This window comes from Bubalus kerabau, chromosome 9 (genome assembly GCF_029407905.1).
Source record: "Bubalus kerabau isolate K-KA32 ecotype Philippines breed swamp buffalo chromosome 9, PCC_UOA_SB_1v2, whole genome shotgun sequence".
Lineage (NCBI taxonomy): Eukaryota > Metazoa > Chordata > Mammalia > Artiodactyla > Bovidae > Bubalus > Bubalus kerabau.
This window is the reverse complement of record NC_073632.1, coordinates 16620644-17656993: the sequence shown is the minus strand read 5'-3', so window position 1 is coordinate 17656993 and position 1036350 is coordinate 16620644. Positions and strand designations below refer to the sequence as shown.

Below are 1036350 nucleotides of genomic sequence, written 5' to 3'. Positions count from 1 at the left end.
TGATCAGTTGCTCAGTTGTATCCAACTCTTTGCAACTCCATGGACTAGAAGAGTGAACAGCAATGCTAGCTCTTCTGGAAAAGTCATTTAGTTTTAGGCAACACACACAGCATGTAGTCACGGGTCCATACTGTGCACTGTTTAACTGCATGACTGGCCCCTAGCCAGGAACAAGGGAAGAGGAATCATCTGATGAGGCGCCCCGGGGCCTGTGATTGTGATTTAGATAAAATGTTGAGGAAGAGGTGGAGGTGGTTAGAAGAAAAAGAAGATGTAGGTTCACGGCTAGGAAGCAGAGCTTACCTGAAGCGTGGGCAGGAGAGGGGAGGACAGGGAAGGAGGTATCTGAGCTGCATGGGAGAGGTCAGGTAGAGCAGCCCAGTGACCACAGGCTCCCCAGGAAGAGAGGCAATCGGGAGTCCTTAGGAAATGGATGCTGACAACTAAAGACAGGTCTGATGGCAGCTCCCAAGGAGGAGCAGAACTGGTACTGATGAGTCTAGGATGTCATGGTGTCTATAGATGCTCGTGGCTGGGAGTAAGTTTGAAGGTTTTTTTCTGCAGATTCTTAGAGAAGGGAGGTCCCTTTAGGCTCTGAAACTCTGTTTCCAGTTGGGGAGAAAAAGATGAGAAACAGTTTAGAGAATCTGAACACAACGGAGCCAGGGTTCCACAGAGGACACCGTAAAAGGGAGACAGTGGGAGGGTGGGGAGGTGACTTGGAGGAGTGACGTGGGCAAGAGAGGCTGGAGGGTGGAGGTAGCATGTCTGCTGAGAGCTGTGAGAACAAGGGTAAGAGCAGACAGGACCACTGGGTGTTGACAGTCCCCACAACAACCCCAGAGGTAAATTCTACTGAACTCACTATTCATGTCAGAAAATGGCAGCCAGGATGGGCTAATTCATGCTGAGTAACAAACCCCTAAATCCTAATGATGTCAAACAGCATAGTGATGCTATCAGATCAGATCAGATCAGTCACTCAGTCGTGTCCGACTCTTTGCGACCCCATGAATCACAGCACACCAGGCCTCCCAGCACACCAGGCCTCCCTGTCCATCACCAAGTCCCGGAGTTCACTCAGACTCACGTCCATCGAGTCACTGATGCCATCCAGCCATCTCATCCTCTGTCATCCCCTTCTCCTCCTGCCCCCAATCCCTCCCAGCATCAGAGTCTTTTCCAATGAGTCAACTCTTCGCATGAGGTGGCCAAAGTACTGGAGTTTCAACTTTAGCATCATTCCTTCCAAAGAAATCCCAGGGCTGATCTCCTTCAGAATGGACTGGTTGGATCTCCTTGCAGTCCAAGGGACTCTCAAGAGTCTTCTCCAACACCACAGTTCAAAAGCATCAATTCTTTGGCGCTCAGCCTTCTTCACAGTCCAACACTCACATCCATACATGACCACAGGAAAAACCATAGCCTTGACTAGACGAACTTTTTTTGGCAAAGTAATGTCTCTGCTTTTCAATATGCTATCTAGGTTGGTCATAACTTTCCTTCCAAGGAGTAAGCGTCTTTTAATTTCATGGCTGCAGTCACCATCTGCAGTGATTTTGGAGCCCCCCAAAATAAAGTCTGACACTGTTTCCACTGTTTCCACATCTATTTCCCATGAAGTGATGGGACCGGATGCCATGATCTTCATTTTCTGAATGTTGATTTTAAGCCAACTTTTTCACTCTCCGCTTTCACTTTCATCAAGAGGCTTTTGAGTTCCTCTTCACTTTCTGCCATAAGGGTGGTGTCATCTGCATATCTGCAGATCTGCATATGATATCTGCATATCTGCATTATTGATATTTCTCCCGGCAATCTTGATTCCAGCTTGTGCTTCTTCCAGTGCAGCGTTTCTCATGATGTACTCTGCATAGAAGTTAAATAAGCAGGGTGACAATACACAGTCTTGATGAACTCCTTTTCCTATTTTGAACCAGTCTGTTGTTCCATATCCAGTTCTAACTGTTGCTTCCTGACCTGCATACAAATTTCTCAAGAGGCAAATCAGGTGGTCTGGTATTCCCATCTCTTCAAGAATTTTCCACAGTTTATTGTGATCCACACAGTCAAAGGCTTTGGCATAGTCAATAAAGCAGAAGTAGATGTTTTTCTGGAACTCTCTTGCTTTTTCCATGATCCAGCGGATGTTGGCAATTTGATCTCTGGTTCCTGTGCCTTTTCTCAAACCAGCTTGAACATCAGGAAGTTCATGGTTTACATATTGCTGAAGCCTGGCTTGGAGAATTTTGAGCATTACTTTACTAGCGTGTGAGATGAGTGCAATTGTGCGGTAGTTTGAGCATTCTTTGGCATTGCCTTTCTTTGGGATTGGAATGAAAACTGACCTTTTCCAGTCCTGTGGCCACTGCTGAGTTTTCCAAATTTTCTGACATATTGAGTGCAGCACTTTCACAGCATCATCTCTCAGGATTTGGAATAGCTCAACTGGAATTCCATCACCTCCACTAGCTTTGTTCGTAGGTGATGCTCTAGGCATGTGCATTGGCTTGGTAGGGACTCTGCTCCACACTCAAGGACCAGATGACTCCGTCATCTTTCAGGGAAAAGGCAAGATGACAACTGTCATAGGGCTTCCCTGGTGGCTCAGCAGTAAAGAATCCGCTTGCCAATGCAGGAGATGCAAGTTTGATACCTGGGTTGGGAAGATCTCCTGGAAAAGGAAATGGTAACCCACTCAAGTATTCTTGCCTGGAAAATCCCTTGGATAGAGGAGCCTGCAGGGCTACAGTCCATGGGGTCGCAAAGAGTCAGATGCAACTGAGCGACTAAACAACAACAAAAATAGCTATCTTAAGCCTTCTCCCTAGGGACACACACCTGCTCCCAGTCTCAACTCACTGACCAGAGCAAGTGCATGACCCCTCCTAATACCAGGGGGACCGGCAGTGCAAGTGGACTGTGTACCTAGAAGGACAATTGAAATTCTTGCTACCCAGTCCAGAAACCGGGGCTCAGAGAGGTGGAGTACTTTGTTGAAAGTTGTCTAGATATTTAGTAGCATGACTGACTTGTGTGCATTTTTTGGCATCCAGGCCCTGCTCTTTTCATAAGCTGTGCTACCCACTCAGGATGGAAAATCGTATAGAACAAGTTAGATCCAGCAATGACAAAAATAAAGAGAAGCCAAGCGCGCTGAAGCCAGAGGAGCACACACACATACTCAGTGATACGTAAACACACACAAGACAAACCACCGAAAGAGCAGAAACCCAGATTTTGTTTTTGTTTCATTTTCAGCCTTACACCCGTTACATCAGCGTCTTTGAGCTTCCTGTAGTCAGCCGACCTGGTGTGGGCACTCACTCTCCACTGACCTTTAGGGACATGTGGTCTCGATGGTGAGCAGCGTGTGCTCTGTGTTAAAGGTGTGTGACTTCCAGATGCTTGCCCCCTACCTGCCTCCTGAATGTATGGGTTTGAGCAAGTATCTCAAGAGCCCACAACATTTCACTCTTCAATGTAGGGAAACAGAAATTTCCAAAGTCTTTCTTTAAAATTGAAGTATAGTTGATTTTCAATGTTGCGTTACTTTCAGCTGTATAGCAAAGTGATTCAGTTATATGCATATTCTTCAAATTCTTTTCCCTTATAGGTTATTAAAAGACAATGAGTATAGTTCCCTGTGCTATACAGTAGATCCTTGTTGGTTATCTATTTTATATATGATAGTTTGTATATGTTAATCCAAAACTCCTAATTTATCCCTTCTAATTTTCTGCTTTGGTAACCAGAAGGTGGAGAAACATAACTTTTTAAGTAACTTTGAAAGAAAGGAATCGGGTAGGGCTAGCTAGAGAGCTTGAGAATGACAGTACACAGTTCCATATTTGAAATGGATAACTGGCAAGGACCTACAGCACAGGGAACGCTGCTCAATATTTTGTAACAACCTAAATGGGAAAAGAATTTGAAAAAGAATGCTGCCACTGCTAAGTCGCTTCATTTGTGTCCGACTCTGTGCCACCCCATAGACAGCAGCTCACCAGGCTCCCCCATCCCTGGGATTCTCCAGGCAAGAACACTGGAGTGGGTTGCCATTTCCTTCTCCAATGCATGAAAGTGAAAAGTGAAAGTGAAGTCACTCAGTCGTGTCTGACTCTTAGCGACCTCATGGACTGCGGCCCACCAGGCTCTTCCGTCCATGGGATTCTCCAGGCAAGAGTACTGGAGTGGGGTGCCATTGCCTTCTCCATGAAAAAGAATAGATGCATGTATAACTGAATCACTTCGCTGTACACCTGAAACTGAAACAACATTGTTAATCAGTTTTACTCAATTAATAAAATAAAAATTTTAAATATAAATTTCAAAAATAAAGTAAAAAAGGGGAATCTAGTACACAAAAGTATGTCTATATTTGTCCTAATTCACTTCTGGTCTGGATCATGTTATATTCTATTGAGTCTTTTACCCTTTCTCCACTTAATATTACATTTTACAGAGTTTCTGCATGTCAACTTAGAACCAAACATGAAACAATGGACTGATTCAAAACTGGGAAAGGAGTATGTCAAGGCTGTCACCCTGCTTATTTAACTTCTAGCAGAGTACATTATGTGAAATCCCCGGCTGGATGAATTACAAGCTGGAATCAAGATTGCTGAGAGAAATATCAATAACCTCAGATATGTAGATGACACCACCCTTATGGCAGAAAGTGAAGATGAACTAAAGAGCCTCTTGATGAAAGTGAAAGAGGAGAGTGAAAAAGCTGGCTTAAAAACTCAACATTCAAAAAACTAGGATCATGGCATCTGGTCCCATCATTTCATGGCAAATAGATGGAGAAACAATGGAAACAGTAACAGACTTTATTTTTTTGGACTCCAGAATCACTGCAGATAGTGACTGCAGCCATGAAATTAAAAGACACTTGCTCCTTGGAAGAAAAGCTATGACCAACCTAGACAGCATATTAAAAAGCAGAGACATTATTTTACTAACAAAGGTCTGTATAGTCAAAGCTATGGTTTTTCCAGTGGCCATGTATGGATGTGAGAGTTGGACCATAAAGAAGGTTAAGTGCTGAAGAATTGATGCTTTCAAATTGTGGTGTTGGAGAAGACTCTTCACTGAAAGTCCCTTGGACAGCAAGGAGATCAAACCAGTCCATCCTAAAGGAAATTAACCCTGAATATTCATTGGAAGGACTGATGCTGAAGCTGAAGCTCCAATACTTTGGCCACCTAATGTGAAGAGCTGGTACATTGAAAAAGACCCTGATGCTGGGAAGGATTGAAGGCAGCAGGAAAAGGGGATGAGATGGTTGGATGGCATCATCAACTCAATGGACATAATTTTGAGCAAACTCCAGGAGATGATGAAGGGTAAGGAAGCCTGGTGTGCTGCAGTCCATGGGGCCGCAAGGAGTTGGACATGACTGAGCAAGTGAACAACAACTTACAAAAACCTTGAGTAATCAGAAATGCATGGTCAATTTCAAGACTTAAAACAATCACAACAACAGCGAAGCTCTTCTGTAGTCAGATTTTCTGCTTTCACACAGGTAGCCTGGGCAGTGATGTGATACAACTCAGTCAGGCCAGTTATTTGAGGGAAGACTCAAAGATAATTGACTAAAGGCTATGTCACCATAAGTAAGAGACACAGACACAAGGCAAAGGCTGTGTGTTCTGCCGTTTTTTTTTTCAAGTATACTGGGCATTTATTGACTTTGTCCTCCGAGAATCCAGCCCCACCTCTGCAAGGAGAAACACCCCAGATTTTCCCTAGGGGCAATCACCCCCTTCATCTGTTGAATCCAGTTATGAAGGAGGGGCTGTCACCCAAGGTCCCTGTACCTCCAGGGGCATGTGACCGAATTAGGTCATTTAGACACTGTCCTCTTGGAAGTTGAGTGTGAGAGGAGTAACCCAAAAACAGAGACAGCTGGAGATGGCTCATCCCTGTGGAGGTCTGTGCACCTATTTGATCCTGCTCCCTGCATCCTCACAGCTGAACACTGTCCTTTCTGGAGACTGACTCTGTAACCTTCCTGTGGGTTCCTTGCCTGCCCCAGTAAGACTTCGAATTCATTCCTGTTTTGTTTTTATTGTTGTTGTTCAGTCGCTCAGCCATGTCCGACTCTTTGTGACCCCATGGAGTGCACCATGCCAGGCTTCTTCGTCCTTCACTCTCTCTTGGACTTTGCTCAGATTCATGTCCTGATGCTATCTAACTGCCTTATCCTCTGCCACCCCCTTCTCCTCCTGCCTTCAATCTTTCCCAGCATCAGGGTGTTTTCCAAGGAGTCAGTTCTTTGCATCAGGTGGCCAAAGTATTGGAGATTCAGCTTCAGCATCGTCCTTCCAGTGAATATTAAGGGTTGATTTCCTTTAGGATTGACTGGTTTCATCTTAGATATAAAAAGTCAAACTAGAACTGATTTATATGGAGCACCAAAATTATTGATAATAAGCCGTGTACCATTTGGTGGAAATGGAGGGGGAGTGTCCTTGAAGAATTCAGCCTCTTTGCCTAGTCATCAAAGGATCCCATTCCTCTTCTTCCAGGCCTCTGAGCTTGGTAACCTTTGTGGGATGAAACATTTTATACATGAAATTTTCTGTCATTCTCATTCTTGACCTTTTTACCAAAACGGTTTGTATTATTTCAGTAATTTTAAACTAGAAGTAGCATCATTTTTTAGGACAAAGGGAAAGGAAATAAGCATAGGTTTATTTTTAATTGTCTTTAAAATATTACTTATCCTTTACCACCTTAGGATAGGCAGAGATTTCTTAGGACATGAGATGCACTGGCCATAAAACAAAAAAGATTGAAAATCTGAGTTTATTAAAATTTAGAACTTCTGCTCTTCAAAAGATACCATTAAGAAAGTGAAAAGGCACTGTACATGTTAAATTTACACAATGTTTAAGGGAGACATTGCGTGTCAAGTTATATTTCAAAAAAGTTGGCTAGGGGAAATGTAAAATTTGAAATATAAATACTAATGTATATGAATAGATACATATACATATGTTTTTGGTTGTGTTGAAGGGCTTGCAGGATCTTAGTTCCCTGATCAGGGATTGAACCCAGGCCCTCGGCACTGAGAGTGCAAAGTCCTAACTACTGGACCTCCAGAAAATTCCCTGAAAAATATATTTTAAAAAAGAAGATAAAGAGGTAAGCAGTAGATTTGGAGAAAATATTTGTAAGGCACCATAAATAGAACTTATTGAGAGAATATATAGGGAACTCCTGCAATCGATAGTAAAAAGACAAACGACCCACTAAAAATGGCAAAAGACTTGAGACACGTCAAAAAGAAGATACATGAATGACTAATAAGCACATGAAAAAGCCTTCAACATCACTAGTCATTATGGGAGTGTACGTGAAAACCACAGTGAGATTACCGCTCACCCATCAGAATGAATAAAATTAAAATGACTTGACAATACCAAATATTAAGTAGGTTGTGAAGCAAGTAGTACTCTATAGCTGGGGGGAATATGAGATATTACAGCCATTTTTTTAAGCATATTTTATTTATTTATCTGGCTGTGCCGGGTCTTCCTTACTGCACCAAGGGAAGCCTGGCTATGACGAGTGGGGGTTCCTCTCTTGTGGGGCGCAGGCTTCTCGTTGTGGAGGCTTCTCCTGCTGTGGAGCTCGGGCTGTAAGACATGCGGGCTTCAGTAGTTGTGAGATGTGGGCTCCGAAGTCGTGGCGCCTGGGCTCCGGGGCACAGGCCCGATAGTCGTGGCACAAAGACTTAGTGTTTCCACAGCAGCTGGGATCTTCTTGGCTCAAGGATCAAACCGTGTCTCCTGCATTAGCAGACAGATTACTCATCACTGGCCCCCTCAGGAGGGCCTCGAACTTACACATCCTTTCCAGCCCCAACTGTTGCTTTGATCTCTATCCCAAGAGTTATAGGAAGTTAGTGAAGTGCTTCAAACTCAGGACTGACATGATCAGACTTATGTCTGAGAAACAGCCATTCCTGGCAGCAGGGCAGGGAACGGACTGGACGCAGGAAGGGCAGTCAGGCATCCTTAGTTGGGGTCTGAGTGGGATAATGAAGACTGGACTGGAGTGGTGGCTGTGGAGATGGTCACAAGTGCGTGGGCTTAAGACGTGCTGAGAAAGTGAAAGCAACAAGACCTAGTAATGGACAACAGAGGCAAGGGGGGAGAAGGAGGGGTCAGGGATGACCCTGAAGTTATGTTCCAGGGATGTAACATGCAACAGTGAGATTCCAGCTAACGATATTGTGTTGTCTATTTGGAATTTGCTAAGAGGATAAATCTTAAATGCCATCAGCACAAAAAGAAAGAAAAGAGGAAAGAAATTGGGACTTTGTGAGGTGAGGGACATGGTAGTTAGCTAGATTATGGTACACATTTCACAATGTATGCGTGCACATATATATATATGTATAGCAAACCATGTAGTTGGACCCGTAAATATACACAAGTTTAAATTATCAGTTCTATCTCAAAGCTGGGGTACCGGGGAACCGTGAGTGAGATTTCGGCTTTGTGCTGCTGCATTCATGGTATTCATTGAGCGAGCACCAAGGCAGGAGTATGTTTTAGATAATCTTGAGCCTGAGAGCCTGTGAAATATCCAATTGGAGGTGTCAGGCAGGAGGTGGACATCTGAACCAGGAGCTTGGTGGGGGAGGGCTGAGCTGGAGGTACAAACTCATGGCTCAATACTGCATTTAAAAAGCTGTGGACCTGGATGAAATCAGTGATGAGGGAGAGCTGACTGAAAACAAAGAGGACCTGGGATTGAGACTTAAAGGTCATCAATAGTTATTGACTATCAAGCTAAGCACGATTCCCTGGTGGCTCAGCAGTAAGGAATCCTCCTGCCAGTGCAGCAGACGCAGGATCCATCCCTGGGTGGGGAAGATCCCCTGGAGCAGGAAATGGCAACCCGCTCCAGTATTCTTGCCTAGAAGATCCCATGGACAAAGAGGCCTGGTGGGCTACAGTCCATGGGGTTGTGGAGAGTCAGACACGACTTAGCAATGAAAACAACAACAAGAAGCATGATCATGGGGACTTCCCTGGCAGCCCAAGACTCCACACTCCCAGTGCAGGAGGCCTGGGTGCCATCCCTGGCCAGGGAACTAGATCCCACACTCTGTAGCTACGAGTTCAAATGTGGCAACTAAACAGTCCCCATGCCTCAACTGAAAGAATCCGCTGCAAAGACTGCAGATTCCACATGCCTCAGTCAAGGCCTGGCACAGCCAAATAAACAGATAAATATATATATTTTTTTAATGCTAAGCATGGAGAAGGGAATGGCAACCTACTCCAGTATTCTTGCCTGGAGAATCCCCATGGACAGAGGAGCCTGGCAGGCTACAGTCCATGGGGTCGCAAGAGTCAGACACGACTTAGCGACTAAAACCACTAAAACCAACCAACCAACCAAGCATGATGAACTCACACAGGTGACCAAGAAAGAGCAGTCAGAGACATAATCTTTCATCTTATTCACATAGCTTTTTGTGTAAGAAATCACCCCCAAATTTAGTACCTTAGAACAGCCGCCACCTGACTGCTCACAAGCCCATGGGGCAGCACTCACTTGGTCTCAGCTGGCTGGTTCCGTGGTGTCACGTCCGGTCCCCCATGCCCCTATGACCATCCAGAATGCCCCAGTTTGGGTGGCTGGTGCAGGCTAGCCTCGCTGACCTGTCTGGTGGCTCAGCTGGGGTTGTTGTACCCACATGTTCTGGGAAACAAACTCACTCAGAAGTACAGATAGTGGAGTGCAGTTTAATACCCCAGTGGGCCCAAGGTAGAGTCTCCTCTTAGCCAAGGACCCTGAACAGTTTTTGTGAAAACCTTATATACCCTAAGTGTACGTGCCCAAACCCACCTCCCCAGATTCCCTGAAACTAGTCTGAACAAAGGAAAAGAACCTGTGATTCATATGCCTTAAGCCTAGGTAGTTGACAGTGGACAATTATCAATAGGCCTGTGGTCATATCCCAATAAGCATAATAGAATGTATGATTCAGTTCGGTTACACAGATATTCTTTACTGGGGGCCTGGTTTTCCAGTTGGTATGTCGTTTCCATAGATACTGGGCATAGAGCTCAAAGTCCACAGTCCGGCCCAAGATGGAGTCCTGCTTTCAAGATGGAGCCTGTTCTGTCTGTTTCCTCCCTCAGGGTGGCTGGGGTGACTGGGCCACTCAGGTCTCTCTCCTCACGGGTTTTCTCTGTCACACGGCAAAGGCTGAATTCTGAAGAACAAATCCCAATACACTAAGGTCATGTTGGCTGATATCCTACTGACCAAATCAGATTCCATGTCCAAACTCAAGAGTCAAGGTGGGAGAAGAGAGGGGAGGAAATCTGTGTCTACCTGAAAGCGTGGGTGCTGGGGAGGGTCCCGTGGGGATCAACAGGGGTCACAACCTACCAGTGCTTCTCTAAGCAGCCTCTGCTGGAGGCTCCTTCTCCACGTCCCAGGCTTCTCGTCTGGCTGATTCCACCCATCTTTCAGGCTCATCCTGACTGTCACAGGTTTGTTTGTTTTATTCCCTCCCATCCCCACAACAGTCCTACAGCAACAGCCACATCTAATTCCAATCTCAGTTTCCCCATGAAGCCTCCTTAGATGACTTCGGCCTTCATGGTGTTCACCCCTCAAAGGAAAGGCCTGGCGAATGGGTTTTAGTCCTAGCCTCTAACTTGAGAAAGTAATGAAGACACGTGTGTGAGAACAAGAGGTCAGGGTTGACACCAAGCAGGGCCCTCGGCACAAGGCCCTTCTGAGGCCCTGGTCCTGTAATCATGTAAACAGCCTTCCTTCAGCCTCCAGGACCTTCCCTGACTTCCAGTGGGCAGATTCAATCAGGTGTGAATCAGTAAAGGGAGGGGATATGGAGACGAGGGAGAAACAGTAGGAATCAACATTGCAGCCTAGGGGCAGGGCCCTGGTCTTAGATCAAAGGACACACACAACATCTTTGAGACGTTTGGCAGAGACTGAAAACCCCTCCAGGTGGGTGAAGTCCACAATTAACGAGGTATGCTGCCCAAAGCTTGCAGACCCCAGGCAGGTTGGAGCCAGAAGGCTACTGATGCAGCTCCCACCTACCTCACCGCCAGCCCTCAGAAGAATGTCCACGAGCTGATCGTGCCCTCTCTGCACTCCTCACTACCCGCCTCCAGGTGGGGGGCACACAGTTTTGAGGGCATTCGCCCGATGTGTCCCCCTTTGCCAGGCAAAGCAATAAAGCTTTTCTTTTCTACTTCACCCAGAACTCTGTCTTGGAGATTTACTCCAGTGGCAGGGTACAGCGGCCAGCTGTGGCAGATTCAGGTTCAGGGGTCCTGTCCTCTCTTGCCCTAACTTGTAAACTTGTGTCGGGTTATGTACTTGATTGATGCTGGTTACAGTGGCCCCATCTCCAGCAGAGATAAAGAATCACATTCCCACACAGCACCGTGGCGGGGGGAACTCATTTGACAAGCAAGCCACCAAACAAGTGGTTCTCGGTATATGCTTTTTAAAATAAAAATAGATACTATTCCAATCAACCTACAATACCAATTAGTTCTGTAAATGGTTAGTCGGCCTCATTTTAGAAAAGGCCAGCTCTTGTGGAAAACTCATGGTAACAAAAAGACAAAAATAAGATTACTCCACAAGCTATTTTCACATGGCCTCCTAGAGAGGCAGCAGGCATCTCAGTGATGCACGTAACATAGAATTTTCTTCAGACATATCTGAGGCTCTAATCAGCCAGATCCTGTTCTGGGAGTAAATGAATCCCAAATACAAGCAAGGCATCTGCAAAGGGCTTAACTCTTACAAGTCTCCTGACCTCAGAAACATATTCTGGAACAACCAGTATGGTTAGATTGAATTGAATAGAGAGGGAGCAAAACATTCTCAGTTACAGTGGTCATTTGGGAAAACCTAAACGTGCTTTCAGATGACCTATTTACACTTAAATAATTTGGAGGTGACAGAGTCAGGGATCCTCAACCCATTCCCAGCCTGTGTTCTCTCCTGCGGTGATTAAATCATCCTTCATGCAATACCTGAATCTTCACCTTTCTTCCCTGCTAAGAAATTCTCAGGCATTTCAATTGTGAGGCTGTTTATCAGAAAATAAGTTCATAAAGGTAATTTCCTGTGAGGCTGGTCTTAATATTTTTTCACCTTCTAATTATATATATATATATATATATATATATATATATATATATATATATATATTATGCACAGTGGTCTTAGTAACAAAGATTCAAATAGGTCAGTGACTCACCTTTGGTTTGTTTGTTAGAAAGTGGGGGGAAAGGAGGAACAAGCAGAGAAGCTGAAGATGATTATATTCAGATAATTTTAGAAACATTTTAACTGGAATGAAATTCAGTGAGGAATCTTCAGGTTCAGTTCAGTTCAGCCGCTCAGTCGTGTCTGACTCTTTGTGACCCCTTGGACTGCAACACACCAGGCTTCCCTGTCCATCACCAACTCCTGGAGCTTGCTCAAACTCATGTCCATCTTGTCGGTGATGTCATCCAAACATTTCATCCGGTGTCATCCCCTTCTCCTCCCGCCTTCAATCTTTCCCAGCATCAGGGTCTTTTCAAATGAGTCAGGTCTTCACATCAGGTGGCCCGAGTATTGGAGTTTCAGCTTCAGCATCAGTTCTTCCAATGAATATTCAGGACTGATTTCCTTTAGGATGGACTGGTTGGATCTCCTTGCAGTCCAAGGACTCTCAAGAGTCAACTCCAACACCACAGTTCAAAAGCATCAATTCTTCAGCGTTCAGCCTTCTTTATAGCCCAACTCTCACATCCATATATGATTACTGGAAAAATGATAGTTTTGTCTAGACGGACCTTTGTTGGCAAAATAATGTCTCTGCTTTTTAATATGCTGTCTACGTTGATCACAGCTTTTCTTCCAAGGAGCAAGCGTCTTTTAATTTCATGGCCGCAGTCACCATGTGAAGTGATTTTGGAGCCCTGAAAATAAAGTCTCTCACTGTTTCCATTGTTTCCCCATCTATTTACTATGAAGTGAGGGGACCAGATGCCATGATCTTCATTTTTTAAATGTTGATGTTTTTAAAAATCTTATTTATTTTTTAATTGAAGGATAATTGCTTTACCGAATTTTGCTGCTTCCTGTCAAACCTCAACATGAATCAGCTAGAGGTATACATATGTCCCCTCCCTTTTAAACCTCCCTCCCATCTTCCACCCCATCTCACCCCTCTAGGTTGATACAGAACCCCTGTTTGAGTTTCCTGAGCCACACAGCAAATTCCTATTGGCCATGGAAAAGAAATGCAAAAAAGCAAAATGGCTGTTTGGGGAGGCCTTACAAATAGCTATGATAAGAAGAGAAGCAAAAAGCAAAGGAGAAAAGGAAAGATATAAACATCTGAATGCAGAGTTCCAAAGAATAGCAAGAAGAGATAAGAAAGCCTTCTTCAGCGATCGATGCAAAGAAATAGAGGAAAAGAACAGAATGGGAAAGACTAGGGATCTCTTCAAGAAAATCAGAGATACCAGAGGAACATTTCCTGCAAAGATGGGCTCGATAAAGGAGAGAAATGGTATGGACCTAACAGAAGCAGAAGATATTAAGAAGAGGTGGCAAGAATACACAGAAGAACTGTACAAAAAAGATCTTCACGACCCAGATAATCATGATGGTGTGATCACTGACCTAGAGCCAGACATCCTGGAATGTGAAGTCAAGTGGGCCTTAGAAAGCATCACTACGAACAAAGCTAGTGGAGGTGATAGAATTCCAGGGGAGCTATTCCAAATCCTGAAAGATGATGCTGTGAAAGTGCTGCACTCAGTATGCTAGCAAATTTGGAAAACTCGGCAGTGGCCACAGGACTGGAAAAGGTCAGTTTTCATTCCAATCCCAAAGAAAGGCAATGCCAAAGAATGCTCAAACTACCACACAATTGCACTCATCTCACACGCTAGTAAAGTAATGCTCAAAATTCTCCAAGCCAGGCTTCAACAATATGTGAACCTTGAACTTCCTGATGTTCAAGCTGGTTTTAGAAAAGGCAGAGGAACCAGAAATCAAATTGCCAATATCCACTGGATCATGGAAAAAGCAAAAGAGTTCCAGAAAAACATCTACTTCTGCTTTATTGACTATGCCAAAGCTTTTGACTGTGTGGATCACAATAAACTGTGGAAAATTCGGAAAGAGATGGGAATACCAGACCACCTGATCTGCCTCTTGAGAAACCTATATGCAGCTCAGGAAGCAACAGTTAGAACTGGACATGGAACAACAGACTGGTTCCAAATAGGAAAAGGAGTACGTCAAGGCTGTATATTGTCACCCTGCTTATTTAACTTCTATGCAGAGTACATCATGAGAAACGCTGGACTGGAAGAAGCACAAGCTGGAATCAAGATTGCCGGGAGATACATCAATCACCTCAGATATGCAGATGACACCACCCTTATGGCAGAAAGTGAAGAGGAACTAAAGAGCCTCTTGATGAAAGTGAAAGTGGAGAGTGAAAAAATTTGCTTAAAGCTCAACATTGAGAAAACGAAGATCATGGCATTCAGTCCCATCACTTCATGGGAAATAGATGGGGAAACAGTGGAAACAGTGTCAGACTTTATTTTCTGGGGCTCCAAAATCACTGCAGATGGTGACTGCAGCCATGAAATTAAAAGATGCTTACTCCTTGAAAGGAAAGTTATGACCAACCTAGATAGCATATTCAAAAGCAGAGACATTACTTTGCCAACAAAGGTTCGTCTAGTCAAGGCTATGGTTTTTCTTGTGATCATGTATGGATGTGAGAGTTGGACTGTGGAGAAGGCTGAGCACGAAAAAACTGATGCTTTTGAACTGTGGTGTTGGAGAAGACTCTTAAGAGTCCCTTGGACTGCAAGGAGATAAAACCAGTCCATTCTGAAGGCGATCAGCCCTGGGATTTCTTTGGAAGGAATGATGCTAAAGCTGAAACTCCAGTACTTTGGCCACCTGATGCGAAAAGTTGACTGATTAGAAAAGACTCTGATGCTGGGAGGGACTGGGGGCAAGAGGAGAAGGGGACGACAGAGGATGAGATGGCTGGATGGCATCACCAACTTGATGGACGTGAGTTTGAGTGAACTCCGGGAGATGGTGATGGACAGGGAGGCCTACTGTGCTGCGATTCATGGAGTCGCAAAGAGTCGGACATGACTGAGCGACTGATCTGATCTGATCTTATCTATTTTACATATGGTAATGTAAGTTTCCATGTTACTCTTTCCGTACTCTCACCCTCTCCTCTCCTTCCCCATGTCTATAAGTCTATACTGTATGTCTGTTTCTCCATTGCCGCCCTGTAAATTCTTCAGTACCATTTTTCTAGATTCCCTATATATGCATTAGAACATGATATTTATCTTTCTATTTCTGACTCACTTCACACTGTGTAATAGGCTCTAGGTTCATCCACCTCATTAGAACTGATTCAAAGGCATTCCATTTTTTGGCTGAGTAATATCCCACTGTGTATATGTACCACAACTTCTTTAACCATCCATCTTCGACGGACATCTAGGTTGCTTCCGTGTTCTAGCTATTGTAAATAGTGCCGCAATGAACAATGGGATACATGTGTCTCTTTCAATTTTGCTTTCCTCAGGATATATGCCTCGGAGTGGGATTGCTGGGTCATATGGTGGTTTTATTCCTAGTTTTTTAAGGATTCTACATACGTCTTCCTTAGTGGCTGTATCAGTTTACACTCCCACCAACAGTGTAAGAGGGTTCCCTACTCTCCACACCCTCTCCAGCATCAGTTGTTTGTAGAATATTTGATGATGGCCATTCTGACTGGTGTGAGATGATATCTCATTGTAGTTTTGATTTGCTTTCTCTGATAACGAGGGATGTTGAGCATCTTTTCATGTACTTGTTAGCCATCTATATGTCTTCTTTGGAGAAATGTCTGTTTAGGTCTTTTCCCCACTTTTTGATTGAGTTGTTTTGTTTTTGTGGTATTGAGTTGTACAAGTTGCTTGTATATTTTGGAAATTAACTCTTTTTCAGTTGTTTCATTTGCTATTATTTTCTCTCATTCCGAGGGTTGTCTTTTCACGTTGCTTATAGTTCCCTTTGCTGTGCAAAACTTTTAAGTTTAATCAGGTCCCACTTGTTTACTTTTGTTTTTATTTCTGGTACTCTAGGAGATGTATCATACAGGATCTTGCTTTGACTTATCATCGAGTGTTTTGCCTATGTTTTCCTCTAGAGTTTTATAGTTTCTAGTCTTACATTTAAGTCTTTAATCCATTTTGAGTTTATCTTTGTGTATGGTGTTAGGAAGTGTAATTTCATTCTTTTACATGGAGCTGTCCAGTTTCCCCAGCATCATTTATTGAAGAGTCTGTCTTTTCCCTATTGTATATTCTTGCCTCTTTTGTCAAAAATAAGGTACCCATAGGTGCATGGGTTTATTTCTGGGCTTTCTATCTTGCTCCATTGGTCTATATTTCTGTTTTTGTGCCAGTACCATACAGTCTTGATGACTGTACCTTTGTAGTATAATCTGAAGTCAGGAATGTGGATTCCTCCAGCTCCACTCTTCTTTCTCAGGACTGCTTTGGCTATTCCGAGTCTTTTGTGTTTCCATATGAACTGTGAAATTTTTTGTTCTAGTTCTGTGAAAAATGTCATTGGTAATTTGATAGGGATCGCATTGAATCTGTAGATTGCATTTGCTAGTATAGTCATTTTCACAATATTGATTCTTCCTACCCAGGAACATGGAATATCTCTCCATCTGTTTATGTCATCTTTGATTTCTTTCATCAGTGTCTTATACTTTTCTGTGTACAGTTCTTTTGTCTCCGTACATAAGTTATTCCTAGATGTTTTATTCTTTTTCTTGCAATGGTGAATGGGATTGATTCCTTAATTTCTCTTTCTGATTTTTTATTGTTAGTATATAAAAATGCAAGTGATTTCTGTGTATTGATTTTGTATCCTGAGACTTTGCTAAATTCAATGATTAGCTTTAGTAATTTTCTAACATTATATTTAGGGTTTTTTATGTACAGTATCATGTCATCTGCAAACAGGGAGAGCTTTACTTCTTCTTTTCCAATCTGGATTCCTTTTATTTCTTTTTCTTCTCTGATTACTGTAGCTAGGACTTCCAGAACTATGCTGAATAATAGTAGGGAAATTAGACGCCCTTGTCTTGTTCCTGATCTTAGGGGGAATGCTTTCAGTTTTTCACCATTGAGAATAATGTTTGCCGTGGGCTTATCATATATGGCCTTTACTATGTTGAGGTAGATTCCTTCTATGCCTATTTTTTTAAGAGTTTTAATCATAAATGGGTGCTGAATTTTGTCAAAGGCTTTTTCTGCATCTATTGAGATTATCACATGGTTTTTATCTTTCAATTTGTTAATATGGTATATCACACTGATTTGCATATATTGAAGAATCCTTGCATCCCTGGAATAAACCCAACTTGATCATGGTGTATGAGCATTTAGATGTGTTGCTGAATTCTGTTTGCTAAAATTTTATTGAGGATTTTGCATGTATGTTCATCAGTGATATTGGCCTGTAGTTTTCTTTTTTTGTGTTGTCTTTGTCTGGTTTTGGTACCAGGGTGTGGTGGCCTTGTAGAATGAGTTTGGAAGTGTTCCTTCCTCTGCAATTTTTTGAAAGAGTTTTAGAAGGATAGGCATTAGTGCTTCTCTAAATGTTTGATAGAATTCTCCTGTGAAGCCATCTGGTCCTGGGCTTTTGTTTTCTGGGAGATTTTTTATCACAGGTTCAATTTCAGTGCTTTTATTTGGGTTGTTCATAGAATGTTGAATTTTAAGCCAGATTTTTCTCTTTTCTCTTTCACTTTCATCAAGAGTCTCTTTAGTTCCTCTTCACTTTCTGCCATAAGGGTGGTGTCATCTGCATATTTGAGGTTATTGATATTTCTCCCAGCAATCTTGACTCCAGCTTGTGCTTCACCCAGCCCACCATTTCACATATGTACTCTGCATATAAGCTAACTAAGCAGGGTGACCATATACAGCCTTGATGTACTCCTTTCCCGATTTGGAACCAGTCTGTTGTTCCATGTCTGGTTCTGTTGCTTATTGACCTGCATACAGATTTCTCAGGAGGCAGGTAAGGTGTTGTGGTATTCCCATCTCTTTCAGAATTTTCCACAGTTTGTTGTGATTCGCACAATCAAAGGCTTTGGAGTAGTCAATAAAGGAGAAGTAGATGTTTTCCCAGAACTCTGTTGCTTTCTCTATGATCCAGCAGACGTTGGCAATTTGATATCTGGTTCCTCTTCCTTTTCTAAATCCAGCTTGAACACTTGGAAGTTCTCAGTTCACGTACTGTTGAAGCCTCAGTTGGAGAATTTTGAGCATTACTTTGCTAGAGAGTGTTAGATGAATGTAATTGTGCAGTAATTTGAACATTCTTTGGCATTGCCCTTCTTTAGGATTGGAATGAAAACTGACCTTTTCCAGTCCTGTGGCCACTGCTGAGTTTTCCAAATTTGCTGGCATATTGACTGCAACACTCTCACAGCATCATCTTTTAGGACTTGAAAGAGCTCAACTAGAATTCCATCACTTCCACTAGCTTTGTTTATAGTGATGCTTCCTAAGGCCCACTTGATTTCACATTCCAGGATGTCTGGCTCTAGGTAAGTGATCCCACCATTGTGGTTATCTGGGTCATGAAGGTCTTTTTTGTCTAGTTCTTCTGTGTATTCTTGCCACCTCTTCTTAATATCTTCTGCTTCTGTTAGGTCCATACCATTTCTGTCCTTTATTGTGCCCATCTTTGCATGAAATGTTCCTTTGGTATCTCTGATTTTCTTGAAGAGATCTCTAGTCTTTCCCATTCTATTGTTTTCCTCTGTTTCTTTGCATTGATCAATGAGGAAGGCTTTCTTATCTCTCCTTGCTATTCCTTGGAACTCTGCATTCAAATGGGTGTATCTTTTCTTTTCTACTTTGCCTTTCCCTTCTCTTCTTTTCTCAGCTATTTGTATGGCCTCCACAGAGAACCATTTTGCCTTTTTGCATTTCTTTTTCTTGGGGATGGTCTTGATCACTGCCTCCTGTACAATGTCATGAACCTCCGTCCATAGTTCTTCAGGCACTCTGTCTATCAGATCTAATCCCTTAAATCTATTTGTTCCTCCCACTGTATAATAATAAGGGATTTTATTTAGGTCATATCTGAATGGTCTAGTGGTTTTCCCTACTTTCTTCAGTTTCAGTGTGTATTTGGCAATAAGGAGTTCATGATCTGAGCCACAGTCAGCTCTTGGTCTTGTTTTTGCTGACTGTATAGAGCTTCTCCATCTTTGGCTGCAAAGAATATAATCAATATGATTTCAACCTAAATGCCCCACATTGGGTAAATGGATGTATTTGTATGACAAAGCAACACAGTGGGCCATCATATAAATATTAAAATATTTTATTAATAATTTATATAATGTGTAACTATGGGATCAGAATTACATTCTAATTCATTTATAACAAAATATCTGTAAAAAATTTCAAAATGATAACAGTAATTGACTTTGAAAGAAGAAGTTCTGGGTAATCTGTTTATCTATGTGACAATATATATATATATTTTTTATGCTGCAAAAAGCGTTATTGTTTCCATATGGTCCAAGGCTTGAGAGAGGGCTCCAGGGTGTTAAAAAAGCTGCCTAGTGGCTGTAGAGAGGTGCTTCAGGCAGCCCTGATGTTAGGTGGGTTCTTCAATGGCCACTGGTCTCCAGAAGCTCCTAGTAGTGCTTGAGGGTGAGCCTTTTGAAGAGATACTCGCCCAACCCAGCCTGGGGACCAGCCAGCCTGCGGAGGTTGGTCAGGTGGTCACCCATCTTCTTGATGAGTTTCACTTCCTCATCTAGGAAGTGGTTCTCCAGGAACTCACAGATGTGGGGGTCTCCGCGGGCAGAAGCCAGGCCATGCAGATCCAATAGGGCTTGATTCAGGTTCTTCTCTACGAGAAGGGCGGCCTCCATAGCGTCCTGGGTTTTACCCCACTCATCTTGAGATGCTTCTGCACGTCCAGGAAGAGGGCATGGCTGCCATGCTGGTTTTGCAGTTTCAAGAGATGCTCCACGCCCTTGTGCTTCTCCTTGGCCAATTCGCGAAAAAAGTGACCCACACCTTCCAGGGCCACATCGTTGTGGTCGAAATAGAAGCCCAGAGAGAGGTAGGTGTAGGAGGCCTGCAGCTGCATGTTAACCAGGCGGTTGACGGCAGCCTCCACCTCGGTAGAATAATTCTGACGAATCTGGGAGCTCATGATTGGTTGGTAATAATAAGAAGTTAAAAAATGGTGGCTGGTCCTGGTGATCGCAGATAGCTGAGTGGCTGACTCCGGAGGTTGCGACTGGAAAAAAGGTTGGAGGGTGGTCGGAGACTGGAGCAAGGGGCGTCCCTGGGTCTGTTCCGTCCAAGCACTGTTGAAGCAAGAGACAGATCCACGGGGCCGCCGAGCACACTTCCGACAATATTTTGAATTTTCAACCAAGAGCATATGCCAATTTTATGTTTTGGAATATTCTACTTTTTTATACAAAAACACATTTTACAATTCACATTTCATAGCTTGTTTACTCAAGAGGAGAAACCCAACGTCCAGGGAGTGAGGGCTGTGCAGGCGCAGGAGGGTCAAGAGGAGATACCCCTCGTCCAAGGTAAGAGAAACCTCTTCCAACAACACAAGAGAAGACTCTACACATGGACATCACCAGATGGTCAACACTGAAATCAGATGATTATATTCTTTGTAGCCAAAGATGGAGAAGCTCTATATAGTCAGCAAAAACAAGACTGGGAGGTGACTGTGGCCCAGATCATGAACTCCTTATTGCCAAATATACACTGAAATTGAAGAAAGTAGGGAAAACCACTAGACCATTCAGGTATGACCTAAATCAAATCCCTTATGATTATACAGTGGAAGTGAGAAATAGATTTAAGGGACTAGATTGGATAGACCGAGTGCCTGATGAACTATGGACGGAGGTTCGTGACATTGTACAGGAGACAGGGATCAAGACCATCCCCATGGAAAGAAATGCAAAAAAGCAAAATGGCTGTCTGGGGAGGCCTTACAAATAGCTGTGAAAAGAAGAGAAGAGAAAAGCAAAGGAGAAAAGGCAAGATATAAGCATCTGAATAGAGTCCCAAAGAATAGCAAGAAGAGATAAGAAAGACTTCCTCATTGATCAATGCAAAGAAATAGAGGAAAACAAGAGAATGGGAAAGACTAGAGATCTCTTCAAGAAAATGAGAGATACCAAGGGAATATTTCATGCAAAGATGGGCTCAATAAAGGACAGAAATGGTATAGACCTAAGAGAAGCAGAAGATATTAAGAAGAGGTGGCAAGTATACACAGAAGAACTGTACAAAAAAGAGCTTCATAACCCAGATAATCACGATGGTGTGATCACTCACCTAAAGCCAGACATCCTGGAATGTGAAGTCAAGTGGGCCTTAGAAAGCATCACTATGAACAAAGCTAGTGGAGGTGATGGAATTCCAGTTGAGCTATTTCAAATCCTGAAAGATGATGCTGTGAAAGTGCTGCACTCAATATGCCAGCAAATTTGGAAAACTCAGCAGTGGCCACAGGACTGGAAAAGGTCAGTTTTCATTCCAATCCCAAAGAAAGGCAATGCCAAAGAATGCTCAAACTACCACACAATTGCACTCATCTCACATGCTAGTAAAGTAATGCTCAAAATTCTCCAAGCCACGCTTTAGCAATACACAAACCGTGAACTTCCAGATGTTCAAGCTGGTTTTAGAAAAGGCAGAGGAACCAGATATCAAATTGCCAACATCTGCTGGATCATGGAAAAAGCAAGAGAGTTCCAGAAAAACATCTATTTCTGCTTTATTGACTATGCCAAAGCCTTTGACTGTGTGGATCACAAGAAACTGTGGAAAATTCTGAAAGAGATGGCAATACCAGACCACCTGATCTGCCTCTTGAGAAACCTATATGCAGGTCAGGAAGCAACAGTTAGAACTGGACATGGAACAACAGACTGGTTCCAAATAGGAAAAGGAGTACGTCAAGGCTGTATATTGTCACCCTGCTTACTTAACTTCTATGCAGAGTACATCATGAGAAACGCTGAGCTGGAGGAAGCACAAGCTGGAATCAATCACCTCAGATATGCAGATGACACCACCCTTATGGCAGAAAGTGAAGAGGAACTAAAGAGCCTCTTGATGAAAGTGAAAGAGGAGAGTGAAAAAGTTGGCTTAAAGCTCAAAATTTAGAAAATGAAGATCATGGCATCTGGTCCCATCACTGCATGGGAAATAGATGGGGAAAACAGTGGAAACAGTGTCAGACTTTGTTTTTCTGGGCTCCATAATCACTGCAGATAGTGACTGCAGCCATGAAATTAAAAGACGCTTGCTCCTTGGAAGGAAAGTTATGACCAACCTAGATAGCATGTTCAAAAGCAGAGACATGACTTTGCCAACAAAAGTCCATCTAGTCAAGGCCATGGTTTTTCCAGTGGTCACGTATGATGTGAAAGTTGTACTGTGCAGAAAGCTGAGTGCCAAAGTTCAAAAATGCTTTTGAAGTATGGTGTTGGAGAAGACTCTTGAGAGTCCTTTGGACTGCAAGGAGATCCAACCAGTCCATTCTAAAGGAGATCAGTCCTGGGTGTTCATTGGAAGGACTGATGCTAAAGCTGAAACTCCAATACTTTGGACACCTCTTGCAAAGAGTTGACTCATTGGAAAAGACCCTGATGCTGGGAGGGATTGGGGGCAGGAGGAAAAGGGGACGACAGAGGATGAGATGGCTGGATGGCATCACCGACTTGATGGACGTCAGTTTGAGTGAACTCCGGGAGATGGTGATGGACAGGGAGGCCTGGTTGCTGAGATTCATGGGGCTGCAAAGAGTCGGACACAGCTGAGCAGATGAACTGAACTGAGATTGTTTACTAAAATTAAATGTAATGACTGTAGCACCTGAAAGGCTTTACAGTTTACACCACTCTTTCACGTTGATTCTTTCATCCACAGCAGCTAAGACTTCAGCACACCACTGATTTCATATCCAGTCAAGCTAATTGTATTCCACTTTCATAGCATGGTATTAAGCCTAGCAAATATTTTGGCAGAAATAGATAATTCCCAAAGGTAAGTTTCTTTATGGCTGGTCATAAAATAAATAATATATTATAGTTTAGTAATAAAAAGAGAAAGAAAGCTTATAGAAGTCACCACATTGAAAGTATTTTCAAGGCCTTGGACAAAGTGCTCCATTCCCTTACTGATCCCACATATGACAATTTAAACCTTTAAAACTCCCCCAGGGCACACACTCAGATGCCACCTTGCTTCACTCCCCCAGGGCACACACTCAGACTCCACCTTGCATCCACCCCCTACAACCCCCATTTTCCTTGCCTCCAACTTTTCAGGAAGAAGAAGAGAAACTGAGTGTATGAGGCCTGGATCCCCTCATCATCCCATCCTTATAACCAGGTCCAGGTTCACATGTTTTGCAGGGTTCAATGCAAAATGAAAATGCAGGGACCCTAATTTTAGAATTAAGAAAACAAATGCAGTTACAGGGACTAAAACATAAAGCTTTTTCCTTCAAAAAGATTGTATTAATTGTATATTAACAAGTGTGCATTAAAATAAAAATACTGTATATTAACAACATATATGAGAAGCAATAGTGACAGGTGATTAAAACTTCCCATGGCTTCCCAAGTGGTGCAGTGGTAACGAATCCACCTGCCAATGCAGGAGCTGTGGGTTCAATTCCCTGGTAGAGAAGATCCCCTGGAGTTGGAAATGGCAAACTACTCCAGTATTCTTGCCTGGGAAATCCCATGGACAGAGGGGTCTGCCAGGCTACAGCCATGGGGTTGCAAAGAGTTGAACATAAATGAGCGACTGAGCAAGCACGAATAGAACATAAACTTACAAATTGCAAAAAATAACATCTTTGGTATCATAATTGTATATAATACAGTATTACAGTATTTTGCTAATGTGACATTCTAATCACAAGATTATTTTGGCTCATTTATCTACAAGTTCTTTAAGTAGGCTGGCACAATATTTACTTTCAACAACTTTATTTTCAATTATATTAATTGAAAGTAACATCTGTTGCTCTTTTCAAAAGGAAAATTTCAAATAGTTTTTGGTATTTTTTCATTTTGAGAAGAATCTTTCTGCTAATGCAACTATTAGCTCCTAAGAGTATTTTATAGGCTGACAACATTGAGATAAATTTCTGACAAATTATTTTGAAATACAAATTTTACTACATCTAGAGCTGGTGATTTTTGTGGAACAATTTTTCTAAAAAGTTGTAACTCTTCTTACAAATCAGTTCTGTGTTGTCTGAATTTAATTTTAAATGTAAATATAAACCATGGAAATTTAATAGACATTTGCCTGGCAGGGTCACAGTGGTTTTCAAACCCAGAAATTCTGAACTCTTTGAAATATTCTCACAGCTCCCTGATATGTCTTCATGCACAGCCGTGGGCTCCCCGCTGCCTGTTGTGTCTGTGGGCTTGAAATTGAGTGTGAGCACATGGACGTCAGGTACATGTTCCCTGTTCATGGGCATGCTTCTTGGTTCTGTTGGACTCCACATACAAGATAAAACAGATAAACAAAAAAGTTCAAACAGAACATTATCAAGAATGCGGAGGTGGGCAAGCCTAGACCCCTGGTGAGGCTGAGCGTGGCTAGGGCACAGTCACACAGCCAGAGCTGGCCCTGCTCATACCTGCGGGCTTACCATCTCTGGCCCTGCCTTCTTCCCTCCCTCTAACTCCAGCAGAGGCAACCTTGCTTTTTGTCCAGCTAGGTCTTCTTCCTCTGGGTGCAATCTCTCCTGCTACCCGAAGGACCTTGCTCCACTAGCCTCCTTTCTCTCCAGAACTTGTAAGTGACCACATTATTCTTTACTGACGCCTCCTAGATGCCTGTGAGCAGCTCAGACCTGTCCATCTAGAGAAAAGCACAACCATCTTTTTCCTTCTCTCGCAGCAGATTCTGGAGCGCTGGACTGAGATTGTGGTCTTGCACTTTCCAATGTTTCCCTTGCTCTGCCATCAGATTTCTACACTCAATTTCACCAAAGTTTGTTCTGACCAAGGCCACCAATGCTTCCCGACTTCTGAAAACCTCTTTACCTCTTCTGAGGGACTGAACGTTGTCTCCCCCAAATTCATATGTTTGAATTGGAACCTCCAGTGGGACAGTGTTCAGAGGTGGGCCCTTTGGGAGCTAATTGGGTTGCGATGACGGGATTAGTGGAAGCAGAAGAGAGGACTTCCCTGGTGGTCCAGTGGTTAAGAATCTGCCTGCCAGTGCAGGGGACACAGGTTTGATCCCTGGTCTGGGAAGATCCCACATGCCATAAGGAGACTAAGTCTGAGAACCACAGCCACTGAAGCCCGTGCTCTGGAGCTTGTGCTCTGCAAGAAGAGAAGCCCCCACAGTGAGGAGGCCACACACCACAACTGGAGAACAGTCCCCACTCATGGCAACTAGAGCAATGCAGCAACGAAGGCCCGGTGCAGCCAAAAATCAGTCCGTGAGTGAATAAATCAATAAAGAGAAGAGCAGAGCGGGGAGAGAGGATTCCCCGGTGGTCTAGCGGTCAGAAAACTGGACTCCACACATGAAGTCCAAGACCAGGGTCACAGGTGCCAGGTTTCACATCCATGGCCTTGGAACAAGGCACTCGAGTCTGCCTGCTGGTCTCCCAGTGCACCATCAACTCTCCCTGGTCTCCAGGAAATCGGCCACTGTGCGTGAAGCACCCACACTCTCTCTGCTCTTTGTTCTTAATAAATTCACTCCTTTCTGAAATACTCTGTCTGGAAATTCTTTTCCAACCCCCACACACACCGTGCCATCACATGCTGCAACCGAGAGCCAGTGCAGCCAAAAAAAAAAAAAAAAAAGTTTTTTTTAAAGAAAAAAAAAAGCTGAAGAGAGACCAGATCTCACCTGTGCTTCTTTTGTGCTTCTGTCTCCATCTCTGGAGTGTGAAGTGTGAGGATGGATCAAGAACGTCTGGAAGTAAGAGGTCATACTTACAGGAGAGTAAGAGGCATGTCCCTGGGAACTGAGTCTGCCGGCAGCTTGATCTTGGCCCTCGCAGCCTCCAGCACTGTGGGAACAGGCTGTCTGCTGTCAAAGTCCCAAGTCCATGGTGTATGTTACTCAGCTGGGCTGGTGGAGACAACTCTTGCCTTGCTTGATGACCACTCCCCTTCAGGAGAGCCCTTTCCTAGTTTCCAGGGTACCAGCCTCCCTTTGCTCTCATATTCCCCCCAGCCCTTCTGACCGCCCCCGGGGCTCCTTCCATCCACAAGTCCCCTCCCCCCCCCCACCCCCAGGAGTTATGTTTCTTCTTCTCCCTCAGGAGGAACTACTGCTGAGCAGTTTCAGGACAAAAGGGTGTGTGTCCAAATGACTCCTCAGCTCACATCTCAGCCCAAGTCTGTGCTGACACAAGATACCCAGCATCCTGGCTGTCTTCACCTGGGAGTCCCTGGACCTGGAACAGTCTGCCCGGCAGAAACTCCACGTTCCTCCTCTGTGCTTTCTGCTCCTGCCCTGTCCACCATCCAAACACCCCCATGGCAGAAGCCAAACTGCCCTCGACTCCCCTTCTCCAGGGTCCGTGCTGCCCCAGATGGAAGAGATGCTGCGCTTTCCCGATTCCTTGCCTTGGTCTTCCCTGTCTCTGCTCCACAGGTCCCGTCTTCTTCCCATCCTGCTCTTCCCGCTCCTCAGGTCGGCAACGGTTCTCCTTTGTGCCCACCCCTGTCTTCCAGGGGTGTGTCCTGGGGTCCTTATCTCCCATTGTGCCTTCAGAGCAGTCTTTCCAACACGCCTCTGCTTCTGTTTCCCCTACTGAAGACTTTTCGAAGACCCTCGTTGCCAGCAAGATGCAGTTCACGCTGCCTTGTTAGTAGGGAAAGCCTCCGGGGATCTGGCCCCTGGGCGTTTCTCCAGCCTTCTCCTGGGCTACAGCCGGGCCAAGCTCCTAGCAGTCCTCCACAGAGGTCACTTTCCTCTCTCCCACTTTTATTTCTTTTTGTTCAGAAAGCTTCTCCATGTTCTCTTACACCCCTGTTCTCCCCCACACGCTCAGGGCTTATCAGACCAGCAGGGCATGAGGTATGAAAGAGCATGTGGTCTAGAGCGGTCAGGGAAGACCTGGGGGTGGCCCACAGCGGGAGAGATGGCCAGGTCTCACGCTGGATGCAAGGCATGAGACTGCGAGTGCTCAAGGATGACTTCCAGGTTGTTCGGGCTTCTGGCTTGAACAACTGGGAAGACGGAGCTGCTGATGTCCCAGAAGACTGGGACATGCCAGGTCTGAGATGAAATTAGACACTTCAGCTGGGATGTGGAATGGGAAGTTATACAGAAGCTTGGCTTTTGGGAGACAGACCTGGGTCAAAGTCTGGGAGTCAGAAGCATTTAATGCCACGAGGCTGAATCCTGTCACTGAGGGAGTGAGTGGAAGTTAAAAAGGGAAGTTCAAGGTCTGAAGTCTTTGATATTCAGAAGGAGCAGCCAGTGAGAGAAGAGAAGCAGAAAACCCGAATGTCTTGGAAGTCAAGGAAAGAAAAGGATGAAATAAGATGAAACCCCTGGTAGAGTGAAGAATAAATCATTAGAGGTTGCAGTGTGGAATTAGAGTGGGTGGTGAGGGAAGGCTGAGTAGAGAAGTTTCCAGACAAAAATGGGACCAAATGACTTGGCCAAAGTGAACACAGGCAGTTCTTTTAAGTTTGGTTTTGTTTTTTTTTTTTTCCTACACAGGGAAAGAGAGAAATCGTTGTAGTAGAAGGAGGATAAAAGTGGTGTTTATCTATATGGGAGAAATTGCAGCTTGTATTGTATAATGAAAGAAAAGAAGAGAAATTAAATGAAAGGCGGGGCCTGACACAGGAGTGGGGTGGGGCCAGGGTGGCCGGGCGGCTGGGCTGGGGCCACAGGAGTTAACAAGCTGAAGTTGGAAGGTGGCAGCTGGAAAGCAAGGGGCTTGAGATGGAAACTGTGGCAGTGCAGTCCCCATTTCCATAGTGATCTGGAGTCTCTAGGGTCTGGGGTATCACTGGGTAAGTGGAGGAAAAGACCACTGGAGAGAGGAGAGCAAGGACCCCAGCGGCCAGGGTCTTGGGAGGATACTGGGATGTCTGTGTTTGTGGAGGGACTAATTCTGGAGAGCGTGACAGTGATTGGGAGCTGGAACCTCAGACTACCTCTCTCCTGCTCTTCGAGGTGACTGCTTCTTATGCTTTCAGTGCCGTCTCCCAGGTTAGCTCTCAGCAGATGGCTTGTTTCCTGTTTCACAGACAACGTGAAATCCGTCTGGAGTGAACTTGCAGACGCCCGCACCCCACCATCTCCCTGCACACCTGCGACATGCAGTGACCCTCATCCGCCCCGCTGCCCGCAGAAGGGCCAGGCATGTAAGCAGCCTCCCCACGGGGCTCCAGATCCCAGCCTCTCAGCCTCCCCGTGCCCACGGCTGCCTTGGACTTCTCTGCTGACAGCTCAAGGGCATCCTTTCATCACTGCGCCCTCTTCCTCACCTTCCAGCCTTTTTTTGCACTCACTCCAGCCCGGACTCATACCCTCCAGGACCTGACAACGGTCTGAGCAAACCTGCGCCTGCTCCCACCGTCCCTCATTGGGTAAATTGCACCTCCGGGCACCCAGATGCTCCAGGTGGATTCATCCTTGACTCCTTTCTTTCAGATCCATCAGCAAACAACACCAACACTACCTTGGGAATGCATCACCTGTCAGACCTTCACCCACCATCACCTCAGCATCTTCACCCACTCACTCTAGACCAGTGCTGTCCAACCGAGAGATAATGCAAGCCACAGGCATATTTCTCAATTTTCTAGCAGTCAGATTAAAAGAAGCAAGTGATCACCAATGTAGAGAAAGAATCTTATGGTTTTGGGGTGGGGAGAAAGGGGAGAGGGATAAATTGGGAGATTGGGACTGATATACATGTGCTACTATACATAAAATAAACAAGAACCTACTGTATAGCACAGGGAACTCTGTCCAATACTCTGTAATGATCTATATGGGCAAATAATCTAAAAATGAGTGGATATATGTATATGTATTATATAATGTTTCACTTTGCTGTACAGCAGACTAACACAACATTGCAAATCAACCATACTCCAATAAAAATTTAAAAGATTAAAAAATAAAAATACAAAATAGGAAACTTTTTGTAAATTTGTAATACATATTAACACAATAAAAAGTGAAACCAATTACAATGATGTATTTTAACCACATATATGCAAATTTTTATCATTTCGGTGTGTAATAACTATGAAAATTACAAAACATGTAAAACATAATTTTACAACATGTTTCAGCGGTCTTCTAGATCCCACGTGTATTTTACTCTTAAAGCCCACCCGAGCCACAGTTCAGGTGCTCAGCTGCTACGTGTAACACGTGCCTCCTGGTACAGGTGTGTGACCACTCACCGGGACCCAGCGGCTGTATTTTATTGACTAAGGGTCTCCTAGCTGACATCATGCCCCACCCCCACTACCCTTCCATGGATAGTCTTCCTTATCAGCAACAAGAATGACCCTTTAAACATGTGAGCAAGGTCATGTTCATGGTCCACTCAGAGCTCTCCAGTGAGTTATCACACTTAGAACAGCACCCAAGAGCTGGTCCTTGCTTACAAAGGCCCATGTGATCTGACCTCCTTCTTGGCCCCTCACTTCTTCCCATGACAGACTCATCCCTCTGCCACCATGGGCCCCCTGGCTCTTCTTCAAATGTACCAAGCCCACTCTCCCCACTGGGGACTTGCTGTTCGACTGCTTGGAATTCTCTTGGCTCAGACCTTTCAGGGTTTGCTCCTTCACTTCATTCAGATTTCTGCTCGGAGCTGCTCAAAAGTGGGCTTCCCCGAAAACAGAACCTCTACCACGGGGCCCTCTTCCTGGGCTGCAGGTTGCTTCCTAACATTTGACCCTGAACGTCAGCACAACCTGCCTTGCTTTGATGTTTGTTTGTTTGCTTAGTTAAATCCCATGTTAGAATATAAACCCCAGGAGAACATCCACCAGCCTCTATTCTCTATGTGCTGACTTGTTTGCCTGGGTTATAGCTAGGTGTTCAGTCAGTATTTACTGAATGAAGAACTGAATTGAGAAGAAAGACAAGAAGCAGGCTCAGACATTCAGAGCTCGCCTGACTATAGTTGTTTTTGTTGCTGTTCAGTCGCTAAGTTGTGTCCAACTCTTTGTGACCCCAAGGACTGCAGCACAACAGGCCTCCCTGTCCTTCACCATCTCCTGGATTCTGCTCAAACTCATGTCCATTGAGTCAGTGATGTCATCCAACCATCTCATCCTCTGTCACCTCCTTCTCCTCCTGCCTTCAATCTTTCCCAGCATCACAATCTTTTCCAATGAGTTGGCACTTCGCATCAGGTAGACACAAAATTTGGAGCTTCAATTTCAGCATCAATCCTTCAATGAATATTCAGGGTTGATTTCCTTTAGGACTGACTGGTTTGATTTTCTTGCAGTCCAAGGGATTCTCAAGAATATTCTCCAGCACCACAATTTGAAAGCACCAATTCTTTGGCACTCAGCCTTCTTTATAGCCCAACACTCACATCCATACATGACTGGTTGAAAAACCTTAGCTTTGACTATATGAACCTATGTTGGCAAAGTGATATCTTTGCTGTCTAGGTTTGTCATAGCTTTTCTTCCAAGGAGAAAGTGTCTTTTAATTTTGTGGCTGCAGTCACCATCTATAGTGATTTTGGAGCCCAAGAAAATAAAGTCCGTTGCTGTTTCAACTTTTTCCCCAGCTATCTGCCATGAAGTGATGGGACTGGACGCCATGATCCTCATTTTCTGAGTGCCTGACATGGCTGGGCCATGTTATATTCTAATGAAACACAAAGCATCTTAGAGCACACTGGCCTCAGGCAAGGTAAGTCTGAGACCACGATAAAATGGGGTAAGTAAGGCCAATTTATAGTTTTGTCTAAGGACAGACAAAAGCAAGGCCAGTGAGTTACCTCAAAGTGCATCCTCTCTTGGACAAAATGAGTGACTGCTTCTTTATAAGTGACAGCTTCATCCCCTTGTCTGCCCTCCTTAGAGATAAGACTTGAGATTCCCAGTCACACAACTGTTTTGTTTTCTGACAGGAACCAGTCTAGAGCAAAATTTCTTCTCCTCTTCCTTAAACCTTCCCTCCATCACTCAACCAAGGCACAAACTCGATAATAATTCTAACACGCTCTTATTGAGAGACCCTGTGAGTCTCCATGGTGTTCATCCCTCCTCACTGCAATGAGAGATAAGTTCAATTTATTTCAACTTCAACTGTGTTCCCAGGGTCTTTGCTAGCCAACACTGATGAAATGGATGAATAATTGAACCTTTGCATTTGGAAATTATGGATGATCATCACCCTCTTTTCTATTTTTTCTGTATTTTCCAATGTTTCTATAAAAAACACATATTATTTTGGAATCAGGACAATGTGAACACATTTAATTTTAAAATAACAGCTAACATTGATACATCAGAGACATGCATTCTTTTCTTTAAATTTTTTATTTTTTAAATTTATTTGGCTATACTGTGTCCCACTTGCTGCATATGGGATCTAGTTCCCTGATCAAGGATTGAACCCAGGGCTTCTGCATTAGGAGCTCAGAGGCTTAGCCACTGGGCCACCAGGGAAGTCCCAAGACATGCATTCTTAATAAATAGGAGATCTGATTTTAAGGCCAACTATGACACTTCATGGCATCCAGTCCCATCACTTCATGGGAAATAGATGGGGAAACAGTGGAAACAGTGTCAGACTTTATTTTTTTGGGCTCCAAAATCACGGCAGATGGTGATTGCAGCCATGAAATTAAAAGACGCTTACTCCTTGAAAGGAAAGTTATGACCAACCTAGATAGCATATTCAAAAGCAGAGACATTACTTTGCCAACAAAGGTTCATCTAGTCAAGGCTATGGTTTTTCCTGTGGTCATGTATGGATGTGAGAGTTGAGCTGTGAAGAAGGCTGAGCACCGAAGAATTGATGCTTTTGAACTGTGGTGTTGGAGAAGACTCTTGAGAGTCCCTTGGACTGCAAGGAGATCCAACCAGTCCATCCTAAAGGAGATCAGCCCTGGGATTTCTTTGGAAATCCAAAGAAACTCCAGTACTTTGGCCACCTCATGCGAAGGGTTGACCCATTGGAAAAGACTCTGATGCTGGGAGGGATTGGGGGCAGGAGGAGAAGGGGACAACAGAGGATGAGATGGCTGGATGGCATCACTGACTCGATGGACGTGAGTCTGAGTGAACTCCGGGAGTTGGTGATGGACAGGGAGGCCTGGCGTGCTGCGATTCATGGGGTCGCAAAGAGTCGGACATGACTGAGTGACTGAACTGACTGACTGATGACACTTCATAGTTGAATAAACTTGAGAAATTTATTTAGCCTTTTTGGATCTCACTGCTAAAAGGCAGGAACTGTCTTGAGATCCCCTGTGGCTCTAAGAACTTTAATTAAAATTCTTTCAAAGCAACTGTATTTAATCTGACATAGTGAGGTTCAGGAATGAGGCAGTGAGATGAGAGTTAAAACATGGTCATGAGGAGACATGTGTGCACCTACAGTTAATTCATGCCGACGCGTGACAGAAATCAAACCAATATTGTAAAGAAATCACCAATCAATTTAAATAGATACATATTTGAAAAAAGATCAAGTGCCAATTTTCTTTTTTGCGTGATATTGGACAAATCATTTTATCAGTATTTTTTGAAGTGTAGTTGATTTACAATGTTGTATTAATTTCTGCTATACAGCAAAGTGATTTGGTTTTATATATATATATATATACACACACACACATATATGGAGAATAAAATGGCAACCCACTCCAGTATTCTTGCCTGGAGAATCCCATGGACAGAGGAAGAGCGTGGAGGACTACAGTCCATGGGGTCACAAATAGTCGGACATGACTGGGTGACTATCGCTTACTCACATATATACATGTACATGTATATAGATACATATATATATGTATATATATATATATCCTTTTTAAAATATTCTTTTCCACTCTGGTTTATTACAGGATATTGACTATGCTTCCCTGTGCTATACAACAGGACCGTGTCATGTATCTACTCTATATACAGTAGTTTGCAGCTGCTAATCCCAACCTCCCACTCCATCCCTCTTCCAACTTCCTCCCCTTGGCAATCACCAGTCTGTTCTTTATTGGACAAATGATTTCAAAACCTTGACTTCTTCATCCTTACCTGTAATTGATAAGTTGCAACATCCTCCCTTACATGGAGATTTCTGGGCATCATTTTATACATACGTGTTTAGGTAGATTATCAGCCACATTCACGCAGCATCTCTGCTCAGCGGCCCCACTATGGAAGCCCAAGGCGCCGCCCTTCACTTAAGCATCTCTAACACGGGGGTCAGCAGAGGTGGCAACATCTGGCTGGAATACAGCATGAGACTGTCACTGAGAGACACATGTCCCAGACACAAAAGACATGGTGTTGGGGCTTTGGGGGGAAAGTTTTCCGGAAGAAGAATCATTGAGAATATGAGAGAGGGTAAGGAAAATGAAACTTGCTGGACGAGGGTATCCTGCAGGGAAAACCTTCAAATGTGAGCTAGCACCATGGGGTCAAGGATACACTGGCAGCTTAGTGTTAGTGGAGGGCAGGGGTGAGGGGCATCAGGAGGTGAGAGCAGAGCTGTTAAGGTTGGTTTAGTTCACACTCCGGCTCAGTGCAGGGACTTCTAGGCTTTCTGCCTGCATTACCCTCATAGGACTGTTCATATTAAAATCACTTAAAATAACTCGGTTTCTCAGTCACACCAGTCTGGTTTCAAGAGCTCTCTTCCCATGTGGCAGTGGCACCAGTCCTAGCAGGATGGATCGAGGACGTTTCTGAGAAATGGAGCATTTCCCACCAGATCAGTAAACACGGATGTCACAGTCATCAGTGATCACAGCTCTCCAGTGTGAGCCGGCGAGTCCCACGGACACTCAGGAAGGAGAACAGATGTGATCTGACAGCCATCAGATGGCAGCCACACCTCACCGGGAGCCCAAGGAAGCTCTGGATGTGGAAAAACACAGGATACTGGCCCAGGATGGCTGAGATGCATAGGAAAGCAATGATCGCGGTAAGCCCAGACTCTTACCTGTTCCGATATGTAGGAAAGTGTTGAATTCCTTGAGATACCTGGCTTCCTTTAATTGACAATAATCTTTCGATGTTCAGACTACCTGCCCTTTGTTGCAAAACTTATATGTAACCTGGCTCCTCCCTTTGCCTCCTGGGAGCAGTTCTCTAAGGGTTACTTGAGATGCTGTTTCCTGGGCTTGAAGTCCTACACATTCCCACCAGATGAAACGTAACTCTCAGCTTTCAGGCTGTGACCGGTGTTGAAGCCGACATCGTTGTACTGCCAGAGGTTCCATCAGACAGTGTTGCTCCAAGCGCCCCTGTCGATGCCATTCATCCTGCATCTCCAGGGTGGGAAGTGGCGACTTTCCATTTTCAGAGAGCTCTGCTGGAACCTAGTTTTAGCTAATTCACTCCATCACATGCCTCTCTCGGATTTCTGGAAAGGGACCCTAGTTCTGTGGACAGACGTAACCCGCGTTCACACCTCCCCCACCTGGCGCTCTTTGCCCAGCGTCCTGCATCCTCTTGTTTCTCTGCCCCAGGCCAGTCCGCCCAGGGCCCCCAGTGCTTCCTCCCAAGGCTGTTCACAGACTCCTGTTCTAGGGGAGGGGGTCCACTCTCCTATCCCTCACGGTCTGTGTTTCCCCAGACTGAACTCTATCTCGGTTGTGGTTTGATCCACAGAAAATAGAATTACTGCTTTCCTGTGTGCCAAGCGCTTTATTTCCATAAATGGAGGCTTTATTTTTCCTTTTGGTTTTTTTAAGCATGTATCATCCTGCGGTGAATATTAAGCTCGTCGGCCAATAATATCCCGGCCCCACTTTCTCCTTAACACAAGTTTCTTTTCTAATAAGTCTTCCTGAGCCTGCATCACACAAGTAACATTTCTTTTTAAACTCCTAATTTCTTGTTGCTGAGGAAAATCTGTTATGGGAACAGCAGAGTAATGAGAAAAGTCACAGAGGTGAGAAATAATTAAGAAATGTCTTATGATTTATGATGCAAGTTGCCTCATAAAAATATTAAACTGGATATAAAAGAAAATATAAAAAAGACAAATGATAACCTTTGGCTATCATTTATTATATGTAATAAATTTACATTCATTTACATATAATGTTTGAAGTCCTGAAAATTTACAAAATAATTATTTATTTATTAAAATGTAATAAAATTGCCAATTGAAAGTGGATTGACTATAAATTTTTCTTTCCAATAAATGACTTTTAAACCCTTTTTAATGCATGTGCTGAATTATTAAGCAATACCTTTTGCCATACTAACACCTCCATAATGCATAATGACTTTGGCTCATGTTTGGAGGCTCAGGAGTGCACCTGCAAACTGCCCAGAAGGCACACACGTGTCCCCTCCTACCTCTGAGAGAGGCCCCTATCCACCTGCATTCTTTACCTGATGGAGGAAAAATTCCCTTCATTCCTTTCCTTTGGGCCCAAATGTGGAAAGGGCCTTCCCAACTGTTAATCTGGGTTCTGAGTTATTAAAACTGTCTTCTCATCCCTATTCATCTTTACCCACCTTTGAGACGACAGTTTCCCCAAAGCAAGATACTGTGGGAAGTTTGCTGCCAGGACTGAGTCACTGGGATTTTGGTTCTGGGTATTTTGTTTTCTCCAATCTTAGCGTTTCTGCCCCACCATCCTGAAGTCAGCTTCCCTGGAGGCTCAGACAGTTAACGAACCTGTCTGCAATGTGGGAGACCCAGGTTCGATCTCTGGGTTGGGAAGATCCCCTGGAGAAGGGAACAGAAACCGCCCCTCTCATATTCTTGCCTGGAGAATCCCATGGACGGAGGAGCCTGGGGGTGGGGGGTGCTACAGTCCATGGGGTTGCAAACAGTTGGGCACAACTGAGCGACTAACACTTTCACTTTCATTTCACTTTCACTTCGCTTTCATTCTGAAGTCACCTCCTGTCAGCGAGGTTTCAGTTTACACATATTAGTGAGCAGAGCTGTCCCCGCATGTTCTGAGCCAGTGGGTCCACAGTGGCTGTCTTCTCAGAAAACTCCAGAAAGCTGACAGCTGAGTGTCAGGCTACTCTTCTGGGGGATGTTTGCAATGTGACTTGCACATGCTGAGTAGTGAAATGATAAACAATCCCTTAGATGTGATTTCCATCCCTCACTGGCTCCCTGTGACCCACCTGGAGACCAGTGTGGCAGAAGTAACTCCCCCTTACATAGGAAGAAAGTTAGATTGCAGGAGACCTGATTTGCTCAAGGTAACAGGGAAAGGAAGCTGAAAGCCTGACACAAACAGCAAGGGACTTTCTACTTCACCCTGACTGACGCCTTCTCTGCATTGGAGAGGGGCGTGCCTCTAAAACTTACCCACAGGCTTCACGGAGCCAGCCTTTGTAGATTATTCACTTCATCCTGGAAGAAATAAGCAGACTTACTCTATGGCACATTCTGATGCAAACCTCTGGTGACAAAATTAAAATACGCAGCAGTACCTAAGTCTCCAAACACATGAACAATCATTTTCTGATGTTCATACCTCGATTCACAGCGGATTCTTGAAGTTTCTCTACTGAACAGTGTAATGCATAATAATGATATAATACAATTTTGGTTCCGGAAGGGATTTTCATCTTTTGAGCCTTTTAAAATGAGCTCTTTTTAATTGAAAAGGTAATACATGCATATAGAGAAAATTCAAATAGGGTAAGAAGATCTATGCCTTCTTATATATGGGTATACCTATATCCTTTCTTAGCCTATTTTAATTTTCTTACCCTATTTCAACACTTGAAGACAATTTTTTTTAACATGAAGTCCCCTTGAGCAGAATGACAGACGGGCCCTCCCCCAACACAGGCCCAGACAGGGCCCAGCGAGCTGCACCTGCTGTCCTGTGCCCTGCGCTTTTCACTGAACAACATACCCTGGAGGCTGTCACTCAGCAGGGCCTCGTCTTCCAGGGCCACAGTGTTCTGCACCACAGCTGATTCATCAGTTCTGATGAGGACTGGGGGTGGGGGATTATATTTAGTCTTTTGCTATTATAACAATACTGTAATCCTAATCAATCGTAAGTACAGCTTAAATAAAGGTGGAATTACTGGACCAATGTGCATACATTTTTAGTGGGCTCTTTGATTGTAGGGGTTCCCTGGTGGCTCAGTTGGTAAAGAATCCGCCTGCAATGTGGGAGACCTGGGTTCAATCCCTGGGTTGGGAAGATCCCCTGGAGAAGCGAAAGGCTACCCACTCCAGTATTCTGGCCAGGAGAATTCCATGGACCATATAGTCCATGGGGTCACAAAGAGTTGGACACGACTGAACGACTTTCACACACACACATTTTATTATTGTAAGGGGCTTCCCCCGTGGCTCATTGTAAAGAATCTGTCTGCAAGGCAGGAGACCTGGGTTTGATCCCTCGGGTCAGGAAGATCCCCTGGAGAAGGGAATGGCCACCCACTCCAGTATTCTTGCCTGGAGAATCCCATGGATAGAGGAACCTGGCCGTGGAGTCGGACACAACTGAACGACTAATACTTTCACTTTTTTCCCCCAAGAAGTTAAGAAAGCAAACAGGCTTCCTTAGAATCTTGACGTGGAGGCAACAACTCGCTTTTAAGTTAAGAAGACGTCTTTGAGCTCGACTATCAGTTTCATCTACAGCCTATGTTAGTCTCTGAAATGGCTGAGTGTGGAGGAAAGTATCACGTGAACATTTACCACAGACTCCTCCAGTAAAACAAATTCAGACTGGAAACCTGCCTTTCTAAGCCAGGGACAGCTGACACTTAGTGAAGAGCGGCCATGGGGCGGGGTGGGAGGAGCTTCTGAGCAGCAGGTCAGCCCGGTCCTCCCTGGGCTCCGCCCCTCTGTGACGGGGCTGCACCTGGAGATCATCAAGCTCTTTGCAGATCTATAGCCTGCGGTCAGAGCCTCAGCCATGACCCCAAGGTAAGCACTTACCTTCACCCGCATCCTTCCCCAAACCCGCAGTCCCACTCCTCAGAGACGCCATCTGCCCTACTGTGGTTCTCCCTGCGACACTGGACTCAAGGCACTGCTCTCAGCTCTGCAAGAACACGATCCGGGCACTGGCCTGTTCTCACTTGCCTCTTTCCATCTTTATGTTGCTTTTTTCAATCCATGAAAGTTTACTGGTTTTGCCATTCCGGACAAAGCATTGTTTCAGGTACTATGAAGAGAGGCACGGAAACACAGTCAGGGTCCCTGCCCTTGTGAAGCTTACAATCCAAAGACAAAGACATCCTCTCACTTCAGGATAACTGGCAATTGTAAGTAGCTTGTGGAAGCTGTGATGAACACCCTACAAGAGCAGATCATTCTGGGAGCAGGATAGGGAGGACGCCGATGGGCCGAGAGAGAGTAACAGGCTGCTGCACGGAAGTCAGGGATGCAGGTAGCAGAAGCGCGGACTCTGTTACAAGTAAGTAGGGGTGAGGCTGAGAGGTTGGGTGGAGCCCCATGGTTGAGGCAAGTAAGTGTGGCCTTCATCCTTTATCCTTTGGCAACAGAGAAATGATACCAAGTGAGTGGCCTCACAAAAGCAGATTTTGGAAGGTTTATGGGCAGCGCCTTGTAGAAGACAGTGGAGACGAATTTTTAAGTATTGAGCAGAGCAAGGAAGAGAGATTTTAAGCAGGGAGTCTGTGACTCTAAAACGAAAGACTCGGGGCAAAAATAAAGAAAATGACTGCAATAATCCATGGGAAGGGACAGGAAGAGATGAGAGGGTTTTGTTTGTTTGATGACTAATTGGATACGATACAATTCTTTACAGACTAAAGAGAAAGAGTTCTTTACTAAGGGAGGGAGGTGACCAAGTCCGCTGCTGCTGCTGCTAAGTCGCTTCAGTTGTGTCCGACTGTGTGCGACCCCATGGACTGCAGCCCACCAGGCTCCTCCGTCCATGGAATTTCCCAGGCACGAATACTGGAGCGGGGTACCATTGCCTTCTCTGACCAAGTCTGCAACACCCTCTGTTTTACTGCCCTCTTTTGGTGGCGGTAACTCTCAGCCCTGTAACTTACTCCCCAAGCAGCAGCAGTTGTTAATTAGTCGCTCAGTCGGTGGACTTTGTGTGACCCCATAGACTGTAGCCCACCATGCTCCTCTCCGGGCAAGGATACTGGAGTGGGTTGCCATTACCTTCCCCACATCCTTTTCTATAGGTTATGGCTAATAAAGCTTCAGGGGAATGAGTCACTTTATTTATATAAAATTTTATAAATATAAAATAAATTGACTTCCTCTTTGTAACATGATCCTGCATTCAGATGGCTAAAACCACCTTAATGGTTTTCTACTAAGGGAGGGTACAGGACAGTTTCCTGCAGACCTGCCTTCTCATTGTCTAAAGGAGAGTTTTTGAAAGTTATTCAATAAATCAAGTGGTTTAACAATTTTTATCGATAATTAGTTGTATTATCAAATTTAACAAATGCTTTTACATAATTTTTTATGATTTTATAAATAGTTTGCCTGTTGTACTTTATTTCTTGTATTTCCCCCCCTCTTTGTGACTGGGTGAAGATGCTCTGATTACAGAAGAGTGTACAGAGGTTTCCATTTTCTCTCTGAGTGGGAGGTTGCTATTTATGTGATTTAAAAAAACTGCAGACGGATTTTAGTTTTTAAACTAAGGAAAAATTAGGGTGGTGATATCTCAAATGAATTTGAGCAGAAATGGGGCCTTTCTTTGATTTTTATATAACTGGAAGAAAAAAATTCCGGCTCCCATATTCTTGGCCCCTGGGGTCTGACTGAGGAGATGCATATTTTTCCATCCCTTCCCTGCTGCCTATAGGGTCTGGTAGGGGAATGCCTTCTTCCTACACATTTTATATAGGATGTAGTAAAGAAAAATTGTCACTGCAACATGTTGTTACTAAGACTGTTGACCAGGAGGAGGTGGCAGTTTTGACTTTTTTTTTGCCCATGTGTATAGAAGCCATAAAAGTTTTGAATGGCAGAATGAAAGGAGAGTATCCTAAAGTAAAACACCAGCATCTGTGGAGGGTGAGTGAAAAAAATGAGGCACCTCGTGAGAAAAGGTAGGAGGTGGGAGGAGGGGACAGCCAAGGCAGTGCTGAGAACACAGGTGTCAAGAGTGGTCCTCCGACCCGCCCCCGGCACTCAGGGGCTGTGTCCCCATGTCTGCCTCCTGCCCAGGGAAATGAAAGCGCAGTCCTACTGTTTGGGGGTGGGTGCAGTGGGCAGGCTCCTTCCCCTCCCGGAGGTAGTGTAAGTGTCTGTAAGTGGTACAGTCGACAGGGTCGGAGAGCCTCTGGCTGCTGGTTGGCCGATGCTGAGAGCCGTTAGCATTCTGAAAGCTCCTTAGGTCTATTCAAAAGCTTGTGGTGGCCTCCTTCACACCAGGCTCAGTAAAGGTCTCTTGTGCCTTTACAGAGTGTTACAGGGTGAAATGTGTTTCCCCGGACACGGTATGTTGAGGCTCTAACCCCTGGAACCTCAGAATGTGACCTTATTTGGAAAAAGCATAATTTGTTAAGATGAGGAGGGTGGGCCCCTAATCCAGCATGACTGGTGTCCTTATAAGAAGATGGCCATGTGAACCCAGAGACACACAGTGAGAAAGCTGTGTGACTGTGGCGGGAGACCCTGGAGTAGTGAGCCTGCAGAGCACGGGCCGCAGAGGACGGCCAGTGTCCCTTCAAAAGCCAGGAGGAGACTAGGAAGGCGTGTCCTCTGTGGGTCTCAGAGGGACTCCTGGACTTTAGGCTTCCAGCATCTAGAGCTATGAGAGCACACACTCCTATTGCTTAAGCTAGTCTGTGCCACTTCATTGTGGCGGCCCCAGGAAACAAGTGCAGTTTTCGAGGCTGTGGACTTGGCCTTTAGCCCCAAATATCCTCACCCCATCCCCCCGGGGGTGTTTCCACCGGCTGCTGCTCGGAGTAGGGGAAAGCTGAAGCCGTAGCCTGACCCTCCTCCCATCTCCTTCAGAGGCAGTCTGGGTCAGTGGCCCTCCAAGAGCCTGCATTGTAACAGCTACTTACCTCCCTGGGAGAGTAAGAGAGATGTGAAACATCTTAAAAACACAATGTTTGCCTCTCCTTACTAGACTGGTGAGGCCATCATAATTAAAGGAAACCACTAACCTAAGGACTGATGCTGAAGTTGAAACTCCAATACTTTGGCCACCTGATGCTAAGAACTGACTTATTGGGAAAGACCCTGATTCTGGGAAAGATTGAGGGCTGGAGGAGAAGGGGACAACAGAGGATGAGACGGTTGGATGGCATCACCGACTTGATGGACATGAGTTTGAGCAAGCTCTGGGAGTTGGTGATGGACAGGGAGGCCTCGTGTGCTGCAGTCCATGGGGTTGCAAAGAGTCGGACACAACTGAGCGACTGAACTGAACTGAACCTAAGAACAAAGTGCAGTGGCTTTTTCCTGAACAACTATCATGTTAGTGTGCGGCTGCTCCCTGCCATGTGCTGCCCCCAAACGCAGCCTCGGTCGCCCTGCACCCTCAGGAGGGGCTGCGTGAGCCCCAGAGGGAAGGGACTCCGCCCTGCAGGAAGCGCCGTCTTTCCGGCTGCCCTCCTTGAGCCTGGCTGCATCTTCAGCATCCCACCAGAGGCGGTGAGGCGGTGAGGCGGGAGGCGTAGACGGGCTGTGAGCCACAGCAGGGAGAACCCCTCTGCACTGAGGACTATCACACAGGACAGAGGGACACATCCCCTGTCCCAAACACGCCAGGGAAAGAAGGAGGCCTTCACCTGGGTTACATGTACATGGAAAGGTACACAGGGGGCTGTCCGAGGTATTGAATATTTGGAAATAGAGATTCGCTTAAGGAATAAAACAGCTGCCTTGAGTCTAAGTGTCACTTTCTCAAAGGAAAAGAAATGGAAACATACTATGTAATCAAACAGAATTGAATCAATAATAATTTTCCTTAATGTGAAAGATGATTAAACTTTTTAATGTATTTTCTAAAATTTGTGAAATCCCCATTCCTGGTCTCTAAGAGCAAGCACTAGAACTGAAGAATGGAGACCCAATAGGCTGTCATCATACTCGCAACAGGATGTTTAACCTGATGTCATTATGAGTATTTTACATCTAAAATAAATACCTTGAAGTGAATATAGGCACAATCTTCTTATACTTAAGGTGAAACCTTAAAAGAACAAGACTTTTTTTGTTGTTTGCAGTCAAGTTCAGTTCTTTCTCAGAAAAGATGTATTTTAAAAATCCCTTGACTTCAACATCCTAGCTCTGGGCTAGTGCCTCCTTCATGCGGACACCCCCAAGTGTCATGCCCCTGCTAGACTGGCCGCTCGGCCAGGGGCCGTTCTCTGAAATCCTCTGAAACTTGCTTAACTCCTCTATCTGAAAATGAGACATTCAGTCTGAAGTTGTTGGCTGTAGAGTATCTTAGGGGGGAGGAAAAGTGTTTAGGGGTAATGAAAAAATTAAAAACTCAGATGAATACCAACAACTGTTAAACTTGGGTGATCCCTACACAGGGGACACATTATGATACTCTTTCTACTTTTTGTGTATTTTGCAACTTTCCATAATAAGAGTATAAGCTGCAATAACAAAGATGACATGTCTGGTCTCTTTCCACAGGCACAGTGGTAAAGAATGTGTCAAAGGTCATTAATGCCTTCTAATGAGCAACGCCTGTAACTTGAAACAAGTGAGGATCTGGAGGGCCTTTGGGAGGTGACTGATGTGAGGAGTGTCAGCATAGTGGGGAAAGTGTGGGGAAAAGAAAGTTTTCACAGAGAACTTAAACCATGATATGGAGGTCTTGAAATAGTTCTGAGTGTGTCCTGCAAGATTTATCTGCAACTCTAATTTTGAAGAAAAATGGGAACTGTCTTGTATTTCACTAACTGAAATAGCTATGACATTTCATGCCTAAGCATCTTTTTAGTGACCCAACCTGAGAGGGGTGACAAGGCCTGCCCGCTGGCCTGCGGTGGGGCGGCGGGTGGGTGGAGGGCCTGGCAGGCCATCTGGGGCACCTCAGCCCTGCACTGGCCCTCAGCTGAGCCGGGCTGCTTGCGGCCAGAGGCGGAGCTTTGCTTCAGCACATCATCTGAGAACGTCAGCAGGATTCTTTTCTGAAACCATTCTTGCCTCTCACAGTTCAGGTACTCTAAATTTTGGAGACCATCTGAATATGGTAAAGAGTTCTGTAATTTGGCTGGAGCTGACTCCCATTTCTAGTCATTCTTTTTAGGTTTCCTCAATAAAGGTTAAATGCAAATAACACTGGTAGTTAAGTGAATGTGATTGTTCTAAAAAGTGGGGTAAGTTTAATGGTTTGTAACAGTAGGCCTGTGTAAGGGCCTGAGGCCTTACGCAGCCTGAGGGCCACGGCCCGTTTGCTGGGAACGAGGGCAGCGCTGAGGCGCAGTTTGCACCCTTAGAGCAACTGCCCTCAGGCCGGGACGGGCCTCAGACACGCTGAGACCAAGCCTGTCTCTGGGCCAAATCCTCCCAGCCCTCCCTCTCTCCTCAGGCTGCACACAGGCCCCGCCTGCCCCTCTTTGCCTTCCTTAACCGCCGCCCACCTGTTCTCATCCCACACCATGCAACTCAAGCGGAACTTTTTGCTAACCTGTCTCATACTGACGTTAGAAACCTGAGAAAATTCCAAGCCTTTTAGTATTTTTGGATGTTTTCAAGAAAAAAATGCGTTACTCTTTAATAAATACATTCCTAAAAGAATTTGGGGGATATCTTTATAGCAATTTAAAGTTGATTTAGGATTAACTATTGTATCTCGCCTGAGGGAGGCAACTGACCCGATTCTAGAAAACCATCCCAGGCTAGGAAACCTATTACAGGGAACACTGTGAGAAGGAACAGTCTTATCTTCCGGGCAGTCAGTGAGACCAGGCTGCAGGCTGCTGCGGGAAGCTCAGTGCAGCAGACCAACACTGCACACAAAAATGTCACAATAAAGAGGAGGTAGAGCTCACTCACAGGGTCCGTCCCGGGGAGCAGGCTCACTGTGAGGTAACCAGAGTGGTACCACAGGCTGACGGAGCGCAGCAGGAAGGAGCCGCAGAGCAGGAACTAAGCTTAGCTGTCGGTTCCTGGGGAAGCATCCCAGGGAAGAAGGCCTGCAGGTAGCAGGGCTTTGTTTCTTCTGAGACAGCAACAGCGTGGCAGAGTAGGTCTGAGAGCAATTCTCTTGTACAACTAATGAAAACAAGGATCCAGTTACCCAAAATGCAATGTCTTAAAACCAGCCGAGTCCTTGGTGCCGAGGTTTGAGGCCGATGCCCTAGTAACACCAGCTTGAACACTGTAACCAGCTTCCTGTTGCTGCTGAAACAGCAAACATAATCTACAGCTTCCCTGGGTCTAGAGTCTGGGTTCTGGGGCATTGGGTCTTCTGCTCGGGGTCTCACCATGCTAAAATCCAGGTGTCAGCTGGAGCTGGGATTTCATCTGAGGCTCAGAACCTGCTTCCGACTTCATTCAGGTGGTCCGTGGGACTCAGAGCCTTGTGGTTGTAGGACTCGGGACCACGCTTACCTCTTGAAAGCTGCCTTCAGGGCCCAGCCAACAGCACTCTCACAACAGAGGGTCTTACTTCAAAGCCAGCAGGAGACTCCTCCCCTGGTTGGCTGCAGTGGATTCTTACAAAGGTAACTTGACCACCAGAAGGACTATTCCATCATCGTTGCCATATAACGTAGCCTAATCAAGGGAACGGCTTTCTCATCCTACTTATGGACACCAGGGAGAAGGAGTCTTGGGGCCACTGGAGTTCTGCCCGGTACGAATAATGAAGGGGTCAACACTGAGCCAACATTTGCTGAGTGTTTACTAAATGACCAGCACCATGCTGCAAATGGGGGTACAAAGCTGACAAAATAAACCAGGGTATGAGACAGACAGGGAGTCCGCAGACTAATGGAAGACAAAGAATTAAAATTGACTCTAAAACAATTTAGTACGTCTGCAGTAGTTGATTGTGGAAATAACACGGGAAAGTTAGTCTAGGATGTGAGGCATAGCTCGCTAGGTCCTCTCTGGGCAGACAGTGAGGAAGATGGCACTTCGGGCAGAAGGTTGTTGATCCGCTTTCTTGTGGAGGTGCTGAAAAGCCTGTGTGTGTGGCTTGACTGGGAAGGAAGGGCCTCAACAGATGTCAACGGCCAGACCAGGAAGGACCCAGAACTTAAGACTTCATCACGGGCAGGAACCACCAAGGAACTTGGGAAGGGATCCAGTAATTAAGGTCACAGAGGCCAAGTTATACAAAGAGAAAATAAAATCTGACCCCACAAAAATAAGAAAAACTTCAACACAAACACCACAAGGGAAAAGCCAAAGTTTCGTACAAATTGATAACAAAAGACCAATAACCAATAGGGAATGAGCAAAAGACAAGAAAAAGCAATTAACAGAAGACTACAAAAGCTGATTAGAGAAGAGTGTTTATAACATCACTTGTGACTAAAAAAGTGAAGATTAAAACAGTGAAACATCATTTTCACTATGAAATTGTTAGGATAACAGATATAAAAAGCATGTATACATACCTAGATTATTGAAGAACATCAAAGGTTAAGTGAGTACAGAGGTTTTATGGATGATTTTTGTTTTCTTCTTTATACTGTGTTTTCTAAATTTCCACAATGAACCTGTGTAAATTATTTTTTAAAAAAATTTTAATTGCAGTTCAACTGCTTTACAATGTTGTGTTGGCTTCTGCTGCACAACAATGTGAATCCGCTCTATGTTGACACATATCCCCTTCCGCTGGAGCCTCCCTCCCGCCACCCCAATCCCACCCCTCCAGGTCATCACAGAGCACCCAGCTGAGTTCCCGGTGTTATACAGCAGCTTTCCACCAGCTAGCGATTTTACACATGGATGTGTATATATTGGAGAAGGCAATGGCACCCCACTCCAGCACTCTTGCCTGGGAAATCCCATGGACGGAGGAGCCTGGTAGGCTACAGTCCATGAGGTTGCAAAGAGTTGGATACGACTGAGCGACTTCACTTTCACTTTTCACTTTCATGCACTGGAGAAGGAAATGGCAACTCACTCCAGTGTTCTTGCCTGGAGAATCCCTGGGACAGAGGAGCCTGGTGGGCTGCCGTCTATGGGGTTGCACAGAGTCGGACACGACTGAAGCGACTTGGCGGCGGCAGCAGTGTATATAAGTCAAATGTTACTCTAATTCATTCCATCCTCTCCTTATCCTGCTGTGTCCACAAGTCCCTTCTCTCTGTCTGTACCTCTGTTCCTGCCATGCAAATAGGTACATCAGTACCATTTTCCAAGATTCCATATATATGTGTTAATATGTATAAATTCTTAAAATAGTACCTAATATTTTCATTTAAGAAATGAATGAAACTACTTTCAGCTCTTCTGCTCGATTCTCCGGGTATCTACTGCCAGATTTCTAAATAATATGCATACACTGTCATCCTTGGATTCATCAGTTTCATCAAATATCTCTTGACTTCCTATAATACGATCAACATATCATCCTCTGCCCACTTCTACCCCTCCTCTCCATACAGGTAAGGATTTGTTAGGATTGTGTGATAATCACATACCTTCTGAGCCAAATAGTGTACTGAAGCTACATATCCTTTCTTGTACAAAAAGTTTTGTTGTTCCTGGAGTTAATAATTTAATAACTATCTCATTTTTTAATTGAATAATTTTCTTGGTACCTGTTAATATTTCCTAAATTCTCCAATATTTGTCAAATGTTTTAAACAAGTTTTCTAATGTTCAAGCCAACAAAGGTCTGTCTAGTCAAAGCTATGGTTTTTCCAGCAGTCATGTATGGATGTGAGTTCAGTTCCGTCACTCAGTCGTGTCCGACTCTTTGAGACCCCATGAATTGCAGCACGCCAGGCCTCCCTGTCCATTACCAACTCCCGGAGTTTACTCAAACTCATGTCCATCTAGTTGGTGATGCCATCCAGCCATCTCATCCTCTGTCATCCCCTTCTCCTCCTGCCCTCAATCCCTCCCAGCATCAAAGTCTTTTCCAATGAGTCAACTCTTCGCATGAGGTGGCCAAAGTATTGGAGTTTCAGCTTCAACATCAGTCCTTCCAAAGAACACCCAGGGCTGATCTCCTTTAGAATGGACTGGTCGGATCTCCTTGCAGTCCAAGGGACTCTCAAGAGTCTTCTCCAATACCACAGTTCAAAACCATCAATTCTTTGGCACTCAGCTTTCTTCACAGTCCAACTGTCACATCCATACATGAGTACTGGAAAAATTATAGCCTCGACTAGACGGACCTTTGTTGGCAAAGTAATGTCTCTGCTTTTTAATATGCTATGGACGTGAGAGTTGGACTATAAAGAAAGCTGAGTTCTGAAGAATCAATGCTTTTGAATTGTGGTTTTGGAGAAGACTCTTTGCAAGGAGATCCAACTAGTCCATTCTAAAGCAGATCAGTCCTGACTATTCATTGGAAGGACTGATGCTGAAGTTGAAACTCCATTGCTTTGGCCACCTGATGTGAAGAACTGACTCATCTAAAAAGACCCTGATGCTGGGAAAGACTGAAGGCAGGAGTAGAAGGGGACGACAGAGGATGAGATGGCTGGATGGCATCACCGACTCAGTGGACATGAGTTTGAGTGAACTCTGGGAGTTGGTGATGGACAGGGAGGCCTGGTGTGCTGCGATTCATGGGGTCGCAAAGAGTCGGACACAACTGAGCTGAACTGACTGAATGCTCAAGCATGTTAAATGACAGACTACCACTTGCACCTCCCTGTCCTGGGTCCCCTTCCACATGCTTCCCACTTCACTTTCCTCTGGATCAAGTCCTGGAACTTCCCTTGTGTTGAAGCTCTTGCTTCCTGGATCCACGTTTTGTTGTTGTTTTGTTTGTTTCAGTTATGCCCTTTTTCTGCTAAGGCACAGGTATCAGTAGTTTTCTAAGATGAAGTACATGGGACTAAAGTTGTTTCTTTTTCCCTAGGATTTATTGTGTGAAAATATTTGTATTCTATTCCCCTACTTGATTTTCTATGTTCTATGCTTATACTCGATAGGCAGGCTATATTGGCTGCATTTAATTCTAAATTAAAAAAAAATTTACCCTCAAAATTTGTATCAGATCAGATCAGTCGCTTTGTGACCCCATGAATAGCAGCATGCCAGGCCTCCCTGTCCATCACCAACTCCCGGAGTTCACTCAGACTCACGTCCATCGAGTCAGTGATGCCATCCAGCCATCTCATCCTCTGTCATCCCCTTCTCCTCCTGCCCCCAATCCCTCCCAGCATCAGAGTCTTTTCCAATGAGTTAACTCTTCGCATCAGGTGGCCAAAGTACTGGAGTTTCAGCTTTAGATCATTCCTTCCAAAGAAATCCCAGGGCTGATCTCCTTCAGAATGGACTGGCTGGATCTCCTTGTAGTCCAAGGAACTCTCAAGAGTCTTCTCCAACACCACAGTTCAAAAGCATCAATTCTTTGACGCTCAGCCTTCTTCACAGCCCAACTCTTACATCCATACATGACCACGGGAAAATCCATAGCCTTGACTAGCCGGACCTTTGTTGGCAAAGTAATGTCTCTGCTTTTGAATATGCTATCTAGGTTGGTCATAACTTTCCTTCCAAGGAGTAAGCATCTTTTAATTTCATGGCTGCAGTCACCATCTGTAGTGATTTTGGAGCCCAGAAAAATAAAGCCTGACACTGTTTCCATTGTTTCCCCATCTATTTCCCATGAAGTGGTGGGACCGGATGCCATGATCTTCGTTTTCTGAATGTTGAGCTTTAAGCCAACTTTTTCACTCTTCTCTTTCACTTTCATCAAGAGGCTTTTGAGTTCCTCTTCACTTTCTGCCATAAGGGTGGTGTCATCTGCATATCTGAGGTTATTGATATTTCTCCTGGCAATCTTGATTCCAGCTTGTGTTTCTTCCAGTCCAGCGTTTCTCATGATGTACTCTGCATAGAAGTTAAATAAACAGGGTGACAATATACAGCCTTGACGAACTCCTTTTCCTATTTAAAACCAGTCTGTTGTTCCATGTCCAGTTCTAACCATTGCTTCCTGACCTGCATACAAATTTCTCAAGAGGCAGATCAGGTGTTCTAGTATTCCCATCTCTTTCAGAATTTTCCACAGTTGATTGTGATCCACACAGTCAAAGGCTTTGGCATAGTCAATAAAGCAGAAATAGATGTTTTTAGATTGCTTTATTATTTTCCCGTGTTCTGTTGGAAAGCTCGATACTTTTTTTTTTTCTGTGTGACATTTAAAAATGTCTCTTTTTTGGAAGCTTTTTGATGTTCTCTTTATTCTTGATTGTCTGTAATTTCATGGAATCACTGCTGGTGGGTTTCTTTAGTCTGGCAACATATCCTCTGATTCTGCTAAATAGTCTTGTATTGATTCTTTAATAATTTCCACTCCTCTGTTTCTCTCTTCCTCTTCTCTGTTTCTGTCTTTCTGGAAATCCTGTTAGTCAGCTGCGGAAGGACTGCCATGTGGGTGGTCAAGTATCTGGAGAGAGCTGCAGACTACACAGAGAAAAGGGGCGAGGAGTCTAGGAACAAAGCTGACACGATGGTCTCCGTGTAGATAAATACTGGACACTCAAGGTTCATCACAGAAAACAGATCTCTCCAGCTATTCTAAACAGACAGGTATTCAAGTGCCGACTGCATTTCTGGAAGGGCTGGATGGGCAGTGACTAGACTAAGCTTCTAGGAATAACTAAGGCCTCTAGAGTGGCTTCTGGCAGGGGCGACACTCGCCCCGTCGGAGCGAGGGAAGTGGAACTCACTTCTCTATCCGAACTGGTCAGGACAAGAGGACACTACCACAGCCGCCGCCCAGCCCTCGGGAGTCACAGGTGTCACCGCGGCATGCCTCTGGGCCCCGCAGGGCTGGTGACTGGACGCTGATCTGCGCCATGGGCAGAGCCAGTCTCCGCCTGTGCCAGGGGCACAACAGTCAAGCAGGACCACAGCCCCCGCACGCCCCCTTTCAAATCCCACTGCTGCTGCTGCTGCTAAGTCGCTTCAGTCATGTCCGACTCTGTGCGACTCCATAGACGGCAGCCCACCAGGCTCCCCCATCCCCGGGATTCTCCAGGCAAGAACACTGGAGTGGGTTGCCATGTCCTTCTCAAATGCATGAAAGGGAAAAGTGAAAGTGAAGTTGCTCAGTTGTGTCCGACTCTTCACGACCCCATGGTCTGCAGCCCACCAGGCTCCTCCGTCCATGGGATTTTCCAGACAAGAGTATTTGAGTGGGGTGCCATTGAAGAGCACCTAAATGGCAGAACTTAACCTGCACTCAGAACCCTCACTAAAAACGCAGTTTGGGGAATTCTAACCCCTACAGAGTTTTCTAGTAGTCATGTACGGACGTGACAGTTGGACCATAAAGAAGGCTGAGCACCGAAGAACTGATGCTTTCAAACTCTGGTGTTGGAGAAGACATGAGAATCCCTTGGACAGTAAGGAGATTAAACCAGTCCATCCTAAAGGCAATCAACCCTGAATATTCTTTGGAAGGACTGATACCGAAGCTGAAGCTCCAATATTTTGGCCACCTGACACAAAGAACTGACTCACTGGAAAAGACCCTGATGCTGGGGAAAGCTGAGGAAAGAAGGAGGTGACAGAGGATGAGATGGTTGGATGGCATAATCGACTCAGTGTATACAAGTTTGAGCAAACTCCAGGATAGTGAAGGACAAGGAAGCCTGGCATCCATGGGGTAGCAGAGTCAGACAGAATTGAGCAACGGAACAACAACCCCTACAGAACAGAAAAACTCCCCAGAACACTGGCCTGGAGGACCAGGGCCAAGTCACCAGAAGCAGCATAGTGCATGCGTGCGTGAAGGCAGGGCCCTGCGACCAGGAGCTGCTGGCGGAGTCACAGGCTGTCAGGGCTAATGGGCTGGGGAAGCATTAGGGTCTGACAGGTTTTCGTAGTAGAGAAGGGCATTTCACAATTGGTTTATGCCTAGCCTCATTCTACAAAGGACAAGAGGACAACAAGACACGATGGTAGAGGAAGGTAGGGGGCATTCTAGTCAGCATGAGCTTATCAACATAAACCGTGAAATAACAAGATCTGGAGGTTTTGCCCTGCTGGAGCATTTGGAATGTAGATATGGACAATGGCAGGGCCATGACTCATATAATCAAGGGCTCAGACTTGATATGAAGCCACCCACTCAAAAGTTCTGAGACTTCTGACCAGCAGAATGCAAATTAGAAAATGTCAAAAATAAAATCTTATGTAAGCTTTTTTAAAAATAAAAGGATTTACCTGAGTCATTGACTTAGGAATGAAACAAAATATAAACCTCTTCTGGTAAACCACAGAATCCAAATGTTATATAATTCTGAAGTTGTAGATGCCAGTTTGAACACAGAGACCCCCCTGTGCTAGCGAACACACAGTGGTTTAAGACATGGTTACAGTCCACAGTCTTTAACATGCCAGTTTATACATTCAGGTTTTTCCAAAGGGGCTACTTAAAGGCAAGCCTGCAAAGACACTTTCCTAGTTTTCCCCTGTGCATATTTTCAGCCTCCAATATTCCCTTGTAATTTGCTTCTAAAATGCTCCTTTGATGTCCATGTCCTTCCCACACCTGCACCAGCAGCAAACTCCTTCTCAGTGAGTCCTTGACTCCTTCCACCAGCAACTGCTAACAGGACTGCGGACTCAAGCCTTCAGACAAGATTTCACTTCCTACAACTAGGTTAGGAACACAGGGCCTAAATATACCTAAGTGGTATTTTAAAAGAATACAGGCTGCTAAATTTTAACCCATTTTCATGTAACTAATTTTTCATATTCATTATAACTAAGGCTGTGTAAAAGGCATACAAATAAATCATAGGCTCCAATGTCCAATCTTTACAGAAGAACTCTTCAAATTAGCAGGAACAGACATTTAACACCTTTTAGGGATTATTTAAACTTTATTTTTACACTGCTCTTATGGAAACATTCTTCAGATGAGCAGGAATAGCCATGTAACATGTTTGTGTGTGCGCTAAGTCGCTTCAGGCATGTCCTTTGTGACTCTACGGGCTGTAGGCTCCTCTGTCGGTGGGATTCTCCAGGCAAGAATACTGGAGTGGGTTGCCATTTCCTCCTCCAGGGGATCTTCCCCACCCAGGGATCGAACCCACATCTCTTAGGTCTCCTGCACTAGGAAGCAGGTTCCTTACTGCTAGCGCCATGTGGGAAGCCATGTTTGAGGGATTACTAAACCTTCTACATATTTCATATATGTTACACTAACACGTAGTATGCCCCAGTGAAACTGCTTTTCAGATAGCTTTCTCTGATGCCAGTGGTGGACAGGTAGTGTCTGTGTCTGTCAAAATCCTCTGGAGCACCATCTCTGCAGATGGCTCCCCAGAGTGCATCCCTGCCTTACTCACCCTGAACAGTACAGGGCCCACCCCCCACCCCAGGGTGCAGACCTCAGCCTTCAGGACCCGCCCACAGCAGAGAGGAGAGGAGGAGAAAGAACGGCCCTGGACTTCATTTTGCTGGCGTGGTGGGCGGCAGCCTCAGCGGTCCTGGGGCCAGTGGTGGTGATGGGCGGCCGCGTCTCAGGCCGCAGCTCCCTGCACGTCAGCACTCTCTGGAGCTCTGAGATTTGGTCTTGGAGGCTCCACCTGTTCTGCTCACCTTTCTAAGGAGCCTGTATTTGGCACTTGCCCTGTGACTTAAGTCTGGCTTCCCTGGTGAGTGGCTTGGACAGTAAAGAACCTGTTTGCAATGCAGGAGACCCGGGTTTGATCCCTGGGTCGGGAAGGACCCCTGGAGAAGGGAATGGCCACCCACTCCAGTATCCTTGCCTGGAGAATTCCATGGACAGATCAACCAGGCGGGCTACAGTCCATGGAGTGGCAAAGATTCAGACATGACTAAGCAACTAACACACTTTTAATGTACGTCAGCTCAGCAGTTCTTGGAAGTGTGTGGTCCAAAGACCCTGGGGGACCCTGAGACCCTTTCAGGGGGTCTGTGAGACACTCTCTTTTCTATTTACATGTCTGTATAAAGACATATTTTCTTCCTTACACCACAATTAAAACATTATCCCAACAGATTATATGATACGGCTGCCTTTTATTAGACCTTGAAGAGAACAATAAACATAGAACACAATATCACTTAATTTTTTTTTTGTTTCAGGAAGTTATTTTACCTTAGTTGCTTTTCAAAAAGATGTTATTTTATGTTTACTTGTGATGGGTTTATTATTAGGTTATTTTAAAATTAATTAAATATTTTAAAGATTGCTCATGTTTCATTCCTAATATAGCACATATTGACAGATATAACACACATAAACAAAAGTTCATTGGTGTCCTACACCATTTACGGACTGTAAAAGATTTTAGAGCATTGGAAATAAAAGCAAAAATAAACAAATGGGACCTAATTAAACTTAAAAGCTTCTGCACATCAAAGGAAACTATTAGCAAGGTGAAAAGACAGCCTTCAGAATGGGAGAAAATAACAGCAAGTGAAGCAACTGACAACTAATCTCGAGAATATACAAGCAACTCCTACAGCTCAACTCCAGAAAAATAAATGACCCAATCAAAAAATGGGCCAAAGAACTAAATAGACATTTCTCCAAAGAAGACATACAGATGGCTAACAAACACATGAAAAGATGCTCAACATCACTCATTATCAGAGAAATGCAAATCAAAACCACTATGAGGTACCATTTCACACCAGTCAGAATGGCTGCGATCCAAAAGTCTACAAATAATAAACGCTGGAGAGGGTGTGGAGAAAAGGGAACCCTCTTACACTGTTGGTGGGAATGCAAACTAGTACAGCCACTATGGAGAACAGTGTGGAGATTCCTTAAGAAACTGGAAATAGAACTGCCTTATGATCCAGCAATCCCACTGCTGGGCATACACACTGAGGAAACCAGAAGGGAAAGAGACACGTGTACCCCAATGTTCATCGCAGCACTGTTTATAATAGCCAGGACATGGAAGCAACCTAGATGTCCATCAGCAGATGAATGGATAAGAAAGCTGTGGTACATATACACAATGGAGTATTACTCAGCCATTAAAAAGAATACATTTGAATCAGTTCTAATGAGGTGGATGAAACTGGAGCCTATTATACAGAGTGAAGTAAGCCAGAAAGAAAAACACCAATACAGTATACTAACGCATATATATGGAATTTAGAAAGATGGTAACAATAACCCTGTGTACGAGACAGCAAAAGAGACACTGATGTATAGAACAGTCTTATGGACTCTGTGAGAGAGGGAGAGGGTGGGAAGATTTGGGAGAATGGCATTGAAACATGTAAAATATCATGTATGAAATGAGTTGCCAGTCCAGGTTCGATGCACGATACTGGATGCTTGGGGCTGGTGCACTGGGATGACCCAGAGGGATGGTGTGGGGAGGGAGGAGGGAGGAGGGAGGAGGGAGGAGGGAGGAGGGTTCAGGATGGGGAACACATGTATACCTGTGACGGATTCATTTTGATATTTGGCAAAACTAATACTGTAAAGTTTAAAAATAAAATAAAATTTAAAAATTAAAAAAAAAGGGGGGGGGGCCTTAAGACTGAAAAGGTTAATAACCACTGACATAGAGTAGGTTCTATCATCTTTATCTAAAACCCCTCAACAGTAGACACCCAGGGATTGAACCCAGGTCTCCTGCATTGCAAGTGGATTCTTTACCAGCTGAGCCACAAGGGAAGCCCGAGAATACTGGAGTGGGTAGCCTATTCCTTCTCCAGCTGATCTTCCCCACCCAGGAATCAAACCAGAGTCTCCTGCATCGCAGGCTGATTCTTTACCAACTGAGTTATGAGGGAAGCCCCAAGAGTAGAGAAGCCTGCATTTTTCTTTCCCCAGATTTGGGTGATCACAGAGAGAGGTTAGCTTAGAGAGAATCTATGGTATTGTTCTCCCAGCAGAGAGAAGGAGCAGGATGGGGAGAGGCACAAACCGCATCTGTGAGAACCAAACCCCAGAGGCAGATGGAGTGTCAGAAAGAGATCTTACAACTGAAGCATCCGAGGAGGGACATGCAGAACAAAGTCCCCAGAGAACCAGAACTGATATCAAACACAAATCACAAATACTTAATATTCACAGGTCATTCAATGATTCTTATAATTCACTGAGCAGCCAGTCCTGGCAGCTTTGGGTCCAGTGACTCTAAGGGAGATGCCCACCAAGAAAGCTCTTCTTGGGCCAGGGATGGCTTGAGGACACTATACATGTCTTTTTGTTGTTGTTCAGTCGCTCAGTAGTGTCCGACTCTTTGCAACCCCATGGACTGCAGCATTCCAGGGTTCTCTGTCCATCACCAACTCCCTGAGTTTACTCAAACTCATGTCCATTGAGTCGGGTGATGCCATCCAACCATCTCATCCTCTGTCATTGCCTTCTTCTCCCTCCTTCAATCTTTCCCAGCATCAAGGTCTTTTCCAATGAGTCAGTTCTTTGCATCAGTAGCCAAAGTATTGGAGCTTCAGCATCAGTCCTTCCAATGAATATTCAGAGTGGATTTCCTTTAGGATTGACTGGTTTGATCTCCCTCCTGTCCAAGGGACTCTCAAGAGTCTTCTCCAGCCACAGTTCAAAAGCATATATTCTTCACCACTCAAATTCTTTATGGTCCAACTCTCACATCTGTACAAGATTACTAGGAAAACCACAGGTTTGACTATACAGACCTTTGTTGGCAAAGTGACGTCCCTGCTTTTTAATATACTGTCTAGGCTTGTCACAGCTTTTCTTCCAAAGAGTAAGCATCTTTTAATTTTGTGGCTGCAGTCACTGTCCTTAGTGATTTTGCAGCCCAAGAAAATAAAATCTGCTACTGTTTCCACTTTTTCCTCATCTATTTGCCATGAAGTGATGGAACTGGATGCTATGATCTTAGTTTTTTGAATGCTGAATTTTAAGCCAGCCTTTTCACTCTCCTCTTTCACTCTCATCAAGAGGCACTTTAGTTCCTCTTCACTTTCTGTCATTAGAGTGATATCATCTGTATATCTGAGGTTGTTGATATTTCTCCCAGAAATTTTGATTCCAGCTTGTGATTCATCCAGCCTGGCATTTCGCATGATGTACTCTGCATATAAGTTGAATAAGCAGGGTGACAATACACAGCCTTGACGTACTCCTTTCCCAATTTGGAACCAGTCCATTGTTCCATGTCTGGTTCTGTTGCTTCTTGACCTGCATACAAGTTTCTCAGGAGACAGGTAAGGTGGTCTGGTATTCCTATCTGGTATTCCTATTTTCCAGTTTGTTGTGATCCACACAGTCAAAGGCTTTAGTGTAGTCAATGAAGCAGATGGTTTTTGGAATTCCCTTGCTTCTTCTATGATCCATCAGATACTGGCAATTTGATATCTGGCTTCTCTGCCTTTTCTAACTCCAGCTTGTACATCTGAAGTTCTCAGTTCAGATACTGTTGAACCTTAGCTTGAAGGATTTTGAGCATTATCTTGCTAGCATGTCAAATACACACAACTGTACAGTTTGTACAATAAGTGCAACTGCAGTAGTTTGAGCATTCTTTGGCATTGCCTTTCTTTGGGACTGGAATTAAAACTGAACTTTTCCAGTCCTGAATACTGCTGAGTTTTCCAAATTTGCTGGCATATTGAGAGCAGCACTTTCACAGCATCATCTTTTAGGATTTTAAATAGCTCAGCTGGAATTCTATCACCTCACTAGCTTTATTTGTAGTAATGCTTCCTGAAGCCCACTTGACTTCACACTCCAGGGATGTCTGGCTCTAGGTGAGTGATCACACCATCATGGTTATCTGGGTCATTAAGACCATTTTTGTACAGTTCTTCTGTGTATTCTTGCCACCTCTTCTTAATTTCTTCCACTTCTGTTAGGTCCATACCATTTCTGGCCTTTATCGAGCCCATCTTTGCATGAAATGTTCCCTTGGTATCTCTCATTTCCTTGAAGATATCTCTATAGTCTTTCCTATTCTATTCCTTCATCTGTACATTGTTCACTTAAGAAGGCTTTCTTACCTCTCCTTGCTATTTTCTAGAACTCTGCATTCAGTTGGGTGTATCTTTCCCTTTCTTCTTTGCCTTCCACTTCTTTTCTCAGCTATGTTATAAGGCCTCCTCAGACAAGCACTTCACCTTCTTGCATTTCTTTTCTTGGGGATGATTTTAGTCTCTTCCTCCTGTACAATGTTACGAAACTTTGTGCTTCTTCAGACATTCTGTCTACCAGATCTAATCCCTTGAATTTATTCATCACCTCCACGTGTAATAAGGGATTTAGGTCATATGTGAATGGTCTGGTGGTTTTCCCTACTTTCTTCAATTTAGGTCTGAATTTGGCAATAAGTGCCTCATGATCTGAGCCATAGTCAGCTCCAGGTCTTGTTTTTGCTGACTGTATAGAGCTTCTCCATCTTCAGCTGCAAAGAATAAAATGGATTTGATTTTGGTACTGACCATCTGGTGATGTCCATGTGTAGAGTCATCTTTTGTACTGTTGGAAGAGGTAATAGTAGGTTTAATAGTTTAATAGCTGATAATATTGAATTTTGGCTTACGGTGGATTATAACATCTGACATCGAAGTAAGAAAAAAATGCTGGACATGATTAAATTCCACCAAAACACCTACTAGGTACAAGACTCAAACTATGGAGCTTTGTACACCAATGCTCAGCCTACAATTTCCCAGAAATCTCCAGTGTAAAATTAGTATTCAAATTATACTAGAAAAAGCCATAAACTTTAATGACATTTTCTGAAAACCTGTCTGGAAGTTGTTCTTTTATAATTATCCATGTTTAGTTTGAGTTCTCTGAGAAACAGATGCTAAGATGGGATTAAGCATGAAAGAGATTTACTGGGGCGACATTTGTGAGCTATAAATGGAAGGAGGAGGCTGAGTCTGACACCTGTGAAGAGGGGAGAGAGGGAAAGAAGGGTTGGGAGGGAAGAGTCTCACTCAGCATCACAGCCATAAGAAAAATCTGCAAGGCTCATGGGGAGTCTTTGGGGGCCCAGGCCGACACACTCATTCACCGCAGCCCCATCACACTCACTCGCTGGTGGGGGACGTGTGGCTTCATCAAGAACACAGTGGTGGGTCCAGGGGAGCAGCATCTGGGATCCTGCGTCAACTCTGCCTCCCACAGGAGATCCGAGTAACACTCTTCCATTGCCGCCACATCATCTTCTGTGAGTCTTCAGGTTCCTTCATGAATGTTTGATGGACATAAAGACTATAAATGTGTTTATGCCACCAGATTTTACCTCTAATATATGATAACTATCCTGGAACATGCTACTGTTAATGGAGGTTAAGGAGTCTATTATTTTAATACACTTCGTTGCAACATATTTTACATTTGTTTTTGAAGTATATAATTGTCTTTTGTGTACCACATATGATGATTAGTGTGGAACTATATGGTACAAAATAATATTAATGAACTAATTGAACAGGATATTTCTGGAATGTTAAAAGTAGCAAAAATTCACTGGAGGTTGACTATATTATAGAATATTTTTAAAGAAATGTGGTTACTACTTCGCAGCAGACACAGTACCTGTAATTAGAAGAACAAATGCTGACTGAGAGAGATAACTGATATAAAGACTGAAAAACTAATCCCAGTGTGAAAAACTAATCCCAGTTACCACACTGGTTGGTTTGAAGTAGGATACCCTTTTTAAAAAGTTTATTTTTTTTTTCCAAAAAAAAAAAAAAAGCTTATTCTCTTAAATAAGCCTTCCTATAATCTTCTCAGATGATACTGCACTTATAACTCATATCATATAATCACCAGCCTACTGCATTCTACATGCTCAGCAAACCTTCCTTCCCAGCTTATTTAAATGTAGACTGGGGGCTGAAGGTCCAGTCCGGGTGGCTGAGTGAGGCCAGAGGAGAGCAGAGGACACGTTACAGGGGCTCAGCAGTTCCCATTCTTCCTTCAGTCCAGCTGTGTAAACTTGACTTGACTTTTCCCAACCCAGTTATCCAAAGGCCACAGGGCAGGAGCTTTTGAATGCTCACAACTGATTAAGCTGGCCCATTTCATCCCCGGTTTTTCTCATATTAGCCTGAACTTTATGTTTAACATAAACTACATTTCAGCTCAGTTCATTCATGCAAATAATCACTAATATCTAACAGTTTTTTATATGTTATATTCATTAAAAACAATTTCAACTCAAGTATTTCAAATGTCAGTTTTTAAATCCTTCCCCCCAGGGAGCCTAGAGACCTGGGAAAATACATTTATGATGTAAGGATCACTAACTCACTGAGAGGTATGTGCTGTGCTTTGCTCCAAGTGGTTCACATGTACTCACTCATTTAAGCTCAACTGTCCTACGAGGTGGAACTAGTATTATCTCCAATTGACGCATAAGGATTCCAAAGCACAGAGAAGTTAAATAACTTGCCCAAAGTTACATAAGCTAGTAAGCAGTAGAGTTGGGATTTGAACCCAAGTAATTGGCTCTAGAGTTAAAGATTTTCTATTGTTACTGTGGCCTTACCAAACTGTAATGCACTACTTAACTCACATTGAAAAAGTCACAATTATTTAGAACATGGCAACAAAATCATTTTTTTAAAGTTTTATTTACACTTGTATCTTATAAACAACTGATTAACTTAAATTGAAACATGGTGAAATGAAAGTTTGCAGCTCTAATCATCCCTTAAATACCCCAAAACATTTAAATTAAAATTAATGTGCTAATATAAAAATATTTCCTTTCCTAATTTATAGCAGCATATTTTCTTTCAAAGCTATCACATATATTTTAAAACACATTATAGAAATTAGGAGACTTAAATGATGTACAGAAAGACAATAATCAAAAAAAGTTAATTGAGATGTACACTATCAGAAAAAGATACTGTAGTTAAACAACATGTGGCTTAAAAATCAATACAGCGTCCTTTTCGTTCCCAATCTCCATATCGGGTAGGTTCTGGGCCTCTGGGTCCACCTTTTTCTTTTGTAACAGGATTAATATCATCAGGAAATTCTGAAGAAATAATAAGTTTAAAAAAAAGAAGTTAATGGATGTGGGAAAAGCATTATCATCAATTCTGCAGATGAGGGTGCTGAGCTGACAAGTTAACGAGGCTGGATGCTACTGATGAAGCTACTAATATGCAGTCCTTAAACACGCTCTAAACGTGCTTCTTCCCAGCATGAGAGATCACTTTAGGACACAATCTTCATATTCAATTAACTTTATTACTTCCATTAATGACTTAGAATTCTCAGACCCCTCTCAGGCTCTCATCTGGGGACTGGCTGGATTAGAACAGGAGGAAAGGGACAGAGAGAATACAGACTTCAAATCCACAGGGTTTGAAAGGCTGTGAAACAAGATTACTTTGAACATTACTTTCACTCAATGCCTTATTTTTTCTTATAAGTGAACTGGGGACAATCATACCTGCCTTGTTATCTCGAGAAATAAAAAAGTGCCAGGTACATAAGAATGCTCAATTGATTCTAGCTATGAGTATTAATTTTCCTCATCACACGGTTTTGGCTTCAGCAACTGGTTACCTGAAACTGCCATTTATGTGCATGTGCTTAGTCACTCAGCCATCTCTGACTCTGTGACCCCACGGACCACAGCCTAACAGGCTCCTCTGTCCATGGGATTCTCCAGGCAAGAATACTGGAGTGGGTTGCCATGCTCTCCTTCAGGGGATCTTCCCCACCCAGGGATCAAACCCAGGTCTCCTGCATGTGCCTAACAGCTGCTATTACTGTTAACAGTAGGTGTTCACAATAGGAATGTTCATTTTGAGTTCATGCTCAATTCTGAGGACTTTATACATATTAATTAATGCTCATAATAATCCTTTGGGACAGGAACAATTATTATCTCCACTCTACAGATGACGAGCTCAAGGTTACACAGCTACTAAGTGGTGAAAGTGAGTTTCAATTCACACATTCTGGCTGCAGTCTTACTGTTGACACACACACTGTACTGACTGTACATGGGGAGAACAGGAGAGGAATCAGCCGCTAGAACCTCCCAGGTCTTTTTCCAAAGGTATTTACATAATGAATATTTATTTATTTGTGCTGGGTCTTAGCTGTGGCACACAGGATCTTCCCTGCATCACGGGGGATCTTTCATTGAGGCGCATGGACTCTAGTTGTGGCACATGGGCTCCAGAGTGTGAGAGCTTTGACAGTTGCCGCGTGTGGGCTCAGGAACTGAGGCTCAGAGACTCTGGAGCATGTAGGCTTCAGTAGTTGTGGAGTGCAGCGCAGTAATCGTGTCCTTGCACTGGCTTAAGCTGCCCTGTGGTATCTGGAATCTTCCCAGACCAGGGATGAAATTCCTGTCTCCTGCATTGGCAGGCAAATTCTTAACCACTGTACAACCAGGGAAGTCCTAAAGATAGTAGTCTATATCTCTTAATCCCATATCCCTATCTTGGCTTCCCCACTTCCCTCTCCCTAGTAGTAACCACTAGTTTACTTTCCTATACCTGTTAGTCTGTTACTGTTTTGCTATATACCCCGTTCTTATTTTTTAGGCTCCACATATAAGAGGTGAAAAGCAAGTATTTCTCTTTCTCTTTTTTCACTAAGCAGAATATTCTTGAGGTCCATTTCAAATAGCAGATTTCATTCTTTTAAATGGCTGTGTAATATTCCAGTGTGTGTGTGTGTGTGTGTGTGTGTGTGTACGTGTATACACCACATCTTCTTTACCCACTAATCTGTTGGTCATTTAGGTTGTTTCTGTATCTTGGCTATTGTAAATAATGCTATGAACACTGGGGTGCAATCTGTGCCTTCAAATTAGTGTTTTCATTTTCTTTGGATATATACACACTGGTGGAATCACTGGGTCATATAGTAGTTCTATTTTCAGTTTTTTGAGTTAACTCTATAATATTTTCCATACTGTATGAACCAATTTACATTCCCACCAACAGTGTATGAAAGTTTCCTTTTCTCCACACCCTCTCTAGTATTTATTATTTGATGACTTTTTGATGATGGTCATTCTGACCACTGTGAGCCAAAACCTCATTGTAGTTTTGATTTGCATTTCTCTAATAATTAGTGATGTTGAGCATTTTTTTCCATGTGCCTACTGGCCACCTCTATGTCTTCTTTGGAAAAATGTCTAACCCATATTCTGCCCATTTTTTGATTGGGTTTTTTTTTTTTTTTAATATGGAGTTCTATGAGCTGTTTATATATTTGGATATTAACCCTGTGTTGGTCAAATTGTTTGCAAGTATTTTCTCTTATTTCACAGGTTGTCTTTTCATTTTATCCATGGTTTCCTTCACTATCCAAAAGTTTTTAAGTTTAATTAGGTCCCATCTGTTTATTTCTGCTTTTCTCTCTTTTGCTTAGGAGACAGACTCAAAAAAATATTGCTACAATTTATGTCACAGAGTGTTATGTCTATGTTCTCTTTATGGTTTCAGGTCTTACATGTATATACTTAATCCACTGAGTATTTCTGTATGTAGTGTGAGGAAATGTTCCAATCTTTCTTATGAAGCTGTCCAGTTTTCCCAACACAACTTTCTTTTTCCATTGTATATTCTTGCCTCTTTGTTGTAGACTGATTGGCCATAGGTGCATGGGTTCACTTCTGGGCTCTCTATTCTGTTTCATTAGTTTATGTGTCTGTTTTTGTGCCAGTACTAGGCTGTTTTCATTACTGTGGTTTTGTAGTCCAGTCTGAAGTCTGGAAGCTTGATCTTTCCAGATCTGTTCTTCCTCTGGATTATTTTGGCAATTTGGGGGCCCTTTGTGGTTCTATATGAATGTTTGGATTATTTATTCTAGTTCTGTGAAAAATGGCATGGTTATTTTGATAGGGATTGCCTTTAATCTGCAGATTGCTCTGGGTAGTATGACCATTTTAACAGTATTAATTCTTTCAATTCAAGAGCACAGGATATCCTCCCACTTCTTCCATCATCTTCAATTTCCTTCATCACTGTCTCAGTTTTCAGAGCATATGTTTTTCACCTTTAAGTTTATTCCTAGGTGTTTTATTCTTTTTGATGTGATTTTAAAGAAGTTTTTTTTTAAACTTCATGTTTATGATAGTTTGTGTAGATTTATTATGTGATAGTTTATTAGGTATACTTTATGATAGTTTATTAGTGTATGTAAAAGAAACATACTTCTGTATATTAATCATATTCTGTAACTTTACAGAATTTATTAGTTCTAGTAGTTTCTGGATTGAGACTTTAGGGTTTCTTATGTACAGTATCATACATCTGCAAATAGTGACACTTTTACTTCTTTCTTTCACACTTGCATACATATTTATCTTCCTTGTTCTACTGCTGTGGCTAGAACTTCCAATATGATGCTAAAGAGGTGGCAAGAGTGGGCATCCCTGTCTTGTTCCTGAATTAAAAGAAAGGCTTTCAGCTTTTACTGTTGAATATGATGTTAGCTTTGAATTTGTCATAAGTGGCCTTTATCATGTTGAGATATGTTCCCTCTATATACCCACTTAGATGAAGAGTTTTATAATGAATGATAATTTTCTTCAAAGGTTTTTCTGAATCTATTGAGATAATCAGGTGGTTTTCATCCTTTCTTTTGTTAATGTACTCTATTACATTAATTGATTTGTAAATACTGAACAATCCTTGTGTCTCTGAAATAAATTCAAATTGATCATTGTATATAATCCTTTTATCTTTGGATTCAGTTTGCTAATATTTTGTTGAGGATTTTACAATCTATTTATGAAAGATTCTGACCTGTAACTTTCTTTTGTTGTAGTGTCTCTGTGTGGTTTTGATACCAGGGTCATTACTGGTGGTCTTGCAGAATGAATTTGAGAGTGTTGTGACATTTTCACTTTTTTGGAATACTTTGAGAAGGTTAGGTGTTAGCTGTTATTTACACGTTTGGTAGAATTCTCCTTTGAAACTGGCCAGTCCTAGATTTTTGTTTGCTGGGAGTTTTAAAATTACAGATTCAATTTCAATACTAATGACTGGTCTGTCCAAGTTGTGTTAAGTCTTCTTGTTTCAGTCTTGACAGGTTGTATGTTTCTAGAAATTTATTTCTTCTACGTTATCCAATTCGTTGGCATATAACTATTTGTGATTCTTTTGTATTTCTGTGATTTTCATTGTTATTTCTCCTTTCATTTATTTGGGTCTTCTTTTTTTCTTGGTGATCCTGACTAAACTTTACCAGTTTTGTTCATTTTGCCAAAGAGCCAGCTCTTGGTTTCACTGATCTTTTCTACTGTTATTGTTGCTCTCTATTTATTTCCCTCTAAAGCCTTTGACTGTGTGGATCACAATAAACTGTGGAAAATTTGGAAGGAGATGGGAATACCAGACCACCTGACCTGCCTCTTGAGAAACCTATATGCAGGTCAGGAAACAACAGTTAGAATCGGACAAGGAACAACACACTGGTTCCAAATCGGAAAAGGAGTATGTCAAGGCTGTATATTGTCACCCTGCTTATTTAACTTCTATGCAGAGTACATCATGAGAAACGCTGGGATGGAAGAAGCACAAGCTGGAATCAAGATTGCCGGGAGAAATATCAATAACCTCAGATATGCAGATGACATCACCCTTATGGCAGAAAGTGAAGAGGAACTAAAAAGCCTCTTGATCAAAGTAAAAGAGGAGAGTGAAAAAGTTGGCTTAAAGCTCAACATTCAGAAGATGAAGATCATGGATCTGGTCCCATCACTTCATGGGAAATAGATGGGGAAACAGTGGAAACAGTGTCAGACTTTGTTTTTCTGGGCTCCAAAATCACGGCAGATGGTGATTGCAGCCATGAAATTAAAAGATGCTTAACTCCTTGGAAGGAAAGTTATGACCAACCTAGATAGCATATTAAAAAGCAGAGACATTACTTTGCCAACAAAGGTCCATCTAGTCAAAGCTATGTTTTTTCCAGTAGTCATGTATGGATGTGAGAGTTGGACTGTGAAGAAAGCTGAGTGCTGAAGAATTGATGCTTTTGAACTGTGGTGTTGGAGAAGACTCTTGAGAGTCCCTTGGACTGCAAGGAGATCCAACCAGTCCATCCTAAAGGAGATCAGTCCTGGGTGTTCTTTGGGAAGGAATGATGGTAAAGCTGAAACTCCAGTACTTTGGCTACGTGATGGGAAGAGTTGACTCATTGGAAAAGACTCTGATGCTGGGAGGGATTGAGGGCAGGAGGAAAAGGGGACGACAGAGGATGAGATGGCTGGATGGCATCACCGACTTGATGGACGTGAGTCTGAGTGAACTCCGGGAGTTGGTGATGGAGAGGGAGGCCTGGAGTGCTGCAATTCATGGGGTCGCAAAGAGTCGGACACAACTGAGTGACTGAACTGAACTGAACTAAACTGACTCTTTACTTAGAGGGAAACAATCTTTACTTACCAGGACTGCGGGCAGGAGCACGCTGGCTGCGACGGACCTTGCAGAAGCGTGGCCGAGAGGAGCTACCCCAAGTCCGAGGTCGGGGCGGTGGGTGAGTGCCAGGCTGCGACTGCACAGGAGCAGCGGAGAGGAGCTACCCAACGTCCATCCAAGATCAGGGGCGACGGCTGGGAGGAGCTACCCAATGCCCGAGGCCAGGGGCAGAGGCCAAGAGGAGCAGCCCCACATCCAAGGAGTGGTGGCTGTGTGGGCGCAGGAGGGCCGAGAGGAATTACTCCACATTCAAGGTCAGGAGGGGCAGCGGTGAGGAGTTACCACTGGTACAAGGTAAGGAGCAGCGGCTGCGCTTTGCTGGAGCAGCCATGAAGAGATATCCCATGTCCAAGGTAAGAGAAACCCAAGTAAGACAGTAGGTGTTGTGAGAGGGCATCAGAGGGCAAAGACACTGAAACCATAACCACAGAAAACTAGCCAATCTGGTCACATGGACCACAGCCTTTTCTAACTCAATGAAACTAAGCCATGCCCTGTGGGGCCACCCAAGACAGGCGGGGCATGGTGGAGAGGTCTAACAGAATGTGGTCCACTGGAGAAGGGAATGGCAAACCACTTCAGTATTCTTGCCTTGAGAACCCCATGAACAGTATGAAAAGGCAAAATGATAGGATACTGAAAGAGGAACTCCCCAGGTCGGTAGATGCCCAATACACTAGTGGAGATCACTGGAGGAATAACTCCAGAAAGAATGAAGGGATGGAGCCAAAGCAAAAACAATACCCAGTTGTGGATGTAACTGGTGATGGAAGCAAGGTCCGATGCTGTAAAGAGCAATATTGCATAGGAACATGTAATGTTAGGTCCATGAATCAAGGCAAATTGGAAGTGGTGAAACAGGAGATGACAAGGGTGAACGTCGACATTCTAGGAATCAGTGAACTAAAATGGACTGGAATGGGTGACTTTAACTCAGATGATCATTATATCTACTACTGCGGGGAGGAATCCCTTAGAAGAAATGGAGTAGCCATCATGGTCAACAACGAGTCTGAAATGCAGTGCTTGGATGCAATCTCAAAAACGACAGAATGATCTCTGTTCGTTTCCAAGGCAAACCATTCAATATCACAGTAATCCAAGTCTATGCCCCAACCAGTAACACTGAAGAAGCTGAAGTTGAAAGGTTCTATGAAGACCTACAAGACCTTTTAGAACTAACACCCAAAAAAGATGTCCTTTTCATTATAGGGGACTGGAATGCAAAAGTAGGAAGTCAAGAAACACCTGGAGTAACAGGCAAATTTGGCCTTAGAATATGGAAGAAGCAGGGCAAAGGCTAATAGAGTTTTGCTAAGAAAATGCACTGGTCATAACAAACACCCTCTTCCAACAACACAAGAGAAGACTCTACACATGGACATCACCAGATGGTCAACACTGAAATCAGACTGATTATATTCTTTGCAGCCAAAGATGGAGAAGCTCTACACAGTCAGCAAAAACAAGGCCAGGAGCTGACTGTGGCTCAGATCATGAACTCCTTATTGCCAAATTCAGACTGAAATTGAAGAAACTAGGGAAAACCACTAGACCATTCAGGTATGACCTAAATCAAATCCCTTATGACTATACAGTAGAAGTGAGAAATAGATTTAAGGGACTAGACCTGATAGAGTGCCTGATGAACTATGGACGGAGGTTCGTGACATTGTACAGGAGACAGGGATCAAGACCATCCCAATGGAAAAGAAATGCAAAAAAGCAAAATGGCTGTCTGGGGAGGCCTTACAAATAGCTGTGAAAAGAAGAGAAGCGAAAAGCAAAGGAGAAAAGGAAAGATATAAGCATCTGAATGCAGAGCTCCTAAGAATAGCAAGACCAGATAAGAAAGCCTTCCTCAGCGATCAATGCAAAGAAATAGAGGAAAACAACAGAATGGGAAAGACTAGAGATCTCTTCAAGAAAATCAGAGATACCAAGGGAACATTTCATGCAAAGATGGGCTCAATAAAGGACAGAAATGGTATGGACCTAACAGAAGCAGAAGATATTAAGAAGAGGTGGCAGGAATACACAGAAGAACTGTACAAAAAAGAGCTTCATGACCCAGATAATCACGATGGTGTGATCACTCACCTAGAGCCAGACATCCTGGAATGTGAAGTCAAGTGGGCCTTAGAAAGCATCACTATGAACAAAGTTAGTGGAAGTGATGGAATTCCAGTGGAGCTATTTCAAATCCTAAAAGATGATGCTGTGAAAGTGCTGCACTCAATAACCAGCAAATTTGGAAAACTCAGCAGTGGCCACAGGACTGGAAAAGGTCAGTTTTCATTCCAATCCCAAAGAAAGGCAATGCCAAAGAATGCTCAAACTACCACACAATTGCACTCATCTCACATGCTAGTAAAATAATGCTCAAAATTCTCCAAGCCACGGTTCAGCAATATGTGAACCGTGAACTTCCAGATGTTCAAGCTGGTTTTAGAAAAGGCAGAGGAACCAAAGACCAAATTGCCAACATCCCCTGATCATCAAAAAAGCAAGCGAGTTCCAGAAAAACATCTATTTCTGCTTTATTGACTATGCCAAAGCCTTTGACTGTGTAGATCTCAATAAAGTGTGGAAAATTCGGCAAGAGATGGGAATACCAGAACACCTGACCTGCCTCTTGAGAAACCTATATGCAGGTCAGGAAACAACAGTTAGAACTGGACATAGAAAAACAGACTGGTTCCAAATAGGAAAAGGAGTACATCAAGGCTGTATATTGTCACCCGGCTTATTTAACTTGTATGCAGAGTACATCATGAGAAATGCTGGACTGGAAGAAACACAAGCTGGAATCAAGATTGCCGGGAGAAATATAAATAACCTCAGATATGCAGATGACACCACCCTTATGGCAGAAAGTGAAGAGGAACTAAAAGCCTCTTGATCAAAGTGAAAGAGTAGAGTGAAAAAGTTGGCTTAAAGCTCAACATTCAGAAAACGAAGATCATGGCATCTGGTCCCATCACTTCATGGGAAATAGATGGGGAAACAGTGGAAACAGTTTCAGACTTTATTTTTTGGGGCTCCAAAATCACGGCAGATGGTGATTGCAGCTGTGAAATTAAGACACTTACTCCTTGGAAGGAAAGTTATGACCAACCTATATAGCATATTCAAAAACAGAGACATTACTTTGCCAACAAAGGTCCATCTAGTCAAGGCTACGGTTTTTACAGTAGTCATGTATGGATGTGAGAGTTGGACTGTGAAGAAAGCTGAGTGCTGAAGAATTGATGCTTTTGAACTGTGGTGTTGGAGAAGACTCTTGAGAGTCCCTTGGACTGCAAGGAGATCCAACCAGTCTATTCTAAAGGAGATCAGTCCTGGGTGTTTTTTGGAAGAAATGATGCTAAGGCTGAAACTCCAGTTCTTTGGCTACGTGATGGGAAGAGTTGACTCATTGGAAAAGACTCCGATGCTGGGAGGGATTGAGGGCAGGAGGAAAAGGGGATGACAGAGGATGAGATGTCTGGATGGTATCACTGACTCGATGGACGTGAGTCCGAGTGAACTCCGGGAGTTGGTAATGGAGAGGGAGGCCTGGCGTGCTGTGATTCATGGGGTCGCAAAGAGTCGGACACAACTGAGTGACTGAACTGAACTGAACGTTTACTTTCTCCCTATTGCTGACTTCGGGCTTTGTTTGTTCCTCTTTTCCTAATTCTTTTAGGTGGTAGGTTAGGTTGTTTTCTTCTTTCTTGAGGAATGCCTGTATTGCTATAAACTTCCTTCTTAGAACTGCTTCTGCTGTATCCCATAGATTTTGGAGTGTTGCATTTTCATTTTCTTTGGTTTTGAGGTATTTTCTCATTTCCTCTTTGATTTCTTCATTGACCTACTGGTTTTTTAATAGCATGCTGTTTAGTGTCTAAGTATTTGCTCCTTACCCATTTTTCTTTCTGTAATGAATTTTTAGTTTTGTACTGCTATGGTCAGAAAAAAATGTTAGATATAATTCCTATACTTTCATATTTGCTGGGACTTCTTTTATGGCCTAGCATGTGTTCTATCCTGGAGAATGTTTCATGTGCACTTGAACAGAGTGTATTCTTTTGTTTTTGTATGTAATGTCTTGTACATATCCATTAAGTCCAAGAGGTCTGTTGTATTATTTAAGACCAGTGTTTCCCTACTAATTTTCCATCTGGATGATTTGCCCATTAATGTAAATATGGTGTTAAAGTACCCTACTATTATTGTGTTATTATCAATTTCTCCCTTTTTGTCTGTTAATATTTGCTTTATATGTTTAGGTGTTCCTGTATCAGCAGTAAATATGTTAATGATAATATCCTCTTATTAAATTGACCCCTTTATCATTATTATAATGCCCTTCTTCATCTGCTGTTACAGTCTCTGTTTAAAGTCTACTTTATCTGAGTATTGCTACCCCTGCTTTCTTATCATTTTTATTTGCATGAAATAACTGTTTCAATTCTTTCACATTAAGTCTCTGTCTTTAGTTCTGAAGTGAGTCTCTTGTAGGCAGCATATAGAAGGATCTCATTTTTAATCAAATTAGCCACACTATGTCTTTAGATTATTTAGTCCTTTGACATTTAAAGTAATTATTGATAGGTATGAGGCTTCCCTGGTGGTTCAGTGGTAAAGAATCCATCCACCTGCTAATGCAGGAAATGCACGAGACGCAGGTTTGATCCCTGGGTCAGGGAGATCCCCTGGAGAAAGAAATCGCAATCCAGTTCAGTATTCTTGCCTGAAAAAAAAAATCCCATGAACAGAGGATCCTGATCCTGGTGGGCTACAGTCTATGGGGTCACAAAGAATTGGAGAAGATTGAGTGTGTGCACACTTACTTAAGTGGTGATCCTTAGTCCTGACTTTTATACATTTGCCTTTTATAGCAGGATTTCCCCTTCCCTATAATTTACTGCTTTTCCATTTAGAGAAGTCTCTTCAGCATTTCTTTTAGGGTAAATTTAGTAATGATGAATTCTGTTTTTGCTTATCTGAGATGCTCTTCATCACTCCTCTATTTTAATGATAATCTTGCTGGGAAGAGTATCATGGGTTATGGGTTTTCCCTTTTGGGATTTTGAATATATCTCCTGCTCCCTTCTGGTCTGTAAAGTTTCTGCAGAGAAATTAGGTGTAGATTTATAGGGATTCCCTTGTATATGATAATTTTTCCTTTGCATTCTTCAGAATTCTCTCTTCAACATTTGCCATTTTATTTATGGTATGTCTTGGAGAGCATTAGTTTGGATTCATCTTTTGGGGACTCTCTTCCAGTACCTGTTTTCTTCTTCAGACTGTGAAATTTTTCAGTCATAATTTCCTCAAATACATTTTTCATCTCCTCTTTCTCTCTTCTCCTTCTAACCCCCTCATATGTTATCCCAAAGATTTCCTGGATTGTTTTCATTTTTAAAAATTTGCCTTTCTTTTTGCTGTTCTGATTGGGTGATGTCCATTATTCTATCTTCCAGACCACATATGCATTCTTCTGTGTCACTTAGCCAGCTACTCACTCCTTTCAGTGTGTTTTTTTACTTCAGCTAAAGAATTCTTCATTTCTGATGGGAGTTTTTTTATATTCTCTAGTTCCTAATTAAAAATATTGCTATGCAGATATATTCTTTCCCCTAATTCAGTTAACATATTTGTTAACAAATGCTTTGAATTTTTTATTTAGTCATTTATTTATTCCACTAGTTTCTTTTCAGGGGTTTCCTACTGCTCTATTGAGAGAAATTTCTCTGCCTTTTAATTTTGCTTAACTTTCTCTATCTTGAGGAATTTAGATCAAACATTTTGTCCGAAGTGGTGCTCTTATGTGGGAGTGTCTCTATACAGACTGTGTGTGCTGAATGCCTTTGGTGGGAGAGCTGAATCTGACATGGATTCAGGTCACGTCTTTCCTCTGGCTGTGCGGATAGCTATCTCCTTGGCAGAAGGTGGGCCTGGTGGTGGAGGGGCTAGAGCTGGAGCCAGGTGTGGGATGGGACTCCCCTTGCCACAGCTAGGTGGCTGTCACTGCCCTATTGGTGGTGACGTATGACCCCAGGTTGCTGAAGCTGAAGCCCAAAAGTCAGGCATGAGCTGCTTCTGTTCCCTTTAAGTGTGTCTTTTCCTCTCTCCTTGCCCCAGAGTGGGAGGTGTTAAAGCAAATGGGGTCTGCCCAGGTTGTCAACTCGTGTCAGCCACGCTGGGACTGGATCACCTCTGTATCCTATGGCTGAATCTTCTTTCTGGCTGTGGCTGCCAGATTCAGGGCCACACCATGACATGGTATGAATGGGGCCAGAGAGTTGGCCTGTCTTGGGTTGGGGTACACACTGAGGCAGTCACAGGAAAGCTGGCAGCTGCTGGAGCAGACCTCTCTCTGTCCTGCCTCTGGGTTAAGCCTGCATGCACCCTCCTCATAAGCAGAGTCCAGGTATCCCACCGCTTTCCTGTTAGTCCCAGTCACCATGCAACCAGCCAAGGGGACTTGCTTCCACTGTGTAAGATGCCAGGACAGGAGCACCCAATCTGTGGTTCTCACAGCTCAGTCCCTAGAGTATGTCTCCATCATGTACCCTCCCATTTCCTGTGAGTCCTCTCCCAAGGGCATGGGTCCTGAGTTGATCACTTTTCTTACCTTCCAACCCAATTATATGTGGATTTTTCTTACAGCCTTGATTATACCAGTCTTTCTGCCAGTTTCCAGTGAAAACTGTTCCATATGTAGTTGTATTTTTGATGTGTTCGTGAGGGAAGTTCAGCTCCATGTCCTTTTACTCCATCATCTCAATCAACCTCCCTGAAGTATGTCTCTTTAGAAAACTAAATCATCACCCAAATCCTGCAGTCCCTCTCTAAGCAAAAGAAAGGAGATACAGAATTTACCTTGAAAATTTTAAAATATTCATTTATTTTAAAATTCTATCTCCACTGTAAATAAACTGTCCTTCCCCCTCATTATTCTGTTTTCTAAAAGAACTCCTCGCTTTGACTTCCTTTGAAAGCCTCTCAAGTGGAAGCTTTTTCTCTCCTGTATCTCTGGGACTCACTGGTGCCTTAGTGCAGCCTGGGCTGACGTAACAAAATACCAGAACCTGGGTGGTTTAAAGAAACAGAAATTAATTTTCTTACAGTTCTGGAGGCTGGGTGTCCAAAATCAACTCCAAATCATGTTCTGAGTCTCATTCTAGATGAAAGCAATAGATTTTTAACTCATCTCTGTTTTCTAACTCTCATGGCTCCAGCCTAACCTGCACAGAAAGCTGAATTAGTATTTCAAAAACAGAATACCACCCCCAGTCATATTAAATAAAAGAAGGCAGACACAAAAGACTATCTGGCTAAAATTCTAAAAAAAAGAAGGCAAAACTAGTGATAGAGATCAAAGGTTTCCAGGGGGATGTGAGAATGGGACTGAGTATAAACAGGCATAGGAGTCTTTGAGGGGTGGAACTGTGTTATTCTTTGTGTTGTTTACACGACTGTAATCATGCTAATATTTAATGAACTGTTTCACTTAAATGGGTAAATATTATTATATGCAGATTATACTTTAAGATGATTAAAACAATCTCCATCCAGTAACATTCAGTGTATTCCTTACTGTCCACTGCAAAAAGCCCATTTACTTCAAGTCCTCTCAGATCTGAACCGAATCTACTTTTCCAGCTTTATTTTCCATTAATCCACTATACAGTTTATGCACTGGCTACTTCTTTCATGTGTCATGTTCCCAGTCCTTTCTTTCTGAGCATTCCTTTTTCTCTTTATTGGAAACATTCCCCCACAACTCCCATCTACTTATCACAGTTTCACTGTTCCTTTAAACCTCAGCTCAAATGTTCTCTCTTTTGTCTACTTCTCTCTGACCTTTTTCTGTGTATCTTTCATGTCGGTTACCACAAAGTGTCCTGTTCACAGTAATCTACATATTTCATTTTCCTTTCCTTATTCACCTTTGCATCAGACAGGGCGGCTAGCCATAAAGTATGTACTAGAGGCTGTGAGACTAGATTAGAAAGAAGACAACAAGGAAGAAGACAGACTTGTCAGGAGACCTAAAGAACTAGAGACAGCCAGAATTAGGCTTTATTAATAAGATGGATTCCTTGGACTCCAAGGAGATAAAACCAGTCAGTCCTAAAAGAAAACAACCCTGAATATTCACTGGAAAGACTGATGCTGAAGCTGAAGCTCCAATACTTCAGCCACCCAATGAGAAAGTCGACTCACTGGAAAAGACACTGATGGTGGGAAAGACTGAAGGCACAAGGAGAAGGGTGGCAGAGGATGAGATGGTTAGATAGTATCACGGACTCGATGGACATGAAACTGAGCAAACTCTGGGAGATAGTGAAGGACAGGAATGTCTGGCATGCTGCAGTCCATGGGGTCGCAAAGACTTGGACATGACTTGGGGATTGAATGACTATAGAATGGAAAAGAGGAGGTGAATTTAAGAGATGTTAAGAAAGTAGAACCAAAAAGACTTGGTTAGGGATTGGATCCAGGCCACAGGAAGAGGCAGGAGTGAAGGATTATCCCCAGATTTCAGGGTTGGTGACTGAGTTGATGGGGTATAATGGGAATCCAGAAGGAAAAGGACTGGAGCAGGACTGGTGGAAGGGAACACTGAGAAGAGGATGAGTTCAGTTTTAGATGTATTAATTTGAAATATATCTGGAATATGCAAACAAAGACGTTGCAATTGTAGGTGGAGCAGCTCAGGAGGGAGGTGTGACTAAAGGTATAAATGTATAATCATCATCAACACACATGATACTTCAGATAATCTCAGGAAGATATGAGCTCTTCTAGGAATGTTTAGAGGGCTCAGGACAAAGATCTGGCAAATACATACATTTGGGAGTTGAGCAGATACAGAGGAGTTTAAAAAAGAGACCAGGAAGAAATGTTTAAAGAAGTAGAATGAGAAACTAAAGACAGCATAACCAAAACCAAAACAGAAGATTTTCGTAAGTAGTAGTTGTTATTGTCAAAGGTTGTAGACAGTTCAGATAAAATGAAGACTGCAAAGCATCTGCTGGATTTGGTAATGTATTTTCAACATAAACTTCAGTAACTCAAAAATTAAGATGAATGTCTAGCAATGTCAGACAGATGATTAACTGTTGAAATACGCTTTCTTCTTTGTATCTAATATATATTTAACCATTTATAAGGGTACAATTTAGTGACATTAAATATTCACAATGCTGTATAACCATAACACTATGGTCCAAACTTTTCATCATTCCCAGTATAATCTATGTACCCTTCTTCCTGGTCTCTTTTTTAAACTCCTCTGTATCTGCTCAACTCCCAAATGTATGTATTTGCCAGATCTTTGTCCTGAGCCCTCTAAACATTCCTAGAAGAGCTCATATCTTCCTGAGATTATCTGAAGTATCATGTGTGTTGATGATGATTATACATTTATACCTTTAGTCACACCTCCCTCCTGAGCTGCTCCACCTACAATTGCAACGTCTTTGTTTGCATAAATAAACTTTCTATTCCCCCTTCCCTCTAAACCTTGATGACTTCTAATCTACCTTCTGAATTTATGAATTTGCATACTCTGGGTACCTAGTATAGGTGATATCATATAATATCTGTCCTTCTGTGTCTGTCTTGTTTCACTAAGCATAATGTTTCAAGGTCCACCCATGTTGTGGCATATATCAAAATGCCGTTCCTTTTTGGGACTCAACAGTACTTCACTACGTGTACAGAACACACTTTGTTCATCTATTCATTGATGGACGTCTAAGTTGTTTCTATCTTTTGGCTATTGTGAATATAGCATGGATGTGCGGATATCTGTTTAAGTCTCTGTTTTTAATTATTTTGGATTTATATCTAGGAGTAAAATTGCAAGGTCACATGGTAGTTCTGTATTTTACGTTTTGGGAAGTTGCAAAACTGTTTTCCGTATCAGTTGTATCATTTTACATTCCTACCAGAAACGTGTGGTTCCAATTTCTCCACACTGTCACCATCAGTTATTATTTTCCAGTTTTTCTTAAACTACAGAGATGGTGTGAAATGGTGTGTCCCCGTGGTTTTGATTTGTATTTCCTTAATGATTAGTGACGTTGAGCATCTTTTCAAACCTATGTCAGTCATCTGTGTATCTTCTTTGAAGAATGTCTGTTCGAGTTGTTTGCCCATTTTTGAATTGGGTTGTTTTTGTTGTTGAGTTGTAATTTTTTTGTATTCTGGATATGAATTCTTTTCAGATATATGATTTACAAATATTTTCCCCCATTCCATAGGTTATTTTTTTCACTTTCTTGATAATGTTCTTGGATAAACAAAATTTCTTAATTTTAATGATGTCTTATTCATGTATTTTGTTTGTTGGTTGTGCTTTTGTTGTCACATGCACGAAATCATTGTCAAATCCAAGGACATAAAGATTTTCTCCAATTTTCTAAGAGTTTTACAGTTTTGCCTCTTAAGTTTAGGCCTTTAATATACTTACAGTTAGTTTTTGAATATGGTATAAGGTAAGGATTTCATTCTTTTGCATGTGGATATCCAGTTTTCCAAGTACCGCTTATTGAAAAGACTGTTCTTTTCCCCACTGAATGGTCTCAGCACACTTGTCAAGAATTACTTAAGCATATATGTGAGGGTCTATTTCTGAGACTGCTGCTTTTGTGTGAGACACTGTAAGGAAATCGTTCCTCTCAGATTTTTGTGCTTAGGTAAAACCTTCAACGGAGAAGGCAATGGCACCCCACTCCAGTACTCTTGCCTGGAAAATCCCATGGACAGAGGAGCCTGGAAGGCTGCAGTCCATGAGGTCGCTAGGAGTTGGACATGACTGAGTGACTTCACTTTCACTTTTCACTTTCATGCATTGGAGAAGGAAATGGCAACCCACTGCAGTGTTATTGTCTGGAGAATCCCAGGGATGGGGGAGTCTGGTGGGCTGCCATCTATGGGGTCGCACAGAGTCGGACACGACTGAAACGACTTAGCAGCAAAACCTTCAAAGAAGTTTCTGAAGGTTTAGAAGTCTCCATCATCTTGGCTGGTTGATCTGCTTATTAGACTGTGCTTGGTATAGTGACATAACTGAAATATTTCATGAGTGAGCAAAACCCCAAAGTTTTACATTCTAGAAAGAATTCTAGACACAGGTCCCTGTATCCTCCATTGGTATATTCTCACCTAGGATGATTCACTATATAGATGGGTTACCACTCATGAAACTGGAAAAATCACACAAGCAGGGCAACCTTGCCAAAGTTAAAAAGTGGCATGTTTACATTTATGCTGTATGAAATACTACTTTTTGAATAGCTAATATTTGCACATTTTCCACAATTCAAAGGTACAAAAGGGTACAGCATGAAAAGAAAGCAGTACTTTAAAAAAAACCAGAGGTTTAAGACATGAGCCAAAATTTGTACATACTGAATACAAAATAATGTTTGGTCTATCATCCTTCCTCTCTAGCTGCTGCTGCTGCTGCTAAGTCGCATCAGTAGTGTCTGACTCTGTGCGACCGCACAGACGGCAGCCCACCAGGCTCCCCCATCCCTGGGATTCTCCAGGCAAGAACACTGGAGTGGGTTGCCATTTCCTTCTCCAATGCATGAAAGTGAAAAGTGAAAGCGAAGTCGCTCAGTCGTGTCCAACCCTCAGTGACCCCATGGACTGCAGCCTTCCAGGCTCCTCCGTCCATGGGATTTTCTAGGCAAGAGTACTGGAGTGGGGTGCCATTGCCTTCTCCGTTCCTCTCCAGAAAACCTCTTTATTCTACAAACTTCCACTTCTTTCCCCAAATCACATGGTTACAGTGAGAACAACCTCTTTCACCTGTGACCCAGGCCCCTGGCCACTGGTTGACTTAGCTGTGGACACCAGATGCAAGCTGGGCCAGTGAGCTTTCTTCTTAAGAAATTTGAAATGAAGACTAAGAAACTGTATTCTCAGTTTGGTTATTCTCTTGAACTGAGTAGCTGCTGGGAGCAGTTACCTTCTGCCCAGTGTACTCAGAAGGGAGTATGGAGACAGAAAACAGCTTAGTACCGACCAGAGACAGAGAAGGAGGGAAACTATCTGGTTTCCACAGTGCTTCGTCCTGAGGTCCCAGTTTTCCTTCAACGGCCAGCAGCACTACTGCCCTTGAGCCTAACCTGTTCCCTGCACCTTACTAACAACACACCCTACCTTCTGTTAAGGCTGTTTAAATAGGTTTCCGTTATTTGCATCAAAGTAGATCTTAATTCACATAGTTTTTCATGTGAATAATGGAATTGAATACATGAGCAAACATATTCCATCACTGTCAAGGGCCTGTAAAACTCTTTTTAAAACCCATACATATTGATGGTCAATACAGCAATTTTATTCATTGCTGAAATATTCTTTATTACTGCTAATGAAGAATTATAAACAATAATATGTGTCTTTAATTTTTTTCTCAGTAACAGAAACACTTTCTTTGAGACCTCAAAAATTAAGAGAGGAGTTTAACTATACTCACTTGTCAGTGGTTCCTTCTCTAAATTGGAATCTTCTGGCGCATCAAAACGACCTTCTGGTAACTTTGGCTTCTTAAGAGGTTGTTTGCTAGGTTCAGGTTTTCCTCCTTGAGAACTTATTTTCCTCAAAGAATTACACAGAAGGGGTGATCCTGGCAGAGGGAAGACAGTGAAAAAACAGAAGCTGTTCATTTATTCTACTCCAAAATTTAATACTTTTAATTACTTGTTTTAACCTTATACATTCACATTTATCAAAATTTAAAAGTACAAAAGGAAATGTAGTGACAATTCTTCCTTTTGCCCCTATCTTTCAGACAGCCAGTTCCCTTCTTTGGAGGCAACCGATGCTATCAATTTGAAAAGAAGAGCTGTGAAATAAGCTAAAATTGTAAAAACATATATAAAATAATGATTCCTATTTGAAACAATGCCCAAAATACCAAGAATCAGGTCACTAAGAGTCACTAAGTAGTAGGAACTTTTAAATGATACTACTTAGTATTTAAATTTCAAGATGTCACAAGGAATTGTATTTAGGACTCTTAAATTCTAATACTGGTCCTCTTTTTCTGTAAATTAAACATTTTTAAATGTACCAGGCACCTGTTGTTGCTGTTGCTTTAGTCATTAAGTCATGTCTGACTCTTGTGACCCATAGAGTGGAGTCTGCCAGGCTCCTATGTCTATGGGATTCTGCAGGCAAGAATACTGGAATGGGTTGCCATTCCCTTCTCCAGGGGGTCTTCCCAACTCAGGGATCAAACCCATGTCTCCTGCATTGGCAGGTAGATTGTTTACCACCAAGCAACCCACTGGGCACCTGCAATGTATAAATGTGATCACTTTCTATGTTACAATGAGAAAGGTAAGTTTTCAGAATATTCATTGGAAGGACTGATGCTGAAGCTGAAGGTCCAACAGTTTGGCCACCTGATGGGAGGAAGTGACTCATTGGAAAAGACCCTGATGCTGGGACAGACTAGGGGCTGGAGAAGGGGACGACAGAGGATGAGATGGTTGGATGGCATCACCGACTCAATGGACATGAGTTTGAGTAAACTCCAGGAGTTGGTAATGGACAGGGAGGCCTGGTGTGCTGCAGTCCACGGATTGTAAAGAGATGGACATGACTGAGCGACTGAACCCCAACAACAAAAGTTTTCAGTATTATGGAAGTTATCCAACCCTTATTGAGATAATCTTCAATGAGGGCAAAACCACTCTGAAAATCAACCTCTGGGATGGGGGGGGTGGTTTCAAGTCTGTGAAGGAATGGCTTTAGAGACAGAGGTGGGTACTAGTTCCAGTCACACCACTGTGGCAGCACTTCAATGCCCTGAAATAGGGTGAGAACCTAATATTCAGAATCTTTGTGTGGGTTAGGTCAGATGCTGGAAGAGAATTAGGTAGCAGATGGAATTGAGATTGCTAATCAGATGACCCTGATCTAGGGAGACTGTCCTGAACGATCTGAGTGGGTCTACTTTAATCACAAGGGTCCTTAAAAGGGGAAGAGAGAATTAGAAAAGAGAACCAGAGAGGGGGCAGTGGGAGACAGACCTGAAGGAAAGGGCCACCAAGACAAGGAAATTGGGCAGCCTCTGGGAGTTGGAAGAGGGAGGAAACGGATTCTCCCCAGGAGCTTCCAGAAGAAACACAACCCTATCACCTTGGTTTACACACAGAGAGGCCCATTTCAGATTCCTCACCTCCAGAACTGTTAAGGCTTTTTAAGCCACTGAGTGTGTGGTATTTCATTATACCAGTAATAGGAAACTAACTGCTTACTAGTTGTTTGATCCTTGTCAAGTTATTTTCCCTTTTAAAATCCATTTCTTCCCTCTCTAAATTGAAGATAATAGTACCTATCTCATGAGATGACTAAATAGGGCAATTCATTCAAAGCACCTAGTATAGTGACAAATTGTATCTATTATTATAGAATTATCTAGAAGCTCCTGGTAGTATTACAAATAATTAGAATTTTCTTTCATTACACATATTTTATTCATTTTCTAACAATCACTACATTATCCTACCCCTGCTTTAAAAAATTGTATATATACACACACACACACACACACACACACGCAAATATACACACATACAACTATCTGTATGTATGTATGTGTGTGTGTGTCTGTTTGTGTATACGTATATACCTTCCACAGCCAATTTGGAATTTACATGACTTGTCTGCAAGACTACAAAAAGTTAACATCACAAACTACATTAACAATTTCAAAATAATACACTCTGCATATCCACTGCATGGATCTCAGTGACTGACAACATTGCTGACTCTCTGAATGACCAACTGTAATGCAAATTAAAATTAGTCTTCTTCCTCAATGAAAGGGCCCATAAAATTCAACAAATAAGAAAATAAATATAGTGAGAATAAGATGGTGGAGGGGTAGGTGGACATGGAATACATCTCCATCTGTGGAAACATCAAGAATACACCTTCAGACACAGAAGTGCATCAGTCCTTCCAATGAATATTCAGGGTTGATTTCTTTTAGGATGGACTGGTTTGATCTTCTTGCAGGCCAAGGAACTCTCAAGAGTCCTCCAGCACCACAATTTGCAAGCACTAATTCTTTGGAGCTCAGCCTTTTTTATGGTCCAACTGTCACATCCATCATGACTAATGGAAAACCATAACTTTGACTATACATGCCTTTGTTGGCAAAGTGACGTCTCCACTTTTTAATACGCTATCCAGGTTTGTCACAGCTCTTCTTCCAAGGAGTAAGTGCCTTTAATTTTGTGCCTGCAGTCACCGTCTACAGTGATCATGGAACCCAAGAAAATAAAATGTCACTGTTTCCACTTTTTCTTCATCTATTTGCTATGAAATGATGGGACTGGATGCTATGATCTTTTTTTTTGAATGTTGAGTTTTAAGCCAGCTTTTTCACTCTCCTCTTTCACCCTCATCAAGAGGCTCTTTAGTTTCTCTTTGCTTTCTACCATTAGAAAGGTATTATCTGCATATCTGAGGTTGTTTACATTTCTCCCAGCAACCTTGATTCCAGCTTATGACTTATTATTCAATCCAGCATTTCACATGATGTAATTGGCATATAAGTTAAATATGTAGAGTGACAATATACAGCCTTGACATACTTCACTCCTGATTTTGAACTAGTCCATTGTTGCATGTCTGGTTCTAACTATTGCTTCTTTACCTGCATATTGCACTCTGAAGAGACAGTTATGATGGACTGGCAGTACTCAGTTGAGTTCAGTTGCTCAGTCTTGTCTGACTCTTTGCGACCCCATGGACTGTAGCACGCCAGGCCTCCTTGTCCATCACCAACTCCCGGTGTTCCCTCAAACTCACGTCCATTGAGTTGGTGGTGCTATCCAACCACCTCATCCTCTGTTGTACCCTTCTCCTCCTGCTTTCAGTCTTTCCCAGCATCATGGTCTTTTCAAATCAATCAGATCTTTGCATCAAGTGGCCAAAATATTGGAGTTTCAGCTTCAGCATCAGTCCTTCCAATGAATATTAAGAACTGATTTCCTTTAGAATGGACTGGTTGGATCTTCTTGCAGTCCAAGGGACTCTCAAGAGTCTTCTCCAACACCACAGTTCAAAAGCATCAATTCTTCGGTGCTCAGTTCTCTTTATATTCCAACTCTCACATCCATACATGACTACTGGAAAAACCATAGCCGTGACTAGATGGACCTTTTTTGGAAAGTAATGTCTCTGCTTTTTAATAAGTTGTCTAGACTGGTTATAACTTTTCTTTAAAGGAGTGTCTTTTTAATTTCTTGGCTGCAGTCACCATATGCAGTGATATTGGAGCCCCTAAAAATAAAGTCTGCTGTTTCCCCATCTATTTGCCATGAGTGACAGACCAGATGCCGTGATCTTAGTTTTCTGAATGCTGAGCTTTAAGCCAACTTTCCCCCTCTCCTCTTTCATTTTCATCAAGAGGCTCTTTAGTTCTTCTTCACTTTCTGCCATAAGGGTGGTGTCATCTGCATATCTGAGGTTATTGATATTTCTCCTGGCAATATTGATTCCAGCTTCTGTTTCATCCAGCCCAGCGTTTCTCATGATGTACTCTGCAGAGAAGTTAAATAAACAGGCTGACAATATACAGCTCTGAGATACTCCTTTTCCTATTTGGAACCAGTCTGTTTTCTAGGTCCAGTTTTAACTGTTGCTGCCTGACCTGCATACAGATTTCTCAAGAGGCAGGTCAGATGGTCTGGTATTCCCATCTCTTTCAGAATTTTCCAGTTTGTGGTGATCCACACAGTCAAAGGCACTGGCACAGTCAATAAAGCAGAAGTGTTCTGGAACTCTCTTGCTTTTTTGATGATCCAATGGATGTTAGCAATTTGATCTCTGGTTCCTCTGCCTTTTCTAAAACCAGCTTGAACATCTGGAAGTTCACGATTCATGTATTGCTGAAACCCGGCTTGGAGAATTTTGAGCATTACTTTACTAGCATGTGAGATGAGGGAAATTGTGCAGTAGTTTGAGCATTCTTTGGCATTGCCTTTCTTTGGGACTGGAATGAAAACTGACCTTTTCCAGTCCTGTGGCCACTGCTGAGTTTTCCAAATTTGCTGGCATATTGAGTGTAGCACTTCCACAGCATCATCTTTTAGGATTTGAAATAGCTCCACTGGAATTCCTTCACCTCCACCAGCTTTGTTCATAAGTGATGCTTCCTAAGGCCCACTTGACTTCGCATTCCAGGATGTCTGGCTCTAGGTGAGTAATCACACCATCGTGATTATCTGGGTCATGAAGATCTTTTTTGTATAGGTCTTCTGTGTATTCTTGCCACTTCTTCTTAATATCTTCTGCTTCTGTTAGGTCCATACCATTTCTAATCTTTATCGAGCCCATCTTTGCATGAAATGTTCCCTTGGTATCTCTCATTTTCTTGAAGAGATCTCTAGTGTTTCCCATTCTATTGTTTTCCTCTATTTCTTTGCACTGATCGCTGAGGAAGCCTTTCTTATCTCTCCTTTGTATTCTTTGGAACTCTGCATTCAGATGGGCATATCTTTCCTTTTCTCCTTTGCTTTTGGCTTCTCTTCTTTTCACAGGTATTTGTAAGGCCTCCTCAGACAGCCATTTTGCTTTTTTGCATTTCTTTTTCTTGGTGATGGTCTTGATCCTTGTCTCCTGTACAAGGTCATGAACCTCTGTCCACAGTTCATCAGGCACTGTGTCTGTCAGATTTAGTCCCTTAAATCTATTTCTTACTTCCACTGTATAATTGTAAGGGATTTGATTTAGGTCATACCTGAATGGTCTAGTGGTTTCCCCCACTTTCTTCAATTTCAGTCTGATTTTGGCAATAAGGACTTCATGATCTGAGCCACAGTCAGCTCCTGGTTGTGTTTTTGCTGACTGTATAGAGCTTCTCCACCTTTGGCTGCAAAGAATATAATCAGTCTGACTTCAGTATTGACCATCTGGTGATGTATATGTGTAGAGTCTTCTCTTGTGTTGTTGGAAGAGGGTGTTTGCTATGACCAGTGCATTCTCTTGGCAGAACTCTATTAGTCTTTGCCCTGCTTCACTCTGTACTCCAAGGCCAAACTTGCCTGTTACTCCAGGTGTTTCTTAACTTCCTACTTTTGCATTCCAGTCTCCTATAATGAAAAGGACATCTTTTTTGGGTGTTTGTTAGTTCTAGTAGGTCTTGTAGGTCCTTATAGAACTGTTCAGCTTCTTCAGATTACTGGTTAGGGCATAGACTTGGATTACCATGCTATTGAATGGTTTGCCTTGGAAAAGAACCAAGATCATTCTGTCGCTTTTGAGATTGCATTCAAGTACTGCACTTCGGACTCTTTTGTTGACTATGATGGCTACTCCATTTCTTCTACAGGATTCTTGCCCACAGTATATAATTTAACTCAGGTCACCTGAGTTAAATTCACCCATTCCAGCCCATTTTAGTCCACTGATTCCTAAAATGTTAATGTTCACTCTTGCCATCTCCTGTTTGACCACCTTAAATTTGCCTTGATTCATGGACCTATGCCTTGATTCCAGGTTCCTATGCAATATTACTCTTTACAGCATCGGATCTTTCTTCCATCACCAGTCACATCCACAACCAGGTGTTGTCTTTGCTTTGGCTCCATCTCTTCATTCTTTCTGAAGTTATTTCTCTGCTGATCTCTAGAAGCATATTGGGCACCTACCAACCTGGGGAGTTCATCTTTCAGTGTCCTATCCTTTTGCCTTTCATACTGTTCATGGATGGGAGTCTCAAGGCAGGAATACTGAAGTGGTTTGCCATTTCCTTGTTCAGTGGACCACATTTTGTCAGAACTCTCCACCATGACCTATCTGTCCTGGGTGGTCCTACACGGCATGGCTCATAGTTTCATTGAGTTAGACAAGGCTGTGGTCCACATGATTAGATTGGTTAGTTTTCTGTGATTGTGGTTTTCAGTCTGGTAGTACTAGGAATTCTTTTTTTTTTTTTTTTTTTTTAAATAGAGCTCTTTGTAACTCCAATTCTAATAATACCTTTTAGAATTAGAGATATCTCACATGTATAATGTGTACATGGACATAAACAAGCTAGAGAATTCCTCACAGTTTGTTGTGATCGAGTCACAGGCTGTAGTGTTGTCAATCAAGTATAAGTAGATGTTTTTCTGGAATTCCCTTGCTTTTTCCATGATTTAACGAATGTTGGCAATTTGATCTGTGGTTCCTCTGCTTCTTCAAAACCCAGCGTATACATCTGGAAGTTCTTGGTTTATGTACTGCTGAAGCTTAACTTGAAGGATTTTGAGCATTACCTTGCTAGCATGTGAAATCAGAGCAAACATATAGTAGTTTGAGCGTTCTTTGGCATTGCCCTTCTCTGGGATTGGAATGAAAACTGATCTTTGCCAGTCCCGTGGCCACTGCTGAGTTTTCCAAATTTGCTGGCATATTGCGTGCAGCACGTTTACAGCATCGTGTTTCAGGATTTGAAATGCCTCAGCTGGAATTGTGTCACCTCCACTAGCTTGTTTGTAGTGATGCTTCTTAGGCCCGCTTGATTTCACTGCAGAGTGCCTGGCTCTAGGTGAGTGACTCTACCATATGGTTATCTCGGTCAGTAATAATTTTCTTATATAGTTCTTCTGTGTATTCTTTCCATCACTTCTTAATCTCTTCTGCTTCTGTTATTAATAGTTCTTTACCATTTCTTTTATCACTTCCATCCTTGTAAGAAATGTTCCCTTGGTATCTCGAATTTTCTTGAAGAGATCTCTAGTCTTTCCCATTCTATGGTTTCCCTCTATTTCTTTGAATTATTCATTGAAGAATGCCTTCTTATCTCTCCTTGCTATTCTCTGGAACTGTGCATTCTGTTGGATGTATCTTTCCCTTGCCTTTCACTTCTCCTTTCTGCAGCTATTTGTAAAGCCTCCTCAGACAACCATTTTGCCTTCCTGCATTTCTTTTTCTTGGGATGGTTTTGTTCACTGCCTCCTCTACAATGTTACAAACCTCTGTTCTGAAGGCAATGGGTCTACCTCAACATCTAATCTCTTGAGCCTAATTGTCACCTCCACTGTATAAGCACAAGGATTTTATTTAGGTCATCTGAATGGTCTAGTGATTTTCCCTACTTTCTTCAATTGAAGTCTGAATTTGCAATAAGGTAGGGAAGGAAATGGCAACCCACTCCAATATTCTTATCTGGAGAATTCCATGGACAGAAGAGCCTGGTGTACTACAGTTCATGGGGTCACAAAGATTTGGACACAAATGAGTGACTTAACACACTTTGAAATAAGGAGCTCATGAACTGAACCACAGTCAGCTCCAGGTCTTGTTTTTGCTAAGTGTATGCTGCTGCTGCTGCTGCTGAGTCACTTCAGTCATGTCCGACTCTGTGCGACCCCATAGATGGAAGCCTACCAGGCTCCCCCGTCCCTGGGATTCTCCAGGCAAGAACACTGGAGTGGGTTGCCATTTCCTTGTCCAATGCATGAAGGTGAAAAGTGAAAGGGAAGTTGCTCAGTCGTGTCTGACTCTTAGCGACCCCATGGACTGCAGCCTACCAGGCTCCTCCATCCATGGGATTTTCCAGGCAAGAGTACTGGAGTGGGGTGCCATTGCCTTCTCCGTTGGTAAGTGTATGGTATGTTTCAAATTTTCTAGAAAGTCATAAGCATTTATGCAAAAATAAAAATGGCACAAAATCCCTGGCTATCAAGTATAACACAGACAAAATCTGAAGCTAAAATTTTGCTTCTTAAATGATGCAGATATATGACAGTAAATAATAAAAGTAATATTATGCCTTAGGTGCCAATGTGCCAGGCACTGTGTTAGGAGCTGGAAAAAATGTCAACTTATTTGTATGAGTATAATTGCCATTTATAATAATTCTGTTTAGCATGAACATGATCATTGTCTGGAAAAGTGACACTGGGCAGATGTGGTAGAGTCTGTGCAGTGTGTCCAGCAGCCAAGCTGCTTTCTACCCTTCCAATGAGTTCCAGAATGCCCACTCCCACTGTCTGTGATCAAGCTGAGCAACAGGCCACCCACTTAGGGGTCACATATCCCAGCCTTCCCTGTGGCCAAGCAGCCACATGTCCAAGTTGTGGCCAGTGGGCTGGGTTAGGAAAAACATGTGCAAATTTTAGGCCACCTCAATTTTGCAACAAATCAATTGCCCTGGATTTCTTTTTCCATTCCCTGAGACCGTAATGTGGACAGTGCAGTGACCCGCCTGTAAGGGTTACAAGGAAAAGCCAAAAGATCAGATTTCTCAAGGTGCTCTCAGACACGGAACCATAAACAGAACCATTTTTGTATCAGGTAGATGTGTGACAAAATGCAGAGGAAAAGAACTCTAATTTTTGCACAGTACATGATTAGACAGGACACTGGGCTCCTTTACAGAAATGAGGAAATTCACCATAAAGCTCACATCTTCTTTTTCAAGGGATGCTTTGGCCTTATCCAAAGCCTATTTACAATTGTGTCTATAAGAACATTACAGGCAAGAAGATGACTTTCTAAGAGAACTAATAAAAGCAAAGGGAAAAGAGTAAATTGTCACTAAAAAACAAAAACTACTTTTCAAAACTTCTGTTCTAGCAATTTGATAGAGATGCCCAAACCCTACAGCCAAAATCATCCAAAAAAGTTAAAAAAAAAAAATATATATATATATATATGTGTGTGTATTTGTGTGTATATATATACACACACACACAAAAATTTCTAAATCCGAGAAAGAAATGTTAAGAAAGGAAATAATGATTAAGAGTATCAAAGCATTCCTGTAAGATAAACAGTTAAGCTGGTATATAACCTGAGTCTTTCTCCCCTAGAGTTTAGTGTACAGAGGTCTCAGGACAGCTGGGAGAGCACAGTCTTTTGAACCCAAGCAAAATAAAAAGCCTACTAGAGGCCAGAACCCAGGAAGGGTCACGCACTGAGTAAAGAGAGTGATTTGGAAGATTTTTAAACGTGCATATAACTACCTGGGGAAGATCTTATTAAAATGCAGATTCTTAATAGGTTTGGTATGACCTAAGATTCTGCATTTTAACAAGTTCCAAGGTGATGCTCCCGTTGCTGGTCCAAAGAGCAAGGGACTAGAAGACAAATTCTAGTTAATGAACACCTTTGTTCTGTGTAACGATGTTAAAAAGGGAGCCCCTCTTGATATTTTGAAGCCACTGGTTGACCATATCTGTGTTTATGTCAGATTACACACTATGTGCAAGGTTCAAAGACCCTCAGGGGAGCATCTTTCTATAAAGTGGATTAAAGTCTGAAGTTGAAGTGCTTTCAGACACATGGCAGAAGCAAATCCTCTGAGGACAAATAGTTTTTCAACTCATGTCTTATGGAAGTCTCAAAGAGGGAATACCAATAAAACATTCAAGGAAACAAGCTATCATATGCAAGATCAACAAACAACAGAGCTAGCACCATAAAGATCTATACACTGAAATCAAAATTAAAATAAGTAATACATTTAAGGAAATAAAAATGGAGCCAAAGAGAAAAATGAGTAAGAGACTGTGAATTCACTAGGCCAATAATTAAACAAACAAACAAACAAACAGAAAAACCCCAACCCCCAACAACCACAAATTTAAATTTAAAGTTCAATAAAAGGCCTAAATAGCAGAATAGATACAGCTGAAAAGACTTAGTGGCCCAGAATAAAGTTCTGAAGAAATTATACAGAAAAAAGCATAGCAACAAGGAGACAAACATAATACAAGTGATGTTAAAATACTTGGAGGATAAAATGAGGGCTAACAAATGTTTGTTTAATCATAGTTCCAGAAGGAAATAATGAAAAGACCAGGAGACCTCCAACAGACAGGAATCTTCAGATGTAGGAAACACAGAGAGCAGCAAGTAAAAAGAAAAATTAAATAACTACGATGAAGAAGCCAACATCAAAGGAAGATATAAAAAGTAGCTAGGTAAAGGAGAGATTACTAATAAAGGAACAAACATTAGACAAGAGGACCTCCCAATAGCTATAAAGAAAGCCAGAAGAGATACAGCTGTGAGACAATGATACGTTTATTGAAACTACCTTGCAAGAACGAGAGAAATAAACCATATTTTCAGATTAAAAATAAAATACATGCTTAAAAAAAAAAAGCACTGAGAAACTTTATCACAAGACTATTACCAAAGGGAACTTCTAAACAATGTACTGTAAGAAACTGATTCAAGAAGTAAAGTGTGAGATAAAAAGAGAAAAATAGAAGTTTTAAACATTGACTATATAAAAATGTAATATGTTGATTTGTGTTACTACACAATTCTACCCTAACATATACACAAGAAAACATACAGACACACACACACAACCCTAAAAGGCTGAACAACAGAGTAGGAGGGTGAATGAATTCAAAGCATTTCTAAGCTTTGTACTGTTTAGGAGGAACATGAAGATATTAATTAACTTCAACTTCCTCAAGCATGCATTCAGATTTCAAGAGTAACCAATAAAAAGCAATGTGTATCTTTGAAATCACAGAGGAAAAAAATGAAAGAAGAACACATTTAATTGAAAGTATGACAAATAGAAGGTACAAAGAATGAGATGGCAGAAATAAGGTCAATTTTATCAGTTAATATACAGTAAGTCCCCTATATACAAAAGAGTTCCAGTCTGAGAGTGTTGGTAAGTCCTACTTGTTCATAAGTCCAACAGAGATCAGCGGGTAAAGAATCCACCTGCAATGCAAGACACGATTCCTGGGTTGGGAAGATCCCCTGGAGAAGGGATAGGCTACCCACTCTAGTATTCTTGGGCCTCCCAGGTGGCTCAGATGGGAAAGAATCCACCCACAGTGTGGGAGACCTGGGTTCAATCCTTGAGTTGGGAAGATCTCCTGGAGGAAGGCATGGCAACCTACTCCAGTATTCTTGCCTGAGGAATCCCCATGGACAGAGGAGCCTGGTGGGCTAGTCCATGAGGTTGCAAAGAGTTGAACACACTGACATGACTGAGTGACTAAGTACAACATACAGTAAGTCCCCTACATACCAAAGTTCCAGTCCGAGAACGTTTGTAAAGTCCTACTTGTTTGTAAGTCCAACAGAATTAGTCTTCCCTTGTTAAAGGTAGCTCAGTTGGTAAAGAATCCACCTGTAATGCAGAAGCCCCCGGTTTGATTCCTGGGTTGGGAACATCCCCTGGAGAAGTGAGGCTATCCACTCCAGTATTCTTGGGCTTCCCCTGTGGCCCAGCTGGTAAAGAATCCGCCTGCAATGTGGGAGACCTAGGTTCAATTGCTAGGTTGGGAAGATCCCCTGGAGAAGAGAAAGGCTACCCACTGGAGAATTTTATGGGGCTGTATAGTCCATGGGGTCGCAAAGAGTTAGACACGACTGAGCAACTTTCAGTTTTCACCCAACTATCACAGTGGGCTATATAGTACTGTACTGTAAGTTTATAAAATTTCTCACAAAAATAATACGTAAAAAACAAACACAAAAATAAAACATTTTTAATCTTATGGTACAATACCTTGAAAAGTACAGTATGACAGCTCAACAACTGTCATACAAGGGCTGGCATCAAGTGAACAGGCAAGAGTTACTACCTGGAGGAAGGAGAGGAGGAGGAAGATGGTAGAGCTGAAGAATCATCAGCAATAGATGCAGGGCAAGCTGCAATTTCAATCTCATCCAACGCTGATGGAACACATGTTCACATCTTTGAAAGTTCACAACCTAAATATTTAGATGTAGGTGACTTATAGTGATTGCAAATGGATTGAGCTCTCCAGTTAAAAGGTATACACTATCAGACTTCAAAATAAAAATTCACCAAAATCTAGTCCTACGCTGTTTATATATAAGAGAATTATCATGATTCCAGTGTTATCTGTTGCATATTCCAGGCAAGAATGCTGGTGTGGGTTGCCATGCCCTTCTCCAAGATATCTTCCCAACCCAGGAATCAAACTTGAGTCTCTGAAGTCTCCTGCACTGCAGGCAACTTTATTCCTGGTAGAATAAAGAGTTATATACAAAAAAGCCAAACTATACCCCATGCCCAAAGAGCCGTGGCTGCGCGGGCGCAGGAGGGCCTAGAGGAGCTACCCCACATTGAAGGTCAGTAAGGGCGGTGGTGAGGAGATACCCCTTGTCCAAGGTTAGGAGCAGCGGCTGCGCTTTGCTGGAGCAGCCGTGAAGAGATACCCCACGCCCAAGGTAAGAGAAACCCAAGTAAGACGGTAGGTGTTGCAAGAGGGCATCAGAGGGCAGACACACTGAAACCATACTCACAGAAAACTAGTCAATCTAATCACACTAGGACCACAGCTTTGTATAACTCAATGAAACTAAGCCATGCCTGTGGGGCAACCCAAGATGGGAAGGTCATGGTGGAGAGATGTGACATAATATGGTCCACTGGAGAAGGGACTGGCAAACCACTTCAGTATTCTTGCCTTGAGAACCCCATGAACAGTATGAAAAGGCAAAATGATAGGATACTGAAAGAGGAACTCCCCAGGTCTGTAGGTGCCCAATATGCTACTGGAGATCAGTAGAGAAATAATTCCAGAAAGAATGAAGGGATGGAGCCAAAGCAAAAACAATGTGGATGTGACTGGTGATAGAAGCAAGGTCCGATGCTGTAAAGAGCAATATTGCATAGGAACCTGGAATGTCAGGTCTATGAATCAAGGCAAATTGGAAGTGGTCAAAAAAGAGATGGCAAGAGTGAATGTCGACATTCTAGGAATCAGCGAACTAAAATGGACTGGAATGGGTGACTTTAACTCAGATGACCATTATATCTACTACTGCGGGCAGGAATCCCTCAGAAGAAATGGAGTAGCCATCATGGTCAACAAAAGAGTCCGAAATGCAGTACTTGGATGCAATCTCAAAAACGACAGAATGATCTCTGTTCGTTTCCAAGGCAAACCATTCAATATCACAGTAATCCAAGTCTATGCCTCAACCAGTAATGCTGAAGAAGCTGAAGTTGAAAGGTTCTATGAAGACCTACAAGACCTTTTAGAACTAACACCCAAAAACGATGTCCTTTTCATTATAGGGGACTGGAATGCAAAAGTAGGAAGTCAAGAAACACCTGGAGTAACAGGCAAATTTGCCCTTGGAATATGGAAGAAGCAGGGCAAAGACTAATAGAGTTTTGCCAAGAAAATGCACTGGTCATAACAAACACCCTCTTCCAACAACACAAGAGAAGACTCGATACATGGACATCACCAGATGGTCAACACTGGAATCAGACTGATTATATTCTTTGCAGCCAAAGATGGAGAAGTTCTATACAGTCAGCAAAAACAAGACCAGGAGCTGACTGTGGCTCAGACCATGAACTCCTTATTGCCAAATTCAGACTTAAATTGAAGAAAGTAGGGAAAACCACTAGACCATTCAGGTATGACCTAAATCAAATCCCTTACGATTATACAGTGGAAGTGAGAAATAGATTTAAGGAAGTAGATCTGATAGATAGAGTGCGTGATGAACTATGGAATGAGGTTTGTGACATTGTACAGGAGACAGGGATCAAGACCATCCCCATGGAAAAGAAATGCAAAAAAGCAAAATGGCTGTCTGGGGAGGCCTTACAAATAGCTGTGAAAAGAAGAGAAGTGAACAGCAAAGGAGAAAAGGAAAGATATAAACATCTGAATGCAGAGTTCCAAAGAATAGCAAGAAGAGATAAGAAAGCCTTCTTCAGCAATCAATGCAAAGAAATAGAGGAAAACAAGAGAATGGGAAAGACTAGAGATCTCTTCAAGAAAATCAGAGATACCAAGGGAACATTTCATGCGAAGATGGGCTTGATAAAGGACAGAAATGGTATGGACCTAACAGAAGCAGAAGATATTAAGAAGAGATGACAAGAATACACAGAGGAACTGTACAAAAAAGATCTTCATGACCAAGATAATCACGATGGTGTGATCACTGACCCTAGAGCCAGACATCCTGGAATGTGAAGTCAAGTGGGCCTTAGAAAGCATCACTACGAACAAAGCTAGTGGAGGTGATGGAATTCCAGTTGAGCTACTTCAAATGCTGAAAGATGATGCTGTGAAAGTGCTGCACTCAATATGCCAGCAAATTTGGAAAACTCAGCAGTGGCCACAGGACTGGAAAAGGTCAGTTTTCATTCCAATCCCAAAGAAAGGCAATGCCAAAGAATGCTCAAACTACTGCACAATTGCACTCATCTCACATGCTAGTAAAGTAATGCTCAAAATTCTCCAAGCCAGGCTTCAGCAATACATGAACCGTGAACTTCCAGATGTTCAAGCTGGTTTTAGAAAAGGCAGAGGAACCAGAGATCAAATTGCCAACATCCGCTGGATCATGGAAAAAAGAAGAGAGTTTCAGAAAAATATTATTTCTGCTTTATTGACTATGCCAAAGCCTTTGACTGTGTGGATCACAATCAACTGTGGAAAATTCTGAAAGAGATGGGAATACCAGACCACCTGATCTGCCTCTTGAGAAATTTGTATGCAGGTCAGGAAGCAACAGTTAGAACGGGACATGGAACAACAGACTGGTTCCAAATAGGAAAAGGAGTACGTCAAGGCTGTATATTGTCACCATGCTTATTTAACTTGTATGCAGAGTAAATCATGAGAAACACTGGACTGGAAGAAGCACAAGCTGGAATCAAGATTGCCGGGAGAAATATCAATAACCTCAGATATGCAGATGATACCACCCTTATGGCAGAAAGTGAAGAGGAACTCAAAAGCCTCTTGATGAAAGTGAAAGTGGAGAGTGAAAAAGTTGTCTTAAAGCTCAGTATTCAGAAAACGAAGATCATGGCATCCGCCCCATCACTTCATGGGAAATAGATGGGGAAACAGTGGAAACAGTGTCAGATTTTAGTTTTGGGGGCTCCAAAATCACTGCAGGTGGTAACTGCAGCCATGAAATTAAAAGACGCTTACTCCTTGGAAGGAAAGTTATGACCAACCTAGATAGCATATTCAAAAGCAGAGATATTACTTTGCCAACAAAGGTTCGTCTAGTCAAGGCTATGGTTTTTCCTGTGGTCATGTATGGATGTGAGAGTTGGACTGTGAAGAAGGCTGAGCGCCGAAGAATTGATGCTTTTGAACTGTGGTGTTGGAGACGACTCTTAAGAGTCCCTTGGACTGCAAGGAGATCCAGCCAGTCCATTCTGAAGGAGATCAGCCCTGGGATTTCTTTGGAAGGAATAATGCTGAAGCTGAAACTCCAGTACTTTGGCCACCTCATACGAAGAGTTGACCCATTGGAAAAGACTCTGATGCTGGGAGGGATTGGGGGCAGGAGGAGAAGGGGACGACAGAGGATGAGATGGCTGAATGGCATCACTGACTCGATGGACGTGAGTCTGGGTGATATCTGGGAGTTGGTGATGGACAGGGAGGCCTGGTGTGCTGCGATTCATGGGGTCGCAAAGAGTAGGACACGACTGAGCAACTGAACTGAGTATATAAAAGGTGGTATTGTAGTCATGGAAAAAGGCATTAGAAAACTGTGCATCTACTGATAGACCTTTAAGGAGAAAATATAGAATATCTTTATAACCTTAGGGTTGGGAAGGCTTTCTTACAGAAGACTACAAAGCACTGATAATAAACAAAAGTATCAAGACAAGAAGATAACATTACAAATCTGTTAACCAAAAGCGCCACCTGGGAAGCTCTCATAGCCCACATAGAGCAAAAATTAGAACTTTATGCCTATATATTTAAAGTATACAAAATGAACACTTTCCCAGGAAAATTCATCAAAACTTAATTGAGAAAATCTGATAAAAAGCCACAATAATCATTACAGAAATTAAACTAGGAAATTAAAATCTTCAGTTCAGTTCAGTTCAGTCGCTCAGTCGTGTCTGACTCTTTGAGACCCCATGAATCGCAGCAGGCTAGGCCTCCCTGTCCATCACCAACTCCCGGAGTTCACTCAGACTCACGTCCATCGAATCAGGGATGCCATCCAGCCATCTCATCCTCTGTCGTCCCCTTTTCCTCCTGCCCCCAATCCCTCCCAGCATCAGAGTCTTTTCCAGATTTAAAATCTTACCTCACACCAAAGGGCAGGTCTAGATAGTTTTCCATGTAAATTGTAACAAACACTCAAGGAATGGCTTATTTCAATATTAAAGAAAAGGACTAAAATACTCTTGAATTCATTGTAACAGGCTAGAATAACTTTAATTTCAAAACCAGCAAAGGAAATTGTAAGAGAAGAAAACTACAGGGCAGTTTTTGAACAAAATATCAGCACACCACACCCAATATTATAACATAATCATTCCGATACATCTGAATATTTTCTAGGAATCCGAGTTAATTAGCACAGAAAAATCTGTAATTCACCAACCCACTGTATTAAACAAGAAAAATGAATTAAAAACAAGATGAAGAAAAGTGAATTTTTCAAGATTTCTTTTGTCTTAAAAAAACAGATAACTACATAAACAAATAAACAAAACCCCAATCCTTCTAGAAACTGGCAAGGAACTTCATTAACCTAATAAAGGGCACATCTACAGCTAATGTTGCATGTTGAAATATGAACATATTCCCTTTATAATTAAAGATAAGTATGCCTATCACCACTTCTAGTCAACAGTGTATGTACTGAAAAACCTGACCAAGAACAGAAAAATAAGAGAAAATAAAAAGATATAAAGATTGGAAAGGGAGAAATAGATTTTCATTATTTGCAGGCAATATTTGTGTCTACCCAGCACCACCCCACCAAAATCTGCAAATAAATTATTGAAATTAATAAAGTAATTTACCCAGGTTACCAGATACAAAATCAATAAAGTCAACTGCGTTTCCATACATAAGCAGCAATTAGAAAATAATAATCTTAGAAAATACTGAGCAGTTGTAACCAAATTCCAGCAGAAACTCTTTAAAAAGAATTTTATATGGAAGCAGATATCCAAGAATAGCCAAGACACTTCTGAAAAACAACATGAAAGGACTTACCCTACTAAATATTAAGAGTTGTTACAAAAGTATGGATATTAAGATAGGTATTACATCACAGGAACAGACAAACAGATCAATGACATGGAAAAGAGAGCCAAGAAATAAACCCAGGTGTCCATGCATATGTAAGACAGCTGCATTTCATCAGGGGGTAGGGGGAAGTCCAACATAACGGACATGGGACAACTGGTTACTAACATACAGACATGGGACAACTGGTTACTGACATGAGAAAAAAGTGAAATCAGTTTCCTGCCTCATGCCATGCATGAAAATAAATTCCTGGAATAAAGACTTAAATACAAAAAAGCTAAACTATAGACCTTTAAGGAGAAAATATAGGAGAGAGAATATCTTTATGACCTTAGGGTTGGGAAGGCTTTCTTTCAGAAGACTACAAAGCACTGATAATAGACAAAAGTATCCAGACAAGAAGATAGCATTATAAATTTGTTTACCAAAAGATACCTTTCCTTTGAAACTCTGTAATTGTACAATCGGATTCATAATTTTATTCTATCTTCTGCTGAAGATAATTCTATTTTAAATTTTATTTTTGACTGCGCTGGGTCTTCTTGCTATTTGGGCTTTTCTCTAGTTGCAGCAAGTAGGGGCTACTCTTTAGTTGTGGTGCAGAGGCATATCACTGCAGAGCCTTCTCCTGCTGGTGAGCACAGGGTGCATGGGCTTCAACAATTGTGGCACACAGGCTCAGTGGTTGAGTTCACCGGCCCTTGGGCACAGGCTCAAAAGCTGTGGTGCACAGGCTTAGCTGCTCTATAGCATTTGGGATCTTCCTGGACCAGGGATCGAACCTGTGTCTCCTGCACTGGCAGGCTAATTCTTTACCACTGAGCCACTAGGGAAGCTCTGAAGATAATTTTTTTAGAAAGACACCATAAGAGTGACAAAAACAGCCCACAACCTAGCTTGTACAGCTGATATCTTAAGTGACATCATCTTGGGCCTACATAGTTCCTCCAGTCTTTCCGCCTACCCTACCCAGGACTGTATGGGGTAAATCGCTCTCTGTTATCAAGGGCTCAGCAGTTAATAGATACTGTTTAATAATCATTAGGATCAGGTAACCTCTAAACTGTTAGCCCCCTTAAACAAGGATGAAAACCTTAGCTGACATATTCCCAGCCACCACAACACCAATTAGCCATTCATAAATCTTGACTTAGGAAGATGCATTTCCTGCTTTTACACACATACCTTCTACCTTCATATGCTGTTGTGCTGTGCTTAATCACTCAGTCGTGTCCTCTTTCTGACCCCATGGCTCCTCTGTCCATAGGGATTCTCCAGGCAAGACTACTGGAGTGGGTAGCCATCCCCTTCTTCAGATCTTCCCAACCCAGAAATCAAACCCAGGTCTCCAACATTGTGGGCAGATTCTTTAGTATCTGAGCCACCAGGGAGGCCCAAGAATACTTGAGTGGGTAGCCTATCCCTTTTTCAGGGAAATTTCCCAACCCATGAATTGAACCAGGGTCCCCTGCATTGCAAGCGGGTTCTTTACCAGCTGAGCTACCAGGGAAGCCCACATACCTTCACACCCTAGGTTAACTATAAAACTGTCCCATTGGCCCCTTGGCAGTGTGAAGTACAGCTGCTAATGCTTCCTGATGGCTGTCTGCCTGATCCCAGCCTGTAAGTCACCCTATGATAAACTGACCCACTGATTATATGAACCTCCCTGCCTCGCTTTTTCAGTCTCAAGATGCCTTCTCAGTTCAGTAAGCACTTGTCATTCCTGCCATCCTCAAACAGAGCTATTTGCCACACTTACACAACTTAAAAAAGGCATAGTGGTCAAATATATGTAAAGAATATAGATAAGAAAGACAAACAATCCCAATAAAATGAAGATCTATTTCACCAGAAAAATAAAAAAACTTTTGAAAAGATGTTTCATTTCTCTAACCAGAGAAATGCAAAATCATAATGAAATACCATTTCAACACCCTACACACAGACAAAAATTAAATTTTCTGATGCTATCAGATGTTGGCAAGTATCTGGAGCAATAGGAACTCTGATATACTGCTGGCAGAAGTATTAATTGCCAGTAGGAATGAAAAATGCCTTTACGATTTGGCATCACATTGTAAAACTGAACAGGTCTTTACCATATATTCCAGGAATTCAACCTCTTGTGCAAGCACACCCAGTATACACCAGATGTGTAGCAGCCAAATCTGGTGCTTCCCGAATTACACAACGTCCACTGAGAGGGGGAAAGGAAAAAAGTATGATGTGTGTGTATTTAATTGCTAAGTTGTGTCCGACTCTCTTGTGACCCCAGGGACTGCCAGGCTCCTCTGTCCATGGGATCTCCCAGGCAAGAATACTAGAGTCGGCTGCCATTTCCTTCTCCTGGGGATTTCCCCCACCCAAGGGTGGAACCCACATCTCCTGCTTGGCAGGCGGATTCTTTACCACTGAGCCACCTGGGAAACCCCCTAAAGGTATGATACATTTTCACCATTTACTAATTACAACATCACATAACAATATGGATGGATTTCAGAACAATTTGTTTGAAAAAATGGTAAAACAAATACAAAAGGCATGAAGTCATTTCTATAAAGTTACACAACTGCATCAGGAAGCAGCACACAGCCTGGCAATGGAAACATTCTATTTCTTAAACTGGAGAATGGGTTCATAAATATTGGCTTTGCTTCTTAACTCATATATGTTGTATAAGTTTTTGGTATGAAACATTTCATTGTTGAGCTTTTAACCTCAGTGAAAAAGGGATGTTGAATAAACACAGAGCAAAATTGTATACAGTTTTTACTTTGAGGTTTGTATAGCAAGGGGGATTTTACTTTCCATATTATTCATTTCCGGACCATTTACAATTTTTACAATCAACAGGTGGTATGTCTGGGTCATGTAAACATTGCTGTATTCAAAATGGATAAAGACCCATTGTATAGCCCATCGACCTGTATTTAATGTTATGTGCTAGCCTGGATGGGGCAGGAGCAGGTGGTTGGAGAGAGACTGGATACATGTACATGTATGGCTGGGTCCCTTTCCTGCTCACCTGACACTACCACAGCATTGTTAATCCGCTATACACCAATACAGAATAAAAAGTTTAGTCTGAAAAAAATACAAAACAAAAAGCAGTATGTCTGGGGGAGAAATGATGACAGAAATGAAAACAAGCTATATATAAATGAAAACAAACTAAATACATGTATGTATGAAAACAAACATCTTGGGCCCATTAGGATGCCGGCTGGAACTGTTTTCAACTTTCAATTTCTCCAGGATGTCCTAAATTAAAACTATGCTTAGAATATTCTGTGGGTTAAGGTTGTAACATACATCGAGAAAAATTTCCAACAAAAAGGGCTTAAAAAAAAAAAGTCTTGTTTTTTACTGAAAGCATGCATATTTTAATAGTCTCCTGGCTTCATCTAATTTTTATTACACTTATTTGCCTTGGCCTACTTTTCCAAAATTCAGTGCTTTTCCATATTTTGTACTGCAAACTGCCATAAATCCTTTCCGATGTAAATACCCTAGGTACACGACGCGTGCACTGCCTCAGGGCCCACTTTTCGCACCGTGCACGCACACTAGCGCGCCCTCCAGGACCCGGAACTTCCGCTCAGCCTTGGTGGCCAGAGCGGCGGCCGGCGGAAAGCAGGCCTGCGGCCGGGCGGGACTTGTGACCGTGCCGCTCGGGTTCCATCTGAGCCCGGGCGGGAAGGACCTGCCCGCGCACGAGTCTGATGGACAGGGAGGCTCCGCGGTCCCGGGGTCCCCAGAGACGGCAGCACACGCCGCCCGGCCGGACGCGTTTCTCTCGGCGCTTGGGCCTTCCGACCCTGCCCGCGACCTCGGCCCCAGGCCCGGGCGCCTTACTTGCCGCTCTCCACGGTGTAGCCGGGACGCGGCCCAGCAACGAAGCGAGTCCTAACGCAGCCATGGCGTCCGCTCCCGCGGCGTCCGCAACGGCCTGCCCTGAGGTGTTCGCGGGTCGCGTTGTCCCGGCACGCCCCGCGACTGGGGCGGGGCCTGCGGTACGGGGGCGGGGCTCTCTTCTGCGCTGAGCTGGCCTCTCTGCAGTCCTTCAGTCGTGACCGACTCTTTGCGACCCCGTGAACTGCAGCCTGCCAGGCTTCTCCGTCCATGGAATTCTCCAGGCAAGAATACTGGAGTGCATTGCCATTCCATTCTCCAAAAGCTAACGTGGGGCCAAGCGCGCCCGCCCCAACGCCACCCCAGAAATCAGTGCTCCGGCACTGAGCAGTCTGCAAGAAAAAGTGGAACAGCTCAGCCTTCTCTTGAAGAACAACCCAAACTACCCTGAACCCCATGTTCATGAAAACCTCAAATAGTGGGTGAAGGTGGATCCCCTCAAACGGAGGCATGCCTTCGGTTGTTCATCTTAATCCGTTTGCTTCGCCTCAACTTGAAGGCGAAGGTCTCTTGAGAGCTCGCTGTTCCAGGCCACAAAGATCGGGCAACTGCTACTCTTTAGCTCGTGCAATAGGTTTCTTTCCCCTCAGTTCTCTCTCTTTTTTACACGTCTGCTTGTTCAGTGAACTCGCACCCACTTACCGGGTGGACTGGAAGATGCAGTTTGAGTGCAGCACCAAGCAGAAGGCTCTCATCTGGTCCAGCTGCTGCTGCTGCTGCTGCTAAGTCGCTTCAGTCGTGTCCGACTCTGTGCGACCCCATAGACGGCAGCCCACCAGGCTCCCCCTTCCCTGGGATTCTCCAGGCAAGAACAATGGAGTGGGTTGCCATTTCCTTCTCCAATGCATGAAAGTGAAAAGTGAAAGTGAAGTCGCTCAGTCGTGTCTGACCTTAGCGACCCCATGGACTGCAGCCTTCCAGGCTTCTCCGTCCATGGGATTTTCCAGGCAAGAGTACTGGAGTGGGGTGCCCGCAGGGAGGTAGAACTGTGCATCTGCGTTCCTGGTCCAGCAGCTCCAGTGACGTTCGCAGAATGTATGGCAGGGCAGGAGGCTTCATGGGACCTGTGGAAGTCTAAACAGAATTACAGTGGAGTCCCTTTGATTTTTGTTTTGTTTTGTTTTGTTTTTAGCAAAGTTTTTGGCTTGCCCTTGGACCCATTACTTTGCCAACAAAGGTCCGTCTAGTCAAGGCTATATTTTTTCCAATAGTCATGTATGGATATATTTGGACTATAAACAAAGCTAAGCGTCAGAGAATTGATGCTTTTGAACTCAAAAGAAGGGTCCTGTTGCAAAAAGGCTTTTAATTAGAACAAGATTCAGTTCAGTTGCTCAGTCATGTCCAACTCTTTGCCAGGCTTCCATGTCTATCACCAACCCTGGAGCTTGCTCAAACTGAGGTCCATACAGTCTGTGATGCCATCCCACCATCTCATCTTCTTTCCTCCCCTTCTCCCACCTTGTCTTTCCCAGCATCAGAGTCTTTTCCAAGGAGTCAGTTCTTCACATCAGGTAGGCAAAGTATTGGAGCTTCAGCATCAGTCCTTCCAATGAACACTCAGGACTGATCTCCTTTAGAGTTGACTGGTTTGATCTCCCTGCAGTCCAAGGGACCCTCAAGAGTCTTCTCCAACACCAGAGTTCAAAAGCATCAATTCTTTAGCACTGAGCTTTCTTTATGGTCCAACTCTCACATCCATACATGACCACTGGAAAAACCAAAGCTTTGACTACAGAACAAGATTACTGTAGGTTTTCTATTGCTGCCTAACATACTAACATTTTGTGGCTTAAAACAATAAACATCTATTCTCTCACCCCTTTTGTGCCTCCTAAATCCAGGATCCAGGGTGCCTCTGGCTCTAGGTATTAAATGAGATTGCAGTCAAGCTGTGAACTCGGTTCGTGTCTCACATGGAGGCTTGACTATGGGAGGATCGGCTCCTGAGCTCACCCACCTGATTATTGGCAGGTATTAGTTCTTTGTGGCTTTTGGACTGAAGACCTTTCTCAGTTCTGCACTATATGGGCTTCTCCAGAAGTCGTCTTACAACATGGCAGCTGAGTGTCCAAGAACAAACAGGAGAACGGTGGAGACTGCTGGAGATGGAAGGCACAGTCCCTTTGTAATCTCACTTCAGAAGTGACAACCTATCACTTTTGCTGAATTCTTGATTAGCAGTGAACCAGCAAACCCAGCCTATGTCAGAGAGAGGGGATTACACCAGGGGAGAATGCCAGCAGCGGGGATCACTGAAGGGCTTTTTAGAGGCTGGTTACCACCACAACTCTGTAGGCATCGGTCCGTCTCTGCCCCTCACCACAGCTGTGCTTGTTTAGTGCGTCCCTGACAAGGCAGCCACAGTGGCATGGGGACATGCCTGTAGTGTTAACATAGTTTCACCCTTGCCAACTCTGATGGGCTAGCACCACTACTTGCAGAGACCAACCCAATCCTGATACAGTCTGGAACAGCGTTTAAGTGGTGGCTCTGATTACAAGTGACTCTACTATGAGTGAAGTGAAAGTTGCTCAGTCGTGTCAGACTCTTTGCGACCCCATGGACTATTTGGTCCATGGAATTCTCCAGGCCAGAATACTGGAGTGGGTAGCCTTTCCCTTCTTCAGGGAATCTTCCCAACCCAGGGATTGAACCCAGGTCTCCTACATCTATAATGGAGGAGGCAGCAATTTGCTGTATAGGAATAAACAATTATTCTGGGTTTGGATTGTTATGCCTGACTTGTCCTTCTTTTATGCACTTCACCTCACCTGTGGACTTACTGAATACCTTACATTCCATATACTTTATGTAGCCTCCCTTACAACATTGCTTCTCACCAAAGAACTCACTGATGACTGTGGGTACAGAGGCCTGTGGGATAAATCGGCTTCATCACATATCCCATCAGCCCAGAAGCAATTGGTCTTGTAGGACAGCCCCATGTGAGAAAAATACACTTTCAGATCCTGTCCTAAAGAATCTGGCATATGCTTCAAATGAATTAACAGTGTTCAGTGCCAGCTCTCATGTTGACAGTAAGTGTCCAAGGAGTAGCAGAGGGATTGTTACCTTGCTGTGACATCTAACAATTGTGGGAAGACACAGACTTCCATGGGTCAAGCATTCCTGCATATTATTGCTGAGCATGCCAGCTGCAGTTTCATTGCCTGGCAGGGCAGTTTCTGTAGATGGTCACATGGGCATCTAAGTAGATCAAGGCAACCACAGCATTACTACCATTTAACTGCTGCTCTCCTGGGGCAAAGAACTGGATTGTGTGCTTCTAGGTAAAAAAAATAGCACTGGGTAGCTTTTCTCTAATAATTAGTGATGTTGAACATCTTTTCATGTGCTGTTTTGGTCCATCTATGTGTCTTCTTTGGAGAAGTGTCTATTTAGATTTTGTGCCTATGTTTTGGTTGTGTTATTTGTGAGGTTTTTTGTTTGGTTTTTTGATATTGAGCTGCATGAGGGAGGTGTTTGTATTTTTGGATATTCATCTCTTGTCAGTTGCTTGATTTGCAAATATTTTCTTCAATCTGAGGGTTGTATTTTTGTTTTGTTTATGGTTTCCTCTGCTGTGCAAAAGTTTTTAAGTAGATCCCATTTTAAAAGTTTTATTTTCATTACTTGAGGAGGTGGGTCAAAAAAGCTCCTCCTGCGATTTATGTCAGAGTGTTCTGCCTGTGTTTTTTTCTAAGAGTTTTGTATTGTCTGGCTTTACATTCAGGCTTTTAATCCATTTAAATTTGCTTTTGTGTATGGTGTGGTTCTAATTTCATTATTTTATATGTAACTGTCCAGTTTTCCTAGCACCACTAATTGAAGAGACTGCCTTTTTTTCATTGCATATTCTTGCCTCCTTTGTAATAGACAAGGTACCAGAGTACATGGGTTTATCTTTGGACTTCCACATCTATTTCATTGATCTATGTGTTTGTTTTTGTGTCAGTACCATACTGTGTTGATTACTGTAGCTTTGTAGCTACAGCTTCAGACTATCTGAAGTCAGGAGTCTGATTCCTCCAGCTCCATTTTTCTTTCTCAAGATTGGTTTGGCTATTCAGTGTCTTCTGTGTTTCCAGAAAAACCATAGGTGAAAATCAAAACTACAATGAGATATCACCTCACACTGATCAGAATGGCCATCATCAAAAAATTGACAAACAATGAATACTGGAGAAGCTGTGGAGAAAGGCAACAATCCTACATTGACAGTGGGAATATAAATTGGTACATCCACTATGAAGAACAGTGTAGAGGTTCCTTAAAAAACAAAAAATGGAATTACCATGTGACCCAGCAATCCCACTCCTGGACATATATCCAGAGAAAACCATAATTGGAAATGACAGGTGCACCCCCAGTGTTCACTACAGCACTGTTTACAGTAGACAGGATGTGGAAGCAACCTAAATGTCCAGCAACAGAAGAATGGATAAAGGAGAAATGGTGTGTATACAATGGAATAGTGCTCAAACATGAAAAGAATATAATGCACAGTGAAGTCTACTCAATACCCTATAATGGCCTATATGGGAATAGAATCTAAAAAAAATAAAAACGAGTATGTAACTGATTCACTTTGCTATACACATAAAACTAATACAACACGTGTGTTAACTCCAATAAAAAGTTTTTTTTTTTAATGGCTTGGGTCTCAGCCCTGGATTCTTCTCCCTTAATGCAACCCAACATGCTTGGTCCTGGACCTGCACTGGGTGTACGCGTGCCACCTGGCCCTCCACATCGCTGTGGGAACTGAGGTTCTAGGAACTGCTGTGAATGTGCTGGCACTTTGGCCATGACTTTGCTGTAATCAAGTTTCTTGTCTCTGACCCAGGAGTCTCCTGCCCTCAAACATCCATGGAACTGCAGCCAGCAAGATGGCAAGTAAGACAAGCAGTCTCAGACCCTCACTGCTCATCATCCATCTCCATGATTCCAGGTTCTGCTGGTATGCCAGTTTTTGTGCCTGGTGTGGAGTATAAGGGGATACAGTGTCTTCTCTGAGCTGGAAGTTGGGATTGCCAACTGGTCATTCTTAGCTCATCATGGCAAATAAATGGGGTAAAAATAGAAACAGTGGCAGATTTTATTTTCTTGGCTCCAAAATCACTGCAAGATGGTGACTGCAGCCATGAAATTAAAAGACACTTGCTCCTTGGAAGGAAAGCCATGACAAACCTGCTGCTGCTGCTGCTGCTAAGTCGCTTCAGTCGTGTCCGACTCTGTGCAACCCCATAGACGGCAGCCCACCAGGCTCCCCCGTCCCTGGGATTCTCTAGGCAAGAACACTAGAGTGGGTTGCCATTTCCTTCCCCAATGCATGAAAGTGAAAAGTGAAAGTGAAGTTGCTCAGTCGTGTCCAACCTCAGGGACCCCATGGACTGCAGCCTTCCAGGCTCCTCCATCCATGGGATTTTCCAGGCAAGAGTACTGGAGTGGGGTGATTGCCTTCTCCGTGACAAACCTAGACAGCATATTAAAAAAGCAGAGACATCCCTTTGCCCACAAAGGTCCATATAGTCAAAGCTATGGTTTTCCAGTAGTCATGTATGGATGTGAGAATTGGATCATAAAGAATGCTGAGTGCTGAAAAATTGATGCTTTCAAACGATGATGCTGGAGAAGATTCTTGAGAGTTCCTTGGACTGCAAGGAGATCAAACCAGTCAATCCTAAAGGAAATCAACCCTGAATATTCATTGGAAGGACTGATGCTGAAGTTGAAGCTCCAGTATTTCGGCCATCTGATGCAAAGAGCTGACTCACTGGAGAAGACCCTGATGTTGGGGGAAGAGTGAAGGCAGGAAGAGAAGGGGACGACAGAGCATGAGATGGTTGGATGGCATCACTGACTCAACGGAAATGAGTTTGAGCAAACTCCTGGGATAGTGGACAGGGAAGCCTGGCATGCTGCAGTCCATGGGGACACAAAGTCTGACATGACTTAGTGACTGATCAACTGGGTAAGGGGTTAGAAGTGGTTAAGGTGCTAGCTGTAGTGATGGGCCCTATGACCACAGGAGAAAAGGGAGTAGGGACTGTCTAGAACTTGGAGGACCTCATCTCCTGGAGTACCTGTTCACAATATCATGTTGAACTGTAAACATTAAGTAGACTATTGCAAGCATGTAGAGGCAAGATCACCTAAGTCTCAGATCTTTGGGTAAAGAAATCTTATCAGCTGAGGTGCTGGCTGAACAGAAAGCAAACAGGGAATAAGGGGCAGTGGTGACAGCTCATAACCATCTAGCCTCATGACCAGTGGCAGAACTGAGGGCTGTATTTACCATGGTTTTGCTTTGAAATTGGAGAGCTTTGGGACATAAAACATGCTGCTCCTCAAATCCTGCCCTGGAGATTACGCTTCAGCTGGTCTGTTGTGGAGCCCCTATGGAATTCACCAAGGAAACTTGCAAAGCACTGCTCTAGTTGTTAATTTTTTCCTCACTGGCTCATGCATGTGCTTATACTGTTAATAACTTCTTTTCTCTCATTGTACGTTGTGGGGTGGTGATGAAGTCATATTTTTCTCTGTGGTTGCACATTACTGAGGCAAGATCATTACAGAACCAGTGGAGAAATGGACAGAACACCAAGATCCTGGACCTGAAACTGGACAGGGGTGTTAACAGTATTAGGTTAGGAGGAAGCATTTGTAAAAATGTGTGAGTACAATATTTGTGATGCTGGAAAGGCAAAGAAGTGGACTGTAGTGGACGTGCTGTGTTTTTCTATTTGGGCTCAGTCATCACACCCATTTCTGAATTCTGGCAGAAGAAATGGTCCCATCTTCTTCTGCTGCAGAGGCTGAGAAAGCCTGATATACTCACCTGGGTGGGTGCCTGGCAGCTTGAGTGCTGGCACAGGACAGCATGTCAATCACACGTTCATGAGACTTTGAATCTGGAATGAGTGATGCAAAGCAGCAGATGTAATCCAGTTTTTAGAGGAATCCCTGCCAGCAGAAATATACACAAACCTCTAGCTCCTCTGGAGTGGGAACTTCGATATAATTTTGGTCACCTCACTTCCTTGGTTTCTACCTGTTATCTAAGAGTGGTTTTCCAGTCTTTCTGTCAATTTTGTGAACTACCTATATTTTTCAATAAATTCTTTTTCTGCTGAAGTTAATCACAATGGTTTTTGTTGTTTACAACCCAGAATTCTAACTGATATACTAATGAGATTCGTTCTCTAAGAGTCAACTACACTGTTTCGGATGATCATTGCCCCACCCCTGCACTCTGAATTTGAAGGTGAATAGTGTATAACAGTTTCTGTGGTAAATCAGAAGTTAAATCTATTGGACTGGAAACCATGATAACTGATATGTTTTTAAAACTGTATTAAAACAACAAACATCCAATCAACCAACCATGATCATAAAGAGCAATTTCCCTTAAAAACAATAGTATGATTATGAATAAGAATGAATACTTTGATAAACCCAGAAGATTATTCAAACTCATAAGTGAAACTTCTTTTAGTTAAAAATAAGAAATAAAAGAAATACAAGAAAAAAGTATGGTATTTTAAACTCAGGACCAAGGAATGTGAAGATGAAAAAATGTGTGTAGCAAAAATACAGGGTGAATAATGCATTTACATTTTCCAGTTATAATGCACTTGGTATATTATTGCTTACTCAATTCAAAAATTTTCATATGTTTTTTAAAAAACAATTATGGAGCATAATGAAATATGTTTTAACATATGCAAATGATATGAATTATAAAAATAGTTCACAAAGGTATAAGTTACACAATCACACTGTCCTATAAAGTTAATTAATATAGTCTATCCAATTATAAATAAAAATACACCTCTAGTATTCTGAAAATAAGCGAGTGTTTTAGCTGTCCTCCAGATAGTCATTTGTTCATTTATTAGCAGCAGAGGCAATAACACAATGCTAAAAATAAACATGCATCAATTTTACAATACATATTTACAAAAGCCTTCTATCACAACTGGTAAATGCAAATAGACCTTCTATTATCCTTAGTGCATTGTTATTTTCACAAGTAAAACAGGAAAGGAAAATAATGAATTTAATGCTATTCAGCACCTTGAGTAAAGTCAAGAGACTTAACATCTCCATATATCAAAACATTTGCATCTGTGTCACCAAACATGTAAAGTTAATTATTTTGTTCCATGAATTATTATATTTACATTACTCTTTAGTTCAACAAATTTTAGCAATATTTAAAAATTATCTAAATTCATAAAAGTATTTCATAAATTTCAACATTTAATTATTATGTACATACAAGGAAGTCCATGAAAAAGTTAAAGAAATGTACTCAGAAAGTTCAAGCAACATTACCAAATTTAGCAAAATTCCAACCAAACCAAGGCAGAGGGCATTCAAACATTCAAAAAATCTCTAGATGCTGCTAACATGAACATGAAAAGTTCCAGTAATAAAAGTCAATATGAGAAATAATGTTGAAATCACCTGTAGAAAATATATTTTAATAGGCATGGCAGATGTTTACTAGCAACAGTAATAATAACTTTTTATAGAAAACTTTTATAACATTGTCATATATGAACTACCCGGTTTGAGAGGGCAAAATAGTTGATTTCAAAAAATATATTTTAGCAGCCATAATTTTATTTCCAGTTAAACATACTAAAATGTTAAAAGTAAAATTTATGACTAACTAAATAATACCCCCATACTAGAAAATTTAAAATCCCATGCTATTCTAGCAATTCAGTTCAGTTCAATCACTCAGTTGTGTCTGACTCTTTGTGACCCAATGCACTACGGCACACCAGTCTTCCCTGTCTATCACCAACTCCCAGAGCTTCCCTGTCTAGCACGTTGAGCCAGTGATGCCATCCAACCATCTCATCTTCTGTCGTCCCCTTCTCCGCCTCCCTTCAATTTTTCCTAGCATCAGGGTCTTTTCCAAGGAGTCAGCTCTTCGCATGAGGTGGCCAAAATATTGGAGTTTCAGCTTTAGCATCAGTCCTTCCAATGAACACCCAGGACTGATCTCCTTTAGGATGGACTGATTGGATCTCCTTGCAGTCCAAGAGACTCTCAAGAGTCTTCTCCAATACCACTGTTCAAAAGCATCAATTCTTCGGTGCTGAGTTTTCTTTATTGTCCAACTCTCACATCACTACTGGAAAAACTGTAGCTTTGACTAGATGGACCTTTGTCACCAAAATAATGTCTCTGCTTTTTAATACACTATCTAGATTGGTCATAGCTTTTGTTCCAAGGTGCAAGCATCTTTTACATGGCTGCAGTCACCATCTGCAGTGATTTTGGAGTGATTCTAGCAATAATGGCCTTTAATATGATGTGTCTGATGTAAAGATTGTGGAAATCCAATAATAAAACAATCATACATACATATGGGCTTAAAGTTTCACTGAAATACTTATGTAGCAAAATATATGAAAAAGTAATAGAAAAGTAAAAAGATGAAATTAAAAAATATTGCACAGGCACATTACCTAGAAAGTAAAGTTGATGTTTAAAAAGCTCTAAACATGGATGATATAAATTATCTTCCATATAAAAAGGTATAAATATTTCTTAGAACTTATCAGCATCTATAGTTTATTATAATAGATTATCTAAATCATTGTTGAATGAGGTAATTGTCAAGTCTCTACCAATGTTTTTAATTCTATTGGAAATATTTGAGGGCAGCAACCAGAAAGAATTTCTCTAAAAATATTTCTGAATCCAGAACAGCTATATGTGCAGCTCTGCCAATGAGTGAATCAGCTGTATTGGGCAATGCATTGATGACATTATATCGAACCAAGTTACAGTCCTTGCTTTGCAGAACCGGGCGAAGTAAGTTGTGGATCATTTCTGAATAGATCTGTCCTATGGGACAAATATAAAAAAGGAAAATCAGTTCACAAAAAGAACTGAAAAAAATTCTCCAACTTTATATAATTTAAAAAATTTAGTTACATTATTTCCATTTAAAGCAGAAAAATGTCTTTTAAAAGGATTTTTTGCTTGAATATAATTTTTGAGACTATTGTAGAGAAAATATAAATGATTGCATTATCTAGCCAACTAAAATAACAAATTTATTATACACTGTTTTTGTCAACTTGGTATTAAATAAAAATAATGAATATAATAAAGCAAACAGTTTTCTTCAACATGAAGTCTCTTAATGACTGTAGAGGAGCCATGATGAGACATCCTGATAAGGCTAAATTTAAAACCTGAGTCTAGAGCAAACACTTTTAAAGGCAGTTAACATTATTCAACATATTTCCAAATTATTTTGAGAAAGAATAGTAACTTTCCATAATCAGAAGAACAATGTGAGTTGGCTCAAACATCAAACAGAATTCTTTTTATTTTTTCGCCTATAGGTTTATTTAATGCTTGGTTTTGCTTTTAATTTCAAAGTTGTGCTCCTCTCTCTCTTTCTGGTTAATTCTTACAATGGACTTATTGAGAGCATGCAAAGCATAAATGATAAAAGTTTACATACATATACACATAAAAGCACAAACTGCCTTAAAAGGGGCAAGACCATTTTTAATGCTCATATATTACTTCATTAATAACAGATGAGTGCTAACATATATCCATCAAACATGAAATTTAGGGATGAAGGTATTAAATTTCAGAGAAGAGGAAGGATGTAGTCTGGAGGAATGCTGAGAAGGGAATAGTATACAGAAGTAAATTAGAGAAAGAAGAGAGAGAAGTGTTTAAAAGAGGGATTAATATCATACAGATTTACAAAAAAGGTTAAAAAAATTTTTTTTAATTGAAGTATAGTTGATTTACAGTATTATATTAGTTTCAGGTATCAGATCAGATCAGATCAGATCAGTAGCTCAGTTGTGTCCAACTCTTTGCGACTCCATGAATCGCAGCATGCCAGGCCTCCCTGTCCATCACCAACTTCCGGAGTTCACTCAGACTCACGTCCATCGAGTCAGTGATGCCATTCAGCCATCTCATCCTCTGTCGTCCCTTTCTCCTCTTGCCCCCAATCCCTCCCCGCATCAGAGTCTTTTCCAATGAGTCAACTCTTCGCATGAGGTGGCCAAAGTACTGGAGTTTCAGCTTTGGCATCATTTCTTCCAAAGAAATCCCAGGGCTGATCTCCTTCAGAATGGACTGGTTGGATCTCCTTGCAGTCCGAGGGACTCTCAAGAGTCTTCTCCAACACCACAGTTCAAAAGCATCAATTCTTCGGTGCTCAGCCTTCTTCACAGTCCAACTCTCACATCCATACATGACCACAGGAAAAACCATAGCCTTGACTAGACGAACCTTTGTTGGCAAAGTAATGTCTCTGCTTTATAATATGCTGTCTAGGTTGGTCATAATTTTCCTTGCAAGGAGTAAGCGTCTTTTAATTTCATGGCTGCAGTCACCATCTGCAGTGATTTTGGAGCCCAGAAAAATAAAGTCTGACATTGTTTCCACTGTTTCCCCATCTATTTTCCATGAAGTGATGGGACCAGACGCCATGATCTTCGTTTTCTGAATGTTGATTTTAAGCCAACTTTTTCACTCTCCTCTTTCACTTTCATCAAGAGGCTTTTGAGTTCCTCTTCACTTTCTGCCATAAGGGTGGTGTCATCTGCATATCTGAGGTTATTGATATTTCTCCCGGCAATCTTGATTCCAGCTTGTGCTTCTTCCAGTCCAGCGTTTCTCATGATATACTCTGCACAGAAGTTAAATAAGCAGGGTGAAAATATTCAGCCTTGACGTACTCCTTTTCCTATTTGGAACCAGTCTGTTGTTCCATGTCCCGTTCTAACTGTTGCTTCCTGACCTGCATACAGATTTCTCAAGAGGCAGGTCAGGTGGTCTGGTATTCCCATCACTTTCCGAATTTTCCACAGTTTATTGTGATCCACACAGTCAAAGGCTTTGGCATAGTCAATAAAGCAGAAACAGATGTTTTTCTGGAACTCTCTTGCTTTTTCCATGATCCAGCGGATGTTGGTAATTTGATCTCTGGTTCCTCTGCCTTTTCTAAAACCAGCTTGAACATCAGGAAGTTCACGGTTAACATATTGCTGAAGCCTGGCTTGGAGAATTTTGAGCATTACTTTACTAGCGTGTGAGATGAGTGCAATTGTGTGGTAGTTTGAGCATTCTTTGGCATTGCCTTTCTTTGGGATTGGAATGAAAACTGACCTTTTCCAGTCCTGTGGCCACTGCTGAGTTTTCCAAATTTGCTGGCATATTGAGTGCAGCACTTTCACAGCATCATCTTTCAGGATTTGGAACAGCTCAACTGGAATTCCATCACCTCCACTAACTTTGTTCGTAGTGATGCTTTCTAAGGCCCACTTGACTTCACATTCCAGGATGTCTGGCTCTAGGTCAGTGATCACACCATCGTGATTATCTGGGTCATGAAGATCTTTTTTGTACAGTTCTTCTGTGTATTCTTGCCATCTCTTTTTAATATCTTCTGCTTCTGTTAGGTCCATACCATTTCTGTCCTTTATCAAGCCCATCTTCGCATGAAATGTCCCCTTGGTATCTCTGATTTTCTTGAAGAGATCTCTAGTCTTTCCCATTCTGTTGTTTTCCTCTATTTCTTTGCATTGATCGCTGAAGAAGGCTTTCTTATCTCTTCTTGCTATTCTTTGGAACTCTGCATTCAGATGTTTATATCTTTCCTTTTCTCCTTTGCTGTTCACTTCTCTTCTTTTCACAGCTATTTGTAAGGCCTCCCCAGACAGCCATTTTGCTTTTTTGCATTTCTTTTCCATGGGGATGGTCTTGATCCCTGTCTCCTGTACAATGTCACGAACTTCATTCCATAGTTCATCAGGTACTCTATCTATCACATCTAGGCCCTTAAATCTATTTCTCACTTTCACTGTATAATCATAAGGGGTTTGATTTAGGTCATACCTGAATGGTCTAGTTTTCCCTACTTTCTTCAATTTCAGTCTGAATTTGGCAATAAGGAGTTCATGGTCTGAGCCACAGTCAGCTCCCAGTCTTGTTTTTGCTGACTGTATAGAGCTTCTCCATCTTTGGCTGCAAAGAACATAATCAGTCTGATTTCGGTGTTGACCATCTGGTGATGTCTGTGTATAGAGTCTTCTCTTGTGTTGTTGGAAGAGGGTGTTTGTTATGCCCAGTGCATTTTTTGGCAAAACTCTATTAGTCTTTGCCCTGCTTCATTCCGTATTCCAAGGCCAAATATGTCTGTTACTCCAGGTGTTTCTTGACTTCCTACTTTTGCATTCCAGTCCCCTATAATGAAAAGGACATCTTTTTTGGGTGTTAGTTCTAAAAGGTCTTGTAGGTCTTCATAGAACCATTCAACTTCAGCTCTTCAGCGTTACTGGTTGGAGCACAGACTTGGATTACTGTGATACTGAATGGTTTGCCTTGGAAACGAACAGAGATCATTCTGTCGTTTTTGAGATTGCAGCTAAGTACTGCATTTCGGACTCTTTTGTTGACCATGATGGCTACTCCATTTCTTCTGAGTTTCAGGTATACATTGATTCTATATTTTCATAGCTTATACTCCATTTAAAGTTACTATAAAATATTGGCTACATTCCCTGTACTGTATATTCTTGTGTCTTCTCAGGTAGTATCAGTGGTCAAGAAGCCCCCTGCCAATGCAGGAGACATAAAATACATGGGTTCGATCTTTGAATCAGGAAGATCCCCTGGAGGAGGGCATGGCAACCCACTCCAGTAGTCTTGCCTGGAGAACCCCATGGACTGAGGAGCGTGGTAGGGTAGAGTCCATAGGGTCGCAAAGAGTCCTTAGACACAACTGAAGCGACTTAGCATGCATGTATATTCTTTTTTTTTTTTAATTTTATTTTTAAACTTTACATAACTATTAGTTTTGCCAAATATCAAAATGAATCCGCCACAGGTATACATGTGTTATAGTCTGTTTTACACATAATAGTTTGTATGTCTTGCCCATCCTTCTCCCCAGTGGTAATCACTAGTTTGTTCTTTGTAGCTGTGAATTTGTTTCTTGTTATATTTAATCATTTGCTTTATTTTTTATATTCCACATATAAGTGATAACACATTGTATATTTATCTTTCTCTGACTTATTTCACTAAGCATACAAATGGTAATATTCCATTCTTTTAAGTGGCTGAGTAATATTCCATCGTATATATGTATCACATCTTCTTTATCGATTCATCTGTTAATGGACACAGGTTGCTTCCATATCTTGACTACTATAAACAATGCTGCTATGACTATCGGGTGCATGTATCTTTTGGAATTCGTGTTTTCTTTCTCTTTGGCAATATACCCAGAAGTGCAATTACTGGATCATATGGTAGTTCTATTTTTAATTTTTTGAAGAAACTCCATATTGCTTGCCACAATGCCTGAACCAGTTTACATTCCCACTACAAATGTACAGTTCAGTTCAGTTCAGTCGTTCAGTCATGTCCACCTCTGTGACCCCATGAATCGCAACACGCCAGGCCTCCCTCTCCATCACCAATTCTCGGAGTTCACTCAGACTCACGTCCATCGAGTCAGTGATGCCATCCAGCCATCTCATCCTCTGTCATCCCCTTCTCCTCCTGCCCCCAATCCCTCCCAGCATCAGAGTCTTTTCCAATGAGTCAGCTCTTCGCATCAGGTGGCTGAAGTACTGGAGTTTCAGCTTCAGCATCATTCCCTCCAAAGAAATCCCAGGGCTGATCTCCTTCAGAATGGACTGGTTGGATCTCCTTGCAGTCCAAGGGACTCTCAAGAGTCTTCTCCAACACCACAGTTCAAAAGCATCAATTCTTCGGCGCTCAGCTTTCTTCACAGTCCAACTCTCACATCCATACATGACCATTGGGGGTTCCCTTTTCTCCACATTCTCACCAACATTTGTTACGGTGATCTTGATTTGCATTTCCCTGATGATTAGCAATGCTGAGCGGCTTTTCATGTACCTGTTGGCCATCTGTATGTTTTCTTTGGAGAAATGTCTGTTCAGGTGTTCTGCCCATTTTATAATCGGTTTGTTTTTGTTTTTGATGTTGAGTTGTATGAGCTGTTTATATAATTTGGTTTACTGGTCATATCATTTGCAAGTATTTTCTCCCATTCAGCAGGTGGTCTTTTTGTTTTTTGATGGTTTCCTTTGCTGTGCATGAGCGTTAACACTGAAAGTTTTATTTAGGTCTCATTTACTTTTGCTTTTGTGGGTTCTTTACCACTAATGCCAGTTGGGAAGCCCACTGAGAGGCGACAGATGCAAATAATGCTATGACTTGTGTCAAAGAGTGTTTTTTTTTTTTTTTTTGCCTATGTTTTCTTATAGGACTTTTATGGTTTCTGATCTTATATTTATATCTTTAATCCATTTTGAGTTTAATTTTTTATATGTTGTGAGAAAATGTTCTATTTTCATCTTTTTACATGTAGCTGCCCAGTTTTTCCAGTACCACTTATTGAAGAGACAATCTTTTCCCCATTGTATGTCTTTGCCTCTTTTGTCACAGATTAACTGACCATAGGTATATGGGTTTATGTCTGGGGACTCTATTCTGTTCCATTGATCTCTGTGGCTGTTTTTTTGCCAGCACCATGGTGTTTTGATTACTGTAGTTTTATAGCATAGTCTGAAGTCAGGGAGTGTGACTGTCCACCTTTGCTTTTTCCTCGAGACTGCTTTGGTTATCTGGGATCTTTTTTGGTTCTGTATAAATTTTAGGATTATTTGTTCTAGTTCTGTGAAAAATTCCACTGTATGTTGAGGATCATTTTGAACCTATAAATTGCCTGGGGGAGTACAGACATTTTAACAGTGTTAATTCTTCCAATCCATGGATATCTTTCCATTTCTTTCTATCATCTTCAACTTCCTTCATCAGCGTTTCATAGTTTTCAGAATATAGGTCTTTCATCTCATTGGTTAAGTTTATTCCTAGGGATTTTGTTTTTGATGCAATTTCAAACAGGACTGTTGCTTTCTCTTTCTTACAATTCATTATCAGTGTATAGAAAAGCAAATAGTATCATGACATCTGCAAACAGTAACAGTTTTACTTCTTCTCTTCTAGTTTGGATGACTTTTATTTCTTTTTCTGTCTGATTGCTGTGAGTTTTGTTTTTCAGTTGCTCAGTCATGTCCGACTCTTTGTGACTCCATGCACTACAACATGCCAGGCTTCTCTGTCCTTCATCATCTCCTGGAGCTTTCTCAAACTCATGTTCATTGAGTTGGTAATGTCATCCAACCATCTCGTCCTCTGTCATCCTCTTCTCTGCCTTCAATCTTGCCCAGCATCAGGATCTTTCCCAGTGAGTTGGCTCCTTGCATCAGGTGGCCAAAGTCTGGGAGCTTCAGCCTCAACATCAGTCCCTACAAAGAATATTCAGGATTGATGTCCTTTAGGATTGACTGGTTTGACCTCCTTGTAGTCCAAGGGACTCTCAGGAATCGTCTCCAACCTCACAGTTCAAAAGCATCAATTCTTCAGCACTCAGCCTTCTTTATGGCCCAACTCTCACATCCATATATGACTACTGGAAAAACCATAGCTTTGACTATAGGGGCCTTTCATCTCATTGGTTAAGTTTATTCCTAGGGATTTTGTTTTTGATGCAATTTCAAACAGGACTGTTTTCTTGCTTTCTCTTTCTTACAGTTCATTATCAGCGTACAGAAAAGCAAATAGTATCATGACATCTGCAAACAATAACAGTTTTACTTCTTCTCTTCTAGTCTGGATGACTTTTATTTCTTTTTCTGATTGCTGTGAGTTGTTGTTTTTCAGTTGCTCAGTCATGTCCGACTCTTTGTCAGTAAAGTAACATCTCTACTTTTTAAATGTGCTGTCTAGGTGTGTCATAGCTTTTCTTCTAAGGAGCAAACGTCTTTTAATTTCATGGCTGTAGTGATCTGGAAGCCCAAGAAAATAAAGTCTGTCAGTGTTTCCATTGTTTCCCCATCTATTTTCCATGAAGTGCTGGGACCAGAGTCCATGATCTTAGTTTTCTCGACTTTCAATACTATTTGAATAAAAGTGGTAAGAGTGCATTTATTCCTGATCTTAGAGGAAATACTTTTAGCTTTCACCATTGAATATGAAGTTAGCTTTGGGTTTTGTTTCCTATAAATTATGTTGATATATTCTCTTTATACTCACTGTGACGAGTTTTCATCATGAATGGACGGTGCATTTTGTCACACTTTTCAGCATCAATTGAGATGATCATGTGTTTTTTTATCATTTGTTAATGTGCTGTATCACATCAATTAATTTGCCGATAATGAACTATCCTTGCATCCCTAGAATAAGTCCCACTTTTGATGTGTGATCCCTTTAATACATTGTTGAATTTGGTTTGCTAATATTTTGTTGAGGATTTTTGCTTCTATGTTCATCAATGATACTGGCTTGTAGTTTTCCTTTTTTGTGGTGCCTTTGTCCCGTTTTGGTATCAGGGTGATGCTGGCTTTGTAGAATAATGTAAATCTTTCTTCACATTCAATTTTTAGAATAGTTTGAGGATAGCTATTACCTCTATTCAAACTTTTGGTAGAATTCACCAATGAATCTGTGTGATCCTGTACTTTTATTTGTTGGGAGGGTGTTTTTTTTTTTTTTTTCTGATTAAATTCCACTACTGGTAATTATGTTCATATTTTCTATTTCTTCCTGTTTCAGTTTGTGGGGATTTTACATTTCTAGAAATGTATCAATTTCTTTTAGGTTGTCCATTTTATTGGTGTATGACTGTTCACAGTCTCTTAGGATCTTTGTATTTTTGTGGTGTCAGATGTTGTAACTATTCCACTTTCATTTCTCATTTTATTTTGGTCCTCTATTTTTTTCTTGATTAGTCTGCTTGCTGCCAACAAGTATGGTTACTTTACTCTTTGACTAAAAGTAAAGTATTGCCAAACATGCAGCATGACCTTTACTGCAACCACCAATCCCAAGAAACCAGAGGAAACTGAAGCACAAATTACTTCTGAAGCAGTAAAATGGAGAACTATTTGTAATTATATGAAAAAGGGATTTCAAAAGAACAACTACGGTTTCACTGGCCAAAACATCTTACATGGCAGAAGAAAACAAATGAAGGAAAATGGAGAAAGGATAGCTGTTACTATCAGCAGGTGGAAAAGGAAGTCAGAGGAAAGCAAGGACAAGAGAAAGGAGAGAGAACACGAATGCTAGAAAAATTTGGGAGAGCCTCATATGTAGACAGAACTCTCTTAAATATTTCTAATTTACTTCGTTACCTGACTGTTTGTCCTTCAAAGCTGTCTTGCACATTTCAATGCGGGCAGAATGATAAGGAACATAGCGATCTTGCAGAGATCCCACTAGGACAACATTTCTGAAGTAGTGAAGCCCTGTGAAGAAAAAAATACTGAGTTACAGTGCAACAATTTACCAGATTATAAGTAACTTACTAGTATCATATTAAGTGACCATAAATGTACTTCCTCAGTAGTATTAAGTTTATGCCTTTTTAAGTACCTGATGAATTCCTTCTCCAAATTTCTAGGTATTCTCTACCAAAACCGCCAGTTTCATTTACATAGTTTAGGTGCTGATATGAGAACTGTGTGTCTGCACTGAGAGAGGGCAAGCGTTGTGGTATGGGGGTGAGGGAGAAACTGGATAGGTGGACTGAAATTTTACCAAAATGTTCTTATTTCATAATCTTATTTCCAAAGGATATTCATCAATATTATTTCCCAAGGTAACAAAAGTACACTCTTCCATAAAGACATAACACTCTGTACGAAATCATTTAAAGCTGACTTTTTACTTTAAGTTTGCATTTGACCATTGCCCAATATTACTTATATTTTCTCCTTATTTAAGCATGATGTCAAGATAATAAATACTTTGAATTTTTAATAAAAAATTTTATGATCTATTCAATAGACTTTTTGTTAGGTCTATTTAAATTTTTTAATTTTTCAGTAAACTAGGTGAATTCAGGGCTTGTGTCCTTGGGATGCTTTGCTAAATAACTCATTTAAATACTGAAACTACATTCCTGACCACTTTAGTACTAGTGATGTTCTAATTTTACTATCTGGCTCAGACCAGTAAATACAAAATCAAATTTTATGTGATTAATTAAATAAGGTACAAATAGATATTGGTAACACATTATAATTGGTTATTTAGTACAAAAAATTTTGTTCTGGAATGTTCCAGAATGAAATTTTGATACTTTTTGTGCCCTGAAATTCAGATTCTTAGAGACAGTCAATTGTGGGGACTACTTTGGATCCAGAATATAAAAAGCCTTCATAGAAGCTCCCTGTCTTCCCTGGAACTTAAGGACCCTAAAGATGAAGAGTTTAGACTGACACACAGGCAGTTGAAATGGTATATACCTTCTGTGCCAAATGTAAGGTCATCCCTTTTTTTGTCAATGAGAAGATACTACTTTGTGGCTACTTGAATATACAAAATTCTAGGAATGTAAGTGAAATAACAGAATGGCTATAATAGGAATTAACTCAGTTGCATAAATATTTTAAAAATTATATTTTAGAAAGATTAAGAAAAAAATTTCCCCTTCATGCTCACATTTCATGAGACAAATTCATTTCCCTCTGTCATTATTTGAAACCAATGTCTTCACTGGCACGACTCTGGGAATCATCTGTGTGAACTAAGCAGAGGTCTTAGAGCTGGCATACACTTACCCTTTGGGGTAATTTAGGACTCCAAGGGGGAAAAAAAAAAAAGACTCCATGGGGCAAATAAGCATTTACATCTTTAAGAAAACTGGTTTCTACATCCCAGCTTCCATATGAGCCCTTTTCTAAAAATGATTTTTTCCTTCTCCTACCTTATGAGAAAGTTATTTTTCTCTCCAATCTATTTCTCCAATCCATTTCAGATCTTCTTATGGTACATACCCAGGGAGAATCAAGCCAAAAATGAATGAAGTCTTACTTTCTCTTACAAAAAGTTTGATTTGATCGATTGTTTGACAGTTAAGAAATGACTGTGTCAATTAGATGTCATGGCACATATTTCCCACAAATTAACTTATAGCTCTAAGTCTTTACATGTTTATGAAAATACAGTAAATGTATACTACCTCACATGCCAGAAAATATATCCGTTGCAACTATTTAAAATTATAGAAAATAGTTGTAGGTATCACTATAAAATTATACAAGGGGATACAAACTGATTCAAAATTCTTTTAAGGGGTCAACAAGCCAAAAATTGTGAAAGCCACCATCCCGTGACACATCATTTTCACTTCTAACCCAGTTACCTTAGGTGCTGTGCTTCCTAAATCTGACAGTTAACTGAAACTTTATCCTGAGCTGCATGAAACAAGCCATTTAACAGCACAGTTGGCTTTTTCTATTACCTAACATGTGTGTCCTTTGTAAAGGCAACCACACCGCACAGCTCCGGGGGCATCATTCCCATCACTCTGACAGGAATGATGCTGCACAGCCTGTGGCAGCCTTGCTCAGTAACGTTTCTGTACTTTTTCTCCAAACACCAGCATCTTTTACATTTTTACCAGTATGTAAAATATTACATATCTCTCATGTTAAAAAAAGTCACTCACTCAACAAATCTGTCCTTGGACTTTATGCTCCCCTCCAATTACCACCCCATTTACTGGCACTCTATTTCTATAGTTTATATTATAAAAATTATAGTCATTAAATTAAAATTTAAATATATTTTCCCAAATAATCACTCTGCAGAGATTCTGCTGTGCTTCTATAGAAATAATGGCATTCGGGCTCAGAATCACTGCTTCACATGATTTAGATCCTTGAGAGGAGCACTGGTGTCTCCTAGGTTCAGGCAGCTCGGTGGAGTGGAAGTACGCAAACCAAGAAAAGAGGAGGGGGTGTCCAAGAAACCCTTATGCTCTTTGATTCCATGATAAAATAAATACAATCAAAGACACTAACATTGATATAGATACACGATACTGTCGTATTTTAAAATGTGATTTCCAAGATAGCACTGTACTTTAAAAAGGCACCATACTTTAAAAAGGCATTTTAAATTGATTTATTTTAATAACATGTTTTCAACAACAATGTATTTATTAATGATAATGAGCATCCTGTATGGAGCCTACTTTTTGCATTAGCCAACTGAAACAGACTCTGGCCCCTTTTTTGAGTCTTTTGTTTCCATTCCTGTGTAGTAGTGTTGGCTGAGAGGGCAGCAGCTCAAAGAGAAACACTGTGGTCCCCGAGGTGCAGTACTGCTGGGAATCATGGCAGCACTTCATGTGAGCCAAGTCCAGCTGATGGACACATCTCAGGGCTGTGTTTGGGGAGCCTTGTACTGTAGGTTCGTCCTCTGTGCACCTGCACTGACTCTACCTGCTCAAAGACAGCCTTGTCCACTGACCTTCACTCAGCCCACGGTGACTAATTCTTGGTTGAAAAGTTACCTCTAACTTGGTAAAGTAATACTCTTTTCCCATCTGTAGAATGAGACAGTTTAGTTTCTAAATATTTTAGGTGCTTTTCAGGATTGCCATGAAAGATAACAAGTAAATGTTCACAATTTTTCTGGACTGTATAATTACATGACTTATATATGAATGAACATTATAAATTCATCTTCATTATTTTAGTCTTCCTGATACTTTTGACTGCTCATTTGTTTTTCCTGAAAAATTTAATGAGTTTTAAAGCAATTCACTGGAGAATCCCATGGATAGAGGAGCCCGGTGGGCTATAGTCCATAGGGTCATAAAGAGTCAGACACAATTGAAGCGACTTAGCACGCACGCACAAAGCAATTCATATTGACTCATCTCTGTTTATTTTCTGGAATTGACAAAAATAGCTGTTTTGAACTGGTGGTTTTACTCCTCAGGGAACATTTAGTAGTGTTCAGAGACAATGCTGTTTCTCACAAGCAGGGGCTAGGACATGAGGGGCTAAGGTGTGTTTGCACTATTTATTGGGCAGAGACCAGGGATGCTGCTAAACATCCTACAATGCACAGGACAGACCCTGACAACAAAGAACATTCAGCCCAGAATATCCAAAGTGCTGAGAGGTTGAGAAATCCTGTGCTTTCTAAAGGGACATATTCTACACAGTATTAAACTGTTCTTATTTTTACTCATTTATTTAAAACACATTTGAAAGAATTCACTTCTTAAAATGTGAGTTGATGCTGATCTTTCCTATACTTTCAGAAACAAAATACAAATGTTAATTACAAATCAAGTCATACCTATTATTAAACGTCTCTGTAATCTGCTGTAAGAAAAAATTATTTTGTGCCAAAGTGGTACTGCAAGAGACTTCTTTAATTGTTATATTTTATTTGTCAGAATTCAACAGCTGGTAAAGAGAGTCTAAGCAGATATATTTGCTAAGTCACTTCAGTCGTGTCCGACTCTGTGCGACCCCAGAGATGGCAGCCCACCAGGCTCCCCCGTCCCTGGGATTCTCCAGGCAAGAACACTGGAGTGGGTTGCCATTTCCTTCTCCAAGCAGATATATTTAGGAAGATCTTAAAATAAGGATATTTTATTTTTGAAATTCTAACAATGGATAGTTTGTTCTTTGGCTATTTTTGAGGCCTCATCATGGAATGCTGGGAGCACCCCGACCCTTCTTTCTCTGTGATCCTGACCATTCAGTACCGCTGTCACCTAATCTACAGCTTACCTTCCACATTGCTCTAGTTCTAGCTTTTGATTAAGGAAAGTTATTACCCAATGATATGTTGCAGAGATAAAAAAGACTTTCAAAATGAAGACCCATGGGGGAGGCCTTGCTTAAATAAAAAAGGGAAGAGGGTAGGAGTCTGATTTTGCTTTAGACAGGTGATTTTAGGCTTTCTCAAAAGAACAGGAAACTGGCCGGTCAGAAGAAACAAAAGCAATAAACAGACCAAGGCATCCAAGACGTTGTATTCAGCTTTAGCAAAGTAAAGTATAACAGAACAGTTATCACCAGGTGCTCCTGTTTAAAAATAAATGAGAATGGCATACTGGCTAAGTAAATTGGTTAAGTAAATGCTGCTCTATGTGTTCCTGTTTTATTAATATTTACTTAAAGTTTCTGACGTGAACCCATCTATTTCTATCTTGTGAATAAAGAATTATATGTACATATACAGGTGTAGAGGTTTCCTAGGAATTGACTACTCATATTTCATTGAGATGATCCAAAAAAAAAAAAAAGGGAAAAAACATAGCTCGGAGAGAATTGCTCCAACTCCTATGACAATATTATAAGTTAAAATCAATTAATGAATATTTGTTGATATTTAAAACTAAAATTAGAAAAACCTTCTCAAACTCTTGAAAGCACACATTCCTGGCTTAGCATGCCTGCTCTGGCCACGTGGGCTGGTACTGGCTGGTGTGCAGTGGCGGGCACTCGGCCGCTCCACGTGTCTGTCTCAGCTGCAAAGGGGGCAACGGGGCTCCTACGTCACAAAGTTAAACACATTCACAGGTATGACACGCTAGCACTTTAATAAGTCATTTGAATAATTTTATAGCTAGCAATATCGACAGTTCTGCTAAAAAAACTCCCCAGATTTATAAATCCATAATACTACTTTAGTTCAGGCACCTCTTCATTTAGAGGTATTTTTACTAATTAATATTTACTGAGTTTTGTATTATTCAGAATGCTGATTATTTTACATGAATTATCTTGTTTAACCTTTAACAGTCTTGTGAGAAAGAGTATTATTCCCACTGTACCACTGGAAAAACTGAGTGTTATTTAGATTAAGTAAACTTGTCAGTGTTTCTGCTAAAATTAGTATCTACGTGTGCTTTCAAAGTTTGGCTCCTAAACAGTGCTGGTACAACCAGAGGGGAGATGAAAGTCCTGCCACACATTATAAGGCAAATAATAAATCAGTAACTTGTAAGCAAAATTATAACTAATTCTTAGAAAAGAATTCAAGTGCAAAAGATCTATTCAGATCTACAAATAATTATAAAGTAATTTAAATATCTTTTCAGAGGGGAATGCCATAGATTACAGAATGTTTATAGTAAAATTTTACAGTTATACTCTCTCTCATGTTTTTCTTATATTGCTATTATTGCTCTTGTTTTCGCTAAGTTGTGGCCGACTCTTATGCGACCCCATGGACTGAGGCCACCTGGCTCTTCTATCTATGGGATTTCTCAGGCAAAAACACTAGAGTGGGTTGCCATTTTCTTCTTGAGGGGATCTTCCCAACACAGGGATTATACTCGCATCTCCTGCACTGCAGCCAGATTCTTTACTGCTGAGCTACAGGGGAAGCCCTGCTAATATTACTATTGCTAATTAAATGTTACTTTGTAAAATGCAGTATAAATACACAGACCCCAGGGAACATTTACATTCAGTTTTGCCTTTCATATATTTCCTTTCCTGTTCCATCACTTCATGACAAATAGAAGGGGAAAAAGCAGAAGCAGTGACAGACTTTATTTTCTTGGGCTCGAAAATCACTGTGGATGGTGACTGGAACCATGAAATTAAAAGACTCTTGCTCCTTGGAAGGAAAGCTATGACCAACCTAGACACTGTATTAAAAAGCAGAGACATCCCTTTGCCAATAAAGGTCCATACAGTTAAAGCTATGGTTTTTCATGGCATGTACTGATGTGAGAGCTGGACCATAAAGAAGGCTGAGTGCCAAAGAATTGATACTTTTAACTGTGGTGCTGGAGAAAACTCTTGAGAGTCCCTTGGACAGCAAGGAGATCAAACCAGTCAATCAACCCTGAATATTCACTAGAAGGACTGATGCTGAAGCTAAAGTTCCAATACTTTGGCCACCTGAGCCAACTCACTGGAAAAGACTCCTATGCTAGGAAAGATTGAAGGTCAAAGAAGAAGTGGGCAGGAGAGGATGAGATGGGTAGAGAGAACAACCATCTCACTGGACATGAATTTGAGCAAACTCCTCAGGAGACAGTGGAGGACAGAGGAGCCTGGCACGCTGCAGTCCATGGGGTCGCGAAGAGTCAGACACAGATTAGTGACTGAACAACAAACCCTGTCAGCAGCAGTAGTACAAACTCCATAGCTACACACAATGGTTCTAGTCAGTCTAAGTTTTTCTCACATGAGAACTATGTGATGTAGGAATATCTTGTGATTTTGTGAATCAAGCATATATTTCTGTATACTGTGAATAACTCATTACTTTGTACCCTTAGACACAAAATCATAAAACTTCACCTAAAAAAGAACCTTTCTTTCATGGATTCTAATAACCAATAACACATGAAATAACCATTTCCAAGTATCTTCCTCATATTCATAACAGTATTTAAGGCAGAATCCTGAAAAGGATAAAACAAGACTCAAATGAAGTGGGCTGTATTCAATGACTAAATCTGCCTGGTGTTCATATCACATGTTTCAAGAGCAGGAGGAGAACATGGTGATAGGGATGAAGATGAAAAACAGATTTAAAAGGCTAGGGCTTAAGTTTACTAGTTTAAGTTACTTAAGAAACATGGGTTTGATTTTCAGCTTACCATACAACATTTGACCTGCTTTTGGATACTGAACATAACGTTGAAAAGATCACTGATCCAATGGCTTTGTAGCAAACACCTACTAGGAAGAACTATTCTAAGTGGTTCTTGATGGTATTGTAAGTAGTACAGAGGGCACATGTAGGGGGTGGGTGGGAAAGGGTTGTCATGACAGATCCTAGTCAGGGAAAAAAGGCCAAGAGGCATAAAGATGACTGACATGAGATAAGCTGTAATGAGTATAATAAAAGAGGTTCATATGTAATGTTAAAGCAGCTCACAGATGACACGCACAACTCGGGATGTGGTAAACACAAAGTAGGACCCACCACAGATGACACTGAGATGTTTCACACCAAGTCATCCAGAGGACAAGTACCATTTATAAAAGGTTGAAAGAAGAGGAAGCAGCAGAAGAAGACACATTCAATTTCAGATATACTTAGTTTGAAATGTAAGCACAGGCATCTAGCAGGTAAATGAAGACTGGAATGAGGGCTGTCCAGAGACAGAAGACTCAAGATATGAAGGTATATATTGGGTACTAGTCATGCGTGACTCTCTGCGACTCCATAGGCATTAGGCCACCAAGCTCCTCTGTCCATGGACTTCTCAAGGCAAGAATACTGGAATGGGTTGCCATTCCCTTCTCCAGGGGATTTTCCTAACCCAGGGATTGAACCTGGGTCTCCTGCATTGCCGACCGATTCTTTACCATGTGAGCCACCAGGGAAGGAACATTACATCAGACAGGGCATCAAGGAAAGCTTTGGATAGGTGATGGTGTGGAGTATAATTTCAGAGAATGAAGAGGATTAGTTCTGCAAAGATGTGCAGTCACAGGGAGGAATGGTGGTAGAAAAAGCAGGGAACGTGGGAAGCACAAACATGTACGACGTGACTACAGCAAAGGATGAGTGTGTTCAAAGAAGATAGGATATTACAGTGACAGAATGAAAAACTGGTTGAAATTTCAGAGTAGAGTGTAGCCACGTGTGGTTTCAGAGTGGAGTGGAATGGAACGTTTCCAGAGTTGAGAAAGGCTCTTTAATGCTTGATGAACCATTTAAAGAGCTGCTTGTGGAATTACCAAATTGATGCCAGGATATTAAGATCCCGAAACTATCTATTCCTAAAGCATAACTGTGCCGTAAATATTTGTCAATGAACTCCTATCAAAGTTCTCACTGACCATGCAAGGAGGTCATCATAACTTAAGAAGGCAGCGGAGCCTGGGTGGGATAAGCCTCACAGGAAGCAGTTTCATGTGACGGTGGAGGAATACCTGCTGTGCTGGGATGGAGAGCAAGAGGACGCGCTCCCCCTCCAGGTGGGCCTCAGTAACAAGAAATCAGAAGTCCAGCTGCTTCTACAACAAAGGTGGTACAGTGTGGCCTGTGTGATCTGGACTGCTGCCTTTTTACTTTTTTCATAAATAAAATTTGTTTGAAACACAGCCACACTCATCAGCTCACGTGTTGGCTATAGCTGTTTTTGTGCTCCAATGCTATGTTGAGTCGTTACAACTGAGATCCCACGGACTACAAGCCAAAATGTGTACTATCCAGCCCTTCAGCAAAAAAGCGTGCCACTCCTCTGCTCTGTCACCAGGGGGAGCAGGGAGCTGGGGACCGCAGGCTGGGGAACTTTTCTGCAGGAAGCAGAGATCACGGTCTATGCAGAAGACAAAGATGAATGCAGTCTGTTCTCCACAAGTGGAGATTTCAAAGGGTTAGAGTGTGCCAGGAACACATGAGTATAACCCAGGGAGAGACGAAAGGTCAGAGGTGAGGTCACTTAGAGAGAGTGAGACTGGATGGGGAGAGACCAGCTGGGGACTTCTGGGAGTAAAAGTTTAGATATAAAACTTTTTAGTAAAAGTTTAGATAGTTTCCCTTCATGCAAGATAGGGAATATATTTAATAACTGGTTAATGCTCCCTGATAGCTCAGTTGGTAAAGAATCTGCCTGTAATGCAGGAGACCCTGGTTTGATTCCTGGGTTAGGAAGATCTGCTGAAGAAGGGACCACTCCAGTATTCTTGGGCTTCCCTTGTGGCTCAGCTGGTAAAGAATCCGCCTGCAATGTGGGAGACCTGAGTTCAGTCCCTGGGTTGGGAAGATCCCCCGGAGAAGGGAAAGGCTACCCACTCCAGTATTCTGGCCTGGAGAATTCCATGGACTGTATAGTCCATGGGATCACAAAGAGTCAGATACAACTAAGCGACTTTCACTTTCACTTTCTTTCACTTAATGAGAGATGACTAACCAGATTCATCCAGTGGCCAGAATTTGTAGAAGGAATAACTACTAATAGCTTGAAAGTGAAAGTGTTAGTTGTGTACTCGTGTCTGATTCTTTGTGACCCCACAGACTGTAGCCTCTATCCATGGAATTCTCCAGGCAAGAATACTGGAGTGGGTTGCCATTCCCTTCTCCAGGGGATCTACCTGACCCAGGGATCAAACCCAGGTCTCATGCATTGCAGGCAGATTCTTTACCATCCGAGCCACTGGGGAAGCCCCGAGAATACTAGAGTGGGTAGCCATCAGTTTCTCACATTTTCTAGAAATACTTATAATAATAAAATAAAAAAATATGTGGCAGTTTAAAACAAGGGCTGAAGACTGGGGTTGGGGGCACCTAGAAGGACATGAACCTAGTTCAAAAACTAACTCATGGTATGAATTATAAATGCTAAAATTTTTAGGATAATCTCAGACTAGCTGTGCAACTCACAAGAAATAAATACAATCATATAAAAAATTAAATCATGCTATCAATTGTTTGGTTTTGTGAGTCGATTTCATTAAGAAATTACAACCAATTGATAGTTTTTTAATCGCCAGAAACACGTTAACTTATTTGCTAAAGGTTTATTTTAAAAGAGGTTTTCAAGTGTGTGTTTGTAAAACTGTTACTATATACTTACCTGCTTTATTACTAAGCTTGTATAAGAAAGTTTGGCGAGGGTCTGAATGATCACGACATGTCAATTGTAAAAGAGAACCTGATTTTTTCCATTTCTGCATAAACCACAGACCTAGAAAGTTATTAATGGTATGAGATATTTGAGAGTTATAAACTGGAAAATATAGTACCATATAACAAGGTTATTAATTTTAATATACATATTTCACTTAAAAATCATATTCCTCAAATTAGCATTTTGTTGGTGAATAAAAAATGTATTTGCAAAATATTTCCATTTTCTGATAATAAATATAAACACAAACACACTGAGGTTAACAATGGGTTAATGGTTGACAGAAGGCTTTCATGGTTGACAGAAGGCTTGCTACTTCTACCTCATTCAGTAATTAAACAGGTAATGGTCTATCAAGAACAAGGGGATATTATATCTTTATTCGTTCAAATTAAGATGAAGTGAAGGGGGATAAAACTTCAAACAGTCGTAGCTCCACATGCCTGAGCACCGAGGCTTTACAGCCACCACAGCTCAGTCCTGGGATGAGCAATTAGATGATATTTTCTAATAACACTGATTATAATTAAATTTTAATTTTTAATTGTATTTCTTCATATTATCAGTTTCCTGTATTTATTTTAAAATATTTATCTATTTATTTATTTTTGGCTGTGCTGGGTCCTCATTACTGTGCACGGGCTCTCTATCGTTGTGGCTGGTGAGGGGTACTTTTTGTTGAGGCATACAGGCGCTACAGCATGGGCTCAGTAGCTGTGGCACATGGGTTTAGTTGCTCTGTGGCATGTGGGATCTTCCCGGACCAGGGATTGAACAGGTGTGCCCTGCATTGACAGGCAGACTCTTAACTACCAGATCATCATGGAAGTCCAGTTTTCTGTATTTAAGTGCATCTTCCCCTTAAGTAAAACCTCAATCACCTTGGAGCTGGTTTTTAAGACTACAGACTATTCATTTCTACTTTTGTTGATTCTAACATTACTGGGGTGAACGAGGAAAAGAGGAAAAAACCTTTTAATTGATTAAAGCTGCTAACTGCAATGCTATCTGGGGAAAAGTTTAGTGAAGGAATAAATTTAAAGGAAATAAATTTAAAGTACTGCATCTTATTCATGCTGGGTTCTACTTTATATTATTTATATGTTTCATTTTTTTTCTCTTGCCCTCTTTTTGAAACTGTAAAAATCTAGATCAAGCCAGATTTTGAAAACCACCCTTCAAAATGAGACTCAAATGAAAATGTTGTGGTTTATCTGTCAATGAAAGAAGTAGAGGAGAAAACGGAAATAAGAGCCTCAAGGCTTGATGAAAAAAAGTCAGGATGAAACCTAATTTATTCTTTCAATGAGAATCAATTGACTATACTAGAAAAGCCATTTAAAAATTCTAAGGGAAAAACAAAGCCAAATAAGTGTAAATCAAGTAGAAGATCTTTCTTAATGAGAATATTTATTCTAATAAAAATTGAGGTCTTAATTTTTATTTTAATTTCTTTAAAAAGTTTAGAATTTATTTTCTCATAATATCCCTTTACTGTTATCAAATCAAAATCAGAGTTAACATTCTATATAAAATATTTTATAACTTTATGTTAATTATAGATATTTATTATCTGCTCAGCTAAGAGAATAACAGAATAATCTGTTTATAATACTAACATTTACTTAAAATAAACACTTAATGAAAACAAGAGAAAAAAATGCTCCAGTGGCTTGACAAATATCTCAATAGGATATCATTTTCTGAAAAGAGTTTTATCAGCTTATTTCTTATGCATGATAAAACAGAAAAATAGCTGCATCTTTTGTTTCATGAAATTCTATGTATGTGACAAATTGGCTCTAAAATAAACATCAGAAAATATTAAATTTGGATTAAATCTCCCCAGGCCATATTTTTTATACTGAACAATAAAACTTCTTACCTGTATTAACAAGAGCACTGCTATTGTAGAGTGTACCAAGGTGAGGTCCAGAAAGTGAAAGAAAGGTATGAAGCCTGCTGAGGTAATATTTAAACCGTGGTCTTGTAAGCACTGAACGGATTATTAAATTGCCCAAAGAATGTCCAATAAAGCTATAAAAGAAAAAAAATGACATTTCTCCCATAGCATTAGTTTTAAAAACAAAAGTAAAAGCTGTTATCACTATACAGAGATGTGAAATACTAAGAATTTCTAATACGTTTTAAAACTATGATTTGATACTCTGAAATGATGTAACTACATTTTGAAGGAAAAAAATGTGACAACGTAGCAGAAAATTCCTGATTATATAATTTATATATTTAATCTATAGAAAAAAGATATTACTTACCAGAAAATTTTTACTCCTAGTTTGCAGCTGCTTAGAAATACATTTAAAAAGTAATAATACATTGACTACATGATAAATTTTCCTTTTTAGGTATACACAGCAATTACAATAAATTGTGGAAAATTCTGAAAGAGATGGGAATACCAGACCACCTGACCTGCCTACTACGAAATCTGTATGCATGTCAGGAAGCAACAGTTGGAACTGGACATGGAACAACAGACTGGTTCCAAACAGGAAAAGGAGTACGTCAAGGCTGTAATTGTCACCCTGCTTATTTAACTTCTATGCAGAGTACATCATGAGAAACTCTGGGCTGGAGGAAGCACAAATTGGAATCAAGATTGCCAGGAGAAATATCAATAACCTCAGATATGCAGATGACACCACCCTTATGGCAGAAAGTGAAGAACTAAAGAGCCTCTTGATGAAAGTGAAAGAGGAGAGAGAAAAAGTTGGCTTAAAGCTCAACATTCAGAAAACTAAGATCATGGCATCTGGTCACATCACTTCATGTCAAATAGATGGGGAAACAGTGGAAACAGTGTCAGACTTTATTTTTCTGGGTTCCAGAATCACTGCAGATGGTGATTGCAGCCATGAAATTAAAAGACGCTTACTCCTTGGAAGGAAAGTTATGACCAACCTAGGCAGCATATTAAAAAGCAGAGACATTACTTTATCAAAAAAGGTCTGTCTGGTCAAGGCTATGGTTTTTCCAGTGGTCATGTATGGATGTGAGAGTTGGAGTATAAAGAAAGCTGAGTGCAGAAGAATTGATGCTTTTGAACTGTGGTGTTGGAGAAGACTCTTGAGAGTCCCTTGGACTGCAAGGAGATCTGAACAGTCCATCCTAAAGGAGATCAGTCCTGGGTGTTCATTGGACGGACTGATGTTGAAGCTGAAACTCCAATACTTTGGCCACCTCATGCGAAGAGCTGATTCATTGGAAAAGACCCTGATGCTGGGAAAGATTGAGGGTAGGAGAAGGGGATGACAGAGGATGAGATGGCTGGATGGCATCACCGACTCAATGGACGTGAGTTTGGGTGGACTCCGGGAGTTGGTGATGGACAGGGAGGCCTGGCGTGCTGTGATTCATGGGGTTGCAAAGAGTTGGACACGATTGAGTGACTGAACTGAACTGAAGTCATGATTTAAAACAAAATAATGAAATCGTATCAGTGAGGATGATTTAGGAGACATTACATCCCCATTTCTCTTATTTTTGGTCCACACTCCACACTGGGGGAGTTCTTTGACTGAATGCATTTCAACACACAGGAAATATACATGCATTTTCCTACTTAAGTATAAGATTATACCAAAATAATAACTAATACAGAGGATTTCATCTTTACCTAGGAATAGCTTAAATCAAAACAGCCTTTTCTGCTTCCCATTATTTTACAATAGACAGTACATGAATCCCTGGGGACAATTAACAGTGAAAGAAACGAGCCTGAGAGCTGTCTCAGCAACGGTTTATAGACAACGACTAGGGAGGAGCTGACAAATTTCTTGAAGCTGGGAAGGCAAGTCTGATATCAAACGGTTCTCAATCAGCTAGATCAAGCTTCTGGATTTTATGGCTCACTATAACTGACAATCTAATCTAAAAGAGGCATATTCTTGTGGATGAATTAAAAAAAACTGAAACAATAGACTTACTTTCTCATTATAAAATAACAAATTAATAAAAGGAATACAAGATGACTACAGAAAATTTAGCAAACAAATGAAAATCCATAAATGACAAAAATAATTAGAAAACAATCTCTTCTCCCCCACCCCTGAAAACATACTCACATCTCCCACCATATTCTAACAGAAACATTTTAAAAAAATGACTTCAGATAAAAACCTGCTTTTCTCTGCTCTTTGTCCCTACTCTATACTAACTGGAAATGGACTGAACAAAGGCCTATAGTATAAAGAGCTGGCCTCCTACCTGGGATATGACAACCATCAACTTATTCTACTCTTTTTTGAGTCAAGAAGATTACTTTTTAATTTTTTCTTTATTTCTTACTGGAACAGAAGAAACAATCACTTTTCTCTCTCATTTCTACTCACAACATGTGATTAAAGAATGAGACATACTGGTTTCATCATCATCTCTTGCTTGGGTACTCTCAAAGTATAGTCATGACACTGAAAATATTCTTACAGTTTCATTTCTTTACATATATCTCCCTACAACTTTTCTTTTTGGGAGCAGTTTTATTGAGATATAATTCATATACCATACAATTCACCCACTAAAAGTGTACAATTCAATGGTTTTTAGTGTATTTACAGAGTAGTGCAGCATCACTATAAAAATTTTTATTTTTTTTATTTTTTTATAAAAAATTTTAGAACATTCCACCACCTTTAAAAGAAACCCTACATTCTTCACTTATCATCAGCCCCCATTTCCTTCTCCCTCAGTCCTAAGTAATCACTGATCTACTTCTCTCTCTATAATTTTGCCAATTCTGGCCACTTCACATAAACAGAATTATACAATATGTAGTATTTCCCTAAAATGTTTTAATTTTTTCTCTTTATATTAATTTGAATTGCTGTCTACTATATTTTAGAATAGGACAAAAAATTTCCAGACAGTCTGTGTAATTTTTCTATAATTCATAGAGACATAAAAATAAGTTATGTAAATTAGAAAAGTTACCTTATTTTTGAGACTGTTAGACTATATATCTGAATATATTGTATTATCTCATCCAAAAGGCGATCAGTCATGCTATCAAAATCAGCAAAAGTATCATTCTAAACAAAAGCAAAACATACACATTATATTCATTATATTCACAGGAAAAACTGAATAAAAACATTACCTTTAATTTGGGTACTGAAAATATGGTTAAAGATCAGTTTTTTTTTAAAGAAGTTAGTGAATGTAATATTCATTATACTAAAATGAATAAGCAGTGAATTTCCAGGAAAAAAGGCTCAGTTTTCTCATTAATACTTTGTTTAGACTGTTTAGCCCACTAACAGAACTGAACATAAGGTTATTTAAAATGGTTTAATTATTTAATGAACTATTTGCATAGAAATGTGAAATACTAGAAATTTTGCATATGTAAAGAGCTCAAAAACTGAGAACTAATACAGTTATGTAAAGTTTAAAAATAAAATAAAATTAAAAAAAAAAAAGATATGCATGAATGTTAAATTTTATAGAAATCAGAAAAATTATTTCTACTACTACAGACATTTTGTAGTAAGCAATATTTAGGTAGAAACTGGTAGAAACATGTATGCTTTCACGGAAAACACAGCCATACTGTACCTGATTTCTTTCAGACATAAGAAAATCAATTCTTTCCCCAGGCAGCCCAAGTTCAATGTAAGTTTTTACTAATCGGAGATCTGCACTGTTACCTAGAAAATGAAGAAAATGAAAATTCTGTCTAAAGGACAAGATAAAGCAAAAGATGCAGCACACATCCTCACAGGTTGTTAACCATCTTGAGGACATGTGGAGGGCCTAAGTCAGCTGTGAAGAGACAAGGCCCTGTGCACCAGAACCCACTGTGTTCATGTCACGGCTGATTGCCATCAGCAGACAATGTTCCCCAACAGCCTGTGTCTTCAGAGGTCTGGATGCACGATGCTATCAACCCCTCACGCCCACTCCGGCTCCCCGTCTGTCCCACGGTCAGCACATGGTGTGCTGACCACTGGCAATGGCGGCTGTGAGTGACCAACTGACTAACTCGTCACCATCACTCTCTGCATGAGCGTTTAACCAAACTTGAGTGCATTTTCGATTTAATCTGTTGACTTTTTCTTTGGCAGTACTAGGTCAGACAAATAGAAATAAAAATCCATTTAAATAATCTAAAGTAGTTTAATTACTAACTTAAAAGATATATATAAATAAAAAATATTTATAACAGCTATCATACATAAATATAAATAATCAGTATATACATATGTAATATATAAATATAAATTAGTACCTTTAAAAATTAGTTTAGTGGCTTTTCAGTTAATTCTTTTGGCTTACTCAGGAATATATACATATCATTATCAACTGCTGAATTTTTACTTTATCCCTCTTTTTAGCTATGTCATGAACAGACAGAATTAACTGTTTTATTCCTGATTTTTAAAAGAAATGCCTCCAGCATCTCACTACTAGGTATATGTTTTCCATGAACTGTAAGTATATATGCTTAATTACATTAATGAATTAGACTAGTGCTATTTAAGGCTTAAAGTTTGATGCTTACTTGTCATAACTGGAAATGAATATTGAATTTTATATTACTTGATTTACTAATATAGTATATTTTATTAATAAATTTCTTTATATTTACCTATCTTTGCATTCTGGGAACTAAATTCTATTTGCTGTAGCTACTTAAATATATTGATTCATTTGCTGGAGGGTTTTGGGAGACATTTAATCAATTAACGAATTCATTTTTCTACAACGTTATTTGAGTCTTATTAAGTATATTTATGTTAGATTGCTCCACTTTTCTTTGGAGTGTCTTATTCTGGACCAATTTCTATAACATGGGATAGTGTTTCTTGGAAATTTCAAAGAGGACTTTATCAGAGATTCTATTAAGCCAAGAAACTTTTCTTGGAGGATAATTCTTTGAAAATTTTATTAGGGGAAGGAAACAGGTTAGTATTTGAGGTATTTTATTTCTTGGGTTGCAGTTTTTTTTTTTAATTAAAAATATCCAATTTAATGATAATTTACTAGTTTAGACCTGTGGTGGCTCAGACGGTAAAGAGTCTACCTGCAGTGAGGGAGACCGGAGTTGGACCCCTGTGTTGGGAAGATCCCCTGGAGAAGGAAATGGCAACCCACTCCAGTATTCTGGCCTGGAGAATCCCATGGACAGAGGAGCCTGGCAGGCTACAGTCCATGAGGTCGCAAAGAGTTGGACACGACTAAGCGACTTCACTTGACTTGACTTGACTCTGCTAGTCTAGAGATATCTGGTATCTTCTAACGCAGTTCCTAACCAAGAAAAATAGGCTGCTGAGTAACCAAAATAGTTGTTATAAAATTAGAGCAAATAAGAACAGGTATTAAAGAATTTAAATTATACCCTAATTAATCAGTGAATCTTTTATTCTTAGGTATTGATTTCTCTTATCCATAAAGTTTAAAGCATCAAGCTAGACAGAAGCAGAAAGACAACCAAAGGGATACAAAATGATTGCCACGAGTGACAGCTGATGAACATAACAGTAAGAGAGCAGACAGAAAAACCCCAAGTTAATATAAGCAAAATGTCAGCATGTGGATATCAATTCCAAGGAAAATTTTCTTTAAAAAAAAATCTAATATTATACTTAGCAAAATCAAACATATCTCTGTTTTAGAATGTATTTAAGATAATAATTAATATCAGCAATTTAGAAATCTTTCTTCAGGTCAATGATTAAAACTAAATGAGATCTACTAGGAAAAGAAGATACTGAGTTGGTACGGGTTATATCCACAGATGTTACACACCGTCTAGGCCGTGCACACAGACAATGAGATGCACTCCATTTTCATAATGGTCCTCCTCCTCCTCCTCCACGCAAAAATAAGGGACTGAGGATGCCAGCAGAGGAACATCGCTGTACATGAACCCGGGGAGTTTAAGTTGCTTCAATTCATCTTTTGCCTGAAGGAAGCTAAAGCAAAAAGTTATAAAAGATATTCTTTACTAAGTATTACATTCAGTTTTTAGAACCAAAAAGATAATCTGCTGAATTTAGAGAACTACAGAAAAGGAAACCCAGAAATATTTGATTTTAAAATACTGAAATATGTGTGATCACCTAAATGATTTAGAAATTAGACAGTGATTTTCTTTACTAGGGCTTCCCTGGTGGCTCAGCTGATAATCTGCCTGCAATGCAAGAGACCTGGGTTCAATCCCTGTTTTTTAGTACATACTCTGATCAAATACAATAAGTAATTACACCCTGACATCACTTCAAAATATTCTTTTAAATTTGAAATCCACTAGAAAATATTAGGAATGGAGTTATGCTTTTTACAGAACTTTATATTCTATGCAGAGAAAAGCTGGGAGAAGTACTGCAAAGACTAACAGTCTGATGCTGATCCTGTGACCAAATCTTACCCTCCTTGATCCTTTTTGTGCTGTATGTGCTTAGTCACTCAGTCATGTCCGACTCTTTGTGACCCTATGGACTGTAGCCAGCCAGACTCCTCTGTCTATGAGGACTCTCCAGGCAAGAATAGTGGAGTGGGTTGCCATGTCCTCCTTCAGGGGAACTTCCCGACCCAAGTTTTGGACCAGGGTTTCCTGTATTGCAGGCAGATTCTTTACCAGCTGAGCTACCTGGGAAGTCCCTTGCTCCTTTTTAATCTTACATAAATGGAAAAAAAGGCACTATTCTACACAGTGTACTGGTGAGAACGGCAGGTATTATATTTAGTAGATTAAGTTATTTGTATTTTTCTCTAAAAATATCAGTAAGAAGGAATAGAACTAAGGGGGGATGTGATTAAATAAAATTGGCACAAACATATATATTCAACTTGGGGATTGAGAACATGAAAAATTATGAACTATTTTAATATTATATGATTTGGGCTGATGAAAGTAAAACTCAAGTAAGCTGCTGAACACTAAACTGAGGGGGACACACTGGGTGAAGAATACTGCTTTCATGTTTGGTTCAGGAAGAGACTGAGCTGCCAGGAGGTGGAACAACTTCCTCCAACTTCCTAGCACAACTGTCATTGTTTAGTCACTTTGTGTCCAATTCTTTGCATGTCCATGGACTACAGCCTGCCAGGCTCCTCTGTCCATGAGATTTCTCAGGGAAGAATACTGGAGTGGTTTGCATTTCCTTCTCCAGGGGATCTTCCAGACCCAAGGATTGAACCTGTGTCTCCTGCATTGGTAGGTGGCTTCTTTACTGCTGAGCTACCAGGGAAGCCCCCTCCTAGCACATTATAATTCTTCAGTAGGCGCTTCTCAACCTGGTTCAAAACTGGGAATGGAGTATGTCAAGGCTATATATTGTCACCCTGCTTATTTAGCTTCTATGCAGAGTACAACATGCACAATGCCGGGCTGGATGAAGCACAAGCTGGAATCAAGATTGGTGGGAGAAATATCAATATCCTCAGATATGCAGACGACATCACCCTTACAGCAGAAAGTGAAGAGGAACTAAAAAGCCTCTTGATGAAGATGAAAGAGAGTGAAAAAACTGGCTTAAAACTCAACATTCAAAAAACTAAGATCCCTCCTCCCAGTGCACCAGCCCCAAGCATCCAGTATTGTGCATCAAACCTGGACTGGCAACTCGTTTCATACATGATATTTTACATGTTTCAATGCCATTCTCCCAAATCTTCCCACCCTCTCCCTCTCCCACAGAGTCCATAACACATGTATACCTGTGGTGGATTCATTTTGATATATGGCAAAACTAATACAATTATGTAAAGTTTAAAAATAAAATAAAATTAAAAAAAAATAAACTAATATCTTATAAGTAAAAAAACAAACAAACAAAAAAAACCCAAAAAACAAAAAACTAAGATCATGGCTTCCAGTCCCATCACTTCAAGGCAAACAGATGGGGAAACAATGAAAACTGTGACAGACTTTATTTCATTGGGCTCCAAAATCACTGCAGATGGTGACTGCAGCCATGAAATTAAAAGATGCTTGCTCCTTGGAAGAAAAACTATGACAAATCTAGACAGCAATATTAAGAAGCAAAGACATCACTTTGCCGACTAAGGTCTGTAAAGTCATATATGGCTGTGAGAATTGGACCATAAAGAAGGCTGAGCACTGAAGAATTGATGCTTTCCAACTGTAGTGCTGGAGAAGATTCTTGAGAGTCCCTTGCAAGAGGTGAAATCAATCAATCCTAAAGGAAATCAACCCTGAATATTCCTTGGAGGACTAATGTTGAAGCTGAAGCTCCGATATTGAGGCCACCTGATGCAAAGAGCCAACTCACTGGAAAATAACCTGAAGCTGGAAAAGATTGAAGGCAAGAGAATGGGACGACAGAGGATGAGATGGTTGGATGGCATCGCCAACTCAATGGACGTGAGTTTGAGCAAACTCTGGAAGATCAAGGACAGGGAAACCTGGCGTGGTGTAGTCTGTGTGGTCACAAAGAGTTGGACACGGCTGAGTGACTGAATAACAATAAATTCTCATCTCAGTGGGTTCACTAGCTGTAGGCACCATGGATCTCACTTATGTGCACAGATAAGAATAATCTGGGAACTTAAAAACCTACAGTAGCCAAACCCAGACATTTTACTCTAGGGATTATAATTCCATCTGGATTAAGGTGGTAGACAACTGTGCCATACTAGTAAATCTATGCCATCTTCAAATTTTTCTGGATTTTTTTTTAACTGGACCATTAAATCTCAATTCTGGAACCACTGACTTAGCTGAGGCAATCTGAGTCTGGTAGGCTGAGGAAGTTTCTAGTAATTATCTAATATTGTCCTTAATTGCTAGATGTCCTTATAAAACCTAACTTCTATCTGGGAGTAAATGCGGGAGAAATGATGGGGAAAAAAGGGTTTTAAGCTCAACTATTCCACACTTTTACCACACAACTACTGATGAAAAAGTTATATCAGGGATGTGTAGCCAATAGAAGAGGACAATCATACAGGAACCTACAGGTCTGTCTCAGGCAGCATACTGAGTTCACTTCTCCATTCTGGACAGCTAATCAAATAAATACTTTCTGTATTACAGAAGTCAGAGAACGTGAAATATGCATGTTTCCAGAGAAAGATACACACATGTTCCCTCTCTGGCAGCTCATGCTGTCGTGCTCCACTACTTACGCTTGGATCTGAGGCTTTGGCGAGTTTTCGTACCAGGACAGCGATGAGGTGCAGCTGTGGGAGGCGCTGCTCGGCTGCTTGGTAACAGCGTCACATTTACTCTTAGAAGAGTACTTAACGCCACAAGGGGACTCTCGTGGTGCAGACGGGAAGGACAGACAGCCAGAAGTACAGACAGTAGGCATGGTTATGCCATCGCTCAGATAGTCGCCGGCCAGTCTTTCAGACTTGGCAAGTCTTTCTCCTCCCAGGTCAGCTCCGTCTGCACAGTGAGCATCTCCCGCGGCCTCCAGAGAGGAGTAATCTGCCTCCTCATAATACCCGTTTTGAACCATTTGTTGATCCTGCTCTTCCTCTTCCTCATCTTTACCCTGATCCCGCTGAGGACTACTCATTTCTTTCCCAGAAGTTTCTTTCTGAGGGTTAACTGAATGGCTGTAGCTAATAGCCCATGTGTCAGAAACATCCGTACTGCTTTGACAGCCAAAATAATTTTCCACAAGCCCTTGCTTTACCATATCAGGACTGGCTGAAAAAGCATCACCTGTACCCAGGTAAGTTTCATCTGTAACTGCAGGGGCTTCTGAACACATTTGTTTGGGATTTAATGCATCACTGTTTTTTCTTTTCACAGTTCTATCTTCACTGCTATCTGCCCTGGTGGAAACGGAACCTGAAACGACACAAGGGGTGCCTGAACAAGCCAGTTCTGAACTTAACGGAACTGTGGTTCCTACAGAGTCACTGGATTTATCAGGACTCTGGGAGTCTTTACACACAGTGTCCAAGTTAGGTTTGGAGCTGCAACTACTTTTCACATCACTAGAAGTATCTTCATCTGAAAAAACAAATTGTAAAGGGTCTTTAGTGCTTGAATTTAAGGAATGTATTTCTATAGTTTCATTGTCCGAATGCCCTGAAAATATGACACTCTGCTGCTGCAAAATAATACTTGACTTTTTCCTATCGTCACATTTTGGCATATCAGTTGTTCCTAGATTTAACACAGTTTTGCTATCACTTAGGTGGCATTCAGATACAGCAGATTTCTTAGGATTTTCATCAGGTGACAGCTCGTCATCAGAAGGCAGAGAATTTATGGAGGTTAAGGACGACTGGATCTCACTGAAAGCACTTGTACTCTCAGTACAGTGACTGCCTAGTGAAAACTTTACATTACAGTCAGGCTTCATCAAAAGCTGAGGAAATAACCTTTCACTGATGAAAAGACCTTGCCCTGGTACAGTTTCAAAGACTATGTCAGGGTTTGGATGTGCTGCAACAGAGCTTGGCTCACTTTCCACACCTGAGTCTGAGAACCGAGATGAGGCACACGTGGCACTAATGTCTGGTAACTTAATGGTGTCTCCACTCACTACAAGGTGGTATTCTCTTGTAGAAGCAGGTTGATTATTTCTTAACTTAGCTAACGATTCCCCGACAGAATGACACTTAGCTTCCTGCAAAGCTTCCTTTTCAAGTGTTATTTCCATAGGTTTAGATTTACCATTAGAGTCTAAGGACTCAAAGTTGGGCAGTTGTAAATTATCCACAAATATTTCATCTTGTTGAAGCTCTGTCCAAGGTCCTATTTTAACAGTTACTTTCTCTCCACTGAAACAGTCTTTATTACATGGCTTAACTTCAATTGTCCTAACTCCTGAAGTGGGGGCAGACTGACGATCATGGCAATCGTCTGATGAGCTTCTGGATGCCACACTGTGTTCCACTTGTGCAATTTCACTATCATCCTGGGAGATACCAAGTTTACCTGAAATGGACAAATTTGCACAAAGATTTAGGCTGCCAGAGTTCAAAGGATCAAACAGGTCTGGTTGCATATTTTCAATGTCTGGAGACTTTTGTTCAGTTCTTTCTGTATTAGCTGGCAAATAGCTAGCTTCCTTTTGACTTGTCTGTCTGATGTAGGTCTTTGGATCAAAATTATATCCATATATTGTGGGGTCCAGACCTTCCTTCTGACTATGTGTAGGGTTGCCTTCAAAGCTTTTAAAGAGATCATTTGATGCTGTACTTTTCAAGCATTTGTAGCCTACCAAAACCACCAAATCCTTAGAGTTCTGTTTTATTAATTTTTTTGTGTTTTCAGGTTTCATTGTTTTCATGAGCTTAGTAACCTTAACCTTGGATTTATTTGATTCTTCATTCTTTCCTTTCAGAGACTTTGTTAGCTGCTTTTCACCTTCTGTAGACCAAAAACTGGAGGTCCCAGCAGGTCTGATTTTCAACTCTGGGCTGGAAAGTCCAGCTAGAGTGCTTTCTTCAGTCTCACATTTATCCATTCTACTGGACTCTGATCTCTGAAGACTCTGAATTCCCATCCAGGGTGCATCTAAGTCTTTTATCCAAAGAAAAAGAAATTCAGATTTAAGACAAGGTGTAAGAACTTATATGATTAAGACTACTTTTTCTGACTATAACTTTCTAATATCCTCAAAAATAAATAAAACTGGAGGGGGGAAAAAGTCCTACATTAAGGAATGGCTTTATGTATAGTAGGTATAATATACTGCCAATGACACATAGCTTACATATTATAGTTAGATTACACTTACCTTCAGTAACTGAATCTAAATACCTATCTTCAAAGATAATAGGTAACGAATTGAGATCTCCATCTAATTCACTACATTCAATAGGCAGGGGTGGGAGAGAGCTGCAGAAGGAAGTGTTTTTGATAGCGGTGCACATCTGGAGATGACTCTGAGCACTGAAAAACATGTCTCACGTCAGACTGCAACCGAGATAATCACACCAGTTCCACCTCATAGTCCCCCAGGCACCATCAGTCATGTGCTCCCCACCACTCAAGACACAAGCTCCTGACAAAGGAGTTCCTTGCTCAGAGATAAAAACTGCTACAATGAAAATTATTGACTTACAAAAATTATGGTTTACTGACAAATGTTATTTCAAAGCGATTTATCTGTACTTAATATATGCACTTCCTAATTAGCTGAGAATAGCATAGAAGAGAAAGACCAAAAGCTCAAATGCCTACTAATGATTTGACGATAATGTTGAAAAAAAGTGTTCCATTCCTACTGCTTACTTAACACATACTGATAAACACAACAGATATTTTTAAAAAGGTATATACTTTTCTAATATAAAAGTTTTTTTTAAATACTTTTTCTTATGAAAAATTTCCTAAACAAATCAAAGTACACAGAATAGCAAAATAATCCCGTCAGCTTCAACAATGAGCATTTTCCCTCTTGCTTTGTCTCCACTCACACACCCTATGATTATTTACAGTTCTCTTTTGAGGTACAGTTCACAGGCACTGAAACAAATACACCTTAGCTGTACGGTTCTGGTAAGTGGACACAGAATCAGAACATTTACACCTGTCTAGAGAGTATTCTAATGTCATCCCAGGCAAACTCTCAGGCCAAGTCAACACCAAGACAACCACTGTCCTGACTTTTACTTCACTTTAGTTTTATGTGTTCCAGAACTTCACATAAACATATATAATTTATTCTTTTATGTCTCACTTCTTTTCACTCGGCATAATGTCCTCAAAATATTCTTTAAAGCCAAAGAAAACCAGATCTAAAAATACTCAGTAGGGAAAAAAGAAGGCATCTAATCTGGATATTTGAATTATACATCTTTTACATAACGGCAAGAAGTGCCAGTCTTTTGCCAGTCTCAAAAGTGCCAGACTACTTTTGAGAACCTGCAATACAAAATCGTAAATGTAAGAGATTCTGACATGTGAAAATAAAGATACAACAAGATGACCAAATGGAAGGCTGGAACCAGGGCCTTGTGGGACTCCTAAGGGTGGGTAGATCTCATGTGTGGGATGGGATAATAGTGCAATGTGATCCTTTACGGAAGGCAGGGGTCTTTCATAAAGCAATTCACAAGATTAAACACATCTGATTAAACAGGAGATTTCTGAATTTCAAATTCTCATTTCTTTTGCTGTAAATATTGTACATTCCGCCATGATAAATTCTGAGATGATATCTTATATAAAGGGAAACAAAATCATTTAAACTTTGGATTTGTGCTACTCACTGAAGTTCCTGGTATGCAATGGCAGCTTCTCTTGGATGTTCAAAACAAAAGAAGGCCTCAGAAAACCTGCGCACCTGAAAAATTCCAAAAGGGAGTATGAATAACACGGTGCATTTAACAAGTCAATGAGGTTTTAGGTGGTAGGAAGAAAAACACCCTCCGCAAGGGCCCCCATAACCACCCCCATGAAGATTAACCTCTCTCCTCAGTGTTGCCAAACCTCTGTATGTTGGTACTTACTGCATGAGTTAAAAGAAAGAACAGAATGCAGAGTAAGAAACTTCAGCTTACATTATGGATTCACCATTCATCCTCCTTGAAGATGGGGATTCTGTCTCCCACACCAAGAAGAGTGCGCAGCACATGAAAAAATGGTAGGACCGCCTAGCTCCTGCTTCATGCTGTGTGCCAGGCAGCCCAGGACACGTCAGGTGAGCTGATGGATGGACTCACTGACACTGCGACCTCAGGCATTTCACCTTGGGAGCCTTGATGACTTGCTTTCAATTACACTTAATACTTAGTCTACATACGGAGTTATTGTGAAGAGTAAGCATAATTACGTGTTTGATATTTCTTTTTTAAACTGGAAGGTATATGCAAATATGAGCTATGACAATTACCATTGTAGCATTCACCACATTTTTCCTTAAAATAATTGTTTATGTGAATTGTCTCCCCTCTTAATGTGTGATATTCTTTAGAGTAGGAGCTGTGTTTAGGATGATCTTTGCTATCTGCCTAAAATATATCTTGGTATGTTATAAAAGCAAGTGCTTTGTAAATACTGGTCAAATCTAGTTGAATATTTCTTCCATCATATTCGTATTTTGACCTTTTCATTTCTAATTATTCAAAGGCTTTGTCAGCTACGGACAGCAATTGAAGCACCAGTAAGGGCATGGAAAATATATTTTGTTTGAAGGGTATGTGGAGGAGAGAGAAATCAGATTATAGCCAGGAATTACATTACATTGAAACTTTTTTCTAAAGGGAAAGAAGACTAGAGGTTCTTTGGTTTTAAATACACAATGAATTGGAGAAGTGTTTTATTCGTCATCAAGATACAGCCAGTTGAGTTTCTGATTTCCTCAGCCTATCTCCCTGAGTTGGTGAGACAGGATCTTCAGAGGGACAAGGGGAGGCATGAGGCATCTGTGAAGGAAGGACATAACTGTGTCTTCACCTTCAAATGCTGCAACTGCCTCTTCTTGCTCTCCAACACTAGCGGAGAGATAAGGAAAACCATTTGCCTGTCTGTCAGAGAGGTTTTCCTGAGGGCTATAAAGTGTGAAGAAATCCAGCCTGAAGTGATCTGTGGCTGCAGCTCGGCCTGCCTTCTCAGATTCCTATGATAAGAGCAATCATTTCTGGACAGCAGCCGCCCTCATAAGCTCCATGCTAAGCACTTTACTTTTTTATTCTTTGATTTAAACCATATGAAAACCCTATGAAGTGAATATATTTTCATTTAACAACTGAGAAAACAGGCAGAAAGAAGTTAATTACTTGGCCAAGACAACAGAGCTGGCCCGTGATACACCTGGGATTCAAATAAGGGCTCAAGAAAAAGTGTTGTCTTGTGTTCCAACCACTGAGCTCTTCCCTTCTGCATTAAGACTCCCTATTACCAGCAAGTCTTGTCTTTCCTTTCCTCTCTGAGCCCAGATGGAAGTTCTGGTCTAAACTTTCTCCTGCCCTGATTTTCATGCAGTGGCAACACATGATGAATAAAGCTGGTGACCATACTGAGGCCATGACTAAGGCATCACTGCCACCTGATGGCAACACAGCTTAGTTCTGGGCAAAAGGCATTCATAGAAAAAATGTTAAATTTACAAATTCAAACTCAGGATATGAGTAACAGATATTAATACTCTGGTATACATAGTTGTGGGGCGTCCCAGGTGGCCCTAGTGGTCAAGAACCCACCTACCAACATGGGAGACATTAGAGATGCAGGTTTGATCCCTGGGTCAGGAAGATCCTCTGGAGGAGGGCATGGCAACCCACTTCAGTATTCTTGCCTGAAGAATCCCATGGGCAGAGGAGCCTGGTGGGCTACAGTCCATGGGGTCACAAAGAATCGGACACGACTAAAGTGACTTAGCACGCATACATAATTGTAAAACCAGTTTTGAGTATATACCCTAATTTTAAAGAATCCACTCATTTGGAAACATCAACTATTCAAAATTTAACCAGGAAGTTAAAAAAAAATAGCCTTCAAGGGTTAAAAATGAGTGTTTATAGTGTTTACAGAATTAAATGTTTCTTTTATCTGTGTTCATCCTAATATGTTGCTTAAAGATGTCCTATTCATCACAGGGATTGCAAAGAGTTGGACACGACTGAGTGGCTAAGCACAGCACAGCATTTATCATAGGGGATTGGAATGCAAAAGTAGGAAGTTAAGAGATACCTGGAGTAACAGGCAAGTTTCCCCTTGGAGTACAAAATGAAGCAGGCAAAGGCTAACAGAATTCTCCCAAGAGAATGCACTGGTCATAGCAAATACTCTTTTTCAACAACACAAGAGATGATTTATACATGGACATCACCGAATAGTCAATGGGAAAATCAGATTGACTACATTCTTTGTAGCAAAAGATGGAGAAGCTCTGTACACTTAGCAAAAACAAGACCTGGAGCTGACTGTGGCTCAGATCATAAGCTTCTCATAGAAAAATTCAGGCTTAAACTAAAGAAAGCAGGGAAAACTGCTAGGACAGCAAGAACAACTTAAATCAAACCACCTATGAATATACAGTGGAGGTGACGAATAGATTCAAGGGACTACATCTAGTAAACAAAGTGCCTGAAGAACTATGGATAGAGGTCCGTAATATTGTACAGGAGGCAGCAAACAAAACCACCCCAAAGAAAAAGAAAAGCAAGAAGGCCAAGTGGTTGTCTGAGGAGGCTTTACAAATAGCTGAAGAAAGATAAGTGAAAAGCAAGGCAGAAAGGAAAATGTACACCCAACTAAAAGCATAGTTCCAGAGAATAGCAAGGAAGAGACAAGAAAGCCTTCTATGAACAATGCAAACAAATGGAGGAAAACACCAGAAAGGGAAAGACTAGAGATCTCTTTAAGAAAATTGGAAATATCAAAGGAACATTTCATCCAAAGATGGGCACAATAAAGGACAGAAAACAGACCAAGAAATACCCAGAAGAACTGTACAAAAAAATATCTCAATGATCTGGATAACCATGATGGTGTGGTCATTCACCTAGAGCTAGACATTCTGGAGTATAAAGTCAGTGGACCTTAGGAAGTACTGCTTAGGAAGCACTAACTGTCAATAAAGTTAGTGGAGGTGATGGAATTCCAGCAGAGCTATTTAAAATCCTAAAAGATGATGCTATCAGAGTGCTGCACTCAATATGTCAGCAAATTTGGAAAACCCAGCAGTGGCCGCAAAACTGGAAAAGGTCAATCCTCATCCCAATTAGCAAGAAGGGCAGTACTAAAGAATGTTCAAACCACCAGACAATTGGACTCATATCCCATGCTAGTAAGGTTATGCTCAAAATCCTGCATGCTAGGCTTCAGCATTACATGAACTAAGAACTTCCAGATGTCCAAACTGGGTTTAGAAAAGGCAGGGGAACCAGAGATCAAATTATCAACATTTGCTGGATCACAGAGAAAGCAAGAGAATTCCAGGAAAAAATCTACCTCTGTTTCACTGACTACACTAAAGCCTCTGAGTGTGTGGATCATAACAAACTGTGTCAAAGAGATGGAAATACCAGACCACATTATACCTGTCTCCTGAAAAACCTGTATGCTGGTCAAGAAGCAACAGTGAGAACTTTGTATGGAACAACCAACTGCTTCAGGATTGAGAAAGGAGTGTGACAAGGCTGTTTACTATCACTCTGTTTATTTAGCTTATACACAGAGTGCATCATGAGACATGGTGGGCTGGATGAGGTACAAGCCGGAATCAAGATTGCCGGGAGAAATACCAACAACCTCAGATATGTGGATGATATCACTCTAATGACAGAAAGAGAAGAGGAACTAAAGAAACTCTTGATGAGGGTGAAGGAGGACAGTGAAAAGCCTGCTTAAAACTAAACATTAAAAAAACTAAGATCATGGCATCCGGTCCCATCACTTCACAGCAAATTAGAAGGGGAAAGGTGGAAGCAGCGACAGATTTCCTCTTCTTGGGCTCTAAAATCACTGTGGATGGTGACTGCAGCCATGAAATCAGAAGACAGCTGCTCCTTGGCAAGAAAGCTATAACAAACCTAGACAGCGTGTTAAAAATAAAGACATCACTTTGCTGATAAAAGTCTGTATAGTCAAGGCTATGGTCTTTCCAGTAGTCACATACAGTTGTGAGAGCTGGACCATAAAAATGGCTGAGTCCACAGAATTGATGCTTTCAAATTGCAGTGCTGGAGAAGACTCTTGAGAGTCTCCTGGACAACAAGGAGATAAAACCAGTCAATCCTAAAGAAAATCAACCCTGAATTTCATTGGAAGGACTGATGCTGAAGCTGAAGCTCCATTACTCTGGCCACCTGATTAGAACAGTCGACTCATTGAAAAAGACGCTGATGCTGGGAAAGACTGAAGGCAGAAGAGAGTGACAGAGAATGGAATGGTTGGATGGCATCACTGACTTAATGGACATGAGTCTGAGCAAGCTCTGGGAGATGGTGAAGGTCAGGTAAGCCTAGCATGCTGCAGTCCATTGGGTCGCAAAGAGTGGGACACAACTGAGTGACTGAACATTTACGTATGTGTATGTGTGTGTCTGTGTACCGACAATGGAATATTACTCAGCCATAGAAAAGAATGAAATAATGCCACTTGCAGAAACACGGATGCACCTAGAGATTATCACACTAAGTGGAGTAAGTCACAGAGAAAGACAAATACCCTATGATATCACTTATATGTGGAATCTAAAATATGACACAAATGAACTTATCTGTGAAACAGACTCACAGAGAACAGACTTGTGGCTGTCAAGGAGGAGGAGGACAGGAAGAGGGAAGAATTGGGAGTCTGGGATTCACAGTGGCAAACTATTAAACACAGACCAGATAAACAACAATGGCCTACTGTATGGCACAGGGAACAATATTCAATATCCTGTGATAAACCATAATGGAAAAGGAAAACAAACAGGAACCAAAACAAAAAGGTACTCTTTTCATAGGTAGATACAACCTGCCTCGAGGGAAGACAGGCTAGATTTCAGTTCCCACTCCCCCTTAGCAGAATCCTCTTATTTAGGGAAAGGCCTAACACCGTTCTCAGGTGATACAGTGGTAAAGAATCTGCCTGCCAAGCAGGAGACACACGTTTGATCCCTGAGTCAGGAAGATCCCCTGGAGAAGGAAATGGCAACCTATTCTAGTATTCTTGCCTGGGAAATCCCATGAAAGAAGAGTATGGCGGGCTACAGTCCACACGACTTGGTGACTAAACCACCACTACCACCCAAACCTGTTAATCAATTGGAGAACTTAAAAAATTCTACCCATGTCTGGGCCCCATTTAGCACTGATAATTTTTAAAGTTCCCAAGATGACTCTAATACACAGCCAAAGTTGTAAAGCACTATTTAACTTCACTGAGGCCAGGACAGAGAAACTGGTATTGGATTGACTCTACTGAAAACAACTTACAAAACCTGACAAAATACATGGAGCAACTGCTTCCAGACCTGAAGAACACCCACTGGATATGCAAAGAAGTGGGAAAATGTACCTTACAATCAAGAGATACAAGCAGTTTGTTGATAACCCAGGTGCTAGAAATAGCAAACAAGAATTAAAAAAAAAAATTAAAACTAAAGTTTTTTTAAGAGCAGTTTTAGAGAAAAATTGATCAGAGAGTATAGAAAATTCCAATTATACACCAAGCCCCCAGGTTTTTCCTATTATTTGCATCTTGTATTTGTTATAATTTGATGTTGTTGGTCAGTCATTAAGTTGTGTCCCACTCTTTTGCGACTCCATGGATTGTAGCCTGCCAGGCTCTTCTGTCCATGGGGTCTCCCAGGCAAGAATACTGGAGTGGGTTGCCATTTCCTTCTCCAATAATTTGATGCATTTGTTATAACTGATGAACCAATGTTGACACATCATCAACAACTAAAGTTCATCACTTCATTAAGGTTCACCCTTGGTATTGTGCATGGTATGGGCTTTGACAAATGTATAAAGACAAATACCTACCATCACAACATCATAGACAACAGTTCCACTGTCCTAAAGATCTCTCGTGCTCCACCCACCCGACTCTCTCCCAATTCCCCCGAGCCCCTGGCAACTACTGATCATTTATTTAGTTTTTCCTTTTCCAGAATATCATACAGTTGGAATCATATAGTAGGTAACTCTCTTCAGATTAGCTTCATTTAGCAAAAATAAATTATTAAGGTTTTTCTATGTCTTTTCATGGTTTGATAGCTCATTTCTTTTTATTACTGAAAAAAGTTCCATTATATGGATAAACAAAGATTTATTCATTCACCTGATGAAGGACAGTTTAGTTCAAGTTTTGGCAATTATGAAAAAAGCTGCTATAATATATGTGCAGGTTTTTGCATAGACCTAACTTTCAATTAATTTGGGAAAAAAATAAAAAAGCATGATATCTGGATTGTAATGTAAGAGTATGTTTGGATTTGTATGAAATTGCCAAGCCATCTTCCATGAATGAGAATTCCTGTTGGGTCCCCATCCTTATCAATATTTGGTGTTGTCAGTGTTTTTGATTTTAGTCATTCTTACAGGTGTGTATGGTATCTCATTGTTTTAATTTGCAATTCTCTGATAATTTAAGTTGGGAATTTTCCTTCCCCAAGTGAATGGCTAGAGAGGGCTGGAATTGGGTCCTCCAGGTCAGATGGGCTCCAGAAAGAGCTTCTGAGGAGGAAGGTCATTAAGAAGGATAGAATGCTCTGAATGTATCTACAAATGACTATTTCCACCTCTCCCTGCATGAGGGGATTTCTCTAATCATCATTATGCGAATCTGGTAGGATTCCTCAAGCTAAAACTCATAGAAGTGTGGGTATCCCCTAAGACTGGGCCCTCTGGAGTTACTAACTCAAACTTGTCCAAACTGAGCCCCCAGAAATTTGTCAATTACAGTGTAAATTTTGCTCCCCTGGTACTGGCTCCTGGTGACTTCTGTTCATTGATACGTTTCTGCTTTAGCAAGATGTGATTCTCTGTAATTGGCTATCTCTCCTTCCAGTTCAGGTGAGATGGGCAGAAGTTTATCATGCAGCCTCAATTCTCAAATGGATATAAAAAGATGTGTTGACATTTGGTTTGTTCAGCTCTTTTCTTGTTGGTAGAAAGGAAGTGATGAAGTCCAAGTCTCTTACAAACCAGATCAGAAACCAGAAGTCCAGGCAAGTACTTTTAGGCAATAATTATACACTACCAAATGACTGAGAGCAGCTGATCTTAATGAAGGAAGAGATGAGGAACCTCAGCAGAAAAATGAAACCATTAAAAAAAATACCAAGGGGAAATTTTGGAAGTAAGAATATAATATCAGAAATGAAAATTTTACTAGGTAAGATTTAGACCAGATCAGACACTACAGAAATGAGTTAGTGAATTTAAAGATAGAATAACAAAAATTATTCACTCCAAACAACATAGAGAAAAAAACTAAAGACCTCAAAATATCAAAAGTGTAACAAGTGATATGAGAGTGCCAGAGAGAGAGCAGAGGGAAAAACTGGGGCATAAAAAAATCTATAGTTATGGCTAAAATTTTGATAAAAATATCACACTGCAGATCTGAGAATTAAAGCAAATCCTAAGGAAGATAAATTAGGAAAATACAGGGCACATCAGAATTAAATAGCTAAAAAACAAAGATAAAGAGAAGATCCTAACAGCAGCTGGAGGAAAACAACAATGTAAATCAGTGTTCCCAACCTTTTGGGTGGTAGGGAGGGACAGGTTTAGCGGAAGACAATTTTTCCATGGAAGGGGGTGGTAGTGGTAGTTTTCAGGTGATTCCCATATGGGGAGCACACTCTAGATCCCTTGCAGGCATAGTTTTACAGTAGGGTTCATGCTCCTATGAGAATCTAATGCCACTGCTGACCTGACGGGAGGTGGAACTCAAGTGGTAATGTGAGCGATGGGGAGATGTAAACACAGAAGCAGCGCTGCTCACTCACTTGCCTCTCTCCTGTTGCTGTGCGGCCCTGTCAGCGGCCCAGGGGTTGGGAACCCTGATATCAATGACTGATTTATTATCACAGAGTATGGTGGACAGATGATAACGGTATGTCTTTAAAATAGCAAAGCAGAGACGAAAAAAATGGCCACCCAGAATGTTGATTAAACAACCCTATGAATCAACATGACCCAAGTTAGATTTATAATATACTATACCTATAAGTTTAGCAGGGTCATAGGATATAAAATCAATGAGCAAAAATCAATTGTACTTTTACACTCTAGTAACAACCTCTAAAAAAATGAAATTAAAAGACCATTTATAACAACATCACATAATATAATTGCATAAAAAGGTTATAAATAAATAAAAGAGACTGAAAACTACAAAACACTTCTAAGAGAAATTAAAGACCTAAGTAAACGGGGAGCCAGGCCATGTTCACAGATTGGCTCAATATAATTAAGGGGAAAATTCTGTCTAAATTGATCTGTAGATTTTACTTAAACTGAAATTCCAGCATTATTTTTTTTCAGACTATACTTTTTATTTTGTATTGGGTATAGTATAGCCAATTAACAATGTTGTAGCAGTTTCAGGTTGGAGAAGGCAATGGCACTGTACTCCAGTACTCTTGTCTGGAAAATCCCATGGACGGAGGAGCCTGGAAGACGGCAGTCCATGGAGTCGCGAAGAGTCAGACACGACTGAGCAACTTCACTTTCACACTTTACTTTCATGCACTGGGAGAAGGAAATGGCAACCCACTCCAGTGTTCTTGCCTGGAGAATCCCAGGGACGGTGGAGCCTGGTGGGCTGCCGTCTATGGGGTCGCACAGAGTTGGACACAACTGAAGCGACTTAGCAGCAGCAGCAGTTTCAGGTGAACAGAGAAGGGAATCAGCCATCTATACACATGTATCCATTCTCCCCCAAATCCCCCTCCCAACCAGACTGGCATATAATGTTGAGTAGATTTCCATGTGCTATTCAATAGATCCTTGTTGGTTACCCATTTTAAATATAGCAGTGTGTTCATGACCTTCCAAACTCCCTAACTCCCTTCCCCCAGGCAACCATAAATTCGTTTTCTAAATCTGTGAGTCTCTGTTTTGTAAGTAAGTTCATTTGTATCATTTATTTCTAGATTCCACATATAAGGGATGCCATATGATAACTATCCTTCTCTGTCTGACTTACTTCACTCAGTATGACACTGCTAGGTCCACCCATGTTGCTGCAAATGGCCTTATTTTATTCTTTTTAATGGAATAATACTCCATTGTATATACATACCACATCTTAAACTCTCACTATTTGCAGATGACATGATCCTCTACATAGAAAACCCTAAAGACTCCACCAGAAAATTACCAGAACTAATCAATGATTATAGTAAAGTTGCAAGATATAAAATCAACACACAGAAATCCCTTGCATTCCTATACACTAAAAATGAGAAAACAGAAAGAGAAATTAAGGAAACAATTCCATTCACCATTGCAACGGAAAGAATAAAATACTTAGGAATATATCTACCTAAAGAAACTAAAGACCTATATATAGAAAACTATAAAACACTGGTGAAAGAAATCAAAGAGGACACTAATAGATGGAGAAATATACCATGTTCATGGATTGGAAGAATCAATATAGTGAAAATGAGTATACTACCCAAAGCAATCTATAGATTCAATGCAATCCCTATCAAGCTACCAACAGTATTCTTCACAGAGCTAGAACAAATAATTTCACAATTTGTATGGAAATACAAAAAACCTCGAATCGCCAAAGCTATCTTGAGAAAGAAGAATGGAACTGGAGGAATCAACCTACCTGGCTTCAGGCTCTACTACAAAGCCACAGTTATCAAGACAGTATGGTACTGGCACAAAGACAGAAATATAGATCAATGGGACAAAACAGAAAGCCCAGAGATAAATCCATGCACATATGGACACCTTATCTTTGACAAAGGAGGCAAGAATATACAATGGATTAAAGACAATCTCTTTAACAAGTGGTGCTGGGAAAACTGGTCAACCACTTGTAAAAGAATGAAACTAGAACACTTTCTAACACCATACACAAAAATAAACTCAAAATGGATTAAAGATATAAACCTAAGACCAGAAACTATAAAACTCCTAGAGTAGAACATAGGCAAAACACTCTCCGACATACATCACACCAGGACCCTCTATGACCCACCTTCCAGAATATTGGAAATAAAAGCAAAAATAAACAAATGGGACCTAATTAAACTTAAAAGCTTCTGCATGACAAAGGAAACTATTAGCAAGGTGAAAAGGCAGCCTTCAGAATGGGAGAAAATAATAGCAAATGAAGCAACTGACAAACAACTAATCTCAAAAATATACAAGCAACTCCTACAGCTTAACTCCAGAAAAATAAATGACCCAATCAAAAAATGGGCCAAAGAACTAAATAGACATTTCTCCAAAGAAGACATACAGATGGCTAACAAACACATGAAAAGATGCTCAACATCACTCATTATCAGAGAAATGCAAATCAAAACCACTATGAGGTACCATTTCACGCCAGTCAGAATGGCTGTGATCCAAAAGTCTACAAGCAATAAATGCTGGAGAGGGTGTGGAGAAAAGGGAACCCTCTTACACTGTTGGTGGGAATGCAAACTAGTACAGCCACTGTGGAGAACAGTGTGGAGATTCCTTAAAAAACTGGAAATAGAACTGCCTTATGATCCAGCAATCCCACTGCTGGGCATACACACCGAGGAAACCAGAAGGGAAAGAGACACGTGTACCCCAATGTTCATCGCAGCACTGTTTATAATAGCCAGGACATGGAAGCAACCTAGATGTCCATCAGCAGATGAATGGATAAGAAAGCTGTGGTACATATACACAATGGAGTATTACTCAGCCATTAAAAAGAATACATTTAAATCAGTTCTAATGAGGTGGATGAAACTGGAGCCTATTATACAGAGCGAAGTAAGCCAGAAAGAAAAACACCAATACAGTATACTAACGCATATATATGGAATTTAGAAAGATGGTAACAATAACCCTGTGTACGAGACAGCAGAAGAGACACTGATGTATAGAACAGTCTTATGGACTCTGTGGGACAGGGAGAGGGTGGGGAGATTTGGGAGAATGGCATTGAAACATGTATAATATCATGTATGAAACGAGTCGCCAGTCCAGGTTTGATGCGTGATACTGGATGCTTGGGGCTGGTGCACTGGGACGACCCAGAGGGAGGGTATGGGGAGGGAGGAGGGAAGAGGGTTCAGGATGGGGAACACATGTATACCTGTGGCGGATTCATTTTGGTATTTGGCAAAACTAATACAATACTGTAAAGTTTAAAAATAAAATAAAATTTAAAAAAATTAATTAAAAAATTAATTAATTTATTTTAATTGGAGGCTAATTACTTTGCAATATTGTGGTGGGTTTTGCCATACATTAACATGAATCAGCCATGGGTGTACGCGTCCCGCATCCTGAACCCCCCTCCCACCTCCCTCCCCATCCCATCCCTCAGGGTCATCCCAGAGCACCGGCCCTAAGTGCCGTTTCATGCATTGAACTTGGACTGATGATCTATTTCACATATGATAATATACAGGTTTCAAAGCTATTCTCTCAAATCATCCCACCCTTGCATTCTCCCACAGAGTTCAAAAGTCTGTTCTTTGTATCTGTGTTTCTTTTGCTGTCTCACATATAGGGTCACAGTTACCATCTTTCTAAATTCCATATATATGCATTAATATATATGCATTAATATACTGTATTGGTGTTTTTCTTTCTGAAAACACTTCACTCTGCATAATAGGCTCCAGTTTTGTCCACCTCATTAGAACCGATTCAAATGTGTTCTTTTTACAGCTGAGTAATAGTCCATTGGCTAGATGTACCACAGCTTTCTTATCCATTCATCTGCTGATGGACATCTAGGTTGCTTCCATGTCTTGGCTATTGTAAACAGGGCTGCAATGAACACTGGGGTGCATATATCATTTCAAATCATGTTTTCCTCCTGATACATGCTGAGCAGGAGTGAGACTGCAGGGTCATATGGTAGCTCTATATTTCAGTTCAGTTCAGTTCAGTCGCTCAGTCGTGTCCGACTCTTTGCAACCCCATGAAATCGCAGCACGCCAGGCGTCCCTGTCCATCACCATCTCCTGGAATTCACTCAAACTCACGTCCATTGAGTTGGTGATGCCAACCAGCCATCTCATCCTCTGTCGTCCCCTTTTCCTCCTGCCCCCAATCCCTCCCAGCATCAGAGTCTTTTCCAATAGTAGCTCTATATTTAGTTTTTTAAGGAAACTTCATACTGTTCTCCATAGTGGCTATACCAATTTACATTCCCACCAACAGTGTAAGAGGGTTCCCTACTCTCCATGCCCTCCCCAGCATTTAGTTTTTTGTCAGTTTTTGATGATAGTCATTCTGACCAGTGTGAGGTGGTATCTCACTGCAACTTTGATTTGCATTTCCTTAATAACCAGCAGTGTTGAGCATCTCTTCATGAGTCTGCTGGCCATCTGTATGTCTTCTTTGGAGAAATATCTATTCAGGTCTTCTGTCCATTTTTTGAGTGTTCTGTTGGTTTTGATGCTGTTAAGCATCACAAACTGTTTGTAAATCTGGAGATTAATCCCTTATCAGTTCAGTTCAGTTCAGTCGCTCAGTAATGTCCAACTCTTTGCGACCCCATGAACTGCAGCATGGCAGGCCTCCCTGTCCATTACCAACGCCCGGAGTACACCCAAACTCATGTCCATTGAGTTGGTAAGGCCATCCAGCCATCTCATCCTCTGTCGTTCCGTTCTCCTCCTGCCCCCAATCCTTCCCAGCATCAGAGTCTTTTCCAATGAGTCAGCTCTTTGCATGAGGTGGCCAAAGTACTGGAGTTTCAGCTTCAGCATCAGTCCTTCCAATGAACACCCAGGAGTGATGTCCTTTAGAATGGACTGGTTGGATCTCCTTGCAGTCCAAGGGACTCTCAAGAGTCTTCTCCAACACCACAGTTCAAAAGCATCAATTCTTCGGTGCTCAGCTTTCTTCACAATCCAACTCTCATATCCATACATGACCACTGGAAAAACCATAGCCTTGACTAGACAGATCTTTGTTGGCAAAGTAATGTCTCTGCTTTTGAATATGTTGTCTAGGTTGGTCATAACTTTCCTTCCAAGGAGTAAGCGTCTTTTAATTTCATGGCTGCAATCACCATCTGCAGTGATTTTGGAGCTCAGAAAAATAAAGTCTGACACTGTTTCCACTGTTTCCCCATCTATTTGACATGAAGTGATGGGACCAGATGCCATGATCTTCGTTTTCTGAATGTTGAGCTTTAAGCCAACTTTTTCACTCTCCTCTTTCACTTTCATCAAGAGGCTCTTTAGTTCTTCTTCACTTTCTGCCATAAGGGTGGTGTCATCTGCATATCTGAGGTTATTGATATTTCTTCTGGCAATCTCGATTCCAGCTTGTGCTTCTTCCAGCCCAGAGTTTCTCATGATGTACTCTGCATAGAAGTTAAATAAGCAGGGTGACAATATACAGCCTTGATGTACTCCATTTCCTATTTGGAACCAGTCTGTTGTTCCATGTCCAGTTCTAACTGTTGCTTCCTGACCTGCATACAGGTTTCTTAAAAGGCAGGTCAGGTGGTCTGGTATTCCCATCTCTTTCAGAATTTCCCACAGTTTATTGTGACCCACACAGTCAAAGGCTTTGGCATAGTCAATAAAGCAGAAATAGATGTTTTCCTGGAACTCTCTTGCTTTTTTGATGATCCAGCGGATGTTGGCAATTTGATCTCTGGTTCCTCTGCCTTTTCTAAAACCAGCTTGAACATCTGGAAGTTCATGGTTCATGTATTGCTGAAGCCTGGCTTGGAGAATTTTGAGCATCACTTTACTAGTGTGTGAGATGAGTGCAATTGTGTGGTAGTTTGAACATTCTTTGGCATTGCCTTTCTTTGGGATTGGAATGAAAACTGACCTTTTCCAGTCCTGTGGCCACTGCTGAGTTTTCCATACTTGCTGGCATATTGAGTGCAACACTTTCACAGCATCATTTTTCAGGATTTGAAATAGCCCCACTGGAATTCCATCACCTCCACTAGCTTTGTTCATAGTGATGCTTCCTAAGGCCCACTTGACTTCACATTTCAGGATGTCTGGCTCTAGGTGAGCGATCACACCATCGTGATTATCTCAGTCACATCCATTGCAAATATTTTCTCCCAATCTATGGGTTGTCTTTTCATTTTGTTTATTGTTTCCTTTGCTGTGAAAAAGCTTTTGAGTTTAAGTAGGTCCCATTTGTTTTTATTCCCATTATTCTGGGGAATGGATTGAAAAAGATACTGCTGTGATTTATGCCAGAGAGTGTTCTGCCTATGCTTTCCTCTAGGAGTTTTACAGTGTATGATCTCATATTTAGGTCTTTAATCCATTTTAAGATTATCTTTGTATATGTTCTATACATATAGAAAATGATCTAACTTCATTTTTTAAATAAGTATTGTCCAATTTTCCCAGCACCATTTGTTGAAGAGACTGTCTTTCCAACATACTTTGTCATCAATTAATTGACCATAGGTGAATGGGGTTATTTCTGCATTTTCTATCGTGTTCCACTGATCTATATTTCTAGTTTTGGGCCAGTACCATACTGTTTTGATGACTGTAGCTTTGTAGTATAGCCAGGGAGCCTGATCCCTCCAGCTCCATTTTTTAAGCTTGCTTTTGCTATTTGGGATATTTTTTGCCTCCATACAAATTTTGAGATTTTTTTGTTCTAGTTCTGTGAAAAATGCTATAGGTAATTTGATAGGGATTGTGCTGAATCTATAGATTGCCTTGGGTACTATAGTCATTTTGACAATATTGATTCTTGCAGTCCAAAAATATGGTGTATCTTCCCATCTGTTTATGTCTTATTTGATTTCTTCCATCAGTATCTTACAGTTTTCAGAGCACAGGTTTTTTGTATCCTTAGGTAGATTTATCCCCAGGTATTTTATTCTTTTTGATGCAATGGTAAATGGAATTGCTTCCTGAATTTCTCGTTCTGATCTTTCATTGTTAGTGTAGAGAAATGCAACAGATTTCTGTGTATTAATTTTATAACCTGCAAATTTACCAAATTCATTGATGAGTTTTATTAGTTTTCTGATAGCATCTTTAGGCTCTATATAGTATCATGTCATCTGCAAACAGTGATAGTTTAACTTCTTCTTTTCCAATGTAGATTCCCCTTACTTTTTCTTCTCTGATTGCTATAGCTAGGACTTCCAAAACTATGTTGAATAAAAGAGGTGAGAGTGGACATCCTGGTCTTATTCCTGATCTTAGAGGGAATGCTGTCAGTTTTTCACTATTGAGTATGATGCTAGCTGTAGGTTTGTAGAATATGGTCTTTATTATGTTGATTTATGTACCCTCTATGCCCACTTTCTGGAGAGTTTTTTTTAATCATAAATGGGTGCTGAATTTCATCAAAAGCTTTTTCAGCATCTACTGAGATGATCATATGGTTTTTATTCTTCAATTTGCTGATGTGGTATATTACCTTGATTGATTTGTGGATGTTGGAAAATGCTTGCATCACTGGGATGAATCCCACTTGATCATAGTGTAAGATCTTTTCAATGTATTGTGGGATACAGATTGCTAGTAGTTTGTTGAGGATTTTTGCATCTATGTTCATCAGTGATACTGGATTATAATGTGTGTGTGTGGTATCTTTGTCTGGTTTTGGTATCAGAGTGATGGTGGACTCATAAAATGAGCTGGGGAGTTTTCCTTTAAAACAGTTTCAGAAGGAGAGGTGTTAGCTCTTCTCTAAACATTTGATAAAATTTGCCTGTGAAGCCGTCAGGGCCTGGACTTTTGTTTGTTGGGAGGTTTTTAATAACAGTTTCAATTTCAGTGCTTGTGACTGGTCTGTTCATGTTTTCTATTTCATCTTGGTTCAGTTTAAGGAGACTGTACCTTTCTGAAAACTTGTGCATTTCTTCTAGGTTGTCCATTTCACTGGCATACAATTGTTGATAGTAGTCTCTTATGATCCTTGGTATTTCTATGGAGTCAGTTGTAACTTCTCCTTTTTCATTTCTAATTTAATTGATTTGAATCCTCCCTTTTTTTTTCTCTTGGTTTCTGGCTAAAGGTTTATCAATTTTGCTTATCTTTTCAAAGAATAAGCTTTTAGTTTCATTGATCTTTGAGATTTTTCTTTGTCTCTATTTCATTCACTTCTGCTCTGATTTTTATGATTTCCTTCTGTTAATCATAGGTTTGTTTTTTCTTCTTTCTCTAATTGTTTTAGGTATAAGGTTAGGTTGTTTGAGGTTTTTCTTGTTTCTTGAGCTAACTGTATATTGCCATAAACTTTCCACTTAAAACTGCTTTTGCTGCATCCCATAAGTTTTGGACCGTTGTGCTTTCCTTTTCATTTGTCTCTAAGTTTTTGTTTTTTTTTTTAATTTCCTCTTTGAGTTTTTCAGTGATCCAATGGTTTCTGAGTAGCATATTGTTTAGCTGCCAAGTATTTATGTTTTTTAAAGTATTTTCTTGTGATTTATTTCTAATCGCAGAGCTTTGTGACAGAAAAAATGATATAATTTCGATTTTCTTAAATTTACAGCGACTTGCCTTGTGGCCCAGCATATGGTCAATCCTGGAGAGTGTTCCATGTGCACTTGAGAAGAATGTAAAGTCTGCCACTTTTGAGTGAAATGCTCTATAAATATCAATTAAATCCAACTGATCTAAACTGTCATTTAAGGTCAGTGCGCCTTATTAATTTTCTGTCTAGAGAAAGTGGGATATTAAAGTCCCCCACTATTATTCTGTTACTGTTGATTTCTCTGTTTATATTTTTTAGTATTTGCCTTACATATTGAGGTACTCCTATGTTGGGTGCATATATATTTATAATTGTTGTATCTTCTTCTCAGATTGAACACTTGATCATTATCAAGTGTCCTTATTTGTCTCTTATAACAGTCTTTGCTTTAAAGTCTATTTTGTGTGATGTATTGATACTCCAGCTTTCTTATGAATTCACTGTGTGTGGAATACCTTCTACCATCCTCTTACATTCAGTCTGTAAGTCTGAGGTGGGTCTCTTGTAGACAACACATCTATGGATCTTGTTTCTGTATCTACCCAGCCAGTCTATGTCTTTTGGTTGGTGTCTTTAATCCATTTATATTTAAGGCAATTATTAAGGCAATATGTATGATCCCAGAGGTCTCTTAGGCTGTCTTCATTTCTTTTCATTCTTTTTTCTACATTCTGTTTTGCGGCACTGATTTCCACCATTCTATCTTCCAAGTCATTAATCTGTTCTTTTGCCTCAGTTATTCTGCTATTAATTCCTTCTTGTGTATTGTTCATCTCTGTTTGTTTGTTCTTTTGTTTTTCTAGGCCTTTGGTAAACATTTATTTCATCTTCTCAATCTTTGCCCACCATTCTTTTTCCGAGATCCTGGATCATCGTCATTATAATTATTCTGAATTCTTTTTAAGAATTTTCAGAATTATTCTGAATTCATTTAAGACAAATAAATCAATATATTGAGATAAAAAAAAATCCTTGAGAAATATAATTTACCAAAACTGATTGAAAAAGAAATAAAATGTAGCATTCCCACTAGTACTCTAACTTCTAAATCTAATCATAATGAAATTAAAGACCAGATTGAAGACTGGTCTAAAAATTACTGGCTAAAGTTGTGAAAGATGAAGAAAACGAAAGGAAGAATGAAGATTAAGTGAGTCTGAAGAGTTTAAAGGGATGTGATAACTGATTGCAATGTGTGACCCTGAGATTGATCCTGGAAAAGGTTGTCACACAGGGTGTTATTAAGACAACTGACCAGATTTAAAAATGAATCATGTAGTAGGTATCAGTATTTCAGTACAGTTCAGTTACTCAGTTGTGTCTGACTCTTTGCGACCCCATGGACTGCAGCACGCCAGGCCTCCCTGTCCATCACCAACTCCCAGAGATTGCTCAAACTCATGTCTATTGAACTGGTGATGCCATCCAATCATCTCATCTTATCTTCTGTTGTCCCCTTCTCTTCCTATCTTCAATCTTTCCCAGTATCAGGGTCTTTTCCAGTGAGTCAGTTCTTAGCACCAGGTGGTCAAAGTACTGAAGTTTCCGCTTCAGCATTAGTCCTTCCAATGACTATTCAGGACTGATTTCCTTTAGGATTGACTCCTTGCAGTCCAGGGACTCTCAAGAGTCTTCTCCAACAACACAGTTCAAAAGTATCAATTCTTCAGTGCTCAGCTTTCTTTATAGTCCAACTCTCACATCCATACATGACTACTGGAAAAACCATAGCTTTGACTTGATGGACCTTTGTTGGCAAAGTAATGTCTCTGCTTTTTAATATGCTGTCTTTAACAGGTTGGTCTAACTTTCCTTCTAAGGAGCAAGCTGCAGTCAGAATCTGCAGTGATTCTGGAGCCCCCCAAAATAAAGTCTCTCACTGTTTCCACTGTTTCCCCATCTATTTGCCATGAAGTGATGGGACTGGATACCATGATCTTAGCTTTTTGAATGTTGAGTTTTAAGCCAGCTTTTTCACTCTCCTCTTTCACTTTCATCAAGAGGTTCTTTAGTTCTTCTTCCGTTTCTACCATAAGGGTGGTGTCATCTGCGTATATGAGATTATTCATATTTCTCTCAGCAATCTTGATGCCAGCTTGTGCTTCATCCAGCCCAGCATTTTACATGATGTACTCTGCATATAAGTTAAATAAGCAGGGTAACAATATACAGCCTTGACATACTCCTTTCCCAATTTGGAACCAGTCTGTTGTTCCATGTCCGGTTCTAACTGTTGCTTCTTGACCTGCATATGGGTATCTCAGGAGGCAGGTAAGGTGGTCTGGTATTTCCATCTCTTTAAGAATTTTCCACAGTTTGTTGTGATCCACACACATTAAAGGCTTTGGTGTAATCAATAAAGCAGAAGTAGATGTTTTTCTGGTATTCTCTTGCTTTTTCAATGATCCAGCAGATGTTGGCAATTTATCTCTGGTTTCTCTGCCCTTTCTAAATCCAGCTTGAATATCTGGAAGTTCACGGTTCACTTACTGTTGAAGCCTGGCTTGGAGAATTTTGAGCATTACTTTGCTAGAGTGTGAGATGAGTGTAATTGTGCCGTAGTTTGAAAATTCTTTGGCATTGCTTTTCTTTGGGATTGGAATGAAAACTGACCTTTTCCAGTCCTGTGGCCACTGCTGACTTTTCCAAATTTGCTGGCATATTGAGTGTAGCACTTAAACAGCATCATCTTGTAGGATTTGAAACAACTCAACTGGAATTTCATTACCTCCACTAGCTTTGTTCATAGTGATGCTTCCTAAGGCCCACTTGACTTTGCATTCAAGGATGTCTGGCTCTAGGTGAGTGATCACACTGTCATGGTTATTTGGGTCATTTAAGATCTTTTTTGTATAGTTCTTTTGTGTACTCTTGCCACCTCTTCTTAATCTCTTCTGCTTCTGTTAGGTCCCTGCCTTTAGGTTTCTGCCCTTTATTGTGCCCATCTTTGCATGAAAATTTCCCTTAGTATCTCTAATTTTTTTGAAGAGATCTCTAGTCCTTCCCTTTCTATTGTTTTCCTCTATTTCTTTGCACTGATCACTGAGGAAGGCTTTCTTATCTCTCCTTGCTATTATTTGAAACTCTGCATTCAAATGGGTTTATTTTTCCTTTTCTCCTTTGCCTTTAGCTTCAGTATTAAATGTCTTAAAGTTGATCACTGTACTGTGGTTAAGTAAGATGATATCTTTGTTCTTAGTTAATATGCCCTGAAGTATTTAAGGAAAAACGAGTATAATGTCTGTAACTATCAAATGGCCCAGAAAAAAAAAATATGTGTGTGTGTATATTTATATGGGTGCTGTGCTGTGCTTAGTTGCTCAGTTGTGTCTGACTCTTTGGGACCCCATAGACTGTATCCCGCCAGCTCCTTTGTCCATGGGGATTCTCTATGGAAGAATACTGGAGTGGGTTGCCATGCCCTCCTCCAGGGGGATCTTCCCAGCCCAGGGATTGAACCCAGGTCTTCCGCATTGCAGGCGGATTCTTTACCACCAGGGTCACCAAGGAAGCTCCAGAATACTGGAGTGGGTAGTCTATCCCTTCTCCAGGGGAATTTCCCGACCCAGGAATCTAACTGGGGTCTCCAGAATTGCGGGAGGATTCTTTACCAGTTGAGCAACTGGGAATGTGTATCTATTGACAAAAAGAAGGAACGATGAAGCAAATGTGCCAAAATGGTAACTTGTGATTCTGACAAAGACAATATGGGAGTAAGTTGTACTACTTCTGTAATACTTCTGATAGTTCTCTTCTATATTTTAGAAGCTTTATGATTTTGCCTTTCATGTGTGTTTTTAGTCCATCTGGAACTGAATTTTATATAATTCAGTTATATAATACCCAATTGTCCCAATATCATTTATTGATAATGTCACATCTTCCCTGCTGATCTGTACATATTATATCCAAATACAGGTGTGTCTCTGTCTGGCTTTTCTCTTGTGTTCCATCGACAAATTAAGACCTCTACTTTATCAAAAGACAGCATGAACATAGTGGAAAAAACCATGAAATGAGGAAAGATTTATAAAACATTTAACAAAGATCAGTACTTAGAATACACAGAAAACCATTATAAATCAAGAAGAAAAAGAAAACTAATCTGATAGAAAAATGGGCAGCCAGTTTGGACAGGTACTTCACAAACAGGAAATCTACACAGACAACAGTCATACAAAATGGTGCTCAACTATTACCAAGTCATCAAAAAATACATATAAAACCAAAATGATATACCATTTTACATCCATCTTGCAAAAGTTTAAAAGTCTGCCAATATCAAGAATTGGGGAGGAGGTGGACTAAGAACTTTCATATGGTGCTTGTGGGAGTGAAAATCAGCACCACTTTGGAAACCAGGGTAGCATTATATAATAGAATTGACGTTATTTGTACCCTATGACACAGCAATCTCTTTCATAGGTAAATACATCACAGAAACTGTTATGACAGGAAATATGTATAAGAATATTCACAGCAGCTTGGTTTACAGCAGCTACAAATGAAATAATCCAAACACTTATCAACAGTAAAATGGACAAACAAATTGTAGGTATATTCAAATGGAAATACATTATAGCAATGAAAATGAGTAAGCTACAGCTACTAACAACAACAACAACAACAAAAATAGATTAATCTCCAAAACAAATCTCAACTGAAAGAAGCAATATACAAAAGAATACATACTGTATGAATTCATTTATGTAGAATTCAGTAATATAGACTGAATAACTAAAAGAGAAAGAAGGAACTTAACTGAGAAAGATGGTGATTCCTTGTAAATGTCATAAAGGGGTAGAAATTGGAACAAATACATAGAACATGTCTGTGGTATTGACAATATTCTATTTCTTGATCTGGGTGATCGTTAAAAGGGTATGTACTTTTAACCACTTGTTAAAATGTGCACGTTTTATGAACTTTTCTGATTTTAATTATATATTGTGCTTTATGTAGTAGCTCAGATGGTAAAGAACCCACCTGCCAATGCAGGAGAGCCCAGTTTGATCCCTGGGTTGGGAAGATCCCTTGGAGAAAGGAATGGCAACTCACTCCAGTGTTCCTGCCTAGGGAATTCCATGGAGGGACCATGGGTTCACAAAGTGTTGGACACGACTGAGCGACTAACACTTTCACTTGTGCTTTATAGTTAAGAAAAGAAAAACTAGAAAAGAAAAGAAAATACACATGATTTGTGGAACTAATTCAGGAAAATTAGTGTGCATACAGAGTACATAAGGAGATAAAGCTGAAAAGACAGAGATTTAACATCTCGAAGACTCTTGACACAATAAAATTGTACAAAATTTTCTGGATAGTGTCCGTACCAGACCTATAACAACCTCCATGTCTAGATTACTCCCCCGAGCCTGCAAAGTTCATAATACATATCTCTAAATGAGGTGAAGGAAGGAGAAAGGAAAGGAGGGAGTATGAGGTTTGGAGAGAGATATTCTGTTTATTCTGAGATGCTTTTTAGTTCTGGTTTCTTTTTCTTACGAGATCTAGTGATAATTCCTGTTCTGGATTCCAAGAGCTATCCTTTATTGTGTATTTTATTTCATACAGGTGGTGTCTCTTAGTCGCAAGGTTGTAACTGAGATAGGTCATATACTCAACTGTATTCTTCTATTATTAACTTTAGGAATCAAACAATAACACAATGATAGATGTCTCTTTTCTCATTTATGAACATATTAGATAAAAATCAGAATTTTTATTCATAAGAAATTTCTAAATATAAATGACAATACTCATTAAAATGCTCTACAATCACTTATTTTTATAACTTACCCTCAGAGTATGGTGCTCTTGTGCTAGTAATAGTCTTAGTTCCTCATGTAGTGTTATAACTTCCAGAAATTGTCCCCATAAAGCCATTAAAAGTGAGCAAAGTTGTGCAAGATTCATATTTATAAGTTCTGCCAGTTCATCAGGATTTTCTATTTTCTGAAATGACAAGAAAAAAAAAAAAAAAACTGCTCTCTGAGAATTACCATAACACGTATATTACTGAGAGTATTAATACAAAGGCAAATTTTTTAGTTTTAAAATATGTACATCTGTGCACACTTGCATGTGTGTGTAGAGAGAGACCAACTAACCAATGGCTTTTTTCCTATCTTGGTAGTTACTCTAGCATTTTTGACAATTTAACCAATATTTCAATATCTGAAATAATATCAGATATAGTCTAAAGTTACAAATCAGGATTCTATACAACATGATCAAATTCAAACACTAAAACTAGGAATTTAGCAAAACAAATCATGATCAAAGTTATAAAATTTTTGAAAGATTGTGAAATCTTAAAATATGATTTATTTTCAATCAGTCAAGTAATTTAAAGGTCACATGCTCCTCAGAAAGGATTGAGATTCTCTCTAAAGCAGCTCTTCCTTCACATCTCTGCTCTTAGATTTTATTTTGCTCACAGAAACCCTTTCCCAGAGTTGTCAAACACTTCTTTCTTCTTTTCTAACAATTCATGCATCCAGTATTTATTGAGCACATTTTACATGCTAGGGGGCTACATTCTACAGACACCAAGATTAATATGAAAAGATCACAGTCTAATGAGGAGAGAAAAGTGGGTAAACAAATATATATTTATTATATGTATATATATTATGAATGTTTGAATAGTGATATTAAGTTGTTGTTTATTTAAATATTCATCTTAATTGATGACAAAAATTAAGAGTACTGAATGAGATGTAGAATTTTCTTGAAGGCTTTTAGTTTTCTTGAATTGATAAAGTAAGAACTTCTGAACAAAGAATAACAAAGACTATAAAGCAGAATGATGTTTCTCATAAGGACGTTTTGTCCACTAAGGCAGCAGTCAGTTTCTACGCAGATAGAATCTTGATGCAAAAATCTGTCTTTAATTATTAGTAACGCTAGGAAATCTACTTTAAATATATACATGGGTGCTGATTTCACTTTCCTACTGTAAAGATGGGGGAAGTCATGTATTCAGATTGAAGTTAACAGCCACTCCCACAGCTCATCTCCACCTGCACACCAACCACCACTATATCTGTGTCTCTTGATCAAGTATCCCTCATGTTTAGACCCAACAACTATTGGACAACTGTGCTTGGACAATTCACCATGTCCCCAGTTATACTCATTATATCTGCACCAGTCCCCTTCTAAAAAACAAATGAAACCCCTAAATGTTGCTCATCATATATGATATTCTCGGGTTTCCCTGGTGGCTCAGATGTTAAAGAGTCCACCTGCAATGCGGGAGACCCTGGGTTCGATCCCTGGGTCAGGAAGATTCCCTAGAGAAGGAAATGGCAACCCACTCCAGTAGTCTTGCCTGGAGAATCCCATGGATGGAGGAACCTGGCGGACTATAGTCCATGGGGTCGCAAAGAGTCGGACACGACTGAGCGACTTCACTTTCACTTTTGTTTATACAGACTCCTTTTTTAAAGTCTGAAATTCAGCAGGCTTTTCTTCCCTGACCCGAACCAAGCTTCCATTTACCTTCTTAACTCAGAGAACATATAAAACAAAAACTCAGCAAAATAAGTAAGAAGGGGAGGGATCATGTCTTATTCACTTGTGTGACTGGTAACCAGTACACAGTAGTCACTCAATAGATATGTACCAAACGAATAAATGAATGAATGACTGAATAAGGAATTACAGGCTTCAGATAAGGAAAAAGTCCCCAGAAAACAAGGAGAAATTCCGAAAATACTGACAAATTCCAGAATTCTAGAATGGAAGCTAATGAGTCAACAGATGATAAACACTGACTCAACGACACAGAGAAATTCTACAGAAGGGTTTTGCCTCAGGGATGATGTATAAATATTATTAGAAATAAAGCTGCCAAGTTTTTTATGTCTCTTAACACACAGAAGATTAAAATGGAGTATAAATAAGCTGAAACCTGTAGTATGGTTTCAAGAATGAGTTTAATGAAGTTAGGAAAAGAAGACTAGAATAAGTATTTGACAGTAATTAAGGAGTACTGTGTAAGGCAAGCAATAATACACCTGGTATAATCTACACACAAGTAAAAATAATTCCCCCCAGAAAGCAAGGCTGTCTAGATACCCTATATTTATTAACTGTATTTCTCAGGAAGTATGGCATCAAGTTTCTGAGAAAGGACTTTTGGTATTTTCATTATTGGGAAAAGCATCCTATAAACAAATTACTCCTTTGGTTTATATAACTCTTTATGATAAGTGTCAAAATATAAATAATCCTTATTTATATTAAAAAGAAAATTGGAATGAAGTCTGACAAGATTTTTTATATATATAAATGTAGGAATAATAAGACATTTATACTTGTATACTATTTTTTTAAATAAATTCATTATTTTGTTTTATATAGATGTATACCTTTTCATAGCATTCATTGACCTTTTTTGATTGAAAAAAAATAAAGTTCATTTTCGTATACAGTCTTCAATTATTTTCAGTTACAGAGAGGAAAAAACCAGAATCATATTTTTATGCCATTTTCACTGAATAACACACTATGAGCATTTTCCTACATCATCAAATATTTGTTGAAAGCATCACTTTTAAGGTTGCACAATGTTTTTATGAGTGGTTCATGATTTGTTTAACCAAAGTCTTATTGTTGGGTATTTATTTACGTTAATGTTTTATAATATCACAAATTACATTATACATGAATTTCTGATTGTTTATTTGGTATAAATTAAGAAGGAATATTTTTTATGGCATTGGATACATACTGCCAAATTCATCTCTGAAAAAGATCTGCAAGGTATGGGAATCTGTATCTCACCATAACTCAACAAAGATAATATTGTTATTAAAAAAAAACCACAGTCATGCAAAACACCAGCTGACAGAGGACAGGAGAACCTCACCAGTGGAAAAGAATATATAGAACCAGGCAAAACTTGGTAGGACAAAGGGACTATCAGGAAAAACAGGAGTGTTAGTACAACTAGACCTGCCCTCAGCAGGTGAGGGAACTGAAGCAGGAGTCCAGTCTGAGTCAGAGAAGAAACATTTAAGGCTGAGAGTGAAACAGCTGATCAGTGGCATCCTAAATGAAACGAGAATCAGACAGTCCTTGCCGCAGCCATACATACCCTGGACAGGGACACTGGTCCCCTGGAAAGTGAAGTGGCTGGGAGCTGGGGTTTAGGGATTGTGGAGCAATCCAGGGAGAGAGCTGCTGTGGACTGCAGAGAGACAGATTGAGGGGTTGTGAGGGAGGAGACTGTGGTGTGAAATGCCTGTGGAGGAAAGCCAGGCAGCCGTGGAAGCAAGGAGATACTGCTGAGTCAGCGTAGGGGGTGGACCCATCACCACAGCCTCTCTCTCCCCACATGCCAGCAACAGCAGCTGAACAATAGAGAGGTGGGCCCATCAAACACCTGATACACTGAACTACAGATTAGGATCCCACCCAGGGTGCTCCTTTAAGTGCCCGATGCACCAATCTACGGAGTAGGACCGCAGCAAGGGGGGCCCCTCTATGTGACTGAAAGGGCAGAGCTACGGAGAAAGACTGGCCAAAGAGGCCCTCTGATCGCCAGCTACAGGAGGCTCTATAAAAGACTCTGATCAGGCCATAACTCCTGCGGCGGAGGCAGTCTGTGTTCCTGCACACTTGGCGCCGCCACAGTCCCCGCAAACCAAGCAGCTGCACCACCTTCACACTCAACCCTCATTGGGGCAGAGCTGCCACAGATAAAAGAAGCCTTGCATCTACACACACAGGGTTGCTTTGGTTGTGTCCAACTATTTGTGACCCTGTGGACTGTAGCCTGCCAGGCTTCTCTCTCAGGGGGTTCTCTCCAGGCATGAATACTGGAGCATATCAGCCAAATACAGGTTGCCATGCCCTTCTAGAGCACTATATTTCCTGCTGCTCTAGCTGCCAACTTCCCTGAGTACCTGGTGCTGCGAGGGCCCATGTGACCCAAGCAGCTGCATGATTTCTGCACCTGGCCCTTACTGCGGCAGACCCAAGTCCTCCAGAGCAGCCTCAGGAGCAAACCCCAGTGGACAATCCAGTGGCTATCATCAAAAAGTCTACAAACAACAGATGCTGGAGAGGGTATGGAGAAAAGGGAACACTCTTGCACTGTTGGTGGGGATGTAAACTGATACAGCTACTATGGGAGAAGGTATGTAGAATCCTTAAAAAACTAGGAATAAAACCACCATATGACCCAGCAATCCCACTCGTAGGCATATACCCTGAGGAAACCAAAACTGAAAATTCCCATTGTTCACTGCAGCACTATTTACAATAGTTAGAACATGTAAGCAACCTAGATGTCCATCAACAGATGAACGGATAAAGAAATTGTTGTCCATACACACAATGGAATATTACTCAGCCATAAAAAGGAACGCATTTGAGTCAGTTCTAATGAGGTGGATGAACCTAGAACCTATTGTACAGAGTGAAGTAAGTCAGAAAGAGAAAGATAAATATCGTATTCTAACGCATATATACGGAATCTAGAAAAATGGTACTGAAGAATTCATTTACAGGGTACCAGTGGAGAAACAGACATATAGAATAGACTTATGGACACCAGGAGAGGGGAGGAGAAGGTGAGAAGTATGGAAAGAGTAACATGGAAACTTACGTTACCATATGTAAAACAGATGGCCAACAGGAATTTGCCATATGACTCAGGAAACTCAAACGGGCTCTATATCAACCTAGCGGGGTGGAATGGGGAGGGAGATGGGGGGAAGTTCAAAAGGGAGAGAGATATGTATACCTATGGCTAATTCATGTTGAGGTTTGACAGAAAACAACAAAATTCTGTAAAGCAATTATCCTTCAATTAAAAAAAAAATCACAGCCAATCTGATAGGTTAAAAATCATGTCAGAGTATTTAAATTTTTGTTTTATAATTAAAATTTTTTCACATATTTATTAGCATTTTATAACTGGATAACTGGGTGTCTAAGCTATATTAATATTAAAAATGGGATATTACAGGATTTTTTTTGCTGATTTATAAGACCTGTTTAAATATTATTCTATCTTCTGTCTACTCTATTTACCCTAGTTTATATTACACTTAAATACTGAAATTAAGTATCAGTACATAAAATTCATTAGTAATATCTGAGTACATACGTATTTTTTAAAACAATATAGATGGAAATAAAGAACAAATATTTTCCTTTATAGCCTCATTCTTTGTGGTATTCTTTTCTGTATTATTATGTATAGTTGAAATGTGTATGTGTGTGTGTATGTGTCCTTTCAAATATTTTATATGCAATCTAATCACATAAACATGATCAAATATTTACATAGCTTTTCTAACATATACAAATCATATTCATATTTTTCTCCAATTTATTTTTTCAATTAATATATCCTAAAGAGGTTTTCAGCATGAAAACAGTACCCTGCATCATAGAGGAATATGTATTTCTTGAGTTAAAAAATCCATGTCAATGCACAGAGATTCACCTAATTCTTTTAAATGGCTACATGGTAGTTGATAATGCTTTGTATTTGTTTGTTGAAATGAACTGGCACTTTTTGTGGGATACATTTCTAAATAAAAATTATTTTGTGGCAGAGCATGTGAGTGTTTTTGGAACAGATGATGAAGTGACCTAAAAAATGTACCATTTCTACCCTCACCAACAGCCTATGCAGACACTAGTTTCCTTACCACCTTACCAACAATGGAGATTAGCAATCACTTTCATTTCTGCAAATTTCATGGTTAAAGAAAACCACTTTATTGCTTAAATCTGCATCTCCTTGGTGTCACCTAAGCAGCAAACCTGCTCTAAGAATTGCATTTTGTACATTGCCTCTATGTGTACCTCTTTTTCCCAGAGGTGTTTTGAAACTGATACATAGGAGTTCTTTATATAGTTTCAGTATCATTTGCCACTTTCAGGTATTGCAAATATTTTCTTCCAGTCTGTTGCTTCCTTTCAATTTTATATTTTATTTTGTTTTAAAGAAGTTTTAAATCATTAATATCATATTGTTTACTGTTACTCTGAAGAAGTTATTTCATATTCCAAGGATAGATTGCTTATATATACATGTATACATATATTTGTCTTACAGATTTTTTTGACATTTAACTCTTCAAGTCCATTTAGAATTTGCTTCTATAACATGTTATTTTACCATACTACTATGTAACCGAATGTTCATGAAATTTTATCATATACTCAATTCTTACACATATTTAACGATTGTTCCAGTGCTATTTAGTTCCAATGATTTGTCTTTGTGTTCTTTTAGAGAAATCTTACTCTATTTCCATTACTGTAGTTTTTATATATAAAAACTACATCCACTTGGGCAAGTCCCTCTATATTATTATTTTTTTTCAAAAGTTTTTCTTAGTCATTCTTACCTTTCTTCAAGTGATCTTTAAAATAAGTTTAATTTTAAAGTTTCCAACAGGATTTTGATATAATGCATTAATATTATTAACTTGTGAAAAACCAGGTAGCTGTCAATGATCATTTGCCTTTTCATCTGGGAGTATTATATGTTTCTTCACTCAAATTTCCTTTAAGGTCAGTGAATAAGTCAGTAGATTTACATTTATCACAAACATCTTATTATTTCTAAAATCCTTTGGGACAACTATTATAACAACATTAGTGATTTTTTTTTTTTTTAAAGAAGACACTTAGCTTACTTAAACCGTGGGAAAAGCTTTTAGAACGGGATATGAAATTGTCTCTTCTACGTATAATTTTACAAGAAGGTAAATACCTTTTTCAAAAGGGTCAAGTTCTCATTTATATTTACATACAGAAATATATCCCAAAGTCAAATATGTATTTTTGTTTGATTCATGTCTCTGATATCTTCCATTACCATAGCTAAACAACAGTGAAATATACAGGGCTCCTAAAATAGTCAAAACATTTAGTTCCATGGGGAAGAAAAGGAAAAACAAAAATCTATTCAATTTAATTGCAAGAATGAACTGGTAAAAAATAGTCCAAGAGAAATTCATTTCTTGAAATAAAATAAATTTCCATTTCTAAACAATATCATTTTATAAAAGTAGGTAAATTTAAGCAATGCTTAAAAATTTTGTCCAAAAAGTCTTTGAGTTAATTAACAGGAGGAAAAAGCACACTTTTGATCAGTTAATTGTCTCTGCTATTTCATTTATATGCAAAATATTCAGAATATCCACATATCTATGGGCAATTTATCTTTGACAAAGAAGGTAAAAATATACAAAGGAGAAAAGACAGTCTCTTCAATAAATGGTGCTGGGAAAACCAGTCAGCAACGTGAAAAAGAATGAAATTAGAACACTTCTCAACACCATATACAAAAATAAACTCAAAATAGATTAAAGACCTAAATGTAAGACCAGAAACTATAAACCTCTTTGAGGAAAACATAGGCAGAACTCTCTTTGACATAAATCACAGCAGGACCCTATAAGACCCACCTCCTAGAGTAATGAAAATAAAAATAAAAGTATACAAATGGGACCTAGCTTTTGCACAATTAAGGAAACTATAAGCAAGGTGAAAAAGACAACCCTCAGAATGGCAGAAAATAATAGCAAATGAAACAAATGACAAAGGGTTAATCTCCAAAATATACGAGCAGCTCAAGTGGCTCAATACCACACACACACACACACACACACACACACACACACACAAAACCCAATCAAAAAGTCAGTGGAAGACCTAACCAGACATTTCTCTAAAGACATACATATGGGTAATAAACACATGACAAGATGCTCAACATCACACATTATTAGAGAAATGCAAATCAAATCTACAATGAAGTATCACCTCACACCGGTCAGAATGGCCATCATCAAAAAAGTCTACAGACAATAAATGCTGGAGAGGGTGTGGAGAAAAGGGAACCCTCTTACACTGTTGGTGGGAATGCAAATTGATACAGCCACTATAGAGAACAGTATGGGAGATTCCTTTAAAAACTAGGACTACAACTACCATATGATACAGTAATCCTACTACTGGACATATACCCTGAAGAAACCATAACTGAAAAAGACACATGTACCCCAGTGTTCATTGCAGCACTATTTACAATAGCTAAACCTGGATGTCCATCAACAGATGAATGGATAAAGAAGTTGTGGTACATGCACACAATGGAATATTGCTCAGCTATAAAAAGGAATGCATTTGAGTCCGTTCTAATGAAGTACATGAACCAAGAGCCTATTATACAGAGTGAAGAGAGTCAGAAAGAGAAAGACAAATATTGTATATTAATACATATATATGGCAAATCCCACGGACAGGGGAGCCTGGTAGGCTGCAGTCCATGGGGTCGCTAAGAGTCAGACATGACTGAGCGACTTCACTTTCACTTTTCACTTTAATGCACTGGAGAAGGAAATGGCAACCCACTCCAGTGTTCTTGCCTGGAGAATCCCAGGGACAGGGGAGCCTGATGGGCTGCCGTCTATGGGGTCGCACAGAGTCGGACACGACTGAAGTGACTTAGCAGCAGCAGCAGCAGCATGGAATCTAGAAAGATGGTACTGATGATTCTATTTGCAGGGCAACAAGGGAGAAGCAGACATAAAGGACAGACTTTTGGACACAGCGAGAGAAGGAGAGGGCGGGATGATTTGCGAAAGTAGCCCTGAAACATATACATTGCCATATGTTAAACAGACAGCCAGTGGGAATTTGCTGTATGATGCAGGGAACCCAAAGCCTGTGCTCTGTGACAACAAGACAGGTGGGGTGGAGAGGAAGGTGGGAGGGAGGTTCAAGAGGAGGGGACACATGTATACCTATGGCTGATTTATGCTGATGTATGGCAGAAACCATCACAATATTGCAAAGCAATTATCCTCCAATTAAAAATAAAATAAAATTAAAAAAAAAGATTTTAATCAATAATAATTAGAAAAAAGATAACTTCACACTCAAGTCAAATGTTGTTTGATCAACTAAGCTGTGTTTCTACCTAGAATCAACAATTTTATCTTTGCATTTGAGAAAGGAAAAATAATAATTTATTTTCAATAAAGTATTTAAAAAGGAAACAGAATCCATTCAAATAATTTGGTAATGTGAATTTTAAAAATCCAAATACCTTAACTTCTTCACATAATTCAGTAAGTCGAGCTTCTACATCCATTTCCTCTGAAAGAAGTAAACAGTAATTAAAGTATTTCAATGTTATATATCTGAAAATTATTTTTGAAATTTTATAAGTAAATTACTTTTAAAAACCTAGGAGGTTACAAAAGTTCAAGTCAAAATAATAAAAACATACCTGGAATATAAGCTATTGAATGAAAATGAATGACAAAATCCTTTTCAACAAAAATGTAAGTTTATATCTTAGTTCAATAAATTTAGTTTCCTATGAGGCAGTCTAAAACCAAGGCCATTTTTTTCTATATAATATTGACTTATATTTAATGTATGCTATAACCATTTACACAGGAGGGATGCAGATTAACTTACAATTAAAATGGTAATATTTACAAAGGAATACAGAAACCAACAGAATAGAATCAGTTATTTTTTGCAGGGAAAAGATTTTGCTAACGCCTAAAATATCACGTTTAGACACACTTACGTTTATCTGAAATCAAACTAAAATGAGTTTTCCTAGGACAACTCTAACAGCATAGTTATCAGCACACAAAATTCCATAATCTTGCTGCTAGAGTGACTTTAATTGATCACTCTCACACAAAGACAAGAAAACATTTTTGTGATATCTTTGAATTCATTCCTCAGCTCACTATCTCATAAGGTATACTAAATATTTACTTCTTGATAAAAGAATGGTAAACATTTAAATTTGATAAAATAAGCAGTTACACTGCCCAGAACAAAACCAAGCTATGATCTGAACAACAAATACTCCACTGATAACTAAAACTAGTAGGACACAGATGTTTTGTAATTCACAAAATATACATAAATAACCACGGATAACTAAAGAAATTTGCTTCAATTTCACAAATCACTTCACTATCAGATAAATCAGTGGCTTTTAATGTTATGTTAAAAAAAAAAATCTGCGACAGACCCTGTGTTAAAATCGTAACTTCATATGCCAACATCTATTTTCATATCACTCATGTTTTCCTGAGATAGAAGAAAATTAGCAAAATTATCTCAGTAGGTTACATATCCTATTAATTTTTTAAAAATGAGCATAAACTTTGTAGAGTTTGATACACTTTTGTCACCTTTACATACCAGAGCTTAAATGCAGAAACTGGTCTATGTATTATGATTCTTGAGAGCTACCTCAATGCAAACACCTTAAGGGATGCTTAAACGTAAAACTTAACTTCAAAATCTCTGGGTTTATAAATTATTAACTTGAAACTTTTAAGTCCTTTATAAAGACCATAGCAAGAAAACAGTGTACTTCTTTTTCATTACTGAATATAAAATGTTTGAAAATTTAAATTTTTGTTTTATGTGTGCAGACTCATAAACTTTCATTTATGTGTGCGGACTCATAAAAAAGTGGGGGGAATAAAATCAAAATTAACTTTTTTGTAGATAGCTATTACATTTCCTTAAACTGTTTCAATGCCAATGTGTATTCTACAAAACAGAATGGTTTCATAAATTAACTGATTGAAGAGTAGGTGCTGGTGTGATACATTTTTTATTAAAAAAAGCAAATAAATTTTACGTAGTGAAATAAAAAAAAAATCTCTGGGTTGAAATGACTTAAAAATAACTTAGGATTTTAACTGAGTTTAATTTTTTTTAATGCCTATGTATCTATTTATATAATTTTCTAGAGATTTACATAAATTTCTAGAATAACAAAGGTTATTATTTTCTTGCTTTTTTTTTTGCCGTGTCATGTAGCTTGTGGGATCTCAGTTTTTCAACCAGGTTTTGAACTCAGGCCATGACAGTGAAAGCCCAGAATCTTAGCCAGTAGGCCACCAGGGAACTCCCTATAAACTTTTTTAAGTTGGCTCCTCTTGCTAATCCAAGGTGGCAACCTAGAACACATCCTTCTGTATTTTCAAATATACACATATATGAGATCTGCAGTTACTGTTTTATAAAAATGGGCTGTATTTTGCAAACTTTCTGCATGAAATCTCTCAGTAGTATTTCATGCAAATCTGATATGCAGCTCTAAAGCACTTTTAAAAAAAATGGCTATATAATATTCCTTGGTGTAGGGACCTCATAATTTTCTTCATAATCTATTCTTTGCTGAATGATGGACATTTATCTGTGTTTTCAGTGTTTTGTCCCTAAGAATACTGTGATGAACATGCATGTACAAATACCATTACAAAGTAGTAATCCTTTCTATGGTACAAAAAACTAGTACTCCTTTCTATGAACAACAGTGCAACTGCTAGGTCAAAGGGTAAATGTATCTTAAATTTATTTTCTAAATCTATTTACCCACTCATCTACTCATTCATTCAACAGATATGCTAATACAATGTCAGGAATGAAGGATAAAAGATATACACATATTTTTAGAAGTATTATTTAACTAAGAAGTATTATTTAAGAAGTATTATTTAACTATGAGGTATTATTTACCTAACTAAGAAGTATTATTTAACTATGTTTTAGTTTTGAATCAAGTCTTTTCCTAGCCAACCAAAAACTGGGCCCTTCTTTATACAGACCATATTAAATGAGCAGCATTTAAAAAAATCATTTAGAATGCTCACATGTAAACTGATAGGCTGGCAATACAACAGGAAATGAGAAGTACAATTTTTTGTTAAAAAGAAAAAATATGTCATAAATGACCATAATTTCATACCATGAGTTCTCTAACTTTATACTTAGGTTACTTAATGAGAGGATACAATTATGTTCCAAAATAATGATCATAAATAAATCTTCAAATTTTCTTTTTTCCTTCCTGGTAAGTTTCTCGCTTAACAATTTCAGTGAAAACTGACCTAATGGAAATATTTCTGAGTTAATTTTCATCTGAGAAATGTGGAGAAAGATTTTGGCTCCTTAATTTCCTTTTGTCCATACTTTTGAAAACTGAGAGACAAATGCTGTGATTTAATTTTATTTTTTATTCCTATAGCTTTTCATAACTTTTAAAAAATGTTAATTGTGATGGTCTACTCAAAGTAAAAACTTTCAATATACTTAGAGAAAGATAATAAATTAAGTACTATTGCTATTCAAGAAGAAAAGTCTAAAACATATAGAGAAATACATCAATGAAATAATGAAATCAGAATATCTCTTTTCAAATATGTAATATATCTGGGTAGCAGTGATTTGATATTCCTGTATTTTGCTTTTTAAATTTAGAATAAAAAAATAAATGCAAACTGACTCAAAAAACAAAACCAGATATTAAAGATGTTTCTCACTTTATTTCTGTAATGCATGAAATTAGCTTCAGTTTTCAAACCACATTTTATTACCTTTAGCCCTACCTAAAGACAAATGACTTTGAACAAATTTAAGTCATTACCATTAAACTAACAAATTCTGGCAATGAACATGGTTTCTAAAAAGTGCTCTTTGCAGGAACTCTAAAATGAATATGGAAAAAAAAACAAAGAAATCTTTGCATTTAACGTTTCCAATTTTAAATGTTCCAAAAACCTGAACATTAAAAACTAAGAATTAACCAGAGCTCAACTACAAATCAGGTTGATTCTTAAAGTAAGTTCTTAAGTAAGGGTGGCAGGAATATAAAATATTAAAAAATGCATATTTATGAAATTTGATACTAAATTAAAGCAAAGTTTCATATTGATTAAAAGGGATTATTTACTTAATCTATTTGTGAACGTACCGAGACAGGTGTCTTTCTGGGTTGCTGGCTGTTTTCTTCTGAGAAGGCGCTCATAAAGGACCTGCATGTTGGCTTTGGCTAGTTATAAGGATTGCACACAGCACTAGTTACTATACTCCTTTTACAACAAAATTTACTAGAATTTTCCACTTTGTGATTAATAGATTTAGTACTGATTCGCTAGTGCAATTGGATTAGAATACCAAAGCAGAATCTTTCAGTTAGTTAATTAGCTTAATAGAATTACAAATGATGTACATTCACGTTTATGTTACTTTGTTCTTTTTTCTAAGTGCATGTGCCACTCAACGTTTCATAATCCGATATTATTTTTATGTTTTAATATCTAAACTCAGAATTTTAAGAGTTGGCAGAGGTGTCAGAGATCAGCAAGATCAATCCTCTGCTTTTACAAGTGTAGAGACTGGGGCCAAAAAGGTTTCATAACTTGCTAAAGCCTAGATTTCAGAATTCATGATGCTCATTTTTAAAAACAGTTCTTTACCAAACCAGTATTTTAACTGAATGTCATTAAAAAAATGTACATCATTCATCTATGAGAAAAGAAAAAGACACAAGCAAAATGGAATTCAAGGCATTATTTTTAAAAAGGGAATGGAGTTTAGATAAACTCTTCATAGCATGGCAGAATTTGAAGACTTTATTAGACTTATTAGAAATATAGACTTACTTAAAATATTGACTTTAAATATAGACTTATTTGAAAACTCAAGAAAAGTGCTAAACAGTAGAAGGAAGTAGAATACACCCTCTAACCAAGAATTACTTTTTATAAACTTATTAAAACTGGTGGATATAATAATATTTAGTGAACAGTGTTTTACAGAAATATCTGGTACCTAACAAATGTAGTTTTGCTAGGATAAAAATAAACAATGTTAACACTTTAGAAAGTGCAACAGTTTTATTCTGAATAGTTAACAAAAATTTTAGTTTTTTTCCTAGAAGACACATTCAAGAATAAACTAAAATTCACAACAAATAGAAAAGAAAATATAAATAATAATGAAAAGTTTAAGGATAACCCGAAGTATTACTAATAAATATTTATTGAAGATGAATCTTGATTTTTAAAAATCCCTAGGAAACTACTATGAAGTATGTGCTGATGCCTATGTACTTTTCAATTGTCAACAAAATCTTCCCTATGCTATTTCATTCACTCATCTATTCAACAAATATATTTTGAGTAAATACTATGTGTAAGGTACTAATAATTTTTTTCTATCACTATTATCTACTTATCTAAAACTTAAGTCGGGGTTTGCTTTAGAATTTTATTTTCTGGTGAAATATTTTAAGCAAATAATTTGGAATAAAATTGCTATTTACTTATTTAGTAACTGACTCCTGAAATTAAATATAAGGGCTTTTAAAATTTATGATATTTTCTATATTATATTCATAAGCTCAAGATAATACATATGTGTCAAAAAAGCCATCTTTATCTGAGAGATAGTTAAAAAGCATATAAATAAATGAATTATCAAACTGAGGTTAGCTAAGTTAGTGATAAAGTGCTAATACTATCTATGCTTTGAAATAAATCTTTGCCTTTGACAAGAGATGCCTGTTTAAACATTATTTCCTTTTGGAGAAAAATATTTTTTTCTTAGTTAAAATGTGGTATAAGTGTTTTTCATTTGAAAATATTACATGTTAAAACTATTTGACAATTACACAGGCATGGACAGGCCCACTTCACTTAGGGCGCTCTGTACTGAAACCACAAGGAACGCCCCCTGGCTGGGCTGCTTCTCTGGCCTCTCTCAACGCTGGACTGACTCCTCATTAAGGGAATGGGGAGGTCAAAGCTCTCCAGAGACAGAGACCTGCTCTTTCCTCAGCACCCTGCTCAGCCTGAGGGAATTCCTCCATGAACACCCTCTGCTTTCTGCACACCCTCATCTTTCCTTCCTGACACACTCTGCACGTCTGGATCCCATCAATCCTCCTGCCCTTAGAGTAGAAGTCACTTTGTATACTCAGTCCCAGTTACTTACAAGTAGTAAGGGACAGCAGTGGTGCAAACATGCAGTCCTAAGCACTACATGATGATGCCTCTGTGAACTCTACAACATTCAACACCTAAATTGTTAACCAATTCTCCTCAGAAATGCCATTACACGTGGCTTCTGTGTTAACCACTTTTCAGGAACATGGTGTTGTCCTTTATTAATATTATGGTTTGACAGTTTTGTGGTCTGACCATTAAACCTAAATTAACCAAAATTCATCACACAGTTCTCCTAAGAAAATGTGTTTGAGCTCCAAAGGACAAAATTTAAAAATAAATGGAGTATAATTTACCCATTAATTGAGAATAAGTAATAGCCTAAATTAGTTCTATTCTACAAACAATTCTTTCATTTTCAAAAAACAACATTTTTAAAAGTTCACATTTGAGGCAGTAGTCTCTTAAAGAACTTTCCTAAGGAAAGCAGATGGATGCTAAGTATATAAAACAGCAAGGAAAAAGAATATTTCAGAGAAGAGTAACCAAAATGTTTCTGTGCTACTGTTTTTGTTTTGAGGAAGAACACATGAGCAAAAAAGAACAAATGCTTTCCTACTGCATGTAAAGGAGCTACACTGAGATCCCTGAATTAAGCACTCTAAACAGTCACTGAGTAATACCTGTTTAATGGAATATTTGAATAATGGAATTATCAAACCCTCTGGAGCCACTGCTGATAAGTAGGGGTACAAGAGCCAGCCTGTTCTCACAGCTGAATTTAAGTGAGGTACAGATCATTTCACTTTCTTATAATTCTTTTGTAGCTCAAGGTAGGCAATTATAAAAGTGGGCTGCTGCTACTGCTGCTGCTAAGTCGCTTCAGTCGTGTCCGACTCTGCGCGACCCCATAGACGGCAGCCTACCAGGCTCCGCTGTCCCTGGGATTCTCCAGGCAAGAACACTGGAGTGGGTTGCCATTTCCTTCTCCAAAAGTGGGCTAGTTAGTCTCAAAGACAAGAATTATTTTCAGTAACAGTGACTATTTTTGATAGGGCATCAACATTGTTAAAAGACTAAGATCCTTGAGAAACAAAGAAATAAGAACAGTGATCAACCTCAGTCAAATTTAAAAAGCAATTTCTCATTCATTCAGGTAAGTATGATGAAAATAATTTATTCCAAAGAAATAATTAAAATGTGCTTTTGATGAGCTATTAGCTCATAGTTGAAAATAAAAGCTTATAAAACTTTCATAAAATGTCTGAATAAAAACATTTTCATAAATCAATAATCTTGTGTGAAATGATATATGTATTTTGCAAACTATAAGTTGTATACAAAATCAAGGCAAATGATTTTTTATTATGTGTTACAACATACAGGTATATATTAATGGACTAAAACTGAAGACTGATTTTTAGAAATTATTTAAATTATTTTCAAAATGTTAAAACTGAGTAATGTTATTATTTTCTGAAGTGAAGTAGAAGAAAGAAGATCTGAGATCACCTAAAATCAATATATTTTACAAAAGGTTCCAAGTACATATAATCTGCTTAGACTATTAACTATTTGGAAGTATGGATTTAATTTACATTACCTAACCTATTGAATTTATTTTCCCTAATTTATCTTCCTATCTAATAATTCTACGGATAATTAAATTTGCTTTCTAGTACATTTTCTGGCTATATTCTAAGAGAAGAAGACATACTGTTAAAAAAAATCTATCAAAAGACTCATCTCAAACTTAGCACCAAGAAATTATTTCTCAGTATCATAAATTTTTTAAAAATTTCAGTAAGTAATTATCAAAGCCTGAAAAAGATGGAGTTGAGAGGGAAGTAAAGGTGAAGCACATAAAGCAAACTAGTTGTAGTAAACTAAGTACAGAAACTATGGCCAAGCTGATAACAGCAGTATGAGGATGAAGAGGGCCTGGCTACTTTCAACATACCCAGTTCTAGTTTCTGACAAGAGGGGAGCTCTTCTGTTACCGTAATGAAGTAGCTGTGCAGCCCCTTGAAGGCCAGCAGCAGGGCAGCGCAGAGGGTGTAGTGGAAACGGTAGGCGTGACGCAGGAAGGAATCTGCGATGACAAAGCTGCAGCCCTGAACAAAGAGGCGATTTGGGACACAATGTTAGTAACCAGAGTCTAAGAATAGCACACCGAAACTTAGAAAAATAAAGGATTTACTAATCACAGTTATTCTAAAACATGTAAGAAGTCTAGCAGCATCTTAGGAAGTTGTTCTCATTCATACAGGTAATTTAAACACAGGAAATGTGATTCGAGAAATCTTAGTTTCATTGGACTTTAAAAACAAGCAGATCAAATGATGATTTTTAAAAATTTGAGATTCAGATTATATTTCAACTGAGGGCCACTCTGTTTTTATAGTATGAACCCTCTCTTCTTTTAGGGGAGTAACAGCTATACTTATACTGCTGCAAGTTAGGTCTCAACTCTGGCAGGGGTTCCTCACAGGCTCCTCTGGAATGATCCTACCAGCTCCGTTAAGAGAGCAGGAGGTGACAGGAACAAGTTAAAAAAAGCACTGCCTGTCAAAGATCCCTATTCATGAAATCTTGTAAAATCTTGAAGCATCAGGTTTGTTTTCATAAAAAACAACTGGAACCAATCAACTTGTGAAGATCATGTTTAATTAGATCTGTAAGTCGTTGAGCTCAAATAATTAATAAAAGAACTATTACATCCACAGATATATAACAGTTAAAACACATTTCATTCAAAACAAGAGAGAAAAGAGGCTTTATAAACACATCAGTTCTTACATCTGGTGATAACTGCTTTGTGTAGTTAATACCAAAGACCACACTTTCAAGAGTAGGAATCACAGAATCTTTGTTTTGTGCTGGTGCATTTCTGTTTAACCAAGTTGTCTTCACAGGACGAGGAAAACTGGAGGAACAAGCATCACATTATTGTTGTCATAACAGTCTATTTATAGAGTGCTAAGTTAAATGTTTACAAAAGAAAGTCTTTGAGGAATAGAATAAAAAGCAAGGACTTTGCAAGATTATGATTTCTAAAGTATTCTTAAAGTACTTTCACAAATTTTCCTTTAAAATCTGAATTATTATTATTAAAAAAAACTAAGATTAGATGCTTGAGACTACTTCTGTATTACTAGGCTTTGGGGAGGGATAAAACAGGATGGGATCAAGAGTAGCTCAGGGACAAATGAGGGTCCAGCTTTAATTTGGAAATTCTGACCTATCAGAACTGGTGACCAAATTCACAAAGTTAACAGTCAAATATAGGTGCTGCTTACAGAAATAAAGAGGTCCCACTTAAGGGCAGAAAAAGGAAAACCACGAGTCTACTTGTTCTCTCTTCTTCAAAAACAAGGTATTTCCTTTCTCTTCACTAAAAGTCTATAAACTTTAAGATAACCTAAGTAAGTGTTTCAAGGCACTACCTCAATCATATAGGGTATGAACCACTGCTGTTAGTATTAACATTACATTTAATATACCACAAATTCTATAGAATAAGAACCATATTCTGCTTGAATGTTTAAAAATCATGGACAATTTTTTTTTTTCTAAGATTAAGTACTAGCTAATTATAAGAACGCCAAAGCATTTGACTGTCTGGCAGTTTGGCAAAAGGGATAAGGCAGGAAAGTGAATCAAATGTACCAAAAGCAGAGGGCAGCCTTTATGTACAAAATCAATTTGCTTTGCAACAATGAAATCTCTAAATCCTAGCCAAGAGGGTGTAGCAAGGCAATGGTAAATTCCACCTGCTATGACAGAACTGAGTTTCTCAAGATTGAGTCAAAGAAGCTGTACTTAAAAAAAAATCAAGTGTAAGAAAAAAGTTATGCAAAAAACAAGCAAAGAAAGAAATCCTAATCCCAATTACTTAAAATAATTGATTTATATCTATAGTTGGGTTGATCATAGAAATTGTTTTATGTAAAAATAATGTTTAAAAGGTAATATTATAAATTTTTTTTTCATTTATTTTAGAGGATTAAAAAGTCCAGCCATAACAAAACTTCAGGGAAAAACTTGTCTTCACAGAAACACAGTGAGGAATGTTACCAGTAACAGGACCCTCTACCGCATGCCTCCAGCAGACAGCCTTCTTCTCCTTTCCTTGCTTTCCTTCCCGACCCAACCATCTAGTTTACAGGCCAAGAAGCCCAGGAAAGGCACTGCTCCCTCTAGGGCACAGCTCCAGCAGCAAGAGAGGGGACTTCAGAACCCAGGCAACAATGGAAAGAGGAGCAACCTCAGCTGTTACGGGTGTCCCAGTCTCCTCTCCCATCACTAACCAGAGCCAACAGCTAATCCTCTTGGCTTCTGATTCTGAGCCAAAAGTGTCTTCTCCTTCCAGCAAAAGGTCTCTAGGACGCGAGCTGTCTCTTTCCCCTACTAGCTTGTGGCAAAAACAGCTGTGTTGCAAGAGGAAGCACAAACTGATGTTACCAGGATGAGTTCTATGTAACCAGGGACTAAAAGCAGCACTAATAACCCGAGTGAATCTCAACGAACAGTTCCTACATTTTTTCAGAAAAGAAACTAAGCCATGAATGTATTTCTTTGTTATAAAGAAAAAGGAATGGTTGGAATAGTATAGTTCAGGATTCTTACTGAAATTACAAAAATAAGAAATTCAGAAGACTACAGGATTGTATTGTATAAACAGATAAAAACTTAATTTCAAAACCTAACATGTAATTCATACCAAATATACTACTTATTCAAAAGCTATATATCAAAAATATACTTTCCTATCAAAGAAGTTTCACTGAGTTATCATGCTATTAAATATTAATTTATTTAATCAACATCTAAAATTGTTTTGAAGATGTTTATAATAAAATTATGTATAATAAGAGGAACACTTTTCCTGTTTACCAAGTTATAGCAACTGAGAACAAGCTCTCAAAGGTCTAATAGGAAAGACAAAACTCGCACAATAACTAGTTACAGATCTTACTACAGAATAAAGAAGGCAAAAGTAGGTCATCAGGAGAAACAGACTCTTCCTGGCCCCATGCTCTAAAGACATCACGGGACAACACAGGGGAAGACATGCTCACAATTTTTACAGCAACTTAAAGATATGCATCAGGGTGTTACATAAGTCAGTTTAACATCCTAACCCTTGAGCATCATCCCTAATATCAGTTGCTGCAAAAAGATTTATGCCAGCAATTATAAAGTAGTTCAGAAATCAAGTCAATTTGGAATCTTTTCACATAAGTTACTGATTTAAAAGTGTCATTTCTGTTGCCCCTGCAATAAGGATGATGTTATTTTGAGAACTAAAGAGTCTGAACTGTATCCTCACATTAATGAAAGACAGTTCATCTCCCCCATGGAAGTGAGCAGAAAAAACAATTATCCCAATGCATTCATTATAATCCAGAATATTATATACCTTTAGGCTAATATGATATAGTTTCAAAAGATTTATTTAGTAAAGATCCATAAAATTGGTTAATAACTTAGAAAACAAGAACTATTATATAGTATAGATTTAAGAAGATACAACTAAGTCCATTCAGAGAAAAGACAAAAAAAGCTAGGAAAAGATGAATATACTTTCCCAGAGAATGAATAATTATAGTGTAGCATTACATAAATGCTATACTAAACAATGCTATATGGTTGCTTCCAGATCGTATTATTTTTCCTGGTCGGTTTGACAAAGATTGTTCCATATTTTTTCAATAAAAAAGTCATCAATTTAATATTCCTATGCTCTTAAATTTTACTAACACTTTAGTATAAAAACGAAAGTATTAAATAAGCGTGACTTTAGAAATTCCTATTTCAGTTATCTTCACCAAAGCATATGCTTTCATTTATAAAAATAAAAGACACTATATTAATAAGGATCAGGGAGCTGGTTACATTTACCTTATCAGTGGCTGGTGTAGCGCAACCAGTGACGCATGGACTGTAACAGACACAACAGAAAGGTGGAAATAATCAAACATGACGTTAGCGTGGTGATGGAGGCCTCTCTGGAGGCTGAAGTGCAGCTTCAGCGTGCGGCTGCTTATTAGCTGCAAGGCGTTCAGATCATCTGCCCTATGAAAAGCAACCCGTCTGCGTGTTAGTACAGAAATTTAGTGAAGGCCAACGTTTTGTAGAGTAATTTAAACTATCAAAATATTTAATTACTTAACTATTTTTTAAAAACAAAATGAGAACAATTTTTAAAGCATCACATTTGCATTAGACAGCAATATAAATCTAACAATAAAAAAATAACCAGATCTTACTTACAGTTTTCTATCTGTACTTACAATTTCCATGTTAATGGACTGTTTTTCACTACTGTGCCTACAAAATGAGTCTTTTTTTGATACTTTAGGAAATACTCTCATCCTAAAATTTTACTCCAGTAGGGAATACTGTTTATAGTAAAGCTGCAGTATCATGTAGGTCAAATCCTATTATGATAAATCCCAAAAGGTATTTAAAACTGTTTTTATGGTACAAAATTTTGTTATTAAATGTTGCTCAAAAATAAGCAAGTAATTAGTATATACTTTATCATCGATATTTAGTCATTAGATTTATACATCCAAAAACTGAAACAATGCCATGAAAATTACTTCCAAATATATACATATTTTTAACCAATATGTACCTACAGCTATGAACTATGTACTCATTTCAGCTTATAGAATTCTGACTTGGTTTATGAAAGAATTCCCTCAATGACTTCTCTGCAATAAACAAGTATTCCAGAGAAGCAGCAGCTACCATGTAAAGACTCTTATTCCTCTGCAGTGGTAAAGAGGGCATCTCACATCAGACCTCTCAGTAGTGTGGCTGCCTAGACATCTATGCCACAAGCAGTCTGAATTTGTATACAATTTTCAAGAAGTATTTCTACAAAAGTAGAATAGTAAAATGGATCTCTGTTTCTTGTTTTAAATGGATACAAGCACAGCTTGTCCCTAAAATGTGTGACTACTTGTCCAGATGTGTGGACAAATTTAGGGTTGTTTTAGTCACTAAGTCGTGTGTGACTCATGGACTGTAGCCCTCAAGGCTCTTCTGTCCATGGGATTTCCCAGGCAAGAATGCTGGAGTGGGCTGCTGTTTCCCTCTTAGGGGATCTTCCTGAACCAGGGTAGCCGGTCCTAAATCTTCCTCATGGACTCTGGAAACAGCTGTCAGGTCTAAGAGTCACAAGTCTCGGTAACTCTCTGAAGATCAAGAAGGCCCCGCCTGAAGAGGGCATCACTCACGCCAGCAGGAAAGAGTAGCAGTGACGCAGTGGAACAGAGCTAAGGCAGGTTTAAAGGCCACAAGGCAGTGGTGCTGTGTCAACAGTGCAATGTCCAAGAGTCTCAGAAGCTGTTTCATGTTTCTTCAGCTCATCTGGCTTTGCTACCTGCAGCTCCTGGAACCAGCATGAGCACAAAAAACCAGGACTAATCATTCCCATGAGACTCTCCCAAGGGGGAGAAGTTCAAAATAAATAAGAAGAGGGTAGGCTGGGTTCCAAGAAGAAAATGGGACTTTAATAGGGATAGATAACAGTCACACATGACTACAGATTTTTAACTGTTCGATTAGCCTACTCACGAATAATCTCCATCTGTGAAGTGTAGATCCAGGGATAACAGAAAATTCATTTCCTCAAGGGTTTCTTCAATCTGAAGAGAAATTAGACTATGAGATGCCTTTTGAATATTTTATAGAAAGTTAGAAATATGCCTTGAGGCTTTATGAAAATATTTATCTAAATATATATGAAGAAATGTTTACCTTTTTTTCATCCAACAACATTTTAACTTTGAAGATCATGACATCATTTAAAACAACCTCCTCATTTTTATATAGAATTTGAAATGTTTTACTGCAAATCAGAGAATCATGAACTGAAGCTGGAAAGGCTAAAGTCATACCTAAAATAGATAAGATATGCAATTGACAGGTAAAAGGCAAAATACAGTATAATTAAAACTTGTGGTTATTTCAAAATACTATATGTTAGATTATACAACTCCAACACCATTATTTTATATAGCAGTATTGGAACATTTCTGAAAGTTTATTAATTACTATGAAAAAAATGAATAGAGAAGAACATTATAACCATTACAGAACTCTTGTACAACTAATTTTAATCTGAGAAGGTAAATGAGAAACCTCATGGTGGAATTTAAGAGTGAACAATTCATTCATATGCCAAAGGAATCTGGTTGGCTTTTGTCCTGGTTGCTAGGAAGTAACTTCTAAGCCCTGGGAATAAAGAATTTGGTTGGCTTTTCTCCCTAATTCCTGAGAGCTAGCCTCTAAATCCAGAATTTCTCAGTGACAGAAGTGTCTGTTATTCATGGTAGCCCAGAGAGTATACGACGAGGAGGTGACTCAGAATGGGGACTGGCCACACCCGTAAGACAACTATGCGACTGGAAAGTTGGGGTTTTCAGCCGCATGCTGTACGCCCAACGTCCAGGAGGAAAGGGGGCTGGAGACTGAGTCATGTGGCTGCTGAGCCAATCAGTCATGCCCATGTAACACAACACCAACAAATGCAAGACACTGAGCCATGGCCCCTTCTCTCTGTGTTATCACACAGGCTTCCTGGGCGGGAAATGTATTCCTGACTCCCTGGGGAGAGAACAATGGGAGCTTCACAGATCTGGGGCCCTCCAGACCTGGCTGAATGCGTCTGTTCTCCTGGATGGCTCTGCTTTGTATCTCTTTGCTGTAACAGAATTTTAATAACAAGTAGGGTTGTGTGAGTTACTAGTGAATCATTGAACCTGAGGGGAGATCAGGACTCCCAACTTGCAGCCACATGATCAGAAGTGAGGGTAGCCTGTAGATCCTCCTGTCATAGCTGGTGTCTGAGATGAGAGCATCTTACGGAAAACTGCACACTGGAAAGGGTGGTCCGTCTCCAGGCTGCTGGTTTCAGCTCATCCCAACAGCTTACTTGCTGTCTTACTACTCTACCCTCCAGAAATGGTGGTGGTGGTGGTGGTTTAGTCGTTAAGTCGTGTCCGACTCTTACAATCCCATAGACTGTAGCCCTCCAGGCCCCTCTGTCCATGGGATTCTCCAAGCAAGAACACTGGAGTGGCTTGCCATTTCCTTCTCCAGGGAAATATCCTTCAGAAGTAACATGATGGAAAAAGCAGTCATAGAAGCTAGAGTTGGTCAGTGGGCACCTCTGCAGGCAGAGAACTCAGAGTGTGACACCGGAGTCCACCTGGAGCAAGGAGGGTGCCCCCGTGGGGTGATGTCGGCACCTCTGTAGGAGGGGATGGTGGTCCAGGCAGAGCAGTGTGCTGGGCACTCATGCAAGATGAGGGGGCAACTGCACGAGAGGGCACCTACGGCTTGCAGGGGCGGGGGTCCTGGCAGAGGGGCACCCTGGCAGAGCAGCTACAAAAGGATGAAACTTCCACCTGAGTGTGAAGGTGGGTGTGGGCAGCGGCAGCCTGATGCACTCCAACACGACCGGAAAGAGGAGAGGAGACTGCCTGCAGGAGGACAGAAAGGCTCAGGTAGGGTGAGGAGGGTCACGGGGACAGGAGCTGCGTGAGGGGCTGAAGCCCCAGAGGCCCGCAGACGCGTCCACGAGGGAGCGGGCACAGCACAGCAGCCTGCTTATGGAAGAGACTGACAGGGAACCAAGGGCCTCAAGGACAGTGACAGCCAGCTTCCTCACTGAAACCTCCAGGCAAAGGAGGGACACAAACGGAAAGGAGACCCAACTACAGAGTGAGTCCTGCAGCACTAGACGAGAATTAGAAACACTGATGCGAATTCAAGGTTTTCTATATGCCTAAAGAAAAACAGGTGTAAACGTGTCCATGTATGATAAATACATGTGTGTGTATACAGATCCTCACCAGCTCTGTCCACTCAAAGGGGCTGAGAACACAACCCCAGTACTGGCTCCTAACACTGTTCTCATTAAGAGGAACCAGGGCTTTGGAGAAATGGATGACTCCAGAGTTGAGCACACACAGGACAAGACAAGCCTGGCCCATCATTTCACATCAGAAAGTTAAGTGCTAGAAAAATGAGGGGACACATCAAAAGAACAGGAAGCCAGCTTGAAGCGGCTATCCTGGTTGGATCTGGGATCAACTGAACATCAAAATAAATTATGAGAGAAATGGATTAGCATGCACTGGATAATAAGAGAAATTCACAAATCCACAGATATAAATAAATAAAAGCCCAGAAGTCTGAAGGGAAAAAGAGTGACTTTATAGTGGAGAAGTGACAGAGAATCAAATGATCTGTTAACATCACATGAATGGGACACACTGAGGGCATGTGCCACCTATAATAAGATACAATGAGATGAGCACAGCATCACTCCTGAGACAGTCCTATCAAAGATCACAAGGGAATCACAGAACAATGAAAACTGAAGGACTTTCTACAAACTATCGGGACTACAGTCTTCAAGAGCATTATGGTCCTGAGAGTCAAGGACAGACGGAGGAACTCTTCCAGAACGAAAGAGACCCACGAGGCACAGCACCTGTTACAGGGCACGATTCTGAACTGGATCATTTCCTGCAAAGGCCTTTATGGGGAGAGGTCACAAACTTCAATGGGTCTGAGTATACGTTGGCAGGGAGGTACCAATGTCAGTTTTATAATCTGATGCTTTCATTGGGTTATACAGGACAATTCTCTTGTCTGGAGAACATACACACTGAAGTGCTTGGGGATGGTGGAGCACACTTCAGGAGAGAAGTGCTTTGTCTCGTACTTACAACTTTTCCCTTCACACATATATAAAGGAAATCGAGTAGATCACAAACTCAACTTCTATAAAGGGGCAGAGTTGAAAAGAGGAAGAAACTTTCCTCAATGGAAAGAAAAACTTAAAGGACTCGGATAATGCAGAGGTAGAATCTGCCACCGCAGAAAGCACCAGAAGGGCTGCAGCTCCGGAGCAGGGCTTCTTCCTCCTCCATGATCCCCTCCCACGTGCCCACAGCTCCTGTGCGCCCATGGGTGCTTGTAGATAGGCTCCGTGCCTCCTATGGCCACCTCCACCACCTCTGAATGGCATGGAGTCAGACAGCACCACCTGCAGACTCCTGGAAGCCTTTATGCTTGAAGGCTCTAGCACTCAAGGCAAGGTTGTGTGTGCATGCGTGCTTAGTCACTCAGTCGTGTCTGACTCTTGCAACCACATGGACTGTAGCCCTCCAGCTCCTCTGTCTGTGGGGCTTTTCAGGCAAGAATTCTGGACTGAGTTGCCAATACTTCGTACCAAACAACTCCAGGCATCAATGTGGGTGATAAATCGCCCCAATTCATTCCCTCCCCTCCCTCAGGTTTCTTGCCTTGTAGCCCTCCTAGCTCCTACTCCTAGTCTGGTCTCCTAAAGCTTTACATGACCAATGACTGCAATCCTTTGGTAACTTACATTTCAATCAACACCCTCTCTCATGCCCCGGCCTTTCTTTCCAGTTCATTCTATCTAAGACCAGCACTTCAGCGATCCTTTGCTGCTGTTGCTAAGTTGCTTCAGTCGTGTCCGACTCTGTGCAACGCCACAGACAGCAGCCCACCAGGCTCCCCTGTCCCTGGGATTCTCCAGGCAAGAACACTGGAGTGGGTTGCCATTTCCTTCTCCAATGCATGAAAGTGAAAAGTGAAAGTGAAGTTGCTCAGTCGTGTTCGACCCTCATCGACCCTATGGACTGCAGCCTTCCAGGCTCCTCCATCCATGGGATTTTCCAGGCAAGAGTACTGGAATGGGGTGCCATTGCCTTCTCTGAGCAATCCTTTGACCCCCCTCTAAAGAGGAGAGTCTGCGAATCCTACTCTTCTCAGCCCTCAGCTTCTTCTCAAGTCCTCACTTCCCTCCCCCTCTTTTACTTAAACTCCATGGTCCAGTGTCATTGGCACCCCTTCCTTACTGCTGCCGAGTAGTCACACTACATTTTCAGAATCATTCTCTCTCCACTTTCCCAGATGACTATTTCATACATTTCCTCCTCTCCCTCAGTCTCAACCAAGAAGTCTGGTTCTTATTTCATAAGAAGATATAAGCTCCACTAGGGCATCTACCCACGGACACCCCCTGGACAAGCTCCCCATGTCTCTGACCCCCTTTCTGGCAAACGCCTCAAAGAATTCTCTGCATTTAACGTCCCTGCTTCATCTCCTCCCCTTCTCTCTTTAGCCCATTTCATGACAGCTGGTCTTCAAGATGCCTCCACCCTGAGTCTCACTGTGTGGCTTTCACATCCTTGTGTCCACTTCCCACAAAGTCCCAGGAGGATCTGTGTGGACACAGCAGAGGTAACAGACTGCAACCTCTTGAGACCCTGAGCCAGACGTAAGCTGCTGAGCAACTTCCGGATTCCAGATCCAAAGAAACTGTGAGACAATGCTTGTTGTTTTAAACAAGGTTTGGGGGTAAATTCTTACACAGCGATAATTCATCCACACTTAACTAGACTTTGACCAAGTAACTGCTCTTATCAAGACCAAAGAATGACCTCCACTTTGCAAAAAGGAATACTTCATTCTTAGAGCTCATCTTGGTTGACTTATAGTCCGCCTCTGATCAGTGACACACTCTCTACTTCCTGAAGGCATCCTGGATGTCCCACTTTCCTGGTTTTGCTCCTACCTCATGGGGCATACCCTTTTAGTCTTTTTTTTTTTTTTTTTTTTTTTGCTGTTGTTTTCTTATCCAAGAAGCATAGCCTCATGGTTAAGGACAGACTGTGGTTGAAATTCAGGCTCTGCCACTTATTAGCCCTAATTCAACCATTACTAATCTCTTACGCCTACATCCGATCTTCAGTAAATCCCACTAGCTCTGCCAACAAACTATGCACATCCAGCACTACTGAGTGAGAGTGACAGAGTGCTTGAACTGAAACATCCCACTGTTAGGAGTGCCCTGAATGGGATTCTAAAGTACAGGATAAGAAACTGTACACAGAATAAATTATCCTAAACTGCTTTGGAATGACAGTAAGTAACCTTCTGTGAGGGTCACCTCTGTCTCAATTAACATCAATATTTAAAGCTTGCAAAAAGATGTACCAATGATTTACAAAATAAACTTTTTAAATTTTATTCTCAAATCAGGAGGCAAGGGCAAAAGGCGGCACAGTCCCATTCATTTACTCACTCATCCAGTCAACAAGTATTTACTGAATACCTATTACAACAGCTATTATTATAATCCATTAGTCATCACATAATACTTTCTAGGTGTTAGAGATAAACAGTAAAATTAAAGAGATAAGAACCTCTGATCTTTTGGAGCTCACATCCTAATGGGAAGGGAGACAGAATAAAAATAGTAAATAAGAAAAATGACACAGTGTGTTTGAAGGCAGTAAAGTGCTGCACAGAAAGGTAAAGAGAGGAAAGCAGGTGAGAAAGGCAGCGGTTTTAAACAGAGCAGCCAGGCAACACTTAATAGAGAAGCTGACCTCTCAGGAAGGAACGGAACGCACTCCCACATTCTCTTTCCGCTATGGACTCCCTTCACCTGAGAAGTCTGGAAGCTTGTTCCCTGGAGAGGGTGAAACAGAGCCCTCTGAATGGCAAAGCAGAGAGCACCAAGGTATGAGCAGAGGGATTCTGACCCTGGATGCAGAAGTTCGCAGAGCTCTTCCTCCTCGGGTTCCCAGAAGGCTGGCAGTTAAGATTCTTCCTTTCTAGGAAGGAAACAGGCTAGCCTTCTCTGGTATCTGAGGAACTGTGGTGAGTCTAAGATCTAACCCTACTTGCAAACCAATAAGCTAGCTGGCCACAGTGTCATGGTGCTGGCAGGAGACATGGGATTCCTGGGCCAGAGATACACAGCAATAGCCTGAGTTTCAAGTTCACCTCAGTTCCCCTTGTTCTCACTCCCCAGGAACATGAATGTGACACAGGTCAATACTATTCATGCAGTGAGGTTCTGGTCACAGTTGAGGAACTCTAAGCTTAGGAAACCTCAATCTTTTTTAAGGGGCTATAAGAAAAACCCAAAATCACTGCAGATGGTGATTGCAGCCATGAAATTAAAAGACGCTTACTCCTTGGAAGGAAAGTTATGACCAATCTAGATAGCATATTCAAAAGCAGAGACATTACTTTGCCAACAAAGGTCTGTTTAGTCAAGGTTATGGTTTTTCCAGTGGTCATGTATGGATGTGAGAGTTGGACTGTGAAGAAAGCTGAGCGCCGAAGAATTGATGCTTTTGAACTGTGGTGTTGGAGAAGACTCTTGAGAGTCCCTTGGACTGCAAGGAGGTCCAACCAGTCCATCCTAAAGGAGATCAGCCCTGGGTGTTCATTGGAAGGACTGATGCTAAGGCTGAAACTCCAATACTTTGGCCACCTCATGCGAAGAGTTGACTCATTGGAAAAGACTCTGATGCTGGGAGGGATTGGGGGCAGGAGGAAGAGGGGATGACAGAGGATGAGATGGCTGGATGGCATCACTGACTCGATGGACGTGAGTTTGAGTGAACTCCGGGAATTGGTGATGGACAGGGAGGCCTGGTGTGCTGCGATTCATGGGGTCGCAGAGTCGGACACAACTGAGTGGCTGAACTGAACTGAAATGAAGAAAAACCTGTGTAAACTTTGAACTGGAGCCAGACCTTATCTTTGTCAGTGTGTATGTGTGTGTCAGTTGCTCAGTCATGTCTGACTCTTTGTGACTCTATGGACTGTTGCCTGCTGGCCTCCTTTGTTCATGCCAGGCAAGAATACTGGCGTGGGTAGCCATTCCCTTCTCCAGGGGATCTTCCTGACCCAGGGATCAAACCCCGGGTCTCCTGAATTGCAGGCAAATTCTTTACTGTCTGAGCCACTACTTACACCTCCCAAAGCTCTTTACTACAGCAACATCTTTAAGAAGATCATTTGGAACAAAAGCCTTTCAATGTCTCTGCTCACAAGATGTACAAAAACTGGGAAACCATGGAGAATTACTTTCAACAACTTACAAGGTAAAATCTGATTTTCCACAACTCTTGATATGGGGAATCTGACAAGTTGGTATATCTATAACAGATGTATTATGTAAATTTATTTTATTAGATAAGATCTATAGATGCTGACTTCACAGATTCCTTAGCAATCAGCTCACCAACATCACCCACTATGAAGCTCAAAGACACAAGTCCCAGGTATGCTTTACCAAACGTCCAATCAGCTTCCTTGTCTCCTCCTGCAGACACCTGAGGACAATCAGACATCTGAAGAAGGCTTCTAACATACAAGTTAGAAACCAAAGCAGAGAGAAAAGCAACTTGTAGAGAGAAATTTTTAAAAATCTATCAGTGTTGTTCTTAGAGAAAAGACATTACATTCATGAAATAAGAAAATGCTGCTATAACTGGGGGCGAGAGAGGGATGTATTGGGAGGCTGGGGATAGCAGATGCAAACTACTGTATATAGGATGCATAAACAACCAGGTCCTACTGCACAGCACAGGGAACTATATTCACTATCCTGTGACAAACCATAATGGAAAAGAATATGAGAAAGAATGCATATAAATACATATATATGTACCTGTATATATATATATCACTTGCTGTACAGTAAAAACTAACACAAGATTGAAATCAACTGTATTTCAATACAATAAATTTTTTTTAATTTTATTTTATTTTTAAACTTTACATCATTGTATTAGTTTTGCCAAATATCAAAATGAATCCGCCACAGGTATACATGTGTTCCCCATCCTGAACCCTCCTCCCTCCTCCCTCCCCACACCATCCCTCTGGGTCATCCCAGTGCACCAGCCCCAAGCATCCAGTATTGTGCATCGAACCTGGACTGGCAACTCGTTTCATACATGATATTTTACATGTTTCAATGCCATTCTCCCAAATCTTCCCACCCTCTCCCTCTCCCACAAGTCCATAAGACTGTTCTATACATCAGTGTCTCTTTTGCTGTCTCGTACACAGGGTTATTGTTACCATCTTTCTAAATTCCATATATATGCGTTAGTATACGGTCAATACAATAAATTTTTAATAAGGAAAATGCTGCTACACAAAGGAACAGTAACAAAACAAAAGAGCATTTGAATTTTAAAAGAAAAGATGGGGCAAGAGGGAGCAAGGAAAAACAGGGAAGTGAGGAGGGACAGAGAAAGAAAAAGGGAGAAAGAGAAAGCCAAAAAGCTCAAAAAAGGGGTTAAAGTTGAATACAAAAACCTATTAAATACAACAAAAAGACAGAAATGGAAAAAAAGTAAGAGGAAAAATACTAAAAACTATGAGAACCAGTGAAGGTGATCAACCATCTAAAGGACAGAAGTTTTATAAAGGAAGAGCACAGAAAACAGGTGGGAGAAAATAACAAACAGAACATTTCTCCGAACTGAAGTCCATGTGCTTCTGGAAGAAAAGGCCCAGTGAGCCTCAGAGACCACAGGGGCGTCATCATGTGCGCTAGGGCCACAGAAAGAGAGAGAGAGTCCCACAGGATTCTTGACAGGGGTAAGGATCACATTCCTTGACCAGCAACTAGAGCTTCGGGGCTCTCAACAGCCAAGCTGCAACCCCAAAAGACAAGGGGCCAACATTCCCAAAATTCTGAAGGAAAGAGAATTCCTTTCCAACCTAGAATGCCATGCTCAGCTAAACACATGTTAAGAGTAGAATAAAGACATTTTAGAGATTAAAATTTTTCTTTATGTCTGAAAGAAAAGTATGCCACTTTCCCCAACAAGATGTTGGAGAACAGGCTCCACCAAAATGAGACAGAAAACCAGGAGAAAAAAACGGATTCGTTTTGATGTTTGGCAAAACTAATACAGTGTTTCAGGTTTAAAAATAAAATAAAATTTAAAAAAAAAAAAAAAAAAACCAGGTGGAAGGGAAGAAGACCAACACACAAGGGAGGCTGAGGGAATGGCAGGAAGAGGGTGAGGACACTTCCAAAGACGTCCCCTGTCTTAGATAGAGGTGATGCATCAAGATAGGATCAGTGTGCTCAGAATAGACAGCTATGTTGAGGTCTACCATCCTAAAGACTTCTGCTGCCATGGTGCCTTTTTTTTTTTTTAAATAACCTAAGGACAAATTAAAAGCTTGGCCAGATTCCTTTCAGCACTAGCTGTGTTTGAGGATATACTCAGGACATTTCCGCCCTATGGGAGCCTAGATCATACAAGGGCAGTCTTTGCATCTCACAGTGGCTTTCTGCTTTGCCTTACTCGAGTCTAAGAGTTACAGGAAGGAAAACTGAGTAGTAAGTGTAGATGCACATCAGCCTGTCTCATACATTGTACATCCAGTGCTCCATCACACCATAACCTTGGCGGGAGCCCTGGACGTGTGAGCTCTGTGTTTCATACAACTCACTCCTGACCTTGCCCACTAACTCCCCTAGAGGTATCCTGAGGCCCCTCAGTATGCAGAAGCACACCACAACCAGGGACTACTTGGCTTTCTCATGGATGCTTCTTCAAATAGCAGTGTGACTGCAGCATCCCTTACACCAGGCTTGTGCTATTATTACTCAGTTCTTCCAAACTCAACCAGACCCGTCCATGGCAGACACTCGTAGGTCATGAAAGTATAAACAACAACAAAAAAAGAATGATTAACACAAAAATCAGGAGAGGTGTTCATGATGCCTTTATGGTACTAGTAATATTCCATTTCTTAAATGAAGGGTTAGGTACCTGGGTGTTTTTTATCACTTAATAAAATAATGTTTTATATTAGCTTCAAAAATGTCTGAACATTTCACAATAAAATTTTAAATGCTTATTGTAAAGGTACTCTATGTCATGCATTGTTCTAAGCTAAGTAGATCAAACCAAAAAACCACACTCTCTGCTCTCACCTAATTCTGTAAATTGCATTTCCACTAAGTTTTACAGAGAAGCAGAGAGCCATGACATCTCATAAGATGAGGATGAACTTGGTCAGTGGAGTCAGGAAAGGCTTTGGTGGCAATATAGCATTTGAGTTAAAATATTATTAAAAAGTTTGTCAAATTAAGATGGAAAAGAAGAAAATTTCAAGAGGAAGGAGCAGAAATTTCATGAAGGCAAGGTCCACAGTCAGCACTTGTGGAGAAATGAGAACTTGTGTGCATTGTTGGTGGGAATGTAAAATGGTATGTATAGCTATTGTGGAAGCAGTATGGAGGGTCCTCAAAAAGTTAAAAATAGAACCACCATATGGTCTAGCAATCCTACTTCTGGGTATTTATACAAAAGATTTGAAGACATAAATATCTGCTTTCTTATGTTCACTGAAGCATTGTTCACAGTACTCAAGAGGTGGAAACAATTGAAATGAACATCAACAGATGAATGGATAAAGAAAGTGAGATATAAGACGGAATATTTTCAGCCTTAAAAAATAAAGGAAATCCTGTCATATGCTACCACACGGATGAATGATGAGGACTTATGCTAAGTGCATACAACAGGTCAGACAAATACTGCCATGATTCTACTTACACAGGGGCTCTCAAACAGTCACTCATGGAAACAGAAAGCAGAGTGGTTGAAAGGGGCTGGGAGTTGGGGGAGATGAAGAGTTTATGTTTCACCCTGCTCAACTTACAGTTTCAGTCATGCAACAATGTGTATACAATTAGAAACACTTACTGAACACTGAAAAGTTTGTTACTAGAGGAGATTTCATGTTATGCACTTAAAAAAAAAAAAGGGTGATTTACTCTGGGGTTTTAGTAACCTACATTGTTGTTCAGTCACTCAGTCGTGTCCCACTCTTTGCGACCCCACGCTCTGCAGCACACCAGGCCTTCCTGTCCATCACCATCTCCCAGAGCCTGCTCAAACTCATGTCCATTGAGTTGGTGATGCCATCCAACCATTTCATCCTCTGTCGTCCCCTTCTCCTCCTGCCTTCAATCTTTCCCAGCATCAGGGCATTTTCTAATGAGCTGGCTCTTCACATCAGGTGGCCGAAGTATTGGAGTTTCAGCTTCAGCATCAGTCCTTCTAATGAATATTAAGGACTGATTCCCTTTAGGATTGACTAGTTTGATTTCCATGAAGTCCAAGGGACTTTCAAGAGTCTTTTCAAACACCACAGTTCAAAAGTATCAATTTTTCAGCACTCAGCATTCTTTATAGTCCAACTCTCACATCCATACATGACTACTGGAAAACCATAGCTTTGACTAGACGGACCTTTGTTGGCAAAGTAATGCCTCTGCTTTTAAATATGCTGTCTAGGTTTGTCATGGCTTTTCTTCCAAGGAGCAAGCATTTTTAATTTCATGGCTGTAGTAACCATCTGCAGTAATTTTGGAGCCCAAGAAAATAAAGTAATCTATGGCAATTTATTTAGACAAAAGCTTTGGGATTTTTGTCCTAACGTAAAGTGTTAGTCATTCAGTCATGTCCAACTCTTTGCGACCCCATGGACTGTAGCCTGTCAGGATCCCCAAAGTTAACATTAATTTCCTGACATTGTGCCCTGGGCCTGGGGTGCCTGGCTGACCCAATTACAGACCTTTATTTATCCCTGTTTTCAGGCCCCCATCTCACTTCTCTCATCTGCTATTCCTGTCTGCACTCTTGGGGGGAAAAGTGTCCTGAAAAGGTCATTCAGCTCCCACTCTGCTTCCTGTCCTTCAAAACTCACTTTAATATTTTTGTTATTCCTTCTCATACTTCTCTACTGCTATTACCAAGGAGTCTTAGAAACAAGAAGACCCAGATATACACTGTACTCAAGTTCACTGTCTTGAATCAGAACCTTTCCCTACTTTTCAACACTTATTTGATAATAACCTCTCCCAATGAGATTAGGAACCACATAAACATTTTTCATTGCTCTAATTTGTGAGTGAGAACCATGTCTTACACATAATAGGTACTCGGCAAGTATTTATTGAATAAATGAACTTTTATCGAACGTCTTAATTTAGTGCTCCATCTCCTTGTTGAAATGATTCTATTTTCACTTTGCCTATCAGTCATCTAACCCCAAACATCAATCCTACACTTTGAAAGACTTTATTTCCATTAAATCATGACAATTCAGATTTTATTCTTATCACCATCTTTGTGCATTTCCATTTCCTTTGGTTAAACAGTGAGCATTTGAATCCTTTATTCTATGAACAAGCAAGCATTCATTCAACCATAATTTGCCTCTAAAATATCAGGAACTAAGAGATATGAACATAAATAAGAATACTGCTCTTGTTTTCAGAGTTCCCAATCTAATTTGGATAGAAACATTCAAGCAAATAATTGCAGTACAATGTGATAATCTCCTGACTCACTATTTCCGGAGACCAAAGCAAATGGTGCTGTAATTATCACTGTCTCTTCAACCAGGTAAAAAGACAGCAAATGGCAGTGACAGAGGAAGCTGCTGAATCCAAGGAAAGAATGTGGAGGCTTGTGTGCCAAATGGACTCAAGTCTCACAATCTATGCAGAGTCTATGACAAGATTTAACTTCATGGTGTTTTCCTTTCACAGTTGTTTCTTTTCACACTTATTTGATTACTGGTAACAGTAATGGAGAAGGCAATGGCACCCCACTCCAGTACTCTTGCCTGGAAAATCCCATGGATAGAGGAGCCTGGTAGGCTGCAGTCCATGGGGTCGCTAAGAGTCGGGCACGACTGAGTGACTTCACTTTCACTTTTCACTTTCATGCATTGGAGAAGGAAATGGCAACCCACTCCAGTGTTCTTGCCTGGAGAATCCCAGGGACGGCGGAGCCTGGCGGGCTCCCGTCTATGGGGTCGCACAGAGGCAGACACGACTGAAGCGACTTAGCAGCAGCAACAGTAATGGATAAAGGACATAGTATGAATTGCCTCCAGCTATGTATTTCTTTAAACTTCCTTCATTTTTAAAAGCATTTTTATTGAATGATTTTTACTGTTTGTTTGTATTAGAATTCCATTTATGAACTGGACAAATTTACAAGATGCTAAGAGCTGAAAGAGATCTATAGAAAGTGCTATGACAATGGGGCCTATTGTCACTGCTTATGGGAGTCATTTACGGGTTAATAAAGGAGATGATGAGGAGGACAAAGGTGCACAGAATACAAGGGAGGTGAAAACCCAGCAAATTTGTTCCAGAGAATCCATAGGGACAATGGTAGGAAATAAAAGTCAGACATGTAGGATGGGGTCAAGTCATGAAAACCTTCACAATTCAGCAAAACTGTCACAACATTTCAGTGACTCTCAAAGGAAGGCCCTAAAAGGTTGGTGGGTAGGCAGAGCTTAAGGAGACAGCTAACAGGGGGGAGAGAGATGGTTCTTGTAGCAGCATTTCAAAATGCTGATGCTTTATTACAAGTGGTCAGTTAGCTGCTCCCAAGGCAAAGCACTGGGCCAACCCTTCCTTACTCTGATAACTAGCCCTCACTTTCAGACTTCCTTTTTTTCTTGACATTAATTTTTTTAACCACTATAAAAGCACTGGGTGGTAGTAGGTAGGAAGAAGAATGCAATATATATACACAAAGAATCTTATCCAGAAGAGATGGCTTTAGAAAAACACTGGTCAAATACAAACAGCTGAAAATTTCCTTTTGTTAAACCAGGCTGATTTCTTATTAGTCCAAATGTTTATCTAGTTGTGAAGCTGCTATCAAATTGGAGAATGTATTTTTTTTGGTAATAAGACTCCCTGCATGTTACTGCTTGAATTTTGTACAATTTCCCTTTCTTCCTCCTCAAAAATAGCAGTCATACAGAAGAACTAAATTGATTTTTTCCCAAAAAGAATGCCAAAATGGCCAACAGTCACATAAAAAGATGCTCAACATGGTTAATGATCAGAGAAATGCAAATCAAACCCACAGTGAACCTCATACCTGTTAGAATGATCATCATCAAAAAATCTACAAGCAATAAATGCTAGAGAGGGTGTGGGGAAAAGGAAACTCTCATAAGATGTTAGTGGGAATGTAAACTGGCCTGACCATGGTGGAAAACAATATGTAAGTTCCCCAAAAAATTAAAAATTGAAAAAAAAAGCTGATTTAGAGAAATACAGGAAAAAAATTTAAAAAATAGATCTGCCATATGATCCACTTCTGGGCATATATCCAAAGGCAATGGTTGTGGGATTTTTTTAAAATATAAATTTATTTATTTTAATTGGAGGCTAATTACTTTACAAAATGTGGGATTTTGAAGAGATCTATGTACTCCTGTATTTATTGCAGCCTCATTCACAATACTCAAGACGTGGAAACAACCACAGTGCCCATTAATGGATGAAAGGATAAAGAAGATGTGGTGAACATATACACAATGCAATGTTATTAAGCCACAAGAAACGAGGATATCCTGTCACTTGCAACAACATGGATTGACCTTGAGCCCATTATGCTAAGTGAAATAAGTTGAGGGTAAAAATGAGCAGTAAATAAGCCATACAGATCTACTACACAATATAATGAATAAAGACAATACTGTACTATAATTATGTAATGTGATAGATGTTATTACAATGGCAATCACAATATATAAATGTATCAAAGTAACTTGTACACAATGTTAAACTTGCATGTTACATTTATTCAATAAATGTTAAATTTATTCAATAAAAAGAAAAATAACTTACTTTTAATTACTTCTTATTTTTTATTCCTTCTCATTACAGCTACTAGCTACCATGGGAGAAGGCAATGGCACCCCACTCTAGTACTCTTGCCTGGAAAATCCCATGGATGGAGAAGTCTGGTGGGCTGCAGTCCATGGGGTCACTAAGAGTCAGACACGACTGAGCGACTTAGCAGCAGCAGCAGCAGAAGCAGCATAGAGCACTTACTATGTGCCAGGCACTGTGTTTTACATATATTGTTGTTAATCCTTCAGGCAACCTTACAGGGCAGGGATTAATTTCCATGTTATAGACACCAAGGCTCTGAGAACATAAATAATTTGTTCAGGAAGTAAATGCCACTGCTGTTTGCTCCACAGGCTATGCCTGGTCTCTATGACGCACTGAAAAACTAGTTCAAACACGTATGTGCGGTTAACTCTTATGCTTACCACAGAACACCCATGCTAGAAGGGAAAAGCGGTCTCACTGGGGAAGGAAAGACCCAAAGATGGTTCTCAAGAGGGCAAAACCATGTCAATCAGCTTCCCAGTGCACAAGCAAGGCTGGCCCTTACACATGGCATAGGGAAAGGCAGGAAAACGGCCCCAGTCAGCTTCCTCTTCATTCAGGGACTGTCTCTCCCAACATCAACACGTGCTGAGACCCTAGAGTTTACCTCTTTCAGTTTTTTAACATCTACGGCAGTTAAAATAGAAAGAGAAGCAGGACAAAGGCATCCAATATTCACAGAGCACCACACTGGGCCTCTCTACCGAATTTTCTCATTTAACTTTCAAAAACAAACTATAAGACAGGGATTATTTCCATTTCAACAGTTAGGAAAGGCTCAGAGAAACTGAGTAATTTGCTTAAAACTATACAGCTAGTAAATGGCAGAGTAAGACTTGAAACTAGTTGTCTAAATTCAAATACTCTCTGCACATTAAGCTGGTTTTATATGAATAGAAATGGAAGCCCAAGGACCCAGATTTCCTTTGTAAGTCACAGTCTAGGGTCTTTTCTGAGGTCTCTTCCTCCCTTGAGTTTTCCCTTCCTGACTTTGGTCATTCTGGTTCATACTTCTTATGCAAGAAATGGTTTATCGATTTAAAAAAAAAATTAGATTTACTTATTAACATGAGATATGCTATAATGAATAGAAAATATAAAAATCATAGGAAAACATCAAATTAATTTTAATGTAAGTTTCAGCTCTTTGCAATATTATATACTTCACAAACAGCATTCTAGACAGCTTCTTACTTTCTTGTATTAATATAAGTCCATTAGTAATACCCGACATGTATATGGTCCTTCACAGTTTGCTATGAACTTTCACTTATTGTAAAGCAGGTTAACATTTTGCAGATGAGAAACCGAAACTCACAGAGAGTGAGTTTTCCAAGGTAACATAAAAGGAAGCTGGTATCCTGATTCCACATAACTACTTTCTTAACCACAACAAAGCTGCACCTCTGACTCCAAAACAGACCTATATAGCTATCTCGATGTCACAGGTGACCTGATCAATACCAAAAAAGGAACTAGCTTTGCCTTGTCTTGCCAGAAACTAAGACTCTTCTTATGTTGGAAACTCATTTCAATTTTATAAACCCTTTCCCTCTTGTGTTACCATAAAAATGCAAATGTTGTTTACTTGTTTTTAACATTTGGAATAAACCCATAGACAAAATATACAAGATTTGACTACAGCTCCAAATCTGAATATGAATGTTAGCAATCTTGACAGTGTAAAACAAAGGATATATCTAATAGGTTGAGAAGTTGAGAAAAAAGAAAATTTGAAAAAAGAGGTAAGATTATGTATATCTTTACTTTTCAAAATGAGGGGTCTTCATATTTAGCTTTAAATGTATCATATGAAGTTCCAGTGATGATCAATGAGAGACGCGGGATAATGTTATCTCTTTTAAAAAGCAGGAGGAGAGGAAGCTGTGTGAGTTAAAATTGTCATTTATCATCACTGGATGTGGAATGTCCATGGAGAGGAAACCATTAGGACTAGAGAAACAGTTAAAAGTGGATGCATCTAGAGAAGGAGTTATGCTTTTCACTACTAACCTTTCTGGATTAATGGATCTTTAACTATTTGCATATATTATTTACAAAAAATTTTGTTTTTCAGAGAAAAGGGATGAATATCAAAAAGCAAATAAAACAGTATATATTTCTTCATAAAAAATACTATAACTATTAGAAATGGCTAGTTGTTACTCAACTTTTTATCAAAATTATACACAGTCCTTTAACCTTTCAAGCTGGGGCCAGCTTCCATGAACCGGCAATGTCCTCTCTGTTGTAGAAATCTCTGAATGCACTGTTATTATTCCATTTCCAACAGCCCATAAATATGCATTGTCTTTCATGACTGATGTTACTACAGATGACAGCTATGTGCTGACCCAAACCTCTCCCTGTCAGCACAATCTCATGCTGGAAATAATTTAAATATGTTGCAATAAAATTCCCAACCCATCTAACCCGCCCTACTGCAACTCACACACAAAATCATTTTTTCTCTTCTTTCCAAAAGTTTTCCAGAAATATACACAAGGTGCAGGATATGGTAAAATATAAACCTGGAAAGAAACAGTCTTGAGATAAAAAGCACAAATCTAAATTAGAAGAAAAATAGGACATGTTAATAAAAAGTACAGAGAAAATTCAAGCCCTTGGGAGAAAAAGTCAACTATTAAGGAACAGAAGTGAAAAGAGACTTAACATAAAGATATTTATGTTGTTTTCAAGGATGAGTCTAGAAGTGAGTGGTATGTATTTATTAAAAGAAAGTCAAATACATAGGAGTAATTTATGAAGGCAGAAAATTTTTTAAAGGATACATTTTCCTAACAAATTAACTAAAATTAAAAAGGTACAAAAGTAAAAGGTACATACATTTCAAGGACTCTTAAAAATCATTTTAAAATGGAACAAATTCTTGGAGGAAGAAGGATAGAAGGAAAGAAAAGAACCTCTTAGACTGGAATAAACTGGCAGCCTGCTATGCACTTGCTTGTCAGATTGTTGGTGAGGAAACTCACCTGAACATGAGAACATAATACTGCATTTACTATACCTGTAGGCCTCTAATAAGTCACCACACTGCATCAACCATTATTCTCTATAATTTTCATATTAACTTAAACATTCCACATAATGGCTATTCTGAGGTAGCATGTCAGGAAATATAATTGGAATGATAGATTTATATCACCACGCATGTTTCAGAGGATGGTTCAGAAGCTGTGGAACATGACACACACATGAAAGGTAACCATTTCTGGTGCTAGGCAGGAAAAGCAGCATATCTCACAATGCATTCAGGGCTACTTTATTGGTAAATGTTGACATCTTTCTGTACCATAAAGAACAAAAATATGACATTCCAAACTAGAGTTAAAGAAAATACACTGATAAAACATCTGGAATAAAAAAGGTCTTGTGTAATCATATTAGGTTCAACATTTCAGGAATGAGAGATAGAAGTTGGCAAATTTTTTTTTAAGTGAGAAAAAAGTGTGAAAAAATGTTTACATATTTTTTTCCTACTGTCAAAAATCTAGTTCTTGTGTTTGCCATTTTGGCTGCTATAATTTAATTAAAAGGAAACAATGGAGGAGCCTGGAAGGCTACAGTCTATGGGGTCGCAAGAGTCAGACATGACTCAGTGACTAATACTTTCACTCTTTCATGCCACCTCTTAAAAATTTTCTGGTATAATGTTTTATTTATACATACATAAATAATGTTTTCTCTATAGGTTAAAATTACATATCATGGATGTCTACTGTTTTCCAAATCCTGGCATCTCTTTTAAAAACTGGTATCTGCTATAAACAATTTATTTTTAAGATACTTTCTTTTGAAAACTAGCAAGCTATCAGGCCATCAACATCTCACAATCAATAATATACAGTTGACTGTATCAGAAACTTGAAACTGAATGGGTAACGACAATGACTAAATCTGGACTTATAACTAAGAAAAACCAAAATAACAGTGCCTAGCAGAACAAAAGGCACTTAGAAAGAAGGCTCATCATTTAGGTATTTCTGAAACACAAATTTTCACAATGTCAAAATAACATTACTCTGCAAAAAATATTAATTACATGTAATATTTCTGTCATACCAATGATCTGGAAAGGTCTCAAACAACAGAACCTCAAGAAACTAGAAAAAGAACAACAAACCCAAAGTTAGCAGAAGGAAGGGAATAACCAAGATCAGAGTAGAAGTAAATGAAATAGAGGTAAGAAAGACAACAGAAAAGATGAATGAAACTGGGTAGGTTTTTTGAAAAATAAACAAAATTGACAAATCTTTAAAAAAAGAGATGACTCAAATAAAGTTATAAGTGAAACAGGGACATTACAATAAATACCACAGAAATACAAGGAATAAAAGACTATGATGAACAATGACCCCAACAAATTAGGTAACTTAGAAGAAATGGATAAATTCCTAGAGACATACCTTACCAAGACTGAGTGATGAAAAAACAGAAAATCTGCACAGACCAGTAATGACTGTAGCCTACCACACTCCTCTGTCCATGGGATTTTCCAGGCAAGAGTACTGGAGTGGGTTGCCATTTCCTTCTCCAGAGGATCTTCCAAACCCAGGGATTGAACCCAGGTCTTCTGCATTGCAAGTAGACGCTTTACCATCTGAGCTACCAGGGAAGTCCTTAATGAGTAAGGTAACTGAATCACTAATAAATCTCCCAACAAAATAACAGTCCAGGATCAGAAGGCTTCATAGGTGAAATCTACCAAACATATAAAGAATTAATACCAATCCTTTCCAAGCTCTTTCAAAAACTGACTAGCAAGAAATAATTTCAAACTAATTTACAAGGCTAGTACCACCCTGATCGAGAAGCCAGACAAACACACTTTGGAAAAGAAAATTACAGGAAAAGAATCTGAAAAAGAATACATATACATACATGTTTTGGCAACCCATTCTAGTATTCTTGCCTGGAGAATCCTCATGGACAGAGGAGCCTAGAGGGCTGTAGTCCATGGGATCGCAAAGAGTTGGACAGGACTGAGTGACTAAGTACAGCACATAAATATATGTTTAACTGAAAGGTAATTGAAAGGTAAGTCAGGTTCCTGTTACTTTATTTGGTCAGAAATCCAAGTGGAAGAGAGTTATATTCTCTTGGGACTCATCATGAATTTCATAAGGACTGAAGAGAATACATCATTCAGTGCTACAGGAAATGACCAGAGTACCACACCTGAAGCTTCAAAGATCAAGCCCTGAGCCTTTGGAGTGGGAACACTGACTCCAAGACCCTAGACCACCAGAGAACTAAATGTAGGTAGTATCATATAGTGAGAACTCACTCAAAGGAAACCACCAGAATACAAGACCCGGCATCACCCAACCACCGATAGCACCTCCTGCAGGATGTCTCATCTAAACAACAAACAAAACAAAAATACAATCCCAGTCATCAGCAGACAGGATTACCACTCACTCAGCCTTGCCCATCAGAGGAACAAACAAACAAAAACTCAGCACAAATCTCACCCTATAAGAAGCTTACACAAACCACTGGACCAACCTTAGAGGGCAGAAACCAAAAGGAAGAAAGAATTCAACCTTGAAGCCTGGGAAAAGAAGACTTCAAACACAGTAAGTTAAAAAAAAAAAAAATAATGAAAGGCAGAGAAATACTACACAAATGAAGGAACAAACTAGAAACACAGAAGTCCAAATAAATAAAGAGGAAATAGGCAAACTACCTGAAAAAGAACTCAGAATAATGATAGTAAAGATAATCAAAAACCCTGAAGGCAAAACGGAGAAAATGCAAAAATCAATTAACAAAGACCTAGAAGAATTAAAGAATAAACATGCAGGGACAAACAACACAAATACTGAAATTTAAAATACTCTAGAAGGAATCAGTATCAGAATATCTGAAGCAGAAGAACGAATCAGTGAGCTGGAAGATAAAATGGTGGAAATAACTTCCGAAGAGCAGAATAAAGTGAAAAGAATGACAAGAGCTGAGGATAGTCTGAGACCTCTGGGACCATATCAACTGCACCAACATTCGAATTATAGGGGTCCCAGAAGAAGAGAGAAAGAAAGGGTATGACAAAATTTTTGACGAGATTATAGATGAAAATTTCCCCAAAATGGCAAAGGTAATAGTCAATCAAGTCCAAGAGGCACAAAGAGTCCCATACAGGATAAACCCAAGGAGAAACTTCCAAGACACATACTAATCAAATGAACAAAGACTAAACACAAAGAAAGAATATTAAAAGCAGCAAGGGAGAAGCAACAAATAACATACAAGGGAAACCCCATACGTTTAACAGCTGCTCTTTCAGCAGAAACTCTGAAAGCCAGAAGGGAAAGGCAGGATATATTTAAAGTACTGAAAGGGAAAAATCTACAACCAAGATGACTGTACCTGGCAAGGATCTCATTCAAAATTGATGGAGAAATCAAAGGCTTTTCAGACAAGCAAAAGTTAAGAGAATTCAGTACCATGAAACCAGCTTTACAACAAATGTTAAACAGACTTACATAGTCAAGAAATATAAAAGAAAAAAGATCTACAAAATCAATCCCAAACAATTAAGAAAATAGCAACAGGAACATATATATCATTACTTTAAATGTAAATGAATTAAATGCTCCAACCAAAGACACAGACTGGCTGAAATTGAAAGTCACTCAGTCGTGTCCAACTCTTTGCGACTCCATGGACTATACAGTCCATGGAATTCTCCAGGCCAGAATACCTGAGTGGGTAGCCTTCCCCTTCTTCAGGGGATCCTTCCAACCCAGGGATCGAACCCAGGTCTCCTGCATTGCAGGCAGAATCTTTACCACCTGAGCCACAAGGGAAGCCACAAACTGGCTGAATGGATAGAAAAACAAGACCCATATATATGCTGTCTACAAGAAATCCACTGTAGACCTTAAGACACATATAGACTGAAAGTGAGAGGATGGAAAAATATATTCCATGCAGATGGGAAGCAAAAGAAAGCTGGAGTAGCAATCCTCATATCAGACAAAACAGACCTTAAAATAAAGATTACCAAAGATAAGGAAGGACACTACATAATGATCAAGGGATCAATCCAAGAGGAAGACATAAAAATTGTAAGTATCTATGCACCCAACATAGAAGCACCTCAATACATAAAACAAACACTAACAGACATAAAAGGAGAAAATGACAGTAACAGAATAACAGTAGAAGACTTTAACAGCCCACTCACACCAATGGACAGATTATCAAAACAGAAAATTAATAAGGAAACACAAGTCTTAAATGATACATTAGATGAGATGGATCTCATTGATAGCTTCAGGACATTCTATCCAAATGCAGAAGAATACACCTTCTTTTCAAATGCACATGGAACATTCTCCAGGAGAGACCACGTCTTGGGTCACAAATCAAACCGCAGTAAATTCAACAAAATTGAAATCGTATCACGCATCTTTTCTGACCACAATTCTGAGACTAGGTATCAATCACATGAAAAAAACTGTAAGAAACACAAATACATGGAGATTATACAATGCGTTTCTAAATAACTAAAAGGTTACTGAAGAAATCAAAAGGGAAATCAAAAAATTTCTAGAAACAAATGACAATGAAAACATGACAACTCAAAACCTATGGGATGCAGCAAAAGCAGTCCTAAGAGAGAAATTTATGGCAATAAAATCTTACCTCAAGAAACAAGAAAAACATTAAAATAGCATAACTTTACACCTAAAACAACTGGAAAAATAAGAACAAAAGAAAAAATCCAAAATTAGTAGAAGGAAATAAAGCATAAAGATATGAACAGAAATAATGAAAAAGAAATGAAAAAAACAATAGTAAAGATTAATAAAACTAAAATCTGGTTCTTTGAGAGGATGAACAAAATTGACAAACCTTTAGTCACACTCATCAGGAAACAATGAGAGAAGACTCAAATCGACAAAATCAGAAATGAAAAAGGAGAGGTTACAGCAGACAATGCAGAAATACAGAGGATTATAAGTGACTATAATGAACTCTATGGTAATAAAATGGATAACCTGGAAGAAATGGACAGATTCTTAGAAAAGTTCAATCTTCCTAGACTAAACCAGGAAGTATGAACAACTGAAATACAAGCACTGAAATAGAAGCTGTGATCAAAAATCTCCCAAAAAGTAAAAGTCCAGGACCAGATGGCTTCACAGAAGAAATCTATCAAACATTTAGAGAAGAGCTAATGCCTATCCTTCTAAAACTCTTTCAAAAAATCACAGAAGAAGGAACACTTTCAAACTCATTCTACAAGGCCACCATCACCCTGATACCAAAACCAAAGACAACAAGAAAAAAGAAAACTACAGGCCAATATCACTGATGAACTTACATGCAAAAATCCTCAACAAAATTTTAGCAAACAGAAGTCAGCAACACATCAAAAGCTCATACACCATGATCAAGTTGGCAAGCATTCTTCAATATACATGAATCAATCAATGTGATACACCATATTAACAAATTGAAAGATAAAAACCATATGATAATCTCAATAGATGCAGAAAAAGCCTTTAACAAAATTCAGCACCCATTTATGATTAAAACTCTTCAAAAAATGGGCACAGAAGGAACCTACCTCAACATAGTAAAGGCCATATGTGATAAGCCCACAGCAAACACTATTCTCAATGGTGAAAAACTGAAAGAATTCCTCCTAAGATCAGGAACAAGACAAGGGTGTCCTCTTTCATCACTATTATTCAACATAGTTCTGGAATTCCTAGCTACAGCAATGAGAGATGAAAAGGAAATAAAAGCAATCCAAATCGGAAAGGAAGTAAAGCTCTCACTGTTTGCAGATGACATGATACTGTACACAGAAAACCCTAAAGACAGTATCAGAAAATTACTAGAGCTAACCAGCGAATTTAGCAAAGTCTCAGGATACAAAATCAATACAAAGAAATCACTTGCATTTCTCTATACTAACAATGAAAAATCAGAAAGAGAAAGTAAGGAATCAATCCCATTCACTATTGCAACAAATAGAATTAAATATCTAGGAATAAGCTTACCTAAGGAGACAAACGAACTGTACACAGAAAATTATAAGACACTTATGAAAGAAATTCAAAGACGACATAAGCAGACGGAGAGATATTCTATGTTCCTGGGTAGGAAGAATCAATATTGTGAAAATGACTATACTACCAAATGCAATCTACAGATTCAATGCAATCCCTATCAAATTACCAATAGCATTTTTCACAGAACTAGAACAAAAATTTCACAATTCACATGGAAACACAAAAGACCCCTAATAACCAAAGCAGTCCTGAGAAAGAAGAATGGAGATGGAGGAATCAACCTTTCTGATTTCAGATTATACTACAAAGCTACAGTCATCAAGACAGTATGGTACTGGCACAAAAACAGTAATATAGACCAATGGAACAAGATAGGAAGTTCAGAAATAAGCTCATGCACCTTTGGGCACCTTATTTTTGACAAAGGAGGCAAGAATATACAAAGGAGCAAAGACAGCCTCTTCAATAAGTGGTGCTTGGAAAACTGCACAGCTACATGTAAAAAGACTGAAATTAGAACACTTCCTAACACCATACACAATGATAACCTCAAAATGGATTAAAAAACTAAATTTAAGACCAGAAACTATAAAACTCTTAGAGGACAACAGGCAGAACACTTGATGACATAAATCAAAGCAGATCCTCTATGACCCACCTCCTAGAGTAATGAAAATAGAAACAAAAGTAAACAAGTGGGACCTGATTAAACTTAAAAGCTTTTGCACAGCAAAGCAAACTATAAGCAAGGTGAAAAGACAACCCCTGGAATGGGAGAAAATAAAAGCAAATGAAACAACTGACAAAGGATTCGTTTCCAATACAAGGAGCTCATACAACTCAATACCAGAAAAAGAAACAACCCAATCAAAAAGTTGGATAAAGACCTAAACAGACATTTCTCCAAAGAAGACATACAGATGGCTAATAAACACATGAAAAGATGCTCAACATCACTCATTATCAGAGAAGTGCAAATCAAAACTACAATGAGATATCACCTCACACCAGTCAGAATGGCCATCATCAAAAAGTCTACAAATATTAAATGTTGGAGAGGGTGTGGAGAGAAGGCAACCCTCTTACACTGTTGATGGGAGTGTAAATTGATACAGCCACTATGGAAGACAGTATGTAGAATCCTTTAAAAACTAGGAATAAAACCACCATATGACCCAGGAATCCCACTCCTAGGCATATATCCTGAGGAAACCAGGGTTGAAGAAGACACATGTATCCCATTGTTCATTGCAGCACTATTTACAATAGCTAGAACGTGGAAGCAAGCTAGATGCCTATCAACAGATGAATGGATAAAGAAGTTGTGGTATATATGCACAATGGAATATTACTCAGCCATAAAAAGGAATGCGTTTGAGTCAGTTTTGATGAGGTGAAGTGAGTGAGAGTGAAGTGAGTCAGAAAGAGGAAGATAAACATTGTATTCTAACACACATATACAGAATCTAGAAAAATGGTTCTGAAGAATTTACTTACAGGATCGCAATGGAGAAACAGACATAGAGAACAGACTTATGGACATGGGGAGAGGGGAGGAGAGGGTGAGATGTATGGAAAGAGTAACACAGAAACTTACATTAACATATGTAAAACAGATAGCCAACGGGAATCTGCTGTGTGGCTCAGGAAACTCAAACAGGGGCTCTGTATCAACCTAGAGGGGTGGGATGGGGAGGGAGATGGGAGGGAGGTTCAAAAGGGTTGGGCTATATGTATACCTATGGCCGATTCATGTTGAGGTTTGACAGAAAACAGCAAATTCTGTAAAGCAATCATCCTTCAATAAAAAAATAAATAAAAAAGAATGTGGGAAAAAAAACACAAAATTGGTGAATTTTTGTATAGTCATTTTAATACTGAAGATGGAAGAAAAATGCAACATGTTTGCCATATTATGTTTATTTCAAGAAAGGTATAAATACAACTGAAATGCAGAAAAGATTTGTGCAGTTTATGGAAAAGGTGCTGTGACTGATCAAACGTGTCAAAAATGGTTTGCAAAGCTCGAGCTGGAGATTTCTTGCTGGACAATGCCCCACCATAGGTTAGAGCAGTTGAAATTGATAGTGATTAAATCGAGACACTAACTGAGAACAAATTAATGTTATACCATAGCCAACATACTCAAAATATCCAAATCAAGCACTGAAAGTCATTTGCACCAGCTTAGTCAGTCACTTTGATGTTTGGGTTCTATATAAGTTACACAGAAAAAACCTTGACGGTATTTCTGCATGACATTCTCTACTTAAATGTAATGAAAATGTTCCATTTTTAAAACAAATTATGATGGTGATGAAAAGTGGATACTGTACAATAATCTGGGTGGAAGAGATTATGGGGCAAGCAAAATGAACCATCACCAATCATACCAAAGGCTGGTCTTCATCCAAATGATTGATTCCAACAGATACTGCTCCTAATTAGACCAACTTGATGAAAAGCATCCAGAATCAGTTAAGAGAAAACATAATCTTCCATCAAGATAATGCAAGGCTGCATATTTCTTTAATAACCAAATACTGTTACAGCTTGGCTGGGAAGTTCTGATTCATCTGCCATAATCACCAGACCTTGCACTTTGAATGCTTATTAATTGTGGTTTTTACGATATTCTCTTAATGGAAAAAAAATTTCAATTCCCTGGAATACTGTAAAAGGCACTTGGAACAGTTCTTTGCTCAAAGAGATAAAAAGTTTTGCGAAGATGGATTATGAAGTTGCCTGAAAACTGGCAGAAGGTAGTGGAACAAAATGGTGAATACATTGTTCAATAAAAAATTTTCTCAGTGAAAATGAAAAATGTGCCTTTTATTTTTACTTTAAAAATGAAAGGCAAGAAAAATAACAAATAAAAAAAAAACAAACAAAAAAAATGAAAGGCAATTTTGACCAACCAATATCTAACAAACCAAATTCAAGAGCATATTAAACGGATCATACACTATAATCAGTGGAATTTGTCCCTGGGAAGCATGGATGGTTTGACATATGCAAATCAATAAACATACACCACATTAAGAAAATGATGATAAATGAAGGATAACAATCATATAATCATCTCAAAAGATGCAGAAAAATAATTTGAAAACATTCAACATACTTTCATGACAATAACTCTCAATAAGTTAGGTACAGAAGGAATGTATCTCAATATAATAAAGGCCATTTATGACAAGCCCACAGCTATCATCCTCAATGGTAAAAAGTTGAAAGTGCTCCTTTCAACTCAGGAACAAGACAAGGATGCCCACTTTCATCACTCCTTTATGACACAGTACTGGAAATCCTAGCCACACACACACACAAAAAGGAAATTAAATGTATCCAAATAGGAAAGGAAGAAGTAAAAGGGTCTCTCTGTGCAGAAGACATGATCCTATACAGAGAAAACCCTAAAGATTCCACCAAAAAGCTGTTAGAACTAATCCATGAATTTAGTCAAGTTGCAGGACACAAAATCAACATACAAAAACCAACTGCATTTCTATACATTAACAATGAACTACCTGAAAAATCTCACACTAGCATCAAAAGCAATAAAACACTTAGGTATAAATTTAACCAAAGGAGATGAAACACCTGTACATTAAAAACTGTAAGATATTGAGGAAAGAAACTGAAGAAAACACAAGAAATGGGAAAATAACCTATGTTCTTAGATTGGAAGAATTAATATTGCTAAAATATCCATACTACCTGAAGTGATCTACAAATTCAATATAATCTCTATCAAAATTCCAATGGCATTTTTCATAGAAATAGAAAAAATTATCCTAAAATTTGTATTAGACCACAAAAGTCCCTGAATAGCCAGAGCAATCTTAAGAGCAAAAGACAAAGCTGGAGGCATCACACTTCTTAATTTCAAACTATACTGCATGACTATAGTAACCAAAATAGTATGGTAGTAGTATAAAAATAGGCACATAGATCAATGGAAGGAAAAAAGAGAGCCCAGAAATCAGCCCACACACATACGATCAACTAATAACTGACAGGGTGCCAAGAACACATAGGAAGAAAGTCTCTTCAATAAATCATGCTGGGAAAACTGGATATACACATGCAAAAGAATAAAACTGGACTTCTATTATATACTACTCAGAAAAATTAACTCAAAATGGATTAGACTTAAATTTTAAGACCTAAAACCACTAACTTCTAGAAGAAAACAGGGAGGAAGCTCCTTGACCTTGGTCTTTGGTAATATTTATGTTTGACACCAAAGCAAAGGCAATAATAGACAGGTAGGATTACATAAAACTATAAGGCTTCTGCACAGTGGAAGACAGCACCAACAAAAGAAAAAGCAATCTACTGAATGGAATAAAATATCTGCCAATCATACATCTGATAGGGGATAACATCCAAAATCTATAAAGAACCAAGGAACTAACTAGCAAAAACAACCAACCAAACAATCTGATTTTAAAATGAGCAGAAGATTTCCATAGGTGCGTGGATTTATCTCTGGGCTTTCTATTTTGTTCCATTGATCTATATTTCTGTCTTTGTGCCAGTACCATACTGTCTTGATAACTGTGGCTTTGTAGTAGAGCCTGAAGTCAGGCAGGTTGATTCCTCCAGTTCCATTCTTCTTTCTCAAGATTGCTTTGACTATTCGAGGTTTTTTGTATTTCCATACAAATTGTGAAATTATTTGTTCTAGCTCTGTGAAAAATACTGTTGGTAGCTTGATAGGGATTGCACTGAATGACAAAGGAGGCAAGAATATACAATGGAGAAAAGACAATCTCTTTAACAAGTGGTGCTGGGAAAACTGGTCAACCACTTGTAAAAGAACGAAACTAGAACACTTTCTAACACCATACACAAAAATAAACTCAAAATGGATTAAAGATATAAACCTAAGACCAGAAACTATAAAACTCCTAGAGGAGAACATAGGCAAAACACTCTCTGACATACATCACAGCAGGATCCTCTGTGACCCATCTCCCAGAATACTGGAAATAAAAGCAAAAATAAACAAATGGGACCTAATTAAACTTAAAAGCTTCTGCACGACAAAGGAAACTATAAGCAAGGTGAAAAGACAGCCTTCAGAATGGGAGAATATAATAGCAAATGAAGCAACTGACAAAGGACTAATCTCAAAAATATACAAGCAACTCCAGCAGCTCAATTCCAGAAAAATAAATGATCCAATAAAAAAATGGGCCAAAGAACTAAATAGACATTTCTCCAAAGATATACAGATGGCTAACAAACACATGAAAAGATGCTCAACATCACTCATGATCAGAGAAATGCAAATCAAAACCACACTGAGGTACCATTTCACGCCAGTCAGAATGGCTGCGATCCACAAGTCTACAAGCAATAAATGATGGAGAGGGTGTGGAGAAAAGGGAACCCTCTTACACTGTTGGTGGGAATGCAAACTAGTATAGCCACTATGGAGAAGAGTGTGGAGATTCCTTAAAAAACTGGAAATAGAACTGCCTTATGATCCAGCAATTCCACTGCTGGACATACACACTGAGGAAACCAGGATTGAAAGAGACATGTGTACCCCAGTGTTCATCACAGCACTGTTTATAATAGCCAGGACATGGAAGCAACCTAGATGTCCATCAGCAGATGAATGGATAAGAAAGCTGTGGTACATATACACAATGGAGTATTACTCAGCCATTAAAAAGAATACATTTGAATCAGTTCTAATGAGGTGGATGAAACTGGAGCCTATTATACAGAGTGAAGTAAGCCAGAAAGAAAAACACCAATACAGTATACTAACACATATATATGGAATTTAGAAAGATGGTAACGATAATCCTGTATGCGAGACAGCAAAAGAAACACAGATGTATAGAATAGTCTTTTGGACTATGGGAGAGGGAGAGAGTGGGACGATTTGGGAGAATGGCATTGAAACATGTATAATATCATAAATGAAACAAATCGCCAGTCCAGGTTCGATGCAGGATACAGGATGCTTGGGGCTGGTGCACTGGGATGACCCAGAGGGATGGTATGGGGGGTTCAGGATGGGGAACGCATGTACACCCATGACAGATTCATGTTGATGTATGGCAAAACCAATACTATTGTAAAGTAATTAACCTCCAAGTAAAATTAATAAATTTATATTAAAAAAAAAAGAAAGAAAAAAAGAGTATTTCCAATAAAAAAGTAAATAAATAAAATAAGCAGAAGAAATGAACAGACTTTTTTTTTTCCAAAGAAACCATAAAGCCCTGGTGGTCCAGTGGCTAAGACTCCATGCTCCTAATGGAGGGGGGCCAAGTTTGATCCCTGGTCAGGGAACTAGATCCCACATTCCACCACTAAGAGTTCACACAATGCAACTAAAAGATACCACATTCCACAAGGAAGATTGAAGATCCTGCACGCTGCTAACCAAATAAATGATAAGTAAAAACACTAAAAAGGAAGACATACAAATGACCAACAGGTATATAAAATGATGCTCAACATCACTAATCATCACAAATTATTCATTTACAGGGAAATGTAAACCAAAAGCATAAGAGCTATCTCTTCATACTTGTTAGATTGGTTATTTAAAAAAAAAAATCCAGAGATAACAAATGTTATTATGTGAAAAGAGATAACACTTGTGTGCACTGCTGGTGGGAAATGCAAATTGGTGCAGTTACTATAAAAAACAGTATGGAGGGTCCGCAAAAAATTAAAAACAGAATTTCTGTATGATCCAGCAATCCCACTCCCAGATATATATTTGAAAGAAATGAAATCAGTATCTCAAAGAAAGTTTTGTATGCGCATTTTCATTGCAGCATTATTCACAATTGTCAAGATGTGGAAATAAGTGTTTGTCAGTGCATGAACAGATAAAGAAAATGCAGTGTATATATTCACAATGGAGTATTATTCAGCCATAACAAGATGGAAATTCTGTCATCTGCAGCAATATGGATGAACCTGGAGGGCATTATGCTATACAAAATAAGTCAGACAGAGAAAAGACAAATACTGGATGTTATCACTTACATGTAGAAACAAAACAAAATCAATTTTGGGGACCTTTCCTGATGATTCAGTCGTTTAGACTCCTCACTCTCAATGCAGAGAGCTTGAATTCAATCCCTGTTAAGAGAACTAGACCCTGCACATGACAACTAAGACCCAGCACAGCTAACTTTAAAAAAAAAGTGAATTTCATAGACAGAAATTCTTTTAGTTATAAGAAAAATAAGTTCTGAGGATCTCATGCATAGCATTATGACTATAGCTAGTAATAAAGTACTGTATACTTAAAATTTGTTAAGAATAAATCTTAAGCCTTCTTTACCACAAACACACAAAAAAAACTATGTGAGGTGATAGATGTGCTAATTATCTTGATTATGGCAATTTTTTCACATTGTTATCTGTATAACAAATCACATATTTATATGTATTATATAGTGTATATATGTATATATATAAAACAAATCATGCTGTACACTTTTAATATGTAAAATTATGTTTGTTAATTATTCCTTGATAAAGCTGAAAAAATAAGCAAATAAAAAGTCCAGAAAAAATAAGTCTTTCTAGCTTTTTTTTTCAACAGGCAACTTTAAGAAATACAATAGAGCAAGACATTTAGTTTACTAGATTAAGGAAGTTCAAAAAGGGAGGACCAATCCATCTTATAACACTAGTTGTTTTAACCTCTGTTTCCTAGAAAGTAGACTTACAAAAGACCTATTGACAATAAATATATACATTAACATATATAAAAGGCCAAGAAGAAAATTTATTTTTCCTTTTTAAAAGAAATATACATCTTTTTGGTCATAAGCAATATGAGCATTTTGACAGTCTTCAAAAACATAAACTCTTCATCATGTAAAATTCATTTAATTTTTAACATTAACCATTATTTCATTTTTAACATTAACCACTAACCAGCATTTCAGTATCCACAGTATGCTAAGAAAGTTAATCTTCAGCACATCAGGTTGTCAGAATATATTTTTAAATTTCAAAAATGAACTAAATTGTGCTCAACATAGCTTTATGCTGTTGTTTTCAGTCAGTAATTGTGTCTGACTGTTTGCAACCCACATACTGCAGCATGCCAGACTTCCCTGTCTTCATTATCTCCTGGAGTCTGCCCAAGTCACATCCACTGAGTTAGTGAAGCCATCCAGTCATCTCATCCTCTGTTACCCCCTTCAACTCCTGCCCACAATCTTCCCCAGCATCAGGGTCTTTTCAAATGAGTCAGCTCTTGGCATCAGGTGGCCAAAGTATTGGAGCTTCAGCATCAGTCCTTCCAATGAATATTCAGGGTTGTTTTTCTTTAGGATTGACTGGTTTGATCTCCTTGCTTCCCAAGGGACTCTCAAGTGTTGTCCAACACCACAACTGGAAAGCATCAATTCTTCAGCCCTCAGCCATCTTTACTGTCCAGCTCTCACATCCTTATACGACTACTGGAAAAACCATAGCTTTAACTAGACGGACCTTTGTTGGCAAAGTAACGTCTCTGCTTTTTAATATGCGGTCTAGGTTTGTCATAGCTTTTCTTCCAGGAGAAATTATCTTTTAATTTCATGGCTACAGTCACCATTTGCAGTGATTTGGGAGCCCAAGAAAATAAAATCTGCCATTGTTTACACTTTTCTCCCATTTATTTGCCATGAGGTGATGGGACTGGATGCCATGCTCTTAGTTTTTTGAATGCTGAGTTTTAAGCCAGCCTTTTCACTCTCTTTCACCCTCATCAAGAGGCTCTTTTGTTCCTCTTCACTTTCTGCCATTAGAGTGGCATCATCTGTATATGTGAAGTTGTTGACATTTCTCCCGGCAATCTTGATTCCAGCTTGTGATTCATCCAGCCCAGCATTTCACATGATGTATTTTGCATAGAAGTTAAATAAGCAGGGTGACAATATACAGGCCTGACATACTCCTTTCCCAATTGTGAACCAGTCCATTGTTCCATGTCCAGTTTTAACTGTTCCTTCTTGACCTTCATACAGGTTTCTCAGGAAGACAGGTAAGGTAGTCTGGTGTTCCCATCTCTTTGAGAATTTTCCAGTTTGTTGTAATCTACACAAAGACTTTAGTATAGTCAGTAAAGCAGAAGTAGATGTTTTTCTGGAATTCTCTTTTTTTTTTTTTTTGTGAGCCAAGAGATGCTGGCAATTTGATCTCAGGTTCCTCTACCTTTTTAAAATTCAGCTTGTACATCTGAAAGTTTTTGGCTCATTAACTGCTGAAGCCTAGCTTAAAGGATTTTGAGCATTACCTTGCTAGCATGTGAAATGAGCACAATTGTACAGTAGTTTGAACATTCTTTGGCATTGCCTTTGGGATTGGAATGAAAACTGACTTTTCCCAGTGCTGTGGCTACTGCTGAGTTTTCCAAATTTGCTGGAATATTAAGTGCAGCACTTTAACTGCATCATCTTTTAGGGTTTGAAAGAGCTCAGCTGGAATTCCATCACCTTCACTAGCTTTGTTCACAGTCATGCTACCTAAGGCCCCCTTGACTTCACATTCCAGGATGTCTGGTTCTAGGTGACTGACTGCACCATCGTGGTTATCCGGGTCATTAAGATCTTTTCTGTATAGCTCTTCTGTGTATTCTTGCCACCTCTTTTCAATCTCTTCTGATTCTGTTAGGTCCCTGTCGTTTCCAACCTTTATTGTGCCCATCTTTGCACGAAATGTTCCCTTGGTATCTCTGATCTTCTTCAAGAGATCTCTAGTCTTTCCCATTCTATTGTTTTCCTCTATTTCATCACATTGTTCACTTAAGAAGGCTTTCTCATCTCCACTTGTTATTCTCTGGAAGCTTGCACTCAGTTGGATATATCTTTCCCCTTCACTTCTCTTCTTTTTTTTTTTTTTTTTTTTTTTTTTTCACCTCCACCTTGTATTTTAATAAATAGAGCAGATTCATGGAATAGACCTTAAATCACATTTACAGACACTTCTAGGTCCAAACACGTAGGCGAGAAGCTGCTGCTGCCGGAAGGGATGAGGCCCACATGCACTTGAGGACTGAGTCTACCACCCCACTGCCTGTAGGCTGGATGGTGGAGCCCAGGACAGCAGCAGGTGCGGGACACGCACGCACCTGGCCCCGCAACTGCGCGCTACAGAACGGCAGGAACTGTGCTACTTTGAGACAAGCTAGAGGAAGGTTTCCTAATGTACTAACTGAGACTCCCATCATTACCCATCAGTCGGAGAACATTAGCTACAGAAGAGCACCCACTGACAAATAAGGGCAGGGGACAGCAAAGAGGAAGCTATAGAGGCCATCTTGTTTCTTCCAATGACGGGAGCGTCCTCATCACGCACCTCCTGCTGGCTTAGTCCAAAAACTTCCTGTTGGCATTTGCACCAAACAAGGCTCCCCGCACTTCGGGCATCATCTGCTGGGCTATGAGGTCCAGCCGACTTTCAAGTGTGTTGGACACCTTGATCTTGCGGTCCCCGTTATAGATCTCAACACCGCCGGCTATCTCCTCAGGCAGGTAGGCCTCCTGGTCAATCTGGACATCAACGTCTCTTTTGGTTGCAACTTTGTACACAGGGATTGCTTTTTGCACTGCAGCCTTCACCAGAGGGAAATCCTGTTTCCTGCAGCGAACGATCATCCGGGGCTCCAGCAACTGGTACAAACCCTGGAGGACCAGTCCATCCAGCAGCACTTGGTACCTGGTTGTATCTTTTACCACTTTGCTGAGTCTCTGTTTTGCTTCATTTAGTAGGTCTGTGATAAGGTCATCTCTCGCTCTGAGGACTTTGAGCCTCGCTTGATTCATCAAATTGGACATCTGAATTTTCTTCTGCTGCTCAATCTGCTTTTCTTTCTTCTCATAATATTCCATAATCTTCAGTCTTTGGGTTTGGACAAGACGACCTTTCTCAATGTTGAACTCTTCTTCTGCCTTTGCATCAATTTCTTCTGCTTTCTCATTGGCTTCTTGTTCAATAAAAGCCATCATGTGCTTAATCTGCTTCTGCACGTCGGCATCGCTGAGGGCCATGGCGGCAAGCCGTGCGGCAGCGGACGATCGGCCAGAGCTCAGACCTGACACAGGAGACGGGCGAACGGGAGACCCACTTCTCTTCTTTTCTCAGCTATTTGTAAGGCCTCTTCAGACAATCATTTGCCTTCTTGCATTTCTTTTTCTTGGGGAAAGTTTTGGTGACTGCTTCTGGTACAATGTTATGAACCTCCGTCCATAGTTCTTCAAGCACTCTGTCTACCAGATTCAATCCCCTGAATCTATTCATCATTTTCACCGTATACCCATAAGGAATTTGATTTAGGTCATACTTGAATGGGCAAGTGGTTTTCTCTACTTTCTTCAATTTAGGCCTGAATTTGGCAGTAAGTTCATGATCTGAGCCACAGTCAGCTCCAGGTCTTGTTTTTTCTGACTGTATAAAGCTTGTCCATCTTTGACTGCAAAGAATTAATCAATCTGGCTTTTCGGCCAGAACTGTCATCTTCCAGTAATTCGCTAAAATGAGCAATACAAAGGAATGTGTACTGTTGAAAAAGGAATGCCCCACAAATGTTACCATGGCAAAACTGGGAGTCTACAGTGTTACCCAGCATGCTGTTGGCATCACTGTAAACAAACAAGGGCAAGATTCTTGCCAAGAGAATTAATGTGCGTATCAAGCATATTAAGCACTCTAAGAGCCGAGATAACTTCCTGAAACGTGTGAAGGAAAATGATCAGAAAAAGAAGGAAGCGAAAGAGAAAGGGACTTGGGTTCAGCTGAAGTGCCAGTCTGCTCCACCCAGAGAAGCACACTTTGTGAGGACCAATGGAAAGGAACCCAAACTGTTGGAGCCCCTTCCCTATGAGTTCATGGCCTGAGAGGTGTAAAAATAAAGACCTGCACTGTACAAATGTTTCTATTAATTGAGTAGAGGTGTTGTGTCTAAATTCAGTGGATAATGTCTTTTCAAATTTAATGTTTTTTCTTCCAGAAAGATGTGAGATAGTTTGTTGTTCAGTATACTCCGTTTTTGAATAACTGCCAGACATTATTTTAAAAAAAAGAATTAATCAATCTGATTTTGCTGTTGACCATCTGATGATGTCCATGTATAGAGTAGTCTCTTAAGTTGCTGGAAGAGGGTATCTGCTATGACCAGTATGTTCTCTTGGCAAAATTCTGTTAGCCTTTGCCCTGCTTCATTTTGTACTCCAAGGCCATACTTGCCTATTACTCTAGGTAACTCTTGACTTTCTAATTCTGCACCCCAAGAATTGAGCATCATTTCTGCTTTGGCCCAGCCTCTTCATTCTTTCTGGAGCTATTCTTCTGTTCTTCTCCAGTAGCATACTGGATACCTACCTATCTGTGGGGCTCATCTTTCAGTGTTATATCTTTTTTCCTTTTCATACTGTTCATGGTGTTCTCGAGGCAAGAATACTAAAGTGGTGTGCCATTCTCTTCTCCAGTGGACCATGTTTTGTTCAAACTCTCCACCATGACCCATCTGTCTTGGGTGGTGCTGTACAGAATGGCTCATAGCTTCACTGATCTAGCTTTATATTAGGTATTTTTTAATGTTTTGTGATGCATTGAAAACTATTAATTCATATTAGAAATGAAAACTCTCCAGTATGTTTCATTAATCATTGTATTTTCTAACTGCTTAATAGATATACTGTATCAAGAAAGCTGAAAAAAATGCCTAATGATGACATCAGGGCCACTAGTTTTGGCTCAAATCCTTTAATGCTAGAGTGTCTCCTTAGACTATGAGTAAATAAAAGAGCTGTTGCTGCTGCTAAGTCACTTCAGTCGTGTCCAACTCTGTGTGACCCCATAGATGGAAGCCCACCAGGTTCCCCCGTCCCTGGGATTCTCCAGGCAAGAACACTGGAGTGAGTTGCCATTTCCTGCTCCAATGCGTGAAAGTGAAGTCACTCAGTTGTGTCCGACCCTCAGCGACCCCATGGACTGCAGCCTTCCAGGCTCCTCCGTCCATGGGATTTTCCAGGCAGGAGTACTGGAGTGGGGTGCCAGTTATAATATGTCTATTTTATACTTTCTGACCCTTTATTTTCTCATTAATCAAGTAAAAAAAAAAGCAGGTGAAAAAATAATCTCAAAACGCATACTATAAAACTTTATCAGAAAACAGCTTTGTGATCATATATCAAATTATGTGTTCACATTCACTATGCATTTGTTAAAAGTACATATTACATGATATAATTGATATCACCCTTACTTATGTTTGTTTTTAGGAAATTTCACATACTTTCTTTTACTTGCTCATCCTAAGAAACCTAAGATGGAGACAAGGAATATATAATCAAGCCTGTTTTACTGAGGCCTCAAATATATTTCTTATATGAAGTATGAGAATGATGCTCTTTGGCATCTTGTGTTCATAATTAAGAGATATAAATAATTATGAAAAGTTATTATTGGTCATTATAATCTTGCTTCAGTTTTATTTTTTTTAATTGAGAATATTCCTTGGCTTACCTGCTGCATGTAGCAAACTAGCTTCTACTCTGTGCGGAATTCTTGGTGGAATTTTCATAGATGCACGAATCTGGTAAAAACTAAAGCAAAAGAGACAAAAAAAGTCACTTCGAAACATTTAAAAAATACGCAATGCCTCTATTTCTATATATCAATATGTATTAAAAAATACAGTTCATCTGCTTTATCAATCTCTCATAGTATTTACTATTGGTGGAAAACAGTGTACCAGATCCACATACAGATCAAACATTACAACTGCACTGCATATAACCCCAAGAGAAACAGGCAAATGTAAAGACAGAAACATTCTTACTTTAAATAAGAGAATGTCATAACAATAATAGGAGTTAGTAAGGATTCTAAGGATTTCACTGCTTAATCTGGTTTATTTATTTTTTCATTTAAAACACAATAAAAATATTCTTAAGCACAATTTTGAGAAAACACAGGATTAATAACAAACAGTTTTAAAAATTGGTTTCATACCATAAGACATGTATTATGCTGAAAGAATTCAGTTTTATTCAAGGTCAGTGCTATTCCGTTCAGTTTATGTACTTTTACTTGCATAAATCTACCAGTCATTAACAATCAGTTTAAATAGAAAAAATTATGACGTAAAAACAAATGCTTCTCTTTTAACATCATTACACTACAAGTTTGTGCATGTAATGGAGGATATATGTATCTATGTATACAAACACACACACACAAAGGGTTACTAAAAGCTAAATGATGATTATAAATCAGGGATGAGTTTAGATGGACACTAGAGAGCTGAATATTTAATCTTCATTTTTTTCTTTAATGATTTCCTAGGCAAGAGTATAAATCTGTAAATAATACAAGATTATTTAAAATACATAAATTTATTACTATGATTTCTAGGAAAGCATGGCGCTGGATAGAATATATGGACAACACCAGATTTTTAAAGAGTGAAAGAAAGAGTGGTCAATTAAATTTAGAATCTTTAAAATCACAATTTGGACTTAAAGAGAACTGGCAAAATGCCACAGAGATAACATATATCTCTGTGGAGTTAAGATTAAGACGAGGTCACCCTGAAAACATGAGATGACTGCGAACAAAAATCAAAGTGGAAAAAGCAGGGACTTTGGCATTAGATAGCAAAGTTTTAATTTTAATTAAAGATTAAATCAAACACTGATATTTTAAAATATTCAGATATGCCATATAAGAGCTAAGAATAAACAACTGATATGTTTCATTTTAAATGTCTTAAACACAGGAACTATGACCTACTTATAAGTGTACACCCACAATTATAATAGATTTGTACACATTAGTTCAAAGACATTTAAACAACACTGCATTTACTGTATACCATTCAGTTCAGTTAAGTCGCTCAGTCGTGTCCGACTCTTTGCAACCCCATGAATTGCAACACGCCAGGCCTCCCTGTCCATCACTAACTCCCGGAGTTCACTCAAACTCACGTCCAACGATTCAGTTGGATCCTCCTGCCCCCAATACCTCCCAGCATCAGAGCCCAGCATCAGAGTCTTTTCCAATGAGTCAACTCTTCACATGAGGTAGCCAAAGTACTGGAGTTTCAGCTTTAGCATCATTCCTTCCAAAGAACACCCAGGACTGATCTCCTTTAGAATGGACTGGTTGGATCTCCTTGCAGTCCAAGGGACTCTCAAGAGTCTTCTCCAACACCACAGTTCAAAAGCATCAATTCTTCGGCGCTCAAGCCTTCTTCACAGTCCAACTCTCACATCCATACATGACCACTGGAAAAACCACAGCCTTGACTAGACAGACCTTTGTTGGCAAAGTAATGTCTCTGCTTTTGAATATGCTATCTAGGTTGGTCAAAACTTTTCTTCCAAGGAGTAAGTGTCTTTTAATTTCATGGCTGCAGTCACCATCTGCAGTGATTTTGGAGCCCCAAAAAATAAAGTCTGACACTGTTTCCAATGTTTCCCCATCTATTTCCCATGAAGTGATGGGACCAGATGCCATGATCTTCGTTTTCTGAATGTTGAGCTGTAAGCCAACTTTTTCACTCTCCTCTTTCACTTTCATCAAGAGGCTCTTTAGTTCCTCTTCACTTTCTGCCATAAGGGTGGTGTCATCTGCATATCTGAGATTATTGATATTTCTCCTGGCAGTCTTGATTCCAGCTTGTACTTCTTCCAGCCCAGCGTTTCTCATGATGTCCTCTGCATAGAAGTTAAATAAGCAGGGTGACAATACACAGCCTTGACGTACTCCTTTTCCTATTTGGAACCAGTCTGTTGTTCCATGTCCAGTTCTAACTGGTGCTTCCTGACCTGCATATAGGTTTCTCAAGAGGTAGGTCAGGTGGTCTGGTATTCCCATCTCTTTCATTTTCCACAGTGTTCTGTGATCCACACAGTCAAAGGCTTTGGCATAGTCAGTAACGCAGAAACAGATGTTTTTCCGGAACTCTCTTGTTTTTTCCATGATCCAGTGGATGCTGGCAATTTGATCTCTGGTTCCTCTGCCTTTTCTAAAATCAGCTTGAACATCTGGAAGTTCACGGTTCACGTATTGCTGAAACCTGGCTTGGAGAATTTTGAGCATTACTTTACTAGCGTGTGAGATGAGTGCAACTGTGAGGTAGTTTGAGCATTCTTTGGCATTGCCTTTCTTTGGGATTGGAATGAAAACTGACCTTTTCCAGTCCTGTGGCCACTGCTGAGTTTTCCAAAAGTGCAGCACTTTCACAGCATTATCTTTCATGAAACTGTATACAATTAGAGTATCTTATTTAAAACTCCCTGAACTTAAATGTGAGTGTGTACATATAATACACACATGTACCATTAATTCATGACTTATAGAGGACCCATCAATGTGTTAGCCACTGGGCTAAGTACTAGAGACACAGGGAAAACAAACCACTGGTAGTAATTACATACGTTATTTTAAACGATGTTCCTTTTGCATTTGTAACAGCAGCCTATTATGACTCTAAATACATTTTTTAAATTAGAATTAATGGTACTTTAAGGTACAAATTTCCAAAAATGAGGAAAACTTTCAATTGTGTGTGTGTGTTAGCTACTTTCAAGACTGTGCATATGTTAACTGTTTTTTTACATAAAATATCAAGCAGTAAAATTTTTGAAACACAGGATAAAATAGTTCCTTTTTAAGGGCCATGGAGAAGGCAATGGCACCCCACTCCAGTACTCTTGCCTGGGAAATCCCATGGACGGAAGAGCCTGGTAGGCTGCAGTCCATGGGGTCGCAAAGAGTTGGACACGACTGAGCGACTTCCCTTTCACTTTTCACTTTCAAGCACTGGAGAAGGAAATGGCAACCCATTCCAGTTTTCTTGGCCTGGAGAATCCCAGGGACGGGGGAGCCTGGTGGGCTGCTGTCTATGGGGTCATACAGAGTCGGACACGACTGAAGCGACTTAGCAGCAGCAGCAAGGGCCATGGTGAGCTAGGCTATTTAGAACTTCTTGCTTAGAAAACAACCCAAACTGCCAAATAAAGTATTAAAATGTATCTTTATAAGGTTATTGAAGAAGCAACAAAATAGTGTGGAATTATCAAAAAATTCAGTCAGGCAGGCAACGCAATGAAGCTGTTTCTGTCCTGAGGGAATTTGCTGATCCATTCAGACAAATCTTACTTTCACTTTTAAAAACCTGAGTTATATTCCTAATATATAAAGAGCATCTAAAAACAGAGAAAAAGACCAATTAACCTAAAAAAAGGGGGAAAAATATATTAACAAATAGTTCACCAAAAAAGAAATGCAAATGTCTCTTAAATACATGAAAAAATGTTCAATCTTATTTATAATTTTAAAAACCACAAATTAAAACTATAATGAGCTATCTTTTCTCATCTATCACATTGAGGGAAATTCAATTTGACAAAATACTCTGTTGGTGACAGTCTGGGCAAAAAGGAATTTGCACTGCTGGAGACGTAAAAGGGTGCAAACCATGTGAAACAGAATTTAGCCACAAAGAGCAAAAACACACATATTTACTCTCTGACCTAGCATCACACTTGTTAGACGATCTCCCAAAGATACTTTAGCAAAAATTTTCAATGAGGTAGCATAAGGCTATTCACTGAAGTATTAACTGCAACAAGAAAACTCGAGAAAAAAATGTCTATCAATAAAGGACTGGCTGAATAAACTATGGTGCAGTACCATACAGTTATAAAACATAATCTTATATACATATATCTATGTATATGTGTGTGCATATTAAGTCACTTCAGCCATGTCTGACTCTGCGACCCTGTGGACCATACTGCCAGGCTCCTGTGTCCTAGGGATTCTCCAGGCAAGAATACTGGAGTGGGTTGGCATGCAGGGGATCTTCCCAACTCAGGGATCAAACCCATGCCTCATATGTCTCCTGCACTGGCAGGCAGGCTCTTTACCACTAGCATATCTACATCTATATTTAGCACATCTATATATACTACAAAGCAGTGGTCTCTAAGATACATTTTTTACAGACAAAAGCAAGTGTAGAATATGTATATTATGCTACCTTTCTTTGAGAACAAAGGATATGATTATGTATTTTTTGCCTTTTAAAAAAAGTAATAAAAAGGAAGAAGGATATACACAAAACTAATAAAATATAAAATGGCTTTTATAGGTGAGGAGATGGGGAAATGAGGGTGAAGAGAAGGAACAGGGATGAAAATAAGGCCCTTTTCAATGAATGTACTTCAGAGTTTTTATTTTGGAATCATAAAATCTTTTTATAAAAAAGCAAAATACATTAACTTTAAAAAGCAATCCCTTAAACCACCCTAAAATAACTGAACTTAATGTGTATATACTTAATTGCAATTTCACAGAGTACTTTCAAGTGATTTTTAAAACACAGTACTTTCAGTGCCTGTTCCTCATGGGATATACAATAAAAGAAAACCCCAAAGAGGTTCCAAACAACATTAATAGTCTTGCTGGTTATGTTGCTACCATTATTTTGAAATTATTTTAGACATATCTACACACATATGAATAAAGCAATGACTAATTATGTTATTAGGAACCAAGACTTTCAGTGTAAGTGAAAAGAGATAGAAATATAAAATTAAAAAAATAAATCAAAAGTTAGAACAGGAAAAGAGTAAAAATTTATGAAGTATTTTTCTTTAAAAAAATTTGTGTCAACTGAGAAGGCCTAGAAACAATGATTCAATAAAAATGTGTACTTTTAACATATATGTTATGATCTCTAAACACTATTTCCCACTAAAAGGAACTAGAGCCCCTAGGCTGATTCTAAATCTAGAACAGAGAATATCACTAGAGTCTGGAACAACTAGCAATAGTAGGAGATGAACACTGCCTGGATTATCCCATGAGAAGTTTGCAGAAATCAACCTACAGGGCTCCCTCTGAACATCAGGAAGAGTCATGATGCAGTATAACCCATCAAGTATGATAAAAATACTTTGCCCACCTGATGCGAAGAACTGACTCATTGGAAAAGACCCTGATGTTGGGAAAGATTGAAGATGGGAGGAGAAGGGGACAACAGAAGATGAGATAGTTGGATGGCATCGCTGACTCGATGCACATGAGTTTGAGTAAGCTCCGGGAGTTGGTGATGGACAGGGAAACCTGGCGTGTGGCAGGCCATGGCATCACAGACGGTCAGACAGGACTGAGAGACAACAACAACATTCACAGATATTTTATGTTTTAAAAGTTGAAGGTTTGTAGCAACCACGCGTCAAGTGTCTATTGGCATGATTTTCTCAATAGCATTCACTCACTTTGTGTCTCAGTGTCATATTCTGATAATTCAGGCTGTATTTCAAACTTTTTCATTATTATTGTATTTGTTACGGTGATCTGTAATCAGTGAACTTTGATGTTACTCTTGTCATTGTTTTGTGGTACCAGGAACCACTCATATTAGGCAGTGAACTGAAACTTTTCTGGCAGTCCAGTGGTTAAGACTCTGCTTCCACTGCAGGGGGCACAGGTTTGATCTCTGGTTGGGGAACTAAGATCCCCCATGCCATGTGGCTAAAAAGTATAGATAAATAAAATTGGGCCAAATTTTTTTTAACAGAAAATTAAAAAAAAAAAAAAAAGACACTGAACTAATAAATACTGTGTGTGTTTTGAGAGCTCTACCAACTGGCCGTACCCCCCCCCCCCCCCCCAAGCCTCCCAGTTAAGACACACAATATTGAAATTAGGCCAATTAACAATCCTACAATGGCCTCCAAGTGAAAGGAAGAGCTGGTTGTTTTTCACTTTAAATCAAAAGCTTAGTGAGGAAGGCACGTTCAACAGAGAAAACTCGGCCTCTTGTGCCAAACAGATAGCCAAGCTGTAGATTCAAAGGAAAAGCCCTGACAGAAATTTACAAGTGCTACTCCAGTGAACACATGAATGAAAAGAAAGCAAACAACCTTACTGCTGATATGAAGAATGTTTTAGTGGTCTGAAGAGAAGATGAAACCAGCTATACCATTCCCTTTTGCCAAAGTCTAAAACCAGAGCAAGGCCCTAAATACCTTCAATTCTACGAAGGCTGAGTGAAGCAAGGAAGCTGTAGAAGGCAAGTTTGAAGCCAGCAGAGGCTGGTTCATGACATTTAAGCAAAGAGGCCAACTCAATGACATAGAAGTGCAAGGTGAAGCTTGCACTTGAAGTCACCCAGGAGATCTAGCTAAGACAATTCATGAGGATGGCTACACTAAACAACAGATTTTCAATGCAGACAAAACAGTCTTCTATTGGAAAAAGATGCTATCTAGAAGTTTCATAGCTGGAGAGAAGTCAATGCCTGGCTTCAAAGCGTCAAAGAACTGGCTGATTCTCTTGTTAGGAGCTAATGCAGCTGGTGACTTAACTTGAAGTCAATGCTCATTTACCATTCTAAAAGTTCTAGAGCTAAATCTCTGCTGGTGCTTTATATATGAAACAACAAAGACTGGATGACATAACATCTGCTTACAATATGGTTTACTGAATATTTTAAGCCCACTGTTGGAACCTACTGCCCAGAAAAAAAGATGACTTTCAAAATGTTACTGCTCACTGAAAATGTACCTGGTTCCCTAAGAGCTCTGATGAACAAGATTAAAGTTGATTTCATTACTGATAACATAACATCTATTCTGCAGCCTATGGATCAAGGAGTAAGGCTATAGCTTCCAGAGACAGTAATTCCTCTGGTGGATCTGTGCAAGGTGAATTGAAAACCTTCCAGAAAGAATTAATCATTCTAGATGCCATTAAGAATATTCATGATTTATGGGAAGAGGTCAAAACACCAATATTAAAATAGGAGTTGGGGCCTTCCCTGGTGAGCCAGTGGCTAATACTCTTCGCTCCCAATGCAGGAAGCCCAGAGTTCGATACCTGGTCAGGGAATCAGATCCCACATGCTGCAACTAAAGAGCGTGAGTGTAGCAACTAAGATCTGGTAAGGCCAAAGAAATAAATAAATGTTTCGAAAAAATAAAATAAGGAGTTTGGAAGAAGCTGATTCCAACTTTCATGGATGACTTTGTGGGGTTTGAAACTTCAGTGGAGGGACTAAGATGCAAATGTGGTTAAGACAGCAAGAGAACCAGAATTCCAAGTGGAGCCTGAGATGTGCCTAAATTACTGCAATTTCATGATAAAACTTTAATGGAAATGGAGTTGCTTTTTATGGATGAGCAGAGGCAGTGGTTTCTTGAGATGGAATCTACCGAAGATGCTGTGAAGGCTGTTAAAATGACAATAAAGGATTTAGAATATTAAGCTTAGTTAATGAAGTAGGGATAGGGTTTGAAAGGATTAACTTCAATTCTGAAAGAAGTTCTATTGCAGATAAAATGGTATCAAACATTGCTCAATGCTACAGAGAAATGGTTGGTGAAAGGAAGAGTCAACCAATGGGGCACACTTCACTGTCTTATTTTGTCATATTACCATACCAACCTTGAGCTATCATCATCCTGATCAGTCAGCAGCCATTAACACTACGGAAAGACCAGCAGCCAAAAGATTACAACTCACTGAAGGCTCACATGATGGTTGGCATTTTTTAGCAGTAAAGTATTTTTAAATAAAGTACGTGCATTGTTTTTCTAGACACAATCCTATTGCACATTTAATTTTTAAGACTACAGTATAAACAACTTTTACATACTCCAGGAAATAAAAAAAAAAATCCTGGGAATGTGTTTATTGTGAAATTAGCTTTATTGTGATGATCTGGAACTGAACTCACAATATCTCCAAGGTATGCCTGTACTAAATAAAAACTTACATTATTTGAAAGATGCTAGGGCAACAACACAATATTCTGAAAACTAATAAATAAGGAAAGGAATAAAACATCTGCCATGCCTTTCTTTCTACAGGATAAACTGTATTTCAAAGTAACCAAACAGTTAATGAGGTAAAATTCGTCATAGAATTACAGCCAATAAGTGCAGAAGAAATAATAGAATATCATCATTTTGTAAGCCTTAGTAATATAAAACAATGACTCTGGACAAAAGTTATCAATAGGTACCACCAATTAAGTGATGTGGAACTTCATAATAGATGTATCAGGTTGACAACACCTTACTCAAATTTATGAAAAGAGACATTTTATGCCCTCAGGTGTAATGTAACAGGAAAAACACAGCATCACCTATGAACTGCTGCTGCTAAGTCGCTTCAGTCGTGTCCGACTGTGTGTGACCCCAGAGACAGCAGCCCACCTGGCTCCACTGTCCCTGGGATTCTCCAGGCAAGAACGCTGGAGTGGGTTTGCCATTACCTTCTCCAATGCATGAAAGTGAAAGTGAAAGTGAAGTCGCTCAGTCGTGTCTGACTCTTAGCCACCCCATGGACTGCAGCCTACCAGGCTCCTCCATCCATGGGATTTTCCGGGCAAGAGTACTGGAGTGGGCTGCCATTGCCTTCTACGTACCTATGAACGATTTTTCTCAAAAACTATCAGAATTTAATTAAGCCTAAACTGAGCTATTATAAATTAAAAAAAAAAATTTAAGAGACATTAACATTCAAATGCAACCTATAAATTTTGGTGGGATACTGAATCAAACATAAATTATAAAAACACATATATAAGATGAATGAAGAAATGAGAACCCTGTTTTATTTGATACCAAGAAATTATTTTTTAAATTTCTTTAAGTATGATAATGACTTTGCAGATTTTCAAAAACAAAAGCCTTCCTGCATTAGAGATATTGAAAAAAGAAATAAGGAGGAAAAATAAAGAGGAAAAAACTTTGATAATTATTGGCTAGATGTTTGGTATATATATGTTTACTATACTTTGATGTGTTTCAAAATTTTCCTTCAAGAAACAAAGGTGGTCCTAGATTGGTATTTTCCAAGGGCCAGACATAAGAAAAGGAAAATCTCTCTCAAAGAATAAACCTGAAGATCTCTGCAGAAATCAGAACATGAAAAAAAGAGAGAGAGAGATATGGGGAAAAAAATATAAGAGGGACTATAAAAAGCACAAAATATAAGATAATGGATAGAAAGACACACATTATCAACAATCACATTAACTATAAATGGACTAAATGTTCCAGTTAAACAAAGAATGTTCTAAAGAATGAAAAAGGAAATACCACTGTGTGTTGTTTACAACAAAGCTAAAATACAAGGATAGAGAAAGTCTGAAAATAAAAGAATGGTAAAAGGTACACTTTGCAAATGCTAACCAAAAGAAAACTGATGTTACAATATTAATATTAGAACAAAGTTAAAAGCAAAAAGCATTATTAGGATATAAAAGTATTTTCATAAATGATGTGGTAAGTCGTTTCAGTCAAGTCTGACTCTGAGATCCCATGGACTCCAACCAGGCTCCTCTGTCCATGGAATTCTCTAGGCAAGAATACTGGAGTGGATTGCCATTTCCTTTGCCAATCATTTCCCTTCATAATGATAAAAGCTTCAATTCATCAAGTAAGAATTTTTAATTTGTAGGTATCTGTTCTCAAAATATCAGATATTTAAAATCCAAAAGTCTGCTTTTAAACAGGAAAACTTAAAACTATTTATGGTAAATTTATGGTCACAATAATTTTAAATGTTTGTATTTGTCATCTTATTCTAGTTTTTGATGTTGCTGATGTTTTCCGTTCTTTAATTTGCTATGTTAATGCTGGTTAGCCTGTTTATTTTTTTTTTCCCCAATAACCACATTTAACCTTTAATTTCATTAGAAAGCAATTAAACTTTTCAGAAACATTAGTATACAGCTATAAGATTTTATAGAAATACATTTTTTAAAATTTTGCTTTACATTTGGGCAAGATGCCGAATTTAACAATTACTCCTCTTACCATCATTCTCCTTTTCCATATTTTATTAATAACTCTCGAGAACCAATTCACTAATCTGTTCAAAATGAGCAAAATTTAAAGAACCCTAAGATTTAACTTGATAAATGTATTATTTGACTTATTTTATCATTTTAATATGTTTCAAAGCCAATTCCCTATTACAACTTCCTTAGAGTTCTAAATTTTTACTCCCTCTCCTGTTGTTCAGAACATATCATAAGTAATATACTCAAAAAGAGTAAATAGAGAGTATATTTTCTAAGATGCAGTATTTTCTTAGAATATCTTCCAACTGTTACTAAAGACAGAATACTGTGGTCACTGTATTTTTCCTGAAGGGGATATTGTCTTATTGTAGGATCATGAGTAATTTAATAAAAAAGTTTGAGTAGATTCATATTTCTTTTTAGGTAACATCTTTTGAAACCGGTACTCTTTAATTTTTGAAATGTAAACTTTTTACCCTTTTATGTAAACTTTTTAACATTTAAAATCTATTCTTTAATTTTGTCAAGAAAATAAACGGTTCACTTGCTGTCTCAAAAAGTTTTTATTAAGATCAGGAAAGATCTATTCTTGTTTATTACTGAGCTGAATTCATTGGTTACCTGTTTGAGAATATCTTGTTTACAAGTGGAACTCTCATAAAATCCATACAGACAGTCCCCGGATTAAGTAATATTTGATCCATAAATAAATTCATCTTTGTGTAAACTGTTTCATAATTTATTTGCATTAAGATGGAAACATTAAATTTGAATCTGTGAGTACACAAACTCATAAGTTTCATGTTTCTCCTCCCACAGGTGTTTGTTTGCATTAAAGTCATTTACGCTTTGATTTTCGTGTAGACGTTTCTCATAATAAAAATTGTCCTTTAATGGAAAGATTTCCTTCTAGTTAATTGACAACATTAACATTACACTATTTTTCTCTGTTTTCCATATTTTTTTTCACAGTTCATAATTTAATTTTTCTGTATTTATACTTCAAACACAGGTCAATCAAGGCCAGTACTGGCTAATTTTGGGGATCCTAATCACTATCAATTCCGTCCTTATGATTCTTCAAAGAATGCAGACATCCTGTTTCACACAGGCCACAAATGGCAGACTTATACCATGGTATCACTTTTTAAAAATGAGATAGGACACAACAATGACAGAAATCTAAAGATTCAGAAATAGTCTAATAACTGATGCTAACTGCTTTTGAGAAAACAAACTTTCTGACTACAGAGTGGCTGATTCATTAATATGAAAAACTGATTAACTTCTTATAGAATATTCTCAGTTCTTATACCTTACTGAAAAAACAGACAATTTTAGACACTTTTGAAGGCCTTGAAGAAAACTTGAAGTGGTTTGTTGTGAGTCCCAATCAGCACCACTTAATCAGAAGTCCCCAGTTTTTGAAATTTACACAACATATACATGACATTATAGGCAAGGGATTATCTTTTCCAAGGTTGTAATCAATGTCAATAATCCAAAAAAATCAGCATGTAATTTTCTCTTTTGGCTGACAGTCATTTTAAAATCAAACTATAAACTTCTCATGAGTTTAACAACCTCAGAATCATTAATGGAAAGGATTTAAGATTTATTTAGTTCAGAGCATTTAAAGACTGTTGTATGGAATCTAGTTTCTAGGGTTCCACAAACGTTTCCTAAGAGGATTTCAGTTCCACTATCTTGCGATGTTACTACAATTTAAGAAAACAATTTCTAAGTCCATATCCTTGTTCTTCTTTATTTCCAAATCATAATATATTACTCACCTTGCAGTAATATAGCTTTTGACAAGGAAATGGTGTAGGACTGCATGGGAAAAGCAGTTGTAGCTAATTAAACTGGTTTATGAGAACCTATATACTAAAGATGCTTACTCCTTGGAAGCAAAGTTATGACCAACCTAGATAGCATATTCAAAAGCAGAGACATTACTTTGCCAACAAAGGTCTGTCTAGTCAAGGCTATGGTTTTTCCTGTGGTCATGTATGGATGTGAGAGATGGACTGCGAAGAAGGCTGAGTGCCGAAGAATTGATACTTTTGAACTGCGGTGTTGGAGAAGACTCTTGAGAGTCCCTTGGACTGCAAGGAGATCCAACCAGTCCATCCTAAAGGAGATCAGCCCTGGGTGTTCATTGGAAGGACTGATGCTAAGGCTGAAACTCCAGTACTTTGGCCACCTCATGCAAAAAGTTGACTCATTGGAAAAGACTCTGATGCTGGGAGGGACTGGGGGCAGGAGGAGAAGGGGATGACAGAGGATGAGATGGCTGGATGGCATCACTGACTCGATGGACGTGAGTCTGAGTGAACTCCGGGAGTTGGTGATGGACAGGGATGCCTGGCATGCTGCAATTCATGGGGTTGCAAAGAGTCGGACACAACTGAGCAACTGAACTGAACTGAATGCTAGTCCCAGTTTGCCAAGTGATGCTAGTGGTAAAGAATCTGCCTGCCAATGTAGGAGAGACGTAAGACATGTGGGTTTGATCCCTGGGTTGGGAAGATCCCCTGGAGGAGGGTATGGCACCCCACTCCAGTATTCTTGCCTGGAGAATCCAATGCCAGAGAGCCTGGGGGGCTACAGTTCAAGGGGTCGCAAAGAGTCAGACATGACTATAGCAACTTAGCATCATGCACGCATGCAAGGCTAGTCCATTTGCCTCCTTCTGAAATGAATTAAAGTCAACTCCATTCTAGAAGCCATTCACTTTTTTTAATTCAATTCTTGCAATACCCCAGTAGGTGAGTCTGTGACACTGTTAACAGGACATATTCAAAGACATCTGGAAGCCAGGAGTAGACATGAGCTGGAACGCTCCTTACCATGGTGACCCCAATTCCATGACTAATCTCTGTTGGACACACAACCTTCAGTATCTCCCAGGGGGCTGTTTGCAGGTCATGCTCCATGACCTCCATCCAAATAAAAATGTGCATGAATGCAATTAGAAAAAAAAAAAAAAAAAATAGAAGCCATTCACTAATTCTAAAGCTGTGTTCTTTAAACTGTGGTATGTACATAGGTGCATCTTTGTGACATGTTATCAATCTGCAGTGAAATAAAGTAAATCAACCCTATCTCAGAGCACACAATTTTAGTTAGTCCTTTGTTTTTCTTTAAGCAAGACTTTCTCATTGAAGAAAGCAGCGCATTAATTTATATTTTGGCAAAAGTATTTCACCTTTTCTTGAATTAGTAACAAACTGTGCAGATGAGTACGACAGATAGCAATTTCCTAATGAATTCCAGAAAAAAAAGTTCTAATAATTTTTCAGTGGTCTCCAAAGAGAGGAAATTTCCCCCCCCAGTTTAATACCTAACTTTAGTTGTTGTATCTTCAATTTAATCCCACTTTCATATCCTGTATGCTGCTGAGAGCAGAAGTCCAAACAACAATCTTCCACGTATATTTAAAAAGCAAAATTTCCTCCCCCCTTTAAGCCCTCTTAAGAAATGAATTTTGAAAGAGTCATTTGGGAAGACCACCATTTTGAAATCATGTATTGCTAGTAAATAAACTCAAAACAAGTTAATTATACTGAGCTCTCATAGCACTCATTTATAAGACATACATCCACATACCATTAAATAACATCAAATTTATAGTCAATGCTTTAGAGTCTCAATTTTGTTTTCAAGAGTTTGCAATCTACCATATTTTAAAAAAGAACAGATTAAAATGAAAATAAAGGTAGTTTTTCTTTATATTGTTAGTATCTTGACTATTTGTTTACCATTAAGGAAACAATAATGTAATTATGGTAAAAACGGACCTAATCAGATGTCACATGTTCTCTCTCTGTGCCTGCCTGGAGTTTCAGTTCAGTTCAGTTCAGTCGCTCAGTCATGTCTGACTGTTTGCGACCCCATGAATCGCAGCACACCAGGCCTCCCTTTCCATCATCAACTCCCAGAGTTCACTCAAACTCATGTCCATCAAGTCGGTGATGCCATCCAGCCATCTCATCCTCTGTCGTCCCCTTCTCCTCCTGCCCCCAATCCCTCCCAGCATCAGGGTCTTTTCCAATGAGTCAACTCTTCGCATGAGGTGCCCCAAGTATTGGAGTTTCAGCTTTAGCATCAGTCCTTCCAATGAACACCCAGGAGTGATGTCCTTTAGAATGGACTGGTTGGATCTCCTTGCAGTTCAAGGGACTCTCTAGAGTCTTCTCCAACACCACAGTTCAAAAGCATCAATTCTTCGGCACTCAGCTTTCTTCACAGTCCAACTCTCACATCCATACATGACCACAGGAAAAACCATAGCCTTGACTAGACAGACCTTTGTTGGCAAAGTAATGTCTCTGCTTTTGAATATGCTATCTAGGTTGGGCATAACTTTCAATGAGTAAGCGTCTTTTAATTTCATGGCTGCAATCACCATCTGCAGTGATTTTGGAGCCCAGAAAAATAAAGTCTGACACTGTTTCTACTGTTTCCCCATCTATTTCCCATGAAGTGATGGGACCAGATGCCATGATCTTCATTTTCTGAATGTTGAGCTTTAAGCCAACTTTCTCACTCTCCTCTTTCACTTTCATCAAGAGGCTCTTTAGTTCCTCTTCACTTTCTGCCATAAGGGTGGTGTCATCTGCATATCTGAGGTGATTGCTATTTCTCCTGGCAATCTTGATTCCAGCTTGTGCTTCTTCCAGCCCAGCGTTTCTCATGATGTACTCTACATATAAGTTAAATAAGCAGGTGTCTAACTGCTTTCTTATCGTGTAACAGTGGCAAAGCTAAACACTCAGCCCTAGGGACGTGCAGGACAAGTACTGTCACCAAACATGCACAAGTGGTGCTTATTCACACTCCACTTTCATTTAGTTCCTGCTGGGCTATGACTCCAGCGCTATTCAGTTATTGATGTTATTTTTAAAACATCGAAATAAAATACTCCACAGGACTGCAGGCAGATCTCATTTTATCATACTTCAGTTTACTACACTTTGTGGATCATGTGTTTTTTACGAATTGAAGTTTCGTGGTAACTCTGTGCTGAGCAGCCTATTGGTGCCATTTTCCCAACAGCATTTGCTCACTTTGTGTCTCTGTGCCACAGAAACTGTGGTCATTTTCACAAAATTTCACTTTAATTGCTATTATATTTGCTATGGTGATCTGTGATAGTTAATCTTTGACGTGACTACTACAAAAAGATTATGCTTCACTGAAAACTCAGATGATGGTTAGCATTTTCTAGCATTAAGGTACTTTTTACTTACAGTATGTACATTGTATTTTTAGACATAACAGCCTACAGTTTAGTATAAACATCACGTTTATATGCACTGAGCAACCACAAACTTCACGTGACTTCACTGTGATACCCACTTTCCTGAGGTGTTCAGAAGCTGAACCTGCAGTATTTCTGAGGTCTGCCTCCATTTCATTACTTGAATTTTTAAGTTTCTCATCTCAGTCTCCTAAAAAGTCATTTGACATACAGAAAATAAACTGGAAAAGACATATTTTATTTCCTAGCATTTAAATATAAATTTAAATAAATGTATCTGTTTATATACTAAAGCTGACAATTACTTAACATTATAGCAAACACAAGCTCCAAGTTAACTGATTTATATGGCAAAGGCAGTAAAGGCGCAATAAGAAGCATAAAGCAAAGATTTAAAAGGTAGGAACTAATTAAATCAGAATAGAAAAAAGACTAAATTATATCCTCAAAAACATTCTTACAAATAAATAAATCAAGTAATATATCTAAAAACAATAAGCCTCTAATTACTAGATTTTTCAAAGATCAGTAACTACATTCTTCAAGAGTCCTCAATGGATGTGGAAACCAGATTGCAGAATAACAGAAAATAAATGAAAGCAGCAATCATACATGCTATGCTGATGATGGCTGACAGTAAGATGGAAGAGAAGTTCACTAAGACCGTATTTCCAGTTCCATATCTTCAATTATGAACTGTCTCTACTTGGCTCTTACCTTACACTCAACCTAACAAAATGATCCAACCTTAAATTCCACACTACGATCCCTTGTAACTTCATTATGTACATCAGTATCACTAATATTGTCCAAGTAAATGTGATGCAAAACTTCAGCATTATCATTTAAATTTATTAAAAATTCCAAATTTGTAAAAAGTAGAGCAGTGAACTCAATCCCCACTGCCCATTTTCCACCAATGAAAAAGATTTTGCCACATTTGATTCATATGTAATTTTTTTCTTTGCTAAGCTATTTCAAAGTAATCCTCGACATCATGTAAAGACATACCTCCACATACATATTTTTTAATGTTTTTTTCTGTCTCTGCAATATCCTCCACATGGAATCAGTTATTAAATCCTACTCCTAATAACCTCATAGCTCAGTTGGTAAAGAATCCGCCTGCAATGCAGAAGACCCCAGTTCGATTCCTGGGTCAGGAAGATCCACTGGAGAAGGGATAGGCTACCCACTCCAGTATTCTTGGGTTTCCCTGGTGGCTCAGCTGGTAAAGAATCCACCTGCAAGGCGAGAGACCTGGGTTTGATCCCTGGGTTGGGAAGATCCCTGGAGAAGGGAAAAGCTACCCATTCCAGTATTCTGGCCTGAAGAATTTCAGGGACTGTGTAGTCCATGGGGTCGCAGAGTCAGCAACTTTTGCTTTCACTTAATAACCTCAAAAGGTCTCAGAGATTGTTATTGATTAATAACAATCCCCAAAAAACATTAAAGTACGTGGGAGACTTTTAAAGGTCCTCAATTTTTTTTCACCCATCCTCGTATCCATGCCTCTCACAGTACGATTCCCATCAACAAGTAGGGTGCAGGTCCCCATCCCTTTGGGCTGTCCTGACCACTTGTTTTAGGCAGTATGCTGTGGCAGAGAAGACAGTGAGCTAGTGCCAAGCCTAGATCTTTTTGTAAGGTTTCTCTGTCTCTCTGGACTCCTGCCTCCTCAGTGAGAATAACATTGCAGGATGAGAGGTGATAGAGCAGAGATGAGTGCATCCAGGTGAGTCCGTTCTATACCATGCAGCTCCCTGCCAGCCGACTGCGTGCGAGCTCAGCCAACCCAGATTAGCACAACCATCCAGCTGGTCCACAGATCTGTGAGCTGAAATAAATGTTTATCATTGTGATGCCACTGAGGCTTTGGGTTTTTTGTTAGCTGCATTACTGTTGCAATAAATAACTAATACAGAAATTGGTACTAATAAAAACAAAATATGTGTCATTGACTTTGGGACCAAAGTAGTAGTTACAGTTACAAAGGCAAGAAAAATAATGAGGAAATTATATGAGACTTAAAAAACAGTGACCCATGTTTTGTAGTGATAAATTTTTGGTGACTATGCTTTCAAACAATAACTTAAAAGAAGTTAGACTGTATTTAAAAGAAACTTTTTGGCTTGAGCAAGCTAATTTTCTGGCAGAATGCTGAAAATGTCACCTGGTTGCTCCAAGCCATACAGTAAGGTTCTGCAAGAAAGAGATGAGCTAAAGAAACACCTGGTCATTTTATAAGCAGAATCTAGAAAAAACAGAGAGGAACCAAGACTTCCTGGTTTGGAAAATAAAACTTCATACAAAGATCTAATCAAGGGTGTGGCTGTAAATCCCTTTCTTAAGATCTCCAAAAGAGCTAAGGGCAGTGTCTAAGTAGACATTTTCAGCTTGACAAAAGGGCTTTTAGGAAGTTCAAGGGCAGGATCCCACAGAATTCTGATCTCTACACAGTAGTGATTCATCTAGAGAGCAGTCACGTCTCACTCAACAAGTGTGGGTGTGGGTTTCAGGGCATGGAATCAACCATGCCAGACACGCAGAATTCCCATCAAGTTTTACAGAGGTTTCACTGGCCCAAGAGCCACCAGCCCAGCCCTGGGAAGGCTCTGTGTCAGTGAGGGGACCCTGCACCTTCTGCTCACTTTCCTGGACTCCCCCTCTGCCAGGGGGACAAGCCCAGGCTGTCCTGCTGATGGGTGAGAGACCACGTGGCGCAGAGCACAGCTGTCTTTGTTTTTTCAACAAGATGGCAAAGCCGAGATAAACAATCAACAATAGGATTATTTCTTTCATCATCTCCCAGTCATGGCCCTACCACTACCATCCCCAGTGTAAAGATTCAGGTTTATGTCCTGAGATATTGTGAGCCCCTCTACCCTGCCCCTGGGCCTCTATTTCTTCTGCCGGACCATCCATTCAGTATCATCATGCTCTCCACATGCCAGTAAGTACTAATTGTAATAATGGTGACCATGTCATCCGTTCTTGGAAACCACCAGTGGCTACCCCAATCCCTAGTATCAACTCTCCTCCAGACAACAAAAGCCCTTCACAAACATAACCTCTCCTCTGCTGTCTTTTCTTCTGCAATTCTACCAGAAAATATCCAGCCTCTTAGGACTCTTTAAAATAACATGTTCATTCCTATTTCCGAGACTGGATTCACAATGTTTTCTCCCACCGAGAGGCTCTTTCACCTTATCCTCTCCCTATCACTCTTACCCATGCTTTGACCCTATCCCCCGGTCATGGGCCTTTCCTGACATGCTACCAGAAAGAGGTCTTTCGCTTCTGATTTCTAGAGCACTTTCTATATATACTTTTTAAAGAGTCATCATATTGTATTCCTACTAAGCTATTTTGTGTATGTATATTATGTGTGTATATTCTGCTTTTTTCAAAGCCACACACTGTCATCTTTTAAAAAAGCAGAAGTGAAATCTTTCTTATCAATTTTCAGTGAAGTCCTCTCAATGCTCAGCACAAATTCATAAACATAAGTTAAATATATCCAGAATCTTCATTAAATCCATAGGAATAATACTCATTTATTTAGAAATAAAATTTCACTAAGAAAATCCTTGAACATAGCTCATTGTTTTCTTTATATATGCTCAAACAAAAGTATGTACTTAAATTTAAATGAAAACTGTACAATTTATCTTATGCAAAATACATAATTTTCACATGAAAATACAAACCCTCTCTGAAATAAATCCACATTGTAGAACTTGTTTAGCTCCACGGAGAATTCTACCATTGCTTGAACTTCAGTCATTTTTAGTTTATACTCAGAAGACAAATCTGGTAACAGCACCTTGGTTAAAGTAGGGGGAAAAAAATCATGAGAAGCACAAAAAAAATGCCAACTTACAAAATCACTAACATTAAACATATTTCAGAGTATGATATGCAGGCAGGAAATAAAAATGAAGACAATTCATTTAGTGCTCCTAACTTAGCTTGATCTGACTGTACAGCACCAGAATCTATACATATGTACTCACTATACATATGTACTAAGGAAATACTAAACAGCACTACCCTAGATCTACCCTGTTTGAATGCTTTTCTAAGATTTGTTTCTCTTTGTGACAACTATGTGATAATAAATAATACAGCAAATTGTTCAAAGTAACTATTGACTTTATCATAGGTAAAAGGTAACTTTTTAAGAGAAAAATTAAGTTACCTAATTATTCTCTTCTAGTTCTACACTGCACTTCACATAAAGGCAACTCAGAGTCAAAAAAAGAATTGGCATTCTTTAATTCCCATTTAAATTTATGAAGCTTTTTCTCTGTCAGGTGAAGTTCTTAAATGACTGCTCATTTTTTAATTAAAAACAATTTCCCCCTCATTACAAAAGTCTAAAGTGTTTATTTTCAAGAGGTCAAAAAGAGAGATACAAGCAAAAAAGAAAACATTTATAATTCTATCCATTGAAATACATACTTTGGTATATTTCTTTATATTTATATATATATTTATACACTTTCTATAAAAGTAGGATCAAATTATGTATACATTTAATTTAATCTGCTTATTTCATTTATTTTTACCAATATCTATGTTAATAACTATTATACCATGATGTTATAATTTAAACAATCTCCTATTGTTAGGTATTAATAGTTTAATAGTTCCCATCTTCACACCATTTCAAAAAGCATCACTGCAATCATCCTTATCAATAACACATACTTCAAAAAGCAATTTGATGTAGTAAGAAAGTGTTGAAAGACAATTCTGAGAGTGCTTATGTTTCTGCATGTCTTGCAAGCAGAGACACTGACTGCCTTTATTTCAGACTATTTTTCAAGGACACATGTTTAGCAAAGTGTCAGGAATCAGGGACAGTGTCTCATACTGGAGTAAAGGGCAAATCTTTTTACTGTCCAGTGTGATAGAGATTAAGTCTCCTCTGAAGCATAAATTAGCAAGCTCACTGTCCCTCACGAAAGATTCAGGTCCCTCAGCTCAGGCATCCTCTCATGTAACATAAACTACTCTTACGCAGGCTGCCTCGTACTCCAGCCACTGCTATTGCCCCGCATATAAACTGTCCTTTTCTCTGACCCAGGAGGAGTCTTGAGTCTTCTGCAGACATCCATGGTGCTTGGGAAGGCTAACTTGTTACTTGCAAGTGGGATAATATTGACCCTTCGCATTTCTTAAAACAGTTCTTCATAGAAATCTAGCAAATATTTTGATTATGAATTGAACACAAAAGAAATGCCATCGTCTTACCTCTGCTGATCAAAACTTCATTTTAATATCATTAAATAACCAATGCTGCACTTCCAGTTAGTGATTCTTGCTAAAATAATAGTGCTCCCCCTATGAAAAAGAAAAAATAACATCTCAAACAAAATAAGAGGCATACAAATGTCCATTTTAAGGAAACCTATGCTTTGTTACTTAGTACTTTCAATTTATCCAGAAGATCCATATCCTCCATAAGGCTTAGGAATAAGGGTTAGAAATTTGTTTTCATTCAGTTTCACACATCAATAGTAACTATTATCTTTATTATGATTCACCTGTGTACACTTCAAAGTACAATAATAGAGGAGTATTTTCTTAGTGCAGTGGTTCAGAAACAATCCTCATGAATACCCAAAACAGTATAAGCTTTTCACTTTTTTAAGAATCTTCTGTTTATTTATTATTTTTGGCTGTGCTGGGTCTTTGCCACTGTGCGTAGGTTTTCTCTAGTTGCAGCAAGCAAGGACTACTCTCTAGTTGCGGTGCACGGGCTTCTCACTGTGGTGGCTTCTCTCACTGTGGAGCACGGGCTCTAGGCATGTGGGCTCAGCAGTTTCCACACATGGCTCAGCTGCCCACAGCATGTGGAATCTTCCCGGACCAGGAACCAAGCCTGTGTCCCCTGCACTGGCAGGTGGATTCCCAACCACTGGAACCACCAAGGAAGTCCTAAACTTATCAATGTTTAAGATGTAGAACTCACCATTTTAAAATATGCCATTCCCTTGGTAGAAGAAATGATTTTTGAAACTTCACACACAGATAAATAGAGAGATATGAAACGTGTGTGTATATACATACACACATATGCTATGAGCTATTTAAAATATTTTGACAAAAAAGGTGCCTGGATATACTGTGCATAGTTTTTTTTTCCACACTCCAAATATTTATTGCTTAAATTTAAAAAAAGTCTTTTGCCTTTGGTATAATTATTTTAGGTACTAAAAATGTTAGAATGAAGACCACATTCACACTTCTTCACAGATTTTTTTCTTCTTTCCATCATGTATATATAGACTTTACCACCTTCCTTAATTGTTAAAGCTTAATAATCAAAAAATTTTTACAGTAACTATTTCTAAGGAGATCAAAATGATACTGCCTTTATATATTTCCTGTTCATGGAAGTAGTCTCTTCTCTAAGACAGCTTCTCCTGTACATATATTCTTGTGTTCTAGCCCTGCCTGTGTGTCAAGTTTGGTTAGGTCTCTATGCCTTAACTTACTCAGAAATAAAACAGGTATTCAATCATTCAAACATTTATTGAACACTTACTAGAAGCTAGCAAATGCAAGAGGTCAAGGCCCCTGAGGTAAGTTCCCGACACCTCAAAAAGCTCACTAACCACCAGGAAGAGATTAATATAGATTAAGTACAGCACAATGATTAAAACAAGGCTTAGGATCTGAGTTCAAATCCAACATTTTGGTAGTTTACCTCTCATGTCTTCATTTCCTTCAGGGAACATAGCATCTCTACCACCTGTATCAGTAGGCCTGTTATCTAAGCAAGAAATATCTTTTTTCCTCATTTAAACCATTTCACTTTTGTATCCCTTTACAGCAGCCTTTTCTTCAATACAGAAATTAATACCAGAATTAGAGAACTGTCATAACAAAATTCTAAAATATGTGGCACTGGCTAAGTCACTGGGTACCAGGCAACAGAGTAACAGACAAAACTATTAAGAAAATAATGGTGACCCTGGTTATATTGGAGCAAAACATGCCAGAAACTGCTGCCGACAATAACTTACAGAACGTGGTGACCATAAAAACCTCAGAACTTCAAGGTAAGAATATGAAAAGAACCACAACATTCATGTGTGCCAGTGGTTCTTTGCTGCCTTTATTCAGGCAAGAACTGGCCAGTTGGCAATGAAAGATGGAAGGAAATAGAGTAGAAATGGGTCCCTGTAGTCAACTCCTTCAATATCTGCATTATCAGGAGATAAGATTATTAGTACTTTTCCCAAAGACTTCTATTAAGACATTTTTTTTCAAAACAAACTTTTTATTGAAGTATAGTTGATTTAAAATGTATTCACTTCAGATATACAGCAAAGTGACTCAATTACATATATATTCCTTTTCAGACTCTTTTCCATTATAATCCCTTACAAGATATTGAATATAGTTCCTTGTGCTATACAATAGGTCCTTGTTGTTTATTTCATATGTAGTGGTTTTTATATCTCCTATCCCAATCTCCTAATTTATTCCTTTCTCCTCAACATTTCCCCTTTGGTAACGATAAATTTGTTTTCTATGTGAATCTATTTTTGTTTTGTGAATAAGTTCATTTGTATCTTTTTTTTTTTTTTAGATTCCACATATAAGAGATATCATATGATTATCTGTCTTCCTCTATCTGACTTACTTCACTTAATATGATAATCTCCAGGTTCATCCATGTCTGCAAATGGCATTATTTCATTCTTTTTTATGGCATCACCAAGTCAATGGACTTTGTTTGGAGTTTGGGTAAACTCCGGGAGTCGGTGATCAATAGGGAGGCCTGGTGGGCTGCAGTCCATGGGGTTGCAGAGTTGGACGTGACTGAGCGACTGTACTGAACTGAATATTCCAATGTATATATGTACCACATATTTATCCATTTATCTGTTGACGAACATTTAGGTTGCTTCCATGTCTTGACTACTGTAAATAGCGCTGCTATGAAGAGTGAGTTGCATGCATCTTTTCAAATTAGAGTTTTCATCTTTTCCAGATGTACGTGCAGAGTGGGACTGCTGGATTATATGGTAACTCTATTATTTTTAAGGAAACTCCATACTGTTCTCTATAGTGGCTGTACCAATTTATATTCGCATCAACACTATAGAAGGGTTCCCTCTAATCCATGCCCTTGCAAACATTTACTGATGATGGCCATTCTGACTGGTGTGAGACAATACCTCATTGTAGTTTCTTTCTATTTTTTATTGAAGCATAGTTGGTTTATGTTGTGTTAACTTCTATGGTATAGCAAAGTGACTCAGTTAAACACACATATATCCACTGTTTTTTGTTATGATTTATCTCAAGATAATGAGTATTATTTGTTCCCTATGCCATAGAGCAGGACCTTGTTGTTTCTCTACCCTGTATGTAATCGCTTGCATCTACTAACCCCAAACTCCCAGTCCATCCTTCCCCAAACCCTCCCACTTGGTACACAAATCTGTTCTATATGTCTATAGATAAGTTTAATTTTAAATTCCACATATAAGTGATATATGGTACGTGTCTTTTTCTGACATACTTCACTTAGTATGGTAATCTCTAGTTGCATCCATGTTGCTATAAATGGCCTTACTTCATTCCTTATGCTGAACAGTATGTCATCATATATATATGTATACACACACATATATATTAATATATACACACATACCACATCTTCATCATTCATTCATCTGTCAATGGACATTTGTTTCCATGTCTTAACTATTGTAAACAGTGCTGCTACAGAACATAAAGATGCATGTATCTTTTTGAATTATAGTTTTGTCTGGCTATATAGCCCAGGAGTGAGATTATTGGATCATGTAGTAATTCTATGTTTAGTTTTCTGGAGAACCTCCAGCCTGTTTTTCATAATTGCTGCACTAAGTTGCCAATCAGTGGGAATGCTTTCTCCATACCCTCTCTAGCATTTGTTATTTGTAAACTTTTTAATGATGGTCATTCTCATCAGTATGCAGTGGTATTTCATTGAGGTTTTCCTTTTCATTTCTCTAATGGCTGACAATGTTAAGCATCTTTTCATTTGCCTATTGGCCACCTGCATGGCTCCTTTGGAGAAATGTCTATTTAGGTCTTCTGACCAATTTTTGATTTTTTTTTTTTTTTTTTTTTGCTGTATCATATGAGTTGTTTGTATATTTTGGAAATTAGGCCCTTGTCAGTTGCATCGCTTGCAAATATTTTCTCTCATTTTGTAGTTAAATCTTCATTTTTTTATGGTTTCTTTTGCTGTGTAAAAGTTTCTAAGTTTGATTAGGTTCCATTTGTTTATTTTTGATTTATTAGAGTGTTTGGTCTGTTTTTACTCTAGGGGTTTTATAGTATCCTAACTTACATTTAGGTCTTTAATCCATTTTGAGTCTATTTTTGTATATGGAGTTAGAGAACGCTGCAATTTCTTTTTTTTACATGCAATTGCTCAGTTTTCTCAGCACACTTATTGAAGAGACTGTTTTTTCTCCTCTGTATATTCTTCTTCCTTTGTCATTGGTTAATTGACATAAGAGTAAGGGTTTATATATAGGTTTTCTATCCTTTTTCATCAATCTATATGTCTGTTTTGGTGCCAGTACCATACTGTTTTGATTACTGTAGCTTTGTAGTATATTCTGAAGTCAAGGAGTATGATTCCTCCAGCTCTGCTCTTCTTTCTCAGGATTTTTTTGTATATTTGAGGTCTTTTGTGTTTTCATACACATCTTAAAATTTCTGTTCTAGGAAACCCTAACAACGCTACCAGTAAACTAATGGAATTCATCAATGAATTCAGTAAAGTTGCAGGGTACTAAATTAATATACAGAAATCTGTTGCTATTTCTATAGGCAAAAGTGAACTATCAGAAAGGAAAATTAAGGAACAATCCCATTTATAATTGCATCAAAAAGAATAAAATGTCAAAAGGAATAAACCTACCTAAAGAGGCAAGATCTGTACTCCAAAAACTCTAAGACACAGATGAAAGAAATGCAAGTCAACAAAAACAGATGGAAAGATATACCATGTTCTTGAATTAGAAGAATCAATATTGTTAAAATGACTATCTCACCTAAGGCCATGTACAGATTTAATGCAATCCTTATCAAATTACCAATGGCATTTTTCACAGAACTTTTAAGACTTCCTGATGAAACAAAGAAATACAGCACTGTGGATAAGATTATATTAGGGTGTGGCCATCCCACTCAGCAATGCCTCCTGTTTCAGATGCCTTCAAGACAAAGAGAAAGTGCTGAGTGCACAGGAAAGCAATAAGTAAGTCAGGCTTAAGAACCACAGCAGGAAAGAACTATTTTGCCATAGTCACTGGCACCAGAACTGAATGGAGACAAACACAAATGAACCCTACTATATTTTTGAGAGAACTGTATTTGTCAAAGATATTAAAAGCTAACCTGCAAACACCTATGACTGTGTAACTTGCAGGATGGCAAGCCTACCGTAGCACAAAGCTAACTATGAAAACTAGATGCCTTCCCAACTGGGAAAATTTTCAATACAAACTTCAGATGTGATCATGGAGGTTAACATAAGGAAGAAACACCCGGACAGCAAAGACAGGGGTCAGAGTACAGTGAATATAGGCATTCTTACCAGAAGAGCTGCTATACCATTACTGCCCAGCATTACCCTCAACCAGTGACTTCTCTCATTGTTTGCTTAACCAAATGGAAAATTTTATTATTCTTTTCCTATTTTTGAACCACCACTATTATGTCAGGTGTATGTGGGAGGGGCAGGGGAGGACCAGTAACTGTGTTTTGTCTCCAGGTCACTGGACTTGCAGATCTAACAGGTGGATCTGCTCTCTCAGTTGGATTAATATAACAGTACGATGGATCCTGGATTGTCTGTCTCCTTCGGCAATGGGAACTGGAGTATTTTCAATAGGCAGGATGAAGGATACACATGGATACTTTAGTAGGTGAACTGCAAGACTGTGGTTGACAACTTGTCATTTTTGTTTTCTTCTTTTCCTGCTGAATGATGAGCAATCTTGAGATAACATTTCCCAACCAGCCCTGAGGCAAGTGTGGCCAATCCACCCTTTCTGTGGACTGCAAACTGAAGTCCGCAGACAGATATGTAATGTCTGCCTCACTTGTTTAAAAGGAAATTCTTGGCTCTGGATTTCATTGCTTCCTTTTTCTACAGGCTGGAATACCTTCTTAATAGTGATCTAGTATCGACCACACAGATTAAGACAGAACTCTGAAAAATGGTAAAACAGAAAGATGGAAAAATTCTGGATTCTGGAATGGTTTCATAGAGCACAGACGTCAAATTTATCTAGACTGCTCAGATTTTCGTTTTATAACTCTTTATCACAGCAACTGTACCTAACCTATACCCTAAGTAATATGTCTTCGCTTCAGGCTATTTTCAAAGAAGCAGGAAAATGATCCTTTATATTACGTATGTTAATTAATAATTATATATTACATACAATAACAATAAAATAAAAAGCTGTATGACAATATACATGATTTGAAAATAATTCAAATCGTCTTTCTTCCATTCCAAACCCCCAATGGCTTCCCACCATATTCAGTAGCACTACCTTACAATGGCCTATATGACGACCTTACACAACCTGGTTCTTCCAACCACCTCTCTGACCTCATCTCCTAAGTTTGCCCACTCCAGTCACACTGCTTGCTATTTCTCAAACATACCGAAGAGATTAATGCTTCAGGGCTTTTGCAGTTTTGCAGTTGTTGCCTTGGACACTCATCCCTCCAGGATATCCAAATGACTCACCTTTTACCTCCTGGTCTTGATTCACTGACTTCCCTGGTGGCTCAGACGGTAAAGCGTCTGCCGACAATGCGGGAGACCCGGGTTCAATCCTTGGGTCAGGAAGATCTCCTGGAGAAGGAAATGGCAATCCACTCCAGTATTCTTGCTTAGAATGGAAATCCCATGAACAGAGGGGCCTGGTAGGCTACAGTCCATGGGGTCACAAAGAGTCGGGCACAACTGAGTGACTTCACTTCACTTTCTTGATTCACTGAGTGACACAAGGCTGTGATCCATGGGATCAGTTTAGTTAGTTTTCTGTGATTCTGGTTTTCATTCTGTCTGTCCTCTGATGGATGAGGATGAGAAGCTTGCGGAAGCTTCCTCATTGGAACTATTGGCTATGGTGAAAATTGGGTCTTGCTTTGGTGAGCAAGGCCATGCTCAGTAACTCTTTGATCCAATTTTCTGTTGATGGGTGGGGCTGAGTTCCTTCCCTGTAATTTGGCCTGAGGTCAAACTATGGTAGGGGTAATGGTGAATTTCTGCAAAAGGACTTAGGTCAGCACCCATGGCTCCTAGGACTGTTGTAGTCAATGATACTGACCCCGTGGCAGGCCACTGTCAATTCACATCTCCTCTGGAGACTCCTGGACACTTTCAGGCAAGTCTGGCTCAGTCTCTTGTGGGGTCACTGCTCCTATCTCCTGGGTCCTGGTGCATAAAAGGTTTTGTTGTCCCCTCCAAGAGTCTGTTTCCCTAGTTCTGTGGAAGTTCTGTAATAAATCCTGCTGACCCTCAAAGTCAGATTCCCTGGGGATATGCAGTTCCTCTGTTGGATCCCCAGGTTGGGAAATCTGTTGTGGAGCCTAGAACTTTTGCAACAGTATGAGAACTTCTTTGGTATAATTGTTCTGATCACATGGATTACAGCCTTGTTTAACTCAATGAAACCTTGAGCCATGCTGTGAAGGGCCACCCAAGATGGATGGGACATGTTGGAGAGTTCGGACAAAACGTGGTCCACTGGAGAAGGGAACAGCAAACCACTTCAGCATTCTTACCCTGAGAACTCCATGAACAGTATGAAAAGGCAAAAAGATATGACACTGAAAGACGAACTCCCAAGGTCAGTAGGTGCTCAAGATGCTACTGTAGAAGAGCAAAGAAATAGCTCCAGAAAGAATGAAGAGGCTGAGACAAAGCAGAAACAATGTCCAGTTGTGGATGTGACTGGTGGTTAAAGTAAAATCCGATGCTGTAAAGAACAATACTGCACAGGAACCTGGAATGTTAGGTCCATGAATCAAGGTAAATTGGAAGTGGTCAAACAGCAGATGGCAAGAGTGAATTTTAGGAATCAGTGAACTCAAATGGACCAGGATAGGCAAATTTAATTCAGATGACCATTATATCTACTACTGTGGGCAAGAATCCCTAAGAAGAAATGGAGTAGCCATCATAGTCAACAAAAGAGTCAGAAGTGCAGTACTTGGGTGCAATCTCAAAATGACAGAATGACCTCAGTTCGTTTCCAATGCAAACCTTTCAATATCATAGTAATATAAGGCCTTGCCCCAACTACTAATGCAGAAGAAGCTGAACGGTTCTGTGAAGATCTACAAGATCTTCTAAAACTAATACCAAAAAAAAAAAAAAAAAAAAAAAAAGATGTCCTTTTCATCATAGGGGACTGGCATGCAAAAGTAGGAAGTCAAGAGCTACCTGGAGTAACAGGCAAGTTTGGCCTTGGAGTACAGAATGAAGCAGGGCAAAGGCTGACAGAGTTTTTTCAAGAGAACACACTGGTCATAGCAAACACCCTCCTCCAACAACACAAGAGAAGACTCTACACATGGACTTCACCAGATGGTCAATACCAAAATCAGACTGATTTTATTCTTTGCAGCCAAAGATGGAGAAGCTCTATACAGTCAGCAAAAACAAGACTGGGAGCTGACTGTGGCTCAGATCATGAACTCCTTATTGCCAAATTTAGACTTAAACTGAAGAAGTAGGAAAAACCACTAGACCATTCAGGTATGACCTATATGGAGTCCCTTATGATTAAAGAGCAGAAGTGACAAAAAAGATTCAAGGGATTAGATCTGATAGACAAGAATGTCTGAGGAACTATGGACAGAGGTTTGTACTATTGTACAGGAGGTTGTGATCAAAACCATCCCTAAGAAAAAGAAATGCAAAAAGGCAAAACAGTTGTCTGAGGAGGCCTTACAAGCTGAGAAAAGAAGAGAAGAGAAAGGCAAAGGAGAAAAGGACAAATATTTCCATCTGAATGCAGAGTTCCAAAGAATAGCAAGGAGAGATAGGTAAGCCTTCCTAAGTGAACAATGCAAAGAAATAGAGGAAAACAATAGAATGGAAAAGACTAGAGATCTCTTCAAGAAAATTAGAGATACCAAGGGAACATTTCATGCAAAGATGGGCACAATAAAGGACAGAAACCGAAAGGCTGGGACCTAACAGAAGCAGAAGAGATTAATATGAGGTGGCAAGAATACACAGAAAAACTATACAAAAAAGATCTTACATGACCCAGATAACCACAATGGTGTGATCACTCACCTAGAGCCAGACATCTTGGAGTGTGAAGTCACATGGGCCTTAGGAAGCATCACTACAAACAAAGCTAGCGGAGATGATGGAATTCCAGCTGAGTTATTCATATCCTAAAAGATGATGCTGTGAAAATGCTGTACTCAATATGTCAGCAAATTTGGAAAACTCAGCAGTGGCCACAGGACTGGGAAAGGTCAGTTTTCATTCTAATCCCAAAGAAGGGCTATGCCAAAGAATGTTCAAACTACTACACAGCTGCACTCATTTCACATATTAGCAAAGTAATGCTCAAAATCAAGCTAGGCTTCAATAGTACGTGAACCAAGAACTTTCAGAGGTTCAAGCTGGATTTAGAAAAGGCAGAGGAACCAGAGATCACATTGCCAACATCCACTGGATCATAGCAAAAGAGAGATTTCCAGAAAACTCAAGATAATTTTTTTCAAGAAAATTCCAGAAAAACATCTACTTCTGTTTCATTGACGATGCCAAGCCTTTGACTGTGTGGATCACAACAAAATGTGGAAAACTCTTCAAGAGATGGGAATACCAGACCCACCTTACCTGCCTCCTGAGAAACCTGTATGCAGGTCAAGAAGCAAGAGTTAGAACAAGACATGGAACAGACTGGTTCCAAATGGGGAAAGCAATACGTCAAGGCTGTATATTGTCATCCTGCTTATTTAACTTATATGCAGAGTACATCGTGCAAAATGCCAGGCTGGATGAAGCATAAGCTGAAATCAAGACTGCCAGGAGAATTATCAATAACCTCAGATATGCAGATGACACCACCAGTATGGCAGAAAGCGAAGAGGAACTAAAGAGCCTCTTGATGAAAGTGAAAGAGGAGAGAGAAAAAGCTGGCTTAAAACTCAACATTCATCCATATGGCAAAACCAATACAATATTGTAAAGCTAAAAAATAAAATAAAATATATAAAAAAAAAAAGGAAAAAAAAAAAACCCTCAACATTCAGAAAACGAAGATCATGGCATCAGGTCCCATGCTGCTGCTGCTGTTGCTGCTAAGTTGCTTCAGTCATGTCCAACTCTGTGCGACCCCATAGACGGCAGCCCACCAGGCTCCCCCGTCCCTGGGATTCTCCAGGCAATGACTTCTTGGCAAATAGATGGGGAAACAATGGAAACAGTGACAGACTTTATTTTCTTAGGCTCAAAAATCACTGCAGATGGTGACTGCAGCCATGAAATTAAAAGACGCTTGCTCCTTGGAAGAAAAGCCATGACAAACCTAGACATCCTAGAAAGCAGACACATTACTTTGCCGACAAAGGTCCATATAGTCAAAGCTATGGTTTTTCCAGTACAGATGTGAGAGTTGGACCATAAATAAGTCTGAGCAGGGAGGAATTGATGCTTTTGAACTGTGGTACTGGAGAAGACTCTTTTAGAGTCCCCTCAATTGCAGGGAGTTCAAACCAGTCTATCCTAAAGGAAATCAATCTTGAATTCTCACTGGAAGGACTGATGCTGAAGCTGAAGCTCCAATACTCTGGTCACCTGATGCGAAGAACTGACTCACTGGAAAAGACCTTGATGCTGGGGAAGACTGAAGGCAGGAGGAAAAGGGGACGACAAAGGACGAATGAGATGTTGGATGGCATCACCGACTCAATGGACATGATTCTGAGATGGTAAAGGAGAGGGAAGCCTAGTGTGCTGCAGTCCATGGGGTCACAAAGAGTCGGACATGACTGAGCAATTGAACAAAAATAATTTCATAAATATTAACTATTATTATTTTTATATTTAAATCCAATCAACTTGAAGAAAGGAATTATTACACTGATAAACTGAAAACAGACATGAATGAACAAATCTTTATGATAAAATTAATTACCAGTATAAAGTAATTTCCTTCCCTTTTCCTCTCATATCCTGCTGCACTTTTTGTTCTGCCTAATTTTTCTCAATTTATGCCTTTTTACTGACTATTCCCTAAGTGAAAACATACAGTACATGTACAGATATATACACAGTAATACTAATAAATCTATTTTTCATCCCCCCCAAAAAAAAAACCCCAAAAGAATTATTTTTACATATTGATCGAAGAAAAAAATTCAAAGAAGAGACTAAAGGAAATGGAGAGTAGACAAAAGAGAAAGGAAAGAGAGATTCAGAGGACTCTCAGAGTCTAGGGGCTCTATGGGACTCTCTCCTATTCCCTGTTTTACAGAAGGACTGCCACTCAGCTCGACACAGTCCTGGCTAGCCCAGCATGATCACAGGCTTCTAAATTTTCAAGTAGAAATTGAAAATGTTTTTTCTAAGAGTTTTCACCTAAATTTCTCCTAAATTTTAGATGTTGCCAACTAGTTAAAAAACAAACACAAATAAAACAAGCAAACAAAACCTGTGCAGTTAAAATCAAATTCCTCTACAGGGCAAATTCATTCCAAGTCTGTAATCTTTGACTTAGCATAGGTTCTCATGCCACTCAGTTCATTAGGCAAAGATCTTTCATCAAACAGGGAAGTTCTGGCCTGTTTTCTCTCAAGAGTAAAAGAAGCTCAAAGAGAGGACTTCTTTCCTTTTACCCAGACGTGCCTGGGAGACTTTCCACCATCAGGAACTCCCTTCACCATGGCCTCTTTCACAGTCCGCTAGCAGGCTCAGATCTGTCACTTTCATCTGAGCCTGTGAAGCTGTAGGAACCCTGACTTATCTGAGACTGATCATCCGCTCTATTATTTTGGCCCTGGCAAAGTAGCCTAAACAGAGCAATCTGAGAGATCTGTTCAAGTAGGCCCCTGGGTCATTTCCAAGGTCCCTAAGAAAGAACTTAGCTAAATAGACTATAACACTCAACCCAAAGAAGCCACAGGGGAACCTCAAACAGGAACTGCCCTGATACGAAACGAGAACCGTTCGCTGAATGGCTCTGAGATCTGAGGAGATATTTCTCTGACAGTCAAACCTGACAATCCCCTTGTAATACCTCAGGGAAAGGCAGACTGCTCCCAAAGAAGCAAGATCATCTGTTGGTCTGAAAGACAGTTGGGCCCTCAAGAGCCGGTCCATCCCACACCACAGCCACGAGCCACACGTGGTCAGTAATTTGATTTAGTGCACAATCAAAACTCAACTAGTATGACTGAAGAAATGCATTTAAAATTTTTACTTTTACATTTACATCCAAACACTGAAGCAGTGTAAATATTTTTTAATTAAACATAACTTTATTGCTGACAGGACAGTATTTTACTTAAACTGTTACAGATGTAGTTACTAATTGAGATATGCTGTAGATGTACACACTGGGTTTCAGAGACTTAGTACACAAAAGAATGTAAATATCTCATTAATGTTTTTTATATTGACCACCTCTTGAAATACAGAGAAGAGAACGGCAACTCACTCCAGTATTCTTGCCTGGAGAATCCCATGGACAGAGGAGCCTGACAGGCTACAGTCCATAGGGTCACACAGAGTCGGACACGACTGAAGCAACTTAACATGCGTGCATCTTGAATAATACTTTGCATACATTGAATTAAATAAAATATATTATACAAATTAATTTTATCAGTTGGTTTTTATTTTTAAAAATGCAGCTCCTTGGACATGTTTTATTACACATCTCTTTCAGATTTCTACTGGACCTGAGCCTAAGAATGCCAATCCATCCCCCCAACCACTAGAGTGCACATTAACTATCCCCAAAACAGCACTGGGGCTTAAATATTTGGTCTAGCTTCTAAGACCAGGGCTGTTCACTCGCATCGGATCAGTTGAGACCTCCAGTATCTGCAAGGTAAGTCCAGGCATGGATATCTGGAAAAATATGGAAGATGCTCCTGTACCACCCACACCATCCTGAAACAACAGCTAACCATTCTGAACTTAGCCTGAACTCCTGATTGCTTCAGAAACCTAAAAAGAGGACACGGACATGTCTGAAACCGAGAGGCACAGCTCAGAGGTTCTTAAAATAGACTGGAGACCACAGGCAATGATGAGATCCTGTCTCAGAAATCAAAGAGTGAACAGCCTTGACTCTTGAACTACAAACCCAAAATAGATATCTTGAGGATGTTCCTTCTCCTAAAGCTGAGGGTAAACAAGCTAAACAAATTGGAGATTCCAGACACTCCCTTTGTCAACCCAAGAAATAAAGGGGTCACTTCTGTCAAATATGAAGCCAATGGCTCCAGCTTCTAAATCCCATTCCCAGGTTAGCAGTCATGGGACAAATGGGTTCAGAGCCTGTAATACTGACAGTCCAAAAAATAATGTCCAGCTGTATGCAGAAGTTAGGTACTAAAGACACCATATAAGGCAAATATCATCTATGGACCCACTTATCTGTAGAAAACCTCCAGATTAGCAATCAATACATCATTTCTCAATGAGTAAAGCACATTCATTTTTTTCTTTCAGCTTTAGGGAAAAAATTCACTAGTTTTTCAGATGAACACTATATAATGTAGTAAACTTGCACTTGGGAGCCAAAGTGTACAAAAACCTACATATCTTTAAATGTTCACACTCAATGTAATGAGATGCTCACATTCAGACAGACACACAGGAACTGAAACCAAGTGAGGGAACATCAAGTTAAAGTCCAACCAGATAAGGGGCTCACACTAGGCCAGACATCTAGGGACTGAGAGTGACACTGGGATCTGGGACCAGTGAAGGGAAGGGCATCTAACCTAACATGCACGTTTCAATTACAGTTTGTTAAATAGGAATTCAATGGGAACAAAGAGATCTTTTAGATCCTAAGATCATTAGATCCTTTTAAAAGGTTAACTCAATCCATTTAATAATAGTCAATTTGGGGTCCATTCTGGGGGGGAGGGGGGTTTTCTCCCAATGAATAAGCAGGAAGCCCCAAAGAAGGGCACCCCATAAGCCTTCAGAATGCTGTTCTCATAACTTTGTGCATAATAAAATATTTCTGTAACATCCAAGTTCTGTGTGAGAGTAGGAAGATCCATCTCTTGGACAAAGTATCCTCAGTCACCACCTTTCCTAAGTACCACTCACTGAGGCCACAGCAGAACTCCAATACACAAAAGTCAGGCCCTTCAAGGCCCTCAAGCCTTTGAGCTAACCTTGATCAAGTCAAACCAGACAGCCATAAACTGAGAATAACCAGCCAGTGACGTCTAAGGAGTTGTACACCTGTAATCCTGCTATCTGGTGTAACTCTGGCCACCTAAATTGATTAAGTCTGCATTGGTTGGTTCAGTCTAAATATCTGGCCTATGGTCCTGTTTCTGGATTTACATTCAGTTCCCTTTTGGACTGACTGAGGTCTTGACACCCTGATCAGCTCTGAAAGCTCCCTCTTTCTGGAGCTAAACACACTACGCCACTGGATTACATCCTACTCTAAAATGGCCAAGTCAACTGGCACTCTCCTGACTCAGGATCACCATCACTCAGGTGGCTTTTAACCTTTTTGCCTTCACAATTATTCACATATGCAACACCCTTTCATCAGTAACATCTCTCATCTTAAAAGGTGATTTACAATAAAGAGGAGCTTAAAAGAATTGCTATGAATAAAGTGGACATGGAAAGTAAGGAAAATCACTGGTCTAGAATCTTTTGCTGTCATTTAATCACTCAACACAATAAACTCCTGAGGGCCATACACCATACAGCACAAGTTGTATTTAGAAATATTTAAGAAAAGAATAGAGTACTAAGTTCTTCTCTTCTGGGGTGAGGGTAAGAGGGAGATCTTCCAGAGGAAAGATAAGCAGAAAACCTTGACAAAATATATTTTAAAAAGCTGTATGTTTCCCTGTTGATACCAAATGTAGACCAAATAGCAGTATCAAATACAAACACTGAGAACATTTTGGAGCTCTTACTTTTATACAAGTAGCTCTTATTAACATCACTTCATCTCATTCTCATATGAATGAAAGACCTATTATTATTCCATTTTACAGGTGAAGAAGCTAAGGAGCAAAAAGTTTACACAACTTATTCAAGGTCACACGGTTAGAAAACAATGGAAAAAGCACAAAACCTTTGAAAGTGTCAAACTTCACAGCCTATATTTAAACTTATATAATTCTAAAGTCTATACCTTAATTGTTTTAGGAAACAGATTCAATAGTAACATGCCATGAAATAAATATGCCCCTACTAAAAGAAAACCTGAAATCAGAATGCAATGCTGATTTAAAAAACTACACTTGATAAATTAACTATATTCCATTTTTCTAACACCCAAAAAAGATGTCCTTTTCATTATAGGGGACTGGAATGCAAAATTAGGAAGTCAAGAAACACCTGGAGAAACAGGCAAATTTGCCCTTGGAATACGGAATGAAGCAGAGCAAAGACTAATAGAGTTTTGCCAAGAAAATGCACTGGTCATAACAAAAACCCTCTTCCAACAACACAAAAGAAGACTCTATACATGGACATCACCAGATAGTCAACACCGAAATCACATTGATTATATTCTTTGCAGCCAAAGATGGAGAAGCTCTATACAGTCAACAAAAACAAGACCAGGAGATGACTGTGGCTCAGATCATGAACTCCTTATTGCCAAATTCAGACTTAAATTGAAGAAAGTGGGGAAAACCACTAGACCATTCAGGTATGACCTAAATCAAATCCCTTATGATTATACAGTGGAAGTGAGAAATAGATTTAAGGGCCTAGATATGATAGATAGAGTGCCTGATGAACTATGGAATGAGGTTCATGACATTGTACAGGAGACAGGGATCAAGACCAATCCCATGGAAAAGAAATGTAAAAAAGCGAAATTGCTGTCTGGGGAGGCCTTACAGATAGCTGTGAAAAGAAGAGAAGTGAAAAGCAAAGGAGAAAAGGAAAGATATAAGCATCTGAACGCAGAGTTCCAAAGAATAGCAAGGAGAGATAAGAAAGCCTTCTTCAGCGATCAATGCAAAGAAATAGAGGAAAACAACAGAATGAGAAAGACTAGGGATCCCTTCAAGACAATGAGAGATACCAAAGGAACATTTCATGCAAAGATGGGCTCGATAAAGGACAAAAATGGTATGGACCTAACAGAAGCAGAAGATATTAAGAAGAGATGGCAAGAATACACAGAAGAACTGTACAAAAAAGATCTTCACGACCCAGATAATCATGATGGTGTGATCACTGACCTAGAGCCAGGTATCCTGGAATGTGAAGTCAAGTGGGCCTTAGAAAGCATCACTAGGAACAAAGCTAGTGGAGGTGATGGAATTCCAGTTGAGCTATTCCAAATCCTGAAAGATGATGCTGTGAAAGTGCTGCACTCAATATGCCAGCAAATTTGGAAAACTCAGCAGTGGCCACAGGACTGGAAAAGGTCAGTTTTCATTCCAATCTCAAAGAAAGGCAATGCCAAAGAATGCTCAAACTACCGCACAACTGCACTCATCTCACGCGCTAGTAAAGTAATGCTCAAAATTCTCCAAGCCAGGCTTCAGCAATATGTGAACCGTGAACTTCCTGATATTCAAGCTGGTTTTAGAAAAGACAGAGGAACCAGAGATCAAATTGCCAACATCAGCTGGATCATAGAAAAAGCAAGAGAGTTCCAGAAAAACATATATTTCTGCTTTATTGACTATGCCAAAGCCTTTGACTGTGTGGATCACAATAAGCAGTGGAAAATTCTGAAAGAGATGGGAATACCAGACCACCTGATCTGCCTCTTGAGAAATTTGTATGCAGGTCAGGAAGCAACAGTTAGAACCGGACATGGAACAACAGACTGGTTCCAAATAGGAAAAGGAGTTCGTCAAGGCTGTATATTGTCACCCTGCTTGTTTAACTTATATGCAGAGTACATCATGAGAAACGCTAGATTGGAAGAAACACAAACTGGAATCAAGATTGCAGGGAGAAATATCAATAACCTCAGATATGCAGATGACACCACCCTTATGGCAGAAAGTGAAGAGGAACTAAAGAGCCTCTTGATGAAAGTGAAAGAGGAGAGTGAAAAAGTTGGCTTAAAGCTCAACATTCAGAAAACGAAGATCATGGCATCCAGTCCCACCACTTCACGGGAAATAGATGGGGAAACAGTGTCAGACTTTACTTTTCTGGGCTCCAAAATCACTGCAGATGGTGATTGCAGCCATGAAATTAAAAGACGCTTACTCCTTAGAAGGAAAGTTATGACCAACCTAGATGGCATATTGAAAAGCAGAAACATTACCTTGCCAACAAAGGTTCGTCTAGTCAAGGCTATGGTTTTTCCTGTGGTCATGTATGGATGTGAGAGTTGGACTGTGAAGAAGGCTAAGCGCCGAAGAATTGATGCTTTTGAACTGTAGTGTTGGAGAAGACTCTTGAGAGTCCCTTGGACTGCAAGGAGATCCAACCAGCCCATTCTGAAGGAGATCAGCCCTGGGATTTCTTTGGAAGGAATGATGCTAAAGCTGAAACTCCAGTACTTTGGCCACCTCATGCGAAGAGTTGACTCTTTGGAAAAGATGATGCTGGGAGGGACTGGGGGCAGGAGAAGAGGACGACAGAGGATGAGATGGCTGGATGGCATCACTGACTCGATGGACGTGAGTCTGAGTGAACTCCAGGAGTTGGTGATGGACAGGGAGGCCTGGTGTGCTGCAATTCATGGGGTCGCAAAGAGTTGGACACGACTGAGCGACTGATCTGATCTGATCTAATCATGAAATCTTCAAATTCCTCACACCCACAGATACAAAATCTGAAGTTTAAAGGCACTGACATCTCCTGTGTGTGTGTGTGTGTGTGTGTGTGTGCTCAGTTGGGTCCAACTCTTTGCAATCCTATGGACTTCAGCCCACCAGGCTCCTCTGTCCATGGAATTTTCCAGGCAGGAATACTGGAGCAGGTTGCCATTTCCTCCTCCAGGGGATCTTCCCGACCCAGAGATGGAATCTGCATCTCCTGCATTGGCAGCCAGATTCTTTACCACTGCACCACTGGGAAGCTCTACTATCTTCTAACTTCTTAAAAATCTGGGTTTAAACAGTTGAGTCTAATAATAGAGAAATATATTACTTCTTATCTTAGAACTGACACTTAAGATTAAGGAGCACCCTCAGAACACTATTAATTTTGGATAACTGTGTTAATATGAGAAAATCCATAGAAAAACAAAGTGTAAACCTAATGTAGAAAGAACATCAGTAGCCTCTGACATCACTTCGATGGCTGACTTACTTCAGGAAGCACAGAAAGCAGAGCAGAACCCCTCCTGCTCATTATGGGACACCTAATAAAAGGCACCCCAGGAAGGGCAGGGCTATTTAAGAGCAGCTCACGTCAAGTTTTCATGCTGTTCATATGCCATCAAATACACGTGACAGTGACACAACACAGAATGTCTTTGAGTATGTCATGTTATTATATACCTTAAAAATCCCGGAAGAGCCCAAAGAACCAGAACTAGTCCCTCCTTTTAACATGAAAAGAAATTCATTATTTCACAGTCATTATCTGTTACCCAGTTCCGGGATCTGCCCAGCATCTCTCAAAATATTTAATCAACAGAGAACACAGCTCAGAACCCAAAACAAAAAGTACAGTCCTCTGTCTAAAAAATATTTCAAGAAACAAACAATGTTTTCTTAACAGCTTATGCTTTCCTGCTTTCTTCAGTATATCATTAACTTGGTAGCAGATAGACCTGGATTCTAATTCAGACTCTCTAAGCCTCAGTTTTCTCAAATGGAAAAGATTTATAATTTCTACATTAAAAGGACCTGACACTTTTCATATTTCCATTAAGATAAAAGAGGCTCATTGTTATTAAATTTAGAATATCACTGACAACCAAGTATGAACCTATTAAAAAAATGGTAATCTTTAAAAATAAAATGGTAAAACCCACTGTGAAGATATTTCACTATATTCCTTCTGAAAAATCCAGACCTGCCTAACAACTTGTGCTTCCCAACTTCTCTGAAAATCCACTGGGCCCATTAGGAATGCTTTTTCTGTACTACCACTTTGCTTCTTACTCATATTCATTTCAAAACCTCCTTCCTGACAAACATCTCAAGGAAAAAAAGGAAACAACATTACTCACTTCAGACATATGCTCCCATCTCCATTCATTTATTTAAACACACAATAGAACATATCACAAAACTCACTTTTAATCATTCTTAATACTTCGAATCAAAGGAAGTCCTTGCCTTTTCTATCCCCTAAAGAACCTCCACTCTCAAATGTCTATATCTACAGAACACAAAGATAAACTGTAAGACAACAGAAATTCATGAAGTTACCAAAACATTGTTAACTTTAAATTTTCAGTGTCAAATTCCGGCAAACATACTGAATGTGGCAGTGTCTGTTTCACTGCATATGAAGATTCATCTAAACTAGTCCACGTTTATAACACACGCTACTAAACTTTTCACTTAAGTCTGAAACTAAAAAAACAAAACAAAACAAAACAAAAACTAAATTGCAGTGATCTAGGTAATGGTACCCCACTCCAATATTCTTGCCTGAAAAATCCCATGGACGGAGGAGCCTGGTGTGCTGCAGTCCATGGGGTGGCTAAGAGTCAGACACGACTGAGCGACTTCACTTTCACATTTCACTTTCAAACACTGGAGGAAGAAATGGCAACCCACTCCAGTGTTCTTGCCTGGAGAATCCCAGGGACGGGAGAGCCTGGTAGGCTGCCGTCTGTGGGGTCGCACAGAGTCGGACACGACTGGAGCAACTTAGCAGCAGGAGCAGCAGGATTTAAGCATTCAATTTTACTCTTATGACATAGTCTAAAAGAGACAAAAACTAAGTGTTTTATATAGCAATTTTTGTCTGTGGTGGCCCTAAGCATGCTTAAATGATGAGGGTTTACTTTGGTTTTCAAAGATTAGTGGGTAGCCACTTGTTTACTCATATATTATAAGGAGAGACACTGGAGGTACACAGGTTAAGTGACTTCTACAAATTAATGTCATGAGTCATCCTAAGAGTGTAGATCCTCTGACATCCAGCCATGTGCCCATTGTCCGCCACGAATCTTTATTTTAATTTCTAAGAGCAGAGAATCAACTTACTATAAATACCAACAAGAATGTGTAAGCATTTACTTTTTTAATAAAGAGTTACCTAGAAACAGAAGGACTTGCCTTTGAAAGACGGGAAGATTTCCTTCAGAAGCAGCAGTTATCTCTACCTGCACTGGAAAAATCATTTTAAAAAATCTTAAAAGCTGAGTTCATCACCTCCTACCATACACAACAACTGCTGCTTCTTCCAAAAGAGGTGTGGTTTCACAACATCAAGTTCTACTTTTATACTAATATCATGTCAAGTAAGAAACTACACATTTTTGCCTTGGTGCTTCCCTTCTGTACTACAAAAACAGAAAAATTCAATTCCTACCTGACACAGAAACATAAAGAAGAATTTACTGTTTGTGGGCTGCTTTGAGATTACAGAATGAAATACATAATCCAGTTGCTCCTTGGCCCTAGAATAAAGGCAAACTTCACTGAGAGTGACTGCTTCAGCAGATGCCTTCAAAATAAGATCCTACAATGTTATTTATATAGAGAAGTTTTTTATAAGCCAAATTTTGATCACAATGAAATGGAGGAAAAAAACCTCCCCAACTGTTTATAAAGTTCTTTTACCCAATTCACAAATTTAATACTTCTGTCCCCTTACTAAATTTCTCCTTTAGTAAGAACACTAATTCCCTAAGCTAGTAAAAATTGTTAGCACTTACTGCAGAGAACAGAGACCATCACAAAAATGATGCGGTCAACTGCAATGGTAAATGTACAAAACATCGAATTAATAACTAATTTTTTAAAATTTTTGATAAATTTCACTTAATATTCGTTCTTGGACAATTTTATTTTCTGGAGGACAATAAAATCTCCAAAATTTAACCTTAGGTCTGGAGGTTAGCCTTTATATTTTCACCAAGCCTCACCTCAAGTTGCTTCTTCTTGACATGTCAGGTAAACACAATTCTTGAAAATTAAAGGTTCGATCAGTTAAGTGTAACAGGTTACGGCTACTGTCACTCCTGTTGGTACTACCAGTCAGTGAAGAAAGATTTCATGAAACTGTTAACTGAACTAAGTATACTGAGGAGTTACCTAGTTTAGGTAGAAAGTAAAAGAGACTAGAACTCTTCAGAGATTTCATAAAAAGTAAAACGGACAGCAGTTAAGAGACTCGACCTATGCAAACGAGAAAACAACAACAGTTTTAGTGAGGAAAAAAGATCAAGGTTCGAGAGTTAAGGGTTGGGGACAGGATGGAGAGAGGCGGGAGGACAGGGAGGGACCGTCAGACAGAGAGGCGGTGAAGTCAGGGCAGAGAGGAAGGATTCGGGGCGCCGGGGCCTCCGAAGATGAAGTCCTGCGCCTAGAGATGCTGAAGCAAAACCCTGTCAGAAGCTAACGCAAGACGGGAAAGGCGAAGAACCGAAGAGGGGAAACGGAGAGAGCGAGCCAAGGGAGGAATGACAGAGGGAGAGAAGGGAGCCGGCGGCGAGCGAAGAGCCGGCCCGGGGGCGCCCAGAGGAGGGAGGGGACCTAGGGGCACCCCGCCTCCCACGGAGGAGCCGCCGGGGATGAGGGGCGCGGCGCGGCAGGGAGCAAGGCGCGAGGACGGGCAGGGGGCGAAGAGCGGCCGGGGGCTCGGGGGCCGCGCGAGGGTCGGGCCCGGGGAGCGGCAGGCAGCGGGGCTCCCCAGCCCGAGCGCGCCCGCCGGCCGTCCCCGCCGACCTTCAGCGGCCCGGCGCCGGCTCCAACCCGGAGCGGCCGGGAAGGGCCGGAGCCGCGAGCGGGGACCGGGCGCAGAGGAGGCCGCTCCCCGCCCGGCCGCGGGGAGGGGACACGAAGAGGGTCGCGGGGGTCGCGGGCCGGGACGGCCGGACGTCGAGCGCTCACCTCTCGCCCGGCTCGGCCTCCGCCGCTGCCGCCCGTCGAACCGAGGAGCCCGCGGTCTCTGTGGAAGAAGGCGGCCCCGCCCGGGTCAGCACCATCCCGCCGCGGGCCCCTCACATCGCCGTCGCAGCACCGCAACCTCGGCCGCTGAGGAGCCGGCTCGTAACCGCCGCCCGGCGAGCGGCCCCGCGCGGCCAGCGAGCATGCGCAGTGCGCCGGTGCCCGAGGGAGTGCCGCGGGCCGCGCTACCTGCGAGCCACAGGTCCCGGCCGCGGCCCCGCCCCCTGGCCGCCCTGCCGGCCGCGCCCTCCCCTCGCCAGGCGAGGCCCCGCCCTCTCAGGCCTGCGCCCCGCCCCCCGCGCGCAGTGCGCTCCCGGGCCTCGGTTCCAGACCCAGCGCAGACTGAGATTTTGAGAGCTGCGTCCACCCTATCGGGCTCAGGCTCCCAAACTCCCGCGAGAACGGGAAGTTGGCGTCAATAAAAGGCGCTGGCCCCCGGGAAGGGCCGGATTGCGGGCGTGAGGAGGGTGAGAGCTAGGGCTCGGGATAAGAGGGAGGGCGAGGAGAGCGAGTGCTGGGCTGTACTTCTCGCTTTGTCGTTTATTCTTCCCTCTTCCTCCTTCTGCCTCCAGTCCGGGGTGAAGAGCCTGGTCCTTAAGCAGTAGGAGGGGAAGGGACAGCTGTCGCTTGGGGGGGGGGGGGGGGAGCGGCGCTCAGTTGCTGCCTTTGAGGGGAGGTATCTGTGTTGCTATGGTTACTGCTTGGCGACGGACGCTTGAACGTAGCTTTTCGATTCCCTTGACGGATCCCGAGAAGTATAATCCTTTACTTCATTCTCCCTAGTTTCTGAACCTTTTGTGGTGCGGAAAGCTAAGTGTGTTACAAAAGAAAAGTTGAAAAGAAGGAAGTTGCGGCTGCAGCGTGTTTTACAATTGTGGGTGTTTAGTGGTGATGGCGCTTAATAACACTAAACTGCACTTTTTAAAGTGGTTTAAGTGGTGGAGAGGGACGGATAAATTCGGCATTTTTGAATAACAGGTACATACCACTATATATAAAATAGATAACCAGTAAGGACATGCTGTATGGTACACGGAATTATACTCAGTATTTTGTAATAATCTGTAAGGGGAAAGAATCTGAACCACTTCACTGTAAATCCGAAACTAACTAATACTTAAAGAATAAAATTGGTTAAAATGGTTGTATTTTATGTTATATAATATAACAATAAAAATGGATTGGAAAGAAAAAGGTTTGTGCACCAATTTGGGAATAAAACCAATGCCTTGTAGTGTAGGACATTTGGGGGGCAGGTTTTGAATATAGTTTAACCTCTGGTTTTTCTTCATCTTAGTATATGTTGTAAACATGCTTAAAAGTGCCTTTTTGTCCTATGATAACCAGTACATTAGCATTTACATGAAAGGCTTGCCATTGTAGTTCCTAATCGCTGTCTTCGTAAAAAAAAATTGCCAAATAGTGTTTTACTGTCCTTTTACATAAAAGTTTGTTTTGTGATTTGAATGTAACCTCACAATTGAAAGCCTTCTTCTATTTTTTTTTTTTTTAGTTCTTTCTTAGGAAAATATACTGAATATCCAATTATTTGCAGTTCCATATCTATACTTTCCTTAAACTTCACCCTGTGCCAAGATTCCTTCTCTATTAATGTATTCTTTTTGTTTAAATCGCATTTTAAAATCATCTGTGTGCCTGAGTGCACTAATCTTGGAGATTCCAACATGAATAAAACAGAACGTGGGTGCAGTGTTTATGGAACTGCCTCATAATGTGATGTGTGTAGTGTAGAGATGCATGCACAAGGAATTACTGGAGCTCAGAATAGGATTAATCCAATTTAGGTTGGGAGAAGTTATGAATCAAGAAAGACTTCCAGGAGAAAATGATTCCAGAGAATTAATGCAGTGGAATATATGTGTGTTTGAGGGCAGAGTGTGGTAGGGAGAGGTGTAGGGAAAAGGATTGTTTGAACAAAACCATACAACCAGAAACTGATGCTTGCACAGAATAAGATTAGCAATTTTGTGCCACAATTTGGGGGTATGAAGCTAGAGAAGCAGGCAAAGTTCAGATCATGGTGCCCCTTTAAAGGATTTCAAGGAAAGATCAATTTAACTAGTATTTTCTCATTACTTATTCAATGTGTGCCGAGCACTGTGCTAGTTACTAGGATGCAATGAGAAGTGAGTCACTCCCAACTCTCAGGGAGTTTATAATCTAATAAGGGGACACAGGTACTTCACAAGTCAAAACACTGTACCAGAGTTAAAATTGGGGTAGGCAGAGGTCATCTGGGAGCCCACAAGAAGAGCTCCCTTCTAACTAACCTAGAGGGTTAGACAAGACTTCTGGAAATGATTCGTCAAGAGAAAAATATAAAATACTCTCTTAAAAATTAGAAAAAATTTATCTCCTGACATATTATTAGAGTGCAGAATGCCTTGATCTAGGTGTCAGATTACCTGGTTCAGGTTCTAGCTCTGCAGTACACTGATCTGAAGAGTCTGTATAATGTATGTAATCCTAACTTCTCTAGATCTCAGTTTCTCTTGTAACAAGAGAATCAAATTATATTGTGTCTAAGGTCTTTTAGAAATTTTATGACTTTCAATTTACTTACCGTTTATCTCCCCAATTTTGAGTCAGTCTTTATGCTGATGATTAACGGTTTTGTGTCACACTTAACATGCTTACCATTTAAACTATGTCATGTTATATGTCATTTTCTATCCAAGCCATGCATGCTCAAGGGATGCAAAGTTGGGATACTTTTTATCCCGTGGTTTACTAGCTATGGTCTACGTGATTTAGATTTGGCATAGAATGTATTCAAATATTTCCTAAGTCCTTCTAACTGGAGTGTTCTCTTAAACTTCTACACAGTCGCACAATATTGGCTCAGCTGAAGACTGAGAGGTTAGAAGAAATGAGTATTGTACATCTGGAAATAGCCTAGTGGAAAGATATCTATTTGTTGCTAGACATCAACTCACTCAGCAAGTAAACTTACTTTTTCCTTCTTGGGATTTATGATGGTTAAAATACTCCTGTTGCTTTAAGGAAGTCACTATCAACTGTAAAATTTTAAATTAACGTTAAGATGTCAAAATAATTCCACAACATTTTCCAGGAATATGATTCTTTATGGCATTTTATACATGGAATTCTGACTTCCTTTAAACAATTTTTGTTTTAAGAATTGGATTATTTTCTAATAAGTAAAGTATTATAATATTCAGTTCAATCACTCAGTCGTGTCCGACTCTTTGTGACCCCATGAATCGCAGCACGCCAGGCCTCCCTGTCCATCACCATCTCCCGGAGTTCACTCAAACTCACGTCCATCAAGGTGGTGATGCCATCCAGCCATCTCATCCTCTGTCATCCCCTTTTCCTCCTGCCCCCAATCCCTCCCAACATCAGAGTCTTTTCCAATGAGCCAACTCTTCACATGAGGTGGCCAAAGTACTGGAGTTTCAGCTTTACCATCATTCCTTCCAAAGAATACCCAGGGCTGATCTTTAGAATGGACTGGTTGGATCTCCTTGCAGTCCAAGGGACTCTCAAGAGTCTTCTCCAACACCACAGTTCAAAAGCATCGATTCTTCTGTGCTCAGCTTTCTTCACAGTTCAAAAGCATCGATTCTTCTGTACTCAGCTTTCTTCACAGTTCAACCCTCACATCCATACATGACCACTGGAAAAACCATAGCCTTGACTAGATGGACCTTTGTTGGCAAAGTAATGTCTCTGCTTTTCAATATGCTATCTAGGTTGGTCATAACTTTTCTTCCAAGGAGTAAGAGTCTTTTAATTTCATGGCTGCAGTCACCATCTGCAGTGATTTAGGAGCCCCCAAAAAAACAAAGTCTGACACTGTTTCCCACTGTTTCCCCATCTATCTCCCATGAAGTGATGGGACCAGATGCCATGATTTTAGTTTTCTGAATGTTGAGCTTTTAGCCAACTTTTTCACTCTCCTCTTTCACTTTCATCAAGAGGCTTTTTAGTTCGTCTTCACTTTCTGCCATAAGGGTGGTATCATCTGCATATCTGAAGTTATTGATATTTCTCCCTGCAATCTTGATTCCAGCTTGTGCTTCTTCCAGCCCAGTGTTAGTAAAGTACTAAACCCCCTTCTGCAGCAACCATTCTTGAGTCTGTTTAAAATACAGATTTAGTCATTTGCAAATACTTGAGAGCACGCTCACTGTACTCAAGACAAGTTTTTTAAAGGTTATATAATATTACCAAATATGAGATGGGGCAAAACAAAGTTTCATTATAAGACTTCCTTCATGGGTTAGTAACAACTACAAACCAGAAGGGCAAATGTATTACTTCATAACTTAATGTCATAACATTTTTTTCATGACTTAATAACTATGAAGGAACAATCACAATAAAACTCAGTCTTCCCTGTAATACAATAGCAATCCCTCAAAAAAAAAAAAAAAAAAAGGGCAGTTTTCTTTCTTTCCTTCTTTCTTTTTCTCTCTCTTTTTTACCAGATAATATTGGTTGCTTCTGAGAGGGAAACTTGGAGGGCTGGGCTTTTGGTGAGGGAATGGAAAGAAGAATTTCTATTGTATATTCATCTGAGTTTGAACCTAGTGAGTATATTAAAGGAAAACATATTCAAATCTATATTAAACAACACAGTTTTTTAAATGTATGTAGTCTTTAATAATGATACTACAGAAAAAAGAAAACCCAATAACTACATAATGGATAAAAATGCAAACAAGTTTTTGCAATACAGTGTGAAAGGGGCAAACAGTGACTCCTTGGTTGCAGCTCTGGTAATCTGGATTTCCTAAAGCCAGAGTGTCTGCTTGGGTTATTCAGAGAGACTCTGTTAAGAAGATGTTCCTCCTACCACCACCCCCACTGAATCATTCCTGTGAAGAATAATTATCTCGTACCATGTGACAGTACTGAAATGATTTCTGAATTATTCTCTTCCTCATGTGCTTTAAAGCATACCATGATGTTTTTTAAAAAAATAATGTTTATACTAGTTACAATTTGATTTGTGATAGCAAACATATCAGGGCAACTGTCTCACTCCTCTAGTGACTCACACAGTCTTATCTCAAGTCCCGATCCTTAACTCTAGCCACAAAGATTCTTTCTGCCTCCTATCAGACCTTGTCACAGAGCTCTCCTGCCAATTCCTCTTACTCAACGCACCCCAGACCCATCTTGCTCTCCCCTCCGCTCACACACAGCTCCATCTCCCTCTCCACCTCCCAGCATCCTTTAATGATCCTCCGCCCCTGCCATTTATGGATTGAACACATAATCAAACATTCAAAGTAGTATTCTAACATCTACAACATATATTTGCATAACTTTCTTTTCTAGCTTCTTGATCTGTAAGATGGGCATCATAATAAGAAGCTACTTTATGAGAATGTGAAATTGTGTGTGTGTCAATCATTAATTTATGTCCGACTTTTCAACCCCATGGACTCTATCCCACCAGGCTCCTCTGTCCATGGGATTTTTTAGGCAAAAATACCTCAGTGTGTTGCCATTGCATCCTCCAGAGATCTTCCCAACGCAGGAATCGAATCCCTGTCTCCTGCATCTCCTACACTGACAGGCTGATTCTTTACTACTGAGCCACCTGGGAAGCCCTATGAAATTATTACAAAGATCTTTTATCAAAAAAAAAAAAAAGGTAGATATTTCTGATTATTCCTGGCACTGGAAGGAAATAATGATAAGTAATGGGACATTCACAGGTCAGTTTAACTTATATTAAGCATCCATCCATAATTAGTATTTAATTTCCTCTTAAAAAAACACAATTCTAAACTCCCATTACAATTTGTGGACTATAGAGAATGCAAAATTAACCTCTTATGTTTAAAATCTCTTCACCAGAAAACTCTTCTTTCCACTTCTTAGTTTTTACATTGGAAAGATTGATGGAAACACAGTAGAAGGAAAAAAAATCATTTTTCTATATTACAGTTCTCATTATGTCCCCTCCCCCCCGCCCCCCGTGAAGTGAAAGTCTCTCAGTCGTGTCCAACTTTTTGTGACCTCATTGACTATAGAGTCCTTGGACTTCTCCAGGCCAGAATACTGGAGTGGATCCCTTCTCCAGTGGATCTTCCCGACCAAGGCATAGAACTGTGATCTCCTGCATTACAGGTTGATTCTGTACCAACTGAGCTATCAGGGAACTCCTTTTCCCTTGGGTAACTACCAAATTTATCTATCCTTAGATTTATTTAAAGTGTTCAGCAGTTGCCAAATTTCTCTCAGGTATTGAAAAAATAAAAGCTTCTTTCTTTAAGAAATACAAATTTATTTATTATTTTCATTGTGTTTTTAAAAGCTACCTAAACCACTATTTTTTAATTATTCAGGGGAAAAAGCAGTTTAAAGTGATCTGGAAGGTGAAGAAATAGTTAGCTTTTGGATGATTCTATTTGTAGAAATTCCTTGACAAGAACATATGCCCTTGTACTTGCTTTTACAAGTTAAGAAAAAATTTTCTTGGCAGTTGTTTTTCTTTTTTCTTGCTTTATCACCATGCAGAGTTTAAGAACTGAAAGCTAACAGAAGATTTTACTGTAACTCCTTTAAGAAAATATCTTCTACTCATTTTTTGCAAGCAAAGAAGTGCTCAAAATCCTTTAAGCTAAGCTTCAACAGTCCATGAACCAAGAACTTCCAGATGTACAAGCCAGATTTAGAAAAGGCAGAGGAACCAGAGATCACATAGCCAACATTCGCTGGATCATAGAAAAAGCAACGGAATTCCAAAAAAAATCTACTTCTGCTTCATTGACTATGCTAAAGTCTTTATGTCAGTTCAGTTCAGTTCAGTCGCTCAGTCGTGTCCGACTCTTTGGGACCCCATGAATCGCAGCACGCCAGGCCTCCCTGTCCATCACCAACTCCCAGAATTCACTCAAACTCACATCCATCGAGTCAGTGATGCCATCCAGCCATCTCTTCCTCTGTCGTCCCCTTCTCCTGCCCCCAGTCCCTCCCAGCATCAGTCTTTTCCAAAGAGTCAGCTTTAGCATCCTTTGTGTAGATCACAACAAACTGTGGAAAATTCTTCAAGAGATGGGAACACTAGACCACCTTACTTGTCTCCAGAGAAACTTGTATGCAGGACAAGAAGCAACAGTTGGAACTGGACATGGAACAACAGACTGGTTCCAAATTGGGAAAGGAGTACATCAAGACTGTATATTGTCACCGTGCTTATTTTACTTAAATGCAGAGTACATCCTACAAAATGCCTGACTGCATGAATCCCAAGCTGGAATCAAGATTGGGGGGAGAAATATCAACAATCTCAGATATACAGAAAGTGAAGAGAAACTAAAGAGCCTCTTGAGGGTGAAAGAGGAGAGTGAAAAAGTTGGCTTAAAACTCAACATTCAAAAAACTAAGATCATGACATCCAGTTCTATCATTTAATGGCAAATAGATGGGGAAACAATGGAAACAGTGACAGGCTTTATTTTCTTGGGCTCCTAAATCACTGCAGATGGTGACTGCAGTCATGAGATTAAAAGATGCTTGATCTTTGGAAGAAAAGCTATGGCAAACCTAGACAGCATATTAAAAAGCAGAGACACCCACTTTGCCGACAAAGGTCCATACAGTCAAAGCTATGGTTTTTCCAGTAGTCATGTACAGATGTAAAGGTTGGACCATAAAGAAGGCTGAGTGCTGAAGAGATGATGCTCTCAAATTGTGATGCTGGAGAAGACACTTGAGATGTCCCTTGGACAGCAAGGAGGTCAAAACTAGTCAATCCTAAAGGAAATAAACCCTGAATATTCACTGGAGGGACTGATGCGAAAGATCCAATACTTTGGCCACCTGATGCAAAGAACTGGCTCATTGGAAAAAAAAAAAAAACCCTAATGCTGGGAAAGATTGAGGGCAGGAGGAGAAAGGGGCATCAGAGGATGAGATGGTATCACTGACTCAATGGGCAAAAGCCTGGCATCCTGCAGTTCATGGGGTTGCAAAAGAGTTGGACACAACTTGGAGACTGAACAACAACAATTTTTTGGTGGTTTAAATTGATCATATAAATACTACATTGTCAAGACTGAAATCTGTAGATGAAAATTTTACAAGTTTTAAAGCTAAATTTTATTAGATTTAAAAATAGTTTATTGAGATAGAATTGTCAAAAATTGCACTTATTTAACATGTACAATGTATGTTGATGTTTGTAACATCATCACAGTAATCAAGATAAGGAGAATATTTAATGACCATGAAAAGTTTTCTTGAGCCTCTTTGTAACTCTATATCCTGTCCCTTTCCCTATCCATGCTAAACCCTATGCAAACCCAAACCAATTTATTTCGTTATAGGTTAGATTTCATTTTCTGAAATTTTATATGAATGAAATCAATCATACAATGCTACATTTTTTGTCTGACTTCTTGCACTCAGTGCAATTATTTTCAGATTCATCTATGTTGTTGTACATCCCAATAATTTATTCTTTTTTATTGTTTAGTACATGGTTTTGCTAAGAAAATGCACTGGTCATAGCAAACACCCTCTTCCAACAACACAAGAGAAGACTCTACACATGGACATCACCAGATGGTCAACACTGAAATCAGATTGATTATATTCTTTGCAGCCAAAGATGGAGAAGCTCTATACAGTCAGCAAAAACAAGACTGGGAACTGACTGTGGCTCATATCTTGAACTCCTTATTGCCAAATTCAGACTTAAATTGAATAAAATAGGGAAAACCAGTAGACCATTCAGGTATGACCTAAATCAAATCCCTTATGATTATACAGTAGAAGTGAGAAATAGATTTAAGGGCCTAGATCTGATAGATAGAGTGCCTGATGAACTATGGAATGAGGTTCGTGACATTGTACAGGAGACAGGGATCAAGACCATCCCCATGGAAAAGAAATGCAAAAAAGCAAAATGGCTGTCTGGGGAGGCCTTACAAATAGCTGTGAAAAGAAGAGAAGCGAAAAGCAAAGGAGAAAAGGAAAGATATAAGCATCTGAACGCAGAGTTTCAAAGAATATCAAGAAGAGATAAGAAAGCCTTCTTCAGCGACCAATGCAAAAAATAGAGGAAAACAACAGAATGGGAAAGACTAGAGATCTCTTCAAGAAAATTAGAGATTCCAAGGGGACATTTCATGTAAAGATGGGCTTGATAAAGGACAGAAATGGTATGGACCTAACAGAAGCAGAAGATATTAAGAAGAGATGGCAAGAATACACAGAAGAACTGTACAAAAAAGATCTTCACGACCCAGATAATCATGATGCTGTGATCACTGACCTAGAGCCAGACATCCTGGAATGTGAAGTCAAGTGGGCCTTAGAAAGCATCACTATGAACAAAGCTAGTGGAGGTGATGGAATTCCAGTTGAGCTATTCCAAATCCTGAAAGATGATGCTGTGAAAGTGCTGCACTCAATATGCCAGCAAATTTGGAAAACTCAGCAGTGGCCACAGGACTGGAAAAGGTCAGTTTTCATTCCAATCCTAAAGAAAGGCAATGCCAAAGAATGCTCAAACTACCACACAATTGCACTCATCTCACACGTTAGTGTGAGATGATGTCTTTTAATTTCATGGCTGCAGTCACCATCTGCAGTGGTTTTGGAGCCCAGAAAAATAAAGTCTGACACTGTTTCCACTGTTTCCCCATCTATTTCCCATGAAGTGATGGGACCAGATGCTATGATCTTCGTTTTCTGAATGTTGAGCTGTAAGCCAACTTTTTCACTCTCCTCTTTCACTTTCATCAAGAGGCTTTTTAGTTCCTCTTCACTTTCTGCCATAAGGGTGGTGTCATCTGCATTTCTGAGGTTATTGATATTTCTCCTGGCAATCTTGATTCCAGCTTGTGTTTCTTCCAGCCCAGCGTTTCTCATGATGTACTCTGCATAGAAGTTAAATAAGCAGGGTTCAATATACAGCCATGATGTACTCCTTTTCCTATTTGGAACCAGTCAGTTGTTCCATGTCCAGTTCTAACTGTTGCTTCCTGACCTGCATATAAATTTTTCATTTAACCCTAAATGCCTCGTAAGTCTCATTTTGAAATACAGTCTCATTGGGGGTTAGGGAATCAATGTATGATCTGGTGATGGCAGTAGTGGTGGAGTGGTGTCTCCAGTTTTGGATTATTACAAATTAAACAGCAGCGAACATTTTCACATGTATTCATATGAATATATACTTTCTCTTTGATAATACCTAGGAGTGGAATGAATGATCATATGGCAGGTGTACATTTAATTTTTAAAAAAACTATCAAATTGTTTTCCTAGTGATTTTATTAACTTTCATTTCCACAAGCAGTGTTTGACAGTTTCAGCTGCTTCAAATCCTTTTGAACTTGGTATGACCAATCTTTTTTAATGTTAGTATCTTAATAAGTATATAATGATATTTTATTGTGGTTTTAATTTATATTTATCTAATAACTAATGTGTGGAGAGAGACTTTTGTCATGAGTTCTTTGTTACAATGTAACTTTGATAAAGTCTTTGTTTAACTGTTTAGCTTTTTTTTCACATTTTGTTATGGGTTGTTTTCTTGTTATTGAGTTTTGAGAGTTCTTTATATATTCTGGACATACTGATCTAAGGTCACAAGATTTTCTCCTGTTTTGTTATGAACGTTTTAACATTTAAATCTAAAATCTACTTTGAGTTTATTGTTATATGTGAGATATGGATTGAAAATCTTTACTTTTTGCATGTTGAAATCCATTTTTTTCAGCACCATTTGTTGAAAAGACAATTCTTTTCCATTGAATTCCTTTGCATCTTTGTTGAAAAAAGCAGGTGATGATATATGAGTGTTTATTTCTGAACTTCTATTCTATTCCATTGACCTATTGGCATATATTTATGCTAATATGGCTATGTTTTGATTAGCTTTATTTTTTACTTTCATAAGTCTTGAAGCTAGGTAAAAAGTTTTTCAACTATATTCTCTCTCAAAATTATTTCTGCTATTATAGATCCTTTGCATTTTCATATGCATTTAATTAGTTTGTCAGTTTCTGCATTAATACTTGCTAGAGTTTTGATTTGGTGGTATATTGAATTATTAGATCAATTTGCAAAAAAATTGACATCTTAATAATATTAATGATTATCATATCTTCTCATTTCTTTTGGTCTCCTTTGAACTCTCTCAGCAATATTTTCAAGTTTCAGAGTCCAGGTCATACATATATTTGTCAAATTTATCCCTAAGAATTTAATATTTTGATACTATTGTAAATTTTATTGTTTTTAAATTTCCAATTGGTATTTGTATATAGAGAAACAATTGATTTTTGTAAACTGTTATATCCTGCAACTTTGCCACACTTACTTAAAGGTTATAATAGCTATTTGTGTAGATTTCATTGGGCCTTCTATGTAGATGATAACATCATCTGTGAATGAAGATAGTTTTACTATTTTTAATCAGAAGGCCTCTCATTTATTTTTCTTGCATTATTGCACTAGCTAGAACCTCCTATACATTGCTGAAGAAAAATAGTGAGATCACCATTCTTGTCTTAATCTTAGAAAAAAATATTCCATCTTTCATATGAGGTTTAATGTTCAGTTCAGTTCAGTCGCTCAGTCATGTCTGACTCTGTGACTCCATGGACTGTAGCATGCCAGGCCTCCCTGTCCATCACCAACTCCCAGAGCTTGCTCAAACTCATGTTCATCTCATCAGTGATGCCATACAACCATCTCATCCTTTGTCATCCCCTTCTCCTCCTGTCTTCAATCTTTCCCAGCATCTAGGTCTTTTCCAGTGAGTCAGTTCTTTGCATCAGGTGGCCAAAGTATTGGAGTTTTAGCTTCAGCATCAGTCCTTTCAATGAATATTCAGGACTGATTTCCTTTAGGATGGACTGGTTGAATCTCCTTGCAGTCCAAGGGACTCTCAAGGGTCTTGTCCAACACCACAGTTCAAAAGCATCAATTCTTTGGCACTCAACTTTCTTTGGAGTCCAACTCTTACATCCATACATGACTACTGGAGAAGCCATAGCTTTGACTAGACAGACCTTTGTTGGCAAAGTAATATCTCTGCTTTTTAATATGCTGTCTCCATTGGTCATAGCTTTTCTTCCAGGGAGCAAGTGTCTTTTAATTTCAATGTTAATTGAAGTTATTTGTTTGGTTTTGGCTTTTGTTTGTTTACTTTTTTTGGTAGATGTCATTTCTCAGGTTGAGGAAGTTCTATTTTTGGTTTGCTGAGAATTTTTATCAGGATTGAACATTGAATTTTGTCAACTGCTTTTTCTGAATCTATTGAGATGAATATATAGTTTTTCTTTATTAGCTTGTTAATATGGTGAATTACACTGAGCAATTTCAAATATTGAACAAATCTTCCATTCCTGAATAAACCCCAGTTGGTCGTGATGTATTGTCTTTTTAAAATATAGTGTCAGACTCAATTTGCTGAAATTTTGTTTATATTTTTTGCATCTATGTCAATGAGGGATATTGGACTATAGATTTTTTTTCTTATAATATCTTTATCTTATTTTGCATGCGTGCTAAGTCACTTCAGTCATATCCAATTCTTTGCAGCACTTTGGACTGTAGTCTGCTAAGCTCCTCTGTCCATGGGATTCTCCAGTCAAAAATACTGGGGTAGGTTGCCATTCCCTTCTCCAGGGGATCTTCCCAACCCAGCGACTGAACCGCAGTCTCCAGCATTGCAGGCAGATTCTTTACCATCTGAGCAACCAGGGAAGTTCTTGTCTTGTTTTAGTATAAGGGTAATACTAACTTCATAAAATGAGTTGTGGAATACGCCTTCCTCATCAATTTTCTGGAAGAGTTTGTGTAGAATTGATATTTTTATTTCTTCCTTAAATGTTAGGTAGAATTCCCCAGTGAAGCCATCTGGGCCTGAGGTTTTCTTGTTGAGAAAAAAGTTTTAACGACAAATTTATGTTCTTAATTTTTTTTTTATAGATTTAAGGCAGTTATGGATATTATCTTCAGTAAGCTTTGATAATCTGTGTTTTTCAAGAAAAATTTGTTAATTTCATTAAGTTGTCAAGTTTATTGGCATACAGTTTTTCATAATGCTCTCTCAAGACCTTTATAAAAGCAGCCCAAGAAAGCACCCTTCTCCTTCCCACTATGCAAGGGCAGAGTGAAAGGTTGCCGTCTATGAACCAGGAAGAGGGCCCTCGCCAGACACTGAAGCTGATAGTGTCTTAATCTTGGACTTCTAGCTTCAATAACTATGAGAAATAATTTTATATTGTTTACAAGTTACCTAGTTTATGGTATTTTGTTATAATAGTCCAAACAGAGTAAGACAAGGACTTAGGGGTTTTTAAGAGTCAGACACGACTGAGCGACTTCACTTTCACTTTTCACTTTCATGCATTGGAGAAAGAAATGGCACCCCGCTCCAGTACTGTTGCCCAGAAAATCCCATGGATGGAGGAGCCTGGTAGGCTGCAGTCCATGGGGTCGCTAAGAGTTGGACACGACTGAGTGACTTCACTTTCACTTTCTACCTTCATGCATTGGAGAAGGAAATGGCAACCCACTCCAGTGTTCTTGCCTGGAGAATCCCATGGACGGAGAAGCCTGGTGGGCTGCAGTCCATGGGGTAGCACAGAGTTGAACACGACTGAAGTGACTTAGCAGCAGCAGCAGCAGTCTCTTACTAAAATAAGGGAACTTCCAGTTTCCTAGGTAATACTTCATATGTAGTGTCCTGAAACAGGAAGATGTTAATCTTCCTTTGAGTTTTACATGACTTAAAGATTCCTTTAAGGTAGAAACCATGTTTTGTTCTTCCTTCTATGACAACGTGCCTTGCACAGAGTGGGCTTCGGTGAATGTTCTCTTTTGTATTTATGCTGCCAGATACTTTGTTTCATTTCATGAAATAACTCATTAAGAATGCATGTTAAGATGATATTTACTTTAAAATTCTGGGCCTCTGAAAAAAATTGAAATAGAACTCACATACCCATTTTTTAATCCTTAAGGAATTAATACTTAATGGTAAAGAACCCACCTGCCAATGTAAGAGATGTAAGTCATACGGTTCAGTCCCTAGGTCAGGAAGATCCCCTGGAGGAGGGCATGGCAATCCACTCTAGTATTCTTGTTTGGAAAATCCCATGGACAAAGGGGCCTGGTGGGCTACAGTCCACTGGGTCTCAAAGAGTCGGACACGACTGAGCAACTTAGCACACAGCACAGACACAGCACAATATCAGGGCAATAAAACTAGTCCTGCTTGAAATCAGCTAATGAATCCTTTGTAAACAAATGAATAATCGCCTTTCTTACAGGTAGACAGAGAGCATAAGATTTTAAATTGAGGATTTTCAAATTTGATGAAGATACTTTTATTTAGCCCATCTCCTTCTTTCTGTCCACAAGCAAATAAAAGCGCTTTGACATTCTGCAGCTGATATGTTCAAGGTCCCTTGAGTCATTTATCTAAAACTGTCTCTATTTCACTGATAATAACAAGGCCACCGATTAGCTCTTCTGCTTTTTCTTCTTCTATTTCTTTTTGTTATTTTTAGTTTACTCTGAATATCTGCAAATTTCAGTTGATGTCCCTTCAAGGCATCTCCCAGTGAATTTTCTAACTGAAAATTTCATTGTTGTCAAGCTTGTGTGAAAATTCTTTGGTAGCTCTCTAGGGTCAAGTGTAGATTTCTTAGCAAGCCCTCTACAGACTTGTAAAGTCTGAATCACAGATGGGAATGATATAGGCAGAAGGAACAAAAAGTGCCTGGGGCTCATGGGGTCAGGAAAGGTGTTTAAAGAAGGTGACTTTAGTGGGCTTTTACAGAGATGAGAATTACTACTTGTCACCCAGTAGAGATCAAAGTTGTTGTTTAGATATGAGCTTTTAGCTTGTTTGTTTCTTGTTCTTTTCAGCAGAAACAACCCTTTATAATGGCAAAAGAACCAAAATAAGAGGATGAAAAACAAAAAGCAGTTTTGTATATGAAGTGAAGCGCCTGGTTAACGCAGTGATGTATGCGTGTATATTTAAGGGAGGGAGATACGAAGATAATTTATCATTTATAGGTGTTCAGATTCTTGTATATTTCAGGGAGGGAGATAGGAAGGAAGATAATTTGTCATTTATAGGTGTTCAGATTCTTGTATATTTCAGGGAGGGAGATAGGAAGATAATTTATCATAATTTATAGGTGTTCAGATTCTTAGGCAGCATGCTTACCTGATGGAAAAAGACCCTTGCTTGGAGACCCTTGATCCGGAGTTGGATACAGTGACTGAATGGGATTTTGAACTATTTTCTTATGAAGGGATAAGTAGGGAAGAAGAGTGAAAGACTATGTCATGACCAGGAGGCTAGACCAGGGAAGGTTGCTTCACTGTTTAATCCTATTTCTCTCTCTTCCTGGTACATGTTACTTTACATTTCCAGCCTCCCATAGTAGAAGCAACCATGTGACTAAGTTCTATCAGCAGGATGTTGGTGAAAGTGATGGGTACCATTTCCTGACCTAGCCCATAACAGAAGTTTCCCATGTGTGATTTTCTCTCTCTCCCTGTCTGCTGGTCAGATGTCCGTTCTCTGGTAGCCTCAGAGGTCACGTATGAAGACGGCAAAGGCCCGTAGTGATGAGGTGGACAGTACATCCCACGTTACCCCCATGGTTACTCAGGGCATCATCAAGGTAAAAATAATGGCCAGAATTTCCGCCAGACAGGTAGTGAGGGATTTGCTTTTTTATAAATGTATTTCCATGTAGTATATATCACACTTATATAAAAGTACGGAGAGAAATATAAAAATGCCTGAGCCTTCACATCCATTTTTGTCAAATCTTTATCTGTTTTTTTCCCTTTGTGATTCTCAGTGGTTTGCATTTTGGGTACTATGAGGTTTTCGTATAGTGGCCTACATGTGCATGCATGTATACTCAGTTGTGTCCGACTCTTTGCAACCCATGGACTGTAACCCACCAGGCTCCTCTGTCCATGGGATTTCCCAGGCAAGAATACTGATGTGGGTTGCCATTTCCTCCTCCAGAGGATTTTCCTGACCTAGGGATTGAACCAATGTCTCCTGCATTCATAGGCAGATTCTTTACCACTGAGTCACCTGGGATTGTTTTAAATTACTGATCTCAATTTCAAATCCATTTCTAAAACCATGCATTTGTACAGATGATTTTACTACTTATGTCTTTTTTTTTTTTTTTTTTTTATTTTATTTTTAAACTTTACATAACTGTATTAGATTTGCCAAATATCAAAATGAATCCGCCACAGGTATACATGTGTTCCCCATCCTGAACCCTCCTCCCTCCTCCCTCCCCATTCCATCCCTCTGGGTCGTCCCAGTGCACCAGCCCCAAGCATCCAGTATCGTGCATCGAACCTGGACTGGCAACTCATTTCATACATGATGTTACACATGTTTCAATGCCATTCTCCCAAATCTTCCCACCCTCTCCCTCTCCCACAGAGTCCATAAGACTGTTCTATACATCAGTGTCTCTTTTGCTGTCTCGTACACAGGGTTATTGTTACCATCTTTCTAAATTCCATATATATGCGTTAGTATACTGTAGTGGTGTTTTTCTTTCTGGCTTACTTCACTCTGTATAATAGGCTCCAGTTTCATCCACCTCATTAGAACTGATTCAAATGTATTCTTTTTAATGGCTGAATAATACTCCATTGTGTATATGTACCACAGCTTTCTTATCCATTCATCTGCTGATGGACATCTAGGTTGCTTCCATGTCCTGGCTATTATAAACAGTGCTGCGATGAACATTGGGGTACTCGTGTCTCTTTCCCTTCTGGTTTTCTCAGTGTGTATGCCCAGCAGTGGGATTGCTGGATCATAAGGCATGTCTATTTCCAGTTTTTTAAGGAATCTCCACACTGTTCTCCATAGTGGCTGCACTAGTTTGCATTCCCACCTACTTATGTCTTTTAACTTCCCTCCTATCTTTGTGTGTGAAAGATTTCCTACCTTTATTGTGTGTTTCCTTTACCACTGAGTTTTTAATTTTGTAATTTTCTTCTTTCTAGGTGTGGCCTTTTCTTTTTGATCTAGAAGAGTTCCTTTAGAATATGTTGCAAAGCTGTTTTGCTGGTGCTGAATTCTTTTAGCTTTTGCTTGCCTGTAAAGTTTTTGTTTGAACTGAATCTTGATGTTGCTTGTATTATGAATTTTACCCATGTTTTTAGAGTTATTTCTTATTGTGGTAGAATATCTACTTTGAAAGTTTCATTTAATGGTTTTTTTAATTATAAAATTTTTATATCAAAATATGCTATTATATATATGTGAAAGTGTTAGTCACTCACTCGTGTCTAACTCTTTGCGACCCCATGGACTATAGTCTGCCAGGCGCCTCTATCCATGGAATTCTCCAGGCAAGAATACTGGAGTGAGTTGCCACTTCCTTTTCCAGGGGATCTTCCCGACGCAGGGATCAAACTTATGTCTCCTGCATTGCAGGTGGATTCTTTACCGTCTGAGCCATCAGGGAAGCCCCTATTATATCATATATATATATCTATATATATATATAGATATATAATACTGAGTAATTTTAAGCTTAGATATGCAGGCTGCATGCTAGTCACATTAGTTTTATTTAAACAGTTACTAATAGGCAATATAATATACTTGTCAATAGTTCTGGCTCTTAAAAACAAACAAAACTTTGCTTTAAATTTTGGCTCAGCTGTGGAACTCTGGGCAAGTGACTGTCCCAACTTTTTCCTCTGTAAAATGGTGAAAGAACAGCAACTTTTTGGAATTGTGAGCTTTGTTCATTGCAAAAGCATATAAAGTGTTTAGCTCAGCATCTACTGCACAATAAAGTACTGAACACAAAATTAACTTATTTGATTTCAGGAGAATGTTTTTCCTACAGAGGATTAAACTTCCCTCATGTCCTTACATTTCAGAAGTGAGGTCCCGTTCGTGGTGTTCTATGAATTACAAGCATCCTCAGGTCCTGAGCAGGTGAGCAGTGATTGTGTTTGCCCTGATGACCAAGGAGAAGTGCTGCCCTGCTGTTGTCTTCCTCCTCCTGGCCTCCAGCTCCTGCTCTGAGTTGGGTGTGTGCCTGGCTGGTGGGAGGAGTGTCCCAGAGCCGTCTTGCCTGCACAGTCACGCCACGGGCTGCTGTAAGGAAAACACACCAGGGAGGCTAGGCTTTTCTCTAAGTGGAAAGAGGGCAGCTGCTCCCGGTGCTGTTTGTCTTCCAGGCAGAGGAGGCACTTCTCAGGTTGTGGTCCCACCTAAACACAGACGCTCACTTCCCGTCCCCCACTCCCTCAGTGAAGGTGCTGCTCTGTGCCTTATGGTAACATCTTACAGTCTCATCAATGGTGAGATGGGCAAACATTTATTGACCCTTTATAACAAATAAGGCAATGCTGTTTAAAAACAATAAAACATAGTTCTGTTGACAATGCACTTTTCTCCTGTTATCCTCAGAGTTTGTGTCATGATGGAGACATGATGGCAAGCTTTCCAGGACATTCAGCCTTCAGTCACAGTGCTCTGGGATTACTGGTTTGCTGAAATATGAATATAAAAACACCTGACTCACCCAATTATTTCCTAGAATAGTTAGCTGGGTGGAGGCTCCCCGAGTTAATAACTAAACCCAACCCTCAAATCTATTGGCAAAGGGCATGTTTAAGCTTAATGACTCTGTATCCACCCAGAGAGATAAAGGAGGCTTTGATATCCTACTCAGTAGGCTGGGGGAGGGGCATGAGTCATTAGGTACCTGGGAACTGAAGATGTGGGCTATACTGGGAATATTTTGAAAGGTGAGTTGAAGTACTAGCCTAGTCCTTCAGAGACTGCCCCGCATCAAGCCTGAGGCTGAAGATTCAAGAAATAGGACTTGAACAAGAGAAGATCTTGTGCAAGGGGAGCATAGGGCAGAGTAAATAATCTCTGCATTATGACATGTGGGTCAAGAGTTATGCTGGCTCACACAGGATCCACAATCCCACTCTGGGGCGTATAGCTGGACAAAACTGTAATTCAAAAGGAGGCATGCTCCTCATTGTTCATTGCAGCACTATTTGCAATAGCCAAGACGTGGAGGCAACCCAAATGTTCACTGACAGAGGAATGGATAAAGAGGATGTGTGTGTATATATATATACATACACACACATAGCAATATATGGAATATATACTGTTCCCTTGTATTTATATACAATGGAATATTATTCAGCCATAGAAAAGAAAGAAATAATGCCATTTGCAGCGCCTTGGGGGCCTAGAGATTGTCATACTAAGTAAAGTAAGTCAGACAAAGAAAAACAAATATCATATAATATTGCCTATATGGGGAATCTAAACTATGACACAAGTGAACTTAGCTACAAACAGAAACAGGCTTGTGGACATAGAGAAGAGACTTGTGGTTGCCCAGAGCAAGAGGGATGGGGGAGAGATGGATTGATCATTTGGGATTAGCAGATGAAAACTATTATACATAGGATGGATAAACAACAAGGTCCTACTTATAGCACTCTATAGCACAGAGAACTATATTCAACATCCTGTGAAAAACCATAAAAAAGAATATGAAAAAGAATGTATATATATATATGTATGTATAATGGAATCACTTTGCTGTACAGCAGAAATTAACACAACATTGTAAATAGACTATTAGTTCAATAAAATAAAAAAGAGCTATACAGGTTTAGAAAAAGAAAATTTCCACAGCTTAAAATATTTCCTATCTAATCGTAACTGTTGAATGACCTACGGTATGTGAGGTGTCTAGCCCTGTGTCTGGCCAGCATATACTGTCACTCAATCTGTTTCTTCCCTTCATCTATGATCTTTGCTTTTTATTTAATTTTTGTAAGAATAAGAGTACTTAAAGATGGTATCTCTAAAAGTCTTATGTAAATTCATATTTCTAAGGTATTAATTAGTATCTAAAGCTCTCTCATCGGTTTCACTGTGAACAATAATGAAACATGACAGCAAATTTAGTCATCTGTATCAAATTTCTGCCATATGGTTCAGAAATTATTTGGGGAAACATTTTGGAATGAAGACTCTTAGATCATTTTAGTATCTTACCATGGTTTTGCCAAAAAACAAACAAAAAACAAACAAACCCTATATATATAGCCAGAATATTAATTTTAAAACATCACTGGTAGTTAAAACATCCATGTAGTTACTCATTTTTGAATACTAAACTACCAGAGTGACTTTTTAAATGTGGGGCCAATCTTTCCAGTTCTTTTCCTGAGAAAATAAATTATGCTTTGAAGTATTAGTAAATTAGAGAAACTTTTCAGCTGTTCCACAATAAATTATTCCACAAGGTAGAAAAAAAATCATTTCACACGTCCTAGTAAAAGTCACTGTATTATACAAGGTCCTATTATATACCACAGGGACCTATACTCAATATTTTATAATAACCTATAAGGGAAAAAAATCTGAAAAATAATATATATGTATATTCATAACTGAATCACTTTGCTGTATACCTGAAACTAACACAACAATGTAAATCAACTATATTTCTATTAAAAAAAAAAGCCACTGTATCCTGAATAGGGTAACAAACACTCTAACATATAAAACCCAATGTATTAAGGCATGGGAGAAGGCAATGGCACCCCACTCCAGTACTGTTGCCCGGAAAATCCCATGGATGGAGGAGCCTGGTAGGCTGCAGTCCATGGGGTCGCTAAGAGTCCGACACGACTGAGCGACTTCACTTTCACTTTCACTTTCCACTTTCATGCATTGGAGAAGGAAATGGCAACCCACTCCAGTGTTCTTGCCTGGAGAATCCCAGGGACAGAGAAGCCTGGTAGGCTGCAGTCCATGGGGTCGCACAGAGTCGGACATGACTGAAGTGACGCAGCAGCAGCAGCAGCAGCAGCAGCAGCAGCATATAAGGCATGGACAATATAAAATATTTGAGAGTATCTTTTTCAACTCTACCTAGTCACCTATTTCATGTTTTCTTAATATGTGTATGAAATAATTCTATATATTTAAGACTTCATTAAACCTAAGTATATGAGGTAACTTCAAAATAATGTTTTTGTCAATAACAGTTAATCATGCATCTCTCATTTAATGATATTTTATTAAAGTCAGGTTTTTCTTTTCTAGAATATGCTAATATTGCTATCTTCTAGAACAAAATATCAGTAAAAAAAGAAAAAAGAATTTACTTGACTGAGTATTATGAAATTTTGATAGGCTGGATTTTAACTCTTTGACGATTAGCTTTCCTATTGCACCTCTCCCCTCCCCCACACTCCTCTGCTCCAACACGTACCCTTTGGGGCAAGTTTCCCTTTCACAGATACAGCCTTGTTGTTGGGCCAGTCTGGCTATAGACAGGATGTAACTTGTAGGAAGGAGAAACCCTGGTGTCCCAGAAAGACTGAGGCTGATGGCGGAGGGGCCAGCCTGCCTCTTCCCTTTGCTTTGCTAGACAGTGAGTATGTTCTGGGAGAAGTGGCCCACTGCCACCAGGAGCGTGGGGAGCTGTGACCCCGGCCAGGCTCTGTGTAAGGAAAAGGGGAGAATTCAGGAGGCAGTGCAATTCAAGGGCAGGACGTGCTTCCAAAGGAGGAAAGAGGAGCCAGAAAGGGTGATTTGAAGACTTCAGATAATTTGGCAACTTTTTACCTAGGGCCTGTGAGTGTGTGTGTGTGTATAGGAAGGAAGTAGCATTGCGAAACATCCCCACGTACCACTGGCCAGCCTCCCTGGCTTTGAAAAACAACAATAAAAAACAAACTACTTTGAATCCTTTCGTAACAGGAAATAACATACTGGAAACTAGAGAATTGTGATGTAAAAATAAATCCAAGAACTTAGAACAATAGAGGCTAAATAATTTATTTAAAGGGTTTGTATAATAAGAGTTGGGAATAATAGAACAGGAGCACCCAATATAGTTGACGAGGCATCAAATAAGGTAGTGAAAGTAGCTGAGAGCCACACATTTGCCGGTTTTCAAACATATCCAAGGATTGTCAGCACTCTCATCTCCAAATATCATTGTAACCTAAATTGTCTTCGCATTGCAACTTTCGTAAATTCAAATAATAGCAGTAAGGAACTGACAAAGGATCAGTTGTATAGGTTTCAGAAAAACAAGTTTTGATTTCCCTTTAGTAAGAAAATCTAGTAAAGAAAAATGAGTTCTTGTAGAATAAAAAAGACATGTTTCATATTCCACTGTAGTCAAATCAGAGGCAGTTTCTCTCTCTATAATGAGTACAGGTGATGCATATGTGATGAGTTATTAGAGAGCCACTGGTATTTTGTGATATGATATCCACTTACAATATGATTCTGAAAATTGTTTACACCCACATCTCATGCAGATGGTGCCAGCCAGAAGCATTCAGAAGTCATCACACACCACACAGGCAAACACCATGATGCTGAGGAGAAAGGGTCTTCCCCCGCCACTCCTAGCTAATTTATTATCTTCTCAGTCTAGCTCTCTGGAGAAGGCAATGGCAAGCTACTCCAGTACTCCTGCCTGGAAAATCCTATGGATGGAGGAGCCTGGTAGGCCACAGTCCATGGGGTCGCTAAGAGTCGGACACGACTGAGCGACTTCACTTTCACTTTTCACTTTCACGCATTGGAGAAGGACATGGCAACCCACTCCAGTGTTCTTGCCTGGAGAATCCCAGGGACGGGGGAGCCTGGTGGGCTGCCGTCTATGGGGTCGCACAGAGTCGGACACGACTGAAGTGACTTAGCAGCAGCAGCAGCTCTCAGGACCTGTATTTCTTCTTCTAGACACAGAACACTTCTGCTCTCTTATCATGAACTCACCCACGTGAACTTCACTGTTTTTCATTTGACCTGACTTGTTTTCAGATAGAGTCAAAGAAGGGAGGAAATGAAGAGAAGGGACCTAAAGGGGTGCTCCAGTTTTGGGGTTCTCCCTGGTGGAGATCCCTCTGCGGCTTCCAGAGCTGATAGATGTGGGTCTGAAACTGGAAATTGGTGCCCAGAGGCGGCTCTTCATATACTCATTGCTGAGAGTTTGTTTATTTTGCAGAAGTTGCCTTATAAGTTTGCTTATAAAATGCACCTCTTACTTGCATTTATCCACTTGCTAAGACTAATTTTTAGTCTCATTTTTTTGTTTTTGGCCTCAGTTTGATTCATTGTACTTCAACAAATTGTTGAAGTGACCCATTTCTGTAACATATTTTTTTGTATACCATTTAAAAAAAATTTTTTTTTGTATAGACAACCAAATCCTTGAGAAGAGGTGAAGTAATGATTCTTTGATTAGAGAGCTCTACTGTCACTCTTATGCCCTAATGTTGTTTTGTGAATGATGTTTAAAGTATTTAATAAATTGTGTCTTTAATATGATCATGGAAATGATTTCCAAGTTATACTCCAATTTACAACAAACTACTGAATGCTGAAAGTGAACAGAAATGCATTTATCTGTATAAATGACTTGAAATAACTGTATCTAAGATGTCTTTTTTATGCTGTGTAGTTACCTTTATGGGAGTTTTAAGCCATTCAGCTGGAGGATAAAAAATCCTCCAGACATTTATACTAAGTATGAAAACCCAGGTATGAGACTGATGATTCTATGACTAAGCCTTGTACTTTATATAGCGTGTTATACAATCAGTTTTGGAATCTTTTAGAGTAACTGAGAGGATATTAAAACAATAATCGTTCCTTTTCCAATAACTCGCTTACACGTTAATCAGCATATTCAAGCTTCCTTCTCATTAGTTTTACAAAATTCTAGGAAATACTTTCCATTGTATGTTATGAGTGATTTTATTAAAGGATTAAAATCCTTTCAATAGACAATAGGGATGTGAAGTTGGATACAGGTATTTTGTATCCTAAGCCAATGCTCCAGTCCCAGGTAAATCTTGAAAAGGACTCAATTTAGTTATTTTATACTTTGCTTTATGGCAAAAGTAGCCATGTAATAAATTTTGCATGCCACATCTTACCTCAAATTCTCCATCCTGGCTCTTGTTTCTACATTCAGAACACTGGAAAAAATTGCTGAGAAAAATCTCTGGCCAAAAAATTTTTTTTCTTACAATACTAGAGTTCATACTTTTAATTGCATGTCTGCTGAGTCCTTGATGAGACTTTTTTCCCCCCTTTGAGAAGGGATAACTCCGACCACCCTCCTATTATTCAATTCAGTTCAGTTCAGTCGCTCAGTCGTGTCTGACTCTTTGCAACCCCATGAATTGCAGCACGCCAGGCCTCCCTGTCCATTACCAACTCCCGGAGTTCACTCAGACTCACGTCCATTGAGTCAGTGATGCCATCCAGCCATCTCATCCTCTGTCGTTCCCTTCTCCTTCTGCCCCCAATCCCTACCAGCATTAGAGTCTTTTCCAATGAGTCAACTCTTCATATGAGGTGGCCAAAGTACTGGAGTTTCAGCTTTAACATCATTCCTTCCAAAGAAATCCCAGGGCTAATCTCCTTCAGAATGGACTGGTTGGATCTTCTTGCAGTCCAAGGGACTCTCAAGAGTCTTCTCCAACACCACAGTTCAAAACCATCAATTCTTCGGCACTCAGCCTTCTTCACAGTCCAACTCTCACATCCATACATGACCACAGGAAAAACCATAGTCTTGACTAGACAGACCTTTGTTGGCAAAGTAATGTCTCTGCTTTTGAATATGCTATCTAGGTTGGTCATAACTTTCCTTCCAAGGAGTAAGCGTCTTTTAATTTCATGGCTGCAGTCACCATCTGCAGTGATTCTGGAGCCCAGAAAAATAAAGTCTGACACTGTTTCCACTGTTTTCCCATCTATTTCCCATGAAGTGATGGGACCAGATGCCATGATCTTCGTTTTCTGAATGTTGAGCTTTAAGCCAACTTTTTCACTCTCCACTTTCACTTTCATCAAGAGGCTTTTTAGTTCCTCTTCACTTTCTGCTATAAGGGTGGTGTCATCTGCATATCTGAGGTTATTGATATATCTCCTGGCAATCTTGATTCCAGCTTGTGTTTCCTCCAGCCCAGCATTTCTCATGATGTCCTCTGCATAGAAGTTAAATAAGCAGGGTGACAATATACAGCCTTGACATACTCCTTTTCCTATTTGGAACCAGTCTGTTGTTCCATGTCCAGTTCTAACTATTGCTTCCTGACCTGCATACAAATTTTTCAAGAGGCAGATCAGGTGGTCTGGTATTCCCATCTCTTTCAGAATTTTCCACTGCTTATTGTGATCCACACAGTCAAAGGCTTTGGCATAGTCAATAAAGCAGAAATAGATGTTTTTCTGGAACTCTCTTGCTTTTTCCATGATCCAGTGGATGTTGGCAATTTGATCTCTGGTTCCTCTGTCTTTTCTAAAACCAGCCTGAACATCAGGAAGTTCACGGTTCACATATTGCTGAAGCCTGGCTTGGAGAATTTTGAGCATTACTTTACTAGCATGTGCTGTTGCTGCTGCTGCTAAGTTGCTTCAGTTGTGTCCAACTCTGTGCGACCCCAGAGACGGCCTCCTACCAGGCTCCTCTGTCCGTAGGATTCTCTAGGCAAGAACACTGGAGTGGGTTGCCATGTCCTTCTCCAATGCATGAAAGTGAAAAGTGAAAGTGAAGTCGCTCAGTTGTGTCCGACTCTTAGCGACCTCATGGACTGCAGCCTACCAGGCTCCTCCGTCCATGGGATTTTCCAGGTGAGAGTACTGGAGTGGGGTGCCATTGCCTTCTCTGTTACTAGCATGTGAGATGAGTGCAATTGTGCAGTAGTTTGAGCATTCTTTGGCATTGCCTTTCTTTGTGATTGGAATGAAAACTGACCTTTTCCAGTCCTGTGGCCACTGCTGAGTTTTCTGCACTGACTTCCTGTATGTGGCCACAGGCGGCCTTGCTCTTACTTTATAGACAAAACTGAAGCACCAGATGGAAACTCTCTTCAGCTTTACCAGCAACAGTCTACACACTTCACTTACCAGCTCCCACACATATCCTCAGGGTTTTCTTTCTCATGGGAGGAGTGTTGTTCTTTGGATGGAGGTTAGTCATTTATCTGTGTTCCTGATCACAGGCTCTCCAAAGCCCCGGTGCCGTGCTGCATCACTATCCCCCTCGTCTTTGTTCTCCTGCTGCTGCTGCTGCTAAGTCGCTTCAGTCGTGTCCGACTCTCTGTGACCCTATGGACAGCAGCCCACCAGGGACCTCTGTTCACAGGATTCTCCAGGCAAGAATACCGGAGTGGGTTGCCATTTCCTTCTCCCTTTGTTCTCCACTGGTCCCTCATCACAGCCCTTAGCCCTCTGCCCAGCCCCCAGGTGAGGATGTTCTGCAGTTCAGTGCTTACCCTTTCCTTCTCTCCTGGGTGCATCATAAATGAGATCTCACCCACATCCCTGGCTTCAAGTGCTCACTAAAGATGTCTGCATCTGGCTCTAGCCCTGACAGCTCTCCCAAGAGTGCTTGACACCCAGGGGACAGCTCTACTCATCTGTCCAAAGATGCCTCCATCATAAAATGTTCAAAATGAATCCATAATTGGGGACACTTTTATAATCTTATCTTATGTATTCTCTTTGATGATGAATGGGGCTATGAATGTCCAGTCTTGAAGCCTAGAAGTCATCTTTATCTCTTCCCTTGCTCTGACTCTCTACTTTCAGAAAATTACCAAGTTCTGTGATATAATAATAATTAATTGTGCTTAATATGGGCTGGGCATTTTTCTAGGAGGATTAAATGTATCATATCAATCTTCATCATTACTGTATTCTGTGGGTGGCTATTATTGGCTATTATTTTTATTTATTTATTTTTAAAGTATCATTTTATTTACTTATTTTAAAAGTAAGTATTTATTTGGCCGCATAGGGTCTCAGTTGTGGCATGTAGGATCTTGTGTTGCGGTGCAAGGATTTCTTTCTAATTGCGGCCCCTGGGCTCAGTTATCCTGCAGCATGTGGGATCTTAGTTCCTCCACTAGGGATCAAACCTGTGTCCCCTGCATTGGAAAGTGGATTCTTAATCACTGGACCACCAGGGACCTCTGCCACCAACATCTTAAGGGCAAGAAAGCTGAGGCACAGAGAGGCAAAACAATGTCAGGAGACAGGGTAATAAAGGGTAGGGCTGGGGTCTAATTACACAGCCAGCTTTCAGGCTTTCAACAACCACACTCTGCTGCCTTCCAACATGCTGCTGCTGCTGCTTAGTCATTTCAGTCGTGTCTGACACTTTGCGACCCTATAGACTGCAGCCTGCCAGGGTCCTCTGACCATAGATTCTCTAGGTAAGGCTAAAGTGGGTGATCAAACCCAGGTCTCCTGCTTTGCAGGCAGAGCCACCAGGGAAGTCCGCCTTTCAGCATGTCAGGACCCTAAATATCCTGAATTCATTTCCTCCTATTCTTTTTTTTTCTTTATTAATTACTTTATTTTTTATTGAAGGATAATTGCTTTACAGAGTTTTGCTGTTTTCTTTCAAACCTCAACATGAATCATCCATAGGAATACATATATTCCCTCCCTTTTGAAACTCTCTCCCATCTCCCACCCCATCTCACCCCTCTAGGTTGATACAGAGGCCCCTGTTTGAGTTTCCTGAGACATACAGCAAATTCTCATTGGCTATCTATTTTACATATGGTAATGTAAGTTTCCATGTTACTCTTTCCATACATCTCACCCTCTCCTCTCCTCTCCCCATGTCCATAAGTCTATTCTCTATGTCTGTTTCTCCATTGCTGCCCTGTAAATAAATTCTTCAGTACCATTTTTTTAGATTCCATATATATGCGTTGCTGCTGCTAAGTCACTTCAGTCATGTCCAACTCTGTGTGACCCCATAGACGGCAGCCCACCAGGCTCCCTCATCCCTGGGATTCTCCAGGCAAGAACACTGGAGTGGGTTGCCATTTCCTTCTCCAATGCATGAAAGTGAAAAGTGAGAGTCAAGTCGCTTAGTCGTATCTGACTCTTAGCGACCCCATGGACTGCAGCCTACCAGGCTCCTCCGTCCATGGGATTTTCCAGGCAAGAGTACTGGAGTGGGGTGCCATTGCCTTCTATGATATATGCATTAGAATACAGTATTTATCTTTCTCTTTCTTACTCTCTTTACTCTGTATAATAGGTTCTAGGTTCATCCAGCTCATTAGAACTGACTTGAACGTGTTCCATTTTATGGCTGAGTAACATTTCATTGTGTATATGTACCACAATTTCTTTATTCATTCATCTGTCAATGGGCGTCTAGGTTCCTTCTGTGATCTAGCTATTGTAAATAGTGCTGCAATGAACATTGGGATATATGAGTCTCTTTCAATTTTGGTTTCCTCAGGGTTTATGCCTAGGACTGGGATTCCTGGGTCATATGGTGGTTTTATTCCTAGTTTTTTTCAGGAATCTCTATGCCATCTTCCATAATGACCGTATCAATCTACATTCCCACCAACAGTGCAAAAGTATTCCCTTTTCTCTACACCCTCTCCAGCATCTATTGTTTGTAGAATTTTTGATGGGGGCCATTCTGACCAGTGTGAGGTGATATCTCATTGTAGTTTTGATTTGCATTTCTCTAATAATGAGGGATGTTGAGCATCTTTTCATGTGTTTGTTAGCCATCTGTATGTCTTCTTTGGAGAAATGTCTGCTTAGGTTTTTTTCCCACTTTTTGATTGTGTTGTTTTTTTTTTTCTGGTATTGAGTTGTATGAGCTGATTCCATATTTTGGAAATTAATCCTTTGTCAGTTGTTTCATTTGCTATTATTTTCTCCCATTCTGAGCATTGTCTCTTCACCTTGTTTATAGTTTCCTTTGCTGTGCAAAAGCTTTTAAGTTTAATCAGGTCCCGCTTGTTTAATTTCATTTTTATTTCCATTAGTCTAGGATGTGGGTCATAGAGGATCTTATTTGATTTATTTTGTTGAGTGTTCTGCCTATGTTTTCCTCTAAGAGTTTTATAGTTTCTGGTCTTACATTTAGGTCTTTAATCCATTTTGAGTTTATCTTTGTGTATGGTGTTAGGAATTATTTTAATTTCATTCTTTTACATATAGCCATCCAGTTTTCCCAGAACCATTTACTGAAGAGGCTGTCTTTGCCCCATTGTATGTTCTTGCCTCCTTTGTCAAAAATAAGGTACCCATAGGTGCATGGGTTTATCTCTGGGCTTTCTATCTTGTTCTATTGGCCTATATTTCTGTTTTTGTGCCAGTACCATACTGTTTTGATGACTGTAGCTTTGTAATATTATCTGAAGTCAGATAAGTTAATTCCTCCAGCTCCATTCTTTCTCAAGACTGCTTTGGCTATTTGGGGGTTTTTTGTGTTTCTATATAAATTGTGAAATTTTTTGTTCTAGTTCTGTGAAAAAATGCCATGGTAATTTGATAGGGATCACGTTAAATCTGTAGATTGTGTTTGGTAGTATAGTCATTTTCACAATATTGATTCTTCCTACCCAGGAACATGGAATATCTCTCCATCTGTTTATGTCATCTTTGATTTCTTTCATCAGTGTCTTATACTTTTCTGTGTACAATTCTTTTGTCTCCGTGTGTAAGTTTATTCCTAGATATTTAATTCTTTTTGTTGTAATGGTGAGTGGGATTGATTCCTTAATTTCTCTTTCTGATTTTTCATTGTTAGCATATAGGAATGCAAGTGACTTCTGTGTATTGATTTTTGTATCCTGCAACTTTGCTAAATTCACTGATTAGCTTGAGTAATTTTCTGATACTATCTTTAGGGTTTCCTATGTACAGTATTATGTCATCTGCAAACAGTGACAGCTTTACTTCTTTTCCAATCTGGATTCCTTTTATTTCTTTTTCTTTGATTGCAGTAGCTAGGACTTCCAGAACTATGTTGAATAATAGTGGGGAAAGAGGATAGCCTTGTCTTGTTCCTGATCTTTGGGGGAATGCTTTCAGTTTTTCACCATTGAGAATAATGTTTGCTGTAGGCTTATCATATATGGCCTTTACTATGTTGAGGTAGGTTCCTTCTATGCCCATTTTTCGAAAAGTTTTAAAAACAAAGCTTGTGGAGGTGATGGAATTCCAGTTGAGCTATTTCAAATCCTGAAAGATGATGCCATGAAAGTGCTGCACTCAATATGCCAGCAAATTGGGAAAACTCAGCAGTGGCCACGGGACTGGAAAAGGTCAGTTTTCATTCCAGTCCCAAAGAAAGTGAAAGTGAAGTCGCTCAGTCGTGTCTGACTCTTAGCGACCCCATGGACTACAGCCCACCAAGCCCTCCGTCCATAGGATTATCCAGGCAAGAGTACTGGAGTGGGGTGCCATTGCCTTCTCCGTTAACAGTGGCTAGGCATATTATATTTACTTGGAGCTGGTATACTTGGTGACAGCCTTAGTGCCCTCAGACACGGCGTGCTTGCCCAGCTCCCCAGGTAGCAGCAAGCGCACGGCGGTCTGGATCTCCCTGGATGTGATAGTTGAGCGCTTGTTGTAATGCACCAGGTGCAATGCCTCACCAGCAATGGGCTCAAAAATGTCATTGACGAAGGAGTTCATGATTCCCATGGCCTTGGATGAGATGCCGGTGTCTGGATGGACTTGCTTCAGCACCTTGTACATGTACACAGAGTAGCTCTCCTTGCGGCTGTGCTTGTGCTTCTTGCCGTCCTTCTTCTGGGCCTTGGTCACAGCTTTTTTAGAGCGCTTTTTAGGGGCAGGAGCAGACTTAGCCAGTTCAGGCATGTCTATAATGACAACACCCAACAACACAGAATCCCAAAGAAAGGCAATGCCAAAGAATGCTCAAACTACCACACAATTGCACTCATCTCACATGCTAGTAAAGTAATGCTCAAAATTCTCCAAGCCAGGCTTCAGCAATATGTGAACTGTGAACTTCCTGATGTTCAAGCTGGCTTTAGAAAAGGCAGAGGAACCAGAGATCAAATTGCCAACATCCACTGGATCATGGAAAAAGCAAGAGAGTTCCAGAAAAACATCTATTTCTGCTTTATTGACTATGCCAAAGCCTTTGACTGTGTGGATCACAATAAACTGTGGAAAATTCTGAAAGAGATGGGAATACCAGACCACCTGACCTGCCGCTTGAGAAATTGTATGCAGGTCAGGAAGCAATAGTTAGAACTGGACATGGAACAACAGACTGGTTCCAAATAGGAAAAGGAGTATGTCAAGGCTGTATATTGTCACCCTGCTTATTTAACTTCTATGCAGAGGACATCATGAGAAATGCTGGGCTGGAGGAAGCACAAGCTGGAATCAAGATTGCCGGGAGAAATATCAATAACCTCAGATATGCAGATGACACCACCCTTATGGCAGAAAGTGAAGAGGAACTAAAAAGCCTCTTGATGAAAGTGAAAGTGGAGAGTGAAAAAGTTGGCTTAAAGCTCAGTATTCAGAAAACGAAGATCATGGGATCTGGTCCCATCACTTCATGGGAAATAGATGGGGAAACAGTGGAAACAGTGTCAGACTTTATTTTCTGAGGCTCCAAAATCACTGCAGATGGTGACTGCAGCCATGAAATTAAAAGACGCTTACTCCTTGGAAGGAAAGTTATGACCAACCTAGATAGCATATTCAAAAGCAGAGACATTACTTTGCCAACAAAGGTCCGTCTTGTCAAGGCTATGGTTTTTCCAATGGTCATGTATGGATGTTAGAGTTGGACTGTGAAGAAGGCTGAGTGCCGAAGAATTGATGCTTTTGAACTGTGGTGTTGGAGAAGACTCTTGAGAGTCCCTTGGACTGCAAGGAGATCCAACCAGTCCATTCTGAAGGAGATCAACCCTGGGTGTTCTTTGGAAGGACTGATGCTAAAGCTGAAACTCCAGTACTTTGTCCACCTCATGCAAAGAGTTGACTCATTGGAAAAGACTCTGATGCTGGGAGGGATTGGGGGCAGGAGGAGAAGGGGACGACAGAGGATGAGATGGCTGGATGGCATCACTGACTCGATGGATGAGAGTCTGAGTGAACTCCGGGAGTTGGTGATGGACAGGGAGGCCTGGAGTGCTGCGATTCATGGGGTTGCAAAGAGTTGGACAAGACTGAGTGACTGAACTGAACTGAACTGAACTGAATCATAAATTGGTGGTGAATTTTGTCAAGGCCTTTTCTGCATCTATTGAGATGATCATATGGTTTTTATATTTCAGTTTGTTAATATGGTGTACCACATTGATTGATTTGCATATATTGAAGAATCCTTGCAGTCCTGGAATAAACCCAGCTTGATCATGGTATATGAGCTTTTTGATGTGTTGCTCAATTCTGTTTGGTAGAATTTTGTTGAGGATTTTTGCATCTATGTTCATCAATAATATTGGCCTGTAGTTTTCTATTTTTGTGTTGTCTTTGTCTGGTTTTGCTATCAGGGTGATGGTGGCCTCATAGAATGAATTTGAAAGTGTTCTTTCCTCTGCAATTTTTTGAAAGAGTTTTAGAAGGATAGGCATTAGCTCTTCTCTAAATGTTTGGTAGGATTCTCCTGTGAAGCCATCTGGTCCTGGGCTTTTGTTTTTTGGGAGATTTTTGATCAAAGCTTCAATTTCAGTGCTTGTAATTGGGTTGTTTATAATTTCTATTTCTTCCTGGCTCAGTCTGGGAAGACTGAAATTTTCTAAGAATCAAAGAATCCATTTCTTCCAGGTTATCTATTTTATTGCCATTTAATTGTTCATAATATTCTCTTATAATCCTTTGTATTTCTGCATTGTCTGTTGTAACCTCTCCGTTTTCATTTCTAATATTGTTGATTTGATTCTTCTCTCTTTTTTTCTTGATGAGTCTGGCTAACGGTTTGTCAATTTTGTTCATCTTCTCCAAGAACCAGCTTTTAGTTTTATTAACCTTTACTATTGTTTCTTTCATTTATTTTTCATTTATTTCTGCTCAGATCTTTATGATTTCTTTCCTTCTACCAATTTTGGGGATTTTTTTGTTCTTATTTTTCCAGTTGTTTTAGGTGTAATGTTAGGTTGTGTATTCAATGTTTTTCTTGTTTCTTGAGGTAGGATTGTATTGCTATAAACTTCCCTCTTAGGACTGCTTTTGCTGCCTCCCATAGGTTTTGAGTTGTCATGTTTTCATTGTCATTTGTTTCTAGAAATTTTTTGATTTCCCTTTTGATTTCTTCTGTAACCTTTTGGTTACTTAGAAATGTGTTGTTTAGTCTCCATGTGTCTGTGTTTGTTACATTTTTTTTCTTGCAATTGATATCTAGACTTATAGTACTGTGGTCCAAGAAGATGCTTGATACCATTTCAGTTTTCTTAAATTTACTGAGGTTTGATTTGTGACCCAAGATGTGGTCTCTCCTGGAGAATGGTCCATGTCCATTTGAGAAGAAGGTGTATTCTTCTGCATTTGGATGGAATGTCCTGAAGATATCAATGAGATCCATCTCATCTAATGTATCATTTAAGACTTATGTTTCCTTATGAATTTTCTGTTTTAATGATCTGTCCACTGGTGTGTGTGTGGTGTTAAAATTTCCAACTATTATTGTGTTACTGTCAGTTTCTCCTTTTATATCTGTTAATGTTTGTCTTATGTATTGAGGTGCTCCTATGTTGGGTGCATCAGTTCAGTTCAGTTGAGTTCAGTCACTCAGTCGTGTCCGACTCTTTGCGACCCCATGAATTGCAGCATGCCAGGCCTCCCTGTCCATCACCAACTCCTGGAGTTCACTCAAACTCACGTCTATTGAATCAGTGATGCCATCCAGCCATCTCATCCTCTGTTGTCCCCTTCTCCTCCTGCCCCCAATCCCTCCCAGCATCAGAGTCTTTTCCAATGAGTCAACTCTTTGCATGAGGTGGACAAAGTACTGGAGTTTCAGCTTTAGCATCATTCCTTCCAAAGAAATCCCAGGGTTGATCTCCTTCAGAATGGACTGGTTGGATCTCCTTGCAGTCCAAGGGACTCTCAAGAGTCTTCTCCAACACCACAGTTCAAAAGCATCAATTCTTCAGTGCTCAGCTTTCTTCACAGTCCAACTCTCACATTCATACATGACCATTGGAAAAACCATAGCCTTGACTAGATGGACCTTTGTTGTAGATATTTACAATTGTTATGTTTTCCTCTTGGATTGATCCCTTGATAATTATGTAGTGTCCTTCCTTATCTCTGGTAATCTTCTTTATTTTAAGGTCTCATATGAAGATTGCTACTCCAGCTTTGTTTTGCTTCCCATTTGCATGGAATATATTTTTCCATTCTCTCACTTTGGTCTATATGTATCTTGAGGTCTGAACTGGGTTTCTTGTAGACAGCATATATATGGGTCTTGTTTTTTATACATTCAGCCAATCTGTGTCTTTTGGTTGGAGCATTTAATCCATTTACATTTAAAGTAATTATTGATATATATGCTCCTATTGCTATTTTCTTAATTCTTTGGGGTCAATTTTGTAGATCTTTTTTCTTCCCTTTTATTTCTTGACTATCTAAGTCCCTTTAATGTTTGTTCTAAAGCTGGTTTGGTGGCGCTGAATTCTCTTAACTTTTGCTTGTCTGAAAAGCTTTTTATTTCTCCATCAATTCTGAGTGAGATCCTTACCGGGTACAGTAATTTTGTTTGTAGATTTTCCCCTTTCACTACTTTAAATATATCCTGCCATTCCCTTGTGGCCTTCAGAGTTTCAGCTGAAAGATCAGCTGTTAAATTTATGGGGTTTCCCTTGTATGTTATATGTTGCTTTTCCCTTGCTGCTTTTAATACTCTTTCTTTGTGTTTAGCCTTTGTTCATTTGATTAGTATGTGTTTTGGAAGTTTCTCCTTGGATTTATCCTGTATGGGACTCTTTGTGCCTCTTGGACTTGATTGACTATTTCCTTTTCCATGTTGGGGAAATTTTCATCTATAATCTCTTCAAAAATTTTCCCATACCCTTTCTTTTTGTCTTCTTCTTCTGGGACCCCCTATAATGCAAATGTTTGTGCATTTGATATGGTCCCAGAGGTCTCTGAGACTGTCCTCAGTTCTTTTCATTCTATTTGCTTTATTCTGCTCTTCAGAAGTTATTTCCACCATTTTATTTTCCAGCTCACTGATTCGTACTTATGCATCAGATATTCTGATATTGATTCCTTCTAGAATATTTTTGATTTCAGTAATTGTGTTGTTTCTGTATGTTTATTCTTTAATTCTTCTATGTCTTTGTTAATTGATTCTTGCATTTTCTCCATTTTGTTTTCAACATTTCTGATCATCTTTACTATCATTATTCTGAATTCTTTTTCAGGTAGTTTGCATATTTCCTCTTTATTTATTTGGACTTCTATGTTTCTAGTTTTTTCCTTCATTTGTGCAGTATTTCTCTGCCTTTTCATTATTTTTTTTTTAAGTTATTGTGTTTGAGGTTTCCTTTCCCCAGGCTTCAAGGTTGAATTCTTTCTTCCTTTTGGTCTGTCCTTTAAAGTTGGTCCAGTGGTTTGTGTAATCTTCTTATAGGGTGAGATTTGTGCTGAGTTTTTTTTTTTTTTTTAAATTTTACATAATTGTATTAGTTTTGCCAAATATCAAAATGAATCTGCCACAGGTATACATGTGTTCCTTGAGTTTTTGTTTGTTTGTTTTTCCTCTGATGGGCAAGGCTGAGTGAGGTGGTAATCCTGTCTGCTGATTATTGGGTTTGTATTTTTGTTGTTTAGATGAGGCGTCCTGCACAGGGTGCTATTGGTGGTTGGGTGATGCTGGGTCGTATATTCAAGTGGCTTCCTTTGTGTGAGTTCTCACTATTTGATATTCCCTCGGTTTAGTTCTCCGATAGTCTAGGATGTTTGAGTCAGTGCTCCCACTCCAAAGGCTCAAGGCTTGATCTCTGGTCAGGAATGAAGATTCCACAGTGGTTTGTTATGGCATTAAGTGAGATTAAAACAAATATCCAAAAAGGAGAAACCAAAGATGATCCCCAGACAAATGGCAGTTACAAAATAAGGCAAATAATAATTAAAATAATGGAATATACACATACACATAGACACCCATGAGCAAAGTAAAAATAGTCCAGCAAAAATAAACTACAGTAGATTGACCCAGAAAACAAAGGAAATCAAAAATTATATTTACCAGTTAAGAACAAAACTTACTTAAGCACTAACTGGAAAACAAAGCTAATGCAAGTTGCCAAGTGGGGGAATAAAGCAATGAAAACAAAACGAACAAATATCTTGAGAGGAAAGGAAAGAAAGAATAGATATGCAAAGTTAGATAGAGGTAGATAAAGAAAATTTATATACGTTAAAGGCTAACTGCAAGGGGAAAAGAACAGTAGGAAAGGCAAACAAAGGAATAAATGTAGGAAAAAAATAATAGGTTAAAAAATTAAAAATTAAAACTAAAAAAAGAAGAATATGGAAGAAGAAAGAAAAAAAAAAGAGAGAGAGAGAGAAACTCCACAGAACGCAAAAGCCCAATGTAAAGGCAGAGGTTTATAACAGTAGAAAGTGTGACTGAATATACACATATACATATACACCCATAAACAAAATCAAAACAGTACAACAAAAATAAAGTACAATAGATTGACGCAGTGAACAAAGGAAACCAAAAATTATATTCACCAGAACAAAATTAATTAAAGCACAAACTGAAAAACAAAACTAAAGCAAGGTGCTAATTGGGGAATAAAGTAATGAAAATAAAACTAACAAATGTTTTGAGAGGAAAGCAGAGAAAGGAAAGAAAGAAAGAATAGATATTCAAAGTTAGATAGAGGCAGATAAAGAATATATACATTAAAATTTAACTGCAATGGGAGAAGAATAATAGGGAAAACAAGCAAAGGAATAAATGTACAAAAATTAATAGTAAGTTTAAAAATTAAAATTAAGAAAAGAGAAAAGCAAAAAAAAAAAAAGGAAAACTCCACAGAATTGCAAAAGCCCAACATAGAGGCAGATGTTTATGACAACAATAAAAATTGTGACTGAGGAAAAAAAAATAGCTCAAAAGCTTAATTGGATTTCTTAATGTCAATAAAATGACAACTACAATAGAGGAAGAAAAAAAGGAAAAAAGAAGAAGAAAAATAAATCTAAAAGAATTTACAGAGCAAGACAAAAAATAATAATAAATGTTTTTCTTGAGTCACTGCTGTCAGAGTCCTTTCCCTCACTGGGAGTCACAATCCACCTCATCTCCCTAGGATGCCCTCCAACACTGTGCTGATCTCTGGACCTGCTGAGGGGGCAGCTCAGATTCTAATCTGCTCCTACTCCTGTGTTCTTGCCTCCAGTGTCCACGGCTATCAGAACTAGTGCATTTTCTTTTGTGGGAGCTCTCAGTGGCCTTTTATATATTCCATAGACACAGAGTCTGCCTAGTTGATCATATGGATTTAATCTGCAGCTTGTACAGCTGGTGGGAAGGGTTTGGGTCTTCTTCCTTAGCCACACTGCCCCTGGATTTTAATTGTGGTTTTGTTTCCACCTCTGCATGTGGGTCATCCACTGGGGTTTGCTCCTGAGGTGCCCTGAAGGACTAGGGTCTGCCCCAGTGAGGGCCAGGTGTGGAGGTAGTGCAGCTGCCTGGGTCACAGGGGTTCTGGCAGCACCAGGTACTCAGGGGGGTTGGCGGTTAGGGCAGCAGGAAATATAGTGCTTTAGAAGGGCATGGCAACCAGTATTGGCCAGTACACTCCTGTATTCTTGGCTGGAGAAACCCTCTCTGACAGAGAAGCCTGGCAGGCCACAGTCCACATGGTTGCAAGGAGTTGAACATGACCAAAGCGATGCTGCGTGCATAAATACAAGACTTTTTTCCCCTGTGTCAGCTCTGCCCCAGTGACAGTTGAACGTGATGGTGGCGCAGCTGCTTGGATTTCGGGGACCCTGGTGGCACCAACTGTACAGGGACACGGACTGCCTCCACTGCAGGGGTTATGGCCCGATCAGAGCCTTTTTTTTTTTAGCCTCTTGTTGCTGATCAGAAGGCCTCTTTGGCCGGTCTTTCTTCATAGCTCTGCCTGTTCAGGCACTTAGAGGACTCCCTTGCCTGGGGTCCTTCTCTGTTGTTTGGCGCGTCAGGCACATAGAGGGACCCCCTGGCTGGGGTCCTTCTCTGTATATCAGTGCATCAGGCACATAGAGGGGCCCCCTGACTGGGGTCCAACTCTGTATATTGGCACATCAGGCACTTAAAGGGGCACCCTGGGTGGGGTCCTACCATGTAGTTCCGTGCATCAGTCACCTATAGAAGTACCCTGGGTGGAGTCCTACTCTGTAGTTCAGTGTGTCAAGTGCTTGATGGGCCAGCCTCTCTATTATTCAGCTGCCATTGCTGGCATGTGGGGAGAAAGAGGCTATGGAGATGGCTTCACCCACTATGCTGACTCAGCAGTATCTCCTTGCTTCCATGGCTGCCTGACTTTCCTCCACAGGCATTTCCCACCATGATCTTCTCCCTCACAGCCCCTCGATCTGTCTCTCTGCAGTCCACAGCAGCCCTCTCCCTGGGATTGCTCCACAATCCCTAAACCCCAGCTCCCAGCCACTTCACCTTCCAGGGGACCAGTGTCCCTGTCCAGGGTATGTATGGCTGCGGCAAGGACTGTCTGATTCTCATTCCATTTAGGCTGCCACTGATCAGCTGTTTCACTCTCAGTCTTAAATGTTTCTCCTCTGACTCAGACAATTGCCACGCTGTGCGCATAGGACCTCTGCTTCAGTCCCCCCTCCTGCTGAGGGCAGGTCCAGCCCTGCTAGCACTCCTGTTTTTCCCCCTAGTTCCTTCATCCTACCGAGTTTTGCGTGGTCCTATATAGTCTTTTCCACTGGTCAGATACTCCTGTCCACTCTCAGCTGGTGTTCTGCATGCACTTCTGTGTCTGAAGGTATATTCCTGATGCATCCATGGAGAGAGATGTTCTCCACGTCCACCTACTCCTCTGCCATCTTGTTCTCCCACACTCTCCTGTTCTTTCTTATTTCAGCTGATTTTCGTGTGCTTCCTTATTTCTTGCCTGTGTAACTTACTATAACTTCCCTCCCCAAATCCATTTTATGGGATATGTCTGATTAAGTAGTCCTAGTTAAATTTTTTGAAATGTTAGCTTAGCTATGTCTTTGTAATTTATGGATTTGAATCTTTATTTCAGGAACATTTATTCAAATATACACTTGATTCTCCCCCTATTTCGTGAGCTCTTTTCTTTGAGAATAGTGATAATTTTTATGTTGTCTTATCCCTATTTGCCATCTTCTTCCTTAGTTTATCTGTTTGTTCTTTTTCATTTCATTTTGTTATTTCCTCAAGCCTATTGTCTTTGTTTCTGGATGTGCTTTTATCCATGTCTGTTTTCCTTTTTGGGGGTCTAAGGAGAAATTCATTTCTGTAAAGAGTGTTAGTCACTTAGTTGTGTCTGACTTTGTTACCCCATGGACTGTAGCCTGCCAGGCTCCTTTGCCCATGGAATTCTACAGGCAGGAATACTGGAGCGGGTAGCCATTTCCTTCTCCAAGGAATCTTCCAACCTAGGGATTGAACCCAGTTCTCCTGCATTGCAGGCAGATTCCTTACCATCTGAACCACCAGGGATGCCCCAATATATTTTAACTATATTTTACAGCTAAAATATAGACCAAATAGTGCTCAAATTGACTGTGGTAACAGGGGCAGATGGGCTGGTAAAATTTTTGGATTGTCCCTCTGGGAAGGTGGAGTCTTTGTTTAATCAGAAGAATCTGAAGGGGTAAAGAAAATTGCTAGAGTGGGGGCAGGGGTGGAGAAAGTTGGGCTCACCCTTCCCGCCCTGAATAATTTCATATTCAGAAGAGTTCATTCCTGAGATCCATAAGCTCACTTTTCATCGCCTGTTCTCTCTTTACCTCTTGCTTGATCACCTGTTTTTCAGGCTTATTTTGTCAGGAAGGGCAACTTGGTTTTAATTTCTTTGAATATTAGGTGCACTATTTGTTTGAAATTGACCTGTTTTGTAGGAAAGGCCCTGAAATTCTGTGTTCTTCATTTCACTTTTGTTTGTTTCTTTCCCTTTTCTTCAGTATCTCTGCTTCCATCAGGGAGATGGATATTTCAGAAAGAATGTAGAATAAAAACAAGTGATAGCTTCTGAAATTAAAAAAAAAATAGTGAAAGTTGCTCAGTAAGTTTTGAGAGAGAATTTTGTGTGCTCAGTCACTCAGTTGTGTCCAACTCTGTGACTTCATGGACTGCAGCACACCAGGCTGCTTTGTCTTCTCTTCCAGAGTTGGCTCAAATTCATGTTCATTGAGTCCATGACGCTATCTAATTATCTCATCCTCTTCTGCCCCCTTTTCCTTTTATCTTCAATCTTTCTCAGCGTCAGGGTCTTTTCCAGTGAGTCAGCTCTTCACATCAGGTGGCTAGAGTATTAGAGCTTCAGCTTCAGCATCAGCCTTTCCAATGAATATTCAGGGTTGATCTCCTTTAGGATTGACTGGTTTGATCTCCTTGCTATCCAGGGGATTCTAAAGAGTCTTCCCCAACACCACAGTTCAAAAGCATCAATTCTTTGTCACTCAGCCTTCTTTATGATCTAACTCTCACATCTATACATGACCACTGGAAAGACCATGGTTTTGACTATATGGATCATTATTGGCAAAGTGATGTCTCAGCTTTTTAACATGCTGTCTAGGTTTGTCATAGTTTTCCTTCCAAGGAACAAATGTCTTTTAATTTCATGGCTTCAGTCATCATCTGCAGTGATTTTGGAGCCCAAGAAAATAAAATCTGTCACTATTTCTACTTTTTCCCCTTCTATTTGCCATGAAATGATGGGACCAGATGCCACAATCTTAGTTTTTTGATTATTGAGTTTCAAGCTGGCTTTTTAACTCTCTTCTTTACCCACATCGACCAAGGGCTGAATCTGGATGACCCAGCACATAGATTTCTCATGGAGTTTAAAAAAGATACACTTTCAGCCAATGATGGTGAATACCTTTATATCAGATAAGTAGAGGCCTGCTTTCCAACAGTAGAAAGAAGATATGATATAGGAAACATTCAACAAAAGGTTGCTTGTGTTCCAGCATAGAAAGGAGGAGAGAGAAGTGAAAGAGGGAAGAGATTCTGGAAGCATGTACATGAAAGGGTGAAGGGCTTTCACCTCAGTTTCCTGCTTAGAATTCTGAGAGGAACTTACCTCAGACTCTCCTGTGGAAATCTGGCTACTTCACAGTCATGTTTTTGGAGGCTCTTATGTTTTGTTTCCCTGTTGTCTTATGTGTCCCTTCAGAGGCAAACCCAAGGAAAGGATTTATATACAGGAGGATTTACTTGGGGCATGGTCCCAGGAAACACCAATAGGTTAGTGGAGAAGTTAAGTATAATGGAAGAAAGTCAATAAGGGTGCAGTGCTGGAATACTCCATGGACCTTCTCCTGTGTGTCTCCTTCACTTAGCACACTGAACACTTCATTGTGACACTTCTGATCACCACACGTGTGGGGTCCTTTCCGTGTGCCAAGCAATTCTCCATGACACCAGTTGAGTGTCTCACAATTTAACTGAACTCTGACCCCGTCTACTGGAGGTGGTGTCAGATCCCCTAGGTTAAGGTCTCGGTCCCCAAGACTGCCCCAGCCCTGTTCAAGTGCCAACTACAAGGAGCGGATCCTCAGGGCACCCAGCACTTCTGTCTAACTTGGCCGCCAATCAGGGTTCCCATGATGCCCTCCTCAGATTCCATTAATTCTAGAGCAGCTCACTGAGTGGAGGGAACCACGTACATTTACCAATTTGAAGGATGTTTTAAAGGATACAGGTGAGCAGCCAGATGAAGAGATACCTGGGAGGGTCCTGAGCACAGGAGCTCCTGTCCTGGTGGAGGTGGGCTGCCTTACACTGACCACCCCCCCCCCCCCAGGGTGGATGTGTTCACCAACCTGCAAGCCTCTAAACCCACCAATATTGGGATTTTTATGGAGGCTTCATCATGTGGGCCTGCCCCATCATTAACTCCATTTTCAGTCCTTCTCCCTTCTCAAGATAATGTGGGGGTAGAGCTAAAATTCCAAGCTTCTAACTTTCTAATTCCTAGCTTTCCTGTGACGAGCTCCACCCACGAACCACCTAGGGGCTCACTCAGAGTTGCCTCATTGGAACAAAAGACCCTCCCATCACCCAAGAAACTACAAGTGTTCTCAGGAGCCCTACATCAGGAACCAGAGTCAAGGACCAAATATTCGAGCAAGGGATGTTCCCTGTGCTCTTATCACTTTTAGGAAATTACAAGGTTCTCGGGATCTCTGTGCCAGGAACCAGAGGCAGAGACCAATATACAGATTTTCTATTATCTCACAGATGTGCTGTCAAACAAGTGACCACGTGGGCAACTGGCGTCTAACCTTGCTGGGGAGGCTGGGGATTACATTAGAACACGTATCTCAGATGACCCACACCTCGGCAAAGGGGCTGGGGTCTTTATCTCCCAGATAGTCATTGGTGCTGCTCCCAAAGGACCTTAATTGTCTGGTGTTTCCAGCCTGTCATGTGCCTGTGAGTAGCCACTGGTGTCCAGAGAAAGTCTTCAGCCCCAAAACCAAGTTGGCCAATGAAGTCAGGCTGGTGTCCATGGGAATGGAAAGCATTGTCTGGACACTGACTGTATCTCATACAACTGGTCTTTCACTTCCACGTGTAAGGATGCTGACTTCATGTGGCGTCCCGACGGTAAGGCTCTGTGACACCTAGGCTGAGGCAGACAGGGTCCAGGCAGAGACTGGGGGACCCTCAGCCAGGAGGGCCAGGGGGAGGCTGCCTGAACTGGAAAACAGAGGCAGGAACTTCAAGGCCCTGTGGGCTCACACCGCAGTGCAGTTATGTGGAGACAGACGTGGCCTCTTTATTTCTGTGTGTAACAAGTCTTATCTGAAGCCTCTAGGTTCTGATTGGTAGGAAAAACAGTCCCATGTTAAGCCTATTACATTAAAAAACCTACTCTGGCCCTAAAAGCTAAACAGTGTGTTCAGGTGAAGTTCAATCCATTGAGATATGCTCAGGCTGCCAGGTCCCTTCTCTTCCCACGTCTGCCACTTGCAACGGCTCCACAAGTAACACCAGGCGCCTGGAGAGAGGGCTGGGCCCTCCTAGGCTTCTCGCGGTGCAGGAGTCAGGGTGTGACAGCAGTGTCCTCAGGTGTGACATCCTCTGTGTCATACTTTACACTTCATGTAAGCTTTGGCTAAGGTTTATTTTACTTAGCCATCATCCCAGTTTTAGAGTCATTGTTTACATTTCACACTACTCATCAGCTCACGGTGTCACCCCTCTTCCTTGATAACCAAGCTCCCAACTGTCCACCACATAAGTGGTCCTGTGACCCCATCAGAGGGCCTCACCCACTGGTCACAGGGATTATCAATCTAAGGAATGAGCTTGGACCCCAGGCTGGCCCAGTCCAGCTCTCATTAGGATTGTTCAGTCTGGAGCTGATACATTGGAAGGAAGTGAATCTGGAATTACAGACGATGGTGTCCCTTCCTTGGTGGAGAAGCTGCTTGCAGAGAATGAGGCAGGCATCACTGGGAGGCAGAAATGAGAGCGAGAGGGACAGTCTTGATGGAATTAAAATTCCCACTTCTGGTAACACCTAAAGCCAACCTTTGGCCTTTCTGTAACTTGGTTATGTGAGCCTGACAAGTCACTTCAGAGTTTGCTTCTAATACTTGTAAGCAAGAGAATTTGCAAGGGAAAGTTACTACTGCTGTGTAACTCATAATTCAGTAAGTGGGAGTGAAAAGCAAATTCAGACATTTAATAACATAACTGTGTACAACCACTTGGGAAAAACAATTTGACGTTACCTGCTCAAGTTAAAGATGTGTGCCAATGATCTAGAAATTCCACTGCTAAAGATTCAATCATGAGAAACTTGCACGTGGGCAAAAGGCATGTCTAAGAATGTTAATAGCATCATTTTTGATAACATAATAAATCCTCAAACTGGAAACAACCCAAATACCTTTTACATGAAAGTAAGAATCAGTGCTTTATGATATATATTCAGAAAATTGAATATAGAACACTGAAAATGAATGAAGTACAGATGCACTTATTGACCTGGTAAATATATTAAAAAAAGGGAATGCTGAATAAATAAAATTTATTGAACATGCTGCTACATGATTTCATTTATTTAATGCTTAAAACCTCTGTAGCAGGAACTGGCAACCCACTCCAGTATTCTTGCCTGGAGAATTTCATGGACAGAGGAGCCTGGCGGGCTACAGTCCATGGGGTCGCAAAGAGTCAGACACGACTGAGTGACTAACACACACAATGCTTGAAACATGTCAAGCTAAGCAATATGTGTAATTATATGTACCACATACACTTGGTAAAATTGCAGAGAAAGGCATGGAGTGATAGTCATGAAATTTAAAATAGTATTTGCCTCTTATAGAGGAGAAAAGGAACAGAGATTTTGATCTATTTCTTAAATTGGGTGGTAGGTACATGGGTGTGTGTTTTGTTATTAGTTTTTAAAGTGCACATATAAATTGTACTCTCTTGTTCATAATGATACACTTCATTAAAGTAAATCCAAATAATTAATTTTGAAGTACTATGTTGCTGCTGCTGCTGCTGCTAAGTCGCTTCAGTTGTGTCCGACTCTGTGCGACCCCATAGATGGCAGCCCACCAGGCTGCCCCGTCCCTGGGATTCTCCAGGCAAGAACACTGGAGTGGGTTGCCATTTCCTTCTCCAATGCATGAAAGTGAAAAGTGAAAGTGAAGTCGTTCAGTCATGTATGACTGTTAGCAACCCCATGGACTGCAGCCTACCAGGCTCCTCCATCCATAGCATTTTCCAGGCAAGAGTACTGGAGTGGGGTGCCATCGCCTTCTCCATGAAGTACTATGTTAATAAATTGTTAATATGTGAAAGTGCTGCACTCAATATGCCAGCAAATTTGGAAAACTCAGCAGTGGCCACAGGACTGGAAAAGGTCAGTTTTCATTCCAATCCCAAAGAAAGGCAATGCCAAAGAATGCTCAAACTACCACACAATTGCACTCATCTCACACGCTAGTAAAGTAATGCTCAAAATTCTCCAAGCCAGGCTTCAGCAATACATGAATCATGAACTTCCAGATGTTCAAGCTGGTTTTAGAAAACGAAGAGGAATCAGAGATCAAATTGCCAACATCCGCTGGATCATGGAAAAAGCAAGAGAGTTCCAGAAAAACGTCTGTTTCTGCTTTATTGACTATGCCAAAGCCTTTGACTGTGTGGATCACAAGAAACTGTGGAAAATCCTGAAAGAGATGGGAATACCAGACCACCTGACCTGCCTCTTGAGAAACCTATATGCAGGTCAGGAAGCAACAGTTAGAACTGGACATGGAAAAACAGACTGGTTCCAAACAGAAAATGGAATATGTCAAGGCTGTATATTGTCACCCTGCTTATTTAACTTATATGCAGAGTACATCTTGCCTGGAGAATCCCAGGGACGGGGGAGCCTGGTGGGCTGATGTCTATGGGGTCACACAGAGTCGGACATGACTGAAGTGACTTAGCAGCAGCAGCAGAGTACATCATGAGAAATGCTGGGCTGGAGGAAGCACAAGCTGGAATCAAGATTGCAGGGAGAAATATAAATAACCTCAGTTATGCAGATGACACCATCCTTATGGCAGAAAGCGAAGAGGAACTAAAAAGCCTCTTGATGAAAGTGAAAGAGGAGAGTGAAAAAGTTGGCTTAAAGCTCAACACTCAGAAAACGAAGATCATGGCATCTGGTCCCATCACTTCATGGGAAATGGATGGGGAAACAGTGGAAACAGTGTCAGACTTTATTTTCTGGGGCTCCAAAATCACTGCAGATGGTGACTGCAGCCATGAAATTAAAAGACGCTTACTCCTTGGAAGGAAAGTTTTGACCAACCTAGATAGCATATTCAAAAGCAGAGACATTACTTTGTCTACAAAGGTCCCTCTAGTCAAGGCTATGGTTTTTCCAGTGGTTATGTATGGATGTGAGAGTTGGACTGTGAATAAAGCTGAGTGCCGAAGAATTGATGCTTTTGAACTGTGGTGTTGGAGAAGACTCTTGAGAGTCCCTTGGACTGCAAGGAGGTCCAACCAGTCCATCCTAAAGGAAATCAGTCCTGCGTGTTCATTGGAAGGACTGATGCTAAAGCTGAAACTCCAATACTTTGGCCACCTCGTGTGAAGAGTTGACTCTTTGGAAAAGACTGATGCTGGGAGGGATTGGGGGCAGGAGGAGAAGGGGACGACAGAGGATGAGATGGCTGGATGGCATCACTGACTCAACGGACATGAGTTTGAGTAAACTCCAGGAGTTGGTGATGGACAGGGAGGCCTGGCGTGCTGTGATTCATGGGGTCTCAAAGAGTTGGACATGACTGAGCGACTGAACTGAACCGATGTTAATAAGTTAGGTCCATTTTCAGATAGTAAATCACAGGAAATTAGAAAACATGTTAAGAATTCAGTTTTGTGGAAGCAGTTGTCATCAACTCTGATACCAAATTGTTTCTAAGTTTTTGAATATTCTATAACTTAAAATAGCATGCATGGGCACACCATCCAAAGCTGTCTTATCTAGATGTATAAATAGTGTGAATGAATTCAAACAATGAAATGATAAGCCATTGACTATAACTTCATCTTCTGACGTCTTCAAGTTTTAGTTTAGTTCCTGGCTAATCACACCTAAATCAAAATAAATTCAAGATTTTTTTTTTAAGTTGCAAAATGACAGCCTTTTCCCTTGTAAAGCTCAGAAAATTACTCACCTTCCCCTTTAGGACATACATTATTTCTCCATGTTTGGTTGGGAATCATAGAAACTACAGCTGAAAACATTGGTGGATCAAGCAAACATGACTATTTTTAAGATGATTTTTAATATAGTCAGCACTAAACGTGTAAGTCATATGGAATTAGATGGGCACTATATGTAGTGTTGAATGAATCCTGGCAACCTCCGATCAAATGCCTTCCAATTAAACATCATAAGACCTGTGCCGTGTGAGTTCTCTGGGCTGGTACACAGACAAATATTTACACTAACCAGAGGCACAGCTGGGCTCTAATTTTAGCAATTCATGCAGAGATGCAACCCAACATCTATGCTGGGAACCTGTATTACCTCCCTCAGGCTTTTGAAATCCTTTACGAATTTTTATTGCAAAACATTAGTATAACATATATTCGTAGAAACGCATGCAACACAAGAAGAGACAAGTGTTTTAAAGGGGACACAGATGTAACCACCACCCAGGTCAAGAAGTAGAACACAGCCAGGATCCCAGAAGTCCCCCACGTATCTTTCCTTATGGCAGCCCCCCACCCCATACTTTTTAGCCGAAACCATTATCCTGCTAAATTTTTTGTTGTTGTTGTTAATTCCTTGCTTTGCTTTCTAGCTCTGCCCCCCTGACTATGCATCACCAAATAATATAGTTTAATTGTGGCTGTCTTTGTTCAGCATTACTTCTTTTACTTGACATTATATTACATGAGCTGCATTTGTGTTATTTTATACTGTTTTGTCGATCAATCGTGTCTAACTCTTTGTGACCCCATGGACTGCAGTACGCCAGGCTTCCCTGCCCATCACCATCTCCAAGAGTTTGCTCAAACTCTTGTCTTTGGAGTCGGTGATACCATTGAACCATCTCATCCTAGGTCATCCCCTCCTCCTGCCTTCAATCTTTCCCAGCATTAGGGTCTTTCCAATGAGTCATCGGCTCTTCTCATCAAGTGGCCAAAGTATTGGAGTGTCAGCTTGAGCATCAGTCCTTCCAATGAAATTCAGAGTTGATTTCCTTTAAGATGGACTGGTTGGATCTCTGTGCAGTCCAAGGGACTCTCAAGAGTCTTCTCCAACACCACAGTTCAAAAGCATTAATTCTTTGGCGCTTAGGCTTCTTTGCTGCTGCTGCTGCTAAGTCGCTTCAGTCGTGTCCGACTCTGTGCGACCCCATAGACGGAAGCCCACCAGGCTCCCCTGTCCCTGGGATTCTCCAGGCAAGAACACTGGAGTGGGTTGCCATTTCCTTCTCCAATGCATGAAAGTGAAAAGTGAAATGGAAGTCACTCAGTCATGTCGGACTCTTAGCGATCCCATGGACTACAGCCTACCAGGCTCCTCCATCCATGGGATTTTCCAGGCAAGAGTACTGGAGTGGGGTGCCATTGCCTTCTCCGCATGGTTCTTTAGGTGCTCTCTTAAAACTTCTAAATCTTTCTGACATCCTCTATCTGCCCTGGTTTTTAATCTGTACAGCACTCTAGTGGTGGGAGGGATCAATAATTTTACTTTGATGTGTTTGTAATTAAAATCTCCCTGACCTACCACATAATAATATTTTTTAAAATTATAACATTTTTTGAGTATCTACAGTGTGCCAGGACTTCATGAAACAGAGTTCAAATAATATTAGTATATTCTTGATAATTCTTCACAGGGTGTAGGTTTAGCATATTGTTTTTACAGATAAGAAAGTGAAACTCAGAAAGATAAGTAAGTTCAGGTCTTTCCAAGATTTAGTCATCCAGAACACAAATTTTGGTTTTATTTTTTATAAAATAAAGGTTTTTTAAAAAATCAAGACTAAAGGTTCTTTACTATATAGGTTATTAAAGATATTAAGTAGAGTTCCCTGTGGTATACAGTAGGTCCTTGTTTATCTGTTTTGTATAGTGGTGTGTATATGTTAATCCCCAACTCCTGATACATCCCTCTCTCCCTTCCTGTCTGGTAACCATAGTTTTGTTTTCAATGTCTGTTATTTTGTTTCTGATTTGTAAATAAGTGCATTAGTGTCCTTGTTTAGATTCCACATAAGAGTGATATCGTATGGTATCTGTCTTTCTCTGTCTGACAGTATAATTATCTATGGATCCATCCATGTGCCTGCAAATGACATTATTTCATTCTTTTTTTAATGGCTGGGTAATACTGATCCATGTCAAAGAATGAAATGAGAGCATTCTGTAACATCATACACAAAAGTTAACTAAAAATGGAGTTTTTTTTTTTTTTTTTTTTTTACAATTGTGCTCGTGTTAAGTGAATCATGAGTGAACTTGCCATTTCAGAGTGATCTCGGTCTGTCTCTCCAAGCTCCTGGCACTTGGCTTTAATATTGTTCAGTGCTGGCCTTCTTTGTCCTCCCCTGAAGGTGACAGCTTTTCTGCTGCTTTTGGCACAGAGGTAGCTTCCTTCTCATCTGTGGCACCTGCAGAGAACTGGGAGTGTCCCTTCCAGGAAGCACTAGAGAGGCAACCACTCCTGCCATAGGGACCTAGCAGGGGAGCAGTCCAGACTGGCAAGGTGTCGGGATGAGGAGCCCAGAGCTGAGTGAGGCTCCATCCCTTCTGCTTGACCTTAATTAGTCATGATCCAGCTGTACGACCTTGGGAAAGTCCTTTAACCTCCCTGGGGCTCAGGTTCATCGTGAGCATGTGAAGAGGTCAGCCAGGAAGTTTCACCCTGAGCTCAAGGATCGCCCTGAGTTCTTGTGTTAAATGCAGACCTGGGGATCTCATGAGAACCTTCCAGCTTGGGAATCTCCATGTGATTCTGCAGCTCACCTTGAGCCGGAGCCAACAAAGTAAGGGATCACCTGATTCTTCTCTGATTTTAAACTTCTGGGATAGAACTTTCCAGAATAAGTTTTGTTACCTTATTATCTTTCATTAGAGCCAAGTGCCTACTTATTTCAAAGAGCTCTGTTTGCTTTTGTTAATAAAAATAAACACAGGGCCATTAAAATTTAAGATGCTAAATAAATCCTGGCTCTGAGCGAATGACAATAATACATGCAGGTATTAGTCATCAAAACAGCTTGGGACTGTTTGGTATTCATAAACTGAACAAAAAATGACTGCTCCAGTGAAACTGTACCCATATCATTAAGAACTATTAACACAGCATAGCAGGAAATGCAGCCGGCCTATCTGGAGGACACGGTGGCCTCAGTATGATTGACAAGGAGGGAGACACAGAGTGCCATGAAGTCATAGGAGGAAACAAAGTAGTTTAGACGCTCAAAACAACTTTAAAGTCAGCTTATTTAATTATAAATATGCTAAGTATATCACCCGGCAGATTGGAGACAGGCTGTTGACTTATTTTTCACTTGGATATTGCATTTCTTACGTATTTTTAAAATTTTGCATGACAGTTTAAGGGGAAAATTTCCTTATACTTTTAAGTATTTTCTGGGGGTTGTTCCTTATATTCTGTGGAACTGGAGTCACCCAATTAATTGCTTTCAATTTTTGGCGGGGGGATTCTTTTTATCACTGGGAATAACCAACCTGAGATTTTGTAAGAGGTCTGCCGTTTCCCACCCCCTGTGCTCTGTAGTGGGCTTCCCTGGTGGCTCAGATGGTAAAGAATCTGCCTGCAATGCAGGAGACCTGGGTTCGATCTCTGGGTTGGGAAGATCCGCTGGAGGAGGGCATGGCAACCCACTCCAGTATTCTTGCCTGGAGAATCCCCATGGACAGGGAGGCCCAGCGGGTTATAGTCCATGGGGTGGCAAAGAGTCAGACATGACTGAGGGATTAAGCCCAGCCCAGCATGCTCTGCAGTGATTCTCAAACCCATACAGGAGGCAAGTGGTGCATCCATCCATGAGAAGACTCACAAGCTGGGGGTTCTCAAGCAGCAGGCTAGCCCCCAAGGGAAGTGATAACAGAATCTTCAGGAGCTTGGGTAATTTCAAAAAGGTCCCCAGGTATTTTCCTCTAGTGCTTGAATTGCAGCACTCGTATCAAAACTTGCCAACTATCAAGTGTTCACATATTCAGCAGAAAGCTGGAAACCTTGAATCCAAGAGTTGCTATTTTACTAAAATACAAGACATTACTATTTGAAGTAAATGGGAAACTTCAATATCAGTAGCGAATGATTGCTTTCAAAGTGAATAGTTACTGATCACTATACTCATAGAGACATTGTTAGTTATTTACTTAATCATTTTACCCTTCTCCTCTTTTAAAATTTTTATTTATTTATTTTTTACTTTTTGCCCACGTAGCTTGTGGGATCTAAGTTCCCCAACCAGGGATTGAACCCATGACCCCTGCAGTGGAAGCATGGAGTCTTAACCGCTAGACCACCAGCAAAGTCCCTACCCTTCTCTTCTTCCTAGCCCACCTGTAAGGTAAAATAGACAAAATTTTTTAGTAATTATTCTCACTTTCTCTTCTTCATCCTTTCTCATAGAAGACTTGAAAATTAACTTGGCTTAGAAGGACAGGTGGGGTTGATTACCTGAGAGGAGGCAGATGGGCAGGTGGTATCCCAGTCAGCTTAATGGATTGTGAGCACAGTGAGAGCTCCGTCTTGCCTGAAGCAGGTGGGAGGTGGTTATAGGATGAAAGGATGAGGATGATCTAGCCTGTCAAGTGTCAGATGGTAGGCTGAAGAGGGGATAAGAATGAGGGAGAACTCACTGAGCTTGTGTGTGTGTGTGTGTGTGTGCGTGCAGAGATGTATTTTTACTGAGATACAAGTGACATGTAATATTATATTAGTTTCAGCTGTATGACATCATGATTTGATACTTGTATATATGGTGAAACAATCACACAATAAGTTAACATCACCAACTCACATAGTTACAAATTTATGTGTGTGTGTGGTGGGCGGTGGCTGGGTGAGAGGGAGACAGAGATGCGAGCTTTTAAGGTCTCCTCTCCCACTGGAACTTTCAAATTGACAATCCCATGAGGTAACTGGCATTTTAGAAGATTAATCTGGCATTCTATTCATTGAACTGTCTCCTCACACTACCAAATTCTAATCTATTCTATCAACTTGTATGATTTTGTTTGTCTTCCACAGCAAGTCCCAAAGCTACAGCTTTGCCCACAGGGCTCTCCTGAGCCACAGAGCTATGCTTCCATTTTCTAGATGTCTCCACTCGGATGACTCATAAACGTTTCAAAATCAACATGCTCAAACCTGAACTCAATATATCCTCCTCCAACACCTGCTTGCCCATTTCCCTTCCCTGTCTGAGTTAATGATCTTGCTGTCTAACTATTTGGCTAAGCTAAATCTGTCCGAGCTTCTCCATTAATATTCATGCACAGTGCATTTTGAGTCATCTTGTTGATTCTACTTCCCTCTGGACCTTCCCTCTACCTTTGTTCAGGTCCGTGTTGTTTCCCAGGGAGACTCTTCCTCGCATATCCCAGTACCTCCAGTTCCTCTCCAGTGCAGTCCATCCTTCACATCATTACGTTGGAGACATTGTCTAAAACAAATCTATATTCCATTGTATTCCAAGTCTGCTTACATATAGTGGCCACCCTCCTTGTCTTAGCAGAGAATCCAAGCTTCTTGTTATGGCATTCAGGGAATAATCTGACCACAAACAACTTTTCAAACATATCTCAACAATGCTCCAACGCTCAGTCTCTGCTTCATGGATGCTGGACAACTATGTGAACAAAAATCTTCCTTTCCTGCCTGTGTGGTTTTGCATATTTCATTCCTACAGCATTTCTCCTGAATTCTTCAGCTAACAAACTCCTATTCTCTCATCAAAGTCCAGCTCAAATCACCCCACCACCTTTGCCAACATTTCAGGGTGGCATTGCCAGGGATTTAGAGTCTCCTCCTCAGTTTAGCAAGACATATTGACATTTTCTAATCATTCAGATTCAAGAGGATTGATTCACATCAGTTACACTCATGGCATTCACGCAAATATGACTTTTTAAAAATTTATAGTTAATTGAAGGATACTTGCTTTAAAATATTGTTTTGTTTCTGCCATGCATCAACATGAATCAAACATAGGTATAATATGTCCCTTGCTTTGAACCAATTTATTAATTTACTATGAAAAGCATAGCTATCAAGTGATTTGTAACGTTCATGATGTAGCATGGGAACTAACACATAATGTTCATGTAACTAGCGTGGGAACTCACTGCTCCCAGGAGGCTAAGTGGCTATCATGTTGTTAGTTGGACACAGAACCAGGATAAGAAGATTAACGTGATGATCCCAGTGGCAGCTGCCACCAAACCAAGAGAACTTAGCATCCCTCTGTGTTATAAGGATATTTGTGCCCTGCAACAGACTGAATGTGAAAACCGCCAACATGCTGCCTATCTGGGCTAATTCTGGAGACAGACCAGAAGAACCTTGCCCCCTTTTCTAGACTGCACAGACACTATGTCCCCTTTTCCCCTCATCCTTTCTCCACGTCCAGGAACATTGGACATTTTAGCTGTGATTATGATAGAGTCCGGAGAAGACAATGGCACCCCACTCCAGTACTTTTGCCTAGAAAATCCCATGGACGGAGGAGCCTGGTAGGCTGCAGTCCATGGGGTTGCTAGAGTCGGACACATCTGAGCGACTTCCCTTTCACTTTTCACTTTCATGCATTGGAGAAGGAAATGGCAACCACTCCAGTGTTCTTGCCTGGAGAATCCCAGGGACAGGGAAGCCTGGTGGGCTGCCGTCTATGGGGTCGCACAGAGTCGGACACAACTGAAGCGACTTAGCAGCAGCAGCAACATGATAGAGTCATCATGGTTGCATTGTCATAGATCTTCCTGCCTTCCCCCCGCCCCACCCTCCAGCCCCAGGAACTTCCAGGAGCGCTTCCTTGGGTTCATACACAAGCCTTGGACATCCCCCTGTGCCAGAGTCATCTGTGGCCTTCAGACCTTGATGCTTCCAAAGGGGAGCGGGTCTGCTTTGGAATCCTGCCGCTCCGGCACTGATGGATCGTACCTCTCCTACCTGGCGACTCTAACCACCATCCTTCCTGCCTGAAGTATAACATCTTCAAGTTCTCCCTTAGTCCAGGCGTGTCCTCCCAGACTCGGCTCTCCATGGAGCCGCCAGAGTAACTGTTCAAAGTCACATCCAACCCCGTCACTCCTTCCCTCAAAACCTTCCACTGGCTTCTTACCTCACTCAGAGAAAGACCTCTGTCCTTCTCTGCCTGGATGACTCTGCTCTAACCCCTGGCCTCCTTGCTCTCTGGACACACCAGGTACACCCTCACCTCAGACATTTATAGCTGCTGTTCCCTCTCCTGGTATTTCTCCTCCCCTGCTACCCTCCCGGCCCTCCCCATCCCTGTATTTAAAGCACCAACCCTCTCTATCTCCCTTCCCTGCTCTGTTGTTCTTCATCGCACTTGCACCATTGAATCCGTGATACAGTAGCTTATTTGTCTATCATGTGTATCTTGCCACCAGATGATAAACTCCGTGAGGGCTGAGACTGAGTCTCTTTGGTTCTCTGCTGCACCCCCATGGGGCTGGGACAGTGCGGGGTCTGCTATGTCAAAGGTGTTCCTGTAAGCGCTTGAGTAAATAAATCCAAAAGCTTTGCCTTCAATTGTAAGGCAGGTATTAGTCTTCATGTCTCTCTCTCTCTTTTTTTTTTTTTTTAGGAGGAAAAAACCCTGCTAAGGCAGGAGAGAGAGTGTTTCTCTTTGGTGGTTGTATAATATATAAAGCATGAAAGGGAAAATGTTAGTCGCTCAGTTGTGCCTGACTCTTTGAGACCCCATGGACCACAACCCACCACACTCCTCTGTCCATGGGATTTTCCAGGCAAGGAAACTGGAGTGGTTTGCCATTTCCTTCTCCAGGGGATCTTCCTGACCCAGGGATCAAACCCTTGTCTCCTGCTACTGCAGGCAGATTCTTTGCAGACTGACCTAAATAAAAAGAGAGAGATTTGGAGGAATTGACTCCTGTGATTGTAGGGGCTGGCAAGTTCAAAGCTGCAGGATGGGCTGGAAACCCAGGTAGGGTTTCATACTTAGGAAACCAGGTAGGTTTCAAGCTGCAGCTTGACTCTAAAGGCAGACTGCAGAGAGAATTACCCGTTCTTCTGGGGAACTTCAGTCTGGTCTCTGGAGGCCTTCAACTGATCAGACAAGACCCACCTACAACCAGAGGATAAATGGCTTTACTCTAAGTCTACCGATTTAAATGTGAATATCATCACCCTGGAGGAGGAAATGGCAACCCACTGCAGTATTCTTGGCTGGAAAATTCCATGGACAGAGGAGCCTGGATGGCTATAGTTCATAGGATTGCAGAGTCAGATACAACTGAGCAACTGAACATACACATAAGCACATCATTAAAATAAAAGTACCTTCTCAGCAATATCAAGATTGGCACTGGGTCAAATATTTGGGTGCTTTGGCCTCATCAAAATAGCACATAAAATTAACCATCACAGTTCCTCAGTCCTGGGTTTTCAGGCTCCTGTGTTGACAGGGATCTGCTGGGGGAGAGAACCATTATGTATACAACCAGATGATGCTGGTAGTTTGTGTCAAACTTTGTGGTTGCCTTATTTTTCTGTATCAGTAGAAAAGTTATTCGTTTACCAGCTTACTAGTTCCTGGGCTTCCCTAGTGGCTCAGTGGTAAAGAGTCCACTTGGAATGTAAGAGATGCAGGAGACATGGGTTAGATCCCTGGGTCTGGAAGATCCCCTGGAGGATTATGGCATGGCAACCCACTCCAGTATTCTTGCCTGGAGAATCCCATGGACAGAAGACCCTGGTGGACTGAGTCTATAGGGTCACAAAGAGTCACACATGATTGAAGTGACTGAGCACGCATGCATGCAACTTGTTCCTACCTTATCTTCCCAATCTTCTTTGATCAATAGCTTATTTAAGATCCCACAGCAATGAATTCTTAACTCACAGAGTAGGAAAAACCTATTTTGATATAGATTACTTTTTGAAAGCTTAAACCTTTAAAATCCACGTAAGTAAAACTATAGGTTTAAAAACAGCAACTTAAAAAGCATTTTGGACATGATATGAAAGCAAAACTTGATTTTATACTCTGCTATTTGCTATCTGAGTCTTCAATAATATACTTTTATTTTCCCGAAATACTGTTCATCTCATCATTATTCTTGAAAATGGCTTTCATCTTAGCCGTTATAATCTGCTGACTATAGCCTCAAGGATTTCAGAGTCATGAGTTCAGTGCAGATATGCTCCATCTAGCCCCACTTGCTCTGGGAGCTGCAGCATCTCCTAGGTGTCTCTACTGTTGTGCAAATGTTTGGTTTGGAGCCCACTGGGCACTACCTAAAAGAGTACAGGGTGCAACATTGTAGTTAATAATGAAAACTCAGTTGGAAATCCATCACCCTGTTTACAGTGGTTCAGTGGGGTATACAAATGCACATTGCAAAAAAAGTGCTTTTAAAAAAATTGATATTTTCAAATTATTTATTTGTGTTTTTTCCCCTCAAAACAGAAGAAAAGAATTAAAGGAAATTTCCTTTTATATTCCTCCTTCTAGACATTCTGAAGATTTCTCTAACACATCATGTAGTGGGTTGGCCCAAAAATTTATTCGGGTTTTTGATAACATGTTATGGAAAAACACAAATGAACTTTTGGGCCAACCCACTGTCCTTTTTGAGAGTGACCTGTGATTTTCAAATGAATATCATAATCTCTCAGATTTTCCTTCTGAACACCTCCCATAAGGTTGGCAAGATGTCTATAAGGTACATGGAAAAAATATGACTTCATCTTATGCTTCCAGAACATTTTTAGATTAGGTTATGCTTTTAGAAAACTTCAAGATATCTGGCATACAAATAAGTACATTTCTCACTATTCTTTTTTCTTTTCTTTTTTAAAAAAGAATGTTTTGAAATTGTGATCTGTATTCTGATAAGTGATTGCAGAAATTTTGGTGTAAGGTTAGAAATTTCAGTTATGTATTGAGTGGCTTAAGGTGGTTTGAAACGTGATGAAGAAATGGCAAGGTAGAGGATGATTTGATATTTGATACCAGCGATTTTCCTGTTTGTCCACTGCTAACTTTTCGCCTTTTCATGGAGTTCTTATTGGAGAAGACCCTGATGCTGGGAAAGATTGAAGACAAAAGGAGAAGGGAGTGGCAGAGGATGAGATAGCTAGGTAACAGCATAGACTCAATGGACATTTGTTTGAGCAAACTCCAGGAGATAGTGGAAGACAGAGGAACCTGTCATGCAGTAGTCCATGGGATCTCAAAGAGTAGGACACAACTTAGTGACTGCACAGCAATAACCACTGCTGACTTATTGTGCTTATTAGACTTTATGGGCTTGAAGTGAGGGTTCCCTATCAGTACTTCCACTGCAGCTAAGCTCTTATCAATTTTCTGACAGGCACATCTTTTCAAATTTTATCAAGGTTGCTGAGAAAGAGCTGAGAACAGTCCATCTTTTGTTGAACACGGAAACTCTGCTGGAACCTAGCATTCTCCGTTGATGCAGCTTTCCCATGTAGTGGGTTTACTCTTGCCTGGCAAATCCCATGGACAGAGGAGCCTGGTAGGCTGCAGTCCATGGGGTCACTAGGAGTTGGATACGACTGAGTGACTTCACTTTCACTTTTCACTTTCATGCATTGGAGAAGGAAATGGCAACCCACTCCAGTGTTCTTGCCTGGAGAATCCCAGGGACGGGGGAGCCTGGTGGGCTGCCGTCTCTGGGGTCGCACAGAGTCAGACATGACTGAAGTGACTTAGCAGTAGCAGCAGCAGCATGAGATTAAAAGATGCTTACTCCTTGGAAGAAAAGTTATGACCAACCTAGATAGCATATTCGAAAGCAGAGACATTACTTTGCCAACAAACGTCCGTCTAGTCAAGGCTATGATTTTTCCAGTGGTCATGTATGGATATGAGAGTTGGACTGTGAAGAAGGCTGAGAGCCAAAGAATTGATGCTTTTGAACTGTGGTGTTGGAGAAGACTCTTGAGAGCCCCTTGGACTGCAAGGAGATCCAACCAGTCCATTCTGAAGGAGATCAGCCCTGGGATTTCTTTGGAAAGAATGATACTAAAGCTGAAACTCCAGTACTTTGGCCACCTGATGTGAAGAGATGACTCATTGGAAAAGACTCTGATGCTGGGAGGGATTGGGGGCAGGAGGACAAGGGGACGACAGATGGCTGGATGGCATCACTGACTCGATGGATGTGAGTCTCAGTGAACTCCGGGAGTTGGTGATGGACAGGCAGGCCTGGCGTGCTGCGATTCTTGGGGTTGCAAAGAGTTGGACACGACTGAGCGACTGAACTGAACTGAACTATCCCTTCCAACTTCAGTGAAACAATGGACTGCTGGGACTGCAGATGTTTAGCATCAGAATTTGGTAGCATGCATAAGTTATCCTTTAGCCATGATTTCCATAGATTCACAAGTTGCTAACTGGGCAGTATCTTCCCTTGTCTTCCCAATAGTTTTCACAGTAGCACAGTTTCTTATGATGTATGTTTTCCCTTTCAAGCCTTTCTTCATATTTTCCTATGCATGTAGAATAAACATATTTGGGAATATAGTCTGTGTGGGCATCTACAGCTGAAAATACATTGTATTGCCCTTGTTTCTATTTTAGATTTTTTGGTGCCCAGCATATTTATTATTTGAGTTTTGCTGCATGTGGTGAGATTTATCTGTGGACTTTGTCATACTGCAGACTTCCTTTTCCTTACTTATCAGCTTCCCACACATTTCTAGTGATAACCTTTCACGTTTTCTTTTTATTTTTGGCCCCATGATATAGCACAATGTGATAATGCACTTGTAATTCTCGTATACCATATCTTATCACCAAACGTAGTCTAATCTCAGCTAGCAGATGAGGGCTGGGTCAAATCAAATTGGCCAGGAAAAATGCCTTCTCTTGCAGTTTCCACTGTTAGTTTGGTGGCCATCACAGAAGTTTTAAGTGGCCTGGAATGTCTGTTAGGGTTTTTGGAAAAAAGGAGTTTTAGTTTCTACCCTTCTTTTCTTTCCTAGAGTCATGAGGATGCTGGCAGTCAGCAAATGTCTTGAAAACCTCTTCCTGAGGCAGAATCATTGTTTCATTCAAATGGAAAAGACAGGTCAGTTGTCAACAATACCCTCCAGCCAGGCCTTGTAGTAGATTTGTTCTTGTGTGTGTGCATACGTGCTCAGTTGCTTCAATCATGTCTGACTCTGAAACACTATGGACTGTGACTGCTGGCCTCCTCTGTCTATGGGACGCTCCAGGCAAGAATTCTGGAGCAGATTGCCATGCCTTCCTTCAGCGGATCTTCCCAACCCTGGGATCAAACCTATACGTCCTGAGTCTCCTGCATTGCGGCAGATTCTTTACCTCTGGGCCACTGGGGAAGCCCCATATTTGTTCTTAATGAAAGTTAGATAAAGCCCAGTATTTGTAAATGCCCTTATCTTTTTTTTTTTTTTTTTTTTTTTTTAGGGCCGACTCTAATGACCTTATTTTATTTTATTTTATTTTTAATTTTATTTTATTTTTAAACTTTACATAACTATCTCACCAGGAATTGTGGTTGCAAGACACCCAAAGGATTGGATTTCTCTAATTCTGAGTCTCCATGGTCTCTTATTCCTTCTTTTTGGTCTATGCTTTCTCCTGTCTTCATGCTGGCCTTGCTTCCCCTCTTCCCCACACCAGCCTGAAACCCCCAGTTTCCACTCCCCTAGAACTAGAAACACTAGGCTTTGTCTTGCTCTGTATGGATTCGAGCTCTTTCTCCACAGCCTCTCAGTCCCAGAACCAAGAACAAGTGGGCTCTGTTTTCGTTCTGTCAACTCTTTGACCTGTCAATAAATTAGCCAGCCCTGTGCAGTCTTGGCCCAATCACCTGTGTCTTGGGGGTACTGTGCTGTGCTTAGTCGCTCAGGCACATCTGACTCTTTGTGACCCCATGAACTGTAGCCCGCCAGGGTCCTCCGTCCATGGGATTCTCCAGGCAAGAGTACTGGAGTGGGTTGCCATATCCTCCTCCAGGGGATCTTCCCAACCCAGGGATTGAACCTAGGTCTCCTGCATTGCAGGTGGTTTCTTTATTGTCTGAGCCACCAGGGAAGCCCAGGAGTATTGAGTGGGTAGCCTATCACTTCTCCAAGGGAACTTCCGAGCCAGGAATTGAACTGGGCTCTCCTGCATTGCAGGCAGATTCTTAACCAGCTGAGCTAGCTGGGAAGCCTGTCTTGGGGGTAGGGTATGAAAAGATGTGGTTCAAACATGGATAGCTGGGCTGGTTCCTTGGGTGGGATTAAGGTAAGAGTAGTTTGCAGAGACAAAGGCTGAGGATGGAGTCGCTACCCCTAGATATGTTGGCCACTAGGAGCATATACAACTATTTAAAGGAAAGGTCCTTTGGTGAATCTGGCAAAATAGGCCATTTTTTTCTGTTTCGTGGAACAATTTTCTGTACCTAGAATCACCTGGTGTGATTACAATTGTTGGAATGCACAGTCTAATGCGATGATGGCAACATTCTCCAGAGGATGCAAGAGGGAAATGAAAGAGGGAGTTTTTCTTTTATTTTAATTTCAATTCTGTTAGGAGATTTACATTTTCTCTTCTGTTGTACAAAAATACAAGTCTGAATTATACTGTGCAATTTAAGACCTTATCTCATGCATTTAACTCTTTTCTTTCTGCTATCTGTACAGGTGAAACTTCTGCAAGATCTTTTGGTTCTATCTCTAAAATACGCCCTGAATCTGACCACTTTGGCCGTATCCACTGGCCGTGTTGTTTCTTTGCTTATAATCCTCTAACGTCCCCTCCCTGCTGTTAGACGCACCTTGCCACAGCTGACAAGAGACTGCACGACCCCGCGGTGGCCTGTTCTCCAGACTTCCCCTCACACACCTCCTTCCTTCCCGTCTTGTGTCCCATCCCTGAGCATCGGCCTCTTCCTCCAGCCGCTTATTCTCATCTCTGTGCGTCTTCACTTGCTCTGTTTGTTCCTTTGACCTGAAACTCCCTCTTTGCAGATCTTGGCACAGTTGGCACCTTGTCAACTTTTTTTGGCATAAATACAAATGTCACCTTCACATAGAGACCTTTTCTGACTCGCTGAACCAAATTAACCCTTCCCTCTCATAACTCTTCATCATCCTTTCAAATTTTCTTTATAGCCCTTTTTACCATCAAAAATGAGCTTTTTTTTTTTTTTTTTTTTTTTTTAGGTGCTCTTATCTGTGTCTATTCACTGCAAGTAAAGGCCCCAGGTGCAGGAATCTTGTGTTGGTAATAGATGTGTCTTTGGTGCCTAGGATAATGTCTAGAGTTAATCACCACTCTCTAAATATTTGCTGAATGAAGGAATAAAGAGAAAAATAAATGAATAAGTTTTGTCATGTTTCACATGGTGTTCTGTTTCTTACAGTTACATTCATATTATGATATTGGGCGGGCACATGTTTTGAACTCAAAAGTGTTATGTGTCCCTGGGTCTCCTTGGTGTTACCATTTAGATTATAAATCTGAATCTCATCTATATGTCTGCATGCTAAGTTGATTCAGTCGTGTCCGATTCTTTGAGACCCCATGGACGGTAGCCTACCAGGCTTTTCCGTCTACGAGATTCTCCAGCCAAGAATACTGGAGTGGGTTGCCATGCCCTCCTCCAGGGACTCATTCTGACGCAGGGATCAAACCAGCATCTCTTAAGATTCCTGCACTGGAAGGCAGGTTCTTTACCACTAGCACCACCTGGGAGACATGTTTGTTTAACCCAAAAGTAGAATATTAAAAGGGGCTTTCCTGGTGGCTCAGACAGTGAAGAATCCGTCTGCAATGCAGGAGACCTAGGTTCAATCCCTGGGTTGGGAAGATCCCCTGGATGGGGGCATGGCAACCCACTTCAGTTTTCTTGACTGGAGAATCCCCATGGACAGAGGAACCTGGCGGGCTACAGTCCATGAGGTCACAAAGAGTCGGACACGACTGAGCAACTAAGCACAGCATATTAAAAACCAAAAACATTGCCCTTTGCTTAATTCCACTTAAAAACTACATATCAATTGCCAATAAGATTATTCACGAGGCGCTCCATGCTATTTGGAAGTAATATTGTTTCAGTGATTTCATATACAAATTAAAAAAACTTTCCCATTGTAATTTTGGTTTTATGCACAAATCTAAAGGTACCCTACAGTCCATGGGGTTGCAAGAGAGTCTAGAGACACATTTATTAAATGTCCATTGCTATCTCCAAAGGACACCATGGAGAGGCCAGGCATGTTGTCCTTGGAGTCAGACAGATCTGGATTTGAATCCAAGTTCAGTAGCTTACTGACTTGGCCTCCGTGGCTTAACATATGTAAAATGCCTGGTCCAGTGTTCAGTAACGGATGGTAACTGTCCTCATCGCGTTGTACATCAGTTTTTATTGAGTAAGTTCATGAGGCGTTTTGTGAGTCATCTGCAGGTGCTACTAGCAGATTGAGGTCACGTTTGAGAAACAGCACTCTTGAGAAATAAAATTTCAAGCAAACTCAAAGTCAGATGCTATTTCAACATAGGTAGTCTTCGAAAAAAGTTTATACTAACACCTTATCAAGAGGCAAAATAAACATGCAAATAAGAATTTAGTGAATTTAACAGTGTCATGTCTTAGACAATTTGAGGATTTTATAATTTGCAAGTAAAATGTACAAAATCAAAATGAAGAGATATATAAATTGGCTTTTGAAAATAGGAAATGGCAAAGAGATTTGTATGTTTATTCATTAATTTGAGTGTCTATTGAGGCTAGGCATGGTGATATGTTGAAATCACAAACTCATTTGAAATGTATAAATGAGTAGTAGTTTTTGTTTGAGCTTCAGAAAAGCATCTGGAGCAATATCCTTGATTTTGCTTCCAAATACATACAAATTATTTACATTATAATACGTTGCTTGGACCAAGACAATTCAACAATTGGGCAATTACAGTCTCTTCAACAAATGGTGCTGAGACAACTGGATATTCACACGCAAAAGCATGAAGCTGGACTCAAACTTCACACACACACAAATTCGTTCAAGCATCAACCTAATGGAAGAGCTACACAATCAAACTCTTACAGAAAAGCAGGAGTAAATCTGTGACCCTAAGTCAGACAATGGCTACTTAGATATGACACCAAAAGCAAAAGTCACAAAAGAAAAAAATGGAAGATTAAACCATGGGAAAAAAACTTTTGTGCTGCAAAGGGTGCCATTAGAAAGTGAAAAGGCAACCCTCAGCATTGGAAAAAATATTTGCAAATCATATATCAGATAAGGGACTTATATTCAGAATATACAAACAACACACAGAACTCAATAATTAAAACGACAACCCAATTACAAACAGGCAATAAATTTCAATAGATACATCTCTAAAGAAAGTATATAAATGGGCTAGTTGTAAAGAATGCATCTGCCCATGCAGGAAACATAAGAGACCTGGGTTCAATCCCTTGGTCAGGAAGATCCCCTGGAGGAAGGCATGGCAACCCTCTCCAGTATTCCTGCCTGGAGAATCCCGTGGACAGAGGAGCCTGGCAGGCTACAGTCCGTGGGGTCACAAAGAGTCGGACATGACTGAAGCTACCAGGCATGAGCACAAGTGGGAGTATAAAAAGGTGCAGCCCCTATGGAAAGCAGTTTGGCATGTCCACAAAAGGTTAAACATGGAATTAGATGATCCAGGAATTCCACTCCTAGGTATAGCCCCCTGAATTTGAAAACACATATACTTGTATGCCAGTGTTCACAGGAGCATTATCCAGAATAGACAAAAGGTAGAAGTGACCCAGATGTTCATCAACTGATGAATGGATAAAGAAAATGTGCTCTATCTTATCATTATATAATATTATCCATGTGAAATATAAAATATTTTATATTTTCAGTAATAATAGAAAGGAGTAAAATTCTGATGCATGCTACATCATAGATGAATCTTGAAAACATTATTGTAAGTTTATGAAGCCAATCTCAAAAGACCACATATTGTTTGATTCCATTTATATGAAATATTCAGAATAGGCAAATCTATAGAAACAGAGTAGATTAGGGTTTGCTGAGTGGGGGGTTGTAGAGGGAATGCGTATTGACAGTCAGTGGGTAAACGGTTTCCTATAAAGGAAACAAAATATTCTAAAGTTAGATTGTGGTGATGGTTGTATAATTTTGTGGCTTTATTGGAAAATATTGAATTGTACGCAATAAATGGTTGAATTATATGCTATGTGAATTTTTTTCCAGTAAGTTGTTAAAAAATGTTGTTTGGAGTGAAAACTACCATTATATTTAAAGACATTTAAGTTGTTCAATATACCACCAGATGGTTTCAATTTAAATTCAACCAAGTTGTTAATCTCTAAGTGTATGTTTCTAATAGTTGCAGATATATATTCTGTGTTCATTCCAAAGTGGGTGGAGGGGAGAATCATGGTTTTAACCTCTGTATTTCTCCCTTATGCTATTCTGTTATAATATTTATCATAGCTAAAAATAAGCAATTTTTAGGGAAAATATCTTTCTTTTCCTCCACCATTTTCTTTCCTTTTCCAGTGTGTGCCAACTTGTTAAATTCTAATATCCTAAATTTTCATATGGGAAATATGAATCTGGCATAAAGAAAAACATTAATTATTTGACCCAAAGTATTATAAAAACTTTTCTGTGGAAAATTCTGAAAGAGATGGGAATACCAGACCACCTGATCTGCCTCTTGAGAAATTTGTATGCAGGTCAGGAAGCAACAGTTAGAACTGGACATGGAACAACAGACTGGTTCCAAATAGGAAAAGGAGTTTGTCAAGGCTGTATATTGTCACCCTGTTTAATTAACTTATATGCAGAGTACATCATGAGAAACACTGGACTGGAAGAAACACAAGCTGAAATCAAGATTGCCAGGAGAAATATCAATAACCTCAGATATGCAGATGACACCACCCTTATGGCAGAAAGTGAAGAGGAACTCAAAAGCCTCTTGATGAAAGTGAAAGAGGAGAGTGAAAAAGTTGGCTTAAAGCTCAACATTCAGAAAACGAAGATCATGGCATCCAGTCCCACCACTTCATGGGAAATCGATGGGGAAACAGTGGAAACAGTGTCAGACTTTATTTTTCTGGGCTCCAAAATCACTGCAGATGGTGACTGCAGCCATGAAATTAAAAGACTCTTACTCCTTAGAAGGAAAGTTATGACCAACCTAGATAGCATATTCAAAAGCAGAGACATTACTTTGCCAGCAAAGGTTCATCTAGTCAAGGCTATGGTTTTTCCTGTGGTCGTGTATGGATGTGCAAGTTGGACTGTGAAGAAGGCTGAGTGCTGAAGAATTGATGCTTTTGAAGTGTGGTGTTGGAGAAGACTCTTGAGAGTCCCTTGGACTGCAAGGAGATCCAACCAGTCCATTCTGAAGGAAATCAGCCCTGGGATTTCTCTGGAAGGAATGATGCTAAAGCTGAAACTCCAGTACTTTGGCCACCTCATGTGAAGAGTTGACTCATTGGAAAAGACTCTGATGCTGGGAGGGATTGAGGGCAAGAGGAGAAGGGGACGACAGAGGATGAGATGGCTGGATGGCATCACTGACTCAATGGACGTGAGTCTCAGTGAACTCCGGGAGTTGGTGATGGACAGGGAGGCCTGGCGTGCTGCGATTCATGGGGTCGCAAAGAGTCGGACACGACTGAGCGACTGATCTGATCTGATCTGATTATAAAAACTTTTCTGTGTGCCTACTATTCCCAGTCGTGTCCAACTCTTTGTGATCTCGTGGAATTCTCCAGGCCAGAATACTGGAGTGAGTAGCCTTTCCCTTCTCCAGGGGATCTTCCCAACCCAGGGATCGAACCCAGGTCTCCTGCATTGCAGGTGGATTCTTCAACTACTGAGCCACAAGAGAAGCACAAAGAAAGGCAATGCCAAAGAATGTTCAAACTACCGCACAATTGCACTCATCTCACACACTGACAAAGTAATGCTCAAAATTCTCCAAGCCAGGCTTCAACAGTACATGAACAGAGAACTTGCAGATGTTCAAGCTGGGTTTAGAAAAGGCAGAGGAACCAGAGATCACATTGCCAGCATCCGCTGGATCATTGAAAAAGCAAGAGAGTTACAGAAAAACATATACTTTTGCTTTATTGACTAAGCCAAAGCCTTTGACTGTGTGGATCACAACTAAATGTGGAAAATTTTGAAAGAGATGGGAATACCAAACCACCTGACCTGCCTCGTGAGAAATTTGTATGTAGGTCAAGAAGCAACAGTTAGAACTGGACATGGAAAAACAGATTGGTTCCAAATTGGGAAAGGAGTACATCAAGGCTGTATATTGTCACCCTGCTTATTAACTTATATGTAGAGTACATCATGCAAAATGCTGGGCTGGATGAAGCACAGGCTGGAATCAAGATTTCTGGGAGAAATATCAGTAACCTCAGATATGCAGATGACACCACCCTTATGGCAGAAAGCAAAGAACTAAAGAGCCTCCTGAAGAAAGTGAAAAAGGAGAGTGAAAAAGTTTGCTTAAAACTCAACATTCAGAAAACTAAGATCATCGCATCCAGTCCCATCACTTCATGGCAAATAGATGGGGAAACAGTGGAAACAGTGCCAGGCTTTATATTTTTGGGCTCCGAAATCACTGCAGATGGTGACTGCAGCCATGAAATTAAAAGACACTTGCTCCTTGGAAGAAAAGCTACAATCAACCTAGACAGTATATTAAAAAGCAGACATTACTTGGCCAACCAAGTTACATCTAGTCAAAGCTATGGTTTTTTCCAGTAGTCATGTATGGATGTGATAGTTGGACTATAAAGAAAGCTGAGCACTGAAGAATTGATACTTTTGAATGGTGGTGTTGGAGAAGACTCTTGAGAGTCCCTTGGACTGTAAGGAGATCTAACCAGTCCATCCTAAAGGAGACTAGTCCTGAATATTAATTTGAAGGACTGATGTTGAAACTGAACTCCAATACTTTGGCCACCTGATGTGAAGATCCTACTCACTGGGAAAGACCCAGATGCTGGGAGGGATTGGGGGCAGGAGGAGAAGGGGATGACAGAGGATGAGATGGTTGGATGGCATCACTGCCTCGATGGACATGAGTTTGAGTAATCTCCACGAGTTAGTGATGGACAGGGAGGCCTTGCATGCTGCAGCCCATGGCATCACAAGGGGTTGGACATGACTGAGCAACTGAACTGAACTGAACCAGTCCGAGTTTTCACTACGTTTAGACTAAGCCTGAGTTTCCAGGTCTCTGCCATCTAGTGGCAGTTTTGAGGAGCTACTCCTGATTTCCTACAGAGCTCTGAGTGCACAAAGGTTGGTAGACGTCCAAGAGACCATTAAGAACCATCAGCAAATTAATGACTGATCTTTGTGTTTACTCTTTAGTTCAAAGTACTGAGCTATATGTTTACACAAAGTTTTTATGACTTTATCAGTCATCTATTTTTTTGATGTTAGCTGCCTGAAATACAAAAACCTGGGACTCCAGTTCAGTTCAGTTCAGTTCAGTTGCTCAGTCGTGTCCAACTCTGTGACCCCATGAATCGCAGCACGCCAGGCCTCCCTGTCCATCGCCAACTCCCGGAGTTCACTCAGACTCACGTCCATCGAGTCAGTGATGCCATCCAGCCATCTCATCCTCTGTCGTCCCCTTCTCCTCTTGCCCCCAATCCCTCCCAGCATCAGAGTCTTTTCCAATGAGTCAACTCTTCACATGAGGTGGCCAAAATACTGGAGTTTCAGCTTTAGCATCATTCCTTCCAAAGAAATCCCAGGGCTGATCTCCTTCAGAATGGACTGATTGGGCATGCTAATTTATTACTAGTTTCTAATCACTTATAATTGAGGCAGATTGGATTTTACATAGTCATTTCTGTTTGCATACAATTGAAGAATTTGTTATTCCTTGTCAGTTTTTGTAATACCTACATTCAAGTTTAGTTCTTAAGTTCTGAAATTTTCCATATTAAACATTGGTTATGTTCACCATTTTAAATTGCTTTAATTTAATATACTTCTCTTCAAGTAATAGTGATGGATGTCTATAATATGGTTATCTATTAGGTTGAATAACCTTACGTTTGTCATGTTAAAGCTCAAAAATGATGCCTCATTCCTTAGGATATGTAAAATCCATTGCTGCTAATGTGTTTATTGGCAATATTTAACAAAGCTTTTAAAAAGCCATTTTATAATAAGTATATTACATTACTAATGATAAGTTTTGCTTACATGAGAGTGGACTGCTTTTATAAAACTGGCGGCATAAAGTTTGATTTAGATCAGCTAATTTTATCAATGACAGAAAAATACTTCTTTATTAAAAGTGGAAAATGCCCAAGGTTAAGTTTAAAAGTAAAATAAAGTATGATTATATAAAATAGAAAAGAGGTGATTTGTTTACATTATGGACTCATTTTACCTCACTTCTGAGTAAATGTTAATTTTTTTTTAAAGAAAATCTGGTCGGACATGTAAGCAACACATTCAGTAATAACTTGGGTGAGGATTTTAATAAATTCTGCTTCCAGATACTCAGTTATAGCATTTATATTCAAATGAACCAAAATCTCATTATTATGGATGAATTCAGAGAGGATAAGCTTAGAACTTAATCCTCCACAGATTATCGGGTTTAGAGCTGACACTGGCATGCTGTGAATCTGTCCATCTTTTTAGAAAATAGAATTAGCATACGTGTGTATATTTGTAATTATAAAGCTGTTCATCTTTTGATGGGGTTGTACAGGGGAGGGGTGCAAAGGCTAGTGAAAACCACGTGGCTAGTGCTGTTTTCTGCCCAAAAGCTGTTGAGTGGTTTGTAATATGTACTTGGACCAAAACCCTATTGTTTTGGTTTGTGTATACGTTTGCCTATTGAGTCTGATCAACCATAATTTTTCCAGTGCTGATGAATTTCCAGCAGAAGTTTGCTGGATGTACACATGGGGAGAAATAATCTAATATTCTCAGAAAGATCTACACAGTTTGTCTCTTAAAGCCTGGATCTTATATTTTTGTCATTCTAGGGCCGGGCCAGACAGCCCACTGAATGTTTAACTCCAGCCCAAAAATCTATAAATAAGAATTGTGAAAAGAGAGAGAAGGAACAATGCAGGGGTGGAGAGCAAAATGCAACACAGGTCTTGGAATGGAAACCTACCACTTCTGCTGAGGCTGTTGCTTGAAAATCTGTAAGGGGATGGTTTCCCCACGAGTGCATATATGAGCAGAGAAGAGTCCTTGAACTGTCTCTTTGAAGACGCTCTTTATTAAGGAAGGAGAGGAAAGTCAGGAAGGACTCACAAATGTCCACATACACGTTAGGAAGGGATCCAGGAGAGATAGTTGTCCGTGGAGCAGAGTACAAAGAAGGAAGACCTGCCTACATTACAGAGGAATATGCAGAAGCCAGATTTCCAGGACCTTGGAAACTGGTCCAAAGGATGGGGCCTGTGGAGTCATTACCACTTGGTGACAGCAGGGGGCAGCAGAGAGCCGCAGAGTGGCCAGGTGACTCAATGTCAACTTCGAGGGGCCAAGGATGCTGAAGACAGAAGCGGGGCTAGAACACTTCCCCGTGATGCTTACAGGAGCTCCAGCGGGGCTGGGTAAGGGGCGAAGGCCTGCAGGGGACGCTCCTGCACGACCCCCAGCCCTGGAAGGCTTTCCCTTAAAGGACCTTCAAACACCCACCTTAGCGTGGCTGCAAAGGCGTGGCCCAGGTTCTAAGAGACTCCGGGCTGTATGGAGTGCTTTGCCTGGAGCCTGTCGGTCACACTCAGCTGCGTGAAGCCAGCTGTGATTTCACCAGCGCGTGAAATCGGCTGTGGCCGGTGACCTTTCCTATGGCCCCTCATGGCTCGAGACTGTCCCCAGGAGCCACCCTTGACCTCAATTTCTGCCTAATGGCCACTGAACTCTGTCTGGGAACTTGATCTCAGTGCTATTAATTTCAGGACAATGGAAGAACTCCTGAAGCAGTGGAAACCCGGGACTTCCATTGAGGCTGTTAAGACAGTTTGGAAGGGGATGATGTCCCAGCTCTATTTGGGCCAGTGTTTTGGTCACTCTAGTCCCTGGAGTGTGATGAGCATCCCGCTGTGGGGACCGAGGTCAAGTTCAAGATCGTGAGCCAAGGTCAGAAGGAGCTGGCTAGTGCTCTTGCTCCTGGAAGGTGGGATTTAGTCTCTATTCTTCTAGGAAGCCAGCACTGGCTATCAAAATAGATGAACTATCTTACTGTGTTTGCCATGGATGGGGAGCCCTGGCTCACCAAGACTGAAGGTGGGGAGGCTGAAGACCTCACTGGTGGGCTGGTTGTAGGTGGATTCACGAGGGGCTTACTGAGGCCTGCCTGTGGAGCTGTGTGTGAAGCAGCATGTCCTGGCTGCTGAGATCTGACTGTCTCTCACCAGCGCAATGTAACTGTCAGCGTCTCAGTTACATCAGGGCGGCAACTGGCCGTGAAATACTTGCTGCACAGAAGTTGGAACACTTTGCAGGTGAGCCTCCTGAATGCACCTCCTCCTCCATTCTTGCCCTGAATGAATGCTGGTGGTTCAACATTTGCCAGAACACCACTGCCCAGGTGCCAGACTCAAGGCTGGTCCTCATGCTGTCTGGACAGGGGTGCCCTTGACAGGTCTACCCTAATCTTCAAAGCTGCTCAGTATTATAACCCATAAAAGTGAAAGATCATCATTTTCCTACCTACCCTCTGACCTTATAGACATGGATTTTTGTTTGTTTGTTTTCTGAATAGTTTGGGTGTGAGGAGAAATCATTTGGATCAGCTCCAGGGCTGGCTGTGTGGTGTATAAGCATCATCAAAGCTGGGACCAACAGGCAAAGATGCAGTGTTTACTTTGTCATTAGTTAACTTGGATGAAAGAAAGCTGAGTGGCAAAGAATTGATGCTTTTGAACTGTGGTGTTGGAGAAGACTCTTGAGAGTCCCTTGAACAGCAAAGAGATCCAACCAGTCCACCCTAAAGGAAATCAGTCCTGAATAGTCATTGGAAGGACTGATGCTGAAGCTGAAGCTCCAATACTTTGGCCACCTGATGCAAAGAACTGACTCACTGGAAAAGACCCTGTTGTTGGGAAAGATTGAAGGTGGGAGGAGAAGGGGATGACAGAGGATGAGATGGTTGGATAGCATCACCAACTCAATGGACATGAGTTTGACTAAACTCCAGGAGTTGGTGATGGACAGGGAGGCCTGGCGTGCTGCAGTCCATGGGGTTGCAAAGACTCGGACACGACTGAGTGACTGAACTGAACCTGGGTGAAACAGATACCAGCCCCTGCCCCACCTAAACTTGAGTTTGTTGCTCAGTAAAATAAAGGAACTTGGTCTTGCAAGCTCTAATTATCCCTGCTCTTGTGTTCTGAATTACAAATCTCATTTTCTTTTGGAATACCAAGCATCAGTATACTTAGGGATATCAGCTGCCCCAAACCTCTACTTGTACTGAAGCTCTTTTAGCTCCCCTAAACATTCTGCATCAAGTCTCTGGGCTTTGCACTTAATGTTCCCTTTTAAGGAATGTCCTGCCTTCCTGTCTGTCCATTTGACACAATCCTGCTCTTCTTTGAAGGGTCAGCGGGTGTGTGACCACCGCTGTAAGGCCCTCCAGGACTTCAGTGCTCCATCTTGCTGTTTCCCAGAGCCCTGACACCATTCACCCTGGCACAGCGGGAGGGTGGGGAGGAAACCTGGCTGCAGGTGTGGGTCCCCCAGATTCTCAATCAGCTCCATCCCGTGTTGCCTCCTTGAGTGCATTTGCTCTGTTTAGCTTGGCTGAGCTTTGGATTCAGCTACTGCTTCATTTTCACCTCTCTGCCCAGCACTGTCCTTTGATTTGACGGGATCCCTTTGGATATGACTTTCCTTCCCCTTTTGTTCTTGACCCCAAGGGCCATTTCTGTTATTCCACATCCATACCTTGACAATTCCTGAAATTCCAAGTGTGGCCACAGACCTAATTCCTTACCCACCTGAGCAGGGTGTTGTGCTGAGTTTGGAAATTCACTAGGGGAGAAATTGTACTGTCACTTGGCCCTTGGTGTCTATCGTCATGTCTGGAACAGAGAAGTATGCAGCGAGTATTTATTGAATGAACACATGAATGACCAGGGGGAGAGCTGACCCAGCGGAAGATGTACTTAGGATGAAGATTTGATCTCACTTCTTGCAGGTTGAGTTTGGATTTTGCCCCCAGACTGGTGGTTCTCAGCCTTTTTTAGGGCCTCAAGGAGGATGCGAAAAAAACTGGAAAAAAAAAAACAAAAAAAAAAAACCCAAAACTGGATATTCTTACCAGCAAAACAATACACAGCATAAAAAAGTTGGCCGAGAATTTCAATGTCTTCAAAGCTCCTGTCAAAGCCTATCCGTTAATGCCATGAAACAGGCCCTGTAACACACAATAGGGAAACATGGAAAGATTTTAAGTCTGGGAAAACATGGTGAAGATGACGATTCAGGGAGGTATTCAGGGTGGACTGGAGGCAGGGAGCTGAAGACCTGGAGTATCTGAGTATAAGGTGAGGAAGGGCTGGGACAAAGCGTGGTACAGTGGGTGAGGAAAGAGACGCAGGAAGGGAAGGACAGTGGGGCTTGAGTGTGTGACTCACGTGGAGGAGCCACCTACCACTCTGTGCTCCTGAAGAAAGATCCCTGAAGTCTCATTTACTGACAAGATGACACAATAATCATTGTGTTTAAAAAATTTTATTTTATTGGCAGATAGTTAATTTAAAATGTTGTGTTAATTTCTGCTGTACAGCCAAGTGATTCAGTTATACACGTACATATTCTTTTTCCTACTCTTTTCCATCATGGTTTATCACAGGATATATTGAATGCAGTTCTCTGTACTACCCAGTAGGATCTTGCTGCTTATTCATCCTATATATAACAGTTTGTGTCTGCTGATCCCAAACTCTCAATACATCCCTCAACCATACCTTGCTTTTATTTATTTATTTTTTTTTGTTCATACCTTGCTTTTAAAGAGTGATACAGGCACACATGAATTATTATTTCTAAATCTGTTGATTCATGTGTCAGGAACAATGGGTTTGCACACTCCGTTATCCACTGCCTTGGGCATTACTGGCTTAGGAACTTAGTGGGAGGGAGAAAAATAGGAGAGAGGGGTGTCTTAGCATTCCAGAGATTTTAGAACTGGAAACTCTCCTGCCCTCCCTCTTTCCTCCTACCCCCTCCTTCCCTCCCTTCCTTTCTTCCTGTCTCTTTAATATAAAGCAGAACACACTTTTCTGTAGCTTACATTTTTCCAACCTTTTTTTTTTTTTTCAAATTAAGCATGTCTTTCCCTCATGTTTGGTGTTCTAAGACCACTGCCTGCAATAGCTGTGGAAAGTGACCTTGTGCTTCCATTGTCAGGCTGGTAAACGCTCTCCTACCCCACAGTTCCCAATCTAAATGTATGAAGTTGCTAGTGTGCATGGAGTAAGCATAGGAGTGACCACTCAGATTTGGGAGAATGGCATTGAAACATGTATAATATCATATAAGAAACGAATCACCAGTCCAGGTTTGATGCATGATACAGGATGCTTGGGGCTGGTGCACTGGGATGACCCAGAGGGATGGTACGGGGAGGGAGGAGGGAGGGGGGTTCAGGATGGGGAACATGTGTACCCGTGGCAGATTCATGTTGATTTATGGCAAAACCAATACAATGTTGTAAAGTAATTAGCCTCCAATTAAAATAAATAAATTTAAATTAAAAAAAAATTAAAATAAAACATGGAAGATTTAGAAGACATCAGGCTTACAGTAAATTAGGACAAGGTATTAAGAGTAGTCCATGGGGATGAAGCTGAATGCATTTAAATATGTGAGACAAGATGAACACAAGCTCAGCCATCTGGAAATTCCCTTGATTATGTCTCCATCAGAAGATGGGAGAAAGTGGTCCGTTTTGCTATTGTTAGGTTTTCTTCCACTTTTAATCATTCCTTTTCTAATCTCTTTGTTTCTTCTCCCAATTTACTTTCCTTTGCTCTTGTCTTTGAGCAAACATTCCTTCCAAGACTTCTCTCTTCACTGGTGTCTTCAATCTCAGTCTTTCATTTCTTTTCGTGAAGATGGACCTCTCGTTTCCTCCTGTCTTTTATTGCATTGCCAGTGTCTCTCTTTCTTGTCTCCTTCTCACCTGGATACAAACTCCAGTGGACTCCAATGGGCTTACTGTCTTCTCATGCAATCACCTTGTCTTTCTCTTTCTTTTTTGGGGGGCGGGGTCAAACTCAGTGTGCTGTGCTTAGTCGCTCAGTCGTGTCTGACTCTTTGCGACCCCATTTACTGTAGCCCTTCAGGTGCCTCTGTCCACAGGATTTTCCAGGCAAGAATGCTGGAGTTGGGTTGCCATGCCGTCCTCCAGGAGATCTTCCTAACCCAGGGATTGGACCCAGGTCTCCGGCATTGCAGGTGGATTCTTTACTATCTGAGTCTGGGGGAGCTCCAGACCCAGTGTAACCTATGCGTTTTGCTCCATCTTGCAGTCTGTCTTCGCATTCATCAGGGTGCGGGACAGGTGATGCTGTGATAGCAGCTGCGCATGATCTCTGCAGGGCTTAGCAAACAGAGACAGGCGTCTGCCCACTGCACGGTCTGACCCGGGCTGTGCTGCGCACGTCTCTCCTGAGCCTGACCCACAGACCACGGCTACATTCAGCCCCTCGCTGTCCTGCCCGAGTCTGGCCTCAGTTCCCCTTAGGCTCTGCCTTAGGAAAGCGCTAGTCCCGCCCCAACTCGGATGCACGGGGCTGAAAAACCTTTAGCGCGAGTACTGATGGACGTGGCGTAGCCCCAGTTTCTCAAGGCAGTGTTTCTGTTCCACGTCTTTGAAGGAGAGAAAAGCAGATTGTGATCTGGGTACACATCATGGCCTTCAGGCTGCACCTGTCAGTGCTTGGAAAGATGAGGTCACGGATACTAAACTGAATATATTAGTAAGATTGGAAAAGCGCTTTAAGTTGAAGTATAGTTAATTTCTCCAAGCCAGGCTTCAGCAATACGTGAACCGTGAACGTCCACATGTTCAAGCTCGTTTTAGAAAAGGCAGAGGAACCAGAGATCAAATTGCAAACATCCGCTGGATCATGGAAAAAGCAAGAGAGTTCCAGAAAAACATCTATTTCTGCTTTATTGACTATGCCAAAGCCTTTGACTGTGTGGATCACAAGAAACTGTGGAAAATTCTGAAAGAGATGGGAATACCAGACCACCTGCCCTGCCTCTTGAGAAACCTATATGCAGGTCAGGAAGCAACAGTTAGAACTGGACATGGAACAACAGACTGGTTCCAAATAGGAAATGGAGTACTTCAAGGCTGTGTATTGTCACCCTGCTTATTTAACTTCTATGCAGAGTACATCATGAGAAACGCTGGGCTGCATGAAGTACAAGCTGGAATCAAGATTGCTGGGAGAAATATCAATAACCCCAGATATGCAGATGACACCACCTTTATGGCAGAAAATGAAGAGGAACTCAAAAGCCTCTTGATGAAAGTGAAAGAGGAGAGTGAAAAAGTTGGCTTAAAGGTCAGCATTCAGAAAATGAAGATCATGGGATCCAGTCCCATCACTTCATGGGAAATAGATGGGGAAACAGTGGAAACAGTGTCAGACTTTATTTTTCTGGGCTCCAGAATCACTGCAGATGGTGATTGCAGCCATGAAATTAAAAGATGCTTACTCCTTGGAAGGAAAGTTATGACCAACCTAGATGGCATATTCAAAAGCAGAGACATTACTTTGCCAACAAAGGTCTGGCTAGTCAAGGCTATGGTTTTTCCAGTAGTCATGTATGGATGTGAGAGTTGGACTGTGAAGAAAGCTGAGTGCTGAAAAATTGATGCTTTTGAACTGTGGTGTTGGAGACGACTCTTGAGAATCCCTTAGACTGCAAGGAGATCCAACCAGTCCATTCTAAAGGAGATCAGTCCTGGGTGTTGGAAGGAATGATGCTGAAACTGAAACTCCAGTACTTTGGCTACCTCATGCGAAGAGTTGACTCATTGGAAAAGACTCTGATGTTGGGAGGGATTGAGGGCAGGAGGAGAAGGGGATGACAGAGGATGAGATGGCTGGATGGCATCACTGACTCGATGGACATGAGTCTGAGTGAACTCCGGCAGTTGGTGATGGACAGGGCGGCCTGGCGTGCTGCAATTCATGGGGTCGCAAAGAGTCGGACACGACTGAGCGACTGAACTGAATTGAACTGATAGCTGATTTATAACTTTGTGTTAATTTCTTCTGTACAGCAAAGTGATTCAGTTATATACACACACACACATTCTTTTTTGTATGATTTTCCATCATGATTTATCACAGGGTATTGAATATAGCTCCCTGTGCTATAAGATTTGTAGATCAGATTTTTAAACTGACCTAATCTGGACTGGATGTTTAAATATCCAAAGGGAACCAGGAAGCTATGGGGTCTGCCTGAGATGTTGTTAAGGGTCAGGAAAGAATTGACAAAGTATATTAGAAAGCAGTGGCTGGGAGAAAACGAACCAGTTAATATTTGTACCACACTGTGTCCAAGACTGTCCAATACAAAACCTGTGTTTAGTTTGGAGAATAATATCATCAAATATAAATAAGACTATGCAATGATTTACTGTTCAATGTTAGCTACATGAAACCAAAGATTAATATTCTTTTGTTTTTGAATGAGCTTAAACAATGACTTAACATCAGCTCAGATAGCAGGAAAAGGAATTTAATCACATTTTAAATTAAATTCAAAGATAGATCTAAAAATAATTTAAGTTTGGCGAATGCCTTTCTGCCAAGAGTGCTCTGAAACTCTCATAATTAAATTAGCATGTTTAATTCCCTGGAGTATTGCAGCAGGTGCAATCAGCCCTATTCATAAAGTACATCCCATTCAAACAAAGTAAATGCCCTTTAATGTCCTTGCAATGACCTCTGGGTGGAGTTTTCTAGTTCTCATAATTCTCATACACGATCTTAGCTTCTAGGGATTTTGGCATGAATTATGATTCAAAGATAGAGTTTGATTAATAATGCATGCCCATGGATAATTAAAAGAGCTCTTCCTTTATAGAAAAAAAGATACTTGAGTTCTGAAGAAAATGTCTCAGATGATGTTCAGAGAGCTGTGATGTGCCTGCCATGTCATCCCGTCCTCTTGCTTTCTAAGCTGCCCCACCGCAACTGCTCGGTCTTTAAAGACCTCCAGAGAAAGATGCTAACGTCACACAGGTCAAGTGTTCTTCTGGCCACCACCAAACTGGTACATTATGGATCACATTGAACATTCTTTATTATATATTTCTTAAAGCCAAGCCTATTATGTTCTTACACTTATTTGTGTGAATCCTTTATTTGAATATTTTCAAGTGCCTTCCTCTTTTAAAAGACACAGCCTTTATTTATTATGAAACAACACATGGTTGGAATATAAAATAATGTTCGGGTTGGAAAGACATTTATTGCATGATTTTAAAATTGGAAAGACCCTACAGGAACATCTATGAAAGTGAAAGTCGCTCAGTCATGTCTGACTCTTTGCAACCCCATGGACTATACAATCTATGGGATTCTCCAGGCCAGAATACTGGACTGGGTAGCCTCTCCCTGCTCCAGGGGATCTTCCCAACCCAGGGATCAAATCCAGGTCTCCTGCATTGCAGGTGGATTCTTTACTAGCTGAGCCACAAGGGTAACCCAAGAATACTAGAGTGGGTAGCCTATCCCTTCTCCAGGGGATTTTCCTGACCCGGGAATCGAACTGGGGTATCCTGAATTGCAGGCGGATTCTTTGCCAACTGAGCTATCAGGGAACATCTATGGTGCCACCTAATTTTACAGAATATAAATTTTACAGAGTCTGTGAGTTCCCTTAGTGGCACAGCTAGAACTCAACTGATTTTTGGGCTGGTGCTTTGTGCCTGATAAAATAATTTCTCCATTATGTATAGCTCTTTACATACATAGACAGGATGGTAAAGCTGATTTAGGGTTTAAGCAAGCAAGAGTAATAGCAATAGCTAAAAAGTACTATGGACAAATTGCTTAGAGAATATAGACAAAATAAAATCCAAATTATTGTTCATAGTTGTGTACTAATTTATTTTGTTATTCATTGGAGGGACTCTTGCTGAAGCTGATGCTCCAATACTTTGGCCACCTGATGCAAAGAACTGACTCATTGTAAAAGACTCTGATGTTGGGAAAGATTGAAGGCAGGAGAAGGGGACGACAGAGGATGAGATGGTTGGATGGCATCACTGACTCGATAGACATGAGTTTGAGTAAGCTCTGGGAGTTGGTGATAGGGAGGCCTGGCGTGCTGCAGTCCATGGGGTTGCAAGGTGTCAGACACGACTGAGCGACTGAACTGAACTGAACTGAATATCTGTTTGATCCACTAAATTATAAGTGCCAAGAGAGCAACAATTACATTTTATTTTTAATATAAATTTATTTATTTTAATTGGAGGCTAATTACTTTACAATATTGTAGTGGTTTTGCCATACATCAACATGAATCTACCACGGGTGTACACGTGTTCCCAATCCTGAGCCCCCCTCCTACATCCCTCCCCGTACCATCCCTCTGGGTCATCCCAGTGCACCAGCCCCAAGCATCCTGTATCCTGCATTGAACCTGGACTGGAGATTCTTTTCTTACATGATATTATACATGTTTCAATGCCATTCTCCCAAATCATCCCACCCTCTCCCTCTCCCACAGAGTCCAACAGACTGTTCTATACATCTGTGTCTCTTTTGCTGTCTCTCATACAGGGTTATCGTTACCATCTTTCTAAATTCCATATATATGCGTTAGTATACTGTATTCTTAAATTATATTTTAATTTAAAATTTTGATAACAGGCATATAATTGTCCCTTTAAAAAGAGATATTTAATTTGACAACTTATAATTCCTCTTTAAATATTTTCTCTAATATTATATGAACTGTTCTACAGATAATTTTCAAGGTCTGAATTTCGTGAATTATATGTATGTTTCTTTTTCATAAAGTCATCCTTTAAAGTAATTGCTGAACTTTATATGTGTTTCTAAATGTCATCAGAAAAGCTACATTTCAGTACTTTCTTGAATTTTTGACATTGTTCTAAAGGATCTTTTCACTGCGATACTTGTTAATTATGTCACTTTAACGTAGAGAAGTAAATCAATGAGACGTCTTCCAAATTGAGAGTGAATACTGATGAAACTGGGCTTCCCTGGGGGCTCAGAAGTAACAAATCTGCCTGCAATGCAGGAGACCCGGGGTTTGATCCCTGAGTTGGGAAGATCCCCTGGAGGAGGGCATGGCAACCCACTCCAGTACTCTTGCCTGGAGAATCCCATGGACTGAGGAGCCTGGTCAGCTACAGTCCATAGGGTGCAAAGAGTCGGACATGACAGACATGACTGAGCATTCACGCATGCATGATGAAACTGACAATTGGTGTCTTTCATTGATGGCTGGTTTGAACTGCAGCTGGTCTGCTCCTGAGTCTAACAGAAAACTGGAACTATCACTGTAAGTGAGCTATAGGGCCCTTTCCCTGGATTTATTTTTAGTTATTTTAAATAATAAAAAATACACTAATATATTCTCATAGGAAAGTTAAATAAAATAGCAGTTGCAGAGCAAAAACTGAAGTTCTTCCTTACAACTGTCTTAGTCTGCTCAAGTTGCCATTACAAAATGCCGCAGACTTGACAACAGGTGTTTATTTTCTCACAGTTTGGGAAGCTGGAGGTCTGAGGCCTGGCTGCCAGCACAGCGGGTTCTAGTGAGGGCTTTCTTCTGGGTTTGCAGATGGCTGCTTCCTTGCTTTGTGCTCACAGGGTAGACACGGGAGGAAGCTCTCTGGTGTCTCTTCTTGAAGGACACTCATCCCATTGAGAGGGCCTGCCGTTATTACCTCATCTGAAGCCAACTACCTTCCAAGGCTTCTTTTCCAAATTATACTGCAACAGGGGTTTGGGCCTCAATGTGTGAACTTGGAAGGGGAGACACACTCAGTCCATAGCAATAAAACTGATGAACATTTGTGTGTGTGCACGCGTGCTCAGTTGCTCAGTCGTGTCCAGCTCTGTGACCCCACGAGCTGTAGCTCTCCAGGCTCCTCTGTCCATGGGATTTCCCAGGCAAGAATACTAGAGTGGGTTGCCATTTCCTACTTCAGGGGATCTTCCCAACCCTGGGATTGAACCTGCGTCTCTTGAGTTTCCTGCATTGGCAGGCGAATTTTTTTTTACTGCTGTGCTTCCTGGGAAGCCCCGAACACTCTACTTTAGTCCTCTCTCAGCCCTCACCCCTTCCAGATAAGCCTCGTTAGAGGTAACATGACCAGCGAGTGGCGTGAATTCTTCTAAGCCCACTTGTGGACTGTCTTGTGCTCTGTGTTTGGTGACTGGGTTCGTCAGGAGAGTGATGCTGTGGCACAGGGTATATGGAACACGACCGGCTGAGCCTGCTGGACTGCTCTCCTCCCGGCATCTGCCCCCCTCATACCTCACTGAGGCTTACCAGTCCTGTAGGTTGCAACCAAGCAGCTCTTTGTCAAGGAGGCCCCAGAGCCCTCACCCCTTTTATTCTAGAGGGAAAAAAATGAGATGTAGAGAGGCAAATGGATTTCCAGGAGGCTGTCTAGCTGTTTGGTTTCAGAGCTGGGTCTGGAATTCATGCCTCTGAATCTCGCTGAGAAATCTCTTCCAACATCACTTTGATTTTCTGGAACTCAAACTCCCCACCTAAGATTCAGGGGAGAAATTCATGGGATTTGTCTTGTGATTTGGCTAATTTTGGAGAAGTATATTTTAGATCTTGAGTCTTTAAACTCTTCCTAAACACAGCAGCAAAATAATAGAGACCATTTTAGTTTGGGGCACAAGATACAAACCAAATGTTTGAAATTACTTTATGTGAAATATGGGGTCATTTAAAATGATGTTTTGATTTTAGGTTCTATGAAGGTACAGAGGGACCATACTATTATTGTGTCTGACTCTTTGCCAGCCCGTGGACCATAACCTACCAGGCTCCTCTGTCCATGGGATTTTCCAGGCGAGAATACTGGAGTGGGCTGGCATTTCCTTCTCCAGGGGATCTTCCCAACCCAGGGGTTGAACCCAAGTCTCCCGCATTGCAGGCAGACGCTTTACTGTCTGAGCCACCAGGGAAGCCTTTAGAAAAGCAGAGAGGATCATATTTTTATAACAAGTTAAATCTGACAGTGTAAGTGAATGTATATTAGTTGCCTGTTGTTATCAGCATATTATCACAAACTCAGCAGCTTAAAATAGCACAGATTTATTATTTTGCAGTTATGTAGGTCAGAAGCCTGCCAGGCTCAGCTGGTTTCCCTACAAAGGGTGCCACAGGCTGAAATCAAGGTGCCGGTCGGCCTAGAGTCTTACCTGAGGGAGAATCCACTTCCTTGCTCATTTGGCAGATTTCGGTTCCACGTGGTACAGCACTGAGTCCCTCATTTCTGAACAGTTGTTGGCTAAGTTGTTGGCGGCTTCTGGAGGCTGCCTGCATCCCTGGCTTGTGGCCTCTTTCTCCATCCTTAAAGCAGCCTTGGCGGCCCAGTTTGCATTTGTGACCTGTGGCCTCTTTCCCCAGCCTTAAAGCAGCAATGGTAGTTCAGTTTTTCCTCATACTTATCTCTTGTGACTTCTCCTTTTGGCTTATCTTTCCTGCCTTCTTTTCTGTTGCATCTCTCTTATTAACTCTTCCATTTTCCTCTCCTATGTTTAAGCATCTTGCTTAAGAATATATTAGGTCCAGTTGAATAGTCCAGTAAAACATGGCTATTTTAATGTCCATAACCATAATCACATTACAAAGTGATTATGGCTCCATTTTGCCACACAGAATAACATTGTTCTGGGAATTATGGAAATTTGGGGAGCTTACTCTTCTGCTTACTCAGCCTACCTTCTGGCACTCAAAGATTCACGTCCACCCCACATAAGAAAATGCACCCATTGCATACAAGATCCCCAACGATCTCTTCTCATTGCAGCAAATTTAAAATCTCGTCTCCTCTAGAGTCTTAAATCTAATCACCTGATTCATCTAAATCAGCTATGAGTGAAAATTTCTTGGAGCACAATTCCTCTCCATCTATATCCCTGTGGAACTAAACAAACAAGCTGTTTCCTCCAAACGTACAGTGATGTCATGGGCATCAGGCGACAGTTTCAGACGTTCTGGTTGACAGGGAGAGGAGAGTCACCAGTGACCCATAATTTTGAAATCCCTTCGTGCAAACTCCATTAGATTTCACCAAGGGAACCTTGGCTCTGGGTTACACCCTCTGGGCTCTTGCTTCGTGCTTTCTTTTTCACAAAAGGCAGCCCTGGTTTGCACCTGAGTGGTTTTATCAGTCTGCTTCCGCAGGTAAAATTGTAGGGGTTTGCCAGCCCCTGGCAGTCCTAGGCGGGGGTGTTTCTGCTGCCATAACACCTTTAAGGACTTTGTGTGTCTTACATGTATGTCATGGGGATTTGCTTGTACACAGATCTTTCCTGGATAATCTCATCTCTATTTATGGTTTCTGCTGGTCTGGCTGAAAGGATCTATGAATATAGAGACTTTTAATCTCTTCAAACAGCCCTTTGTGCAACATTCTGAACTTTGGAGATTTCTAAGGCATTAGCAAAAAGGTTTTACAGACACAGCTGGGCTTTTCCTCTGTATATGTCTTCTTGAAAAGAGGATTTCTTCAAAGCCAGCAGTGATGGGTCAAGCCCTCCTCAGGTTTTGATTACCTCTTACCTCCCCTTCTGTCTCAGGCCTGTTCTGCCTCATCTCTCTGTCTGACTCCAGCCAGAGAAATCTCTCTACATTGAAGTGCTCAAGTGATTAGAATGGGCACATTTTCCTAATTCAAGAGAATCTCCCTAATTCAGGATCCATACCATTATTTACATTTTCAACATCTTTTGCTATGCAGGGTAACAGTCACAGGTTCTGGGAGCTGACAGGTGGAAATCTTTGGAGGACCATTATTTTGCCTCCTACAGAGCATAACCCCACACTATCTATCATGTCACAGGTAGGAATAAGAGAGGGGAGATGGCAACTGAAGAGGAAACACCTCCTGGAAACCAAAGGACGTGGGAAAGTGTCCAGCATCATTTGGACCACAGGTATCAGAGCAACCGTGGAAGGCTGGAAGCTGAGTGTCCTAAGCACCTGTTCAACACCCTGACAAACCCAGACAAACTCTTCTGGTTTGAACCAGGAAGGCAAACTTAGGCAGCAAGGGAGCTCAAGTAGAAAAAAAAGGATTATATCTTTAGTCATCATGAACAAGTCTGATCAGGAGTCTGACTGTGAAAGGAGAGAGATAGGTTGGCTTCACAGACCAACACCAAACTCTGTTATGTTATGGTAACTAAGTGTTCTAATTTAGTTCTGAGTCCAAATAAGCTTGTTTCATCTTGCAGACATTCTTGTGAATGTAAGAGTATGGATGAGTCATAAACCAATAGCATCAAATTCTCTGAAACCATTTGCTAGGAGAACTCTATATAGCAGTGTCTCAGCGGTAAAGAATCTGCTTGCAATGCAGGAGTCACAGGAGACGTGGGTTTGATCCCTGGGTTGGGAAGATCCCCTGGAGGAGGAAATGGCAACCCATTCCAGTGTTCTTTCTTGGAGAATCCTATGGACAGAGGAACCTGGAGGGCTACAATCCATAGGATTCCAAAGAATTGGACATGACTGAAGTAGCTGGGCACACGCACAGGAGAATTTCTGTTAGGGTGTCAGCATTTTACCTGGTTAGAACACAGAGCCATAACAGCTACCATCCCTTATCAGAGTAGCAATATGGTAGCTGGATATTTTTTTCTGCAGTACGCTCATTCATCTGGGTCGCACGAATTACTCACGCTCTGACCTGGCAGTTCAATAGCCGTAGCTGATACCCACAAGTAACTTACATTAAGATAGGAACTGGTACTCAAAGAAGACACTTCTGAATCCTGGAAGAGTGTGCAGGAATCTATTTAAGGACTCTGCCGTTTCCTTCTGCTTAATTTAAATTACATCGCCAGTGTGACAGTCAAACCATCTTGTACTAGAAAATTAATCCAAGAACCTCATTTGTGTCAGTTTGCTTCTCAGTGGCATTGGCTGGCAAACACAGAAGTATGATGAGATTCCATTGTTAGCCCAGCACCTAAATCAAGGCTACAGGCTCTCTTATGTATAGATAGTGATTTTAGAGAGTTAATACACCTTTCCTTGCCCCGACAGCTTGCTTTCTAAGTGAGATTCTTTCCAAATCCCTTACATAAGGGGAACTCAAAGCAACTTAAAATTTGAAACAAGCCAATATCTAGTAGTTCACACACCATATTTAATCAGGAAGCTAAATCTTAAATGTAAAGAATTTCCAGTTATCATGAATGTAGACTTGGGCCACAGTAATAACTGAAAGGTTTCTTTTATTTTTTGGGTTTTGGTGGTGAAATAAAGACTGTGGTCTGGTAATAGAGTCATGCATGTGTGTATTTTTTTCATTTATGTCTTTCATAATACTGGTATACACTTATTGTATTTGAACCCCATTCTAGAACATCATTTAGTCTTATGTGGAAGTAACTTTTCTTCATTGTGCCATGATCCCTTAGGACACTGTGGAGTGGGGCTGGACAGTGGGAGAGAGTCTGTCTTTTTGCTTACCTAAATTTAATTTTAGGTGACCAGCTGTTTAATTTTCAGGTGACCTTTGCTCAAATGTGCCCACCTCACCCCCACCCCTGCCATGGAAACCTTCAGTATTTCTACTAACCATGTGAATGTACTTTTTTGGGGGGTGGGGGTTGGAAACTGATGAAAGGTTTGTATTTTCTGTACAAATTGATTCCTAGTGAAATAGAGACACATCTGTGGATGCAGGAAGCCAAGGCAGAAGAGGTCTTGGGAATATTCAGTTCAGTTCAGTCACTCAGTCGTGTCCGACTCTTTGTGACCCCATGGACTGCAGCATGCCTGTCCATCACCAACTCCTTTGGAGCTTACTCAAACTCATGTCCATTGAGTCACTGGTGCCATCCAACCATCTCATCCTCTGTTGTCCCCTTCTCCTCCTGCCCTCAATCTTTCCTAGCATCAGGGTCTTTTCCAATGAGTTGAATCTTCACATCAGGTGGCCTAAGTATTGGAGCTTCAGCTTTAGCATCAGTCCTTCCAATGAATATTCAGAACTAATTTCCTTTAGGACTGACTGGTTTGATCTCCTTGCAGTCCAAGAGACTCTCAAGAGTCTTCTCCAACACCACAGTTCAAAGGCATCAGTTTTTTGGTGCTCAGCTTTCTTTATGATGCAACTCTCACATCCATACATGACTACTGGAAAAACCATAGCTTTGACTAGATGGACCTTTGTTGGCAAAGTTATGTCTCTGTTTTTTATGCTGTCTAGGTTGGTCATAGCTTTTCTTCCAAGGAGCAAGCGTCTTTTAATTTCGTGACTGCGGTCACCATGTGCACTGATTTTGGAGCCCAAGAAAATAAAGCCTGTCCCTGTTTCCACTGTTTCCCTATCTATTTACCATGAAGTGATGGGACTGGATGCCATGATCTCTGGTTTTTTGAATGTTGAGTTTTACGTCAACTTTTTCACTCTCCTCTTTCACTTTCATCAAGAGGCTCTTTAGTTCCTCTTTGCTTTCTGCCATAAGGGTGGTGTCATCTGTATATCTGAGGTTATTGATATTTCTGCCAGCAATCTTGATTCCAGCTTGTGTTTCATCCAGCCTGGCATTTCTCATGATGTACTCTGCATATAAGTTAAATAGTCACCTGAAAATCAGCAACATCCTGGGGAAGGCCTGGGCAGAACAGAGCACTTTCATCAAGAACTCAGGGAGTGGAGACCCCAGTCACCATCTGCATGACACATGTTAGCTCAATAAGGCACTTAAAGGTCATTGTCAGAACCATCGTCATCAGACACTGGTGTCAGTTAAAAGTTCAGCTCAACAGAACCATCCCTGAGAAGGCTTCCCTGGTAGCTCAGATGGTAAAGAATCTACCTGCAATGTAAGAGACCCAGGTTCGATCCCTGAGTTGGGAAGATCCCCTGGAGGAGGAAATGGTAACCCACTCCAGTATTCTTGTCTGGGATATCCCACGGACAGAGAAACTTGGTGGGCTACAGTCCATGGGGTCACAAAGAGTTGGACAAAGAGTCAAACATGACTGAGTGACCAACACTTTTGCCTTCACTTTCATCCCTGAGAACGGACTCAGCACAGAGATGATCTTGCCTTCCTGACAGTCAGCTCCAGACACTGGAGAACAATCTGGCGAGACTTGGAAAATCGAACTCATAGCATCTTCCTGCTGCGTCCAAATCTAATTCCAACCCTCATACATTCGTCCTCTGACTCCGATGTGTACTTGAATATTACACAGAATAAGATGACCTTGTCTGCCAGAGGTGGAGTCTGATTTACAACTAACTGCTCATCCAGGGGAGCAGCCATGGCCAAGCACAGCATAACCACACGCTGCTATGCCTTTGACATCGAGCTGGCGATTTCACAAACTGTCATCAGCAGAGTCCTAAATATGCCAGGAAATCTGCAGCCTCAACACTGAAGGTTTGTCGTGTCTTCAGAATCTGTGAGCACACATCTGGGAGGAAGGGGTGGCCACGTGTTTGCTTTCAGGCAACTGTACGGTCAAAGTCATTTTAAATATAAAGCGGGCTCTGAGTTGTTGATTTCTCAGTGAAAGAACAGCTTTTTGCTTCTTGCTCTGACCTACTTAGGCTTTACCAAGGAGACTGCAGGACAAACAAGAACTGTCCTTGTCTGCTGTAGAGACGCCAAAAAAATGATGAGAAGGGCACACCAGGTCCTTTCATAAAATAAAACTGTCTTAAACCACAACTCGTAGAATTCCTATTCGGCTTTTCCAGACTTCACATACTTCTGCAACATTTGAAGAAACAATTTTTAAACTATGTTAAAAATTTCTCTAAATTTTAGCTGTTTTATCATTTGGTTCTGTAGCTAAGATATAAATAGAGTTAACATATGTGTGGGAGTTACTGGTTTATTTGAACACCATATTAAGAAATCCTTTTGAGATGTGTAAAGTCATGGCTATAAATATGTTGATTTTAGAGCTGGGGATGTCATTGATGGGTGCTACACATCTTGAAGTTACTTGAAATGAGATTTTTGCAGTGATATATTTGTTCTACCTAACTTTCCTTTGCTGTCAGGTACTGAAAATAAGGAAACAGTCCTTGGAAGGAAAGTTATGACCAACCTAGATAGCATACTGAAAAGCAGAGACATTACTTTGCCAACAAAGGTCCATCTAGTCAAGGCTATGGTTTTTCCTGTGGTCACGTATGGATGTGAGAGTTGGATTGTGAAGAAAGCTGAGCGCCGAAGAATTGATGCTTTTGAACTGTGGTGTTGGAGAAGACTCTTGAGAGTCCCTTGGACTGCAAGGAGATCCAACCAGTCCATTCTGAAGGAGATCAGCCCTGGGATATCTTTGGAGGGAATGATGCTGAAGCTGAAACTCCAGTACTTTGGTCACCTGATGCGAAGAGTTGACTCATTGGAAAAGACTCTGATGCTGGGAGGGATTGGGGGCGGGAGGAGAAGGGGACGACAGAGGATGAGATGGCTGGATGGCATCACTGACTCGATGGATGTGAGTCTGAGTGAACTCTGGGAGTTGGTGATGGACAGGCAGGCCTGGCGTGCTGCGATTCATGGGGTCACAAAGAGTTGGACACGACTGAGTGACTGAACTGAACTGAACACTATATGAGCAAAGATGAGAGAAATACATATTTTCATATATAATATACATATAAACATACCTATTATATAGAGTATGCCTACAACATATATAATATATAATACATATTATGTATATAATATACATTTTTTTTGGATAATGAGGCTACAATATGAAAAAGAAAAGTTGGCAGACTGTGTCAAGATGAATCTCGTGTATCTTTTGACTCCTGGTGGAATCATTCTGGCTTTAAAGCCTTACATTTTGATGATAGACAAATTTGATTTAGCTCCCTATTTTTGGCTCATCCACTATAAATCATTATAACCTCACCTTGTTTTCTCCAGTATTTTCTACAAGTTACAGAAATTTATCTTCTTAAAATGTGACTTCAATCATAATTGAATAATAACATCTGACATGTATTGAATGCTTCCACGGGCATATGCAAAGCAGTTTGATGTATTATTTCATTTAATCCTCAGAACAACTCCACGTAGGAGTATTATTAACCCTACTTTGCAAATGAAATTATTCATATACTGTGAGGTTAGATAACTTGACCATAAGGCTAGCAAATTGTTGAACTGGGATACAGTAATAACAAATGTTAATCTCAAACTCTGAATTTATCCCCCCCCATTTCCCCTTTAGTAACCATAGTTTGTTTTCTATATCTATTTTTGTTTGTAAATAAGGTCTTTTGTATCATTTTTTAGAATGATTTTGGGATTAATAAATACACTCTACTATAAATAAAAGGGCTTCCCAGGTGATGCTGGTAGTAAAGAAACCTCCTGCCAATGCAGGAGACGCTGGTTTGATCCCTGGATCGGGAAGATCCCCTGGAAAAGGCCGTGGCAAAACCCTCAAGTATTCTTGCCTGGAGAATCCCATGGGCAGAGGAGGCTGGTGGGCTACAGTCCATAGGGTTGCAAAGAGTCGGATATGACTGAAGAGACTCAGCACACACCCATATATAAAATAGATAATCAACAAGGACCTATTGTATAGCACAGGGAGCTATACACAATATCTTACAATAACTTATAAGGGAAAACAATCTAAAAAAAAGTGTGTGTAACAATCACTTTGTTGTACACCTGAAACTAACACAACATTGTGAATCAACTGTACTTCAATAAAAATAAACTAAAAAACCACAATTGCTAGGATTTATATAGCACTTAGGTAACACATAGAATCTTCACATCAACCCAACAGTGGGGGAGAAAAAAGTAACAAGAATAAATCCTGAAGGCAGCTGTTTAAACCTTGTCAGTTTGACTTCAACTCTGAGTGTTTACTGTTTGTTACTATTAAGATATAAAGGTGTGCTGTCCACATGGTTGCCACTAGATTCACACCACAATTCAGATTTAAATTGACAATTTTAAAAAGTTCCGCTGTGTAGGGGCACTGGCTCCATTCAAGTGCCCACGGCAGATGCTACCCGCCCAGTGAAACCTATTCAAATCACCTTCTTCCCTACTTTTCTCTACTGTGGAGCCTGGAAAGTGAAAAGCAATTTCTCTTGCTGCTGGGTATGGTCATGTTATTTATTCGGATCAACAGGCTGAAGGTTGATCTTCAGGAGAAGGGCCTGTCTTCTTATTTCCCAAAAAGAAAATAAGAAGAGAAGAGTCTTGTTATTTACACTACCCTTTCTTTTTTCTTCTTGGAATGCGGATATGATGCTCAGAGTGCAACAGCCATTTTGAGGACAGTGTCCACAAGCAACTGACAATACAGCAGGAAAATAGTAGACTACTGGCGAATCTCGTGACAACCTCTTCAGCTCTGAGCCGTCTGCTTTGGGAATTCTTATTGAGTGAGAAACATGCTCCATACTTGTCTAAACCACTGTTTGCGAGTTTCCCTGTCACTGCTTGTGCTTGCCCTCCTAACTGATTTGAGATGCATATAAAATCCGGAATTAAACAAGAGCAACAGCATCAAACAAGTGCCCAGTAGCCATATGTGGCCTCATCCTGGACAGCCCTGTTTAGTTTATTTCCATCATCACACAAAGTTCCCTAGAACAGTGCTGATCTATACTATACTCTACACAATGTTTTCCTGAGGAAATTTTAGTAAAATAGTGTGAACTCTAGAAAGAAACTCAGATGGTAAAGCGTCTGCCTGCAATGCGGGAGACCCAGGTTCGATCCCTGGGTCGGGAAGATCCCCTGGAGAAGGAAATGGCAACCCACTCCAGTACTCTTGCCTGGAAAATCCCATGCATGGCGGAGCCTGATAGGCTACAGTCTGTGGGGTCGCAAAGAGTCGGATACGACTCAGCGACTTCTCTTTCTTTCTAAGTTTTATTGCCAACACATGAGCTTATCATCACTTGAGGTGGATTGATTTAACTGATGGATTGTTTAATTAACTTTATTTTTATTATTTTTGTCATAAATTCCATGTGGGAGAAATTTCTGGTTGTGTCCCTAAATTCTGGAAATTTTGCGTCCTTATTTCAAGTCTGTGACTCCCCTTCCAGGGGCTGCTGCTGCTGCTGCTAAGTCACTTCAGACTTGTCCAACTCTGTCCGACCCCACGGATGGCAGCCCACCAGGCTCCACTGCCCATGGGATTCTCCAGGCAAGAACACAGAAGTGGGTTGCCATTTCCTTCTCCAATGCAGGAAAGTGAAACGTGAAAGTGAAGTCACTCAGTCGTGTCTGACTCTTCGCGACCCCGTGGACTGCAGCCTACCAGGCTCCTCCATCCATGGGATTTTCCAGGCAAGAGGACTGGAGTGGGTTGCCATTGCCTTCTCCTTCCAGAGGCTATGTAACTCCTAATAAGTTTCTATTTCAGAATGTTAAGTGGTTAAACTATTTTCAAGGGGAAGAGAGGTACAAGGGAGTATTAAGAATTCGCTCTGGGCTTCCATGGTGGTTCAGGGCTTAAGAATTCGCCTTGCAATGCAGGGCACACAGGTTTGACCTCTGGTTTGAGAAGATCACACGTGTTGGGGAACAGCTAAGCCCGTGCACCACAGCATTGAGCCAGAGCTCTAGAGCCACGAGCTGCAACTACGGAGCCCACGTGCAGCAACTCCTGAAGCCCGTGTGCCCTAAAGCTGGTGCTCCTCAACAGGAGAAACCACCACAATGAGAAGCGTGTGCCCTCTAGCTAGAGCAGCTCCTGCTTGCAGCAACTGGAGAAAAGCCCCTGTGCGCCAGTGAAGACCCACCACAACCAAGATAAATCAATCAGTCTTGAAAAATTCACTCCAAAGATTGGAGTTCTCCCAATAAATAAATATACAGGATTCTTTGCTGAGGATAACGCTGTTTAAATGAACCATCTCCCCACATTGTATTCTGCTTAGTTACTTAAAATACACCTTGTCGTCTCTGGATGGTGCATATAGCTTTATTTTAATGTTATTTCAAGAATAAAATAATCAAGAAGAAATGTTCTTACTTTGACTATTTTTGGCATTTTTATGGATATCTAAGTTGGGTTCTTCTCTCTTCATTTTTTGACTTGAAAATGAGAAAACGCAGCTTGCTGCCTAAGTGCTGATGTTCTGGGTACCTGCTGGATTTGTTCCAGTTTATAACGGTGCTCTGAATGATAATTTCAGAATTGACTGGATGCATTTCAGATGGAAACCTGTTTCTATGGCAACACATTGGAATTACAGACTGAAAGACTATTCCAAATAGCGTTAATGAAAATTGCATATGCACAACACAAGTCCCCTCCTTCCCTAGAAAGCTCATTAAAAGGAATAAAAAGCTAGAGCAGGCTGAACCCAATTATCTAGTTGCCTATAGGTTATCCATCCTACCCAGCCTAGAAACAAGCAATTTTGTGGCCAGTATGTGCTGAGGGGAGGGAGTTTCTTACTAGGGCAGCTTGGGTGCCATCACTAGTGAGGTTAAGGAAGCTGCCACTGGTTACTTGTGGGAGCATCTTGCTGGGGCATGAGCTAGGCATCATTTCAGCAGGTGATGGAGCCTAGGGCCTTGTCTTATTTTTTTTTTTTAATTATTTATTTTTAACTGGAGGATAATTACTTTATAATCTTGTGTTGGTTTCATACAGCAGCATGAATCAGCCCCAGGTATACATGTGTCCCCTTCTTCTTGAACCTCCCTTCCACCTCGCAATTGAGAGACTAGCAGTGAAACATAAACATTACCATATGTAAAAGAGCCAGCCAGCAAGAATTTGCTGTATGATGCGTGAAGCTCAAATCCAATGCTCTGTGACAACCTTGAAGAGTGGGACGGGTGGTCCTTGTCTTTGAAGAAAGAAAGAGACCATGATCGTAAAATAAGCACAGAGTTTGTTAGAAGCCCAGTACATGTGGGAGAGTGCACAGAGAAGCAGTTTATTTAAGGAAGGAGTGAAAAGCCAACCAGTCCATCCTAAAGGAGATCAGTCCTGAGTGTTCATTGGAAGGACTGATGTTGAAGGTGAAACTCCAAAACTTTGCCACCTGATGCAAAGAACTGACTCAATGGAAAAGACCTTGATGTTGGGAAAGATTGAGGGCAGGAGGAGAAGGGGAAGACAGAGGATGAGATGGTTGGATGGCATCACTGACTCAATGGACATGAGTTTGGGTGAACTCTGGGAATTGGTGATGGACAGGGAGGCCTGGTGTGCTATGGTTCATGGGGTCGCAAAGAGTCGGACAAGACTGAGCGACTGAACTGAACTAACAGAAAATCATACACTCAAATAATAGTGTGAGCATCCTCGTGAATAGTGGTACCTTAGGTTGTTAATATGGGGTTAATCTTCCAGGGTTTGGGTGAGGGTGACTCTCCTTTTCTTCCCCTAGGATTGCATCATCAGTGGTTCCTCATTTGGGCTTCCACCAGCCATCATTTTGAATCTTTCCTGTGAGCACCTAAAGAAAACCTCCGTTGAGGAGGTGTGGGGTGTGGGTGGGGCAAAACCACAATTCAAATGATATTATAATGACATTGCAATGTGACCAAGGTTACTAGAGGATGGCTTGAGACCCCCTCAGTGCATGTGTCAGGCTGGGCAGTCTGCTTTAGCCCAGAAATGAGGGGGCCATGGTGAGCTGCTTTGTCTTTTAATCCCGTTATCAGCAACCTGTACCTTTTCATTTGTTCATGGTCCACTGTTTCCAAGGTCAGAGTTTCTTGCTCAGATGCCACTAAGTTTCTGTTTTAGATTCCATTCTGTGCGTCATGGCCTCATTAAGTGCTCTTCCTTCCCTTAGTGCCTGTAGGTGAGGAGGCTGTCCTTGGTCCCCACCCTGTCTTCATGCCTCAGGCAGGTGACTCAGAGGCAGAGCTGGAGCTGAGAAGGAGGAGTCCAGGCACCAGAACAAAATTAAGGACTGGATTCAGTGCAGAGAAACCGCTGGGGAACAAGAGGAAAAACACGTGGCCATCTGGGACTGGGGTGGTGAGGAGGATGGTGCTGTGCTGAGTGGCCTTGGAAGGTAGAGATACTGTCTCTGAAGGGAAGTTAAGTCTGTTTGTAAAAGTGAAGTGAAAGTGAAAGTCGCTCAGTCGCTCCTTGTGACCTCATGAAATTCTCCAGGCTAAAATACTGGAGTGGGTAGCCTTTCCCTTCTCCAGGGGATCTTCCCGACCCAGGGATCAAACCCAGGTCTCCCACATTGCAGGCAGATTCTTTACCAGCTGAGCCACCAGGGAAGCCCAGGAACACTGGAGTGGGTAGCCTATCCCTTCTCCAGCGGATCTTCCCAACCCAGGAATCAAACAGGGGTCTCCTGCATTGCAGGCAGATTCTTTACTGACTGAGCTATGAGAGAAGTCTGTTTACCCTGCTGTGTAATAGGTGTGTCTCCCTCCAGGGTCAGGTCTGCCAGGCTGACTGCACATTTTAACTGGGGTTTCCTAAGCTCTCCTGCAGCATGCTCCATCCCACATGCAGGCCTTGCCTGGCCATCTTCACGCCCCCTGTGGGAACTGGAGCTCAGGGCCCAACACAAGCGCTGGTTCTCTGGCTCCAGCCACGGAGAGTAAAGCTGTCCCGTGTCTCTGAGCCCGCAGTCTCCCATCTCTGCCAACATGTGTGAACATATGGTCGCTTGTCCTGTTAGCTTGCCAGGGGTGAGAGTTTTAGACCCTTGACAGGTCTCAACAGTCAGTAGGGTTTGGAAGTGCTCTTCACCTTCCTTAGCTTGAGCCCTGAAATAGTTTAAAAGAGACTACAGTCACTCAAGGCACCAGCAAACGTGGCCTGTCTCTGCGCGCTCTCCTCACTGTAGCGAGCATTCAGTGGGAAGAGCCTTGGCCTTTGTGAGTAGGTCTCTGGCATCCCTTGCTGCCCTGTTTCCCAGGGTCTCTAGCATAAAGGATGGAGAGGTTTAATTTCTAGTTGTACACATGTAATCAGATTTTGGATTTGATAATGATGCCTAGTTTTAACCTTTTTTGTCACGTTTGTGGAGGGTCATTGTATGATCATTTGGTTTAGATTGCACAATTTTTGTCATCAATGGCTACTACCATCTCACATGGATACTGACACCTGCTTTGAACTGGGTTTGAGTTTTTCTGTGCTTAGATTTGGCTGCCATGAAACATGTCATGCATGTTTACGGCTTGCCTGGAGGTGACACTTTGCTTGACAAGCTAATATCTCTGAAAGCAAAAGTGTTAGTCACTCAGTCATGTCCAACTCTTTGTGATCCCATGGACTGTAGCCCACCAGGCTCCACTGTCCATGGGTTTTCCAGGCAAGAATACTGGAGTGGGTTTCCATTTCCTATTCCAGGGGATATTCCCAACCCAGGGATCAAACTCCATCTCTTGTATCCCTGCATTGCAGGTGGATTCTTTACTATTGAGCTACCAGGGACGTCTCATTTTTGATAGAGTATAACATTTCAATGCACTTTCCAACATAAAGCCTCTACAGGTTTTCCTCAGTAAAAGATCTGTAAAAAAATTATACAAATGAACTTATTTGCAAAAGAGAAATAGACTCACAGACATAGAAAACCAATTCATGGTTACAAAATGAGATAGAGGTGATGGGAGATATAAATCAAGAATCTGGAATTAACATATATATATAAAATTGATAAACAATAAGGATTTACGATTGAGCACAGGGAACTATTCAATAGCTTGTATAAACTGTAATGGAAAAGAATATGAAAAAGAAAACACACATATAAAAATAACTGAATCACTTTGCTATACACTTAAAACTAACACAATATTGTAAATTAACTATACCTCAAAAAAAAAATCTTTATGGAAAGCATGGAAATGTGCTATGTCCAGGATTTCTCTGAGAAAAAGATATCCTAAAGATGGATGGGAACGGTATTGTAAAGACATTTTATTAAACTTTTCCAGATGTTGGCAGTGTTTTGTAACACACAGTATTGGAGAATTTGGAAATAATTGAGACCCTGACAATTTTAGGTCTGGTTGTTGATTCTACCACGTGTAACTCTGGTTATCTAACTACTTTTAAGAGTATTTTAATTTTTTAAAGTTGCTGAACAGCCTTGTTGTTTAGTCGCTAAGTCATGTCCGATTTTTTGTGACCCTGTAGACTGTAGCCCTCCAAGCTCCTCTGTCCATGGATTTTCCCAAGTAAGAATACTGGAGGGGGTTGCCATTTCCTTCTCCAGGAGATCTTTCTGACTCAGGGATCAAATCCATATGTCCTGCTTGTCAGTTGGATTCTTTACCTTGAAATGATGTAGCTTAGGAGTACACACTAAAAAATGAATTAAGGGTTAGCACCAAAAACTCTGCCTTTCTGCCAGTCTATTGAGAGAGTCACACAGGGACTCTACCATTGGTTGTCAATGGTCAAGACTCACTTTCATTACCACTGACTGATGCCAGTTCCTTTTCTCCATGTGTGGCTAGTAGAGGAAATCTCCTTTGGTTTATGCTTTACCAACGGTCAACTGTAAGGAAGCAGATGATAAGACTGACATATAGGGAGAAATTAGGAGTATAAAACAATGTTAAGAAAAAGGCAGCAGACATGAATTGCTTCAGGAACATCCTTGCAATTACGCTGGCTCCAAAATACGTGGTGATAAAACTCAGGTTTTGGAGAAGGCAACGGCACCCCACTCCAGTACTCTTGCCTGGAAAATTCTACGGATGGAGGAGCCTGGTAGGCTACAGTCCATGGGGTCACTACGAGTTGGACACGATTGAGCGACTTCACTTTCTCTTTTCACTTTCATGCATTGGAGAAGGAAATGGCAACCCACTCCAGTGTTCTTGCCTAGAGAGTCATGCTGAGAACAAATACACACAGCTAAAATGTAAATTATAAATCAACAGTTTTTACCCTAAAGTTCTTCATAGCAACTTTATGATTCTAGTTTTCTTCGGAAATACATAGGACAAATTGAAATACCAAAACTTAAGCAACAAATCATATTTATACCAGACATTATTATTCGCTCTAAGGAGAAATAATTAGGAACAAAATATTTTATACATATGAATAGAACCTCCTTTTTGCCTAAGGTCACAGTATTTATTTGAATACTTTCAAGGATATTATACAGTTTATGAATTTGACTTGGGACGATTTGTAAAACATCAATTAGCTGCAGGTTGTTTTGTTTATGCCTCACATTTGATTGAATTCATGTAGAGTCTGACACTTTGTTATTTCCACTCTTCCTCCATGTTTTATTACTTTTATTACTTAAGTTTTGCTTAACTCTTATAAAATCTTCTATATGTAATTCTTCAGATACATTATGCATGATGCGCTTCAGCCCACAGGAAACACCAGTGTGGTCTTAGGTCATTTGATTTATCAGAGCCTTGATTTCTTTATAATATTGAAACAAGGACAGTTATTGTGCAAACCACTGGAAGGATTCCAGATGATACATACAGAGCATGGTGGCAGCTTCCACGGTGGGGGTGAGGGGGGGTGTTGGGGAGGCGACTGGTGGATCGATCTACCCTATTCTGCAGGCATTCACCCCCCTCCTGGGACCCCTCCCACCTGCACTCCTGGAAGAAGTGGGAAACTGGTCACATGACATCTCCATCTTTCGTGAACGGACTCAACATGGGTCCACAGAGGGTGATACTTACCTTTGGACTCAACATGGGTCCACAGAGGGTGATACTTACCTTTCTTCCTCGCTCATGACTGCTTTCTTCCGTGACTGGTCTTCCTGACAAAACCCTGCTGGACCTGTATTGAACTTGGGAGTAAGTGCTTCTTATGAATGGACCTATGAGTTCAGGCTTTCTTCCTTGAAGATTTAATGTATAGCCCTGAGGAAACCAAGAGGAACAGTTTTCATAGGAAGAGAGAGAAATATGAACTTCAGGGAATGGTTTGCTAAGAGGGAAGGAGAAGAAAGGAAAGAATACCAAAATACAGGAAAAAAGGCATTTTTGCTTTCTCTTCCCTAAATAAACAAGATCATCAATAACAACAAGATTTTAAAAATCAATAATTTGAAGGAAAGTTACATTAAGCGTGAATGTAAAAGACTTCAATTTAATTTATAACTTAGCTTATGAAAATGACAAGTAAACCAATATGATGGCGTAATCAGATTATTCCTTAGATATCCAGGTGATATTACAGGGCAAAGCTGTGAATGCCTAACTCAGGAGAGCTCCCCTGCCGTGAGAGCCAATGGCAGGAGACACATGATACCTGGTGGTCCCAGAGGGATATGCCTGTGTCCTAAGTCCTTAAGTGGTGGCAGTGGGAGATGGGGTAATGACAAAGGAAAGGAAAAAGGATTAAAGCGTGTCCTAAAGGTGCTCATCCAAAAAGACATAGGGTAGTTAGCCTGCAGAGAGCTAAATCTGAGGCAATATTAACAATGAACTGAGTTTGGTTGGGTTTAATTTTGTTCCCTTTAAAACACACACACACATCCCCCAGGTGTAGACGGTAGGGGAAAAGGAGAAATAAGACACCATTCCTACTCTCGGGATTTTAACTTTCTTATTGGAAAGCTTATTTTTACGTAGAAGACATAAAGACTAATTTAGATCAGATCAGATCGTCGCTCAGTCATGTCCAACTCTTTGCGACCCCATGAATCGCAGCACGCCAGGCCTCCCTGTCCATCACTAACTCCCGGAGTTCACTCAGACTCATGTCCATCGAGTCAGTGATGCCATCCAGCCATCTCATCCTCTGTCGTTCCCTTCTCCTCCTGCCCCCAATCCCTCCCAGCATCAGAGTCTTTTCCAATGAGTCAACTCTTTGCATCAGGTGGCCAAAGTACTGGAGTTTCAGCTTTAGCATCATTCCTTCCAAAGAAATCCCAGGGCTGATCTCCTTCAGAAAGGACTGGTTGGATCTCTTTGCAGTCCAAGGGACTCTCAAGAGTCTTCTCCAACACCACAGTTCGAAAGCGTCAATTCTTTGGTGCTCAGCCTTCTTCACAGTCCAACTCTCACATCCATGCATGACCACAGGAAAAACCATAGCCTTGACTAGACGAACCTTTGTTGGCAAAGGAATGTCTCTGCTTTTGAATATGCTATCTAAGTTGGTCATAACTTTCCTTCCAAGGAGTAAGCGTCTTTTAATTTCATGGCTGCAGTCACCATCTGTAGTAGTTTTGGAGCCCAGAAAAATAAAATCTGACACTGTTTCCCCTGTTTCCCCATCGATTTCCCATGAAGTGGTGGAATTGGATGCCATGATCTTCGTTTTCTGAATGTTGAGCTTTAAGCCAACTTTTTCACTCTCCCCTTTCACTTTCATCAAGAGGCTTTTTAGTTCCTCTTCACTTTCTGCCATAAGGGTGGTGTCATCTGCATATCTGAGGTTATTGATATTTCTCCCTGCAATCTTGATTCCAGCTTGTGTTTCTTCCAGTCCAGCGTTTCTCATGATGTACTCTGCATATAAGTTACATAAACAGGGTGACAATATACAGCCTTGACGTACTCCTTTTCCTATTTGGAACCAGTCTGTTGTTCCATGTCCAGTTCCAACTGTTGCTTCCTGACCTGCATACAAATTTCTCAAGAGGCAGATCAGGTGGTCTGGTATTCCCATCTCTTTCAGAATTTTCCACAGTTTATTGTGATCCACACAGTCAAAGGCTTTGGCATAGTCAATAAAGCAGAAATACATGTTTTTCTGGAACTCTCTTGCTTTTTCCATGATCCAGTGGATGTTTTCAATTTGATCTCTGGTTCCTCTGCCTTTTCTAAAACCAGCTTGAACATCAGGAAGTTCACGGTTCACATAATTGCTGAAGCCTGGCTTGGAGAATTTTGAGCATTACTTTACTAGCATGTGAGATGAGTGCAATGGTGTGGTAGTTTGAGCATTCTTTGGCATTGCCTTTCTTTGAGATTGGAATGAAAACTGACCTCTTCCAGTCCTGTGGCCACTGCTGAGTTTTCCAAATTTGCTGGCATATTGAGTGCAGCACTTTCACAGCATCATCTTTCAGGATTTGGAATAGCTCAACTGGAATTCCATCACCTCCACTAGCTTTGTTCGTAGTGATGCTTTCTAAGGCCCACTTGACTTCACATTCCAGGATGTCTGGCTCTAGGTGAGTGATCACACCATCGTGATTATCTGGGTCATGAAGATCTTTTTTGTACAGTTCTTCTGTGTATTCTTGCCATCTCTTCTTAGTATCTTCTGCTTCTGTTAGGTCCATACCATTTCTGTCCTTTATCGAGCTCATCTTTGCATGAAATGTTCCTTTGGTATCTCTGATTTTCTTGAAGAGATCTCTAGTCTTTCCCATTCTGTTGTTTTCCTCTATTTCTTTGCATTGATCACTGAAGAAGGCTTTCTTATCTCTTCTTGCTATTCTTTGGAACTCTGCATTCAGATGTTTATATCTTTCCTTTTTTCCTTTGCTTTTTGCTTCTCTTCTTTTCACAGCTATCTGTAAGGCCTCCCCACACAGCCATTTTGCTTTTTTGCATTTCTTTTCCATGGGGATGGTCTTGATCCCTGTCTCCTGTACAATGTCACGAACCTCATTCCGTAGTTCATCAGGCACTCTATCTATCAGATCTAGGCCCTTAAATCTATTTCTCACTTCCACTGTATAATCATAAGGGATTTGATTTAGGTCATACCTGAATGGCCTAGTGGTTTTCCCTACTTTCTCCAATTTCAGTCTGAATTTGGCAATAAGGAGTTCATGGTCTGAGCCACAGTCAGCTCCTGGTCTTGTTTTTGCTGACTGTATAGAGCTTCTCCATCTTTGGCTGCAAAGAGTATAATCAATCTGATTTCGGTGTTGACCATCTGGTGATGTCCATGTGTAGAGTCTTCTCTTGTGTTGTTTAAAGACTAATTTAAAGACAATATAAATCAGTAACATTATTGCCTATTTTTGTACTGTTTAGTTTTCTTATTTCAAAGATCATAATGCCTATGGTAGAGAAGTTAGGAGTTGAAAACTATGGATAGGAAAATACTGATCACCCCTAATCCCTGAGCAACCCCTCTTTTGAGTTCAGATAGCATCTCTGCTCTCCCTCTGGGTTCTGACTTCTTCTCAGCCCACAGATGTGGTCAGACTTTCCTTGTCTCTACAGAGGGGACAACTGTGTCCTCCTCTCTCAGTTACTGTGTGATTAAATACGTTAATATAGGTAAAAAGAAGAGTGCTTAGCATGTACCAGACACCATACACTTGCTCTTTTAAGGTTATTATCATTTTTAAAAGTTTATTTATTTTTGGCTGCCCTGGGCTTTGGTTGCTGGGTACCAGCTTTCTCTAATTGCGGTTAGTGGGGGCTTCTCTTTTTGCAGAGCAAGGGGGGCTTCAGTAGTTGTGGTGCAAGGGCTTCATTGCCCCACAGCATGTGGGATCTTCCCAGACCAGGGATCGAACCCATGTTGCCTGCTTTGGCAGGCGGATTCTTAACCACTGGACCACCAGGAAGTCCTAAAGTTATTATTTATAAAAGAAGCAAAAAAGAAATCTGTTGAGTAGGTCCTATCATCCTGGAACCACTATCTTAGCTTCTCCATCCCTGATTCCCTGTCTTGACACCATTCTCTTCCCTCCCCTCAGTGGTCAGGCAATGCAAACCCACTCTCACGCTTTCCTAGGGCAGCTCAGCCTCCATAGTCACCTCCACTCTCTGCCAGCATCCACCTGCCTTGCTACCCTGGTCAGTCCAAGTCCACAACTGAGCCTTTTCACCTTTTCTGGAAATTAAAAAAAAAAAACCCAATCTTTAGCAACAATGCTCTGCCATCTCCTGTCAGACTTTACCCATGGGCATCTAGGCTTAAGCCTTTCCGTCTGCCTGTCTGCCCAGACCTAATCCATGCCCAGTAAGCTCTTTCTTTATGAACTTTATCAACATCTGCTTGTACTGTCAGCCTCACTGTGTGGCTGCTTGTCCTGCCAAACAGATAGCAGAGACCCACAGTGCTTACTTTTGTATCTCAAGAGCTTATATCATGGATGTTGGTCAAACTGAGTTAAAGTCATGGGTTATTGCTTAGGGAACTTACTATTAATATTTGCTACTGGGTCAGGTATATTGTCTTCACTTCTCTGCGCCATTTTAAGGTTCTTATTTTGAGTTGGGAGTTTGCCTTCTTCAGTCGTGATTACTATGCAGTGTTTAAAACTGTGGTCCTCCGCATCATAGGTGCTTCCTAAATCCTTCTGAAATGATAATCGGTTTACCTTTGTAGGGTACTTGACACTCTCCTGCCTGGATGAGCTTGGGTCTCACAGTGAACCCCTGAGGGGGTCCTTACTGGGCAGAAAACGAAGCCACCTCTGTGGTTTCCAGACCAGTGAAGGACATTACTGGTGGAACAAGGGGGTAGCAAGTCCAAGTCTCCTGATTTTAGGTGCCTCTGCCTTTTCCACTATACGCTCCTGCCTGGGGAATGGAATGTGACATTATTCATTGCAAATAGCTTTTCCCATGAGCAATCAGAATGCAGAACACAAAAACAACCTAAATGTCCAGTGACAGGTGAGTGGATAGAGAAGATGCGGTGCATAAACACAATGGACTATTACTCAGCCGTGGTGAAGAATGCAGTAATGCCATGGATGCAACTAGAGATTATCATGCTAAGTGAAGTAATCCAGAAAGAGAAAGACAAATGCCATATGATGTTACTCATGTGTGGAATCTAAAATACGACACAAATTAACCTACCTATGAAACAGAACCGGGCTCACAGAGGTAGAGAATAGACTTTGGTTACCGAGGAGGGATGTGGGAGAGGGATGAATTGGGGGTTGGGGATTAGCAGATGCAGACTATTATATATAGAATGGATAAGCACCAAGATCCTACTGTACAGCACAGGGAACTATATTCAATATCCTGTGATAAACTATAATGGAAAAGAATATTTTAAAAAGTATACATATTGTATATATATATGTACACATATATATAATAGAATCACTTTGTTGTACATCAGAAATTAACACAACATTGTAAATCAACTGTACTTCAATTTAAAAAATGCTCAAAAAAAAAAAAAGAGAGAGAGAGAGAAGAACACATGGCTAGAAGTTAGGGTAGAAGGAGCTTCATGTAGGCAGGTGGGCTTGCTTGACAGGGACTCTGAAGGGTGCTCAGAGGGAAGATATATCCATGCAGGGGAAAGTCTGGTATTACAATTGCTTTCACTATTTTTCACTTAATAAAACAGTGGTACTTATTTTATTTATTTTTAAATAAAATTCATTTTTAAAGGTGACACATGAATGGCTAGTATACAAATTACAGTTGAATTTGTTGCCAGTGACTCTGGACACAGGAGTTTCAGAGTGATAGGGCTTTGTAGGCAACACAGCAAAACCCTGAGGCTTTTTATAATCTTTCAATTTCTTTTTTTTTTAATTTTATGATTATTTATAGCCCAGTGAGGGTCACCTTACTTGGTGGATTTTCTTTTCCTTGTAAAATAACTGCTCTCAGTAACACACCAAGGAGCTGTCACTGAGCCTCTGGATATGACATCAAAGTTATTTATTTCTTGCTTTCTGTGTTTATAGTATGTATTTATGGGCAACTTTATTATGGTACAAATCTGTAGCCAAATGACATTTCCCAGTACTGTACCACAAGACAGATTTCTAGTGGTTACTCCTGTGATTCTTGTAATAATGTTTTACACGTTCTTCTGACTTTCAACAGCATCCTGTCAGATAACAAAGCTTATAAGAACATCTGTGGTGATGAAAGCCTTGTGGGGCTGCAATTTCTCCACTTGTGCTTCCGAAACCAGCCCTCTGTAGCAAGTTCCACTTGAAGAGGCCAATATTTCTAGGTCATTTATTCTTTTATTGCTTCTTTGCTATTTCGTTCTACTTGACAGAATAGGTTTTAGGAAATCTGCCCTGGGCATGCTGATTTCCACTTGGGTTGCTCCGGCTACACTGCATTTTCCCGGCCTCCCTTTTGAGCTACACTCCAGAGCTCATTTCACTGTTCATAACAACTCCAGTTTCAAATCTCCTCCCTGCACACAACACGTCTGCTGTTCTTGGCCGTAAGCCTTCACTCTTGCAGCCTGAAGCCATCACTTAGCATGTACCAGGATTCTTTTAGGCTGTTATTTTTTAAAAGTAAGTGAAAGCGAACTTCTCTCAGTCATCTCCAACTCTTTGTGACCCCATGGACTATACAGTCCATGGAATTCTCCAGGCCAGAATACTGGAGTGGGTAGCCTTTCCCTTCTCCACGGGGTCTTTCTGACCTAGGGATCGAACCCAGGTCTCCCGCATTGCGGGTAGATTCTTTCCCAGCTAAGCCACCAGGGAAGCCCAAGAATACTGGAGTGGGTAGCCTCTCCGTTCTCCAGGGGATCTTCCTGACCCAGAAATTGAACTGGGGTGTCCTGCATTGCAGGTGGATTCTTTCCCAACTGAGTATCAGGGAAGCCCTTTGAAAGTCATGTAGATCTTTATTTACTGATCAGCTTTCCCCCAAGGAAATGAAAGCATTGCTAACTGGTTATGCCATTGACTCTTCCTAGCCTCTGACTTCAGGCAGACTACCTGACTACAGGCAGGCTTTGTAGTCTAATACTGATACTAAAGGAAAAAAATAACTTGCGATTGAAGTGGCAGCAAATTCCTTGTGTGTCCTAGGGAAGGCATTGTGCTTCCTTTGCCCTGGCTCCTGGCATCAGGCACCTGGTGGTCCCCATGTTGTGATGGAATTCTCAAACTGAGAAGGCTTTGCAGACAACAGTTAAGTTTCTCCTGGACCTGTGCCAGCCTAGGATCAAAGCTCTTACTTCTACCTTCTCCCTGGCAGCAAATGGATTGCTGATTTGTTTTCCAGTGACAAAATATGAATGTGGTCAGCAGCCTAATAAAAGAGAGTCATAAACACTGTTAGAGCCCTCATTTGTTTACTTACTAAATGGGTAAATTAGTTTTCTTAACCCCTAAGTCCATAATGACACACAAATCATATTTCAAAAAGTGAAGTCATTTTTTATATATACACCTGTATACCTGAAACTGTCACTACATTGTTAATCAACTGTGTGCTTTGCTTAGTTGCTTGGTTGTATCCGACTCTTTGTGACCCCACAGACAGTAGCTTGCCAGGCTCCTCTGTCCCTGGGGATTCTCCAGGCAAGAATACTGGAGTGGGCTTCCATGCCCTCCTCCAGGGGATCTTCCCAACCCAGGGATCGAACCCAGGTCTCCAGCATTGCAGGCGGATTCTTTACCATCTGAAGCACCAGGGAAGCCCAAGAATATGAAGTGAGTAGCTTATCCTTTCTCTAGAGGAACTTCCTGACCCAGGAATTGACCCAGGAGACTGGGGTCTCCTGCATTGCAGGCTGATTCTTTACCACTTGAGCTACCAGGGACGCCCTAATTGACTATGCTGCTGCTGCTGCTGCTAAGTCACTTAAGTCGTTTCTGACTCTGTGCAACCCCATAGACGGCAGCCCACCAGACTTCCCCGTCCCTGGGATTCTCCAGGCAAGAACACTGGAGTGGGTTGCCATTTCCTTCTCCAAAGCATGAAGGTGAAAAGTGAAAGTGAAGTTGCCTAGTCGTGTCCGACTCTTTGAGACCCCATGGGCTGCAGTCCATCAGGCTCCTCCGTCCATAGGATTTTCCAGGCAAGAGTACTGGAGCTAATTGACTATACTATAACATAAAAGTTAAAAAAGGTGAAGGCACGCCTTTGACATAATTCAATACATGCCTCTCATCACGATGCCTCTGAGGTTCTGTCCTCCTTATTCCAATTGCCTTGTCACTCCTTATAGCCTTGTCTGCCTGTAAAATCTGATTCATTCCTCAAGGTCAAGTTAAAGTGTCACTTTGTCTGTGAAATGTTCTAGAATCTTTCTGGAAAGTATCAGTTACTTTTGCCTTTCTGTCTCTAGAGCACTTTGTGGTTCTGCTTATTTTCATTGAGGGGTCCTTTAATGCTTAAGTGTGCTTCAGTTTTAGGGTGTGTGTGTCCTTCTTTGAGGACAGATAAGGCATTATTTGGCTCTGAAAGTTTCTTTACTACTCAGCACTGTGATTTAAATACGCTGTTGGCTGAAGTGTTGACTGCTGATGAATATACAAGGCTGGCTGCAGGAGGTCATAAAGAAAGAGAGATTATAAATAATCAAGGTCCCTAACCTGTGAGAGTTTAAAATTCGAGACAAATTTTGATATGAATAGAACCACTTGAAAATATAGAGAAGATCTTTACTACCACTTTTTGTAGTTTCAGTAAAATCACCCATGAAACAAATCTTTGGACACAGTGAGGGCACCAAGTTTGTGGTCTATATAAGGACAAATTTTATCAGCTCTTGGGGTTTTTAGCTTGGGGATTTATTTATTCATTTTTTAATATTTGCAATATAGACCATATTTTTATACTTTTAAAATGTGGACAAATGAGCGAAACCGGGAAGTAATTACACTACCGTAGAAGCTTGGGGTTTGTGAAGAAAGGAAAATAATTGTGTAGGATTAGATGCACAGTAAGGTGGAAAATGTACTTAAGATCATTGCTCATGTGTGTGTGTGTGTGTGTGTGTGGACTCAGAAACAACAAATTATAGGATGGACATTGGCTCTGGTGTCAGATAAACCCAAGCTGAGTTTTGGCGTCTCATCTGGAGTGTCCTTTAGCAAGTTTTCTAACGTCTTTCAGCCTCACCTCACTTGTAAAATGGCGATAACGGTGAGCTGCGTAGACTGAGAGGATAACACCTTTTCAAGCATGAGGCAGTTCCTGGCATAGCAGAGGGATCTCTTCTCCTACTCCCTCCTTATATTGCATTTTTAGAAAAAGGCCTGGAAGCCTGGGAGAAGCCCTTCGTGGAGGCAGACTGGGTGACACCAGCGGCCCCCCTCAGCCTCTGTCAGCGTCCTGTGCTCCCTGCCCAGCAGTCCTGCTGGTCCATCCCGGACGGACCTCTGCCTGGAATCCCTGAGTGCTCTATTACTAGAGCCTTTTCAGCTTGTGGGGGCTCTAAGGTCAGCCCTCGAGGACAAAGACTCTTTATCACCTGCCCACGCGTCAGTCGCCATTGCTATTCCTGTCATCAGTGGAGGCTCCAAGGGTATTTGAATTGCCCGGAAGGCAAGAGGCAGGGCTCCCCCGTGGTGGCCCTTGCTGCCTCCGGAATGTCTGCCACGCCTCTGCTGCTTTGCGGTTAGTCAGTTGGTTGTGAGTTTAAGGTCCCATGTGGCTTTGAGTGAGAAAAGGAATGTCTTTCAAAAAACCATGGACTGCTGGAAGAGTCTGCCCCAGTTACTCAAAGGTTCCTTTCTCTGCAGTTATTTTCTCTTTCGAGGTTACTGCAGTTAGAATTAAAAGCTGTAATCTTGACTTCAGGGCTGAGTTCTTACACTGGACTTTGCTTTCTATTCTGTACACGACACATCTTTGCATTTAAATTTTGGGGAAGAAAGTGTGTAAGTTCTTTGCGACGTGCATTTATGGAAATCATGAAGCTGTGTAGAATATGATCACAACTTGCACATAGAAGAGGAACTGAAAAAACATTCTAAATGGTAATACTGAGTTGTCTCAATGAGTGATTTTCCCCCCCTTTTTTCATTCTCTATCTCTATTTTCTACTTTTCTGTGTGTGTTGTGCTTAATCGCACAGTCATGTCCAACTCTTTGCAATCCCATGGACTGTTGCCTGCCAGGCTCCTGTGTCCATGGGGATTCTCCAGGCAAGAATACTGGAGTGGTCGCCATGCCCTCCTCCAGGGGATCTACCCAACCTAGGGATTGAACCCGAGTCTCCCGCACTGCAGGCAGATTATTTACCACCTGAGCCATCAGGGAAGCCCTTTTCTATAGTGATCACATATTCTAAAATGAAGAAACCAAATATATATAGAGAGAGTAAGGAGAGAAAGAGTAAGCAGCAGTTTCACTGTTTTATGGTGATGGATGGCATTGCCTTTTCTGTGTATCTGCTAAAGATTCAATCAATAGACTGGGGTACCTCTGTTGTTACCATGAACTTAGGCAGCTCCCTTCCACCTTCACCCATTTATTCAGCAGGAAAACAGGACAGTCACATCTGTCTTGTTGGATTGCTTTGAGATACAAAGGATATTAGGATGATGAATGTTCTTGAAAAACCACAGTGCTTTATGAAAGAGATGGTTTTATTGATGCTCAAGTGACCTTATGGAACACATTAAGAGCAGTTTTGTAGGAGGAAGAATCATAAAACAGTCAAAGATGTGCATATGGAAGGGAAGAGGGGGCTTTCAATTGGTTTACTTTGATCATTGTGGGTGGATTTTCCACCAGTGGAATATCATCTAGGAGTTTTTAGCTTCTAGCACAACCACACAACCCACACAAGGAAAGCTTTTCTAAGGTGATCTTAAGGAGCCATCACTTGTCCCAGCAGAGTGGGACTGAGTGATAGAATTAAGTCGAGGAGAGTGAGTTACAGCAACAAAAACATTTATGGCTGAAATTTATTACGTTCTAGTCACCATGTTAAACTCTAGTTTAACTCTTATAACATACCTATTAGGTAGATGCTTTTATCACTCATGTTTACACATGGGAAAGCTGAGTTACAGGGAAATTAATGACATCTTCAGGGTTTCCCAGCTTAAAAAGGTTAGTGCTGAGATTTGAACCTAACTAGTTTGCTCTATCTGGAGAAGGCAATGGCACCCCACTCCAGTACTCTTGCCTGGAAAATCCCATGGACAGAGGAGCCTGCTAGGCTGCAGTCCATGGGGCCGCTAAGAGTCGGACACGACTGAGCGACTTCACTTTCACTTTTCACTTTCATGCATTGGAGAAGGAAATGGCAACCCACTCCAGTGCTCTTGCCTGGAGAATCCCAGGGACAGAGGAGCCTGGTGGGCTTCTGTCTATGGGGTCGCACAGAGTCGGACACGACTGATGCGACTTAGCAGCAGCAGCAGCAGTTTGATCTATAACCCACCCTGTTAACCTTGGGGATGACCTGCTTAGTGATAAGGCTCAATTTGGTGGTGGTGAGAGGTGGAGAGAGTGGATGACTCGCCTCTCGGGGCAGAATTAAATTTAGTTTACTTAGTGTTTACTGGGTGTCTTTGTCCTTCAATAGACTTTCTGAACAATCAGTGTGCATTGTATTTGTACATTTACTCTGAGAGCAACTCCAAAATGGAATCAATTATAATACTCCATTGCATACATTTAGAGAATAACCAAGAACGGGATGCTTGCTTAAAATCAAAAGTTGTCTCCTTTAAGCCTGGAAATTAGATCCTAGTCTGATGCCTTAGTTTAGGTTTCGAATTTCAGGATTACACTGCCATCTAGCGCAGACAAAACATTTTCCCAGAGTGTGGAAGCTAGTGAATATACATAAAATTTCGTGGGATGCAACATTAAATGATGTTTACTTAAGGGTTCTTTCATAAAAGAGAAAGAATGATTTCATAATCAAGGATCTTTCTATATATACTTATAAAGGATAACATGGAATTCAGGAACACACTTTCTATTTAATAGGTGGTAATAGTATAGAAGGGAAGGCTTGAGTTCCTTTACTTCATTTAATTTCAAGTAAATTTCTTTAACATATACCCAATAAAGAAATTAGTGCAGTTGTTTTTTTTTTCTTCCATGAGCTTGAAAGTTCCTGTAAGTCTTATGAGTTCAACTGATAATTATTTTAAAAATTTATTCTGCAAATACTTATTAAATGCTACAGCCCATGTTAGCTGTGAAAAGAAAAAGTAGCTTAACGGAGCTGAAAACGTTTTTTTATGAGCAGCCTTTCTTGGCCAGTAGCAGCAGCGGCACCCAGGAGCTTGTTAGAAATGTAGATTCTCACGCCCATCTAAAATCTCCGGAATCAGAAACTCTGGGGGTTAAAACCCCAGGAGGCGGTTTTAACAAGCCATTCAGGTGGTTCTGGTATGCCTTTGGGAACAACTGTTAGAAAAGGAAATTATAGTATGTAGAAAAATATGCTGAGGGACCAGAAAGTGAAGTTATTTGGAAGTAGAAGGAGAGGCTCAGGAGGTGTATTAGCTTCCACAAACTGAAGACCCACAACGTAGCAGATGTAGCAATATGTATTGGAGGCACATACACGGTGCAGGGGAGTTGATTTTTCTCTTTCTTGGGGACATGGAAATGCCCATATTAGTATTCCAGAGGAAGCAAAAGTAGCATGCTTAAAGACTTGGGGTAGGGATGGAGTTTGTGTTAAATAACACATTCTTGTATTAATGGTCCATGACAAGAACACATTTATTTGTTAGGGATTTCAGAGAGAAATGGCTTTCCTCATGGGGCTCTATTTGCTTGCTACATATGATTAGGCTATGATTACAAGTATAGAACCAAAATAAGTGGATTAAAAGTAGCGCTTTGATTGTGGACAGATTTCTTTATAGTAAAAATAACCCAACACAAAACTGCGGAGGTCCTAGTTTTAGCAACTCTCTGATTATTAATCACCTCTCAGACAGATTTCTATGATAAATTTCAGGCTCTCACTGTGGCTAATCTGTGGCAACCTCACACAACTGGTATGTGCCCTTAGGCATTTTGGGTCTTTTATTTTTAAAGATAAGAGAGATGGAAGAAAACTTAAACCTAGATACTATTTGGAAACCAGTTTTTAAAGTGCCTCTTCTTTGTTTTAAACTATAATGTAATTAAATGTGGGACTCGTGGCATCTTTAAAGTTATAAGGTAATGGCAATGTCACTTCAAATGGATACTTTTAAAAAAGACATTCATGTAAAAAACAAGGAACTTGTCCTGCTATTCAAGAGTCTTATTGGGCATCTCAACAATTGTGCCCCATACCAGGAAATAAGAGGAAAGATACCTCTTGGCATTTCTACTGCCTACTATATCTTAATCCAGTGTTTTTCAAACCATGAGGTGCAACCCATTAGATGGTCCTGAAATCAGTTTATTGAGTTGATCATCATCACTAAAAAATGTAATAGGATAAAGCAGAAAATAGAACATACCACAATTACATATGTAAGTACTGTCTTCTGAAACTTCTGTTTCAGCTGTGCCTATTTATCAAATCCATTTAATCTATCTTTCAAGAAATGCCAGAACCATCTTTCTCAAGACACACTTAAAAAAGTTGTTTTTGTCCATAACCTCGTCACTCATTTGCTTGTGTGTGTGTGTGTGTTAGTTGCTTAGTCGTGTCTGACTCTTTGCAACCCCATAGACCGCAGCCCACCAGGCCCCTCTGTCCATGGGATTCTCCAGACAAGAACACTGGAGTGGCTTGCCATTTCCTTCTCCAAAAGAAACTATAGAAAGAAAGAAAGTGAAGTCACTCAGTCATGTCTGACTCTTTGCCACCCCATGGACTGTAGCCTACGAGGCTCCTCCATCCATGGAATTTTCCAGGCAAGAGTACTGGAGTGGGTTGCTATTTCCTTCTCCATGTGACTCGTTTGCTTAACAGCCAGAATTAAAGTCCAGACTCCAAGATTTTCAAGATCCCCTACTCATCTCCTCCCCTATGGTCCTCCTAATTGCATTTTAGAAAGTATCACCATCTACTCAGTTACTCAAACTTCCACTCCCCCATCCAGTCCTTTTCTAATGTACCACTCGTCAGTCTTACCTCTCCACTCTCGCCTTGTCTGAGTCAAAATTTACCCTCTCAGATAAGACTTTTCTCACTCCTCAGTCTCGACCAGCCTCCAAACCAACCCCTCTCTTCTTCTAGCACACTTTGCCATCTTTTTTAATTTTGAAAATGACAGTTTCAGCTTGAATTATCTTGTTTATTCTTGTAAACATCTTTAGTATCTGTCTCCCCACAAGCTCAGTTGGTAAAGAATCCACCTGCAATGCAGGAGACCTGGGTTTGATCCCTGGGTTGGGAAGATCCCCTGGAGAAGGGATAGGCTACCCACTCCAGTATTCTCACCTGGAGAATTCCGTGGACTATATAGTCCCTGCAGTCACAAAGAGTCAGACACGACTGAGCGAGTTTCACATACACACATCCCCACCAGCATGTAAGCTACCCAGGGCAGGGATCTGGTCTTGCTCTGTCCTATTTATGTGCTGAGGTCAGTTCAGGGCTCATGGTAGAAAAGTCAGAAACAAATACTTACCAAGTGAGGAACCTCTCTGGTGTTCCAGCAGTTAAGATTGTGTTTGAAATGCAGGGGCATAGGTTCAATCCCTGACCAGGGAACTACATCCCATATGTCACAACTAAGAGCTTGCATGCTGCAACTAAAGATCCTGCATGCTGCGATGAAGATCAAAGATCCCGCATGCTACAACCAAGACCTAGAGCAGCCAAATAAATAAATAGGAATATATATATATATATTCACCAAGTGAAAGAGTTCCAGAACTAAACTTGTTATTCCTGAAATATTCTATTTGACCTTTCTGTCATGATTTCTATTGTTTCTTCTGCCCCAAATGTACTGTACCTGTTTGTTCTCTTAGTAGGCATCTATATATCCTTTAAGATTTCATCTCCTTGAGAGTTCCTGGCTCAAGATAGCAGTGTAGGAAGATCTTGAGCTCACCTCCTCTGTCAGACACACTGAATCTGCAACTACACTTGGAGTAGTTTTCTCTGAAATGCACCTTCAAGTTGGTTGAACAGAGCCTCTACAAGAAGGGATAAAAGGGAAGCATTGAGATGGATAGGAGAAGCAGAGACACAGCCACACACACACACACACACACACACACACCTCGCTCTAGGAGCAGTGATCCAAAGTGGAGATGTGTCTAAAAAAAAAAAAAAAAAACCAAAAACAAAAACAGAATTTTCCTCTAAGGAGTGAGGGGTTCATGTTCCACATTAGGAACCCCCAAATCTTATGTCCTGCAATAGGAGAGAAGAAGTCTTCAAATGCCTGGGATTGAAAAACAATGGGAATTATGTCAGGAAGACCATAGTTCTGTAGGGAAAGAAGAATCCATTCTTAAAGGGCTCATGCACAGATTCAGTCACCCTGGGATCCAGAGTAAGAAAACCAGTTTGAAAAGTGTCTGAACCGTACATGAAGGAGCCCCACTTACTAATCCTAAAGCATCAGCTGTATAGACAGGGACCTGTTGTGACCCTCTCTGGGATATTATTCTACCTACTAATGCAAGTGCTGATAGGAGCCACTTTGTAACCCTCCTGCTAATGTGCTAGTGCACCTGCTGAGTACCCCCAAGCATGCCAATGCCACAGCTATGTCATAGCTGAGCTAGCTGAGAGCACCCTCCACGCCCACACCCATGCCACAGAAAGTAGGCATGCCCAGACCACACCGGGGATGCCTCTTGAGCACCCAGCTCTGGTGGCTAGGGTAGGTTGTACTTCTGGGCCCTATGGGACTTTAACCCAAGGCCACTCCTTCAAGATTGGCAGAAGTAGCTGATTTGCCTAATGCATAGAAACAAGTACAGAGAATCAGGCAAAATGAAGAAATACAGGAATAAGTCAAATAAAATAACAAAGCAAAACTTCAGGAAAAAAATCTTTATAATATGGAGATCAGCAATTTAGCTGATAAAGGATTCAAAATATTGGTCATAGGATGTTCACCGAACTTGGAATGGAAGAATGGATGGATCACAGTGAGAATTTCAACAAAGCGACAGAAAATATAAGAAAATATCAAATAGAACTTATAGAGTGGAAGAACACAATTACTGAACTGAAAAATACAACAGAGGGATTCAACAGCAGACTGGACAAAGTGGAAGAATAGATCACTGAACTGGAAGACAAAGTAATGGAACTTAGAGCAGAAAAGAAAAAAAGAAATTAAAAAAGTAAAGGTACTGGAAGAAACACAAGCTGGAATCAAGATTGCCAGGAGAAATATCAATAACCTCAGATATGCAGATGACACCACCCTTATGGCAGAAAGTGAAGAGGAACTAAAAAGCCTCTTGATGAAAGTGAAAGGGGAGAGTGAAAAAGTTGGCTTAAAGCTCAACATTCAGAAAAAGAAGATCATGGCATCCGGTCCCATCACTTCATGGGAAATAGATGGGGAAACAGTGGAAACAGTGTCAGACTTTAGTTTTCTGGGCTCCCAAATCACTGCAGATGGTGACTGCAGCCATGAAATTAAAAGACGCTTACTCCTTGGAAGGAAAGTTATGACCAACCTAGATAGCATATTCAAAAGCAGAGACATTACTTTGCCAACAAATGTTCGTCTAGTCAAGGCTATGGTTTTTCCTGTGGTCATGTATGGATGTGAGAGTTGGACTGTGAAGGAGGCTGAGCACTGAAGAATTGATGCTTTTGAACTGTGGTGTTGGAGAAGACTCTTGAGAGTCCCTTGGGCTTCAAGGAGATCCAACCAGTCCATTCTGAAGGAGATCAGCCCTGGGATTTCTTTGGAAGGAATGATGCTGAAACTGAAACTCCAGTACTTTGGCCACCTCATGTGAAGAGTTGACTCATTGCAAAAGACTCTGATGCTGGGAGGGATTGGGGGCAAGAGGAGAAGGGGATGACAGAGGATGAGATGGACACGACTGAGCGACTGATCTGATCTGAAAGGTACTCTAAGGAACCTTTGGGACAACATCAAGCAGACTAGCATTTATTTTCAGTTCAGTTCAGTTCAGTTCAGTCGCTCAGTCGTGTCCGACTCTTTGCGACCCCATGAATCACAGCATGCCAGGCCTCCCTGTCCATCACCAACTCCCAGAGTTCACCCAGACTCATGTCCATCGAGTCAGTGATGCCATCCAGCCATCTCATCCTCTGTCGTCCCCTTCTCCTCCTGCCCCCAATCCCTACCAGCATCAAAGTCTTTTCCAATGAGACAACTCTTCGCATGAGGTGGCCAAAGTACTGGGGTTTCAGCTTTAGCATCATTCCTTCCAAAGAAATCCCAGGGCTGATCTTCAGAATGGACTGGTTGGATCTCTTTGCAGTCCAAGGGACTCTCAAGAGTCTTCTCCAACACCACAGTTCAAAAGCATCAATTCTTCAGTGCTCAGCCTCCTTCACAGTCCAACTCTCACATCCATACATGACCACAGGAAAAACCATAGCCTTGACTAGATGAACATTTGTTGGCAAAGAAATGTCTCTGCTTTTGAATATGCTATCTAGGTTGGTCATAACTTTCCTTCCAAGGAGTAAGCGTCTTTTAATTTCATGGCTGCAGTCACCATCTGCAGTGACTTGGGAGCCCAGAAAACTGAAGTCTGACACTGTTTCCACTGTTTCCCCATCTATTTCCCATGAAGTGAAGGGACCGGATGCCATGATCTTCGTTTTCTGAATGTTGAGCTTTAAGCCAACTTTTTCACTCTCCAGTTTCAGTGGTTCAAAATAGCAAAGAAGAGAGAAGGCCATAAAACTTTTTTGAATAAAAAAATGGTCGAGCACCCCCACCATAATTTTGGGAAGGAAATAGACATCCAGGTCTAGGGACCCCAGAGAGTTCCAAATAACTTGAACCCACAGAGACAGACTAAGACATATTATAATGAAAATGGAAAGAATTAAAGATAGTGAGAGAATCTTAAAAGCAAAAAAAGAAAAATACTTTGTTATAAACAAGGGAAACTCCATAAGACTATCAGCATATTTTTTAGCAGAAACTTTGTAGGCCAAAAGGGAGTGGCGTGAAATATTTAAAGTGGTCAAAGGCGGGGGGCCTTAACCAAGAATTCTCTATCTGGCAAGTTATCTTTCAGAATTAAAGGAGAGATTAAGAATTTTCCAGATAAGGAAAACCTAAAGAAGTTCATCACCACTAAACAAGAAATGTTAAAGGGACTAAAAAGTCATATCTGACTATTTGCGAGCCCACGGACTGCAGCACACCAGGCCTCCCTGTCCTTCACCATCTCCTGGAGCTTGCTCAAACTCATGTCCATTGAGTTGGTGATGCCATTCAACCACGTCGTGCTCTGCTGTCCCTTTCTCCTCCTGCCTTCAATCTTTCTGAGTATCAGGGACTTTCTTAATGAGTTGGCTCCTTGCATCAGGTGGCCAATGTACTGGAGTTTCAGCTTCAGCATATGTCCTTACAGTGAATATTCAGGATTGATTTCTTTTAGGATTGACTGGTTGGATCTCCTTGTAGTTCAAGGGTTTCTCAAGAGTCTTCTCCAATATCACAGTTCGAAAGCATCAATTCTCTGGCATTCAGCCTTCTTTATAATACAACTCTCACAACCATACATGCTTACTGAAAAAACCAAAGCTTTGACTAGATGGACCTTTGTTGGCAAAATAATGTCTCTGCTTTTTAATATGCTGTCTAGATTTGCCATAGTTTTTCTTCCAAGAAGCAAGCATCTTTTAATTTCATGGCTGCATTCATGGTCCTCAGCGATTTTATAGCCCAAGAAAATAAAGTCTGTCACTGTTTCCATTGTTTCCCCATCTATTTGCCATGAAGTGATGGGACAAGGTGCATGATCTTAGTTTTTTGAATGTTGAGTTTTAAGCCAGGTTTTTCACTCTCCTCTTTCACTTTCCTCAAGAGGCTCTTTAGTTCCTTTTTGCTTTCTACCATAAGGGTGGTATCATCTGCATATCTGAGTTTATTGATATTTCTCCTGGCAATCTTGATTCCAGCTTGTGCTTTATCCAGCCTGGCATTTCACATGAGGTACTCTGCATATAAATTAAATAAGCAGGGTGACAATATACAGCTTTGACATACTCCTTTCCCAAACTAAAAAGAAACAGTATTAATAAATAACAAAAGACATACTAAAGTAAAAAATCTTACCAGAAAAGGTAATTTAATAGTAAATGTAATGGCTTAATCACTTAAAAGGAAGTATGAAGGTTAAGAGACAAAAGTTCTAAAGTGAACTGAAACTACAATAATTAAGTGATGCATTAAATGAAAACATATAAAAGGTGATGTCAAAAATATAAAACCTGGTGGGGGAAGTAAAGATGTAAAGTTATGGAACATGTTCAAATTTAAGTTATCAACTTACAACAGACCATGATATACATAAAATATTATAAGTGAACCCCACAGTGACCACAAATCAAAAGTGTATAGTAAAAACACACAAAAAATGAGAAAGCAAACTAAACATTATGCTAAAGAAAGCACTCAAACCCTAAGGGAAGAAAGAAAGAGAAGAAGAAAAGGAACAGAGAAGAAATATAAAAATGGCCAGAGAAGATTAACAAAATGGCAGTAAGCACATTCTGTCAATAATTACTTTAAATGCAAATGCAATACATTCTCCAATTAAGACATACAGTAGCTAAGTGAATAAGAAAATAAAACCCATTGATATGTTGCCCATGGGAGACTCACTTCAGAAGGAAAGACACACTCAACTGAAAGTGAAGGAATGGACAAAGAGATTCCATGACAATGGGAAGGGGAAATAAACTGACAGAGATGTATTCATATGAGACAAAATAGACCTTAAAACAAAGACTGTAATAAAAGTCAAAGGAGGGCATTGCATAATGATGATGAGTCAATCCAGAAAGAAGATATAAGACTTATACATATATATGAACCTAATATAGGAACACCAAAATAGATAAAAGTTAGTGAACTTATAGGAAGAAATTGACAGCACTACAAAAATAGTAGGGGACTTTAACACCCTATTTATATCAATGAATAGTGAGCATCATGACAAAAAATCAGTAGGGAAGCTTTTGCCTTAAGTAGCACATTAATCTGGAGAAGGAAATGGCAACCCACTCCAGTACTCTTGCCTGGAAAATCCCTTGGACGGAGGAGCCTGGTAGGCTGCAGTCCATGGGGTTGCAAAGAGTCGGACACGACTGAGCAACTTCACTTTCACTTTTCCCTTTCATGCATTGGAGAAGGAAATGGCAACCCACTCCAGTGTTCTTGCCTGGACAATCCCAGGGACGGGGGAGCCTGGTGGGCTGCTGTCTATGGGGTCGCACAGAGTCGGACACGACTGATGCGACTTAGCAGCAGCAGCAGCAGCACATTAATCAGATAGACTAAATATCTGTAAATAAGGAACAGAGGAAGAAATACAAGAACTGATTAATGTATATTCTGCTGCTGTTAGATGGCATGTTCTAGCAGAATACATATTCATCTCAATTGCATATGGACCTTTTTCCAAGATAGATCACATTAGATCACAAAAAAAGTCTCAATAAATTTAAGAAAATTGAAATCATATCAAGCATCTCTTCTGATCACTATGGTATAAAATTAAAAATTAATTACAAGAAGAAAACTGAAAAAAAAAGTGGAGATTAAACAATATGCTACTGAATTACCAAAGGCTCATTCAAGAAATCAAAAGAGAAATTAAAAAATACCTAGAGAATAGTGAAAAGAGAAATATGACATACCAAAATCTATGGGATACAGCAAAAGAGGTTCTAAGAGGGAAGTTCATAGTAATATAGGCCTATCTCAGAAGACAAGAAAAGGTCTCAAATAAACAATCTAACTTTTTATCTATTAATAAAAGATCTAGAAAAAGAACAGATGAAGCCTTAAGTTAGTAGAAGGAAGGAAATAATAAAGATCATAGCAGAAGTAAATGAAATAGAGACTAAAAAGACAGCAGAAAAGATCAATAAAACTATTAATAAAAGTTGATTCTTTGAGATGATAAGCAAAATTGGCAAGCCTTTAGCTAGACAAACCAGTTAAAAAAGAGTGACTATTCAAATAAAATTAGAAATGAAAGAGAAGTTATAACTGATACCACATATATACAAAAGACCGCAAGAGACTAGTATAAACAGTTATAAGCCAACAAAATTGAACAACTTGGAAGAAAAGGATAAATTTCTAGAAATATACAATCTGCCAAAACTGCATCATGATGAAAAAAAAAATCGGAATAAACTGGTTACTACTAATGACATAGAAATCAGTGATCAAAAATCTTCCAGTAAACAAAAGTCTAGGACCAGATCTCTTCACTGATGAATTCTACCAAGCATTCAAAGAAGACTTAATATCTATATGTCTAAAATTCTTCCAAAGAATTGAAGAGTAAAGAATGCTTCCAAACTCATTTTATGAGGCCAGCATAACCTTGATACCAAAACCATACAAGGACAACACAGAAAAGAAAATTACAGGCCAATATTCTAGATGCTGAAGAATTGATGTTTTTGAACTGTGGTGCTGGAGAAGACTCTTGAGAGTGCCTTGGACTGCAAGGAGATCCAATCAGTCCATCCTAAAGGAAATCCGTCCTGGGTGTTCATTGGAAGGACTGATGCTGAAACTGAAACTCCAATACTTTGGCCACCTGATGAGAGGAACTGACTCTTTGAAAAAGACCCTGATGCTGAGGAAGATCGAAGGCAGGAGGAGAAGGGGACAACAGAGGATGAGATGGTTGGATGGCTTCACTGACTCGATGGACATGAGTTTGAGCAAGCTCCAGGAGTTGGTGATGGACAGGGAAGCCTGGCGTGCTACAGTCCATGGGGTCACAAAGAGTCAGATACGACTGAGTGATGGAACTGAACTGAACTGAACTGATGTAGACACATATATGGACAATTAATTTATGACAGGGGATCCAGGGAGAAATGAGAGTCTCTTCAATAAAGGGTGTTAAGAGAACTGGACAACCACATGCAAAGAATGAGACTAGACACCTGTCTTACACCACACACAAAAATTACCTCAAAATGGGTTAAAGAGTTGAATACAAGACCTGAAATCACAACACTCCTAGGAGAAGACATATACAGTAAAACTCCTTGACATCGTTCTTAGCAATGCTTTTGTGGATCTGACTCCAAAGGCAAGAGATACAAAAGCAAAAGTAAACATACGGGGCTGAATCAAACAAAAAGCTTCTGCACAGTGAAGGAATCCATTATCAAATGAAAAGGTAACCTATGGAATGGGAGAGGGTATTTACAAATAAAATATCTACCTATTAGAAAGGCTATTCTCAAAAAGATAAGAAATAAATGTTGGCAAGGATGTGGAAAAAAAAGGACCCCTCTTAAACTGATGATGGGACTATAAATTGGTTGCAGCCACTAATTAAAAACACATACTTACCCCCATGTTTGTTGCAGTACTATTTACAATAGTCAAGATATGAGAATAATCCATATCTATCAATGGATGAATGGATAAAGAAGGTGTGTTACATAAATACAATGGAACATTGTATACTTAGCTATCAGATCAGATCAGATCAGTCGCTCAGTCGTTTCCGACTCTTTGCGACCCCATGAATCGCAGCACGCCAGGCCTGCCTGTCCATCACCAACTCCCGGAGTTTACTCAGACTCACGTCCATCGAGTCAGTGATGCCATCCAGCCATCTCATCCTCTGTCATCCCCTTCTCCTCTTGCCTCCAATCCCTCCCAGAATCAGAGTCTTTTCCAACGAGTCAACTCTTTGCATGAGGTGGCCAAAGTACTGGAGTTTCAGCGTCAGCATCATTCCTTCCAAAGAAATCCCAGGGCTGATCTCCTTCAGAATGGACCGGTTGGATCTCCTTGCAATGCAAGGGACTCTCAAGAGTCTTCTCCAACACCACAGTTCAAAAGCATACTTAGCTACAAAAAGAATGAAATCTTGGCATTTGTGACAACATGAATGGACCTGGGAAGTACTATTCTAAGTGAAACAAAGAAGAAGAAAGACAAATACTATATGATTTCACTCTTATATGGAGTCTGAAAAAAACATCAAACAAACAAAGGAAAAAAAAATCATAAATGCAGAGAACAAATTGGTGGTTACCAAAAGGCAATGCCAAAGAATGCTCAAACTACCACACAATTGCACTCATCTCACACGCTAGTAAAGTAATGCTCAAAATTCTCCAAGCCAGGCTTCAGCAATATGTGAACCGTGAACTTCCTGATGTTCAAGCTGGTTTTAGAAAAGGAAGAGGAACCAGAGATCAAATTGCCAACATCCGCTGGATCATGGAAAAAGCAAGAGAGTTCCAGAAAAACATCTATTTCTGCTTTATTGACTATGCCAAAGCCTTTGACTGTGTGGATCACAAGAAACTGTGGAAAATTCTGAAAGAGATGGGAATACCAGACCACCTGATCTGCCTCTTGAGAAATTTGTATGCAGGTCAGGAAGCAACAGTTAGAACTGGACATGGAACAACAGACTGGTTCCAAATAGGAAAAGGAGTACGTCAAGGCTGTATATTGTCACCCTGCTTATTTAACTTATATGCAGAGTACATCATGAGAAACGCTGGACTGGAAGAAACACAAGCTGGAATCAAGATTGCAGGGAGAAATATCAATAACCTCAGATATGCAGATGACACCACCCTTATGGCAGAAAGTGAAGAGGACTAAAAAGCCTCTTGATGAAAGTGAAAGGGGAGAGTGAAAAAGTTGGCTTAAAGCTCAACATTCAGAAAAAGAAGATCATGGCATCCGGTCCCATCACTTCATGGGAAATAGATGGGGAAACAGTGGAAACAGTGTCAGACTTTAGTTTTCTGGGCTCCAAAATCACTGCAGATGGTGACTGCAGCCATGAAATTAAAGGACACTTACTCCTTGGAAGGAAAGTTATGATCAACCTAGATAGCATATTCAAAAGCAGAGACATTACTTTGCCAACAAATGTTCATCTAGTCAAGGCTATGGTTTTTCCTGTGGTCATGTATGGATGTGAGAGTTGGACTGTGAAGGAGGCTGAGCACTGAAGAATTGATGCTTTTGAACTGTGGTGTTGGAGAAGACTCTTGAGAGTCCCTTGGACTGCAAGGAGATCCAACCAGTCCATTCTGAAGGAGATCAGCCCTGGGATTTCTTTGGAAGGAATGATGCTACAGCTGAAACTCCAGTACTTTGGCCACCTCATTCGAAGAGTTGACTCATTGGAAAAGACTCTGATGCTCGGAGGGATTGGGGGCAGGAGGAGAAGGGGATGACAGAGGATGAGATGGCTGGATGGCATCACTGACTCGATGGACATGAGTCTGAGTGAACTCCAGGAGTTAGTGATGGACAGGGAGGCCTGGCGTGCTGCGATTCATGGGGTCGCAAAGAGTAGGAAACGACTGAGCGACTGATCTGATCTGATCTGATCTGAAAGAGGCAGAGGGTTGGAGGGTCAGCAAAATGGATAAAGGGTCAATTGTGTGTTTTTTTTTTTTTTAACTGAGAAACTTCTCAGTGCTCCTGGATTGAGTTCATACTTGTTTTCAGTGATGGTGCAGCCTCTTTGACTTGTTATTTCACAGTCATTCTTACATTTGACTCCCCACTGAGCCATGATCTTCCTCAGGGCAAGGTTGTATTTATTCATACTTTTTCTCTCTTCAACTCCTTACACTTGGTAGCAGTGACATATACTTGGGAAGAAGTGTTTGTTGAATGACTGAGTGAACATGAAGAAAGTAGATGATCAAGGAAGATGATTATTTGTGATGATGTTCCCTAATTTAAACTGTAAGTAAATGAAATTCTGGGTGGATAGAAAGGAAAATATCAGTGTGTATATATGTTATGTAGAGCACAGTGTTTTGAGGGGGGGTTAAGAGAGGTTAAGGCACAATTATTCTGTATCAAATACTTTTGTCTATAAAATGGATCATTTAAAATATCAAGCTGTCTTGGTGCATTTACAGCCTGACATAAATAAGCAGATTTCATTTCCATATGGTTTTTCAGGATTAGAACTATAAGGTACAGTGAGGCAGTAGAGTTAATGATGAAAAAACTTGTGTACCTGTGCCTTTAGGCTGCAGCATGACCAGATGGGAATAGTGCAGGGTTTGTACTGCTCCCTTTGAGACCCTAATGGCATATGAGTCATTCAGTCCTGTCCAGCTGTTTGTGATCTCATGGACTGTAGTCTGCCAGGCTCCTCTCTGTCCATGGGATTCTCCAGGCAAGAATACTGGAGTGGGTTGCCATTTCCTTCTCCAGGGGATTTTCCCGACCCAGGAATGGATCCTGGGTCTCCGGCATTGTAGGCAGACTCTTTACGTCTGAGCCACAATGATAGTGGTTAATGTCATATTAGGAAATATGACTAATAGAAATTGGGGGTGGGAGGAGGAGGGAAAAAGTGTCCTTAAATATGCATGTTAGATAAAAATATCTTTTTATCTTTTAAAAATATTTTATATTTATATATATATTTTAAAATATATTTTTTCTCTGGATTTACATTTTTTTCTTAATAGAGTAGTTGCTTGCTCTTCACCACCTTAAATAAAACTGCCAAGCTGGAAATATACCAAACCACTTATAAGCAAACCCATTTTCTTCTCTATTCTTTTATCTTTTTATTAAAAGTTTGCCTTCAGATCCCAGCTATAGAAGATTCTTCAAAGTGAGATGGGGCAGGAGCAAAAGCAGAGGTGAGATTTCTAAAACATTTAACAAAAGAATTTCTCAAAAACCATAATTACATGGGGAAACTTGCCAGTTCTTTCCTGGAGTAATATATTAGAGGACTTGTTTAGCAAATAGATAACTTCAGTGGAGCGGGTGCTTTTGGAGAAAGCCCTTTTCCCTATGGATCTAGGGTTGGCTTACCTTGTGTGATTTTTGGGATGTCAAGATGTCTCCTTTGATGTCCTACCAGTAGAGGGTCAATTCTATTTTAATCATAATTTTCTCTGAATTTTATTAAAGCAATTTTAAAGTTTATTGGCAGCAGATAAAAGCTGATATTACAACCTGGTCTGTGTTGGTTTCTGCCATATAAAGGAGACCTAACACTGATTTTGTATGGGAAGCATATGCCCCGTGAATTACACAGAGCATAATTAGGTTACTAACAGGAGAATTGGGACCCATATGGCCCTTTAGAAGCAGAAGTCAGAAGGTAGCAGAGATGAGGATTTCTGTGCTTTCTAACTGAGATGCTGTGCAATAGAAGGTTCTTTTTATAACTAGAAACCAGTGTAGGATTTCATCATGTCATTTGGCTCATTCAAAAGCTTTTTATGCTGTTCTAAGAATAGCTGTGATAATGCAACCCCCACTTTGATCGCTTTGACCCAGTTTGTCATATTTGTGTAATAGCACTTACTGGGTTGCATCTTGATGTCACTCTTTATTTACTCATGGAAATGTGGGCTCTTCTAGGTCAAGGGCTCCAGCTTATGCAGCAGAGTTTTTATGTCCTCAGTGTGAACACACTCTTACTTGAGAGTGAGTCATTGTTGATGTCTCTAAAGACTAAGTGAGGTTTATCTAGAGAGTCAGTTCTCTGGGCTAGTAAACTGCTCCATTTATATAAGATACCCCCTGGTTGACTTTTAAGAGTAGGCTAAGGCAGGACCATCTGTAATTCTGTGACTCAACCAAAATGGCTGCCCAGGGAAATCGTCTTGGATAGATGGAAGGAGAATGACAGGGATGCATGGAAAACTCCAAACAACATGAGGAAACGGATGTCCCAGTGCTGTGGGGAGACAGGACTCCAACAGTTAGGTCACGAGTAGAAAAGCAATGGAAAGCAAATGGGTGGTGGAGTTTGCCTAGCTCGCATCTCCTTAACGAAACCCTTCAGTGAGCTGAGGGAGGCAGAAGAGGAAAGAATTTTTTTTTTTTTTTTTTGAGGTGGGGCAAGGGGAACAAAAAAATACATAAGAAGAAACACTGTTTATTTTGCAGTGAAACAAAAAGTTAGTTTATTTAAAAATTAAAGAAATGTCGAGGAAGCAAAACTACTTCATGCTAGATACCATGGCTCATTAGGACTTTTAGATCCTCTGTCCCTGAAAATCCTTGAGTTTGGGCTGGACCGTCCTGAGTGGGTGGGGTGGGGACTCACTCTTGACCTGCTCAGGTTCTGGGAGAAGGTGGGTATGTCTGACACGGGACTGATAGAAATCTCTCTCTCCAGATCTGTGTTCCTTGTAACTTGCACTCAACTTGTTTTTAGAGCATAAGATGTCACTGATTTCCAAGAATATTCTGCTCAACTAGTACTGTTACCATAGAGTTTAGGAAGAAATAAGACCTGGGGCTTGAGATTTTATCAGGCTCTCTAGCCAACAAGTGCAGAGAGCTCACAAGTGTTGAGTAAATTAGCCGTGCAACGTTGAAGTTACAAGTTACTTCATTTTCTGTGCCTCAGTTGTCTCACCTCTAAAGTGGAAATAATGTTAGTCTTACCTTATAATGTCACGAACACTAAATGTTATCAGGCTTCAAGTACTTTCAGTAGAGGGGAACACGTGGTGAAATATTAACTCAATGACAATGACTCAATATTAACATCAATGACAATGATGATGGGAATAATGATGGTTCTCCTGAACCAGGTGCAAGACTCTGCTTGTATTCCAATTTAATTCTCTAAACAACTATTTGGGGGTAACTATTTTCAACTTGTTTTGCAGTTAAGGCAACAGAGCGACAGACATATTAACTAATTTGCTGGAGGACATCTAACTGAAGTGTGTCAGAACAAACGGAGATTCAGAACAAGGTTGACTGGGCACCGGGGCCCGTGTGAACCCCCACATCCCTACTTTGCTCTAAAAGCTTCCACTGTATTCCTATAGCAGTTCTCAAAGTTTCCACTGTGTCCTTATAGCAGCTTGCCTGTGAACTTCTCCACATCCTGATTTTTTTTTCTTTTCAGCAAATGTTCCCTTGCTAGTCCCTCCTTCAGTATAACCTTGTTAGCTTTGGGGACACACCCCTGACTAGGCCTGGCCTTACTGGGCGGCATCTCCCCACCCCTTCCCTCTGCTTTGGCTTAAAGTAGCACCAGATGCCTCTGGTCCACTCCCTTTGCTTTTAGCCCTCACAAGGGCAGGAGGGACCAAGGCTGGCCTGGAACTCAGCCCTGGGGTGGCACTGAAGGGGTCTTGGGGGAGTATCGACTCCCCTACAGTCCCATCTTCACTGGGACTGTTGACAACGAAGGAAAGCCAATTGGGAAAATGAAGAGCTTATGGTAAGAGTTTGAGATGGAGAACAGTGGCGGGGAGACTGGACTGGGGGTGCTCAGAGTCAGGGGTCTGTGTTTTTACAGTAGTGTTAACAGGGGAGGAGAAGAGTGGGGGGAGGGGAGAGGCGAGAGGAGGGAGATGGAGAGATAGACCAGAGAGCAAGAAAAGAGCGAAAACGAGAGAGAAGAGAGACAGCCGCCGAAATGGAGAGGCAGAGAAAGATAAAAGAACGCAGAGACAGAGATAGAGGTGTAGAAACAGCAAGACGTGTAGGTATGGAGAAAGCAAGGCAGGAAAAACCAGTCATCTCGTGATCATTTTAGAATAGGAGTTGGGAAATTGAGAATTCATTAATTCTCTCAATTGAATTTAATAAAGAAAATGGAAAAAAATAAACTAGGCTGAGGACCAGTCACCTGCATTCATCTGGTGTGCCACTTTTAAAATAGTGACATAGTCCCCACCTGGAAGGACTCCTGTTTGAGACATTTTTCTTCTCTCCTCTTTAGGAAAATTCCGGTTCTCTTCTTTGTATGCAGTTTCCTGGGGACCTGGGCATCAGTGACTGTCAAGCGTCGCCCAAGTAAGAGGTCCCAGTTTCTTGATTTCAAAATACTACCTGTTCCCTGAAAGGACTAGGCAGGTCTGTGGCTGAGCGAGGCAGCCAGGGTCCTTCCTTCACACCCTCCTTCAATCCTGCTTTGGCTGTGGGTGTATTTTATGGCCGTGTTCAGTGCTGCATATGGAGAAGTCCTGGCTGTGACCACAGTTGGGCAGGAAGCCTAACCTGTGTCTAGCCCAGCACCTACCTGGTTCTGTTAGATGGATGGGTGGATGGATGAATAGATAGAAGCCAATAATCTGAGGTCAGATGAGGTGTAAAGAGTATGTTTGACGGACTGAAATTGCAGGCCAAAGCTATGTAACTGGAAAATGCTTTTTCTGAAATCTAGGAAGTGTCTGTCACCAGGTGAGTCTCAGAGGGCACTGGGTTTGGACAGTTACAAGAAGGCTTTTGTGTTGTTGAAAAAAGTGGCCCTCCCTACAATCTTTTACTTGCTAAGAAGCATCAAATTTCATTCTAGGATTTTTCATCCTCCTTGTGATTGAGGGTTTAATTCGCATGATTTCTTTTTTTTTTTAATTTTATTTTATTTTTAAACTTTACATAATTGTATTAGTTTTGCCAAATATCAAAATGAATCCGCCACAGGTATACATGTGTTCCCCATCCTGAACCCTCCTCCCTCCTCCCTCCCCATACCATCCCTCTGGGTCGTCCCAGTGCACCAGCCCCAAGCATCCAGTATCGTGCATCGAACCTGGACTGGCAACTCGTTTCATACATGATATTTTACATGTTTCAATGCCATTCTCCCAAATCTTCCCACCCTCTCCCTCTCTCTCAGAGTCCATAAGACTGTTCTATTTCTTTTCTTCTCTTCACTACTCTCCCCCATTCTAAGATGCTGGTAATATTCTAGTTGGAACACTTATTTGATCTCTTAGAAGAAATTTATGAAATCAAGTACATTCTCTCTATTTATGTAGGCTTAGGGAATCCTGAGAAATTCTCAGCTCCTTCCTCTACTTGACAAAGACTCTCAAGAACTCCACTCTTCAGAAGTACCATTGAATTGGCTCTGGATTCTCTTGGGATCTCTAAAATTTGTGGTGCTTAAAGCAATATATTCTAGCCCAAACCAAATAGGGTTCTGACACTGTGCCATTCAGAACATCATGCAGATGTGGTTCCAAAAAGAACAAATTCCAAACTTCCCCAAAGGGAACATGTTATTAAAGCAACTTTATGTCTTCAACCCAGGATGGGCTGAATATGAATAAGTTATAACCACAGAGTTGTAGAGTTAAAGCCAAATATACTACTAGTCATGAAGCTGTTTAGTATAATATTGCACTTTAAATAGTTGCTCAGCTCTTATTATTATTGGTATATTTCTATGATCTCTGTAGGGGTTGAGGGAAGATGACATGCTATCTCCTTTGCAGGGTTCCCTGTTAATTCAAATTCCAATGGTGAAAATGAACTCTGTCCAAAGGTCAGGATTGGACAAGATGATTTACCAGGTGAGTAGCAGTGTATCATATTGACAATGCATGCTTTCTATGAATCTACCTGATACATCTTTTATTTGGAAAGGCTCTGGAGAGGAATGAAACTAGTCTCATTTCACTTTTATCTTGTGTTCCCTTTCTGTAGGATTTGACTTGATTTCTCAGTTCCAGATAGATAAAGCAGCATCCAGAAAGGCTATCCAGAGGGTAGTTGGATCAACTGCCTTACAGGTGGCTTACAAGTTGGGAAATAATGTAGACTTCAGGATTCCAACCAGGTAATATAAAAAAAAATACTTGATTTAGTTATTAGCTTCAAACACAGTTTAAAAAATGAAAATCTATCCCATGTTAGAGAGTCTTTCCCAGCTCAATATTTCTTGGATCATGATTTTATTTAAAGATGAAGGAATTTATTTACCTACCTATCTTTAGTGCCCAAATATGTGAATGCTTTTCATGTTTTCAGTGTGTAATTTACTTTCCATTCCAGGAAAAAAAATCACTGAGACTATTATACATTGATTCAGGACATGTTCTTATTACTTTGCTCTCTGTTTTTCTATAATTTGTCTGGTTTTTGCCTGAAAGGACCCTCTGTGAAAAGTGCCAGGGGTTAAGCATAAATTTAACTAGAAACCACCCAGTGGTTAGAAGGCTCACAATGGAGCTGTTCAAGTATCCCGGTGCTGAAATAGATCCACACATCCAATGCTTGGCTCCTGGCAGGACCCAGACAAAACTAAAACTAGAATAATGATAAGGGAAACAATGGCAGTGATAATACTTTAAAAAATCCTGTGTCTCCTTCTTTGGAGCTAAGCTTTTTCTTCTTTAAATCATTTATAACCAAGATGTTTTAATGCATGTGTAGGTATTGAGTCATGACATTGTTATGAATGAGCTTCAGGGTTTTCAGCTTTATATCACCTAAATACCTTAAACGTGATGTTGATGCTGAATGAATGTTTTAGGTAAAAAATGTCGTTAAGATTTCTTTAGTATATGAACAAGAAAATTAAGACATCGATAGAAATTAAGATGTAAAGGTAAATAATGACTAATTAGAAGAGCAAAAGAATATCATAGAAATGCTAAGTGTTAATAATAATGAAAATTTTGGTAAAATTAAAATATTCTGATATAGTTCCAGATTGCATATAGAAATTCATGTTTTGAACATGTTATATTTTATAAAACAATAATAGTACACTGTATAAGCTCTTTTTCTAGGTTTACTAATCAACATTAAATAGCATCCTTATTACAATTTTGTGGTGGGGACATTTTTATCCATATTTTATGGAAGAGCAAACTGAGGCCAGAAAGTTGAAGTTGCTTGCATAACTTGTCACAGGGTGAGGAGGTGCTGAGAGGATTGAAATCCAGACAGAATTGATTCAGTGGCTGTGCCTTTAACCACTACCCAATAGTAACCCTGGAAACCAGTTGCCTTTGGAAAGATTAACATTTGGATTTTTCATATATTTTCTTTTCATGTACAGAAGAGCTGGATGTATTCTTAAATAAGTTTAGAATACTCTGATTTTTATTTCTTTAATAAAATAATTGAACATGACACCAGATCCTTAATGCTGACCTTTCTTCTCTAAATTTAAGGTACTGTCTGGACTGTCATTAACTCTAAGTTCAGAGGTGGAGGCCACGCAGCCTTCCTTCCTCCCCCTTGTCTTTCTTGTTTTTCTTTAAGCACCAAAAGTGGTCACGAAATATTTTTCATAGGCTACAACTAATGTCCCATAGTCTCTATCATTCTGACTCCCTGTCCCCACAAAGACTAAAGGCTCTTGTTTTACTTATTAAGGAAGAAGGAGGAAGGAAGTAGAAGAAGAGAGTAGGAGGAAAAAAAAAAAAAAGGGAAGGAGGAGAACCAGGGCTGAGATGGATGGAGCCCCTTGGGCAAGTTGCTTAAACTGTCTTTGACCCAGTTCCCACAGGTTAGAATTAGGAATAATACTAGCAATGCCACCGGTTGCCATGAAGAGTGAATATTGCTAAACTGAGAGGGCTCCAGGAGAGCCGGGTGCACAGGGGCATTGGTGAAGTGTTTGCTGTAATAGTGGAGAGCACTAGAGGGCAGAGGTGCTGATGCGGCCTTTTCCTTAGTGGACTCTTTCTTTTTGAGTTGCCCTGCACCAACCAAATGAAGTCGCTCAGTTGTGTCTGACTCTTTGTGACCCCATGGACTTAGCCTACCAGGCTCCTCCGTCCATGGGATTTTCCAGGCAATAGTACTGGAGTGGGTTGCCATTTCCTTCTCCAGGGGATCTTCCCAACCCAGGGATTGAACCCAGGTCTCCCGAATTGTAGGCAGATGCTTTACCATCTGAGCCACCAGGGAAGTCCAAGCAGTCCTGCTTTAAAAAGGCAGAAACTGGAATTGTTCTCAAACCATGCATGCAGTAGACCATCTTGACTTTTAAGGGGATTTCTGTGCTGGAGAATATAGGCTGATCTTCGTGGGAGGAAGACTATAGCACATGGAGCTAACATGATAGAATCATAATTTGTGGTTATTTATCTTTCCATTTTTTAAAAATATTCATGACCACATAATTTTGATGCTTTTAATTCTTTATTTTAGGCATAAGAGTTTTACATTCTCATCTCGTGCTTCAGATATGTTGTGTTTGCAGCAACAAATACAATTTTTAGCTTTTCATGGGTTAAGGTCATAAACAAATGTTCCATGGTCCAAGGACTTCTTATCTTTTATTCAAACTGTATGATTCTCCTCTTAAGATATTCTGTACAGATTGTAACATAATGAAATTAATCATTTGTAGATTCAGCCTCTTTTAAATTATGTATGCTGTCGAGTTTACTTATCGATGTGCATAGCATATTTTTAAGAACAGAATCTTAAGTATCCAAAAAAGACAATAGGACTAACTGTTCTATGAATTAGGCTTGTGAGAACTTTAAATGGTCTTAGGTATATACAAGTACATGTACGTATATAACCAATCTGAACACTAAAAGGAATTTTCTCTTCTCATCATGTTTCTCCTCTTACCTTTTAATGCATTAACTTAGTTTGAAAGATTAATAACATGACAATCTTGATTATATTGTATACACACATATTATATTCACATATATGGAGAGAGAGAGAGTTGGATACTCTTGACTTAATATGTCCATAAATGAATTGTTTTCTAGGGACCCCAACCACCTCCCATTTAAAAAAAAAGAAAACAACTTGACATGACCAAGTCAGAAGTAAATGAAGACATTTTATCATATCCTACCTTCAACATAATCTCTTTGCTTATTTAGCAGGAAAAATTTGATGAAGCACAAATTGGGAGACATCCCTCAGTTAACCTCCTAATGTCTTTGCAAAGGAGTCATGTGAAGAAGTTACTGTGGCCTCTAGAATCAAAACAAATAGAGCTGTTTTCTTTGATGAAATTCTACGGCCTTCCCCAGTACATCTTTAAACAAATAATAGGTGACACATAAAGTTTTTTAAAAGCCTAGGAAGTCAATGGTTTAAGTAAGAGGAGACAAAGCATTAGGGTCTATCCTTTTTCTTGGGAAACCTCACACCTCAACAACTATTTTTAACTACCTGTCCCAATTCTTTAAGTATCCAGTTAAATTCACATCAATTATTGAAAAGAATACTCAAAAGACTATATCTGTTATTTAAATTGCAAAATTGCCAAATTTCACCATTGAATAAAACTTTAAAAATGTATCTCCTAGTTCTAAATTAATTTAGTTGGTTAAATGAGATGTATAATGTTCTGTAAGGTTTTATAATTACACAGTAGGCAGTATCTTAAACTGTCATTAGTGAACCTCTTAGTTTAGAGGGCTCTCTGGAATAGGTATAGTCGAAAAATCTTAAGGGAAATAACTTACATTAAAAAATATTGAAATATGTATGTTAAACATCCCCATCTGGGGAAAATAGGATAGTAAATAGTTGCTGTATATGTTTTTTCCTCTTTAGCTCCAAAGTGAATCTTTTTAAATGTACATGTTTAAACCTCCCATGCACATGACAGATATAAAATATATGTAGAGAATTGAAAGGTTTTCAAAGAGAATAATAAGCATCACCAGTGACCAGTTAAAAATAAAAGCTGCAAAGGAAACCCACCCAGTCTTATGAATAAAAGCCAGTCATGTTAGAAAACAATGGCTAAAAGAAGTACTTGGATGATAAGAGTACTCAAAAGAAAATTTTCCATTTTTTGTTAGTTTTGTAAACCTAACAAAACAATGACATTTGTTGACCTAGTTGGCCCATTTTATTGAAGATTTGCAAAAATATTTGAAATGAAAGAAGTTATATGTTTGCTTATGCTATAATAAAGATGATAAAATTTTATAGCTAAAGACAGAAAATCATAGCAAGTTGAATATTTTCACTTATAGCTAAATATTCCTGGAACTGAGGTATGTTTTGGTTTAGGAATTTCTGACCCCAGCAATATGTCTTAATGTAACTGGCATTGCACATATGGCAACACAATGCATTTATATGTGTTGGGGCTTTCCAGGTGGCTCAATGGGAAAACAATCTGCCTGCAATGCAGAGACCTGGGTTTGATCCCTGGGTTGGAAAGATTCCCCCAGAGAAGGAACTGGCAACCCACTCCAGTATTCTTGCCTGGAAATCCCATGGACAAAAGAGCCTGGCAGGCTACCGTCCATGGGGTTGCAGGAGTCAGACATGATTAAATGACCATGACCATCACCATATTAGTTTGTAATAAATAAACCACTATCCACTTAAATATTTCTTCTTATCTTTTCTTCTTTACACAGAAAGTTAAAAGTGAAAATGAAGTTGCTTAGTGATGTCCGACTCTTTGCGACCCCATGGACTGTAGCCTACCAGGCTCCTCTGTCCGTGGGATTTTCCAGTACCGAAAAATAATACTGGAGTGGATTGCCACTTCCTTCTCCAGGGGATCTTCCCAACACAGGGATCGAACCCCAGTCTCCCACATTGTAGACAGACTCTTTACTGTCTGAGCCACTTGAAAGGCTTCTTTACACAGAAGAGGACTATAAATTGGAGTATGATCTGAAGGAAGGTTATCTGAGGCTTTGGGTCCTGGTCCATAACTGTTTTAAGCAATGTCAAACAAAATTAATTGGTATCTAGTTTTCCTAAACTTCCCTGGTGGCTCAGATGATAAGGCGTCTGCCTACAATGCAGGAGACCTGGGTTCAATCCCTGGGTTGGGAAGATCCTCTGGAAAAGGAAATGACAACCCACTCCAGTACTCTTGCCTGGAAAATCCCATGGACGGAGGAGCATGGTAGGCTATAGTCCATGGGGTTGCAAAGAGTCGGACATGACTGAGCGACTTCACTTTTCCTAAGATTTATCCTTCGCTTAATAATTTCTCTATGCTTATGAGGAGGAAAGTAGAATGATACAACCTTGAAGATAGAGATGTGAAGGTGATATTTACATTTACTAGGTCCTGATTTTTAAAAGTGTGGTCTTCAGCCTTGAGCCACTTGGTTTCAAGAGAAGACCACCTAAGTAGCTGATGCTGCTCCAGACGGCTGCCTCCAAAGATGAGGAGGATGCAGGAGGGACACTGACATCTTATTGCTGCCACTTAAAGCAGTAAATTAGGAAGGGGCCACCGTTTTAACTGGCAGATTGGGGAACAACTGGGTTGCAATAGAGAAGTAAGAACTGGTCACATTTACCTTGTCCCATGTCCACTGACAAGCAACCAGCTGTCACTTTAACTTCATACTTTGAAGATCCTGGAAAAGACAAACATGCTCAGTGTGAAGGGACTGATCTCACATCTGCAAGTGACCGATCCTCAAAATGCTTATGTGAGTCTAGGTTATATTTAGGGAGGAGAAGATCCAAACAGTCATGAAAATAACAAATAATCTTAACATGTTACATCAAAATAAAATTTTAAGAATCTGCTTTAATTAAACATGTAAATTGGTAGAGCTGATTTGGACTTCAAATGTTCTCTTCTGTCATTTGTGAAAGAAAGTGGCCAAGAACTTTGCAAGAATGTGTTTTTTGGCAGAATGTGTTTTTGAGGTGGGATTGCTGAACAGTAGCTCTTTAGGTAGCATAAATAGTAACACTGTTGAAATTATGTGGCATTTGGGGACCTTCCTTAGCTATGAGGGAGTTTTTTATTTAATGTGTATTTTAAGATGGAACTTTAATGCACATGAATGGACTTCAGTAAAGGTCTTTATGAACAGTCATAAAAGAACAGCTAGCACATGGGTTTCACACTGCGATGTTTCCGTAGGTCTAGAATCTAAAATAGCATAATTAGGAAATATGGTAATACACCTGAATACAAAAAACAAGAGTTATATTTACTGTCTTACAATTTTACTCAGGCATTTATATCCCAATGGGCTGCCTGAAGAATACTCCTTTCTAACCACTTTTCGGATGACTGGAAGCACACTTGAAAAGCACTGGAGCATTTGGCAGATTCAGGATTCCTCAGGGAAGGAGCAAGTTGGCGTGAAGATTAATGGCCAAACAAAATCTGTTTCATTTTCATACAAGGGGCTGGATGGAAGTCTCCAAACTGCAGCCTTTTCGAATTTGCCCTCCTTGTTCGATTCCCAGTGGCATAAGATCATGATTGGCGTGGAAAGGAGCAGTGCGACTCTTTTCGTTGACTGCAACAGGATTGAGTCCTTACCTATAAAGCCAAGAGGTCAAATCGATGTCGATGGCTTTGCTGTGCTGGGAAAACTTGTGGATAATCCTCAAGTTTCTGTTCCGGTAAGTATACAGCCATACGCTAAGGGAGATTAAGATGAATCCAGAATGGTGAAAATTAAGACCTCAGCATCTTTAAAAATCACCCAGGTATCTTAAACAATGGGCAGTTATTCACTTTTAAAAGGTTTTTCAATCAGTTTTTTAAAACGTCTTTAGTGCCTCTTTTGAGCGTAGCATGGAATGGGGAAGCAGAGCCAGTTGAGTAGACAGCTCCTGGTCCCGAGTAGCTGAAAGCCTACTTGGAAGATGCTACATGACCACCTGGAGCACCCAGAATCCTTTGAGGCAACCTGCAAAAACCCACACTGGTGTGATACATATTATGTATAAATAACCAATGGCCATATTCAAAGTAAGGTTAAGATGAATGGTAAATTTAGTTAATCAAGAATCCCATTCTTCTCAGAAGCAATGGAGCTTGACATGGAAGGATTTGAATTGGTAAAAGAAGAGGAGAAAGTGCATTCTAGCTGAGAGCAAAAGAATGAAAGGAAAAAGAGATAGAAAGGAAATAAACCATGTTCACAGATCAGGAGCCTGGGTGGTTTGGATGAAGTGTACATGTAAAAATGTGAGTATGTGTGTGAGGGGACGTAGAGGGGCAGAGGTAGTAATTGCAGCATGTGAAAGGTGAGGTTAGGAAGTCATATGGTATCTGACCCAGAAGATGTAGAAATGATGTAGATGGCACTGCTAAGTTGCTTCAGTCGTGTCCGACTCTGCGACCACATAGACGGCAGCCCACCAGGCTCCCCTGTCACTGGGATTCTCCAGGCAAGAACACTGGAGTGGGTTGCTATTTCCTTCTCCAGTAGATGGCACAATATTTCTTTATTTAGAAGTGGTCAAGTCTTGCTTGACATATTATGAAAGCAAAGGATTTTAGAGCTCTGTGATTTTGCCATAGAGACCTATGGACATAAAGATAAGGGATTACATAAGCACACGTAAACTTGTGCCAACTAGTACCATATAGTTCTATCATTTTGAATTGTTAAACTTGCACTGAGTTATCCTTTAAAAGGATATTATATAATATTACAGAAATTTAAAAACTAAATTTTACAGGGCAAGTGATCTTCTGGAAAAAACTAAAGAATTTAGAGCTCAATAAATAAGTGCTTGATCCTCTACACTCTCTGCTCTCTCTCTGGTACAGAGTTGTTAAATTCAAGTCACAGAACTCATATCATGGAGTGCAGCAGGGGTGACACAATGATTCTGAATGGTTCCTGCACGCTTCTCCAAAGAAAGAAAGGTTAGCGGGCATCTCAGTAATGGAATTACTCAAATAACCTATTTTCAAGGGAAGAATTGTGATTAGTGTGAAGGGTAGTGTGAAATGTCTATATTCTGTGATGGACAGGAAGCAATTTATAACTGCCACATTACCGCTCTGGCCTGTAGACACTTGAGCAAGTATTTCTCCAGCTAATGAGTTATCACACCTCAAGTGGCTGGGTTAGAAAGCCAATGGGACCACCGGTGTGCCCTCTTGAAATTTTGTGCAGCAAGATCTTTGCAATGGCACTGGGGTGGTTTTCAGACAACATAGCCTCTGCCATGTTTGTGTCACTTCTGGACCATGAGTGAGGGGAAGGGAAGGAGACTTTAGAGTACATTCTCACTGTGATGAATATCAATTGGGCACTTGTATAATTGATTTAATTCACTGTTCTTCAAAAATATGTCATTATTATAATTCTGAAATCTACATGCTGCTGCTGCTCCTGAGTCACTTCAGTTGTGTTCAACTCTGTGCGACCCCATAGACGGCAGTCCACCAGGCTCCCTCGTCCCTGGGATTCTCCAGGCAAGAACACTGGAGTGGGTTGCCATTTCCTTCTCCAATGCATGAAAGTGAAAAGTGAAAGTGAAGTCGCTCAGTCGTGTCCGACCCTCAGCGACCCCATGGACTGCAGCCTACCAGGCTCCTCTGTCCATGGGATTTTCCAGGCAAGAGTACTGGAGTGGGGTGCCATTGCCTTCTCCAAATCTACATGCTAGGAATCTACATGCTAGGAAGCTGTTAAGCTGTCTAATGGCCATAGCAGTAAAGTCGTAGTATTATTAATTATGTTATAGTCTAGCCAGTCACAGCTAACTGTGGGTTATCTGCCAAGTATAGTCTCACATCATGGTGGAGAACAGTTAGGACCAGTTATCTTTGATTTTATTCTGCCATGTGCAGGAATGCAATGAAATATCTGGCAGCTGGAGTTACGTTTGCCTTTGGTCCACCAAGGAGCTTTTCAGAATCAGCACACTGTCCATGTTAAAAGTGTTTGCAACAGGCATGAGCAATTTTTTCCTTTCATACTGAATTCTGACTCCATCACAAGGAAACACAAAAGAGACTTGAGCCTAAAGTCTCATTAAAGTTCCGTATTTGATGATGTGGTGCAGTGACTAAAATAGATCAAGGTTATAGGCCCTCCAAACCCTACTTACACCCAAGGATAGGCAGTGACAATGTCAACTTCAAAAGTGAAAGTGAAAGTGAAGTCGCTCAGTCGTGTCCGACCCTCAGCGACCCCATGGACTGCAGCCTACCAGGCTCCTCTGTCCATGGGATTTTCCAGGCAAGAGTACTGGAGTGGGGTGCCATTGCCTTCTCCAAATCTACATGCTAGGAATCTACATGCTAGGAAGCTGTTAAGCTGTCTAATGGCCATAGCAGTAAAGTCGTAGTATTATTAATTATGTTATAGTCTAGCCAGTCACAGCTAACTGTGGGTTATCTGCCAAGTATAGTCTCACATCATGGTGGAGAACAGTTAGGACCAGTTATCTTTGATTTTATTCTGCCATGTGCAGGAATGCAATGAAATATCTGGCAGCTGGAGTTACGTTTGCCTTTGGTCCACCAAGGAGCTTTTCAGAATCAGCACACTGTCCATGTTAAAAGTGTTTGCAACAGGCATGAGCAATTTTTTCCTTTCATACTGAATTCTGACTCCATCACAAGGAAACACAAAAGAGACTTGAGCCTAAAGTCTCATTAAAGTTCCGTATTTGATGATGTGGTGCAGTGACTAAAATAGATCAAGGTTATAGGCCCTCCAAACCCTACTTACACCCAAGGATAGGCAGTGACAATGTCAACTTCAAAAGTGAAAGTGAAAGTGAAGTCGCTCAGTCGTGTCCGACTCTTTGCAACCCCATGGACTGTAGCCTACCAGCTCCTCCGTCCATGGAATTTTCCAGGCGAGAATACTGGAGTGGGTTGCCATTTTCTTCTCCAGGGGATCTTCCTGACCCAGGGATCAAACCTGGGTCTCCTGCATTGCAGGCAGACAGTTTACTATCTGAGCCACCTGGGAAGCCCAAAGTTGTCACCAAAATGTATTCCTCAATTTTTACCCTGTATAAGACAAAGAAGTAGAAGATTCTACATAAGTAAACCCTATTTATGCCTTTTTAGCATCTTAATACCCCTAATGTACCAATTTAAAGTTTTAAAAGTGCTTTTTTTTCTCTCTCATTAACTTACTTTATCCTTTCAATAATTTCATAAGATAGCAAGCACAGATAGGATTAGCTCCATTTTTTCAGTTGAAGACACAATCTCATGTAGATTTCTTGGCTTGTGACAAACATCTAGCCTTCCCTATTTTCTCTGTGCCAACTAACTTCCCTTTGAGAAAAATAGAAATATGTGTAACCACATATCGTTCTTTATAAAGGATATCATCATTTTCATTTTGGAAGGTATTTGTGATTTGCATAAGTTTTTAGAATCTTCTTTGCAGGACAAATAAGATTCTTTTCTAAAAGAAGGAAGTTCACACAGTGGAAACATGTCCTCAGACATCGGTCACACTCGTGCTCACTTAGTGAACTCTCACTGTGTGCCTCTATACTGGGTGCACGGGCTGCAAGCCACAGGTCTCCTTCTCCCAGGTCCTGGGGGATGAGTGGCTGAGACGGGTGAGCAATGATAATGGAACCCGACTAGGACCAGGAAAGTGGATGAAGGGACAGTTTCCTCATTCACATCAGGGCAGGCAGGCATAGGAGTGAAGTCCAGGGCTGTTTCCTAGGGGAGGGGCCTGTGAGAGGAATTCAGGGGTGAACAGACTTATCCAGGATGAGATAAATCCAGTGTTCTAGGGAAAGGGACTCTCACATGGGAATTCCCATATTTATGAACTCTCCTCTTTTCTAGCTTCATTGATTTCCCCGCACTCCTCCTCACTCTTCTAGACTAAGAAGAGTCAAATACTCATGTGAGTCTCCAGACAAACCCAAATGCCCATGAGTTGTCCCTACACTCTTGTTTTTAGTTTGTGGTCTGTGATCTGCTCCCTTTAGCTGTAATCTGAAGTTGCTGGCAGTTACTGGTCCCTTGGAAGACTTACAGTGGTGAATGATGCTATCTGAGTATTCTGAGGGGTAGGAGACATGAACTGCTGGGGCACTTCCCTCTGGATTGGAGACAGCAAATATTCAGTATTACTTGTGAGAAATTTTAAATTAAAGTGAAATGTGCCAATAGCACAAAAGTGACAAGTTGCAGAGTATTTTTCCATTTTTCTTCATGAAATTGGATTCCTTCTAATCTTTGACACTCTACATGAATACTTTTTTCAGGATCAGCACTTGCTTTTCTTTAGAAAAGCAAACATTCCTTCTAAAGGTATTAATTGATGTCAAAAGGTAGCCCTCGGAACTGCATAATGAAAATGCAGTGGAAAATGACATTTGATGGAGCGCTGACGCTAAGAGACTCATTTATATTGCTCTTGTTTGTGATTTCTCCCAATCTAGCCCAACTTTTGTCTCTTTCTCTTTTCTAAATTGGAAAAGGGAACCAATTTAAGGAGGTTTCAAGACAGCTGCTCACATGCACTACAACTCAAACGCCTTCACATCATTCATGGTTATTTAGTGGGCTCAGAGCGTTTATATTTTTCCCAATGTACTGCTATAATACATGGTTAGTTTGATTTCATAGCAATAAATTCCATATTTTCTATTTGCCTTTGTGCCCATATTTTAGGTTGGTGCCATTTATTTCTCTGCAAAGCTCAGTTTCCTGGCATCATACCATAAAAACATGTGATTTTATGGCAGGTTCTTTACTGTTTCTTGTCAGCAAGATTGCCCAGGAGAGTTATTTGGCACAGCTCTATTAGAAAACAAAGTTAGCCTTTCTACCTTTTCAGGATATGCACTAGGGGTTTGGGCTTATTTGAAAGCCCAAATGATGAAAGCCCAAAGGATGAAAGTATATATGGCTTTATAAATACATGATTCAAATCCTTTATCTTATGCATGTTTTGAATAAACCAATGCAGAAAACATGATTAATCAGACAGATACAATGCTTTTAAAAGTATATTTCAAATGGGTTGCACTATGTTACTTTTGTTAAATTCAGAGAAAATATGATTAGCAAAACTCGTGATGCAGAAGCCACATCCTTCTCTCTACCCCACAGAATTAAATCATACTAACTTCCCAACTGTAAAAACAGAGCTTCATGAATGATAACATGGGAAAGATAAACTATGAGGTTGTGATTAATATCATTTCTGGTGTTTGAAAATATTATAGGAAAGTTATGTTTTTAGTGATTTAAGAAATGCATGATATCTACTGTACAAAATATCTAAGCTATTAAGTTTTATTATTATGTTGCTTTTGACAGGTACTTTTTAAAAATCCTCTTTCAATTGAAAGTATTAAATACAAGAGAAATGATACTGTTACCTGTACATGTCCATCAGTTCAGTTCAGTCGAGTCGCTCAGTCGTGTCCGACTCTTTGCGACCCCATGGACTGCAGCACGCCAGGCCTCCCTGTCCATCAGCAACTCCCAGAGTCCACCCAAACTCATGTCCATTGAGTCAGTGATGCCATCCAGCCACCTCATTCTCTGTCGTTCCCTTCTCCTCCCACCTTCAATCTTTTCAAACATCAGGGTCTTTTCAAACGAGTCAGCTCTTCGCATCAGGTGGCCAAAGTATTGGAGTTTCAGCTTCAACATCAAAATACTTTTTATAACTCTTTGGTGTTGTGATTTGATGAGAATATTTTTGAATGCTGTCAAGTTTTTCGAGATAAAGCCTGCTACACTGTAGACCACATTAACAACATCAGCTAGATTTTCCACTAGGTGGCAATGAAACAAGAGGAACACACAGAAAAAAGAGCTGCTTGCAGAGGAGAAGCCATGATGGGCACAGATGCTAAGGATAACTAGAGTAAAACCTAAATGATGGCCAAACTTGCTTTCAATGGAAAATTGAAAATATGAAAATTTTTACTGGCCTCAGCTATGCCCAGACTGTTGCAACTGAAAACAATCAGTGTTATTAGTATTTCTATTTTTCTTAAAATGTATACAGGCTAAGAACATACAGAAATCTTTGTCATGTCTTCCGGGTGGCTAGAAGGCAAGAGATTAATTCAATGGCATTTTTACTTCCCTTCATGTTAGTCTCTGTGTGGTTAGTTTCTTAGGTTACAACATGGTTTCCATAGAATCCTGGTCTTTCAAAGATATACAAAACTAAGTCTATGACTAAGTCTATGTAGTTCAAACCTCTCAGTTTATACATGAAGGACTTGAAACCCAGACAGGGGAAGAGGCTTTCCCTAAGCTGTAATCAAACCAGAAGGCAAATACTATCAATTCTTTCTTTATTTTTTATCAATATCTATGTGCACATTTAATATTCAACAACTACTTATTAAACATCTGCTAAGTTATAGGCAGAAATTGAAGCTACAGTGGTGCTTGCACTCATCCTAGGGAGAGGAGACAGAGATAGGTGAGTAAATGCGTAGATTTATATTATTACCAGGTGGTCATAAATGCTATGGAGAAAAAAGAAGAAAATTGGAGTGCTTGGAGAGAGGACCTCCTTGAGGGAAAAAAAACACAAACAAAACATTTAGTAGAAACCTGAAGGAGCTGGGGGAGTGAGCATATATATGTGATCTAGGGGAGGAGGATTTCAAGAAGAGAGAATGAGTTAAAAACCTGGTGTTGGTGTTGTCCTCTGTGTCTGAAGCAAGCCTGGACACCAGCGTGTCTGGGATGAGATGGAGAGAAGCCTGTCCTGAGGCTAGAGAGGGACCAGACACGAGAGTGGGGAGCAGGTCAACACGCTGGCTTTCTGGCCACGAGTGAGATGGAGAGCTGGCAGATGATTTCAAATAGATAAACAATGTGTTTTCTTCTTTTTAAAACATCTCTTTGGCTGAATTTTGACAACGTATTGTAGGGGGAGAAAAGGACAGGGCATTTAGGGGCTTCTTAGGAGGAGATCCTTTTTTTGAAGTATAGTTGATTTGCAATATTGCATTAGTTTCAAGGATGCAGTAGAATGAGTCAGTCTTTTTTGAGATAGTCTTTTTTCCTCTATAGGTTATTATGAGATGTTGGATGTAATTCCCTGTGCTATACAGTAAATCCTTGTTGCTTATCTACTTTATGTATAGTAGTTTGTGGGCTTCCCTGATAGCTCAGTTGGTAAAGAATCCACCCACAATGCAAGAGACCCCAGTTTGATTCCTGGGTTGGGGAGATTCGCTGGAGAAGGGACAGGCTACCCGCTCCAGTATTCTGGCCTGGAGAATTCCATGGACTGTATAGTCCATGGGGTTGCAAAGACTTGGACACAACTGAGCAACTTTCACTTTCACTTGTATTAGTTTTTAGATTCCACATAAAAGCTATATTTGTCTTTCTCTGTCTGACTTACTTCTAAAAGCATAACATTCTGTAGGCCCATCCACGTTGATGCAAATGCAAAATTTCATTCTTTTTTTGTGGCTAATATTCTATTGCGTGTATGTGTGTACCACATCTTCTTAAGCCAATTGTCTGTTGATGGGCACTTGAATTGTTTCCACATCTTGGCTATTGTAAATAGAGCTGCTAGGAACATTGGCTTTACATTTTTTCTGGGTATATACCCAGGATTGGGATTGCTGGATCATATGGTAGGTCTATTTTTGCTTTTTTCAAAGGAAACTCCATACTGTTTTCCTTAGTGATTGAGCCACTTTACATTCCTACCAACAATGTAGGAGAATTCTCTTTTCTGTACACCCTCTTCAGCATATATTACTTGTAGACTTTTTGGTTGGTGATGGTCATTCTGACCAGTGTGAAGTGATATCTAATTGCAGTTTTGATTTGCATTTCCCTAATAATTAGTGGCATTGAGCATCTTTTCCTGTGCCTGTTGGCCATCTGTGTGTTTTCTTTGGGAAAATGTCAGAAGACCTAAGTAGACCAACTCATTTTTTGATTGAATTGCTTGTTTTTTCCATATTGTGTTACATGAACTGTTTGTTTATTTTGGATATTAATCTCTTGTAAGTTGCAGTCTTTGCCAATGTTCTTTCCCAATTTCTAGTTTGTCTTTTCATTTTATGTTGGTGGTTTTCTTTCTGTGCAAAAGCTTGTAAGTTTGATTAGGTCCCACTTGTTTTCTTTTGCCTTTATTTCTTTTGCCTTGGGAGGCTGATCTAAGCAAATATTGTTATGATTTTTGTCAAATAATATTTTGCTTATTTTCTCTTCTAGAGAAACCATGTTATGGTTTCAGGTATTATATTTAGGTCTTTAAGCTTTCTTAAGTTTTTTTGTATATGGTATGAGGGAATATTCTAATTTCATTGATGCTTATGTGGCTGTCCAACTTTCCCAGCACTGCTTGTTGAAAATACTGTGCTTTCTCCACCGCATTCTTACATTCTTTGTTGTAGATTAACAGCTTACTGACTGGTTTATTTCCAGGCTCACTATTCTGTTACACTGAGCTATGTGTTTGTCTTTGGGTCAATACAACACTGTTTTGATTACTGTAGCTTTGTAATATAGTCTGAAGTCTGGATGGGTTATATCTCCAAATTCTCAAGATTGACTTAGCAATTCTGTGTCTTTTATGGTTCCATATAAAATTTAGGATTATTTGTTTTAGTTCCATGAACAATGTCATGGGTATTTTGATAGGGATTGCATTAAACCTGTGGATTGCTTTGGGTAGTATGGCTATTTTAACAATATTAATTCTTCCAATCCAAGAGCTTGGGATATCTTTCCATTTCTTTGTATCACCTTCAATTTCCTTATCAGTGTTTTATAATTTTAAGAGTATAGCTCTTTCACCTTCTTGGTTTAAGTTTATTCTTGGGTATTTTTTCTTTTGATGCAATTTTAAACAGGATTTTTTTTACTTCCTCTTTCAGACATTTTATTATTAATGTAAAAAACAAAAGATTTCTGTATATTAATTTATATCCTGTTATCTTGCTGAATTCATTTCTTAACTCTAATAGATCTTGTGTAGAGACTTTAGGGTTCTCTATACAGAGTATCCAGAGAAGGCAATGGCACCCCACTCCAGTACTCTTGCCTGGAAAATCCCATGGACGGAGGAGCCTGGTAGGCTGCAGTCCATGAGGTCGCTAAGAGTCGGACACGACTGAGCGACTTCACTTTGACTTTTCACTTCATGCATTGGAGAAGGAAATGGCAACCCACTCCAGTGTTCTTGCCTGGAGAATCCCAGGGATGGGGGAGCCTGGTGGGCTGCCATCTATGGGGTCACACAGAGTCGGACACGACTGAAGTGACTTAGCAGCAGCAGCAGCATACAGAGTATCATGTCCTCTGCAGCTAGTGACAGTTTTGCTTCTTCCTTTCCTATTCAGATACTTTTATTTCTTTTTCTAGTCTGATTGCTGTGGCTAGGGCTTCCAGTAATATGTTGAATAGAAGTCATGAGAGTGGTCATCCTTGACTTGCTCCTGAATTCAATAGGAAGGCTTTCAACTTTGCACTTTTGAGTATTATGTTGGCTGTGAGCTTGTCATAAATGGCCTTTATTATGTTGAGATATGTTCCCTCTGTACCAAATTTGAAACACATTTTTTTCATGAATGGATGCTTAATTTTGTCAAATGCCTTTTCTGCTTCTATTGAGATGATTGTGTTATTTTAATCCTTTGTTTTGTTACTGTGGTGCATTGCATTGATTGATTTGTGTATGTTGACCCATCCTTGTGGCCCTAGAACGAATCCAACTTGATCATGGCATATGATTCTTTTTATGTATTGTTGGACTTGATTTTTTAATATTTTGTTGAGGAAAACAAAATATTTTGTTTTTGTATATATATTCATCAAAAATGGCCTGTAATTTCCTTTTTTGGTAGCATCTTTATCTGGTTTTGTATCAGGGTGATGGTGGCCTCATAGAATGAGTTTGGGAGTGCTCTCTCCTCTTCAATTTCTTGAAACAGTTTGAGAAGGTATAAGTTCTTCTCTGTATGTTCGGTAGAGTTCCCCACTGAAGCCATCTGGTCTTGGATTTTTGTTTGCTTGGAGTATTTTATTATTATAGATTCTATTTCACTTCTAGTGATAGATCTGTTCAAATGATCTATTTCTTCTTGACCTAGTCTTGTCAGGCTTTATGTTTTTAGAACTTGTCCATTTCTTCTAGGTTCAATTTTTTGGTAATAACTGTTCATAGAATACTCTTACAACTTATAGAATTTCTGTGTTATTGGTTGTTATGTCTCCTTTTTCATTTCTTTTTTGTTTAATTATGTCTTCTCTCTTTTCTTCTTTGTGAGCCTGGTTAGAGATTTGTCAATTGTGTTTATTAAGAGGAGCTGTTAAGAGACTAGTACAATAGTTCTGGCAGGGATGGTCTGGGGTTAGAACAAGCCTGTAGTGATGGAGGTGGTGCAAAGTCATCAGATCCTGATATAATATTTTTGGAGTAAAGCGAATGAAATTTTATGTGTAAGAGAGAAGGAATCATGCACGATTCCAATATTTTTGGTGTAATTGGAAGCACAGAGTCTCCATTTATAGAGACATAAAAAACTGTGGGGGAAGAGCAGGTGTCAGTGAGAATATCAGGTGTTGATTTGGAATATCTGTTTGATAAGGAGATTGATACCTTAGTGAAGATGCTGAGCAGGTAGTTAGATATGTTCTGGAGTTCAAGAGATAGGTCCAGCAGGGAATAGAACTCTGGGGGCTGTAAGTATATATGTATTTAAAGCCATGGACCAAATGAGAGTTGAGTGTAATAGAGAGACTCTAAAGTTGAGGCCCAAAACGACCAACATTTAGAATTTACTGAGGTGAGGATGATTCTGTCAAGAGCCCAATACGAGCAGCCCCTGGTGGAGGAGACAGCCAGGATGTTGTGGTACTTGGAAAGTTGGTGGAAAATAGTATTCCAGGGAGAATAGAAAGGTCAACTCATTCAAATGCTGTAGATGGGACAAATAAGATGAGGACTTACAGTTAACCACTGGATTTAGAAACCAATGGAGCTGATCTTGAGGAAAGATCCACTGGAGTATTGGGAGTGAAAGCCCAGTCAGAAAGGGTTGAAGAGAGAATGGAAGGGAGAGGAATTGGAAGCAATGAACATGGACCACTCTTTTGAGCTCTGTATGAAGGGGAGCAGGAAACAAGATGGTAGCTGAAGGGGCATGTAGCACAAAAGGAGGATACGCAGGACACCTCGCCAGAACTCAGAGTGCAACTCTTCTTGTTACTCTGCTACGGTAACCACCTTAGGCCTCAAAGGACCAGCATTTATTACCACATCATCTTCCTCAAATGCCCTTCTATGGCAATCCACTCCAGTACTATTGCCTGAAAAATCCCAAGGACAGAGGAGCCTTGCAGGCTACAGTCCATGGGGTCGCAAAGAGTCGGACGCGACTGAGTGACTTCACTTCCCTCATCTCATCCCTATAGCAAAAAATCTTTGATGACAATCCTGTAATTATCTACTCAATAATATTCAAATTATTTTCCTTAGAATTCAAGGGGGAAAATTCTTTGCTACAGCGAGTCTGTCCCTTCTCTCTGCGTAACTTTCCTTGTGCCTAATTATTGTCACCTCCTTCACCTTCCTGATCTCTGCTTAGGAAAACCTTACATGCCCTTTAGGTCCCTACTCAAGTATTCCAGATTATATGACCCCCCGCCTTGTTGATGGCTTTAGCCAGAAATATATCTTTCTCATCTTTGTATTTATTGTCAAAGCGCTTTTCAGCTTAGTTAGTGTCCTATAGACTAAATGTTTTTGTGTCTTCCATAGTGAAGAATGTGAAGCATATGAATGTGTTATATGAAGATATGTTGAGTTAAAAATGAGCAAATGTAAAACATATTTAACCACATTCCAGCACTATGTCTGGAACTGCACGGCCTAATCTACATAGACTTAGGGGGATTTTCGATTTCGTGGCAACTCAGAGCCTCCTGCTCAGTTGCCAGGAAGCTTCACCCCTTATGATGGCAGAAACCAGTATTTCTTCATTAACTAAAAAGCAGCATGAAATCTGTGAATTCAAGTAATTTTTTTAAACCTTTTTTGTACTGTCTAGAAGGCAATGGCACCCCACTCCAGTACTCTTGCCTGGAAAATTCCATGGACAGAGGAGCCTGGTACGCTGCAGTCCATGGGGTCGCGAAGAGTCGGACACGACTGAGCGACTTCACTTTCACTTTTCACTTTCATGCATTGGAGAAGGAAATGGCAACCCACTCCAGTGTTTTTGCCTGGAGAATCCCAGGGACAGGGGAACCTGGTGGGCTGCTGTCTATGGGGTCGCACAGAGTCGGACACGACTGAAGCGACTTAGCAGCAGCAGCAGCAGCAGACAAATGAAACATATCTCATGTTTAAGAATTTATCTTTGAAGAGCTAGGTTTTAGGCATTGTATATAAAATTCAATAATTCAGTTTGCAAAAAAAATTAAGCCTTGTTCCATTCTCCTTAATATTGAGCTAAGTCCCATAGTTTGTCATTAGAATTCTCTTTCAGGAGGAAAAGATAGTTGTCTGCTATTAGTTTTTATTTAATTTTTATGAAAGGCCTAAGTACTTTATCAATATTTATTGATAGCCTAGAAAAATAAGTAAAAATCTCTAGCCCTAATAAGAGTTAAGAGTTGGGGCCAAAATTCCATGTTTTAATGTGTTGTCCTCTGGACCCTACTCTAGCTTAGGGAATCGAATTACACCTTTTATGGAAAAGAATTGGGTAATGATGAATTTGGGCTGGTGTAAGGTAGCTTACACTCACACAACTATTTTTCTTGAAACAATGCAGAAAAATTTTATGTTGAGAAAGATAGGTTGGCCTAGGGCACTTTATGTTCTGCTTAAGAGATTTATAAAAAACATTTTACTTTTTATTTCTCTTCTAGAATTTTTTCTCAAGTGTCCCATACTGTAATTCCATTGTGGAAAGGAAAATATCTGTGGTTTGTCTAGAATATTTCTTTAGTGCTTGGCTTCTACTGGGACTTCAAAAGTAAAAGACTAAATTAAAATATTTATCACACATATTTCATCCATGGGTATTCAAAGAGAAGAATGATTGCAGGTTTGAAAATGAGATGTGTGGAAATCAACGTTTTAGATGTATAATGAAAGTGACTTTTACCAGGACATTCTGCCAATCCGCCTTCAAAATAATTAACATGGAAATTGGAATTAATATTGCATGCCCCCAAACAGTTATTGTATAGTGCGTAGGTGGTGGTTATGTGGAAGCAGAGATGTGTTCAGAAACCTCTGACCTGGCTGGCAGTCTGTCACAACCCGCCTGTATTCACAGATGAATTCCATTTCATTCCCTTTTATCCTGCATCACAACTGCCCCAGGCATACTTACACAGCTGTACCCATTTATCCAGAGAGGATTACACTTCTGAGAAAATAGCTTAATGAATTATTTTGCATTTGCAAGAAGTAACTTAAATGAACTATCTGTACAACGGATATAGGTTTCCTGGTTAATCATATAATTAAACTTTCTCAAGGTGTTTAAGGTATGAATTCTTTTTGAGAATCAAAATATCACACGCATACAGTGAATGCCAGTTTGGTATCAATTTCCCAAGGACTTAGTGAATAACATTGATGAGTGGTCTCTTCTATTCTGAGAGTTAGGGATGGGGAGACACCTTTTCTTATTTTGGTAAAATACTTATCCTTAATGACCACATTAAGGAAGAAAAATCACGTTTCTTATATGTCATATTTTGTCATACACGTGAATATGTAACTGCATATAGAAGCAGCCGCTAATTTGAGGAGCAACAGCAGAAATTTTGTTTCTGGATATATTTCTATAAGAAGCATGCAAATAGGGAATTCTTTCGTCTTATGGAAATTTCTTAGTCTAGTTCTGAAGTTTTCTAGTACCTGTTGGAAACAAATTCATGCAGTTTATATTTCTAGATCTGTCTTTTCTATTCATCTTTAATGCAAATGTTCAATCACTAAGTGCTGGGGTTACCTGCTTGAAAAATCATACTTCATTCTGGAGATAGGATGTGTTCTTCCGGGAGGCTGACCTTATTTTCAAGTCAGGCACATTTGGAATTCCAGTTCTGACATTTACTAGCTATGTGACCTGTGGCAAATGATTTAACCTCTCTGACCCCCTTTACCCATATATGACTGGCCTCCAAGAGCTGCTGGAGGTGGTGCCTCGTGTTTAGCAATTATTAAGGGAAAGGCTGGTCCATTCTTTCTTTTATCTTCCTTTTAAAGCTTCCACTGCAGTTTAGAACAGAACCAAAATAAAATCCCTCCCAAGCAAACGACTATTCTTATTAAAAATAAAGTGTTTAATTAAAGTGATTCCTTAGCTGCAGGATACTGTGTGGTTTGGAACGCAGTTCCTTTGTAGGATGTCAATATGCTATTGTAAAATAATTCACATCAAGAATACATAACTGTGTATACTGATCTGTCATCATTTTCATACAATTTGTACATACCTTTCCATCTCAAAATATGTCTTGATTTAGCTTTCTTTTCATCCCAATTAATTCATTTTCCTAGTTGTCCACATTTTCTGGAGAAAAGGCATGGGAGGGTTGAGGGAAACAAGAAAAACAGGAAGAGGAGAACTCCAGGGCAATTAGAATCATATGAGAAGGGGCATCAGCGTGGGAACGTCAAAGCTTCATGTCTTATTTTCACCCCTTTATAAAATGCAAAGCCTCCTTTTGTTTAACTTTCCCTTCCTCTGTGGGTAGAAGGGAAGGGAGTTCATCTTTCATTCTTTTCAAACTTCCCTTGGGTACACCAATCTTTTTATACCTTCTCGCCTGAGGCTTTCAGATTCAGACCTGGCCATTCTTCCTTTTTTCTATTTCTTTCCTATCCTACTTTTCTCTCTCCCTTAGCACCTGCTAAAATGTAAGAAGCTGTCAGGACACCTGACTTTTAGTTGTCTAGGAAATTTATCTCTCTTCAACCAATGAAAATGTAACTATTATGCAAAGTTCAAGTATTTTTTATTTTCTTGTTTTTTTCTCTGAGTCTTAGATTTCTCTCATTCCTCCCACTTCTAGATCTTATTTGCATTTTAGGCAGAGACACCCCATGGCCAATATCTATCATGTATATTCTCCCAGGGACCAAGTTCCCTTTTTCTATTTCATTCCTGGTGCCACCTCTTTGCTGTCTGTTTCTAATCTTTTCCTGAGTGAAATCTTATTGAATATGTCCTCTGTGAAGTTCAGTAGGCCTCGGTTCCCATCCAGACTCTGACATTTATTGGCTTGTGCCTAGAACAGTTATGGCTTCTCTCTGAGACTCAGTTTAATAGAATCTACCTCTTGATGGTTGTGGTGGGAACAGAAATAGGAAGTAAATATCCCTGGTGGGTTTCCTGCCTAGGGCTCTGCTGGAGCAATGCAGAGCTAAGTCATCTACATCCAATGATGGGAGAAACGTGGGAAGGATTTCCAGCCCATTCCTCCTGGAAAAACTGTATTCAAGGAACAAGAGTCCTAGTCCGCTGAGATGAATTGATGACCTGACTCAACAGCTGGACCACATTTACCATCGCATCTCCCTTTTAAATGACCCACTTCTGTTCTCCAAAGAGACCTAACTGACTGGCTGCTGTCTTTCTCCAGTTTGAACTTCAATGGATGCTGATCCATTGTGACCCCCTGCGACCCAGGAGAGAAACTTGCAATGAGCTGCCAGCCAGGATCACGGTGAGTCCCTAGACTACCTGCAAAGGCCACTTGCAGCCAGCTTACCTCTCTACACCGCCGCAAACTCTCCCCGTCCTCACTGTTTGTCTGAGTCCAGGCTTTTGCTGCACAGGCCAGATATTGAAGAAGCGCGGGTCCCACCCACAGTCTGACGGGTAGAAACCACTTGCGCGGGGGACGAGGGCGGCGGAGGGGTATGGATCCAGCTTGGGTGGCTTACGACCCTCCCCAGCCCCCGGACCCCTCACCCCTCAGCCTCTCTCCAGGAAAATGCCGGTGGACTACTCAAGCCCTCGGTGGCACACAGGCCACCTGAGAAGACTCTGGGAACCTCGAGAGGTCCCCAGGGGCGGGTGGGGCGGAGGCGGGGAAAGGGTTAAGGGGGACCGTTGTCATTCTATCCGTCCTCTGGACCGCCAGCTCTCCTCCAATCCCCGGGACCCTCTCCGGGGCCGTTCATAAACAGGAGGAACTCACGCCTCCTGGGCCGGCGCCCCCTCGCATCCCCGGCTCCCGGGGGCGCTCTTGGCGGGGACAAGCGCCACTGCGCGCTCGGCGGGCATGGCTTGGGCGGCGTCGCGCCACGGGGCCCTCGGGCTGCGACTGCTGCTGTCGGGGCTCTGCTTGTGCGCGGCTCAAGTAAGTTGTGCGCGGGTTTAGGGGGGCAGCCTTCTCACTGTCTCCCCCCTCTTCTCTTCTTTCCTCCAGACCATCGACCAGGTAAGCCCGGGGCAAGAAGCCCTGGCGTTTTCCAAGTGCTCGCAGGGCGAGGCGGGGGTGCCTCCGTCGGGGAAAGCGCGCGGAGATGCGGAGCATCCCGCGGGCCGCGCGGCTCCGTGCATCCTCGGGCCACGCATCTGCAGCGAGCAACGTGGGAGGCGGGGGCCCGAGGGGACACCCCGAGGTTCCGAGAACGGGCGCCCCCTCACCGACCGGGCCCCACACTGCAGGCTCGGGCCGCAGAGGCCCGAGGAGGATGGAGGCCGGGGCTTTAATTTTCAGCCGTGCTTCCCTCCTCCCTCCGTCCCCTCCCCGCCCCTGGTCCCGGGCGGCCCGGCCCGGGAGAGGCATGATACCAGGCAAGCCCGCATCCCGCCTGCGTGGACTCGGCGGCCCAGGCTCACCTCGGAATTTCGGCTGCACCGGGCAGGGGGCGGGGGGTGGGGGGGCGGCGCCGTTTGAGGTTTCACTTACAAAGACCCCATTGTAACCTGTCTGGTCACCGGGAGTTTAGAAAAACCAAGATTTCCTGATGAAAGAAGCCTTTTTTTTTTTTCAATTCAGAAGAGAAAAAACCTAAAATTCCCACATTTCCTAAAACGCGTCCAAACTTTTAGAGGCCAGCCTTCCGTCGAGCGCCATCAAAGCGGAGCTATTTGCAATAGATAAAAGGGGTCACAACCGGGGGTCGGCCTGAAATTTGGCGTCTTTCTGAAGCGAGGTGCATAGACATTCTCGCAGAGGAGGATCTGAAGAGAGGCCGGGCCCTCGCCGGGTTTCTCGGCCTCGCCTGTCTCTCCCTAAGAGGGCCCCCCAGTTTTCTTCTGAACGCAGACAGATCTACAAAACCATCCTGGAGTTGATCTGGGGTGGCGCGCCTCGGTTCTGAGCTGCCTCACTTTATCCAAAAGGCTGACCTGCATTTCCTGATTAAATTCAGGAATTCAGTGACCACCATCTTCATGATCCAACCCCATGAGTAAGAGGCCCCCTCTTCCCCACAAAACCCGTTGGGTTGAAAGCTCCATAGACGGGAGGACCCCACTCTGGGGGCCCAGATTCTGCTCTCACCTCACTGTCAGCCTCGTTCAGAACCTCGAGGAGGGGAAGCAACCGCGGTTCCTTGGAAGTCTGGTCTACGCGTGTTACGCTGGGCTTGAACCCGGCCTCCACGAAGCACTGTCTTTGCGGGGAGGCGGCGGGCTCGGGCCCACCTTCTTGTGCTTGCTCCCCGTGCCCCCCTAACCCGCGTGTGCTCTTTTGTCAGAGGGGCCCCCCAGGTGAGCAGGGTCCTCCGGGGCCGCCGGGTCCCCCTGGAGTCCCGGGCATCGACGGCATCGACGTAAGTGCCCACCTCCAGCCCCTGCTCCTCTCCCAGCGGCCCGGGTGGGTTTTTTCCAGAGGTCCCGAAGCCCCCTACCCAGAGGCGGGATGGGACGTGGATGAGGGCTGGGAGTGGGGCCTAGACGCCTGAGGACTGCGGAGGGAGGCGGTCCTGCGTCCCGTGGCCCCTGGAGGTTGATCACAGCTCCGTACCACCTGTCCTGTCCCTGTCCCGGAGGGGCCCCAGCACCCTCCACTCACCCACTGCCCTGCTTTCCCTCTTGCCTTCCAGGGTGATCGAGGTCCGAAGGGTCCCCCGGGCCCCCCGGTAAGTACATCAGCGCTTTGGCTCTCCACTTCCTTCCTTCCTTCCATCCAATGTGGTCTGCAGACCACACTGCATCCGATGAGGCTCAACTTTGCCCCATTTTCTCCCCCCTCCTCTCCCCCTCCCTGCCAGGGTCCCCCTGGAGAGCCGGGGAAACCAGGAGCTCCAGGCAAGCCTGGCACACCGGGTGCCGACGTGAGTAGTGGGTGCTGGGGGCGTGAAGCCAGGCCCAGTGTGTGTGTGGGGGGGTGGGGGGGGGGGCGGAGAGAGAGAGAGAGAGAGAGAGAGAGAAGAGTGCAGCGTGCAGGCGGTTGTGGTCCAAGCTAAAGCGAGACTGGCTCTGATCCTGGCGGTGCCTTCGGGCTCGGCGCTGAAACGCGGTTTCTGCGCGAGCGTCTGCGGAGCGTGGAGGGGCCCCGAGGAGCGCAGCACTGGCCTGTCCTCCTCTCTGCTCTGGGAGCAGCGGTGGGTACCCATTTCTGCCTCTCAGCGGCCACTCCCCACTCACCCCATTGGGGGGTGCTGGGGCTTCGCTCTTGTCCTTTCCCCGGCACTCACTAAGTGAGTTTAGGGAAAGGGCCTGCAGGCAGGGGAGGGACAGAGTCCCCCTAAGCCCCGAGGAAGAGACCAGAGAAAGGCTGGGGGAGAGCCTGCCCGGGGCGGGAGAGTGGGGTGGGGCTGGTCCTACACTGGACACGGGGCACGCGGACACATGTGCGCCCACGGCTGATTCATGTCACTGGATGGCAAAAAAAGCTGTAGTATTGTAATTAGCCTCCAATTAAAAAAAAAAAAATCTAGAGAAATCCAGCTCAGAAGACTCGGACTTGATGGTTTCTAGAATGTAAGTAAAAAAACAAAAAAAAACCAAACCTAGCTCTCTGTCTTTCCTCCAGCGTTTCCTTGGTTCACAGTTACTGACAGAAACAAGCTGACTAGGGTTGCTTGAAGCCGGGGAACCAGCAGCCGCCCCCCAACATACCCAGTCACACACCTGCCTCCCGCCATGGGAGGCAAGCTCAGATGCTGAGCTGTGTGGTAAACCCGACACTAGTTAACATTTCTTCAGGGAAAAGGACTTCAGGGCTCTCTTCTCCTCTCTCCCTACACTGGACTGTTGAGAGTTTACTGAGGGCTACTCCTTGACTTTCCGGCTGGGATACAAAGTAAAGTGATACCTGGACCTCTGCTCTCAGAAAACAGACAGTGCTGGATTCCGCAAGTTATGTTTCAAGTTACCAACTTATATGATTTCCCCAAACTAAAGACTTTTCTAAATCAAAGCCCTTGAAAACCTATGATTATAGATTCTGAGAACTTTTGGCTAGAGTTTAAGACAGAGTCTTCATTTTGAGAAAAAGAAAAAGAGCTAGATGTTAGTGGTTATTAAGATGTGCTTTCTTTATCAAGATTAGTATAATGGGGATATTTGTCTATGCTAGGGACTAAACAGCAACACAACAACAATTCATTGCTTTAGGAGACTGACTTTGTTTTATACTTAAAAGATCCTAGTTTGAACTTCCTATGTAGGCAAAGTGGCAGTGCATGAGGTCACTAGGGACTAATGTTTGGATAACGCAAACTGAATATCAGCCCAATATTTGCAAAATATGAACAGAAATTATATAACTTGTTTGCTATCAAACATCTCTTTGAAACACAGTGAATTAGTTGGAACTGTTGCATCCAAATAAAAAAGTCTGATGAATGCAAATAAACCAGTAGGTTAGGTTTATTTCTGCATTCCTTTCAACCTTGGACCTTGTTTTATGTGAAAAGAAAATGGATGATTAAATGACTTTATTATTATTATTATTAATTTTTGGCATGGTTGAAACATAAATGAATGACCTGAAGTCTTGTCTTACGATTGAGTTGAATAATTTCAGACAAAGGACTAGACTTGTCTGTGTCTGGGTTTCATGGTGCTTTTGTAGCAGGCTCAACAAATTCTTCTTCCTCTAGTACCATAAAATCATAAAGACAATGCCTGGTTTTACTTTATAGTTTCCACGCTTAAACAGAAATAGGATAAAAAAGAAAATTCTTCAAAATCTTTAGAAGTACAATGTAACTAATAATTGCAAGTACTTTTTTATGTTGTTTATAACTGCAGTATCATAGCATAGATTTCCATTTCCAAATAAGATTTCCAAAGTTAAAAGGTGTAAAATAGTAAGGTTTCTTACATCATAGAACTTTGGCTCTGTAAGATCCTCAGGGAGAAACTGATAAGGGCATTTAATCAATTTTCTGGGATGGCAGAGAAAAGCAACAGAAAAAGAAAAAAGAGAAAGGAAGGAGAGAAAAAAGTAAGAAGTTCATGCATGTGCCAGTATTTTAGACATTTCTTAGAACTAAGCAAAAAATTAACTATACTAATGTGCATTTGTGTAGAACTTCTTTTAAAGTGCAGTCACAAACATGCTGCATTTTTTGGTAGTGTTAACAAATGGTTAATCAGATGGTTTGTTTGGAAGAATCTGAAAAGAATACGGCTTAAAGGTTATTATCCTGAATTAAGTGGATTTTTGACAGAAAAGGTAAATGAGTCATGGCAGCTAGTCTTGTAGGATTATGGCTTGGGTCTCCTGAACCGAGTGGTGGAATGCTGGAAGGAAATTAATAGTGAGGGCTGCTTGCTTTGCCAAGCAGCAGTGGGAAATTTCAGAATACAGTGGGCTTTAATTTTATCCCGTATAGAACCTTATCTTCATAAACATTAATATGAAAGCAATTTTTTATGCCACTGGCAATATATTCCTCTGTCACTTCTTTGACAGATAAGAATGATTGCAAATTGGAGTTTTATGCATATGTTTGTAAATGGAAGTTGTGAGAGACTTACATACATATAAAACTCTTCTTTTCTTTAGTTTAAGTTGATTCTTTTCCCTTATAGACACATAACATTAAAGAAATCCAAGCTTGGTTGCAAGCTCTGTACTCAAAGGACAACTGTGCTGTTATCATTAATAACTTATACTCTTACAGGCACTTATGCTGTGGCATGCTTAGTGAGCTCTAAGAGCTCTAAAAGAGTATTTTTTTTCCATTCTTATAGTATCTGTCTAAGATACAGAAAAGAGGAATTAGAATTAAGTACATGAATTATAGTTCAGTTACGCTGTTTTATAGGAGAGAGATTAGAACATCCTCTGAATGTATTACAACTATTATCTGTGATGTTATATGATTAGGATAGTGAGTAATAAAGAAGTTATTCTGAAAGGCAGTGTAAGGGGAAATAGTTAGGCATCAGAGAAATGTGAGGGGGCTGTGAAGCACAGTGCCTGTGGTTAATACCCAGATTTTTTGCTTGTTTTTTTTTTTTTTTTCAAAATCTCTTCTGAATGACATTTTAAGCTCCCAGAGAGCAGGAAATGTTACTTCATTAGCTTCTAGGATAATCTGACTACATAAGAATGATAATAATAAGAAAAGCTAACATTTACTTAGCATCTGCTGTTCCAGGCATGGTTGTAAACACTCTGTGTACACTATCCCAGTAAATCTTCAAAGTTGCCATGTAAGATAGATATTAACATTATACCCGTTTTACAGATTAGGAAACTGAGGCTCTATGCAGTTGAGTAACTTGCCTATAGTGGCCTAGTACTAAGTGGCAGAGCTGGGATTTGAACTAAAAATAAAGATGATGTGGAGCGACAGGTGTGAAATCCCTCCACCCAGTAGGCTAGCCCACATCTCCTGTTCAGTAGCCTTCTGTAATCTTCTGTGCTGCGTGTGTTAGATGCTCGGGCAGTGTGCTCAGATTGTAATGGACATGGAGTCCTGTCCTCACAGAGCCTATGCTTTAATGCATGGCTGTGCCACAACACAGTTCACTAGATTGGACGCCAGAATACATTTTCATTAACTCACGGCCTCCTTGTGATTAGATGTGGTTTACCATGTCTGGCGTGCTGCGATTCATGGGGTCGCAAAGAGTCGGACACGACTGAGCGACTGATCTGATCTGATCTGATCTACCATGTCTTATGGAAGACAGTTGAGACAAGGAGTATCTGGAAGCAGCCTCCAGGTTATTCAGCCACTCTGCTTCTTTATTATGTAGCTGAAGTTCTGCCTTATGTAGTAGCTGCTGCTGCTGCTGCTAAGTCGCCTCAGTCGTGTCCGACTCTGTGCGACCCCAGAGAGGGCAGCCCAGTAGGCTCCTCTGTCCCTGGGGTTCTCCAGGCAAGAATACTGGAGTGGGTATGTAGTAGCTACTGCCCTCCAACTTTGCCAGTGGTTTTAGCTCCTGAGTAAAGGTGGTTAGTTGGCAGTGTGTGTGGGAACTGACCAGGACGGGTCTTGGAGGGTATATGCGTGAAGTGGGCATTGGAAGTCCCTTTAGTCAGACCTGCCCTGAGGTTTATAAAACCCTTGTGCCATATGTATTTACAGAGAGCTCCTGGGGTATGGTTTATTTGCTCACATACAGAAGCCAGTGTTCCATTACCACAAGTGCTCAGCAACTAAGATGTTAAGGCCTGTTCCCAAGTTAGAGCATTGTAATTGTACTAGAGAGACTGAAAATCAAAGTCTGTCAAAAATCCTTCCACGTGTGTTTAATAGCTTTCTTCTTTGGTAAATTTCCAATAATGAATTTTGTCAACTCACTCTTTTCTATTTCCTTTGATTCAGTCTTTGGAGTTACGAAGGAAATTAATTGATGCAGAGAAATGTAAAAATGGTGGCTGGTGAAATAGTTTTCTATATAAGTTACATGAATGCATTTTATTGATATTTATGCAGACTGACAGATTAAATATGCACTTTGGTGATTCATTTTTAAGTCAGACTTACATATTTTCAAGGAATTCCTCAATATCATTTTAATTTTTTTCAAAGTCTTGCTAATAGATTTTACAAGTTATTTCTATATACATGTGTATATGTGTATGTGCATAATGTATGTATATATTTACATATATAGGTACATATAATTGTATTTTGTAGGGTATAATTTCAATATTGTATTATAAATGACATCTAAAATAAAGGAAAAACTAAAAAGATAAAAATGTGTCTTCATCCAATGTGGAAATTAAGATATACATGTAGTATTATCATGGTTTGATATCTATTTTATATTAGGATGATGATAAAATAAGTACTGGTAGGGAAAGCAACAATGGTTGGAAGTGATGCTTGAATAACTACTTTAGCATTACATGTGATGTTATAAAAGTGTTTTACAGTAATGGACTTAGAGTCTACATACTGAGTGGCACACATGAAAATGTATATTTAATTGTAGCTATTTCACTAAAAGAAATAACCTAGAAACATACTCTCAAATGATTCAACTTTAAAAGTTAATGTTTTCCATAAGCAGTTGTCATTGCTAGGAGATAACTGAGGGGCTTTAGGTAGCTAAAAGGCAACAATGAGATTGATTAGTTTTAATCACTATTGAAGGAACATTTTAACTCTCAAGATGTTATTGAGAGCTACAGAGACATACATATATAAAGCATTTTGCTTTATAAATGAAATCAAGAGATGCATAACATGGCTAATGGCAAAGCCAAGTCCTGTTGTCCCATTCAGTTCAGTTCAGTTCTGTCACTCAGTCGTGTCCGACTCTTTGCAACCCCATGGACTGTGCAGCACGTCAGGCTTCCCTGTCCATCACCAACTCCCAGAGTTTACTCAAACTCACGTCCATTGTGTCAGTGATGCCATCCAACCACCTCATCCTCTGCCATCCTCTTCTCCTCCTGCCTTCAATCTTTCCCAGCATCAGGGTCTTTTCCAATGAGTCAGCTCTTTGCATCTTCGCATTGGGTGGCCAAAGTATTGGAGTTGTCCCATTAGACTTACCTATTAGAACACTGTAATTATTACTTCCCATTTTTTCAAAGTGGAGACAAAAAATACTAAATTATCAAATCCTGTGATAAACAGTGCATTTAGTAGGAAGTTATGAACAGGATACAATTTATTAACAGAAAGTAACTATAACAGTCAGATGTAATGTCAGACATTACCTTTGAGTGGGAATATAGAAAGGTTTTTCTTTATAAAGACTTGCACCATACGTAGGTAAACTATCCTGCATGTAATTAATAAATAAAATGGAATTATCCACTTACTGGCTTGCCTAAGAATGTTGTATTAGTTCTAATACCATCTTGCTTTGTTAGGGATTAACAGGTCCTGATGGATCCCCCGGCTCTGTTGGACCAAGAGGACAAAAAGTAAGTTAGCCACCTGGTACTAATTGCTGGTATCAATTAAATGCGGAAGCATAATTTTATTGTAGTGTTTCCAAATCAGTTAACAGATTAGTTGTGAAGTGGCTGAAATACACTTGTTCAACCAAAATCATGTTTTATAACAGTTGAACTAAATTGCATTCAAACAGTAAGATGGAGTGTTTTAATGATTTTAATATTTATGAAGTTTGCATACTTACATACTCATGCTAAAAAAGCTAAGTACAATGGAGCTATTTTTATTTTTAGGGAGAACCTGGTGTGCCAGGACCTCGTGGATTTCCAGTAAGTAAATGTGATTTATAGTCTGTCTTTAGGTAAAGTTCTGCCATTGTGAAATTTTTTAATTTAGTTTTCTACATAATATACATCACAAAGAGATATGGCTATCTGCTATGACAAGCATTCTGACTATGAGTAGAAAATTTCAGAGCAATTGGAATGTATGGTGTAAAATACGTACATCTGTTTGCAGGTGGCATTTACCAATGGAAATTACTCCCTCTCTGTTCCCATTGATGGAAACTGTATCTCATGTAACAGCAGCAAATCTGAGTATTTGGTGTTTAGACCTCGGCATCACGCCACTTTCTTCACAACTGGTTTTATGTCTAATGAAATACCAGCCATGTTATCACCCACCTGCTTCCCTGGCGAGTCTTTTTCCACATTGCACAATCCACCAGACTTGTGTTATTTCTAGCCAGAGGAGAACTGGATTCTCAGCCTGCTGGTTTTTTTTTTTTTTCTATTTGTTCTTCATTCCTTTTTTGTTCTTGCTATTAATCTGTGTTTTTCCTCTTTGTTTTCTATTTGCACTGCTTCCTTTGCCATATTTCATCTTTTCCATTATAAGTCTATTTTCAGAGGTGAAGAGTTTGCTGGCTTTCCTCCCACATTTTTAACTCAGAGCTCAGCATCTTATAGAGATGCCTTTTAAAAAATCCATCAAATCTCTAGGTCTCTTGATAATGAAATAACTTATTGATTACTTTGGTATCTTCAAGCATAACATTTATTTCCCACATTGATCCACATATTATAATGTTCAAATAGAAGTAATTTTTCAAAGAATGCCTTGAAAACTCCCCATTTACCATTGAAACATATTGCTCGTGTGAAATTCATGCTTGTTGTGGCTGCCTAAATAATTAGAAATAATAGCATCATTATCAGAGGATGTGATTCCCCTGGATGCTTCATATATGGATGGATATTTTAGAAAATATCTAAGTCTATCTTAGATATTTCTGTCTAGAAAATACGAAGTCTGAAAGTACAAGCTGTCAGGAATATGGTGTCAGAGACAACTGTGCATATGAGGGATTCAAGCCCACAGAGGGGAGAGAATGGTGAGGAGGCCCAAGGCTGGGAGACTGAGTCTGAAGGCAGCGGTGCTCAGTTTTATTAAATTCAACCAGCACAGAGTCAGAGCTCCTTGTGTCCTGGGCCCTGTGCTTGGAATTGAGGCTTGGAGGCTGCATAAGGCATGGTTTCAATCCCTGGTTACACACAGTTTGATGTTGCTCAAGAGATAGTAAATGTAAGGGAGTGGGAGACAGAATGACTGGTTTTAAAATAAAATTCAGCATAAATGAGGATCCCACTGGAGGTCATTTCAGAAGTGACACCGTTTTGTTTTCCATTTCTACTAGATTTGGTGTCTGGACACATAGCCTTACCTGTCAAGGGATGTGTTCCTAAACACTTTGGTTCTCCCCTTCCTCTCTGTGCTAAATGTTTGGGCAATTTCCAAATATCATGTTATAAATTTTAAAGCAATGTTGTCTTACTTTTAATGTCGGTTTCTTATAAAACACGACAAATGATATCATTTATATGTGGAAGCTAAAATATGCTCCAAGTGAACTTCTTTACAAAACAGAAATAGACTCACAGGCATAGAAAACAAGCTTGTGGTTACAAAAGAGGAAAGGAAGGGAGGGATAAATTAGGAATCTGGGATTAACAAATAGAAACTGCTGCTGCTGGTGCTGCTGCTAAGTCACTTCAGTTGTGTCCGACTCTGTGCGACCCAATAGACAGCAGCCCACCAGGCTCCCCCGTCCCTGGGATTCTCCAGGCAAGAACACTGGAGTGGGTTGCCATTTCCTTCTCCAATGCATGAAAGTGAAAAGTGAAAGTGAAGTCACTTCAGTTGTGTCTGACTCTGTGCAACCCCATAGACGGCAGCCCACCAGGCTCCTCCGTCCATGGGATTTTCCAAGCAAAAGTACTGGAGTGGGGTGCTATTGCCTTCTCCAACAAATAGAAACTACTGCATATAAAATAGATAAACAACAAGGACCTACGGTATAGCACATGTTCACTATTTTGTAATAAACTAAAGTGGGAAGGAATGTGAAAAAGTCCAGTTGTGATATGCCTCTTTGTGAGGAATGGTAAATTCTCCTGACAGCAAGCATGGATGACCTCTTTACTTGCTGTGCTAAGTCGCTTAGTCGTGTCTGACTCTGTGCAATGCTATGGACTATTATAATGTTAGGCTCCTCTGTCCATGGGATTCTTCAGGCAAGAATACTGGAGTAGCTTGTTTTTACTTTGCTTTTCTTTAAAAAAAAAAAAAATGTTTGAAAAAAATACTACAGGCTAGCTACAGGCTAGACATCAAAAGAACATTTGAGGAGCTGAAGCAAGCTTCTTCATTTAGAAGTGGGGCCTAGTTTGCTTTCCTTACACAGTCCTTTCTTTTCGAATGAGCATTTTATGTTTATTTAGGGATAGACTTTGTAGTTTATTTTTGAACTGAGTTAGTTCTGTATTTGCAGAAGTATGGTACTTCTGTAACTACTGTATTTACATGAAGTATGGGTCCTGTATCACAACAACTTTTATTTTAACCTTTTAGGGCCGTGGTATTCCTGGACCTCCTGTAAGTATGGTCTCTTGCTTTGTTTCACGTAGTCTATGAGAACGGCCTGTTCTCAGATCCCAACCTTCGTCTCCAGTCGGCGCTCTACCAGTGGTGTTGACAGTGTCCCCCCTTAGGGATCTTCGGTGGCTACTATGACAGCACCCCTATTCTACTAAAAGTATTTTATTAAGAAATTGCTGTTAATTTAAGAAATTTCCATTTTAAGTAATTACTCTTCGGTCAGATGAGTTGCTGTCTCATTGGAAGCCAAAGCTAGCACAGACCCATCATTCTGAGTCAGTTGTTTATTGTATTTGATATCACTTGTCATAAATTGTGAAAACATCATAAATCACCATGTCCCTCTAATTTGTTGATTTCAGGGTCCTCCTGGGGGAGCAGGACTCCCTGGAGAGCTTGGCCGTGTGGGACCGATTGTGAGTACCAGACACAGAAACACAGCGCGTTGATAGATGTTTGCTGACTTAATAGGAGGTGTTACCGGGGACGGCAAACTGCCCTATGTGTGTTTCCCCTGCAAATCCAAGACACGGCAGATAAGTTGAATTCCAGTTTATAATGCGGATGGGGACCAGGGTAATAATGCTATCTCATTTTTGTAGAGTGATTTTAATTTTTCCCCCCAAAGTTCTCAGCTGAACTTTTCTTCCCAACTTCTAGAATTAGTGATTAAGCCAAGAAGTGTCGCCTTCATTTTACAGACTCAGTTGGGATTGGGATCCAGTGTCTTTTGTATGAGTTTCTCTGTATGAAATGAGTGAATAGTCTAAAATCATTCCCAGGTGCATTTATGTTAGCATCATAAAATCATAATCGAACCAACAGAACATTAGTCAATTGAGAGCTGAACTGCATGGGAGAAATTGATGTTAATATTCAATAAATATTTCAAAAATCTTGAAGTAGTGATGCTATCTGAAGAATCGATAATAGTAAATCCATTGAAAGTAGGAGCCACATATATACCTATCTAGTTTCTCTGTAGGTGCTGCTGTTTGATAAATTTATTTACTGAATGCAAGAATGTGTATAAAATGATTATAAAGTGGATTGTAAGATGCTTTTGGAAGGACAAGGTGTGCGGGGAGGAAGCGCTGGTGATTAAGTCTAGCTGGAATCCACTTTCATCTGAATGGCGTATTTAGCCATCTTTGCTCTTCTGTAGCATTTGCAAGTGAGTGCGGTGACCTACTGAGGGACAGCTTCCGGGTAAAGAGTCCAGCGCTGACTGGCCCTGAGAGGTTGCCTTCCTGTTCACAGTTTCAGGCCGGCATGAGCTGCCCTTAGCTGGGCGGCGCTGGCAGTAGCGACTATTCTGGTTCCCCTGAATATCAACTAGAAAAATGCATAGTGTTTCCAGAGTAAAGTGATCAGTGTATAGAGAAGAACTGGCTCTTTTCCCCAAGTCTACCTCTGCCTTCTCTTACTTCAATGAGGCAGGAACTCCTTTATTCTTCTAGCTTTGTGGGACTAATTGGATTGCGGGTCACCCACTGATTTTGGTGGCAGGCCTATGCAGGCTGAGCTCTGCAGGGTGTGTTGGAATGCCAGTTTCTCACACCTCACCTGTTTTGTGCACTGTGTCTTGACGTGTGTATAACCGCTGTGTCACAATTTTCAAATAACTTAGGGCGACCCTGGGAAAAGAGGACCACCTGGCCCCCCTGGCCCCCCGGGACCCAGTGTAAGTTGTTTGCAGTTTGAATTTCTCTGTGTCTGAAGGTTGGGATTATAGAACCCTAAGAGCCAAAAATGAAAGGGCTTTTAAATTGAATCATTGTCCTAAAATTTCAAAATGGCTATGATATTTTCACTCATTCAGAGCATGATCTTTTAAGGCCAGTATAGTTGAGAAATCACAATAATTTGAAAGGTGATTTTCAAGGGAATGGTTTATACATTATATTTGAAGTGCTTTGAGGCTTTTGACTTCTCAAATAGTCAAAACTTGGACATATAAAAGGAACATTTTCAAATGAACTAGTTTTTATCAAGGATTTACACAATGAGCAGTTTACAAAATGAGGTTAATTGGGAGATAATCCATATTTTTAACATGATTCAGAATTGTCCATATTTTCTATTCTGTCATTTTACTTCTCTTCAATCCTGTGAAAGAAATAATGTACTAAAATTTAGATTTCTCCAAACAGAATAGACCCATGAGTGAAGTTTCTAGAATATTAGCATATCTTAGACTATTTATTCCTTATAGCTTATTGAAAAAATACATTTACTATATTTGTCAAATGAACATTTTATTATTAGTAGTGAATTAAATATTTCACTATATTCTTAACTTTAACATTTTCTTTACTTTAGGGAACAATTGGCTTTCATGATGGAGATCCATTGGTAAGACATTTTCCTTTGAATAAAATACAGTTTTAAGTCAAAGATCAGGAATTCTCTTTAGAAGATGAATTCTCTTTAAGATGATCTTGCTAGAATACATTGTATTTTCAAGTTTTATTTTACTCAGATCGGAGAGCAATTTGTTGGGCTGGTGGACTGGTCACTTATACATACTCACACTAACTTTTTCATTATAGAATTATCTTTCTTTTTCCATAATCTTTTTCACTTTATGGAGGTGACCTGCCTTTCACCAGAGCACTCCAATTTTAGAAGATCTAAGTCCACTAATACTCTCTGAGACTTGTTTTACTTATAGACTGATATTCGAACAGTGTAGGAAAACTGAACTAAATGCAGTTTTGGTCCATTTGTTGTGGGGGACGTGACCTTTAGGACAGAGCTGTTGGATTGGAGGGGGAGAGGTTGGTCTGCAAATGTTTTATTTCTTGAACAAATTGAATCTGAAATAATATGGAAAAATAGTAGTATTCATTAAATCTGGATGGTGGATACATGGGGAAAGGGTTTGTTATGTTCTCTGTATGTTTCTGTAAGCTAGGAATATTTCTGAGTTTACAAGTAAATAAAAAAGGAAAGAGTAGTCAGAGTTATTTAATGAATAGGCTTGCATTGGGATTCTGCCCCTGGAAACCCTAAAAGATGTATCATTTTATCACGAAGCAGAGGCTCTCAGTTACTCTCTTTCTGTTTCTCTGGCAGTGTCCCAATTCCTGCCCACCGGGTCGTTCGGGATACCCAGGTCTGCCAGGCATGAGGGTAAGACAATAATGTCCGTGCTGTATTCTGTCTTTAAGAGTATGATCCATACGAAAAACAGAGGCTTTCCTTGAAGCGTTGGCCTTGCTCGTGCACAGACCCCACTCTGATGGGTTAGGCAAGTCTGTTGCTTATTCGGTGGCTTTGTCTGTGGTCCTTTTTCAGTCCTGGAAGTTCCCACTGGTACTCTGACAGCTATCCCTAACAAGACACAGATACTTGGCTATTCAGTGCTTCTGTTTCTCAGGGAAGATATATCAATGAAATGCACTGGATTGAGAGACTCTAGAACGCCAGATGAAGGTTCAGAAGTTTACTCCAATAGTGAGAGACGGGGGCCAGGGACTGTACATATAATGTATTTCAAACTGTTTTAGTCAAAATAAATTGGAAAAACTGTGCAAAATAGAGGGGAAAAAAAGACACTTTCCAAATGTGTTTTTCTCTCATGCTGCCATCATAATTGCTTCAAAATTACCCATTGGAATAAAGAAATAAATACCAAATGCTGGGGTTAATCGGCTTTCTCTCTCTAGTCTATGAGTCTGAAATGATTTTGAAAAATTCCGGATCAGGGGAGTTGTGCCAAGATCCAAAAGACTCCAAGGCAATGGGTTTCCCATTGCAGTTTTCTCTAAGGTTAGCTTGAGTGTGCGCCCATAATGCAGAAGACGGGGTCCTGGATGGGTGTCTTATTTTTCATGGAAACTTGAACCTTGGAACAAGAAAGGTTTTCAGGACAAAACTCTAATAGACAATGTTTGGAATGTTTATTTCACATTTATTTCATGTTACTGATCCAAAGTGTTAGGACAGGTGTCCTGACAGTGAAAGATGGGAGTTTCTTGTGCTTTGCAGCCTTTGCTGACTGCTGTTTATAGCTGTATATTTGCACTTAAAAAGAGACATTACTTTGCTAACAAATGTCCATCTAGTCAAGGCTGTGGTTTTTCCAGTAGTCGTGTATGAACGTGAGAGTTGGACCATAAAGAAAGCTGAGTGCTGAAGAATTGATGCTTTTGAACTGTGGTGTTGGAGAAGACTCTTGAGAGTCCCTTGGACTGCAAGGAGATCAAACCAGTCCATCCTAAAGGAAATCAGTCCTGGGTTTTCATTGGTAGGACTGATGTTGAAGCTGAAACTCCAACACTTTGGCTACCTCATGTGAAGAGTTGACTCACTGGAAAAGACCCTGATGCTGGGAGGGACTGGGGGCGGGAGGAGAAGGGGACGACAGAGGATGAGATGGCTGGATGGGATCACTGACTGAATGAACATGAGTTTGAGTGAACTCCAGGTGTTGGTGATAGACAGGGAGGCCTGGTGTGCTGCAGTCCATGGAGTCTCAAAGAGTTGGACACAACTGAGTGACTGAACTGAACTGAATTTGTACTTAAACTGTGCACAAGAAGAGGCAGAAAGTTGTACATCTGGGGAAGCCCTTCTGCCTCGAGTAAGGCCATGGGTGCAGAGGAGGAAGAGGGTTTTCAGAGGAGGCTCTGGAGAGCAGGGGGCAGCTGGTCTGGTGGGTCAGCGGTCCACCTCTGGAGAATGAGTTACTGATGTTGGAGGAGACCCAGCTGTAAGAGGAAGTTGGGGAAGAAGGGATCTAGACACCAGCAGGCAGTGTCATTATCTAGTTACTGACCTAGGCAAAGGAGAGTTTGTTATTTGAGGACAGAGTTTGTTAACTGAAACTGATACCTATTATGTACAGTCGTGTAGTACGCATGGTGTTTTAAAATTCTTCTAAGGCTGTCATTTCTTTGTGACATAACCTTTCTCTTAGCAGCACGTTGACTTACATTTAGGGGAGCAAGGTCACTTTATGAGCCATCTGACCACTTTCTGTGTCAAATCCAACACATTTATTTATTTCTCATGTATTTTATGAGAAATAAATACTTATGTATTTTTGCATTTGTTAGGGTCATAAAGGAGCTAAAGGAGAGATTGGTGAACCTGGAAGACAAGGTCACAAGGTAAGGACAGGAATATTTAGTGGGTACATTGTGATTAAGAGGTTGTAATGACCTTCATTGTAAGGGCTTATAAGGAATAACAAAGCATGATTTTTGCCCCTTCCTTTTCCAATGATGATTGACAAGTTCTCAGTAGATGCATCAATATTCTGACTAAGCATCATATCCTAAGGTTGTTCAGTTACAAAAAAAGAACAAAGAAAGCACCATACACTTTCATTCCTTCCTGTGTTGCTACCCCTCACTTTCCTTTTCTAATCAATAACACTCAGCTCTTTTCCTTGATGCTTTTGATAGTCAAATGTTATTCAAGCTGGTTGTTCCGCTCCACTAGACAAAATTTTATGACAAGTGTAAAATTTTATGACAAGTGTTGCTGAGACAAGCAAACAGGGAATTTGATAATTGGCTTATAGCCTCGCAAGTTCTGAAATAATTTTTGTTTCTGACTTCATTTCAATATAACTTAGGCTTTGAGTCATCTGGAAGTTAGCAATAGCACTTATATTGTTTTTTGGGTAGAAACTTGGAATCCACAGCACAACTTATCGTGGAGCTAGCGTGTCCTGCAAGGCTGAAATTTAAAGTAAGGTGACCTATTTGTCTTTTTTTGTCCACTAGGATGAAATCGCCTTAGAGTAACTAAGAATTTGACTTCTTATATGGTAGAATACTTGTCCCTGTAAATTCCATAATATTTTTACAAAGTCAAACTGTTCTTATTAATGTAGGTCATCTAGACTTTGTTGAATATGTCCATTTACACCTTTACAGGCTGGCAGAAGTCTGTCTTTCAAGGTTAAGAGCTTGAGAAGAAATTTATTAATATCTTCAGGCACTAATATTCTTGAATTCCTTCGGAAAAACTATTGAACAATCTCAGATAATGAAGATAAATAAACCAATTTCCTGTACCATATTACAGTGTGAACTTACATTTTAAAAGTCTTTTATTACTTAGGCTCTGAATAGTTGAGCCATTTTATTCATCTGGCATATCACAGGTGGATTCTTGATGACAAACTGGAGAAAATTATAAAAACATCAAGTATTTTGGATGTTTTTCTGTGTGCCCGTTCCTCCATTGAATTTTTAAATTTGTAACAAAAAAATCAACAAATATTTATTAATCCCTGTTATGTGCCAGGGTTTATTCTAAGGGCTAAGGGCACAGAAATGAATAAATATGTCTGATGTGGCTAATTTAAGTATGAGATATCCATATAATGGAATATTGTCTAACCACAGAAACAGAATATTAAACCACACTGAAAGACACCTCGAGGTGATATGTATAGTAAAGCAGATTTAGTGGACTTCTGCTGTTTTGATGCCCTGAATCCTTTCCTCTCTTTTTGGTGACCCCTTCTCTTTGGGAAACTTCCACTTCCCCATCCCATGGGGTTTGGGAATGAAATAGTCAATCAGAGGTCTCTCTACTCACCTATGAAACTAGTATTTTTGAGACCTATGCAAGCCAGTTATCTGAACTTCTTAAGTGGGGAACCTGCAAAATTCTTGGTGTGGTAGGTAACTGGCCAAAATTTTCATGAAAAAACTTTTCATAGTTAAAAATTGTTGACTGTTCCTTTAATTTATTTCACATGCCTATGTCCCTCAAACTTTCAGTGGCTGTCTTTGACAATTGATCTATGAAGATAATATAACTCCTTGAAAATGAAACCTGAAAGGGCTAATGGATGCATTTAGTTGTGAACTGAAAGCAGAAAGATGAAGAATTAAGACTAGGGTCTTGAAGTTTGCTTTCAGATTCACAATTCTGCATTGAATTTACTCCACAAATTAGTTAATGAATATTTTAAAAAATTGGTTATGAATCTAAGAATGAACCATCAAAAAAACTTTCAGTAGAATGATAATAAATTGCTATTCCTAAATTTGTCATTTAGCTTTATGGTTATTGATTAGTTACTGTGTGCTTTTCGCCTGTTGGTAAAATATTTAAATCGACTATGTTACTCTAAGTTTTAACAAGAATCAGTAGGAAAATACCCCAAGATCTACTAATGAAAAATTATAATCACTGTTGTTTTATACTTAGGTGGGGAAATACAAGTAGTATTTAATTATACATGTTTTGATTATCCACTCCATGAACTAACAAAATACACTATAAAAGACTCTCAGAGTTTATTCAGAAATCAAGTGTAAATGATTTAGGTATAGCCTAGTTCTTTGCTTTGTGTGGCCAAATGTTCTGTATTAATACTGCTACTAATTTCTTCTGGTATTTCTTTGTGTATGTGTGAAAAAAAAAATCTCCAAATACAAAGTTGCAGCCTGTGGAACAAGAAAATGAGTGAATTGAAGCATGTAATAAACAATAGAATTGGATTTTAATCTACTATTATGTACATATATTAAACATCAAGATATTTTTCTAATAACTAACTTCACAATTTAAGTTATTTGTTACCATAGGAAATGTAGGGTAGTGTATCTATTATAAAAAGCAAAATCCTAGTCAGAGAGAAAATGACTTTTTCAGAATCCATAAAGTAATCTTTCTGAAAGAAATAGTAGTACTTGGATTTCTGTTTAGAATATCCTAACATTTAAAAATATATCAGAGGGACTTCCCTGGTGGTCCAGGCCCTGGGACCGACCCAGTGCAATTCAGGGAGCCTGAGTTTGATCCCTCATCAAGGAGCTAGATCTCACATGCTGCAGCTGAAATCTGGTACAGCCAAATAAATAAATAAAGTAAAAACACATGTATCAGAGATCATATAACTGATATAAAAAGTCAAAGGAATAACTAGAAAACATGATGAAAGAGGAGTCCATCGGTAGTAGCCACCAGATACTCAAAATACCTTAGAACACACTTAAGTATTCAATCTGAAGAAAAGAACAAAACTTTATTGATGGAAAGAAACAGGAAACATTTTGACCAAATCAGAAGATATACTGAGTTCCACAATGGAAAGATTCAGTATTGTAAAGATTATTTCTGTATATATTCTATTAATTTAATGAAGTTCTAATACAAAGCAAGCAGCCTTTTTTGGTGAAGATCCGCCCAACAATTCTAAAGTTCATGTCTAAGGGTATACATTTAGGAAAACCTGAAAAAGAGTAACTGTAAATGAAAAATAAGAGTAAATTAATTCTCCCAACCAAAGATTAAAATGTGTTATAGAATCTCAATAATTAAAATGTTGTGGTGTTGACAACATCATATAGTAAACCAGTAGAGCTTAATAGGAAGTCTACAAACAAGTATATTTATCAATTTAATACATGTTAAAGATGAATTTTCCAACCTATGTGGGGAGAATTTATTATTCAGTAAATGCTATTGAATAGAGTGCCAGTAAGAAGGAAAATAGAAGGGGAAAAAGGGGAAGCAAAGACAGATTTTCTCTTCTTGGGCTCTAAAATCACTGCAGATGGTAACTGCAGCCCTGAAAATAGAAGATGCTTGCTTCTTGGAAGGAAAGCTGTGACAAACCTAGACAGTGTATTAAAAAACAAAGTCATCACTTTGCCGACAGAGGTCCATCTAGTGAAAGCTATGGTTTTTTCAGTGGTCATGTACGGATGTGAGTGTTGGACCATGAAGAAGACTGAGCGCCAAAGAACTGATGCTTTCAGACTGTGATGCTGGAAAAGACTTTGAGAGTCTCTTGGACAGTGAGGAGATCAAACCAGTCCATCCTACAGGAAATCAACCCTGAATATTCATTGGAAGGATTGGTGCTGAAGCTGAAGCTCCAATACTGTGGCTACCTGATGCGAAGAGCCGACTCATTAGAAAAGACTCTGATGCTGGGAAAGATTGAAGGCAAAAGGAGAAGAGGGCAGCAGAGGATGAGACGGTTGGATGACATCACTGATTCAAAGGACATGAACCTGAGCAAACTCCGGGAGGCAGTGAGGGACAGGGAAGCCTGGCGTGCTACAGTCCATGGAGTCACAAAGAGTCAGACACGACTTAGCGACTGTATAACAACAGGAAGAAGGAAAAAAGAGATTTCTACTTTATGTTTATATAAAAATAAATTACTGATAATTGAAGATTTCTACATAAGAAATTAAATGATATGTATAAAATTACTAGAAGAAAAATATAGATGAATATTTATTTATTTTTGGGAGGCAGATAAGGCTTTTCTAAGGGTGACACCAAAGGTAGAAGTCATGGAAGAAAAGACTGATTTAAATAAATTAAAAAATTGTGCATGGTGTGAAAACTGTAATAAAAAATTAAAATGAAAATCATAATAGAAATATAGTTTATGGAAAAGTTTGTGTAGTGTGGTCACACTTCCCTAATAATGCACCCACCACACACACACACACACAGTACCTGAATGCATACACACCCTTCCTCTGTGTCTCAGTGTCTGTCTCTTCCTCCCTCCCTCTCCTCCTCTCTCCCTCTTTAGGAAAATTTTGGAAAGGATAGCATCTAAAATGTTACTGGTGTTTATAGTTGAAAAGTGGGATTGGGGTGACTTTATTTCTATACTTGTTTGTATTTTCTGAATAGTCTTCAGTTAATATGAATTACTCTTATAAAATGATTTAAGAAAGTATAATAGACTAATTCAGGGGGTGCAGAGTTAGACTGAGCCCACTTCAGGTCAATTCCTGGAATAGCATTTGAAGCCCTACTCTGTGTTGCTTTTCAGGGTGAAGAAGGGGACCAGGGTGAACTGGGAGAAGTTGGAGCTCAAGGACCTCCGGTTAAGTATTTTTCAGTCTTACGCTGCATGATCCCAGTGGTCACTGGAGGATATCATTACTTCTGCAGTTTGGGAGAGGACATGCAAAAATATTTCTGTAAAATTCACAGTTTTTTCACTTTTTATATAAAATACAGCATCTGTCAAGGAACATACAGATTTGTAAAAAGTATGCTTTTTGGAATATTTATGCAAAAGCTCTCCTTGAGAGATAATACATGTCATTCCCATGTCTCTGCTATTGACTCAAATATTTCTGCAATTCTTTATGATTTATGTTCAGAGTTAGGAAGTGAGCCGCAGTCAGTAAGGGAGCCTCTTTAATCTGATTTGGCCACATCTCATTTTGTGTCCTGAGCTGATCATCTTGAAATGTATATTTTAGGCCGTTCCTAACTGTTCTACAGAGCCTGTAGACTGGGACTGACCTGGATGTAAAACAGAGCTGGTGTAGGGGCAGTGAGAACACAGGGAAATGACTGGCCTAGAGCCCATTTGTCTTAAGCCAGTGTGGACAGTTAGCAAGTTGTCTGGAAGTGGCCAGCCCGCTTTCCTGATGGCGTGTCTGCCCCTGTTGTTCCCCAGGCAGCATGTCTACAGCATCTGTTTCTAGATCCCTGCAGCTGTGGGGCCAGAAGTCTAGAATGGTAACATTCAGGATTGAAGCGGATTCTAGAAATAACACCTTGCATCCTCAGTTTGAGGATTACCCACTGCTGTGCCTGAGAAGGGATAATAAGATGGGCTCCTACTGCCCCAAACTGAAATTCAGAGTATCTTTTATTGTAGAAACAGTGTAACAAAGAGTGATAGCAAGTGATTGATGGAGACCCCAGCTATATCTATAGGAAGAAGCTTTCCTGGGCTACCTCGGGAGCCCAATTGCCTTGGATGGCATACATTGGTGGGGACAAGTTACTCCAAGGTTTAAAATCACTACCCTGTGACATGTAACCAAGTTACAAACCACAGAGGAGGCAAAGGTGGCAGTGAATTCTGTGTGTGAGTTAAAAGTCAAAAATACTTTATCATAATTCTTTTATGCTAATGGTATTTTCTTTTTGTGTTCAGTCATTATTCCAGATTTGTATAAATCTCCAGAATTTTTAAAAAAGAGTTTTATCACCAGCAGAATTCCTTTTGGATTTTTCTTCTAACTTAGGAAAGCGTGTCTCTCTTCTCATTGTTACTTTTGGTTATGATAGCATCCTTCTTCTGGATCAGCTTTTGTGATGACATCAAAGCATATGTGCTTCAGCTCAAAGAATGTACTTCTCTCTCTTTTTGTTTACTTTTCAAGGGAGCTCAAGGTTTGAGAGGCATCACCGGCGTAGCTGGCGAGAAAGGGGAAAAGGTAAGATGATGGTGCTGATCATCAAAATAAATACACCTAAATGTTTATGTTTTGGGCCGTTTAAGAATATCTTCTTATCTTCAACAGCATCACATTTTTTTTATCTTTTATTGGGTGCTTTGTAGAAGTTTGGTTAGATTCTTACATTTCTGTTATAAACATAGATGATAGAAATGAGTCATCCACAGGATACTTGTTATGTACTGTGTATCTGAAGTTATTGAGGGTAAGCAGGGGTAAGCAGGCTGTTGTATGTCCTATCTTGTTATTGTCAGTAGCTGACACTGACAGAGTACCTGGGGTGCAGGGCAGAGGCGGAGGAGGGTGGAGAAGGGGAAGACAGAGTGCCTGGCCAGACGGAGGAGGCGTGGTCATTGGTGGAGAGGGCAGGGCGGGGGTTGCTTGGCTGAGTGGATAACAAATGTGAAAATGGCTCAAACTTGAACGTTCATGATGAGCTCAGAAATGTTTCTTGCTCTGTGTGCATGTGTTTACATGAGTGAGGGGGTGTGTCTAACCCCTCGGATTTTAAAAAAACGGTCTGCACTTTTTAAGAAAGTCTACTAAGAAAACCCGTTTGTAGGGCTTCAGAAAATTAAGAGAGAAGGCAGTGGCAACCCACTTCAGTACTATTGCTTGGAAAATCCCATGGACGGAGGAGCCTGGTAGGCTGCAGTCCATGGGGTGCCTAGGAGTCGGACACGACTGAGCGACCTCACTTTCATGCATTGGAGAAGGAAATGGCAACCCACTCCAGTGTTCTTGCCTGGAGAATCCCAGGGAAGGGGGAGCCTGGTGGGCTGCCGTCTATGGGGTCGCACAGAGTCAGACACGACTGAAGCGACTTAGCAGTAGCAGCAGCAGCAGAAAATTAAGAAGAAGGCACTTTGCCCATCACCCCGTCTGACCCTCACCTTATTCTTCACAGAACCTCTGAAACTAATCCTTGTTGCTCTAGACAGAAGCACACAGCCTGTCATTCACAACCAGAAAAGGAGAACGTGCACACTGCAGGCGCTCAGTAAAAGAACTCCAACCTTCTAAGAAAACAGATGCACAGTTTTGTGGATTGAAGGAATTGCTTTGTGAATAAGCAGTGAATAATTCCTTCAGTGTCATTTTTTTTCAACTTTTTCTCTGTCTCTTTAGGTTTTCTCATTGTACTTGGCTCCCTCTTTCATCTCCTGTGGAACGTTTCTTTTCTAAAAGCATCCTGTTTTTAAAAACATACTTTTATATTTCTGTATTCATGTTACCTTAGGTCACATTTTGTCGGTGCTCTTCTGTTACCAAGTAACAAATCCCATTTATTTTGAAGTTGCGGATACCCAGGCTTTTGCTTGTTTTCTGGGTTTAAATCATCTCCTAAAATATGTGACCCTTATTTTGGAACCAGTTACCGTTGTTGATGTGCTCTTTATTTGAGGTATTTTGCTACTTGGTAGTTTTCAAAATTTTCTCATTGCCTCTGACTGTGGTCAGATTGCTTTCGGTAAAAAGAAAAAAAGCTCTTCTGGTGACCTCAGACCCATGCTGTGGTTACCTAGTAACAGCAGTTTGGGTCTGAGCTGGTGCTGAACAGCAATGAGAGAGAGAGAGAAAGAGAGAGGCATCAAAGCCTTTCTGTAATATGAGGGCCGGCTCTGCTACCTCCGAGCAACACGAGCTATGAATTCAAAGGCTTTTTCAGGTCTCCCAAACTTCTTCCTTCCTGGTGGATGGAGAACACTTTCTGCTCTATTCCAGTTTTTAGGGATGAAAGAGTTTCAAGGCTCTGTAGGTATCTCTGCTTCTTCTTTGATTCTACCCATGCCTGAACCTTCTATCAAAGGTTTTCTAATTTTTAATTCTTATTGCAGACACCATCCACCTGGTTTTCTTGGCTTAACATCTACCCAATACCTTTGTGACTGTTTTTTTTTTTTTTTTAATTTCTTTCATCATCTCCTTCTCCCAAGCCTGTTCATTAGGAGAGGGATTGTTCTCTTCAAGTGCCCATCTGCCTTCTCATACAAGTGGTAAATGAGAAAAAGATTTCAACAAGGGGAGGGGGCTGTATTTTTACCATGTAGCATAGATGGAGAGCACTAAAATCCCCATATTTTTGTTTTGAAATCATGTTTTGATCCTTATAATGAAAATAAGGAGGGGATGTGTACCACAGATAAGGAAGTCAGAGATAATTTCAGGATAATTAGATTTATCAAGCTCTGTAGTTTTTAGCCAGCATCACTTGGTAGGGTGAAGCTATTGTGGAGAAAACAGATCAATTCACTTTACACAGACTGAACCTACTGTCTATTCAGGGTGGAAGAGGGGATGCTCACATCTTTTTTGCACTTTATTCCTCCAAATCACAAGCCTGGAGTCCTGATTCTAAATCTGGGTGGGAATCCAGAGTCACGGAAATATCTCTCCTGGGTGTGGCAGCTGCGGGGTCCAGGGCAACTGCTATTTAGGTGGCGCCTTGGTCTTCATCATCAATGAATTCCCACTGCGGTCCTAGGAACCCCAGAGCATGATGATCAAACCTTCCCAATAGGCTTTCCAGGTTCTCTCAGTAAGTAGCTCACATCAGCAATCAGGAGTGGGTATTGTGTTTGTTCATTTAAGATATCCAAGGTGGTATCAAAGATTGGGTGTAGTACTTTTGATGGAATGAGAAGATGTAAACTAGTGTTTTCACCACTGAGGTTTCTGATTAAATACTCCTTGGGTTCACTGATGAATATCAGGATATACTGCAACACAAGACACAAAGCCTCTTTCTTATCTGGCTGTTGAAATTCTTTAGAAAGACTGAAATACCCTTAGCATGCATGACTGATCTCGAGTTCATTTTTGTTGTCTTGTTTATTTGCAGGGTGCTCGGGGTTTAGATGGAGAACCTGGGCCTCAAGGGCTCCCTGGTGCACCTGTAAGTACTTTTCATGGGATCCACTGATAGATTTTTTAGCAATGATCAATGGTAGATTTTTTTGCTATTAATATATGTATGTATGTATGTGTGCAGGTATCATTATATATGAATCAAGTGGAAAAATGGGCAATAGTTTTTGTATTTACTAAAATTTTAAAAATTAAGTCAAGCATCTTTCTTTTTTTCTTTTGTAAAGAGAAATGTTCTTCTGACTTGACATGGGTCTTGTTTTTCTCATAAGTTTAGTCAAATTGTTTTTTTTTTTTTTTGCTTGCTGTGTTTTTCCCTTTCAGTCTGGTTGCCAGGATGCCAGGAGTCACAGTAACTCTCTCATTTTAATTTCTTGGGTAGTTCTATGCTTTTCCTCTCATATGATTTCTGATCTAATTATTTGATATTTTGATGGCCATGTGTAGATGTGTCCTTATTGTGGACTGCCTCACACCTTTTCTGGAAGTAAATAAACCAAAAATGGTTCATTGATACTCACTCATACCACTTTAAAAAGTTGAAAAGGTGTAAGTGAAATAGAATTTCCAACTGTCAAGGTCCAGTGGGAAAGAAAGAATGTAATTGGGGGATAACCTCATAAGATCAACCTGCAGACATGGTGTGCCAAGCAGACCTTAGAGGAAGGTGGACCTGCAGACATGTGTGAGGTGGGATAGAGCAGCAAGGACAGGTGGGGAGCAGCCCTGTTGGGGTGATGGGGGTGTGCTGCTGTAGGGCTGCCACTGCCTGAGTGTGGAGCTCCTGTTAGAAGATGAGCTGGAATAGACAAGGCAGAAGCTCGTTATAGAATGTTTTATGCCAATCCGGGCAATCGTAAGTGATCTGGTAGCAATCGGAAGCTGTTTGAGGTTTCAGAGCAGCTCAGCAATTCAACCAAAGCCATATTTTAGGAAGACACATCCTCTCATCTGTTACCGCCTGACCATGTAACAGCATCAGCTGGATAGTTCTGACAGAAATCATTATTATTGACTTGGGAAGTAAGTAAAATACAAAGAAAAGGTTGGCAACTCATCCAAACCTCAACCCACCATGATAGTCAGTGAGGCTAGAGGATGTGTGGACAAAGTTCCTGATGTCAAGGCTACCTGCAGTGTGGACCCTGATTTTATTATACCTATTTATCCAAAGAGTGCAGAAGCATTATGCATTTACAATGAAACCGATTGACATGTAAGTCTTGGTGATCTTTATGGTAATATCAATTTTTAGGAGAATATAGTTTTTATAAAAAGGTTTCTTGAGGCATCCATGATAAATCAAAGCCATTGAGATGAAAGAGCAATGTAAGATAATTTGGATAGAATTTTATCATTTCAAAAGACTATCAATAAGTTATTTCTGCTCACATGAACACAATTTTATTTTCATGCAGGGTGACCAAGGACAGCGAGGACCTCCAGGAGAAATAGGTCCCAAGGGAGACAGAGTGAGTCGAATCCGCGTTAATCACCACCAGCATGGAGGTCGTGCGGATCTCCTTGACGTGACCTGAGTACACGCGGTAACTGTCTCTGTTCTGTCTCCTCCCTCTGCCCTGCAGGGGCCGCAAGGTTCTCCAGGAATTCCTGGTCTCCCTGGGCCCAAAGGGGACACGGTAGGTCCTGAGTTGTAGTCATCAAGCTCTTTCTTCAAAGTGGTTATCGTAATAAAACTCTAGAAAAGAATGAAAGGAAGAGGGATGTGTTTCTAAGGGAAACTGTGCTTCTTTGTGCATCTTTAGGGCTTGCCAGGTGTGGATGGCCGTGACGGGATACCTGGAATGCCGGGAACAAAGGTAGCCATGCAATTTAGTCTCAGGGTGATGGGGTGGTCTCCGCCCTGGCCCGCCAAGGAGCTTCCATCACTATGTCACTGGGACATTTATTGAGCTGGCTTTGGCTTTTTTCCCTCCTTCTAGTTTTTTACATCAAGGGTCAATTCAAAATACTTTTTAGAAGTCAGAAAGAGAAAGGCAAACACCATATAATATCACTTACATGTGGGATCTAAAATATGGCACAAATGAACTTATCTACCAGCCAGAAACAGACCCACAGACATGGAGAACAGACTTGTGGTTGCCATGGGGGAGGGAAGAACTAGCAGTTTGGGGTTGGTGGATGCAAACTATTATATATAGAATGGATAAACAATAAGATCCTACTGTATAGCACAGGGAACTATATCGAGTCTCCTGGGATAAGCCATAATGGAAAAGAATATTAAAAAGAATCTACACATGTGTATATTAGTCACTTTGTTGTACAGCAGAAATTAATACAGCATTGTAAATCAACTATACTTCAATTAAAAAAAAACACAACAAAAAGAATGTTTGCTTATTTTCAGAAGCTCAGTAAAACTGCCTTGTTGATGAATGTAGGCAGAAGGAAATCACATATTTTGATGGCATTTCCATCCTAAGTCCTATCCCACCTTCCCATCCTGAACAAGGTCACATTATAAAAGTGCACGTAAGGTCAGCTATGCAGATAACCCTTTTGCTTAGAAGGTTTTTGTCTTTCCTTTTCTTAAAGACAATCGTTCATCCAGGTTCAACAAAAACTTTTTTTTTCAGGGGGAACCAGGGAAACCCGGGCCTCCTGGTGAAGCAGGTTTGCAGGGGTTACCTGTAAGTATTTGAGTATTTAAATGTTGATTGTTTTATATACATATTTTGAACATGCGCATTTGGGGGAGAAAACATGTATGTTTTGATAAGTTCTGGGGAAGAAAAGATGCTTTAATTTTGTGTTTTTACAGTTGTACATTTTTGTACTTTTTCTCCAAAAAACTAGTTATTTCTCCAATAACCACACTAATATTTAACTTTATATTTTGCATCCATTCCTCTGTTTAGTTCACTCAGTTTTCTTTATATCATTTCACCAACCATGAGCTGTGGTCTGGGCTTCATACTTCCTCCTACTTTAACTAGTTCTGAAGCCCTAGGACCGGGGTTGAGCCATAAGGTTGAGAGTATGTTCGGGGAACCATGTGAGCCATAAGATTTTTCTTTAGATTGTGTGCTATTTTGAATTATTCAAATTGGTGTTTTCCTGCATTACTGTGGCAGGAAGTTCATGTGGATTAACCTATGTGTTTTCTTGGCTCTTTGGAGGCACATATTTCAAGTTAAAGGGGCTTCTTGGTAGTATTGAGGACTGCCCTCTGGTTTATTATGATATCTGACACTTTAAAAATAATCAGAGAATATTAGGCCTCCAGATAGCACCAAATCTCAGTTAGACCCAGGATTTTCCTGCCATTCTGTTTTTCTACTTGCAGCTGAGCTTTACTGACAGGTTCCTGTTTTGTATTCTGTACATGAAATCATGCCAGGAAGAGTTCCTGTTGACCTGAAAATAGTACCAGATACTAATTTGGAAGTTCATCCTTAAAAAGTAACTTTAGTTTAGAGCTAGAATTTGCTTCCAGGGTGTTCAGACACAACAAGCCAAAGTCTTGTGGCTTGTGGATAGGTCTGTATCTTGTGGATAGATCTGTAGTCTGTGGCTTGTGGATATTGTGGATAGGTCTGTAAGTTCAGAATTGGGAAACTCGGGAGGCCCTCCCCGGCACTGCAGCTTTGAGGTTGTCATGATGCCCTCAGCCCCTTGGCAGTGTGCAGTGGGCTTGGTATCTCACGGTTGTCAGATGAGGTGACTGAACACACGTTCCATGTGCATTCTTTCAGGGTATACCTGGACTTCCTGGTGCAAAGGGTGTTGCTGGTGAAAAGGTAAAAGATGAAAACTTTGCAGTTAATATTTTTCTCTATTTTTATTCTTTTACTGAGCTATTTTATCATTTAAAATAGTTCCAACCTGCCTTTGAATTTATATTTGACCTTAAGGAGAAATCAAAGAGAACTGCAGCTGCAGAAAGAGTACTTTGACAAAGTGTTACTGATCAGACTTCCTTCTTGAAAGAGTCATCCTTTGCCACTGTAAAACAGAGGTTTCATTGCTCTTTACCACTTAAAATAGGGAAGGTATTATTAAACGACAGAGGTTTTGTCAATGAATATTAAAATGATTTAGCTGAAACTTAAAGATATTAAGCATATTGTTCACAGAATAATCAATGTTAGGTGCTTATATGCAAGCACTTAAAAACAATAGTTAAAAGAAAAATTTGCAAAATATAGCTTTACTTTAAATAAAACAGATTCACTGTGACTAATGTAGAAATTGGTCATGATTGGATTACGTGGCTCCAGCCTTTCAGTCATAGTGGCCCAGACAGTCTTGAGCTGAGGTGCCCCCCAGTAGCAGACCATGAGCAATTGATGGCGGAGATGGCATCCCAGATACCTGCTCTCCCCGGAGCTCGCTGGCACATCCCTTCTTTCCTCATGCTGGCACGATCCTGTACAATTTTAGTGGTGTCATTGTTAGGTTAAAATGGCTCAAAGAAGTGTATTGGAGGTGGAAATGATAAAGAAAGGCATATATAACTAATATTGTAAAAAAAGAAAAAGCCTCTCTTATTCTTGTCTGGCTAAAGGCCTTCCTGTTTTGACATTTGACCTTCACTTTTTAACATTTTTGACACCTTATCATACTTCCAGGAATGATAAAACAGTATCCTAAATCTAAAGAACTTTGATGTATACACCAAGAAAGAGAGTCCACATCCTCCCAAGTTCTCAGGGTAAAAATCAGGAAGTTAATGCTGTCTAAGAGTAGGAAAGACCCGGTCTGCGCAAGTCAGGATGATCGTTCTGCTTATTTACTTTCTGAATTAGTCTGAATTACTGTGTTCTACCTTCAGGGTAACACAGGTGCTCCAGGGAAGCCCGGTCAATTGGGGAATTCTGGCAAACCGGTAAGATCCTAAGTTCCCTTTTCAAGCCTTGTAACCTGTTGTCATGGCGAAGCAAAGGGTTGGGGAGTTTAACTCTTTCTCTGCCTGCCTTCTTCATAACAGGGCCGCCAGGGGCCGCCCGGAGAAGTGGGACCCCGAGGACCCCGGGGCCTTTCTGTGAGTATTCCTTCTCTGCAGACCCCTCCCAGACTGCCTCCTCTGCTCCCCTCTCTCTCCCTCCTTTCTTCTTTTATTCATTCCTCCAGTCACTCATCCACAAATGCCTTCTGACATTTGCTAATCCCGATTAACCAATGAAACAGGAATGCTATTTAGATATACAATATGCTTTTTTTCTCCAGAAAGTGGAAATAAAGATGAAATATTTAAAAAAAAGAAACATGATGAACCTTTCTACTCTTGTCCCATGTTGAAGGAAGTATTTTACCATAATATAAAACAGCTCTATTGAGATATTCTTCATATACTATGTAAGTCACCCGTTTAAAGTGTACGATCCATCGAGGTTAGTGCATTTGCACAACTGTGCAGCCGTCACCACAGTCTGCTTTAAAATGTTTCCATCACCTCAAAAAGAAACTCAGATCCACTTGCAGATTCAACATTTCCCCTCCTTCCCTTTTAACACTAGAAAACCACTCATCCACTTTCTATGGATTTGCCTGTTCTGGAAATTTCATATAAATAAAATCATGCAATATGTGGATTTTTTAATGACTGGCTTCTCTCAGCATAATGCTTCATGGTTCTTCTATGCTGCACCATGTATCAGTACTTCATGCCTTTTCATTGTCAAATAACATTCAGTTCTATCAGTTCAGGTCAGTTCAGTCACTCAGTCGTGTCTGACTCTCTGCAACCCCACGGACTGCAGCACACCAGGCCTCCCTGTCCATCACCAACTCCCGGAGCCTACTCAAACTCATGTCCATTCACTTTTATAGACATACCTTATTTTAGTCATCCATTCAGCCATTGATGGGCATTTGGATTATTTCCACTTTTGGTCCTTATGAATAATGCTGCTGTGAACATTTTTCTACAGGTAGAAAATGTAGACTTTTTTGTGCAGACTTGTTTTACTTCTTTTGAGTACCTATGTAGGAGAGGAGTTTCTGGGTCATGCAGTAACTCTATGTTAATCGGTTGAGAACCTACCATGCTTCTTTCAGTTGAGTTTGTGCATTTATTTTGCAGCAAACATAGCTATGTACATTTTCTCACTAGATACATTCCTAGTGATCTTAGAGAATGACCTTAACCCTTAGAGAGGAACCGATGCACTCAATTTTAACTTTAAAAGATTCTTCCTTGTCTTCATTTTAAGTTCTTGTTTTCAAAGCCTGCTGGGTAACAAAAACAACTCCAAGTGAGGACACAGAAACGTTTCCAGGCATCATCGTTGCTTGTTTTCCCACTTTATTTTTTTTTGATTGAAGGATAATTGCTTTGCAGAATTTTGTAGTATTCTGTCATACACCAACAAGAATCAGCCATAGGTACACCACCGTTACATTTTAAAGAGCGTTTCCTGAGCATGTGAGTGAGGGTTTTCGTGCTTCAGAAAAGTGAAATACCCCAGTTGAGAGTGGAGCTTCTATCATATATCTGTCCACTGGCTTCTATCAGGCGGTTTCCGGACGTTTCTCTGCAGCCAAAGAAGCTAGCTCCTGCCCCTCACGCCTCACTTACCCTTTTCTTCTCTGTTGCTGGAAGTCTATGGATTTCTAATTAAAATACTTTCCCTAACTTGACTGTCAAAGGAATGAGGTCAGAGCTCGATCGCATTTCTAAAATCACAAGAAGATTGAACACTGTGGGGGAGGGGCTCTGGAGCTTTAGAAAAGTGGACTGCATGTGTCATATTCGTGTTATAGAGCAGAAAATTGAGTGCAGTGCTGCTGATGGCGGGACCCCTGCAGATGGCGGGGCCCTGCTGATGGCGGGACCCCCTGCAGATGGCGGGGCCCCTGCTGATGGCGGGACCCCCTGCAGATGGCGGGGCCCCTGCTGATGGCGGGACCCCCTGCAGATGGCGGGGCCCCTGCTGATGGCGGGACCACACACTAAACACAAGCCTCGTGGGTGGAGCGGGCTTGGCCCATCCCCAGCTCCGGGCCATGGGGTGTAGAAACCAATAGACTTAAGCTGGGCTGCAGAAAGAGATGGGTTGGGGACGGTTTTTCATCCTCTCATGGTGGGGAGGCAACTCAGAGGGAGTGATGGCTGTGTAAGTTTTCAAGCCTCACTGCAATTTTGATGGTTCAGTTTCTGTAAGCATCTGTATTCTTCCCACCATTGCCCTTGTGTGTGCATACTTAGACACTTGAGTCATGTCGGACTCTTTGCCATCTGGGCTGTAGCCCTCCAGGCTCCTCTATGCATGGGATTCTCCAGGCAAGACTACTGGAGTGGGTTTCCATGCCCTCCTCCAGGGGATCTTCCCAGCCCAGGGATTGAACCTGCGTCTCTTACATCTCCTTCGCTGGCAGGCAGGTTCTTTACTGTTTGCATCACCTGGGAAACCCTGTCTCCTCACTGAGGCTTGAAGCCACGGTATTCCTCCTCTATCACGTTCCTACCTGCAGGGGGACCTACTCATCCGACCACCGTGTCTTTATGGCCTCCCATCTGCCTCTTCTTCTGAAGCCCGTTTCCCACCTCTCCCCACTCCTGGCCCTCCTGCGCCAGCTGAGGCGGTTCCCTGCTGCTTTCTGCATCATTTGCTGACTTGCCTTCCCTGCTCACATCTTTCCTTCTCTGCCCGTGTCTCCCAGCAGGATGCTGTTGGTCTTTAGGCCAGGATAGTTGTTCCTGCTCCAGGACTCTGGCACAGGGGGAGTGTCCTGCATCGCCAAAACTCCACTGTGTCCCCACAGTCCTGGGAGCAAACTCAAAAGCCTGGAGAAGTATAGGACTCCACATCTGCATGCATCTCCAGGATGATCTTTGTAAAGCACAGTTTCCGTTATCTCTTCTCTCCTTTGTTTAAAAACCTTCAGTGGGTTTCCACGGACAATGAAAGAGTCTGAAATCCTACAGCATCTGTTTGTACCCTAGTTTTATTTCCCCTTTCTCCTTTGCTCAGAGCCCGTGTTCCAGCTAAGCTTGACTTTGCTAACTCCCAAACACTCTTAGTTCCAGCTAAGCTTGACCAAGCTAATTCCCAAACGCTTCTTAGTCTGCCTGTTTATACTTTGTGATACCCTGCAACTGGGCTGGATTTTTCCCCTATTTCTTTAACTCAGCATCCCGTGTGTCCTCCTAGATATGACTGAAGTGTTAGTTCTGCAATAGAGTCATCTCTTATGATGCCCTACTCCTCTGAGAGACATGATCTCTCCTTATTCTGACCCTGTAACCCTTGGTCTCTTGTTGCCCTCATGGTGTGGACACTGCAGAGAGGCAGGGACATGTCTGATCCATGTTTGTGTCTCCGTGTCTTTTTATTCAGGGCCCACTCTAAGGTTGTGCTCGATAAAGATTCCTTGAGATGCATTGGATGGGAGGGATGATAACTCAAGCCATGCTGCTTCTGTTCATGATAACTCACTTCTCACCTACTATAAATTTTTCAGAAGAGTATTATGGGAGGTTATAAATATTACCATTCTGGAGCAGAATTTTAACACCAAACCTACTTACCGAAAGAGGCATTTGTTCTTTCATTTTACATCATTAAATTCATTTTCATAGGTAAGTTCATGCCATGTCAACTATTTTTCACAACTTTGATCAGTTTTTCCTGCAAATCTCAAGGTGGGAAGCTGAGTAGAAGAAATGAAACCCACTTCTGATGTCCTATGAAAGAATCAAGGCTAACTGAAATATGTCTTTGAAGTTAAGTTGTGTTCCCCACTTTCCTCACCATTTCACCAACTTCTGCCAATGCCACAGCAAAAAATATTGGCGTTTTGGCCTCTCTAGTGAGTACACATGAGCACATGTCTTTCCCACTTGGCTTGTGTTTCTGGCTTTTTCCGTTACACTGCTCTGCAGGGTCTACACCTGCATCTGGGGGACTCCGGTTTAGAGCCAGCAGGTGGCTGGGACCTCTGCTTTGGTGTTACTGAGTAGTGGCTCCTGGTCCATTTTTCTCTTCCAGGCTCCTCAGAACTTGTCAGAGCGTTTGTCTAGTGGGTTAGGTTTGCTCTGCTCTTGTGATTTTGACTGGGATGAGTGCCATGCTGATCTAGCCCAGGTTTTCTGAAGTTGATGCTCTCCTGGAGTGTGTGTAGAAGCCTGTCTCCTTTCTCTTGAAGTCCCCTACCCCAACCCCATCAGCAGTAGCTTCAACACAGAGGTCCCACTTGGTATGCTGTTGAGTGATCTGCGCCACCTTCCTGCCCCACCAGGCTCTGGAACACTCCAGAACACTCCTGTCAGTGCTTTATGGACCAGCTGTGATGGTTACAGTGTGAGCAGATTGTGGTCTGCCTCTGTGTGTGAGGAGATATTTAAACCTGCATTAGAGAGAAGTATAAACTATCCAATGTGGTAAAACTGCATAGATTAAAAAAATATTTTTATGGCAAAATTATCCTTGTAGTAGGATTAATATGATCTGCAAGTGTTACTATGAAAATGATTTGTAAAAGCAACAGTCTTTAGGAATCATAACTGATCTTCTAGGTTAAACATATTTTTGCCAGAAATCAGCACTTAGGGTATAATGCAGACTAAGTATGGTGATAGTTTCCCTCTTCCGAAACTGCAAAGGTACTGAGGATAATGTTCATTCTTCAGCTAGTTAGCATTTAGGGTAATCGAGCAGATGTATCAGCCAACACAATCTAGAGCACAGCAGAGTAAAGCCCACTCTTTTGGTAAAATAATTATGACAGCCCAAATGTAATAAAATTGATTCTTTTCTGTGATATTTTAAAGTCTGATAGTTCCATTTTAAAAGGGAGACTTCTGTATTGAAGTATCCATTTGGATTTATTGAAATGAGCTTTGCAAAGTAGCTGCTAGTGTTTGCTTATAAAAAGAGTGCCTTCTTGGTGATCAATGGTCTTGACAGAAACTCAAAAAATGAGGACTAGAGACATTTTTCCCCAAGCATGACTTGTGCTTTTAAAGAAATTTGGGAGGTTTGAAAGGCAAAGAACATGTAATGAATCATTTGATTGAAAACCATAGTTTTGACTGATGTCTTTATTCCTTGGATAAAACCTTGGATGAGCATAGTAACTAGCATATCTGTGGTGTTTACTATGAGCTGGATATTGTACTAAGTGCTTCATATATCTATTTAATCCTCTCAAAACCCATTTAACAGATGAGGAAACAGATAAAGAGCTTCCCTGTAGCTTAGATGGTAAAGAATCTGCCTGCAATGCAGGAGTCCCAGGTTCGATCCCTGGGTCAAAAAGATCTCCTGGAGAAAGGGATTGGCAACCCACTCCAGTGTTCTTGCCTGGAAAACCCCATGGACAGAGAAGCCTGGCAGTGCAGTCCATGGGGTCGTGACTGAGTGGCTAACACTATTGTTACTAGCACAGAAGGGTTGAGTTGCCTGCCTGGACTGAGCTGGTGCACAGCAGAGCTGGACTTCAGACCCGGTCCTAGGGCTGAGTGTCCAGATCCTCACCTCCACCCTCCAGTACCTCCAAAGTCAAGGCTGTGCTGGATATCATTTATTTGAAGTTATCTTGGCAAATTCTAATAACACAAAACATATTTAGCAAATTTAAGAGTTTAGTGTTTATGGAACTTCTGCAGTGAGCATTCAACAGAAGTCTAAGTAAAGCTGGTGAAGACATTCAAACAGAACACAACCCCCAACAGATTCCTAGGTCTTACCCAGACCTTCAGAATCAGGATTGGGGGCTGAGGGGTGGGCGGTGGAGGGGAATGGAGAGGTGGGGTGGTGAAGACATCAGTGCAATATATTTCTAACAACTGCTTAGGGGATTCCGATGCTCGGGCAGAGTTGGCAATTACTGGTAGAAATCTGCATCTTTTTTAAAGCTTTGATTGACTTCTTAAATAGAGATGAATTGGCAGATGTATCTTAACATGTTGGAGATACATATGGTGGCTCAGACCACTCAAGAGAAAAAATAGAGCATTTTCTTAATGGTCTTCACATTTTCAGTGGTAGGATTTTGCCTTTTGTTCTGGTTCCTTCCAATTCTGTTGTTAAAAGCCGTGACTTTTGTCATGAGGTTTGCAATATCAGCCATGTGGCAGAATAACTATTTCCCTACCAACCTCCCTGGCCACATCTGAAAATATGGCTTCACTACAGCTGTTGAAACATTAGAGATTTATCATTTATTTAGCACACGTGTGGTTACCAGGTTAGGGTGAATGGCTCCCTGCAGGATGTATTTAGTTTAACCTATGTTTTTAAAGATTACTGTTTCTGTCTTGATTGCTCATGCTCATCTTAGTTACAGGTGAAATTAAAGAACTAAGGGGAAGAATATGCATGTTTTTAGAACACATAGAAATCTTCAGAATGGCCATGAGAATATCTTGCCCTAACATTTATAGCTGTTTGGTCATTGTGAAAATAAACATTAACTTTTTCACAGTGAAACAATTTCTATAGAAATGCCTAAGTTCAGAATGGCATAGGACAAAAAGTAAAATGAAAACAAAGCCCCACATGCCATGTATTTGTGCAGGGGCGGGACAGTGAGTGCTCACCATGTCACCCACCCCTCCCTCGGACCTGTGTGTGGCCCTGTTGTGGCTGTGGGTCAGCCGCGTGGGCTACCTAGGTTGGGTTCTGAGCTCTTTATTGGTTTTACCAAGGGCTGCTGGGGCTTGGAAAAGACTAGGAACTGGATAATACCAGCTCGTGAAAGACAGAGAAAATAAGATTCCAGCAGAGAATCTTTGTATTTGCCTGAAAAGATGATTAATCTCTCCAAAAAGTAAGTGAAAGTTTACATAATCCTTTATTTTCGTTTAGCCCTTTGGTTTGTGGAAGACAAAAAAAGGTATATCAATCATCTTTGTCTGGGATAGGGTGGCATAATGGTTCATTTACTTAGAAATGAATACTTGAAGTTGTGTCAAGAACCTTGCTTTCCCTTTCTGACATGATTAATTATCTTTTCCACCAGTGACTATTAGTTGTTCTGTGAATTAAGGTCATTTTATCCCAATGATGTTTAGGATCTTAATCAGGATGCAATTCAGAAATAATTAGAAAATGCCAGCAGAGCAGATATACTGAAGAAAATCTACCTTGAACTTCAAAGTTCTGGAGCAAAGTAATGGGGTAAAACCCAACCTTTCTGTGTAGAGACACAAAGAAGAATCTATTATAGTGGCTAGCTTTCACCTGACTTGCCTCTTTCCAGCATCTGTCCTCATGAGGCACTGCTTTGGGCTTCCAGGCTGCTCATAAGGGTTAAGGATCAATGTGTCATTCAGATTCATACATTAGACAGAACATTCATATGAAAGTTTTTGTAAAACACTTAACTGTCCTTCACTATCTCTCGGAGTTTGCTCAAACTCATGTCTGTTGAGCTGGTGATGCCATCCAACCATCCTCTGTCACTCCCTTCTCCCCTTCTCAATCCTTCCCAGACTCAGGGTCTTTTCCAATGAGTTGGCTGCTCTTCACATCAGGTGGCCTAAGTATTGGAGCTTCAGCTTTAGCTTAAAGCACTTAAGAACATTTTGTTTAAATCACCTATAAGTCATAAGAAACGGCTGTCATGAAATTATAGCTCATAGAGGCTTGTAATTTGGCTGACATTTCTTGATCCTTTAGAGCAATTGAAAATGCAGAAAGTTTATGGCTCTTGACATTTTGTTCTTTTTATAGATGAATGAATAGTGTATGGGTCAGATCAGGATAATCTTATCAGAAGCACTTATAAATATCAAGCATTAATATGAAGTTGTCATATCATTTTAAACACAAACAAACTCAAAAGACTACTTTCATTTTCATATACATCATCCAGGAAATGTAATTATTTATCCAGCAACCTCAGCGTTCAACTTAGTTGAACTTTCATTAGAAATGAAACAAGCTTTTAGCAGATTTCATAAAAGTGTATGAAATTCTCAGGGAAAGAAATGGAAGAATTCATATGATTCCTTTCCTCAAAGGGCTTAGTGTTTCCAATAAAAAAATGAAATTAGTTCACAGAATGAAATTAGAGTGTTCTTCTGGTGCAACTACATTATAAATTGTACTTTCCAAAGTCTTTAATCTTTTAAGACATATGTAGAATGAGTGGCGCAAAGAATTATTTCGGAAACTTTATGAATTTCTTCTACATGTGTCCTTTTGAAGTTGCAGAGGTAATTTAAAGGCAAACATCTCTGTCCTGAGTCTTTTCACTCTTCTGAGGTTCAAGGTCATTTGCCAGCTACTGCTTTAAAATGTACTGTAGACCTGAGATTTACTCTGGGTTTTAGACAATTATGTGGAATTCAAAATTTTACTATGCCTATACCTCTAGAACACATAGTCTAAATGAGAGGATAAAGCGTGTACACAAATAACCATAATCTAAGTTGGATGGTGATGTACGTGCTGAAAATTCCTAATTGCTACTTCCTGTAGATGTTTCAGGAGTGATGTCTATCAAACAGTCTCTATTCACAATGAGCAGCGTTAGGCCTTTCAGAGCTCAGGATGAACACTGAGGAGGTTGCAGACAGTTTATACAAAGATCTCTGTCTTCAGTCGAAGACGGGGAGAATACTTTGGTGACCTTTATATATGTGTAGACAGAAACCTAGGTAGCTTGATTGCTTTGTTGATGTAGTAAACATACATTTGCATTTCGGCAGACTGCCTGGTTGACTGTCCTGCTTGTGTGTTTCTAGGGCAGCAGAGGTGAAGTAGGACCAGTGGGACCCCCAGGGCCACCGGGTAAACTGGTAAGTAGCATTTCTAGTCCTCAGCAGTGGATTTGCTTTATGCAAAACATAATAAAATTTTACAAGGGAGCAAAGAGAGAAAAGCAATTTGCAACGGGTAATCGAATCATCCTTGTTTGGTTTCTGTTCCTATGTGAATGTGTGAAATGTAAATGAGGAATTTCAAATTAAATCTAGGAGACCCTCAGAGGGTATTTTAATCAGTGTGGTTTGTAGCATTTATTTTAAAACTGGGGGAGATACGAAATGCTCCATTTGGCCATGGTTGTTCTTGGACTGGGAGAGAACCGTGTGTGAAAGCTGCCTTTCACTTCTCCAGAGGTGATGTTTACACAGCTGGGGAGGCAGGGACTCAGCTCAAAGAGCCCACTGTTGGGAAGGGGTACAAACCCGGGAATCGGGGAGCTCAGAAGTGGGAGCTCAGTCTTCTCCTGAGATCTGGGAGAGTGGGAAGTCTGAGCAGCAGTGTTAAGCCAACCGCAGCACTTCTAGGCATGAGTTACGTCTGGTGTGTGTACTTTCAGCATCTCAGTAACAGCGGGTCTGGGGGATGTGTTTTATTTCAGGGTTCTCTCGGCAGCCCCGGCCTCCCTGGCTTGCCTGGCCCCCCTGGACTTCCTGGGATGAAAGGTGACAGGGTAAGATAGCCAGCCCTCTGGAAAGTTCCTTATTTGGAAGGGTGATTTCTACTATGTTGAGAAACAAGCTTGCTTTTGGCCCAATGGAGAATTTTTCTAGACATTGCCATAGAGAACTATCAAGAAAGATTTCTAAAATTACAGAGAGCTGGGATTAAGAAGCAAAACAATCTATTAATCATTTATCAGATGGAAGAAAAATAAAAGCCGAGTAAAGGAAAAATTCCAGCTGTAATCACACTTCCTATTCAGTTCTCAATTTCTGCTCTTACCCCTCACATTAACATGGATGTGGTCAGAGGGCACTTCAGGTCGCCAGTGATTTTGCACAGTTGTCAGTTTCTCCAGGTCTGATGCGACTCTGGCTAGACAGTGAGGAGATGGAGATTATTCATCCTTGTTCCTGTTCACCAGCCCAGTAGGGGAGTTGGTTCACTTGAGATTGTATAGTTAAAAACCTCAAAATACTGAAAAAGCGTGTTTTATTCATTGCAGGGTGTAGTTGGTGAACCTGGTCCAAAGGGTGAACAGGTAGGTCCGGGCATTGGAATCCTGTGAAACGTGTGTTTAACGTGTGCTAATGTGTTTCACCAGCAGGGGGCACGGGCTGATCGGCTGGTGTGGGTAGAATGTGGAGGCTCCAAGAGCTTTATTTATTCATTTATTTAAATTTCTTTATTTAATTGGAGGCTGATTACAATACTGTAGTGGTCTTTGCCATACACTGACATGAATCAGCCATGGGTGTACATGTGTCCCCCATCCTGAAACCCCCCCCTTCCTCCCTCCTCATCCCATCCCTCAGGGTGGTCCCAGTGCACCAGCCTTCAGCACCCTGTATAGTGAGTGAGACCCAGGGTCTAATTAGGTCTGTAACCTTATCTACTGTTTTAAAAATCCAAGCTAACGGTGGATCTGCCTTCCAGAATACACACTGTCCTTCCTTTGAAGAGAGTGGCCCTCGCTCTCGTTCACCAGATGGGTTTACTCCAGTCTGATGGAGCCTCCATAGCCTCATTACAGTGTTTTGGTTTTTCTTCACTAAGAACTTAGCAAATACAATGCATATGAATTAGAGTTAGTTTTTGTCCTGAGGTTTTTTTTTCCCCCCACTTATAAGAGCCCTTTTTAAGTCTTACCTAATTATCCAATTGCTGACACAGTCATTCATCCTTAACTTTAGCTGAAACTCAACTTCACCTTCTGGCTTTTCTCTGGTCTGTGTCCTGGGTTGGACTAGCCCCTGACAGCTAGATTGGAAAACCATTAAGGACATGTCGTATTTCTGTGTGACCTTGGGAGCACTGTGGGAACTTCTGAATTTTTATTAGTGTTGACTGGGTAAATTTGAACCAAGGGACTAAGAACTTTTAAAATGTGACTTTTAATTTTTAGGGTGCCTCTGGTGAAGAGGGTGAAGCTGGAGAAAGGGGTGAACTCGTAAGACATTTTTCCTGGATATCGGTGGAGCCTCATTGATTTTGAACTGTATCAGATATATTTTCTTCTTCTTTTCTCCTGCCCTGCTATCCTTGCTGACTTCTTTCAGGGCTAAGATGTTTCTTACATAAACTCGCAAACCACCCCCCAGAACTGAGCCAAGGTCAAGTAAAATGCAGGGGAAATACCCTGGCGTTGGTAGACCTGGCCTAAAGCACTGGGAGGACCAAGAGTTCCCTTTAGAGGGCACATTTGCTCATTTTTTTCCATCTAGAAATTCCAGGTGATTCTTAGATGACTACAGAACGTCTATGAATAGTGCCTATCATGGAAACAAAACTAAAGCTTTATTGTGGTTTATATTAATAGTTTATTGTAGATAGAAAGCTGTGGTCACAAGCTTGACTGTGGGTGTTTTCCATGGTCTTTTGGAGTCTAAAACCAACTCCAGAGGAGGCTTCTGCTGAACCTCTAGGAAGGCGGGGAGAGGGAGAACAAGTCATCACTGCCTCCAGCACTTCTATCTGCCTGCTCTTCCTTCCGGTTACAATGTAATCAAACAGGACCTACCTAGTGTGGAAACTTACATTTAGAAAAGGTTCTGTGGAACTGACAGAATTCTCAGAAAATAGTTTCAGAGAGTTTTTAGTTCAGGAGAAAATGCTGAATAATATTTTATTCAGGTTTTTTAGGATTTAGAGTTAATATAAATGTAACATCTGAATTAGACAAAGCTTCCTAACTATTAGATAAACTAGAAAAGGATGGTTTCAATTTTATATTCTGTTGAAACTTCATTTTATAAGCTAAGAGAATGTTTAAAAATCATCCTGTTTTGTAATGAACATGCACCAATGTGCTAACGTGAGCTGAATTCATACCTAGAGCTAGTGGTAGGAGATATGCAAGCTTTTTTTTTTAAAAGCATGCATATTTGATTTGTTAGACTTTGAGGGATTTTTAAGAACACTGCTAGAATTTCAAAAATGAAGTCATCTGATTTAGATGTCTATTATGTTTTATAACAGCATGCTAGTTTAATATCTTTTGACTTACATGTTTTAATTCTCGACACTTAGCGTTTTAGATCTGGATGGAACCTTAGAGAGCCCTGATTCAACCCTACTATTTAACAGACGAGTTAGCCAAAGGTTGGGGGTTTACAGAGTTTACAGAGGGTCATGAAGTTAAATAGCAGAACTGGGACCAGAATCCAAATTTTGACTCATATTTTTTTCCTGCAGTGTCAGGGCTCTTCTGTTCATGGCTTTCTATTGACTTTGGCAGCATGATAAACTTTTCAGTGTTTTTTAGTAAACTATCAAATGTGAATACATTGTTCTAATATGATTTCATTTTATTGATTTAGGGAGATATAGGATTACCTGGCCCAAAGGGATCTGTAAGTATAATGAATAGTAATGGTATAAAAATAAAATATCAATAAAGCCATAAAACAGAATGCTTTGCTTTATGAAATCATTCTGTAAAATTCAATTCTAAAAGGACTTACCTTTAAGGAAGTTAATGTCGGAATTTATGCTTTAAGTAGTGAATTAGTTTAAAGGAGAAAAAACTCATAACAGTGTAATTGGATCTGCCTTTTGACCTAACCACTCTAAAGGAAGTTTTTTTCCATATTATAAATGGCTCACTGAGTATATATTGTAATTTCTTCCACAAATGGATTATTTTACAAGAACTGACCTGTGCTTTGCAGTGACAAGAATATAACTGAATTTCATTGTCGGTCATATCATTGCAAATATTTCAGTAATTTTCATAATATCCTGTGTGTTCTAGTTGGAGAAGTAAGATATAGGCATGGTACACAAGAAAATATGGATAATTATTAGGGCTAGAAAATGATCATCTCCTTTAGTTTATCACTTTTCAGAAACTAATCTGATGTTCAAAGAGATTAGATGTATTCAGAATTATATAATCAATTAGTAGCAAACCTAGAATCTCTTGCTACTTTGAAAGGAATATACACCCTAATACAATAACAAATTTAAGATATTATAAGGAGAAAGGATGAAGCTCAGACTTCAGTGTCAAGGGCATCTATCAGGAACTTCCATTAATCCCCAAGACCTTCCTTTGTCTGGACTCCCTGCCACTCCTCTCTGTCCAACAGATGTCAAGTGACATCTAGATTAAAAGATAAAGCTTACATATCTATCCCTCTTGTGCTTAAAATCCTTCAAGAATAGCATTTGTAGAATAAAATCAGACTCTTGGCAAAGAATATAAAGCCTTCAATGAAGTGGTTGCAGCCTCACCAGCCTCATCTCTGACCTCTCTGGATGTCATCTGTTTGTGGTTCTTTTTACTTGGCATATGCTGTTTAACAACATGTGCTGTTCTCCTAGTTTGGGGCACTCTTTCTCTTTCCTTAGATCAGCACTTCTTACCTAAGCATTTAGCCCAATCCTCTACCCAACCTTCTCTGGGAGGACACACCCAGCCTTGGTTACAGTGTCCCACCCAGAGCTCTTCACTCAGCCTTGATATGGAAAGTTTTGTATTATCTTTCCTGTGTGCATACTGGACTTCCCTGGTGGTTCAGACGGTAAAGAATCCTCCTGCAATACAAGAGACCTGGGTTCGATCCCTGAATCAGGAAGATCCCCTGGAGAAGGGAATGGCTACCCACTCCAGTATTCTTGCCTGGAGAATTCCATGGACAGAGGAGCCTGGAGGGCTACAGTTCATGGGATTTCAAAGAGTTGGACATGACTGAATGACTAACACACACACAAATGCACACACCTGTGTACATACAACCTCTAAACACCATGTGACAGTCAAGCTTCAAAGAACATCTTTATGCCTTAGAATCTTCAACTGAAATGGTTTAGGATTGAGAAACACTGTAAAGGGTAAGCCTGGATAGAATCTGAAATGGAAATCCTACCTCACTGTCTAGAAATAATCAGTAATGTTCAAAGGTGAGAATTCAAGTTATAAAAGGAAAAGGTGGATGAACAATGCAGGTGTCAAAGTGAGTTAATTTCATTTATTTATTTTTCTTTTCTTTTTATTTTTTAATATAAATTTATTTATTTTAATTGGAGGCTAATTACTTTACACTATTGTATTAGTTTTGCCGTACATCAACATGAATCCACCACGGGTATACACATGTTCCCCATTCTGAACCCCACTCCTACCTCCCTCCCTGTACCATCCCTCTGGGTCGTCTCAGTGCACCAGCCCCAAGCATCCAGTATCATGCATCGAACCTGGACTGGAGATTCATTTCATATATGATATTATACATGTTTCAGTGCCATTCTCCCAAATCATAAATTTGGATGCAATACTAGGAATTAGCTCTTGATTGATCACCTCCCTTCCCACCCCATCTTTTCTGTCACTACCCAGGGAATACTGATGAAATTAAAATGTAGCATCTGGGCTTCCCTGGAGAAGGCAATGGCAACCCACTCCAGTACTCTTGCCTGGAAAATCCCATGGGAGGAGCCTGGTAGGCTGCAGTCCATGGGGTTGCTTAGAATCAGACACGACTGAGTGGCTTCACTTTCACTTTTCACTTTCATGCACTGGAGAAGGAAATGGCAGCCCACTCCAGTGTTCTTGCCTGGAGAATCCCAGGGACAGGGGAGCCTGGTGGGCTGCCATCTATGGGGTCGCACAGAGATGGACACGACTGAAGTGACTTAGCAGCAGCAGCAGTCTGGGCTTCCCAGGTGGCACTAGTAAAGAACCTGCCTGCCAATGCAGGAACGTAAGAGATGCGGGTCCAATCCCTGGGTTGGGAAGAGCCCCTGAAGGGGGCATGGCAACCCACTCCAATATTCTTGCCTGGAAAATTCCATAGAAAAGGATCTGGCAAGCTATAGTCCAAAGGGTCACAAAAAGTTGGACACGACTGAGCACACACACACTGGACTTTTTTAGAAGTTGCTATACCTTGCATTCTAGTGACCTGACAATACCCAGCTTTAGTTCCACGGCACATCCTTAGCTTTCTCCCTTGAACCTGACTCTCAGGAAATCTTTTTAAGCCATAATTTCTTCAAGAAGCAATTTTGACAAGTTGGCTTCGATGAATATCATTTTTTTTTTGTACAAAGAGATTGGAAAAAGCATACTCCCTGAGCTTTCTTAAGATGTGTCTGGTGGAAGCATCACTTCATTACCATTTTCCCTTCAGTTTAAAACATCTGAACGTTTGAATGAGTTGATTTTTCCTAGAGAAACGTTGGTATGAAAAGGAAGCTGGACGGAGCAGCTTTATAAATATCAGATCTAGAGCAGTGGCATTCCCCCACGCTCTTTCACTTTTATCTTCTCATTTTTATTCTGTAAACAGCAGTCACTGTAACTGCTATGCCACAAATTCCACTGGAGGTAGCGTAACAAAAAATGAATTAATTTAGTTTCTCTTTAAAACAGTTTTTGTAGATGAGTACTGTAAAGATGCTTTTAGTGGTCTGCTTTCAGAAGAAAAATTTAACTGGTATATGGTTTCATTTTAAGGAAATAATTGATTTGTTTTTTTTAAGCATCTTTATTTTTTTGATAACAGTTTTATTTTTTTATAAATTTATTTATTTTAATTGGAGGCTAATTATTTTACAATATTGTAGTGGTTTAAGCATCTTTTAATATTTAGATTTTTAACTTCCTGTATCCTTAGATAAATTATGGACTCACTCTTTTTGTTCTGGTATTTTAAATGCAGCATTTTAAATGTGTTGATTTAATTCACGTTAGTGTTTTATAATTCCTGGATACATCTGGCTTCCTCAGATTCTCCAAAGAATGTTATAAAGGCTAAATAACTTATGTTCTTGGAAATATCTTTATGCTTTCGTTTTGGTGATACACAGTGTAACATGTCTTGTGAACTCAGTAGTCTTTCTGTGGCCCCAAAGAGCTAACACGTTTAATTAAAAACAAACTTGCTCTTAGAAATGGCTTAAAGTATGAAGAACGTGATTTTAAACTTTAGAAATAATATCTAGGCCCCAAAGAAAGATCTTTAAAATGTTTACTTGAATTGGAATTCTTAGAGACTGGAGAGTTAATCGTGTGGCATGACGGGTGTTCACCTTGAGGCTTCGTAACCTCAAGGTGCTTAGATTTTTAACTTGGGAGGCAGTGTCGGTGAACCTACAGTTTCATGTCAGTGCTTATTTCAATCTGAAGCAGGCGCCCTCCTTGTGTTCAGCCTGGACTTAACGTGCGTCCCTGTGTTCCAGGTGGGGAACCCTGGGGAGCCTGGCGTGAGGGGGCCCGAAGGCAGCCGGGGGCTTCCCGGAGAGGAAGGACCCCGAGGCCCGCCCGGCCCGCGCGGCGTGCAGGGGGAGCAGGGCGCCACCGGCCTGCCCGGGATCCAGGGCCCCCCGGTGAGTGCGGGCCGGCTCCGCAGTTTTCCTCTGGAGGCGCCACCCCTTGGCGGGGCTGGGAGCCGGGGGTTGGGGGCTGGGGGGGTGTGCTGGGGGGGCTGGGGGGGGCTGGAGGGGGGTGCTGGGGGGCTGAGGGTGCGGACAGGCGTTTTAGCTCCGCAGCGAGCGTGGGGCCAGTTCTCCTGTAAATCCAGCCACTGGTCCCTTGCCCAGCCTGTTGGTTTTCCATTCAACAATGCCCCCTTTGTGGGCTTCGATAGTGGACAAACTGGCTTTTGTCTTTTCCGTCCCAGGGCAGAGCACCGACTGATCAGCACATCAAGCAGGTTTGCATGAGAGTCATACAAGGTAAATAAATCGTCATGGCTTGACTTTTTGTAGGCTTTAAAGGCTGGGGGATTTTCAATAGTATTAATTTCACTTCTGTTCTGTACAGTTTGTTGCCATTTGCTTAGAGCCTCAAGGAAAAGTACTACATTTCTGGGTCAGCCTACACACAGGCGCACACACACACACACACACACACATGCACTTTCCCCCCTCCTTTGGAAAACAAATGCTCAGGCTCTTTCCCTTCTAAATGTCCTACCCCTTGGTGTGTCCCTGGCATTGACCTAGGCTCTCTCTGCAGATTATATGAGAAATGATCAGTAGACTTCTGCCCTTAAGAAGCTTAAGGCCATTATTTCCATTCATGCACCACATAGGTAGAAAATCTATAACTGGAATTTTGCCAAAATGGTGATATATACTTTCACATTTCTTAACCTTTATCTAAATTCATCTGTAGTTATGGCAATTCCTATTTATTATCTGATTCTAGTTGGAACTAATTCTGTCATGAAGAAACACTTACCTTTTATGTGTTCATGAGATAGTCTAGCTTGTCAAGTAGATGCATAGAGTTTTCCAGGATGAAATTGTCACCTCTATATTTGGAAACCAATATTTAAGACATCTTATTTTGAAAGGATATTTCCATTTTAAGCATTTCATGTTGAGAAAAGTATGACTTTATGCTAACCCTCACTTAAATAAGGCCCACCTAGGGTATTCACATGTGACCAATTTACAAATTTTGGTGAGAAATATGTTTCGAATTCCATTTTCTCCTTCACACCCAAAGCTTTAAAAAATATTACACTAGAATATTTCCCTTAGAGTATTTTAATGGGAAAATGTTCTTATTCTCTGGTTTTAGTAGATGATTCTTGATCTATTTAATGGTTCCTGAAAACACCTACACAGTTATAAATTTTGAAAGACAGATTGTGACCATTCCCAAGAAGCAGGCTCTCATTAATGTCTGGTGTATCTTCCAGGCATGAAAAAAACTTGAGAAGGAGAATTATTAGCAAGTCATGGATCCTCAGGATATTTCACGTAAAGTAGTATGTTCAAGCTAAGCACATGAGCCCAGGTCTCAAACGATGTCTTAGTACTAATTCTGGGCAATGTCCTTGGCTTTGACACAGCTTCAGGATGTCTGCTTCCAGCTGTGTTGAGCAGCTCACTTCCTTCTCATCCTGGGTTTTCAGATAACCAGCCAGGTTCAGGTGACACACTCATCCTTTTGGACACACAGGGTCCTGAAGGTTAAGGTTCTCTATCCCTCTAGCCCCTCCCCTGCCTTAAGGCAGCAGGACCAGCTCTCCCCGCAGAGGGCTGAACACAGCGGCATCAGCGATGCCTCGGGGCAGAAGCCCCGGGGGAAAACCAGCCGAGTTTTATTCATCCCTCACCCCCAGTTCTGAAGCTCTGGTGACGCATTTAGAAAAAAGGCACCTGAAATAGTTCGCGTTTCCCTTGAATCGCCTTCATGTTTCTGACTTCCGTGGGTGGTTTTGTTTACTGCCTTGTAGAGCACTTTGCTCAGATGGCCGCGAGTCTCAAGCGTCCGGACTCCGGAGCCTCGGGCCTCCCTGGACAGCCTGGACCCCCTGGACCCCCGGGCCCCCCTGGAGAGAATGGCTTTCCGGGCCAGATGGGACTCCGCGGCCTCCCGGGCATGAAGGGTCCCCCTGGCGCTCTCGGTGTGAGGGGCCCTAAAGGTAAGGCCTTTTACTCACGTGGAACCAGGAACACACACTGGCCATTTTTTTTTTTTTTTAGGTGAATTCACTTGTCCTGGCAAGTGCCAGGTGTCTGTGACGTGAAATTATTGTTCTGTTCTGTGGGGCTGGTGAAGATTAAAAAGCTGTCATTTGGTATTTTCTTGACCTTGGTGTGTGATGGCAATAGACCCTATACCAGAATTCAGGTTCCTTGACTTTGGGTCTCGATCTTTTCCAGTCATGCTGCTTTGGTCGTAGTTCAAGATAAACTTCAGGATCGTTCAGATTTTTTCTTTGTTTTTTGAGACCCTGAAATCATTGTAGAGGTCTTCTGAGATGGTGACTGGCTCTGGAGTGTATCTATTACTTCAACTAATGAGGCTTGTTAGCAGGACGTCAGAAAAATCTCATCGCAAGTTAAAGCTGTCTCCCTCTTCTTTTATTTATTTGTTTTTGGCCATGCCAAAAATATGCATATGGGACCTTAGTTCCCTGACCGGGGATCACACCCATGCCCCCTGCATTGGGAGCGCAGAGTCTTAACCACTGGACTACCAGGGAAACCCCCTTCTCCTTTTAAAGAGTGACATTGTATATCTGTTTTGATGGATTATTTTTTTTCAGCTCTGAAGTACAGCTGTATTCCTTATTTAACATGTTGAGAGGGTGTGAGAGAGTTTGTTTCTCCTTTTATTTAAAGCAAGTTAAGCTCTTGAAACCGGTGTCTTGTAGGAAAATAGGATTGTGAGTGTGTTAGGTATTCTGCAGAATTTGCAGAAGAATGGGATGCCTCAGATGGTGCTTGCTAGTTCAGGTGAGTAGGTCAGCTTGGGGCCAGTGTACCCCAGATAATTGACCAAAAGGATGAAAAGTGTGGAGTTTCTGTATCACGATGAGTGACTGACAGCTTTCTGGGAACTTCAGAAAGACGTGTTGTCAAAAACAAGAGAGGTTTCTGAGCCATACAGCAAATTGTCATTAGCTATCTATTTTACATATGGTAATGTAAGTTTCCATTTGACAGAAAACAACAAAATTCTGTATAGCAATTATTCTTCAATAAAAAAAAAAACCAAGAGAGGGATTTCTGTTTTTTAGACAGTGATGCTCCAATTAGGGATAAATATGGTGCAAATGGTCAGAGGTCAAGCAAGCTGTCTTTCTGGATCTATAATTGAATGGTAGATGCATTTAACTCACAACACCCTCAGCTGGAACAGCATTGTACACTAATTTTTTTTTTTTTTTTTTTTTTTGGTGTGTGAAGAGCTGCGTGTTAAAAAAAATAAAAAGAGCCCTAATAGGGGCCTGTTGTGAATTTGGCACAGTTGCCATGTTTTTGGAGGCTGGACAGAGTCATCTATGCAGAGAGCTCTGAGTTCAGCTTACAGAGAGCTGGACCTCTTCTCTGAAAGGATCCCTTAGCCATGAGCTTCTGTTCAGGAATTCATACCGGAGGTACTCCCTGTGATAACGCCGCACTCACCCGCAAACGTAAACTGTTCTAGGGAAGCCCATACCGTGGTCGGACTGTTGGCTTAGCTGTCTCTGTTGTGCCCAGGCCCACGGTGACTCCTCTGCCTGCGTGTGGTCACTAAAGGGAACCAAGGAGCTCTTGATTCACAAGAGTGGTCCCCGCGGCCTCAGCATCACCAGAGACCTTGTTCGGAAGGCAGATCCTCCCGCCCACCCAGGCTCCCTGAGGCAGAGACTTTGCAGAGGGGCCCCCAGCGGAGATGTGCTCGTGCGGGGCGGTTGCCTGTCTTCCCTGGGAAGGACCGCCTTGTAGGGTGATGGGGATCACAGCCCTGTTTTCTCCGGCTCTAAGGAAGCCTCCATTTGGGGGCTGAGCTTAACCTTGAGTTCGTAGGAGCCGGCTCCTGAAGTCCCATCTTCTGTCTAAGGAAGGAAGAGATCTGTGTGCTCGCTGAGTCAGGACGGCCTGCCCAGGGGAGACAGCCCGGGCTGCCCACGGGACTTACCTGAGGAGCCTTCAACACTGCCCGTGTGTGCAGCCCCTTCCCAGATACTGCGATCTACTTGGCTTGGTTACTTGGTGCTAAGTCACTTCAGTCTTGTCCGACTCTGTGTGACACTACGGACTGTAAGCCTGCCGAGCTCCAGCGTCCATGGGATGCTCCAGGCAAGAATCCTGGAGTGGGTTGTTATGCTCTCCTCCAGGGTATCTTCCATACCCAGAGACTGAACTCACGTTTCCTCCGTCCCCTGCTTTACCACCATCCACCTGGTTACTTGGTGTCAGACTTTAAAAATATTCTGCAGGTGATCTGAATGTGCACGCAGGACTGAGGAGCACTCCTAACACACATGACATGACCTGAAAACTTCCTGGGAAGCTGGGAGTCACAGTGCAGAGTTGTGTCTGGGTGGGGCTGGATGGGCCCCAGCAAGTGAACCTTATTTTGGAGGAAAGAAAACTATATTTCTATATTTGAAACCCGAGAAGTGTCTCTGGCACTGAGTCCATCCATCAAGCAGAGTTTGATCGTATTTGGGACTTCCTCCTGTTTCCTGCAGGATTCATGACATAACTTACAAACTAGAAGTGACGCCGTTCTTTTCTTTTTTCTAAAGAACGTTCTCTCCCTGCCCTCCTTCATGCCTTTCTTGCCATTGGGTTCCATTAAAGCAGCATCTTCTCTCAGTTTTGCTTCTTAAGATTGGGATGTGGGCAGAAAGGAATAATCAGATTTTCTATATCATTCAGTGCTGACACATGTTTGAAGATGTACGGTTCTAGGTAGCTGGCCTTGACCTTTCTTGTCCTCCACAGACATTAATAGTCCTACTTAGTAGAAAACACATGGTGTTCTAACGCCCAAAGCTTAGAGCTCAAATTTTCCCTGAGAATAAACACTCCACCACTTGAAACTTTACCATTTTACTGATCAGAGAAGAGATGTGTTTCTTTGCCTCTTTTTTCATCCTTAATAAGAGAAGGGATGATGGGAGTCTGGGTTTGCCATAGTCACTTTGAGGGTATTTTCCAGGGAAATTCCTAAGCAGACAAGTTTAACTATTAATAAACCAGTTTTATTAAGCTTTTAACAGTTCAGGATGTATCTTAATCAAATTACTGTTTTTTTCCTTAAAAGTTACTTGGAAAAACACAGCGAAACATTTTTAACAGGAGCTAGTAGAAATAAGCCTCAGACCACACTCAAAGCTTCCATTGTGTTTGAGTATTTTGTTTGTTTTTGCCAACATGTCCTACACACTTCTACGCAAACGTGTTAGGGCTGTGTGCTCATTTCATGAAAGGTGACCCCTGACTGGCCCTGGGTTCACTTTGCTTAGAATTAAATAAGTCTTTCTTGTCATAAATACTCTTTATAAATGTTTGTGGTTTGTTAATTTTAAGCCCCTTTGAGACAGGCTGTTTGTATTTTAAAATCTTTTAGTGGACCTCAAGCAGACATGTCTCTGTATCAGTGACAGCTAGGGAAAGTACACCGGCACACCTGAGCCTCACCTTTTCCGGTGTTCATCCTCGATTGAGGATGGAGCAAAGATTATAGCTTCCAAATAGATGGATTCAGTAGCAGTTTTGGAGCAATATGAATTTCTCTAGTTTCCCCCACTCTGAACATAAAAAGCTATTTTTCTACTCAAAGTGTCTATCCCCTTCCTACTGTATCCAAAGCATCTTTTATAAGCTTTTTATATGTCCTTTCCAACACAACAGGCTAACAAAGGTGGGCTTTAGCTCCCAGGCCAGATCTCCTACATTTTGGAGGAAGATGTGGCCAGTGTTTGCTGAAGCAGAGTAACCCTGCGGGTAGCAGAGCTCACACACCGTAGCTGCCGCAGGCTGTGGTGTGGCTGTGTCCTGGGCCTGTCGAGAACGTGTTTTTCCATGACTGACCTCCAGAAAGAGCATCGAAGCTAAGACAAGGGTCTTTAATTTGTAAAAGATGTTATTTCTACATATCATACAGTGTTGTTAATTAATGTTACCATGCTGTGTTCCCTTCATTCCGCAGTGTCCAAATATGCTGGCCATTCCATCCAATGAGTTTTCACTTTCAGATCCTGTATTTTTCAGTTCTAGAATTATGCTTTTTTGTTAAGCGTTTTCATATCTCTCCAGAAATTTCACATCACTTCACCCATTATATCCATCTTTTCCTATGACTTGGTTTACACACACATATATAAGTTGTTTTAAAGAGGCAGTGGTCTTATTCCTTGCAAACATTTTGAAGTTGGTGTGGCTTCATGCTAGAATGTGCTTAACTGTCACTATCTCCGTAAAAGTTGCATTTTAATTTATAATCTTCATCTCGTGTTTTCAGAAAATGTGGCACTTTCTCACTGCCAGCCTTGAGAATTACAGTGAAAAGACATTTAAATTGCCAAGTTAACAAGAGAGCATAAGCTGTTAGTTTTTAAAATGCTAATTGTCATATCTTCCTACTATAGTAATGTCATATTGATGATGCGTGTAAAAAATAGCTAGTTTATATATGAGTTCAAGCTGAGCTTGAATATTATGTATATCCTTACATAATATTTATAAAATTTAAATTATCTTCAAAATGTTGATTCATCATAGAAATGTTCACACAAGGACATTAACAGCTAAAGTCAAAGTATGATTACTAAATATTCATTTCTTAATTAGAGATTTTTGACTATTTGACAAATGAACAGATGGTTGTACAGATATTCTTCCTGTTTTCTTTCTGTGCATGATTTTGTTTTTTAAATTGTAACAAACCTGTCGATATTTAATGAGGTTGGATTGATACGAATATTTGGATAAAAAGATTACGTACAGAACTTATTGTGAAAACCCATTGCACCTTCTAAGGATATAGTATAATAATAGCATGCTACTTAGCTAATAGGGTAGTAGAAGTTATCTTCTACTAGGCATAGTCGATGTCCTTTAACACCTGTTAACTAAGGTATTAGGGTGCTTTGTTAATGAGGCCAGGTTTCTAAGTTTGGCCTCTGCAGGGGCCAGGATAATGAATGCAGGTTTTGTTCTGTGGCTGCTGAATTCCTGAATTCAATCAGCAGTCTTGCAAATGCACATGGTTGGCTGCAATCCAAAGTACCTTCCCTATAAATAACGGGACAGAAAGGAAACATAGGCACCGTGACAGCGCAGTTTACATTTTGAAACTTCATTAATTTATTTTTGGTGATGCTAAATTTACATGGTTCAAGAGTTTTTAAATGTATAAAAAAACACTCAGTGAAGAGTGTCTGTTCCATCCCTGTCTCCTATCTGCCTGGTTTCCTTTATCCTTCCATTAGGGAATCGCTGTTCTTAGTTTCCAACATACCCTTACCAGAGACACTATAAAGGATCTATGAATATATATATATTTTCCCTATGTCCTTTTAGCAACAAATCACATTGTCCTTTAGTAAGCCATCTGGGCCTTGCATTTTACACTTAACAGTGACTTGGGCATCATTTCACAGACCTTCTTCCTGATTCTTCTTTACCCATGCATAATATTCCACTCCGTGGAAGTTCCATAGTGTATATATCTCTTTAATGGATATTTAGATTGTTTTAAGCTTCCGTTCAGTTTTCTTTCTTTCTTTTTAAAGAGTTACTTATTTTTTTGTCTGCGGCGGGTCTTCGCCGCTTTGCACAGGCTTTTCTCTAGTGGTGAGCAGGGGCCGCTCTACTTATTTCTTTCTTTTTCTGCAGCGGGTGTTCGCCGCTTTGCACGGGCTTTTCTCTAGTGGTGAGTGGGGGCCGCTCTTCGTTGTGGTGGACGGGCTTCTTGTGTTGTGGAACACGGGCTTGGCAGGCGGGCTTCAGTCGTTGCGGTTCATGGGCTCTGGGGTGAGGGCTCGTAACCGCGGCGCACAGGCTCAGTTGCTCTGTTGCGTGTGGACTCTTCCTGGACTAGGGATGGAACCCGTGTCTCCTGCAGTGGAAGGTGGGTTCTTAGCCACCGCACCCCCAGGGAAGTTCCCTCAATTTTCTCTCATATTGGATTTGCATATTTCTGATTAAACTTCTTTTCCTAGTTATTGATGATTTAGTCATCATTACAAATGAGACTTTTGTTCACTGCATCTTATAACTGGCTGTTGTTTATATATATAACAAACATTGATTTCCATGTATTTTGTACCTCGCTGAATTCTCTTATTGTCTATAGTAGGTTTTGAGCTGATTTTCTAGGGTTTAAGAAAACAGTCATATCACCTGAAAGCAGGGATGGCCCAAACCAAATAATAATAGTGATAAAGTGGGCGTGTTTATATCAATAATGTTCTGACTTCAGTGAAACTGCTGCTTGTGTTTCTTGTTAAGCTTTGTGCCAGCTTCAAGATTGAGACAGATGGACTTTATCATGTTAGGGAAGTAGCTTGGTACTTATTTTATTGAATGTTGTATCAGTGGCTTGTCAGCATCTACCGATATGATCATTTGATTTTTTTCCCCCTTAGATATCTTAATTAACTCGATTTTTGCCTCGCTGTGTACTTAGGAAGACCTAGTTAGTGGCAACCTCATAACTTTTTGGTTTCTGAATGTAGGCTTTGCTTTAAGTTGAATTTATGTTTATGCTTTATGTTCATTTTTATAGACACATAGAAAAGTAACATTTCTTATGACACACAGGTGATGCAGGAGAAAGAGGGGATCGTGGCCCCCCAGGAAGAGGTCCCAAAGGTTTGCCAGGAGCTCCGGGTCTCCCAGGTAAGGATGAAGGCAGAATGAGGTGGGAAGTGGTATCGAGCAGGTGGTCTGGACTGGATCACACTGTAAAGTATGGCTCTTTGATTACCTCTGCTTATCATGTGATAATAACGACCGGCATCGATTTTTGAAGACCACCTTTAATGAAGAGTTAAATAGTCTATAAATCATGTCTGTATTCTTTGAGAGAAGAATACATGCCTTGAAATGTTACTTTCTTAAGTAAATACATTAAAAATTGCTGTGGAGGTCCAGCCACAATGCACTAAAATTCTGGATGAATGGGGCCCTGTCCGTTTCTAGCCCAGTGGTAGTTTCCTCTTCTTTTTTTTTAAACTAAAACGTCAGAGCAACAGGAAGACAAATCCAAGTTTTCAGCTATTCATGTTGCATAGGGAATAACTGAAATTTTATTCTGAAAGCTTTTCCTTCAAACACGCAGACCCTCCAGAAACCCATATCCCAAAATAAATAAACCTGCACATTCCTACTCACAGGAGTCACTCCAAGAATGTAGCCCAGCTGGGTAGACTGAGGTGACACAGTCGTGTCTGTATGACAGTGGGCACTCTCACTGGGTGTCTGCTCTCCTTACACACCGGCTACTCTGTGGCCGAGGTCCAGGCTGCCCCACGTGAATCCGCTGGATGCGACCGCCAAGTCCAAGTGCAGAGGCAGCCTCCTGGGGCCTGAAATCCAGTTCAGGTGAAGAGCGTGAATAGCCTGAGCCTCCAGTAAACGTTCTGAGCACTTCGGGGCCAAGGCTCAGGAAGGCCCCCTGAAGTCCCTGGGGAGACTGGTCAGGGGAGCTGGCTTATGCATAAGGAGGGTGGCCCACACTCCTGCCGTGGATCTGCAAAACTTGGTTGAGGGAAATCTAGCAAAGAAATGATCGTTTTCTAATTCTGCTGGAGGCTTACATAGTCAATCATGGTTATAATTGCAGCCCCCAAACATCATTGCTTTCTAATTATCCATTTCATTACTCCTGGTGATCACTTTCTCATTTAAAGTAATTTTTAAAAATATAAATGCATTTGGAGATAGCTCAAACGCTGCCTTTCTAAAATGGTAATTGGTGGGCCTGTCAAGATGTTTTCACAAGTTGATGAATTTTTGTGATTGGAAAAGGAGGCCTTTGTGATCAGGAAAAGGAAAGAAAATCTGGCTGGAGTTGAATGGGACCCAGGGAAGATTTTAATAAACAGTAAAGTTGAGGTGGCCAAAGTATTGGAGTTTCAGCTTTAGCATCATTTCTTTGGAAGGAATGATGCTAAAGCTGAAACTCCAGTACTTTGGCCACCTCATGTGAAGAGTTGACTCATTGGAAAAGACTCTGATGCTGGGAGGGATTGGGGGCAGGAGGAGAAGGGGACGACAGAGGATGAGATGGCTGGATGGCATCACGGACTCGATGGACGTGAGTCTGAGTGAACTCCGGGAGTTGGTGATGGACAGGGAGGCCTGGCGTGCTGCGATTCATGGGGTCACAAAGAGTCGGACACGACTGAGCGACTGAACTGAACTGAAAGTCTGGATTCATTGATGGATGTCTAGCAGAAAGAAAAGGAAAACAGACTTTACTGAGGACTCGTCTCCCTTATCCGTGGTAGGAATAGAACGTTTGAAGGCTAATAAAATAACATCACTACGATTTACCTAATTATCTGTGTATTTGAAGGAGATCCTGACAATTTCTCCTTCTCCCATTTGTTGACAGTTACAGTTCCTGGATCAGCAGCTTGTAGTACTGACACAATTTACCAAAAATACATTATTGTAGCTGGTGACTTCTGCTTTCAAAACAATCTGTTGATAAACCCCATTTTGCGTTTAAAAATAGGAAGGTGGAGACCAGCTTGTATTTGTGCGGTTTGCATGGTGCCCCGGGACCCTTGCTCAGTCTGGAAGGGGCTCCGTGGGTTTGCTTTCTAGGACACCAGTCATCCGTGTGTGGGCGAGTGGTCAGGTAGGGCAAGTCATCCCCGGCAGCTCTCCGTGACCCTCAGCTGGTCTTCCTTGTGAAAATGACTATATGTTAGTCTTGGAGTTACGGCTTAAATCTGGTTTGTTAAAGTCAGGTTTGTCCAGGACTCGGAAGCCTGTCCTCTGTTTCCTTGCTACATTTTTCCAGCCCTCGCCCCTCCCTTCCTGGTTCTACCCATCTGTGTTTTTCTGTGCTTTAGGTACATTTTCGTCGAGGGGATATTTGACGTTACTTAGGGTGAACTCAGAGTTACAGATTAGTCTTTAAAGAATTGAGGCTCACTGGCCGAAGCACGCAGTCGGGTCTGTGTCTACATCCACTTTGAGGCACCAGCTGGATCGTTGGTTTCGGGTTGGCTCATATCCCCGTGTCTCTGCCTAAACGTACTCACAGGACAGTTTCCCAAATCCATTCAGTCCCTGAGCAAGAGGTTTTGGGGCCATTCTGCCTCTAAATCGAGTCCTCTGAGAGTGGGCCCTTGGGAGTGTGGGCTCTGTAATTCAGATATCTGGCTTTACACCTTGACTGTCACTTCCGAGCTTTATGGCGTTGGGCTAGTTCCTGACTGGCTCCGTGCCTTGGTGTCCCCACTTACAAAACAGAGATAGTAATCAATCCCATCTCCCAGAGAGTCTAATTCTGAGAGTTAAAGAACAATCAATCCATGAAAGGAGCCTAGGACAGTTTCTGGCTATAGTGGATGCTCCAGAAATGCCAGTTATTCGAACTGTTAGTAATGTGACAAACGCAGTGTTGCATTTCGAGGTGGCTGAAGTGCAGAGCTGGACCCTGGCTCAGCCTTTGTGGCTTTTTCTCGACCTTCTGTCAGTCAGCACTGCCCCTAACACCTCAGACCCTCCGTCCGCTGAATTGCTGTGACTCCAGACCGCAAGTGCAAAGCGTTGGTCCCAGGAAATCACGTCACCAAGCAGCTGGGCCGCTTTAAATATCCTTGGGAGACCTTGGAGTGTGGGTAAGAAAGTGATTTCTGGTCTCTCACAATCCTGACAGGAGGAGGACTTTGGGACCCAGGGGAGCCTTCACCAGGGCTGTGTTCAGGGACTCGTCTGGAACCTTGTAGATAACACACATCTTAAGTAAAGGAGGGAACTGGCAGAATAGGATATTCTGCGACCTGTTGTTGAATTTGGGACTCGGGTCCTTCTAAATGGAAAGAAGATCGTTTGGTCATTCTTCTTTGTGCTAATATAGCTGATGTATTGGAAGAAATGCAATACCTTCATTATCTGCCAGTTGTCAGAATGGCTCTGCTCCTTCTGGACTGTTTTTGGCCTCTGTCTGGGCTCCTTCTCTCAGCGTGTTCACTGTGAAGTATTGTGTGCCCCTTGAGGGTGTGATGGTCCATCGTCTGATACAGACCTTGGGTTCTTATCATGACAATTGCAGGGACTGTCGTCTTGGCTGTAGAGCCCTGTCGTCTAAACGTGGACACAGATCGTCCAGTTTGCATCTCACAGCCAGAGGTGGGCAGGGCAGGTGTGTAAGAAGGGCGGGAGGTGGAGCTGGGCTTCCCGGGCATGGGAAGACCCTCCTCATTTAGGAGGATCTGTGGATGTGTTAATACCTGGAAAGCACTTAGCATAGCACCTGGCTTCTGGCAACCATTCTGCAACTTTAGTTATTATTATTCCTCCTTTTATGTTTGAGGAAACACAGACCCACAAAGGTTATGGGCCTCGACAGAGATCTCTCGGGTAGTAAGTGACAAGGCCGACATTCACGTGTCCAGGTTCTTGCTGTGGACAGAGTGTCGTGCGGGCGGTCCAGGTGTGTGCTGGGTCTGTCTTGCCATTCTGGCAAGACACTGACTTTGGCACATTTCCTTTTCTGCCCCTGTCCCAGAGCTGTGGGAACCACACTGAGCAAGGCCTCTGGGACCTTAGACCCTGCCCCCTGCCCTCACCTCTCCCGTGTCTGTCTCTTAACAGAGACCTTTGGTGAGTGTCTCTTCACCAGTAACTCTTTGCCTGTTGCCACTGAACTTGTTCACTGGGGACCAGTTGCTTCCCACTCTGGGCATATGAAGAAAAGATATTTAAGAGTGGGCCCTGACTTCTTTGTGTATCTAAGCGTGCTGGGAGAACGAGGACCTTAAATAATGGTTGTGTGTGAACGTGACCCGGACGTTAGACTGACTCACACTTATTGCACCAGGTTTCTTGTTCAAGGTTTGCAGATAGATGAGCTTTACCTGTGGATCCTGAGTTAAGAAGTCCCCAGACAGAAAGGGCACACTCACTTTAAGCTTAAGTCTGTGTGTGTGCTTTCTAAGTCGCTTCAGTCATATCTGACTCTATGTGACCCCATGGACTGTAGCCCTCCAGGCTCCTCTGTCCATGGGATTCTCCAGGCAAGAATACTGGAGTGGGCTGCCATGCCTTCCTCCAGGGGATCTTCCTGACCCAGTGATTGAACCCAGGCCCTTTACGTCTCCTGCGTTGGCAGGAGGGTTCTTTACCACCAGTGGCACCTGGGAAGCCCGGGCTTGAGTCTAGCATAGTCATTTACCCCTTTTCTTCGGCTGTCCTGTCTCCACTCTTTTATTGGGGTGTGGGGATCTTACGTAAACAAACCACTTTATACACTAATGCCTGAAACATATGTGCTTTGTCAAGTGCTCAGAACCAGGTGAGAAATTCCCTGTTGAATGCTGGAAATGATTTCCATGTTTTGTTTTGTTTTAAAACCTGTGTCTTAGTCCCTTTTATTGCATTGCAGGTGTTATTAGGGCCGAGAGGCTGGGCCTCTGTGTAACACGACTGCCCTCTAGTGTTAGTACAGAGAATTATACAGACATTCATTTTTTAAAAAATCATGAAAGGTTTGGCAGTAACATTTTATAGGTCCTTGAAATTTCAGAAAACTCTATTAGGCTGTTAGTGTAGCTCAGAGGAGAAGGAAATGGCAACCCATTCCACTGTTCTTGCCTGGAGAATCCTAGGGACAGGGGAGCCTGGTGGGCTGCTGTCTATGGAGTTGCACAGAGTTGAACACGACTGAAGTGACTTAGCAGTGTAGCTCAGACACCCATGAGGCGGGCAAAGCAGAGTGAGAGCAATTTCGATTCGTGCTTTCTCTTCAGCAGTTGAAAAGAGGTTTCCATATTTCTACAACTATATATATATACACACAAACACACATATGTTGCATATGTATGCATATATATGCATATGTGCATAAGTATACATATACCCCCTCCCTCGTGAACCTCCCTCCCACCCCTCCTGTTCTCCTCCAGGTCATCACGGGGCAGCCAGCTGAGCTCCCTGTGCTATACAGCAGCTCCTGCTGGCTGGCTGTTTAGCTCGGTCATGTTTATGTGTCAGTGCCACTCTCTTCCTTTCTCGCTCTCTCCTTCCCCTGCTGCCAGACCGTGCTTTTTGAGCCCTGAGGGCCAGACGGCTTCTGCTGCAGCCCGGACCTCTGCTTGTGTAGTGCCGAGCTGCCAGGGTAGTGTGCAAACAGCGGACACGCTGTGTCCTGATAACACTGTTCACAACCCCGGCGTTGGCTCATGGGCTGCCGTTTGTCCAGCCTGACCACTTAAAAGCGTTTATATCTGGCCTCTCTTTTTAAGCCTTAAAAGACCAACTGAACCTTTAACTGTCTCCGTGCCAGGAAATCTGAATAGGCTCTGCTTAAAGTCAGGGTTCTGCTAAAGCCTTGTCAACAGGCGCAGTGGGTTAGGGGTAGACCTTGTCTTGAGAGGGAAACACAGAATTACCTGCTTCATCACTTGTTGTAGTCAAATGAAGGCTTATGAGATAAATGAAGGGAAATTACTTATATCTGCTTGTCTACAGCCTTGAGATGTATAGAGTCAGAGATAATTATTCCCTTACAGCTTCGCTACATTTTGTCCTGTAATGTGGCTTTTTGTGGACCTAATAGTAAGTATAATGGGAAGAATGTTATGTGTAAAGCAGTGTCTCTAATGTAGTTTCCTTCTAAAAGTATGTGGGCTGTGTAATAAGGCAGATAAAAAAGACCAGATCACTGCAACAAGACCAACAGAAGGCAAATGGGATAAATAAGCTTTTTCTGGGCTCCAAAATCACTGCAGATGGTGATTGCAGCCATGAGATTAAAAGATGCTTACTCCTTGGAAGGAAAGTTATAACCAACCTAGACAGCATATTAAAGAGCAGAGACATTACTTTTCCAACAAAGGTCCATCTAGTCAAGGCTATGGTTTTTCCAGTAGTCATGTATGGATATGAGAGTTGGACTGTAAAGAAAGCTGAGCGTAGAAGAATCGATGCTTTTGAAGTGTGGTGTTGGAGAAGAGTCTTGAGAGTCCCTTGGACTGCAAGGAAATCTAACCAGTCCATCCTAAAGGAGATCAGTCCTGGGTGTTCATTGGAGGGACTGATGTTGAAGCTGAAACTCCAATACTTTGGCCACCTGATGTGAAGAACTGATTTATTGGAAAAGACCCTGATGCTGGGAAAGATTGAGGGCAGGAAGAGAAGGGGACGACAAAGGATGAGATGGTTGGATTGCATCACTGACTCGATGGACATGGTTTTGGGTGGACTCTGGGAGTTGGTGATGGACAGGGAGGCCTGGCATGCTGCGGTTCTTGGAGTTGCAAAGAGTTGGACACGACTGAGTGACTGAACTGAACTGAAAATAGGGACAGAAAACCAAAAACTGCCAAGAAACAGGGAAAGGAACTAAATCTAAGTGAATATAATTGAATGTATAGATTTTGTTTTCACCTTTTGGCTTAATAGCCAAGTTAAGACCATGGACACGAGGAGAAATGAAAATGTTAGTTGCTCAGTCGTGTCAGACTCTCTGTGACCCCATGCGACCCGCCAGGCTCCTCTGTCCCTGGGATTCTCCAGCCAAGAATACTGGAGCAGGTTGCCATGCCCTTCACCAGGAGATCTTCCCGACGCAGGGATCGAACCTGCGTCTCCTGCGTTGCAGGCAAATTCTTTACCATTTGAACCACCAGGGAAGCCCGGACCCAAAGGAGGATCTCTGTAAACACTGTGTCATCCTGGCACACAGGATTCCTTTTACACGCCTCTGGTATCACCACCTTTGCAGGCATCATGTGACGGCATGCTGGTGCAATGGAGAGAATGCTCGCAGAAATGTGTCTCTTTGTTACGGGGTCTGTGACTCCACGCCTCACTGGTTCAGGGAGGAACCAATCTTTGGACTTGACAAAAGAAAGAACCTCCCCCTGCCCCAAGAGCTTAGGGCAGTGTGTCGTTCCTGTTGGGGTAAAGCTCTGATGAGAAGGATTTCAGGGAGCTTTGTGGGGTGCATTGCACAGTCTTCTAAGAGACACGAAGCATTAATTTTCTAATATTCATCAGGTGCATTCAGGCAGAGAATATAGTTCTCAGGCAGGCATCATCCACCTTGTGGATGAGGAGACAGGAGATGAGTGACTCGTACGGCAGAGCTAGGCCTTCCAGCCACCTGTTTGCATCTTCCAACCACCCAGGGGCACGTCTCCCTGCCTGGAACTTGATCACCTGCTAGAAATAAGGGCGGCTGCTACAGGAGTGTGATCTGAAGAGATATAGCGTGAGGCGCAAATGCAAGTTGGCGTGTATGATTTTAAATCTGCTAGTAGCCAAGTTAAAAAAGTCAGAATCAGGTGAAATTCATTTTAATGATTAATATACATATGATGATGGAATAATTGTTTAACCCACTGGATCCAACATAATTTCATTATGTAATAAGTACAAACTGTATCGATGAATTATTAACAGATTGAGGTCCAGGTGTGTTTGGCATCTAAGTTGGCCTGTTCCCGGGCTCAGCAGACGTCTGTGTGGAGAGGCTGCTGTATCCCGCAGATGGGAGAGGGGATGAGAGATTCCGGGGTCTCCTAACACTTCATTTTGCAGTGACTCAACTGCCATGAAGGGATCCTGTCCCACCATCCAGATCTAGTTTGGCCATCCCATCGTTTCTAAAAGCGTCTCTCCAGGCCCTCTGCACACACTGCCGGGCCGGGGAGGGGCCCCAGTGCCTTCTGCGTCTGCGTCTGCAGGTCTCCTGCTCACAAGCGTGCCTTCTGTGTGTTTCAGGTGACCCGGGTCCTGCCAGCTACGGGAGGAATGGCCGAGACGGCGAGCGAGGCCCCCCCGGGGCGGCAGGCATCCCCGGTGTGCCCGGCCCCCCAGGCCCCCCGGGTCCCCCTGGTTTCTGCGAGCCAGCGTCCTGCACCATGCAGGCCGGTCAGCGGGCATTCAACAGCAAAGGTCCCAATCAGTGAGGGGCTTGGTGCCACGCGGCTGTCGGTGGAAACCACGCCTGAAGAAGGCGCCTGGGGGAGAACGGCCCCTTCAGTGGTACCCTAGGAGTCCCATCTGACCATCAGGTTTAGGACAATGGTGCTATTCAGCAAATCCTCTCTCCTTTCTCTTTGAGGGGAGCCACAGAGCAATGGATCAGACAGACAGATAGACAACACCCCTCCTTTTGAGTGAATCGGCAGTCCCGTCCCCAGGCTCTTGAACTCACGTGTGCTATCCTTGTGTGGTACATCACGGGCCGCTGTGCCAATAAACAGAGACCGCTGTTTGGTTTACCTCAGTTGCAGTAGTTACTTCCATTTTGTAGTGAGCGTGTGTTCTCAGACGCTCGTTCACGCTCTGCAAGGATTTACCAGACTAGTTAAGAAGCAGCCCCATTCCTGTCAACAGAATCGGTGCTTAAGATCCCCATCACTGTGCTCCTGGGGACTCTGTAGTTGCTGTGCCACTTGGGGTGGCTTCCTTACACCCGTGGGGTTCTCAGCGTCAGCTTGCCTTTCTGCTGAACTGTACTGTATCCAAACCCATTCGTATTTTGGGCTCGTCCATGTGAAAGCAAAGAAAGAGTCTTAATAACCCACCATTCAGTAGTTTTATTGATGAGATTATTTATTTTCAAGGTTTGAGGTCACATCTCTTGTTGTACCAAAGAAGCAATAAATATGGTTTCTTACTCTCTTGCATGTTTTTTTATAGCTGGGTTCAATGAAAAGAAGTCACTTACAGTTGTTCAGATACGTAAAGCTTTTTAAATACTGGCATTTCTGTAGGCCTGTGTTTATGATGTTAGTGCTTTGTTCTACAGAGAAATTAAAAAGCCCTTACTGCTCCCCAGAGGGTGTGGCCTTGCGACAGAGTTCTTTGTGTGTTTGTGTGTGGTGGGGGTGGAGCGTGGCGGGTTGGGGGAGGCGGTAGGGGAGGTTTCATGGACCTTTGAGAAATAAAATGAGAGTTATGAACCCATCCTCCAAAAAAATGTACAAATACACTTGCACAAATCTGCGTGCATGCTATGGCCGATTGCATGGGCCCCCCAAGTCTAGCCTTGCTCGGGTTCTGGGGGAGAAGCTGCTGCCTTCATTTCAGTGCTGTCCTGTTTAGAACTTCACTGCACAAATGATTTATGTTGTACTCAATTTTTTCTTATAAACTGTATAAAGGCAGCTCAGCTAAAGCACTGTATTCTTATCAATACATCCCTATGGAGACCAGGTATTGCCTGGCCCCTCAAGCACTCCATTACTATTTACATAATCACACTGGCCTGCTGTTTTGTCAACATCTGTATTAACATAGTCAGTTTGTGTCACAGGGCGTATGATCACCTGTCCCAGGCAAAGCACAGTGTGCCAGTCAGGATCTTCTCTGTCTATGGAACTCCCTTCTCTCAAGTCACGGGGAGTGAGCCCTGATAGGTGTGATGCCTCTCCTCACTGGTGAAGCTTTTCTGCCCTCAGTTGGACTCTCAGCATTTTAAAATCTTAGCCCCACTCATTTGGTTAAATCTATCAACATGTAATGTGTATCTGGGTTTCTTTAAAGCCACTCACAGCCTTGAGTCCCATGCTCCTGGTGTGTAAGGGGAACAATTCTGGCTTGGCTGCGTAGGTCAGTGCCATCTGCACGCCAGGGAGGACGGTCCTCCTCCTCGTGGAAGAGATAATCTTTGCAGACGAGACAGCGGGCATAACTGCTTACATGGTCTCCACATGGATGGCAAACCTTTTCAGGTGCTGTGACATACAATCCAGTAAATGCAAAGAAATCGCCTTTATTTTCACCAAGGTGGTTTTATTTTAACTGGAGTGACACAGTCAGATACAACAAAAGAAAAATTAGATAAATAAATACGTTTCTCAGTTCTGATAAATAGGTTTATCAGATTCATAAGAAAATTAAAAAAAAAATAAAATTTCAAGGAAAAGTAGAATCAACTGTTCTACAAACTTGATATACAAAAGGCTGTACAGCAAGCTCCATAGACACAGCAAACTGGAAACCACCACTTACAAAGCGATTGTGCGGAAATGAGCACATCCCCAACAGTGGGAGTAATCCATCGTAAATCCAGTTCAGAAACAGCTTACAGAAGCAGTGTAGACTTGACAGAGAAATTGCAAAGAAAACATGTCACTGATCCTCTCCATGAAAGAATGTTGATAAATCCTGAATTAGACCAAATCTCTCTCTTTAGCAAAACAGAAATCCTCCAGACCTTGGGGCAGTTGGAAGGTGTCCGAGTTGCTGAGAAAAGTGTGGGGTAATTACAGGTGGTTAGAAACGTGCATGTTACTTACTCAAGGGCTGATGATCTAATTCTAAGCCAGTGCGTCTGTGACACTGTGACCTGATTTCTGTCCCACAGATCTGACAGGTTGGGTAAGAATTGTGGAAATCACTTCCCAGTGACTGAGCACATAAATTCCCCAGCACAGTTTGGGATCATTAACTTTGTCTAGCAGAAGGGGATGAATGAGTAGTCATATCAGTTTCATGATTGACTTTATTATTTATGGACACACTATTTGAAGCTAACTACATGAATATTGCTATACTTAAACATCATAAATAAAATCTGATTTACTTGCAACCTGAAATAAGCTTAATGTAAATCCCTACTTTAGAAGAGAAATCTCTGTATTCTTTATTTTTTTGACTCGTAAAGCTTCTCTGATAATTAACATGTCTGAGTTTAAAAATAAACTAATACAAGGGGAAGATCACTAGAAATACACTCACACTAAATATCAAGAAAATGGTTTTTAAACATTTTCTGGGAGCCCTGGCAAAAGGTGTGAAAAAGCAATATTAAGAAAAGCACTAGCCAACAAGTAATCCTGCTGTTTACAAACAGGGAATGGATGTAAGTTATTTAAAGTATCTTTTTTAGAAAAAGAGCATTTGTTTTCAATAAATATAGGTCAAGTCTCTCTTTTTTTTTCTAGAGTAAAATTGATACTTTTCAGCTATGTACTGAGTCTTTCTTTGTTAGTGAGCTTTGATCCAGGACATGGCAGCATTAATTCATATGGCTCAGTAAATATTAAATCAGAATTGGTTTACCATAAGAACGTATGACTATAGATACACATGCCCAAAGGCTCTTTAAAGAACTAACTAGAGGAAGTATAATGCATTGGTTGGTACATTATACATACAGTTTAATGTATAATGTACATTATACATACAGTTTAATGTATACATACAGTTATCAGGAAGAGGATGCTGACGGATCCTATTTTTGATCTTAATAAACGGGAATCCATGCTAACTTTCCCCTTAACAATCCCTTCACATCTCGCTCTTGAGGCCAAATTTTCTAAGAATACCTACAGAGAAAGCGAATGATGGGAACTGGCTCCAGGGAACTTTCTTTTAAGATTTGTCTGAATTTGTCTCTGGCCTCCACGTTGGAGATTTTTGTGTGAAAAGACTTCAGACTATCCCTCAGAGAGCACACGATTACCTTACTCTTCACGATGGACCTGAGGGTGAGGATCGTTAAGAACTCGGTAAATCATTTCCCAGTCTAAGCAGGAATCTAAATCCATCTGCAGGGTTTGATGGGATTCATTTCTGTTAAAGAGACATGCTGTGTATTTAACCTAATGGCCCATCACTCAGGATGGAAGACCTTATGTTTCTGAGAAAAGTTAACTCTGACATCCTTCATCTTGCTCAAGCCCACATGATTTAGTGAGATCACCATGTGTGACCAAAGTCACAAAGGCCTGGATACTCTTGTTTCTGCTTTTAATTCTCATCCAAATTCATCAGACCAAGCTTTTTATGAGCTGCCACGGAGCTGGGCTGTGAATGTAATTCTTAGAAGCTAAGTGTGGATTCATGTGAGAAACGAAAGTATGATTACAAGTGGGGTATTGACATAAGCCCTGCAACAGACCAGTCTGCACGCCCCTCGGCATCCGTGGGCTCACGGAGGCGAGAGCTTGGGAGGTGAGTGTGCCTGCAGCCTCCCTGTGGCTGACCCCGTCAGCCGGGCTGAAATGTGGAGCCTCAGCTAAAGAAGAGATGCTGCTAACAACGGAACCTCAGAACTCCCTGATCCGGGGTCAAATCCTTTATTGCTGAGATAAGTGACAAACTCATTATGCAACACAAACACACAGGAATTGACTCCTCAAAGCAGTATAACCACGTGGGATTTAGCATAAACCTAGCGCCATTCCGCTTAACAGCAGTATGTTGAATTAAACCTTACATAGCTTGATGAGGTAAGATAGAGAACACAGAGAATGGACAAAAAATGCACCCAAAGTCTTATTTTAAAAATAAATAGTTTAAAAATATGTCATAAAACAATCTGAATTTAAATACATTAATACACTGAAAAATATTTATCCCTAAAATGTACTTTAAATAAAAGAGCAAAATAAAAAGTTGTGATGCGGTTAGCATCTTTACACCCATATACCTGTCCTTGTCAGGTGACACACATCCTTCTGTTAAACTCAAATCTTACTAACTACCCCCTAAATTTAGTGAAATCTTTTACTTTATTAGTATTCTCTTTTGACACATTCATGAAGCAAGTAGCTAACTCCTGGAGCTGTAACCTATATCACTCACTATTGGCTCTGAAAATGAAAGTTGCTCAGTCATGTCCTGCTCTTTGCAACCCCATGGACTATACAGTCCACGGAATTCTCCAGGCCAGAATACTGGACTGGGTAGCCTTTTCCTTCTCCAGGGGATCTTCCTAACCCAGGGATTAAACCCAGGTCTCCCGCATTGCAGGCAGATTCTTTACCAGCTGAGCCACCAGGGAAGCCCAAGAATACTGGAGTGGGCAGCCTATCCCTTCTCCAGGGGATCTTCCTCACCCAGGAATCAAACCGGGGTCTCCTGCATTGCAGGCAGATTCTTTACCAACTGAGCTATCAGGGAAGACTATTGGCTCTGAACATGGCATTTTTTTCCATTTAGATTTTTCTTAGACAGCTTGGTTTTATAAGCCTGCCCTAAATTTGAGAGTCCCTTGGACTGCAAGGAGATCCAATCAATCCATCCTAAAGGAAATCAGTCCTGAATATTCATTGGAAGGAATGATGCTGAAGCTGAAACTCCAATACTTTGGCCACCTGATGCAAAGAACTGATTCATTTGAAAAGACCCTGAAGCTGGGAAAGATTGAAGGCAGGAGGAGAAGGGGAAGACAGAGGATAAGATGGTTGGATGGCATCACTGACTCAATGGACATGAGTTTGGGTGAACTCCAGGAGTTGGTGATGGACAGGGAGGCCTGGCGTGCTGCGGTTCATGGGGTCGCAAAGAGTCAGACTCGACTGAGCGACTGAACTGAACGGAACTGAAATTTGAGGTAAATTTTTGCTATTCTGGGTCTGCTCTTCTGGAAGAGTTTTCTCTGTGCTCATCTGGTTTTCCATTCAATTTAACTAACTCGAGCAGTTACTCTGGCAGAATTTTGCTGAGTGAAGTGTTTGGGGTACCACTCCAGCCACAGCACACAAGACTGAGGTCATTAATCTGTCTTATTTCCTGAGACTCCCAGTAGTTAAACACGTTTCATGTCATGAACGCTTTACCAGTCAACTAATGAGTGAATACAATTCAGTGGGCTAAGTCAGTTTGAAATAATAGGCATAAAAGACAAAAATTCAATTCAGTCTATACCTCTCCCTCTTGCAAGGCTGTGTAAGCTGTGAGAGAGAGGGCTATAACAGGGGGTCCAAGCCTCCACACTAGCGTTTAAGAATGGATACTGGGAAACAATGACTTGAAACGCTTGTGTATCTGAAGAAGGTGGACACAGAAAAATGTGAAAAATAATTGAACAACAAGAGCAATGAACAAATCTGCAAAACTATTCTGAGACTTCACTGGAAAAACCTTAAGCATATAACTTAAACTGAAAATTCTCAATATCAGGATATTATTCCCAGTGTTAGGAAAGTTTAAATGGTATTTTGAAAAATAGTGTTTCTTATCTTAACTTTTGTAAATAGTGATACATTTCTAAGAAAATATAATTATACAAATCTAATTGTAAACTTTTAAGTACTTTGAACAATATGAAGATTTGGACATTGTCTCATTCTATGAATGGTCTACTTCTTGTGATAAGCTAAATTCTTTTTATCTGCCCAAAGAGATTTTCTATCCTGTTTAATAGGTAACATGATTACTCAAGTGTTTTCATGTTAATCACTAAAATATGAGGGTAGCATACAAACTAAAGTTACAAATAGTAAATTTTCAAGTTAGCTAGCCATATAAATACACTTATGAAATAAAACTGAAACAGTCCACAAATCAAACGTTATTGTGCCTGCTTCATAAAGATACTTAAAGTGAGGAAAACATAAATTAACAAAAAAATTACAAAACATAAATTAACAAGAAATTATTTACAAAAGTAAAAAAGAGTAAGTACAAAAGCAAAGGTTTTGATGGAGTTGTCTGCTCAGCTGTTTCTAGCCTTTTGTGTTTCCGCTGTGGCTGCTGCTGCTGTCATTTCAGTCGTATAGACGGCAGCCACCAGGCTCCCCGTCCCTGGGGTTCTCCAGGCAAGAACACTGCAGTGGGTTGCCATTTCCTTCTCCAATGCGTGAAAGTGAAAACTGAAAGTGAAGTCGCTCAGTCGTGTCTGACCCTCAGCGACCCCATGGACTGCAGCCTTTCTGGCTCCTCCGTCCATGGGATTTTCCAGCAAGTCTGTTCAATTCTTCTGATACAACTTGCTTAAGACACCATCTTGTGGACAAAAGGTGATATATCACAGGTTCTCTACAGTGGAGAAAGACTGCAGAAAAGCTCAATCTTATTTAACTCCTAAAACATACTCATAAGAAATCATTTTATAATCCAAACATCAAATGACATCTTTTACAGATAATATATCTTAAGATAATTACTGATGCTCTATCATAAAAGTGTCTAAAATTTTAAAGTTTCAACAATGTTATGAAACATAGAAATAAGCATATGGGATTATCAATACTTTAAAGTCATTAATTAAACTACTTTGATAACAAGGTGAAAAATTTCAAAGGTTAAGACTGGCTGTGTTTCTGTTACAGCTATCAAAAAATGGTTAATGTCTTCAGCAGAAAAGAAGAATAACAAAGTCATGAATTATTCTTCCTTTTTCTAAAGGCCATAAATATTAATTGAAGTCAAATCTTGTTCTTTGCACAGAAGGATTTCTATCTGACAGTGTTACCTGATCTTGACACAAAATGTTAGACTGGAATTCAAACATACTTTTATAGGGCAAACACACAACTTTTAATTGCCATCATGTGTGTGCGTGCTAAGTGGCTTCAGTCATGTCTGACTCTTTGCGACCCCATGGACTGTAGCCTGCCAGGCTCCTCTGTCCATGCGATTCTCCAGACAAGAATCCTGGAATGGGTTTCCATGCCCTCCTCCAGGGGACCTTCCCGACCCAGAGATTGAACCTGCGTCTCTTGTGTCTCCTGCATTGGCAGGCAGGTTCTTTATTACTCGTGCTATGTGGGAAGTCTGTTGCCATCGTGGCCTGCAATTACTTTGTATTTAAACATACTTTGTTGTGTGGAGTCCAGACAAGAGATAACTCATGAAATGTGGTCATTCTTTTTCTCTGCTGTGGACACTGCTGACTTCTGCGTGGAAGTGAACAAAGGTTCTGGAATGGAACAAAATGAGACAAGAGAACTGGCCACCACCAAGGCAGTTAGGGGAAGTCTTCACACCCTGTCTGGGGCCTTAAATTATCCACGTTCTTTTTGTTAAAAGAATCAGGCAACTGCCAGGTCTTCACTTTACTGGTGCTGTGTTTGCCGGGTGCAGCCCTTCTTGCTGCTCTTTGCTGCTTCTCCTGCACAGGCAGCCAGGCAGAGTTCATTCCGTGTGATGCAGCCCTTTCCTCTGGTTATCCCCAAGTAGGGTTGAATCACACATGTCAGTTGTTTAGAAAGGACCTGAGTCACTGTGACAACTCAGGTTTATAATTGGCATCAACTCCTCAAATCACCTGACTAAATCCAGACCCTTGCAACAGGAATAAACCAGTCCAGCATTAATGGAATTTAGAAAAAGAAAGGTTCTGAAATACTTAATTTGTAGAAAGGACACATGAAATATTCTCTGGAATTAAAATGAGAGAATTTGTAAAACAAGAAAATGAACTGAGTCTTCTTGTGTCTGTGAAGGGATCGACTCCAAGAAAACAATGCATTGATCACCATTGACAAAAAAGTTCATGAAAGCAGTAAAATGCTAAAATAAATAATTCTGGATTAACAAAGAAGCAAAAGAATAAGCAAACAATTAATATGAAAAAATAATCTTTGAAAACATATAAAATGTTTTTAGCTTTATGACAAATTCAAGTAAATTAATGAATGGCAGAGGAGTTGTAAGCTTTCAGAAAATTCAACAAATTAAAGCTCCACAAATTAAAAGCTCAAGATATACACATAGCACCAGATTTTAGACCTCTGTACATTTTGTGGGGCTAAATGATCATTTTACTAAGAAAATGTATATGTATATTCTGATTGTGTCAGTCTAAAACACAGCACCATTGTACGTATTGCACAGGAAAGAAAATGAAGGAGAAAATAAATTTAAAATTAACAACACTTGAAATAAATAAAATGACCTTGGAAATGAAAATAAATAAACTTGGAAGTGAAATATACAGCATCTTTCAACATGAAATAATAAAAAGGTTGTACATATGCACAGCCATGTAGATAGTACCTGACCATCAGTTCATCCAACTACAGTGAAAACCAGTTCAAACCCCCGGTGCATTTGAACAAAGCTGCCTCCATGGAGGCATGCTGCCCACAAGACCGTGCTCACAGCTTTTCACAATCTGCCCCAATGGCAGATGTCTGTGGCGGGGCGGGGGCTGGGGGGGGTGGTGCACGCCCTTGGCATCCCTAGGACCCGCCACTCAGATTTCAACAACATCCTCCTGCCCACGGTTTCAGGAAATCGTTTTCAACCAACAGTTTCTCAAAATAATGTACGGCCAGGCCATGAAACTACCATTCAGCTGTTTGGTTGACAATCACACGTTTTCGTTCCTGGTCAGAGGATGTGGTCCGGGCAGTGTCTGTGCCCCTGAAGTGTGTGGACTCTTGCTCGGTCTCATGGATTTCCTTCACGGCCCTGAACCTCTAGCTGCAGCTTCTGAGAAGCATCATTCTTCCCACAAGCTTCCAGGCTTCAGCTTGTTGATATGCATCTGTGGATACCACACGCTCATCTTCTAGCACAAGAAGGTTTCTTTTCCAGTTGCTAGAAGTCCCATCCTTTGTTCTGATGGCTGGTTCTTAACATCTGAGAGTCATGAGGTCAGAAGGCTAATGTACTCGGGCCCAAAGACTCTGCGAGGCCCTTTAAACTTTGAAAGTACCAAAGACAGCTGGATGCCTTCACCACCAGACACCTCCCAGAAAAATCAGCTTTCTGTTTCCCAAATGAGAAACTCAGCAAAGGGACCACAGTGCTGGGCCTTGACTTCGCTCCTTCCTTCTTACGCAGGACACACTCATGCTGGTGGGACCGCTTTGACTGGAGCTCATTACACAGGAGCAACAAAATCATTTCAGTAGTTGGCTCTGGTAGGATTTTGGGCTCCCTGATAAGACAGCCTCCTGAGTTTTCTTCCAGAATCTAAATTATGAAGGTCTTATTGCCTATCTATTTCTCTACATAAGTAGAATGGATAAAGAATGGTATAAGAATTCTTAAGCTATAAAAGTAGTCAAAAACATTCAGCAGGAGCAATGCACTATTTCAAAAAAGTTAACGAAATTGTCAGCAATAATAATAAATTTAAATACCAAGGAAATGTCCAGATAAGTCTGAAACTTTAAAATTCAGAAATGAAAGGTCACATACAAGTTGATAAGACTACAAAACGTACATCACCATCAGTCTACTAAATCATAAGATATCACTTTCTCTTAAAGAAGAACAAATGATAGGATGTGCTTGCATATTTCATAGAAAACCCTGAATAAAAATCATAATAATGGTGAAGCAAGACATGGAATGAATTTGGAAAAAATTCTGAAAAGGCTGATATCGCAGTTACTATAGGAATAGGATTCCAATTTTTGTTTTTAATGTCTCGCCTACACCAAAAAAAAAAAGTCACCCACAATCACGAGGGTCTGACAGTATTAAGAAAGCTCCAACAGCAAGGAGAGGTGACTGGCATCAAGTCTTCCTCAGGTGTGGTTACTTCCCACCTGTTCGCTGTCGGGTGTGTGAGACGGGATACAGGCAATCCTCTGGGTTACATCTTCCACTAGGTCCTGGGGGGCCCTGGGGCCCTGGGGCACCTGGTGAGCCTGGCAAGCCTGGAGCTAATGAAATAAAAGACCCCATCGGAATGCAGGTCAACATACAGATCATCCTCCCTCCCTCCAACCAACACGAGTCATTCAGTGTCAACTGGAGCGACACTAAAGGGGCCACAGGGAGCAGGCATGGCTCTGATTTTTGGAGGCTGGCTCATGCTGCGAAGGTAATATCACTATTACCTGAAGTCCCAGGAAGACCTGGGCTCCCTGGAAGCCCAATTCCCGGTTCCCCCCTTTCTCCCTTCTGTCCTCGGTAGCCTAAGGAGGAGATAAACAAAAAGAGAGAAAAAAAAAGTAAGCGCGTTCTCTGACTGATACACATTCAGGAGATACTTTGAGGTGCACGTGGAAAATACACCCAGTGGAATATCTCCACACATTTATATCTGAAGACTATGCTACAGACACTCAGTACAATACTGGATCCAAAACAACAGTGGCCTGAACAGTATCCTAAATTGATACATATTCAAACGTGAAAAGTCACCAGGATTTCTTTTCTATAGCTGACTTTCATTTAACATATGTGAACAATAAGGAAAAGTGTTTGTAGTTAAGTCATTTGAAAGTACCCTTCCAAATCTCTAAACATTTCTGCAGTAAAATAATATTTACTACCTGGGATGTATTTAATAGTTCCACCCAGTTCCCACTATTACAGAGACCTTGTTAAGCTGACTCTCACTAAGTCATCTCAGTGAGTGCTTAATATCACAGGCTAAAAAATTAGGAAGAAAGAAAAATAACTGAAAAAATACGAACTTTTGATTAACAAGGATTAATAACACTGGAACATAATTCCAAAAGAAGAACATATCTGCTAAAAGCTATGTATTTAAATTTAGTTCTCAGATTTTAATATAATGCAAAATACATTATTCCACATGAATCTCAGTGTATATGAGGTGTCATAAAACAAGAAAAAATAATTTATGTATTTGTAAAACACAGAACATTTATATGTCTCCTGTCAAATGTAAAAATGCATTTGTACAAAGCTCTCATATCATTAGGTTAATACCGACCTGCTATTAATAGATAGAGGTGTTGACCTGCACAAAGCACATGAAAAATTTTTATTCCTATTTCCTATTAAGGTCCCAAGCTCATTCCTTATGAAGGCTTCCCCAAAGCCATAGGGTCTTATTTTATAATTGTTTCACAACAAAATTTCATATAGGAATGCTAATAAGGTCAGTAACAGCTTCCCCATTTTTCTAGAATAAGTTTTTCACCCCTTTAGGGCAGGCCTCTCCTGAAATTTGGAAAGGACTTGAAGGCTGGTCTGTCTGCAAAGAGACATGTGTCTGCATGGCCTGTAGGTGCAGGAGGACAGTTTGGTATCAGTGTAGCCTCTGGAGGAAAACAGAAATAAAACAGCAGCAGAGTTCTAACCCAATGTATCCAGAGGGTCTTGTCATTGAAGAACTGTGTTTGTTATAGTTTTTCAGGTGATAGCCTTGGAGATTTCCATTTCGACTCTCGGGGTTTATTTCTAAAGTTGTAAGTCAGTGCATTTATATGCATGCTGGAAAAATGAGGTCAGAAAAAGAGTGTTACTGGCATTTGGGAAGGATAATTCTTCATGCAGGGCCTTACAAGCTGTTTGAAGGCCTTATGCGTTGTTTGTCCTGACCCCGATTGACCACTGTGTCCTTTGTCATTTTGATACGCATACGCCTCCTACTTCCTAAGGCCCCGACTGTTAACAAATCTGAAAAGTCAAATCTGTATCAGTCGCATGAACTACTCTATGGGCCACTGGATTACAAATAACAGAGGGTTTCCCTCATTATGAACCAATAACAGCTGAACTTTATAAGTTCAAAAGTAAGAACAATCATTCCCAATACTGTCCCTCCAAGGTTGATGGAAGCTAGAAGGCAGGATCTGTTTTCTCCTGCTAACTCCACATCCGCTTAGTGTGCAAGGCTCTTTCTAAAATGGATAAGGCTTTGAAGTGGGGCATCCATTCTTGAGGATTTTCACAGAAGGTGGGAACTCAGCATGTGTTTGAGAAAAGTTTAAGTAAAGTTCTTTCAGGATTCCTGATCAAGATGGTGAACTGGAAAGCCCTGAGCTCACCTCCTCCCATAGACACACCAAATCTACAACTGCATATGAAACACTGTCTCTGAGGATGGATGGCCTGAAGATAGGAGAACAGATGTTCCACAACCGAGGATACAAAGGCAAGGCCAGATCAAGACGGGCAGGAGGTGCAGAGAAGTGGCCCAGTCAGAGGCCACTCCCCTGGCATGCTGACCACAAGGGGAGGGATGCCACAGACGAGAAGGTTACCCTGAGGAGTGAGGGGTCCACGTCCCTTGTGGGGCTCGCCAGCCTTGGAGACCTGCCCTGGGAAGACAAGTTCCCGTAACACCTGTCTGTGAAAGCCAGCAGGGCCTATCTCCAGGAGGGCCCGAGGGCTGTGGGAAACCAAGCCTCCGTCCTTAAGGGCCCCTGCACAAGCCCACTTGCTCTGAGTCCCAGCACACAAGCAGCAGCTTGAAAAGCACCTGGGTCTGCTTTTCAGGGGCACTGCATCCTTCTACTTTTCTGTATATTCATTCCATTAATTTTTGAGAGTTTGATATTGAAACTCCAACTAAAAATCTTTATCTATTTAAAAAATAATTGTAATATATAGTGGAACTATATGTAACTTTGTTCTACATTTTCCAAGTCTCCTATAAGTGTTTTATCATATTTTCATAATTTAAAAACTAAAAAAGAGAAAAAAACACTTTCTAATCTGAAATTGCCAAGACTTTGCTTTTTCTTTTTTAAAATTATGAAGTGTTGAATATAATCAATTAAGTTTTTTTCTGAATCTATTAATATGATCATACATAATTTCTTTCCTTTATCTGGTTATGAGGTAAATTACATTAATTGATTTTCAAATGTTAAACCAATTTTGCCTTCCTATAATAAACCTTGATCTTGAAATAGTAGAGAAATAAGAGTATCTGGGTCATATGAGAAAGTGGTTCACTGACTGAGTTTAGAGCCTGTGACAGAGGAGCAGGATGCTACAACACTGTGTGCCTCCCCCCAGTGTTCCTTGAGGAATTGCCCTGCCCAACATGTGTGCCCCCGGCCAGTCACTCCAAAGCAGCTCCTGTTGCACCCAGTGGGCAGCCCTGGATGGCATGGGTGCCCCCCAAAGCAATTCCCACTCTTAGAGTCTGGCCCTGTATGTCACTGACAGACTGTGTCTGGTACAGTCATGGCTGGGTCTTGCAGCCAGCCAGCTAGGGGCAAATCCTGCCCATCAGTGCCCCCAACAGGAATCATGACCCAACTATAGCAGGAGGACGCATAAGTCCCACAGGGGATATCCTGGGAGCACCCTGCTCTGGTGACCAGGGGGCATTGCGCTCTTGGACCCCACAGGACACCTTCCACGTAAGGCCACTCTTTCAGACCAGGAGATGTAGCTGATAAACCTACTACAGAGAAATGAACACAGGAAGTTAGGCCAGCTGAGGAGATAAAGGAATACCTTCCTCATGAAAGAACAAGATACACTTCAGAAAAAGAAGTTTTTCTTGAGAAAAATGGAGATAAGCAATTAACCAGATAAAAAGGTCAACGCAATAGTCATAAAGATGCTCACCAAACTCGGGAGAAGAATGGATGAACCCAAGGAGAACTTCAATGAAGAGACAGAAAGTATAAAGAAGAACCAGTTGCAACTAAAGAATACAATAACCGAAATGAAAAATACTGTAGAGGGAATCCATAGCAGATTAGAGGATGCAGAAGAGTGAATCAGTGATTCAGAAGACAGGGTAGTGAAAATCACCCAGTCAGAGCAGGAAAAAAAAAAAGAGTCAAAAACTGAGGACAACACAAAGTTTACTAACATTTACAATATAAGGGCCCCAGAAGGAGAAGAGAGAGAAAGGGCCAGAAAGCCTACTTAAAGAAGTAAAAGCTGAAACTTTCTCTAAGCTGGTGAAGGTGACAGTCCTCAAAGTCTAGGAAGCATGTGCATGTGAGCTACATCACTTCAGTTGTGCTTGGCTCTTTGTGACCCCATGCACTGTAGCCCACGAGGCTCCTCTGTCCATGGGATTCTCCAGGCAAGAATACTGGAGTCAGTTGCTGTGCCCTCCTCCAGGGGATCTTCCCGACCCAGGGACTGAACCCACGTCTCTTACGTCTCATGCATTGGCAGGCAGGTTCTTTACCACCAGTGCCAAGTGGGAAGCCCCTAGTAACCACTCAGAGTCCTAAATAAGATGAACCCAAAGCGATCTGTACCAAGACATACTAAGATTAAAGGTCTAGAGTTAAAGAATCTCAAAAGTAGTAAGGAAGAAAAAAACTACTTAAGTACAAGGAAACACCCATAAAAATATCAGTTGATAGAAGAAATGGATAAATTCCTAGAAACACACTCTTTCAAGACTGAATCAAGAAGAAATGTTACTTGAATAGGCCAATCACTATTAATGAAATTGAATCAGTAATTAAAAAAAAAAACTGCCACAAAGTTCAGGACGACACAGGTGAATTCTACAAAACATTTTATGAAGAGTTAACAATTTTCCTTCTCAAACTATTCCAAAAAACTGAAGAGGAAGAAACACTTCTAAACTCATTCTATGAGGCATTACTCTGGTACCAGAATGAGACAAGGAAGCCACAAGGAAAGAAAATTACAGACCAATATTCCCCAAAAAACATAGATGTGAAAACTGCAACAAAATATTAGTGAACTGAATGTAACAAAATATTAAAAGGCTCATACATCATGATTGAGTGGGATTTATTCCAGGGATACAAGGATAGTTCAATATCCACAAATCAATCAATGTCATCTGTTCTGTTCTGTTTAGTCGCTCAGTCGTGTCTGACTCTTTGCGACCCCATGGACTGCAGCACGCCAGGCTTCCCTGTCCATCACCAACTCCTGGAGCTTGCTCAAACTGATGTTCATTGAGTCAGTGATGCTATCCAACAATCTCACCCTCTGTCATCCCTTTTTCTTCCTGCCTTCAATCTTTCCCAGCATCAGGGTCTTTTCCAATGAGTCAGCTCTTTGTATCAGGTGGCCAAAGTATTGGAGCTTCAGCTTCAGCATCAGTCCTTTCAATGAATATTCAGGACTGATTTCCTTTAGGATGGACTGGTTGAATCTCCTTGCAGTCCAAGGGACTCTCAAGAGTTTTCTCCAACACCACAGTTCAAAAGCATTAATTCTTCGGCACTCAGTTTTCTTTATGGTCCAACTCACATCCATACATGATCACTGGAAAAACCATAGCTTTGACTAGAAGGACCTTTGTAGGCAAAGTAATGTCTCTGCTTTGTAATATGCTGTCTAGGCTGGTCACAGCTTTTCATTCAAGGAGCAAGCATGTTTTAATTTTATGACTGCAGTCACCATCTGCAGAGATTCTGGAGCCCCCCAAAATAAAGTCTCTCACTGTTTCTATTGCTTCCCCATCTATTTGCCATGAAGTGATGGGACCAGATGCTATGATCTTAGTTTTCTGAATGTTAAGTTTTAAGCCAACTTTTTACTCTCCTCTTTCACTTTCATCAAGAGGCTCTTTAGTTCTTCTTCACTTTCTGCCATAAGGGTGGTGTCCTCTGCATATCTGAGGTTATTGATATTTCTCCCGGCAATCTTGATTCCAGCTTGTGCTTCATCCAGCCTGGCATTTCACATGATGTACTCTGTATATAAGTTAAATAAGCAGGGTGTCAATATATAGCCTTAATGTATTCCTTTCCCAATTTGGAACCAATCCATTGTTTCATGTCCAGTTCTAACTGTTGCTTCTTGACCTGCATACAGATTTCTCAGGAGGCAGGTCAGGTGGTCTGGTCTTCCAATCTCTTTCAGAATTTTCCAGTTTGTTGTGATCCACATAGTCAAAGGCTTTAGTGTAGTCAATAAAGCAGAAGTAGATGTTTCTCTGGAACTCTCCTGCTTTTTCTATGATCCAATGGATGTTGGCAATTTGATCTCTGGTCCCTCTGCCTTTTCTAAATCCAGCTTGAACATCTGGAATTTCACGGTTCACATACTGTTGAAGCCTAGCTTGGAGAATTTTGATTCTAGCTTGGAGAATCAATGTAGTACAGATGAATAAACAAAACTATGCAGAAACAGACTCACAGATACAGGGGTCAAATTGGTGTTTGCCAGAGGATAGGTGAGTGGGAGTTTGGGGGAAATAGATGAAAGGGATTAAGAGAGTCAAATTTCCAGGAATATAATAAATAACTCATGGGAATATAATATATAGCATAGGAAATATGGTCAATAACATTGTGATAAATTTTTATGGTGACAGGTGGTTACTAGACTTGTGGTGATTAATATATAATGTATATAAAGATTGAATCAGTATACTGTACACCTGAAACAAATATAATATTGTATGTCAACTACTCTTTAATAAAATTAAAAAATTAAAACCAAAAAACAAAAATAAGTAAGTGCTTTCTTATAAAACTCTTCCAAGAGGAAAGATCTGGAAAAATTTGCCTCTCTTAAATAAGAGAAGACCTCAGGAGACCTGAGGTATATGGAACGTCAGCTGGATCATGCTTCCCAGGACTTCTTTGATCCTAATGTGGTAACTTCTTATTCACTCCTGGCAGCAGGAACAAATTAGGTCCTACAGTGAGGACCCAGGTGGGAATGAAGCACACCAGGGAGTGCTCCGCTCAGTGCACAATGGGAAGGCAAGGATCAGAAACCCACAGGAGGTCAAAATCTAAACTCTCTGGAAATGCCGTTGAATTTAAAAAGGTGTCGACAATTACCTCTTTTAGGAATTTAGGAAAAATGCAAGTGAGGTGACCCAACTCAGAATCACACTGGCCTCTATTCTTTCTGTAGGAGGATCAGGGTGCTAAAAGAGGGTCCACAAGTTTCTTCATCAGAATCTTGGTAGAAGCAGTACCTTCCCCATTCAAACTGGATTGTGAACTTCTAAAATAGTCATATTTGGTTTTACTGCACTTTGCAGATACTGAATCTTTTACAAATTGAAGGTCTGTAGCAACTCTGTGTCAAAAAGTATTGGTGTTGTATTTCAAATTTTTCATGATTATTATATTTGTTATGGCTCTATAAATGGGACAACAAAGTCTCAATGACAGCACATCTGTTTACAACATGGTTTACTGCACATTGTAAGCCCACTGCTGAGACCTATTGCTCAGAAAAAAGATTCATTCCAAAATATTACTGCTCATTGACAATGTACCTGGTCACCCAGGAGACCTGTCAGAAAATACAACAAGATTCCTGTTATTTTCATGCAGCCCATGGAACAAGGAGTCATTTTGACTTTCAAGTCTCATTCTTTAGAAAATATATTCTGTAAGGCAATAGCTGCCATAGACAGTGATTTATCTGATGGATCTGGGGGAAAATAGAACAACTTCCAGAAAAGATTGACGATCCTAGATGTAAAGAAGAACATTCATGATTCACAGAAAGAGGTCAAAATATAAATATTAACAGGAATTTGGAAGAAGTTGATTTTAACCCTCATGGATGATGTGGAGGTGGTCAAGCCTTCAGTGGAGGAAGTAACTATAGGTGTAGTGGAAACAGTAAGAGAACTAGAATTAGAAGTGGAGCCTGAAGATGGGATTGAATTGCTGCAATTTCATGATGAAACTTGAATGGAAGAAGGGTTGCTTCTTATGGATGAGCAAAGAAAGTGGTTTCTTGAGACAGGATTTAGATGTTCAAGCTGGTTTTAGAAAAGGCAGAGGAGCCAGAGATCAAATTGCCAACATCCACTGGATCATGGAAAAAGCAAGAGAGTTCCAGAAAAACATGTATTTCTGCTTTATTGACTATGCCAAAGCCTTTGACTGTGTGGATCACAAGAAACTGTGGAAAATTCTGAAAGAGATGGGAATACCAGACCACCTGACCTGCCTCTTGATAAACCTATATGCAGGTCAGGAAGCAACAGAACTGGACATGGAACAAGAGACTGCTTCCAAATAGGAAAAGGAGTACATCAAGACTGTAAATTGTCACCCTGCTTATTTAACTTCTGTGCAGAGTACGTCATGAGAAACGCTGGGCTGGAAGAAGCACAAGCTGGAATCAAGATTGCCGGGAGAAATATCAATAACCCCAGATATGCAGATGACACCACCTTTATGGCAGAGAGTGAAGAGGAACTAAAGAGCCTCTTGATGAAAGTGAAAGAGGAGAGTGAAAAAGTTGGCTTAAAGCTCAACATTCAGAAAACGAAGATCATGGCATCTGGTCCCATCATTTCATGGGAAACAGATGGGGAAACAGTGGAAACAGTGTCAGACTTTATTTTTTGGGGCTCCAAAATCACTGCAGATGGTGATTGCAGCCATGAAATTAAAAGACGCTTACTCCTTGGAAGGAGGGTTATGACCAACCTAGATAGCATATTGAAAAGCAGAGACATTACTTTGTCAAAAAAGATCTGTCTAGTCAAGGCTATGCTTTTCCTAGTAGTCATGTATGGATGTGAGAGTTGGACTGTGAAGAAAGCTGAGCACCGAAGAATTGATGCTTTTGAATTGTGGTGTTGGAGAAGACTCTTGAGTCCCTTGGACTACAAGGAAATCCAACTAGTCCATTTTGAAGGAGATCAGCCCTGGGATTTCTTTGGAAGGAATGATGCTAAAGCTGAAACTCCAGTACTTTGGCCACCTCATGAGAAGAGTTGACTCATTGGAAAAGACTCTGAGGCTGGGAGGGACTGGGGGCAGGAGGAGAAGAGGATGACAGAAGATGAGATGGCTGGATGGCATCACCGACTTGATGAACCTGAGTTAGAGTGAACTCCGGGAGTTGGTGATGGACCGGGAGGCCTGGCGTGCTGCGATTAATGGGGTCGCAAAGAGTCAGACACGACTGAGCGACTGAAATGAACTGAACCGATCTGAAAGATGCCGTGAAGCTTGCTGAAATGACAACAAAGGATTTAGAATGCTGCATAAACTTAGTTGATAAAATAGCAGCAGAATTTTGAGAGGAATGATTCTAACTTCAAGTGTGGATAAAATGCTATCAAACAGCACTGCTGTTACAGAAAAATTGTTTGCAAAAAGAAGCGTCAGTTGATGCAGCAAAGTTCATCATTGGCTTATTTTAAGAAATTGCCACAGCCACCCCAACCTTCAACAACCTACAGTGGGTCCTACAGGAGGTAGGACCCTGATCACTCAGCAGCCACCAACATGGGCACAAGAGTCTCCACCAGTAGGAAGATTATGAAGAGCTAAAGGCTCAGAGGATGGTTAGCAGATTTCAGTAATGACGTAACTGCTAATTAAAGTACAGATGTTGTTTTTTTTAGATATAATACTATTGTATCCCCAACATACTACAGAATAGTGCAAGCACAACTTTCATATGCACTGAGAAACCAGAAATTTCACATGGCTTGATTCACCGCGATGTCTACTTCCTGGTAATGGCCTGGAACCACCCCATAATATCTGCGGGGCATGCTTGAAGTCTCATGTCCATTTCTCATTGCTCTCCACATGCTCCAGCTTCTCTGGTAAGCCAAGAAAATTCTATGAAACCCCTTTAAATTTCTGTCCTTCCCTAAAGATAGCATATTCAAAAGCAGAGACATTACTTTGCCAACAAAGGTTCGTCTAGTCAAGGCTATGGTTTTTCCTGTGGTCATGTATGCATGTGAGAGTTGGACTGTGAAGAAAGCTGAGCGCCAAAGAATTGATGCTTTTGAACTGTGGTGTTGGAGAAGACTCTTGAGAGTCCCTTGGACTGCAAGGAGATCCAACCAGTCCATTCTGAAGGAGATCAGCCCTGGGATTTCTTTGGAAGGAATGATGCTAAAGCTGAAACTCCAGTACTTTGGCCACCTCATGCGAAGAGTTGACTCATTGGAAAAGACTCTGATGTTGGGAGGGACTGGGAGCAGGAGGAGAAGGGGATGACAGAGGATGAGATGGCTGGATGGCATCACGGACTCGATGGACGTGAGTCTGGGTGAACTCCGGGAGTTGGTGATGGACAGGGAGGCCTGGCGTGCTGTGATTCATGGGGTCGCAAAGAGTCGGACACGACTGAGCGACTGAACTGAACTGAACTGAAAGATAATGAGACAATAAAAGTCTCATTCTATAGTGCATGTCTCAAACCAAACTATGTCATTTCAAATGAAAATGTTTTTTTTTTTTTTTTCCTGAAAAACACTGAAAAAAAAAATGTCCCTTTTAGAAATTTCTGAAGAGCCATCATCAGACAGAATTTGCGTGTGGGCAGAACACCTGGTGTCTCGCTCGGGCCCACCTTCTGTTTCTTCTGTGTGGGTTTCTCACTTCAGCTTTTCCTCAGACTCAGTCACACTGTGTCAAGAAGAGGACTAATCAGCTGAAAGTCTCTGAGCTTTCATGGTCTCTAGGGTAACAGTAGTTTTTATAATCATTCATCATGCAGAGGGTAACAGTTTTATATGCATATTTTTTTTCCTTTTTGAGAAAACTTTTAAATTGAGCAGAGCAAAACTTTGAAGTTACACTCATAACTGCATATTCTGAGTACTTCATATCTATTTATCTACCAGAGAAAAAACCTTCAGTTCCTGTCAGCTGTGGTGAGGCACCAAGAATTGACCAGTAACCCTTCTCTTTACTATAATAAGGTTTCCTGGTGTCTTTTGACAGGATTATCAATACAGCATGACTACAGGCAAATATTTCTTAAAAACAAATCCTATAGTGCAAAGTTTTTTTTGGACTGCATTTCTGGAATGCAAAAGTAGGCAGTCAAGAAATACCTCGAGGAACAGGCAAATTTGGCCTTGGAGTACAAAACGAAGCAGGTCAAAGGTTAAAAGAGTTTTGCCAAGAGAACGCACTGGTCATAGGAAACACCTTCTTCCAACAACACAAGAGAAGACTCTACACATGGACATCACCAGACGGTCAGTACTGAAATCAGATTGATTATATTCTTTGCAGCCAAAGATGGAGAAGCTCTATACAGTCAGCATAAACAAGACCAGGAGCTGACTAACTCAGATCATGAACTCCTTATTGTGAAATTCAGACTTAAATTGAAGAAAGTAGGGAAAACCACTAGACCACACAGGTATGACCTAAATCAAATCCCTTACGATTATACAGTGGAAATGACAAATAGATTCAAGGGACTAGATCTGATAGACAGAGTGCCTGAAGCACTATGGACAGAGATTCATGACATTGTACAGTAGGCAGTGATCAAGACCATCCCCAAAAATAAGAAATGCAAAAAGGCAAAATGGTTGTCTGAGGAGGCCTTACAAATAGTTGTGAAAAGAAGATAAGTGAAAGTCAAGGAGAAAAGGAATGATATACCCATTTGAATGCAGAGTTTCAAAGAATAACAAGGAGAGATAAGAAAGCCTTCCTCAGTGATCAATGCAAAGAAATAAAGGAAAAAAATAGAATGGGAAAGACTAGAGATCTCTTCAAGAAAATCAGAGATACCAAGGGAATATTTCATGCAAAGATGAGCAAAATAAAGGACAGAAATGGTATGGACCTACCAGAAGCAGAAGATATTAAGAAAAGGTGGCAAGAATACACAGAGGAACTATATAAAAAAGATCTTCATGACTCAGATAACCACGATGGTGTGATCACTCACCTAGAATCAGACATCCTGCAATGCAAAGTCAAGTGGGCCTTAGGAAGCACCACTACAAACAAAGCTAGTGGAGGTGATGGAATTCCAGTTGAGCTATTTCAAATCCTGAAAGACGATGCTGTGAAAGTGCTGCACTCAATATGCCAGGAAATTTGGAAAACTCAGCAGTGGCCACAGGACTGGAAAAGGTCAGTTTTGGGCAATGCCAAAGAATGCTCAAACTACCACACAATTGCACTCATCTAGCAAAGTAATGCCCCAAATTCTCTAAGCCAGGCTTCAACAGTTCATGAACTGTGAAATTCCAGATGCTCAAGCTGAATTTAGAAAAGGCAGAGGAACCAGAGATCAAATTGCCAACATCTGTTGGATCATGAAAAAAGCAAGAGAGTTCCAGAAGAACATCTACTTCACAAGAGAGTTCCAGAAAAACATCTACTGTTTTATTGACTAGGCCAAAGCCTTTGACTGTGTGGATAACAACAAACTATGGAAAATTCTGAAAGAGATGGGAATACCAGACCACCTTACCTGCCTCCTGAGAAATATCTATGCAGGCCAAGAAGGAACAGTTAGAACCAGACATGGAACAACAGACTCATTCCAAATTGGGAAAGGAGTACGTCAAGGCTGTATATTGTCACTCTGCTTATTTAACTTATATGCAGAGTACATCATATGAAAAGCCAGACTGGATGAAGCACAAGCTGGAATCAAGATTTCTGGGAGAAATATCAATAACCTCAGATATACAGAGGACACCACCCTTATGGCAGAAAGTGAAGAAGAACTAAAGAGCCTCTTGATGAAAGTGAAAGAGGAGAGTGAAAAAGTTGGCTTAAAGCTCAACATTGAGAAAACTAAGATCATAGCATCTGGTTCCATCACTTCATGGCAAATAGATGGGGAAACAATGGAAACAGTGGCTGACTTTATTTTTTTGGGCTCCAAAATCACTGAAGATGGTGACTGCAGCCATGAAATTAAAAGTTGGTTAATCCTTGGAAGGAAAGTTATGACCAACCTAGACACCAGAGACATTGCTTTGTCAACAAAGGTCCATCTAGTCAAGGCTATGGTTTTTCTAGTAGTAATGTATGGATGTGAAAGTTGGAATATAAAGAAAGCTGAGCACAGAAGAATTGATGCTTTTGAAATGTGGTGTTGGAGAAGACTCTTGAGAGTCCCTTGAACAGCAAGGCAATGCAACCAGTCCATCCTAAAGGAGATCAGTCCTGGTGTTCATTGGAAGGACTTATGCTGAAGCTGAAACTCCAATTCTTTGGCCACCTGATGCGAAGAAATGACTCATTTGAAAAGACTCTGATTCTGGGAAAGATTGGCGGCAGGAGGAGAAGGGGACAACGGAGGATGAGATAGTTGGATGGCATCACTGACTCAATGGACATGAGTTTGAATAAGCTCTGGGAGTTGGTGATGGACAAGGAAGCCTGGTGTGCTGCAGTCCATGGGGTTTCAGAGTCAGACATGACTGAGCAACTGAATTGAACTGAACTGAAACTTAGTTACTGTGCAAATTTTGAGTAGACATCTGAGTTAATAATGATAAATAAGCACATATTATTGCTGTTATTATCATAGGAAAATTATTAAATACATTTAGATTAGCAGATGATCAACTTTAAATTTGAATGAATAATAGTTAAAAATCTATTTCTGGCATGTCAAATATTAACAAGATATCCTATACTAAATGTATAGTACATACAAATTTATATAATATATACCAAATATATTATATATAATCTATATACATATTTTATATGTATGAATACTTGTTTTTAATATGTATTCTGGAGAAGGAAATGGGGCTGCAAAGGAGTTGGATATGACTTGGTGAATAAACAGCAAAAATTGTATATTAATATACATAACTTATGACTTAACTGTGATTAGCATGTTATAAATACTGAGAGTGAAATAGTCGGTAAACAAATATTGTCCTTGAAGACTTACCTTGGGGTCCAGGGTCTCCTGGAGGTCCAGGTAACCCATCCTTGCCTGGAGGCCCAGGCCTCCCATGAGCTTGAGCAGCCAGCATTGCTGCTGGGAGCTTGAGCTGGGATAGGAACACTGCCATCCTCTCTTCATTGATGAAAGGAAAAATAAAACATCATGTTAGAGAAACACTTTTTATGTCAAAAGTTTTCAAATTCGTTTCTCATGAAATTCAACAAAAATTGACTTGGTTTTCAATTCACGTACATCTAGTTTACCAACTGGTCTGATTGCTAAGAGATTTTTTGATTGTTCAAGTCAATCAATTGTACAAGGTTGCTTCAACATGAAGACAGATAAGTTGTGACAATGAAAGGCTCTGAAGACCTTCAGCGATTCACAGATGTCGCTAACCTAGTGGGCAACATCCTAGAGTCTGATTAACCTCTGTGATGACTTGTGGAGAGAACTCAGGTTTGTATTAAAAAAATGATTGTTATAATAAATTTAAGCCTCTTTCCAGCAATGCTGTGAATGTGCCTGTGGTGATTTAAAATATCCTGATAAGGTCTTTGACACTCCCTTCCAAGTGGAATTAGATGGAGCCTAATCCTTCTATTATGGAGTGTGGGCTGGGCTTCCTTTTACTTGTAATGAATAGGAAAAACGCAAGTTGCGAGACTAATTCATAAAGGCTTGTGACTTCCTGGCTGTGTTCTCTCTTAGCTTCGCATTCTGAGGGAAGCCAGCTGCCATATCCTGAGGACACGAACAGACCTACATAGGGCTGAACTGAAGCCATCTGCCAACAGCTACATGAGTGAGGCTGGACGTGGCTCTCCCTGCCCCAGCCAAGCCCTCAGGGGACGTCAGCTGGCACTCTGAACATAATTCATGACAGACTGAGTCAGAACCACACAACTAAGCAACTCTGGAAGTCCCCGACCCAGAAAAAATACGTGATGATAACCACTGTTGTTTTAAGCCACTGACGTTTTGAGAAACTTTCTTATGCAGCAATAGATAACTCATGTGGTAGGTGACACTTTATAGCATTGGACAAAACTGCATTATTGGACTTCCCTGGTGGCACAGTGGATAAGAGCCCACCTGCCAATGTAGGGGACAGGGGTTCAATCCCTGGTCTGAGAAGATTTCACAAGCTGTGGAGCAACTAAGCCTGTGCGCCACAACTACTGAACCTGGGCTGTAGGCCTCTCGAGCCGCAGCTAACGAGCCCCTGTGTCGCAACTACTGAAACCCATGAACCTAGAGCCTGGGCTTGGCAACAAGAGGAGCCACAGCAATGAGAAGCCCGAGCACTGCAGGAAGAGTAGCCCCTGCTCTCCGCAACTAGGGAGAGCCCACGGGCAGCAACCAAGACCCAGCACAGCCACAAATGAACAAATACAGCAGTGTGCACAGGTCAGACAGCCACATTACTGATAAAGAGGTTTATTTATTGAAAGGATGTCCATCGTAGTGATTTCATAGCACTGTTTAATTTCTGCTGCTGCTGCTGCTAAGTTGCTTCAGTCGTGTCTAACTCTGCATGACCCCATAGACGGCAGCCCACCAGGCTCCCCCGTCCCTGGGATTCTCCAGGCAAGAACACTGGAGTGGGTCGCCATTTCCTTCTCCAATGCATGAAAGTGAAAAGTGAAAGTGAAGTCGCTCAGTCATGTCTGACTCTTAGTGACCCCATGGACTGCAGCCTACCAGGCTCCTCCGTCCATGGGATTTTCCAGGCAAGAGTACTGGAGTGGGGTGCCATCTCCTTCTCCGGTTTAATTTCTAAGCTAGGCTAATATTTTACTTTGTCAAAAACTAATGCATACTTTTAAAATAAAATGTCTTATGATACACCCTCATTCTTCTTTTTTTTTTTCCTGATTTGATTTCCAGTTAGTTCCATTATCCAGCCTAAGTCTCAATAGGAAGGATATCTCATTTGGCCAAAGGAACAAATACAGCATTGGTGCCGAGAAGCACGTGCCCAGGGAATGTCAACTGCAGACAGTGAAAACAGCAAAAAGCCTCTGTACATTTCTGTGAGCCTCAAGAAGATGCTGAAAAGGAGAACACACAAATTGCAGGAAGCTGACAAGTTATTCAGAACATTTAAACGTCTTTTGCCAGTGTTGAGTGATGTGACCTCTATGCACTGAATACATCCTAAATCTTCTCAAGGACATAGCACTGTCAGCTGCCTACGTTCATCCACCAGGCTGCCTGCCATCGGGGCCTAAACAGAGAGGCAAGGGAGGGCAGTGAGGACTGTGCCCGAGTGCTGCCTCCAGAGGGCTTGGCTGGCGGGTCACGAGAATATCCTCACAGGTGGAGTCACACATCAAAACACTGCTGCTGCTGCTGCTGCTAAGTCGCTTCAGTCGTGCCCGACTCTGTGCGACCCCATAGACGGCAGCCCACCAGGCTCCCCCGTCCCTGGGATTCTCCAGGCAAGAACACTGGAGTGGGTTGCCATGTCCTTCTCCAATGCATGAAAGTGAAAAGTGAAAGTGAAGTCGTGTCTGACTCTTAGCGACCCATGGATTGCAGCCCACCAGGCTCCTTTGTCCAAAGGATTTTCCAGGCAAGAGTACTGGAGTGGGGTGCCATTGCCTTCTCCTGATCAACTATATACTCCAATATAAAATAAAAAGCTAAATGTCAACAAAAAAGTGGTTATACAATGTAGACTATTGGGATGTTAATAACTCTTAACATTTAAACAATTTGAAAAATGAGGAACTTCATAAAAGGTAAATTTGAAAATATAAATAAGAATTTTCACTCTAAAATTCCTAAACAAGTCATATTATTAACTAAATTAAACATTCTCCATAAACAGGGCCTAACATTTTCTGTATTCAGTGCTCTTGTTGTGGGATCATGGAGACAGCTTGAGAGAGATGATCATTTCAGTAACAACTATTATCCATGTTTTTAATCTGCTGATAAGCTTTATTTTATGACTAGAAATCTGTCATATAATTATTTTTCTAATAATCAAGTCACAGTTATTATTAGAGAATTCTTGGTTATTAATATCACATAGACCATTGTTTAAATTTCACCTCAGAAGCATATTGAATATTTTACCACTATGTCATTGGGAAGATCCCCTGGAGAAGGGAACAGCTACCCACTCCAGTATTCTTACGAGCAGAAATCCATGGACAGAGGAGCCTGCCAGGCTATAGTCCATAGTGTCTCAGAGTCAGACGTGACTGAGTGATAACACACTTACAAAGCTCATATTTAACAAATCTAATATGTACACAACTAGATTTAAAACACAAGACTGGAGGAGGGCATGTCCTTGCTATGGCAAAAAGAAACAATATTCTTTTCACGTATTTTCTTTAAAAACCAAATTCAAATGATTTCATTTGTGAAACTAACCACAGTTTTTTGAAGATACAGCTAATAAGTATTAAGAAATGAATCTTTCATGTGAAAAACTCTAGAAAAGTGTTTTACTGATTACATTCGTGTTAATTTTGCAAGTAAGGACAAAATGACTGTAACACATTAGAATCCATAGCTGCCAGCTGGGAAAAACTAGGGCCAAATGATAGAGACCTGTAAAGAGGTACCTCCAGACTTTTCTCTAGACTTTTCCAGACTTTTCTCCAGACTTTTCACTTAGTGTTGATTCATTTGAACTTGAAAGATACTTTTCACTTAAACAGATATGTCTGTTTTATAAATTTTTGATAAAGAGCAAGCTACTCTTGAGAGTAACCTATTTTTCAATGGGCTTTCAATAAAAACTTTTGTTTGAAAAATGTAGGTCCATACACGGTTTAGGAAATAAAGCAAAATTATTTTCAAATAGAATTATTAAAGAAAAAGCCCCAACAAACGTGGAGTATTAGCTATACTTATCAAAAGAGTAATTACCCTACACTCAACATTCTGAAATCAAGAAGAAGCCAGAATGGAAACAGAACAGTGTCCACAGGACCAGAATCTCCAGGGAAGAGTTACTGACTGTGATGATCAGACCAATGAGGGCTGATAGCTCATCTCCAAAAGTGACACTAAGTCACTGACTTTCCAGTAACACTTTTCATTACCTTTCTATCTGGGGCATGTTTGGTTGATGTGAATACATCTGTTTGAGTAACAGTATATAAAACAAATTTGCAATTAATATATATATATAGTTTTGCAAATCATCCCATTGAATATAGATCGAATATCTTTACATTAATTGTAAACTGAGTACTTTAAAAAATATGAAATTCAATGTTTACAGCTTGAAACTTTGCTTATTAGTTATTATTTTGCACTTAAAAGACAGACATATACTTCAGTACAATTTTTCTTAATTCGAGACATACCTCTTTGAATGCCTTCAGTGTCTAAACAAAATATTCCTATCACTACTTTTTCCTCTTTAACGTATGAATTGAATTTGCAAGTACTTTGTTTTTGGTGCTTTTAAATATTTTCAGCAAAACCGTTTTTAAAAATTTTTTTAAATTAATTGATTTTAATTGGAGGCTAATTACTTTACAATATTGTGGTGGCTTTTGCCATACGTCGACATGAATCAGCCATGGGTGTATATATGTCCCCACCCCCCCATCCCGAACGCCCCTCCCAACTCCATCCCCACCCTATCCTGATGTATTTTTTAAATTTATTATTTTTTTAATTGAAGGATAATTGCTTTACAGAATTTTTGCTGTTTTCTGTCAAACCTCAACATGAATCAGCCATAGGTATACATATATCCCCTCCCTTTTGAACCTCCCTCCCCTCTCCCTCCCATCCCACCCTACTAGGTTGATACTGAGCCCCTGTTTGAGTTTCCTGAGCCATACAGCAAATTCACGTTAGCTATCTATTTTACATATGGTAGTGTAAGTTTCTATGTTGACTCTTTCCATACATCTCACCCTCTCCTCCCCTTTCCCCATGTCCATAAGTATATTCTCTATGTCTGCTTCTCCACTGTTGTATTCTAATACATATATACGGAATCTAGAAAAATGGTACTGAAGAATTTATTTACAGGGCAACAATATTTTTTTAAATAATTCCTTCTAGCTGTAAATTATCTAGCTTTAAGATACACTCAGGAACAGTCATTTAGCATAAGAGTAATTACTTCCTCTGAACCACACTCTAATGCTCTATAATTTTAAATAATACATTTCTGAGCCAGTAAATAAATTATAAAGACCTGTATTCTAATTGTTTTTCCTCTGTTTTCATGGATCTTTGGTCAATAAACTGTTTTTGGCTACAATTTCTAATAAGGCAGGAAACTAAAGAGTCTGGATAGGAGCTTGCATAAAGCAGACACACAGAGCCCATCTGCCAAGGCAAACCCATAGCACTCATGGCAGTCATTCTAACAGATGAGACCGGGGCGGGCCTTCCTTGGAGAAAGGACTCGTTAAAATCAAGCAGACATGAATATTAATGTGGTGATAAAGTACATCAGACAGAGATGGAAGGGACATTCAGACATCATCTAACCCATGGTCTACCTTCTATTTCACAGATAGAATTTGTAAACATTTTCAAAGAGAGATTCACCTTTTTCTCCTAAAGCCCACATGTATACCTGTGGCGGATTCATTTTGATATTTGGCAAAACTAATACAGTTATGTAAAGTTTAAAAATAAAATAAAATTAAAAAAAATGTTTAATTGCCCATTTTCTTGATAGAGCTTCAACTTATTTTCTTTTGTTACTCCATTATGGAAACAGAGACTAGTTACTGTGTGATTTCCCTTGGGAAATCAGTCATCAATTTGATAATATTGTTATGTCTTGGCCTTCAGGTTAAGTAACTTTTACTCATAGGCTTGGCAATCTGTTCTGTAAATCACTTTTTGGTTCTACTATTCTGGGGCTTTCCATATATCTCTTAAATGTGGAAACCAAAATTATATACAGTTATCTCCTAATGAACAAAAATATCAGAAGAGCAATTTCCTTTCATATCCTAAGAATGATGTTCCAGTTTCATATTAACTGTTAATTCAGCAGCGTCATTTGGTGGCTTCGTATTCGCTCAGGGGCTCATCATGACTCAAGGGTTGCTACTGCTACATCTAACTCTGGCTCGATCTAATCCTTTGTTCCCTTTGTTGTTTGAAATGTTATCATGAGTAAAGACGGTAGATTGAACACATGTGTCTGCTTTAACTCTTTCTTATATCCCTACAAAAACAATAGTAAATTATTTTTAAAGGCATAAAACCATGAGAATAGGAGAAAAATATTATGAAAGGAGATGACATTAAACTCTGGAAGCTCTCAGATGGTGGAGTGTGGATAACTTCACAGACTCACAAAAACCAAATCTTCACACTGGAAGCTGAGGGACAGCCTGTGTCAAACCATAAAATCTTTAAAATATTCAGAATGACTGCATGAGTTACATGTGGAAGTGAGGGTGAAGGAGGGGAACTGAAATGAGGGAGACTGGTTGGAAGCCTGTTTAGGAAATGGTCTTAAAATCCCTTTCTCTGCTTGTGCGGCTGGCTCACTGCCCCTTCCCAATTCCAGCCTGAGGGTTTATTATCTGAAGAGCATAAACAGACCATCTCTGCACGGAAGACCGCAGACTGTGTTGAGACCCAGGCTTCCAGACTGAGAACAAGGAGAAGAGATGGAAGCTGCAATGCTTGGAGCTGAGGCCCCAGCAGGAGCCTCCTACCCTGCTCCCCAGATGGTAGCAGCCAGGCAGGTAATGCAAGTGTTTCCTCTGGGAAATCTGATCAGAACGAGACTTCATGACACTGAAGTTGAGGGTCCTTCAATTAAAAAAAAAAAAAAAACACCAACTAGACTACCTTCAATAAAGCTCATGGTTGGCAATCCCATCATTCACTCCTAATAGTCCATCAGTTTTTTCTAGAACCCATGCTTTTGTATAAGCAGATGGCCAAGGATGACTGGCACTGAGGAAACCCTCTAAGTTGTAATCAGCAGCATGAATTCATGACCTTTGAAAAAACTGCTTTTTTTTTTTTTTTTCTATTTTGTCACTGAAGTGACCTAAGTCCCTGGGCTACTCTGCTCTCTCTCTAGTGCTCATGTGAAATAAGATGATGTTAACTCAAGTGCTGACATTTTGTTCTGTCTTACTAATTTCTGCTTAAAATAATCAGGCTTCCTGGAGAGAGTAACTTCATGCTGGCAGTAAAAGCCTTAAGATGAACTTGGGGTATCTTGTAATCTCACTCCCTGGAAAATTCAACAATGCATGTTTAGCTTAGCAAAGAAAGGATGCTGTGCAAAAGAAGCAGGAATCATGAACCGATGAGGATTTATTTTCTAAAGACAATTCCCACCTTATTAAGCTCACAGTTGAGGGGAAATGATCTTGATTATTGCAAATCATTCGACAAAATTATGTAATATCCTTGTAAATAAAGAAATGTAGATTAGATTTTAAGACAACTATTTGGATTCAGAGCTTGCTAAAATAGATTAAATAGATGCTTTACAAATGGGCAGGAGGAACTCAGTGGTGTTCAGACCTAATCCTTTTAACTCTACATTTCTATCAAAAATTATGACATGCCTATGAAATTTAGAAATGACACAAAGTTATGAGAGTCAGGCAACCTGCCCTACAATGAGACAAGATTCCAAAAGATATTTTCAGGTTGGAACAATGTATGCATGAGAATCACTTGAAGTTGAGTAAAAATAGACAAAAATCACACACATTTAAAAAATGAACACAAAGCATAATGAGAAACATTCAATTTTTTTAAAGTTTCTATAAGGTGGATGGAGGGTTGTTAGCTCATTTAAAAGTCAAAATGAATCAACAGTGTGATATGGATACTTTTTTTTAAAGGAACACTATCTTAGGCTGCATTATTGAAGTGTCTAAATCAGGGGTCAGAAAGCTTTCTTGGAGAAGGGTCACAAAGTAAATATTTGAGGCTTGGCAGGCTACACAGTCCCTGTCATATACTTAACCCTGCTGTCCAGCATGAAAGCGAGCAGAGAAAATACATAAAGGAAGGAGTGTGACTGCACTCCTTTGACACTATTTATGGACACAGATTTGAATTTCTGATCATTTTGCATGTCATGAAATATTATTTTGATTTAAAAAACATTTAGAAATGTATCCTCCTTCCACGGGCTTCCCAGGTGGCACTAGTGGTAAAGAACCCGCCTGCCAACGCAGGACACAAAAGAGACACAGGTTTGATCCCTGGGTTGGAAAGACCGCTGCAGGAGATCATGGCAACCCACTCCTGGGCAATCCCATGGAGAGAGGAGGCTGGCAGGCTACAGTCTATAGGGTCGCAAAGAGTCGGACACGACTGAAGTGACTTAGCATGCAAGCAAACACCTCCTTCCACCTGCCAAAAAGGTAAAAGCGCTTCTTAGCTTCTGGCTGTAACAGCAGTGAGAGGCAGGTAAACAGGGCTGTGGCCATGGTTCACTGAGCCTGGTCTAGATCCATAGACACTGTCCTCTGCCTGGTCACAATACTCCTGGGGAATGAGGGCCGCTCCTACAGGGCGATGGCGTGGGGGAACCGGACATGTTTGCCCCATGGAGGAGAAGATTAAGGAGGGGTGCTGTGGGTGCTCACTCAAGAGGGCTGTCATGTGAAGAGAAGGTCCTGTCCCTGTGGTGGCTACAGACCAGGAATAAGGAGAGAACTTACAAGGAGGCAAACTTAGCTCCATGTGAGTAAGAAGCTCCTATCTGAGCTGCCCCATCCTAGGACAGGCCACCTCTTAAGGCGGATGGTGCACAGCATCTTTGGACAAACATTGCTGGGGAGACTGTCAACAGCAGAGGAGGAGGAGGAAGCGGGGACAATGCAGAAATGGGCACTCAGCAAATCTCACCTTCAAAAATCCTCAGAACTTCTTGATTAATATACTTCTTTATTTCTTCAAATGAAACCACATCAGCCTAAAGAAGAGGAAGAAAAGGTCTGTTAATACAGAACCTAGCACAAATGAATAAAGAATAGAAGTAGTGGGTTGGCATGCATGCTGTAAACGTCTGTAAAGATCCATTGATCTAGCAAAATAATTTTGTCCTTTGTAATAATCCCTGGATACTGGTAAAGTCAATATCTAACCGATTCTATTATGTGTCTTCAAAGGATGAGCACTCTAACTGGGCTGATTCTTTAACATGTTTCATTCATGAGCTAAAGCTTACTAAGTTTTACCCACTTCATGGTCAAGTTTATTTTGCAATTTACACACTGCAGGCAAACCTGTATTAAGCAATTTTCTTTTCTTTTTAACATTTTTATTTGTTTATTTTTGGCCATACTGGGTCTTCACGGCTTCGCGTGGCCTTTCTCTATTTGTGGCAACTGGGGACTGCTCTTGAGTTGCGGTGCTCGGGCTTCTCACTGGTAGCTTCTCTTGGTGCAGAGCACGAGCTCTAGGGTAGACAGGCCTTGGCAGCTGTGGTACACGGTTACAAGTTGTGGGGCATGGGTTCTGTTGCTTCGCGGCATGTGGGATCTTCCCGGACCAGGGATTAAACCAGTGTTTCCTGCATTGGCAGGTGGACCCTTAACTGATGGATTACTGGAAGTCTGAAATTTTCTTGATAGAAAATGCTGTGGAGTCTGGTAAAGGGAAGTAGGTAGATGATGCCACTTGATTTTTAACCCCTTTACAAATAAATCTACATGAATTTGACCAAGAACCTAACATTTATAATAGCATTTAACATTTATAATAGTAATGTTTTATTTCAGTACCTTGATAGTTTTAAAAGGGAGCTATCATTTTTCACAGTGGTTAAGGGTTCAAAGTATGTTGTTACTCTTCTTTGTATTTGGTGGTTACTATCCAGGGATACATGTGTGGCTTTAAAGACAATATGATGGGTTCACACAGAGTGATAGCTTCTGTGGAACAGAATAGTTCTAATTTCAGAATATTTTATTTTCACTGTTTGAATGAATGCATCTAATACCACATATTGGCACAGCACTGAGAGTTCATCGCACAGGCTTGATTCAAGCAGAGCGTAGCAAGAGTGGGTGAACCAGAGTATGGTGGGAATGGCCAGTTCGGCCCAATCTCTGGACTTAGCTGTTTATCAGGGGACAGCATGTCCTTCATTCTCTGGCCTCACACTAGGACCGCCCCCCTTTCTTCCTGACAAGGACATACTCTGATTCAGTTCCTCTGCAGGATGGCCACCCACCACCTCCTGAGGATGCTTATAAAGACACGGGCCTCCTTAGCCAGGTACTCTCTTAGGCCAATGGGTTTCCACTTCAAAGCACCACTCAGGGCAGATTCTGACAGTCAACAAAATGGAGTTTTAACATAAATAGATGTGTGTTTTCTGTGTAGTATAAGGGGATATCATCGATGGTATTTGAGGGCAAGGCCCTGGAGTCGGTCAGGGCTGGGTCTGTCTGACCCCTAGATCACTGTGACCCTGGACAGGTCAAAGTTCGGCTTCTGCATTTGTCAACATGGAAGGAGAGGTCACCTGTCCTCTAAGGTTAGTTGTGAAGATCTAAGGAGGGAATGTTCAGTGAGTACTCAGCATGGGACCCGGCACATCACTTGAAATAAATAACATGATTGCTGCGCTTGTAGAGGCCAGCTGAGGTTCACTTTATCTGGAAAGGCTTATGACTTGCAGTCCCAGCCAGGAGCTCCAGGAGCTCTCTGCCCACTTACCGGGGAGCCGGGGAGGCCGGGGAGGCCTGGAGGGCCCTGGTGCCCAGGGGATCCTGGGGAGCCCTTGTTTCCTGGGGGCCCCACAGGACCGATGGCTCCCTTGATCCCTTGAAGGCCTGGTTTTCCTTGTTCACCCTGTGGGCCTCGGTCTCCTGGGATTCCCTGATCACCCTGTTAAGGGAAAAAATGAATTAGAGTGATCTCTTCTAGAACCATGTTAGCAAAGGTTCTGGATTCATACGGGCATGTGTTAGCTGTGGAGCCTTTGGTAAGTGGATTAAACTCCTTGCACCCTGCTTGCTTCCTCTCCCTAAAGGGGGGCTATTAGCAGTATCCACCGAATAGATGATGCTGAGAAGTGAGTTAACTCACTAGAGTGCCTAGAGCGGCACTGGCACTCAGAAAGCACTAGTTCAAAGTCAGTGATGAGCTTACTTGCACCCGGTCGTCAGTCCAGAGTGATGATATTTCTGAAAGTCCACAGTGGCGCTGCCACTTCAGGCCTGGGTCTCCTTTGCGATAACAGAGGAAGACGGCTAAGAAGATTTCATCACTGAAAGCGTCCATTTGGAAAAGCTTCAGGATGCTCAAAATCTCTCCTAAATCAGGTACTTTATTCTTTTTATGCTTTCTCCTGTATGGTTTGGTCTTTGTTAGTTTCTGTGGGTTGGTTTCTGCACTCATGTTTTACCCATGTGTACACTTGTGTGTGTGTGTGTGTGTGTGTGTACATGTGTGAGTGCATTCTATGTCCTAAAAGAACATGACTGAGGAAGGTGAGAAAAAACAGCCTTTGGGAATGTTCAAAGCAGGTGACTGGGGTGGAAGGTCATTACTGAGATCATTTATTCAATAATGTAAATGAACTATAAAAAATTCATTGAATGAGATGCCATAACAAATTAGATGTGCTTGAATCTGAGAAGCTTCTTTTATGCTGACTTTTTCTTGCAAGGCATTTACTACCATATAAGTTTGTGCATGAGAGTATGAAAGAGGGAGAGAGAGAGAGAGAGAGAGAGAGAGAGATGGAATATAAATGAATGAATATGTATGTATGTTGGCAGATATTTCAGTTTCCATATTTCAAATATTAGTTCCACAGTTCCAGGAGGTGATGATCACACTGAATATGAGAGATTGGTGCATTGACCTGCCCCGTATTTTACTGTGTTATTCTTCTATTTGTGATTCTTCTGCAAAAGTCCAAACTCTATTTTTCCTGATTTAAAAAATAATGAAATGAATGAATAGTTACTGAGATCTATCTGATCCTAAATGAAGAGATATAGAAAGAAGCCATGTACAAAGAAGAAAATCATTTGGACCTAATTTAAATTCTACTGCCTTAGTTATAAAAATATGTCTCCTACAAGTATGTCAACCCGGGTCACATTTGGAAAAATATCTGAGATGATTAAGACAAAAAAAAAAAAAAAAAAGAAAGAAACAGAAGAACTACCAGCACACCTTGAGTGTGTGCAAAATAAACACAATTAAAATTATTTATAATTTAGGTACAAGTATGTTTATTGTAGTAAGTTTATTATGAAAACTAGAAAGAACCTAAATATCCCAAAAAAAGGGGCAAGGTATTTTCTAAATACCTTGGAAAAGGTATATCCAAATGCTGGAATAACATATAGCCACTAAAAGGTCCATGTGGATCTAGGTTTACTGACATGGGAAGATGGTCATCATATGTTAGGTGAAAAAAGTCATTTACCAAAGAGTATGAACCCATTTTTTTAAAACAGTATATGCTCACTTGCATCGATGCATTAAGCAAATGTGTATATTACCTTATGTATAACAGTGAGATGGAAATAGGTCCAAAATATCAATAGTGCTTATCTCTGTATAGTGACATAAGGCAGACTTTCTTCTTTTTTCTTTATGGTTTCTCTATTTTTGTATTTCCTTCAGTTATCATGGATTATTTGTGTAGTGCTGGTGGTCGTTCAATAATCAAGTCATGTCTGACTCTTTGTGACCCCATGGAACCCTTGTGACCCCATGTGACCTGCCAGGCTCCTCTGTCCATGGGATTTCCCAGGCAAGAACACTGGAGTGAATTGCCATTTCCTTCTGCAAGGGGTCTTCCCAACCCAGGGATCAAACCCAGGTCTCCTACATTGCAGGCAGATTATTTACCACTGAGCCACCAGGGAAGCCAGATTATTTGTGTAATGATAAGTAAAACAGACACCAGTACATAAGAACATGCCCCACCCTCCCCAACGCACATGCACACAAGCCCTCACTAGAACCCCTAAATAACAATGCTCAAGGAACCTGTGGCTGAGTAATAAATCCAATTCTAGTAGAAAACGTTAAACTTTCTTAGAAAAAATAATGGGAAGTTGCAATACTGATATCAACAACCAAAACGACACTAAACACACACACCAGAACTGGCATTACTGATAGCTCTATATGTCTTTCTCTACCTCTGACCCCAGCCCCTTACTCAACCAAGTATTACTCCCCCAGACTGGGGGAGGGGGTGGTCTCCACCACACCTCTGCTCCCTGGGAAGCATGTGAAAATGCAAGGTGAGGCTGATGGTACTGCGTCTAGTGGGTGGAGGCCAGGCATGCTGCTAAACATCTTAACGAAGCACGGGACGGGCACCTACAGCAAAGAATTATTGCTCCCAAACATCAACAATGCTGAGGTGGAGAAACCCTACTCTAGGTGAAAAGCACATGGGTGATGGTTACAGTGGGTCATGTGTCTGACACAGGAGGCTCATAGGAGCTTTCCAAACTGGGATCACAAACCAGACATAGTTGGGAATAAAGGCCGAGCAGGTAGGCGTATCTGCCATATTGCCTACTGCAGGGTCCTTGAATGGCCCTGTTTTATGCCTGGCAGAGATCTTGGTTCCTGTACACCTTAAGGCTTTTCATATCAAGAGATTTCTAGTGGGTCTAAAAATATAATTCAAATGATGGGGCAACTGTGGAGACGGACTTAACAGTCATAGTAGGAACGTACATACCCGTTCTCCTTTGGGGCCTCTCTCTCCAGGCTTACCCATGATGCCCTGAAAAACAAATGTCAGCTCTAAAAATCACTGCATGCCAAGATTCCTCATCAATCTACTCCACCAGGAATTCTGGCAGGTGATCTGGATGTAGTTTTGTATTAGAACATTTATTTCCAATGACATGTTCCATACCTGAACACCTGGTAATCCATCTTTCCCATTTATTCCCTGTAAAGACAAATAATGGTCAGTATTTCTGATTCTGCATTAACAGGAATAATTAAATGCAACAAAAGGGTAAAGTTTCGAGGACTGTATCATATCTCAAGTGAGATTTTGGTGAGGCAGTGTGGTGAAATAGAAAACAAAATCGACAGAATTAGCCCCAAGTTTAAATTCTGACTCTATAAGTTACAAGTTCCATTTACTTCAGGCAATTTACTTAACCGTAATAGCATCAGCTTCTCCACTTACAAAGCAGGGATAAATAATGGCCTTAAAACTAGGGATTTAGGGAAATAACAGAAAAGGCCTAGCTCACTATAAACAGTCACCAGGGTTGTTTTCCTCACTTATTCCATTAGGTCCATTCTGAGAAATAAGAAGGCTTCCCATGGTGCTGGGTGGCCAGTATATGATATTCATTGTTCACTTTCAACAATTTTCCTACCAAAGAGAGTCATTCTCAGTAAATGGCCTCTGTTGCTGCTTGAGAAATTTCATAACATGGCTAGAGCCTGATCTTGCTATGAAATAAACTGTCAGCCAGAGACAACTGCTATTTTTCAGTTGGAAAATAGGAAAGGACAGTGAGAAATCTGTAATTGTGCTTTCTGAGAGTATTAAATACTGGTTTCTTCTTATTAAACTGGAAGCTTCTCAAACTCTACAAGGCAGTTCCATAGTTGATAATAAAGCCTCATCCTGCTTGAAGATTCGTGAGCCCAGGAGAAGCCCCGGCTGGTAGGTATAAGGAGGGAAAGCACTCAGGGTCACATCAGATGCTGAGAGCCCCACAGCAGGTTTGAGATTTGATTTGAAGAGGGAGACCAAGGTGAGGAAGTGATTTCTCAGCAGCAGGCAGGCGCATGGACTCCCTCCTCTGCAAAGCCTGGGAGACTTTCGCTGGGCTGGGACGGAGTCTACAAGGATGGCTCTTCCGACAAGAGGTGTTTTCACTGCTGTAATCACACGGGGTTGGGAACCCAGCCCAGTCCCCCAACCTCCCTGAACATCCTGGGAATTACCTAGAGCACTTTAACTAGGACCATGTTGCCGGAAGCATCGAGTTCTAAGGATTTATGCCATCCAGAAACACAAGCAAAAGATAAAGCTGGTTAAGGAGAGGATGTGAAAGAAACAACCATGTCATTTGAATAAGAGAAGATAAACCTGGTGTAAAAGTGTAATTCATGTTTTTGGTAACAATACAAGAAAATGAACAAACTTATAGATAATTTTTTGTCTTTTATAATTCATTAGTGACTGTCATATGTGTTCTCTTTTCTCTGCTACTGCTGCTTCGTTGCTTCAGTCGTTGCTTCTGTGTGACCCTATGGACTGTAGCCCGCCAAGCTCCTCTGTCCATGGGATTCTCCAGGCAAGAACGCTGGAGTGGGTTGTCATGCCCTCCTCCAGGGGATCTTCCCAACCCAGGGATCAAACCCGGGTCTTCTGCATTGCAGGCAGATTCTTTACCACTGAGCCATCAGGGAAGCCCATCTCTTTTCTCTATGAAGATGTTATTAACTTGTTTTTTATCACCAGTGGGGGGCGGGGAAGGTCCCAGTTTCAGAAATTTTTACAAAAACCTCAATGGATTTACCTTTCTCCCTTTCATTTCACTTATCCGAAAGACCCCTACTCTTCTCTCTAACTCAGGTGTCCATCTCCCACACGCCTGCCTCTGAGCACTGGCCTGAGGCTGCAGAGGAAGGGGGCCCTTGCTCAGGTGTTCTGACCTGTACCTGTGGCAGCAGCCCCCAAGCGACCCCTCGGTATTTCTCAACTTGGCTCCTCCTTCTCAAAAGTGCCTGCACATATTTTCCTGTCTCATGAGACCTCCAGCGTTACCAGCATTGCCAGCCCGTTGCTCATGTTCAGCGATGACTTACATCCTTCATGGAGAAAACAGCAGCAGGGGACCCACTCACTGTTCTGCCTCCAGCCCCACCCACCTGTGCTCATGAGAACTCTGACTTCTGCTCCTCGCTCCTCTTAAGAAGGAGGTTCTGCCCTGTTCCTTGTGAAGACCAGTTTCTACTTATGAGTCTTCTCTCCTGACTCAGAGCCCACTCTCTTGTATCTCCCAATGTCCCCTTTCAATAGAGTCATTCTTTTTTTATATTTGTGGCTTAGCTGGAAAAGAAGCAGCCTGCAATGCGGGAGACCTGGCTTCGATCGCTGGCTTGGGAAGATCCCCTGGAGAAGGGAAAGGCTACCCACTCCAGTATTCTTGGGTTTCCCTGGTGGCTCAGCTGGTAAAGAGTCCATCTGCAAGGCAAGAGACTTGGGTTCGATCCCTGGGTTGGGAAGATCCCCTGGAGAAGGGAAAGGCTACACACTCCAGTATTCTGGCCTGGAGAAGTCCATGGACTGTATAGTCCACAGGGTCGCAAAGGGTCAGACACGACTGGGCGACTTTCACTTTTCATTCTTTTAGGAATGGGTCTCTGCTGCTGTGTGTGGACGTTCACTGGTAGCAGTGCATAGGCTTCTCACTGCAGTGGCTTCTACTGCTGCGGAGCATGGGCCCGAGGCATGCGGGCGAGGTAGTTGTGGCTCACAGCGTGGGTTCAGTAAATGTGGTGCGTGGGCTTAGTTGCTCTGTGGCACGTGGAATCTTCCCAGTTCAAGGATGGAAGCTGTGTCTCCTGCATTGGCAGGCAGATTCTTCACCACTAGACCACCAGGAAAGTTCTCAAGCAGGTCATTCTTACCACGATACCACCATGCCATACTCTCTCCCCCAGTGATGCCTACATTTCCAAACCCAGGGGAGAATTTTAAGCTCCCCTGGTACTCTTCCACGTGGTTTCCTCTCCATTCTCTTAAACACTTGGCTCCCTCAACATACAGGAACTCTCCTTCGCCCGGCCTTCTTCTCCTCTCACTGGCTGCCCCTTCTCGGTCCTTCGGCCAGAGCCTCTCCCAACGGCTCTGTTCTCTTCCCAGTTCACAGTGACCTCATTTCATCCAGGCTCAGACTGAAAGACCCAAATCAGTCTCTGCAGTCCTGGCCTCTCCACTGATTCCAGAAGAATATATCCACCGCTTACTTGACATTTCCACTTGGTAGTCTACTAGTGCTTCAAGATGAACATTTTAGAGCAGAGAACTCCTGGTGTTTCCTTCCAGATTCATCCATCTCCCGTCTTTCCTGTCTCACCAAATGCACCACACTGACCAGGTTGCTCAGACCGCAAACCACAGCTTTGCTGTATCTCTTTGTCACACACTCATCTGGTCCATCAGCAAGTGCCGATGGCTCTGCCTTCAAGACACGGCATGGCAATGCTTCTGCAAGGTTCTGTCTGCTTCCACCCTGCTCCCCATGGTCGGCTCTCCAGGCAGGAGTCAGAGTGGTCCTTGAAAATGCAGTCCAGCCATTTCCTTACCCGCTACAAATGCTCCAGTGGGTCTCCATCAGACTTCAAATGAAACCCAAACTCCATCCCTGACTCAGAAGTTCCTCACAGTCCGGCCACTGCCAGCCTCTCCCTCTGTGTCTTTCCTGCTCTCCTTCAGCTCACCTCACTCTTGACTTTGTGCCTTCTGCCCTTCCTTCAACACAGAAGGTTCTGCTAGCCTTTCCTTTTTCTTGAAACAATGTCCCCTGTCCCCACCTCTGCTGTCTACTTGACTTCCCCATGGCTTGAGCTCTCCTACCATACAGGGTTTGCTCCAATGCTGGATGCTGTTTGACTGCCCTATTGAAATGATACTCCAGGGCTTTACCCTGCTTAGGTCGTCTTCTACCTGAATCGTGCGTGTTTGTTTCTGGCTTGTATCCCTACACTACAAATCCAAGGAGCAGCAAGCACCCAGAACAGTGCCTGGCATGTCCTAGGTGCTCAAGAAGCATTCACTGACTGAATAAATTGCTTTTTGCATAACTCCCTCGGAATGTGATGGCATCTGAGAGTGCCTTACAGGGGCTGGGATGGGGAGTTGGTAAAAGGCAGGGGAGAGGAGGTAGGGATTGAGACTAATGTTAATGGACTGTCTTCCATGGCAGGCACTGGACATCGCACCATTGAAACTAATGTTAATGGACCGTCTTCCATGGCAGGCACTGGACATCGCACCATGTCATGTGACCTCAGTGACTCATAAACCCTTGGCGTCATATCGCAAACCCAGATCTCCCTGACTCTAAACTGCATATACTTCCTGTTTTTTTCACGTTGCTTCTCTGGGGAGATGGTGGCCAGGGGATGCCCCAACCCTGAGGTTTCACAGAGACTGATCAGCCCCCTGAATTCTGTGCTGTTTGGTCACCTTCAGCCCCCCTCTCCTAACAGTAGCCCACTCCCACCCAGTCCATGACACAGAAACAAGCAGAGGGAGCAGGGACTTCTATAAAGAGCACCCTGTTTATTCCTGTATACCTCCCCTCCCTCAGGGCCCAGCACACCCTTAGCACATAGCAGGGATGACCTGAGTATATGTTGACTTGAACTGAATTAATCAGAATGACTGTTACAACGTCACATCAATATTATGTCTCAGTAGCCAAGAGCTCTTTTAGGACATGAGTGGGTGATGTTTTTTGGCAGTGATTAACGAAGGTGTAAGAACAAGTCCACAGATAAAGGAGGGAACCTGGAGACAGAGCCTCTTTCTACTGTAGCTCCACACACAGGTGTTATATCTGCGAGTCTGCATATTTCAGGATATGACAGGCCATTTCATTTTTCACTCCGCTGAGAACATTAGACCTAAGAAATAATGAGTCTAATTTCCTGACACTTAAAATAAAAGGCCTCACTGTTCCCATGGTGATTTAAGACATACTCACAGGGAGCTGGGCCCTCAGGGAGAACCACACCCCAAGAAGCCATTGCCAGACCTGCTGTCACTTCCTCAGAAACTCTGTATTCAAAGCTCACTTTCTGAGGTGACAAGTAAAGAGGCCATGCTGAGAACTTTTCTTAAAGAGGCAAATTTTAAATAATGAAAAAGACTTACAGGTCTTCCTGAGGGTCCTTCTGGTCCAGGGAAACCTATGTCTCCAACAGGGCCTCTCTCCCCCTGTAGACATGTCCACAGACAAACATTAGTTGCCAAGAAAAGCTTTAGAACTGCTTGTGGTAAACACAAGGACAACCGCTAAGTCAGAAACAGGCAACTCACCGGTTCTCCTGGAATTCCTGGGGGGCCTGGGGCTCCGGGTTTCCCCTGAGGAATCAGATTACGAGGAAATGTTAGGAGCTAAATTACTGAATAAGGCCACGTGTTTTCCTTCCACACCCGTGTGTGTAGCACCTGTGCTGCAGGTGTGGCTCTACACTGATGCGCCATTCCCGCTGGTCAGAGTCTGCGGACCACACTCCACTGTGCAGATAGGAAGGCAGTCCCTCAATGCATGTGTGGGTGTGTGGTGGGGGATGGGGGGAGGGAGGATAAGAATTATGAAAATGCTTTCATCAGTGTTTTATAGTTTTCTATATATAGGTCTTTTGTTTCTTTAGGTAAATTTATTCCTAAGTATTTTATGAATTTTCCTCGGAAGAAAAGCTATGACCAACCTAGACAGCATGTTAAAAAGCAGAGACATTGCTTTGCCAACAAAATTCCGTCTAGTCAAAGCTATGGTTTTTCCAGTAGTCATGTATGGATATGAGAGTTGGACTATAAAGAAAGCTGAGCGCCGAAGAATTGATGCATTTGAACAATGGTGTTGGAGAAGACTCTTGAGAGTCCCTTGGACTGCAAGGAGATCCAACCAGTCCATCCTAAATGAAATCAGACCTGAATATTCATTAGAAGGACTGATGCTGAAGCTGAAACTCCAATACTTTGGCCTCCTGATGAGAAGAGCTGACTCACTGGAAAAGACCTGCTGCTGGGAAAGATTGAAGGCAGCAGGAGAAAGGGAACGACAGAGGATGACATGGTTGGATGGCATCACCAACTCGATGGACACCAGTTTGAGTAAGCCCCAGGAGTTGGTGATGGACAAGGAAGCCTGGCGTGCTGCAGTCCATGGGGTCGCAAAGAGTCGGACATGACTGAGCAACTGAACTGAACTGAAGTATTTTATTCTTTTCATTGCAATGGTGAATGGGATTGTTTCCTTAATTTCTCCTTCTGTTTTTTCATTGTTAGTGTATAGGAATGTAAGGGATTTCTGTGTAATCTTTCCTAGAGAATGTTCTGTGTGCACTTGAGAAAAAGGTGAAATCCATTGTTTTTGGGTGAAATGCACTGCAGATATTAATTAGATCTAACTTGTCCATTGTATCATTTAAAGTTTGTGTTTCCTTGCTAATTTTCTGTTTGGTTGAACTATCCATAGGTGTGAGAGGTGTATTAAAGTCCCCCACTATTTTTGTGTTCCTGTTAATTTCCCCTTTCACACTTCTTAGCATTTGCCTTATGTATTGAGGTACTTCTATGTTGGGTGCGAATATATTTATAACTGTTATATCTTCTTCTCGGATTGATCCCTTGATCATTATGTAGTTTCCTTCTTTGCCTCTTATCATGGTCTTTATTTCAAAGTCTATTTTATATGATATGAGTATTGTTACACCAGCTTTCTTTTGGTCTCCATTTTCATGAAATATCTGTTTCCAGCCCCTCATTTTCAGTCTGCATGTGTCCCCAGGTTTGAGATAGGTCTCTTGTAGACAGCATATTGTCTCTTGTAATGGATACAAAACAAAACCCCTGTTTTGTTTTTGTATCCATTTGGGCAGTCTTTGTCTTTTGGTTGGAATATTAAACCCATTTACATTTAAGGTAATTATTGATAAGTATGATCCCATTACCATAGATGTAGAAATATACCATGTTCGTGGACTGGAAGAATCAATATAGTGAAAATGAGTATACTACCCAAAGCAATCTGTAGATTCAGCACAATCCCTATATCAAGCTACCAATGGTATTTTTCACAGAACTAAAACAAATAATTTCACAATTTGTATGGAAACACAGAAAAACCTTGAATAGCCAAAACAATATTGAGAAAGAAGAATGGAACAGGAGGAATCAATCTTCTTGACTTCAGGCAATACTACAAAGCTACAGTCATCAAGACAGTATGGTACTGGCACAAAGACAGAAATATAGATCAATGGAACAAAATAGAAAGTCCAGAGATAAATCCAAGCACCCATGGACACCTTTTCTTTGACAAAGGAGGCAAAAATATACAATGGAGAAAAGACAAGTGCTGTGCTAGGAAAACTGGTCAACCAGTCAACCACGTATAAAAGAATGAAACTAGAACACTTTCTAACACCATACACAAAAATAAACTCAAAATGGATTGAAAATCTAAATGTAAGGCCAGAAACTATAAAACTCTTAGAGGAAAATATAGGCAGAACACTCTCTGACATAAATCACAGCAAGATCCTCTATGACCCACCTCCCAGAGTAACGGAAATAAAAACAAAAATAAACAAATGGGACTGAATTAAAAGTTTTTGCACAATGAAGGAAACTATAAGCAAGGTGAAAAGATAGCCTTCAGAATAGGAGAAAATAATAGCAAACAAAGCAACTGACAAATAATTAATCTCCAAAATATACAAGCAGTTCATGCAGCCCAATACCAGAAAAACAAACCCAAACAAAAAGTGGGCCAAAGAACTAAACAGACATTTCTCCAAGGAAGACATACAGATTGATAATAAACACACAAAAAGATGCTCAACATCACCCATTATTAGAGAAATGCAAATCAAAACCACAATGAGGTATCATCTCACGTGGGTCAGAATGGCCACCATCAAAAAGTCTACAAACAATAAATGCTGGAGAGGGTGTGGAGAAAAGGGAACTCTCTTATACTGTTGGTGGGAATGCAAACTGGTACAGCCACTATGGAGAACAGTGTGGAGATTCCTTAAAAAACTGGAAACAAAACTGCCATACAACTCAGCAATCCACTGCTGGGCATACACACCAAGGAAATCAGAATTGAAAGAGATACATGTACCCCAATGTTCATTGCAGCATTGTTTAAAATAGCTAGGACATGGAAGCAACCTAGATGTCCATTGGCAGACAAATGGATAAGGAAGTTGTGGTACATGTGGTACACAATGGAATATTACTCAGCTATACAAAGGAATGTATTTGAGTCAGTTCTAATGAGGTGAGTGAAACTGGAGCCTATTATACACAGTGAAGTAAATCAGAAAGGGAAACATCAATACTGTATATTAACGCATATATATGGAATTTAGAAAGATGGTAATGACAATCCTATATGCACGGCAGCAAAAGAGACACAGACGTAAAGAACAGACTTTTGGACTCTGTGGGAGAAGGCCAGGGTGGGATGATGTGGGAGAATAGCATTGAAACATGTGTGTTACCATATGTAAAACAGATGACCAGTGCAAGTTCAATGCATGAGGCAGGGCACTCAAAGCTGGTGCCTCTGGGACAATCCAGAGGGATGAGGTGGGGAGGGAGGTGGATGAGGGGTTCAGGATGGGGGGACACATGTATACCCATGGCTGATTCATGTTGATGTATGGCAAAAACCACCACAATATTGTAAAGTAATTATCTTCCAATTAAAATAAATTAATTAAAAAAAGAATTTTGAAAATGCTAAACAAATATATCCTCATTTCTGGGAACCCCTCTTGTTTGACAGGCAGCTCTTCTTTACCTTAGGGAAAGGAGGGCAGAAAGGGTCATAGAAGTCCTGCTGCTGCTGCTAAGTCGCTTCAGTCATGTCCGACTCTGTGCGACCCCATAGACGGCAGCCCACCAGGCTCCCCCATCCCTGGGATTCTCCAGGCAAGAACACTGGAGTGGGTTGCCATTTCCTTCTCCAATGAATGAAAGTGAAAAGTGAAACTGAAGTCGCTCAGTCATGTCCAACTCTTAGCGACCCCATGGACTGCAGCCTACCAGGCTCCTCCGCCCATGGGATTTTCCAGGCAAGAGTACTGGAGTGGGGTGCCATTGCCTTCTCTGATAGAAATCCTAGACTTTGAATTTCACAAGAAGGTTTTTGCATTCATAGTAAGATAGCCTGAAAAGAAGCATGTTTGATTTGCAAAACGTTTTTGTTGGAAAGGAGAGGACAAAACTGGTCTGACCAAGCACAGAAGGCCTGGAGGACTGAGGGCAGAGACACTGTGGACCAGAGAGACCTCTGAGACAGAGCAGAGTGGAAGATGGACCAGCACAGGTAGCAGTGGGCTAGTATTCAGACCAGGCCTGAGAATCCTGTCCTTGAGGAGCCACCTCCTGCCCCTTGAACCTCATGTGGATGGGGATGTCGGTGTGGGGCTGAGACCATAGAAATCCCAGCAGGTTTCCAGGGAGGGAAACCTGGGCTTTTTCTCTACTTGCTGTGTAGAACTCTTGGCAGGTCCTTTGGAGGTCAAGAAGGCCCCTTGGCAGGTCAGCGATGGCTGAGTGGTGAAGCGAGGCAGACACAGGCCTGAGATGGCACCTGGCCCCCCACTGCCCAAGTGCAGCAGGAGCTCCTGGAATCTCCTGGACCTGAGTTGGGGCATGTGTTAGAGCTGAGAAAGCCAGTGTTCCAAAGGGACTTGGCATGGGCTCAGGGGCACAGGGAACTCGCACCTGGAGCTCCAGATGAAGATCCCAAAGGCCAGGCAGTGCCAGCAGGGATCTCAGAGGACCTGAGGAGGATACGGTGCCCCCGGGAGCCACCTGCTATCCTGGGAGGGAGCAGAGGAAGAGCCAAGGGAAGGCTCTGGATGGCCTGTTTACATACTAGGAAGGGACAGACTTCTAGGCGGAGTAGGACTGGGCCCGCTGATTCTCAGCAGAGGTCTGTAATGTGCAAAGCAAGTGAACATCCCTGCTTCAACCAGAACCATAATCTTATTATTTTTTTTTTTTATTGTTGTGAAATATACATAACGTGCAGAGAAGGCAATGGCACCCCACTCCAGTACTCTTGCCTGGAAAATCCCATGGATGGAGTAGCCTGGTAGGCTGCAGTCCATGGGGTCGGGAAGAGTCAGACATGACTGAGCGACTTCACTTTCACTTTTCACTTTCATGCATTGGAGAAGGAAATGGCAACCCACTCCAGTGTTCTTGTCTGGAGAATCCCAGGGACACGAGAGCCTGGTGGGCTGCCGTCTATGGGGGTCACACAGAGTTGGACACGATTGAAACAACTTAGCAGCAGCAGCATACATAACGTGAAATCCATTTTAACCATTTTATGTGTACAATTAAATGGCATTAAGTACACTCACACTGCTGTGTAGCTATTTCCAGAATCTTTGAACTATTTCATTTTCTGAGCCACGGTAAAGTCCAGTTATAAAAAAACAAAGTAACAGTTTAAAAACTTTTTTTATAGCCAGTTTTATATATATAGCATGCAATTTTTTTTAACCCTTCCTCATTTTTGTAATTGTCAGTTAATCTTCTTAAGGATGAGATATGAAAACTGCATTTTAGGTAAATGTATTAGATCTACCCAAACAAGTGGCAGGGCAGCCTCTAGTTTCAATCATGCTGCATCCTTCAAAAATATTCTTGGAATTATTCATTTGGATTGTCTTTTGAGTCTGTCACTGATCTTTTAAATACTTCAGTGGTTGCTAGTATTTTTCCTTTTATGGCAGACTTAGTTGAACATAATTTATAGTCCCACCTGGATGAATACAGTGACTTAGTTGAACATAATTTATAGTCCCACCTGGATGAATACAGTAGGGCATTACACTTCACCATAGTGGAAAACAACATAGTGGAAACAAAAACAGGGTGTGAATATGAGAGACGCAGGTTGTAAGGGGACCCAAGGTGATCCTAAAGGCAGGTGCAAATATGTTGCTAGGAACAGTAGGGAGCTGGGGAGAGTGGGGAGGAATGGGATTAAGTGTGAGCCAGTTTTCAAGAAGAATGCTTTCTGGTATAGAAACTCTTGCATGGCATCACTGACTCAATGAGCATGAATTTGAGCAAACTCCAGGAGATAGTGAAGGACATGGAAGCCTGGTGTGCTGCAGTTCATGGGGTCACAGAGTTAGACAGGACTTATTGACTGAACAATAAAAACCCTGCAGTGCTTGCTAAATAAAATATTTTCATGTGACTTTTACAATCATACTAAGACTAGACTTGACCTAAAACAGCTAAAGAAGGGGATGTCATCCTCCATACAGGATGCCTCTCTATGGAGTGTGTTAGTCACTCAGTCGTGCCCGACTCTTTGCCACCCTATGGACTGCAGCCCACCAGGCTCCTCTGCTCATGGGATTTTATAGGCAAGGATACTTGAGTGGTTTGCCATGTGGACGGGTCTTTATTTTTTGTTGTTAGGTTTGGCAATGAAACAGAGGGAGGCAGAGTGGCTTCTGGCCTTTTGAGGGATGGAGTGGGGGGATTGTTGGGAGGCTCTGGGTGCTAGTGGGTGTTGGCAGAGGTCAGTGGGTGGCGCGGAGATGGTAGGGCCCTTTCTTGTCTTTCTCATGTTCCTGTGATTTAAGTACAGGGCTTCCACTGACTTTCCTACCCTGGCTCACCCTGCAGGGCACCTGGTGAGGATAAATGGGCTCTTATTCATAAAGCCTGACCACAAAATTTTAATTAGAGCATCATGAATGAAGATCAAAATGATCCCTAGGGCTCCGAGAAATGATTTTAACCTTTCCTGGAGCACTTCCTATTCATTTGAAAAGACCTTGATGAGATTTAAAACATTTGACACCAGAGAGCAACAAAAATGATTGAGAGGCTTAAAGGGCTAGTTTATGAGGAAACATTAGCAGCAATAAAGCTCCGCTAATAACACCAGCTGAGGGAAAACTCAGGCAGATGGCAGCTTAATACGAAGATACTGAAGCACATTGCCTGAGGATGAGAGCTTTGCTTTCTGAAGATTAAGAAACCTTGAACTATTACAAGAATAGAGAAACCCAACAAGCTTCTCAGAGCTATGTGGTACTGATGCATTAGCACAGGTTATGGCTTTCCCTCCCCACGTGAAAGTGAGTTGGGAAGAAAAAAACAAAGGAAAAAGTTTAAAAGAGGAAAATAAAGACAGGAGCATTCTTGAGGTGGGAGAGAAACAGGTGGGTTTAAAAAAACTTTTGGGGGGACTTTGTTTCTTAAACTGCGAGTTTCAGGAGTCACCCTGTGCTCCCAGCCCTTTTGGCGGTTGGTACCCGTGAGAACAACGTGAGATAAACTGAACTCACCGAGATTCCTGCCGCTCCTGGGGGGCCTGCCGGCCCTCGATCTCCCTGAAAAAAACATGTACTGCTTAGAATCAAACCCACTCAATCTCCACTGCCAAAACTGATGCTCAGATAATGATTTGGATTTGGTAAAGCTTCTCTTTGGAACTTACAAATGTTGTCAATATTAGCTGGTGTGAAGCTAGAGGCCAGATGGGGAAAGGACAAAATAAGAACTGCAGCCATGGAACCTACTGAAGACTCCTCTCGCTCTTTTTTCCCCATAACACCAAAGCAAATAATACTAATGAAAATAAACATTCATGGTATCACTTCTGTTAACCTATTCTTTAAGACAGAACCGCATAATACTTACAGGTAAAATTAGCCAATATATTTCTTCCACATATTCAAAAGTAACTTATTACCAATAATTAAAAGACTAAGACCTTGAATGTCTTCTGAAAAGCTTTCAATAGACTCGTCTCATTGGATGTAGGGTTAAAATGAATGTGTTTAGAACTAAGGATTTTGTAGTTTCTCCTCATGAGGCCAATAAGAAGACCCCTGGAATTTCTCTGAACAATGGAATGACTCAACCTTTTTTCCAAAGGCAGTGTGGTATTTTAGATAAAGCTGACAAGGCTAAAAATACTTATGGTTATATATGGGGCAATAAAATGGCAATTTTTGTTGGGCAGAATCGACATTAAAAAACTTCGTAAGTTCACTGAGGGACATAAAAGAATTGATTAAACGGAGAGAGATGTTTTGTTCTTGGAGGGCAAGACAGCGCTGTAAAGGTGTCATTGCGCCCAAACTAATTTATAAATTTAATGCAATTTTTACAAATTGCAGCTTGATCAAATGATATTAAAGTTCACTTGGGATAATAAATATACTTGAGGATAAGAGAAAAAGTAAAAGAAGAATAATAAAGACATTAGCAATACCATATTTCAGCATGCAATAAAGCTATAATAATTGAAATATGGAATATTGGCCCAAGATTAAGCAGTATATCAATGCAATATAACAGCAAGTTCAGGAACAGACCAACATTTACAATAGGGTTTTAGTAAAGAAAGGGCTGTATTATTCAACAAATAGTGCTAATAATTGAATAATTTCTTTGAAAAAGTCTAATTCCTCTCTTTGCATTATACTCCATATAAATTCTGTAAGATTAAACATAAAACTGAAAGGCAAGGACCAATTAGGATAAAGGCTCCATCATATAATATAGAAGTAGTGTCTTCATTATATAAACCGTAGCTACAGTTACAAAAAAAAGAACTAGTAGAAAAGTGGGTGAAGGACCTAAACAGATAGGCCTCAATTCACTTTGCTCTTTTAAACTGCAGGGTTTTACCCTGGAAATGAATGTATTGGGGCTTTTCATTCAATGGAAATATTTGCATATCTGATAAAGATGAAGTTAAGAGGGCTCCTGTCTGATCATATGGTCCTTCCAACGATTGGGTCTCACAGTACTTTGAATCAGTCTAATTTAATTATCTGGCAGAATTCTTATTTCCATAATTATACCTGAGACCTAATCAAAGACAGTATCTCTCTGTAACCTCCACTGCCTGCATTCCAAGCTTGGACCACCATCTTCCATCATTGTAAATCACTCCCTTGAGTACCTTGAACCCCCCCAAATTTTGATGTCACAAAGACCTCTCTACCATCCCTGGTAGAAAAGTTTTCATGCTCCTTCACTCCCTAGATGGCCCCTCTTGCTTGTGTATCTAGTTTAGATCCCATGGTCACTGGTTATAATCACTCGCTATATATACTGCCGGCTCACAGTCCCATCCGTGCTTCTCTCACTTATTTGTCAAAACGGGAACTCGTTTAAACCCAGCTCCCCTCCTGCTCTGTGCGCATGGACACAGTCTCACTGACTGGTCTCATTTCAGTTCATGACCATGAGTCTCGAGGGGCTTCTGCTCAGCCACCACACTCTGTGGTTCCTGGACTTGCCCTCTTGTAGAAGACCTTTTCCTCAAACTTCCAAACTCTTCTCCCTACCTCACTCTCAGATGAGACTTCTGGTCCCTGCATCTCAGTCTCCCTTGCTCACCCCCTGCTTTCTTCCTGATCTTAATATTGGAGGGCTTCAAGGCTCAGTCTGTGATCCTCTTCTCTTTTAAAAAAAAATCTACTGTCATTCTCTTGGTGATCTTTTCCAGCCTCTTGACTTTCAGATAGCACCTATAGGCTTACACAATCAATTTATATCTGCACTTAGACCTCTTTTTAAACTCTATACTTTTCTATTGTACCACCTACTCCAGTACCCCCACTATGCTGTCTAGTAGATAATTCCCATAATTGGTCCCACATCCAAAATTATACTATGGATCATTCTCATCCTACCCTGTCTGAACAGACTCTGTGTAGAGCTTTCCTCATTTCTGTTGATAACATGCCATCATCTCAGGTGCTCAGGTCAAGCACCTTGGAGCCATCCCTGACTCTTGCCCTTCCTTCACAACATGTCCAGAGCCTCAGCCTCCTCAGGAGCTCCACTGATTCTGCTCTTGTCTGAGCCAACACCACTGCCCAATATATGGGTGTAGTCTGTGTCTTCCCTGTCCCATTGGGCTTCCCAGGCGGTGCTACTGAAGAACCCGCTTGCCAATGCAGCAGATGTAAGAGACATGGGTTCGATCCCTGGGTCAGGAAGATCCCCTGGAGGAGAGCATGGCAATCCACTCCAGTATTCTTGTCTGGAGAATCCCATGGACAGAGGAGCTTTCCTTACACTCCAGCTGCAGGTCCATCACTTTTCTACTCAGAAGCCACCACTGGCTCCATATTTCACTCAGAGTGAGAGAGAAAGTCTTTATGATGGCTGATAAGCCTCTTTATTAATTAGTGCTACTCAAACTACCTGTGGTGAAGGAGCAATTTACTTGCTTATTTATTTTCTAATGCATCATGAACCAACGTGGGTCACATGTTTGGATATTATGGCCATGTCAAAAGTCAAGTTGTTTACATGCTTGCTCTCCATCTATGTGCTTACCCTGCCTCCAAACCCATGACAAAACTTGCAGACTGGCCCTGGTCCTCCATGGGCCAGCGAGGAGCACTGCTGGGCAGGGCTGCCCCTCACCTCCACCCCACCTCTCTGACCTGATCTCCTAGCATGCTTCCCTCGCTCACTCCCCGGGTCTCCTTGAATGTACAGGAATGTTCCTGTCTCAGGGCATTTAAGACCTTCTTTTTCTAGTTGTATATATTTAAGGTGTACAGTTTGATGATGTGATATACATATATACATTGGTAAATGATCACCATAATCAAGCTAATTCACATCTCCATCACCTCACACAGGTCACTGTGTGTGTGTGTCTGTGTGTGTGTTGAGAACACTTAGCAAATTTCAAGCATACAGTTTAGTATTGTTACCTAGCATCACTGTGCTATACATTACATCTCAAGAACTTCCTCATCTTGCCTGGAACTTTCTTCCTTCTGGCTTCAGGGGTTTAGCTAACTGACCATCCCCACACCCCTTCCAAGTCTTTGCCTAGTTCCTGATTTCTCAGACCACCTGATTTAAAATCACACCCTCCGCTTCCACACTCCTGATGCCCTTGAATCTCCTCTACTTTTTCTTTCTTTCTACAGCACTTACTAACAATATTGTTAATTATTTGTATTTATTCTCTTAGTTTCTGTATTCCCTGCTTAGAACACAGTTTTCACAAGGACAGAGATTTCTGTCTATTTTGTTCTCTTAGGTATCCCTAAACCTAAAACAGCTCCTGGTCCAATGGTAGGTGCTCAATAAACATTTTTGAATGTTGAACTGGTGAACACACGCTTAACCTTGCACTTACCTTTATACCAGGAAATCCTTCTAGTCCTGGCAACCCCATTGCACCAGGTTCTCCCTGTTAAATATGAACATAAGAACACAAAAGCAACAATGAAAGGTTTTTAAATCATTCATTTCAAAAGCAAGGATTTTTTATTTTTTTGCCTATAAAGTACTCTCTCAAACACTGATTGGTAATCTGGCAAGCAAACAGTGTGCTCTATTTTCAAGCATCTGTATTCTTGCATTTGGTATTTGAAAATAGTTAGAAAATAAAGCTATTCCCTGAAGTATGAGTATTTTTTCTAATTAACTATTTTTATTCTGATTAAGAATCTGCTCTGAATGAATTCCTCTAGTCAGTGATAACTCCAATTTCAATAAGAGATAGAAGAAAAGGCTGGGCTTTAATAAACTTTGCATTTGTGAGGTACCTAAGGCTTCCAGATTGTCAGAAAACAAGACTAAAGATGGAGCTCTCAAACCAAAGTTTATCATCCCTCAATATTGCCTGGAGCTGGACATGAACTTTGGCGCTTCAGAGGACAGCCCCAGGGGCAGTTACTGCTGATGGGTCACTGAAAGGGGATGAGTAAGCCTTTCTATTAAAAAAATCTGTTACATATGCTGCTGTATGGTCACAGCTGACTGTAAACTTTAGGTCCTCAAGGAACCCATTTAGAAAGGTCAGGGTGAAGGAAGCTGCTAACTTATAACAATAAACATTATGGGTTTTAAATTAAGAGAGACTAAGTGGGTTGACATGGAACAACAGACTGGTTCCAAATAGGAAAAGCAGTGCGTCAAGGCTGTATATTGTCACCCTGCTTATTTAACTTCTATGCAGAGTACATCATGAGAAATGCTGGGCTGGAAGAAGCACAAGCTGGAATCAAGATTGCCGGGAGAAATATCAATAACCTCAGATATGCCCATGACACCACCCTTATGGCAGAAAGTAAAGAGGAACTCAAAAGCCTCTTGATGAAAGTGAAAGAGGAGAGTGAAAAAGTTGCCTTAAAGCTCAACATTTAGAAAATGAAGATCATGGCATCTGGTCCCATCACTTCATGGGAAATAGATGGGGAAACAGTGGAAACATTGTCAGACTTTATTTTTCTGGGCTCCAAAATCACTGCAGATGGTGATTGCAGCCATGAAATTAAAAGACGCTTACTCCTTGGAAGGAAAGTTATGACCAACCTAGATAGCATATGCAAAAGCAGAGACATTACTTTGCCAACAAAGATCTGTCTAGTCAAGGCTATAGTTTTTCCTGTGGTCATGTATGGATGTGAGAGTTGGACTGTGAAGAAGGCTGAGTGCCAAAGAATTGATGCTTTTGAACTGTGGTGTTGGAGAAGACTCTTGAGAGTGCCTTGGACTGCAAGGAGATCCAACCAGTCCATTCTGAAGGAGATTAGCCCTGGGATTTCTTTGGAAGGAATGATGCTAAAGCTGAAACTCCAGTACTTTGGCCACCTCATGCGAAGAGTTGACTCATTGGAAAAGACTCTGATGCTGGGAGGGATTGGGGGCAGGAGGAGAAGGGGACGACAGAGGATGAGATGGCTGGATGGCATCACTGACTCGATGGACATGAGTCTGAGTGAACTCCGGGAGTTGGTGATGGACAGGGAGGCCTGGCGTGCTGTAATTCATGGGGTCGCAAGGAGTAGGACACAACTGAATGACTGAACTGAACTGAAGTGGTTTGATTGTTGTTGTTCTGTCACTAAGTCGTGTCCAATTTTGCAACCTCATGGAGTGCGGCATACCAGGCTTCCCTGTCCTTCACTATCTCTCACAGTTGGCTCAAATTGATGTCCATTGAGTCAGTGATGCTATCTAACCATCTCATCCTCTGTCACCCCCTTCTCCTTTTGTTTTCAATCTTTCCCAGCATCAGGGTCTTTCCCAGTGAGTCAACTCTTCATATAAGGTGGCCAAAGTATTGGAGCTTCAGCATCAGTCCTTCCAATGAATATTCAGTGTTAATTTCCTTTAGGATTGACTGGTTTAATCTCTTTGCAGTCCAAGGGACTCTCAAGAGTCTTTCTCCAGCAACAAAATTTGAAAGAATCAGTTTTTCAGGGCTCAGCCTTCTTTATGGCCCAACTCTCATATCCGTACATGACTACTGGAGAAAGCATAGCTTTGACTATGTGGATCTTTGTCAGCAAGGTGACGTCTCCATTTTTTAATGTTGTTTATGTTTGTCATAGCTTTCCTTCCCAGGAGCAAGATTCTTTTAGTGTCAAGACTGCAGCCACTGTCCGCAGTAATTTTGGAGACCAAGAAAATAAAATCTGCCACAATAAAATCTGTTTTTTCCTCCTATTTGCCATGAAGTGATGGGACTGGATGCCATGATCTAAGTTTTTTGAATGTTGAACTTCAAGCCAGCTTTTTCTCTCTATTCTTTCACCCTCATCAAGAGGCTCTTTAGTTCCTCTTCACTTTCGGCTATTAGAGTGGTATCATCTGCTTATCTGAGGTTGTTGACATTTCTCCTGGAAATCTTGATTCCAGCTTGTGATGTATCCAGGCTGGCTTTTCGCATGATGTACTCTGCATGTAAGTTAAATAAGCAGCCTTGATGTACTCCTTTCCCAATTTTGAACCAGTCCATTGTTCCATGTCCAGTTCTAACTATTGCCTCTTGATCTGCATACAGGTTTCTCTAGAGACAGATAAAATGGTCTGGTATTCCCATCTCTTTAAGAATTTTCCACAGTTTGCTGTGAACCATGAATTAATGTTAACTATAAATATATTCTCAGGACACTGGATACTTTCAACATAATCATATAGAAAATGTAGCTTTCCAAATTCTCTATAAATGTATTTTTGCATGCCTAATGCTAATCTACTTCAAAAATACTACCAACACTAACTTCTATTATGAGTTATGATATTGTCCTTATTATGAGATGCTTAATGAGAAGCATATAATCTGGATACTTTCTTTGCTCCAAAAATCTTTTTAGACATCTACCAATATGTAACCTGCCAATCAGAAAAAAAGATGTTTAGATTCTATTCTGCATGAAGCTCTATAATAGAGGCCTTGGGTCATTGACAAAGGAAATAAGCTCTTTGATTCTCCTTGTTTACATTCTCAGTTATCCTTAAGACAGAGGAATTGGTTGAACAGTGCTCAGCCAATCAACTGACATTTGTTTGAAAGTAGCTAATAATAAATATTTAATTGAAAACCAATTATAAATTGAATACCAAGGGAATGAAATGGATCACTTCAGGAAAGAATAAATTCAATTAAGGGTGATTTTTATCTGCAAAGTTTCACTGAGAGGATTAGAGACAGTGATGCAGATCTGGTAGCCTGGGGTTTGAAGGAGGCTGGAAGAGTAAATCTTCCCCCAAAGCCCCAAAGAGAGTTTCCATTGTCTATTCAGTGACCTGGTAGCTTAGCTGGTAAAGAATCCGCCTGTAATGCGGGAGACCCTGGTTTGATTTCTGGGTTGGGAAGATCTGCTGGAGAAGCAATAGGCTACCCACTACAGTATTCTTAGGTTTCCCTTGTGGCTTAGCTAATAAAGAATCTGCCTGCAAGGCGGGAGACCTGAGTTTGATCTGTTGGTTGGGAAGATCCCCTGGAGAAGGGAACAGCTTCCCACTCCAGTATTCTGGTCTGGAGAATTCCATGGACTGTATAGTCCACGGGGTCGCAAAGAGTCGGACACAACTGAACGACTTTCACTTCACCCTATTCAGTGACCTGTGATTCCACCATTCTTGGCTTATCTCTGTGGTATGAGGTAGTATTTCTCTACCTAGGGACAACTGATAACATGAATTCCAAAGGAATAATCGAAAGTTTTATCTAAGATAAACCTGAAGGATTACACAGTAGTTAATTTCATGATTTCACATTTTATGATTCCAATTTTGTGCTTCACCCACTTAATTCATGCCTCTAAAAGCAAGGAACAGCCTTCACTTAGTGTTTATTCTTTATCCTTTGTTGCAGCTAAGAAAAATCAAAGCCTCATCTCTTCAGATTCTACTCACATCTATCTACATTTTTGTTACCACCCACTTTCCAATCCAAATGAATATAACTTACCCTTTATTATCATACGTTTTTCTCACCTAATGAAAAAACTTTGGTGTTTTGGGGAAGGCAGTGAGAAGCCTGTGTGCTCCTAAATGATCCAGAAGTGATGTGTGTGTGTGTGTGTGTGTGTGAGAGAGAGAAGGAAATACCAAGAAGAAATTTTTATCAATAAGATGAAAGAAGACTGATATTGGAATGAAGGATATAGTGGATTAAAGCATTAAAACATGTTACAGATAAAGAAAGCACAGCATGAGTAACAAAACAAAGGAAACTCCCACATGACATATTTGGAAAATGCTTCTAACTGGGTTAAATCATGATTTTAGGGAAAACAAATCAGTTTTTAATTGCCTAACAACAACACCACCAAAAAGCTCTTTCATGCATCTCCTTTGAAAATGTATTTAGATGCTAAAAGATTACTTTTTATGGCTGTCCTGCTTGTTTAAAATGTATCCATCCAAACTCCACTGTAACGAAAGGGCCTTCAGTCTCTTCTCATGGCAATGGAAAGTGCTTTGAAAATTTATATTGGTTTCAGGTACATCTGAGTTTCAAGCATATATCCAAAGGTCAAAGTACAGAGAAATGAAATATGAAGGACAGAGCATCTGCTTGTAAAGGACATGACGGATAAGTCAGCCAGGGAATAAAAGTAATCTAACTGCATTTGGCAGAACTTTTCCAGGGACACCTCGTGGTCGAGGAGGATGCCTGACCGCAGTCATCATCCTTCGGGGGCTGGAGGACAGGATCTCTCCCCAGGCGGAGGGTTAACCTCCCGACACATCACTCCCAGTAAACGGGGTTATCACAGCTCACCAAATCTCCTCCAGAAAAACTGCCTCAGACTGAAAATAAATAAACTGCCCCATCTCTGTTGTCATTGTTGGGAGATATGGCAGACATCTTAAAGAATTTCTTTTCAATAAATATTTTTCTTTCATGATCCACTAATATTTTTCTTTCATGATCCACTTTCATGATCATCAAAATAGTTCTATTGGAAGAAAGTGCTCTATTTCTCAGGAGCTTTATATGTATCTCTTTCCAGCCCAGGGTGATTTCTCCAAATGCACTGATGGGGGAATGTCAAGGGCAGTGACATCAGGACTGAGGCTTTCTGAGATGAGGAGCGGGCCTGCTACCTTCATGCTCACTGACAAACATCTCAGAAGGAAGGCATCGCTCCTGAAGCTCTTCTTAACACTAATAAAGATGTATTTTCTAAATGACACAAAACATGGGAATATACATACCACTGGGCCAGGATCGCCTTTGGGGCCCTGTAAGAAAAATGTGAGAAGTCACCTTGAAAATAACAACTGAAGCAAAATCACAAACTATGAAGAATTTTTGTCCAATTTGCTTTAATACATGTAAAAATATGTGCAAGCCTTGCTTTGCTACCGTTTGGATTTGAAGCATAAGATGACGAAATCTAAGTTGATAGAACTCCCATGATGGCGATTGCCCGGACATTGATTTAGTTCTCAGATTTCCAAAATGTGGCACCACTACGCATAATGCAATTTTTCTTTATTTTGTGTTCAATCTTATTATTATTGGTTTCATTTATTTCCTCCTGCAGAACATTTTGGTTATATTTCTAATGCATAATTTTCAGTGACCTTAGGATGTCTTTTTGTTGTGTATATGTGACTGTTCAGTGAAAATAGGCTTCATGATAAACAACTATACTCACAGGGGGGCCGGGGGGCCCTGGGTAACTGGGAGCGTTCACACCTCCCTTCAAAAGAGAAATAAAAAGGTGAGAAGAATTTGTAGTAACCTGGAACCAGAAAGTGACTTTACATAATTAGAAAAGTAAATACCTGGATTTTATATAAACTGCTCATTCCATTCCCTTCATTGAATGGTACACCCTTAGAGGAGAAATGAGATACGGAATTATTCTTTTACGTTAACAGTGAGAGTCTCTAACTTTGTTGTTTTACCAAATGATATTTTTCCTATTCTATTTTAGAAACTGAGCTTAATGCTATCAGTAAAAATAACAGTGTTTCCATTTTTGGTTTTTCTAAAGCAAATGTAGAGGAAAAAAATCCCAAAGGCATGCGAGCTCCACCTGGAGCACACACACACACACTTTCTGCAGTACTGTGATGAATGTGCTGATTTGACAGATGAGACACTAATGTATTCAGAGGAAAATATTATTTGCTCATTAAAATTCAGTTTCTGAATTGCCAATTTATGCTAACTGTTTATAGCCTGCTGACCTGCAGGCCATAATACAGGAGTGCTGATGAAGATGTGAATAGGGAACAATTTGGCTACTGAAAGGTAATTTTTTCCCACAGTCTTTTCATACTGAATAGAAAATTAAGAGAAACAGGGGATACAATTTTATTCACAACCCTGCGTGGATGTACTACAAAATTATATACTTTAAAACAATAGGGAATAGAAACTTCCTAATAAAATTGATCTGTGAATCAAGTCCCAGGCTAACACTTTAAAGAGAACTCATTTGAGAGGCTTTCAGTCATATATTTTAGCATTCAGGAAAAATTTGCACATGAAAATTTTAGTTCAGATCTTTTAGCCTTTTTTAAAAAAAAAAATCCCCATAGAATCAATAACTTGCATTTTCCTTTATTGTGATTTCCACATTTTAGCTGCGAAACTGAAGGTCCCTCATTGCCCTGCTTTTGGACCATGGTAGCCAGCAGTGCTCAGGGCACGTGACCTGCGTGCATCCTGCAAACACTTGTGAAGGAAGGAAAAAAGCTTTGTTCATTTATTCCTTTAGTATTTCACTCATCCATTTGACAGTTCAATTCAGCAGTTTGACAAATGCTGAATGTCTACTGTATATAGTCCTGGAGGGCAAAGGATATTTTTGTCTGAGATTTCTAGGGCCAGGGTGGGAGGGTTCCCAGGAGAGACAGCATTTAATTTGTTTTGAAGAATAAATAGCTATGGAGAATCCGGGTGGGAGGAGAAGGGCGATTTCTTAAGTCCATTGTAAAATACAGGTCCCTTTTGTGGGTTCATGTTGCAGTTTGCTGTGCTGTCCACTAGGGAGAGAGTGCATTTTAGTGTTTGAGCCTCAGGTGCTGTCTGCCCTGCTTCCGTGTAGAGGGAGAAGGTAAGTAAAATGAAGAGCAGGTTTAGGAAAACAGATGCTGATGTCTTCACTGAAGTGTGCACAGCACACAGACACACAACCTATCTTTGTTGTCTTCGGAATCTCAAGAAACTTACCAATGGAGAAAGCTAAGACATAAATCTGCACAACAACATACACTTCCTTGCTTTTGCTTTTTGGTGAAGATGGTATTTCAGGTGATGACTTGGGCCATTTCAGGGAGTTACCCAGTTTTCCTGGATGTTTCCCTTGCATATAAGAGGTGCATGTATTATTAAACTTTCGATTATTTTTCTCCAAAAAAAGTCACAGATGACTTCTGCCCCCTTTGGGTGAGTTTGGCTTCTTAAACTCTCCCTCTGAGGCCAATGGGAAGGAACATTCGGCGAGATGGAAGCTGCGATGCTGTTCAAGCGAGACCCCACTTGAGGGCAGACTTGCTCCAGGGAGAGGCACCTGTCTTCTCCCCAGCCTCCTGACAACATCTGTCTCAGCCCTGAGGAGAACATTGATGGCCCTTGTACATTTCATTCACTAAGCGCTGTATAAATAGAGTTTCCTAGCATCTCAGGCATCATGGATAGTAATAAACACACACAGCACAACACAATTTTTCTACCATCTCACATTGCTGGAAGGGATCTCTTTATGGCCCCTCTATTTTCCATGAATGAGGCTCATTGAGGTTAAATGACTTTCCGAGCATCCCCTGGCGGGAAGTGGTGAGTCAGGCACCCCCAGGTGAACTGAGCCCACAGCAGGGAGGCCCACAGTATGCAAACCTGAGCGCTGTGCCTCAGGGCTGAGCTCACAGGGAGTCAGAGCTCCCCAAACCATACTGGCTGCCATTCAAATTCATACATAAAACTCAGACGACTTTTATCCTTGAAGTCCAACCCCTTTACAAAAGGCTCCCCCCACCTTTTTCCATTATGATATGTTTATTGCAGGATACTGAATATAGTTCCTTGTGCTAGACAATAGGACTTTACTGCTTATAAAAAGCCTCAAGCAGAAGCATGCATTTATGTTTTAAACATGAAACGACTCACAGGTGGTCCAGGTGGTCCAGGTCTCCCAGGGGGCCCCTCACTGCCCTGCAAAGAGTAGACAGACCAACATCAATGACAGACGTTTCTACCCCAGGTTTATGAACCAGACATTCTGACTTGCCATTTTGTCAGCCTTGCAAAGTCTTATTCAGCTCGGCTTTTTTCTTCACCTGGGGAATTACTAGACCACAGGAAAGCTAAATGTCTTTTCCCACAGGCATCCAGATCTTCAACGTTTGACCCCCAGGGACAAAGCTTATTTTCAGATGGAGCCAGGCAACCAGGCGATGAGGTCCTGGGCTTTGAGTGCAACTGGGGGAACTCTCCCCACCTCGGGGTGCAAAGCAGACTTCCTGCAAGTGGGGGTGGCTCAGGGACTCGGCTCTCTGGGGCAGACCCTCATCCCACCACCTTCCTCTTTGGGCAACCAGAGGGGGCATCCACATACTTTAACTAAAGTGGAAAATAACAATCTGAGTTGTGTCTGCAGGGGGAGAAACCTCTCTCACTTCCTAAGTTAATGTCAGGCATGTCCCCTTGAGCAGAGGTGACCGAGGGACAGTGCTATTTAAAGGAAACATTCTATACAACGTAAGCAGCCTCAGACATTCTGCTTCCAGGCAAGGCAGACTGAAAATGACATCTGTGAAAAATGAATTCAAGCTGAAACTTGAAACATGGGATTTGACTTATATTTTTATAAAACATAGGCTGGTTATTAGTCCATGATAAGCAGAGGCACGATACTCCCTTTGGTGTCTTTAACCAGTTCTTCCTGTAACTGCTTTTTTTTTTTTTTTTTTAAAGAATAGCCTCTAACAATCTCCTAGTCTCTTGATTATCAGGGGCAATGGCAAGAAATGGTTAATTAAAGAAGAATCAGAGAGTAAATTCTTACTTATCATGTTCAAGAATTTTGAGGGATTTTAGTCCATTTTCATAAGTTTGATGGATTTCATTTCAATCTCCCCATTTTTTTCATTATAAACCAAATAATCATATAAAATTCCTGATTGTGTCTTTATCAATAAAGACCAACTGTAAAGATTTTCTTGCCACATATCTCCCTGAGGCTGAGTAACAATGAGTGTACAGCATGTTTCTCTCTAAGACAAATCAGGTCCTGCAGGCTGCCGGCAGAGTCCTTCAGAGAATTATGTCATGGTTCACCTGAACTGCAAGAGGACAACAAACAAGGAAAACATGTGCCTACTGAAAGGACTTTTTTTTTCTGGCACAATTAAAAGTCATATTTTCATTCTCGACTGTGGCCCAAAGCTCATCTCTGTGTGGAATTCCCATTAACCTCAAAAGGCAAATCTCCAACAGAATAATTTCCATCAAGAACATGGAGAAAAGGCTGGTGGGGTTGGGCAAACTCCCTAAGGATGCTATCAGAGAAAACTGTGTGAGACTGTCTAGAATATGCACACGGTCGCTTTTCAATTTGGGGGAGGGGGATTCCTCTGCTCCTTGATGCCATTATGCCCATTGTGGGCATTTTGGGGTACGAGCCACTGAAGCGGCTCATGGATTCCTGATTCTTAAATTTCTCGAATCTGAAGTTAGTCCACGTGACTCAGGTTCTGGGTCTATCACACTGTGGTGGGCGGTGGTGGGGGGCTTCAGATATTAAATCGGGTACCGTGTGAACTTCCTGCTGAGACCCCTCTTTTGCTGCCCTTCCCTGCTGACTCATTGACCGGACTCCCCACGAAGAAGCTGTGATGGTTCTTTAGAGGACTTCCCCTATGACTCTCAAAGGATGGAACTTGCAGATTTCCTCAGCAAGCCCATCAGTTCCTGGAATCCTGATGCTGAGAGCTGTGAGCTGTTGGGAGCCTTGGCACCTGTGGCTGGATGCCCTGATACTAGCCACCTTCTGCATCTCATCAGGAGGTGGCTCTCGCCCTGTCCTTCACACAGTGGATGCCCAGGACCTTGTATCCAGCCTGGAGCTGGCATGTGGTACCCACATTCTATTCATCCTTTTCCCTGGGAGCATATCTCTTGTATTCAGACCAATTTCGGGACCTATGTCCTTCCAAGACCCCTTCCCTGACACCTGTCCTACTTTGAAGCTTTGCTTGATTTTCCAGACTTTCTCTAAAAGTGGTCTTACCTTGCATCCACCCCAAACCCCAGTTTGGACAGTAAGTGAGATTTTCCCTCTGTACCTTGTCACCCTTTGTTCCCATGGGGCCAGGGTGTCCCGTTCTTCCTAATAAGCCCTGTAAAACACAAAACTAAGTTTGTTACCGAAACAACAAGAAAAGCCAAGCATGTTGGAAGTTGGTTGCTCAAACTGATACATTTTGAAGGTCATTTGATCATAATTAAATCAGTCCTATAAGCGTATATTTCTTCAGGCTGATACTGCAGCTGTATCCTGCTGATAAGCCCTTGGAAGGAAAAAATTTGTATTTGTGGTCGCTTTTTCACCTTGGCCAACCACATTTAATGACCTTAATTGGAACCTTTTAATACATTTAAAAATTTAGCCTTGCTGTTTAAATGGCAATTTACATAACATTATGCCTTCCTAAATGAGCTATAATTTTGGTAGTGATCAACATTTTAATACTTCATAGAGCAGAATTAACAAGGTGCATATTGAGTTATGCAATCTGCATTTTACCAATGGAAAATAAAATTTAATTTAAAATCTTTTTTGAGAACAGTTAGCTATAATTTCCATGATTCCTTTCACAATTTTTGCTTTTAACTTTTAATTTTAGCCTACAATTTAGACTCAGGTTTGTTCAATATAACTGCGGTGAAAGCATGAACGGTAAAATTTTCATTATGGCAAATCCATGATTCAAAACATTAAGGAACATGATTACATTCCTACATACCATTTGCATAGGAACTCTAAGGAGAGGAGGATTGCAAAAATTGAGGCTTGAATAGGATTGCTAGATTTAACAAATAAAAATATAATATTTGGGACAAACATGCTATTAAACCATTTATTTATATGAAATTAAAATTTAACCTTAGATCCAATATTTTAACCAGCAACCCTAGTTTTGCGCTCTGCTTTATGGAGAGATTGGGTTTAACAGGCGGGAAAAGAAAAGAGATTTCTGTTTTAAGAAAACAGGATACCTAAAGACACAAAGAATGTGATACTGTGTTTGAGGGACAGTGAAAAAAGGTGCCAACTAAAGCAGAGCATATTTTAATTCATAAATTTGAATAAAATTATACTGAATCTGATAATCCCTGACCCATTTTTTTTTCCATCTAGAGAATGAATTCTTAGTTTATGGTGCTTAACATGTAAGGTGTAACCATCTGAGTATCCCAAAGGTCAATGCCAAAAAATTATAACTAAAAGAGATAATGTTCTCTTCTATATCCAACTTCTATTCAAATTGACTTGCTTAATCACAGACAAGTCTCCATAACCCCTAGCAGTCTCAGGTAACACTAACAAAAATCCGAGACATCAGATGCTACTTTTCCAGGCAATGCTTGAAAAATTTACATGGAGGAACGGAGAACAAAAAAGCAAGGAGGAACATTAGTTCACTTGGCATCATCTCAGCAGACATGAGTTGTGAGTGAAACAGTTTTAGCAAATACTTACAGGCGGTCCTGTGGGGCCAGGAGCACCTGGAAGGCCTGGAATTCCTTGAAGACCCTAGAAGAGATAGTTCCTGCCATAAAATCTGTTATATCATTGGAAACAAAGCATTTAGCTCAGCAAATATTTTGACTATTGAAAACAAAACATCTATGTTGGCTAATCAAGAAACAAGGTGTTTGTCATGTGCAAAGACCCACTTTCTAAGAATAAGGATGTTGAGCTAAAATGTTGTGGCATGCATGGCATCTGTAATGAACATAATTTAATGTGTTTGATGATTCATTGAATATTTTTGATCTCACATTTCACATATCCTCAGAATCATCAATAACATCTTTGAGAAGCCGGCACTGCTAAAGCATGAAAATACAAATTTCAGAGGAGCAGAATGCCATCAAAGAAATACATGATTAAATGAACGCTTCATTCAACTAGTGGAACAATGGAATCTGTGTTATGATATCATATTTAGTTTAGCTGGCCAGTTCTTTTTGAGAAATTTGGCTCATCAGTGAATTTAAATTTGGAATCCTTTAGTGGCTTAAGCATAAAACTGAACACAAAGGCTCTCTTGCTCTGTCTTAGATTTGTAGCATCATGCTAGTTACACTGGATACATTTATATATTCAAGGAAGAATTGCTAAGATTAACTGATAATTTATGTAATTGATTTGTTCCTTTATCAGATATGTCAGCAACAGAATATTAAATTTAAATAAGCTCATAATATGAACTATTTCACTATTAAAATAATATTTCAAAAGCTATTGAATAGTATAGAAAAAGGAAAAGTTACAAAATGTTACATAGGGTAAGGTCCAAATTATTAAAATAATTAGAAATGCAGTTCCTGAGAGATGAGACTGATGGAGGCTCCTAATGTCCTATCTGGAAACTTTATATCAGATGTGTTTCAGAGTACTGAATTTTCAGATTTATTTTAAAGGAAACACATGTGCTTATACTGGTATTACATAATACTCCCAGTGGCACTTAAGCCAGCACCCACTAACGAACACGCAATAATTTCTATTGCAAAACACATGATAGTCTCACCAAATGGGATACATAGATTGGCTCCATTTGACGTCAGGTCACATTTTTTCTGCCGAAGAAATTTAATCCAAACTTGGGAAAAATTTCTCAGGTTTTCAGAGGCATTTGAGCTTTGGAATTGTGGATCCGAGATTGTGGACCACAATAGGACTTTTACCAACAGTCTGAGAAGCACAAATTGGAGTAACTTTTACTCTTTTTGTATATTTCTCAGATTTTCCGTAAGAAACTCAGATGACTTCTTTGATGAGAAAAATATACTTTAAAATACCCATTTATTATCTCAGATAACCATATGATGTATCAAGTTCTATTTTGAATGGTTCCACTTTTTCAGGATTCAATTTTCTTGACTAAGTAATCCTTTTATAGTGCCAAATCATTCATTGTTATCATACGTTCCCTTTCCTTTTACTGTGATGAAATACACATGTGGTTGCTGCTGCTGCTGCTAAGTCGCTTCAGTCGTGTCCGACTCTGTGTGACCCCATAGATGGAAGCCCACCAGGCTCCCCTGTCCCTGGGATTCTCTAGGCAAGAACACTGGAGTGGGCCGCCATTTCCTTCTCCAATGCGTGAAAGGGAAAAGTGAAAGTGAAGTCATTCAGTTGTGTCCGACTCTTAGCAACCCCATAGACTGCAGCCTACCAGGCTCCGCCGTCCACGGGATTTTCCAGGCAAGAGTACTGGAGCGGGGTGCCATTGCCTTCTCCAACACATGTGGTACACATTGTAAATATCAGATACAGTGACCATGGTAGAATTGCTACATAGTTAATTGCTACATAGCTGTTTATGGGAGCCCTAGAAGAGCAGGGTTGCATAGGGTCAGGGTTCCCTGCATTACTGGGATCAAGGATCAAGCTCTATGGAATATGTCCATCTAATGCCTAATGGGATCATACATTCCTTCAGGTTTTTCATGTGATAGGAGGGGAAGAAATGCTGGAAGAAAAGCAGCATCACTTCTTGGGAGTGCTGAAATGCCTCCTGTAATAAGAGTCTTGGGTAAAACCTTATGCACACTTGTGTTAAAGAATGTGGATCTAAACTTTCTTCAAGATGGGTTCGTCCTCAATGGCAATGCTCTGTGTGTGTGTGTGTGCACGCACATGTGTATGCATCTGCGGGTGGTACACATTAGCATGCTGTTTTGACTCTTTTTATTCCCCCACTATTAACTTGTTTATGGGGTTATAAGTGAAAAGGAAAAAAAAAATTCCTTTGGGAATGGACCTCTAAGTATCTAGAGATTATAAATGGTGTACCACAAATTGCTTTATCTCAAAATAGCCACATTTCCATAAAATTCTCTCTATATGTACATGTATAAAATATGTATGTTCTTACGTATTCTTCTTTTTGCTAGTTTTAGTCTCAAGACTGAATCAGTCTAGAGATGCTGAGTCTTTAGGTAGTCTAATTTATAAGCTTGGGACTCATTAACCTTTGATGACCACATTAAACTTTAAAATAAACCTCAGTCCATAAATAAAAAAATCGTCTCAGCAGTCTTTCTCTGAACAAGCTGAAATTCTGTACTAAGGGTAAAAGTTACTGTGGATGTATAAAGGGCAAGAAGATAATTTTAGAAGACAAGAACGTCATTAAAGAAGACAAATACATATTAAAGAGTAAGACAGTCGATTTAGCATATTGTACCAAACTAAAATACAAATTAAAATTTATTGCACAGATAGTCAAGGATCATTAGAACTAAGTTCTTTCCCTGTTCTAATATTTTGATTTTACCATTCATAGCTCAGTTGCTATCAAGAATATTTATTTTTCCACTGCTACAATTTATGGCTGAAGATATTCTGCAAGTCCCACTTATTGATTATTGTTCTAAAATACGGTAAAAAAGACCTGCATTCCAAGCAAGAATCCCCTCTGACTGTAAGAGGTGAGTCTGTGACCTGTCAGTGTCTGCCCATTTGGTACCTTGAGCTGTGACACGGCATCTGTAACGACTGGACAGAGGGCAATGCCCCCTTTGTAAAAGCAAGAACAACAGGCAACTCTTCTCTTTAAGTTTCCAAATGGACTATGATCATTATTAAATAATAATTGGGAATTCCTCAAAGAGACAGTGTGATGTCGTTCTATATCTTTTCCAGTAAGGGTAGGACAGACATCTTAGGTCTTGTATAATTAGATATTGGTGGTGGTGGTTTAGTTGCTAAGTCATGTCCAACTCTTGCAACCCCCATGGACTGTTATGTGTGTATTAAAATAGGATAATTTCTTGGCCAGTTGGCAATATATATGTTCTTGGGCAAAGTTTCATTTACTTAAACAAATCAACAAATTAAAATTTCAGGGAGTATCTGAGTCCAAGAAGACAAGATAATATTCAGTATTTCCCATCTGTCAGAGAGGGACAAAATGCATTGACCCATACCTCCCGAAAGGCCCAACTGAGTTGTATATTACCTCAGGTGTATTCATACTTTTCATGTGATGTGAAGAAACAATGAAAAACAATCTCCTTATGAACTAGCTGGAATTGAATGTCTAAGAGTCTCGTGCAAGATCTGTGTACCCTGTGTTAAAGAAATCCACAAGTTGTACTTAAGGAAAAGCACACTAAAATAGTGGAGGAATTAAGGAGGGGTTCAGTTCACTGCAGAATCAATAAAAGTTAACTTCTAATAAATTTAATTTAGAGTCACTTATAAAAAAACCTGAATTTCAATTATTTCCTGATCTTTTTGCTATTACCTTCTCAATTGCCTTTAAAGCCTACTTCTTGAACCTAGGCAGTTAAAAGCTGTTAGACTATTAAAATCAGATACTGTGCTTGTACTTTAGTGCAACTTTTTGTGGAGCATGAAGATGCAAAAGCTCAACAACTCTTCCTTATTTTGAAAATAAAATGCCTTTACTCTTTTATTTATGGATGAAAATAAATGTATTTCTTTGCTCCTCAATTTTTAACTTGGAAAAAAACAAGCCAATCCTTACTGTTTTCTTGAATAGAATCAACATTAATTAAAAACAATAACATGGCAATTTATAATGTGAAATATATAACTCCAGCTCAAAAATAGATCTACTTTATATTGTCATGATTTTCTACACTAACATCAAGGTTAATATATGCCAGATGGCTTACCTACTTTCATTAAGAATTATTAGTATCAAAACTGTTTAAACTAACAACAATTCATCATCCTAATTGGTTTTTCTAAAAGTTAATGTGAATTATGCAGGAAAGAATGCTATCCTGAGATCGGCATGGCTGAGAGTCAGAAAATTATATCACCATCTCAAAAGCACATTTGACTTTGAACCTTAGTGGGAGGGTGAGCAGATGATTAAAAGCAGTCCAGGCAGACCCTTTTGATGCGTGCATGTGTGTGTGTGTGTGTGTGTGTGTTTTCCTCCCAAGAGTTTGAAAGTTGAGCAAAGATACAGACAAACCAAGGTCATTGAAATTGAGTCACGTTACGGCAGAGGACCAGGAAGTTGTATTGAGTTCTGGAGCTGCCCTTAGCCCTAGGCTGGTTGCTAACTAGCCCTTCAATTCTATGAGCTCCTTTAGGATTCTTTTCAGTAAGTTTCCTCTTTCCTCTTGCTTTTGTCTTGAGAGACCTAGAATTTTTACCTCCTGCATGAAAACATATCAATTAACTGATATGTTAACTTTGTGCTTAAATTTCCTTGTCCCAAAAACTGGACCACTGACAACAAACATCAACGTATTATTTAAAATGTGCTAACATTTGGGAAAAAACACTGTTTCTGTTTTTATTTGCTTAGCATCAGACATGAACTATAGGGAAACTGATGTCCTTTTGTTGTGTCCTGTGTATGAAGGCTCAGGAGGAGGGTTCCATGGTCAGAGGAGTCTGTTACCTCATCACCTTTCTCCCCAGGCACGCCAGGGTAGCCCCGCTCGCCTTTGCTGCCCTAGAAAGACAATACATTTAGTTAGTATGCTCAGTCATTTTGTCATCTTTGGAAAAATGAAAACATCCTTCTAAGGACACTTGGGGCCTGTCATTTGGACAGAATTGGGAAACAAATAAATGGCATATGCAAACGGCTTTTCCAAGATATTTTTAGAAAAGGTACTGTATTTTAAAATGGATTTTTTTTTTTAACCCCAAACTGAAGGTTGCACAGAAGAGAGATTTCCCTACCTTTGGTCCTTCTCTGCCTGGGATTCCTGGAGGACCCCGTGGCCCTAGATCGCCCTAGAGGACAGAGCAGTCGCAGGTAAGTGAAGGCACCATGTGGGACTTCCAGGGTCCCCTGGTCCACACTCAAGCCTTGCCTTCTTACCTTCCGGGCTGCAGAATCAAACTTTCCGGGCTCACCAGCACCTGATTCTTCTCCTTTGTTGCTTTTTAACCCAGGGACAGTGGCTTGGCAGTTGCCACAAAAATTCTAATGAGGATAGAGATAAGATCACTTAGAGATTCATCACAGTAATGTATAAAAGTGAGCTCTGATTGGATTTGAACTTCTATCTGAACCTTTGTGAGAGCTGAATGACGGCCACTGCTATGTCATTCTATAATTTAATCAGTTAGAATGACTACTTTTGGGGGGGCAAAAACTATCTTAAAAGACAAACTCAGTGCACTCCCCTCATTGTCCAGTGGTTAAGACTCCATGCTGCCAATGCAGGGGTCGCAGGTTTGATACCTGGTCAGGGAACTAAGATTCCACATGTCTCATGGTGTGGCCAAAAAAAAAAAAAAAAAAAAAAAAAGATAAACTCATAATTCAAGGACATAGAGTTTCAAATGCTTAGCAGCATGTTAAAAAAAGAGGTGGCAATAAAGTTTGGAATAATCAGCAAGATCACAGAGCTCATACAACCAAGAGCATAAATCCTTAAAAAAGAAAGAAAAAAAGAGAAAGCTGTGAAGAAAGATTTTTCCTTCTGAGAGCCCAATCAGTTGGAAACCTATACACAGCTTTCTAACATTTTGTTAGTTGAAGCACTCATGTGGGAAGTAATTACTTGAGTGACTTGGACTTGACTTCTAAGTCAAATCCAAGTGCAGATAGGAAATCTAAGTGGAATTACCTTTCCGTCCCCTTCTCTGTAATCTTTAGCTGATCTGGAAAGGCTTGAATTTAGGTGTCTGAGCTCACAAGATAAAGTTCTTATCATGTAAAGCTCTACAGAGGCTTATTTTTAAATACATTGTTATAAACATATGATCAGGAAACGCATAAAATAGGGACCACTGAGTGGGAGAGATAGTTTAAATTTAACAACTGACCAAAGGTTGGACAATAGAAGCCTCTATTCTTTCATCCTTTTAACCAAGTGGAAAAATCTTTAAACATGAAGTGGGAACTGAAATTTGCCATTGATGAGAAATTGACAAGAAAGCCCATATTATTCAAGTCCAATATTTTGACCCAGTGTATATGAGGACAAGTTTGATTTCTAAACATATGCTCCATGGAAGACTAATTTTGTATGGTATTGAAAAGGTTCTGAGGCAATTTGCCTAAAAAATGCTGGGTTAGAACAATTTTCTTTATGGTGGTCCTTCTTAGTGCTGGAAAACATTAGAAGGAGTTGGAGTGTGCAAAGTTTCCCAAACCAATTTGACCAGCAGGATCATTTCATTTAGTTAATGTGCTGGTAAGGAGTTAAGAAACACATACCTAATTGTAGGACAACAACTATTAAATCTGAAAAACTATGAAGGTAGCAAGATGCTTAAGGACTTAGGAGAACCAAAAAGCTTTCCCTGTTTCAAAAAGTATAAAGAAGGTGAATTACTGTATCTGTAGACTTTGGAAATAAATAGTAACATTTTAGAATGGATTGATTTTTTAAAAACTGAAGTATAGTTGATTTACAATGCTGTGTTAATTTCAGGTACACAGCAAAGTGATTCAGTTATATGTAGATATATATCTTTTCAGATTCTTTCCCACTGTACTGCTGCTGCTAAGTTGCTTCAGTCATGTCCGACTCTGTGTGACCTGGTGGACAGCAGCCCACCAGGCTCCTCTGTCCACAGGATTCTCCAGGCAAGAATACTGGAGTGGGTGGCCTTTTCTTTCTCCAGGGCTAAATACTAGCAATATAAAATAAATCACACATATATACATGTTGCCCATGTGAAAGTGAAAGTCACTCAGTTGTGTCCAACTCTTTGCAACTCCATGGACTATACAGTCCATGGAATTCTCCAGGCCAAACTGGAGGGGGTAGCCTTTCCCTTCTCCAGGGGATCTTCCCAACCCAGGAATTGAACCCAGGTCTCCTGCATTGCAGGCGGATTCTTTACCAGCTGAGCCACCAAGGGAAGCCCTGTAGCCCATGTGTGTGTATATAAATATACTGTCCATTCATACATTGACAGATACTGCACATGAAGGTAAGTGGAATGTAAAGGGTTTAGTCTTAACATTCCACCAAGAAACAGGCAAATACATATCCTACATATGTTCCATTATCATCCTCCCCCATCTGTTTTACAAATAAAATAAAGGGAAGTATTACAGAAAAAAATGGCAGTGAGATTAATTCCCTAGGAGGTGGATAATAGGTAGAGATTATTTTTATTTAGTAGAGTCACATGTGTTAGGGTAATTGTCAGCTTTGGAATTTTGTAAGGCACTTTGTAAAATCCCATGACATAAAACTCAGCCTTCAAACTAGCTGTTTCTTGAGCAGCTTTTCCTTCTGGACTGGCCAGGGCAGATACTGTGAGGAGGACTGGGTTTCACAGTGGAGAGCCCAGGGGGTGGTGACCACCATTAAGAGAAAGCTCACTCAAGGGAGAAAATGGTCCACTCAGGGTGTTAATGGCACTCTTCCTCTCATAGGTCACCTCAGAACTACCCACTCACCTCAGAAGTCACAGCTCACCTCAGAACTACCCACTCACCTCAGAGCTCACAGCTCACCTCAGAACTACTCACTCCTCCCTGCGCCCCGGCCCCCCACCCCTCCAGTCCCAGTACAAGAGGCCAGTAAAGAAGAGAGTCAGGGGATTAGTACCAATGGCACAAGATACAGATGGATCCATGTTCCTTTTTCTGTCTGAAAGATGCTCTACCATTAAAAAAAAAAATGGAATTTTAGTTCAGGCTAACTCAACCTCTGGTAAATATTTCCTTTCTGATTTTTTTCTGGGAATTAGCACACAATTTCTTACACGGCAATAGAATACCTTGAACAAGGCCCCGATGTCTCCCAAGAGAGGAAGTGCAATCTGTGGATAAGGAGAAAAAACCAAATACAGGTATTTAGACATATACAGGCACTTATAATACAAACATACAACAAATGTAGATATTTTCCCTCAAAATGCTAAGCCGCTGAGATTTCTCATCATAAAGCTTCTAAGGGCCTCCCATTGCCATCACGATGGTTGGCTAACATGGGGCTTCCTATTCAGAAACAAATACAGGACACTAACAGAGTTCATAACCATTTTTGAGAAATAGAGAAATACCATTTCTTTACCATGAACACGGAAACACACATCGTTTCAATTCTGAGTCATGCTGGGCAACCGTCATGCCAACCTTAACATATTTTTGGTTTTAAATTATACGTAAAGACAAATCATTTGTTAAAAGGAAACTATTCCTCTGCCAAGCAAATCATCAGGCTGTTGAGAAATATGGAAAGTACAGGATGTTTCTCTTAAAGCTGTTCCTCATTGAATTCAAAAGAGCCAATAGGTGGCTTAGGTGATAGGCAAAATAAGACATTGGGAGACTCAGGCAGAGTCTCCCTCGTGTCTTAAAATGTCCTTTCAGAGAGACACCATAAATCCCAGTAACGCTTTAGACTCCCAGACAATACACACAAGATTCACTACATTGGGGAGTTAAAGGCCAAAATACCTCGCTGCACATAGCGTATGAAGGCATGTAAGCCCTGCAGTGTGAGAAGCAGAAGGATTTGTGAGACTTAGAACTGAGAGGCTAGATTTGGATTTTATTATACAAAATTCTTAATACGATGTCATGTACCATATGGCTTCTTAAATTATAACTGCCGATTCTGAGGCTATTTAAAGGGATTTCACTGTCACTCAAAGCAAAGTTTAACGTAAAATAAAACTTTGGACACACATTTAGTGCCTAAACCCATTTGAAAGAGCCTACTCAAGGCAGTTTTGTAATTTAATCATTTCAGCATTTTTAAAGCCACAGAATCAATAGATATGTACCGTATTGTGGGAAACTTATCCGCAAACATTCATTTAGAAAAATGAAATTCATTTAGTCACTAGCACTAGAAAGAACAGAATGTGTAGCTATGTATTTTAACTCAGTTTTCCATGGGATTGAGACATATGCCAAGGTTCAATTTGGGGCAAAATTGTACAACTGAATTATGCCCTCAGGAAATAAGTATTCACTACACACACAAAAATGCTGATGTAGCTTGAATTTTTTTCCCCTTTAGAAAATAATGGGGATAAACAAAATCACCAAGCAGTCACTGAGCATTCTAATTGGTTTGGACAGCAAAACTTGCTTGGTAGGCTGTTTGGCTTCTGGGTGCATTAAAGATACATAAATCAGGCACAGTCTGTCAACATACCGGGTCACCTGGGGGGCCTGGCAGACCTGGCTTTCCATCCCTCCCTGGAGCTCCCTGAAAACAGAAACATCATGTTCAAATCTTTGCACCTCGGCACAAGAGTAGATTAAAACAGGTTGGGGGAGAGGGGAAGCAGGTAAAAATTGTTCTTACATCATTCCCTGGGGTCCCTGGAGTTCCTGGCAACCCAGGGAGACCTCGAGGACCCTGCAAAAGGGGGAAAATAGATACTTATAAGGACAGTCCTTTAGTAATTACTCCCCAGGTCAGCAAAGTGGATTTGCGGTGCCAAATAGCTTGGTTAAGTAGCTTACCTGAATCCCTGGCTCTCCAGCTGGTCCTTGGGAGCCCTGAGTAGAAGGAGATTCAATGATCATAATTCTGCTGGGAATGTCCATAAATTATCCACAAGGGAAAAAGGAACAAATACTGTCACGTACTTAGTGGAGCAGCAGGGCTCGCCACCACACACACCCTGAAAACTCTCTGCAAAGTTGGCTAAGAGTTCTGGGTGGCAGGTAGACCCCTGACCAAATGCAGTGCTGGAGGTACCACCGTGACTGTGCTTGGATGCCCGGCACATTCGTCTTGGCCCTGCCATGGTTCCTGCACACTCGTGAGTGTACAAACACCACACCTGAGTTCTGTCTGTCAGACACTGACCGCCCACAGGGTAACCAGCTCAGGCTTCCTTCCTTCCTGCTTTTTACTGGGAGTCCTTTCTCTGAAGAAATTGCCAGAACCGGTTTTCAGTGATAGGAGTAGGAAATAAAACTTCAATCAATTATTCTTTTCTGTGTTAGAAAACTGGAATTTGGGGGAAACTAAAATGGGCTAGAAGATTATCGGTGAACCTAACGATGACAGACCCTTCCCTACTGCGTGACTGTGGGCCTCTGGCTGAGGAAGTGACTGACTACCAGGGTAAGCAACGAGCTGGGGTCCCAGTACCTGACTTCACTACCTGCTTGCTGCCTTCTCTCTTCCTACTTTGAAATAAATATTCATATTGTCAAAGCTACTTTTTTGCTTCCTTGCTATCTATTCTGTGTGTTTAAGTTATTTTTGGTTTGTTGGTTTATTATTTTTTTCTTGCTTCAACCTCCTTCACTCCCCTAATAATTTCCTAAACTACTTTTTTACTTTGTTTAACCTCCCATCTCCAGTGGTCTTTACCTTCTTGCCCTGGAAAATCAAACAGCAGTCAAACACAGTACAATTATTCACTATTTACATCTTCTTTTACCTCTCAGGATAATTTCATTTCAAGGCCAATCCCCAAATTAATGTCATTAGAATAACCATTTATCTCACTTTTCTTGTGTAAAAATCTTTTATGTTTTTTCATAGTAAATATAAAGTTTTATCTCTTACTGCTATTTAGTCCACAAGCATACATACAATGGTCATTATTACCCTTATGGCTATTATTTGTCTTAACTATCACAAACAATTTTTATTACCTCTTCTCTAAAATAATACATAGAGATTTTCGATATCTCATTTATATGCACTCTGTTAAAATTAAGTTTTCATTTTATTCTAATTGAAAACAGACAGTAATATAGAATAACCTAATATTGGGGCATTCTCATAATCTTGTAAACATGAGTTTGTACTTTTTAATATATAGAATGGAGGAATAAAGGGTTAAGTCCACGTTTTATAATTCAGAAAATCAGTGTATGTGTGATTAGCATCTGTAAGTCAATAAACAGTGGCTACCTTCTGTGTTAGGATGTAACTACAAGGCCCATTAATTCTTGCCCTCTGACTAGCATTTTTTTGTATTTCTTCCTCTGACCATTTCATTCTTTTCTATTATTCATATATGTCACAAGATCTTATTTCACAATAGCGGGTCAACCGGGTTTCATGAACTTGATTGAATTTCACTTACAGTTCGGCCAGGAATTCCTATCCCTGGGGGGCCTATGTCCCCTGGCGAGCCTTGGACACCTGGCAGTCCTCTTTCGCCCTGTGCAATGAGATACTTCTATTAGTGAGAGGTTTGAGGGACATGAATTTTCTAGGCACATTTTGCAAATTATTAATTCTTTAAAAATTATCTTTGATATTTTTACCTTTGGCCCTCGTGGACCAGGTGCCCCAGGACTTCCATCTAATCCCTAAAGAAAGAAAAGAAAATGAGGTTAATATATTTTCTTTTTCTAAAAAGTTTACTTACATCCAAGAAGTTATAACTCAAAAATATTTCATTGCTCCTCATCTTTTTTGCATAAACCTTTTTCTGTAAAAGAATAAGGAACAGGGAATACAAATTTTACTAGGTTATAAATTTTGTATACTTACTTTAAAATATAAGATGTTTTCATCTTTAAAATGAGGCATCTGATATTGAGAACTGTTTATTATTATTATATAAAAGGTCAAAGAGGATGAGGGAAAAAAGGCACATGAAATAAGCATATGGTTTAGATTTTCCATAAAATGTCCTGGGATTAGCCCAAGCCACAGGGACTTTTTTTTTTTTTTTTCAAAATAGATGACGTGCCACATATGCAGAGCCTCTAGAAGGGAAGTTTCAAGCAGTTTGTTTAAGACTGTCCAAGGAAGGTTCATGTTTTAAAACTAGCATACTTTACTAGGCTTCTTCGATCCCTAAAGAAGATTCAGGGGGTGGGGTGGGGCTATAAATCTTCCAAAATTGTATGTAAAATGGTATGTGCATGTGCATTGTCTTCAGAAGAGAGGCCTTTGTATCAAATTTCCAAAAAGATTAGACCTCTGATCTAAAGAATAAGATGAATGCTTCTTTTTTCTGCAGACCTAAACTTATTCCTTTACCTGTGATCAGAATCAGGGAGTACACAAACAGTGATTCATCAACTTTCAAAGGAAATATCAGCAAAAGGGTTACTACTTACTGGTTCCCCCGGCAGGCTTTTTCCTGGAGGACCAGCCTCACCTTTTGGACCTGGAAGTCCAGGAGGGCCTGTAATCCCACCTGGGTCTCCCTGAGGAAACAAGGTAAGATGCTCACTTCACAGCTCAGGTTCACGGTGGGTGGTGTGGCAGCAACCATACTTTAAATTGTCATCATAGTCAGTCACACTGCATTCTCTCATTCACTCATTTCACAATGTGTACTGAGTGCCCAATCCACACAGACACTGTTCTCTTAAGTGCACTTAGATCTTGTGGAGAGCTATGTTTATGGTCTCCTGAAATGTATGTAAGTGAATAGATAGATGCACAGAAGGAAAAATCTATTCTTCATGTAATTTTTACATTTTCTTTAAGTTATTCTCAAGGAATGGTTCAATATTAATATACTATTTCCTTGTAGACATCAAGAAACATGTCATGAGATTGAGACTTCTTAGGTCTATACCTGTTCTGTCTATAACTATAGCTGAGCATGAAACAGACTTTTCAAATTCTGAGATCTTCATCTCCAAAGCGGTTCATTTTGTCACATTGTGTTTCAGAGCCAGTACCCGGCTGCCACAGTGAACCACTCCAGAGAAGCCATTCCTGCATAGTCCATGTGAACATCTATCCCCTGTGCAACATCAGCTGCCGTGTCCTGTCCTTTCACTCCTCCAAAGTCCTTATGATCCCATCTCATACTCATCCTCAGCTACTTAACATACAGAGTGAGTGAAACAGAAGCAATACCTTTTCTCCTTTAATGCCTTGTTTGCCTGGGATACCGTGTTCTCCTGGTAACCCCTAGAAAATTCAGAATTAAAGGGCAAGAGCAATTAGAACATTTCTTATTGTAAAAACATTTCTATCTCTGAGTCTTTGTCAGGAGAACTAAATTTTAACATTTGGGAATGTGCTGATTTTGGTCTCCTGGAGGGAGAAAAACATTAATGAAAGTATGTGGCTTATTGTTTCAAGTGAGAAAACCTGGATGTAATGGAAAAAAAAATAAATAAATAAGGGAGAACTGAACCAAATGCCCAACCATACTACTTCCCTAAACAGGATAAACAGAAAATATACTTTTACTTCGACTTGGCAACAGAGGCATTTTCTCTGTTTATTTTGTTCTATTTTTTAGCCTAGTCCCTATCATATAACCTCATTTATTACATATCCTGTGGTTCCACCTGTGCCACCAGCATTTTGTTCTTTTTTTGTAAGCTCTCTCCATTAGGCTCACCTGCAGTGGTTCACTAAATGGCTTGGGATGCAACAAAAAGTTGGGTGCAACAAAAAGTTTTGCTCCATGAACTGAATGTTCAAAGTACCAAATGACCAAATGTGCTGAAGGATGAAACCTTGGAGGCTCAGCCTGGGAGCATTGATAATAGAGCAAGGTGTCAAGAGGCTGCTCCCAAAATGATGGGAAAAGGAGAGATTCTAACAGTTTCACAGAGCATAATCAAATTGCCAGACAGAGGTCAGTGTCCAAGAAACATTTTCCTTGTTTTGCTCAAGTGAGGAGTGATGGAGAGGTTTTAACTCCCAAGATGTCAGAAGGCCAGGGAATTTGTCTGAGGCCTGACAAAGCTGACATCAGAGAAGGGATAGAAGAATGAATTTACTCAATCAAAAAAAAATAACAGAGTACACCTTCTTATTCTTTTCAGGTGCACGAGGAACGTTCTCCAGCTAAATCACATGCTAGGCCACAAAACAAGTCCAAATAAACATAAGAGAGTAGAAACTGTATCAAGCATTGTTCCTAACCAAAATGGTATGATTAGAAATCAATTACAGGAATAAAAACGGGATAAACACAAAAACATGGAGACTAAACAACATGCTATAAAAAACCAGGATGAAAATGAAGAAATCAAAAGGAAATCAGAAAACACATCAAGACAAATAAAAATGGAAACACTACTTTCCCAAATCTATGGGGTATAGCAAAAGCAGTTCTAAGAGGAAAGTTTGTAGTGATACAAGCCTAACTTGAGAAACAAGAAAAATATCTCAGATAAAAAACTGAACCTACCAACTGAAGGAATTAGAAAAAGAAGAACAAGTGAAACCAAAAGTCTGCAGAAGGAAATAACAAAGATCAGAGAGGAAATAAATCAAATAAAGACCAAAACAAACAAACAAACAATAGAAAAGATCAACAAAACAAACATCTGTGTTTTTTTAAAAGATAAACAAAAGTGGTAAACTTTTCATGAGAGTTCATCAAGAAAAAAGTGAGAGGACAACCCATAAACAAAATAAGAAATGAAAGAGGAGAAATAACAACCATTACCATGAAGATACTAGAAGAAACAAAAGAACACTGTTATATGCCAACAAATTGGACAACCTAGAAGAAGTAGACAAATTTGTGGAAACATAAAGTTTTCCAACACTGGATCAGGAAGTAATAGACAATCTGAACAGGCTGGTCACTAGTAGTGAAATTGAATTTATAATAATAATAATAAAATTACAGAAAGTAAATAACTGGAACCGGACAGCTTCACAGGTGATTTCTATCAAACATATAATGAAGAGCTAATGCCTACCCTTCAAGATTACTAAAAACTGAAGAGGAAGAAACACTCCCAAATTCACTCTATGAGGCCACCATTACTCTAATACCAAAACCAGAGCAAAACAGAAAATTACAGGCCAATGCCACTGATGAAGGACTTCTCTGGTGGCTCAGTGGTAGAGAATCTGCTTGTGAAGCATGAGACACAAGTTTGATCCTTGGGTTGAGAAGATCCCCTGGAGAAGGAAATGGCAATGCACACCAGTATTCCTGCCTGGGCAATCCCATGGACAGAAGAGCCTGTCAGGCTATAGTCTATGGGGTCTCAAAAGAGTTGGATGTGACTTAGTGACTAAATAACACAACACCACCTCTGATGAATACAGATGTGAGAATCTTTCTCAAAATACTAGTAGCAAACTGAATTCAACAATATATAAAAGTAATCACATAGCATGATCAAATGGGATTTATTCCAGGAATGCAAGGATGTTTCAATATCCATGAAGCAATCAATGTGATATACCCCATTTATAAAAGAAAGGATAAAAATCATGATAATCTCAAAAGGTACAGAAAAAGCACTTCACAAAATTACACATTCACTCATGACAAATGCTCATTCAAGCTGGTATAGAGGGAACATATCTCAATATCATAAACACCATTTATGACAAATTCAAAGCTAACATCATACTCAGTGGTGAAAAGCTGAAAACTTTTCCTCTAAAATCAGGAAGAAAACATGTACGCCCACTCTCATCACTTCTATTTAACACAGCATTGGAAGTCCTAGACGTAGCACTCAGCAAAGAAAAAGAAATAAAAGGCATCCAAATTGCTGTGATTTACATCAGTGTTCTGCCTGACTCCTCTAAGAGTTTTGTAGTTTCTGGTCTTACAAGCAGGTGGAATGCTGAAGAATTGATACCTTTGAGCTGTGGTGCTGGAGTACTCCTGAGAGTCTGTTGGACAGCAGGGAGACCAAACCAGTAAATCATAATGGAAATCAACCCTGAATACTCATTAGAAGGACTGATGCTGAAGCAGAAACTGCAGTATTTTGGTCATCTAATGCAAACAGCTGACTCATTGGAAAAGTCCCTGATGCTAGGAAAGATTGAGGGCAGGAGGAGAAGAGGGCATCAGAGGATGAGATGGCTGAATGGCATCACTGATGCAATGGACATGAACTTGGGCAAACTTTGGGAAATGGTGAGGGACAGAGAGGCCTGCTGTGCTGCAGGCCATGGGTTTGCAGAGTTGGACATGACTGGGCAACTGAACAACGACAACATTTCCTCCATTGTAAGGGCCTCCAAATTGGAAAAAAATAAGTAAAAGTGTCACTATTTGCAGACAACATATATATAAAAAACACTAAAGTCTCCACCAAAAAAACTATTAGAACTAATAAATGAATCCAGTAAAGTTGCAGGATATGAGGTTAATATACAGAAATATGTTGCTTTTCTATATATTAATAATAAATCATCCAAAAGAGAAAGCAAAACAATTCCACTTAAAACTGAATGAAAAAGAATAAAATACCTAGGAATAAACTTTACCAATGAAGTGAAAAAACTATATTCTGAAAACTATAAAACACTGATGAAGAAAACCAAACAAGATATAAAGAAATGGAAAAATACCCTGTGTTCATGGATTGGGAGAATTAATACAGTTAACATGTCCATACAACCCAAAGTAATCTACAGATTTAATGCAATCCCTACACTGAACTAGGATAAATAATCCTAAAATTTATATGAAAGCACAAAAGACCCCTAATTGCCAAAGCAATCTTGAGAAAGAAAAACAAAGCTGGGAATATCATACTCTCTGACTTCAGACTATACTACAAAACTACAGTAATCAAAACAGTATGGTACTGGCACAATAACAGACACATAGCTTAATGTGACAGAATGGTAGCTCAGAAACAAACCAATTAATGGTCACTTAATTTATGACAAAGGAGGCAAGAATATACAGTAAAGACAATATTTTCAATAAGTGGGAAAACTGAACAGTTACATATAAAATAATAAGTTAGAACATTTTCTCACATTATATACAAAAATAAACTCAAACTTAATTAAAGCCTCAAAGATAAGACCTGAAACCATAGAAGTCCTAAAATAAAACATAGGCAGAACACTCTTTGACATAAATTTTAGCAATATATTTGAATCTGTCTCCTAAGACAAGGGAAACAAAAGCAAAAATAAACAAACAGGGCCTAGTTAAACTTAAAAGTTTTTGCATGGCAAAGGAAACCATGGACAAAATGAAAAGACAACCTACTGAATGGGAGAGAATATCTGCCAATGATATGGCTGAAAAGAGGTCAATATATATATATATATCATACAACTCAATATTAAGAAAAACAAACAACCTGCTTAAAAAATGAGCAGAAGACCTGAATAGACATTTTTCCAAAAAGATATACAGATGGCCAACAAGCACATGAAAAGATGCTCAATATTGCTAATCATCTAGAGAAATGCATATCAAAACCACAGTAAGGTATCACTTCACACCCATCAGAATTGTTATCGTCAAAAATTCCACAAGTAACAAATGTTTGAAAGGATGTTGCAAAAAGGCAACCTGAATACACTGTTAGTAGGAATGAAAATTGGTATAGCCATAGAGAAATCATTATGGAGGTTTTTCAAAATCTAAAAGAGAATAACCTAATGATTTAGCAACCCCACTCCTGGTTATATATTCAAAGGAAATGAAAACAGTAATTCAAAAAGATACATGCAGGTCAGTGTTCTTAGCAGCATTATTTACAACTGCCAAGATATGGGAGAAACCTAAGTGCCCATCAACAGATAAGTGGATAAGAAGATATCATATATATTTAATGGAATGCTATTTGACCATAAAAATAAAAGAAATTTTGCCATTTGCAATAGTGTTGATGGACCTAGACAGTATTGTTCTTTATGAAATGTCAAAGACAAATATTGCATGTTATCACTTATATGTGGAATATAAAAAATAAAATGAATGAATATAACCAAATGTAACAGACTCACACATATAGAGAACAAACTAATTACCAGTGGGGGAAAGGAGAGGGGGGAGATAGATGAAAGGGATTAAGAAATACAGACTATTGTGTGTAGAATAAATAAGCAAGGAGGATATGTTGTACAACACAGGGAATTTAGCCATTATTTTGTAGTCACTTTAAATGGCATATAATCTATAAACATATTGAATTATTATTATGTACACCTGAAACTAATACTGTAAATCAAGTATAATCCAATAAAAGAAAAACAGTGCATTTAAGGGGTGTGAGGATATGTATGTACGTGTGTGTGTGCGAGAGAGAGAGGGAATTGTGAGTCCAGTAAAGCTAGGCTATAATGCAACCTGAGGACCTTTCACCAATTGCATTATAGAAATATTTTCAGCCAAAAGATTTGCCCCCTTTTTGGAGACTTCTGCAAGAATACAACAAGAGAAGCTTTGGAAATGTCTTTCTTGAATGGAGAATTTAATCAAAAGCCATGTATAATGATGTGTAATGGAAATGTTAATAACTTGGGTTTCAAAGACTGATTTGTTAGGTTAATAATATTCAAAAGGATCTCACATAACTAATGGAGCTATGAGCCTTCTCAAGAGCCTCTGACATTAGTGTGATCAGTTTCAGTGGTAGAGATGACCCCTGCCCTTGGAAAATGCAGTATAACTCATTTGCATGAACAGATGCGGACAGTCTTTAAAATGACACATGCATCTACTATACATACAATATCTCCTGGTGGTCCTCTAGGTCCCACAGAGCCTGCAGGTCCTTGCTGACCCTAAAATAGAAGGCGATATATACTTTACTTGTGCTAAAAATATAGTCTGTACCTGAATATATGTAAAACATGCTGTGACCTTTATCTATAGAAAAAGTATCCAGGCTCCTCTGTGTAACACTGAAATATGCTTTGGGCTTACAGTTTCAAGATGTTTTCATTTAAATGAGTCTGCTCTCATGCAGGTTTGATGCCTGGGTTGGGAAGATTCCCCTGGAGGAGGAAATGGCAGTCCTTTTCAGTATTCTTGCCTGGAAAATCCCATGGACAGAGGAGCCTGGTGGGCTACAGCCCATGGGGTCTCAAAGAGTCGGACACGGCTTAGCGGCTGAGCACACATGTGTGTTCTCACCAGCAGGTGAGTCTGGGTAACCTGCCGTACACATGGGCGGGGGCCCATTACACGGATCCTTCAGTGCCTCCTAGCAGTGGGTCTCCTTTGGGACAGTCCTATAGAATTCCGTGTGGGAAACTCAAGCACCTGTGGGCTGCAGAATTTGGGCTTGGGAAATAAATCCTGTTCTCTTTAAGGAAACAGGGTCGTAGATGTGGCTCATATTTTTTACTCTTAAAGCTTTCAGGGATGGTACCGTAAATATGGTCTGAAAAGTGTTTAAATATCCTATTGTGATCATGTGTGTAATAAATGCAGCCAATACGGGAGTGTGTCTGTGGGGGGAATCGCTATGAAAACATGATAAAATCCCTGACAACATTTGTGATGAAAATGAGTGGTACATCAGAGCTCCTTGTTTTACACAGAAATGGCTATACCTTCAAAACAACTTCCACATTTCCCTGAGTTATTTCTTATGTACCTTTAGTCCTGGGCTTCCAATTACACCAGGTGGACCAGGATCTCCAGGTTCGCCCTAAACACATGGGTGGGAAAGAAATGGTTGCTTTCATTTTCACAATCTCATTATGTTGGAGATGCAAGAGAAGGCTGTCAGGGGATTACCTTTATTCCTTGTGATCCTGTTATTCCAGGTTCTCCCTGTAAATGAAATCATCACCATACATATGTTTATATTCAGATGGAGGACAGAGTCTCTAATGCTGCAATTCATTTACACTTCCACTAGGTGACATGCGATAAAAGTGGAAATTACGGAACACATGATGAAGTCAAGAAGGGTTCATCCTAAAATATGACTTAAAATAATAATTGCTAATAAACCATTTCTTATTTTCCTTTCTTCTCTGTAACAGTTTTTCCCCAAAGTCACTTTCGACACTGTAATCATCATGGTCCATTAGCAATCGCCATGTCCTCTACTCAACTGACATTGTTATTAGCTGGTTTGTCACCAGCTAATCCTACAGCTCAGAGAAATAAAACTTCAGATAAGGGCAAAAAAGAAAGAATAGAATTTAAGTTGATATGTCATGGAGGTTCTACTATCAGATGCATGTATTTAATGAAACAAAAATCACACAAAAATTAAAGTTACACAGAAGAGTACAAAGTTGGCCACAAAGAGTTCACTTTAATTAAATTATTTTCCATGACTTAATCACTGATCCTTTTATGTTTTTTCAGCTGTTCTGCAGGAGCTTAGTTCCCAGAGTTGAGCTCAAACTTGTACCCCCTGCACTGGAAGCTTGGAGTCTTAACCATTGGACCACTGGAGAGGACCTATCATTGATCCTTTTGATAAAACCATCCTGTTTGGTAAATCCAATTTATATCATTAACACAAATTTTGGAAAAACTATCTTACACAATAATTTTGTACCTGAAATATCCTTGGTGTATATCTTTCATTACATTCATGTCCAATCACAAATAGTAATGTGTTACAGAAAATAAACACTACTTGTAACCAGGTTTAAAATTTCATACTTATCAAAATAAAAGAGTCAAAATTCACAGAGGAAAAAGCAGAATGCTCAGGGAGCTTATCTTATCAAATCTATTAGGCTCTAAAGTAAACATGATAGAAATCGGAGAGGAGGAAATCAATGAAATAGAAAACCCAAGATAGTGATAAAACATCTACTTACTCTATCTCCCTTTTCACCTTTTGTAAAGCGTTCCCCCTAGGAAAATGCATAGAAAAAAGAATCAACTATAAACTCTTTTAAAAATAATCTCTCCAAACCTGGATGTGAACAAATCCTGCGGGTCAAACTCAGACCTCCACTGCAAGCATGTGATGATCCAGAATGTCATGTTGTCTGTGTGTGCAGCTTAGAAGACCAGTATGCAACTGAATTAGAAAACCCTTTAATATTCCCAAATGAACAGTAACCTAATCATCTTAATGTTATTTTGAGAATCCTGAGTGGTTGACAAATTAGGATATGGTCCAAGGCCAAAGCGTCCTCTGGTGTGGTTCAAAGAGAAGATGGTCACACACACATACAAGCATCCAAACAGAGGCAGAATGAATGTGAAGATGCTGGAGTGATCAGTGGAAGGACATTCATTTGAATTCTTCCAGTTACTTAAGTTGGTGCTTAAAAAATACAGCCAGAGTTCTAAATTAGTGTTTAAAATAACAGTCATTACTGTAAAAATACTTACTAATTTTCACTTTCCTTTTAATGAAAATGACATGGAGGGGTTAATTACTGGGTGAATAACTGTACAAGTCTGTGGAACTGATACTGGTTCTTGCTGTTGGGTGTAGGCTTGAAGGTTCTGGTGGGAGTCAAAGCTTTGAAGGAATGCCTCTTACGACGCAACACTTTCCCCATGGTCACTGTGTTACTAACAACACAACCCTTCCTCCACACACACACACACACACAGATGGGGAGGCTTCCCTGTATTAGCTTCTGTGCTTGAAGGTCCATATCGTGATGTCATTTAACCTTCACTACACTGCTGTGAGGGAGATATTGTCCCACTACCAGAATGAGAAGAGATGCAGAAAAGTTCTGAGTAACCCTAAGTTATTAGTGTTTCTCCTAAAGCAGCATTCACCCACTGTGTATTCCCTGTTCCCTTATTTATCTTGCCTACAAAATCTGTGAATGAAGAGATATAATTCACCTTGATTATCATAGCATCTCTGGGGTACAATTCTGCTGTCCAATGAAATTTATTAAATTAGGGAATTTAAAGTTTTACAGATAAAACAATAATTGCTGACCTTTATTGAATTCTTACAATGTAGTAAACCCTGTTCTAATCCCATTATATACATTAATACAATTAACCTCTTGGGTCAACAGGGTAGTTACTGTTAGTACATTCATTTACAGAGGGGGAACTGAGGCATAGGGAAGTTAATTCATTTCCCCAAGGTCACAAAACCAATAAGAAGTCATTGAGGATCTAAACTGAGGCAGCCTGGCTTCAAAATTAGACTTTGCTTACTCAGTCTGTTTGATATTATTTACAATTTAATTGCCTTATTATGTGAATTGAGTGAATGGATAATAAGATGGAAACCATGCATTTTAAAACATTTTATTTTGCATCTGAAAGTCAAGGGAAAGGCTGAGGACCACTATGCTAGGCAGTGCTGCTCTCAAAGGTCCTGGTAAGGATTTGACCTTCAGATCACCATAAGGCAGTGAGTGGTTACTGAAAAACGTCATACCTCATGACCCGGGGACTTCTGGGGGCCCCGTCTTCTCCCCCATGTCTCCAACCTCCCTGCGGTTATGTGGGGGCAAGCTGCTGATTCTGACTGTGAAATGTGTTCGGCAGGGCTGCAGGGCACGTGAAGGCTGAGGCGTTGTGGAGACCACTCACCATGCTCCAGTCCTGCGGTCCTGGCAGGGGTGGCTGAGAAGTCAGAGGGCATAGCTCCCTGGTGTTTACCAGCCTGCTGACTGGTTACTGAGGGTTGTGTGGAGCAGGACACCCACTCCTCCCAACCACACTGGCTGGGCAGTATGAGCAAGAGAAAGCTTTTCTTGGGGGTAAAACCACAGAAATTTCAGGGTTAATTTGTTGCTTAGTATAACCTACCTACTCTGACTAATATGGCCCATATCTATCCAACATAATTAAATCTCTTACTGGATAATTTCTATATATTAGATATATAGAGATCTTTATTTGTATTCTTGCATTTCAGTCTTAATTCTAAAAATCAATTTGATTTTTAAGATAGGAGATGAAGTTAATGAGATGTGAGCAATGGGCTGCATTGCTTTTGCAACTGCTTGTTTCTGATTATATTACATTACTTATGTCACTGGTTATTTAGAACCTCTGCCAAGCTATAGTGACTAAAGTAACTTCTAGTTGGGGCAGAAAAAGAAAAACCAGGGGCCTGGTTGTCTAGAGAGCTGATATTTTGTTTTAATTCCGGTGGCTACTATCTGGGGCAAGTCACTCATATTTTAGAGCCTTTTCTTCCTTATCTATAAAATCCTGGGGTTCAACTAGATGACATTTTCACTCCGATATCTAACCTAGTCATGTAGTAAATGTTCTGTAACAGGGGAGAAACTGCCATTTAAAGTACTACTCAGGCTCAGAGTTCAGATTTGGATGAAGATTATTTTTCTGTTTGGACCTTCTGGTTACTATGTTAAGTTCAGATCCTGTTCCAGAATAGAAAGGCTGAGACCATAGAGAGCTAGATTGCTTTACTAATGATGTGAAATTTGTGTTTTTTTCCTGTGGGAAGCTGGGAGAAAGGTAGGCAAAGATGTATTAATATAAGGAAGGTGGGATAATTCACAGATTAAGAGGGAACTGACAAGGAAAAGAGCTGGGAGGGTAAGGTAGATGGGGAGAAAGCCGGTTTCAGGGGATGGGCCTTGGTAACAGGATGGAAAGCTAGAGGAAAACCTTCAGGAACTGTGAAATCTTCTAGTTCTTGCTACTCATAGCGCGGCCCAGGATCCACAGCAGGAGCATGGCCTCAGCACGTTGAGAAATACACCTGCTCAGTCTGAAAGCAGCTCTTTTGCCCCTTTCCTATTCCCCTCTGAACTTAAAAGAACCTAAATATAAAAATGAGATCACCAAGCAATTGAAACTAACTCCTGACTTATGCTGTCCTGAATGCATGCCATGCCTTGCCTAAGCTATTGATTTTTTCCTAGATAAAAAGAATGAAGAATTAAGCCATTAAAAAATGACTAGCTCTCTCCCTCAATGGCCCCCTTAGTAATCCTACCAGAGATCATGCATCAAGATTACATTTGAAGAAAGAGTCAGCCAGTCTGCACTCAAAGGAAAGAAAAAAGATTCAGATTCCAACCTCTTGCCTCAATGACTCACTGAGATTCTTGCCATTCCCCCATCCTCCACCCCCATCATTTTTCTCTTTAAAAACTGTCCTGGCTGAAAAGAAACTTGGGAGTTGGTCTCAGGACATGAGTCCCCCTTCTCAGGTTGCAACTTTTTCTGATTAAAGCACCTTTCTGCTGACCCTTGCCTCTGCAACTGTTGACTCATGAGCAGTGAGCAGCTGAACTGAACTTAGATTTGGTAATAAACCACTACCCAGACCTGCTGAACTAGGATTAGCATTTCAAAAGGATCTTCAGCAATTCAAGTTTACATTTAGTATGAGAGGCACTACTCTAATCCACTCAAATTTCTCTCTCTGCTCTACAAGTCCCGGCTATTCCAGTAGAATTTTAGTAAATCTTGGGTCCTGGTTTGCCACGCAGCATGTGGAAATTAAGAAAATGTGTCAGTGCTCCAGTGTGGAGGGGAGACGGGGTGGGGGGCAAGGGGCAGATAAGAGCTGAGAAGAGATGCCCATAAGTGTGGAGTTGTAGGAGTCAGCTGGCAGATGGAGTCAGTCAGTCAGTCAGCAGACCCTGGGCTGATTTGTGAGAGAGAGATTTCCTAGAAAGCCTTGGAAATCCTCAGGTGTGGAACCCCAGTAAGGACTGTTACTGGTTTGGACAGAAAACCAAAGGCAAAAGTGACCCCTGAAGGAGGAGAACTTCGGAGCACAAGGGGGACAGCATGAACTCTAAAGCTGTCAGAGAATGACCGTCATCGCCAAAGATGCTTCGTTTTTAAAGCTGAAGCACAAGGAGAATTTGACTTTGTGATATTAAATACTCTTTATATTGTTTCTGTTGGGCAGGCATGCAGGCATTTTAGTGACCTCTTCATTTTTATCTCTCGCCAACCAATATTCTCTGTTCATCCCAGCAAGGGAAGAGGTAAAAGTAAATTTTTTTAAAATGTTACATTTTTTTTTTTTTAACAAAGATGAAACATTTGTTAAGTCATTCTTGCTGATTCTTGAGGGCTGCTGTGGGTTTTTTTTGTTTTTTTTTTTTTAAGCGAAAGTGAAGTCGCTCAGTCGTATCTGACTCTGTCGTGTCTGACTCTTTGTGACCCCATGGACTGTAGCCTACCAGGTTCCTCTGTCCATGGGATTTTCCAGGCAATAGTACTGGAATGGATTGCCATTTCCAAAAATTATTTTTGTAATTAGGATTCATGCCATCTCTTTAGATAGTCCCATTTGAATATAAATGATACTGAAGGTACTTTTTTCCACCAAAAAAACTAAATTTTGGAAGAACCTGGCCTCAGTAATATTTAAGAAGTCATTTTGATCTTATAAAAACCTAGAATAACTTCAGAGACTACGCTGAGAGCAGTTGTTTGAGCAAAGATAAACTTCTCTATTTTTTTTGAATTAGCCCTTTTGATATACTGATTTTATTATTCATTTTAGCTATTATCTTTAGTTATAGCAGGGCAGCTTAGTGATTTTTAAACCCTGGGTTCTGGAATCAGCCTACCTAGGAGTGATTCATGGTTTCAGTACTTCCTAGCTTAGGGACCTTAGGGAAGTTACTTAACCTTTCTGTGCCTCGGTTTCCTCATCTGAAAAATGTTTTTTTTTTTTTGTTTTTTTTTAATGAACTAAGTGAGGTAATACATGTAAAAACTTAGTACCTCATTTAGAGAACATGATCAAATATCTGATCTATTGTTCCTTATGCCAGGGACAACCATCGTACATGGAATTGGGGCTGATTAAGAAAAATATCTTAATTCTATCTTTTGGATATTCTCCCTCTGCTCTCAAAGCTAAAATACTTACAGATTCTCCCTTTTCGCCTTTAGGGCCAATAGATCCTGGAAATCCTGGCGATCCAGTCTCACCCTTTCAAGAAAAGCAGAAGACAGTTTTTGCATGAGGCTAGGGAAGTCCTGTTGTGACCCTCAGGGTGATAGCACGAGCTGTACCCCTTCTAACAGTGGAATTTATCTATTAACCCCAGGGGGCAGTGGGAAGCTCTGAGTCCAGCAGGTTATTCGCATAATAATGTGTTTATAAGCACTCCACAATGCCTTTAGGTCTTTTAGAAATCCACAGTATTCATTATGATCTTTAAAATTAATGTGAGACAAAGTCAATTATTTTTCAAGCAAAGAACATTTAGAGAAAATAATTATAATTATGCTCTGCTGCACCAAAAGAAAAAAAAAGAATTTCTGTGGCCTTAAAGACATCACATTATTTAACTGACACAGTAATCCAAATTCATTTTATTTCAGATATTTCTTTCTTTTTTCAAGTAGGGGGAGAAATAGAAAGAAAAAGATGTCTCGCCACTGTTTTCAGCACTCATTCACCACTGTTCAGTTGCAAAGAAGGCCTTCTTGATGATGTGGGGATAGCAGTGGCTTAGAAAAGTCTAAGAGTTTCTGATGAAAAATCCAGAAGAGGGATTTGTATGGGACATATAAAGAGCATTTTGAGAAAATAAAATTTTAGAAATAATATTGGTGCCAAGGAAGTGTACCACTAATTAAATGATAGAGATATCTCAGTGCTTCTGTTTACTGTTAGCCAATAACCCTGCTGCTGCTGCTGCTGCTGCTGCTAAGTCACTTCAGTCGTGTCCGACTCTGTGTGACCCCACAGACAGCAGCCCACCAGGCTCCCCCATCCCTGGGATCCTCCAGGCAAGAACACTGGAGTGGGTTGCCATTTCCTTCTCCAATGAATGAAAGTGAAAAGTGAAAGGGAAGTCGCTCAGTCGTGTCCAGCTCCTCGTGACCCTATGGACTGCAGCCCACCAGGCTCCTCTGTCCATGGGATTCTCCAGGCAAGAGTACTGGAGCGGGGTGCCATCGCCTTCTCCACAACAACCCTGAATACCACACAATTGTTAAGTGCAGCCGCTAGAATGCATGTAGGGCTTTCCCGGTAGCTCTTGCCAATGCAGGAGACATGGGTTTGATCGATTGATCGGGAAGATTTCTTGAAGAAGGAAATGGCAACCCACGCCAGCATTCTTGCATGGGAAGTCCCACGGACAGAGGAGCCTGGCAGGCTGCAACCATGGGGTTGCAGAGTTGGACACAACTGCGTGACTGAACAACAACCACAACTTATATAATGCTGGGTTGTTTTCCAACCCTAAGAGCATTTTTGCAAAACAATGTTCATCATTGCATTTCCAAGCATATAGCTTTTCTTCCCCTTGTGTCTTTTTTATTTCAGAAAAAAATACAAAAAAGATTAAGGTTGAATATGTCAAACCTCCATGGACAAGGCACCCAAGATGGAAGAAAAAGAAACCTTACGTCAAAGAGGAAATTTCACATTCCCTCTCTATTTCTGTGCCAGAGTCACTGTTATGAATTTAGTACTTACATTTTCAGTCCATATTTTTGTACCTTTACTGCATATGTGGAACCATAAATAGTATGCTCTTTTGGATATTTAAAACAAATTTTATAAAAGCCACTGGTTAATCTTGTATATGACATTCTGTGACTTTCCCCCCAATGCAATGTTGTTTTTAATATCCATACATAGAGATCTAGTTTATTCACTGAACCTTTGGATAGTATTATAGTGTGTTAATGGATCGGGGATCATCTAAGCCCCACTCATGAGTATTTGGGGCTTCCCATGGGGCTCAGTGGTAAAGAATATGCCTGCCAATGCAGGAGATGCAAGAGGCATGGGTTTGGTTCCTGGGTCGGGAAGATCCCCTGGAGAATGGCAACCCATTCCAGTGTTTTTGCCTGGAAAATCCCATTGACAGAGGAGCCTGCTGGGCTACAGTTCACGGGGTTGCAAAAGAGTCAGGCACAACTGAGAGACTGAGCACAAATGCGCATTTTGTTGTCTTATAAACAGGGTTGCAATGAACATCTCTACACATGTCCCCTTGTGTGGATATGTTTGTTGCTTTTGAAGCCTCAAACAGTCAGCCTTAAGGACACTGGTTTACTTTTATATTTCTATCCTAATCAGCTTCTTGTGATTTACCTTAGAGGAAGAGGGAGTCAGTCATTTGTAATGGATAGACAATGTCATTTTTTTTTTTAAGGAGGCTTCTAGATTTTTGGAATATATTTTAAATTTAATCTTCATTTATTAATACAAGTATTTTCCCTTATAGTGTACCATCGAAACATACAATGTAGCATCAGTTTTACACTTACCATATTGTAGGAGAATCCATTTTCCTACAGATAGTAAGTTCTATCCATAATGAAAAGAGGAAGAAATTGGTGGAGACATTAAGGGACTGATTGCTGTTGGTTTGACAGACTAAACGATTGGCCTGGTACAAGTGTTAGACTGTATAGAGTGTGGCCTTCCTATAACCCATCTGATGGATGTTAAAAGCCTCAGTGCACTCGGGAAAAAATACGCCCAGTAATTCAAGCCAGCTGCATAAAGTAAATGTAGAAATCAAGGAAAGGGTCTAGGAGTTACTATTAAAGTCACATCTGCTTGATATCAAAAGGTAAGGGGAGAAGAATATGCCTGAAGGAAGAGTAACCACATTCACAGCTGCTAAGTATTTAAACCAACATATACAGGTCTCCACTGAAATACAGAGGAAGGACCGGGCAGAGGCTTTGGTCCACCTCTGTTTGGTATGGAAGTGTGGCTAGGCTTGGAGGAAGTCTTAGAGACCAGATCCTTGATACAAAAGTCTACAAACAAAAGCATTTCTCTCCTGAATCTTAAACACATATGGAGTTGTTCTTCATATTTAAAATGGATGTTTACTAATTTATCACTGTAATTATGAGTTGAAAGATCACTGATGGATTTACTTAGCTTCGGGAAAGGCAGTCATTTAATGTGATACTCTGGATGTTATTTGAAAGGTCTGGTGGTGTTGAGCCTCTATCTTTTTCCTCTGACAATTGCTCTGAAAGACACCACTAATTTCTCAGGGGTCCTTAGATATTCCACCTCCTGATTCTTCTGTCTCTATAAAGCAGCAGCTATCCCCGACCGACTTGCAGATACATCACCATCCCATCACCGCAGTCTGTCTTTCTCAGGAAGCTACAGAGCAGGGGTCATCATTTCAGTCCTGGCAGGTGGCTTGCACGATGCCTGGGTCTCTGTCACTATTTACTATTAAAAGCTGGTAGTATTCGTTGTTCTTTCTTCCTGTATCTTGAATCAGAACGAGGCTGCTAACCTCGGAGTGATTTGTGTGTCAATTCCATTGCTGTTTGTATTGACTCTGGTGTTTTACTAGAAATGTGTGTGCATGCTAAGTCGCTTCAGTTGTGTCTGACTCTGTGTAATGCTATGGACTGTAGCCTTCCAGGCTCCTCTGTCTACAGGATTCTCCAGGGAAGAATACTGGCGTGGTTTGCCATGCCCTCCTCTAGACGATCTTCCCGACCCAGGGATGGAACCCCCGTCTTTTACGTCTCCTGCGTTGGCAGGTGGATTCTTTACCACTTTGGGTTCCAAATGGTAGGCTGGCTTTGTGATTCTATTCTGCCAGCTGGTGCATTGAGAAGTGGAGTATGATACAGCAAAAGTCATGTATATGTTGAAATTGTACTTCTGGCTCAATCTTACATTCTACAACATAAATTGAATCTTTTCTCCATCAAAATTATGGTGGGAGAAGCAAAGATGATCAAGACCGGATGTTAAGTATGATAACTATGAATACCAAAAAGACATACATGATACTCCACGAGAAGAAAGAAAATTTAGAATGGATGAACAGTGAGGAACAAAGTGTTAGTGAGGGCTTAATATATGTCAGGCATGGTGCTTTGGGTAAGGTCATCTCATCTTATTTGATATTAATCCTGCCATCAACTCTGTGTAGATATAATTTTGCCCATTTCACAAATGAGTAAATTGATGACCAGAGGGTTGGAGTGTCTTTTCTGAACTGTTAATGGCATAATCAGCTTTTGACCCCAGAGCCCAGGTTCCTTCCATCACTCAACGGTTCTCAATGCTGGCTGCCGGGTAGAATCATCTGAAACTCTTTTAAACAAAGCAACATGGACCCCACTCCAGATCAACCAGAGACATGAATTCTGCCCCACATCAGAGTCCTGGAGATGGGGCCCGAGACTGGTAATTTCCAAAAGCCCTCAGGGGACTCAAATGTGCAGCCGAACCACCGGGGTCCACCAGGGGTGCGAGCAAAGGTCCGAGGGAGCAGCTTGAAGGGGCCTTAAATTCTCACTATAGTGACCTCTGAATGGCATCACCAAGAATGGAAGTATAGACTCAGCCCAGGTACTGAGTGTGCACAGTTAGAGGTGATTCTGCTCCTCCAGCAAGGGTGGTGCTTACATTTTAGAATTCATCCTATGCATTTTTTTACTGAGAGAGCCTTTCTCCTGTTAATTAAAATTCCTACAAATCACTTCACATGGACATTTATATCAGGTACTGTATCCAGTTCTCTGTAGACTCCTCTGGGTTATTTCTTTGGGTGGGAAGAGGGAACAGTCATGCCCCTGGCTTTTTCTAATTCCACTTAAGATTCTAAAGCAATTAGAAAAGATTTTGAGCCATAGAGTGTCCTTAGAGTTCGAAATACACCTGTTTTACAGAATCAAATTTCTCAACATTGAGGTCTTCAGAATTCCTAAGTAACATGTGTTTCCTAATGAACAGAGCAAAACGAGAGCCAGCTGCTTTGTTTCAAGGAATGAATCATAATTTAAATACTTTAAAAGTGCCACAGCTCTCTTTGCTCAGCTGTCCCAAGTGACAAGCTCTTTTTTTTTTCCCCCTTAGTCTGCATGTGTCCTGCAGTAATTGCTTAAAATATAATGTGTTCGTTATGGTGGTGTAGGAATTCCATAAGCTATTTGGTTACAGGAAATAATGTTAATGTACTAGCAGTGTAGTCTAAGACACATAAATGACATTACTGCTGTATAATCAATTTTTAGGGATGTCTTTTTAAGAATGTCAAGGTTTTTATTTTTATTTTTTGCAGGAAATTTCCTTTGCAACGGTCAATCTATAAGAAGCTCCCCATTCTGCAGAGACTATCTCTTAGCAGTTTTTTTTTTTTTTTTTTCTTTCTGGTGATGGAGGTATGATCTTGTGAATAGATGGGTTGCATGGATTTATAAGGCACAGAAGTCATATTTGCTTGGATTCATGTTGAAATACCCTGCCCTCAATCATGAAAATTTTTACTGGGTGAATGACGGAAGGGAGCATTCACAGGCCATGTTTCTGCAGAGTATTTTCAGTCCTACTCATCTCTGTCTGTGGATTTGATGTGCGTTGTTTCTTTCGTCTTTTTTTCTTTTTAAAATTGAAGTGTAGCTGATTTACAATGTCATGTGAGTTTAAGGTGTACAGCAAAGTTATTCAGTTTTACATACATATATATATCTATTTTTTCAGATTCTTTTCCCTTATAGGTTATTACAAAATATTGACTATAGTTTCCTCATTTTTTTTTCTTGACAATGGCAATTTCTCACTGAATCTAAGGTCATCACAATCGCAGAATCAAACAGGAGTGAGACATCTCTTTGAGAAGGCAAGTGTGTTTGTCAACTCCACAGCTAATTAATTAAACTCATGAATGATGACAATGAGAAGGCAATGGAAATTCACCAGCGTTTTAATTTTAAAGCTGTTTTGAAATAATTATTTGGTTAAACTGTGACTGTACATGATAAAAACCCACCCCAAAATGCTCCCATGACAGCTTATGCGTGGACACTTAAGAGGACAGAAAAATGGCAAGCCTCGGGCATCCTGTCACAGGGCCTTTCAGGTTGTTTTTGCCACCTATGCGGATCCAAGAAACATCTAACTATACACTGAAACATGTGTCCTAAGTTCATTTGCCCGTGACAGTTATGTGACAGCTATTTCCCCTCCCTGTGGAAGTGTTCGCTTCCTGTGGTCAGCTACTCAGGGCTTCGAGGGGAGGCGGAGCTCAGTCCTGCTTGGTCAGCAGGCGGGGAGAGTAGCGCCCCCTAGAGGCTGACGTGGAACCTGCGGGGCAGTGAGGCTGCCCTGACGTGCGAATGTGTGAATTGGTGTAAAAACCTACACGTCTCTACTCACTCAGCAAATTTGATTACCTTCTCTCCTTTTAGACCACCAGCTCCATGTTCACCAACATTTCCCTAAGTAAACATGAAACAAAAAATTAAAAAAAATCCATTTATTATTTTTTTAATTTTATTTTATTTTTAAACTTTACATAAAACAGTCCCTACTTTAACATAAAAATAGACGATAGCACTGTAACAGCTTTTATCCCATTTGCCTCTCTCACACTCTGTCAAATATTCCTGAAATATTTGCCTCTGTCAACCATTCCTGAAAAACTCTCACTTTTGAGACCCTATTTGTCCTTGCTGTGACCTCCACCCTACCCGGTCAGGAGGTGATGCTGGAGAAACAGCACCTCTCCAGGGGTGGATTAGCAAAACTCCAAATTAATGCCTGGGAGCCTGGTTTGGTTTTGATACAACTTTCCACACTAGTAGTGGTATCTTTGTTGCTCAGTGTAATGGATGTTCCATTATCGACCTTTCGGCCACACTTGGCACACTCTTGACTTGTATTACATGTACTCTGCTTCTTCTTCCTGTCTCTCTGACCTCTCCTCTCCAACCAGCTACTCACTGGTCAAGCCTGGACCTCCTCGGGACTACATCCAGCTCTCTTCTTGTGATTCAACCTTTTGTCCCAGGTACACTTATCCATTCCATGGCTGAGGCATTATCCATCCACATGAGGACAGACAAATCTGTAAACCCAGCACATGTTTTCCTTCTGGATTTTGACCCCTATATCTACTTTTCTATTAATGTGTTCACTTGTAAATTCTAGAAGAGAGTTGTATTCAACAAGTTCAAAACTGAATTTAAAAATAGCAGCCATATATGAGTAAGAAAGACAAGAGAATAACTCATTGTTAACAGGTGTTAGTCCAGAAGTGGGAGGATGATAATTAACTTCTTCCTAACGTATCTGTGCAGTTTGACTTGTGAAAATGAGTGGTAATTTCATTTTATAATTCAAACAAATTACATAAAGAAAGAAAATCCATATCCAGCCTCTCCTGTCCATAGACTCTTTCTTCTTCCATCTAGGTGTCATCGTTAACACTGGCTTCCTCTACTTCCCTGGTGGCTCAGATGGTTAAGCGTCTGCCTACAATGAGGGAGACCTGGCTTCAATCCCTGGGTCGGGAAGATCTCCTGGAGAAGGAAATGGCAACCCACTCCAGTATTCTTGCCTGGAGAATCCCATGGGCAGAAGAACCTGGTAGGCTACAATCCATGGGGTCTCAAAGAGTAGGACACGACTGAGCGACTTCACACACACTCTACTCCTTAAGGACAACATCATCCAGTCTGGCTGCCTCTGCCCCAAGTCTCTTCACTCCAGCTACCGCCACTGGAAGACCATCAGCACTCTTGCAGGATCATTGCAAAGGCTCCCTCACTGGCCTCTATAACTTACTCTTGCTCCTCTGACACACATGTTCTCTATAGAAGGTCAGAATGCAATCTTTAAATGATGTTCTGACTTCCTTTCTTCAAAACCTCAGCAAAGTCATGTAAAGGGTCTTCTCTTAGCCCCTCAGATGGACCAGGATCCTTCTTGTCTCTCCCTGTAGTCCCCCACTCTGTCCTCACCTCTTCATCTGGTTAGCAGTGACTCAGATCTCAGCTATTACAAAATGCATTCTGAGGGTCTCCAGACACGTTCCCCTCACACCTTCTCATTGGACATTGTGTTTCTCCTTAATAATAACTAACATTTAAAATTTTGTATTTCTTCAAAAATTCTTATGTTAGCATGTAAGACCTATGAGGCCTGGAACTGAAAGCCCACCTCATGCCTATAGCAGTATCTAACATATAGGAAGCACTCAATAAATATTTGTTGAATAAATAAGCCAGTCACTGTTGTTACAGTTTAACATTTTAAATGTGCCTTCATATTACTCATGCTACTCCAGTTAAAAAGAAGTAGTTTAGGAGATTCTCTGGTGGCTCAGTGGTAAAGAATCTGCCTGCCAATACAGGAGACATGGGTTTGATCCCTGAGCTGGGAAGATCCCACATGCTTCAGAGCAACTAAGCTCATGAGGCACAACTATTGAGCCTGTGCTCTGTAGCCCACAAACCACAGTTGCTAAAGCTTGCCCGCCTGGAGCCCTTGTTCTGCAATGAGAAGTCACTGCAATGAGAAGCCTGCCCGTGGCAACTAGAGAAGAGCCTACACAGCAATGAAGACCCAGCACAGACAAAAATACATAAATAAATAAAATTATTTTTAAAAACTGAAAAATTAAAATTTGAGGAGAAAGAGACTAAAAATTCTATAAAAAATAAGTAGTTTATAACTGCTGTTATAAATATTACTGGTCCTGTGATAGTCTCTCATTTTTCCTACTTACCTTTGATCTCAGATATCTAAATTGAAAACAAAAATTGTAGTCCCCAAATCTTAAGTTATAAATCATTTGCTGTTGTTGTTCAGTCTCTCAGTCGTGTCTGACTCTTTGCAACCCCATGGACTGCAGCATGCCAGACATCCCCGTCCTTCACCATCTCCCAGAGTTTGCTCAAACTCATGTACATTGAGTCGGTGATGCCATCCAACCATCTCATCCTTTGTTGTCCCCTTCTCCTGCCTTCAACCTTTCCCAGCATCAGGGTCTTTTTTAATGTGTCAGGTCTTCACATCAGGTGGGCAAAGTGTTGGAGCTAGCTTCAGTATCAATCCTTCCAATGAATATTCAGGATTGATTTCCTTTAGGATTGACTGGTTTGATCTCCTTGCTCTCCAAGGGACTGTCATGAGTCTTATCCAACACCACAGTTCAGAAGCATCAATTCTTCAGTACTCAGCCTTCTTTATGGTCCAACTCTCAGATCCATACATGACTACTGGGAAAACCACAGCTTTGACTATATAAACCTTTGTTGGCAAAGTAATGTCTCTGATTTTAAATATGCTGTCTAGGTTTGCCATAGCTTTTCTTCCAAGTAGAAAGCATCTTTTAATTTTGTGGCTGTAGTCACTGTCTGCAGTGATTTTGGAGTCACCCAAAATAAAGTCTGTCACTGTTTGTATTGTTTCCCCATCTATTTGCCATGAAGTGATGGGACTGGATGCCATGATCTTAGTTTTTTGAATGTTGAGCTTTAAGCCAGCTTTTTCACTCTCCTCTTTCACTTTCATCAAGAAGCTCTCTAGTTCTTCTTCTCTTTCTGCCATAAGGGTGGTGTCCTCTGCATATCTGAGGTTATTGATATTTCTCTTGGAAATACTGATTCCAGCTTATGCTTCATCCAGCCTGGCATTTTGCATGATGTGAAACATATAAGTTAAATAAGCAGGGTGACAATATACAGCCTTGACGTACTCCTTTCCCAATCTGGAACCAGTCTGTTGTTCCATGTCCAGTTCTGACTGTTGCTTCTTGACCTGCATACAAGTTTCTCAGGAGGCAGGTAAAGGGGTCTGGTAGTTCCACCTCTTGAAGAATTTCCCATTGTGATTCACACAGTCAAAGGCTTTGGCATAGTCAATGAAGCAGAAACAGATGTTTTTTTTTTCCTGGAATTCTCTTGCTTTTTCTATAATCCAATGGATATAGGCGATTTGATCTGGTTCCTCTGCCTTTTCTAAATCCAGCTTGAACATCTGGAAGTTCTCAGTTCATGTACTGTTGAAGTCTAGCTTGGAGAATTTTGAGCATTACTTTGCTAGTGTGTGAGATGAGTGCAATTGTGCGGTAGTTTGAACATTTTTTTGCCATTGCCTTTCTTTGGGATTGGAGTGAAAACTGACCTTTTCCAGTCCTGTGGGCACTGCCGAGTTTTCCAAATTTGCTGGCATATTGAGTGCAAAGCTTTAACAGCATCAACCTTTAGGATGTGAAATAGTTCAGCTGGAATTCCATCACTTCCACTAGCTTGGCTCCTAGTGATGTTTCCTAAGACCCACTTAACTTCGCACTCCAGGATGTCTGGCTCTAGGTGAGTGATCACACAGTTGTGGTTATCTGGATCATAAGATCTTTTTTGTATAGTTTCTTCTGTGCAAGGACATATATGAAAGTGAGGTATGACACTCTGAGTCACATACATAAAGAATGAGCAGTTATGAAATGGTAAGCTGTTTGAATGCAATCTTCACAGAAACATAAAACTTTAGGAGTTTCCTGAAAATACTGCTATCTGGGCCTGGAGCCAATGGGCTCCAATGGGCTCTGATGCACAGCCCATCAGAGGCTCTGCCTGGCTGTGCTTGTGCTAAGATATGTGGGGAAGGTGGAACATGCTTGGTCTAAGACAGTGGCCCCCAGTCTTTTTGGCACCAAGGACCGATTCTTAGAAGATGATTTTTCCACAGACAGGGTGGGGGGATGGTTTCAGGATGATTCTCATAAGGAGTGTGCAACCTAGATCCCTTGCATGCACAGTGAACTTTAGAGTTTGCACTCCTGTGAGAATCTAATGCCACCACTGATCTCACCACTGGAGGGGAGCTCAGTTAGTAATGCAAGTGATAGATGAAGCTTTGCTCGCTCGCCTGCCCACTGCTCACCTCCTGCTGTGTGGTCCAGGGGTTGGGGACCCCAGGTCTAAGACATAGGTTGTCCAGGGATGGTTTTGGACTGGGATGCCCCATGCTTTTGACTTTCAGAGAAGAAGAGTACTCAAAGGACATCTGCTGAGAGCATCTCACAGCACCTTGGTTTAGGTCCTCCTCCCTAGCTGATCCCCCAACAACCTAAAGGGCATCACAGATGCTGTGAGATGAAGAGATGCCTCTGCAGCACCAAGTCATATTATTCTATCCATATACTTGATTGTTCTAAAATCTTGACTTTTCTGGAGGTTTTCACATCCAGAAAAACAACATGGTATTTACTGCCAAGCAGAGTATCATATGGTTGCTTCATGCAATAGCTATTTCAGGAAACCTATCTAAATAAGGACCCTCAGTGGCCTCTGTAGGTGTTATCCAGTCTTTGGCTAACAACACTCAAAGCAGATGCAAACTTGAACTTCATTTGCATTGATTTGTTGACATGTGAGATTCTCCTCTCTGCTTTCTCCAAGCTAATTGTACCAGACAATTTCTTGACTCTATAGAAATAATATGGCTTCCCTTGTGGCTCAGTGGGTAAAGAATCTGCCTGCAATGTGGGAGACCTGGGTTTGATCCCTGGGTCAGGAAGATTCCCTGGAGAAGGGATAGGCTACCCACTCCAGTATTCTTGGGCTTCCCTTGTGGCTCAGCTGGTAAAGAATCCGCCTGCAATACAGGAGACCTGGGATTGATCCCTGGGTTGGGAAGATCCCCTGGATGGGGGCATGGCAACCCACTCCAGTATTCTGGCCTGGAGAATTCCATGGACTGTACAGTCCTTGGGGTTGCAAAGCATTGGGCACGACCAAGCGACTTTCATACCACATAGAAATAATAAGAGACTTGTTGTTGCTCAGTTGCTCAGTCATGTCTGACTCTTGGTGACTTAGTCCTTATGTTTCTGGGACCCACAGTTCTGCCTCAGATGTTATTCTAATTTTACCAGGTCACTTTGTGCCTTTCTGCCATGTTATTTGAATGGTTCTCAAAAACCTTTTGAGTAGTTTTAATAGATGTACAATTTTGAATATATTGTTGAAAAGTCCCTGTGGTGCAGTGATGAGGGTTGTTTTGTGTGGGGTGATGCCTACACATTTCAGGAATTCTGGGGAAATCAGGATGGCACAGTAGGCCGCAGAGTTCACCTCGCCCTTCGAACACAACAATAACACATCCATGCGTGGAGCAGCTCTCACTGCAAACAAACCAGAGACTGACAGAGAGACACGTACACAATCAAGACTGTAAGAGAGGTGCACACAAATCAGGTAGGAAGGGAAGAAAAGCAGTCAGGTTGGGATTGTGTCTGTAGTGGAGGACACAGATGAGAAGGGGGATTACACAGGCTCAGAGATTCTCCCTGGGGAGTGAGCAGTTTGAACTGCACTTTGGGCACCCAAGTCTTAGGGACTGATGTCAGGAGGATACGTCTCCTTGCTGCTGCTAAGTCGCTTCAGTTGTGTCCGACTCTGTGCGACCCCATAGACGGCAGCCCACTAGGCTCCCCCGCCCCTGGGATTCTCCAGGCAAGAACACTGGAGTGGGTTGCCATTTCCTTCTCCAATGCATGAAAGTGAAAAGTGAAAGGGAAGTTGCTCAGTCGTACCCGACTCTTAGTGACCCCATGGACTACAGCCTACCAGGCTCCTCCATCCATGGGATTTTCCAGGCAAGAGTACTGGAGTGGGGAGCCGTCGCCTTCTCCATACGTCTCCTTAGCTGGCTTGAAAAGCAGTGTCACTGACAGTGAGCGTGTAAGAAACCTAAGGTCTGCTTGTGAAGAGAGCATACACACGGGCTTATGCCCAAGAAGGAAGGAAGCAGATAAAAACTATCTGAACTCTGCATGGTTTCCTGTGGCTACCTCAGTGTGTGCCCGGCCCAAGTTGAGTGCCCAGTCCAGCTTGCTTGCTCTGTGGCACAGCGCCACACTAGGGTAAGGACTGCCAAGGCCAAGGGAGGTATAGAGTAGTAGGGGGATGAAGACCTGGCACAGCATCTGAATCGGGGGCAGCAGCCATTGCTGTCACTCCAGGAGGCAGCAGACTGGGGGCTGTCCAGACTCCAATGGTCTCAGGACCACCACAGTCTGAATGCTGACCCACACCAAGCACTCATTCCAGGACCTCTTGCTCCAGCACTGCTTCCTTTTAAGGCAAGGGTGCTGGTTGTGGGAGAGGCAAGAGTACACACGCAGAGGGAATGGAAGCATCTCAGGCCTGACCTTCATGACTTCTGGTCCAGCAACTGGGAACCTGCCCCCACCCCAAGGGGGTGGTGATGGTCACGAAGCAGAGGAGAAGCCCTGAATCACACCTGGATCCAGCTCTAATGCCATCTCATGCTCCATTTTCTACCAAGGTGGTAGTAGTCAGCACATCCTAGGGGAAGATGTGACTCAGGCTCAGGTCAGCTTCAGCTCTCCCACTGGGCACATACTGACTATATAGGGATGCTCCCACTAAAGGACACTCCTTCAAGACCATACAGGTAACTGTTTCACCTAATGTCAGAGACAGAGAAAGTTAGCAAATTAGTTAGAGAAGAGAAACAAATGAGAAGACAAATTTGATTCAAATGAGACAAAATAAAACTCTTAAGAAAACAAGCAATAAAACAGAAATAAATAATTCATCAGTTAAAGAGTTCAAGGCATTAGGAATAACAATGTTAAGTGATTTAGAGAAAAGAATAGATGAACACACTGAGAATTTAATAAGGAACTAGAAAATATAACAAAGAACCAGGAAGAACTGAAGAATATAATAAATAAGCAACACACACACACAAAAGAATGAACAGCAGACTAGGTGACACAGAACACATAAATGATCTGGAAGACATAATAATAAAAATCACCCAATCAGAGCATAAAAAAGAAAAACAAATTTTAAAAAATGAGAACACTTTAAGGGGGCTCTGAGACAACATCAAGCATATCAATCTTTGTGTTATTGGGAACTCAGAAGGAGAAGAGAGAGAGAAAGTAGTGAAAAAGTACATTTGGTGAAATTATGTCTGAAAACTTCCCAAACCTGAAGAAGGAAATATTATCCAAGTTCAGGAAACATAGAGGGTCCCAGATAGGATGAACCCAAACAGACCCACACCAAGACATGTAATTAAAATGGCAAATGTTAAAGTGAATTCTAAAGGTAGCAAGAGAGAAACAAAGAATCATATACAAGGGAACCTCCATAAGGCTATGGACTGATTTTATAGAAACTCTGTAGACCAGAAGGGAAAGTGCTGAAAAGGAAAAACCTACAACCTAGACTAATCTACCCAGAAAAGTTTTCATTTAGCCTTGAAGGAGAGATAACTTCTCAGACAAGAAGAAACTCAAAAAGTTCATCAATACTAAAATTACCCTATAAGAAAAGTTAAAGAGTCATCTCTAAATGGAAAAGAAAAGGTTACAGTCAGAAGGAAGAATCTATGGAAGGAAAAAAATCCCACTAGAAAAGGGAAAAATACAGCAATGGCTGTGAATCAACTATTTAAGCTAGTTACAAAGATTAAAAGGAAATAAAATTATAAAATATACTATAATAAACAGTGAAGGGATAAACTAGAAGGTGTAAAATATGACATTAAAAACAAAATATGGCTGAAAATAAAAAATATAAATATTTTAGACTGATTGCACTTAAATGACTACCAGTTTAAAACAAAAAGTAATAGTTACAGGTCAACATATATGTAACCACAAACCAAAAACCTAAAATAAATACACAAAAAACTAGAGAGAAAATAGTACAAGCACACCACTAAAGAAAATGATCAAACCACAAGGGAAGAAACTACGACAATAATAAAATAACAGAGAAGAATTACAAAAACAACCAGAAAACAAGTAAGAAAATGGCAGCGAGTACATTCCTATTAATTCACTTTAAATGTCAACAGACTAAATGCTCCAATCAGAAGAAACAGAGTGGTTGACTGTATAAATACAAGACCCATCTGTATGATGCTTATAAGAGATTCACTTCAGAGGTAAAGAGAAACAAACTGAAGGTGAGGGATGGAAAAAGATGGAAATAACAAGAAAGCAAAGGCAGCATTACTCATATCTGACAAAATAGACTTTAAAACAAAGTCTATAACAAAAGACAAAGCATTATATAACAATAAAAAGATCAATGCAAGAAGAGATATTATACTTGTTAATATCGATGCACCCAATACAGAACCACCGATATGTATAAAGTAAATATTAACAGGTATAAAGGAAGAAATTGACAATACTTTAGTGGTAGTGGACTTTAATATTCCACTTACATCAATGTATAGATCATTCAGAAAAGAAATCAATAAGGAAACCATAGTCTTAAATGACACGCTAGACTAGTTGGACTTAATAGGTAAGTTCTGTTGGACTTAACAGGACATTCCATCCAAAAACAGCAAAAGAAACATTCTTTTCAAGTGCCCAAGGAATGTTCTTTGGGCTGAATCACATGTTAGGCTGCAAAACAAGTCTGAACAATTTAACAGGACAGAAAATATATCAAGCATTTTTTCCAAACACAATAATATGAAACTAAACATCAATTATAGAAGAAAAATGGGAAAAATACAAACACGTGGAGGCTAAACAACATGCTACTAAAAAAACAATGGGTCAATGTAGAAATCACAGAGGAAATCAGAAAATTACTTGAGACAAATGAAAATAAAAACACAACTTTCCAAAATCTGTAGGATTTAGTAAAAGCAGTCCTAAGAGGTAAGTTCATAGTGAGACAGACCTATCTCAAGAAACAAGCAAAAAACCTCAAGTGAAAAATCTAACTTATCATATAAAGGGATGATAAAAAGAAGAACAGCAGAAGGAAATAATAAATACCAGAGAGGAAATACATAAAATAAAAGCAAAAAAAAAAAAAAATAGAAAAGATCAGTGAAACTAAGAGCTGGTTGTTTGAAAAGATAAAGTTGATAAGCCTTTAATAAGGCTTATCAAGAAATAGAGAGGATCCAAATAAAATAATAAATGGAAGAGGAGTAGTAAAAACTGATGTCTTAGAGATACAAAAATCATAAGATAATTCTACAAACAGTTATAGGCCAACAAATTGAACAACCTAGAAGAAATGGGAAAATTTCTAGAAACAAACAATCTTCCAAGACTGAATAAAGAAGAAATAGACTATCTGAACAGATCAATCACTAGCAGTGAAATTGAATTTGCGGGGAAAAACAAAAAAGTTCAAGGCCAGACAGCTTCACAGGGGAATTCTACCAAATAAATAAAGAAGAGTTAAAATCTATCTTTCTCCAACTATCCCAAAAAATTGAAAAGAAAAGAACACTATAAAATTCATTCTATGAGGCTATCATTACTTTGATGTTGAAACCAAAGAAACTACAGAAAAAAAGAAAATATCTCTGATGGATATAGATGCAAAAACCCTTAAAAAATATTAGCAAACTGAATCTGACAATATATAAAAGGGATCATAAATCACGATCAAGTGGGATTTATTCCAGGGATGCAAAGGTGGTTCAATAAACACAAATCAATCAATATGATACAAAATGTTAACAAAGGAAAGATAAAAATAATCAGATAATCTCAATAGACACAGAAAAAGCATCTGACAAAATTCAACATCCACTCATGATTAAAAATGCTCATCAAAGCTGGTGTAGAGGAAATATATCTCAACATAATAAACGACATTTATGACAAACCTTTAGCTAACATCTTACTCAGCAGTAAAAAGCTGAAAACCTTTGCTCTAAAATCAGGAAGAAAACATACATGCTCACTCTTGCCACCTCTACTTAATGTAGTACTAGAAGTCCTAGCCACAGTAATCAGACATGGAAACAAATAAAAGGCATCCAAATAGGAAGGAAAGCAGAAAAACTGTCACTTTTTGCAGATGTCTTGATACTCTATGAAAACCCCAAAGTCGCCACCAAAAAACTATTAGAACTAATAAATGAATTCAGTAAAGCTGCAGGCTATGAGACTAGCATACAGAAATGTTGCTTTTCTATACACTAATAATGAGTTGTCTGAAACAGAAAGCAAGAAAGCAACTCTGTTTAAAATCAAATCAAAAAGAATAAAATACCTAGGAGGAAACTTAACTGAGAAAATGAAAGATTTATGCTCTGAAAACTCTAAAACAATAATTAAAGAAATTGAAGATGATTCAAAGAAATGTAAAGATTCATATTCATGGATCAGAAGACTTAATATTGTTAAAATTTTATACTAACCAAAGCAATCTACATATTTAATGTAATCTCTATCAAAATATCCATTACATTTTTTCCCCACAGAACCAGAGCAGATAATCCTAAAATTTATATGGAGCTGTAAAAGACTCTGAATAGCCAAAGTCATTCTGAGAAAGAATAAAGCTGGAGTTATTACACTCTCTGGCTTCAGATTATATTAAAAAGTCAAAACAATATGGTACTGGCACAAAAACAGACACACAGCTCAACAGAACAGAATAGAGAGCCCAAAAATGAACCCACACACCTATGGTCAATTAATCTATGACAAAGGAGGCAAAATATACTAAGGAGAAAAGACAGTCTCTTCAGTAAGAAGTGCTGGGAAAACTGAACAGCCACATGTAAAAGGACCAGATATTGAACAATGGACTGGTTCCAAATTCAAAAAGGAGAACATCAAGGCTGTATATTGTCACCCTGCTTATTTAACTTATGTGCAGAGTACATCATGCGAAATGCTGGCCTGGATGAAAAGCAAGCTGGAATCAAGATTGCCAGGAGAAATATCAATAGCCTCAGATATGCAGATGACACCACCGTTTTTTAAAAAATTTATTTTAATTGGAGGCTAATTACTTTACAATATTGTGGTGGGTTTTGCCATACATTGACATGAATCAGCCATGGGTGTACATGTGTCCCCCATCCTGAATCCCCCTCCTACCTCCCTCCCCATCCCATCCCTTTGGGTCATCCCAGTGCACCAGCCCTGAGCACCTTGTCTCATGCATCGAACCTGGACTGGCAATCTTTTTCACATATGATAATATACATGTTTCAATGCTATTCTCTCAAATCATCCCACCCTCACCTTCTCCCACAAAGTCCAAAAGTCTGTTCTTAACATCTATGTCTCTTTTGCTGTCTTACATATAGGGTCATCATTACCATCTTTTAAAATTCCATATATATGCATTAATAAACTGTATTGGTGTTTTTCTTTCTGACTTACTTCACGCTCTATAATAGGCTCTAGTTTCATCCACCTCATTAGAACTGATTCAAATGCATTCTTTTTAATAGCTGAGTAATATTCCATTGTGTATATGTACCACAGCTTTCTTATCCATTCATCTGCCAATGGACATCTAGGCTGCTTCCATGTCCTGGCTATTGTAAACAGTGCTGTGATGAACATTGGTGTACACGTGACACCACCCTTATGGCAGAAAGTGAAGAGGAACTGAAGAGCCTCTTGATGAAAGAGGAGAATGATAAAGCTGGCTTTAAACTCAACATTTAAAAAACTAAGACCATGGCATCTGGTCCCATCCCGTCATGGCAAATAAATGGGGAAACAATGGTAACAGTGACAGACTTTATTTTGGGGGGCTCCCAAATCACTGCAGATAGTGACTGAAGCCATGAAACTTAAAGACCCTTGCTTCTTGGAAGAAAAGCTATGGCCAACCTAGACAGCATATTAAAAGCAGAGATATTACTTTGCCTACAAAGGTCCATCTAGTCAAACCCATGTGAGAGTTGGACCATAAAGAAAGCTGAGCACTGAAGAATTGATGCTTTTGAACTGTGGTGTTGGAGAAGACTCTTGAGAGTCCCTTGGACAGCAAGGAGATCAAACCAGTCAATCCTAAAGGAAATCAGTTCTGAATATTCAATGGAGGGACTGATGCTAAAGCTGAAGCTCCAATACATTGGCCACCTGATATGAAGAACTGACTCACTGGAAAAGATCCTGGTGCTGGGAAAGACTGAAGGAAGGAAGAGATGGGGACAACAGAGGATGAGACAGTTGGATGGCATCACTGACTCAATGGATATGAGTTTAAGCAAGCTCTGGGTGTTGGTGATGGATGGACAGGGAAGCCTGGCATGCTGCAATCCATGGGGTCACAAAGAGTTGGACATGACTGAGTGACTGAACTGAACTGAGAATATTCTCTAACACCATTTACAAAAATAAACTCAAAATGGATTAAAAACTAAATGTAAGACTGAATACTTTAAAACTTCTAGAGAAAAACATAGGCAGAATACTCTTCAACATAAATCATAAGAATAATTTTTTGGATCTGTCTCCTAAAGTAAAGGAAGCAAAAGCAAAAATAAACAAATGGGACCTAATTAAACTAAATTTTTTTTGCACAGCAAAGAAAACCATCAAGAAAACAAAAAGCAAACTACTGAATGGGAGAAGATATTTGCAAGTAATATGAATGATAAGGTGTTAATATCCAACATACATAAACAGCTCATGTAACTCAACATAAAAAAAAAAAACACCTAATTAAAAATGGGCAGAAGAAATGAATAGACATTTTTCCAAAGAAGACCTTCAGAGAACCAAGAGTCACATGAAAAGATTCTCAAGATTGTAATCATCAGAGAAACGGAAATCAAAATCATAATAAGATATCACCTTATACTCATCAGGATGGCTAATTCCAAAACTCTACAAATAACTAATACTGGCAAAGATGTAGAGAAAATGAAATACTTGTACATTGCCAGTGGGATGTAAATTGGTGCAGTCACTGGAAAATAGTATGGAGTTTCTTCAAAAAGCTAAAAATGGAACCATCATTGATCCAGAAATTCTACTTCTGGGTATATATCCAAACAAAACACACTGATTTGGAAAAGGTACATGCACCCCAGTGTTCATACCAGCACTATTTACAACAGCCAGGATGTGGAGGCAACTTAAGTGTCCATCAACAGATGAATGGATAAAGAAGGTGTGAAGTATATATAATGGAATACTCCTTCATCATAAAAAATTATGAAATTCTGACATTTGCAGCAAAATGGATGAACTTATAAGGTATTAGGCTTAGTAAAATAAGTTGGACAGAGAAAAACAAATACTGTATGTTATCACTTATATGTGGACTCTAAAAAATGAGACAAGTAGATGTATATATAAAAAAGAGAAACAGACTCACAGATATAGGGAACAAACTAGTGGTTACCAGTGGGAAGAGGGAAGAAGAGGGGCAAGATAGGGGTATGGAATTAAGAAGTACAAGCTATTATGTATAAAATAAATAAGCAACAAAGGTGTAAGTATAGCACAGGGAAGATAGCTAATACTTTATAATAAGTTTAAATGAATATAATCTATAAAAATATAGAATCACTATGCTATATAGTATACCTAAAATCAGTATAATATTATTAATCACCTATGAAAGTGAAAATCACTCAGTCATGTCTGACTCTTTGTGACCCCATTGACCATAAAGTCCATGGAATTCTCCAGGCCAGAATACTGGAGTGGGTAGCCTTTCCCTTCTCCAGGGGATCTTCTCAACCCAGGGATCACACCCAGGTCTCTCGCATTGCAGGCAGATTCTTTACCAGCTGAGCCACCAAGGAAGCCCAAGAATGCTGGAGTGGGTAGTCTATTCCTTCTCCAGTGGATCTTCCCAACCCAGGAATCGAACTGGGGTCTCCTGCATTGCAGGTGGATTCTTTACCAACTGAGCTATCAGGGAAGCCCATTAATCACCTATATGTCAACAATTTTTTTTTTAATTTTGTAAAAGCATTCTTGGATGTAAGGACATGTCCTTTGTTTCCTTGTGGGAAATGGCTAATGTAATCTATAGTCAGGCAGGTGGAAGACTCAAAGTATTTCAACTGCCCTCTGGAGGGTATTCTCTGGAAAGATGGAAGTTTCCAGAAATCTGCAGGCTGCACAACAGGAGACAGCCATCCCTATAGGCTTCCAAGAGTCAAATGTCAGCAATTTCCTATGGCTCAATCTAATAAAAGAGACCAAGGACTCGAAACCCCTCACAGGACATGAGGTAATTAAAAATTCCACAGATTAGTCCTTAGGAATTTAATTCTAAGCATGAGGGGACATAAGGTTCAAAAAAACCTGGTTATCTATTATGCACTGAATTGTGTTCACCCCCGTCGCCTCAATTCACATGTTAAAGTCCTAAACCTTAGTACTTCAGCATGTGACCTCACTTACAAGTAATTTTTATTTTTTTTCAGAAGTAGTTACTTCAGGTGAGGTCATGGAGGAGGGTGGACCCCTAACTCAATGTGACGGTGTCCTTATAAAAATAAACTTCGGACACAGAGACATGCGCATGGGGGAACACCATGTCAAGATGAGAGTTATGGGGTCCCAAGCCCAGTGAGCCGGCAGGAGCTGAAAGCAAGGCTTGGGATGCACATCTCCTGGCAGCTTCAGAGATGGTGAGGCCCTGCCAGTACCTCTGGAGCTCTGAGGTTACATGTTTCTGATGGTGAAGCCACTCAGATTGTGATGCTTTGTTAGAACAATTCTAGCAAATTAACATGTGGCCTAAGAGGGTTGTGTTCCTTTGGAAAGAAAGCCCAAGGCTGGCTCTACATCCAGCAACTCAAGGCCTCACAGAAACACACTTCACCAGGTCTGAGTGTGGTTGTCCTTGGAGGGGAGGAGTGGACCAGGTGAGTGTCAGGATTCTCTATGATAATGCTAAAAATCCAAAAATCCATGTCTGTGCCCAAATCCATGTTTTCCAAAGCTAGTGGATCCTATGGCACTGGGAAAGAGAAGGCAAAAAATTAGGATTGAAATTATATCCCTAAATCTTCTAGGCCCAGAAGGGTTCCCTGAAGTGCCTCCTAGGAAGCCTTCACGCTCTGTGCCATCTTTGGGTTTAACTCACTGCTAGGAAAGATCTTGAATATTTTATTTTGGAGAAGTGTTTTCTGTCCTTGCTAGTCTGTGCATGTGTAAATGAAGTTATGATTTGATACTCAAAAGGAAAAATAGATTATTTTGCTGGCAAATTGGTTTTTTTGGATCAATGATTTGGAGAAGTGAAAGCTGGAATTGGTTGCCAGGAGGCAGAACATCCATCTCCAACAGATGAGACTGATTCTCTGCAAACTGCACTGAGTGTGATGATGTTAAGATAACCAAGGACACATTTTCCATGTGGATCTTTAAAAAACAATATCAAATGTAAAATCTGCTGTATGTGGCCTCCAGAGAGAACACGCTTTTTTTCCTTTACAATCTAGATTGTTGTAAGGAGCTCTGGTTCTGACGGCTTTAGCAGTTGACAGAGCCTATCAAATTTTTATTACAATCCCCAGAGCTGGAGACAATGCAGAGCAGTTTGCTGGACTGCGAGCAGATTTTCCTTGAGGGGAAGAACATGCTCAGCATTGTTGCTTCTTTGCAAACAGTCTTGCAGGATGGGAGCAGCTAGCTGTTCTGCAAATTATTTTTCTGATGGAGAGGGAAGTCTACCTTTTACTCATTGCATCCTCAAGAGAGCATGCAAAAATGCATAGAAACACACTTTTAGAATTGTCCCCATCTCCTTTGGGCTCTCTGTTCCTCACTTCCTTTTTTCTTCCCTAATTCCATTTTTGATTTGTGCTGTGAGAGGAGATGGCTTCTTATGCCTGAATTTCTTCCTCTGATGACAAGGAAAATGTAGAGGAAAATATCAACTCTCGTACAGGGGCCAAAGGCAATTCCTTTGCCTTTGAGGATTCCTGGTACAACGGAATGAGCCAGGAACTCTTTAGGTGAGAACACAGAGGAGAGGTGTCTGAGTGGTCTGCCACTCATCCCTTGGGGTAGCTGCTTCAGCAGAATCCTGGCTGCAGGATGGTTGGAGATACCGCAAGCTGAAGTGTGGAGGCCCAGGACTCAAATGCAGATGTTACATCAATCAATGCCAATTTAACCAGGAAGATTATTTTAACCTTGGGATGTCACTTTATGTGTTTCAACACATGGTTCATTAGTTAATCTCCAGGAAAGTTTCCCTCAGGGCCCCCATTGACTCTGTGCTTATTCGGACAGCCAGACTATCAGGCATGTGATGAATTGCAAATTGAAACAACCTCAGCATCCCCAACAGATAGGGGTGGCATGGGGTGGGTGTGGACACACCAGGTGAAAACCACAAATCACTCACCGTGGCATGTTTGCCCCTTTATTTTGTGGAGCTGAGGGTGAGGAGGCGGTGGTTACAACCCAGAAAGGTAGTCAGTGTAGGTGTTGGGAAGGTGGGCTACACCTCCTCCATCCATCCTATAGGCTGACCTCAGTAGAACAGCCTGATCTCAGTGGAAGACCCTTAACTATTCTCAGAAGGAAACAGTCAAGCATTTGGAAGTTACGGTTCATTAATTTCCAGGTGCGTCTAAAGCCTTCTGATGTTAAATGGTAACAATGTTTCATCTGGGGAAGAGAAGCTAAGTCTCCCTGTTTACACGGTCATGCTCTGATTCTGAAGTCATCTTATGAGCACAGGTAGACTAAATACCTTGAGCCTCAGTCTTGTTAGTAACAACAGCCAGAGTTCTTTTAGGTGTTGCTGTTGGTTAGTTGCTAAGTCATGTCCAACTGTTTTGCGACCCCACTGTAGCTCTCTAGGGTCCTTTATTCATGGATTCTCCAGGCAAGAATGCTGGAGTGGGCTATTTCCTTCTCCAAGGGATCTTCCTGACCCAGGGATCGAACTGTTGTCTCCTGTGTTGCAGGCAGATATTTTACTGCAGGGCCTCCAGGAAAGCCCTTTTTAGGGTGAGGCAACAGCTAAATTCAAAGAACTGGTTTGCTGTCAGAAAGACTCTCCACTCACTTGCCCTGGTCAGCCCTATTTTGGGGGAAATAAAATCTTAAAAGATTTATGTTCTCAACTTTAAACTCTAAAATATAAATGTACTATATATCTTCATTTAAGGGAAAACTGACTCATTGGCAAGATAAACTATATATAGAAGTGGTGTTGAGAGACTTGTGTACAGATATGAGCATTAAAAGTTGTGCAAGAAACAGCAAATATTCAAGTAGCTAAGTAGCAACTTGGTAAATTTTATACTAAGGGTGGTAGTAATATTTCGTAGTCTTCCAGTTTTTTAGCCAACACTGTGACATCAGCGCTAACTCATTCTCATTATTTTGAAGCATTTATACTAAACCCTGCTACTGCTGCTGCTGCTAAGTCACTTCAGTCATGTCTGACTCTGTGCAACCCCATAGATGGCAGCCCACCAGGCTACCCCGTCCCTGGGATTCTCCAGGCAAGAACACTGGAGTGGGTTGCCATTTCTTTCTCCAATGCCTGAAAGTGAAAAGTGAAAGTGAAGTCACTCAGTCGTGTCAGACTCTTAGCGGCCCTGTGGACTGCAGCCTACCAGGCCCCTCCATCTGTGGGATTTTCCAGGCAAGAGTACTGGAGTGGGTTGCCATTGCCTTCTCCGATACTAAACCCTACTTTGTACCAATAGATGTCATTACAGAAACACACCATATTCTAATTGATTAATTTTAGACATGCTTCTCTTCCTTTTTTTCATGGAGGCGAAGGCTTATAGTTTTGAAAAGCTAGTATAGATAGATCTACCCAGAAAATGTTTACTAAAGAATCATAAAATATACCTCAAACATTCTTCCTAATATACATTAGAATGTAATAAACATTCTTTTCTATTTTCCCTGGGAAATCCAAGTAGATGAGAAAATTTAAGACAGGATTATTTAGGAAGTGGAAGAGATTTTCCATGCTTTTGATTTTAAATTTATCAGCCACAAACAATCCATGTCTTCATGGTGAACTTAATCTGATGAAATAAGAATTGGGGCTTTGAATTAATTAGCTTGTCATTTAATAAGCACTTTTCTGATCACCTGCTACTTTTGAAGGCCCTGCTGTCATGGGCATCGTGTTTCTTTGGGATTTTAAACAAAGGAGCAACAGTAGTCAGCAGGAAGGGAGACCAGGAACACAGGAGAGACATAAAGGGAGTGTCTCCAAATCTGCAGCTTATCAATGATAAAGTGTGCTGTTACAAGGGATCTGAGTCAGTGGCTGGAATGCCCCACACAAAGCGATCGGATCCTGAACATGTGATGGATGATGAGTTGCTCGATGGTCTCACTCGGGTCTCTGAGTCCCACTCAGTTGCTCACACCCATTTTTCTCCATTCTCTGTGTTTCCTTGTAGAATTGGGGGCAAAACTCTCGGGTCCTTCCAGGTCACATTCCATCCAGACTAACTGTAATTTAAAACCTTGGGGAAGTTGGCTCCTTCCTAAAAGGTGGGCGATTTCAGTCTTGACCTAGAGTATATCAACCTTTGTTTGAGATTTTAGTGTAGCACCTGGTAGTTTGGTAAGAAATCTGTTGCACTACCCAGAGTTCTAAGAAAGTAATCTCTTTCTGCCCTCAGGGAAACTAAACATAGGATACTATCACTGGTGAAACATGGTTATGCATTAAGTTTTTTACATGAAGTTTTGCAAACTTTGAAATGAATTATTTAAAAATCCTGGTTTTGTAAAAAGATGCTGAGCAAAATAGTTTTTCGGAAATATATTTTCATTATAGAAAGATGTTAAGTGCATGTGATTATGCTTCGAGGTCTGAGCAGTTAGCAATTATTTTTCAAATATAACATCACATAAAATCTCTGTATACAAGATGTGAGTGAAAGAAACCATACCTTGTGATAATATCCATCAAAAGCCTGTTGCATTCCTTGTACTCCAGGGGGTCCCTGTATTAGAAACAAATCAAAGGCATATGTAAACATTTATCAAAACAATGTATATTTAAATAACATGCCTAAGAATTCTTGAAATCTTACAGGTAAGAAATAGGAAGAGTCTGTTTAAGTCAAGTATTCTAATTAATAGAGAATTACATGGACATTAACTTATCAGGTTCCCAAATATATTTCCAAGTTAAATCCTACATGAATCCAAAGAAAGGTCCTAACTGGGAACATGTAACATATTACTAGACAGTCAGCCATCAGCATATTCTTTATTGAAAGGAATTGTACCCATGAATCTCCTCAAGGGAAGAGTTCAAGGGCTCCAGTTTATTGTTGACACTTCTTAGAAGCCTTTGATCAACGTGTTACAGAAATAAATGTGTGCCATCCATGTGTTAACTTAAAAGATAAAGGAAAAGCAGTTTTCCTTTTTCCTTTGCTTTACTCTTCTTGAATTAGTTGGAAAAAATGGGCTGCCCATGAGCCTTCAGGCCACAAAAAGATATTTGCTGTGTAATGTCAGGTTTGAGACATTTAAGTACATGTGGTTTTCAGTTGATATGGGGATATTCACGAAGCACTATAGTGAGCTGCGGGAAGATACAAAGGAAGTAAAGAAACCTGTCTCTCCCTAAAACTTTCTGAGTTTTTCAAGGATTGCATTTTGGGGAGAGGGGTATAAGAAAATGCATTCAGGCTAAGTTATATTCAGCTATCTAAGAAAAGAGACTGCGTATTTCATCTAAACTTCAAAAGCTTCTAGGAGGAGAGAAAATGTTAGAGAAGCAAAGTTCTCACAAGGTAAGATGCCAAAAGACTGTGACTGAGCAAACCAAAGTCACTATTATACAAAGATTATTATTTTAAAAAGGGAACAAGTTTTGAAAAGTGAAGAAACATTTTAAGAAGCAAGCATTATTGAGAACAATATGGAGGCTCCTTGCTGCTGCTGCTAAGTCACTTCAGTCGTGTCTGACTCTGTGTGACCCCTAGACGGCAGCCACCAGGCTCCCCCATCCCTGGGATTCTCCAGGCAAGAACACTGGAGTGGGTTGCCATTTCCTTCTCCAATGCAGGAAAGTGAAAAATGAAAGTGAAGTTGCTCAGTCATGTCCGACTCGTAGCAACCCCATGGACTGCAGCCTACCAGGCTCCTCCGTCCATGGGATTTTCCAGGCAAGAGTACTGGAGTGAGGTGCCATTGCCTTCTCCGATGGAGGTTCCTTAAAGAACTAAAAATAGAGTTGCCTTGTGATCCAGCAATCCCACTCCTGGGCATACTTCCGGAGAAAAATATAATTCAAAAAGATCCGTGGCCCCCAATGTTCACAGCAGCATTTTTTACAATAGCCAAGGCACGGAAGCAACCTAAGTGTCCACTGGGCTTCCCTGGTGGCTCAAATGGTAAAGAATCTGCCTGCAATGTGGGAGACCCAGGTTTGATCCCTGGGTCAGGAAGATCTTCTGGAGAGGGGAATGGCAACCCAAGTGTCCACTGACAGGTGAATGGATAAAAAGGATGTGGTACATGTACAGTAGAATATCACTCAGCCATCGAAAGGAGTGGAATAATGCCATTTGCAGCTACATGGATGGACCTAGAGAGTGTCATACTGAGTAAAGTCAGAGAAGGACAAATATCATATGCTATCCCTTAAATGTGGACTCTCAACAATGACACAAATAGACTTATCCACAAAATATAAACAGACTCACAGAGAACAGACTTGTGGCTGGCAAATGGGGAGAGGGATGGATTGGGAGTTTGGGATTCAGTTCAGTTTAGTTACTCAGTCGTGTCCGACTCTCTAAGACCCCATGAATCGCAGCACGCCAGGCCTCCCTGTCCATCACCAACTCCCGGAGTTCACTCAGACTCACGTCCATCGAGTCAGTGATGCCATCCAGCCATCTCATCCTCTGTCGTCCCCTTCTCCTCCTGCCCCCAATCCCTCCCAGCATCAGAGTCTGAGTTTGGGATTAGAAGATGTCAACTATTACTTACAGAATAGATAAATAACAGGTCTTACTGTACAGCATAGGGAACTATATTCAATATATCCTGTGATAAACCATAATGGAAAATAATATGAAAATTATAAAAATGAGTCACTTTGCTGTACACCAGAAGCTAACCCAACATTGTATATTGACTACAACTTAAAAAAAAGAAATACTTTAAGAAACATTTGCTATCTGCACTCACTGATATGGGTAACACCTTAAGTATATTGAAAAAGATGAACATTGGTCAACACTTATGACAGGTATTTCTTATGAACGGCCTGTGACATCTCTTCTAACACGAAGCCTTTGCTTTGTGTCATTAAACGTTGAGGATAGGAAGATGTAATGATGGATGATGGAGTCAGGGTGGTGTAACTCGTGAGAAAATAATAGGCCTTGTGAGGAATGGAGCTTACTGCGGTTGGAAAGACAAATGATGCTGTTACCTTGCTGGAATCAAAACAGAGCTAATGTCAGAAAAGAATTCTCAAGGCATTATATATTTTTCAGGTTCTCTTCCCATCAGCCAGCTTTGTGTGATGTATTCTAGGCCAGGTAGTTGAAGTGAGGAGGAAAGCAATCACTGAGTTGGAGTTATTTCACAAAGTGTCCAGGCCAAGAAGGTGTGGGTTAGGAACTCATTCTTGAAACTCAGCAGACAGGAGACTCCATTGATCCTTCTGCAACCATTTTTAATGGGGCAAGCAGAAATCTTAGATATATATATCTAGTAGTAGCCACAACAGGTAGCTTAGGAGTATATGCATGGTAGGCATTTGGTGAATGGTGAATGGGTGTTGATCATAAGCCCAATTAGATCAAAGAATAGTGATGTGGTGGGTAAATTTAGCTTCAGACACATTCATCTTAACTAAAAGTGAAAGGCTGAACAATTAAGGTGCCGAATATAGCAGAGCAATTAATAACATCTCTCAACTAGAGCATAAGAATCAATCAAATAATAATAGCAGACATTTATATAGTATGTACGGTGTGCCAGGCATTACACCAAGGGTTTCAAATAGACTAACTCATTGAATCTCTACAATGACACCACAAGGTACCTACTCTCATTATTTTCAATTCAAAGGCACAGAAAATGAGCATTTGGAATGGTTAGCTGGCCCAAGGTCACACAACTGGTAATCGGTAGGGCTGATACTAAACGGAGGCAGCCTGGGTCCAAACCCACTTCTTATTTACTCTACTCTTTTAACATAAAGCAGACTCTCAGCCTAAAATAACTTTGGGGGTAATTTTTTTGTCATGCTGACCATGACCTGAAGGATACAGAGTGTCTGATGGCTCTTTCCTGTTTTACTTACAACACTGAAATTGAAAATAAAATAAGCAAAACTGGACCTAGCACTTCATATGAGCCAGCGGTGTGCCTGACACACTTTCTCTGGAGGCAGTGCTGCTGGATGGCTGAGCGAGGCCTCTCTCTACGGCCCGAATCTATCTTCATATATTCTCTCCAGTCGTGATAGGGAGATTTTGCCTGGCTAGCCCCCAGATACCTCCCTATCACAACTATACTCAAAATGCATCTTATCTTCCTTTGCAGAGCTTGACCGAGAAGATGGTCAGAGGCACACGCAGAGGGCCTCTGGAAGGGTCTTGCAGGGAGCAGCGTGGTAGGGCCTGCCCAGCACAGACAGGTGGCATGGTGGATGAGGACAGTAAAAATAATGGGATGGGGCTAATCTTTTAAAAGGTTGGGTGAGAACTGGGTCTGGTCTTTCACAGACTGGTTATTTGTCTGCGGCCTGCACCTGTTTTCCATGAATACAGAACGCATTCTTCACCCAGAAGCTTGTGGGTGAGCACACCTCCCAGGGCGAGGCAGGGGAGCCCAGGGCCACTCTTCCCTCTAAAAACAATAGCAAGAGCAGAGCTGGCTGAATAGGGTCATTGGTCAACAGAAAATCTGAACAACATTATTCAGATACTCACAAGATTGATAAACCTATAAAAGTTACTTCCACACATAGGGTCACAAAGAGTCAGACACGACTGAGCGACTGAACTGAACTGAACACTCTCTCATGTCCTTTTTTTGCCATAAAATGTCAGACTCATAGAGCCGTCTTCCAAATGAGGCCAACCAGAAATTTTAGGCTCTGGGGCTTCAACTGCTGATGAGCATTTACGATGATTTTTTTCTTTCTTGTTCTTTCAGTCCCTGGGATACATTGGGTACCACAAATTTCAAACATAATGTAACAGAGATCTACAGCGAACAGTCTAGCCTGCAGACAGCACTTCTCACAAACTCTCCCAGTGGGCAGAAAAACCCTGCGGTGACTGGCAGAAGAGCCGGGACTGGGGCCTCCGTCCTGCCGGAATACAGCCAGGGCTCTGGTGCCTCCATGTGCTGCTCAACCTCCATCAAGTCGGGGATAGTGACCACAGAGAAACAGGGTGCACATAAACGCCAAAGGCAGTTCTCTGATTAGTGTCAGAAAAACAGTACAGACCCCGGGGTCTTGGAATCAGTGGTTGCCCTATAGCCACATCCTCTAGGGATGTGCTATTTTTCTATTTTCCACGCTGATACAAAGCATGGCTAGAGGAGATCCAGACTCATTTGTTTCCAAGTTTATTAAGGGCTGTCAGCCCTGTAGATCATCAACAAAGCATGAGGAGGAAGACATGAAAGACGTGTATAAGTGACTAATCCTCAGGCATCACATGGCGTTAGTAGATGCTCCTGGGTGCTCAAGAGGTGACTTTCTCTGAGGAAGATCCCCTGCAGGAGGGCATGGCAACCCACTCCAGTATTCTTGCCCGGAGAATCCCATGGACAGGGGAGCCTGGAGGACTACAGTCCACAGAGTCTCAAAGAGTCGGACACAACTGAAGCAATAGCACATATGCATGGCAAGGGGACATGCTTAGATGACTCAGGCCCAGGAGAAGAGGGGCCAGCCACGGAGGGCATGTCAGCCTCGGCTAACGTTCTCAGGGGTTCTACTAGTAAGACCAGCTGAAGGTTTATGCAGAAGAAACGTGTCCTGATATCCTGTCCCTGACAATGACTCACAGCACAGCTGTACGGACATCATGGCTACATAACATCTGTCTCCTGTGCCACTCTGCTTCACTCTATTTGTGTTGGATTGGGATTCACAGGACATGTGGGCTAATGTGATAAGTACATAACCACACAGCAGTTTTAAAACACTCATGAACTCCAGCGAGACACACCTGTTCAGAACCCAACTGTGCTCACGTGTTACTTATCTGAGCTGTTTATCAGCCTCATGTGGGGAGAGACCCAGATGCTGTTTCGTGCTGGGAAGAATTGGACCTGGCGTGAAGAAGTGAATGAAAGCTGCATTCAACTTGGGAACATAAACTGTTAGTGGTAGCTTAAAGCATTTTTTTTTTTTTTTTTGCTAACACCTTGCTAGAGGTGGAAGACAGAGAGACAGCATGATGTCGGCCACCAGCGTCACCGGATGCTAGTGTGGAAAATGATGAACTGTTGGCCTTCTCACTTCCTCAGAATTCAGTCTGGGCTATAGATTCCCAGTGTTTGAAGGATGGAAGGGTTCTCTGTTAAGGCTTCTTCAGTCCTGGTCTTGGCTGCGCTTTTGCTTTCCAGCAGTTCATGCAGCACGCGGAGCTTGAAGAATCCACTTTTGCCTTTTTTCCCTCCCTGGCCTTTGCTGTGAGCCCTCTGTGCCCACCAGGGCTGGGCCTTTGGGTTAGCTTCAGCGCACCCTCAGTGCTCTGAACTGAGGCCTCTGTGGCTCTTCAGTCACTCTGCTACCCCCCGGTCCTCTCCTGAACTGTTTCCTTCCTCCCTCTTCTCTGAAAGCATCCTTCAGTTCCCCATAACTGCTGACGGGGCCTCCGCACACCATCTGGGTACTACTCATCTCTGCACACGAGAGCTCTTCAGGATCTCTCATCAGGAGCTCCTTTCAGGATTCACAAACACATATTTTCAGGTTGTGCTCAACTGCTTTCTGGCCTTGTGGGTTTCTAACTTCGCTAACAACCTTTGAAATATCAAAACCCTAACTATGAAAAAAGTTGTATTAATCAACTTTCTTCAAAACACGCTAAAAAGGCAACTTTGCTAAAAGGAGAGATATAATAGAAAGTTTGTTACTGAAAACTCATTTGGGTTAATTTTCAAGAAATATTTTAAATTTTCTAATAGCTAGTAGAAAAGGCAGAGATGGGTAATTATTTTTCTGATATTAAAAAATGATTAGGAAGCTGAACCTCATCCACTAGGAATGGTAAGATGGGGCAATATTTCAATAATACAATAATTTTGGGAAAGTTAATGTTAAGAGTGAGTTTTTCTCATATACATCAATATATTTCCATTTATAACTTTATATATAACTTAATGAAGCACCTTTACGCTGATTATGGTGTTTTGAGTACATGTCGATCTTTTCAGCTGGAATGAAAAGTCCTTGAAGATGAGGAGTTTCCATTTTTTAAATCTTATCATACACATAGTACCCCCCACCCACCCACGTTTGCTGAATTTAACAGAATCTTTTGAAAGAAAAGTTTTGAAGGTATAGCCACTTGTTGGTTTTCATTTCAATTAGAAATGGTAGCAAACTGAGCAGTGGTCTTGCTGCTTTCAAACTCACAGAAGACAAGGCCAAGAGATTCAGATTAATGTAAGAATACGGCTAAATTATTGAAAACAAAGTTGCAGCAAGCTCCACTTAAGCAGAAAAGAGCCCATGGATGGATTTTCGACCAGAATTACAACATGGAAAGTTGTCTCCTAACTCTGAGAGAAAAATCAATAATCCTCTTTAGAAAATCTTTGGGAAATCAATTTCTTTTTCTTTTAAACACAGATCCTTTTATTTATCTAAGTATTTGCTCTAAATGAGTTTTTTCATTCTCTTGGAATTTAATTAAGTTAAACAGTGGTAATTTTAGAGTAGATTATTTTTCTGAGAATGCTTCTGCAACAAATTTTTAGTGGCTAAAAAGATAACAACACTCCAACCCCCATGCCGCTTTCTCCACCAAACTGCAAAGTATGATTTCTGAAGCAAGGAGGGGATTCATTAAGTGTTTATACTATAGTTCTATTATAACACAGAGACCTCAAAGTTCTCCTTCATAGGATTAAAATGGGAATGTGGGTCAGATAGTACATATTTGGTGATATTTAAGGTTCCTGGGAAGGGGCTCTTAATTCTGAAAATGTCTCACCCAACTTCTGGTTTATGCCTAAAACTCCATAAGGAAAGATTGGTTTATTGAGTGTTGAGTTTCTTCATGGACACAAATATGAATGTTCTTAGGAGATATTTCATATTCACACAGCTCAGGATGAGTCTAAATAAGTTTCCACTTACATTTTCTTAGATGGTATGGTCATGTGACTACAAAACATGTCACCTTATTTAATTCTCATAAAAACTATGTGAGATGGATATTTTCCATCTGACATGAAAAACCAAAGTTTTACCCCCCAATCACACAACAAACAAGTGGTAGAACCAAGTCTAAGAGTTGTTCTCCTATTGTTGTTGAGTATGTTCTTATGGATCCCTCAGGAAGTACTTCCTGAGAGCAAGCCGGATGGGACAGAAAAGGAGGAGTGAAGGGCTGGTATGCAGAGGTGGGACGGTGGGGACGGTGGAGACATGGAGACGGTGGGGACGGTGGGACAGTGGGACAGTGGGGACGGTGGGGGTGGTGGGACAGTGGGACGGTGGACGGTGGGACGGTGGAGACGGTGGGACGGTGGGGACAGTGGGGACGGTGGGGTGGTGGGGCGGTGGGGACGGTGGGACGGTGGGAAGGTGGGGGCGGTGGGATGGTGGGGCAGTGGGGACAGTGGACGGTGGGATGGTGGGATGGTGGGGACAGTGGGTATGGTGGGACAGTGGGACAGTGGGGATGGTGGGGCGGTGGGGACAGTGGACGGTGGGGACAGTGGATGGTGGGACGGTGGGGATGGTGGGACGGTGGGTATGGTGCACGGGAGGAGAGGGCACAGAAAGGGGTGCAGATCCTGAAGACTGCGGCTTCTCAGCCCCCAGCCTTGGGGCTCACCTTCTGGCATGAGGTTCTGAGAAATGGAGTTAAGTCTTAAGACAAACTTGGATTGTCAGAGGTGGGACTCAGAAGAAAATCTACATGAGAACTATAATCAAAGAACCTGGCAAAGCATCAACACTTTTGCTTTAGAATTGGGAGGTCCTGGATTCAATCTGGGAAGGAAAGTAAATAATAATGAGCAGATGGCAGAGAATGACAATGAGATAATGACAATAATAATCATAAATAACAATAGATATCCTCAGAAAGTAATAACCGTGTGGCAGGTGTATATGCTATGGCATTTTACTCTCACAACAATCCAATGAAGTAGAGATTAACCTTATTTTTCTTATAATAAAAAAGTTAACTAGCTTACCCAAGGTCATACAACTAATAAACAAGAGCTAGATTTCGACCCAAGTTGGCCTGACCCTATGGGGGTTAGTTTTGATATTCTAACTCCTCTATCGGCCTCACAGTGAGAGGAGGGATGACAGAAAAAAAAAAAAAAACAATCTCCTTAAAGCTGGTTAAAAATATCAAGTAGGGCATTCAAGCCTAAGAGATCACAGATCTATTCATGAGAGACAGACTCAACAAGCACCAGGCACAGGGAGCTGTGGGGCATGGTGTAGATGCACATTTTCAAAGATGTGAATGACAAGAAGAGACAGAGAGGAAAGTGAGCAGAATGGGAGGAAGGTAGGGATAAGAGAGAGAAACCACAGGCAGATACAAGGAATGTTAAAATCAAGGAGAGCTTAGATTAGAGGGGGATAAGGAGAGGCATATTTCTAAGAAGAAAAAGGAAAGAAGCTGGCAATCTTGGTCAGCATCTTAAGTAACTCTTAAACATCGAATGACACCAAACGTGGGGTGGAATCTTGGCATGTATGAGATGGTGGAAGAAAAACCCGAAATCGCTCAGAGTTGGTGGGAAAAGACTACCTAACCAAGAGATAAGACTGCTTAGGGACCATTTTGATTGGCTGACCATTCCTATGAGCATGAAATTGCAGTAGAGAACAGTCATGGGAAAGAAGTCACACTTAGTAAGAAGATGAAATACCCTTCAAGTAAGACTACAATCATGCTATTGTGTTTTTGTGGAAGAGAGATTTGTGTATCAGCATGTGGGAATGGAAAGGATTCAAGTGATGCAGCAACACACTGGTTCAAGCATTTGTCAAGGGCGTCTTCTGGGGGCTCCCCCTACAAGAAGGTGAGAGCAGCTTTGTTAGAAGCCAGCAGCCAATGCTTATTCTGGGTGAACCTCTGGAATGTTGAGAAGCAGTGATCTTCTCTTGTCTCAGCCATATCCCTGCCGTCCCACCCCGCCCCCCCCCCCCACCCCCTGCTCAAATAGCATATACCTGCATTATACTTAGAAAGATCAACAGCTCCTAAGTGTCTGTCTAAGTTATTGCCAGCAGCCCTGGTTCAGAAGTTCAGAAGCAGCAGGATTAACAGGTGAGGGATTGCAGTAAAGGCAGCTTCTGGATCTTGAATGAGAATTTTTCACATCTGCTGCTTTGGACATTTTTCAAACTCATCCCTCTGTGTATTCCAGGAGTGCTCACTTGAGCTGGGCTCGTCTCTTCTGGCCTGCACACTGAGCTGTGTAATTGAGGGAACTCAAGCAGAGGCAGTTTATGGTTGTATGAATAAGCAAAATACTCAATATGTGACCTGATTGTTTTCTAAAATTGCACAGTCCCTGGTTTTACTTGTCATTCTGGAACAGGAGTGGGAGGATGAGGCTGTGACAGTGAATGCATTCATTGGGTGTAATTAACCCATTTCATAAAAGCAGATTTTCTAAATTATGCTGGGAAGCACGGGAGGTTTTAACACTTTACTTTCCAAGGGAGAACAAAAAGATCATTTTTAAAGGAGTTTATTTTCCCTGATACCATGAAACAAATTCATCTAACTGGTAGAAAGCCCACTGCATTCCTGATAGAGTGCATTGTTGGGAAATTGTTGGCTGATTTCTATGCCGTGATAGTTAGAAAAAAAAAAAAAATGATTCCTTCCCTAATGCTGTGATTCTGCTTATCCATCCATAAAATGTGTCTTACTCATCTCTCCTCAGTGTGTTCTGCAAAAGCAAAAATATTATTTGTCAGCTTCCTGTACTCTAAGGAGCAGCAGGGGTCTGGAGAGTGGCTTGCCTCCCCACAGAAGCAACATCAACTGACCTCGCACAAGGTGATGAAAGCCACAGGGGCATGAGAATGAGGAAGGATGGACGTCGTGGAGCAAATGATCTGCATCCAGTGATGCATCCCCCAGTGTTCACCATCAGCAGAAACCATATGTGGGGGACACGGCGCCTCCACTACTCCCTGCTCTGACCTCAGGAGCCTCTCAGTGTGCCTCTCAACTCCAAGGAGGGCTTGGCTTTCACAGCCTGCACCTATCAAAGCTTTGGGTTTCCATTTGCTATAACTGGTAATATTCACTGTCTTTAAAAAGGCTGCTGCTGCTGCCGCTAAGTCACTTCAGTTGCGTCCGACTCTGTGCAACCCCATAGATGGCAGCCCACCAGGCTCCCCCGTCCCTGGGATTCTCCAGACAAGAACGCTGGAGTGGGTTGCCATTACCTTCTCCAATGCATGAAAGTGAAAAGTGAAAGGGAAGTCGCTCAGTCGTGTCCGACCCTCAGTGACCCCATGGACTGCAGCCCACCAGGCTCCTCTGTCCATGGGATTTTCCAGCAAGAGTACTGGAGCTAGTGCACATCAATCCCAAACTCCCTAACTATCCCTCCCCCAACTCTTCTCCCCATAACCCTAAATTCGTTCCCTAAGTCCGTGCTCAATGTTATGCAAAAACCTAAATGGGAAAAGAATTTGAAAAAGAATAGGAAAAAAAGAACAGATACATGTATACGCATAACTGAATCATTTTGCTGTCCACATGAAACTAACACAACACTGTTAATCAGCTATATTCTGAAACAAAATAAAACTTTTTTTTAAAAAAGTGTTGCTGGGATGACAATGCTTCCTATGCATAGAAAACTGTGATTTCCAAGGCAGGCTGCTTAGACTTAACCATAGCCAGGCAGATGACACTGGCTTGGGCACTACCGAGCTGCTGGAGACCAGGGGTATGTGCCAAACTCAAATGGCTGTGGACATCCTGGAAAAAGCAAAGTGAGGTTTTATTTTGGGGGTGATTGTAGCATCCACTTTCAGCTCAAATGTGTGACATCACTGTTTCTTTCTGATCTGTAGGTTGTACCGATGCTAAATCGCAAATGACATTTCTTGGCTCAATTGATCTGCATGGTTACCTAGAATACATGAAGGGAAGTTCTAGAAAAAAATACTTAAAGATTTCATTTTTGAAACACTTGGCCCCATTCTACAAGGGATTTCGGGCAAAAGAGAAGATGCTGACACTCTAGGCCACTGAAGAGGAAATTAGTGGTACTAACCTCAGTCTGTCCCACTGGATACATTTCCTGTTTTGTCAAAGAAATCTGGAATATTTCAAGCATGCTAACATGTACAGAGTATAATATGATTAATCCCGTGAATCCACAATCCAATGTTGTTGACTCACACCACCTGCCATATTTGCTTTAGATCTTTTTACTTTTTAATGAAACTACAGATATAAATGAAGCCCCTTCAAGTCTTCTTTTCTGCAGAACTTCCCATGTTTCAGGTCCCCCGGGGAATGCTGAAAACTTGCTGCTTCTCTACTCATGTAACTTCTTCTTTTTCTCTCCTTTGATGGAAATAATTTCCTAGCAGGTTGTAGTTGCTGTGCAGAGAAAACCAACTAAATGGATTTAGCTAAGCCCCTTACTTCCCAAAGTGCAGACTTTCCTTATTGTTAAAATGGAGATAATCTTTTCCTGCCTGTATAGAGTTATACAGCACTGAAATTAAATACTGTATGGAGATACTTTTGGAAACCATATCATCAAACACAAATTATAAGATATTTAGGAAACAAGCCTCCCTTTCTGAATATTTCTCAAAGGCCAATCAGATTTATTAAATCCTTACTTTTTACCTTGGAGAACGCAATGGCATCCCACTCCAGTACCCTTGCCTGGAAAATCCCATGGGCGGAGGAGCCTGGTGGGCTGCAGTCCATGGGGTCGCTAAGAGTTGGACACGACTGAGTGACTTCCCTTTCACTTTTCACTTTCAGGCATTGGAGAAGGAAATGGCAACCCACTCCAGTGTTCTTGCCTGGAGAGTCCCAGGGACGGGGGAGCCTGGTGGGCTGCCATCTCTGGGGCTGCACAGAGTCGGACACGACTGAAGTGACTTAGCAGCAGCAATACTGTTTACCTACCACAAAGAAACAGTATTTAATCCATGCACTGAGGCAACTAATAACAAGTTTGGTAACCATATAGCAAGGATTTCAATCATTCTCTCCCATCATTGCTATACACAACGCATGCCACTCAGAAGTCTTAATAGTTGGTGTCAACAACATAACCTGGAATGAAAAAAAGGAGTCAGTGACTATAAGAACATAAAATCCTTTTCTTCCTGAGTGTATTTATAATTAGTAAAAAAAAAAAAAAAAAAAACTCAGGCAGTCAGAAATGGCTAATAATGTCTCACTACTGCTGTTCATGGGGAGAAAAAGAGAGAAGTAATTAGGGTATGGAACCCACATGCTAATTTTCGCATTCTCAACCTGAGACCCCAGCTGCCTCACATGCATGTCTATGGATTCTGTGGCCATACAAGGTGACAGAGGAATTTTAGCAATGTTGGCAACAGCTGTCTTGTCTGGGACCATGACCCTGCTGGGGACAAGTGGCAATAAAAATGATTAAATGACCATGTCTTCATTTTATAGGTCTTTATTTTTAAATCCGAGGAAGTCATCTTATTTTTTATTAAGAATAAAATTACTATTCCCAATGACCTAGATAAACGGTTAGGGTCATTTCCTCTGAAGATACTATCATTACAGGACACGGCCTTTAGTTGTTTAATAGGCCAGAGAGACTAAGGGTCTTTGCTGAAAGGAAAACTGAAAAATGTAAAACCCTGGTTAGTTCAAGGTTTGGAGATGAATGTTAAGATCATGAACCGGATTCCTGTTGAGACATGGTGGATCTCAAAATGCCCATAGTCACACACAGAGTGTTTTAATAAGAAGTGAAATGTTTTAATTGGACACTTTTGTCATCCACTTCATTCAGCGGTCCAAAGTATGTTTGGGGTACTGACTTCTTACAGAGGGGAACTTGCTATTGGCTGAAACATTAACTTTGCACCTTGAGTCCTCGGTATAAGGAAATAAGGTTGGACATGAAGACAGATAAGGTGGGGAGATTGATAAATAATAGGGCACAGATGCAGGAAGGCACTGGTTTCATGGTGTTTCCATAGCACGTACTTTCACAGCTATAGTGCTCATTGCACCGAACCTGCAGCCGGACAGGAAGGAAGCCTTAGTTCTAGGTGTGGGGAAGAGGGAAGAATGACTTATCTGTGGCGAGAGTCTCCATCTTGAAGGAAAAACATGGTGTCCCCTGGATTTAGGCTGGGCAGAAATGAAGTGGGCTACTCTCAAAGCTTTGTTCGTTTCCTTGTTTTCTCAGCAAACAAATCTATTCCTTGTCTGTGCAAAGACTGGGAATGATGTGCTACAATGATGATGCCTTTTGTGTTATCAGTAGGGACAATTTCATCACATCAAAATAAAAATCTAATCCCCTAAGATAAAAACACATACAAAGACCTAGAAGAGGGAGATGTGACTGGTTGATTATCTTCCTTATCAACTGATTGCCCACCCCTCAACGCCTCCCTCATAAGGCCAAGCTGTGCAACTCCAAAGCGCCCTCTGATGCCGTTCTTCTCCTGGCTCCTTTCTGCTTATTGCAGCCGGCAGCCTCTTTGCCACCTCAGGCCCTCTGCACATCCAGGTCTTCCCAGTGGGAAGGTTCTTGATCTGGGCCTCAGATGGCTGGTTCCTTCTCAAGTAAGGTCACCTAGATGCTCAGAGATGCCACCTGGACCACCTTAACTAGAGCAACGCCTCTTCCTTCCAAACCACTTGCACATTACCCTGTTTATTTCCTGCAGCACCGCATATTAAGCTGACATTGCTTTGTCTACCTATGGAATTGTCTCTTAATCATCTTCCATCCCACCCACGTGCTAGAGGGTAAGTTACTAAATGTGGAGGCCTTAGATTTGTTTGTTGCTACATTTTTGTTTTTAAAAGTGTATCCTCAAGGTTTGTAATAGTGATTAACACATTGGTAGATGATCAATAAATATTTGTTGGATAAATGAATTCAATTTCACACCCTACATTTACTCCTTTAACCATGTTCGAAAGATTAGATTTGATAGAGTGCCTGAAGAACCTTGGACAGAGGTTTGAACATTGTACAGGAGGTGGTGACTGCAGTCATGAAATTAAAAGACACTTGCTCCTTGGAAGAAAAGCTACGACAAACCTAGACAGCATATTAAACAGAGACATTACTTTATCAACAAAGGTCCATATAGTTAAAGCTATGGTTTTTCCAGGAGTCATACATGGATGTGAGAGTTGGACCATAAAGAAGGCTGAGTGCCGAAGAATAGATGTTTTCAAACTGTGGTGTTAGGCAATACTCTTGAGAGTTCCTTGGACTGCAAGGATATCAAACCAGTCAATCCTAAAGGAAATCAATCCTGAATATTCATTACAAGCACTGATGCTGAATCTGAAGCTCCAATCCTGTGGCCACATGATGCGAAGAGCTGACTCATTGGAAAAGACCCTGATGCTGGGAAAGACTAAAGGCAGGAGCAGAAGGGGACGACAGAGGATGAGGTGGTTGGCTGGCAGCACCAACTAATGGACATGAGTTTGAGTAAACTGCGGGAGATAGTGAAGGACAGGGAGGCCTGGAGTGCTGCAGTCCATGGTAGCAAAGAGTTGGACACGACTGAGCGACTGAACAACAAGTGCTGTGTGACCATTAGCCTTCAGGACTGAGCTAGGACTCATATCCTAAAGGTGAAATAAGTTCTACACTGAAGTTAAAATGAAAATAAAAACAACACAGTTGTATATGTTTTAAATCATACTGTTGCTTTAGTAAAAAAACATAAATTCCACTGGAGTCAGCTCCCACAACACTCACGCTGGAGTTTTATAAGCATGCTACAATAGGTCAGCATTTTAGAGATCCATGAGCTAGGGGCTTTCACTTCAAGAGGGCATCAAGTTGACATTGAAAATGACTGTTGATGAACTGGTGCATGCTCAGTGACTTCAGCCATACCCAACTCTTTGCGACCCTATGGACTGTGGTGCGCCAGGCTCCTCTGTCCATGGGCATTCTCCAGGCAAGAATACTGGAGTGGGTTGCCATGCCCTCCTCCAGGGAATCTTCCCAACCCAGGGATTGAACCTGGGTCTCTGATGTCTCAGGCATTGGCAGGCAGGTTCTTTACCAGTAGCGCCACCTGGGAAGCCCTGATGAACTGGTATTTGTATTTAAAATATAGGATAAGCATAAGATGTAACAAAACCCTGAAAATAAAGTTTGAAAATCATGCAGATTTATAATTAAGCCTCATACACTGAACAGTTTCCAGACATTGGCTCAACATTCTTTTCCTAGAGCTCTTCCAGTGGAAACAGTAGAGGGAGCTGCTGCCCCATGTTACAAATTACGTGAATTTCTCTTTTCAAATAAATCGCTGTGCTGAAATGTGACACATGTGAGCCCACTGCTCAATTCTCTTACCACAACAATGAAACAATGCACAAAGACAATACCAGAAAAAAAAAGAAAAGAAAAGAAAATCAAGAGCTCTGCCTGCAACCGAGAGGAATAATAACACATTTTCAAATTATTGCAGTTTTTAACAAACATGTTTACAGTGATGATGAATGAGAAGTGAGGCAAATGTCAGAAGGGTGGGCTCAGATATACGGCTTTTAATGGCTCATTAGTTAAATGCTCTGCTGTGCCTCACTGCCAGCTCCTCTGCTCTTACTTCTAAGGGAACAAAAACCCAGAGTACTTGGAAATAAACTAAGGCATTTTACGTCCTGAGACTCTCCAAGCATCATCCTAACACAAGGCCACTATTTTCCATTCTTTATGCTGCTCAGACGACTGGAAGGCTTGAAAGACAAAGAAATTTTTTTTTGGGGGGGAGAGTAAGTGAAGATGGCCAGGACTTAGAGAACATGACATCTAATAAAATTCAGCAGCTCACCAGAGATGAGCAAGTCCATGAGGACGTCGGTCCCACAAAATAAACCAGGGGAGAAGAAGACATCCCTGTCGATGTGCTGATAGCATCGCCTGATGGGAGTAACGTGTGTGTGTGTCTTCAGGAGCAGGTTTATACACGCAGACAGGCTATTACATACTCATTTACAGAGCATGCAGTCTTGCACTTGAGCAATTCACTGAAAGACATTTCAGTTTGGGTTAACTGGATTTTGAACAGAAAAGTTCAAAATAATATGAGTGTATTTAGGGTATAGTTAGATAGAGATTTACATTTCCAAAAAGTTCTTTCACATACATGGCAGGCGACTCTCGCAGCAACTGTGAGAGGCAGATGAAGAAAGTGCTATCATTTCAAGTTTAGGGAAAAGGAAGCGGAGACCTGGAAACGTCCGATGAAATGTCCCGGAACATCTACTCGATCCCAAGGCACTGCAGTGTTGGGCTTTCACGTGGGAACATCAAGTCCTGTTCTGGGTTTGCCTAAGTAAGGCTGACCCTAGTCCAGCTGCAGTGCAGAATCTTATCTTTCACACTTGGGATCTAGCAGAATAAAGGGAGGTTTAGGGATCCATTCCTGGGTTTCAATGCCTACTTATACTTGGGGAAGATCTCCTGGAGAAGGAAATGGCAGCCCACCCCAGTATTCTTGCCTGGGAGATCCCACGGACAGACATGCCAGGTGGGTTACAGGCTGGGGTCGCAAAAGAGTTGGACATGACTTAGTGACTAAACCACCACTTACACTTGAGCCGTCCCAGTCAAGTTACTTGATGCCTCTAAGCCTCCTTTACCCCACTGTAAAACGAGCATCGCTTACGCTCTCACAAGAGTTGCGAAGACAAGGCACGGGCAGTGGAGCACGGAACACAGAGCTAGTGCTCTGACTGTCTGTCCCGACTCACCTTGCTCTGTCTTTAGAACTGTTTCCTCGGGTTTCTGCTCTTTCCTTCCCCAGGCAGATGCTTAAGGGTCTCGTGCGTCCTCTCTGAAAACCTGCTTTCAATCATCATCTTAGTGGAGAAGGAAATGGCAACCCACTCCAGTGTTCTTGCCTGGAGAATCCCATGGACGGAGGGGCGTGGTGGGCTACAGTCTATGGGGTTGGAAAGAGTCGGACACAACTAAGCAACTAACACACACACACACACCAATCCAAGACATTGCAGCATACTGGTTTCCCTCCAGTGAAGAATATTCATTCAAACTAAGATGAGAGAAGTCACTTGGGGGAATTTGGGAGCTTTCCTTTGTATAGGAAAGATCAGCTTTGCTTACTAACAGGAAACTGGACCAACATTTTATAAAAGGTATGTTCATCATAAAGGGTTGTTGCCAACTCTAAGAGTCAGTTGCTCCTCAATTACCAGCATTCCAATTGAGAATAATTTTATTATATGCAGATTACATGCATGTAAACTTCAACTAAAGCATCCTCAAAGAGAAAAAAAAATTGCTATTAAGTATGGAAAGCTAACTTGGAGTAATACACATGACTTTGATGAAACAATAATCTTTTTTTGATGAAAGAAAATCTAATAACATTAGTTCAAAAAATCTACTTTTAGTAAATATTCCTTTATTAGAATTTTTTCCCCTAGGAAATGTACTTTCTTATGGTGAAAAAGGTTGTCCTTGCACACACACAAAGTGGTGGGGAATTATTTTTTGTAAAAAGATAAGTTTCTTAAGAAAGTGAAAAAACACATTTTTGGCCTCAGAACAAAGAATCAAAAATAGAATGGTTGGTTAAAACATTTTAATTATATGAGATGCTTCAGGCCATTCAAGATTTCTTTCTTTAATTTTCTAATATCTTCTTTGACACTCCCCTGAATAACAACACTATATCTGATTTAGGGAAGATTTAGGGAACATCTCCTAAAGCCTTGGAGGGAAAAACATTTTCTTGAAGAAACTGAGCAAAGCATGCTGTTATCCAAGGGTTCATGCCTCCTGAAAACTCCTATTTCTTGGTTCTTTTCAGGCATTCACACTGATCAGAATAAATCAATAAAACAATTTCCCCTAACTTTTCTGAAGGCTAGTTGCTCAAACACATGTGCTAAAATTGTATACTACACTATTCACTCATTTGAGGGACACTGCATATTATTTGATTATTGTTCGATAAGAGAGAGTTACTAGTTTTTCTATTTCACACTGTCATAAGACCCTGTAACATGCACTTTAGGAATCTCATGGCAGCCAGCAGGGTGAATCAGACGCCATCTCCCAGTCTCAGTCAGAAGGGTCTTGGCTCTATGAACCTTCCCTTCTTTCTTGTGTTACCTTCCTTCCTGCTATGAAGTGGGGTTCAAACCACATACAGTACAACATGGAAAAGGACAAATAAATGAAAAACATTTTGATCTAAAAGTGCTCACAGGTAAAGGGGGACATCTCTTAAGCTATATGTGAAAGTGAACGTCACTCAGTTGTGTCCGACTCTTTGCGACTCCATGGAATATGGTCCATGGAATTCTCCAGGCCAGAATACTGGAGTGGGTAGCCTTTCCCTTCTCCAGGGGATCTTCCCAACCCAGAGATCAAACCCAGGTCTCCCGCATTGCAGGCAGATTCTTTACCAGCTGAGCCACAGTGCTTCCCTGATAGCTTAGTTGGTAAAGAATTCACCTCCAATGCGGGAGACCCCAGTTCAATTCCTAGGTCAGGAAGATCCCCTGGAGAAGGGATAGGCTACCCACTCCAGCATTTTTGGGCTTCCCTTGTGGCTCAGCTGGTAAGGAATCTGCCTGCAATGCAGGAGACCTGGGTTCGATCCCTGGGTTGGGAACATCCCCTGAAGAAGTTATATGTAAGTGGTAATAAAATACAAATGACTGTACGGGATGCACTGATAGAGATAAAAAATACTCTGCTGGCCTTTTAAACAGGAAGTCCTTTGAGAGCTGCAAAGGATCTCACTTTCTCAATAATCCAACCACTTTCCCACTGGAGTCATCTATCAAGAAACCTGTGCCTGTGACTCTCCACTCAGAGCTCCCACAGACTCCTCCTGGCTTCCGGGGACTTGTGGCACTCACAGCAGGTCTGCCAAGACACTTCCCAGGCTGGACCCGACCTGTCAGTGTTGGGGCCACACCTGCCCGGCTCCCTGGGGCTCAGCACCTGTGCTTCTGTTAAGGCTACTTCCCTCTGTCAGCTGCACCCAGCTCGCTCTCCTCTTCCCTTCTACTTGCTTTACTGGACAAATCTCCACAATTTTAATATTAATAGAAACAGCTTTGTAGAGATATCTGCTGTGTGTGTGCTCAGGTGCTCAGTTGTGTCCAACTCTTAGTGCCCCAGTGGACTGTAGCCTGCCAGGCTCCTCTGTCTATGGAATTTTCCAGACAAGGATACTGGAGTGGTTGCTACCTCCTACTCCAGGGGAGCTTTCCAATCCAAGGATTAAACCTGCATCTTTTGCATCTCTTGCACTTTCAGGTGGATTCTTTACCACTGACACCATCTGGGGAGCATAATTGATATACAAAGACTTGCACATATTTAATGGGTACAATGTGTTGAATTTGGACAGATGCAAATACCTGTGATCCAATCCCCACAACCAAGGTAACTGATATATTCAGCACCTTGCAGGATTTCCTTGTGGCCCTTGTGTGTGGGCATGCGTGTGTATGTGGTAAAAACACTTAATGTGAAATCTGCCTTCTTAACAAGTTTTGAAACGCACACTACTATATCACTAGCTATAGGCACCATGCTGTATAATGGATCTCTGGAAAGTAAGTAATCATCTCACAAAACTGAAACTTTATACTCAGTGAATAACAACTCCCCAGTACCCCCACTCCTCAGCCCTGGCAGCCACTACTGTATCTCTGCTTCTACAAGTCTGACCATTTCAGAAATCTCAAAAAGTGGAATAAGGTAGTCCTTGTTTTGGTGACTGGCTTATTTCACCCAGCATAACATCCTCCAAGTTTACCCATGTCGTCGTGATGAGCAGGAGTTCCTCCATGTTTGTAAGGCTCAACCTTTATGCCTCAGTTGTCAGTTCCAGAAAGAAACCACCTTGGCATTATCGTTTCTAAGTTTTCTTCCTCTAGTCCAATTTTCTGTGAGCTAAACCTAAATACGTGAAGGGCAAGGACCGTATCATATCCATTTTTGCAAATCCAGCTCTTAACAGGGTGTTAGGCACAGAGTAGGCCTTAAATAAATGTTTAATAGTTTGTGAAACTATTACACAATGTGAATTAGGGACAGGTTAATTTTTTATAAGCTCATTTCCTGAAAATATTAGTTAATATGATCATGAAAGGACTGATTTGGGAAAACTCTAATCATTTCTAACCAGTTGGGAAATAAAAGTCCTCTTGCTAGAGTACATTATGTTTAGAAAAATTAAACATGAAGATGGCATAGAAAAATTAAACATGAAGATGGCATATAAAAATATTGGGAGCCAGATATTTCACCTCTATTTTCAATGCTGCTCTTAACTAATTCCTGCAAGAATGACCAGGTGCTTCATGGGAATTTTTACAGTATGGTGGCATGCATGACATCAATTCAACCAACCATGTAAATAATTTAAATTATTTAAAAATTCAAAAGCTGATAAAAAATGCACCCCAAGATACAGTTTTGATAATACTTGTATTAGAGAAAAGATATTTTAATCAACTAGAGGAGTTATCCTAGAATTAAATTCATGTTGTGAATTGTATGGCAGAAACCAACACAACATTATAAACCGATTATCCTCCAATTAAAACAAAACAAGACAAAAGACAAAGAGTTTCCATGAACCACAATTCTTAAACAAAAATGAGCTGATGGTATAGTCTAATACTTTTAAAACAAAAGCTAACTGTAAATAAAAACCTTTTGGGGGGCATAGATTCTTCTCCTTTATTTTGCAGCTTAACAAATTGATATTTTCTTATATTATAAAATATAGTAAACCATTTTTCTTTCAAATACCATGTACTCAGGATTTAATGAACACTTTGTATCAGACCCATAGCTGAGTTTATATTCTAAATCTAACACTTGAAATAAAATAACTACCTCTCTCTCCCAAACACTCTGACAATAAAATAAAACCTGTGGAATTGAATATTATAAACTTTAATATGGCTGCATGTTCCTTAATCTTCTAAATTCTCCAGTAAAGTCATTTGATCTATAGCTGAGAACTCATTCCAGGATTTGGTATAATCCTCTTCTGTCCTAGACATTTGGCAAGCTTGTCATAAAGACCTTCATCATTCAAATTCCTCCTTTGAGACAACAATTATCTTGTCTTGAAAGCAGTGTCATACATTTAGAAAACTATGTGATGGTCTAATCTTGCCTGTTAGCTTGTACCAGCTTTTCTTGTTTATAGCAGGAGACAATTACGGAAAATCCTACAATGTGTCCTCTTTTGCTAGAAAATTTGGAATAACAAAGCTGATTCCTTTAAAGACTGGATTCCAGGATGCCCAATTTATGTCTCCCCCCTTCCCCCACCACACTTCTTTCATAACAATATCAACTGACACCAGTACATTGCTAAGAGAACAATTTACTTGAATGGCTAAATGGATGAAATGAAACCAGGATAGAGTGGCAATCTTGTTCATTTTTGGCACATGACCACACCCTAAGTGACTCCTAGGAGGTCTAGTCTAGAGCCCTCTAGTGGTGGTACAGATGCTTCTGGTCTTTAAAAAGAGAATCAATTCATCATCTTCATTTTCTCATCTACAAAGTACATTCATTTGTTGACTCATTCATTGAATAATTAATAGTCACATGATACATGCCAGAAACTGTGTTACACAATTATGCTTCAATATGCCAGCAAATTTGGAAAACTCAGCAGTGGCCACAGGACTGGAAAAGGTCAGTTTTCATTCCAATCCCAAAGAAAGGCAATGCCAAACAATGCTTAAACTACCGTACAATTGCACTCATCTCACATGCTAGTAAAGTAATGCTCAAAATTCTCCAAGCCAGGCTTCAGCAATACATGAACCATGAACTTCCAGATGTTCAAGCTGGTTTTAGGAAAGGCAGAGGAACCAGAGATCAAATTGCCAACATCTGCTGGATCATCGAAAAGGGAAGAGAGTTCCAGAAAAACATCTACTTCTACTCTATTGACTATGCCAAAGCCTTTGACTGTGTGGATCACAATACACTGTGGAAAACTGTTCAAGAGATGGGCATACCAGACCATCTGACCTGCCTCTTGAGAAACCTATATGCAGGTCAGGAAGCAACAGTTAGAACTGGACGTGGAACAACAGACTGGTTCCAAATAGGAAAAGGAGTACATCAAGGCTGTATATTGTCACCCTGCTTATTTAACTTATATGCAGAGTACATCATGAGAAACGCTGAGCTGGAAGAAGCACAAGCTGGAATCAAGATTGCCAGGGGAAATATCAATAACCTCAGATATGCAGATGACACCACCCTTATGGCAGAAAGTGAAGAGGAACTCAAAAGCCTCTTGATGAAAGTGAAAGAGGAGAGTGAAAAAGTTGCCTTAAAGCTTAACGTTCAGAAAACGAAGATGATGGCATCTGGTCCCATCACTTCATGGGAAATAGATGGGGAAACAGTGGAAACAGTGTCAGACTTGATTTTTTTGGGCTCCAAAATCACTGCAGATGGTGACTGCAGCCATGAAATTAAAAGATGCTTGCTCCTTGGAAGGAAAGTTATGACCAACCTAGACAGCATATTAAAAACCAGAGACATTACTTTGCCAACAAAGGTTGGTCTAATCAAGGCTATGGTTTTTCCTGTGGTCATGTATGGATGTGAGAATTGGACTGTGAAGAAAGCTGAGTGCCAAAGAATTGATGCTTTTGAACTGTGGTGTTGGAGAAGACTCTTGAGAGTCCCTTGGACTGCAAGGAGATCCAACCAGTCCAATCTAAAGGAGATCAGTCCTGGGTGTTCATTGGAAGGACTGATGCTAAAGCTGAAACTCCAATACTTTGGCCACTTCATGCAAAGAGTTGACTTATTGGAAAAGACTATGATGCTGGGAAGGATTGGGCTCAGGAGGAGAAGGGGACGACAGAGGATGAGACGGCTGGATGGCATCACCAACTCGATGGACATGAGTCTGAGTGAACTCCGGGAGTTGGTGATGGACAGGGAGGCCTGGCATGCTGCGATTCATGGGGTCGCAAAGAGTCGGACACGACTGAGCGACTGTACTGAACTGAGAGGTTCAAAATAAATTCACTGGCAGTGGCCAGAAAGATAAGAAAAATAAGAGTTGAGTTACAAAACAATGTGCTCTCTCTGCAGGAGGTTTAAGCTCATAGCATCATGGAAGATGACCCTCATGTGCTGAAAACACCTGAAAGGGCTACATGGGAGATCTGGGGACTGAGTGGAGCCCGACAGGTGGGGGAGCTCACCTGGACCTCAGGGAGAGCATTCACAACCCATGGCATTTTGAGGTTGTAAATAAAGATGACACTATAAGTTGCAAACGTAGGAAGGGCACAGAGAAGGATAGACAAAGAGCGGCAAAGGGCAAACTCTGAAGGGGTTAGAACGGTCTGTAGAAAATGTGGAATCCATCTAGAGAAGGAAGGGCTATTATTAAAGAGTTTTCAACCAGAGACCTACACAATCAGAGTTATGATTTAAAATATGACTTCACTTGTAGAAGGTAGAGGCCAAGAGACCAGCTGGGAGAAGGCTACAGAAACAGATACAAGTTGACAAGGGCCTAAATAAGGCAGTGGCATGAAGAATGAGAGCTACTAGGACATAGAATTCACATGATTTAGGAACTATTTGGATGTGGACATAGAGAGAGACAGCAAATATCTAGGATCATTTTAGAGTTTAGCTTTGGACAGACAACGTTTGTAGCATGCAGGAGACTTCCAAGTACAGATACTGAGCAGGTGGTCGGGTGTAGGAGTCTGGAACACAGGAGGATGTCTGGGTGGAAAGAGAAGACTGGGATTCTTTAAACCATACCACACAGAAATAAGGGAAGAGGGAACAGCTTTAAGAAAGGAGATCAAAAGGATGGATCCAAAGATAGAAAAATATCCACATCAATGAACCAAGAGAATAGAGAGTTTCAAGGATGACAAGTCAACAGTGTCAATTCCTATGTGTGTATTGTGTCATGTGTTTAGTTGCTCAGTTATGTCTGACTCTTTGTGACTCTTGGGACTGTTGCCTGCCAGGCTCCTCTGTCCATGGGAATTTTCAGGCAAGAATACTGGAATGGATTTCCATTTCAGTGGGATCTTCCCAACTCAGGGATCGAACCTGCATCCCTTGTGTTTCCTGCATTGTAGGTAGATTCTTAATCTGCTGAGGCATCAGGGAAGCCCATTCAGCAGTGAAATAAAGTGAAGCCTTAAAAGTGCCCAGGGAATCTTGTGACTCAGACACACTGGTGACCATAGAGGATGCAGGGCAATGCAGTAGCTTGGACACAAACCAGACTCTAGGGAGTTGGAGAGTGAGCAGGAGCACAAGAGATGGAGTATTTCTTGTAAGAAGCTTGGGATAAAGGACAAGATCAGATAACTGGCTATGAGATCTTTATGGCTATCTTTAGCAAGAACATTCTATGAAATTTTACTGGCAACACAGCTGTATCAAGAAAGGTGGGCAAACTTCCACAGACACCTAACTGACCACAAGGCTGAATGTTAAGACACTGAGGAGACGGGGCTCAGGTGTGTCCAGCACGGGATTCGCTGATCCGGGTCTTGGCTTGGGTCACCCGTGCAGGCGGTGTACTTACTCACGTCCAGGAATGAGGTGGGTGGGAGCCAGGACAGCCAGCGTCCAGCCTCCCTGACCTCTTGTTTGTGATGGTGAAAGGCATAGGGAACACAACCATGTTAAACAGTGGAGAGATGGAAATTATTATCTACAGGGGACTAAAGTGACCTGTAGATGAACACACAGACATACAGAGAGGCTTTGATGAAACATGCTACTGTTTACTCACAGGTGGTCCTGGAGGCCCTGGTTTTCCTGGAGGCCCTGGTTTTCCTCGTCTTCCCTGGAAACCAAAGAGAAACAGATAATAAATACTGTGATTCCATTTTATTTTAAGATGAGACAGTATTAAATGGAAGTTCAAAGACAGTAAAAATTAACTCAAAGTTAAAAAACAATCCCAAGTCCACATGACCTTTAAAGGTCAGTGAAGTCTAAAAGCTATGGGACAATTCTTAACAACGAAGATAAGAACAATAGTGCCGGGAATGCATAAATCGTGACTCTTATTAGCAGCCCTTTAAAGGCTGTCTACCTTGACTCTCTAGCAAAGTAATATAAAATATCTGAAAGGTTGGCTAAGATTAGCATTTTATTTGATAATTCAATGGGTTCAGGTGCAATAATCAACGCATTTGTCACCTTAAATTGGTATTTTCAGAGAGTGATCTGAATTTCAATTTTAAAGGAATTTCCTAAGGGTGAGATTAAGTATTCAAAATATATTTTTTCTGAGCCCCAGCCTGGAATTACCAGTTTAGAATCTCTGGGGAAGGGATCCATGAATCTGCATTAAAAAAAACAAAAAACAACACTTCAGGTAATTCTCATGTTCACTAAAGTTTGAAAAGCACTTCACAAAGGTATATTATAATTATATACATTGTGCAAAGCAAATTACCTAGGTCTTTTCTTCCCTTTGGATGGCTAAGCTGTTTTATAAGTGAACTAAAATGTTCACTCCTTGCTTATTAATCTTCATTAACTCGCCAAGTTTACAACTAGCTAAATTACAATAGCGAGAGTCAGAATGACAGTTCTAAGTATCTGTATTTTTTATATCATTTGAAGAGCATTTATTTATTATACACTTATTTTCTTATTTTTTTTTCCTTTCTAATAGAAGGAAGCAAGCTTAGGTATGGAAAGCATACATTTTGAATGAGAAGCATTTCTATGTATGGTTTCTAAATATGATCATTCTCTTTCATTGTTATTAATAACTTCATTTTATTACCATATTGGTAGTATGTTAATACATATAAAGGCGTGCCATTTCAAAGGTAAAAGTATTAGTGATCTTTCAACTCTTTTTGAGGAGAATTGTGAGCACAAGCTCTCACAGAATTGTGAGAAAGGCCCAATTTCACTGATTAACTTTCTTACTCTGAAAGCATCAGGCAAGGTTTCCTGATTTCTTTGGTCTTCAACTAGGCTTGGAGTGGGGTAAGAAATCCAAGATAAGCTGAAGCATCAGAGCAAACTTTGGAAGGTAGGTTAGCACATAAGACACTGCGATTGCATGGGGAATGCTGAAGGCAAGTTAAGTTCCTTCTATCAAAGACTCTAATGATAGCAGTTGTTTTCAGAAAAAAAAAAAAAAATCCTGGTTAACATCTACAGAGCAGATTTTTTAATAATTTTATTAAAACCAGAAATATAATTATTAGTATTTTCATGTACCTTCTGTTTTAGAGTTCTGAACCCTGGAGTTCTTTTTAGGGTTTGCAAGATTGGAATAAATATATAATATTCTGTATACTGAATGAAAGTTATACATATGTTCATACTTTACTAGTCTTGCAGTTTACACATTCTGAAAATCAATATATTGCATCTTTTAGTATATGCAAGTCAATCAGCCCCTGAGGATTAATTAACGATAAAAAGTTGACTTAGAAAGTGGAAGCGCTGTAGTTTATTAATTCACGAGAGCACAAAGAAACAAAATCAGTGACATGGAAGGAGGTGATTAGTTCTTTCTTTTAGGTTGAGGTAAGTTAAATCCACAGGACCAACTTCTGGTGCAGTCTATTTTCCTTAAGGAGGTATATATGTTGCTTGGGGCAGGAAGTGGGGAAAACGAAGCTACTGATGATCTTTTACCCCAGCGTTCATGTTGAAGATAAACCAACTTTCGGATACTGTAACACAGCATCCGCATGGCTTAGGGAGAGGAGGAAAAAGCATTCACGATTCCATATGGTATGGGCAAGCTTTTGAATTCTAATTCATCACTGCTGATTTACACCATCATTCAAGTCGGCCTTGCAATTATCGGAGTGCGCAGTGTGTCTCTGGAGGAGCACAGGGGAATGCTGATTCTCTTCACGTCTCCTTGCTAAGAGTGGACAAGCAGGCAAAATGTTTTTGAGCAGGGGTCCCCAATTTTTCTGGCACCAAAGACCAGTGTCATGGAAGTCAATTTTTCCCCAGATGGGGATGGGGGGCAGGATAGTTGAGGCAGTGATGTGAGAAATGGGGAGCCACGGCAAGTGGCTGATGAGCTCCGCTGGCTTACCCACCACTCACCTCCTGCTGTGACGCCCAGCTCCCCAAACAGGGGTCAAGGACCCCGGTTTTTGAGGACTGTCAAATTATCAGAACATATTATACACAGCAACTTCAGCCAGCACGTATATGCAGTTTAAATGTTTGAATTTCTAGTAACATCCTGAAGCAGACTCGAACATTTTCTTTTCCAGCTTTACTGTGACATACCTGACCGCACAGAGTCGGACACGACTGAAGTGACTTAGCAGCAGCACCTGACATGTACTATTGTATAAGTTTCATGTGTACAAACTGATGACTTCATCTACTTCTATATTATGAAAAAAGTTAGTGAATACTTCCATTGCACTACATAATTATCATTTGTGTGTGTGTGTGTGTGTGTGTTGAGAATATTTAAAATCTACTCTCTCAGCAACTTTCACATATAAACACAGTATTGTTAACTATGGTCACCATGCTGTACATTATAATTTCCCCAAACATGCTCATCTTCTAGCTGGAAGTTTGTGCACTTTGCCCGCCCTCAGCCTCTGGCGGCCAAAATCCTGTCTCTGCTTCTGTGAGTTTGGCTTTTTTAGATTCCATATTCTGGGGCTGGGGCTAGGAGTACCCCTCTGATGAGGGTGGAGGAACCATTTTTGTGTATTTGTTTCAACTTCTGTCTTATGTCAGGCCCTTCATTACAGGGCTCACTCTAGACCCTTGTAAAGTGAGACAAGAATGCAGACTCGGATGTGGATTGGGATGAAAATCCTGGCAAAAAACAGATAAATGCTGAGCTGGGCATGGCCATACTGACCAGGACACCTGGTAACAGGTGGCCTTTTGCTCAGGAGCAGCTCTGACCAGTTGGAGTCTGGCTGAATCTCCAAATGGTTGGAGACATACTGTTTCAGCATAATTACAATTGGACTAATCCAATACTTTTCTTAAGATTGGAGTGAAAGTGAAGTTGCTCAGTCGTGTCCTACTCTTTGCAGCCCCGTGGACTGTAGCCTACCAGGATCCTCTGTCCATGCGATTTTCCAGGCAAGAATACTGGAGTGGGTTGCCATTTGGAGTATGAAGCATAAAATGCATATTTGCCATATCAGGTGCCCAGGACACCTCAAAGTGCTCAACATGTAAGTTTCCTGTTTGGCAACAGTGTGAAGGCTATTAGACAGTGGTTTCTGTGTTTGTCCAATGATTTAAACCCAGTGGTTTAAATGTAATCTTATCACATATCAGTATCCTCAGGGGCCTACTTGAATCCTCAGGAGGCCTAGTAGATGGGACTTCACATTTATAACAAGTTCCCAGCAACGCTGCTGCTAATGGCCTGGAGACTACACTTGGAGAACTCCTGTCCTAAGCCTCAATCTCCTATTTCAAACTCAGGTGATCTTATATAGCCCTTCATTCTAATAGCTTAGAACAGAAGTGCTGGGTTGGTTCTATGATCACATGTCTCTTTAAGAATAAAAACCTCACTGTCAATTTCAGGACCACTTGGATTGGAATCCCAGTCTTTTCTCTTATGGAAGCTTATTGTGTCAAGATGTCACGCTGTAAAATTGGTGCTTATATTTTGTAGCCCATTTGTTAATTAAAAAAGAGATCATATGGAAAACTCCTACCACACAACACGCATTGGAATGGTAAACAGAAAATAAGTGTTGGCAAGGATCTGGAGACACCAGAATGCTTATCACTACAGGTGAAACTGTACAGTGGAGCAACTGCAATGGAAAACACTATGCAGATTCTTAAGACTACCATGTGATCCAGAAATCTCACTTCTGGGTCTGTATCCAAACAGACTGAAAATCAGGGTCTTGAAGAGATATTTGCACACCCATGTTCATAAGCAGCACTATTCAGAATAGCCAAGAGGTGGAACCAATCCAAACGTCCATGGACCGTTGAGTAGATAAAACAAAATAAGGTGTAGACAATGGGATATTATTCAGTAAGGAAGAGAATTCAGTTACATGCTACAACAGGGGTAAACCTTGATATGTGTGTGTGTGTGTGTGTGTGTTTAGTCGATCAGTCAAATCTGACTCTTTGCGACCCCAAGGACTATAGCCCACCAGGCTCCTCTGTCCATGGAATTCTCCAGGCAAGAATCCTATGTGGGTTGGTAGTCCCTTCTTCAGGAGATCTTCCCAATCCAGGGACTGAACTTGGGTCTCCTGCACTGCAGGCAGATTCTTTACCATCTGAGCCACCAGGGAAGCCCAAACCTGGATGACATCATGCTAACTGAAACCGACATAGTGAAAAAAGTCACTAAAAGACAAATACAGTATGATTCACCCATATGAGGTACTTAGAGTTGTCAGATTTATAGAAACAGAATGTAGAATGGTGTTGTCCAGGACCTGGGGGGTTGGCGGATATAGGAACTTATTTAATGGGAACAGAGTTGTAGTTTTACAAGATGAAAAGTTCTGGAAATCTTTTCACAGTGATAACACTACTGGACTGTACACTTGAAAATGGTTAAAATGGTAAATTTTGTGCTACCTGCTTTTTTCCACAATTAACAACAAAAAGTCCTACTATAATATCTGATAAAATAGTAATAATAAATTTTAGTCTTTTTTGCCCTGTCCTTCTATCATCCTTTAGCCAATTATCCATTTTTTAATTTAAAAATAGACAAAGTAAATTGTAGATTATTCATACAATGTAATACAATATAGTGATGGAAATTAATGGAATACAATTGCATGCATCGATATGGTTGAATTGTGTAAACATAATGTTCATCAATTTATACAGGGAATAAAAGCAGGCAATACTAATCTAAATTGTTAGAAGCTGCAACAGGTCACTGATGCAGGAGTTGGGAGGAACTAGGAGCATTAGAGGGCTTACAGGGTTGGTGATGCTGATGTTCTGTCTCTTGGACCATGTGCTGGTCACAAGGGTGTTTGTGCTTTGTGAAAACTCAACAAATTTGTATCATCAGGATACATGCATCTTTCTGAATGTATACTCTATTTCAATATATATATATATATATTTTTTTTTTTTTTTTAAACAGGAGATTTCTACAAAGGAATGATTTTACTTGAATTATCAAGTGACTTCACCCATCTGCATTTGCTGCATGGGTCAATATTGGCAGAAGAGGGGGGAAAAATCCAAGTCTATTTAAATAAATGACATCTACAAATTTTCAACAGTAAAAATAACCTGATGCTTCCAGGATGACTTGCAGTATGAGAGCACATGGATCTTAAATTAGCTACTTGATTTATAAACACTTGGACATCCAAGAGCATTAAGAAGGCAAGAATGCAAATAACGGATGACTGGTACTTATCTGACAGATGGTTTTTGTTGTTGATAAGGATGATGATGAGAAGGATAAGTTACAGAAGTAATCAGACTGAAATAAAGGGCGACATGCAGACCTCAAGCCCACAGAGGAGACGTGTATAAGTAATCTCTCTAAATTGCCAGGTCTTGCTAATGCAGCTGGCTACTCTCCAGAATTCCCCTATTCCCACGTGTGTGTGTAGCACACTCCTAGGCATCAGCTCAGCCTGAACAAGGTACCAAGGAAATGTCAAGGAAGAGGAGACAGGCCCTTGAGTGGCACCCACAACTGTGAAGGAGGTGTTAGTTACACAGGAAAACATTACGGGCTATCTTGGAAGTTTAGTTTTCCTTTTTTACATTGTGAACGGAAATAAGATTTATGACTGATGTAAAAAGTTAGCACATTTTGGAATCAACGATATGTGAAAAAATGGGAGAATACTTGTATGAGCAATGCATAATAGCCTAAGTGAATTTTATGTCTTAACATCTTTAAAAATACATCTAAGACAGCAACGTGGCTAGTCATAAAGGTCTCATTATTTGAGGGATCAGACAAGTAGCTCTTGTAAGGACATGGAAAGAGGATGTAATTCAGCATGAACAAAGAATCTGATATAGGCTCAGAGCTAAGGAAAGATGAATCCATATTGTGGTGCTATTCCCAGTGTTGCTTTTCTCATTTAAGTTAGGATCTTAAAATGTCTAAATCATGTCACAATTTCCCCATCTCTCTGTTTCCTTCCTTTCTTCCCCGGATTTTCAGAAGCAAGATAGAAATGTGACAGTATTAGCTAACCGCCTCAGCTGCTGCTGCTGCTGCTAAGTCACTTCAGTCGTGTCCCACTCTGTGTGACCCCATAGACGGCAGCCCACCAGGCTCCCCGGTCCCTGGGATTCTCCAGGCAAGAACACTGGAGTGGGTTGCCATTTCCTTCTCCAATGCATGAAAGTGAAAAGTGCAAGTGAAGTCGCTCAGTCGTGTCTGACTCTAGCGACCTCACAGACTGCAGCCTACCAGGCTCCTCCATCCATGGGATTTTCCAGGCAAGAGTACTGGAGTGGGGTGCCATTGCCTTCTCCGACCACCTCAGCTACAGTTGAATAAATGATAATCTGAGTAAACAACACTTCACTGAAGCATTGGCCTCTGGGCCAAATGGTCTGGTCTGAGGTCAATGCTGTCTACAGTCACTGTTTAGTATTTATGGTGTTACTAATTTGATCAAGAAGATAAGTTAGTCAAAGTCTGACCTCTTAAGAGCCTTCTGACTGGATGAAACCCAAATCAACTTTTCCTGTGTGCTTCAAGCTGTCCATGTACGAAGAAACATAGAAGTCTATGACAAATGAGTCTTCAAATGGTTGCTGCTGCTGCTAAGTCACTTCAGTCGTGTCCGACTCTGTGCGACCCCATAGACAGCAGCCCACCAGGCTCCTCTGTCCCTGGGATTCTCCAGGCAAGAACACTGGAGTGGGTTGCCATTTCCTTCTCCATTGCGTGAAAGTGAAAGTGAAGTCGCTCAGTCGCGACTGACTCATAGCGACCCCATGGACTGTAGCCCACCAGGCTCCTCCATCCATGGGATTTTCTAGGCAAGAGCACTGGAGTGGCTTGCCATTGCCTTCTCCACTTCAAATGGTTACCGCTGATCAAACGCTTGCCATGGTTCAGTCACTGAGTGCTATGCACATGCATCCATGCTAAGTCACTTTAGTCGTGTCCAACTCTTTGCGACCCTATGGACCATAGCCCACCAAGCTCCTCTATCCGTGGGATTCTCCAGGCAAATATACTTGAGTGGACTGCCATGCCCTTCTCTGGTGATCTTCCCAACCCAGGGATCGAACCCACATCTCTTGTGTCTCCTGCATTGGCAGGCGGGTTCTTCCACTAGCGTCACCTGGGAAGCCCCTTACGTTATTTCCTTTAATCCGTCCAAAACCACTGCGGGTGGGTGATACTGTTCCCATTTTACACAGAGAGACATGTTAAACACTGAGATCCAAATCACTCTCCTTTTAATTGGTGGGGCTAAAATTTCAACCCTAGTGTATCTGATCTTAACACCCATAATCCTCAGGATTAAGGTTTCCTTAGGGGCATGTGGTATCCTGGTCATTTACAATTTCAGTTACTTTGCTGCTCTAACTGTTGAGGTTCTCTTGTTTTCTCACCACCAAGCCAGATCTTCAGATGTCCCCATATCTTGTTACTTCGCCTTTTGGAATTTAGGTCTTCCTGGTCTTCACCCACTCCCATGATGTCTGTGCACCCCTGCCTGTTGCCAGCAGGCCGACCACAAGCTTCCACGTAGACTTGTCTGGACTCCTGAGCATCTTGCCAAACCACCAGCTCTTTCAGTCCCAATCGTGAGCTCTATTTTCTGTGCCCACCATTGCCAATCTCTGCCAAGGCATTTGGTTCATCTCAGTTCACAGGTGGGGCGGCGGTAGGGTGTGACTTAACTGCTTCCTGACCATCTGTGACACATTTTATCATCTTTGAGCGGCAGTGAGAGGGTGGGTGCTGGAGACATTCCTCCCCCAAATCTGGAAGTTCACACAGGCTGCTCACAGACTGGAGGGGAAGAACCAGGCTTGGACACTGCCGTCCTTGTCCCAGAGCCATGCTCTGAGAGCCTCATCTCCAAGGACTCTCAGAGCCTCAGGCATCTTCCACTTTTATTAAGGGAACTGTCCCATTTTACTGTAGGTAAAATAAACATGTAGAGGGACAAACAATTGCATATAGACCAATAGCGTCTTATTTAAAAGAAATGCTAACAGGAAAGCAACAAGATGCGGTTCTTCAGCACACTTCAGTCAGGCCAGAGCCGCAGCCCTTAAATAAGAAGGAACTCAGCTCTGTCAGTCAGCACTGGAACAAAGAAATCATTCATGACATGATGGCACACTTTAACATATGAAATGTACCCTCAGGGGTGGACTTCAATGAGAAGGACTGCATTGACCAGCACCAAATAAATTCGTGGAATACATTTTGTAGCTATTCTGCAACTGGCTGTAAGCAAAGAGAACTTCTGAGGATCCAGAAGATGAAACTATGAGGGTCATCCCATTTTGAGACACAAGAATTTTCACTGCAGAATTCTCAATATGCCAATTTGAGTTTAATGGCTTAAATTGCATTTAGAAATTTAAATTGACTTCAAACCTTATCAAAAAGATGAATAAATTTGTTCAGTAGAAATGTACTGTGTCTTACATACTGTTCTAGGGGGAAATAGGGGTTCCCTCGTGGTTCAGATAGTAAAGAATCTGCCTGCAATGCAGAAGACCTGGGTTTGTTCTTTGTGTCAGGAAGATTCCCTGGAGGAGGGCATGGCAACCCACTCCAGTATTCTTGCCTGGAGAATCCCATGGACAGAGGAGGCTGGTGGGCTAGAGTCCGTAGGGTCACAAAGAGTCAGACACAACTGAGTGACTAACACTGTTGCTGCTGCTGCTAAATCGCTTCAGTCGTGTCCGACTCTGTGCGACCCCAGAGATGGCAGCCCACCAGGCTCCCCCGTCCCTGCGATTCTCCAGGCAAGACCACTGGAGTGGGTTGCCATTTCCTTCTCCAATGCACAAAAGTGAAAAGTGAAAGTGAAGTCGCTCAGTCGTGTCCAACTCTTAGCGACCCCATGGACTGCAGCCCACCAGGCTCCTCCGTCCATGGGATTTTCCAGGCAAGAGTACTGGAGTGGGGTGCCATTGCCTTCTCCGGACTAAGACTAGGGAAGATATATTAATGATTAAGGCCTGGATCTTGCCTTCAAGGTAGAAGAGGAGAGACAGTTATTCACAACAGCTGTTTGGAGAGTATTGTTCATTTGTTGCAGGTAAACTCAGGAGTTCCTGGGAGGGACGGTGAGACTTTAGTTCCTTCCCAAACCCTTCAATAACTCTCTCCAGCTTTTAGTTTGGCAGGGGAAGTGTGTGTGGTGGGGGTCACTGGGATGGAACAGAAATGTTGGGGGAGAAAGCTACCTGCACACCCTTGGCAACGAGAAGGGGCTAGAGTCCCTCCGACAGAGATGGTTTCCCCGGACACTTGTGCCCTGACTCAGATGCGTGTCCTCTGATACTTACTGCCAACTTTTAAAGCAACTGTGCTCAGAAGGCATTTTCCAGTCCACCACTACTTGCTCTTTCATAATCGACTTAAGTATTGGGACTACATATTGATGACCTTCAAACACTGAATGCATTATGTAAATACTAGGTATGCTTTTTCTTAAATACTCTTTTCATTTCCTTAAACCTAGCATCCAAGGTCACTTGCCAATGTGACTGGGTAAAGGGAACTCTGAATCTGACCTCATCCATCAGCCTTCCCACAGTTTCTCCTTCAGACCCAACCTTTCGCCAGAATAATGTTAGGGTGCCCTGAAAAAGCTGGTACCTCAGTTAGCCCTGCAAGAGACAGTGGTGGGTCACTTGCTGGATTATTTTTATGTTCTCCTTTGACTATTCCATCCCCTTTAGAGAAGTATTCTTCAGGGAGAAACCCCAGATACATCTTATCCCAAGCATCCTGCTACACAGTATGTACATACATACATACATATATATACATACACACATAAAACCTAATCAACTCTGCTTTTTCAACCACTTGATAACTTTTAACTTGTCATTTGCTCACCTGTGTGCAGTCAGGTCATTCAAGATGGCTGTTCTCTTGCTCTCTGTACCTCCCCTGCCCGACCAGTGCCTGCTTCACCTACATCAACTGATATGACTGACCTTCCTACAGACTTGCTCCAGGTCCCAGCTGTGATTTTTCTTATCCAAGAGCAGTTAAGGGTCTCACAGGCCTTTGTTGATTTCCCTGGTAACTAACCAGTCCACCTGTCAGCAGTTCAGTTCAGTTCAGTTCAATCGCTCAGTTGTGTCTGACTCTCAGACATCAATTCCCCCATAACTGGTAATGGCCCCAGGACCTTGCTTCAGACATGTAAGCTCCCCATCCATTAAACCACCAATGCCTCTGTTGCTGACTCTGGCTCTTTCTTTGGTCTTTAAGCTGGGCAAGTGCAGGCCTTATAGGCCCATGGAGTGCAGTCCACCACCCTGCCACCTCTTCACTGCATTTTTGTAATAGAGCATATTTTCCATTCTCAGCTGGCATGTGCCCAGATTCAATCATTAATTCATTCAACAAACATTTAATGAGTTCTTACTGTGGGCCAGATCCTTCTCTGTGCTCTGGAATTACCTCGAATCCATTCTGTCTTCATGGAGCTTTTATTCTAGTGGGAACACTGATAGTAATACATAATACAAGGTTTTTTCTCTCTGCCAGACATTGTTCAAAACAGTTTACATCTATATACCCATTAAATCCAGCCACAGGACTGGAAAAGGTCAGTTTTCATTCCAATCCCAAAGAAGGGCAATGCCAAAGAATGCTCAAACTACCGCACAACTTTACTCATCTCACACACTAGCAAACTAATGCTCAAAATTCTCCAAGTCAGGCTTTAACAGTACGTGAACTGTTAACTTCCAAATGTCCAAGCTGGATTTAGAAAAGGCAGAGGAACCAGAGATCAAATTTCCAGCATCCATTGGATCATAGATAAAGCAAAAGAATTCTAGAAAAATATCTACTTCTGCTTTAGTGATTACACCAAAGACTTTGACTCTGTAGATCACAACAAACTGTGGAAAATTCTTTAAGAGATGGTAATACCAGACCACCTTACTTGACTCTTGAGAAATCTGTATGCAGGTCAAGAAGTAACAGTTAGAACTGGACATGGAACAACAGATTGCTTTCAAATTGGGCAAGGAGTACGTCAAGGCTGTATATTGTCACCTTGCTTATTTAACTTATATTCAGAGTACATCATGAGAAATGCTGGGCTGGATGAAGCACAAGCTGGAATCAAGATTGCCAGGAGAAATATCAGTAACCTCAGATATGCAGATGACACCACCCTTATGGCAGAAAGCGAAGAGGAACTAAAGAGCCTCTTGATGAGAGTGAAAGAGCAGAGTGAAAAGCTGGCTTAATACTTAACATTCAGAAAACTAAGATCATGGCATCTGGTCCCATCACCTCATGGCAAATAGATGGGAAGCAATGGAAACAGTGACAGACTTTGCTTTTTTGGGTTCCAAAATCACTGCAGATGGTGACTGCAGCCATGAAATTAGAAGATATTTGCTCCTTGGAAGAAAAGCTATGACCAACCTCGATGGCATATTAAAAAGCAGAGACATTACTTTGCCAACAAAGGTCCAGCTAGTCAAGACTATAGTTTTTCCAGTAGTCATGTATGGATGTGAGAGCTGGACTGTGAAGAAAGCTGAGCACTGAAGAATTGATGCTTTGGAACTGTGGTGTTGGAGAAGAATCTTGGGAGTCCCTTGGACTGCAAGGAGATCCAGCCAGTCCATCCTAAAGGAGATCAGTCCTGGATGTTCATTGGAAGGACTGGTGTTGAAGCTGAAACTCCAATACTTTGGCCACCTGATGTGAAGAGCTGACTCATTGGAAAAGACCCTGATGCTGGGAAAGATTGAGGGCAGGAGGAGAAGGGGACGACAGAGGATGAGATGATTGGATGGCATCACCGACTCAATGGACATGAGTATGAGCAAACTCTGGGAGTTGGTGATAGACAGGGAAGCCTGGTGTGCCACAGTCCATGGGGTCGCAAAGTGTCGGACAGGACTGAGTGACTGAACCAAACTGATCCATTAAATCTTCAAAGTCTTCAAAATATCTTTGAGGTATCTGTTTTACAGATGAGATAACTGAGTGACAGAGCAAGTTGCCTGAGGTCATATGTTTCCTGCATTCAGGAAACTTGGCTGTGCCATATGTGGTCATCACCACTGTGCTGTACTGGTAACTGTGCTGTACTGAGCAAATCTGGTAACTACATGAGTAGAGATATAAATCCTGAATAGCAATATGAATCACAAAAAGTAAAGCAAGGGCAAAGGGATACAGAGTTAGAATGTGTGCAGCTTCAGATAGAAAAATCAGGGGAGGTCAGCAGACACCTGACCCAAGTGAGTCTGTGGGCCGTGCAAGGGCTGAGAAGGGACATGGAGCAGAGGCAACATTGAGAACGCAGCCCTGAGCACAAGTGATTGAAGAGTCAGCAAGAAACAGGGGTGGCTGGAGAACAACAAGCCACTCAATGGGTGGTTGGCAGAGCAGATTAGCACTTTGATTGTGGTGGGAAACCATTGGGAGTTGTTGTAATGGGGGCCACATAATGAGCCTGACCTAAGTACTTGCCTGGGCAGATAACACAGGAACAACTGCTGCAAACTCATCATTTAATTCAGAGGCTCAATAGAACCGCTTGTAGGTTATCTGATTTAGATTGTTTAGGGCAACATTTCCTTCCATTTGTGTAGATAATCAGGAGTTGATTATCTATATAGCACTTTGTGATGGTTTATGCCTCAAATTGGCTGAGCCAGGGTGCCCAGGTATTTGGCCGAACATTTTTCTAGATGTTTTTGTAAAGGTGGTTTTCAAATGAGATTAAGATTTAGATGGTGGTCTTTGAGTAAAGCAGGCTGCACTCAGTAAGGTGGGTGAGCATCGCCCATCAGTGCAAAGCCTGAATGGATCAAAGACTGGCCTCCCCGAGGCAGGAAGGGACTCGGCCCGCAGATGGCCTTGGACTTGAACTGCATCTCTTCACTGGGTCTCTGCCTCGCACATTTTGGATTTACCAGAACTCGACAACTGTGTGAGCCAATTCCTTAAAATCAGTCTCTGTCTCTCTCTTTCTGTATACGCATCCTGCTGATTATGTTTCTTTTTTCTAGAGAACTCTGACTAACACCCATTTCCACTTACAGGTACAAAGGATTTTTTACCTTTCTTTGACATTACTGACCATAATATCTATTATTCTCTGATATTTCCCCAGGCCATTGTGTTTGACTGAAAAAAAGATATGAGGAAGTGAGATATACTTTATCCTTCACTGGGAACCATGGTTTGAAATAGAGAACGCTGTATTATTTAAGTAGTGTTGCAAGACTTACATAAAGATATTAATAATTTAATGAACTTGTACTCGAGGGAAAAAATGTTCTTGAAACATGTCAGGATGAATTTTCAAGGGAAAGACCTAATTAGCAGTGTCTGAAGACTATGTCATCAGGTTTAGAAAACAAGAACTAGTCCCCGTGGACAGAATGGTAAGTTAGACTTTAAAGCTTTAACTACTCCCGTTAATATGTATGATTAATGAGCAATATATCAGTTGGTTGGCCTCACTCAAGTGAAAGACTTTGCAGGGGAAAAAAAAAGGATGTTTAAATTAATATACATGGAGATATGCAAAAGCAATTTATAATCTTTTTTTATATTATGATTAACTAATGACTTAGAGTCTCTATTGAGAAAGGATGCCATAGCTTGCCACGTCTTTTAAAATATAGAATCAAAGCTACAAAGATGTCTGAAAGTAACAAATGACCAAAGGTCCCAATGACTTCATGAATGGGAACTCTGGGAGGCTGTGCAGCAATAATTATTTGTTACGTTACTCTTTTTATATATATGCAAAAAAAAAAAAAAAGCTCTCAATGTTAGAGCACAGCTTAAAAATCAACAGCTAGGGGAAAAAGTTTACACTGAAGTACTTATGTCATTTGGAGAAGGAAACAGCAACCCACTCCTGTATTCCTGCCTGGAGAAATCCCGTAGACAGAGGAGCCTGGTGGGCCACAGTCCATGTGGTCGCAGAGAGTCAGACACGACTGAAGCGACTGAGCATGCATGCAGTTATGTCATTATCTTTTTCTTACATATAATAAAGTACTTTTACCAGATGATTATTTGGAGAAAATCAGATTTAAGATACAAGAGTTAAGTCCATTTAAAGGAGAGAGCATGTGAGGTGGGGTCTATTTGATGTCAAGATAGTCAAAGGCAAAGAGAAAAATCTGAACATGTGTTTATGTGATTTTAAACATAAACTATTTGGTAATATTTGCACGTTCATCGGGATGTCTGAGTTTCTAAAGACAGAACTTTAATTTAAGTCCTTCAGAAACACCGATAGCTAAAACTACAAGAGCCAGTGTTGAAAGCAATCAAAATAACAGATCTATTTGGAACTATAATGAGAAATCAACTGCCAGAAGAACACAATGAGTGGAGAAATGCAGTAAACAGATAATCTTCATCAATGATGAGCACAGCTGCATTTAACTGCTTCAGTTCAGTTCAGCCGCTCAGTCATGTCCGACTCTTTGCGACCCCATGAATCGCAGCACGCCAGGCCTCTCTGTCCATCACCAACTCCCGGAGTTCACCCAAACTCATGTGCATTGAGTCAGTGATGCCATCCAGCCATCTCATCCTCTGTCCTTCCCTTTTCCTCCTGCCCCCAATCCCTCCCAGCATCAGGGTCTTTTCCAATGAGTCAACTTTGCACATCAGGTGGCCAAAGTATTGGAGTTTCAGCCTCAGCATCAGTCCTTCCAATGAACACCCAGGACTGATCTCCTTTAGGATGGACTGGTTGGATCTCCTTGAAGTTCAAGGGACTCTCAAGAGTCTTCTCCAGCACCACAGTTCAAAAGCTTCAATTCTTCAGCACTCAGCTTTCTTCGTAGTCCAACTCTCACATCCATACATGACCACTGGAAAAACCATAGCCTTGACTAGATGGACCTTTGTTGGCAAAGTCTCTGCTTTTTAATATACTGTGTAGGTTGGTTAAAACTTTCCTTCCATGGAGTAAGTGTCTTTTAATTTCATGGCTGCAATCACCATTTGCAGTGATTTTGGAGACCCAAAAAATAAAGTCTGACACTGTTTCCACTGTTTCCCCATTTATTTCCAATGAAGCGATGGGACCAGAGGCCATGATCTTCGTTTTCTGAATGTTGAGCTTTAAGCCAACTTTTTCACTCTCCTCTTTCACTTTCATCAAGAGGCTTTTTAGTTCCTCTTCACTTTCTGCCATAAGGGTGGTGTCATTTGCATATCTGAGGTTATTGATATTTCTCCCGGCATTCTTGATTCCAGCTTGTGCTTCTTCCAGCCCAGCGTTTCTCATGATGTACTCTGCATAGAAGTTAAATAAGCAGGGTGATAATATACAGGCTTGACGTACTCCTTTTCCTATTTGGAACCAGTCTGTTGTTCCATGTCCAGTTCTAACTGGTGCTTCCTGACCTGCATATAGGTTACTCAAGAGGCAGGTCAGGTGGTCTGGTATTTCCATCTCTTTCAGAATTTCCCACAGTTTATTGTGATCCACACAGTAACTGCTTACTATATGCTGAATATCAGAGATTGAAGAGGAAATTGACACAAATCTTACCTTTGGCATGCTTTAATTTTGTGGTGTGGTCCTGTTTCTCTATGCATAGGTGGAAGTGAATATAAATTTTAACATATATTTATGACAAAATAACTGATCACTGACAAACAACAAAAATAGCATGGAAAGGTATACAGTGCACTGAGAAGGTAGAAACGTCACCATTAGTACCTTTTCTTGTGTTTATCAGCTAAGCAAACCTGGGCCAATCACATCATTCCCATATATATATGGGAAATATATATATGTATATAATTGTTGTTTAGTCACTAAGTCATGTCTGACTCTTTTGCAATCCCCTGGACTTAGTCCACCAGCCTCCTCTATCCATGGGATTTCCCAGGTAAGAATACTGTAGTGGGTTGCCATTTTCTTTTCCAGGGTATCTTCCCAACCCAGGGATCTCATGCCTCATGCATTGGCAGGCAGATTCTTTACCATTGAGCCATCTGGGTAGCCTATATATATATATATATATATACACACACACACACACACATATATACATACATATATATAGTTATTACTGGAGTATAGTTGCTTTACAGCGCTGTGCTAGTCTCTGGATTTCTCTTCTATACAGCAAAGTGAATCAGCCCTATGTACATATATATCCCTTCTCTTTTGGGTTTCCTTTCATTTAGGTCATCACAGAGCCCTGAGCAGAGTTCCCTGAGTTATGTTCTTATTAGCTATCTATTTTACACACAGCACCAATAGTTTATATATGTCAATCCCAATCTCCTAGTTCATCCCACCCCTCCCTTCCTCTTTGTTGTCCACACGTATGTTCTCTTCGTCTGTGTCTCTACTTCTGTTTTCCTATAAGATCATCTATACCATTTTTTCAAAAGGACTAAAAATATACCTGCCTAAAAACAATGGGCTGGAATATATGAATACTTGAGAAATGTTTACTTTAAGAGAAATATCAAAGTTTTAAAATAGCCTTCTGTAATCTTTCCCCATAATCAGCCTGTAACCTTGAACACAGCGACAGTATCTGGCATCAAGCAAGTTCTCCCCTGGTGCCCATCCGTCCTCCTGAACAGGACGATCCGAGCTTGTCCAGAGGGAGGGACTACACTCCATGGAACAAGGGGAAGGTAGTCAAGCACATTCAGATATACAGCTGGTGGATCAACTATATTCTTGGCAAATAACAAGAAAAAATATATCCCAAATACTCATTTTGAAATTTAGTACTTTTGAGGTTCATCTCCTGGCCCAAATCAAAGCCTTACAGACAACACACTGAGACTAGTATGTCAGCGTGGCTGACTCACTGGATAAGCCACGTGTGCAGGAATGTATTTCAAATGTAATAATATCCAGCCAAATCAGCTTTCCTGTTCTCGTCTCCAAACACTGCTCAGAACTGACAGGATGGCTCAGAGACTTAGAGTTGAAATTTTCACTTGTAAATAGCGTGTTGCCTAAAAATGTGGGATCCATAGTTTTGTCCTGTCTTTGAATGAAATTAATATTCTTGATTTTACAAAGGACAAACCAAGGCCCTTACTCAAAGTAAGAGCCCAGCTCCTCATAGCAGCCCGCAGGGCTTGGCTCCACATCCTCTCCTCTCACACGTGGCCAGACACAGCTTCCTGCAGCTCCCTGAAATTTCTACCTCAAGCCGCGGCAGCAGCTGCTTCCCCCAGATTGCCTCAGTCTGTCCCTCTCCTCCTCTTAGATCTTTGCTCTTAGGTCATCTTTGTGACTTGGCTTTCTCCAATCTCCCCGCAACACTCCCTCACCCCTTCTTTTGCTTCCTTATTCTCAGCCGCACGTTTCATCACCAATCATTTCAAGATATTTATTTTCTTATTGTCTGCCTGCAATAGACTGTGAGCTCCATGGAGGGAGAGGTTTTTGTCTATTGCACGGGGTGGCAAGGTTTTCCTGTGAAAGGTAAGATGGTAAATACTTCACTCTGGCATAGTACTCTGTTGTTGTAGAGCAGCCATACACAATATGTAAGCAAAAGAGCATGGATGTGTCCCAATAAAACTTTATTTACAGAAACATGTGGATCAGATTTGGCCTGAGGGCCATACTTTACTGAGTCTCAATCTACTCTTTTCATTGGCTATCTTCAATGGCTGCTGCTGCTGCTGCTGTTGCTGCTAAGTCACTTCAGTCGTGTCCGACTCTGTGCGACCCCATAGACGGCAGCCCACCAGGTTCCCCCGTCCCTGGGATTCTCCAGGCAAGAACACTGGAGTGGGTTGGCATTTCCTTCTCCAATGCATGAAAGTGAAAAGTGAAAATGAAGTCTCTCAGTCGTGTCCGACTCTTAGCGACCCCATGGACTGCAGCCCACCAGGCTCCTCCGTCCATGGGATTTTCCAGGCAGGAGGACTGGAGTGGGTTGTCATTGCCTTCTCAATGGCTACTAATGCCTGGCAAACAGTAGGTGCTCAAGAAATGTTTGTTCTGATTTTGGTCTGAGCTAACAATTAAAATGGAATTAAACATAATGCTTTGAAAAGATACCAGACAAATGAAGATTCTGCACTAATGAGGAAATCAGCATGATTTCATTCATTAATCCATTACTGTACTTTTAGACAAGGATCAACGCCAAAACTGTGGGATTATGTCTCAAAAGTTCTTTAGGATCTGGTGGTGTTTTTATTATTATTGTTGTTAATGTTGTTGTAGAGAACACAGGACAAAAACTCCATTAGTTTTAAATTATTGTGCTAAGAAATTTTAAAAATGCACATATATAAAAAGAGCAATGTAACAAATAATTATTTCTGCACAGCACAGAATTAACAACTGGTAGTATTTTGCAATATTTTCTTCAAGTCTTTCTAAAAGTAAATCAAATGTTACAGATTTAATGGGAATAACTCTCAGGAATTGGCTGTTACCCTTCTGGTTCATGTACTTGATAAGCACACACACATATACACACATATGCTTATGTATATGAATAAGTAGTGTCCAATATTTTGAAATTTGTAAAAATTATTTTTTGTATGTATCCTTTAACAAAATTTTTTGTACTCAATATTATGTTTCTAAGATCTATCCTTGTTGGAAATGTTTGAGTGTGTGTATATAGATAACATTTGCAAATAAAAATATTTTCAAAGTATCAAAATACAGAAGTACAAAAAGTACAATACTGTTTATTATAAGGCAATCTCCACTTTTTTTTTCAGGTTTTCTGTGTTGAGGTTTAGTGTTGCTTAAGTCTTTCACCTAAGAAAAGAATCAATGGCCCAAGGAATCCAGGAATTCAGCACCATTTTACTTATCTCGGCTGGAAAAATTTTATCCTGTAAAGCCTCAATTCAATACTAACATACAGTCAGTGTGGCAAGAGCATAACTCACTTCTAATATTTCAATTTATGCAGCTAAATTTTAAAACACCTAGTTGGGGATAAAAAAAAACTTCCAGTTACACAAAACAGTGGTCTCTGTAACAGCACAATAATGGCAAATATTTTAAATGGGATTTAAAGTGTAAACTGAGCAAGCTGAAATCAAATCTGGCTCTACTGATCCCAAGTATCAGTTTCTTTAGAGCTTTGAATCAGAGTATCCGTTTTCAATAAGCTAGATAAATGGTGACCTTTAAAAAGCCTCTGTCATATTTCATAACATCAAGGAATGGGAGGAGAAAGAATGAAGAATCCTTATGAAACATCTGCAGTCCATAAAACACTTCAAAAAATATTCTATCAACCTATGCTATAAATAGTTATCCCTGATGTGCTGCTTGATGGTGTGGCGTCTGTGTGATGACAAAGAACCTCTCACAACTGTTCTGAACACCATGAGAAGTACAAATATTGGGGGGGGGGACCAATTACAGTGAAACTATTCATCTAGCACTTTATTATTGGAAAAGGCCACCGAAGGGCACTTCCAGCTCCCACACATGAGTGCTGACTTTGATGACCCAGAAGATGGGCCATCAGTGAGCTGATCCATGCTCTTGTGAAAAGGAGGAAAAGGCACCTTCCTCCTGCTGGATGCAGTCTCACGCTGGGCACACAGCTGGTTAGTGGATTTCAGCCCCTAAATACCCATTGACTTGCTGCCCTGCTTCAGGGCGACTATGTTAGCTGAAAAATCCACAAACGTCTCTGGGATTCTCAAAGAAGCACTAAATGGTTCCCATGGTTCCAGTGCTAGCGGATTTTGTTGTGCTGTAATACTTGGAAATTAATGTTGAAAGTATGACATCATAAATAACATTCATTGAGCCCCTGCTGTGTGACAGCAGTATTTTTCTAATCATCATATATTTTTCTCATCATCACTTTGGAATAGGTGCCATTAGCATCATTTTGGTTGTATGACTGAAGAGACAGGGGCTCAGAGAGGCTGGGTACCATTCCCTGGGTCACAGAGCCAGGGTTTACCCAGAAATGTGCATCACTCCAGGACCTGTGGCCTCTGAGGGCTTTCAGTGATGCAGAGGTTGACATTTTACTAATAAAAAGTTCAGGGAACTATTTCCCCATATGGAGTATGAACCAATCAAATGTTGAATGGTCCTTCTGTTGGCTAGCTGCCATCACCCAAGCCACTCTACAGCAGGAGAAGCGTCTCCACTCACCAATTAGTATTCATGTGCGTAAGCGGGAGTGGGGGAGAGCAGGAGTGGCGACAGGGTAGGGAAAGAGGGAATCAGGCCAGCCCAGATGGAGGGGGCTGGTGCTGGGCAGAGGAAACAGGCAGACAAGCTTCAGACATCACCCAATTTCCCTGAGAGTGAGTAAACTGTTTTGTATATTTCATAGCATCTGTCTAATTCTGGAAAATAAACAAAAAGACCGAATGTGATCCATGAAGCTGATTTCCGACCTGTTAATGGATACAATTTGAAAATACAATCTGAAAAAACAGCTATTGTGGGACCAGAGTTTGGCATCAGACTTTGGTTGAAACTTGACTCTAAAAGCGTTTTGCTCTGTGGCCCTGAACAAATCACTTTAACTTTGCGAAGCCTCAGTGTCTTCATCTGAGAAGTGGAGAGATTAATCCTTAACACAGAAGGATGTTGTGAGTAATCAGGGTAATATAGAATTGCCATACATATTATTTTTACTGCTACAATACTGCATATATTATTGTTATCACTGTAATATAGTACCCACAGCTGATAAGATGGTCCAAAATCTGGCAGTTTGGGGACCAAGCCATCTTTAGCCTTGTCAAACTTAGGCACCGTCTTACCCAAAGAAGGTGGTCAGCCTGAGCCTAAGATAGGCATGAAAACTGGTTCTCTTCACAGACTCTTACTTGGATACCTTCAACTATATCTTCTTGTTTGCCTATCTATACACCTATATCCATCACATTGTGTAAACGATCCTCAGATATTAAAAAGGTAAGTCAGGGCCTTCCCTGGTGGTCCAGTGGCTAAGACTCCTGTCTCCTAATGTTGGAGGCCTGGATTTGATTCCTGATTAGGGAACTATATCTCACATGCCACAACTGACATGGCACAGCCAAGTAAATAAAAATATATAAATGTTTATATATATATATATATTAAGGAAGATAAGTGTTTATATTTTATCCATAACTTCCTTTTCTTCTTCCTAGGCAGAAAAGAAAGAGTAAGAGAGGAAAGCACTCTTCTCTTAGAATACTTTTTCAGTGAATCCATTTACAGAAAGACTTCGTTTAAATCACTTTTAGCCCTACTAGTTGTCTTGACCTGCACAGAGATTCCAGGAGAATTAACTTAGGCAGCAGGAATAAAGCAGAGCAGACACTTAAACATGTCACCCCTCCGTACTTTATATAGAATACGGCTGCTAGCATATACCGCATAGCTGAGAACTCATTGTATATTTTAACAGTTAATTCCTAGAGTTTACCAGGCTATGTGCACATTTCTCTTAATTATCACAAGGTTAAACTATTTTTAAAAGCTTAATTAGCATTACTTAAATAAATTCTCTCTGCTGGTAATAAAGTGTTTGTTATTATTGTTTTAGCCTATAATCAATGTAACTCACTACTGTGTGGTAGAGAACTGGTTTTTAAATTTCCATTTTGTTGTAGACCGGTACTTTTATAAACTACAGTTAACCTAAATTACTAGGAAAAAAGAAATAAGGACATACAGAGTGTAAGTCCCAACGTTTATCACTGGATTCAATAGACATAAGATTATACTTTAGTAAATATAATCAAACCAACAACAGATGGAGGAAGGAGCAAAGTACAAAATTGTCCACATTGTTGAAAATGTGTGTATTTGCTAATAAAAAAGATTCACTGTTATATTTGGAACTTTCTGTTGTTTTGCAATTACAACAGAAAGAAAATTTATGAGCAAAATAGTGATTCCCCATATTAAATGTCTATATATACTGTTTGAACAAACAAACACTATTATATTGGATTTAAACTTTTTAACACAAGAAAATGAGCTTGCTTCTTGTTTGTTGACATGCCAAGACTACTTGTGTAAATCACCCCTTTTCCTACAGGATTGTCATATGGATCACTGATAGTGAGGAACTGTAATAGGGAAGAACAGATCTGACTCCATATTAGGTCTGTTTCTTTTACTTTAACCTCTGTATTCTATTGTTTTTGTTACAAGTGAAGAATGTTGCCTACTGCCTGAAATGTACAGGACAGCCCATTCTCAAGGGCCTGACCTTTAAGGGCATAACACTTTCCTATTCATACAGAGATATACAACTGCAGAACAGAGGATAACATCTATCTCCTTGGAGGTGTACAGGAACACGGTGACCAGACCTACATGGACAGCTACAGGAACAAAGGATTCCTGCACTAAGACATATACAGCAACCCACCACACCCCTCCCATTTTAGTATAAAAGAAGCCTGAATTCTTACTAGGGGACAATGGTTCTTTGGGACACTAAGTTCAAGATCTTGGTCTGCTGGCTTTCTGAATAAAGCTGTTATTCCTTAACCCAACTCATCTCTCCTTTTATTGAGCTGTTGTGTGATGAGCAGTATGGGTTTGGGCTCAGTATCACTTGTAGGGCACACCTTTTATCTATAGTTCAGTTTGTTTTGTTTGAATGACATTCAGTATAGAAATCACTTTAACAGAGGCATGTTGAAAGGAATGGACTAAGACCTTTCAAACTGGCTTCAACAAACCCAGAAGAATATAAAAATCATAATTTCTTTGATAACTATTGTGAAACTAAGGAAACATACTGTGACAATCTGTAGAAACTTCAGTTTTTGCTCTTCAATTTTTTCAGTTATTGAAAAACACATTGCATTCTTACTTTGCATGGAAGTACTGATACTACTGGGCTTTCCTAGTGGCTCAGTGGTAAGGAATCTGCCTACCAATGCAGGAGACGGAGGTTCAACCCTGGATCAAGAAGATCCCCTGGAGAAGGAAATGGCAACCCACTCCAGTATTCTTGCCTGGGAAGTCCCAGGAAAACTGGAAGGAAAGGAAACTAGAAGGTTATGGTCCTTGGGGTCACAGAAGATTCAGATATGACTTAGTGACCAAACAACACTGATACTATTAAAAAATACTGAAGATGTGAGACAAATAAGCACATCTACCCATCAGACTGTCCAAATTACATTTTTTAAAAGGTGAAAAGCAACTGGTTTCTGCTTTTTTTTTTTTTTTCAATTTTCCTCATCTCACAGTCCTCAGTAATCACCATTCTAGTCTGTTTCTATAAGTTTGACTGTTTTAGATTTCTCATATAACTGATACACAGTATTTGTTTTTCTCTGTCTGACTTATTTCACTTAGCACAATACCTTCAAGTCCATCTGTGTGGTCTCAAACAGCATAGTTTTCTTCTTTCTCATGGCTGAATAATATTCCACTGTATGTGTTTTATATATATATATATATATATATATATAATCTTTATCCATTTAATTCATTGACATGCAGATTATTTCCACGTCTTGGATATTATGAATATGCTGCAGTGAACATGCATGCATATATCTCTTTGAGATCCTGCTTTCATTTCCTTTGGATATATACCCAAAAGTGGAATTTCTGGATCAAAAGGTAATTCTGTTTTTAGTTTTCTGAAGTATTTCCATTCTGTTTTCCATTGTGACTGCACAAATAGACAGTCCCACCATAAGTGAATCAGGGTTTCCTTTTCTCTACATCTCCAACACTTGTTAGCTTTTAACTGTTGATAACAGCCATCCTAACAGCTGTGATGTGACATCTCATTTTGGTTGTGGTTGTGACTGGCATTTCCTTGGTAATTCGTGACTGGTTTTTTAACTGCCAGAAACAATTATTTGATTCTCTAATGTTAACATTCCTAAGTTTTTCTCCTTGATAACCATCAAAGTACCTCAGTATGCAATAATCATCGTTTTGACCATTTTCCATATTATCTCAAAAATTTCAAATCTCATGTTTAGCATATTAACCTTTACAAATTCACAATTTTTACCATGTCATTAAGCCTCTTGTTTAGTTCAGCTGACATTCCTTTGCGAGCAAGACTTCTCAGTGAAGGAAGCAGGGTATTAGTTCACATTCTGGCACAAACTCCCTAATTGGGAAACTGCTCTAGACTGTTTCCTATCATTGCAGCTGCACCGTCAGAACATGTTCCTGTACAAAAACTGGACTCCAAACCATGTTTGCTGACAAGGCTTTTACATAGTTCAATGACTATGTTCATAGGTTTTTTGTTTTTTTTTTCTTTCCAGCTCAGAGTTAGTTATATTTGTTGACAAAGCAGAAGAAGAAAAAATTCTTCCTAATATTACTATCATCTACAATTGCACATTTACCAAAAGAACTGCAACACGGGCATTGCCAGTATATTTGTCAAGATGCAGCAAAAATGCCTTGCTAGTTCTGTTTGTTCTTTGAGTTGGTATTAGCTTGTTTTTTGAAATAGGTCAAGCAAGGAATCTTTGCCACATATTCACTCAAATGTGTCACGCGTGTGTTCAATATTTTCAAGCAAATATCTCTGATGTCATCTTTCACTCATGGCTCCACAACTGCATGCTATTTTCTGGCCTCAGAAATCTGAAGTATGACTTCAAAAGACATCTCCAAAACACTTATGTTTAAATATGAAATACTGAACCTTGCTTCAATTGCCTTTTAAGTCTGTGTTCATGCTTTCAAAATTGTTTTAGTTTTGAATTTACTTATGTTTCCTGTGTAAGAAGTTGCTTACTTTCAATGATCTTACTGCTTCATTAGCCAGTTGACGCCTGCACATAACTTGCTATGATTTAATACTTCACTTTCAATTAACTGAATTCAGTATATGAGTGATCATACTTCCTAGCAAAATCAGTATCAGTTCTTTTGCTCTTCATTTATTTGCAATCACTTCCATGGACATCAGGCAGTTCGTTTCCATACTGAAAACATATGTTCAAAAAATCCTATGAAGCTTGTTATACTATTAATCTTCATTAATGATTAAAAATAAATGATGTAAATTTTACTTCTGTAACTTAATTAAAATTTAAAATAATAAAAAATATAATTTAGAAAGTAAATGATTACAATTTCTCAAATTTTTATTTGATTACAATTGACAAGCTAACTTTAAAATGTTACATGTTACAATATTGTAAGGTAATTAGCCTCCAATTAAAATAAATAAATTTATATTAAAAAAAATGTCACATGTTGGTAGTGTGGCCCTGCTGTTTGTGACTTGCAGCCAGCTGGCACTCTTACAACTCCCAGTGTTTGTTCAACAACACTCATCCACAGCCCTAAACCTAAAAGTCACATGATTGTTAACTTGTAAAATTTTCTAACACATATTATCAATTTCTCTGTTTATCATGGTCCAGTAACACTCAGTTACCACACTTGAGCAACATTGTGCTACACAGCACCTCTGGTTTATTAACACCTATCTCTTGTATAAGAGAAACTATTTCCATTCTTCTGGTTTCTTTTAGATCCTTTTAACTAGGTGGACAGTAGTCTATGCTTTAAAAGAAAGCAAACACAGAGCCAGGTTAGAAGAAAACACAGATAAAGGAAGGTCAATTTTCTCTAACTTTGTCTCTTCTCCTCTTTCTCCATCATACAATCCTCTTAGGGATGCTGTGGGCACAGGGTCCACGACAGTGTTGTTTCATTGACTGACTCTTCCCCATCAAATTAACCATCTATCTCAGTGTTGGTTTAGCTCATCCGGATGTCTCTAGAAAGTGATGATGTTGATTGATGATGTTGATATTTTTGTAACGAATCAAATGACTGAGTGAAACAATTCTAAGTCAGAATGTTTTCCAAGAGTGTTCTAATTTGGTTTTTCAAGGGAAGACTTTCAAAATCTGAACATGAACAGCAATAAGATCTGAGAAAGTTTCATAGATTTGTCCAACTTTGTAATTATGTTATTGCTAGAAAATGTCTAATTGTTGGAAATGATGTGGCAGAAAAAGAAAGCAAATCAATTGTTTTTGAGAAAACTCATTATAGGTAGTAAGATTTAAAATTGAATAGCAAGATATAAAGGAGGAATATGGAGGTGCAGCATACGGCAGATAATTACGAATGTGTAAGTTTTAAGAAGAAAATATTTAAAATGAAAGTTTCAATTATCTGAATGCTGTGGGGAATTCATCTATTTCATTTTTTTTTTGGTTTGTTTTTAGTTCTTCTTATGTGTGTGTGCTCAGTCATGTTTAACTCTTTTGTGACCCCATGGACTGCCAGGCTCCTCTGACCATGGGATTTTTCAGACAAGAATACTGGAGTGAATTGCCATTTCTTCCTCCAGGGGATCTTCCCAACCCAGGGATTGAAACTGAATCTCCTGTGGCTCCTGCGCTGGGAGACGGATTCTTTACCACGGAGCCACCTGGGAAGCCCTGGCTTGTCTAATACTGCTGCTGCTGCTGCTGCTAAGTCGCTTTAGTCATGTCTGACTCTGTGTGACCCCAGAGACAGCAGCCCACCAGGCTCCCCTGTCCCTGGGATTCTCCAGGCAAGAACACTGGAGTGGGTTGCCATTTCCTTCTCCAATGCATGAAAGTGAAAAGTGAAAGTGAAGTAGCTCAGTCGTATCCGACTCGTAGCAACCCCATGGACTGTTATCTAATAGAAGTATACAGGACACATTCTAGCCTTGCAATTTTGATGAAAAAGAAAAGAAAGTGAGTAGGGCACCATTTTCAATATTAAATTAGAAGCGTAACTTCTTTTGAATTAATAATTTTTATGACATCCTTGGTTTACTTTGGAAAGGTTTTATCACTATGGGAACGACTGCAGAGAAATATACCATGTTTATTTCCATCATCTCCCAGTGAAAAAGATTTTAAGCCTATAGAAAGTTAGCAGTATAGTATACAAACATTTATAACTATAACCACAAGAATTTATTGACAAAAAGACACAGGCAGAAATACTTAGATGGTAAACCATTCCCTTGAAATATTCTAGCTTGGGAATTATACTTAATTAGCATGTTTCAGAAATTTATATCATTTAGAAAAAAAAAATGAATGGCAGGCTCCAGAATGTGTACAGGAATATAAAAAGTTAAAATTTCCAAAAGCAATAAAGATAAGAACAATTTAATTTTGGTAATGTTTTACACTGTCATCATTTATATTATATCAATAAAGCAAAGTTTTCCAAGGAGTTAGGACTGTATTCTAGCCAAATGTATTCTAGTTATAAAACAAAATGAATAAATTCAGATCAATGGCTGATAACAGAAATGCTCTTCTAAGGTACCACTGGTAATTTACAAAGGAAAAAAGGTGGGGATAGGAGTAAAATGAGGTGCCTGCATTTTACCAGTCACTTGAGGAATCCAGCAAAACTCTGAAATTACAATAGACATTTCCTTCTCCCAATGCCCTATGCCTCCTATCCTATTTTTCAGTTCAGCTTCTTCTAACTTTTATATTTCTGTCTGCTTTTACTTGACTGAATTGGGCTTGCTGTTCATGAAAGAAGAAAGTAGTAGGTGTACATTTTAGTGGCCTGAAAACAATGCACAGTCTTGAGACCCTTGCCTCTTATTTACAGCAGAAGTCTCATGAAATTATATCTACACTGGAAAATCCTTTCTGTAAGAGACACACACTGCCTTGATTTCTGCTTTGTCCCCAAAGTGTCCACACCTCTCCTCTCTTCCCATAGGTTCTCACCTTGTTTCTTATCTTTCAACCTCCTCTGGTACTTCTAGATTGCTTATTATGAATAATAACCTACGTTGCTTGCAACTTCAGTTTCCCCCTATTTATTGACTTCCTTGCCTCAGTTTGCAAATGGACTCAAATAAAAAATAATCTTTTCCTTGACCTCTCCAAATGTGATCTTACACCACCTCTCTTTATAGCCCAGCTTCTGAAAAGAATAGTCCATAATCCTGTGGATGGGCTTCCCTGGTAGCTCAGTCGGTAAAGAATCCACCAGCATCATTCCAGTATTCTTGCCTGAAGAATCCCCATGGCCAGAGGAGCCTGTTGGGCTACATACAGTTCATGGAGTCACAAACAGTTGGATATGACTGAGTGACTAAGCACAGCAATCCTGTGGATAAAGAATGCTGCCTCTATTCCAATAAACAATCAACGTTGCATGACATCAAGCCATCAGCCATGGTAGCCACTCCCTTCCCCTTCCAACAGTGTGTTCTGAGGGGATTTCAGGATGGAGAAAAATAGGAAACATTCTGTGCTGGATACTGGTCCTAGACAGTTAAGATGCATATCTTAGTAATTTTAATGAGCCCAGATTCTTGCATTGTCCCATACATAGAAAAGCAGTAAAACCAATTAACTTTAGATGTCTGTTCTTTGTAATTAGCAGTAATATTTTGACATTTGACTACATTTTAATTTTTTTCAGCCCAGACTCCTATATATCCTGGTTCCTCCCTTATCTCTTGGAACAGTTCCTCAGAGTTGTCCGAGAAGCTGTCTCCCAGGGTATAGTCCTCATATAGAGTTCTTATGTTTTAAGGCCACCGCAAGAAAACATAACTCACAACTTTTAGGTTGTATGTGTTTTTTTTCAGTCCATACTCCCTTTTTCAATACGCACTACACTCCCAAGACCTTTTCCCAAGGCATGAAAAGTCATGCCTACCCACACACAGCACAGTTACTCTTAGAGACCAGCCTCATCCAAGGTCACCAATGGCATTTCCTTAGCTCTCATCTGCCTTCATGCCTCAAAAGCATTTCCCATCAGGTGACCACCTTCCTCCTGCTTCAAAACTTTCCTCTATTTCTATTTATCTATACTCTTAACTCTCTCGTTCACCTGCACACTCACTCTTAAATATGTGCTGTGCTAAGTTGCTTCAGTCATGTCTGACTCTTTGCAACCCCACGAACTGTAGCCTACCAGGCTCCTCTGTCCATGGGAATTCTCCAGGCAAGAATACTGGAGTGGGTTGCCATGCCTTCCTCCAGGTTATCTTCCCAACCCAGGGATCAAACCCAGGCCTCCTGCATTGTGGGTGGATTCTTTACTGCCTGAGCCACCAGGGAGGCCCAAGAATACTGGAGTGGGTAGCCAGTGGGGAGCTGAAATGGCAGAAACTTCAGTACTGCAGAGGAGTGTGAATGTTTGTGTTTAGGTCTTTTCATTGTATTTTTAGGGTTAATTTTAATAAGACATTATTATTATTGAGTTAAAATGTATTATTATTACTCTTGAATGTGTATAAATTATATGTGCATTCAAGACATGAAATATACTTTCAGATACTCTTTTTCATTATTCCATGGACACACTGCTAACATCTCTGACAATACAAATACAAGTAACAATTCTTGCTAGCATTCAATGTATGCCACTATTTAGTGACTTTAGTACCACAAGTGACAAGGAACATAGTGTAATGGTCTGAGCACATGCATACACTTATGAATATGAAAAGCACAGAGATAACACTCACACACACATATATGTAAGCATGTGCTTCTGCTGAACATATTAAAAAGTGTCAAATGTGTGTCAAATGTATCTATAATGATGCTAAGTCGCTTCAGTCATATCCAACTCTGTGAGACCCCATAGACGGCAGCCCACCAGGCTCCCCCGTCCCTGGGATTCTCCAGGCAAGAACACTGGAGTGGGTTGCCATTTCCTTCTCCAATGCGTGAAAGTGAAGTTGCTCAGTCGTGTCCGACTCTTTGCAACTTCATGGACTGCAGCCTACCAGGCTCCTCCGTCCATGGGATTTTCCAGGCAAGAGTACTGGAGTGGGTTGCCATTGCCTTCTCCAATGATTCATGAAAAAATCCAATTAAAAGTTTACCACTTTTAAAGGAAAATTAGGAAAAGTGGTTCTAAGCTGTTTTCGTGCAATTCAAGAGCTATTCTGTATAAAATTTCAAATTTACAATCCTTAAAGAGAAATTTCTAACTTTTCTTAGAATTGTTATACCATATATATTTTGCTATGGCTCTATTCTCCCCTGAGAATTGAAATGTAACATACTCAAAAGACTAAAGTGCTAGAAAGTTAAATTTTCAGTGAGAATTCTGTACTATCACCTAAAGTATCTCAAGATACTATGAAATTTTACAAAGTCAAAGCCTCGTAACACTTATTAGAAATAAACATAATTTGCTGGGTTTTAAGTCATTAGGCTATAAAAATGTTTCATGTTCCAAATGTTTTGCATTTTTGAAAACATGCATGTTTATATTTCCCAAATTAATTTAATGTGTGTGAGCTTAGTTGCTCAGTCATGCCCAACTCTTTGCAACCCTATGTACTGTAGCCCACCATACCTCTGCCCATGGAATTTTCCAGGCAAGAATACTGGAGCTGGTTGCCATTTCCCAATTCCCATTTCCCATTTCCTATAAAGAGGATCTTCTCAACCCAAGGACTGAAACCATGCTTCCTGCATTTCCTGCATTGGCAGGCAGATTCTTTACCACTGTGCCAACAAAGAGTGATAAAGAGCTACTAAGGGGTTCAGCGTGATGCTCTGAATAAAGATACTGATGTACACACGAGCACTAGCATGTCACCACCCTGGCAGAAAGGTGGCATGTCACCACCACCCCTGGTCCTCTTTTCCATTCTCTTTGAGTGTTTCTGTAGCTGAGTAGGCAATATTTATAAGACTCTTTCATAGAACACGGGGCTTCCCTAGTAGCTCAGATGGTAAAGCATCTGCCTGCAATGCGGGAGACCTGGGTTTGATCCCTGGGTCGGGAAGATCCCCTGGTGAAGGAAATGGCAACCCACTCCAGTACTTGTGCATGGAAAATTCCATGGATGGCGGAGCCTGGTAGGCTACAGTCCATGGAGTTGCAAAGAGTCACTGTCATAGAACACAGGTCACCAGAATTCACTCAGTGCTTCCAGCTTAATCCTATAATCTACCTGAGGGCTAGACCATGATGAACTAGATTAGAATCTTGAGTGATTTGCCTGAAGTCACAAATGAATCCAATCCTACAGCTGGAAAAAGAGCTGCTCTGATTCCACCCTAATCTTCCCACCCCACCCCTAACCCCTTGCTGGCCAGGCAGTGCTGTCCCAACTCTTGGTGCAGGATAAGCAGGGTTTGGAGCGGAAAGTGCAGGCTTTACACCATTTGCGTGGAGACCACAAAAGGACCAATTGTAGTTATTCACATTTGTCCCTTTTAATGTGTGGCCTTAATTAGAGAAATAATGTTCAGTTCAGCTCAGTTCAGTTGTTCAGTCGTCTCCTACTCTTTGCGACCCCATGAACCGCAGCACGCCAGGCCTCCCTGTCCATCACCAACTCCCGGAGTCCTCCCAAACCCATGTCCATTGTGTTGGTGATGCCATCCAACCATCTCATCCTCTGTCGTCCCCTTCTTCTCCTGTCCTCAATCTTTCCCAGCATCAGGGTCTTTTCCAATGAGTCAGCTCTCTGCATCAGGTGGCCAAAGTATTGGAGTTTCAGTTTCAACATCAGTCCTTTCAATGAACACCCAGGACTGATCTCCTTTAGGATGGACTGGTTGGATCTCCTTGCAGTCCAAGGGACTCTCAAGAGTCTTCTCCAACACCACAGTTCAGAAGCATCCATTCTTCCACGCTCAGCTTTCTTTATAGTCCAGCTCTCACATCCATGTATGACTACTGGAAAAACCATAGCCTTGACTAGCTGGACCTTTGTTGGCAAAGTAATGTCTCTGCTTTTTAATATGCTGTCTAGGTTGGCCATAACTTTCCTTCCAAGGAGTAAGCGTCTTTTAATTTTATGGCTGCCATCACCATCCACAGTGATTTTGGAGCCCAGAAAAATAAAGTCAGCCACTGTTTCCACTGTTTCCCCATCTATTTGCCATGAAGTGATGGGACTGGATGCCATGATCTTTGTTTTCTGAATGTTGAGCTTTAAGCCAACTTTTTCACTCTCCTCTTTCACTTTCATCAAGAGAAATAATGTGGCTTTTGTTAAATTCTCAACATGCAAATCTGGATTTTGGCATGAGGCCACAAAACAGACAGTGGGTACTTTCTTATCATACAGAATAATGAGATTAATAGTCCTGCAGCCTTGGAAAACTGTCAAATATTTCCCACCCTCAGTTTCCTTTATTGGTGGATTGGAATGACACAACCACTTGCCTTGTAGCTCTAAAATGTGACAATTTAATGTTCCTGAAATGCATCCACCAACCTGTTTATCTGAAATGGCTCCTAGCTTTTCTATGCCTCAGTCTCGGAGTGCCTCCAGTTTGGAGGAGTCCCCTTGAGATAGTGGTCTTCTTCCACAGTAGAGACCAGCTCTTGGGTGCACTCACATAAATAAATAAGCCATTCTGGGTCAAGATCCTATTGGGAATACATGAAACCTTTCCTCTTTACCAATCCAAATAACAGAGTCATTTTATAAAGCCATGCTGCTACAATCAATAGTGTCATCTGACCCTTCAGTTAAATAAATAAGAACCTAAGCTGGTTGTTTAATGATCTATACAAGAATCATTGGAACAAAACCACTGATTACAATCTCATTCTTGTTGCAGCCTTTCTAGGGCACTTTGGGTCTTGTGCTTCAAGGGCACTGCAGAGACTCCCTAATTAGAGTGAAGTTCACCACAGTGGACCACAGGCTCACCGTCATTAACAAATGTGATCTTTACCTAAGGGGTTGCCTGGTCTCACAAAGTCAGGGTTACATCTCTACTGTGTCTCTCTTTTCCACCTGATTCTAATTAGACTGAGCTAGACATTGTCTCGCAACATTTTGTTCCTTCAATTTCTCTTTCATTCTAGTCCAAGTATGAGCAAAAGTGGAGGATTCTTTTCCTGGTCACACAACTATTCCCTTGGAGACATTTGTTTGACATTAACATATATTAGCCTCTTCTTCTTCTTCCTGCCTTATTCCATTGCTGCAGCAACTATATTTGAGGCAGTTTTGGGGGAAATCAAGCTATAGTGAGCAGGAACATCTGGGTGGCAGGATACTAGAAGAAAATTGTGAAGTACAAATTTTACCAACGTCATTCCTTACAGTCTTTTTCAAAGTTCTCTAAAATCCTTATTCTGTATCTTGAAGGACATCTAACTGACAAGAACTCCAAAATACTATTAAGAAATCTCACAAATATTTAATCATATCTTATTATGTGAACCAGTTGATGGTGAAGTCAAGTGCGTCTCTGACCATGGGGGGCCACCACAGACCCCACCCTGACCCATGCTGAGTACCCACCCCTCCTCTTTTTCCAGCACAGCTCCCTCTGGGGTGAGGCTGTTGGTTCTTGGGAGTGGAGACAGTGCACCCTGGAAGGGACCTAACCTCAAGGCTCCTGCTCTAGCAGCTTGAGACCTGACTCCACCCCCGATAGGGTAATGAAGATCACTGAGCAGAGAGGACACACATGTTCAAACCTGGTTCTGACTCCAGCCCCACCATCTGAAGCCCCTCCGCCTATCAAGCTAATGACTGTCATCGTACCCTGAGGCAAGACACAGCTTTTGTCCACATCAATCCAGCAGCCCCACCAAAGTCACAGGGTACTTGCAGACTACACAGGGACACTCCCACATAAGGACATTTCCCCAAGACCATCATAGGTAGTTGTTTCACCTAATTTCATAGAGAGAGACAAAATGAGAAGCTACAGGGATTTGTCTCAATTGAGAGAGGAAGATAAAACCCGTAATATATATACATATATATACACACATATGTGTACATATATATAATGAAACAGAAATAAAAGCTTACCAGATAAATCAAAGCATTAGCAATAAAAATGCTAACTAAATTAAAGGGAATAATAATTGAACACAGTAAGAATTCTAGCAAGGAACTAGAAAATACAATAAATAATCAGACAGAAGTAAATAATTCAATAACTGAATGAAAAACACACTAGAAGAAATGAATAACAGACTAGGTGATAAGGAAGATCACATAACTTATCTGGAAGACAGAATAATGAAGATCACTCAAATAGAAGAGCAAAAAGAGACATATGTTTAAAAAAGCACAGTTTAAGAGATCTATGTAACAACATCAAGCATACTAACATTCACATTATAGGGGTCCCAGAAGGAAAGGAGGGATAGAAAAAGGGTCAAAAATATATTTGCTGACATGATGACTAAAAACTTCCCAAAGATGAAGAAGGAAAGAGAGTTTTTAGATATGGGAAGCACAGAGAGGCACAAACAAGATGAAGCCAGAGACTCACACCAATCTACACAATTAAAATGGCAAAAGTTACAGATAAATAGAATTTTAAAGGCAACAAGAAAGAGACAAAGAGCCGTGGGGAGCAATCCTAAGACTATCAGCTGATTTTTCTTCAGAAACTTTCCAACCAGAAGGGAGTGGCATGATATATTTGAAGATTTGAAAGGGAAAAATCTACAATCTAAAATACCCTACCCAGCAAGGTTATCATTCAGAATTTTGTTGTTTTTGGTCAATCGCTCAGTCGTTTCTGACTCTTTGAAACCCCATGGACTGAATTAAAGGAAAATTCAGAATTAAAGGAGAGATAAACTTCTAAGATGAGCAAAACACTAAAAAATTTGGTCAAAACTAAACCGACTCTACAAGAAACATTAGAAGGTCTTCTCTAAGTGGAAAAGACTACAACAAGAAGTAAGAATTTAGAAGAGAGGAAAAATCCCACTAGTAAACATATGGTAAATGCTATGGCTTCCCTGGTGGCTCAGATGGTAAAGAATCTGCCTGCAATGTGGGAGACCCAGATTCGATCCCTGGTCCAGGAAGGTCCCCTAGAGAAGGAAAGGGCAACCCATACCAGTACTCTTGCCTGGAGAATTCATGGACAAAGGAACCTGGTGGGCTACAGTCCATGGGGTTATAAAGAGTCAGATATGACTGAAGGAGCAGAGCACACATGGATCAGCACTTAAGGAGGCAAGTATGAGCATTAAAAGACAAAAACTTTAAAGTCAGCTGTAACTAACACAAACATGGGAAAGGGAAGTAAAAAATGAGAAAGGAGAATTAAAAAATGCCTTTTAGAATATGTTTAAACTTAAATGATTATCAGTTAAAAACACATAGATACAGTTATAGGTCAACATATGTAAACCTCATAGTGACCACAAATCAAGAACCTACAATATACCTGCACCCTGAACCCCATGGCCTGAACCCCACAATCCATGTCAGGCCTGAGTCCTCCACCACTGTCTCTGTCTGCACCTGCTGTAGTTCCAGGGAGGCAAATCCCAGTGGCCTGGCATGCCTGCCATCCCACTCTCAGATCCTACAGAGAACTGGGATGGGAAGGAAGGCGCAAGGGAAGCCCAAGAGGCGTGGACTAAGGGGCTTTTCATCATCTCTAACCTGGGTGAGACATTCTGTGAAACCAGCTGGAAGGAGCTGCCCACAGCTAGCAAAGTTTAGGGAGCATCATCTCCGGCCTCCTTGCCCTCCAGTGCCCCAGGGAAGACACAAGGTGAGGAATCTCAGGGGAAAACACCGAGAGACACTGCCCACAGTAAGTGAAGCGTGGGAAGGATCGTCTCTACCTGTCCTTTCCACCTAGGGTGAGACCAAGGGTTAAAAACTCCATGAAACAGACAAACAAAAGGAACATACAATAGACATACAAAAACTTGGAACACAGGCATACCACTAAAGGCAATTATCAAACCAGAAGAGAAGAAACTAGAGGAAGAAGAAAAGAACTGAGAAAATGACAAAACAATGAGAAAACAAATAACAGAATGGCAATAAGTACATACCTATCAATAGTCATTTTAAATGTCAATGCACTAAATACTCCAATAAACACACAGGGTGGCTGGTTAGATTGGAAACAAGACCCATCTATATGGTGCTTACAAGAGACTTACTTCAGAGCTAAAAATATATAGACTGAAAATGAGGAGATGGGAGAAGATATTTCATGCAATTAGAAATGACAAGAAAGCAAGGATATCAATATTCATGTCAGATAAAATAGACTTTAGAGCAAAGTCTATAATGAAAGACAACAAGGACACTGTATAATGATAAAGGGATCAATACAAGAAGAGGATATCACTTGTCAATATATAAGCAACCAAAATAGGGGCACTAAATATATAAAGCAAATATTAACAGACATAAAGGAAGAAACTGACAAAAACAAAATAATAGTAGAGGACGTTAATAGCCTACTTACATCAATAGGCAGCTCATCCAGACAGAAAATCAACATGGCAGCCTTGGTCCACAATAAGCCAAATGGATTTATAGATATCTAGAGGACATTTTACCCAAAAGCAGATGAGCAAACATTCTTCTCAAGAGCACATGAGACTTCTCTAGGATGGATCACATGCAAGGCTACAAAACAAATCTAAATAAATTGAAAGCATAGAAATTATAAGGAGTATAATTTTGCAACCACAATGGTATGAAACTAGAAATCAATTACAGGGAGCAAAAAGGGAGGAATACAAACAAGCAGAGAACAAACAACATGCTAGTAAAAAAACAAAGTGTCAATGAAGAAATAAAAGAGAAAATAGGAAAATACCTCAAGGGAAATGAAAATGGAAACACAAGACTCCAAAATCTATGGGATGCAATACAGGCCTACTTCAATAAATAGGAAAAGTCTCAAGTAACCTAATCCACTATCTAAAGGAATTAGAAGAAGAACAAACAAAACTCAGAGTCAGAAGAAAGCTGGAAAGAACAAAGATCAAAGAGGAAATAAATAAAATAGAGACCAACAGTCAATAGAAAAGATCTATGAAGCCAAGAACTGTTTTTTTTTTTTTAAAGATAAGCAAAATTGATAAAACTTTAACCAGGTTCATCAAAAAGAAAAGATTCAAATGAAATAAATAAAAGAAGAGAAAAACAGCTGATATCATAGAGATACAAAAAGTCTTGAGAATACTGTAAACAGTTATGTACCAGCAAATTGGACAACTTAGAGGAAATGGACAAATTTCTAGAAAAATACAATCTTCAAAGACTGAATAAGAAAGAAATAGACAATATGAATAGACTGATCACTGAGTGCTAAGTCACTTCAGTCATGTCCGACTCTTTGAGACCCTATGGACCCCAGGCTCCTCTGTCCATGGGATTCTCCAGGCAAGAATACTGGAGTGAGTTGCCATGCCCTCCTCCAGGGGATCTTCCCAACTCAATAATCAAACCTGGGTCTCCTGCACAGACTGATTATTAGTAGTAAAGCTGAATTTGTAATAAAAAAGAAACTCTCAGCAAACAAAAGTCCAGGACTGGATGGCTTCACAGGGGCATTCTACCAAACATATAAAGAGGAGGCAACAGCCATCTCCTTCCACCATTGTGAAAACTGAAGAGGAGGGAACACTCCCAGATTCATTCTATGAGCCCAGCATTACTCTGATATCAAAACCAGACAAAGACACTACAAAAAAAATCACATGCCAATATCTGTGATGACTATAAATGTAAAAAATTCTCAATAAAACATTGGCAAATCAATTCCACAAAATATAAAAAAGAATCATACACTATGCTCAAGTGTTATTTATTCCAATGAGTCAATGATAGCTCAGTACTCACAAATCAGTCAATGTGACACACTATATTAACAAACTGAAGAATAAAATCACATGATGCTCTCAATAGATGCAGAAAATGATACCAAGAAATGGAAAGATATTTCATGTTCTTTAATTGAAAGAGTTAATATTGTTAAAATGTTGATACTATCCCCAAAATCTACAGATTTAATATAATCCCTATCAAAATATCCATGATATTTTTCACAGAAGTAGAACAGATAACCCTAAAATTTACATGGACCCACAAAAGACCCTTAATTGTTATAGCACTTTTGAGAAAAAAGTACAAACCCAGAATTACTATGTTCCCTGACTTCACACTATACTGCAAAGCTTCAGTCATGAAAACAGCATGATGGTATTGGTACAAAAACACACACACAGATCAATAGAACAGAATAGACAGCCCAGAAATAAACCCACCCTCTCATGGTCAATTAATCAATGACAAAGGAGGCAAGAGTATGCAATGGAGAAAAGATTGTCTTTTCAGTAAGTGTTGCTGGGAAAACTGAACATCTACATGTAAAAAATGACACAGAACTTATTCATATACAGTACACAAAAATAAACTCAAAATGTATTAAAGATCTAATTGTAAGTCTTCAAGCTTGAAGACCATAAAACTTCTAGAAGAGAACAGTAGAATACTCTTTGACATAATATAGCAATATACATTTTTTGATCTGTCTCCTAAGGAAAGGAAACAAATACTAAAATAAATGTGACCTAATTAAACTTAGAAGCTTTTGCACATCAGAGAAAACCATTGACAAAAGTGCAACCTACTGGATGGAGAAAATATTTGCAAATAATATGACTGATAATGGGGTAATATCCAAAATAAATATACAGCTCATGCAACTAAATGTCAACACCCCCCCCACAAAATCCAATTTAAAAATGGGCAGAAGACCTGAATAGATATTTTTCTAAAGAAGACATAGAGTTGGCAAATAGGCACATGCAAAGATGTAATCATCACAGAAAGGCAAAAGCAAAGAAATACCACCTCACACCTGTTAGAAGAGCTATCATCAAAAAGCCAAAAAATAACAAATGCTGGCAAAATGCAGAGAAAATGGAAGCCTTATCTACTGATGGCGGGTAGGTAAACTGGTTCAGTCACCGTGGAAAACAGTATTGAGGCTCCTCAAAATATTAAAAACAGAGCTGCCATATGATCTCACATTTTCACTCCTGGATATATAGTTAAAGAAAATATGAAAACACTAATTTGAAAAGATACGTGCACTGCGATGTTCATAACAGGATTATTTACAATGGCTAAGATATGGAAGCAACCTAAGTGTCCATCAACAGATGAACAGATAAAGTAGATGTGATATATATTACACATATAAATTGGAATTTATAACCATAAAATGAATTTAATTCTGCCATTTGCAGCAATGTAGATGAAGAGTATTATGCCTAGTGAAATAAATAGTACAGAGAAAGCCAAATATTGTATGTTATCACTTATATGCAGAATCCAAAATATAAAAGAAACAAATGAATATAACAAAACAGAAACAGACTCACAGGTACAGAGAAAAAACTAGTGGTTACCAGTGAGGAGAAGGATGGGAGGAATCACAAGACTGGGATATAGGATTAAGGGATACAAGCTATAATGAATAAAATAATAAGCAATAAGGATATATTATACAGTACAGGGGAATACAGCCTTTATTCTGTAATAACTTAAATGGACTATGAGCTATTAAAATGTCAAATCACCACACTGTATAATGGAAACTGATATAATACCAACTACATTTCAATTAAAAACCAAAATAAACCAACATATGATTTATTATATTGTAGAGTTCATATCACAGTATATTTTCTCACCAATATTAATTTAACTCAATAAATGTGTTCTCAATTATTGACCTTTTATAAGTGTTAATTTTGATAGTCTTGCAGGTAAACTGCAGATAACTGCTGCTGCTGCTAAGTCGCTTCAGTCGTGTCCGACTCTGTGCGACCCCACAGACGGCAGCCCACCAGACTCCTCTGTCCCTGGGATTCTCTAGGCAAGAACACTGGAGTGGGTTGCCATTTCCTTCTCCAGGAAGGTGAGTTTCTGGAAAGAAAGTCAGGTAAAGGCAAAGTTGGCAATATTAGGTACTGGAACAATAGTAACAGTTCCCCAAAGTCGTCTATGGAGCCCTGCAAACAGGAGTGCTGGGACATGTGGAGATTTGATGGATTCCACCCTCTGTGCCTCATGTTAGTTTTGTGCATTCACAGAAGCTTTTAGGGGAAAGAGGCATAGCTCTCTGAGCCTGCACAGGGTACACACTTGCCCAGTTGCCCATCTAGATGGAAGACAGGCTCAAAGATGGGTATCTCTCTAAAACTCTCAAGGTAATCCTTAAGGAGAAATCTTCAGGAAATGCCACAGGAAGTAAACGGAAAAACGTGTCATCTGAATGCCAGAAGTTTAACATGTGCAATAAACATGAACCCCTAGTTACAGGATGCAAAACCTCTCAGTTGTCATTCACATGTATGTCTACATATTTATACATGGGTACAAGCCAAAAAAAAACCAAACATGCTTTCCCTTTGTGTTTATATGGAGGGTGAATCCTCCATGCTATTTAGGACACAAGGAACCTTGACCCCAGATGCAGGCTGCAAGGTGGCTTGGAGCAAGCACTTCAAGGGAGAGTAAAAAGTAAAATCTGCAGAAGGTTAAAAGGAGAGAATTAAAGGGATGGCTGCCTGGAGGGGATTAAAAAAAAAAAAAAAAACTAGATAGACACAGGCAGAGAAGCTAAACTGAGAGCAAGACAGAAGGTGACTTGCTTTAGTCACTTCAGTTCAGTTTCTCAGTCGTGTCCGACTCTTTGCGGCCCCATGGACTACAATGCACTAGGCTCCCCTGTCCATCACCAACTCCTGGAGCTTGCTCAAACACATGTCCATTGAGTTGGTGATGCCATCCAACCATCTCATCTTCTGTTGTCCCCTTCTCTTCCTTCCTTTAGTCTTTCCCAGCATCAGGATCTTTTCCAATGAGTCAGTTCTTCACATCAGGTGGCCAAAGTTTTGGAGGTTCAGCTTCAGCATCAGTATTTCCAGTGAACACCCAGGACTGATCTTCTTTAGGATGGACTGGTTGGATCTCCTTGCAGTCCAAGGACTCTCAAGAGTCTTCTCCGACACCACAGTTCAAAAGCATCAATTCTTCAGTGCTCAACTTTCTTTATAGTCCAGCTCTCACATCTGAGGGCTTTTTTTGTGGTTCAGTGGTAAGGAATCCGTCTGCCAATGCAGGGGATGCAAGAGACCTGGGTTCAGTCTCTGGGTCAGGAAGTTCCCCTGGAGAAAGAAATGGCAACCAACTCCAGTATTCTTGCCTGGGAAATCCCATGGACAGGGGAGCCTAGCAGGCTGCAGTCCATGGGGTCACAAAAGAATCAGACATGACTATGACTAAACAACAACACATCCATACATGACCACTGGAAAAACCAAAGTTTTGACTAGATGGACCTTTGTTGGCAAAGTAATGTTTCTGCTTTTTAATATGCTGTCTAGGTTGGTCATACCTTTTCTTCCAAGGAGCAAGTGTCTTTTAATTTCATGGCTGCAGTCACCATCTGAAGTGATTTTGGAGCCCCAAAAAGCGAAGTCTGTCACTGTTTCCAATGTTTCCCCAATATTTGTCATGAAGTGATGGGACCAGATGCCATGATCTTCGTTTTCTGAATGTTGACCTTTAAGCCAACTTTTTCACTCTCCTCTTTCACTTTCATCAAGAGGCTCTTTAGTTCTTCACTTTCTGCCATAAGGGTGGTGTCATCTGCATATCTGAGGTTATTGCTATTTCTCCCCGCAATCTTGATTCCAGCTTGTACTTCCTCCAGCCCAGCGTTTCTCATGATGTACTCTGCGTGTAAGTTAAATAAGCAGGGTGACAAGATACAGCCTTGACATACTCCTTAGTTGTGTCCGACTTTTTGTGACCCCATAGATTGTAGCCCGCCAGGCTCCTCTGTTCATGGGATTCTCCAGGCAAGAATACTAGAGTGGGCTGCCATTTCCTTCTCCAAGAAGGTGACTTATATGGCATTTAAAATATAAATTCTCTACTCAGGATTGAAATTAGGATCCAGCAGCAGAGACAGTAAGGGTGTGATATCACCTAGGTCCATCCAAACAATCTCATGTTTGGGGCAGTCCTTAGCTGATTCACCAATAAATGTTCTTTCAGAGACCTAGAGCGACTAACAACAGGCCCTGGTTGTTTCAAACCAAGAGGTTGTTCAGACATGCACTTAATGTGACTGTAAGGAGAAATCCAAGGACACATAAAATGATAATTATTTTTTATGTTTTGGAAATGTTATTAAGAAAAATAAAAGTGAAAGTCTCTCAGTTGCGTCTCACTCTTTGTGACCCCTTGGACTATCCGTCCATGGAATTCTCCAGGCCAGAATACCGGAGTGGGTAGCCATTGCCTTCTCCAGGGGATCTTCCCAACCCAGGGATCGAACTCAGGGCTCCCACATTGCAGGTGGATTCTTTACCAGCTAAGCCACCAGGGAAGCATAAGGAATCTATATGTTAAAGGGAATTTGTACAAATGCCAGTTCTTTTGAGGTCTTTCCTGTAAACTTTCACAGACGTGCTCAGCCATCTGAAATATTCCCCTTTTCACTAAGACATCTCCTTGGGCTCCCATGCAGTTCCTATCCTTTTCTCCCCCCGACCCCCAGATTCCCCATCGCTGCCTCTCCTTACTCACAATGTACACCCTAATTACCTCTTATCTTTTCTTGCAAGTTTTGTTTCCAATGCTCTCCCATTTATTCAACCAAACCTTCTCTCTCAGTTGGCACCAGCTCCAATCACCTCTTCTTTTAACCAGTATCTCTCCCCCAACTTTGCTCCCCATTTTAATGCTGCTGAACCCTCTATTTACCCTGAAACTCTCTTCTGCTTACTTCCTGGCCCTGCAGCATCCTGGTCATCCTCCTGGGCCTTCTCTGTCATCATGGCTGGACATCTCCTTGGTCTCCAGACAAGTGTCCCCAGCATGCCCTTCTCTACTACTCCCTGATAAACCTTCATCTGAGGCTTAGGGTCAATATTCAACATTAGTTGAATTTTAAAAACTGTGTTAATCTATAAAAGATGTTAGACCCAAACAGGTGTCAGTCAAATGTTTTACTTATAGGACTTCAAAAAGATAACAGAGGGAAAAAATAATGGCCTATAAAAGATTCAAAGAAGAAATAAGGAGGTTAAACAAAAATAGAAAACCACAAATCTCAGATATACATCACTACCAAACATTGTTAAGGTTAACAGCAGCTTTTAAGTACAAGAAGTACACTGCTACTATGTTTTATTAAATGAACACAGAATCTGAAATTTAGTAGCTTCTAAGACAGTGAAGAAGATAAAGTCAATTAATGAAAATTTAAATAGAATTTTTGGTGTGGTACTTGTGAAAAAATAATGTTTTTACTGTGCATATAGAAAACTACATAAAGGGTTAAACAGAAAAATAAAAGGAATTTATCAGAGTCCTTATGCCTTAATAGAAATAACAGTAGTATTATTAACATTTTTCTATGATGCTTTATAGAAACATAATTTTTTTTAAGGTATGTTTACATTTGACACTCATGTTTGATATTGTAGAATAGAAGATACTTTCTTTTTAATCATTGAGAAAAACTAACAAATCAATGATTTCTTCCACTTTCCTTAAAGACATTATACCTAGGAAGGAGTAAGGTACATAAACTTGCACATATTATATATTTCATTTCAATAAACTTAGTGATAGTCAACTCCTTCCTGATCAAACACCTGTAAAAAAAATATGGATTTTCTTGAGAATAGGTTAATAGAAGAATGTTAAATTCCTAGATTTTTCTGTTGTTTTCTATTGCAAATTTCAGAAAAAGGAAATATTATTGGTCTTAGCTTTCAGTGTGTGCATCTGCTTGTGAGTATGTACACACACATACTCATACACAGACATGTACATTTGTGTGTCCGAAAGAGCTGTGTGCTGCTTAACTCTTGAGCAGAGAAGAAATAGTGGCAGTAAGTTGGGCCTAAATGAAAATATTTAAGAATACTTGTTTCTTTAATGTGCTTCCCCTTCAAGTAACTGAAAAGCAGAATGAAATCACTGAGCACATTTGGAAATAATCATTTGTAAATGTGAATAACATCAATAATACCTGACCTAAATGTCTTCCTTTAACTATACGGCATTTGTAAAAAAGCAATAGTAATAATAATAAAGCTTGCCTAACATTATCTGTAAAATTCTACCACATTCTTTAGTTTCTGACACTGTTACTCTTGATAAGATAGAATAAAAAGTAATATAAAATTACCTGGACTATACATATTTATAAATGGAGTAAATTTGCATAATATAGTGGTTGAACTTTATAATTTGAATATGTTCCTTCATAATTATCATGAAGAATACATAAGCTTGAATTACTGGTTAAGTCACCTTCTTCTGAAATGTAAGCTTTGCTAGGGTACAATTTCAATTTGAAGCATCATTATTTTTAAAGAACCTCATTTGAATATTTTTCATTTCAGCTAGTCTGACAAAGACTCTCATAATTATCTTACAAGACAGATTAAGAAATTGTGGGTGGGAAGGAAGGAGAGGTCAAATGTATTTGTACATGATTTGTATCACGCCACACGAACATCAGTGGTAGACAAGGTGTTACAAGGAGTCAGGCCTGTCCTGCTCAGGATTCATTAGTGATGTGAATGAAGACTCAGAGGGTAGGCTTATTAAAATTTAAGGTGGTGTAGAGCTATTGGAGAAGGCAATGGCACCCCACTCCAGTACTCTTGCCTGGAAAATCCCATGGATGGAAGAGCCTGGTAGGCTGCAGTCCATGGGGTCGCTAAGAGTCGGACACAACTGAGCGACTTCCCTTTCACTTTTCACTTTCATGCACTGGAGAAGGAAATAGCAACCCACTCCAGTGTTCTTGCCTGGAGAATCCCAGGGACGGGGGAGCCTGGTGGGCTGCCGTCTATGGGGTCACATAGAGTCAGACATGACTGAAGCGACTTAGTAGCAGCAGCAGTAGAGCTATTTCACTGAGAAACACCTAACAGAATGGTGTTAGAAACTAAAACCCAGAAGGTGAAATTTAATGATGACAAGGATCAGTTCTTACTCTGTGATTCAGAAAGGCCACTGCACAGTTGTAGGACAGGCAAAGATCTGACTGGGAAGAAGTTTTCATTAAAATAAAGGAGGCGGTGCCCTGAAATGACCACATGTCAGCCCAAGTTGGAAGTGCAGTTTCACTGTAGACAGAAGCAGACTCAGGGATATAGAGAACAGGCTTGTGGTTGCAAGGGTGAGGGGGTTGGGGGAGCTATAGAGAGGTAGGTTGGGGTTAGCAGATGCAAGCTTTTATATATAGAATGGATAAATGACAAGCTCCTACGCTATAGCACAGGGAACTATATTTAATATTCTATGATAAGCCATAATGGAAAAGAATATTAAAAAGGAATGCCTATATAACTGAGTCACTTTGCTGTACAGCAATAATTAACCTGACATTGCAAATCAACTATACTTTATTTTTTAAAAAGAAGTACAATTTCATTGTATATTGAAATTTGTTAAGACAGTAGACCTCATGGTTAAGTGTTCTTACCACACAAATTAAAAAAAAAAAAAACCACAAAAAAACTGCTGCTTCCGAGGGAGGAAGTCAGACACTCTGCCTACCTTCACCCACTTAGCTCCATAATTTCCATCTCAAACCACCCAGGGACTATAAGCTACTTTCTGGAGTTGAAATTAAAACTCTGTTTCTTAGTTTTATTATCATTCTACTTTATTGAGTCATTGTTGAAAATTAAAACTGCACATATTGAAGGTATACAACTTGATCTGATATACTTAACACATCGTGAAATAGTTACAATAATCAAGCTAATTAACAGATCCATCTGCTCACAAATAGTTACCTCTTTGTGGTGGAAACCCCTAAGACCTACTCTTTCATCAAATTTCAAGTATACAACACAGTATTAATTACACTCTCATTGCTGTGCATTAGGTCCCAAGAACTTCTTCATCTTGTATACCTAAAACTTTGTACCCTGTGATCCACATCTCCCCTCTCCCCCATCCTATAGTAATCACCACTCTATGGATTTTTATATTTTAAGATTCCACATATAAGTGAGCATCTATCTTTCCATGACTGGCTTATTTCATTTAGCATAATGTCCTCCAGGTTCATCCATTTTGTTACAAATGGCAAGATTTCCTTCTTTATTGAGGCTGAAATAATATTCCACTGTATGTGTGTATTTAACTGTATTTTCTTTATTCATTCACCTGTCAATAGATATTTAGGTTGCTTCTATATCATGGGGGTATGTATATTTCTTCAAAATACTGGTTTCATTCCTTTAGACATGCACCCACAAGTGACACTGTGGCTCATAAGGTAGTTCTACTTTTTGGAGGAACCTCCATACTGTTCTCCATGGTGGCTACACCAATTTACATTCCCACCAGCAGGGAGCCTGGGTCCCCTCTTCTCCATAACTTTGTCAATGCTTATCTCTTGTCTTTCTGATACTGGCCATTCTAGCAAGTGTGGGGTGATACTGCGGTTTTGATTAGTTTTCCTTAATGATTAGCTACATTGAGCACTTTTTCATATAGCCATTGGTCATTTGTATGTCGTATGTCGTCTTCTGAGAAGTCCAGTTGAAAACTGGGTTATTGCATGTTTTGCTACTGAGTTGCATGTGTTCCTTACATATTTTGTTATGTGTTCCTTAATTATTTTGTTTCTTGTATATTAACTAGGGGGTATAACTGATCACTCAGTTTCCATGAAGGGGTAGTTACTATGAGCAAAATGTACCCTGGATGCTTAAGATAGAAGTTAATTAAGAAATATGTTCCTAGATGGAACAATCATCTTGGCCACGACTGTGAGAAAATAAGAAGCTTAGGCATTAACTACACAAGGTCATTTCATCTAGTCCTCTGCCTCCAGTGGGTAAAATGCTTAAAACAGCCTCAAAAGCACAGATCTAGGGAAGTAATCCTCAATTTTTTCTCTAGACTATTTAAAACTTTGATCGGGTGGAGTAATGAACTCTTGGATAATGAGCTGGAGAGCTAAAAAGAGGAAACTATAATTATACACATAGGTGTTGAGAGTAGAACCCAAATGTGACTACTTTGTAAATAGTTTTAAAATATCCATATAATCCACTTAATAGCAATGTGTTCTATTCAGGCTCCTGAACAAACTCCGCTTCCCTGTGAGCACTGTAGTAGAATCTACCTCACAGAGCTATTGTGAGAAACAAATGAAATTAGAAATAGGTAGCCCATAAATGTTAGCTATTATTCACAAAATTTTTCTTCTGTTTTTTTTTTCATCATCCAAACTTATTAAGCCCTATTATGTTCACTGAAATAGCCACTGGGAAAAAGAACTGAACACAGAATTTTTTAACTGAACAAATTTCAATGTCATCTAGTTCATTTTTTTCCTAATAAACCTTTAATTGTAACTCTGGAAAACAAATTGTAAAAAAGAGAGCTGCTGTAGTAGAAGGAGTTAGGAAAAACAAAGTGTGATGCCATTCACAGGAGCATTGGCTTATCTTAGGTTGCAACAGAAGCCTGTGGTCATAGGCACAGGGCATATTTGCCACACTTAACTCTGCCCTAAATACCATATATACCTCCAGTTCCATTACTGACACCTTCAGAAGGTTCATGAGTGTTTTCTGGGAAAGACCATTGGCATGTTAGGTAGTCAGTTATCAAGACAAGAGGAAGAGCTTAGAGAATGTGGATTTTATTATCAATCTGACAAAAGGCAAACCTTGGTAAAAATACCATAGGTCTTCAAATATTTGAAGGACTCATATATCGGAGGCAACAGACTTATTTGCCAGGGGGCAGAACAGGGAATAATAAATTTAGATGACTAAGAAAGAGTTCTGGGGTTAACATGCTGAGACAGTAAAAGAGAACATGAAATCCAAAGTCAGAAAGCCCAAATTCAAGTCCAAGCTTGATTTTTCATTAGTTCTATAACTTTAGGCAAGGCATCTACACTCCATGAGTCACACAATTCTCATCTATAAGGTAACAAAAGTTAAAAATACTACTCATATAAGAAAGCACATACTAAATGTTTGGAATCTTTAGCATGATTTGAAAATAGTTAATAACGGTTAGCCATAGGAATGGGGTACCCCACTGCAGAGAGTGTTCATGGAGGGCTGACCAAGTCTCACTGCAGGGCTTCCTTTTACTGGGAGCCAGTAAGCCTAACTGAACTGGAAGGTGACTGCTATACTCCCTCGGCAAGTACAATGTGTTCACGTGATACATATATATCTCAAAGGTAGGAAAAGTTAACTACAAAGAGTCACTAATGTCAATAATTTAATTTGGCTAAAGAATGCACTTAAAATCCACAGTCTTTCCAGAATTCATGAACAGGCTAAAACTCTGCAAAGATAACTCATTAAACTTAAATCAGCAAAGATGAGCTTAACTCAAAACCCCCCAAACAGGATCATGTGTTCCAGATCAAATTACAGCTAATTCATTTCACCCAAACAGTATTTCCACACTTGTGCTGCCAATCTGGAAAATATATAGAATTTTCTGGATTGTAAAAGCTCTGTCAAAATCTCAAATTTCAGCTTTCAGATAGTTGATATTCTCCCACTGCCCATTTGCCTGCTGTATTCCAATTTATTTTTGTAAGTGTTCAGAAATAAGTAACCTCTGAGTTAGTATGCCTGCCAGTTGTTCTGAGTTAACTTACCCTCTGACCCTCTTTTCCAGGTGGACCTTGGGGGCCTTGTATCCCCAGGGAACCCTACAAGAAAAAAAGGGGACACATATTAGTAGATTGCTTCAAACATGCCTGCCTTACAAAGAATGCTGTGAAAATTAATACTAATTTTATTGATTATACAAAAACTTTTAAAGTGATCTGAGCTCTTCCAAGCTTAGACTATATAACACGTTAATAATGGTGAACTGTCCTTCTTTGACTGGTTTATCTTCAGAGTTAACAAGACAAAAGAAAAGAAAGACTCTTAACCAGCGGTCACTTCCAGGGATGACTCTCATTTGGTTGGGACCATGTCTTTTTTTTTTTTTAATCAAGCTGCCATCAATAAATGGTAACAATATTTACAGGCAGAAAAAAATGCCTCTTCATGTATTTAAACTCTATAAATGCAACAGCATTTTTGGTTGAGAGTGGCTCTGTAGTTTTCCTCTGAAAAAACACCTGGTTATGACATCAGCTTCAACATTTATCTATTCATACCACTTAATTTTTAGCCTCATAGACATTATTTAATACTTTCTCATGAAAAGTATTCAAGTGGTAGAAAAAATAACCTTTTTTTTTTCAATTCTACAAAATGTGCAGGAAGTCCCAGGTGCACTAATCTGAATCTCCCGATTCTCACAGATAATTACTATTACACATAAATTCTCAACACAAAAACCAGAATGTTGATACCGCTGCTGTTTAAAGTCTTTGGGATTGATGGTTAGTTGTTACCCCTCTGGAGGCTTCTCAGTCTCTCTGGCTGCTTCCTCCTTCCCTATAACGCCTTTCAATGTGAGGGTTTAGGCCCATTTTCTCCCCGTTCTCCTGCCATGATCTTGTATTATACCTTGGACTTTGGATTCTCCAGGCCAGTGATGACAAAAGTTTTATTCAATTTATATTTGAGCTTGTAGGTCCACACATCCAAATGCCTGCCTGGTACACCCACTCTGCTCTCCCCAGCATGTGAATTTAGCACAGCAACACCACATTTAGGGCCCTCCCACCAAAACTGGGGCCTTTTCCAGCACCTCAACTCTGTAGACCCACGCACCATCCTGCTAGAGCTCTTGTTGGGAACCTAGAACTTGCCTTCCATACTTGCCTCTCTCACTTCTCTTTCACATCCAGTCCCCAAGTCCAACTGATGTAGCTCCAAATAGGTGGATTTGATCCATCTATTACTCTCCTCCATCCTTCTGCTCCACCACCTGCTTGCTTGCTCACCTGTAAGAGCTTTCTAGGTGATACTAGACACAGACCCCTCCATCCTCCAGAACACAAACTGACCTCAAGAAAAGCCAGCCTGACCTCCCTGGATTGTCCACATAAAGAGATGAATGCCTTATTGCACCAGTCTTAAGGTGCCTGTACTTGTCCTTTAAATTATTTATCATAATTCCATTTAAGTAATTATTTAGGAAATGATTCACCAGGCTGTAAGGACAATGGTAGAATCACTGTCTTATTCAATACCAGGCACCTGTTAATGATTGAAAAAAAATCATAATGAGAAATCAATCCACTGTTTAAAAAAAAAAAAACCTTTTGGGTAGAGCCAGCATTTTCAAAGGGTTTTTAGAATATGTATGATTAATCTTCATTCCAATCCCAAAGAAAGGCAATGCCAAAGAATGCTCAAACTACCGCACAGTTGCACTCATCTCACACGCTAGTAAAGTAATGCTCAAAATTCTCCAAGCCAGGCTTTTCAGCATTAAGTGAACCATGAGCTTCCAGATGTTCAAGCTAGTTTTAGAAAAGGCAGAGGAACCAGAGATCAAATTGTCAACATCTGCTGGATCATGGAAAAAGCAAGAGAGTTCCAGAAAAACATCTATTTCTGCTTTATTGACTATGCCAAAGCCTTTGACTGTGTGGATCACAAGAAACTGTGGGAAATTCTGAAAGAGATGGGAATACCAGACCATCTGACCTGCCTCTTGAGAAACCTATATGCAGGTCAGGAAGCAACATTTCGAACTGGACATGGAACAACAGACTGGTTCCAAATAGGAAAAGGAGTACGTCAAGGCTGTATATTGTCACCCTGCTTATTTAATTTCTATGCAGAGTACATCATGAGAAACACTGGGCTGGAAGAAGCACAAGCTGGAATCAGGATTGCTGGAAGAAATATCAATAACCTCAGATATGCAGATGACACCACCCTTATGGCAGAAAGTGAAGAGGAACTCAAAAGCCTCTTGATGAAAGTGAAAGTGGAGAGTGAAAAAGTTGGCTTAAAGTTCAACATTCAGAAAACAAAGATCATGGCATTTGGTCCCATCACTTCATGGGAAATAGATGGGGAAACAGTGTTAGACTTTATTTTTTGGGGCTCCAAAATCACTGCAGATGGTGACTGCAGCCATGAAATTAAAAGACGCTTACTCCTTGGAAGAAAAGTTATGACCAACCTAGATAGCATATTCAAAAGCAGAGACATTACTTTGCCAACAAAGGTCCATCTAGTCAAGGCTATGGTTTTTCCTGTGGTCATGTATGGATGTGAGAGTTGAATTGTGAAGAAGGCTGAGTGCCGAAGAATTGATGCTTTTGAACTGTGGTGTTGGAGAAGACTCTTGAGAGTCCCTTGGACTGCAAGGAGATCCAACCAGCCCATTCTGAAGGAGATCAGCCCTGGGTGTTCTTTGGAAGGGATGATGCTAAAGCTGAAACTCCAGTACTTTGGCCACCTCATGTGAAGAGTTGACTCATTGGAAAAGACTCTGATGCTGGGAGGGATTGGGGGCAGGAGGAGAAGGGGACGACAGAGGATGAGATGGCTGGATGGCATCACTGACTCTATGGACGTGAGTCTGAGTGAACTCCGGGAGTTGGTGATGGACAGGGAGGCCTGGTGTGCTGTGACTCATGGGGTCGCAAGAGTCGGACACGACTGAGTGACTGAACTGAACTGAACTGAATGGTTAATCTATTATATATTAAATGCCTTAAACTCTTTGGAATATGAGAACGCTAGTAAAGACACACTTGAACATATGAATTCATCTTCATCCCTTCAGGAGAAGCATTATTATCTAATTTTTAAAAATTAAGATTCATTTTTATAATGTAACCATTTTCTTTAAAAGTCATAACTACATTTAAAGTAAAACATCAGGTGTGCTTGTGAGGATGTATTTATTATGTATTATTATGTATACATTTTTTGGTTTTTCATAGTATTTAAATCTTCATACCATCCAATTTTATTTAGAATAAAAATATCACAAATATATTTTAATTTTACTTGTGAGGATGTATTTATTATGTATTATTATGTATACATTTTTCGTTTTTTTCATAGAAATTAAATCTTCATACCATCCAATTTTATTTAGAATAAAAATATCACAAATATATTTTAATTTTTCACTCATAGCTTTTCTTTGATTAAAACTGTCAGAATTTAGTATAAATTCCTGTAACTAATTTTGAAAAAGCATTTATACAAAAATTTCTACATGTATCACCAATGCTTGTGCATGTGTGATCAATCACTGAGTCAAGTTCTATTCTTTGTGACCTTATGGACTGTAGCCCACCAGGCTCCTCTGTCCATGGGATTTTCCTGGCAAGAATACTGGAATGGGTTGCTATCTTCCTCCGTGGGATCTTCCTGACTCAGTGCTCGAACCCATCTCCTGTGCCTCCTGCACCGCAGGTGAATTCTTTACTGTTGATCCACGTGGCAAGCCATCAACAATGCTCAGTGTTCCCCAAATCTTCCTGAGTCTTCCTCCATATAGTATTCATAAAATGTGGAGAAGGAAATGGCAATCTACTCCAATATTCTTGCCTGGAAAATTCCCATGAACAAAGGAATCTGGTAGCCTACCATCTATGGGGTCTCAAAGAGCTGGACGCGACTGAGCAACTGAGCAAGCATTCATAAAATGTACGTATTTGTTCTTTTACCTATTTTTGGAAAAATTAATGTTACAGGGATATGTAGAGCCTATGTTTTATTGATTTCAGTTCAGTTCAGTCTCTCAGTTGTGTCCATCTCTTTGCGACCCCATGAACCACAGCATGCCAGGCATCCCTGTCCATCACCAACTCCCGGAGTCCACCCAAACCCATGTCTATTGAGTCGGTGATGCCATCTAACCATTTCACCCTCTGTCATCCCCTTCTCCTCCTGTCCTCAGTCTTTCCCAGCATCAAGGTCTTTTCCAATGTGTCAGCTCTTTGCATGAGGTGGCCAAAGTATTGGAGTTTCAGTCTCAGCATCAGTCCTTCCAATGAACACCCAGGGCTGATCTCCTTTAGGATGGACTGGTTGGATGTCCTTGCAGTCCAAGGGACTCTCAAGAGTCTTCTCCAACACCACAGTTCAAAAGCATCAATTCTTCGGTGCTCAGCTTTTTTTATAGTCCAACTCTCACATTCATACATGACCACTGGTTAGATGGACCTTTGTTGACAAAGTAATGCCTCTGCTTTTTAATATGCTGTCTAGGTTGGTCATAACTTTCCATCCAAGGAGTAAGTGTCTTTTAATTTCATGGCTGCAATCACCATCTGCAGTGATTTTGGAGCCCAGAAAAATAAAGTCAGCCACTGTTTCCACTCTTTCCCCATCTATTTGGCATGAAGTGGTGGGACCGGATGCCATGATTTTAGTTTTCTAAATTTTGAGCTTTAGGCCAACTTTTTCACTCTCCTCTTTCACTTTCATCAAGAGGCTCTTTAGTTCTTCTTCACTTTCTGCCATAAGGGTGGTATCATCTGCATATCTGAGGTTATTGATATTTCTCCCGGCAATCTTGATTCCAGCTTGTGCTTCATCCAGCCCAGCATTTCTCATAATGTACTCTGCATAGAAGTTAAATAAGCAGGGTGACAATATACAGCCTTGACGTACTCCTTTTCCTATTTGGAACCAGTCTGTTGTTCCATGTCAGACTGATTGCTACCTGTTGCTTCCTGACCTGCATATAGGTTTCTCAAGAGGCAGGTCAGGTGGTCTGGTATTTCCATCTCTTTCAGAATTTCCCACAGTTTATTGTGATCCACACAGTCAAAGGCTTTGGCATAGTCAATAAAGCAGAAATAGATGTTTTTCTGGAACTCTCTTGCTTTTTCTATGATCCAACAGATGTCGGCAATTTGATCTCTGGTTCCTCTGCCTTTTCTAAAACCAGCTTGAACATCAAGAAGTTCACGGTTCATGTATTGCTGAAGCCTGGCTTGGAGAATTTTGAGCATTACTTTACTAGCGTGTGAGATGAGTGCAATTGTGCGGTAGTTTGAACATTCTTTGGCATTGCCTTTCTTTGGGATTGGAATGAAAACTGACCTTTTCCAGTCCTGTGGCCACTGCTGAGTCTTCCAAATTTGCTGGCCTATTGAGTGCAGCACTTTCACAGCATCATCTTTCAGGATTTGAAATAGCTCAACTGGAATTCCATCACCTCCACTAGCTTTGTTCATAGTGATGCTTCCTAAGGTCCACTTGACTTCACATTCCAGGGTGTCTGGCTCTAGGTGAGTGATCACACCATCGTGATTATCTGGGTCATAAGCTCTTTTTTATACAGTTCTTCTGTGTATTCTTGCCACCTCTTCTTAATATCTTCTGCTTCTGTCAGGTCCATACCATTTTTGTCTTTATCGAGCCCATCCTTGCATGAAATGTTCCCTTGGCATCTCTAATTTTCTTGAAGAGATCTCTAGTCTTTACTGTTCTGTTGTTTTCCTCTATTTCTTTGCATTGATCACTGAGGAAGCCTTTCTTATCTCTCCTTGCTATTCTTTGGAACTCTGTATTCAAATGGGCCTATCTTTCCTTTTCTCCTTTGCTTGTCACTTCGCTTGTTTTCACAGCTATTTGTAAGGCCTCCTCAGACAGCCATTTTGCTTTTTTGCATTTATTTTTTTGGGGGGGGATTGTTTTGATTCCTGTCTCCTGTTCAATGTCACGAACTTCCATCCATAGTTCATCAGGCACTCTGTCTGTCAGATCTAGTCCCTTAAATCTATTTCTCACTTCCACTGTATAGTCATAAGGGATTTGATTTAGGTCAGACCTGAATGGTCTAGTGGTTTTCTCCACTTTCTTCAATTTCAGTCTGAATTTGGCAATAAGGAGCTCATGATCTGAGCCACAGTCAGCTCCCGGTCTTGTTTATGCTGACTGTATAGAGCTTCTCTATCTTTGACTGCAAACAATATAATCAATCTGATTTCAGTGTCAACCATCTGGTGATGTCCATGTGTAGAGTCTTCTCTTGTGTTGTTGGAAGAGGGTGTTTGCTATGACCAGTGCATTCTCTTGGCAGAACTCTATTAGCCTTTGCCCTGCTTCATTCTGTACTCCAAGGCCAAATTTGCTTGTTACCCCAGGTGTTTCTTGATTTCCTACTTTTGCATTCCAGTCCCCTATAATGAAAAGGACACTTTTTGGGGTGTTAGTTCTAGAAGGTCTTGTAGATCTTCATAGAAGTGTTCAATTTCAGCTTCTTCAGTGTTATTGGTTGGGGCATAGACTTGGATTACTGTGATATTGAACGGTTTGCCTTGGAAATGAACAGAGATCATTCTGTCATTTTTGAGATTGCATCCTTGTCCTGCATTTCAGACTCTTTTGTTGACTACGAAGGCTACTCCATTTCTTCTAAGGGATTTCTGCCCACAGTAGTAGATATAATGATCATCTGAGTTAAATTCACCCATTCCAATCCATCTTAGTTCACAAATTCCTAGAATGTCGATGTTCACTCTTGCCATCTCCTGTTTGACCACTTGCAATTTGCCTTGATTCATGGACTTAACATTCCAGGTTCCTATATAATATTGCTCTTTACAGCATTGAACCTTGCTTCTATCACCAGACGCATCCACAACTGGGTGTTGTTTTAGCTTTGGCTGTATCCCTTCATTTTTTCTGGAGTTATTTCTGCACTGATCACCAGTAGCATATTGGGCACCTACCAACCTGGGGTCGGTATTTATTGATTTAGGCAGGAATAAAAACCAGGGTGTCTTTGGACTGCAAGGAGATAAAACCAGTCCATTCTAAAGGAGATCAGTCCTGGGTGTTCTTTGGAAGAACTGATGCTAAAGCTGAAACTTCAATACTTTGGCCACCTCATACGAAGAGTTGACTCACTGGAAAAGACTCTGATGCTGGGAGGGGTTGGGGGCAGGAGGAAAAGAGGACGACAGAGGATGAGATGCCTAGATGGCATCACCGCCTCGATGGACATGAGTTTGGGTGAACACCGGGAGTTGGTGATGGACAGGGAGGTGTGCTGCAATTCATGGGGTCGCAAAGAGTCGGACACGACTGAACGACTGAACTGAACTGAACTGAAAAACCAGGGAGTGAAAAATGTGATCAGTTCTTTTTTTTGTTTGTTTGTTTAACCACAAACACCTGCCAAATGATAGATAACGAAAGAAAACTGCCTAATTAGGTCAACTTTAGGATGGTAAATTTCTGACATGATAAGAAAACCAAATTTTCAAATCAAAATATACCAAAGATTAATTACAAGATAATCACAAGGGCTTGTGTCATTTTTTTGAGATTGACACAATCTTGGCTTCAGATAAAACTCTTCCCCTTTACACTTGGAAACTATTATAATTTCATGAATAGTCAAACTTACACATAACATTTTTGATATACATCCAAATGTTGACAGATCTTTCAGTGTTTTTAAATGTGAGCTACTAAAACATACACATACTGAACATTCATCAAGATAGTACAGCTAATTCTGAGCCACATGTAATAAAAATTCCATTCCATTTACTAGTTAAGAAAAATTACATAGCAAAAGCCTACATAAGATGAAAATATTAAACTTGACTTGGAATGTATTCAATGGATTAAAAAAATTTATGGTATACTCACAGATAAACCCACTAACATGCCTCCCAGACAGTCATGATTCTGAGTATTCCCCGACTCCTGACCTTTGCTAACTCTAGGACTCAGCAAGGAATTTGATGAAAAAGGGGAATTATTTTTCATCTCCAATGCTATTTTTAATCAAATTCTCTATTTGGATTATCCATGACCAAATTTTAATCCTAGCTCTATTACATTAATATTCAGAATATTTTTGATCTGACTTTATTAAATATTATTAGTTGATTTACAAAGAAAATCAATATTATCATTAGTAAAACATAGGTCAACGAAGTATAGAAAAATCATATTTTTTCCAGAATTAGGAAATTCAAATTTGAGGATGATCCAACCAGTCCATCTTAAAGGAGATAAGTCCTGGGTGTTCATTGGAAGGACTGATACTGAAGCTGAAACTCCAATACTTTGGCCACCTGATGCCAAGAGCTGACTCATTGGAAAAGACCCTGATGCTGGGAAAGATTAAGGGCAGGAGGAGAAGGGGACGACAGAGGATGAGATGGTTGGATGCCATCACTGACTCAATGGACATGAGTTTGGATGAACTCCGGAACTTGCTGATGGACAGGGAGGTCTGGGGTGCTGCGGTTCATGGGGTCGCAAAGAGTCAGACAGGACTGAGCAACTGAACTGAACTGAACATTATTTGCAATTCTCCATCTAACTATTCTTTGTATTTAGTAAAGTCAAACAATGGATTAACCTATCACTTAGCAAAACTTATACCGAGGCTGAAGCTCCTCAAATTAAACTTGGGCAGAGCTCAGCATTTGCCTCAGAACCCTTCCATAATTCCTTCTTACTCTAACATTGTAAATGCCATTATACGTATGTTTTACTCATCGTCTTAGTTGACTTTGAGTTTTGGAGGGCAAAGAATCACTTTTTTCTATCTTTTACCATACTTACAGAAGAGAATTAGTAAGTACTTACAAAACTAGATCATAAGGAACTAAACAGAGATAGAATAATACTGAGCATCAGTGGTATGAAACAGATTCCTGGTCTGCATATAATCATGTTTATTTTCAAAACTTTGCCTTGGACTTAAATACCACATTGGAGGACTTTCAGTCTTGTCTCTATTTCTCATCTGAAGTGATCATTCCACTCTCTGATGTCTAAGAGTAAAACTGCCTTACAGTTCATCTAAGAATTAATCATCTACTCTTACTGTAATAGAATCAAAAAACCATTAGCGTTTGCTCTGATTCTTGATCTGGATTTTGGTATCATGGGTATGTTCAACTGCTCTTATTCTTGATCTGTATGTTGGTAATGTGGATATATTCAATTGTGGATATATTAAAAAATATTTTGAACTACAACTTGTTATATATACTCTTCTGTATATATGTTATACTTCAAGAAACAAACAAAAAAAACTCTGAAGTCTGTGAAACCTCAAATTAAAAAAAAAGAATTAATCATCTACTATTTGTGATATTGTCTGTATTATGATTATTAAATCTTTGACTACTATTGATGTTTTACATGTTTATACCATTTTCCTATTTGGAGAATCATGTCTTAAGTATCTTTGTGCATATAGAATCTTTGCATAATCTATGCATTATTTTCTTCTTCAGTTTAATTTGGTGAAGAATAATTTCTATCCTTTTTTTTTGTTTTACTTTTTCCATCTACTTAGGCTTTATGAAAAGAACTTTAAACTTAGTTATTCCTAAAATTTTAAAATCATAAAGATTTATTGCCTTTCTGAAAGAGAAAGTTAAGACTGCATTTAGGATATTCATGATATAAACATCCCCATACAAGCATTCATTTTAAAACAGAACTCTGGACATTAGAAATGTAGACAAGGAAAGGAATTCCTAAAGCTGTTACCCCTTTTAGCTAGGATAAAACTATGCAAAAAATAGTCCCAACCAGCTAAACCATTTTAAGTCCTAGTGAGTTGCTTTTACGGTGTGCTACACTGGACAATCTGCTGATTATTTAAGACAGGCGAGAGCTTATCAACATGAAAGCCCATGTAAATATTTAACTGAGAAATTACTTAGAATTAACTAGTTCACAGCAGAATTTTGAAGGGTTTAACAAATACAGACAATGTTTCATAGAGTTAATGTGGTAGATTAATTGCATTTTAACACATTTTCATTTGTGAAATGAGGGCAAAATATATTCATAACTTCTCAATCAAAAAAAGGAGCTAAAGTAAAAAATGGAAGTTTCATTTAAAAATATTCTTTGTACTCTCTTGCCAGAAATGTTGCAGAACATATGATCTGTAAAACCCACTTCAACAAAAATGTTATGCAACTGGGTGTATTTTAAGTGTTATGATTATTACTTTAGAATATGCTTCATAGGCTTGAAACACAAAATTAAGCAGAATCTGTATAAATTCTTTGGCTACCACCAGGGCATTTTCTGTCTTTCTAAGAGTGTGTACAAAATTAAGATGGAAAACAGTTATCTGTCTTTATAGAAAATTTCATGCCTTTGATATGAGAATAATGGGAACAAATTTCATAAGTTGGAGGTATCAGAACAAAACACAAAAACAAGTAAGTAAAAGTATAAAAAACTCCACAGTCACGGAAAGCGATTTTCAAACAGGTTCTGAGAAGCGGCATTTAAGAATGTTTATGATGAGAAAGGAGTAGCCAGTTTTATACTATTTTACAGAATTATCAGGACTAACACAAGAAAGAATTTCCCTTAGGGTGTGTAAGTATTCAGCAAGGGAATTCTATATGACACATAAAAAGCCTATCATTTTATCATAAGCAGTTGTGACACACTAAGAAATAGATGCTTTTGAAAGAAAAACAGTAGAAGCTTTTCTATATACTGAAAAAGGCCTTGCAGACATTTTCAGTAACACTGACAACAGAAGGATAAGAGCTGGCACCAGAAAGAAAGCTTTATGGCGGATTTGTGTGAACAGGAATGTTTCCATCATTCTCAGTCACAGTAAACAGGTTCCATAATTGGATGGACAATTGTATCTTCCCTTCAACAATATAAAAAATGGAGGTCATTCGCTGTGCTTTCAAAACTTAGCTATTTCATTCGAAAGCTTTGGCAGCAGTTTAGACATGAGACATAATGACTTATTGTTCCTTGTGATTGCAGGGTAAATTTTAACACTAATCTTTTTCTATGTTTTCTGAACTCAGAAATCACATTTCTTATTATTATATAGATTCTGAAATAGCATTTCTTCAGTCACTAGTGTTTCTACCAATAAAAACTAGAAATATTCTAAATTAAATAATAGAACCTAGTCTCTGACTCTGGAATGCCGTGGGGTATCTGTATGTCCCACAGAGTTTTCTCTAACAGTGACTCTTCCCTCTATGATGAGGCACTCCATTTCAAAAGTGTTATATATATATAGATAGATAGATAGATAGATATAGATATCCTCAGTTCCATTTCCCTCTGCATATTATCTAGCAATATGGACTGTTGAATATGGTGTTAAATATGGTGTTGAATGGATGAATGACTGCTAAGATTCTGATTCTTTGCACTTCTCCTGGTACTTCTGCTCTACTGAGGACATTAATTGCCATAGCTACAGAAATTCCAATTTAGAAACCTATATTCTTCATCCTCAAATCCCACTTGGTACCAAAATAATCCAAGTTATTTAAAATTCTTATGTGGTAGTACTGCAAAGTAGATGCTACACTTCTATTTGGAGGAGTTTGCCCTTGATCAGAAGAAGAAATATAAGCTTTTTTCTTTAATTTATCTCACACTGATGAGGATTAAGTATTTGCTTTTTGAAAATACAACAGGAACTGAAGAGATTAAAGTATCCATATAAACCATTAATTACAAAGGAGTAGATCCAATTGAGTTATTTTAAATGCTTATTATCATCTAAAATAATGTAGTTTCCTATTTGGCAATTATTCTTGACTCACTTTTATTGATTAGTCATAAGCAATTTCATATTTTAGTAATTTCATATTTGTAATTATTCTTGGCTATGAAAATCTTACATGAAATAGCTTGATTTCAGTTAAACTCAAGGCTCTGTTTACAAGTAAAAAATTAGTGGGCCATGGTCTGTCATCCATTTGTATTATCTGCTTTAATGATTTGTGTGAGGGAGAATATGATTGATTAGTTTTAATGATTAGTTTGATTCTCATAACAATCTGTACCTCGGGCTGGTGTTGCATAGCTCAGTGACTACAGGAAGACATAGTTCTACTGCATAAAGAGGGAGAGTCTGTACATAGTCTGTTTTCATATATCTTCCAATGTCTTCTGAAGAATAGACATCATGATAGAAATAAAATTCTAAATGTAACAGTATCAATAATGTTTGCATTTGGGCTATGCAACATAAATGACTAGGCTGAAGGAAATAAGATAGTAAATTTAGGATTAAAACAGAAATAAGTATACAGAGATATCCATACACTATATAAAAGATCTAGGAGTTTAATCAGATAACTGAAGATGGTTTATACAATATGAGGTTAAGTAAGCTGCAATTGAGTAAGATGGTGAAACGAAACTTCCAGTGGGGAACATGTTCTATAGTATAACAAAGAAAAAATTCTAAATATTAAAATATACATTGAAGATTTTTCACTTTTTAACTTCTTTTGACCTCCCTCCTTTCTGCCAAAGGCATTAATTTTACTCAGGAAGACTAAGGTAATAATAGTATAAATGTAAAGACAATGGAAGAGTCAACATAGACATAGATGGGGGCTGAAAATTAGACTCTATCAGCAGAAGAGTGTTTCTAAATGTCATCACCATCTATCGGGAGATTTTCCCATAGATCATAAAGTTTAACCATAAGTCACATGGCACAGAGGAAGAAGCAGATACAAGGGTACTTCTATCAATTTGGAAAGGGAATGGAAAAGAGTGTCTTCCCCCTCTGTTTCCCTGAGTGAAGAGTTTCAGGAGAAGGATGGTGAGGTAATCAGAAAATAGAATTCTTGCTTTCTCTCTTCTTAGAAAACTAGGAAGAAAAAAGAATTCATAAAACATCAGATTTCTTAGCAACATCACTGATGCTAAAAGACAATGGAGCAAAACTTTTGTAATTTTGATGGAAATAATTCTCAATCTCGAATTCTATACCAAGACAAACTATCAACCAAGAATGTGAGTAGAATAGAAACATTTTTAGACATGTAAAAACTCAGAAAAATTACCTCCTTTTTACATTTTCTTAATAATTTTCTCATGGATGTGTTCACATAAATGAAAGAATAAAATGAAGATAGGAGATGACAAGGCAAAGAAACATTGGAATCAACCCAGGAAAAAAAATTAAGGGAATCACAGAATGAGAATTTCATAGTTGGCCTAGAAAGCTTGTAGCTAAGGATGAGTAAGAGGTCTGAAAGGGGCTCCCTCAGGTGAGAGCATTTGCAAAGTATGGAAGATAACCGCAGGGGAAACAGATAACTAGAAACACCAGAAAACAACAATAAAACAATTCAAGAAAGGAAAGTATACTACTTGGCTCTGCAAATACTACTATTCATGCAGTCATAAAAATGTGAACATTTTATATTTTTACAATAAGAATAATACTGTAACTCCTTTAACCCTTCACCTGTGGTGGGCATCTAGATTGTTTCCATTCTTTTACTATTTCAAACACTGCTGAAATTTTACCCTTGTATGTGCACAATTTCATAAATGAGGGAGAATTTCTGTAGCTATATTTTCTGGTTCAGAGAAAATTTGAAATGTTGGTAGGCAGAATCAAATCTTCATCCACAGAGACTGCATGCTGGCATTCTTCTCTCAGAATATATGAGTGTGTTTCTTTACATTTGTGTACATATACTGTACTATTAAACTCCTAGACTTTTACTAATCAATTTTTTTATTATGGTAAGAATTTTTATTATGAGATCTACCCTCTTAATAAAATTCTAAGTGCACAACAGAGTATTGCTAACTTTGAGCACAAAGGCATACAGCAGATCTCTAGAGCTTATTAATCCTATATAACATGCACTTTGGCATTGCCTTTCTTAGGGATTGGAATGAAAACTGACCTTTTCCAGTCCTGTGGCCACTGCTGAGTCTTCCAAATTTGCTGGCATATTGAGTGCAGCACTTTTACAGCATCATCTTTCAGGATTTGAAAGAGCTCAACTGGAATTCCATCACCTCCACTAGCTTTGTTTGTAGTGATGCTTTCTAAAGCCCACTTGACTTCACATTCCAGGATGTCTGACTCTAGGTCAGTGATCACACCATCATGATTATCTTGGTCGTGAAGATCTTTTTTGTACAATTCTCCCGTGTATTCCTGCCACCTCTTCTTAATATCTTTGCTTCTGTTAGGTCCATACCATTTCTGTCCTTTATCGAGCCCATCTTTGCATGAAATGTTCCCTTGGTATCTCTAATTTTCTTGAAGAGATCTCTAGTCTTTCCCATTCTGTTGTTTTTCTCTATTTCTTTGCATTGATCGCTGAGGAAGGCTTTCTTATCTCTTCTTGCTATTCTTTGGAACTCTGCATTCACATGCTTATATCTTTCCTTTTCTCTTTTGCTTTTCACTTCTCTTCTTTTCACAGCTATTTGTAAGGCCTCCTCAGACAGCCATTTTGCTTTTTTGCATTTCTTTTCCATGGGGATGGTCTTTGCCAACAAAGGTCTGTCTAGTCAAGGCTATGGTTTTTCCTGTAGTCATGTATGGATGTGAGAGATGGACTGTGAAGAAAGCTGAGCGCCAAGGAATTGATGCTTTTGAACTGTGGTGTTGGAGAAGACTCTTGAGAGCCCCTTGGACTGCAAGGAGATCCAACCAGTCCATTCTAAAGGAGATCAGCCCTGGGTGTTCTTTGGAAGGAATGATGCTAAAGCTCAAAGTCCAGTACTTTGGCCACCTTATGCGAAGAGTTGACTCATTGGAAAATACTGATGCTGGGAGGGATTGGGGGCAGGAGGAGAAGGGGATGACAGAGGATGAGATGGCTGGATGGCATCACTGACTCGATGGACATGAGTCTGAGTGAACTCCGGGAGTTGGTGATGGACAGGGAGGCCTGGCGTGCTGCAATTCATGGGGTCGTAAAGAGTCAGACACGACTGAGTGACTGAACTGAACTGAACTGAACATTCACTTTCTGTTTTTTATAGCAGCTCCCTAATTTCCTCTCCTCCCATCTCCTGGCAAGCATCATTTTACTCTCTGTTTCTATGAGTTTGACTATTTCAGATACAAGTGGAATCAGACAGTCTTTGTCCTTCTGTTGAGTGGCTTATCTCAGTTAATGTCTTTCAGGTTCATTCATGTTTTAGAATAGGGCAGGGTTTCCTTCTTTTTTAAGGCTGAATAATATTCCACTGTACATATACACCCGGCTTCCCAGGTGGCTCAGTGCCACCTGCCAAGCAGGAGACATGGGATTGATCCCCGGATAAGGAGGATCCCCTGGAGAAGGAAATGGCAACCCACTCCAGTATTCTTGCCTGGGAAATCCCATGGACAGAGGAACCTGGCAGGCTACAGTCCATATGGTCACAAATACTTGGACATGAGTTAGTGACTAAAACCACCAGCACCACATATGCATCACATTTTTATCCATCTATCCATCCATGGACATTTAGGTTATTTCCATATCTTGGCACAGACATAGAAAAAGATCTTCAACACTACTAATCATTAGGGAAATGCAAGCCAAAACCACAGTGAGATACCATCTCACACCTGCTAGAATGACGACTGCTGAAAAAAAATGTTAACAAAAATGTGGAAAATTGGAACACTTGTACACTGTTGGTGGGAAGGTAAAATGGTACAGCTGCTATGAAAAACAGTATAAAGGTTACTGGAAAAACTAAAAATAGAATTACTATATAATCAGAAACCCTACTTCTGAGTATACATCCAAAGGAATTGAGAGAAGTGCCAAATTTGCAGGTGAAAACTAGTATTTCAGAGTCATTTTAGTTTACATTGATCTATTATAAGTGAATTAAGATGTTTTTTAATATGTTGAAGAGTGACCTTATTCTTCCTTTTCTAGGAAATCTGTTAACACACTTTTTAAAATCATCACTTTGTCTTAGGATTCAGGTTTGTACTTCAATTCAGTTTAATTCAGTCACTCAGTCATGTCTGACTCTTTTGACCCCATGGACTGCAGCATGCCAGGCTTCCCTGTCCATCACAACTCCTGTAGATTGCTCAAACTCATGTCCTTCATTTGGAGAAGGAAATGGCAACCCACTCCACTATTCTTGCCTAGAGAATCCCATGGACAGAGGAGCCTGGTGGGCTGCTGTCTATGGGGTCACACAGAGTCAGACATGACTGAAGAGACTTAGCATGCATACATACCTTGGAGAAGGAAATGGCAACCCACTCCAGTATTGTTGCCTGGAGAATCCCAGGGACAGAGGAGCCTGGTTAGCTGCTGTCTATGGGGTCACACAGAGTCGGACATGACTGAAGAGACTTAGCAGCAGCAGCATGTCCTTCAAGACGGTGATGCCATCCCACCATCTCATCCTCTGTCTTCCCTTTCTCCTCCTGCCTTCAATCTTTCCCAGCATCAGGGTCTTTTCCAATGAGTCAGTTTTTCGCATCAGGTGGCCAAAGTATTGGAGTTTCAGTGTCAATATCAGTCCTTCCAATGAATATTCAGGACTGATTTCCTTTAGGATGGACTGGTTAGATCTCCTTGCAGTCCAAGGGACTCTCAAGAGTCCTCTCCAACACCGCAGTTCAAAAGCATCAATTCTTCACCACTAAGCTGTCTTTATGGTGCAACTCTCACATCCATACATGACTACCGGAAAAACCATAGCTTTGACTAGAGATGGACCTTTGTTGGCAAAGTAATATCTCTGTTTTTTTTAATATGCTGTTAGCTTTTCTTCCAAGGAGCAAGTGTCTTTTAATTTCATGACTGAAGTCACCATCTGCGGTGATTTTGGAGCCGAAGAAATAAAGTGTGTCACTGTTTCCATTGTTTCCCTATCTATTTGCCATGAAGTGATGAGATGGGATGCTATGATCTTCGCTTTTTGAATACTGAGTTTTAAATCTGCTTTTTTCACTCTCGTCTTTCACTTTCATCAAGAGGCTCTTCAGTTCCTCTTCACACACTGCCATAAGGGTGGTGTCATCTGCATATCTGAGGTTATTGATATTTCTCTCAGCAATCTTTATTCCAGCTTGTGCTTCATCCAGCCCAGCGTTTCACATGATGTATTCTGCATAAAAGTTAAATAAGTAGGGTGATGATAAATAGCCTTAATGTACTCCTTTTCCCAAATTGGAACCAGTTTGCTGTTCCATGTCCAGTTCTAACTGCTGCTTCCTGACCTGCATACAGATATCTCAGGAGGCAAGTCAGGTGGTCTGGTATTCCCATCTCTTAAAGAATTTTTCACAGTTTGTTGTGATCCATACAGTCAAAGGCTTTGGCATAGTAAATAAAGCAGAAGTAGAAGTTTTTCTGGAACTCTCTTGCTTTTTCGATGATCCACCAGATGTTGGCAATTTGATCTCTGATTTCTCTGCCATTTCTAAATCCAGCTTGAACATCTGGACATTCTTGGTTATGTACTGATGAAGCCTGGCTTGTAGAATTTTGAGCATTACTTTGCTAGCATGTGAGATGAGTGCAATTGTGCGGTATTTTGAGCATTCTTTGGGACTGGAATGAAAACGGACCTTTTCCAGTCCTGTGGCTACTGCTCTGTTTTCCAAATTTGCTGGCATACTGAGTGCAGCACTTTCATGGCATCATCATTGAACTTTGAAAAAGCTCAACTAGAATTCCATCACCTCCACCAGCTTTGTTCGTAGTGATGCTTCCTAAAGCCCACTTGACTTCGCATTCCAAGATGTCTGTCTCAAGGTGAGTGATCACACCGTTGTTGTTATCTGGGTCATTAAGATCTTTTCTGTATAATTCTTCGGTGTATTTTTGCCACCTTTTCTTAATATCTTCTGCTCCTGCTAGGTCCATACAATTTCTGTCCTTTTTTGTTGATCACTGAGGAAGACTTTCTTATCTCTCCTTCCTATTCTTTGGAACTCTGCATTCTGATGGGTATATCTTCCCTTTTCTCCTTTGTCTTTAGCTTCTCTTCTTTTCTCAGCTATTTGTAAGGCCTCCTCAAACACCCATTTTGCCTTTTTGCATTTCTTTTTCTTGGAATGGTCTTTATCACTGCCTCCTTTTACAGTGTCACAAACTTCTGTCCACTGTTCTTCAGGCACTATCAGGTCTAAACCCTTGAATCTATTTGTTACTTGCACTGTATATTTAAGCGATTTGATTTAGGTAATAGTTGAATGGTCTAGTGGTTTTCCCTACTCTTTTCAATTTAAGTCTGAATTTTGCAACAGGGAGTTCATGATCTGAGCCACAGTCAGCTCCTGGTCTTGTTTTTGCTGACTATAGAGAGCTTCTCCATCTTTGACTGCAAAGAATATAATCAATCTGATTTTGGTATTGACCATCTGGTGGTCTTCATGTGTAGAGTCATCCTTTGTGTTGCTGGAAGAGGGTGTTTGCTATGACCAGTGCATTCTCTTGGCAAAACTCTGTTAGCTTTTGCCCTGTTTCATGCTGTACTCCAAGGTCAAACTTGCTCGTTACTCCAGGTATCTCTTGACTTGCTACTTTTGTATTCCAGTCCCTTATTATGAAAAGAACATCTTTTTTTGGTTAGTTCTAGAAGGTCTTTTAGGTCCTCATAGAACCACTCAATGTCAGCTTCTTTGGCATTAGTGACTGGGGCATAGACTTGGATTACTGTGATCCTGAATGGTTTGCCTTGGAAAGGAACAGAGATCATTCTGTCATTTTTGAGACTGCGCCCAAGTACTGCATTTCAGATTCTTTTGTTGACTATGATGGCTACTCCATTTCTTCTAAGAGATTCTTGCCCACAGTAGTAGATATAATGGTCACCTGAATTAAATTCATCTATTCCAGCCCACTTTAGTCCACTGATTCCTAAAATGTTAATGTTCACTCTTGCCATCTCCTGTTTGACCACTTCCAATTTACCTTGACTCGTGGACCTAACATTCCAGGTTCCTATGCAATATTGCTCTTTATAGCATCAGACTTTACTTCCATCACCAGTCACTTCCACAACTGGGGGGTGTTTTTGCTTTGGCTCCATCTCGTCATTCTCTCTGGAATTATTTCTCCACTCTTCTCTGGTGGCATATTGGGCACCTACCAATCTCAGGAGTTCATCTTTCAGGGTCATATATTTTTGTTTTTTCATACTGTTCATGGGGTTCTCAAGGCAAGAATACTGAAGTGGTTTGCCATTCCCTTGTACTTACTGATGGCAGAACAAAAGAAATGGCCTTTACAGATTACACAAGCCTAGTTAACTCTGTAGAACACTTGAAGAATGCCAAGCTGGCTGCTTTAATATTGAACAGATAATTCTTAATTCACAAAATCAGTGAGAACTCTCTGTGAATTAAGAATGAACTATATGGTGCATTTTGGTGTTTTATGCACTAATGGGTAAAGTAGTTGCCTTATCTGTTTATTGATTTTTTTGTGAATGTTAAATGAGAAAATGCATGCTAATGGTTTTTTATATTGACCAAAAAGACTAATCCTTGAATAAATATTAGAATCCTGAGACTTCGTTAAATACATTTGAGAGCTTAACTCCATTTCTGTGGAAATTATATTGAAGTTCAATGGACAAATTAATCCATATGTAAGTATTGTTTTAAACACAATCTTTTAGAAATGGATTCAAACCTTACCCTAACATACTCACATTTATTTTATAGAGTGAATGAATTAATGCCATGTCTGTGTACTTCCGCTTCAGTGCACATAACATCCATAAGATTAGTTTCAATGTGTCACATACACCCTCCAGGATGCTGTTCCTGTGTCACTTTTCAATCTGCTGGGTTGGTAAAATGATGCATCTTCCAAATAACCAGAATGTTATTTATGAAAATGTTATCTATGAAAGCCAGGAACAAACCCTTTAATTTTCAAGCTACCAATCAAACACTAGAAAGTTGGCATGAAAGTAAATTATAATTGATGTTTTCTTAATATTTCAATGAAATGGAGCCTTCAGAAAGTTATTTTCAAGCTTCTGAAAAACAATAACTAGTGTATCAAGTGAACAAATCAAGATAATTTGAGTCAGTGTACTAACAGAAGCTGTAACAAGCAAACAAACAACAGTGAGTAAAAACCAACGTGAACAGGGAAGAAAAAGACTCTCCTATCAGCACAGAACGAAAAGGCAGATGATCTAGTGCAAAGGTCCTCAACCTCTGGGATCTAATACCCGAAGACCTGAGGTGGAGCGGATGTAATAATAATAAAGTACACAATATATGTAATGGGTTTGAATCATTTGAAACCATCCTCTTCACCCTGGTCCATGGGAAAAATAATGTCATCCAGGAAATGTCCCTGGTGCCAAAAAACTTGGGGACTGCTGCTCTAATCCAACGGTTCATCATCATTTCAACAAACCCTTTGATGATGTTCACACACTCACAATCCAAAATAGGAACAAGATAGGAACTGACACTATTGAGTACCTGCTATCATGTCAGGAATCCTCTTAACCACTTTACATGATTTTATTTAATTCTAATAACTTTAAGAAATATAATTTTCCCTTTTAATAGATGAGAAAACAAACTTCCTGAAGATAATACCGAAAATAAGTGAGGGACCTGAGGTCTAAACTCAAGTGTGTCTGACCCCCAAGCCCTAGTCTACCTTGATAATATTCTACTTCCACTTCCAAAGAATTATTTGGAACATATGATTTATTTCCATATGCATAGTCTTAAACCATGGATTGCATTTCAGGTCAATCTTGTATTTAAGACCCTCAGCATTATTGATATGCTGCTGCTGCTGCTAAGTCGCTTCAGTTGTGTCTGACTCTGTGCGACCCCATAGACTGCAGCCTACCAGGCTCACCCATCCCTGGGATTCTCCAGGCAAGAACACTGGAGTGGGTTGCCATTTCCTTCTCCAACGCATGAAAGTGAAAAGTGAAAGTGAAGTCACTCAGTCGTGTCTGACTCTTAGAGACCCCATTGACTGCAGCCTACCAGGCTCCTCCATCCATGGGATTTTCCAGGCAACAGTACTGGAGTGGGGTGCCATTTGCCTTCTCCCATTATTGATATATTAAGATATTAAAATTTCCAGAATATATTATACTGGGAAACTAACAGTGGTTGTGAAACAGGATGACATTCTATTTTAAAAAATGGAACTAAAAGCCAATAGCATAGACTAAAGGGAAGTTAAGAACAGCAAAGCTGACATTTGAGTATTAGAACTGGTTAGAAGCTGAATGAGGCAGCAGTACAGTTAGCAGTAGTGTGGTAAACAAAAAAGCAATTGTTTGCTAGGATTTGTTTTAGAGACAATTCTCCATAAACCTTTTGCATTTCTGCCTGTGTTGTGAGTAATCACTAATTGCTCTATGTTCTGAACTATCTTTTTACCCTGCAGGTGGCAGCCTAACCAGAAGGCGACCTAGAGAATTCAGATTTAATTCTAGCTCAGTCACCTAGATGCTGTTGTTGGCTGAATGTGGTCCTAGATCGAAAAGATAATGGCCACTTGGTTTATAACACGGATCACTCAGCACCCTTACCGCAGCCCACCTGGCTAAAGTGAGAGACAGAATGGGTGTCTGTAAGTTGTCTTAAAAATGTGGATGTCCTTACTGATGTTCCTGGTTTAATGTTTCAAGTCAAGGGGAAAGGTCAATTCAGAAACTTGATAAAATCATCTGGTTTTCTAAAACAGAGTTGGATGTTTCAGGTGGTTTGCTCAGCAGCCTGGGTGTGGGATTCTGGGGAACATGGTGAGGTCAATACTCATGGTTCGCCTCAGATTTCTTGGCATCCTATTAACAGTGGCCCTTGCTAAATGCTAGATGAGACAAGTTGAAAGTTTGGTTCCAGCCTCTTTTGGTGAGGCTAATCCGAGAGGCTGAATGAGTGGCACACTTATGGGAAAATTTCCCTTTTAAAGTTCAGACAGCAGAGATAGGAGAGGTGGGTGTTGTTGGGAACTGGTGGGTCTTTCCATGGCTCTTGTATATTTCTGTGTATCTCGTGAGGGAAGTACAAATTGCCTTTTAGTTCTGAACTATCTCTTTAAGGATGTTTAGCATCTACTCCTGAGGCTTGGCTGCAGGGGCAACCCACAGAAACCTGAGGCTTGTGCTGCCTGAGTCTATGAACAATAACTTTGTTTCTGACCCAGGAGTCTCATGTGCTCTTCCAGGACCCATGAAACTATGGCAGGATAAATTGTAAAATTTCATACCCTTCACAGTTCTTGAGACTGGTAAGTCAAATCCTTTCTCCACACTTGTGATATACCTCACTTTATTATTTATATTGTCTTTATACTTTTAACACAATGTGACAAAATGGAGTTTAGAGAAAAAACATTATCAAAGGGATAGATATTAGATCATGTGTAGCTAGACAAATTAGCATCCCTTAGGAAATGCAAAAGAGGAAATAACAGAATTTTAGAGTGGGGAAATTTTAAAACCCCTAATATTAGTAAGTGACATGTCCAAGGTAAAATAAACAAACAAATAAACAAAAATAGTTCCACCTTTCAGGATAGATTAGGTTTCTAGTCTCCATATCCAGTGTTTCTTTATTTCTCAAAAGCTGCCTTTAATAATGGATTAGAAAATATAAAGCTTCTGTTTATGACTACAGTATAGTAAACAAAAGGTAGGATTCTTCAACTGAGAAGATAATCCCAGTTTCCCACAAACAACATGATTCTCAAACTGATTTTTAACAAATCAGGGACAATAAGTGACATCAGGACTGCCATTGTTGAAAAATTTCAAAGTGGGAGGAAGAGAATCCCTGCCCTAAATTAATTAGCTTCAGCTGGAGAGCATCTACTTTTCATTATGATGCTCAAGTTCAGTGATTTTAATTTCTCCTATTGACATTTTAGGACTTCTCTGGTAGCTCAGCTGGTAAAGAATCTGCCTGCAATGCAGGAGATCCCAGTTCAATAGGCTACACACTCCTGTATTCTTGGGCTTCCCTAGTGGCTCAGATGGTAAAGAATCTGCCTTCAATATGTGAGACCTGGGTTCAAACCCTGGGTTGGGAAGATCCCCTGGAGGAGGGCATGGCAACCCACTCCAGTATTCTTGCCTGGAGAATTCCCATGGACAAAGGAGTCTGGTGGGCTACAGTCCATGGGGTTGCAAAGTGTCAGATGTGACTAAGAACAGCACATCATTGACATTTTAACTGTAAGATTTGGTGATATTTTGTTTTCATAACATTTTAGCTGCACAGCACTGGAGTGGCGAGCAGCTGAAAAGAGATACCCCTGTCCAAGGTCAGAAGTGGGGGCTGTGAGGAGATACCCCATGTCCAAGATCAGGGGTGTCAGCTGTGCTTTGCTGGACCAGCCATGAGGAGATACCCACAGCCAAGGTCAGAGAAACCCCAGTAAGACGGAAGGTACTGAGAGAGGGCATCAGAGGGCAGACAGACGGAAACCACAGCCTCGCCTAAAACAAAGAAACTATGAGCCATGCCCTGTGGGGCCACCCAAGACACATGGGTCATGGTGGAGAGTTGTGACAAAATGTGGTCCACTGGAGAGGAAATGGCAAACCAATTCAGTTTTCTTGCCTTGAGAACCCCATGAACAGTATGAAAAGGTAAAAAGATAGGACACTGAAAGAGGAACTCCCCAGATCAGTAGGTGCCCAATATGCTACTGGAGATCAGTGGAGAAATAACTCCAGAAATAGTGAAGAGATGGAGCCAAAGCAAAAACAACACCCAGCTGTGGATGGGACTGGTGATGGAGGCAAGGTCTGATGCTGTACAGAACAATAGTGCAAAGGAACCTGGAATGTTGGGCTTCCCTGGTGGCTCAGAGGTTAAAGCGTCTGCCTGGAATGTGGGAGACCTGGATTCGATCCCTGGGTTGGGAAGATCCCCTGGAGAAGGAAATGGCAACCCACTCCAGTACTCTTGCCTGGAGAATCCCATGGAGGGAGGAGCCTGGTAGGCTATAGTCCATGAGGTCACAAAGAGTTGGACACGACTGAGCAACTTCACTGGAATGTTAGGTCCATGAATCAAGGCAAATTGCAAGTGGTCAAACAGGAGATGGCAAGAGTGAACATCAGTGAACTAAAATGGGCTAGAACGGGTGAATTTAACTCAGATGACCATTATATCTATTACTGTAGGCAAGAATCCCTTAGAAGAAATGGAGTAGCCATTATAGTCAACAAAAGAGGCTGAAATGCAGTACTTGGACGCAATCTCAAAAATGACAGAATGATCTCTGTTCGTTTCCAAGGTAAACCATTCAATATCATAGTAATCCAAGTCTATATCCCAACCAGTAATGCTGAAGAAGCTGAAGTTGAACGGTTCTATGAAGACCTACAAGACCTTTTGGAACTAACACCCAAAAAAGATGTCCTTTTCATTATAGGGGATTGGAATGCAAAAGTAGGAAGCCAAGATACACCTGAAGTAACAGGTAAATTTGGCCTTGGAGTACAGAATGAAGCAGGGCAAAGGCTAGTAGAGTTTTACCAAGAGAATGCACTGGTCATAGCAAACACCCTCTTCCAGCAACACAAGAGAAGACTCTTACACATGGACATCAACAGATGGTCAATGCTGAAATCAGATTGATTATATTCTTTGCAGCCAAAGATGGAGAAGCTCTCTACAGTTAGCAAAACCAAGACCAGGAGCTAACTGTGGCTCAGATCATGTATTCCTTATTGCCAAATTCAGACTTAAATTGAAGAAAGTAGGAAAAACTGCTAGACCATTCAGGTATAAATGAAATCAAATCCCTTATTATTATACAGTGAGTGGGAAATAGATTTAAGGGACTAGATCTGATAGAGTGTCAGATGAACAATGGACGGGGCTTCCTGACATTATACAGGAGACAGGGAGCAAGACCATCCCCAAGAAAAAGAAATGCCAAAAAGCAAAATGGCTGTCTGAGGAGGCCCTAAAAATAGCTATGAAACGAAGAGAAGCAAAAAAACAAGGGAGAAAAGGAAATATATATCCATTTGAATACAGAGTTCCAAAGAATAGCAAGGAGAGATAAAGAAAGCTTTCCTCAGTGACCAGTGCAAAGAAATAGAGGAAAACAATAGAATGGGAAAGACCAGAGATCTCATCAAGAAAATTAGAGATACCAAGGGAACATTTCTTGTAAAGATGGGTTCAATAAAGGACAGAAATGGTATGGACCTAACAGACGCAGAAGATATTAAGAAGAGGTGGCAAGAACACGGAAGAACTGTACAAAAAAGGTCTTCATGACCCAGATAAAAACGATGAGGTGATCACTCACCTAGAGCCAGATATCCTAGAGTGTGAAGTCAAGTGGGCCTTAGGAAGCATCACTACGAACAAAGTTATTGGAGGTGAGAGAATTCCAGTTAAGCTATTTCAAATCCTGAAAGATGATGCTGTGAACATGATGCACTTAATATGCCAGAAAATTTGGATAACTCAGCAGTGGCCACAGGGCTGGAAAAGGTCAGTTTTCATTCCAATTCCTAAGAAAGGCAATGCCAAAGAATGCTCAAACCACTGCACAATTGCACTCACCTCACACGCTAGCAAAATAATGCTCAAAATTCTCCAATCCAGGCTTCAACAGTACATGAACCATGAACTTCCAGATGTTCAAGCTGCATTTAGAAAAGGCAGAGGAACCAGAGATCAAATTGCCAACATCCATTGGATCATGAAAAAAGCAAGCATTCCAGAAGAACTTCTATTTCTGCTTTATTGACTATGCCAAAGCCTTTGACTGTGTGGATCACAATAAACTGTGGAAAATTCTGAAAGAGATGGGAATACCAGACCACCTGACCTGCCTCTTGAGAAACCTGTATGCATGTCAGGAAGCAACAGTTAGAACTGGACATGGAACAACAGACTAGTTCCAAATCAGGAAAAGGAGTACATCAAGGCTGTATATTGTCACCCTGCTTAGTTAACTTATATGCAGAGTACATCATGAGAAACACTGGGCTGGATGAAGCACAAGCTGGAATTAAGATTGCCGGGAGAAATATCAATAACCTCAGATATGCAGATGATACCACCCTTACGGCAAAAAGTGAAGAAGAACTAAAAAGCCGCTTGTGAAGGTGAAAGAGGAGAGTGAAAAACTTGGCTTAAAACTCAACATTCAGAAAACAAAGATCATAGCATCCAGTCCCATCACTTCATGGCAAATAGATGGGGAAACAGTGGAAATAGTGACAGACTTTATTTTGGGGGGCCTCCAAAATCACTGCAGATGCTGACTGCAGCCATGAAATAAAAAGTCGGTTATTCCTTGGAAGGAAAGTTATGACCAACCTAGATAGCATATTAAAAAGCAGAGACATTACTTTGCCAACAAAGTTCTGTCTAGTCAACGCTATCGTTTTTCCATTGGTCATGTATGGATGTTAGAGTTGGACTGTGAAGAAACCTGAGCGCCGAAGAATTGATGCTTTTGAACTGTGGGGTTGAATAAGACTTTTGAGAGTCCCTTGGATTGTAAGGAGATCCAACCAGTCCATCATAAAGGAGATCATTCCTGAGTGTTTGTTAGAAGGACTGATGTTGAAGCTAAAACTCCAATACTTTGGCTACCTAATGCGAAGAGCTGACTCATTTGAAAGACCCTGATTTTGGGGAAGATTGAAGGTGAGAGGAGAAGGGGGCAACGGAGGATGAGATGGTTGGATAGCATCACTGACTCAATGGACATGGGTTTGGGTGGACTCCCGGAGTTGGCGATGGACAGGGAGGCCTGGCGTGCCGCAGTCCATGGGGTCATAATGGGTCAGACACGACTGAGCGTCTAAACTGAACTGAACTGTTTTCATAGTATGTTCATCAGTGAAAAATATTTGTTTCCTTTTCCTATGAATAAGAAATATTTATTGGATCCATACACTGCACCAAGTATTTTTGGTCTCTGGGGCTATAGTTGCATATAAAGTAGACAAGGTTCTGCCCTCATGGAGATTATACTAGAGGTAAAAATTAAAATAGCTCAATTCAGTTTATTAGTTTTCTCAGATAAAGGAATGCTAACCACAAGGATGATTATACAAAAGTTCTCTTTAAACGTTTCCTGGTGATTCCTTCATAAAGGCCTCATTCTTACTGATATTTTTGCCTCCAAATAGCAATGTAATGATGGTAAGAACACTTGCTAAAAGTTGAACAATACTTATGCTCACTAGGAGCCAGTCATTATTCAAAAGATTTTACACGTACTAATTAATTTAATCATCACTACAACACTATGCAATAAGAAATATAATCCCATTTTTATACGATCAAATGTGGGCATAGAAAAGTCAGGCAACATGGCCAGGTTCAAAGCCACTACCAGTCAGTCTGGATCAAGGGTCTGTGTAACTCCTAAGCTATAACACCTGAATTTTTGGTTTGCTACAACCAACGGAATGGGTAACTGGAATGAATATAATTAGAATTCTTTTAGAGAATGACCATTTTAAGGTTCTACTTTATAGATCAATATAAAGTTTCTACTGAAAATTTTTCTAATGCTTAAACAGAATGGAATTTAACTAATTTCTGTTCAGGTTTGTGACTTACGTACATGTTTTCTGCACATAATTTTTCATAAGATATCTCCATTTTATAATTTTCTAATGGTATTTGAGATACATTTTAATGCATTTTTCTAGGTTGCTGAGTATCTCAACCTGAAATAAAATTGCTTTTTTTCATAAAAGTCTTAAGTTGCAAATGAATAGCACTTTTAGGAAAAAAGTTTTACTACTGAGTCTTAAGAGGTATAATTTAGAATGTTGATGGAAACAATTTGAAATGTTGCTTGAAGTAGAAGCAAACTATAAACAAAGGGCAGAAGAGCTATTCTTAAATCATTCACCTAATGAAAAATATATAAATCACCTCCTTATCAAATGAGCTGATGGTAAGTTTTTGTAAAACATAAATCTTCTCTGAGGCTAAGCATAAATCTTTCTAGGGCCTTAAGCAGCAACTCCCCTATATTTCTGTATAGAGTCAATAAACAAAGTTATATAATACGGAAACATCCTCTATTTTAATTAACTAATTCATTTACATAAGTCTTTTGCCCACAAATTTTAAAAAGGATTAATTTTTAAAATATATTTCAACTGCCTTCTTTCTACTGACATACCAGTACCCTAAAAATCTCAATAATCTCAATATCAGCTAGTTAATAAGAATTAAATATGAGTTATACAACTTTATTAGACTAATAGTATTAATTCAAATTCAGGCAATTCATAGAAAGACTGTATAAAGGATTTTGATATGTAAAGAATTCAAAGTAATCTGAAATTTAATTGCCTGTCAATTACTATGCTATACTACATATTTCTTAGGTATATATAAATATGTAAAATGATATAGAGCATATATTTATTTTCATAAAAGCAGAAAGAGAAAATATGCTTTACGGACATTTAACAAGAACTTTTACTTCATTTACCTAAAAAGAGATAGCTATAATTCTTTAGGAATGTTAATAAGAAAGCATCATTTAGTTGTTGAGGCTGTGATTTAAATGTATTCAAAGTAAATACTTTTAAATTAGAGCATAAAAATTCTAGTAAAAATTTCTTTTGAAAAAACAGTTGTACTGATGTTTGTACACTGTTTGTATTCTAATTGCAAATGACCAGTTTATAAAATGATCAGCTTTAACTAACTGGTAGCTTCTTCTTAAACTACACAGGTCCTGTGAAGGCGGCGACAGTGAAGGGTTATCTCTGTGTCCCCAAGAGTTAGCATAGTAACTGATACATAGTTAGCATTCGAATAAGTAGAAGTAGGTAAAAGGGAGGGAGGAGAGGAAAAGGGACCATACCACCTCCTAAACTGATTTGTATCTTGTACACACTACTTTGGGGGTCCCTGGTGGCTCAGTGGTTAAAAATCTGCCTGCAATGCAGGAGACACAGGAGATGCAAGCTTGATCCCTGGGTCGGGAAGATCCCATGGAGGAGGAAATGGCAACCCACTCCTGGATCCTTCCCTGGAAAGTTCCAGGGACAGAGGAGTCTGGTGGACTACAGTCTATGGGGTTGCAAAGAATCAGACATGACTGAGCACACACGCAAAACAACGCAGCACACCAGTGTAGAAAAAAGCATTATTTCAAGGCTCTCATTAGGTGAACACGATATGATCTCTGGTGCACTACGGCCATCTGTTAATTTGTGTCATTTGATTTACAAAAGACCAGCTGAGATCCTCTCTCAGTCACTTTTGGTATTTAAGGTGGTTATAGGGTGAAGTCTGTGTCCCCTCCGTGACTAAAACTCACATGAGCTGGATTTATCTGACTCCAGGACTGCATTTAAAGTGCCATTTAGTGTGCATGCCTGAGACATTTCTGCTGTTGATTAACCTAACCTCTGGCTTCTGTGTCAACATTTGTTGCCATCTGGGTGAGAATTTAATAACTCCCCAAAGGGACAAGGCCGGAGCCACACAGGCACATTCCTGGGAACTGAAATTCGTGGATATAGTATATGAGAGGGCGCTGTCCCACCTTCCTTCGCCTGTCACTCCTGACACAGGTGTAAAGGCCAGAGGAAGAAAGCAGGAGGGTGAGTGGCGTCAGCTGACTGCCTCATTGCAGAACAGACGCTGCCCTGCTTCTAAAGCTCCTGTCGGGGATTTTAGCCAGGCTTTAAGGTAAAACAGTAGTATATTATCCGGCTGAGGAGAATCTCATAGTAATAAGATAAAAAAAAAAGAAGAGAAACCTGAGATGATTTACCACAAAAAAAACAAACAAACATACACAACAGTTTTAAAAAGTCATATATATGAAGATACACTACATTTACACAAAGTTAAGACTTTAACAACAAATGACAAAGAATAAAGAAAATTTACTTTCTGAATATTTAAATGTAAAGGATTTCTATTTAATATTTAAACATAAAAAGCTAGTGTAAAATACCATAATTCAACTAATGTAAATAAACCATAAAATATCTACCTTTAATAAAAGATTATTAGGTCAAAATCTTCATGATTTCAGAAAAAATTATCAAGAATCTTTTAAAATATAAATTCAAATTATGATCTCAGAATAAACTGTATTTTGATCAAACAAATTTGGATGTTATTATTAATATAATAAGTTTTACTTATTGAATTTTAGTTTTAGCTTACAGAAATAAATATCTTCTTTGTAAGTTATAAATATCAACAGAAGAGACATTGCAAATTCATCAGTAACTCATGTTTTTCCTGGATTTATTGGGATATAATTGATACATCAGACTGTGTAAGTTTAAGGTGCACCACTTGATGATTCGAGATACGTACATGTATAGTGAAATGATTACCACAATAAGGTTAGTTAACACCTCCATCACCTCACGTAGACACCTTTCTTTTATATGTGTGGTGATAATGTTTAGGCCCAGTCTTTCAGTGACTTTCAGGTATATAACACAGCACTATTAACTACAGCCACCATGTTGTAAAGTGGATTTCCAGAACTCACTTATCATGAAATTAGAAGTTTGTGCATTTTGACCATTTCCCTGTTTCCCCCACTCTCCATTCCTCCCAACCACTCTTCTACTATCTGTTTCTATGAATTCAGCTTTTTCACCTTCTGCATACCAGTAGGAACGTATAGCATTTGTGTTTCTGACCTATTTCATTTAGTACAACAGCCCAATGGCTCATCCATACTGTCACATGTGGCAGGATTTCCTTCTTTTTATGGCTAAAAATTGGTGTGTGTGTGTATGTATGTGTGTGTATCTCCCTGTTCTTTATCCACTAGTCACTGTTAGGTTGTTTCCATGTCCTTGCTATTATCAAGAACACTGCAGTAAGTATGGATATGTGATATTCCCCTGAAGTACAATTGACCCTTTAACAACATAGGGGTTAGGAGTACAGTAAAAATAACCTGTGCACAACTTTACAGCCAATCCTCAGTATCCATTGTTCCACATCCTTGGATTTCACCAACCATGGATCATGTAGTAAATCTGCATATAACTGGGGCTGTGCAACTCAAATCTGTGTTGTTCAAGGGTCAACTGTACTGACTGCTTTTCTTTTGCATGTATCCTCAGAAATCAGACTGCTAAATCATATGATAGTCTTATTTTTAATTTTTTAAAAGAACCTCCATACTGTTTTTCATGCTGTCTGCACTGATTTGCATTCCCACCAGCAGTGCACGAGGGTTTCCTTTTCTCCATGTCCTTGCCAACACTTGTTATCTCTTGCCTTTATGATAACACTGCTTCTGACAAGTGTGAGGGGATACTTCACTGTGGTTTAGATTTGCATTTCCCTGATGATTGGTGATGCTAAAACGTCTTTCATGTACTTGTTGGTCAGTTGAATGTCTTCGTTGCAAAAAATATCTATTCAGGTCCTTTGCTCATTTTACAATGTGACTATCTGGGATTTTGCTATTTGAGTTTCTTATATATTTTGTATATTAAGCCTTTGTCAGATATATGGTTTGAAATATTTCTGCCAGTCCATAGTTGGTTTTTTATTTTGTTGATTGTTTCTTTTGCAGTACACAAACTTTTGAGTTTGATGTAGTCCCACATTTTTACTTTTGCTTTTGCTACTGGTACTTATGGAATCATAGCCAAAATTTATTGCTAAGACCAATGTCAAGTAGATTTTCCTTATGTTTTCTTTTAGGAGTTTCATAGTTTCAGCTCTTATATGTAAGTCTTTAAATCTTTCCAGTTAATTTTTGTGAGTGGTGTAAGATAGGGACCACTTCAATCTTCGGCATGTGATTATCCAGTTTTCCCCCAAATCATCTGTTGAAGAGACTGTGTTTTCTCCAGTGAGTATTGTTGGCTCCCTGATTGAGTATGAGTTGACTGTATACGCATTGTTTTATTTCTGGGCTCCCAGTTAAGTTCCAGTGGTGTATGTGCCTATTTTTACAACAGTTAACATACTGTTCTGATTAATACAACTTTGTAATACAGTTAGAAGTCAAGAAGTGTGATGCCTCCAGCCTTATTTTTCTTTATAAGGACTGCTTTGGCTCTTCAGGATATTTCATGATTCCATAAGAGTTCTAGGAGTTTTTTTCTATTTCTGTGAAAAATGCCATTAAAATTTGGATAGGGATTGCACTAGATCTATAGATGGCTTTAGGGAGTATGAATATTTTAACAATATGATTTCTTCCAACTCATGAAGACAACATATATATTTATTTATTTGTGTTTTCTTCAATGTCTTTTACCAAAGTCCTGTAGTTTTCAACACACAGATCTTACTATTTCCTTGTTTAAATTTATTCCTAGAATGTTATTGATGCTATTGTTAACAAGATTGCTTTATTTCTTTTTCAGTATTTTGTTAGTGTACAAAAATGAAACTGACATATCCTTCAGCTTTCCTGAATGTGTTTACTAGTTCTAAGAGTTTGTTGCTAGAGGCTTTGAAATTTTCTATATAAAAGATCATAAAATCCGCAAATAAAGTTTTACATTTTTCCTTTCTAATTTAGATGTATTTTATTTATTCTCCTTCCTTAATTTCTCATGCTAAGACTTCTAGTATTATGTTGAATAGGAATGGGAAGAGCAGGCACACTGCTCTTATTCCTATTGCTGTTGTTCAGTCACTCGGTCAAGTCTGACTCTTTCTGAACGCATGGACTGCAGAACCCCAGGCTTCCCTGTCCTTCACCAACTACTGGAGTTTGCTCAAACTCATATCATTCGAGTCAGTGATGCCATCCAACCATCTCATCCTCTGTCCTCCACTTCTCCTTCTGCCTTCAATCTTTCCCAGCATCAGGGTCTTTTCTAATGAGTTGGGTCTTTACATCAGGTGGCCAAAGTATTGCAGCTTCAGCTTCAGCATCAATCTGTCTAATGAATATTCAGGATTGATTTCTTCTAGGATTGACTGGATTGATCTGCTTGCAGTCCAAGGAAATCTCAAGAGTTTTTCCAAACACCATAGCTTAAAAGCATCAATTCTTTGGCACTCAGCCATCTTCATGGTCCAAATCTCACATCCATACATGACTACTGGGAAAACCATAGCTTTGCCTAGACAGACCTTTGTCAATAAAGAAACTTCTCTGCTTTTTAATATGCTGTCTAGGTTGGTCATAGCTTTTCTTCCAAGGAGTAAGCGTCTTTTAATTTCATGACTGAAGTCACCATCTGCAGTGATTTTAAAGCCGAAGAAAATAAAGTCTGCCACTGTTCCACTGTTTCCCCATCAATTTGCCATGAAGCCATGGGAGGAGGCCACAATCTTAGTTTTTTGAATCTTGAGTTTTAAGCCAGCTTTTTCACTCTCCTCATTCGCTTTGATCAAGAGGCTCTTTAGTTCCTCTTCACTTTCTGCCATAAGGGTGGAGGCATCTGCATATCTGAGTTTATTGATATTTCTCCTAAAAATCTTGATTCCAGCTTGTGCTTAATCCAACCCAGCATTTCTCATGATGTACTCCGCATAGAAGTTAAATAAGCAGGGTGACAATATACAGCCTTGACATACTCCTTGCCCAATTTGGAACTTTGTTCCATATCCAGTTCTAACTATTGCTTCTTGACCTGCATACAAGTTTCTCAGAGGCAGGTAGGGTGCTCTGATATTCCCATCTCTTGAAGAATTTTCCACAGCTTGTTGTGATCCACACAGTCAAAGGCTGTAGTCTAGTCAATGAAGCAGAAGTAGATGTTCTTCTGGAATTCTCTTGGTTTTTCTATGATCCAACAGATGTTGGCAATTTGATCTCTACTTCCTCTGCCTTTTCTAAATCCAGCTTGAACATCTGGAATTTCTCGGTTCATGTATTGTTGAAGCCTGGCTTGGAGGATTTTCAGCATTACTTTGCCAGCAGTTGAAATGAGTGCAATTGTGTGGTAGTGTGAACATTATTTGGCATTGCGTTTCTTTAGGAATGGAAAGAAAATTGACCTTTTCCAGTCCTGTGGCCACTGCTGAGTTTACCAAATTTGCTGGCATAGTGAGCGCAGCACTTTCACAGCATCATCTTTTAGGATTTGAAATAGTTCAGCTGGAATTCCATCACATCCACTAGCTTGTTCGTAGTGATGCTTCCTAAGACCCACTTGACTTTGCACTCCAACATATCTGGCTCTAGGTTAGTGATCACACCATCATAATAATCTAGGTCATTACGATCTTTTTTACATAGTTCTGTGTATTATTGCCACCTCTTCTTAAAGTCTTCTGCTTCTGTTAGTTTCATACCATTTCTATCCTTTATTGTGCCCATCTTTGCATGAAATGTTCCCTTGGTATCTCTAATTTTCTTGAAGAGATCTCTAGTCTTTCCCATTTTATTGTTTTCCTCTATTTCTCTGCATTGATCACTGAGGAAGGCTTTCTTATCTGTCCTTGCTACTCTTTGGTGGGCTGCCGTCTATGGGGTCGCAGAGTCGGACACGACTGAAGCGAGTTAGTAGCAGCAGCAGCAGCAGCATATAGAGTATCATGTCATCTGCATAATGACTATTTAACCTCTTCCCTTCCAATTTGGATACGCTTTATTTCTTTTTCTTGTCTGATTGCTGTGACCGAGTCATCCAAAACGATGGTGAATATAAGTAGTGAGAAGGGGCTCTCTTGCTTGTTTTAGAATGTAACAGGAAGAGTTTCCTCTTTTCACTGGTAAGTACAGTGTTGGCTGTGGGTTTGTCATAAATGGCTCTTATTATGTTGAGATATGTTCCCTTTATACCCACTATGGTGAGAGGATTTTATCAAAAGTGAACGCTGAATTTTATCAGATGCTTTCCTGTGTCTATTGAGATGACCATGTGGTTTTCGTCTCTTCCTTTTCTAATGTGATATATCACACTGGTTGATTTGAGCATGTTGAAACACTCTTACGACTCTGGTATTTGCCCAACTTGATCATGGTGTATGATTCTTTTCAAGTATTGTTGGATTCGATTTGCTAACACTTTGTTGAGGATTTTTGCATCTATCTTCATCAAAGGTATTCCCCTATAATTTTCTTTTTTTTGTAGTGTCTTTCTCTGATTTTGGTATCAGAGTGATGGTGGCTTCATAGAATGACTACAAGAGTGTTCCCTCATCTTTAATTTTTTTGCAATAGTTTAAGAAGGATGCTTATTTGTATACAAATTCTTATTTGTATATTTGGTGGAATTCCCCAGAGACCCATCTGGTCCTGGACTTCTGTTTGTAGGAAGTTCTTTTTTTTCCATTACAAATTCTATTTCACTTCTAGTGGTCAATCTTTTTCAAAGATTTGTTTCTTCTTAACACAGTTTTGGAAGGTTGTATGTTTCTAGATACTTGTTTATTTCTTAATAGGTTGTCCAATTTGTTGGCATATAACTGTTCACAGCATAATGTTATTTTTGTTTGTTTTTCTGTGGTATTTGTAGTTTTTTTTCCTCTTTCATTTCTTTTTTTGATTATTTGGGTCCTATCTCTCTTCTTGATGGTGAACGTGGCTAGAGATTTGTTGATTTTGTTTAAAACAAACACCCAGCTCTTAGTTTTATGGATATTTTCTATTATTTTTATCTCAATTTATTTATCCTTCTGATATTTATTATTTCCTTCAACTATTGACTTTTTTTGTTCTTCTGTTTATAATTCTTTCAGGTGACAGTTTAGGTTGTTTATTTGAGGTTTTCTTGTTTCTTGAAGACAGCCTGTATCACTACGAATTTCCCCATTAGTACAGGTTTTGCTACATCTGCTAGATTTTGTAAGACTATGGTTTCACTGTTGTTTGTCTTGACTGATTTCCTGTTTCATTTTATCGTTGATCCATTGGTTTTTTCATAGTGTGTTTTTTAATCTCCATACTGTTTTTTTTTTTTTTCTTCTTCTTCTTCTTTTCTTTCTGTGGTTCATTTCTAGTTTCCTACCACTGTGGTCAGAAAAGATGTTTGAAATAACCTCTACCCTTTTAAATTTGTTGAAACCTGCTTTATGTCTTAGTATGTGGGAGAATGTCCCACGTACACTTGGAAAGAATGTGTATTCTGGGTTTTTTGGATGTCGTTTCCTGTAGATATCAATTAAGTCCAGCTGTTCTATTGTGTCATTTAGGAGCTCTGCTGCCTAACTGAGTTTCTGTCTAGAAGACAGGTCTCTGAGGTCAGTGCAGTGTTTAAGTATCCCACTATCATTGTACTCCTGTTGCCTTTTCCTTTTATGTGTGTTATTATTTGCTTTACATTACATTATTTGCTTTGTATTACATTATTTACATTTAGGTGCTCCTACATTGGCATATATGTTCAGTTCAGTCACTCGGTTGTGTCCTACTCTTTGCGACCCCATGGACTACAGCATGCCAGGCCTCTCTGTCCATCACCAACTCCCAGGCTTACTCAAACTCAAGTTCACTGAGTTGGTGGTGCCATCCAACCATCTCATCCTCTTTTGTTCCCTTCTCTTCCTGCCTTCAATCTTTCCCAACATCAGCGTCTTTTACAAAGACTCAGTTCTTTGCATCAGGTGGCCAAAGTATTGGAGTTTCAGCTTCAGCATTTGTCCTTCCAATGAATATTCAAGGCTGATCTCCTTTAGGATGGACTGGTTGGATCTCCTTGCAGTCCAAGGGACTCTCACGAGTCTTCTCCAACACTACAGTTCAAAAGCACCAATTCTTTGGTGCTCAGCTTTCTTTATAGTCCAACTCTCACATCCATACATGACTACTGGAAAAACCATAGCTTTGACTAGACAGACCTTTGTTGGCAAATATGTTAATGAGTCTAATATCTTCTTGTATGGATCCCTTTATCAGTATCTAATGTCATTCTTTGTCCTTGTTATTCACTTTGATTTAAAGTCTATTTTGTCTGATGTGAGTATTGCTATCTTTGGCTTTTTGTTGCATTCATTCTCATGAGATATCTTTTCCCACCCCCTCATTTATCAGTATAGCATCTTTAACCCTAAAGTGAGTCTCCTGTAGCAACATATTGTATATACTCGTTTTTGTTTTTTTTTTTTTAATACAACCTTTGAGTCAATGTCTTTTGATTGGAGCATTTAGTCCATTCACATTTAAAGCAATTACTTATAAGATGTATTTGTTGTCATTTTAAACCTTATTTTCTAGTTGATTTTGCAGTTCTCTTTGTTTCTTTCCTTTTGTGGTTTGATGGTTTTCTCTTGAGTTAACTTGAGTTTCTTTCCTTTTGGAGTTTTGTGAATCTGTTGAATGTTTTTGATTTGTGGTCATTCTGGCTTTCAAGTACGTTAACCCAGAATTATATCTGCTTGCATTAGACTGATAGTTGTATAAGTTCAGGCATATTCTAAAAAAAAAATCTAGTCTTTACTTCCTACTTCTGCATTTTGTGATTTTTTATATCCTATTTTACAGTATGATGTTTATCTTTTTGCTGTTAACTGTAGTCCTAGTTCGGAGAAGGCAATGGCACCCCACTCTAGTACTCTTGCCTGGAAAATCCTATGGATGGAGGAGCCTGGGAGGCTGCAGTCCATGGGGTCACTGAGAGTCGGATACGACTGAGCGACTTCACTTTCACTTTTCACTTTCATGCATTGGAGAAGGAAATGCAACCCACTCCAGTGTTCTTGCCTGGAGGATCCCAGGAATGGGGGAGCCTGGTGGGCTGCCATCTATGGGGTCACACAGAGTCAGACCCGACTGAAGTGACTTAGCAGCAGCAGTAGTCATAGTTGCTTTAATAAAATATTTATTGTTTTAAATCTATGTACTAGTTTCTTCAAAAGATGTTTAGTCATTTTTTTTTTTAATTGGCCTATCCTATTGTGGTTTTATCCTTTCTTATGTATTCTTGCTTCTTTTCTATTTAGAGAAGATCTTTCATTGTTTTTTAGGATAGACTTAAGCTGTATTCTTGTAGTTTTTGCTTGTCTGAGAAATTCTTTGTTTCTCATTCTAAGTGATAATCTTAATGGGGGAAGTATCCTAGGTTGCAAGTTTTCCCCTTTCAGAACTCTGAATATATATTGCCAAAAGTATATTCTGGTTTGCAAATTTTCTGTAGAGAAATCAACCTGTGGGGGCTCCCTTGTAACTGACTCTTTGTTTTTCTTTTCCTTACTTTTGAATTATCTTTAACTTTTGTCATTTTAATTATGGTATATTTTGGTGTGGGTCTACTGGGTTCATCTTGTTTAAGACTCTCTCTACTTCCTATACCTGGATATCTGTTTCCTTCTTTAGGTTTGGAAAGTGTTCAGCCATAATGTCTTCAAATACATTTTTGATCTTTTTTTCCCTTCTGGGATCCCTATTGTGTGTAGGTTGGCATGCTTGAAATGATTCCACAGATCTCATATGCTGCTTTCATTGTTTGCTTCCTTTTGTCTTTCTATCTGTTGTTCTGATGGTGTTATTTCCATTATTCTATCTTCCAGATCACTTATTTGTTCTTCTGCATTATTTAGTCTGCTTTCAGTTCTGTTTTTCTCTCAGCAATTAAGTTGTCTAATTTTGATTATTTCCTCTTTATAGTTTCCAGTTCCTCGTTACAGTGACCTGCATTTCTATTGAAAATCTTTCTTGATTCCTTTAACATTTTTATTACTTTTTTCAACTCAGGATTATTATTAGGGGATTATTTTTAGGGGATTTTGCTTGTTCTGTTTGTTGAGAGTAGTTCCTTTGCTTCTTCATTTTACTGACACTTCTGTGACTCTACAAATTTAGAAGAAATAGTTACTACTGTCGTCTTGAGGGCTGTTTTTATGTGGGAGCATCCCTATATAGACTATGTGAGTCTAATATCTTTGTCTTGAGAGCTGTCTCTGTTAGGGATGCCTGTCACATCTTCACCCAGAGTGTGCTGGCCGTTATCCCCTTGATAGAGGTTATGACTGCTTTTGTGTAGAGATCCTGCACTAGATGTTGGGCAGCGCCTCCTCTTCTCTCTGTGACTGTCACAGCCTTGTTGGGGATTGGGTTTACTTCCCAGTTGTTGCAGCATAAGCCCTGAAGTTTGTGTGTGAGAAGGCTCTGCTGCTCTTGAGTTTGTGCTCTGTAGCAAGGAGATGAGTGCTGAAGCAAGAGAAGCTCATATGGTCACAGCGATGTATGCACCACCTCGCAGGCATCCAAGGTTCTGCTTAGAAGCAGCCCATGCTGCATTCCTTTCTCTGTTGTGTTTGTCCCTGACCTAGTGTAAGGCTGGCCCTGTGGATCAGGGCATTGTGGCTGCAGAAATTGAAGTGGCTGAGCTGCCACCTGAGACCTGAGCTGCCTCTTTGGTAGGGCTTTCCCAGGGCCTGTCCCCCTAGATTCTAGCTTCAGGCTTTGTATGAGCTGGGTGGAACTGGAGCACTTCTGCTGGGAAAGGAACCATTGCAAGCTTCTCCCTAGGGCTCGTCCACTGGAGACATGTGATTCTGTGGATTATGTCTCTCACCTGATGTGCATGCCAACAAAGTCTGCTGCTGCAGGACTCTCTGATCCCACATGTCTCTGCTTTGACAGCGCTGATTATGGGCTCAGATATCAGCCTCTTCCCCATGGTGTGTGTACTCACAAAGCCTGCCAGTGGAGCTGTGCCCTGCCATGAGCAGACTAACAGTGGGCTTTCTAATGGTAAATCCACACCCTGCCATGTGTGTGCCAACAACAGGCTCTGCTCCCAAGTTGTTGCAGTAGAAGCCCTGAAGGTTGCATTTGAGAAGGCCCTTAAGTTTGTGCTCTGTCCCAAGGAGGTGAGTGCCGAAGCAATAGAGACCCACGTGGTCACTGTGAACCTATGCACCATTTATGCAGGCACCCACGGTTCTGCTCAGAAGCAGTTCAAGTCACATCCCTTTCTCTGTTGTACTTGTCCCTGACCTAATGTAAGCCTGGCCTGGAGGTTAGGCCTGGACTACACTCCTGCCCTCTGGGCTGCTTCTGCACATCTAGACTGAGTCCGTTCCCAGGGTCCATCCACAGAAGCCCAAGTTTCAGCAGCTGTCCACTCAATGTACTAGCAGCTCCACCTGAAGGACATATAAGGTTGGAAAGTGCATTGAGGTGGCAGCCATCAGAGCCAGTCTCTCTCTGTCCCGACAGCTAACCAGCCAGCACATGCAGACTCCTCATGGGCAGAGTCCAGGCCCCTCCAGATCCTCTGTCTGGCCAAATGGACCTCCCAGCCAGTGAAGGGGGTTCCCAAGGGGAGAGGTCATCTGTATGGACTTTTCTTCTTTCACAGCTCCCTCCCAGGGGCACTGGTCCTGTTCCAATGCCTTTTTGTTATCCTACCAGTTATGTGGGGATCTTTCTTGCAGCTTTGGCTGTGTAAGAGGTCTTCTGCTAGTTTTCAATGACAATTTGACCACATGTAGATGTCTTTTTGATGTGTTTTGGAAGATGGTAAGCTCCACATCCTTCTAATTCACTCTCTTAACCTCCCACTTTGGAGTCTCTCTCATATCTTTAGATAAGTATGAAAATCAGCTTGTACTCCTTTAGTGTCTGGCCGCTGAATAGTGCAAAGAGACATCTAAAGGGTGTTACTTGGCAGAAAGACGTCAGTTGTCACTTGACATTGACATAGTCCAATATAATATTCTGGCTGAGGGGCCAAATTTGCTTATCAGGCCAAATGATACAGACAGATTGCATTTTAGTCTTCAAACACAAGTTGCAAATGACTGTGTAATCAGATAACTACATGGAATGATTGAGCACATAACTCAGTTGAAGAAAAATAAACGTGATTTAAATAAAATGCTGCTGCTGCTGCTAAGTCGCTTCAGTTGTGTCCGACTCTGTGCGACCCCATAGACGGAAGCCCACCAGGCTCCCCTGTCCCTGGGATTCTCCAGGCAAGAACACTGGAGTGGGTTGCCATTTACTTCTCCCATGCATGAAAGTAAAAAGTGAAAGGGAAGTAAATCACTGCCAAATAATTTAAGAAATAAACTCCACAAATTATAAAAAATTGAATAATATGCAGTTAAAACCTCCTTTCAAATAGTTTTTATTCCTATCTTGAAAATCAAAGCTTCAAGCACAGAATTCCACACTAAATTGAATTTGGCTATTCCTAAGAAAGTCATTTGTTTGTTTCCTTAGATTTTCCATTTATGAAGAAATATTTGCATTCTAAGTGAGCACTGCAAAGATTATTTGTGTAAGACAGTATTAATATAGTGTTCAGAATGATACTTTCAAGTACAAAGATAAATATAAATGTTATCAAAGCCACATAGCCTTTGCAAGTCCTGTGCTGCCCAAATGGGAGGATCCTCATCCAGATGCTAGAAGATTTCTTTAAACTTGGTCTTCTACGATCAGCATAGGTCTCAGGAAACTGATGATTTAAATTCTTAATTTATGTCATTAGCTAATATCAACATAAAATTTGAGAGGCCTCAGGCTACACATGATCTTAGTTAAACATCTTTCTTCTTTTCCATTAAGCTTAGTGTCATTCTCAGACCAAATCTTTAACTTAAATGAGAAACCTTAATGGCCTATGAAGAAAATCTATAACAGCAAATTGTATCCAAATATGAAAGCATTACGTATTTATGAAATGTTTAATAAATGATGAACCATTTAATTGAGAGCAATGCCATTATGTGGACATTATAAACTTTTCTCATAAATCTGTCGCTGAACTATCTCTATTTTATCATTTTCAAATCTTAGAAGCAACTCACATAGGAAAAAGCAATGGACTTGAATGGGTTTTTGAGAATGTAACAATCAGTTTAAACAGGTAGCTATTTTTACACATTGGGTGATTATAGTTTATTCTTTTATAGTTTTTAGAGTAAGAAGAACTGTCTCTGCTTCCATTAACTTTAAATGTCATGTTAAGAATGTATAATCAAACTTGAAGGGGAAAAATTATGAACCATATGGAGGGTGGAGAAAATTGCTTAGGTTAAGTACTGCTTCCAGACTTTTCCAGTGGCTACCTGCATGACCTCAGGTTAAGCCCTTCACTGCTGTGGGTAGAAGCTCCATCTTTAAAATCTGGAGGTTTGCTTAGATCTACTTTGAAGTCACTTTCAGTTCTCAAAATATCCAATGGCTTAAATTCTGGTATAGTCACGATGTACTGTGAGCAGTAAACAGGGTAACATATTTCAGTTATGAATTTTGACTTCAAAAATACTTACAGTTAGGGCTGGTGGTCCTGGCGGTCCCATATCTCCCTAAAGGATGAAAGAAAAGCTGCAATTACCAATAGTCCCTTCTTGCCCACATATTTACAAATTTTAAGAATGGATCAAAGCAATATCTAGATAAATCTGGATGGAAAGAAAACTAGAATTTTATCTTGATAAAAGTGTCTTCACAATGAAAAATTTATTACATGCTTTTAGCTATCATGATATAAAAATCACCTTGTGCATCCCCATGCTTTCTGCAGCAGCAGAACTTGTTTTGAAAAGCTAAAATAATCTAATTTCTATTCTTTTGTCTACTAATCCAAAATTAGAAAGAGTATCTCTTCAAATATGGTTACTTGCCAATGGAGCAGCTGGGAAATGTCACAATGACAGATTATATTTCTGACAAAGTTAGCACAGTAATAATAACTGGGTCAGCAAAAATAATAAGTGGGTCTCCCCATTTCACGCCTCCAGCAGCCCCATTGCCTCTTTTAAAGCTTTGCTGAACTGGCCTTGCACTTGCGAACACTTGTAAGAGGCTTTGCCTATAGTCATGAAATTTTAAATACTAACGTTGCTTTGCTGACCATTACAAATTACCAGGTAGATATATTGAAAAACTATTCAAAATCTAAAGAATATGGTTAATCTAAATGTTTATTATTTTTCAATTTATAAATATGTCACCTATATGCTTTATTGTGTCACCGTATGTGTTTATTTCATGGGAAGTCTTGGTCATTAAGATCAAGCATCACAGAGAGAGGCCAGACGGGGTAGGGAATTAAGAGGTGCAAACCAGTATGCACAAAGTAAATAAGCTACAAGGATATATTGTACAACACAGGGAAGATAGCCAATATCTTATAATAGCTTTAAATGGAATATAAGCTATAAAATTTTTGAATCACTATGCTGATTCAAAATGAATCACTATGCTGATCAGTATACACGAAACTAATAAAATATTGCAAATTAAACTATACCTCAATAAAAAAAAGGGGGGGCTTTCCTGGTGGCTCAGAAGGTAAAGGATCCGCCTGCAATGCAGGAAACCCTGGTTCAATCTCTGGGTTGGGAAGATCCCCGAAGAAGGCAATGGCAACCCACTTCAGTATTCTTGCCTGGAGAATCCCATGGACAGAGGAGTCTCATGGGCTACAGTCCATGGGGTAGCAAAGAGTTGGACACAACAGAGCAACTAACATTTTCACTTTTTCAAAAGGTAAGTCTTAGAATGTTAAATTTGACAATTAGAGACCCTCCATCTCATCAAATCTCATTTTGTAGATAAATATATTGAACCCCAGAGTGCTGATGGTGAATTAAATAAAGTTATTGCATAAAGAAAAAAAAATCAAGTATCACTGCCATAACCCCTCTTCAAGTGGACATTATGGAACCAACACTGTGGCAGGGGCCACTGGATACTGTATTCTCATGTGGGAGGATCTCTACAACATTCTCTTTTCTCATTTAACAAAATCACCTGAAAAGTGAAGACTTAGCCTTGTGTAATCATTATATTGGGAACAACTGAAGAAAAATAACCAATAGTTGTTAAAGAACATTGATGAAGTTTAAATCAGTCATTGGGGAGCAATTTGCAGCCAACTTTATTGCAAAGGTAAATACTGGAGATGGACAAAGATTTCTAAATATGTTGGGAATGAAGAACAAAATACAGTGCAAAATGCCCATATGTACAACTGCCATCAAACTAGTCACTCAATGACCTGCTCAAAACAACTCTTGCTTTTACTATCTCGTACTTTTCTTTTCAAGGTCCCTGCTGATAGGCCACTATAAAATGACATGAGAAATTGTGGCAGGAAGAGGGGCATTCAGATTAAGACTGAGATGCACAATTAACCTCTTTCCCCACACAGGCCACCTGCTTCACCATGGTAGCATCTCAGTGCTACTGGCAAAGTTCCCCAGCGCAGGACATAGCTGCGAATTTGTGATGGAATGAATACCTAATGGTGCTGAGCGAGGGAGAAAAAGGGGAAATCTTATAAACACAAATTACTGTTGACTAGCAATACTGCATTTAGTCTCTTCAAACTAATTGAATGAACCAAAAGGCTTTTCTTGTTCAGTTTTTTTTTTTAAACATAATAGCCTTTGGTTAATTTTAACAAAATTACATTTTGGCTGTTAAACAGATCAGTGAAAAGTCACTGCATAGGTTCTCAGGGTTTTCTTGAGAAAAGACTGGGTAAATACTGTACCTTTTCTCCTTTTGGGCCAGGTGGACCACGAGGACCCGAGTCGCCTTTCACACCCTGTACAAAGAACACACCCGATGTGATTTCTATACACAGTTCACAGAAAGCTTCAATTTCTAACAAGTCACTAGTCAAAATTTAAAATCATAATTTGCTGTACTCCCATATCCCATTCTTCAGTGTGTGGTATAGAAAAACTGGCAGTAAAATGATATACAACATCTGTACTGTGGTGGGTACAGATACATTAAGTCAGTGCGAGGCCGCAGTACTGCATATTAGCGCAATTTTGCTTCCTGCTAAAATTACATTAATTCACCATCTGGGAGAGCATCATCTAAAGATCTATATGAGCTTTTAAGTATCCACTTTGGCTTAAATTTGTCGATCTTGTAAATACCTCTGATTTAGCATTGATTTGGCTTTTTTAAAGCTTGCCCCTAAAATTCAAGGTTTAAATCAAAAACATTTTTGTCTCTATGGAGAAATCTAATTGGAGGGGAAAAGGGATGAAGAATATATTGTTTTCCCATCCCTCATAAAGTTGGAGCTAAAATGCAGTCTCTCTCTTGTTTTAAAGCCTGGTTTGTTTCTCTAATTCTTATTTCTTTTTTTTTACCTGGATTTATAAAGACAGCAGTAAAACTATATAAGACACAGCATATCTGATAAACATATTCATGAGTCTTCTGGACTGTTGGGTGTTTTAGTGGGTATATGGCTGATCTGATTCAGAATTTGACAGCTGTCAGAAACACCACAATAGATTTCACTGGAGATCAGTGCTACAGCTGAATGTTTTCAGTGTAAACAGGAAGAAAAGACAGACATGTCCTATGTGGTAAATAGGAAAAATACTTTTTCTTAACACACTGGATGAGGGAAGAACAATAACAGAAAAAATATTCTGAAGCCACACAATGTACAATAAATCCAGGCATCCGTTCCCAATTGAGGAATCCAGCTCTTACTGCTCTGACATTTTACAGCAAATAAACAATGCCAAATGCTATCACTTGTAGCTACCCAATATAGAAGCTGATGATGAATTTAAAGGAACAAAAGAAAACCAGATATTTAAAATAATCTTGTAAAATTTATCTTGTGAAAACTGCAATCTGATACTTTAAGAAAAACATTTAATAGATGAAAATACCTAATTGGTTAAAAAAGAAAAAACACTTTTGTGGTTGCATAAACTCCTTCATGGATAAAATTCATAGCTATGCTTTCTTCCTTTATTACCTCTGGGTATTTATAAAACAAAGATGAGTGAAGAATTAAATTATAATTGAAATGTGATATTCTCTTATTATTTGAAATATCCATTCCTTCCCATATCAAGCAACACATACTCTGTTTATACATGCCTCTGGAGTAAAACTTGGCACCAACATATTCTGAACACTTGCAGAAAGCAAATGACCATTTCTGTGAATCAAGTCTGTTCTTAGTTCACGCGTCCATTTATTCAGTGGACATTCATTGGGTACCCTTGGTGCAGTCACCACTACAATCATCAGACCTGCACCGCCCAATATGTAGCCCAGGGCCACATGCAGCTTCTCATCCTTGAAATGTGGCTGGTCTGAATGGGGATATGCCATGAGTGTAAAACACCATTGGGTTTTCAACATTTGGTACAAAGAAATGAATGTACAGTAGCTCATTAGTAATTTTGATGTTGGTTATGTATTGAAAAGGCTTCCCTGGTGGCTCAGAGGGTAAAGCATCTGCCTGCAAGGCAGGAGACCTTGGTTCGATCCCTGGGTCAGGAAGATCCCCTGGAGAAGGAAATGGCAACCCACTCCAATACGCTTGCCTGGAGAATCCTGTGGACGGAGTAGCCTGGTAGGCTACAGCCCATGGGGTCGCAAAGAGCTGGACACGACTGAGTGATTTCACTTTCACTTTTATGTATTGAAAAGATAATGTACATATGAGATTAAATAAGATATATTATTAAAATTCTTTTCACCTGCTTCTTTTTACTTTCTAAAATGTGGCTATGAGAAAGTATAGCATATTTATATTTGCTTGAAATTATATTTAAAATCTATTATATACACATAATATTATATACTATATATTTTATTTATATTAGATAGTGTTATTTAGAGACATTAAAAAAAGAACAAGAAGTTCAAAAAGACTCTCATTAAGCAAATCTGAGTCAGGTTCCTCTGAGTCCTCTCCTTGACTAGGCCTCAACCCTGGCCCCTGTCCATCGATGGCCTGTCTGGCCCAGTTTTAGCAAGAATCTTGTTAACTTAATTTAGAGAGAATCCCCCAGCCTTGATGTCTGTTCTTGGCAATATTCCATTCAATGACCACCTCTCTCTATTCCTTGGCTATAAATCCCCACTCATCCTTGCTGTATTCAGAATTGAGGCCAATCTCTCTTCCCTACTGTAATACTCGTATTGTGATAATCTTGACTAAAAACTCATCTTTACCATTTTAGGGCTTCTCTGGTGGCTCAGAGAGTAAACAATCTACCTGCAATGCAGGAGACCCAGGTTCGATCCTTGGGTTGGGAAGATCCCCTGCAAAAGGAAATGGCAACCTACTCCAATATTCTTTTTTAGGGAATTCCATGGACAGAGGAGCCTGGCAGGCTACAGTCCATGGGGCTGCAAAGAGTCAGATACAAGTGAGCGACTAACACTTTCACTACTTTTTCACCATTTTAGAAAGTGTCAGAATAATTTTTCCCTTAGCAAAGTCAGATTTCCTGCTGCAGCGGAATTCATGGTGTCGAGGAGGGTGACTGACAGTGACCAGGTCCACAGGCTGAGTGTGCTGAGTGCAGGGCAGTGAGGGTAGCAGCTGGAAATGGGCTCTGTGTAGAGGGAGCGTTGTATAGGATCCAGCCTTGCACCGGTCCTGGGAAACAGTGTTGGGGGAGGTTAAGGGACCAGCAAGCACAACAGCCCCCGGATGGAAGGAGTGTCATGAGCAAGTGAGGAGGTGAGGAGTGGGACGTGAACTCAAGGGTAGTCAGGGGTCATGGCACATAGAGAACTGTAGGCTGTGGAGAGAAGGCAGGGTTTTGATCTAAGAGCAAGGGGAAGGCATTTAGGGTTTGACGGTGTTTCCCAAAAAAGAGAGTTCTGGCTACAACATGAAAACAGATTGCAGGCAGCAAGAGCAGAAGCAGAAAGGGGCTCTCACAGCTTTGCAGACAAGAGAACAAGATGGCCAGAAGTGGGAATGGAGTTGTAGAAATGCTGGAGGTGGGCCCTGGGAAAGGAGGGACTGAGGCTGGTTTGTACTTGGCTTCAGAACTGGCTAGGAGGCTGGGCTGTTTACTAAGCTGAGAAGTATACTAAAGAGGGATCTCTTCTCTTCATGTTGGTAGAACATCATCAGCGGGGTGGCGGGGGGAGGACATGAAGAAAGAAATAGCTGAGAAAGACAGTGAATATTCATTTCTGCAACAAATATTATGGAACATCTATACACATGTGAGACAGAGCCCTGTATTACCATGAACAGATGAGTAGGAAGAAATTATTATGAAACAATATTCAGGAAAATGATTAACTCTGGAGTGGGCATGGCATTATGTTGAGTTCTGAGTACATTCTACAATTCATAATCATCATATATGTTACACATTACAAAAATACTATTTGAAGTATAAACTAGTACATTAAATATTTTCAACATTCCTACCTGACAGACCAACTGTAATTGCAACTTCTGGAGAAGGGACTTACTTGTTGATGCATCAAGCAAGTACTTGAACTATCCCTGGTTCAATCATCTATGGTCAGGGACAGTTCAGTTATGACCCCATGAACCACAGTACGTCAGGCCTCCCCATCCATCATCAACTCCCGGAGTCCACCCAAACCCATGTCCGTTGAGTCGGTGATGCCACCCAACCATCTCATCCTCTGTCATCCCCTTCTCCTCCTGCCCTCAATCCCTCCTGGCATCAGGGTCTTTTCAAATGAGTCAGTTCTTTGCATCAGGTGGCCAAAATATTGGAGCTTCAGCTTCAACATCAGTCCTTCCAATGATGAATATTCAGGACTGATCTCCTTTAGAATGGACTGGTTGGATCTCCATGCAATCCAAGGGACTCTCAAGAGTCTTCTCCAACACCACAGTTCAAAAGCATCAATTCTTCGGTGCTCAGCTTTCTTTATAGTCCAACCCTCACATCCATACATGACCACTGGAAAAACCATAGCCTTGACTAGACGGACCTTTGTTGGCAAAGTAATGTCTCTGCTTTTTAATATGCTGTCTATGGTCAGGGACAAGGTGTGGTAATAAAGCAACCAGCCACAGGCAGACGTAAACACTGAGGGCTATGATAAATGTGCCAGCAGGCGTGAAGGGGGCAGGTCCCGGAGATGCTTAACTCTCCTGGAGATGCTCATGACTTCAGACATGTGGAGTGTTCAGAAGAGTCAATAAAGGATTCATGCATTTTTTTCAAGTAAGTTATTTAAGTTTCCCTATAAAACCTGGGTCTCCTGCATTGCAGGCAGACGGTTTACCGTCTGAGCCACCAGGGAAGCCCCATAAAATAGGTATAAGTAATAGTTGTCTTTATGGAAACAATCTAAATGTCCATCGACAGATGAATGGATAAGATGTGGTACATATATATAATGGAAGACTCCTCAGTCATAAAAAAGAATGAAATAAGGCCATGTGCAGCAATATGGATGGATATAGAGATCGTCACACTGAGTGTAGTTAAGTCCAAAACAGAAAGACCACTACCGTATGATGTCACTTATATGTGAAACCTAAAATATGACACAAATAAACCTACCCATGAAACAGAATCACAGACATAGAGGACAGACTGGTGGTGGCCAATGGAGAGGCAGCTGGAGGAGGGGGGGTTAGCAGATATAAGCTTTTTATATAGAGAATGGATAAAAAACAAGGTTTTACTATATACACAGAGAACTATATTTTTATGATAAACCATAAGGGAAAAGAATATATATAAAAAAGAATGTATGTATGCATATAACTGATCACTTTGTACAGCAGTAATTAATAGAACATTGTGAATCAACTGTACTTCAATAAAAGATAATATCTGTCTTGAAAAGTTGTTCTGACACTCATCTGTTTAAAAATACTTGGCACATCTAAGGTACTTGATTAATGTTGCTTGTGCTTTTCAAGCTGAATTCCAAGGGATACTTAATTGTTCTGTCCAGTTTTGTAGTCAGTTTGATGGACATGTAACAACTGTCCTTTAACTCACATAGAATAAAATGCAATTGGGAAGTACTGCACTCATCAAGCCTCTACTTTTGTCATTGGCCACTGAAGTGCATCCATGGAGCTCATGCAGCATGTTGTTAAGGTCATGGCATCATACCAGACTCTAAGAAGCAGATCAGTCATGCTTTTCTCAAGTGTGATTTTTCTCCTCATGTGACACTAGAGTTGCTATCAATGGCTATTCAGTATTGGAGGAAAAAAGACATAGCACTCACCATAAAGCATACAGAATCGAATGAAACAGACTCTGAATTTAATAATGAATAAGACAGGCATCTATTACCACTGTTCTCTATAAAATGTTTGTATATAAAGATACTCAAAAGCACAGTAGTGGGCTCCATATGTTACGAGAGGCAGGTACTCTTATCCAAATGCAAGATGAACTTACTTACAAAACAGAGACAGATTCAGAGACTCGCAGACATAGAAAACAAACATGGTTACCAAAGGAGAAGGGGTGGAGGGATGAATTAAAAGTTTGGGATTAAAATATATGAATAGATAACCAACAAGGGCCTACTGTATAGCACGGGGAACTCCACTCAGTATCTTGTGATTACCTATAATGGAAATGAATCTAAAAAATAATATATATCTGAATCACTTTACTGGATACCTAAAACTGAGAAAGCATTGTAAATCAACCATATTTCAATAAAAAATTTAAATGCACAATGAAAACTGAAGGCCAGTATCACAACTAGAGTTATAAAAGCAGGTAGACTATGAATTAATTTTCATGGCAAGAGCTGCTTACTAACAGTATGTAGCATCTTTAAAGATCATTTGATACAAAGTAATGGTATTTGTTAAAAACATTTACCCATCTATTCATCATTTTCCTCATCCTCTATTGACTGCTGCTTTTTCCCTAGCAATGGTACCAGCTGTCGGCAGCCAATATTGCAGCTTTGTGATTCCAACATTTTTGTATTCAGTACACAGATTGCATTGGTGTAAGGAGATTAACGTGACAATTTTAGAAACATCAGATGCTATAATTCTGATAAGAGTTGTTTGAAAGACAATAATAAAGTTGCAGAGGAAGAGACAAAACTGAATGATTGAAATTCACTTTTCCAAGATTATATAACTCCACAATAAATGAAAAGATCTATCTATCTCTATATCTATTAGATAAAATGTGTTTTCTAACCCAGTTTCTAATAATAGCAAATGTTTATATAGCTCTTCTGTATGCAAGACTCTGACTTAAATGCTTTATGTTTGATGACCCCTTTAATCCTAAAAAACAAAAAACTGAGTTAAGTGCTTTTAATATTATTATTCCATTGTGCAAATGAAGAAATAGGCACATAGAGAATGAAGAATGTGCTAATTAGTACACCAGGTGGGCAGTGGCAGAGCTGGAATTTGAGCCCAGATTGTTGGTTTCAAGGATCACATTAACTTTATGAGATGCTCCCTCAAGTGTGTACTCAGATGCCAATGTTGAACATATCTCATGGTAGGTCACAGTCAAAATCATTTAATTATAAACTAGAATGTGTGAAAAGTCAAGGTCTTATATTTTGAAGGCTAAATTTTAGCAACTCAAAATTTTGACAATTTCAATGTTTGATATGCATTATTTAAACTATAAGGTAAATATGAGCCCAATATCCCAGTACCATGAGGATCAATCAAATTTCTCTCTCTCTCTCACATACACACAGTCAAGAATGCACTGAGAAAGATATTAAAGCAATTTTTTGCCCTAATGACTAAGAGTTGTTACTGCTGAACATGAAGGATGCTATACATTCTGCTTTTGCAAGACAGTCCCATGAGGCAGAGTACCATCTTGACCAACATGCAAGAGTGTCCCATTAAGAAAGCTGAACTGCTGCATACTTCCCTTTAAAGGAGGTTTACATTTTCCAAAGTGAGCTTGTCCACTATGTGGGAAAGCTGGCACAGAAGAAATTATTACCAAAAGGTACATCAACATATGTTTAATATATAAGAATAAAGACCATCAAAAGGCTCTGAATTCATTTCATGGGAATGTTAAATTCTTTTAATTTTCTCTGAGGTATTAAGTAGCTGCAGTGAGCTGACGTATTGAGTCTGTGTTCCAACAGAATATTCCTGAAATTATGATCTCCATCATGGCTTGACTTCAGTACAGACCGAGATAGCTCTTCTAATGCCTTTCATTCCCTAAGAATGTGTATCTACACTTATTGAAGGCAGAGTGAACTGTCTTAAATGCTGAGTGATTTTGGTTTGTGGAGTCAGTTTATTTTAGCATTGAAAAATAGACAATGAGAAATGTGGTGTGACTTAGCGGGGAAATAGACTTTTCGGTCAAACAGGGGTAAAGACTCACTTTACCATTTTCTAAAAGAAAATTTCTTACTTTCCTAAGCTCTATTTCTTTACTCTAAAAACAGGGATACTCTTAGCTCCTGCATTTTGTAGCCATAAAATTGAGGTAAGGATTGAATTTAAAATTCCTCATGAAACCAGTTTTTGAAGTATGGCACAATATTTTTTTTAATTTTATTTTATTTTTAAACTTTACATAATTGTATTAGTTTTGCCAAATATCAAAATGAATCCGCCACAGGTATACATGTGTTCCCCATCCTGAATCCTCCTCCCTCCTCCCTCCCCATACCATCTCTGGTATCGTCCATACCAACTCTGGGTCGTCCCAGTGCACCAGCCCCAAGCATCCAGCATCGTGCATCGAACCTGGACTGGCAACTCGTTTCATACATGATATTTTACATGTTTCAATGCCATTCTCCCAAATCTACCCACCCTCTCCCTCTCCCACAGAGTCCATAAGACTGTTCTATACATCAGTGTCTCTTTTGCTGTCTCGTACACAGGGTTATTGTTACCATCTTTCTAAATTCCATATATATGAGTTAGTATACTGTATTGGTGTTTTTCTTTCTGGCTTACTTCACTCTGTATAATAGGCTCCAGTTTCATCCACCTCATTAGAACTGATTCAAATATATTCTTTTTAATGGCTGAGTAATACTCCATTGTGTATATGTACCACTGCTTTCTTATCCATTCATCTGCTGATGGACATCTAGGTTGCTTCCATGTCCTGGCTATTATAAACAGTGCTGCGATGAACATTGGGGTACACGTGTCTCTATCCCTTCTGGTTTCCTCAGTGTGTATGCCCAGCAGTGGGATTGCTGGATCATAAGGCAGTTCTATTTCCAGTTTTTTAAGGAATCTCCACACTGTTCTCCATAGTGGCTGTACTAGTCTGCATTCCCACCAACAGTATAAGAGGGTTCCCTTTTCTCCACACCCTCTCCAGCATTTATTATTTGTAGACTTTTGGATCGCAGCCATTCTGACTGGTGTGAAATGGTACCTCATAGTGGTTTTGATTTGCATTTCTCTGATAATGAGTGATGTTGAGCATCTTTTCATGTGTTTGCTAGCCATCTGTATGTCTTCTTTGGAGAAATGTCTATTTAGTTCTTTGGCCCATTTTTTGATTGGGTCATTTGTTTTTCTGGAGTTGAGCTGTAGGAGTTGCTTGTATATTCTCGAGATTAGTTGTTTGTCAGTTGCTTCATTTGCTATTATCTTCTCCCATGCTGAAGGCTGTCTTTTCACCTTGCTAATAGTTTCCTTTGATGTGCAGAAGCTTTTAAGGTTAATTAGGTCCCATTTGTTTATTTTTGTTTTTATTTCCAATATTCTGGGAGGTGGGTCATAGAGGATCCTGCTGTGATGTATGTCAGAGAGTGTTTTGCCTATGTTCTCCTCTAGGAGTTTTATAGTTTCTGGTCTTACGTTTAGATCTTTAATCCATTTTGAGTTTATTTTTGTGTATGGTGTTATAAAGTGTTCTAGTTTCATTCTTTTACAAGTGGTTGACCAGATTTCCCAGCACCACTTGTTAAAGAGATTGTCTTTAATCCATTGTATATTCTTGCCTCCTTTGTCAAAGATAAGGTGTCCATATGTGTGTGGATTTATCTCTGGGCTTTCTATTTTGTTCCATTGATCTATATTTCTGTCTTTGTGCCAGTACCATACTGTCTTGATAACTGTGGCTTTGTAGTAGAGCCTGAAGTCAGGTAGGTTGATTCCTCCAGTTCCATTCTTCTTTCTCAAGATCACTTTGGCTATTCGAGGTTTTTTGTATTTCCATACAAATTGTGAAATTATTTGTTCTAGCTCTGTGAAGAATACTGTTGGTAGCTTGATAGGGATTGCATTGAATCTATAAATTGCTTTGGGTAGTATACTCATTTTCACTATATTGATTCTTCCAATCCATGAACATGGTATATTTCTCCATCTGTTAGTGTCCTGTTTTCTTTCACCAGTGTTTTATAGTTTTCTATATATAGGTCTTTAGTTTCTTCAGGTAGATATATTCCTAAGTATTTTATTCTTTCCGTTGCAATGGTGAATGGAATTGTTTCCTTAATTTCTATTTCTGTTTTCTCATTATTAGTGTATAGGAATGCAAGTGATTTCTGTGTGTTGATTTTATATCCTGCAACTTTACTATAGTCATTGATTAGTTCTAGTAATTTTCTGGTGGAGTCTTTAGGGTTTTCTATGTAGAGGATCATGTCATCTGCAAATAGTGAGAGCTTTACTTCTTCTTTTCCAATTTGGATTCCTTGTATTTCTTTTTCTGCTCTGATTGCTGTGGCCAAAACTTCCAAAACTATGTTGAATAGTAATGGTGAAAGTGGGCACCCTTGTCTTGTTCCTGACTTTAGAGGAAATGCTTTCAATTTTTCACCATTGAGGATAATGTTTGCTGTGGGTTTGTCATATATAGCTTTTATTATGTTGAGGTATGTTCCTTCTATTCCTGCTTTCTGGAGAGTTTTTATCATAAATGGATGTTGAATTTTGTCAAAGGCTTTCTCTGCATCTATTGAGATAATCATATGGTTTTTATTTGTCAATTTGTTAATGTGGTGTATTACATTGATTGATTTGTGGATATTGAAGAATGCTTGCATCCCTGGGATAAAGCCCACTTGGTCATGGTATATGATCTTTTTAATGTGTTGTTGGATTCTGATTGCTAGAATTTTGTTAAGGATTTTTGCATCTATGTTCATCAGTGATATTGGCCTGTAGTTTTCTTTTTTTGTGGGATCTTTGTCAGGTTTTGGTATTAGGGCGATGGTGGCAATATTTAAAACCACCACCACCACCACCAATGGAATAAATAACAGCATATGATTCTTTACCCCTACTCAACATTCAAAAAACTAAAAACATGGCAACCAGTCCCACCACTTCATGGCAAATAGATGGGCAAATAGTGGAAACAGTGACAGAATTTATTTTCTTTGGCTCCAAAATCACTGTGGATGGTGACTGCAGCTATGGAATTAAAGGACACTTGCTCCTTGGAAGAAAAGCTAGGGCACAGCTAGATAGTATATTAAATATCAGAGATACCACTTTGCTGACAAAGGTCTGTATAGTCAAAGCTATGCTTTTTCCAGCAGTCTTGTATGGATGTGAGAGTTGGACTATAAAGCTGAGCACTGAAGAATTGGTTCTTTTGAACTGTGGAGTTGGAAAAGGCTCTTGAGTGTCTCTTAGATATCAAAGAGATCAAACCAGTCAATCCTAAAGGAAATCAACCCTGAGTATTCATTGGAAAGACTGGTGTTGAAGCTGAAGCTTCAATATTTTGGCCACTGAATGCAAAGGGCCAATACATTGGAAAAGAGCCTGATGCTCTTGAGGGCAGGAGGAGAAGGGGGTGACAGAGGATGAGATGGTTGGATGGCAGCACCAACTCCATGGACATGAGTTTCAGCAAACTCTGGGAGATAGTGAAGGACAGGAGGCCTGGTGCTTTGCCATGGGACCTCTTTGCCATGGGACCTCTTTTCCATGGGACTGCAAAGAGCTGGACATGTCTGAGTAACTGAACAACAGCAAAGTGGTTTTGTAATAGAAGGGAAAAAGAGAACTGTCATTACTTTTTCTTATCCCTCCTTAGTCATGACTCTTGAATACCTTTTGCAAAATTAAGGAAAAGAAAATGATATCAACTATGTGTTAATTAAGTAACCAAGTGAGCAAATATGCTTTGTCGTGCTTTATAATGTACCTAATGACCTATAAGAGGCAGTGATAGCGCTGAAGGAATAACACACTTGTGGGTGGGGGTATGTGAAGGACTCTTCCCAGATCATTGTCAAAGAGGAAAGGTCACACTGCCCACAAGGCCAGGAGCTCTCTCAGCAAGACTGTTTTAGATCTGAACAAGTAGAAAGCATGAAAATATGTGTGTATAACTGATTAATTCTGAAAAGTCAAATCACCTTACTTTCAGATCCCATAAAAAAAATTTCCAAATCTCTTAAGTTAACATGAATATATTTCAGGCTTCACTTGCTCAAACCTCCTCTCAGTTTTGAGTGTTTGGATAAATTCTTTCTCTATTTCTACTCTAATGCTATCTTAACAAACGTCTAGAAATCTTTGTTTTGCTCCTGTATTCCAGGGAGCCACCATACATGTAGCTTGGTTACCTTTTGCAAGTGGAGTTAATCTCTCTCAACACTCCTATGTTTATCAGAAGATAACATCCTTCCATAATGAATGGTCGAAACCTTGGGCTATTTTTTGCTGCAGCCAAGCACCAAATTGCATATATTCAACCTCTGCAATATCACTGTGCCCTCTCTTCCATCTGTTTCCCTGGTTTAGGTTCTAATTACTTGTATTTTAGGCTATTATAATAATATCTTAATTTTTAATATGAAAATTTAGCTAACAACTACTCCTTTTTCACTCCAAACATTTACTAAGTACTAACAGGAGGAGAAGGGGATGACAGAGGATGAGATATCTGGATGGCATCACTGACTCGATGGACGTGAGTCTGAGAGAACTCCGGGAGCTGGTGATGGACAGGGAGGCCTGGCGTGCTGCGATTCATGCGGTCACAAAGAGTCGGATAAGACCGAGTGACTGAACTGAACTGAGCAATTCCAAGAAATGGTCTTTGTTCTCATAAAGAACATGATAGAAAGAACAGAGCCACAGGCAAAAGCTTCAGTTCTGTCCATTTTGTAGAACACACTGCAAAAGGAATCTTCATGTGAACACAGCATGATCCACATGCCCCCCTTCAGAGGAGGGAGGGCAAACCTCCACACACAGAGCACTGTCCATGCCCAGCTCCAGCTGGATGGACTCTCACTGTGTTTTCCCTACATGCAACTGGAGTCCCAAAAGCCCGAATGAAGGCTTCAAATTCCATCGTACTTTTCAAGACTCTAATCCTAACCAGTCTTAATGATCTCTGTATTAGATGAGAGGACATTGCAGTGATGGGGACTTCAGAACCCAACAGGCTCTGAGAAGTGATTTTCTCGACAGGTGACAGAACTGGGCACACATTCAGCTCTGCTTCCCACCGTAGAACTCTGACCACTACACCAGGTATCGCCAGTGACAGGGCAGTGGGGAATTAGTAGCTCTATTACCTGCAGGGGCCAATGGCCAATGGCCATCCAGCAGCCTACTGTGCTGTAAAGAGGCAGAGAGGTGCAGACTCCCCTCGCTCCAAGACACTGGTGCTAACTCCCTCTTTCTGGTGGAGAAAAATCCTTTTAAGAAGATAGGAACAAGAAGCATGTCATATTAAAGGTGCAAATAGGGCTTCTTAGGAAGTAAGAGAAAGAAAACTGTGGGGGCCAGAGCCTCAAGCTTGGGTCAATTAGTCGGGTTAGCTTCTGGGATAGTTCTCTTTGGACCCCTCCCCCTCCAGGGGAAGGAAAATTATGACAAGTCTAGACAGAAGATTAAAAAGCAGAGACTTCACTTTGCTGACAAAGGTCTGTATAGTCAAAGGTATGGTTTTTCCAGGAGTCATGTATGGATGTGAGAGTTGGACCATAAAGAAGACTGAACACTGAAGAAATGATGCTTTTGAATTGTGGTGCTGGAGAAGACTCTTTGAGAGTCCCTTGGACAGTGGGAGATTAAACAAATCAATCTTAAAGGAAATCAACCTTGAATATTCATTGGAAGGACTGATGCTGAAGCTCCAATTGGGGTCACCTGATATGAAGAGTCAACTCACTGGAAAAGACCCTGATGCTGGGAAAGACTGAAGGCAAAAGGAGAAGGAGATGACAGAGGATGAGATGGTTGGATGGCATCACTGACTCAATAGACACGAGACAGTGTCTCTTGGGAGACAGTGAAGGACAGGGAAGCCTGGCCTGCTGCAGGCCATAGGGTCACAAAGAACAGACACGAAGTGGGAACTGAACAATAACAACAAACCCTCCAGGTCTTTGTTCACAGGCCCCAGGATTGCAGTGTTCAGCCTCTCTTCCCTCTGTGCTGCAGACCAGATGGATTTTACAACATCTGGGCATTAGGGAACCCGATCTAGCTTATTCCCTATTCCTCTGTCCAAAAAGTAAGTAGTATGGCCCTTCAGAACTTTCTTAAAACATTTTTATGAAGTGAAGAAGGGAAACCATGGGAAAAGAAATAATTCTCATTGTGGATACTTGCCTTAATAAGGAGTATATCTACAGTAAATGGTGAATCTTATGGCCTGAAAGGAGAGTAATCTACATTTAGAGGAAAATCAAGATTAATCTACCCTCTAAATTCCATCATGAGAATACAAGTGAAGTTCCGAGGGGATAATTGCCTTGGGGTGAGGGGGCAGGTGGGAGGACTTGACATTACCTAGGACAGGAGCCCTGAGATTGGGGAACAGGTGCAATGGAGGGGGAGTGACACAGATACACAGGGTCCCCTCCTTTTTTTCTTTTCATCCCTGAGATATGACCTCAACAGACCCGTCAGCAGGCAGAGACTGGGGGTAAGATGCAAAGTGGAGCCTGGGTCATAACACAGGTCACAGCAGCATATATGTAAAAAGAAAAAAGACCAAGAAAGGAAGAGAGAAGAAATGGAAGCCAGAATATCAAGGAAGAAAGGACCGTGAAGAATGAGTATAATAAGAGGTGTATAAAACCAGGGAACTACCTGGCACTTTCGACAGTAAAAATATCGGGCCTGCTTGGCATTGGCACCACATGTGTCCTTCAGTCATTCCCGGAGAAGGCCTTCAATTTTCTTTAGCACCAGAAATTGACCAACAATCACACAGCCCTCCCCGCTATTCCCTGGTCTGTTTTATGCTATTTGCCCTCTTATTGGCAGAACAGTCACTGTCCTTGTAAAGCTTTTTAAATCAATAAAGTCTGTGGCCTTCAAAACAAAAAAAAAAACAAAAAAAAACTGGGCCTCTACTGAGCCACACACATACACACACACACACACACGCACACACACACACAAAACAACTACCTTGATTCTTACTTTGCAATAATTGAATAATTGTAGCTAGTTCTTCCAAGGATAGTCAAGACTCAGTAGCATTAGACAATAAGCATATTTCAGTGGCCAAATGTAAACACTATGCTAGAAAAAAGAAAGTTAGGCTTACATCTTGTCCATTAATGCCTGACAAACCTGGATCTCCTTTCTCTCCTGGTTCACCCTAGAAAGAAACAATTAATACAGTGAAAAATGTTAAATATGAAGATCTATACTAAGAGAAAATAAAAGAGTTACATTGTTTGGGTATTTATAACAACATGATTACTTTTCTAATCCCTTGAAAGAAACATTTATTAAAAAACAATTCTGAGTCCTAAAACCAAAAAGAAGTTTAAAGGTTCAAAGAAAAGCTGCATAAAAATGATTAAAGTGTATAAATAGAACAAGGATTATTATTTTTTTTTCTATAAGCAACAAAGAACTTTCAGGAGGGCAATTTGGTAATATATAAAAAGGGTCTTAAATATGTTCATTTCATTGGGACCAGTGATTTTACTGCTAAGAATGAATCCCAAGAAAATAAACAGAGATGAAAAGTTTTAAGCACTAAGATGTAGAGTGCAGTGCTATTCATAGTAGTAAAAAGAGAAACATTCTAAATGTCCAGTAATAGGAAACTGGGTAAATTACAGCATAGAGATATAATGGTATATGCTCCAACCATTACAATCATGTTTATGAATTTTAGTTTATACTATAGGAAAGCTCTTATGATATAAAAAGATTATTTAACAAATTTAGTGAATAAATGTTAATGAATACCTGTTTTTATTACTGTAAAGCTACAAGTGTTCATGCTATGCTATGCTATGCTAAGTTACTTCAGTCGCTTCCAACTCTGTGCGACCCCAGAGACGGCAGCTCACCAGGCTCCCCTGTCCCTGGGATTCTCCAGGCAAGAACACTGGAGTGGGTTGTCATTTCCTTCTCCAGTGCATGAAAGTGAAAAGTAAAAGTGAAGTCGCTCAGTCATATCCAACTCTTAGCGACCCATGGACTGCATCCTACTAGGCTCCTCTGTCCATGGGATTTTCCAGGCAAGAGTACTGGAGTGGGTTGCCATTGCCTTCTCCGACAAGTGTTCATAATGGCCACTAACACTGTTCATGACACATCTCATAGTTGCCTGTATTTTTGTTGATTACTATCTGAAAGGTATATGCTTTTATTGGTATACTCTGCATATCTATGGTGGGCTTCCCAGGTGGCACAGTGGTAAAGAATTCGCCTGCCAAGGCAGCAGATGCAAGAAATGTGGGTTCAACCTCTGGGTTGGGAAATTGCCTGTTGGAGGAAATAGCAACCCACTCCAGTGTTTTTGCCTGGAAAATTCCATGGACAGAAGAGCCTGGCAGGGTACAGTCCAGAGGGTCACAAAGAGTCAGATGCAACTGAGCGCCTGAGTATGCATGCTGCATATCTATGGTATAATTAAAAAAAAATTTTTTTTAAAGTCTGTCTACCTAACCATCCACCTATCTACCTGTGGCTAAATCTACCTATGAGTCTCAGAAGAATTAATGAAAGCAAACAAATCAGAAAAATAAAAGTAAATAATCTATGCATTCTATGACTATGGGCAATTTTATTTTCTTCAGCATATTCTTCAATGTTTCCCAATTTTTAAATAAACATGTATGACTGGGAAAGGTCAGTTTTCATTCCAATCCCAAAGAAAGGCAATGCCAAAGAATGCTCAAACCACTGCACAATTGCATTCATCTCACACGCTAGTAAAGTAATGCTCAAAATTCTCCAAGCCAGGCTTCAGCAATACGTGAACCGTGAACTTCCTGATGTTCAAGCTGGTTTTAGAAAAGGCAGAGGAACCAGAGATCAAATTGCAAACATCCGCTGGATCATGGAAAAAGCAAGAGAATTCCAGAAAAACATCTATTTCTGCTTTATTGACTATGGGAAAGCCTTTGACTGTGTGGATCACAATCAACTGTGGAAAATTCTGAAAGAGATGGGAATACCAGACCACCTGATCTGCCGCTTGAGAAATTTGCATGCAGGTCAGGAAGCAACAGTTAGAACTGGACATGGAACAACAGACTGGTTCCAAATAGGAAAAGGAGTTTGTCAAGGCTGTATATTGTCACCCTGTTTATTTAACTTATATGCAGAGTACATCATGAGAAACGCTGGACTGGAAGAAACACAAGCTGGAATCAAGATTGCCAGGAGAAATATCAATAACCTTGGATATGCAGATGACACCACCCTTATGGCAGAAAGTGAAGAGGAACTCAAAAGCCTCTTGATGAAGGTGAAAGTGGAGAGTGAAAAAGTTGGCTTAAAGCTCAACATTCAGAAAACGAAGATCATGGCATCCAGTCCCATCACTTCATGGGAAATAGATGGGGAAACAGTGGAAACAGTGTCAGACTTTATTTTTCTGGGCTCCAAAATCACTGCAGATGGTGACTGCAGCCATGAAATTAAAAGACGCTTACTCCTTAGAAGGAAAGTTATGACCAACCTAGATAGCATATTCAAAAGCAGAGACATTACTTTGCCAACAAAGGTTCGTCTAGTCAAGGCTATGGTTTTTCCTGTGGTCATGTATGGATGTGAGAGTTGGAGTGTGAAGAAGGCTGAGCCCTGAAGAATTGATGCTTTTGAACTGTGGTGTTGGAGAAGACTCTTGAGAGTCCCTTGGACTGCAAAGAGATCCAACCAGTCCATTCTGAAGGAGATCAGCCCTGGGTGTTCTTTGGAAGGGATGATGCTAAAGCTGAAACTACAGTACTTTGGCCACCTCATGCGAAGAGTTGACTCATTGGAAAAGACTCTGATGCTGGGAGGGATTGGGGGCAAGAGGAGAAGGGGACGACAGAGGATGAGATGGCTGGATGGCATCACTGACTCGATGGACATGAGTCTGAGTGAACTCCGGGAGTTGGTGATGGACAGGGAGGCCTGGTGTGCTGCGATTCATGGGGTCACAAAGAGTCGGACATGACTGAGCGACTGATCTGATCTGACCTGATGTGATGTGTATAATTTGTAAAGTGTTTAAAAATAAGAGAATATGCTGTGTGTAGAAAGAACTCATTCCGCCCTAAATGCATCGCACATTACTCTGTGTCTGTAAAATAGTAATAGTAGTAGCAGCAGTAGTATTAATAGTTATCTCCGCTTTGTGCCACCAGGGTGATTTTTATTCTCTTCTTTATATATTCTTTTGCTCTTTGCTTTTTAAGACGATAAAAATTATTATTTTTATCTGCAAGAAAAGAAAAGCAAGTTCTTCCTGGGCCAAGATGGTGAAGTAGGAAGACCCTGAACTTATCTGCTTTCCTAGATACACCAGAATCACAACTATTTATACAACATCTACCAATGAAAACTAACAGAAGTTTTAGTTATCTTCTACAACTAAAGATATAAAGAAGGAACCACAATGACAGGTAGGTGGAATGGAGAATGGAGACGATGTACAGTCAAATCTTATACCCCGAGGTGGGCAACCCACAAAGGGGAGAATAGATACAACTGCAGAAGTTCTCCAAAGAGGCAAGGGATCCAAGCCCCACACTGGGATCCCCAGACCTGGGGTCCTGCACTGGAAAGATGAGCCCCTAAAATATTTGGCTTTGAAGGCTAGTGGGGATCACCTTCAGCAGACCCAGAGGGCTGTGGAAAATAGAGGCTCTGCACTTAAAGGGCACACACAAAGACTCACATGATTTAGTACCCAGGATAGAAGCAGTAATTTGAAAGAAGCCTGGAGCAGACCCACATGCTGATCTTGGGGAGTCTCTCAGAGAATAAGGAGGCAGGTAGACCTCATCCTGGTGACACAGACACCAGCAGCAGCAATTATGGGGAGCTCATTCTACCACGTGGACACTGGTGCTGGTAAGTACAGCTTTGGAATCCTCTCTAGCTTATTAGCCCTAGAGCCCAGACCCACACTAACTCAATGATGTGTAGGTGCCAGTGCTGGATGTCTTAGAACAAGCACCTAACTGGGTGAGGACAGAGCTCATCAGGAAGCAGGCTGCCTTAAGACTCCTTAGATTTTGTTGTTGTTGTTGTCAAGGCAAGGACTAAGACTTGATTCAGAAAACTGAGAAGACAGCAGACTAATGTCGCACAATAACCATCTGTTGGGGGTCTGAATGCCAGGTTCTTTTATAGAACCAAAGAGAGAAGCAGTGAGGAAATAAAGTCAAAAGGCCAAGTAGAGAGGGACAGGTGATGGGGAAGGAAAATAAGACTCCTTGGTCTTAACCTGAGCCCACACAGATGCCCCTGGATACATCCCTGCCTACCAGGGAACTGAGGATCCAGTTCACACACTAGTGTGCACACACTGGACCTGGGATGTCCAGGGTCCTGTAGCCAGAAACCTATGGCCTGGACCTACCATCCAGCCTGCTCTAGACTCAGTGCCAGCCTCACCTACCAGTAGGCAGGTGCCAGTAACAGGACACCCTGGGATTCAGCTCCACTCGCCAGATGGCCAACATCAGCTTTGAGACACCTTGGGCCACTCAGCCAGCTGCCCTGGGACCTGACACCACTCATCACTAGGCTGAAACAAGCTTCAGAACACCACAGACTTTGCAGCTAGCTATGTCAGGAATCAGGCTCTTTTACTAGTGGTCCCAAAGCAGCTCTGGAACCCCTGGGCTCTGCACCTAGAGACCCCAGGATCTGGCTCTGCCAGCCAGTCGCAAGAGATACAAATCACTATGGGTAAAATGGAAAAGCAACATGAATGTAGTGTACAGCATGGGGAAATACAGCCATTATTTTGTGATAGCTTTAAAGAGAATATCACCTGTAAAAATACTGAATATTATACACCTGAAACTAATAAAATATTGTAAGTCAACTACACTTAAATTAACAAAAGGAAAGCTGGAGTAGCAATAATTTTTCAGACACAATAGATTTTAAAACTGTAAACAAGATACAAAGAATGACCAAGGGCTCAATCTAAAAAGATATAACAATTGTAAATATATATGAACTCAACACAGTAACACTTCTATACATAAAACAAATGTTAACAGACAATGAAGAATTATAACCAACACAATAATAGTAGGGGGATATTACCATCCCACATACATCAATGGGCAGATCATTCACACAGAAAATCAATGAGGCTTTAAGTGACATATTAGATCAGATGAGCTAAATATACAAACATTTCAGTAAAAAACAAAGGAATATACATTAGTTTTCAAGTGCACATGGAACATTCTCCAGGATAAATCACATTCTAGGCCACAAAACAAGTCTCAATTTTAAGAAGATTGAAATTATATCAGTCATCTTTTCTGACCAGAGTAGTCTAAGATTAGAAATCAACTACAAGAAAAAAATTCAAAAAATCCCCACAAACACATGGAGGCTAAACAATATGCTACTAAACAACCAATGAATCCCTGAATAAATCTGAGAATAAATGAAAAAATAAATTGAAAAAAATGAAAACACAATAATTCAAAACCCTATGGGATGAAGCAAAAGCAGTTCTAAGAGGGAAGTTTATAGTGATATGCAAGACTACCTCAGGAAATCAGAAAAACCTCAAATAATCAATCTAATATTATAGCTAAAGGAACTAGAAAAAGAAAAATGACCAGAATCCAAAATTAGTAGAAAAAAAAAACAACCATAAAGATCAGAAGGGAAATAAATGAAATAAAGACAAACAATATAAAATAATAGAAAATATCAATGATATCACAGCTGGTTCTTTGAAAAGATAAACAAAATTGATAAACCTTTGGCCATACTCATTACAAAATGGGGAAGGGGAGTCTAAATCAATAAAATCAGAAATGGAAAAGGAGAGGTTACAACCAACACCACTGAAATACGAAGGACAATAAAAGATTGCCCTGAACAACTACATGCCAATAAGATGGAAAAGCTAGAAGAAATGGACAAATTCTGAGAAATGTGTACTCTCTCAACCAGGAAGAAATACTAAATATGAATAGACTAATTGCCAGTAATGAAACTGAATCAGTAACAAAACAAAACTCAAGTCCAGGACCAAGTAGCTTCACAGGTGAATTCTACCAACCATTTTGAGAAGAGTTAATATCTATCCTTCTCAAACTATTCTAAAAAATTTAGAGGAAGGAAAGCTTCCAAACTCATTCTACAAATCTAGCATCACTAGACAAAAATATCACAAAAAAGAAAAAACTATATACTAATATTCCTTATGCTAAAATCATTAATAAAATAGCAAACTGCATCCAAAAATAGATCAAAAGGATCATATATCATGATCAAGTGGAATTTACTCCAGGGACACAAGAATAGTTCAATATTTGCAAGTCAGTATGAATCACCACATTAACAAAGTGAAAAATAGAAGTCATATAATCATCACAATAGATACAGAAAAGATTTTTCAAAATTCAACATGCATTTATGACAAAAACTCTCCACAAAGTGGGTAGTGAGGGAACATACTTCAACATAATGAAAGCCATATATAATAGCTCCATAGCGCACATCATAATCAATAGGGAAAAGCCGAAAACATTTCCTCCAAGGTTAGAAACATGCCAAGGATGCCTTTTATCAGCACTTAGGGTCAAATAGTATTAGAAGTCCTATCCATAGCAATCAGACAGAAAAATAAATAAAATCATCCAAATTAGAAAGTAAGAAGTAAAACTATCACTTTTGCACATGATATGATACTATACATAGAAAACTCTAAAGACACCACCAGGAATCTACTAGGGCTCATCAATGAATTCAGTAAAATTGAAGGATACAAAATTAATATACAGAAATCTGCTGCATTTCTATACACTAATACCTATGACTAGAAGACCAAATTTTCCAGACTAGAAGACCTAACCCTCAAATTTATATAGAATCTGATATGACCCCAAACTGACAAAGAAATCTTGAAAACAAAACAAAACAAATCTATAGGTATCACATTCCCTGACTTCAGACTATTCTGCAAATCTACAATAATCAAAACAGCATGGCACTGGCACAAAAAACAGACATATAGAGAAATGAAACAGGAAAGAAAACCCAGAAATAAATCCATATACCTATGCTCCATTAATCTCTGACAAAGGAGGCAGGAATATATAATGGAGAAAAGACAGTCTCTTCAATAAGTGGTGCTCAGTAAACTGGATATATAAAAGGATAAAGTTAGGACATTTTGTCATATAAACTCAAAATACTATACAAAGTATTTTGTATAGAATAGTATTTTATATCAGTTCAGTTCATTTCAGTCGCTCAGTCATGTCCAACTCTTTGTGACCCCATGAATCGCAGCACGCCAGGCCTCCCTGTCCATCACCAACTCCCAGAGTTCACTCAGACTCATGTCCATCGAGTCAGTGGTGCCATCCAGCCATCTCATCCTCTGTCGTCCCCTTCTCCTCCTGCCCCCAATCCCTCCCAGTATCAGACCCCTTTCCAATGAGTCAACTCTTCACATGAGGTGGCCAAAGTACTGGAGTTTCAGCTTTAGCATCATTCCTTCCAAAGAAGTCTCAGGGCTGATCTCCTTCAGAATGGACTGGTTGGATCTTCTTGCAGTCCAAGGGACTCTCAAGAGTCTTCTCCAACACCACAGTTCAAAAGCATCAATTCTTTGGCGCTCAGCTTTCTTTATAGTCCAACTCTCACATCCATACATGACTACTGGAAAAACCATAGCCTTGACTAGATGGACCTTTGTTGGCAAAGTAATGTCTCTGCTTTTCAATATGCTATCTAGGTTGGTCATAACTTTCCTTCCAAGGAGTAAGCATCTTTTAATTTCATGGATGCAGTATTTTGTATAATATAGTATAATACTATACTATACAAAGTAAAGTACCCCAATGTTCATTGCAGCACTGTTTATAATGGCCAGGACATGGAAGCAACCTAGATGTCCATCAGCAGATGAATGGATGAGAAAGCTGTGGTACATATACACAATGGAGTATTACTCAGCCATTAAAAAGAATACATTTGAATCAGTTCTAATGAGGTGGATGAAACTGGAGCCTATTATACAGAGTGAAGTAAGCCAGAAAGAAAAACACCAATACAGTATACTAACTCATATATATGGAATTTAGAAAGATGGTAATGATAACCCTGTATGTGAGATAGCAAAAGAGACACAGAGGTATAGAACAATTTTTTGGACTCTGTGGGAGAGGGAGAGGGTGGGATGATTTGGGAAAATGGCATTGAAACACGTATAATATCATATAAGAAACGAATCGCCAGTCTAGGTTCAATGCAGGATATAGGATGTTTGGGGCTGGTGCACTGGGATGACCCAGAGGGACAGTATGCGGAGGGTGGTGGGAGGGGGGTTCAGGATGGGGAACATGTGTACACCCGTGGCAGATTCATGTTGATGTATGGCAAAACCAATACAATATTGTAAAGTAATTAACCTCCAATTAAAATAAATAAATTAAAAAAAAATACTATACAAAGAAAACCCTAAAAATACCACCAAAAATCTACTAGAGCTCACAATAAATTCAGTAAAATTGTAGGATACAACATTAATATATAGAAATCTGCCTCATTTCTATACACTAATGAACTATCATAAAAATGGGTTAATACACACTGAGGAAACCAGAAGGGAAAGAGACACGTGTACCCCAATGTTCATTGCAGCACTGTTTACAATAGCCAGGACATGGAAGCAACCTAGATGTCCATCGGCAGATGAACGGATAAGAAAGCTGTGGTACATATACACAATGGAGTATTACTCAGCCATTAAAAAGAATACATTTGAATCAGTTCTAATGAGGTGGATGAAACTGGAGCCTATTATACAGAGTGAAGTAAGCCGGAAAGAAAAAGACTAATACAGTATACTAATGCATATATATGGAATTTAGAAAAATGGTAACGATAACCCTGTACGCGAGACAGCAAAAGAGAGACAGATGTATAGAACAGTCTTTTGAACTCTGTGGGAGAGGGCGAGGGTGGGATGATTTTGGAGGATGGCATCGAAACATGTATAATATCCTATGTGAAACGAATGGCCAGTCCAGGTTTGATGCATGAGACAGGATGCTTGGGGCTGGTGCACTGGGATGACCCAGAGGGATGGTACGGGGAGGGAGGTGAGAGGGGGGTTCAGGATGGGGAACACATGTACACCTGTGGCAGATTCATATTGATGTATGGCAAAACCAATACAATATTGTAAAGTAAAAAAATAAAAGGAAAAAAAAAGAAAAAAAATAAAGAAAAATGGGTTAAAAGCCTAAATGTAAGTCTGGAAACCCTGAAATTCCTAGAAGAAAACACAGAACACTGACATAAATAATAGCAAAGTTTGCATGGATCTGTCTCCTAAGGCAAAGGAAACAAAAGCAGAAAAAGAATTAATTGGAACTAATTAAACATAACTTTTGCACAGCAACAAAAACAAAAACACACCATAATGAATGGGAAAATATTTTAGCAAATGATATGACTGATAATGGGTTAATATCCAAAATACATAAACAGTTCATATAACTCAATATCAAAAAAAAAAAAATTCAATTGACAATGGCCAGAAGACTGAACATTTTTCCAAAGAAGACAAAAAGATACACATCAGTCAAGAAAAAGAATGCTTAATACTGTAATTTTCAGAAAAATGCCAGTAAAAAATACAATAAGATATCACCTCATACCTGTGAGAATACTTGTCATCTGCTGCTGCTGCTAAGCCGCTTCAGTCGTATCTGACTCTGTGCGACCCCATAGACGGCAGCCCACCAGGCTTCCCATCCCTGGGATTCTCCAGGCAAGAATACTGGAGTGGCTTGCCATTTCCTTCTCCAAGTTGTCATCTAACAGACCCCGAATGATAAATGTTGGTGAGGATTTGTAGAAAAAGGAGCCCTTTTACATTGTTGGGGAGAATGCAAATTTGTGTAGTCACTGTGAAAAACAGTATAGAGGTTCTTAAAAGAACTAAAAATAAAACTACCTATGACCCAGAAATCCCACTACTGGGTATATATCCAAAGAAAACAAGAACACTATCTTGAGAATGTATCATGCACCTGAATGTTCACATTGTTATTTACAACATCCAAGATATGGAAGCAATCTAAGTGTCCGTGAACAGACGAATAAAGAAGATGTGGTGTACACACACGCAGAGACCACACACACAATGGAATACTACTCAGCCATAAAAAGAATGACATTTTGCCATTTGCAACAGTATGTGGAGATGTGGAGGGCACTATGCTTAGTGAAATATGTCAGACACAAGACAAACACTCTATGTTGTCACTCACATGTGGATTCTAAAACATAAATCGAATGAATGTAACACAACAGAAACAGGCTCATAAAGACAGACAGCAAACTAATGGTTATCAGTGGAGCAGGAAAAGGGCACGATAGAGATACGAGATGAAGAGGTACAAACTACTATACCCAGAATAAATAAATTACAACAATGTATTATACAGCAAGGAATATGTAGCCGTTATTTGGTAGTAACCTTAAACGGAGTATACTCTACAAAAATACTGAATCACTATGCTGTACACCTGAAGCTAATGTAATACTAAACATCAATTATACTTCAATTAAAAAAGCAAGCACTTGATTTTAAGATATAATATTTTAAATAGTCTTCAAGTAGAAATATACAGGTGCAGTCCCAATTAAGCAGCAACAGCACACGCTACCCCAAAATGTGCCTCTTGTATGTGGTATGTGGACTGTTTCATGCTAAAGGCAATTAAGCCACCATAACTCTAAGGAACAGCTTTATTCTCTCCCTTCATTGCCTCAAAGAATTTACTAGGGGGCTTGGCCCAGAAACGGAGCTACTACCAGAGCTCACCTTTTATCCAAAGACTTAACTGCATGGCAGGCAAACAGCTCATTACCACACACATGCCCTTCTCATCTGCCTGTGAATTGCCTTCTCTCTGAAGCCTGGCCCATCGCACTCCTTAGCTCCCAGGGCAGGTCCGCCTGTGAATTGCCTTCTCTCTGCAGCCCGGCCCATCGCCCTCCTTAGCTCCCAGGGCCGATAAGCCTCAGCTTACCTTTAGGTGTCATGTTTTTATAGGGCTCTTGAACGAAAACTTTTTCTCCTGTTAATCTGTCTTTTGTTGATTTAATTATTAGGCCAAAGACCAAGAAGGGAAGAAGGGAAAAATGTTCGACCACTGAACAATCATCTAAGACTATGCATTATTACCCTATTGAAAGATGCAGGAAATGAAGCAAAAAATAATTTGGTTACACTTGGAATATAAGAAATCCATATTATATATAGGGCAAACAAAAGGCCACATGAACACATTTAGTCATTCAGTGAAATAGGGTTAAGTTAGAATGAAACTGAAGATGTTGAACTGGAAATGGAGGGTAAAGAGATGCCTGTAGAGTGGTTTCTCCAGGATGGTAGCCACTGGCCACACATGGCTATTTAATAAAATTTAAAATTCAGTTTTTCCATTACCCTAGCCACATTTCAAGTGCTCAGTAGTGCCGGGTATATTGGACTGTGCAGGTTTAAACATTTACATCACCATTGAAAATTCCACTGGACTATGCTAATCCAGAGAGTGGCATGTATGACAGAAAACAAAATAGGAATTAAGAGCTTCAGAAATACCCAGAAGAAAATATTTAGTAAGAGGATCCAAAACAACACATGTTTACATATTGATATAAAATGTGTTCAGTACAAGTTAACAAAGTGAAATTTTTGACGCTAGAAGACAAATATAATTCCATAGATATAATCATCAACTTACAGAGGCAACTAAAAAATAAATACAGTCTTTATTCAAAATTAAAGGCTCTGATAGAAAACATAAGCAACTCTATATACTAAAGAGGTAAGTGTCTATGAGAAAACCTTCAACTTGACAGTAATAAAAGTCAAATAATAATAATAATATGAACAATAACATAGAGAACAGAGTTGATATTCTGATGGGGTTTACATTGCATGGAAAGAGGACAAGAGATATGGCAGACAGTTAAAGAAGAAATGTGCCACTTCAGATTAATCAGTGGCAAAAATTGGCAATGAATTTTTAAAGTATTATTTTTAATGTAAAAACTAAGCATATAGTTATACATGGGGGCCACTGTGATCAAATAAGGTTCATAAAAAAGTCATTTACTTGACTATTATCATTGCTACCAATGTTTCTATAATGTTTGCTATGTGCCAAGCACTGCTTTAAGCATCCTGCAATTCTATGACGATCTAGAATAAAGATACAAGTATTACCCTCATTTTACAGATAAAGGAACTGAAAACAGAGAGGTTAAGTAACTTGCCCAAGGTCATATAACTTAAAAGGAGTAGGATGCCAATTCAGCCCAGGCTCCACAGCCTGTGCTCTAAAACTATTAAGCCCACTCATTTTAAAACAGACCAGGGAGAACTGAAAATGCAATGTAGAAATCGGGATTTGGGCAAAGCAGGAGGCAAAGTCTCTGACAATGCCTCCCACAGGCATCAGCCAGGTAACATCACTACTGAGCTTGTAACTGGCAAAGGTCTCTCTCCGCTCCTCTCTCTTATCAAGCTCTTAATCTTGGCATTATTGACAATTCTTCCTTGTGGGGGCTGTCCTGTACGTGACAGGATGTTTAGCATCATCCTAGCCTCTATTCACTATTAGCCAGTAGCCAGTCTCTTCTACACCCTCTCTGTTCTCAGTCTTGACAAACAAAATGTCTCCAGATATTTCCAAATTTCACATGGATGGTGAAATTGTTTCCACCTCAGAGCTACTGATATGTATTATGAATAGGCATGTATATATAAAACAGTTTCATGATATGAAATGTTACAGCAGACTGAAACAATATGCTATAATAAACACCATGGACTTGATTAGGAGTAACTGTGCAATTTTGCTTTAAAGTTAATTCTGCATGGGTTAGAGAACCCACTTAAAAATAAAAATATTAAAGGGTCAGAAGGAAATATAAGTGAAACATAGCTCAGAGCTCATGGTGAGTAAGGTGTCTAAATGTAGAGACAAAGAAGACATTCATAATAAAAAATAATATATTTTACAAAATATTAATTATAACCTTGTAAGGCAAAAATATTATAAACTAAAGGGTAAATGATAAAATGGGAAAAGCATCATATGATGGTTTAAAGTTTAACATCATTAGTACACAGAGGTTTTATCATTCATAAGAAAAACAATGATATACCAACCGGAAGTTGTGCAAAGGACACATCAGGCAACTACCCACAAGGAATACAAAAGAAATGCTAAATGACAATTGTGACTATTTTAACAGGTACTAAGTGAGCTTTAGAGTTCACTATTGTAAATTTAGAGCTCTTTATTGTAAATTCTATCATTCTTTGAAAGCAGTGGGAGTTCTACATCCAGACAGAAAAAAAAAAAAGATACTCAAGAATTGCATACTTAATAAATCCCAAACAAAAGAAAGTTGACAATAGTAACCAGCTGTTCCTTTTTTCCTCCATTGAGAAGAAAATGAGTGAAAACAAAACTATGGCTTTAATAAGCTAGAATTAAAGAAAATTTATTTGACACCAGAGGTTGTTAGACAGTAGTTCCATTTATATTTTTTCTCAGTGTTTAGATACGTTCAAAAGCAGAAAAGATTAAAGAACAAAACCAACAGAACATTTCAGGAGATTTCTTTGAAAATACAATAAATCATTCTAGTCTGACAAATCATAAATGTGATCCCAACCAAAGGAAAGAAGATAAATGAAAATTAGATTACATGAAAATTTTTCCAATACCCATTCTTTGATGAAACTATATTCAAAACTATACCAAAATTTATGAACTAATACCTTTTGCAGCAACATGGATGGGCCTAGAGATTATCACATTAAGTGAATTAAGTCAAAGACAAATATCATATATCACCTACATGTGGAATATTTAAAAATGATGCAAATGAACTTATGTACAAAACAGAAATAGACTCACTATTATAGAAAATAAACTTATGAAAAGGACAGGGAGGGATGAATTAGGACTTTGGGATTAACATGTACAAACTCACCACATACAAAAAGACAAACAACAAGGACCTACTGTATAGAACAGAAAATGATATTCAATACCTTGTAAAAACTTGGAAAAGACTGAAAAAGTCTATATAATATGTAATATATATATAACCAAATGAAATTGGGTTGGCCAAAGATTTCATTTGGTTTTTCCATAAGATGCAATGCCAAATAATGTTCAAACTACTGCAAAACTGCACTCATCTCACATGCTAGCAAAGTAATACTCAAAATTCTCCAAGCCAGGCTTCAACAATATATGAACTGTGAATTTGCAGAGGTACAAGCTGGATTTAGAAAAGGCAGAGGAACCAGAGATCAAATTGCCAACATCCGTTGGATCATCAAAAAAGCAACAGAATTCCAGAAAAAAAATCTACTTCTGCTTTATTGATTACACCAAAGCCTTTGTGTATATCAAAACAAACTGTGGAAAATTCTTCAAGAGGTGGAAATACCAGACCACCTGACATGCCTCCTGAGGAATCTGTATGCAGGCCAAGAAGCAACAGTTAGAACCGGACATGGAACAATGGACTGGTTCCAAATTGGGAAAGCAGTATGACAAGACTGTATATTGTCACCCTGCTTATTTAACTTACATGCAGAGTAAATCATAAGAAATGCTGGGCTGGATGAAGCACAAGTTGGAATCAAGATTTCCAGGAGTAATATCAATAACCTCAGATATGCAGATAACACAACCCTTAGGGCAGAAAGTGAAGAGGAAGTAAAGAGCCTCTTGATGAAAGTGAAAGAGGAGAGTGAAAAAGCTGGCTTAAAACTCAACATTCAGAAAACTAAGATCATGGCATCTAGTCCCATCACTTCATTGCAAATAGATGGGGAAACAATGGAAACAGTGACAGACTTTATTTTCTTAGGCTCCAAAATCACTGCAGATGGTGACTGCAGCCATGAAATTGAAAGATACTTGCTCCTTGGAAGAAAGTGAAGTGAAGTGAAGTGAAAGTTGTTCAGTCATGTCCAACTCTTTGTGACCCCATGGACTGTATAGTCCATGGCATTGTCCAGGCCAGAATACTGGAGTGGGTAGCCTTACCCTTCTCCAGGGGATCTTGCCAACCCAGGGATTGAACCCAGGTCTCCCGCATTGCAGGCTGATTCTTTACCAGCTGAGCCACAAGGGAAGCCCAAGAATACTGAAGCCTATCCCTTCTCCAGCAGGTGTTCCTGACCCAGGAATCGAATCGGGGTCTCCTGAATTGCAGGTGGATTCTTTATCAACTGAGCCTAGACAGCATATTAAAAAGCAGAGATATTACTTTCCCAACAAAGGTCTGTCTAGTCAAAGCTGTGGTTTTTCCAGTAGTCATGTATGGATGTGAGAGTTGGACTATAAAGAAGGCTGAACGTCGAAGAATTGATGCTTTTGAACTGTGGTGCTGGAAAAGACGAGAGTCCCTTGGACTGCAAGGAGATCCAACATCCTAAAGGAAATCAGTCCTGACTATTCATTGGAAGGACTGATGCTGAAGCTGAAACTCCAATACTTTGGCCACCTGATGGGAAGAACTGACTCATTGGAAAAGACCCTGGTGCTGGGAAAGATTGAAGGCATGAGGAGAAGTGGACAACAGAGGATGAGATGGTTGGATGGCATCACCGACTCAATGGACATGAGTTTGAGCAAGCTCTGTGAGTTGGTGATAAGACAAGGAAGGCTGGTGTGCTGCAGTCCATGGGATCGCAAAGAGTCGAACACGTTTGAGGAACTGAACTAAGTAGCACTTAGTTGTCTTTAACTTAATTCAAAACAATTTTGTTAGATTGTATTGTGACAGTTATTATATCAGTGTGCCTTAATAACTTACCAAAATTGGTGAATATTTGTGTAGTCATTTTAATACTGATGATGGAAGGAAAAAAGCAATATTCTGGCATACTGTGCTTTATTATTTCAAGAAAGGTAAGAATGCAACTGAAATGCAAAAAAAAAAAAAAATTGTGCAGTGTATGGAGGTGGTGCTGTGACTGAACAAATATGTCAAATGTGGTTCGTAAAGTTTCATGTTGGCAATTTCCCACTGGACGATGCTCCAAGGTCAGGCAGACCAATTGCAGCTGATAGTGAACATATGAAGACTTGAGAACAATCAATGCACACATATGTGGGAGACAGCTGGCATACTCAAGATATCCAAATAAAATGCTGAAAGTAATTTACACCAGCTTGGTTATGTTGTTCATTTTGGGTTCCACATAAGTAAATGGGGAAAAGAAACATTCTTGATCATATTTCTCCATTTGGTTCTCTGCTGAAACATAAAGAAAATATTCCACTTTTAAAACAAACTGTGATGGGCAATGAAAACTGGATACTGTACAATAATGTGGAACTGAAGAGATTATGGGGCAAGTGAAATAAATCACTACCAACCACACCAAAGGCTGGTCTTCATCCAAAAAAGGTGATGTTGTGTATAAGATGGGATTAGAAGGGAGTTCTCTATTATGGGTTCCCTCCAGAAAACTACAAGTTTAATTCCAAGAATTACTGCTCCCAATTAAACCAACCAAAAGCAGCACTTGACAAAAAGCGTCCAGAATTAGTCAACAGAAAATGCATAATCTTCCATCTGGATTATGCAAGACCTCATGTCTCTTTGACGCGCAGTAAAAATGGTTACAGCTTGGCGGAAGTTCTGACTCATCCACTGTATTCAACAGACACTGCACCTTTGAATGTTCATTTATTTCAGTCTTTACAAAATTCTCTTATGGAAAATATTCACTTCCCTGGAAAGGCTTCTGTAAAACATCTATAACAGATTTCTGCTCAAAAAGATAAAACGTTTTGGGAAGATGGAATTATGAAGTTGCCTGAAAAATGGAAGAAGGCAGTGGAGCAAAGCGGTGACTACACTGATCAATAAAGTTCTTGGTGAAAATGAAAAATGGGTCTTTTATTTTCATTTAAAATTTGAAGGAACTTTTTGGGCACCCAAATACACACAGAAGGGCTTCCGAATACACCCCCCGCCCCCACCGCCACCCACCCACACACACACACACACACACACACTGGGCTTTCCTGGTGGTTCAGCTGATAAAGAATCCTCCTGCAATGTGGGAGACCTGGTTTTGATCCCTGGGTTGGCAAGATCCCCTGGAGAAGGGAAAGGCTACCCACTCCAGTATTCTGGCCTGGAGAATTCCATGGACTGTATAGATCAGGGGGTCACAAAGAGTCGGACACAACTGAGCAACTTTTACTTCAATACACACACACACACTCTCCCATAACTGAATCACTTTGCTATATATCTGAAACTAACACAATATTGTAAATTAATTATAACTCAATTAAAAAATTAAAAAAAAACTATACCAAAACTTAATGTACTTTGAAACAAAATTGCAGTGCAGTGCAAAATATTGCATTCAGGTAAGTAGTGAAGCTCCTTTAGAGTTTGAACTAATCTATTATTATCCACAATGCAGATGGTTATTAATGTTACTGATATTTTAATAGATAGTAGCAATATTACACTAGCTTCCATTCTATGTGCTTTACTATTTGCCAGGCTCTGTGCCAAGCACTTTACATAGAAAGGGCTCATGTTAATTCTAGAAGTAACTCTGCAAGTTGCACGTTCTCATCACCTTTTACTAATGACGAATCAACCGCTAACAGGACAAATGTAACTTTCACACAGCTGAAGAGCTCCTCCTATCATTCCAAGTTATTTGCTCAGTTACTTTAATTTCATGGGGATTTCATTCACTTGCTATAATTTACCTTGTACCACATGCTCTAGGCTCAGCTCTCAGCTGAAGCTGACTTCAGTTCCTATGGACTCCTAGATGCTGTCAACATTTAAGGGGGTGGGAGGATTTAAGACCCCTTGAAGTAATCCTCTACCAAAGCATAATAGGAGTCAGTATATTAATGTGTCAGCTCCTCAGGGGTCCCCAGCAAGACTCAGCCCCAGTTGCCTACAATGATAAGCAGCTAAAAATGTGCCTTTTTTATTATCTATTTCTTGTTTCTTGACTTATCCTCCCCATCCCCTTACTCCTGTTTCTTGAGAGCCCTCTTAAATAAACTACCTGCTTCTAAGAACTAAAGTGAGAAAAATGTCTATTAGCCCATAATGTCTTCATTTTTGCCCACATCCATGATCTCGCACTTCAATTGCTGTTACCACCACTCTGAACACACTTGTTCTTGTCCCTCTGCCAGAGCCATCCTCAGTGAGTCCAACTGTCCACCTTCGCTCTTGTTCTTTGGCTGCTAACTAATCCTAGACAGAGTCACACAACTGGGCAGGTAAGTGCCACCATAAAGCCATGATCACTAGCCTCATTCTAGGTCCTTAAACTACTGCTTCCTTCAAACCCTTGGTATGAAGACTCTTGCTTTTTCTCTTCCGTGACCATGCTTCCTACAGAGGCTGCCACACAAGCATCCCCTTAATGCCTTGAAATCTATGAATTCACTCACATCTATACTGTCCTTTCCTCTATTCTAAAGCATGGAAGAATTCTTTCACCTTCTTGGTTCCAATGAAATATGCTATTGAATCTTCTGTTAAAACAAAAATCTCTCAATTCCCTCTCTCCTGCCAGTTTCTGCTTCATCTGCTCCTTCCGTTTCCAGATAAACTCTTGGAAACAGGCTCCCATACTTCCTGTCTTCATTCTGTTACCTCTCGCTCACTTTGCAGGCCACTCCAGCTGACTTGGAACCTCCCTGCCGCTCAAAAACCACTCATGCTAAGGTCTTGTGTGACCACTGAATACCTTTCAGTTGTTTTCCTCCTTTGATCCATCACTGCATTTGATATATTTTTAACAAGCTTATTTGCTTGTGAGACACTACATTCCTTTCATTGTTATTCTACGTCTGTAGCCACATTTTCTTTTTTTGCTGCATCGTCTAAATACTGCTATTCTACAGGGATCTGTAGAAAACAGTTTCTTCTGTTTCCCTTTGCAGCAGACTTTCCTGTGTCATCTCTACTTTTATAGCTAGAGTCATCTAGATGCTGATGAGCCTCAAATTTCTACTTACAGGCTAAATATCTTTTTAATAGTTTTACTAAGGTATAATTTATATACCATAATATTGACATGCTTTATAGGTACAGTTGATTGAGTTTTTGTAAATTTATATATTTCTGCAATTTATGTATTTCACCACAATTCAGAATTAAAATGCACTCATGAAGAAGGCAATGGCAACCCACTCTAGTACTCTTGCCTGGAAAATCCCATGGGTGGAGGAGGAGCCTGGTAGGCTGCAGTCCATGGGGTCGCTAAGAGTTGGACACGACTGAATGACTTCACTTTCACTTTTCACTTTCATGCATTGGAGAAGGAAATGGCAACCCACTCCAGTGTTCTTGCCTAGAGAATCCCAGGGACGGGGGAGCCTGGTGGACTGCCGTCTCTGGGGTCGCACAGAGTCGGAAACGACCGAAGTGACTTAGCAGCAGCATTGTAGAAAAGTTCTCTTTCCCCATTTGTAGTCAGTTGCCCCTAACAGCTGCAGCTGAGGCAACCACCGATTTGATTTTAGTCTACAGTTTTGCCTGCTTCCTAGAAATTTCATATAATAGAACAACATAATAAGGAGTCTTTTTTGTTTTCAGTCTGGCTTCTTTGATGCAGTATAATTCTGTTGCTACATGGGTAAGTAGTTCATTTCTTACTTCTGTGTAGTGTTCTTTGTATGCATATATCACATTTAGTTTATCCACTCACCAGTTTCCCATTTTTCAGTAATTCTAATAAAAAATTCTTCTGTGGACAATGGCATAAACATCTTTGTATGGACATGGATTTTATTTCTCTTGGGCAAATGCCTAGGTGTGTAATAGCCAGGTCACATTGTAAGTGTACGTGTAACTTTTGGGAAATTTCCAAACCAATTTCCAAAGTGCCTGTATCATTCATCAATGTAAAGGTGTCAAATTACTACTGCTTCTCACCAGTAGTTGGTATTTTCAGTCTTTTTAATTATAGTCATTCTAGTGAGTGCATAGAGGTATCATACTGGTTTTCAGTTGCATTTTCTCAATAATTAATGATTTTTCATGTGCTTATTACCCATTCATATTATCTTTTTCAATGAAGTGTCCATTCAAATATTTTGCTTACTTTTAATGTTTCTCTTATTATTGAGCTTTAAAAGTTTTTTGAATATTACATCTGTTGTTCAGTTGCTAAGTTTTGTTGACTCTTTGCAACCCCATGGGCTGCAGCATGCAGGCTTTCCTGTCCTTCACCACCTCCTGGAGTTTACTCAAACTCATGTCCATTGAATTGGTAATGCCATCCAACCATCTCAGCCTCTGTTGTACCCTTTTCTTCCTGCTGCCAATCTTTCCCAGCATCAGGGTATTTTCCAATGAGTTGTCTCTTTGCATCAAGTGGCAAAAGTATTAGACCTTCAGCTTCAGCATCAGTCTTTCCAATGAATATTCAGGGTGAATTTCCTTTAGGATTGACTGGCTTGATCTCCTTGCAGTCCAAGGGACTCTCAAGGGTCTACTCCAGCATCACAATTCCAAGGCATCAATTCTTCAGTGCTCAGGTTTCTTTATTGTCCAACTCTCACATCTATACATGACTACTGGAAACCACAATTTTGACTATATGGATCTTTGTTCGCAAAGTGATGTCTCTGCTTTTTAATATGCTGTGTAGGTTTGTCATAGCTTTTCTTACAAGGAGCAAGCATCTTTTAATTTTGTGGCTGCAGTCACCATCCGCAGTGATTTTGGAGCCCAAGAAAATAAAATCTGTCATTGCTTCCACATTTTCCCCCATCCATTTGTCATGAAGTGATGGGATCAGATGCAATGATCTTAGTTTTTTTTAATGTTGAGTTTTAAGTCAGCTTTTTTCAATCTCCTTTTTCACCCTCATCAATTTCACCCTCTTTAATTCCTCTTGGCTTTTTTCCATGAGAGCTGTATCACCTGCATATCTGAGGTTGTTGATATTTCTCCCCTCAATCTTGACTCCATCTTGTGATTCATCTATCCTGGCATTTTGCATGTTGTAATCTTCATATAAGTTAAATACGCAGGGTGACAATACACAGCCTTGATATACTCCTTTCCCAATTCTGAACCAGTCCATTGTTCCATGTCTGGTTCTAGCTGTTGCTTCTTGACCTGCATAAAGGTTTCTTGGGAGACAGGCTAGGTGGTCTGGTATTCCCATCTCTTTAAGAGTTTTCTGCAGTTTGTTGTAACCCACACAAAGGCTTTAGTGTAGTCAGTGAAGCCAAAATAGATGTTTTTCTGGAATTCCTTTGCTTTATCTACGATATAATGAATGCTGACAATTTGACTTCTGGTTCTTCGGCCTTTTCTAAATCTAGCTTGTACATCTGAAAGTTCTTCATTCGCATACTGCTGAAGCCTAGCTTCAAGGATTTTTAACATAACTTTGCTAGCATGTGAAATGAATGCAATTGCATGGTAGTTTGAACATTCTTTGGCATTTCCTTTCTTTGGGATTGGAATGAAAACTGGCCTTTTCTAGACCTATGGCCACTGCTGAGTTTTCCAAATTTGCTGACATTTTGAGTGGCGCACTTTAACAGTATCAAGTTTTATAATTTTAAATAGCCCAGCTGGAATTCCATCACCTACACTAGCTTTGTTCATAGTGATGGTTCCTAAGGGCCACTTGGCTTAATACTCCAAGATGTGTGACTCTAGGTGAGTGAGCACACCATCGTGGTTATCCAAGTCACTTTGTTGGCTCAGATAGTCAAGAATTTGCCTGCATTGCAGGAGACCCAGGTTCAATCTCTGGGTTGGGAAGATCCCCTAGAGAAGGGAATGGTTACCCACTCCAGTATTCTTGCCTGGAGAATTCCATGGACAGAAAAGCTTGGTGGGCTACAGTCCATGGGGTGTCAAAGTGCTGGACACAACTGAGCGAATAACACACTGACATTACATATGCATGTCATTTACCAGATATGATTAGTCAATATTTGCTCCCAGAATGTGGTTTGCTTTTTAGTTTTGTAATGGCATTTTTTAAACTTAAAAAAAAATTTAACATATTCACTGAGGTATAACTGACATACTGCACATAATAAATATATGCAATTTGATGTTTTGACATATGTACAGAACAATGAAACCATCAAAACAATTAAAATAACACCCATTTGTATGGTCTTTTAAAATTTGTTGTTTTTGCATTTCCAAAGTGACTATGTTGAGCATTTTTCCACATGTTTATTTGTGATCTCTATTTTTTGAGTGGTCTACTCAAATTATTTATTCATTTTAAAACTGGATTGTTTAGCATAATTCATATATTTTGGATAAATGCTCTTCACCTTATCTGTGACTTGCAAAGACTTTATCCAGTGTGTGGTTTGTTTTTTCATTCTCTTGGCAAAGTCTAATAAGAGACAGTTTTAATTTTGATAAGCTCAAGCAACTTTATCTGTAATGGATTGCCCTTTTAGTGTCATATCTAAGAATTTATAAACAAACTTATTTATAAATAAATGTATAAGTGTAATAGATAATGCAGAAGACGTGGATTAAAATTCTTCCTTTTTGACATGAACGTCTATTTTGTTCCTAGTCACTTGTATTTCTGTATAACTTTTACATCATGTTTAATGTAATTATTGGTACGGTGAATACCCAAGTCCAAAAAATGAACTCCGATCCATAATATTATACCCTACTGAGAATTAACTCAAATGGATTTTAGACTCAAATGTAAAATCCAAAACTATAAAATTTCTAGAATAAAATATAGAAGAAATCTTTTGTGATACTGGGCTAGGAAAATGACCCTGTTTTGTGTTTGACTTCAATATCTCATTTATTCACTCCTTTGTTCTTTCTTTACTGCCTCAACTTGCTAAAAAAGCATTTTTAACATATTTTAGTTTTATGAATACTTAGCTTTTTTTGAGATTTTTTTTAAAAAGTGATTGTTCTATTTTACATATGCTAATGTGAGTGTCCATGTTACTCTTTCCATACATCTCACCCTGTCCTCCCCTCTCCCCATGTCCATAAGTCTATTCTCTATGTCTGTTTCTCCATTGCTGCCCTATAAATAATGTCTTCAGTACCATTTATCTAGATTCCATATATATGTGTTAGAATACAGCATTTATCTTTCTCTTTCTGACTCACTTCACTCTGTATGATATTTTCTAGGTTCATCCACCTCATTAGAACTGACTCAAATGTGTTCCTTTTTTATGGCTGAGTAATATTCCATTGTGTATACATACTGCAGGGAGGGAGATGGGAGGGAGTTCCAAAAGGGAGGGGATATATGTGTACCTATGGCTGATTCATGTTGAGGTTTGACAGAAAACAGCAAAATTCTGTAAAGCAATTATGTTCTAACATATAATATGCAAATTCGCTGCTGCTGCTAAGTCGCTTCAGTCATGTCCGACTCTGTGCAGCCCCATAGATGGCAGCCCACCAGGTTCCTCCATCCCTGGGATTCTTCAGGCAAGAACACTGGAGTGGGTTGCCATTTCCTTCTCCAATGCATGAAAGTGAAAAGTGAAGTCGCTCCATCTCCAATGCATGAAAGTGAAAAGTGAAGTCGCTCCTTCTCCAATGCATGAAAGTGAAAAGTGAAGTCGCTCAGTCGTGTCTGACTCTTTGCGACCCCATGGACTGCAGCCTACCAGGCTCCTCCGTCCATGGGATTTTCCAGGCAAGAGTACTGGAGTGGGTTGCCATTGCCTTCTTCAATATGCAAATTTAAATTATCACAATTTATTCTAGCTAATCTTGACTTAATTTCAGTGAACTATAGCACATTTGCTCCATTTCCTCCCCCTTTCTGTGTACCATTATTGTCATATATGTTATATCCATATGTTATAAACATAACAGTACAGTATTATAGTTTTGCTTTAAAATATGCTTTTAAAAATTAATAGAAAAGTATATAAACAGGTAGAAATAGCTATACACAAAATCTTTTATATTTATCCATATATTTATAATTTTCAGTTGAAGCAATACGGCAGCTGAATGAAAATCTAACTTTCTTATTAAAGAACTTGAAAGCAAGCCCTGCAGTAGACTGCTGAACTGTAAAAGCAGAATTTACCCAACATCCTGAGAAAGAAAAGATAAGGGACATTCCAATTTTTCCTGAAAGTTTGAAACCTTCTGAAACTTTAAAGCAAATGAATAGCATGATTCAGTATGCACCTTCTTAGATGTAAAGCATCTCAGACAGTTGCTAAAATTATTTTAAAACTCTAACCCTTTTCATTCCTTATGGACTTAAGTCCACAGGTATCTGGTATCACTTATTTTATTTTTCATAAAATGTTTATTCATTTATTTTTGGCTGTGCTGGGTCTTTGTTGCTTTGCACAGGCTTTCTCTAGTTGCAGCAAGTGGGTTTTGTTGTCGTGTGTGGGCTTCTTGCCACAGAGGCTTCTCTTGTTGCAGAGCACAGGCTCTGGGCATGCAGGCTGCAGTAGCTGGGGCACACAGGCTCAGCCATCACAGCTTGTGGGCCTAGTTGCTCCAAGGCATGTGAAATCTTCCTGGACCAGGGATCAAACCCATGTTCCCTGTACTGGCAGGTGGAATCTCATTCACTGTGCCACCAGGGAAGTCCTGATACCATTTGTTTTAAACTTCAAAGACTTTCTTCAGTAACTCTTCTAGTCGTGTTTGCTAGCAAATAAGTAATTTTTGCTATTTGTTATCTTTACTTTTGCTTTTATATTTAAAATATAGTTTCACTGGATATAAAATTCTTGATATTTTATTTTTGAATATGTCATTTTATTGCCTTCTGGTCTACACTTTTTCTGAAGAGGTATTAGCCATTATTTTTATTGTGGTTCCATATACATGAGTTCTTTCTTGGTGCTTTCAAGATTTACTGCTTATCTTTGTTTTTCAAAAGTTAGACTATGATGTGTCCAGATGTGGTTCTTTTTGTATTTATCCTACTTTGGATTTACTCAGCTTCTTGGGTCTGTACCTTCATATTTTCCATCAAAATTGGGAAGTTTTTGACTCTTGCTTCTGGCTTGTTTATCCATCTCTCTTCCTTCTGGGATTCTCCTTACATAACTGGCTTGTCTCACTGAGATCACTCCACTGTCCAAATAGCTCAGTCATCATTCAGTGGTCTGAATAGAGTTGTATTCTAGCACCTCAAGCCCATGAGGCTCTCATCCTTTTCTGATGGATGGTTTGGAGAATGCAGTCAAAGCTGCAGTCCTTTTTCAAGGATTTTATTGGGCTTATTTGGATTTCTCCTACATATGCATAGAGTTCCCAACCATCCTTCCACCCTATATATGAATTTTATGTTTCATATAACATAACCTTGAACAGCAAAGGTTTAAACTGCAGGGGTCCACTTAAACACAATTTTTTTTTCAATGGTAAATATGTATAGTACTACAAATCTGTGGTTGGCTGAATCTGTAACTGAGGAACTGCAAATACAGAAGACTGACTATAAAGTTACACCAGAATTTTCAGCTGCACAGACAGCACCCCTAATAACTAGAGTGTTTCAGAGGTCACTCTGTATGTGTATCAGTCTAAACCTTTAACAAAATAAACTTAATATGGGAGCTATCTGATTCATTATTATCTGGTCTATTGGAGTGAAGATAAATCTACTCAATGTAGGAGATCAGAAACAATTAAAACACATTTCTTTTGTGAAGAAACCTTAACAACCTTTCTTGTTAAGGTTTAAAGCTTTCAAATAAGTTTGCAACATAATTAATTTTTCAGTAATTTAAACCATTAAAATATATTGTTTTCCATTCACCATTAAGAATCAGTAAGTTAAGGAATACCATTTTAAGCAAAATTCTTTTGCCTAAATGTTTCAAATTTGAAAACTAAAAGAATACATCCGTAGTATACAGTTGACTATTGAACAGTGAGGGAATCAGGGGCACTGATCCTCTCAGCAATGGAAAATACACATATAACTTATAGTTGGCTCTCCATATCTGCTGATCCTCCACATCCAAGTTTCCACCTCCATGGATTCAACCAACCAAAGATGATGTAATACTGTAGTATTTACTGTTGAAAAAACTCATGTAAGTGAACCTGCACAATTTAAAGGTAACTGCGTTACTAACCCACATATGCATAGATTAGTTAATGAAAATCAGTTACAAAATAGAACTTCTGTTTTCCAAATAAGAACTTTGTTTCTAACTTAAAATATCTGTGACTTAGCATCTTAATATAGCTTGTAATTGGTACCAGTTTTGTCGTTTGTTATTAGGGATAATGATGATGATAAAGATGTGACTAATTATGTCTCAACAGCATATTAAAAAGCAGAGACATTACTTTGCCAACAAAGGTCCATCTAGTCAAGGCTATGGTTTTTCCAGTGGTCATGTATGGATGTGACAGTTGGACTGTAAAGAAAGCTGAGTGCTGAAGAATTGGTGCTTTTGAACTGTGGTGTTGGAGAAGACTCTTGAGAGTCCCTTGGAATGCAAGGAGATCCAACCAGTCCATCCTAAAGGAAATCAGTCCTGGGTGTTCACTGGAAGGACTGATGTTAAGGTTGAAACTCCAATACTTTGGCCACCTGAAGAGCTGACTCCTTTGAAAAGACCCTGATGCTGGGAAAGATTGAGAGCAGGAGAAGGGGACGACAGAGGATGAGATGGTTGGATGGCATCACTGACTCAGTGGACTTGCATTTGGGTAAACTCCGGGAGTTGGTGATGGACAGGGAGGACTGGTGTGCTGCAGTCCATGGGGTCACAAAGAGTCGGACACGACTAAGCGACTGAACTGACTGAACTGAATTATGTCTCCAGCTAGAAACATGATAGATTCTCAAAAACAGCTGAGCCAGAGTTTAAAGTTTCAGGTGTTATCTAGTGAAGTGAGTTTGGTGCTAGGAAGTCAAAGGCCTGAATCTAATCATGAGGGTCTCCTTGTTGTCATTCAGTCGCTAAGTTGTGTCCTCCTCTTTGCCTCTCCATGAACTGCAGCATTCTAGGCTTTCCTGTCCTTCACTATCTCCTGGAGTCAGCTCAGATTCATGTCCATTGTGTCAGTGATGTGATCTAACCATCTCATCCTCTGCCCCGCCCTTCTCTTTTTGCCTTCAACCTTTCCCAACATCAGGGTCTTTTCTAACGAGTTGGCTCTTTGCATCAGGTGGTCAAAGTATTGGAGATTCAGCATCAACATCAGCCCCTCCAATGAATATTTGGGTGAATTTCCTTTAGGATTGACTGGTTTGATCTCTTTGCTGTCCAAGGGACTCTCAAGAGTCTTACCCAGCATCACAATTCAAAAGCATCAATTCCTAAGCACTCAGGCTTCTTTATGGTCCAACTCTCACATATGTACATACTGCTGGAAAAACCATAGCTTTGACTATACAGACCTTTGTCATTAAAGTGATGTCTGCTTTTTAATATGCTTTCTAGATTTGCCATAGCTTTCCTTCCAAGGAGCAAGCATCTTTTAATTTCATGGCTACAGTCACCATCAGCAGTGATTTTGGAGCCCAAGAAAATAAAATCTATCATTGCTTTCACTTTTTCCCCTTTTATTTGCCATGGAGTGATGGGACCTCAAGCCAGAATTCTCCTCTTTCACCTTCACCAAGAGGCTCTTTAGTTCTTCTTTGCTTTCTGCCATGAGAGTGGTATCATCTGCATATCTGAGGTTTTCTCCCTTCGTATTTCTCCCCTTAATCTTGATTCCAGCTAGTGATTCATCGAGCCCAGCATTTTGTATGGTGTAATGTTCATACAAGTTATATAAGCAGGGTGACAATATACAGCCTTGACATACTCCTTTCCCAATTTTTAACCAATCTGTTGTTGTTCCATGTTCAGTTCTAAATGTTGCTTCTTGACCTGCATAAAAGTTTCTCAGAGACAGGTAAGGTGGTCTGGTATTCTCATCTCTTTAAGAATTTTCCACAGCTTGTTGTGATACATACAGTCAAAGACTTTAGCATAGTCAATGAAGTCAAAATAGATGTTTTCCTGAAATCCCCTTGCTTTCCAATATAGTGAATGTTGGCAATTTGACCTCTGGTTCTTTGGCCTTTTCTAAATCTAGCTTGTACATCTGAAAGTTCTCAGTTCACATACTGCTGAAGCCTAGCTTCAAGGATTTTGAGCATAACTTTTCTAGCATGTGAAATGAACTCAGCTGTATGGTAGTTTGAACATTCTTTGGCACTGCCCTTCTTTGGGCAGTCATCTTTGCAGTTCAAGGGACTCTCTAGAGTCTTCTCCAACACCACAGTTCAAAAGCATCAACTTTAACTAAGAGAAGCAAATAACTTCTCAACCTTCCTAAACAGTGTTCTTGCAATGATCTTACGAAAGAATTTATATGTAAAGTGCTACATTATGAGTTACATTCCCAAGGTTCTTTTAAAATAATGACTTCCTAAGACCCATAGAATGAATAGAGATAAATCCTGAGACAACTTTGTATTCAGAGACAAATACCCCTACTCTTTGAAGTCTCAAAGAGAGTTTGTCTTGATAAACTTATTTGTTATGTCACAAATTGTTTGAAATTCTTTTATCTAAATGGATAGGAGCCAAGATTGCTCACCTAATTGCATTTGTCACATAAACCTAATTATGTTATCTCTCCAAGAAGGATAAAGAACTTAATGTAACACAATAACTTTTAAAAAATCACTTTATATCAAATTCCTTTAATAACTAAAAATGCAGATCTATTGATAATTATAGATTGTAAACTTAATTTGTTGCATATATCATATAAGAAGAGCAAATCCTTTCAAGAAACACTTTTACTGATGTGTCACTAATGATTTCCCCAGATCTAGTTGGCAGTCCATTACTGGATTGTCAAATAACTTTAAACACAAAATGTAAGGATACTTAAAGAACTTAGATAGTCCTTGGAGTTCAAGTTAGGAGGAAGTGGTCTATGCTTTGATTTACTCACTAAACAATGGCATAATTCTGGTTAAATAAACATAACATATAGTTTTACATAAGCTTAAGTCAACCATTATCAAGCTTCCTTAGCTGTGGCTGATCAGTTACCTGGCTAATTGCTGTGAAATTGCAATTAGCAATCAGTTTGCAATTGCAAACTGATATTTGCATGAGGTCAAGATTCTCTTCTAGAAAGCTAAGCCTTTGGAAAATCTACTATTAAGCAGTGGCGTTTTATGGTTGCTAATGTAGCCTCTGAATTTCCAAGCTTCTTAGAAACTGATTCTACAGTACAGGGACAAAGGAAACATTCAAAGAACTGATGCTGTAACTTCTACAGAAACTAACATATGACAGTAAACTGATGCATCTGCAGAGATGGTCCCAGTGTACCAGGCTGACAAGCTGGTATGTTACAGCCCACCCTCTTCCTTTGCCTAAAATTGTGGTGACTACATTAGAATGACAAATAAAAAGACACAGGTTATTTTTATTCTGACCGAGGGGAGAGAAAGAGAGAAAGAATATGAATGAACCAGACTTTACAAAGGAGGGAGCCACAACAGCAGGAATGATCCTGAATCTCTGTGGAAGCCAGGCCTAAGGTGATGCGTGAGCAGGCTGACCGAGCCTGGGCAGGGCATGAGGTTGGGCAGGATGTGAGATGTGCTCATCGCTCAGCAGCATGGGTTTGTCTGCCTCATCTCAGGTGCCTGCAGGCAGAGGGACACAGTAGGCCTTCCCAAATGTCCCCTGTATGAAGTATCATCAGCAAGAATTCTGAGTAAAATGAAGGCATTTTAAATAACAGTCTCGAAGGCTGATTTGGAGTACATGTAGAATGAATTCTCAAAACTACCAAATCATCTGTGCATTCGTGTGAAAACGTTCACTATAGCAATGTCTGTAATAATATTTCAGGCCTGTGCAAAATTCTCCATTTCATTTCATTCTGCTGATGAGGAAAAGAGCTGAAACCTTATATTCAAATGGGAGAGACAGCTCAGTCCACCACAGCTGCTTCCTGAGAACCCAGGGAGAATGACAGATCTACAAGGAAACTCTCCATAGTCATCAAGGGCAAATCTCAACCAGCCCGATGACTCACTCTTCCCACGGCTGCCAGCTCTTGGCCTGACTAGGATGAAACTCTTCCTTACTTGTTTTGAAAATAAACCTTCTATAAACTTTTCTATGAAGTCTCACTTTAATTAGAGTTAGCAAGATGTAAAGAGCCAAAAACTTAACCTCAGTAAAATCACAGCCTTTGTAGGCTTGTTTCCTTATAAATGTGCATATGTGCTAAGCCACTTCAGTCATGTCTGACTCTGTGCAACGCCATGGACTGTAGCCCACCAGGCTCCTCTGTCCATGGGGATTCGCCAGACAAGAATACTGGAGCGGGTTGCCATGCCCTCCTCCAGGGGATCTTCCCCACTCAGGGATCGAACCCTCATCTCTTATGTCTCCTGCACTGGCAGGCGGGTTCTTTACCACTAGCGCCACCTGGGAAGCCCTAAGATGTGTTAGGACACCTAAAAAGATGAAAGACTGATTGAGACTAGTGGAAGAGGGTGCCTGACATTAGGAAAGTTAAATAATTATGGCAATAGATTGAATGAAGAGAATCAGGGATCAGAACAGACTTAGTCTAATAATACCTTCTATTCTTGGCTTGATCTTGAGTTGCTGCCTGTGAAAGGTGCTTACAACCTGCCCACAAATGTTACTTTTTCATTAAATATCAAAACATGTAATAAATTAATGTAAACTTATGAAGCTGATAATTGTACTGTGGTTATACAAGAGAATAGGTCTATTCTTAGAAAATACACAATCAAGTATTCAGGGCTAAGAGGCCATGATTTAAATAACTTATTTTCAAATCATTTGGAAAAAACTATATGTAAACATGATTATATAACATAAATATGTATAATATACATATTTTATATATTAATATTTTATATTAGAATTATATTTGCATTATAAAACAATCATATATATTTCACATGTAATATATTATGTATATTGTTATGTAATATATTATATTAAATATGTTACATGCATTTTATAGATATATATATTATATGTGTATTTGATAGATGAAGAGGGCGTGAGAGAGACATTAAGAGAGAAGAAGAATACAAATGATCTACCATATGAGGTAAAGAATATATCAGTGTTTTCTGTAATATATTTTGTTTATAACTTTTGCTGATATTATTTTTAGAAAGTTTGTCATTTAATTTTACTCATTGAATCTTAACTGAAGAAAGATTGTACACACAAGATCAGGATGTCTTAAACTACCAATACTTAAGATTCTCAAACCCTATAATAAGCAATATTATTTCCATTAAATTCTTGAAGGCTTATGTATTTTAAGTCTATGTAACTAGAGAAAATGAAGTAATCAAACTGATTCCATGATGACTACAATAGAGAAAAACAGGCTCACAAAACTGAAAAGCAAAACAAAAAATCAGTGGTAAACACGGGAAGATACTAGAGAATCAGTTCATTGTTTTGAAAAATGGTACAGGAATGAAAAGAATCAAGCATTTAGCAGGACTTTCCTGTGTGAGCCACACCCCTGAGAAGTCAGAGAGCAGATGAGGGGAAGTTCCTCCCTATAGAAATATTCCAGTCAATAAATGTGGAGGGGATGAGGAAATTAAACTATTACCATCGTGCAACCCTAAATGAATTAATGGTATAGGTATTGATGATCAGTGGCTGCTATCCCCACAAAAAGAGGGATTTCCAGAGATTGGGTCCCTTCTGATAGGAGAATGCCATACCACTTCTGAATTCGTCTTGCCCCAAACAGCATGCCTAAGGCTGACCTAAGGCTCCATTTAAAGGAGACACACAGGAGAGAGGAACATATTAAATTACACCACGGAGATGTAACCAAATCCCCACTGGAAAACTTTTCAGTTCAAACAGCTCTGCTTCTTTAACAAATAATATAATGAAAACAAAATGACACACAGAGAGGAAAAGACAGATTAATAGACGCCTTAAAGCATGGTAACCAACTGGAATGTGTGAGTCATCATTTAGATCCTGACTAAAGAAAACTGTTTTTAAAAACCTTATGACTTTTATTCCATCCTTGGAGATCTGAACAACAAATGATGACCTAATGATGCTAAGAAATTATTGTTTAAAATTTTAAGTGTGAAAGTAGTATAGTGGTTATGCTTTTTAAAAGCTCTGATTTGAAGACACTTACTGAACTGTTAATAGATGAAACATAGGGATCGTCCCACAATAAAAAAGAGCTGAGACAAGATCAGCCAGGAGTCAAAACCAGCTATGTACATAGAGGGATTCATAATCCTCTGCTATTGATTTTTGTGATTGTTTGAAATTGTCCTTAATAATGTCTTTAATATGCCTGAGTACTGGTTCTATATTTTACATAAAGATATGTGAAGTGTATTTTTTCACACCCACGAACAGTGACTGCAGCCACAAAATTAAAAGATGCTTGCTCCTTGGAAGAAAAGCTCTGACAAACCTAGACAGTGTATTAAAGAAGAGATAACATTTTGCCGATAAAGATCTGTATAGTCAAAGCTATGGTTTCTCCAGCAGTCATGTACACATGTGAGAGTTGGGCCATAATGAAGGCTGAGTGTCAAAGAATTGATGCTTTTGAATTGTGGTGCTGGAGAAGCAAGGAGCTCAAACTAGTAAATCCTGAAGAAAATCAACCCTGAATATTCATTGGAAGGACTGATGCTGAAGCTGAAACTCCAAACTTGGCCACGTGATATGAAGAACTGATGCACTGGAAAAGACCCTGATGCTGGGAAAGATTGAAGGTGGGAGGAGAAGGCGATGACAGAGGATGAGATGGTTGGATGGCATCACTGAATCAGTGGACATGAGTTTGGTTGGGCGAACTCTGGGAGATGGTGACGGACAGGGAGGCCTGGCATGTGGCAATCCATGGGGTAACGGGGACTTTGACATGAATTGCTGACTGGACAACTATAGAGATAAGTTATATACTCATACATATTCATAATTAAACTTTCTGATACCTGTATGAGAATTTGCTTAGAAGGTAAAGTTCTACAAATGAAGATAACAGCTACCCATTCACAAATGGTGTCTAGAATTTATAGAAGATCTTATATGCATGAGACACTATTCTCAGAGATTTAACTTCGAGTAACTAATCTTCACCAGAGCAGTAAGTACTATTGTTTTCCCCATATTCTAGGTAAGGAAACTGAAGTAGAGTAAGATAAAATATCTTGGAGAGCTAGGGTTTGACCTCTAGCAGTTCCATTCTAGGGCTCAGGCTCTTCAATTTTAGTCTATATTCAACTCTGTACTTAATCTCTGGGCAAGTTTGCATGTTTTAGGCATGGTCCAGATCACAATAAAAGAGGGAAGGCTCTTTCAAAACAAGGCCAAAGTAAGAGTAAGGCAGAGATCTGAAGACTAGTAGGTTCCTAGGTTTGGGTGAAGCACAGGATTCTGCACAAGATCAGTGCTATGAAATGAAGTCAGAAGACAGGGAGGATTAAGTTGCAAAGGTAAGTTAGGGAGTGAGGATGTCCTTGGGTAGCCATGGTGGAGGCAATGACTTTCTGAGCAGAAGATGGACACTGTATTTTATGGAGATGAAATGAGAGAGGCCTGTAGGACACATTCCTGCAACGGTGCAGGAATGAGAAAGCAGGGCAGCTGTGAGAAATGAGATGCCACTGAATAAGGAGAAAAGTGTTAACAAAAACCAGAGGTTTGGGCCTGCACAAAGCTTAGGAGAATGGCGAGGTCATTACCGTAAGCACAGAAGTGCAAGTGCAGGAAAAGAAGCAGACGGAGAGGGATGTGGAAGGGTTTTGTCTGGGGCACTGATACCCAGGAGGACAGGTCTGTTTGGAAAGTGGACCAAACTCCAGGAGAGAACTCAGGTGCAGGGCATAGATTTGGGAATCATCCTCCTGAGAGGTGACAGCTGAACTGATATGACAAACTGAGGTCTACCAAAGGGAAACAGGGAGGTAGTTTGGTTTGAATTTCCAACAGTGTTATGAGTTTCCTAACACACAGAATTTTTCCTTCAATATTTTTTTATGGAAAGAAAGACATTAAATTCTACACCATTTTACAATTTTCAAAAGTTTTACACACATGATTTCATATAATTCCATAACAATTTTTTTCCTACCCCTGAATTTTGGTTCTTTCCCCTCTCCCGACTGGTAACCCTTAGTTTGTGCTCTACATCTGTGTATGCTCCTTTTTTATTCACTAATTTGTTTATTTTTTTTAGATTCCACATATAAGTGAAATCACATAGTGTTTTCCTCTGTCTGACTTTTTCACTAAGCACAATACTCTCCAAGTCCATCCATGTTGCTGCAAATGGCAAAATTTCATTGTTTTTTATGGCTGAAGAGTATTCCGTTGTGTGTATGTGTGTGTGTGTGTATGGTATATATGTGTACTATATATACTACATCTTTATCCATTCATCTGTTGATGGACACGTAGATGGTTTCCATAACATATATTTTTTACAACTCTCCCGAATCATCTAGCATAGGGCTCAGCAAACTCTCTTGTTTGATTCATAAGGAGATATGAGAGGTGCTAGGAGTCTTTTCATAAGCAGAGTTCTAATCTCCCAAATGATGCCAGTACAGCATTTATTTATCAATAGGGAGGGTGTTTGTTTGTTTGTTTGTTTGTTTCCTTACTGTTTCATCTGGGAACCAACTAATAGGGAAAGGCCAATCCCAAAACCAAACCTGTAGTGCAGGACAAAGAACCCTTTCCAGATCATTCAGATATACAACTCTACTCTATACGAAGCCATCTTTATCTTTTGGCCTTTACTACTCAAAAAGTGATCATGTCAGGATTCACTACTGAATTGTTGGTCAAGTCTCACACATCATGAAGTAGTTTCTCAGTCATGTCCAATTCTTTGCGATCCCATGGTCTGCCAGGCTCCTCTGTCCATGGGATTCTCCAGGCAAGAATACTGGTCAAGTCTGCTGCTGCTGCTAAGTCACTTCAGTCGTGTCCGACTCTGTGCGACCCCATAGACAGCAGCCCAACAGGCTCCCCCATCCCTGGGATTCTCCAGGCAAGAACACTGGAGTGGGTTGCCATTTCCTTCTCCAATGCATGAAAGTGAAAAGTGAAAGTGAAGTCACCCAGTCGTGTCCGACTCTTGGCGACCCCATGGACTGCAGCCCACCAGGCTCCTATGTCTATGGGATTTTCCAGGCAAGAATACTGGAGTGGGGTGCCATCACCTTCTCCACTGGTCAAGTCTAGCCAGTAGGAAAAGTAGAGGAAATGATACAAGTTTTCACTTGTCTCTAACATAACAAACCACTGACAAATAAGGCTGCAGTTAGTTAAGAATGAAACTACAGGAATGAGGAGAGAAAACTATAAGAACTCTATGCTTTTGCATATTTAAATAATTGCTAATTTAAGTTTAAAATCTTTAAAAGCTAAAATAAAGGCCTGTTTCTAACAGCAAGGCCAACAGCAAATCATTTCTGAATGTTTCCCAGAATTTATATGTCAGATACTTAGTTTAAAGCTTTAAGGGATCCAAATAATATATTTTTTGAAGTTGGTTTATTCCTCCCATGTCAGAACTTGATGTTCATACTTAACTTCAAACTTTTCACATTTCCATTTATTGCAACCTTGGGTTATGAAAGCCCATGACTTCACAAGATTTTATGGGGCAATTTTATGGTGTTAACAACTCTGACAGGGGTTCTCCACAGGGGAAGGAAGAGTATTATTCAGAGGGCTCCTAAGTAAGCACAGGTGGGAATCCTTCTCCACAATCAAGAACCATCACCTCCCCTCCAAGGCAGTTAAGCGCAGTCGGGAGGCATTTTGTTTGGTCCTGGTCCTAGAAGCCTATGAACTGAAGAGCTTTGATACCAATGGTGGTGCTTACGACTCTAACTTTTAGAAAGCTTCTTAAGCACAGAAGTACCTCTAGATGATTTTCTGTGTTACAACCACTTTACTGTGAGTGAAACCAGTAACCAGGGCATCCTTTTAAGGACTTTAAGCCACTAGTGTGAAATTTGTTTCGAATTTATTGCAGCCATCAGAGTTGATGCGTCTCAGTAGCAAATGAGGAATTTTCCTTCAATGTAGCCCTGTAGCTGGGCCACAGAAAATGCAATTTTCACTGGTGATAGGCTATTGCTTATACTTCTAAAATAAGAGAAAATAGTGAAAAAATACAGAGATAGGGTTATTTGTTATCAATATAATTTGATTTCTGAGGAAGATGACAGAGCGAGACAGCACAGCAGAGGTTTTGCTCATTGTGTCTGATGTTGGTGGGTACAGTGGTATGCTGTAGGTGAGAGTCAGTGCCATCGCCGAACATCCTTAGGGCTTGAGTGGGCACCTCTGGAGTGGTGTCTTTTGATTTTTAAGAATCAACATGATATGTATCCTGTGAAGAATATTTATATTGTATCCTGTGATATATATGTATCCTGAGATAGAATACGCTCTGAGGTCCGAATGCATGTGCAGGTAGCAGGGTTCAGTCCAGATAGGACTCCAGGATTGGGCTACATTATAGGTTTGTAGATTAAAACAACTGCTGCTCTCAAATTTTTCTTAATGTGCAAGAATCTGTGAGGGAACTGAATAAAATGTAAATTGCAAGGCATATGCCTAGACTTCTGATCCAGTAGACCTAGCTTGGGACTCAGAAGCAGGCATTTTAAGCACCCAGGAGGCCCTGATATAGGTGGTCTGAGGATCACATTCTGAAAAACACTGGATATAATTTACACTCAGTGATTTCATTAAACATACCCAATGATAAGTAACAATTAATAATCTCAGATTAACCTGAAACACAGATACCTTCACATTTCTGACACACAGAAGGAAGACTTTTTTTATACATAATAATAAAACTTTTACTGACAGCTATTATTTTCAATTGACCCTTTTCTCTGTACACGATTTGAAATTAAAAACAATATAGTTGCTTGCAAAATTTGCTTTCTTCTTGACTTACACTGTATCACTGAAAAAAAATCTTACTTTTCAATTTTTATTTTTAACTCAGCAAGACAAACACATTCAAGCTCTTGGTTACTAGAACAAATTCCCTAAGTAGAATATGACACCAAGAGAAAATATGTTTTAACAAGACCCTGAACTGTGTTTTTACAAAGATCCTAATAGTCCCACTGTAGTTGTTACAGTTTATTAAATTCAATTTATGTAGGTAGAAAGCCCTTAAATATACATTTTATGATAATATGCATTTAAGATGTCCCCTGATATATACTATACCTACTGCTAGACCATAATGGCTATTAACTCGGTAAAATTAATAATATGCATTTTAAATGACCTGAACTTTCGAAGACTCCCTGAAGATATTTTTTAAATGAAACTTTTGAAATAAGGTAAATTATTATAATTCTGAGGACAAAGAAACGTTTCAGGAACTTTTGAATACGCTCAGTGATGGTAAAGGAACACAGGTTCCAGGATCCCTGTGGGTCTCCACTTCCCATCGTCTTCGCTCACTTTCCAGTGGTTCTGGCTTTTTTGGATTAAGCTCTCTCTCCAACAGACCTAACTATAAAGTCTCTGTGTCTCCTCTCATCCTCATCTTCTTTTCTAACAGCGCTGAACTCACACTGGACCATGGAACTGGATGTCCAGATGGGTGTTTCTACTCAGAGGAAACAGTAAAGAAGTGATTGTAATGCCTCCATGTTTGGCATTAGTCCTTCTCCCCTGATTCACTTGGAGTCTCTTCTGCTGAAAGTTAGAATCTGTTACAAGTGGAATCAGTAAGCTAAAGAATCCAAGACCATCCCACACAATAAAACTCAGGTTAAATGTAAGTTTTAACCTTGTACTGTCAGAATTTCAATAGTGAGAAACTCTTTTTCAAGTATTAAAATGCCCAGGGGAAAAAGGCATGTTTGATGTATATTTTATATTTTGACCCTAACTCCTCAGGTAGAGAGACTTTTTGTATTGATACTTGTCCAAATTAAGTCTAAAAAACAATCAATTGCCCTCAAGTGCAACCAGCTCTTAAATGAAGCTCTTAATTTGGTTATTGTATTTGCAATAACTCCTTCTTTAAAGTGAAGAAAATTATCAATGTCTTATGAAAAGGTTTTGGGGTGGTCTCATAATATCGCAGCAGCATTTTTGCACTGTTTGCAGATGCCATGACACTATGCATAGAAAACCATAAAGATAGTATCAGAAAATTACTAGAGATAATCAGTGAATTTAGCAAGTCTCAGAATACAACATCAATACACAGAAATCACTTGCATTCCTATATACTAACAATGAAAAATCAGAGAAAGAAACAAAGGAATCAATCCCATTCACCGTTGCAACAAAAAGAATAAAATATCTAGGAATAAACCTACCTAGGGACACAAAAGAACTGTATACAGAAAAGTATAAGACACTGATGAAAGACATCAAAGATGACATAAACAGATGGAGAGATGTTCCATGTTCCTGGGCAGGAAGAATCAATATTGTGAAAATGATTATACTACCAAATGCAATCAACAGATTCAATGTGATCCCTATCAAATTACCAATGGCATTTTTCATAGAAGTGAAACAAAAAATTCACAGTTCATATGGAAACATGCTGCTGCTGCTGCTGCTAAGTCGCTTCAGTCGTGTCCAACTCTGTGCGACCCCATAGACGGCAGCCCACCAGGCCCCGCCGTCCCTGGGATTCTCCAGGCAAGAACACTGGAGTGGGTTGCCATTTCCTCCTCCAATGCATGAAAGTGAAAAGTGAAAGTGAAGTTGCGCAGTCGTGTCCGACTCTTAGCGACCCCATGGACTGCAGCCTACCAGGCTCCTCCATCCATGGGATTTTCCAGACAAGAGTACTGGAGTGGGGTGCCATTGCCTTCTCCATATGGAAACATAAAAGACCCCAAATAGCCAAAGCAGTCTTGAGAAAGAAGAATGGAGCTGGAGGAATCAACCTTCCTGACTTCAGATTATACTACAAAGCTAAGGTCATCAAGACAGTATGGTACTGGAACAAAAACAGAAATATAGACCAGTGGAACAAGATAGGAAGTCCAGAAATAAATCCACACACCTATGGGTACTTTAATTTTGACAAAGAAAAGCAAGACTATACAGTGGGGCAAAGACATCCTTTTCAATAAGTGGTGCTGGAAAAACTGGACAGCTACATGTAAAAGAATGAAATTAGAACACTTCCTAACACCATACACAAGGGTAAACACAAAATGGATTAAAGACCTATATGTAGGACCAGAAACTATACAACTCTTAGAGGAAAACATAGGCAGAACACTCGATGACGTAAATCAAAGCAAGATCCTCTATGACCCACCTCCTAGAGTAATGGAAATAAAAACAAAAGTAAACAAGTGGGACCTAATTAAACTTAAAAGCTTTTGCACAGCACAGGAAAGTATAAGCAAGGTGAAAAGACAACCCCCAGAATGGGAGAAAATAACAGCAAATGAAACAATTGACAAAGGATTAATTTCCAATCTACACAAGCAGCTCATACAACTCAATACCAGAAGAACAAACAACCCAATCAAAGAGTGGGAAAAAAACCTAAACAGACATTTCTCCAAGGAAGACATACAGATGGTTAGCACACACATGAAAAGATGCTCAACATCACTCATTATTAGAAAAATGCAAATCAAAACTACAATAAGATTATCACTTCACACTAGTCAGAATCAAGTCAAAGTCAAAGCGAAAGTGGCTCAATCATGTCTGACTCTTTGCAACCCCATGGACTGTATAGTCCCTGGAACTCTCTAGGCCAGAATACTGGAGTGGGTAGCCTTTCCCTTCTCCAGGGCATCTTCCCAACATAGGAATTGAACTGGGGTCTCCTGCGTTGCAGGCAGGTTCTTTACCAACTGAGCTATCAGGGAAGCCCCTAGTCAGAATGACCATCATCAAACAGTCTACAAACAATAAATGCTGAAGAGGGTGTGGAGAAAAGGGAATGCTCTTACACTGTTGGTAGGAATGTAAATTGATACAGCCACTATGGAAGATGGTGTCAGACTTTATTTTTTTGGGCTCCAAAATCACTGTAGATGGTGACTGCAGCCATGAAATTAAAAGATGCTTACTCCTTGGAAGGAAAGTTATGTCCAACCTAGATAGCATATTCAAAAGCAGAGACATTACTTTGCCAACAAAGGTCCATCTAGTCAAGGCTATGGTTTTTCCTGTGGTCATATATGTATGTGAGAGTTGGACTGTGAAGAAGGCTGAGCGCTGAAGAATTGATGCTTTTGAACTGTGGTGTTGGAGAAGACTCTTGAGAGTCCCTTGGACTGCAAGGAGATCCAACCAGTCCATTCTAAAGGAGATCAGCCCTGGGATTTCTTTGGAAGGAATGATGCTAAAGCTGAAACTCCAGTACTTTGGCCACCTCATGCGAAGAGTTGACTCATTGCAAAAGACTCTGATGCTGGGAGGGATTGGGGGCAGGAGGAGAAGGGGACGACAGAGGATGAGATGGCTGGATGGCATCACTGACTCGATGGACGTGAGTCTGAGTGAACTCCGGGAGTTGGTAATGGACAGGGAGGCCTGGAGTGGTGTGATTCATGGGGTTGCAAAGAGTCAGACATGACTGAGCGACTGAACTGAACTGAACTGATGGAGATTCCTTAAAAAACTAGGAATAAAATCACCATATGACCCAGCAAACTCACTCCTAGTCATATACCCTGAGGAAATAAAAATGGAAAAACATACATGTACCCTAATGTTCATGCAGCACTATTTACAACAGCTAGAACATGGAAGCCACTTAGATGTCCATCGACAGATTAATGGATAAAGAAGTTGTGGTACATATACACAATGGAGTATTACTCAGCCATAAAAAGAAACACATTCAAGTCAGTTCTAATGAGGTAATGAACCTAGAGCCTATCATACAGAGTGAAATAAGTCAGAAAGAGAAAGAAAAATATTATATGCTAATGCATATATATGGGATCTAGAAAGATGGTACCGAATCATTTATTTTCAGGGCAACAATAGAGAAACAGACATAGAAAACAGACTTATGGACACAGGGAGAGGGGAGGAGAGGGTGAGATGTATGGAGAGAGTAACATGAAAACTTACATTACCATATGTAAAATAGATAGCCAATGGGAATTTGCTGTATGTTTTAGGGAATTCAAATGGACCCTATATCAACGTAGGGGTATGGGATGGGAAGGGAGATGGGAGGGAAGTTCAAGAGGGACGGGTCATATGTATACCTATGGTTGATCCAGGTTGAGGCTTGACAGAAAACAACAAAATTCTCTAACGCAATTATCTTCAATTAAAAAATAAATAAAATTTAAGAAATTTAAAAATAACCTAAAACATATGGAAATTTTACATAAATTCCTAAACATGATCACATAAAATATATTTTAGATTTAAAAATGTATAAAATATTTGACATATTCTCAAAAATATATGTATCTGTATATTTATATAATAGGTAAATATTTATACATATATTTTATGAGTATAAAATTTATAAGTATGATATATTAAATTTATAAATACAAAATGTTTTAGATATAAAATATTTTAAAATATAAAGTATACATATATAATGTAAATAATGAAGTATAACAATAAATAACATTCCTTTTCCCACACTTTTTTGTTTTTATTCCTTCTCTGAATGCTAGATCTTTGCTATCAATTTTGTAGGTAACCTTCCAAACTTTCCATCCAAACTTATATAATCATTGTTGGATACACACACACACACACACACACACACACACACGCGGGATTACACACCCACTATGAATGTCATATCTCTTTTTGCCTTAAAATTGGTTATAATATACACATTTTCTGCATCTTGTTTTTTCCCCCAACATTGCTTTCTATAAATCAATTTAGATTACCCAGTACAGTCCTAATATATTCTCTTCAATAGTTCCATAATATTCTCTGATATAGATGTACCATAATTTGTTCAAGTGTTTTCTTGTTAATGATTATTCTCTGTTTCCACCTTTCTATCACAACAAATTACACTGCAATAAACATCATACATACAGTATACTTTACCTAGATCAGAGTCTTAAGATTAAGCATTAAATGTCTTTTAAAATAGATGTTGCCAAATTGCTTTCCAAAAGAGTCTGCAGCTCTAAACATACCACTAGCAATGTATGGGAATGCCTTTGTCTTTGAATCACATCCAGCAACAGGTGCCAGGCTATCATGTAAAGTCATAACTCAAAATTGCTTTAAATTACATACTGACTACTAGTGAATCTGAGCCTTTTATATGTTTGTTAATATTTTGAGTTTTCTCTTTACTCAACAACCTGTTCATATATTTTCTTCAGTTTCGAAAATGAAATTGTTCATCCATTCTCATCCATTTTTAAAAACTTTCTGAAAAATTACATGTGTTAACAGGTTGCCTTTTAATTACATTATAACATTACCAGAATAATTATTTTCTAATTGATTTTGACTACAGTCCTTCACCATTGAAATGTTTAATTTTTACCTAATATATTTGTCATTTACTTTACAATTTTTGGCTTCAAAATCATGGTAAATATATCCTTGCCCTTAGATTATAGAAATGCAAAATATTTACTCTTTTGATTTTTCCATAAAAATGTTCCATCTGGAATTTGGTCCCTCTGGAATTTATTTTTGTATGGGGTATAAGATATTTTTCATGTGTAGAGTCAGTGGTACCAGCACATCTGTGGAACAACCCATCCATTTCTACTGAACTGAAATACAGTATTTATTAAATTCTCATAAAATCAGAGGTTAATTTCTAAATGCTCAGTTTTGTTCCACCTATATTTTACTACATGTTACCACATTTATTTTATTATGGTAACTTTATAGAATGTTACAATGTCTGGCAAGCAAGTCTACCCTTACTATTGTTCTTAATTTTTTTTTCTTTTTTACTATTTCTAGGTATTTATTTGGCCCTATAAATTTTAAGCAATCTTATCCAATTTCAAAACAAATCCAACTTTAAAACATCTCAGCATTTTTATTTGTATTACATCAAGTTTACATATTGACTATGAATTACTGAACTTTTAATATTTAAACTTTTAAGGAAATTAGATCTTTTTCATATGCTTTGATTTTCTTTGTATACACCATATTCCTTTCTTAATCAAAATTCCCCAAGTCTTACTGCTTTTACAACTTATATTAATAGAATATTTCCTATTTACCTTTGTGAATGTTTGTGGCTAAGATAAAGAAAATCTATTGCTTTTTCAATATATCTCTGATATGTAACCAATTACCCAAATCTCTAAGAAATCGAAAACTTTTTTCCCACCAAAGTCTCTTGGGCTTTCTACATATGCAATTCAGACTTTAGCAAAAAAGGTAGAGGTTCATCTCTTTTTTCCAAAGCATGTGTGCCATGCTGTGCTTAGTAGTCATGTCCGACTCTTTCAACACCATGGACTCTAGCCTGCCAAGCTCCTCTGTCCATGGGGATTCTCCAGGCAAGAATACTGGAGTGGGAATCTTTCCAACCCAGGGATCAAACCCAGGCCTCCTGCATTGCAGGCGGATTTTTTACTATCTGAGCCACCAGGAGAGTCCTTCCAAAGCATACAAATTATTTTATTTTCTTGTGATACAATGGTGATGACAATTGAACTCCTTTGATCTTAACTTTGCTTGTTTAATTTCTAATATAGTTTTCCCCATTTTAAAGAATAATATTTGCTGTTGGAGTTTAGTAAAAATATTCCATCAATTCCTAATTTACTTGGAGATTTGATAATGAATGATTATTGCATTATTATGTATTATCCAAAGATTCTGTATCTATCTATATGATCACATAATTTTTATACTTTATGTGGTTGATATCATGTAGTATGTTGATAAAATCCCTTAAATTGAATCACCCTTGACTTTCTAGTATTGAACTTTCTTTTACTGAATTGTTGAATTCTATTTTCTAGCATTTTATTTTTAAAATATGTATCTGTAGTATATTCATAAATAAAATTCAGTTATACATTTTTTACTAGGCTTGTTATTAAAATTGTGCTGACCTCATAACTTCTGTCCACCTTTTCTTTGGTTTAAAATAGTTTAAATAACATGAGCTAAATAAACCCTGCTAAGAAGTAAATTAGTCCTTGTCCTTATTTCAATGGTAGATCTTAAATCATCTCTTCAATTTATTCCACATAATTAGTGAAGTCATAATTTCCAACTATTTTTGATATATATTTTGTATTTTGGGGAGAAAATCATCCATTTTTCCAGGTCATAAAAATCTTTTCTTTAGAATTACATATAGTAGTCTCTCAGAATTTTTTTAATCCACATGGTATCTACCGTCAAATTTATATTTGTGAACTTTCTTTCTTATTTCCAATTTGTCTCATTTCTTTTTTTAAATTTTCTATTTCCCAACTTAATTTTATTTATTTATTTTATTGGTCATTTTATTAAACCGGATTTTGGATTTGTTTATCCTTTTAGCAATTTAAAAAAAAAATCCTGTTGGGAATTAAATCCTGCCATTTGCAGCAGTGTGGACAGTCCTAGAAGACATTATATTTAGTGAAATAAGTTGCCAGAGATATAAGTATTTGCATCTTATACATTATATCACTTACACATGGAATCTAAAAAAAAAAATAATATAAATGAATATATATGGCAAAACACAAGACTCACAGATATAGAAAACAAGCTGGCTGTTACCAGCAGGGAGAGGGGCAGGGGGAGGGACAAGTTAGGGGTATGGGATTAACAGACACAAATTACTATGTATAAATTAGACAAGCAACAGTGATATACTGTATAACACAAGGAATCATTATCTTTTAATAACTTTTTACTGGTATATAATGTATAAAAATACTGAACCACTATATGATACACTTGAAACTAACATAATATTGTAAATCAACTATATGTCAATGGAAATTCTGTTTTATCAATTTTAATGATTATACTTATTAATCTCTTCTGCTCTTTTATTTTGATTTGTTGCTCTCATTATTGTATAAAAGTTTATTCTCTTTATTTTTATATTTTCTCCTTTATACTTAAACATGTTTGCATTGTATATTTTCACCCATAGTATAGCTTTTTCATGCTCCATAATTTTGATATAAAGTATTTTCTTGTTCATTAATTTCTATGAATTATCCTTTTTACTAACTCTTTGGCTCAAGGGTTATATTTAGGAGTGTTTTTCTTCATCTCCTAATTCATTATTGTTTATATCCAGGAATGTATCTTTCAAAATGTCTGCCTTTTAAACTAATTTTTCTCCTAAGGAATCATAATTTTTACTAAACATTCTATGAACATACAAAATGATCGTTTATTGGATAACTGACTCTCCCCCTTTGTCTCTCTGGCTGTCTCTCACTCCCAGCAATCAGTCTAAGGGAACACAGAGAAATCTGCAGGAGCCAGCTCACATTAGACCTGAAAGTTCTTCCTCTTCTTCTCAAGAACCAAAAGCGGGAAAGGCAGCAGCAAGACCTACTGCTGACTCACACAGTGATCAGAGTGACACACAGAGAATTCCTGAGGGGTCTAGTGACAATTTTAGGAGGGAGACTACAAGAAAAGTCTCGACATCTGCTTAGTAATTACTGAAATTTAGATCAGTAATTGGGTTTGTCTATAAATATGACCATGGCTATTTGTTAGCATGGGAATTCACCCCTTAGACTTTGTGTTCAAAGGCTAAAAACTCATTTGATTCATAAAAGAAGAGGCTATATTTCATGACCTTTTCTTTCTTTAATTTAATAAAGGATAAGCTAACTTAGATTAAATAGCCTCAAAACCACAAACAGCAGAATAAACCTAGACTACAGGTCAAATCTATTGTTTCTCTTAGGCTAAAACTGTCAGTTTCTATAAATGGCAAGAATAAAGAAATTAGAGAGCTTCAGAAATCCTTGGGACATGCCAAGCAAAAGGCTGAACTAGTCTTAATAAATCCAGCCTGAGTCTTTCACAGGGACACTGGCCTTCAGACGGGTGTTCTGGAGCAAGGGTTCTCTCAGAACAGCAAGGCTCCCCACTGTCCTGACTGCCTGTGTGGGATCAGGCAGTGCTCCCACCAGGTGACAGCAAGCTGAACTGGCCGCTCAGAGGGAGTCTCTTGCTAGTCTCTGCTGACAATTCTCCTGCTTGAGTGCTCTGCCTAAAGCTGTGATTTGGTCAGTTTTTCTTTTTTCTTAAGTTCTTTTCTTTTTTCTTTTCCTTCTGGAGGTCCTTGCTTTTCTTTCTCTCTCTCTCTCTCTCTCTCTCTCTCTCTCTCTCTCTCTCTCTCTTTTTTGGTACAATACACTTTGTCTGGTTCCCCATTCAATTGATATTATTTGCCCCACTCTTACCCTTTCAGTTCACTTCAGTTCAGTTCAGTTGCTCAGTCGTGTCCGACTCTTTGCGACCCCATGAACTGCAGCACTCTAGGCCTCCCTGTCCATCACCAACTCCTGGAGTCTACCCAAACCCATGTCCATTGAGTCGGTGATGTCATCCAGTCATCTTATCCTCTGTTGTACCATTCTCCACCTGCTCTCAATCTTTCCCAGCATCAGGGTCTTTTCCAATGAGTAAGCTCTTCACATCAGGTGGCCGAAGTATTGGAGTTTCAGCTTCAACATCAGTCCTTCCAAAGAACACCCAGAACTGATCTCCTTTAGGATGGACTGGTTGGATCTCCTTGCAGTCCAAGGGACTCTCAAGAGTCTTTTCCAACACCACAGTTCAAAAGCATCAATTTTTTGGCGCTCAGCTTTCTTTATAGTCCAACTCTCACATCTATACATGACTACTGGAAAAACCGTAGCCTTGACTAGATGGGCCTTTGTTGGTAAAGTTATGTCTCTACTTTTTAATATGCTGTCTAGGTTGGTCATAACTTTCCTTCGAAGGAGTAAGCATCTTTTAATTTCATGGCTGCAATCCCCATCTGCAGTGATTTTGGAGCCCCCAAAAATAAAGTCAGGCACTGTTTCCACTGTTTCCCCATCTATTTCCCATGAAGTGATGGGACCAGATGCCATGATCTTCATTTTCTGAATGCTGAGCTTTAAGCCAACTTTTTCACTCTGCTCTTTCACTTTCATCAAGAGGCTCTTTAATTCTTCTTCACTTTCTGCTATAAGGGTGGTGTCATCTGCATATCTGAGGTTATTGATATTTCTCCCTGCAATCTTGATTCCAGCTTGTGCTTCCCCCAGTCCAGCATTTCTCATGATGTACACTTATTCTTTATAAGTGGACTAGTCCATTTTCCTCTCCCTTGTTCTGGAGAACGCCTACCTATGCATCAAGACTCATTAATGAACCTTCCCCAGCTCACATTCATCTGCCAGGTAGAGTTTTCTTTCTTTTCTCTTCCTTCCACAGCATCCTATACAGACCATCCAACCTTCACATATGCTCTCTGAATATGCGTTCTCTTTTATCTGCTGTACTAGTGCTGAGCACAGTGTCCAGAATACAGTAGATAATATACAATCAAGTAAATGGACAACTGAACAAACAAATGTGGTCTAAAATCTAGCACATGTTTTGAAGGAAACCAATATCAAGTTGAGTTCCTGTTGCCATCAAATTACTTTGAAAATAAATTGAAGGCTTTTTAATTTATTGATTTTAGACAACTACCCTTGAGACCAAGACACACATTAAGGTACAAGAAGATAGATTAAGGACAGATAACTAACAGCTCATGGAAATTAGCCACTGATATGAATTTCTGAGAATCTGGGAAAAAGAAAAAATCTAGATCTAACAATATTTCCTCATTTTAAAAATATCCATGAATAATGAGTAAGATGAATATTGATTCTTGGCACAATTCTGGAATTAGTTATTAACAAAATTGGTTTTATGCTCTTAGTAGAGAATAAGATGATTATCAGAAGATATATCATAATCTAGAAACAAAACCCAGGAACCATAAACTTCCAGCTGTTCAAGATGGATTTAGAAAAGGCAGAGGAACCAGAGATCAAATTGCCAACATCCACTGAATCACTAAAAAAGCAAGAGAGTTCCAGAAAAACATCTATTTCTGCTTTATTGACTACACCAAAGCCTTTGACTGTGTGGATCACAACAAACTGTGGAAAATTCTTCAAGAGATGGGAATAACAGACCACCTGATCTGCCTCCTGATAAATCTGTATGTGGGTCAAAAAGCAACAGTTAGAACTGGACATGGAACAACAGACCGGTTCCAAATTGGGAGAGGAGTATGTCAAGGTTGCATATTGTCACCCTGCTTATTTAACTTCTATGCAGAGTACATCATGTAAAATGCCGGTGGATGAAGCACAAGTTGGAATCAAGATTGCTGGGAGAAATATCAACAACCTCATATATGCAGACGACACCACCCTTATGGCAGAAAGTGAAGAAGAATTAAAGAGCCTCTTGATGAAAGTGAAAGAGGAGAGTGAAAAAGTTGGCTTAAAACTCAACATTCAGAAAACTAAGATCATGGCATCTGGTCCCATCACTTCATGGCAAATAGATGGCGAAACAATGGAAACAGTAACAAACTTTTTTTTGGGGGGTGGGGGGTTCTCCAAAATCACTGCAGATGGTTACTGCAGCCATGAAATTAAAAGATGCTTGCTCCCTGGAAGAAAAGTTATGACCAACCTAGATAGCATATTAAAAAGCAGAGACATTACTTTGCCAACAAAGGTCTGTCTAGTCAAAGCTATGGTCTTTCCAGTAGTCATGTATGGATGTGAGAGGTGGACTATAAAGAAAGCTGAGCACCGAAAAATTAATGCTTTTGAACTGTGGTGCTGGAGAAGAGTCTTGAGAGTCCCTTGGATTGCAAGGAGATCCAACCAGTCCATCCTAAAGTCCTGAACATTCACTGGAAGGACTGATGCTGAAGCTGAAATTCTAATACTTTGGCCACCTGATGGGAAGAGCTGTCTCACTGGAAAAGACCCTGATGCTGGGAAGGATTGGGGGCAGGAGGAGAAGGGGATGACAGAGGATGAGACGGCTGGATGGCATCACCAACTCAACGGACATGAGTTTGGATAAACTCCAGGAGTTGGTGATGGACAGGGAAGACTGACAGAGAAGGCAATGGCACCCCACTTCAGTACTCTTGCTTGGAAAATCCCATGGACGGAGGAGCCTGGTAGGCTGCAATCCATGGGGTCAGTAAGAGTTGGACACGACTGAGCGACTTCACTTTCACTTTTCACTTTCATGCATTGGAGAAGGAAATGGCAACCCATTCCAGTGTTCTTGCCTGGAGAATCCCAGGGACGGGGGAGCCTGGTGGGCTGCCGTCTATGGGGTCGCACAGAGTTGGACACGACTGAAGTGATTTAGCATAGGGAAGACTGGCATGCAGCAGTTCATGGAGTCACAAAGAGTTAGACATGACTGAGCAATTGAACTGAACTGAGAAACAAAAATTATTCAGTGTTAAAAGATTGGTTTATTTCAGGATTTGGACTTAAGCCACCCTGGGCCTGCCCCAACTAACGGCGCCCATGGGATGATTTGGGAGAATGGCATTGAAACATGTATAATATCATATGTGAAATGAATCGCCAGTCCAGGTTCGATGCAGGATACAGGAAGCTTGGGGCTGGTGCACTGGGAAGACCCAGAGGGATGGTACAGGGAGGGAGGTGGGAGGCGGGTTCAGGATGAGGAACATGTGTACACCCATGGCAGATTCATGTTGATGTATGGCAAAACCAATACAATATTGTAAAGTAATTAGCCTCCAATTAAAATAAATAAATTTAAATTAAAAAAAAGATTGGTTTATTTCATTCAGTAAGACATTTAACAAAATTTCTTGGGATGTCAGATAAATGTGGGTTAAACTGCAGTGAGGTAAGTGTTTAAATAAACTAATTTTATATCCATTTATGGTTAGTTGTCATAGAAAGAGTACTCCAAGAGAGTGCTACAGAGCTGTGCACCAGGCCTCGTCTTATTCGGTATTTATATCAGTTATTCAAAAACTCAGAATTTATATATGCGAAATTAATGGCTGAAATTAAAAAATTACAAAGTTGAAAAGTGACTATTGAAATAGATGTCAGAATCAAGAGTTAAAGTTTAAAAGTAGGAAAATCAGGGGGAAACCCCCAAATAAAAGCACATATAAATGCTTACACTTTGATACAAGCAATAGTACAGTATCACAATTCCTATTGCCTGACAATAGTACAGATCTTTTATATTTTGAGGTTCATTCTAGCTCTATACATTTGTGGTTCTTAGAGGTAATCTTGCCTCCTCCTCTTCTTTAGCAGTTGGGATTCTTGAACAGCCATGCAATCAGCTAGAGCTGGAGCCAGGGTTAGGACTCACCCACACTAAACCCAGGTTCCTTCACTCTATTTTACAGCCTGTATTACCCACTCCACACACACATCGGAAGAGCAACAGTACCCTGATAAGCCACAGCAACACAAGGGGAAGGCTATGAGGGCTTATGGAACCATGAGGTATGAAAGAAAAACTTGAAATCCTGACATAGAGTGTTCAGGAGAAGGCACGCACCAGTGTCAACTCTTTGAAAGCCTGTCAGTCTCTTGAAGAACAATCTGAGAATGCTAAGGGCATAAATTGGTCAAACTGGGATAAACTGATTAAAATAACAGGGAATACCTTTGACTTAAAGAACTTAGAATTGTCTGTTATTACCATTAGTAAGCAGAGCCTGGAAGCTGTCAAAATCCAAACAAAGAATGAGGGTCAGAGGAGATGACCTACTGAGTTTCCCCTAGAAGGAAGAGACCTTGGTTTGACCTCTGTCTACTGAGTGCTATTTGGGGACTTGGCCCTCAGTTTTCACCAGGACCCAGCTCCATGAATACACACAAGTTCACCCTAAACAGGAGGAAGGACCACTACCCGTGAGCTCTGGAACCCAGCCAGCGGGTGATGCCATCTGCATTGCCAGAGTCCACCCCAGGATGGGACAAGTGCGGGACTTAAAACAGCATTCCACAAAATGCTTGCCCAAAGCATTCATGCTTTACCGTTTTGTCATTATTTTTGATCTCACAGTATGATTTTCAGCAGAACATGAAGAACATCAAGGAAGAACGTAGAAAAGACAAAGCCAGTATTGATTGCTTTCTGTAGCTTCTCTCATTCATCCTCTATTGTTATTAGAACAGGTGATGGGAGTTACTTTTATGTCTTACAAAAAGACTGTGAGGATTAGCAAGCAAAATAAAAACCAAGACTAAATTCTTTAAGATATTAAACTCAGAAGCAATAGATGATCATAAGCCCAGGCAATAATTTGTCACATAGGCAGTTGTTTGTACAATGTCCTCTAAGACAGCAGCTGCTTGAAACCTCTGCTTTCTGCGCAGTGGAATTCTGCTACGTCAGGCTGGCAGGACACTTGTTCAGTGAAGACTATACAGCAAATTGCTTTTACATTGACTGTGAGAGAAGCTCAGATGCCACTGGGTTCTAAATAAAAATGATGCACCTGTCATCCAATATTTGGTGACATTGAATTAATTATTTCCCTACCATCTGGAATCACCTCCAACAAAGAGATGTAATTAATGAGGTATATTTATTAACTGAGATTCAGTGCAAACAGTGAGACATTTTGAATATTTGATGATTCTATTAAGCAGAAGAAATCACCAGATTAATTTTTAAGTCCATTTATTTTTCTAATTTGTAAAAATGACATCTTTCTTATATACTAAAATCTCTGTTACCTTTACCTTCCTCTTAATTTAACACCTAGTTTGATTAAGGAATGCTCTCATATGAGAGGAGACCTACATGGCAGATCTTTTCCTTGTTACTGAATCCACAAAATACTCAAGTCACCAGTTCATGAATTTATATGTTTATATTAAAATTTATCTTCCCTTCTCAGAGCTACCTGAAATGAAAATGGAAAGAAAGGAACTGGAAAAGAGACTCAGGCTTGGATTAAATGAAAGCAGAGGAGGTGGGAAAGAAAGCCCGAGAGTTGGCAAGTCTGGAGATGTTGTGGGAAAAGGAGCCCGGGAGAGTGGAATCTATGCAGAGGGTGACCCTGAGCAAGGGAGGGGGAAGGCTACAGCAGAGGAATGGATGCCTGAGCCAGCACCGGAGTTGGGAGTGAAGAAACAGGATAACTGGAATAAAGGTCAAAACAAAAGCAAACTTCAAACAGTAAACCACCCCTTCAGAATACTCAGCTCCTCCTAATGCGAAAAACTACCCAAAGTCAAGTTGTCTTAATCATCTATAAATAAGGATTGTGCCTTGTCTACTTATCTTTCATTATGTGCCCCAAATTTCCATATTTCTTTGTCCTTAAATTACACAAAATAGTTATTGAATAAATTCCCTTGCAAAAGGGAAAAAAACCTAAGGTCACTGTTATTAACAGTTCCAGAATTCCACTGTAATTGCAAATAAAAATTATGACACCAGACTCAACAGACCACCATTAACACCACAACGAAGTTAAAAAGACACTGGTATTAAAAGAACTGTATTATTTTGTCATTTTAGAATAAGGAGCTAAACAGTAGCTGCCAAAGGCAAGGAGTGAAAAATGGACCTATGTTAACTGATTCCTTCTCTGCACATTTTAGTATACTACTAAATATAGATGGGAATACCAGACCACCTGATATGCCTCTTGAGAAATCTGTATGCAGGTCAGGAAGCAACAGTTAGAACTGGACATGGAACAACAGACTGGTTCCAAATAGGAAAAGGAGTACTTCAAGGTTATATATTGTCACCCTGCTTATTTAACTTATATGCAGAGTACATCATGAGAAATGCTGGACTGGAAGAAACACAAGCTGGAATCAAGATTGCCGGGAGAAATATCAATAACCTCAGATATGCAGATGACACCATCCTTATGGCAAAATGTGAAGAGGAACTCAAAAGCCTCTTGATGAAAGTGAAAGTGGAGAGTGAAAAAGTTGGCTTAAAGCTCAACATTCAGAAAACTAAGATCATGGCATCTGGTCCCATCACTTCATGGCAAATAGATGGGGAAACAGTGGAAACAGTGTCAGATTTCATTTTTTTGGGCTCCAAAATCACTGCAGATGGTGATTGCAGCCATGAAATTAAAAGACGTTTACTCCTTGGAAGGAAAGTTATGACCAACCTAGATAGCATTTTCAAAAGCAGAGACATTACTTTGCCAACAAAGGTCCGTCTAGTCAAGGCTATGGTTTTTCCTGTGGTCATGTATGGATGTGAGAGTTGGACTGTCAAGAAGGCTGAGCGCCGAAGAATTGATGCTTTTGAACTGTGGTGTTGGAGAAGACTCTTGCGAGTCTCTTAGACTGCAAGGAGATCCAACCAGTCCATTCTGAAGGAGATCAGCCCTGGGATTTCTTTGCAAGGACTGATGCTAAAGCTGAAACTCCAGTACTTTGGCCACCTCATGCGAAGAGCTGACTCATTGGAAAAGACTCTGATGCTGGGAGGGATTGGGGGCAGGAGGAGAAGGGGACGACAGAGGATGAGATGGCTGGATGGCATCACTGACTCGATGGACATGAGTCTAAGTCAACTCCAGGAGTTGGTGATGGACAGGGAGGCCTAGAGTGCTGCAGTTCATGGGGTCCCAAAGAGTCGGACACGACTGAGTGACTGAACTGAACTGAACTGAAATATAGCCATGTTTTATATACTGTCTTTTTTGAAACACAATTTCTTTTTTTAATTTATTTTATTGAAGTATAGTTGATTTACAATATTTTGTTAGTTTCTGGGGTATAGCGAACTGATTCAGTCATATATATATGTCACATATATATATATATATATATGTGACATATATATATTTATATATATACATACCCTTTTTCATATTCTTTTCCATTATGGTTCATCACAGAAAATCATTATTTGTCCTATACAGTAGGACCTTATTGTTTATCCATTCGACATACAACAGTTTGCAGCTGCCTAATCCTAATCTCCTAGCTAACCCTTCCCCTAGCCACCGCTTTGGCAAGCACAAGTCTGTTCTCTACATCTGTGAGCCTGTTTCAATTTCATCAATAAGTTCATTTGTGTCATACTTTAGACTCCACGTATGTGACATCTTTGAAAGACAAATACCATAAAAAAAGAATTTTAAGTTTCATACATATGAAACTAATTTTTACATCCACCTCACAAATTCAATAGAAATCTGAAGAGGTAAGGTTTGATACTGAGCTGAATAAATCAAAATAACCATTATTAAATACTTCAGAAGGTTGAAAGGAAACACTAAGCCTTGTCTACGCTAATCTCCTCCAGCACTGACTTAACCAGCTGAATTCTTCTATGTACTCAGCATTATGTTGGTTGTTTCAGATAAAGATGTAACCAGACATGGTCTTTCTCTTATGAAGCTACTGTTCTACTGGGGAAAATAGAAAGGAAAAAAAACAAACCCACGTGAGTAAATTTATGTGGTATAAGGGTGAAGTGTAATATCCAAGGTATAATGAAAAATTAAACAAGAGGAGCTGGTTTTCACTGGAACATCAAGACAGCCTCCCCTGAGAAAAACGACTTTAACATGTGATAAGTAAAAGAGTGTTGGACAGTTCTGAGGCAGAAGGAAGGTTGGCGAGTTCAAAGAACTGAAACCAGGTCAGTGGCTGGAGCAGAAGGAGAAAAGAGGAGTGAATGGGCGATGAAAGGCAACCACAGGAATTTGGGATTTTTAACTTAATGAGAAGCAACTAAATATTTCAAGCACAAAGGGCCCATGAGTAGCCTTGTAAGATCTGACTCTATAATCAGAGGATGGATGAGAGGAGAGCCAGAGTGAAAAGAGAAGATTAGTCAGGGGCCGATAAAAAATGATCACGGCTTGTTGGTATCGGGAGCTATGGAGAGAAATGGACAGAGAAGAACTATAATTTGGAAGGGAAACTGACATTTACTGAAGATTTCAGAACACTGTTACATAATAGTGGTGTTACCTTTTTCTTCTTGATTTTTACGGGAATTTCTTAGGTATTATATTATTATTGGCATAAGTCTGCGATTCCTCATGAAACGTAAGACATTTACAGCTGTCAGTATGAGTGAGCTTGGTCCGTACTATTCTTTTGGGGTCCATCTTCATCAAGCATATTTTCCTCTCAAGTTCTCATGCTTTCTTTGGATCCTGGTGCATTAAAGTTTCTTCTTCCATAATCCATACCCCTCAGCTACTGCTGTGCCCCCTTCACAGACTATTCTCAAGAGGGTTATCTGCATGTTCTCTTCACTTTTCCACCTGTGACTTATTCTTCAACAAACTGTGCTTGAAGTCAGTCCTTATTTTTCCCCCAAAGTCACCAGTGTCCTATAGGGACGATTTCACATGCTTATCTAGGGAAGCAGTGAGTTAAAGCTCTGGTGTTTCCTCTACTTTCTGCCCCTGTTTTCTCAACTGCAGAATGGGGATAATAACAGCAGAGAGCTGTTGGGAGGATTAAATGAGGCAATAAGTCTTATGAAGCTCATGGAAGAAAAATGCCCATGTACAGTAAATGTTCAATAAATATTAGCTATAGATACAGTACAGTCCCCTATGTATGAATGAGTTCCATTCTGAGGGCACGATCATAAGTCCAATACATTTGTAAGTCCAACAAAGTTATTCTAGGTATCCAACTAACACAACTGGCTATATAGTACTGTACTGTAGTTGATTTATAAGACTTCACACAAATAATATGTAAAGAACAAAAGACACAAAAAGCATCTTTAATCTTACAGTACAGTGGCTTGAAAAGTACGGTAGTACAGCCCAGTGGCTGGCACACAGGCTGGCACTGAGTGGACAGGTAAGAAGAGATACTGGCTGGAGGGTGGAGAGAATGTGATGAGGGTAGAGCTGAGGGGCCCTCAGCAACAGGAGACCGAGGGTAAGCTGCAATTTCACGCACATCTGACGGGATGCATGTTCACATCTTTGAAAGCGTACAACTTAAAGGTTCGCATGTCGGGAACTTGCTGTATTGTGATCCGATATGACTGCTAAGCAACATTTTGAACATCTAAACACTTTTTTTCTATGTGGTAACATAGTTTACTGATTTTCCGTGTACTTCTCCAGATGAATCTTCCCTATGCTTTTCTCCCTCCACTCAACTTCTGGATGTTTAAGCTTCTCAGTTCACAAGCATAGGATTTCTACTTCTAACTCCTTTCCTTATACAATCCCATTTCTACAGCCTATCACCCCCCATTTTCAACAGGAGTACAGATTTTTTTTTTTTTTTTCTGAACGCCAGACTAAGATTTGATTAGATGCATCACATACCTCAAACTCATGGTACAAACCACCACCCAAATTTGTTCATTTTCCAACATACAATGGTCAGAATGTGACAATAATCTCTTACCACCACCACCTTCTCTCATTCCCATATCACCAAAATCAGCTGGAGCTCTCTCCAAGTTATATTTGAAATCAGTCTACTTCTCTCCACCTCTGGAAAAATTACAAGCTGCAATTATCTCTTGCTTGGCTACTGCAGAATCTCCTAAGTATTCACCCTACATGTACTCTTTGCACCCTGCCCTTTTCACCAATCTACGGAAAGACATGAAACATGAAGGGAATTAAAACAATTAGAATAAAGAGGCCAAAATACATATTCTCTATGACACTGTCACATACAGCCCATTGCTTTCAGTGGAAAAATTAATAGAGTTGATAAAATTATCAACTAGAATCAATAAGAGAATTGAGTAAAGTGACTAGAGAGTAAATAAAGATACAAAAATCAAGAGCTTTCTCCTAGGTCAGCAATACTCAGTCCTATGACTGCATATTACCCCCTTCTCACCTCACACCCATTCTTGAAAATTCTGTGCACTCTCTGTAAGTTGGCTAAGTTGGCTGCAGGGCTTTCCAGACTCAAGTGACGGAACCAGAGGTGCATCACCTAGAGTCTCCATACTCAGAATATGGGCATGAGACCCAGTGACGGTAGTGTGTGATTAGCATGGGCTAATGTAGGCGTGCAAGCTGGGGAACAAGGCTGCCACTCTCCCATCTAATACTAGGTGTACCAATCAGCAAGCAGAGTCAGGCTGTAAGACAAGCAGGAGAACAGAGCAATTTCACACAAAAGGAGAGATTGTGGAGACAGAGAAGAAAGTGGAGGAAGCAGAAGTGTCCTGGTTCTTAATGGCTCTTTAGTTCCTGACTCAAACCAAATCCCCTGAGGCTCAGCACACTCTGCTCTATCCCAAAGCAATGTGTATAGTTACAATAAAACCAATAAAATTACCAATAGATGTATTTTGGAACTAGGAGAACAAAATTAAATTCATAAAGAAGACAAAAATAAAAGTAAACACTTTTTCAACATCTTACTCTATGCCAGGCACTGATTAGGACCCTTTGATGATAACATCATTTAAGTTTGACACCAATAAAATAAGTATCATTATCATTCTCTGTTCAAGGATGAGGAAATCAAAGAGTGGGTAACCACCCAAATTTAAACATGTAGCAAGTAGCACTATAAATGGGTGAAAATATACAAGAAAACATTTTAAAAGAAGAGTAATGAAACTCTGTTTGCAGTGTGTGTGTTAGTCGCACAGTCGTGTCTGACTCTCTATGACACCCCATGGACTGTAGCCCGCCAGGCTCCTCTGTCCATGGGGATTCTCCAGGCAAGAATACTGGAGCGGGTTGCTATGCGCTATTTCCAGGGGATCTTCCTGACCCAGGGATCAAACCCACGTCTCCTGCACTGCAGGCAGATTCTTTACTGCTTGGGCTACATGGGAAGCTCCTTTGTTTGCAGTGTTAAAATGCATCATAAAAGTTAAAATAATGTGGCAGAAATACAGCAGTTAAGAGATAGATACCCCTAACATGATCTTAGATGTAAGAATTAGTATATGGAAAAGAAGGCATCATGAACAAATGTGTAAGGAAATTACTATCAGACGGGTTTTGAAGGAAAATTTGTTTCATCTTCATCTCGGTAAAGTCACCAAAATGCATTTTAGGTAGAAGAAAGAGTTACAGTGTGTAAAAGGAAAACTAGAAGGAAATGTGAGTGAGTATTTAATCGATTTCTTGAAAGCATGGGATATCAAAACATAGAAGGAATTAAAGAATTAGAAAAGAAACACCATCAACCAAAAAAATTAGAATTTCTGTATATCAATTAACAGTAAATACTAAAGGCAAACCTTACGATGAAAACAATATTCATAATATATATGATGTAGAATTGTTGTATGTGTAAATGCTTAATTTGATGTCATTAAAGAAATAAAAATTTAAAGGGAAATAATGTTTGTTGATTAAAAACTGAAAAATGTAATACTTAAGGCTAGTTTGTAAACGGATTGAATAAAACTCTGGCGAAAGTAATTTGAGTACATGTACCAAGAATCTTAAAATTTTGCATATTCATCAACTCAGTAATTCCCATTCCAGAAATCCAATTTAAAGAAAGAACAAGAGATATACTTAAAGATGCTTGTCAAAGTATGCTGATTCTGCATTACATGTACTAGCTGAAGCAATCTAAAAAAATACAAACAGGAAGAATATATTTCCAACAACGCATTGGTCAAATAAAATATTATATATCCAAACAGTGAAATATTAAGCAGTTACTAAAAATAAAGTTTTAAAAGACTAATAGTCATGAAATAGAAAGCCCTGGATGGTTATTCTTCTCTTTTTCATATCTTGCTTTTTTGATATTATACTTTTTCTACAACTGCTATTAAAATATACAGCAACATATTTGACATAATCTAGAGTTATTCACTGGCCCTGTAAAGAATGAAGAAAATGATACGCGATCGGTGGAGACTAATGTTAAGCCTCCAGCTTGGCTGTGGGATTATCATTACACTTCCCCACTGCCTGCTGCCACGGCTAATTGAAAATTGGCATGGTTGCTCTCATACCAATTGGCATTGGCCACAGATAAATTGCTGTGTATTTTGAAATCATAGTTTTACTCTGCTCCATCTGTTCTGCTCATTTTTCAAGTCAGCTGTCAAATTAAACAAGTAAGCCCTTCCTAAAAGTTGCAGAAATGTTACATGTTACCAGGGTAAATGAAACCATTGCCCAACATCCAACATGTTCATTAGATTCTACAATGGGAACCAAGAAAAAATTTATAGGAAATGAGAAGACACGTTGACAGTTGTTTAAAGTGATGATAAGCAAGTACTATACTTATTAATAACAATATTTTACATTCTTGCACTAGTTTGAATACTAGGCATAATTGCCAAGAAAGCTTTAATGGTGAAATGTTACAAATACATTTCAACTCTGATCTGCTTTTTCCAGTTGTCCTGGTTTCAGTATTTAGCTAAAATTGATAACCACATGAGACTATGCAAAAAAGTACTAAGTCATTTTTAGAGAGAATGAAAATTCTTAAAGAGATGGGAATACCAGACCACCTGACCTGCCTCCTGAGAAACCTGCATGCAGGTCAGGAAGCAACAGTTAGAACTGGATATGGAACAATAGACTGGTTCCAAATTGGGAAAGGAGTACGTCAAGGCTGTATATTGTCACCCTACTTATTTAACTTATATGCAGAGCACATCATGAGAAATGCTGGACTGGATGAAGCACAAGCTGGAATCAAGATTGCCAGGAGAAATATCAATAACCTCAGATATGGCAGAAAGCGAAGAACTAAAGAGCCTCTGATGAACATGAAAGAGGAGAGTGAAAAAGCTGGCTTAAAACTCAACATCCAGAAAATTAAGATCATGGCATCTGGTCCCATCACTTCATGGCAAATAGATGGCAAAACAATGGAAAGAGTGACAGACTTTATTTTTGGGGGCTCCAAAATCACTGCAGATGGTGACTGCATTGAAAGATGCTTTCTCTTTGAAAGAAAAGTGATGACCAACCTAGACAGCATATTAAAAAGCAGAGACATTACTTTGCCAACAGAGGTCCATCTAGTCAAGGCTATGGCTTTTCCAATAGTCATGTATGGATGTGAGAGTTGGACTATATAGAAAGCTGAGCACTGAAGAATTGATGCTTTTGAACGGTGGTGTTGGAGAAGACTCTTAAGAGTCCCTTGGACTGCAAAGAGATCCAACCAGTCCACCCTAAAGGAATCATTCCTGAATAGTCATTGGAAGGACTGATGCTGAAGCTGAAACTCCAATACTCTGGCCACCTGATGGGAACAACAGACTCATTGGAAAAGACCCTGATGCTGGAAAAGATTGAAGGTGGGAGGACAATGGGACGACAGAGGATGAGATGGTTGGATGGCATCACCGACTCAATGGACATGAGTTTGAGCAAGCTCCAGGAGTTGGTGATGGACAGGGAAGCCTGGTGTACTGCAGTCCATGGTGTCGCCAACAGTCAGACATGAGTGAACAACTGAACTGAACTGATTTGAACTAAGTTATTCCTTGACTTAGTTATTTGATACATTGTAACTCTCTATTTCCATTCTAATTATGAATTCATTTTCTATAATGTTTTCCTATTATACATAAAGCATCTGTACAATTTCAAATATGGAAATATCTTTTGACACAGTCTCCAAGTCCCACTGTCTAAACATAACTTAAGAATTCTACTGCAAGTCAGGGGAGAATAAGAAGGTAAATGAAGTCAGTAACTATCTATTCACCCATTTTGCACTAAGGTAGAGTTCAACTGTTATCCTCAGACAAGGAATCTTTGTTTCATTTGTGTTCAATTTACTACAAAAATGACCCCATTTTTCATCACTCTAAGTATCCATACCCTTTGCATGAGATTTTTCAGCTGTCAAGGGGTGGCGTCTTTTTTTCCACCCCTTGAATCAGGGGTGGATTTGGGACTTGCTTTGGCCAACACAGTGTGGCAAAGGTGATGGCATGCTGTCTCTGAGCCAGGCGCCTCAAGAGGCCTTATCTGCTCTTGCCTGCTCTCTTTGATCCACTTTAACCTTGAGAACAAGACCAGGATAATTGCTGGAAGATGAGAGACCATCTGGAGTTTCATGTTGTCCATCAAAGCCCAACCTACACCAGCCATCCTCAGCCAACCTGCCAGCCAAGCAGAGCTCACGAGCAAACCTCAACAAGACCAGCTGGGAACAAACTCACTGAGCTAAGCCAGTCTAAACTGCTAAACCAAAGGAGCATGAGCTAAACAAATGAATGTCATGTTAAGCTACTAAAGTTTGCAGTGATTTGTTACACACGGATATTAGGTAGCTAATATATCCTCTTGTCTTTTGTTTACTTACTTAGAATAGGAAATAGTACTAGGCAAATAAAAAAATAAGACCATAATTATATCAAATCTATTTTTCTCAAATATCAATCTTGACATTTTTTCCACATTTTTGGCTATTGGGGATATAAATATTTCCTGAACACCTTTTATTTACTTACTTTACTCCCACAATAATCTTGTAAGATAGGAACTGTATTTTCTAGAAAAGGAGACTAAGGTAAAGACAGCAAGGGACATGTCCAGATCCACACAGCTGGCAGGGCAAAGCTGGGCTAGAACATGGGACACAGGAATGTGAATCCATTTATCCCACCACAGCTCACTTTCAGTTCCACAATGAACTGTTAAGTCTAGGTTCTCTCTGGAGCAGTTCTACAGAAACTAACAATGCTTGTTCCCTGTCAAATGACCTAGATGCTATCCTGGAAGGTTCTGGAGACTAATTTATGCATACTGTATCAGTTCAGTTCAGTAGCTCAGTCGTGTCTGACTCTTTCAGACCCCATGAATCGCAGCACGCCAGGCCTCCCTGTCCATCACCAACTCCCAGAGTTCACCCAGACTCACATCCATCGAGTCAGTATGCCATCCAGCCATCTCATCCTCTGTTGTCCCCTTCTCCTCCTGCCCCCAATCCCTCCCAGCATCAGAGTCTTTTCCAATGAGTCAACTCTTCGCATGAGGTGGCCAAAGTATTGGAGTTTCAGCTTCAGCATCATTCCTTCCAAAGAAATCCCAGGGCTGATCTCCTTCAGAATGGACTGGTTGCATATCCTTGCAGTCCAAGGGACTCTCAAGAGTCTTCTCCAACACCACAGTTCAAAAGCATCAATTCTTCGGCACTCAGTCTTCTTCACAGTCCAACTCTCACATCCATACATGACCACAGGAAAAACCACTTATTCAGGCTTTTTTTCATACTCCAACAATTTTTAAATGGGAAAAATATTACAGCTAGGCCTTCAAATTCTAAAGTTCTGTGTGCAATTATGGTAACAAAAACTGGATGGAAAATTAACTAATGTAAAGTGAAATTATCTTCCAGTATAAAATATCTTGATTTAGTTGAAGACATAATTGTTGTTTCTAGTAGTAAATGATTACTATTTATTAACTAACTGACTATAACCAGATCATATTCAATGCCAGAAGTCAATATTTTAGTTATTTATAGGCAGTCATGTATGGATGTAAGAGTTGCACTAAAAAGAAAGCTGAGCACTGAACAATTGATGCTTTTGAACTGTGGTGTTGGAGAAGACTCTTGAGAGCCCCTTGGACTGCAAGGACATCCAACCAGTCCATCCTAAAGGAAATCAGTCCTGAATATTCATTGGAAGGACTGATGCTGAAGCTGAAACTCCAGTACTCTGGCCACCTGAAAGAACTGACTTATTGGAAAAGACTCTGATGCTAGGAAAGATTGAAGGCAGGAGGAGAAGGGGACAACAGAGGATGAGATGGTTGGATGGCATCACAGACTCAATGGTCATGAGATAGAGTAAACTCTGGGAGTTGGTGTTGGACAGGGAGGCCTGGTGTGCTATAGTCCACGGGGTTGCAGAGAGTTGGACATGACTGAGAGACTGAACTGAACTGATAGGCAGGAAAAATTAATTATTCGTGGTACTAATATAAAAATGTTCAAGCTGGTTTTAGAAAAGGCAGAGGAACCAGAGATCAAATTGCCAACATCCGATGGATCATCAAAAAAGAAAGACAGTTCCAGAAAAACATCTATTTCTGCTTTATTGGCTATGCCAAAGCCTTTGACTGTGTGGATCACAATAAACTGTGGAAAATTCTGAAAGAGATGGGAATACTAGACCACCTGACCTGCCTCTTGAGAAACCTATATGCAGGTCAGGAAGCAACAGTTAGAAGACATGGAACGACAGACTAGTTCCAAATAGGAAATGGAGTACATCAAAGCTGTATATTGTCATCCTGTTTATTTAACTTCTATGCAGAGTACATCATGAGAAATGCTGGGCTGGAAGAAGCACAAGCTGGAATCAAGATTGCCGGGAGAAATATCAATAACCTCAGATATGCAGATGACACCACCCTTATGGCAGAAAGTGAAGAAGAACTAAAAAGCCTCTTGATGAAAGTGAAAGAGGAGAGTGAAAAAGTTGGCTTAAAGTGCAACATTCAGAAAACTAAGATCATGGCATCTGGTCCCATCACTTCATGGCAAATAGATGGGGAAACAGTGTCAGAAAAGACTTTAGTTTTTCGGGCTCCAAAATCATTGCATATGGTGACTGCAGCCATGCAATTAAAAGACGCTTACTCCTTGGAAGGAAAGTTATGACCAACCTAGACAGCATATTGAAAAGCAGAGACATTATTTTGCCAACAAAGGTCCGTCTAGTCAAGGCTATGGTTTTTCCTGTGGTCATGTATGGATGTGAGAGTTGGACTGGGAAGAAAGCTGAGCACCGAAGAATTGATGCGTTTGAACTGTGGTGCTGGAGAAGACTCTTGAGAGTCCCTTGGACTGCAAGGAGATCCAACCAGGCCATCCTAGAGGAGATCAGTCCTGGGTGTCCATTGGAAGGACTGATGCTGAGGTTGAAACTCCAATACTTTGGCCACCTCATGTGAAGAGTTGACTCGTTGGAAAAGACTCTGATGCTGGGAGGCATTGGGGGCAGGAGGAGAAGGGGACAACAGAGGATGTGATGGCTGGATGGCATCACTGACTTGATGGACATGAGTGTGGCTGGAGTCCGGGAGTTGGTGCTGGACAGGGAGGCCTGGCGTGCTGCGATTCATGGGGTCTGAAAGAGTCAGACACGAATGAGCGACTGAACTGAACTGAATTGAATACAAAATTAGTTAACTTCTAACTTTTTTATCTGTTAAATATAAAATTTAAATCAACCTATGAGAAATAAATCAATAAAATATTACTAAAGAAATGCCCGTCATTCTCATTGTTGTTTAATCACCCAGTCATGTCTGACACTTTGCGACCCCATGCACTGCAGCATGCTAGGCTTCCCTGTCCTTCACTATCTCTCCAAGTTTGCTCAAACTCATGTCCATTGAATCAATGATGCCATCCAACCATCTCATCCTCTATCTCTCCCTTCTCCTCCTTCCCTCAATCATTCTCATTCAGTTCAGTTTAGTTGCTCAGTTGTGTTCGACTCTGCGACCCCATGGACTGCAGCACACCAGGCCTCCCTGTCCATCACCAACTCCCAGAGCCTGCTCAAACTCATGTCCATTGCATCCGTGATGCCATCCAACCATCTCATCCTCTGATGTCCCCTTCTCCTGCCTTCAATCTTTCCCAGCATTAGGGTCTTTTCCAATAAGTCAGTTCTTCGCATAAGGTGGCCAAAGTATTGGAGTTTCAGCTTCAGCATTAGTCCTTCCAATGAATATTCAGGACTGACTTCCTTTAGGATTGACTGGTTATATCTTTCTCATTAGCCTAGCATTTATATATTGAGACAATATATGATGTGTCACGGATATATTTTTGATATTAAAAATAAAAAGCATCAGAATAACAGGAAATGGATCAGTGCTGTTGCTCTTCAATATTCACTTGAGTGGAAACTAAGAGTTCATGAGTTATAAAATAGATAGGAAGGATATTTTCTAGTAAGCATTTTTCATTTCTCCTATCACATCTTTAGAAGCACCCATCAAAGGCAAAAGGCTGAACATCATTCATAAAATCAATACTATGTCTAAATGCATATTTTATTCTATGCTGGCCTATGAAAATTTGAGCTATGTCATCTGAAAATTAAGAAATACAAATGATTGGATGCAGAAAATTCTGGATTAATAAAACATACTTAACTGTACATTACAATAGGTATTTTAATAATTTTATTTATTTGAATATCACATTTTCTACAAAAGAATATTACAGATTATATTACTTATATGATGGTAATATAATACAACAATATGTGTTAAATAAATTCACTAAAAACAGGCAACAGTGAGACTTTTTCCAGTGAATTTCTGTCAGATAAAATATTTGCAACAGCTATAAAACCAGAGTAATAAATATTTAAATGTGATTTTCTAGTTTAAATAAATATATTTTAAGGTACTTTAGGACCTAGACAACATTCTTGTAATCTCTGACTCAATGGACATGAGTTTGAGTAAGCTCCTGGAATTGGTGATGGACAAGAAAGCCTGGCGTGCTGTAGTCCATGGGGTCGCAAAGAGTCGGCCACGACTGAGCAACACTCAAGTGCTGAAGTATAAACTGTATACCTTTCTTTGAACTTGAAATACGTTTGGCTTTGTGGCCGTTCTTCTGTGGTACTTAGGTAGCCTTCTATGAAGTAATCTCCTTTAATATTTAATGAGATGTGATGATGGAACTAAAAATACTGCTAAAGGAATAACAACGCTTTCTCAGGATAAGAAGGATGAAATTGCTTTCTGTAGGGAATTGATGTATATTCACTTTAAGGATAAACATCAGACTGCGTTCTGAAGCACCATGTTTTCAATGAAGTCTTAATCTGAAAAGAGGTCACATTCTATTTTCTGTATCACTTTTACAAATCTAAAATTGTGTTTGTTTTATTTATCATAAATAAATTGCATGCCAAATAAAAAAAAAAAGAAAAGAAAAATCACAAGTAAGTCACTGGAAATTTACAGCAACCTGTTTTCCAAAGTTTTAAGAGATGAATTAAAGCAGGAATCATATGCTTTTGTTAGTTTTGCAGTTATTGTTATTAGTTTAACTCAGAGTAAAAGAAAAGATCATTGATCAAGATGCTGCCTGTAATTTTTAAAATGAGTTAGAACCTGCTGGATCACAAACACTGTGGGCTTCAGAATATGTCAACGGTTGTACACTGTCACATCTCCTGGAGCTGTGGACAAAAGTAATTTGGTGGTTCTTTTCCTTTTCACTAAACTTACAAGATCTTGAGGAGATCAAATAACTTTAATATCAAATGGAAAAGTTTCACACTTGCTGAAGCATCTGAGATCCTTGTAAGAATCTGCTGCTGTGTGTGCCCATGATGGGCTTCCCAGGTGGTGCTAGTGCTAAAGAACACGCCTGCCAATGCAGGGGACATAAGAGATGTGGGTTTGACTCCTGGGTCGGGAAGATTTTCTGGAGGAGAGCATGGCTAACCACTTCAGTAACCTTGCCTAAAGAATCCCATGAACCGAGGAGCCCAGAAGGCTATAGTCCATAGGGTTGCAAAGAGTTGGACATGACTGAAGTGATTTAGCACACACACATGTACCCATGTTATCTTAAATATCACTGTTGAATAAACCAAAATGGGCAATATTTTAGCTAGAAAATATCAGGAACACTGTGACATGAGTAACACTTGCTACTGCATGTTTTTCACAATTAAATGATATTTAACAATAAAGTACAGCAGAATCAAGTTTAATGCAGAAGAAATTAGTTTTTAAACTTAAGGCAATGGCACCCCATTCCGGTACTCTTGCCTGGAAAATCCCATGGATGGAGGAGCCTGGTAGGCTGCAGTCCATGGGGTCGCTAAGAGTTGGACACGACTGCGCGACTTCACTTTGACTTTTCACTTTCATGCATTGGAGGAGGAAATGGCAACCCACTCCAGTGTTCTTGCCTGGAGAATCCCATGGACAGAGGAGCCTGGTGGGCTGCCATCTATGGGGTTGCACAGAGTCGGACACGACTGAAGCAACTTAGCAGCAGCAACAGCAGTAAGGCTTGATTGACAATATAAAAATGATAATTTTAAAAGCAAACTAAATTACATGATCTGAAACAACTGTTTACAAATATTGAATTCTGTTTTAAAGCAGATGTTTACATTTGCTTTTCTATTTACTCTTTCCTTTCATAAATGCAGCCAAGTAATATTCCTATTTTCACAAAGATCTAAAGTAAACACTGGTATCAAGTTTAGGAATAAATATCACCTCACTGAACCTCTGCCAAATGGTCTTTTTCTAAAGTAATATTCATAGTCTAATTATTGCCTTTATTTCTGGCCATATAACAAGAAATGATTTGGCTACATCAAAAGAGTTGGCAGACTCTTCACTACCTCATACCAGTTAGAAAGCTCATCATTAAAAAAACCTACAAACAATAAATGCTAGGGAGAGTGTGGAGCAAAGTGAACCCTCCTGCACTGTTGGTGGAAATATACATTGGTCAGCCGCTAGGGACCACAGAATAGAGGTTCCTCGAAAAATTACAACTAGAACCACCATGGTGGTAGTTTAGTCTCTCAGTCATGTCCAACTCTTTGCAACCCCATGGACTGTAGCCCACCAGGCTCCTCTGTCCATGGGATTCTCCAGGCAAGAATACTGGAATGGGTTGCCATTTCCTTCTCCAGGGGATCTTCTCAACCCAGGAATTGAACCCAGGTTTCCTGCATTGCAGGCAGATTCTTTACTGACTGAGCTATGAAGGAAGTCCAAAGCAATCTTGCTCCTGGGCATGTATCCAGAAAAGACTATTAATATAATTCAAAAAAGATATATGCACCCCTATGTTCACCACAGCACTATTTACAAAAGCCAAGAAGCCTGGAAGTAACCTAAATTTCCATCAACAGAGGAATGGATAAGGAAGATATGGTTCGTATATACAATGGAATATTATTCAGCCATAAAAAAAGAATGAAGTAATGACATTTGTAGCAGCATGGATGGACCTGGAGATTATCATACGAAGTGAAGCAAATCTAAGAGAAAACTAAATAAGAGTAAGAGAAAGACATGTGGAATGTAAAATATGACAGAAATGAACCTATCTACAAAACAGAAACAGTCACAGACAGAGAACAGACTTGTTGCTACCAAGGGGAGGGGCTGGGGGAGGGGTGGATTAACAGTTGGGATTAGCAGATGCAAGCTTTTACATACAGGATGAATAAACAGTAAGACCCTACCACATAGCACAGGGAACTACAGTGTCCTGTGGAATTTTCCATAATGGAAAAGCATATGAAACAGAATATATATATATCTATATCTGAGTTATTTTTCCATACAGCAGAAATTAACACAACACTGTGAATCAACTATCCTTTAATAATATGAATTTAAAAAATAAGAGTGAACTCTTCTCTTAGTTTATTGCTAGCAGTAGCCACATAACATCTATGGTAATACTGAAGGAACCTAAGGAAAATCTCTCAAAGAAGGGATGGTTGTGACCAGTCTGACAGAAACAGAGAAATTCCAACGTGGACCTCAGCTGGGGGTCAGTTCCTCAGCCTGAATATAGACCTCTCCCTTCCTGACTCCTGGGCCATGCTGTCAGAGATCCAGGGATCCCTGGATGATGCTCTAACCAGGAACAGGGTGGTGAGTCAAGGTCACTCCTAAGATAAACCAAAACATGGTGAATCTGAAGAGGGCTGTCTTCTGGCAGAGTCCTACCAGTACCACAAACTAACCTTTGAGGGGAAGAATGATTCTCTCAAGTAATTTTCACTTCAGGACTGACTTGTCTGGTCCATGTCCAGGTAATGAATTATTTATGTTTCTGTCATGTTATAAACTGCAACAGACTCAGGAATATGCTTTCAAATGAGGTCCTCTATACTTGTTCAAGTTTCACTGTGTGTGTGTGTGTGTGTGTGTGTGTCTGAACTGAGTGCAGCATCTTCAATACATTGAGGAACCATGTGACAGGTTTGGATTAAACACCCCTGAAAGCTCCTTTTCTAGCCATAAAGAAAAGCAGCAGATTTCTCTACTTGGTTTATTATATTGGGTTATAGAAATATCACCTGAAAACCTTTATGTGGCATTTTCTTTTAGTTGATAAACTTTTCTTTTTTGGTCAGTAGCCATGTGGCTGTGATAGATACGGTATCTCTAACAATAACTTCCTGAATTATTTCACTTTGCAACTAATGAATTATGTCATTTATAACAGTCTAATTTTAAATATCATATATGAAACAAGTCGCCAGTCCAGATTCGATGCACGATACTGGATGCTTGGGGCTGGTGCACTGGGACGACCTAGAGGGATGGTATGGGGAGGGAGGAGGGAGGAGGGTTCAGGATGGGGAACACGTGTATACCTGTGGCGGATTCATGTTGATATATGGCAAAACCAATACAATATTGTAAAGTTAAAAAATAAAAAAATAAAATAAAATAGAAAAAAAAAATAAACACAGTAAAGGCCACATTAAAGTAACTAAGGAAGAAAGGTGAGTCTTATTTTCCCTGCATACTCAGTTTTCCACAAAGAACTGAGATTCAAATGGGATTGTCTTTGTTCAGAAAACAAATTGGGACATAAGCAGTCCAAAAATCTCATTCTGGCTTCACCCTGAAATGAGCGCCTCACATAATTTTCCTGTTTCATCCAGAAACAAAAAGTTACTAATCTAGAAACGAAGGCTTGATATCAATCATTTATCTTAGGGAAAAATATGTGTGGTCATGTATCATAATCAAACAGCATTAACACTGAAAAAACTAAAATGTCCCACAAATGGTAAATGATAATCAAAACAGAACACATTTTCTAACGTAAAGATTGTTATGTAAATCCTACATTTGACCATTAACCACTTGAATTGTGCTTATCATTCAAGATATAGTCTTTTCTCTTTGGTGCTTTCTTTCTTTCTGATATCTCAACCGTATTCTCCACAAGTGTTTTCGCTCCTGGTGAGATGGACTATCTGAAGGCAACAGTTAACAGACATAAAGAATTAGAAGGAAAATCTTTGAAGACAAATGTATTGACTGTTTTTCTGTAACTCATAACCTGTGAGAAACTATTTATTACTGAGCAATACTAACTCTATATGTAAAATATCAAAACAGCCACCAAGATTTTAGTGAGACAGTGACTTTAAATTACAGAGAATATATCTGTTTTTCTTGCTCATTCTCATTTATTCCTACAGGTAAGGTCCCATTAATAAAATAGGAATGTATGTAAATAAAGCATTCATTTAATGCCATGGTCTTGCAATGACCGTTATTCTAAAGCAAAAATATTCAAGAGACTCCTAAGAAGGAAGATTCTTTTAAAAACTAATCATCACTCAGTGGACTCCTCAGTTATAGGTTTATTGTATGGCTGTCCTGCCTCCCTCTCACTGTTCTGTGAGGAAACGTAATTACCAAATAGCTTATAACATGCATAATTTATCTTATAATAGATGCTCATTCTCTCTATAAATACCTAATGAAGAAGCAAGTTACTGACCACTGCCCAGAAAACTCAACACAGGCCATCCAGTCTAATTTGAGATGATCTTTTTCCCCTTCTAGCCTCCGTTCTGGCCGTCCAATTACATGGCATTTTATGAAACAAAAGAATGGTGCTGTTTTTGTTCTATTTGAAGATAAAGCTAGACATATGAAGTGCAGAAGAATGCAAATGATTGTGTGAAGGGAAATTCTGGATAACTAAGACACTTCTATCCTATATAGTGGCTTAGTGGTAAAGAAGCCACCTGCCAATGCAAGAGATGCAGTTTCAATTCCTGGGTCAGGAAGATCCCCTGGAATAGGAAATGACAACCCACTCCAGTGTTCTTCCCTGGAAAATTCCCCTCTTACACTGTTGGTGGGAATGCAAACTAGTACAGCCACTATGGAGAACAGTGTGGAGATTCCTTAGAAAACTGGAAATAGAACTGCCATATGACCCAGCAATTCCACTGCTGGGCATACACACCAAGGAAACAAGAATTGAAAGAGACACGTGTACCCCAATGTTCATTGCTGCACTGTTTATAATAGCCAGGACATGGAAGCAACCTAGATGTCCATCAGCAGACGAATGGATAAGAAAGCTGTGGTACATATACACAATGGAATATTACTCAGCCATTAAAAAGAATCCATTTGAATCAGTTCTAATGAGGTGGGTGAAACTGGAGCCTATTATATAAGTAAGCCAGAAAGAAAAACACCAATACAGTATACTAACGCATATATATGGAATTTAGAAAGATGGTAAGGATAACCCTGTATGAGAGATAGCAAAAGAGACACAGATGTATAGAACAGTCTTTTGGACTCTGTGGGAGAGGGCGAGGGTGGGATGATTTGCGAGAATGGCATTGAAACACGTATATTATCATATGTGAAACAGATCACCAGTCCAGGTTTGATGTGTGATACAGGGTGCTTAGGGCTGGTGCACTGGGATGACCTAGAGGGATGGTATGGGGAGGGAGGTGGGAGCGGGGTTCAGGATGGGGAACACATGTACACCCGTGGCAGATTCATGTCAATGTATGGCAAAACCAATACCATATTGCAAAGTAATTAGCCTCCAATTAAAATAAATTTATATTAAAAAAAAAAGAAGAAAATTCCATGGACAGAGGAGCCTGGTGGGCTACGGTCCATAGTTACAAAAGAGTCAGACACTACTTGGCAACTAAACAACAATAAGACACTTCTATCTTCCGTGCTTTCAGTTCAAAGCCAATTGCTTTGAACCGAAATTCAAATGATTTCAGCTTGAATTGATTCAGAATGATTGCTTGAACAGAGGGGTTAACAACTTGCCTCGGCTCCAATCTGCAGCCCTTTCCACGTGACTTCTCTTTACCTCTGAGTCTGGTAACCAGCAGTCTGAGGGGATTTCAGGAGTTCCCTATGTCTGATCTGTGATATCACAGTCTTGGTTTTCCAAAACATTGCTTCTGCCTTTTAAATATTCTCTTTTCTACCTATTTATTTCCTCAGGGAAAATTCCGCTGATGGCATATAAATAAAGCATTTGTTTAGACTTGGACACGTCATCGTCCATCAGTGCTGTTGTGGCACAAAAACACAGTAAATATTTGAATCATTTCTATATCAGTGGAATGATTTCACTAGAAATGTGTAGAAATAACTACACCTAAACAAGTCTAGAAAGATGTCTGACAGTCATTGATTTGCTAAGTCTACTCTAAGTGAGACAAATATTTTATAGAATTTCTATAAAATCACTGAACTGATTTTATGGAAAGCACAAAATCAAATTAGATATTCTAGTCCAGAATATTTTCAAGAACACAGCTTGTTCTCACAGTTAAGTATGAAAAGTGATCTTTACCTTCTCGCCAGTTTCTCCTTTGCTGCCTTCAAAACCTTGCTCTCCCTGCAGAAGAGGAATACGATGTGTATAATAATAGGTACCCTACTTTTAACACATGTAATTATTACAATAAAAGTAATAGTTTCTAAATTTGAAAAATCAATAACTGTATATATTACAGTGTTTCTAAAATATAAGCTGAAAACCAATATTAAAGTTACACAAAATTTTAATTACTCACTGAAGGAATGATTTTCCAGGGTACAAGCTCTAGTTTCACTACTTCCAATGCAATTTGATACTCACAAGCCTGAATTTCTCCATCCATAAGACCTTTCTCATAGGTTTTTTGACAATTGAATGCATCAAATAGTGTGCCCGGCAAAGACTGTCAGTCACTATTGCTATTACTACTCTCACTGTTGATGCCACTAGACCCGTAGGGATGTCCTTCTCAAGCTGACTTCCATGAAGACCGTTCCAGGGAGAGGTGTGTGATGAACGAGCCGAGAGTTCTGGCTCCAGCTCTGAGGCCAGCGCCAGGCCCCTTCCCACCCAGATGGCCTGCCTCTCCAGCACGGAACAGGGTGGGCTCTCACTCACCATATTGACTCTGAGAGGTAGAAACCCCCTGTTCTTCAACTAAACCTCTCTGATCTGACAAGCTTATTTTCTCACTTAACTCTGTACAGATATTTAGAGCACTGATGTTTCATTCATAAAATCAATGACTATTCATCGAATGCCAAATGTATGTCAGACACTCATGACAATACAGCCAGCAAGGAAATGTTGGGGAGGGTCATACACACCCCTCCACCTACAAGAAGTGCTCAGTAAACATTTCCTGAGTGCACCAAGACAAGGGGATGAAGGGTTTTTTATCCCCTGTTTTTTTCCTGCAATTCTTCAAAATATAATTTACATCATACATTGAAAAGAAATGCAGCTTTTTCCTATGTGTATATATAGTCTATGTATATTATATATAAAATCATATGTATGTATGTATATGGACACATATATACATGATTAAATAATTACTTCTGCTTCATCTGCTGTCCCAGATGGTAAAGAATCTGCCTGCAATGCAGGAGACCTAGGTTCGATCCCTGGGTAGGGAAGGTCCCCTGGAGAAGGAATGGCTACCTACTCCAGTCTTCCTGCCTAGAGAATTCCATGGACAAAGGAGCCTGGTGGGCTACAGTCCATGGGATCACAAAGTGTCAGACATGACTTAGCCATTAACACTTTCACTTTCTGCTTCATCTATCCTCAAAAAAGGTACCAGGAAAGAAAGCAAGTTAGATTTGGGTACATTTGCCACTGAATGTGTGGTCTAGCTTTTTCTTCCATTTTTCCTAAAATATAGACTTTAACTTGATCTGTTGATTCAAGCTGACACGAAGCTGCTAAATGGCCCAGTACCCCAGCCACAATGCTAGCATGAAGCAGCCACCACAAACAACTGCTGGAAAGTCCAAAACTGTTTCCCAGCAGATAAATCTACACATCCCTTGGCTAGCAACTCGACTCACAGATGCAGCACATGCTGTATTACTGGGTTTTGTCTAGAACTGCTGGGAAGAAATGCAGAGGCTTGCTATTTCTTCTCTGCCAAATCAATCTTGGTATTTTCATCAAGCAAGTAAAGGAAGATTTCTTCAAAAGCTATAACTATAGGTAACTGCCTATCTTTTTATGGTAGTTTTTTAGCTACAGAGCAAAACCTAGATGCTATAGTAACGTCTGACTTCCGGTTGCTAAAGTCTGTGAAACATCTCCAGAGCATAGAAATGACATGACTGGTGGGCATTTAATATTGCATCAATAATGCTCTCCCCTGTGGTGGGTTATCTGGGTGGTATCATGACAGCTGGCCCCACCCAAAGTGGACCCTCATCTCTTCAGAAAACTGGAATAAGCCAGTCTCTGTGTTTCCAATAATGCTGGTCAGATCCAATCATATTTCTCCCCAGGAGAAGAAATCAGCCTTTGGACAGTAAAAGATGAAATGAAGTTCACCTTGGTGAAAAGAAAGATTCTAGGCCCAAAGAATCTGGCCAATGCAAAAATCCTTATTATGTACAAATTTATCATTCTGAAACATTTTTTGAGGAGATCAGTTGCAACATCTTTGCAATATTTCATATTTTATGCCATTGTAACTATTACATTTAGCTCAATCTGGGAAATAACAAAAAAGGAAAAAAAGTAACCACAAATAGTCAAAAGCAGTCAATCCTGTTCTAGACTTCATTTAGCTTCCCTGGGGGCTCAGCAGTTAAGAATCCACTTGCCAACGCAGGAGACCTGGGTTTGACCCCTGGGTCAGGAAGATCCCCTGGAAAAGGAAATGGCAACCCACTCCAGTATTCTTGCCTGGGAAATCCCATGAACAAAGGAGCTTGGCAGGCTACAGTCCATGGGGTCACCAAAGAGTCAGACACGACTGAGTGACTAAACACCACCAAAATTTAGACTCTTGGTGAAAACATTCCCAGAGCAGCTATCACACTCCCAGGCCCCAGAAAGCACCACTACCCATTCTCCAGAGAAGCATGTGGCCAAGCCCCTCTCATAAAACTCTGCCCTAGAGCAGCTCCTCTGAGAAGGGATGGCTACCATGGGTTCTCTTTGAGAAGAAAGATCAAGTGGTGGTCAAGTCAGGGGACTAATTCAGTCTCACCAAATTTCCTATATCTTCACTATATTATGTGCAACTTCAACTTTTGAGATGTTAAAAGTTCTTAACTAACATGAAACATTAAAAAAAAAAAAACTGTTTACCTTTTGACCAGGTAAGCCTGGAGTGCCACGTAAACCATTTTCACCCTAAAAGAAACACACAGAATAAATTTCATTAGTCACAAAACACAAACGAATAAAGAAATTCTGCATTGCTAACCATCTGTTCTAGACGTTGTGGGGCAAGACAGCCTAATGCTGAATGTTCAGCGAGTACAGGGGCTTTGCATCCACCCCTCAGCTGCCAACTCCAGGACTGCAGCTCTCATTCAGAAAATAAGAACGCGGAGGCTCTGGCAGGTTGCACCTAACTAGGAGCATCACCTAAGATTTGAACGTAGGTCTCTGATTCGACGGCCCATGCATTCCCATTTGCTACTTAGTGTCCTTCATTTTATTTTCTCTTTCAAATCTCTGGGCATAATGTTCTAGTCTGACACAGGTTCTCTATGGGCCAAGTACTGTTCTGACAACACAGTTATGACCATCTTCTTACAGATGATTATACAATCAGGAGATAGAACTGGAATTAGAGTTCACATAATTCACTTCTATGCATCTAACTGCCCCTTTTCATTGTCTTATGGAAAAGATTTTGTTCTGGTGACCTCTTATCTAAAAACTTATGTGTGTGTATCTATGTGTGTGTGTGTGTGTGTGTGTGTGTGTGTGTGTGTATATACATGTTTGTGTATATATATATATAGCACCACCGACTCAATGCACATGAATTTGAGCAAACTCAGGGAGATAGCAGAGGACATAGGAGCCTGGCATGCTACAGTCCATGGGGTCACAAAGAGTTGGATACAACTTAGTGACTTAATAACAACAGCAACAACTATATATATATACACACACATATATACATATGTGTATAACCTCAGATATGCATATGACACCACCCTTATGGCAGAAAGTGAAGAACTAAAGAGCCTCTTGAAAGTGAAAGAGGAGAGTGAAAAAGTTGGCTTAAAGTGCAACATTCAGAAAACTAAGATCATGGCATCCAGTCCCATCACTTCATGGCAAATAGATGGGGAAACAGTGGAAACAGTGGTTGACTTTATTTTTCTGGGCTCTAAAATCACTGCAGATGGGGATTGCAGCCATGAAATTAAAAGATGCTTGCTCCTTGGAAGGAAAGTGATGACCAACCTAGACAGCATATTAAAAAGCAGAGATATTACTTTGCCAACAAAGGTCCATCTAGTCAAGGCTATGGTTTTTCCAGTAGTCATGTATGGATGTGAGAGTTGGACTATAAAGAAAGCTGAGCACCGAAGAATTGATGCTTTTGAACTGTGGTGATGGATAAGACTCTTGAGAGTCCCTTGACCTGCAAGGAGATCCAACCAGTCCATCCTAAAGGAGATCAGTCCTGGGTGTTCATCGGAAGGACTGATGTGGAAGCTGAAACTCCAATACTTGGCCACCTGATGCAGAGAGGTGACTCATTTGAAAAGACCCTGAAGCAGGGAAAGATTGAAGGCAGGAGGAGAAGGGGACAACAGAGGATGAGATGGTTGGATGGCATCACCGAGTCAATGGACATGGGTTTGGGTGGACTCCGGGAGTTGGTGATGGACAGGGAGGCCTGGCGTGCTGCGGTTCATGAGGTCGCAAAGAGTCGGACACGACTAAGCGACTGAACTGAACTGATACACGTATACATATATATACATATATATGCGTATATACACACACACACGCACACACACACATATAAAGAGCATATACTTTCTTGCTCATTCCTGCCGATTGTCTTTAGATCAGTTTTAAAGACATGCTGATGCTGTTTTACTTGAAACAGTTACTTGGGAGAATTTTCAGTTCTTCCCAGTTCATCTGGTTCCTGTGCTGGGTCTGAAAGTTTTTAGCAGAGGCCTATCAGTTTCCATTACTGGAATTCACAGGCCATCTCTTCGACAAGCCTGCTTTGCAAACAGCACATGAGCTAGAATGAGATATCCAGGGTGGAAGTGCACATTCCCAGTGGAGCCTCAGGAATTCAGCTGCTCCAAGGAAGTGACTTGGGCTCCCGAGTTTCCAGGTTTAGAAAGCTCAAAACAAACTAGCAATTCTATTGACCACTTTATTTCCGGCAAACATTTTTAAGACAATAGTTTTTTTAAAGTATTACCTAGAATGAAGTTAGATATCACTTCTTAGAATTTTTAAAATAAAATTCAAATACATGAAGAAAAAAAGCATGTCTTCAAATTTTAAAATAGCAATAATATATTCTGTTTAAGCCTAGAAAGATCTTTATAATTTCATCAATTAGTACATTTCTGGAAAGGTTCCATCATTTTTAGCCACAGCGTACTGCTCTACGTGTGTGCTCAGTTGCTAATTCGTGTCCAATACTTTGTGACCCCATGGACTGTAGCCAGACAGGCTCCTCTGTCCACGGGATTTTCCAGGCAAGAATAATGGAGTGGGTTGCCATTTCCTCCTCCAGGGGCTCTTCCTGACTCAGGGGCCAAACTCACATCTCCTGCATCTCCTGAATTGGCAGGCAGATTCTTTCCTCACTGAACCACCTGGGATGCCCCGTACTGCTATATACATGCACATAATTTTAAAGATGAAGGCTTTTCTTCAGTTAAATTAAATTATCTGTGTTGCACAGTAAAACTGCTATTATCACAGAATATACTGGACACCAAAGGCAAAACTTTGTGGGTAAGTTTAAGAAGTGTTGAAGCAGCAATAAAATACAATGTATTTATTTATGTAATAAATATATTTATATTATTTAAAAAGGTATATAGTTTTAGACCTCGGGCATCCCACAATTACATTAGAAACTTCCCATTTTGTTTAATAAAGTGATAGTCAAAGCACATTCAGATTTGACCCCAGGGTGCATTCTATGGAAACAGCTTCTGTTACTCATCACAGAACTATGCCCATTTGTCCATGAGGAACACAATTATTTTCATGGGTTGGTTCAATATAACGTTTTATATCATTTTACAAGTTACACATGATAACAAGATATGGTATGTAATCCAGTAAAGCACTCTGACACAGGGCACATTGCCAAAAATATTTTTGGAAAAAAGAGAGTAGTACCAGTAGCTCCCTGCTTTCTTTGTTCACCGCTCACGCTTATATGCCATATGCTGTGAGAACTGGCACCTAAAGACCCACCTCTGGGGTTATGTCAGGTTAGGGTCACACCTGGATGACCTGGCAACTGGGTACCAAAAGTCCTTAAAAGGAAGAAAGCTTCTCTTTTTGATGGACGTTGGTTTTATGACTGTTATAATGAAAATGTTTTCCTATGGCCAGTGTTAACTGACCTCTGATCTTTCCTGACCAAAAATTTGTTTTGTAAACATAATTCTAAACTCCATGATATATGGAATTTAGAAAGATGGTAACAATAACCCTCTATACGATACAGCAAAAGAGACACTGATGTATAGAACAGTCTTTTGGACTCTGTGGGAGAGGGCGAGGGTGGGATGATTTGGGAGAATGGCATTGAAACATGTTTAATATCATATATGAAATGAGTCGCCAGTCCAGGTTCGATGCACAATACTGGATGCTTGGGGCTGGTTCACTGGGACGACCCAGAGGGATGGTATGGGGAGGGAGGAGAGAGGAGGATTCAGGATGGGGAACACGTGTATACCTGTGGTGGATTCATGTTGATATATGGCAAAGCCAATACAATATTGTAAAGTTAAAAAATAAAAATAATAAAAAAATTTTTTAAAAAGTATGATTAGCCCTTTAAATTTAGGTTAATTGGAACACTATACACGAAACAAATTATAGAATAATTAAAGTGGTAATGTAAATAAAACTACTTTAAAAATTAAAAAATAAAATAAAATAAACTCCATGATACCCCAATCGACAGCACTGATCATTCTCCCAGGAAATGAGTTGGCTTCACAGGACACAGTAACATGTGGAAGATTTTGAGATATCAGGAAAATTTTGATGCTTAAACTGTGCAACTCTGGTATTCAGAAACATATTTATTTTCTTCTCACAGATTTTCTTAAAGTTACCAGAGAGGTCTGTCATAGAAACTTATAATCATTTACAACCATTTGGCATTTTTCCAGTCCCTGAGGCACAAGTTAGCATATTTGTTTTCGACTCTATCCCAAAATATTATTAAGTAGCATAACAACTGGCCTTCCCTGGTGGCCCAGCTGGTAAAGAATCCACCTGCAATGCAGGAGACCTCATGTGATTCCTGGGTCTGGAAGATTTCCCTGGAGGAGGGGTAAGCTGCCCGCTCCACTGTTCTTGGGCTTCCCTGATGGCTCAGAAAGTAAAGAATCCGCCTGTAATGTGGGAGACCTTGGTTTGATCCCTGGGTTGAGAAGATCTCCTGGAGGATTGCATGGCACATGGCAACCCACTCCAGTATTCCTGCCTGGAGAGTCCCCACGGACAGAGGTGCTGGCGGGCTACAGTCCATGGCGTCGCAAAGAGTCAGCCACGACTGAGCGACTAAGCACAGCATAGCATAACAGCTGAAGGAAATAATAGTCTTAAAGAGCAAAATTTTGTTTAAGAGATTAACAGACTATGTTTCTCCTGTCAAGATTTTATCTAAAACCTAATTTGTGTCAATAGAATCAGCCTTCCTAACTCTGAATCACAGTTTCAAAACTCTTGTGCCCATGCAGCTTGGGATCAAATTGAATTCTATTCAATAAATGCCTGCCTGAAATTACTGGAGGAGCTGACAGCTGTTTTTTCTAAACTCTTGCTGTCCCTTGGTGTTCCTAGTCTCAGCACAGGAAGGATTAAGAAGTTTCTTTGGCTTCCCATCAGTATTTTAGCCCATTATTGAAAGAAAATTACAATCAATGCTTCTTGTCGCTACTATCATGTTCAAAGCTTGTTTCTGTGGCATGTACCTTCTACTTCAGGTTTATCCATCAAAGGGCCTGTGCTCTTTTATTATTAGGAATTCAAGGTCCAAATGGGCCACAGATGAATATGAGTAATAAAAAGCAGGGAAAAAAATCTAACATTGCTGCTGAGAGCCTTGCCACTATGTTATTACTGCAATACATAGCGTGTCTTCAACTTCACAGTTCAGTTCAGTTCAGTCATTCACTCATGTCCAACACTGTGACCCCATGAATCGGAGCACGCCAGGCCTCCCTGTCTATCACCAACTCCTGGAGATTACCCAAACTCATGTCCATTGAGTTGGTGATGCCATCCAGCCATCTCATCCTCTGTTGTCCCCTTCTCCTCCCGCCTTCAATCCCTCCCAGCATCAGGGTCTTTTCCAATGAGTCAGTTCTTTGATTCAGGTGGCCAACGTATTGGAGTTTCAGCTTCAGCATCAGTCCTTTCAGTGAATATTCAGGACTGATCTCCTTTAGGATGGACTGGTTGGATCTCCTTGCAGTCCAAGGGACTCTTAAGAGTCTTCTCCAACACCACAGTTCAAAAGCATCAATTCTGTGCTCAGCTTTCTTTATAGTCCAACTCTCACATCTATACATGACTACTGGAAAAACCACAGCCTTGACTAGACAAACCTTTGTCGGCAAAGTAATGTCTCTGCTTTTTAATATGCTGTCTAGGTTGGTCATAACTTTCCTTCCAAGGAGTAAGCACCTTTTAATTTCATGGCTGCAATCACCATCTGCAATCATCACTGACCTAGAGCCAGACATCCTGGAATGTGAAGTCAAGTGGGCCTTAGAAAGTATCACTATGAACAAAGCTAGTGGAGGTGATGGAATTCCAGTTGAGCTATTCCAAATCCTGAAAGATTATGCTGTGAAAATGCTGCACTCAATATGTCAGCAAATTTGGAAAACTCAGCAGTGGCCACAGGACTGGAAAAGGTCAGTTTTCATTCCAATCCCAGAGAAAGGCAATGCCAAAGAATGCTCAAACTACCACACAATTGCACTCATCTCACACGCTAGTAAAGTAATGCTCAAAATTCTCCAAGCCACGCTTCAGCAATACGTGAACTGTGAACTTCCAGATGTTCAAGCTGGTTTTAGAAAAGGCAGAGGAACCAGAGATCAAATTGCAAACATCCGCTGGATCATGGAAAAAGCAAGAGAGTTCCAGAAAAACATCTATTTCTGCTTTATTGACTATGCCAAAGCCTTTGGCTGTGTGGATCACAATAAACTGTGGGAAATTCTGAAAGAGATGGGAATACCAGACCACCTGATCTGCCTCTTGAGAAATTTGTATGCAGGTCAGGAAGCAACAGTTAGAACTGGACATGGAACAACAGACTGATTCCAAATAGGAAAAGGAGTAGGTCAAGGCTGTATATTGTCACCCAGCTTATTCAACTTATATGCAGAGTACATCATGAGAAACGCTGGACTGGAAGAAACAAAAGCTGGAATCAAGATTGCCGGGAGAAATATCAGTAACCTCAGATATGTAGATGACACCACCCTTATGGCAGAAAGTGAAGAGGAACTAAAAAGCCTCTTGATGAAAGTGAAAGTGAAGAGTGAAAAAGTTGGCTTAAAGCTCAACATTCAGAAAATGAAGATCATGGCATCCGGTCCCATCAGTTCATGGGAAATAGATGGGGAAACAGTGGAAACAGTGTCAGACTTTATTTTTCTGGGCTCCAAAATCACTGCAGATGGTGACTGCAGCCATGAAATTAAAAGACGTTTACTCCTTAGAAGGAAAGTTATGACCAACCTAGACAGCATTTTCAGAAGCAGAGACATTACTTTGCCAACAAAGGTCCTTCTAGTCAAGGTTATGGTTTTTCCTGTGGTCATGTATGGATGTGAGAGTTGGACTGTGAAGAAGACTGAGTGCCGAAGAATTGATGCTTTTGAACTGTGGTGTTGGAGAAGACTCTTGAGAGTCCCTTGGACTGCAAGGAGATCCAACCAGTCCATTCTGAAGGAGATCAGCCCTGGGATTTTTTTGCAAGGACTGATGCTGAAGCTGAAACTCAAGTACTTTGGCCACCTCGTGCGAAGAACTGACTCATTGGAAAAGACTCTGATGCTGGGAGGGATTGGGGGCAAGAGGAGAAGGGGACGACAGAGGATGAAATGGCTGGATGGCATCACTGACTCGATGGACGTGAGTCTCAGTGAACTCCGGGAGTTGGTGTTGGACAGGGAGGCCTGTCGTGCTGCGATTCATGGGGTCGTAAAGAGTCGGACACGACTGATCGACTGATCTGATCTGATCTGAATCACCATCTGCAGTGATTTTGGAGCCCAGAAAAATAAAGTCAGACACTGTTTCCACTGTTTCCCCATCTATTTGCCATGAAGTGATGGGACCGGATGCCATGATCTTCGTTTTCTGAATGTTGAGCTTTAAGCCAACTTTTTCATTCTCCTCTTTCACTTTCATCAAGAGGCTCTTTAGTTCTTCTTTGCTTTCTGCCAAAGAAATTTGGAAAATTATTGGTATTTAAAAGTTATTGGTATTAAAAATGATTGGTATTAGAAGTTATTGGTATTTCTCCCGGCAATCTTGATTCCAGCTTGTGCTTCCTCCAGCCCTGCATTTCTCATGATGTACTCTGCATATAAGTTAAATAAGCTGGGTGACAATATACAGCCTTGACCTACTCCTTTTCCTATTTGGAACCAGTCTGTTGTTCCATGTCCAGTTCTAACTGTTGTTTCCTGACCTGCATACAGGTTTCTCAAGAGGCAGGTCAGATGGTCTGGTATTCCCATCTCTTGAAGAATTTTCCACAGTTTATTGTGATCCACAGAGTCAAAGGCTTTGGCATAGTCAATAAAAGCAGAAATAGATGTTTTTATGAAACACTCTTTCTTTTTTGATGATCTAGCGGATGTTGGCAATTTGATCTCTGGTTCCTCTTCCGTTTCTAAAACCAGCTTGAATATCTGGAAGTTCACGGTTCACATATTGCTGAAGCCTGGCTTTGATGATTTTGAGCATTACTTTACTAGTGTGTGAGATGAGTGCAATTGTGTGGTAGTTTGAGCATTCTTGGCATTACCTTTCTTTGTGACTGGAATGAAAACTGACCTTTTCCAGTCCTGTGGCCACTGCTAAGTCTTCCAAATTTCAGCACTCAACATATTGAGTGCAGCACTTTCATAGCATCATCTTTTAGGATTTAAAATAGCTCAATTGGAATCCCATCACCTTTTCCCACTAATTAATTCATATTCATTAATAGAAAATTTACTTAAATTGAGTGCTGAGTGAAATAGCTGAAATAAATATCTCAAGTCCAATGCCAGAATCCTAACATGAAAACCAATAAAGGAGGAAGCCAGAAGTAAATCCGATTTTGATTTTGTGTATCACTAACCTGACCTCCGGAGAAGGCAATGGCACCCCACTCCAGTACTCTTGCTTGGAAAATCCCATGGACGGAGGAGCCTGGTAGGCTGCAATCCATGGGGTCACTAAGAGTTGGACACGACTGAGCAACTTCACTTTCACTTTTCACTTTCATGCATTGGAGAAGGATATGGCAACCCACTCCAGTGTTCTTGATTGGAGAATCCCACGGACGGGGGAGCCTGGTGGGCTGGTGACTATAGGGTTATACAGAGTCGGACACAACTGAAGCGACTTAGCAGCAGCAGCAGCAGCAGCAACCTGACCTCTGCCTTTCCGACAACAGTCCTGCTGTACTTAGACCATAATCTTTCATGATTGAATTTTTATATGGTTCTTACATTCCTGCCACTCAACTAAATATTTTAGGAAATAAAACATACACCTCCTATGGTTTTTTCAGATATTTCATCCAATCAGAGTCCTTTTATTTCAGGGAGGAGTATTTTTTCCTCCTATGTGTGAAGACTTCATTTCAAAAGCTAAATTGTTAAATTAAAAAAGCTATATACTGCATAGGATTGAAAACTTCAAACTTTTTTAATTCTTGTATTTGTTGGATCCTTTATGCAGCTAACACATGGGGATATATTCACATGAATGTTCAGAATAAGGCAAATTTAAAACATTCTTAATAAAAAAATGAATGAGATCCTATTATTACTTATTTTTGTGAATCTTTCAAAGAAGAGAAAGCCAGCCCACCAAAGGTAATACATGGTCAATACATGTCTTAATCACAGTAATATAACCGTGGGGAGTTAGTAACAGGTGAACTCAACATCTACTGTTAGTAGAAACTTTTAACCTGAGTCTATGTGTGTACACAGTATATGCAGAGGAACACAGGAGAAAACAAGCAGGGGGAGTATTCTTACACACAGGGTCAGGGGTAAATTGATACATTTGTGTCCACCAGTTTCACCAAAGAATTAAGGTACTGACCCTACTGAAAGCTCTTTAAAAGTCAGCCATGTTTGCTTTTAATTCATATTGTGGAGCACAAAACAACATAGTTTGATGTGTGGATACTGAAACAGTGTCTTCTGAGCCCCAAATTTCTGCCCACTGGTCTTATTTCACACAGGACAAATATCATATGGGTCTTACACACGACATCCCTTTCTGTCAGCATGAAGCTTATTCAGCAAGCCAATCATTTTTCAAATGAGTGTTTGGAGTCCTTTAATGTCATAGTAACTGTCCCCTGGGCACACACACTCCTTTAAAATGTGACACTGAGAACTCAGCACATTATTTATTCCACACATAATCTCAAGTGCACAGAGTAGAGATTAGGACTCACACACACACACACACACACAATGTTGTTCTGGATATTAGACAATACTTGCATTACTATAACTTGCTTTTTCAAGGCTAAACTGCTTGTATATACAGTAAATGTGTGATCAACTAAAACTGCTAAATTCTCCTTTCAAAGAGGATATTTTTACAATCCTTTTTCAAATTACTGGAGTGCAAATTACACTGGAAAAAAAGAAAGAAAGAAAGTGAAAGTCAGTCATATTCAACTGTTTGTGACCCCATGAACTGTAGCCTGCCAGGTTTCTCTGTCCATGGGACTCTCCTGGCAAGAATACTGGAGTGGGTAGCCAGCCATTCCCTTCTCCAGGGAATCTTCCTGACCAAGGGATCCCAAGTCTCCTGCACTGCAGCCGGACTCTGTACCATCTAAGCTACATTATTCAAATAAAAAACAAAAAATTTTGAAATAGTTTGGGTAAGTAAATCTCTTTCCATTTATAGCCAAGTTAGGGATTTGAGTTTTGGCCAATGTTGCTGACCTCATTACAAAATCTGGGCTCCAGATTTATGTCAGCAGAATGGCTTTCTTACAGTGGATCTGTTAACAATGAGTGTGTGGATACTTCACTTTCTTGTGAGAGCAGCTGGAAGGCAGTCTTGAAGTGATGTTGAAGCGTCACAAAAGTACCAGGGAAACAGAAGACAACCGAAGCGAATCATCCACTGAAATATCTGGAGAGGAGCAGCGGACATCTGAATCAAGTATTCTAACACATGGAAGACAACTGAAGACATAACGAGGGGGACAGCGTCATCAGTAAGCTCCTGTTGGGGACAGTGAGACACCCGTAACTGCAAACTACTTCCGGTCCGTAGTGCTCGGGTTGGGTAATTTATAGTTCTACTCCATATCAGTTACTTCAACACACTGAAGGCACTGAAGGCACCAGCTACTTTTCTTTAGTCCTGAGGGAAACAGTTGTGAAAGTCTGGAGGAAGAACACACCTTTGCAATGTTGTAAGAAAGTCAGGAGATTTCCAAACCTAACACAGAGGACAAGACAGCAAGATCACCTGGAGACTTCTGCTTGAGAGAAAAGGGACAACCTGCTTGCTCCTGGGGAGATGAGAAGCCAGTTCTGGGGCTGCACACTCTCCCCTCTGTTTCTGCTTCCCCAAACCCCACTTCCACAGACAGTGAAAGACAGAGACTTTCACTGAAGCCTTTCAGCATCTGGGGGCCTTTCCAATCCTCCTCAGAATGATTGTCTGACAATCACCCTGTGTTTCTCTTATCTATTGTCCTGGAGCTAAGTCCCCCTGAGTTCTGAACAACTCAACAAGCATTAGGCAGAACCAAGCAGATGCCACGTGCTGGCCGGGTGATGGGGTGACAGGCATGAGGGGCACCCCTAGCCCTTGTTCTCCAGGAGCTCACACAGGGGACTGGGACACAGACTATGTGGGTAATATAAATAAAGTGCTATGTGAGCAGAGTCCAGGGCTGCTAATTCTGCCTCGTGGCCAAGAAGCCTTCATGGAAAAGATGCAATTTTTCTTGTGTTTTGAATTCAGTAATCTGTGAAAATGCAGTGATGGTGGGAGGAAAGAAACATACTGACTGTCTGTGGTTATCCTCTAGAACCTTATTCTCTTACCCAGCAGCCTCAGGAAGGACCTTCCATGTGCTATGACGTCCCTGACCAAGCTGCTAAAATCTCATGTAGACCCATCCACATTAAGAAAATCCTAATATCTGGGCTTGTAGACATCTATAGAAAATACCAAGTGCATCTCTAAACCCACTAGTGCATATCTCAGTAACCTACACCAGGAATAAATAATGAGGATAAAACTGCAATTAGAAAAGACACATGCATCCCTGTGTTCAAGCAGCACTAGCCACAATAGCCAAGACATGGAGACAAGCTAAATGGCCACTGACAGGTGAATGGATAAAAATGTGGTGCCCATAGAGAATCGAGTATTTTGGTGTTTGTTGTTGTTTAGTCTCTAAGATTTATACGACTCTTTTGCAACCCCTTGGACTGTAGCCCACAAGGCTCCTCTGTCCATGAGATTTCCCAGGCAAGAATACTGAAGTGGGTTCCCACTTCCTTCTCCAGGGTATCTGTCTGACCCAGGAATTGAACCCACATCTCTTATAGTCTCAAAGAATTGGCAAGCAGATTCTTTACCACTGAGGCACCAGGGAAGCCTCAGTTATAAAATAAATTGAAATATGAAATAATGTCATTTGCAGCAACATAGGTGAATCTAGAGATGATCATACTATTGAAGTAAGTCAGACAGAGGAAGACAAGTATCATGTGATGTCACTTTTATGTGGAATCTAAAAGAATGACACACGGGAATATCTCTACAAAACAGAACCAGACTCACAGACGTAGAGAACAGATGTGGGTGCAGGAGGGCAGGGGGCGGGGTGGAGTGGGAGGCTAGGACAGCAGATGCAAGCTGTTATATAGGAGGGCCACACAACCAGGTCCTGCTGTACAGCACAGGGAACTGAATTCAGTACCTGTGATAAAGCGTAATGTGAAAGAATATGAAAGACGATGTATATGTATGTATGTGTGTATATATATATATATATATGTATATTACATGTATAACTGAATCAATTTGCAGCAATTAGCCCAACATTGCAAATCAACTATACTTCAACAAAATAAATTCTAAAAAAGAATAAAACAATTAGCCACTAAACCACGCAGAGAAACAGAGACTGTGTGATCTTTTTTATGGCAATGTTTTAATATTTGTGTGCTAGATTCTCACGGTGCACTAAACGAAACAGGAACATTAGCAGACTAGCGTCTTAAAATCTGGCTAACTGTTTAGCAAATAAAAGTCGAGTGCCTGGGTGCCAGAGAGACTGCATGTGTCGAGCCTGTCATCCATCTGTTGTGTTCTCTGCCAACTGCTCCACTTGGGGTGTGAGTGGAAGGCATTAGGAGGGAATAAGAAACCATTAAGAAATAAAATCAACTGCAGAGTGAGCAAGTTTCTTTTTCTTTTTCCTGTTCTTCTATTACCTCTGTCCTTCTCAGGTTTCTGTTTATTTTGGTGCTAGCTGTATCAATAGACTGCCCGCAGATAACACAATTAAATGAGACTTATGCTAGGCAAAGGCAGTCACTTTTCACTGATAATTCAAGTATCATTCTTGTAACTTTAGTAAGTGAAGCCAACAAGTAGTGTGACAAAACTGTTTTCTTTGTGGTCATTTTTCTTCCATAAATAGACATTGCTTATGATGAGAAGTTCAATCCTATGTCCAGATTTAACTACCCCTTCATTTACTGCAGAATTCTCTGAAATACAAGAGTATACATGCGATTCTCTGTTAAGAGGTATTTTCTCTAACATAGAGCCTGTACCAGTTTTATAAATCTTGACAATTCACAGAACGGAAATATCCCATTTTTAGAATAAAGCTGTGTTGCACTTTTTTTTTCTCCTTATTTAGTTTGCAATTCAGACAATAAGTTGTCACATATAAATAGATATTTTAACTTTTTTAACTTGGGAAGAACTCTGAAATTAGTCTTAATTCTTAATTTCACTGGCAAGCTGGGTGAAACCAGATAATACAGGGAGAAAGCCAAATGACAAAAATTCTGTAGTTTTCTCAAAACACTCCTGTAAGTTTCAGAGTTTCTCAGACATTAATGCTACATCTGGACCAGGGCTGCTGCAGAGTTCATTATAATTCACAACAGCTACCACCCTTGTCTGTGCTTTTATAAATTGTAACAGCATCTGCCTTTTCTTCCTGAAGCTGCAGTCTTCTCATAAAATGTCTTTTTAAGGGAAAATTGAGATGCAAAGATCAGAGTCATTTCATTTTCCAACAGAAAAGAAATACAAAGACAGTTAGGGAACAATGGATTTCCCCGGTTTAGTCTCATCCTGCTACAAATACTGGGGGCTTCAGAGTTTATGGTGAAAAGACCCGTCACACAAAACAGATCACAATGAGGATAGTTAGTCTGGCTATTTTTAAGAACTGCAACTTGGCAACTCTCACCACTTTATCAGATACACTACTCTGGAGCCTTAGTGCATGTGACTTTTTACCTCTAGAAGTGTGATTTTTTTTTTTAATAAAGTCATGACACTAAGTGAAGCACTTGTATTTTTGATCAAATGAATATCTAAATCCTTTTGGTCAAGTGAATAAAAAAATATACATATTTAGATGTCAAAAGCATATTTGGTGGAGAGCATAAAGAGAGAATTTTTTGGTTACATGTTGAGATTAGATTAATCTGGAGAGTGTTCCCATGACTGGCCTGCCTGGAGGTGGACGTGCAGGACAGACAAGATCTCCAGAGAGTCAAGAGTGGCAAACTTGAAAGAATATTTCAAATATAATTTTGAATTTGGAAACCAAACAAAATAAAACTGTATTGTTTTCATAGTACTTATTTCAGAAGGTAAAGCTACACAAAATCCTTTCATTTGGTGAAAAACATGGTGATGATTTTCAAGAGGTGGACATAATTTTCTGAGGTTGGGAGGGTTATCTCTAATGACAGGCAGATTATTGACATTTCTCAAAAGAAGTCTACAAATGGCCAACATGTACATGAAAAGGTGTTCAGGATCATTAACTTAAAGAAATGCAAATCAAAACCACAAGGAAATATCATTTAACATGTTAGAATGACTTTTATAAAAAAAGACAAAAGATAACAACTGTTGCCAAAGATGCAGAGAGAAAGGAACACTTATGTACTATTGGTTCAAATGTATTTTAAATAAGCAAACTAAATTTCATTTTTTCCCTACTAAATCAAAATATTGAGCCTAAAATAAGGGTCTATAGACTTCACATTTAATTTCCAAATACATGGGGTTTCTAAAGTATACTTGATATTAATTTTTCATTTTGATGTTAATTTTTCATTTAAATGTTTTTTTCTCTGCAATCACCCTCTGTGTTTCGTCAGTCTTTTAACTTTACTGAGGCTTTCAATGGCTAAGTCAAAGATCTCTTTTGGTAAATGTCACATTGCACTTTAAATTATGTGGGCTTTTTTCAAATATCTTTTGATATTGAATTTCTATAATAACAATTCCATGGTAATAACAGAACAGACTCTATGTGATTTCAATACCTTTAGACCATGAAGTTTTTGCACCTTGCTTTGTCCCCCTGAATATATTCCAGTGTCTCTTAGTCTATGGGAACTTAGAATTTGTATCTTACTGTTGTATGAAAATTGTATAAATCTTAATTATGTTGAATTGGTTCATAGTGCATTTCAGGTCTACTATATCCTCCTACTTTTCTGTCCATTCTATAAATTTTTGAGAGTTTGATATTGTCCAATTAAAATCTTAATTTATCTACTTAAAAAGTAATTGCAATATACAGTTGAACTATACGTAACTTTGTTCTGTATTTTCCAAGTCATACTTTCATAATTTAAAAAAGAAAAAAGAAAGAATTAAAAAAAAAAAGGAACCCACAGACTTCAAGACAAGGGATACTGCTCTCCCTGGAACAGGAAGGAGGAAAGCCCCCTTTGCAGTTCCTTCTCTAGGCTGCAGGCAAACAAATTTAAGATGTAATTTGGAACTGTGTGCAAAAAAAAAAAAAAAAAAAAAGTAAGCAGCTCAGGGGCACTTCAGAGAAGAAAACATGGTAAAGATGCAAAAACCATGGATTCATGTGGGTAGAGATTCAGATTCTGATTCCACTATTTATTCAGTTCAGTTCAGTCACTCAGTCGCGTCTGACTCTTTGCGACCCCATGGACTGCAACACGCCAGGCCTCCCTGTCCATCACCAAGTCCCGGAGTTAGTGGTGAAAATTTGGGGAAGTTTCTCCATTTATGAAACAATAACAATAAATCACACCTCATAGAGATATAGTGGGGAATTAATGAAATAATGTAAAGAAGTCTCTTGACACATAATAAACATTTAACACATATAATCATTTAGTTAATGGCTGCTATTATTATTGTAAAAGTTTGTACTCATGAAATTTTCAGTTAGGTTGAAAATTCATTCAAGTCCTAATATCCAGTTTGTTTTAAGAAGTCAAAGTCATCTAAGATATGCAATTTTTATTTTAAATTTTCCACTTGATATATTTTGAATAAATAATATATATTCACTCAAATGAGTTCTAGTTTATTTAGTCTTTTAGTAAGCTAGAGTTTAGAATAACAAAATAATCAAACTGCTTTTTTAAAAAATTATTTCTATTGTTTACCAAATATTTATATATCAGGTCCTGAGCTGGGACTCTCATGAATTATTTCAGCTCATCTTTAAGACAAAACTGGAAATTGATACAATATAATTTTTATTTCATAAAAAGAGAACTTAGAAACAATAAGCGATGTGCCCTAAATTACACAGAGCAAGGCTTTGAGCTGGGATTCAAACCCAAGATGTTTCTAACTCTGGGTATTTAATAACTGAATGGTAGAACAGTGATGGCTATCACTTACTGCACACTTGCTCCATGAAAAGTAAAATTAACATTCTAAAAGTTTTCCCTCAAAAATAAACATTTTAAGACAAATTCCAAATAATTCAGAAGATTAAAAAATTGGTTTTAGCATAAATTAGGCTCTATAATTATTCATATTTTAAAAAACTATCCTTAAAAAGCATATCTGATACATGAAATAGGGAGTGAAGCAGTTTTTTATCTGCAATAATGAAGTAATGAAGGCAAGCATACTCTGAGTGAGAAATCTGGAGGTAACACAGAGGGCAGGATTTGCTCCCAGTGTCCAAATCTCATTTTCCCACTGCACATCATGAGGATGTGAGTTGTGAGTACACGTATGTGTGTGTGCATGCTCTATATATGTATGTACGCACTTGTGTGATCTTATTAAACCACTCACTCTTCCTGGAAACTGGACCATCCAAAGTCCTCATTTTGACTCACAGAGGTTTCTGTCCAAGTGAGCTTACCAGAAGTCCTTAGTGACTAACATCTAAGAACATTTGCTACATAGAGTAGATTTTCTTATATGAACCCAGAACGGGAAGCTTACCAAATCTCTTATAAAAATCCTAGCTAAGCTGAATAATTGTAAAGGGAACAGTTATTTTCCTGCCATGTGTTGGCAGTAAGGTCACATATATTATCAGGTTAGAAAATCTATGCAAATCTGTGCAAGGTGATACATATTATAATTACAAAAAAGCATAATTAAATATTATAGTTCTTTTTTTAATTTAAATTTTTAATTATTATTTTTTTACTTTACAATATTATAGTTCTTATCTTTAAAGTCCTCATGATTCCATAATCCATCAACTGATTTCATAATATAGTGTTCACTATACTATTTTTCTCCTAGGCCCCAGAAGAAAAATGCCACCTCAAGAAACTAATACTTTGTTCAGGGCCTTGATTTAAAAATATTTACTGCTATCAAACTTCAAAGTATAGGTTTATTTTAGGATAATGGGATTTACATGCAAATCATTGAATTTAATACATGTATCACACTGTACGTAAGTGTAAAGTGCAGTTATTATACAAATTCTACTCTGTGCTGCTGAGGGTGGGCTTCCATTCATTAACATGACTAAAGTGAAAGGAAAGTGAAGTCGCTCGCTCAATCGTGTCCAACTCTTTGCGACCCCATGGACTGTAGCCTACCAAGCTCCTCTGTCCATGGGATTTTCCAGGCAACAGTAGCTGGAGTGGATTGCCATTTCCTTCTCCAGGGGATCTTCCCGACCCAGGGATGGAACCCAGGTCTCCCGCATTGTAGACAGATGCTTTACCATCTGAGCCACCAGGGAAGTCTAGTTTAAATATTAAACCTTAAAATAAACTTCACTTTGAGAATATGATACCTGAGATATATGTTCTATGGCACTTTGCATATGTTCTTGTTCCGAGTGAACCAATTCACCTTGTTTTATTTTGCCTTGTAACAGAACTCTTAAGCACTTCTAAGACAAGAACCCCAGAGAATCACAAACGCAGAGAAGCAGAGTCCAAGATGAGCTTGGAGATGCTGTGTGGTTACTTCAGGTGATGGGTTAAGACTGTGGGAGCACACCTTTGAAGCTACATGATACTTTAGGAAGGATTTTTCTTTGGAAACTTAGAATCAAGTTATTTTCATTATAAAACAATGGAAATATTTTACCCCAGACATAAGTACCCATCTTTACAATATAATTTAAAATTTCTGAAAGTTTAAAATAAAAAAATTGATATATTTTCATTGGAGTCAAATATTTAAAACTTACGAATCATGCAATCAGATAACATAGCAGCTTTATTGAGCTCTTTTCGTTTTGCATATATTTATTAGAGATATTTTAAATAAATGGTAACCTGTGGATTACAGAAGTGAGAAAAACACTCTTGAGGTGACATTTTTTCACTGATGAGTGTTATAGCCCTTTAACAGCTAAATGAATGACACGTTAGAAGCAGACCTAGCCCCATCAGTGGGACCTCGAAGAAAGGCTATGGTCAACAACTTGGTGATTCTACAGACACTGCAAAGGTCCCAGAAGATGCGGGAAACCAGGACCCAAGAGCTGAGCGCAGCCCGATACCGTGTTTAGCCCCACAGGAGGCTTCACAGGTTCTCTGCTTGTCTGTGAGGCTCTCTGAGAGCAACTCAAGTAAGTTCAAGCCAAGCAAACCGCTGTGGGAAACATGAAAACGGGTTTGCCAGGACAACTGCACCACGGCCACGACTCCTCTACCACGCTAGCTTTTAAGTTTCCTGCAGATGGTGTCTTCACTCAGATCTTGTGAGACTCACTCCTGTCATCTTTTTGACCAAATGGGCCCCTGGGGCTGAATATTCCTGTTCCCAGAAATACCAAGTCCAAATGAATCATCTCCAGCTGGAATGTTCTCTTGTATCTATTGAACTCTTACTATAGGTAGAGTGTAGGATGACTCATCACATGAAATGTTCTCTACAAATTTGGGCTTCTAAAAAAGGCAGTAGCATATTGAATTCTGAGTCGTGTTTGTCTCTGTAACACCACATTTTGCTCCAGTTCCTTCGCTCAGCCTAAAATGCCCTCTCTTTTCTAAGAAACCCTGTATTTTTCTGGAGAGTTTCTTGACTTGCATTCTCCACTTCCTTGTCTGCTGCTTTCTTACTCCGATGGATTTGATCAACTTCTGCCAGGGTGGAGCCTCTGAAGCTCTAGTACTGAGCCCTGTCTGCTGAGAGCACCTTTTCAGGAGTTGAGAGCTTCCTTCACAGACAACCTTATATCTACTTTTATAAGTTTTGGAGTTTCTGCAAATAGGATCCAAGAAATGTCATCTTGGTGCACAGAATTCAATTAACAGTGTTCAATACCAATCTTAGTAAATTATGTTTTAGAGTACAACAGGCGAATTTTATCTGCTTTCCCATCATTCATCATGTAAACACATATAAATCTTACTTTACACCCCAAAATAAAGAAGTCTAATAGTCTATTTTATAGTCCAAGTCCTCCAGTGATTCTTTACTTGGCTTAAAAAAAAGTTTGCATATTCAAGTAATTTTTCAAACCCCAATGATCTGAAATCTTAACGATCTGATTGTTATTTTAGGAAGAGACTGGTGAAATGAACGTACAAAGCAAATGTGGATGGAGCAATCTCTTTTAAGAGTTAGGAAATTTCATAGTGTTCTCTGGAGGATACTGCATTTTGAAGGAATTAGACCTTTAAACAGATGTCTGAAGGAACTTTTACTTATTGAAGAGCCTTCGTTTAATGATAGCAGCACAAATAAGCCCAAATACCTTGCAGCAAGGTATCACTGTTTGACAAAGTTTGTTCAGTTTTACAGATTTTGACATTTACAAGAGTAAATAATTTGGATATTAGACTGAATAATTCCTAAGAAAAACAAAGAAGCATTCAGACATCCGAAACATGCTTAAGAAGGACTCAGAAAGTAACTTCTGAACCTCCTAGCACTTCAGCTTCACTCTAGTGACAATGTTAGGTTAATAACCACAGGGTCACAACCATCTGGATAATGAGGCAGTACTTAGTGCAGCTAGAACAGCTATGGAAATCTATGTTAAACTTATTTTACTGAAGAAGAGAATTTTCTTAGCATCAAACATGCGAACTCTAATAATTTAACAATTTAAGTGAAAAACAAGACAAGGTAATTGCAGTTTAATTTACAAATATAGCATTTTTTTTCAAGTTTGCTGAATAAGCATGCTAACTTCTTGTGAGTAGATTCATCATTTAGAATCATCTTTACAGTATTAGGGAAGACAATGTAAAAGCCATTTTACTCATGGATTGAAATAGATTTCTTGTATTGTTACTTATCTCATATGGTACTATATTTTTAAATGTTTAGTTTATGTCTGCAGTGAAATGCATATTAAAAGATACTATATCATATGGTTGCTTATTTGAGGATTCTAAAAAAAAAATGATATAAATTAACTTATTTCCAAAACAGAAATAGAATCACAGATATAGAAAACAGACTTATGGTTTCCAAAGAGGAAAGGAGGGGAGGGATAAATAAGAAGTTGGGGATTAACATATACATACTACTAGACATAAAACAGATAAACAAGGGCCCACATATAGCACAGGGAGCTATATTCAATATCTTGTAATAACCTGTAGAGGAAAAGAAGCTGGAAAAGTGTAGATTTATTTTATTTATATCTATCTATATAAACAGATATATCTACATAGATATAGATATATATCAGTGTAACAGAATCATTTTGCTACACACCTGAAACTAACAAAACCTTGTAAATCAAAGAAAAAGAAAGAAAGTGAAGTCCCTTAGTCATGTCTGACTCTTTGTGACCCCATGCGCTGCAGCACGCCAGGCTCCCCTGTCCATCACCAACCACTGAAGCCTACTCAAATTCATGTCCATTGAGTTGGTGATGCCATACGACCATTTCATTCCATGTCGCCCCCTTCTCCTTCTTCAATCTTTCCCAGCATCAGGGTCTTTTCCAATAAGTCAGTTCTTTGCATCAGGTGGCCAAAGTATTGGAGTTTCAGCTTTAGCATCAGTCCTTCCAATTAATATTCAGGACTGATTTCCTTTAAGATTGAGTGGCTGGATATCCTTGCTGTCCAAGGGACTCTCAAGAGTCTTCTCCAACACCACAGTTCAAAAGCATCAACTCTTTGGTGTTCAGCTTTCTTTATAGTCCAACTCTCACATCCATACATGACCACTTGAAAAACCATAGCTTTGACTAGACAGACCTTTAATATGCTGTCTAGGTTGGTCATAGCTTTTCTTCCAAGGAGCAAGCGTCTTTTAACTTCATGGCTGCAGTCACCATCAGCAGTGATTTTGGAGCCCAAGAAAGTAAAGTCTCTCACTATTTCCATGGTTACTCCATCCATTTGCCATGAAGTGATGGGACCAGATGTGATGATATTAGTTTTCTGAATGTTGAGTTTTAAGCCAGCTTTTTCACTCTCCTCTTTCACTTTCATCAAGAGGCTCTTTAGTTCTTTGCTTTCCACCATAGGGTGGTGTCATCTGCATATCTGAGGTTATTGATATTTCTCCCAGCAATCTTGATTCCAGCTTGTGCTTCATCCAGCCTGGCATTTTGCATGATGTGCTCTGCATGTAAGTTAAGTAAGCAGGGTGACAATATACAGCCTTGATGTATTCCTTTCCCAATTTGGAACCAGTCTGTTGCTCCATGTCCAGTTCTAACTGTTGCTTCTTGACCTGCATACAGATGTCTTATGAGGCAGGTCAGATGGTCTGGTATTCCCATCTCTTTAAGAATTTTCCACAGTTTGTTGTGATCCACACAGTCAAAGGCTTTGGCATAGTCAGTAAAACAGAAGTAGATTTTTTTTTTTTTTTTCTGGAATTCTCTTGCTTTTTTTGATGATCCATCAGATGTTGGCAATTTGATCTCTGGTTCCTATGCCTTTTTTTAAATCCAGCTTGAACATTTGGAAGTTCACAGTTCACATATTGTTGAAGCCTGACTTGGAAGATTTTGAGCATTACTTTGTGCCAGAGTCCAGTTCAGCAGCCAGGGATTCAACCTGAAGAGATGAACGGTGTTGGTGAACCAGACAGCCTCTCAGTTTTTTGGACTGCCTGTTTATTTCAAGTTTAAGATTCTCTTCTATACTTTTACAAAAACATTACGTCAGAGGTTTGACATTTTCATTTCCCCCTCACCCAGATTTATTATCTCCATAAATCATTGTTGCTCTTCAAACAGAGTTCCTACTTCAGCGCTTCTCTCTGAATCAGCTTTACCATCTATTATCTACTTCCTCTTATGTGTCCTATAGTTAACTTGTGATTACATTGTAACTCATGCTACATTCCTCAATTTATTTCTTATCTTTCTAAATCCTGTTTTCCCCTAAGGACTTAGCGGCAGCAGCAGCAGCTGTAGTATCTCTAAAATTCCTAACCTCTATAAGCTATAGTAAAATATGCTAACTTTACAACATTCCTTAAATCTTTAACCTCTAACTATTTTAATTATTTCTAAGCCCTAAATTCAGTAAACTCCTTTGCCATAAACATTTTCCTCACAAATAGGCTTCAGATAGCAATCCCTCACATGGCCTCAAGCTGTGGCCTCTGTGCTCATCCTGGAACACTTTTTTGTAAAAGTCCTTAAACAAATGTCAATGATTAACTTTATAAATTATTCTGAGCACAGCTGCAGAAGGCTTTGGGCCTTCTCATGCTCCTCTCAAGAACAATAAGCACCTTAATATTCCTTTTCAGTCAACTCAGCCGAGGAGAGGAAAAAACAAGTCAGAATTACAAGGCCTGACTCCTTCATCCCATGTCCGTGCCTGCGGAATGTGGGGAGGGGGCTGGGGCCGTGCCTCCATTTTGTCAGTAATGCCTAACGTGGCTCCCGACATCTCCCCCTTTTTTATTTTTTAGAGCATAGGTATGAAACTCAGTAGATAGAGCAGAAACACTTTAGCTGAGTATTCTGAAAAGGCACAGGGCCATTACACAAATCAGAACTAAAGGCATAAGCACATGGCCACATTAATCATTATTGTAGAAAAGGATCCATGGGAAAGATACCCCTCCAGATTTTCAAAAAGGGAATTAGAAAGCCATTGAGAGGAAAAGTCAGACTCCGCCTGCTTCATATTCTGAATATCCTGATGTAACTTAGAATAGCAACACTAAAATCTGAATGATTCCAGACGCCTAAAATATGATTCCTAATGCGTTCCCAAGAGTGCATGGACTCATTCACTTGTAGAAGGGTAACGCACATCCATTTAAATTCAGCATGGCACCTTAAAGACAATTTAATCTTTAAATTTGTAATTTCTTGCCCCATAAGCAGAACTGCGGCAACTTTGCTAGTGTTAGATGAGTGCAATTGTGTGGTAGTTTGAACATTCTTTGGCATTGCCTTTCTTTGGGATTGGAATGAAAACTGACCTTTTCCAGTCCTGTGACCACTGCTGAGTTTTTCAAATTTGCTGGCATATTGAGTGCATCACTTTCACAGCATCATCTTTTAGGATTTGAAATAGCTCAACTGGAATTCCATCACCTCCACTAGCTTTGTTTGTAGTGATGCTTCCTAAGGCCCACTTGACTTTGTCTTCCAGGATGTCTGACTCTAGGTGAGTGATCCCAACATCATGGTTATCTGGGTCATGGAGGTCTTTTTTGTACAGTTCTTCTGTGTGTTCTTGCCACATCTTCTTAATATCTTCTGCTTCTTTTAGGTCCATACCATTTCTGTCCTTTATTGTGCCCATCTTTGCATGAAGCGTTCCCTTGGTATCTCTGACGTTTTTGAAGAGATCTTTCTCATTATACTGTTTTCCTCTATTTCTTTGCATTGATCACTGGAGAAGGTTTCTTATCTCTCCTTGTTATTCTTTGGAACTCTGCATTCAAACGGGTATGTCTTTCCTTTTCTCCTTTGCCTTTAGCTTCTGTTCTCTCAGCTATTTGTAAGGCCTCTTCAAGGCAGCCATTTTGCCTTTTTGCATTTTTTTTCTTTGGGATGGTCTTGATCACTGCCTCCTGTACAGTGTCACGAACCTCTGTCCATAGTTCATCAGGCACTCTGTCTATCAGATCTAGTCCTTTGGATCTAATTCTCACTTCTACTGTGTAATTATAAGGGATTTGATTTAGGTCATAGCTGAATGGTCCAGAGGTTTTCCCCACTTTCTTCCTCTCGCCTTCTCCCCCCTTCCCTCCCTACTTCTCCTTCTCCTTCCCCGTGTACCCAGAGGGGCCAGAGAGACTGACAGGTGGCTGTGATAAGGTGTAACCAGAGGCCACGGCTCGGGGATGGCTGAGGGCTTGGAGCCGCCGATGCCAAACCAGGACCAGGGAACCTGGGAAACACACTTGAGTTCACAGTTGGCCTGAGGGTTTTACATCTCATCAGAGAGCTCTCCCCATGCACACTGTGGAGTAGAAGGACATGCAGTCTTCTCCTGCGAGAACTCCAAAATTACACCTCACTGCTGAACAACCATCTACAGGAGAATGTTGGATCCCACCAAAAAAATATACCCCACATCCAGGGGCAAAGGAAAAGCCACAGCAAGATGGTAGGAGGGGCAAAATTGAATTTAGAATCAAACCCCATACCCACCAGAGACACTCGGAGGGCTCAACAGAACCTTTTGTGCACCAGCAGACTCCACAGACACTGAGCCAGACCTGCCTTTGAGTGTCTGTCTCTTGTGGAGGTCCGGGTCAGCAATGGTCTGCTGCAGGGGCAGGGGCTCTGGGTGCAGCAGATCCAGGTATGGCATAAGCCCTCTTGGAGGAGGTTGCCATTAACCCCACCATAGAGCCACCAGAACTTACACAGGACTGGGGAAACAGAGTCTTGGAGGGCACAAACAGAACCTTGTGCACACCAGGACCCAGAAGAAAGGAGCAGTGACCCCACAGGAGACTAACTCAGACTTGCCCAGGAGTGTCCAGGAGTCTCTGGCGGAGGTGTGGGTCAGTGGTGGCCTGCTGCAGGGTCTGGGCCACTGCATGCAGCAGTGCGTGCATGGGACCTTTTGAAGGAGGTGGCCGTTATCTTCAATACCTCCACCATGGGTCAAAAAACAGGGAGGGAACACAGTCCCGCCCATCAACAGAAAATTGGATTAAAGATTTACTGAGCCTGGCCCCGCCCATCAGAACAAGACCCAGTTTCCCTCTCAGTCAGTCTCTCCAATCAGGAAGGTTCCATCAACCTCTTATCCTCATCCATCAGAGGGTAGACAGAATGAAAACCACAATCACAGAAAAGATACTATACCAAACATAAAATAGTGAAATTAAGAAGCCTTGGGTCTCTTAGAATAATGGCCAATGTTCTGGAGCAACTGTTGTTTTGCAAAGGACCAGACAGCAAACATTTTAGAATCTCTGCTACAATCACCAAATGCCGTTATGTACCACAAAAGCAGCCTTAGCCTCTATGAGGACACATGAGCATGACTATGTTCCAGTAGAACCTGATTTACAAAATTGCACAGCAGGCATTTTTTGGCAGCCCTCCGGCAGGGCCACCGTTTGCTGACTCACTTCCACCTCCTCCCAAATACCAGACTTTTCTGGGCACTTTCCCTTCCTATGTGATACAACTGAGTAAAACAGCCACAAAGTTTAATCAAGTAGCAAATCAGCATAGCCTTTCCCCAGGAATTCCAGGAGTACCCAATTCACCTTTAAGACCAACTGCACACTGAAATTTAGGAATAGTCATTCGGAGTTTTTCAAATGTGTACTAACTGCTCAGGTTGTCATAGATGAGCTGCTTTTGCGTGCACCAAAGAGTATGAGTTGCTTTTGCTTGCACCAAAGAGTATACCTTAAGTTCTTTCTTCATATTTTTCACAAGTTATTAAATTACACTGCTGACAATAAACCAATAGAAAGTTAGCAATAATTATCAAAGTACTAATCAAAACTCAAACTTTCTCCACACAGACATAAACAATTTAGCTTTGTTATTTCTTTTACATTTATCAAAGGTAGGGAAGACTCTTTCTCTGTTCCTTCAACTAGTACCTGGTGCTTTCAAATCAAGTAAGTTATGAAATTTCAGACTCCAAGATACCTATATTTTTATATTTAGTGTGCCTGACCTTCCATTGCATCTCCAGGAAAATCCCCGAAGCTGGTTTACTCCATTTGTCTGCTTCCCGCCCTTCCACCTGCCTGGAAAAATTTGCTCAGTGAAGCTGATGAGCTACCTTTAATTGCTTTGATAGCTCTTTCACAAATTCAGTCTAATAAACTTATCCTTGAGACAGTGGAAACTAATGTAAACTCTTTGAATTTCTCTATCACTAATGCTTAGTGGAGATTAATAAATACATCAGAATTTTATGAATATATAATACCATTATTACACTGATATTACATGTTTATTTAAGGTACACAAAAAAATGTCACCTTCGAGTTCCTACAGATTAGATGAGATTATATCAGATGCAGTAAACTTGCAAAAAAAAAAAAAAAGAACTTGCCAATTAATCTAATACGTTCAATATTGGATTAGAAAGGATGAAAAAATATTCTTTACTTCCATAATGACATAGACAAAAAGTCAAAACCATAAATGTTAAATTCTACTTCTCTGAGGTTACTACTAAGGGGAAATATTCCTTCTTTAAATGTTATGAACATATTTTGATTCAATTATTTATTATTGGTGTGGTGTGTCCTTTGGAAGGGGCATATAAGTAATGCTGGATTGGAAATAAAGGGAAATTCACTAGTAATCTCTGGGTCAACAGACTAGAGAAGTCAGAGTGGAAACTTTCATAGACTGAGATTAGAGGGTAGGGGTAGTAGAAAAAAATCAGTACTAAAGTTTTTCATTATAGAGTCAAGTAAGTTAACTTATTTCAGCTTAAATTATTTTGACTTTCTCTGAAACTATACCAGCAAAGCAATTATTTCATAAAGCCTATACTTTGGGGGAAACGAACTTTATAGGGAAGATAATAATACAAAAATAAACTGGAAAATTATTCCCCAAATAGACCTCAGATCATACTTCCCCTTAGGTTCAGGAACATTGAAAGTGAGCTGCTCTTTTATAAAACTGAGGGCATATCAACTCTGAAGTGGGTGAAGGTATTAACAAGGGTCTTAAAAAACGGAGAAAGTAAAGCGGTTGCTAAGTAATTAGGTTGCTAACTATACTTGCTAAGAAAAGGGAATTAAAAGATTTCATAAAATTACAATAATTGAGTCTAAATGAAAGAAAAGCATTAATTATTATTTCATGTAATGTCATCCAGAGTTTAGTCTTGGAGAGAGGGCATGGTTAGAATGGTTTGATTAGGTGACCTGACACAGAATGCTCACCACAGCTGCGTGTCTTATGAGCAGTGGTTGAATCTCAAATCACCTTTCTCCATGAGAGCAGGTCATCAGCTTTATGAAGAAAAAAGCAGCCATAAATCAGACTAATGAAGCTTCACAGTGTGGAGGAGAAAATAGGCAGTACAGATAAACATTAAGTCAAGCCAAAACTTGGGGCATTTTTTCCAAATATTTCTGATTCTTCACTATCTAGTTGGCAATATCAAGCTAAGGCTATGTAAAAGTTTTTTCTAAAGCTTTTGGTTTTTAAAGGAAAAAGTATAATAGAACATTAGTGAATAATATAACAGTTCTTTATGATTTAGCTTGCCTAGTTCTTTCTCTACAACCTGACTCTTCACCTTGCCTGGCAAGGGCCCCTGGGCAACGGGGCACAGAATTCACAGGTTCTAGAAACAGCTGAGTTGATGACTTAGACTTTCTTTGTGGTATAATGTTCATTCATTCATTCAACATATTTTTAGCTCCTATTATGTGCTGTTCTGTGTATGGTGCTTGCAGAACTCATATTCTAGTGGGGAAATAAACAGAGGCATAATAATAACATGGCAAGTAACAATAAAAGTGCTATGAAGATAAAGAACATAGAGGTAGAATGAAAGGATGCTTTTTACATAGCAATGTCATAAAGACCTTTCTATTTTAAAGTGATTTATGAGACAGAGCCTAAATGATGTGACGGAAAGAGCCAAGTGAAAATCTAGAAGAAAATTCCAGGTATAGGTAGCCTGGTACATTGACCCTGGAACAGACATGAACCGGGGGAGTGCAGGAGAGATGGTTAGTCCAGTTAGGATGGGCTTGACTCATTGTGGGGAACACTGTGGCCCCTGGAAAAAGCTTCAGTACTACCTTGAGGGAAACAGGAAGCCACTGGTGGGTTTTGATCCACGTGAAACAGGATTTACTTACAGGACTATTCAGAACAGTCTAACTCATAGTGAACTGGCATAAATAAAAGTAAAATTTGCTCTTTATGAAGCAGACACAGATTACAGTAAGGATTCTCAAAACTTAACACCTTTAGGAACATTGTAATGAGTAGTACATAATTTGAAAAGAGATTTGGAAACCGTGTTCTCAAAACCTGTTCCATTTTATCTCCTTGGGCCAAAAGTAAAGTGCACCAAAAGACTAGTAATATATACCTTATAGTTAATGAAAAAAATTAAATTAGTTACCTCTGGATGGCTCCTAACCAGCATCATCTAAGCATAACACTGTAAGGAATCTCTTGAAAAACTAGCACACTATATTTAAGAAAAGTCTTGTCAAATAATATTGGGAACAAAATAAACACAGATTTGAATGAATGACTTAAATCATTGATCTTTTGAAGAAATAACTATCATTAAATTATTAATATTTATTATAAGTAGCCATATAATAACAGCTCAAAATTTTTATAACCTAAAACATTTAATCAATTGAAAATTCTAAGCGACTCTTTCACAGAGATTTGTTTGCTCTTGATCAAGCCATAAAAGAAACTAAACTCAATGTAAAAGGATTATCTCCACCTCTCTTTCAACATGTAAGCAATTACACTGTAGATAGGAAAGCAGAGAAAACATACATTTATTAAGTATCTACTCTGTGCCAGTTCCTGCTGCTGCTACTGCTGCTAAGTTGCTTCAGTCGTGTCCGACTCTGTGCGACCCCATAGACGGCAGCCCACCAGGCTCCACCATCCCTGGGATTCTCCAGGCAAGAATGCTGGAGTGGGTTGCCATTTCCTTCTCCAATGCATGAAAGTGAAAAGTGAAAGTGAAGTCGCTCAGTCGTGTCAGACTCTTCGTGACCCCATGCACTGCAGCCCACCAGGCGTCTCCGTCCATGGGATTTTCCAGGTAAGAGTACTGGAGTGGGTTGCCATTGCCTTCTCCTAGTACTAAGTATTTCCTCTTAATAATAAGCTGCTGACTCAGCATTATAAAGCATCAGTTTCAAAGCAAGTAAGAGATAGACAGGATTGAATCCCAAATGATTCAGGCTCCAAAGTGGTATTCCTGCTAATACACTGCCCCACCAACTTCAATATCCTTTCTTGGTCTTAACAGACCAAAAGGAAAACTTTGAGAATACTATCTGGTTGCCTCAGTAACACTCTACTTCTGATCATTTCAAAAATTGACTATTCAATATGCCTAAGAGCAAAAATGACTTCTGATCTTCAAACTATGCAGGCACTAATTTGAGCATCTACTCTAATAATGAAAATTATACACAAGACTCAAACACAGATGGAAAGCCATCTTTATTTACTGTACATTAAAGCTGCAGAATCAGAAAGTACAACAAGAACAGAAATTTACTCATAATCAAATCCTCAAAAGAAAACAATACACCTATGTTTATTACAAGTGCAAAGAAAGCTGATAACATTCATGCTGTGGTCATCTGAGTTCATATTTGCACAGCAAGGGTTATGCTGGCTTAATTAAATGCTGGTGCATGCACTGAAACAATAAAGTAAGTATATTGTTTAATTATTTGCCTTGTTCTCTAGATTATCAATATATTTTATCCCAGCTGTTTTTGCCTTGCCACAAAAATCTCTTGCCATTATGACTTTTGGGCAGTCTGGAAGTTAAAACAAATGTTAGTATTTTTTAAATGTATCATAAATGGAAAATTATTTAATACATTATAACTCATACAGTTTTGTATATTTTATAGGCTTGGCATTTAATAAACCTGCTAATAATTATCATTTGTATTTCTGTGATATCAGTTGTGACATGATCTCTTTTGTTTTTTATTCTTTTTGAGTCCTCTCTTTTTCCTTTGTGAATCTAGCTAATAGGCAGGTCAATTTTTTATCTCTTCAGAAAATCAGCTCTTAGCTTCATTGATTTTCTCAATTGTATTTTTATTCTCTATTTCATTTATTTCTGTTCTAATTTTTATTTGCTCCCTTATACTAACTTCAACTTCATTCATTTTCTTTTTCTGGTTGTTAAGGTAGAAAGTCAGGTTATTTATTTAAGCCTCTTTTTGTTTCTTGAGGCAAGCACCTATCACTATGAACTCCCTTCCTGGAACTGCTTTTGCTGCATCCCACAAGTTTTGGTATGTTATAGTTCCAGTTTTATTTGTCTCAAGGTACTTTTTAATTTCTTTTTTATTTTTTCTTTCATTCATTGATTACTCAGTAGCATGCTGTTTAATCTCAACATCTATGAATTTTCCAGTTTTCTTTGTGTAATTAATTTCAAGTTTCATACCACTGTGGTGAGAAAAATATGCTTGATATAATTTCAATCCTTTTAATTCATTAAGACTTGTTTCATGGCCTAAAATACAATCTATTCTAGAAAATATTCCATTTACACTTGAGAAAAATATATTCTATTGCTTTAAGAGGGAATATTCTATATATCTCTTAAATTCATCTGGCTCATCTATCATTTAAGGCTAATGTTTCCTTATTGATTTTCTGTCTGGATGAGCTATCCATTGATGTAGTGGGGCATTAAAATTCCCTACTATTATTGTATTACTTATTATTTCTCCCTTTATATATGTTAATATTTTCTTAATATATTTAGCTTTATATATATTAGGTGCATAAATATTTACAAATGTTACATCCTCTTGTTGGAATGGTCATTTTATCATTATATAAAAGTCATCTTTGTCTCTTTTGACATTCTTTAAGGACTATTTTGTCTGATTAGTATAGCTACCTCAGCTACCTTTTGATTTCTATTTGCATGGAATACCTTTTTCCATCCCTTCACTTTCAGTTTGTGTGTGTATTTATATCTAAAGTGAGTGAACTGTAGGTAGTATTTAGATGGATCTTGTTTTCAAATCATATTATAAAGCTATAGTAATTAAAACAGTATGGTATTCGCACAAAATAGACATATAGATCAATGGAACAGAATGTTGTTATTGTTTAGTTACTAAGTCATGTCTACCTCTTTTGTGAACACATGGACTACAGCCTGCCAGATTCCTCTGTCCATGGGATTTCCCAAGCAAGAATACTGAAGTGGCTGCCATTTCCTTCTCCAAGGGCTCTTTCAAACCCAGGGATCACACCTGCATAGCAGGCAGATTCTTCACCACTGAGCCACCAGGGAAGCCCATGGAACAGAATAGCGAACCCAAAAATAAACCCACACATGTATGGTTAATTAATTTATGACAAAGGAGTCAAGAATATACATTGAGGAAAGGACAGTCTCTTCACTATATAGTGTTGGCTACTTACAACAGCTAAGACATGGAAGCAACCTAATTTGTCCATTGACAGAAGAATGGATAAAGAAGAAGGTCTTACTGTATAGAACAGGGAAATCTGCTCAATGTTATGTAGCAGCCTGGGTGGATGGAAAGTTTCGGGGAGAATGGATAAATGTATATGCATGGCTGAATCCCTTTGCTGTCCACTTGAAACTACAGCAATATTGCTAATCAGTTATACTACAATATAAAATAAGTTTAAAAAAAGATGTGGTGTGTATACACAATGGAATATTACTCAGTCATAAAAAAGAATGCAATAATGACATTTGTAGCAACAGGGATGGACCAAGAGATTAGGTCCATACTAAGTGAAGTAAGCCAGATAGTGAAAGACAAATATGATATGATATTGCTTATACATGAAATCTGAATGGAAATACTATTTGCAAATCAGACATCTGGTAAGGCATATATAATTTTATACCCAAAATGCATAAAGAGGACATACAACTTAACAGGAAAAAAAGCACACAATCCTATTCAGAGTGGGCAGAAAATCTGCATGGACATTTTTCCAAAGAAGATATACAGAAGGCCAACATCACTAATCATCAGGAAAATGCAAATCAAAACCACAATGAGATAACATCTCACAACTGCTAGAAAGGCTATTATCAAAAAGACAAGATATAACAAGTGCTGGTGAGGATAGTTTGGTTGAAGCTTTCTGTGCAACTTTGATGGATCAGTCATTTAACAGACTTCAGTCTCTTATCTTTTAAAATAAGAAGTCCATGTAGATTATGTAAATAATTTAAAACCATGGACTTCCAAGTTAAGACATGAAAAGAACTTAAATCTGCTTTACCTTGGAAAACAGTAAGAACATAATCAATATCTAACCTTAGCAGGAATTAATCTATCTAGTAGTTAGCTAAAAAAAGACATGACTCAGAGAGTGGGGAAGAGGACAGTTGCATTCTGAGAAGGATGGGGAGAAGGGAAGGTAAGTCTCTAAGCACGAATCCTGTCTAGAATCAGATCCACACCCATCTGGCTGTCACCATCTCCTCCAGCACACTCTCTCTCCAGTCCCCAGACTGTTACCTTCTTCTTCCCTTTGCTCAGTCGTGTCTGACTCTTTGTGACCAGGCTCCGCCATCCATGGGATTTTCCAGGAAAGAATACTGGAGTGGGCTGCCATTTCCTTCTACAGGGGATCTTCCCAATGACTGTTCCCTTAGGGTCCCTGTAATCCTCTACAGGACCTATTACGTGTGGCCTTGTAAGGTCTTCTATTTCCTTGCAGATGTAAAAATCCTCGCTAACAGAGAACATAGCCTATTCTTTCTATTCCCTATAACATCTAGTACTAGGCCTCGTGCAGAAAAGGTGTTCAACAAAGGTAAGCTGTTTGAATAAAGTGATAAAAAATCTCCAGTGGAGACCTGTCAGCAAACAGGAGTTTGTCAAGTATTTGAAGAAGAAAATACTAAACAAGGGTAAACCCCAGCTAAGAAACAGACTTTCTTGCTTCACAATTTTGCTTGTGGTTTACAGGTACATTTTGAAAGTGAAATTGCTCGGACTCTTGGCGACCACAAGGACTGTAGCCTACCAGGATCCTCCATCCATGGGATTTTCAAGGCAAGAATACTGGAGTGGGTTGCCATTTCCTTCTCCAGGGGATCTTCCCAACCCAGAGATTGAACCCAGATCTCCTGCATAGCAGGAGAATAGACCAGCCTAATTAAGAACGCAAAAACAGATTTACATGCTGATACAGTCTTCCGTATTTCAATAATCCACACTTAAATATATTCAATAGCTTTTTACAGAAATGCACATTTGTGTGGGACACAGAAAAAATCAGATGGAAACAAGTTTGAAGTCACCTTTGAGCATATCCACTTTCATCCTGGCAGCATTTGGTGGGGTCTTACCTGCTCTCCTTTCTGTCCAGGTGAGCCTGCTTCTCCCTGAGCAGAAATGAATTTTGTGTTAACACATATTCAGTCACACTGAACTAAATACATATAGTTTATAAATCAGCTGACAATAGTAAGACAAAGCTGTGCTCTCCTGGGAGTTGATGCAGACCCCTCTGCAGGGAGTCTCTTTTCCCCTCATCAAAGGCTCACTACCCACCTCTTCCAAACACCTGCCAGCATCATCTCCTCCAGGAGACCTGTCATGGGCTGGGATATGCGCTCTCCTCCACGCCCCCTGTACCTCGTATAGCCTTTCTCACAGAGCTCACACTGTAGTACTGGTTGGTAGAGGAAATGCAAGGTTCCTCTAAATTTCTAACTTACACTCCTCCCCACTCCTCCAGCCAGGACAGGAAGCCCTGAACCTGAGCATGCAAGAAGTCACAGCACCTCGGACCTCTAGGAGCTAGGACAAGTTTTCCTACCCTTGGGTACTGGTATAGAGGGAAGCTGTCCAGAGGTCACTCAGCCTGCTTCAAGGACAGGTCCCACAATGCCATTAACATCCACAAAAGACATTCATGTTCCTCGATGGACTCAGGCTTCCTGGCCAGGGAAGGGCAAGCGAAACAAATTCTTTGGGCAATAACAGCCCTTCTGCGTTCCCCATACAACTCACAGCAGAGGGGAAATCTGGGTGGGTATTTGGAGTACTGGACAGATACAGTCTCCATATGACAGAAACACAGTATGTGGAATACCTTTGGGTATGTGTTGAAGGGTAGGCTCTGTGTTTCCCTCAACTTGTGAATTCCCATAAGTGAAAGTGAAGTGCTCAGTTGTGTCTGACTATTTGCGACCCCATGGACTGTAGCCTACCAGGCTCCTCCGTCCATAGGATTTTCCAGGCAAGAGTACTGGAGTGGTTGCCATTTTCTTCTCCAGAATTTCCATGACTTAAGCCTATTCCTTGCATGTGTTTCATCCTCATACATAACTTGTCGTACAGGTGGTTCCTCCCTTTATTTTCCTTTCATTCTACTTCCCACTCAGGAAAGCTCGGAACTATCCAGATTGAAATCCAGGGAATCCTAACCCAAGCCTTTCTCTTTAACTCACCCAGGGACTGAGGGGCCCAGGCGCCTGATTCAACTTGCACTAGAGGGCAAGCTGCGTTCTGTGCACCAGGGCCACACATAGGCCTGGCTCACAGTGTGGAGTGGCTTTCCCATGGGCACAGGTGAAGATGAGCATACCTTGTGTGGCATGCACTGGCACTGGTCTGTGAGTTCCTGCTTTGCTGGCAAAAATGCAGACATTCTGTGGGCATGAGCAGGTGCTGGTGATGCTGCAGTACCTCCAAAGCCAGGCTGCTCTGGGCACTGAAATCCAGAAAGAGGCTTTAGGATACAGAGTCAATTCCAAACACCGTGACATTCCCAGCACTGACTCCCACCAAACTAGGCATGGTTGGGTTTACCTGCAAGAACTTCCTTCTAACAACCAAAGGCTCACACCAGCGTGTGAAAGTCCATAACAACTTTACCCTTTCACTAGCCTCCTAGCATCTATCACAACGACAACACACTAGAATTGTATTAAAATGCCAGGTTTGGTGAGAAATTCTAAAGCTATTATATGTGAATTTATGACAAGTACAGCAACATCAAACATTTATAAGAACTGAATTGTTACAGTAAAATGCTTTACACAAATAACATCGATATGTGTGTTCTGGAAACAAGTTTAGGAAAAAAGAATGTAATTCGAACTTTTAAAACATTTACTTCAACAGGATGATGATAAAGACATGTAAAAGTAAAATATAAACTCTTTTATGCTCTAAGGTGGTATATATTTACTCAAAATATGTATATCTTATTCCATTCCATTGTTCTATAAAGTTATTAAAATCTTCCCTGTAACAAAGTCATGATTTTTATCACTTCTCCACTGGGTTCATAACATGTGGGGCCACACGAAGTAAAATTTGGTTTCAAAGCAATGAACTTTTTTTCTATCAAAAAATAAACCCAGATGGAGCATCTGAAGAAGATAAATGTTTCCTTCCCCTCAACATCATTTACAAGAGTCCTTACCACGGTTTGTAACTCTGAATCTGCAATTTCATGAATTTACAATTTCATATCTCTGAATTCGCAATTTAGGGGGAAGGCTTCACACATTACTTTATATACCACGAGTTATATATGCCTGGGAAAGTATTGTCAGGATACAAAGTTAAAATATTGTCCGTGGTTATTTATCATTGTGAGATCACAGTTGATATTTACTTTCTTCTTTGAATGTGGCTATATTTTCCAAATTTTATATAGTAAACATACATTGCTTTTCAAACAAAAAATAGTTGAAAAATGGGTAGCATTCTAATGCTTTTGAGCACAGTAAACACTATAAGAAAAATAGTTTCCAGAAAAACTACAAATACTTTCCTGTCTTTATCACTAGTTCTAGCAAATTTACTGTCTGCAGATTTAATGATTAGCTATGGCACCCCACTCCAGTACTCTTGCTTGGAAAATCCCATGGACGGAGGAGCCTGGTAGGCTGCAATCCATGGGGTCGCTAAGAGTTGTACACGACTGAGCGACTTCACTTTTCACTTTTATGCATTGGAGAAGGAAATGGCAGCCCACTCCAGTGTTCTTGCCTGGAGAATCCCAGGGATGGGGGAGCCTGGTGGGCTGTCGTCTAGGGGGTCGCACAGAGTCGGACACGACTGAAGTGACTTAGCATAGCATTTAGTTACTGACATTAAATTTCCAAGTCTATAATCTAAAAATTACATTAGGATTAAATACATAGGATTATCACTAAAACAGTCCATTTATCTCATATGATTTGATACAGTTTTTCAGCCAGGTCCTGCCCTGTGTCCCATGGGTTCAGTTAAGGTAATCGAGATGCAGTCAAAGCTCACAATTATGCTCTGGATAATGGATTCAGTACTTTACATTGGGGATTTAAATGACTTTAAAAACATGTCTCAGGATTCACTATAAAGCTTCCCACACATTTCAAAAAGTGCCAACATGGAACATAAGACATACAAGTAAGGTCCCCTTTCTTCATAAAACCTCTGGTTGTGATTTCAGTTAATTAGCCCTCAACATTTTAATAATCTCTCTCATTTATTTTCAACAAATGTTGCTGATTTTCTCTTTCTCTCCTTATTTATTCTTCATTCTCTCTGTCTCGGTCTGTAGTCATGAAACCTGACTGCTTTAGAAAAGAAAATCTAATTAATAGCAGCAAGGAAATATATTTATAGATTATCCTGAATAAATCTCACTTTTGAAATATGCTATAAAGTATTAATAACAGAAAGGATGTCTGAGTTGAAATTACAGGACAAAATTAGATTTTTAAGCAAGTACATTAAAATTTCTTAAGTTCAAATATTAAAAAAATATATAGTTGATGCCAGAATTATAGCAGATGTACTGAATTAGCTTTCCAAAACATACATTTCCATTAAATGTAAATGTAGCATGTTCTATTTCCTGTTTAACATGAACATAATGGTAATGTCACCCATAAATACTTGTGAGCAGAAAAAGAAGAGGTCTTGTATTATTTTTTCCAAGCTTGGAGATGAATTCCTACCTTATTTTCTACACTTTAAATCTTTTTAAAACATGATTTTTTTCATGCATGGGGTCATGTCACTGCTTTTAATTATCAAATCATACCATTGAATGTATTGCCTATTTCCTTAAACAATTTTCTTATAATTCAAGTTGGAGTGACTATTGGTCAAGAATATAATATTTAGGTACATCAAAACATCATTACATGAAAAATCAGAAAGAGAAATTAAGGAATCAATACCATTCACCATTGCAACTAAAAGAATAAAATATCTAGGAATAAACCTACCTAAGGAAACAAAAGACTTGTATACAGAAAACTATAAGACTCTAATGAAAGAAATCAAAGACAACATAAACAGATGGAGAGATGTTCCATGTTCCTGGGTAGGAAGACTCAATATTGTGAAAATGACTATACTACCAAATACAATCTACAGATTCAATGCAATATCTATCAAATTACCACTGGTATTTTTCATAGAACTAGAACAAAACAATTCACAATTCATGTGGAAACACAAAAGACCCCAAATAGCCAAAGCAGTCTTGAGAAAGAAGAATGGAGCTGGAGGAATCAACCTTCCTGACTTCAGGTTATACTACAAAGCTACAGTCATCAAGACAGTATGGTACTGGCACAAAAACAGAAATATAGACCAATGGAACAAGATAGACAACCCAGAGATAAACCCATGCACCTATGGGTACCTTATTTTTGACCAAGGAGGCAGGAATATACAATGGGACAAAGACAGCCTCTTTAATAAGTGGTGCCGGGAAAACTGGACAGCTACATACAAAAGAATGAAATTAGATCACCACTTAACACCATATACAAAGATAAACTCAAAATGGATTAGAAGACCTAAATATAAGACCAGAAACTATTAAACTCATAGAGGATAACATAGGCAGAACACTCGATGACATAAAGCAAGATCTTCTATGACCCACTTCCTAGAGTAATGAAAATAAAAACAAGTGGGACCTAATTAAACTTAAAATCTTTTGCACAGCAAAGGAAACTGCATACAAAGTGAAAAGACAATCCACAGAATGGTAGAAAATAATAGCAAATGAAACAACTGATAAAGAATTAATTTCCAAAATATACATGCAGCTCATACAACTCAATACCAGAAAAGTAAACAACCCAATCAAAGAGTGGGAAAGGGACCTCAAGAGACATTTCTCCAAAGAAGACATACAGATGGCTAACAAACACATGAAAAGATGTTCAACATCACTCATTATCAGAGAAATGCAAATCAAAACTACAATGAGACTTCATACCAGTCAGAATGGCCATCATCAAAAAGTCTACAAACAATAAATGCTGGAGAGGGTGTGGAGAAAAGGGAACACTCTTGCATTGCTGGTGGGAATGTAAACTGATACAGCCACTATGAAAGACGGTATGGAGACTCCTTACAAAACTAGGAATAAAACCACCATATGACCCAGCAATCCCACTTCTAGGCATATACCCTGAGGAAATATAAACTGAAAAAGACACATGTACCCCAGTGTTCACTGCAGTGCTATTTACAATAGCTAGAACATGGAAGCAACCCAGATGTCCATTGACAGATGAGTGGATAAAGAAGCTGTGGTACATATATTCAATGCAATAGTACTCAGCCATAAAAAGGAACACATTTGAATCTGTTCTAATGAGGTGGACTAAACTAGAGCCTGTTCTAATGAGGTGGACGAAACAGAGTGAAGTAAGTCAGAAAGAGAAATATAAATATTGTATACTGATGCTTTTGAACTGTGGTGTTTGAGAAGACTCTTGAGAGTCCCTTGTACTGCAAGGAAATCCAGCCAGTCCATCCTAAAGGAGATCTGTCCTGGGTGTTCACTGGAAGGAGTGATGCTAAAGCTGAAACTCTAATACTTTGGCCACCTGATACAAAGATCTGACTCACTGGAAAAGACCCTGAAGCGGGGAAAGATTGAGGGCAGGAGGAGAAGGGGATGATAGAGGATGAGATGGCTGGATGGCATCACCGACTCAATGGACATGGGTTTGGGTGGACTCTGGGAGTTGGTGATGGACAGGGAGGCCTGGCGTGCTTGCGGCTCATGGGGTCGCAAAGCGTCGGACACGACTGAATGACTGAACTGAACTGATACTGACACGTATATATGGAATCTGAAGAGATGGCACTGATGAATTTATTTTTAGGGCAGCAATGGAGAAACAGGCAGAGAACAGACCTATGGACATGATGGGAAGAGAGGAGGGAGAAGGGGAGATGTATAGAGAGAGTAACATAGAAATTTACAATACCATATGTAAAATGAATAGCCAATGGGAATTGGCTGTGTGACTCAGGGAACTCAAGTGGGGCTCTGCAACAGGCTGAAGGGTGGGATGGTGAGGGAGACAGGAGGGCGGTCCAGGAGGGAGGGGACATGGGTATACCTATGGCTGATTCTTGTTGATGTATGACAGAAAATCACAAAATTCTGTAAAGCAATTATCCTTCAATTAAAAATTTTTTTAAAAAGAAAATGAAGCAATAATAAAAAAATCATTATATTACTTTTCAATCAAGGAAAATTATTAGTTTAAAGAGCTCTCACATAAAAGAAGCGTAATTAATGAAAGAAAAACTTTTGGAGAATTCACATCTTCAAGATTTAAATGTGTGGCTCCAGGAAGTCTAGGTATTTCAAGTCTGTATATTGGCATTCTCAATTATCTTTTCAGATATTTATAGAAAGATATTTGGCTGGCTTTCATTGAAATGAGAGCCATGAACTAGGTTGGAGATATGATTTATTAAACCAAGTTACATAGGCAAAATATACCATTTTTAGAGATTTAGCTTTGCTTTGAGCAGTTGGTCACATTATTATTCTACTACCCAAAGTGAGTGATAAAAGTTTAAAATGTTTTTAATTATGAAATTATTAATAAAATTTTATTTTCAATGGTTTAAGTGTGGAACTTTTGGGAAATCTGACACAAAGAATAATATTTTCACGTTTTGCTTTTACTTTTTATATGTTCTTTCTGTTAAAGACTTCTTAGAATTAATCCCTTTCAAACTACAGTCAAGAAACAATGTTTCGACCCCTTTTACAAACAAAGCACTAGGAATCATAAAAGAAGCATACAAAAGTATAATCCCGTCAATGAATTTAAAAGGTAGCTGAATAAATTAAAAACAAATACAACTGTATCTAATGATATAAGGTGCACACATGGCCATTGCAATAAGAGATACCTAAAGCACTGAATTGAGTACTCTTTGCATGAAAGGTTAGTACAAGAAAGCAACAGTTGTAGAGTTAGGTGGAGGATATTAAGAATTAGAGGTGAAACATGTATAATATCATATATGAAACGAGTCTCCAGTCCAGGTTTGATGCACGATACTGGATGCTTGGGGCTGGTGCACTGGGACGACCCAGAGGGATGGTATGGGGAGGGAGGAGGGAGGAGGGTTCAGGATGGGGAACACATGTATACCTGTGGCAGATTCATTTCGATATTTGGCAAAACCAATACAATATTGTAAAGTTAAAAAATAAAATAAATAAATAAAGAATTAAAAAAAAAGAATTAGAGGCTAAGAAACTGAATGTATAACTTGTTGTGAACAGAGAGTGACTAAAGGCTTGGGCAGAGGGATGAGTAGAGGGCGGGGAATGCGCCTTATTCATGTTAGCTAGCCTTGTTCCTTAGCACAATGCCCAAAAGATCAATGCTTTCGAATAACAGATGTTCAGTGGAAGAATGTAAATGAATCTACAAAGCAGTGATGTGGAGACTTATTCTGGTTGTACTGGGGATGGGAAAGGCTGATGGCATGACAATGCAACAGTCTAGGCACGAAGTAAAGGCAGAAACAGGAGCAGGGGAAGATGCAGTGGGAAAAAGTCTCTCACAAAGGAAAACTGCCCAGAATGGGTGGCAGGCTAGAAGAGAGAAGTGAGTAAGAAAAACATGATCACAGATGTAAAACCCCTATAACTGGAGAACGATGATCCTTCCGTCAGAACACGTCAGAACATAGCTTAGAAATAAAGGCATGGATGGATTCTCTTTTACTCATGTTGAGTCCAAAGTAAGACCATATCATTCCTGAAGTTCAGGATAAAACACTGGGATTAAAATGGTGGCAAGAAATGATGGGAAGGCCTTGAGAGGGGTCTCTGGCTCGGAACTATTTGCTCAACTGGTTTCAACAGCACACATTCTGGGCTGCTCTACACATGACTCTACAGCCCAGGCAGCTGGCCTTCTGTGGTCTTCACACACCAGAAAATGAACTTACCTTAATGTCTGATATCTTGCAACATGTTTCTTGGGCTATGAAGTTCCAGTTACAGTAGATCTGAAGTTGGTGAAGTTCAATCTATTAAAAAATTAGTAATAAGACATATCATTAATGTTGTTTGAAAATTACATTTGGGCATTTCAGAATGATGTTAACTGGAAAGAAGAAAATAAGTTAATACAAATAAAGCACTGGCAGATATTTGGGGTTTTATTTCATTTAGGATTCATGATTTTATGGACCATTTGAGAAACAGTAATGGACCCAGTTTTTGAGACAGATCTATATGTAAAGAAAATCACATAATAAGAGCAATTGCAACTCTTTGCTCCTTGTTTCAAACCATGAAAAAAGAAGTATTTAATTAGAGATAATGCACTACAATAAAGTATGCTCACAAAATGAGGAATATTTCAAAGTAAAAAAAAAAATTCTGGAGAAAAAGTAAAGTAAAAGGTATAAGCTCATGATGGAAAAGCCTTTATCTGTAGTTCCAGACCTCCAACTTGAGACTAAAACAGATGCTCACTTCCCAAGGTGGGGAAAAAAATGGTATTTAGTTTTATCTATTTTTCATGGATTCTGTTTAATACCTATGGATTTTATGTTATATGGCATACTCCTGACCAAGACTCACAATCTTTTTGCAAAAATAATTGATTCTTCTCTTTGCTCAGCAAATTCACATTTGTTGGCATTTGGATATGAAATTAAAAGTAGTTTCAGGAAGTGCAATCATTCCTGTAAAGGCAAGGCCAAATAACCACATCAGAGAAGGCAAATGGTACAGACTATTGAAAAAATTTCAATATGATAGATGGGCAGAGGCACTGTTTTAAATTAGTCTGTGGTTTCAGATTTAATAATTTATTAATAATTAATCATATGATGATTTGACATATAATATAGCCCATAAATAACCTCTTCCCCCTTGCCTTCTCTTCCTCCTCCCCATCTTTCTCTTTCTCTCTCTCCTCTTCTCTTCCCCCTCTTTCTCTGTATCCTAATGTAACAGAGGTAGATTATGTATTTCTTTGAGATCATTATTTTCTACAGTGAGACCCAACTGTAATAACATAACAGTTAATTCTATGATAACAGAAAGCAAATATCTGTGGTTAGCTCTGAATCTCTACCCCAACACCAAAAAAGCAAGAAAGGAGGAAAAAAGCCGTAACTATTCTCTACACTGAAATGAACAGAATCATTTCAGCTCATAGAAAGCATTAAGAATGCCAGACGCCTTTCGGATTCATGAGCAGCTTAAGATTTGCAGTCAATGCAAAATTCTGAGATGAAATGAAAAATGAAACGTAATGATTTCTTCTCTATAACTTTTCCCAAGGTTACTGAAGTAAGCTTTTATTTATAAAGTTTAAATACACTGTCTTACATAGTCTAATGAAACATCAGGCAGCAATATACCCATTATATAGGATGAAGAATGAGGAGACTTCCATTAACATTTTCCTTAACTAAAACTAATTTATCATCAACACTGTTACCTGAATAGTCAATAAAGACTGAAATTCTATTATGTATCATCCACTGTTCTAGGGCCTTCATATGAATTATTTTACTTAACTGAGGATAGATGACCAATTTTTCATGGATTAGAACCTAATAAAGTACCTATGACACTGAAACTACAATCAGACTAGTTTAATTATGCTTTTTTAATTCATTAGTTACATTAGAATCTTTCATTGACTTTAGAATAAGAATACACTGACTCTGTCACAGGGAATTTTAAAACATACTTTTATCAGTTATGTCACCTATTTCTTTACACAAAAGCACATGGGTAGTACATGTGCAATAAAGCGCAATTACTAGAAGTTTATTATCAATAAGTTACATTCTGAATAAACAAAGCATTTTCACATTACAACAGATCTTATAAATCACAGAGTTTGTATGGAGATGATAAAAATAATTCATCTACTTAGAGTTTTAGTAGGATTAACAATCTTTGAAAAATAAAATGTATTTTACTTGTCCAAATTAAATAGTGAATATCTCTTTTAAAAGCTCCATCATTGTGATAATGGCTTAATATTATTCTTAAGTGAACTAAGATTCCACATTAAACCATAAAACCATTGTAAAGCGACAATGTTCACACTGTGTGTTTTTATCAGGACACACAGATATTCTTTAGTCTCAGATTGTTCCCTTGAGTAAGAAGTTAATGAAACACATGACACAATACTCAATCTCCAGAGCAGAGGTCTGAGCCAGAACCCACTCTTGCAATAACTTGTTCCTCTCTCATTACAGCTTCTCCCTTAAAGGCTAGGCATTTATATCCTAATCCTAAAGCTCTTTGGTTCCCGCAGTTCCCCACTTTGCCCTCACTAGCCATGCAGGAGATCAGATTCCACTCAACAGCAGTGTTTCCAGCAACAGCAACCATCACTCCCTACTATTGTCCTCAGAATTCCCTGAGGATCATTTCCTATCTATCTACATTGCTCCCACTGCTGGAAGTCACATCTCAGGTTTAGCTGCTGAGACCCAATTCCTCCTCTGACTTTGGAGAGACCTTTCTGAAAGGTCTGCCTAGGACTGTTGTCATTCAGTTCAGTTCAGTTGCTCAGTCGTGTCCGACTCTTTGCAACCCCAAGTCCCACAGCACGCTAGGCCTCCCAGTGCATCACCAACTCCCATAGTTTACCCAAACCCATGTCCATTGAGTCGGTGATGCCATCCAACCATCTTATCCTCTGTCGTCCCCTTCTCCTCCTGCCCTCAATCTTTTCCAGCATCAGGGTCTTTTCCAATGAGTCTGCTCTTCACATCAGATGGCCAAAGTATTGGAGTTTCAGCTTCAACTTCAGTCCTTTCAATGAACACCCAGGACTGATCTCCTTCAGAATGGACTGGTTGGACCTCCTTGCAGTCCAAGGGACTCTCAAGAGTCTTCTCCAACACCACAGTTCAAAAGCATCAATTCTTTGGCGCTCAGCTTTCTTCACAGTCCATCTCTCACATCCATATATGACCACTGGAAAAACCATAGCCTTGACTAGACAGACCTTTGTTGACAAAGTAATGTCTCTGCTTTTTAATATGCTGTCTAGGTTAGTCATAACTTTCCTTCCAAGGAGTAAGAGTCTTTTAATTTCATGGCTTCAATCACCATCTACAGTGATGTTAGAGCCCAGAAAAATATAGTCAGCCACTATATAAAATATAAAATAAAAATATAAAACTATAAACAGCCACTGTTTCCCCATCTATTTGCCATGAAGCGATGGGACTGGATGCAATGATCTTAGTTTTCTGAATGTTGAGTTTTAAGCCAACGTTTTCACTCTCCTCTTTCACTTTCATCAAGAGGCTCTTTAGTTCTTCTTCACTTTCTGCCATAAGGGTGGTATCATCTGCATATCTGAGGTTATTGATATTTCTCCCACCAATCTTGATTGCAGCTTGTGCTTCCTCCAGCCCGGCATTTCTCATGATGTACTCTACATATAAGTTAAATAAGCAGGGTGACAATATACAGCCTTGACGTACTCCTTTTCCTATTTGGAACCAGTCTGTTGTTCCATGTCCAGTTCTAACTGTTGCTTCCTGACCTGCATACAGATTTCTCAAGATGCAGGTTGGGTGGTCTGGTATTCCTGTCTCTTAAAATTTTCCACAGTTTATTATGATACACAAGTCAAAGGCTTTGGCATAGTCAATAAAGCAGAAATAGATGTTTTTCTGGGACTCTCTTGCTTTTTCGATAATCCAGGAGATGTTGGCAATTTGATCTCTGGTTCCTATGCCTTTTCTAAAACCAGCTTGAACATCTGGAAGTTCATGGTTCATGTATTGCTGAAGCCTGGCTTGGAGAATTTTGAGCATTACTTTACTAGCGTGTGAGATGAGTGCAATTGTGTGGTAGTTTGAGCATTCTTTGGTATTGCCTTTCTTTGGGATTGGAATAAAAACTGACCTTTTCCAGTCCTGTGGCCACTGCTAAGTTTTCCCAAATTGCTGGCATATTGAGTGAAAACAGCATTATCTTTCCGGATTTGAAATATTTCAACTGGAATTCCATCACCTCCACTAACTTTGTTTGTAGGGATGCTTCCTAAGGCCCACTTGACTTCACATTCTAGGATGTCTGGCTCTAGGTGAGTGTGAGTGATCACACCATCGTGATTATCTTGGTCGTGAAGATCTTTTTTGTACAGTTCTTCTGTGTATTCTTGCCACCTCTTCTTAATATCTTTTGCTTCTATTAGGTCCATACCATTTCTGTCCTTTATCAAGCCTATCTTGGCATGAAATGTTCCCTTGATATCTCTAATTTTCTTGAAGAGATCTCTAGTCTTTCCCATTCTATTGTTTTCCTCTATTTCTTTCCATTGATCGCTGAGGAAGGCTTTCTTATCTCTCCTTGCTATTCTTTGGAACTCTGCATTCAAATGGGTATATCTTTCCTTTTCTCCTTTGCTTTTCACTTCCCTTCTTTTCACAGCTATTTGTAAGGCCTCCTCAGACAGTCACTTTGCTTTTTTGCATTTCTTTTTCTTGGGGATGGTCTTGATTCCTGTCTCCTATACAATGTCACGAACCTCCGTCCATAGTTCATCAGGCACTCTGTCTATCAGATCTAGTTCCTTAAATCTATTTCTGACTTCCACTGTATAATCATAAGGGATTTGATTTAGGTCATACCTGAATGGTCTAGTGGTTTTCCCCACTTCCTTCAATTTGAGTGTGAATTTGGCAATAAGGAGTTCATGATCTGAGCCACAGTCAGCTCCCAGTCTTGTTTGTGCTGACTGTATAGAGCTTCTCCATCTTTGGCTGCAAAGAATACAATCAATCTGATTTTGGTGTTGACCATAGCAGTCAATTAATACTGTGATTACTACTGGCAGCCACCATTTACTGACATAGACTTATTCCATCTTTACTGATACAGACTTAGTCTTTAAGACCTTTGAGAGAGGAGTGGTAGGCTTTGTTGTTGTTGTTTTTCAGTCTTTTATGCCAGGATTGAACAGCATGTGTTGTGCTGTGCTGTGCTTAGTTGCTCACTCGTGTCTGACTCCCTGCGACCCCATGCACTGTAGTCTGCCAGCTCCTCTGTCCATGGGATTCTCCAGGCAAGAATACTGGAGTGGGTTGCTATGCCCTCCTCCAGGGGATCTTTCCAATGCAGGGATCTAATCCAGGTATCCTGCTTTGCAGGCGAATTCTTCACCATCTGAGCCACCAGGGAAGCCCACTGAATGGCATGTCAGGCCCTAAATAAATAAATGAATATACAAAGAACTGACCACACACTATGCATTACGGCACACACTCTATGAAATTATAACTAGTGAGTCTACCAATATTATTTTATAACTGAGGATTCTGAGACTTAGAAAAAATATTAGGAACAAGATAAATTTCTAGGTCATAAAAACTAAGTGGATGAGCTACAATTTAAAACCCCATCTTTCTGATCCCCAAGCAAGCTCACTCTCTCTGATGCCAAGATGTCTTATCTCCAGAACTGGCCTCTGCTCTAGCCTATTTTAATAATCATCAGTGAACCCTAGTTAAGATATTCTCACTGGTTTGTTCATTGTATCTAAGAGAAGACAGTTTAAAAATAATATTTTACTGGAGATGTATATATATATATATATATATATATATATATATATATATATATATGTAATATCTGTCTATATATCTATCTGTCATCTATCTCTGATGCCTTCCACAGAAACTTTTAAAAATAATATGCTAGCCAAACATGTACTTGCACAGAATCATACTTTTGAAATAAAACCTAACTGTGAAGTGCTTTGTGTTAACAATTCCTGTTGGTGGTCTGCACTCAGATTATTTGTATGGGTTTTTCCATCATTCCACCCATAAGAACACATGAAGTCATCAAATTAAGATATATTTCCCCTCCCCTTTTATCCAACAAAACTCTGAAAAACCATTATAAATTAATGAAAAATAGTCTGCAATACAAACACTTGTGAATCTGAGGATGAATAAAGAGCCTATTGTTCTTGATTGTAAACTTCAGATAATCTGGAACCATTTAACTTCATCTTTTTCCAGACTTTCTATTCAAAGCATATGAACTTAGATCAAACTTATGTGTATGTATGTGTTAGGCGCTCAGTCATGTTTGACTCTTTGCAACCCCATGGACTGTAGCCTACCAGGCTCCTCTGTCCATGGAATTCTCCAGGAAAGAATACTGGAGAGTGTTGCCATTCCCTTCTTCAGGGGATCTTCCCAACCCAGGGATACAGTCCAGGTCTCCTGCATGGCAGGCAGATTCTTTACCATCTGAAGTACCTGGGAAGCCCAGATCAAGCTTAGTTTTGTATAATATTTTCAATTTTTACTAAAATTTAACATTAATAACTTTATTTTTAAGGCATTACCTAGTTCTTTCAACTTTACAGGCTAGAGAAAAATAAGTGAAAACAGAAAATAATATATGTGAAAATATGACTGGAAATACATAGCTATGCTTCACACATCTGATGGCAAATTAAGCAGTGTTGAGAAAGAAAGATATAGCTATTAACGGCAAAAAGGTTTTAATAAGACATTTTCTTTAAATTTATAAATGTTACTAGTTCACAACTCACATCCACAGGTTTGCCATCTGAAGCCCGGGCAGCAATAACGGTCCTTCCACGGAGGTCCACTGTACCATTTCTGTCAGAATGTCGACTTGCAACTAAGTTACAATCCACATAGAGTGAAATGGCCTGGGATTGTATACCAAAGCCAAGTTTATGCCACTGACGATCAAACAAAGAACGGAGTTCCTGATTTTTAAAAATGTAGTTCAACACATCTCCCTCGGCAGCTTGGAACATCAATTCCACCACCTTCCTTCCACCATCAACTATTACAGAAACCTGCAAAAATGCAAATTATCTTTAAATGTTTGATATTCAGTTTTAAAAATTATTAAAGATACAAATAAAATCTCAAGTTTCAAGTTAGTAGAACTGGGGCACTCAGTAAAATGTTCTAAATGACATTTGTGTCCATCAGATTTCTTAACATAAAAGAACAGTAAACATCCAGCTACAAAAATGATTTAAATATGTGGTATTTGGTGAGTGCAGTATGCTCCTTTTGTGAGAGGACATCTAGGATTATGTGTGTGTGTGTGTGTGTGTGTGTGTAAAAACTCTGTATAAGTAATTCAAGAATTAAATGTTACTAATTTAAAAAGAATAAGAGATGAATACATTTGAATCAGTTCTAATGAGGTAGATGAAAACTGGAGCCTATTATACAGAGTGAAGTAAGCCAGAAAGAAAAACACCAATACAGTATACTAACGCATATATATGGAATTTAGAAAGATGGTAATGACAACCCTGTACACGAGACAGCAAAAGAGACACAGATGTATAGAACAGTCTTTTGGACTCTGTGGGAGAGGGAGGGGGGGATGATTTGGGAGAATGGCATTAAAACATGTATAATATCATATAAGAAATGAATCGCCAGTCCAGGTTCGATGCAGGATACAGGAAGCTTGGGGTTGGTGCACTGGGATGACCCAGAGGGATGGTATGGGGAGGGAGGTGGGAGGGGGGTTCAGGATGGGGAACACATGTACACCCGTAGCGGATGCATGTTGATGTATGGCAAAACCAATACAATATTGTAAAGTAAAAAATAATAATAATAATAAAAAATTTTAAAAAAATCTAAAAAAGAATAAGAGATGATCACTTCCCTTAGCATGGAAACTGAGATCAACCTCTTTAACCTTTGATGATTTGCATGGTGCAGAGAAAATACATTTTCACAGAGTGCATATTCTTCCTGTTTAAGTCATATTTCCATCATAAAATTCTGACTATAATAACAGATATAAAAGATCAGTAAAATGAAAAACATTAAAAAAATTTTTTTTAATTAATTAATTTTAATTGGACACTAATTACTTTACAGTATTGTAGTGGGTTTTGCCATACATTGACATGAGTCAGCCATGGGTGTACATGTGTTCCCCATCCTGAACCCCCCTCCCTCCTCCCTCCCCATCCCATCCCTCTGAGTCATCCCAGTGCACCAGCTGTGAGCACCCTGTATAATGCATTGAACCTGGAGTGGCAATCTATTTCACATATGGTAACAAAAACATTTTGATGGCTATGTACAGAAATAAACACAGATAGATGATGCCCATCAGTAACCGTGATGTTTACCTTCACTGCCTGGAGTACCTGCTCCCTTCCTTTCTGACCAACCTCTCTCACAAGTGTTTCTAGATCCCTGCTCCCTTCATGGGCCATCTTGGGGAGTTGTCTCTTCCACACTCCCACAGTTCTCACCCAACTCCAAACTGTCTTCGGCCACCGCTACCCTGCGATCATGCTCCAGTGTGGCATCCCCAGACCTTAGGCTCCCTGAGAACAGGAATCATGCTTTGCCAATTTCTTATTTTGTCACTAAATAGCATCTAGTATGTGTCCAATTATTTTCTATTGATGGAATCAATATTTATATCTCATTCCCTAATTCATTAGGGATGTCAGATGAAACAATTAACAGCTTTTAAATTAATAATAGAAGATATCAGAAATGATAGGAGATGAAGTTGTTAGTGAGATGCACTTGGTGTCAATGAAGCAGTTGTAAAGAAAGGGCAGTCAGTTTGAGTGTCTTCAGACAAAACAGGAATCCAGAAAAAAACAAAACAAAACAAAACTCTAATCTTGTCTCACCCACCAGGCTCTCCAATTATGTATCTCAGTGAGACACCACCCCCTACCCCGAACTCTAAGAATACTTGCATTTCCTGTGGATGATTCCTCTAAAAGAATACTCCGATATGAGGTATGCTCCCAAATTTATTTTCACAGTTTCAAGAGAAAACACTCATCAGCATACCTCTCTGTTTCCGTCCTTACCTGTGGCATGTTGCGCTGGTTTAAAACCTGCCACAAGAACCACCGTTCCTTCTTTGAGCTCCTTCGCACCCGAAACATGGCAGCTATGGCGAACTCCTCAGGAAGGCCTTTGGGAAATACCTTACTGTGGGAGGAAAACAAAGCACCATTGTGTGGAAACTGAAGGAGGCAAGGACAGAATATCTCAGTATGAAGGTTTCTACAACTCAATATCTCAGCTGTATTTTCTCAATGAATTTATAACTCATTACTGTTATCTACCTAATGAATACAGAAGCAGTCACACCTACAGTTACCTACAGAATTTTTATCCTGTTCTTTTCCTTTTTATAAATTTCCTGATAAAGTGTTGCTAAAGCTTGAGGTGTGTAAAAGTGAGCAACTTTCAGACTATTGTACTATGGGGTGATATTCCTTAACTCAACAAGATATTCCCATAGAATCTCAGAATTCACCAGTCTTGCAAACAGCAGACACTTATAAAGAAAATAGATACTATCTCCTGGTTTTATTAGTAGAGAGAAGTAGAGGGGATTTTAAAGAGCACTATTAACAATTACATGTATATTATTCCAAAGAAGTTTTACCACATTAAACTCTTGCAAAATAAATTCCTAATTCTGATTTCTTAGGTATCAATTTAAGACTAAAACTAAATATCATAAAGGCATTTTAGCTGATTTTTTCATTCTTACAGGAAATAAAAATACTCAAATTCTTCCTAGGTAGCAGAGAGAAGCCTAAAGACAGTCCAAGTATACTTTTGCCTCAATCTTGTTTCAAAATACTGGTCTCACTGGATCCGTGAAGAAACTTTGGGGAAAAAATTCACAGTGAACACACATTATATTTAGATTTTCATTGGAAAACATGGAGAAACACATTCCTTCATGTTGACTTTTAAACTTAACCACATTGTTTTTTTTTTTTTCTCTACAAAGTCTGGATTTTATTTTTTTATTTATTTTTATTTGTTAAATTGGAGGCTAATTACTTTACAATATTGTATTGGTTTTGCCATACATCAACATGAATCCGCCATGGGTGTACACATGTTCCAAATCCTGAACCCCCCTCCCACCTCCCTCCCTATACCATCTCTCTGGGTCATCCCAGTGCACCAGCCCCAAGCATCCTGTATCCTGTATTGAACCTAGACTGGCGATTTGTTTCTTATATGATATTATACATGTTTCAATGCCATTCTCCCAAATCATCCCACTCCTCCCTCTCCCACAGAGTCCAAAAGACTGTTCTAAACATCTGTGTCTCTTGCTGTCTCGCATACAGGGTTATTGTTACCATCTTTCTAAATTCCATATATATGCATTAGTATACTGTATTGGTGTTTTTCTTTCTGGCTTACTTCACTCTGTATAATCAGCTCCAGTTTCATCCACTTCATTAGAACTGATTCAAATGTATTCTTTTTAATGGCTGAGTAATACTCCATTGTGTATATGTACCACAGCTTTCTTATCCATTCATCTGCTGATGGACATCTAGGTTGCTTCCATGTCCTGGCTATTATAAACAGTGCTGTGATGAACATTGGGGTACACATGTCTCTTTCAATTCTGATTTCCTCAGTGTGTATGCCCAGCAGTGGGATTGCTGGATCATAAGGCAGTTCTATTTCCAGTTTTTTAAGGAATCTCCACACTGTTCTCCATAGTGGCTGTACTAGTTTGCATTCCCACCAACAGTGTAAGAGGGTTCCCTTTTCTCCACACCCTCTCCAGCATTTATTGCTTGTAGACTTTTGGATCACAGGCATTCTGACTGGCATGAAATGGTACCTCATAGTGGTTTTGATTTGCATTTCTCTGATCATGAGTGATGTTGAGCATCTTTTCATGTGTTTGTTAGCCATCTGTATGTCTTCTTTGGAGAAATGTCTATTTAGTTCTTTGGCCCACTTTTTGATTGGGTCGTTTATTTTTCTGGAATTGAGCTGCAAATCACAGCAGGATCCTCTATGACCCACCTCCCAGAATATTGGAAATAAAAGCAAAAATAAACAAATGGGATCTAATTAAAATTAAAAGCTTCTGCACAACAAAAGAAACTATAAGCAAGGTGAAAAGACAGCCTTCAGAATGGGAAAAAATAATAGCAAATGAAGCAACTGACAAACAACTAATCTCAAAAATATAAACTTAACCACATTGTATATAAACACTCTGCAAGGCAGGAATCTTGCTTTTCTTTTAAAAAATCATGAGTAGCAGACACAAATTCTCTTGAGGCTTACACGGCCAGAGGTTGTTTATATAGATAAAATGTCATATATTGAGATAGTAACTACTAACTGGGACTTCCCTGGTGGCTCAGTCGGTAAAGAATGTGCCTTCAGTGCAGGAGACCTAGGTTTGATCCCTGAGTCAGGAAAATCCCCTGGAGAAGGTAATGTCAACCCACTCCAGTATTCTTGCCTGAAGAATTCCATGGACAGAAGATCCTGGCGGGCTATGGTCCACGGGGTTGCAAAGAGTCAGACACTGGGAATATCACACCAAGCTCCACTGAAACTGACGACCAAACGCACGGAGAATTCTGGAACTTTGGTTTTACACTTTGTGTTAGAGACAAAGTCACATGTAGTAAGGAAATCAGGAAAAAATATGAAAAAGCTATGCTGGCCTAAAGTTCTTACTTGGTTAAATACATGTACACACATATTATGTTCATACATGTACACAACATACCTCAGGAATATTGCAGGTTTAGTTCCAGATTACTGGAATGAAGTGAATATCGCAGTAAAGTGAGTCACACAAATTTTCTGGTTGCCTAGTGTATGTAAAAGTTGTATTCACACAATACTGTATTCTATTATATCTATAAATGTACATAAAATGTTATTGCTAAGAAAAAATGCTAGCCATCATTTGACAACACATGTATGTCACAAACCTTCAATATGGAAAAAAAGAAAAATCACCAATATCTGTGAAGCGCAGGAAAGTGAAACACAATAAAAGGAGGTTGGTCTGTATATAGACAGATACAGATATAAACTCTGGTTTTACCTTCTTCACTAATCTGCTTACCCCCAGCCCGGAGGCTATATGGCTCTCTTGTCTGGCTGGATGATGAATGAGGAAGTAACCCAGGATCTCATTTTCATCACGTGCGTACGCACATGCACATGTGTGCGCGCGCACACACACACACACACACCCTTTCCAGCCTCCACAGAGGCTCTCTGATTCCTCCCTGGGTTGAGCCTCTTCTGGTGCCTGGGGAAGTATCCTGGCCCATGTGCCAACAGCGCCCACCTAGCAGTTTCCTCCCCTCCGTGCTTGCGACTCCACTGCTTCCTGTCTTCCAAGAATGTATCACCTCTTTCTCTGTTGCTTCATCTCCCATTCTACAACCATTTTTGTACTTCATATGTTCAAACTCCATTTATGTCTCCCACCTCTCCCTCACCAATACCCCTCTTATCTTGGTTTATAAATATATGCATATCTTCATCCTCTTCCCTGCTGTAAAATAGACAAAGCTCTCTCCATCCTCACTATAACAATTAATATTACCTGTATATATCCATCAAACCTCTTAAATGAGTACTGGGAACACCTACACTGTCATAGGCCTCAGTTGTCAGCTGTCCTGCAATCTGGAAGCACCGCTTTCTGCTCTCACGAGGATGCTCGGCCCACTCCTTCCGCGACGACCATCATGTGATACAGCCTCACCCATCAGCAGGTTGCTATTTTTCCAGCCAAATCAAAGAACTCTCCTCAGTGGACCAGCGAGTGGCAGCGACCTCCTGAGGCGAGCTCCAGACGAGCTGGGAGCTGCTGCAGCCACCAATGGCAAAGATAGACCAGCCTGTTCATTCAACTGCCAAAGGACCCAGCAATCCCACTGCTGGGCACACACACTGAAGAAACCAGAATCGAAAGAGACACATGTACTCCAGTGTTCATCATAGCACTGTTTACAATAGCCAGGACATGGAAGCAACCTAGATGTCCATCAGCAGACGAATGGATAAGAAAGCTGTGATACATATACACAATGGAGTATTACTCAGCTATTAAAAAGAATGCATTTGAATCAGTTCTAATGAGGTGGATGAAACTGGAGCCGATTATACAGAGTGAAAGTCAGAAAGAAAAACACCAATACATTAACACATATATATGGAATTCATAAAGATGGTAATGATGACCCTATATGCGAGACGGCAAGAGAGACACAGATGTAAAGAACAGACTTTCGGACTCTGTGAGAGAGTGCAAGGGTAGGATGATTTGGGAGAATAGCATTGAAATGTGAAGTAGATCGCCAGTCCAGGTTCAATGCATGAGACAGGGTGCTCAGGGCCGGTGCTCTGGGATGACCCTGAGGGACGGGATGGGGAGGGAGGTGGGAGGGGGGTTCAGGATGGGGGACACATGTACACCCATGGCTGATTCATGTCAATGTATGGCAGAAACCACCACAATTTTGTAAAGTAATTAGCTTCCAATTAAAATAAATTAACTAATTTTAAAAAGAAGTTAATATAAGAACCAGATGCACTTATCTCCAAATGGATTTTCCATCCATAATGAATAACTTTGGGATTTGTACTGTTCACAGAACCCATCAGAAATGTCTCCTTTGAAATTCTAGAATATCCCTGCTGTGAAAGCTTGCCAGATTTTTTTGTTTTGTTTTGTTTCGTTTTTATTTTCTGTTCTCTGCTTTTAATTGGGATGTTGGAAAACAATGAAATAATGAGAAGATAACCCCCTTTTAAACTTTATTAAATCCTCCTCACCCAGACATTGGCAAGCTGGTCATTTTGGAGCGTGTGGAATATTGAAGCACCATCTGTCACTCCATACTCTCACTAAAAAGATGACCTCCTTCTCTTTTGGTTTCCACCATTCCTGTGCCTAAATCTCCTCCAATGAGAAAACTGACAACCCTGGGCACTCTCTTTGCACACCTGAGTCCCGAGCGCCTTTGAGCCACTTGAGGAACAGCCATCAGGTGGGATCTGAAAAAGATTTTAGGCGGAATCTTGGCCTTGGGGAGGGTTCTTTGGGTAACTCTTGAAGAAGGCGAGTTGAAAATGCTGTGGGCGAGGCCATGGTCACCATCACCTGGATGGAGGAGAGGTCAAGTGACCCACCAGCCAGCACAGTGGCTGCAGTGAACTGAATTCTGCAGGAAGATGTCACTGGCATCACAGAAGGGGCTGGAGGTGCCATGGCAGCTGAAGGCCAGGTGGAAGGCCCGGCTGAAATATCCTGAGAAGGCCCTTTTACGCTCGATGGGGACCGAGGAGGGAGCACTGATCGAGGGAGTGGAAGAGCAGAGTCTTTCCCAAGCTGCCTGGGGCTGAGACCACACTCGGGGAGGACTGGCCAGAATGGAGCTACATACCGTCCGAGGGACAGGGCCCACAGTGGTTCCAAGGGAGAGGGCGCAGGGTGGTTCTGCGGGATGCCCCGGCGACCCAATCCTGGAGCTTGTCTCCTTCCTCCATACTCCAGACCCGGCATGCTTGGGACGTGGGGTCCGGCCCCAGAGCACAGTGTCCTGAGCCACTGTCCCGAGTCTAGCCCCAGAGAAGTGTGTCCCAGGGCGTGGTCCTTGAGCTCCTCCTTCCCCACCCCAGCTCCCACATGGCAGGACTGCAGCCCCCCATCACTCCCACCTCCATGCAGACCGAGGGTGAGTACTCCCCCAGACCAGCGCTGTTGGAGTCCAGACGACTCAGAGTTCCACTCCTCACTCTTCACCCAGGGACACTGTCACCCAGATGGCTAGTGGCGAGGGAGTGGGGCCGCAGGCCATTTCCTGTGACTTCTGATGCAGAGTTCTTTCCGATATGGAAAGTCATTAGGAGCATGCAGTCTTTGTGTACATGGCCATGTGCTGGTGGTTCTGCGGGTCACTGGTGCGCTGCTGCTGCCCAGGTAGCCTTGTTCACATCTAACTAATGGTGCCAGTCACCTTCGCCACATAGTGACTGACGGGTGTCCGAGGGCGGCTGGGACCTTTAGCTCCCTGCACATCACCTATTCCAACACAGACTGCAGGGCTGTCGCTAGTAAGCAGCCAGTAAGATTGCTGAAGAGACTACAAGACAGTGGGAAGAATAAAAGGGGGCACTCTATAGGGTCAGCTCTGGTCAGCACGGCTGCCCAACTGATAAATCTCACCCAGAGTGAGGAGAACAGAAGGAGAGACCTGGCACCATGTTTAAAAACCCAAAATGTTGACTTCAAAAGTGTCTGTTTCTGTTACTAGCTTCTGATCAGCATGATGGCAGATGTCTCTGTGCTGATCTGTCTTTAATGTCCTTTGAGTAAAACTGATAAAATCAGTCAACCACCCCTCTTCGCCCCCCACCTATGAACTAAATCATTCCCAATCACCTAACCCACTGGTCTCTTCTCAATCCTCACTACCCTCCATCCTTCTGAAGGTTTTAACACTGAAGACATCCTTTCCTCGCTGATATAAACCAAGAGTCACAACCACATGGCTTTAGGGCCCAGCCAGGAAACTAGAATGTAAGCTTCCCGAGGTTCTTTGTTTATCCTATTCACCAGCATCTAGAATAGTAGGCAAGGTGGGCACTCAATAAATATTATTAAAGGAATCAGTTTCTGAATGTAATTCAGATTTAAATATCTGAAAACAAAAATAAAACGAAAAATAACACATGGCCCCTTCAAAGTCTAGCTTTAGATTTTCTATCATGAATAAAAGTGTGCATATAAGAAATTTTCACTTTCTTCATAAGAATTCTATAGGAAAAGCTAATAGAGCAAGTGAGTTGCTAACAGCATTGGTAGCTGTCCTCATGTAGAGGACACACATGTAGACTAAGGGAAATGTAGAGCCCAGCCCAGTCACAGGAAGAGCTGCTAATTAGCTTCAGCCAGCTCTTACCATATAGGGAAGCAGGTCCAGTGTTACCAGTTCAGCCCACTTTTTTAAGCCAAAAACCCAGATTTTTTTCTGAAAAGCTTAGAGTTTTAATTTTGGCAACTATTTCGGATTTTTCATAAACACTGTCCAGATCAACATCGTGCAAAACCAAATCAATGACTGCTAGTTAGCAAAGTTTGGATATGCATAAATGTTTCTTGAATACCCACAGAGGCTTATAAAGATGGTAAAAGGGAATTTCCTGCCCAAATTGGTTTTTAAAATCAGTAGAGGAAAAACATTCACAGAAAATAAAAGGAAATTATATAAATGGGAAGACAGTAGGTAAATACAGTGCCTGGACAAAATTAGAACTCAAGGTTATGAATGGAAAAAGTATCATTAGGAATGGGATTGCTTTTAAAATCCTATAACAATGGGAAGGAGTCAGTCCTTTTAAATCATTGAGCCTTGCTTTTTATAACATAATATATGGCCTACTCTGGAGAAAGTTCCATGTGCAGTTGAGAAAAATGTGTATTGTTCTGTTGTTGGGTGGAATGTTCTACAGTCTGTTAGGTCTAATTGGCTTGTATATTTGCTCAAGGCTTCTATTTCCTTACTAATCTCCTGTCTAATGTTCTATTGATTTTTAAAATGGGGTATTGAAGTCTCCAACTAGTACTGTTGAATTGTTTATTTCTCTCTTCAGTTCTGTGAGTTGACTTGGTGTACAGTATAATTTATATAGTTGATGTACAGTATATCTTACAGGTGTGCAATATGGGGATTTCCAATTTTTAAAGGGTATAATCTTATTATGGTTACTATTATAAAACATTGGTTATATTCTCTGTGTTATACTTATTCTTATATAATAGCTTACTTTTTCCATTGCCATCTTTATTTTTTATTTTATTGAAGTATTCTTGACTTACAATATGGTGTTAATATCTTCTGTACAGCAAAGTGACACACTTACATATGTGTGTGTGTGTGTGTGTGTGATACAATATGTATGTGTATTATACATATATTTATTCTTTTTCACATTCTTTTCTGTTATGGTTTGTCATGAAATATTGAATAGAGTTTCCTGTGGTATGCATTAGGACCTTGTTGTTTATCCATCCTATATATAATAGGTTGCATCTGCTAGTCCAAAACTCCCAACCTTTCCCTCCCCTACCACTCATCTGCCTTGGCACTACAAGTCTGTTCTCTGGATCTGTGCCTATGTTTTTATTTCATAGATATACTGATTTGTGTCATATTTTAGATTCTACATGTAACTGACATCATAAGGTATTTGTGGTTCTCTATCTGACTTACTACACTTCAGTTCAGTTTAGTTCAGTCACTCAGTCGTGTCTTACTCTTTGCAACACCATGGACTGTAGCACGCCATACTGCCCTGTCCATCACCAACAGAGCTTGCTCAGACTCATGTCCCTTGAGTCAATGATGCCATCCAGCCACCTCATCCTCTATCATCCCCTTCTCCTCCTGCCTTCAATGTTTTCCAGCATCTGGGTCTTTTCCAATGAGTCAGTTCTTCACATCAGGTGGCCCAAGTGTTGAAGCTTGAGCTTCAGCATCAGTCCTTTCAATGAATATTCAACTGATTTCCTTTAGGATTGACTGGTTTAATCTTCTTCCAGAAAAGGGACTCTCAAGAGTCTTCTCCAACACCACAGTTCAAAAGCATCAGATTTTTGATGCTCAACCTTCTTTACAGTCCAACTCTCACATCCATACATGACTACTGGAAAAACCATAGCTTTGACTAGACAGATCTTTGCTGGTAAAGTAATGTTTCTGCTTTTTAATATACTGTCTAGGTTGGTCATAGCTTTTCTTTCAAGGAGCAAGAGTATTTTAATTTCATGGCAGCAGTCACCATCTGCAGTGAATTTTGAAGCCCAAGAAAATTAAGTCTGTCACTGTTTCTATTGTTCCCCATCTATTTGCAATGATGAGATGGGACCAGATGCCATGATCCTTGTTTTTTGAATGAGTTTTAAGCCAGGTTTTTCACTCTCCTCTTTCACTTTCATAAGAGGCCCTTTAGTTCCTCTTAGCTTTCTGCCATAAGAGTGGTGTCATCTGCATATCTGAGGTTATTGATATTTCTCCTGACAATCTTGATTCCAGCTTGTGCTTCATCCAGCCTGGCATTTCACATGATGTACTCTGCATATGAGTTAAATAAGCAGGGTGACAATATACAGCCTTGATGTATTTCTTTCCCAATTTGGAACCAATCTTGTTCCATGTCTGGTTCAAACTGTAGCTTCTTTACCTACATACAGAATTCTCTTTAAGAATGTTCCACAGTTTGTTGTGATCCACAAAGTCAAAGGATTTTAATGTAGTCAATGAAGCAGAAGTAGATGCTTTTTTGGAATGCTCTTGCTCTTTCTATGATCCAGCGGATGTTGGCAATTTGATCTCTGGTTCTTCTACCTTTTCTAAATCTAGCTGGAACATCTGTAGCTTCTCAGTTCATGTACTGCTGAAGCCTAGCTTGGACAATTTTGAGCACTACTTTGCTAGCATGTGAGATGAGTGCAATTATGTGGTAGTTAGAATATTCTTTGGCATTGCCTTTCTTTGGGATTGAAATGAAAACTGACCTTTCCAATCCCATGGCCACAGGTGAGTTTTCCAAATTTGCTGCCATATTGACTGCAGCACTTTCACAGCATTATCTTTTAGGATTTGAAGGAGCTCAACTGGAATTTCATCACCTCTATTAGCTTTGTTTGCAGTAAGGCTTCCTAAGGCCCACATGACTTCACACTCCAGGATGTCTGGCTCTAGGTGAGTAATCACATTATTCTCATTATCTGGGTCATGAAGATCTTTTTGTATAGTTCTTCTATGTATTCTTGCCAACTCTTCTTAATACCTTATGCTTCTGTTAGGTCCATACCATTTCTGTTGTTTATTGTGCCCATCTTTGCAGGAAATATTCCCTTGGTATCTCTAAGTTTCTTGAAGAGATCCCTAGTCTTTCCCTTTATATCATTTTCCCCTCTCTCCTTGCACTGATCACTTAGAAGGCCTTTTTAAAAAAATTTTTTTAAATCTCTCCTGAATAGTCTTCGGAACTCTGCATTCATATCTTTCCTTTTCTCCTTTGCCTTTTGCTTTTCTTCTTTTCTCAGCACTTTGTAAGCTCTCCTCAGACAACCATTTTGCCTTTTTGCATTTCTTTTTCATGGGGATGGTTTTGATCACTGCCTCCTCAACAATGTTATGAACCTCCATTCATAGTTCTTCAGGCACTCTGTCTATCAGTTCTAATCCCTTGAATCTATTTCTCACTTCCACTATATAATCATAAGGAATTTGATTTAGGTCATACCTGAATGATCTAGTGGTTTTCCCTACTTTCTTCAATTTAAGTCTGAATTTGGCAACAAGGAGTTCATGATCTGTGCCACAGTCAGCTCCTGGTCTTGTTTGTGCTCACTGTATAGAGCTTCTCCATCTTTGGCTGCAAAGAATATAATCAATATGATTTCAGTATTGACCATCTGGTGATGTCCATGTGTAGAGTTGTCTCTTGTGTTGTTGGAAGAGGGTGTTTGCTATGACCAGTGCATTCGCTTGTCAAAACTCTGTTAGCCTTTGCCGTGCTTCATTTTTTGCTCCAAGGCCAAACTTGCCTGTTAATCCAGGTATCTCTTGACCTCCTACTTTTGCATTCCAGTCCCTGATGATGAGAAGGACATCTGTTTTGGTGTTAGTTCTAGAAGGTCTTGTAGGTCTTCATAGAACCGTTCAACTTCAGCTTCTTCAGTATTAATAGTTGGGGCATAGACTTGGATTACCATGATACTCAGTGGTTTGCCTTGAAAACGAACAGAGATCATTCTGTTGTTTTTGAGATTGCACCCAGGTACTGCATTTTGGACTCTTTTGTTGACTTTGAGGGTCACTCCATTTCTTGTTAGGGGTTCTTGCCCCCAGTGGTAGATACAATGGTCATCTGAATTAAATTTGCCCATTCTCATCCATTTTAGTTTGCCGAGTCCTAAAATGTTGATGTTCACTCTTGCCCTATCCTGTTTGACCACTTCCGATTTACCTTGACTCATGGACCTAACATTCCAGGGTCCTATGCAGTATTGTTCTTACAGCATTGGACTTTACTTCCATCACCAGTCACATCCACAACTGGGTGCTGTTTTCATTTTGGCTCAGCTTTTTCATTCTTTCTGGAAGTATTTCCCCACTGTAGCTTATTGGGTACCTACCAACCTGAGGATTTCATCTTTCTGTGTCCTATCTTTTTGCCTTTTCATACTGTTCATGGGTTCTCAAGCAAGAGTACTGAAGTGGTTTGCCATTCCCTTTTCCAGTGGACCACATTTTGCCAGAACTCTCCACCATGACTCATTCGTCCTGGGTGGCCCTACATGGCATGGCTCATAGTTTCATTGAGTTAGAAAAGACTGTGTCCATGTGATCAGCTTCGTTAGTTTTCTGTAACTGTGGTTTCCATTCTGTCTACCCTCTGATGGATAAGGGTAAGAGGCTTGTGGAAGCTTCCTGATGGGAGGTACTGGCTGTGGGGGAATATGGGTCTTGCTCTGATGGGTGGGTCCATGCTCAGTAAATCTTTAATCCAATTTTCTATTGAAGGGTGGGGCTGTGTTCTCTCCCTGTAGTTTGGCTTGAGGCCAAACTATGGGGGGGGGGGGGTAATGGAGTCAAAAGGACTTATGGAGTCATAACTCCTTCCAAAGGATTTATGCCAGGACTGTTATTAAGTGCCCTGACCCCATGGCAGACCACTGTTGACCCACATCTCTGCCAGAGACTCCTGGACACTCACAGGTAAGCCTGGCTCAGTCTCTTGAGGGGTCACTGCTCCTTTCTCCTGGGTCCTGGTGTGCACAAGGTTTTGTTTGTGCCCTCCAAGAGTCTGTTTCCCCAGTCCTGTAGAAGTTCTCTAATCAAATCCCACTGGCCTTCAAAGTCAAATTCCCTGGGGGTTCTCTGTCCCTTTGAAGGATCCCCAGGTTGTGAAATCTGTTGTGGGCCCTAGAACTTTTGCAACAGTGTGAGAACTTCTTTGATATAACTGTTTTCCAGTTTGTGGGTTGTCTGCTCAGTGGCTCTATGGTGGGGCTCACATGCTACCCCTCCCAAGTCTGCTTCAGCCAGAGCTCCTGTCCCCGCAGCAGACCACTACTGACCTGTTCCTCTGCAGGAGACACTCAAACACTCAAAGGCAGGTCTGGCTCAGTCTCCTGTGGTGTCCCTGGTTCTTGGTGCACACAGGGTTTTTGTTTGAACCCTCCAAGAGTCTCTGGCGGGTATGGGGTTTGATTCTAAATGTGATTTTGCCCCTCCTAACATCTTATTAGGGGTTTCTCCTTTGCCCTAGGATGTGGAGTATCTCTTTTTGGTGTAATTCAACATTCTCCTGCCGATGGTTGTTCAGTGGTTGGTTGCATTTTGGAGTTTTCACAGAAGAATTAGCACATGTCCTTCTACTTTGCCACCTTGTGAGTTTGCTCAATTAGTATGATTTACTTCACTTAGTGTAATAATCTATATAGGTCCATCCACGTTGCTGCCAAAGCAAAAACAACACCCAGTTGTGAATGGGACTGGTGATGGAAGCAGGGTTCGATGCTGTAAAGAGAAATATTGCATAGGAACCTGGAATGTTAGGTCCATGAATCAAGGCAAATTGCAAGTGGTCAAACAGGAGGTGACAAGAGTGAACATCGACATTCTAGGAATCAATGAACTAAGATGGACTGGAATGGGTGAATTTAACTCAGATGACCATTATATCTACTACTGTGGGCAGGAATCCCTTAGAAGAAATGGAGTAGCCATCATAATCAACAAAAGAGTCCGAAATGTGCAGTACCTGGATGCAATCTCAACAACGACAGAATGATCTCGGTTCATTTCCAAGGCAAACCATTCAATATCATGGTAATCCAAGTCTATGCCCTGACCAGTAACGCTGAAGAAGCTGAAGTTGAACAGTTCTATGAAGACCTACAAGACCTTCTAGAACTAACACCTGAAAAAGATGTTCTTTTCATTATAGGGGACTGGAATGCAAAAGTAGGAAGTCAAGAAACACCTGGAGTAACAGGCAAATTTTGCCTTGGAGTACAGAAGGAAGCAGGGCAAAGGCTAATAGAGTTCTGTCAAGAGAACGTACTGGTGATAGCAAACACCCTCTTCCAATAACACAAGAGAAGACTCTATACATGGACATCACCAGATGGTCAACACTGAAATCAGATTGATTATATTTTTTGCAGCCAAAGATGGAGAAGCTCTATACAGTCAGCAGAAACAAGACCGGAAGCTGACTGTGGCACAGATCATGAACTCCTTATTGCCAAATTCAGACCTTAAATTGACGATAGTGGAGAAAACCACTAGACCATTCAGGTATGACCTAAATCAAATCCCTTATGACTATACAGTGGAAGTGAGAAATAGATTTAGGGGACTAGATCTGATAGAGTGCCTGATGAACTATGGATGGAGGTTCGTGACATTGTACAGGAGACAGGAATAAAGACCAACCCCAAAAAAAAGAATTGCAAAAAAGCAAAATGGCTGTAAAGGGAGGCCTTACAAATGTGAAAAGAAAGGAAGCAAAAAGCAAAGGAGAAAAATAAAGATATACCCATTTGAATGCAGAGTTCCAAAGAATAGCAAGGAGAGATAAGAAAGCCTTCCTCAGTGATCAATGCAAAGAAATAGAGGAAAACAAGAGAATTGGAAAGACTAGCGATCTCTTCAAGAAAATTAGAGATACCAAGGGAACATTTCATGCAAAGATGAGCTTGATAAAGGACAGAAATGGTATGGACCTAACAGAAGCAGAAGATATTAAGAAGAGATGGCAAGAATACACAGAAGAACTATACAAAAAAGATCTTCATGACTCAGATAATCATGGTGGTGTGATAACTCACACTCACCTAGAGCCAGACATCCTGGAATGTGAAGTCAAGTGGGTCTTAGGAAGCATCACTACAAACAAAGCTAGTGGAGGTGATGGAATTCCAGTTGAGCTATTTCAAATCCTGAAAGATAATGCTGTGAAAGTGCTGCACTCAATATGTCAGAAAATTTGGAAAACTCAGCAGTGGCCACAGGACTGGAAAAGGTCAGTTTTCATTCCAATCTCAAAGAAAGGCAATGCCGAAGAATGCTCAAATTACCACACAATTGCACTCATCTCACACGCTAGTAAAGTAATGCTCAAAATTCTCCAAGCCAGGCTACAGCAATACGTGAACCTTGAACTTCCAGATGTTCAATCTGGTTTTAGAAAAGGCAGAGGAACCAGAGATTAAATTGCCAAAATCCGCTGGATCATTGAAAAAGAGAGTTCTAGAAAAACATGTTTCTGCTTTATTGACTATACCAAAGGCTTTGACAATGTGGATCAAAATAAACTGTGGAAAGTTCTGAAAGCGATGGGAATACCAGACCACCTGACCTGCCTCTTGAGAAACCTATATGCAGGTCAGGAAGCAACAGTTAGAACTGGACATGGAACAACAGACTGGTTCCAAATAGGAAAAGGAATATGTCAAGGCTGTATACTGTCACCCTGCTTATTTAACTTATATGCAGAATACATTATGAGAAACACTGGGCTGGAAGAAGCACAAGCTGGAATCAAGATTGCCTTGAAATGTCAATAACCTCAGATATGCAGATGACACCACACTTATGGCAGAAAGTGAAGAAGAACTAAAGAGCCTCTTGATGAAAGTGAAAGAGGAGAGTGAAAAAGTGCAACATTCAGAAAACTAAGATCATGGCATCCAGTCCCATCACTTCATAGCAAATAGATGGGGAAACAGTGGAAACAGTGTCAGACTTTATTTTTCTGGGCTCCAAAATCACTGAGGATGGTGATTGCAGCCATGAAATTAAAAGTTGTTTACTCCTTGGAAGGAAAGTTGTGACCTACTTAGACAGCATATTAAAAAGCAAAGACATTACTTTGTCAACAAACGTCTGTCTAGTCAAGGCTATGGTTTTTCTAGTGGTCATGTATGGATGTGAGAGTTGGACTGTGAAGAAAGCTAAGCACTGTAGAATTGATGCTTTTGAACTGTGGTGATGGAGAAGACTCTTGAGAGTCCATTGGACTTTAAGGAGTTCCAACCAGTACCTCCTAAAAGAAATCAGTCCTAGGTGTTCATTGGAAGGACTGATGTTGAAGCTGAAGCTCCAATACTTTGGCCACCTCATGGGAAGTACTGACTCATTGGAAAAGATCAAGGCAGGAGGAGAAGGGGACGACAGAGGATGAGATGATTGGATGGCATCACCGACTTGATGGACATGGGTTTGGGTGAACTCTGGGAGTTGGTGATGGACAAGGAGGCCTGGTGTGCTGCGGTTCATGGGGTCACAAAGAGTCGGATACGACGGAGTAACTGAACTGAACTGATGGCTGAGAAGTATTCCATTGTGTGTGTGTGTGTGAATGGATAACGAGGATGTATCACCTGTATTTGGACACTTAGGTTGTTTCTATGTCTTGGCTAATGTAATTAATGATGCTTTGAACATAGGAGTGCATGTATTTTTGAATTATAGATTTGTATGGATGTATGTCCAGGTATGGGATGTGGGTTCCTATGGCAACTCTATTTTAGATTTTAGAGGAATCTTCATACTGTTTTCCATAGTGACTGCATCAATTTATATTCTCACCACATCCCCTCCAGAATTTGTTGTTTGTAGACTTTTCATGATGGCCATTCTGACCAATGTTGGGTGATACTTCATTGTACTTATTTTCATTTCTCTAATAATTAGCATGTTGAGCATTTTTCTTGTGTCTGTTGGCCATCTGTATGTCTTTGGAGAAATATCTATTTAGGTCTTTTGCTCATTTTTTGATTGTGTCTGTTTTTTGTTGTTGAGTTGTATGAGTTGTTTATATATACTATAAATTAATCACTTGTTGATCACATCATTAGCAAATATTTTCTGCCAGTCTGTAAGTTGTCTTTTTGACTTTGCTTATGGTTACCTTTTGGGCTTTCCTTTGCTGTGTAAAAGCTTATACATTTTATTAGATCTCATTTGTTTATTTTTGCTTTTATTTCCATTGCCTTGGGAGACTGAACTAAGAAAACACTGGTACAATTTATGAGTTTTATGGTATCTTGTCTTCTATGTAGGTCTTTAATCCACTTTGAGTTTACTTTTGTGAATGGTGTGAGGGGGTGTTCTGACATTATTGATTTGCATGTGGCTGTCCAGCTTTCCCAAAACCACTTGCTGGAGAGACTGTCTTTTCACCATTGTATATTCTTGCCTCTGTTGTTGAAGATCAGTTCACTCTAAGTGTATGGGTTTATTTCTGTGCTCTCTATTCTGTTCCACTGATAGGTACGTTTGTTTCTGTGCAGTACCAAACTATTTGATTACCATCACCTTATAGTATAGTCTGAAGTCTGTGAGAGTTATACATCTTGCTTTGTTCTTTTTCCTCAGGATTACTTTGGTAATTCTGGTCTTTTATGATTCTATGTAAATTTTGGGATTACTTGATCTATTTCTGTGAAAATATCATGTGTAATTTAATAGGGATCACATTAAATCTGTAGATTGCTTTGTGTAATATGGTCATTTAAACAATATCAATTCTTCCAATCTAAAAGCATGGGATATCTTTTCATTTCTTTAAATCACCTTTAATTTCCTTTACTAATGTTTTGTAGTTCTCAGCATATAAGTTCTTCACCTCCTTAGTGAGGTTTATTCTTAAGTATTTTATTTTGGGGGAGGGGTATGATTTAAAAGGCATTATTTTTTTACATTCCCTTTCTGATATTTCATTGTTAGTGTAAAGAAATGCAACCAAATCCTGTTAATCCTGTTAATCTTGTATCTTGCTACCTTGCTAAATTCATTTATCAGTTCTAATAGCTTTTATTTGGAATCTTTAGGGTTTTCTATATATATTATCATGTCAACTGTATATAATGACAATTTTACCTCTACCCTACCAATTTCAATACCTTTTATTTTTCTTGTCTGATTGCTGTGGCTAAGAATTCCAATACTATGTTGAAGAGATGCCATGAGAGTAGGCATCTTGGTCTTCTTTCAGATTTTAGCAGGGAGGGATTCAGATTCTCACCATTGGGTAATATGGGTTTGTCATAAATAACTTTTATTATGTTGAAATACATTACTTCTATACCCACTTTCATAAGTGTTTTATCATGAATGGGTGTTGGATTTTATTGAATGCTTCTTCTGCATCTTGATCATGTGGTTTTTGTCCTTTCTCTTGTTGACTGGTGTATCACATTGATTGATTTGCATATATTGAACCATCCTTGTGACTCAGATGAATCCAACTTGGCCTTGGTATATGACCTTTTTTGTTGGATTCAGTTTGCTAATATTTTTGCATCTATATTCATCAAAGATATTAGTCTATAATTTTCTTTCTTTTTAGTAGTGTCTTTATCTGGTTTTGGTATCAGGGTGATGGTGACTTCATAGAATGTCTTTGGGAATGTTCTTCCTCTTCAGTTTTTTGGAGCATTTTGAGAAGAATCAGTATAAGCTATTGTTTGTATATTTAGTAGAATTCCACAGTGAAGTCATCTGGTACTGGAATTTTGTTTGTCAGGAGCTTTTTTAAAATTTATTTTTAATTGAAGAATAATTGCTTTACAATATTGGGTTGGTTTCTTCCATACATCAACATGACTCAGCCATAGGTATACATATGTCCCCTCCCTCTTGAACCTTCCTCTCATCTCCCAACCCACCCCATCTCTCTAGGTTGTCACAGAGCCCCAGTTTGAGTTCCCTGAGTCATACAGCAAATTCTTACTGGCTTTCTATTTGACATATGATAGTGTATATATTTCAATGCTTATTACAGTTACTATTTCATTTCTATTGATTGGTTTGTTCAAATTATCCATTTCTTTTTGATTCAGCTTTGGTGGCCTCTGTGTTTTTAGAAAGTTGCCCATTTCTTCTGGGTTGTCAAATCTTTTGGCATGTAATTGTTCATAGTATTCTCTTAAGGTATTTTTAGTATTTCTGAGGTATCAGTTGTGATTTATCCTCTTTCATTTCTTATTTGGGTCTTCTCTTTTTTCTTCTTGGTGATAATGGCCAGAGGTTTGTCAATGTTATTTGCCCTTTCAAAGAACCAGTTCTTAGTTTTATCGACTTTCTATTTTTTAAATCTCTACTTTAATTCCTCTCTGATCTTTATTATCTCCTTCTTTCTGCAGATGTTATGTTTTGCTTGTTCTTTTTCTAATTCTTTTAAGTGGTGGATTAGGTTGTTTGAGGTTTTTCTTGTTTCCTAAAGAAGAGCTGTATCCTTATGAGCTTCCATCTAGAACTGATTTTACTGCATCCCATAGAATTTGTATGGCTGTGTTTTCAATGTCATTTGCCTCATGGTATTTTTCTTCTCTGATCTTTATCATTGACTCATTGGTTTTTTAATAGCATGTGGTTTAATCTACATGTAATTGGGGTTTTTTTGTTCATTTCTTTTTCCATAATTGATTTCTAGTTTCATATAATTGTGGTCGGAAAAGATACTTGAAATAATTTCTATACTCTTAAATCTGTTCAGGCTTGTTTGTGCCCTAGTATGTGGTCAATCCTAAAGAATCTTTCATGAGCACTTGAAAAGAGCATGTGTATTCTGCATTTTTTAGATGTAATATATTTTATCTATATGAATATGGTAACCCCTATTTTTTGTTATTCCTGTTTGCATGAAATATCTTTTCCCTCCCCTCACTTTTAATCTATCTGTGTCCTTTTCCATAAAGTGTGTCTCTTGTAGGCAGCATGTTGTAAGCTCTTTCTTTTCTTTTCTTTTTTTTTTTTTAATTTGATTTGCCACTCCATGTCTTTTGAATGGAGCATTTAGTCCATTGACGTTTAAGGTAATTATTGATAGATGTGGCTCAGCAGTAAACAACTGCCTGCAAGGCAAGAAATGCAAGTTTGTTCCCCGGGTCAGGAAAATCTCCTGGAGAAGGAAATGGCAACCCACTCTAGTATTCTTGTCTGAGAGGATCCTGCGGACAAAGGTGCTTGGTGGACTACAATCCATGGGGTCACAAAAGAGTCAGACATGACTTAGTGACTAAACAACAATGGTGTATTTATTTCCATTTTAAACCTTTTTTTCCCGTTGACTTTATATTTCTATTCTCTTTTTCCTTTTGTATTATGCTTTGTTCTCTTCTTTTTGTCTTTTGTGAATCTATTGTATTTTTTGTTATTTGTGGCTATCCTCTTTTTCAAGTATGTTAATCCCTTCTTATATCTGCTTGCTTTTAGATTGGTAGTCATATAGGCCCAAACATGTTCTAGAAAAAATATCTACGTTTTCTTACTTTCCTCCCACACATTTTGTGATTTTGAAGTCCTCTTTTGCATCCTCATGTTCATCTTTTTACTGTTCACTCTTGTTATCATCACTTTCCCAGAATTATTTTGGTTTCTGTTTGTTGTTTTTTAAATCTGTATACTGCCTTAAGTGATTTAGTCCGTAGTTGTGATTTTCTCTTCCTTATGTATTCTTACTTCATTTCTACTCTTAGAAGACTTTTTTTCAATATTTCCTTTAGGGTAGATTTAGTATTGTTGTATTCTTTTAGTTTTTGCTTGTCTGAGAAATTCTTTTTTTCTCCTTCTATTCTAAATATTAATCTTGCTCAGTAGAGTATCTTAGATTGCACATTTTTCCCTTTCAGGACTTTGACTATATCTTGTCACTTCCTTCTGGTCTGCAGCATTTCTGTAAAGAAATCAGCTGACAGCCTTATTTGGTGGTGGTGGTGGTGGGGGGTCCCTTATAATTGACTCTTGGTTTTTCCTCTTGCTGACTTTAGAATTCTCTAACTTTTGCCATTTTTATTGTAATATGTCTTGATGTAGGTCTGTTTGGATTTATGTTGTTCAAGACCCACTGTGCTTCTTGTTTCTGGATATCTGTTTCCTTCTTTAGGTCTGGGAAGTTTTCAACCACAATTTTTTCAAATACATTTTCAAGTTCCTTTTTTCTTTACTCTCTTTCTGGGATCCTCATTTTGTATAGATTGGCATGCTCTGTATTATCTCATAAGTCTCTGATATTGCTTTCAATTTTTTTGGTTTGGTTTTCTGTCTGCTTTTCTAATTGGCTGATTTCCATTGTTATGTCTTCTTGATCTAGAAGATTATTCTAGATCACTTATTCATCCTTCTGTATTATTTGTTATATTATTCATAGTCTTTAGTTCAGTTTTTGTCTCTTCAAATGAATTCTTTAATTTTTCTGGGATTCTCCTTATACTTTCTATTTCCTTTTTAGAGTCATCTGCACTTCTATTGATAACCTTTCTTAATTCCTTCGGCATTTTCATTATCTCCATTTTGAACTCAGTGATTATTAGACTGAGGAGGTCTGTTTCATTGTTCTTGATCTTTTAATTGGGAGTGGTTGCTCTGCTTCTGTTAATATTCTGTTAATAATATTTAACTTATATTTCTCTTATCTATTAACTTAGGAGAAACAATTATCTACTGTAATCTTGGAGGGATTAATCTTGTAATCTTTTTTACATGGGAACACCCCTGTGTAGCCTGCCTGGGTTTAATATTTTTTGATGTGAGAGCTGTTTTTAGTATGGATGCCTGACACCTCTTTCCTCAGTGTATGCTGACCATTATGTCCTTGATAGGAAGTGTGACTGATGTTACAGTGAGCAGAGCCTGCCCTGGATATTGAGCTGCTGCTGCTGCTGCGTCGCTTTAGTCGTGTCCGACTCTGCGCGACCCCATAGACGGCAGCCCACCAGGCTTCCCATCCCTGGGATTCTCCAGGCAAGAACACTGGAGTGGGTTGCCATTGCCTTCTCCAATGCATGAAAGTGAAAAGTGAAAGTGAAGTCACTCAGTTGTGTCCGACTCTAGCGACCCCCTGGTCTGCAGCCTTCCAGGCTCTTCTGTCCATGGTATTTTCTAGGCCTGGAGTGGGGTGCCACTGCCTTCTTCGGGATATTGAGCAGGACCTCCTTTTTGCTCTGTGGTCATCACTGCCCCATCAGGGGCAGGGTCTGCTTGTTGGCTGTTGAACTAGAAGCTCCCAGATCCGTTTCTGAGCTGCATTTCTGATCTGCAGTACTGGGTATGCATGACTGGAGTGCTCCCACAATGAGAGGAGCCACTGAGTATACCTCTGCTAGAGCGGTGAGTGTGCTCTGTTGTGTCAGCTTTCAACCTTTTTCTGGGCTAACTTATTTTATATATAGTAGTTTGTACCTCTTAACCCCCCACCCCAAAGTTGCTCTTCCCCCTTCCCTCTTCCATAGGTAACCACTAGTTTGTTCTCTATCAGGGAGTCTGCTTCTTTTTTTGTTTTATTCACTAGTTGGTTGTATTACTTAGATTCAGTGCATAAGTGATATCACACAGTATTTGTCTTTCTCTGACTTATTTAATTTAGCAGGATACCCTCCAAGTCCATCCATTTTGTTGTAAATAGCATTATTTCATTCTTTTTATGTCTAAGTAGTATTCCATTTTATATATACACCACATATTCTTTACCCATTCATCTATTGATGGACACCTAGGTTGCTTCCATACCTTAATAATTGTAAATAATGTGACTGTGAACACTGGGGTGCATATATCTTTTTGAATTAGTGGTTTGGTTTTTTTGGCTATATACCCAGGAGTAGAATTGCTGGATCATAGTTTTATGAGAAGCCTCCAGAGTGTTTTCCACAAGGGCTATACCAATTTACATTTCCACCAACAGTGTACAGGAGTTCACTTTTTTCCATGTCCTTGCCAACATTTTTTATCTGTGGGTTTTTTGTTTTTTTTTTTTGAGGTTGGCCATTCTGACAGGTGTGAGGTGACATCTCATCATTATTACAACACTTTTCCTTGTCTCTTTAATATCTTCTCCTTAAATTCATTTTGTCTGATATTAGTGCTATGGACTGTATTATGTCACCCCTAAATTACAATGTTGAAGCCCTAACCCTCGATTAAATTGTATTTGGAGATGGGGCCTTGGAGAAGTAATTAGGTTCATAGAGATCATGAAGGTGGAGTCCTAATGATGGGATTACTGCCCTCATAAGAAGAACCTAGAGAGCTCTCCCTCAGCCTCTCTCTCTCTCTCTCTCTCTCTCTCTCTCTCTTTCTGTACCATGTGAAGACACAGAGAGAAGGTAGCTATCAAGTGAGTCTTTACCAGAACCCAACCATCTAGTACCCTACTTTTCGATTTCTGGCCTTCAGAACTGTGAAAACTATATTTCTATTGTTTAAATTACCTAGTCCATAGTATTTTGTTATGGCAACCCAAGTGGACAAAAACAAATAGTGTAGCCACTCAAAGATCTTTCAGTTTCTGCTTTCATGATTTATGTTTTTTTCCATTTACTTTTAATGAATCCTTTTTAGTTTCACTTTGAATCTGATGTGTATCTTTTCTTGATAGCACATAGTTAAATTATGTTTTCTATTTTAATCCATCCTGCAAATCTTTGCCTTGTGTTTAATATTTTTTTCCTTTTTATTTTTTTAAAATTTAAATTTATTTATTTTAATTAGAGGCTAATTACTTTAAAATATTGTATTGGTTTTGCCATACTTACATTTAATATAATTGCTGCTAAACTAGGATTTGTGTTTGTTATTTTCCTATTTGTTTTCTACATCTTTAATGCCTTTTTTTAGTTTCTTTGTTTTTCTACTACTGCCTTCTTTTGTGTAGATATTTTCTAGTGTTCCATTTTTATTCCTTTGTATTGTTTACTGTATTTTTTTTTTTAGTTATTTCTCCAGTGGTTGCCCTGAGAATTACAACTGACATTTTAAATTTACAACCATCTCATTCAGATGAAAACTAACTTAATTTCAATAGTATACAGAAATATTGCCCCTAATATTTGGTTTCCTCTTCCTTCTTTTCTGCTATTATTGTCATGCAAACTGTATCCTTAGACTTTATATGCCCATCAACTTAGATTTATAATTACTGTTTTATTTATTTTTTGTTTTTTATACAACTATACTTTAAATCTGCTGGGAATGAAAAAGTTAACAAATAAAATACATTTTGTTTTGTATACAAAATGCATACGTTTTTAAAGTCTATGCAGTTAACTTTTTTTGTGTGTGTGAATTTGAGTTCCTGTCTAGTTTCCCTTCATTCAGTCTGAAGTAATTCTTTTAATATTTCTTGTATGGCAGATTTTCAGGTGATGAATTCTCTCAGGTTTTAGTCTAGAAATATCTTAGCTTCATCTTCATTTATGAAGATTTAGTTTTCATCCATTACCATACAGTTGCCCTCCTTCACTCACTTGCTTCACTCACCCCCCTGCCCCTTCCCCTTTAGTAACCACTACTCTGTTTTCTGTATTTACATGTTTTTTTGTTTGTTTGTTTGGTATGTTCATTTTATTTTTGTTTGTTTTTTATAGTACACATATGAATGAAATCATACAGTATTTGTCTTTATCTTACTTGTTTCACTTAGCATAATATCCTCTAGATCCATCCATGTTGTTGCAGATGGCAAGATTTCATCTTTTTGTGGCTGAGTAGGAGCCTGGTAGGCTGCAGTCCATGGGGTCACTAGAGTCAGACACGACTGAGCGACTTCACTTTCACTTTTCACTTTTCACTTTCATACATTGGAGAAGGAAATGGCAACCCACTCCAGTGTTCTTGCCTGGAGAATCCCTGGAATGGCGGAGCCTGGTGGGCTGCCATCTATGGGGTCGCACAGAGTCGGACACGACTGAAGCGACTTAGCAGCAGCAGCAGGAGTATTCCATTGTATATATAAACATGTGCCACATCTTCTTTATCCATTGATGAGCACTTAGGTTGCTTCCATATCTTGGCTACCATAAGTAATGCTCCAAAATAAACACAGGAGTGCATATAGTTTTTCAAATTAGTATTCTTTTTTTCTTTAGATAAATACTCAAAAGTGGAATAGCTGGATCATATGATAAATCAACTCTTTTAGCAATCTCTTTACTGTTTTCCACAGTGGCTGCGCTAAATTACATCCCTACCAACAGTGTGTAAGGGTTCCCTTTTCTCCACATCCTCACCAATACTTATTATTTTTTACCTTTTTGATAATAGCCATTCTAACAGGCATAAGGTGATATCTCACTGTGGTTTTGATTTGCATTTTCCAAATAATTAGTGATGTTGAACATCTTTTCATGTGCCTGTGGGCCATCTGTATGCCATTGGAAATGTGTCTATTCATCTTCTCTGACAATTTTTATTTTTATTTTTAATTTTTTTTGTTTTGCTTTTTATTTATTTATTTTATTTTATTTTATTTTTAAACTTTACAATATTGTATTGGTTCTGCCATATATCAAAATGAATCTGCCACAGGCATACATGTGTTCCCCATCCTGAACCCTCCTCCCTCCTCCCTCCCCATAACATCCCTCTGGGTCATCCCAGTGCACCAGCCCCAAGCATCCAGTATCGTGCATCGAACCTGGACTGGCAACTCGTTTCATATATGATATTATACATATTTCAATGCCATTCTCCAAAATCATCTCACCTTCTCCCTCTCCTACAGAGTCCAAAAGACTGTTCTATACATCAGTGTCTCTTTTGCTGTCTCGTATACAGGGTTATTGTTACCATCTTTCTAAATTCCATATATATGCGTTAGTATACTGTATTGGTGTTTTTCTTTCTGGCTTACTTCACTCTGTATAATAGGCTCCAGTTTCATCCACCTCATTAGAACTGATTCAAATGTATTCTTTTTAATGGCTGAGTAATACTCCATTGTGTATATGTACCACAGCTTTCTTATCCATTCATCTGCTGATGGACATCTAGGTTGCTTCCATGTCCTGGCTATTATAAACAGTGCTGTGATGAACATTGGGGTACACGTGTCTTTCAGTTCTAGTTTCCTCAATGTGTATGCCCAGCAGTGGGATTGCTGGATCATAAGGCAGTTCTATTTCCAGTTTTTTAAGGAATCTCCACACTGTTCTCCATAGTGGCTGTACTAGTCTGCATTCCCACCAACAGTGTAAGAAGGTTCCCTTTTCTCCACACCCTCTCCAGCATTTATTACTTGTAGACTTTTGGATCACAGCCATTCTGACTGGTGTGAAATGGTACCTCATAGTGGTTTTGATTTGCATTTCTCTGATCATGAGTGATGTTGAGCATCTTTTCATGTGTTTGTTAGCCATCTGTATGTCTTCTTTGGAGAAATGTCTATTTAGTTCTTTGGCCCATTGTTTGATTGGGTTGTTTGTTTTTCTGGAATTGAGCTGTAGGAGTTGCTTGTATATTTTTGAGATTAGTTGTTTGTCAGTTGCTTCATTTGCTATTATTGTCTCCCATTCTGAAGGCCGTCTTTTCACCTTGCTTATAAAGAGGACACTGATAGATGGAGAAATATACCATGTTCATGGATTGGAAGAATCAATATAGTGAAAATGAGTATACTACCCAAAGCAATTTATAGGTTCAATGCAATCCCTATCAAGCTACCAACAGTATTCTTCACAGAGCTAGAACAAATAATTTCACAACTTGTATGGAAATACAAAAAACCCTGAATAGCCAAAGCTATCTTGAGAAAGAAGAATGGAACTGGAGGAATCAACCTACCTGACTTCAGGCTCTACTACAAAGCCACAGTCATCAAGACAGTATAGTAGTGGCATAAAGACAGAAATATAGATCAATGGAACAAAATAGAAAGCCCAGAGATAAATCCACACACATATGGACACCTTATCTTTGACAAAGCAGGCAAGAATATACAATGGATTAAAGACAATCTCTTTAACAAGTGGTGCTGGGAAAACTGGTCAACCACTTGTAAAAGAATGAAACTAGAGCACTTTCTAACACCATACACAAAAATAAACTCAAAATGGATTAAAGATCTAAACATAAGACCAGAAACTATAAAACTCCTAGAGGAAAACATAGGCAAAACACTCTCCGACATATATCACAGCAGGATCCTCTATGACCCACCTCCCAGAATATTGGAAATAAAGCAAAAATAAACAAATGAGACCTAATTCAACTTAAAAGCTTCTGCACAACAAAGGAAACTATAAGCAAGGTGAAAAGACAGCCTTCAGAATGGGAGAAAATAATAGCAAATGAAGCAACTGACAAACAACTAATCTCAAAAATATACAAGCAACTCCTACAGCTCAATTCTCTGACAATTTTTAAATCAAATTGTGTTTTTTGTTCTTGCTGTTGAATTATATGAATTCTTTATATTTTTTGAATATCAACCCCTCATTGGATATATGATTTGCAAATACTTTCTTCAATTTGGTAGGTTGTCTTTTTTTGTTTTGTTTGATGCCATCCCACTTGTTTATTTTGGTTTTTGTTCCCCTTGCCTGAGGAAACGCATCCAGAAACTTATTGCTAATACTGATGCCAAAGAGCATACTGCCTATGTTTTCTTCCAGGAATTTTATGGTTTCAAGTCTTATATTCAAGTCTTTAAATCACTTTGAATTGATTTTTGTGTGTCTTTTGCATGTGGCTGTCCAGTTTTCCCAGCATTAATTATTGAAGAGATTATCCTTTCTCCATTGTATGTCCTTTGCTCCTTTTGATGAGACTCCATTTTTATAATTTCCTTTAGTTCATTAGACAGCTTCCTTTTGTTATTTGAATATATTTAAGTAGCTGATTTAAAGTCTTTACAAATAAGTCTAATAACTAGGTTTCCTTAGGAACAGTTTCTATTAACTGCTCTTTTCTCTGTGTGTAGACCATATTTTTTTCTTTGCGTATTTTTTATTGAATAGTAGAAATATTAAATAATATAGTGTGGCAACTCTGGGAATCAAATTATTCTCCATCCATCAGTATTATGCTATTGTTGCTACTTGTTATTTTTATCATAGTGGTGGTTGTGGTTGTTTGTTTGCTTAGTCACTTTCCTGAACTAATTTTGTAAATTGTGCATTCTTTGTGATGTGTGACCACTGGAGTCTGCTCAGTTAGTTTAGTGGAGCTAATGATCAAACAATTAAGTGACTTTGATCTATAAGCATTCAAGCCTCTGCTGAGGTGCTGTGTGTGCATGTTGAAGAATGCCTTCAATGCTCAGGCAGGCAGCTTACCCATTCATCTATTGATGGACACCTGGGCTGCTTCCATACCTTAATATGGAAGCCTCATCAGCCTTCTTTATTTGCATGTGCAGAGTTTCAGACTTGGTCAGGGCAAGGAACGTAGGGCCTTTTCAGATGTTTCCTGGGTTTCCACAAATCCCTCTGCACACACATAGGTATAGATTTGAAAAACTACACTGAAGTTTTCTAATGCTTTCTATGGATATCTCTTCCCCCAACTTTTCCTTTTAAATGTTTTGGTCATCTTCTCATTTGCCCCAATTGTAATTGCTGTCTTGGGAAGCTGCAATGTTAAACAATTGTTATTGATTATTTTCAACAAATGTCAGGGGGAAAGGGCTGTTCTTACTGTGTAAGCTGAGTAAGGTCAAATAAAGACAAACACTGTGAGTAGGGGTTTCCAAGAAACAACTAGTCAGGTAAAATAATGACAACTCTCTAGAAATAGGGTTTTATTGACCTCTAAACTCATTCTCCTCCCTTCAATAACTGCTAGGTTGCACTCGTGATTATAGAGCTGTTGGTTTTCAAGCCTACTATTGTGTTGGAGAGCCATGTGAACAGGACAAGTTTAAAATGCCACAAAGCTATTCTATTAACAGTCAGTGTCTTTCTTAAATAAAACCCATTAATTGTTGCAAGCCCTTGGTTAATTTCCAGAGTTCTGAAATATTGATTTTGACCATTTATACTATGTCCTCATTGTTTTAATGAATAAGTACATTTTCTGAGCTTTTCTTACTTTACCATTCCTGCTGACATCATCAGTAATCTTCTTGCACTTCCAGTGCAGACCAACAGCAAGCTTAATGGTGCTCAGTGACCTGAGTGAACAGCTCAGGAGGCAGAACCACATAGATAAATCCTGGGCCTTTTCTAACTCACAAAACCACGAGAAATAATAAATTGTTCTTTTAAGCCACTTAGTTTTGCAGTGGCTTGTGACAAAGAAAAAATAATGAAAACACCTTTTCCCTCATTTTCTACTCAGGATTATAGTCACAGAGGTACCTGTCACATTTCATCATGAGATTACAATTCTTTGAAGGCAAACACAGCATTTAATCTATCTTTATATCACCCACAAAGCTTAAGTACAATACCAACAGGGCACTCTATAACCATTTGTTAAATAAGTGGTGTGAGCAATCCAGCAAATGAAGCAGCTATTTTGATATGATTCTTTAATACTTCATAAATAAAACTAAATATAATTATTTCAAAAAATTAAAATATAACTCAAAAATTAGAAATGTTTTATATTTTATGAAAGATTTCTTCTCTGACAAAAATAATAAAAAAATATTAATAGTATCAATAATGTTTATAGTAAATATAGTTTTAAAATAATACATTGAAATAAATTTAGTTATGTTTAGAGAAAAATTTATTTTTTCTTAGCCTAAGTTTATAATGGATGAAAATCTTTATAATTATTATATTTACCTTTCTGGCTTTCAAGGCCAAGTATGATTTTGCTTGCCAAGACTGTAATTTTTGAAGAAACATTTTTGCATTTAAAAAATAATACATTACAAAATGTATCAACTCTTAAAGACTACAAGCAATGCTTTTTGTTTATATCACACATGCACAAACACTTAATGTGACACAGAATAATTTTGCTGCATCTTGCCAAAGTTTCTGTTATAAATGAGGCCATATTGGATTACTGGGCTGTTACCACAGAGATATAATGACAGTTTGCAATGTCTAAGATATCCATGCTTGAATATTTTTGAATGGAGTGTAATTTCCTATAAGAAATTCTATCCATTGCTTATTCAGTGATATGCCCATTAAGAAAAATATTGTTGAGCCTTGCTTGCCAAAGTCATTCATAAGTATATTAGGCTAAAAATTCTCAATGGAATATTTTCTACCTTCCCTCCATTTTATACACATTGGATCTAGTTTAAAGTTGTAAATGAATAATTCATCCACAGAAATTAATATTGATCTATTTTTAAAGAGCTCAAAATTTAGTGAAATTTAAATATAGTTAATCTTTTATTTTTACTTTTCTACTTTTATTCACATAAATGAAAGTCACTTAAATATTCATAGACAGGTGCAGAGGTATACCAAATTAACCAAATGTTCAATCTGAAATCAATTTTTAAAAAATATGAGTAAGTAAAAGTCATAGAGACCCAAAATAAAGGCATTTCAAATTACCCAAAGATGCCCAAGAAACTCACTGCCTCTGAAGTCCTTTTTACACTGGCTCCTGAGAGTTCTAGATATAATCTGGAGTGTCTCTGAAACCCTTTGTATTTTGCATATTTTAGACTCTTTTGAACTTACAATTTATTAGATTGTTAAAAAAAACTCTAAAATTTAGTTTTCATCTGCCTTCTGATATTCTCTATGCATAGCAGCCTTCAGTTCAATCATAATGTTGGAGGAAATGCTATAAAACTGTAGGGGAAGTGATGGAAGATCAGAAGTGGGACTCCTTATAATGACCAGCTATGGCAGAAGGCAATGTCCAGATCTGAGACTTTGACCTCAAAATTGATTTCATGAAGATATTTACATTACAATGCTTCCCTCTTGGTATTAAAATTAAGAGATTTTTATTTTTCTTTGTATCTTCTCTACTTTCTCAATTTTTGCAGTGAGCATAAATTATATGAGTGACCATTGTTTTTCAAAATACTACTATTTTCAGTTTAGGAAAAAATAATCCTAACCTTCAATAAAGGCAATGGCACCCCACTCCAGTACTCTTGCCTGGAAAATCCCATGGACGGAAGAGCCTGGTTGGCCTGCAGTCCATGGGGTCGCTGAGGGTCGGACACGACTGAGCGGCTTCACTTTTACTTTTTACTTTCATGCATTGGAGAAGGAAATGGCAACCCACTCCAGTGTTCTTGCCTGGAGAATCCCAGGGACGGGGGAGCCTGGTGGGCTGCTGTCTATGGGGTCGCACAGAGTAGGATGCGACTGAAGCAACTTAGCAGCAGCAGTAAATAACCTATAAATTCACCTTATATTCTTCAAGGATAGAGATGAGGAAGAATTAACACTAACAAACATTATTTTTGCTACTATAGGAGGTAAAATATGAGTCATAAAACCTACAAATCCCAATTCATAGCTTTCATGATAAGTAAGTTACTGAGGTAGTAATAGAAGGTGAGAAACTTCAGATAAAAATACACCTTTTCCAAGACTTTCTCCATATGTTTTATATTTGATTACAAAGTACTAGTAACATATTTGTGGAGTTAGATAAAAAATTATCATCTTATTAATCATAAGGGACTTATAGGACTTTAAAAATGGATAATATTTGTCTAAATAGCATGATAGCTACATTCTCTAGGGAGCTTCCCAGGAAGTTCAGTGGTAAAGAATCTGCCTGCCAAAGCAGGAGACATAGGAGATGGGGTTTCAGTCCCTGGGTCAGGAAGATCCCTTGGAGGAAGACATGTTTTCTTCCCACTGCGGTTTTCTTGCCTGGAATATCCCATGGACAGAGGAGCCTGGCAGGCTACAGTCCATAGGGTCAGAAAGAATTGGACAACACTGAGCGGCTGAGAACACATACACTACATTCTCTAGATCTTCCTTCCCACTTGACTAATGAAAAGTCCTCTCTTGTTCAGAGTTTATTTAAAATCATTAAGTTCAGTCACTCAGTCATTTCCAAGTCTTTATGACCCCATGGACTGCAGCGCACCAGGCTTCCTTGTCCATCACCAACTCCCAGAGCTTACTCAAACTCACGTCCATCAAGTCGGTGATGCCATCCAGCCATCTCATCCTCTGTCGTCCCCTTCTCCTCCTGCCTTCAGTCTTTCCCAGCAGTAGGGTCTTTCCCATGAATCAGTTCTTCGCATCAGGTGGTCAAAGAATTGGAGTTTCAGCTTCAACATTAGTCCTTCCAATGAATATTCAGGACTGATCTCCTTTAGGATGGACTGGTGGATCTCCTTGCAGTCCAAGGGAATCTCAAGAGTCTTCTCCAACACCACAGTTCAAAAGCATCAGTTCTTCAGTGCTCAGTTTTCTTTATATAAGGTCCAATTCTCACATCCATACCTGACTACTGGAAGAACCATAGCTTTGACTAGACAGACCTTTGTCGGCAATGTCTCTGCTTTTTAATATGCTGTCTATGTTTGTCATTTAAAATCATTAGAAAATACAAATAAAATGATGATGTATAAGGCATTTGTATTACAGGAACGATATTGGCACAGGATGAAGCATTTAATCACTTTGTGTGTATATTATTGTTTAGTAACCAAGTTGTGTCTGACTATTTGTGACCCCTGGACTGCAGCTCACCAAGCTCCTCTGTCCATGAAGTTCTCCAAGCAAGAAAGGTGGAGTGGGCTGCCATTTCCTTCTTCACGGGATCTCCCTGGACAAGGATCCAACCCACATCTCCTGCATTGGCAGGCAAATTCTTTACCACTGAGTCATCTGGGAAGTCCCTGTGTGTGTGTATTTGTTATTATATATGCAATGGAATTCTTCACTCACTGCCTTTTGTATGTGCTGTGATAAGTAGCTTTAGTCATGTCAGATTCTTTGCAATCCTATGGACTGTAGCCTGCTAGGCTCCTCTGTCCATGGGGATTCTCCAGGTAAGAATACTAGAGTGGATTGCCATGCCCTCCTCCAGAGGATCTTCCCAACCCAGAGATCAAATGCTCATTTCTTTTGTCTCTTGCATTGGAAGGCAGGTTCTTTACCACTAGCACCACCTGGGAAACCCTGTCTTTTGAACTCAGAGACACTGACATTCTCCCTGTGAAGCTCTTTCACTGAGAAGCCAAAACACTTAATACTCTACTATGAGGGAGCTTTCTTTCTCTCTGGAAAATGCATTTTATAAACAGAAGCTATCATTAAAACAGTCCCCAGAAACCAGACACATTACTATTAATAACAAACCATCTAATAATTAATTCTCTCCTTGGAAAGCATGGATCCAGGATCCACAGGAATTGTTATAAAGCACAGAAGTTTAAATAAGGCAGGCACAAGGCAGGAGGAATAAATCCCAGAGCAGGAAATGCCCTAAGTTAGCCAGACCCAGATGAGATGCCCTGGGCAACAAAAGTGTCCTGTGAAAGGAGTTTAGGAAGAAAGTTCCAAAGAGAGGAGTGAAGCCTAAGAGTAGATGCGACCAAGATAAACCTTGACTATTCCCCTTACCTGTACTGTGAACTCACACACCTAAACTCCTACATGTCATCTCTACTTGGATATCAAAAGAATCTCTAATTAAATAACTGAAATGAACTCTTTGCTTTCTACCAAACACATCCCTTTATGAGGGTTGCCCATCTCAGTAAAACACATGACCATGCACCCAGGGGCTCTAGGCAAACACCTAAACATGCCTGATTTTTGCCTTTCCCTTATGCCCCCCACCCCATGCACGTCACTGGCAAGTGGTTCCACCACGTAGTGGATCCTGACTCTGCCCACTTCTCTCCAGCTCCACCTTCACCTTCACTCCCACTGCAAGCCACCACCTCTCGCCCTGGACTCCTGCTACATGTCTTGATTGCTCTCCCTCTTTTTCCTCCTGTGACGTACAGCCAGCACCCAGTAGCTAGAAGGAGCTTTTAAAATGAAATCAGACCAGGTCCCTTCCTTCCTTATCACCTCCCTGCAGGGCCCCATGGTACCTAGAATAAAATGCACATCACTGATCATAGCTCACAAAGCCTAATGCTCTGACCCTAGCCTTCCCCTGACACATCGCCTCCTAGTCCAGTGTCGGGGTGGCACCTGCACTCCAGTGACAGTGATCTGAATTTTGTTCCTGAACGCACCATTTTCATCGAGGTCTTGGGCCTTTGTACTTCCTGATTCCTTCCTAGGATGGTTGTTCCCAGGAGTCATCCCAAAGATGCTTCTCCTCACTATTCAGATCTCAGCTCTAATGTCCCTTCTCTGAAAGGTCTATATAATATAAGACTTACCTTTGTTTTATTTTCTTCATAGGCTTATAACAATCCAACTTTTTTGTTTGTTTGTTTACATACGTATTGCCTGTCTCCACCCACTAGAATGTGATTTTCATGACAACTGGGGCTCTGCCAGACTTGTTGCTCTAAATCAAGAATCTAGACCAGCCCCTAGCATATAGGAAGCATTCATAAAAATGTGTCCATTTCCATTCACGGAAAATCCATGGTGATGCCTATGACTGGTCTTGACAGGTGTCAAACATTTTATTCAGTATGAAGTCTGTGTTACTCTGCACCATGCCTTAAAAGCAAGGCCTTATAAGACTGGGCTGTGTCACATTCAGCATGAAAAACACTGCAAGAAGAAACAAACCTTATGCAATCCTAAAGCAGGTTAATAAAAACATTTGACACAAAACAATTCCCGGAAAAAAACACAATAAGAAACCACACATGAGGGCTTCCCTGGTGCCTCAATCCCTAATCCAGGAGACACGGGTCCAATCCCTAATCCAGCAAGATCCCACAGGCCACAGAGAAACTAAGCCCACGCACCACAACTATTGTGCCTGCACTTTAGAGCTTGGAAACCGCAATTACTGAGCCCATTTGCATGCTGCAATTACTGAAGCCTGCGCACCCAGAGCCCAAGCCCCACAAGTGAAGCCTCCACAATGAGAAGCCTGTGCGCCAACTAGAGAGTAGCCCCCACTCACTCGCTGCAACTAGGGAAAAGCCCATGCAGCAGCAAAGACCCAGCACAGCCAAAAATAAGTAAACACAATTATTTTAAATTGTTTTTTTTTTAAAAAGAAATCACAATGACAATTTCCTGTAGTCCTCCACTTGTAAAGCTGAAAGGGACCTGAACAGTGACTTAGAGCAACCATCTCACTCGACAAATGAGAAATTAAAGCCACAGAAGTGAAATAACGACCACTGTTAAATAACAGAGGTCAGGATGGGACTTGAACTTGGGACTCCTAATTCCAAGGTCGGATTTTTCCAGTATATCATGTTGCTTGCATCCTCTAGGCTAAAGATAAAGTTTCCCTCATCATTACTGACCTGACTTAAAAGTAATGTTTGAGGACTATAAGTGAGAAAAAATTATTTTTCTGAGTATCGGGTGGGGGCAGGGTCAGTGTAAATAAATGTAAAATATTAATGTCAAGAAATGAGTAAGTAATTAAAATGTTTACCATCATACTATAATATTAATAACAACAATAAATCATATTTTGGGCTCTGAACAAGGATTCATCATGACAGTTGCAGATCCTAGGTGACCAGTAGTTCTGAGGGGTAGATTATTACAGCTCCTTCTTCTAATGATATTTTGAGCACATATCAGGAAGTATCATAAACCACACAGTAATATCTTTAAAATAGGGATAGTGTCTGTTGGGTTTTAGCAAGACATGCATGCTACAGAAGACGATAACCAATCAGGAATATTCTCTCTGTATTCCTTGCTGCTGCTGCTACTGCTAGGTCGCTTCAGTCGCGTCCAACTCTGTGCGACCCCATAGACGGCAGCCCACCAGGCTCCCACGTCCCTGGGATTCTCCAGGCAAGAATGTATTCCTTAGAGATCGTTTATTAGAAAAATATAAGATTTTTCACCAAGCATTTTCTTTAAAATGAGTACAATTTGGGGGAAAGACGGAAAAATGTGAGAACAGTGTATATACTAAAAACCATGTAATGTGAAGAAAAGCATGAAGTATTCTGATAAAAGCTGCTTCCATGGTTTATCCTACTGGTGAGAAGTAATATGTTGGGATTTTAATACCTTAGGAAGAAGATCACTAGAATGGTTACCAAACTAAAAAGACATGGAATTCCCTGAGATGTAAAATTAATGATCCTTAATGTGATGACTATTTCAAGAGATTATGGAAAGAAAGAGAACCCTGAGCACTGACCCTCCATTAATGCTTCCCTGGCCCAAGAGTCAGTGGAAGCTTCCGTTCCATTCATCCCTTGAGCTGTGGAATCCATGACTAACAGAGCTGTACATAAAGTTACTTTAGGGAAGGAGAGGCATCTGGTCTCTCAGGGACAGAAGGATGTCAACTGAACAAGTAATGGGTGGTCCTGGAAGTCCAGTTCATGAGACACCAATAAGCACTGTTTTATGAGGATAAAGTGCTTTTCCATACTCCCTTCCAGATGGAGAGCACTGCAAGCATGCAAAAGCCAGGTAAAATCATTAAATTTAAAAAATAATGCATTCTAGGGAGTTCCCTGGTGGTCCAGTGGGTAAGAGGTCACCTTTCAGTGCAGGGGGTGTGGGTTTGATTCCTGGTTGGGGAGCTAAGATCCACATGCCTCATGGCCAAAAAAACAAAAAGAAAAAAAAAGAGCAAGAAATATTGTAACAGATTCAATAAAGACTTTAAAAATGGTCCACATCAAAAAAATCTTTAAAAATACTAAATAATGTACCATTGTAAAGTACATGTAAGTATTTATTGATAAAGTTGTTTTACGGACAGATGGAACTAGGGAGTAGATCTTATTTTTTCTCACTATACCCTGGTTGTTTCTGTCAAGAAGAATAAAGACCATAATGAAACTTACAAATTTCTTTATGTATTAGAATATTAAGTAACTGGCAATTTCATTGTACAAGTTCAATTTGATATATTTGTTCAGTATTCCTAAACGAATCTCAGTTTGTCATGTGGCAAGTAATATCTCTATTTCATGTATAGGAAAATAAAGGACAAAACCAAACTACAGAATAAGAGAAGATGAGAAAGAAAAACCCATGACTACCAGTTTCTTTTTTGCTCTTTCACCTAACTAAATAACAAGGAGTGTTAGGCAATGATTCCAGGGGCAATTCCACTAGCTCATAGCACAAGCCTCGAAGCAAAGCCCTTTTTTAAAAAGTCTATTTTGGTAGAGCTGAAGTTAGTTTTCCAGATCATATTTAGTAAGACCAACCTTTTTTTTTTTTTTTTTTTGCTTTAAAAATGAAATGGCTAAATGGAAAAAAGTCTATTTTTAAATATCAAGAACTGGCTTCCAAATTAATTCTTCCATTCTAAATAGGCGTGAGGCAGGGTTTATGAAGAACTTCCGTATTTACAAGTATCAGTGGAGCCTTTGACTTGCTGAATATCTTCCAGGAAGAGAAATCTGATACAAGTTACATTTCCTGAGAGTGAAGTGAGAGATGCTTGGAGTTTATAGTAAGTCATTTCTTGTCCAGCTGACATCCACCATCACCTGTCACGTTAAAGCAATCTGGCTCGTGGGGCTGAGGGTTTGTCTGAAATGCCTTCTCTCCAAGCTGGGGGATGATGCTTGAGTTTCAGAGCCACAGAGACTCTGAAATCTTAGCCTTTTTGTGTTTGCCGAGGGGATTCAGGCAGATAGGTTGTTAATGGGAAAACAAAGCTTGGATGGCTCTCTAATATTACGCTGCTACAGTCAGCACTTGTTCATTGTGGCATTGTAAATGACTTCCCCTTGAAAACAAGCCCTCCTCTTAGATGACATTCAGATAACAAAGATAACGGAGAAGGCAATGACACCCCACTTCAGTACTCCTGCCTGGAAAATCCCATGGATGGAGGAGCCTGGTGGGCCACAGTCCATGGGGTCGCTGAGGGTTGGACACGACTGAGCGACTTCACTTTCACCTTTCACTTTCATGCATTGGAGAAGGAAATGGCAACCCACTCCAGTGTTCTTGCCTGGAGAATCCCAGGGACGGGGGAGCCTGGTGGGCTGCCGTCTATGGGGTCACACAGAGTCGGACACGACTGAAGTGACTTAGCAGTAGCAGCAGCAGGTAACAAAAACTGAGGATGGACCAGAGAACCTACCTTTCAGAAAGTGTTTTTTAAGGGTCTCCCACCCCGCAAAATAAAGAACAAATCCCGTGTCAAACCCAACAACCCCCTCAAAAGATCCTCTGAACTGTGAAGTGTCCTTCTGAGTCTGGAGGTTTGGGTTCTGCTTTCGAATCAGCCTGGGAGCCCCAGGACATTACCGAAGCTGTGATTTTTCCAGTGGTGTATACTTAGCTTTTTCTAGAACACTATTGTTTCCCTTTCACTGTTTTGAAAAAATGTCTTTGTTGAGGTATAATTGATTTCTCTTCAGAGTCCAGACATCTTTCACCTTTCCTTTCCTTTTTTTATATGAGTAAAGTTCAAATCCCTTAGCCTGACCCAGAAGGCCTTTCAGAACAGCACCTCAGGCACCCTTCAGCCTCCTTCACCCCCAGTCTCCCTGCTGTGTTTACTAACCATGTGGAATTTCTCACCAGTATGCAAATTATATTGACCTTTAAAACCACCACAACACCTCCTCCAACTACCACTTGGTAAATTTGTGCTTATCCTCAAGCTTCTACTTTTCATATCCCCTGTGAAGCTTTCCCGAAGGTGTCTCTGGTTCTTCCAGCATCCACTATACTTAATATCTAAAGACTGTTGCAATTCTGTAATTCCCAGACAGAAATAACCAGGACTTTTATTCTTAAATCCTCAGTGCTTGGCACATAGTGAGTATTCAGTATTATTTGGGAATTGAGTGAAATACTTCATTAGAATTTCTTCTTTCATTGGCATCAAATATGAACTTGGAAATAATGGGGACCATATCATGGAATACTTTTGCCTGCACAGCTCTCTTAAGCAAAGGGAATTTCATATTCTTATCATGGATAAATGGGAAGAGAGCTATTGTCTGTGAAAATATTAGAGAGGATTGCCTAGTATCCATATCAATGGGCTTTTGAGCTCCACAGAGTTGGTTGCCAAGAGTTAGTTGAATTATAGTTGTTAAATACACTGTGAGAGGGAATTCCCTGGGGATCCAGTGGTTATAAATCAGCGCTTTCACTGCTGTGGCCTGAGTTCAGTCCCTGGTCCAGGAACTAAGATCCCACAAGCCTCGCCACACAGCCGAACAAAATTTCACTGTGAGGCTCTGTATGCAAGCAGCACTGCCTTGGGATCCACAGGACAGCTAAGGGTCACAGAGCCCATGCCACGTCCTCCAAAGCACACGCAAGCCCCATTTAGCCACAGACTGCAGAGCAACTTTGGCTTTGAAGGCTGATAATAAGCAGTCATGAGTGGAGGTTGACTGGGTCCTAGGGAGAAGCCTTTTCACGGAGGGGACCAGAGCAAAGGCAGAGGTGACAAGCACTTAGAAGGAGATTAGGACACAGGAACAGAAGTACACTAAGTGATATAAGCCAGACCCCGAAGGACCAGTGCTATAGGATTCCACAACCCTAGAAGAGTCAAGAGACAGAAAGTAGAATGATGGTTGTCAGGGGCTAGGGGAAGAATGATGAGGAGTTATTGTTTTATGGGTATGGTTTCAGTTTGGGAAGGTGAAAAACTTCTGGGAGTGGCGGTGGTGATGCCTGCACAACAACATGAAGTTACTTAATGCCACTGAACTGCACACTGAAAAGTGGTTAAAATTGTAACTGTGATATTATAAGAAAGCAATAAATCACACACACACACAAAGAACAGAGACGCACTTCCTTCTGAGCATGAGTGCATGCGCAACACTCATGGGGCTCCCAGAAATAATAAGCACAGCCTTTAAGAGGGAGCTGAGGTTCTGCTGTTGTGCAGGTAAAAAGTAGGACTCCTAACCATGTAGGCACTGATCTTACTCTGACATGATTTGAACCCACACAGTAATGAGTCCTGGGAACATTTAGATTATCTGAGCCAGAGTGAGAGCTCAGCATTAAGGAGACTTGCTTGAGAACATCAGTGAGGGCAGTGTAGAAGGTCAACTGTCTAGAATGTGCAGGATTCCACTGTGCAGAAATGGTGTACAACTGTGACAGAGAGAAATGAGTCCACAAAGGCAGGTCTGAGCCACACTGAGGTCACCGGCATCGGGTGCAGGACAGTGGTCACCAGTGACTCGGAAAGAGACATTTCCTCAGTATTCAGGAGTCCTAGTCATATCTGAATGGGTTACGGGGTGTGTGAGCAAGTGAAAGTGGTCAGTTACATTCTTCCTTTGGGCAGTTTGGGAGGAATAGGGGCTGTCAAGGGAACATGTTTCTAGAACAAGGAAGAATTAAATATGTATTTGTAGATTAAGGGGACAGGATCCCGTGAAGAGGGTATCAAAAACAAGAGCAAAGAGGATCATGTGTGGATCAAAGTCTTAAAGGAGGTTGACAAAGAGAAGATTAGGAGCACAAGTGAAGGGGGTTAACCTTGGAAAGTGGAGGCTCCCCTTGGAAGAGGACAGCTGAAGCAGAAAAATTCCAAGGTGGAAAGCCCAAATTGAGATGGTTCAGTTAAGGGAAATAATTGTTGACACAACATCTGGTCAATTCAGTCTCATAGTCAACCAACCAGATGTTAATTCTACATGGCATGATCACACGTGTCCACATAAGTTTAAAGTTTCACTGAACCTGTGATTGCTTCTAAAGTACAGAGCCAGTGTGAGAGAAATTATTCAAGTCAATTATTTGAATATATTGCTTTTCCATTTAAAATGATAAAAACTTTAACCTAATCTGGAAAATGTATTTTAGGAAATGTAAGTGCTAATTAAACCAAGGCATGGACAAGGTATTACCATACTGGTGTGAGTCACATAAAATTACACGAGAAGCTTTATGACTTCCATGCTTATTTTCTGATTAGCCTTTATGGTTAAGTTGGAAGAACTGAAGTGATAATAAATTAATGACTTATTAGTTGACAAAATTATTTTTCTTGAATTGACATAGATTTCAAAGTTTCTCACTGAAATCATAATTGTATCTTCCTATCTGATTCTGTGTCTGAGAATGAGGATTAGACTATCCAGTGTTATTTCATGAAACAGGAAGTCCTGTCAATAAAAAAATTCTAAAGCTATTCTCAAGCACTAGTATAACAAAACATCATATATTACTACAATCAGTGCTCTGGGTAACTCATAAATTTAAGGTCATGCTTAACTTTGGGTTTATTGCCATTGTAAAAGCAGTATATTTGCCACCACTAAAGATGGAGGAGGGAGGAGGGTTCAGGATGGGGAGCACATGTATACCTGTGGCGGATTCGTTTTGATGTTTGGCAAAACTAATATAGTGTTTGAGGTTTAAAAATAAAATAAAATTTAAAAAAATAAATAAATAAATTAAAAAAATAAATAAATAAAATAAAGATTAATAGCGAATTAATCCTCATAGCATTTTTATGGGGCAAATAAGATTAAAGATGACTCAAGGATGTGCCTCCATGCTTTCTTTCCTTTGTGTATTCTGGAAACCTGCAGTGTACATTCCACAGACACATATATATAACCTGCACCCAAGCAAAGTCTCTTTGCTGTTGTACCTTATAAGATTTGATTCATAAGATAAAAAGACAGGTGAAGTAAAAAATGTAATATATAATCCAACCATACAAGTACATTTAATTAATGACTGTCAAAGTGGCCCAAGTAATTGCCAAAATAGGACACCTTAATTTTATTACTGTATGCTAATATCTGCATTATTATGACTCCTAAGTAGTAGATTTAACTGGCACTTCACTATTCTCAAGATAAGTGGCATAAGGATATTTAAGATAATTTACATGTAATTAACTATAATTGAAAAGAAGATAAACTCTAGAGATCTGCTGTACATTACACCTCTAGTCAGCAATGACATGCTATGCTATGCTATGCTAAGTCGCTTCAGTCGTGTCCGACTCTGTGTGACCCCATAGACGGCAGCCCACCAGGCTCTGTCATCCCACTTAAACATTCATTAATACAATAGATGGGTCCCTGGTGGCCCAGATGGTAAAGAATCCACCTGCAATGCAGGAGACCTGGGTTCAGTCCCTGGGTAGAGAAGACCCCCTGGAGAAGGGAATGGCTACCCACTCCAGCATTCTTGCCTGGAGAATTCCACAGAGGAGCCTGGTGGGCTACAGTCCATGGGGTTGTAAAGAGCTGGACATGACTGAGTCACTAACAACACTTTCTTTCACTTCTTTCAAGATGGTAGATATGGTAAATGATGTTTCCAAAATAAAATAAAACAAAATAAATTAGATATGAATGTTGTAGAATCTATATGTGCTTGCCAGACTCCTCTGTCCTTGGGATTCTCCAGGCAAGAATACTGGAGTGGGTTTCCATGCTCTCCTCCATGGAAAGGTTGCCTTTCCCAACCCAGGTAGAATCTATATAGATATGATCAATTACTGACACTTTTTCATTTTGCCCCCAAATATTGAATTATATAAAATTATATAAAATTCAATTATATAATTACATAAAATCTGAAGGAGGAAAATCCTTACTTAAATTGATGATAATATTAAATGTTTCTGTTAAATGGACATACAAAGCTGATATTTCATATTATATTATATTTTAGAAGTGTTGGAAGAGGTCATTGACAGGATTTGCCCACCAGATGACCTGTGAGCTGGTCCAGGGCAACCAGAGGGACCACCAGAGGCAACCCTCTCCCCTGTCCTTGGAATGTACTTTTCTGCCTGCCGTTTCCGTGGTAGAAGTTCTTCCAAGGGTGCAGCCTTGAGAGAGTAATGTATAGCTGAGACCATCTGGACAGTGTACATGACTGAGCCCCATGAAGGCTCTACATAAACTGTCATTCTGGCCCGTGGCTGTAGAGATCTACTGCTCTTCTGGCATGCAAGAAAAGCCTCACATGTAAGTTGCCTTGCTCAGTAAACCTGCCAACTACCCATCTGGGTTGCTTTGCCTTTTTCTGCAGTTTCCCCTTGCCCCCTGAGTACAGGGGCCAATTTCATATTTCATCTGGGGAATTTCTGTGGTTGTGAACCAATAAGGAACCATCTCAACATAAGCTGTTAATGGAATGTACTAATACCCCTTACAGATGACACCACCCTTATGGCAGAAAGTGAAGAGGAACTCAAAAGCCTCTTGATGAAAGTGAAACAGGAGAGTGAAAAAGTTGCCTTAAAGCTCAACATTCAGAAAACTAAGATTATGGCATCTGGTCCCATCACTTCATGGGAAATAGATGGAGAAACAGAGGGAACAGTGTCAGATTTTATTTTTTGGGGGGCTCCAAAATCACTGCAGATGGTGACTGCAGCCATGAAATTAAAAGATGCTTACTCCTTGGAAGGAAAGTTATGACCAACCTAGATAGCATATTCAGAAGCAGAGACATTACTTTGCCAACAAAGGTCCATCTAGTCAAGGCTATGGTTTTTCCTGTGGTCATGTATGAATGTGAAAGTTGGACTGTGAAGAAAGCTGAGCACTGAAGAACTGATGCTTTTGAACTGTGGTATTGGAGAAGACTCTTGAGAGTCCCTTGGACTGCAAGGAGATCCGACCAGTCCATTCTAAAGGAGATCAGCCCTGGGTGTTCTTTGGAAGGACTAATGCTAAAGCTGAAACTCCAATACTTTGGCCACCTCATGTGAAGAGTTGACTCATTGCAAAAGACTCTGATGCTGGGAAGGATTGGGGACAGGAGGAGAAGGGGATGACAGAGGATGACGTGGCTGGATGACATCACCAACTCAATGGACATGGGTTTGGGTGGACTCCGGGAGCTGGTGATGGACAGGGAGGCCTGGCGTGCTGCGATTCATGGGGTTGCAAAGAGTCGGACACGACTGAGCGACTGAACTGAACTGAACTGAATACCCCTTAATTTTCTAGAAAAAGATAAGAGGCTCTTGTGATAGAGAAGTAAATATTTCCATGCATTCTTAAAATCTGTATAATACTCTTAAAATTATTTTCTATCTAATATATAAAATTTGCCTAAGTTGCATTAAAAAGAATGAAATAATGCCATTTACAGTAACATGAATGGACCTAGTGATTATCATACTACAATGAAGCAAGTCAGAAAAAGAAAGACAAATACCATACAATATCACTTATATGTAGAATCTAAAAGATGACACAAATGAACTTACCTATGAACAGAAAAATAGGCTCACAGACATAGAGAACAGACTTGGGGTTGCAGAGGGGGAGAGGAAGTAGGGGAGGGATGTATTGGGCGTTTGGGATTAACAGATATAAACTATAATATATTGAATGGATAAGCAGTAAAGTCTTGCTAGATAGCACAGGAAACTACATTTAATATCCTGTGACAACTCATAAAGGAAAACAATGTGAAAAAGAATTTATTAATATATATGTATTACTGAATCATTTTGTTTTATAGCAAAAACTAACCCAATATTGTAAATCAACTATACTTCAATAAAAGAAATTATAAAAAATAAAATAAAATTTGGATAAGTTGTATGATTTTAAAAAATTTATTAATTGTGAACCTATCAGCTTTTTCCTTTGTCTTAAGAATGTATGATTTAAGGACTCACTGCACATTTCTGGTATGCCAAACTATAGTTTAGGAAATACAGTGACAGAAAAATTATAACAGAGAACAAATCTGACTCTATATTGGATCTGTTTCTTTTACTTTAACCTTTGTTAAAGGTTCTAACGCTTTTGCTATAAGTTAATTTATTCAGACTTAAATGGAAGAAAGTAGGGAAAACCACCAGACCATTCAGGTATGACCTAAATCAAATCCCTTATGATTATACAGTGAAAGTGAGAAATAGATTTAAGGGACTAGATCTGATAGATAGAGTGCCTGATGAACTATGCAATGAGGTTCGTGACATTGTACAGGAGACAGGGATCAAGACCATCCCCATGGAAAAGAAATGCAAAAAAGCAAAATGGCTGTCTGGGGAGGCCTTACAAATAGCTGTGAAAAGAAGAGAAGCAAAAAGCAAAGGAGAAAAGGAAAGATATAAGCATCTGAATGCAGAGTTCCAAAGAATAGCAAGAATAGATAAGAAAGCCTTCTTAAGTGATCAATGCAAAGAAATAGAGGAAAACAAGAGAATGGGAAAGACTAGAGATCTCTTCAAGAAAATTCGAGATACCAAGGGAACATTTCAGGCAAAGATGGGCTCGATAAAGGACAGAAATGGTATGGACCAAACAGAAGCAAAAGATATTAAGAAAAGATGGCAAGAATACACAGAAGAACTGTACAAAAAAGATCTTCATGACCCAGATAATCATGATGGTGTGATCACTGACCTAGAGCCAGACATCCTGGAATGTGAAGTCAAGTGGGCCTTAGAAAGCATCACTATGAACAAAGCTAGTGGAGGTGATGGAATTCCAGTTGAGCTATTTCAAATCCTGAAAGATGATGCTGTGAAAGTGCTGCCCTCAATATGCCAGCAAATTTGGAAAACTCAGCAGTGGCCACAGGACTGGAAAAGGTCAGTTTTCATTCCAGTCCCAAAGAAAGGCAATGCCAAAGAATGCTCAAACCACTGCACAATTGCACTCATCTCACATGCTAGTAAAGTAATGCTCAAAATTCTCCAAGCCAGGCTTCAGCAATATGTGAACCATGAACTTCCTGATGTTCAAGCTGGTTTTAGAAAAGGCAGAGGAACCAGAGATCAAATTGCCAACATCCGCTGGATCATGGAAAAAGCAAGAGAGTTCCAGAAAAACATCTATTTCTGCTTTGTTGACTATGCCAAAGCCTTTGACTGTGTGGATCACAATAAACTGGAAAATTCTGAAAGAGATGGGAATACCAGACCACCTGATCTGCCTCTTGATAAATTTGTATGCAGGTCAGGAAGCAACAGTTAGAACGGGACATGGAACAACAGACTGGTTCCAAATAGGAAAAGGAGTACGTCAAGGCTGTATATTGTCACCCTGCTTATTTAACTTATATGCAGAGTACATCATGAGAAACGCTGGACTGGAAGAAACACAAGCTGGAATCAAGATTGCCGGGAGAAATATCAATAACCTCAGACATGCAGATGGCACCACCCTTATGGCAGAAAGTGAAAAGGAACTAAAGAGCCTCTTGATGAAAGTGAAAGAGGAGAGTGAAAAAGTTGGCTTAAAGCTCAACGTTCAGAAAACTAAAATCATGGCATCTGGTCCCATCACTTCATGGGAAATAGATGGGGAAACAGTGGAAACAGTGTCAGACTTTAATTTTTGGGGCTCCAAAATCACTGCAGATGGTGACTGCAGCCATGAAATTAAAAGACACTTACTCCTTGGAAGGAAAGTTAAAACCAACCTAGACAGCATATTGAAAAGCAGAGACATTACTTTGCCAACAAAAAGGTCCGTCTAGTCAAGGCTATGGTTTTTCCAGTGGTCATGTATGGATGTGAGAGTTGGACTGTGAAGAAAGCTGAGCGCTGAAGAACTGATGCTTTTGAACTGTGGTGGAGAAGACTCTTGAGAGTCCCTTGGACTGCAAGGAGATCCAACCAGTCCATTCTGAAGGAGATCAGCCCTGGGATTTCTTTGGAAGGAATGATGCTAAAGCTGAAACTCCAATACTTTGGCCACCTCATGCAAAGAATTGACTCATTGGAAAAGACTCTGATGCTGGGAGGGATTGGGGGCGGGAGGAGAAGGGGATGACAGAGGATGACATGGCTGGATGGCATCACTGACTCGATGGACGTGAGTCTGGGTGAACTCCAGGAGTTGGTGATGGACAGGGAGGCCTGGCGTGCTGCGATTCATGGGGTCGCAAAGAGTTGGACATGACTGAGCGACTGAACTGAACTGAACTGAACTGAATCTATTAAAAAAAAATGTTACCTATAGCCTGAAATATACACGATAGCCCATTTTCATGACTCTAACCTTTAAAGGTATAGTGTTTTTCCATTCATACAGACATAAAAAGTTGCAGAACAGAGAATAGCATTTGTCTTGTTGAGGGTTTATAGGAACACTATGAAACCAGACCTATGGATGCTGTAAGAACAAAGGATTCCAACACCAAGAAGTTTGCATCAACCAGCAACACTCCTCCCCTTTCATGAACTCCACCTCAGGAAGATGGCTCTTTGGGACACTTGTCCAGCATTTTCTCTCGCCTCATTGGCTTGCTGTGCAGCGAGCAGTACGCGCTTGGACTGGTTAACAGACGTATGTGCAGCTGTCAGTCAATCTCATGTAAACAGCTGGACAGCTTTTTACTAAGTCACATTTCATTACATGGGAAACTTCCTATATAGAACGCCCCAAATGAAATCCAAGGAATGCATAAATATTCATTTTCTATAGTTTAATGAAATGATGAAGTAATCCTCCCAAAATTTTCAGCAATGAGAAGCTTCAGTATCAGAGTTTTGAACATAATTTTGCGATTTAGAATTCAACTGGTTTTGAGAACTTGGAGAGGTCCCAAAGAGTAATAAAAATTAAACATGGTTGGAAAACTGGCTCTTCTGAGGGAAGGAATGAGGATACTGAAAATCAGCCTATGTATGATGCTTAAGGAAATGTAGCTTTTATGAGAGGAGTTGTGGGCTTTGAGTCCGGCAGCCTATGCTCAAATGAGAGAACACAGCTCAGTTTCTTCCCAGGTCAAGGCAAGAACAAAGTACAGCTTTTCCTGGCATTGTGTATCTTTCCAGCAGGCTCTGGGAAGGCAAGATTACACCTTCATCCTTCCCCAGTGCAGTCCCAGAGCCTAAGGAAGTGCTCAGGCCACTGTAATCTGCTGCTGCTAAGTCACTTCAGTCGTGTCCGACTCTGTGCGACCCCATAGACGGCAGCCCACCAGGCTCCTCCATCCCTGGGATTCTCCAGGCAAGAACACTGGAGTGGGTTGCCATTTCCTTCTCCAATGCATGAAAATGAAAAGTGAAAGTGAAGTCGCTCAGTCGTGTCCTACTCTAGCGACCCCATGGACTGCAGCCTACCAGGCTCCTCCGTCCATGGGATTTTCCAGGCAAAAGTACTGGAGTGGATTGCCTACAACTTTTGTTTATAATTGTTACAAGTTTTGAGTTAAAACACAGAACTTAATAACAAAAAAATCTAATGCCACTGAAGAAATTGGGTGATATCTGCGTATCAAATGCAAACAGATGGGTAAAAAATAATGGAACATAATTATAAGTATAGAGCAAGATCTCTAAAAACAAGCTTGGATTTCTACTCAAAACATCAATCTTATGGATTTTTTTGGCTCAATAAACATTTACTGAATGAATGGATACATGAAGAATAAAGAAGGAGGCAATGGATGAGTAAGTGGTGGGTCTTAACTGGCCTCTTTAGTTAGAAAAACAAAGGAAACAACCTTCTGGTACATTGTAGTGTTATTTTATATAGTACAGTAATAAAAGTCTGAGCATAATGTGAAGGTTTGTGTAGAAAAGATATACCCATAGTGTAAACCATTCAATAGTAGCAAAGACTGGGGGCTGATGATGCTCTGCAATACACATAACAGTTTTCCCATATTTAGGAATATTTCCAAGGGAACTGTTAAGGCTTAAGATGCCAGAACCATTAAAAAAAAAAAAAAAAAACCTGAAAATCTTCTTAAAAACTCTGTACATTTTCTATGTATATAGTGTGGGGTTTCCTAGTTGCTGAGGATTATTATGTATTACAAAACACAAATTTGAAGACCTTCCTCCAGCTCATTTTTTCCATGTAAAGCTGTGAAATTAAATAGACCTTTGCTTCCAGAATGCAACCACCAGTTTAATGAAAGAGACAGAGAGACAACTCCTCTTCACAGGAGATGTATTTGTTTATAACAAAAGCAAAGAGGACCATATCTGTCAATTATTCCAACTGTTTCTAGCTACACTATCCAAGTTCATAAAATCTTACTAATCCGTGCTGATTATTTTTTCACACATAACTTCATTTTCCCCCACTCTTGGGAACTGTTTCGGTAGCAAAAGCCACCAACTCACATGTATCATCCTAAATTAGAGAAGCTACGGACTTGAGACATATGTGAACCCTCCCTTCCCCCCTCTTTTTGCTAATGGGCCAGAACACTCCAACATACTGAACTTAGGGCCTCAGAATCCTTCTCAACACATTATTCTGTACAGACACAAAACCTGAGAAATAAGGCTCTTAACCATCCTTGAATTCAATAATAAATCAGGAAATTCACTTTTTCTGTTACATTTTAAATTTATTTATTCAACTACTAAGACATTTTTATTTAAAAACATGCTTATATACAAGCAACTAATGAAAGAATTATATTAAACCAAATAAATAAGGTGCTTCATACCATATGCATGTTTTATGAAATTTTCTCTCAAAACTTCACCACTTTCCCTGATAATTGCTGAAACACAATTTAAAGATAATCAGAGCATGATCATCTGGAATATTGGTCTCAATGTGTATAGAAATCATTATTTTTTCTACATAACCAGAGATATGTAACTTGTAAGTTACGAAAAAAAAAATGCTAAGGGAATTTCCTCCAGAAAGATGATTCTAGAAAACTAGGTAGCAAGCCCCCAATACTTATAATTTCCTATCCGAAGGAATACTGAAGATGGACATGAATTGAAAAGAAAACCAAACACAGTTCATCAGATGTTCCCGCACCCGTGCGACCTTTCTGGGGACAACAATGTTTACCTGAAGGACCCTCGCAAGAGCTGCCTTTGGGTCCCCAGGTTAAGCCAGGCTAAAGGAACAGTGTCCATTGGGTAGTGACCAACAGTTCATAAGATACCTCCCCTCCTAAGCCTGGAAGATGCCAGAACAGTAAAAAAAAACAAGCTCAGGCATAGAAAAAGTCCCAATTTCCATGTGAATTAGCATCTGCCTTTTCACATGCTGATTCTGCAAGGCAGCTCATTTACAAATATATAAATAGCTGCAACTTTACTCCAGTCTCATTGAAAAATCAAGATGGCATCATGTGAGAGAAGCATCCTAGCATCTTTGGCTCACAGAGCAAAATGTAAGTGGAGATGAGCCAAGCTACTTGACACTCACTAGTCAGCTTAACCAGATCCCCTCCAGTTTCCTGCAGTGGAGAGACCAGAGTTCTCCAGTGCAGAGCTGGAGAATTAACTTACATCAATTGCCCAGCAGTTGCACAGTGATTTAGAGCCCAAAATCAAAAAATAAATTTCAGGTCATACATAGTATTTATTACCACGCATACTCAAAAGAGAATGGCACTGTCTAAATGTGGCAACAAGTTTTCTAATGTAGCTACTTAAAATTGTCACTCCTATATTTTGGCCACCTGGCCAGAATTAGAGGGGTTTAAATCATCAGAAGGTGAGAGAGAACATGCATTTTAATTTTTGGAAAAGGATTTATTGCCTTTCTTAAATTCATTAATTAAATTTATGTTTAAGAAACATCTAAAGCAATATATATGAAATATATGAGACACAAACAGACTCTTCTTTACTGCATATGAATACCCAAACAGGGAGCTGTCAAGCCCTGAGGGTTTAATGTGTGTGTGTGAAGCCACTTGCAGGCTTAAGACACCCACAATAGCACAGGTCTGTAAAGTGACATCTGCTGAAGTTCTCCAGCAGACAATCACCGTTACATCCCCTGATATCAAATTACCCTCTTCCTTAGCCCTCTGATTTCTTACAATTAATGAGCAGTTTACTTTTAAGGAACCATATCATTAAACTAAAAGTATCTAAAGGATCACAAAATAGAAAATTTAAAAGAAAATTTTCTCAAGGAGTTAGGAACCTGGTTTACAGGGTACCTCTGAGGATGGGCAATGAGATAATTAATGCTATTTCTCTTTGAGAATTTCAAAGCTGAGATTCTCAACAACTCTACCTGGTAACTCAAATATTAGAATACCCATCAGGAAGTGGAAACATCCATGTGTGTTTTCACACAAAAACATCTGTGTTGCATACTAAACCAAGCAGAATGTTATGCTTGATTCATTGCAGTGTAGTCATATACTGCAATGTTCATCTTGGACTCAAAGGCTGAATCTCAGAACCATATATGTTCTATCTGCCTTCTTGATACTCAGGCTTTCTGATTTACTGTGGATCCATCCTCCAGTTACCTATAGTCAACCATACGGTGAATGCTTGCCTTGTATAATTGCTGACCAACTGGCAATATTCAAATGGAAAGTGATTCTTTTTAGTCTCATTTATCAGAAGTATAATAAAGATAACAAACAATAAAAAAGCCTTAGGTAAATCCATTTTGAAATAAATATCAAGATCAAAAAAAAAAGAAAAAGTTTTTTTATCCTACTGTTTACTCTATACAATATATACAATGAATAAGGGGTAAATTCTTTTAATTTATCATAGAGCTTATTCCTATGCATGAAGCATGTGGAAATAAATATAATAAATATCAGTCTTTTGTCTCTAAGTCTACATTGGTCTTATGTTTCAAATTCACATTTTAAAATCTAATTTTGGTTAGTCTATTTAAACATAAATAATATTTCTTCAAAAATAGATTTAATTACTATTTTATAATAATCATGCCTCTATCTATACATGTAAATTAACACCACAGAAGAAGATCAGTTTGCAGATTATTAAAAACCACAGTATAAAAACATCACATTTACTGTAGCATTCAAATGATTGTGATACTGTCAAGATAACTTTTTATTTTTAAACAAGTTATTTGGAATCTCTTTAGAGAGTAGTTTATATAGTATTAAAAAACATAAATAAAAATTATTATTTTACTTACATGGTGTCTCTAATAAGAAGTGAACTTCCCAATTTGAAACAGGTTTTATCACCTTCACAAAACACATGTTTCAGAGAAAATCGCTCTGCCAGGTCAAAACCTGTGAAGTGTGACAAATGATTTAATCCAGCAGTTTTATTAAACATAGTAAACTCACAGAGATACTGATTTTTAAATAGGATTTTTTGTAGTCATTATCTGAAGATTGATTATTTCAAGTTAAATCATAAATTTTTTAATATAAATTTATTTATTTTAATTGAAGGTTAATTACTTTACAATATTGTATTGGTTTTGCCATACATCAACATGAATCTATAAGAGGACAAAATATATTTCAAGAGATTCAAATATTAATTTTCTTTGATCTAGGAATGATTCTAAATAAATAATCAGAGTCGCTTATTGTACCAGCTCTGATAGCTAAAGACAGAAAACTAGTTAAATAAAAAGCACTGTAACGGTGGGGCCTGGTGGGCTGCCATCTATGGGGTCACACAGAGTTGGACACGACTGAAGTGACTTAGCAGCAGCAGCAGCAGCAGCATACCCATCCAACTGAGATCTAAGCAGCCTTTTTAAAACTATCATGCTTTAGAAAAATATATGTTGGTGTGGGGAAATGCGTGGATTTCAAATGCAGTGTATGGATTATGATTATGCGTGCATGAGTCAGAGTGGAGGGAGGGTGGAGAGAGAAAATGGAGGATTAAAGGGAAAAAGAAAGAGAAAGAAGGGTAGGAATGTTCCAAAATGAACACCGTCACCATACTGGGGTACTGAGATCTTCTTTCTCATATGTTTTCTTTATTTCACATTTTCTACAATAGATACGACTTCTATAATTTCAGATAACTTTTGCTCTCCAAGAGGTTGAATTGTTGGTCGTCAGGTTAAACAATGTAGAATTCTGCTCTCAGAAATTTTTGTATATTATCTGCCTGCTTTGCTCTTAATTTTATTGATATTGGCCTTATCATCTTAAATTACAATGTCAAGGAGTCACCTACAATACACAACATGTTTGGTTATAATTTCACACAAAAATGCTTCCTTGTGCAAGATTATCATGCTTACCTGAAACTTCAAGTTTATCTCTGTTGTCTTGTGTAAACCGGTGTCCCTCTGTTCTCAGTATAGGACATTGGTTTTCTATTAAAAAAAAAAAATTTGAGAATTTTCAGTACAGTGTCTATTATTTTTCTTTGAATAAATGTGAATCATTTAATACAATCAGAAATGTAAGATAAAATGGAAAGAAATTAAATCCTTTTATTAAATTTCTTTTAAATGAGGATAAGAGTATTACCCACTTAATTGTGTGTTCTTGAGAATTACATGTGGTTATATACATGAAGTGTCTGGAATAGAGACAATGCCTGTTAGTCTTAGCTATTGTTAGAATTTTATTGCTCTAATATTCTAATTGCTACAATATACTTAACAGTAGGAAATTAGCTAGCTTTAATATTGTTAAATTTTCATATTCAAAGTATATTCTAATATTAGAACAAGTGAACTACTACTATTTTAACACAACTTCTATTCAGGTTTTGGTATTAGTGATATTAAACTTTAGAGCAGAAGGAGACTGCAATGGACTAAATGCGTCCCTCCCCAAATTCCTATGCTGAGGTCTTAATCCCCAGTGTGATGGTATTTGGAAGTGGGGCCTTTAGGACTTGATTAAGTTTGGATGAGGTCATAGGGGTGCAGCCCTCATGATGGGATTCATATCCTTTACAAAAACTGGAGAAATAGGAGTTCTTTCCACCTTGTGAGGAATTCAGGAAGAGGGTTCTCACAAGAACTTAGCCAGGTTGTCACACTGATCTCAGACTTAGTCTCCAGAACTGTGATAAATAAATGTCTGTAGGTTAAGTTCCAAACACTATGGTATTTTTGTTAGAGCAGCCTGAAATAAGTTATTAAAATAAAACTAAATAGCAAAAGCAGACTTCTGCTATACTAAAGTGGTCTATAGTGAAAAATAAATGAGATAAAAATCATTGCTGCTGCTGCTGCTGCCGCTAAGTCACTTCAGTCATGTCCGACTCTGTGCGGCCCTATAGATGGCAGCCCACCAGGCTCCTCCATCCCTGGGATTCTCCAGGCAAGAACACTGGAGTGGGTTGCCATTTCCTTCTCCGATGCATGAAAGTGAAAAGTGAAAGTGAAGTCGCTCAGTCGTGTCTGGCTCTTCGCGACCCCATGGACTGCAGCCTACCAGGCTCCTCCGTCCATGGGGTTTTCCAGGCAAGAGAACTGGAGCAGGCTGCCATTGCCTTCTCCAAAAAATCATTGAGAAAATACTAATTATGTGTTGAGGCAATTAATAATGTTCAAAGAAATGATCAAGTTTGCTTCTACTTACAGTGGATTTACACATTCATTGCATCCTGATATATTAATATAATACTATACATGTATACACTAATTTCTTATTATCTGGGGTATATTTAAATTTAATTCAGACTATGGTGACTGCAAAAGTGACTGTAAAGAAAGCTGATTGCCGAAGAATTGATGCTTTTGAACTATGGTGTTGGAGAAAACTCTTGGACTGCAAGTTGATCAAACCAGTCAATCCTAAAGGAAATCATTCCTGAATATTCACTGGAAGGACTGATGCTGAAGCTGAAAATCCAGTACTTTGGCCACCTGATGCGAAGAACTGACTCACTGGAAAAGACCCTGATGCTGAGAAAGATTGAGGGCAAGAGGAGACGGGGACAACGGAGGATGAGATGGTTGGATGGCATCACCGACTCAATGGACACGAGTTTGAGTAAGCTCCGGGAGTTGGTGATGGACAGGGAGGCCTGGCCTGCTGCAGTCCATGGTCCATGAGATCGCAAAGAGTCAGACACAACTGAGTGACTGAACTGACTGACAGCGACTGCAGTCACAATATTAAAAGATGCTTGCTCCTTGGAAGAAAAGTTATGAGAAACCTAGACAGTTTAGTAAAAAGCAGAGACATCGCTTTGTCGACAGAGGTCTATATAGTCAAAGCTATGGTTTTTCCAGTAGTCATGTATGGATGTGAGAGTTGGACTGTAAAGAAGGGTGAGCACTGAAGAACTGATGCTTTCGAACTGTGGTGCTAGAGAAGACTCTTGAGAGTCCCTTGGACAGCAAGGAGATCATATCAGTCAGTTCTAAAGGAAATCAACCCTGAATATTCATTAGGACTGATGCTGAAGCTGAAGCTCCAGTACTTTGACCATATGATGCAAAGAGCAGTCTCATTGGAAAAGACCCTAAGGCTGGGAAAGATTGAAGGCAGGAGGAGAAGGGGACGTCGGAGGATGAGACGGTTGGATGGCAACATCAAGACAATGAACATGAGTCTGAGCAAACTCTGGGAGACAGTGAAGGACAGGAACGCTTGGTGTGCTGCAGTTCGAATCAGACATGACTTAGTAACTGAACAACAAGATTCTAGGAAATTAATAGCCATTTCAGGAGTAATTGCAGCCAGTTTTTATAATATGCCAACTGTACAACTAGACAATTCTTAACCTAAATTGATGAAATATTTTGCCATCTTACAATCACAACCTTATTTTTCCAAAAAATTCATGTTTTCTGAAATTCAGGTTTGGGTTTAATGACCTCAAAGTTTTTATGACACAGAGATGAACTGCTGAAAATCAAACTGTGTCCTGCTCCATGGAAAGTGGAAACTACTGATTCTCCTGGTCAACTGCTCAGCCTCTCAATCCTTCACTTAACAAATGCATCGTTGACTTCAAGGGTGGTGACATGGCCTCAGCTTAATATACCTAACCAGAAGGATAAATCAAGTTATAAATAGTACTACCACTTAATCAGACGTATAAGATGTGACACACACAATTAAAACATATAGCACTGAATAATTTTAAAGAATATTTAGCTACTTTGGAAACTCCTATCTCAAAGATCTTAACATGATTACAAGCCCTACAAAATAACAAAACTGGATATTTTGTAAATGCTGCCCATTTTTTTTTAAGAAAATTGAAGTCATATCCATTTTTATCTGAGTTCATCATCATTTTTATAAAAACTAAATATCCCATCATGATCTCTGGACTGAAAACTAGACAGTGTTGCAGAGAGAAATTAAAGTCCTAAATAACCTAATGGACTAACCAAGTATTTAGACTGAAAGACTCAATGTTGTTAAGATGTCAATTCTCAATCTTATCTCTAGGTGTAGTTCAGTACCAATTAAAATCCCAGCAGGTTGTGTGTGTATTCCTATGTGAGTGTGTATGTGAAAACTGACAAGCTGATTCTCAAATTTAAGTGGAACTCCAGAAAAACTAGAACAGCTAAGACAAAACTGAAGAAGAAGCCAGAGGATCTACAACATTGTACACCAGGGACTTTTATAATGTAGTGCTGGTGCACATATAAACAAATCAGTAGAACAGACAGTGCAGACACAGACCTGTGCACACGTGATATCCTGATTTACCACAACAGGGCCAGTGCAGTTCAAATGGGAAAGGGATGGTCTTTTCAATCAGTGATTCTGGACCAATGGAACGTCAGTGTAGAACAAAACTGAACCCTTACCTCACACCAGGCACAGAAATTAACTAGAGATTCTCTTAGACATAAATGTGAAAGGTAAAGCAATAAAGGACTACAGAAACATGTAAAATCTTAATGAACTGAGGGTAGAAAATATTCATTGAAAGGGACACAGAAAGCACAAAAGGTTGACAAATTGGCCTTCATTGAAATCTTAATAATCAAAAGACAATGTTAGAAGAGTGAAAAGCCTATCCAGGGACTACTATAATATGTATATCCAACAAAGGATCACATCCAGAACATAAAAAGAATTTTCACAACTTGACTGGGAAAAGTTTGAAAACCCTATCATGATAATGTGAAAAAAAAAAAACTAAGCAGTTCACAAAAGAGAATATTCATATTTCCAACCTGCACATGAAAAGGTGCTCAACACCATTAGTAATCAGGGAAATGCAAAGCAAAATCACAGCAAGACCACTAAATGCCTAAAAATTAAAGAACAGCACAAGTGCTAATGAGCATGTGGAGCAGGAGAGATTCCCTGTGTTGCTGCTCATGGGAGTGGAAATCAGTACAACCACTTAAGAAAATTCATAGCATTTCTTAAAGCTAAATAATCATGAACTCAAAGACCTGGAAGGTACAATAACCCAAGAAAAAGGAGTGTACAGAAATGGTGTAAAAGGCTCTTTAAGAAGGGAATATTCCTCGCAGCATTACTCATAAGCATCTAAAACTGGAAACAACCAAATGTTCATTGACAAGAATAAATAAACAAATTGTGGTATATACAATGAAAAAGTGTAGCAATAAAAATGAATGAACCACTGTTATATGCAATACCTGGATGAATTTCATAGATATAATAAGTGGAAAAAAATGCCATTCTCCAAAGAATACAAACTTTCAGTTCAGTTCAGTTGCTCAGTCGTGTCCAACTCTTTGTGACGCCATGAATTGCAGCACGCCAGGCCTCCCTGTCCATCACCAACTCCCGGAGTTCACCCAAACTCATATCCATCGAGTCAGTGATGCCATCCAGCCATCTCATCCTCTGTCGTCCCCTTCTCCTCCTGCCCCCAATCCCTCCCAGCATCAGAGTCTTTCTTTTCCAATGAGTCAACTCTTCGCATGAGGTGGCCAAAGTATTGGAGTTTCAGCTTTAGCATCATTCCTTCCAAAGAACACCCAAGGACTGATCTCCTCTAGAATGGACTGGTTGGATCTCCTTGCAGTCCAAGGGACTCTAAAGAGTCTTCTCCAACACCACAGTTTAAAAGCATCAATTCTTCGGTGCTCAGCTTTCTTCACAGTCCAACTTTCACATCCATACATGACCACTGGAAAAACCATAGCCTTGACTAGACGGACCTTTGTTGGCAAAGTAATGTCTCTGCTTTTGAGTATGCTATCTAGGTTGGTCATATAAACTTTAGAATTTCATTTATATGAAGTTCAAGAGATTGTATGACTTAACTATATCAGAGTACTGGTTGCCTTGGTAGGGTGTCAGCTGGGATGGGATCCAGGAAAGTCTTCTGGGGTTCTGGAAAGTTCTATAATTGGATCTGAGCGGCAGTTTCACAGATGTATAAATACATTATGCAAAAATTCACTGCACTGTGCACCTAGGATTTGTGGACCTTTGTGTGAGTAATACCTCAACAGAGTGAGGAAAACAGCTTGTGTTTGAGAAAGCACTGTAAGCTAAAATAATTTTTATAAAACAAAACACCAAAATTGTGATCAAATTTTTTACAATGACTTTGAATGACTGTATGACTGTTGTAAATGAGGTTAAGTTTAAATTCTTCACAATGTATATAGGGAGACTCCAACAGATGATTGGCAAGCACACATCCAGACTATGGAAGGAACTTCCTACTATGATGCATTGGTAATGACTGGAAGGTATGTTAGCTTATTGCCAAGTTGGAAACAGTATATATCTTATTTAAATTCTTCTGCAGACTTAATGAATATATGATGATGCCAAGATAATACCCCTGTCACTTTGAAGTAAATAAAATTGAACATTTTCAATAATATTTATGAAAATGCTTTTCACTAAAGTCTTCAGTTTATAAAAATCAAATACAGCTTTATATCTCTAGTATATGTGCTCCGTTATGAAAAGCTGAACAAAAAAAATGAAAACTAAATGTTAATTTAAGTGAAGTAAGTCAGACAAAGACAAATATCATGATATCATTTTATATGTGGAATCTAAAAATATGATATAAATGAGCATATTTACAAAATAGAATTGACTCACAAACATAGAAAACAAACTTCTACAGTTACCAACAGGAAAAGTTGGGGAGAGATAAATTAGAAGTTTGGGATTCATATATACACACTGCTGCTGCTAAGTCGCTTCAGTCGTGTGCGACTCTGTGCAACCCCATAGACAGCAGCCCACCAGGCTCCGCCGTCCCTGGGATTCTCCAGGCAAGAACACTGGAGTGGGTTGCCATTTCTTTCTCCAATGCATGAATGTGAAAAGTGAAAGGGAAGTTGCTCAGTCGTGTCCGACTCAGCGACCCCATGGATTGCAGCCTACCAGGCTCCTCCGTCCATGGGATTTTCCCAGCAAGAGTACTGGAGTGTAGATATACATACTACTATATATAAAATGGAAAAACAACAAGGACCTACTATATAGCACAGAGAACTATACTCAGTATCTTATAATAACCTATAATGGAAAAGAATCTGAAAAAGAATATATATATATATATATATATATATATATGAAGGCAATGGCACCCCGCTCCAGTACCCTTGCCTGGAAAATCCCATGGACAGAGGAGCCTGCTAGGCTGCAGTCCATGGGGTCGCTAGGAGTCGGACAAGACTGAGCGACTTCACTTCCACTTTTCACTTTCATGCATTGGAGAAGGAAATGGCAACCCACTCCAGTGTTCTTGCCTGGAGAATCCCAGGGACAAGGGAGCCTGCTGGGCTGCCATCTATGGAGTCACTCAGAGTTGGACACGACTGAAGCGATGCAGCAGCATATATATATATATATATATGACTTTTCTGTACACCTGAAACTAACACAATATTGTAAGTCAACTAGATTTCTGTTGAAAATAAAACAACTAAATGTTAATTCCTTGGGTGTAAGACTCAAGGTACAATAAGCTGAATGCATGGGTCTCACGGTTCATTGCATAAAAAAGGCAATACAATAGAAGTAGATATAAAAAATTGGATATGTCAATTTCTTTAAGCAATGACACATTTTAATATAAAGTAAATCATACTTTTGGGGTAAATGTGCATGTATCTTGAAGAACTACTGAAAAGACCCAAATATCCAAGCATCCTATCAGATAGACAGGAGAATTTAGGTAGGGGTAGTGTTTCAAAGGCTCATGGTAACCTTTCAAAAGTAATTACTAAAAATTCACCACAAAAGATGCACAACTTGGGGGCCCTTAATCAACAGACCTTTTCAAATGTTAATGCAGAAGTCTTTGACAGATTTATCTTAAGATGCTGTTGGTGACTGTTAGACCCCCTTTCTGCCTGACTTAGCTTGAAGGACCCGGGCAGTTCATAGGGTTGGAAGGATACTGCAAGGGGTTAAAGCACCAGACAGGAAGGCTAGGTCAGATTTGGGAAAGATTATCTGATTTCATCGAGATTATCTACAAAAATTACATATATTTTAAAAAGATTTTTATCCTTCTCTTCCTTTAAAAATTAGAAACCGGAGGACCCGAGAACAAGTCATTTAAGAGAAGTTATGTGACTTCCCTCCAGATTACACAGTGACTTGATGGCAGTGATGAAATAAAACTCATTTCCCTGTTTTTCCCCCTGTATTGTACATGCTTCTTAAAATCACATTCCAAACAAACTAACAGAGTACCTATGATATTCTCTTTATTTAGTAGAAATGTATTTTGTCCTCGCTTTCAGTTTGAAACATGTGCTTGAAAAAAATCACTTGTTCCCTTAATCTCTAAATCCTTCTCCTTGTTCTCACCTGCTGGCATGGCCTCCTATTCAACTGGTATGCATTCTAGTCCAGAAACTAGATCACATGCCTTTCGAAACATATTTTTCCTATCATTGCTCTGGTCTTTCCATGCCCACTTATATGTTAAAGTCGTCAGTTTGGTATTCATGAAAGGCAGTTTGTGTTCCTTCTTTCTCCTCTCAAATAGCACAGGGATGGAAGGGATTACATGGGAGCAACGTGTGCGACACGAGAAGGGAAGGAGGGCATCAGCTGCCTCCTGAGAAACTGCAACATGTCTCTCTCTTGTCTGTTTTGACTGCTTTATTTTTTCTATTTCTTCATATCCTCAGGAATACACATACTGTATTATGGAATTGTGTGTGTTAGTTGCTTAGTCGTGTCCGACTCTTTGCAACCCCATAGACTGCAGCCCACCAGGCCCCTCTGTCCATGGGATTCTCCAGGCAAGAACACTGGAGTGGGTTGCCACCTCCTTCTCCAAAGGAACTATAGAAAGAAAGAAAGTGAAGTTGCTCAGTCGTGTCCGACTCTTTGTGACCCCATGGATTGTAGCCTACCAGGCTCCTCCATCCGTGGAATTTTCCAGGCAAGAGAACTGGAGTAGGGTGCCATTGCCTTCTTCAGTATTATGGAATTATTACCTCTATAATCACAGTTAAGTCTGTCTAGTTTCACAGGCGTTCTGTTTATCACTGTTCTTTTTTATTGAGGTATAGTTGATGTACGTTATATGTTTCAAGTGTACAACACAATTGTATAATTTTAAAAGCTTATACTCCATTTATAGTTATTATAAAATATTGGCTATAGTCCAAGTGCCAATGCTTATATTTGTAGCATATTTTATACATAATAGCTTGTACCTTTTAATCTCCTACCCCTATATTACCCCCTCTCTCTTCCACTGGTAACCACTAGTTTGTCCTCTACATTGTGGGTCCATTTCTTTTTTGTTACATTCGGTAGTTCATTTTGCTTTCTAGATTCCGTCTTTCTCTGTCTGGCTTCCCGGGTGGCTCAGTGGTAAAGAATCTGCCTGCCAATGCAGAAGATGCAGGTTTGATCCCTGGGTCAGGAAGATTCCCCAGAGAAGGAAATGGAAACCGGCTCCAGTATTACTGCCTGGAGAATCCCATGGACAGAGGAGCCTGGCAGGCTACAGTCCATGGGACATACCATTTAGCATAATACCCTCCAAGTCCACCCATGTTGCTGCAAATGGCAAAATTTCATTCCTTTCTATGGCTGAGTGTTCCATTGTGTGTGTGTGTGCTTGTGTATGTGTACCTGCTTTATCCTTTATTCTTTATCCATTGATGACACTTAGGCTAATTCCAAATCTTGGCTACTGTAAACAATGCTGCTATGAATATTGAGGTGCATGTATCTTTTCAAATTAGTGGGTTTTTTTTTCACATACATACCCAGGTGTGGAATTGTTGGGTCATGCGGTAGCTCTGTTTTTGGTTTTTTGAGGAACCTCCACACAGTTTTCCACAACAACTGCAACAAGTTACATTCCCACCAACAGTGTACAAAGGGTCCCTTTTCCCCACACCCTCGCCAACGTTCGTCACTTGTGGTCTCTTTGGGGGCAGCCATTCTGACAGGCGTCACTCTTGTTTTCTAACACGTATTGAGGAAAGCTGTTCTCTTTACCTTTACTGACAAAACTCACAACACGACATTTGTCTCAGGATTACAGTTGAAGAGGCGAACGGCAGTTTACCACAGACATAGAACTAGCTTGTATTCTTTTCATCCTGCTCCTGCTGCTGCTAAGTCGCTTCAGTCGTGTCAGACTCTGTGTGACCCCATAGACGGCAGCCCACCAGGCTCCGCAGTCCCTGGGATTCTCCAGGCAAGAACACTGGAGTGGGTAAAATGTATCAAAATAAGAACTTTCAGGTGCTTTTCATTTTTTTTTAAGGCTGACAGACTTCCTATTGACAGAGGCCTTTCTTTTGATTGTTACTAGTTGTCGTTAGGACCCCTGTACACTATACTTTGCTGCTACTGCTGCTAAGTCGCTTCAGTCGTGTCCGACTGTGTGACCCCATAGACAGCAGCCCACTAGGCTCCTCTGTCCCTGGGATTCTCCAGGCAAGAAGACTGGAGTGGGTTGCTATTTCCTCCTCCAGGGGATCTTCCTGACGCAGGGACAGAACCAGTGTCTGCTACTTCTCCTGCATTGGCGGGTGGGTTCTTTACTACTAGCGCCTGGTGGCTCAGAGGGTAAAGAATCAGCCTGCAATGTGGGAGACCCAGGTTTGATCCCGGGGTTGGGAAGATCCCCTGGAGAAGGGAAAAGCTACCCATTCCAGTATCCTTGCCTGGAGAATTCCATGGGCAGAGGAGCCTGGCAGGCTACAGCCCATAAGGTTGCAAGGAGTTGGACACAGCTGAAGTCACTTAGCACAGCACATCACAGAGCCAACTGAGAAGCTCCTAGATTAAGGAGAGTGGAGGAGAAAGAGGAACCATATGATACATAAGCTTCTATCATAGAGGAAATTTTTAAGAAAGTGATTAAAGGCAGTCTGGAGCTAATGCATGCAATATATATTTGTTAATACAAGTTTCTTCCCCACCGCTTTTTGACAACTGAGCTGAAACGGCCACATTCAAATTGTTTATCTGCTGTGTGAAAACACTCAAGTATGCCTTATAATCTCAACATAATGGTAACACTGACCAAAGAATATGAAACCACTAATTCTGAATAGCTTCAGGATTTTAATTTTCAAGGTGTTATTGAATCTCTCTGTATTATTCTCGATTCCACCTCAACTGGGCCAAGATTGCAAGTAACCTTTAACTACTCCATTGAGTTCAGTAAAGCAATTAAAAGACTCGAATTATCCTTCGTATATTTAAGTTTAACAGCAGACTGTTGACAACTTCACAGGCTCCAGAGTTGAAATCCTAGCCTCTCCCTCAGATTCGTTATATTTTATTTTTAGCTGTAATCACTTCCCTCTGGTAAATGGTTAGTGACCACACACACAGGTCTGCACATGAGGAAACTAAAAAGGGAATCTTGCGTGTGAATCAGACACACAAGACACGAGAAGAGCCCCTGTCAGGCCAGGCTCGGAATGTCATCCTCTCCAGTAATCCTCATGACAGGCTGTGCTGACGTTTTCAATTAATGCAAATGATACTTTCAATCAAGTAACTTCGACGGCAGGTTTAGGGTGAGTTGTTTCACGAGCACCTCCTACCAGACAATCTAATAAAATCAACTCTTCATCTTTAGTCATTTCCCTCCATACTTCAAGTTACATAAAGCTTACTAGACTTTTGATCAACTTGGAATTCACACCCAGGAAACTCTTTCAGAAAGATTAATGTGGTAGAGTAAATTGAGCCAGAACATATGCATTCCAATTTCCCCATATACAGTAAACCTGATTAAAGAATTGGGATAGCAAAGTACAGGAGTATCACATTCAGGGAAATCCCAAGGTGGCGGAGCTTCAGTTCTGCAAGATGATTACCTTCTGGAGATCCACAGCGAACAGTACTCTATTATACATGTAGAAGTGTGGGGCTCCCTGGTGGTTCAGTGGTAAAGAATCAGCCTGCCAATGCAGGAGACACGGGGTCAACCCCTGATCCAGGAAGATCCCACACGCCGTGGAGCAAGAGCTCCATGTGCTACAACTACTGAGTTTGTGCTCTGGAGCCCATGAGCTGCAGCTACGGAGCCCACGTGCCACAAGTACTGAAGCCCGTGCGCCCTGGAGCCTGAGCTCTGCAGCAAGAGAAACCTCTGCAATGAGGGGCTCCTGTGCTGCAACTGCAGCATGGTTCCCACTAGCCACGACTAGGAAAACCCTTTGCAGCAACGAAAACCCAGCATAGTCAAAAATCAATAGGTAATAATACATTTTAAAAATAAATAAATGGAAGGTTACATCAGCTATAAAAATAAAGAAATGTCTTACCAGGGTAGAGCTCATGTTAAATGTTCTTACCCCTCCAAAAAGAGTTATTAAAGTGTAAATTAATAAGTAAACAAATAAAAAAATAAAAGGAACCTGGTACAAGATAACCAGCTGAGGAAAAAAGAGACAATTATCAAAAAGGTGAGTGTTTATTTTCCTAAAACACGGGGCATTAGATTCACCTGGGAAGCTGGTTAAAAATGTCAATTACTGAATTCCGCCCCAGGCTGCCTTGCATCGTAGGTGTCTCTGGAGTGGGACCAGGGAATCAATACTCCAGATGATCCTTATTCACACTAAAACTAGAAAACCGTTTGTGTAGATCCTTCAGATCATCATCAGGAACACTTATTACACACTAGCATGTGCCTGGAAACTGATTCACTCTCCTTTCTAGCCAAAAAAGTCCTATCCCCTCTGATTAAGTAATTACTTGCATTACCTGCTATGTCTCTTAAAATGAAGAGACATTAAAAAAATTGAGGAGAGTCGCAACATTATCAGAATAAACTCCCTGCCCTATGTACTACTTTTTGCCATGAGTCATTCCTGATTTTTCTGATAAAAGAAAGTGTTTCCCCCACCCCAAAAACGTATGAGAGCCACAGGATATCTTTGGTATGGTGTTAGCATATTCAAACTCCCATGAAGATTATTTTATGAAATGTACCTCCTGCCAAATTAGTGAAAAATCATAAAGACTCACAAAATGTTCAAGAGACTCAGATGTGTTATATCTTTATAAGAGATTGTTATAAAAGTCTCAAAAGTCTCTACTAGGGTGTGTTATAAACCTGTATATACCTTGTTAGCCAAAATTCTGAAAGAAATATTCAAAAATAAGCATAAGACAACTCACACTCTCAGGACATATCATCATATATGACTATTGTCAGAATTCATCATGTGTGGTCATTTGCACAGAAAGCAACTCAAAGCTTCTTTTTGTTTAACAAATGGCCTTTCAGTGGGTCTAGTTAAACTTTATAATACAGAATGCATGTAGTTCAGTAACTTACACATACTCAATGTTCAAGAAAAGGTTTCCAAATTAGCCACTTGATCATGTTTAAAAATCAGAGATGGAAATAAATGTTTCAAATTGCCTTCAAGTCCTTTGGAAATATTTATGAGGTTGATAATTTAACAACTGAATGTAAATATTAGGGCTTCCCTGATGGCTCAGTGGTAAAGAATTAACCTGTCAATGCAAGAGTCGTGGGTTCAATTCCTCGGTTGGGAAGATCCCCTGGAGAAGGAAATGGCAACCCATTCCAGTATTCTTGCCTGGGAAATCCCATGGAAGCGGAGCCTGGCGGACTACAGTCCATGTGGTTGCAAAAGAATCAGACACAACGCAGCCACTAAATAACAACAATTATCTATTTAGGTCAAAAAGTGCTCTCAAGACTGTTATTTTCCTGTTCACTTCATCTCAGACACTACAAAACTGACATATAATCAAGCTACGTTTCTTTTTCTATTTTAGTCTGTTTTCACTTTTCTCTAATTAATATTAGATACGTGCCTTCATACTAACTGGGAATGAGTTTCCATATTATAATCTGAATAATTTAAGTAACATTATTTAAAGGTGAAAGGGAGAAATAGACACATGGATGCAAAATGCATACTTATATTTATAAATATCAATGAGATAAACAAAAGCTATTTAGATTAATACATATATTGAAAAATGTAAATTTAGGCATTCTCAATGTGTGACTTGAAGGTCAATGGGGAAAACAATAAATTCTTATCTATTTTTTATTTGTAGATTTAATCTATGTCCTCTTCAACCATAAGATTTATTTTAATAATTTTTTAAAAAATAAAGACTACAAATAACATTTGGAGACTGTACACAAAGGCGACCTGGATACCTGGCTTGTCCCTGTTCATCACGGAAGCGGAAACAGGAAGCAGGAATGTTGCCGCCCAGAGCCAAAGCCTCCAAGAGCCAGCGAGCTTCATGGCGCCTCTGAATCATGGGAACCAGTGGCCACAGATCTGCAACAGAACAGAACATCTGAATAGAGCTGGTGCATGCAGTTCCTTTCATTATCATCCCCAGAAAATCCTCAGCACCAAGGAGAACACAAGAGATTTTTACATTATATATAATTATGTAATTGGATATCTGATTATATATAATTTGCGGTTGCTGTTCAGTCACTCAGTTGTGTCGGTCTCTTTGACACCCCATGGACTGCAGCATGCCAGGCTTCCCTGTCCACCACCATCTCCTGCAACTTGTTCAAACTCATGCCCATTGTGTCAGTGATGCCATCCAACCATCTCATCCTCTGATGTCCTCTTCTCCTCCTGCCTTCAATCTTTCCTAGCATCAGCGTCTTTTCTAATGAGTCAGCCCTTTGCATCAGGTGGCCAAAGTATTGAAGCTTCAGCTTCACTATCAGTCCTTCCAATGAATATTCAGGGTTAATTTCCTTTAAGATTGACTGGTTTGATCTCCCTGCAGTCCAAGGGACTCTCAAGAGGCTTCTCCGACACCACAGTTCAAAAGCATCAATTCTTCGGTGCTCAGCCTTCTTTAAGGTCCAGCTCTCACATCCATACGTGATACTGAAAAAGCCATAGCTTTGACTAGATACACTTTGTTGGCAAAGTAACGTCTCTGCTTTTTAATATGCTGTCTACATTTGTCATAGTTTTTCTTATAATTAGACACTATATATTAATGTAGACTTTATTATGCATAAGAAAGCTTTGAAAATTTTTCAGATTAGTTCCTTTTTATTAATGTCCATACACCCTCTTATTTCTCTTCTTTGCAATCTTTTTAAAACCACACCACGTATACAATGATTTGTATATATATATATCTTTATTGGGGGTGGCGGCAGGGGGGCTTCCCTGGCAGCTCAGAGGATAAAGAATCTGACTGCAGTGCAGGAGACCTGGGTTTGATCCCTCAGTCAGGAAGATCTCCTGGAGAAGGAAACGGCTACCCATGCCAATATTCTTGCCTGGAGAATTCCAGGACAGAGGAGACTTTACTCTTAGTAAAATATAAATATTGAAATTTACCATCGTAACCATTTTTAAGAGTATAGTTCAATGGCATTAAGTACTTCACATTGTATATTCACCACCACCATCTATAACTTTTCATCTTGCAAAACTGAAACTCTGTATCTATGAAACAATAGCTCATTATTTCTCCCACCCCTAGCCCCTGGCAACCGCCATTCTGTTTTCTGTCTCTACTAATCTGACTGCCCTAAATCACATATATGGGGAATCATGCTGTACCTATCTTCTTGTGACTTTATTTCACCTGGAGTAATGTCCTCAAATTTCAATCATGTCATAGCATGTGTCAGTATTTTCTTCCTTTTTAAGGCTGAATAACATTCCACTCTATGTACATACCACAGTTTGTTTATCCATTCCTCCACTGAGAGACACTGGGTGCTCCCATCTTTTAGCTATTGTGAATAATCCCACTATGAACATGAATGTGCAAAAATCTGTTCAAGTCCGTGCTTTCAATTTGGGTACATACTCAGAAAGGGTCATATGATAATTCTAATTTTCTGAGGAACTCCCATACTGTTTTCCTTAGCAGCTGCAACATTTTACATTTCCACCAACAGTGAACCAGGGTCTAATTTCTCCAGTCCTTGCTAACATTATTAGTTTCTGGTTTTTTGCTTTGTTTCTTTGCTTTTTTTTATTTTTTTAAATAGCAGTCATCCTAATGGGTGTAAAATGGTATCTCATTGTGGTTTTCATTTTCATTTTCCTAAGGATTAGTGATTTGAACATCTTTTATCTGATATTTGTATATCTTCTTTAGATAAACGTCTACCTAAATCCTTTGCCCATTTTTTAATCTGTTTTTCTTGTTTTTTGTTTTTGTTACATTGTAGAAATTCTTTGTATATTTTGGAAATTAATCCCTTATCAGACATACATGTTTGCTCAGTCACTTCAGTCATGTTCGACTCTTTGTGACCCCATAGACTGTAGCCAGCCAGGCTCCTCTGCTCATGGGATTTTCCCAGCAAGAATACTGGAGTGGGTTGCTATGCCCTCTTCTAGGGGATCTTCCCAACTGAGGGATTGAACCCACATTTCCTGCATTGCCACCAGAGAAGCCCCCTTATCAGTCATAATGATTTGCAAACATTTTCTTCCATGTTGTAGATTATCTTTTCACTCTGTTAATTGCGTCCTTCACTACAGAGAAGGTGTGTTTTTTTTTTTTTTTCATGTAGTTTAATTTATCTGTTTTTGTTTTTGTTTTTCTTTTTCTTTTCTTGCCTGTCCTTTAGGGCTTCCTTTATGGCTCAACTGGAAAAGAATCTGCCTGCAATGCAGGAGACCTGGGTTCAATCCCTGGGATGGGAAGATCCCCCGGAGAAGGAAAAGGCTACTCACTCCAGTATTCTGTCCTGGAGAATTCCACAGACTCTATAGTCGATGGGGTTGCAAAGAGTTGGACACAGCTGAGTGAATTTCACTTGGCCTGTCCTTTTGGTCATATGATTTATATTTTAAAAGTAGAATTATATTTTTCACAGTTTTTTTTCTCTTCTGAATAGTAATCTTTCTTTCTATTTAAAGAAAAACAAAGGATATATGTAATGCCTACCTCATCTGAGCCTGACTTGGCATCATTTTTAACTTTAGTTGTTACCTTTCATAATTGTTTGTCTTTCTGATGTAGGTTACTACTTTGTACATATCACAATAAAAATTTTAATAAAACAAATCCCTGTAATGAAAAACATAAACGTTACTTAAGTTATTTTTTTATATTGAAGTAACTAACATGGAAACATGTTAGAACCGGGCATGGAACAACAGACTGGCTCAAAATTGGGAAAGGGGTACATCAGGGCCTCTTATTGCCACTCTTCTTTAACTTCTATGCAGAGCACACCATGTGAAATGCCAGGCTGGAGGAAGCACAGGCTGGAATCAAGATTGCAGAGAGAAATATCAATAACCTCAGATATGCAGATGACACCACTCTCATGGCAGAAAGCGAAGAGGAATTAAAGAGCCTCTTGATGAAAGTGAAAGAGGAGAGTGAAAAAGCTGACTTAAAACTCATCATTCAAAAAATGAAGATCATAGTATCCCATCCCATCCCTTCATGCATAGGGAAAACAATGGAAACAGTGACAGATGTTATTTTCTTGCACTCCAAAATCACTGCAGACGGTGACTGCAGCCATGAAATTAAAATACACTTGCTCCCTGGAAGAAAAGCAATGACAAACCTAGACAGCGTATTAAAAAGCAGAGACATCACTTTGCTTTGTCGTCATTGTCTAGTCACCCAGTTGTGTCTGACTCTTGCAACCCCATAGACTGTAGTCCACCAGGCTCCTCTGTCCATTGGATTCTCCAGGCAAGAACACTGGAGTGGGTTGCCATTGCCTTCTTCTTACTTTGCTTACAAAGGTCCATATAAGCAAAGCTATGGTTTTTCTAGTAGTCATGTATGTATGTGAGAGCTGGACAATAAAAAAGGCTGAGCGCCAAAGAACTGATGCCTTCGAACTGTGGTGCTAGAGAAGACTCTTGACAGCAAGGAGATCAAACCAGTCAGTCCTAAAGGAAATCAACCCTGAATATCATTGGAAGGACTGATGCTGAAGCTGAAGCTCCTGCTTTGGCCACTTGATGGAAGAGCCAACTCATTGGAAAAGATCCTGATGCTGGGAAAGATTGAAGGCAGGAGAAGGGGACGCCAGAGGATGAGATGGTTGGATGGCATCATGGACTCAATGGACTTGAGTTTAAGCAAACTCTGGGAGATAGTAAAGGAAAGGGAATCCTGGCACGCTTTAGTCCAAGCGGTCTCAAAGAGTCAGACTCGACAGAGTGACTGAACAACAACAAAAACATGGAAACAGACTGCAAGTAAAAATATAATGGCCCTCTCAGTATATTTAATTGCAGTATTATTAGAATAGCTATTGTAAGAGTTTTAAATATACAAATCATATTATACCATTTTTGCCATAATTCAAAGTTTGCTGCTGCTGCTAAGTCACTTTAGTCGTGTCAGACTCTGTGTGACCCCATAGACGGCAGCCCACCAGGCTCCACCATCCCTGGGATTCTCCAGACAAGAACACTGGAGTGGGTTGCCATTTCCTTCTCCAATGCAGGAAAGTGAAAAGTGAAAGGGAAGTCGCTCAGTCGTGTCTGACTCTTTGTGACCCCGTGGACTGCAGCCTACCAGGCTCCTCCATCCATGGGTTTTCCAGGCAAGAGTACTGGAGTGGGGTGCCATTGCCTTCTCCAAATTCAAAGTTTATTCAAGTCAAATAGAAAAGAATGCATGACACTAAAGGCTAGATGTTGTCAATAGACACTCTTTAGGAAAAAAAAAAAACCCTAAAGCCACCATTTTTGATATTCTGCCTGTGCCAAATACCTAGATTAGCATTTTAAAATTAATTCAAGATTTAGATATTTCTGCATGAATAGCTAGAAGCAGTAATTTCAATATGAAAACCACATGTGTGGTTCTAAAAATCAAACAGCTGGTTTTATGCTTATTTCTTTTGAACTCTTTCATCCATCTACAGTCATAATCCTCATATGACTTTACAAACTTATCACAGCTATTAATTCAAGTCAGTTGGTAGCTGTTAAAACAGTTCTATTTCAAATAAATGAGCTCACAAATATTGATCTCAACTTCAGAGATATGCTTGATTGTTTGCATTTTTAACCAAAGTGATTTTTATGAGTTGATAAATTAGCAGTGTAGTACAGTGTTTAAAACTTCATGCCCAGGCTCTGCCTGGTTATGGACACTATGTAATTTCATCAAGACTTCATTTATTCATCTGAAAACTGAGAATAATTCTACAACTATATCACTTAATACATGGAGAAATCATATCACAGGGCACTGAACACAGTAAGTGTTCAAAAAAGTTTCTGCTATTATAATTGTTTTACTCCACATATTCATAAATAACAAGTGAAAATTTATGATTATATCTACCTATTCAGCCTGAGATTGATAGCAATAACTGAAGAATGGAGAAGTGCCAAAGCATCTTAAAAATCTATGTTCATTGAAGCTTTGGTCCCTGTTTCAGGAACAAAGAAGCAGAGAGCTATAGGCATAAGCATATGAGTTCAATCTTGGGGTTTCCCAAAATATTCGAGTCACTTGGAGGATAACAGTACTTAATTTCAATCTCACTTATTCAAAATGTTTGAAGAATAGACATTATATTTAGTTGGCTAAATGTTCTAGTTACTAAAGAATTGCCGTTCCACCACTCTATTGAAATGTTTCTGGCCAAGTTCACCAAAAACTTGAAAGAAGAATCCTTTTCTCCCGGTGTCTTAACTCCACCAGCTGACCCCTCCCTCCTTGAAACCCTCCCTTCTCATCAGCCTCCCTCCTTCGCCTTTGCTGGTATTCCATCTAAATCCCCTTCTCAGATTTTTTTTTCTACCTGATTTCTTAATGATGGTATCTGTGGGAGTCTGAGGGTATTTGAATGGTGGTATCTTCCTCTCCTCTCTCTTTATAATGTCTCCTTAGGTCATCTTACTGATTCTCTCTGCTTTAAGTAGTATCTGTCAGATAATGAATCTAAAATTCACAGCTTCAGTCTAGCCTTCTTCTCTGAACTTTGGATTGTGCATCCAGCCACCCACTCAGTAGTCTCTCTCAGACATCACACAAGCATCTATATGTATCTCAACACCAAACTAAATGCTTGCTTCTTGACTATGCTCTTCCTCGCCTCTATAATTCACCCTCATCAAGACGCTCCAACGAGAATCCTAAGCATTCTTCTGCCTTCCCTACTGCCATCTCACGCATCTCCATCCAACAAGGGGCATCAGTGCTACTCCAAGCACCTCTGAGAGCCACACACTGCTGTCTGCGCCTCCGCCGCTTGCCTGGCTCAGATTGCCCTGAAGACTTTTCCCCAGCCTCCTCACTATTCCCCTCCACCACAGGCTCCTGACCAGGTTTGCTCTCTACATAGCACTGGAGAGCGTTCCTTAACATCAAAGTCAGATCACGTCACTGCCCATCTCAAGCCCTTTCACGGTTTACCATCAAATTTGGAGGGCTTCCCTGGTGGAGCAGGAGTAAAGAATCCACTTGCAATGCAGGAGATGTAGCAGGAGCTGTGGACTTGATCCATGGATGGGGAAGATCCCCCAGAGAAGGAAATGGCAACCCACTCTAGTGTTCTTGCCTGGAGAATTCCATGGACAGCTCAAGGGGTCTCAAAAGAGTCAGACACAACTTAGCAGGTAAATAATAGCAGTCAAACTTGGAATGTAATCCAGAAGCCTTCCTATGGCCTAGAAGGAAGCCCCGAGTAACCACCTCTCCAGCTGATGTCCTGTACCTCAAATTCCTTGACTTTTTCTAACTTCAGGGCCTTTGCACGTGCTATTTCCTCATGCAGGAATGTGTTGGGTCCTGTTCATCCTGCATCTTTCAGTTTAAATATTACTATGCGGAAGAGCCCTTTCCTGACCAATAGATGTTCTGGCCCTGCTATTCTCGAGCTCAGACTCTTCTGTTTGTACCCAAGTTTATTGCCCTCATTCTACTCTAAACTCCTTCAGGGCAGGGACTATGTGTCTTGTCCATTACTGTATCTTGGTGCTGAGCATAGTATCTGGAAAAGCGGAGCCTCAATAGATATTCTTTGAGTTCAAAAGTACTGGAAACTGCCAACTTGCAAATCTTGAGACACAGTGAATTACACTTAACATTTGAATCTCTAGTAACAATAACTGAATATTTTATAATTATTAAGGCATTTCAGAATCTTACACTATTTCAAGGGTTATTATACTGTGCATTGTTCCTTTTTGTATGCTTTTAATGTGTTTGCTGTTGGGGGTTTCTGTTATTCCGGTCCTGATTAGAGATGTACTCCACTCAGCCAGAAAGATTTGAAGAAACTTTTTATCAAGGTCTCAAAATGAATCCTTGTACACTGAGACACACACACACACACATTTCCTAGATCTTAACCCTCTGCTGCAGGGAATTCCAGGGTCGACTCCAATACAGTTCTCAAGGGCACAGCCCCCTCTGAGGTTTTCCTGGCCCTGTCCCCCAGCTCCTCCCCAATCCTCAGACTGGTCCTTGTCCTCCACCCACCTGTGGGGCCTTTCCTGAATCTCTCACTTCTGGGCTGTGCCACCAGCCAAAGGTCGCCTTCCTCATTGAAACTTGCCTGTTTTCTCTGCTGTCCCCTCAGACCCCAGCCTGCTGACTATCAAGATAGTTTCACAAATGCATCCAGGCCAATGTTATCATAGTTGAATGTGTTACTCTTCCCAGGTAAGATTTAAACTTTAATCTTCATTATAATGCTTTACTGATTGAGTGACTTCCCCAAATCACTTTTTTCAAACTTGTACAAAGATGGCTTTTGGTGCATTTTAAGAAAGATATGGAGATTACTGGTCAGACACATGGTCTCGTTTTCTGAAGCAGAATTTCTTTTATATATGGTATTTTATTTAATACTCATAATAAGTTGAGAGCCAGGCATGCTGGCTCTTAACATTAGCGGGTGTAAGGCAAGAAATCTATATTCCATATGTCTAAATGTTTAAAAGTCAAAACTAAAGCTAATAAAACTGATAAGAAATGTGTGTTTCTTCCTTTCCTCTTAGCACATATTTCATGAAGACTAAAAGTCAAGCCTGCATTTAGAACTGAACAGAGCATTCTGCAAGGATGCGTTGGCCTCTGGGCTGGACCAAAGCTCCCGTTGCATTGTTCCCCATTCCTGCTTCCACGCTATTCACTTCATGACAAATAGATGGGGAAAATGTGGAAACAGGGTCAGATTTCCTTGTCTTGGGCTCCAAAATCACTGCAGACAGTGACTGTGGCCACAAAAGTAAAAGATGCTTGCTCCTTGGAAGAAAAGCTACGACAAAACTACACAGTGTAAAAGCAAAGACATCACTTTGCCGACAAAGGTCTGTATAGTCAAAGCTATGGTTTTTCCAGTAGTCGTATACAGATGTTGAGGGTTGGTCTATAAAAAAAGCTGGGCTCTGGTACTGGAGAAGACTCTTGAGAGCCCCTTGGACTGCAAGGAGATCAAACCAGTCCATCCTACAGGAAATCAATACTGAATATTCATTGCAAGGACTGGTGCTGAAGTTAAAGCTCCAGTACTTTGGCCACCTGATGAGAAGAGCTGACTCACTGGAAGAGACCCTAATGCTGGGAAAGATTAAGGGCAGGAGGAGAAGGGGACGACAGAGGATGAGATGGTTCAATGGCATCACTGACTCAATGGACATGAGTTTGAGCAAGCTCTGGGAGACAGTGAAGGAGAAAAGCTGGGCGTGCTGCAGTCCATGGGGTCACAAAGAGTTAGCAACTAATGACAACCTGGCTCGATCTGCACCATGAGGGGCTTCATTCACACGTGTGAGACCCTGCCAGAAAGCTGACTTTTGTCTATGGCACCTGCAGACGCCTCTCCTTGACTGCCCCTTTGGCCTAGGAGTGTTCATACCAGTGCTTAGTCTGCCTCTGGGAAGGGGAACCCGAGGAGGAGGTTGCAAGATTCTGCAAGAGGACTGAAGGCCAGTTGGTCAGGGGATGCCAGGATCTTAGGTGCCTAGAGCCTGGTCTAAAAGCTCTGGCTTTGGGTAAGGGCGGGGTCCCTGATCTCTGTGGACTCTTTCCCCTGAGAGCAAATGCACAGACAGAGCAAGGCCATGTCAGAGCCTTCTAAAATGTAGGGTCCAGAGAAGGAATTTTCTTGCCTGGCACAGACATGAAACTTTAAATGTCATAGTGAGGCTCCCTGAGTTCAAGCCTAGGTTTGCTTACCTGGAAACCCTCTGCTGATATACCATGATGATTACTATCAGGATGTGAGGCAGACCTATCACATCCCTATATGCTTCCTTCTCAGATTTTAGCTCATCTCCATCAAGATTCTAGCCAGACCCTTCAGTTTCTTCCCAGCACTGCAGAGTACCAACGTCACCACTGTACATGTGCTTAGCACAGGGCGTCTTGGGCAGACAACACTCCTGGAGACCAGGAGCCCTCGCACGTCATCCAGACAGCCCTGCATGCAGCGGATTTCTCACTGCCTTAATAGCAGAAAGATGGCGGCTGCCTGAAGGCTGGACTGTGACCTCCACCCACATCCCTTGTTCTCACTCTCCTTTGCCAACCAGAAATATTTGCAGAGACTGGTTGGGTTTAGGGAACTTTAAAAAGCCACTATCCTTTAAACTTCCTTAATCCAGGTCTTGAAATCCTAGAAAGTAACTATCGAACCCAAGAATGTTTGAACTAGGACATAGATTTTTTAACTTCCTTATTAATCCATATTTGTGTACAGAGAGCACAAAGAAGATAGGAGGAACACTGGGATATCTGAATCTTGCATCCCATCAACAGGATGAGGCCCTACTATGTGCCTGTGGGGATACAGCAGTGAGCCAAACAGTCCCTGGGTCACTCTGATCAGGGAGATTGCAAGTAAACAAACTCTTAAGTCCTCTTTGAGAAACAGACAGTAGGAAGCAAAGGAACACAGAATAAGTAGACAAAGTGACGGAAGGAACCTTGCTGGATAAGATGGTGAAGGACCGCTTCACAGGAAACCAAAGCCAAAATTCCTACAATGGAACATGAAAATTTTACCGTTGTTGTCATTGTTCAGTCGCTGAGACATGTCTGACTCTTTGTGACCCCATGGACTGCAGCACAGCAGGCTCTCCTGTCCTTCACCATCTCCCAGAGTTTGCTCAAACTCATGTCCACTGAGTTGGTGATGCTATCTTAACCATCTCATTCTCTGCTGCCCCCTTCTCCTTTTGCCTTTAGTCTTTCCCAGCATCAGGGTCTTTTCCAATGAGTCAGCCCTTCACACATGGCAGCCAAAGTATTGGAGCTTCAGCATTAGTCCTTCCAGTGAATATTCAGGGTTGATTTCCTTCAGGATTGATTGATTTGTTCTCCTTGCAACTCAAGGGACTCTCAAGAGTCTTCCACAGCACCACAATTCCAATTTTAGATGCTTTTCCATCTAACAGTTAATGACGCTTGTTTTACATCTCTGAAATTTGGTTTTTGCTAAAGGTTTAAAGCATTAGATCTAACACCAAAATAGAAAATAACACAGCCAAGACAAGTGAAAGAAAAAAAACAGAGGAGAAAGTAGAAAGGGAACACTGATTCATTTTACATAGGCTGCTAAATGAGCAACACAATATTTTGAATATTTTGAATAAAAAAGCAGGCTTTGGACTTGCCTGGCAGTCCACTGGTTAAGGGAACTTCCTGCAGGAGGCTTGAGTTCAATTTCTGCCTTTTGCCCATACTTGTAGAGCAGCCAAAAAAAGAAAAAGAAACCATGGCTGGATTTGTGAAATGACTGTGAGAACCCCTGTTTTCAAAGCATTCATTACAAAAAGAAATGCCATGTGAGTGCGGAGTGGGTTGATTTAAAATCAAACCTTCTTGACTATCCTCCAATGTGCCTATACATAACTCCACCAAGGAAATCTGGCCATACTGTTATGAAGAGACACATCTTGTAAATAAGCAAAAGCAACAGGTGTTACACATTTGTTCTTTTACCAATCTTTAGACTCTATCTTTAGTGAAGCTATAGTAGAGTCTATAACCTACTGTATAAAACAATAGCACACATACATACACACAAAAAATCCTTAAGAGCTTAGGACTCATTCTAGCTTATTTCATAATTTTGCCATTGACTGTAGTCATGAAATTGAAGTGAGTTTGCAGAATGTACTCATGAAATTGAAGTGAGTTTGCAGAGTGTAGTCATGAAGTTGAAATGAGTTTGCAGAGGTCTTTTGCAGCCCTGGTAACATTTCTGCCCTTCTTATATTTGAGGGAAACATCTTGACATTTTTAACTACAAGCATCATCTTTAACCTAGGAATTCAAGTAAGAAATTTCAAAATCATCTTGAATTAATTCTTCATCCCTTGTATCAGATCTCTATCAAAGTCTATAAAGTCTACTTTTGAGACATTTTTTGAATGCATACCAACTTCCCCATCCTCCCAACAGCTGCTTTAGTTCACATCCTCACCATTTTGATTCTGGAAAAGTATGATAGGCTTCAGTAATCTCCTCTCTTCCAGGCCTTTTCCCTGGAGCCCCATCACCCTACTGCCCAAGACTTCTATTTCTAAAACAAAGACCTGACTTTTGAGCTCTGCCATCTGAAAGTCTCCTAGTGCTTTCCACGCCTACTTCTCAGGGAGGTAGGCGCTCAGGGCTGTGTTACAGCTGGGCCTCAGCTCATCCGACCAGGCTCATGTCCTGCTGCCTCCTTCCAACACACTATATTCCATCAAACTATTCCCAGTTCCCCAAATGTTCCAGGCTTCTGAACATGCTGGAATGTTCTTCCAAGTTTTTCTCCATCTACTCTGCCTTCCACATGTATTTCACCCTCTACGTCCTCTCTGAAGTCTGCAAGTCCCATCCTGGAGCTCATCACCTTGCGATCAACCAGAACTCAGGACCCAGCCCCGATTCAGCTTGGGCTACTCCTTTGTGGTAACTTGTGGACATTCTATCTCCTCTCTGTACTGAATACCTTGAAGAAAGTAGATTGCATCTGATATCTGCATTTTGTTTCAACTTGGCATTTAATGGATCCTTATTTGATCAGTTTGTAGGATGAATATAGTCTAAGGCAATACATGTGGGCTAAAACTAAACAAATGAAAGGTTGAAACCAAGTAATAAATATATCCATATAGAGATTTAACAATTACAGCAATATATGGATAAAGTGAAGAGTTACAGAGAAGTAAAGAAAAAACTACTAAAAAGAAGGCTCAGTGAACATAATTTCAGTTATTAACCAGTGAGATTTTATGATTTCAGTGAGACAAAAAAAAAAAATACTTTAAACTTGTCTTCCTTTACTGAAAACATAGCCCCTAGTTCCTAATGTTTATATTTCTTAAAGCTGATCAACTCTATCACATTTTTTCAAAGTTCTGTGATTTCTCCTGTCACTTCAAAACTAGTGCCAACTTTCCAGGGGATCTCCAGGCCTAGGTTACCCTACAGAAGGTTTAAGCAACTCTCTCCACCCTCAATAACTGTTTCTTTTATTGACTCACTTCTCTGAACGACAGTTGTTGCCATCAACTTTCTAGATACTATTCTCAATTTGACTGTCATGACCAATCTAGATTTTGTCCGATTTTAATTCTCTAGCTCTGCCTGAAACAGGTATTTATATATCAGTGACCCAATGCCATTTCAAATTTTAAATAAATATATTAATGTTTGGGGGGGACTTTCCAGGTGGTACAGTGGTGAAGAATCCACCTGTCAATGCAGGAGATGCCAGAAATGCGGGTTGGATCCCTGATTGGGGAAGATCCCCTGGGGTAGGAAACAGGAACCTACTCCAGTATTCTTGTCTGGAGAGTTCCACAGAAACGAGAGCCTGGGGGACTACAATCCATAGGTCGCAAAGAGTCAGACATGACTAGCAACTGAGCACAATTTTGCCTATCTATCAACTTTTCTTGATGTTTCCATTTGGAAGCCTCTACCAACATTCTGATCAACTACTCTCGCCTCTCAAGATCATCTTTTATTTCTCCCAGAGAGAGATCAGAGGAGCTGTGGGCCTCCCGAGGCTTGCGTGGATAAGACAGGCCTGGTGTTCCACTCTGTTCTTTTTTTTAGTATCACTGTTGCATCTGCCATCTTTGTACCATTTCCAAATGCAGTGTGCGGCTTCCTCACCTGGTTGTCTCACTCACGGCCTGCAGAGTCACACCCTGTGTGCCTCTGGCCTCTCCGGCCTCCCTTTAGTCTCTCCTGGGCAGGGGCTCTCTGCTGTCCTCATCTCAGGTTTCGCTCCAGCTTGGACTCTCCATCTTACCAGGCAGATGACGGCTGGCCCCCACCTCTAAGCCTCCATGCATGCCTTTCCTTCTGATTGGAATGTCCTCTGCTCTATTCTGCTAAGCCTCCTTATTCTCTGCTGCTTTAACATATACTCCCCAAGGTGGCCCACCCCAAATATTTTTTTCCAGCATCCTCTTCAGGTTCTATATTAGTGTCTTGCTAGCTCTATTTAGTTTCTACTCCTGCTAATTTTTCATTCTTCACTTGAATTTGTACTTATGATCCCAACTGGCCATACAACCATGGTTTCTATCTCTTTATCTTCTCCTGCCTTTAAGACGTCCATTCTGTGTACCCCTCAGGCCTTTCTGTCTGCTGGGGAAATAAATGAACTAAAATTGCAGCAGGAAAAAATTAAACTGAAGGACCTGAAAGTAGATGGGAATTTTTCATTTCTAGAGACTAGCAGGGGCTTCCATCTGTCTTAGGTGGTTTCCTTCCATGATGATGATTCAGGCACAGAGATAATGTCCCAACTGTGAGAGTAATCACATTGGGTTTTCTGTTACCTTTTTGCTCTTTCTCTGACCTTTTCTTACCAGGTTCAGACTCTCTCCCCTGCTCCATGGTCCACCTTCTCCCTCCTTTCTCAGGAAACCCCACTTACATTCCTGGCCACTTTTCACAGAAGCACCTACCTGTTAACTTTCTCCATTTTCTATACCCCCAGGGAGAGAATGAATTTTCCACCTCTGAGGATCACTGTCTTTCCCACTCAGAAGAGAGATATTCCTGAGAAAGGGACTTTTAGGGGTGTTTCACAGCATCTGAGGACCTAAACATCTCCCTTCCAGCTCTGGATGCACGTATCAAAGATCTCTACTTCGGGAGGGTCCCGTTTTCTCCCTATGGACCAAAAGGAGATGCTGAAAGACTCACTTAGTTAAGAGGTTATTTAAATCCCTTAAAGAACAACAGCGGCGCTCGTTTTGGGCAGAAAAAGCAACTTTGGTCGGTCCGTGTGTGTGTGTGTGTGTGTGTGTTTGTAAGGATGGGTGGGAAGGGGGCTGATGAAGAGGGTCTATCTCTATTATTGGGCAGATTTAAAATCCTTTTCCGCGTACGAACCATCCTCCCATCTGGTTGCTCCGCAGCCTTCTCCTTCAGGCCAAAGAGGTAATCAGGTAGTCTTGGGATGGGGGTGGCGGGGGAAGGCGGGGGGGCTGTGAGCGGGAATGGAGGCACCGCAATGTATTCCTTTAAGCTCCCAGTTCCCAGTCCCAGAGGACTCGCCGGTGCAATCCCGGGATGGCGCCCTTAACACTCCAGGCATCTGCAGGATACGGGGTCTCCCGCAACCCGCGTCCCCTGCGGCTGGGTTCCGGAACCCGGCTCCTCGCATCCTCCCGCAGTTCGCGTCTCGGTGCCTCCGGGGCTGCCGCATCCCGGCCCGTCCCCCCGCCGGTCGGCCCACCGACTCGCCTTCGCCGTAACCTTCTCGGGGCAGCTTTCGCTTCCAAGCCGCGCGCTCCGGATGAGCTGGGCTGCCCGCGGCCGCGGCCGGCTGGGTTCCGAGCCAACAAACTTCTCTCCGACTCCGCAGCGCGCGGGCGGCCGGCCGGAGCCGCGGGCTGCGCGACCATCGGGGCGCCGGGCCAGCGCTCCGGGAGGAGCGGGCCCGGGGAGCCCAGCCCCGGGACACCCCCCAACCCCCCCCCCGCGCCCCGGCCGCGCCGCAGCCTTGAGAGTCGCGCTCGTAGAAGCAGCCGCAGGGCAGGACCGGTAACCGCGCGGGGAGCCGGCGCCGCAACCCCGCGCCCCGCAGTGTACGCCCCTTCACTGTCTCCTCGCTTTCTAGGCGGGGGACGTCTCTAGACAGAGATCAAACAAACAAACAAACAAACAAAAAGCTCTAACGGCACGGGTTTCTTTTGAGTGGATTTGTTTTCTGCGTTTCTCCCTGGAGATTTTTTTTTTTCCTTCTGTATTCGGTGTCTTGACCGCATCAGCAGGGCTCTCAGTTCTGCTCCACAGACAAACAGATCCGGCAGAAGCACCTAGAACTAAAGTATAAAGCCCGCAGCCTGCAGGGTGGGCACACACGAACACGACCCACCAGCATCTACGCAGCGCGCTCAGGCGGCCCAGTCGTGCCCACAGGGCGGCCTCCCGGGCTACAGCTACCTACGGGAATGCGAAATGGCAGGTGTGCGTTCCGTACGCACCCTGACCCACCGACGAGCGGAGCCCGGCTTTCAGATTTTCTGGGGAAACGGGTGCTGCGGAGACGCAGAACCGCGAGGGAGCGTGCGCGCGGGGGAGCGGGCGGGCGCGGGGTCGCGGCGCCGCGCACTTACCTTGGCCGCGTGCGGGGCTCGCCGGCCGGTGGGCGGGCGAGCGCGAGGCTGAGCACCGCGGCACTGAGCGCCCTGCGAGTGGGGCCGGGGCGCGCGCCGCTGCCCTTATTAGTCTCTCCCCGGTGACCCTCCCACTCGTCGAGGACGAGGACTCCGCAAGACGGGACTCCGCCAACTCGGGCCCGGGTTTTCCTTAATTACAGCTACGTCGCCCCAGAGCCTTGTAGGTTTCCGCTTTATCCGCTGTTTCCCATCACATAGAGAAGGCTGGTTGCAAAGGCTTCGAGTTTCTCACTTTGTGAAGTGTCATCCAAGTATGGTATGCGGCGGACACTCGAAGGTAGATAACTGGCTTTTTAACAGATGAACTGTGAAGGGACATCATTTCTGTTTCATTTTGTGCTGTTATATCAGTTTAGATAAAGTTAATCAAGAGAGGCTGTTCCGATCATGCTTGGATATACAGAGTTGTTTGGTTTTGTCTCAGACTCCACAGAAGTATTTTGTGATTTTTAATATTGTATCTTTCTATAGATCGGCGCTACAAATCCTGAACTCTTTGGGGCCCCTTATAACATGTGAAGGTGACACTTTTTAGCATATTTAGTGTAGGGGCATGTATGTAGAGTGTATATATATATATATATGTATATATAGAGAGTATATATATATGTGTATATATATAGTAGGTGTACATATGTATTGTATGTACATATATGTGTATTTGAAAGAAAAAGGTAAACCACTATCGAATTCAGAAAAGTCAGACATTAGAAAACAGATAAATTGGTTTAATGTTGAGTATTGCTGCAGTTGACAGAATAAATTGTAGTATTGATTCATAATTGTGAAAATCATTAAAGTTAAAAGTTATTTTAAAACCATAGCAATAGGTTTTGTAAATGTCTGGGTTCACAGGTCAGGAAATTAAATCAGGCTGGGGAAAAAAAATTAAATGTTAAAAAAAATTTTAGAAGATAGCTCCTTTCCATTTCATTGAAGTGCAACTATGTAGAGTCACCTAGTAGTTTTTAAACCTGTCTCTCATCCTGACCAAAACCCCTGCTGCAAGTTTTAGTCTGGCATCCCTAATGATGCAAAACATGTTCCTATGTCAGAACTTGAACGCTCCTGAGGTTCTGCTTTCCTGTGATTTTCATCACTGGCTTCTGGTTCACTGTGGAAAGAGGCCAAGGAGGGAGGCTGTTGCATGAGTCATGCTACTCAGATGGCCACCCGAAAACGCAGGAGTCCCAGACCTGTCTTAGACTTGTGGTGACCTGTCTTCTAAGTTTTTAAATAGTATTACCCCTCTTTGCCTATTTTTTTCTCCCAAAGCAATTGTACTTTACTTTTTAATTGAAATAAAAGCATCCAGGTTTTATTTCTCCCATAGACTATTAACTTTACATTTACATTTAATTAGTACTATTTTTTAAATAAGGCTTTAAGACTACTTAACAGGAAGCTTGAAAATTTGCCTCTAAGTTGTTCTTTAGTACAAGTAAATCATCTTCATGTTAGCATTATTTTCATAAATATTTTAATAATTTCATAACCTTTAAGAGGTTTTAAAACTAGCCAGACAAACTTACATTTTTGCTTCTATCTGGAATTTCTCATTTTCCTACTCAAAGTATTGAACTAAGTAAGAGTTTGGAAAAAAGTGAAAAATAAATACAATTAAAAATGATTATCTGTTGCTTTCTTTGTCCCTAGATATGCCAGCATCCCCAGGTCAATAAATCCTCCTAGGGTTTTTTTTTTTTTTTTTCAGGCAAGTGTTTGACTCTGGGCTGCATTTTGTGATCACAAACTATCATATCCCTAGATTTAGGTCCTTTATCCAATTCTTCTTTTCACTGAATTTTAAAGTGACTTCAAGTCAAAAGATCCCTTAACCAGGCACCTTTTATTTATCTAACCCCAATACAGTTATAAACTATCAGTTTTCCCATTTGGTTCTGAAGCTACCGCTGGTGAAGGAACATCTGAAAATAATAGGAGAATCTGACAGCACTTTGAATTCCGGCAAACAGCTTGCGGGGTTTCTAACACCCAGTTTAGCTGTATGCATGTGTGACAAAAAATTTTTTAAAGATTTCAAAAACAAACTTTTCAACATTTATGGCCCATGGGAGACACGTTTAACCACTATTTTTATGCCTTAAGAGAGCTAAATTCATTTGAAATGCATTTTTTTAAAAGCTCCATATTTTTAATTCCCCACCTACATAAATTAAACAGTGTAACACTGAACTACATTTTGATGATTGCCCCATAATAAATGTAAAGATTATGTGTTTTCTAAGCCTTGCTTATCAATCACTTCTGTTTTCTCATGGCTATTTCTTTTTCCTTTTCTTCGTTTCTGTGTACTTCTATACTCCCAGCCATGTTGCTTTGCTTTTTCCCTTTTGTAATTTCTTTCGCTTTTCTCCCCTTTTATGGTTTCCATTTTCTAAGAAGAATTTCAGTATTGCCCCCAGCTAAGTTCTTAGTTAGCACACCATAAGCGTGTTCATTTTCTATTGAATGGAGTGCCCCAACCATACATGACTCCCCTACCGACCCCATGGAATTCTTCAGTGTGTTCGTAGAGGAGGGACAGACGTCACTGTCAGCTGTAATTACCAACTGTAACTTGTCACCAAGAGTCTGTACTTCCCTTTCTATTCCTTTTAAAGCCAGTACTATGTATAATATTCATATCATACAAATAAGGGTGAAAAGAAAGTAGTCGGATTAGTTGAAAATTTTTAGTAAACAGCAAAAGATAGGGCATTTAACATTTTTTCAATGCTATTTTTATCATTGTTTCAGAAAATGTCCTCATAGAGAAAATAATATTCCACTGGTGGTTGCTATGTTTGCTTCCGTTCCTGGAAGATGTTTAGCTCCTGACATGGACTCAACTTAGAAATGAGAGGAAGAGGTGATCACGGGTCTGACTTTCACTTGGTTTATTAGACCCTCTTCCTAGGGATCGGTGACGCTGAAAGGAAATATGTTAAAAGACAAACACCTGACTGGAGAAAGTGTTTATTAATACACACCCGGCTCTCAAAATAAAATTTTTTTAAAGAGAGAGAGAGAGAATCCCAATTAAAAAATGGGCAAAAAAAAAAAATTATGAAGAGACAATTCAGAAAGGAAATACAAATGGTCAGTGAACACATGAAAAATTATTCAACTAAATTACTATGCAAAAGAAATGTACATCGATAAAGGAGTGATTTTTGCTCCCCTCATTTTGACAGGATTAGTATTCTCAACACCAAAAGTGGGGACACAATGTAGTTGCCCTTTCAAAAGGGCAAATTAGCCACGTGTATTAAATGCTTTAAAAAATGCGCATCAACTCTGCCTCACAAACTCCTCTGAAACAGTAGCTGTGGTTACTTCTTGGTTAGGATTATGGGAGATTCTGATTTCTTCCGTTTGCTTATCTGTAATTTTCTACAGTGAACCTGTATTACTGTTGTAATAAAAAATACAAAAAACATGAACAAAGTGGTGTTTTATATATCGCCGACAAATTAACAAAGCAATGGGGTTAAGAAAACTGAGAAATTTTCTTACACTTAGCCTAGTGATTTGACTAGGAAGCAAATATTAATTAAACCATGTATCCATTCAACATGTATTTTTGAACTCCTCTTAAGCTAAGCACTGTAGGATATGCAAAGATAGGTTGGACATGAGCCCCACCTCCTGGGGTTGAACATTGGGGTAAGAAAGGGAAGATGTGTATGTACATAATGACAATATGAAATAAAAATATAGCATGTAATGAGCAAAGCAGATCTAAAATGTGGGGGAGTTAAAAGGAAGGGGAAACTATGTTCACGTGGAAGCATCAGAGTCAAAAGATTTCAGTGAACAAAATACAGTTGACCCTTGAACAATGGGGTTTTTAACTGCATGGGTCTACTTACACATGGATTTTTTTCACCAAATATATACTACAGTACTACAGAATCCCATAGTTGGTTGAATTTGTGGTCACAGAACCAGAGATTTGGCAGACTGACTGTAGAGTTATATGCATATTTTCTGCAGAAAGGAGGTTCAGCACCCCTTACCCCCCCACACTCCACCCCCACACATGTGGTTCAAGGGTCAACTGTACATCCATTTTTTGTCCTTCGCAGTAAATATACTGGCGAGTCATCCCAGCATCCCAGTGCTGGAAGAGGCATTGTCAGTAAATAATTATATGTGAAAGGATGTAATAAATAATTATATGTGAAAGGATGTAACTATTTCTGTAATAAAGATTTGTACAAAGAACCAACAGAGAACAAGCTCATTTCTCTCCTTTTCAGATGAAGGATGTGAATTGTCTTGTTTCCTACTGAAACTTTCCCTGAAATTCAAGGCCATCGACAGTGTAACCTCCACCTTCTTACCTGAGTTCCCTTAAATGCACATGATGCCCAACCTGATCAATGACCTGTGACCACAGAATGAATAGCCAATGCTTTCTCACTGTCTCTAGTTACTGCAGCCTACCAAAACGCCAGGGGGCTGTTGGAATCCTGCTTATTTGAGGTTGTTCTATAATATAGTTCCTTCCCTAACCTCTTCCCACCAAACAGACCCTCCCCTACCCCTATACAGCAGAGTACAATTTGCACTTTTTAAGACACCCTGGCTTCCTAGGTGGCGCAGTGGTGAAGAATCTGCCTGCCAACACAGGAGACTGAAGAGTTTTGGGATCAATCCCTGGGTCAGAAAGATCTCCTGGAGGAGGAAATGGCAACCTGCTCTGGTATTCTTGCCTGAGAAATCCCATGAACAGAGGGACCTGGTGGGCTACAGGTTCACAAAGAGTCAGACACAACTGAACAACTGAACACACACACACACACACACACACACACACACACACACAATTACAGTCTACTTGACACTTCGTTTCAGACACTTTTCTGTATTTGGTCCTGACTTAATTGTAAATTCCTTGAGGGCTGGGACTGTATCTTCTTTTTACTAATACCCACAGCATTTGATACAATAAATTATTTTTCCTTTGTATAATCTTCAATTATTTGTCGAAATAGGGCCTGTGGAGGTTAAGTAACTGAGAGCATCAGTTCAGTTCAGTTGCTCAGTCATATCTGACTCTTTGTGACCCCATGAATCACAGCACACCAGGCCTCCCTGTCCATCACCAACTCCCAGAGTTGACTCAAACTCATCTCCATCGACTCGGTGATGCCATCCAGCCATCTCAGCCTCTGTCATTCCCTTCTCCTCCTTCCCCTAATCCCTCCCAGCATCAGGGTCTTTTCCATTGAGTCAACTCTTCACATGAGGTGGCCAAAGTATTGGAGTTTCAGCTTTAGCATCAGTCCTTCCAATGAACACCCAGGACTGATCTCCTTTAGGATGGACTGGTTGGATCTCCTTGCGGTCCAAGGGACTCTCAAGAGTCTTCTCCAACACCACAGTTCAAAAGCATCAATTCTTCGGTGCTCAGCTTTCTTCACAGTCCAACTCACACATCCATACATGACCACTGGAAAAACCATAGCCTTGACTAGATGGACCTTTGTTGGCAAAGTAGTGTCTCTGCTTTTGAATATGCTATCTAGGTTGGTCATAACTTTCCTTCCAAGGAGTAAGTGTCTTTTAATTTCATGGCTGCAGTCACCATCTGCAGTGATTTTGGAGCCCCCCAAAATAAATTCTGACACTGTTTCCACTGTTTCCCCATCTATTTCCCATGAAGTGATGGGACCGGATGCCATGATCTTAGTTTTCTGAATGTTGAGCTTTAAGGCAACTTTTTCACTCTCCTCTTTCACTTTCATCAAGAGGCTTATTAGTTCCTCTACACTTTCTGCCATAAAGGTGGTGTCATCTGCATACAATTTTCTAATGAAAATTGATATAGGCTGACTCTCCAAGTTGGTATGGGAAAATGGTGATTCATTTGGTACTTATGTCTAAGAGAATTAAATTACCACATTGACAAAATAATTGTAGGAGGGACTTCCCAGGTGGTACAGTGGTTGGGAGGCTCCCTGCCAATGCAGGGGACATGGGTTCAGTCCCTGGTCCGGGAAGATTTCCTGTGCCTTGAAACAACTGCTGAGCCTGTGCACCTGGAGCCCATGCTTCGCACAAGAGAAGCCACTACAATAAGAAGCCCACAAACTTCAATAAAGAGTATCCTCCACTTGCCGCAACTAGCGAAAGCCCGTGTGCAGCAACAACGACCCAGCACAACTAAAAAACGAATAATTTTTTTTAAAAAATGGATGTCTTAAAAAATAGCAATAATTACAGAATAACTTGTTTTCATGTGTAAAGACTCCAAGCACAGAGACTCTGAGTACAGCAACATATCAACCCAACAGGTTCTTATTAGTTGAAAATGTCTTCATCCTATGTCCTCTTCACTCCTTTTCTACACCTCAGGGAAATTTTCATTATTGAAAATGAGAACACTCATTATTATTCTTAAAACATGCAAATGACCTCTAATTAAACTTTATTCTAACTCCTGAATGCTTTAAAATAGCTAATCCTATATACAACATCTGAAAAAAATATCAAACTTGGTACATCATAAAATGATTAGTTAACTAGAACATTATGTCAAGTTAATATCTATAAAATTGTGATTATTTTCACTGTAACCTCTTTCTAGAACATTTATTTTCAACTCAATTTATTTAGCTCATTTTATGATTCGCATGGAATCACTTAAAATATCACCACGTACGAGGAAGTGATTCACATATTTTATTTTTTTTAAATCCTTTGAAAATCCTGTTGCCCAGTTTTTACAGCTTATGACTAAGACTCTGAACCAAGCCCTGACAGAGCCAGGATTTTTACCTAAGTCTGTCTCAATCCACAGCCCAAGCTCTCAGCCTCTGTGCTCTGGCAACTTTTTTTCTGAAAATGCCTGTTTAGTTCAGCCAGTTCAGTTGTTTAGTCATGCCTGACTCTTTGTGACCCCATCGACTGCAGCACACCAGGTTTTCCTGTCCATCACCAACTCCCAGAGCCTGCTCAAACTCATGTCCATTGAGTCAGTGATGTCATCCAACCATCTCATCCACTGTCATCCCCTTCTCCTCCTGCCTTCAGTTTTTCCCAGCATCAGGGTCCTTTCCAATGAGTCAGTTCTTTGCATCAGGTGGCCAAAGTACTGGAGTTTCAGCTTCAGCATCAGTCCTTCCAATGAATATTTAGGACTGATTTCCTTTAGGATGGACTGGTTGGATCTCCTTGCAGTCCAAGGGACTTACAGGAGTCTTCTCCAACACCACATTTCAAAAGCATCAATTCTTTGGTGCTCAGCTTTCTTCACAGTCCAACTTTCACATCCCTACATGACCACTGGAAAAACCATAGCCTTGACCAGACAGACCTTTGTCAGCAAAGTAATGTCTCTGCTTTTTAATATGCTGTCTAGGTTGGTCATAACTTTCCTTCCAAGGAGTAAGCATCTTTTAATTTCATGGCTGCAGTCACCATCTGCAGTGATTTTGGAGCTCAGAAAACTAAGTGTCTCACTGTTTCCATTGTTTCCCCGTCTACCTGCCATGAAGTGATGGGACCGGATGCCATGATTTTAGTTTTCCAAACTGTTTATAAAACTTAAAGAGCTACCTAACAGATGGCTAACAGGGAATGCAAGACCAGGCAGGGTCCTCAAAGGTACATGGCAACAACATAATGCCCTTACAAAATGACTTGAAGTAAACCTACACGTCTCTGTTTTAAGACTGGAATCAATTGCAATTAAGATAAAACCATGAATGAAACAGTTGGTCCTAAAACTATTTTATGCATTCAGATGCTGTGTTGCAACATGCTTTCATCTCTGTTGACTTGAAAAAGAAATTCCAAGATAGTGAGCTAGGCAAAGTACTAGTGAACTAAGGCAAGGTAAGATAAATTTGACTAGACTCTGTTCTCTATCAAAGGTGACAGATTTACCTACTTTTCTGATACTCAAGAACATTCTTGCTGTCAAATTATTTTACCATAAACCCAATTTTATCCATCTTAAATATAAACGTCTATGTTTATAAAGTCCCTTTCAAGTAATTATGAGAAGTCATAAAACATAGCTAGTGAAGGAAATAATGATAGTTCATAAATCCATACTTATTTTTAAGAACTTCGGGTGTTAAACTCTACAGGATATTTTTTTCTTTTCCTGTGCAGAACCATTCTTTATTTTTATAAAGTCCTCACAATAAATTTTAGTGTTTTGATAGCCGTATTAAAACCTACTCTCTTTTATCTAAAGACTTGCTTGCATGGGCTGCCAGACAGATGTGCTTGTTCTAACTTGTCCCTAGTTGAGGTCACGGCTCAGCTGGTTCCGCATTTTGACCCCAACCCTGGAGATGTTGGTTCACCAGGAGGCAGGTGCCATCTGAAGTAGAGGAAGGGTCTGTTTTCTCCATCAACATCCAATGGTTGTCAGGGTGAGAGTCAGTTCCTAGGCAGGTTGATAAGGAGTCTAGAGGTCCCCAAGGAGAGAAGGGTCTGTAATTCTCAAGGAGGAAGAAAGGACAAACTTTTTTTCTTTCTCCACATTCCTTAGGATTATATAACAATAATTTATCCTGCCTAAGGACAGTCTTTGGATTAAACCTTCTGTTATCTTAAAATGTAAATTATGGGAGTAGACCTGGTCTTTACAAGGATGTATCCTGCCTGAGGACAGTGTTACCTTAAAATGTAAATTATGGGGGTAGGTCTGATGAGGTCTTTACAACCTCCAGACATTCTTTGGATTATATAACTTCATTGTTAACACTAGCAAGCGGGTACTCTTTCTGCCCCCTTCTGATGCCTATGTCAGAAGCTTTCTCTATCTCCTTTATACTTTAATAAAACTTTATTACACAAAAGCTCTGAGCGATCAAGCCTCGTCTCTGGCCCCGGATTGAATTCTCCTCCGGGGGCCAAGAATCCCAGTGTATTCGCGTGATTCAACAACAACCCTTCAAGGGGACATTCAACTTTAAGGGATCCAATATGTTTTCTTCCTTTGTGTGCCATTTCTCAAGGACTCTCTGTTCCTTATCAGGTCCTGGAAAACAAGAACGAGCAGAGCTGCACGAGTTCTCAGGACTGAGATCATGGGAAAGGGCACCTGTTTGGATTCCCTTCAGTGACTCCCTCTAGTACTGACTCTCTTCAGGTACCTTGTACTTAAAGGACTATCCATTTTGTTGCAACTGGTGAAATTTCATTCTTTTTAATGGCTGAGTCATCATTTTATTGAAGATATATAAGCATGCATTTATGCAAATAAAGTACCCTTGTTTCACTCAAGACTTGGGTCCCCTGTGTCCCTCTTCTCGCTGACTCCAGTCCCCAGGTCCCGGTCTACGAAGACCATGACAAGTGGTTTCTGTTAAAATGACAATCACATGGTAGCTGACACAAATGGTATTATCAGGCAGATCCGAAGAAGATTTGCTGGTAGTTGGTGATTCAGCTGGCACAAGTCATCTCTCCTCTACATGCCTTCTCATCCCCCAACGAGCTAGCTGATCCAGGAGGTCACAGGAATTCAGGACCAAGTGGAAACTACAGGATCTCTTGAGCTTAGGCCTAGAATTGGCCTTCATCACTTCAACCACATTCTATTGGCCAAAAGGAGTTAGGGTCAAGCTTCCATCCCTTGATGGGAAAAGCTTCCAAGTCACATTGCCAGGAGCACCAATATAAGAGAGTAAAGCCCTGGAGCCCCTGGTGATCTTTCATAGTTAGGAAGACGCACAAAGAGCATCTTCACTCAGCACACAGTGATACATCCCTCATCCTCCCATGGGTTCCTGTTCCCCTAGAAGTGCCCCTAACCAGCTGCCCGTGCAGCTCTGCAGGAGGCCCTGTCCAGCCCAGGCGCCAATCCAGCCTCTCTCCCTTGGGATCATCTTCAGAAAGTCTGACTACACCTCCAGGGAGACAGACCAAGCCCCCCAACAGAGTGAGGAGAACAGTCTGTCAGCCCTTTGTTCCCTCTCTTCCAGAAGAAACACTCTTTCTTCTGTAGCTCCTATGACTTTGCTGGTGACAAGCTATCAAGTCAAGTGAGCCTTCTTCAAACTGAGAAGGACTCAGGAAGCTAAGGGACCACAGCCTTTCTCCTTTTGTACCTGGCCTTGGGAATTTGCCATATTTTTAAAACTTCCGCTCTCTCTATAATAATATGGAGGTAATGTGATTAAAAAAAAAAAAAGAAGTTACTGTGGGAGAGTACAAAGGACAACTCTAGGTACAATAATCTTTGGAAGCATCCCTAAAGGGTGATATTAGAGCTGAGACCTGAATGTCAACTCTGCAAAGATCAGCGGCAGGAGCAGCTGTTGCAGAGACTCTGGGCAGGCTGAGCTGGGGTTGGTTCATGAACTTAAAAAGGGCTCCTTGCCTAGAAACTGAAAAGTCGCTCAGTTGTGTCGGACCCTTTGTGACCCCATGGACTATACGGTGAAAGTGAAACTTGCTCAGTCCTCTTTGCGACCCAATGGACTATACAGTCCATGGAATTCTCCGGGCCAGAATACTGGAGTGGATAGCCTTTCCCTTCTTCAGGGGATCTTCCCAACCCAGGGATCGAACCTAGGTCTCCTGCATTGCAGGCAGATTCTTTACCAGCTGAGCCACAAGGGAAGCCCAAGAATACTGGAGTGGGTAACCTATCCCTTCTGCAGTGGATCTTGCCTGGAAGGGGTGAGCTAAGGAGGGAGTGGTTAGAAATGTCGGGGTCTAGGGTCAAGTCCTGCAGGACCTTTTAGGCCCTGGTGACCAATGACAAGTGCTCAGTCTTGTCTGACTCTCTGAGACCTCAGGAACTGTAACTGGCCAGGCTCCTCTGTCCATGGAATTTTTCCCTGCCAGAATACTGGAGCAGATTGCCATTTCCTTCTCCAGGGGGTCTTCCTGACCCAGGGATTGAACTTGAGTCTCGTGCATCTCCTGCATTGGCAGGCAGATTCTTTACCACTAGCGTCACCTGATTGTTGGTATCTGGCTTACCCATGGAGAAAGGGAGTGCAGCAAGGTGAGAGTAAAAATGAGGAGACCAGTTCTCAAGCTGTTGTATCCAGGCAAAGGAGGATGGTGGCTGTGATGATGGGGCTAGTTTTAGAAGGAAAGAATTAAAGGAATTCAAGGCACATTTTAGAGGTGAACACAAGAGACTTTAAACATAGCTTGGGCCAACCATGTTTTGATATTCATTTTAGTCAATACAAACTAAATACAAAGTTGCCTTGTTTTCTTTAAGGAAAAGGAGGGAAGGGAGAACTTCCTGGTAAATGACAGATGAGCCCCGTGTGTGGCAGTTTGTGTTTGAGTGCCAGAGATACGAGTCCTCCTAAGTGAGACCCCTTCACGTCACAGGAGAGAGGGGGTCAGGAGAGGGAAGGGATGACCCAGAACCACGTGGTCATCTCTAAGATTCAACAGATGGGAGCAGCAGATTCTGCCCTTGAAACCAGATTTCTCCCACAGAAGGTACAACGTTCGTAGCCATTTTGTTCCTTGAACCTGGATGGGAGTTGCTATTGACCTGGATGATTCCTGTCCAACTTCTTTGGAGAAACTGAGGGAATAAGGGGAGAAGGAGGAGGGTGTGCTGAGAGAGAGCCCCAGAAACAGACTGCTTTCATTTCGTGGACCCTAATTATCATCACACAGCAGAGATGCTTGTAGATATAAAGAGTGCAAGGGAAAATTAAACACTGTATTTTATGCGTTTTATGGGCGTGGTGAAATAAATCAAACTTAAAAATTATGTGTTGAGCTAGTGTTTAGGTTTCCTAACGCAAGACTTGGCAACACATTATTTTAATAATCCAGTGATTTAAGCCTTGGTCCTCTCTTTTTAAGATGTGTAAACGCCCACATGCATTCAGACAGCAACCTGATAAAGCAGAGAAGTTGTGTGTGTGACTGGATGAGCCTGGGCCACGGCTCAGTGCAGCAGCCTCAGTGATCTTAGAAGGACGTGGTCCCTCCCGTGGCACGCTGAGGTCAGTGGGGAAAAAAACAGCAGGTCTCGATTTCCTGATATTTCCTCCTTTGTTTAATAATCCTTCGGTATTTTGGAGGCTGTGGGTTTATCTTGGGAAAAGAGAAGGAAAAAATAACGCTGGTTTAAAAAACTGGTATTCATGTAATTTTTTTTTTTTTAATATTGAAGTCACATTCGGTTCATATAAGCAGGGTTTAATTTAAGGTAAAATTATTCACATTTTAAAATCATTTATATACACACATGAAATCATAATTTTGAAATTGTTTACAAACAGCAAGATGTACTCTTTAATCAAAAGTAAATCAGTTCTTAGGCCTTTCTCTGCCTTTCCTCTTAGTGAATCTCCTCGAGGGTGTGGTCTACAAAGGGGCTCTGAATAGATACTGCCAGAGACAAGGAATCTTTTCACTTGACGCAGATGGGTTTGAATAAGAGGACCAGATCATTTCTTTCCAAGCAGGCACGCTCTCAAGAGTGAGAGGAGGTTCTGTGACTATTATGACAGGACAATGGGTATAAATGCCTGTGAGACAGCCGCAGCTTAGGTGTGTGCTCAACAAACAAAACAAAGTATCAACAGAGGGACAGGCCTTTATATATAGATGTTTATATTTAGGGTGGATTTCTAAGAATCAGACCGGGACCCAAGTAACTATGGCCCGGTGAAGGCCCCTGATCGCCGCTGCAGCACTTTAAGCTTTCCTAAGAGCCATGTTAATTGGCCAGCTTATCTCCAGGGCCTGAGCTGTGTATCTTCCCATTCTAAAATAACTCTTGGGATGCTTGCAGAAGTTAATGTGCTTCTGTAAGCACCTTTCACCAGAGAGTGACTTGTGTTATGTTCGAAGCAAAGTTGAGTCTTTAGAATAGATAGCTAGTGGGAATCTACCATAGAGCACAGGGAGCTCAGCTCTCTGATGACTTGGATGGGTGGAATGGGGGTAGGTAGGAGGAAGGTCCAAGAGGGAGGGATGTAGGTACACATATAGCTGATGCACATTATTGTATCAGATCAAATCAGATCAGTCACTCAGTCGTGTCCGATTCGTTGCGACCCCATGAATCACAGCATGCCAGGCCTCCCTGTCCATCACCAACTCCCGGAGTTCACTCAGACTCACGTCCATCGAGTCAGTGATGCCATCCAGCCATCTCATCCTCTGTCATCCCCTTCTCCTCCTGCCCCCAATCCCTCCCAGCATCACAGTCTTTTCCAATGAGTCAACTCTTCACATGAGGTGGCCAAAGTACTGGAGTTTCAGCTTTAGCATCATTCCTTCCAAAGAAATCCCAGGGCTGATCTCCTTCAGAATGGACTGGTTGGATCTCCTTGCAGTCCAAGGGACTCTCAAGAGTCTTTTCCAACACCACAGTTCAAAAGCATCAATTCTTCGGCGCTCAGCCTTCTTCACAGTCCAACTCTCACATCCATACATGACCACAGGAAAAACCATAGCCTTGACTAGACGGACCTTTGTTGGCAAAGTAGTGTCTCTGCTTTTGAATATGCTATCTAGGTTGGTCATAACTTTCCTTCCAAGGAATAAGTGTCTTTTAATTTCATGGCTGCAGTCACCATCTGTAGTGATTTTGGAGCCCAGAAAAATAAAGTCTGACACTGTTTCCACTGTTTCCCCATCTATTTCCCATGAAGTGGTGGGACCGGATGCCATGATCTTCGTTTTCTGAATGTTGAGCTTTAAGCCAACTTTTTCACTCTCCACTTTCACTTTCATCAAGAGACTTTTGAGTTCCTCTTCACTTTCTGCCATAAGGGTGGTGTCATCTACATATCTGAGGTGATTGATATATCTCCTGGCAATCTTGATTCCAGCTTGTGTTTCTTCCAGTCCAGCGTTTCTCATGATGTACTCTGCATATAAGTTAAATAAACAGGGTGACAACATACAGCCTTGACGAACTCCTTTTCCTATTTGGAACCAGTCTGTTGTTCCATGTCCAGTTCTAACTGTTGCTTCCTGACCTGCATACAGATTTCTCAAGAGGCAGATCAGGTGGTCTGGTATTCCCATCTCTTTCAGAATTTTCCACAGTTGATTGTGATCCACACAGTCCAAGGCTTTGGCATAGTCAATAAAGCAGAAATAGATGTTTCTCTGGAACTCTCTTGCTTTTTCCATGATCCAGCGGATGTTGGCAATTTGATCTCTGGTTCCTCTGCCTTTTCTAAAACCAGCTTGAACATCAGGAAGTTCATGGTTCACATATTGCTGAAGCCTGGCTTGGAGAATTTTGAGCATTACTTTACTAGCATGTGAGATGAGTGCAATTGTGTGGTAGTTTGAGCATTCTTTGGCATTGCCTTTCTTTGGGACTGGAATGAAAACTGACCTTTTCCAGTCCTGTGGCCACTGCTGAGTTTTCCAAATTTGCTGGCATATTGAGTGCAGCACTTTCACAGCATCATCTTTCAGGATTTGGAATAGCTCAACTGGAATTCCATCACCTCCACTAGCTTTGTTCGTAGTGATGTGTTCTAAGGCCCACTTGACTTCACATTCCAGGAAGTCTGGCTCTAGGTCAGTGATCACACCATTGTGATTATCTGGGTCGTGACGATCTTTTTTGTACAGTTCTTCTGTGTATTCTTGCCATTTCTTCTTAATATCTTCTGCTTCTGTTAGGTCCATACCATTTCTGTCCTTTATCGAGCTCATTTTTGCATGAAATGTTCCTTTGGTATCTCTGATTTTCTTGAAGAGATCCCTAGTCTTTCCCATTCTGTTGTTTTCCTCTATTTCTTTGCATTGATCGCTGAAGAAGGCTTTCTTTTCTCTTCTTGCTATTCTTTGGAACTTTGCATTCAGATGCTTATATCTTTCCTTTTCTCCTTTGCTTTTCACTTCTCTTCTTTTCACAGCTATTTGTAAGGCCTCCCCAGACAGCTATTTCGCTTTTTTGCATTTCTTTTCTATGGGAATGGTCTTGATCCCTGTCTCCTGTACAATGTCACGAACCTCATTCCATAGTTCATCAGGCACTCTATCTATCAGATCTAGTCCCTTAAATCTATTTCTCACTTCCGTTAACACAGCATTATAAAGCAACCATACCCCAATTAAAAAAAATAAAAATCAGAGTCCCCTATCGTACCATGTTTGTGTTGTCCCATTTCTTCACAGTTTTATATTGACACCCATTTAAAGGAATTAATTAGGATCACAGGTAATTTTTTATAAATAAAATAAAAAACTTCAATCCTATATTATGTCACCTCATGCTGTGTAAGCATAATGGATTTTTAAAATGAATGTACGTGTGTGTGTGTGTGTGTGTGTATGTGTGTGCATGCAAGCTTCAGAGAATGTTGAAGGCATTACCGAACCTTAGGAGTCCTCATTAAGCTAGATTGTGAACTATAAAAAATGGATGCATGACCGAGAGGGATCAGGTGCAGTGCAACACTTAAGGAGAACACAGGCTCAAACTGACTCTTATAAAACGCTGCTGCTGCTGCTAAGTTGCTTCAGTTCTGTCCGACTCTGTGCAAAAAGGGGTGTTTGTAAATTGCAGCTGGCTTTGGTTAATACTTTGGTAATTTACAAGGTTGGATCATTTGGCTTTGTGTTTTAGTTGAAGATGAAAGAGAAAATAGAATCTTTCTTCATGAAGAATCAAGAGGTTCTAAAGACCAAAAGCTTTGTATACAGTCGGGTAATACATAATATGTATGCATATGGATTCATGCACACATATATATTCTAATAAATATATGTTTTAATACAATAAATATTTATTAAGTTCCTCCCACTGTTTTTACTTCTTGGGAAACAACCACTAACAGGGCAGGTAAGATGAATTGTGATGGGAAAGTTAATTGAGATGGAGATAGCTCCAAATGTTTCTATCAATACTCCTGGTTTAACAGCTGCAGATGTGTTTAACGATTCTTCTAGGTGAGATGAACACATAACAGTTTTTCATGTGCCAATGCTATGTTCCAACTGGAAAACTGAATTTAATGTCTGTGAATTATTATCTCCTAATGGTTTAAAAAAACTGAGAGCCTTCTGAATATGCTTCCTTATTGTGTATTCAACATTCATCGATCCAACAAATATTTACAGAGTGCTACCATGTCCTAGGCACTGTCGAGACACAAAAATGAAAAAAATGATTTTCTTCTTTCATACAACTTCTATCCCTAAGGAAGTGATGGAGAGTTACTTCAGAAATTTATGACTAATGAATGGAAAGTCAAATGGTGATATACGTGATGGAGGAAAATAAGGCAAGGAAGGAGTTACATCTTAAAAAGAGGGGTCAGAGGGCTCACTGGAAAGGTAACATTTGAAAAGAAACCTGAAAGAAGGCTGGAGTGAATCGTGGAGATGCAGTGGTAAACTGGAGATATTGAGGCAGAAGGGAAAGTTTGAGTAGAATTCTTGAGTTTGGAACATATTTAATGTATTCAAGGAAACCACAAGTGCTGATGATGGTCCAGATGATGGGAAGTGGGGTGAGAGAATAGGACTGAGAGTCGGACTGCCTTTAATTGCTGGGTATGGTCATGTGGGAAAGATACACTGGCAATAAAAAGTCACTCATCTGAAGAAGAGTGGATAATTTAGAAGAGACTGCTTGACTCTCTTTTAGTTTGTTTATCCTATTAAATTCTTTCTGGGCTTTTCCTTTCTCATCCTTGAGATAAAAATATGTCAGCTTCAGGCTATGGCTGTAAAACGAGATTTCTGAAATAACTTTTCTTTCCTGTGGGGTTTTTTTTTTGGGGGGGGGAGAGCAAATACAACATCCACTCCCTGAACTGTCATTCAAAAAATAATTTATGAAAAATAAAGCAAGAACATTTATCCCAATTCTGGAAACCATATGTTAAGTTACTAGACAAAAGATGTTCTGGCCTGTCTTCTATATGTGTAACTGTGTATGTGTAATATGTACAATTGTATTTTAAAAATCTGTGCATAGTACATGAAGAACCTAGCCCCATTTCAAATTGCATAAAATCTTTAAACACTCATTACTCATTGGCAGGTGGGTTATGGACTGGTGGGGAAGATACTGAATACTTTCTCACAGTGTTAGTAAAAGTACCAAAGAGGAAAAAAGTAAAACCTCCAGAAGCAAGGAATAATTCTGTTTTATATATGTTAATGTATATCTTCATCTATCTGTCTATCTATATGAATATGATTAGGTTTGTAGATTTTTAATTGCCTATAAAAATACATTTTTCTTTCCTCATGCTTTTTATATCCTTATGATGCTTAGGCATCATAGCATAATGGTTAAAAGCTTTAGGGTTTATACTTATGAGGAAATACCTTATATGCATTGATCCATGTAAGAAAAATAGAGTCCCTGTTTACTATCTCTCAAGAAATACTCTCATAATTTTGTGAAAAATAGTGCCTTGCAAATTGTGCATGTATAACTATTACAAACAAAAAGCAAGCAACAACAATTTCACCAGAAATTACAAATTAACCTCTGCCAGGCATGTCATTTCAAGTGCCAAAAGTCAATATTTTTGCTACCTCAAATGTAAATGAAAATCTAGGGATAGAAATTGCAACATTAACAAGAATCGTTTACTACAATATTTTAAATATGATGGTAAAATGTAAGTTACGTTTAAAATATGACAGATGACTTGAAAGTCTTATTTCAAGTAATATTTGCTTGCAAATTATTTTAAATATTATTGTAGAGCATTTTTATATATTCCTAGAAGATTATGGACCAGCTTATTAACTTTTAACAGAAGCAACAACATTTAACCATTATTTTAAAAATGACCTTTGTCTAGATTAGAGTTTCTATAAATTCTGTAATAGTCAAGATTTTCATTTTCAATAAGCCATCATAAAGACATGTGGGACATCAAGATCATAGATGTAACTACCAGCAAAATGCTAGGGTTCAAAAATAATTATACCGATCTTAAAAACAGGCCATGTTTTCTACCTTTGGGGATTGCTTTGTGGGGAGGGGAGTGGGGTAGGGATATAGTATATCATTACCAATTTTTTTCACATTCACTGTGTAATTATAAAAGGTACATAATATATTAAACCATGTCCACTCTGTTTTGAAAATTAGATATGCTTGACCTTACAAAGTCTGCTTTGTGCAAAACAGTTCTGAGTAGTCTCATTAGGAACAAAAAGAAAAATTTTCATAGCTCTTTATTGCTATTTATATTTTCAAAAGATAACAAAATAAGTCAAAATGTTAATAAAATAGAGACTAGTATGCTATCATCAAAATTTAAATATGAGAAACCTAGTAAAATTATAAAAATAAACCAAGTTTGAAACTCAGCCTTTTATTATTTCAAGAAATATTTGAGGCATGAGGCAGGGTGCTCAGGGTTGGTGCACTGGGATGACCCTGAGGGATGGGATGGGAGGGAAGTGGGAGGGAGGGTCAGGATGGGGGACACCTGTACACCCATGGCTGATTCATGTGAATGTATGGCAAAAACCACCACAATATTGTAAAGTAATTAGCCTCCAATTAAAATAATAAATAAATAAATTAGGAGAAAAAAAAGTTGGACTAAACATTGAATGTCAGAATTCATTAAGAAAGAAAGATACTGCTTTTTTTTTTACTCCATGCAATTCAATGGGCAAAGTGTGATCAACAAAAAATAGCTTCATACCTTTCTTTAATAAAAATTAGCTGTCAAACATGGAATTTTCTTTTCATGAATAATCATGAGAAACGCTGGGCTGGAAGAAGCACAAGCTGGAATCAAGATTGCCGGGAGAAATATCAATAGCCTCAGATATGCAGATGACACCACCCTATGGCAGAAAATGAAGAAGAACTAAAGAACCTCTTGATGAAAGTGAAAGAGGGGAGTTAAAAGGTTGGCTTAAAGCTCAACATTCAGAAAACTAAGATCATGGCATCTGGTCCCATCACTTCATGGCAAATAAATGGGGAAACAGTGGTTGACTTTATTTTTTTGGGCTCCAAAATCACTGCAGATGGTGATTGCAGCCATGAAATTAAAAGATGCTTACTCCTTGGAAGGAAAGTTATGACCAACCTAGATAGCATATTCAAAAGCAGAGACATTACTTTGCCAACAAAGGTCCGTCTAGTCAAGGCTATGGTTTTTCCTGTGGTCATGTATGGATGTGAGAGTTGGACTGTGAAGAAGGCTGAGCGCCGAAGAATTGATGCTTTTGAACTGTGGTGTTGGAAAAGACTCTTGAGAGTCCCTTGGACCGCAAGGAGATCCAACCAGTCCATCCTAAAGGAGATTAGTCCTGGGTGTTCATTGGAAGGACTGATGTGGCAGCTGAAAGTCCAATATTTTGGCCACCTGATGGGAAGAGCTGACTCATTGGAAAAGACCCTGATGCTGGGAAAGATTGAGGGAGGGAGGAGAAGGGGACGACAGAGGGCGAGATGGTTGGATGGCATCATCGACTCGATGGACTTGGGTTTGGGTGGACTCCAGGATTTGGTGATGGACAGGGAGGCATGGCATGCTGCGGTTCATGGGGTCACAAAAAGTTGGACACGACTGAGTGACTGAATTGTACTGAACTGATATAAACCACTTTGTGATTAACAAATGAAAATCTATTGATGCAGCAAAATTACTACTACCTCACATTTTAAGCTTTAAAAGAAAAATTTAGAAAATATAGTAAAATATAGCATTTTGTTTTTATTGGACATTTCTGTGTGTTTTAAACACTATCTTTAAACTTGTAATAAAAAGAAATCTACCTGATTGGTTTATATCCAAGCCAAAATGTTAAATGAAACTAAACAGTTCAAGCAATGCTTGTTTCTTTGGGTGCACTCTTAGCAGAAATGTAAAGTGAAAATATTATCTATTTGTCTAAGATGTTGACAGAATTTTTATATACAGAAATTTTCCTGATGTGACATAATCTTTTAATTACAGGACTCTCTCTGTCAATGTATTAAGAGCAGGGAGCTGGAAATCCCCCCTCACCAATACCACTACCCCCTTCCATATTCATCTTCTTCATGTGATGTTTAATTTCTTTTGTAATGTTATCACATCATTTATTTATTTATTTTAAATTTAATTTTTATTTTATTTTGAGGTATAGTTGATGTACAAGGTTGTGCTAGTTTCAGATATACAACAAAGTGATTCAGTTATACATATACATAAATTCACTCTTTTTCAAGTTCTTGTTCCATATAGATTTGTTGTGATCCACACAGTCATAGGAGAAGGCAATGGCACCCCACTCCAGTACTCTTGCCTGGAAAATCCCATGGATGGAGGGGCCTGGTAGGCACCAGTCCATGGGGTCGCTAAGAGTCGGGCACAACTGAGCGACTTCACTTTCACTTTTCACTTTCATGCATTGGAGAAGGAAATGGCAGCCCACTCCAGTGTTCTTGCCTGGAGAATCCCAGGGACGGGGGAGCCTGGTGGGCTGCCCTCTATGGGGTCGCACAGAGTCGGACACAACTGAGGCGACTTAGCAGCAGCAGCAACACAGTCATAGGCTTTAGCATAGTCAATGAAGCAGAAGTAGATGCTTTTCTGAACTTTCCATGCTTTTTCTGTGATCTGGAGGATGTTGGCAGTTTGAGATCTGGTCCCTCTGCCTTTTCTAAATCCAGCTTGTATCTCTGGGAGTTCTCGGTTCCCATATGTTGAAGCCTGGCCTGAGGGATTTTGAGTACGACCTTGCCAGCACGTGTGCTCAGTGTCGACCTTTGTGGCCTTGTGGACCGTAGCCTGACAGGATCCTCTGTCCATGGGATTTTCCAGGCAAGAATACTGGAAATGAGTACAATTCATGGTAGTCTGAACATGCTTTGGCCTTGCCCTTCTTTGGGATTGGAATGAAAACTGACCTTTTCCAGTCCTGCAGCCACTGCTGAGTTTTATTCAAATTTCCTGACATATTGAATGCAACACTTTAATAGCATCACCTTATAGGAATTTAAATAGCTCAGCTGGAATTCCATCTCCTCTACTAGCTTTGTTCATAGTAATGCTTCCTAATACCCACTCGACTTCACACTCCAGGATATCTGGCTCTAGGTGAGTGGCTACACTTTCATGGTTATCCAGGTCATTAAGACCCGTTTTGTATAGTTCTGTATATTCACGACACCTCTTCTTAATCTCTTCTGCTTCTGTTAGTTTCTTACCATTTCTGTCCTTTATTATGACCATCTTTGTATGAAATGTTCCCTTGGTATCTCCAATTTTATTGAAGAGATCTCTAGTCTTTCCCCTTCTATTGTTTTCCTCTACTTCTTTGCACTGTTCACTAAAGAAGGCTTTCTTATCTCTCCTTGCTGTTCTCTGGAACTCTGCAATCAGTTGGGTATATCTTTCCCTTTCTCCTTTGTTTCTTTTCTTTTCTCAGCTATTTTTAAAGACTCCTCACACCACCATTTTGCCTTCTTACATTTACTTTTCTTTGGGATGGTTTTGGTCACTACCTCCTGAACAGTGTTACAAACCTCTGTCCATACTTCTTGAGGCACTCAGTCTACCAGCTCTAATCCCTTGAATCTATTCATCACCTTCACTGTATAATAATAAGGAATTTGATTTAGGTTATCCTAGAGGATCTAGTTGTTTTCTCTACTTCCTCAATTTAAGCCTGAATTTTGCAATAAGGCATGATCTGAGTCACAGTCAACTCCATGTCTTGTTTTTGCTGACTGTATAGAACTTCTCTCAGAGAAGGCCATGGCACCCCACTCCAGTACTCTTGCCTGGAAAATCCCATGGATGGAGGAGCCTGGTAGGCTGTAGTCCATGCGGTCACTAAGAGTCGGACACGACTGAGCAACTTCCTTTTCACTTTTCACTTTAATGCATTGGAGAAGGAAATGGCAACCCACTCCAGTGTTCTTGCCTGGAGAATCCCAGGGACAGAGGAGCCTGGTGGGCTGCCGTCTATGGGGTCGCATAGAGTCGAACACGACTGAAGTGACTTAGCAGCAGCAGCAGCAGCATAGAGCTTCTCTATCTTCAGCTGCAAAGAATATAATCAATTTGATTTCAGTATTGACCATCTGGTGATGCCATGTGTAGTCATCTCTGGTGTTGTTTGAAGAGGGTGTTTGCTGTGACCAGTTCGTTTTCTTGGCGAAACTCTGTTAACATTTGCCCTGATTCATTTTGTACTCCAAGACCAAACTCGCCTATTACTCCAGGTATCTCTTGACTTCCTACTTTTGCATTCCACTCCCGTATGATGAAAATGACATCTTTTTTTTTTTTTTTTTTTTGGTGTTAGTTCTAGAAGGTCCTGTAGGTCTTCATAGAACAGTTTAACTTCAGCTTCTTCAGCATTAGTAGTTGGGGCATAGACTTGGATTATTGTGATATTTGAATGGTTTGCCTTGGAAACAGAGATCATTCTGTCATTTTTGAGATTGCACCCAAGTACTGCATTTCAGCAGAGAAGGCAATGGCACCCCACTCCAGTACTCTTGCCTGGAAAATCCCATGGACGGAGGAGCCTGGTGGGCTGCAGTCCATGGGGTGGCGAAGAGTCGGACACGACTGAGCGACTTCACTTTCACTTTTCACTTTCATGCATTGGAGAAGGAAATGGCAACCCACTCCGGTGTTCTTTCCTGGAGAATCCCAGGGACGGGGGAGCCTGTTGGGCTTGCACAGAGTCGGACATGACTGAAGCGACTTAGCAGCAGCAGCAACTGCATTTCAGACTCTTTTGTTGACTATGAGGGTTACTCCATTTCTTCTAAGGGATTCTTGCCCACAGTATAATAGTCATTTGAATAAGACTAGCCCATTCCCACTCATTTTAGTTCATTGACTTAAAATGTTGATGTTTACTCTTGCCATCTCCTGCTTGACCATGTTCAATTTACCTTGATTCAAGGACTTAACATTCCAGATTCTTATGCAGTATTGTTCTTTATAGCATCAGACTTTACTTTCACCACCAGACACATCCACACCTGAGCATAATTTCCACTTTGGCCCAGCCCCTTCATTTTCTCTGGAGCTACTTCTCTGCTTTTCCCCAGTAGCATATTGAACACCTGTGGGGCTCATCTTCCAGCATCACATCTTTTTGCCTTTTCATACAGTTCATAGTGTTCTTATGGCAAGAACACTGAAATGATTTGTCATTCCCTTCTCCAGTGGACCATGTTTTGTCAGAATTTTCCACCATGATCCATCCATCTTGGGTGACCCTGCCGCACATGGCTCATAGCTTCATTGAGTTACACAATGCTATGACCTGTGTGATCATTTTGGTTAGTTTTCTGTGATTGTGTTTTTCATTCTGGAGGCCATGGGATTTTAGTTATTGCTTATTCTGTCTGCCATCTGATGGATAAGGATAAGAGGCTTGTGTAAGAGCTTCCTAATGGGAGGGACTGGTTGTGGGGAAAACTGGTTAAAAATTGGGAAAAGAGTATGTCAGGGCTGTGTATTCTCACCCTGCTTACTTAATTTATATGCATGGTACATCATGTGAAATGCCAGACTAGATGAATCACAAGCTGGAATCAAGATTGCTGGGTAAAATATCAATAACCTCAGATATGCAGATGACACCACTCTAATGGCAGAAAATTAAGAGGAATTAAAAGAGCCCCTTGATGAAGAGGAGAATGAAAATGTGACTTAAAACTCAACATTGAAAACATGAAGATCATGACATCCATTCCCATCACTTCATAGGAAATAGATAGGGGAAAAGTGGAAACAGTGGCAGATTTTATATTCTTAGGCTCCAAAATCATTGTGGACAGTGACTGTAGCCATGAAAAGACTCTTACTCCTTAGAAGAAAAACTTTGACAAATGTAGTCAGCATATTCAAAAGCAGAGATATCACTTTGTTTACAGAAAGTCCTTTTGTCAAAGTTATGATTTTTCCAGTATCCATGTATGGATGTGAGAATTGGACCTTAGAGGAGGTGAGTCACCAAAGAATTGATGCTTTCAAACTGTGGTGCTAGAGAAGACTCTTGAGAGCCAAGAGTACAGCAAGAAGATCAAACCAATTGATCCTAAAGGAAATCAGCCCTCAATAATCACTGGAAGGACTGATGCTGAAGCTCCAATACTTTGGCCACATGGTGCAAAGAGCCAACTCATTGGAAAAGACCCTGATTCTGGGGAAAGATTGAGGACAGGAGGGGAAGGACAGAGGATGAGATGGTTAGATGGCATCACTGACTCAATGGACATGAGTTTAAGCAAATTCTGGGAGATAGAGAAGGACAGGGAAGCCTGGCGTGCTGCGGTCCATGGGGTTGCAAAGAGTTGGACATGACTTAGCGACTGAACAACAACAACAATATTTTTTTTACAGAATGTTGAGTGGAGTTCCCTGCAGTATAGGTACATTCTTGTTGTGTATCTATTTAATGCATAGTAGTGTGTACATTTCAACCCCAAACTACTAACTTATCCCTCCTTCCCACATTTACCCTTTAGTAACCATCAGTTTATTTTCAAAGTCTGTGAGTCTTTTCTGCTTTATAAACAAGTCCATTTGTATCATCTTTTTAGATTCTACATATAAGTTATATCATCAGATAATTAACTTTCTCTGTCTGACTTGAAGTAATTGGTATGATAATCTCTAGCTTCATCCATGTTGCTGAAAATGACACTATTTCATTCTTTTTTATGGTTGAATAATATTCTGTTGTATATACATACCACATCTTCTTTATCCAGTCATCTGTTGATGGACATTTAGGTTGCTTCCATGTCTTAGCTATTGTACACAGTGTTACAATGAATATCAGGGCACATGTGTCCTATTGTACCATGTTTTTCTCCAGATATAGGCCCAAGACTGGGATTGCTGGATCAGATGCTAGCCCTATTTTTAGTTTTTAAAGGAACCTCCATACTGTTCCCCATGATGGATGTAGCAATTTATATTCCCATCAACAGTGTAGGAAGGTTCCGTTTTATACACATCCTCTCCAGCATTTATTATTTGTAGATTTTTTTATTATGGTCATCCTGACCAGTGTGAGGTAATATCTCATTATAGTTTTGATTTGCATTTCACTAATAATTAACAATGTTAAACATATTTTCACGTGTTTTTTGGCCATCTATATATCTTCTTTGGAGATATGTCAATTTAGATCTTCTGCCCACTTTTAAAATGGGTTGTTTCTGTTTTTAATTGAAGCTGCATGAGCAGTTTGTATATTTTGAAGATTAATCCTTTGTCAGTTGCTTGGTTTGCAAATATTTTCTCCCATTCTGTGTGTTGTCTTTTCATTTTATTTATGGTTTATTTTGTTGTGCAAAAGATTCTAAGTTTAATTAGGTCCCATTGGTTTGTTTTTGTTTTTATTTCCATTACTCTAGGAGATGGATCCAAAAAGATATTGCTGCAATTTATGTCTGAGAGTGTTCTGCCTATGTTTTCTCTAGAGTGTTAGAGTATCTGGTCTTAAATTTAGATCTTTAATCCATTTTAAATTTATTTTTGTGTATCATGTTAGAGAATGTTCTAATCTCCTTTTCATGTAGCTGTCCAATTTTCTCAGTGCCATGTATTGAAGAGAGTGTTTTTTCTCCATTGTATATTCTTGGCTCCTTTGTCATAGATTATTTGACCATAGGTTGATGGGTTTATCTTAGGTTTCTATACTGTTCTATTGATCTGTATTTCCATTTTTGTGCCAGTACAAAGCTTTTCTATTTATTGTTGCTTTGTAGTTTAATTTGAAGTCAGGGAGCCTGTTTCCTCAAGATCCACTTTTCTTTCTCAAGATTGCTTTGGCAATTCAGGGTCTTTTGTGTCTCTATACAAATTAAAAAAAAATTTTTTTTTGTTCTAGTTCTGTGAAGAATGCCACTAGCAATTTGATAGGGGTTTCATTTAATCTGTTGATTGCCTTGGAGAGTGTAATCATTTTGACAGTATTGATTCTTCCAGTCTAAGAACATGGTATATCTGTCCATCTTTTTGTAATATTATTTTTCTTTCATCACCATCTTACAGGTTTCAGAGTACAGGTCTTTTACATCTTTAGGTAAGTAGGTTTAATCCTAGGTGTTTTACTGTTTTTATTGCAATGGTAAATGGGATTGTTTTCCAGATTTTTTTCTTCTGATCTTTCACAGTTAGTGTATATAAATGCAATGGATTTTGTGTGTTTATTTTGTATTCTGCAGCCTTACCAAACTCATCAGTGAGCTCTAGTAGTTTTCAGGTAGCATCTGCAGGGTTTTCTATGACTTGTATTATATCATCCACAAACAATAACATTTTTACTCATTCTTATCCAGTTTACATCCCTATTTCTTTTTCTTCTCTGATTTACGTGGATTCCAAAACTGTGCTGAATAAAACTGATGAGAGTGGTCATCCTTGTCTTGTTCCCGATCTTAGAGGAAATGCTTTCAGTTTTTCACAGTTGACTATGGTATTCGTTGTGAGTTTGTCACATATGGCCTTATGTTGAGGTAGATTCTCTCTGTGTCCACTTCCTGGAGAGTTTTTATCATAAATTAGTGTGGAATTTGGTCAAAAGGTTTTTATGCATCTATTGAGATGTTCATATGGTTTTTAACTTCAATCTGTTAATGTGGTATATCACATTGACTGATTTGCAGATACTGAAAAATTCTTGCATTCCTGGGACAAATCCCATTTGATCATGGTATATGATCAATTTAGTGTATTGTTGGATTTGGTTTTCCAATATTTTCTTGAAGATTTTTACATCTATGTTCATCAGTGATATTGGCCTGTAATGTCTTTTTGATGTATCTTTGTCTGGGTGAGGTATCAAGGTGATGGTGGCTTCATAGGATGAGTTTTGAGAGTGTTCCTTCCTCTGCAATTTTTTGGTATAGGTTCAGAAGGATAGTTGGAGAAGGAAATGGCACCCCACTCCAGTACTCTTGCCTGGAAAATCCCATGGACGGAGGAGCCTGGTGGGCTACAGTCCATGGAGTCGCTAAGAGTCGGACACGACTGAGCGACTTCACTTTTACTTTTCACTTTCCTGCATTGGAGAAGGAAATGGCAACCCACTCCAGTGTTCTTGCCTGGAGAATCCCAGGGATGGGGGAGCCTGTTGGGCTGCCATCTATGGGGTCACACAGAGTCGGACAGGACTGAGGTGACTTAGCAGCAGCAGCAGCAGCAGCAGCAGCAGCAGGATAGGTGTTAACTCTTTTCTAAATGTTCAATAGAATTCACCTGTGAAACCGTCTGATCCTGGACTTTTGTTTGTTGGAAGTTTGTTAATTAAAGTTTCAATTTCAGTATGTGTGATTTGTCTGTTCATATTTTCTATTCTTCCTGGTTCTTAGAAAATAGTAGCTTTCTAAGAATTTGTCCATTTCTTCTAGGTTGTCAATCATATTGGCATAAAATTTCTTCTTTTTTCATTTCTAATTTCATTGGTATGAGCTCTTTCCCCTTTACCAACTACAGATTTTGTCTGTTATTCCTCTAGTTGCTTTTTGTATAAGGTTAGATTGTTTATTTGATATTTCTCTTATTTTTTGAGGTAATATTGTGTTGTTATAAACTTCCCTCTGAGAATAGCTTGCTGCATCCCAAAGGTTTTTGGATTATTGTGTTTTCATTTTCATTTGTCTATAGATATATATTTTTTCTTTTTTCTTTCCTCAGTGATCCATTGGTTGGGTTGTGGCATATTTTTTAGCCTCCACATGTTTGTGTTTTTTTTTACAGATTTTCCCCCTATATTTCTAATTTCACTTGATTTCTAATTTCATGGTGTTGTCAAAAGATGCTTGATATGATTTTAATTTTCTTAAATTTATCGAGATTTGCTTTGTGGCAAAGCTTGTAATCTATCCTGAAGAATGTTGCATATGCACTTGAGAAGAATGTGTATTCTGCTTCTTTCAGATGGAATGTTCTATAGTCGTGTTAGTTGCTCAGTCACGTCTGACTCTTTGTCATCCCATGAACTGTAGCCCACCAGACTCCTTTGTCCATGGGATTTTCCAGGCAAGAATACTGGAGTGTGCTGCCATTCTCGAATCCAGAGGACCTTCCTGACCCAAGGATCGAACCTTGGCCTCCTGCATTGTGAGCAGATTCTTTACCATATGAGCTACAAGTGTCAATTAAGTACATCTGCTTTAGTATGTCATCTAGGGCCTGTCTTCCCTTATTGATTTTCTTTCTGGATAGTCTGTCCATTAATGTAAGTGTGGTGTTAAAGTCTCCCACTATTGTTTTACTGTCTATTTCTTTTTTATTGCTCTTATCATTTGTCTTATATATTGAGGTTGCCCCTATTTTGGGTGTATACATATTTGTAATTATCATTGTTATATCTTTCCTTGGATCGATCTCCTTGATCATTATGTAATATCCTTCTTTGTCTCTTGTAACAGTCTTTATTTAAAGTCTATTTTGTCTGATATAAGTATTGCTCCTTCAACTTTCTTTTTTGTTTGTTTTGTTTTGTTTTTATATAAATTTATTTATTTTAATTGGAGATTAATTACTTTACAATATTGTATTGGTTTTGCCATACATCAACATGAATCCGCCACAGGTATACACTTGATTTTCATCTTCATTGAGTACCTTTTCCCATCACCTCTCAGTCTGTATATGTCCCTAGGTCTGACGTGAGACTCACGCAGACAGCATATATATAGGTCTTGTTTTTGTATCCATTCAGTCTGTGTCTTTTGGTTGTAGCATTTAATCCATTTACATTTGAAGTTACTATAAATATGTATGTTCTTATTGACATTTTGTTAATTGTTTAGGATATGTTTTTGTAGGTCTTTTTTCTTCCCTTCCTCTTGTTCTCTTGTGATTTGATAACTATCTTTAGAGTAGTGTTTGGATTGCTTTTTCATTGTGTGTGTGTATGTATCTATTTCATTAATAGATTTTTGACTTACAGTTACCATGAAGCTTCGGCTTAGCAGTCTGTATTTATATATAAGATTGTTTTAAATTGCTAGTCTTTTAATTTCAAATGCATTTCCAGTGTTCTGCATTTGTACCCTCCTTTTCTCACCTTTCCTGTATGTGTGCATTGACTACTGAGCTTTCCTATTTTTAATTTTCTTGTTTCTAGTTGTGACCTTCTCTTTTCTGTCTAGAGAAGTTCCTTTAGCATTTATTATAAAACAAGTTTGGTGATGATGGGTTCTTTTAGCATTACTTGTTTCTAAAGCTTTTGACTTTTCCACCAAAGCTGAATGAGAGCCATTCTGAGTAGATCATTATTCTTTATTCTGTTCTGCAGCAGTTATTTCCACCAATCTCTCTTCCAGGTCACTTATTCATTCTTCTGCTAATGATTCTAGTAATTATTTTTCACTGTAGTTATTGTATTGTTCGTCTCTTTGTTCTTTAAATCTTCTAGTTCTTCGATAAGCAATGTTTGCTTCATCTCGGTCTGTGTCTCCATTCTTTTTCCAAGTTCTTGGATCATCATTACTCTGAATTTTTTCAGGCAGATTGCCTATCTCCACCTCACTTAGTTGTTCTGGAGTTTTATCTTATTTCTTCATTTGGAACATGTTTCTCTGTCATCTCACTTTGTCTAACTTTCTGTGTGGTCACTGTTTCTCAGGCTGCAGATCTGTAATTTCTTTTGCTTCTGGTGTCTGCCCTCTGGTAGATGAAGTTGTTCCAGGAGCCTGTGCAGGCTTCCTGCTGGGAGGGACTGGTGCCTGCCCACTGTGTATGGGAATGGTCCTCATCCCTCTGATAGGCAAGGCTATATCAAGGGTATGTTTAGAGGCAGCTGCACACTCAAGATGACTTTATGCAGCATATGTGTTAATGAGTGGGGCTGTGTTCCCACCCTGTTCATGGTGGTTTAGCCTGAGGTGTTCCAGCACTAGAGCCTGCCAGCTATTAGGTGGGGCAATGTGTGAAAATTAGGTGTGGAAATGAGGACACTCAGGAGGGCTCATGCAGATATTTCTACCACCAGGGTCCTTGCTTCCACAGTAAGCCAAAACTCACCCCCATCTTCTCAGGAGACTTTCCGAGACCTGCAGATATCTATGGCCCAGACTCCTATGGAACCACTGCTTTGCTCTGTGGCCCAATGCATGTAAAACCCTGTGTGTGCCATCCAAGAGTGGAGTCTTTGTTTCCCAATTATTGTGGAGCTCCTGTGATGAAACCCACTAGTCTTCAAAGCCAAATTCTCTGGGAGATCCTCTCCCCATGCCAGCACCCCCAGATTGGGGAGCCTGTTGTGGAACACAGAACTCACTCCTCTGGGAGAATGTTTGTAATATAATTAGTGGATTGCCCATGCAGGGGATATGAAATATGATTATATTATGAATGCATCCTTCCTACCAGCTCATTGTGACTTCTTAGTATGTATGTTGCTGCTGCTAAGTCACTTCAGTCATGTCCGACTCTGTGTGACCCCATAGACAGCACCCCATGAGACTCTGCGGTCCCTGGGATTCTCCAGGCAAGAACACTGGTGTGGGTTGCCATTTCCTGCCCATGCAGGAAAGTGAAAAGTGAGAGTGAAGTCACTCAGTCATGTCTGACTCTTAGTGACTCTACAGCCCACCAGGCTCCTCCGTCCATGGGATTTTCCAGGCAAGAGTACTGGAGTGGGTTGCCATTGCCTTCTCCAAGTATGTATGTAGAATATACTTTTTGGTAGGTTCATATTTTTTTGTCTATGGTTATTTAATATAGATAAAACTATGGTTTTTCTATTCAGTATAGACAAAGTACAGATGTGAGAGTTGGACCATAAAGAAGGCTGAGCACTGAAGAATTCATGCTTTCAAATTGTGGTGCTGGAGAAGACTCTTGAGAGTCCCTTGGCAGCAAGGAGATCAAACCAGTCAATCTAAAGAAAATCAACCCTCAATATTCTTTGGAAGGACTGATGCTGAAGCTGAAGTTCCAATACTTCGGCCACCTGATGCAAAGAGTTGACTCATTGGAAAAGACCCTGATGTTGGGAAAGATTGAAGGCAGGAGGAGAAGGGGACGACAGAGGATGAGATGGTGGCATGGCATCACTGATTCAGTGGACATGATTTTGAGAAAACTCCAAGAGATAATGAAGGACAGGGAAGCCTGGCTTGCTGCAGTCCATGAGTCACAAAGAAATCAGACATGATTTAGTGACTGAACAACAGCATTCACAGTTGTGATTTTGGTGTTTTCGTGAAAGGAGGGGAGCTCAAGTCCTTCTTCTCTGCCATCTTATCTCCTCTCCAGATTGTCTTAATTTCATAATTCAGTATATGCTTTCAAGTTGAACTGACTGTGCAAATGCATGATACAGACTAGAGACAGAACTTCCCTGTTAATGTCCAGATCTGTGAGCCTCAGAGGCACCAAGTTTGGCCTTGCCAACTGCCTCTGAGCAGCCTTCCACCACTTATTTCTCAGTTGGCTAGTTCCACCTTCAGCTCTATCCCATCCTTTTTAGTTTATTGCACATGAACTAATTTGAGAACAAAAATAATTTATTTACTTTGTGTTCCCAATATTATATATTCTCGTCTATTTTAATATTTGTCAAAGGAATGAATAGGTACATAGAAAGGTAAACAAAAAATGTAGAGTCCCAGTTTCCATTCTTGCCTCTGTCACTTACACGTCACCAACATTGGATAAGGCATCTCAGCTCCCTGGGTCTCAGTTTCCTAAATGGTAAAGTGATAGGGAGTTGAACTAGATAATATCTGAACTTTTCCTGACCTAAAGGTCTATGACTCTCCAAGAGAGCTACATTCTAAATATTTTGGGGGGGCAAACAACCCTAAATGCATACCCTATTCTAATGTCTCATAGCTGTATGAGGATAAAACTTCCTGAACGTAATATCTTTTCTATCCTGTTTATCTGTATCTGTTTTCCAAATCTATCTGATGCCAATAATAAATAAATTTAATATGATTTGAGCTCTGGGAATGGGCTTCCCAGGTGTCTCAGTGGTAAAGAATCTGCCTGCAAGGCAAAACATGTGAGTTCAATCCTTGGGTCAGGAAGGTCCCCTTGATAAGGAAATGGTATGAATCTCCAGTATTCTTGCCTGGAAAATTCCATGGGCAGAGGGGCCTGGCAGACTACAGTCCATGGAGTCACAAAGAGTCAGACATGACTTAGTGATTAAACAACAAAAACGAGCTCTAGGAAGGCAGATCTCATTCAGGTTTTTATATCTTCCCTACTGATTGCAGATGGGCTTCCCTGGTTGCACTAATGGTAAAGAACTCACCTGCCAATGCAGGAGATGTAAGAGACTCGGGTTCAATTCCTGGGTAGGTGCCGGGAGCCGGCGAGAGACATTCCACTCGTGACAAAGGTCATGAGGAAGGGGGCTCGGCATACGCAAAGGCGGGATCGAGCCTCGGGAGTGCCCCCGGATATTCTCGAGCATCTACCCCCCAAAAAACCAGAGTCTGCCTACTTTATTGCTTTGTGCTCTCACCTCTGACTTTACTGGGGGCTGTCCCCCACCACCATCTCGCTCTCTCTGTCAAAGAGTTAACTTACAGCTCCAATTAATAAAGTTCCTGGGCAATTAGGAGTGTTTAAATCCAAACCCCTCAGATGGCTCTCTAACTCGCCTGACAAGTTTACCCGGACACCTACAGCTATGCATACGATTGTTTACAGTCTCCCAGCCTCCAGAGGCACGGGAAGCTTAAGATATTCAAATAGCTTAGAGCCTCTCAGAGAATTAGAAACTGTCAGAATAAAACTAGTAAAAGATTTCATTGATGAGCCAATGTTTGTTGCCAAGTTTTCACATCCCCTGAATTGTATCCTTGAATGTGCATTAATTAATATAGTTGGTATGTAGAAAAAATAAGTAGTGGCCTGGTGTTAGTAACTTTAGACCCTTAAGGTAGTAAATTCTTTCCTTTGTAAACCCATTACACATCCACCCTATAGGAACGTAATCTTATCTTCGGAAGATGGCGCCAAACCTTAAAATAATTACTCTTAGAGAAAATAAGTCTTTGTTGATAAGTCCTTGTCAAGAGTCATAAAATGTTAATAGGCCTCTGGCCAGAAGATGATGTAAATCACCTAAACCATTTGTATACGATAAATCTGCAGGAAAGAAACCCTGGTTTTTGATAAGCATCAAAGACTGCTGATTTTGCATCCCCTATTGTCCTCTATGTGTAACTTAGGGTATAAAAGCCCCTGTTGAAAATAAAGCTATGGGCCTTGCTCACCAACGCTTGGTCTCCCCATGTCATTCTTCCCTTTAACTTCCAGCTGAGTGTCCATCTAGAGCGTGGATATCCTCTGCGACCATTTATTTGCCTGGGCTTCTAAGACCCACTCGAGAAGGTGTCTAAGGTGGGGCACCTTCCGCTATTCGAGAGGGCGCCTGCGGCCTCCGTGGTCAGAGCTAACCTGGTGTCACGGGTTATATTGATTTTCCGCGTAAACCAAGCCACTCAGCTTCTTTTCTCTACTGAATTTTCCTACTGAGCTATCCTCATTCTATTCCTCTTTATTATCTCTAATTAACATTTGAATAGGTCGCCTAGCCGTCTCTCCTTCGAATACCCTGGATCAGCCAGGGCTGGACCCCGGCAGGTAGGGAAGATCCCCTGGAGGACACTCCAGTAATTCTTGCCTGAAGAATCCCATGGACAGAGGAGCCTGGCAGGCTACAGTCCATGAGGTCCCTAAAAGCTAAAATGAAGTGACATAGCATGCATGCACAGTGATTGCGGGAGATACGGATTCAACACCTGTTTCTAAGTTATTAAAGAATGATCAACTTTAACCTTTTTTCTTGCTTATTTTATAATTTTTTAGCCTTTTTAATTTTTCCTTTTTCCTTTGATATTGCTAATTCCAACTATTCACAGATCCTACACACTGAATCCATATATCTATCGGTAATACAAAGTTTTTAAATTTAAATGCAGATAAATACTGACTTGTGAGCCTTGAAAATAATCATTATCTACTTGCCTAAATCAAATATAACAACATAGGATGAATAATCTATTTTGGTACCTAATTCTTGCTTTAGCATAGCTAAGCCTACACACATCTGCTATTCACAGATGAAAATATAGAAAATGATTGTAAATGAGTGAGGAAATCAAGAAAAAAAATGTGAGAAGAAATTCAAGTGAGAGAATTAATACAACATTGTCAATTTTCTTTTAGGATTGAAAGACATAAAAAGACACATATCATAAAGAGAGAAACATACTAAAGAAAAAAATTGACTCTCTGAGAAAGAATATAAAAAATATTTCTAAGGCCCAACTTTAGAAATCTATTGGAAATAATTGCCTTATCTCATTTTTTTTCATTTTTTTTCATGTATCAAAGAAAATCAGGAGATGTGAAAATATTTTGGGTTAACTAGTAGCCAGTGATTCTGAAATATCTCTAAACACTGGTTCTTAATTAAAATGAGGGAAAAAAAACTTATGAGGATGTCCTGTTAATGGAGCTACTGACTAATTGAGAAAAGAGTGGTGAGAAGACTAAGAGAAATAGGAACTTTCAGGGTATGTGGAGAAGTTCAAAGTACATGACCTCAAAGTCAGGGATGTTCAAGGATAAGAATGCTTTCAACATATTTAAAAACCGAGGTTGGAGATGAGGTAGTTCTGTGAATAGCAGGTTGAAATGTAAGTAATTCAGAGCTTGGCTGGTGCAAAAGGGAGAGAGAGAGAAGACGACAGATTGAATGTGGCAGCCTGCTTATATTATAGAAATAGAATAAACAAACAGAAGAAACAGGAAAGAATTCATCCTAGTAAAAATAGGTGGAAATGCGATAGTCTTAGAGCACAGTGTCACCAAAATGACCTTGTTGGAAAGATCTTAGGTCTCATGTGAATTGAGAGGGCCTGGTTTTGAAGTCTCAGCCCCAAACTGAAATAGCTGAGTGACCACATGCATGTATGAGTGCTAAGTCAACGGGCAAGTTATTTATTGTTGAGGATCATTTAGTGATATACACTTCAGCTTGCATTGATTCAGTTCTGAGCCAGGCACAACCAAGACGGGGAGGAGCATGGTATGAGTGAGTTCCGACTTTGCCCTCAGCTTCTAGTGGTGGTGGTTTAGCTGCTAAGTCATGTCTGACTCTTAGGTCCCTGTGGACTGTAGCCCACCAGGCTCCTCTATCCATGGAATTTCCCAGGGAAAAATACTGGAATGGGTTGCCAGGTTCCAGAGGAATAGACAAATGTGACAAGGGTTTTCTGGTTCAGAACAGAAAGATATGTTGACTAACATACTGTGAATCTTCAAAAAAGAAATGCTTAATTATCTCTTTGGAGAGCATTAGGAAAAATGTTTTAAACTGCCTTAAAATACAGCATAAGCAAAGGCTGAGAAGGAACAAAGTACATAGTTTTTCCATGGGCTCATGAGCAGACTGACTTCAACTGGAGTGTGGATTGTAGTGCAGATGAGTCTGGAAAGTTGTCAGAGGTCGAGCCTTGCAAGAACTGTCATGTTTTATTCTTTTGGCAACTAATTGCAACTACAAATTTTTTGCAAATAATCTGTAATCTTATCTAACCATTAATCTCAAAAATACTTTTCAAAATTGGCGATTTCAACAGCTAAATGTGTATCTCTAGCTATTTCAAAGGCCATTTGTTCATTGTTAGGCCATTTGAAAATCCAATGGTAATAGAGCACATTGTTTAAGGACAAACACCAGGGTTAGACACTTGGGTTCACATCTCATATCTGTCACTTACTAGTTGTAGGAATTGGGTGTGTTACTGAATCCTTCTGTGCCTCAGTTTCTTCACCTATGAAATACATGTGCATGGCAATCATTCCATACCCATAGGCTGCATGAAAGAAAAGACAGTGACCATCACAACAATTATGAAAGAGAAAAAGAATAATGAGGATCATGTGCAAGTGAAAAAACTCACTGGGACTAATCAATAAATCCAGTAAAGTTGAATGATTTAAAATCAACATAGAAGTTGTGTTTCTATACACCAACAATGAAATATAAAATGAATTTTTAAAAAAATCTCATTCACAAAAGCTTCAAAAATAATAAAATACTTAGGGACAAGTTTAAGGAACTGAAAGATTTGTACAATGAAAACCAGAAGACATTAGTGAAAGAAATAAAAGAACACATATACAAATGGAAAGATATCCCATTTATGAATTGGAAGAAATAATATTGTTCATCTACCCAAAGCCGTTTCTAGATTCAGTGCAATTCCTGTCAAAATCCAAATGGTATTTTTCACAGAAATAGAAAAAATCCTAAAATGTATATGGAATCACAGAAGACTTTGATTAGCCAAAGTAATTCTGAGAAAGAAGAATAAAGTCAGAGGTATCACATTTCCTGATTTCAAAGTACAATGTTATAGCAATTAAAGCAGTACAATACTGGCATAAAAATAGACATGTAGATCATGGAGCAGAATAAAAGGCCCAGAAATAATAAATAATAAAGAAAGAAAGAATAAATAATAATTAAATAATGTATAAATTTATTTATTATAAATAAATTTACTTTATTAATAAATAATAAATAAAGGCCCATACATATATGATCAACAAATATTTGACAAGTAAGCCAAGGATACTCGGTGGGGAAAAGTTCTCTCCAGCAAGTGGTTTTGGGAAAACTGGTTAGCCACATGCATAAAAATGAAATTGGACCTCTGTCTTGTATCATTCACAAAAATTAACTTGAAATCAACTAAAAACTTAAGACCTGTTACTGCGAAACTTCTAGAAGAAAATCTAAAGAAGTTCCTTGATATTGGTCCTGGCAATAATTTTTTAGATATGGCACCAAAAACACAAGCAACAAAAGCAGAAATCAATAAGTTAGGCTACATCAAACTGAAAAGCTATAGCAAAAGAAATAACAAAATTAAAAGGTAACCAGTAGAATGGGAGGAAATATTTGCAAACCATATACCCAATGAGTTTAGTCGCTCAGTGGTGTCTGACTCTTTGCTACCCCATGGACTGCAGCACGCCAGGCTTCCATGTCCATCACCAACTCCTAAAGCTTGTTCAAACTCATGTCCATCAAGTTGCTGATGCCATCCAGCCATCTCATCCTCTGTCATCCCCTTCGCCTCCTGCCTTCAATTTTTCCCAGCATCAAGGTCTTTTCCAAGGAGTCAGTTCTTCGCATCAGGTGGCTAAAGTACTGCAGTTTCAGCTTCAGCATCAGTCCTCCCAGTGAGTATTCAGGACTGATTTCCTTTAAGATTGACTTGTTTGATCTCCTTGTAGTCCAAGGGATTCTCAAGAGTCTTCTCCAACACCACAGTTCAACAGCATCAATTCTTTGGCACTCAGCTTTCTTTATGGCCCAACTCTCACATCCATACATGACTACTGGAAAAACCATAGCTTTGACTAGACAGACCTCTGTCGGCAAAGTAATGTCTCTGCTTTTTAATAAATGATTAATATTTAAAATATATAAAGAACTCATACAACTCAATAACAAAAACAAACAAGCAAACAAACATTTTAAAAAATGGAGAGGGGAACTGTACACACATCTTTCCAAAGAAAAAGGACCGCAGGTCTAAATGGCCAACAAATACATGAAAAGATGGTCAGTATCACTAATCATTGGGAAAATGCAAATAAAAACCACAATGAGATATCACTATTAATTGTTTTTTATCATTTTTAACATGATTTCTCATCAAGAAAAGCAAAAAAATCAAGAACATATATAACATATTTATAATTCATATATATATGTAATTTAGATATGTATATATATATTTTGATCAAGGGCAAACAGGTAAATAAATAGCCTTCTTTGCATGTATGAAAGCAGTGGTTCTTGAAGTGTGTTCCCCAAGGCAGCAGTGATAATACCATCTGGGCCTCATTAGAGATGCAAATTCTCTTGTCCCACCTCAGACTTACTGAGTCAAATGCTCTGGGGTGTGTGTTCAACACTAGGTGGTTTAACAAACTCTTTGGGTGACTTGGTACACACTAGCATTTGAAAACCACTGAGAGCTAAGGTTTTGCTGTAACTTGTAAGCAGTCTCTAGAGGTACTCAGAGAGAGAATCCCTGCCCCTTCACTGCAAAAATTTATGTAACCCAGCATAATTGGAGTTGCTGCTGCTACTGCTAAGTCGCTTCAGTCGCGTCCGACTCTGTACGACCCCATAGACGGCAGCCCACCAGGCTCCCCCGTCCCTGGGATTCTCCAGGCAAGAACACTGGAGTGGGTTGCCATTTCCTTCTCCAATGCATGAAAGGGAAAAGCAAAAGTGAAATTGCTCAGTCGTGTCCAACTCTTAGTGACCCCATGGACTGCAGCCTTCCAGGCTCCTCCATCCATGGGATTTTCCAGGCAAGAGTACTGGAGTGGGGTGCCATTGCCTTCTCTGATAATTGGAGTAGGAAGAACTTAATGATTTGAGAACCATTTGAGAATCCACCTTTTGTCCCAGTGAGGAGACACCTTGCAACCTGAGGGTTATGTCAAGTATATTTACATATCACCTTCCCTGGGAGATAGGGCAATTTTTTTCAAATATGAATATACTTTTGATCATGTATGTTCTTTTTAAGCTCTCAGTTAAGTTCTTTTTAGCTCTCAGCTAAGTTCTTTTTAAGTTCTTAGCTAAGTTACTTAGCATGCCAAAGGGAGCTTGAGATTTGTGCTGGGGATGAGAAAATGTTCAAAATAAATCCATAATGAAGATAAACAAAAAGAAATATTAAATGACCTTGATAGAGAAAAACCTCTAAAAGTCAGCAAAATAAACCAACTTAAAAAAAAACTCTCCTGCCTTTTACATCTCAAGACACATGTGGAATTTATTAGCTAGAAGATACTGGAGCAAATAGTCTTGTGAGAGTGAAAAAATGGTAATACAGTTGTATAGCTAAGAATAGAAATAGCAGTTACAGTTACAAGGACTGTAGATAAAGTTACAAAGACTGTAATTCTTTATCCTTTAGGGTACACTCCTCGGATTAGGAAGAAAATCTACTTAGGATTTATACTTTTTAATAGTCCTAGATTTCTAAGGGTCTTTTCTTTTTACTAGTTTGCCCAACCTTCCTACAGCATTTGGAGGATAAATTCTATGGTGGAAATACACCATATAAGCATGATACATGGTCAGTGTCTCGGTAACAACTAAATCCTATTAAATGCCTATTGTCAAGATACAGCCCTAAGTATTTCAGGGCAAATAGCATCAGGAGGTGCAAGAAAATGAGGTCAGCTATGATTTGGGGCTGGAGGGTTTCACCAGCCTGGTGAGACTCGGTGGGTTCGTGAAGTGTTCCTAAACACGATGGCCAAGCAACATCTGTGTTGGCAGGTTATATATATAGGCAGCACAGCAGTATTTCAAGAATACAGTGAGAAAGAGGGACACTTTCTCTGAAGAAAGTGAAAGTCGCTCAGTCATGTCTGACTTTGCAACCCCATGGACTGTAACAGTCCATGGGATTCTCCAGGCCAGAATACTGGAGTGGATAGCCTTTCCCTTCTCCAGGGGACCTTCCCAACCCAGGGATGGAACCCAGGTCTCCCGCATTGCAGGCCGATTCTTTACCAGCTGAGCCACCAGGGAAGCCACTTTCTCTGAGGTCATTTATTAAAAGCCATGAAGCTCCATCAATAGAGAATCACAGGGCTGAAGAGACAAGGATCTGGAAAGACTGAGCAATAAAATTTTAAGTTTTAAAAGTTACTTCAGCCTTTCTTATTTCCTTTGGTTGTTTATATTGACCAGATTCACTGGGTAGTCACCCAGTTACCCAGGCAGCTTTGAGTTATAAATGCACATAAACTGTTCACCCAGGGCAAAGAAAAGTGAGTTTTCCACTGGGGGACCCACCTGGGAACTGAGAATGGAGTTAATCAGAATTAAATATCTTAAAAAACTTGATGTAAAAGTACTGTCAAAAGTCATTGTGACACCCAAGTGGAGATGATGCCAAAAACATTTAACACGAAGAGAAAAATGAATCTCTTGGTAAAATTTTGTGGAATCTGAATGGAAAATTTTTTTTAAGTTTCACTATAAGCGTCTCAAATTTCCAAGTAGGCCATTTATAAAGCCAGTCTTGATAAGAAGGTGATAATTCAAAAACAAAGCCAGGGGCAGAATAAACTGATAATAATATGAAGTAGACCTATGATCTACAACCAGGTTATGTTTCCTGACCTTAACTTTTTGATCTTGATTTCTTAACCACTCAGAGGAAATTCCAAATATGAAGGTGGTAAAACAAGGGAAAGCTACTGACACACATATTCTGACTCTGATGAACACACAACCACATCACACGCACCTTTACCTGGCTGGAATGTGCTTCACCAATGTAACAGAAGCACACTTCCTTCTTGTCCCCGATTTCTTACAAACAGCTGTGAGATAGTTTATTCTATTAAATCCTAACACCTCTGTGAGATGTCAAAGTGGTCATCAAACCTACTGTGTTCTACACAGACAGTCAGCAGAGAAGAGCTCAGCGCACGTTTGCAGCCAGGTCCTGCCACTTAGTGACTGTGGGAATTTGAGAAGTCACTTACCCTCTCTGTGCCTCAGTTTATTGATCTGTGAAGTGGGGAAAAAGATAGTACCTCCCTCAAAGGGTTGTTGCGAGGTTCAAGTTAGTTAATACATGTAAAGTACTTAGAGTCCTGCCTGGCATAGTATGTGCTAAGAAATATGAGCTCTTTGTACTCAATTTAGAGTCAGGGATAATTCTGAATACCAGTTCCATGGGACCTACGGGCCATGTACCCTGGCAAAAGTTCATTCATCCATTTGATTTTTGGTTTCCTTATGTGTTATTTTGAGGTTAAAAAAATAAAATAAAATCTCACAGAAGGATAATTGCTTTACAGAATTTTGATTGAAAAAAAAAATCTCACAGAGGTGTTCTGAAGTTTTTTGGGCGATAAAATGCGTCATCTGTAACAGTAAAAAATGACCGGGATAGTTGAGTTTTGGTGTCAGAAATCAAATGTCCACACGTGATGCTGACCGACCTAGATAGCCTGCTGGCCCACTGTGACTCTGGGAGTAGAGTCCAGATGAGCCCAGTAACACACGAATGTAAAATCAATCCAAACCCATCAGGTTAGCAAGGCTGCACCTCCCACAGACAATCAAAATAGTAAACATTTCATTTCTTACACAATAACCATAGCTTTTCATTTCAGTATGAGCATCATTCCCACTTGTGTGATAAGACAAAAATCAAATGTTGAGAAAAGCTAGTGGAATACTGCAAAATGTCAACTGTAAAATTAATTTTAGTGAGTCAAATTTGACAAGTAAGAAAGGGAAGTTGCTTGGAAGTAAGTTCGTCTAATAATTAACCATGAGAAAGGTCTCACTGGGCATAGCTGAGGGGACATGGAGGTTAGCTGCTAAACTTTTGAGTAATCAGAAAGTGAAGAGTATTCATAAATCACTGGAGAAAGTAAAGACTTTCAATTATGCAACATAAACAACAAAAGTCTACACTTAGTTGATAAACACTTTTTTCAAGTCTCCAAATACATGGCAATCATGACATGCCATGCAGACATGGCTGATAGGTTGAGGAAAGAAGGGAAACACAGCTTGACATCTGGAAAGGGGCAATTTAAAGGGACCCTTAAAATTGCCCCTTTCCAAATATGGGTTTCTTCTAAGCCAGGCAGGAAGTGAAAGTCTTACCCAAGGCCAGTGGCATTTGTGCCCCCGGAAAGGGACTTCCCCAGGACAGTGTTCAGAGAAATGCCTCCATGGTTGGATGTGCTGGTACCTGTCCAAGGATCCTGTCCTACAGTCCTCATTGTCAAGGACTCTGACCACCTGCAGTACCTATCTTGGGTGTAGCCATCAGTAAATAAATGTGTAATGAATAAATCTTTATATATGCTTTACCCAGTAATTTAAAGAACATATAGGAAGAATCATGTCTTCTATTTCTTTATACCTTTTATAGTGCATAACCAGTCAGTCCTGAAGGAAATCAACCCTGAATATTCATTGGAAGGACTGATGCTAAAACTGAAGCTCCAATCTTTGGCACCTGATGCGAAGAACTGACTCATTTGAAAAGACCCTGATGCTGGGAAAGATTGAAGGTGGGAGGAGAAGGGGATGACAAAAGATGAGGGGGTTGAATGGCATCATCAACTCAATGGACGTGAGTCTGAGCAAACTCTGGGAGACAGTGAAGGACAGGGATGCCTGGTGTGCTACAGTCCATGGGGTCGCAAAGAGTGGGACAAAACTGAGTGACTGAACAACAATAGTGTATATGGCATAATAAACATAATTGTAAAAAATTGTTGAAGTTTGATTGAAGATCAAGGACCTACTGTATAGCACAGGGAACTATACTCATTATTGATGACATTATAATATATTACTGATAATATATATCAGTAATATATAATACTTTTGTAATAACTTATAAGGAAAAGGAATCTGAATAAGAATATATGTATGTGTGGTTGGTGGTGGTTTAGTCACTAAGTCATGTCTGACTCTTGTGACCCCATGGACTGTAGCCTGCCAGGCTCCTCTGTCCATGGGATTCTCCAGGCAAGAATACTAGAGTGGGTTGCCATTTCCTTCTCCAGGGGATCTTCCCAACCCAGGAATCGAACCCAGGTCTCCTGTACTGCAGGCATATAGGCATATGTATGTGTGCATGTGTGTAACTGACTCACTGGGCTATACACTTGAAATTAAAACAACATTGTAAATAAACTCCAATACTTTGGCCACCTGATATGAAAAACTGACTCATCTGAAAATACCCTGATGCTGGGAAAGATTGAGGGCAGGAGGAGAAGGGGATGACAGAGGATGAGGTGGTTGGGTGGCATCACTGACTCAATGGACATGAGTTTGAGTAAACTCTGGGAGTTGGTGATGGACAGGGAGGCCTGGTGTGCTGCAGTCCATGGGGTTGCAAAGAGTCAGACATGACTGAGTGACTGAACTGAAGTGAAGTGAAATCAACTATACTTCAATAAAAAAGAAAAAGATTAATGAAGAGTTGTATTTGTGTGCCCAAGAAATTATTTTATGGTCATAAAAGATTACTGATTGTTCATTGACTGGTAAAACTGTGAAACAAGATAGTTTATGAAGCAGTTATAATCAATAAGGCAAACAGCAAAGACATATGAGTTGACCATTTTCATGTGCTTTAATTTTATCTTAAAACAAATCAATTTTTAAGGGACTTGTATTCTTACCTGGCATTACCACTGACTGACAATCTGAGCTTTGACATTTCACTTTCTATTCATAGCCCAATAGACTTGACTATTTTATTGAATTATCTAATAGGATTGTACCGTATACAGTATTGACCTGGAATTATGGCATACTGACTTTAGACAGACTCTAGGAAAGAGACAATGGTCAGTCTTCTTGATGCCTTATTTACAGTGTTAGAAAATCCCATTGATAATCCTTGGCAAGCCATTTATTGACCTTGGGGAGTTGTTCACCCGAGTGCCAGATTTCTGAGAGATCACTCATCCATATCTCCTTTGATTACTTCAAAAAATAGGTAAGGAAACACACGTCAAGTACTCAGCTTTTGCTTGGCACACAGAAAACGCTTCTCTGTGAGCTATTTCTAGTCGTTTCCTCCTGCTCTTCCTCCGCTCCTTCTCCAACAGATCCTCAGGGTGGAGGACAGGAGACCCTGACGTTATTCAGAGAAAGGAGCCAAAACCACCATGATGATGCAGGAACAGCAACTAGAGGTCTCATCTGGGCTTGTCTAACTTCTTCCCACAAACGAATTCAGTACTTGTCAGGGAAGTGGCTAGTCTTGAGAGGACAAAGACAAGAACGTTAATTCTAGCCAAGAGTTTGGCTAGCTGTGCAATGTGAATTTTTCCCTGAAATATTACTGCAGGGCTTAATGTCTTTATCAACACTAATACATCTGATAATTTTACAGGTGTTAAGACTCGGAAGTGGGGCAAAGAATAACTAAGTCAATAACTGGAGGTAAAGTATGCCTCTTACTCCCTAAGTAAGACTGAGTACAGATGGAACTATACTCAATATTTTGTACAACCAATAAGAGGAAAGAATCTGAAAACAAAGATATATATGCATAACTGAATCACTTTGCTGAACACCAGAAACTAACACATCATAAATCAGCAACACTTCGATTAAAAAAATTAAAGTTTAAAAAATCCCAGAAGAAGGAAAGGAGAGAGTCAAATCTGAAACTCATCCTGAAACTCTTGCTTCCAATGACAGTAAACGGCTGGAGATTGATCTGAGGCACTGATAATTGTAGAGCGCCATCTAGTATTGGCTACTAGAACTGCAACGGAATTTTCAGATTCCCTAAGGCTGTGTGAAGGAAATGGAGAAGGAAATGGCAAACCACTCCAGTGTTCTTGCCTGGAGAATCCCAGGGATGGGGGAGCCTGGTGGGCTGCCGTCTACGGGGTCGCACAGAGTCGGACACGACTGAAGCGACTTAGCAGCAAGGCTGTGTGAAATAAATTCTCTGGTGGGTTGTTGTGCAGTGGCTCAGTCATGCCTGACTGCGACCCCATGAACTGCAGAATGGCAGGCTTCCCTGTCCTTCACTACACCTGGGTTTGCTCAACCTCATGTCCATTGAGCCGCTTCTCCTCCTGTCCTCAATCTTTCCCAACATCAGGGTTTTTTCCAGTGAGTAGGCTCTTCGCATCAGGTGGCCAAAGTATTGGAGTTTCCGCTTCAGCATCAGTCCTTCCAATGAATATTCAGTGTTGATTTTATTTAGGATTGACTAATTTGATCTCCTTGCTGTCCAAGGGACTCTCAACAGTCTTCTCTCTGGGGGGTGGGGACAAAGAAACTTACATTTTGGTGTTTTGACTTTTAATTATTAAAATTCTAAATTACAGCCTTCAACTCCCTATTGCCTCAGAAAAATAAACATGTCTTGCAGTAGCTCTTCATTGATGTACTAAAAAATAAACGATTTCTAACAAAAAACTAAATGATCCATAGGTAAATATGATACAAAACAGATCATAATATTAAAGATTGACATATGTTTTAGACAACGCCAGCGCTTCCAGTATGAACTGCTTTTTTTCCAGAGCTAATGGGTCAGTTGCTTTAATTTACAGTGAGTGTAATTTATAATGAACTCAAGCATATTTTAGAAAAAAATCAAGTTTTTAATAAAATCAACATTTTATTAAAAGAAAAAGATTTCACTGAACAGTTTTGATTTCAAAAGTTTGTTTTAATCTTGAATAGAAAATTAAGTTGAGCCCCTCTGAAAATATTTTAAAACAGAGAACGCTGTGTCTTCATTTTTCTGTGGCTTAGAAATTACATTATTCATTTCAGCTAATAATATATACTACCCTTTAAGGTCAACTTAAATACTCCTCCAGTTAGGTTTATTGTGCATATGTAAATAGTTGGAAATAATTTAAAGAAATGCAATGACATATTTATAAAGAAAGACTTTTTTTTAAAGAAGGAGAACACAGATTGATTTGGTGAAGATGAATTCCATTTATAAAAATATGCCCTTTGTGTTGACAACTCACCATAATATCCATGCTATACTTCTACATAAGCTTTAAAACTATTCATTAGCTACAATGAGGATAATCATTAGCAATCTGACAAAAATCTTTCAAAAACAAAGATTGACATAAGAAAAATGTAGCAATCAGTGCTTCGAAATCATAGTATTTTGAATTCATATAGCATTGTGGTATCTTAAAGCAATGTTTAATAAATCACTCACCAAAGAAAAAGGATTGATTTACTGACAAAACAATTTATTTTACATGAGAGACCACTTTAAACTTTATCTTTTCTATTCTTCAATTATTCTATCTATAATTAATAAAACTCTAGACATCAGTTTTTGTCATTGTAGTTAAAAGCATGTTTGTTTCGCCAGGGAAGTATGTAGCTATCTGACACTAGTATTCAGTGGATATCAGGAGAAATGGAGCCGCAGTATTCAAGCTATGCAATTTTGAAGCTTCTCAGAAGCTGAAACTGGCTCTGATGAGAGGTAAGTAGCTTCTCCAGCATCAGTGAATTGGATTCACGCCTCCTGAGCCAGCTGTGCTTTGCTCTAAAGAGGATACAACACTTGGTCAGTTTTTCTTAAATAATCACCTTTAATTAAGTGTCAACCCTTCAAGATCATATCATATTTTTAGTTTCCATGGAAAAAAAATATTTCCAATTTTCTCCCAAATATGTTGGGATTCCAAAGCAAATATTACTGAGACAGTTTGGGGTAAAAAAAAATTATACTTATCAGATGAGCAGGCAGTAAATTCATGGGGGAAAGTAAGAAGAAAATGGCCAAATCACTGGCTTTCTTAATAAGACAAAAACTCGTTTATTAAGGGACAAAATGTGGAGTCATCAAGTTTGTCAAAATAAAACCAGAATGTTTCAGACCTCTGAATGAAGTTTGCAGATAGTTACATTTTTATTTTCAAATTTGCTTTTGATACTCGGCACAAATATTTGAAATGTCAAGGACTAAAGGAGTTGGACTGTGAAGAAGGCTGAGTGCCGAAGAATTGATGCTTTTGAACTGTGGTGTTGGAAAAGACTCTTGAGAGTCCCTTGGACTGCAAGGAGATCCAACCAGTCCATTCTGAAGGAGATCAGCCCTGGGAGTTCTTTGGAAGGAATGATGCTAAAGCTGAAACTCCAGTACTTTGGCCACCTCATGTGAAGAGTTGACTCGTTGGAAAAGACTCTGATGCTGGGAGGGATTGGGGGCAGGAGGAGAAGGGGGCAACAGAGGATGAGATGGCTGGATGGCATCACTGACTCAATGGACGTGAGTCTGAGTGAACTCCGGGAGTTGGTGATGGACAGGGAGGCCTGGCGTGCTGGGATTCATGGGGTCGCAAAGAGTCGGACACGACTGAGTGACTGAACTGAACTGAAAAGTATTTTTAACCACTTATTAATGCTACCACAGACATATAGTTACTTTGCAAAGAATTAACCAATTTTTGAAAATAACATTTAATTTGCAAATATTTTTTTCTCCAAAATAGAATTGCTCTCATCTTATGTTTTTCTGCAGTTCAGGAACTGTCATTGAACATCTAGCTGCCTAAAAATTATTAATTAAAAATTTTATTCATATAGATAGAAATTTCAAAAATAATACATGGACTACACTATAGTATATCTGTGTAATGAGTGCTCCAAAGGGGTATGTTTCTCAGAATCTGCAGAAATATGATTTTTAAAAAAAAGTCTTATATAAGAAATTTGGAAAAATATTCTCACCTTTATGGAAGGACTACAGCAGTTGGTAATAAGACAGTAATGATCCATCAATCGAACCACATGCACAAAGGCACAGATTTTGGTTAGTTTCCTAAGACTGTTTCTCTTGGACCATGATGCATAATCATCTGACCAAAAAGAATCCTGAACCAAGGTTTATGTTTTGGGAACTTCCTTTTGCTTTGTATTTTGTAAGTTGGATCATGTCCCTGGTTATTGCTGTAAGGAGTCTTTCTCTAATTCAAAATTTCTCCTGGGATAGCAATAATCTGTTAATGAAAGTGAAAAGTGAAAGTGAAGTCGCTCAGTCGTGTCCGACTCTTTGCGACCCTGTAGACTGTAGCCCACAAGGCTCCTCCTTCCATGGGATTCTCTAGGCAAGAATCCTGGAGTGGGTTGCCATTTCTTTCTCCAGGGGATCTTCCCAACCCAGGGATCAAACCCAAGTCTCCCGCATTGTAGGAAGACGCTTTAACCTCAATTAATTGCTAATGATACCATGAAACTAAGGGTGTTCCATAATAAATGTGTGAATTTTATGATGGTATCACCAATCAAGTCTTTAATTATATGGGATCTTGTCATTTAGCGCTGATTTGATATCAGAAGGTGACCAGAGAGTGAGAAGAGGAAGAGGTAAAATTGGGAAGAAAGAAATAGCTAGCATAGAATTGTATGTGATGCAGTGGCCAACCTGAGCAACAGGACAGAGCTGACAGAATGGGTAACGTGCTGGCTCTGCAGGATGTGGCTCACCTCTCCTGAGAAGTACAACAACCCTGTAGTTGTAGTATTAGTTTCCTACTGGCTTTATTTTTTTCTCTTTACCTAGAATTGTTGTTTAGTCACTCAGTTGTGTGCGACTCTTTTGCAACACTATGGACTGTGGCCTGCCAGGCTCCTCTATTCGTGGGATTTTCCAGGCAAAAATATTGCAGCAGGTTGCCATTTTCTTCTCAGGGGATTTTCCCAACCCAGGGATTGAACCTGCATTTCCTGCACTGCAGGTGGATTCTTTACCGCTGAGACACTGGGAAAGAATAGAGCTGTAGTATTTGATCAAACATTTTCCCTATGATATTTGTCATGAAAATCAGTTCAATCAAGCACAAAAAATAATCCCAAAACACTGAGGTTAACGGACAAAGTCAAATCTATCAAGTGAAATATAATCCTTCGTTGGTTTATATCCCTCTTGCAACTATTGGAATGCTCAGTGATTCCAGAATTTAGGCTGACCTAACAAAGGCAGTGGCACCCCACTCCAGTACTCTTGCCTGGAAAATCCCACGGAAAAACCCTGGTGGACTGCAGTCTATTGGGTCGCGAAGAGTCGCACACGACTGAGTGACTTCACTTTCACTTTTCACCTTCATGCATTGGAGAAGGAAATGGCAACCAACTCCAGTGTTCTTGCCTGGAGAATCCCAGGGTTAGGGGAGCCTGGTGAGCTGCCGTCTATGGGGTCGCACAGAGTCGGACACGACTGAAGCGACTTAGCAGCAACAATGGCAAAGAGATCAAGCTAATTCCCACGTTGTCTCTATGGTATTTTTGATCCATTCCTCTATCATTTAAAAACTAGAGACCACAGTTTCTCATTTTATTCTGTTATAAATGTATACAACAAATAGAGCTTCCCATTAATTACTGAATTGGATATGTCATTCAAAATTAATATGTGCACGAATGTATACTTTTGAAGAATTTAGCCCAGTTACAGTTTCTTTTATCTGCCACAGTACAAGCTGAAGATAGTGTACTGGACATTTTTATTCTCTTTGGCCATCTAACACATGAATTCCTTTTCCATGTTTGGGGAATTCCCACGATAGGAGGCTAAAGCCTCTTCCCACTGTGAAAGCTGAAAATATGAGCTAGTCTCTCCCAGTTAAGTGCCCAATAAGGGTATTTTTACCAGACTATTTTTGTGGTGTGATTTAGTCATTATTTCTAGTTGTGAAGCCTTGAGAAAGCTGGGTGAGTTACCCAGTATCTATTTAACAAGGGAATTTTCTGCTTCCATCAAGCTGAGTTAGTTTCCTTTGCTGAATGATTGATTGAGTGAATGAGGAGGCATGTTTGCAGAACATAATCTAGGAGGGGGGAGTTGAGAGCAGTGAAAATCTAGCTTAGATTAATTGATGGAATTTCAGGAACTCAGAACATCAAATTATTTACTAGGTTATTGTGATAAAATATCCACCAAAGACAAGGCTTTGGGAAATTAAGTGGTCAATCTCCTGGAGCGGAATGAAGGGCTTAAAGAATTCAAGGACTCTGGGAAGGGACAGTTATTTCTAATGGCACCATAAAGTTTTTACATAAAGAGAATGACAAGGTCAAAGCAGATAGCCAAGGATAACTCTGCTCCACATTTATGGAGCAAGTTTATGCGTTTGTCTGACTTAGTCCCCTGGACATGTATTTCTCTCAAGGAAATTCACAGTGGGATGTGGGATAAAGCATTAATATTCATCTAAGTCACCTCCTTTCACAAAACCTTTAACTTGAATTTTGCATTATTTTCTCCTTACATTGAAAAGTTAAATGATACCTTTAAATGATAATTCAATTAAGCATAGGTGAAGAAGTAAGAGTGCATGTAAACTTTATGGTGTTTATATATCCAGGCCCAGACAGGTGAATTAAGTCATTTGTTAGGCAGGTTTCAGTCCCTGAAAATGCAGGGAGGGACAGAGCAGTTAGGAGCAAGCAGTGAGTAGAAAGCTGAATTTGAGTATTCAGAATTTGAACACTGGAGGAAGCCAACCTAACAACCAAGATAAGGCCAGTGAGAGGAATAAGTGTTCAGAATTGGCACCAGCAAGACTCCAGCCAGCAAGACACCAGACAATTTAACTTCAGACGCAGGGTTAAGTAGCAAGGAGTTTGAATATTCATATTTGTCCAACTCAAAAGTGAGCAGAATCCTACCCCTTGATGTTCCTTAGGGTAGGAGGACTTAACAGTAATTAGCTGTGTTCAAGCTGATGTCTCAAGAGACTGTATTATTTAAAAAAACAAGAGAACTAAAATAATTAAGGGATAATATACAAGAAAAGAAGACTGGGACCCAGCCTGGTAATCTAGACCTGTACAGAAGCTGAGCAGGGAATATAAAGACTTAATATTACCATAGGTAACTGATGGCACAGTCACAGAACAGCACAGGAGTTATGGCAGTGCAATCAGATACTTGATAAAGAAGACAAGGCTCTCTTCAGACTCCCAAATGACAAAATTCACTGCCTCAGGGGTAAAAACTGATTCTTCAGGATATAGATTGATACTGAGTTTTAAAACTGGGTGGTATTGAGATGACTGCAGAAAAGAAAGCAGAACATGCTTTGAAAAAAACTACCTCAGAGATAAAGCTTGGAGAGTTCATCATCATATTTTAGAGAAGAGAAGAAACTGAGATGAGTAAATATAGTCTCAATTTCAAAAAAAAAAAAAATAGATAAGTCACTTAAATTTTTTAAAGTAGATTTTAAAACAGAAGTATCAGGAGAATGGAAAGACAGGCCACATACTGGGAGAAAAACATTTGTAAAAGACATATCTCATAAAGAATCATTATTCAAAATATAGAAAGAGCTCTTAAAGCTCAAAAACAGGAAAAAAAAAAAACAAACTCAATTTAAAATGGCCAAAGTCCTCAACAGATATCTCACCAAAGAAGAGATACAGAAGACAAATAAGCATATGGAAATATGCTTCACATCATATGGCATCAAAGAAATAAAAATTCTAACAACCATGCATACCACTATACATAGATTAGAATAAGTTCAGTTCAGTCGCTCAGTCGTGTCCGACTCTCTGCAACCCCATGGACTGCAGCACACCAGGCCTCCTTATCCATCACCAACTCTCAGAGTTTACTCAAACTCATGTCCATTGAGTCGGTGATGCCATCCAACCATTTCACCCTCTGTCGTCCCCTTCTCCTCCTGCATCCAATCTTTAGAATATACTAAATCTCAGAATATTAACACCACCAAATGCTGACAAGAACATTGGGCAACAGAAACTCTTACTCATTGCTGGTAGGAATGCAAATGGTACAATCACTTAGGAAGACATTTTGGCAATGTCTTACAAAACTTACAAATATACTCTTACCATACACTACCCAGAAATTATGCCTCCTTGTATTTGCCCAAAGCAGTTGAAAATTTTGTCCACACAAAAACCTGCTTTATCAAACAAGATGTCCCTCAGAAGGTGAACGGGTAAACTGTGGTACATCAAGATAATGGAATAGTATCAGCTCAAAGGAAATGAGCATCAAGTCATGAAAAGACATGGAGGAACCTTAAATACATATGACTGAGTGACAGAAACCAATCTCAGAAAGCTAAAAGCTGTATGACTCCAGTTATCTGGTATTTTGGAAAAGACAAAACTATAGAGATAGTAAAAAGATCATGAATTGGGGAGTTGGGGGAGAGAAGAATAGGAAAACACAGAGGACTTTTAGGGCAGTGGAAATTCTCTGCATGATACCATAGTAATGTGTACATGCCATTGCAGCTTTGTCCAAATCTATAGGATATAAAACATCAAGCGTGAACTCAAATGTGAACTGTGGGCTTTGAGTGATAATAATGTATCAATACATGTTCTTCACTCTAAAACTGTAAAAATGAATCACCTGATGGTAGATGTTGATAATGGGAGAGGCTATCCATGTTGGGCAGGACAGTTTATGAGAAATCTCTGTACTTTCCCCTCAATTTTGCTGTTGAACTGCTCAAAAAAACAAGTTGCAATAAGAAAGATATTTAAAGTAAATCGTGGAAGAAAATAGAGGTAGACCTTGCTGCCAGGGGAAAAAATGTTCATTAGATAGAGGAATTATGAACTTTGGGTAAGTTGTGTAGTAAATACTAAATGAGTTAGTGAGTCAGTTAGACAAGACATGCCAAGATTATACATTTTCTTCAGAAAAAAAATAGTGTATCTAGGTTGGTGGCAGATAGATTTAAAACCAAATGTATAGTGAACGTGGAATTGAGACAAAGTGTTTGATTCAAGCCTTTCTTGATAGGCCCTTAAGAAAAAATAATGAAATGATAATTGACATAAAAGTGTAGATATTAACAGCATAACTTGTTTGGAAAGAGGTTACACATTGGATATGAAACTTTTTTCTTATTATAAAGTGTCCTTAAATATTAAGGATACTAATTTTTAAAAATTGTAATGGAAATATAACTTAGATCAGGTGGCCTAAGATGGAGTTAATGCTCTGCCAGTCCAGGTTCGATGCACGATACTGGATGCTTGGGGCTGGTGCACTGGGACGACCCAGAGGGATGGTATGGGAAGGGAGGAGTGAGGAGGGAGGACGGTTCAGGATGGGGAACACATGTATACCTGTGGTGGATTCATTTTGATATTTGGCAAAACCAATACAATATTGTAAAGTTTAAAAATAAAATAAAATTAAAAAAAATAAAGTATATATGATCATCAAATAGCTTCATATTTTTCCATTTCATCATTTTTACTTCTTCATCACAGTTAGTTCTGTCAATAGGCTTTGATGGGGGAGAATCAAATACAGTTGAGATTTTTATCTTGCCTTGGCCTGCATTTCATGGCACCCCGTGTTCTTGTTAGATGTGACATAATGGATAACACTTTTTCCAAGATCCTGAAATTCCTCTTCTGAAAACAGGATCACCTGGGGACATCTGCTTTCTCTTTTTACAGGTTCTGATAAGAATGAACTTTGATGGCACCTTCTCTGTGTCTGCAGATGGTTTGTGACCCAGCTGTTCCTCTTGCTTTGATGTCTGGGCATTCATCTTGAGAGGTACATCTGGGATGCAGAAATTTTGGTGCGTGGGGCTTTCCTAAATTTTTGTTACTCTTGCCTTCCAATCTCCTAAAAGGTGGGCCTGCCCCAGGGAACTGCCCTTTGCTCTCATTTTTCCTACTGGCCAATCCTTTGCTTTGATGAGTTTGTCTAATCTCATGTTTCCCACCATCCCTTCTGTGAGAGTGAATCTCATCTCCCTTTTCTAGCCCTGACCTCTTCTAATCTCCAAATTTACAGTTTGAATTGCCTGGTCAGCTTTACAGAACATCCAACTTAACACTTCCAAAAATTATTCTTTACTCCCATGCTCTCACTTCTCAGAAATAAAAAGGAAAAAAAGGTAAAAAAGAAATGTTAGAAGTACCATCACTAATACTATATTCCTATTCATTAATCATGAAAGCTCAGCTCTTTTTTCTTTACTTCCTTGTTCCTATGTTGCCTACAATAATACATTTAACTTTAAAAATTATGTGTGTGTGTGTATATATATATATATATATATATATCACACATATTCCTCATGTTCATTCTAAAGCTACTCTGTAGTTCAGGCCCATTTTGCTTAGACTATTACAATCGTTTTCCACTGGGCTTCCACCTAGAATCCACGATACATATTGTTACAACACAGATTTTTAAATCATAGGGGTAATCAAGTCGCTTTCCTACCGATAACTCTGAATGTCTTCTCAGTTTACAAATTCAGTATAAAATCTTGTCTGACATCTTGACAGCCCCATTTGGCCTATCATTTAAATTTATTTTTAAATTTTTTTATACAAGTTTTAAAAGTTCTTTCCATTTACAGTCTTTATAAAATATTTGCTGTATTCCCCATGTACAATATATCCTTGTAGCACTGACTAGTTTGTACCTCTTATTCCCCTGTCCCTATTTTACCCCTAACCCATCCCCACTGGTGGAAGAACAAACACTAGTTTGTTCTCTATATCTGTAAGTCTGTTTCTTTTTTATTACAATCACTTGTTTTTGTAGTTTTCTTCTATTCCACATATAAGTGAGATCATACAATATTTGTATTTCTCTGTCTGACTTATTTCACTTAACATAATATCCTCCAAGTCTATCCATGTTGCTGCAAATAGCAAAATTTCATGATTTTTTATGGCTGCGGAATATTCCATTGTGTATACACCATGCTTTCTTTATTGGTTCCTTTCAGTGGACTCTTAGGTTGCTTCCATGTCTTGGCTATTGTAAACAGTGCTACAGTGAATGCTGGGGTGCATGTATCTTTTCAAATTAATGCTTTGTTTTTGGGGACCCCCTCCTCTTGCCTCTTGACCTCATCCTCCACCATTCAGTCCAAAGATTAATGAGGGTGTCCTGCAGTATTTGTGCCCAACCAAATCTCTGGATGTTTTGTCAAAATTTGTATTTCTGGCGTCCAGTCTATTTACTGAACCTAAATCTCTAGGATTACAGGCTCGCGGTTTAAAAATCTTATTATATATTCTAAAGTTTTAGAACTGTTGTCCAAAATTCAGACTAAATGGACTGTTCACATTGACAGAGCATCTGTGCCTCTTCCCCTCTGTCCGTGCTCCTCGCCCTCTCTGAATGCCCTCTTCCTTCCAAACTCTTCCTGCTAATCCTACCCATTCTTTGAGAAGCACACATATCGCGTGCCAGGTTCAGGATAGGGGAGTAGGTCGATGGATACACTTACTAGAGGTCAACAAATACATGACTTCTTTCTTGGCAAGTTCCTCAACTTCTCTAAATCAAAATTTCTTCAAAGGCAAGAAGAAAATGTTGAAGAAAATGACCCCGAAAATAATGCTAACCATCTAAACGATGATTCTTATTTTTATACTTCTATTGATGCTTGTCGCAATCTCTCTAATATTATTTATATACTTGTCTTTTCACCTTTATACTCTAAAGGGTCTTAAGAATAAAACCTACATCTGTTCCTATCTATGCCCTGCACTGCTTTGCAATATCCTTCCACATAGGTGACATTCAAAAAGTGACAAATTCATTGCATTGCATTTCAAGGAGGTAAATAGATATTTAAACTTTTGCTTTGCTTTTGTATCCTGGGCTTTCCTGCCTTGACTATAATAATTTAGGCATATATACTTGATTTATATTAAAAATAAATCTGAAATTATTTAGTATTTATTAAACATTGCAGTGTTAATGGCCTTCATTGTTGTATTAACATAAAAGACTGTGAAGTGTGAGACATGGAAATCAATATTCCATTAGAAGAAATGACATTTTTAAGTTCTCTTCAGAAGTGTTTTGATAGTTCAGTGTGTTTATGATCCTAGTGGTTCCTTAATATGCATAATGATCAACAGCAATGCAATGTTAGAAAAGAAAAAGCTTTATTTGAAAGAAATTTACACATATAAGTTAATTACATTGAGTTCTGAAGTGCAAAGATGCCAAAAGAAATTCATATTTTATATTAAAGTATTTTGGGAAATGTGTCTGAAATTTAGCCTGCAGATAGAAAGCTATCAAGGGATTTGACTATTTCTGGAAAGATGCAGATGTATTCTCTGATAATGAGTGAAGATTTCCACTGGAGTAATTCAGGAAACAATTAAATAAACTGCAGCAGAAAGAACGATGGGCAGATGTGAGGAGGAACTTGGAGCATTCTGAAATCTAATTTATAAAGTCTGAGCACCAAAATTGGAAAAAGAAAGTGTATAGGTTCCTCACAGAAGATGGAAAAATGGCTGTCTTTTCAATATGGTTTATGAAAAGGGATCACAAACATACACCGCCCAAACCATGCGTGCAGACATAAAACTGGGCTTGTTAGGGGGAAATGTGATAAAGAAATAGTGGAGGTCCCAGACCACTGAGCTCCTTATCCCAGGACTGTGGCAGTGCAGCCTGCAGGCACCAGGCCTACCAGTCCAGAGGAGACTCTCCTCTCTGCTGTTGTACAGAGCTTTAGGGCAGGAGGGCAGGGGACCTTTCCATGAGAACGTAAGAGTGGAGGCTCCTGTCTGAGCGGGTGGCCTTGGCAGAACAAGGTCACCTTGGAAGCCAGGCCTTGGCAGCAGCTGCGCTAACTCTCCTTGCTGGCTGATGAGTCACTTAAGGGGGAGGTGATCAGCCCCCAGGGCCAGTCAGGGTGGCTCCTCCTCAGCCACTGCCCTGGATCTTGGGTGTCATTATATCTGCACCCCACCTCTGCTCCCAAAGGCGCTGGATGTGGTTGCACAGTGGCCTTGGGAGTGTGGGTTCTTCAGCACAGTCTGTAGAACAGGTGTCATTGCAGAGTCTGCGGCAGGTGCCTGCCACCCAGATGGAGCCACCGCGCTCACTCTCGTGGATGAGAGCCAGACGCTGGACAAAATTAATTAAAGAAGCTACCTGATTACTGAGCAGCAAGCAGCTTGGCGAAGACAGATAAAATAAAAGAGTGGTTGGAGCAGTGGACAAGTTTTCTGTTTTCTTTTTCCTCTCTTCCTTCCTTTCTTTCCTTCTTCTTTTCCTTACTTCCTCCTTTCTTTTGCCCTTTCTTTCTTTCCTCTTTTATCTCCTTGTTTTTGATCTAGGAATGGGCAGAATCAAGTGAAAGCCAAACCAAAAACTTTAAGAGAAACTGTCCTTCCACCCACAGGCCCAGCAAACTGGTGAGCCCAGAGGATGGGGGAAATCTCTATTTCCCCCTCTAGTCTTTACCTCCTGCCCCTTTGAGACCACACTTGTTGCAGAACTGAATTGCTGTTACTAGGAATCTGTGACCATGAAGAACTTCCTGTCACTGTGCAGTTCATACCTGTGCTGACAGCGGGCACCCACATCCTGAGAATCTGGATAAAGGGTCTGGGAGAAGGGCAAGAAGGGTGCCTGTTGTACAAAGAATAGAGGGTGGACATCTCGGTTATTTTTTTTGTCTCTATTCTCTTGAAACCTTGCACCAAGGCTACACACAGATTGCACAACAGCATGGGGGACTAACACTCTGAGAGAATCCAAATTTTTTGGCCAGAAAAAACAGGTATCCCTGTGAGCCACAGAACAAGGGACAAATTCCAAAGAGTAGAGAGCTGATGTCATTTGCAGGCTCCCTCCCAAACTGAGCGTGACACAACACAGCCAGAGCAGCAAGAGCCTGGCTAGATCAATTAGAAGCTAAGCCACCACTCACGTCCCAGACTAGCCTCTGAGTGACTCAGACATGGGGCCAGAACTTTGCAACTGGACCAACATCACATTCATGTCGGTTCACAAACTTGGGAGCTTCCTGGTGACATCTGAAACTGACCCCTGTACACAGAGGGCAAAGAGAGACCAAAGGAAACAGGTAGAGCAACCCAGATGGGTAGGTAGTAGGTTTACTGAGCAAAGAAACTTATTTCCAAGGCTTCTCCTGGACACTGCAAGACCAGTAGATTTCTGCACCTGCCTGCCAGCATTATAGAAGTGTATATAGAGTCCTTAATTTATACCACACAGGGAGTCTCAATACTGCATTTCTATCCCAAGCCTGCATCCTTGAACTGACTTCTGATATGGAATGATGAGTGGAACACACAGTCTAAGGACCTGGCAAAGTTGAAGAGCCTCTGATCACCTGGGTCCAACTCAAGACTCAACCACGGATCGCACCCTCTCAGTGTCCTCCAGAAATAACACAGAACATGAGCCAAAACTGATCACCTGTGAAAACAACAAACAAAATCAACATTCTTCAGAGATTTGTAACAGAATCCAGAGTTTCATACATAATGTTCAAAATGTTCAGGATAAAGTGCAAAATTACTTGACATATCAAAAATATGATGCCTTTTCAAGGGAAAGTCCTGGTGCTCCAAGTGGTATTCACTCCGTCATATCTGACTCTTTGTGACCCATTGAGTGTGGCCCTTCAGGCTCCTCTGTCCATGGAATTCTCCAGGCAAGAAATTCTGAAGTGAGTTGCCATTTCATTCTCCAGGGAATCTCCCTGACCTGGGGATCAAACCCAGGTCTTTCACATTGCAGGCAGACTCTTTACCCTCTGAGCCACAAGGGTAAAGACAGTTGACAGATGGAAACTCCAAGATGCTCTTAATGTTGGAATTATCATGCAAAACTTTACAGTAGCATTTATAACCCCCTTCAGTGAGGTAAAACTGAATACATCTTGAGATGAACGGAAAGCTAGAAGTTCCAGAAGACACAATTTTGTGAATGTGTTTCCTATGTGTTTAGAAAAACACATATTTTGTGTTTGTTGTTCATCATGTTCTGTTTGTGTCCATTTGGTCAACTGTGTTTGCTATATTCGTGAAAATTCTGTATCCTCGTTAATTTTTTTGTTTGCATTTTATAACAATTGCTTAGATAGATCTGATGATTTTACAGTCTATAGCTTCTTGTGAAACTACCAATTCTTATAAATTTTAAATTCTACTAAGTAGATACCCATTTAATTGGATCAGATGGTAAAGAATTTGTCTGCAGTGCAGGAGACGCAGGTTCAATCTCTGTCAGGAAGATCCCCGAGAGAAGGGAATGGCAACCCACTCTAGTATTCTTGCCTGGAGAATCCCATGAACAGAGGAGCCTGACAAACTACAGTCCATAGGGTTGCAAAGAATTGGACATAACTGAGCAGCTAAGCACACACACACACACACACATTTAATATTTGATGTCGTGTTTATAAAGTAAACATTTACCACTATGAGGTTAGTCTCCTTTCCTTAGTAAATACTTTAGAATTAGTATTGTATATTAATATACAATATCAATTATACTAAATATATTATATATAAATATATATTTTTCATATTAAATATATAACTTGTCTTTCCTTTAAAAATGTGTCTGTTGATGGATTTTTTCCTTCATTTTTCACTTTAAACCTTTCTGTAATTTTAGTTTTTATGTGTATCTGTTGTAAGGAGAATTTAACTAGAATTTTTAAAATTCAATCTGGGAAGTCCCTGGTGGTTAGGATGCAGCACCTTCATTGGTGTGGTCCTAGGATCAATCCATGGTCAGGGAACTAAAAACCTTCAAATCACACAGCATGCAAAAAAAAAAAATAATAAAAATAAAAATCCAACCCTACAATATTTATCTTTCACTGAAGCATTTGGCCTATGTACCAAAAAGAATAGTTGGGCTTTAGTCTTCCATCTTATTTTCTTTTTTTTTTTTTTTTAATTTTATTTTATTTTTAAACTTTACATAACTGTATTAGTTTTGCCAAATATCAAAATGAATCCGCCACAGGTATACATGTGTTCCCCATCCTGAACCCTCCTCCCTCCTCCCTTCCCATTCCATCCCTCTGGGTCATCCCAGTGCACCAGCCCCTAGCATCCAGTATCGTGCATCGAACCTGGACTGGCAACTCATTTCATACATGACATTTTACATGTTTCAATGCCATTCTCCCAAATCTTCCCACCCTCTCCCTCTCCCACAGAGTCCATAAGACTGTTCTATACATCAGTGTCTCTTTTGCTGTCTCGTACACAGGGTTATTGTTACCATCTTTCTAAATTCCATATATATGCGTTAGTATACTGTATTGGTGTTTTTCTTTCTGGCTTACTTCACTCTGTATAATAGGCTCCAGTTTCATCCACCTCATTAGAACTGATTCAAATGTATTCTTTTTAATGGCTGAATAATACTCCATTGTGTATATGTACCACTGCTTTCTTATCCATTCATCTGCTGATGGACGTCTAGGTTGCTTCCATGTCCTGGCTATTATAAACAGTGCTGAGATGAACATTGGGGTACATGTGTCTCTTTCCCTTCTGGTTTCCTCAGTGTGTATGCCCAGCAGTGGGATTGCTGGATCATAAGGCAGGTCTATTTCCAGTTTTTTAAGGAATCTCCACACTGTTCTCCATAGTGGCTGTACTAGTTTGCATTCCCACCAACAGTGTAAGAGGGTTCCCTTTTCTCCACACCCTCTCCAGCATTTATTACTTGTAGACTTTTGGATCACAGCCATTCTGACTGGTGTGAAATGGTACCTCATAGTGGTTTTGATTTGCATTTCTCTGATCATGAGTGATGTTGAGCATCTTTTCATGTGTTTGTTAGCCATCTGTATGTCTTCTTTGGAGAAATGTCTATTTAGTTCTTTGGCCCATTTTTTGATTGGGTCATTTATTTTTCTGGAGTTGAGCTGTAGGAGTTGCTTGTATATTCTCGAGATTAGTTGTTTGTCAGTTGCTTCATTTGCTATTATCTTCTCCCATTCTGAAGGCTGTCTTTTCACCTTGCTAATAGTTTCCTTTGATGTGCAGAAGCTTTTAAGGTTAATTAGGTCCCATTTGTGTATTTTTGCTTGTATTTCCAATATTCTGGGAGGTGGGTCATAGAGGATCCTGCTGTGATATATGTCAGAGAGTGTTTTGTCTATGTTCTCCTCTAGGAGTTTTATAGTTTCTGGTCTTACGTTTAGATCTTTAATCCATTTTGAGTTTATTTTTGTGTATTCCATCTTATTTTCTACTTTTTTTTGCTTTCTGTTCCGTGTTTCTTTTCTCTTGTTATTTTCCATTATTTTTAGCATTTCTTTTTTTTTATTACTGCTAGTTTGAAAATTGTATACTGTTTTTGCCTTTTCAAGATTCTACTAGATATTACAATTATATATTACTTCTCTAAGTGTTACAAGAATATTTATAATTCCCTTCACAAATAGTACCAAGATTTATGACACTTTAATTACATTTATCTGACAAATGACATTTCCTCTAACATAACTGGTAATGTCACTTACAGTTCAGGTTGTTGTTTGCATTACTTCAATAGACACTGTGTATTTTTTTAACTATCTTGTATTTATGAAATATATCAGACATAGGTGAGTATGTGTAATGCCTGAGTACATTTTAAAGAGTGATAGCAAAATGAGCACTCAGACATCACTGAGACTATGAAACAGAGCTTTAAAATCTTGTGCTATCCACTCACAACACTTTTGTTTTTCCACAACAGAGGAAACCATTATTTCTGTATTTACCAATCTTCAGCTTTCTTGGTAGCTTTACTATGTTTGTAACCTTGAAATATATATATTGCATAATTTTATTCATTTTAAACTATTATATTAAGAGAATTAACCTGTATGTATTTTCTGATTGCTTTTTTGCTCAACATTAATTTCTGAGATCTTATCAAAGTAATGTGTAACAGTAGTTTATTTTAATCACCAACTGTATTATTTCATTATTTCAAATGCTCTACTATTTATCTATTAGAGGGAAGAAACATATGGGTTGTTTCCATCATTTTTATTATTATTAAATAGTGCTGCTACAACATTCTGATATGTGCCTTCTGGTGAACACATGCAGGGATTTCTCTTACGTATAAACTAAAAGTTAAAATATCAGTTGTATGATATGTGTAGGTTTAACTTTACATGGAGCTTCCCAGGTGGTGCTAGTGGTAAAGAACTTGCCTGCCAATGCAGGAGACATAAGAGACACAGGGTCAAGCCCTGGGTTAGGAAGATCCCCTGGGGGAGGGCATGGCAACTCACTCCAGCATTCTTGCCTGGAAAATCCCATGGAGAGAGGAGCCTGGCAGTCTATAGTCCATAGGGTCCCAAAGAGTGGGCCATGACTGAAGTGACTTTGTAGGCATGCAACTTTACATAATAATAGCATTATTTTCCAAAATGGTCATGTTTCCCAAGATACCTCTAGAACAGTTGCCTCACATTCTTGTTGTACTGAATTTTTCAGCCTTTAAAATGTCTTCCCATTGGGTTGTGTGAGTTGTTTCTAAATTACTGGTTAATTTGTATTTGCCTCATTACTAAAGATTCAGAGCATCCTTTCGTATGTTATTGGCCATATATACTATGTGGGTCTTTATATATTAAGGTCAAAAATAGGCAAGATTAATCTGTGGTGACAGAGGCCAGATTAATAATTACCATAGTGATGTGGAAATGAATGGCTGTTGATTGGCAGAGGCTGTAGGAAGCTTTTTGAGGTAATATATATGTTCTACAGCCTAATCTGGGTGATGGTTACAAGGAGTAGTCAAGTGACAAATCATCAACATAAGAACTTAAAATTTGGGCACTGTATTATAGATGATAGATAGCAATAAAAATGAAAACTCTCCAATCTTTGGAGAGTTGAAAAGGTGAAATGTACATATAATTACAGAATTCCTAAAACAACAATAAAAAATACTATATCAAATAATTTTTAAGGTAAACAGCAATTTGAGGCAAATATTATAATCTTCATACAGATTATAGAAAAATAAAAATATAAAAGCTGAAATTAATGAAATGGAAAAACAAATCAAAATATTGGTTCAAAACTCAACAAATTAAACAAATATCAAGAACACAAAATAAAAACAACCAGGAGACATTAACCACTGAAAGAAAGGCTATTTTTTAAAATTAGACTACTATACACAAAACTTTGGCAAACAACTTTTTTTCAAAGTAGTAAAAGAAGTATACCAGCTTTCATAATCAATAGCCAGACAAAAAGCAAAAGATAATTACAATTGCAAGTCATAATGGGAACATGATTAATTTAGCATTTCAGTTCAGTTCAGTTCAGTCGCTCAGTTGTGTCCGACTCTTTGCGACCCCATGAATCACAGCATGCCAGGCCTCCCTGTCCATCACCAACTCCCGGAGTTCACTCAGACTCACGTCCATCAAGTCAGTGATGCCATCCAGCCATCTCATCCTCTGTCGTCCCCTTCTCCTCCTGCCCCCAATCCTTCCCAGCACCAGAGTCTTTTCCAGTGAGTCAACTCTTCACATGAGGTGGCCAAAGTACTGGAGTTTCAGCTTCAGCATCACTCCTTCCAAAGAATATCCCAGGGCTGATCTCCTTCAGAATGGACTGGTTGGATCTCCTTGCAGTCCAAGGGACTCTCAAGAGTCTTTTCCAACACCACACTTCAAAAGCATCAATTCTTCGGTGCTCAGCCTTCTTCACAGTCCAACTCTCACATCCATACATGACCACAGGAAAAACCATAGCCTTGACTAGATGGACCTTTGTTAGCAAAGTAATGTCTCTGCTTTTGAATATGCTATCTAGGTTGGTCATAACTTTTCTTCCAAGGAGTAAGTGTCTTTTAATTTCATGGCTGCAGTCACCATCTGCAGTGATTTTGGAGCCCCCAAAAATAAAGTCTGATACTATTTCCACTGTTTCCCCATCTATTTCCCATGAAGTGATGGGACCAGATGCCATGATCTTCGTTTTCTGAATGTTGAGCTTTAAGCCAACTTTTTCACTCTCCTCTTTCACTTTCATCAAGAAGCTTTTTAGTTCCTCTTCACTTTCTGCCATAAGGGTGGTGTCATCTGCATATCTGAGGTTATTGAGATTCCAGTTTGTGTTTCTTCCAGTCCAGCGTTTCTCATGATGTACTCTGCATATAAGTTAAATAAACAGGGTGACAACATACAGCCTTGACGAACTCCTTTTCCTATTTGGAACCAGTCTGTTGTTCCATGTCCAGTTCTGTTGCTTCCTGACCTGCATATAGGTTTCTCAAGAGGCAGGTCAGGTGGTCTGGTATTCCCATTCTTTCAGAATTTTCCACAGTTTATTGTGATCCACACAGTCAAAGGCTTTGGCATAGTCAATAAAGCAGAAATAGATGTTTTTCTGGAACTCTCTTGCTTTTTCCATGATCTAGTGGATGTTGGCAATTTGATCTCTGGTTCCTCTGTCTTTCCTAAAACCAACTTGAACATCTGGAAGTTCATGGTTCATGTATTGCTGAAGCCTGGCTTGGAGAATTTTGAGCATTACTTAACTAGTGTGTGAGATGAGTGCAATTGTGCGGTAGTTTGAGCATTCTTTGGCATTGCCTTTCTTTGGGATTGGAATGAAAACTGACCTTTTCCAGTCCTGTGGCCACTGCCAAGTTTTCCAAATTTGCTGGCATATTGAGTGCAGCACTTTCACAGCATCATCTTTCAGGATTTGAAATAGCTCAACTGGAATTCCATCACCTCCACTAGCTTTGTTCATAGTGATGCTTTCTAAGGTCCACTTGACTTCACATTCCAGGAAGTCTGGCTCTAATTGAGTGATCACACCATCGTGATTATCTGGGTCATGAAGACCTTTTTTGTACAGTTCTTCTGTGTATTCTTGCCACCTCTTTCTAATATCTTCTGCTTCTGTTAGGTCCATACCATTTCTGTCCTTTATCAAGCCCATCTTTGCATGAAATGTTCCCTTGGTATCTCTAATTTTCTTGAAGAGATCTCTAGTCTTTCCCATTCTGTTGTTTTCCTCTATTTCTTTACATTGATCGCTGAGGAAGGCTTTCTTATCTCTCCTTGCTATTCTTTGGAACTCTGCATTCAGATGCTTATATCTTTCCTTTTCTCCTTTGCTTTTCACTTCTCTTCTTTTCACAGCTATTTGTAAGGCCTCCCCAGACAGCCATTTTGCTTTTTTGTATTTCTTTTCCATGGGGATGGTCTTCATCCCTGTCTCCTGTACAGTGTCACAAACCTCAGTCCATAGTTCATCAGGCACTCTATCTATCAGATCTAGGCCCTTAAATCTATTTCTCACTTCCACTGTATAATCATAAGGCATTTGATTTAGGTCATACCTGAATGGTCTAGTGGTTTTCCCTACTTTCTTCTATTTAAGTCTGAATTTGGCAATAAGGCGTTCATGATCTGAGCCACAGTCAGCTCCTGGTCTTGTTTTTGTTGGCTGTATAGAGCTTCTCCATCTTTGGCTGCAAAGAATATGATCAATCTGATTTCGGTGTTTACCATCTGGTGATGTCCATGTGTAGAGTCTTCTCTTGTGTTGTTGGAAGAAGGTGTTTGCTATGACCAGAGCATTTTCTTGGCAAATCTCTATTAGTCTTTGTCCTGCTTCATTCTGTATTCCAAGGCCAAATTTGCCTGTTACTCCAGGTGTTTCTTGACTTCCTACTTTTGCATTCCAGTCCACTATAATGAAAAGGACATCTTTTGGGGGTGTTAGTTCTAAAATGCCTTGTCGGTCTTCATAGAACCGTTCAACTGCAGCTTCTTCAGTGTTACTGGTTGGGGCATAGACTTGGATTACTGTGATACTGAATGGTTTGCCTTGGAAACGAACAGAGATCATTCTGTCGTTTTTGAGATTGCAGCCAAGTACTGCATTTTGGACTCTTTTGTTGACCACGATGGCTACTCCATTTCTTCTGAGGGATTCCTGCCCACGGTAGTAGATATAATAATCATCTGAGTTAAATTCACCCATCTATCCATTTTAGTTCACTGATTCCTAGAATGTCAACGTTCACTCTTGCCATCTCCCATTTGACCACTTCCAATTTGCCTTGATTCGTGGACCTGACATTCCAGGTTCCTATGCAATATTGCTCTTTACAGCATCGGACCTTGCTTCTATCACCAGTCACATCCACACCTGGGTATTGTTTTTGCTTTGGCTCCATCCCTTCATTCTTCCTGGAGTTATTTCTCCACTGATCTCCAGTAGCATATTGGACACCTACTGACCTGGGGAGTTACTCTTTCAGTATCCTATCATTTTGCCTTTTCATACTGTTCATGGGGTTCTCAAGGCAAGAATGCTGAAGTGGTTTGCCATTCCCTTCTCCAGTGGACCACTTTCTGTCAGACCTCTCCACCATGACCCAATTTAGCACTATAAGTAATTAAATACAATTTGATGTGGTAGAATGATGTGGTAAATAGAAGAGTATACAAACACATGTCAAAGACAGACTATGCCTTTTGGTTGGTTCATTTAATCCACTTACATTTAAGGTAATATGTATGATCCTATTACCATTTTCTTGATTGTTTGCGGTTTATTTTTTGTAGGTCTTTCCCTTCACTTGCGTTTCCTGCCTAGAGAAATTCCTTTAGCATTTGTTGTAAAGCTGGTTTGTTGCTGCTGAATTCTCTCAACTTTTGCTTTTCTGGAAAGCTTTTGATTTCTCCATCAAATCTGAAAGAGAGTCTTGCTGGGTAAAGTATTCTTGGTTGCAATTTCTTCCCTTTCATCACTTTGAATATATAGTGCCATTCCCTTCTGGCTTGTAGAGTTTCTGTTGAGAAATAGCTAAGATAGTCTGATGGGAGTTTCCTTGTATGTTATTTGTCATTTCCCCCTTGTTGTTTTTAATATTTTACCTTTGTCTTTAATTTTTGTCAGTTTGATTATGTGTCAGCTTGATTTTGTGTCTCTGTGTGTTCCTCCTCGGGTTTATCCTGCCTGGAACGCTCTGTGCTTCCTGCACTTGGTTGACTACTTCCTTTCCCATGTTCAGGAATTTCTCAGCTATTATCTCTTTAAATAATTTTTCAGGTCCTTTCTCTCTCTCTTCTCCTTCTGGGACCCCAATAATGCAAATGTTTTTGCAACATTAAAATGCATTTAATGTTGTCGCAGAGGTCTCTTAGGCTGTCTTCATTTCTTTCATTCTTTTTTCTACATTCTGTTCTGTGGCAGTGATTTCCACTATTCTGTCCTCTGGGTCATTTACCCTTTCTTCTGCTTCAGTGTTTTTGCTATTTATTCCTCCAGTGTATTATTCATCTGTTTGTTTGTTCTTCAGTTCTCCTAGATCTTTGGCAAACATTTCTTACATCTTCTTCATTGTTTTCCCGAGATCATGGAGTGTCTTCATTATCATTATTCTGAATTCTTTTTCTGAAAAGTTGCCTGTGTCCACTTCATTTAGTTGTTTTGGTTCAGTCTCCTATGGGGTCACCACTGCTTTCCCCTGGGTCTTGGTGCATGCAAGATTTTGTTTGTGCCCTCTAAGATTGGGGTCTTTATTTTCCCCAGTCCTGTGGAAGTCCTATAATCAAATCCTGCTGGCCTTTAAGGCCAGATTCTCTGGGGATCTCCAGTCCCTTTGTCAGGTCCCCAGGCTGGGAGGCCTGATGGGGGTCGAGAACCTTCACAACAGTGGGAGAACTTCTTTGGTATTATTGTTTTCCAGTTTGTGGATCATCCACTCAGTGGGTGTGGGATTTGATTTTATCATGATTGCACCCTTCCTACCGTCTCACTTTGCCTTTTGAAGTGGGGTATCACTTTTTGCTGTGTTCCAGCATCCTTCTGTCGATAGTTGTTCAACAGGTAGTTGCAATTTTCGTGCTCTCACAGGAGATGAGCACACATCCTTCTATTTTGCCATCTTGAACCAGAAGCCAAATAATTTTTGAAGTATGAATTACTTAATTTTATTTAATTTTCTAGGAAATGAAAATGACCAGCATTCAAAGTAATTTATACATAAAACTTTAACATGCTATTTTCCATGGCTTAGAAAAGTTGTTTTAGGAGTCTCTACTAGCTAGACATGCATGTACCTTGAAATCAAGTTTTTGTAAAAAAAAAAAAAAAAAAAAGTCTACCACAAAATATATAGTTTGTTTTTCAAAAAGAGAATTTTATAAAATCTTTGAAATTAATAATTGAGGGATACTTATTTTAGAACTTAGAAAATATAGAGAAAACTTTCAAATTATTTATATGAAACAGGTATAATATTAACAAGTAGCCTTAAAATGCACACACAGTAGTCAGTTAGAATATACAAGGTAAGAGAAAACCCAAATTTCAATCAAGACAAAAAGGATAAAAAATATTTAGAAGTAAACTCAACAAGAAATAGACAAAACTCTATAAGAAAATTTAAACATTCCTAGAATATCGAGTAGATTTGAAACTTAAACACACAGAAGCATCATATTTCTATATAATTGCCAACAAGTTTTATTTTCTGAAGTCAATTTTAAGTTCTCAATTTTTAAGTTTATACAGAAAGTTAAATATTCAAGAATATCTAGAATAATCCTGCAGAAGGAGGGCAGTGGGGGCTGAACTCATTTGCTAAAACTGCTGTAACAAAGTAGCACAAGACCGGTGGCTCACAAAATAGAAATGCACTGTCTCAGTTCTAGAGGCTGGAAGTCCAAACTCAGGGTGTCAGCAGGATGCGTTCTTTCTGAGGCTGCGAGGGAGGATTTGTTGCAGGCCTGTCTCCTTGTATTACAGACGGCTGTCCTCCCCTGTGCCTCTTCTCATTGTCTTTCCTCTGTGCATGCCCTCTGTGGCCAAATTCCTTGTTTCTATAAAGAGATCATTATGTTGGATTGAGACTCAGCTAACGACTTTGTTTTAACTTGATGCCTCTGTAAAGTCCCTGTATCACTATAAGGTCACACTCTGAGGCCCTGGGGATTAGGGCTGCCACAAACACATTTGGGGAAGACAATATTCAATGTGTAACAAGTGGGAACTACCACTGTTGCTACCATTGCATGTTACACAGATTACATGCGTGATGCTGATTAGAATAGTGACCTATATGACAGAATAGTAAGTGCAGAAATAGACCCAGGTACATAAAAATTTGGTATGTGATAAAAGGTGACATCTCAAGTCACAAAGGAAACAATGGTTTTTTAATAATTGATATTGGATAACTGATAGCTATTTGGAAAAAGATAAAATTGAACTTATATCTCACATCACTATCACAAAAAACTATAAAGGGATCTGAGAAATAAATGAAAAAGCCAAATCTATACAAATACTAGAGGAAAATATGGGGGAATTCTTTTATAACTAGAGTGTGGTGATACCCTTATAATTCTGACTTTAAAAAAAGGAACTAATTCAACTACATAAAATTTTGTAAAATTTACTTGGCAAAAAAATCACAATAAGCAAGGTCAAATAAAACAGATTGAGAAAAGAAAAGGTAAGCCTGTGGGCTTCCCTGGGGCATCAGCTGGTAAAGAGTCTGCCTGCAGTGTGGGTGGCCTGGCTTCCATCCCTGGGTTGGGAAGATCCCCTGGAGGAGGACATGGAAACCCACTCCAGTACTCTTGCCAGAAGAATCCTATGGACATGGGAGCTTGGGGGATGACAGTTCATGGGGTCACAAAGAGTCGGACGCTACTGAGCGACTAAGCACAGCACAGGGAAGAGAAAAGTATGACACCTTCTACAGTTTGGTCAGTATCTTAAATATCAAGTCATTATACTGTACACTGAAAATTAATATGTTATATGTAAATTATATCTCAATTTAAAAAATCAATGGAGGGGAAAAAAGACCAAAACCAATAGAAAATGGGTACCAAGCAAAACAAAGCCCAAATAGATCTCCAGAGAAATTAAAATGGCTTTCAACATATAAAAAGAAAGCTCAATCTCAATCATAATAAGAGAAATGTTAGTGAAAATGGTATTGATATATTTCTTACTTAGATTTGTAAGTATTCAAAAAAGCTTGAACACATTCTGTTGAGAAAGCACTCATTCATTGCTAATGGGTGATACATTCCCTCTGGAGGGAAACTTGTATTATTTAAGGAAAGCTGAATATGGATTTTTTTTACCCCCAAATTCGTATTTGGAGAATTTACTGCAAAATTAACTCCTACAAAATTATACCAGAGTATGCACAAGATTATTCACCATAGAATTTTTTGTGAATGGATGAACAGTAACTCAATAGATTAAGGGGAAGATTCTCAGATAAAGTTATGAATTCAGATTCAAATATGCAACCTTGAGATGGAGATACTCCAGACAGAATACCTACAGTATATTTCTAGAACATCATGTAATCTCTCGAGATTGGTGCCAGTTGCCACAGAGCTTGGTGCCCTGCACTGAATTTTAGAGTATGACAAGTACAGTTGCCATTGCACTTCTGTCCTCCAAATCTCATGCAAACTGTCTTATGTGCCTGACGCATAACTCTGAAAGTTATGGGATACTGCTGCTGCTGCTGCTAAGTCGCTTCAGTCATGTCCAACTCTGTGTGACCCCATAGATGGCAGCCCACCAAGCTCCTCTGTCCCTGGGATTCTCCAGGCAAGAATACTAGAGTGGGTTGCCGATACTAGAAGGTGTAACTCCTGCCTAACAAAGGCAATACTACACAAGACCACAAATAATAAGCCGAGCCTCTGAAGATGTTAGTTTTATATGCAAGGGCAAACTGCAAGTGGGCTGTATGCTATTTGATTCTAAAACTGGTGTTTCTGCTGTGTTAAATTCAAATTTTTACCCAGGACTGCTATACATGAATAGGGAGGGGAAGCCCCGAATATGGAGACACTTTCTTTGTGTACATTCATGCACACACATGGAGGAATGCACACATTGCTTCTCTGTGTTGATATGCAGCAAAATAGATGCGATATGGTTGGAAATGTTACCAGTGAAGATGCTGGAGAGCCACAGCTTGTTGCTCACACAGGAAAGACACCTGTGCCACCTCTGCTCTTTGTTTCTGGAAAGCGTTAGTTGCTCAGTTAAATCTTTTGATTTTTCCACTTTTATAGAGAAATAGTTGACATACATCACTATAAGTTTAAGGCATACAACATGATGGTTCGACTTATATATATATATATATTGCAAAATGATAATTGCAATAGGTTCAGCTGATATCCATCATCTCATAGAGATACAACAAGAAGAAAAGAAAGGAGAAAAGAAAAAAGAATAAAAATGTTTTCCCTGTGGTGAGAACTCCTAGGATTTAGCCTCTTAAATCACCTATAGATTATATAGCACCATTAACTACAGTCATCATATTATACATTACAATCTTAGCTCTTAATTGTCTTATAACTGGAAATTTGTGCCTTTTTACAACCTCCCTTCAGCTCTTCCTCTCTCACCCTCTGCTTCTGGTAATATGTCTGATTTCTTCTTCTATTAGTTTATTTCTTCAAGATTCCACATATAAGTGAAATCAAACCATATTTGTCTTTTTCTGTCTTATTTCACTTTGTATGATGCCTTCAAGGTCCATCCATGTTGTTACAAATTATAGAATTTCCTCATTTTATGGCTGAATACTATTCCATTTTTCCATGTGTGTGTGTGTGTCTGTGTGTGTATAATCTCACTTCTTTATCCATTCATCTACCAACGGACACCTAGATTGTCTCCATGTCTTGTGTGTGTTAGTTGCTCGGTCGTGTCTGACTTTTGGCAACCCCATGGACTGTAGGCCACCTGTCTATGGAATTCTCCAGGCAAGAATAATAGAGTGGGTTGCCATTCCCTTGTCCAGGGAATCTTCCTGACTGAAGGACCTGACACAGGTTTCCTGCACTGGCAGGCGGATTATTTACCATTTTAGCCACCAGGAATTCCCTTCCATGTCTTAGCTACTGTGAATAAGGCTGCTATGAACATGAGGGTGCAGATGTCTCTTTGAGCTGGTATTCTCTCCTTTTAATATATTCCCAGAAGTGGAACCGCTGGGTTATATGGTACTGAGGATCATTTTCTGAGGACCCTCTGCACTATATCCCTTAGTGGCTGCACCAATTTATAATCCCACCAATAGTGCACAGGGCTTCTTTCTGTGGGATCACTTTCATAAGATCACATATTCCATTCTTGAGGGCTCCATCATCAGGACTTACTCACCTCCCAAAGGCAGCCTCCTCCTAACACTATCACAGCGGGAATTAAGTTTTCAATATGTGCACGGTGCAGAGACACAGCTCTTCAGACCATAACTGGCAGAAAGTGGGATGATTCCCAAGTACTGCTGGCACAGGAAAACCATCATGGACAAGTACTTGTCCTTGAACTTCTGTTTGGATGGACAGGATCCCAGAGAACTACAATATATTTTATCTGTTAATCATCTTTGATATAGAGAGAATTGTAATTTCTGCCAGGAAGATATATGGACAAGCAAATTGCTACTAAAGTATATAGTCAGGGTCAGCTTCATGGGAATGTAATCATATGGATGAACTCATGCTTAGTTTAAAGATCTATTGTCATTATTTTGAAATTATTCAGAATACTTTCAATTTGTTTGAAGTTTAACTCAAAAATTGTATTTTTGAATTTTTAAAGTAGCATCCAATGGGGAAATGAAAGCATATAAATTAGGAGAGGAGAGAAGTGGAATAAATATAAAAATCTTCATATTTTGGTATATTTATACTTTTTTTTAAATTTTATTTTATTTTTAAACTTTACATAATTGTATTAGTTTTGCCAAATATCAAAATGAATCCACCACAGGTATACATGTGTTCCCCATCCTGAACCCTCCTCCCTCCTCCCTCCCCATACCATCCCTCTGGGTCGTCCCAGTGCACCAGCCACAAGCATCCAGTATTGTGCATCGAACCTGGACTGGCAACTCGTTTCATACATGATATTTTACATGTTTAAATGCCATTCTCCAAAATCTTCCCACCCTCCCCCTCTCCCACAGAGTCCATAAGACTGTTCTATACATCAGTGTCTCTTTTGCTGTCTCGTACACAGGGTTATTGTTACCATCTTTCTAAATTCCATATATATGCGTTAGTATACCGTATTGGTGTTTTTCTTTCTGGCTTACTTCACTCTGTATAATAGGCTCCAGTTTCATCCACCTCATTAGAACTGATTCAAATGTATTCTTTTTAATGGTTGAGTAATACTCCATTGTGTATATGGACCACAGCTTTCTTATCCATTCATCTGCTGATGGGCATCTAGGTTGCTTCCATGTCCTGGCTATTATAAACAGTGCTGAGATGAACATTGGGGTACACGTGTCTCTTTCCCTTCTGGTTTCCTCCGTGTGTATGCCCAGCAGTGGGATTGCTGGATCATAAGGCAGTTCTATTTCCAGTTTTTTAAGGAATCTCCACACTGTTCTCCATAGTGGCTGTACTAGTTTGCATTCCCACCAACAGTGTAAGAGGGTTCCCTTTTCTCCACACCCTCTCCAGCATTTATTACTTGTAGACTTTTGGATCGCAGCCATTCTGACTGGTGTGAAATGGTACCTCATAGTGGTTTTGATTTGCATTTCTCTGATCATGAGTGATGTTGAGCATCTTTTCATGTGTTTGTTAGCCATCTGTATGTCTTCTTTGGAGAAATGTCTATTTAGTTCTTTGGCCCATTTTTGATTGGGTCATTTGTTTTTCTGGAGTTGAGCTGTAGGAGTTGCTTGTATATTCTCGAGATTAGTTGTTTGTCAGTTGCTTCATTTGCTATTATCTTCTCCCATTCTGAAGGCTGTCTTTTCACCTTGCTAATAGTTTCCTTTGATGTGCAGAAGCTTTTAAGGTTAATTAGGTCCCATTTGTGTATTTTTGCTTTTATTTCCAATATTCTGGGAGGTGGGTCATAGAGGATCCTGCTGTGATGTATGTCAGAGAGTGTTTTGCCTATGTTCTCCTCTAGGAGTTTTATAGTTTCTGGTCTTATGTTTAGATCTTTAATCCATTTTGAGTTTATTTTTGTGTATGGTGTTAGAAAGTGTTCTAGTTTCATTCTTTTACAAGTGGTTGACCAGAGTTCCCAGCACCACTTGTTAAAGAGATTGTCTTTAATCCATTGTATATTCTTGCCTCCTTTGTCAAAGATAAGGTGTCCATATGTGCGTGGATTTATCTCTGGGCTTTCTATTTTGTTCCATTGATCTATATTTCTGTCTTTGTGCCAGTACCATACTGTCTTGGTAACTGTGGCTTTGTAGTAGAGCCTGAAGTCAGGTAGGTTGATTCCTCCAGTTTCATTCTTCTTTCTCAAGATTGCTTTGGCTATTCGAGGTTTTTTGTATTTCCATACAAATTGTGAAATTATTTGTTCTAGCTCTGTGAAGAATACTGTTGGTAGCTTGATAGGGATTGCATTGAATCTATAGATTGCTTTGGGTCGTATACTCATTTTCACTATATTGATTCTTCCAATCCATGAACATGGTGTATTTCTCTATCTGTTAGTGTCCTCTTTGATTTCTTTCACCAGTGTTTTATAGTTTTCTATATATAGGTCTTTAGTTTCTTTAGGTAGATATATTCCTAAGTATTTTATTCTTTTCGTTGCAATGGTGAATGGAATTGTTTCCTTAATTTCTCTTTCTGTTTTCTCATTATTAGTGTATAGGAATGCAAGTGATTTCTGTGTGTTGATTTTATATCCTGCAACTTTACTATAGTCATTGATTAGTTCTAGTAATTTTCTGGTGGAGTCTTTAGGGTTTTCTATATAGAGGATCATGTCATCTGCAAACAGTGAGAGCTTTACTTCTTCTTTTCCAATTTGGATTCCTTGTATTTCTTTTTCTGCTCTGATTGCTGTGGCCAAAACTTCCAAAACTATGTTGAATAGTAATCGTGAAAGTGGACACCTTTGTCTTGTTCCTGACTTTAAAGGAAATGCTTTCAATTTTTCACCATTGAGGATAATGTTTGCTGTGGGTTTGTCATATATAGCTTTGATTATGTTGAGGTATGTTCCTTCCATTCCTGCTTTCTGGAGAGTTTTTATCATAAATGGATGTTGAATTTTGTCAAAGGCTTTCTCTGCATCTATTGAGATAATCATATGGTTTTTATTTTTCAATTTGTTAATGTGGTGTATTACATTGATTGATTTGTGGATATTGAAGAATCCTTGCATCCCTGGGATAAAGCCCACTTGGTCATGGTGTATGATCTATTTAATGTGTTGTTGGATTCTGATTGCTAGAATTTTGTTAAGGATTTTTGCATCTATGTTCATCAGTGATATTGGCCTGTAGTTTTCTTTTTTTGTGGGATCTTTGTCAGGTTTTGGTATTAGGGTGATGGTGGCCTCATAGAATGAGTTTGGAAGTTTACCTTCCTCTGCAATTTTCTGGAAGAGTTTGAGCAGGATACGTGTTAGCTCCTCTCTAAATTTTTGGTAGAATTCAGCTGTGACGCTGTCTGGACCTGGGCTTTTGTTTGCTAGAAGATTTTTTATTACAGTTTCAATTTCCGTGCTTGTGATGGGTCTGTTTAGATTTTCTATTTCTTCCTGGTCCAGTTTTGGAAAGTTGTGCTTTTCTAAGAATTTGTCCATTTCTTCCACGTTGTCCATTTTATTGGCATATAATTGTTGATAGTACTCTCTTATGATCCTTTGTATTTCTGTGTTGTCTGTTGTGATCTCTCCATTTTCATTTCTAATTTTATTGATTTGATTTTTCTCCCTTTGTTTCTTGATGAGTCTGGCTAATGGTTTGTCAATTTTATTTATCCTTTCAAAAAACCAGCTTTTGGTTTTGTTGATTTTTGCTATGATCTCTTTGGTTTCTTTTGCATTTATTTCTGCTCTAAGTTTTAAGATTTCTTTCCTTCTACTAACCCTGGGGTTCTTCATTTCTTCCTTTTCTAGTTGCTTTAGGTGTAGAGTTAAGTTATTTATTTGACTTTTTTCTTGTTTATTGAGGTGTGCCTGTATTGCTATGAACTTTCCCCTTAGGACTGCTTTTACCGTGTCCCACAGGTTTTGGGTTGTTGTGTTTTCATTTTCATTCGTTTCTATGCAAATTTTGATTTCTGTTTTGATTTCTTCTGTGATTTGTTGGTTATTCAGCAGCGTGTTGTTCAGCCTCCATATGTTGGAATGTTTAATAGTTTTTCTCTTGTAATTGAGATCTAATCTTACTCCATTGTGGTCAGAAAAGATGCTTGGAATGATTTCTATTTTTTTGAATTTACCAAGGCTAGATTTATGGCCCAGGATGTGATCTATCCTGAAGAAGGTTCCATGCGCGCTTGAGAAAAAGGTGAAATTCATTGTTTTGGGAGGAAATGTCCCATAGATATCAATTAGGTCTAACTGGTCTATTGTATCATTTAAAGTTTGTGTTTCCTTGTTAATTTTCTGTTTAGTTGATCTATCCATAGGTGTGAGTGGGGTATTAAAGTCTCCCACTATTATTGTGTTATTGTTAATTTCTCCTTTCATACTTGTTAGCATTTGTCTTACATACTGCGGTGCTCCCGTGTTGGGTGCATATATATTTATAATTGTTATATCTTCTTCTTGGATTGATCCTTTGATCATTATGTAGTGACCATCTTTGTCTCTTTTCATAGCCTTGGTTTTAAAGTCTATTTTATCTGATATGAGTATTGCTACTCCTGCTTTCTTTTGGTCCCTATTTGCATGGAAAATCTTTTTCCAGCCCTTCACTTTCAGTCTGTATGTGTCCCCTGTTTTGAGGTGGGTCTCTTGTAGACAACATATGTAGGGGTCTTGTTTTTGTATCCATTCAGCCAGTCTTTGTCTTTTGGTTGGGGCATTCAACCCATTTACGTTTAAGGTAATTACTGATAAGTATGATCCCATTGCCATTTACTTTATTGTTTTGGGTTCGAATTTATACACCGTTTTTGTGTTTCCTGTCTAGAGAATATCCTTTAGTATTTGTTGGAGAGCTGGTTTGGTGGTGCAGAATTCTCTCAGCTTTTGCTTGTCTGAAAAGCTTTTGATTTCTCCTTCATACTTAAATGAGATCCTTGCTGGGTACAATAATCTGGGCTGTAGGTTATTTTCTTTCATCATTTTAAGTATGTCTTGCCATCCCCTCCTGGCTTGAAGAGTTTCTATTGAAAGTCAGCTGTTATCCTTATGGGTATTCCCTTGTGTGTTATTTGTTGTTTTTCCCTTGCTGCTTTTAATATTTGTTCTTTGTGTTTGATCTTTGTTAATTTGATTAATATGTGTCTTGGGGTGTTTTGCCTTGGGTTTATCCTGTTTGGGACTCTCTGGGTTTCTTGGACTTGGGTGATTATTTCCTTCCCCATTTTAGGGAGGTTTTCAACTATTATCTCCTCAAGTATTTTCTCATGGTCTTTCTTTTTGTCTTCTTCTTCTGGGACCCCTATGATTCAAATGTTGTAGCGTTTAATATTGTCCTGGAGGTCTCTGAGATTGTCCTCATTTCTTTTAATTCGTTTTTCTTTTATCCTCTCTGATTCATTTATTTCTACCATTCTATCTTCTAATTCACTAATCCTATCTTCTGCCTCTGTTATCCTACTATTTGTTGCCTCCAGAGTGTTTTTAATTTCACTTATTGCATTATTCATTATATATTGACTCTTTTTTATTTCTTCTAAGTCCTTGTTAAACCTTTCTTGCATCTTCTCAATCCTTGCCTCCAGGATATTTATCTGTGATTCCATTTTAATTTCAAGATTTTGGATCAATTTCACTATCATTATTCGGAATTCTTTATCAGGTAGATTCCCTATCTCTTCCTCTTTTGTTTGGTTTGGTGGGCATTTATCCTGTTCCTTTATCTGCTGGCTATTCCTCTGTCTCTTCATCTTGTTTAAATTGCTGAGTTTGGGGTGTCCTTTCTGTATTCTGGCAGTTTGTGGAGTTCTCTTTATTGTGGCGTTTCCTCGCTGTGTGTGGGTTTGTACAGGTGGCTTGTCAAGGTTTCCTGGTTAGGGAAGCTTGTGTCGATGTTCTGGTGGATGGAGCTGTATTTCTTCTCTCTGGAGTGTAATGAAATGTCCAGTAATGAGTTATGAGATGTCTATGGTTTGGGGGTGACTTTGGGCAGCCTGTATCTTGAAGCTCAGGGCTGTGTTCCTTTGTTGCTGGAGAATTTGCTTGTTATGTCTTGCCCTGGAACTTGTTGGCCCTTGTGTGGTGCTTGGTTTCAGTGTCGGTATGGAGGCATTTGATGAGCTGCTGTCAATGAATGTTCCTTGGAGTCAGGAGTTCCCTGGAGTCAGGGTTTAGACTTAAGCCTCCTACTTCCAGTTATCGGTCTTATTTTTACAGTAGTTTCAAAACTTCTCCTTCTATACAGCACCACTGATAAAACATCTACGTTAAAGATGAAAAGTTTCTCTACTGTGAGGGTCACTCAGAGAGGTTCACAGTGTTACATGGAGAAGAGAAGAGGGAGGAGGGAGTTAGAGGTGACCCAAATGAGATGAGGTGGAATCAATAGTGGAGAGAGTGGGCTAGCCAGTAGTCACTTCCTTATGTGCACTCCACAACTGGACCGCTCAGAGATGTTCACGGAGTTATACAGAGAAGAGAAGAAGGAGGCAGGAGACAGAGGTGGCCAGAAGGATAAAAGGGGGAAATGAAAAGGAGGGAGACAGATCCAGCCAGTAATCAGTTCCCTAAGTGTTCTCCACTGTCTGGAACACACAGAAATTCACAGAGTTGGGTAGAGTAGAGAGGGGTTAGGGAGGAGATACAGGCGACCTGGTGGAGAAAAAGGAGAGTCCAAAGGGAGAGAGAGCAGTCAAGCCAGTAATCTCGTTCCCTAGTGAAAAATGGGTCCTGAAGATTGGGTTCTTAAAGGTACAAAATTGGTAACAAATACATAAAAGCAAAAATTAAAAATCTAGAGTAGAGTTTGGAATTTCAAAAATGCGATGTTAATGAAAAGAAGAAGGAAGAGAAAGAGAGAAAAAATGAACAAAGAAAAACAAACAAGGTCACGAAAATTATAAAGAAACTACAGGTACAAAATTGATAACTAATACCAAAAAGCAAAAATTAAAAATCTAGAGTAGAGTTTGGAATTTCAAAAATACAATGTTAAAAAAAAAAAAAGAAGAAGAAAAATAAAGAGAGAAAACAAACAAACCAACAAAAACAATGTCACAAAAATTATAAAGAAAATACAGGTACAAAATTGATATCAAATACCAAAAAGCATAAATTAAAAATCTTGAGTAGAGTTTGGAATTGCATATATATGATGTTATATAAAAGAAGAAGAGAAAGAAACAGAGGGAAAAAAAGTCACAGAAATTATAAAAAAAACTATAGGTACAAAATTGATAACATATACCAAAAGGCTAAAATTAAAAATCTAGAGTAGAGTTTGGAATTTCAAAAATACAATGTTAAAGAAAAGAAGAAAAAGAAAAAAAAAACAAAACATGGTCAAAAAATTATAAAATATATATATGAAGTTTGCTGAAGAAGAAAAAAAAATAGGGTCTTTTTTTTTTTTTTGCAAAGTAATAGTTATAAAAGTGAAAATTAAAGGACAATAGAGGACTTAAAATTTTTTTTAAAAAAGAATTAAAAGAAAAAAAAAGAAAGAAAGAAAGATTGATCATAAAAATAGTAAAAATATATCTAGGTCTTTCTTTGGTTTTGTTGTGAGTATTGTGGGTTCAGTTCATTTTTGGCTAGTTCCTTGGTCTGACTTATATTTCTCAAGATCTATAGGCCCCTTCCTATGTAGTCCGTAGTAACCACAGGGTTTTAATCTATGGCCTGTAGCTTCCAAGGCGTTTCCCTCTGTTATAGCTTCTTCTGTTTGCTGGTCTCTTCAGTGTCTGGTTCCCGCCCTGACACAAAACGGACGGTGGAGGACACTTTTTTTTTTTTTTTTTTTTTAGGCTCACTTGTTCAGCCGCGCTGTGGGGAGGGAGGGAGGGATGCTGCAAACAGATAACACTGGCGTGCGCTCGCAGTGCCTCAGCCACACTGGGTCTGCCCCCGCTCACGGGGCGTGTATCCTCCCTGCCCACACTGCTCCAGGTCTAGGTTGTTCCGCTGGGAACAATCAGAGGCCGGCCCTGGGCTGAGCTCCCAGGTCCAAGCCGCTCAGGTTCAGGCACTCGGATAGTCCTCAGAGGCGCAGGCTCGGTTGGGCCTGCGTTTTGTGCTCTTCCCAGGTCCGAGCAGCTCAGGTGATGAGGTGTTTGGCGAGCGCCAATGCTGCGACTTATTGCCTCCCCGCCACTCGGTTATCTGGGTGTAAAACCGGCGCACCTTCTCAGGCAGATGTTGACCATCCAGACCCCCAAGAAGTTTTAGTTAGCAAAGAAGCCTGCTTACAGTTTTATAGATAGTGTCTCTCTGGGGCTGCGATTGCCCCCTTCCGGCTCTGGCTGCCTGTCACCGGAGGGGGAAGGTCTGCAGCCGGCTATCTCTGTTCAGTCCTTTGTTCCGTGCGTGGGCCTGGCGGTGTCTTAGGTTAGGGCTGGCTTTTCGCGTGGTAGATATCCCACAGTCTGGTTTGCTAGCCCAAATTATTTCACTCAGATAGCGCTCAGGACATTTGGGCCCGATTCTTACTCTAAGGGACACAGCCCGAGCCGCGCTTCCCTGCCCAGCCCCCGCTTGCTAATGCCGTGTGCAGGCGTCTGCGCTGCTTCTCCACTGGGGGAGTTACTGTAGGGCTCGCAATCTGCGATTTTTAATTGTTTTTTTTTTTTTTCCTCTCCCTTTTATGTTGCCCTCTGTGCTTCCAAAGCTCAGCATAGATTCGGCAGTGAGAAGGTTTCCTGGTGTTGGGAAACTTCTCTCTTTTTAAGACTCCCTTCCAGGGACGGAACTCCGTCCCTCCCTCTTTTGTCTCTTTTTTTGTCTTTTATATTTTTTCCTACCTCCTTTCGAAGAGTTGGGTTGCTTTTCTGGGTGCTTGATGTCCTCTGCCAGCATTCAGAAGTTGTTTTGTGGAATTTACTCGACGTTTAAATGCTCTTTTGATGAATTTGTGGGGGAGAAAGTGTTCTCCCCGTCCTACTCCTCCACCATCTTGGCTCCTCCCCCCTATTTAACTATACTTTTATCCCGCTTTTAGAACAAGGAATCCTTTCTTTTCATTTTTCCCTGGGTCCTGAAAATTATGCAACTAGTCCAAAGTATAATGGTAATAAGGAACTTACTCCCTCCAAAATGATCAAAACATATACTTAATATATGTGTTAAAACTGATATCAATAATTAGGAGTTGAAGGGATGTGGTCAATATGGTAGAGCAGGAAGATTCTGAGCTCACCTTCCCCCACAGGCACATGGAAATTACAGCTACTACAGAATAATTCTTGATGAGAATTATTTGAAGATTAGCAGAAAACATTTTTCACAACTAAAAGTGTAAAAAAGGAGATGGGGCAATGACGTGGTCTAGTCAGGACCCACACTCCAAGTTGCGTGTGCATCTGTGTTCAGTCTTGACCGATTCTGCTACCCCATGGACTGTAGCCACCAGGCTCCTCTACCCACAGAATTTTCCAGGCAAGAATACTGAATTGGGTTGCCATTTCCTACTCCAGGGAATCTTCCCAACCCAGGGATCAAACCCACATCTCTTGCATCTCCTGCATTGGCAGGTGGATTGTTTACCACTGCGCCACCTGGTAAGGCCTCACCCCTGGGTTGGGGAACCATAATAAGAGGAATATCACAAATGCAGAGGTTCTCCTCAAGGAAGAAGAGGTCCGAGCCCCATATCACTCTCCCCAGTCCAAGGTCCTGACTGGGAGATGAACTGCTTGAACATCTGGCTTTGAAAACCAGAGCTTGTGTTCAGGAGAGTCAGAGGGCTGTGGGAAACAGAGATTCCACTCTTATAGGGTGCATGCAAAATCTCACAAGCTCCAATCCCAGTGCAGACCCAGTAGTTTGAAACGAGCCTAGGTCAGACCCACTTGCTCAGAGAACCTCCTGAAGAATCATGAGATAGCTGGAACTCCCTCTAGGGACAGAGACACTGGCAGCAACCACTGTTGGGAGCTCATTCTACCACAATAATAGCAGCTCTGGCAAGCATTATTTTGGAATTCTCAGTCTAAACTAAAAGCACCAGGGCTTACCCTCACCACTACTGGGACAGCACCAGTCCATTGAGGAAGCCACATGGAGACCAGGTCCCAACCACCTAAAGGCAGGCAAGAGCCCTATGGACCCACAGCCCATGCAACCAGCCATGCTGGGATTGAGTCCCGCACTCTAGCAAGCCCAAGGTCATGGAATGTGGCATATCCTAGTAGGTAACCAAGCCAGAGGCCAGCCCCACCTGCCACCTGCCCTCTACAGTAGTCAGCACTGCCACAACATAAGAGGAGACACAGCCCATGTGGGGAACCCCTAGAACTTATACAGCTGGTGACCAGAAGGGAGTGTGCTGACTGGGCCCCATGGGACCTCTCCTACATAAGGCCTATTTCTCCAAGATGGGAAAAGTAGCAGATCTTACCTAGTACATAGAAATAAACACAGAGAATTAGACAAAATGAGAAGACAGATGAATATGTTCCAAATGAAGGAAAAAGAAAAAACCTCAGAAAACAAACAAAGTAGAGATAAGCAATCTACCTGATACAGAGTTCAAGGTAATGACCACTGGGAGTCCCCTCGCGGTCCAGTGGTTAAGACTTGGCACTTTAATTGCCAGGGTACTGGGTTCAAATCCTGGTCAGGAAACTAAGATCCCACAAGCTGTGTGGCATAGGCAAAAAAAAAGTCATGATCTTAAAAATGATCAGCAAACATGTGAGAAGAATGAATGAACATAGTGAGAATTTCAACAAAGAGAAAATATTAAGAGCCAAACAGAACTGAAAAACATGATAACTAAAATTAAAAGTGCACCATGAGGAACTGAGAGTAGATTAGATAACAACAGAGGAACTGATCAATGAACCAGGAGACAGAGTAGTGGAAAGCACCCAACCTGAGCGGAAAAAAAGAAAAAAAAAAAAGGAAATGAGTATAACTTACAAATCACTTTCTTTTTTTTGGGGGGGGGGGTCCAAAATCACTGCAGATGGTGACTGCAGCCATGAAATTAAAAAATGCTTACTCCTTGGAAGAAAAGCTATGACCAACCTAGACAGCATATTAAAAAGCAAAGACATTACTTTAACAACAAAGGTCCATCTAGTCAAAGCTGTGGTTTTTCCAGTAGTCATGTATGGATGTGAGATTTGGGCTATAAAGAAAGCTGAGCACCGAGGAATTGATGCTTTTGAAGTGTAGTGTTGGAGAATACTCTTGAGAGTCCCTTGGACAGCAAGGAGATCCAGCCAGTCCATCCTAAAGGAAATCAGTCCTGAATATTCATTGGAAAAACTGATGCTGAAGCTGAAGCTCCAATACTTTGGCCACCTGATGTGAAGAACCGACTCACTGGAAAAGACCCTGATGCTAGGAAAGAATGAAGATGGGAGGAGAAGGGGATGATAGAGGATGAGATGGCTGGATGGCATCACTGACTTGATGGACATGAGTTTGAGCAAGCTCTGGGAGTTGGTGATGGACAGGGAAGCCCGGCGTGCTGCAGTCCATGGGATCCCAAAGAGTCAAACATGACTGAGTGACTGAACTGAACTGACTGAACCTGGGAAGGGAGAAAAAGATTATGTCTAGGAAGCACAGAGAGTTTCAAAAAAGATGAACTCAAAGACGTCCACAGTAAGACACATCATAACTAATGGAAAAAATTAAAGAAACTCTTAAAAGTAGGAAGAGAAAAGGATCTAGTTATTTATAAGGGAATTCCCACAAAACTAGTGGATGATTTGCAGCAGAAATTTTTCAGTACAGAAGGGAGTGATATATTCAAAGTGATAAAAGGAAAATAGCTACAACTAAGAATATTTATTTATTAAAATATTTGAAGCAAAGAGAGCTTTACAGAAAAGCAAAAGCTAAAAGAATTAAATACCACTAAACAAGTTTTACACAAAATGTTAAAGGGACTTCTCTAAGCAAAAAAGAAAAGGCCATAAAAATCATGAGACAAAAAAAAAATCTCACTGGTAAGGGAAAACATCCAGTAAAGTTTAACGAAATATGTATAAAGCTAATAAAAAGGTTGAAAGACAGAAATACTTAAATCATCTATAACCACAATAAAGAATTAAGGATACACAAAACAAAAATGTGTAAAATGTGATAGCCAAAACATTAAACTTTGAAGAAGGATTAAAGTGAAGAATTGCTAGAATGCTTTCAAACTTAAGAGATCATCAACTTAAAATAATCACATGCATATATCTGTCCCTAGGTACCATGAGGGTATAAGTTCCAGGACCCACTGTATTACCAAGATTCACAGATAATCAAGTTATTTACAATTGGTCCTCAGTATCCACAGGTTCTGCATCTGCAAATACAGAATGTCAACTGCATATTTATTGTTTAAAAAAAAAAATCTATGTATATGTGGACCTGTGCAGTTCAAACCAATGTTGTTCAAGGGTCAACTGTTGATAGGTTGTCATATAAGAATATCATGATAGTTTAAAACCAAAAACCTATAATAGATACACACACAAAAAGAAGAATCCAAACCTGTCATTAAAAATAGTCACTCAATTACAAGCAAAGAAAGCAAAAGAAGAAAGAAACAAAAAATATATATAGATCAATATCACTGGTGACCTTAGATACAAAATCTTCTGCAAAATATTAGCAAATCAAATTCTATAATACATTAAAAGAACCATACTCCATAATCAAGTAGCATTTATCCAAGGATGCAGGGATTGTTAAATATCTGCAAATCAGTATAATATACCATATTAATAAATTAAAGAATGAAGAGCATATGATTATCTCAACAGATACAGGAAAAAGTGATTAAAAATTCAACATTCATATTTTAAAAACTCTCATCAAAGTGCCTATAGTGATAAAAAAAACCTCAACATAATAAAAGCCATATATGATAAGCCCATAGTCATATGATATTCAATGGTGAAAGCTGAGAACATTTCCTCTAAGGTCAGGAACAAGACAAGGAGGCCCACTCTCATCACTTTCATTCAACATAATTTTGGAAGTTCTAGCTACAGTGATCAGAGAAGAAAAAGAAATAAAAGGAATCCAAATCATAAAGGAAGAACTAAAATTGTTAGTGTTTACAGATGACAGGACTCTATACATAGAAAATCTTAAATATGCCACCAAAAAACTATTAGAACTAGTAAATGAATTCAGTAAAGTTGTAGGATGGTAAATTAGTATACAGAAATCTGTTGCATTTCTATATACTAATAACTCTATGAAAGAGAAATTAAGGAAATAATCCCATTTATAATTTCATCAAAAAGACTAAAATACCTCAGAATAAATCTATCCAAGGAGGTAAAAGACTTGTACTCTGAAAACTATAAGACATTGATGAAAGAAACTGAATATGACCCCAATAAGTGGGAGTTTCCCTGGTGGTTCAGAAAGTAAAGAGTATGCCTGCAATGCAGGAGACCTGGATTTGATCCATGGGTCAGGAAGATCTGCTGGAGAAGGAAATGGCTACCACTCCAGTATTCTTGCCTGAAGAATTCCATGGACAGAGAGCCTGGTGGGCTACAGTCCATGGTGTCACAAAGTGTCGGTCATGACTGAGCCACTAACTCTTTCACTTTTACTTCAAATAAATGGAAAGATATACTGTGCTCATGGATTGGAAGAACTAATACTGTTAAATTGATCATACTACCCAAGGCAATGTCCATTCAATGCAATTCCTATCAAAATACCTATGACATTTTCCAAAGAGCTAGCAAAAATAATTCTACAATTCATATGGAAACACAAAAGATCCTAAATAACCAAAGCAATCTTGATAGAGAAGAAGACAGCTGAAGGAATCATACTCCCTGATTTCGAACTGTATTACAAAACTATAGTAAACAAAACAGTATTATACTGGAACAAAAACAGACAAATAAGTCAGTGAAACAAAATAGAGAGCCCAGAACTAAACCCACCTTCACATGGTCAATTAATCTATGACAAAAGAAGCAAGAATGTACAATGCAGAAAAGAGAGCCTCTTTAAACAACGGCCCTGGGAAAACTGCGCAGTTATTATGGAAAAGAATCAAACTGGACTACATTCATACACTATTTACAAAAATAAACTTGTAAAAAGTTTAGAAACCTGAAACCTAAAACTCTTAGAAAAAAACATCAGCAATGTGATTTGACATGTGTCCTAGCAAAAAATTTTTTGGATATGTCTCCTCAGGCAAGGGAAACAAACTACATTAAAGTAAAAAATCTTTTGCACAGTGAAATAAACTAACAACAAAATGAAAAGGCAACCTAATGAATGGGAGAAGATATTTGCAAATAATATATCCAAAAGGAGTTAATATCTAAAATATTACCAAAAAACCCAATTTAAAAAATGGCCAAAGAACCCAAACAGACATTTTCCCAAAGTAGACATACAGATGGTCAGTAGACACATCAAAAGATGCTCAACATCACTAATCATCATGGAAATGCCAAACAAAGCCACAATGATAAACTACCTCATATCCATCAGAATGACTATTGTAAAAAAGATAAGAAAAGTTAGGTGTGGGCAATTATGTGGAGAAAAGGGAACCCACGTGCACTGTTAGTCCTGGTGCTGTAACGTGGTGCAGCCAGTAGATAATACAGTATGGAGGTTCCTCAAGAAATGAAAATAAAACTGCTATATGATCCAATGATTCCACTTCTGGGTATTTACCTGGAGAAAAGAAAAATACTAATTTGAGAAGATATAGTCATAGCAGAGTTGGACTGTGAAGAAGGCTGAGCGCCGAAGAATTGATGCTTTTGAACTGTGGTGCTGGAGAAGACTCTTGAGAGTCCCTTGGACTGCAAGGAGATCCAACCAGTCCATTCTGAAGGAGATCAGCCCTGGGAGTTCTTTGGAAAGAATGATGCTAAAGCTGAAACTCCAGTACTTTGGCCACCTCATGCAAAGAGTTGACTCATTGGAAAAGACTCTGATGCTGGGAGGGATTGGGGGCAGGAGGAGAAGGGGACGACAGAGGATGAGATGGCTGGATGGCATCACTGACTCGATGGACATGAGTCTGAGTGAACTCCGGGAGCTGGTGATGGACAGGGAGGCCTGGTGTGCTGCGATTCATGGGGTCACAAAGAGTCGGATACGACTTAGCAACTGATCTGAATCATAGCAGTATCATTTAGAATAGCCAAAATGCGTAACATCCTAAGTGTCCATTATAAGATGAATGGATACAGAAATGCGGTATATAGATAGATAGGTAGATATAGATATGTAGAACATGACTCAGTCATAAAAAATGAAATCTTGTAATTTGCAACAACCTGAATGAATCTAGAGGGTAGTTTTCTAAGTGACATTAGTTTGACAGAGGAAGACAAGTACCATATATCTCACTTATATGTGGAATCTAAAAACCAAAATGAACAAAGCAAAATAAAAACAGACTCATAAACACACAAAACAAGTGGGTGCTTTCCAGCGGGTAAGGCAGTGAGCATTGTGTGAGGGCAGATTAAGAGGCACAAACTTCCGATTTTAAAATAAATAAGCCATGGGGATGTAACATACAGCATAATGAATAGGTCAATTATATTGTAATTACTTTACATGGGGCAGGTGGTTACTAGACATGATAATTTATAAATATATGCAAATGAAATCAAAGTCAGATTACCATGCTTTCAGACCATGCTTTTTTCTAGATATATGCCCAGGAGTGGGATTGCAAGATCATATGATAACTCTATTTTTAATTGTTTTTACAAGTTTTTTAAAGACCCAGTTTTATTTTTTAAACTTTTTGGCCCCATGACTTTTTGGTCAGGATTTTAGCTCCCTGACCAGGGATCAAATCTGCGTCCCTGCATTGGAAGTGAGGAGTCTTAACCACTGAGGCACCTGGGAATTCCCTTTTTAGTTTTTTAAGCAAGCTACATACCATTCTCCACAGTGGCTGTCCAATTTACATTCCCACCAACAGTCTAGGAGGGTTCCCTTCTCTCCATACCCTCTCCAACAGTTACAGTTCGTGAATTTTTTGATGATAGCCATTGTGACTGGTGTGAGGTGATAGCTCATTGTAGTTTTGATTTGCATTTTTCTAATAATTAGCGATGTTGATCATCTTTTCATGCACCCCAATGTTCATTTCAGCACTATTTAAAATAGCCAAGGCATACCTAAATGCCCATTGAGAGAGAAATGGATAAACAAGATGTAGTACATATATTCAATGGAATAATACTCAGTCATTAAAAACAATAAAACAATGCCAATGTTTCAGCAACATGGATGGACCTTGAGACCGTCATACTGAGTGAAGTAAGTTAGAGAAAGACAAATATCATTCTGGTATTGTTTACATGTGGAATCTTACATGTGACAAATTGAGAGAGTAGCATCAACATATATACAGTGTGTGTTCAGTCGTGTCCAACTCTTTTACCATGCATAAAATAGACAGCTGGTGGGAAGCTGCTGTGTAGCATAGGGAGTTCAGCTCGGTGCTCTACAATGACCTAGAGAGCTGGAATGGAAGGGTGGGACATGGGATGGAGGTTCAAGAGGGAGATGTATGATATGTACAGCTGATTCCTAGGCAGCGCTAGTGGTAAAGAACTTGCGTGACAATGCAGGAAACATAGAGATGAGAGTTCTATCACCAGGTCAGGAAGATCCCCTGGAGGAGGGCATGGCAACCCACTCCACTTTTCTTGCCTGGAGAATCCCATGGACAGAGAGGCCTGGTGGGCTATGGTCCATCTGGTTGCAAAAAGTCCAACTTGACTGAAGTGACTTAGTATGTATGCATGTGCTTGTTTTGGAAAAGGGAATGGTTACCCACTCCAGTATTCTTGGCTGGAGAATTCCATGGACAGAGGGGCCTGGTGGGCTATAGTCCATGGGGTCTCAAAGAATTGGACCCGACAGAGTAACTAACATGACTGAGCAACTGACACTTTTGGGGGCTTCCCAAGTGGTGCTAGTGGTATAGAATCCACCTGCCAATGCAGGAGATGTAAGAGACGAAGTTTGATCCCTGGGTCGGGTCGATCCCCTGGAGGGCTTGGCAACCCACTCCAGTATTCTTGCCTGGAAGATGCCATGGACAGAGGAGCATGGCGGGGGTGGGGGTGCTACAGTCCATAGGGTTGCACAGAGTCCGACACAACTGAGCCACTCTATGCAGGCAGGCACAGTGGAAACTAACACAAAGCTGTAAGAAACAATTATATTCCAATAAAAATTTTTAATGACACAAACGAACTTATTTACAAAACAGAAATAGACTCATAGACTTAGAAGACTAACTTATTGTTTCTAGGGGGGAAGGATTAGGAGGAGGAATAGTTAGGAAGTTTTGGATTGACATGTTCACACTGCTGTATTTAAAATGGATAACCAACAGAGACCCATGGTATACCATAGGAACTCTGCTCAATATTATGTAACAACCTAAATGGGGAAAGAATTTGAAAAAAAGTAGGTACATGTATATGTATAACTGAATCACTTTGTTGTACGCTTGAAACTAACACAACATTGTTCATCAACTTTACTCCAGTACAAAATAAAAAGGTTTTAAAAATCAAATTACTGTGTAATACACATGAAACTCATGTAATACTGTATGTCAATGGTATTTCGATGAAAACAGTTGTTGAAGAGATCATGCTGTCATGAAGCAGGAAGTGTCTTTAATTCATAAAGAATGCTATTGAACTACAAAATAATATTTTTAATTACTATCTAACTGATCTCTGAAATGTAGTGTTAAATCCAATGTTAAGGTTACTTGGTAATAGTAAATCTCTCCTGTGGCAAAAAACACACAGCACTAGAGACTGTTATTACATATTATTAAGGAAAACCTGAATATTTGATGTGAAGCAGTTGCTTTTGGACATGTTTGGAAGCACACATCACTTGTGCCGTGCTCAAAAGTAGAATGATATGATAAAATATCCAAATAAAAGGCAATGATTGGAATGCCTTGGAGTTTGGAATCTGGATGCTCCCAACCTGTTCCTTAGTGCCACTGGATAAAAACATGGAGGTCAGGCAAATGTGCCTGAAAGTTATGACTCCAAGCATATGTCTCAGAGAATTAAAAAAAAAAAAAAAAAAATGGCAGCTGGAGTATTCCCAGAAAAGGCAAAGCGGAGCAGATGGGTGTGTGACTGAAGTAGGGTCCTGCAGTGGGAACTGGCTCCTGAGTCCTGCTGGATGCCTCAAGGATGCTTTTCTGGTCCAAGTTTGTGCATAGGGCCACAATGATGCTCATATGGGGAACCACGGTGGCTGCTTCTTTTCATTAACTTTCCCTTGATCAGCCCTTATTCTCCAAAGGCCACCCACTGTGGCAGTCAGGAGATACCTTTCCCATCTAGTCAACGTAAATCCTCACATATAGCTTGGAGACCTACTTAGGTTATGTTATTCCAGGGGCCAAATTTTCCCAAAATGATTTTACTTCAAAAGTTTCTTGCTGTTCCTGGAACCCCCAGATCTAATGGAAACCACAGTTGAGTTCCCCAGCATCATGTCTCAGCAGGTAAGTGTGGGGCTGATTAGATTACCTTCTAGAAGGCTTTGGGTTCTTTTCCCCAGTAACCAAGACTTCAGAGATGGGCAATACTGAAGAAATGATATACATTTCCGGGGCACCTTTCCCATGGCCCATCACTAGTGAGTCTGTCATTCCTGTTGTATACATGAGGGAGAGGCTCAGTGACTCTGTCCTCAGTGACTCTCATGGGACAAACATCTGCTTTCTGTCCTGACTTTCTGAAGTTGCCAGAAGCAGCACTATTCCTCTTATTAAAATGTGTGTCTGTTTATATGCATGTGTCATGTAGCTGCCATACCAGCCACCGTATTTTGCACAAATAAAATAGACAATACATAGAGGTGATTAAAGACTAGTTTATGTGTTTGTCATTATTGAGAGTGGCTGTTTCATTCACTCATTTGGTAAGAATTTATGGATGACTTCCTATGTGCCAACACTGAGCATGTTGATAAAAAGGCCCCAGGCCTAGAGACTCAAGTAGGGGAAATTGATAAATAAATAGATCGTTTTAAGTAAGTAAGTGCATATGTGACAGTGTTGTGCAATTATAAAAAGGTTGCATTCATTAGGTGTCTTTGTTGTTGCAAAGACAGAAGTTTCCTCAGAATATCTTATGTCATGTGGAATTTATTAAAAGGCTCCATGTGGAAAAAAGAAATAGAGAAATCTCCATCACATGTTCTGATCTCCTGGGAATCTAGGAAGTACTCCAAACCAGGCCTCACAGGAAGAACTGAAATCTTCCTTGGTGGGGCTGGATTTCATGGACTTCAGGAGTACAGATAATTATTCAGTATCTAGCCAGTTCTTAGCATTAGTTCCCCTGCTATGGAAGTTTTTGATCCTTTACCTTACTTGCCACTGCTGATAATAAATTTTCTCTTATCTCCTTTCTGAGATATAGGCTGTGTTTCTACCTTCTCCTGAGTTTTGGTAATTTGTTGCTTCTGTCTTGTAACTTATATTGCCAGGTAAAGGCTCCTGCCTTCTTTCCGTGTGCCTTTCTCCTCCTGCTGTCTGCTAACTGGACAGCTCTCTGATTTCAAAACTTTCTGAGTTTGCATTCACTGTATCCCACTGTCTTTCTTGGGCATTTACCTAGCCCACCTCTCTCATTTTCTTCTCTCAAGTTTACAGACAGATGGCTGCCTCCCTCTTCCCCAGTATCATCAACTGACCACAGAACCAGAATCACACGGCACATGGCACAGATGCTAACGTGTTCTGATCTCCCCTGTGGGCAGGGCTTGTGGGCATGATGGGTGCTCTGAGGCTAGATTTGCACAAGACAAAGATCAGTTGCAATATTTATAAGAATTTATGAACTACTTATACAACATTCAAATTACCAATCACAAAATCCTGTGGAAATATAATTTTTACAAGGGTGTCAAGATACCCTTAGAAAGTAATGCCTAAAAAAGCTTTGAGACTTCTATGTTGCAGATTCCAAGATCTTGACTTGAAGCCACAGATTTCTGTGTGATTCCAGACTTATAATTTTTGGTTGATCCAGCACTCTCATCTGCCTTATGGTTTTATGTTCAGACCACACGCTCATAAATATATAAATAATTGTCTGGGAGCCTATAAGATAGTTAAGTGTAGCTGTCATAACAGACTAAACTGAGTCATGATGTTAGTAATAAACCTTTAAAATATTTTAATAATTATTTTATTAGTAAAACAAAATAACAACTACAGATTGAGACCTCTGTAGGTCCATTATTTTCATTTTGTGCTTATATTTTCATGAAATCTTACAAAAGCAATTTGAGTATATGCTGGACCATCCTGTCACCAGCAGATTGGCAATTTCCTCAGTTCTTGCTCTTCTCAAGGGAAAGAATTCAGACAAGAGGCATAGAGCAGCTTAAAGTAGCCAGAGTTTTATTTAGCAAAGTAAAAGCACACTCCTGAAAAAGGATGGAAACCAGAAACAGCCCCACAGTGGAGTAGGATTCGGTTTTTACACTGGTGGAAAGTGCCCCCCTGTCTCCTGAATCATTTAACAAGTTGACTGACAGCTTTAGGTTACAAAACTTTTCTCTTTGTGTGCAGGTGCTTACTCACAAGCACCCAAGCAAAACCATTAGGGGCCAAAAATTCACATGCTGCTTTATTGCAAATGCAGCATAGTGAACTTTGCTTTGAGTCACCTTTTAGGTCTTGGTGTACCTACGCCCACCTGTTTTGGCGGTTTTATCTCGTTTGGTCCTAATGTGGCTGGAAACCTAGTAGTGGTTCTTGACCACAAGAGGGAGGCTCTCTGGGCACGTTTTGGTCACCAGTATCCAGGTAAGTGTCATTGTTGAAAGTGTTAGTCACTCAGTTGTGCGGGACTCTTTGTGACCCCATCAATGGCAGCCCACCAGGCTCCTCTGTCCATGGAATTCTCCAGGCAAGAATATTGGAGTGGGTGGCCATTCTTTGCTCCAGGGGATCTTCCCTGGGATCTTCCCAGGGATCGATCCCAGGTCTCCTGCACTGAAGTAGGAGAGGGAAAGACAAACCATTCAGGATGGGGTGGTACCCACTCATTTCAGACTAAGTACCTAACAATCCAGACCACTTGAAGCCCCTGATAACTGAGTGCTGCTTTACAGTTTATGTTTACTGCCCCATTTGTACCCAGTGAAGCTCTGATGACACATGAAACTGAATGTATTAACGTGGTTCATTGGTTGGAATAAGAATTTGATGATAGGAGGAGTAGAAGAAGACGGTGGAGGAGTAAGATGGAAAGATCACCAGCCTGCCCATAAACACACCAAAAACTCATCAAGATATGGAACAACTGCTACAAAGCAAATCTCTAGGCAACAACAGAAGACCCCAGGCCTCCAGGGGGACAGGCTAAGCTCCTTGAAATGAGGTGGGAGAGAGGATGGAAACATAAAAAGGGAAAAGACGTAGAACTTCTGGACAGGAGCTTATGCCCCAAGGGAGGGAAGGAGTCCTGAAATAGGAGTTCCCCATGCACAGAGAAGTTCCCTCACAGTGGGGCCCAAAGAGGAGCTGCAGAATCTCAGAAAGCAGGGCAAAGCAGGGACTCAGAGGGCAGAAAACAGACAAAGCTGCACTTCTCAGCCATGGTCTGTGACTCTGACCAGACAGTGGGCTCAGGAAACAGAAAGAAGCCCAAAGAAGCCCTGCAGTTCAGAGGGCGGGCCTGAAGTGTCAAGAGAGGGGTGGCATACAAACTTCTCCAGAGCACACAGCCCTGTGGCACAGAGATCAGGCCTGGGGAACGAAGACAGGGGAATAGAAACCTCTCCAGAGCACACAAACCATGGGGTACAGAGGAGCTGGGGAGCCAGAAAAAGAACACATAAGCCCCTTGATGCAGAGGGAGGGTTCAGGGAGCCAAGGCAAGTGCACACAAGCCCTGTGAGGCAGAGGGTGAACTCAGCGGGCTAAGGGAAGTCCACACAAGCCTCCGTGACACAGAAGGCAGGGTTGGGGAGCCAAGAAAAGATCCACACAAGCCCCTACCTAGCATGCTTTGGCCTTCAATGTAGGGTGGGACTGGGGAACAGAAGCACCAGCAATGATTCCAGGGACAGGTAGGGGGCTGGTGGCAGTGAAGATATGCCGAGAGGTCCACTTTGAAGTGACTGAAGAAATAGACATGTCTAACATTGCCAAAGCCAGAAGGACTGCCCAAAGACACACCAAACCCACAGACACCCCAAGACCTACTACTGGACATGCCACTGCCCTTCAGACAGATGAGATCCAGCTCCATCAACCAGAACACAGGCACAAGCTCCCTCAACCAGGAAAACATCACAGGACGCCAAGCCAACCCCATCCACAGGGGCAGACTCCACAACCAAGAACTATGACCTTGAGAACCTTTTCTTCTTCTTCTTCTTATAAATCACACTGTTTACTCCCCCTACATATTTCTACTTTCACATTAGCCTTGTGCGGTGCTATACAGTTTTCCTTTTTGTTTTTCTTGGGGAAAAAAAAAAAGTTCATTTTAAGATTTTTTTTCATTTGTTTCACCCTTTTTGGGGATGATTTTTCTAATTTTTTTTGGGCATATTCAACTGCTTTTCTTATAGTTCTTGACTAGTTATATCTATTCCTGAATATATATGTTTTTTCACGTAATCTATTTATCTTTGCTTTTCTATTTTTTCTTTTCTCTCTCTCACTTTTTTACCCTCTTTCCCACCCCTTCCTTTTCTCTTTTCCCTCCCTTCTCCTCTTTATTTTTTAGTCTTTTTTCTTCTCCCTTTTTTCCAGCTTTCCAGACTGAGCATTAGCTAGATCTGCTTTTAAGTGGTCAGTATCACTTATGATATCCCTTGTTCCCAAATAAATTTTTGTATTCTTTTCTTTACAATACTTTGGTTATAACGGTGGGTGTGGAAGTGTGTGCATATCTCCCATTACTTCTGTAATTATCTGCTTGATCTCCTCCCACTAGAACGCACGCACAAGTCACCCTTAACAGGAAGTCAACACAAACCACTCAACTAACCTTTACCTCCAAGGGCAAAAATCAAAATGAAGAAAGAATACAACCCTAAAATCTGGGAAAAGATTTCACTTGCTCCTCAAGTGGAGCAAATGAAAAGACAGAGAACTACAGCACAAATGAAAGACCAAGGTTGAAACTCACAAGACTAAATGAACCAAGAGGAAATAAGTAATCTACTACCTGAAAGAGAATTCAGAATAATGATAGTAAAGATGCTCCAAAGACTTGAAAATAGAATGGAGAAAATGCAAGAAACATCTAACACAGTTAATACAATCACCAAGGACATAGAAGAAATAAAGAATAAGTAAACAGAGATGATGGAGCAGGAAATGGCAACCCATTCCAGTATTCTTCCCTGGAGAATTTCATGGACAGAGGAGCCTGGCAGGCTACAGTCCATGGGGTCACAAAGAGTTGGACACAACTGAGTGATTAACACTACTACACTAAACAGACATGAATAACACAATTACTGAAATTAAAAATAATCCAGAAGGAACCAATAGCAGAATAATGGAGGCAGAAGAATGGATAGGTGAGCTGGAAGAAAGAACGGTGGAAATAACTGCTGAAGAGCAGAATAAAGGGAAATGAATGAAAAGAATTGAGGATAGCCTCAGAGACCTTTGGGACAATATTAAATGCACCAACACTTGCATTATAGGGGTCTGAGAGGAAGTAGGAAAAAAGAAAGGCACAGACAAAATTTTTGAAGAAAATATAGTTGGAAGCTTCCCCAACATGTGAAAGGAAACAGTCAATTAAGTCCAAGAAGCACAGAGAGTCCCTTACAGGATAAACCCAAGGAGAATCACATCAAGATGTATATTAAGCAAGTTAACAGAGATTAAGCACAAAGAAAGAATATTAAAAGCAGCAAGGAAAAGCAACAAGTAACATATAAGGGAAAAACCCATACAATTAACAGCAGATCTTTCAGCTGAAACTCTGCAGGTCAGAAGGGAATGGCAGGATATATTTAAAGTACTGAAAGAGAAAAATCTACAACCAAGATTACTATACTCTGAAAAGATTATATTCAAAATTGATGGAGAAACCAAAAACTTTACAGACAAGAAAAACTTAAGGGAATTTAGAACCGCTGAACCAGCCTTACAACAAACAATAAAGGGACTTACATAGCCAATAAACACAAAAGAAATGAAAGACCTGCAAAAACAAACCCAAAACAATTAAGAAAATGCCAATACAAACATATATCTAAATAATTACCTTAAATGTAAAAGAATTAAATGCACCAACCAAAAGACACAGACTGACACAGACTGACTGAATGGATACAAAAACAAGGCCCATGTATATGCTGCCTAAAAGATACCCACTTCAGACCTAGAGACCCATACAGACTGAAAGTAAAAGGATGGAAAAAGATATTCCATGCAAATGGAAACCAAAAGAAAGCCAGAGTGGCAAGCCTTATTTTAGACAACATAGACTTGAAAATAAAGAATATTAAAAGAGACAAAGAAGGACCCTATATAATGATCAAGGGGTCAATTTAAGAAGACAATATAACAATTGTAAATATTTATGCACCCAGCATTCGATACATAAGGCAGACACTAACAGGAATAAGAGGGGAAATCTATAGTAACACAATAACTGTAGAGGACTTTAACTCCACTTACACCAATAGACAGATCATCAACTCAGAGAATCAATAAGGAAACACAAACCTTAAATGAAACATTAGACCAAACGGCCCTAATTGATATCTTCAGGACCTTCCATCCAAATACAGAAGAATGCACTATCTTCTTGAGTGCACGTGGAACACTCTTCAGGATAGACCATATCTTGGGTCACAAATCAAGCCTGAATAAATCTAAGAAAACTGAAATCATATCAAGGATCTTCTCTGACCACAATGCTATGAGACCAGATATCACCTACAGGAAAAGAACTGAAAAAAACACAACACATGGAGATTCAGTTCAGTTCAGTTACTCAGTCGTGTCCGACTCTTTGCAACCCCATGAATTGCAGCATGCCAGGCCACCCTGTCCATCACCAACTCCCAGAGTTCACTCAAACTCATGTCCATCGAGTCGGTGATGCCGTCCAGCCATCTCATCCTCTGTCGTCCCCTTCTCCTCCTGCCCCCAATCCCTCCCAGCATCAGAGTCTTTTCCAATGAGTCAGCTCTTCACATGAGGTGGCCAAAATACTGGAGTTTCAGCTTTAGCATCATTCCTTCCAAAGAAATCCCAAGGCTGATCTCCTTCAGAATGGACTGGTTGGATCTCCTTGCAGTCCGAGGGACTCTTAAGAGTCGTCTTCAACACCACAGTTCAAAAGCATCAATTCTTCGGCGCTCAGCCTTCTTCACAGTCCAACTCTCACATCCATACATGACCACAGGAAAAACCATAGCCTTGACTAGATGAACCTTTGTTGGCAAAGTAATGTCTCTGCTTTTGAATATGCTATCTAGGTTGCTCATAACTTTCCTTCTAAGGAGTAAGCGTCTTTTAATTTCATGGCTGCAGTCACCATCTGTAGTGATTTTGGAGCCCAGAAAAATAAAGTCTGACACGGTTTCCACTGTTTCCCCATCTATTTCCCATGAAGTGATGGGACCGGATGCCATGATCTTAGTTTTCTGAACGTTGAGCTTTAAGCCCACTTTTTCACTCTCCTCTCTCACTTTCATCAAGAGGCTTTTTAGTTCCTCTTCATGTTCTGCCATAAGGGTGGTGTCATCTGCATATCTGAGTTTATTGAGATTTCTCCCAGCAATCTTGATTCCAGCTTGTGCTTCCTCCAGCCCAGCGTTTCTCATGATGTACTCTACATATAAGTTAAATAAGCAGGGTGACAATATACAGCCTTGACGTACTCCTTTTCCTATTTGGGACCAGTCTGTTGTTCCATGTCCAGTTCTAACTGTTGCTTCCTGACCTGAATATAAGTTTCTCAAGAGGCAAGTCAGGTGGTCTGGTATTCCCATCTCTTCAAAATTTTCCACAGTTTATTGTGATCCACACAGTCAAAGACTTTGGCATAGTCAGTAAAGCAGAAATAGATGTTTTTCTGGAACTCTCTTGCTTTTTCAATGATCCAGAGGATGTTGGCAATTTGATCTCTGGTTCCTCTGCCTTTTCTAAAACCAACTTGAACATCTGGAAGTTCACGGTTCACGTATTGCTGAAGCCTGGCTTGGAGAATTTTGAGCATTACTTTACTAGCATGTGAGATGAGTGCAATTGTAAATAAAACTAAATAACAGACATTACTGAAGAAATAAGAAGGGAAATCTAAAGATTCCTACAAACAAATGACAATGAAAACATGACAACCAAAAACCTATGGGATTCAGCAAAAGCAGTTCTAAGAGAGAAATTTATAACAATGCAATTCAACATTAAGAAACAAGAAAAGCATCAAATAAACAATCTAACACTATATCTAAAGCATCTGGAAAAAGAAGAACAAAAAACCCCAAGGTCAACAGAAGGAAAGAAATCATAAAGCTCAGAGCAGAAATAAATGAAAAGCAAATGAAGGAAACAATAGTTAGGATTAATGAAACTAAAATCTGGTTCTTTGAGAAGATAAACAAAATTGACAAACCACTAGCCAGACTCATCAAGAAAAAAGGGGACAAAATCAAATCAACAAAATTAGAAATGAAAAGGGAGAGGTTACAACAGACAACACAGAAACACAAAGGATCATAAGAGAATATTATGAACAACTATATGGCAATAAAATGGACAACCTAGAGGAAATGGACAGATTCTTAGAAAAGTTCAACCTCCCAAGACTAAACCAGGAAAAAATAGAAATTATGAACAAGACAATTATAAATACTGAAATAGAAACTGTGATTTAAAAAAAATCTCCCCAAAACAAAAGCCCAGGGCTAGATAGCTTCACCAGAGAAGGCAATGGCACTCCACTCCAGTACTCTTGCCTGGAAAATTCCATGGACAGGGGAGCGTGGTAGGCTGCAGTTCACAAGGTCGCTAAGAGTTGGACACGACTGAGCGACTTCACTTTGACTTTTCACGTTCATGCATTGGAGAAGGAAATGGCAACCCAC

The 1036350-nt window shown here is 40.2% G+C and overlaps 6 protein-coding genes, 1 long non-coding RNA gene and 1 pseudogene across 16 annotated transcripts; 2 read left to right on the top strand and 6 right to left on the bottom strand.

Annotated features, from left to right (window-relative positions):
- Positions 1 to 19633: 19633 nt before the first annotated feature.
- LOC129659960 (ferritin light chain-like) lies at positions 19634 to 20516 on the bottom strand (annotated as a pseudogene).
- Positions 20517 to 60202: 39686 nt separating this feature from the next.
- SDHAF4 (succinate dehydrogenase complex assembly factor 4) lies at positions 60203 to 99821 on the bottom strand. 2 transcript variants are annotated; one of them, XM_055534774.1, is made up of 3 exons: positions 99665 to 99821; positions 78277 to 78426; positions 60203 to 60370 (listed from the first exon to the last, which is right to left on the bottom strand). In XM_055534774.1, the coding sequence occupies exons 1-3, from the start codon at positions 99726 to 99728 to the stop codon at positions 60261 to 60263; spliced, it is 324 nt and encodes a 107-aa protein (XP_055390749.1). In that variant the 5' UTR covers positions 99729 to 99821; the 3' UTR covers positions 60203 to 60260. The 2 variants fall into 2 exon arrangements, with proteins under 2 accessions (XP_055390749.1, XP_055390750.1); XM_055534775.1 differs by lacking the exon at positions 99665 to 99821 and adding an exon at positions 78881 to 79001.
- A 7240-nt stretch (positions 99822 to 107061) lies between these two features.
- FAM135A (family with sequence similarity 135 member A) lies at positions 107062 to 269210 on the bottom strand. 9 transcript variants are annotated; one of them, XM_055534765.1, is made up of 23 exons: positions 268924 to 269210; positions 253481 to 253588; positions 246952 to 247064; positions 245403 to 245518; positions 226121 to 226200; positions 188723 to 188862; positions 188540 to 188610; positions 186854 to 187027; positions 183749 to 183875; positions 182910 to 183063; positions 178975 to 179052; positions 175285 to 175334; positions 165993 to 166148; positions 143355 to 143428; positions 141878 to 142032; positions 139302 to 141660; positions 135957 to 136123; positions 133764 to 133855; positions 133140 to 133237; positions 130075 to 130226; positions 128136 to 128246; positions 117964 to 118077; positions 107062 to 109594 (listed from the first exon to the last, which is right to left on the bottom strand). In XM_055534765.1, exons 4-23 carry the CDS (start codon positions 245477 to 245479, stop codon positions 109389 to 109391), a joined length of 4635 nt encoding a protein of 1544 aa, XP_055390740.1. In that variant the 5' UTR covers positions 245480 to 245518; positions 246952 to 247064; positions 253481 to 253588; positions 268924 to 269210; the 3' UTR covers positions 107062 to 109388. The 9 variants fall into 9 exon arrangements, with proteins under 9 accessions (XP_055390740.1, XP_055390739.1, XP_055390745.1 ...); XM_055534764.1 differs by having other exon boundaries at positions 246952 to 247041; XM_055534770.1 differs by having other exon boundaries at positions 139302 to 141072; positions 246952 to 247041; positions 268924 to 269209.
- Positions 222514 to 223738, bottom strand: LOC129619591 (V-type proton ATPase subunit E 1). The gene has a single exon (XM_055534773.1). The coding sequence runs from the start codon at positions 223642 to 223644 to the stop codon at positions 222964 to 222966; it is 681 nt and encodes a 226-aa protein (XP_055390748.1). The 5' UTR covers positions 223645 to 223738; the 3' UTR covers positions 222514 to 222963.
- Positions 269211 to 269433: 223 nt separating the features above from the next.
- On the top strand, positions 269434 to 277996 carry LOC129659959 (uncharacterized). The gene is made up of 3 exons (XR_008718258.1): positions 269434 to 269958; positions 271828 to 271944; positions 277460 to 277996. It is a non-coding gene; the product is annotated as an uncharacterized LOC129659959 (long non-coding RNA).
- Positions 277997 to 286901: 8905 nt separating this feature from the next.
- LOC129619544 (histone H2B type 1-L-like) lies at positions 286902 to 299701 on the bottom strand. The gene is made up of 2 exons (XM_055534727.1): positions 299476 to 299701; positions 286902 to 287125 (listed from the first exon to the last, which is right to left on the bottom strand). Exons 1-2 carry the CDS (start codon positions 299699 to 299701, stop codon positions 286902 to 286904), a joined length of 450 nt encoding a protein of 149 aa, XP_055390702.1.
- A 94027-nt stretch (positions 299702 to 393728) lies between these two features.
- COL9A1 (collagen type IX alpha 1 chain) lies at positions 393729 to 483363 on the top strand. Its single transcript, XM_055534726.1, has 40 exons — positions 393729 to 393905; positions 394410 to 394483; positions 395911 to 395988; positions 396122 to 396254; positions 402355 to 402751; positions 418695 to 418778; positions 419045 to 419117; positions 419245 to 419417; positions 419487 to 419924; positions 420766 to 420840; positions 421114 to 421149; positions 421282 to 421344; positions 427308 to 427361; positions 427629 to 427664; positions 430249 to 430272; positions 430638 to 430691; positions 431906 to 431959; positions 432598 to 432630; positions 433354 to 433410; positions 435339 to 435392; positions 440051 to 440104; positions 441405 to 441458; positions 444322 to 444375; positions 445766 to 445819; positions 445934 to 445987; positions 446114 to 446167; positions 446951 to 447004; positions 448070 to 448114; positions 449149 to 449202; positions 449305 to 449358; positions 458011 to 458064; positions 458631 to 458702; positions 459198 to 459233; positions 460098 to 460142; positions 461512 to 461544; positions 465377 to 465523; positions 465817 to 465871; positions 467386 to 467574; positions 474197 to 474274; positions 482342 to 483363. The coding sequence occupies exons 1-40, from the start codon at positions 393892 to 393894 to the stop codon at positions 482527 to 482529; spliced, it is 3432 nt and encodes a 1143-aa protein (XP_055390701.1). The 5' UTR covers positions 393729 to 393891; the 3' UTR covers positions 482530 to 483363.
- Positions 483364 to 490779: 7416 nt separating this feature from the next.
- COL19A1 (collagen type XIX alpha 1 chain) lies at positions 490780 to 938069 on the bottom strand. Its single transcript, XM_055534763.1, has 51 exons — positions 937831 to 938069; positions 922470 to 922596; positions 909184 to 909258; positions 908107 to 908206; positions 857544 to 857667; positions 855252 to 855527; positions 848635 to 848715; positions 841985 to 842110; positions 840741 to 840776; positions 807676 to 807720; positions 804904 to 804948; positions 732658 to 732711; positions 717942 to 717995; positions 715711 to 715746; positions 673634 to 673687; positions 624884 to 624937; positions 599577 to 599630; positions 580337 to 580381; positions 574077 to 574139; positions 569092 to 569127; positions 568046 to 568081; positions 567903 to 567956; positions 567031 to 567084; positions 561472 to 561525; positions 560718 to 560807; positions 559914 to 559958; positions 559730 to 559807; positions 558144 to 558179; positions 557983 to 558036; positions 557830 to 557883; positions 556442 to 556483; positions 553575 to 553679; positions 553433 to 553486; positions 553146 to 553199; positions 548228 to 548281; positions 546810 to 546863; positions 544633 to 544677; positions 542301 to 542351; positions 542171 to 542215; positions 541725 to 541751; positions 536404 to 536457; positions 532568 to 532612; positions 525537 to 525581; positions 525372 to 525434; positions 520374 to 520409; positions 520194 to 520238; positions 517190 to 517360; positions 515372 to 515438; positions 506537 to 506665; positions 493099 to 493176; positions 490780 to 492921 (listed from the first exon to the last, which is right to left on the bottom strand). The coding sequence occupies exons 2-51, from the start codon at positions 922558 to 922560 to the stop codon at positions 492794 to 492796; spliced, it is 3396 nt and encodes a 1131-aa protein (XP_055390738.1). The 5' UTR covers positions 922561 to 922596; positions 937831 to 938069; the 3' UTR covers positions 490780 to 492793.
- Between the last annotated feature and the right edge of the window lie 98281 nt (positions 938070 to 1036350).

Coding starts and splice junctions, on each gene's coding strand:
- SDHAF4 (XM_055534774.1), bottom strand. CDS start 99,728: ATGGCTGCGTTAGGACTCGCTTCGTTGCTGGGCCGCGTCCCGGCTACA. Junction 78,427..99,664: donor TACACCGTGGAGAGCGGCAA/GTAAGGCGCCCG, acceptor TCCCTCTGCCAG/GATCACCCCTTCTGTGTAAT. Junction 60,371..78,276: donor AGAGAAGGAACCACTGACAA/GTGAGTATAGTT, acceptor TTATTTCTTCAG/AATTTCCTGATGATATTAAT.
- LOC129619591 (XM_055534773.1), bottom strand. CDS start 223,644: ATGGCCCTCAGCGATGCCGACGTGCAGAAGCAGATTAAGCACATGATG.
- FAM135A (XM_055534765.1), bottom strand. CDS start 245,479: ATGACTGAAGTTCAAGCAATGGTAGAATTCTCCGTGGAGCTAAACAAG. Junction 143,429..165,992: donor AAGAGCACCATACTCTGAGG/GTAAGTTATAAA, acceptor GGAATTTTTCAG/GTGCGCAGGTTTTCTGAGGC. Junction 118,078..128,135: donor CAAGCTTAGTAATAAAGCAG/GTAAGTATATAG, acceptor TTTTCTTCACAG/GGCTTCACTACTTCAGAAAT.
- LOC129619544 (XM_055534727.1), bottom strand. CDS start 299,701: ATGCCTGAACTGGCTAAGTCTGCTCCTGCCCCTAAAAAGCGCTCTAAA. Junction 287,126..299,475: donor CATTTTTGAGCCCATTGCTG/GTGAGGCATTGC, acceptor TTTTCCTTACAG/CAGCCCGTGGCGTGACTGTG.
- COL9A1 (XM_055534726.1), top strand. Junction 427,665..430,248: donor CAGGACCTCGTGGATTTCCA/GTAAGTAAATGT, acceptor TTAACCTTTTAG/GGCCGTGGTATTCCTGGACC. Junction 467,575..474,196: donor CGGTGTGAGGGGCCCTAAAG/GTAAGGCCTTTT, acceptor TATGACACACAG/GTGATGCAGGAGAAAGAGGG.
- COL19A1 (XM_055534763.1), bottom strand. CDS start 922,560: ATGAAGCTCGCTGGCTCTTGGAGGCTTTGGCTCTGGGCGGCAACATTC. Junction 908,207..909,183: donor AGATAAACTTGAAGTTTCAG/GTAAGCATGATA, acceptor CACACTTCACAG/GTTTTGACCTGGCAGAGCGA. Junction 492,922..493,098: donor AGGTCTTCCTGGGACTTCAG/GTAATAGTGATA, acceptor TTATTTCATTAG/CTCCAGGCTTGCCAGGCTCA.